The sequence below is a fragment of the Cydia strobilella genome, chromosome 1 (assembly GCF_947568885.1).
Source record: "Cydia strobilella chromosome 1, ilCydStro3.1, whole genome shotgun sequence".
In the NCBI taxonomy this organism is placed as follows: domain Eukaryota; kingdom Metazoa; phylum Arthropoda; class Insecta; order Lepidoptera; family Tortricidae; genus Cydia; species Cydia strobilella.
In genome coordinates this window covers 16410181-17522916 of record NC_086041.1, presented here as the reverse complement: position 1 = coordinate 17522916, position 1112736 = coordinate 16410181, and the positions used below count along the sequence as shown (strand labels likewise).

Here is a 1112736-nt window from a genome sequence, read left to right as displayed (position 1 = left end):
CAACATGCATCGCATTCCAGCTTTCCTACAGCCCTTAGATTGGCTTGTAAAAATAGATTTGTCAGAGGCCTACTTCCATTTGCCAGTTGCAACAAGCCACAAACGTTTTCTCAGGCTCATTTTCAACGGCAATTTAATGCAGATGACTTGTTTACCCATGGGTTTGGCCTGTGCGCCAAAAATGTTTGCTTCTCTAACCAATTGGGTGGCCCAAGTACTAAGGGAAAGAGGGATCCGAATCTTGGTTTATTTAGACGATTTCCTCTTAGCACATCAGAGCCCACAAATCTTGGCAAGTCAAGCTCGCGAAACTGTACGATTACTAGAACAGCTAGGCTGGCAAATAAATCGGGCCAAATCAATTCTAACTCCGCAGAAAGTCATAGAATACCTAGGAATATGTTGGGACCCGCATACCAACAAGAAATTTCTACCAGCAAAGAAATGCTCCGCCCTCAGGCAAACAATAGTAACTTTACTAAAGTACAACGTGGCGTGCCTAAAAGAAATTCAGAGCATAGTAGGTTCTCTAAACTTTGCCAGTTTTTCAGTATTGCGAGGCCGGTTGAATCACAGGGCGCTGTTAAAATATTGCCACAGTCTTCTAAACCGGCCGAAAGAACGCCGGTTCCCAATCCCACAGAATGCGCGGCACGAATTAGTTTGGTGGTTGAACAACCTCAACAAAGAATCCATGATACATTATCCCCCAATAAGTCATTACCTAGTAACCGACGCTTCTTTACTAGCATGGGGGGCCCAAGTAGACAACGTGAAATTAGGGGAACGATGGACCTTCACCGAATCAACTCTCCATTCGAATATAAAAGAAATGCTAGCAGTGTTTTATGCCCTAAAACGTTGTCGCCAATATTTAAAAAATTCATCTCTAATGATACAAAGCGACAACAAATCGGTGGTTGCATTTCTAAGGAACGAAGGGGGAACTCGATCAGTTGCCCTGATGGACCTTTGTTACAAAATATTCCACCTGGTAGATCAATGGAACATCCACTTTCAGATTCACTATCTCCCAGGGAGGTTCAATTGCGAGGCAGATCGTCTATCTCGCCTAACTGCCTCACCCGAATGGCATCTTCTCCCAACAATAACAGAGAGAATATTCGCAAAGTGGGGCACCCCGATAATAGATTTGTTCGCGTCAGCGACGGCGCACGTAGTCCCAAATTATGTATCACTCGATGTGACAGATCACCAAGCCCAATTTCACAATGCTTTCAGTCAAACCTGGCGCTACCATCTAGCATGGGTATTCCCACCGCCATTTCTAATACCGCAGGTACTAGCTCACTTGAATACAGCCGTAGGGATATATTTAATAATAGCCCCACGGTGGCCGAAGGTTTTCTGGAGGCCAGACCTGAAGAATCGAGCCCTAGCCCCTCCATTCACGATATTTGCCCTAGACCAGGTGCTGATAGACACGAACACGAACAGGGCGCCGCCCCAAGTTCAAGAAATGACCCTAGAAGTATGGAAATGTGGGGGTGGGCGGAAAGCGTAAAGAACTGGTCAGAGGAGCAAAAATGTTTATTGCTTTCTAGTTGGCGTGAATCCTCCCGTAAAACATACAAACCGGCATGGGAAAGGTGGTCTCAGTGGTCACGAGATAATGAGGTTGATACCGTTAAGCCCTCAGGAGCAGACCTTGCTAGATTTCTAATTGACTTACATCAAAAATTAGGTCTCTCATATGCTACCATTCTAGTGTACAAATCAGCGGTTGTTACCCTTACGGACCCTAATAAACAAATTAATCTAGCCTCTCACGCTCTCGTTAAACATGCATTAAAGGCTATTGCTATGAAAACCCCGAAAATAAATAAAACTCCTATATGGGATACCGATACATTAATAAATTGGTTAAAAAGTAACACAGTAAATGAGAATAGCCTATATGAATGTTCAAAGAGAGCTGCAATCTTACTCTTATTATGCTCAGGGCGCAGGGTTCATGATCTTACTTTATTATCAATAAACAACGATCATTATTCCACATCTGAAAATTCTATACTTTTTTGGCCAATGTTCGGTTCAAAAACAGACTCTTTTGGCAATAGGCAGTCAGGCTGGCGTTTATTTAGAAATGAAGAGTGTAAAAATATTGACCCAGTGTTTTGGATTGAAAGGGTAATTTCTTTGGCAGCCGAGAGACGTAGTATATGCAGATCTGAAAATCTGTTTATAACTGCTTGTGGCCCACCTAAGTCCGCATCTCGCACGGTTATCGCGAACTGGGTTAAAAAAGCACTACTAGACGCAGGTATCCAAGCAAGTCCGGGAAGTGTGCGCCCAGCAGTTGCATCAAAAAATTGGGTCCAGGATCTCTCGCTAGACGAAATCCTAGCTCGCGGTAACTGGCGGTCACAAAACACATTTGCTAACTTTTATTGTAGAGAAATTAGACCACTAGCACCTGCCTCAGAAGTAACAAAAAGCTTTATTCCTGTGGATAATTGATTAATCACTGAGATGATACCTAGTTTTGATTAATTACCACTATTGAATTGTAAAGTTCCTCCTAATAAATTGTTGATTAGAGCAGAGAGAATCAAATAAAACTGCACATTCCATAGATACAATTTATTTAATGTTATTTACATGTCGTATTCAAGGTAGTAACTTGTCCTGGTATATGTAGCTAATAAATGCATAAGATAGATGAAACTCAAACCTTTAAAATAATTAACATGAACTGGTGTTAACAACCTCATTATAGATATAGAATAAGGGCACCTTTTAATTTGTAAGTACATAATATCTTACAATAATGTTACTTACCAGCTGTTGTAGAAGTGCTATTAGTAAAGGAACAAAATTCAGGCTGAAAAAGTATCACGATTATAAATGTTTATTCTTATCTCCTTATTTATGTATTGCTTAACAATTTGCAGTTTGTGAATCTGTCGATTTTAATTACTAATTCACTGTCATCAGAAATAGCTATAAGAGTTGTTCCTATTTGTAAGCTACTAATCGATCCACATGCGGCATAATTCGATTGATGATACGATCGTAATTAGAGTTATGTAACATTGTAAATGGTTAATATGTAAGTACTTATAAGTACAAGGTTGTATATTTGAAATTATTATGGTATTAAACTATCTGAGTTAATAAACAATCATATGACTATCGATTTTTTTTTTTGTTTCACATCACACCATCCTTTCTGGTACCTAAATCTAGAAATATTAGGTTGCCTGCCTCAATAACCTATAAAATGTTGATTAACACACAGATGTTTATCACCAAGAACGTACATAGATCTCGCTTTATTCCCTGGGACAGGAAACCTAAATTTTGTTACGCAATATTATGGTTCCACTACATTATAAATGTGTTCGATAGTCACACAAGTTATTCACATTGAATAGCTCATTCACATTGGCGTCTAGCCACCAGGCGATAACAGACAGATCTCAAATATTAATAGGCTTTGAATAACGGTACAGAAGCTTAATAGCAGTGTTTTACCTTACAATAAAACACTTATTAAGCGAAATACCTTATTCAAAGCCTATGTTTTTATTCCTGCCTGGCGGAAGAGACATGCAATGATTCACTTTCAACTTTGCACCAGTTGCACCTTTACTTACATCTTATAACTATAAGAATTTAAAGCAGTGCATTAAAAATGCGCGGTATTATCACTTCCGTAAGTAAAGAGTAGAAATTTAGGTAACCTCCTTACAATGACTTGAATCATTGCATTATTATTTTTAAAATAGGGTATCCTTAGATTTGAGATCCAATGACGGGTCGCGCGCTTGCTAGCGCCCTCCGTAGCTACGACCCCTGGTGGCAGAAACTGGAACTAGATGGAGGGGAGAATGGAGTGGGGTATTGAGCAATCAGCAACCGTCACGTCACGACAAACAATGTTGCCTCTCTCAAATATTAATAGGCTTTGAATAAGGTATTTCGCTTAATAAGTGTTTTATTGTAAGGTAAAACACTGCTATTAAACTTTAAACTCACAAAGCAGTAGTAATTTTACAGGTATCGGTGAAATATTTATCTATTTACTTAAACATTCACAAAAATTTGCACAAATTTACCAAAAGGAGTAACTATAAATGGTGGACTGTTATGTGTTGTCGAGGAAGTTAAAATAATGATAATTATAAATTACTGACTAAATGTTTATTAACTAATTAAACCTAGACTTAAAACTAAGAGGGCGCCAGGAGAGATTTTGTCTGGTGTTCGACAGGGTTTCTTTGCCTACCCGATGCCTTGCTGACTAGCTCTGTCTCTGCGCACACCATTGTGCGTCCATCGAAAAGGGCATTACGTTACGCTAAAATGAATACAATTTAATTTATTTTAACTGCAAAACTAATCAACGTTATAAGTATTTGATTTTACATATGTCTTTTACTATGACTTACCCCTTTGTGGAGTGTTATGACACTTAATTTCAAAAAGGTAATCAATCACTCTCACTAGTGGGATATCCAGATTTATGTCCATCAATTTCGGTAAGCTATTTCGGAAATCTTAATCACTGCACCAGTAGGGGATACGTGTTTCTCTTTTGAGTTCTATTTCAAGTCTGCCCGTCATGCATGTGTGAGAAAAATAACAAAAAGACAATTAAAATAGATGTCTAAGTAAATAGGGCTAGACCCCACTTTTATGTAAATAAGTAATTAAAATATTTAAAATCAAAATGAATAGTGAATATATTTTCAGTTCTTATTACTGTTTAATAGCACCAAGTTTAGTGTATAAATTAGGCATAACTTGTCATCAAGTTATATACTATACTATCCCTGATTTAAAATTATGTGAAACTGCTTAAACAATAACTGGATGCTATTTGGGTTAAAAGTATGATAAATAAAATAATAAGGAAACGTAACTGAAAATAAAACTATTTATCCATATTTATTCTCCTTGTCAATCAACAAGTAATAAATATAATCACTACTAGTTTATAATTCACTAAGGGATGGTGGAATTAATAATTGATTAATTAATCCATCCGATTAATCAAGTAAATACATTATTATTATAACAATTATAATTATTATCAACATAGTATTTACTTAACTTTCAATATTCCTTTGGCGACGATTAATTCAGTGCTGCTGCGCAAAGAAGAATGACCCAAATGATTTTTTTTTTAACCTGACTGGCTCTATTGCACCTAGGGCAATTAGAGCGGTAGGACTGTGTGGGGGGATGGTAGCCTGGGGAAAATCCAGGACCCTTCCGCATCACACGAGACGGTTTTGCTACGCTGGAATACTCCTAAAGAGTTTTCGCTCCAGCGCAGATCGGTTGAGCGGTCTCAACCTGATCTGAGGGTGTAAAGGGAATCGAGCTAATGGGAGTTTTGTCGCTGGTTCGCTACAACCTAGCCTAGCCGAGAAGACTACAGCAAGAAACTCAGCTAGGCCCAACGACTGTCGGAGTGATGGACCCAAATGAATTTGGTCGGGCCCTTTTATGCCCATCGCTAGCCAGCCACTCGCAACTGGTTGATCATGCCACTTGCCATTCGAGAAGTGACATCACAACGTAGTTTCTCGTATACCTCATCCGTTTATCGAATAATGCAGAATAACATTATTACAACTTCTTTTCAATAAACTCCGTTATACATAATTATTATTATTTGTATCTCCGTTATACACTCTCGGGTTTTCAGGCCCGGTCATTTAGGCGTGCGTGGGGATATAGATCCAACACGTAGAGGCCGTTTGGAGAGTTTTGATGTCATGTAGAACGCCTGCTGGAACCCATTCACGGGTACATAAATAGATACCCGTAAACCGGTTTCAGCAGGCATTGGGAGCTATTATAGAAAAGTGGAAAGAGTCCTGGTCTATGGCTTAAATTTGGGTGGAATATAAGACTGGGCTATTGCTAAGAGTTTCGGACACCTGCCATAACATTGTGCTATACAGTGCTATCGAGGCAGGCGGTGACTCGCCACTCGTTAGATGGGCACCTGATGCGCCATCGTAAAGACGGCCAGGCGCAACACCGGCGTGAGCGGCTCAGGGGTGTCGAGAGGTGTGCTGCGCTTTCTCCGAAGTTACTCGCGGCGTTATGCCGTTTAACACTTCCACCCCTGGAGCATATAGCTCTTACGACTCCCCTCTGGACGGCCAATGAAGGCAAGCCAGAGCTGAGAGTCCTACGGGTCCCCTTGGGGTCTACTCCGACCGACGAAGACACGCCGGAGACGAAAACCCTGACCGACTCTCTGGAGCACTCGGGTCCGTGGGGTCGTCACTCCCCAACAGCTCGCCACAAGCTGCCCTGCGGGCTTATTATTATTATTATGTTCGTCCTTTACATAATCTCGGGACCATGGGGTCCCGGACATTTGGAAGGCGTGCGTGGGGCCGAAGCCAACACGCAGAGGCCCCTTGTAAAAAGACAATTTACTCTAAAAGGTGATGTGACACCAACCGACGATTATCCCTGTATGCACTATAGTAGTGCACCCAAGGACAAGCCCCGGTTAGTGCAGGACTATTGCAATGATAAGAAACAAAATAAACTAGACTATTGTGTTGAGATGTTAGTGTACTGGTTACCGGGTCTATGGAAATACTATGGCACCTGCCCCAATCTATGTTTAAAAACACGAAAAAAATGGACAGGTGGTGACTCGCCAACTCACAATATGGGTCCCCGAAAACGGCCGCTCGCACGGAGCGACAAGGGGACAACATCGCGTGAGTGGCTCAGGGTGTGGAGAGGTGTGCACCGCTTTCTACCCAGTGGCTGTAAACACTCACAGCCACTGTGCCAACTCGCGTCTTATGCATATTTCACTTCCACCCTGCGAGCATATAGCTCTGACACCCCACTCTGGACGGCCGGTAAGTAAAGGCAAGCCAGAGGTGAGATTCCTGCGGCCCCTGCTCAGTGTTCACTCCAGCCGGCCAATGAAGGCAAGCCGGAGGGAGGGGCCTGACCGACTCTCGGGGGTATGGGACCCAAGGGACGTCACTTCCCATTCAGCTCGCCACAAGCTGCCCTGGGGGCTTATTATTATTATTATTAAAGTCTTTATTATACGAACTGTTGACATTTTATGTAACAATTATTAATATTTATTGTATGTTTCTTCCATATGCATATTCGTAAGGTCTTTATGACCTAGGCCTCTTCCGAATCGCCTTTTTCTATTATATTTAAGTATTTGTCCAACATTTTTTTCCATTTTTGTCTGTCTGTTGCCATTTCTTTCCAGTTTTTTCCTATTGTTTCTATTAGGTCTTTTTCCCATCTTGTTTTTGGTTTGCCTTTTTTTCTCTTACCAATCTTTGGATTCCAATTTGTTGCTGTTTTTGTCCATCTGTTATTTTTCATCCTCGCTATGTGCCCTGCCCAATTGTATTTTTGTTTCAGTATATGCATCGCCGCATCTATAAATTTTGTTCTTCTTCTAATCTCTGTGTTCCTAACTCTGTTTGATAACTTTATGTTAAGGACACTTCTCTCCATTGACCGTTGACATACTTGAATTCGTTTGATGATATCTCCTGTGAGTGACCATGTTTGACTACCATACGTGAGACAGGGTAGAATGCATGAGTCAAAGGCTAGTTTTTTTAGTTTCATTGGTATTTCCTTCTTGAATATATCTTTCATAGACCAGTACTTCTTCCATGTCTGTCCAATTCTTCTTGTTATTTCCTTGTATGTGCAGTCTGTGAATGATACCTGTTTTCCAAGATATATATACTCGTCAACGTATTCCAATGATGTACTCTCTATTTGTATAGTAACTTTTTTTGAGTTGGACATAACTTTCGTTTTTTCCTCATTCATTTCTAAACCTACTTGTTGGCTTTGTGAATTTAGTTCCCTCAGGAGTATACTGAGCTCCGTTGCACTGTGGGCTAATATTACCAGGTCATCAGCAAATCGGAGATTTGATAAATATTTGTTGTTTATCTTGATGCCTTTTCGTCATTCTTCCCAGTTTAGTTTTTTGAATATTTCTTCTAAGACCGCTATGAACAGTTTTGGTGACACTGGGTCTCCCTGTCTTACCCCTCTGTTGATCTGGATCTGTCTTCCTATTTTATCTGTTTTTACTCTGGCTGTACTTTTTTCATAGATCTTTTTTATGACCTGTATGTAGACTTCTGGAATGTCTTGATTTTCTAGTGCCTGCCATATGGATGTATGAGTAATCGAGTCGAAAGCTTTTTAAAGTCGACAAATCCTATATAAGGTGGTCTGTTGTGGAAAAACCCTTCATAAATCCGGCTTGTTCTGTTGGCTGTTTATTATCTAGAATAGGCGTAAGGCGCTGTAGTATTGTCATTGAAAAAATCTTGTAAATATTAGACATTAGACTAATTGGTCGGTAGTTTGATATGTCCTGTGGGTCTCCTTTCTTGTATAGTAGGGATATATGTGCCTCTGTCCATTGAGTAGGTATTTGATCGTTTTCTCCTAAGATTTTGTTAAATATTTTTGTTAGTGGAACTGCTGTTACTGGTTTCATCATTTGTATATTTTCATTTTTGATGTTATCTGGCCCTGGGCTTTTATCTTTTTTAAGTTTATATATTGATTTTTGTATTTCTTCTACTGTGAATGGATCTACATTTTGATTTCTCTTTTCCTTTTGTTTTGTTGTTGTCAGGTTTATCTGTTTTAAAGCGTATAACTCTTCATAAAAATTTGTGGCAATTTCGTTGATATCCTTCCTGTTGGTTTATTTCTTCTCCTTTTCTATTTTTCCGTTTTGGCATGATTGGTTTTCCTGTGTTTAGAATTTTTTGTGCCTTTTTTATTGTTCCTGATTTTTCTAGATTCTCTCTGATGACATTTAATTTGTAGGTTTTGATATCCTCTTTTATTTTATTTTTGGTAATCTTGTAAAGGCTAGATAGTTCTTCTCTTTGTGATTTAGTCTTGAATTGTGTATTTCTTAAAATTTGGCGTTTTTCTATTAGTATTAGTGTTTCTTTTGACAAAATATTTCTATCCAGTCGTCCCGTATTGGGTTTCCCCGCTAAGTTTTCTTTTAGTACATCCTCAAATTTGTTGTAGAGTTCTTGCACGTTGTAGGGGCTACTGTCTGTAAATAAGGTTTCCATATTTTTGTGTATTTTTTCATGGAGTTCTTCCAGATTTTCAGGTGGAGTTGTCATTAGAGTTCTATTGAAGTTTTTACTAGATTTACGAGGTTTATCTATGCATAGAGTGGCTCTTAGCATTCTGTGGTCGCTGTTATGTTGTAGGTTGGATATGACTTCACCGTTTTTGAAGTTATGTTAGAAATTTGTTGATATGTAGTCAATCTCATTTCTTGTGTCGCCTCCAGGTGATATCCATGTCCAGCGTCTACCCTCTTTCTTTTTGTATAAAGTGTTAAGGACTTTCATTTGGTTGGTTATACATAATTACTAATCAGTAATATTAATACATAATACCTATATAATCACTTAAAAGTAATTTACAAATCTCATTAGTAGTTTAACTACTATTTTAAAGTTACCACTACCCCTGTTTCTCTTATCAACCGTGGTTTCGTATCGTACCCACATAAATCACAAATTGTGTAAACTTCAGGTGAATGTTGTGTTTAAACAAGTAGTGAAATACATCATCAACATTGGACGTCAAAGAGAAACAGGTCAGTTTTATACGTCATACATTGTACATAGGATAATAATATTCTACCACATGCAAACGACAACTAAACAAAGAAACTTGGTCTTTAAAAATAAACAAATAAAACTAGGAAAAAGTTCATCCACTGCGGAGTTCGAACCTCCGATCTTCCGTTCGCTAGTCTGAGCGCCTACCGCTGAGCCATGGTGACTGTTAAGGCCATGGCGCAAATTGATCACCAGTTGCGGCCAATCGTAGTGCAATATAGGGATACAAAATAATGTCAACCTTAGCGCTAACACGGACGGTTCACAATCACATGAAATGACTTGTTCATTACATGCCCCCTCCCTCAATAAAATAAATAAATTTAATTAATTTATTTTTTTACAAAATATGGCTTGATGTCTTTAATGTGCCAGACTCCTATGTTCTTACCGTATTTATTATTTAATCTAAAAACAATGTCTGACACTTTGTCAACAATAATTGCTTTCTCTAATTTAGGCGCCAGTTTAGCCATGAACTTTTTATTTGCATTCGACAGACATTTAGTACGTCTCCATTATTTTCCATCTTGTTCGAGCCTTCTACACCAGGATATCTTAAATGTAAATTCACTTTTGTCGCCCCCCGTCCAGGCTGTGAACTGCGTTCCTCCCGCTCACTCAAACTCTCCATCCCTTCTCACCGTACTGGTTTTGTGTCCAACTTTTTCGCCGTTGAGGCAATCCGTCTCTGGAATTCCCTCCCTCTCTCGATTTGACAAGCCCCAAGCAAACCTGTTTTTAAGCGTCTACTCCGCAAGCATCTTCTGTCAGAAGAATTTAAATAATGTTCTCCATCTTGTATGTATGTAATAATATGTATTAGTTTATCTTTTGTATATCATATAAGTATTAGTATTTAATCATTATTTTGTTAGTTTACTTTATTATAATATTGTCTTCGGTTACCGCGATAGTTACTCATGAAATAAAACTATGAAAACGGATTATATCGCGTATATTGAATTTATAATACATCCCGACGTTTCGAACCCTTTACAGCGTTCGTGGTCAACGGGTGACTGAGGAAAAATTACAGTGCAAAAATACCCACATACTAAAATAATGAACAATCATAGACTATAAACTTTAAGGCTGGTTGTACATGCAAAATCGGTTCATGAGGCTAGTTATACACTACTTTTTTTTTCCAAGTAAAGATATATATATAGGCGATAAAAACTACGCCGGCTCCAACCCTACACCACGGACCCGAGAAGATTTAATACCCTCCTAAATTGTAGGATGGTATCCCAATATGGGACCGGCAACAAACTCGGCGGGACACATCTTTTCAAAACATATTATACTCAGAATGTCCAACATCATCCAACACTAAGGTCTCACAGTCTATGTCTCGCTTGCTCCTTTATCAGATGGACTACAGGATCCCAAGCTGGTGGTAGAGAAAAGCCATCTTCCCTATTAAAGTTTGGATATTTCTTAATCTCAATGGCCTCGCGCAGCATTCTGGGTATGTAACGCTTCTCCTTGGCAAGAACCAGAGGCTTATCAAACTTGATTGAGTGATTGGCTTTATCCATGACATGCTCACAGACTGCAGACCTAGGTCGACGGTGCTTGACATCAGCTATGTGTTCCTTCACCCGAGTGGAAATGCTCCGTTTCGTCTGCCCGACATATGTTAGGCCACACTTACAGTCCAGCCTGTACACTCCTGAAATCCGTAGAGGGCTATTGCATTTTACAGGCCTCAGGAATTGTGACATCTTCTTCATTGGCTTGAAATATGTTTTTATAGAAGCACGCTTCAAGATGTGGCTGATCCTGTCCGTGACCCCCCTGACAAAAGGCAGAATGGCAGGCCTGCGCTCGACCGAGGGGATCTTAATGTGGGACCTCTGGTTGACCCGCGGTATCCTGAGCTCGTTCGCCTGGAGCGCGCGCCTGGCATGCTGGAGCTCCGCGGCCAGATGCTGGTCATCACAAAACGTCGAAGGGTTCGAAACGTCGGGATGTATTATAAATTCAATATACGCGATATAATCCGTTTTCATAGTTTTATTTTACTTTATTATGTTTATATATATATATATACATAATATTTGACTTTTTTTTGGTTATATTTCTCATAATAATTTATGAATCTATCCTGCACCAACATTTATGTCTCTGTTTGACCTAATGGTTGACTGGTAGACAATGCTTTTTGGCATTAAGTCCGCCATTTGTACATTTTTCTTTGCTTGTGCAATAAAGTTAATAAATAAATAAATAAAACTAGGCGCGAAGGCGTGAACAATCTGTGAAATCGACGCCAGACTTACGTTTCCGGCATTGCGCCGTGATTCGCGCATGACATGAGTGTGGAGGGACCTTTGTACCTATTAGCATAGAGAAATAAGTAGGCTTACTTATTAATTGGTCAAGCAAATTTTGTCAGTAGAAAAAGGCGGCAAATTTAAAAAATGTAGGCGAGAAGGGATATCGTCCCATAGAAAATTTGAATTTCGCGCCTTTTCGACTGACAAGATTTGCTTGACCAACTACATTTCTCTTAACGGAAATGTTAGAAATTGTGTAATATTATGGAAGCTGACAACATTGGCAGCCAGTGTCTCGCCAGTGTGTCATTAAAAATGATGCGTTCTCAAAAAAATTTTTCCTATAAATAAAGCTTTAGCTACACTGATTGAATTGAAACTTTCTTACAATCGGAAGTTTATAATATCTGTAAAAACGTTTTAAATAAATCAACGTCAAAAAAAGCAAACACCGTGTTCTTCGTTCTTCCTTCTTCCATCCGATCGTCTGTCAGAAAAATCTAAAAAAAATAAAAATCTCCATTGTATCTGATTAGTGATTTTCTCAGTTGACTACTGTAATAATGTAATAATACGTTTTGAATATTATTTATTAATAATTTGAAAATTAATTTCTTTAAAATTAAAACTTATTCGTTGTTCATAGTTGCTATCGTAACTACAATGGATGATAACTCCTTGAGCGATGACGAAGTAAAGGAATCTCCTCTCAGCCCTGTTATGGGTGGAAAGAAGCTGAAATTAAACGACGGAAGTTCGCAGGATAGCTCCAATGGATCAGGTGATTATCTAAACAATGATTTTAAACGCTTTGTCAATCGCAATGACGCTATTAAGTTACGTATTTACGTTCCATAGCTTCGTCGAGCAAGGTCGTGAAGGACGAAAATGTGGACAGCGGAGTGTCTGCAGATAAATCAGAGAGCATTAGCAGTGAGGAGCGAGCCGCAGAGCCTTTAGAAGGGCCCTCGAACGTGGTGGTTAACGCGGCGCCGTCGAGCAGTATCCATGGGATCGTTCTAAACATACGGCGCCCAAGACTTGGAAGGTGTTACAGAAAACGGAAAACGCCCGACAGAGACTCTGACAGTGATAATTCAAGGGATTCTGATGATTTATCAACAGAAGAAAGCCCTCCTGTGTCAAGGAGATTGTCTAATAACTCAGATGGAGAGAGTGTGGATTTGGAAAGGTCTTTAGGCGCATTTTCAGAGGTGTCAAGAAGCCCGTGAGTATTAACATTATTAGCCTTCTTTAGGAAGTTATTATATAGGTATCAATTACGAGGCTAAGTTGTTATAGTTAGTGATTTTAGTATTTTGCCTATGCTATGCTATAGTAATTACACCAACAAAAGACGAAAAAATTACTACTTGTATTATCATAACAATAGTTCAACAAACTGAATTCCAATAAACATAACATCTCCAGTTTGTGTAAAATGAATTAAAAGAATGAGATATAAATGTAATGCCATAAGACAAAGTCCTTGAAACTAAAAAAAAAATAACACAAATAAATCCATTTATTAAATGCTACCATCAGATATTGGCAGGAGAGTTGAGACATACGAGGGTTGATCCGTATGCATCACCCCTAACCCTCTTACAATGAAACTACATTCAAGATTTATCTTTTATTTTTCTACAGTCTCTCTCAACACTAATACACTTATTCCATCGGTGCTCCAGCATTTCAATAGCCTCATGAAAAAAAAAAATGTCTGACCTCTGAAAACCACTCCTCCACAACAGATATCACCTCTTGATTATCCAAAAAAAAATTTCCATGTAAAAATTCCTTTAATTTTGGGAATAGCCTGTAGCTGCTGGGGGCCAAGTCAGGCGAATACGGTGGGTGCTCCACCAATTCGAAGCCTGCTTGGTGTATGGCAGCCTTAGCGACACAGGACGTATGGACGGTAGCATTGTCTTGGTGGAAGAGTACGCCACTTGTCAACTTGCCCCGGCGTTTCTCTTTAATAGCCTCTCACAATATTAGAATTAAGTTTGCATAATATAAAATAAATAAAATAAAATAAATAAAAATAGCCTTTATTTCTACTATTACATTTACATAATAATTTAATCACATTTACAGGTTAGGTAATAGTAGTCGCCTCCGTGGCGTAGGCCTCCCCCAAGCTCTTCCACAGTGCTCTGTCACGAGCCTTACTCATCCAATCTAAACCCGTTATTTCGGTGAAGACATCCCTCCATCTCTTCCTCGGGTGTCCTTGACCTCTGTTCCCTAAACTACAGACCAATTAGCCTTATGACAAATATATACAAGGTGTTCTCGAAAGTAATACTGAACAGGATAACAAATACGTTAGACGAATGCCAACCACGCGAACAAGCAGGATTCCGCAAAAAGTTTTCAACTGTAGACCATATACAAGCTATTACCCAACTCATAGAAAAGGCAAAAGAATTTAGAATAATGTTATATATGTGCTTTATAGACTACACGAAAGCCTTTGACTCGCTGCACTTTGAAGCAATATGGTCATCATTGGCGCAACAAGGTGTAAATAAAAAATATATAAACATTATATCCAATATATATACAAAATGTTATGCGAAAGTGCGTCTAGAGCGTGAAGGTCCAGCATTCTCCATACAAAGAGGAGTAAGACAGGGGGACCCGCTTAGCCCAAAAATATTTTCAGCGGTGTTGGAATCTGTTTTCAGATGTGTAGAGTGGAAAGCGAAAGGCATAAAAATTGACGGAGAAATGCTGAGCCACCTACGTTTCGCAGACGACATAGTCGTTTTTGCCGACAGTGCAGCCAACCTGGAAAGCATGGTAAATGAGTTAGCAATGGCGAGCAAGAGAGTAGGGCTGTCAATGAACAAATCAAAAACAAAGATCCTGACCAACGGCGAACTCGTGGATATTGCTGTAGAGGGCGAAAAAATAGAATACGTGGAAGAGTATATATATCTTGGCCAAACAGTGTCGTTTGAAGACAACACAGAAAAGGAAATTCAAAGAAGAATATCTACATCGTGGAAAAAGTACTGGGGATTAAAGGAGATCATGAAAAACGGCTCTGTCCATATTAATATAAAGAAAAAACTCCACGACATGACTATACTTCCATGCTTAACATATGGTTGTCAGACATGGTCTTTAAGGAAGAAAGATGAAGAAAGAATCGCTGTTTGCCAACGCAAGATGGAAAGAAGTATGCTCGGGATAAAGATAGCAGACAGGGTAAACAACCACAAAATAAGAAAAACAACAAAAGTGGTAGATGTAAAAACCAAAATGAGAAAATTAAAATGGCAATGGGCAGGGCACATATGCCGTATGGAGAACAGGTGGACGAAGCGTTTGGTGGAATGGTACCCGTACGAAGGGAACAGAGGTCAAGTTTGCATAATAGGCCCCTGTAATAGTCTCTCCCTTTTTCAAATAGTCAGCCAGGATTATTCCTTGAGCATCCCAGAATACAGACAGCATAACCTTTCCTGCAGACGATGCCACTTTAAATTTACGTGGTGGCGGAGAACCACTGTGTTTCCACTGCTTACTTTGAATTTTAGTTTCGGGATCATAGTGATGTACCCAAGACTCGTCCATGATTACGTATCTATGGAGAAAATTATCTTTATTAGCTTGGTACATATCCAACAGACGCTGGCAAATCAATACTCTATGTCTTTTCTGATCAATGGTCAACATTCGTGGCACCGATCTTGCACTGATCTTGTTCATACCCAATTCTTTAGTAAGTATCTGTTGCACTACATGATATGACAAGCCAGTCTCTTCAAGAATTTGCCTGATACGTAATCGCCGGTTTTGTAACACCATATCGTGAACTTTATTAATGTTTTCGTCTGGAGTAACCGTTACAGGTGGTCCACCGCCATGTTGGTTTTCACAACTTGATCTTCCGCACTTAAACTCTCGACACCAACGTTTCACTATGTAATAGGATACTGCACACTCCGCTACAGTTGCCACAATATCTTGATGGATTTGAGTTGATGTACAATTATTTTTTTTGTAGATATTTTATTACCACCCTCTGCTCAACAAAATCCATTTTCATACAAAAAAACCACGACTCAACAATTACAGTAAGCTGTAGCTCAATAATAGTTCGACATTTAAAAATGTTTTATTTTTTTTAATAACCTCTAAATGTCTATAAACCTACAGCAAAAAGGTTTTAATAACCAAGTGACAGCAAAGAGGTCAGGGGTGGTGCATACGGATCAACCCTCTTAGTCTACATAGAGTACTAATTGCCACATTGCTAGTAAATGAAAATGAATGAATGAGTGGATATGATTTATTTGCATGATACTTCCGCTAAATAATTTTAGAAAAATTTACTGTCAAATTTGCAGTTATCTTTCGATTTTGATATTGGTATGAAAAAAGATAAACTAACATCAAAAAGACAAAAGGAACAGCGATACATAATAAACTAAAATCTCTTAACTATTACAAAAATCTACTATTACTAATATCAGAATCTTGCAATTATATGACATAATGTTGCATGAATGACCTAAACTTGGGTGCTGATACCCATATCTTCACAATACATAGGTATTTCAAGAAAAGTCATTCTCTAAATTTAATGGATTTAAGTTTTGTTAAACTGACACCATTTTCAATGTTATTCTATGATTTTCCTATTTCTTATATCTTATACCAGTGGTTCCCAAACTGTGCGCCGTAGACAGTAGAGAGGAGCGCCGTGAGGTAATCCTCCTCACCATGTTTCCTATCTATTTTGAATAGCCTAGCTCGGTTAGGGCACCGCCACCGAAATTTTAAACTTGCAAGTGCGGAGTGGACTGAAAAAAATTGGGAACCCCTGTCTTATACCATCACCTTCCTTAGCTGTTTATACAGTCACCAATGTCACCATTAGATATATCTGGACATGCCCCTATTGTAGTATTAGAGTGCATGTTCAAATATTTTTGAGCACCTCAGATGCTCCGATGTATCGACGACTGTAATAAGGTGATGTGACAATCATCATAAATACATGTTATATGTCTCCACAGCTCCAGCAATAGCAACCACAGTTCTTCCAATGAGTCAAGTTACGGGCAGTCCAGCGAGCTAAATCTGATCAACTCAGACTCAGACAGTGATGATGGCAACCTGTGGCAAAGGTCTGACATTGACCAAGAGGACAAGGCTAAGATGGACAGTGTCTTGTCCAAGACTAGGCCAAAACATAATTATTTTATATTGAGAGGTAAGAAAGTGGCCCTGCAACTTCATTTGAACAAAGGAATGCTACTCAGTACTTCACTTATTGAATCCGGGATTTAAATTAAAGCAACACGAGTTACATTAATTTACTAAATATGTCAGGTGCGTCTCATACTCTCGCACTTTTGGTATGATTTCATTTTAGAAACGTTTGAAACATATAATCATAGCTGGGCATTAACTCGTTAATCCGTTAATCGTTAGTTAACGAAGTTAACATTTCGATTAACGGATTAACTTTTAAGTTAACTTGAAAAAGTGTTAACGGACTAGTTAACTTCCGTTACATTTCCCTAAATCCGTTAATCGTTAATCGCACCCCACCGCGCCGCAAAAAACTAGTTCTGACAAGTACGTTCGGGCCGGTCGACATGTGCGACGCGTGGCAAGTTGGCAACGGCAATGTATTATATTTCTCAAGCTTCATTCTTCAGATATAAAAACCAGGTAGTCCTTTAACCTACTAGGCAACTCATCGCATGTTTAAAGTAGGTAGCAAAAACTTTAACTCAAACAGGTCTATCCCTACTTTTCCTTGATGGGGCGCGCGGCTTGCCGCCATTGCTCATTCTTTATTCTTGCGAGGCAACGAACGCACGTAAAATCATAATTTTGTTTCAAAGTCGTTTAAAATGCCTATACGTAGTGCACTTAGTGCAGACATTATACGATTTATACGAGAATACGAGATGTAAGCTGTGGGATTATTCGTTTCGTATTCGTTGTGCAATATAAAATATATTTGTTATTAAAATTGTTCATCATCCTGGAGGTTAGTCGAGAACTAACACGAAGGAATAAATCATCCTGGGGGTTGGTCGTGAATCAACACGAAGGAATAAATCATCCTGGGGGTTGGTCGTGAATCAACACGAAGGAAAAAATTATCTTGGGGGTTGGTCGTGAACCAACACGATGGAAAGTTTGTTCGTACTTCGAACACCGATTGCGCCCGGGGGTTGGTCGTGAACCAACCAAAGGTTTAATTAAGATCGGACAGCGCGCAACGAAACAAAGGGCCCTAAATAATCATATTGTGTTGTGTTAAAGAGACGAGGGAGGCTTTCTTTTTATTTGTTTTTAGATGGCCCAACAGAAGAAACTCAAGCAAAATTGCCGAGTGATAATAGATTCTTCAGATCCTGAAGAAAAATCAGATACTTACTTAAGTGTAACTATTTTAACTATTTTTGTAAAAAACTTACACTTTGTGATCAAATACCTTGCATTTACTTTGTACCGCGCGGGCCGTGAGTCCACGACTGGTAACTATAAACCTGGGGGGCGGCCTAGAGTCGTCACGAAGATAGAACTTGCTTGGGTTGGCCGTGAGTCAACACGATAGCAATGCATAACACAATTTAATAAATCTATAGCGGTTCTCGATCAAAACCACGCACATTTTAAAACACCAAGTTCAAGTTTTTCTATGTGCAATAAAGAATTATCTTTTAAGTTCAAGTTCAAATATACTTTATTCATGTAGGCCTATTTATGTAATCTAAAACCTTACGGGTTTTATTTTGAAAAACATTCGAAGTCTACCCTCGAATTAAAAATATTTCTTTTAAAATTTTTCACCAGGCGGGCAGCGCTCCGCGGTTCAGTTTTGATTTGTGCGTGTCAGAGACACGTCGGTCTAGCTGCCGAAATGTTCGGTACAAGACTACATTGCCTTTTAAAATAAATCCTTACATATAAAATATATTTGGATTTTTAATATCCAATTATATGTGACAGAATAAATTTTACTCACACCTAACCCATAGTACGGTACTTTTATCCGCCCAGAGGTTGAATTTGAATAAACACGAGACTACCTCGTAAATTTATAATTGAAACAATACAATAGTACCTATATTGTTTTTATATTACCCACATAAGTATAACTTGTCTCTAAAAGTGGGAATTGTTAAATAGGTGTACCTACATCACGTCACGCGATGTGAATCTGATCGAAATTCCTAAACTTAAGCTGGATAAAATCTCTTTTACCACAAATGAAATGTAATAAACTAAGTGGTAATACCCTGCACAATGTATATATTTTGGTGACCATTTTTGAATGTTTATATATGCATATAACCATACAAATTATCGGGATACGTATGCCAATATTGTTATGGGATACATGAAAATATAAATATATTTATAATACCGTGATCGCTTAAAGGCATAGGCGATTTCAGTATCTAAGTACCTTGTGTCTGTTTAAAAATATGATTTTACTTTTTTAAGTGATATTGAATAATTCAATAATTTGAATCATCCAATTGTAACAAAGACACCTAACTGAATTGAATTACAGGAAAATGGGCTTATTCATCATTATCTATCTAATAAACCCAATGAAACAATTTGTGAGTACTGAATATGAAAGAAAGAAAGAAAGAAAGAAAATAACTTTATTTTGCATGAAATATGGTACAAAAGGTGGTCAGACAATATTATACATAAGTAACACATATTTCACCAGCATCTGGCATGCAAAAAACTAAACTTACAACTGAAGCTAAGAAACAAACGCAAACACGTTTTACGCTTATTTCTTCATAAATACAAGTTCATGCCGAAGCCTGACAAAGTGACCATTAGAGTACCATCTAACTGAGTTAATGATAAAGCGGTTTCGGTACAATTTGGCTAAATACACACACGAATATATTTGTTCGCATCTCTCACAGATATTTAATATTTATTTTTATGGTCGTAAATAATGGGTAACTAGGTAAATACCTATTAACCTGTATCAAAACTACAAAACGATTACCTTCCGATTATCTTTTAAAGGATCACCCTCAGATTATGCACATAAAAATATAAATACATAATTAAGAAGCTAATAGAAACCGTAAAAAAATAATAAATGACGAATGCACCTATGGTTCAACTCTCATGTGTCGGTCGCGATACTCTTTCAGCCATCATCAATACGATGATACCATGCAATACGTTTTTGCCAAGTTTAAAATATATGTACCTTGATATTATAAGTTTAGTAACTGTAGTTGGTGGGGACCCACCACTTGCAATACCGTTATGTCATTAATATAGCACATTCATGACATAAGTCATGGATTAAAATATTAAGATGAATCCACTTAATATAATATTTGTTTTCTGAACTCTCAATACAACCATAGTAGCAATACAGCAAAGGCAATTTTTTATTATTATTCCGGCTTTAATGTTTACATTTTATAAATATACAACATTACGTCGCACAGTCTTTCGTTCCTTGCAGAGCGAATACTTGAATGGAGGGCATAAGTTTTTAGATTTGATGCTTAATATCTGAATTTCTGTTGATTGATATTCATTTCATTTCATTGATTGCGTGGTTGATTGCTGTGCTGTCCCGTTCGCGCTGCGAGAATAGAAGCCGCTACACCAATATTTGTGAAAATATGGTCAATCGCGCCTTGCGGTCAATAATAGTAATTTAAATAAAATAAAAAAGGTTCATATCATTTATATATTCTATTTAAAGGTACTCGTCACATGCAGCCATTTATAAATGTACCTATATACTAAATTAATTCCTAATGATGTTTGTTAAACGCTGATTTTACCTACTCAGGTTTAACTGGATATTATTATGCATTTTAATAGCTCGAATATATGTACATTAGGTACGTATATATAATTAAATGATAAATAAATATTCTGTTACCATTAATGGACCTTGGCCCATTCATTATATGTAATATGAGCGCAATAATAAACATTTGAGTGTGAGTAAATTACAATCTTATTTGAAAGATTACTTCGAAAGCTGAGTAGACTGCTAGTCTTATAAATTATTTTTGTTTAGAATACCTTTGGTGATGCCACACATATGACATGCTTTATGCTTAATAACTGAACAGAAAGCATAATTTATGCACGTTCATATATTTTTTAGATTTCAGGAACGTGGTGGATTTTTTAATTTGATAAAAATCAAAATATAATTCTTCTTGGGTAAATCAAAGGACTTAAAAACGACGTTAGACATGTTTCGAGCAAATACATGTTTTTTGTTAAGTTAAAGCTCTCGAAAACGCGCTAGGCCGCGTGAGTCTTTGTCCATTGCACGTCGTGTCACTATTCGTTGATCAGGAGCTGCTGTAAGCCGATTTGCGCGTGCACGCGCCTAATAACTGAATTTTGTCATTGTCGTCGTCTGCTCAGAGATCATCGTAAACAGGATGAGTCGTCGTGAGACAGACATCACACGGCCTACGCGTCATAAGCGTCAAGACGCGGGAAAAGACATCAAAGCCACAGCGTATCCCACCCTGTATGGAGGTAACGCTGGGTTGTATCGTTAGCCTAAATTACGTCTTATCTTCGTAGATAATTACACTTAGACGAGCCTGAATCTTGTCATCAATAGTGTACTGTTCTGAGCCTTCAAAAATTCCGTATCGCGGACAAGAACTGCTAGTGAATTTTAATACATTTCACAAAAGGACATATGTCTTATGAGTTTACTCGTATAAAACTAATGCAAAGTTGACCACAAATTGTATGGAATCTTAGACAATTAGGTTTTGTGAAGAACAAATTAGATTTTGTTTAAATATCCTAATACGTAAAAGTATATATATATATATATATATATATATATACAACCTGGCTATACCTAATATATGTATACCTTTTTGAACCTGCATTGCTAAACTTTCCCGTGCTTCTTAACAATACCTTATAACTCAATTGGAACAGTAAACTTGTGTATAACATACACATATGTACATGGTAGATAATTATTCCTACAAATATGTTTTCAGAAATAAATATGCTATGATAATATTGATAATGGGAAAGAATGCAGCAAAACTTTCAACTCTTAACATCTACCTGGTTTTTATATCTGAAGAATGAAGCTTGAGAAATGTAATACATGATCAAACGAACTTCAAAGTGAAGTTCGATCAGTATTATATGAGTAAGCTTCATTCGAAGATATAACTACCCTCCCTCCCCTATACCCGGAAAGAAAGTTTTGCTTTAGAAAGTAAAGTCTCTAAAAATAATGAGCAATGGCGGCAAGCCGCGCGCCCCATCAAGGAAAAGTAGGGATAGACCTGTTTGAGTTAAAAGTTTTTGCTACCTACTTTAAACATGCGATGAGTTGCCTAGTAGGTTAAAGGACTACCTGGTTTTTATATCTTCGAATGAAGCTTACTCATATAATACTGATCGAACTTAACTTTGAAGTTCGTGTGATCATGTATTGTTTGTGAGTAAACGAAATTATAGGTAGGTAAGAAAAAAAAACTCATTTCATTTACGATGGCGGGATTCCATTTGAAACTGCACAAAGAGAACCTAAATGTTGATCTATTGTTTACGAGCTCTGCTTTTCAAAATCAGCATGTGGTTTTATTAGGTACCTACACTACCTACAGTGAAGTAATGTCGAGCTAAGCGATATTGATACGTGATAATACTTGGGTATATAAATACTTTTAATTGACAAAAAAAAGAAAAAATCGTAAAGATAACTTAAACAATTACTTAAATTGGTTTATTCATTTTTTGCGTATAACGGTGAAAGCTTAAAAAGTGAATTATTTATTTAATAATATCTAGACAGACTTGATCGAATGTAGGATGTAGGAATAGGATTACCCTACCCCCTACAATACTATACTACTAAGACTAGTACAAGGTACAAGTGCAACAACAACTAGTTTTATAGTTATTTGTTATACAAGGGTGCAAAGTTGTATTTTACCCGCGAGTGTGGAATTGAAACACGAGCAAGCGAAAGGATTCTATAGCTGAACCACGAGCGAAGCGAGTGGTTCTGAATTAGAATCCTGAGCGTAGCGAGTGTTTAAACACACGAGAAGTAAAATACATTTGCACCCGTGTGTAATACAAAACTTTTCCCCTCACTATAGCGAGGAAAGTGCAACATCCACAGGCGTTAGATCATCTTCATCAACTGGAATCACTAATTTTTTTCACTCACTAAAAAAACTCTGGAAATTCTTTACTTTTACGTGAGAAGTTTTTAAGTAAAAATTTTGTTGACAATGTTGACATTTCTGACGTATGAAATGTCAATGATGCGTTTTGAAATTGCATCGACTTAACTTGTGCGTTCAGAATTATATAAAATAACATAATTATTAAAAAACAAACGTTTATTATGGAATTTTAAGGTTTATGACTTAAAATCATTAAATAAAGCTAAATCTGGTATTTTTTATTAAATTCTCAAACCATTTATTTAATGATAATTAATATCGAACGAACCATTATTATGAGCGTTTTACGTTTTGTTATCTGTCAAGCTACTTAAACACGCAGAACACGCTCCATCCAAGGTCAAATTACTTTCCCCACTAGTGGATAAAATGCGTTTTTCCCCGCTTGTTTTAAAGGATAAAAGACGGCTTTCCGAGCTAGTGAGGGGAAAAAATATTTATCAGACTGACATGACTGTCAAATAATAACACGACACGACACGACGCCGCAAAAAAAGGTTTGCCGGGTATCACTACTCGTATTGTTTACGCCCAATGAACGTCTCAAGTGGAATCCCGAGATCGTAAATGAATTGGGGTTTTATGTCTTGCTGGTGCGCGAAAGTGAGAAAACTGAGAAGAAATTCGATTTATATGAATCATACTATTGTTTGATTTCCACCGGCGCTTAGAGTGACGAGTCTTTTGATTTTTAATACCTACTAAATACGTACTAAATAGTGTGTGTTTTTATTAGTAATCGGTAACAACGGCTTAATTTCATGGCAGCGTTGTTAAGTTAAAGGACTCTGTAAAGTAAAATTCAGCTGAAGTTAGTAATAATTGACCGTCTTCTTTAAAATTGTTACTTTCCTTTACTTTAACTCGACCACGCTACCATGAAATTCAAAGTATCAAAACGTTGCTACCGATCACAAGTATTTATACAGAAAGAGTGCAAAGTCGAAAGTAAAAGGATATAGGTACTATTCAAATTAAAACCATAATCGCATTCTAATTTCACTATAATAGAGTTTGTATGAAAATCCGTGGCCGTGTCGTGTTACTCGTATTTAAGTGACTAGGTACAGTCGCCATCAGATAAATCGGAGCTGTCGAGGTGCAAAAAAATATCTGAACATCAAACTTAACTCAAACTCAAAATATTCTTTATTCAAATAGGCCTAGCAACAAGCACTTTTAAACTGTCAAGTTTTAATTATTACCTTAATCTAAATATCAGAGAAATTTATTGATGCAGTTATTATTATTCTTAAAAACATTGAATTATAGATGTCAAACTTAATAATAAGAATTTCACAATAGGATCGTCAAACGCCAAAATTGTATAAAAAAATACTAGTCTAGAAACTTTCTAGAATAAAAATCTAAATGTCAAAAATACGTATTACCTAATATAGGTATTCATTGAATTATCAATTTCATCATTATTAACATAATAATAAATAATTAATTATTTTCAATCACAATACCACGGTGTTTCATCATTCATGTAGTCTTGTGTGCTATAATAGGCTTTAGAGATAAGTTTACGTTTTACATATTTTTTAAATTTATTAACAGATAATTCAGTGATGATATTTGGAAGTTTATTATAAAATCTTACTCAATTACCCATGAATGATTTTTTAATTTTATGGAGCCGAGTGAAGGGTACTGCAAGCTTATGCTTATTTCTAGTATTAATCTTATGTATGTCACAGTTTTTCTTAAAACTGGCAATGTTTTTATGTACATACAGAATATTCTCATAAATATATTGACAATGCACTGTCATTATGTCAATTTCCTTAAATTTATCTCTAAGTGAGTCTATGGTTAATTTTCTCTTCTGCAGAACAAAAATGGTATTTATCTCTGAAGCACCACCCCACAGTAAAATCCATATGACATAACGCTATGGAAGTAACTAAAATATACTAATCGAGCTGTTTTCACATCAGTTAACTGACGGATTTTGCTCACTGCAAAAGCTGCAGAACTCAGTATCAATATGGGGACCCCACTGGAGTTTAGATTCTAAAGTTATACCAAGAAAAACTGCACTATCAACCAATTCCAATTCCTTGTCCTTCACAATGACACTTGTTTGCACATGCCTTACGTTACTGCTAGTGACAAACTTAATACATTTAGTCTTTTTTCTTATTTAACAATAAGTTATTAACATTGAACCAATTTACTACTTCTGAAATAGCATCGTTTACATCATTGTAAGCTTGTTGCTGTCGTTTGACTTTGAAAATAAGTGAGGTATCGTCTGCAAACAATACTATATCATGGTGGGTCTTTACAAGGTATGGCAGGTCATTAATGTAGATAAGGAACAGGAACGGCCCCAATATTGATCCCTGCGGTACACCCATAGAGACCAATGACCCCGGTGATCGCTGTCGCAACCGATATCGGTCTAAAGTTAGTGGGGTCGGATGTGCTACCTGATTTAAATAAAGGAGTGAATTTACTATGTTCTATGTTTACTATGTTGTATGACATCTAACATTTATTCAGCAAATAGCACTCTAACGGCTTGACAATAGAGGCGTGTTCAGATATTTCTGAGCACCTTGGCCGCTCCGATATATCTGATGACGACTGTACCTATGTTAATTTTGTACCCAGATCGGGAGATAGAATATAAATGTTCATGAAGAGGAACTCTGGGGTCTACCGCGAATATCGATAGTAACATTATCTGCCTCTATCACTCTTAGTGGCTTGGCGAAACAGGCTTTAGGTTACTTTTCGCTCATGTCGTCGCAAATATAGACATATTTGTTATCAGGGCATTCAGTGTGATGTCTTGAACACAAATATATGAGATGACAAGCGCGAAAGTGGTGGGGGCAGTTGCTGTGACGTCAAAAAGTCGGCAGTACAAAGTTTTTTACTTTTTAGGATTCCGTACCTCACAAAGAAAAAACGGAACCCTTATAGGATCACTCGTGCGTCTGTCTGTCTGTCTGTCTGTCTGTCCGTCTGTCACAGCCTATTTCCTCCGAAACTACTGGATCAATTAAGTTGAAATTTGGTATACATATGTAAGTTTGTGACCCAAAGACGGACATGTAACGCAAACAAATGAATTTTAAACATGGGGGCCACTTTTGGGGGGTAAATGAGAAAATTAAAAAATAAAGTTTTTCAAACTATATCTTGTTATATATCAAATGAAAGAGCTCATTGTGAGAATCTTAAATATTTTTTTTACAATTTTAGGATAAACAATTTAGAAGTTATTCAAGAAAATAGGCAAAAAATGACCATTCACATAAAAAATACATTGTTTACATTGTGTAATATACGGAACCCTTGGAACGCGAGTCCGACTCGCACTTGGCCGGTTTTTTTTTCACTAGACTTATATTGACCGGGATATAGACCGTGATTACCTACGATCACGGTCTATATCCCGGTCAATATAAGTCTAGTGAAACCAACCGTGAATCATTCAAAACTCTAGTTTTTAGGGTTCCGTACCTCAAAAGGAAAAAACGGAACCCTTATAGGATCACTCGTGCGTCTGTCGTCTGTCTGTCCGTCTGTCACAGCCTATTTTCTCCGAAACTACTGGACCAATTAAGTTGAAATGTGGTATACATATGTACGTTTGTGACCCAAAGACGGACATGTAACGTAAACAAATTAATTTTGAACACGGGGGCCACTTTTTCTCATTTACCCCCCGTAAATGAGAAAATTACAAAAATAAAGTTTTTCAAACTATATCGTGTAACATACCAAATGAAAGAGCTCATTGTGAGAATCTCAAATATATATTTTTTTATAATTTTGCAATAAACAGTTGAGAAGTTATTCAAGAAAATAGGCAAAAAATGACCATTCCCCTTTTTTTTTCTTACTATAGCAATATGGGTACCAAATGAAAGCTAGTGAAAAGACCATTTCAAAAATATATGTAAACAGTCTGGTTTTTTGTTTGTTTTAATAATAGTTGCAGTTTAATGTAACAGAAAATTATACTTTTTTTCAACTTGATGTACTTTTCTTGTTTTTGGTTATATCTGGCAAAGATAGATATAACTCCGTAATAGATGGATACAGTCTAAGGAAAAAACGTGCCTCGAAAATCACGAAAATTTGATTCTCGATCAGATGTCACCACTAGTTTTGGCCTACTCTCGTATAGAGGGCGTTGACGGTTTCGTTTGTTATTTATAATTTTAACGCATATCCGTTAAAGAACATGGGTCAAAATCATATAAAAATAATTAATGCAAATAAAAAAAATCATTTATCCATATTTAAATACATTTTAACGTATTTTTATAAATCTTCATTTATAGTTTTAAAGTATGTCGATAGATGGCAGTGAATTTACAGCGGTTACAAAATTTACTATGACAGTACCGCTCTATCTTATTATATCCTCTTTGTATGTGGTTAATTATTTTTAAACGTTATATAGAGGATATTTACAGTCACTTGGTATGTATTTTGGAATGATCCATTCAGTCATTTTCAATTTAGAGCAGTTCAAAGTCAACTGTGGATTGTGAAATTTTTGAACGTTTCCTAATAATTTGTTAGACGAAGTAGTGAAAATGTTACAGTATGTTATATATTTTTGATCTACTCACAAAGCTCTTTCATTTGATACCCCTACCCCACATGGTATGATTAAAAAAAAGAAGTAAAAAACTTTGTACTGCAGTCTTCGCGCTTGTCATCTAATATATTTGTGTTCAGGACATCATACTGAATGCACTGATACCAAATATGTCCATATTTGCGACGACATGAGCGAAAATCGATATCCAGAAGACTTCTAGACCGAAAACCGACCCTCTATCTTGCGTATGCGTATACGAGCCAGGGACCGGCCCGCTATCCCTTATCGGGGTTTTATAAGGGTATTGCATAAGGCTTAACTCACCATACCCTTTGCCAGACGAAACCCTTTGTTTTGCTTTTAAAAACCCTTATATAAAGATACCACATTTGAGTAATCGGTAGCCCAAATACCCTTACAAAACCCTTATCATCCGCTCACCAACACCTTGCATATTGCTTATAAGGGTTAGCCTTATAAAGGGCTTTCCTTTTAGCCAGGGACCGGACAACCCTTTCCGCGATAAAACCCTTTCAATGGGCGACACTTAAACACGGCTAACACATTGAAAGACTTTCCCTATTGAACTGCAAGCCCATTCATACCCTTACCTTTGACTAACCCTTACCGAAAAGCTAACCAAAAATAAGGCTAGCTCTTAATAAGGGTTACCCTTATCTTTAAGCGCTTTTTATAAAGGTTTCCCTTTGCGTGAAAGAGACAGGATTAGTATATATCTACGTTAGTGTATGAAAAGGAAAGAAAATACGTGTCTAGTCAAAGAACGCCGCCGTCGCCGCCGACGATCGCTCGGATTCGAAGTAATGTGTGCTTTATGAACAAGGTAGACGACTTAAATTAGCACGTTTATATGCTAAAAGGGAAGCCCTTTATAAGGCTAACCCTTATAAGCAATATGCAAGGTGTTGGTGAGCGGATGATAAGGGTTTTGTAAGGGTATTTGGGCTACCGATTACTCAAATGTGGTAGCTTTATATAAGGATTTTTAAAACCAAAACAAAGGGTTTCGTCTGGCAAAGGGTATGGTGAGTTAAGCCTTATGCAATACCCTTATAAAACCCCGATAAGGGATAGCGGGCCGGTCCCTGCTTTTAGCATATAAGCGTGCTAATTTAAGTCATCTACCTTGTTCATAAAGCACACATTACTTCGAATCCGAGCGATCGTCGGCGGCGACGGCGGCGTTCTTTGACTAGGCACGTATTTTCTTTTCTTTTCATACGTAGATATATACTAATCCTGTCTCTTTCACGCAAAGGGAAACCTTTATAAAAAGCGCTTAAAGATAAGGGTAACCCTTATTAAGAGCTAGCCTTATTTTTGGTTAGCTTTTCGGTAAGGGTTAGTCAAAGGTAAGGGTATGAATGGGCTTGCAGTTCAAAAGGGAAATCTTTCAATGTGTTAGCAGTGTTTAAGTGTCGCCCATTGAAAGGGTTTTATCGCGGAAAGGGTTGTCCGGTCCCTGATACGAGCAATAGAGGTAGGTACCTAATTTTCGATTTTCGCGGTAGGCCCTCAGATTTTTAAGTTACTCATGTCAGTCATCCCAATTATTTACGTCTTTTTAGGGTTCCGTACTCCGTAGTCAACTATAGAAACCCTTATAGTTTCGCCATGTCCGTCTGTCTGTCCGTCCGCGCCTTTGCTGCGTGATCATTAGTACATACTAGAAGTTGCATTTTAACTTGCATATATAATATATATAAATTAATCATGCCGAGGAAGTGGTAAATTAAAAAACTGAAATAAACATTTTTTTCGAGTTCCTCCCCTACATGGAGATGAGTTTTTTTTGCTCCAATCCGATGGTGTGGCGTGTCGTCTTTCAATAATCTCCCCCGTCTAAGAGCCCCGTTTAAAGCAGCCTATTGTGACGGACGGGCAAATACGGAACCCTACACTAAGCGTGGCCCGATACGCTCTTGGCCGGTTTTTGTTTTTAATCTGTTTACTTTCAGAACCCTATTTTTTTAATAAGTAGATCACTATCGCAAGTATCGCACCAATATAAAAAGGACGGCCAAGTGCGAGTCGGGACTCGCGCACGAAGGGTTCCGTACCATTACGCGAAAAACGGCAAAAAAATCACGTTTGTTGTATGGGAATGGGAGCCCCACTTAAATATCTATTGTATTCTGTTTTTAGTATTTGTTGTTATAGCGGCAAAAGAAATACATCATCTGTGAAAATTTCAACTGTCTAGCTATCACGGTTCATGAGATACAGCCTGGTGACAAACGGACAGACAGACAGACGGACGGACAGCGGAGTCTTAGTAATGGGGTCCCGTTTTTACCTTTTGGGTACGGAACCCTAAAAAGCAACTTTTGTTACATGTTAACGGATTAACGTTAACTTCCGTTAACTCGTCCGAAATGTAACGTTTTAACGTTTCACGAAGTTAACTTTTTTATTAACGGATTAGCGATTATCGAAGTTAACTTTTTGATTAACGGTGCCTTACGGTGCCCAGCTATGCGTATAATAATGTTTGATATAATGAACTAAAAATCTATGTATGCCGAGATGCTCAGAGGCGACACATTCACAATTCCGTAGAAAATGGGAACCGCGCCAAAGTTTGGAAGTTCTTAAAGTTACTTGGAGTTGGGAAGCAACCTCAAAACTCAATCAGTGATAGCGTTGACCTCGACCAGCTTAACCTGCATTTTTCCTCTTCTGCCACTTTTTCTGGGTCAGTTAAGTTGGACACCCTTAACTTTCTTTCAAATATCCCAACTCCTGACTATCCCCCTTTCTCTCTTGCTCAATTTACTGACAGTGACGTTAAGAAGAACGTAATAGCCATCTCGTCTAATGCCATTGGAGTCGATAATCTGAGCCGAAACATGATCCTTCCCCTCATTGACCTCATAGCTCCTATTATCACCTGTTTCCTCAATAGCTCCATTTCTTCTAATGTTTTCCCGTCGCTTTGGAAAGATGCCGACGTCATTCCTTTGCCTAAAACGTCCAGTCCTTCCTCCTGCTCAGACTACCGTCCTATTTCCATTCTTCCTTTCCTCTCTAAAGTTCTAGAGCGTCTAGTACATCAGCAACTTACTTCTTTTTTGAACAGACACGCGCTCATGAACCCATACCAATCCGGATTCCGTACAGGCCACAGCACAACTACTGCTCTTGTAAAAATTACTGACGATATCCGGGCTGGTATGGATAATCGTAAGATCACGGTATTATCGCTTCTGGACTTCAGTAATGCTTTCAACACGGTTGACTTCGACATCTTGTTAGGCATATTGCGTTCACTTAATGTATCTCCTGCGGTAGTTGACTGGTTTCACAGTTACTTAGTGGGGCGTCGGCAGCGTATAAAGGCGGATTCCTATCGATCTTCGTGGTGCAACACGCTTGCTGGTGTCCCACAGGGCGGTGTGTTGTCTCCTCTTCTTTTTTCTATCTTCATAAACTCTATCACTTCCAATATTTTGTCCTCCTACCACCTTTACGCTGACGACCTTCAAATCTACTCTCAGGGCTCTGTTACCGATCAATCACAGACTATCTGCGCCATGAACACTGACTTGGAGAGTATTTTAAATTGGAGTAAACGTTACGGTCTCAAGGTTAACCCTACTAAAACTCAGGTTATAGTCATAGGTAGCTCAAAGCTCACTGCCCGGATTGATTTAGGTTCTCTACCTGCCATTGTGTTTGACGGTATTCAGATTCCCTACTCTCTCCAGGTAAAGAATCTCGGTGTCATGATGGACCAGTCTCTCTTGGGTACCTCAGGTGAGTGAGGTTAGCAGGAAAATGTTTGCTGCAACTGCAACACTCCGCAGACTTCGTAATTTCTTGCCTTACGCTACTAAAATTGCGCTAGCTCAATCCCTCTTATTGCCCATATTAGATTATGCCGACATTTGCTATCTGGATCTTACGGAGGACCAGCTGAATAAGCTCGAGCGCCTCCAGAATCTCGGTATAAGGTTCATATTTGGTCTGCGCAAATATGACCATGTGTCACAGTTCCGGTCTCAGCTCAAAAGGCTTCCTATTCGTCTTCGCCGTGAGCCCGTGACTCTCATGTTCTCGCCCTTCTCTATGGCATTCTCTTTAACCCCGCTACACCACCTTATCTCAAAGAGCGTTTCAAGTATCTCTCTTCTATCAGATGTTTTCAGACTCATAGTCTTGCTCCTCAATCATCTACTTCTAAATTTTATAATAGTTTTTTTACCTACCGGGCTGTTCGGCTGTGGAATGCTTTACCAGTAGAATTAAGATTAGCTAAATCTCTCCCCATATTAAAAAATCAGCTAAAGCTATACTTTCTATATCTGCCTTAAGTTGCCATTTTATATATTGTATATATGCGGCGGTCGGGCGCACCGGTGCCCGCCAGTCTGACCAATTAAAGAAGGCTCCCTTTCCATGCATATTATTAGCAATCAGTTACCTTCTTAACTCAGTCGGATAATATAATGAAAAAGCACGAGTGGAATAATACACTGAAAGAGCACGCGTGTTTAATATCTAGGATTATGAGCCAAAAATCGGTGGAATAAAAACGTCGTTTTGAGCAAGTGTGTTGAAAAGCATTTTTTAATACAGTTGCTCAAAAAGTGCTACTTTTCGTGGCTGTTTAGCGTGCGGAAAGTTGGTTTTCGCGAACTAGTGCTTTTTGCTTTTCCAATTTTTTTAAATTTTTACTTGTTCCAATTCATGACTACTTATTGATGAGTGTTAATATTAGTTTTCTTTAAACGTCGTAATCAACATAAAAACCTACTGTTAATGTAAGAATACGAAAAATATGCATATTTCATATTTTATTACTTTTTTTTTTAATTTATTTATTCACTTTAAATATTCATACAACTTTTGCCAGTATGCCACTATTGTAAACCTCTTTGGTTTATGTAATAGTTGGCGAGTTCGCGCGGTCCGATCCGCGTTTGCTTAATACTATTAGGTATACCTATATAATTATATTATACTATTATATATATATAAAACTAATCTATACACATCAAATCTCTGCATCTATTTTATACATTACTCTAGACTTAGGTAGTATTTTTTTAGTCTTGGCATACATCTGCCGTGGTTTTCAACAATGTTAATGATGATCAGTACATTTTTAGGTAAGGTGTTTAGTATACATGGGAGTAGAAAGTCAGTTACTCTTTTACCGTATACATTGTTACTTTTTGGACTTACCTCTTCATCTTTATAAGTATTATAACACGTTTATGTTTTAATGTTGAAAAACCGTTCTTAATAAGTTGTCTGAATGGAATGGAACGCCTGTCAAAGAAGAGGCGTATTTTCTTACTGCAAGAATGTTTTAAGTTTCCAAAGGCAACATTCGATATTGTTTTTATAAATATACGATACACAAATAATCGTAAATAACGATATTTAGGTAATAATAGTACAATGTTTTATTATTTACAATTGTTTCTGTCTTATAGAACATGCATTTGAAAAAAAAAACTTTCATTGAAGTGGGTTCAATAATAATAACAAAATTTATTCTAGTCGAATAAAAGCTAGAAAAACACCTCTTCATATTGTCAATGTCAATGATGTCACAGAATTAATAATATAAAAGTTTCGAATTCTATTCCTTACTTGTTGCTTTTCTTATTTTTTCGCAACTGTATTAAAAAACGTCGTTCGATACACGTGCGGAAACGTCATACTTTCCGCACTAAATAGCATCGAAATGTACTATTTCCAACGGAAAAAAAGGTTAGAACTACGATCTCCCACACAAAGAAACTGCTACCAACAAAGCGGGTTAGGTTAGGTTGGAACTGCGACCCTCCACACGAAACTCACGAAAGTACGGTTACCCGAAAAGTGGGTTAGGTTAGAACTGCGACCCCCCAAACAAAGAAACTGCTACCAGGCAGTAGGGTGGAAAAGTTACCTATCACAAAAAACTGGTAGCAAAAAAGTAGGTTAGGTTAGAACTGTGACCTCCTTCAGTTATGTTTTACCTGCATTGGGCCAGTGGGGATCGACTATAGCCCAAGCCCTCTCGAGTATGAGAGGAGGCCAGTGACCAGTAGTGGGACCAATATATTATTCTTTTATTTTCATTATTTAAATAATTTCTTAAGTATGTTTTCTCAAACATGCAATGAAATATCGTCCTTATGTGCGTCAAAACAGGCTTCAAAGTATCACGTTTCGGGCGGAGCAACTCGAGAGAACTGTAAAGGAATTTCATACGAAATTGAAGGCCTAGGCCGGGAAGTAATTTTTTTTTATATTTTAATGTACCTAAACATGGCGTCTGTGTTCATGAACAGGCTAAACAGCTGAATTATATTTTTTTATTTTTTTCTAGTGACTGAATGGTGGCGCGAAGCCGCGAACGCGAGTGTGGAGCCGATTTCGCTGTTTAGCGAACTAGACTCCACACTAGCGTTGGCGGCTTCACGCCGCGATTCGCGTACGAGTGTGGAGGGCCCTTAACGCCTATTACACACGAACTGATATTAAAATACGAATCTGTATGATACAATGTGTTGAATGAATATAAAAAAAAACGGAACATAATACAATCCATATTTTGTTAGTTACAAATATACTTAAATTACTATGTTAGTACCTAAACTAAGATGTTGGGAGGTCCAGTGCCTAATAAGTGCACTGTCCCATCTCCCTGCCACGACGGCCAGGAGACTGTGGCGGCTGTCGCGCACCCTTCGGAGCGTCGCGGCGCTGCGTTTGCGCAGCGTCGCGTGGAAACCATCCACATGCGCGTCGGCGAACATGCCCGACGCGCTGCAGAATCGCGGCAGCCGCAACAGTACCCTGAACGCGTCGTTGTACTGTACACGCATGGCATTCATAGAACGCTGCGTGTACCTCGTCCACAGGCTGCAGGCGTACAGCGAAGTACAGTACGCTCGAAAAAGTGTACCCTACGGGCGACCATATTAGCCCTAATAGCTAATGCCCTACGTTCGCGTTCAATGTCCGCGTCGTCACGCAAATCGTCAGTGATCAAGTGCCCAAGATATTTGAATGAATATACCCTCCTCAGCTGCTCGCCATTCAAACGAATGGGTGGAATATAGTTGGTCAAGCAAATCTTGCCAGTAGAAAAAGGCGGCAAATTTAAAAAAAATGTAGGCGCTAAGGGATACCGTCCCATAGAAAATTTGAATTTCGCGACTTTTCCTACTGGCAAGATTTGCTTGACCAACTATAAATTTAAAATACGTAAGTCACCAGAGACCATAGACAATATTTAAAATCCTCTGCATTTATAGTTTGTCAAAGGACTGTCTCATTTCAAACATAGACAGAGAGAATCATACTATCTTTGTCTTACACTAGTACTAGCACCCAAAAGAAAAGGCTGTGTATAGTTTTTTTTTGTTCTTATTTACTGACAATTTGGTTTGACCAACTATATCAGGTTGTGTATAATGGCCCTAATAGGGTCTATTGTGGGTCTATTCGAACACTACCTACCAGTGTTGGGCATTCAAGAATAAAATCATTATTTGAATAAGAATTCGTCGGAATGAAATCGAGTTGATTTTAGTCCCGACAAAATTATTCCGCTAATTTTGGCCGGGACTAATTCGTATGTGACAAAATTGAATGGGATTAACTTATTCTTATTCAAATAAATGTAATCATGATTTTTTATTCCAAATAATTTTCCTGGAATAAAAATGTGGTCTGGGTCTAGGTACCGTATAGATAGAGGTAAATAATTGTAGTTTCTTTCTTGTCTAATTTATACCTATCATGCAATATAATCTTACAAATTGACTGTCACATAGTCTTGGTACCCGTATTGCTTTTAATGTGATAACTAAATCATCAGGTACAATTCAGCTGATCTGATCGAATGGTTGGTAGCGAAACTCTTCAAATGGCTGATTGTACCTAAACTAAAGTAACAAATAAAAATACATGTTTCTAAAGGTATGATAAGTAATGGCTCGATGTGGTGTATTCCTATTTCTCCCCGCCGGGCGCATATATGAATAGGCGTTTCATATAAATCATTCCCATATGTCCCCGCCTCATGTATCGCGGCGGCCACGTGGGGTAGGAACAAATGGGGAATACACTCTTGATTTTATTGTTTTCGAATTATTTTTAGTAGTTTTACTGTCCGAATTACTAACGAGACTTATGGTGTTTTTTAAAAGTTATTTTGATATTTAAAATTTGCATTTATTATCAGACGGAAAGATAACAGGAACAGTATTCAAATCGTTCGACTCCCGGGTGCCGCAGTGCTAACAAAGAATTCACCAGCCACGACTTAATCCTATTGTTATTGCCAATGAGTAAACAATAACGGTCACACGTGGAAATTAACACGTCAAATAATACAACTCATGCTGCGACTTTCGGTAAATCTAGCGATAAGCGTAGGACTCTTTTCTTACCTGCTCTAATTTACTATCTCATTCACTTTCCGTGGGTGTGAAAGAGATAGCATACTTAAGAGTAAAAACCTAGCAAAAATTCAGTTACTTGTCTCGTCGATCGATACTTACAATGTATATATGATATCTATACATATTATGTATACCATATATATATATAACCATGGATGAATTAAGTGGTGATTCTGTGATGTCAGTGGACAGTTGTGATGAACAAAATACTACGCGACCGGATGTTGCAGTTTCCGTTAGCACAAACTCTGAAACTAGTGCCGTATTAGACATAATACTTTATGGAAAGTTCTTTGAGCTCCATTCAAACAGTTCAAATGGAAAAAATGTAATTGCTATATGCAAAAAATGTACACCAAACAAAAACAATAAAGTAAAAGGAACCAGCCGTTCAACATCTAACTTCCTTAGTCATCTGAGAAGAAAGCATGGCTCCAGTGTGATTGAAGAGTATCGTCAGTATTTACAGCATAGAAAATAACAAAAGCGCACCAATAAAAAAGTATTAAAAAATATTTTGTATATTTTATGTGATTTTTCGTCATACATAGGTATGAATGACGAAAAATCACATAAAATATATAAAATATTTTTTAATACAGTTGCTCAAAAAGTGCTACTTTTCGTGGCTGTTTAGCGTGCAGAAAGTTGGTTTTCGCGAACTAGTGCTTTTTACTTTCTAATTTTTTTTAATTTTTACTTGTTCCAATTCATGACTACTTATTGATGAGTGTTAATATTAGTTTCCTTTAAACGACGTAATCAACATAAAAACCTACTGTTAATATAAGAATACGAAAAATATGCATATTTTATATTTTATTACTTACCTCTTCATCATTATAAGGTATTATAACACGTTTATTTTTTAATGTTGAAAAACCGTCCTTAATAAGTTGTCTGAATGGAACGGAACGCCTGTCAAAGAAGAGGCGTATTTTCTTACTGCAAGAATGTTTTAAGTTTCCAAAGGCAACATTCGATATTGGTTTTATAAATATACGATACACAAATAATCGTAAATAACGATATTTAGGTAATAATAGTACAATGTTTTAATATTTACAATTGTTTCTGTCTTATAGAACATGCATTTGAAGAAAAAAAACTCATTGTAGTGGGTTCAATAATAATAACAAAATCTATTCTAGTCGAATAAAAGCTAGAAAAACACCTCTTCATAATGTCAATGTCAATGATGTCAGTGTCACAGAATTAATAATATAAAAGTTTCGAATTCCATTCCTTACTTGTTGCTTTTCTTATTTTTTCGCAACTGTATTAAAAAACGTCGTTCGATACACGTGCGGATATGTCATTCTTCACTCGTCCCGAGTCTTTCCACTCGCCTACGGCTCGTGGCAAGATATCTCGGTACTCGTGAAGTAATGACATACTTTCCGCTCTAGCATCGAGATGTACTATTTTTATTATACAAGTAGGTATTTTTATTTTCTTTATTTAGGATTACCAACAGATAATACATCTTACATGCTCTTAAATCTATATAACAATCATGACTGATGCTTATCTAATTATAGGTAACCACAACTTATATAAGTGTCTTGTACCTGTGAACAATAGTGAACATGCAGTAAACTTATGGCTATATGAAATTAGTACATTACATTAACTAAAATATTTACTATAAAAATATTTTATTAATATTTTATTAAGTATTACTTTAGAATTTTTAAGAAACTATGACTAACTAACTACTTTGGGACATCCAGTGAGCCAACATATTTCGTCACCTTTCTTTTAAACTGTTCAAGTTTGTCGTTGAATATGTCAACTCCCGCAGAGCCTGGGATGTGATTGTATGATTTTGCCATTCTTAAAAGGGCAGAATTACGACCTAAATTTGTTTTTCCAAATGGAATGCTAATGGTAGAAGAGCCGGCAGTAAAGTTTCGAACCAACGTGATACCGCGGTGAGATGCACAATGGTTTCCCATAAAACTGATGCTAAGTCCGAATTTGATAGTCTGCCACGGCGGAACTAGCCGAAAGTACAAAAAAAATAGCCACTTCCGGTGCGAAAAAGGGGGGGTCATTTAACCCATCTGATACTGCAATAAAAGCTATGGCATCAGTTAGAAATTTACTGGTAGATACAGAAAAGCGAAATCTGCCAGTATGATTCCTGCCGGAAGTGCTTGGCATACGCTCTCAAAGGTGACCATCGGGACCCCTAAATTAACCCATCTGATACCAGCACGAAACCAATTCCAGTCGGTAGATATGAACCTTCTCTTCAGGAATATATAAGTCTGCCAGGGCGCTTTCAGCCGAAACACCTTGACATACGAGATTATGTGAGCAACATCCGTGGAACCCGTATTTTGGAATTGTACAGATTACAGACATTTTAATTATTGCAGGCTTATGATTTATTACCTAATGCTTATATTTGTATATTTTTATGCCATTAATAACATATATTTCAAATTTATTAATATACACAATATAATTTGGGCATTAACTTAATACCTGCTTACGGCTTTGTACTTCTTTGTTTGCCTTATAAAGGTGCTAACAAATTAGCTACCGATATCTTTACCGTTGATAGTACTCGGCTCCTGAAGTATATGTAAGTATGAAACATTATAGGTTTTATGATGTTATTTTGAGAAAATTGGAAAACAAATTTGCTTTGTAAAAAAAACTCTGTTAATGAGATAATTAAATGAGACCTCATTGAACAGATTCTAAAACCTCTTTTAAATATAAAACTTAACTGGCCACTTCACGCTGATAAATCAAATGACACGTTGACAATGACATTTAAGACAAACAAGCAGTTAAATACATGATGATTATTTTTTAGATAGAATTATAGTTTATTTATTTTGTTCGGTAAATAAAATAAAAATTATGAGAAACTTTCTTAATTTCTATTAAAAGTTAATTGTTCTAGTGTAAAGTACCAACCATCTCGTAAAATTTCTGTAGCTAATTTGTTAGCACCTTATATATAAATAATACAATAATTTCAAATTACAATATCCTTTATTTACCAAAATGATCAAAATTATTCTCTTTATTTATTATTTTTCTTATGTTAGGTTTTTTATAATATGCATATAAAAGTAAAATATAAAAACACTTACAAAACAATACAAAATACATATAAACAAATTATAAAAAACCTAACCTAGGGTGCCGCCGGCAGCGGGGCAGGGCCCAAGCTGCCGGTGGTCAGGGCCGCAGAGAGAGAAATAAATTAATATAATTATTATTATTACATACTTATTGTAAACGGGTGTAAAAAGACAGGATTTTCAACGTCAAGGACGATTTTTACCAATAATCCAAATATGAACATTTTAAATCATTTTTAGGGTTCCTTACCCAAAGGGTAAAAACGGGACCCTATTACTAAGACTCCAATAGATTATATTCTGTTTTTTATTCCGTAATCCGTAGACTAAAATGACATTTCATGTGGTACTAAGAAATGTCATGTCTTACATATGAAACGTCATTTTAGTCGACGGAATAAAAAAACAGACCTTAGTTATCTCAATTTGTAGTGTTATAAAACAACACCCTGAATGTTAAACTACGTCAGGTTTGCGTCAACGTCAAGAAATGTAGGGGAGAGGTGGGCATGACGGGATACTTAATGTTTCAAGTCCAATAAAACTGAAAATGCAATTTTTTTTAAGTTTTTGTTATTTTTATTTTTATCTTTGGTAATCAGTCTTTCATAATCAACACTTACTAGGAACTCTCTAGTTAGATAATTAAATTAAAAATAAATTAAAATGGCCAAAAGTCCCCAAGTATGGTAAGATGGGGAACCCCTACAGGACAAGATAAGAATGATTCATATAAATATTATATTTAGGGCCTAAACAAAACTTAAATTTTTGGCTTTTGGGTCCATCGTCTGATAACTTCTCACGAACTGTTTTACTTTTATTTCTTAAGTCGTCTGAGAGACAGAAAATGTGTTTACAGCTAACATGTACCCCATCTTCCCTTGTTAATTTTATTGTTTGTTGGGTTAATTTTATTGTTTGTAAAAATTGACATGTAAAAGTGCCCCTGTGGCCTATTTGCTGAATAAATGTTTGATGTTGATGTTGATGTTGAAGAATAAATAAATTCTAATCCGCAATTCTTCATCAGTTTATCACTTTAAAACTACGGCCGTCAAGATGTACCCCATCTTGCCCCATGTGCCTAATGAAATTCGAAAGTTTTTTGTAAAATAAACCGTACTTGAAACCAAACAAGTCCTTAGCTGTTGGCGTGATTGCTGGGCCATAGGAATAAATTAACAGTATATATGTGCTGGTGATAATAAGGAAACAAACGTAAACCAAATAAAACACAAAAACCGGCCAAGTGCGAGTCGGACTCGCGCACGTAAGGTTCCGTACCATAATACCATTACGCAAAAAATGGCAAAAAAGTCACGTTTGTTGTATGGGAACCCCACTTAAATATTTATTTTATTATGTTTTTAGAATCATTTATTCATCAATTGTGCATTACAGGTAATGAATACAGGTGTTATAAACAATTAGTTTTAGTTTGTTATAACGGCAACAGAAATACATCATCTGTGAAAATTTCATCTGTCTAGCTATCACGGTTGATGAGATACAGCCTGGTGACAGACGGACAGACAGACAGAAAGCGGAGTCTTAGTTATAGGGTCCCGTTTTTACCCTTTGGGTACGGAACCCTAAAAATAACAAGGAATATGGCAAAAACAGTTTTTTTGCAAATAAATAATTAACGACACCATTTGTCTAGCCGGTCACTGTGCGAACTGATTGCTATGATGGCGACGCATCGTCATGCGTTAACGGGATTCTGATGGTTGGTCAGTCGTGTCGCCATATAAAGCCGCTACCCCGTCTTACTCGTCTTGCACCTCTCTCCCCTACATAAGATAGTGATTAGATGCACCAAATAGGTGAAAAAACGCCTCAAGCGTAAAATAAACCACCAAAAATCATTTTATGTCGCATTACAAGCCTGATTTAGCTATGAATACTAATACCCCCTTATTCGTAAAACTTTACGAGCCTGAATTAGTTAAATTATGTTTTATCCTTTTCTTACAAATACATACATAAGTCAAAATGACAGACAAAGACAAACGATTCATATAGCTAATTTAATGACTATTAATCATATTAATCACATTATTTAATTTATTTTAACTTAATTTATTATAAATATGTGTTATTAATAACGTAATAATATACAAATATAAGCATAGAGTAATAAATTAATAAGCCTGCAGTATTTGAAATGTCCGTAATATGTACAATTCCAAAATACGGGTTATACGGGTACCACGGATGTTGCGCCACATAATCTCGTATGTCAAGGTGTTTCGGCTGAAAGCGCCCTGGCAGACTTATATATTCCTGAAGAGAAGGTTCATATCTACCGACTGGAATTGGTTTCATGCTGGTATCAGATGGGTTAATTTAGGGGTCCTGATGGTCACCTTTGAGAGCGTATGCTAAGCACTTCCGGCAGGAATCATACTGGCAGATTTCGCTTTTCTCTATCTACCAGTAAATTTCTAACTGATGCCATAGCTTTTATTGCAGTATCAGATGGGTTAAATGACCCCCCCTTTTTCGCACCGGAAGTGGCTATTTTTTTTGTACTTTCGGCTAGTTCCGCCGTGGCAGACTATCAAATTCGGACTTAGCATCAGTTTTATGGGAAACCATTGTGCATCTCATCGCGGTATCACGTTGGTTCGAAACTTTACTGCCGGCTCTCCAACCATAAACAGTTTATACAAACCAGGACGAGGTAGCCTAGCAGGAATAGTTATTTTAATCTTACTTAACAATTCTGGGCAATCCAGCCCCTTACTATTAACTAATTTGTAGAGGAACATTAAATCTAGCACTTTTCTCCTGTTACTTAGTGAAATAAATCTAAAGAATTTCATTCGTTTACTATATGATGTGAGTTTACGGCGTTTGGAAGAGGAATATCCTAAATGTGTTAAAAAGCGTCTCTGTACCTTCTCAATTCGATTCTTATGCACCTCGTAGTAAGGTGTCCAAACCTGGGAGCAGTACTCGAGGTTACTTCTTACTAGTGTATTATAAAGCACTTGTATTGTATAGTTTCTCGTATGCATACATACCCCGACTATCATGTTTTAAGTTTGATTACAACTAAACTCATATAAATCATATTACTTGCATTTTTATTCCACTATCCATATCTACACCTTTATTATATAGATACCTGCAATGGTTGCAAGCAATTACAAATAAGTCAAATACATAAAGGTACTAATTTAATTGTAAATTACTTACTAAAAAGCCTCATTAACCAGTCACTAACCTCTTTATAACTAAACAAATTAGCCCAAACTACTATACTTTCCACAAAATTCTGGGTCCATTACGTTTAGTCATTATATAGTTCCCTTGTTCACTTTATAGCTTTATCACACAGCTACAAAGTAAGAATTATGAAGTTTCTATAAAGTCTCTGATAGGTATTTAAAATTTGCATTTGTATTGAGACGGAAAGGTAGGTAACAAAGAAACAATATCAAAATCGTTTGAAACACCGCCTGCCGCACGCACGTGTTTATTAGCAAGTGCTAACAAATAATTTAACAGGTACGACTTAAACCTATTGTTATTGCCAATGAGCAATGGCGGTCATAAGTGCAAACACGCCAAATAATACTATACAATTAATTCATGCTGCGACTTTCTACACATCTAGCGATAAGCGCCGCAGGTTCTTTTTTTTTCCTGTCATTTACTATCTCTTTCACTGTCCGTAGGTGTGACAGAGTTAGCATATGTAAGACCTTAAGGTTGATAGGAGTAATTAACAAAATAAATAATACGCAAAGGATAATACATTGAAACATCACAGAATTTCGCTGTTTACTTTCTATGTAGCTTCATCATCAAATTATCATCAACGTTTCAAACGCACCAAAAAAATGTTCCTATCTACATATTAACATAAAATCTTTTTACGCTAAAAAAATTTCAAATCTATCCCACCACTGGAAAGAGGGGTGAAATTCATTTTACAAACTATAACCAATTGTACTACAAAAGTTAATCCAATTCCGAATAACATTTTAATTAAATAAAACGTTATTTGGGATAATCCTACATCGGGACTATTTAGTCCGTTTCTTATTCCTTATTCAAGATAAAAGTTACATGATTTAGTCCCGTTCATTTTATTCGGGACTAACGAGTGCAAGAATTATTTTATTACAAATCGATTGGAATAAGAATAACATTTCTGTTTTTATTCTTATTCTTATTCAAGTTAATTTTTGCCCAACACACCTACACACGCGAAATACGGACGACTTCCGTAAAAAAAAAAACATTATGTAGGGATTGGAGGGAAAATTAAAAAACTTTTGTCGAGTAGCTGGATTTTATATTTGTGATTGATATTTATAAATAAATTTTCAATATGAGTTCCGATGATGATAGCGACGAAGAATAGTTATTTGTTATACAAGGGTGCAAAGTTGTATTATATCCGCGAGTGTGGAATTGAAACACGAGCAAGCGAAAGGATTCTATAGTTGAACCACGTTGTTCTAAAATAGAATCCTGAGCGTAGCAAGTGTTTCAACACACGAGAAGTAAAATACATTTGCACCCGTGTGTAACACAAAACTTTTCACCTCACTATAGCGAGGAAAGTGCAACATCCACAGGCGTTAGATCATCTTCATCACTGAAATCACTCATTTTTTACGATATTATAACAAGAAACTCTGGAAATTCTGTATTTTTACGTGAGAAGTTTTTAAGTAAAAATTTTGTTGACAATGTTGACATTTCTGACGTATGAAATGTCAATGATGCGTTTTGAAATTGCATCGACTCAACTTGTATTTAACATAAATAAAGCTAAATTTGGTATTTTTTATTAGATTCTCAAACCATTTATTTAATGATAATTAATATCAAACGAATCATTATTATGAGCGTTTTACGTTTTGTTATCTGTCAAGCTACTTAAACACGCTCCATCCAAGGTCAAATTACTTTCCCCACTAGTGGATAAAATGCGTTTTTCCCCGCTTGTTTTAAAGGATAAAAGACAACTTTCCGAGCTAGTGAGGGGAAAATTAATTGTACTCCGCCGCAATTGAGGGCGGAGGCAGAATAGGGTATTTGACAACATTAAAAATATATAACGAATTGCTGTAATCCTGAAAGGTAATAAACTAATAAAGTATATTTCACTATATTTGAATGTAAATTATGTTTATTTTTTGAAATAAACGAAAGAAAATTTAATATTTTTTGAAATTTCATCAGGGACGTGAACGCTCTGTGATTGGTCAACGCTCGGATGACGTCACACGCGGGTAAACATTCTTGATTGTCTTGAGTGTTTTAACTGTTTTTATTTGTATTTAGTTAATTTTAGTTATTGTTCCAAAGTTTTCTGATATATTCCGATTTATCCGTATATCTAGTGGCACAATATTCATAAGAATCTCAAAATGGAGCCGAAATATGTGAAAGCTGATAGCGGCAACCTAGCAGACATAGACGCATTAATGGTTGCACTTTTCTTTAAAAATATACCGGATTACTATGCCGCGGAACTTAGAAATGTAAAAACAGCTGTGTGAGTATACGTAGAAATTGTTTATTTACGAACATTTCGATTTCGATGATACGAATACGACGACGATATACCTAGTCGGCTCATAAGTTCTGTCATATACATAGTATCAAATAAAATCAAAAGTTTAAGTTTATTCCGTATAATTTGTACAGCGTTTGAAAGCTTATAAACTAGAGAATCTAAATGTATAACATTTATTCAAAATGACCGCCATAATTATCTACACAGGCTTGAAGTCTTCGTGGCCAGTCGTCAATGGATTCACGCACCACTTTCATGTCGATATTGGCCACTGCCGTAGCAAGAGATTTTTTCAGCGAGTCTAGATTTGCATGAGGTTTTGAGCACACCTTTTCCTCTAAATACTGCCATATTTTATAGTCTAAAGGATTAAGATCTGGGCTAGAGGAGGGCCAATCTTCATGCCGTATAAAGTCGATTTTATTGGAGGCGAGCCAGGCTTGTGTAGACTTTGCCTTATGGGCTGGAGCAGAGTCCTGCTGGAAAACCCAATGCTGGTTTAGAAACATCGTATGGGATAGTGGTTTCACAATATTAGTCAACACCGTGTCTTGGTACACTTTGGCACTAGTTTTTACTCCTTTCTCACAAAAATGCATACTAGTGACGCCCGCATAAGAAACTCCCAGCCAGACCATCACAGATGAAGGGTGATGACCTCTTTGAATACGGGGAATGCTATTAGACGCTTCTTTACTATTGCGAGCGTACACTCTATCATTTTGTTTATTACAGTTTTCTTCTATGTCAAAAATTTTCTCGTCCGAAAACAGTATACAACGGTGCTTATTTTTAGCGTACTTCTTCAATAAAGCTTTAGATCTTTTAAGCCTTAAAGCTTTAAGCCGACCATTGAGAAGATGGCCAGTTTTTCGTTTATAAGCACGAAGTCTCAGGTCTTGATTAAGCACTCTTTTCACCGTGTTTTTGCTCAAACCCATCTGGAGGGCCATAACTTTTTGTTTCCTAGCGGGATTTCTGGCAATGCGTGCCCTAATTGCTTGTACAACCGCTGGAGTCCTAGCTGTACGCGGACGACAGCTTCTTTTCTTGTCATTTAAACTAGAGACCTCACTGTATCTTTCTATGGTACGATACTCAAATCTTAGAGAGAATTTTAAATTTTCAAGTAGCTTAAAAATTTTAGTCGGCGAGTGACCACAACGATATAGTGCAATTATTGCGGTACGGCTATCTTTAAGCGTCCACTCCATGTTGAAGAAAACAGAAAATTGCAAAATTATACTACTCAAATATTTAATAAAGATTCGAAATTCAAATGCAGAACGGTTTTTGTTTTAGGAGTTCCAAATTTAAACTTTAAAGGCCAGTGACAGAACTTATGAGCCGACTAGGTATATATAGAATACGATACGATATATATATACAAGATGACGAGAATAGTATATCCATACTGCACTTTAGTTTGAAAGAAAAAGTATGCTACTAACTACTAATGCTGAAAGAGCTATGTAATGAGGTTATGTAGTAATACATTAAATACCTAGACCTTGTTTCGTTAAATACAACAAAATCCGCTGCTTTAATTACCATATTTATTTACAGTTAAATATTACTTACATCGAAGTGGTCTTCACACATAAAAACATTTGTATGCGCTAAAATGCTCTTTGGGTCTCTTCGCGCTAGTTTAAACCACATTTTTCTTTATTGGGATTCGTTGAAATGGAAACGAACGATTTGTCTGGATTTTTTATAGTCGTACTTGAGAACATTGCGGCACTATACACCATTTATATACCATTTTACAGTGAAATAATGAATTCAATGCACATAAACCATAAGATTAACTAAGGTCATTGACTGAGTTTACTTGCGCGTGACGTCACACGTGTCACGTGATTAGCTCCTTTGCAAAAACAGCGTTTAAGGCGCGTTCAAAATAAATAAACTTTAACATTGTTTTTTTATATTTAATACAGGGAATTTCACGGAAATATCAATGTAGTGTAATTATTAAGTCATAAACAATAAATTAAAACCATTTTCAAAAATTAGTCAAATAGCCTATTAGCAATTAATAACTTGTTGCCGCCAAAGTCGAAGGAGAAATACATGAATACATATCAAAATTGTATAAGCTGGAAGACTGACAAAAATGCCCACGATTTCTCAGAGAATGTATTTCTAGCTTATTTTACGGAACTGGCAAGAACCAAAAAATCGTCGACATTGTGGGCAATGTACTCAATGCGTGGTTACGACTTGTTACTTTTTGACATCTATCAATAAGGATGCTTAGACTACGTCCCATAGTGGCAACATCGCCATCAAAATGCGTTTTGCACTATATAACAATAAAAACTTGTTTTTTTTTTAAAATTGGTATTAACTGAAACTAGGAGAATTACAGAAAAGTTTATAGGACATTTTAGTGTTTAAATATGATCAGGAATATGCTGTTAAAATTATTCGGTTTCCTCATGTTACACCATGTATATACTGAATCTATATCCATACAAAATTATCCAAATTGAAATTATATCTTCTGAGCTACCTATATTAATTATATCTGCTCAGAAGATATAAGTTTGTATATCTTCTATTACTTACCATTGTTCCAAAAAAAGAAAGGCAATGCATGTCTGTGAGACGAGGCTTGTCTAATGTCTCCTTCTTCTGCCGTGCCTTATCCCTTTATTTGGGGTCGGCCCTCCTCGTTTTACGGCAGAAGACAGTTGGTCTTGGGTTGTCTGCTTGTTTAGTTGAGCTTGTTGTAGATCATTAGCAACGGTTGTCCACCACGTGGCGTGCGGTCGTCCTCTACCTCTTCTTTTATCCGGGATAGCTAGGGCCTTCGTTAGGCTTGTCTAATGTAGTCATAAATATAATATACGTAGGTATGATTTGCACATAATTCATCTGTATTTGAAAAACATCAAACTTTTGACAATGAAGTATATTAGTGGTTACCAAAGTTGGCAGTAACGGAAAAATACCGGCCAAGTGCGAGTCGGATTCGCGCACGAAGGGTTCCGTACCATTACGGAAAAAAACAGCAAAAAAATCATTTGTTTGTTTGTTGTATGGGAGCCCCATTTAAATATTTATATTATTCTGTTTTTAGTATTTGTTGTTATAGCGGCAACAGAATAACAGAACAACATCATCTGTGAAAATTTCAACTGTCTAGCTATCACGGTTCATGAGATACAGCCTGGTGACAGACGGACAGACAGACGGACAGCGGAGTCTTAGTAATAGGGTCCCGTTTTTACCCTTTGGGTACGGAACCCTAAAAACATAAGAATTAATCGCGCCTATTGATAGTTTGTTTTTTTCTAAGGATTCAACTTATCCTCTACATGAAACTTAAAACTCTCCTATCAGTCTGTATTATTTCTATTTGCATCTGTCCAATAATACATAATAATATTTTCACATCACCTATTCGAAGGGAACTTTTCTTCCCTGCTAGGAGGGATCAAAGTGGCACTTTTCTGTTCAAGGACATTTTGTTGCCAGTATGAAATATTGACACAAAGACATATGAAATTAGTATGCATATAATCGATTACAATTTCTTTAAAATCGATTACGTGCATACAATTTTCTAACTTAAATAATATTTTGTTGTAATTGTAAACAATAAATGTAATTAGCGTATTTTAAATTAATTAATAGCATATTTAAATTAAGTAAATTAATTAATTAGCGTAATATTTACAAAGAAACGTAAAAAACATTAGTTTAATAATTTAATTTTTATTTTGACATTTTAGGTCTCCTTAAACGCAACCATACTTGTCTATGCAATATAAAAAGTTTATATTTAAAAAGTTTTGTACAAATATTTCACAAAGCATAATTATGCGGTTCTGTATTGTGTATAAATTTGTAAATACTTAGTTTAAATCAATGACTTTATAATAATAAATATAAGTGATATTAGTCTTCATAGTGTTCTTCCGAAGATTTGGTTCAAAAGGGTACTTAAGAGCTAATTTGTTACCAGAAAAATCTACAAAAATAATGCACTTGATTTTCATTGTATCATTTTTGGTATTTGCTGCTGTCTTTGAAAAGATATTAGGTACATAATTATGAGCTGTAAGTACTTTTAATTTGTCAGTACAGTCACGTCTGAAAATATCGATACGGACAAAGTGCCAGAAGGTACCTACCTATATTAAGGTCGTGTATACATATTTTTGGCACTTTGTCCGTATCGATATTTGCTTAAAATAATAATGTTTTGAAACCTAATATATGTATGTAATTTCCTCATAGGTGATGTGAAAAGCAGTATGTGTCACATGGTAGCAAAATTATTTTCACCTTGGGCGTTAACACTTGAATCCCTCACTACGCTCAGGATTCTATGTTAGAATCCCTCGCTACGCTCAGGATTCTATTATAGAATCCTTCGCTTCGTTTAGGATTCAATTGTACGCCCTCGCCGTAAATATGTCATTTTGCTCCCTTGTGACACAATCTACTATTTTTTTTTTTTAATGGTAAGGCCCTAAACTTAAACAAAATCCGTTTTCAGAGATTCTGAATCGAGAGATGGGGCTGACGCTGCCCAGTGGAAAGACAACCAAGGAGGATGTGATGTTTGAAAGGAGGTTCTATGGCTCGCTGCACGCCGTTTACAGGTGCGAACATTTTATATGTATATATAGTTGGTCAAGCAAATCTTGTCAGTAGAAAAAGGCGGCAAATTTAAAAAAAATGTAGGTGCGAAGGGTTATCGTCCCATAGAAAATTTGAATTTCGCGCATTTTTCAACTGACAAGATTTGCTTGACCAACTATATTTATACCACAGTGGACAGTGGTGATAGTACTAATAATTGCCCCCCGCCCGCAGCTTATGGGCACTTTCTACTCTAGTGGAACGCGCGCGTTGCCACTGTGTCAAGTCTTACATTTTACCCTTATTGAGCTCACTGTGAGGAGCCAGATTTGTGTAATAGTGTTCTATAATAATAATAATTATTATTACAGGCTGCAGAAGTTGCACCACCTCAACAAGCATAAGGGCTGTGTTAATTCTATAAATTTTCATCCTGAAGGTAAGTTGTGTTTTTAGATTGTGTAAAACCGAAATGAGTGTGAATTGGATATCTGGGATAGTAGTACAATAAAAACCGGCGGAGTATTTTGACTCGAGTTTACAATTTTAATACCGCTCCCGTTATACACAATTAACACAATGTTGTAAGTTCTTAGTTTCCTGCTACCGAAATGTTGTCTGGAAGAGATCGCCTCATAGCGATAAGACCCCCTGTTATTTATTTTCTGTGTATTTTTAACTGTATGGTGCACAATCCAGCGTTTTTCATCACACTTGCGAAGAGAAAAAAGTTTTCAACGAAATTAATGTCAAATACATACTGTAAAATTACAGATATTCTCTGCCATTACATATGTTTGTTGTTTTACTTAGGAGGCTATTCGGCATACACATAGGTACATAATTTATAATTAATATCATATATGACAAATACATCCCATACAGACTGAGGTGTAATTTTAATAAATGTGATATATAAGTAAACACATGTTATACTATACTAAACAGGTCAACTACTAGCGTCGGGGTCGGACGACACGAACGTGGTGGTGTGGGACTGGGCGCGGCAGGCGGCGCTGCAGACCATCAAGACCGGCCACAAGTCCAACGTCTTCCAGAGCAAGTTCCTGCACCTCAACGCCAGGAGCCAGCTCAACATCGTCACTTGCGCCAGGGATGGACAGGTCGGCAAACCTAACCGATTTTTTCTACTCCTCTACTCTTATCTGTCATTTATACATTCATGAACACTCATCATAAATGGCCACTGCATCCCTGACGGATGATTGTTGCAACGCTGTGACAAGAGCGGTTGAGACGGCCAATGCATTTTCGCACACTAATACACTAATATAAGAACATATATAGCGTTCGCTACATATTTATTTTTTTGCCATCTATCGGTGGTTTTTGGAACTTCTTCCATATCAACGTAGTTTGCGTATTTCTTCGGTTTTTTTTGTTATCGTTAGCGCGGAATTCTCTTAGATGGCGCTTTATCAAAACACATGGAACCTTTTTTGGACTGAGATATTTTCGATGTAGGCAGGTGTAGCATCTCATACCTGGGTCCTAACTCCCAGTCCTTACTCCCACGGGCTGATGCTCTGGATTCTCCAATCGGCTATAATTCCTTAACGCTTTTGCCTTGTCTTCCTGTCTGATTCTCGTCTTCCAAATTACTCTCTGAAACTTTTGATTTAAAATGTTTTACTTTCTGGCTACCATTTCCAATTCTCCCTAAACTCCTTCTACCCTAATACGGCCCTGACCCGTCCGGTTACTTACCTTGCTGTTTTTCTAATCACTTCATGTTTTTATAATGATTTCAAAGCTAATCGACCTAAAATTCACTATAAATTTTCCTTGACATATTTGTTTCTTTGTTTTGACATAATCCGTCAAACTAATAATTTACTCTAAATTCTTTAGCATGAAGTTTAGGTCGTATAGTTTTCAAGTAGTTTGTTCTAAATTTTACCTAAAAATTGTTACTGGTGAACAAATATTTTCAAATATTTTCAAAATTAATAACGAAGTAAAGAAGAATTCTAGAAAATGTTATTGCTAGCTATATAAGCGGCCCAGCGGACATCTGAATTCAGTTTGCTTCTAGTTCCCAACAAAGGAACATCAGTTGTAAGGGTCCGTGCGGGGCCAAGCCAGGCCCCGCACCATCAAGAAACCCTCGATCGCGCTCCTTAAAAGGTTACCTGTGTTCCTGGCGAAGTCTGGCGCTCTCTGCACGCACCCAAGTCCGGTGGTGCTTTGCGGTTGCTCTAGCGGAGCGCCTCGTCTCCTAGGCGCGCGCTATCGGCGCGCCTCGCCTCAACAGGCGCGTGCTGTCACCGCGCCTCGCCCGCTATCGGCGCGCCTCGCCTCAACAGGCGCGTGTTGTCACTGCGCCTCGCCTCTTTGAAGAGCGTGCTTATCAGCGCGCCTTACCCAGCGAGCCTTACCGTACGCGTGCTACCAGCGCGCCTTACTGTGCGCGTGCTGCCAGCACGCCTCACCTTTGCGCGTGCTATCTGCGCGCCTTACCTTTGCGCGTGCTATCTGCGTGCCTTACTCTTGCGCGTGCTATCTGCGCGCCTTACTGTGCGCGTGCTACCAGCGCGCCTCACCTTGCGCGTGCTATCTGCGCGCCTTACCTTTGCGCGTGCTATCTGCGCACCTTACTGTGCGCGTGCTACCAGCGCGCCTCACCTTGCGCGTGCTATCAGCACGCCTATCCGTGTGCGTGCTCCTGCCTTGCGCGTGCTATAAGCGCGACTATAAACTTTATTTTATTCTTTCTGTAATTTAAACCATCTGTAGCGTGTCATATTTAGACAATAGCCGTTAAATAAAGAACCTACCCCTGTTATATCTATCTTTTCCTTACTACCTCCTCACTCCCAACTCCGTTACTCACTCCTCCAATATACGTGGAGGAGGGAGTAACGTGACAGTTTTGGCGCCCAACTTTTAAATTTACCGGCTTTCTTAACCCACTAAATTCTAAATTATAGACAGAATCCGTGTCTTTAAATCTTAAATAACTTTTCGGCCTCTTTCTGTTTAATTTTCTATTTCCTTAGTCAATATGGCACGTTTTTTAGATTATCTTATTATAGCAATCAGACTAGATAGCTACTTTTTTTATCACTTTTATTTCTAATGATGTATTTTTATAGGTCTTTAACTTTATAATAATTGTACTTCTTTTACTTTGCAGCTCAGCCCGTCCTCCTCCTCCCCTTTGTCCTTCTTCAAGCTCGTTTTCATTCTTCATTAACTGTCATTTTCCATTTCTTTCATTTTGTGTGATTGTATTCATCTGTAAATATTTCTTCATTCTCGGGTGGCTTAATAAGCCAGGTGCCCTTCTTTTTCTTTTCTTCACCCTGCAGAGCGGTAGTCCAACTCTGAAGAAAAAAATAAGCCTTATGGTCAAACACTACTTTTTTTTACTCTACTGTGGTAGGTCTACCCCTACCACAACCTAGAAGTAGGTTCTACCCCTACTCTCTATTCTCTCGTCGGCTCTAAACCGACTAGAACTTGTACATAAACTTATCTTCGCGGAGCGGCTGACTACTCCCTTAAAATAAGCCTTAGGTCGTTCATTATTATCTTATTATCTTTTCCAGTGGAGCGGCTGACTACTCCCTTCTATAAAGAAGCCTCAGGTCATAGCGAGGACTTCTTAGGAGTGTGCGTCATAGAGCGTGAACCACATCCCCTTCCTTTGCCAGAGACTTATGAATGCGTGATTATGACAGGAGATGTATGAGTGCAGGGAAGTTCCTCGATCTATTCATCTTCTTCTCCATTATATCACTCATCCTCTCGTTCCATTTATTCATCCCCATTAACGAGCTTGCTCTTTCTTTCTTCTGACTTACTGACTTACCTACCCACTTAATTACTTACCTACTTACTTACTTACTTACCTACTTACCTTACTTCCTTTACTTTCCCCTAAACTTAACTCTTCACAAAAAAAAAACTTTTCCGTTTAAGATTACGACAAAGTTTTTTTTTCCGTGGTTTTTGGGGTAATGTAGCATCTCATACCTGGGTCCTAACTCCCAGTCCTTACTCCCACGGGCTGATGCTCTGGATTCTCCAATCGGCTATAATTCCTTAACGCTTTTGCCTTGTCTTCCTGTCTGATTCTCGTCTTCCAAATTACTCTCTGAAACTTTTGATTTAAAATGTTTTACTTTCTGGCTACCATTTCCAATTCTCCCTAAACTCCTTCTACCCTAATACGGCCCTGACCCGTCCGGTTACTTACCTTGCTGTTTTTCTAATCACTTCATGTTTTTATAATGATTTCAAAGCTAATCGACCTAAAATTCACTATAAATTTTCCTTGACATATTTGTTTCTTTGTTTTGACATAATCCGTCAAACTAATAATTTACTCTAAATTCTTTAGCATGAAGTTTAGGTCGTATAGTTTTCAAGTAGTTTGTTCTAAATTTTACCTAAAAATTGTTACTGGTGAACAAATATTTTCAAATATTTTCAAAATTAATAACGAAGTAAAGAAGAATTCTAGAAAATGTTATTGCTAGCTATATAAGCGGCCCAGCGGACATCTGAATTCAGTTTGCTTCTAGTTCCCAACAAAGGAACATCAGTTGTAAGGGTCCGTGCGGGGCCAAGCCAGGCCCCGCACCATCAAGAAACCCTCGATCGCGCTCCTTAAAAGGTTACCTGTGTTCCTGGCGAAGTCTGGCGCTCTCTGCACGCACCCAAGTCCGGTGGTGCTTTGCGGTTGCTCTAGCGGAGCGCCTCGTCTCCTAGGCGCGCGCTATCGGCGCGCCTCGCCTCAACAGGCGCGTGCTGTCACCGCGCCTCGCCCGCTATCGGCGCGCCTCGCCTCAACAGGCGCGTGTTGTCACTGCGCCTCGCCTCTTTGAAGAGCGTGCTTATCAGCGCGCCTTACCCAGCGAGCCTTACCGTACGCGTGCTACCAGCGCGCCTTACTGTGCGCGTGCTGCCAGCACGCCTCACCTTTGCGCGTGCTATCTGCGCGCCTTACCTTTGCGCGTGCTATCTGCGTGCCTTACTCTTGCGCGTGCTATCTGCGCGCCTTACTGTGCGCGTGCTACCAGCGCGCCTCACCTTGCGCGTGCTATCTGCGCGCCTTACCTTTGCGCGTGCTATCTGCGCACCTTACTGTGCGCGTGCTACCAGCGCGCCTCACCTTGCGCGTGCTATCAGCACGCCTATCCGTGTGCGTGCTCCTGCCTTGCGCGTGCTATAAGCGCGACTATAAACTTTATTTTATTCTTTCTGTAATTTAAACCATCTGTAGCGTGTCATATTTAGACAATAGCCGTTAAATAAAGAACCTACCCCTGTTATATCTATCTTTTCCTTACTACCTCCTCACTCCCAACTCCGTTACTCACTCCTCCAATATACGTGGAGGAGGGAGTAACGTGACACAGGTTACAATTGCGTTGAATTTTGAATTTCAATTCTGATTCGGAAAGAAGAAATTTGTTTTCTTTGGAGGACTTCAGATAGATTTTGAGATTGACGTGGAAAGGTCTGTTTGTGGTCCGCGAATATTTTTTCTATTTTTTCCTTGTTTCCGTCAAGTAAACCTTTAATCGAGAGGAACGTTTTCTTCGGAAGTTGCCAATAATAACTTGGAGTGCGCTTTTCTTCCCGTCGTTCCGCGGCCTTGTTGGCCGTAGTTGCCTGCACCAAGACCCTTTTAAGGCCACCGTCGAGCAGTGCTCCGGTGGTACGTGTTGGCCGTATCAACGACAAGGCACAGCCGCCGACGGGCAGTCGGCAGTGGATGGTCGTCGACCGGCGGTCAGGTACTATCAGACCCACGGAGGACACGAGCCCGCATACTGCGTGGTTCGATAGATCACGGTACAGCGTTGGTTGGCCGAACGTTTTCTTTGGAAAGGAACAAGCAAATTGTCATCGTCTACGGAGCTTGAATATTTTTTTAACGTTATGGGATCGGTTCCCGTTTAATTACCCTATATATATATATATATTATACCACGTCGGTGGCAATCAAGCATATACGGCCCGCCTGATGGTAAGCAGTTACCGTAGCCTATGGACGCCTGCAACACCGGAGATATTACACGCGCGTTGCCGACCCTAACACTCCTCTCCCTCGTTGAGCTCTGGCAACCTTACTTACCGGCAGGAACACAACACTATGAGTAGGGTCTAGTGTTATTTGGCTGCGGTTTTCTTTAAGGTGGAGGTACTTCCCCAGTTGGGCTCTGCTCTAGATCTGGAATGACATCCGCTGTCCTGTGCCCTACCACACAAAGCGAGATGTCATTCACAGTGCCCATACCTCTCTTTTGGACGTAGTTTAAGGACATATCCGGGTCCGGACGCAGTTTAAGGACATACCCGGGTCCAATTGTTCATTGTTATTTTTTGTGCCATATTTCTTTTAATTCTGTAAAGCCGCTGTTATCCGTATTCCGCATTTCTTTACGGCATTTTCAAAATTCTAATTGCCCCTAATTGTCAGGCGAAACTAATATTCGTTATTAAATTTAGGCACCAATCACCCGTTGAAACAGCCATTATCGTCCATAATCTCCATCTCATTAATCCATTTCTTTCCTTCTACAGCTAAATTTATACGCTGTTATCTTTCGCACGTACACCTGTTCACGCCAGTGCGGAAAGCGGACAGTCAGAAATATAATTTGTTTTGGTTATAATAATTTTTAAATTCCATGTGTAGATTTTTTTTGGTGTTTTATGTTAAATTTAGTGAAGTGCTTAACAAATTATACGTGTTGTGCAGAAGTATTTGTTTTACTGCAATACATAATAGGCTTGAAGAAAAGTCTATATTGTCTATTCCTCATAACAGCACTTGTGCTTTAAAATCGCTTAAAAAATTAAGAATGTATGCTCGCTTATCTTAGCTGTATACTTTTGGTTTGTTTACCTGTATGATTCTACTAGTTTAAAGTATTATATTATACTAGCTGTGCCCGCGGCTTCGCCTGCGTGGAATTCGGTCTGTGTCAGTAAGCGGCTAATTCACCCCTAATTTATCTCCCTGTCTCCTGGAGACGGAACTTAAAGTAAAGTTGACAGATGATACGCTAGAGGACTGTAGTCCAGATAAAATATTTTACAATTATGTACCTACCACCAAAGATAGATATAACTCCGTAATAGATGGATACAGTCTAAGGAAAAAACGTGCCTAGAAAATCACGAAAATTTGATTCTCGATCAGATGTCGCTACTACCTTTTGCCTACTCTCGTATAGAGGGCGTTAACGGTTTCGTTTGTTATTATTTAACAATTTTAACGCATATCAGTGAAAGAACATGGGTCAAAATAATAAATAGAAATAATGCAAATAAAAAAAATCATTTATCCATATTTAAATACATTTTATCGTGTTTTTATAAATCTTCATTTTTAGTTTTAAAGTGTGTCGATAGATGGCAGTGAATTTACTGTGGTTACAAAATTTACTATGACAGTACAGCTCTATAATATTATATCCTCTTTGCTACCACTAAATAAAATTACACTCCAAAATGTTTTTTTTTTGCCCTTGTTCAAATTTTTAACGTGATTTAAACGGCATAGAGTAGTAGGTGTATATCGAACGATACAGTACCATTTTTGTATTTTTACGTTCTTGACTGTACCTATCCAAATCGGGTACACTTTTATTCCGAATTTTAGAATGTCGAATTTCATCATTCCGATTTTTAAATGCTCGACCCATCAAAATTCCGACTGTCATAATTACGAATGATGAAAATCACGAAGATTTATATTTCCGAAAACCCAAAAAGCCGAATTTTGTAAATTCCGAACTACATAATTCTGACTATAACAATTCCAATGGTGGCAAACACCGAATTTAACATTTACGATTTTCAAAATCACGAATTCGGAATTGCCCTTATTCCGAATTAACGTGATTCCTATTTTAAATATCCCAATTTTTAAATTTCCACTTTTATGGCAACAGTTCGTTTTCTTGGGGGTCGCAGTTCTAACCTAACCTAACCCACTTTTCTGGCAACAGTTCGTTTTCTTGGGGGTCGCAATTCTAACCTTTTTTTTTTTTTTTGTTTGTTAGGAGGGAAAAATGCATTACGCATACCACCCGGGTGCGGGGGGTGACCCCAGTGGTTATGTGGGACTCCCGTCTAGGCTAATGAGGCCCACGGTGTACCCACTAAAAAACCCCCCATATGCCGCCTCGCCGCCCTATTGGTGGGGTTACAGGAACGCTTGCGCTTGTCATCTGCGACCCCACCGGCGGCAGCCGCCCACGAGCGCGGCTCCTTCGCGGATGCCCGAAGGCCCTTCACGCTAGGCGCGCCAGATGGTAAGACGCGCCTTCCTCCTCGGCTTCCATTCTGTATTGTAGCGGACCCCCCCGAGCCCGCCACAAGGAAGCCACGGGCGCCAGGAATTTCCCCGGCGCCCGGCGACAGATCAGGTCTATGGTTCTGCCGCAAAACCACAACTCGGCTGCAGAGGACAGGGAGAACGGCACAACGTAACACCGACACTCCTCTTCCTCTGCAGCCCCACCAACGCCGCTACAGCGGAACGGCCCCGCCAAGTTCGCAGGGGATAGGGAGAGTGGCGCATCGAAATACCATCACTCCTCTTCCCCTGCGATCCCACCTCGGCCGCCGAAGATAGGGAGAACGGCTTACCGCAATACCGACACTCCTCTTCCTCGACGGTCCACCTTCGGCGCATCACAAGCGGGCTTAACCAGCCCACTTGGAGCGTCCTCCTCGGGCCAGCCCGCGACCCAAACAGGCCGGCCCTGGTTGCCTCTTCGCTTCACCGTGGGTGACCAAGCCACGGTTACTAAGCCCCTCCACCACGAATAGGTGAGCAACCCGCGGGGGGAGATCGCAATTCTAACCTAACCTAACCTACTTCTGGCAACAGTTCGTTTTCTTGGGGGTCGCAGTTCTAACCTAACCTAACCCACTTCTAGCAACAGTTCGGGTTCGCAGTTCTGTCTAATTTATTTATGCCGAATTTTTACGCCAAAAATATTTTATGCCGAATTTAACATGACGCGGCACGACAGGTACCCGTAATAATTACTAAAACGTGAGTCTTCATTTGAATATCACGGACTTCATTTTTCCGATCTTGTAAAAAACCGAATTTCTGAATACCGAATTATTTTATTTCCGATCGGACAATGATTTTTCGGAATTTAGGAATTCGGAAAAAAAATATTTTCGAAAAAGTGTAAAACCGGAACTTCAAGCTTTCTGTCAAGTGACAATCGGATTTAAAATTTTCGGAAATAGCACATTCGTGATTTTATTCCATCGTGTTTTTAAAAATCGTAATTTTGATATTTCGGACTTATAAATAATCGGGATTATGAAAGTCGTGGTTATAAAAATCGGAAAAACGTATTTCGGAATATTTGGGTGTTCCCATCAAAATCATGTCATCCAAATCGGTCCTCCAGTCAAATCAGTCTAAACATGACGCCGGCGGCGGGCAGCATCTGCCCCTTTTTTTTTGTTTTCGGAGTGGGAATTGCAACTGCGTAGCGTCTGCCCCTACGACTTGTTGATGGTCATAGCGAAGCAGACGCTCACGGGGACCTGTAGGCGCTTGAAGCGGAACGGGATGTTGCTCGGAATGAGGGGGATACGCAGGATGAACACGGCTTCTCCGGCGCCACACTCCGTCAGGATCTGCGCCTACATATGTATTGCGTACGATGTATTTGGGATCACAATCGAGACTCGCGCTGGCTTGCCGTTTCAGCCGAAAGCGAAGCGACCTGCCTGGCTAGAGCGCCACTGAGTCTCTCACCGTGCTTTTTCTCAGACTCCTGAGACCGTGCCCCTTATGGCCGCAATGCATTGCGAGACTTTCGCGAAAGATTCGATTTTGTCGGGAAGGCATGGTAACGCGTATAAGTCCCAAATCGTTTGACATTTACTGAAAAATGTTTTTTTTTTAAAGTATCCACCTTCGTGACCATTATTAAGAGGAAAGGGCACGGCCGCTTCTCCATGCAAACGCAGTCTCCATTTTTTGGATAAAAAGTACCCTATGTTCTTCCAAGGGACTCAAACTATCTCTATACCACATTTTATCTAAATCGGTTTAGCGGTTTAAGCGTAAAGAGAAATTAAAAAAAGTTTTTTTCATATTTTTTGTGTTTTCACTCGGGAATGGTGTCATTTTGATATCATAAATAAATTCGGCATACCCGATTTATACAAAAACGGTACCTAACTTGGCCTAGTAGCTAAAATGATATAATTATCAAGATAAAGTTTTTAACCCCTTTTTCACCACCATGGGGGATGAATTTTTAAAAACGCTGAAATTTTTTTTCTTGCTTTTTAATATAATTAACGTTTTGCAAAGTTTTAAGTTCCTGGCTTAAAATAAAATTTGCACCCCAAGACAAACTTTCATCCCCTTTTCAACCCCCTGAGGGGTTAAATTTCCAAAAACGTCAAAATTTGTTTTTTGTAATCGTCTGTCATACCTTTCTAAGAAGTTTCAAAGCATTTGTAATGGATTCAAACTTTCAACCCCCTTTTAACCCTGTTAGGGGACGAATTCTTGAAAACGCTAAAATTACTTTTCCTCTATTATAATAATATGCCCATTATACAAAGTTTCAAGTAACGCACTCAAAAAAAATTGAACTCCATACAAACTTTCAACCTCTATTTCACCTCCTTAGGGGATGAATTTTCAAAAACGCTGAAATTAGTTTTCTTGTATTTCAATAATATATCTTCTTACGAAGTTTCAAATTGCTAGCTTAAAATAAATCTTGAACTCCATACAAACTTTCATCCCCTTTTTAACCCTCTTAGGGGTAAAATTTCTCAAATTTTTATAGCCTATAACCTGGCCGTGGATTTTTTCGACAGATTAGTAAAGTTTGCATCAAAATCCGTTCAGCCGTTTTCATTTGTAGCGCGGTCAAATAAACAGACAAACAGATAAACAGACAAAAATTCTAAAAACTCTTGGAATGTGTTCTGTTATCGATTCTAAGTATCCCCAAACAATTTTTTTTCGAATATCTTCCATGTACAGACTTTCGACCCTCTTCCGCTTTATTATATGTATAGATAATTATATATTATAGTTTCGATTTTTAATTTTTCGTAAAAGGACGTATATTTGTGAGGATCAAGGAAATCATGGCTTTTGAAACATTTCAAAAATGACATCGATTTCAATACCTATAGTATTGTATGCAACGTTGTATAAGTAGGTCAAAAAGTGCTCGCGGCGTATACCTTTAAAGGTACAATGTTCGCGTACGCCTTCGGCTCCGGCTCACATTGTAATCCACGCCGTTCGCCTTTTTGACCCTTCTTATACAACGACGGTTGCATAATAGTAGTTTATGTGACTGCTACATAATGAAAGGCATTAAAACTCGAGTTCGTTCGTTTCATAATAGAATCACACGAGTGTTCTAATGCCGCATGCGGAGCATGATTTTTTGGTAATCATAGTGGTTTATTTAAGTGAAAATATCGCATTAATTTGCTAATCATTAATTATATTTGGTCATCATTCATGTTTTTTGGTACAATTTGAAGTGCAGTCGTGATTTAAACAGTACTTGGTACTACATTGGTACTTTTGTAATTTTAGACCTTATTTTTTCGGTATTTAGTTTTTTTTTTGGTGAAAGAGATTTCTTTATTTAGGGTACCAAAGTATTTTTTGGTGGTCATTATATTTAGTGCCAAAGTTTACATTCGCTCGCTTGACATGACAGTGATGTATTTGTTTATTATGTAAAACGTTTAAGGTGGTTCGATTTTCATACAAAATTCAATCTGCTTTAATTAAGGCACTACACACTATTACTACAGAAATATTTGCTCATTTATCTACTTTCGAATATTCGTTTGCGCTAAATTAATAGAAAAACTTTGTTTCATACAGAAATCATACATAAATCAACGTAATTTTTTCATCAATTTTACGTATGTGTGTGTCACAAATGTCGTGTACAAATACGTTGCGTGCGGCGTTGCCACTCTATGACGTTGGCGACGTTGCCTGGCCGACCTGGCAGGATTTGCAGTGCCGTCATGTTTAGTGCATTTTTATTTGACAGTGTTGACACTGACACAGGGTCATGTTTATTGTGACATCAATTCGTTTGTATAAATTGAAAATGATAGCAACGTCTAAATCAAGTTACAAAAATCATCGGTATTCTGGTCCGCGAAAATCCAGGAAAATTCAGACTCAATTGAAGCGGAATTCATGATGGTGAAATTTTGTAAGGTAGGTACAGTTTCATTCCTTCATTGTACGTTGTAATTTTCTCGTGCCGATCTTTTTAGAAAATAATTCTCACTTCTTCCGTAATGGTAGATATAAGCAGTGAACAATACCTGTATAATGTAATTATTACTGTTTTGGTTGCCGAATAGTCAATGTGTCACTAACTCTAGGTTTTTTTAGGTATTGTGCAAAATGAAGAGGCATTCTTGGAAATAAAATGTTTTCCTTCATTAGCCAGAAAAAATCAGGACATCCTCACTGCAATAAAGTAAAATAAAACATTTCCTGGGGATGAAAATTATGGAATTTTGTCTATGAATGAAAAACACAATTATTACTAGGTAAGTAAATGATAACTTTATTAGAATCCATATTGTTGCATCATCTTTCTTCCTATAACATTAGAGAATTTGTGCTATCATGATATTATTTTTCTTTCAGGTACAGGGACAACTACGGATAACAAATATGAAAAAATGTTATTTCATTTGTTGTGTGAATCCATCTACACCAACAAGACATCTACTGCTGGACATAGGCCTCCCCAGGGATCTCCACAACGACTGGTCTTGCAAGACCGGCCAAAATATCGAGAAATAAATAATATAAATAAACATGATAAATATCCCGTTTTCTATAATAGTTATAATTAAGAAGAAGGCCATGCAATGTTGTTACTCACTGTACCTACTTGAATCCAAAAAAAAATATATAAAAAAAGTTTTTATTTTATTTTACAATTACTACTTTATTATTAGTACATTACGATACAAGTGCGAAAAGTAGGAAATTGGCAACGAGTGGCGATAAATTGAAACACGACCGAAGGAAGTGTTTTAATCGACACGAGTTGCGAATTACCTTTTCGCACGTGTATTGTACAACGTTTTACAGTACATAATTATGGCCCTTTACATTTTCGACATATGCACGTATTGTACTAATTACCGCACTAGGGCGGTAACGTATATGTAGCACCATATGTACTAAAAAGTATTTTACAGTACATATGGTGCAACTTTCTCGCCCTAGTGCGTAAAGAGCACTTTTCATGCATATGTCGAAAGTTTAAAGGGCCATATGTACTGTAAAACGTTGTACGATATACGTGCGAATAGGTAATTCGCAACTCGTGTCGATTTAAAACACTCTCTGCGGTCGTGTTTTAATCTGTCGCCACTCTTTTCGAATTTTCTCTTTTCCGCACTTGTATCGTAAATAACTATTTCAAACTGCAAGGGTACGATAATAGATCTCAATTCAATATAATTTTGCAACATTTGGCATTATTAGGTTATAAATTGTATAGAGATGAAATCTATCATCGTACCCTTCCAGTTTGAAAAATACTATAGAGGCTGGGCAGTAAGGGATTGCCTTACTTGTAGAACTATATTTAGCGCTTTAAAAAAAAACTGATACCTGACACTTACAAACCTGGACTTCCTTGGGCTAGTGCTACTAAGAATCGTCAGTATTCTCCATCCTTTCTGAGTTGGAAGAACTCAAAAAGGTGAGATTTGTGAAAGTCAGGTTTTCAATATATGTGGCGTTTTCAACCAAACGGGTACCTACTTATTGTTGTCATATTTCCATAAAGCTTCAAAATGAAATCAACCTAATCGACAACCGACAATGTGGTACCTTTTAGTTCAAAACGTCACATATTTTTATAAAACGTTATAAACTAATTTATTAATAATACTAAATATCTGGGAGAAAAAGAAAACATAAGTAAAAACTAAAAAATGCTTGTTTTCCCAGAGATAAGACCTAGCTAGATCGAACCCCTTACAGCAAATTTCATCGAAATCGTTAGAGCCGTTTCCGATATCACTGAAATATATTTCGGTTATATCGGAATCGGACAAGAATTCGAAGACTAAAAGGTATAAGAAACATAACACAAAAAGGACAAAAAAAAGTACCCCTGACGTACCAGTCTCGAACCCGAATCCTCTTGCACGTATTTCCACGAACATACCGCAACGCCATTGCAGCATACTTACACCGCATGAAATTGTCTACTACAAGCATCACGGAAACACTGTTTGCATGTGTGAGTAATAGTAGGAAATAGCATGACAGAAACACTCTGTCGACTTTAAAAGTGTTTTTTGCACTAATGAAGTATTCAATGTTTATTATAATAGTTCAATATTTATGTAAAGAGTGCGCTAAACATACTTTTAAGTATACAGATACCAACACTATTCCACAAAAAAATAAAACCTGAAAATTTGCGAAAGTGACGCCATCTAGCGGGGTTTAAGCTTTGGGTAACCTAGTCGAACCACCTTAAAAGGTTAAAGGGTTAGGGGTAATTTACTATTGAACATCCTGAAATACGTATCTGGAGGCATCTTTTACACAATCTGCTTTTTACTGATTCACCATACAAAATTCAACCCCCTTTTTCCCCTTAACGCTCTTTTCCACCCCATTACGGGGTGATTTTGGAGTTGAAAACTATTCTATATCCTTCCCCATAACAAAAACTATCTACATACCAAATTTCAACTTAATCGGTTCAGCAGTTATTAATTTCCCATACAAAATTCTAACCCCCTTTTTACCCTCTTAGGGGCTAAAAATTTCAAGTTTTTGAATTTTACATACCAAATTTCAGCTTCCTAGGATTTCAGGAAGTACCCTAAAGGTTTTGATGATCATCTCATCAGTGAGTGAGTGAGTAAGTGATTGACGAAATCGGGGTTTCTTAGATATGAATAAAATCTAAACTATGTAATTGAAAATTGTTATGCTTAATAAGTCCACTAATGACATCATATTCCGAAAATTTTGTTTACCTGGTATAATCCAAACCCAAGTTATGAGGGTTCGAAAAAACGACGAAGCGCTTCCAGAAAAGGTAGGCGCTTCGCTTTGCTCGTCTTGGCGATTCGAAAACCGTGCAACTTTTACTGAGGTCATGTTAAGCTGGTTCGGATGATCCTTTTAGGATGTTCTAACTCCAGTGTCAGTTTGACGTACTATTTTGGGACACCCTGTATATCTATTTTGTAGGAAAATTTATACAGATTATTTACGTATTAAGACTATTTTTTGCTATGGGCTACCCACGGGCTACCGTTTACGAGTTATTTACGAAAAAGGCCGGAATTTTATTTTTGTTGCGCTACGGCGCACGGTTTAGGAGATACAGCCCTATAAAGATTTTTTTCTTTTTTGTGTTTTTTTAGGGTTCCGTAGCCGAAGGGTAAAAACGGGACCCTATAACTATGGCTCCCATACGTAATTTTTTTTGGTACGGAACCCTTCGTGCGGCACTTGGCCGGTTTTTTTTTTTAAAGAAAAATGCTGACAGTTTATCAGAAAGTTTTTGTTTGTGGCATATTTTAAAGAACTGAATGTAACTATGAAATGGTCAACACTGTGGGAATTATACTTCATGCTGAGGGCAACGATGTATGTGAATCATAATATCAACATAAAAAACTATGTGAACTTAATTATGTGGCTAAGACGACAGATGCAAAAATCAAGATACATAAACATATCTTGAAAATTTGTGTTATAAATTGCCAAACTACGTGTGTAAAATATACGACACGTGTGATAAAGATAGGTGTAGGTGGTAGTTATATTTTGTGTCTAGTTTACTATTAACTATTAGTTTCTCTAGAAATAAAAATTTGATTTCATGGAGATTTCTTTATTTATTTCATTGCATGTTTGAGAAAAGCACTATACATACATCGGCGTGAAAAGGGGTTGTTGTATATATGCATTCGGCCGGCAACCCCTTACTTCCCAGCCTTTGTAGTATAGTACATTACTACAGAGGCCGGGAAGGAAGGGGTTGCCGGCCGAATAGAATATACGGCCGAACGTAGTGAGGCCGGATAGTTATGAGGCCGACAACCCGTTTTCACGCCGATGTATGTATAGTGCTTTTCTCAAACGTTTAATATAGGTATATAGTTTGTCAAAGGACTGTCTTATTACAAACATAGACAGAGAGAATCATACTATCTTTGTCTTACACTAGTACTAACACCCAAAAGAAAAGGATGAGTATAGTTTTTTTTGTTCTTATTTACTAACAAGATTTGCTTGACCAACTATATATATCAATCAAATATCGTTTTTTTTTTAAACTAGGAGTATTCCAGCTTCCAGCGTAGCAAAACCGTCTCGTGTGATGCGGAAGGGTCCAGGATTTTCCCCAGGCTACCATCCCCCACACAGTCCTACCGCTCGAATGGCCATAGTGCCATAGAGCCCGTCAGGTTAAAAAAAAATATGGCTGAATGCCATGATGCTGTGCCACAATTATATGTGAAATAGAAATTAAAAAAAAAGCCACTTCCCGGCCTAGGCCTGCAACTTTGTATGAAATTTCATTACAGACCTCTCGTCTAGCCGCGCCTGAAACGTGATACTTCCCAGCCTAATATAAAGAACGTAATATCAATATTACATAGCATGTTTGAGAAAATGTACTATTTCGAGACAAATTTGTTCCTCGTAGGTCCGTCTTCTCCAATGCCCGCCGAGCGGTGGCGCCACGGTGTCGCGGCGGCGGCTCGCGTCGCACTCGCGCGCCGCGCACAAGCTGCATGTCAGCGCGCATGCGCCGCACCTCGTCGTGTCGGGCGGCGAGGACGGCGTCGTGCTGCAGTGCGACGTGCGCGCCGAGCAGGCCAACAAGTATGTAGCGGTCTCTCTCTAGCTTCACTCAACTGAGCTGCACGTGAACGCGCATGCGCCGCACCTCGTCGTGTCGGGCGGCGAAGACGGCGTCGTGTTGCAGTGCGACGTGAGCGCCGAGCAGGCCAACAAGTATGTAGCGGTCTCTCTAGCCCCACACACCTGAGCTGCACGTAAAAGCGCCGAGCAGGCCAACAAGTATCTAGCTGTGACTGTGACACACGACCCCATTCTGGAAATCAAATGTGCACTTGCATACGATTCACATTAAAGGCCCCCATACGCCGTCGAGGTTGCATTTGCGATGGCAAGCAGCAGAGCGGGCCAGTTCAGTTTTAACGTCGCACGCACTTAACCGCCAACTAAATTGGGGAGAGCCGCCGCAGTTGCAACAAAGTGCATACCTGCCCTAAACGGCTGAAGTCGCGAATCGAGCTCAATGGCGGACAATGGAAGATATCTACCTACATTATGATGATAAATATGAATTCCAGTAGTTTATTCTTATATGTATAATGATTAAGTACTGAAGCATTGTTATTTTTGTAGACTGTTCCACGTGAAGGAATCCGGCTCGTCGATCCCTCTGTACAGCGTGTCAGGACACCCACTGGAGCCCCGCCTGCTATGCGTGGCAGGCCGAGACCGCTTCGTCCGCGTGTACGACACGAGGCACGCGGCGCGCGCGAGGGATCTCTACTGTCCTAACTCCTTCCAAGACCATGAGGTGAGTGCCGATGCCTACTGCTATAGAGATAAACCAGTGTTGTAAGATAAGGCTAGGATATTAGTCAGGATATCTAGACTTGACTACTATGCGTGGCAAGCAGAGATCGCTTCGAGGCGCACTAAATTTGGGAATCGAGATTAAAAACATTAGTCTTCAAACTACTTTTATGGCCCGTGAGTCCTGACCTTTTCCCCGCTAGAGCAGAGGGCCTGGCAGTGGCCCTCGGGTCTAAAAGTTTGTCTAGTTTGGTTTGGTTTATGAAGAATGCGAAAATCGCAAACCCGTAATAGGTTACATATCAGAATCCCGAAAATTGATTTACCTAATATCGAATCCCCTATGCTCGATTCATCTATTTTTTTAAATACCTAATGGTAAATTAACCTAAGCTCATAACACCTAATGAACGAAATACCTAATGTACGTTTCACCTAATATTGTTTTACCTAAGCTCTGATTACCTATAGTCGATTTACCTAAAATTGACACACCTAATGCTTGAAATACCTAAAGCCGATTTACCTAATACACGAAATACCTAATGTTGATATACCTAATGCACAAATTACCTAAAGCTGATATACCTATTGCTCGAAACACCTAAAGCTGATATACCGAATGCACGAATTACCTACAGCGGTTATACCTAACGAACCAAGCACCTAAAGTCGATATACCTAATCCACGTAATACCGAAAGTCGATATACCTAATAGACGATACCCATAAACTCGATTTACCTATTGAACGAATTACCTAAAGCTAATATACCTAATGCACGTATATTGGTCGTTAACGTTTACCCTCGGCATACCAGGTCGAAATAGTAATTTATACAATCGTGATATAATAGAGAGCTTTTCAGTCACGTACCGTGTTTAGGCCACGAAGCTTGTTGAGTGGCCTAATGAAGGTACGAGATTGAAAAGCTTGATTAAGTATTATCACTATTGTATATTTAGAATAATTTTTATACGAGTCATCTAAATTAATACTTTTTCTACTATAAAACCTAAACAATTTTTAAAAAATTGGTAAGTATCTCAGTAGTACACAAGACATCAAAGCGTGCATAATATATGAATATTACTCATGAAATAGTCGCGCGTTGGTATCTTTTCCATTTTACAGCGGCGCCACGTGATTGGTCAAATTCATTATAGTTGACTACAGCGTTTGCTTATGAATATTTCGTTTTATTTTTATAGTTGAGTTGGGAGCCCATACATGAAAAGTACGCAATTATAGTTTGGTATACGAAATCTTAATTCAACCATTGCAGTCGAGTAGAAATAGTACATTATTGTCGAGGTTCGGAAGTAGCTACTTGCTGGCTGAGGATTCGTTTTAAACGGACGACCTTGGGAGTCCGTTTAATTGAATCCGAAGCCAGCAAGTAGCCTTCCAGCCGAGTCATATATAGTGCTTTTCTCAAAAATGGCGCAATAAATGCAAATATAATAGAAATATTTTACAGAAGCAACATTCTTATGTATATATTTTCACAGAAAAAAGTAAAAAGATTTGCTTTGCCGCCGTTTTATTTTTTTATAATACGCCAACTTATTTAAGACACCTAAATAGTCGCGGTACCAACATTATAATAATAAGAGCTGATCATCTGTTTGGCTGTTTAATGGACCTATGCCTTCATTTGATATGGCCACTTCAACTTTTAAAAAGTTTGGAACTCGACAAATAATGGAATTTGTATGCAACATTGCAGTCCCGAAATCGAGACTGCAATGTTTTTAACTTTTTAATTTTTTGACTGACCATAAACTACGCACTTCGCGACCTACTTTTTAACCGGCAACGTCGACTTTTCCGTCCATTTTTGAGAAAAAATATTTTTTAACCGACTTCAAGATTTCTAAAGGCGGAGGTTATCAATTCGGTTGTTTTTTTTTAAAAAAATTTTTATGTTTGTTACTCCATAACTCCGTCATTTCTGGACCGATTATGAAAATTCTTTTTTTGATTGTAAGTATATACATACAGATTGGTCCCGTTTCTGCCAAAACGCAGTTCTGATGATGGGATCCATGAGGAATCGAGGGAACTCCTCGAATGTTAAAGGCATACATATAGTGATTTTAGTATTTTCATCAACAAATCAAGCACTTACATTTAAAAAAGTGACATTTGGTGAAGTGGGACTGCTGCTGATGATCAGAACGGAACTCTTCAATGACGCATAGTTCACGTTTGGCGATTTGTCCTCTTCGTTATGTTTGTTAAGCAAGTTAGGTTTACAAGAAACATTTTTGTCAAGCTCGAGTTCTGATGATGGGATCCACGAGGAATCGAGGGAACTCCTCAAATGTGTAAGGCATACATATAGTGATTTTTGTATTTTTATCAACAAATCCAGCATTTCCATTTTAAAAAGTGACATTTGATGAAGTGGAACTGCTGATGATGATCAGAATGGAACTCTTTAATGACGCATAGTTTACGTTTGGCGATTTGTCCTCTTCTTTATGTTTCTTAAGCAACTTAAATATTTAAGACATATTTTTGTCAAGCTCGAGTTCTGATGATGAGACCCATAAGGAACCGAGGGAACTCCTCAAATGTGAAAGGCATACATATTATGAAAAAGCTTTCGACAAGGTTCCCATAACAAGGCTTATTTTCAAACTGGAACACCTGGGCATTAGAGGAAAGCTATTAAAATGGATCGAGGCGTTTTTGCGTCATAGAACACTCAAAGTGAGAGTGGGTGAATCAATGTCAATGCAACGAGACATACACAGCGGAGTTCCACAGGGGTCAGTTCTGGGCCCTGTTCTGTACATAATATATACTTTTGACTTGCCTCACTGCTTAAACTGCAATATCAGTACCTTTGCAGATGACACTAAATTATTTGCCAACCCATTGCTTGACTATGACTTGCTACAAGACGACCTGAACAAAGTATGGAACTGGTCTAAATAATGGCTCATAAATCTGAATTCTACAAAATGTACTGTTCTGCACATAGGTAAAAACAACCCTCATTACACATATAATATGGACAACACTCCCTTAAAAGCTGTCAAGGTACAAATCGATCTGGGTGTCAAAATCACTGAGGACTTGAAATGGGAAGAACATATAACTGCAATCGTGAAGAAAGCAAAGAGCCACCTCATAAGAAAAGCTTTTGGGAATCTGACGCCGGATATGATGCTCAAAATTCACAAAACCTATGTTAGGCCTATATTGGAGTACGCATTTCAAGTATGGATCCCTTATTTTATCAAGGATATTGAGATGTAGGAGAAAGTTCAACGTAGTTTCACCAAGATACCGAAGAAACTCAAAAACATGTCCTATGAAGAAAGACTACAATTCTTAAAGCTCACAACCTTGAAGGAGCGCAGAGAACGCGGAGATCTGATTGAGACATACAAAATACTAACCCAACACTACGACCTTAAAGATTTCCATAAGATGCTAGAACGCAATAGTAACAACCGTCTGAGAGGTCATCAGTATAAGCTGGTGTCTCACAGGTCCTACAATAATCCTCATAGACACTTCTTTAGCAACAGAGTGGTCAACGCTTGGAACAAACTCCCAGGGGATGTAGTAGCGGCCCAAAGTGTCAATGAGTTTAAGAATAAATTAGATAAGCACAAAGCAAATTCTACTCAACACTGAGAACTTGGTTTATGACTCTGGATACAGGCATTATCAGTTGTTTAAACTGCCTGCCTGCATTACAAATAATAATAATAAGCCCGCAGGGCAGCTTGTGGCGAGCTGTTGGGGAGTAACGACCCCACGGACCCGAGTGCTCCCGAGAGTCGGTCAGGGTCTCCGTCTCCGGCGTGTCTTCGTCGGTCGGAGTGGACCCCAAGGGGACCCGCAGGACTCTCAGCTCTGGCTTGCCTTCATTGGCTGTCCAGAGAGGAGTCGCTAGAGCTATATGCTCCAGGGGTGGAAGTGAAAGATGCATAAGACGCGAGTTGGCACAGTGGCTGCTAACAGCCACTGGGTAAAAAGCGGCGCACACCTCTCGACACCCCTGAGCCGCTCACACCGGTGTTGCTCCTGGTCGTCTTCACGACGGCAGTTTCAGGGGCCCATCTAGTCAGCGGCGAGTCACCGCCTGCCTCGATAACGTGTACAACATTGTTATGGCAGGTGTCCGGACCTCTCAGCAATAGCCCAATCTTTTGACCAGCCAAACTTCAACACCATAACCGGCACTCTTTTCCACTGTGTTAATAATAGCCCCTACGCCTGTTGGAACCGATTTACGGGTATCTATTTGTACCCGTGAATGGGTTCTAGCAGGTGTAGTACATAACAGCAAACTTCTCCAAAGGGCCTCTACGTGTTGGATCTATATCCCCACGCACGCCTATCAAATGACCGGGATGTATATACCCGTGAGTTTATATGAGATACAAATAATAATAATAATATTGTGATTTTTGTATTTTCATCAACAAATCCAGAATTTACAATTAAAAAAGTGACATTTGATGAAGTGGAACTGCTGATGATGATCAGAATGGAACTCTTCAATGACACATAGTTCACGTTTGGCAATTTGTTCTCTTCCGTATGGACCCAGACCCAAACTTGGACCCAGACTCGGACCCGGACCCGGGTCTGGACATGGACCCCAACTCGGATCCGGACCCGGACCGAACTCTGACCCAAACTTGGACCCGGACCCGGACACGGACCCGGACTCGGATCCGGACCCAGACCCGGACCCGGAAATGCTACTAGAAAAGTGGGTTAGGTTAGGTTAGAACTGTGACCCTTACAGAAACGAAATGCTATCAGAAAAGTAGGTTAGGTTAGGTTAGGTTAGAACTGCGACCCTTACAAAAACGAAATGCGAATGCTACTAGAAAAGTGGGTGGTTTTACCTTTTTTTTTTCAGGAGGGAAAAATGCATTCCGCATACCACCCGGGTGCGGGGGGTGACCCGTGTGGTTATGTGGGACTCCCGTCTAGGCTAATGACCCTCCTTTTACCTCCCTCCTGGTTTTACCTCCTTTTCTACATTATTAGGCAATATTATAATAATTAGGCAAAATTAGGCAAAAGATGGATTAGGATAATTAGGCAAAATATGCTGTCTTTTTCATTTCATTGTCTGTAATCTAAGAGTGCATCATCAACAATAAGTAAACTTTCAGCGGCATCCCCCATTGAAGTCGGTTTTTTTTTCTTAAAAATTATTTTACTTACAAACTAAGTATAAAAGTTAAACTGTACGTCAAATCAAAGATGTTCGAAATTTGAATGTCATTACTAAATCGATTTTGACATTCTAATGAACATAGACATAGTATAGTAGTTATAGACATGAAACCGAGCGACCAGGGGTAAGAGAAAGACATATTCATGTATTGACAGGTGTATGGCAGCATAATCCTTTTTCTCTTTCACTCTTATATATTTCGGTATTTCGCCATCTCCTCCTACCTATGCTGCCATAACCTGACCATGAAAAAAAAACCCGGTCGGTAATAAGGACAAAGCATGGGCACTATTTTCTCTTTCCTCTTATAGAAATCGCAATAATGTTGATTATTCATCGAATAAAATACCATCTTCGTTATCATCTTAGTTTTATTTCTATCTTCTTTCACAATACAGTTTTACATTTTATATTTTTACCAAATCTATTTCACACAGCTTATGAACCATCGCAACGGCCATAGAGTAAACTAGAGCGAATCAAAGACAATTAAAAAGCTATACTTAAGGGGATGTACAGACATTGTACTTCAACACTCTCTCAATGTTTGTACATCATTTTAACATTTGAATAAATTAAGTAAATTGCACATTTTTATAAATTTTTCACCTGATAAAAGCTTAGTTAGTATATCAGCTATCTGATCTGTAGTAGTTACATATTCAATGGTAATTAAGCCTTCAACCTTTTCCTTTATAAAATTACACTTTACATCAACATGTTTCAAGCGTTTCTGATCAGGATTTTGAACAACTTTTATAGTACTCTGATTATCTTCTAAAATAACAACATTATTAACATGAATTTTAAAATCTGACATCAACTTAATTAGCCAGCAAGCTTCTACAGATGCTTCACATAAGGCAACTAGTTCGACCTCCGTAGTACTCAAAGCGACTGTACTCTGCTTCTTTGACTTCCATGTCACAGTATTACCAAACAATTGAAACAAATATCCACTTGTGGATTTTCTGTCACTATCACGTGCAAAATTTGCATCTGCAAAACCTTTCTGTCTTCTCTGTTACAGTCTTCATCTGGTTTCTGTCATCTTTATTTTTACCCTCTTCATTTTCTTCATTCTTTATCTTCTCTATTTTCCGTTCCTCATAATTTGTTAGTACATTTTCCTCTTCGGTTTTCAATTTCTTGTTCATCTTTACTCATATCCTTTTCTGTCTCTTCTGTCTTGTCAATCTTGTCCAGTACATACTTTGTATATTTGTCACAATCTGGTTTTTCTGGTTTTGTCTCATCAAAGATCACATTCCGTGCCAATATATTTTTCTGTGTGTCAGGGTCATAAAGTTTATATCCTGTTGTATAATATCCGATGAAAATCAGTTTTTTACCAGAGTTGTCCAGTTTCTGTGTCAACTCTTTGGGTACATGATTATATGCTGTGGATCCAAACACTCGCATATTTGAGACATTTGGTTTCTTACCTTTCCATAGCTCTGATGGTGTTTGCCTTTTTCCATCAGTCGGGCTCCTATTTGACACATATGCTGAAAATAATACTGCATGTCCCCAAAACTCCTTTTTAAGCTGTGTATCAATTAAAACAGTCTAAGCCTTCTCTAATAAGGTGCGGTTCATACGTTCGGATACTCCATTCATTTCCGGATTATACGGAACTGTATACTGCATCTGTATCCCTTTACTATAACAAAAGTTCTGAAATTCTTTAGAAATATACTCTCCCCCGTTATCTGATCTTAACTTCAATATGTTAGCATTAAAATGGTTGGTCACATAGAAATAGTACTGTTTAAATTTGTCAAAAACTTCACTCTTATTGGAAAGTAAGTATACCCATACAAAATGAGTATAGTCGTCAATAAACGTCACAAAATATTTATATCCTTCTTCAGTCATTGGGGTAATTGGTCCGCAGACGTCAGCGTGTACTAATTCAAGTGGTCTAGTTGCTCTACGTCCAGGTCTGTTAAAAGGTTGTCTTGTCATCTTACCTAACAAGCATGGCTCACAAACAGAAATATTATTTTTAAATTAAGTTAAGTCATCCATACCATTAACCATTTGTTGTGATGATAATAAGGTCAAATTTTGTATACCTAGGTGAGCATATCGTCGATGCCACAGCTGTCTCACATTTTTGTCACAGTTATTACTATAATTACATTCTTTTTCAATTAGAGTTTCCATTCTTATGGTATATAATGACCCTACACGATTGCCTATCATGGTCAAACAATTGTGTTTGTAGATTCTGACTTTTCCTGTATTAAATTCAATTTTATAACCATTATCTTCAATCTTTGAAACTGACAATAAATTGTCCTTTAAATCAGGCACATAGAATACATTCTTAATTAATAAAACAACTGGCCTCTTACCTATGAACGCCCTTGCCCGAATGTTGCCAACACCAAAGGCCATCAAATTTATTTTTTTCTTCGCTACCGAGATGGACTTCGGTGTTTACCTGCTAAAATACCATCGTGCACTTCACATTGTTATACTATTCGCAAACCAAGCTGAAGACTGGGGTCGTAAAACTTCTCATTCACACTTGCATAGTCGTAGCAGGAGTGAAAGAGATGGTAATATGATCTCGGTCGTCAGTTTGGTTAGCGGATATTATAACCAGGGGGGTGTCACTACGCAGTTTAGGTATACTTTTGGCCGGCGCGCCTCCCGGGCAGGCGTATGGCAGTGGGCTGCCGCTGCCGCTCGGCTCGCACGATAGTCGTGTTACGTGGCGCTCGCGCAAAATTGAAAATACACAATGGCTTCGAAACCTAAATCTCGATCTAATCCGTATAAAAAAACCGGCCAAGTGCGAGTCCGGCTCGCGTTCCAAGGGTTCCGTACATTACACAATTTAAACAATGTATTTTTTATGTGAAATGTCTTTAAAAAACCCGTAGAAGTCGGATCAAAAACTAAGTAATTAAGTCCGACTCACGCTTGACTGCACATTTCTAATAGGTTTTCCGGTGATCTATAGGTAAAGATCTTTTTTGTGTATTTTTTTCAAAATTTTTGACCCAGTAGTTTCGAAGATAAAGGGGTGGGGGGGGGGGGATGGTCATTTTTTGCCTATTTTCTTGAATAACTTCTAAACTATTTATTTTAAAATTATAAAAAAAAAATGGCCCCCGTGTTTAAAATTAATATGTTTACGTTACATGTCCATCTTTGGGTCACAAACTTACATATGTGTACCAAATTTCAACTTAATTGGTCCAGTAGTTTCGGAGAAAATAGGCTGTGACAGACGGACAGACATATATACAGACAGACAACAGACAGACGCACGAGTGATCCTATAAGGGTTCCGTTTTTTCCTTTTGAGGTACGGAACCCTAAAAATATTGTTCTCTTTACGGATGCCTGAATAAACGGAAGAACAAGGAAGCAGAATAAACATCCTTAATTTATTGAATATTGTTTGCCCAGAAACAATATTAGGAACTGACCGACATATTTTCAAAGGAATCTGTAACATACCTACTCCCATGGTTCACGGCCAATGGAATGACATTAAATGTCGAAAAAACAAATATCATCCGATTTGGGCTTCGTGGCAGGCAGGATCACAATCTGAACATTGTCTGTAATGGGCAGCCGGTTCCTCAGGTGGATGAGGTGAAATACCTCGGTCTAATAATAGATTCCGGTCTTACATGGAGTTCACACATTGACATCCTGTGCGGTCGGCTCTCATCTGCATGCTTCGCACTAAGTAGATTGCGTCCTAGCCTTAATACAGACAATGTGAAAAAAGCCTACTACGGGTACTTTCACTCACTTCTCGCTTACGGTGTCGACCTATGGGGTAATGCTGCAGAGCGAGAAAGAGCGTTCAGGTTACAAAGACGAACGATGCGAGTCGTGGCGGGAGTCCCGTGGGATAGTGACGCAAGAAACTTGTTCCAGGAGTACAAGATACTAACACTACCAAGTCTGTATATCCTGGAAATCGCAAAATATGTAAGAACGCATTTAGACCAATTCACGACATACGGCGACGTCCACAATTGTAACACAAGGCAGCGACATAAATTACGACCACCCCCGACTAGACTGGCAAAGTCGAAAAAGCTACTGCACTCAATTGGTCCAAAGGTATATAATGCAATACCGGACGAAATTAAAAATACAAATAGTAGTAGATCGTTCGAAAACAAACTAAAGGCAAAGCTGATTACGGATGTACTTTACTCTGTTAATGATTTCTTTCGGCCATCTGAGACCACCTGATTACTTGCCAAAGTCCAATAGTAATGGAAGGTATGATAAAATACCACCAAATAATGTAAATGTACATATGTATAGTTAGCATAAGATTGTTATTTATTTATTTAAGATTTAGAAGCTAAATATTAATATTGCCTACATGTAATAGAAATAAGTAATACTTTAAATATTTTAATTTTTTTTGATACCTAATTAATTAAAAATGTATAATTATAAGTAAATGTAATATAAATCAGTAATACTGACTACATGTAATAGAAATAAGTAATACTTTAAATATATATATATTTGAAACCGAATTAATTAAAAATGAATAATTATAATTAAATGTAATATAAATCAGTAAATAATTCATATAAAAATAATTTGACCAAAAATAATAATGTACCTAATATAATTATTCCTGTGAAATGTGTAAGATAATAATAATGTGTTGACATATAAAATACTTCTATTTTACCAATAAAAGTTTGTTTGATTGATTGATTGATTGATTGGTATAGGTACAAAAACTTGTCAAATGACAACCCTGTGCCGACACTCGGAGCTCGGTCATAAAACTGCGGCGCGCAAAGAAGATTCACGGTTAGTGCGCGGTTATAAGTTTCAATTTTGCTTGCAGGCGGCAAGTATAGGTATAATTTTATACCTAAGTCTGACTTTCGTGAAGGAGTGAAATTTCTGTACGGTAGTACTATTAGTTATTCTGTGGTATAACTGATAATTCGTAAATCTTATTGCAAAGTTATAAGGTCCACCGATATGGTCAGTCCAGAGTGCTGTTGCTATAGACAAAATACACAGCTAACAGCTAAGTGATAAGTATAATTTGCCGTTCGCGGGTTAGATAGGTTTAAAAATACAAAGATCAATCCTTGGCCCCATTTGATAAAGCAAAAAGTACTATTAAGAAAGTCTAAACATGACTGACGATTGACCAATATCGAATGGACCAGTGACTTAGGACAGAATTTTCTGGATCCGGCTTAGTTTCAATTTTCAGAAATAATGCGAAATAAAATATTTGTGGCCTTCCATGAATAAAGGGTCATTATCCTCACCAAGCAACAACACATTTATTTATTTGTTTATCAAAATGCTTTTCAATACTCATCCTAACAAAAAAAACTAGTTCATTCATGGTTTTATAAAAAAATATTTTTCATGTACAAAAGCAGAAACAAATGGTTCAAATATTCCGTGATCATTTCTTTCATCTTCGAAATACGGTTTGTTCTGGTCAGTCCAAAGCAATGAGCGCTTTTAACATCCTTAACAAACAGCTGCTAGTCAGCAGTCGATAAGCCAAATGCACGCGCATCAGCATTGAGTGATACGTGATACATAGGTATTTCTATAAGTAAAAGCCGACCGACACAGGTCCGACCTCTTCAAGCTCTGCCGCGGTACTGAGATCGCCAGCGCGCGTCATCGGTAATATAGTAGTTTTCAAAAAATTGCCAAAAAATTAAAGTAGAATTTGATAAACACAAATGTATACTAACAGTATAAGCAAACGTTGTAGATTGCTCGTGTATAAAAATGACTTCGATACTAAGTAGATTTTCGTAGGAATTTACACTTGTTTCGAAGAGAAAATTCAATTCGTTTAACATCGATTTTCTCTTTCTTAAAAGCATGTAGGAAGAATATCGTTCGATATTCCTAAAGTACAGGATATTAGTAATACAAAATATCCAACTTTAGCAGAGTAAACTTCTCAAAATTTACAAATAAGAGCTCACAATTCAGTGCTTCACGCGGTTTTTCGTAAACGACCATCAGAAAAAAAATCATTACTAATTTAATTAGTCCTTTTTCTAAAATGTACAACGATATTCCTAAAGATAAGAAGACGCTCTTACTGGAACAAGTACTCTTTATTTCTAATAATGAGCGTAAAATCTTAAATCTTGTCGGGAATATCATCAATTTTACATTATTTCGACTTTTCTTGTAAGAACGCTCTTAACGTTCGAGATATGCCACAGGTACATTTATGTTTATATATAGGTACCCGTTTGACAGAACATAATAAGTTCTCCCATACTTAAATATGCCAGTTAATCAGTGCTTAATTAATCAACAACTATTAATAATAATGACATGTTCATATTTGCACTTGGGTGCGGTCCGCGTTATCATATAAACATGGCTGGAGGGCCGCCCATGTGACCTTTGATTATAGTTTCATAATCATCCGTTTGGATTCAATGAAAAAAAAAAAAACATATACAATATTATTAACAAATTGTATTTTTGTGCGTAGGTAGAGTGGGGCATTTTCACAAACTATACACACAGACACAACGCCTACAGTACCTTCTTGTTGTTTGGTTGTTTCTAAGTGGTTAAATAATTTTGGAGATGGGTTAGGAGTTGAAGGTTTTGTCTATCAAGTATATCTTTCCCATGTTTTCGTCCGTATATCGATATTATCGATGTGGATAAATAATTTGTCATTGTCACGCACCAAGTGCCAAATATACACGAGACACTCTCACTCTTCTCGCAAAAGTATAATTACATCGTTGACGCATTTGTGTACAGACAGACGGCAAGAAGAAGTTCAAATACAACATGATGCATCTGACATGTGCGATATACAACCACGACGGCAGCGAAATACTCGGGTCGTACAACGACGAAGATATCTACCTCTTCGACAGCATACGAGATGTCTACGATAAGTAAGTATAAAAGTATTCGCCATAAGAGTAGAATAGTTATTTCAAATAATTTATTTGTGCAACAAAAGAGGAAAGTTGGTTTTTCTTGAGTGTTTATTTTGAGTCCCGAGAAAGCGAAAGACCCTATAATTGAATCACGAGCGAAGCGAGTGATTCTAAGTTAGAATCTTGAGCGTAGCGAGGGACTCAAAAACACGAGATGTAAAATAACTTTGCTCTCGTGTTGCACATATAATTTTTCACCTCAGTAGTGAGAAGATATTAAAGGTTAAAATGTATTTCGAATTACACAGAATAATACAGCGAAGCAAAAAAAAAAACGGTTGTACGTTGTTTCATAGACTACATTTTTATAGAATTTCGCTTCATATAAAATGATTCAAATATTATTCATCATCATTTGGCCTTTGCGTCTATTGCAGACGATTTATGGTGTAACACCGGAGAGACACCGTTTTTGGTGGCTGAATAGACCGATGCGAGACCGACATGGTCTACCACAGGCCTGACAAGAGAGATTTGCTGAAAACGGTACTGAGACGCCTTGTCGTCGTTTTTTCCTCTTGTCAGCAAGTGCGGCGAACCAGGTCTCATCGCAAAACTTGCGACCTTCCACAACATGTTTGCGCCATTCCGTCCGCTGTTCTGCGAGCCTCTCCCAGTCTCGGTGGTCGATATGGAAGGCAATCATGTCCCTCTTTGCGCAATCTATTAAAAAACAAATATTATTAGTTCATTGAATAATCACTTCGCAGAATACTTACTTTGTAGAAGTTTTAATCGTAGATTTTTGTTGCAAAGAAAATTTAAAGAGAATTTCTAATCATATATTCTTTATCCTTATATTATTTAGTTCATGTAAACTTTTTACCAAGACATATGTTTTATAGAATAATGTTTCTTATAAACAAAATCGCATATTATCATTTCATATAAAAATCCATTCGCAGAATACTTATTTTGTAGAAATTTTTGTTGCTAAGAAATTCTAATGTTTGGATAATTATATTATACAATTTAGATGTATCTCCTCGGATTCCACGGGCCTATAAATCCCGGTCTTTTGATAGGCTTGCGTGGGGATATAGATCCAACACGTAGAGGCCCCTTGGAGAGCTTTAATGTCATGTAGAACGCCTGCTGGAACCCGTTCACAGGCGCAACAATAGACACCCATGAACCGGTCGCAGCAGGCATTGGGACTATTGCGGAAAAAGTGAACAGTATACCGGTCTATGGATTGAAGTTTGGGTGGACAATGAGACTGGGCTATTGTAAAGAACTCCGGACACCTGCCATAACAATGTTAAAACACGTTATCGAGGCAGGCGGTGACTTGCCGCTGACTAGATGGGCCCCTGAAACTGCCGTCGTGAAGACGACCAGGAGCAACACCAGTGTGAGCGGCTCAGGGGTGTCGAGAGGTGTGCGCCGCTTTCTACCCAGTGGCTGTTAGCAGCCACTGTGCCAACTCGCGTCTTATGCATCTTTCACTTCCACCCCTGGAGCATATAGCTCTTACGACTCCCCTCTGGACGGCCAATGAAGGCAAGCCAGAGCTGAGAGTCCTGCGGGTCCCCTTGGGGTCCACTCCGACCGACGAAGACACGCCGGAGACGGAGACCCTGACCAATTTAGATTATTATTAGATAGATTTAGATATGTATTCTTATTATAATATACGAGAATATAACTTCTGTTTGTAAATCAGTATCGTACAATAAAATAAGTCGGTTCTCGCTGTTTTGCACGCAGTTCTAACCTAACCTAACCCACTTTTCTTAGTAACATTTCGGTTCTGTAAGGACCGCAATTCTAACCTAACCTACTTCTCTGAACGATTATATCGATGAATAAATACAATAAAGACAAACAGTTTTCTTTAAAACATAATCCTACTGTTTGATAATTTTATTGAATAAAATATTGCGTTTCTATGAAATATGTTGCATTGTAGTAAATAGGTGTTAAAACAAGAATATTCGAAATAAAAATACAAGGACCAAATATTATATGAAACAGTTTCTTGTGAAACGAAATTCTGTGAAATTTGTGTCTTGGAAACAAGAATATCCCAAACATAATTCTACTGTTTGATAAGTTTGCTAAATAAAAAAGTGAGATTATAAAATTCATTGAAATGTGTTTCTGTGACATATGTTTCATTCGAGTAAATAATCTTTGAAACAAAAATATTCGAACTAAAAATACAAGGACCAAGTATTATACGAAACATTTTCTGTGAAACAAAATAATATGAAATTTCTGTCTGCGAAACAAGGGATCACCAAAAAAACGAATTTGTAATAGAAGTATGAAGTGGCAGTTCATGGCCTTCACTTAATTAAAAAGCTACTTTGTTTCACTCCCTGGAGTGAGAAAAGTCGCACTTTCCTCACTCCAGGGAGTGACGAAAGTAGGCTTGTTCGAGCTGCTGAGGTGAAAATATATGTTTACCATTAGTCCGATTTGCTTTGCCTATTTATTTATCTCTCCTAAAGCAAAGAAAATATGCCCTATGATCTAAACATCGAGCCGGTTAATGTTTTTATTTTAACTTGGCCACTGAGTCGTATCAGTCGTATGGTCTAACTTTCAACCTTACGGTTGTGGCGTTTCGTTCGTGCATGTCGCCTGGTTTGGGGGCAACCACAACCAGTGCAACGTCACCCGTGCTAACCAATGTTGAACTGATCTTAAAATAATAAGCTAACGTCCATATTCCAGAGACAACCCTAACAGGGAGACGAACGGCTACACGCACAAGTACAGCGGGCACCGGAACAGCGCCACGTTCAAAGGGGTCGCGTTCTTCGGGCCCAAGAGCCAGTACGTCGTGTCGGGCTCGGACTGCAGCCATATATACATCTGGGAGAAGGAGACTGAGGCCATCGTGCAGTGGATGGAGGGCGACATCGGCGGCGTGGTAGGAACCGTTCCTTCATAGTATGGATATGGACCCTTTATCACATTGAATGCATTTACCAGAGGGCCAGGGTTATTGCGCTGCTTGGCTGTGTCTGGTTGTCTAACAAACCCGATCGTATCGTATCAATTGTATCAGCCTTATTGTGACTCAGAGAAGGTGGTAGCTATTTGTATGCATTTTTTGTTACTTGCCGTTATTTGTTATCAGTGGTAGTCTAAAGCAAAAAAGAATGTCATTGTTCACAAGATAAGCTCTCAAGTGGTAAACGGAGACGGTGGGGTCTTCGTGGAATCCAGTAATTAGCAAATGTAAGGGGGAAAAAACATCACATAGCATTGGATGTCGTGAGTGTTGTGTGTAGGCAAAGTGACAACCCTAGCGTACAAGTTAATAATCAAGATCAAGTGCGGGTAGTTCCCAAAACCCGCGCGGCAAGAAGATGTTGATACAATTCCTCGTCGCCAGTCTGCCTGTGACCACGAACGTAACGTCACGTTCGAAACGTCAGGCCATAAATAAACGTAAGTTTGTACGCGATTAAGTCCCGTATTCGTTTTAAATTATGGGTAAACGGAGAGTTTATAAAATTTCGACTATACTTAAACTGCGACATGTTTCCGTTCTTGGAAGTTATTCTTTCGGTTCCTATCTGCCCTTCTAACCCAGACGATGTTTTCCGTCACCGAAGAACTACTGCTAGCGACTGCCAGTAAAGTTCAAGTTATACCTACATTACCTACGGTTTAATTAAAAATCTCGGAAACTCGTCGGTTTGAGCCCACGACAACGACGAAATCGCAAGCCGCAAGCCTTACCGCTTGACCACTTATAGATCGCGGGTCAGGCGAAAATTTGGTCAGTCATCGCCTTGATACTTCGTCACATGATAGTTTAGATGCTATTATGAATTTAAAAAAAAAACCGGCCAAGTGCGAGTCGGACTCGCACACGAAGGGTTCCGTACCATTATCTATAAAAACGGTCACCCATCCAAGTACTGACCCCGCCCGACGTTGCGAAGTTAACTTCAGTCAAAAATCACGTTTGTTGTATGGGAGCCCCACTTAAATCTCTATTTTATTCTGTTTTTAGTATTTGTTGTTATAGCGGCAACCGAAATACATCATCTGTGAAAATTTCAGCTATCACAGATCACGAGATACAGCCTGGTGACAGACGGACAGCGAAGTCTTAATAATAGGGTCCCGTTTTTACCCTTTGGGTACGGATCCCTAAAAATAGTCAGCCGGTTGTATCGCGGTGGAAAGTCCGTGAGCTGTTCACACATGTAAAAAAATTTTTTTCAGTCTGCGCCTCCCGATTGATACTTTGTCTGGTGATAGTTTAGAAGCTATTATGAATAAAAAAACCGTCAGCTGGTAGCATGAACATGTATAAAATACGCACCTTACCATTTTATGTCCGCAAAGTATGCGTGGAAACGCAAGCGTTTATTGAAGCACCTGATAGAACGCTACATGCAAAGTTTCATGATTTCGATACCACTATTTTCTACATGTTTATGCGCCAGCTGACAGTCGTTCCACCGCGATACAACCGGCTGACGATATTTTTTATTCATAATAGCATCTAAACTATCATATTATCTGACAAAGTATCAAACGGGAGGCGATGACTAAACTTTTTTTACGTGTTTCTGTGGCTGGCATTCCTTAACCCATCAACGGAGCTGCAGCTGACGTCCACGAGGGTTCATCATACATAGCCGTTAACCACTATACCTAAGAGTTATTGCCCGAGAGGCGATTGGTCATGGAAATATGTTCCTGGCTCGCGGTCTATTAGTGGTCATAAAATCTAGTCTAATGTTTAATTTGAACAATTTCCAGGTGAACTGCATAGAGACGCACCCGCGCAGCCCCGTGCTGGCGAGCAGCGGGCTGGATAAGGACGTGAAGATCTGGGTCCCCTCCAGCCAGCAGGAGCCCACCTACGCGGGCCTAGAGAAGGTAACGGGCGTTAGCTAACCGCTTGAAACCACGCGCCAAGCGCCATCTAGTGCGCTCTCTTAGGGTCGGTTGCACCAAACCGTCTGCCATATTATATTGTACGGAAACTTTCATAGATCTCTGCTGCGTGACCTTGATCAGTCTGTTCTGTTAACTGTGGTTGGTGAAACTGGCCCTTAGGGTCGGTTGCACCAAACTGTTTGTCATGGTTAAAGAGTTCGCAAAATTTTATTGTATGGATAGTTTTATAGTAAACCACCGCGGCGCACCAGGTGACGTTGACCAGTCTGTCAAGTGCGGATGGTGCAACTGGCACTGAGGGTTCCAGCCGGTCTAGCACATGATTGGCGCGAGAGTATCTTGCCGCGACATAAACTACCCGTCCCTCTTTAATTCATACAGTTAGCAAAAGACGGGTAGTCTATCTCACGGAGTAGGATGGAGATGGCAAGTGGGCGTTCCCGTCTATCCGACAGTTAGTAGCGACCGACTCACTTTATGCACAGACTATGCTCAGTTGTTGTGTAAACTTCATACTCGAATGACATTCACGTCGTACGTACGCTCGTCTAACAAAAATTGATAATTAAATTTAAAATGCCGTATTGTGCAGTATTAAGCTGCAGAAATCACAGCGGTTTAAAAAATCTTTCACGTGGAGGTATTTCCTATCACCGGTGGTTATTTATTTAATTATAATCCGATAAATACGAAAAATCTGTTTATATTGCATTATTTACGAATGTTCGTTAAGTAAATCTATATTTTATCAGTTAGAACTTAGAGTTCACAATCCTTTGTCACTATTCTTTACGTTTATCTGGAATATTCGCTATCCTAAATGTCAAATAACTTCGCTACTCAGATGCTGCGCAATGTCGATATTTATATCGATAAAGTTAAAGTTACGATATTTCAAGTTTGATGTTTGGTTCGGTAATAAATTATTATTTTAGACACGTTTCTAATTATTATTTGGGATAATCAATGTCTTAGTAAATATGGCAGCTCTGGTCATCAAGCACTAAGTTAAGTCGGGGTCATTTCATGGCAACCTTTCAAACCTTCGTATTCCTTTACATGCGTTTTTGTTTTTTACACCCATCATATTCTCATCGTTAATATAATTAGACTAGGTACTTAATGCACTTATGCGTACAATGCATGCAATGTGCCATGAATAAACGTTTTATATTTTCTATTTCTTTATTATTAATTATTGTAGGTTACCACAAGATGCCGATATTAAAAACAAATGGATCAATGCTACTGGGCAAGAAAATTAGTTTCCGCAAAAATATAGCACCATTTGCTAGGAGCATTTCTTAGAGAAAGATTTCTGGGGATAAAATTGCCATAGATCTCATCTAGCGTCCACACGCCTAAAACTTATTTATTATCGGATTAACAATTATTATTATTCAATTAAACGTAAAACTAAAACTTAGTTACTAATTTAGTAATTATTAGTGACATTCGGGCTCACTAAATTAATTAAAAGTGTTCCGTACCACGCAAACTAGCGTCAAATATTGGAATATTGCCGCCCCCCTTCCTGATTTGATAGGTCACAATCTTACAATCAAATCAAGTGGGATCGATGAGCCAGTTTCATGTATGCTTTCACACCATACAATTAATTTGACAATTTAATCAGGTTGTCCCGTCTAGATTGGCCTTAAATGCTGCTACAAGTAAATATATTGTTAAAGACGAATACTTACCTATGTAAGTAATTGCAGATTTGTGATTACAAAATAACAGCAATACCGAGTTAATAGACATTTAAAGAACTATGATTTTATCTGTTTGACTTTAAGATATATTTAATATTCACATTAACAACCTAGTTGGTCAATTAATAAGAAACAAATTTCTAGTTAGATATTTGTTGTACTTTACTACATATTATTTTTCATACAATCACGATTATCACTACCTATATTATAATCATAAATAAAGTATTATCTAAATGTGTTAAAACATACGGTAATGAAATATCAATACCTAACTGAACACACAAATATCGATAAAACACTCCGATTACACTGTCCCCTCCCTATATCGTCGAATGGAAAGAAGTTCCAACGGTTAGCTACTCGCAGGCGTGTAGAGATCTCGAAAACACCAGTGTAACGTGACCGTGAGATCCGTAACAAACCATGCGTAATTAGACCTTACTTATACTGGTTTTTTAGCCCTTTTCTCGCCTGTAATTTTAAAATTATATAAAATAACGCCATCTGGTGTTGAGTAGTTGTATTAGGTGAACGTTGAGCGAGCTTTAGTGAGATGAATGAGATAATGAAAGAGTCGTATGTCATATAGCTTTGACATTATATTTTAAACCGTCACTCATGTAGCCTACAGTTGATATTCGTTCGAGAAATGTCCACCGGTAATAACCTTTTGGTATGGAAAGTTGCTACGAATCAGAGCAATTTTGTAAGTGTGTGACGTATTTTAACGTGGCTATGAATGTGTGAGTTTAGCGACACTGGTTTTCATACTAAATAGGAGTCATTTCACATCCACTAGTTTATTAATTCGTGGTCTATCTCGCGGCGAGATACTGTCGCGCCAATCATGTGCTCGGCCTACAGATTTAACTTTTGGTAAGCTTTTGCAATGAATGCACGTCATCTCTAAGCAAGTGAACATGAACTTCATTTTGAACAGCCAATATTTTATAGTAGGATACGAAAGGTTAAAAGTATGGCACTATTAGATGTAATTTAACTAAACCGTGATTTGTTTGTTGATACGCACAACACAAAATCTTTATAAAATTGATGAGAACTAGAACCCACTTGCACTTATCTTAGATTTCTGTTTGTTAATTGAGCCATTTTTTAGCTTAAACTCAATGAGATCGCGTTGTTTTATCACATAGTACTTGTTCCTAAGTTTAGGCATAAATTGGTTTACTAAGAGCTCTTTCCCACTGACGTCCAGTTTTTTGCGGGTACGGTTTTTTGCAGGAGCCCGTTTTAGTGGTGTACGTGCTAATAGTCACGTTCACACAAGAATCTGTTTACTTCTAAAAACGGCATCCTGCAGAAAACTGTACCCGCAGAAAACTGGACGTCAGTTCAGTGGAAAAGAGCTCTAATGCGTTGCATAAAGTTGTTTATTTATCATTTCGTAATAATATTCATTTGGCAGAAATTTCTAAGTGGGTTAGGTTAGGGTTTGCTGCCAAATAATATTATGCGAAAAGAAATTCTGCGAAGTAATATTATGCGAAAAGCAGTATGCCAAAAGTATTTCTGCCAAACGATATTTCTACCAAGTAACATTATGCAATACAAAATTCTATTATGGCAAGTATATATTTACATATAATAGATATGACCAGTGACTGCTCCAAGTGGACAACAACTTTGTGACTATTTAATTAAAATAACGTCTTTAGCTGTGATCCTATAAAAAATAATCTGTTACACATCTCTCCTCTTTAATAGACTAGTGCCTACAGGTAACTTGAAATATCTAATTGTAACATTTTTATTATTTATTACAGATAGTCCGCGAGAACAGCACCACCCAGAGGAGTCCGCTGTTCAGTGATTTTTTACCTACACTCTATAGTGCGTGGCGCGGCGAGAACCGCCTCTTCACCGACGAGGACCGCGCGCCGCCCTACGGCGGCAACATCGAGTTCGACGGCAACGTCTGCACTGCCTTCTAGTGAACGGGCTCATCTAGCTGGCCGGATATTTCCTCACGGATGTAGCCTTGTCTGTCTCTGTGTGCGTGACCACACCGTTATAACCGGATTACCACCGGAGACGTCACGCGTCACGCATGTACAGCGAGCGAAGTTGTTTGGTATGCATCCCTAGTTGCTTATCTTTATAGAAACTAAACCGTTTCGCTGACTGTACGGAGTGATGATCTATTGTGAGAGAAAACATCTATAGTTGGGTAGCCGTTTGATAGTCCATTTAATGTTAACCTGTATATGTTTATTATATTAAAATATACTTTGTTATGATTATAATAAACGAGGTGCACGGTTTATAAAAAGTTGTAGATTCTGTTACGTATATAAGGTATACATGTTTATTTGTTATTTAGAATATTGTTTGTGTTTTTTTAATGTTCACAATGCTTAAAACGTCATTAACCTGAAGTCCCAATAAACAATATGTAATTTCTAATATTATGCTGTTCATATTGCTGTTCATCGTCATATAGGTATTAAGAAGTATGTATATTTGTATATAGTTATCAGGGTTTTCTTTACAAGATCCCATTTGATTGGACTATAAAAGGTAGCCACGATCTGAACCATAATTCCTTATTTTGCCTTTGGATTAAACTATGTAGTCTACCAACTACGTACTTGATTAAAATACTTTGTATGTATGTATATATTTACGCTTGTAAAATTGTGACTTGTAGCTTTATACAACATGGCCTTGATTTTAACTATAAAACTAACGTGAGAACATATTAAAATTATTTTGAACGGGTTACTCAAGTATTATAAGATAAGTCAAATGATCAGCCGAAGATCCTCAAAAACGGATCTAAATATGTCGAGCGTTTATAGGAATTTCCGTTTTAAAGTTGTACCAAAAATTTTCGTGTTAGAATTGGGAATTTTTATATTATTTCTACTTGAGCTTTATCCATTTTTACTCAAAAAAAAAGTGTCCCTAAAGTTTTTGGTCCGTTTGGATACGGTTTTCTATACAATCTTGTATGACCGTAATAAAACGGGCAAAAAAAAATTTTATGCAATTTTGGGGACATTTTTTTACTCGTATTAGGATGGAAAGAGCTCGTGATTCTGAGTGGAAAAAATATAAAAATTCCAAAATCTAAAGTGCAAGTCGGGGGTACAACTTTAAATAGAAATGCCCTTATTCGACTTAATAATACGTGAATATTAGTGAGTAACCCGTTTAAAATATTTTTAATAGGGCCTTAATTGTCCAGCTCTTAGGTCGAGGCTGCCTCAAAAGGCTATCCAGCTGTGTTAAGATATTTCAAGCTGTAATGTCTATTGACATTAGCTGATTTGTTCTGCCAAGCAGCTCCATGTAAATAAACTTATAGTTAGTTCCTGGATAGAACATACACACGTGCAACTAATCTAGCCGTGGGTGAAGTCGAATCTGCGAGGCTATTTTCTTTCAATGTGTGTTTTCAAGGATATATAAATGGCTGGCTCCGGCGCGGCGGAGCTCCCTTAAAGGCTGGCGTCCACTAGGCTCGCCGAGGCGGATCGCAATAATTCGCCTTCTACATTCTACATTTACTATGAAACTGCGTCTATTGACGAAGAGCCGCGGCGCGTCGAATCGAATTTACCATTATTAAATATATTAATAACGGGTCACTCACGTGTTTTAAGTCGAAAACGCTCGACATGTTTCACTCCGTACCGAGGAGCGTCATCAGGACCCCCAGGCGCAAGAGGTCTGCGCCGGTCCGTCACCGTCGACGCAAGCTCCTGATGACGCTCCTCGGTACGGAGTGAAACATGTCGAGCGTTTTCGACTTAAAACACGTGAGTGACCCGTTATTAATATATTTAATATGTCTATGTCTCACGGAAGTTTTGTTATTAGAATTTACCATTCATAGTAAATGTATAGAAGGCGAATTATTGCGATTCGATTCGCCTCGGCGAGTCTAGTGGGGTGAGGTGAGGTGGTGTTACGAGAGTCCAGAGTCCTCGTCCAAAAAGAGCCAAATAGCCCGCGTTCGAGAATACCCTTGTGGGTTACACCGTTTCGTGATATGGTGGTTATTGTACATATTAAAGGTCATAAACGTGCTCCACCACCCACAACCCCAATGCATCAATATGTACCCAATACTTCAATAAGCCAACGAGCACTTATGTTATTAAAGGTTAAACAGGTTAGTGGCTTCTCGTCTCCGGTCTTGCAGGAGCAAAACCATAGGTTTTGAGGACAACTTGTCAGGCGTTTATGCGGTCTACAAACGTAACAACATTGCACTCTGGCTATAGTGAGCGATAGGGACGCAGCTATCTGTTAGAATAAGGGAACCGTTCCAAATCAAAGTATAGCTGGGTCCCTTTAGAAGTTTAGATTATTGTGATATAATATAATTGATAGATTTGATAGGTTTGTAGAACGTTTTAATGTAAATTTCCTTCTGAACGCGTCATGACAAGTGTTATGTGTGTAAATCCCCTTATTTATACTAGATACTTGCAATAAAATGAAACAAATTGTTTGATTATGCGTATTTCTTTGCTTGGATATTTTATAAGTTTGTCTAAGATGCCCTAGTGTTAGCTCATTTTAGAATAAAAAATACTTTGCGGCAAAAGTCATAAATGATCGTTGACTACCCTACTTTGTTCATTTTGTTTTTATAATTATAAAAACAAGACGCTAATACGTTTCGCTTATGCTAATTATGGCGCAGTCCTTATTATGCGTTGAGGATAAAAACGGACCTTATTTTTGTCCTCCATCGACTGATCAACGTCACCCGGCGCGCCGCGGCGGTTTACTATGAAACTTTCCATACAATAAAATTTACCGAACTCTTCAACGATGACATAGTTTGGTGCAACCGACCCTTAATAGTCTTGTATTTACATACATATTTGATACTCCTGTATATTTTCCTCGCAATCGATGTGAAAAACAGAGTAATATATAACTGGCAAAAATATAAATGCCCGTTTCATCCTCGTCCTATGTCGGCCCTCGCTCACGCTCGGATCGATGAATTGCATCGGGTAAAATGGGTTACTTTATGCCCTTATCTACTATAAGTACTTATCCATTTATTTTCTCTAATGCCATAATATAGAATGCGCCAAAATAAGTAATAAGACGTCAAATACCTCAGTTTGCATTGCAAAGATATTTTAATATAAGTAGGCATCTTCACCTCCCTCTTTCCCCCACATTATTTGGATTTATTAACTCGAGTGCAAAAATAGATCTGTAGAAACTCAGCTAATAATAATACGGCGAAAATACTATAATAACGAGGCAGAAAGTCATGTAGCAGAGCAGGGGTATAATTAGACTGTGACGTCTCAGATTGTTAGTAACAAATTGTTTTGACATTTCACAAAGAGTTTGTACTTACATATATAATTTGACGTCTGGTTAGCAAAATACACACAATATTGTAGTACTAGTACTAGGAGTTATAATGTCTATGGAGTTAAACGATTACGTTAGTAAAATGGTTAATAATAAATCCTCCAGCAACGGCATTAGCAGAGGTGCTCTACCTGAAAAAAGTGTACCTGCGCAGTGCGCATTTTTGCATAAGGAGCGTGCATAAACTGTAGGGGGCAGCACAGGAGACGTCAGATTTTTGGCGCGATGCGTAAATGTATAGTTTATGCTTCCAAAGTAGCCCACAAGATGGCAGCACTTGCTTTGGCGTGAAGTGTCAATGTACATGTGATGTACATGTTTATGGTTCCGATTCAGGCCACAAGATGGCAGACCCTCCAACGCGCACGGTCCCTCGACGCTACAGGAGGTGCAGCGTACAGCCCTTTCAGTTGCACTGCCCAGCGTAACAAAGCACAAGTAGGTACCTCTAGCTAGGGAATGTGACAGTGATAGCGGCAAACCGATGGAACGGCCTTAATTTGATTTGTTAAGGTGCAGCGGGGCAATTTCGACTGGAAAATTATAAAGTGCAATTTTGACCACCGAAAAGTACTATTTACAGTAGTTTACTGGCAATTGATTGCCTTCATGCTGGAGATTAGTTATCTTGGTTTTATTTTTTCAGACTCGATCACATCCAAAAATGTTGAGCCTGTATACTTTAAAATGAGCATTTTATATAAATAGGCAAAAATAGTTGTAATTATCCCGCCGAGGGCCGAGGGGCAATTTTTACAACTATTGATAATAAGTTTCGTTACAGTGAACTTCCACAGCTAAACCTGAGCTCCTGTGGTTAGTGTTAAAAACCTGGTAACCCTTATTTGTGACCGGATTTTCGCAGGCAACCCTATACCACTGTATTCGTAATAAAATTACCATCATTTTGAAATATAATTCAAGCGTCAGACAGATGATCGATAAAAACTCATCTGACTTATATTGACCGGGATATACATATATAGACCGTGATTACCTTTTGTAAACAATACAAAAGGTAATCACGGTCTATATCCCGGTCAATATAAGTCTAGCGAAACTAACCGTGAATCATTTAATCACCTGTTTAAACACGGCAACCCCATAATAGTGACCGGAAAAGGACCTAAGTACCTAACCTAATTTATTCATATTGACAAGTTGTATACTTACTTTTCATTGGAACCACATTGGAACTTATTTCGTTCGTCAGACAAGTCTGTGAAATTTGAAGAAAAAAAATATTTTCAAAAATTTATTAGAAATAGCCTTGACCATATTTCTTTAGGCGACCCTATTTATTTATGTTCAGGAATATATTTTCTTTCATAAAATATGTTTCATTCGTCAGACGTCTCGGTAAAGGTCGACCATATATAACGTATCTCCTAAGTCCTACTATACGGTTAGTATTAGTATGGAGCTATAGACGTATTTTTTCCCGCCACGATGCTAGTGATATGCATGGCGTGCCCAAAAGTGCGCGTCCATAGTTACGATACGCGAGCATAATCGGGGCTACCCGAGGTTTTCATCGATTTTTGACAAGTTTTGAATCGTATCTCCTACTTTTGCACTAGGTACATATAGAATTATATTATAAGACAAACGGCTATCGGTTCTTCAATCTTTTATCTCCATTTTTGTCTACCGGATTTTGAAAGAAAAAATACTTATTTATTTAGGTTTTTTTTAAACATTGCCCAAAAAAACACTTAAAAAATTAAGACATTTAACACTATGCTGGACTCAACGCCAGACACAATAGAGAGTACAATGGGATTACGCCACGATTACGCCTATATATGTATAATAATATATATATATAGGCATCTAGTGTCCAGGAGTCGTAGCACGGTACGCTTATCACCATGCCTGTCACGTTCTAACAAATATGTAAGTGCGAAAGTGACGGACTTAGTGATAGGGGAAACCATGCTGCGCGGGCAGCAAGGTGACCAAGTTGTTAAAGATGGACCTTAGGACCTTAGAATGATTAATTATAAAATTTTGGCCAGAAAATAGTAGATTTTTAGTCGCGAGTGTACCTATATTATATATCAAGTAACGATCTTATTCTACTATCGTTTCTAGCGAAAATGAAAATATTGAAAATGTTTAAATAATATATTATAGGGCTACTATAATGTTTATTTAACTTTATTTTCCCGCTTTATTCCATCTACAACTGTCATTAACAATAGCGACATATAGTGGTGAAACATATAACTAATTAAAGCCCATCGGACATTGCTCTGCTGCATTATAAAAATATATAGCCTGTCTGGTTGCTGTAATATGATTTCAAATGATTAAAATAAACGTAAAAAGTGACTCATATCATACTTTCTAAAGTAAAACTCAAAATATCGAATATTGTAATTGACAATGTGTTCCACATGTTAGTCACAGTTAGATAATGGCGGACTGTCTCGGCCAATCACAGAACGCGTGTGGAAGCCCGCGCCATCTTCGTTTTCAAATTCGCCTGTGTCGTCGCCGGTCAGTCAGTCGCGCGTCGGACCTGAAGAGTTGTACAGCTTAGCTATTTCTAGTAACTAACGCCAAAATCAGAACAATCATGAGCACCAAGGAAAATAACAGTGAAGTGGCCGTGGAAAAGGTTGGAGATGAGAAGGACGCGAAAAGTGACCTGAAAGCAACGAAAAGAGCGGCAGAGGTAAGTGCACATGTATTCTAAGCGTATCCAGATAATCCCGCGCCATTTTATTGAACGTTCAAGAAATTTCCTTTATTATTGATATCTTCATAATTTACCACGTGGTGAATCTGAATAGTAATCTGCCCCTTTGGGCACAAGTGTGAAGCCATATCGAGCCGGCGTATTTTTGGATGTTATTTTTTATGATCTGCATTTTTGTATGAGGTAATCGATGAGTCAATACCACGATGCTGAATGATGACCCTCGTTGGAGTATTCCGTAAAGGTATTACGCGCAGGAGTAACGTCTACTCCGATAGCTTTGTTTACCAGTTTTCCGATACAGAGGCATGACCTTGGCGAAAAAACATGGCGCGAGAAGGCACTGCGTTCATCTTTGAGCTAGTTCAACAAAATAATGTCCATATGATGATAATTATGCTCTCAGTGATCTGTTTGTTATTGATTTTATTGCGTACCATCATCTATTTTTAAGTTTTCTTAGGGCATATGCTCATGGCAGCGTGACGCTTGATCGGTAATATGGCCGGCGAACGTCAAGTGTCCGGTGTTTGGCTGTCAGTTACCTTGCCAATGTTTGGTAGGTAACTAAACCTGATTTGGTACGTTTTCTTATTGCTTCCGAAACTAGGTCCCACACTGTTCTAAGACTTGTGCATTATTATGACTTTAATAGTTACATAGAACGTCCAATGACCCGGCATTATTTGCATCATGTCATGTACTTACTCGTTTTGTATTGATACGTACTTACACGTTTCTTTGTTTTACACCTAGTCATTAGTCTGATAGGGGTAGATTGTACCATGCCCTAAACTAGAGGGCAACGCTAAAATCGATGGTATTTTTTGAATAACGCCGTGAAATGAAAGGAAAACTACTTCATCTACTTATGGGAATTTTATCTTGTGTCTCTTTTCTTTTTCGTAACCTAAATAAGTACACGCTAACGCTCGTAGCTTATATTATGAAATAAATTTGTTTGTATAGCGATAGACTAACTTACACTTTACATCTATTTTAATAATAAATTAAGATATCTAAATGCGCTCGAATATTGCCGTTTAAACGTTGATTATTCGACGACGCTTGGCGGTTACGTATGCGTTGTGACCGCGTTCCGCAGGCTGCCACGGGAATATCGGCCGTATGGCGCCGGCCCCGCGCTTTACGGCGCTCTTTCCCCCACACAACTAATAACCCACGCTTCTTTATCGTAACGAATCTTTGTCACCTGCGTCTCTCATTATCTCTAAAGGACGCTACTTTTTCCGACAATACACATTACATTGCGAGAATATTGAAATCATTTGGCTAATGGCCAGTTATTACTTGCTAAATGATTATTTCGATCTTGAATAGCTTCAAGGCGGCGTGTATTCATCGCATATGTAAATAAATAATGAGAATGTTTGTTTTTTTTCCCCCAATAATTATTGATTGTTCTGTTATAGGAAAAGGCAACGGAAGCAAAAAAGGCGCGAAAGGAAGAAAATGGCGGCGGCGGCGACGATGAGCCTCACAGTGAAGAGGAAGACCTAGAGGGAGAGGGTGAGGGTGACGACGATGATGATGAGGACGTGGAGGGCGAAGAGGGCGAGGAAGACGAGGAAGTTGAAGGAGAGGGAGAGGACGACGATCTCGAAGGTAAACAAGGCTGACAAAACATCGCGACTAACCGCATAATTCAAATGACAAATAAATTAGGTATTTAGATGCTTGCCTCATTTCAGCTATTTTTTTAATGTAGTGTATATCTGTATAGTACTTTGCTATGTAAGTATATTAGTTTAAATTCAGTTTAATAGCTGTTGTTTTTGTTACAGATGAAGAAGTAGAGGAGGAGCTATTAGGTGAGGAAGAGGAAGAAGACGCGTAATACGCCTTTGTGCCTCTTTTAAGGACAATGTCACAGTGAAGTGTTAGTGCTCGTGACGCCCCGAACTAGCGCGGCCTCGCCTCGCCTCAACTGGCCATAAACAAGCCCCAACACACAAACAGACAGACTAACAGTTGGGAACACGCGGGGCCGACATCGCTCCCACCTAACACGGGTGCAGTTTTATTTAATGACAAAATGTAATTAAGAAATCAAATCCAATGCAGATTTTCAATTTTTTACAATGTTTAAGTTTGATACCGAAGCCGTATCTTTAATTTCGGCTCAGTGCAGTGAGCCTATACCTAATTAAGACTTAATAGAATGCTGTTAAAATGTACAAATGTGTTTTTCGGAAAGTAAAGAATAAGTGAAATCAAACTGTATTCTAGGTTGACCCACGAGCCTGTTGAATGGTAAAATTGTGATATTTTTCTATGAAATAGGGACTTATTCAATGTAATAAGAGAGACTGTCTACATTGCATTACCTGTAGTAATAGCTTGTAAGCTAATTCACTAAGCTCAATCTTCATTTTTTGTTGTTGATGAGTTTGTGTACATATTTAGATTATAGTAAGTAAAGCCTGTGATTTATAAAATCAGTCTGTAACATGGCATAGATAGTTCGTCAATTCAGCACCATCTTAATGAAAGCTGTTCGTACATAATCTCGTTTCGTATGACACCCTATCTCCTTCCAACTCCGAATTTCTTCGGGACCCAGAGCGAAAATGAAATTTTATCGTGTGAATGATTTGAGAACTACATAATTAAAGTGAAAGTAAATTTAAACGGACGTCCTGTAGGAGTTCAGAGTTCCAGAGGAAGTAAACATCGCAACGCTGGCTGCCGACTGAGATAAGGTTTTTCATAATCCAAAGGATGTTTCCAGTGAAAAACATCACAATTTTACCATTATTATGCATTACTTCGCGCGGTCGCGCGCTTTCATCTGTACCTACGTAAAGATAGAGCGTGCCGGTCTCCGCGAAGATAAACATGACTAAAACCGGCCTGTAATTTTTGTCCATAATTGTTAATTAGGATAGAATCTTCAGTTCGGTATTCCAGTGTTTCAAGGTGTAGATTACGAGATTCCTAGGTTTACGTGATTTAGTGTGTAGGATGGTACGTTTTTTAAGGAAGGGCATAGGGGAGCCGGCGTGACGTGAGCCGGTGGCGCGGGGCAGGGGCGGCGCGTCGGCGCCCCGCGGCCGCGGCCGGCACAGCGTGGCCTCGTTCGATTTGCCGCGCGCCCGGCGTGGGTCCCCCCCGGCCCGCGCCCGCACCCGGCGTCTATCGCTCCCCCGTACCACGACATGGCAACGCGCTCCTCCGTGCGGAAAATCACCCGGCGCGCGCAATACATCGCCGCTCGGCTGACGATGCATTAGGCGTCCGATCGTTTGCTGCCATGGCAGCCGGCGAGCGACCGACGCCCGGGCTACGATAGTAACATGCGAGTGATGTTGATATTACTCGTTGAATCAGTTTTCACTCCGGTAATTCACCTTTGCAGTCTTTCGTGGGGCACGGGTGTGATGCACCAATAATAATGTTAATTAATGAAACTATTTTTACGTAACGTCCGGCTTCAGTGGGAGACTGAAAGATGTATTCGGAAGCATTTAGGGAATTGTTCCATTGGCGATCGAATACCAAAGGGAGCAAATGTATTTTCATTAGCAGCAATTGAATATAAAATGAAATAAATAAATTTATCTTATGAGTAAATCGTATCGTCCCGCCTTTTCATTTTGTGGTAATGTCGCATATTGTGTACCTACGATGTACGGCTAAATGTGAATACCTTAGTACGATTTTATTTATTTGTGATGTTGAACACTACTGATTTTCTACGATGGACGAAATGTAAATACAACCGATTTTAAGTAAAATGTTATTTTGTTTTTAAGCTTATTTATTTGTCCCAGAGAGAGGCTTGAAAAACCCGCACCTCGTCCATGAGTTTACATTACTTCCATGATACTCTTGAAATAATAAATAAATAAAATAGACGTCGCACTTGCGTCGTGATGCGCACTAGTGTTTTAAGTATATATTGCTTGACGCAGATAAAGCAGTGTCCATACCGTATCAAATATTCGAAGAATAGCGATCAGCGATTTTGTTTATTGTATTGTGAGTTTGGTGCTGGTTATTATTATTATAGACATAAACACTTGAAGAAGATTAACAACTTGTTTCGTACGCTATCAATGTAACCTCCACTCTTCCAGGTAAGGTTGTACTTATTGGCTGATTGGCTCGTTTAGTCCAAGATCATGACGTGTGCTATTAAAGAATAATTATTTATAACGTTAAAAGGAAATAAAAAATTGGGAATCCGATTCTGAAATACTTCCTTTAACCCTCGGGAGTTATAAATGCTCTTAAGCTTTTTTTGAACGCTTTGTCATAAACACAAATATTACTCAAACGCCTATTTCCCGGGTGGAAGGGAGCTATAATGTAAACCTTACTTGAAAGTGTTAAGGTTACTTTGACAGCGTCCGCCATAAATGCCATAATACCAGTCCTTGGCGCTGTGGGGTGTGGGTACGACCAGTAACGACACCTTTAGGGGTTCTTGGCGTTCAAAGGGTTAAGTAGTATAAGGGACCTAAGTAGAAGTGCAGAGCTTATTACACTATCCTAATTTAGTGACTAACAAGAGGGACGCCGCTATACGTGAGACGCGATAAAAGATACATCCTACCGTTTCTCACGTATAGCGCGTCCCTCTTGTTAGTCACTGAATTAGGATAGTGTAATAAGCTCCTGCCTCCTAAAGAAGATAAATACATCGATTTCGATGTGGTACTTTTAGTGTAGGAACGGTCACGTGTCGTATCGATGTATTTACGACACGTGACCGTTCCTACACTAAAAGTACCACATCGAAATCGATGTATTTATCTTCTTTAGGAGGCAGGAGCTTATTACACTATCCTAATTCAGTGACTAACAAGAGGGACGCCGCTATACGTGAGAAACGATAGGATGTATCTCTTATCGCGTCTCACGTATAGCGGCGTCCCTCTTGTTAGTCACTAAATTAGGATAGTGTAATAAGCTCCTGCCTCCTAAAAAAGATAAATACATCGATTTCGATGTGGTACTTTTGAGGTACTTTTAGTGTAGGAACGGTCACGTGTCGTGAACGTTACAGCAGCGTCATCTAGCTGCAACCATGGATATTAGTAGTGAGCGCTGACTAGAGCAGATAGCGCTACTGGTTCTCGGCATTATTCTGTGGCCTAACGCAAAGAGTAAAGTAAGTATTGGCCTAACGTAAGGCGGTAAACTTCAAATGGGGTTGGCAATTGTCCAAGGTTTGCATAGATGGCGCCATCATAGCTTGCCCCTTTCTCTAGTTGAGTTCTATGAGATTTGGCGTAAAGGGCTGGCATCCAGGGCATAAAGTTCCATTTAAAAAATCAAGAATTTGATAATAGGGGATATTACTGCAATGTTCTGCCACCAGAGTGCAGCACTAGCCTTTTTAGTAAACCAAGAGTAACTTATATTCTGTTTTTTTATTCCGTAGACTAAAATGACATTTCATGTCGTACTAAGAAATGTCATCTCTTACACATGAAACGTCATTATATAGGTAGTCTACGGAATAAAAAAACAGACCTTGCATGTTAACAAAGCAATGCGGTAAATTAAAAAGCTTATCAAAGCATATCAAAGTTTTACTGGCCTGTCATTTTGATAATGAAGGTGCCAGACGCCTGGCTAATCCATAATAATATTATAAATGCAAAAGTCGGTCTGTCTGTCTGTGTGTTACCTCTTCACGCTTAAACCGCTGAACCGATTTAGTTGAAATTTGGTATACAGATAGTTAGTAGTAGTTATAGTTATAGTCCCGGGGAAGGACATAGGATACTTTTTATCCCAGAACTCACCCCTCAAGGGGGTGGAAATTTGTATGGGGAATCAATAACCGCTGAACCGATTTAGATGAAACTTGGTATGGGGATAGTTTGAGCTGTGGGAAAGGATATAGAATAATTTTATCTCCGAAATCATCCCTTAAGGGTGTAAAAAATGGGGTTGAAATGTATAGTGTGGACCAATTTGGGAGTGAAAAAAGGATGTATTAAAAAGCAGATTTGTTTAAGAATTAAGGTACCCAAATTACTAATTCCACGCAGACGAAGTCGCGGGCAAAAACTAGTAATTAATAATGATAGTATTTTTAGTTTCGTTGCTCAAGGGGCCCACTGACTATCAGTCCGCCGGACGATATCGGCCTGTCAGTTGTTCGGAACTGTCAAATTTTTGTTCTAACTGACCGGCCTATATCTTCCGGCGGACTGATAGTCAGTGGGCCCCTTTTATCATATATGTACTATTTTCCGGGGCTAGCTAGTCTATCTTACAATATGATAATATTGTAAGGATGATTAATTTAGGTATAATAATATATTTATTGCTTTCACATTGGTATTACAGATAAATAGTTCATATAATAATCAATTCAATTGTTCCTATACAATTTTTGGTCCCAACCAAGCTCGAATTTGTAGAAAAAGTTGGGTGTCCCTTAGAAAACATCGGAAATACATGAAACGGTCAATATTTTTTTTTCATGATTTTGGAGTTGATCTCATAATTAATAACAGTCGTGGCATTTATGGCTAATTACCTAATCTAAGGTCAACCGGGATAAATGCGTCGTTTGAAGATTTCTTCTAAACGGAACAGTTTACCTAAAGTGACGCATTTATCCCGGCTAACCTTAATTATAGTCTCCAATCTCAACTCATTCTCATGGCAGCGGAGTTAAGTTAAAGAATGCTGGTTTTTAGCTAAAATAATTATTGTTAGGTAATAATAAAATTGCAGATTCCTTTTAACTTAACTCCCCTGCCAACTGCCACAGAATTAGAACGAAAATACATTACCTACTAGGTAGTACTACTAATAGTACCTACTAATAATAGTGGAAGGATTGGTATTATCAGTATTATCACGTAAATAATACAATTTTTGGCAGCCCTGTCCCTATTGACCCTTTAGCGTCCCTATTCCCACTATTGCGTGGTCCCTATTAACTACCAGAGAGGTGTCCCGCTCCACCCCTCAGTCGTCCCTATTCACCCCCGCTGCATCCCTATAAACCCCGTATTTTTTCGTTTTCATGCATCTCTATTTCCACACTTTTTGCTAACAAAACAAAGATTATTTATTTATACTTACGAGGGGCGATCCAAAAGTAATGATAATTGAATACTTTTAATGCCGGAATAAGGTAAAAAAAGGTTTTATTTTTTAAAGCCAGTGAATTAAAAAAGAAAAATATAAAATATATATATATCTGTCAGTGAGTTTATTATTCCATTTTTTCATAACTTGTCGGAATAAATACGCGAAAATGGAGAAAACTGAAGTAAGCCGTTATTAAGTACTTCTGCTTGAAAAAAATGTGTACTAAAGATATATACTTACATATTGAAATGTCGGGAACATTGGGGGACTCTGCGCCTCCGTATTCTACAGTTGCACGTTGGTGCAAGGAGTTTAATTTGGGTAGGAGATCAACTGAAGACGAACACCGCCGCGAGGGCCGGCCGTCCATCGTCCGTACTGAGGATATCGTCAAAAAAATTGAAGATTTAGTTACGATTTTAGTCGCAAAAATGTAAAGTTGATAGATTTCTTCTGTGAAATTGTACACCTTTTGTTACCTAATTGAAATAACAAGTACTGGTTTCTATTAGCACGACTTCTTATCTTTCCGTTTATCAGATCAATTTTTTGAAAAAAGGCTTACTAAATTAGTAATGTTTTTTTTTTCTGATGGACGTTTAGGTAAACGCGTGTAAAGCACTGATTTTGATGCTCTTATTTGTAAATTTCGTAAAGTTTGGACTGCTAAAAATGGTAAATTTTTATTACACATATTCTGTACTTTAGGTTTATCAGATTACATTGTTGTTATATGACTTAGAGTTCGAGGAAATGAAAGTTAAACGAATTCAATTTTCTCCAGAAATGACCTCAAAACAAATGACAATTTCTCCGAAAATCTACTTATTTTCGACGTGGATTGCATACTCAAATAATCTGCAATGTTTACTTAAACTGTTGCTGTACTTAATTTTATTTAAATTGCAACTTTTATTTTCTGACGATTTTTTAAAAACTTCCCCTTTTACTGGTATAACACCGGTGACACGCGCTCGCGGCCTCAGTCCCGCGCGGGAGCTGGTAGAGGCAGGACGTTTGTTGATCGGCTCCGCACGTTGCATCGACGACGACGAAGTTATTTATCATTGTGTGCGTCGCTCGCCGTGTAAAAAGTTATATTTGTTTGCGTGTTTGGCTGTACTGTGTGCGTGTAAACTACGACCAGAAACTTTAATCCTTGGGTTGTAAGTACTTGTTTATTAACCGCCTTCAAAAAAAGGAGGTTCTCAGTTTGACCCGTATGTATATGTATGTATGTATGTTTGTTCGCGATTATCTCGCATTTGGCTGAACCGATTTTGATGCGGTTTTTAGAAAAGTGTTTGTTACATTCTGGAGAAGGTTTTAGTATACATAGAGCTGAGCTGATGCTGAACCCTGGCTGTACCTAGTGGAACGCAGGTTTAGTGCAACATAGGCACACGCTGTTTTGGTCTTCCGACACGTCTTCATGAGCAATTAGGAGAGCAGTACCCAAGATGGAGCTGATGCTGAACCCTGGCTGTACCTAGTGGAAATCAGGTTTCGTGCAACATAGGCACACGCTGTTTTAGTCTTCCGACACGTCTTGATGAGCACTTGGGAGAGCAGTACCCAAAATAGAGCTGATGCTGAACCCTGGCTGTACCTAATGGAACGCAGGTTTGGTGCAACATAGGCACACGCTGTTTTGGTCTTCCGACACGTCTTGATGAGCAATTAGGAGAGCAGTACCCAAGATGGAGCTGATGCTGAACCCTGGCTGTACCTAGTGGAAATCAGGTTTCGTGCAACATAGGCACACGCTGTTTTGGTTATTCGACACGTCTTGATGAGCAATTAGGAGAGCAGTACCCAAGATGGAGCTGATGCTGAACCTTGGCTGTACCTAGTGGAACGCAGGTTTGGTGCAACATAGGCACACGCTGTTTTGGTCTTCCGACACGTCTTGATGAGCAATTAGGAGAGCAGTACCCAAGATGGAGCTGATGCTGTACCTAGTGGGACTTAGGTTTTGCAACATAGGCACACGCTCTTTTGGTCTTCCGACACGTCTTGATGAGCAATTAGGAGAGCAGTACCCAAGATGGAGCTGATGCTGAACCCTGGCTGTACCTAGTGGAACTCAGGTTTCGTGCAACATAGGCACACGCTGTTTTGGTCCTCCGACACGTCTTGATGAACACTTGGGAGAGCAGTACCCAAGATGGAGCTGATGCTGAACCCTGGCTGTACCTAGTGGAACGCAGGTTTGGTGCAACATAGGCACACGCTGTTTTGGTCTTCCGACACGTCTTGATGAGCAATTAGGAGAGCAGTACCCAAGATGGAGCTGATGCTGAACCCTGGCTGTACCTAGGGGGACTCAGGTTTCGTGCAACATAGGCACACGCTCTTTTGGTCTTCCGACACGTCTTGATGAGCAATTAGGAGAGCAGTACCCAAGATGGAGCTTATGCTGAACCCTGGCTGTACCTAGTGGAACTCAGGTTTCGTGCAACATAGGCACACGCTGTTTTGGTCCTCCGACACGTCTTGATGAACACTTGCGAGAGCAGTACCCAAGATAGAGCTGATGCTGAACCCTGGCTGTACCTAGTGGAACTCAGGTTTGGTGCAATATAGGAACACGCTGTTTTGGTCTTCTGACACGTCTTGATGAGCAAATGGGAGAGCAGTACCCAAGTTAGAGCTGATGATGAACCCTGGCTGTACTTAGTGGAACTCAGGTTCATTTATTGTTATCAGAACTTCCACCCCCTTTTAACCCCCAGTACCTACTGCATGTTAAACGTGTGGTAGCTCTGGTCAGGTGCCTGCTTCATCTGGCAGCCCTCCAGGTGTTCCAGGTCTTGAAGAAGTTAACCTGCCTACAGCATACTCTACCAACTTCAGATTAAAAGAGTTTTACCCCTGATCCGATGCGTCCAGCAGCACTCCAGGTGTTCCAGGTTTTGAGCTGTCTCCGTCATACACTACCCACAACACGTTGAGCGAGTGTTACCCACCCTTTGCCCTTGACCCTTTGCACTCAGCAGCACTCCAGGTGTTCCAGATCTGGAGCTTTCCCCATCATACACTACCAGCGGCACGTTGAGCGAGTGTTACCCGTTACCCCTGACCCTTTGTACCCAGCAGCACTCCAGGTGTTCCAGGTCTGGAGCTTTCCCTATCATACACTACCAGCAGCACGTTGAGCGAGTGTTACCCCTGACTCTTTGCACCCAGAAGCATTCCAGGTGTTCCAGGTCTTGAGCTGTATCCATCGTACACTACACACTACCAGCGGCATGTTGAGCGAGTGTTACCCCTGACCCTTTGCACCCAGCAGCACTTCCGGTGTTCCAGGTCTTGAGTTTTACCCATCATACTCTACCAGCGGCACGTTGAGCGAGTGTTACCCCTGACCCTTTGCACCCAGAAGCACTCCAGGTGTTCCAGGTCTTGAGCAGTATTCATCGTACAACCAACAACACGTTGAGCGAGTGTTAGAAGAGTGGAGAAGAGAAGAGGATGACTGGAAATAAAAATTATTATACACCCTTCCCAACAATTAAGACTATCTCCATAATATCAAATTCCATCCAAATCGGTTTTATTGGATCCCATACAAATTTCCATTTTTCATTACATTGCGGTATCTAATAAACATTTTGAATGCAGTTTAGCTAAGTAGTCAGCAATGTAACGTAAATTGTATGCAAGTTCTTGCTAGTTTAAACCTCGCTTAACTGAAAGAAGAGTGACGATCAGATATTTAAATGACGTCACAGGAATCTCGCATTCAACGAATCTTAACCGAGGAATTGCACATGAACAAAGTATCCGTGTTGGGTGCCCAGAATGTTAACTGACGAATTGCAATTAACCAGTATAAATTGAACCGTAAACCGTAACGGACGGTTACAGCTTGCGGTTCAATTTGTACTGGTTAACAAGCTAGAGCACGCGAAGATTTAGGCCACTCTCTTAATTTTACTTTTTTATTTATTCGCATTTTGCGTATTTAAGCCGAACAATACCGGCATGCGCGGACAGATGCGCAGATGGCCTACCGGGCTACAGTCCCCTTTTCGAGAGACGCATCTGCCGGGTGCCGACGCCAGTGAGAGGAAGTTACTTAGCTGCACAACGAACGTTGAATCGATGACAAACTTCGGTTTACTAAATCTTGAATAGCTTTCATTTACAGTAAGTATATACTCGTTCGTACAGTTAGGTACACGCTTTATATATAAGTACCTACCTAACCTATAGATAGATAGGTACTTACCTATATTTGTTTTTTTGGGTGTCGCGTTTCTATAGATAATTTTGTTAAACATGTTACATTTCAACTATATATATAACTATATACTTAATGATATAATATAGCTTTAGCTGAAACAAAGGACAATGTGATTATAGTCAGCAACAAGAAGCGTAGAAACTATATTTTTAGGGTTCCGTAACCAAAGGGTAAAAACGGGACCCTATTACTAAGACTCCGCTGTCCGTCTGTCCGTCTGTCTGTCTGTCATTGTCACCAGGCTGTATCTCATGAACCGTGATAGCTAGACAGTTGAAATTTTTACAGATGATGTATTTCTGTAGCCGCTATAACAACAAATACTAAAAACAGAATAATATAAATATTTAAATGGCGCTCCCATACAACAAACATGATTGTTTTGCTATTTTTTTCCGTAATGGTACGGAACCCTTCGTGCGCGAGTCCGACTCGCACTTGGCCGGTTTTTTACCTACTTCCCAAACTTATTTACATCATGTATAATTATAATTGAAGTAGTAGTAGTAGTAAGAGTAATAAGATTCTCATCAAAGAGGGTGTATGTAACGTAAAACAAGGTGGTAGGTATGTGGTGGTAGGAGTAGGAGTCTCGTACCTTTTTGATTTTGACACCTTTACTGTTTAGGCTTGCAATGTTGTGTACCTACACATTTATATTGTATTGCTTCGTTTATTGTAAAAGGATTCTACACCACTGTCGTACCAGGTCTACGTATTTAAAACCAAGACAGACTGATGGTTACAGCAATAATTATATAAGACAATCATATATTTCAGGTGAAAATTAAAATCCGAAAATATGCTCACAATCGAGTGCAAAATATTGTTCGAATAGTCTTGCTGCAAATGGACCACTGGACACTTTCATTCCGTAGACCAATACATAAAGCTTTTTTTCATACATTTCGAAAAATCCAATTCGATATATGACACAACCAAAAAACACTATTTTTAGGTTTCCGTACCTCAAAAGGAAAAAAACGGAACCCTTATAGGATCACTCGTGCGTCTGTCTGTCTGTCTGTCTGTCTGTCCGTCTGTCTGTCTGTCTGTCTGTCCGTCTGTCACAGCCTATTTTCTCCGAAACTACTGGACTAATAAGGTGAAATTTGGTACACATATGTAAGTTTGTCACCCAAAGATGGACATGTAACGTAAATAAATAAATTATAAACAGGGGGGCCACTTTTGGGGGGTAAATAAGAAAATTAAAAAATAAAGTTTGTCAAACTATATCGTGTTATATATTAAATGAAAGAGCTCATTGTGAGAACCTCAAATATATATTTTTATAATTTTAAGATAACCAGTTTAGAAGTTATTCAAGAAAATAGGCAAAAAATTACCATTCCCCCCTTTATCTCCGAAACTACTGGGTCAATAATTTTGAAAAAAATACACAAAATATATCTTTACCACCGGAAAACCTATTAGAAATGTGCAGTCAAGCGTGCGTTTCGTACCCAAAGGGCAAAAACGGGACCCTATTACTAAAACTCCGCTGGTTGTCCGTCTGTCAACAGGCTGTATCTCATGAACCGTGATAGCTAGACAATTGAAATTTTCAGATGATGTATTTCTGTTGCCGCTATAACAACAAATACCTACTAGAAACAGAATAATAGTTATTTGTTATACAAGGGTGCAAAGTTGTATTTTACCCGCGAGTGTAGAATTGAAACACGAGAAGTAATAGTACATTTCGATTCGAAAGTATGTCATTACTTCACGAGTACCGAGATATTTGTGTATTGTACATTTATAATAAGAACTATTGAATTTTGCCTTTGGAAACTTAAAGCAGAAAGAAAAAAACGCCTCTTTTTTGACAGGCGTTCCGTTCCATTCAGGCCACTTATTAAGAACGGTTTTTCAATATTAAATATATATAAAAAAATAGACGTATTATAATGATGAAGAGGTAAGTAATAAAATATAAAATATGTATATTTTTCGTATTCTTACATTTATAGTAGGTTTTTATGCTGATTACGACGTTTAAAGGAAACTAATACTAACACTCATCAATAAGTAGTCATGAATTGGAACAAGAATAAATTTAAAAAAATTGGAAAAGTAAAAAGCACTAGTTCGCGAAAACCAACTTTCCGCACGCTAAACAGCTACCTATAGAGCACTTTTTGAGCAACTGTATTAAAAAATGCATTTACATGGTGCTACTTTCTCGCACTAGTGCGTATACGAGCTCTTTTCGTGCATATGTCGAAAGTTTAAATAGCCATATGTACTGTAAAACGTTGTACGATACACGTGCGAATAGGTAATTCGCAACTCGTGTCGATTTAAAACACTCCCTGCGGTCGTGTTTTCATTTATCGCCACTCGTTTCGAATTTCCTCTTTTCCGCACTTGTATCGTAAATAACTATTGCACCCGTGCGTAACACAAAACTTTTCCCCTCACTATAGCGTTGAAAGTGCAACATCCACAGGCGTTAGATCATCTTCATCACTGGAATCGCTCATTTTTTACGATAATACGATATTGTAACAGAAAACTCTGGAAGTTGTGTATTTTTACGTGTCGGAGTCGGTGAGAAAATTTTTGTTGACAATGTTGACATTTCTGACGATGCGTTTAGAAATTGCATCGACAACTTGTGCGTTCAGAATTACATTCAACATCATTTAAAAAAACAATTTTTTCTTTTGGAATTTAAGGTTTAATAAAGCTAAATTTGGCATTGGTGCTCCGTGTAACTATATGAAACCTATATAATTTTGGTTTCGATTTATAATTTAAAAATCAGCCTGTACAAAAGCCTGTGTCTTATCCAAAAAATAATCCATGGAATACCTCCCTCAAAAGAACATAGATTATATATATCCGACTAATTGACTAGCTATTGGGCAATGAGATTGTTATTCCAATATAATAGATTAGCGTAGTCAAAGCAAAGTCAAGTCGATTCAGTATCCAGTGTCATCGCGATCTCGGGCCGCTGGTTATGTGACTTATGTGACCGAGCACTTAGCTATGAGAATACTGGGCAGGTTGCATTGACTTGAATGCCCTATTGCGAAGGTCCATCAGGTTCTAACACGAGCGGCCTTCTGAGGTGATTTGCAACGAGTTAACATTGCGCTTTGCTATCATTCATATATCATACACATTTTTAAATCAAATTCATTGATCGAAATTGAGGTCAAGCAGCAGGTCAACTTATTAACATTAAAAAATAACGTTTAACGTTAACCCTAGTTAAAACATTAAAGTAAATTAAAATTAAGTAAGTAATTAAACATGTACTTATTTCAAGAAATTAAAATTTCAAGAAGCATTGATCCCCATCCCACACTAGGCTTAGCCTGTCACGTGGGAATCTTAGAGAACAATAATTAATAAAATTATACCTATAGGTTAGGGCACATGCCCTGGTTTTAGCCACCTTTAACTTAGCACACTTTTTGGCCAGTTGAAATTCTAATAAATAGATCGAAAATAAATGAAATAAAACTATGAAAACGGATTAATCGCGTATATTGGGATACCCTCCTCCTTTTTTTTACGTTGAGAAAATGCCTTCACGCATCCCGTCTCGAGGGGAGCGAGACGGGGATGACGGACTAAAGTACGAGGATCCTACTACCGTCTAAAAACCCAACGAGTGATACCTCCACCTTTCCTACAATTTAGGAGGGAATTAAATCTTCTCGGGTCAGAGGTGTAGTAGCACTAGTAGGATTAGAGCCGGCGTAGCTTTATCGCGTATATCTTTACTTGAAAATAGTTGTATTGTATAACTATCCTTATGAACCGATTTTGCATGTACAACCAGCCTTAAACTTTATTTGGTTCATTATTTTTGTATGTGGGTATTGTGGGTTTTTTTTACACATTGTAGCTTTTCTTCAGTCACCCGTGGACCACGAACGCTGTACAGGGTTCGAAACTTCGGGATGTATTATAAATTCAATATACGCGATATAATCAATATTTATTTCATGAGTAACTATCGCGGTAACCGAATACAATATTATATTTATTTATTTATATTTTGGAGATCCAACCCAAAGTAGCACCAATTTATAAGAGATGGAAAGCCAATTACAGGATCACACTTTTAGCTACACATTATAACATTCATGTTTCGACGCTCGGACACAGCAACACACAACATAAAAGTTCATACAGTACATAAACATATTAAGTAGAATCCAGAAATGACAAAATTTGAAAATCACCTACAATCAGAAATACAATAGAAAAAACCGGCCAAGTGCGAGTTGGACTCGCGCACGAAGGGTTCCATCCATTACGCAAGAAACGGCAAAAAATCACGTTTGTTGTATGGGAGCCCCACTTAAATATTAATTTTATTCTGTTTTTAGTATTTGTTGTTCTATGACGGTTCATGAGATACAGGCTTCGGTCCCACGCACGCCTCCTAAATGTCCGGGACCACATGGTCCCGAGATATGGTAAGACATACAAATATAGTACATTTCGATGCTAGTGCGGAAAGTATGTCATTACTCCACGAGTACTGAGATATCTTGCCACGAGCCGTAGGCGAGTGGCAAGACTCGGGACGAGTGAAGAATGACATTTCCGCACGTGTATCGAACGACGTTTTTTAATACAGTTGCGAAAAAATAAGACAAGCAACAAGTAAGGAACGGAATTCGAAACTTTTATATTATTAATTCTGTGACATCATTGACATTGACATTATGAAGAAGTGTTTTTCTAGCTTTTATTCGACTAGAATAGATTTTGTTATTATTATTGAACCCACTTCAAATGCATGTTCTATAAGACAGAAACAATTGTAAATATTAAAACATTGTACTATTATTACCTAAATATCGTTATTTATGATTATTTGTGTATCGTATATTTATAACCAACCTAGCTATTCAAGCGTGTCTACTCAATATAATCAAAGTTACATAAGTAGGCTAAATAAAAAAAACTAGTGTTTCTCCTGAGTTTTTCTTTTACTGAATTTAAAGACTTCTACACAAAAATATTTCCTCAGTGAATAGATTGCTACGTAACTCCGTGTCATATTTCTCTATTTTTAAATATAATATATATGTTTGTATGTGTATTAGATAGCAAATAATATATATAGCTACTTACATAATTATAAAACCCAATATACGTATATTAAATACGTACAAAAAAATAAAAAATACCAGTAATGCATGTTTATTTAATTTAGCTTTTTTAATTGACTAAGTAAACTTTATATTATAAGAAAATTGTTTATCCAAAATCCGATCGCTCTCTAAAATTGTGTCACATATATTGTAACTAGCCCTAGCACAGGCCCCGGTCTTTTTGAACTGTTACTGCACACTATGTCTTTAAACGCTGGCTTAAATTAAAATGTATAATTAGAAATAGTGAAAGTTTGTTGTATATATTTATTGAATAAAAATATGAAATATGAAATAAAAACAATATCGAATGTTGCCTTTGGAAACTTAAAACATTCTTGCAGTAAGAAAATACGCCTCTTCTTTGACAGGCGTTCCGTTCCATTCAGACAACTTATTAAGAACGGTTTTTCAACATTAAAAAATAAACGTATTATAATACTTATAATGATGAAGAGGTAAGTATTAAAATATGAAATATGCTATTTTTCGTATTCTTACATTAACAGTAGGTTTTTATGTTGATTACGACGTTTAAATGCAACAAAAATTTAAAAAAATTGGAAAAGTAAAAAGCACTAGTTCGCGAAAACCAACTTTCCGCACGCTAAACAGCCACGAAAAGTAACAGTTTTTGAGCAAATGTATTAACCGACGCGCAAGAATGAGGGTAGACAGAGCGCTGTCTACACAACTTTGACACCCACCCGCTATCTTCAGTCACCCGTGAACATGATGCATGTAACTGCGTCGAAATATCGGGAGCTCACAAATAATACAAAAGGTAATCACGGTCTATATCCCGGTCAATATAAGTCTAGTGAAACTAACCGTGAATCATTCAAAACTCTAATTGTATTAAAAATAATATTTAAAGCATTGTATGGTAACGAATTGAGTTTGTAATGTTATATAACGAATAAATTTATTTTGCCAAAACCGGGCCAGTGGCCACAACTGGGGCATCTGCCCTATTAATAATAGCTCCATTCTCTGCTCAGCTATTTAAATGTATAATATTAAATTTAATTAATTGGATTATTTACAGATTAGAAATTTGAAATACAGAAAATATTTCAAAAATACAGAGTAGGTACCTACGTAACATATATGTATATATGACCGTAATATGTCAAACCAATGTTGTGCCACTATAAAGAGGCGGCAAATTTGGAAAATGTTTGAATTTCATGCCGTTTTAGAATTCCGTAGCCTGTCTGTCTGTCCGACGCTTTGCTCCGTAATCGTTAGTGCCAGAAAGCTGCAATTTGGCATGGATATAAATTCGGCAAAAACGTAATCATCAGGTTCGCTATAGTTTTCCTTGAAACTCTTTACTAAGCTTTACTTTCACGATTTTTATCATATTTTTTGGACCGATTATTTCCGAAAATATTCACTTTATCAAAAATGCTTCTTAAAAACCCATATTCGTTTTGAAAGACCTATCCAACGACACCACACGACAGGCACAGGGTTGAAGACACCCTAATTTTTTTTTTTTTTTTTAATTTTACGACTGTCGGCTTAATTGATATACTGCCGTGTCAGACGTATCTCTGCTATCTCAAAAAACACAGTTTTGAGTAAATCGACTTTAAAGTTTTTGGTGAGCGTGAAAACTAATAAACTCATATATTTCGTGAGTTTATTGAGTTAAGTCATTTTTAATATGTGTTTTGTGTTTCAATAGACGTGAAGAATAATATTTCTTTACTTTTTTTTTGTAAAAGTACATAGTTTTTGAAATAAATGCATAAACATAATTTGGCGTAACCACTGTTTCATACATTTGGTGGTTGCGCGTAACTATGTTAACTTAAAGTTAGACGAGTTCGTTGTATGAGCGCTCATACTATTTCGCGTGGCCACGGCTCGCGGGCTTATTGAGGTTTTCGTTTATCTAAAGTTAGAAGACTACATTGTATCAACTTCTAGTAAAACGTGTAACCAGGGCATGGGGAATATTGAGGTGGTCACGCGTAGTTCTTTTATCTTAAGTTGTAAGAGTTCGTTGTATTAGTGCTCCTAGTAAAACGCGTAACCAGACTACACAAGATAATCCATTTTATAATGTGCTAACTCACATTACATACAAGGAGCCCGATTTCCATCAGTCCTTACATCATTGGTTATATAGGTAAAGTAGATCAATCGATTGGTGGAAAGAGCCTTATGTTTAAAATAGCGTATGCATGTTTTGCTTGTATGGATGTATGTATGTATGTGTGTATGTATATATGTATGTATGTATGTATGTATGTATGTATGTATGTATGTATGTATGTATGTATGTATGTATGTATGTATGTATGTATGTATGTATGCGTGTGTTTGTTTGTATGTACTTTATTTAATATTGAATCCCAGTAAGTGTATAAGGCGGAATTAACGGCAGAAGGTCAGTTACTCCAAAATTTTTAACCGCCTTAAAAAAAGGTTCTCAGTTTGACCCGTATGTTTGTCCGCGATTATCTCGCGTTTGGCTGAACCGATTTTGATGCGGTTTTCAGAAAAGTGTTTGTTACATTCTGGAGAAGGTTTTAGTATACATAGAGTTGAGCTGATGCTGAACCCTGGCTGTACCTAGTGGAACTCAGGTTTGGTGCAACATAGGCACACGCTGTTTTGGTCATCCAACACGTCTTAATGAGCACTTGGGGGAGTAGTACCCAAGATAAAGCTGATGCTGAACCCTGGCTGTACCTAGTGGAACTCAGGTTTGGTACAACGTAGGCAAACGCTGTTTTGGTCATCCGACACGCCTTGATGAGCACTTGTTTTGTGCATTTATTAGTTATCTTCTACAAAAGAAAGAAACTACTACAGAAGTATGAAACAAGATAGTACTCGTGCATTACTTATATTATATTGTCAGGTATAACTATCATTCAATTATTTTTGTGTTTGTCACTTTTTATTTTTAATTTACGTTAAGATTTTTGTAAGTAGGTACCTGTCGGGACTTCTAACCTCCGTGGCGACCTGACATAGACCGACTGACTGACTAGCTGACTGACATACATATTTGGAATATTGGAACATTTGAAACGACCGATTCAAAATTAGACATGACAATCACAAGACCAGTTGACTACTAGTTCATGACAGACAGCGGACGACGATAAACAGTTCAGTACCTATGTAGGTTATCTTAAGATTTCAAAAAAAAACATAGTTTAGTTTTTCACAGGGTTTTCAGCAATGATTACAAAGTGAGATTAGCTAAGATCATTAGTCGCACAACCTTTGTTTTCTACGACATTTCTATCACTACACATTCGTAACAAGGCTTTACTTCGTAAAGAACTCATTTTAAAGACTAATTTATCTTATTTTGAACAAACAACATAAAAAAACACCGGAACGCTAACTTAACCGGGTCAATATTACGTACGTAATGAAATGTAAATGTGACGTTTTCAATCAAAAGGTACCACATTGTCGCTTACCATAAGGACGAAAATTGCTTGTATCTTTATACGAAAAACCTGTCAGAATGTCCTTATGATAAGCAACAATGTGGTACCTTTTGCTTGAAAACGACACAAATAAACAAATACACGTGGCAAGGACCGACGAGCCGCTCCCTCCGCGCCCCGCCTCACCGCGAGCCGCCTATCGCCGTACTACCTGAGTGTGGTTACGCGAAACTATGATAACTCGAGATAGTAGATATCCAGTTTGCCGTAAAAAAACTGCGAAGAGTTACGCATAATTATTCTAACTTGAGTTAGAAGAGATACGCATAACTCAATGTCCAAAAATTCGAAAACGTCTATCTTAAAACATGAAATATCTCAGTAACTAAAGACATTTTTTGAAATTTTGTTTAAGTATTATGTAAAGCATAGTGTCTAGTTTCATTTTGCACTGGTTAGGCGTATCTCTGCTATCTAAAGATAGCAGAGATACGTCTGACACGGCAGTATACCTAATACCTACCCATAACCATGCCAAATTTCAGCTTTCTATAGCACTGAAGATCAAGGAGCGAAGCCGCGGACAGACAGACAGACATGGCGAAACTATAAGGGGGTTCAATGTTCAGTGGCGTAACTAGGGGGGGAGGGGGGTAGAGGGGGCAAGTGCCCCGGGCGCCATCCAAGGGGGGGGGGGGGGCGCCAAAATGTGCAAAAGGCAGCAGCAGGGAAACTTTTGTCAGTCGTCAGGGGGCGCTTTGGTGACTGCCCCGGGCGCCATATCCTCTAACTACACCTCAGTTCATGTTGACTATGGACTATGGAACCCTAAAAAGACGTACTAAGCGCTGTGAAGGTACTCCCTATTGTTATGTAGGTACAGTCCGCTGCAGATGCAAAGGTGCTAAGCGAATAGTCCTGCTGCCTGTACAGTGAGTTGCGAAATTGCATGGAGAAATTATGAATGAATTCATTGATAAAGTCGCCATCATGCACTTTTGCAGCTGATTGTACATGAATTACATGATATGCATTATTAGCGACCCGCCCCGGTTTCGCACGGGTAGTTCTAATTTAATTTACACAAAACCTTTACAAATTATACATATAAACCTTCCTCTTGAATCACTCTTTCTACTAAAAAAGCTTTGAGCACCCGCCGGGACCGGGACGGGACGGGAGCCGGGACGCTTCGCTCGTCAGGTAATTTTTCAAAATAGTGAAATTAATTCGTTGATAATATTTTATTATGCTGATCCTCTATCACTCTCAGTAGAAACTTTTCTGAAAAAGGATAGATGTAAACTCCTTTAAGAATCACTACAACGGTGTTTGGACACCGTACTTACAATAACACATATTGTACGCATTATCGATTGAATCTTGTTGAAAACTAAAGTCATTATTGCAACGTAATCCTATTTGGTAGCGTTGGACCAAATGGCGGCCACCAATAACATCACCTACCGGCTTCGATACAGTCAACACTTCAACAGTGTGAACAGTGTTTAGACTGTTTAGTTAGTCACATACAACGCTCATCGTCGCACGCTTGTTGCTCAGAACAAGTATCGTAAATTATACTCGAAATTGACCTTCATTGTGCAGATTAATTCCAGGCGAATTTCGTGAATCGGAAAGCATATTTGTTTAAATTTTTTTCATTTCGGTTTAAGTAAAAATGTGAATTTAAAGAGTGTTACTTTATTTAATTGTGTATTAGTGTATGATTGGATTTTCTACAGAAAAATATTAGTAACTGATTGCTGCTTACCAAAACATTAGGCATTTAAGTAAGTAGCTAAAACTCTACATGTTCCTTATGTACTTCACTTCCTTTTCGTATTTAAAAATGTATCATCGGACCATCGCCCACACTGTTAACTGTCAGTTTGTAAACCTTATTACATAAGGCATAAGGTCCATTGATTAACAGTTAACAGTGTTGCTGTTTTTACGTACTACACATTTTTATTATTTAACCTTCAACGAAAAAAAAACCCGACTGCTCTCATACAGTTTATGGTCTTTATCAGCAGTCCCATTTTCACATTCCGAGGGAATATTGGAGTATTTGTGATATTTCCCTGATACATGTAAAATTTTATGTTTCAGGCGTGTTGTGTCAAAGATTCAGCAATTAGTTTCCACATAATTAACAAATTAAAACTGTTTTTTTTTCTCCAGTCATGGTCACCACAGCTCCAGTAATGGTATCCCGGTAATGGGCGTGGATCCAGTAATGGGCCCCCTATAATGGGCAATTAACCTATGAGTATAAAATATTGGAATAGGGAATAAGAGTTTGGCAAAAAAATCATTTTTGGTATAAGCTATTATCGCTGAATGTATTTTTCACCTCACCAGCTCGAACAAGCCTACTTTCGGCACTCCCTGGAGTGAGGAAAGTGCGACTTTCCTCACTCCAGGGAGTGAAACAAAGTAGTTTTTTAATTCAGTGAAGGCCATGAACTGCCACTTTATACTTTTTTTTTGTTTTTTTTTTGTCTGTATTATTCTGTGTAATTCGAAATGCTTTGTAACCTTTAATATGTTCTCACTACTAAAATTAAAATTATATGTGCAACACGAGAGCAAAGTTACTAACATCTCGTGTTTTTGAGTCCTTCGCTGCGCTCAAGATTCTAACTAAGAATCTTTCACTTTCTCGGGACTCAAAATAAACACTCGCAAGAAAAAACAACTTTCCTCTTTTGTTGCACAAATAACTATTTCTTTCCACAGCCAACTAATACTCATCGAGACAATTCCGACAACCCCAAATACAATTAGTTTGAGTACTTTGAGTTTATCACAGAGTTCCCATGGCTATCTCCCGTCTCCATCATCAGATCAGGTGATGCATTTTCTTCCGATTTGCAAATGGCTCAAATTCAGCTTCCAAAATTTGACCCACACTAATAGACCGGGAGTCAGGAACAGATTTCCATGACCAATCGCCTCCCGGGCGAAAACTCGTATAGTGGTTAACGGCTATGTATGATGAACCCTCGTGGACGTCAGCTGCCGCTCCGTTGGTGGGTTGAATGGCAGCCACCGAAACACGTAAAAATTTTTTTATCATCGCCTCCCGCTTGATACTTTGTCAGATGATAGTGTAGATTAAGATAAGATAAGATAAGATATATTTATTTGCAAAAATGTAGTGGTAAACATAGTTGGACAGTGTGTAATTTTAAGTGCGTACATTTTACTTAAAGAAGCATGCAAACATTCCTTATTAACTAGGTACTATAACTAAGTATACATATAAAAAGTTATAGAACAATAAACCATGCATTATTTATAATCATATATAGTATCAGTTAACTTTACATCAGTCAGAACACATATACTAATTATTAATTTCTATCTAAGATATACAATAAATTATAATCATTACTCATCAACATTCATAATCTTTATTAATAATTGTTTATTATTTATATTCATTATTTACGCATGTCAAATATTCGTCGATTAGATGTTATTGCGAATAAAAATAACTTTTAAGGAAAAAAACCGACTTCAATGGGGGATGCCGCTGAAAGTTTACTTGATGGTGCACTCTTAGATTCCAGACAATGAAATGAAAAAGACAGCATCTTTTGCCTAATTATCCTAATCCATCTTTTGCCTAATTTTGCCTAATTTCTGTAAGTGTCACAGGTCTAACCTAACCTAACCCACTAACGGGTCTGGGTCCGGATCCGAGTCCGGGTCCGTGTCCGGCTGTCCGGGTCCAAGTTTGGGTCAGAGTTCGGTCCGGGTCCGGGTCCGAGTTGGGGTCCATGTCCAGAGTCCAGACCCGGGTCCGGGTCCGAGTCCGGGTCCAAGTTTTGGTCTGGGTCCATAAGGAAGAGATCAAATCGCCAAACGTGAACTATGTGCCATTGAAGAGTTCCATTCTGCGATCATCATCAGCAGTTCCACTTCATCAAATATTACTTTTTTAAATGTAATTTTTTTAATACCACGTCGGTGGTACCGCCTGATGGTAAGCAGTTACCGTAGCCTATGGACGCCTGCAACACCGGAGATATTACACGCGCGTTGCCGACCCTTTAAAAACCTGTACACTCCTTTTTTGAAGAACCCCATACTGTAGCCCCTCGGGAAAACCTCGGCAGAGAGCTCATTCCACAGCCGAAGCGTACGCGGGAGGAAATTCCTCTTAAACCGCACAGTACGCGACCATTTAGGTGCTAGGGTGTGAAGATGAACACCTTGCCGATGGCGAGCGGTGCGGTGATAGAAAGCGGCCGTTGGCATCATGTCAAACAATTCTTCAGAGCACAGCCCATTGTACAAGCGGTAGAACACACACAACGAGGCGAAGTCTCTCCTTAGACTTAAAGGTTCAATACCGCTTGTGAGTTTGGGATCGTCGACGATTCGTACAGCGCGCCTTTGGACTGAGTCGAAGGGTCCAAGCTGGCATCCAGGTGCTCCTGCCCAAAGGTGACAGCAGTACTCCCTATGGGGTCTGACTTGTGATTTATATAGCAGCAGTCTTTGCCTTTTGGAGTAAAGTATCGCCGTGCTTTATTGAGCACACCGAGCTTTTTGGATGCCAGATCAGCCTTCCCTTCCAGGTGGCTACGGAATTGGACGTCACTGGAAATGTCGACACCGAGGATCCCAATACTCCCTGACATGGTAAGGGCTGTGCCTTCGAATTGTGGGACCACAGTAAATGGGGTTTTCTTAGCGGTAAACGCGCAAACTTGGGTCTTGGTGGGGTTGAATCGCACTAAATTGTCCCGGCCCCACACCGAAACTCTGGATAGAGTGCCCTTGATCAATATCCGACACAAGCTTTCCACGACTCTCCAGCACCACGGAACGAGGGATGTTGGCACGGCCTGCGTAATAGGCATCCCCAGTACTGTCGTCTGCATAGCAATGAATGTCGTCGATAGACAACATGTCATTGATGTGCAGCAAAAACAGCGTTGGGGATAGCACAGAGCCTTATTTATTATTTATTTTAAACTTTATTGCACAAGAACAAGTACAAAAGGCGGACTTAATGCCTTGAGGCATTCTCTACCAGTCAACCACTGGGCCAAACAGAAATTGTTAAGGTGGGTGCAGTGCGATGCGAAAAAACAATTTTCTAAATATAAATTCTAATACTAACGCCAATATACAAACTAGTAATATTTATATACTATAATACCTTTATAAACTACATAAATATACAATATAAATACATATACAAATTTATCATATAATATACATAAATATATATTTGCATGTGCGGGGAAGGGGGGAGGGGGGGGGGGTCCCACCAGACAGTATCTAGCAGGTGCTTGTAGAGCATTCGTTTGAAAGACAACTTGTTTGGGGCTTGTCTAATCGTTAGAGGAAGCGAATTCCAAAGACGGATTGCTTGAACAGCGAAAGAAGACGTGAGAAAACCGGTATGGTGAGGGAGAACAGAGAGTTTAAGAGAACGGGCAGCCAGCGTTAATGTCCATGCTATTGGAGCAGCTTCCGTCTACTACGGCTCGTATGCGTCTGCCAGACAAAAAGCTAGCGATCCATTTGCATAGTCCCTCCGGCAATCCATAAGATGGTAACTTCGACAGGAGACCCCGATGCCAGACCCGATCGAACGCCTTCGCTATATCTAGGCTCTAGGCTAACTGCCAGTGCCTCACCTTGACTCTCAATGGCCGAAGCCTAGCGGTGAGTGAGATACACTAGAAGATCACCAGTCGAGCGACCGTAGCGAAAACCATACTGACGGTCGCTGATCAGGTCGTGTTCTTCTAGGTATCTCAGGAGCTTTGCGTTGATTATACGCTCCATGACCTTAGAGAGAAGGGAGGTAATAGCGATAGGCCTGTAATTTGATGGGTCCGATCTATCGCCCTTTTTAGGCACAGGGTGCATAAGGGCCGTCTTTCACGAAGATGGAAGATGCCGTTTGTTGCTAGAGAGTGTGAACAGACGCGCCAACACGGAACATAGCTCAGGAGCACACTGCTTAAGCACAAGTGCTGGAATGCCGTCTGGCCCGCTCGACTTATGAACGTTTAGGGATAGCAACTCCCGCCGAATATCCCTCTGCGTGAATGAGATTTCGGGCATGGAGTATGCACACCGCGGGATGGTGGGCGGCACGGCGCTACCGTCGTCGTTCAGGGTCGAGTTCGAGGCAAAAAGAGTACCAAGAAGATCGGCTTTCTCTTTTGCACTGTGGGCCATCTGGTGATCTCACCATCAGCTTTTCGCTGAGATGGTAAAGACGACTGACAAAAATTTCCCTCGGCAGCTTTAGCGACCAGAACGCGCGACTCCCAGAAGGATAGCCCGCTAGCTTGTCACCAATTCTGCCGACGAAATCGTATTTAGGCCTGGCAATGGCTTTTTTACTGGACCTCGACGCAGCGTTTAATTTGCGTTTCACATCAGAAACGTTCGGATCCTTATTAGCTACGGCCTTGGTCCAAGCGGCTTGCTTGCGAACTGTAGCTTCTTTACAAGGCCGATTAAACCAAGGTCGTCGCTTTGCTCCCGCTGCTATTACCGTGTTGGGAATCAAACAATCCATTCCCAGCAGTATGGTTTCGGCAACATTGGCTGCGCAGGAGTCAGGATCTTCTGATGTGAAGCAGAGCTGCCTCCATGGGTACGAAGCGTAGAATTCACGCAGTCCGTCCCAATCTGCTGACTGATATTGCCACACGCGACGCGAGCTAGTTAATCGTGGTGGATCGGGCCGCGCGCAAGGCGCCTGTGTCCGGACGAGGCAGTGATCAGACGAACCGAGAGGTGCATTCACTGAGATGGAATATCCGTCCGGACGTGTAGTCAGCAGGAGGTCCAGTAAAGAGCTAGTATGATCCTCGATGTCTAGTATTCTCGTGGGAGAATGTACCAGTTGCGAGAATCCATAGGCCAGAGAAAATTCGTGAGCAGACCTCCCCGCGTGGTCGGTGGACCGGGAACCAAGCCACTCAACGTGGTGGGCATTAAAGTCCCCTAAAATCACCAGCTCTGCGGAAGGGCACTGAGTACTGCTCTAGAAGTTTGTCAGTCGTCGATTGCAGGTGTTCGAAGAGCCGGGTTGTCTCCGTGTTTCCGCTATGAGACCTGTACAGGCACGCGTAGACACGAGTGTGGCCGCTGTAGTCCACACGCACCCACAGAACTGACAGGTCCCTGTCTTCAAAGGCATGGAGGCGGCGACAGCAGACCTCCTGCCGGGCATACATGCATACACCAGCGTGTCTCATGAACTTGTGTTCAAGTGTATAGCCGGGATATAGTAGGTATGCAGTGTCCGCCGGGCAGGATATCTGCGTCTCCGTTACAAATAGGATGGTCGGCTGCGCAGATTCCAGGTGGTAATGGACTGCGCTCAAATTTGAGTGTAATCCCCTGATGGCCCTAATATTGCAGAAGTCCACTTGTGTGGAAGGGGATGCCGCTGAGAAACCATTTCTTCTTTTACCCTTATTTGCCATGTGTTGTTGTTGTTGAGTGTACAAAGAGGGTTCGGGGCGTTAACGAATTAAGGGACAAGAGAACAGAACAGATCTGCCTAAGGAATATGTAGGGTAGTGCGGTTCACAGGCACGGCGTACGGAAGGGCCCCCGGTCCCCCCTGGTGCAGCAGCCGGGTCCACTCCGGTCTCCTTCTCCGGCACGACTACTACATCAAGGATTTTACGCGAGGTTGGTGGTTCAGCCTCCCAGGGCGGAGATTAAGTAACCCCTGGGTTCGGGAACCCTACTGACCTGCGGGCGGCCTGCGGACAGCCGTTTCACCGGGTCTCCCTGATCGCCGAGTCCATACAGATTAAATGCAGTACCGAGTTCCGTAGGTCCCCCGTCGTCAACACACCGCACCCTCGTTGAGCTCTGGCAACCTTACTCACCGACAGGAACACAATACTATGATTAGGGTCTAGTGTAATAACCAAATATGGCTGCGGTTTTCTGTAAGGTGGAGGCATTTCCCCAGTTGGGCTCTGCTCTAGATCTGGAATGACATCCGCTGTGCTGTGCCCTACCCACAGACCACCCCCTATAGACCGAGCTTATAGGACGACTCGCAATCACCGCCCGTATGGTGTATAGGTCTTATATAAGATTGCTCGCGCGCCGCTCCGATCAGTTGCGCCGACATGAGATATAGCCTGGTGACAGACAGACGGACTGACGAACAGACGGACAGCGGAGTCTAGGTAATAGAGTCCCGTTTGATACGGAGTCCTTTGGGTACGGAATCCTAAAAAAGAAGAAAAACCGGCCAAGTGCGAGTCGGACTCGCCCACCGAGGGTTCCGTACTTTTTAGTATTTGTTGTTATAGCGGCAACAGAAATACATCATCTGTGAAAATTTCAACTGTCTAGCAATAGCTACATACACACAGAACATACAGCCTGAGATACAGCCTGGTGACAAACAGACAGACGGACAGCGGAGTCTTAGTAATAGGGTCCCGTTTTTACCCTTTGGATACGGAACCCTAAAAAACAATCTTAATAATAATTTGACAGCTTTCGAATTTCGATATTGTAAGGCAACGTTTTTAAAACAAATAAAAATTGCCAAATTCGATCAAAATTGACACTTGGCGCGCGTGGTCTTTCCCGTTCTTTCTTGCGAAATGTGACAGTGATAGCGGTAAACCGATGGAATGGCCTTAATGGACAGTATGCCCAGAAGGCTGGCCGTATTACTATTATTCGCTGTGCGAAGTACCTAGCAAAGATAGATATAACTTCGTAATAGATGGATACTGGAGTCTAAGGAAAAAACGTGCCTTGAAAATCATGAAAAATTGATTCTCGATCAGATGGCGCCACTAGTTTTGGCCTACTCTCGTATAGAGGGCGTTGACGGTTTCGTTTGTTATTTATAATTTTAACGCATATCAGTGAAAGAACATAGGTCAAAATCATATAAAAATTAATGCAAATAAACAAATCATTTATCCATATTTAAATACATTTTAACGTATTCTTATAAATCTTAATTTTTAGTTTTAAATGATGTCGATAGATGGCAGTGAATTAACAGTGATTACAAAATTTACTATGACAGTACCGCTCTATCTTATTATATCCTCTTTGGAAGTAGGTAGTGGCCTGCCCTTTGTAGCCATACCACGACTGCCTTAGCAGTGTCAAACTGACATAATTTGCTAACGTCTGCGTAACTTACTTTCTATACATCTCGCTTGCACTAATATGCGAGTACGATCGAGATGCATAAATCCCGTTTTTTGCGGGTACGTTTTCACGAGCATTCTGTTTGCGGGATGCTGCAAACAATGCTCGCGTGAACGCAAACGCCGCAAACATGTACCTAGCTGCTTCCTAAGGGCGAATATTTTCGGCGTTTTAGGCCTTCGGCCGACTATGCTGCAGTAATGCTGCAGTACCGTCACTAACTTAGGTGCGTGGAACATGGAACGGAACCACGGTACACGGTACCAACTGAAGTAACGTCACAAACTGGCGGCCGACCCCCTTCCCGTCATTTACGGCCAAACCATTGGGGTTTAGAATATAGAACTGTCGGCACTTCGGCACTAGCAAGAGTCTTACGGATGACGCCATTAATGCTGACGTGGCGGGGGATATAGGCTGAATTATTTATTTATTCATTTTTTATAAGTAGTTGACTGCAGAGCGCGGTTTGTCCTATGCTTCATGCAGCGAGTAGGGATTGGCAGGCGGGTATGTGTTTAGGGCAATTTATAGTGCAAACATACTTGGCCTCGGAGCAGTGTGCGATTTCCATAGACCTAATGGAAGGACTTAGTATTTTCCCTGTAAGGTTTTGAGTACCATGCACCGATGACAAGAACTAAGGTGACACAAGAAATTTAGCTGATACCCAGGCCGCTGAACCTAATGGATAGGCTAGCCTGGGTCCAATATCTTTCGCTATAGAAATGTTGAAGTTGGATTTGAGTATTTCTTCGACTAACTAATTGATCTAATTTTGAGACCAATTCTAGGGGTTTAATAACCGAAAAGACAAAAACGGCGGCGTAGTAGGTATTAAAAAAGTGTAGGATAGCCCCTCATAATTTAAAATGCTTAATTTAGGGTAAACCTGATGAACTTGACATTTGGGTCTCTAGGTTGACAACAATTCGTTTCTCACTTTGACCTTACAATGTAAACAGGAAGGAGAACCAATTTATTTAATCGGTATGATTTATCGGTAGAAAAATTGGTGAAAAAATCCCACATTACGTGAAGTTGATATTATGTTTACCTACCCATGCCATATTGCAGTTTTCTTGTAGGTAGGTAGGTACTATTAATAGTATTAATTAACATAACTAACGGTCATTTAGTTAACCAAACGGACGGTCGCGGAAATGGCGAAACTACGGTTACTAAGTTGAAATAACACTACCCCTTTACTCTCGATTTAAATCAAACACCATAGGCCCATGGTGGAAATATTTGCTGTCCATGGATGAGGTCTTGGTAGCTCAGATGGTAGAGCACTGGGCTGGTGATCCAGTGGTCATGAGCCTGAATCGAGTCTGACAATTACAAGATTAAAACGAACTTATCTGAAGTGAAGTTCTATCCTGATAAAATTTTTCGACTTTTAAAATTTAAATCAAAAAGTTAGTATTTTCCTACAGTCTAATAAAACAGGAATTGTCCCACGCCGTGTCGCGGGGTTATGAAATTTGTCATAAAGAGTAAACAAACCTCAGGTCAAGCATAATGGCTCCATTCACTGTCTTGTTGTCTGTGTGAAGAAATCGCGATAAAGTTAGGAGGCCGATGGCGATTTTAGTCGCAAAAATGTAAAATTGATGATTTAGTCGGTGAAATTGTACACCTTTTGTTACCTAATCGAAATAAACAGTACTGGTTTCTATTAGCACGTCTTCTTATCTTGGCTTTATCAGAAAAATTTTTTGAAAACAGGATCACTAAATTAGTAATAATTTTTTTCTGATGGACGTTTAGGTAAACGCGAATAAAGCACTGATTTTGTCGCTCTTATTTGTAAATTTCGTAAAGTTTGGACTGCTAAAAATGGTAAATTTGTATTACACATATTCTGTACTTGACCTTTATCAGATTACATTTTTGTTATATGACTTAGAGTTCGAGGAAATTAAAATTAAACGACTTCAATTTTCTCCAGAAATTACTTCAAAACAAGTGACAATTTCTCTGAAAATCGACTTAATTTCAACGTAATTTTGATACTTAAACAATCTACAACATTTTCTGAAACTATTCTTATACATCAATTTGTATAGTTTACTACCATAATTTTTTGATTAATTTTTAAAAACGGCCCCTTCTCTTCATATATTACCGGTGACGCACGCTCGCGACCTCATTATTAAAAGACAAGATGAGAAGACGTGCTAATAGAAACCAATACTTGTTATTTAGATATTACGTAACAAAATGTGTACAATTTCAACGACTAAATCTATCAATTTTACATTTTTGCTCCAAAATCGACACCGGCCTCTTAGACCAGGTAACTAGGGTCGGGTCGGGAACAGTGACTAGGATTTTTTCGGACAGCAAAATTATAAAGAACAATTAGTTGTACCGAGCTGAAATTTACACTCAACATAACTACTTATTCATCATTAGGTATCAGTTTTTCAATTAAAACAGATATAAAGTAGCTCCATCAAGGTTTTTTAAAAACAGAGAAATGAGCAACTGTGTACCGGTACTGGGATACTGTGACTCTACCCTGTAGTACACAGAGACTGCCCTCAACCAAAACGACGACTAGGGCCATAAAACGCTTGAGCTCGCGTTATCAGTTTCCCATTGTATTGAACGGAGCGAGCGGAGACCGTTAGTGCAGGTAGTAAACCCACATAAATGTCGATAAGTTGAGTGAGCAAATAGGTACATTTCTTGTGCATGAATTCAATATTATTAATATTATTATAATAAAAGTGGAAATACGGTGTAACACAATAATTAAAAACATGTGCATAATATTTCAAATAAATAATTTATACAATTTCTTTATTTAAGGCATAGAAGTGTAAAACTGAAGTATAAAAAGGTTAACTACGCTACTATTTACTAACTTATAATATTTACATAGACAAAAAGCATTAAATAATTGGGCAATTACAGTGAAACTAAAATAAAATTGAATTACATCGACGTTTAAAACACTTCGTAATCGACACATTGCCATCACTACGACCGCCGAGCTTTATTACCCCTGCCTCGAGTTTTATGGCCTCAGTCGTCACTTTGGTTGAGGGCGAGTATAACAGTATACAGTGACTCTACTGTATATGTATAAATCAATAAAGAAACTATAATTTCTAACCAACCAGTCTTTTTTATTTATTTAAGTAGTATTAAATTCTGAGCATAATTACCATTAATTATTTCAATACCAGTCATATAAATGTTATCCTACCAAAACACATGATAATATTTGATTATTGAGATCAACTTATTCTCTGCCTTTTTTCTTGCAGTTTGCATGAGATCAAGACAAGACATTACAATACTCAAATAATTATCGACATTATGTATGATTTACTAAAACATGCATAATGTAGGTGAATAATAATTAATATTACAATATTTAAATTAGTTAGGTATACTAAGTGCCCTAAGTATTGGGCAATGATATTGAAATAAACTTTTATCACAAGGATCGTTACGAGTAGACTAAGCTTGAATTTCATTTCATTAGGCAGTAAGTACCAGGCTACCAGGTTAACCAGGTAGTGTAGGTACCAGTGTTATTTATACGTCACCATTTCATTAGGCAGTACCAGGTTAACCAGGTTAACCAGGTAGTGTAGGTACCAGTGTTATTTATACGTCACCATTTCATTAGGCAGTACCAGGTTAACCAGGTTAACCAGGTAGTGTAGGTACCAGTGTTATTTATACGTCACCATTTCATTAGGCAGTACCAGACTACCAGGTTAACCAGGTAGTGTAGGTACCAGTGTTATTTATACGTCACCATTTCATTAGGCAGTACCAGACTACCAGGTTAACCAGGTAGTGTAGGTACCAGTGTTATTTATACGTCACCATTTCATAGTTTATGACTCAGTGACGTTGACGTTTATGACACAGTAACGACAGTGTGTTAGCACATCTTAGGTAGGTGTAAGTAGGTAGGTACTATAGTCACTGATGGTGATGAGGTTATTGTGTGTTCAGTCGGTCGTGTAGAATGACAACACGTAAAATATGTGAGTTAAAGACTGTCGTGTAGATTTTGGTGAATTTTTAGGGTTCCGTATTACTAAGACTCCTCTGTCCGTCTGTCTGTCACCAGGCTTTATCTCATCAACCATGATAGCTAGGCAGTTGAAATTTTCACAGATGAGATGATGTATTTCGGTTGCCGCTATAACAACAATTACTAAAAAGTACGGAACACTCGGTGGGCGAGTCCGACTCGCACTTGTCCGGTTTTTTTAAGAAATATGTACTCAACTATTTCATTACTAAACAAAAAAAATACTGTCGTGTTCCCTACTTAAATCTTTAAAGGAGACGTGATATTACTCTTAAAATTAGCCTTAAGTTTTTTGTTTAAAATATAGGTACTAACACAAATATAAAATAACTTTTAAGACTGCATCGACCGTCCAGTGGCGCCCTCATTGGGAGAATTGTGTTTTCTAATAAACCAATTAATTTATGTATAAATCACTACTATTGTTGTCCTACTGATTCCCCAACTGTTGGTCGTGTCTTATAGTTTTATTTTGCTTATTTTTCGCTTTATCAACTAAACGGCAAATGGTGGCCACATTTTTCCGTCATTTCATTAAGTTGACCGAGGTAACTGCCGGCTCTCCGGTCCCTAGTTGCGTCACACATATGTATTATGTTATTCATAATTCATACTTGCAAATATATTAAAAAACGTGAATGTTTAGTAATGACTTGCAACTAAGAATAAGAAATGTTTATTAGCAAATATTATATTTACTAGGTCAAAGTCAATCTTGCATCACAAGTCATAATGTTTCTTGAAGACGGCATTCTAGGCAAAGTCGTGTATTTCATCATTATCATCGTACGCACACACACACTATTAAAAAAAAAATGTACTTACTGGAAAAAATGGAAATAATGAAAATCAAAATGTTTAAGCTAAGCCGTTTAATAGGTATCTACAGACAGACAGACGAACGAACATGATGAATAGCTAGAGATCTTAGATCCCGTTTTCTAAGGGGACCTTGCATTTTTGAGACAAAGCAAACCGCTTGGAACAAGTGTTCCTGGGGGTGATCCGAGCTGATTTAGCCCGGTTGCCACAAGGTTCCCCCCAGCAGGTGGGCAGGGGAGGGGGGGGAAAGTGCCTCCGGCGCGCCCCACTCTAAGCTTTATATCTGCATACATCTAGTAAATATATCAAGTTTGGTGTCTTTTTCGTATAATTCGAGGATGAAGAATTCATTTCTGTGACTAAATTTTCACTCACCCATACAAAAAATACGAGAAATTCAAAATTCAATAATTTTCTTTACACTTTTTTTTTCCAAAATCCTCTACAAAATTAAAACTATGGCGATTTGCTCTAGAAAAAAAATACCTGTGAATAGCCCAGTTATCCTTCTATATAAAATAGTAAACTTGTCAAACATTTTTCTTTTATAACTCTGTTAAAAAAATGTTTTATGTCGCGCGGCGTACCCGCGTTGTAAGAGCGGTATGCAGCTTTTAGGATTTTTAAGTATGTTTAGATGATTTCTGACAAGTTGTTATTCTTCTGGTTGTAGATTACATTAATAAATTACTTCTGGATGTGATATATAGTTGGTCAAGCAAATCATGTCAGCAGAAAAAGGCGCGAAATTCAAATTTTATATGGGACGATATCCCTTCGCGCCTACATTTTATAAATTTGCCAGTAGTTATTATAAATGTGATAAAATTAGCATAGTTAGATGTTTGACAAAAATGCGGGTTAAAATTAGATATCTATTGCTCGCAATTGCCACTACATGCACATAGGTCCGTACATTTTAGTTTCTTTAACGCAGTTGCACCTCCCTGCTCATTTGTTTTGCAGCGGCAACGAATAATCTCCAAACAAGCAGCAGCCGCCGCAGGTCGGCTTGTCCATATGGACTCCCAATAACCATTTTGTTTGGACCAGCCCCAGTCAGCAGGGCATGGTAGCTGTTGCTGAGAGGGTATAATCTGTCCCCAAACCTCCTCCCCAAACTCCTCCTTGGTAAACTGCACGGAGAATATGTTTACGTAGGGCATCTTCTGTTGGAGGCAGATTCTCTAACTCAGGGTTTCTTAAACTTTTTGCTATCACGGACCATTTTCACAATTTAAACAATTCCACGGACCCCGGTTAAAATATATTTTAGAAAAATAATAAAAACCCTTATTTATATTTTAAATTTTACTTTTATTATAAGTTTCATTACACTTAGGTTTCGTCAAGTTTATTACAACATTTCCTAATAAGTATGTTTACAGTAGGTATTTGACTTACTGCGGACCCCTGATAAACATGCTACGAACCCCTAAGGGGTCCGTGGACCCCACTTTAAGAAACCCTGCTCTAACTGGAGATTTCTTATTGTATAAAGTACTCTTCGGCACTCATTTACACTCGTACCTCGTACTTGTACCTGACCTGAAATCAGTAACAAAATGCATAATGTTAAAATACTGTCTAGGGATCAATTCACACCTCGTAATTCAAATCTGTCCAGACTTAAAAATGTAAGACTCTTACTTGTGATACAAGACCATAACAAATTTTTCTAATATTGGCAAATTTGGCGATCTGTCTCGTACTGCGGTGACATATTTATTTTATTTACAATTAATGGAGGAACTACAAAAGTTACCTAATGAAGATGCAATAGCATGGCACGAGAGGAACTGGTCATTCTTTCCTGTGCCAATATGTACCCATAACTTCTGGAGCTCCTGCATTTGTGATATACATGCAACTGCGAGAACAACAACATCAGTATCCACTGTGCGTAGCATAATTTTTGTGTGACCTGGGGCTACAGCATCAGCTACATAATGGACCATCATGCGCGTGTCTGCTTCCTGTACGAGGGCAACTGGTCACGTGCTGCAAACTTCCTTTAAATATATGATTTTATTTGTAACGCATAGATGTATAATTTATTTTACAGGACCAGAAAGGACAGAAGTCTTGCCATTCTTCCACGCCTTTTCAGGTTGCGACACTATTTCTTTTTTGTGTGGAAAGGGGACAAAAGCGTATTTCAAGCTTGGAGCGCATATCCTGCTGTAACGAAGGGATTTAAATTTGGCAAACAAGGCAATATTGAGCAGGCGTTGACAATATTGGAAAAAATTGTTATTGTCTTATATGACAAGTAAGTCTTACAATATTAAGTCTGAACAGATTTGAATTACGAGGTGTCAACCCTAGACTTATTTTAACACTATGCATTTTGTTACTGATTTCAGATCAGGTACAAGTACGAGTGTAAATGAGTGCCGAAGAAATCTCCAGTTAGAGAATCTGCCTCCAACGGAAGATGCGCTACGTAAACATTATTCTCTGTGCAGTTTACCAAGGAGGCTATGTTTGGGGACATATTATAGCCGCTCAGCAACAGGTTATTGGGAGCCCATATGGACAAGCCTACCTGCGGCGGCTGCTGCTTGTTTAGAGATTATTCGTTGCCGCTGCAAAACAAAATGCGCAGGGAGGTGCAACTGCGTTAAAAAAAACTATAATGTACTGACATATTTATGTGCATGTAGTGGCAATTGCGAACAATATATATCTTATTTCAACCCGCATTTTTTGTCAAACATCTAACTATGTTAATTTTATCACATCCATACTAATCCATACTAATATTTTAAATGCGAAAGTGTGTCTTTCTGTCTGTCTGTTACCTCTTCACGCTTAAACCGCTGAACCGATTTACTTGAAATTCAGTGTAGAGATAGTTTGAGTCTCGGGGAAGGACATAGGATAGTTTTTATCTCAGAACTCACCCCTTAAGAAGGTGAAAAGGGGGTGGAAGTTTATATGGGGAATCAATAAAAAGGAGATTGAATAAAAGTCGCGGGCAAAAGCTAGTATTATATATGCGAAAGTGTGTCTGTCTGTCTATCTGTTACCTCTTCAGGCTTAAACCGCTGGACCGATTTAGTTGAAATTTGATATAGAGATAGTTTGAGTCCCGGGGAAGGACACAAGGTGGTTTTTATATCAGAAATTATCCTTTAAGGGGGTGAAAAGGGAGGTGGAAGTTTGTATGGGAAATCGATAAAAAGCATATTAGATAAAAAATAAGCTACCCAAATTACTAACTCCACGCACACGAAGTCGCGGGCAAAAGCTAGTTAATAGTAAAGTTTTCCCAGTCTTTATTTATATATTTGTATATATATCGCGTCCAGAAGTAATTTATTAATGTAATCTACGAACAGAAGAATAACAACTCATCAAAAATCATCTAAACATACTTAAAAATCCTAAAAGCTGCATACTGCATACCGCTCTTACAACGCGGGTACGCCGCGCGACAAAAACATTTTTTTTAACAGAGTTATAAAAGAAAAATGTTTGACAAGTTTACTATTTTATATAGAAGGATAACTGGGCTATTCACAGGTATTTTTTTTCTAGAGCAAATCGCCATAGTTTTAATTTTGTAAAGGATTTTGGAAAAAAAAAGTGTAAAGAAAATTTTAGAATTTAGAATTTCTCGTATTTTTTGTATGGGTGAGTGAAAATTTAGTCACAGAAATGAATTCTTTATCCTCGAATTATACGAAAAAGATACCAAACTTGATATATTTGCTAGATGCATGCAGATATAAAGCTTAGATTGAGGCGCGCCGGAGCCACTTTCCCCCCCCCCCCTGCCCACCTGCTGGGGGGGACCTCGTGGCAACCGGGCTAAATCAGCTCAGATCACCCCCAGAAACAACTGTTCCAAACGGTTTGCTTTGTCTCAAAAATGCAAGGTGGTGGACCTAAGATCTCCCACTAGAAGGGTTAAAAATGTCACAACAAATTTTAAAACAGTTGGTCATTCTAAAAAAAACCGGCCAAGTGAAAGTCGGACTCGCGTTCCAAGGGTTCCGTACATTACACAATTCAAACAATGTATTTTTTATGTGAAATGTCTTTAAAAACGGTCGGATCAAAAACTAAGTAATTAAGTCCGACTCACGCTTGACTGCACATTTCTAATAGGTTTTCCGGTGATCTATTTTGTGTATTTTTTTCAAAATTTTAGACCCGGTAGTTTCGGAGATAAAGGGGGAATGGTCATTTTTTGCCTATTTTCTTGAATAACTCCTAAACTATTTATCATAAAATTTTAAGAAATATAATTCAGATTCTCACAATGATCTCTTTCATTTGATATGTAACACGATATAATTTGACAAACTTTATTTTTAAATTTTCTCATTTACCCCCCAAAAGTGGCCCCCGTATTTAAAATTAATTTGTTTACGTTACATGTTCATCTTTGGGTCACAAACTTACATATGTGTACCAAATTTCAAATTTATTGGTCCAGTAGTTTCGGAGAAAATAGCCTGTGACAGACGGACAGACAGACAGACAGACAGAGGCCCGAGTGATTCTATAAGGGTTCCGTTTTTTCCTTTTGAGGTACGGAACCCTAAAAGTTATAGAAATTATGTGTTTATGTGTAATACGCATGGCTAGATGCAATAACCAGCCACGAAGAAAGTGCAACTGTTGTGAAACTCGGCGCATCTGACTCTAATGCACCTGCGGGTATGCTGCATCAACAGGGCGGTTGTGCACCGCAATATTAGTGCACTTACGTTAGGTGTACATCATCGAAGACTAATGCAGCATGCTGTATGAATATTAGATAACTTTCATTACTCTTACTATCAAATATCAATTATACACGTTAATATTAATGATAAAATTAGATTTTTATGTGACATGGTAAATAAGATATTTTAATTTGGAGAATCTATGTCATGGCAATAACTAGATAGGTCCTACCTAACAATCTCTTTATTCATTATTATCCTTACAAGTCATTTCCAATTACACATTACATTAACTATTAAATCCTTACATACTACAAACTAAAACCTAACACAAAAACGCAATACTTACATAAAAAAAAAAAAAACTTACAAACTAATCGTCTAACAATTAAATATGTTGAAATACTTACATGTCCGGTTCTTGTTGTTTTAGTGCAGCTGTTGTGTTTGTTTTGTCTGCAGGATTAATATCGTTACTCGTACGTCGTAACTTACGCCGTGTTTTGAAATTGTCTATTATATGATGAACGTAATGCAACCGCCACAATGAGATTGAAGGAAAACGCAGACTTCCGTACATGACGACGAGGTCGCTCCCCTTAAGTTCCGGGCCCGTTTTTCTTGTTCCTGCAGATGCTGCACTCATTTCTGTGTAGAAGCAAAGATAGATATAACTCCGTAATAGATAGATACAGTCTAAGGAAAAAACGTGCCTCGAAAATCAAGAAAATTTGATTCTCGTTCAGAGGGCGCTACTAGCTTTGGCCAACTGTCGTATAGATGGCGTTGACGGTTTCGTTTGTTATTTAACAATTTTAACGCATATCAGTGGAAGAACATGGGTTAAAATCATAAAAATAATTAATGCAAATAAAAAAAAATTATTTATCCATATTTAAATAAATTTTATCGTATTTTTATAAATCTTCATTTTTAGTTTTAAAGTGTGTCGACAGATGGCAGTGAATTTACTGGGGTTACAAAATTTACTATGACAGTACCGCTCTAGTATAAGTTACTCTATGGTAGAAGTAATAACCGAATTACCTCGATCGGTTCCAATCCGACCGTGAAGCTTTAAATTTTAATTTAGGAAAATGCTGAAGTTCAAGTAAAGCAAAGTACTTAGGAGTAAAGGATAGGACAGTGTCATTCGGATCATGAGTCCGCATCACGACGGTCATAGGTGTCAGCGACTAAACTGCCCTTATCCTCGAATCTCTGTAAAGCTAGAGACCGAAGGAAGGGAGTGCCTTCAAGGTTCACTCATCTAGAGAAACACATACGTACATAGGTAAAATCCATTCCTCAAGAGATATTCGTGATGAACACACAAATAAATGCCGTTGCTGGGATTCGAACCCGGGACCTCCTGCTTCGTGACCGACTAGGCTAAGAGCTATCGTTAAAAAGGTACAATTTGAGAAGATTAGGCTACCCTTTTCCAGCACTGTTTATTTCTTATTTATTTAGGTTTAGCGAATCCCGGCGACCTCCTATGTACATAGAGCGTTGGGCGACTTACGTGCGACTTGTAGGTTGAAAGACATAATTATTACATTAGCAAACTAAACGATGTGATAAGAACTAATTAATATAAATATTTGCCTGCTGCAATATATTTGGAAAAGCAGTCAATACGAGATAGATTGTCGGATCATGTTGGTAAACATTAACAATCAACTTTTTATTATGCTAGTCTGAGCAAAGTGCAAACTAAAATACCTATAAGTATGAAATAAGTGTCCAAACAATAGTACATTTCGATGCTGACGAGTGAAGAATGACATATCCGCACGTGTATCGAACGACGTTTTTTAATACAGTTGCGAAAAAATAAGAAAAGCAACAAGTAAGGAATGGAATTCGAAACTTTTATATTATTAATTCTGTGACACTGACATCATTGACATTGACATTATGAAGAGGTGTTTTTCTAGCTTTTATTCAACTAGAATAGATTTTGTTATTATTATTAAACCCACTTCAATAAAAGTTTTTTTCAAATGCATGTTCTATAAGACAGAAACAATTGTAAATATTAAAACATTGTACTATTATTATCTATATATCGTTATTTACGATTATTTGTGTATCGTATATTTATAAAAACAATATCGAATGTTGCCTTTGGAAATTTAAAACATTCTTGCAGTAAGAAAATACACCTCTTCTTTGACAGGCGTTCCGTTCCATTCAGACAACTTATTAAGAACGGTTTTTCAACATTAAAAAATAAACGTGTTATAATACTTATAATGATGAAGAGGTAAGTAATAAAATATGAAATATGCATATTTTTCGTATTCTTACATTAACAGTAGGTTTTTATGTTGATTACGACGTTTAAAGGAAACTAATACTAACACTCATCAATAAGTAGTCATGAATTGGAACAAGTAAAAATTTAAAAAAATTGGAAAAGTGAAAAGCACTAGTTCGCGAAAACCAACTTTCCGTACGCTAAACAGCCACGAAAAGTAGCACTTTTTGAGCAACTGTATTAAAATATATAAATCGCACTCATTCGATTTGAAGAAGATATCGCTGTTTCATGGTCGGTCACCTATTTACTACATATAGTTATTTACGATACAAGTGCGAAAAATAGGAAGTTAGCATAAATCGACACAAGTTACGAATTTTCTATTCGCATGTGTATCGTACAACGTTTTGCAGTACATATATGGCCCTTTACAGAATACAGAATACAGAACTTTATTGGTAAAAGCAAATTTTACAGGTCACATTTTACACTTATAAAAAAATATATGTACATATGTTCTTTAATATAATTAATTACATATTTCATAACATTTTTAAACTTAAAAAAACATTATTAGATTTAAATATAACATGAATATATATTTTTTTTAAATTACCATGCAGAAGTCAACGACCTCATCGAGTATTTATAAATTCGTCAATGCTGTAGAATGCTTTTTCTATAAGCAGCAGTTTAAGTTTAGATTTAAATACTTGGTTACTATTTAAGTTAAGTATATCTGAGGGTAATGAATTGTAAATAGTTGGTCCCATGACGCTGAGTGACCGTCGTGATTTGGCGAGTCGGCGCCTCGGGGCAAGTAGCCGGGGACGTCGCTCACTACTAGAACGTTTATAGTTCTGTATGTTTTGCCTAACGTACATACACGCGGCCAGTATATATACACAGGGTAGGGTAAGGATCTTGTGTTTCCTAAACAACTGTTGTGCCGGATGGTCCACCGGCTTTCCATCAATTACACGAATGGCGCGTTTTTGCATTTTGAACGCTCTGTCCCTCTCCGCAGCCGTGCCGTAGCCCACAGTTCCACTCCCTGAACTAAAATCGAGTGAAAATAACCATAGTAAGCCATCTTTAGGTTTTCGATTGATAGACTGCCGGCTAACCGGGACAGGGCGTAACATGCTGCTTTAAATTTTTGACGTAGTTACGTATATAATCATAGCACAGGGTGTCGTAATTGAGCACCAAATGTACTGTAATAGTTATTTACGATACAAGTGCGGGAAGTAGGAAATTTGCAACGAGTGGCGGTAAATTAAAACACGACTGAGCACGCGAGTGTTTTATTAAATCGACACGTTGCGAATTACCTATTCGCACATTTCGCACGTATATCGTACAACGATTTACAGTACATATGGCTCTTTAAAATTTCGACATAGGCACGGAAAGTGCTCATTACCGCACTAGTGTAAAGTAGCACCATTATGTACTGTAAAATAAATTATGATCAATGTGGTCACGGTCAAGATTACTTAAGTAACCTTCACGGGCGGACGGAGGGTCATTGTCTCCGTTGAACTTGTTAACTGTAGGGACAAAATCGGGCCACCGATTACACACCTACCTGAAGAAATCCACATTGTCCTATAAATACTACTGTTTTATAAGTAATAGAATTTGTCGTCATCGTCAATGGTTTTAGATATAAAGTAAGGTGAGCCGAAATAAAATTAAACAATTGACTTCTTTTTAGGGTTCCGTACCCAAAGGGTAGGTATATAAGGGGGCTCCCATGTAACAAACGTGATTTTTTGCCGTTTTTTGCGTAATGGTACGGAACCCTTCGTGCGTGAATACGACCCGCACTTGGCCGGTTTTTTTGACAGACACCTATCTGGGTAGGTATTAAGCAGCTAGATAAGTAGATAAATTAAATATGGTAGATATTACAAATTATGCGAATACCTGCCTGGTTGAAAGCAGTTACAACCGCGACGCGACAGGTATCATGTCGCATCTGGGTCGAACGTCGAACCTATTAGGTAGGTATTTTATTTTTCACCACACCACAGCTGGTAAAGGCCCTCTGCTTTGTTCAAAAACTAATAAGAAAGTTGCGTTTTGTCCACAAGAGTGGACAAAACGCAAATAAATAAATTAATGCAAATCTTGAGTGGTTTCCTTATGCTGGCTGGCCTAGCTGGTAGAATTGACTTATAACGATGATTTTGCATAATAAATATTTAGTAAAATTCATTTGTAATTTTAAACTAACACGGGACTTAATCGTGTAAAAACTTAAGTTTATTTATAACCGGACGTTTCGATCGTGACGAGGCCATTAAAATTATAAGTGAAAATCGTGTTAGTTTAAATCAATACAAAATTCATTTGTATTTGATTTTATTTTGTTTGATATTTTAGTAGTTAGTATTTTCCTCGGGTTGGTGTGGTGAAAAACTTTGTTTCACTCGGTGGCAATTTGTTATACAAGGGTGCAAAGTTGTATTTTACCCGCTAGTGTGGAATTGAAACACACGAGAAGTAGAATACATTTGCACCCGTGTGTAACACAAAACTTTTCCCCTCACTATAGCGAGGAAAGTGCAACATCCACAGGCGTTAGATCATCTTCATCAACTGGAATCACTCAATTTTTTACGATATTATAACAAAAAACTGGAAATTCTGTACTTTTACGTGAGAAGTTTTTAAGTAAAATTTTTGTTGACAATGTTGACATTTCTGACGTATGAAATGTCAATGATGCGTTTTGAAATTGTGCGTTCAGAATTATATTTAACATAATTATTAAAAAAACCGACCGAGTGCGAGTCGGACTCGCGTTCCTAGGGTTCCGTACATTTCACAACATAAAAAATACATTTTATGTGAAACGTGAGTAAAATGTCTTTAAAAAACAAACTCGTCGAATCGTCGGTCGGATCAAAAACTAAGTAATTAAGTCCGACTCACGCTTGACTGCACATTTCTAATAGGTTTTCCTGTAATCTAAAGGTCTATCTTGTGTATTTTTTTCAAAATTTTAGACCTAGTAGTTTCGGTGATAAAGGGTAAATTTTTGCCTATTTTCTTGAATAACTTCTAAACTGTTTATCCTAAAATTATAAAAAATATATATATTTGAGATTCTCACAATGAGTTCTTTCATTTGATATGTAACACGATATAGTTTGAAAGGCCCCCGTGTTTATAATCCATATGTTTACGTTACATATCCGTCTTTGGGTCACAAACATACATACGTATACCAAATTTCAACTTAATTGGTCCAGTAGTTTCGGAGAAAATAGGCTGTGACAGACGGACAGACAGACAGACAGACGCACGAGTGATTCTATAAGGGTTCCGTTTTTTCCTTTTGAGGTACGGAACCCTAAAAACAAACGTTTATTATGGAATTTTAAGGTTTATGACTTAAAATCATTAAATAAAGCTAAATCTGGTATGTTTTATTAAATTCTCAAACCATTTATTTATGATAATTAATATCGAACGTTTTACGTTTTGTTATCTGTTAAAAGCTACTTAAACACGCTCCATCCAAGGTCAAATTACTTTCCCCACTAGTGGATAAAATGCGTTTTTCCCCGCTTGTTTTAAAGGATAAAAACGGCTTTCCGAGCTAGTGAGGGGAAAAATTCGATTAACCCTCGCGCCTTGAAACCTTCGCAACGCTCAAGATTCCACTTTTCGAACCCATCGCTCGTAGTTTGGTTCAAATTTGGAATATTTTGCTTGTTTGGATATCAATATTAGCACGAGCGGTTAAACAACAACTTTGCCCCCTTGTAAAACAAACAGCTATTTCACCACACCAGCTCGTAGGGCTCTCTTGATACTTCAAAACTGATAAGAAAGTTGCATTTTATTAGGGTTCCGTACCCAAAGGGTAAAAACGGGACCCTATTACTAAGACTCCGCTGTCTGTCTGTCCGTCTGTCACCAGGCTATATCTCATAGATAGATAGAGAGATTTATTATTCAAAAATTATACATACAATTTATACAGTTTCCTGCAAAACTGTTGTTCACAGTTTGCCTGCAGGTGTGCAGGTAAGATAGTTAACATTATTCTACTTGCTATGCTACTTAACTTATTGCTTGTTATGCTAAATGTTAATTATTGGCACACTTAAGCGACGTCCTGTTTGTGATACAGGTGTCCTTAAGTGTATCCAGTAGGTATTTCTTAAGCTGTTTTGTAAATTAAGATTTGTCGGGCTGGTGTCTTATCTTATACGGTAGGTTATTGAGGTAGTACGGTAATCTTTTCTTTAGGGTTCTGTCACCGAAATAGTTTTGTACTCGTGGTACCTCATATTTGCCAGCAGACACTGATTTTGTGGTCGATCAGTACTAGGCTATGCGCTCGATTGCTATATGGTTATTTACTGTTAGGAGATATTTGTGTTTTAAACTAATTGGCAAGATTTTGCAGATTTTGAATAGTTATGAGTGATCTTTACAGCTGGTTTTCGTTTTATTATTGACTAATAATTTGAAGAATCTTATCTGTAATGTTTCTAGTTTATCTATGTGGGATTTGGATGCGAGTCCGTAGCAATCTAGAGCATAGCTCAGCGTAGAGTCTACCAAAGCAAAATATAGTCATTTCAATATATTACATGGTACTTTAGTGCGTAAGTGATAAAATTTACCTAAAAGGATTCGAAGCTTACTGCTAACATAGTTTATGTGCTCGATCCAGGAGAAACCAGTCAACCTTGATTCCAACATATAACTGAACTCTATCATGAACCGTGATAGCTAGACAATTGAAATTTTTACAGCTATCATCTAAACTTTCAATTCCAATAGGTCTACGACGCTCGAGTACTACACATTTAGCATCGTCGCCTCCCCTGCTATATATGAGTTGTATGGGAGGAATGGTAAAATGTACTATTGATAAGTTAAGAACTCGTTTAAAACTTAATACTTATTAAGCTAATTTAAAATTTTATTACATAGGTAGGTATAAGTTTTCGCAAAGCTCGCTCAAAATATTGACTAAATGAGTTTTATCTACTTTAAGTATGGAGTTCTCTAAGCTTAAGTACTTATTTCTCTATGGTTTGGAGCTAGGTCGATCTGTGTAAGATTGCCCCCAAATATTTATATTATATATTTATGTTTATACGGTTTCCTACCTGAGTTACTTACAATGTAGGTTACATTACTTACATTATCAAGTTCCAAAGAATTCTAAATTCTGTAGATACTTTACGCAATAAGTAAGTACATATACCAATCCCGGAATTTTGGGATACTTGCATACACAATTTAAATATATATAATTTTAAATAAGTACTTAAGTCGACTTGAATTAACTCTTAATTTTTATTTGATATTTTTACGACTCTACCTAAATAATATTGACCTAGCGAATATTATGTTGGCACACCAATCAGTCGCTGGAATTGTGTAGGTATTATATTCGTATTACTGTTATGTTGAACGTTGACACATGCGTCATTTGTTTACAGTACACCGTTGCTCAGTACTCAGTACTGCTACCATCAGTTCGGCACTGGCATAAACGCTAGCGTGAACGTAACTTAAGGTACTTTCTATGCATCTCGCTCGTACTGACATATTAGTGCGAGCGAGATGTATAGAGAGTAAATTACTTAGACGTTAGAGTATATGTCAGTTTTGACACTGTCAGTGACTCATGGTACGGGACATAAGTACTTAACAAAAATAAGAGAAACCTAGTAAAACGTTGACTTTTAACGCAATTTAACCATTTACCAAGCCAGTAGGTTTACTTTTTGCTTTCACTCTAGTCCTTTAGTTTAATTTATTTATTGCATTGCCGATTTTAAATTTTCCAGTGAGTACCCACCTTATATAGCATGTCGCTTTATAATAGATGATATAAACCACAGAATAGGTAATTGTCTGAACCTAAGCTATCTAAACGAACAAGCAGCTTACATCACCAAAATTCAAACAAGGTAAAGCGGCGTAAAAGCTTGATTAGATATTATTGACCATCTTTACCTTTACAATGTACCTACTGTCAGTAAAACTATTAGCGCAGCGCCTCTGCATAAATATTTGCACATATATACATACCTACATTATATCTCCTGCAGCGACTGTACAAGTACATGACGTACAGTCTATAAAACAGTTGAAAGATATAATATTATATATTAAGTATAAGTAAAAGCGATGCAGCGAGGCCTAATGTATATACCTAGAGGCGAGATATTATCTTCATACACCAATGGACTTAATCTCCAGCTCTATTTCCGTGATAGAAGGACACCAGTAAGAACTACAGAAATTAAAAGCATTTTCTGATACAAGCCACGCGCTGCGGAAGGAACGGTCAATGTCAGTGCGATGCGCGCGAGTGGAATACAGATGCAGTTTGTTGTGGGTCATTATGAGGTCATTATCTAAATTAGGTAATAGGTCCACGTTAAAATGAGTCGACTGTTGAGATATGTGACCTATTTATGCTTTACTAGTTCAATAATCTAGATTTACAATTATTAAACGTTTTTTTTTTACAAAGGGTCGGCAAAACGCAAGTGACCGTTTTGAGCTAGAGCGTTTGTTTGAGGTAGAGCAATGTGTCTTGTCTTAATTATGGTCTCATCTTTATTTATGTTTGTGGCTTGAGCCTTCTCGCTCACAACGCTTAATTGGGATTTAATGAAGCATGGGATCTCTGGCTCGGCTTTCAATACCAAGAGCTCATTTTTTAAAATTATTAAATAATCTGCTCATTTTGGTTTCAGAATGATTATTTCCACTTTCTGCGTGTTGGCGCTGACGACGCTAGCGCGCGCGCTGCGCGTCGGCGTCGGGATAGCGGACGTCACCGGCCCACCCGCAGAGATCGCCTTTGTGAGTAACAATGTGTTATTAATCTAATTATCGATGCCCAAACTCAACTGTAGCTATTACCCTATAAAATTCATTGGGTTATGTGGTTTTAACTTTTCAATGATAAGATAAGGGACCACCTGACATAATTCATTGTAACTTGTATTTTAAAACGCGACTTAAGTCGTGTTTCAGTAACGTCCAAGCGTCACATTCCTGAAAAATGTATTGGATTTGACCTTGACCTTCAGTTTTGTGAATATTGCTAAACTCTATCTGTCAATCTTACAAAATCTAAGTGTTAGGCTCAAAAAAAAAACAAGTGAACCGAATCCGAGCATTACAGGTCAAAATGTGGACATGGTGGCAGAAGCCCGTAACCTAGGAATCCTTATGGATAGTTCCTTGCATTTCGAAAACCGAAATGGAAACGGTTAGAAATTGCTTTTATAGATTATAGTACAATCGGAGTAACTAACTTCGAAATCCTTCCAAAGTTATGAAATTTGTTATGTATGTTAATTAAAGGTCTCTTTTTCATGTCCACACTATTTGTCATTTGGGGACCTCGAGTAATCGCAGCCATCTTGGAAAATGTGTACCACCCTGGAGAAATTTGCGTTTTACTCTACATATATACGTTTCTCTATGAAAATATGGTGTAAGGCAACATTAAAGCTTATTAAATTCTACACAAAAAAGTCCCAGATATCTTTGCGGAAAAAATACTTCTTGTTATATAAAATAACAAGCTGTTGCCCGCGACTTCGTACGCGTGGATTTGTATGTTGGTGGTTATATATTATACATGAGCATAATATAGAACATTATGCAGCAAAAAATAGCAGTAGGAACGGTTAATCTTCCTCTTCCTCGCGTTGTCCCGGCATTTTGCCACGGCTCCATGGGAGCCTGGGGTCCGCTTGGCAACTAATCCCAAGAATTGGCGTAGGCACTAGTTTTTACGAAAGCGACTGCCATCTGACCGTCCAACCCAGAGGGGAAACTAGGCCTTGTCGGGATTAGTCCGGTTTCCTCAGGATGTTTTCCTTCACCGAAAAGCGACTGGTAAATATCAAATAATATTTCGTACATAAGTTCCGAAAAACTCATTGGTACGAGCCGGGGTTTGAACCCGCGACCTCCGGATTGCAAGTCGCACGCTCTTACCGCTAGGCCACCAGCGCTCTCAACGGTACGGAACGGTTAATCATTTGTTAATAATTATACAACGCATGAAATTTGTCTTTCACAAACTACGAAGTTTCAAGACCCTAACTGAAAAAAATTGTTCCCGATATAATCCCTCTCGACCCTCTTAGAAGATTTACAAGTCCACTATTTAAAAAAATATTCGCTCCAGAAACTATTGATACAAATTTTCAAAACCAGTGTAAGTAATCAGTTTTCGTCTATTTTAATTTAATGCCCTTTTTACCAAGTTTCATGTTCCTAGCTTAAAAGAAAATTTGTACCAAATATAAACTTACATCCCCTTTTTAACCCCTTTAGGGGTTGACTTTTTAAGAACGTAGAAATAACTTTTTTCGAATCTTATACAATGCCTTTCTAAGAAGTTTCAAAGCACTTGTAATAGATTCACTTTCAACCCCTTTTTAACCCTTTTAGGGGTTGAATACTTATTTAAAAACGCTTAAAAAATACTTTTCTTGTATTCTAATAATATGCCTTTATACAAAGATTCAATTCCCGCACTCAAAAAAATATTTGATCTCCATACAAACTTTCAACCCCATTTTTACCACCTTGGGGGATGAATTTTAATAATGCTAAAATAAGTTTTTTTCTCTTTTAATTATATATCCTTCTATGAAGGTCTTTCTGTACCTAGCTTAAAATAAAATTAGGACCACGACAAAATTTCAACCCCTTTTTAACCACTTTAGGGGATGAATTTTTAAAAACGCTGAAATCACTTTTCTTGTATTCTAATAACATGCCTTTATGCAACGCTTCAAGTCGCGCACTTAAAAAAATGTTTGACCTCCATACAAACTTTCTACCCCTTTTTCACCACCTTAAGGGATGCGAAACGTGGACTCTGAATAAGGCTATGGAAAAGAAAATAGAAGCATTTGAAATGTGGCTATATAGGCGTATGTTAAAAATCTCCTGGACCGATAGAGTTACGAATGTTGAAGTACTTAATAGAATGGACAAAAAGTTAGAAGTTTTGATCACGGTAAAAAGAAGGAAAATATCATATTTTGGACACATATACAGAAATGACAAATATAATATACTACAACTAATATTAGAAGGAAAAATTGATGGCAAGAGGGGAAGGGGAAGAAGGAGGGTCACCTGGCTTGACAACATAAAAAAATGGACGAACGTCGATAACGCAGCCATGCTGGCAGAAATGGCTACGAACAGGAGAGAGATGGCAAAGGTGGTCGCCGACGTCCGTTAGGGCATGGCAAATAAAGAAGAAGAAGGGATGAATTTTCAAAAACGCTGAAATTAGCTTTTCCCCTCACTAGCTCGGAAAGCCGTCTTTTATCCTTTAAAACAAGCGGGGAAAAACGCATTTTATCCACTAGTGGGGAAAGAAATTTGACCTTGGATAGAGCGTGTTTAAGTTAGCTTTTGACAGATAACAAAACGTAAAACGCTCATAATAATGATTCGTTCGATATTAATTATCATTAAATAAATGGTTTGAGAATTTAATAAAAAATACCAAATTTAGATTTATTTAATGATTTTAAGTCATAAACCTTAAACTCCATAAGAAACATTTGTTTTTTTTTAAATGACGTTGAATGTAATTCTGAACGCATAAGTTGAGTCGATGCAATTTTAAAACGCATCGTCAGAAATGTCAACATTGTTAACAAAAATTTTCTCACCGACTCCGACACGTAAAATTACACAACTTCCAGAGTTTTCTGTTATAATATCGTATTATCGTAAAGAAATGAGTGATTCCTGGGATGAAGATGATCTAACGCCAGTGGATGTTGCACTTTCCTCGCTATAGTGAGGGGAAAAGTTTTGTGTTACACACTGGTGCAATTGTATTTTACTTCTCGTGTGTTGAAACACTCGCTACGCTCAGGATTCTATTTTAAAACCACTCGCTTCGCTCGTGGTTTAACTATAGAATCCTTTCCCCTGCTCGTGTTTCAATTCCACACTCGCGGGTAAAATACAACATTGCACCCTTGTATAACAAATAACTATTCTTCTCTTTTAATGAAATACCTTTTTACGAAGTTTCAAACTCTTGCTTAAAATATAATTTGGGCCTATACAAACTAACCCTTTTAAGGAATGAATTTTTAAAAACGCTGAAATTACTTTTCTTGTATTCTAATAATATGCCTTCAATTCAAGTCCCACACACACAAAAAAATTTGATCTCCATACAAACATTCAACCCTTTTTTCAACACCTTGGGGGATGAATTTTTAAAAAAGCTGAAATGAGTTCTTGTTTTTTTTTATTATAATTAATAAACATTTATATTATAAAATTTGAACCCCAAGACAAACTTTCATCCCCTTTTTAACCCCCTTAGGGGTTGAATTTCCAATAACGTCAATATTCCTTTTTTTATAATCCGCTATTATGCCTTTCTAGGAAGTTTCAAAGTATTTTTAATGGATTCAAACTTTCAACCCTTTTTGAACCCATTTAGGGGATGAATTTTTAAAAACGCTGAAATCACTTTTCTTGTATTTTAATAATATGCCTTTATACGAAGTTTCAAGTCCCGCACTCAAAAAAAAAATGATCTCCATACAAACTTTCAACCCCTTTTTCACCACCTTAGGGGATGAATTTTGAAAAACCCCTTCTTAGTGGATACTAACGTCATAAATGCTACCTATTGTGAAAAATTCAACTCTCTAGATCCAACGGGCAGTGTTGGCCGAACGCTAATGCCATTAACCATTAAAAATTAACAATTAAAAAGGTTAATGGCCATTAACCATTAGCCATTTAATTCGGATTAAAGTTAATTCGGATTAAAGTTAATTCGGATTAAATTTTTGAGACGTTAATGGCCATTGAAGTTAATTCGGATTAACTTTAATTCGGATTAACTTCAATGGCCATTAAAGTTTCAAAAAATTTATTAGAATTACTCTCAATTGCATCAACGTCTAATAAAATTACATTCGTGATATTTTAAAATGAGACAGCAAAATGACCCTGACTGAACCCTGGCAGTAGTAGCAGTACCTACCTACTACCTAGTAGAATTCTGGTTTGGTGCAACACAGACATACGCGGTTTTGGTCATTTAAATCGTCTTGATGAGCACTTCGGAGAGCCGTACCCACGATAGAGCTGATGCTGAACCCTGGCAGTACCTAATGGATCTAAGGTTTGGTGCAACATAGGCACACGCTGTTTTAGTCATCCGACTCGTCTTGATGAGCACTTCGGAGAGCCATACCCATGATAGAGCTGATGCTGAACCCTGGCAGTACCTAATGGATCTAAGGTTTGGTGCAACATAGGCACACGCTGTTTTAGTCACCCGACTCGTCTTGATGAGCACTTAGGAGAGCAGTACCCATAATGGAGGTGATGCTGAACCCTGGCAGTACCTAGCGGAACTAAGGTTTGGTGCAACATAGGCACACGCTGTTTTAGTCATCCGACTCGTCTTGATGAGCACTCAGGAGAGCAGTACCCATGATAGAGCTGATGCTGAACCCTGGCACTACCTAGTGGATCTAAGGTTTGGTGCAACATAGGCACACGCTGTTTTAGTCACCCGACTCGTCTTGATGAGCACTTAGGAGAGCGGTACCCATGATAGAGCTGATGCTGAACCCTAGCAGTACCTAGTGGATCTAAGGTTTGGTGCAACATAGGCACACGCTGTTTTAGTCACCCGACTCGTCTTGATGAGCACTTAGGAGAGCAGTACCCATGATAGAGCTGATGCTGAACCCTGGCAGTACCTAGTGGATCTAAGGTTTGGTGCAACATAGGCACACGCTGTTTTAGTCACCCGACTCGTCTTGATGAGCACTTAGGAGAGCGGTACCCATGATAGAGCTGATGCTGAACCCTGGCAGTACCTAGTGGATCTAATTTTTGGTGCAACATAGGCACACGCTGTTTTAGTCACCCGACTCGTCTTGATGAGCACTTAGGAGAGCAGTACCCATGATAGAGCTGATGCTGAACCCTGGCAGTACCTAGTGGATCTAAGGTTTGGTGCAACATAGGCACGCGCTGTTTAGGTCATCCGACTCGTCTTGATGAGCACTTAGAAGAGCAGTACCCATGATAGAGCTGATGCTGAACCCTGGCAGTACCTAGTGGGTCTAAGGTTTGGTGCAACATAGGCACACGCTGTTTTAGTCATCCGACTCGTCTTGATGAGCACTTAGGAGAGCAGTACCCATGATAGAGCTGATGCTGAACCCTGGCAGTACCTAGTGGATCTAAGGTTTGGTGCAACATAGGCACACGCTGTTTTAGTCACCCGACTCGTCTTGATGAGCACTTAGTAGAGCGGTACCCATGATAGAGCTGATGCTGAACCCTGGCAGTACCTAGTGGATCTAAGGTTTGGTGCAACATAGGCACGCGCTGTTTAGGTCGTCCGACTCGTCTTGATGAGCACTTAGGAGAGCAGTACCCATGATAGAGCTGATGCTGCACCCTGGCAGTACCTAGTGGATCTAAGGTTTGGTGCAACATAGGCACGCGCTGTTTTGGTCATCTGACTCGTCTTGATGAGCACTTAGGAGAGCGGTACCCACGATAGAGCTGATGCTGAACCCTGGCAGTACCTAGTGGATCTAAGGTTTGGTGCAACATAGGCACGCGCTGTTTTGGTCATCTGACTCGTCTTGATGAGCACTTAGTAGAGCGGTACCCATGATAGAGCTGATGCTGAACCCTGGCAGTACATAGTGGAAGTAAGGTTTGGTGCAACATAGGCACGCGCTGTTTTGGTCATCCGACTCGTCTTGAGGAGCACTTAGAAGAGCAGTAACCATGATAGAGCTGATGCTGAACCCTGGCACTACCTAGTGGATCTAAGGTTTGGTGCAACATAGGCACACGCTGTTTTAGTCACCCGACTCGTCTTGATGAGCACTTAGGAGAGTAGTACCCATAATAGAGCTGATGCTGAACCCTGGCAGTACCTAGCGGAACTAAGGATTAGTGCAACATAGGCACACGCTGTTTTAGTCATCCGACTCGTCTTGATGAGCACTTAGAAGAGCAGTACCCATGATAGAGCTGATGCTGAACCCTGGCAGTACCTAGTGGGTCTAAGGTTTGGTGCAACATAGGCACACGCTGTTTTAGTCATCCGACTCGTCTTGATGAGCACTTAGGAGAGCAGTACCCATGATAGAGCTGATGCTGAACCCTGGCAGTACCTAGTGGATCTAAGGTTTGGTGCAACATAGGCACACGCTGTTTTAGTCACCCGACTCGTCTTGATGAGCACTTAGTAGAGCAGTACCCATGATAGAGCTGATGCTGAACCCTGGCAGTACCTAGTGGATCTAGGGTTTGGTGCAACATAGGCACACGCTGTTTTAGTCATCCGACTCGTCTTGATGAGCACTTAGGAGTGCAGTACCCATGATAGAGCTGATGCTGAACCCTGGCAGTACCTAGTGGATCCAGGGTTTGGTGCAACATAGGCACACGCTGTTTTAGTCATCCGACTCGTCTTGATGAGCACTTAGGAGAGCAGTACCCATGATAGAGCTGATGCTGAACCCTGGCACTACCTAGTGGATCTAAGGTTTGGTGCAACATAGGCACACGCTGTTTTAGTCATCCGACTCGTCTTGATGAGCACTTAGGAGAGCAGTAACCATGATAGAGCTGATGCTGAACCCTGGCAGTACCTAATGGATCTAAGGTTTGGTGCGACATAGGCACACGCTGTTTTAGTCATCCGACTCGTCTTGATGAGCACTTATGAGAGCAGTACCCATAATGGAGCTGATGCTGAACCCTGGCAGTACCTAGCGGAACTAAGGTTTGGTGCAACGTAGGCACACGCTGTTTTAGTCATCCGACTCGTCTTGATGAGCACTTAGGAGAGCAGTACCCATGATAGAGCTGATGCTGAACCCTGGCAGTACCTAGTGGATCTAAGGTTTGGTGCATCATAGGGACACGCTGTTTTAGTCACCCGACTCGTCTTGATAAGCACTTAGGAGAACGGTACCCATGATAGAGCTGATGCTGAACCCTGGCAGTACCTAGTGGATCTAGGGTTTGGTGCAACATAGGCACACGCTGTTTTAGTCACCCGACTCGTCTTGATGAGCACTTAGGAGAGCAGTACCCATAATGGAGCTGATGCTGAACCCTGGCAGTACATAGTGGATCTAAGGTTTGGTGCAACATAGGCACGCGCTGTTTAGGTCATCCGACTCGTCTTGATGAGCACTTAGAAGAGCAGTACCCATGATAGAGCTGATGCTGAACCCTGGCAGTACCTAGTGGATCTAAGGTTTGGTGCAACATAGGCACACGCTGTTTTAGTCACCCGACTCGTCTTGATGAGCACTTAGGAGAGCGGTACCCATGATAGAGCCTTACCACCTACCTTAGATCCACTAGGTATTGCCAGGGTTCAGCATCAGCTCTATCATGGGTACTGCTCTCCTAAGTGCTCATCAAGACGAGTCGGATGACCAAAACAGCGCGTGCCTATGTTGCACCAAACCTTAGTTCCACTATGTACTGCCAGGGTTCAGCATCAGCTCCATTATGGGTACTGCTCTCCTAAGTGCTCATCAAGACGAGTCGGGTGACTAAAACAGCGTGTGCCTATGTTGCACCAAACCCTAGATCCACTAGGTACTGCCAGGGTTCAGCATCAGCTCTATCATGGGTACCGCTCTCCTAAGTGCTTATCAAGACGAGTCGGGTGACTAAAACAGCGTGTCCCTATGATGCACCAAACCTTAGATCCACTAGGTACTGCCAGGGTTCAGCATCAGCTCTATCATGGGTACTGCTCTCCTAAGTGCTCATCAAGACGAGTCGGGTGACTAAAACAGCGTGTGCCTATGTTGCACCAAACCCTAGATCCACTAGGTACTGCCAGGGTTCAGCATCAGCTCTATCATGGGTACCGCTCTCCTAAGTGCTTATCAAGACGAGTCGGGTGACTAAAACAGCGTGTCCCTATGATGCACCAAACCTTAGATCCACTAGGTACTGCCAGGGTTCAGCATCAGCTACATTATGAGTACTGCTCTCATAAGTGCTCATCAAGACGAGTCGGATGACTAAAACAGCGTGTGCCTACGTTGCACCAAACCTTAGTTCCGCTAGGTACTGCCAGGGTTCAGCATCAGCTCCATTATGGGTACTGCTCTCATAAGTGCTCATCAAGACGAGTCGGATGACTAAAACAGCGTGTGCCTATGTCGCACCAAACCTTAGATCCATTAGGTACTGCCAGGGTTCAGCATCAGCTCTATCATGGGTACTGCTCTCCTAAGTGCTCATCAAGACGAGTCGGATGACTAAAACAGCGTGTGCCTATGTTGCACCAAACCTTAGATCCATTAGGTACTGCCAGGGTTCAGCATCAGCTCTATCATGGGTACTGCTCTCCTAAGTGCTCATCAAGACGAGTCGGATGACTAAAACAGCGTGTGCCTATGTTGCACCAAACCTTAGACCCACTAGGTACTGCCAGGGTTCAGCATCAGCTCTATCATGGGTACTGCTCTTCTAAGTGCTCATCAAGACGAGTCGGATGACCTAAACAGCACGTGCCTATGTTGCACCAAACCTTAGATCCACTATGTACTGCCAGGGTTCAGCATCAGCTCCATTATGGGTACTGCTCTCCTAAGTGCTCATCAAGACGAGTCGGGTGACTAAAACAGCGTGTGCCTATGTTGCACCAAACCCTAGATCCACTAGGTACTGCCAGGGTTCAGCATCAGCTCTATCATGGGTACCGCTCTCCTAAGTGCTTATCAAGACGAGTCGGGTGACTAAAACAGCGTGTCCCTATGATGCACCAAACCTTAGATCCACTAGGTACTGCCAGGGTTCAGCATCAGCTCTATCATGGGTACTGCTCTCCTAAGTGCTCATCAAGACGAGTCGGATGACTAAAACAGCGTGTGCCTACGTTGCACCAAACCTTAGTTCCGCTAGGTACTGCCAGGGTTCAGCATCAGCTCCATTATGGGTACTGCTCTCATAAGTGCTCATCAAGACGAGTCGGATGACTAAAACAGCGTGTGCCTATGTCGCACCAAACCTTAGATCCATTAAGTACTGCCAGGGTTCAGCATCAGCTCTATCATGGGTACTGCTCTCCTAAGTGCTCATCAAGACGAGTCGGATGACTAAAACAGCGTGTGCCTATGTTGCACCAAACCTTAGATCCATTAGGTACTGCCAGGGTTCAGCATCAGCTCTATCATGGGTATGGCTCTCCGAAGTGCTCATCAAGACGAGTCGGATGACTAAAACAGCCTGTGCCTATGTTGCACCAAACCTTAGATCCATTAGGTACTGCCAGGGTCCAGCATCAGCTCTATCTTGGGTACTGCTCTTCCAAGTGCTCATCAAGACGAGTCGGATGACTAAAACAGCGTGTGCCTATGTTGCACCAAACCTTAGTTCCGCTAGGTACTGCCAGGGTTCAGCATCAGCTACATTATGAGTACTGCTCTCCTAAGTGCTCATCAAGACGAGTCGGGTGACTAAAACAGCGTGTGCCTATATTGCACCAAACCTTAGATCCACTAGGTACTGCCAGGGTTCAGCATCAGCTCTATCATGGGTACTGCTCTCCTAAGTGCTCATCAAGACGAGTCGGATGACTAAAACAGCGTGTGCCTACGTTGCACCAAACCTTAGTTCCGCTAGGTACTGCCAGGGTTCAGCATCAGCTCCATTATGGGTACTGCTCTCATAAGTGCTCATCAAGACGAGTCGGATGACTAAAACAGCGTGTGCCTATGTTGCACCAAACCTTAGATCCATTAGGTACTGCCAGGGTTCAGCATCAGCTCTATCATGGGTACTGCTCTCCTAAGTGCTCATCAAGACGAGTCGGATGACTAAAACAGCGTGTGCCTATGTTGCACCAAACCTTAGATCCATTAGGTACTGCCAGGGTTCAGCATCAGCTCTATCATGGGTACTGCACTCCTAAGTGCTCATCAAGACGAGTCGGATGACTAAAACAGCGTGTGCCTATGTTGCACCAAACCTTAGTTCCGCTAGGTACTGCCAGGGTTCAGCATCAGCTCCATTATGGGTACTGCTCTCCTAAGTGCTCATCAAGACGAGTCAGGTGACTAAAACAGCGTGTGCCTATGTTGCACCAAACCTTAGATCCACTAGGTAGTTCCAGGGTTCAGCATCAGCTCTATCATGGGTACTGCTCTCCTAAGTGCTCATCAAGACGAATCGGATGACTAAAACAGCGTGTGCCTATGTTGCACCAAACCTTAGTTCCGCGAGGTACTGCCAGGGTTCAGCATCAGCTCCATTATGGGTACTGCTCTCCTAAGTGCTCATCAAGACGAGTCGGGTGACTAAAACAGCGTGTGCCTATGTTGCACCAAACCTTAGATCCACTAGGTACTGCCAGGGTTTAGCATCAGCTCTATCATGGGTACTGCTCTCCTAAGTGCTCATCAAGACGAGTCGGGTGACTAAAACAGCGTGTGCCTATGTTGCACCAAACCTTAGATCCACTAGGTACTGCCAGGGTTCAGCATCAGCTCTATCATGGGTACTGCTCTCCTAAGTGCTCATCAAGACGAGTCGGGTGACTAAAACAGCGTGTGCCTATGTTGCACCAAACCTTAGATCCACTAGGTACTGCCAGGGTTCAGCATCAGCTCTATCATGGGTACCGCTCTCCTAAGTGCTCATCAAGACGAGTCGGGTGACTAAAACAGCGTGTGCCTATATTGCACCAAACCTTAGATCCACTAGGTACTGCCAGGGTTCAGCATCAGCTCTATCATGGGTACCGCTCTCCTAAGTGCTTATCAAGACGAGTCGGGTGACTAAAACAGCGTGTCCCTATGATGCACCAAACCTTAGATCCACTAGGTACTGCCAGGGTTCAGCATCAGCTCTATCATGGGTACTGCTCTCCTAAGTGCTCATCAAGACGAGTCGGATGACTAAAACAGCGTGTGCCTACGTTGCACCAAATCTTAGTTCCGCTAGGTACTGCCAGGGTTCAGCATCAGCTCCATTATGGGTACTGCTCTCATAAGTGCTCATCAAGACGAGTCGGATGACTAAAACAGCGTGTGCCTATGTTGCACCAAACCTTAGATCCATTAGGTACTGCCAGGGTTCAGCATCAGCTCTATCATGGGTATGGCTCTCCGAAGTGCTCATCAAGACGAGTCGGATGACTAAAACAGCCTGTGCCTATGTTGCACCAAACCTTCGATCCATTAGGTACTGCCAGGTTTCAGCATCAGCTCTATCATGGGTATGGTTCTCCGAAGTGCTCATCAAGACGAGTCGGATGACTAAAACAGCCTGTGCCTATGTTGCACCAAACCTTAGATCCATTAGGTACTGCCAGGGTTCAGCATCAGCTCTATCATGGGTACGGCTCTCCGAAGTGCTCATCAAGACGATTTAAATGACCAAAACCGCGTATGTCTGTGTTGCACCAAACCAGAATTCTACTAGAGTAGGTAGGTACTGCTACTACTGCCAGGGTTCAGTCAGGGTCATTTTGCTCTCTCATTTTAAAATATCACGAATGTAATTTTATTAGACGTTAATCCAAATTGAGAGTAATTCGGATTAATTATTTGACTTTCATGCCCATTGAAGTTAATCCGAATTAAAGTTAATCCGAATTAACTTCAATGGCCATTAACGTCTCAAAAATTTAATCCGAATTAACTTTAATCCGAATTAACTTTAATGCAATTGGTTAATGGCGGAACTAATGGTTAATAAAATTGATCAATGGTTAATTAAAATTAACAATTACGGCCAACACTGCCAACGGGATACCGCCGTTTAGCCAAAATATTTTTCGCCAAATTTCACTTCCCAACAAACTTATGGCATCAGTTTCATTTCCCAAATGAAATTTTAGCAAGTTTTTTACTTCGCAACCATTTCATTTCCCAACCCCATACCTGCGAAATGAAAATGACGTACTAGGTTAGGTTAGGATGGATTATGAAGATTTGCGAAATGAAATTTTGCCAAATGATAATTTGCGTAAAATAGTTTGGGAAGTAATACTTTGGGTAACGATTTTTGGCAATACATTAGTAAACCAGGTCCAACGGTTTGGGCTGAGGACTTTTACGTTTATATTGTATATACCTATATAGATAACTGAATCCAGATTTAGCGCTTATACTCTTTCTGGGGATATTCTCTTAATAGGAAACTTGTAGGAATATGAATTCCACTTTTGTCTATACATTTGTACACGTTATACCCCAATATCAACATTTTACTCGACTGCGACTTAAACAGTGTTCATAACCGAACACAAGTTAACAAAACTCTTTAGGTTTTTTCATATACTTTTGTCTATGGTAGAAACATGTAAATAAAACAGGAGAAGAGATTTGAGTTGTCAAGATGGAAGATATGTATTAGTTTTGTGGAGATAAAATAAATTTATTAAGAGTTGCAGTGAGTTGTTTTCATGTGGAGACACGGTCAGGAGTCCTGACCTGTCTGACTCAGGACCAGGGCCCCTTCATTTAATATTGTCTCACACAAACAGAAAGTAGGGTTATGGGTTTAAATACCATCCTGTAGCTCAGGATACTGGACGGATTTTTTAAAATGACGTATCGGTAGATTCCTCTTGCCCTTCACAACCTGTTTACACGTGTCTTATTAAAGAAAAATCAATACAGCCGCCTTGAGAGGATGCCGAATATTAAATCATATTTTTACTTCTAGCGCCTAAACTATTGAGTGGATTTCAATGAAATAGACATTAGTAGATTAGTAGATTGAGCCACCCTGTATAGACAAATTGGATGATTCACTAGCCGATTTTAAAACCTGCCAGTGTTATTATATGTATACAAGCTACATATCGTAGAGCATACCGGGCCAATCGGGCCATTACGTCATCGCAAGTATCGCAACCATAGAATAAAGCGCAATCTTGACCGCCAGGCGCACGCTTGACGGTTAATTGTGGTGCTAGTAGAGTGAGAGTAGTGAGCAGCAGGTAAGTACCAATTTGCTAATAAACCTAAACAGCCGCCTCACGCATAACAGCAGTAACGTAAGTACCTACACCTACAATAGGCTATTTGACTAATTTTTGAAAATGGTTTTAATTGATTGTTTATGACTTAATAATTACACTACATTGATATTTCCGTGAAATTTACTGTATTAAATATAAAAAACAATGTTAAAGTTTATTTATTTTGAACGCGCCTTAAACGCTGTTTTTGCAAAGGGGCTAATCACGTGACACGTGTGACGTCACACGCGAGTAGACTCAGTCAATGACCTTAGTAAATCTTATGGTTTATGTGCATTGAATTGATTATTTCACTGTAAAATGGTATATAAATGGTGTATAGTGCCGCAATGTTCAAGTACGACTATAAAAAAATCCAGACAAATTGTTTGTTTCCGTTCCAAAGAATCCCAAAAAAAGAAAAATGTGGTTAAAACTAGCGCGAAGAGACCCAAAGAGCATTTTAGCGCATACAAATGTTTTTATGTGCGAAGACCACTTCGATGTAAGTAATATTTAACTGTAAATAAATATGGTAGTTAAAGCAGCGGATTCTGTTGTATTTAACGAAACAAGATCTAGGTATTTAATGTATTACTACATAACCTCATAACATAGCTCTTTCAGCATTAGTAGGTAGTTAGTAGCATACTTTTTCTTTCAAACTAAAGTGCAGTATGGAGATACTATTCTCGTCATCGTATTCTATATATATATCGTCGTCGTATTCGTATCATCGAAATCGAAATGTTCGTAAATAAACAACTTCTACGTATACTCACACAGCTGTTTATACATTTCTAAGTTCCGCAGCATAGTAATCCGGATTATCTTTAAAGAAAAGTGCAACCATTAATGCGTCTAAGTCTGGTAGGTTGCCGCTATCAGCTTTCACATATTTCGGCTCCATTTTGAGATTCTTATGAATATTGTGCTACTAGATATACGGATAAATCGGAATATATCAGAAAACTGTGGAACAATAACTAAAATTAACTAAATACAAATAAAACAGTTAAAACACTCAAGGCAATCAAGAATGTTTACCCGCGTGTGACGTCATCCGAGCGTTGACCAATCACAGAGCGTTCACGTCCCTGATGAAATTTCAAAAAATATTTAATTTTCCTTCGTTTATTTTCCAAAAACTAAACATAATTTACATTCAAATATAGTGAAATATACTTTATTAGTTTATTATCTTTCAAGATGACAGCAATTCGTTATATATTTTTAATGTTGTCAAATACCCTATTACATGCAATTGAATGAGTGTAGCCAACTTGCTGTTATGTGGGTGGCGTAGACCTACAAAGAAACAGAAATCTACCCTGTCTCAAAAGTGATATGATTATCTTGAAAATTATAACTGAAAAGCGGTCAAAAATCACAACCGCTCGTGTATCCCAGACGACGTGTTATTCACAAATCTCACGTGTGCTTTTCTTTTTTATCACAATATCTAAACTTTTACTAGGCAGGTAATCTTTATAGCGTATATATGTCAAGTCACTATTTAATAATAGGTATACATATAATAATATGATTTCCTTAGTTAGTAGTCATTAATAAAACAGGTTTTTAAATATTGGTTTAACGATTAAACAATACTATATATGTACATCAGTGTCCCATAAGAATACCTGTAGGTAGGTAGGTACCCATAATAGACGTTGGGTTGAACGAAAATGAGCAAACCGCCTTGAACTCGAGCGAAGGTGTCATATTTTTTCCCCTCACTAGCTCGGAAAGCCGTCTTTTATCCTTTAAAACAAGCGGGGAAAAACGCATTTTATCCACTAGTGGGGAAAGTAATTTGACCTTGAATGGACAGATAACAAAACGTAATACGCTCATAATAATGGTTCATTCGATATTCATTATCAATTTATCATTAAATAAATGATTTGAGAATCTAATAAAAAATGCCAAATTTAGCTTTATAAGTCATATATTTTTAAGTCAAAAACCTTAAAATTTCATGAGAAACGTTAGATTTTTTATAATGATGTTAAATATAATTCTGAACGCACAAGTTGAGTCGATGCAATTTCAAAACGCATCGTCGACATTTCATACGTCAGAACAGAAATGTCAACATTGTCAACACACGTAAAAATCAATTTCCAGTGTTTACTGTTATAATATCGTACAAAAATAAGTGATTCCAGTGATGAAGATGACCTAACGCCTGTGGATGTTGCACTTTCCTCGCTATAGTGAGGGGAAAAGTTTTGTGTTACACACGGGTGCAAATGTATTTTTCCCCTCACTAGCTCGGAAAGTTGTCTTTTATCCTTTAAAACAAGTGGGGAAAAACGCATTTTATCCACTAGTGGGGAAAGTAATTTGACCTTGGATGGAGCATGTTTAAGTAGTAGCTTGACAGATAACAAAACGTAAAACGCTCATAATAATGATTCGTTTGATATTAATTATCATTAAACAAATGGTTTGAGAATCTAATAAAACATACCAAATTTAGCTTTATTTAATGATTTTATGTCATAAACCTTAAAGTTCCATAAGAAACGTTTGTTTTTTAATAATGATGTTAAATATAATTCTGAACGTACAAGTTGAGTCGATGCAATTTCAAAACGCATCATTGACATTTCATACGTCAGAAATGTCAACATTGTCAACAAAATTTTTACTTGAAAACTTCTCACGTAAAAATACAGAATTTCCAGTTTTTTGTTATAATATCGTAAAAAAATGAGTGATTTCAGTGATGAAGATGATCTAACGCCTGTGGATGTTGCACTTTCCTCGCTATAGTGAGGTGAAAAGTTTTGTGTTACACACGGGTGCAAATGTATTTTACTTCTCGTGTGTTGAAACACTTGCTACGCTCAGGATTCTATTTTAGAACCACTCGCTTCGCTCGTGGTTCAACTATAGAATCCTTTCGCTTGCTCGTGTTTCAATTCCACACTCGCGGGTAAAATACAACTTTGCACCCTTGTATAACAAATAACTATTACTGCTCGTGTTACAATTCCACACTCGCGGGTAAAATACAACTTTGCACCCTTGTATAACAAATAACTATTTCCCCTCACTAGCTCGGAAAGCCGTCTATTATCCTTTAAAACAAGCGGGGAAAAACGCATTTTATCCACTAGTGGGGAAAGTAATTTGACCTTGGATGGAGCGTGTTTAAGTAGCTTTACAGATAACAAAACGTAAAACGCTCATAATAATGGTTCGTTCGATATTAATTATCATTAAATAAATGGTTTGAGAATCTAATAAAAAATACCAAATTTAGCTTTATTTAATAATTTTAAGTCATAAACCTTAAAATTCCATAAGAAACGTTAGATTTTTTATAATGATGTTAAATATAATTCTGAACGCACAAGTTGAGTCGATGCAATTTCAAAACGCATCGTTGACATTTCATACGTCAGAACAGAAATGTCAACATTGTCAACAAAATTTTTACTGTTCTTCTCACCGACTCACATAAAAATCAGAATTTCTAGTGTTTTCTGTTATAATATCGTAAAAAAATTAGTGATTCCAGTGATGAAGATGATCTAACGCCTGTGGATGTTGCACTTTCCTCGCTATAGTGAGGGGAAAAGTTTTGTGTTACACACGGGTGCAAATGTATTTTACTTCTCGTGTGTTGAAACACTCGCTACGCTCAGGATTCTATTTTAGAACCACTCGCTTCGCTCGTGGTTCAACTATAGAATCCTTTCGCTTGCTCATGTTTCAATTCCACACTCGCGGGTAAAATACAACTTTGCACCCTTGTATAACAAATAACTATTACTGGTTTATACACTTAATTACTGCTGTATTTTACTCACAGTATTATTATTTACAGGTATAATGAATCTATTTACAACAAATGCTCGTATAGCTTAATTGCACCTATTAATCCTATTATATATATTATATGTTACCGTAAAACCCGGTTAAAAGGCGTGTTAGGTACTTATCTAATTAAAACCAGTTTTCATTAATGCATTGATTAAAATTTATTTCAACTGCGTTTTTTTAAAGTCAAATATACCTATAGTTATTGCAGTGACTAAGCGGTCAAAATGAAGTCGACATGTTTAAGTGGTCTATTGGTGGGGTATTGGTCTTGAGATAACCTTCAATGCCAACTCATGTGTATGTATAGGTACATGGTCTGCGCAACATCTAAAAACATGCTCACTTGCAGGGGTCGGAAACCGGTATTTGCTCCATACAAAAATACCGGTATTATTACGTTCTTTTTCGTTCTTTTGTTTATAATTTCCTTTTTAATGGGACGTTTTAATAATTCCAAATTGTTTTCTAAATACATGATTCAGTCCTACGTAATGAGCATAAAAAAATTCAAAATATTGGGCTATTTCGGGGTTTTTAAAAAATACCGGTTCCGAGCCCTGCTCACTTGTAAAGAATGCATGGCCTGCATTAAATTGTTTTTTTTTTTTTTATGATGAATAGGCTGGCGCTTGACCACGATCCCACCTGATGGTAAGTGATGATGTGGTCTACGGTGGAGCACGCTTACCTATAAGATACCTATTAACTATTGCCTTGAAGAGCCCCAAATTGTACTCAGTACTTTGTGCGTGCGTCCCTAGCAACTTCCTAACATGCGTTAATAGTTATTTGTTATACAAGGGTGTAAAGTTGTATTTTACCCGCGAGTGTTTCAACACACGAGAAGTAAAATACATTTGCACCCGTGTGTAACACAAAACTTTTCCCCTCACTATAGCGAGGAAAGTGCAACATCCACAGGCGTTAGATCATCTTCATCACTGGAATCACAAATTTTTTTACGATATTATAACAGAAAACACTAGAAATTCTGATTTTTACGTGAGTCGGTGAGAAGAACAGTAAACATTTTGTTGACAATGTTGACATTTCTGTTCTGACGTATGAAATGTCAACGATGCGTTTTGAAATTGCATCGACTCAACTTGCGCGTTCAGAATTATATTTAACATCGTTATAAAAAATCTAACGTTTCTTATGGAATTTTAAGGTTTATGACATAAAATTATTAAATAAAGCTAAATTTGGTATTTTTTATTAGATTCTCAAACCATTTATTTAATGATATTTAATATCGAACGAACCATTATCATGAGCGTTTTACGTTTTGTTATCTGTCAAGGTACTTAAACACGCTCCATCCAAGGTCAAATTACTTTCCCCACTAGTGGATAAAATGCGTTTTTCCCCGCTTGTTTAAAAGGATAAAAGACGGCTTTCCGAGCTAGTGAGGGGAAAAATATTTTGCTTTCAAAGCTAATAATGAGTATGTTTTAATCTCGGTATAAATACGGGGTAATTGTTTTTGGGTGATACAAGATATTATAGAGTGAGTATACATATAATATTATATGTACGCGACTGTACTCATTTTTGTGTGCAACTTTTGTTATGAGAGCAACCCTGTAATCCCACACGATCAAAAACAAAAAAACAGGTGATACCAGGTTGTTTTTGGATTTTAGAGTTGCTGTTATATTAAAAGTTGGTTATCAGCTAAAAATGTCACCCAATATATTATTTAGGTACGAAGTTTATGGCATGGCATGATTATTATTGACTTCACTCATGATATTGACACGTTTAATGCTCTTACAAAAAATTATGAAATGTTTCATTGTGAATACTTTCTATAATTTTGCTGTTGCTCAATGAAAACACATCATCGAAACCACTGGTCTAGTAGGCCGACCTTCATTGATACGCCTGATGACCTGACGGATGAAACTTATATTTTATGAAAGAAAATATGTTCCTGAACATAATTAAATAGGGTTGCCTAAAGAAATATGAAATTGAAGGTCAGCCATACATAACGTATCTTAGACTATGGGGAATGAATCTGAAAACGCGGTGTCACTATTAATAGGTTAGGATTACGTTTGTTCATTACCAACTCACAATTGTTAATATGTTTGAGAATATCCTTAGCCTAGGATATAACCTGACTTGCAAACACCATTTTTCTTCCAGATGGGTTATGCTCACTTTCAACAAATCGGTCATGGCATCCACTTACGGCAGTTTTCACGAGCATTTGTGCTGGCTGATGACACCGGGAACAGCTCACAGAGGATCGTGTTCGTCACTGTGGATGCTCCGATGATGGGCCACGGCGTTAGAAAAGAGGTTAGTCGTCATCAAAGGGAATGGCAACCAGCGGCGGGACTTTCCACAAGTCTTTATGGTAGATACTGGGAACAGGAGAAGAGCAACGCGTTTCTCACTGTCGTCTCGCCGATTATGGGCGGCGTCAGTAAAGAACGCCAGTTTTAGTCATTGTCAGAATAAGGGCAAGTCGTTATGATAGACTCTGGTAATAGATACAGAAAGCTGATCAAGGATACCCAGGTTTGAACTGTGGTTTGCTACATCTTATAAGAGGACTTTGGAACACCAGTGAATAGTATTTGTATGTGTCTTTATTATAGAAGATGACTGAATGGACTATAAGTATAGCAATGTATGAGCTTTCATCTAGTAAGTAGTTGGCTAACGACTTTTTACTTCCATGTTTCGCGGTAAACCTAACAATTGCTTGGGTACGTTCTTGTTTTACGTTGTTAATTGGATGGGACGAAATAAAAATACTATAATTCATTTGCTAACTTTCGCTTTCAGATAATAAAGCGTCTCCAAAAGCGCTTCGGTGATATCTACAGCGAAAACAACGTTATTATAAGCGGGACTCATACGCATTCGACCCCGGGAGGGTTTCTCATGGACTTCCTCTTCGACCTGCCTATTCTTGGTTTTGTCAAGGAAACCTATGTCAGTTACATTGCTGGGATATTCAAGGTACGCTTTCGGGACCTGCACATCAGTTGGTTGAATTAATCCCGATAACCGTATGTTTTTATAAATCATCATCCTTATTAAAGTTCTAAAATTATTAAATAAAAATAATGATAGGTAGGTAATCAAATTTGCCATAATTCCATGTATAATTTAATCATCTTCCATAAAGTGTCATAAAAAGTTACAAAACTAAGATAGTTTTCTAATAATAATAACAGTGAACAAAAATGGGATCTGCGTACTCTTACAACCCCTATTGGATAAGAGTACGCGTTAAAGCCGATAAGAGTACGCGGGTAAAAAGCTACATTATTTTACTTGCAGAGGTCTTAAAATGATTTTATTTGACCCTCACAGCATTTACAAAAGCCTTATGTCCTTTTAAGAGGAACTTTGGAGACTATTTTTGGCACTTTTTTGAGGTAAATGTCCCCGACAGCATGCTTGTATGGAGATCTACTCAAAATATCTGACTTTGCTCTTTGGCGCGTAGAAATAAATCCAGCGCATGGTGGTATGGTGTGTACAATATATACGAGCGGTAAAAAAGGTGATTCAACGTTTAGACTTTAAAAACAAGCAGGTGATGTACGCGCTCTGTCTGTAAAAACCAACAACTGATCAGATTTTAAACATAAGGGCTGCGAAGTATTGCCAAAGTGCATCGTTCTCACCGTCAAATATTTTGTACCAAGTCAGCAGCTGCCTGAAAAATATGTGCCTCAATTACTTTTATTGTAGGTTGTCAGCCAATTCTGCAATTTGTACTTCCGTGAGATCTTTCCATAGGTAAATTTTGTGGTCGAACATCATTAGCTGATTGGGAAATTTGTATGTCATCGAAAACTAAGCAGGCATATTTTGTACGGCATCATCAATTGCTTGAGCTATCTGTCATTCTCGAGATTCTTCTACCAACGGTAGATTTTGTGATAAATCAGCAGCTGGCGTGTAAGAGTACGAGCGTACTCTTACACGATACATTACTGCGTACTCTTGTACACAGTTGCCATATCGTAAACGTGCGAATGGCAACAATATCTATTAACTTTGACCAGAACTGCCCCCGTGTCGTGTAACGCGGTAGGCGTTTTCACTAAATGTTTCATTATTTTCCGCCCAGCACTTCTAACCTCCGTTCACTTCAAAATACGAAATAATGTAAGTTTATCCTAAACAGCTTCGTGGATTTTGGTGTAGCGTACTCTCATCGGATGTGTTAGACCAGCTTAACCTAATGTATGCATGGGTAATTCTATGGGTATGTTTTGACGATTGCAGAGTATAGTAATGGCTCACAACACTTTGACGCCAGCGCGAATGGAGTACGGCGAGGCAGAGCTACTGGACGCGAACATAAACAGGTCACCCACCTCTTATTTGCGGAATCCACCTGAAGAGAGAGCTAAGTAAGAACTTTTTATAAGTTGTCATTCCTCTGCAGCCCAAAGCGCCCTCCACACTCGTGCGCGAATCGCAGCGCGAAGCCGCGAGCGCGAGTGTGGAGTCGATTTCAAATCAATTCAACGAGTGTTGAGCGGGCTCAAGAATGGGGTTGGCCGGTCGAAATAATTAGCAGATGGCGCCAGCATAGCTTGCCCTGTCAATCCCTAGAATTGTGTCAAATTTTTGTTTTTTTAATGTCCTAGATGCCAGCCCTTTAAGCCAAATCTCATAGAAAAAGGGGCAAGCTATGATGGCGCCATCTCTGCAAACCTTTCACAGTTGCCAACCCCATTATTGGAGGTCTATTTGATTCGACAAATGACGGTTGTGATATGGCTGCCACATATGTAAACTTTAACTTTGAATGTACTCCGCGTCACTTTGACGATTCGAATGCTAATAAAGTACATGGTATTTTTACACCGTACTTAATTACTTACCTTAATAGTTCATTGGAATTGTTTATCGAAGTACCTACTAATTGCTTATATTGTTATGCACGAGGCATAATCAATTACTTATACACGAGGATATGCATTCGAAACGAACGCTAGTTGGAAAAAACAATCAATAAGTATTAACACAATGATTTGACTTACGAATTATGATAAATACCTATCCATTTACATATATGAAAAACCCTTACGAGAAGGTTGGTAAGCATACTTAATTTAACGTGATAGTATTGACAGTTCTACCATCAATAACAGCGTTAAAAAATTCGAAGATGACCGCCTAACAACTGTCGCAACATTAGATATAAAACGCCAGTTACGAAAAGAGAGACCTAAGCCCTCCTACGTGTACAACATACTTAATTTACGTTACCTTTAACTAAAGCGTACATTTCTTGCCATTTCAGATACAAATATGACACCGACAAAACGTTATCTCAGGTTCGTTTCCTGGCGCCCGACAGCCGCATCATAGGGGTGATCAACTGGTTCGCGGTGCACCCCACCAGCATGAACAACACCAACAAGCTGATATCCTCGGACAACGTTGGCTATGCTTCTGTCCTGATGGAGAAAGCGTTGAATGGCAACGGGGCATATCCTGGAAAGGTATATAAGTTCCATGAGTTTGAAATAATCAATCGATGGGCTTCATATTCTTTTCCTAAAATTGCCGTTTTTAATTGTATTCTATTATATTCCAGGGTCGCATAGTCTGCGCGTTCGCGTCCACAAACCTCGGTGACGTGTCCCCCAACACTCGTGGTCCTCGTTGCAGCATCTCCGGCAAAGTGTGCGACCAGGAGCAGCTGCTATGCAAGCTACCTGGCGAGGAGTGCTTCGCATCTGGCCCAGGGCGTGACATGTTTGAGAGCACGCAGATCATCGCCACTAAGATGTTTGAGACGGCTATGGTAAGTATCATGACTTCATGAGGCAAACTATTTATCAAAAATAACTAGAAACTTATTGGGACGACCCTTCACGGACGTGACGGACGGGACGAGCCTTTCAGCCTTCTTACATATGTTGTTCTGGTAAGCTTATTAGTTGTACATTTAAAACAATGTGAACAATCTCTTGTACATCTGTGGCACGACGGCGTCGTGCCAATTGTGACTGGAAAACAAAGCTTTGTGCCAATTTTTTTTACATAACTTTTCCATATTTTGTTTCATTTACAGTGCAGTGGTTATAAATATATTCATAATTCAATTATTGCAATTACAGAAAGTGCTGAAACAACCAGGAGAAGACCTGACGGGTCCAGTCGGCATCGTACATCAGTACGTGGATATGCCCAACCAGACCGCGAAACCATATGATCCTGTTACAGAAACCTTTAACGCCGTAAGTATTAGGTACAATCAGACTCTACAGTCAGGCTAAATCCTGACGAGCCTACTCGGCATGGGATACTAGTTCGTGGAAATTCCATGTCTTGAATCCATAAGATTTCCTAAAAAACCTAAGTCTTATTTAAATATGGATCAAAATGATTCGAATTAAATAAATAATTGTATTGAATTGAATAGAATTAAAACAAGAATGCCGCATGACATGAATACTACAAAATTTTGCCCGGTGATTTTTTGGAGTCTATCCAGTGAATTACAGTGTCCACATATATTGTTTCAAAACGAGTTTCTTTGTTTGACATAATTATTGAAAGGGGTCCCTTTGTTTGACATAATTATTGAAAGTCATAATGTAATGATTGACATATTATCATTAGTCATAATTCTGAAATCGTTAACCTTTCAGGATTTTCCTCGGGTTATCCTATAGATAGATTAGGTTAGGTTTGTTTTATGGCAATCCTGAAAGTTACGTGTTTCTGAGAAAAACCAAATTATGACTAATGATAATATGACAATCATTACATTATGACTTTCAATAATTATGTCAAACAATAGAGATCCTTATTGAAAGTCATAATGTAATGATTGTCACATTATCATTAGTCATAATTATGAAACCGTTAACTTTCAAGACTTTCCTCACGTTATTCTATAGATAGATTAGGTTAGGTTTGTTTTATGGCAATCCTTAATAGTTACGCGTTTCTGAAAAAAACCAAATTATGACTAACGAAAATGTGGACAAACAAAACATTATGACATAACTTTATGGGAAACAATAGAGACCCGTTTTAAAATGGGGCATTGAACTTACAATTTTTCCTTTAAATGATTGAGTTGGTTAATGAAAATAAGAACCTACTTATTTTCATTAACCAACTCAATCACCTAGATTTAGATTAATTACATCACACGTTTAGGGGGGGAGGGGATCAAAAAAGTGTGACATGTTGTGACAAGGGGGAGGGGGGTCACAAACTATGCGACGTCACTTTAACTTATTTAAATTATTTTATTCGCTATACAGTTAAATATAAGTAACAAGTGTTTGGAACGATAATCGTTTTTAGGGTTCCGTACCCAAAGGGTAAAAACGGGACCCTATTACTAAGACTCCGCTGTCCGTCTGTCTGTCTGTCTGTCAAAAAACCTCACTGAGTAAAGCGAACCAGGAAATGAAGCAGAAATAACTTACTTAAGTAAGTATATTGCCAGCCTAGGCTACCAATGAGTTATAAGTGTTATAATAACAATAAAATAAGTATAATATTGAAATATCCTCAGCTGACTTCAAATCTATAATGAACCTCTTTATAGAGTGCAACGGTATCCGGGTGTCTCCCGGCCATGGGTTACAGCTTCGCGGCGGGCACGACGGACGGGCCGGGCGCCTTCGACTTCAAGCAAGGCACCACCACCAGCAACCCGCTGTGGAACGCCGTGCGGGACTTCATCGCGGAGCCCACGGACGAAGACGTTAAGTGTCAGGCGCCGAAGCCCATCCTGCTGGCTACGGGACGGGTGAGTTCATGTCTTATGTGCAGCCTGCCTAAATAAAACTTGGGAAATAAGTACATATATATTTGTTGTTAGTTTCGTGGCACAATCGGAGTAATCGGACCGAGTACCTTCGACTTTCTCAAAATTTACATTAAACGAGCCATTGTGTTGAAACGAATAAACAAAGCATAGGGTGACTGCTATAGTAATACAAATACATACTTTATGATTTGTTAGGAGTGGCCAATTACTATGTAGTGGCCAAAAACTATACAGGTTGGAAAAAAATAATGGGCCATGGAGGGAAAGCGCCTTAAAACCTTAAGTAAGTAAGGAAACATTCTTTTATTTTTTTAAAGAAACAAAACTGCATTCAGATTTTTAATTTTTATTGTTGAATTTAGCTTGTCTAAAAATATTCTTGAATACTCGATATCTTAAATATTATCGAATAGTATGTAGAATAAAAAAACAAGTGTTTATTTTATGGAATTTTTAGTTGGTTCGATTCCCGGGCGAGGGAAGCGAATTTAAAAAAAATCTTTGAATGCAGTTTTGTTTCTTTTTAATAATAAAAGAATGTTTCCTTTAAGTAAAATGAGCTAACTTAAGGTTTTAAGGCATGCACTTTCCAGGGCCCATATTTTTTTCCACACTGTATATATACCTAGCAGTCACCCTATACTGTTGTTGGTATTTCCACATTTTCTACGTTCATTTCAGTTGAGCACCCTGATACATCCTGACCCAAAAGAGCAACATTCTCTCAACTTAGCCTTGATCCCGGTTAAAACTTCTAGCTGAGACCGCGATGAAACATTATTAATAGCTAAAACGTTCAAATTTCAGGCAAAATTCCCCTACGAGTGGCAACCCAAAATAGTGTCGTGTAGTGTTGCTCGCATCGGCGGCTTGTTCCTGGCCGCCGTGCCGGGCGAGTTCACCACCATGTCGGGGCGGCGCCTGCGGCGAGTCGTGCAGCGGGTCGCGGGCGGGGGGAGGGTGGTGTTGGCTGGCCTGTCAAATATCTACTCGGATTATATTGCCACGCCTGAGGAGTATCAGGTACGTTTGTACGGATACGGTCTTCAAGTATTTGAAATTGTTACTTTTCCTCTATGACACTGAACATCATAAAATCGGATTTCCAGCTGCGACAAGTTTTAAAAGGTTGAAAGGTTGAGGTTGTTAACTGGCCAATTTAACCTCAAGGTACTCGGAGAACTTATATTGCCACCATGTGCCAAACCCGAAAAGTATTAGGTATTTATTTATCTTTGATATATTGAGATTGAAAATCAAGTAAATGCCAGAACATTTTTTTCAGAAAAAAATGTGTAAATGGTACACCATCTGGTAGACCATTTTTGTGGTGCATCATTTTTCGAGACATTTGATATTTTTTTTAATTTACAGGCGCAACGGTATGAAGCCGCTTCAACAATTTTTGGCCCGCATACGCTTGACATCTACCTCAATAAATATGTAGAGCTAACTGAAGCTTTGGTCAAGGTAAGGATTGTGACTGTCTTTTTTAAATTTACTCATAATAAGCTGTACCCAACATAGTCCAAATTAACCCATCGTATGTAAACTTTAAACAATAATCGTCATATCTGGATAACCCATTGTGACTGTGACCCGGACGTTGGTGTAAAGTCAACCCACTTACATGAAATTTGCACTAGCGTGGCGGTGTACCATCCACCGCGTGAAAACATTAATCTTAATTTTGATGTTGTCAATCTTAAAGTGTGGTTTTTGTAATGTCTTAAGTGTAGTTTCTGTTATAATATGTAGTAAACAGTAATTGTTATAGTCAGAATTCAACGTGTTCCGCTTTACTTCAGGGTGTGACACTGGAGCCGGGTCCGCAGCCGCCGGACTTCGGCGACCAGCTCATCACACTCGTCCCGCCCGTGCTGTGGGACGCCGCGCCCTGGGGCAAGGAGTTCGGAGACTGCACAAAACAACCACAGACAGAATACAGCTATGGAGATATTGTCACCGCACTTTTTGTAAGTTGCTATGCGAAAGAATGACTGAGTTGTAACTTGAATAATTGTACACTTGTGCGAATGCTACGGTTGCGAAACAAAAGGCAATACGAAACGCGAAATATAAACGTAATTTGAGATACCTATCTTGAGGATTCGATTCGAACATGCACTGTCATCCCCAGCCCGCGCAGCAATATATAAGTAGTAAACCTTCACTTGTTTTGTACATACTGAAAAGACACAAACGTGTTACTGGTGTAACGCAAGTTTTTTTTATGATTTACTAAATATCTACTTTTGTAGGGTAGACGTCGAGTGATCGTCGTTGTCCCAGTTGATGTCATCTTTACTTGTCAACTTAAATCATTGTCAGAAATAGAGATGACAGCAGGGTGTCATCTATTAGGCATTAGCATGTCGAGCACTAAGACGTTTACCTTTAAACCTATAAAAATATGAAATTGTTATCAGGTATCTGGTCATCCCCGCAACAACATTCGCCACGGAAGCTGGTATGCGACGGTGGAGAGACTCGAGTCTGAAGCAGACGACGCCTGGACGGTAGTTGCCACAGACGCCGATTGGGAGACCAAGTAAGCTAACCGAAAAACATCATCACTATATATAGTCCGGATATCCAAGGCAGAGACCATTACCTGCGCTTTAAACTAGAGCTATCAATGGTTATTTTGTGGGTGGCTGTTGATATTGGACCTAGTTCAATTCGATTCGGCCCTTAGAGCATTTATAGTAACTGATGGAGACGCCTTGTCTGTCATTTTCTGTACAAAACAGTCTACCGATTTTTGCGGGGGAGGGGCACGTCAAATGTAGATATGGCTGTTTGTACGTAACTTACAAATAGCCATGTCAGATATAAAAGTTAGCCCAATTGTGCAAGGTTTCGGCAGAGGGGTAAGCTCTTAAAGGCGACTCCGGTTATTAAATGCTCTAAGATTCGGCCCAATGCAAATAGCGCGTTAAGTACTCCATGGTAAATAAAATCTTATAGAGAAATATTGACCTGCATTTGGTAATGTTTGATTGTATTGCAGATACATCTGGCACCGCAACAACAAGGTGCTGGGCACCAGCCACTCGGAAGTCCTGTGGCACGTCCCCGACGGCACGCCGCCCGGCACTTACCGCCTGCATCACTACGGCAGCTACAAGTACATCCTCGGCGGTATCTACCCCTACCACGGCTTTTCTAACAGCTTCGAAGTCAGATAGCTGCCGGTGCTCAATAGTCGATTTTAAATTCTCATTTTTTTATTATTGTACATCGTACAGTCATTCCCGTGTCTTATGTCGAAATCAAAGAGTTATAAATTGTAGAAGAGAGATTGTAATCTACTAAATGTCTGTATGTTTGACAGCCGACGTAGATGGCGCTATAAGGCTGCATATATTTTGTAGTAAATGTAGTAATTCAACTACCAAACGTCAATTTCTCTGCTAGAGTTATCGCATAATGCACGAACCGTATAGCATCATTTAGATTTGCTGTCAAATTCGAAGCATTGATTTTTTTATTAGACTAGTCACTTTACACACACATACAATTGATACAATCAATGAGTCTTTGGTAGAAATGCAGTCATATAAATAAGTGGCATGGGAGTTATGTGTTTAACTATGACAATTGCTATACAATAAATCAATATGTTAAATACAAGCAAATACCAAAGCAGATGTAAGTCGTAAATTTAATTGTGTTTGTATAGGTAATGCTATACAGGTGTCCTTAATAGCCATTGGACAAACCCTGAAATGCCACGTAAGGTTACTTTTCAGGAATGCTCTAACGTTAATTTTTTTTTATTAGAATAAAAGAAAAAAATAATTTTCAAACAAAAGTTATTTCCAATAATTGAGAACAAAAATAGACATAGTGTATTCATTTAATAATAGGCAGTGCTTTTAACAATTTGTTCGAAAATGTGCGGCAATGATGACATTTGTCAAAAAACACAACAAATATTATAAGTGTCATAAATAAAAAAGATAATCAAAAAGGTCGAAGAAGGTTTCATACTATACTATTTATTACGCTCAGGACTCTCAGGAGCAGCTCAGGAGCTACTAACACATACATTGCTGCTCCAAAGTAAAAAATTGTAATTTGTTAATTTCTTTTTAACCGCTACACCGGTTGTTATGATACTTTGTATACTGGTTCTAAATACCGTAATGCATATGTACATTTCGGCTGTGTCCAATGGCTAGGGACATCCTGTATAAGAATATATCACTTAGGGAAGGGCCAATGTTATCGACCTACCCGGGTAACTAATATATAATTGTTTCTGACATTGAATAATAAAATGGATAGATATATTATACCTAAATATACATTCGTATAACCAAGTATAACCATCCCTGGGGATGGAGTAAGATCTGACATATGTATTTAGGGCTTCTTACCTACCACATGCATATTAAATTCCTCTCTTTTTTAGGGTTCCGTACCCAGAGGGTAAAAACGGTACCCTATTACTAAGACTTCTCTGGCCGTCCGTCTGTCTGTCTGTCACCAGGCTGTATTGTATATCATGAACCGTCATAGCTATACAATTGAAATCTTCACAGATGATGATGTATTTTTGTTGCCGCTATAACAACAAATACTAAAAAGTACGAAACCCTCGGTGGGCGAGTCCGACTCGCACTTTCCGGTTTTTGTTTTTCGTTCGTTCCCGCTAAACGGCATTAATACTAAACCCATCGAAAACTAATCTAATCGAGAATACTTAGAATTAGTTTAATTAACTTAGTTCTTTTAAGTTAAATGTTGTAATTATATGTATTGTATGTGACAACGTATGGATAACATTAAAAAGCTTTACATGAAAAATAATACAATAGAAAATAGACCTACTTTGATAATTTGTATAATACAACATTCAATAGCAATATGGCAATTTGCATACACAATGACCATTTTTAATTGCTTTTATATTGCACAGATTATATAATATGCAATCCTAAATGTCTAAGGTATAATGTCTAATATCTAACATACATAATAACATGTTTTCGCAAAACGAGGGATGTTGTTACAAGTTTAAGATGTGTATATGTATGTGTACCATATTTGTGGCATCGTAGCACCCAAACGCATGACCAGAATTTAGTGCGGTTTGAAACAAATGTCTTGTCTGTCGTGATATTAGAACCGCATATTAGATTATTAACCTTTCATCTGTGGGAGACCCGAATCGGCGTCAGTTTTTGCGGCAATTTTAAATTCAAAATTTGAACTTCAAGGTCACTATTTAAATAGCACATCTATGACAACCCACAGATGAAAGGTTAAGGAGCCCTAAGGGCGTCCGCTAGCTGGCGTGGTTGCACGGAGCGAGTGAGCGGGATTAACGAAAAATAGTATCAGCAACGGTAGCTCGCGCGGACCCATGTAACGGATTTTACCTACAATACAATAGCACCTGCGTGCGTGCGCCCGCTCCGTACACCCGCGCCAGCTAGCGGAACTCCTAACTAGCGGACACCCTAACAAATATCAAAGGTTGATTCCATCCGTCAGAAAAAACTTGCCACTAGTTGATTTGTGTTTTTCTTATACCGTTATGTTTAAAATAATACCTACAGGGTGGAACACCTTCACAGACTTTTCGAAATATTATATGTATATATAATTATATATTATTTAAGTAAGTGTTATTGTGTACCTACATTCAGTCGATCATTAAATTGTGTAAAAAAACGTTCCATTTTTTTCTATTGAAACATGAAACTCTAGACAAATACCTAACATCTGATAAAAGAAAAACAAAATCACAAACCAGTATGCCATAAGGCATAATTTTATGGTCTTCCAGCAGCAGCAGTTCCACTCCATCAAGTTTCGCATTCGCAGAAAATGCAAGAGAAATTATAAAAAAATATATCATAAATCACCATTAATGTGCCTATTAGTTACCTAGGTCTATTATTATTATTATATTTTTTAGGCTAATTGCGAGGTCTACAGCTTACAGAGCCTCTTAGTTTCGTTTATTGAAAGAGCGTTATTTAGCGAAGGTCTCCGTTTCCGATTGTCCGGATGTTCTCCTCGGTCGCATTTCTTAATCGATTTTTGTAAAATTTTGTGAACCGGTTTGGTAGTTAGATAATTTTTTTTTGTCGTTTCCTATTTATTTCAATGTTCAAAATGGTGGAAATTGAGATAAAGGACGTAACGTCAATGGCACTTTGTGAGTTCGCTGTGATAATTACTCAACTAATTAAGATTTATAATTTTTACATTTTTAACCTTATGATGCTTATCGCGAGGTCTACAAAAGCTCACAGAGCGACTAGTTATTTTATTTTTATTTCTTAAAATTCACGAAAATAGCATACAATACAAAAATCTGTATTAAATAAGTAAAAGGTCGATATCTTTCTAGCATCAAACCCGTGCACGTGTATTTTTATTTTTTTATTTAATAAATCTTACAGCTATCCTTACAGTTACCCAATGCGATAGTGTCTATTAACATTAAAAATAATAAATTACTACTATAACTATACTACTACTATAACTAGGTATATACATACTATAACTAAGAATAACACAACACAAACAATGTAACTTTTACAAATTCACTCTCGGAACAGTAAAATACGTCAGTTCGATTGGCAACTTCGTTAAATGTGCGCAGGGCTCTCGTCCACGGGGCCGTGCGCATCAACCCGGTGCGCGCGTGCGGCTCGGCCAGCAGGGGCGGCCTGCGCCTCCGCCACACGTACCGTGGGGGCGCGTAAACACCTATTGACTTTAGTAACTCTGGGTTACTGACCTTTCCACGCACTAACCTAAATATATAAGAGGCTAGTGCCAATTCCCTTCTAACCTCAAGCTGGTTATATCCCACCATTCCGAGCACAAACAGGGTTGGATACATTTGAGGATAGAAGGGGTACACTCCATACAACTTTAGGTACAAGAACCTGATGAATTTATTTTGGATTCGTTCCAACATAAACTTGTATTTCGCCTCATTTGGGCTCCAGACGCAAGAACTGTTCTCCATGTGGCTTCTGACAAGGGCTTCGTACAGTGCGCGTAAAGCTCTTACGTTGGAAAACCCGTGACACTGCCGCAGAACGAATCCCAAGTTCCTATATGCCTTCTTGCAAATAATGGTAATGTGGCGCCTAAAGGAAAGATCTGCGGTAAAATGCATCCCCAAATCTCGCACTTCCGTCAAACGCTCCATCGGCGCCCCTTCTACCACGTATTGATGATGTATCGGGCTGTATTATAGTCGCGCCCACTTCAGACAAGGTTATTGCATCGCGCCGCGCCGCATTGCTTCGCGTTCGCGCGAAGAACGCTCACCTAGGACACTTTCATGCTATCAACGGTTTGTTTCTTCCTCGCTTTGCGTTCGCGGTTAATTCGCTTGGCCGCCGCGTGGGCCGCGGGCCATGGCCCCCTTGGCCCTAGGGTAAATACGCCCCTTGGTACAACTGCTCCCCTTACCATATAAATATACCTATATTTGTATACCTCATATTTATATATATCATTTTTTGCAATTAAAATCGCGGGTAAATACGTTGCCTACCTGCCCCTTATCACAACAAAATCAAAGCCCTTTCAATGATATAACCTGGCTTGACTGCCCATAAACTAAATATTTGATATATCACTTTGGTATCATACAATATCTTATCTAGTCCGAAATCGTGTTATTCCCCTTTGTACAGAGTGTTTCCAAAATCAGAGTAGGTACCTTTAACTTAAAACATATTGAACATTTAAAACACCTGAAACTTTCTCCTTTATAAGTTACTTTAAACCTAGCTATTAAAAGTAACTTTATGTTTTAATATTGTGTGAAACACACCCAAGTAAGTGTCCAGTGGTGTAGAACCTACTTTTCCCCTCACTAGCTCGGAAAGCCGTCTATTATCCTTTAAAACAAGCGGGGAAAAACGCATTTTATCCACTAGTGGGGAAAGTAATTTGACCTTGGATGGAGCGTGTTTAAGTAGCTTGACAGATAACAAAACGTAAAACGCTCATGATAATGGTTCGTTCGATATTAATTATCATTAAATAAATGGTTTGAGAATCTAATAAAAAATACCAAATTTAGCTTTATTTAATAATTTTAAGTCATAAACCTTAAAATTCCATAAGAAACGTTAGATTTTTTGTAATGATGTTAAATATAATTCTGAACGCACAAGTTGAGTTGATGCAATTTCAAAACGCATCGTTGACATTTCATACGTCAGAACAGAAATGTCAACATTGTCAACAAAATTTTTACTGTTCTTCTCACCGTCTCACGTAAAAATCAGAATTTCTAGTGTTTTCTGTTATAATATCGTAAATAAATTAGTGATTCCAGTGATGAAGATGATCTAACGCCTGTGGATGTTGCACTTTCCTCGCTATAGTGAGGGGAAAAGTTTTGTGTTACACACGGGTGCAAATGTATTTTACTTCTCGTGTGTTGAAACACTCGCTACGCTCAGGATTCTATTTTAGAACCACTCGCTTCGCTCGTGGTTCAACTATAGAATCCTTTCGCTTGCTCATGTTTCAATTCCACACTCGCGGGTAAAATACAACTTTGCGCCCTTGTATAACAAATAACTATTTCAGTTTGAATCGCCTCCTGCGTGTGACAACACTGCTCTCTCTCTTCCTAGCCGCCATTCTTAGCGCTCACATCAAAATGTAAGAAATTTTCAATATAAATAATAAATGAGGTAAAAAAGGGAAGTTAAAGGTTTTATCTCATCCATATCAAGTCTCTCCATCCTCCAACATTTACAAATATGTCGTCATTGATTTTGCAGTACGTATGCTAATACGCGTGTTTTTTTATTATATTATCGTACTCGTGCGGTATTGTATGATAATCCGATCGAGTTAAGATTGTATCCAGGCAGTATCACAGACGCAAGACTTTTACTTTCACTGTTTTTTTTACAATTAAAATTTGAATATTAAATTACCGTCACTGGAAGCTTTATAATTGAGAGAGCATATCTGTTTCCGTCGAATTATCACCAGTCTAGTGCTTTATTTGACTCTTGTTTCCGGCAACAGTGGCGACACCTGGCGGACCGCGCCATTTTTACACCAGGTAAAAGATGTCCGGTGAACTGTTTGTCATTGGCATTCAGTTTCCCGTCGAAACAACAAGTCCGCAGCGAGTCAGGCTCACTGACCCTGCGGCCATTACAATTTAAATTTAAAAAAATGAAATGAAATTGTTACGTGTGATTCCTTAAATCAATACGTTATATTAATTAAAGTGAATTTAAGTGTAAAAAGTGACCACGTCACGTAAGTACCTTGATTTCTAATATTAGTAAAATGAATATGTGGTCATATATTTTAACAGTTTTTCTGTTCGGACCACTACCTACATTTTAAATTATTGTGCCGAATAATTAACCAGTTTACTATAGTGTTTTATTTGCAGATCTTTCTATCCGATTATACTTTTTGTGAGAAATTATACAATCGCTTGCATTTTTGACGAACGCTGAGAGTCAAGACGCAAATTTAAATTTGCCGTTCACTTTGATATTGAAACGAAATTAAAGGAACCTTCGGTCCCTAAGACTCCAGTATTTTATTTAAAATGCTTCTTGACGTTCAACGCTTGGGAAGCGCAGCATGGTCTGAGGGTAGATGCTCTGATATACAAAAATTTTACAATCATACTCCAGGTTTCATAGACCTGGAAACAAACGAAGAGGTAAACATGTATGATACTTTACGCCATCTAGCGTATGCTGATAGAATCATATGCAGCTATTACCTACTCCATTTTGAAACAAAAACAGGCGATTCAAGATAGATTTCGTAGTCTTTTATCGTGGGCTAAAAGTATGAAATTTTTCTTATGAATTAAATACTAGTTGATGAGCTCTATTTACAAAAGATTTCCTCTGATCTTCTGCAATTAGTTTGTGGTTACCGCGCCGAAGCTATTGAAATACGCAGAGAGGCCATTACAAGCCAAATTAAAGAGCCACTTGTCAAGGCATTAGTAAACAAAATCCCCCCTTGCACAACTAACATTTTTGATGCTGATTCTTTTACATCACCTCTTGAAAAGGCAGGAGGAGTTTGAAACATGTTTGGCCTCTTAAACATAATGATATTACCAAGGCAAATCAGCCTAACAGCCGCCCCTCGCGGGGGCAAGGCATACAAAAACCTACAATTCCATCGCGTGGAATTCAGTGCAATGCGAGCTCAGGGTACTTTTCCTCGCAAAATACGCATATGCAAACCTGTACCGACGCACCCTCGCGGGGTGTATGTCATTGGCAAAATTGTCAACAACCAAATTACCCTAGGGTCAACCTTCAAAAAAAAAAAAAAAATTAAGGAAATTCCAGTAGAGGTTACAAAGGCAACCAGAAACGGCAGAAACCATGACTCGGAACCGTTTCAAGTAGGCCGGTAGCGCACTTCCTCATACAGTGGAAGAAAATGGGAGCACCAGTATTTCTGGTGCTCCCATTGTCTCATTTGCTATTGCATCAAAGTTAATACGAGGGTATCGCATACCATTCCCTGCATAACCACTTCTGGTGTATCCCAATTTAAAATCAGGCCCCTTTCATCACACTCCTGTGTCAAAAGAAAATTTCTTCAATTGTGCACTAGAATTAATATTTATTTATTTGCATTGCTATTTTAAGAAATGGATAGTGATCAGTGAATGGGTGAGCTTCGCAAGCATATTGCAGTTGGCAATGTCAACACTCTTTGCCAAGATAATAACTGTTTTAAAAACAAACGTTGCCTCAAAAATTGCTTTCCCTGATAACGAGTCAATCCTGTCAGAGGTTAGTGGTGAATTATATAAATAAATAAATATTTGGAGACAATCTTACACAGATTGACCTAGCACCAAACTAAGCAAAGCTTGTACTATAAGTACTAGGCGACGATATATATACATATATAGAAATATACATACTTATATACATAGAAAACACCCATGATTCAGGATTCTCAGGAACAAATATCTGTGTTCATCATACAAATAAATACCCTTGCCGGGATTCGAACCCGGGACCATCGGCTTCATAGGCAGGGTCACTACCCACTGCAGACCGATCGTCAATATATAGTTAATGATGTCAATGATGCTCCGTGCCCAAAATGAAGGCTCAAGGCATTCTGCACTAACCGTCACCAAGCTTCATTTCTCCTCTTTTCCTTTTATCGGACGGATCAGCTCGACCAATTTTCAACATGAAAGCGCTAAACGGTTTATATACTGGTCGAACCGTTTCACCACATAAACATGCATCGGATACGCGACTTCCTCAACCAAATGACGGGGTGTGCAGGTATATGCCATAATAATCATAATATACTTCCACGTACAAGTCTCACGTTTCACGCACGTACGCCAAGTGTATTTTCTATACTGACAAAATTGACAAAAACGTTGTCAATACTGACAAATTGGGTAGCTCAGACCTTGCGGCAACAATGGAATGTCAGAATTGTAGTTTACCTAGACGATTTTCTGATTGTCCATCAAAATGCCATACTACTAGATCATGTCAAAATCTTTATTCGAACCCTCATAAGTATCGATGGTAAGTAAATTTCACCCTGCCAGACCCATCGAACACATCGTTCCTAATACCGCAAAGTGTGTCGAGCGATTAAATTGGTGGGTATAAAGTTGACAGGCGTCAACAACTCTACATCACCCTCCCCACCAATTTTCTAAAACCGATGTCCGGGTCGCAGTTGAACGACCTAGCTCTTTCGGGAGCTTCGGAACCTTCATTGCAATCAGAAAGAAATGTTAGCTATCCTTCATGTTCTTCAAGGTTACGCTCACCTGTTGCATCACAGTTTGATGCCTATACAATGCGACAACAGGACGGCCGTAACCCGTCTAATGAAAGAAGGGGGATCGAAATCGTTAGCCCTGGTAAACATAACCCATCGGACTTTAGATCTTCTAGATCAAAATCAAATACACTTTAGCATACATTATCTACCGGGGAAGTACAATTGTCAAGCCGATCAATTATCGCGTCGTCACCTACCGCCGGAATGGCACTTACTACCGGCTTGCGTGGATACAGTTTTTGCGAAGTGGGAAATACCGGTGGTGGATCTATTCGCCTCGGCAACAGCCCACATGGTACACAATATTATGTATTCCGAGACCTGAAAGACCCTCAAGCGATGTATCACGCATTCAGTATTCCGTGGAACTATCCACTCGCGTGGGTATTCCCACCACCTTTTCTGATGCCCATAGTCCTCGCTCACTTGAACCAATCGACCGGGATATTTCTGGTAATGATGCCTTGCTAGGGAAAAAATGTTCTAGCGGGCAGATCTAAAAGCCCGAGCGCTAGCAAGGCCGCTTACTCTTGAGACACCTGCGGAAGAATCTCAATCTCATCGACACGTCGACAGGGTTACCACCTCCCTAAGTCGAGGAAATGATTCTCGAGGTTTGGAAGTATACTCTGTATAAGTATACTCTCTAGTCATGGAGCTCAGATCAATTATCATTGCTTAACAATTCTTGCAGAAAAATGACTTTAAGAACTTACAAAAAAGCTTGAGCTTGGCAACGTTGGATTTCTTTGGCATGTACAAATATATATATAAACTAGCACAATTTTTATCGGATTTACATCAAATAAATAAATTATCAGTATAATACCATACTTTTACACAAGTCAGTCGTTTCTACATTGTGTAACACTGAAACATCAAGTTGTTTGAGTTCACATGTTCTGATAAAACATATTCTTAAGTCGATTTCCTTAACGTGTCCTAAAACGACTAAACCCCCATTTTGGGATGTTGATTAACTGATAATTCTTTAACAATGCTTTCCAAATAATGCGTCATACTGCCACTTTACTACTTCTTTGCTCTGGTAGGCGCATACATAATTTAACCTTGCTTACGATTCACCATGACAACTGTATAAGATCAGATAAATGTATCATTTTTTGGCCACAGTTTGGCTCAAAAATAGACTAGTAATTACAGGCAGTCAGGTTGGAAACTATTAGCAAATACGATTAATAGTATGCTAAATCTCCCTTTTTTGGATAGAAAGAACCATATCACTTGTAAATGACAGACGTAATGCTGCTAAATAAATCATTTAATTTGTTCATGACAAGTGTCAAGAATCGGCCGCAGCCAGCCTCACACTCAGAGAAAAATCCGGAGACAAGGCTGCAGTTTTACGTTGCGAACGAATTATTGATAAAAACACAAAACTACTTTGGGACATTGACAACCTAGCCTTTGCTAGCGCAGCAACTTTTTTTTTGCGAAACGCAATTATTGCGAAACTAACAATAAAAATGTTGTTAAACTATCAATTTTTCGATGCCTTGTCATAATAGCATAGTTAAAAATGCGAATTTAACATAGTTTGGCTTTGCTCATTGCACAACGTGTGATTTGTGAGTTGTGGTTTTAGCAACTTTGAGGACCTTTGTCAAAATAACAAAAGATAACTCTGCGAAATCTTCACAGTTAAAGTTTGTGCGGTTCGCAATGTTCGCCGACACATTGTTTTTTACTTTGTGACAATAGCAGCTTCAAGAGCCTTTGTCAAAATAACAAAACAGAACTCTGCGGAATCTACACGGCTAAAGTTTGGGGGTTGACAGTGTTCACAACCACATTGATTTATACCTTGTGATGTTAGCAAATTTGAGGACCTTTGTCAAAATAACAAAGAATAACTCTGCGAAATCTTCACAGTAAAGTTTTGTGAGGTTCGCAATGTTGGCCGCCACATTGTTTTTTACTTTGTGACATTACCAATTTCAAGAGCCTTTGTCAATATAACAAAATAGAACTCTGCGGAATCTACACGGCTAAAGTTTGGGGGTTGACAGTGTTCACAACCACATTGATTTAAACCTTGTAATGTTAGCAACTTTGAGGACCCTTGTCAAAATAACAAAGAATAACTCTGTGAAATCTTCACAGTTAAGTTTTGTGCGGTTCGCAATGTTGGCCGCGACATTGTTTTTTACTTTGTGACATTAGCAACTTCAAGAGCCTTTGCCAAAATAACAAAATAGAACTCTGCTGAATCTACACGGCTAAAGTTTGGGGGTTGACAGTGTTCACAACCACATTGATTTAAACCTTGTAATGTTAGCAACTTTGAGGACCTTTGTCAAAATAACAAAGAATAACTCTGCGAAATTTTCACAGTTAAGTTTTGTGCTATTCGCAATGTTGGCCGCCACATTGTTTTTTACTTTGTGACATTGCCAATTTTAAGCGCCTTTGTCAAAATAACAAAATAGAACTCTGCGGAATCTACACGGATAAAGTTTGAGGGTTGACAGTGTTCACAACCACATTGATTTAAACCTTGTAATGTTAGCAACTTTGAGGACCCTTGTCAAAATAACAAAGAATAACTCTGTGAAATCTTCACAGTTAAGTTTTGTGCGGTTCGCAATGTTGGCCGCGACATTGTTTTTTACTTTGAGACATTAGCAACTTCAAGAGCCTTTGCCAAAATAACAAAATAGAACTCTGCTGAATCTACACGGCTAAAGTTTGGGGGTTGACAGTGTTCACAACCACATTGATTTAAACCTTGTAATGTTAGCAACTTTGAGGACCTTTGTCAAAATAACAAAGAATAACTCTGCGAAATTTTCACAGTTAAGTTTTGTGCGGTTCGCAATGTTGGCCGCCACATTGTTTTTTACTTTGTGACATTACCAATTTTAAGCGCCTTTGTCAAAATAACAAAATAGAACTCTGCGGAATCTACACGGATAAAGTTTGAGGGTTGACAGTGTTCACAACCACATTGATTTAAACCTTGTAATGTTAGCAACTTTGAGGACCCTTGTCAAAATAACAAAGAATAACTCTGTGAAATCTTCACAGTTAAGTTTTGTGCGGTTCGCAATGTTGGCCGCGACATTGTTTTTTACTTTGAGACATTAGCAACTTCAAGAGCCTTTGCCAAAATAACAAAATAGAACTCTGCTGAATCTACACGGCTAAAGTTTGGGGGTTGACAGTGTTCACAACCACATTGATTTAAACCTTGTAATGTTAGCAACTTTGAGGACCTTTGTCAAAATAACAAAGAATAACTCTGCGAAATTTTCACAGTTAAGTTTTGTGCGGTTCGCAATGTTGGCCGCCACATTGTTTTTTACTTTGTGACATTACCAATTTTAAGCGCCTTTGTCAAAATAACAAAATAGAACTCTGCGGAATCTACACGGATAAAGTTTGAGGGTTGACAGTGTTCACAACCACATTGATTTAAACCTTGTAATGTTAGCAACTTTGAGGACCTTTGTCAAAATAACAAAGAATAACTCTGCGAAATCTTCACAGTTAAGTTTTGTGCGGTTCGCAATGTTGGCCGCCACATTGTTTTTTACTTTGTGATATTAGCAACTTCAAGAGCTTTTGTCAAAATAACAAAATAGAACTCTGCGGAATCTACACGGCTAAAGTTTGGAGGTTGACAGTGTTCACAACCACATTGATTAATACCTTGTGATTTTAGCAACTTTGAGAGAGCCTTTGTCAAAATCACAAAAGAGAACTCTTAACTACAAATTTTAAGTTGATTTACAATGTTTGCAGGTGTTACAAGGGTAAATAATCCAATAATAGGTTTTTGTTTTAACCTTTTCACCGCCAAAGACGGAAAATCACGTCAGCGGAAAGTCGTACCACTGACGCCACGACATTTGCTCCTATTAGAAAACCATACATTTGGTTTATTGCTTGGCGTCTGGTCTGAGTCACGTCGAATTACTTCGCTGCTTGGCGTTGAAACGGTTAAGACATATTAAATATACTAGCTGTTGCCCGCGACTTCGTACGCGTGGATTTGTATGTTGGTGGTTATATATTTTAAATGAGCATAGAACATTATGCAGCAAAAGATATCAGTAGGGACGGTAAATCATTTGTTAATAATTATACAGCGCATGAAATTTGTCTTTCACAAAGTACAAAGTTTCAAGCCCCTAGCTGAAAAAAATTGTTCGCGATATAAACCCTCTCAACACTCAGATTTTCAAGTCCACTATTTAAAAAAAATGTTCGCTCCCACTGCAAACTTTATTAATACAAACTTTTCAAACACGGTGCAATCAGTTTTCGTCTATTTTAATATAATGCCCTTTTACCAAGTTTCATGTTCCTAGCTAAAACGAAAACTTGTACTACATATAAACTTATATACATCCCCTTTTTAACACCCTTAAGGGTAGAATTATTAAGAACGTTGAAATAACCTTTTTTGTAATATTATACAATGCCTTTCTGAGAAATTTCAATAAGCATTTGTAATGAATTCAAACTTTCAACCCCTTTTTAACTCTTTTAAGGGATGAATATTTAAAAACGCTTAAATTACTTTTCTTGTATTCTAATAATATGCCTTCATACAAAGACTTCTTAGTCCTGTACTCAAAAAAAGGTTTGATCTCCATACAAACTATCAAATAGGGCTTACAAGTTACAAGGGAAGCTTACAAGTTTCCACACATTTTTTTTTTTCGTGGTTGGGTAGATAATGTGTTTGTGTTCCAAAAATTGGTAATTTCTAGAAAAAGGCTTCGTTTTTGGGACATGGTGTTGTATAACTTTTTAATGTGGAATTTAACAAGCTTTCGTTTCGCTATACACAGTATTCACATTAAACCCAGATATTCCGAGAAAAAAAGAAAAACCAAAAAAGACTTATACTTTTCAAGATGGCGTTTGATCCCCGTGGACCCGAAGCTCCAATTTTATGACACGCAAACAGGGATCCCTGAAATTGTAGGTGTCAAATTTCATTACTGTCACTATTATTTAAACCCCATTTAAGACCTAAAATCTGTTTTTGTAGTCACATTTTTAAGTTTTACACATTTTTCCTCCACTTATTTTAGTAAATTTGTATTGCATAGCACTCGTGTACTAATTATGGATCTACTGATGTCTATTTGATTGAAATCCACTCAATAGTTTAGGCGCTAGAAGTAAAAATATGATTTACTATTCGGCGGCTATTCAAGGCGGCTGTATTAATTTTGTCTGAGTCGTAGCACGGTACGCTTATCACCATGCCTGTCACGTTCTAACAAGTATGTGAGTGCGAAAGTGACGGACTTAGTGATAGGGGAAACCATGCTGCGCGGGCTCTAGATTTAGCGACAGCGTCAGTGACAACGTCATGCTCGCGGCCCGCCAGCGCCGCGCTCACAACCCGCCCGCACCGATCTCTCTAGATAAGCAATTATTACCTAAAATAGTTTTTAATCTAACTGCTCTTTGAATCTGTCAAATGCTCACACATAATAAATTATAACCTTCTGTACGTACTACGTGCTGCCCGCACAGCATGGTTTCCCCTATCACTAAGTCCGTCACTTTCGCACTCACATACTTGTTAGAACGTGACAGGCATGGTGATAAGCGTACCGTGCTATGACTCCACTCTCCAGGTTTGCAGTTTTTTATAAGGAACAACGTACTTAATTATTATTATTTGTACTTAGTACCTACTTACTAATGCCTTTACCCTAAAAACGGAATTCTAAGAAAGGTATTTGATTGCTCAAGTCGCAATGTTAGAATTGCGGAATTTACAAGGGAAAAATTTCTCAAGTTAATAATTTCACAACTTTTACATTGCGAAATAATATAAGCATTGCTAGAAACACAATGTTAACTTTGTTAAAATAGTGATGTTGACTAGTCCTTTGCAAAATTGACAAAAGAATCGTTCATTTCGCTGGCAACATTCGTACGGTTAGGATGCGTGACAAATCGCTAACAACGGAACGTATTTATTTAGTGATTATTATTGTCTTTTCAAACAACGAACCGTTCACGTTGTTAAAAATATAAGGAAATAGTTTCTTTAAAGTTAAGACAGTTATAGGTAAATAGTAAATATAAAGGATGGACGACTTAAGTGTGTTTCTGTTCAACTGTGATTTGATACACCTTTTTGGATCGCTAAACGGTAAGTTATAATTTGTATTTACATAGTTCTAACTAGTTACTATTGTAGTTAATGTAATGTGACTGTCGTTGCTAATCGATATTTGTTTCATCCTAATAAACTATTCGAAGTCGAAGATTTCTTAAATCGAATTTAAAACAATTATTTTTAGGTTATTTTTGAATTGCAATGTTGGACCATTTTTTTTTACACGACTGCCCAAATAAAGCAATGTATTGTTGTAGACATTATAGCTCCATCGAAATGGCCATTTACTTCTTATTTTTCTTGAAATCATGGAAAATACACGTTGCAATGAAATTATGGCACTTTGAAGCCCCATGGACAAATATATCTGCAAAAATATTGCCGGCATTGTTACCGCCATGACAGTGCAGTGTAGTGGGTTAAATTTATGCAATATGCAGTACTTATTATTTATCTCTATGCTTATAGATCAGGGCGCGGATCTCGATTTTTTATTGAACGCAAACGACCATGAGTTGTCGTTATTGGTCCCGGCAGCAGTTCAAAAAGGGAAACTGCGTATGGCGTTAGACCGTGAGAGAGAACGCGTGAGCAGTTTCATTTTTTCGTATACCTACTTGATTCAAAATTTAGATGTTTTCATTACTTTGAATCAATTTTTAACCGACTTCAAAAAAGGAGGAGGTTATCAATTCGACCGTTTTTTTTTTTGTATGTATGTTACGTCATAACTCCGTCATTGGTGAACCGATTTGGAAAATTGTTTTTTTTGTTTGAATGTGTATAGTCCCAAGTTGGTCCCGTTTTTGTCAAAACCCAGTTTTGATGATGGGATCCATGAGGAATCCAGGGAAAAATTCTTGAATCTTATAGGCATACATATAGCGATTTTTGTATTTTCATTAATGAATCTAGTATTCACGTTCAGAAAAACTGACATTTAATGAAGTGGAACTGCTGATGATGATCAAAACGAAACTCTTTAACGATGCATAGTTCACTTTGACGATTTGTCCTCTTCGTTATGTTTACTAAGCCAGTAAGATTTATAAAGAATTTTTTATCAAGGTTAAGTCTGATGATGGAGATACAGCGACTTTTGTATTTTCATCAATAAACTAAGCATTAACAATTAAATAGTGCCATTTGATAAATAAATAAAAATAAATAAAATAATGTGAATGGGCATTATGGTTAAATTAATCACTCCTAATTTTATTTTATAGAGAGGAGTTACAAAAGATCCGAGGGATGTAGATGTACAGCAAGTTATAGCTCCAATTAAAAAGCAAGACTCCTTTGTGATTCCATCAAGTAGCCAAAAATCTAGTACATCCTCTGTTGTTACAACATCAACTGAATTATTGGTAATTATAATAATATTTATCTTTACTCTGTATTTAAGGTGGATCATGTTTTTGTTATGCAGAGGGAGTCAACTGTCTGTTCAATCCCCGGTCAGGGCAAATATTTGTGTGATAAACACGAGTATTTGTTCCTGAGTCTTAGGTGTTTTCTATGTATTAAACTATATAAGTATTTATATCGTCACTAGTACCCATATTACAAGTAGGCCAGGAAATAAATACATTTCACAGAATAATTATATTAAGGTACATTATTATTTTGGGTCAAATTATTTCAACTTATTTTAATACGAATTACTCCGACTAATTTATAATACATTTAATTATAATCATATATTTTTAGGGTTCCGTACCCAAAGGGTAAAAACGGGACCCTATTACTAAGACTCCGCTGTCCGTCTGTCTGTCTGTCACTAGGCTGTATCTCATGAACCGTGATAGCCAGACAGTTGTCATTTTCACAGATGATGTATTTCTGTTGCCGCTATAACAACAAATACTATAAAGTACGGAACCCTCGGTGCTCGAGTCCGACTCGCAATTGGCCGGTTTTTTACTATCCAAAAGATTAAAAGTGTAAGCTATTTCTATCATATGTAGTCAATATGAATGTTTTGTTTTTAAGTCTAAAATAAATAAATAACGTTTAGTTTGGGACTAGGTTGATTTTCTGAATAAGATTGTCTCCAAATATTTATTTTATGTATTTATTTTATGTAAATATTATGATTGTGCCCAAATAGTAAATACCCACATGACGTGACTTCTAGTTCTTTAGTAACTTAGTGCTTACTTGATTTTCAGGAATGGGACATCAATTGTGACGATTTACAGTTTATAGATGCAAGCAAACTCATAGGGGCTATAACTGGCGGAAATCTTAAACAAATTTTAGAGACATCCAGTATTGGGAAACCTCTAATCAATAAAAAGGTATTATCGTCTAGTGACCGAAAGATACTGACGGCCCTTATTGTTGAGGCTGAGGTGCGGAAATTGAAAGAAAACACTGACCCAATACGAAAAGAAACCTGGGATACGTGGACATCAGAAATTATAAAGCTTTTCCCAGGTGAAACAAAGGGGGTATATTATAATCCTTTTCGTCTTGTTGATGGAAAAGCTATCCAGGCCAGTGGCCTGATAGTGAACCGATTAATAACAGTACGCAGAAAATTAAATGCAGAAATCCGCAGCCGCAGCAGAAGTCGTAACAGCAGTAATAGCGACAAGAGCAGCGACAGCAGCGGAGACCAAAACAAGAGAAAAAAATCTGCTGTCAAATCTTCTAATGCACGGGTTAGACCTTTTCCTGACACCTTTCAAACAATAAGTACCAATCAAGACTCTGAAAAAGATACCGTGCAGTGGTTGAAGCACTCTTCTTCACCGAGAGAATTGGTAGAAACAAAATGGAACAGTTGTCTACATGAACGCATGGCTGCACTGCAAGAAGGCGACCATGTTAGTTATTTGAGCATCTTCCCAGCACTGCAATGTCCTTGGGGCTATGAATTGGTGAGTCAATGATAATACTAATCAATCAAGTGTCTTCATGCCAGACTTCATGACATCACCAGGCAGAAGTCATCAATTTGTGTTAAGTTATTTTTATACCCAACTGCAGAAAGGAGGTTAAGTTTTTCAAGCGTATGTATGTATGTATCTTTAATTATTTGGCACGCTCTACTGCCTAAACCATTTAGCGGAGTTTAACATATGAGGTGTCATTACATTTGTCTCAGTTTTGCGAGTAAATCCATACTAATATTATAAATGCGAAAGTGTGTCTATCTGTGGCGGGTGGAGTCGCGGGCTAGTAGATTATATTATTATTATGCAGTCGGGTTATTGATTTTCATTTTAAATACTCATATATACACTAGCAACATTTCTCGTTGTATGATTATGAATGATGATTGATGACTAGCAACATTTTTGATTTTGTGAAAGAGCTTTTAAGCTCTAATTGAATAACAAATGTTTGATTTCTGTTTATTTTCAGCTGGCCAGTGACTTTGACAAAATATACCCTGAAATAGAAGGAAAGTTCGAAGAAAATTTCCCGGTAGTGAAAGGTCGCCTGCTATCATTACTAGATGAGAAGGCTCAACAGCTAACACGACCTGACACTTCTATTCAAACTGTTTTGGATCTTGCAACTTGTAAGTTATATTATCGTTTTTTTGTCAAATAGTGTCTTTATTGCCTCTATATGTAAATACAGTATGTACAGTGAGCTTCGAAATTGCATACACTGTACATACTAGGGTGGCTCTAAAAAACCTTTTGTTTTATTTTGTTACACTCATTTTGCTGAAAAAATATTCCCAATTTTGTAACTTTAACTACAAGAGGATGCGTATTTATTATTTAGATTTTTATTTATGTATCTGTTTACACACCATTTGAATATTTGATTTATAAGTTTTGAAGTAAAAAAAAAAAACAATTTCATTTCTATTTTTTGTAATTTTTCAAAAGGTAGATTTTTTTAAATTCACCTAAAAATTCATAAAAATTTGAAATAAAAATGTTTTTTTACTTAATAACTTATAAATCACATTTTCAAATTATGGGAATAAAAATTGTAGTTGAGATAAAGTTGTGATTGATCAACAAAATAAGGGGGTAGAGCTTGAATTTTTCCCATACACACGTGAACCACCCTGGTACATACGTTTTATTTGTTCAGCCATATAGATTATATAGAAGTAAGTACCTAAGCATAACGTTCAAGTTCTTGCAAGGGGCTCGAGTTTGTTAATATTCTTACTCCCGGAGTAACACAGAATCACACTTGCGAAGAAAAAACTAAATTTTATGCGAAAAAATTCTTAAATACGGTGACATTTCAAACATTCGTCCGCCATATTGTGATTTTTTGCCAAGTTAGGCATCTAAGGCACATACCCATCCGGCATTCAGCCACGATTGAAAATTGAGTAAGAATATTATTTTGAACAGCTATTAAATTAATTAACCGAAATATCTAATTATAAACGTCAGTATTTTAAAAGTAAAACTCATGTATACCTACTTGGTTCATATTAAGTAGTAATAGTAGTAGTTATGACATAATAAAAAAAAAGCTGTAACTCCCTAGAGAGTTACACCTTTTTTTCACAATCCATAACTCCTGCGGGAACAATATAGGCCTTTGTCCTTTAGTACACCTGCATGATATTAGATCTTTTTCGAGCAAGTGTGATGAAAATAACATATTATATACAGGGTAGATTTTTTTAACGACACCTGTAGGCCGAGCACATGATTGACGCGACAGTATCTCGCCGCGAGATAGACTACCCGTCTTTTACTAACTGTATGAATTTAAAGGCGACGGGTAGTCTATGTCGCGGCGAGATACTCTCGCGCCAATCATGTGCTAGCCCGGCTGGAAGTGAAGTAGGTACTATAGATAGAGGAGATGACGAATTTTACTCAATAGAAACTTTACCTTAAGTAACCGTTAACCATACTAAGTATTAATTATTTTTGCAGCGGGGGAGGAACAAGCGAATGTTGCGACTTTTCTGGCAGTTCCCCTGTTGCTGAAACAAATGCACACTGTTCCCGTGAAAGGAGTCAGAAAACCCTGGAACCCGTCTAGATTAGAAGTAAGCAACGCGTTTTTAAGCTTGGTGCCATCTACATCGGACCTTCAAAGCCACTTCAGTGAACGGAAGGCCACATTGCAGGAAAAAAAATTGCCTGTTCTTCCATATTTGGTTGCTGTTGGGGCTTGCTGGCAGGATGTTACGCAGTATGATTTAATAATCTCTGAAGACATCAGGTACACGTTTCCCAGCATTTGTAAAGCTGTTTCAAATACTTTTAAGATTCTATGGGCATTAGACTTACCATATTCAAAAGATTGTGCCCCAGTCTGGATGTTTATCCAAAGAAGTATATATGTAATGAAGAGCAAGTTTGACACTGAAGGCACTCCTATGCTAGATTTGCTTGCTTCTGTTTCTAACAGGCACGATGGTGCTGTGTGCAATATGTAAAAGGTCTTTTGTCCAAATGAAGCAATTTAAAACCCATTTTACATTTTATCATCCAGGTAAATGTTATATTTGTCCAAACATGGATTGTGGGAGAACTTATCAACTCTACAATTCATTTAGGCGTCATTATTTGAAAGAACATTCAGATTCTTCTATGTTACAACAGGCTTCAAGTGTACAGGATTTTGCTATTGGACAAGAGACCTCTCCCGTGAATAATGATCCATTACATAATGTGTGTAGCGCAACCGAGTTTCAAATTAAAGAAAATAATAGTACTATACAGAGTGATAGCAAACACAACACACCGCCGCTAAGCGACAGTTTAGGTCAACTTTTCTCATCCCTGTATAGTAATCCCCATTTGCCGAACAATGTGCTAGATACAGTTTATAGCGGTATTCACAACATGTTCACTATGTCAATCAGACCTCTGTTACCAGTAACTTCTAGCTCTGCCGTAGCAAAACTGACAACCGATCTAGAGATGTTTAGTTCAACTTATAAACGACATCAGTTCTTTGAAAGTAAGGGTACTTTAGTTAATCCTGAGCCTTATACTGTAGGGCGACGATTTGATTACGTAAAAAAAAAAGGTAAAACTTATTACCAAGCAGTAGAGTGCATAGCCCATAAAATACCTATTAGAGATGTGTTGCACAAATTTTTTTCGTTGCCTAACATACTTCATGAGACCATCGATGCTATGAAAAAACTGATGGCTCATGACACGTCAAACAGTATAGAGCATTATATGCATGGTTCATTTTGGAGACAGAAAAATCATGGAGATAAGATAGTCATGCCCATATTTTTGCAAATTGACGATTTCGAGACTTTGAACCCTTTGGGTAGTCATAGTGGTGTGCACAAACTAGGAGCCGCATACATTTCTCTTCCTTGCCTGCCGTACTATTGTGCCTCTCTGTTAGGTAACATATTTTTAGTCTTACTCTATCATTCCACTGACAGAGTGGAATTTGGGAATCGTATAATATTTCAGCCCCTGATTGACCAGTTTAATGATTTATTTAAGCATGGAATAGTTTTTGATTTGCCAGATTTCAAGGGCACAATTTACTTTGAGTTGTCATTAATTTTAGGAGATAATTTAGGCTTGCATAGTGTTTTAGGATTTGTTGAGAGTTTTTCAAGCAATTTTCCTTGCAGAACATGCAAAGTAGAGAAAAAAGTCATGGCTAATCAGGTTTATGAAGATGAATCTCTCTTAAGGACCGAGTCAAATTACCAGGATGATTTAAAAACGAATAATTCATCTCTGACAGGCGTCAAAGAAAAATGTATATGGCTCGACATAGAAAATTTTAATTTATTTTCGCAAATGGGTTTTGATGTAATGCATGACATGCACGAAGGCTGTGCCAAATACGTCATGTGCTCTTTACTTGTGGTTTTTGTAGACAAAATGAAATATCTTACAATTGATATTGTTAATAACAAAATTTCCTCATTTCAATACGGTCCCGATAAAAAAGATAAGCCCGTCACGCTGGCCATGTCCAATTTACGAAAAGGCAATATACGTTTAAATGCTGCCGAAATGAGCACATTTTGCAAGTATTTTGGTGTAATGTTTGGTGATTTCATTCCAAGACATAATAAATATTGGCAACTGTATATTCAATTAATGACTGTTTTAGATTTTATTATGTCACCCCGTTTTGTATCTGAGCAAATAGACTATTTTAAGTATATGATCGCTGACTTTTGCGAAATGTACATCACACTGTTTAACCAAAGTCTTAAGCCTAAATTTCACAATTTACTGCACTATCATTCGGCAATGTTACGTTTTGGTCCCTTGAGATTTCTGTCTTCAATGCGCTACGAAGCTAAACATCGCTTCAACAAGTTAGCTGCAAAATCAACAAATAACCGAATTAACATGACACTGACAGTAGCTCGAAAGCATCAGTTGATGTTAAATGACATATTCTTGAAAGAAACTATTCGTTCGCCTCTTTCGTTTGGGGGCCAAGCAGAAGTACCAGTTAGTGAATGTAAACAGATTTTAGATCAAATGCAATGGTCAGATATTACAAAATTATATAAAGTGAGTTGGGCGGCAAAGTGTTCCGAGCGCTACCAAGTAAATTCTGTAATAGTTACTGCTATTAATGAAGAAAACATTTATTTTTCCAAAATTGATGACATATATGTTGATGGAGTGTCTAAGATTAGTTTCAAGGCTAAGCCTTTACAAACAATTGGTTTTGATAATCATTACCATGCTTATAATGTACTGGACTCATTACAATCATCACACATATACATTGATCAAGACACCATGCAGTATCCGTTTTTGTGCAACTGTGTAGTCATTGGGCATAACATTAATCTTCCTGAGTATCATATCGTACTCAGTAAACCGATTTAATTAACCCAACTAGAGTAAGATTTAATAATTTGTAGTAATAGTAAGTATGATTACAATTACTTATGCAGGTATAATGCATACCCTAACTCAGTTTAGTAAATTAAGTTCAAAAGGGCCGTGGAACATTACAGTGTTAACAATTCCTATTTTAAACATATTTTTGTTCGTATTTTATTTTACAGGAAGTAATCAAATGTTATATTACGGTAAATATGTAATGATTATTGATGGGAATAGCCCTCATTATGAAAACAGTTTTGTTCATGCAGTGATAATATGCTAATAACCCAAAAAAAAATAAAAAATCTGCGGATATAATTCGTGGTTTGGAAAATCCCCCCCCCTACACCCTCGAGGACTTTTAGTATGTTTATCTGGACACCACAAGGTATAAATAACTATACCAATTTTCAAAACAACACGAATTATTTCTGCTGATTGATATTTTCGGCTTAATTTGACGTGGCTATAAGTTTAGTTTCTATTTAAACGATATGTAACTACAGTTGTGGCCCTAAGCGCCACTTGCACCATCCTACTAACTAATGAGGGGTTAACCGGTTAACCCCTCATTAGTTAGTAGGATGGTGCAAGTGGCGCTAGATTGTTGTGTTAGGAAACACCTTGCATGTAAGTAGTGACCTGATGTATGAATAGCGTTGTCACTATAATATTGACAGTAAGGTACAGAACTGCACGGGGTGGGTCACGTTATACTGTTGTTGGTTATTACCAGTACTTAGGTTAGGTTAGGTTAGGTTAACAGCAGGTAGATATATCGTCGGGTGATAAGCAAAAGTCACTAAGTACCACCACAAGTTCATAGCCATAGTGAACCGTAATATTATGCGAATAAGGTTGATTTTTGTTTAATTATTTTTCAGTAGTTAGTGAGTTTTGCTTGTTACCTGACGGTATGCTAATTATTATTATTTGTTCACATTTAGCGGGTTCGATTCCCGGATCAGCCAGGCGATTTTTCTTAATTATTTGCAATTCGTATTGTTTTGAAATAAAAATGAAAGGAAGCTATTTTTACTTCTACTCGTCAAATATATGGTCATACTTCTAATCCATTCGCATCCATTTAACTTTGAAATAGTAGGTACAGTCAGCTTCAAATAGCCAGCCAAAGTCGCCAAATATGTCGCAACACACCTTTCTTGCCATGGGAATAAGGTTGTGTTTCGATATATTTGGCGAGTTGTCACCAAATATTTGACGAGTGGAAGTAAAAATAGCTTCATTTCTATATTTATTTAAAAACAATACGAACTACATTCAAAGAATTTGAAAAAAGTCGCCTGGCTGATCCGGGAATCGAACCCGCTTTTTTAGTACTTCTAAAGCGGGTTCGATTCCCGGATCCCGCTGACGGTACTTCTGTATAGTGGCTAGAGGGTAAATAGTATTTAAATAGGTATTTTAGTGTTGAATAATAATCACTTTTATATTCGACTCCGTATATTAAAATAACCAGTTAACTGTACAATGGTTCAGGCGGGACTGGCGTCCCGTTGATCCGTTCCTACGGATATGGGTTTTGGCTAATCAGATCAAATCGCGGTGCACGCGCGCTTGAATATGAGCTGACATAGCTTAACTGTTACTATACCGCTAAATGTGAAAAACAAAAAAAACCTTTCAATTTTACTGTACCGATCGAAAGGCTCAATCAAAGGGTTCTTCAAAATAACATAGCATCTTAAATAAATGTATGTAATTAAGCCTTCCGATCGGTACAGTAAATTGCAGGTCTTTCTTTCATTTAGCGGGTTCAATTCCCATTTTCGAAACACCGAGTGTTTGTTTTTGATTTACATATTAGTAAATAGTTGATTTTTCACTGGAAACTTTTAGTTTCCCATTATTATCTACATTATTTGTATTTTAGTGGGCAACATTTTTTTCTATTCTTACGGACCTGCAAACGTTTTTTAATAATAAAAGTTAGTTTTATAAATATTGTTGTATTTTTTCAGGTAGCTATTGTCGTTCGCGACTTTTGGCATTGCTAGTTCTGCAATGTTGAACGTAAACATTGCTATCCCCGCGATATTCCACTGCGGAGCTAGCAACGTCAGCATTGCTATCCCCGCAATATTCCACTGCGGAGCTAGCAACGTCTGAATTGCTATCCCCGCAATATTCCACTGCGGAGCTAGCAACGTCAGCATTGCTATCCCCGCAATATTCCACTGCGGAGCTAGCAACGTCAGCATTGCTATCCCCGCAATATTCCACTGCGGAGCTAGCAACGTTAGCATTGCTATCCCCGCAAAATTCCTCTGCGGAGCTAGCAACGTCAGCATTGCTATCCCCGCAATATTCCTCTGTGGAGCTAGCAATGTCAGCATTGCTATCCCCGCAATATTCCTCTGCGGAGCTAGCAACGTCAGCATTGCTATCCCCGCAATATTCCTCTGCGGAGCTAGCAATGTCAGCATTGCTATCCCCGCAATATTCCTCTGCGGAGCTAGCAATGTCAGCATTGCTATCCCCGCAATATTCCACTGCGGAACTAGCAACGTCAGCATTGCTATCCCCGAAATATTCCTCTGCGGAGCTAGCAACGTCAGCATTGCTATCCCCGCAATATTCCACTGCGGAACTAGCAACGTCAGCATTGCTATCCCCGCAATATTCCACTGCGGAGCTAGCAAAGTCAGTATTGCTATCCCCGCAATATTCCACTGCGGAGCTAGCAACGTCAGCATTGCTATCCCCGCAATATTCCTCTGCGGAGCTATCAACGTCAGCATTGCTATCCCCGCAATATTTCACTGCGGAACTAGCAACGTCAACATTGCTGTCCCCGCAATATTCTACTGCGGAACTAGCAGCGTCAGAATTGCTATCCCCGCAACATTCCACTGCGGAGTTAGCAACGTCAGTATTGCTATCCCCGCAATATTCCACTGCGGAGTTAGCAACGTCAGCATTGCTATCCCCGCAATATTCCACTGCGGAACTAGCAACGTCAACATTGCTGTCCCCGCAATATTCTACTGCGGAACTAGCAGCGTCAGAATTGCTATCCCCGCAATATTCCACTGCGGAGCTAGCAAAGTCAGTATTGCTATCCCCGCAATATTCCACTGCGGAGTTAGCAACGTCAGTATTGCTATCCCCGCAATATTCCATTGCGGAGTTAGCAACGTCAGCATTGCTATCCCCGCAATATTACACTGCGGAGCTAGCAACGTCAGCATTGCTATAACCACAATATTACACTGCGGAGCTAGCAACATTAACATTGCTATCCCCGCAATATTATTCTGCTGAGCTAACAATATCAACATTGATGACTTCTCTATTCCGTCTTTCAACTTTGCTAAAACTACGACTTCAAAGTAGTTTATATAACGAAGTTCACTTGATAAAACCACAAAATAAAAATTGCTAAAATAGCTATGTTCGGAATAGGCATCAAAGAAAAATTGTTAAAAACTAAATTTGTTAAATTAACAATGTTCATATTGCAATGTAAAGATTTGCTAAATTAGCAATGTTATAAATCACAACTTTTACTATGTATTATTGTCAACGTTATTTCACAATGTCGACATTGCTGAATATTCACAAAGTTAAAATTGCAAAATAGGAGCAGACAGAGTCAAATTGCGAGAAATGTTACGTTGTGAAATTAGCTATATGATTTTTCACAAAGTTGAAATTGCGAAATAGGAGCCGACAGAGTAAAATTGTGAAAAATTCGACTTTGTGAAATTCGCTATGTGCTTTTTCACAAAGTTAACGCTTTCGCTTTGTCATTTACGCAATTTTTTTTCGCAAAATTAAGCTTGCTGCGCCCGCAATTTGACTCTGTCGGCTCCTATTTAGCAACGTTTTTTTGTTATTTTCACAATAGTTTTCTCTGAGTGCACGGACGATCATTGCTAATTAGATAAAAACTTTGTTTAAAGAAGCGAACATAGCAGCTGCCCAAGGTAGTATTAGATCAGCTGTAGCTTCAAAAAGTTGGTGGGAAAATCATTCCCTTGATGACATTATGGCTCGTGGAAACTGGCAATCAGCTAACACATTTCCAGCGATTTTACAGGAGACAGGTAGCAAGAACAAGTATTTCTTCTACAAATGTCACACAATTGTTTAATTCTGTATAGGTATTACGATCATTGATTTATATAATATAGTAATAGTAAAGTAAATTTGATTTCTCAGGCACTGTGCCTGGTTGCAATCATTGTACCTGATCGTTCAGGCAAGATTATACAATTAAAATAAGTACATAAATAAATTATAATAAGGAATAACTATAAATCATTACATTTGAACTACTAAGTGTAAAATTATCTGTTCGAAGAATAAAATAATTGAAATCGATATTTCAGTATCATATATTTCAGTCATCATAAATTCAGATACTAATCAATCACATTGGCGCTATAATACATTAGAATTAATCTAATAAGGGGCGACACCAGGCGATAACAAACAGGTCTCAATTATAAAGCTTCCAGTGACGGTAAAGTAATTTAATAGCAGCGTTTTACCTGAAATAAAACGCATATTAAAATACTTACCTCACTGGAAGCTTTCATTTAATTTCTGCCTGGTGAAATTGAGCCAATGACAAACAGTTCACCGGACATCTTTTACCTGGTGTAAAAATGGCGCGGTCCGCCAGGTGTCGCCACTGTTGCCGGAAACAAGAGTCAAATAAAGCACTAGACTGGTGATAATTCGACGGAAACAGATATGCTCTCTCAATTATAAAGCTTCCAGTGAGGTAAGTATTTTAATATGCGTTTTATTTCAGGTAAAACGCTGCTAATATGAAAGTTTCGTCTTTTTCCTCGCAAATGTGTTGAAAAACGTCGTATGAAACACGTGTGCATTGGTAATTGCATACATCGGCTTTCTTATATTAATATTGCCTCGTGTGTATAATAGCACACTTGTATCATGTACTATAATTTCAATAGGTAAGCAGCAGTCAAGAGGGTGGAAATTAGGGCTCTGATAACATCTTTATTTCAATTTAACTTCGTCTAAAGATATTTTTTATAAAATTAACATTAAAATGAGTATCATTTCAATGTCAGTGTTCAAATCACTGAGTCAATCTGGACGCACGTTTAAAATATTTTTGCAAACGAATCTCAATCAAAAAATAATTTCCAGAGATCATTATTAGGTATTTTTAAATACAGTTAACGGCGAACCAACATCCTACAAATTCTTACTTTATTGAACTGTGGTTGTGGAGAGAGGCAACGGACACGACAACATATTGATCGTATGGTCATATAAAACTAGCTGATGACTTGATGAGATAAGACGCGCCGCGGTCCCGCTTGGTCATCACGCTCACGCCGTCGCACCCGCAAAGGGTGTTTGCGACTTTGCGTTAAGCTTACCCAAAAACTCTGATAATAGACAATAAAGACATGGAAAAATTATAAAGGATTCTTTATTGACTACGGAACCCTAAATAAATGTTATTTTAGTAAAAAAATTATAAATAAAAACCTCCTGTGTGCGTTTGCAATGGAATTAGCAATTTTAATTAGGCATGAATCATGATAATAATAAGAGATAATTATTATCATTTGACACGTTTGATTAATGCTCTTTTTGCCATATACTCTAGTCATAAGCACGTGTACCTACAAAATGATTTATTAAAATTTAAAGATTTGAGAACACATTTCAATAATTTAAAAGGCAGTTTGCGATTGTTATTCGTACAAAAAGCGCCCCGAAAGCTACAGTAAGTACCAAATTACACAATCGGATTAGGTCTAACTTCGAAATCTCTAGAACAGTCCTAAAATTTGGTATGTATATAAATTAAAGGCCCCTTTTTCATGTCCACACCATTTGACAAATGTATAGACAAAAGTGGAATTCATATTCCTCCAAGTTTCCTATCAAGAGAATATCCCCTGAAAGGGTATAAGCGCTAAATCTGGATTCAGCGAGTATTTTCTATAACAAGGTGTATTTTTTCTGCCTTACACCATACTTTCATGGAGAACGTAGATTTAGAGTAAAACGCGAATGTTTTCCAAGATGGCTGCGATTCCTCGAGGTCCCCAAATGTCAAATGGTGTAGACATGAAAAAGGGGCCTTTAATTTATATACATACCAAATTTCAGGACTGTTCTAGAGATTTCGAAGTTAGACCTAATCCGAATGTGCCTAAATATCTCAAAGGTAAGTGCTGGCGTGGTACGAAGACTTAAAATTATATCGCGCGTCACACATAATGCATACTAAATCCTCCTTCCTTCGTCAATTGACCAATAAAGATTACACAAATTATACCTATGTTATACGATTTCTCCATCCTTTGTCAGTGGTTAGAAAATATCTTACAAACGATTCTAATATACCGCGTGTCAGGCGCACGTCAGACATCGCATCCCGGGCATTCGCGGACAATAACACGTAAAGTGGTTAAGGGCGATGTGTAATAAACCCTCGTGGACGTCAGCTGCCGTTCTATTGGTGGGTTGAGGAATAGCAGCGACCAAAACATATAAATAAATAAATAAATTTAGTAATCGCCTCCCGACTGAAACTTTGTCACCAATCACCCTTAACCACCGATTTTTCACCCGGGATGCATTTGTCCATGGAAATCTGTTCTTAGCACGCGGTTTATAATTAAATATGATATAAAAAGGCACCATCGACAATTTGTCACCGTAATTTATTACATTGATCTAAGAATGTGTGTTATTAAAAGATTTAATGATCTAAAAAAAATTTCTAGGAACCATGGCGATTTCGCTACTCGCCAAGTTGCTCATTACGGGCTTATCCCTGGGAGTGATAGCCGGCATGTCAGTCACAATATACTTCATGGTCATTGATGAGGGCCCCATCTACGACATAACGACAACCGAGGGGACGGGCGAGAGCCCAACGACGCCGGAGATCCCGACCGAGCTACTGTATGAAGTTGGCGTCGGGATTGCTGATATGACAGGACCTTGTGTTGAAATTACGTTTGTAAGTCTTCCGAGAAAAAGTAGAATATTTTGTGATAATTCACCTGTTGTTAGCAGACGAGGAGCATGTACGGAGGCATTCCTTTACGTTTCACGTTTCACCAATATCACCATATTTATTCTCAGATGGGGTACGCTGACTTATCTCAATCCGGTGCTGGCATCCATACCCGACAGTTCGCTCGATCCTTCATCTTTGAGAAAGATGGCAAAAGGATCGTACTTGTCACCGCTGACGTTCAATCCATAGGCATTGCTGTCAGGCGGGAGGTAAATAGTTTAAATCAGAGCGACTCGTAGACAGAATAATTATCAACAGTTTAAAAATATTGGCTAACTGTAATTTCTTTAAATCCAGGTTGTCAGGAATCTCCAGGCCATGTACGGCGAATTATACACGCTACAGAATGTCATACTGACAGGGACTCACACTCATTCGGCGCCGGGCGGGTATCTGGTAGACTTCATTCTTGACGTCAGCATTCTCGGCTTCTCTAGAGAAACTTTCGGTGCTTATGTAACGGGGATCACTAATGTAAGGAATTTATTTTTTATTTCGTATGGCTGTAAGGAATACTGTTAATACTAACCTTACTTGCTGTTACATGTTATACCGCCAAATCAAATAAATTTTAGCTGTCTGTACTTGTTGACTTGACTCGCAGTTTGATCAGTTGTTTCCCATTTCAGAGTATTGTCCGTGCTCATGAAAACATGGTGCCAGCCCGTCTGTTTTACAGCACATCGACGGTTCGCAATGCCCACATGAATCGATCACCATACTCGTATGAATATAATCCACCTGAAGAAAGAGAAAGGTAATAAGTAATAATGGACATTAATTTGTTTTGCCTGAAATGTTTGCTCTGTTATAAGTAGGTACAAAATCATTAACATTCTATTTAATATAACTCCAGGTACGAAAGTGACACCGACGACGTTCTCACCCAAGTTCGAATTGTTAAGGAGGACGGCTCCCTGCACGGCATAATGAACTGGTTCGCAGTCCACACTACCAGCATGAACATGACGAACCTGCTGGTATCTTCAGATAATTTGGGCTACGCTTCCATAAAGATGGAGGCCATATTGAACCCTGAGAAGTTTGCTGGTCAGGTATGTTGTATCTCCTATCAAATATTTTTTTGATATAAATGCTATATTAATAATAAGAGCGTGGTTTTGAATGAGTTTGGAATATACATTATTCAAGTCGAGGCAAAGAAGCAAGGCAAGGTTTCTACTAGAAAAAATGCATTTAAACACCCTCATATTGAAGTTGTTATATGAAACCAAGTTTTAATAATATCGGCAATTGTTGCACTCGAAGATATTTCTGAAGCACCTACGGTACAGTTAATCGGTGTTCCTGTTTCAGGCAGACATTGTAGCCGGTTTCTTCGCGTCGAATCTCGGCGACGTATCGCCCAACCTGCGCGGTGCGCGATGCGAATTCAGTGGAGAGGTGTGCGACAATCAGTTCCTACTGTGTGCCGCGGGAGAGCGTTGCTACTCTTTGGGCCCGGGAGACGACATGTTTGAGAGCACCAGGATTATTGGAACAGCCGTGTATGAGGGGGCAGTGGTAAGTAAGTACCTTAAGGTAAAACCAGTTCCTGCGAATTCATCGTTCGGTGCTTTTATAAATAATAATATATTTATGTCTACATAGACAGTTATCGTCGTGATTGTAATGTTTTTGCTGTTTCCAGGAAGCGCTCAACACTGCCGGAGAAGAGCTGAGAGGAGACCTCAACGTTGCGCACCAATTCCTAAACATGGCTGAACAAGTCGTATCAAAATATGATCCCGTGGAGAGGACCTTTAATGAGGTATGTCGTAATTGTCGTAAACTCTAATTGTGCCTTAGACAAAGTGTACATTTAAATAAAAATAAAAATTCAATTGATGCAAGAAAATACGGCATCTTCAGTTCATTCAATTGAGTTTCAGATGATTATTAGTTTATGATTTCAGAATGAACAAGTCACAGGATGCACGGCTGCGTTGGGTTACAGTTTCGCTTCTGGAACTATTGATGGTGCTAACACATTAAATATTACTCAGGTAAATTTAGTAGGTTACTAATAATCTTAGCTACCAATAGTTAGCAGACCTAATAGCAAAAAAATAGAGCACATTTATTAGTCGTGAGAGGTGTTATTTTAGCCTTAGTGATTATGCCTAACGTAATTTTTATTTCAAACACATACAATCAAAAATCATTACTCTGATGCGAGTTAGGTGATATTTCCGATTATTGTTTTTTTTTGCCTGTAGGGTACAATATCAGGCAACCCTCTCCTGGACGCCATCGGCGGCGTTGTAACATCACCACCTACAGAACAAGACATCGAGTGCCACGCGCCTAAACCTATTCTACTGATGACTGGGCGAGTGAGTGTCTACCAACGTGATTGCCAGCACTCTAGTAACAGGAGTCATCTTGAACATAGTAAAAACACAAGCATATGCACATCGATAAACACAGGCCTCCTCTCATTAACGTAAAGAGGCACGAGCCATTATACATATTACCTATATGTAATAAAATTAAACGATAAGTATTAAAACTTAAAACGAATAATTAAATTCTCGCTCATATTAATTAGAATAATAGAATATCAGATACATAGGTACTAACAACTTCCATACGTCATGTTTCCCATAATGAGTTCTTGGCCTAATGTGGTATGGTTCAAGTTCCTTTTCAATAATTTCTTACTTCTTTTATTTAACGGTCTCATAGCCTAGTCAGTAGTGCCCCTCCTTACGAAGCAGGAGGTCGATCCCAGGTTCGAATACTGGTAAGGGCATATACGTATTTGTGTGTTTGTCACAAATATTTGTTCCCGAGTTATGGATGTTTTCTTTTACATATAAATACCTATGAAGTATATTTATCGTCGTCTAAAGTATTATAAGGAAACTAAGTCAGTTCCCATCTTACTTTAGTACCCACCACACCAGCCTTATTGAGCTTACTGTGAGGCTAAGTCGATTTGTATAAGATTGTCCTTTAATATATACATTTTTTGTATTTTATCATTGAACATATCCTGCCTGAATAACTGAAATGGTTTTGAGAATAGGGTAGCAACTAACCTTAAAATTAAAAATAGGAATATTTTACACCCAGGCCAACTTCCCGCTCCCTTGGCACCCTAGCATAGTCTCAGCAACCGTGGTGTACCTGGGTGGGTTGGCCATCGCCGGCGTGCCCGGCGAGCCGACCACCATGTCCGGGCGCCGCATACGCAACGTCGTCGGTAACGCCATGGAGCGCCTTGGCCTGCCACGCCGCGTCGTCGTCTCGGGGCTCACCAACGAGTACATCCATTATGTGGCCACGCCTGAGGAATACCAGGTATTATATCAATTACATAATGATACCAGAATAGAATCCTATCAGCGAATTCGGGTTGGCGATCGCTCTATTTACAAGTGCAAGTAATCAGTAATCAGTGTGTTTATTGCTGTCATAGGTATACAAGTTGGTACATTTATTGGTTCAGCTATGAAACCCTGTAGGGCAATGCAATATAACTTAAATCTAACTTAATTACTATGGCTTAAAGCTATCCCTAATACATTGCTTATAATGACCATGCATCATATTATATTATATTATATACATCTTTCACAAATATTTTTAACTTGCGATATCAAAACTACTATACTATACATGTTTTGTCACAAAGAAATGCAAATATTTAAAATGTCATATGTATTGCATGCTCAAATTACTTATACCTACTCTATTACAAATGTATATCATTGAGATATTCTTGAATAGTATAATATGCCTTAGAGGCTAAAAAGGTATACAATGCAGTTTTAAATTCTTTAATGTTTTCTAGTTTTAGGATGCTTAATGGTAAGTTATTAAATATTCGGGGCGTCATACCAATTATGCTTTTAGACACAAAGGCGGTTCTGGATGACTTATAATTAATTTTTTCCTTATGACGCAGGCTATTGTATTTTGTAAATTTATTCATATTACATTTGACATAGGTTGCTATTTCATACACATATAAACAAGGGACTGTCAGTATTTTTAATTCTATAAAATGAGGTTTACATGAATCCATGGTTGTAATACCGCATACTGATCGTAGACATTTCTTTTGACTCATAAAAACCGCTTCACGATCAGTGGCATTTCCCCAAAACATTATCCCATACCTTAAAGTAGCCGTTACATGTGCATGATAGACTGTCAGTACAGCTGATTGATTAACTACTTTCCTTAAATTATACAATGCAAAATTGATTAAGTTTTGTACATATAATGTCAATTTGATTTTTCCATGTCAGATCTAAGCTTAAACCTAAAAATTTTGTAGAGTCAGTTTCATTTATTATTTGGTCTTGGTAAGTAACAACTAGATTAGGTGTATTTTTGGTCCGCAAATTAAAGTTCATAAAATTAGTTTTTTCAAGATTTACATGTAGGTTATTCTTATTAAGCCAATCAATAATACTATGTAGGGCTTGATTGATATTGTCCTGATGGACCTGCATGTCTGTCTCCGTAAATATAATTGTGCTATCATCGGCAAACAATACCATTGGGTGGTTAACGGCTTTAGGCAGGTCATTAATGTATGCAAGAAATAGGAGTGGACCTAAAACACTGCCTTGTGGTACGCCGTAGCTTATTTCTTTAAAGGTAGATATATACACGACTTCCTTTTTGGTCTTTGGACATATCCTATCGATTTGGGTGCATTGTTTACGTCCACTTAAATATGATTTAATAAGTTCATAGACATTGCCCCGTACTCCGTATTTGTATAGCTTTGACAAAAGTATTTGGTGGTCAACAAAGTCAAAAGCTTTGGACATGTCCATGTACAGAGCGCAAACAGGTATCCTTTTATCAACTTGAGCCATAACTGTTTCTAGTAGATTATAAATAGCCATATAGCAAAGCCATATAGCATAGCAAGGTGATGTTAACCTGAATTCTTATGCTACGACTCACTTGTTGGGTTTACTGGCTTCTGGATGACGTGTACCTAGGCTTCAAAATATTTTGTAAATGTGTTTCTTGTTCCAGGTGCAAAGATACGAGGCAGCTTCTACGATCTACGGCCCTAACGCGCTGGATATCTTCCTGAACAAGTTCGACGAATTCACCACTGTCGCGATTCAGGTGGGTGCGTACGAGGGTTGCTACGAAAGTTTTTAGCTGGTCCGGCCCTACTCATGCTATTACAATATTATTTATACCATTTTAGAAAACGCATAGTTTTTTATTATTTTATTTTTTACTTCGACGTGCCGAAGCCTAACCATCAGCCAGGATGATCAGTTATTGAGACTAGAGATGTGCGCCGATGGCACAATCATCGGCGGCGGCGGCGTGATCGGCGAGACCTCGGCGTGGCATAATTTTTGATACTGCATGATAACGTGGCAGTAGAAACTCTAAATTATAGCCTTCTGAGTATTTACTAAGTATTTATAAATACAAAACATATTATGTGTGTTTTCTATATTATTGCCGAAAATTGGCAACCCTTTCTTACCAACCTAACGGTTACCAACGGTATGTTTAAATATTACATAAAAAGGATACTTTAAAACGCTACATTTTAGGTATAATGACTTTGTAAGCGTAATACAAATAAAATACAAAAAGATTTCTTTATAAGTTGTCGTAAGTTAAAAAAAAACTATATTGACTTTTCCCAGCCGCTGTCGCCTCACCTTTGATTTGTTACGAAATAATGATGAACTAGTTTATACATTTGTCTAAACTTCATCATCATCATCATTGGCCTTTGCGTCTATTGCAGACGATTTATGGTGTAACACCGGAGAGACACAGTTTTTGGTGGCTGAATAAACCGATGCGAGACCGACATGGTCTACCACAGGCCTGAAAAGAGAGATTTGCTGAAAACGGTACTGAGACGCCTTGTCGTCGTTTTTGCCTCTTATCAGCGAGTGCGGCGAACCAGGTCTCATCGCAAAACTTGCGACCTTCCACAACACGTTTGCGCCATTCAGTCCGCTGTTCTGCGAGCCTCTCCCAGTCTCGGTGGTCGATATGGAAGGCAATCATGTCCCTCTTTGCGCAATCTTTAAAGCGAAGCAATGGCCTCCCAATGTTACGTTTTGCATTCGTAAGCGCACCAAGAAGAACACGACGAGGTAATCGAGAGGGTTCCATCCTGTGCACATGCCCTAGCCAACGCAGGCGTCTCTGTTTGAGAAACGCGATTAGGCTAGGCAGCTGTGCAATTTCTAGAACCCTTTCGTTTGTCACCCTGTCTTGCCATGAGATTCCTAAGATCTTACGAAGGCAACGTATGTAGAAAGAGTTTATACGACGTTCTATTTTTGCATAAGTCGTCCAGGTTTCGGCAGCGTACAAGAGTATGCTTAATATAATAAGCCTGAAAGACCAACATTTTGGTCTTTGGTGTGAGGTGCTTGTTTTGCCATACTCGAGTACTAAGCTTCCCGAACGTGGTCGCCGCTTTGCCGATACGTATGTCGACCTCCGCATCAAGCGAGAGGTTGTTCGTTACGGTCGACCCTAGTTAGCAAAATCTGTCAACTAATTCTAACTGCGTGCCATTGAGTGAAATCGCTGGTGCCACAGAAGTACCTTGTACAAGCACAACGGTCTTCCTCGTGTTAATGGACATGGCAAACAGGGAACATGCCTGTGAGAATTGATTCACCATTGACTGGAGCTCGCGTTCAGTTAGCAACGAAGGCTGCGTCATCGGCATATAGGAGGCTGTCAACGAAAAAATCCTCACGGTTTATTTTTGACTTAAGGAGAGAGATGTTAAATATCTTTCCGTCCGCCCTCGTGTGCAGATGGATACCCTGTTCGCCGAAAGCGCCACTTCGAACTGTATCTGGCGAAGTGTGAAAATCATATCTACTGTGGAACGCTCGGAGCGGAAGCCACACTATGACTCAGGGTAAATGCCTTCTGCAAGCCTTTGTAGTCTTGATAGAATGACTTGACCAAAAAGCTTGACAACAATGCTCAAAAGGGAGATGCCACGGTATTTGTTGCATTCGCCGCGATTACCTTTCCCCTTGTATAATGTGACGATGTTGGCATCACGCATATCCCGAGGCACATCTCCCGCTTCCCAGCATTTACACAGTAGATTGTACAAGATCGGTCGCACGCACTCGAGTTTTAGTATTTCAGCTTGTCTAAACTTATCAGACAGACAGACAGATGTCGTCGTTTTCGAAAGTAAACGTCTCTGGCAGGTTGATTCACTCAACAGAATGTCTTAGAACTATCCCTTGTCACATGGCACTTGCTGCAGGGCAAACCAGCGTGTCTTGAAGCCTACGAGCGACTAGTCGACAACCCAAAGATTTGATAGACGAACCCTCCGACGGAAAATTTAAGAGTCGCATGAGAAACTTTTTATGAGATAATACTTTAAATTAACGCTAATTCGTTATCACAGCTAACACTGTAACAAAAAAAATATGCGAATTTGTTTCACTGGCAAATAATAAGCGAAAAAGCATAAGGATCTTTGAATTTTAACTATCTACTCACTACTCAACATGCAATCAGACACGATTGGTACCAAAATTTTCCACGCCGATTATACGCCGGTCAAAATGATCGGCGGCGACGGCGTGGAAAAATCGTCGGCGGCGGCGGCGCGGCGGCGCGGCACACATGTCTAATTGAGACTCCATTATGTGGTATCATTTTATAAACATTATTAGTTTAAAAACATATTAGATTTTTAGGTGCTGCTAACTGCGAATCTCGACCGTTTTTTTACGTATAAATCATTTTGATTGAGTAAACATAATAATTATGACTTAATAGGTGTCAATAATAAATCATCAAAAGTAGTAATTTCAGATATAAAAAAAATGCTTTTACATATAAAATTATTTATCAATTATACTTACATCGAAAATAGCAGTTAGTCGCTGGTAATAATATGTTCGATTTTCAAAGATTTCAATACGAAATTCATTTAATTGTGAAAAAAATTGCCGTTTTTAACCGCCTTAAAAAAAAAGGAGGTTCTCAGTGACTCGTATGTATGTATAGTCATACTTGTTATGAACAACATGCTGCACTTCATGATAAAAGCAAGCCGATGCACAGTGATAGTAGGGACCAAACTGAGCGATTCGACCCGCAGCAGCGGCAGTTTCACCCTTTAGGAACAGAGATGGCGCCACTTCTTTAAAAAATATTTAAAAAAATTCTACAAGCTAAACCAATGAACCGATTTAAATGTTTAATATCTCAAATGAAAGCTTATTATATACGTTACTTTTAAAAAAAATACTCAAAAAATATATACTGAATACTTTTGACAAAAAACGGCATCTTAAGTGTTTTTTTTTCTTGATTGATAGTTTTTACTTGATTTCTCAAAAAAAAAATGTATGGAACATGAATAGTTTAATACATGTATATATTACTGAATAAATACCAAGTATTATAAAAAAAACCCGACACCGATACCTCTCATACTTCACGAAATATGAAAGTTTGAATGTGAGTGTAAATTTCTTCAAAATATATTTCAAAAAATTCTACAAGCTAAACTATTTGACCGATTTCAATGTTTAATATCTAAAATAAAAGCTCATTATATACATTACTTATAAAAAAATACTAAAAAAAATATACTGAATACTTTTGGCAAAAAACGGCATCTTAAGTTTTTTTTTCTTACTCGATTGATAGTTTTTACTTGATTTCTTAAAAAAATAATATGGAACATGAATAGTTTAATACATGTATATATTACTGAATAAATAACAAGTATTATAAAAAAAACCCGACACCGATACCTTTTATTCTTCACGAAATATTTAAGTTCAATTATGCACGCTCTTACAAATAAATTTATTTAAAAGAAATCTTCAACCGCAAGTGCACTGATTTTAATATGAAATGTGTCATATGAAAAGAAATCACCCAATTTAGTTTAATAAATAAAAAATAAATAAATAAAACCTGAATAAAGTTTGGTGCTGAATTACAAAAAAAATATAACAAAATAGAAATTATTTTTATTTAAAGTGACTACATTCGTAAACAAAAAACTTAAATGTCCTTTTCGGGTTCACCGGTAGATGTAGAACTGAAAAAGAAAAGTCGTTTTGAAGGACTCGTACCATTCCAATACTACAAAATCACCGATCATACATGAACTGGTTGCTGTAGATTACTGTTGAATTATTTTTGTGCCTGTAGATTACTGCTGAATTATTTTTGTGCCTAGCTGATTACCATTAAACCTATAATTTTGTGCCAAACCTATAATCAGTGGTCAGAAACTCAGCATGCAAAATAACCCTGGATTGAAAATTACATTAACTTAATTTTGATTTGTACAGCCACCTTTGCATGATTTACACTGGGCTGTGCATGGTAAGCTGACGCGACGACAGTCGACACCCACAACGCATAGTTTCGCAGCCAGATGGTCCAAGAGGCTTAATTGCGACCAAATCGCTGTAACTGCCGACAATTCTGCAGTGCAACTCTCTTTTTCCTTAGTCCACCCCTAAGAAGATGTACATGGTATGGAAACTTCTGGTTTCAGAGGAGCGTTTCCCCATATATGGCCCGCTTGGTAAGCTGCTCGAAGTGCATGTTTATAGAGAGCAGCTGATGTAGGTGGCAGGCTTGTCACAAGCTTGTTTTTTGAAATTGTAACTATAGCAAAGCAATAACATAAATCTAGGGTTACTTTATACTAAAATTAAAATATGTAGGTACACACCTAACAACTGACAAAATCAAAAACTTATAAAAGTTGACGTACTCCTATTTTCCCGTCTTTTTATAGTGGCCAGAGAAAGGCAGCTTGATCTGAACGAATTCTTCCAGTACGAAAACCAAATTTGTCCACCTTCGTTGTCAGTCAATGAAGGGCTTCGTTCAGGGAGCAAATCTCTCGGCCAATTTCAAAGCAGATGATTTGGCCGAGAAATTGGAACCTGCCTACCCTGCCACCTACATCATGCACTTCGAGCAGCTTACCAAGCGGACCATATATCCCCATCCCATCCCATCCCCAAACGCTCTGAAACCAGAAGTTTCCATACCATGTCCATCTTCTTGGGGATGGACTAAGGAAAAAGAGAGTTGGACTCCAGAATGGTCGGCAGTTACAGCGATTTGGTCGCAATTAAGCTTCTTGGACCATTGTGGCTGTAAATCTGGCTGCGGAACTATGCGTTGTGGGTTGTGGGTATCGTCGCGTCAGCTTACCATGCACAGCCCAGTGTAAATCATGCAAAGGTGGCTGTACAAATCATAAGTAATTTAATGTAGTTCTCAATCCAGGGTTATTTTGCATGCTGACCACTGATTATAGGTCTGGCACAAAATTATAGGTTTAATGGTAATCAGCTAGGCACAAATATAATTCAACAGAAGCCCTTTGTGACCAGAGGGCTGGTCACTATTTCGCGCAGCGCATCAGCATAGCTATACAGCGCGGAAATGCGGCCAGCCTTCTGGGCACCCTACCACACGACCGAGACCTAGGTCAGATTTTTTATTTGTAAGTTTTTTAGTTTAGGTCATTATGTTATTAGCTCACTTTATTGTTTTAATAGAAAATTAAAATTAAAATTCAACAGTAATCTACAGCAACCAGTTCATGTATGATCGGTGATTTTGTAGCATTGAAATGGTACGAGTGCTTCAAAACGACTTTTCTTTTTCAGTTCTACATCTACCGAAGAGGACATTTAAGTTTTTTGTTTACAAATGTAGTCAGTTTAAATAAAAATAATTTCTAATTTGTTATATTTTTTGTAATTCAGCACCAGGAAAAAACTTTATTTAGTTTTTATTTATTTATTTTTTATTTATTAAAATAAATTGGGTGATTTCTTTTCATATGATACATTTCATATTAAAATCAGTGCACTTACTGCGGTTGAAGATTTCTTTTAAATAAATTTATTTGTAAGAGCGTGCATAATTGAACTTAAATATTTCGTGAAGAATAAAAGGTATCGGTGTCGGGTTTTTTTTATAATACTTGTTATTTATTCAGTAATATATACATGTATTAAACTATTCATGTTCCATATATTTTTTTAAGAAATCAAGTAAAAACTATCAATCGAGTAAGAAAAAAAAACTTAAGATGCCGTTTTTTGCAAAAAGTATTCTGTGTATGTTTTTGAGTATTTTTTATATAAGTAATGTATATAATGAGCTTTCATTTGAGATATTAAACATTTAAATCGGTTCATTGGTTTAGCTTGTAGAATTTTTTGAAATATTTTTTAAAGAAGTGGCGCCATCTCTGTTCCTAAGGGGTGAAACTTGCGCTGCTGCGGGTCAAATCACTCAGTTTGGTCCCTTCTATCACTGTGCAAAGCGGCTTGCTTTTATCATGAAGTGCAGCATCCGGGCGAAAAATGGCCATAACAAGTATGACTAGTATGTATGTATGTATGTATGTATGTATGTATGTATGTATGTATGTATGTATGTATGTATGTATGTATGTATGTTTGTTCGCGATTATCTCGCGTTTGGCTGAACCGATTTTGATGCGGTTTACAGAAAAGTGTTTGTTACATTCCGGAGAAGGTTTTAGTATACACAGAGCTGAGCTGATGCTGAACCCTGGCTGTACCTAGTGGAACGCAGGTTTGGTGCAACATAGGCACACGCTGCTTTGGTCTTCCGACACGTCTTGATGAGCAATTAGGAGAGCAGTACCCAAGATGGAGCTGATGCTGAACCCTGGCTGTACCTAGTGGAACGCAGGTTTGGTGCAACATAGGCACACGCTGTTTTGGTTTTCCGACACGTCTTGATGAGCAATTAGGAGAGCAGTACCCAAGATGGAGCTGATGCTGAACCCTGGCTGTACCTAGTGGAACGCAGGTTTGGTGCAACATAGGCACACGCTGTTTTGGTCTTCCGACACGTACTGATGTGCACTTGGGGGAGCAGTACCCAAGATAGAGCTGATGTTAAACCCTGGCTGTACCTAGTGGAACTCAGGTTTGGTTCAACATAGGCACACGCTGTTTTGGTCATCCCACACGTCTTGTTGAGCACTTGGGAGAGCAGTACCCACGATAGAACTGTAGTATTTTGGTAAATGTAGGTAGCTCGTAAAAATATATCAAATGTCAGTTTGCCGTAAAATACATAAAACGTTATAAACACCATTAAATATTCTACCCTCCTAGATGCTCATTTTTAATCACCTAGGTGCTAAGAACTGATGCTGAACCCTGGCTGTACCTAGTGGAACTCAGATTTGGTGCAACATAGGCACACTCTGTTTTGGACATCTGACACGCCTTGATGAGCATTTGGGAGAGCAGTACCCAAGATGGAGCTGATGCTGAACCCTGGCTGTACCTAGTGGAACTCAGATTTGGGGAAACATAAGCATCTACTGTTTTGGTTAACCGACTCGTCGTCGTGTGCCTATGTTGCAGATGGATCGATCAACTTTTTTTTACCGCTCTAAATAAAGGAGGTTCTCAGTTTGACCCGTATGTTTGTGTGTATGTATGTATGTATGTATGTATGTTTGTTCGCGATTATCGCGCGTTTGGCTGAACCGATTTTGATGCGGTTTTAAGAAAAGTGTTTGTTACATTCTGGAGAAGGTTTAAGTATACATGGATGGTTTGAAAAACCAATTGGACCCGGTAGGTGGCGCTGCTATCGATATACCTATTGTGTTTGATTTGCTGAAACCGATTTAGATGAAATTTTGTGATAAGATGAAATAGTGGTAGTGGGAGTGGAAGTGCGTGTGGGCGTGGGAATCGGAGTCAGTCAGAGTCCTGGAGCCTGGAACTGGGAATGGGAGTGGGACTGTCTAGGTGTCTAGGTAACCTAAATCTTAGTTACAATAGGACGAAACATAATACCTATACCTGACTACATTTACAAATCGTTTAGCACCGAAACGTGAAAGTTTCGTCGCGAATAATTATCGAGGTTGACCATCGCCTACACTAGAGTACCTACTAGCCAAAAACTAAATGGGGAACCTAACTGTAAACTAACTAATATTTTAGCCCAAAATCTAAAAATCTAAAATAAATCGCTAAATAGTAAAATAAAATGAATAAATAATAAAAGATGATAAAAAATTTAAAATAAATTTAATAAATAAAAAAATATAAAAAAGTTAAAAGATAAACCAAAATAAAATCTACAAAATAAGTAAAAACTGTATTAATTTAATTTCAATTCTTTTTTTAAAAAAAGGGAACCGCCTTCAAAAAACCAACCCACTGAAAAGCACAAAATATTTTTTATATACCCCACCCGCTATCCTTGTCCAGTCCCTATCCCGTCGTAAAGCAAATTTCTGACAAAAAGTAATTAATACTGTAGGGATGGAATGAGACGCCAAGTGGAAACCAGTATTTTATTGGTTGCAACTTACACTAGATCAAAATCAAGTCATACAAGTTAAGTACCTAGCTACAAAATATATAACATGTGAGCGGAGAGCGGTACGCTGGGGCGTTCTCACTCCTTGCTCGATCCCTCAGGGGATGTCCAACGCTAGACTAAAGGTTAACCAAGGATGAAGCTTAGGGCGGTACGTAGCGACGTTCTCACCCGTGCTCATTTGTTGGTTTACCTTGAGGATAGCAGAGGCCGTCTCCCAAGCTAGACCGCTAGCTAACGAATGATTATCGGCGGCCGCGCAGCGCCTTTTATTCAGTGCCGTGCGCCGCTCGGAGATCTTCGCGCGCGCTCGGGTCGGTCGGTCCGCTGAGCGCAACAGGTAGTAGTGTGCGAGCGAGAAAGTATTCGGATCCGCGCGCCTCGCGAATATCAATATTATTCTGTCTCGCTACAATACCTAATAATAAGCAAATTAATAACCATCCGGGTAATGACTTAGTTTTTGAAGGCGGTGCCAAACCAACAAAAACTTTCTTTGCTGCCAAATAGAAAAAGAAATACGAGAAGTAATTATAGTAGTGCAAGAACTAAACATGTCTTTTTTGTTGGTTTGGCACCGCCTTCGAAAACTAAGTCATCACCCGGATGGTTATTAATTTGCTTATTAATTACTTTTTGTCAGAAATTTGCTTTACGACGGGATAGGGACTGGACAAGGATAGCGGGTGGGGTATATAAAAATTATTTTGTGCTTTTCAGTGGATTGGTTTTTTGAAGGCAGATCCCTTTTTTTTTAAAGAATTGAAATTAAATTAATACAGTTTTTACTTATTTTTTAGATTTTATTTTGGTTTTTCTTTTAATATTTTTTTTTATCTTAGCAATTTCTAACTCCATACAAAACAGCTTTCAGTAAAAAAATTATAATATAAAAAATAAAAGCATTAGTTAAAATAAAACATGGCCATAATTAGCATTGAAATATCCCTCACAATGGTGTAATAGTTATTTGAGGAGTGAGGAAAGTAGGCTTGTTCGAGCTGCTGAGGTGAAAATAATATTGTAATCGCATGAGTAGGGCCGGAGCAGCTAAAAACTTTTGTAGCAACCCTCATATAATATAACTATATACATAGTATAAAACAAAGTCGCTTCCTGCTGTCTGTCTGTCCCTATGTATGCTTAGATCTATAAACTACGCAACAGATTTTGATGCAGTTATTTTTAATAGATAGAGTGATTCAAGAGGAAGGTTTATATGTATTATCAGCATTGCACCCGTGCGAAACCGGGGCGGGTCGCTACTATAATATAATTAATAGACGAGAGTAACCAAATAGAGAAATTTCAGAATAGGTTTGTTAACTAAACGATTCGGTTTATTTACAGGGCGGTAATGTGGAACCAGGGCCGGAGCCTGCCGACAACATCGGGAGGACAATCTCACTAATCCTACCTGTAATAGTGGACAACTCGCCCATCGGCGCCAGCTTCGGAGACCTCGTGGAACAGACTCCCGCGACTGTTGCAAGGGGGGAAACTATTAGTGCTACCTTTGTACGTAATGGTGGCTTGTCAATGTTCCAATCCAATGGAATCAGATATGTTCTAGTCCAATAGAATCAGATATCGATCTGTTCGACAATTTTAACACAGAAGCTCCTTTATCTTACCGTCTAAATCCCATCCCATCTTAGTGAGCCAATAGTTATTTTAATAGTGCTGCACTAATTTTATGTAAAGAAGTTTTTTCCAACCTTCACAATAAGGTACCTACACTACCTACCTTTAGAATCCTTCACAAGCCTATATAATTTAAATATACCTACCTAGGTACTAGATTACACAATATGCACGCTGCCACTAAGCTACACTTATTAATGTAGGGTCCACTTACTTTTTAAGGTGGCTGCAAATCCCCGCAACAATCTTCGCCAGGGGTCATCGCACGCACTCATACAGAGGCAGGAGCTGGGCGAGTGGGTGACGGTCGCCACCGACGCCAACTGGGAAACCAAGTATGACTCTTCAGTTTTTGTTGTTTTGTTTTATTGTTTCATTAGTTTATAATAGTTTTACTAGTTATGTACCTTAAGCCTGTAAGGTTAATCGTCCAATTTATAGAAGTTTTTCTATGAAACTGGTCAGTTTTTGGGGCTTCTGCATGATGACCCGCTTTGTCATATGACCTGAAACCTGATACCTTCGAGTTCCTCTAGAATTGCTTGGAACGTTACTGGCGTCTGTACATCTATAATTATGATAAGAGTAAATGACCGGACTTTTGTTCGCAGGTTCTACTGGGAGCGCGTATCAACGCTGCTCGGCACGAGCCGAGCAACGTTCGAATGGACGGTACCAGATAACGCGCTGGCCGCGTCGTACCGTATCGTGTACTACGGAGCCCAACGAAGCCTGCTTGGCACCATCACCGAATTCGAGGGATACAGCAACAGCTTTAATGTTATAAACTGATTATTTGTATTGAAGTGTTTTATTTAATATACCTGCCTTAATCGTGAAGCGTTGTGAAGAAGAAATCAAAGGGCGCGCCGCCGCCGACCGCCGACACAGGCGGATGACGGCTGCTTGCATAAAAACTGCAGTCCGCATGCAGTTCCCGTAAAAGTTGCAGTGTAGGTAATGCAACCCGTTATGTCGGCCCTGAGACCTCATTTACAGATGTTTACAGGTAGGCGGAGTGTCGCCTGATGCAGCTCATAATAGATGCAACACCTTACGTACTTAACGGTTTTGCTCAAACAAGATCATGATTGTAACAAACTTGTTAATGAGTTTTGAACAACAAGAAAACAATCTTTTTCTACTCGTCGACTGTAATGGTTGAATTAAGATTTCGTATATCTATAATATTATAGGATATAGGGTTTCTGCTCGAGATTTCTCGAATTCGAGACAACTCGAAAATTTTGGCGACGAGAAAAAAATGACCGGAACTCGAGCATTCTCGACACATTTTTTGTATCATTGTCATCAAAGCCTTTTTTTGTTTGTTTTTTAATGATTATTGTAATTGAATCCTAGTTCCTATTATTATTTAAATTGTTTTAATACATTAAGTCAAGGCTAGATACCTATAACTGATTAGAAATTAGGAGCTTGTTAGGGATGATCTAAATGAAAAATACAAATCTATTACTGATTAAAACACTAGAAATATATATACAGTTACGCAGTTTTTTTAATGCATGCCCTGATTTAAAAAAAAATACCAGACAAAAAAATAGGCAATTTAACATTAGAAACATGATTTTAGTATAGTAAGTTTTTAACGTTTTGATTCAATGTAACGTTTTAATAATTGTTTGTTTTAATAATATAATTAAGGCCTTAAAAATTTGGGGCTGGAATTGAATACTTCCCAGTGTGAGTTTTTCCCCTGTGGACCCCATGCAGTCATCTTCTCTTTTCTAGTTCTTCTCGGCTTTACATTTCCCGGCATTTCGGAACTTAGCACTGACTCTTTTTGTTTACTTGGAGCCCCAATTTGTCCTTCCCATTATAATTGATGCTTGCTTGTAAATATATTAATTTTTGTTTGTTTGAAAGAAGAAACTCATTTTTGTTACGTATTTCTAATCATAATGGTGCAATAAAAAATATATTATTAAGCATTGAACCGTTATTTGAAGCCTAACATAAATAAATAATTTGAGACGCTACTCTAAACTTGATTTCCTGTAACAGATCGGTCAAACCACGAATACTCCCCACTTCATTCCTACCTTGTGACGTCAGGTTTTGTGCACCAGGTGGGGCAACGAGGCAGGTAGCGCTCGGAGCCTTCGTCATTGGCGTTTTGTTTGCCGTAGCAATCGGCATTTTACCAAAACTTTACGGTTTATACAAAAAACTCGAGACAACTCGAGAATTTGGGCTCGAGAATTCTCGAAACTCGAGAAATAAAATGGGTCGAAAAATCAAAAACCCTACGAACCGAACCGAACCGTAATTGGGTACTTTTCATGTATGGGCTCCCACCTCAACTATAATATTCATTTCGAAACGGTTTAGTCAACTATAATGACATTGACCAATCACAGCTCGCTGCGGTCAAGAGGACGAAACGAAACGATAGCTCAAATTAATTATTTATTTTAGGTTGTGTAGTAGAAACAATTGCTTCATAAGTCAGAAACGCGCATGTGACACCCTTCATATAGCAACATCCATAGACTACGAAAATCGCTTAGCGTTGTTTGCTAGTCTCAATAGGCTACGGTGGATAAAATCGAGGAAAAAACTGTCTGAAAATTGAATTTAGCAAGGAGCAAGTAACAGCGCCTAATGAGTTACGAGAAGGTGTGGTTGACCAACCCGCCGGGCCACGGCGGCCGGAGCGAGTAACGAGTAAGAAGGTATCGCGGCTGCCCGCGTATCTTGGCTGTATTATACTTTTGGTTTGTTTACCTATATGATTCTACTAGTTTAAAGTATTATTTTTGCTGACTTGTAGAAAAAGTATTGTATACAATAGTGATATAATCAAGCTTTTCAATCTCGAACCCAATAAGGCCACTCAGCATGCTTCGTGCCACGGTACTCGACTGAAAAGCTCTCCATTATATCACGATTGTATAAAATACTACTGTATACAAATTGGAAATGTTTACTGATCAGTTAGGTTTATGATATTGTTAACGCAGACGAGGTAACATACCTACTTTGTAAGCAAATGCATAGGTACAGTCAGCATCAGATAGTGACGGCCAAATATTGTTATATTAGTATGCCTGTTGGCCACATACTTATTTCTATGATAACAATGTTACGAGATTTGGCCCCTGGACTGTTTTGTTATGACTAGAACTTGTTCGTGAGACTAAAAATAACGCTATCATTCGTTGGCTAGCACGTTATTGGTGGAATTAATTGAAAACGTTCTAACTACGATTACTTAATTCGGAAAAATCTACCGAAACACAAAGGACTTAAGATTATTTTTGTTTATCAGAATGTGGACAATAGATACTGTTTGCTTGATGTTATATGATTCAACGTCTGGTATTATGATGCTACTCAAACCACCAACTTGGTTTCAATACATACCACTGTTACTTACACAATAGTTATTATGGTTATTGTAAGGAAAATCAGTCAATGTCTAGACTTCACGCTGTCGTTGTGTTAGTCATCTCATGGTATTATAATTTTCCTCTACACACAATTGTATTTATATTAAAAATGTTCAATGTTAAGTGCCGTGTAGTGTTTTATTTCATAACTCTTTAAATATCCAGCTAGAAGTTAAAACGGCTGAGAAATTCTTCGATTCCGAAAAGTACAAAATTTTGTGATTGAGACGAGGTATGTTTTGCTATACTTAAGTATTTCTTGTATATTGTATTATGCCACGGTATAATTTAATATAAAATCTAAACTATAGTGTCCCTTATTATTTTGGGTATCTTGTAACAATAAGACGAAAAGATGTTTGTAACAAATAATCTTTCGTTGGAATGTATATAAGTCCTTAGTTACAGACATGTTTTTTTATAGTTAAATAAAAGTTATAAACAACGTTATCAGACAGAGGTCGTAAACTTTGGCGCTCAGTGATAACTATTTAAGATTATTAGAGCACAATAATGCTATTAACAGTAATTGTTAGTTAGTTTGAGCCGGCTATGTATACCGAAATTACATATATAGGTAGGTACTTTGTCATTTTGATGCAGATGCGATTTTAACAGGATCGGTTATAGTGAAGTTTGTGCCAGTTTATTAAGTTTACTGACTAAATTAAGTTATAAAAAGTAAGTGCAATATTAAAAGCATGTAATTTATTGTTTAAAATCATTCAATTAATTCTAGTAAATTGATGTTTACTCGTATTACAGAGATCCGAACTCTTTTCTGTGTCTGGCTTCGCCCTATATCTTCCGATATACTTTAACGTTTATTGTGTTTATGATTGTTTATAGTTAGGTTGATACATACGACGGTTGATTGAAAAGTTCGGGGCCTGACCTTTAAAAAAAGTTTCTTTAAACATTTTTCTCATGCCATTTTCACCTGCCATTATTTAGCTGCCATACCGCGAATTTTTAGTTGGCGATAAAAAAAATGCCGATCTAGAGTTACGTGTAGACAGATACTTGATGATGGAGAAATTGGAACAACTTGCTGTAAATAAATATCTTTATAACCTAGACCTGTATGAAGCAGATCCTCAATACTTTTTGAAGAAATTTGTAGGTAATTGTGGAAGAGACGTGATTCCACTACTACACGCCAGAGGCCAAGAAGTAATCGAAGGAGTGGGTTCATGCTGTATCTTCGCCTTAATAAAAGGCATGGCGATTTTGTCGGCCAATAACATCAGAGCAAAGATAGATATAACTCCGTAATAGATGGATACAGTCTAAGGAAAAAACGTGCCTCGAAAATCAAGAAAATTTGATTCTCGTTCAGAGGGCGCTACTAGCTTTGGCCAACTGTCGTATAGATGGCGTTGACGGTTTCGTTTGTTATTTAACAATTTTAACGCATATCAGTGAAAGAACAAGGGTCAAAATCATACAAATAATTAATGCAAATAAACAAAAAACATTTATCCATATCTAAATACATTTTATCGTATTTTTAAAAATATCTATTTTTAGTTTTAAAGTGTGTCGACAGATGGCAGTGAATTTACTGGGGTTACAAATTTTACTATGACAGTACCGCTCTAGTATAAGTTACTCTATGCATCAGAGTAATAGTGGTTGACTATCCTGAAAAGGACGTCATTAACTCAGACGGTTGGCTCAAAGCAAAGGGGGTGCAAAAAAAAAGACTTAATTTTTTTTTGTAGGTACAATAACATGTCTGCTCTGTTTGATCGCGATCATCGCGGTCAACCTAACACACTCCTCCTCGCTTCGCTCGTCGTCGCACCTATCTTGTCTCTGTTACTTAAATTTACTGTTCCAAATGATTGCTTTTAATTTGTCAAGTAGTGGTTTCAACTTGCGGGTCAAATATCTCGGCCATTTTTGATTTTAGAGTAAAAGTTTTTCCTACAAAACATGCTTATTTTAGCGTATTCTCTTCGATAACACAATAAAAAAACAGGTGTCATAATAACATCACTCCGATGAAAAGTGTCGGCACCCCCTTTGCTTTAGTCCAACCGAAAGTTCTCTTTCCTAGGATTGTGCACGCGTTCAGACTTCACAAAAATTGATGGCGGATATTCACAAATGTGTGGCTTTTAAATATTGCACCACCCACCCCATTCACGCAATTTAGCACCATCGGACGTCCACATGTTCCCCTACTATTAAAAAAAAATTCCAGTGCTAAGAAATTTTCACATGACGTCGAGTATAGTAGTATTTTGAAGGATTGGAGGAAAACATCTTCAAACATTGTGTAATGACCTTAGAACTCGGATGTAACTAGTGCATTGAGCTCGGCGAAGACTACATAGAGTAATAAAAATATTTAAAAACCGGCCAAGTTCCAGTCGGACTCCGTACCTATACATATACATTACGCCTAGCCAACACGGATTTTGTCAGGGTCGTAGCGTTGATACAAATCTCCTGACGTTTACCGATTTCATTATCAATAGGATATCTTCTGGCTGTCAGGTGGACGTCGTGTATACTGACTTTTCGAAATGTTTTGATAAAATTAATCACAATAACTTAATCAAGAAACTTTTTGAGCTCGGTATACACGGCGACCTCCTTAGATGGATAAAGTCTTACCTGTCCAATCGCAGTCAGGCGGTTGCCTTGAAGGGTTATACTTCATGCTTTCTTCCTATACCTTCCGGAGTACCCCAAGGATCGCACCTTGGTCCCTTATTGTTTATCTTATATGTCAATGACATGGCATCCTGTTTTCGGAACTCTGAGCACCTCGTCTATGCAGATGACACAAAGATTTACAAAGCTGTGTCCTCGGAAGCAGATTGCCGTGCATTACAGCATGACTTAGATAACTTTTTACTCTACTGTTCAGATAATCAGCTTTTCTTAAATACTGATAAATGTTTCATAATCAGTTTTAATCGTAGAAATGACCCGTTAATTTTCAATTACACTTTGGCTGGAAGAAATATAGCCCGGGTATATTCCATTAGGGACTTAGGTGTTACCTTAGACTCGCAATTGAATTTTAGTCTACATATTGATAATATATGTAAGCGAGCTTATAAGAAGTTGGGGATGATTCTCAGAATTGGACAGCCCTTCAGGCGCCCCAATACCTATAAACTACTTTTCTATTCCTTTGTTAGGAGTATACTAGAATTTGGTTGTGTTGTTTGGACACCTCAGTACCAAGTCCATATTGATCGCCTGGAAAGGATCCAAAATATTTTTTTAAAATCACTTTGTTACAGGACGGGTAATTACTTCGAACGCACTTCGTCAGCAGCGAAGCATTTTTGTGTTCCTTCCCTCTATAACCGAAGACACTACTTAGATGTAATGTTCTTGTTTAAAATTCTTAAAGGTGTGATAAAATGTCCGAATCTCTTAGAATTAGTCACTTTCAGTTGTCCGCACCAACCCCTACGTTCTAGACCTCTATTTCATATCAGCTTTGCCCGCAAGAATTACGCTCGGCACACATTTTTCAGACGAGTCCCAAATTATTATAATAAGCACCTACATGACATTGATCCTTTTCACACTTCCCTGTCTAGTCTTAGAATGAAACTTAGACATAAGTTGTTTTAATATGTCAAGTATAAATATAAATAAGTAAATGTATAAATGTAACTTTCCGGCTTTCCGGTAGGACAACCGTAGGCTCATGTTTTTCTTTTATCTCCTTTTTATCTTTGCTGTTTAGTGTGTATGTTAACATTATGTACTTACTAATGAACCTCCAGGTCTGTTTTCTTAAGTATGTTAAGTACATTTGTACTTCAAACCCATTTGTATATGTGACTGTTTGTGTTCTAAATAAAGTAAAAAAAAAAAAAAAAAAAAAAAAATTACATAATTTGAACAATGTATTTTTTACGATTTATGACGTATTAAAAAAAACTACTTACTACTGCTCATATATATTTTTTTTAGTTTTATCATTCCCTTATTTTAGAAGTTACAGGGCGGGGGGACAACACAATTTTACCACTTTGGAATTGTCTCTCGCGCAAACTATTCAGTTTAGAAAAAAAAATGATATTAGAAACCTCAATATCATTTTTGAAGACCTATCCATAGATACCCCACACGTATGGGTTTCATGAGAAAAAAAAATTCAGTTTCAGTTCCAAGTATGGGGAACCCCCAAAATGTATTGTTTTTTTTCTATTTGTGTGTGAAAATCTTAATGCGGTTCACAAAATACATAATAGTAAGTTAAACAGTATAGTTCTTATAGTTTCAGAGAAAAGTGGCTGTGACATACGGACGGACGGACAGACAGACAGACATGACGAATCTATAAGGATTTCGTTTTTTGCCATTTGGCTACGGAACCCTAAAAATCATTGAATTTGTTTTCACACTTAGGCCGCGAACTTTTCAATCCACCCTCGTATTTCGCGCTTATGTCCAGAAATGATCATTGTTTACACATGTACCTTTTTCCTTTACTAAATCGAGATGAGTTTACGATACAAAGTGACCATAACTAGAGTTCCAGGATGTCTCGCAAACCAGTGACGAAGAAAATAATTAACTCCCCGGAGAACTGCGTGGATGACAACCTGCGCGGGGTGGTGGCCACTTACCCCATGCTGCAGCTGCACCCCAAGCACCGCGTCATCACCGTCCGGACCAAGGTAGAAAAGTTACAGGATTTGCAATATCCTCTAATGGTGCTCCTACATTGGCTGTTATAAAATGTTATATAACATCGTATCCCAGCTTGATTGTGTTTTATTATGTTGTCCCTGTCACACAATGTTATATAACAGCCAATGTGGAAGCACTATAATGTCTATAATGATTGAATCAATACCGTTCGCACTCGCAGCACGCTGACATTTTTAGGCAGTCTTAATATATGTATAACGAAAATAGCGATAAACCCCCGGCGAGCGACATGGATGCTGGGCATGTGGTGGCCTATCCGTACTACATTTGCAATTTTTCACCCATAAGTTACTTAAGGTACTACTGTAGACGTAGTAACTATTTATTAATCTGTGACTGTAGCACCTAGATGTTGTACTGTTTTCGCAGTTCAATTAAAACTTCTGACGATATGATGCGTCTATTTTTTGCTCGACCGTTAGGAAACTATGACAAACAAAACAATTTTTGGGAATAGATACTGCTAATTTTTATGTTTTATTAAAGGTATATTTACTGCGACTTACGATTGTTTTGTTTATATTCCAGGTAGATTCCAAACGAGTCGCAGTCCTCGGAGGTGGCGGTTCAGGCCATGAGCCGTTTGCAGGAGGTAGTCTACTTAGTTGTTTGAGGTTACAATGTGAAAGTTACTTACGGTGTCTAAATGGTCGCAGGTTTAGTATGAATTTGTGTCCAGGTCTGGTGGGAGGCGGCATGCTGGACGGAGCGGTGGCGGGCGGCGTGTTCGCTTCGCCACCCACGGGGCACGTGCTCTACGGGATCGCTCAGCTCTACAAGTACAATTCGGGTGAGGGAGGGAACCTTGTTACAAGTCAGGAAAATAAAGAGGAAGAATTAAAGGCTCTGAAAGTTTTAGGAATTTTCGTCTAAAGGCCTGCTCCCTTAGCCATTTTTTCTACACACTATTCTGGCGGTTTTTGCCACGCGGGTATGCCGCCGGCATAATCAGGCTGGCTAAAACACCCGCCGGGAATACCGCCGAGTTGTTGGCGGCATGCCCGCCGGCCGGGTCGCCGGCATAGTGTGTAGGAGCCTTAAGGAATTAGGAGCGTGTGTGTATGCGCATGCGTGGAAGGCAAATTATAGCTGTTTACAGGATACTTCATCGTTTTAAACAATGTCAATGATTCCACATAATGAACCTTAGAGTTTTTTACTTATTTGCCAGTCCAGTTTAATCTTCACTTGGATAATTTTGCCTTATGACAATTTAACCTTTCACTGTCGGTTAGATTTTTTTACCTGCCCTAATAATAAGTTTTAATGTCGTTTGAGACATTTCGCCTACATAGGTACTTATGTGCAAATTAACATCGATAGATAAATTTACCTAACTGTCAAAGCTGAATTGTCGGCGTTTATCCTTACATTTAAAGCCTGACCAGTAACATATGATCATTGTCAAGAGGGCGCTGTTGTTGTGCATGTATAGGGTGACAGTTCAGTATAGTATGAAAAAATTAGTTCCAGTGAAATTCCGCAACCTGGCGCGTGATCATATATTCCTGGTCAGGCTTTACATTTAAAACTTTTGTCGTTTATTCCGTTTTTCCTGAAATTACTTTTTCTATATTATTAACTTCCTTTTTGATATTATTTTTCATTTGTTCAGAAAATACCAACTTAGGTTTTCAAAAATTATATAATCTAAACATTCATACATACTAACAAAAGTTAGTGTTCGTACTTGATAACTAAAAAAGTAATAGGATGTACCTACCCTAGGTTGAATCTGAATGTGTCCCATAAGTTTAGTAGCTTATGAAATTAAATAGTTCCTTGAAAAGTGATTAGATAATTTATCTTGATTTTTTCCATGTCGATTTTCACATCTATACATATATTTTTACTTGACTCTACAATAAGCATCTATTGCAATAAGATAATTTTTACTCAATTAATTATTATGCCAAATTTAGCTTGGACTCTTTTACCTGAATAATTTCTTGTGAAACATGTCGGTAAGATAATTTTACCTAACTTTATTTTTACGGTCATTTTGCTTCAGCGACACTAAATTAAAAAATAACCCATTTAAAGGTAAAATTATGATAGGATAATATAGGACATATCGCTATAGCCATATAAAGTTACTCATTTAAGATATTCGACTTCATTACGAATTTTAATGAATTGTTTTCTGAAAATATCGCAGTTTTTTGGCTCCCTTGTAAAGTTGGCTACATGTCGTTTATCCAGCGTCGATATTAGGACGTTATCAATACAAAACCATCCTAGACTCCGGCTGGACCACCATCACCAACAGGTCAGGTCAGGTACTTTTCACTACATTATATAGTTGGGTTAAATCAAAACTAATGTTTCATATTTTTAGGTGGCGTGATTGTTATAATTGGCAATTACACTGGAGACAGGCTAAACTTTGGGAAAGCTATAGAAAAAGCAAAGATCGCTGGCATAAAGGTAAGTTTCTGTGGGTACTTTTGATTTTATCAGCTCTAAATTGGGAAAGAAAAATTTATCAGGAAACTTGGATGGATTATTTGTTAACTACGTTAACCTGTATAAGTGGGACTATAAATCAGAGGTTTAGGTTTATCCAATACCTAAAACATAATGCGAAACGCCATTAAATACATTTGCCAAATACTTAATCTGACGAAAAACCTCGATACGTATATACTTTATCTGTTTCAAATTAAAATATACGATACCTATACACTACTTGTTAAATATTAAGTGGTTCTTAAGACACGTTGCTGCTTGTCTTTCAGGTGGAGGGTCTTATCGTTGGCGAGGATCTTGCTTCGAGTCACAACAAAACCGGAGGAAGGAGCATGTGTGGAGAAGTCTTCTTTTACAAGGTTAGTTCCACATTTTGGATCGTCGTAACTTTAGTCGACGGATCTATTTTTATGTAAAATAGGTAATAGTACATTTCGATGCTAGTGCGGAAAGTATGTCATTACTTCACGAGTACCAAGATATCTTGCCACGAGCCGTAGACGAGTGGCAAGACTCGGGACGAGTGAAGAACGACATATCCGCACGTGTATCGAACGACGTTTTTTAATACAGTTGCGAAAAAATAAGAAAAGCAACAAGTAAGGAATGGAATTCGAATGAATTCGAAACTTTTATATTATTAATTCTGTGACACTGACATCATTGACATTGACATTATGAAGAGGTGTTTTTCTAGCTTTTATTCGACAAGAATAGATTTTGTTATTATTATTGAACCCACTTCAATGAAAGTTTTTTTTTCAAATGCATGTTCTATAAGACAGAAACAATTGTAAATATTAAAACATTGTACTATTATTACCTAAATACCTATCGTTATTTACGATTATTTGTGTATCGTATATTTATAAAAACTATATCGAATGTTGCCTTTGGAAACTTAAAACATTCTTGCAGTAAGAAAATATGCCTCTTCTTTGATAGGCGTTCCGTTCCATTCAGAGAACTTATTAAGAACGGTTTTTCAACATTAAAAATTAAACGTGTTATAATACTCATAATGATGAAGAGAATATGAAATTCCTGTAATAAAATATGAAATATGCATATTTTTCGTATTCTTACATTAACAGTAGGTTTTTATGTTGATTACGACGTTTAAAGGAAACTAATAATTAACACTTATCAATAAGTAGTCATGAATTGGAACAAGTAAAAATTTAAAAAAATTGGAAAGTAAAAAGCACTCGTTCGCGAAAACCAACTTTCCGCACGCTAAACAGCCACGAAAAGTAGCACTTTTTGATTAATTGTATTATGAACATCTTTTTTGACAACTGTATTAAAAAGTGCAAGATATCTCGGTACTCGTCAAGTACTGACATACTTTCCGCACTAGCATCGAAATGTACTATTTTGATTCTTCCTCTTTGACAGACTACACGCCACACACAAAACGATACGCCTGTCACTTACCTTTTCTATTCCATATATTTCTGTAAGCAATAAATGTGTAGGTGTAAAAGTACAAGGTGGACGTATGTACAGTAGCGGCAAAAAATCTATCATATTCCTTTTTTTTCTTGCAGGCATTCATTCGAAAATGAAATTAGACTTTATATCATGTATCATCATCACGATCATATATACATACTTACGTCCCACTGCACGTGGCAACATAAGCAGCCACGTTAGCGCAATGCGGATTGGGGACTAAACACACACCAATAACTATAATAATAATGTATGTTATAAATATTGAATTTCTTATTTGAAAACACTCAAAAGCGAATCTTATCCATATCCATCCATCCATACTAATTCATACTTCCATACTAATATTATAAATGCAAAAGTCTGTCTGTCTGTCTGTGTGTTCCCTCTTCACGCTTAAACCGCTGAACCGATTTAGATGAAAATTGGCATAGAGATAGGTTGACTCCCTGAGAAGGACATAGGATAGTTTTTACTATGATTCTAAGGTAGAATCTTGAGCGTAGCGAGGGACTCAAAAACACGAGATGTAAAATAACTTTGCTCTCGTGTTGCACACATAATTTTTCACCTCAGTAGTGAGAACATATTAAAGGTTAAAATGTATTTCGAATTACACAGAATAAACAAAAAAAAAAGTATTATAATATGTACGATACGATACGATACGGGACCGGACCGGACCGTACCGTACTGTACCCTACCGTACCGTACCGTACCATACCATAAAAAAAATATAATAAAAGTATGAAGTTCATGGCCTTCACTAAATTAAAAAGCTACATTGTTTCACTCCAGGGAGTGACGAAAGTAGGCTTGTTCGAGCTGCTGAGGTGAAAAAAATATTTCTATTCCCTAGTTAGATATTTACATTACGAGTATTACGACAACGCTCCGTGAACTCAAAAACATCTAATGGCAGCCCTAAGCAGCTTACGCACACAAAGACGCGTGTACAAACGTGCCGTTCACACATATAAACGCAAGCGAGTTTTGATGTATGGCGTGTCCGCCCTGTGCTTTAGCTGTTGTTACTTAGTCCACGCAGACGAAGTCGCGGGCAAAAGCTAGTCCATACTAATATTATAAATGCGAAAGTCTGTCTGTCTGTCTTTCTGTCTGTGTGTTCCCTCTTCACGCTTAAACCGCTGAACCGATTTAGATGAAATTTAGCATAGAAATAGGTTGAGTCCCTGAGAAGGACATAGGTTAGTTTGTATCCCGAAAATCATCCCTGAAGAAAGTAAAAGCGGGGTGGAATTGAGATAATTAACGAAGTGCCTGCTAGTTTGTGTGCATAATATGCTCAAATTTAGATTGCTATGAGATATTTTCCAGGCGCTATTCTTACTCTAGCTGCGGTTACTAAGTCCACGCAGACGAAGTCGCGGGCAAAAGCTAGTCTTTAATAAAATCACATTAATTGATCAGTTGTGCGGAGCTATGGCGGAGAAGCGTTATGATTTGGCTACCATACGGAAAATAGCTGCTGAAGCCAATGAATCCATGGCCACGCTGGGGGTCTGCCTGAGTGCCTGTTCATTGCCAGGTATTTTGAATCAATTAATCTGATTTCTGTTCCGGAAAAATCTGAGTCGTTCTTACCATGCAATTTACTCCGTTTTGAAATTCAGGACAACCGCCGCTGTTCGAGATAGCTGATGATGAGATGGAACTAGGCGCGGGAGTGCACGGTGAAGCGGGAATCAAGAAGATGAAGCTGGGAACAGCCAAAGAAACTGTTTCCATGATACTTGACCAGGTTCACACACGAATTATTTTTATTTTTCTCTGGATGACTGAAAATATTTTTAATGAGGAAAAATATTTTTTAATGCATTAAAATGTTTTTAGGTTGTTGCACGTCTTAAACTGAAGTCTGGAGAGAGAGTGGCCGTCATGATCGATAACTTGGGAGGCACCTCGTTCATGGAGATGAATATCATCAGTGCAGAAACAAAGGATTATTTAAGTAGAACAGTATTCCCATGCGTAACATTTGTTGAACCCCTAATAAAAAATTCTCAATTCGCTTGATTATTTTATGCATGAAACAAATAGATTAAGGTTGTGAATAAGACAAAAAGGTTCTTACCTAAATTTTACAGATAGCAAGAAAATCATAGTGGAACGGATATACTCTGGACACCTAAAGACGTCGCTAGAGATGCACGGCTTCCAGATTTGCCTGCTGCACCTAAACCAGGCGCGAGGAGACTTATGGTTGGAGTTGTTGGACGCACCAACCGCCGCTGTGGGCTGGGTAGGCGGTGCCGCATCCAGGCGTTGTGACGAGCCACATGGGGATGATGATACGCTGTTACAAAGCGATGGCAAGAAGGTGAGTTTCATCGGGACGGCTCCCTACTGCGCGAGGAGGTGCAGTGGGCTCAGAGAACGTAGTTTTTGAAAAGTCGTAGCGCTGTTTAGGGTTCCGTACCTCAAAAGGAAAAAACGGAACCCTTATAGGATCACTCGTGCGTCTGTCTGTCTGTCTGTCCGTCTGTCACAGCCTATTTTTTCAGAAACTACTGGACCAATTAAGGTAAAATTTGGTATACATATGTAAGTTTGTGACCCAAAGACGAACATGTAACGTAAACAAATGAATTTTAAACATAGGGGCCACTTTTGGGGGGTAAATGTGAAAATTAAAAAATAAAGTTTTACTAACTATATCGTGTTACATATCAAATGAAATCAAAAAGAATCTCAAATATATTTTTTCTATAATTTTAAAATAAACAATTTAGAAGTTATTCAAGAAAATAGACAAAAATTACCATTCCCCCTGTATCTCCGAAACTACATACTGGGTCTAAAATTTTGAAAAAAATACACAAAATAGATCTTTACCTATAGATTACAGGAAAACCTATAAGAAATGTGCAGTCAAGCGTGAGTCGGGCTTAATTACTTAGTTTTTGATCCGACCCCTACGGGTTTTTTAGATACATTTCACTCACGTTTCACATAAAAAATACATTGTTTAAATTGTGTAATGTACGGAACCCTTGGAACGCGAGTCCGACTCGCACTTGGCCGGTTTTTTAGATCACAATGCGGTTGCCAAAAATTTAATTAGCAATCTTGAGGCCTTTCTCGGGCCTTAAGCGATTCGAATCCTGAGTTTTTGACTTGCGCTAGATAGAAAAAAATTCACGAACATTGGTCTAAAATGCACTAAAAAATTATATATTTTTTTGCATAAAAACTAAAAGTATGAAAATTATTTGTAAAAATAACCAATATTATGCTTGAGGGAACTCAGCTTACTTTTAAGGGTTCCGTACCCAAAGGGTAAAAACGGGACCCTATTACTAAGACTCCGCTGTCCGTCTGTCCGTCCGTCTGTCTGTCTGTCACCAGGCTGTATCCCATGGGATAGCTTGACAGTTGAAATTTTCACAGGTGATGCATTTCTGTTGCCACTATAACAACAAAAAACCGGCCAAGTGCGAGTCGGACTCGCGTTCCAAGGGTTCCGTACATTACACAATTTAAACAATGTATTTTTTATGCGAAATGTCTTTAAAAAACCCGTAGGGGTCGAATCAAAAACTAAGTAATTAAGTCCGACTCACGCTTGACTGCACATTTCTAATAGCATAGAGTAACTTATACTAGAGCGGTACTGTCATAGTAAATTTTGCAACCCCAGTAAATTCACTGCCATCTGTCACTAAAAATGAAGATTTATAAACATACGATAAAATGTATTTAAATATTGATAAATGATTTTTTTTATTCATGATCGAGAATCAAATTTTCTTGATTTTCGAGGCACGTTTTTTCCTTAGACTGTATCCATCTATTACGGAGTTATATCTATCTTTGCTAATAGGTTTACCGGTGATCTATAGGTCTATTTTAACAAGCATTATATACATACTTACATAGACATGGAACCAACCCGCTCATAATCGAATGGATAATGAATATGCTAAGACAGAGAATAATAAGACTAACAGAAAATCAAAATCACCAGGCACTAGTCATGAGAGGATGCCCCCAGGGAGGAGTACTCTCACCATTGCTTTGGAACCTGGTTGTAAACGATTTGATAACAAAACTAAACAACAAACATTTTATGACCATAGGGTACGCAGATGACTTAGTAATACTAATCAGCGGCCTAGTAATAAACACACTGTGCGATCTCACACAGACAGCACTGAAGATAGTAGAGAAATGGTGCAAGGAGAATGACCTATCGGTAAACCCAAAAAAGACCGACACAATTCTCTTCACCCATAAACGAAAACTGGGTACATACGAAATGCCAACACTTTTTGGCACAAAACTGACACTTTCAAAGGATGTAAAGTACCTAGGCATAATCCAAGACGATAAACTGAACTGGAACAAACACCTGGACAATAAACTGAACAAAGCAACACTAGCCTTTTGGCAATGCCGGAGGATGGTAGGCAAAAGATGGGGACTTGCCCCTCACATTATACTGTGGCTGTAAAAAATGGTAATAATGCCAATGATCAGCTACGGCGCGGTTGTATGGTGGCCCCGCACCCAGCTAACCACAGTAATAGACAAACTAAATAAAACACAAAGACTAGCATGTGTGGCTGCAACGGGCTGCATGAGAACTACTCCGACTGCAGCTCTAGAAATAATGCTAGGACTCCTGCCACTACACATATACATACAGAAAGAAGCAGCTGCCACAGCTCTTCGTTTGAAGAATCTAAACCTATGGACATCCTTCAGCTCATCGCACAAGAAGATCTATGAAAATACGATCTCAAAAATGCCCATGCTGGAAGCGCCTATCGACAAAATACCAAAAACTATGATCTTCTGGAAAGATTAAGCCATATCGTTAACAGAAGATCCGAAAGAAGGACTAAACCAACCAAACCTAAGAATATTCACAGATGGCTCAAAAACAAACGAAGGGACAGGATGTGGTGTCTTCTCAGAGGACCTGAACATACACATCACAAAACCCCTTGGTGAACACAATACGGTATTCCAAGCTGAATGTGTAGGAATAATAGAAGCTTGCAATGCTATTACAAGACGACAAGTGAAACACGAAACCATACTAATACTGTCAGACAGTAAATCGGTACTACAAGCGCTATGCAGCGACAAATATACCTCAGAGCTTATACTTGAATGTCATCGGAGCCTCACTGAAGTGAGCAAAGAAGGCAACAAAGTAACAGTACAATGGATAAAGGGGCATAGTGGATCAAGAGGAAACGATGCAGCGGATGAACTGGCCAGGAAAGGTTCAGAAACACCGGCATATGGACCCGAGCCAACTATGCCTCTACCAATATCCTACATACACCACCAGCTAGAACAACATCACAGACAACTGCACAGCAAGTACTGGAGTGAATTGAAGACATGCAGGTAAACCAAAGAAATTCTACCGGAACTGAACCACAAGCTTACCAAAATATTACTGAAAATACCAAGAAGCCAACTACGTAAAATAGTAGGATTAATAGTCTAACCCGTTCGTATAAAAATACCGCAAATCGATGTACAGGTTAGCCGTTTGGCACACACATACTAGAGGTCAAAACAAAATTTTTGACCCGCAGTTCCTAAAAAAATTTCGCTGCGGGGGGAGTGGTAAAACATTATTTTTTTTGTATGGGAAAAAAAAAATTTTGTTCCAAAACCTATCGAGTGTGGTATCATACGAAAGGGCTTTTTGAGGCGATTCTAAAAATATATCACATCATTACATTTCGGGCATTTCTTTTAAATTAAAACAAAAAGAATTTTCGAAACATACCAAGTTTGGGCTCCTCCAGACACGATATGGCTGTTTTTTTTTTGTACAATATACCACAAATGATACGTGATATCCTCATGTCTAACTCTAAGAAAGCAATTTTGAAAATAATATCATAAACATTTTTTTTTTAATTTTTCAATTTTACAAAGTGACAGTTCTACTTCAATACCTATTTCACGAGACTTATGGAACTATACTGCAGATACGGTACATATTAATCGTAAAATGATACGTAATATCCATATATCGAACGGGAAATACCTCTTTAACCCTTTAACTGCGCCTTTCATCAGTTGGTATAGTTTGTTTAGTTTTTGACACAAAATATCAAGATTGTATCCTTCAGATCGATATACCCTATCGATTTTTCTTTGTACGATATACCACAAATGATACGTAATATCTTATTATCTAACCCCAAGAAAGCAATTTTGAAAATAATTTCATTTAGATTTTTTTTTTAATTTCTCAATATTGTAATATTGAAAAATTATACACATGAAAAATATTAAAAAAAAAATCTTAACGAAATTATTTTCAAAATTGCTGTCTTGGGGTTAGATATCAAGATATTACGTATTATTTATGATATATTGTACAAAAAAAAATCAGTAAGGTACATATATCGTATCTGAAGGATACAATCTTGATATTTTGTGTCAAAAACAAAACAAACTATACCAACCGATGAAAAGGCGCAGTTCAAGGGTTAAAGAGGTATTTCCCGTTCGATATATGGATATTACGTATCATTTTATGATTAATATGTACCGTATCTGCAGTACAGTTCTATAAGTCTAGTGAAATAGGTATTGAAGTAATACTGTGTCACTTTGTAAAATTGAAAAATTAAAAAAAAAAATTGTTAATGATATTATTTTCAAAATTGCTTTCTTGGGGTTCGATATCAAGATATTACGTATCATTTGTGGTATATTGTACAAAAAAAGTCAGTAAGGTATATCGTAGCTGGAGGATACTACCTTGATATTTTGTGTCAATAACTAAACAAATTATACCAACTGATGAAAAGGCGCAGTTAAAGGGTTAAAGAGGTATTTCCCGTTGGATATATGGATATTACGTATCATTTTATGATTAATATGTACCGTATCTGCAGTATAGTTCCATAAGTCTCGTGAAATAGGTATTGAAGTAGAACTGTGTCACTTTGTAAAATAAAAAAATTAAAAAAAATTGCTAATGATATTATTTTCTAAATTGCTTTCTTGGGGTTAGACATGAGGATATCACGTATCATTTGTGGTATATTGTACAAAAAAAATCAGCCATATCGTGTCTGGAGGAGCCTAAACTTGGTATGTTTCGAAAATTCTTTTTGCTTTACATAAAAAAAAATGCCCGAAATGTAATGATGTGATATATTTTTAGAATCGCCTCAAAAAGCCCTTTCGTATGATACCACACTCAATAGGTTTCGAACAAAAAAAATTTATTTTCCATACAAAAAAAAAATATGTTTTACCACTCCTCCCCGCACTTAATTTTTTTTAGGAACTGCGGGTCAAAAATTTTGTTTTGGCCTCTAGTATGTGTGTGCCAAACGGCTAACCTGTATATCGATTTGCGGTATTCCTTTGAAATTGGGGTCGAGCGGCTTCCGCTATAACAGGACACACTAAACAAACACCTACATAATATGGGTAAAACTGACAGCCCCATGTGCAGAGCGTGCATGGAAGAAGAAGAAACAACAAAACATATTCTCCTAGACTGTAAACAGGTAGAAGTATATAGGAGCAAATACCTAGGGAATCCATGCACACTAAAGGAGGCAACTAGCAACCTGAAGACTTTGCTAGGCTTCGTGGAGGAGCTGGGGTGGTTAGAGTAGCGCTACCTCGTTTCACGCAAAATAGGCACATTGGATGTCGATTTGCGGCAAAAGCCCAGCATAACTAACTAACTAACTCGGTCTATTTTGTGTATTTTTTTTAAATGTTTGACCCAGTAATTTTGGAGATAAAGGGGGGGGGGGGGTGGTCATTTTTTGCCTATTTTCTTAAATAACTTCTAAATTGTTTATCCTAAAATTATATAAAAAATATATTTGAGATTTTCACAATGAGCTCTTTCATTTGATATGTAACACGATATAGTTTAACGAACTTTATTTTTTAATTTTCTCATTTACCCCCCAAAAGTGGCCCCCGTGTTTAAAATTAATTTGTTTTCGTTACATGTACATCTTTGGGTCACAAACTTACATGTGTACCAAATTTCAACTTAATTGGTCTAGTAGTTTCGGAGAAAATAGGCTGTGACAGACGGACAGACAGACGCACGAGTGATCCTATAAGGGTTCCGTTTTTTCCTTTTGAGGTCTTCTTCTTTGTCGTTACCTCATGGCTGAGGGACGTTACGAGTGTGGACACTTCACCAGTGCTCTCCAGGCCGCTCTGTCTTGGGCCCAGTGCATGCTAGCCTGCAGTGTGGCGTTTGTCACTGATGTTATTCTGTCCGCCCAACGCGTGGCCATACGTCCATCCCTACGCTTCCTTGCCATGCGGCCAGTAATTATGAGCCTTTCTAGGCTATCTGGCCCTGTCCTGCTCAGATGACCGAAGAAACCAAGTACACGTTGGGAGCAAACAGTGGAGAGCCTCGTTGTAATGTTAAGTTCGTCGAGAATAGACGCATTTGTACGGCGTTCAGTCCATGAAATCCGGAGCATTCTCCGCCAGCACCACATCTCGAACGCATCTATCCTGCGACGGGTATCGGTTTTTGTGGTCCAGGTTTCGGACGCGAACAAAAAGATCGAGAAAACAAGGGTCCGCATTAGTCTGACCTTTGTTTTGCGGTTTATGCTTCTGTTCTCCCATATTTTCTCGAGTATTTACACCGCACCTTTGGCCATCTGTGCTCTTCTAACCACCTTTTGGCCGCATTCACCATCGTCGCTTATTTGGGATCCCAGGTACACAAACTTGTGTATAACCTCCAGATCGTGCAACTCGTTCGTTCTCTGCGTATGACCAGGGCGATCGATAAACATCAACTTAGTCTTGCTTCTGTTGATTTTAAGACCATACTCATTGCTGATGAGCTCAATCCTTCGCAGCATCACTGCAAGTTCTTTTTCAGAGGCACCTATTATAGTCGTGTCGTCTGCGAAACAGAGGTTATTAATTTTTTGGCCACCAACCTGGATACCACCCTCCCAGCCTTCCTCTCTCATTATGTGTTCACCGATGAGATTGAACAGCTGCGGGGCCAAGATACAACCTTGCCGCACTCCTCGTTCAGCTCTAAAGGGTTGTGACACAGTGTCCTCTATCCGCCCTCTAGACTCGCTGCTTAAGTATAAGTTTTGCACAAGAAAGATTAGGTGTTGCGGTATCCCCATTTCGCCCATTACTCTGAACATTTTACCCCAGTTGATGCAATCAAAAGCCTTTGCGTAGTCATAGTCAATGAAGCACATGGCCATAAAGACGTCGTGCCCTCTGCATTTCTCAATCAATTGCCTCACGTTGAGTATTTGCTCCCGAGTACCTTTACCTCTTACAAACCCTGCCTGCTCTCTGGGTATTTGCCTGGCAATATAGTTCTCTAGCCGCTTGTTCAGGAGTCGCAAGAAGACTTTGCTGGCATGTGATATGAGCGAAATGGTGCGGTAATTTTCACATTTTCGCGTAGAACCTTTCTTGTGCAGGGATACAACTGTGGAGGTACCTTTTGAGGTACGGAACCCTAAAAAGTACGGAACCCTCGGTGGGCGAGTCCGACTCGCACTTGGCCGGTTTTTTTTTATTATCAAAACACTCAAAAATTTAAAATTCCCCGGTCCTGAGAATGCATTCCATGTCACTCACGCTTACTCTCAGTAAAGAGTGAGAGAAGAACACCAACCTATTGGGCCTTAAGCTGCGTGCAAGAGTTGTTGGACGCGCAGAATGCCGCTGTGGGCTGGGTGCACGGGGATGATGATACGCTGTTGCAGAGCGATGCTGAGTAGGTGAGTTTAGTCGTGGCGGCTGCCCCTGTCCTTGGCTTACGCCATATGCATGGAGACTTGTAACCCGAGTTGCCGGACGCCTATTAAGAAGAAGATAAATAAGTTAAATTAATGAAATAACTGAATAATAGGTGAGGTCCGGTTCCACGGAAAACCTGCACATCATTAACCGCCAGTAGTACATAGGTACTTGATAAGGTAGTAATAGAGTGATTCTTGAGGAAGTGTATATAATTTGTTAAGGTTTTGTGTAACCCGTGCGAAGCCGGGGCGGGTCGCAAGTAATCAATAAAAGGAAAGACGGTGAGATTTTAGGTTTGATGTATTTAGAACAGAATATTTTTCTTTCTTTAGATTGCAACTGGTCCCTCCTTATCGCCTAAAGAACAAGAACTGTTCAAAAGTAGTCTTAGGAAGGCAGCCGAAGAATTAGTCAAGCAAGAAGGACTTTTGAACAGGCTGGACTCAGGGTGCGGAGACGGAGACTGCGGTATAACGATCAAGAAATTCGCATTTGGTAAGATCAAAGTGTCACGAATTTGTAAAGATTTTTTACCAGCGAAGAAACACGAGAGTCATGCGTTACATTTAATTTGAAGTAGGTATCTAATTTGTGGATATATTTGCAGCAATTCTATCATACCTGAAAACGGCATCCGTGGAGTTCCCATGCAACGTGCTGTGGGACCTCTCAGAGATCGCAGAAACCGATATGGGTGGCACCTCGGGCGGCATCTACAGCCTGGGCTTATCAGCAGCATCTCAAGCTTTCGCCAGGTAGTATTTTCTTTACCTCTGTATGTATGTATCTATCTATGCTTTAAATTGAAGGCTACATAATAAGCTCTGTCAGATGCAATACAAATCTTAAGATTTTTACAACGAGAATGCTTGTTAAATATATTAATAACGGGTCACTTGTTTTGGGTGGGTTATGCTTGTTATGAAAGTCAGCTCGGTTTCAGTGAAAACTATGTATGTAGGTAAGTGAGTCGGAACTGCATACAAACTATTCAAGAGGAGTCAAATCTCTGCAGTTAACTGTAAATTAGGTAACCTTCATGTGCATCAATCCACTTGCTGCTGAGCTTGTTTTATATATATTCGAATAGCAGTTGTAAAAATGTTCATAAATAAAGTCAGTGGATGTTTCAGTGCGAGTGCAGTCGACGCGGCATCTTGGCTCGCCGCGTGGGAGGGCGCCATGCACGCCATCACTAAATACGGGGGCGCCGAGCCGGGAGACAGAACTATGGTAAAGTAAACTAAACACGCACGCACGCACGCACGCACGCACGCACGCACGCACGCACGCACACACACACACACACACACACACACACACACACACACACACACACAATACTGTAATACTACTTACCTACTCAGTGTCCGCGGCAACTATTCTATGTATTTCTATGTATTTCAATTTGGTTTCAATGGTTTTCACTAAGCGCGGCTGCAAGTAACCGGCTTCTCTCGTACACATTTTTTTCGATCTGCTCGCTAAACGTTAATAGTACATTTTTTAGTTTTATTAGTTTCGGATTCAATTAAACGGACTCCCAAGGTCGTCCGTTTAAAACGAATCCTCAGCCAGCAAGTAGCCTTCCAGCCGAGTCATATATAGTGCTTTTCTCAAAAATGGCGCAATAAATGCAAATATAATAAAAATATTTTACAGAAGCAACGTTCTTATGTATATATTTTCACAGAAGAAACTAAAAAGATTTGCTTTGCCGCCGTTTTATTTTTTAAATTAATGGAGGTGTATTTTTCTGCTGAAAATACGCCAACCTATTTGAGACACCTAAATAGTCGCGGTACCAACATTATAATAATAAGTACCGATCATCTGTTTCCTTCATTTGATATGGCCATTTCAACTTTTAAAAAGTTTGGAACGACAAATAATGGAATTTGTATGCAACATTGCAGTCCCGAAATCGAGACTGCAATGTTTTTAACTTTTTGACTGACCATAAACTACGCACTTCGCGACCTACTTTTTAACCGGCAACTTCGACTTTGCCGTCCATTTTTGAGAAAAAACTACTTCGTGGTTTGTTATTGAGGGAGAAGCAAATAGCGCAACTTAAGACGATAGTCGCTGATGTGTCCTTGAGCGTCTCAGCGTCTCTATACCCGCACCCCGCTCACTGCGATCGTACGTGAATCTACCACAACGAGGTTCAAAGAATAAGCTACAGCCCAGAGGCGCGCGGTTGGCGCTATACTCGTATTTGTGTATCTTTTGCAGATATTTTGTCGTTTGAGTATGAGTAGATCATGCGTTTAGTGGAGGTCGTAAATTATAATGAAAATATATTCCCTTATGCATTATACTTTACAAGCCTCAATTAGTTAATTTGTGTTTTATCTGTTTCTTCTTAGAAATACCTAAGTCAATTCGACAAATAATGATTTATAGCTAGAGCTTGGTATGTACACTATGTACTAAATTGAGGCGTACAGTGTGTTTATTTTATAGTCATTTTTTTATCCGTAATAAATAAATATAAATAATGCCATTCATAGTTAACTTATAAAATTAAGTACCTACTACCTAGTAGTAGTAGTAGTAGTAAATCACTTTATTGTACAAAACAAAAATTGATAACATGAAATTCATATAAATTTAGGTACAAATAAATATAGCCTAGTCTACCTACATATAAAATTTTGGGAATTGTTACCTACCTATTAGTGTTAAACTAGTATTATTTTTCGAAGTTCGAAGTTTTCTCAAACATTACGTGGGAATATCATCATTATATTACAAGCGCGCCACAACCAAATCAGCGCTCTGCAGTTTTATTACTGCGGCCACAATAACTCCGATATAGTGGTTAACGGCTATGTATAATGAACCCCCGTGGACGTCAGCCGCCGCTCCGTTGGTGGATTGAGGAATGGCAGATAGCGAAACACGCAAAAAAAATATTGTCATCGCCTCCCGCTTGATACTTTGTCAGATGATAGTTTAGATGCTAATGTGAATAAAAAAATGGTCAGCCGGTTGTATCTCGGTGGACCGTCAGCTGGTCACATGAACATGTAAAATAGTTATTTTCCCCGCACTAGCTCGGAAAGTTGTCGTTTATCCTTCAATACAAGCGGGGAAAAACGCGTTTTATCCACTAGTGGGGAAAGTAATTTGACCTTGGATGGAGCGTGTTTAAGTAGCTTGACAGATAACAAAACGTAAAACGCTCATGATAATGGTTCGTTCGATATTAATTATCATTAAATAAATGGTTTGAGAATCTAATAAAAAATACCAAATTTAGCTTTATTTAATGATTTTAAGTCATAAACCTTAAAATTCCACAAGAAACGTTTGTTTTTTTATAATGATGATAAATATAATTCTGAACGCACAAGTTGAGTCGATGCAATTTCAAAACGCATCGTTGACATTTCATACATCAGAAATGTCAACATTGTCAATAATTTTTTTACTTAAAACCTTTTCTCACCGACTCGCGTAAAAATACACAACTTGCAGAGTTTTCTGTTATAATATCTAAAGAAATGAGTGATTCCAGTGATGAAGATGATCTAACGCCTGTGGATGTTGCACTTTCCTCGCTATAGTGAGGTGAAAAGTTTTGTGTTACACACGGGCGCAAATGTATTTTACTTCTCGTGTGTTAAAACACTCGCTACGCTCAGGATTCTATATTAGAACCACTCGCTTCGCTCGTGGTTCACCTATAGAATCCTTTCGCTTGCTCGTGTTTCAATTCTACACTCGCGGGTAAAATACAACTTTGCACCCTTGTATAACAAATAACTATTGTTATACAAGGGTGCAAAGTTGTATTTTACCCGCGAGTGTGGAATTGAAACACGAGCAAGCGAAAGGATTCTATAATTGAACCACGAGCGAAGCGAGTGGTTCTAAAATAGAATCCTGAGCGTAGCAAGTGTTTCAACACACGAGAAGTAAAATACATTTGCACCCGTGTGTAACACAAAACTTTTCACCTCACTATAGCGAGGAAAGTGCAACATCCACAGGCGTTAGATCATCTTCATCACTGATATCACTAATTAATTTTTTTACGATATTATAACAAAAAACTCTGGAAATTATGTATTTTTACGTGAGAAGTTTTTAAGTAAAAATTTTTTTGACAATGTTGTTATTTCTGACAAATCAAAATGTCAATGATGCGTTTTGAAATTGCATCGACTCAACTTGTGCGTTCAGAATTATATTTAACATCATTATTAAAAAACAAACGTTTCTTATGGAACTTTAAGGTTTATGACATACAATCATTAAATAAAGCTAAATTTGGTATTTTTATTAGATTCTCAAACCATTTGTTTAATGATAATTAATATCAAACGAATCATTATTATAAGCGTTTTACGTTTTGTTATCTGTCAAGCTACTTAAACATGCTCCATCCAAGGTCAAATTACTTTCCCCACTAGTGGATAAAATGTGTTTTTCCCCGCTTGTTTTAAAGGATAAAAGACAACTTTCCGAGCTAGTGAGGGGAAAAAAAACTTTTCAGTCATCGCATCCCATTTCATTATACTTTGTCAGATGGTAGTTTAGATTTTAGATGATATTGTTAATAAAACAAATCATGGACCGGTTGTATCGCGGTGGAAAGACCGTCAGCTGTTAAAACATTATTGTTAGTTTAATAATTTTTTTTTTTACTCGTCGAGTATAATCTGTGTATTACAACTTCATATGCAACACTACAACCTTACTCTTTTCAACGTTTGATAGTCTATGGCACTTCCGACTCAAGCATAAGAATTTTATCGATACGGTTTAGTCAAGTATAAAATTTTTGAAAATAGAACTTCATACATTTCGATAAAATATTTCTTGTTTAAGGAGACTCGATTCAATGCAAATTAGCCTACTTAAACACGCTGCGTCGCATCTGCGTTGTGATTGGTTGGCCAACAAAAACATTTTATTTTATGTTGGAGTAGAAACAATTGCTTCATAAGTCAGAAACGCGCATGTGACACCCTTCATATAGCAACATTCATACCCTACGAAAACCGCTTAGCGTTGCTTGTTAGTCTCCATAGGCTATGGTGGCCAAAATCGAGAAAAAACTGTCTTAAAATTGAATTTAGCAAGGAGCAGGTACCAGGGCCTCATGAGTTACGAGGAGGTGTCGTTGACCAACCCGCCGGGGGCGCTAGGCCCGGCGGCCGGGGCGCGTACGAGTATGACGGTATCGCGGGCTGCGGCAGCTCGCGTATAGCTGTATACTTTTGGTTTGTTTACCTATATGATTCTACTAGTTGAAAGTTTTATTTTTTTGTCTCGTAGAAAAAGTATTGTATACAATAGTGATATAATCAAGCTTTTCAATCTCGTACCTAAACTTAAGCAACTCAGCAAGCTTTGTTGCTTAAACACGGTACTCGACTGAAAAGCTCTCTATTATATCACGATTGTATAAAATACTATTAATTGATTTAGCCGTTAAGTAGAAATAACCAAATTAAGCCGCAAAATGGCCCGTTGTATTATTTTTATTACGGTGAAACTATAAATTTCAAGAAAAAAATTAAATGTTATAATTGTTGAACAATAAATAAAGATTCATATATATTTTTACATATTTTTTTGTTTACGCATTTAGAAGAAATATGCTCTAGACCGTAACAGTAAGTAAGTATAGTTTCTGAATTAAAGAGGTATTATTTACCATTATAATAATTTACTACCTCCACGAAATGCAAGGTCTATTCGTATCTGAACAAGAAAACATTTGTAAAATACGATCAAACTATTGCAATATAAGCATAGGTACTCGTATTATCGTTGCGGTGGTAATAGGTAGTACGTTTGATTTTTTCCTTTCGCCTTAATTTATAGTTTCGCCAAAAACAATACGACAGGCCGTTTTGGTCTTTTTGCTTAACGGCTTAATCAATTGTAAGGGTCATTATTTATAAATAGTTTATATTTGGATTATGCCTACTTTCATTTATGATTAGCTTTTAAAAGAATATCAACTGACTCTTACTTGTCACTGTTCGTTTTCATCATCAACCACCACCAATCAATGGGAGATTACCCAATCTCCCAACACAATTAAAAAAATGTAAACTTAAAAATAATAAATGAATATCTATATAGAACGTAAATTGATAGCCTATATTAATATTAATCAATTAATTATTGTTTTGTTAGGAATCGAACTTTATTAAAAACGTAAAAATGGCATGCTAGAAAACTTTTATTTTTATATTTCAAATGAAGCTCTCTCAAACATAAGTGGAAATATTGTCATTATTTTCGTAATAATAGGCTGCGAAACACCGTGTTAAGCGCGCTAAAGTGCGTCAGAACCAAATCAACTTTCTGCAGTTATTTAGTCTTTGGCCACAATAACTCCAATTTTATTGCACTTGGGCTCTGCACAAGCATACAGAGTACAAGGAAGGCTCGGAGCGACGAGCGCCACAGCCTCCTCGTCTCAAAGCTAGCACACGACTGCCGGCCACGCTTTTTTCGAGCTACATACGCACGAAATGTGGAATAATATTCGATTTCTTTAAAGAAATATTATTTTTTAACATTATGAAACGTTGCATTTGTAGTGCCTGTTAAAACATTTATTTTAGTTAAAAAATAACTTTAATCGAATAAACCGTTTAGGAGATATAAGCAAAGTTAGTCGCAAACCGGCCTGTCGTAATGTTTCTTTTATGGAGAAACTATAAGTCACAGGGAAAAGGTCAAACGTTAGGATTGTTGTACATATAATGTAGATTAATATATATTTTTTTCATAATTTTTTGTTGAACCGTTAAGCAGATATATACTCTAGAAAGTAAGAGTTTACGGCCAACAATAGCGACTAGCGCCTTAAACTGACAAAGTTCTGAACATGTGATGTAATTGCAGTTGGATACTCTCCACGCGGCGGCCACGGCGTTCAAGCAGAGCTTGTCGAAAGGCCTGAAGACAGCGCTTGCGCGGGCTGACGAGGCGGCCGAACAAGGCGCCCGCGGCACCGCCGGCATGGTTGCCAGGTGAACATTTACGCTCGTCGGACACAATAGCTTTTCTCCATTGCTCATGATTCTTAAGGAGTCCAAAAAAACCGTTTCACCATTTCTGTATTGTTTCTAGAAAAAACTATTGTTTTTTTTCATTGGCTAATCACACATAAATTAATCGCTGATCACTGATGGCTGTTAACATTGCCAGGTTCTTCTTTTGCTGCCGGTTGAAAAAACTCGCCCCTCGTCACTCTCGTATCTACCCATACGACATACAGAGCTAAAGAAATAAATGGGTAATTTCTCTCAGTTAGTGCCAGGTGCACCATCCGCACTTGACAGATTGATCAATGAAACTTTCCATACGATAAAATTTAGCGAACTCTCTAACGATGACAAACAGTTTGGTGCAACCGACCCACTCTTGTATAATAAATGATACATGTTTTTTCCGTTATTCCAGTGCAGGACGCGCGTCGTACGTGGCGGCGGGCTACACGAGCGACGAGGACGCGGGCGCGCGCGGCGCCGCCGTGTGGCTGCACTCCATTCTCACCTCTGTTGCCAATACATGCTGAAATCGCATTTGCTTGCAGTTTTACTTTCAACCAATATTCTCAAACATGCAATGAAATATTGATATTATTTTCTACATATTAGGCTGGGAAGTATCACGTTTCGGGCGCAGCTAGACGAGAGGTATTTAATTTTATACAAAATTGCAGGCCTTGGCCGGGAAGTAGCTCTTTTTTAATTTCCATTTCACATATATCCGTGACACAGTATCATGGCATTCAAACATTTAAAAAAAACTATAGAGTTAGACCAAGAAAAGTCTGCAGAGATTCGTCATAATTTCATAGAAGTTTGACGTTTAAAATAACACCTGCACTGCGTGTGCTGTTAAAATCTCTGCAGACTTTTCTTGGTTTGACTCTAAGCAATATTTGCTTTTTGGTTCGTTATGACATTCTGCCACTGCTCCTATTAAAAAAAACAATAAACAATATTTGCTATATTTTACAGTTTTATTTATATAAAATTGACATGAACATAATAAATAACACATTATTAACAAATTCCAATCAATGTGAATTGCAAATTAAAACAACCCCTTTTCACGACAAGGTATGTAGGTATAGTGCTTTTCTCAAATATGCAATGAAATAAATAAATAAAAAACTCCACGTAAAAAAGTGTTTTTTATAGAAAGTTATATTTTGTGCCTAGTTTACTTTTAGTTTCTTTAGAAATAAAACTGATTTCGTGGAGGTCTTTAACTATTTCATTGCATGTTTGAGAAAAGCACTATATGTACATACATCGGCGTAAAAAGGGGTTGTCGGCCTTATAACTATCCGGCCTCACTACGTTCGGCCGTTTATATGCATTCGGCCGGTAACCCCTTCCTTCCCAGCCTTTGTAGTAATGTACTATTGTACCTATAGTAGAGGTGTAGGTATGTTCTTACAAATTTGTGGCATCAGTACATGCGTTTCCGTTTGGGGTTCTGTATTCGCCATAAAATCGTCAGATTTTCGACTGTTTTGTTACATACCGCAGAGTATATTCTGGCGAGTTGCTACGTAGGTATCACAAATACGTTCGATGGATTTAAAACGATAAAGATTCAACAAAATTTGTTCAATAATCACAGTGGCAACAACGATAGATATCAAATTACAATACTGTTCTATATATTTTTACTATGTCGAACATCGTATTGTGTTAAATGAGTACAACAAGTAAACAATAATATTAATATTATTATAACACCGTACACTTACGCCCCTAATTTCCCCATTGATATACTTAGTAGTTACCTATTCCACACACCAAGTTTAATGAGAAAGTTGTGTATAACCGACTATGAAACCGACGCTTTAATTTACCCCGTGTGCTTTAGGTAGGTATACATATTCAAATCGAATCTTATTGAATTTAAATGGAATAGAAGAAGATTTATAATTCACAAATGCAAATGTCGCGGACTCGCGGTTGAAAATTAAAATGATGACACTTGTCTTAACAACAGACTTGTAGTCAGGTCTAGAGATGTGCCAGCGAGAATGTTCTCGCTCTCGGGAATTCCTTCTCTTGGAAATTTCCGCACTTTCTCGAGAACATTCTCTTGGATGAGAATTACCGAGAAAGTTATAAAAATTTGCAAAAAAGTTAAAATGTTAATGTTCGTTTATCATTATTTAAGTAATTGATAGACACCCGCAAACATTCAAATGTAATAGTATATTATAACGGCGACTTTCTCTTCACTCTCGGGAAATTCCCGAGCATATTCTCGGGAATGTTCTCGATGAGAACATGCTCCCGCACATTTCCTTGTAAGACGTCCATAGTATTTTGAATACAAACTATTTATATTTACTATGTAGATTTTCTTTGGCTTTGTGATTTTCGTGTCGTACATGTGTTTTTCAGATACTTGAGTTTTCTTTAACTTGCCCTGTTAGTTAGTGTGATTCAAATCTTGGAAGCTAGACCCAATTACCGATTTTTGATTGAGCTGAAAATTTGCATACATATGTAATTCAGATGATAATTCAATATTATGATGACATGGTACTGATCTGATGATGGTGACAGGAAGTGACCATGGGATCTCTGTGATAAAACAACACTAACTAATTGTGTTTGGCTTTGGAATTGTTAGAATTGTCTCGATGAGTATTAGTTGCTTATGGAAAGAAAAGTACGGTAAGCGATAATAGCAATGGTAAGTTGGTAACAAAAATGTGTTTTTTTTTCCAAAAACTTAAAGTTGTCCTTTTAACCATATAAATAAAAACATTATTAAATTATACTTTCGAGTAGGTTATCGGAAACATTTTTGAGTAGATTTTGCACAATTGAAGGTATGAATTTGTGGTGACATCAAAAAACAATTCCGTTTGTGCGATCACTAACATTTTGCAGTTGATAAACTAACCTACTAACTAATTATAAAAAATAATGCGTTATTTATTAAAACCAGGAAAGCCTTTTTGTGGTTATCCCGCGCGGCACTGTTTTTGTATGACTCAAGGATACCTCCCTAAATCTGGTTTGTCTATTGATCTACCATTACATGTTAATTAACGATACAATAGTAGGTACATTACTTGGGCTTCTATTTTCAACGATAGTGGACACAGAAACGGTATTTTTGACCGAATAACAGTTAATCTTTTCGTACGACGTATTTTGGTATGGCCACTACGACATTTGTATGGGTCCTTATTTATTGATATACAATTGAAATAAAAATGTGTGACTATAATACAAGTTAGCAATATGGTGTAAGAATGTTGTGTTAGTAAATACGTGAATCGGGTACATAATATGGGCCTTGTTGCCTGATTAAATTTTTTAAATAAATAAATAATGTACGAAAATGGCCCAAAAATATTATTGCCGACATTTGTATGTCAACATTTGTATGGCTACTTTGACCGTACAAATGTCGAATGTGACATAAAAATGTCGACACAGTGCCATACAAATATCGGAAAGGTGCCATACAAATGTCGTCAGGGTCTTACAAATTCCACAAAAATAAACAATAGTGCCAAACAAATTTTGATACTGCTATAAAATTAATTTACAATCGGTTCTATCGCGAATTTATTTTGTTACCTTTATTTACTGACGTTTCGAAACAGGTTTCACTGGTCGTGGTCGCGGCTAACTGACGTCCCAGCAAAATGTCAAAACAGCTAGAGATTTGTGTGACTACCCGACGAAAAGTGACCCGATTATAATGTGATTTAATATGTGTTCAAAAAGCGAAAGTTTTAAATGTTATACTGACATAAAATCTCGAAAAAACACTATACTTATACATGTCAAACGCGCCTTACAAATAGCTGAATAGTGCCATACAAATGTCGATATTTAAACGTCCATATCTAGCCAACTACAAAAAGTAGAGTGGTGCCTCCTACAGTATATTTTTTGTTGTTATAAAACCCTTCCTAAAACGATGATATTAAATTAGATTTCCCAAAATTAAAAAAAATGCCATATAAATGTCGAAAAAACGCCCTCTTCTAAAATTTTCCCTTTTAAGTTATTTCGAAGTTGTTGTTATTATCTCAAAAGTGTCTCGTGTTATTAGATTTCCATTTTTATATAAAATTATAATAGCACATAATTTTGCTGAGTACTTTCCCGAGAATATTCTTGAGAGCAATGAGAATTTTACTCTATTAAGTTTAAAATATTGTTTCGAAACCAGGTCGCTCTACTAATATCAATAAAACACATATACGACATTTATTTGAGCAAAAAAGAAACATTATCCCAATAATTCAGTATGTTTCCTACAATAAACGGACAAAGAAAGTGCCGAGAAAGTTCTCGCGAGAACATTCCCGAGAACATGCTCGGGAATTTCTTGAGAGTGAAGAGAAAGTTGCTCTTAGAATAATTTGTTCGTTTTCAAACTGTTTTAAACATTTATAGAATGATACACAAACAAAAAAAACATTTATAGAATGATACACAAACAAAAAAAAACTGAATTCGTACACATATTTTGTACTTTCTCGGAAATTTCCGCCCGAGAGAATGTTCTCGAGAACATGTCCGCAACATTCTCACGTTCCCGCACTTTCTCGAGAACGGCACATCACTAGTCAGGTCATATTTTTGACAAAATCGATTTCGACTGGCAAATCATGTTACTTTTTGGCAACCAGGTCATTTAACCTAATTTGACCCCGCTGAATCCGAATTTGCCGGTTGCTCGATCGAAATCTTGACCGGAAGTGAGATATTCAAAATGGCGGCCATTATTACCGACTCTGATGAGTTCCTTGTATGGAGACCCATATTTTTGTAATATATTTTTTTATCGCACAAACTATCTATCTATTTTTTTATAATAATTATTGCAGAAAATAGCAGTAATAATAATACGTATATTCTGAAAGTTTGGAGTACCAATCTGCTATGGTTCCAAATATACAGCCCTTTAAGATTAAACAAAAGCTTTTTTTAGGTTTTCGTAAATAACTCTTAAACGGTGGCGCATAGCAAAAAATGTTCTTCCACACAAGTAATCTACATAAAATCTATACTACATCTACAAGAAAGATTCCATACAATTTTTCGCTAGGATCAATATTCAGAGAGATATTAACGCGGGAAAGTTAATTATAATCAATTATAAGGTCCCTTTTTTTTAAGTTTTCGTAAATAACTCTTAAACGGTGGCGCATAGCAAAAAATATTCTCTACACAAGTAATTTGCAGAGAATTGCATACAAGAAAGATTTTGTACAATTTTTCGCTAGGATCAATATTCAGAGAGATATTAACGCGGGAAAGTTAATTATAATCAATTGTAAGGTCCCTTTTTCTAGGTTTTTGTAAATAACTCGTAAATTGTGGCGCATAGCGAAAAATATTCTCTACACCAGTAATCTCCATAAATTTGCCTACAAGAAAGACTTCAGAGAATTTTTCGATAGGATCAATATTCAGAGAGATATTAACGCGGGAATGTTAATTATAATCAATTGTAAGGTCCCTTTTTTAGGTTTTCGTAAATAACTCTTAAACGGCGGCCAAATGCCAATAGCAAAAAATGTTGTCTAGCTTAAATAATCTACACATAATTTTCTACAAAAAAGGTTTACTACACTTTTCGGTGGAATCAATATTTAAACAGATATTAAAGAGGAAAAGTTAATTATAATCAATTCTGGTTCCTTTTTTTAGTTTTTCGTAAATAATTTGTAAAATTGTAAAGTATGACGCATAGCATAAAATCTACGGCAGAGACACTACAACACTTCAGCAATGGTGAAGGTGTTTAGCGTGCAGTACCGAGAGAGAACCTATTTGCATTTCTCCTCAAATAATCATCGGCCGTGGGCCGAGGGTCATGTTTCTACGTTGCACGGTCGTTATCGAGATCTATCTCGATCACTGCGCCATCTATTGGTGGGCGCCGTAACTAGTATCCATAGTGGAGTGATATCGGTGCGGCGGCTGCGCTGTCCTGTGCGTTGTGTGCTTTATGGTACTAATAGCGCCATCTGTTGGCGTGTGGTAGTAAGGGCGTTACAACATCGAATTTCCTACAAGAAATACATTAAACACTTTTCGCTAGGATCAATATTTAAAAAAGATATTAAAGCGGGAAAGTTATATTATAATCAATTTTAAAGTTCTTTTGTAGTTTTTCGTAACAAACTTGTAAACGGTGGCCAAAAGCTAAATAAGTTCTTATAAATAAATAATCTATACATATAATTTTCTACCAAAAACATTCGAAACACTTTTCTCTAGGATCAATATTTAAAACGATATTAAAGGAAGAAAGTTAATTACATAATTAATGTCATTAACGGGTCTAACGCATAAAATTTCATTATTTTACATTTTTTCCTTTTTTTTTCTTTTTTGACTTTTTTTTACATGAAATAGAAACGGGTAGATACATTTATTTGTCTACCCCGAACATTTATATAAACGAATGTCGGGTAGTTTAGTGTTGTTTACCAATATCTCAATTGACATTTTGCTGGGACGTCAGTCTTCCGTTACCACAGCTAGTACAACCTAACCGAAACGTCGGAAAAAGGTAAAATAATGAAATTTAATCGAGTTAGACCCGTTAATGACATTAAATTATGTGTACAAAACGCGAAAGTTTAGTGTTAAGTAAGACTTAAGTTAATTACAATCAAACTATTTTTAGATATGTACTTTGAAATACGCATTTGATTCGCGTAGGTAAAAGTAATAACTTTGTTTAAAAATACATAAAATACGTAAAATAAAGTCATACTCACTTTCAAGTCCTTAACATTTGTACCTATAACAATTTTTGGTTTAGGGAGCTAAATCGTGAGTGAAACATGAAAATTTGAGACTTTTTTGACAATATTGAAGGTTTTAGGGGGATCCTGCCGTTTTCCCAAAAAGAATTTGGTCAAATTTCATTACCCAAACAAATTTTAGCAAATGTTTTATTTGTCAATGCTATCTTTGGCAAGTTTACAATACGCATATTTTCATTTGGTCAAATTTTCTTTAAGCAGAATATTACTACGAAAATTAACATTTAAGCATTTGGTCATTTGCTAAATGTTTTATTAAGGCAAAAAAAATTACACAATAAACATTTACTCAAATTACTTGTTATGACCCCACAGGAAACGAACAGCTTTTAAAGTAGGTTTAGGTTAGGTTAAAACTCCGACCCTACAAGAAACGAACGGCTTTTAAAGTAGGTTTAGGTTAGGTTAGAACTGCGACCCCACAGAAAACGAACGGCTTTTAAAGTAGGTTTAGGTTAGGTTAGAACTGCGACCCCACAGAAAACGAACGGCTTTTAAAGTAGGTTTAGGTTAGGTTAAAACTGTGACCCCACACAAAACGAAAGGCTTTTAAAGTAGGTTTAGGTTAGGTTAGAACTGCGACCCCACACAAAACGAACTGCTTTTAAAGTAGGTTTAGGTTAGGTTAGAACTGCTATCTCACAGAAATCGAGTATAGTAAACATTACACATAAACAAATTGTTTCATTACACACCCATTTACCTGTTTAGAATTTGCCCCAAGTGGAAAAAACACCCTTGCAAAAAAACCCCTTCATAATTGGACCTTAGGCTTGAGATTGCTGCCTTCTCAAAATATGTTTTGCCAACTGAAACATTTTACTTAATGTAAATTGGTGAAAACACTACTTGGTAAGTGATTCATTGCCTTAACATTCTTAAACTAAATAAAACGTTTGCGTAACATTTTTTTGGGAAAAATAATATTGGCAAATCTTTATTTGGCAATAAAAAATTTTGGGAAACATTTTTTGGGATCTGAAATTTTGGCAATTTCTTTTTGGTAAATCATTAGTAACCCCTTTTAGCACGCATTTGTAACCTTTAATCTATGTCCGCGGAAAAACTCTTTTGATGAAAAAAAGCGTCTAGTATGAGAAGTATGAGAATAGGTACGAATATTAAATGAATTTATCGTTTTATTAAGCAATTAATCGGGATTGTAATGTGTACACTGACACTTAAAAACCTAAAACCGGGTTACTAATGATTTACCAATAAGAAATTGCCAAAATTTCAGATCCCAAAAAATGTTAATCCCGTGTTATCCCGATTAATTGCTTAATAAAACGATAAATTCATTTAATATTCGTACCTATTCTCATACTGAACCATACCAAATAGATACTCAAAATTTTCAGAATATACGTGTCAACTGTTATTCCTTGCAATACAAATTATCAAAAAAAAAAATGTATATATATATAGGTCTCCATACAAGAAACTCATTAGGGTCGCTATGTAGGGCAATAATGGTCGCCATCTTGAATATCTCACTTCCGGTCAAGATTTAGATCGGGCAACCGGCAAATTCGGATTCAGCGGGGTCAAATTAGGTTAAAAAATCCGGTTACCAAAAAGTAACATGATTTGCCAGTCGAATCAAGAAGGACAGCGATTTTGAATTTTTATGTCTAGATTATTGTGTCTCAATTCAACTTGTTTATATAGCTTGCGAGCAGAATTCCATGATCAATAGCATCCTGGGTGATAACACGTAAAGTGATTAAAGGCTAGGTGTAATGAATCCTCGTGGACGCCAGCTGCCACTCCGTTTCAGGACTTCATTATACATCTTTCTTAACTAGTTTTTTATGTGACCAGCTGACGGTCTTTCCACCGTGATACAGCCGAGTGACAGTTTTATAATTCACAAATCACAATAGCATATAAATCGACAAAGTTTCGGTGGCTGTCATTCCTGAACCCACTGATGCAGTGGCAGGTGATGTCCACGAAGCTTCATAATTCACTTCCCTTAACTACTCTATGAGTTATCGCCCGAGATACGATGACCAACGAAATTTGCGCCTGCCCCGCGGACTATTTGTGAGGATCAAATGTCTAGATGGACCAACAGCATTAAAGAATGAAAGTCAAACCCGAAGGTATTATCCGGATACTCTAATTGACTTTAACAAAATTGCGCACAGTGTTACGTCACATCACACGTCAGTGAGGGTACTAAATGTGAGTATGTACCTTAGGAAATTATTGTTGTGTTACTCTAAGAACAAATTACTTTCAATGAAAATATTTAAATTTGTGTTTTTTACAAGTAGTAACACTATTATTTAAACTATAAACGAAATAAATGTCATATGGGTACTAAGAAATTTCGACCCATGCCACCGTGCCCAGGTGGTCGAGCGGTTCAGGCATTTGTCGCAAATGGAGGACGCTGGTTCGATTCCAGCCCTGGGTACTGGAGGACTTGGTAATTTTTCCCTTTGTATATGACATTTATTTCATTTATTGTTGTGTTCATGAAATATTGCGTTTGAAGTATATAATTGACATGCATTTGTTTGCTTGTGTGTGTTTTATTTTAAAATTTATAGTTCCACTTTGTTATGCTTGCATATTATAAAATTCAAGATGTGGCAACTATCTTATTGGACATGGACACGTCATTATTTATACCATATTTATGCATTGTACGTTAAACTAATTATCAGTTTACATTTATTTCGTAAAAATAAATAACCCAGAATCACTAGAGACTTCTGCCAAAGACATTAATTATAAATAGAGTTCCATTTGTTCAGTTAATATGTATAAATAAATATTTTAAGATAATTTTAACTTTATATTGTAGGCGCAACGTTTGTTTTATCAGGACCTATGGCCAAGAAAGGTGAATGACAGATAATACAGGCAATAATGTCTTCATAAAGCGCACATCAAATGAGGATCAATACTTCTAATTATACGAACAAATAAATAATCAAAAATATTTTCAATACTCACGTCTGACAACAGACGAGATGATTTGAGTTGTATACTATACTAGTAATTGATATACATATATGCGACTCGGCCTTATAAGGGGCAGAGCTATGTTCCCATATCCGTATTGTCAGTAAGTATGTGCTTAGAAGTCCCATTCCGTCGTCTTCTCTATCTCCATTTCGGACATTTTCTCTTGTAAAAGAAGAGCGGACATGTCATCTGGAAATAGAACAAAAAAAATAAACTTCATAGGTGGTGGTGCTGCTGGTGGTGGTGGTGGTACGCAAGTGAATGATGAGATGACGGGTGACAGAGAGGTATGAAAGAAAAAGACATGCTGCGCCGACCCCAAGTGAATGGGACAAGGGCAAGCGAATGATGAGGTGGTGGTGCTGCTACGCTGTTTTTTAGTTTAAATTTGAATTTTATAATGTGGGTGATTGTGCAATGTTACTATGGTCATTGGCACCTGAGGTGAGGTCACGCATAAATGTCATGTAACGAAATAAATATTTCATAATTAAAAAACCAGCCGATTCCCAACAAAACTAAAACCGTCACCAATTTTGATAAGGCTTTAGAGGAAATAAAAAATAAAAACCTTGCCAATTTATTGTACCTATATAGTAACGATCCGGAATATATTATAAACAGTCTGATATATCAAATAAGCGATTAAAAAATAATACGAAAATCTCTAGTGTACCTAATAAGTATCATACTATAAAGCCTTGGATATCGCCGGGGATCCTCCGCTGTATCAGAAATCGTAACAAATTGCAAAACAAGTACGTGCTGACCCCTTTGACGAAATAAGTAAAATAACCTACGTTAGATATAGGAACTATTGTAACAAACGTAATAAAATAAAATAAACAGATTACGAAAGAAGGCTATTGGCCAACTCTACCAAAAATATTAAAATGCTTTGGAAAAATATTATGAACATTACTTACAATTATAAAACAAACAGGGCAAATATATCACTGTCTAATTTAAAATCTTCTCCGTTAGTCTGCGGATTTCATTAACGATTGCTTTGTTAATATTGGGAATCAATTAGCTCAGTGTACACAACCAAAGATAGATATAACTCCGTAATAGATGGATACAGTCTAAGAAAAGAACGTGCATCCAAAATCAAGAAAATTTGATTCTCGATCAGATGGCGCCACTAGCTTTGGCCTACTCTCATATAGAGGGCGTTGACGGTTTCGTTTGTTATTTATAATTTTAACGCATATCAGTGAAAGAACATGGGTCAAAATCATATAAAAATAACTAATGCAAATAAAAAAACCATTTATCCATATTTAAATACATTTTAACGTATTTTTATAAATCTTCATTTTTAGTTTTAAAGTATATCGATAGATGGCAGTGAATTTACAGTGGTTACAAAATTTACTATGACAGTACCGCTCTATCTTATTATATCCTCTTTGGTACAACCAACGGCGAATGAACTTAACAATTACAGTTAGTCTGCAGGGTGACATATCGAAATATGTCGACAATCTGCACTGATGACAAAAATGATTAAGCATTCATCTAATCTCAACTGGACTACCATTATCTAACATGACACAACAAAAGCAGAAAAACAATTACAAATTACAAGAGATCGCTAAACACACTCAATTAACAGAAACGAGGAAGGATTTAATTACATTTGGTGCTAAATTGTGTAATTAGTCTACTAAAGACGGCCAACACATTATTAACTCCCCCAGCTCCCGCTCTTTATATATATGGCGTTCAGAAAAATGCCCTTCAGAACTAGCATTTACAAACAACAGATCTGACTTGTTTATAGTCAATTAAAAAAGTTGAAATAACAAAATGGCAGGGCGCGTAGCCCTCTGTTCCGCCGTGATGGCGTTATACGTGATCGGAATGGTGATCGGAGAGAAGTCGTGTACTGAAGGTATGGATGAAGAAACTATAGAACTAGCCAAGATGTTAAGAGACAACTGCGGGGAAGAAAGTGAAGTAGACATGGGGTTAATCGACAAAGTAAATTCTGGAGCCGACCTGATGCCGGATCCAAAGTTAAAATGCTACATGAAATGCGTGATGGAGACCGCAGGTATGTTGGACAACGGAGACGTCGATATAGAGGCGACACTCGAGCTACTGCCGGAGCCCATCAGGAAGAAGCACGAGCATATAGTGCGATCCTGCGGCTCTAAGAGGGGCGCGGACGACTGTGAGACAGCCTTCAACACACAGGCATGCTGGCAGAATATGAACAAAGCGGAGTACTGCTTGATCTAGGTTTGTAATTAAGTGAATTCACATTTGCCACAACGTGATTCAGTTAATTATTTATTGAATTACATAACCAATATTTTTTTATTATTTTTCCAAATTACCTAAATATTTTAACCAAGTCTGAAATCCAAAGTATGAACCTAGGTAACAGCGCCTGCTTAATAACTTATATTTTTATACACAATTCAATCAAATCTTGACATGAATGTTTAAATAAATGTGGTTTGTGAATTAAAATCTTTAAACTTCATTTCAACCCTTGATTATGTCCACTTGTGATGGACGGTCTGAAATTTTATTACCTAACTTTCAGTTAAGGCCAATTGCATCAACCACTATATTGACGAATAATCATCATCAACCAGTAAAGTATGAAACATCCCATACAATAAAATTTAGCAAATGTTTTAACGGTGACAGACAGGCGAGACGGTCTGGTACAACTGTGGATACAACCGACCATTAGACTTCTTTCTTGAGGGTTTTCTCTGGGATTCCACTATAACGAATTTTATTTAACCCCTGCCTTCCCAGGAGTCAAAATTTGCCAGATAAAAACGACTTCAAGATTTTCAATTTAAAATGAAATTTTGATTTGGTTAAGGGTGCATCAACTTTTTTTTGTCACTCGTTGCCATGGTTACGTAGTCGAGGGTCTCCCTTTAAACCCTGATTTAATGGCATTTAAGTTAAATAAAAGTGTTAAATAATTTCACGGTTTAGACTCACTTGTTTTAGTCACTCGCGCGACATGTTTCGAAGAGCCTAGGTCTCCTTTTTCAAGCACTAACACTACCTAACTAACTTAGTTAATGTTAGTATGCCTCACAACAGTTTAAATTCTATTAAATAAAAGTGCATTAAATATTGTGGTAGTTATATGCCCATTCCATGTTAGTAGAACGTACAACTGTTCTTCTAACAAACTATGGTACTATTCCCAGTCAGAATGGCTTGCTGGCGCTGGCGGGACAGAATAACAACAAGAAATAGTTGATCCACCTAACAGTCACATGTCCTTGACTGGTAGTACCTTGGTCAGGTTTGATGGGCTTGACGCGGCCGATGAGGCTAGGCAGGAAGTCAGTTTTGCGGATCTGCCTGAAGAACTGGTGGTTAAGGAGCTGTACCGCCGACGGCCTTTTTTCTGGGTCCCTGCAATCAGTGATACAAAATTTGGACATGTTTTGCCGAATATTCGGCGCTTCGGCCGGGAGTGTAGCCGAATATTCGGTATTTGGTATTCGGCAAAAACCACTATAGGAATAATCATCTCTTATCGGCACACACGGCGTGCTCAGTGTTATTTAGTTGTCAGTTATCACTTATCACACTAATGCGGATCCGCAAACACAACGCTAACAACACACACATAGTACAAAATGTATGACGAATGATTTTTTTTTAAATTTCACTAACCTGCTGCTCTTATTTTTTATCCCCATACAACGCATAAAAAAAAACAGTCTTAATAAATTTTAAGGAGAACACACACTTGACCAAAATTTTGACTATGGCAAAATTGTTTCTACAAAAAAGACCTATTGGTTCTAAAGACAGTTTTCTCTATCTCAAATAGTTTCGGACTGCCCCATACCAAAGAGAATTAGCCTCAAGCATGAAGTTTATGTTTGAACCAAATTTTTTTAATCGGATGTTTGTTACCGTTATATCATGTTACAAATGCATTTCCGTTATTAAGTTATCATTATTGTAGGTTTGTAGATGTCCACTAATATTTAGTAAAACTGCAGTTCAACTATTGTTAGTAATAACAATTCTAAAACAATACATCTAAGTATTTTCCCATCCTCGCAATCTCCGTTTCACCATGAAATCGCGAAGGTTTTTTTGTATGTTTCGCTTTTTAGGGTTCCGTACCTCAAAAGGAAAAAACGGAACCCTTATTGGATCACTCGTGCGTATGTCTGTCCGTCCGTCCGTCACAGCCTCTTTGCTCCGAAACTACTGAACCAATGGGGTTGGACGGTCGAAATAATTAGCAGATGGCGCCAGCATAGCTTGCCCTGTCAATCCCTAGAATTGTGTCAAATTTTTGTTTTTTTAATGCTTTGGATGCCAGCCCTTTAAGCCAAATCTCATAGAAAAAGGGGCAAGCTATGATGGCGCCATGTCTGCAAACCTTTGACAGTTGCCAACCCCATTAAGTTGAAATTTTACACACATAGGCAAATCTGTGACCCAAAGACTTTTAAAGATCTAAGCATACATAGGGACAGACCAACAGACATACAGACAGCGGAAAGCGACTTTGTTTTATACTATCTAGTGATTTTTTCCGGTGTTCAAACGATATAAATAATGAATAAAAACCATCATGCATGGAGCTAATTTAAGCCAAGCACCTCAAACGGCGCAAATATGCCGCCATTGATTCTGGTTGCATGTTTGAGCCGTTTGGGGTGGAAACGCTCAGGCTTTGGGGACCCGGGGCACACTGTATATTTAGGGAGCTAGCGAAGCGTCTCATTGATGCTACGGGTGACCAGAGGGCTGGTTACTTCCTTGCCCAGCGAATTGGCATCGCAATTCAGCGTGGCAATGCTACCAGCCTTCTGGGCACCTTACCATCCGCCGCCGAGCTAGCTCCCATTTTTTACTTGTAAAAATATGTAGATATTTTTAGTTAATTTAATTATTTATGTTTTTATATTTTTATTTTAAATTTAAATTAATATTTTATGACAAGAATTTATAGAGAGGTAAAGTCTAAGAAAAATAGTTTGACATCCAAAACAGATGGCGCTGTACTGCGCCATATGTTTTGCGGTCACTGAATTGTCAAAAGTCAACTTTTGATAATCAGAGTTACCGCAAAATGTATGGATTTGTACAGCGTGTACGAGACAGTACATCAGAAAATGTATGACATCTGTCAAAGGGTCACAATTCAATGTCAGTACAGAACTTACCTTGTATCTAAGCACAAGCGTTAACGGTATATGAACAAATAGTAGAGTTAAAAGAGTGGAAATACAGTTTCTTATTTTATATTTAAAATATGTTTCATTAGTGCCTAACAGTGCTATCTCGTTTACCTGTCAAATATGAAGCACGAAATTGTCTTTAGAATTTACGCATCTCACTCAATCAAAGTATCTTTGCCCATACCGTCCCACTTAAAAAACACTGTATAGCGAAGTTCCTCATGTTCCGCTCGCTCACCGGCGCCGGCGTGACGACTCGAATCCTAATGCCATTTAAATGCCATATGACACAGTGGCTCACCTCTGCAGCGCCTGCTCGCTGAGGTGGTGGAAGGCGTCGGACAGTTTCCGCGCCGAGTAGAGCGCGCGCAGCCGCGCCACGCCGCACTCCGCGCTGTCGCCCACGCCGGGGTCTGTATTGTACATACCTGCGGGATTAAAACAACATGGATTATGGACGGCGCGACTAGCGAAAGGTTTGAGAGTGATACAGGCGACTGAAAGCATAAAAGACAATATAGGTGATCATTTCGAATATCCAAACATCACAGAAAATTCGCTTACTCTTCACCTCGTGAGCCGTGGGTTGCGGGACGGTGTAGCAGTCGAGCAGCTAAGGGTGATGGGGACTTTCGCTAAGGTCACGGCGCCGTTGCCAGCTCTGCCTTACTAAAGGAAAACTTACTTTTGACCTCGTGGGCCGCGGGCTGCGGGAAGGTGGAGCAGTCGAGTAGCTGCGGGCGCGAACCGCGCACTTTCTCAGTGAACATGAGGGTGGTGGGCACCTCCGCGAAGGGCACGGCGCCGTTACCGAGCTCGCAACATAGGACGCCGAGCGAGTAGATGTCCGAGCGCTCGTCGTATCCTTTCAAATTCTGGAAAAAGATAAGCAAAGTAAGCTATTAAAAACTGTAGAAAAAAAAGTGGTTGTGTATGATCTGGTATATTTATTTTAAAGATTCTGCTGAAAACGAATTACGTACAATATTATCGAGGGGAGTTCCACTATCCAGTAACATAACATGAAGTCCCTGCATACAGACCTGCTCCAGCAGCTCCGGGCTAAGCCACATGAGGTTGGCGTTGTCGGGGTCGGGCGGGGGGAGGGTATGCAAGCGGCGCTGCCGGCGCCCCCGCAGGACGAGCGGCGCCGCGCTGCGCAGCCCCGACAGACGCACGCTGCCGTTGTCGCTTAATAGCACGTGCGACGCCCGGACGCTTCTGAAGAGGATATAAAAACCCGTAAAGCTAATGCTAATAATAATCAGTATAATCACCAATAAAATAGAAAAGTTGAGGATAACCCAGCATGAAAAATCTTTGAAATAGGTAATTCTGAAGTTCTCTATTTAATTATTCACCACTTTCTCTTGGCTCTTTAACTAAGCCCCGATGCATAATGCTCTTGTTTTAGTCAGAGCATTTTCCGAGGCTCTCCCATTTGTAAAATAATAATGTTTTAGAAATTTAGATAAAAATTTTTTTTAAACAATCTTGACTTTCGTGTCTTTTTATTTAAAAATATTGAAAAACGCTTTTAAAAATTTGTTTTATATTACTTATGAAAGCAAAAGAATGTAAAAGATCGCATATGATTTATAACTGTAACATAATTGCAGTGACTTATTTTTCAAGTGATTTTTAATAAAAATACACATCAAGATCGCTTACCTTCGTTCTAATGCTAAAAAAACGAACTATAATATTAGTTTAATTTTATATGGAAATTTAAATACAAGAAATATCAATCATATGAAGTGAAAAAAAACTACTTTCTTTTTCAAATTATTTCAGGAAGGGATTTAACAGATGTAGGCAGGCATATCAGGGAAAGGGAAAGCAACATCGCTCTGCCAAAGTGCTGACAATTTTACTTCAAGCCCATGCATGCAGAAGTGCCGTAGAAGTGGACAATATAATTCGAATAACAATTTTTGTCCATTTTTACAGCAATAAAAGGCTTACCAACAAGTTGTTCACTGTGATTGCTATGATGTTGTCAACCCATCTGTTCTTTGTCTCCCTGAGTTCCGTTTGCCCATTGGACCTTTCCAATTTGTTTGCTGGGGAAACAGAACTCTCCCTGACAAAGAAAAAGATGGGTTGACATCATCATAGCAATTGCAGGGAAGAATTGGGAGAATACTGCTGCAGACAAACAAAAATGGAAGAAAACGGATGTGTGAGAATAAAGCTTAAATAAATAAACTAAGGTGTTTGATTTACATGAGTAAAATTAAAATATATTTTTTTTTACTAGATAAATTTTACTGCAACTGCTAGCCCCGAGGCTAGCAATAGAAGTAGGTTGCCGATCCATAGATTTTGGTCAGACACTACACTACACTACAATAACCAGAGGTCGGTGGGGTGAGCAATTTACCTTATAATTTGACATGGCCTTATAATTTCTAGTTTAGTATTAATTTCGTTTAAGATAAAATGTAGATTTTTGACAATGCAAAAGCGATCCAACAGATCCTACTTGAATAAATTGATTTTTATCTTTTATCTTATCATGCCTCACGTCATATTATAAGGCAAATAGCTCACCCCACCAACCTCTGCTAATAAGAGAATTAATCCTTTTTTTAAAGTTATACAATGTGCCAGACATTAGTAATATGGTATGGTAGGCAATGTTAAGCAAGTTTATTTAAGTACTTTAGCCATAGACATAGTATATACAAGTAGTTATAGACGCGCCACTGAGCGACTGGGGGTAAGAAAATTAAATTAATTAATATAAAATTTGGACAGCATAGGATTTTTTCTATTTCACTCTTATAAATTTCGGTATTTCGCCATCGCCTCCTACCTATGATGCCACCCGGTCAGTGATAAGGACAAAGCATGGCACTATTTTCTCTTTCCTCTTATAGGAATAGCAATGAGACTATCTTTCTCTATCAAAGAGTGTCAGGCCCTTAACTTTAGTAGACAAATTGCATTATATTTGCTACCAAATTACCAAACCCTGTTACTGAGTTTGCAAATTATATAATAATGTTAGCTGCTTTCTTATAATAGAACATAATACTTTAACTTCTACTTCATTGAGGCTTACCTATGTATGTACAACTGTTTATGCAAGTATTGTAATGCTAGGAGCACATCTCTCAGTATTATAGCACAGGCCAGTTCCGGCAAGCCCTCATGGAAGTACCGGTCCAAGACATCTCGGCAGGACCCAAATGTCATCAGAGGAGACACTACATACAGTTCTCGGCCATGGACAAAAGAAGTCAAGTATAGAAGAATGTTCTGGTGCTGCAGTTCTTTGCGGGTTAAGATGTCTTGCTGAAATATTTATAACAATTTCAGTGACATATTCTTTCAATAGAAATATCTTGCAGTGGGTTGTTTGTGATTTGTTTTTAATGTAAATGTCAGATTTGTAGAATTTTATATGTAGTAGGTACATTTAGGTAATTTTATGCAACAGAAATTTTACTTTGATGTGTTTACTTTCCGTTACAAAGCGTTTGTTGTAAGGATCAACCAGCGGATCAACAAATAAAATTAATATTAGTCGTCAAACACTGTATACTTTACCTGGATCAGGTTAGCATTTTCCTTGCTATTATCAACGAAGTATCTTTTAACAGCAACATGTTGCTTATTGGGCTTGTAAAGTGCTGAGTACACTACCGCTACGCCCCCAGAACTCTCAGTGATTATCGAAGTCAGTTGGTAGTCATTAAAATCGGGGTTAAACATCGCAAATACAATGAAATTTGTCCAGGCAGATGATTTAAGCCACAAGTAAATAAATGAACCGTACAGTCACACCGGTCAGACTATCATATTGAACTTATTACCGATCTACGAATATTTTGTATAGTTTAGACGGAATTACATTGAAAATAAAATAATATAAACCAACAAAATGTTTATTTTACTTTTTGACAGCACTGCTATTAGTTTGTCAAAGGACTGTCTCATTTCAAACATAGACAGAGAGAATCACACTATCATTGTCTTACACTGTTACTAGCACCCAAAAGAAAGGGATAAGTATAATTTTCGTGGTTGTTACTGACTGACAAATTGGATTGACCAACCTCAGAATAATGACTAAAGCAAAGAAGCCGGGCAAAAATAAAAGCTTGGTAAAAGATATCGTATTCACAACACGTTATTACTTTTTGTCTATGAGTGAGTGAGACAACATTCCGCAAGTTTAAATATATTAATAACGGGTCACTCACGTGTTTTAAGGTGGTTCGATTTTCATACAAAATTCAATCTGCTTTAATTAAGGCACTACACACTATTACTACACAAATATTTGCTCATTTATCTACTTTCGAATATTCGTTTGCGCTAAATTAATAGAAAAACTTTGTTTCATACAGAAATCATACATAAATCAACGTAATTTTTTCATCAATTTTACGTATGTGTGTGTCACAAATGTCGTGTACAAATACGTTGCGTGCGGCGTTGCCACTATGACGTTGGCGACGTTGCCTGGCCGACCTGGCAGGATTTGCAGTGCCGTCATGTTTAGTGCATTTTTATTTGACAGTGTTGACACTGACACATAGGGTCATGTTTATTGTGTCAATTTGTTTGTATAAATTGAAAATTATAGCAACGTCTAAATTAAGTTACAAAAATCATCGGTGTTCTGGTCCGCGAAAATCCAGAAAAATTCAGACTCAATTGAAGCGGAATTCATGATGGTGTAGTTTCGAAAGGTAGGTACAGTTTCATTCCTTCATTGTACATTGTAATTTTCTCGTGCCGATCTTTTTAGAAAATAATTCTCACTTCTTCCGTAATGGTAGATATAAGCAGTGAACAATACCTATATAATGTAATTATTACTGTTTTGGTTGCCGAATAGTCAATGTGTCACTAACTCTAGGTTTTTTTAGGTATTGTGCAAAATGAAGAGGCATTCTTGGAAATAAAATGTTTTCCTTCATTAGCCAGAAAAAATCAGGACATCCTCACTGCAATAAAGTAAAATAAAACATTTCCTGGGGATGAAAATTATGGAATTTTGTCTATGAATGAAAAACACAATTATTACTAGGTAAGTAAATGATAACTTTATTAGAATCCATATTGTTGCATCATCTTTCTTCCTATAACATTAGAGATTTTGTGCTATCATGATATTATTTTTCTTTCAGGTACAGGGACAACTACGGATAACAAATATGAAAAAATGTTATTTCATTTGTTGTGTGATTCCATCTACACCAACAAGACATCCACTGCTGGACATAGGCCTCCCCAGGGATCTCCACAACTACTGGTCTTGCAAGACCGGCCAAAATATCGAGAAATAAATAATATAAATAAACATGATAAATATCCCGTTTTCTATAATAGTTATAATTAGAAGGCCATGCAATGTTGTTACTTATTACTCACTGTACCTACTTGAATCCAAAAAAATATATATAAAAAAAAGTTTTAATTTTATTTTACAATTACTACTTTATTATTAGTACATTACGATACAAGTGCGAAAAGTAGGAAATTGGCAACGAGTGGCGATAAATTGAAACACGACCGAAGGAAGTGTTTTAATCGACACGAGTTGCGAATTACCTTTTCGCACGTGTATTGTACAACGTTTTACAGTACATAATTATGGCCCTTTACATTTTCGACATATGCACGTATTGTACTAATTACCGCACTAGGGCGGTAACGTATATGTAGCACCATATGTACTAAAAAGTATTTTACAGTACATATGGTGCAACTTTCTCGCCCTAGTGCGTAAAGAGCACTTTCCATGCATATGTCGAAAGTTTAAAGGGCCATATGTACTGTAAAACGTTGTACGATACACGTGCGAATAGGTAATTCGCAACTCGTGTCGATTTAAAACACTCTCTGCGGTCGTGTTTTAATTAGACGTGTGCGCCGCCATAAAAATTCGCGGCGGCGGCGCGCCGCAGATTTTTCGCGGCGTGGCTGGACCACGCCGGCGTCAAGGTCGTCGGGTGTTGTTCGATGGTTCTTATTAAAAACAAAGTGGAGTTTTTAGCTTTTTTAGGTCTCATAATTCATGAAATAAAACTATGAAAACGGATTATATCGCGTATATTGAATATATAATACATCCCGGCGTTTCGAACCCTATTGGCGATTGAATTTTATTTACTCGCGTCTAATCGCGATCGTTTAGCGTTGAGAATCAATCCTGCCACTGAAAACACCCGTTCACCGGGCGTACTGCTGGCAGGTGTTGCCAGTACAGCTCTGGCTAGTGCAGCGATCCAAGGAAGAGAATCCATACTAATATTAAAAATGCGAAAGTCTGTCTGTCTGTGTGTTAGCTCTTCACGCTTAAACCGCTGAACCGATTTAGTTGAAATTTGGTATACAGATAGTTTGAGTCCCGGGGAAGGACATAGGATACTTTTTATCCCAGAACTCACCCCTCAAGGGGGTGGAAATTTGTATGGGGAATCAATAACCGCTGAATCCGATTTAGATGAAACTTGGTATGGGGATATTTTGAGCTGTGGGAAAGGATATAGAATAACTTTTATCTCTGAAATCTTTCTTTAAGGGTGTAAAAAATGGGGTGGAAATGTATAGTGTGGAGCAATTTGGGGGTGAAAAAAGGACGGATTAAAAAGCAGATTTGTTTAAGAATTAAGGTACCCAAATTACTAATTCCACGCAAACGAAGTCGCGGGCAAAAGCTAGTAACAAATAAACCGCAGTAGCCAGATATTTCTAGCACTCCTGAAAAGCGGGATCTGTGTACTCATCGTAACTGAAACTGCTGTGTTTTAATGACAGTTTATTCAAAAGGCTGGAAGTTGTATCGGTCTTTGAAGTACTTGGCATTGTGACTGGATCTGGTGAAGCTATGTCAGTAGGGTCGACAAATCGCTTGATCATTTCCGAAAGAAAAACTGCACGCGTGGTGTGCTCTTTTTCGAGGAAAGCGTCAATTGCCGCCTGTGTCCTTGATCGCCGTCGTACGCGACCTAGCGGTGAATTCAATTTTTCGAAATTTAGCTTACGGCGCGAATTTTTAAAATCGCGGCGGCGGCGGCGGCGTGGGGTCTACGGCGCGGCGGCGCCGCGCCGGCGCGGCGCACATGTCTAGTTTTAATCTGTCGCCACTCGTTTCGAATTTTCTCTTTTCCGCACTTGTGTCGTAAATAAATATTTCAAACTGCAAGGGTACGATGATAGATCTCAATTCAATATAATTTTGCAACATTTGGCATTATTGGGTTATAAATTGTATGGAGATGAAATCTATCATCGTACCCTTCCAGTTTGAAAAATACTATAGAGGCTGGGCAGTAAGGGATTGCTTTACTCGTAGAACTATATTTAGCTCTTTAGAAAAAAACTGATACCTGACACTTACAAACCTGGACTTCCTTGGGCTAGTGCTACTAAGAATCGTCAGTATTCTCCATCCTTTCTGAGTTGGAAGAACCCAAAAAGGTGAGATTTGTGAAAGTCAGGTTTTCAATACATGTGGCGTTTTCAACCAAACGGGTACCTACTTATTGTTGTCATATTTCCATAAAGCTTCAAAATGAAATCAACCTAATCGACAACCGACAATGTGGTACCTTTTAGTTCAAAATGTCACATATTTTTATAAAACGTTATAAACTAATTTATTAATAATACTGAATATCTGGGAGAAAAAGGAAACATAAGTAAAAACTCAAAAACCCAGAGATAAGACCTAGCTAGATCGAACCCCTTACAGCAAATTTCATCGTAATCGTTAGAGCCGTTTCCGATATCACTGAAATATATTTCGGTTATATCGGAATCGGACAAGAATTCGAAGAATAAAAGGTATAAGAAACATAAGATAACACAAAAAGGACAAAAAAAGTACCCCTGACGTACCAGTCTCGATCCCGAATCCTCTTGCACGTATTTCCACGAACATACCGCAACGCCATTGCAGCATACTTACACTGCATGAAATTGTCTACTACAAGCATCACGGAAACACTGTTTGCATGTGCGAGTAATAGTAGGAAATAGCATGACAGAAACACTCTGTCGACTTTAAAAGTGTTTTTTTCACTGATGAAGTATTCAATGTTTATTATAATAGTTCAATATTTATGTAAAGAGTGCGCTAAACATACTTTTAAGTATACAGATACCAACACTATTCCACAAAAAATAAAACCTAAAAATTTGCGAAAGTGACGCCATCTAGCGGGGTTTAAGCTTTGGGTAACCTAGTCGAACCACCTTGTCGAAAACGCTCGACATGTTTCACTCCGTACCATTAGCGAATGACGTAGTGAGTGTTGTGTGCAACCCATCATTTGACAATAATGCCGTAAACGAGGGTAGTTTCTCGCCCCCCCTGCCGCCACCGGCGCCCGCGCCGAGGGCTGCGGCCCGCAGTCTGCGCCGGTCCGTCACCGTCGACGCAAGCTCCTGATGACGCTCCTCGGTACGGAGTGAAACATGTCGAGCGTTTTCGACTTAAAACACGTGAGTGACCCGTTATTAATATATTTAATATGTCTATGTCTCACGGAAGTTTTGTTATTAAAATTCCGCAAGTTCTTTCGTTTTTTTCAGTATTGTCATAAGATGAACTGAGGGAAATGTCAAATGGTCCTATGTGGTTCTATAATATAATCCAGCCAAATAAAATATATGTTCGTTATTTCACAGGTAGGTGTCAACTGTAACAACTTGACATAGTCGTATTATTTTAGTTGAAATATTTCGGGATGTTTCAGCGGTCATCTTGGTTTATTTTAATTATATTGTTGCTATTCCTAAAAGATTGTTGGAAAACGTGCTGAGTTTTTATTTGTAATGGTTTGAAGTTCCCTTTGTGATAATGTCTTGTGTGATCGAGGGCTGTAAATCGCATACAGGAAGAAAAGAAAATACACACGAACCGATAACCTTTAATCGGTGAGTTTGGTTCAATTTTGAAGAAATTAATTTATAGGACCTGACCCTAAACATAGAAATCGATATGTTGTTTATGTAATTATTACTTGCATTCAAGTCTATATAGATTTTTCCATATATTTTCGAACTTTTCTGCTAAGTATGAAAGGTTATATTTTTGGCATAGTCATGTATCGACCTCAGATCAATAACCTATCGACATTTACAGCTTTCTTATAGTTTGGCCCAGGACTGTCTCATTTTAATTGATGAGTACAGTCAAGGGCATAAATATATATACATTCCCAAAGTCTTAAAAATATGTGTACGCTCAGACAATAAAATCGTGTTCACATATTTTTAAGCCATTTGTCTGGATCGATATTTTTGCCTTCGACTGTATCTATAGTTTTCTTTGTTCTTACTTACTGACAGATTGTGTTTGCCAGACTATAGTTTAATACTGAAAACCGGTCAAGTGCGGGTCGGACGGGCGCACCAAGGGGACCGTACTTTTTAGTATTTGTTGTTATAGCGGCAACAGAAATACATCATCTGTGAAAATTTCAACTGTCTAGCTATCACGGTTCATGAGATACAGCCTGGTGAAAGACAGACGGACAGCGAAGTATTAGTAATAGGGTCCCGTTTTTACCCTTTGGGTACGGAACCCTAATAAAAAAGACATTAATGATCATTGATGAATGTTCCTTTTATTAATATTGTTGGTCACAAAACTCAACTTTTTATTTCAGATTTCCAAAGGACGAGGAATAGGGGATATTACTGCAATGTTCTGCCACCAGAGTGCAGCACTAGCTTTTTTAGTGCACCGTAGAGTAACTTATTCATACTGTACCTTTAACAGGTTTTTGACAAGTTTTCAGGGGACCTACCGGAAAACTCGAATCCGAAATTTCGTTGTCTAGCTGCCTCTTTATCGCTCGAATACGCAAGAGTGACAGAGATGTTAGATAACGAAAGTTCGATTTTCTTGTTTCGCGATAGACCCTCAGATTGTGATAGTGGCGCTACCTACGCCGAGTTTCGCGTAATATTCCCTATTATTAAATAAAAAAAATATATTGCACAAACGTTTTTTTTTTCATTTCCTATTTGGTACAGTCAGCTGCAGAGAAAAGGTACCCCACGTCCATACTAATTTACAGAACTTTGTATGCAGGGGGGTGCCTTTTCTCTGCAGCTGACTGTACATGACTAGAAACTATACTTAGTCTTTTAGCATTAGAAAAAACGGTAAACCATTTCCACGTGTCTTTTTATTGACAAGTTTTTTTATAAATATAGCAATATTTTACTTATGAAAGCAAAAGTATGTAAATGATCGTATATTATATTTGTTGTGACTTATTTTCAGTGTTTTTCGATAAAACGACACGTTAAGATCGCTCGCCTTCTTTCTAATGATAAAAAAACGAGAGGTATAGTTAGACGGCTCTGAGTGGTAGACTGCAAATGAGATAAAAGCTATATTAGGTACATGCATTAATCCTCATATCAGGCGGCTCTTTGATTCCAAGGATTGCATAATTTTTATACTTTTTAATGATTTTTAGAATATGAAAATTATAAAAAGTATAAAAGTTATGCAATCCTTGTATTCCACGCATTTCATTTCATTTCATTTCAACGAGCCGCCTGCTACAGATTTCTTGAAATTGCCGCGTTTTTTCAGGTTCAACTTTCATTAGCCAGACTATTAACTCAAACACGCGCACAAGAGGACACAACCTTAAACTAATAACAACAAAGCACAAAACAAATATCGGCAAACACTTTATTGCAAACCGAGTAGTAAAGGCTTGGAACAAATTACCCTCAGAAGTTGTGAACTCTGCAAGTGTTAATCAATTTAAAAATAGACTAGACAAACTATGCTAACTGTGCTAAGTGAACTATGATTTAGACGTACCAGCATCAGCTGCCTGTCTAAAATGAAATAATAATAATAATTATCAATTTGCCAATTTCGTGATTATTCTTTTATACGGCACATAAACTTATGCATAATTTATCGATATAAAAAGTCGACACAGTTACATCCCTAGCAAATTATCAAACTTATGACACCGTACGTAAATGAGAAATAACAAGCATATATGCATCTCTTTTCGGCACATTATCTAATTCGTAAGGAAGTAAAGTACGGGTATATATATTTGCGAAGCATTTTTGCCCGACTTCTATGCTTTAGTCATTATTCTGAGTGACCAACTATAGATAGAACCATGAAGTTATACCTAAGGTGGAGCGAGCTGACACTTTTTTTGCCATACTAAATTGAGCCTTATCACCGAGCCAGAAAGGTGTTCGTACCAGACTAGAGAAAACGGTCTACTTGAGATAGCAAAAGGGGGTCGCGGTGTCTCACTCGCACATGTCGCCAATGTTAAAAAGCTACCATTGTGGTAGTATTTATATCAATATACTACTGAAATTAAATACCTTCTTATATTATTTAAGTGCTATATTCAGAGTACGGTTCTGATATCTTTTACGTCATTTGTAAAGAGAAGATCCATTTATTTACATACAAGATATGTACAGTGTTACTACGTAAAGTACGTAAACGAAATTAATAACTAGCTCAAATCTACAATAGGCCCTTGAGGCATTGTACCAAGGATGCTGGCGGCATTTCCTCGCTGTATTGCAATGCTGATACGTTGTCGAGGAAGCCGCCAGCTCTTCGGTCACCAGTTACGTCAACCAGACGGTAGACGCTTCGCAAATGGAACAAAATGGTACTCTCTACCGAGGCTCTTATATTTATTACGTTTTAAAATTTCGGCACTTTCCGCCGCTCCGCCCGCTTTTACATTAGTCCGTTGGAGGTGGGACGGTGCCAGTGTGTCTACGCAGGTAGCATTCCACACTAACATCCGTCCCAAGCTCCAAGGAACCAAGGAGACCCCATCGGGCCTCTTGCCATCATCCCTGATAATGCCAGTCGGTTCAAGAAGAGCGGGCACATTGATGGTGGCAAGAGACCGACGCCGACGGATTATGTCATTAAGCGACGCATGTCTTGAAAAACACAACGAGTTCACAACGAGTCGAGTTTTGGATGCTGTTGCATGTACAGCGGTAGGGTTTGGAATGTGGCAGTCTTCATTATGTAAAAAATTAAATCTTATGTATATTTTTATTTCTAATTTAATGTGTATTTACTAACATTAGCATATTAAGATTAATTTAATTGTATTACTAACAAATTATATGGGCATTTGCCTGAATTAAATAATTGAAATTGAAAAACGGCTTGCACTTTTTTGACAAGATAATCCATGGTGTCCCAGTCGGTCCACGTCCGTGCCACAAGAGCATATGTGTGGCGTAAACACCGAAACCCCGAGTCGCAAACCAGTCGCCAGTCTAAGGGAGGTCGGATCCAATGAAGTACCAATATCAGGCGAAGGATGGGCATGTAGCCAGTAACCAGCTTCCTAGGTTGGACGCACATTTGCGTCAGTAGACAAAGGCGGCAAATTTGAAAAAAAATGTTGCAATCATCTCCCCCTATGCCCTATGCCCTACTATTGTTGACTGGTACAGAATGCCTTGAGGCATTAAGTCCGCCATTTGTACGTGTTTTAATTGTGCAATAAAGTTTAAAATAAATAATAATCTACGATGCCTATTAAAGAATAGCTGAAGTGTGCAAAAGGGAAGCCATCACGTATATGATTATTATGAGCATACCATGAGTGCGAAAGAGGCAGACTACAAATAAAATAAGGTGACCATTTTTGAGTTCGACAGTGGACGCCAACGGCTGACATTTATTTATAATATAGTTAGTCAAGCAAATCTTGTCAGTAGAAAAAGGCGCGAAATTCAAATTTTCTATCGGACGATAACCCTTCGCGCATACATTTTTTAATTTGCCTCCTTTTTCTACTGACAAGGTTTGCTTGACCAACTATATTTATTTATTTTTAGACACATTCCAACTTATCCTAATATCCCACATACATACAATAATAATAATTCGAACGAACAACTATCGGAAATATATCCTGAAGGACGGTACGGTCGACATTTGTCGGGCATGCCGCCGTCCCGGAGAGTCACTCAGGCATATCATTTCCGGTTGTTCTCATCTTGCTAACGGCGAGTACTTGCACAGACATAATCTCGTAGCCAGGATCATTCACCAGCAACTTGCTCTTCTATACGGCCTTGTGGACCGCGAAGTACCGTACTACAAGTATTTACCTGTGCCAGTTCTCGAGAATGGTCGTCCTACGCTCTATTGGAATCGATCTATCATCACTGACCGGACTATTGTAGCCAATAAGCCTGACATTGTGATAATAGATCGATCGCAGCGCCGGGCCGTGCTCGTCGACATCACCATCCCCCATGATGAGAATCTCGTGAAAGCCGAGAAGGACAAGTCCAGTAAGTACCTAGACCCCATGTGGGATGTTGATTCGACGATCATTGTCCCGATAGTCGTTTCAGCGAACGGTCTCATAGCGAAGAGTCTCGACCAACACCTTGAGAGACTCTCGCTAGGTGGTTGGATCAAGGGTCAGATGCAGAAGGCGGTGATCTTGGACACGGCGCAAATAGTCCGCCGGTTCCCCTCTCTGCGGCCCTGACCACCGGCAGCTTGGGCCCTGCCCCGCTGCTGGCGGCACCCAAGGTTAGGTTTTTTATAATGTGTTTATATGTATTTTGTATTGTTTTGTAAGTGTGAGATGGTATGAGAATAAAGAATAAACCTGAATCTTAGGCTTTATTATGCTAAAAGAAACGATAGGAATTAATTAAATGACAACGTCAAATTCATGACATTCTTCCCTCCTTAGTCCTGAACGTAATCCGATAGATGGGAAGGGGGTCGTCGAGCTCGAGCCGAACGACGTGGCTCATTCGGAATAAAAGGGGTAGGAGTTGGCTCTGCAGTCACGTCTGGAGCTCTTACATTTGGGATTGTTTCAGCCGCTGGGTCAGAGGGCCCAGCAATGGGATCTGCAAGTACTTCATTTCCATGGAATTCAAAATCATGATTTGTTTCATTCTCTGCACTATGTGTAGGAGTAGGATCATTTATGTTAGATTCCGTTAGTGGCACTGCACCCCTGGGAGCGAGGTGTCGATTCGAAACTAGCATCTCTTTGCCGTTTGATAATCTCACTGAACTATAGCTCGGATTTGCTTCTATTAGTTCAACTTCTTCTACCAGAGGGTCGTACTTGCTTGCACGAATGAATTTTTTGAGGAGGACTTTACCGGGCTGTAGCCACGGTGGCATAGATTGCCCCCACGAAGATCGTCGACAGTGGTTGAACATTCTCTCGTGCGGTGTCTTATTAGACGAGGTGCAAAGCAAAGATCGGATGCTATGTAACGCTTGTATCATCACATTCTGCCATATGGTAATAGGCAAGTTTTTGGTTTTCAAAGCAAGACGAATTGTTTGCCATAGAGTACCATTCAGGCGTTCGACCTGTCCATTTCCTTGAGGATTGTAAGGTGAGGATCTGCTTGTGGACACGCCCTTAGAGTGTAAAAAATCTTTCATTTCAGTGGACATAAAAGAAGTCCCTTGGTCTGTATGAATAGTTGCCGGGTATCCAAATACAGAAAAAAGTTCGCTCAGGTGTTTAGTGACTGTCTCCGTGCTCATATCTGAGCAAGCATACGCAAAAGGAAATCTGGAGTATTCGTCAATGATCGTCAAAATATACTTGTTTCGCGTTGTTGATGGTATTGGCCCTTTGAAGTCCATAGATAATCTTTCGAAAGGAGCGGTAGCTTTTATTAAAGTTCCGGTTGATTTGCTGAACCTGGGTTTAATTTACGCACATGTAGGACATGATGATACAACTCTCTTTACATCATCACAGCTAAATGGCAAATTTTTAGACCTAATCCAGTGTGTTAGCCGAGCCACACCAGGATGACAAAGTGACTGATGTAATTCCTTTAGACGGTCATCGGTTGACGCTGCGCAGCAAACTTGCCTTGACAGAGCGTCTGCTACAGTGTTTTGACTTCCTGGACGATATTTGATGTCAAATGTATAATTTGAAAGTTCTATTCTCCATCTCTGAATTTTATCATTCCCTTGTAGCATATAAGCTACCGATTTTTGGTCAGTTACGAGATAAAATGATCGTCCGAGTAAATAATGTCTCCATTTTTTAAGGCTTTCTATTATAGCGTAAGCTTCCTTCTCGATGATAGGGTAGTTGTTCTCACTGTCGCTTAGAGATTTCGAAAAGAATGCCACAGGTCGGCCATTTTGTGTCATCGAGGCAGCGATGGAGTAGTCTGATGCATCTGTTTCAACAGTAAAAGTTTCATCAGGATCGATGGCGGATAGCGTCGACTTCGATATAATGCGTTTAATTTCTTCAAATGCAGCAGCTTGTCTGGAGTCCAAAGGGTATTTCTCTACTAGTGTTAGCGGGTGTAACTTATTTGAAAAGTCGGGCACCCATTTAGAGTAGTGTGAAAACAGGCATATGGCTCGTTTTAGGGAAGTTGAATCTTGAGGCAATGCTAAATCGAGAAGCGGACGTAGTCGGTCTGGATCGGGTTTTACAGTTCCATTCAGGGACCGGCCCGCTATTCCTTATCGGGGTTTTATAAGGGTATTGCATAAGGCTTAACTCACCATACCCTTTGCCAGACGAAACCCTTTGTTTTGGTTTTAAAAACCCTTATATAAAGCTACCACATTTGAGTAATCGGTAGCCCAAATACCCTTACAAAACCCTTATCATCCGCTCACCAACACCTTGCATATTGCTTATAAGGGTTAGCCTTATAAAGGGCTTCCCTTTTAGCATATAAGCGTGCTAATTTAAGTCGTCTACCTTGTTCATAAAGCACACATTACTTCGAATCCGAGCGATCGTCGGCGGCGACGGCGGCGTTCTTTGACTAGGCACGTATTTTCTTTCCTTTTCATACACTACCGTAGATATATACTAATCCTGTCTCTTTCACGCAAAGGGAAACCTTTATAAAAAGCGCTTAAAGATAAGGGTAACCCTTATTAAGAGCTAGCCTTATTTTTGGTTAGCTTTTCGGTAAGGGTTAGTCAAAGGTAAGGGTATGAATGGGCTTGCAGTTCAAAAGGGAAAGTCTTTCAATGTGTTACTCGTGTTTAAGTGTCGCCCATTGAGAGGGTTTTATCGCGGAAAGGGTTGTCCGGTCCCTGGTTCCATTATTTATATTATATCCAAGAATACTGATATCAGTCAAAGCGAACTGACTTTTTTCTTTGTTGATAGTCAGGTGATACTTCTCTGCGATTTTTTAAAAATGTATTTAGTTTTTCGTCGTGGTCTTTTTTATCTTTCCCGCATACAGTTATGTCGTCCAAATAGGGAAATATTCCATCAATATTTGTTTTCCGGATTATTGAATCTATAGCTCTTTGGAAACATGCAACACCGTTCGTCACCCCGAACGGGATACGACGGAATTGATATAAATTGCCCGCCGCTTCAAAGGCTGTTAAGGGCTTATTTTCTGGAATAATAGGAATTTGGTGATAGGCTGATTTTAGGTCGATTTTGCTGAATACTTTGAAGTTTGAAACTTTCGCAATAAAGTCTTCGATGTTAGGAAGAGGGTATGCATCAAGATAAGTATACTTGTTTACTGTTTGCGAGTAGTCTATACACATACGTTTTTTGTGATGCGCGCTGCCTGTCAGGAGGACTTGAGCACGCCATGGCGAATTACTCTCTTCAATGATTCCGTCAGCTAGAAGTTTCTTAATTTCATCTTCGATGAACTTTTGATCTTGAGGCGCAAATCTGCGAGATTTCACTGCAACCGGGTGACATTCAGGTGACATATTGGCAAATAAATCGACGGGGTCGATATACGCTTCTTCTAAGGCGAACAGTGTTAAGGGAGGCAAATGACCGCCAAACTCAAATTCTACTGAAGAATATTGCCTCAGTACGTCGCGACCCAATATAACATTGCAGCACAGATTTTTCAATACTCGAAGGACTAAGCCAGAATGAGTCCGATTTTCTAGGGTTATTGTTGCTGTATAGACTTGACTAATGTTTGATTGGTGCTCTAATGTCGCCATTGATACGCTTTGACCCCAGGGCTTTGTGGCGGTGGTTTAATGACTTCTTCGTCTATGAAACTCGTTGAACTTCCTGTGTCGATCAAGGCTTAGTCTTACTCCATTTATCTTGATAGTTGTAATGCATTTTTCTGTCCCACTTGCTGCTAGTGTCAAACATAAAGACTCATTCTCAATTGGTTCGTCATCGTTCGTTACTATAGCTGCGTTCTGCAAGGCGTTTCCTCTGCACACCTTAGCAAAATGACCTTGTTTTCCACATTTAAGGCAGGTGGCTTGAAAGGCTGGGCACAGTCGACGAGGGTGCCGTGGGTTTGCACAGAAGTAGTATTTTTCATTTTGAGAATTTGTCAAGTATGTAGGTTTCCGAGTTGAAGTTGTAGCTGGCTGCCGCTGTAGTGGACGTGGATTGTACAGGAATTGACGAGGATTGACTGACTGCAGCGGTTTGTTGCGGAATGAAACTTTGCGATTGTATTTGGGCAGATTCTAAAGCTCGAGCTTGGTTGTGAGCTTCATCTAGCGTAAGTCATATTTTCAAGTAAACGTTGACGAATTGCGGAAGTTGCTAAACCCGCGATGAATGAATCTCTGATAAAATCTTTTTCGTATTGGTAGGCGGTAACTGCTTTAAAACAGCAATCTTTAGAGAGTAGTTTAAGCGCTTGAAGGTACTGGTCAACAGTCTCACCATTCTGTTGACGTCTGGAGGCTAGATTATGGCGTGCGAAGATATCGCTCTTCGGTTTGACGAATAAACATTCTAGCGTAGATATAGCACTATTATAGTCACTTGTTTGAGCGATATATTCGTAAATATTTGGCGCAATGAGATTAATAAGCAGTTTAATTTTTACCGCGTCCGTTCCAGCTTTACATTCTTGAAGAAAATTTTCAAGTCTTTTTCCAATGGAGCCATTTTGAGGCATTTTGGCTATCCATCGGATCCGCTTCGAATCTTTCGGGTCTAAGATACTTCTCCATTTTACTGATTCTTTATTACACGAGCTTTAGCATAATAAATTGAGATGGTATGAGAATAAAGAATAAACCTGAATCTTAGGCTTTATTATGCTAAAAGAAACGATAGAAATAATTAAATGACAACGTCAAATTCATGACAAAGTGTTTTTATATTTTACTTTTATATACATATTATAAAAAACCTAATGTAAGAAAAATAATAAATAAAGAGAATAATAATAAAAAACGTTTATTCAAAAAGTTTGAACATAGTTACATAATAAAAGTACACGATAATGCTTACAAACTAATTAAAAAGGAAATTGGTTCAGCTAATGTCTGTGCCAAAAAGGCTTCGGGGACAGCAGCCCTAAAGACTTCCAGCAACGGACGCTGTTATTCTGCCACCTATTCTGCCACATATGACTTATGGTCACCCTATTTAGAAAGAGATGCAACGGCCCACTTTGGCTTCTCATGTGGACACACTTTTTGGCCAGAGTACTCTATCCGGCTTATTAAATCTACATCCGTGTATAGATAGAACAAAACAAAAGTTGACGTTTGTTTATCCATGTTACTATAGCAAAAATATATGTTTTTTTATATATGTTGTTAAAAAATCTATTCTTATACTTATCACGATCCTAATAATACATTTTACCGTATTTAGTAGTTTTTTTAGCAAACTTCTAGAGTACATAATATATTGAATTAGCTTGTTAGTGCAGTGCAGTAGAGCTAGCTCGTCTCACAACGTAACTAAGTAGAAAAAAAGTATGGTATCTGAACATACATTAAACAACTGTCGACGTTGACAGTGTCAATCCTTTCATCAAAATTGTATAAAAATTATAAAATACAGATTTTAGCGCCAATGTCGAATGCGTTAAACATCAAAGTATTTGCAGAATAATACTCACGTACATTTTGTTTACTAAAAGCTGCTAAACACTAACCCAATCAGGAGTGAGAAGGTACAGGAGTAACGAACTTGAAGGATATAAACATTAATTAAAGTTATCCAACCGAGGTAACATTTCATGCAGGTAAATAATTAATGCCATTACGCTATTAAATTTGATTGTTATTATTATTTTACACCTCTTTTTGGGTTTTAAAAATTCACCTCTGGGACAAATTTCTGTTTTGCGCAACAGTCGAAGCCGCATAATCCGAAGTACGTTTATTTAAATGTAAAATAATTAATTAATTATTTGGCACATATGTAAATAATAATATGTATAATTTTAGATTAAATAAGTATGTTTCCCTATGTGGAACTATGTTGCCGTGTAGAGTTTTGAATGATTCACGGTTAGTTTCACTAGACTTATATTGACCGGGATATAGACCGTGATTACCTTTTGTATTATTTGTGAGCTCCCGATATTTCGACGCAGTTACATGAATCATGTTCAAGGGTGACTGAAGATAGCGGGTGGGTGTCAAAGTTGTGCAGACAGCGCTCTGTCTACCCTCATTCTTGCGCGTCGGCTGCGTCACTTTCAACGTTACCAACGGTCGCATTCACACTTGTTGGTCCGGTCGCGTTCACACTCGTTGGTCTGTCCAAACACACTACACTCACGGTGTCACTACGCGTGTTTGATTCGGATATCACTGGTTTTTTACACAAACAAATCACAGGATTCCACAAATTTGACAGTTTAAACCCATCTTCACGATTGAAATTTTTGTATTTGTGAATTTCAACGGCTTCTCTTACCAATCTTGGTATATAGTGGCGTTCTGTCGAAATGACCTTGGGACTATGCAACTCGATCCAGTGATTTGTACCCGACTCAAGGAGATGCTGAGCAATAGCTGACTTGCGAACGTCATTGTTCTTGACCGAAGCAATGTGTTCTTTAATTCTGCAGGCAATAGTGCGTTTGGTCTGCCCAATGTACGAACTACCACAGCTGCACTCAACTTTGTATACACCAGGTTTTTCCAGGGGAAAATTGTCTTTAGGCGACCGCAGAAATTGTGCAATTTTCCTGTGCGGGGTGAAGATAGTTTTTACAGAGTAGTTATTTAGTATTTTTGATATGTTGCCGTGCCCTAACAGGGCGTCACATGAACAGCTTATATTTAAGAACACCTGTACCTGCTATGTGATATGCAATAAATGATTTCAATTTCAATTACCTGTGCGCTTAGTTGATATCAGTTTTATAAATTGACATAAATCTGAAGACGGGCACTAAGAATGGTGCTAGTTCAGGGGTGTCACTCACGAATTCGAGCCAATCGGGCAGTCTAACGCAACTAGTTGCGACCAATCGCGCGCGTTATGCGAACTCATCATTCTCATCAACCAATCGCGTTGTGCTGTTAGAATGGCTCGAATTTGTGTGCAGGACATCGCTGTACTGGCCCCATTTTTATTGCCCGTTAGGCCCGTCTTTAGATATATATCAATGGTTTTATAATAAATAAATAAATAAAATAAAAACCATTCATTTCAGAATACATCAGGTTCCATAGGTATAGATCCATCTCAGTACCTTTGGGTTTAACCCCATGTTTTGCCATATGCCATTCTAGGGGTCTCTATTGTTTGACATAATTATTGAAAGTCATAATGTAATGATCATTAGTCATAATTTGGTTTTTCTCAGAAACGCGTAACTTTTCAGGATTGCCATAAAACAAACCTAACCTATCTATAGGATAACCCGAGGAAAAGAAAACACACATTCACATACTTTAGTTAGTTGGACGACAATGCAATATTATGGTATTTATGGTACCATCAAACTGACCTGATGATGGAGAGAGACCGGAGGTGGCTATAGGAACTCGGTGATAAATAGAAGGTGGAGTACCGGTGGCAAATTTCACACTAAATGTATGGAGTCGCCTAAGTATTCTTATGATTAAATAAATAACGAATAAATGATTAATTTTGCATAATAATTTATATATATTTAAATAATATATCGTTTGGCAGGTATAACTTCTTAGTCTAGTATTTAGTACCTAATGATAATGTTTTGATAAGAAAACATATTATTATGTATTATAGATATTAACAACATATTACATTATATTTGTATGCTCGTAAGATAATTTCTATAAGTTCCTAAAAATTATTATTCAAAATTAATCATTTATTCGTTATTTATTTAATCATAAGAATACTTAAGCGACTCCATACATTTAGTGTGAAATTTGCCAGCGGTACTCCGCCCTCTAGTGATAAAACAACGCAACCCTACTGTGTTTGAGTTTGTTAGAATTGTCTCGACGGGTATTATTCTACTGTTGAAAAAATAGTATATAGTACATAAATTACTACGAGTACGAGACTAAGTTGACGTTCAAGCGCAAGCTGCGCAAGTATCTATTTGAAAAGTCTCACGATTAAGTGTCTGCATAGTAAAGTTAGTAGCAGGTACATATATATATATATATTTATTTATATTTATTGATATTTATATATTTATTGTTGTACCTATATATTTATTTTATCTACATATTACATTTATATTTGTGTCTATTAAAGCATTTAGTTTTAGTGTTCTTTACATACCCCGCACCAACTATGTTTCTCTGTTTGGCCTAAAGGTTGACTGGTAGAGAATGCCGTGTAGCATTAAGTCCGCCTTTTGTCACTGTATATTCTTACTGTGCAATAGTTTAAAAAAAAAAAACCTTTATTTCCAAATTTCCAATTTTACATTAAAAGTTTTTGCGTATTGTTAGTAATTTTCTTATACTTAGCTAGTAGTTAGTGTTAAGTTTATGTATGTAATTAACTAATTTAATTTAATTTGGACCCCTCTTTGACTGGAGGCCTCCTCCAATTCTGTCCATTTTTCTTTCCCTGCAGTTTCATTTAAATTTTCAATGTTTTCTCTGTTTTAATGTCATTTTGCAGTGTTTTTCTGCGTACAGGTTCTTCATTTGTTTTGAAATTGTTTTTTTGTTTAAGTTTTTATTGTACTCTAACCAGTAATTCCAGCGAAACTAAACAACAAAAAAAAAACTACACAATATAGTACATACAGTATCTAAAAACATCATCAGTATCATAAAACTTGTATCTAAAATGAAATAGTTGACAAAAAAAAACTTATCTTTACTTAGTTATACTTATACCTGACCGATTAGCATGAGTCCATACCTTTTATTTTTTATACTACGTCGGTGGCAAACAAGCATACGGCCCGCCTGATGTTAAGCAGTCTCCATAGCCTATGTACGCCTGCAACTCCAGAGGAGTTACATGCGCGTTGCCGACCCTAACACTCCTCTCCCTCGAGCTCTGGCAACCTTACTCACCGGCAGGAACACAACACTATTAGTAGGGTCCTATACTTGAAGTTGTATTCTGTCTGTATTCACGCATTATGTCTCTCTATCACTCTTATATATTAGTGCGATAGAGAGACAGATAGCGTTTTGTTATCGTAGCGCGAACAATTGGCATCTTAGCTAGGCACCCTGTTTGTTTGAAATTTTAAATCCACAATGCACGAGTTGAGTAAGCTTGCACCTTGTTGAAATTACCGTCACGCTTATCAAATTAACCTCGCTCCATGGCTGCATTTCGTGTAGATTGCTAATAGACCTGTACCAATAACTTCTGAGGTTATAAGAATATTAATGTTGCTTATTTTTTATATATAGTTTCCAGACCATATACTAAACCTAAAAATAATATTTTGTGTCATCCTAGGTATTTGCTTAGGTAGAAATTTAGGTATTTCTTTTTTCAATCAGCATTCTGTAAAAAAAATATTAGAGACGAAATTCTTTGTTTCCCTTTAAAGGCAAAGTGGCTTCCGACATACACACGTATTTTGTGTCATTTTCATCCACGGGTATAATGGCATTTAATAAATACCTAATATTGATCCTAAAACGCCTAAAAAAACATTATAGTCAGTAAATGAAGTGTTGTACTTTACAGAACATTGTTATATGTTATTCAAACAAATCTGTGTCAAATTCATCCACCGCTTTTATTAAAAAAAATTTTTTTTCTAATTAACACCCTGTATCTGCCACAAAAAAAATCATATTATTAAGTTTACGTCTACAATATTATAATACCACATTGAGACATCATTCATAATTTGGGTCATTTTGATCCACGGTTTTTTTACTATCTGGCAAAATAAAACTCAATTGAGCAAGAAGGGCGTGCGCGGGGAAGGGTACCTACGCGGGTGGGGCGCTTATTATACTTGCCGCAATATTAGCTGGCGGCAAATAATCTACCTATATCTATATCTTAATACTATCTCCTTTACCCTTGTTAAGACCAACCAAGAGTGAAAGAGATGGCATTATGAGCTGTCTCGCCACTTAGTTTTGCGATACAGTGTATTTATTTCATTTCGGAGGCATAATTACATTGTCTTATCAACCTTACCAATCTTACCGTAGTGTGGGAGTAGGTATGTAAATATAATTAAAAATAAACTGTAGGCTGCACTCCTCATACTGACCAACATTTGTGACGTTCCTAATCAAAAGGTACCTTACCAATCTTACCGTAGTGTGGGAGTAGGTATGTAAATATAATTAAAAATAAACTGTAGGCTTCACTCCTCATACTGACCACTTTGTCGAGGACTCTCTGACAGATTATTTGTATAAAGATATAATCAAATTTCGTCTTTATGGTAAACGACAAAGTGGTACCTACCTTTTGATTGAGAATATCACATCAGCGACTTTTTTGTTTCGATTTTTAGTAGACTCTTTAAGTTTATTTTAAGACGCAATTTGTTGTGATTTTTGTTATGTTTAAGCGTGGCATGCAACATAGATTACAATGATGATGATGTACATTAAATACAAGACTTTATAATACCTATATATTTGAAAGTTATTGAAAAAAAGTGTCATCGTTTGATGTGTAGAATATTATGTTTTAATTATTTTGGTCGTGTTACAGGCCCCACCTGGTATATTAGTATGTTACAAAATTATGGCTTGCGATTATCGTTAGCCAAGCCCCCACAACATAACATGAATTGAACGCTTTCGGTTCAGGACGTCTCCAACTCCAACGGATAACATTATTTTTATCAATATAATTTTTTTTAAGTAATATGTGTCAAAATTTAGTAAAGTCCCCTTTGTGGATTCTAAGTTTCCGAGTTACAGCAGTTTAGTGAAAGCTCGCAAAATTTACCTAAATCCATTTTGGACGAAAACTGATACAACATTTAGTACTAATTTAAAACAGAAAACCTAGTGAAAATTTTATTGGAAACCCAAATCCCATACAAAATGACACTTAACGCAAACGCATTCATCACCTATCAACCACCTCAGGTAAAAGGTACACCTAGTATTGTTACTTCTCATTGAACAACAGGAATTGCCCATTGTAATAATTTGTATGTAATGTTTTTTGCGTTTTTTTTTAAATATAAATTAACGGTTGAATAAAGAGGAACGAAAATTTGATTATTTTTGCGCTACGACGCACGGTTTAGGTTAGGTTAGATTATTCAAGAAAATAGGCAAAAAATGACCACCCCCCCCCTTTATCTCCGAAACTACTGGGTCAAAAATTTTGAAAAAAATACAAAATAGATCTTTACCTACAGATTACCCGAAAACCTATTCGAAATGTGCAGTCAAGCGTGAGTCGGACTTAATTACTTAGTTTTTGATCCGACCCCTACGGGTCTTTTAAAGACATTTCACATAAAAAATACATTGCTTAAATTGTGTAATGTACGGAACCCTTGGAACGCGAGTCCGACTCGCACTTGGCCGGTTTTTTTTAAAATATAAATTAATGGTTGTGACATAAAGGGGACCGAAAAATTGATTATTTTTGCACTACGACGCACGGTTTAGGAGATACAGTACAGCCCTATAAAGTTTTTTTTATTATTATTTTTTTCTTTTTTTCATTGTGTTTTTTGTATATTACTTTGGGGCTTCATAAAGGGGAACGAAAATTTATTATTGTTGCGCTACGCCGCATGGTTTAGGAGATACAGCCCTATAAAGATTTTTTCTGTTTTTTTTTTTGCGTTTTTTTTTGTATAAATTAATGGTTACATAAAGGGGACCGAAAAGTTAATTATTTTTGCGCTACGACGCACGGTTTAGGAGATACAACCCTATATAGATTTTTTCTTTTTCTTTTTTGCGGTTTTAAATCTTAATTAAGGGCTTCTTAAGGGGAACGAAAATTTGATTATTTTTCGCTACCATGCACGGTTTAGGAGATACATCCCTAAAGTTTTTTTTTCTTTTTTTTTTCTTTTTTTTACATTGTGTTTTTTGTATATTACTTTGCGATTTAATAAAAGGGAACGAACATTTTATTCTTTTTGCGCTACGACGCACGGTTTAGGAGATACAGCACAAATGATTTTTTTCCTTTTTCTTTTTTTGCGTTTTTAAATCTTAATTAGGGCATTCTTAAAGGGGAACGGATATTGATTATTTTTGCGCTACGATGCACGGTTAAGGAGATACAGTCCTATAAAGATTTTTTGTTATTTTTTTTTCTTTTTCTTCATTGCTTTTTTGCATATTACTTTGGGGCTTCATAAAGGGGAACGAAAATTGTATTATTGTTGCGCTACGCCGCATGGTTTAGGAGATACAGCCCTATAAAGATTTTTTTTCTGTTTTTTTTTTGTTTTTTTTTTGCGTTTTTTTTGTATAAATTAATGGTTACATAAAGGGGACCGAAAAGTTAATTATTTTTGCGCTACGACGCACGGTTTAGGAGATACAACCCTAAATATTTTTTTTCCCCTCACTAGCTCGGAAAGCCGTCTTTTATCCTTCAAAACAAGCGGGGAAAAACGCATTTTATCCACTAGTGGGGAAAGTAATTTGACCTTGGATGGAGCGTGTTTAAGTAGCTTGACAGATAACAAAACGTACAACGCTCATAATAATGGTTCATTCGATATTAATTATCATTAGATAAATGATTTGAGAATCTAATAAAAAATACCAGATTTAGCTTTATTTAATGATTTTAAGTCATAAACCTTAGAATTCCATAATAAACGTTTGTTTTTTAATAATTATGTTAAATATAATTCTGAACGCACAAGTTAAGTCGATGCAATTTCAAAACGCATCATTGACATTTCATACGTCAGAAATGTCAACATTGACAACAAAAATTTTGCTTTAAAACTTCTCACGTAAAAGTACAGAATTTCGAGAGTTTTTTGTTATAATATCGTAAAAAAATGAGTGATTCCAGTTGATGAAGATGATCTAACGCCTGTGGATGTTGCACTTTCCTCGCTATAGTGAGGGGAAAAGTTTTGTGTTACACACGGGTGCAAATGTATTTTACTTCTCGTGTGTTAAAACACTCGCTACGCTCAGGATTCTCTTTTAGAACCACTCGCTTCGCTCGTGGTTCAACTATAGAGTCCTTTCGCTTGCTCGTGTTTCAATTCCACACTCGCGGGTAAAATACAACTTTGCATCCTTGTATAACAAATAACTATTTCTTTTTCTTTTTTGCGGTTTTAAATCTTAATTAAGGGCTTCTTAAGGGGAACGAAAATTTGATTATTTTTCGCTACCATGCACGGTTTAGGAGATACATCCCTAGTTTTTTTCTTTTTTTTTTCTTTTTTTACATTGTGTTTTTGTATATTACTTTGCGATTTAATAAAAGGGAACTAACATTTTATTATTTTTGCGCTACGACGCACGGTTTAGGAGATACAGCACTAAAATGATTTTTTTCCTCTTTTTCTTTTTTTGCGTTTTTAAATCTTAATTAGGGCATTCTTTAGGCATTCTTTAGGGCATGGTTTAGGAGATACAGCCCTATAAAGTTTTTTTTTGATTTTTTTGCGTTTTTTTTAAATATAAATTATGGGTTGCATAAAGGGGAACGAAAATTTTATTACTTTTGCGCTACCACGCACGGTTTAGGAGATATAGCTCTATTAAAAAAAACTCCTGTTTTTTTGTTGGTTTTTTTTTTAAAGTATTAATTAAGGGTTTCTTATAGGGGAATACAGCAAATACAGCCCTATAAAGTTCTTCTTGTTATTTTTTTTTCTTTTTTTCATTGTGTTTTTTATATATTACTTTGGGGCTTCATAAAGGGGAACGAAACTTTTATTATTTTAGCGCTACGATGCACGGTGTAGGAGATACAGCCCTATAAAGTTGTTTTTCTACTCGTCGAGTATAATCTGTGTATTACGACTTCATATGCAACACTACAACCTTACTCTTTTCAACGTTGGATAGTCTATGGCACTTCCGACTCAAGCATAAGAATTTTATCGATACGGTTTAGTCAATTATAAAAATTTTGAAAATAGAACTTCATACATTTCAGTAAAATATTTCTTGTTCAAGGCAACTCGATTCAATGCAAATTAGCCTACTTAAACACGCTGCTGCGTCGCATCTGCTTTGTGATTAGTTGGCCAACAATTGTTTCATAAGTCGTAAACGCGCATGTGACACCCTTCATATAGCAACATCCATATCCTACGAAAACCGCTTAGCGTTGCTTGTTAGTCTCCATAGGCTACGGTGGCCAAAATCGAGAAAAAAACTTTCTTAAAATTGAATTTAGCGCGGAGCAGGTACCAGGGCCTCATGAGTTACGAGGAGGTGTCGTTAACCAACCCGCCGGGGGCACCGGGCCCGGCGGCCGGTGCGCGTACGAGTATGAAGGTATCGCGGGCCGCGGCAGCTCGCGTATCTTAGCTGTATACTTTTGGTTTGTTTACCTAAGTATATGATTCTACTAGTTGAAAGTATTATTTTTTTGTCTCGTAGAAAAAGTATTGTATACAATAGTGATATAATCAAGCTTTTCAATCTCGTACCTTACTTAAGCAACTCAGCAAGCTTCGTTGCTTAAACACGGTACTCGACTGAAAAGCTCTCTATTATATCACGATTGTATAAAATACTATTTTGTTATTTTTTTTATTTTTTTCATTGTGTTTTTTGTATATTACTTTGGGGTTCCATGAAGGGGAACGAAAATTTTATTATTTTTGCGCTATCACGCACGGTTTAGGAGATATGGCTCTATAAAGATTTCTTTCCTGTTTTTTTTTGAGTTTTTTTTAAGCATTAATTAAGGGTTTCTTAAAGGGGAACGAAAATTTGATTATTTTTGCGCTACGATGCACGGTTTAGGAGATGCAGCCCTATAAAGATTTTTTTTTTGTTTTTTTTTTATTGTGTTTTTTGTATATTACTTTGGGGTTCCATAGAGGGGAACGAAAATTTGATTATTTTCGCGCTATAACGGTTTAGGAGATATAGCCCTATAAAGATTTTTTTTCTGTTTTTTTTGCGTTTTTTTTAAATATAAATTAATGGTTACATAACGGGAACCGAAACGTTGATTTTTTTTGCGCTACGACGCACGGTTTAGGAGATACAACCCTATAAAGATTTTTCCTCTTTTTTTCTTTTTGCGTTTTTAAATCTTAATTAGGGGCTTCTTAAAGGGGAGCGAAAAATTGATTATTTTTGCGCTACGATGCACGGTTTAGGAGATACAGCCCTATAAAGATTTTTTTTCATTGTATTTTTCATATATTACTTTAGGGTTACATAAAGGGGAACGAAAATTTTATTATTTTTGCGCTACAACGCATGGTTTACGAGAAACAGTCCTATATTTTTTTTTTACAATGCATGTGCTCGAAAAGTGCGTTTCCTACGGAGCCATATCATGCGGAAAGTAGTACTTTTCCGCACTAGTGCTTTTTGTTTTCAATTTTTTTTTACAGTACATATGGTGCTACTTTCTTGCACTAGTGCGGAAAAAAGCACTTTTCGTGCATATGTCGAAAGTTTAAAGGGCCATATGTACTGTGAAACGTTGTACGATACACGTGCGAATAGGTAATTCGCAACTCGTGTCGATTTAAAACACTCCTTTTAATAATTAAACTTATTTGCCATGATATGTTTTTTTATTTACTCGCACAATGCATAGTAAAACATTGTATGATACACGTGCGTAAAGATGATTCCCGCACTTGTTGCATAAATAGCTATTTTTTTATCAAAGTAGAATTTTATCAAAGAATGAAAGAAAGTCCCGGTATTAATAACCAAATTTTACATTAGTGGTACCTTTTCCCTATCACTGTCACAAATGTATGTGGCGTTCACGTAAACGCGATATTTTTAAGCTTTCCCTGCGCAATGTTGCCAGCTCGCTCGCAAATCAAACATGTACTTACAGTTCTTTTGCAAAATGGCGACATTGTACAATATCTATAAGTTTTAAATAGGTAAAAGATAATTCGAAGCATTCTCTGCTTGTAGTAGTATAACTTCTTTGAATAAGTTGCGTTAATTTGGCGCACAGGCGAAGTAAATATGCGTTGCGTACGGCAAGGTCACGCCGCGGCCCCACCCTGCACGGCCTCCGTTGCCCATTCAGACCGCCCACGAGCTTCGTTTGAACGCAAATAATATTTTTGTAATATTTGTTTATGCAGTGGATACAAGTGACACAAATTCATATATCTTATTTATCCTGCATTTCAAATTAATAAGATGTAAACTCTAATATCTTTAATATTCTTTTGTAACGGTGACAGCCTGTTACAACAAAATCATCAAATATCTTATGAAGCTATGCCTTAATAAGACACAAAATCATTTAGTGGACCTATTTAAACGATTAAATTCAACCTAAGTATTTTTTTAAACTTTAAAATTTTTTTGTGTCATTTAGAATATTTTGACATAGTATCAGATTGCATTGGACGTAATTGACACAAACTATGTTTTCACACTAAAAACACTATCCTAAATGCAACACAGTTACATGTTTTCTCTCGAATATTTTTTTCTCCAAAATAATTCAAAATAAAAAATAATTACCACAAATTAACAAATTACAAAAAAAGCAAATTATATATATGACACAAAACAAAATGTAAGATTTACATCTTAACAAAGTATTCATAAGCGAAAACAGAATTGACTTTAATATTTTATAACCTACGGGTCAAAATATAGCCAGCGGTACAGGTCTATAAGTAGGAGATAGGTAGATAGTGTAGGTACGTACTTATATTTTCATCACACTTGCTAAAATAGTACATTTCTAAAAAACGTCGTCTCGAGTCTTGCCACTCGCCTACGGCTCGTGGCAAGATATCTCGGTACTTACTCCTGAACTAATGACATACTTTCCGCACTAGCATCGAACGACGTTTTTTAATACAGTTGAGAAAAAATAAGAAAAGCAACAAGTAAGGAATGAATTCGGAACTTTTATATTATTAATTCTGTGACATCATTGACATTATGAAGAGGTGTATTTCTTCTAGCTTTTATTCGACTAGAATAGATTTTGTTATTATTATTGAACCCACTTCAATGAAAGTTTTTTTTTCCAAATGCACGTTCTATAAGACAGAAACAATTGTAAATATACTATTATTACCTAAATATCGTTATTTACGATTATTTGTGTATCGTATATTTATAAAAACAATATCTAATGTTGCCTTTGGAAACTTAAAACATTCTTGCAGTAAGAAAATACGCCTCTTCTTTGACAGGCGTTCCGTTCCATTCAGACAACTTATTAAGAACGGTTTTTCAACATTAAAAAATAAACGTGTTATAATACTTATAATGATGAAGAGGTAAGTAATAAAATATAAAATATGCATATTTTTCGTGTTCTTACATTAACAGTAAGTTTTTATGTTGATTACGACGTTTAAAGGAAACTAATATTAACACTCATCAATAAATAGTCATGAATTGGAACAAGTAAAAATTTTAAAAAATTGGAAAAGTAAAAAGCACTAGTTCGCGAAAACCAACTTTCCGCACGCTAAACAGCCACGAAAAGTAGCACTTTTTGAGCAACTGTATTAAAAAAGATCTTATTTCATGCAGGTATACTGAAGGACAAAGGCCTATTGTTCCCGCTGGAGTTATGGATTGTGAAAAAAAAGCTATAACTTCCTAGGGAGTTATAGCTTTTTTTAAATTGTGTCACTAATTCATACGACCAAGTACTTAGGTATAAATAAAAACTTTTATAAAAAAAGATAAACCGACTTCAAAAAGGATGAAATAAAATAGTATCTTTTTAGGATTCCGTGTTTAAGTATATGCGTTACCAACTGATATGTTTGAAGTCGGTGCCAAGCCAGATTTTGAACCATATATTCATAATGATTTTGGTGCAATTCGATAAGGATGCGACTATATAAGTATGTACGTTGGATTGCCTAACGCAGCGTACTACGTAGGCGAACAACACGCGAAGAAGAAGAATATGGAAGTGCCCTACGTGGGCGATCTCGTTGCAAACGCAAACGCCTTGGGCCGGCCGCGACTGTTCGCCTATGTAAGACGCAGCGTTACACGACGACAATAAACGAACTTTCTGTAGGTATTTAAGAACACACCTCAGAACAGAACACACGGTTGAACCTTCTTGGCGCAGTTCGTACCATGCTTGTCGGCACATTAGTGTAAATCTAATGCGTTTATTTGTCGTCGTATTTTTTAAAGAGCATTTCTTACTAATTCTTGAACAGTCCATAGCACGCAAGTGTGGGATTGGGACTGAGTTATTTTCTGTCGCTTATCCAGAGGACTACATTTCAAAATATAAAACAATTCAAGGAACCTTCATGCCAAATTTCAGCTTAAGCGGTTCAGTTGTTTAGCCATGAAAAGGTAACAAAGAGGCAGACAGAATTACTTTCACGTTTATAATATTTGTACAGTTGTAATGGGATTTATAGACATAAAGTTGGTTATTTCTGGTGACTGGTATTGTTACTACTTGGCTTGGCAAGTTCGAAAATATCAGTTGGTAACGCATATACTTAAACACGGAACCCTAAAAAGGATAATATTTTATTTCATCATTTTTGAAGTCGGTTTATCTTTTTTTTTATAAAAAATTGTATTTCTCCATTTTTAGTTTTAAGGCATTGTTAAGATGAAGATGAATGAAAAACATAATCATGTTTAACTCTAAATTCGTAAACTTTATTAAATAGTCAGAATTTTCCTCGAGTCCGTCTGGGAAATCATTCCTGTCACTAAATCCGTTCTCCGCCCCGTCACTGACCCAATCCCTCAAACCCCCCGATCACTCAACCTCACAGCACATCAACCCCTGATCACTAAACCCCTCGACCCTAAACCACCAACCCTTCAACCGCCATTCCCCGACCCCTAACCCCAGACCCCTCAACTCCTAACCTTAACCCCTCAGGCCCTCAGTCCCCGACCCATCAACTCACCTCCCTTCAACCCTCAACCTCAAACCCCCCAAACACTAATACCCTCTACCTTCACCTCTCACACCTACCCCTCATCTCTCAGTCTCTTTGGTTGTTTCCAAAACTACCTATATCAAAAATCATAATACACATACGAGGGAAGTTCCACATTTTGTCCGTGGTCTTCATCATTCATCACCACGAGTTTGACATTGATATATTCGCTATCGTGTGCGTAACTTACTGTTTATGCATTTCGCTCGTACTGGCATATTAGTGTACAAAGTAAGTTACGAAGACGCTAGCGAATATTTAGTGTCAAACTCATGGTTAGGCTACAGTTGCACTACATCAAATTGGTGGTTTTTGGTGAGGAGTTCCCTCAATTCCTCACGGATTCCATCATCAGATCAAAACCAAAAATATTACGAAAACACCTTGGAGGTAATTCTTTCAAACAGAAAAATAATTACTCAAATCGGATCTTGGGTGCCGGAGTAATCGCTGAAATCATTATCATCAAAACAATCATCATCATCAGGTCCACTTAATCAAATTGGTCGTTTTCGAGAGAAAATGCTCAAGTTGCTTATGAAAACACCCAAATCACCATACATGTGCCTTTAAAAATTGAGGAGTTCCCTCAATTCCTCAGGGATCCCATCCTCAGATCAGAACCAGATTAATATGGGACCAACTTGGAAGTAGCTCCTGTCGAACAAAAAAAGAATTACTCAAATCGGACCACGGGTCTCGGAGTAATCGGTGAACATACATAAAAAAAAAATTGCCACAACCGAATAGAGAACCCCTCCTTCTATGAAATTGAAGTCGGTTAATGAGTTTTCCTTTTAAAATACTGACGTTCATAATTTGTTGTTAGTATTGTTTATGTTAAAAAATATTTAATTTGATTAATTTAATAGCCGTTTAAAATATGTTTACACAATTTTCAATCGTAGCTGAATGCCGTCATCGTTTGTTTTGTGGCCGGATAGGTTAAACTAACCTATCCGGCCAAAATAACAATTCTTTAACCGTTAAGGAATTGTCAAAGAATGACAATATGGCGAACGAATGTTTGAAATGTCACCTATTTAACAATTATTTCGCTTAAAATTTAGTTTTTTCTTCTCAAGTGTGATGAAAAAAATTGTGTGTAACTTCGTGGATAAGAACATTGCAAACTCGAATCTTTAATGCACGACAGCCTGCGGCTGTCGTGCATCTAAAGGCCTCGTTTGCGAAATTTCACTTATACCCCTGGTTGCACAATGTACTATCAGGGACCGGCCCGCTATCCCTTATCGGGGTTTTATAAGGGTATTGCATAAGGCTTAACTCACCATACCCTTTGCCTGACGAAACCCTTTGTTTTGCTTTTAAAAACCCTTATATAAAGCTACCACATTTGAGTAATCGGTAGCCCAAATACCCTTACAAAACCCTTATCATCCGCTCACCAACACCTTGCATATTGCTTATAAGGGTTAGCCTTATAAAGGGCTTCACTTTTAGCATACAAGCGTGCTAATTTCAGTCGTCTACCTTGTTCATAAAGCACACATTACTTCGAATCCGAGCGATCGTCGGCGGCGACGGCGGCGTTCTTTGACTAGGCACGTATTTTCTTTCCTTTTCATACACTACCGTAGATATATACTAATCCTGTCTCTTTCACGCAAAGGGAAACCTTTATAAAAAGCGCTTAAAGATAAGGGTAACCCTTATTAAGGGTGTGGGAACACACTTGGTTAGCTAATCCCACTACGCAGCGAAAATGGATCGGGCACGGGACGCGCGGGGAGTAAGCGTCAGGTATGTTCTCACGGGCCCCGCCACTTCATTAGAGACCATCGCTGTAACTATACGTGAAATAAAATAATAAGTTAAACCTTCTGATTTTTAATGGGTCACCACTCCATCTAGCACAAAGACCTTGAGCGTGCGACATAAAACCATAAGTCGCACAAGGGCTAGCCTTATTTTTTTGGTTAGCTTTTCGGTAAGGGTTAGTCAAAGGTAAGGGTATGAATGGGCTTGCAGTTCAAAAGGGAAAGTCTTTCAATGTGTTAGCCGTGTTTAAGTGTCGCCCATTGAAAGGGTTTTATCGCGGAAAGGGTTGTCCGGTCCCTGTGTACTATGTATACCTAGGTACCTACTTATGAATCCTTTCTTTGACGTTACTCCTTGGCCAGTCAACCGAGTTTATATTGATTACATAATTGGGCAGAATTTTATTTTGTTGTCGTTTTTTTTTCGTCAGATTTCTCTATTCTACGATAGAGTTCTCTATTCTAGAAATAATAAGCGCAATTTCAATTTCATCGTATGTCCTAAAAAGTATTCTATTTAGTTACGGAAACGTATGATATTTTCAATCAACGGAAAATCACGTACATTTTTTCCCTAATTGAGATATCGTATTTATTCCGCCCAGAATGAAAACAGAACGGCACATTTAATGTTTATAATATTAGCTTATTTACCTATGACTATGAATAAATCGTGAAATAAAACTATGAAAACGGATTATATCGCGTATATTGAATTTATAATACATCCCATGGGCATGTTGGGATGTATTATAAATTCAATATACGCGATATAATCCGTTTTCATAGTTTTATTTCATGAGTAACTATCGCGGTAACCGAAGACAATATTATGAATAAATCATTTGCATTTTTAGTATTCCGTGCAAAACTTTGTTTTGACAAACGGAACACTTATGGGATCACTTCGGTCTTGCAAATCAGTTAAATGCGTGTTTCTCAGAGACCATTTGACGTAGATACCTAAAATTTGAAACAGTTATAACAATTACCACCACTAATATTGTAAATAAGTCAAAATCGCTTATTTCTTGTTTCATTTATATTCTACTAGGTATAATTAAGTAACTACAAATACATACTCGTACGTATTAGGTGTCCTAAAGTCACTAGTCTTTAATGATTTAATTTAAGTAATGATATCCATCCACCGGATCGGATATGTTTCATCTGGGTGTGTATTGTTTAATATGAATATAAGTATATATAATAACTTACATTTGTTATAACGCCATTTGATATATTATATGTTATAATGCAATTTTTATTATACGTTTCCTTTGTTATGTTGTGATTTCATCTAAACTATCATTGATATAATGCCTATTGTAATATAATTTTTAAATAGTATATGGACATGTTTTATAATGACATTTGTTATTTGTTAACATCGATGACCCTGTTTCAGAATGGACTTGTTTTGACAAAGAACGAGGAAAATCCAACACGAATATGAGCAACGCGTCAGGATATTGTTTGATTAACAATGAATTAACGTATGGTATCATCATCTTATCAAGAGTTATGGGGAAGATACAGGTAGGCTAACATGAATATTCGCACCTAAATACATACGATGTTTCATAAAATAAATCGAACTCGAATGATACTCTTCTACGATGTTCGATTGTTCGTCCTATGTCTTTGTTCCGATTTGCCAAATTCTTCAACCATCTTGCGCTTGCTGCAAGGCCTGCGATATAGTATGTACGATTAAGCGGGCCACTGACGAGCCTTCCAAACGGATGCCGTTACAATGGATTAATTCCAATGGACGGCATCCAATTATTTAGTACACTGACATCGATCCATTTCATACGTCCATAGGTGCTCTTGCTTCACTTGCTGATGTGTGCTTTATTGGTACCGTATGCTGGATTTGTTGTACTTGGAACTGTGGTAGCCATTTATGTGAAAAGGCTTAAAAATCCAAAAAGGACATGGACGAAGAAATGGTTAAGAAAAAGGCAATCCTACACTTAACAACTTGTTTAGCGCAGCATTTTATATCTTTGTTGTGGTAGTCGTCGTTTGTGACTTGCCATAAACATGGATGATTCCGATGCTCTAGACCGCGGGCCAGGAACAGATTTCCATGACCAATCGCCTCCCGGGCGAAAACTCGTATAGTGGTTAACGGCTATTTATGATGAACTCTCGTAAACGTCAGCTGCCGCTCCGTTGGTGGGTTGAGGAATGGCAGCAAATAAAGTCTATAAAAAAATTTAGTCATCGCCTCCCGCTTGATACTTTGTCAGATGATAGTTTAGATGCTATTGTTAATAAAACAAATCGTCAGCCGGTTGTATCGCGGTGGAAAGACCATGTTACGCGTTTCGGTGGCTGCCATTCCTCAACCCACCAACGGAGCGGCAGCTGACGTTCACGAGGGTTCATCATACATAGCCGTTAACCGCTATACGAGTTTTCGCCCGGGAGGCGATGACTGACGAAATTTGCGCCTGGCTCGCGGTCCACTCCTCTATTACCTACAAAACAAAGACTCGGCCTAACATTTTTACTATGAATTCGTTGTCGTGTCGTTACTTGGTGGCAGCGCCATGCAGATTGAATAAAAATGGACGCAGTTTTGCACATTCACGGTGCGTTTGGAGTGCGTCCAGATGGCATGGCGCACGTTTGGTGTACGTTTCTAGCATTGACAGTCACTCCAAAATCGCCACGCCGATACGTCCAAATGGAGTGGCGTGCTGGATTTCAATCCAAATGGAAATCCACGATTAGGATGCCGTTTAAAAACATTATACGTTTTTGACATTCACGGACCGATTTTGGAATGCAGCCACGCTATTTGGTCTGTTGGAAGGATCGTCAGTGACCACCTTTAGTTGGATTCGTTATTTTGATGTTTTGGAAAATATTAAATGCTACTATATATTTGTTTGTATATTTGTATTGTTTATTTGTATATTAATTTAATATGTTACAAGATCACAATCACAAACTTAGATTTATTTTCTTATTTAAAAAATAAATAAATTTAAAACTGTTTATTTTTATAAAAAATCACATGTAATATTTAACTTAACTACTAATCTTAAATTAAAAAGATTTTTTGGGTTGTTTGCTTTAGCTTATAATGGTAAATTTATTAAGTTTTTTAAGAAAAATCATGGTGATTCAGGTGACAAAATTTGTCTCCCATACAAAATATTTTCCTAGACGTCTTTTTTTATTCTCAGAGTGTGCTAGTAGTCCATCATTCGGCCTTTGTTGTTGATTTTTGACCGACTACTTGGTTTGTTATGGGCGGTACTATCATTTAGATTAGAGCCTCAAGCAAACAAACAAAACCAAGTATTTGGTCAAAAATCAACAAAAAAGTCCGAATGATGGACTATTAGTACACTCTGAGACGAAGATCGTCTTATAGAAAAGTATTTTTTTCTGGATGACATGGGTTTAGGTGTAAAGCTTTGATTGGAAATAATAGACAAAATACTAAATTACAATTATAGTATACATACAATTGTATCTTATTCGTAGGTTGTTACGTTTTTATACTTCCAATATTATTTAAGTAAAGGTTACAGTTAATTTTGAAACAATGTCAAGTAATGCAGAAGAATTATAAAAAAAGATCCAATATAATTGATCTAAGTTTAAAGCTTTCCTATAGGGGATATTACTGCAATGTTCTGCCACCAGAGTGCAGCACTAGCATTTTTTAGTAAACCATAGAGTAACTTATACATACTGTACATAACAGGTTTTTGACAAGTTTTCAGAGATAATAAAATATGACATTGATGCATCAAGGCGGTTTGTTTACAGAGGACCTATATATACTACCGGCAAACGCGAATCCGCAATTTCACTATCTGCTTCATTATCGCTCGAATATCAATATATATGTAATATATATGTCGCAAGAGTGACAGAGATGTTAGATAACGAAATTTCGATTTTATTGTTACGCGATAGACCCTCAGATTGTGGTAGTGGCGCCACCTACGCAGAGTTTCGCATAAAATAAAATAAAAACTATTTCGGAACGTTCAAAAGTCCATACAATATTGTTAGTACCATCGTTATAGGTAGCTATGTGTTAGTAAAAACATTAAAAATAAAAACAAAACTTTCAACAATGAAATCACAATCCAATAAATTTTAATAATGAATATAATAATAATAATTAATAATTAAGGCGGTGATCTTGGACACGGCGGCGGCGCGGATAGTCCGTCGGTTCCTCTCTCTGCGGCCCTGACCACCGGCAGCTTGGACCCTGCCCGCTGCCGGCGGCACCCTAGGTTAGGGTTTTTATAATGTCTTTATATATTTTTTTGTAATGTTTTGTAAGTGTTTTTATATTTTACTTTTATACTCATATTGTAAAAAGCCTAACTTAAGAAGAAAGATAAATAAAGAGAATAATTAATAGAATATTCCCTATTGACTCCTATTTTATTGCACACGCCTGTATATAGATATATATGTTTAGAAGGTAGGTTTATATACTGTAACTAAAAATTTGTAACCTACATATGATGGCTACACGGAAAGAACATGTCTAGTCACTTTTTCGGAAAATGAGATTTTCATCTCAAAATGTAGAGCTCTTAATGAACTATATGTTATATCTTTTGCTACCACTGTATAACATATGTAACACAACTTTTTTAAAGTTAAAAATGACCTGGTCACGGAATTACCATATATTTTGACATGGTTCCAAATTTTAAAACCGCGATTACTCAAAATGTGACTAAAGTGACTAGACATGTTCTTTCCATTAACCTTCACATACAGTACCTATATTTAATTAGTTATGTTATGTCAATGAGGATATAATAAGATAGAGCGGTACTGTCATAGTAAATTTTGTAACCACTGTAAATTCACACTATCGACATACTTTAAAACTAAAAATGAAGATTTATAAAAATACGTTAAAATGTATTTAAATATGGATAAATGATTTTTTTATTTGCATTAATTATTTTTATATGATTTTGACCCATGTTCTTTCACTGGTATACGTTAAAATTATAAATAACAAACGAAACAGTCAACGCCCTCTATACGAGTGTAGGCCAAAACTAGTGGCGCCATCTGATCGAGAATCAAATTTTCGTGATTTTCGAGGCACGTTTTTTCCTTAGACTGTATCCATCTATTACGGAGTTATATCTATCTTTGGTTATGTATAGCCGTCATCATATAAGTATATAGGTCACACACTAAATAAATTTTACTACCTATGAGGCCAACCCCTAATTCGAAAAAAAAATTGCTGCTTCATTTTCGGCGAACCATTTGACAATGTTTTCCATGGAATACTTTTATTGCTAATATACCAAGTTCTGTTCTAGGACGATCTTATAATTAAAAATACCTATATGTAAAAATAAAGCTGCTATATTCCCAAAAAACTAGTGCCAATCCCATCGTCAAATTCACAATCCTTAATAAAAAGCTGTAATTGCTATATATAAACAGGCGGAGACCGCATCTTAGACTCGGATACGGTTTATACGATGTACTCACTGCTATATAAAACCAGGGAGAGAGCCAAATTCTAAATTTAAAGGCCGAAAGAAGCCGAGCGCCGCCGAGCCGCCCGCCCGCCTCAGTCCATCGCCGACTGCCGCCCCGACATTTCCAAACGTATCGCGGTAACCGTTAACGTAAACGGCAAAAAACTTCCGAACACCGAAGTGAAGTGAATTGAAAAGTTTGGATTTTCCAGTGCAGTGCCAGTGTGGTGTTTTGTTGTTAGTTACCGGTAACTACTTGTTATTTATTATGATGTATTAATGACTAGCAAACTTTCGATAACACTATGGAAGCCCGTATTAAGTTTCAATATGTCCGCCTTCCAGAATATTTTTTCCGTTTGCCAATATTAATACTCAACTTTGTAGCGGCATGTCTTATAACTTTACATGTATGTTTTAATACTATCTAAAGTAATAAAAACACTATCTGACGGTTATGCCTTGTAATGCATGTGCCGGGTTTTTCCTAACCTCAAAATTGGCATCATATAACTTTTGAACTTGTATTTTGTTTTGGCCACGTTTCCTTATTCTAACTTAAATACACAATAATATACAAGATTTTTGTATTGTTTTTAATGCACTATTAGACATTTTGCTATTGTGTCCTCTGAGTAAATGTGCAATAAGAGCGTTCCATGCTTACGTATACCTTTCCATTCTTTACGCTTATGTTTTCTGCATGAATAGTAAATGTTGTGTACATTGTTTACTTGTGTTATTATTACATTAACATTCAGATATCCAATTTAATTATATGGTACCTACGTTTTTTGGTTATTTGATTTTGGCTACTTTCAAACCAAAAACTCTCTCAAAAGGGTCGATTTCTACTTTATTTGCTTGTTAGTTTGTCGGTGTTTTCAATATTTTCTTTATCATTTCCATTTCCGCATTGCGTTCCACCTGGTTTAGGCCCAGTGCGGCGCGGATGCTGCCTTATTGATCTAGACTCGACTTTTCCTATTGCCGACTATCTATTTATAGGAATTACACTACCTACAGCATTAACTTTTTAACCGACTTCAAGATTTCAAAGGAGGAGGTTCTCAATTCGGTTGTATGTTTTTTTTTTAATGTTTGTTACTCCATAACTCCGTCATTTCTGGACCGATTTTGAAAATTCTTTTTTTGTTTGTAAGTATATACATACAGATTGGTCCCGTTTTTGTCAACAAGCAGTTCTGATGATGGGATCCATGAGGAATCGAGGGAACTCCTCAAATGTTAAAGGCATACATATAGTGATTTTAGTATTTTCATCAACAAATCAAGCACTTACATTTAAAAAAGTGACATTTGATGAAGTGGAACTGCTGATGATGATCAGAACGGAACTCTTCAATGACGCATAGTTCACGTTTGGCGATTTGTCCTCTTCGTTATGTTTGTTAAGCAAGTTAGGTTTTCAAAAAACATTTTTGTCAAGCTCGAGTTCTGATGATGGGATCCATGAGGAATCGAGGGAACTCCTCAAATGTGAAAGGCATACATATAGTGATTTTTGTATTTTTATAAACAAATCCAGCACTTCCATTTTAAAAAGTGACATTTGATGAAGTGGAACTGCTGATGATGATCAGAACGGAACTCTTCAATGACGCATAGTTCACGTTTGGCGATTTGTCCTCTTCGTTATGTTTGTTAAGCAAGTTAGGTTTTCAAGAAATTTTTTTGTCAAGCTCGAGTTCTGATGATGGGATCCATGAGGAATCGAGGGAACTCCTCAAATGTGAAAGGCATACATATAGTGATTTTTGTATTTTTATAAACAAATCCAGCACTTCCATTTTAAAAAGTGACATTTGATGAAGTGGAACTGCTGATGATGATCAGAACGGAACTCTTCAATGACGCATAGTTCACGTTTGGCGATTTGTCCTCTTTGTTATGTTTGTTAAGCAAGTTAGGTTTTCAAGAAACATTTTTGTCAAGCTCGAGTTCTGATGATGGGATCCATGAGGAATCGAGGGAACTCCTCAAATGTGAAAGGCATACATATAGTATTTTTGTATTTTTATCAACAAATCCAGCATTTCCATTTTTAAAATTGACATTTGATGAAGTGGAACTGCTGATGATGATCAGAATGGAACTCTTTAATGACGCATACGTTTGGCGATTTGTCCTCTTCTTTATGTTTGTTAAGCAACTTAAGTTTTTAAGGCATATTTTTGTCAAGCTCGAGTTCTGATGATGGGATCCATGAGGAATCGAGGGAACTCCTCAAATGTGAAAGGCATACATATAGTGATTTTTGTATTTTTATAAACAAATCCAGCACTTCCATTTTAAAAAGTGACATTTGATGAAGTGGAACTGCTGATGATGATCAGAACGGATCTCTTCAATGACGCATAGTTCACGTTTGGCGATTTGTCCTCTTCGTTATGTTTGTTAAGCAAGTTAGGTTTTCTAGAAACATTTTTGTCAAGCTCGAGTTCTGGTGATGGGATCCATGAGGAATCGAGGGAACTCCTCAAATGTGAAAGGCATACATATAGTGATTTTTGTATTTTTATAAACAAATCCAGCACTTCCATTTTAAAAAGTGACATTTGATGAAGTGGAACTGCTGATGATGATCAGAACGGAACTCTTCAATGACGCATAGTTCACGTTTGGCGATTTGTCCTCTTTGTTATGTTTGTTAAGCAAGTTAGGTTTTCAAGAAACATTTTTGTCAAGCTCGAGTTCTGATGATGGGATCCATGAGGAATCGAGGGAACTCCTCAAATGTGAAAGGCATACATATAGTATTTTTGTATTTTTATCAACAAATCCAGCATTTCCATTTTTAAAATTGACATTTGATGAAGTGGAACTGCTGATGATGATCAGAATGGAACTCTTTAATGACGCATACGTTTGGCGATTTGTCCTCTTCTTTATGTTTGTTAAGCAACTTAAGTTTTTAAGGCATATTTTTGTCAAGCTCGAGTTCTGATGATGGGATCCATGAGGAATCGAGGGAACTCCTCAAATGTGAAAGGCATACATATAGTGATTTTTGTATTTTTATAAACAAATCCAGCACTTCCATTTTAAAAAGTGACATTTGATGAAGTGGAACTGCTGATGATGATCAGAACGGATCTCTTCAATGACGCATAGTTCACGTTTGGCGATTTGTCCTCTTCGTTATGTTTGTTAAGCAAGTTAGGTTTTCTAGAAACATTTTTGTCAAGCTCGAGTTCTGGTGATGGGATCCATGAGGAATCGAGGGAACTCCTCAAATGTGAAAGGCATACATATAGTGATTTTTGTATTTTTATAAACAAATCCAGCACTTCCATTTTAAAAAGTGACATTTGATGAAGTGGAACTGCTGATGATGATCAGAACGGAACTCTTCAATGACGCATAGTTCACGTTTGGCGATTTGTCCTCTTTGTTATGTTTGTTAAGCAAGTTAGGTTTTCAAGAAACATTTTTGTCAAGCTCGAGTTCTGATGATGGGATCCATGAGGAATCGAGGGAACTCCTCAAATGTGAAAGGCATACATATAGTATTTTTGTATTTTTATCAACAAATCCAGCATTTCCATTTTTAAAATTGACATTTGATGAAGTGGAACTGCTGATGATGATCAGAACGGAACTCTTCAATGACGCATAGTTCACGTTTGGCGATTTGTCCTCTTTGTTATGTTTGTTAAGCAAGTTAGGTTTTCAAGAAACATTTTTGTCAAGCTCGAGTTCTGATGATGGGATCCATGAGGAATCGAGGGAACTCCTCAAATGTGAAAGGCATACATATAGTGATTTTTGTATTTTTATAAACAAATCCAGCACTTCCATTTTAAAAAGTGACATTTGATGAAGTGGAACTGCTGATGATGATCAGAACGGAACTCTTCAATGACGCATAGTTCACGTTTGGCGATTTGTCCTCTTCGTTATGTTTGTTAAGCAAGTTAGGTTTTCAAGAAATTTTTTTGTCAAGCTCGAGTTCTGATGATGGGATCCATGAGGAATCGAGGGAACTCCTCAAATGTGAAAGGCATACATATAGTGATTTTTGTATTTTTATAAACAAATCCAGCACTTCCATTTTAAAAAGTGACATTTGATGAAGTGGAACTGCTGATGATGATCAGAACGGAACTCTTCAATGACGCATAGTTCACGTTTGGCGATTTGTCCTCTTTGTTATGTTTGTTAAGCAAGTTAGGTTTTCAAGAAACATTTTTGTCAAGCTCGAGTTCTGATGATGGGATCCATGAGGAATCGAGGGAACTCCTCAAATGTGAAAGGCATACATATAGTATTTTTGTATTTTTATCAACAAATCCAGCATTTCCATTTTTAAAATTGACATTTGATGAAGTGGAACTGCTGATGATGATCAGAATGGAACTCTTTAATGACGCATACGTTTGGCGATTTGTCCTCTTCTTTATGTTTGTTAAGCAACTTAAGTTTTTAAGGCATATTTTTGTCAAGCTCGAGTTCTGATGATGGGATCCATGAGGAATCGAGGGAACTCCTCAAATGTGAAAGGCATACATATAGTGATTTTTGTATTTTTATAAACAAATCCAGCACTTCCATTTTAAAAAGTGACATTTGATGAAGTGGAACTGCTGATGATGATCAGAACGGATCTCTTCAATGACGCATAGTTCACGTTTGGCGATTTGTCCTCTTCGTTATGTTTGTTAAGCAAGTTAGGTTTTCTAGAAACATTTTTGTCAAGCTCGAGTTCTGGTGATGGGATCCATGAGGAATCGAGGGAACTCCTCAAATGTGAAAGGCATACATATAGTGATTTTTGTATTTTTATAAACAAATCCAGCACTTCCATTTTAAAAAGTGACATTTGATGAAGTGGAACTGCTGATGATGATCAGAACGGAACTCTTCAATGACGCATAGTTCACGTTTGGCGATTTGTCCTCTTCGTTATGTTTGTTAAGCAAGTTAGGTTTTCAAGAAACATTTGTCAAGCTCGAGTTCTGATGATGGGATCCATGAGGAATCTAGGGAACTCCTCAAATGTGAAAGGCATACATATAGTAATTTTTGTATTTTTATAACAAATCCAGCACTTCCATTTTAAAAATTGACATTTGATGAAGTGGAACTGCTGATGATGATCAGAATGGAACTCTTTAATGACGCATAGTTCACGTTTGGCGATTTGTCCTCTTCGTTATGTTTGTTAAGCAAGTTAGGTTTTCAAGAAACATTTGTCAAGCTCGAGTTCTGATGATGGGATCCATGAGGAATCTAGGGAACTCCTCAAATGTGAAAGGCATACATATAGTAATTTTTGTATTTTTATAAACAAATCCAGCACTTCCATTTTAAAAAGTGACATTTGATGAAGTGGAACTGCTGATGATGATCAGAATGGAACTCTTTAATGACGCATAGTTTACGTTTGGCGATTTGTCCTCTTCTTTATGTTTGTTAAGCAACTTAAGTTTTTAAGACATATTTTTGTCAAGCTCGAGTTCTGATGATGAGACCCACGAGGAACCGAGGGAACTCCTCAAATGTGAAAGGCATACATATTGTGATTTTTGTTTTTTTATCAACAAATCCAGCATTTACATTTAAAAAAGTGACATTTGATGAAATGGAAACTGCTGATAATGATCAGAATGGAACTCTTCAATGACACATAGTTCACGTTTGGCGATTTGTTCTCTTCCTTGTGGACCCAGACCTAAACTTGAACCCAGACTCTGACCCGGACCCGGGTCTGAACATGGACCCCAACTCGGACCCGGACTCGGACCGAACTCTGACCCAAACTTGGACCTGGACAGCCGGACACGGACCTGGACTCTGATCCGGACCCGGAAATGCTAATAGAAAAGTGGCTTAGGTGGGTCACAGAACAGAACTGCTATCAGAAAAGTAGGTTAGGTTAGAGCTGTGACCCTTACAGAAACGAAATGCTATCAGAAAAGTAGGTTAGGTTAGGTTAGAACTGCGACCCTTACAGAAATGAAATGCTACTAGAAAAGTGGATGGTTTTACCTCCTTTTCTACATTATTAGGCAAAAGATGCTGTCTTTTTCATTTCATTGTCTGGAATCTAAGAGTGCACCATCAACAATAAGTGAACTTTCAGCGGCATCCCCCATTAAAGTCGGTTTTTTTTTCTTAAAAATTATTAATAAATCATATTCCTCTCCGTTTATACCTAACGTTCTACTTGCAATCTCTTTCAGTTTCTGAACAGATTATAATTTGCTTCAATGTCTTAGGGATTCAAGTCTGCTATTAAGTTAATAATGTTAGTCAGATTAATTGTAAAAAAAAACTCTTATTAGGAATCTTATGATTAACTTAATTTTATTATAGTAACATTTCCCTTTTAAAACAGATTCCGTGATTAACTAACTCTGCTGTCTGTCTGTCTGTCCGTCTGTCACCAGGCTGTATCTCATGAACCGTGATGGCTAGACAGTTGAAATTTTCAAATGATGTATTTCTGTTGCCGCTATAAGTTCTAAAAATAGAATCAAATTAGTACATTTCACACGTGTTGTAAACGACGTTTTTTAATACAATTGCGAAAAAATAATAAATTAATATATCATTAGTAGAATCATACCACCAAACCAAACCAAAACCAAAAGTACCTATACAGCTAAGATACGCGAGCTGCCGCAGCCCGCGATACCTTCATACTCGTGCGCGCCCGGCGCGGGTTGGTCAACGACACCTCCTCATAACTCATGAGGCCCTGGTACCTGCTCCGCGCTAAATTCAATTTTAACTGCGTTTCGAAAGTATAGTTTGGAACTAAAAAGTAAAAAGCACTAGTTCGAGAAATTGAGCTTCTCGCACGCTACGCAGCCACAAAAAGTACCACTTTTTGAGCAACTGTATTAAAAAAATATTTAAGAGGGGCTCCCATACAACAAACGTGTTTTTTTTTTGCTTTTTTGCGTAATGGTAGGGAACCCTTCGTGCGCGAGTCCGACTCGCGGTCAGTGTATCAAAGGGTAACCAAGTCTTTAAGACTTAGAAAATTTGCAAATTTGCAAATTTCGTAGGGGTTGTAAGACTTAGGCCAGGATTACACTTGTAAGTTTTACTTACGTAAGTAGGGACAAAGCTATTTGCTAGAATGAGATAACGATATTCATATCTCATTCTGTAGTATAGCTGTGTCCCTATTTACGTAAGTAAAACTTACAAGTGTAATCCTGGCCTTAGAAAATTTTCGACGAAAAGTGCAAATTAACCAAGGGGGCGGAGCCTGGAGAGGGGTGAGGGGGGAGGCGCGCTTCGGTGAAGCTGTTGAATCTGGGTGGCTCTTCCGCTCTCGCGTGAGCGCGTGACAGAGCTCCGTCACGTTTTATATAATGATTATTTGATCTAATAATATTTAGCATAATAATAACATCTTTGAAGTATAATGCATATTTCCTTATCATAACTTCGTCCGCAATTGCACAGGCAAAACCCTCGGTTTCTCCGGTACAAATACGGTAAAGTTGTCATGTTACTACAGTTTTACTACGTAGTGGCCGAGAACCAGAGGTGGCCGGTAAACCGGCTAAACTACCCTATGTGTCGGTTAGTTATTTGACTCATTTATCATTCGTAAGTGAGTTTGATTGTATGATGACTATATGGAGCGACATAATCGCTAAGCGATAAAGCTCTTTAATAAAGATTAAAAAAAAAAACATTCAAATTATGATTTACGACAAAATACAACACATCCTGCAACACGCAACGCTTTTATGTTGTAAATAAAAATATCGTTTGGACGCTACCATAATTTTTTGCTTACTGTTACTTCAGTGCCATGCAATTCAGAAATTCAATAGCTGATTTATTTTTACAATAAACATGCACTCGTACTATTTTACAAACTCTGTCTTTATGCTTTATTACAACTTCTAACAAATCTGAAAAGTTTTATTTTGCCAGTGAAGTTAAATAATTATCTGGGGCATTAAGGACTGCAATAAAACAAGATCCAAAATCTCATAATGAAATTTTAAACTAACCTATTATAATATTTTTAACGTAAGAACGAAGGGAATTTAATAATTTTTCGTTTTACTCAAATGTTCTTGTGGCAGCGTTCCACAGCGCTAACCCAAAGTAAGGTTTGCATTGCACTACCCAACTGATTTTTTTTTCAGTATATGACTTATATATGTGTAGGTACACCATGTACTTATACACACACACATATATGTTTGTGTACATGTATTTATTATACAAATTTCAAATGTGTGGTTCAATCCGGCACCTCCCTTTTTGTCGTCCCTGAATAAGTTATATACTGCCAAGTTTTGTGGTTTTTGCCGGAAAAGACAATAAGAACTATAATTAGAAAAAAAGTTTTGTTAGGGCGCGTACAATAAATACCATATAAGCAACCTGTATCCCCCATTACATATTCGCAACTAACACATAGTTTCAGTGTCCATATAATTTTCTTGCGGCGGAACACTAAATTTTCTGTTTTATGACTGCGTTTATTTCCTTCTGTATGGTTCGCTTTCTCCGTCATATTGCTAACCGAGCATTGTCTACTACAAAGGACAATAGAGTTATTTAGAAAACGACAAGCTTTTACTGCTTATAGTTTTATTATTGGCTTTGAGTTTTTAGGGGCATAGGTACTTGCTTTTGTAAATACCTAATAATAATTAGAAAACAATGATTCGTATGGTATTACAATATTTTGAATATTTTACCTCATGCCATGAAAAATAAGTTGATTTGACCTGTCAGTCAGCATCCCTATTATCCCTAAAAGACCCTATTATTTTAAATTATTCACGTGAGATGTAAATAATTTTGGCTGGTATTTAACTGATCACTAGATATAGTAAAATTTCATTTTAATGTGAAATTATAACCAAAATTTTAATTTTTGCTATCTTATTAAAGCAAATGACTCCAAACTTATCATTGTAAACCCAAAAATAGTAAATACCACCAAAATTGTAACTACATTTTAATTAAAAATGTGCAAATATTAAACATCTCGTTCCTGTCCTGTCCTGGCCGGTTTCGGCCACGGCGACTGGGTTTGTACTGGCTAGTGAGAGCGACGGTCGTGAGCTCTCAGGTGGCTGACGTAGCCTATTTTTGCAGTGAATGTACGCCATGTACGGCCACACTCACCGCAGGTCAGCACCCCTCCGACAATATTGTAGTTGATGACCGCAGGTGGTCGGACCTTTAACTCGTCACGCTTCGCGTCGAGTTCCACTCGTCTCTGCTCTTCGAAGGCCTGCACTTTTGTACTCACTGTATGCCTCCACTTCGGTCGATCTTGTGCCGAAGTCTGCCAGTGCAATGGTTCAATGTCACATCTCCGCATGTGGCGCTTCAGTACATCTTTGTATCGCAAAAGTTGGCCGCCCTGTTTCCGCTTCCCACTCTGCAGCTCTGAGTAAAAGATGCGCTAAGCAACTCTGTCATTGGACATACGGGAGACATGACCACACATCTCGTTACTCACTAGATCTTGTTACTCCCATTAGAATTAATTAATCCACTCCGTCACCTTTTTCTAGTAGCATTTCGTTTCTGTAACCGTCGCAGTTCTAACCGAACCTAACCCACTTTTTTAGTAGCATTTCGCTTCTGCAAGGGTCGCAACTCAAACCTAACCTAACCTACTTTTCTAGTAGCATATCGTTTCTGTAAGGGTCGCAGTTCTAACCTAACCCACTTATCTTACTTAAGTGCCATTAATGTTACAGGCACTTAAGTCCTTTGTCTCAATTTCCACCATTTTGAACATTGAAATAAATAGGAAACGACAAAAATATATATCTAAGTACCAAACCGGCTCACAAAATTTCACGAAAACCGATTAAGAAATGCGACCTGCAGAGAACATCCGGACAATCGGAAACTTAGACCTTCGCTAAGGCTCTTTAAATAAACGAAACTAGGGGCTCTGTGAGCTGTAGGCCTCGTAATTAGCCTAAAAAATTTATAAATAATAAATAATAGTTATTTTCGATACAAGTGCGGAAAAGAGGAAATTCGAAACGAGTTGCCATAAATTAAAACACGACCGCAGGGAGTGTTTTAAATCGACACGAGTTGCGAATTACTTGGCGCGCTTTAGTTTTTTTTGTACAACTTCCACAGTTTTTGTCGGAAATTAAAAATTTAAGCAGTGACGTATAGCTGAATAACTGGTTTCTTTTATATTAGGCGCAAAATTGTTATTACGTTTTTAGTTGAGCTATAAAATACACATACACGAACTTTTCTCAAAAAAAGTGGTTTTCTTTGTTTGTAGCTCCTAAAATATACATTGTTTTTATAAATAATGTATTAACAAATCATAATATATTTAATAACCTTTCGTTTGATGTACGACGCGGCGAGACGCGACGCGGAACAAACAAACCGTTCTGGTATCGGTATGGAAGTGTCCTAGGTGAGCGATCTTGACGCGATGGTGAAGCGGCGCGGCGCGGCGCGAAGCGGGCGCTAAAGGCGTGGCGCATGTAAAATACCGGATTTTATTTGATTAGTCGACTCATATTTGATTTTTTATAGTTTTTACTGTAATCTATAGGGAAAAGAAATAAAACAATCTTCAAATGCACGGAAATTGGCATAAAGGACTTGCGCCAGTAACATATATGGCACTTACGACTATTGTGAGTTCGCTGTGATAATGACTCGAAAAAGTAATTGCAGTACATATGGTGCTACTTTCTCGCACTAGTGCGGAAAGTGCACTTTTTGTGCATATGTCGAAAGTTTAAAGGGCCATATGTACTGTAAAACGTTGTTCGATACACGTGCGAATAGGTAATTCGCAACTCGTGTCGATTTAAAACACTCCCTGCGGTCGTGTTTTAATTTATGGCAACTCGTTTCGAATTTCCTCTTTTCCGCACTTGTATCGAAAATAACTATTATTTATTATTTATAAATTTTTTAGGCTAATTACGAGGTCTACAGCTCACAGAGCACCTAGTTTCGTTTATTTAAAGAGCCTTAGCGAAGGTCTAAGTTTCCGATTGTCCGGATGTTCTCTGCAGGTCGCATTTCTTAATCGGTTTTCGTGAAATTTTGTGAGCCGGTTTGGTACTTAGATATATATTTTTGTCGTTTCCTATTTATTTCAATGTTCAAAATGGTGGAAATTGAGACAAAGGACTTAAGTGCCTGTAACATTAATGGCACTTAAGTAAGATAAGTGGGTTAGGTTAGAACTGCGACCCTTACAGAAACGATATGCTACTAGAAAAGTAGGTTAGGTTAGGTTTGAATTGCGACCCTTGCAGAAGCGAAATGCTACTAAAAAAGTGGGTTAGGTTCGGTTAGAACTGCGACGGTTACAGAAACGAAATGCTACTAGAAAAAGGTGACGGAGTGGATTAATTAATTCTAATGGGAGTAACAAGATCTAGTGAGTAACGAGATGTGTGGTCATGTCTCCCGTATGTCCAATGACAGAGTTGCTAAGCGCATCTTTTACTCAGAGCTGCAGAGTGGGAAGCGGAAACAGGGCGGCCAACTTTTGCGATACAAAGATGTACTGAAGCGCCACATGCGGAGATGTGACATTGAACCATTGCACTGGCAGACTTCGGCACAAGATCGACCGAAGTGGAGGCATACAGTGAGTACAAAAGTGCAGGCCTTCGAAGAGCAGAGACGAGTGGAACTCGACGCGAAGCGTGACGAGTTAAAGGTCCGACCACCTGCGGTCATCAACTACAATATTGTCGGAGGGGTGCTGACCTGCGGTGAGTGTGGCCGTACATGGCGTACATTCACTGCAAAAATATGCTACGTCAGCCACCTGAGAGCTCACGACCGTCGCTCTCACTAGCCAGTACAAACCCAGTCGCCGTGGCCGAAACCGGCCAGGACAGGACAGGAACGAGATGTTTAATATTTGCACATTTTTAATTAAAATGTAGTTACAATTTTGGTGGTATTTACTATTTTTGGGTTTACAATGATAAGTTTGGAGTCATTTGCTTTAATAAGATAGCAAAAATTAAAATTTTGGTTATAATTTCACATTAAAATGAAATTTTACTATATCTAGTGATCAGTTAAATACCAGCCAAAATTATTTACATCTCACGTGAATAATTTAAAATAATAGGGTCTTTTAGGGATAATAGGGATGCTGACTGACAGGTCAAATCAACTTATTTTTCATGGCATGAGGTAAAATATTCAAAATATTGTAATACCATACGAATCATTGTTTTCTAATTATTATTAGGTATTTACAAAAGCAAGTACCTATGCCCCTAAAAACTCAAAGCCAATAATAAAACTATAAGCAGTAAAAGCTTGTCGTTTTCTAAATAACTCTATTGTCCTTTGTAGTAGACAATGCTCGGTTAGCAATATGACGGAGAAAGCGAACCATACAGAAGGAAATAAACGCAGTCATAAAACAGAAAATTTAGTGTTCCGCCGCAAGAAAATTATATGGACACTGAAACTATGTGTTAGTTGCGAATATGTAATGGGGGATACAGGTTGCTTATATGGTATTTATTGTACGCGCCCTAACAAAACTTTTTTTCTAATTATAGTTCTTATTGTCTTTTCCGGCAAAAACCACAAAACTTGGCAGTATATAACTTATTCAGGGACGACAAAAAGGGAGGTGCCGGATTGAACCACACATTTGAAATTTGTATAATAAATACATGTACACAAACATATATGTGTGTGTGTATAAGTACATGGTGTACCTACACATATATAAGTCATATACTGAAAAAAAAATCAGTTGGGTAGTGCAATGCAAACCTTACTTTGGGTTAGCGCTGTGGAACGCTGCCACAAGAACATTTGAGTAAAACGAAAAATTATTAAATTCCCTTCGTTCTTACGTTAAAAATATTATAATAGGTTAGTTTAAAATTTCATTATGAGATTTTGGATCTTGTTTTATTGCAGTCCTTAATGCCCCAGATAATTATTTAACTTCACTGGCAAAATAAAACTTTTCAGATTTGTTAGAAGTTGTAATAAAGCATAAAGACAGAGTTTGTAAAATAGTACGAGTGCATGTTTATTGTAAAAATAAATCAGCTATTGAATTTCTGAATTGCATGGCACTGAAGTAACAGTAAGCAAAAAATTATGGTAGCGTCCAAACGATATTTTTATTTACAACATAAAAGCGTTGCGTGTTGCAGGATGTGTTGTATTTTGTCGTAAATCATAATTTGAATGTTTTTTTTTTTTTTAATCTTTATTAAAGAGCTTTATCGCTTAGCGATTATGTCGCTCCATATAGTCATCATACAATCAAACTCACTTACGAATGATAAATGAGTCAAATAACTAACCGACACATAGGGTAGTTTAGCCGGTTTACCGGCCACCTCTGGTTCTCGGCCACTACGTAGTAAAACTGTAATAACATGACAACTTTACCGTATTTGTACCGGAGAAACCGAGGGTTTTGCCTGTGCAATTGCGCTATTGGTACAGGTCTATATACGTTCTTGAAAGTTCTTGTCTACCACTATTCCAATACCATTTTTCGGATCGGTTCCATGGTGTACTCGTTTCCTATATAGCCATACTTGTCTATGCAATTTAAAAAGTTTATTTTTTAAAAAGTTTTGTATAAATATTTCACAAAGCATAATTATGCGGTTCTGTATAGTATATAAATTTGTAAATACTTAGTTTAAATCAAAAACTTTATAATAATAAATATAAGTGATATCAGTCTTCATAGTGTTCTTCCGAAGATTTGGTTCAAAGGGGTAAGAGCTAATTTGTTACCAGAAAAATCTACAAAAAAATGTACTTGATTTTCATTGTATCATTTTAGGTGTTTGCTGCCGTCTTTGAAAAGATATTAGGTACATAATTATGAGCTATAGGTACTTTTAATTTGTCAGTACAGTCACATCTGAAAATATTGATACGGACAAAGTGCCAGAAGTTTGTACCTATACTAAGGTCGTGTATACATATTTTTGGCACTTTGTCCGTATCGATCTTTGCTTAAAATAATAATGTTTTGAAACATCTAATATATGTATGTAATTTCCTCGTAGGTGATGTGAAAGCAGTATGTGTCACATGGTAGCAAAATTATTTTCACCTTGGGCGTTAACACTTGAATCCCTCACTACGCTCAGAATTCTATGTTAGAATCCTTCGCTTCGTTTAGGATTCAATTGTACGCCCATGCCGTAAATATGTCATTTTGCTCCCTCGTGACACATCAACTATTGTTTTAAATTTATTCATTTCAAAAAACACTTAAATGACTATACAATATTTTCGCCAAAGGCGTTTTTTTGGCGTTTGTCGAAAAAGGATTGTTAGCTTGGCTAAGAACCCTGATCTATCCACTCATCTAATCAGGAGATAAATATCTATATTTTTCTGTGTGCACAAACAAACAGCCTCTCACTCTATATACCTACCGTCTATATACCTTCCGTCAGGGGTAAAAAGCGGTAGTGGTTACCATACTTACCCGTGCTGGCCATGCTACGTGTGTTTGAGAAACCTTGGTAAATATTGTATTTTTTTTTAAGAAAAGAGTTAAGTATTTCTTAATAATATCCCTAAAATGTTACAATTCTGGGTTTTACAAAATTTTACAACAAAGCTTTTTATTGTACCGTTCAAAGGAAGCACTACAAGAGTTCAGAAGTTACAGCCATATTTTCGAAATTTTGAACAGAACTTTATACAAACCGAAAGCAAAAAGAAAAACTTACAAAAATACGTTCATATGTATGTACTTACCTAAAAGCTATAGGCTGGCTGTTCATAATGTTCATATGTACATAGTAGGTACATAGATACACATACTTCTCTCTCTACGGTCGTTTCTCCGTGACTAAGGATCTTCGATATCACTGGTGTTCTGCAATCTAGTACATCGTGTGTATGATATCGTCACCTTTGTTCGTCTTCTGTCCATAGCGGCCCTCAGAGTTCCCAACATTTATTTATTAACTGTCTGCAGGCTGTCTGGCTGTGATTTCCCTTTCGCATTAACTATGTGGCCGAAATATGCTTACAATTTACTGTTATCGTATCGTGGGCAGTCGTGTTTTTCTTATAGTTCCTCTACACTAGTACTAATGGCGCGGCGGGATGACGATGGGATGGCCACGGTGTCGGTTTTTCGTTCGCACATCAAAGGTAGTGGACCAGTGATGGTGCGTACGCATCTAGATACACGTGGCCCATGGCCCATTCCATAGTGGGTGCGCTTAACCAACGCATGGCCATCTCGCTGATCCAGCGCTGGGCCACCGTGTAGAGGAGCCATTAAATCATGCACCAGCACTACATCCGTCAATCTTTTGTCTCCAGTAAGTTTGAATTGTCCACGTCTGAGCACTATAAAGGAATAAGCAGGGAATCGTACCAACCGGATTTTGGTGTTGATAGTTGTTTAGTTGTAGTCCATCCAAAAGAAAAAAAACCGGCCAAGTGCGAGTCGGACTCGCGCACCGAGGGTTCCGTACTTTTTAGTATTTGTTGTTATAGCGGCAACAGAAATACATCATCTGTGAAAATTTCAACTGTCTAGCTATCACGGTTCATGAGATACAGTCTGGTGGCAGACGGACAGCGGAGTCTTAGTAATAGGGTCCCGTTTTTACCCTTTGGGTACGGAACCCTAAAAAATAAAATCTTTGTTTCGTCTGTGCTACGTCTGGTCAGGGCGAAAAGCCATTACCTACCATCATGTGCTCCTATCCATCATATCGCCAACTCTGTAAAGCTTGGCATCCATAATCATGGATTACATAACATCTTGTTGGCACGCTTGGAGATAAGCCAGGATGGGTGCATTGTCCAAAAATTGTTTTTTTTTTTTACACCAAAAACCGTTTGGCCGGCGGCCACGTGTGACAATACAGAGATAACGGTGCCTTACGCCATTTGGCGTTTACTCCATTCTTATTGTTATTCTTATTGTTGTTGTATTTCTGTGAGCGTTTTACATGCAAAGACATAAGCGACTATCGTCCCGAAGTTCGGTTTAACGTAATAATGGATTGGTCATGGCTAAAAGGGTTGTTGACTTAACATTAATGTTGCGTAATGTTGATGAAATATTTAGGAAGATTGAAGGATTATGGCAGTGAATGTTATCGGTTTACGCACCTTTAAACTCGTACTGACTGTACTGACCAATAAGTTGCCTTTTGCCTTACGAAATGCGAAAAATGCCTACCGCAACCAAAGCACAGTTTAAATGTAGATACGTTTGAAACTATGGTACAATAAGAATGTTGTTTTTTTGCTTATTTTTTTTGAAATAGGGGGTTTTTACCTTATAACTAGGTATTTATATTATAAAAAATTGGTTTCAATAAGATTATTATTTATTTCCTATACAAAATAATAACGGTCTTTTCTTTAAAACAAATTTGTTACGAGTATTCGAATGATTGCATAAGTGTTATAAAATATGGCTCTAATTTTACCAATTTCCAATGAAAAGATGCGTATTGATTAATGACAGTTCAAATACTGATACACCGAAATAGGTATGGATTAAAATTCTCGTTGGGGCTACTATGAAAGATTCGTTATAAACATGTGATATGCCATACATACGCTACTACCTACCAAAGATTCATTGACTGTACTGTATACTCATACTAAGACAAATGTGTGCCTCGAATTTGACTACAAATAGTGCTAATGTAGATGGCGCTGTAATACGGCTCCGCACCTAATGCTGTAACTCGGTTGTCAAAAGTTGAGGTTTGACAAGTCAGTTCAATATGCCGTCGTACAGTGTCATAATGTCACCTTCTTTAGGTGTAAAACTCGGGTGCACGTTTTTTTCTTCAATTTTGCACATCTTGTACAATCATTGAATCTTTAATTCCTACCTATTCTTACTGTAAATGTTAAAATTATTATGGATTTAAAGGCAATATTAAAGAATGAATGAATATAGCATTGAATGAATGAGTGAACATAGTATTTTATCTCCATTAATTACATCACACGTTTAGTGGGGGGGGGGGGGGTCAAGAAAATGTGACATATTGTGACAAGGGGGTGGGGGGAGTCACAAACTTTGTGACGTCACTTTAACTTATTTAAAATATTTTATTCGCTGTACCTACAGTTAAATAACTAGTACTATGCCTTATGGGAAACGGTCGAAGAGATAGTTCAGATCCGGAAACCGCTACCAAATTTTAGTATGTTATTGGGCATGGTGCTGGGTCTCCAAAACTGCCGGGAGACAGCGGCGCCGGCCATCTACTTCAGCGGAATGACGTCATCAAAATGACTCCCGCCTCGTTGCGAATATTGCATTTTGCACCCAAACTATGCATTGCACATACACGTGTGGGGTATTAAACGAAAGCCAATAAAACATTATATATTTCACTAATACACTATGTACCAAAATATGCAATAGTTTAAGAGAAATTTAACAATAAATCAAAATAATGAAAAAAAAAATCGATTATTTGGGTTTTATAACCAAACCAAAAGACGGACGTTAAAGCAATGTACTACAAAATTAAAGCTGATGTCTCAAGCCATACAATGATATCAAAATAATCAAAATCAGACCAAAAATGTGAAAATTATGCATCAAAATGTAGGTATTTGCTAGAACAAATGCATTAAAGTAAAAAAAATCGAAATTGGTCATTTTCAGGATAATCCGCATAAGCTTCTAGTATGTTATTAGCAATATAAAAAGGATCATAAAACTGCTGGGAGACAATCTCTATAGTGCCTGAGTGACAAATAATGGCGTCATATATGTGACCGCTGCCGAAATTTGCAAAATCTAAATTATAACTATACCATAAGTCATATATTAACGTGTGCTACATCAGATGAAAGGTTATTAAATATATTATGATTCGTTAATACATTATGTTATTATTATTATGTATATTTTGAGAGTTACAAACAAAGAAAAAACACTTTTTATGAAAAAGTTAATGTATATATATTTTATAACTCAACTAAAAACGTTTAAACAATGTTGCGTATAATATAAAAGAAACTAGCTATTTAACTATACATCACAGCTTAAATTTTTAATTTCCGATAAAAACTGTGGAAGTTGTACCAAAAAAACTAAAGCGCGCCAACAATTCTACCTTAATGCGTTCATATTATGCAAAGAATAGTCCTACTTATGGGGTATTATATGAAAGAACATTACATAAAATACATGAAAACGACATTTTGGAGTGGAATCATAATTTATAAAATGAATTTGAAAAAAAAAAATATTTTTTTTTTAAGTATTGACAGAAGCAAGTACAAAATAGGTGTTGAAGTCCCTGACTTCTGAGCTAGGTAAAAAAACCTGTTACAGAGGTCAGTGTCCTCTCCCAGACAATAGAAATAGGCAGAATTTGCTGTCTACGTGTGATGTATGGTATTCGCCTTTGTAGCCCAGGTGCACAAAACTAAATTTTAACCGACTTTCAAAGGAGGAGATTAGGTACGAAAAGAAACCGTTGTTTTGCTTATTTATCAAACAAATTCAATTTATAAATTATAATGGCTCTCCAAAATATCGTTTTCATGTGTTTTATGTAATGTTCTTTCATTTAATATCCTATGCATAATATGAGCGCATTAAGGTAGAATTGTTGGCGCGCTTTAGTTTTTTTTGTACAACTTCCACAGTTTTTATCAGAAATTAAAAATTTAAGCTGTGACGTATAGTTGAATAACTGGTTTCTTTTATATTAGGCGCAAAATTGTTATAACGTTTTTAGTTGAGCTATAAAATATATATACACGAACTTTTATCAAAAAAAGTGGTTTTTCTTTGTTTGTAGCTCCTAAAATATACATTGTTTTTATAAATAATGTATTAACAAATCATAATATATTAAATAACCTTTCGTTTGATATAGCACACATGTATGTATGACTCATGGTATAGTTATAATTTTGATTTTGCAAATTTTGGTAGTGGTCATATGTATGACGCCATTATTTGTCACTTAAGCACTATAGAGATTGTCTCATAGCAGTTTTATGATACTTTTTATATTGCTAATAACATACTAGAATCTTATACAGATTATCCTGAAAATGACCAATTTCGATTTTTTTGACTTTAATTCATTTGTTCTAGAAAATACCTACATTTTGACGCATAATTTTCACATTTTTGGTCTGATTTTGATTTTGTTGGTATCATTGTATGGCTTGAGACATCATCTTTAATGTTGTAGTACTTTGCGTTAACGTCCGACTTTTGGTTTGGTTATAAAACCCAAATAATCGATTTTTTTTACATCATGTTGATTTCTTTATAAATTGCTCTTAAACTATTGAACATTTTGATCCATAGTGTAGAAATGAAATATAGAATATTTAATTGGCTTTTATTTAATACCCCACGCGTATATGTGCAATGCATAGTTTGGGTGCAAAATGCAATATTCGCACCGAGGCGGGAGTCATTTTGATGACGTCGTTCCGCTGAAGTAGATGGCCGGGGCCGCTGTCTCCCGGCTGTTTTGGAGACACAGTACCATGCCCAGCAACATACTAAAAGTTGAAAGCGGTTTCCGGATCTGAACTATATTCCCATAAGGCCAGTGCACTAAACGTTTTTGGAACGATAATCGTTTTTGATCGTTTAATTTTCTTTCCTAATCTGTTTTGGGTTATAAAATTAGTAATATTTCTTTTGTCATAAATATTTTGATAAAATATTAATAGTACTTAATTCGATTTGCCGATTTCATTGACGACTGATGTGCGACGAGTGACGATACACCAGGGGGGAGGGGTTTGCCAAATGTGACCAAGTATGACAATGAGGGGGGGGGGGTCAAAAAACCTCGAAATTCGTGTGACGTGATTAATGGATTCATTCTTACAGGTTGTTTGCTATAAACCAATTGAATGTAAATCCGGTTGTAAAATGTTAAAGAGATTATATATTATTGATCCCCCTTCTTCTCCTCGAGTTTCCTTGACCCCAAACTTTCGCTGAGACCGATCAAAAAAATACTAGAACGTTTATTTTTAGTTGCATGTATGACATTGGCTTGAGGCCAACATAATTAATAAAATAGTTATGTCTTTCAGAATATCATCTAGCGCTGCAAGCGTATAGCGTATAGCTTAGACGTCAAGGCCGTTATTTAAATATGCTAAAACAAAAAATAAATAAAGTTTTAAATGATGATGATGATATCGTGACATTAATCAAGCCCGTTATGTATTAGCAAAAATATTTATAATTTTCGTCTTATTATAAATATCAGTTTCACAATCTCCTTGTTTACATAATGTTTTATTCTTGATGCTCGTGATGCTAGTCAAAAGTAAAACTTGTTTAATTCCGTCCTCTTTCGAAATTGTTTAGTTTTAGTAAGAAATAAATACTGTGGCTTTATGTCAGCTGGGATTTGTTTGTTACGCATAGATTAGACTAGTAGATCTGTGTGCGGTATAATTTGCGAACCTCCATCCAAGACCCCGCATTTTTGATTAAAAATCAAAAACGAATCTACAAAAAAGAATCACAGGATTAGGATTATCGAACCTGCTCACAAAATTTCACGAGAATCGGTTGAGAAATGCGATCAGTAGAGTTAGCCGGACACCCGAACATACAAAAACATTTTTAGTGCACTGCCTTATGGGAATATAGTTCAGATCCGGAAACCGCTACCAAATTTTAGTATGTTGTTGGGCATGGCACTGGGTCTCCAAAACTGCCGGGAGACAGCGGCGCCGGCCATCTACTTCAGCGGAATGACGTCATCAAAATGACTCCCGCCTCGTTGCGAATATTGCATTTGCACTCAAACTATGCATTGCACATACACGTGTGGGGTATTGAACGAAAGCCAATAAAATATTATATATTTCACTAATACACTATGTACCAAAATATGCAATAGTTTAAGTGAAATTTAAAAATAAATAAAAATGATGATATTTTTTTTTCGATTATTTGGGTTTTTCAACCAAACCAAAAGTCGGACGTTAAAGCAATGTACTACAAAATTAAAGCTGATGTCTCAAGCCATACAATGATATCAAAATAATCAAAATCAGACCAAAAATGTGAAAATTATGCATCAAAATGTAGGTATTTGCTAGAACAAATGTATTAAAGTTAAAAAATCGAAATTGGTCATTTTTAGGAAAATTCGCATAAGCTTCTAGTATGTTATTAGCAATATAAAAGAGATCATAAAACTGCTGGGAGACAATCTCTATAGTGCCTGAGCAACAAATAATGGCGTCATACATGTGACCGCTGCCGAAATTTGCAAAATCTAAATTATAACTATACCATGAGTCATACATACACGTGTGCTATATCCAGGGACCGGACAACCCTTTCCGCGATAAAACCCTTTCAATGGGCGACACTTAAACACGGCTAACACATTGAAAGACTTTCCCTTTTGAACTGCAAGCCCATTCATACCCTTACCTTTGACTAACCCTTACCGAAAAGCTAACCAAAAATAAGGCTAGCTCTTAATAAGGGTTACCCTTATCTTTAAGCGCTTTTTATAAAGGTTTCCCTTTGCGTGAAAGAGACAGGATTAGTATATATCTACGGTAGTGTATGAAAAGGAAAGAAAATACGTGCCTAGTCAAAGAACGCCGCCGTCGCCGCCGACGATCGTTTGAATTCGAAGTAATGTGTGCTTTATGAACAAGGTAGATGACTTAAATTAGCACGCTTATATGCTAAAAGGGAAGCCCTTTATAAGGCTAACCCTTATAAGCAATATGCAAGGTGTTGGTGAGAATGGTGAGCGGATGATAAGGGTTTTGTAAGGGTATTTGGGCTACCGATTACTCAAATGTGGTAGCTTTATATAAGGGTTTTTAAAACCAAAACAAAGGGTTTCGTCTGGCAAAGGGTATGGTGAGTTAAGCCTTATGCAATACCCTTATAAAACCCCGATAAGGGATAGCGGGCCGGTCCCTGGCTATATCAAACGAAAGGTTATTAAATACATTATGATTCGTTAATACATTATTTATAAAAACAATGTATATTTTAGGAGCTACAAACAAAGAAAAACCACTTTTTTTGAGAAAAGTTCGTGTATACATATTTTATAGCTCAACTAAAAACGTTATAACAATGTTGCGTCTAATATAAAAGAAACCAGTTATTCAACTATACGTCACAGCTTAAACTTTTAATTTCTGATAAAAACTGTGGAAGTTGTACAAAAAAAAAACTAAAACGCGCCAACAATTCTACCTTAATGCGCTCATATTATGCAAAGAATAGTCTTAATTATCGGGTATTAAATGAAAGAACATCAAATAAAACACATGAAAATGATATTTTGGAGTGGAATTATAATTTATAAATTGAATTTATTTGATAAATAAGCAAAACATCGGTTTCGTTTCGTACCTAATCTCCTCCTTTGAAAGTCGGCTAAAATTCAAGTTTTGTGCACCTGGGCTCTGGTGCAATCAGTTCAGTAGTTCCATGTAAACAATACATTACACGTAGACAGCAAATTCTGCCTATTTATATTGTCTGGGAGAGGACTCTTACTTCTGTAACACAGGTTTTTTTACCTAGCTCAGAAGTCAGGGACTTCAACACCTATTTTGTACTTGCTTCTGTCAATTTTTTTTTTTCAATGTTCTTTCATTTAATACCCCATAATTAGAACTATTATATGCATAATATGAGCGCATTATGGTAGAATTGTTGGCGCGCTTTAGTTTTTTTGGTACAACTTCCACAGTTTTTAACAGAAATTAAAAATTTAAGCTGTGACGTATAGTTGAATAACGGGTTTCTTTTATATTAGACGCAACATTGTTATAACGTTTTTAGTTGAGATATAAAATATGTATACACGAACTTGTCTCAAAAGTGGTTTTTCTTTGTTTGTAGCTCCTAAAATATACAATGTTTTTATGAATAATGTATTAACGAATCATAGTATATTTAATAACCTTTCGTTTGATATAGCACACGTGTATGTATGACTCATGGTATAGTTATAATTTAGATTTTGCAAATTTCGGCAGCGGTCACATGTATAACGCCATTATTTGTTACTCAGGCACTATAGAGATTGTCTCCCAGCAGTTTTATGATCCCTTTTATATTGCTAATAACATACTAGAAGCTTATGCGAATTATCCTGAAAATGACCAATTTCGATTTTTTTAACTTTAATGCATTTGTTCTAGCAAATGTTCACATTTTTGGTCTGATTTTGATTATTTTTATATCATTGTATGGCTTGAGACATCAGCTTTAATTTTGTAGTACATTGCTTTAACGTCCGACTTTTGGTTTGGTTGAAAAACCCAAATAATCGAAAAAAAAAATTTCATCATTTTTATTTATTTTTATATTTCTCTTAAACTATTGTATATTTTGGTACATATTGTATAAGTGAAATATATAATATTTTATTGGCTTTCGTTCAATACCCCACACGTGTATGTGCAATGCATAGTTTGAGTGCAAAATGCAATATTCGCAACGAGGCGGGAGTCATTTTGATGACGTCATTCCGCTGAAGTAGATGGTCGGCGCCGCTGTCTCCCGGCAGTTTTGGAGACCCAGTACCATGCCCAACAACATACTAAAATTTGGTAGCGGTTTCCGGATCTGAACTATCTCTTCGACCGTTTCCCATAAGGCATAGTACTATTTAGCCCCCGCTGAAACTTACAGGCCAATTCGAACAATGATCTAGATATTAACAAGATATCCACTTGATATGAAACAGAAACGATAACGAGATATTTAAGAAAGTGCTGTCCAATCTAATGAATATCCCAAAAGGTCACAATAATTGTAGCGTGAAATGACAATTGGTTTCTCGAATCGAACTGCAAAAGATAACTAGTTGAAAACTAAACTATAACTTATATATTAGATCTCGTATTGTTCTCGTATCTAGTAATTATCACGTTGTTCGAATTGACCGGGTAGACGAGGTTCGCGCTTCGGATTCGATCGGTTAATAGAGTTTAGTCAAAACTTGCGAATGTACTCAATAAAATACAAAAAAAATATGTGTAAATTCGTTTAATGAGTAATTACAGTAAATGGTTCTTACTGAAGCATAAACAATATTATGTAATTTGTTAATATTAAGTTTTCTTAAAAAAATTGTATTTTTTTTTGTTTTGGGGGGGGGGGGACGACGACTATAGGAACAGATTACGTGGTCAGCATTCCTCGCGCTATACGGAATGCCCCCCGCGCGGCTTGCCCGTCAGTTGTTCCCCGTCCGTGTACTAAGAAATACACGTTCTAATTAAGTATTCCTGATTATCATTTATATACTCCCAGATAGTTAATTCCTATACTCAGAATCAGAATAAAATCAATCCGATCTCTTATAAAATTTTCACTGCATTGAAAGTGGAGATTGAAAATTATACATAAATTTATTGCAGTCAAATTATAATCTTTTTTTGTAGGTGACTTCAAACTACAGGCCTACACTATTAAACTGCCTATTAACGACTCACTTACCGATTAAAGCCTAATAAACATTACAGGCATCTGTTCCACACGTCGTGTTCCTAATGGCCGTAACCCTTTCAGTTAGGAATAGGAATATCCCAAAATATCCGCCACGCGATCGTTTCGCTGCTATAAACAAATGTACAAACTAGGGCTCGCGGTCGAATCCGTGTTTCGTTTACACGTTTCGAATACCCGTCTCCGAATAATACGTAAACGGTTTTCTGGCCCGTTCCGCACGTTTAATTAAGAAACGTGTAGTTAAGACCCGTGTACACGGATAAACGGGTATTCGAAGATACGTATCTTATTTATCCGTGGCTCCGGACACGTCCTTGACGATTGTAGCGAAGGAACGAACGCCAGCTACAAATGAATAGACAAAAGATTCATGACGAGTTTCTGTCATATTTAACCTTATTCCGTGGGGTCATAGAGTCGAAATTTAATAAACGGTTTAGAAAACCCTTTCTTGAGCAGGTAGTTTTTGCTTGCAATAGGTATTACGAGTATTCACGCTTCTTATCAAAGTAGTATTTCATATAGCACTTTAAATAGCTACTTTTTTTACGTTGCGGGTTAGCAATAAAATAAAATAAAAACCTGCTAGTACCTATTAAAAAAAAAAATTAGAACCATCGAGTTCAGTATGTAGGCAGGAAGTCAAACTAATGTTCGAAATTGGCATTAAGTAAGTATTTATAAAAAAATACAATTTTAACTTGCTTCTTTATTTTTAGTTTAATTTAAGAACATGATATGAAATTGTATTTCTTGTCATATAATGTAGGTACACCTTATAAAACAAAGTCCCCCGCCGGGTCCGTATGTCTGTCTGTGTGTTCGCGATAACCAGACCTCACCTATCAATGAAGTTTTTCTTTGGGAATGTTTATGCGTATATTTTGTTAAGGTTTTGTTTAAATTGGTAGAAGTATGACGATGTTTGCTAATGAAGTTAGAAAAAATCACGCTGGCCAGGAGCTTAATCGGAAACGCTGCCCAATCTATTTGAGATATAACGACACAATGTATGGTGGAAAAAAGTCTACAAAAAAGTGCGCGATGGCTGTCTGTCTATATTTTAAGAATAATTAACCCATTATTAACTTCTAAAAAAACCGGACAAGTGCGAGTCGGACTCGCCCACCGAAGGTTCCGTACAAAATTTAATTTTAAATTTTAGTTGTTATAGCGGCAACAGAAATACATGTGTAAAAAATTTAACTGTCTAGCTATCACGGTTCATGAGATACAGCCTAGTGAGTGGTGACAGACAGGTGGATGGAAGTCTTAGTATTATTGGGCTTCCGATGTGAATACTTGTTACAAAATGTATTTTATTATGCTTGACTCTCCATGCGAAGCCGGGGCGGGTCGCTAGTTATTAATAAACATTTTAAATCAACTAGATAAAATTGCACCGTCTCAATAAATTCTAATTGTTTTTGCTCTAGGTACCTCTTACCATAATAAAACGCTTTTTAGTGCGGCGCGGCTACAAAACAATGGAAAACATTTTCTTGTGCAGATGTTTTGACCTTATTACAACGACATAAAGCTTATAATTCGCGGTGACACTTGTGATAATAGTTTGGGAACCTACATGTTTTCGACGATGACAAACAAAAGGATATTGGAAAACAATGGATGGATGGACCATTTAAGTTTATTACCTGAACGCTAGTGAGAAAGTGACCAAAGTGAATTATGAATGATTACCAATTTAAAGATCTATCTTAATGTAATTAGCAATATTATCGCAAGTTATCCAAGGTAATATGGGTTTTTATGGTTCTTGGGTAAAGTTCTGCTTTTCATTTGAGCATGATTACTCGATAATCCCGCTTTTGTGTACCTAACTTTTTTTGCGCCGTTGGCAGGTTTGTTGTTTTCGCAAAGCAGTAATACACCTGAGATAAAAATAACCACGAAATAATTAAACTGTTATTTTTAATGAATATTGTATTCTGTCTGCACACCTATTATTAATGAAAAAATACAATACCATAATGTAATTATAAAAAAAAAACTATGATCGATATCAAATTTATGTAATTAGCTTAGAAGCAATCGGTTTTATTAAATGATATAAATAGTTTAAAATAAAATTTATATATACCTACTATTAAACATAGGAAGATGGCTCAGTACCTATGTTTCATCAATACGGTTAAAAACAATTTAAAAAAAAGTAATTGTGCGGTTTTATGAAACCACGATGCAAGTGAAACTTTTCGGATTGTAGGCATTTAACTGAAAATTTTCGGAAATTAATTCGAATTACGGTATTAAAATCGCGGTTTTAATGTTAACTTAATAAATTGGGGCGATAGAATAAAAGTTTTACTTTAAAAATCGTAGACAAACGAATTCATCTGAAGTCAACATAATAATAGTGGAAAGTGGACCTTGTTACCATTGTACATTGGCTCAAACTGGTTCGGAGTATTCAGACCCGTTCGGAACGGTCTTAAGTACCCGTGTAAACGGAGATACGTGTCTGAGATACGTTTCTTGGGAACGTTCCTTCGAAACGTTTTCGAATCCCGGCGGTTCCGTGTAAACCGGGTTCTTAGTACCGCCGGGCTTAAGAACACGGGTATTCGTTTCGGCGTGTAACACGGATACCGGGAGCCCTACTTTGTACTACAAACTGCTCCTGCGGCTACCGGGACCGGGGCCGTGTGTGTAGTGTAGTGATAATAGTAGTTTCAAATTTCACTGTTGCCACGTTGTTGCTGGTGTTTCATGCTTTTGTGAAGTTTGTTGAAGATATTACGAGCCTCAACTAAATTTAGCCAAAGTACCTAAATAGCAGAGCTTTTTGGCATTGCATGCAAAATTCAAGAGCGCACTCGGTCTCACCGGATTTACATTTCGAGTACCAAAACCAAACCATTTTTAGCAAAGATAATTATTTCAGTTTACACGGTGACAAAATTCAGACAATAAATAAAAAAATAAAAACAAATAAAAAAAATTAAAAGAAAAAACAAAATAAAATCCAAAAAATAAGTAAAAACTGTATTAATTTAATTTCAATTCTTTTTTAAAAAAAGGGAACCGCCTTCAAAAACCAACCCACTGAAAAGCACAAAATATTTTTTATATACCCCACCCGCTATCCTTGTCCAGTCCCTATCCCGTCGTAAAGCAAATTTCTGACAAAAAGTAATTAGTACCTAATAATAAGCAAATTAATAACCATCCGGGTAATGACTTAGTTTTCGAAGGCGGTGCCAAACCAACAAAAAATACATGTTTAGTTCTTGCACTACTAACTACTTCTCGTATTTCTTTTTCTATTTGGCAGCAAAGAAAGTTTTTGTTGGTTTGGCACCGCCTTCAAAAACTAAGTCATTACCCGGATGGTTTTTAATCTATCCGGTTGGTTTTTATCTTGGGTACTGCTCTCCCAAGTGCTCAACAAGACGTGTTGGATGACCAAAACAGCGCGTGCCTATGTTGAACCAAACCTGAGTTCCACTAGGTACAGCCAGAGTTTAGCATCAGCTCTATCTTGGGTACTGCTCTCCCAAGTGCACATCAGTACGTGTCGGAAGACCAAAAAAGCGTTTTTGAAGGCGGTTAAAAAATTTATGAATACGCACCTCTGTTGCCAAGTATCTTAATGCTCTTGTTCATTGTTTCAGCGATGCAGATATCGGCGTGACACCGGGTTGACAAGATTCAATCCGCGAGATGTCGCAACCGCCGCCGGGACACGGACGCGCGCGGCCCCCGGGCCCTCCGTCCCCCCTCCACTACCGCCCCCCCTCACCATGGGCCCCAAGCCCACCCCCACTTATCTCTGGCCCTCGGCATTCCACAGCCCTGGTGTCACCACCACCAGTACAGCCGTCACCTAAACCATTCAGGCCATTGCATTCTCCTTTCCGGCCGCACTCTCCATCTCCGAGCTCACATTTCTCTATCTCGCCCTATCCCATGTCTCCTACGTTGGGGCAGAGTCCGGAGTATTATTACTCGTCTCCGTACGAGCCAGTTCGGGAGTACGATTACGCGGGAGTCCCGCTGGAGCCGCCTCCGCCCCCAAGGCCGATGATATACGAGGAGGAGGAAGAAAGAGGGCCATCCACGGCAGAGATCATTGCCAGCCAGTCACAGGAAGGCTACGTTGATGAGAAGCTAGCAGAGTATCAGCTCACAATTCAGTTATTACAAGGTAAGTGTGATTTCTATTTTCTATTTATATCTACTTACTTGAACTTGAACTTCTGATTTGTATTTATATCTACTTACTTGAAAAGCTCCAATACGATGATTACACAGAACACTTACAATTCTAGAGGATTTTAGTTTTATGGCCCAGTCCGCCTAATTCACGTGGCAGCCGTTCAAACGTAAACTTGTAATATCTGGGAGACCGAGGTTTGCACGGAAAACATATAAAAACTCAAAAATGCGCGTTTTCCCAGACATAAGACCTAGCTAGATCGATTTTTCGCCCCCGAAAACACCCATATAGCAAATTTCGTCAAAATCGTTAGAGCCGTTTCCGAGATAGATATATACAAGAATGGCTCGTCTAAAGGTAAGATTATGTCTTGACGACACAATCAAAACCACAGACCTAAAATTTATGCTTACGCATAAAGACAGCTGAGGTGTGAGAAAGGGAAGCCATCACGTATATGAACATCCCATGAGTGCGAAAGAGTCAGACTACAAATGAGAAAACGTAACCATTTTTGAGTGACAGTCAACCCAACTCGACCCGGAGCGCATTGCCGTATTTTTTAATCTTGAAAATAAAAAGAAATCAGCAAGAAAATGTAGTGAAGACGGTGTCGTGTAGTGTGCCGGATTGTAGTATCACAGGGCGAAATAACCCAGGCAAACATTCATTCATTTCACAGGTAATTATGATATTCCGAGCGAAGTTTTCTTAACGATATTTTGTCAAATTAACAGCATATAAAGTGTAAAAAGCCGGTTTTTACAATTAATTATAAGTTTTTCTTCAGTTGTGTGCTAATATTTTATCATATTAGTCAATAATTTGGAATATTTTGTGTAAAAACTTAAACTGTTACTATACGCTAGGGCTTGACAAAATGTTCATATGACTGTATCGATAACTTGTCGGTATAATAGGTACAATATATATTTAACTATTTTTTCACATCATTAAGATATTAGCCTTTATAACCGAGTTAAAGTAATAACGATTGTTATAATACCTTTTTTAATACAGTTGCTCAAAAAGTGGTACTTTTTGTGGCTGCGTAGCGTGCGAGAAGCTCAATTTCTCGAACTAGTGCTTTTTACTTTTTAGTTCCAAACTATACTTTCGAAACGCAGTTAAAATTGAATTTAGCGCGGAGCAGGTACCAGGGCCTCATGAGTTATGAGGAGGTGTCGTTGACCAACCCGCGCCGGGCGCGCACGAGTATGAAGGTATCGCGGGCTGCGGCAGCTCGCGTATCTTAGCTGTATAGGTACTTTTGGTTTTGGTTTGGTTTGGTGGTATGATTCTACTAATGATATATTAATTTATTATTTTTTCGCAATTGTATTAAAAAACGTCGTTTACAACACGTGTGAAATGTCTTTTTACACTAGTTGTAAAATGTACTATTTTGAAGGTGCACATGTTTAGCGGTAAATTTAAATTTCACTTTCCAACACAGTAGGTAGGTAGGTACTTACCTACATTCTAGCCACTTTTCTACGACTTTGCCGCCAACACAAGGAAACACAAGACAGCGTATACTTGCACACAGCGTATACACACCCAATCCAACTTGTCAGTAGAAAAAAACTTTTATAAAAAAAAAAGATAAACCGACTTCAAAAAGGATGAAATAAAATTTGATCCTTTTTATGGTTCCGTGTTTAAGTATATGCGTTACCAACTGATATGTTTGAAGTCGGTGCCAAGCCAAATTTTGAACCATATATTCATAGTGATTTTGGTGCAATTCGATAAAGGCTGCGGCTATATAGGTATAAGTATGTACGTTGGATTGCCTAACGCAGCGTACTACGTAGGCGAACAACACGCGAACGCTAAGCAGCGCGGCACGGCGCCTTAATTAATCCTTTGATACCTATAGAAGTGTCCTACGTGGGCGATCTCTTTGCGAACGCGAACGCCTTGGGCCCGCCGCGCCGCGCCGTGTCGCTGCGCTTCGCGTTCGCGACTGTTCGCCTATGTAAGACGCAGCGTTACACGACGATAATAAACGAACTTTCTGTAGGTATTTAAGAACACACCTCAGAACAGAACACACGGTTGAACCTTCTTGACGCAGTTCGTACCATGCTTGTCGGCACATTAGTGTAAATCTAATGCGTTTATTTGTCGTCGTATTTTTTAAAGAGCATTTCTTACTAATTGTTGAACAGTCCATAGCACGCAAGTGTGGGATTGGGATCGAGTTATTTTCTGTCGCTTATCCAGAGGACTACATTTCAAAATATAAAACAATTCAAGGAACCTTCATGCCAAATTTCAGCTAAAGCGGTTCAGTTATTTAGCCATGAAAAGGTAACAAAGAGGCAGACATAATTACTTTCACGTTTATAATATTTGTACAGTTGTAATGGGATTTATATACATAAAGCTCATTATTTTTGACTGGTATTTACTACTTGGCTTGGCACCGACTTCAAACATATCAGTTGGTAACGCATATACTTAAACACGGAACCCTAAAAAGGATCAAATTTTATTTCATCCTTTTTGAAGTCGGTTTATCTTTTTTTTTATAAAAGTTTTTATTTTTCCATTTTTAGTTTTGACATTGTTAAGAGCGTGACGCATGAATGAAAAACATAATCATGTTTAACTCTAAATTCGTAAACTTTATTAAATAATCAGAATTTTTCTCGAGTCCGTCTGGGAAATCATTCCTGTCACTAAATCCATTCTCCGCCCCGCCACTGTCCCAATCCCTCAAACCCCCCGATCACTCAACCTCACAGCACATCAACCCCTGATCACTGAACCCCTCGACCCTAAACCACCAACCCCAGACCCCTTAACTCCTAACCCTAACCCACAATCCCTTAACTCCCAACCCCTCAGTCCCCGACCCATCAACTCACCTCCCCTCAACCCCCAAACCCCCCAAATACTAATACCCGCTACCTTCACCTCTCACACCTACCCCTCACTTCTCAGTCTCTTTGGTTGTTTCCAACACTACCTACATCAAAAAAATTATAATACACATACGAGGGAAGTTCCACATTTCGTCCGTAGTCTTCATCATCAGTAGCCTTACCACGAGATTGACATTGATATATTCGCTATCGTGTGCGTAACTTACTGTTTATGCATCTCGCTCGTACTGGCATATTAGTGTACAAAGTTACGAAGACGCTAGCGAATATTTAGTGTCAAACTCGTGGTTAGGCTACAGTTGCACTACATCAAATTGGTGGTTTTTGGGAGGAAATGCTTGAGTTACTTTAGAAAACACCGAAATCACCATACACGTGCCTTTAAAAATTGAGGAGTTCCCTGAATTCCTCACGGATTCCATCATCAGATCAAAACAAAAAATGTTACGAAAACACCTTGGAGGTACTTCTTTCAAACAGAAAAAGAATTTCTCAAATCGGATCATGGGTGCCGGAGTAATCGCTGAAATCATTATCATCAAAACAATCATCATCATCAGCTCCACTTCATCAAATTGGTGGTTTTCGAGAGAAAATGCTCGAGTTGCTTAAGAAAACACCCAAATCACCATACATGTGCCTTCAAAAATTGAGGAGTTCCCTCAATTCCTCATGGATCCCATCATCAGAACAGCACCAGATTAATGTGGGACCACCTTGGAGGTAGTTCCTTTCAAACAAAAAAAGAATTGTTCAAGTCGGACCACGGGTGTCGGAGTAATCGCTGAACATCCTACATTCAAAAAATCATCATCACTATCATCAAAACAATCATCATCATCAGGTCCGCTTCATCAAATTGGTCGTTTTCGAGAGAAAATGCTTAAGTTGCTTATGAAAACACCCAAATCACCATACATGTGCCTTTAAAAATTGAGGAGTTCCCTTAATTCCTTAGGGATCCCATCATCAGATCAGAACCAGATTAATATGGGACCAACTTGGAAGTAGCTCCTTTCGAACAAAAAAATAATTACTCAAATCGGACTACGGGTCTCGGAGTAATCGGTGCATACATAAAAAAAAAAATAGCCACAACCGAATACAGAACCTCCTCCTTCTATGAAATTGAAGTCGGTTAAAAAGGCGCGAAATCAGGGGTGCGAAACTCCTAGCTTCGGGCAAACTCGGCTCTGTTCGGCTCAGCATTGCTCCGAGCAATTATTAGGGTTGGCACAACTTGACGTCCCTTTGCGTGCACGGTCGTGCACACAGTGGTCACAGATAAGATAATGATCTGAATTTTGACAACCCTAAATAGCCGAAAGGGATAATGCCATATATTAGAAAGGGACATCATGATTCGACCCTGAACCGCTGTCAAACTTCGGTTTTGTAGGAAGTTTCCTTTCTGTACGGTAGTACTATTATTTATTCTGTGGCGAAATTTAAATTTTCTGTGGTAAGTCAACTCTTTGCGCCTACTGTTAGCATGTGTTTGTGTTAACGACGTTGCACCACACACACGCATAAAGCTGTAACGGTGCGGTGCGGCCGGTGCGGTAGTATGTTACGGCTATTATCAACGCTTGTTTGCTTTTTTTTCATTAGACTTTACTTATCTTATACGGAGTTACATATATATCTTTTCACATTACCAATTCGAAATAGTAGATTGTGTCACAAGGGAGCGCTATTATTTTGAACTGTGTGCTCAAGAAAAACAGCATCTCTGCTTTTGTATATTCTTCTCTGCTTTAAATCATAAAATCTGTACCCCTTGGTATATTCACAATATCCGACAAATAACATTTTCACTGCCTTAGGGTCCCATTTTTGCTTTTCTCTTTAGGCACATGAACCATGGCTTGACAACCAAATATTCGTAAATTACTAATATTAGGCTTCTTACCTGACCACATTTCATATGGTGTTTTGTAGTCCAGAGCTTTTGTTGGTGACCGATTAATTATGTAAGCAGCCGCAGATACTGCCACGGCCCAAAAAAATTTTTCTAACCTGGAATTTTGAATCATACATTTAGCTTTTTGCACCAGATTTTGGTGCATCCTCTCGGCCATTCCATTCTGTTCACTGCAGTAAGGATTACTTGTTTGGTGTTGTATGCCGAATTTATTAAAAAAAAATTTAAATTCCTTATTAATGTATTCTGTTCCATTGTCAGAACGGATAATTTTTATTCTTTTTCCAGTCTCATTTTCTACTATTCTTAAAATCCTTAAAGATCTGTAAAGTCTCAGATTTATTTTTCATAAAATAGACAAACTTTTCTACTAAAAAAGTAAGTCGATATAAAATAATAATATATACAATCTTTTAGTCGATAAAATTGACATAATTTTTGGAACCTCCTATAGAGCTAGTTTCCATCGGTCCACAAACATCGGTGTAAATTAGCTGCAAAGGCTCAGTAGCCCTGGTTCCAATATTTTTAAATGGTTGTCGTTTCATTTTACCTGCCATACAGGTTGTACAGACTTGGCTGCCCTTCTTTGATAATTTAACACCCTCTGTACAATCAGCTATTCTCTGTAAATCTGTGAAGTTCAGGTGAGCCATCCTAAAATGCCAAATATTTATATCTTGTTCTTCAACAGTAGATAAAAATGCCGGTGCTACAGAAATTTCTTTCAAAAGGTACATGTTATTGCACTTATAAGCTGTCATAATCAGTCTTTTGTTTTGATAGACTCTACAGACATCTTTTTCAAAATGAAGCACACAGCCATTATTTGTCATCTCACTTACAGAAAGTAAGTTGCTTGCCAGAGTAGGTACATATAACACACTTCTAACCTGAATTGTCTGAGGGTTGCCTTCGGAGTCTTTTATTTGTAAATTCACATTGCCACATCCTTCCACTTTTAAAGTCTTCTTATCTGCCACCTTAATGCTACTTATTGTTGCCGAAGTAACATTGTACATCCAGTTTCTGTCCCTACACATGTGGTAAGAGTCGATATACCAGCGGTTCTCATCCAAAGTGTCTGCAACAGAAAAGGCGGCAAAATAACCATTATTTTGGGTATTCGTTTTATTATTCTTCTGGAAGTGACAGTTATTGCTAAAATGGCCGTATTTATTGCAATTGTAACATCTTGGCCCCTTCTTTTGTTGATTACAATGTGAACTTTTCTAAGACTTAGGTAATTTTTTTGTTTTATTATAGTTTACATATAAGGCTGCAGAATCTGAAGTTTTCACCTACTGGAGCAGCTTTGTTTTTACAAAATCAGCTGTAATGGATACACCTGAGCTCTCAATAACCATAATCATCGGTTTGTAGACATCAGGGAGGCCAGCGAGCAGCAAAGTACCGAGCCACTCATCTCCGACTACAAATTGAATATTAGTAAGCTTATGAGCTGTTGTCATTACTTTATTAACATACTCTTCAACACTAGAGCTATCACCCAGCTTGGTTGAAATCAGATCTCGTAACAAACCTACTTTTCTACTGAGCCCGGAGTCGTCAAACACTTGACCCAATTTTGACCATACCTGTTTCGCCGTGGTCGCATCCTGTACATGGACGTAGTTAATTGGGTCGAGCAGAAGTTTTATTTTCGACCTTGCTTTTTTATCCTTCTTGTTGTTCGCTACATAACCCGCACTTGGTTCGATAGTGTCCCACAAGTCTTCATGTTCCAAGTAGTTTTTGACCGCAAATTTCCAAGTCGGGTAGTTTTCCCTACCATTTAACTTCTCAATTGTGCCCATTGATATTTGTGAAGCCATGATTTAATGATATTTTAGGCTAAAATTGCTGAAATATAAAAACTTGCCACACAGCGCGTGGGCACTTTGAGGTTAAGTTAACTTTTTTTGACAGCTGAGCCGCGAAACTTCGGTAAAACACTAATTTTGATTATTTGAGGTAAAGAAAGCCCATAACCTCTTAGAAACCTCTTATATTTAGCTGATTAGTGCTTTAATTAATATTTAAGGGCTTAAGGAAAAACAGAATGAAACTCACGGATGTAAGACATAGACAAGAAGAGTTTTTTTTTAATAGTGCCGTGACACAAATTGTGTTGCTAGACTCGTTTGCGTTTAATTCTTCTAACAATAATATTTTACATAAACTTCGAGTTAGGTAGTTACGTCTTTATTATTTACTAAAAGTTTAAATGAAACCTACAAAATTGTTGATGGTCTGATGGAGTCTTCATTGCAAGGTTCGAGTCCTTTTTGAGTTGAGTTTAAAAATGACTTAACAAATGACTCAACTCGGGACTACAAAGAATGGAATGTGTTGTTGCAGTCCGCTGCAGTCTCGTAGAAGCGAGTCGGGTTTCTCCACTCGAGTTTTTACTCCAACAATAATCTCAATATTAAATGCATTTGGCATTCCTTCATTGCAGCCACACCTGGTTTACCAAATCAGTCAAATCTGAAAAAATCCAGGGTGAGGGGGCACCCTGGCCTAAAAATGCTTAGGGCACCAAAATGTCTTAGTCCGGCACTGAGTCCAAGTTATCTCGCCATCGCCGACGAGGTCTGCCGGATCCCCGGTTTGACTCACGGGGCACCCACTCTGTGGTTATCTCACCCGGATCGCATCCGGAACACCACGCTGCGCTCAAAAACTCAAATAATAAATTTAGCTCGAAAAGCGGCCAAGTTAAAGTGGGACTGGGCTGGTCATGTCTGCCGCATGCCGAATGATTTGTGGGACTGTATACATTAATAATTAAAAATCGCTACCTATTTTCTTTTATACCGTCAAAACTCTGGTAACAGAACTTAGTAACCAACTAGGTATTGGACGTTATAACATGTATATTTTTAGAGAAATACGACTTCAAACCAGGGATCGAATACCGGTATATTTTTCATACAAATTAACCGGTATTCAATTTCGGTATCTCGGTTGTTTGTGTATATTTTTCCAACTCATTCAGGTAATCTGATAACTCACTGTCCTTACCTAAATACGATTCTATAATATCAAACAAATATTTCGAATGCTACGTGATATTTTGATTTTAAGTTATACCTGTAACATTCCCTGCTTCAAACAGAGTGCGGTAGCGTCAAACTTTCCCCCTCCCCCCACTAAATGTGCCGTGGCTCTCGATGGCTCCCGGTCTGAATTCACTCAATACCACCTAATAGTAGGAGATACGTTATATATGGTCGACCTTCACCCATACGTCTGACGGATGAAACTTATATTTTATGAAAGAAAATATGTTCCTGAACATAAATAAATAGGGTTGCCTAAAGAAATATGGTCAAGGCTATTTTTAATAAATTTTTGAAAATAATTTTTTTTCTTCAAATTTCACCGATTTGTCTGACGAACGGAATAAGTTCCAATTCCAATGGAAAGTATAAAACTTCTACAATATGAATAAATTAGGTTGCCTATGTTTTTCCGGTCACTATTATGAGGTTGCCGTGTTTAAACAGGTGAGTTAAAATCGATAATTGCACCCATCTGTCTGACGCTTGAATTATATATCAAAATAATGGTTATTTTATTGCGAATACAATGGTATAGGGTTGCCTGCAAAAATCCGGTCACAAATAAGGGTTGCCAGGCTTTTATAGAAAATAAGAAGGGAAGACTTAGCGATAACTCAAAAACGGCTTAACTAATCACGATTGGTTTAACTATTTTCGAATGTGTTTATTAATCACTATTTTTGTGGTTTTTTCCATAATTTTTGGATCAATGGTTCAAAAGTTAGAAGGAAAAAACCCCTTTTTTTTTTCTTTCTAAATAATTATTTCCGAAATGATTCAGTTTATCAAAAAATGTTGTTCAAAGAGCCCTATTTATTTTGAAAGACCTATCCAACGACACTCCACACCATAGGGTTGAAACGATAAAAAAATTGTCACACACATTTTGTTTCTTTCAAAGCGATTATTATTATTTATTACGAGCCTTTTGTGTCCCACTGCTGGGCAAAGGCCTCCCCCCTCTTCTTCCACTTATTTATTTCTTCCGATTATTTTCGAAAATAGTAACTTTATCAAAAAATGTTTGTTCAAAACCCCTATTCATTTTAAAATTCCTATCCAACGACATCCCACACCATAGGGATAAAGTGAATATTTCAGGAAATAATCGCTTCTAAAAGAACAAAATATATGTAAAAAAAAACTTCAACTAATGCCGGATATTGCTGGATAGATATAAATGAATAGGGGTCTTCAATAATCAATTTTAGATAAGGTGAATATTTTCGGAAATAATCCCTTCGAAAGAAACAAAATGTATGTAAGGATTTTTTATTTTATTTGAAACCTATAGTGCCGGATATTGTTTGATAGGTCTTTTAAAATGAATACAGGTTTTCAAAAATCAATTGTTGATAAAGTGAATATTTTCGGAAATAATCGCCTCGAAAGAAACAAAATGTATGTAAGGATTTTTTGTTTCGTTTCAACACTATGATGTCGGATGTCGTTGGATAGGTATAAAATTAAAATAAATAGGGGTTTTAGAAAAACATTTTTTGATAAGGTGAATATTTTCGGAAATAATCGCTTTGAAAGAAACAAAATGTGTGCGACAATTTTTTTATCGTTTCAACCCTATTGTGTGGGGTGTCGTTGGATAAGTCTTTCAAAATAAATAGGGCTTTTTGAACAACATTTTTTGATAAAGTAATTCATTTCGGAAATAATTAATTATTTAGAAAGAAAAAAAAGGGTTTTTCCTTCTAACTTTTGAACCATTGATCCAAAAATTATGAAAAAAACCACAAAAATAGTGATTAATAAACACATTCGAAAATAGTTAAAACAATCGTGATCAGTTAAGCCGTTTTTGAGTTATCGCTGAAAGTCTTTCCTTCTTATTTTCTTTAAAAGCCTGGCAACCCTTATTTGTGACCGGATTTCTGTAGGCAACCCTATACCATTGTATTCGCAATAAAATTACCATTATTTTGATATATAATTCAAGCGTCAGACAGATGGGTGCAATTATCGATTTTAACTCACCTGTTTAAACACGGCAACCTCATAATAGTGACCGGAAAAACATAGGCAACCTAATTTATTCATGTTGTAGAAGTTGTATACTTTCCATTGGAACTTATAGACCTGTACCAATAACTTCTGAGGTTATAAGAATATTAATGTTGCTTATTTTTTATATATAGTTTCCAGACCATATACTAAACCTAAAAATAATATTTTGTGTCATCCTAGGTATTTGCTTAGGTAGAAATTTAGGTATTTCTGTTTTCAATCAGCATTCTGTAAAAAAAATATTAGAGACGAAATTCTTTGTTTCCCTGTAAAGGCAAAGTGGCTTCCGACGTACACACGCATTTTGTGTCATTTTCATCCACGGCTATAATGGCATTTAATAAATACCTAATATTGATCCTAAAACGCCTAAAAAAATATTAGAGTCGATAAGTGAAGTGTTGTACTTTACAGAACATTGTTATATGTTATTCAAACAAATCTGTGTCAAATTCATCCACCGCTTTTATTTAAAAAAAAATTTTTTCTAATTAACACCCTGTATCTGACACAAAAAAAATTTCATATTATTAAGTTTACGTCTACAATATTATAATACCACATTGAGACATCATTCATAATTTGGGTCATTTTGATCCACGGTTTTTTTACTATCTGGCAAAATAAAACTCAATTGAGCAAGAAGGGCGTGCGCGGGGAAGGGTACCTACGCGGGTGGGGTGCTTATTATACTTGCCGCAATATCAGCTGGCGACTGAGATCTTAATACTATCTCCTTTACCCTTGTTAAGACCAACCAAGAGTGAAAGAGATGGCATTATGAGCTGTCTCGCCACTTAGTTTTGCGATACAGTGTATTTATTTCATTCGGAGGCATAATTACATTGTCTTATCAATCTTACCGTAGTAGGTATATAAATATAATTAAAAATAAACTGTAGGCTGCACTCCTCATACTGACCAACATTTGTGACGTTCCTAATCAAAAGGTACCAATTTCTCTGACAGGTTATTTGTATAAAGATATAATCAAATTTCGTCTTTATGGTAAACGACAAAGTGGTACCTACCTTTTGATTGAGAATGTCACATCAGCGACTTAAAAAATACTTTTGTTTCGATTTTTAGTAGACTTTTTAAGTTTATTTTAAGACGCAATTTATTGCGATTTTTGTTATGTTTAAGCGTGGCAAGCAACATTAATTACAATGATGATGATGTTCATTAAATACAATATTTTTTCATACTATACTGAACTGTCACCCTATACATGAGATGAGAATGAACAGCGCCCTCTTGACAATGATCATACCTAGGTATATTACTGGTCAGGCTTTAATATGTGTCATAATTTAGTAGTCCCCTTTGTGGATTCTAAGTTTCCGAGTTACAGCAGTTTAGTGAAAGCGTTTTTTTTTAATATAAATTAAGGGTTGAATAAAGAGGAAAGAAAATTTGATTATTTTTGCGCTACGACGCACGGTTTAGGAGATACAGCCCTATAAAAATTTTTTTATTGTTTTTTTTTTCTTTTTTACATTGTGTTTTTTGTATATTACTTTGGGATTTTATAAAGGGGAACGAAAATTTAATTATTTTTGCCCTACGACGCATGGTTTAGGAGATCAAGCCCTATAAAAAAAATAATCTCTTTTTTTGCGTTTTTTTTTGTATAAATTAAGTTTATAAAGTTTTTTTGTTATTATTTTTTTCTTTTTTTTTCTTGTGTTTTTGTATATTATTTTAGGGCTTCATAAAGGGGAACGAAAATTTTATTATTTTTGCGCTACGACGCATGGTTTAGGAGATACAGCCCTATAAAGATTTTTTTTAAAATTTTGCGTTTTTTTAAATATAAATTATGGGTTGCATAAAGGGGAACGAAAATTTTATTGTTTTTGCGGCACCACGCACGGTTTAGGAGATACAGCCCTATAAAGTTTTTTTTTTTTTTTTTTTTTTTTTTTTTTTTTTTTTTTTTTTTTTTTTTTTTTTTTTTTTTTTTTTTTTTGTATATTACATTGGGGTTCCGTAAAGGGGAACGAAAATTTTATTATTTTTGCGCTGCGACGCACGGTTTAGGAGATACAGCCCTAAAATGATTTTTTTCCTCTTTTTCTTTTTTGCGTTTTTCAATCTTAATTAGGGGTTTCTTAAAGGGTTTTTTTTTTATTATTTTTGCGCTACGATGCACGGTGTAGGAGATACAGCCCTATAAAGTTTTTTTGTTATTTTTTTTCTTTTTTTTCATTGTGTTTTTAGTATATTACTTTGGGGCTTCATAAAGGGGAACGAAATTTTTATTATTTTTGCGCTACGACGCATGGTTTAAGAGATACAGCCCTATAATGATTTTTTTAAATTTTTTTTTTGCGTTTTTGCGTTATAGCTATAATAGCTCTATAAAGTTTTTTTCCTGGTTTTTTTTAAAGTTTTAATTAAGGGTTTCTTAAAGGGGAACGAAAATTTGATTATTTTTGTGCTACGATGCACGGTTTAGGAGATGCAGCCCTTTAAAGATTTTTTTGTTGTTTTTTTTTTTCATTGTGTTTTTTGTATATTACTTTGGGGTTCCGTATAGGGGAACGAAAATTTTGTTATTTTTGCGCTACCACGCACGGTTTAGGAGGCTCTATAAAGATTTTTTCCTTTTTTTTTTTTTTTTAAGTATTTATTAAGGGTTTCTTAAAGGGGAACGAAAAATTGATTATTTTTGCGCTACGATGCACGATTTAGGAGATGTAGCCCTATAAAGATTTTTTTTTTTTCATTGTGTTTTTTGTACATTAGTTTGGGGTTTCATAAAGGGGAACGAAAATTTGATTATTTTTGCGCTACGATGGTTTAGGAGATACAGCCCTATAGTTTTTTTTTTGTTTTTTTTGTTGCGTTGTTTTTAAATATAAATTAATGGTTACATAAACGGGACCGAAACGTTTATTTTTGCGCTACGACGCACGGTTTAGGAGATACAGCCCTATAAAGATTTTTTCCTCTTTTTTTCTTTTTTGCGTTTTTAAATCTTAATTAGGGGCTTCTTAAAGGGGAGCGAAAATTTGATTATTTTTGCGCTACGATGCACGATTTAGGAGATACAGCTAATACAGCCCTATAAAGATTTTGTTTCTTTTTTTTTCATTGTATTTTTCATGTATTACTTTTGGGTTACATAAAGGGGAACGAAAATTTTATTATTTTTGCGCTACGACGCATGGTTTAGGAGATACAGTCCTATATTTTTTTTTACAATGCATGTGCTCCAAAAGTGCGTTTCCTACGGAGCCATATCGTGCGGAAAGTACTGCTTTTCCGCACTAGTGCTTTTTGTTTTCAATTTTTTTACAGTACATATGGTGCTACTTTCTCGCACTAGTGCGGAAAAGAGCACTTACCGTGCATATGTCGAAAGTTTAAAGGGCCATATGTACTGTAAAACGTACGATACACGTGCGAATAGGTAATTCGCAACTCGTGTCGATTTAAAACACTCCTTTTAATAATTAAACTTATTTGCCATGATATGTTTTTTTATTTACTCGCACAATGCATAGTAAAACATTGTATGATACACGTGCGTAAAGATGATTTCCGCACTTGTTGCATAAATAGCATTTTTTTTATCAAAGAATGAAAGAAAGTCACGGTATTAATAACCAAATTTTACTTTAGTGGTACCTTTTCCCTATCACTGTCACAAATGTATGTGGCGTTCACGTAAACGCGATATTTTTAAGACTTCCCTGCGCAATGTTGCCAGCTCGCTCGCAAATCAAACATGTACTTACAGTTCTTTTGCATAATGGTGACATTGTACAATATCTAAGTTTTAAATAGGTAAAAGATAATTCGACGCATTCTTTGCTTGCTTGTTGCTTGTTGTTGTGTTGTTTGCGTAACTTCTTTGAATAAGTTGCGTTAATTTGGCGCACAGGCGAAGTAAACATGCGTTGCGTACGGCAAGGTCACGCCGCGGCCCCACCCTGCACGGCCTCCGTTGCCCATTCAGACCGCCCGCTAGCTTCGTTCGAACGCAAATAATATTTTTGTAATATTTGTTTATGCAGTGGATGCAAGTGACACAAATTCATACATCTTATTTATCCCGCATTTCAAATTAATAAGATGTAAACTCTAATATCTTTAATATTCTTTTGTAACGGTGACATCCTGTTACAACAAAATCATCAAATATCTTATGAAGCTATGCCTTAATAAGACACAAAATCATTTAATGGACCTATTTAAACGATTAAATTCGACCTAAGTAATTTTTTTTAACTCTAATTTTTTTTTGTGTCATTTAGAATATTATGACATAGTATCAGATTGCAGTGGACGTAATTGACACAAACTATGTTTTCACACTAAAAACACTATCCTAAATGCAACACAGTTACATGTTTTCTCTCGAATATTTTTTTCTCCAAAATAATTCAAAATAAAAAATAATTACCACAAAATAACAAATTACTAGAAAAGCAAATTATATATATGACACAAAACAAAATGTAAGATTTACATCTTAACAAAGTATTCATAAGCGAAAACAGAATTGACTTTAATATTTTTATAACCTAGGGGTCAAAATATAGCCAGCGGTACAGGTCTATTATTGCGTTCGTCAGACAAATCGGTGAAATTTGAAGAAAAAAAAATATTTTCAAAAAATTATCAAAAATAGCCTTGACCATATTTCATTTGGCAACCCTATTTATTTATGTTCAGGAACATATTTTCTTTCATAAAATATAAGTTTCATCCGTCAGACGTATGGGTGAAGGTCGACCATAAGGATATCGACCATATCTTAGACTATAAGGATAAACTGTGCTAAGTTTCAGCGCATAGTCACAAAATGCAGGGTTATTATACAACGGCGTGCGGTATCAAACCGCCGCGAGATGGCAGCACTTGGTGACGTCGGTTGACGTCACATCCGAGCAGCGAGCAGTGGGACCGAAGGGTTCTCACGCCACCAAGTTATGGTGGAAGGGAGAAGACGGGCGCGCCTCACTTTTGTACTTGACTTCGAGCGAGGAGGTTGTCTTGATAATTGTTAATATTAATTGTACTTTCGTTGGTTCAAGTTAATTATACTGATTATTTATTGCGACCCTTGGCTTTCATTCTATATCAGAAGTGCTCGAACTGCGCCATGGCGCCAAAAAGAAAAAGTAAAGAAATAAGTCGTAAAAGTAGAAGTAAAAATAAAAATTCTCATAAAAAGCGTAAATATAAAGACAGTTCGTCCTCGGAGTCAGGCACGTTTCGAAGCAGTTCGTCATCATCATCAAGTAGCAGCAGCTCGGGAGACAGCAGGCGACAGCGGCGGAAAAACAAGCGAAGTCGTAAGCGCTCCGAAACCGTGAGTCAGAATGCATTATTATCATCGGTGATTCCTGAGTTTGATCCTTTGATTGACGATATATCTATGTGGCTCAATGTTGTAGATGCTAACGCTCGGGCTTTCGGATGGTCAGATAAAGTAATTAAATATCAGGCGTTACAAAAGTTACGAAATACTGCGAAAACTTTGTACGATTCGTTACAAAAAAATCGTACGTGTTGGACTTCTTGGGATTGAAAAGATTGGCGCAATGAAATGTTAGACACTTTCCAAATAAATCGAAATATGTATACGTTGTTATCGGATTTAATGAGTGCTAAACCCACCGAAGGGCAGTCGTTGTACGAGTTCCGCGGCGGTTAGACGCACCGGTTATGCTCACCGGGTATAAAAAAGAGATATGTAGTGAGGTGACGGAAGTGGTGTCAGTGATGTTCTCACGCCACCAAGTTATGGTGAAAGGGAGAAGACGGTCGTGCCTCACTTTTGTACTTGACTTCGAGCGAGGAGGTTGTCTTGATAATTGTTAATATTAATTTTACTTTCGTTGGTTCAAGTTAATTATACTGATTATTTATTGCGACCCTTGGCTTTCATTCTATAATTATAGTTTTTTTGTTTGTTTTTGAGACATATTTAGAGAGTTCTTGACAAAAATGCAGAAAATTTGGAATTCTACTTTAGGCGGTTGTTTTATGCGATAAACGCATGCGTCATATGTCGGGCAGACGAAACGGAGCATTTCCACTCGGGTGAAGGAACACATAGCTGATGTCAAGCACCGTCGACCTAGGTCTGCAGTCTGTGAGCATGTCATGGATAAAGCCAATCACTCAATCAAGTTTGATAAGACTCTGGTTCTTGCCAAGGAAAAGCGTTACATACCCAGAATGCTGCGCGAGGCCATTGAGATTAAGAAATATCCAAACTTTAATAGGGAAGATGGCTTTTCTCTACCACGAGCTTGGGATCCTGTAGTCCATCTCATAAAGGAGCAAGCGAGACATAGACTGTGAGACCTTAGTGTTGGATGATGTTGGACATTCTGAGTATAATATGTTTTGAAAAGATGTGTCCCGCCGAGTTTGTTGCCGGTCCCATATTGGGATACCCTCCTACAATTTAGGAGGGAATTAAATCTTCTCGGGTCCGTGGTGTAGAGTTGGAGCCGGCGTAGTTTTTATCGCGTGTATATATATATCTTTATTTGAAAATAATTGTAGTGTATAACTAGCCTTATGAACCGATTTTGCATGTACAACCAGCCTTAAAGTTTATAGTCTATGATTGTTCATTATTTTTAGTATGTGGGTATTTTTGCACTTTGTAATTTTTCCTCAGTCACCCGTTGACCACGAACGCTGTAAAGAGTTCGAAACGTCGGGATGTATTATAAATACAATATACGCGATATAATCCGTTTTCATAGTTTTATTTCATAATAATAATCGAGTTAAATTTGTACGGAACCCTCGGTGGGGGAGTCCGACTCGCACTTGTCCGGTTTTTATTTGGTAAGCAATGTTTTATAAGTCAATCTGTTTCAAAATGAGTATCCAAATAGACTGATAGAGCCATGGTTGTCACGTTGTGTTATTTTACGTACGAGTACTAGACACGCGGCATTTAGACATCGAATCTGAACAAGCGTTGGACGTGAACACTTCAGGGCAATCGGAGCTGTTATTAATATAAACAACGTAAGGAGCGGATCTTCTTAAAATAACCACTTCCCGAAAGCTCCATTCAGTTAAAGTTATTTCATTAACCGGACAAAAATAAAGGAAGTAAATGTCGGTGCTGATACAAAATTATATTGAAAGAAGTAAAAGTAAAATCTTATACCTTTAAACGAGTAATTCTTGTATATAAGTGTATATATATATTTCGGGGATCTCGAATACGGCTCTAACGATTTCGATGAAATTTGCTATATGGGGGTTTTCGGGGGCGAAAAGTCGATCTAGCTAGATCTTATCTCTGGAAAAACGCGTATTTTTGAGTTTTTATATGTTTTCCGAACAAAGCTCTGTCTCCCAGATATTTATAATAATTAGACAATATTCATGGTGTTGGAAGCCACTGTTAGATATGCCATATTTGTAGAAATAGCTACGGACGAGGCATTCTCTACCAAGTCAATCACTGGGAAAATAGATTCTTCCAGAAACTTATTAATATGTAGTTGTTGAAAAATACTTATAAGATCTGGACGTTGCTGACGCAAGCCGGGGGCGTCTGACGCATCGCCGAAGAAATCAGCTGCATCACATCACATGTGATACTAATAAGTCATCATTCCAAAGCACACGACTTGAAATGTATATTAAGGTTGATCTGATCATTGATGTCTGTTCGGCTAAGTAATGCGAATGGCGGTTTCTCTTAGAGTTTAGTGTTAATTTGATAATTACGCGAACGTTTCACGATTTTTGGCAAGTGTAGACATACTAAAATCTCTAGTTGATATAGGACAATTAGGTATTTAACAAATGATATTAATTATTTAACTGTGACTTGAACCAAGGGTTATTCTTGAAATGCATTTTTATCCAAGCCTTGTTAAGTACAAAGCCTTCTAATAGGTACTATGGTGCCTTTTGTTTAATAAGGTTTTTACAATTTTGTACGTCCTTCATAACAGTTTGTGACTGCTTTTGCATTACTATTGGTTACAAAATAAAGGGCTATTTTAATGAAACTTGTCATTTCCGTATAATAGCATTCGATATCTAGCGGCAACACTCGTGCACGGGGCCGATTTTTGAATTTAGAGCGCTCGATTTTGTGTGGCTCGATACCAATAGATGCCTAATTTCTGTTGCTCGTATTTCAAAAATATCAAATCGCCGTTTTCCACAGATTTTCGAATGACGAAATCGCGCGATCGAAATTCAAAAATCGGCCCCCAGATCTACGGTTGCGCGAGCGCAGTCAAGGTCTAAGTTATTTTCCGCGATCAACTCGTCCATGTTCGTTTCAGCGTCTTAGTTTCTGATTGTAACTTTGTTATTTAATGTATTAAGGTACGTACAGCTCCAGACATTAAGAAAAAATATATGCGACATTTCAAATAAGGCTCCAGATGCTGAGATTTGTGCGTCATGCCTGTCATTAGCGATGATGGCTGTCCAAACTAGAACTATGCCAAATGTTCTATTAATACCGTAGTTCGCACATAGCTCAGAATTCAGCGCGCGTCTCACGCAACGTCGCGCGTGTTGTGCGGGTTAGGACTAATTCAATATATAGATTACATTAGGACGGAGATGTTCCGATATTGGTTTACGCAGCTATTAGACTTGGCAAATTAATACTCATTTACCATAAGGTTATCTGAATCGGTAATTATTTTCACGTTAAGGAACGTCGAGAAACCATACAATAGCTCAAACAAAGCAGTCCTATAGTCTAGTCAAAAAAGATCAAAATCGCTCTCCTTTTTGATGCGACTGACAAATTGTATCTTTTTGTCATCTGGGTTTTTCAACCTAATCTGATCCTGCTGAATCCGAATTTGCCGGTTGTCCGATCGAAATCTTGAAATTAGGTTAAAAAACCCGGGTGCCAAAAGTAATGATTTGCCAGTTGACATCGATTTTTTCTAAAATATGACCAGACTACTAATAATTTGATTGATTCCGTTGTCGTACGGAAAGGCCGTTTCTATTTAAGTTACGTGCATATAAACATATGTGTCGGCGTAAGCTGTATGTGCATAAAATAAATACAATACGTGTGTAACAATACCATATCCTTTATGTTTTTTTTTATTTTTATTTTATTTTATTGGGAAACAAACAGCTTACAATCTTACACAATATGAATTAATATTAATAAAACACAAGCCAAAACAGTTTCCACTAGTTAATTAAGGCAGAAAAGCTCAAAGGGAACTTTATGAAATACAAAATGTAGAAAAGTAATTATTCAAAGCAATCAGGCAAACCAAAAGCTATTTAACTTGAAATTTAGCTGAAACTTATGCTTGTTAAGTCGAGAGAAAAAAGTAAAAATAAAAGGTACAATACAATACTTACATAAGTATACTAGGTAACTAGTTATTAAGTGCTAATTTTGGGGTTTTTTTTCTTTCATTGAGGTAACAAATTTACCCAGCTTCATATTGAACACATCAAAATTGGAATATTTAGAATTATACATTGAGCATGCTCTAACTAGATATGAGTTTTTGAAATACTTTGTACGACAGAGTGGAATGGCAAATAAAGTTTTTGATCTAGTTCGGGAATTAGGACATCTATATGAAATATTGCTAATAAGATATTGCGACTCGATTAGATTATTTGATAATTTAAACAGAAAGATTTGATCTTTTTGCTCCCTGCGCAGCTGGAGACTTACCACTATCACCCTCAAACAATTTAAACTTATATTTCATCCATTTAATAATTTTATTTTGGATTTTTTCGATGGCATTAATATGCACCGAATATTGAGGACTCCAAACGAATTCTAAATGCGATCTGACAAAGGCATTATAAAGTAAAATAATAGTTTGGGGATCACTAAAATGTTTGCTTTGGCGGAAAATAAACCTAACATTCTATATGCCTTTGACGTAATTTTGTCAATATGAGAAGTGAGCTGGATTTCGCTGTCTATGTATACACCAAGATCTCTTACTTCGGTAACCCTATTGAGTTGTTTGTTCTTAAGCTGGTAATCAAAAAGAATTGGGTTACGCTTACGAGAGAATGAAATAGAGCAACACTTCTCGATATTGAGTTCAAGACAGTTTTTTACACAGTAAAGATCTAATCTTATAAAAGTATGATTCAATAGATTTTACCAAAGCAAAATGTTTTGTATCGCCAGCAAAAAGTAAAATTTTGGAATAGTGGAAGCATTTAACTACGTCATTAATAAAAATGATAAACAGCAAGGGGCCCAAATGGGACCCCTTCGGGACACCGGACAAAACAGGGACAAAAGAGGAGGTATATCCTTTGACAGATACAGCCTGGGAACGATCACGAAGGTAAGATGTTAGCCATCTTAATAAATCGCCATGGATTCACTTCACTGTTTATATGTAATATCGACTCAATTTTTTAATGTTTCGGCCTTTACTATGTACATTTTTTTTGCAAATTACCCACCTATGTATATGTATAGTTGTTGCCCAATTTATTTTTTGAATGATACCTTTAAGTACATACATTACCATTATCAACTTGGATGATAAAAAGCTTTGGTTTCATTGCACCTTAATTTTAATTTACCCATTTACCAAAATTCCTAGATCCCAGAAACGAATAGTGTCAAAATGTTTGAACCTCAGAATGCCATTTTTTTTTTCGCAAAATACCACATCACATTTTTAGAATGCCTAAACATCAAATCGACGTTGTGTCATAATACCTAAATGTCAAATTACCTAGATTGATGAGTGCTATTGTCTTTAATTTCAGCAAATTGTTAAATAAGTATTTAAAAAACCGGCCAAGTGCGAGTCGGACTCGCGCACCGAGGGTTCCGTACATTACATAATTTTAACAATGTATTTTTTATGTGAAACGTGAGTGAAATTTAAATTGCGGTTTACGATATATGACGTATTAAAAAAAACTACTTACTAGATCTCGTTCAAACCAATTTTCGGTGGAAGTTTGCATGGTAATGTACATCATATATTTTTTTCAGTTTTATCATTCTCTTATTTTAGAAGTTACAGGGGGGGGGGGGGGGGACGACGACGACACACATTTTACCACTTTGGAAGTGTCTCTTGCGCAAACTATTCAGTTTAGAAAAAAATGATATTAGAAACCTCAATATCATTTTTGAAGACCATCCATAGATACCCCATACGGTTTGATGAAAAAAAATTTTTGAGTTTCAGTTACAAGTATGAGGAACCCCAAAATTTATTGTTTTTTTTATATATTTTTATGCGAAAATCTTAATGCGGTTCACAGAATACATCTACTTACCAAGTTTCAACAGTATTGTTCTTATAGTTTCAGAGAAAAGTGGCTGTGACATACTTTTATAATATCATTGGAGTAATGACAAATATTTTCCGATTGAAGTTAGACTTGGAATATTGGAGCTATACCGCTAAAAGTAAATTTTCTTAAGGTCTAGCAAAGGTCTGGCAGTGGGACGGACGGACAGACAGACAGACATGACGAATCTATAAGGGTTCCGTTTTATGCCATTTGGCTACGGAACCCTAAAAAGGTTATAAAAAACATTAAAATGCATTTGAGACATACTTAAACTGAATATATTTATAAAAAAAGTCCCATCGGAAATTCGGCATTTGATGAAACGTACTTATTGACATTTATGTATTTTGAGACTTGTACGATATGAATAAGTCATTATGACATTCGGTCATTTTAAGAAGGAGACAATTTGACGTTTAGGCATTTTGAGACTATAAGTTGTTTTGAAATGAAGTACATATAAAGAGAACGGCATTATGATATTTAGGTGCAATGAAACCAAAGCGATTAAAAATCGTATATATATTTTGGTTTTATATATTTTTTAAACATCCTTAAGTATTTAACTTTTTTATTTCAACTTTGTTGATACGAGTACATCCCTTTTTTTATCCTTTTGGAATTATTTTAGTATTAGCAGCAATATTTCAAATGAATGACTGTGGCAAGTTGGCAACGGCAACAAACCTATTGATATGGGAGCCTGATTCAGATTTATAAATATATGAACTGAATTGGGCTTCGGGGAAAACCTAGGAAAAAACCTCCGCGATGATGCCAAGGACGAGAGAAAAAAAATTGGTGGACCCATGCGATTACGGTTACTTTGAGTATTTAGGAACAGCGAGCCTAATATGTATTACAATGTCAATTCCAAGAAGCTGTTCATTCACAGCTCGAAATCGGGTCAGCTAAGAATACTCGCTGCATACGTAATGTAGGAATTGTAGGATTTGCGAAAGTAATGCGTGGTATGAGTATAACCTATCTATAGTTTTATAATATCATTGGAGTAATGACAAATATTTTTCGATTGAAGTTAGACTTGGAATATTGGAGCTATACCGCTAAAAGTAAATTTTCTTAAGGTCTAGCAAAGGTCTGGCAGTAGGACTGGGATTGGAACTGGGACTGGGACTGGGTCGGAGTCGGAGTGGGAGTGGTAGTGTTTTGTAATATTATTTTGTATATATGTATATATGTGGAAGCTTGTAATTTGCATTTAGTAGATAAGTCTGTTAACCTATGTATATTAATTAGGCAGTGAGCATCCCGAGTAAAATAAAATAAAATAATACGATACGACGAAACATAATACCTATAGCTAAACATTTACAAATCGTTTGGCACCCAAACGACAAAGTTTCGTCGCGAATATCATCGAGGTTGGCCATCGCCAAGACCAGTATATGTACCTACTAGCCCAAAACTAAATGGAGAGCCCCTAACTATGTATAAACAAACTAATATTTTAGCCCAAAATCTAAAATAAATGAAGTACATATCACTAGAGTCTGTGCGGAAAGAGGAGTCGTAGGATTTGAGGGCGTGCCAGTGCTATTTAATGGTTATTGCTATGCTGACAACACTGTCACGAAATTATAGTACGACACTAAAGGGTCATGGTGCTTGAATCCCTTTGCTCCCGTTTTACTCTTTGGGTACGGAACTCTAAAAAAGGGAACCGCCTTCAAAAAACCAACCCACTGAAAAGCACGAAATAATTGTTATATACCCCATCCCTATCCTTAATAAACGTTTGAACGTTTCAGTTGTTTTAAAGGAAGTTGAATTGGCCCTTCACGCCTCATCATCCGGCATGTAATCAAATCGTGTTAATCTTGACAGTAAAAATATAGGTACTTATAGGATGGCTAAGATAGTTTGTACATAATACAGAATTCCAGTTCTCACTTTCCTACTCCAGCTCCAGCACCTTATGTCTATATGACTGCTTTGAATGTATTGCTTCACGGAGGCATAGGTACGTTTCAAAGTGGTGGACTAAGGGCAAGTTGCACCAATCTCATTTAGCGGACTAATCAACGTCATGCAGCAGAGATCTATGAAACTTCCCATACTTACAATAAAATTTAGCGAACGCTTTTTTGGTGGCAGACGGTTTGGGGTGCAACCGACCCTAAGTAAAAAATATTATTCTTTTTTTTAAATCATAATGTTGGTTTACGCTTGAAACATTTTAACTTGTAGCTCTGCGATACTGGGCACATTATCTGGCGTTAACACCCGGTATACTGCTTATATTTTTCAAATAAATAAAAATCAAGCAATATAGTCGCTGTACATGGCGGGTTATATTAAGAGCACTATTATAGAATAGACCGACGGAGAGCGTACGTGGGCCGCGGGTCTATTTCCGGACCCATAGAGACGGCTGTTACGGCGTGTAAACGTCGTGGCGTCTGCTGCTGATATATGTTAATAAAGTATTTAAAACAACGCGAGGAAATTTGAATAATTATGATATTTCATTGAAATGATTTATTACAACACAGTTTTTTGGGTATTTTTACAATTTTCTTATTTCAGTCAAAATTGATTTTAGTGACACTAGTACATTATGATACAAGTGTGCTACGTTGGTCATTACACTCGAGGCGATATTGTGCGCACGAGCTGCGTTTTTCCTAAAGTAGATTTCTTCGAATTTATACTCGTGACTCTCGTGAGACATACTAACATTAAGCTAAACACAACATACACACATAGATACAAAATACATAGATAACATGTCGCGCGATTGACTAAAAACACGTGAGTTTAACCTTAAAATTAGCTTAAAGTTGATTTCTTATTTTGAATGAATATTTCTCTTATTTCTGGCAAAACAGATTTGCGAAAGCTAATTTATTTAATGTAAAATTATCCGCAATACATATCGGTGTATATGACCTTTTATTAAACATTACAGGTCCTAATACCAGCACCAGATTTTAGTATGTCGTTGAGCATTATGCTGCTAATCGAAAAGCTGCACGACAGAATCCCAGAAGTTAGTTCAAACTTCTAAGATTCTGATGTGATTCTGCGTGACGACAGAATCTGATTCGGTCATCCGGCTTTTCGATTTCAGCAATACAAAATTATAGGTAACATTCCGCACGCCATACCATTCTTTGCTCCGAGAGTCAGTGCAAACTGCTAAATGTGCTCCTGTCAGTCATCGGCGTCATCGCCTTCGCCGCGGCCGCATTCTGCTGTCAACTTTCCGTTTATTTTGGACGCTTTAGGCATTTCCCAGAACACGGACATTGACCTGCTACTCTTTACTGGAATCTTGCAAACTGAGCTAGACTTTCTGGAGTTTCTATCTATAATACACGACTCGGTTGACATACCTACTTTACAGCAATCGCTATATAGTTGACGCTGAATTAGACGTGTGCGCCGCCATAAAAATTCGCGGCGGCGGCGCGCCGCAGATTTTTCGCGGCGTGGCTGGACCACGCCGGCGTCAAGGTCGTCGGGTGTTGTTCGATGGTTCTTATTAAAAACAAAGTGGAGTTTTTAGCTTTTTTAGGTCTCATAATTCATGAAATAAAACTATGAAAACGGATTATATCGCGTATATTGAATATATAATACATCCCGGCGTTTCGAACCCTATTGGCGATTGAATTTTATTTACTCGCGTCTAATCGCGATCGTTTAGCGTTGAGAATCAATCCTGCCACTGAAAACACCCGTTCACCGGGCGTACTGCTGGCAGGTGTTGCCAGTACAGCTCTGGCTAGTGCAGCGATCCAAGGAAGAGAATCCATACTAATATTAAAAATGCGAAAGTCTGTCTGTCTGTGTGTTAGCTCTTCACGCTTAAACCGCTGAACCGATTTAGTTGAAATTTGGTATACAGATAGTTTGAGTCCCGGGGAAGGACATAGGATACTTTTTATCCCAGAACTCACCCCTCAAGGGGGTGAAAAGGGGGGTGGAAATTTGTATGGGGAATCAATAACCGCTGAATCCGATTTAGATGAAACTTGGTATGGGGATATTTTGAGCTGTGGGAAAGGATATAGAATAACTTTTATCTCTGAAATCTTTCTTTAAGGGTGTAAAAAATGGGGTGGAAATGTATAGTGTGGAGCAATTTGGGGGTGAAAAAAGGACGGATTAAAAAGCAGATTTGTTTAAGAATTAAGGTACCCAAATTACTAATTCCACGCAAACGAAGTCGCGGGCAAAAGCTAGTAACAAATAAACCGCAGTAGCCAGATATTTCTAGCACTCCTGAAAAGCGGGATCTGTGTACTCATCGTAACTGAAACTGCTGTGTTTTAATGACAGTTTATTCAAAAGGCTGGAAGTTGTATCGGTCTTTGAAGTACTTGGCATTGTGACTGGATCTGGTGAAGCTATGTCAGTAGGGTCGACAAATCGCTTGATCATTTCCGAAAGAAAAACTGCACGCGTGGTGTGCTCTTTTTCGAGGAAAGCGTCAATTGCCGCCTGTGTCCTTGATCGCCGTCGTACGCGACCTAGCGGTGAATTCAATTTTTCGAAATTTAGCTTACGGCGCGAATTTTTAAAATCGCGGCGGCGGCGGCGGCGTGGGGTCTACGGCGCGGCGGCGCCGCGCCGGCGCGGCGCACATGTCTACGCTGAATAGAGACGACTGGCGCTGGAAAATATGTAACTGTATCCTGAGAATCACAAATCACCTAAGCGTACGTCACGATAATGTCGGAACACAAAAAAGTAATACGGGCTTAAACGTATTTCCTACTTTCTAAAGACCTACTGAATCTACTCGAAATCTCGTATTTTGACAATCTGTGTTCGACACTTAGTATGAATAACGTAAGGTACATATACATCCATATTTACAGAAAACAACGAAACTCCAAGCTCCTTCTTGAATAAAACGAAATAAACCACCTCTCCTCACAAACACCTCTGTAACACGGTTGTACAATAAGGAACTATCTTATCTTATCTTATCTTACCTTAAAAATGTATCAGTATGCCGCAGCAATACAGGTATTCGAAGAATTTCAGGAAGAACACAAATAGGTTGACGGGCCGCTAACATTTCTATAGTTTGTTTTGCTGAGACATTTCTCTTCAAACGTGCTTAATGACTGCCTTATTAAGATTTACGAAGATCATTTGATATCACTCCTGATACTTTTTGAGCAGTTTTCTCTTCGGGAAAGTTGCCTGTAACAGATTGTTCCAAATGCTAGGTACCTGGGCTTCGTAATTAATTCAGGACTGACATGGTCATCACACATTGACTATATATGCGACAAACTGTCCGCCGCTTGCTATGCACTGTCTAGACTCGCATCCACCTTATCTCCTAGCAACTTGAAGAAAGCATACTTCGGTTACTTTCACTCAATTTTGATTCAGGGGGTTGATTTATGGGCAACGTCTGCAAATCGTGATAGGGTTTTTAAAATTCAAAAGCGAGCTTTGCGCATCATATATCGAAAACCGGTAGACCATCCCGCTAAAGACATATTAAGACATCACAAAATCCTTACCTTATCAAGTGTTTACATACTGACTGCTTGTACATACATTCGTGGCAACCTAAATAACTATAAAACATACGGGCAATCTACCCAAAGACCTACACGCGGTCGGCACCTGTTGATGCCCCCGCGCACACGTCTAGCTAAGGCTCGCGCGGCTCTCAGCGTTGCGGGGATCCATTTGTATAACTGTGTTCCTGAACACATAAAAAAAACAGGATAGTAATGCCTCATTTACAAAAAAACTTAAAGCACTCCTTATTGACCTTGAGTGCTACAATGTAAACAAATTTCTGGAAAAAGATCATTGATCCTGACACTACAATCAAACCCTGTAAATAAAAATAATATAATGTGCAATTTAATATTGTGTAACTATAATTTAATGTTTATATTATCTTTGAATATTTTGTATTTTTGTTTGACATGTAAATGAGATGTACATTTATCAATAAATCATTTGAAATCTAAAATCTGAAATGACGCCTGTTGTCTACTAGGTATTTTTTAAAGTTTTTAAATGTTGGTGTTCATTAGCAAAATATTAGTAGGTATTATATTTACACAATATTGAAAAGAACCCAAGAAAGTACTATGTATGCTATTCGTTTTATACAGAAACCAGTGACGCAGTACCTAACATTGTATTAGATTTTATAATAGTAGTTTTCAACACACTTGCTCAAAATGACGTTTTTATTCCACCGATTTTTGGCTCATAATCCTAGATATTAAACACGCGTGCTTTTTCAGTATATTATAACACTCGTGCTTTTTCATTATATTATCCGACTGAGTTAAGAGGGTAACTGCTAATAATATACATGGAAACGGAGCCTTCTTTAATTGGTCGAGTAGATTTTACCACACGGACTGGCGGGCGCCGGCGCCCCCCGACCGCCTGCCGCGGTGCCGCGGCCCGGCCGCCGGCCCGCCCGCGGCTGAGGCGAGGGGCGGCCGGCAGTATGACAGACGAAATCGGCTAGGAGATGATGAATATGAAAGTTTCTTTTTTTTCCTCGCAAGTGTGTTGAAAAACGTCGTATGAAACGTGTGTGCATTGGTCATTACACACATCGGCTTTCTTATTGCGCGCTCGCTTACAGCTCGCGCGCACAATATCGCCTCGTGTGTAGTGACCAACTTAGCACACTTGTATCACAATGTACTATTATGTGACTGCTACATAATGAAAGGCATTAATGGCATTATCGAGTGCGGGTTTCACACACTCACACAAGGAATCACACGAGTGTTTTAATGCCTATTATGTACAATTACATACACTGCTTTATCTATACACATATTATAAACTTTCTAATTTCTATTATGATATAAGGTCACTAACCTCATATTACAGCCGAGAAGTCTTACACACATGCTCTGAAGGTGTTCGCGTCCGCTATCGCATTGACGGCAACATTTTCAATCTGGCCAGGTTTAAAGCACGCACAAAAGTCTCATACGCAGTGATCACAGAGATCATGTATGCAGACGACTTGTGCTTTGTGACTGAGTCCCCGGAAGGCTTGCAACAGCTCATGTCCAGCTTCGACGAGTCCTGTCGCAAATTTGGGCTCAAGATCAGTGTCAAGAAGACTGAGGTGATGTCGCTGGACGTTCTCAGTCATCAGACACTGGTCGTTAGACTCGGCGAGGACCAGCTGAAGCAGGTAGACAAGTTCCGCTACCTGGGGAGCACGTTAACATCCAAGTGTGACCTTGATGCTGAAATTAACTGCAGGATCTGGGCTGCGGCTGCAGCTTTTGGCAAGTTAGACCACAAGGTCCTCAGCTCACATGACTTAAAACTGGCCACTAAGATATCCGTTTATGTGGCAGTCGTGCTGCCTAACCTTCTATACTCCGCTGAGACGTGGACCGTTTATCGCCGCCATATTCCCATGCTGGATCGGTTCCACCTCAGATGCCTACGCAAGATACTGAAGATCCGATGGTCTGATCGTGTTCGGAATACCGAAGTACTGCGTAGAGCAAATGTGGGTGGTATCGAGGTATACCTCATGCGACGTCAGCTTCGGTGGTGTGGTCACGTTTCACGGAAGAACGACCAGCGTGTGGCTAAGCGCATCTTTTATTCTGAGCTTGCGGAGGGCAAGCGGAAACAGGGCGGCCAATTCCTCAGGTACAAAGATGTGCTTAAGCGGCACATGAAAAAGTGTCGTATAGAGCCCTTGCGATGGGGGCAGCAGGCAGCCATACGAACGGGATGGCGAGATACAATAAATGCCCGGGTGGCTGAATTCGAATCGCGACGGCGCTTAGAGCTGGATTCCAAGCGCGACGAAATAAAAGCCAGACCACCTGCGGCAATACATTATAATTACTCAAATGGTGTGCTCACATGCCCGCAATGCTCGCGAACTTTTGGAAACAAAATTGGCTACGTCAGCCAGCACACCAGAGACAGCAATAACGGAGTTGATAGCAGTCGCCGTGGCCGAATCGGCCGTGGAGTTATTATATTATTCTCTTTATTTATCTTTCATCTTAGGCTAGGTTTTTATAATATGGATGTAAAAGTAAAATACAAAAACACTTACAAAACATTACAAAAAAATATATAAACACATTATAAAAAACCTAACCTAGGGTACCGCCGGCAGCGGGGCAAGGCCCAAGCTGCCGGTGGTCAGGGCCGCAAAGAGAGGAACCGGCGGACTATCCGCGCCGTGTCCAAGATCACCGCCTTCTGCATCTGACCCTTGATCCAACCACCCAGCGAGAGTCTCTCTAGGTGTTGGTCGAGACTCTTCGCAATGAGACCGTTCGCTGACACGACTATAGGAACAATGATCGTCGAGTCAACATTCCACATGGCGGTTATCTCGTGAGCCAAGTCTAGGTACTTGCTGGACTTGTCCTTCTCGGCCTTCACGAGATTCTCATCATGGGGGATGGTGACGTCGACGAGCACAGCCCGGCGCTGCGTTCGATCTATCAGCACGATGTCAGGCTTATTGGCTACAATAGTCCTGTCAGTGACGATAGACCGATCCCAATAGAGCGTGGCACGACCATTCTCGAGAACTGGCACAGGTAAATACTTGTACGGTACTTCGCGGTCCACAAGGCCATATAGAAGAGCAAGCTGCTGGTGAATAATCCTGGCTACGAGATTATGTCTGTGCAAGTACTCGCCGTTAGCAAGATGAGAACAACCGGAAATGATATGCCTGAGTGACTCTCCGGGACGGCGGCATGCCCGACAAATGTCGACCGTACCGTCCTTCAGGATATATTTCCGATAGTTGTTCGTCATCATAACTTCGTCCGCAATTGCACAGGCAAAACCCTCGGTTTCTCCGAAGAGGTCCCCGAATCGTAACCAGTTCACCGACGCGAGCAGGTCTACATCGGGTCCCGTGAGGGCCTTGTAGAACCGCCCGTGTAGCTGCTTATCCTTCCATACCGCCCTGCGGTCCGCAGTACTTTGTACCACAGGTTTGTGCCAGTTCTCGTTTGCCAAGGAGAGCGGCGTGAGTTTCCTGTCTACTGCCACCACGTCACAATGTATCCCACACTCGTTGTTAAGGAAATAATTCCTGAGATTGCACACCTCGCGGTTGTGGAGATCTTTGGCGTTTAGGAAGCCTCGGCCTCCACACTTCCGTGGGATGTACAATCTCATAACTGACGAGCGTGGGTGTAACATACGGTGTGTGGTGAGCAGTAGCCGGACCCTCCGATCCAGGGCATCCAGCTCGGTCTGAGTCCACCTTAGTATGCCAAAGGAGTATATGAGTAGGGGCATTACCCAGGCGTTGAAGGCGCGCACTTTGTTGCCTCCTGACAAAAGACTGTTAAGGACTTTTGTGAGCCGACTGAAAAAGCGCTCCTTCACCGTCCGTCTAATACCCTCATCCTCAATACCCATTATATTATTATTATTATTACAGCCGACATTGGGGCATAGTTGCTCTCTGGCGGAATTCGCGGATATGAGGTGGCGTCTCCGAAATATCTTTATCGCACATTTTACACGAAACTTTTGCTAGGTATAGTTAAACCAAGAAAAGTCAGCAGTGATTTTGATAGCACACGCAGTGCAAGTGTTATTTTAAACGTCAAACTTCTATGAAATTATGACGTATTAAATAACACTTGCACTGCGTATGCTATCAAAATCGTTGCAAACTTTTCTTGGTCTAACTAGTTAACTTACAAACTAATTCAAAGATAAACTGTACGTCAAATGGCGGCAAACAAAACATTTTTCACGCATGTCACACATCCGTACTTTTTTGATTTGATAGATAAACTAGAGTCGGGGTCGATTGCCATATCGTTCGATACCAACTAACAAGCGAGATTTATCCAAATTGTATGGAATTGACATTTCATTTCGAATAAAACGTCATCTCGACTGATATTAGAATAGGGGTCTAATCAAATTGTTTTTTTTTTCAGAGATGTTTGAAAGACATTACGAAGTCGTTTTTCTTATAATAATAAAGCTATTAAAACATTTTCACTAATAAGAAATTTGCTGTAACAAAACAGTATCTTAATGTTGGCTATTATTTACGGATTTTGAAGGCATCATAGAGAGTTTATGATATGTGTATAGACAAATTATGATATACGCGCAGTTCTCCTGTTTTTATGCATCGCTGTAAGTAGGCTTCCTATAAAATTACAACTAACAGAAATATTATAACTATTATAAGTAACTTAGGATTACGAGGTATTTACTGCGCAGTCACGCACTAGGGTGAGGTCACGGCGCGCCAGCGAGGTTGACTATAAAAGGACCCGATCGACCTCGACCTTCCCGGTTACTGCATAATGCATTAATATGGCAATATCTGATCGGCATAATATTTTTTTTTATCTCTTCTATTCGGAAAGTTCACCTTTCATAGGCTGATAGCTAGGTGGAAAATTACATTTCCCACCCTAGGGTAAAAGTATTTTTTCCCCTCACTAGCTCGGAAAGCCGTCTTTTATCCTTTAAAACAAGCGGGGAAAAACGCATTTTATCCACTAGTGGGGAAAGTAATTTGACCTTGAATGGAGCATGTTTAAGTAGCTTGACAGATAACAAAACGTAAAACGCTCATAATAATGGTTCGTTCGATATTAATTATCATTAAATAAATGGTTTGAGAATGTAATAAAAAATACCAAATTTAGCTTTATTTAATAATTTTAAGTCATAAACCTTAAAATTCCATAAGAAACGTTAGATTTTTTATAATGATGTTAAATATAATTCTGAACGCACAAGTTGAGTCGATGCAATTTCAAAACGCATCGTTGACATTTCATACGTCAGAACAGAAATGTCAACATTGTCAACAAATTTTTTACTTAAAAGCACTTCTCACCGACTCACGTAAAAATCAGATTTTCCAGTGTTTTCTGTTATAATATCGTACAAAAATAAGTGATTCCAGTGATGAAGATGATCTAACGCCTGTGGATGTTGCATTTTCCTTGCTATAGTGAGGGGAAAAGTTTTGTGTAACACACGGGTGCAAATGTATTTTACTTCTTGTGTGTTGAAACGCTCGCTACGCTCAGGATTCTATTTTAGAACCACTTGCTTCGCTCGTGGTTCAACTTTAGAATCCTTTCGCTTGCTCGTGTTTCAATTCCACACTCGCGGGTAAAATACAACTTTGCACCCTTGTATAACAAATAACTATTTTAATACAGTTGCTCAAAACTACTATTTACTACTACTTTACGTAGCTGTTTAGCGTGCGGAAAGTTGGTTTTCGCGAACTAGTGCTTTTTACTTATCCAATTTTTTTTAATTTATAATTACTTGTTCCAATTCATGACTACTTATTGATGAGTGTTAATATTAGTTTCCTTTAAACTTCGTAATCAACATAAAAACCTATTGTTAATGTAAGAATACGAAAAATATACATATTTCATATTTTATTAGTTACATATTCCTATTTCTATTAATTTATATTAATTATGTGACAGATTTTTTCAATTTTTAATCCTGAAATTCAATTTCTTAAGAGTCCCCGGCAAGCTCGGCCGAATTGCACCTTCCCATACAAACGTAGTTCCGCTCTCATTTTAAAACTACGTATTGGATTGTAATGAAACTTTGCACATACAATGACATTAGGTATATCTAGGTTTGAAATTAGTTTATATGTATAGCTCCAGTTTATAGACTTCTATGCCATTAGACGGAAGAGAGTGGCCTCATTACTCCGACGTGTGCGCGGCAGCACTAACAGCATGCTAAGGGCGTTAGCCGAGCGCCTTGACTGCCCGCTCATTAGGTACTGGACAGAAGTAGTCATTGGTAGGTCTAAGTAGATATAGGTTACTAATATAGTATTAAGGTTAAAATGTTACTAACAAAATATGGATCGCTTTTGATCTGAAATAAATAATTTTTATTATTTATTTTATTTTATTTTTATAGATGTAAATCTTACATTTTGTTTTGTGTCATATATATAATTTCCTTTTTAGTAATTTGTTAATTTGTGGTAATAATCTTTTATTTTGAATTAATTTGGAGAAAAAAATATTCGAGAGAAAACATGTAACTGTGTTGCATTTAGGATAGTGTTTTTAGTGTGAAAACATAGTTTGTGTCAATTACGTCCAATGCAATCTGATACTATGTCATAATATCTTAAATGACACAAAAATAGTTTAAAAAAAATACTTAGGTCGAATTTAATCGTGTAAATAGGTCCATTAAATGATATTGTGTCTTATTAAGTCATAGCTTCATAAGATATTTGATGATTTTGTTGTAACAGGCTGTCACCGTTACAAAAGAATATTAAAGACATTAGAGTTTATCTTATTAATTTGAAATGCGGGATAAATAAGGTATATGAATTTGTGTCACTTGCATCCACTGCATAAACAAATATTACATTATAGAAGTTCCGTAAACAAACCTAACCTTAACCTTGTGCAGGAGAGGAGGTCCCTGTTGCAAATCATTGAGAGCAGAAGAGGGAAGATGGTTGGGCACCTGTTACGACGACGAATTCATAAAAATATTGTGGAAGGGAAAGTAGAAGGAAGGCGGAAGAGAGGGAGACCAAGAAGAACATACATGGACCAACTAAAGGAAAAGATAAACGTCGTGTCGTATCAGGCGGTCAAACGAAAGGCTCGGGAAAGAGATACATGGCAATTGCTCCACCGACAAGAGCTAGGCTCTTAAATTAATGATGATGATGAAACAAACAAATAAGACCTGTGAGTCCTGTGACGTATAAAGCTAAGGAATATCTTTGGATCTTACTCGCATTCCTCCATATCTAATTAGTTTTTATTGGCAAAAACTATGCGCTTAGCATATATTGGCTATAGTAAAATTCAAAACATGTTAGTGCGACGCCGGCTCGGCACTCCTACATTAAATTTGCCGTTAATTCCAGAAAGTAAGAAGATCAAATGGTACCAGTGTGTTCTTACTGCCTTCTTCCTTGAGACGCCAGAAATGCACCGCATTACCATAGGAACCGAGATAAAAGACCTATATAACTTTATCAAGCACCCCGAGACACCTTTAATGCGGTGGATATATGGTTGAATACTTGAGGTTCGGAACGAAGAATAATCTATGTTGTTTGAGTTCAATGAACCGAGTTGCAAGGAGTTTGCAATTTTTATTTCGTGTCGATACATATACTCGTATATACTTTACAATTTACAATATGTTTATAATCGTGCTCTAAAAGTATAGCAAACCTTGGCTTATCGGTTATACTTGGTAATTGGGTGATACTGCATTATTATCTTACACAGCTCTCACCATCAGGAAATGTCTAATGGCAGAGTTGCTAAGCGCATCTTCTACTCAGTTGCAAAGTGGGAAGCGGAAACAGGGCGGCCAACTTCTGCGCTACAAAGATGTGCTGAAGCGACACATGCGGAGATGTGACATTGAACCATCGCACTGGGAGACTTCGGCACAAGATCGGCCGAAGTGGAGGCATACAGTGAGTACAAAAGTGCAAGCCTTTGAAGAACAGAGGAGAGTCGAACTCGACGCGAAGCATGACCAGTTAAAGGCCCGACCACCTGCGGTCATAAACTATAATTTTGTCGGAGGGGTGCTGACCTGCGGTGAGTGTGGTCGTACATTTACTGCGAAAATAGGCTACGTCAGCCACCTGAGAGCTCACGATCGTCGCTCTCACTAACCTGAAAAACCCAGTCGCCGAGGCCGAAACCGGCCTGGACAGGATGATGATGATGATAGATAAAACTACTTACAGTTTAGATTAAAGTTTAGTACTTACTTATGCTGTTAAATTGGAAATTACAGTGTCATATTATCCTCATTTATTATTACTAAGTAATATCTTTAAGACCGAGCTTTGTTCGGAAAACATAAAAACTCAATAATGCGCGTTTTCTCAAAGATAAGACCTCATCAATTCGAAGAGATCATTTTTTTGCCCCCGAAAACCCCCATATAGCAAATTTCATCAAAATCGTTAGAGCCGTTTCCGAGATCCCCGAAATATATAAATATATACTTACATACATATGTTACGGGCAACTTGCTCATTTAAACGTATAAGAAAGATACTTTTTTAATACAGTTGCTCAAAAAGTGCTACTTTTCTTGGCTGTTTAGCGTGCGGATAGTTGGTTTTCGCGAACTAGTGCTTTTTACTTTTCCATTTAAAAAAAAAAAATTCTTGTTCCAATTCATGACTACTTATTGATGAGTGTTAATATTAGTTTCCTTTAAACGTCGTAATCAACATAAAAACCTACTGTTAATGTAAAAATACGAAAAATATGCATATTTCATATTTTATTACTTACCTCTTCATCATTATAAGTATTATAACACGTTTATTTTTTAATGTTGAAAAACCGTTCTTAATAAGTTGTCTGAATGGAACGGAACGCCTGTCAAAGAAGAGGCGTATTTTCTTACTGCAAGAATGTTTTATGTTTCCAAAGGCAACATTCGATATTGTTTTTATAAATATACGATACACAAATAATCGTAAATAACGATATTTAGGTAATAATAGTACAATGTTTTAATATTTACAATTGTTTCTGTTTTATAGAACATGCATTTGAAAAAAAAAACTTTCATTGAAGTGGGTTCAATAATAATAACAAAATCTATTCTAGTCGAATAAAAGCTAGAAGAAAAACACCTCTTCATAATGTCAATGTCAATGATGTCACAGAATTAATAATATAAAAGTTCCGAATTCCATTCCTTACTCGTTGCTTTTCTTATTTTTTCTCAACTGTATTAAAAAACGTCGTTCGATACACGTGCGGAAATGTCATTCTTCACTCGTCCTGTCTATCTCGGTACTCGTGAAATAATGACATACTTTCCGCACTAGCATCGAAATGCGGAAATCATCTTTACGCACGTGTATCATACAATGTTTTACTATGCATTGTGCGAGTAAATAAAAAAACATATAATGGCAAATAAGTTTTCCCCTCACTAGCTCGAAAAGCCGTCTTTTATCCTTTAAAACAAGCGGGGAAAAACGCATTTTATCCACTAGTGGGGAAAGTAATTTGACCTTGGATAGAGCGTGTTTAAGTAGCTTTTGACAGATAACAAAACATAAAACGCTGATAATAATGGTTCGTTCGATATTAATTATCATTAAATAAATGGTTTGAGAATTTAATAAAAAATACCAAATTTAGCTTTATTTAATTAGTAGTTAGTCATAAACCTAAAATTCCATAAGAAACATTTGTTTTTTTAAATGATGTCGAATGTAATTTTGAACGCACAAGTTGAGTCGATGCAATTTCAAAACGCATCGTCAGAAATGTCAACATTGTCAACAAAAAATTTCTCACCGACTCCGACACGTAAAAATACATAACTTCCAGTTTTCTGTTATAACATCGTATTAACGTAAAAAAAATAGCGATTCCAGTGATGAAGATGATCTAACGCATGTGGCTGTTGCACTTTCCTCGCTATAGTGAGGGGAAAAGTTTTGTGTGACACACGGGTGCAAATGTATTTTACTTCTCGTGTGTCTCTCTCTCGCTTTGCTCGTGGTTCAACTATAGAATCCTTTCGCTTGCTCGTGTTGCAATTCCACACTCGCGGGTAAAATACAACTTTGCACCCTTGTATAACAAATAACTATTAATTATTAAAAAATTGAAAACAAAAAGCACTAGTGCGGAAAACGGCTCTTTACCTAGTAGCACCATATGTACTGTAAAAAAAATTTAATACAAAAAGCACTAGTGCGGAAAAGTAGTACTTTCCGCATGATATGTCTCCGTGGGAAACGCACTTTTCGAGCACGTGCATTGTAAGAATTTTATGGATACGGTTTAGTCAATTATAATAATTTTGAAAATAGAACTTCATACATTTCGATAAAATATTTCTTGTTTAAGGAGTCTCGATTCAATGCAAATTAGCCTACTGCGAACACGCTGCTGCGTCGCATCTGCTTTGTGATTGGTTGGCCAACAAAAACATTTTATTTTATGTTGTAGTAGAAGCAATTGCTTCATAAGTCAGAAACGCGCATGTGACAACCTTCATATAGCAATATCCATACCCTACGAAAACAGCATAGCGTTGCTTGTTAGTCTCCATAGGCTACGGTGGCCAAAATCGAGAAAAAACTGTCTTAAAATTGAATTTAGCAAGGAGCAAGTACCAGGGCCTCATGAGTTACGAGGAAGTGTCGAAACATACCAAGTTTGGACTCCTCCAGATACGATATGACTGATTTTTTAACCGACTTCAAGATTATAAAGGAGGAGGCTCTCAATTCGGTTGTATGTTTTTTTTTATGTTTGTTACTCCATAACTCCGTCATTTCTGGACCGATTTTGAAAATTATTTTTTTGATTGTAAGTATATACATACAGATTGGTCCCATTTTTGTCAAAAAGCAGTTCTGATGATGGGATCCATGAGGAATTGAGGGAACTCATCAAATGTTAAAGGCATACATATAGTATCCATGCGATTATAAGGAAACGCTGTGCCGATGCCGCATTGCTCGATAGGATGATACGGAGTCCGAACAGCATCCTGAGTGTGTTTGCTGGGAGGTGGGACTCACTGATGACGCGTAGATGGATCGGTCTGCACTCCAGTTTCGTTAATTATGACAGTTAGTGATAAGGCATTGGACAATTTTAATTGCAATTTTAATTTTGAATTATCTATAAATTATTAAATATATAACACTTATTCGATTTTGTTTATTTTCTAATTTATTTATATTCTAATGACCAAATCTGATTAAATAATATAATAATTGTAATTTTATTAATTGTATATGTATAATCTCGCTGCTATTTTATGAATTATTTTGATTATTGACATGTTTTTATGATTGTGATACTAGTCAAATTTTAAATTTTAATGTAAATGTTTTATGTAATGTAAAAGTGTACGGCTCACCCGGTATTGTATTGTCCTAGTCCTAGCTCTAAGTATATTGATTTGCATGGTAGGTTTTAATTAATTGTACTGTCTAACATTATTATTTAAATTTTTGTTACTAACACTGCTATGGGCAATGCCTGAAATAAATGATTATTTAATTAAATTTAATTTATAGTGATTTTAGTATTTTCATCAACAAATAAAGCACTTACATTTAAAAAAGTGACATTTGATGAAGTGGAACTGCTGATGATGATCAGAACGGAACTCTTTAATGACGCATAGTTCACGTTTGGCGATTTGTCCTCTTCATTATGTTTGTTAAGCAAGTTAGGTTTTCAAGAAACATTTTTGTCAAGCTCGAGTTCGTATGATGGGATCCATGAGGAATCGAGGGAACTCCTTAAATATGAAAGGCATACATATAGTGATTTTTGTATTTTTATCAATAAATCCAGCATTTAAATTTTAAAAAGTGACATTTGATGAAGTGGAACTGCTGATGATGATCAGAATGGAACTCTTTAATGACGCATAGTTTACGTTTGGCGATTTGTCCTCTTCTTTATGTTTGTTAAGCAACTTAAGTTTTTAAGACATATTTTTGTCAAGCTCGAGTTCTGATGATGAGACCCACGAGGAACCGAGGGAACTCCTCAAATGTGAAAAGCATACATATAGTGATTTTTGTATTTTCATCAACACATCCAGCATTTACATTTAAAAAAGTGACATTTGATGAAGTGGAACTGCTGATGATGATCAGAATGGAACTCTTCAATGACACATAGTTCACGTTTGGCGATTTGTTCTCTTCCTTATGGACCCAGACCCAAACTTGGACCCGGACTCGGACCCGGACCCGGGTCTGGACATGGACCTCAACTCGGACCCGGACCCGGACCGAACTCTGACCCAAACTTGGACCCAGACAGCCGGACACGGACCCGGACTCTCGGATCCGGACCCAGACCCGGACCCGGAAATGCTACTTGAAAAGTGGGTTAGGTGGGTGGGTTCGTTTTGAATGGCGATTCTCACAGAACAGAACTGCTATCAGAAAAGTAGGTTAGGTTAGGTTAGAGCTGTGACCCTTACAGAAACGAAATGCTATCAGAAAAGTAGGTTAGGTTAGGTTAGAACTGCGACCCTTACAAAAACGAAATGCTACTAGAAATGTGGGTGGTTTTACCTCCTTTCTACATAATTAGGCAAAAGATGCTGTCTTTTTCATTTCATTGTCTGGAATCTAAGAGTGCACCATCAACAATAAGTGAACTTTCAGCGGCATCCCCCATTGAAGTCGGTTTTTTTTTCTTAAAAATTATTTTCGTACAATATACCACAAATGATACGTGATATCCTCATATCTAACCCCAAGAAAGCAATTTTGAAAATAATATTATTAACATTTTTTTTTTTAAATTTTACAAAGTGACAGTTCTACTTCAATACCTATTTAACGAGACTTATGGAACTGTACCGCAGATACAGTACATATTAATCATAAAATGATACGTAATATTCAACGGGAAATACCTCTTTAATCCTTTAACTGCGCTTTTTCATCAGTTGGTATAGTTTGATTCGTTTTTGACACAAAATATCAAGGTTGTATCCTTCAGTTCAGATACGATATACCTTATCGATTTTTCTTTGTACAATATACCACAAATGATACGTAATATCTTATTATCTAACCCCAAAAAAGCAATTTTAAAAATAATTTCATTTAGATTTTTTTTTTTAATTTTTAAATTTTTCAATATTGAAAAATTATACACATAAAAAAAATGTGAAATTATTTTCAAAATTGCTGTCTTGGGGTTAGCCTTTGCCTAACATCGTTCGGTTTGCTGTTTGAATAAGTAAGTACTTCGTTACGAATACTTCGTTATATTTTGACCTTGGATTTATGTAAAACCAGAAATGTGACTTATTTGAAACTCTTGTATTTAAAATGCAAATACAAAATACTTACCTATTTTGTATTTAGTATTTAAATACCTTCTGAAGAAAACTATTTTGTATTTTATTTGAAATCTCTAAGCTCTTTAAAAACGACGGAATGGTATGTGGACTGTATTAATGAAAGGGGAGAATTATACCTTCGATATAATATTTAATTAAGTATTAATATTTACAATGAACTAGGAAAATCACAGCGTTGACATCCAAATCCAATCAATATAAAAAACCTGAAGGAAGGCAATGACAAATTAGAATTTGAATTTATTTATAAATAATAGGCAAAAAAGAAAACTAAAACTGATGCTGCAAAGAGTCTGCAACATCCTGCCCCTCGTGCAGCTTCGCACCAACAAGTACATTAATTAAGCTTAATTAGTTTTCTGAGGGGACGACGTAACGTACCCCCAGCCGTCGCAACGTCCACCACCCTGTTCACTCCATCTTTTCCAGGATACATATTAGTTACCCTTCCTTTTGGCCATGTTCCGCGCGGCAGTGATTCATCCACTATTATCACCACATCTCCTGTTTGAAGTTCCTGACCACGATCTCCCTTTACGTTTATTTGCGTTTGCATCGTTGGTAATACTTCACGCACCCAGCGTTTCCAAAAGTGGTCTGATAACCTTATTGCCTTCTTCCACTCTGAGCGGCCGAACAGGTCACGGTCTTCTAAGGTCGGTGGCAGAGTTTGGTTTGATGGACACCCAATTAGGAAGTGGAAAGGTGTAAGGCTGGTTGGGTCCTCTGGGTCTGTGGACACGTGCGTCAGCGGGCGAGAATTCGCAATCGCTTCAGCTTCCATCAGAAGCGTTATTAGTGTCTCCACTTTGGGGAACCTTTCGTTAAGTGTTGCCTTCAGTGCCACTTTTACTGTTCTTACGAGACGCTCCCAACATCAACCAAAAGACGGTGCTGCAGCAGGAATAAAACTCCACTTGATTCCTCTGGTCGCTGCTTCTTCTTGAATGTCGTCTGAGTAGAATTCTCGTAGGATGCGGTTTGCCCCAATGAAGGCGGTCCCATTGTCTGAATAAATTGTATTCCGGGCACCTCGTCTGGCAATGAAACGCCTCAAGCTCATTATCGCAGAGTCTGAAGAAAGGCTATGTACCAATTCCAGGTGTAATGCCCTTGTCGTGAGGCATGTGTAAAGGGCCACGCAACGTTTTTCATGGCGACGCCCCACAGTAACATTAACGGGGCCAAAATAGTCTAGGCCAGTGAATGTAAATGCTCGCTGGTGGTGAGCTAGCCTTTGAGGTGGTAGGTCTCCAGTGGCAGGGATCATAGGCTTTGATTTGCGAATCTTGCAAAGTAGGCATTTGTGAGCGACTGAACGGACTGTATCTCGGAGCCTCAGAAGCCAGAATCTTTGCCTTAGTTCATTAATGACATATTCGTTATTAGCATGACCTGCTCGTCTGTGGTAAAACTGTACTAACAGCCGTGCGACCGGGTGACGACCATCAAGTAGTATCGGGAATCGTGATTCAGGGTCGATGTCTTCTACGGCTTTTATCCTTCCAGCCAAGTGAATTAAATTATCTTCTCACAAAGAGGGCGATAGTTTGATGAGGCGGCTGCTTGAAGGAATCGGTTTCGAGTTGACGATGCAGTGAAATTCTTGAGAGAAACTGTCCAGTTGAATCCGTTGTAATTTTTTTATCAGGTCGGCATTCAAGGGTGTGTGAGTGGTGGACGCTGATGGACAACGCGAGCGGGAGAGAACCGCTCCGCTATTTGAATTGGAATTTCGAAAGGAAGCCAGTCATTACAATGTTCAAAATTTGCTGTGACTGGAGTTGGCAAAACAGTATTGACTGAAGTCAACCCCACCAACTCGTTTGGTTGACATTTAAGTTTTTCGCTAACTGGTGCGACATGAAATGGCTCTGTGGGCCAATCCTCTGGGGACTTTAAAAGAAATGATGGGCCAGAGAACCACCTATGCGAAGGCGTCAAATCAATTGGGCGAAGTCTAGTTGCGTCGTAAGCCACATTTAAGTCTGTCGGTACCCAGTGCCAGTCTTTGACAGAAGAATTTTCCAAAATTTCGCCGAGGCGGTGGGCAACGAAAGGCTTAAAGGCTCGTGCATCACTACGCAACCATTGGAGGACAGTCATCGAATCGGTACAAAAATATGTGCGCGTTGGTTTTTTGCGATGGCTGTCCTTGATGAGTGCGATTCGGGAAGCTATCAAAGCGGCTTGCAGTTCCAAACGCGGGATAGACATAGGTTTCAGAGGAGAGACCCTTGTTTTGCTTGCGATGAGAGTGAGCTCGACATTACCATCAGGGTACACTAATCGCCAATATGCAACGCAAACGTAGGCAAGCTCACTTGCATCTGCAAGAACGTGCAGTTCTCGGTAGGAAGGCCTCTTATCTTTGAATACCAACGCGGGATCTTTAACGAAGAAACCTTTAAAAGGTCTTGAAACCATTCAAACCACTTAGATGCTTCGGTCTGTGGGAGTTCGGTATCCCAATCGATGTTAGATCTCCAATTCTGTTGGAACAAAATTCGTCCCTTAACAACTATAGGTCCTAAAAGACCCAGTGGGTCGTAAACGCGCATGACATGTGACAGAACCTTTTTTTTGTTAGTGAACTAGGAATCGTTTCTATTAAACCCGTGCGAAACCCTAACATGTCTAAAGCACGATTCCACGCTATGCCTAGGGCTCGGATGCTGTTTGCAGATTCTCCAAGGTCGATTTCCAACGGCTGAGCGGCTCTAAGGCCATCGGGTATCAGTTTAAGAGCCTCTCGCTCATTGGAGATCCATCCTCGCATCTCGAAGCAGGCGGCATTGTGCACAGTAACAATGTCTGCCGCTAACTGAGCAGCTTCGTCGACGCCATCTTGTTAGTCGATATAGTCATCCATGTAGTGGCTAAACAAAATGGCGTCCACGGCTTGCGGATACAAATCAGCATGTTCAAGAGCATTTTTGTTTTTAATGAATTGCGCAATAAAGGGGCTACAGCACGCGCCGAAGATGACAGACGTCATTCTGTACTCCTTAACGGCAATCGTCTTATCGGGTCTCCACAAAAATCGAAAAGCGTCCCTATCTTGTTCTCGAACTCGCACCTGAGGAAACATCTCTGATATCTGCGGTTATCCCAACACAACTTTCCCGAAAACGAAACAAGACCTTAAGCAGAGGCTGGAGCAGGTCAGGACCCGATAGCAGTAGGGAGTTCAGGCTGACTCCCTCATTTCTGGCTGCCGCGTCATGGACTACTCTAACCTTTCGTTGTTGAGGGTGGTAAACGCCAAAATTTGGAAGGTAGAGGCGTATGTTGACAGAAGTTATATTACGCTGCGCGTAGTAAGTATCTAGTTCACATTCTTCTGCGTAACCCTTTGCTATCATATTGTTCATAAATGCGTTGTACGCCTTAGCGAACTCAACCTCTTCTTTGCACATGCGCCGCTCCAAACTTAAAAAACGTGACATCGCCTGTGGGTAACTATCAGGGACACGCTGTATACCGTCATGCCAAGGCATGCCTACTTCAAATCGACCAGTGGGCAGTCGTTTGGCAGTTGCTTCCAAAATATCAACTGCGCACTGGTCTTGTTTGCTATGCAAAGTTTCAGTTTTAGTGATTCCTATAGAGTCGAGTTTATATTGCTCTTTGATTAAAGACTCTAAGTTATCATCATTAATTATGTCGGCGTGTGTGTAATTAATAAATTCAACCAACTTCGTTTTGCTAGAGACGACGCCGTACAAAACCCAGCCTAGTGCTGTCAAAACAGCAGCTGGTTCGTTGATTCCACGAACACGAACGTCACGGGGGATTGACAAGTGCCAATGTTCGGCGCCTATTAAAATAGTCGGTGTAGCGTCTTCATATGTAATAAAATCGGCTAAGTCAAGTCAGATGTGAAAACGATTCAAGCGCGTCACGTTTGAGTGACTGTGTCCGCAAACCTAAACAATCCACGCATCGAGCATTCTTCACTAAAAACGTTTCCTTTGTATACCTACCCTTAATTTCAAAATCGACATATGATATAGTAGTCTGACATTGGAGTTGGCACACACCATTTACTGTAATGGTCTCTTTTGGCCCAGTCGCCCCTATGCGCGTGGCAATACTGGAATCTATAAGACTTGCAGTGCTCCCGTCATCAAGGAACGCGTACACGTTACAGGATCCAGTAGGGCCCGCGACAGTGACAGGTATAATCTTTAGATGGGCGCTCGGATGGAGAGCTAATTTTACGTTAGATTTTTGTGTGCTGGTAGAGGTAGTAGACACTATTACTTTTTCGTCGGGAGATTGGTAAGAGGAAGTACGTGACGTATCGTTTTCAACATTAATTGAATCATCAATGTCATTGTTTGTTGCCTGATCGTGAAGAACGTTGACTATCGGAGCCGGCGGTGGCTGTTGGTGGAGAAGCGCGTTATGACGAAAAGAGCAGCCGTCAACACCGCACGGCTTCACCTGGCACTTCCACTTCCACTTGTGTGAACTAGCCCTTAAACACCTATAGCAAACTTTTGCTTCACGTAACCACTTCCATCGTTCATCGACAGATATAGATTGAAATTTTGAACAATCCTTAATATTGTGGTCGTTTTTACAAAATACGCAGGCTTGTTTTTTAGTACGATCGCCTTTAACTGACGATTTTGACTGCACATTAATATTGTGAACGCTTTTGTATTTTTTCAGTAATGTGTTGCGGTTGTGTAGCACAAAACTCTGGTGACAACCCGAAACGAATATGTTGATCGAACTCGCGTTTTAAAAAGTCTGACAGAATTTCAAGTTTAGGACGCCCTGTGGCATCTAGTGTGGCGAAGTCTGTCCACCGAATTTTCATTGTAGGGTTAAGTTTCCCTAATACAGCGTGAAATAACTCAGGAGAATACATGTATTCCAAATGGTTTAATAACTTTATTGTAGAAATGGAATTGCGTACCTTATTAGAGAGTACTCCAAGTTCTTTCAAGTCATTACCCAGGCGCGGAAGGTTTTTTAACGCATTGACCTCTTTGTAGACGATGAGCTCGGGGCGGGCGAAGTTGTCCTCGAGGGCGCGCATGACCTCTTCCGGGTCCTCCGTGGACATCAAGAGTGCCGCCACAGCCTCTCGCGCGGGGCCGCGGAGCGCATTATGGAGCCGATTAATATTATCTAGAGGAGAAAAGTTATTTTTTGTAACATTGTAGATGCGTTTAAAATGTAACCATTGCAGCGTGTTACCAAAAAATGGAGGTAGTTCCAGTTTCTTTACACTGGAAGCTGAGGCGAGAGCCTTCGCTGCCGCCGCGGTGTCAGCTATCGCTTGCAAGAGAACAGGTTGGCCAGGCTCCGTAGGAAAGAGCGGGGGCGTAAGGCCGGCCGCCTCGGACGCTTTGGTGGCGATTCCAGGTTCTGATGGGCGATTGAGGGAGTTAATAGGGAATGCAGATGCCCGGGTGGCCTTCGGTGGTGGTACCGTGAGGCCGGCGGGTGATGGAACAGAGAAACGTTGCTCGCATCCTGCTGCAGGGGTGTCCTTATTAACACAAGTGTCAAAATTGTGATTTTCTATCCATTTTTTGGTTCTATCTACGCTCACCCGTGCAGAACTCCGATGACTTGCGCGGCTACTTTCAGCGTCGGCGTCAATAGCTTCGGGCTCGGCTTGTAGCTCGCTCTCCTCAACCTGCCTCTGTAGTTCCGCAAGTTGACGTTCACGTTCGCGCTCGTGGGCGTCGAGTGCCTCCTCACGCTCGCGCTCGTGGACGGCGAGTGCCTCTTCACGCTCGCGCTCGTGGGCGGCGAGTGCCTCCTCACGCTCGCGCTCGTGGGCGGCAAGCTCCTGCTCTCGTTCTAAACGGCGGCGTAAGGTGAGCGCTTTAGCTGCGGCTTTTTGTGCTTTTACGGTCGCCGACGAACGGGACGATTTGCTTTGCGTCGTGTGTACGCTAGGTGCCCTATCGCCCGGTGGAACAGAGCTGTGGGGCTGCGGAGGTGCTAAATCGGTGTCAGGATTAGCCGACATTATTTTACTTTTGCTACGGGTGATCATAAAATGAGAACTACGTGAATATGTGAATGTAAACAATGGAAGAAAATAAAATGTAAACACGAAAACGTAACTGTCAAACTAAATAGGCACTGAATAAATGAGGAGAATGACCAATAAAAACGACGGAATGGTATGTGGACTGTATTAATGAAAGGGGAGAATTATACCTTCGATATAATATTTAATTAAGTATTAATATTTACAATCATCATTCGCTTGCCCTTGTCCCATTCACTTGGGGTCGGCGCAGCATGTCTTTTTCTTCCATACATCTCTGTCACCCGTCATCTCATCATTCACTTGCGTTAGTTTCATATCATCTTTCACACAGTCCATCCACCTTTTCCTCGGTTTTCCTCTCCTCGTACTTCCCTCCACATTCATTCTTAATACCTTTCTCGTCACATGACTTTCATCCCTCCGCATCACATGCCCGTACCATGCTAGGCGATTTGCCCTTACTTTTTCTGTTATGGGTGCAACTTTCAGGCTTCCTCTTATATACTCATTCCTTATCCTATCCATTCTCGTCACGCCACACATCCACCTTAACATTCTCATCTCCGCTACATGCAATCTCTTTTCATCCGTCACCTTTAGGGCCCAACACTCTGATCCATACATGACGACAGGTCTTATGATCGTTTTATAAATTTTACCCTTCAACCGAAGGGGCATACGGGCGTCACAAATGGTTCCCGTAACCTGTCGCCATTTCATCCATCCTGTGCTAATCCGGTTTTTCACGTCACGGTCAATATCGCCATCGCACTGTACGAGCGAACCGAGGTACTTGAAGTCGGAGCAGACCGGCAATGTAACGCTATCGAGTTCTATGGCAGCAAAACTGGAGAGACCGCCAAAATCGCAGAACATGTGTTCAGTTTTAGATCTGCTGATCTTTAGGCCAACATTCTCCAATTTTTAGGTATATAGGTACATACTTCTGGCACTTTGTCCGTATCGATATTTTCAGACGTGACTATACTGACAAATTAAAAGTACCTACAGCTCATAATTATGTACCTAATATTTTTTCAAAGACAGCAGATGATACAATGAAAATCAAGTACATTATTTTTGTAGATTTTTCTGGTAGCAAATTAGCTCTTACCCCTTTAAACCAAATCTTCGAAAGAACACTATGAAGACTGATATCACTTATATTTATTAGTATAAAGTTGTTGATTTAAACTAAGTATTTACAAATTTATATACAATACAGAACCGCATAATTATGCTTTGTGCAATATTTGTACAAAACCTTTTAAATATAAACTTTTTAAATTGCATAGACAAGTATGGCTGCGTTTAAGGAGATAGTCATACTTGTTATGAACAAAATGCTGCACTTCATGATAAAAGCAAGCCGCTTTGCACAGTGATAGTAGGGACCAAACTGAGCGATTTGACCTACAGCAGCGGCAGTTTTACCCATTAGGAACAGAGATGGCGCCACTTCTTTAAAAAATATTTCAAAAAATTCTACAAGCTAAACCAATGAACCGATTTAATTATTTAATATCTCAAATGAAAGCTCATTATATACTTTACTTTTTAAAAATTACTAAAAAACTATATACTTAATATTTTTGACAAAAAACGGCATGTTAAGTTTTTTTTTTTACTCGATTGATAGTTTTTACTTGATTTCTCAAAAAAAATGTATGGAACATGAATAGATTAATGCATGTATATATTACTGAATAAATAACAAGTATTATAAAAAAAACCCGACATCGATACCTCTCATAATTTACGAAATATGAAAGTTTGAATGTGAGTGTAAATTTCTTCAAAATATATTTCAAAAAATTCTGCAAGCTAAACTATTTGACCGATTTTAATGTTTAACATCTTAAATAAAAGCTCATTATATACATTACTTACAAAAAAATACTCAAAGAACATATACTGAATACTTTTGGCAAAAAACGGCAATTTAAGTTTTTTTTTTTCTTACTCGATTGATAGTTTTTACTTGATTTCATAAAAAAAATATGGCATGAATAGTTTAATAAATATATATATATAGTACTGAGTATATAAAAAGTATTACAAAAAAAACCGACACCGATACCTTTCATTCTTCACGAAATATTTAAGTGCAATTATGCACGCTCTTACAAATACATTTATTTAGAAGAATGCTTCAACCGCAATAAGTGCACTGATTTTAATATGAAATGCGTCATATGAAAAGAAATCACCCAATTTATTTTAATAAAAACAAAAACCGAATAAAGTTTTTTCCTGGTGCTGAATTACAAAAAAATATAACAAATCTAAAATTAGTAATTATTTTTATTTAGCCCTTGAAGTAGCAGGAACCGCCTCGCGGACAATGAACGTCATTTAAATTTGGAATTTGATTAATTAAAATAAAATCGAAATTCCTTCAACTCAAAAATGACGTATGCCACTTGAAGTGACTACATTTGTAAACAAAAAACTTAAATGTCCTCTTCGGGTTCACCGGTAGATGTAGAACTGAAAAAGAAAAGTCGTTTTGAAGTACTCGTACCATTCCAATACTACAAAATCACTGATCATACATGAATTATTTTTCTCAAAAATGGACGGCAAAGTCGACGTTGCCGGTTAAAAAGTAGGTCGCGAAGTGCGTAGTTTATGGTCCGTCAAAAAATTAAAAAGTTAAAAACATTGCAGTCTCGATTTCGGGACTGCAATGTTGCATACAAATTCCATTATTTGTCGAGTTTAAAACTTTTTAAAAGTTGAAGTGGCCATATCAAATGAAGGCATAGGTCCATTAAACAGCCAAACAGATGATCAGTACTTATAATTATAATGTTGGTACCGCGACGACAACATTTAGGTGTCTCAAATAGGTTGGCGTATTTTCAGCAGAAAAATACACCTCTATTTTTAATTTAAAAAAAAGGCGGCAAAGCAAATGTTTTTACTTTTTTCTGTGAAAATATATACATAAGAGCGTTGCTTCTGTAAAATATTTATATTATATTTGTTATTATTGCGCCATTTTTGAGAAAAGCACTATATATGACTCGGCTGGAAGGCTACTTCCGAGCCTCGACAATAATGTACTATTATTCAACTGATAGTTATGAAATTTATCTTACATACAATGTACATAATGTAAACAAGTATCGTATGGAGTAGAATTAGCAACAAGATAAGTATTTATGCGAGGCGAGGTATGCTGGGTAAGGGGCTTAGGTAGACTTGTGGAGTTCTCGATACGTTTTTCTATCAAGCAAATTATATACCTAATTCGTTTTATTTATTTATTTTTCAACACACTTGCTCAAAACGACGTTTTTATTCCACCGATTTTTGGCTCATAATCCTAGATATTAAACACGCGTGCTCTTTCAGTGTATTATTCCACACTCGTGCTTTTTCATTATATTATCCGACTGAGTTAAGAAGCTAACTGATTGCTAATAATATGCATGGAAAGGGAGCCTTCTTTAATTGGTCGGACTGGCGGGCACGGGCGCGCCCGACCGCCTGCGCAGTGCGCGGCCCGGCCGGCCCGCCCGCCGCGCCGCCCGCGGCCGGGGCGAGCGAGGGCCGGCCGGCAGTACGAGTATGACAGATGCAACACACAATACTGTTTTTCTCAAAAATGGACGGCAAAGTCGACGTTGCCCGTTAAAAAGTAGGTCGCGAAGTGCGTAGTTTATGGTCAGTCAAAAAATTAAAAAGTTAAAAACATTGCAGTCTCGATTTCGGGACTGCAATGTTGCATACAAATTCCATTATTTGTCGAGTTCCAAACTTTTTAAAAGTTGAAGTGGCCATATCAAATGAAGGCATAGGTCCATTAGAATAGAATAGAATAGAATAGAATAGAATAGAATAGAATATTTTTTATTTTGCTTAAAAATGTGGTACAAGAGATGTTATAAAAAATATATCGTGGTCACACACATTCCACCAGAAACAGGCATGCAAAATTTAAAGTACCTAAATATTAAACAGCCAAACAGATGATCAGTAGATGTTTATTATTATAATGTTGGTACCGCGACTATTTAGGTGTCTCAAATGGGTTGGCGTATTTTCAGCAGAAAAATACACTTCTATTTTTAATTAAAAAAATAAAAAGGCGGCAAAGCAAATCTTTATACCTTTTTTCTGTGAAAATATATACATAAGCACGTTGCTTCTGTAAAATATTTCTATTATATTTGTATTTATTGCGCCATTTTTGAGAAAAGCACTATATATGACTCGGCTGGAAGGCTACTTGCTGGCTTCGGATTCAATTAAACGGACTCCCAAGGTCGTCCGTTTAAAACGAATCCTCAGCCAGCAAGTAGCTACTTCCGAACCTCGACAATAATGTACTATTTGTGTCTAGTTGATTACCATTAAACCTATAATTTAATTCAAGCCAGACCTATAATCAGTGGTCAGCATGCAAAATAACCCTGGATTGAAAATTACATTAACTTACTTTTGATTTGTACAGCCACCTTTGCATGATTTATACTGGGCTGTGCACGGTAAGCTGACGCGGCGACACCCACAACGCATAGTTTCGCAGCCAGATTTGCAGCCACAATGGTCCAAGAGGCTTAATTGCGACCAAATCGCTGTAACTGCCGACCATTCTGGAGTCCAACTCTCGTTTTCCTTAGTCCATTCCCAAGAAGATGGACATGGTATGGAAACTTCTGGTTTCAGAGCGTTTCCCCATATATGGTCCGCTTGGTAAGCCGATTGAAGTGCATGTTTATAGAGAGCAGCTGATGTAGGTGTTAGGGTTGGCAGGTTCCAATTTCTCGGCCAAATCAGATTTGTTCCTTGAACGAAGCCCTCCATTGACTGACAACGAAGGTGGACAAATTTAGTTTTCCTACTGAAAGAATTCGTTCAGATCAAGCTGCCTTTCTCTGGCCACTATAAAAAGACGGGAAAATAGAAGTACGTCAACTTTTATGTTTTTGATTTTGTCAGTTGTCAGGTGTGTACCTACATATTTTAATTTTAGTATAAAGTAACCCTAGATTTGTGTTATTGTTTTGCTATAGTTACAATTTGTTTCCAAGCCTGCCACCTACATCAGCTGCTCTCTATAAACATGCACTTCGAGCTTACCAAGCGGGCCATATATGGGGAAACGCTCTGAAACCAGAATTTTCCATACCATGTCCATCTTCTTGGGGATGGACTAAGGAAAACGAGAGTTGGACTCCAGAATGGTCGGCAGTTACAGCGATTTGGTCGCAATTAAGCCTCTTGGACCATTGTGGCTGCAAATCTGGCTGCGAAACTATGCGTTGTGGGTGTCGTCACGTCAGCTTACTAGCTTACCATTCACAGCCCAGTGTAAATCATGCAAAGGTGGCTGTACAAATCAAAAGTAAGTTAATGTAATTTTCAATCCAGGGTTATTTTGCATGCTGACCACTGATTATAGGCCTGGCACAAAATTATAGGTTTAATGGTAATCAACTAGGCACAAAAATAATTCAACAGTAATCTACAGGCACAAAAATAATTCATGTATGATCAGTGATTTTGTAGTATTGCAATGGTACCAGTACTTCAAAACGACTTTTCTTTTTCAGTTCTACATCTACCGGTTAACCCGAAGAGGACATTTAAGTTGTTTGTTTACAAATGTAGTCACTTTACATAAAAATAATTTCTACTTTAGGTTTGTTATATTTTTTGTAATTCAGCACCAGGAAAAAACTTTATTTAGTTTTTATTTATTAAAATAAATTAGGGTAATTTCTTTTCATATGACACATTTCATATTAAAATCAGTGCACTTACTGCGGTTGAAGATTTCTTTTAAATAAATTTATTTGTAAGAGTGTGCATAATTGAACCTAAATATTTCGTGAAGAATGAAAGGTATCGTTGTCGGTTTTTTTTTTGTAATACTTTTTATATACTCAGTACTATTGAAGAAATTATGTAAAAACTATCAATCGAGCAAGAAAAAAAAACTGAAGATGCCGTTTTTTGTCAGAAGTATTCAGTAAATGTTTTTTGCGTATTTTTTTTATAGGAATGTATATAATGACCTTTTATTTGAAATATTAAACATTGAAATCCGTCAAATAGATTTGCTTGTAGAATTTTTTAAAATATATTTTAAAGAAATTTACACACATTCAAACTTTCATATTTCGTGAAGTATGAGAGGTATCGGTGTCGGGTTTTTTTATAATACTTGTTATTTATTCAGTAATATATACATGCATTAAACTATTCATGTTCCATACATTTTTTTTTGAGAAATCAAGTAAAAACTATCAATCGAGTAAAAAAAAACCTTACGATGCCGTTTTTTGTCGAAAGTATTCAGTATATATTTTTTGAGTATTTTTTGTAAGTAATGTATACAATAAGCTTTTATTTGAGATATCAAACATTGAAATCGGTCAAATAGTTTTGCGTGTAGAATTTTTTTAAATATATTTTGAAGAGATTTACACTCACATTCAAACTTTCATATTTCGTGAAGTATGAGAGGTATCGGTGTCGGGTTTTTTTTTTATAATACTTGTTATTTGTTCAGTAATATATAAATGCATTAAACTATTCATGTTCCATACATTTTTTTTGAGAAATCAAGTAAAAACTATCAATCGTAAAAAAAAACTTAAGATACCGATTTTTATCGAAAGTATTCAGTATATATTTTTTGAGTATTTTTTTAAAAGTAATGTATATAATGAGCTTTCATTTGAGATATTAAGTATTTAAATCGGTTCATTGGTTTAGCTTGTAGAATTTTTTGAAATATTTTTTAAAGAAGTGGCGCCATCTCTGTTCCTAAGAGATGAAACTTGCGCTGCTCCGGGTCAAATCACTCAGTTTGGTCCCTACTAGCACTGTGCAAAGCGGCTTGCTTTTATCATGAAGTGCAGCATCCGGGCAAAAAAAGGCCATAACAAGTATGACTAAGACCTAAAATGTCAAAATAAAAATTAAATTATTAAACTAATGTTTTTTTGTATATACTACTCTAATTAATTAATTTACTTAATTTAAATATGCTATTAATTAATTTAAAATACGCTAATTACATTTATTGTTTACAATTACAACAAAATATTATTTAAGTTAGAAAAATTGTATGCACGTAATCGATTATAAAGAAATTGTAATCGATTATATGCATACTAATTTCATCTTTGTGTCAATATTTCATACTGGCAACAAAATGTCCTTGAACAGAAAAGTGCCACTTTGATCCCTCCTAGCAGGGAAGAAAAGTTCCCTTTTCGAATAGGTGATGTGAAAAATTAATTGTGTGGTTGACAGTGGTTGTAGGAAACCACGATGCAAGTGAAACTTTTTTGAGGATTGTAGGCATTTAACTGAAATTTAAAGGTTTAAAGAGTGAATTAAAATAATAGTAAAGTGAGTAGGTATATTTATTATTCTCAATTTTTTATACAAGCAGCATACCAAGTAGGTTGAATTCACCGCTTGCAGCTTCTGATTTTGTGGGATTCGACTTGACCTGCTCCCGCTTCCGCTCCCCGGATACCCCAAGTATATTATTGGACATCCCCATAGTTTCAAACTCTCCAACCCTTACTTGTAATAATTATACTATTTTCCATTGAATGTATTTGAGAATATTTACAAAAAGATATTCAGTTTAAGGATTCCTTACAACGTTTAAACAATTAAAGACGTCCGATATTTTGAAGGGTCCGAAATGGGTCACCGTCTGTTGCGCAGTGCCCTGAATTAGGAGTCAAGGGCGGAAGGGCTTTGGCTTACGAAGTGAGAAGTCACATGTGATTTGCCGTGGGTGAGACAAGGACGGAAAGGACAGCTGACTTTAGCAATTTCTTTAATACAATACATTTTAGGTTTTTGATATTTGAAATTTTTGAAGTCAAGAAAAATGTAAATCCAAAGCTGTTTACGAATTGGGAACAATATTTCCAGCATATTTTTTATTGTTTTTGCACGCCTGAGAGAGAGAGGCTCATATAGTCTATTCCATTTGGATTTTAAAAGAAACTACTTAAAGAAAAAACTAAGTGAATCGGTCCATCAATGTATACAATGATAAATATTAGGCATATCTAAAATTGCTAGAGCGACCAAATCACGTGGTGTTTGCATTTTTAAAGAAACGAATGGAACAGACTATTAAGAGTAGGTACTAGACTATCTTAACATTACATGAGGTATCAAATGCTTTTTTTTATAGTGTAGAATTAAAAACTGGTCACCATGCTTCTTATTTGCAATTCGATTCTCCATTATTGTACCTACATATGTTGGTTATTCCCACTAGTTACCATCAAATTACCAATTATTATAAATTACAAATTACCAATTTTGAAATCTTGCTGACCAAATAACAATTTTGCAGCTCAATTATTTATTAAGTAGATCGATATTGGTTATAATGTTGATAGGTAGTTTGTGAATTATTAACAAGTTGTAGCTCGATTGTTATTTATTGCCAGCCAAATTTTTGTATGATGTCCAAATGATTTAATGGCTATTTTTTTTTGCAGATCAGTTTTAAAAACAGCTGATCATTTAATTACTTCCCTTAATTAGTAGGGTAGAATTATCATTCCCATTCTCCGTACGAGTATACGAGTGTACGAGTATTTGGCACTTGTCAAAATCATGGTGGTAGAGTCAGACCGAGATAACTCTGCAGCGATTTTTGTAGCGCAGTGCAAGTGGGGTTGATCCAAATGGGGTGAATCCAATAGGGGTAGGTGGGTAGTGCCGGTATTAAGTAAACAGGTCATCTCGAATTTCAAACGTCAAATATCTATTGAATTATGACGTTTAAATAACATTTGCACGTCTGTGCTATAAAATCGCTGCGGTTATCTTGGTCTGACTCTATCAAATTCCGTGACTCGGTTATAACTTATAAGTAAGTAAACCAAAAGACGATTCGGGTCAGGCGATGGATCACGTAACTGGTACAATAAGGAGCGGGAATAAGGATATTGTAGTCTTTGTATGCATAGGTACATTAATGTCACAATTATCAATGTCATTCAATGTACTGCGACTGCGATCGTGAAGAAGTCTACACTGAAAACAGCCGTCTTCTTAGATGAATGTTTTAAGTAAATACTACTTGGCGATTGTTACTGAAGAAATGATTGGCAAGTTTCCTTATTGTGAAACAATGTTAAATTATAGTACGATCCACTGATCTTGATCATACATTTTTATTTCAAAACTGTCATATTGTTGAACCCCCTATTGCGTAAGTACTAGGGAATGCAAACCGGTTATAACCGTAACCGAAATAATCGGTTATAACCGGTTATTTGGCCATTTTTCATAATCGGTTATTGAGAGTTTAAAATAACCGGTTTCGGTTATTATCGGTTATTTCTCGTATGACATTTTTGCATTTTTTGCCTATAGTTTGCTACAACATACAACAAATACCAATTGACATTGACATATAAATCCTGAATTTGTTAATTGTAATAAACATATACGCATGATTATTAAATAACTTCAAATATATTTCAAGTCAAAACTAAATTACCGTCTTATTGTTTAAGAATCTTATGTCTCTTTCGCACTGTGATAAGGAAGGGTGGTTTAAGCTAATGGATCTACCTGAGCGGCTAAGTTAGAACGTCAGTCACCAATCTGTTTATCGGGAAATAGCACATGTTAACGCATTCGTACTATTCGTAGTGAATTTTTTAAAAGTTATTATTATAGTATAGGTGTTGAACTGTTGGTGTTGGTTGAGTGAATGAATATTGAACTATAATTTGCCATTACAAATGTTCTAAGGTAAGAAAGTGTTTTATTTACTATTTTTAGTCATTTATAAATTAATCTATCTGTGTACAGTGTGTACCTATTTAACAAAACTTATTATTTTACATCATGTCATGATACTTATGATAATCATGTGTATATGCTTAAATTCAACTTATAATGTAATGCTAACCAAATACAAAAACTATTTTACATTGTATTAATTATGTGATATGAAAGTGAAACATGTAGATTTGAACTGTTAATATTATATTATATTATAATTTATATTATATGATTAGTAAAGTAACCATATAATTTATATGGTTACTTTACTAATGTTGATTGTTAAATTTTAAATAATATTCATAAATCTCTTTAAAATTGATAAACCAAGTCAAAATTAAGTTTTTGTTTCATTTGCTATGCCCGATACCTAGTTTATATCGTTATTTTGTGATATTTACCCGTTTCATTCAGTAATAAAAAATAACCGGTTATAACCGAAACCGGTTATTTGTCGGTCATAACCGTAACCGAAACCGGTTATGGAATTTGACCGGTTATTGCATTCCCTAGTAAGTACCCACAGTTTAACTAGTTTAACTAGCGGCTCTGTGAGCTTTAGACTTCGCGAACCCCTATGACTCCGCCATTTTGAAAAATAGGCAAAATCTGAATGATCTGAATCGACAAAAAATCTAGGTAAGTACATAATTATTGAACGTACTCACATAATTTCAAGAGATCATCATTTGAGAGTTGAGAAATGCGATCTGTAGAGAACATCCGGACATACGAAGGCATTATTGTTCAATATAAAAGAGACACTTTCGCTTTAAATTGTTCAAAAACCTACATACTTAAGACACTAATGAATTTGCGAGTTATTTAAACAATTATACGTGAGTTGACAGGACTTATATAAAAATGTAAACAAAGCTAGCTTGCATTTGCATCCACTTAGGGAAATTTCCAGGTAATGTCATTACAAACACTTGACGATTGAGTAGTTATGACTATAGATTAGTAAAGTGATCTTCAAGATCAGTATGGCTGATAGTGGAGTCAATATAAAGTTTAAGTTACATTAAATGCACACTCAAATTTTTCTACATGGGTGAATTCTATATCATATTGAATACCCGTCTGTAAAGTAACAACTTGATATCAGTTCCCGTTTTTGAGAAATAAAACTTTTTTTTAAATCTTTTATACTACTTAAACAATAATTCCCACATAAGATATTTTTCGTAGAATGGGTTATGAAGCTTATACGACTACACGGTCAGAATATCTCTCGACAAAAATGTAAATTATAGATTTATTGAAACAAATTATTATTTTGTAAGTTTTTCATGACCGAGGAACTCCCACACCGAGAGAAAAGTTTACTATGGTGGTTATGAAGTAGTTGTATCGATCATGTTTAAAAATCTCCCGAGTCACTACTATATTTGTAGAATAGCAGCAAGATTTTGGAAACAAACAGCAAATAATGTTCTGCACAATTAATGGACATTTCTAGTTTTTTGCCAGTAACTGCACAAGTTATGGAAGAATAACGTATTCATTTTTCTCTCGATAATTAAATCAATTTCCAGCATAAAAAAATTAAAAAGTATGCGGTATTTCCAGGCATTCACAGATGCCAATTCGAACTTTATTTAAGATGTCAATAATATATCATTTTGTTATCATTCGCCCGATCGTCTCGCTCGCTCCAAAACATATTTTAACTAGTACGAGCGAAACGCACACGCAAATTAAAAAAATGATATCTTTAATAACAAAGTTCGAATTAGCCTCAAGGTATATTAGGAAAGTATACCTTATGGCTTATGGCATTGCGTTAAGGTTCAATAGTTCAATGCATTAAGTGTCTGTCTTTATATGAAAAACGATAGCTGTCAAATTTTTATATCTATTCACAAAACGTTTAGAATACTGGATGCTGTGTCAGATATAAATAGACCCTTGGAGTCTTACAACTATCTATTATGCTTGATCTGAATCTTACTGGTTAGTAAGGACCGTCCACTTAGTTATACTTCGAATAGCCGCCCGGACAAATTATAAAGCTAATTTCGAATTTTAAATTTTGACAATTCACGAGAAGAGTAACGTAACGTCAAACGATATGTTTGTCCCTTTTCAACGATCCTGTCATCCGATGCTTTTAGTAGCGGGAGCTGTGAGAGTGAAAAGACGCAAATGTCAGCAATTCTTACCGCTTGGTATTTGTCAGCGAGCGCATCGCGACATGAAACCAGTATGAACCTGGCCCTCGATTACGAATAATTGTAAGGAAACTTGGGATCAAGTTATATTAGTCTAAGGTCTAACAGTTGAGAATAAGACGTGCTCTGAATATACAGTGTGGAATTTTTTTATGGGCCCTGAAGGGAAAGTGCCTTAAAACCTTAAGTTAGCTCATTTTATTTTTAAAAAGAAACAAAACTGCATTCAAAGGTTTTTTGAAATTCGCTTGTCTCGCCTGGGAATGTAACCGACTAAAAATTCCAAACAATAAACACTCCCTATTTTATTCTACTAGTCGATACCACGTCGATACAGTTAATGTAAATGATAACATTTCTTCAAGAAACATTAGGTCTTACGTCTTACACTCGTCTGTCGTACAAAATTTCCATAAAATCGAATATTTAGTACTCAAGAATATTTTTAGACAAGCAAAATTGAAAAAAAAAATTAAAAACCTTTGAATGCAATATAGTTTCTTTTTAAAAATAAAAGAATGTCTCCTTTAAGTAAAATGAGCTACCTTAAGGTTTTCAGAGAATTTCTCTCCAGGGCCCATTAATTTGATTATTAAATTATAGTGGTAAGTAAGCGCATTGAGTATGCACTTTTGTCTCAGGCGATGCCGCTTGGCACGATTGATTGTTCCTTAGGGCAAATAAAACTGATTCAGCCCGGTAGCCACGAGATCGTAACGCCCCCCAAAAGGGGGGTGAAAGGGTCGGCTCCCCAAGTCCAATCTATGCTATATTTCTTCCTGTTCTTAGCAACTAGGGCAACTTATATAACATTTTCGTATAATTTAGGAACGAGGAATTCATTTTTGAAAAAATTATTAGACCTTTCCATACAAAAAAAAAAGAGTTGTTTACAAGAAATTTAAATGTTATGTAATTTTTTGTGACAATTTTCCCTGTTACAATTACAGTGTGGCGATTTACACTTTGCACTAAATAAAAAAATGGACAATGTAGCCCATTTATTGTTCATTCTGGATAATATCACTTTAAAGAAATAGCTGCCGAAACGCCTGTCAAAAAAGAGGCGTTTTTTCTTACTAAGCGGCGTTTTAAGTTTCCAAGTTTTTATTCCTTACTTGTTGTTTTTATTCCTCACTTGTTGTTTTTATTATTTTTTCGCAACTGTGTTAAAAAACGTCGTTCGATACACGTGCGGAAATGTCATTCTTCACTCGTCCCGAGTCTTGCCAAGATACCTATCTCGGTACTCGTGAAGTAATGACATACTTTCCGCACTAGCATCGAAATGTACTATTTATTTCATTTGGGCACCAAGAAGTATGTTGGTAGTAAACCTTTTTGCGAGTAAAATAGTATGTAATAATGATTTAATATAATATTGTTAATTAACTAAAGTTTCATTATTGCGTCATTTCATCTCATAACCCTACTACCCATTGAATTGAATGACCTTTTTCACGTTTTCTGCAGCAATGCAGTCGACTGCAGCAATATTGAAGCGCGACATTGCTGTCGACTGCTACGGCAGTAGCCGTAAATGTCAAAATCAAATTTCCTGTCTGGATTTTGACGTTCATTTAAAATAAATAATCAAAGGGGATCATCGATTTTGGGCCCGGAGGACAAACCATCGCGTATATTTATGGTACAATACACAGACGGTTACAGTAATTATAAACGCATTTGATTACGGAAAAAGATATAATATTGGGTGTAAATGAAACGGGAATGTATTATATTATACAATAAAATAAATTATATATATTATTAATTTCCGTAAATCACACCATCATCTTTATTAGCATAGCATAGCATAGCTTAACGCTCAATTTCGCATAAACCGTGAGGTTTTCACTAAGGAGTTTAAAATTCTCTTTGCACTAAACTTTATGGTTGGCAAAAAAGTCTGTATTCTAATTTGGCACTAACTGCCACTGTCTGTCATTGCTATGTCATAGCCTCATAGCTGACATACGTGAGATATATGCCGCAATGTATGCATTGCGCGTTTTATCGGAGCTTTGCCTGAGGTGTGTTAAGTAAGCGCGCAATCAAAATTAAACATGCGTAAACAATCGTTACGCGTACCGATGAAACTGGGTAAGTTAGTCATGGGAGAATTAACGGTCGACCGCATCGCGAACTCTCGGCAGTTCAAGCGGACCGATCGTCTACCGCGAACATTGAAGTGAGACGGAGATATGGAAGTCGATCAAACGTTCTCTACAGTGAATCAGTACCCGTCAGTTAGTGCCTGCGTGGGTAATTTAAATAGCTTGGACGTCGTAATAATTATGGTTGTATTCCATACAATATTACATATACGTGAGATTTTTTTTATTATTACACTAACATGAGTAAGAGATTTATGAAGGTGAAACAAAAGTCGAGTGTCCATTTTCTATAAGCAACAAAAAAAAATTCGAAACAAAAATGGTTAATAGTAATTAAACGGATTCATTTACGTTAGAGATTTTTTTGTAGAATATAGTAAATATAAAGAGCTTAATTAACATGTAATTTTTATGTACACATTAGTTGTTATTTTTATGTAAAAAAAAATTTTAATAAAGAAAGTTATTGGGGGCAGGTTTCTGTGCCAAGCTGGAAGAAAATATAAATACTTAATGAGTATATGCCTGAGAACAGCATATTAGAAAATCTCTAGTGTGGGGATTGATGTTTTGGTTTATTTCTCTATTTTAGTAATAATTTGGATTTATAAAAACAAATTGACATATTTTGTGGAGATTTTTTTCAAAATATATTATTTGTAACATAGGTAATCACATCTCAAAAAATCTCTAATGTGAGAATTAATGTAGATTTCTCATACATTTTGAACTGTGCGGACCGGCCTATGATCGATTTGATATTGTGAAATAGGATCTTTGCTGTTGTCATTTAGTCGGACACTCAATTCTAATATTATAGTATTTTATACAATCGGGATATAATAGAAAGCTTTCTGTCGAGTACCGTGTTTAAGCAACGAAGCTTGCTGAGTTGCTTAAGTTAAGGTACGAGATTGTAAAGCTTGATTATGTCACTATTGTATACAATACTTTTTCTAGGAGACAAAAAAATAATATTTTCAACTAGTAGAATCATATAGGTAAACAAACCAAAAGTATACATACGCGAGCTGCCGCAGCCCGCGGTACCTTCAATACTCGTACGCGCCCCGGCCGCCGGGCCCGGCGCCCCCGGCGGGTTGGTCAACGACACCTCCTCGTAACTAATGAGACCCTGGTACCTGCTCCTTGCTAAATTCAATTTTAAGACAGTTTTTTTCTCGATTTTGGCCACCGTAGCCTATATGGAAACTAACAAGCAACGCTAAGCGGTTTTCGTAGGGTATGGATGTTGCTATATGAAGGGTGTCACATGCGCGTTTCTGCCTTATGAAGCAATTGTTTCTACTACAACATAAAAATAAAATGTTTTTGTTGGCCAACCAATCACAAAGCGATGCGACGCAACAGCGTGTTTAAGTAGGCTAATTTGCATTGAATCGAGTCTTTAAACAAGAAATATTTTATCGAAATGTATGAAGTTCTATTTTCAAATTTTTTATAATTGACTAAACCGTATCGATAAAATTCTTATGCTTGAGTCGGAAGTGCCATAGACTATCCAACGTTGAAAAGAGTAAGGTTGTAGTGTTGCATGTGAAGTTGTAATACAGCCCAAGTGAGCCCAAGTTGTTAGGTGCCTTAATAAGACAGAGGCAAGCGGGAAATACCTAATGATAGTATAATGATGCTTATAAAGCGTTGAACAAGCAATTGAAATTTCTATTTTATTCCGTATTTGAGGCTGATTCAATAAATTACTTTCCTTAAAAGTGACATTGAATTATGATATGTGAATGTAAGCGTCTTCGTGACTGGGGACTATAAAACCCGATACTGCCTGATGCCACAAGAGAACAAATATGACGGGGTCGAAAATGGGGTGGATCCAATAGGGGTAGGTAGGTAGGGCCGGTATTAAGTAAATAGGTCATCTCAAATTTGGGGGACTTGGGTGCTTTCATAGCATACATGCAGGTTTATAATTGCAAGTAACTGACACGTAGTTAACGTATAAATTCATGTGTTGGATTATTACCGGGTTGAAAACTATACTTGTACCAATATTTTAACTTTATTCGTTTGTGACAAACATAATAACAACCAATCACTACATAGTATAAAACAAAGTCGCTTTCCGCTGTCTGTCCGTCCGTCTGTCCCTATGTATGCTTAGATCTTTAAAACTACGCAACGGATTTTGATGCGGTTTTTTTAAATAGATAGAGTGATTCAAGAGGAAGGTTATATGTATAATTTGTGAAACTTTTGTTTAAATTAGTTGAACTACCCGTGCGAAGCCGGGGCGGGTCGCTAGTTTATAATAAACTAGAGACCCGTTGCGGCGTCAACACGCCGCTAGAGTATGGTTCTAAAAGTTAGGTTGCCTGTCCACTGGAGCGGAGCGGTAAGCGGGAAAAAATCCAGCAATAGAATTTCATTAAAATTTCAGAGCGGAGATTTTTCCTCGCTTCATCGCTCCGCCACCTCGCTCCGCTCCTGTGGACAGGCAGCCTAAGACTGAACGCTTAATGAAATCAGGAAATGTGACGTCTTCAGATTAGATGAATCACTGGCTGTCACTATCTATTTGATGCTGACTATACCCACAGAATATGAAATCTTATACATAATTATCCATACTAATCCATACTAATATTATAAATGCGAAAGTCTGTCTGTCTGTCTGTCTGTGTGTTCCCTCTTCACGCTTAAACCGCTGAATCGATTTAGATGAAATTTGGCATAGAGATAGGTTGAGTCCCTGAGAAGGACATAGGATAGTTTTTATCCCGAAAATCATCCCTTAAGAAAGTAAAAAGCGGAGTGGAATTGAGATAATTAACGAAGTGCCTGCTAATTTGTGTGCATAATATGCTTTATTGTCACGCAAAATAGGCGCCAGTCGTCGATTTGCGGAAAATCGCCCGAACTACAATACAATGCTTAAATTTAGATTGCTATGAGAATTTTTCCAGGCGCTATTCTTACTCTAGCTGCGGTCTAAGTCCACGCAGACGAAGTCGCGGGCAAAAGCTAGTAATATTATAAATGCGAAAGTCTGTCTGTCTGTCTGTGTGTTACCTCTTTACGCTTAAACCGCTAAACCGATTTAGTTGAAATTTGGTATACAGATATTTTGAGTCCCGGGGAAGGACATAGGATACATTTTATCCCAGAAGTCACCCCTCAAGGGGGTGAAAAGGGGGGTGGAAATTTGTATGGGGAATCAATAACCGCTCAACCGATTTAGATGAAACTTGGTATGGGGATGGTTTGAGCTGTGGGAAATGATATAAAATAACTTTTATCCCCGAAATCATCCCTTAAGGGTGTAAAAAATGGGGTGGAAATGTATAGTGTGGACCAATTTGGGGGTGAAAAAAGGATGGATTAAAAAGCAGATTTGTTTAAGAATTAAGATACCCAAATTAATTCCACGCAGACGAAGTCGCGGGCAAAAGCTAGTTTTTTATAAAATGGCGACACGTTTGTATAATTTTAGCGTATTATATTTCGGTCGCGTAGCACCTACCAGCATGTTTTGTGATCGTTAGTTTTGATGCAAAAAAGACATAATTTTTGTCTATCTTTTCGCATCTTTCTAAACTAAAAATCATGATACGCGACCGCGATATGATACGGTAAATCAAGATTTCGTGGATAGGATGCCTTCTTGTCATTTGGCTCTCATGCCTAAAATTTCATAGGGCTAGAGTATAATTTATATTTAATTCTCTTTTTCCTATTATTCATGAGACTGAAGTTTACAAACATTTTACAAACATTCCGTGACATTCCGTGTCTGGGCTATACCGCGAAAATGGAAGTTCAAATTGCGGGCATCTTTCTCTGTCACTCTAATTACGCCTTTATTGGAGTAAAAGAGAAAGATCTCCGCAATTTGCGAATTTCGGTTTTCGCGGTAGACCCTCTGACCTAATAATAGACTTAGTATATACACGTAGTTACAGACATGAAACCGAGCGACCAGGGGTAAGAGAAAGACATATTCATGTATTGACAGTTTCATGTATGGCAGCATAATCCTTTTTAGGGTTCCGTACCCAAAGGGTAATAACGGGACCCTATTACTAAGACTCAGCTGTCCGTCTGTCTGTCACCATGCTGTATCTCACGAACCGTGATAGCTAGACAGTTGAATTTTCACAGATGATGTATTTATGTTGCCGCTATAACAACAAATACTAAAAAGTACGGAACCCTCGGTGGGCGAGTACGACTCGCACTTGGCCGGTTTTATCTCTTTCACTCTTATAATTTTCATGGTCGGGTTATGCCATCATAGCAAACCCGACCATGAAAAAATGCCCGGTCGGTGATAAAGATAAAGCATGTCACTATTTTCTCTTTCCGCTTATAGGAATCGCAATAAGACTATATTTCTCTATCAAAGAGTGTCAGGCCCTTGAACCTAATTTAGTTTTTTTTAAATTTCCTTTTTTGAAAGTATGTACAACGACTGGACCGCGACCTTGGTACCGTCAAAATATCTCTTTCTCGCTCTCGGCGTACGGCAGCCCACCTTAAGCGCCTAATACATTACCGCACCGCACTGGTCATTGTGCGATGCACCTAAAGTAAGAGCGAGAAAGAGATATTGCTTCCTCGCTCTTACTTATGGGTGCGTCACACAATGACCTTGGTGCGGTGCGGTAATGTGTTAGCCGCTTTATAGCCGTATTTAACAGACTATCTTAAAATCCGTTAGAGACTACCACACCTCACCGCGACCTTGGTGCGATGCGGCGCACGTATCGATAGTGCGCAAGGTGGTCACCGTACGTACGTTAAGGACGCAGCTATAAGTTAGAGCGAGAAAGAAATATTATAGCCGTATTTAACAGACTATCGTAAAAGCCGTTAGAGACTACCACACCTCACTGCAGCCTTGGTGCGGTGCGGCGCACGTATCGATAGTGTGCAAGGTCACTGTACATACGTTAAGGACGCAGCTATAAGTTAGAGCGAGAAAGAGATATTTTGACCGCACCAATACGGCTTTTCGAGATATTCTCTTTCTCGCTCTCACTTATGGGTGTGGCGCACCAAGATCGCGGTGCGGTGCGGTAGTCTGTTACGGCTTTTACACACGATCGCACATACGCCGCACTGCACCAAGGGCGCGGACCGATGCGGAAAATGGGGTTGGCCGGTCGAAAGAATTAACAGAGGGCGCCAGCATAGCTTGCCCTGTCAGTCCCTAGAATTGTGTCAAATTTTTGTTTTTTTAATGCCCTGGATGCCAGCCCTTTAAGCCAAATCTTATAGAAAAAGGGGCAAGCTATGATGGCGCCATCTCTGCAAACCTTTGACAGTTGCCAACCCCATTAGCTGACCGTTTACCTTAAAGATCCGACATCATTTAACATCCTCATAAGAACAAACCTCGCCGTACGTGCTTTTTGAAGTAAATATAGATGCTTTTCCCCACCGATTTGTATGGTTTATGGTGGCCACCAGGGCTACAAATTCTGTCCCTCACGGGCGCACGCGGTATGCTACTTCTATAGGATCCTACCTTCTATGTGCCAAAGCAACAATAAAATAAACATGTGTCATTTTGATGAGTACGATGTGGATGACACATGTCTGACATGTTGTCAAACACAATAATAAAATTTTATGGTGTTTTAATATAATTTTTAGTGTGGTGTATGCATGTTACAGTCTCAAAACAAATGTTTGAATGGATTGGATACCTTACATACATTGGATATAGGTTTGAGTTCAATTCAATCTCAAGTCAGAACAAAGGTCACGTGGTACATTTTTTCAAATTAACTTTTTAGTACTTTTTCGGGAAAAAATCAAAAAACTAAGAGCTTATTGCAAATCTGTAGCATGAGACGAATCTAATGACATATAATTTATTTAAATCGAACCATAACTGTAGATCTGATGGGATGAACAAAAATCAGCCTCGCGTAATATATATATATAGATATTCCAAGACGTCTTTACTATAACTTGTCCGTACATCGAACTGACCACTTGTCACTGCATACCCGCCTTTTTATAACAATTCAAAATGGCGGGAATCAGTGACAAGTAAGTCAATTGATACTCTTTTATAAACTTATCATAAATAAAAATAAGAATGATCAAAGTATAAGCTATTAATTAATAATGATCCTTACATGTATTAGTAACTCTCAGAATAAATAGGTAAGATGATTTTTTATTATTATTTGTATCTCCTTGGATATCACGGGCCTATGCATCCCGGTCTTTTGATAGGGTTGCGTGGGGATATAAATCAAACACGTAGAGGCCCCTTGGAGAGCTTTAATGTCATGTAGAACGCCTGCTGGAACCCGTTCACAGGCGCAACAATAACACCCATGAACCGGTCGCAGCAGGCATTGGGACTATTGTAGAAAAAGTGAACAGTATACCGGTCTATGGATTGAAGTTTGGGTGGACAATGAGACTGGGCTATTGTAAAGAAGTCCGGACACCTGCCATAACAATGTTAAAACACGTTATCGAGGCAGGTGGTGATTTGCCGCTGACTAGATGGGCCCCTGAAACTGCCGTCGTGAAGACGACCAGGAGCAACACCGGTGTGGACGGCTCAGGGGTGTCGAGAGGTGTGCGCCGCTTTCTACCCAGTGACTGTTAACAGCCACTGTGCCAACTCGCGTCTTATTCATCTTTCACTTCCACCCCTGGAGCATATAGCTCTTACGACTCCCCTCTGGACGGCCAATGAAGGCAAGCCAGAGCTGAGAGTCCTGCGGGTCCCCTTGGGGTCCACTCCGACCGACGAAGACACGCCGGAGACGGAGACCCTGACCGACTCTCTGGAGCACTCGGGTCCGTGGGGTCGTCACTCCCCAACAGCTCGCCACAAGCTGCCCTGCGGGCTTATTATTATTATTATGGTCCCGAGATTATGTAAAGGACGAACATAGGTACCTTAGATCTATTTGTAGCGACTTTCGTCTTTGAGGTGTTTAGTTGAAGCCCAATGTTTTCACTTGCTCTACAAAGGTCGTTTACCATTTTCTCCAATTGGGACGGTGTTTTTGAAAAAAATATTATATCATCTGCAAATCTAAGGTTTGATAGGTACTGCCCATTAATGTATAGTCTTTTTTCTTTCCAGTTTAGGTTCTTCATTATGTGTTGTAAAACTGCTATAAAAATCTTTGGGGAGAGTGGTCCCCCTGCTTCACCCCTCTTCTTATATTGATAATGGGCCCTATTTTATCCAATTTTACACGGCTCGTACTTTTTGTAAGATGTTTTTCAATTATTCGCTTTTATATTTATTTTCACCTATCCTGGTGTCCAATTAATTAATCTAAATGTATTAAATTCAAAAAGACACGATTCCCTCCACTGCACTAGACCGAACTATTCCCTAATGATTCTGCTACGTTTTAGTACACTACACGCGAACGAAACAGAATGGGAGCGAGGACCGAGGAGTGACAATGACAGCAAAGCGATCCGAGTGATCCGACTCATCCGACTCATCCGACCGAACTAAAACTAAACGTCGACTCTCTCTGTGTCTGTGTGTCTTCCTCCTTGCCGCATCCGGCAATGGCGACCCCATTAACAATTCTTGTCCGGATTATGAAATGCCCTAATGTGGCTCGCAAAACCAAACTTTTTTCTCTCTGTGTACTACTGTACTAAAAGACCGAACTAGTACAGTTGTGAGATTGTACTAGTTGGGAGCGATCTTTTCAGTGAATGAGCATACACAATAGTGTCCTGTCTGTCTGTAATCTAATCTTGTAAGTTTGACCCACTTATCGGTTTCGCATTGAGCTGAAAGTAAGCATTTAGGACACATTCAAGCTGATTTCATGATGGAGTCTAAACCTTAGAGGAATAGGAATATATATAGGTACATGGAACCTTCATATAGGTACATATACGTGTTTTGTATCAGTGAACTCGATTCTTATCTGTTAATTCGTCTTCGTTACATCACCATAAACGACCAAGTTCAAGCATGATTACGATAATATTGCATTCGAAAGATAACCGATTCGTTACTGGACTACTTATAAAACTATAATTATTTGATTTTAACACCTACCTTGCGTGTTACTTGTATAGATAGGTTCATACGAAATTTCTGACTGAATGTCTGACTGCTTTGGTTGTAATACGCAAAAACTAATACCTACCTAAAAGTGGCCAATATAAACTAAAAGTTTCCTCTGGTTCTGAAGCACAACCTAGAACCAGATCAAAGGAAAAGCTCTGTCTGCGGGCCGTCTGCACGTGTTCGCATGCGCAGAAGCCTCCGCTTCACTCGCGAGCCTCTTAGTATCGAGCGAACCTCAGAGCGGTGAGGTCATGTCGCTATGGCCGACGGCCGCGACTCCCCGTCGCAGAGCAACCTCCGCGACCGCGTTAAATACTACGAAAAAGTATGGTCAGGACAGGCGGCCGACACTGTCGACGCCGCCATCGACGTAGAAGAGATAGAGAGAAGGATAGAGCAGCGTAAACGTCACACAGAATCCCAAAAAATCGAAGTTAAGCTAAAAAATACGCGTGATACGGAATCTCCAACCAGGAGCTACGAATGTCAGCTCCCAAGTTATTCGTTAAGACATGTTGAGTCGGAGGAGGAGGTCAGGTTCAAGTTGGATAAAGTAACGGTTAAGAGGATAGTTGAGTACAGTAGTGATGTGGAGAGACCCGAGTCGCCGCTGGAGTGGTACTCCGATTACAGCCACCAGAATCTTCACTCTGCGACGAGAAAGGAATATGTGAGGAGCAGATCGGAGTACGATTCTCATATTGCTGAAATTAGAGGTAGGATTCTGACAATTGATCATAAGGTTAAACAATTGTATAAAATATAAACAATAACAAACGCAGGTCTCTTGGCTGCCTGCATTTTCATCAAATATTATAAGACAAATAGGTAGTAGGTAATAGGTATAGGTACATAAAAATAACGGGTCCACCAGTGGTTGTTGTGGAATTGTTGGAAAACTTACATGAAATGAAAGAAAAGCGAAGTGAAAATTAATTTAACCGAAATTGGATTTTAATGCTATTCAGGTAAAAATATCTTAGTAGAAATTTTCAGGAAAACGATTATTATACATTATAATGATGCTGTACTTGAGATAATACTCGTAATAATTTTTAAGAAAAAAAACCGACTTCAATGGGGGATGCCGTTGAAAGGTTACTTATTGTTGGTGGTGCACTCCAGACAATGAAATGAAAAAGAAAGCATCTTTTGCGTAACTAAAAGGAGGTAAAACCACCCACGTTTCTAGTAGCATTTCGTTTCTCTAAGGGTCTTTGTTCTAACCTAACCTAACCCAATGTTCTAATAGCATTTCGTTTCTGTAAGGGTCACAGTTCTAACCTAACCTAACCCACTTTTCTAATAGCAGTTCGGATCTGTGAGGATCGCAGTAAAAAAAAAGTCCAGGTCCAAGTTTGGGTCTGGGTCCATAACGAAGAGAATAAATCGCCAAACGAGAACTATGTGTCGTTGAAGAGTTCCATTCTGATCATTATCAGCAGTTCCACTTCATCAAATGTCACTTTTTTAAATGTAAATGCTGGATTTGTTGATGAAAATACAAAAATCACTATATGTATGCCTTTCACATTTGAGGAGTTCCCTCGCTTCCTTATGGATCCCATCATTAGAACTCGAGCTTGACAAAAATGTGTCTTTAAAATTTCACTTGCTTAACAAACATAAATAAAAAAGAGAATTTGAAGAATTTGATTGAAGAGTTCCATTCTGATATTTCTGATCATCATCAGCAGCTGCACTTCATCAAATGTCACTTTTTTAAATGGAAATGCTGGATTTGTTGATGAAAATACAAAAATCACTATATGTATGCCTTTCACATTTGAGGAGTTCCCTCGATTCCTCATGGATCCCATCATTAGAACTCGAGCTTGACAAAAATGTGTCTTGAAAGCCTAACTTGCTTACCAATCATAACGAAGAGGACAAATCGCCAAACGTGAACTATGCGTCATTGAAGAGTTCCGTTCTGATCATCATCAGCAGTTGCACTTCATCAAATGTCACTTTTTTAAATGTAAATGCTTGATTTGTTGATGCAAATACTAAAATCACTATATGTATGCCTTTAACATTTGAGGAGTTCCCTCGATTCCTCATGGATCCCATCATCAGAACTGCGTTTTGACAAAAACGGGACCAATCTGTATGTATATACTTACAATCAAAAAAAGAATTTTCAAAATCGGTCCAGAAATGACGGGAGTTATGGGGTAACAATCATAAAAAAAACATACAACCGAATTGAGAACCTCCTCCTTTTGAAATCTTGAAGTCGGTTAAAAACTAAAATTTGTATGTGTTCGCAGGCTCTACTTGGAAAAGATCAGGCCTTTTTCCCAGATACTAGGATTTTTCACTTACCGTGTAGATATTTAATTTTCAACGACTCGGCATGAGTCATGAGGAACATAGGTCAAATATAATCCAGTTAGTTAATCCAATCGGTAGTTCGGGTTATAATTAGGTTAAAGAAGCGTCTATGCAGTTGTGGTAACTCTAAAAAACTAAGAATCATTTGAACCTCTATTCTATAAGGCGTGTAACATACAATGTTAGTTAGTAGCTGCCTATGTTGGCCCTTGGCCCTATTTCTATTGGATGTATCAGAAATATCAGAATTATCTGTTCTCTCTGCGGTCAGTTTAACCGACTACGTAACGTATTTTTCTCAAAAATGGACGGCAAAGTCGACGTTGCCGGTTAAAAAGAAGGTCGCGAAGTGCGTAGTTTATGGTCAGTCAAAAAATTAAAAAGTTAAAAACATTGCAGTCTCGATTTCGGGACTGCAATGTTGCATACAAATTCCATTATTTGTCGAGTTCCAAACTTTTTAAAAGTTGAAGTGGCCATATCAAATGAAGGCATAGGTCCATTAAACAGCCAAACAGATGATCAGTACTTATTATTATAATGTTGGTACCGCGACTATTTAGGTGTCTCAAATAGGTTGGCGTATTTTCAGCAGAAAAATACACTTCTATTTTTAATTAAAAAAATAAAACGGCGGCAAAGCAAATCTTACTACTTTTTCTGTGAAAATATATACATAAGAACGTTTCTTTTGTAAAATATTTCTATTATATTTGCATTTATTGCGCCATTTTTGAGAAAAGCACTATATATGACTCGGCTGGAAAGCTACTTGCTAGCTTCGGATTCAATTAAACGGACTCTCAAGGTCGTCCGTTTAAAACGAATCCTCAGCCAGCAAGTAGCTACTTCCGAGCCTCGACAATAATGTACTATACTATGCTGCTAATGTTGATGATGTCAGAATACCGACGATAATTCATTCACGTTCAGTGAACATAAACAGCAATACCTACCTATTTTATTACATTTGTAGAAACTTAATTATGAAAGTATAGATATAATTATTTTCAAGTATAAATAGTAGATTGTGTCACAAGGGAGCAAAATTACATATTTACGGCGAGGGCGTACAATTGAATCCTGAGCGTAGTGAGGGATTCAAGTTTTAACGCCCAAGGTGAAAATAATTTTGCTACCATGTGACACATACTGAGGAAATTACATACATATATTAGGTTTCAAAACATTATTATTTTAAGCAAAGATAGATATGGACAAAGTGCCTAAAATATGTATACACGACCTTAGTATAGGTACATACTTCTGGCACTTTGTCCGTATCGATATTTTCAAACGTGACTGTACTGACAAATTAAAAGTACCTACAGCTCATAATTATGCACCTAATATCTTTTCAAAGACAGCAGCAAACACCTAAAATGATACAATGAAAATCAAGTACATTATTTTTGTAGATTTTTCTGGTAACAAATTACCCAACAAACAATTAGGCGACACTTAGCACTTAATTTGTAACTAAAAGACGTAAAACGACGCTATATTAACGGTTTTATAGGTCACAGTTGTAAAAAAGGGTTTACAAGAGTTAGTTATCTCATGTAGCTATTTTGACGTTATAATACAGCCTAGGCAGTTTGTGTTATAGCCTTAAGCAAATTTTACAACCTTAAGATCTTAATAAGCAGTAAGCACCTGCATTATTCACTTAAGGTTCTTGAAAGACGATAACTAACTCTTTTATAACCCTTTTAGTCGTAACAAGGAAGCCATTAACTGCTTAAGTTATTTAATGGTGCTAACTAGTGATTTTTAACACCGTATACTGCAAGTGTTAATTGACACGCTTGTATGATTTAGGGTGGAATAGCGGAGTTATATGTGTCTGTTGTAGAACTTTAAGTCCCAAATAGTACCCGTATGTTACCTTAGGTTCAGTAACACAGTTAAAGGTCACTTCTATATCTCTAATTGATTGCGACAAAAAAGTAATATAATAACAGAAAATAAAACCAGAAAAATGTTTCGTTCTAATTTACCGATCGCCCTTTATAAGCAGGGGTCTCGTACGACCAGTACGGATCCCTAAAATCAGTGCGCTCACTATCACTAACAGCTGCTATTAACTATCTTTAAACTTTTAAGTCGGTAAACAACTCTCTTATACCATTATTGTAAATATGTAAGTGGCAATAAAGAGTTGGTGTAGATTTTTATATATCTTCAGATGTTAAAAGAGTCCAACTTAAATTTCAATTTCAATTTATTTAGTTTGCTAATATACACAGATACAATATTGGTCATGTCAGTGTGGTACAAATTCATGGGTGCATATTACGCCACAATAGGCATGCAAAATATTACACTAAAATTATAATTAGCCTATTTTCTTAGCTAACTAATAGGTATACATTTAAAATTATTACAAATCACAAATTAATATATAATAAGGCTAAAGCTATAGCGCCATTTTTGGTGTCTAAGTGCAGAATAGATATTAAAAATTAGGACGAAATTATTACCTAAAATTCATATTTTAATCAGTCTAGTTCTTACACTATTAGTACTGTACTAAAATCATGGATTAACCTAAATTGTATTTTTTTTTCATAAAATAAATACGACGGAACACATATTATAGAATAATTGACTTAGGTAAATACGCATCGGATAACAGGCCCTTCAATTATTTGCTAATAATGTATATAGTAATTCACAGTGTAATTATTTTCGCAACCACATATCCACGCATGTACAAGTTATATAAGAAGTCCCAAATTCACTTATGCGCATCCGCCATTAGATATTTCATTTTATGTTGTTGGCTAGATCAAACAGGCATGACGAATAACACAGAAAAAGAAAGAGATGTAAACTAAAGATTTAAAAGCAAAGGCCAATAATGTGTAATTGTCTCCTCGAGTGTCACAGATGTCGATAAGAAACCCTGATGTACCGCCTAAAGCGGAAAGTATCGTTTTTCTAGAGCTACCCTACAACTCAGACAGTTTGTAGTCACCCATATGCAACCCATCTAGTTCCTAAAGAATTAATTACCACTATTGTAGCTCCACTATACCGCTCATATGTCTCTTTTTTTATCCGCTAACCCTACTGTAGCACTGTTATAAATCTTTAGGTGATAAAAATGTGTGCCCAATCCGGGGTTAAAACGGGGTTATAGCCGGCTATAACTCCTATTTTTAGAGCACTAAGAACACCTAAAGAGTAATTAGGCGCTTATATAATTCTCTTCTATCCCTTAAAATTAGCGCTTAATGTTACTTTGTTTTACTGTTTACAAATTTATACACAATACAGAACCGCATAATTATGCTTTGTGAAATATTTGTACAAAACTTTTTAAATATAAACTTTTTAAATTGCATAGACAAGTATGGCTGCGTTTAAGGAGACCTAAAATGTCAAAATAAAAATTAAATTATTAAACTAATGTTTTTTTAATTTCTTTGTAAATATTACGCTAATTAATTAATTTACTTAATTTAAATATGCTATTAATTAATTTAAAATACGCTAATTAAATTTATTGTTTACAATTACAACAAAATATTATTTCAGTTAGAAAAATTGTATGCACGTAATCGATTATAAAGAAATTGTAATCGATTATATGCATACTAATTTCATATGTCTTTGTGTCAATATTTCATACTGGCAACAAAATGGCCTTGAACAGAAAAGTGCCACTTTTATCCTCCTAGCAGGGAAGAAAAGTTCCCTTTTCGAATAGGTGATGAGAAATAGTACATTATTGTCGAGGCTCGGAAGTAGCTACTTGCTGGCTGAGAATTCGTTTTAAACGGACGACCTTGGGAGTCCGTTTAATTGAATCCGAAGCCAGCAAGTAGCCTTCCAGCCGAGTCATATATAGTGCTTTTCTCAAAAATGGCGCAATAAATGCAAATATAATAGAAATATTTTACAGAAGCAACGTTCTTATGTATATATTTTCACAGAAAAAAGTAAAAAGATTTGCTTTGCCGCCGTTTTATTATTTTTTATTAAAAATGGAAGTGTATTTTTCTGCTGAAAATACGCCAACCTATTTGAGACACCTTAATAGTCGCGGTACCAACATTATAATAATAAGTACTGATCATCTGTTTGGCTGTTTAATGGTTCTATGCCTTCATTTGATATGGTCACTTCAACTTTTAAAAAGTTAGCAACTCGACAAATAATGGAATTTGTATGCAACATTGCAGTCCCGAAATCGAGACTGCAATGTTTTTAACTTTTTAATTTTTGACTGACCAATAAACTACGCACTTTGCGACCTACTTTTTAACCGGCAACGTCGACTTTGCCGTCCATTTTTGAGAAAAATCTTTTTTTTACCTCAGCAGCTCGAACAAGGGTACTTTGCCACTTAAAAACAGTGAGAATAAAACAATCTGAAATTAATAGGTACCTTCTTGAGCTAAAAAGTATTTAGTAAAATTTTATGAATAAATGAAGCAATTTTTTTCTTATATTTTGTTATTTTCATGAATATAGTGCTAAATAACTTTAAAACCCATTTAATATCGTACAAACCTTTAATTGTGGCTGTAGAAGATTCTGCCTTTGCTCATTTACGCAAGTGTAAGGTTTATCTACACATATAATAAAGGGGAAGAGGGTCGAAAGTCTGTACATGGAAGATATTCGAAAAAAAATTGGCTGGGGATACTTAGAATCGATAACAGAACACGTTCCAACAGTTTTTAGAATTTTTGTCTGTTTATCTGTTTGTCTGTTTATTTGACCGCGCATCAAACGAAAACGGCTGAACGGATTGTGGATTGTGGATCTATCGAAAAAATCCACGGCCAGGTTATAGGCTATAAAAATTTGAGAAATTTTACCCCTAAGGGGGTTAAAAGGGGATGAAAGTTTGTATGGGGTTCAAGATTTATTTTAAGCTAGCAATTTGAAACTTCGTAAAAAAATATATTATTGAATTACATGAAAACTAATTTCAGCGTTTTTGAAAATTCATCCCATAAGGAGGTGAAAAAGAGGTTGAAAGTTTGTATGGGGATAAAATTATTTTTCGAGTGCGTTACTTGAACCTTTGTATATGGGCATATTATTATAAATACAGGAAAAGTGATTTCAGCGTTTTCAAGAATTCGTCCCCTAACGGGGTTAAAAGTTTGAATCCATTACAAAAGCTTTGAAACTTCTTAGAAAGGTATAATCTATAATAGACGATTACAAAAAAAGTAATTTCGACGTTTTTGGAAATTTAACCCCTCAGGGGGTTGGAAAGGGGATGAAAGTTTGTTTTGGGGTGCAAATTTTATTTTAAGCTAGGAACATGAAACTTTTGCAAAAAGGTATTATATTAAAAAGCAAGAAAATTACTTTCAGCATTTTTAAAAATTCATCCCCCAAGGTGGTGAAAAAGGGGTTAAAAACTTTATCTTGATAACTATATCATTTAAGCTACTATTAGGCCAAATTAGGTATCGTTTTTGTATAAATCGGGTATGCCGAATTCATTTATGAAATCGAAATGACACACACCATTCCGGAGTGAAAACACAAAAAATATGAAAAAAATACTTTTTTTAATTCCTCTTCACGTTTTAATCTCAAACATCATCCCTTAAGGGTGTGAAAAGGGAGGTGGAAATTGGTATGGGATTCAATAACCGCTGAACCGATTTAGATAAAATTTGGTATAGACATAGTTTGAGTCCCGTAGAAGAACATAGGGTAGTTTTTATCCCACAAAAAATTTCCTTAAAACTGGAAAGGAAGGTGCAATTTTGTAGGTGTAATATTGTGACTATTCATGTCACAACGCACTGTGTACTGGTGTACGCTACCGAGGAAGGATTTTGCCAAATTAACTCTAAGTTTGGAAAAGGGGGTACGGATATCAACGAATTTTTTTTTTAATTGAACAATAAATTAATTGCCACATATTGCACAGTGCCATCTTTTGGGGAACAGAGTAAACATTAAGTAATCAAGTATTCATAGTTACATAGTGGTAAAATCAACACGCATATCAACACGCGTTTCATTGCATAGGTAATTATTTAAAATAATTAATAATTTCTCCATCACGAATTATACCTAATCGTAATTATATCGCTTCCATATTCATACGTATCGCATCCTTTAAGCACTTAAGACGAAAGTGGAGGACCCGCGCGAAATCACCTTTTCGTACAACTGTTAGTCCTCATTTTCCTCTCTTCATTATTAAAAATATTTTGACACAATTAGTTGTGTATCAACTACAGCTATAGTGTACGTTTGTGTTTTTGGAATTTTTAATTACTTATTATAAAAGTTAGAAGCATTAAAATATTTGCATGAAATCTGTTTTTCGCTCCTAATTTTTACAATAAGTACCTAATCAAAAAATCTAAAAAAGTCAAACGTAGAAAACGTAGCGTTTAGCTTAGTAAATATACATCAAATTATGTACCTAAAAATATTTTCATAATTATAGAGGAAAATGGGGACTGCGTTTGTATGGAGAAGCGGCCGTGCCCTTTTTTCTTTATAATGGCCACGAAGGTGGGTACCTTAAAAAATTTTTATGTCTATGTCGTTTGCGGAGTAATTGTCAAACGATTTGGGACTTATATGCGTTACTATGCCTTCCCAAAGTCCCGCAACGCATTGAGGCTACAAGGGGCACGGTCTCAGGAGTCTGAGAAAGACCACGGTGAGAGACTCAGTGGCGTTCTAGCCAGGCAGGTCGCTTCGATTTCAGCTGAAACGGCAAGCCAGCGCGAGTCTCGATTGTGATCCCAAAGACATCGTACGCAATACATATGTAGGCGTAGATCCTGACGGAGTGCGGCGCCGGAGAAGCCGTGTTCATCCCGCGTATCCCCCTCACCCCGAGCAACTTCCCGTTCCGCTTCAAGCGCCTACAGGTCCCCGTGAGCGTCTGCTTCGCCATGACACAGACCGAATTCCACGCTGGCGAAGCCGCGGACACAGCTAGTAAAAAATATATTTTTGGTGTATTTATTTTGGTTCCCGCCTTATGAAATCGATTAAATACAATTCAACAAAAGAAATCAAGATTAGTTTATTTTAACAATTTACTCATCATAATTATGTATTTTATCATTTTTGATAAAAAAAAGATTCAATGCGGGATTAGTAAAATTAAAACAATTACCAATTGTTCCAGGCCGGGAAATAATAGTTATTTGTTATACAAGGGTGCAAAGTTGTATTTTACCCGCGAGTGTTTTAACACACGAGAAGTAAAATACATTTTCACATCACCTATTCGAAAAGGGAACTTTTCTTTCCTGCTAGGAGGGATCAAAGTGGCACTTTTCTGTTCAAGGACATTTTGTTGCCAGTATGAAATATTGACACAAAGACATATGAAATTAGTATGCAGATAATCGATTACAATTTCTTTATAATCGATTACGTGCGTACAATTTTTCTAACTTAAATAATACATATATTGTTGTAATTGTAAACAAAAAATGTAATTATGTAATTAACGTATTTTAAATTAATTAATATCATATTTAAATTAGGTAAATTAATTAATTAGCGTAATATTTACAAAGAAACGTAAAAAAACTTTAGTTTAATAATTTAATTTTCATTTTGACATTTTAGGTCTCCTTAAACGCAGCCATACTTGTCTATGCAATTTAAAAAGTTTATATTTAAAAAAAATTGTACAAATATTTCACAAAGCATTATGCGGTTCTGTATTCTGTATAAATTTGTAAATACTTAGTTTAAATCAATAATAATAGGCCTTTTCATCTGTGTCAGATGTTTTAAGCAGCATCCCGGTAACGACACTAATAATAATAAATATAAGTGATATCAGTCTTCATAGTGTTCTTCCGAAGATTTGATTCAAAGGGGTAAGAGCTAATTTGTTATCAGAAAAATCTACAAAAATAATGTACTTGATTTTCATTGTATCATTTTAGTTGTTTGCTGCTGTTTTTGAAAAGATATTAGGTACATAATTATGAGCTGTAGGTACTTTTAATTTGTCACTACAGTCACGTCTGAAAATATCGATACGGACAAAGTGCCAGAAGTATGTACCTATACACATATTTTTGGCATTTTGTCCGTATCGATCTTTGCTTAAAATAATAATGTTTTGAAACCTAATGTTAGTATGTAATTTCCTCTTAGGTGATGTGAAAAGCAGTATGTGTCACATGGTAGCAAAAATATTTTCACCTTGGGCGTTAACACTTGAATCCCTCACTACGCTCAGGATTCTATGTTAGAATCCCTCGCTACGCTCAGGATTCTATTATAGAATCCTTCGCTTCGTTTAGGATTCAATTGTACGCCCTCGCCGTAAATATGTCATTTTGCTCCCTTGTGACACAATCTACTATTGCACCCGTGTGTAACACAAAACTTTTCCCTTCACTATAGCGAGGAAAGTGCAACATCCACAGGCGTTAGATCATCTTCATCAACTGGAATCACTCATTTTTGTACGATATTATAACAAAAAACTCTGGAAATTCTGTACTTTTACGTGAGAAGTTTTTAAGTAAAATTTTTGTTGACAATGTTGACATTTCTGACGTATGAAATGTCAATGATGCGTTTTGAAATTGCATCGACTTAACTTGTGCGTTCAGAATTATATTTAACATAATTATTAAAAAACAAACGTTTATTATGGAATTTTAAGGTTTATGACTTCAAAACATTAAATAAAGCTAAATCTGGTATTTTTATTAGATTCTCAAACCATTTATTTAATGATAATTAATATCGAACGAACCATTATTATGAGCGTTTTACGTTTTGTTATCTGTCAAGCTACTTAAACACGCTCCATCCGAGGTCAATTTACTTTCCCCACTAGTGGATAAAATGCGTTTTTCCCCGCTTGTTTTAAAGGATAAAAGACGGCTTTCCGAGCTAGTGAAGGGAAAAATAGTTATTTACGATACAAGTGCGGAAAAGAGGAAATTCGAAACGAGTGGCGATAAATTAAAACACGAGGGCAGGAAGTGTTTTAAATCGACACGAGTTGCGAATTACCTATTCGCACGTGTATCGTGCAACGTTTTACAGTACATATGACCCTTTAAACTTTCGACATATGCACGAAAAGTGCTCTTTACGCACTAGTGCGACAAAGTAGCACCATATGTACTGTAAACACTATTTTTCCATTTTGTTTCCACCCAGTTGCTCGTGGGACGGGGACGCAGAGGAGTACACCACTTTTCTGCACTATAGCAGAAACGTATCACTTTCTGCGCACTTTTTAGAACAACAACGACCCACTTTCACAGCATGAGATATGAACAATTTTAGAGCACTTCCTTCTCTCTAGTGTCATCAGATATACTGTTACAATTTATACGCTAAAAATAATATGCATGAAAATGCACATTGTATATGACTAGGTATAAATACTATTGATTGCATAACTTTTATATACAAAGACAACTATGTAACATAGGTACATAAATACTGCCACTTTGTTTGCGGCATCACTATAGAGCCTATAATACATATAACTAGCATTTAAGTATGATATAGAAACACCTAATGTCAAACGGGCGTGACCTTGGCAGAGGATAAACAACTATGTAATACCTAAATTCGGTGTTTACAATGATCGTTAAATGGTTTCAAGGTAACAACGCTAACGTAATGTAAGTAGTCCAAATAAGTCTATAAAAAGAGCATAGTTTATACTTTACTTACTCGTGGGGACATGGATCATAATTTGAAAAGCCTATATGCCTATGAATGAGGAATGAATACCTGAATAACTCGTAAGTACCTACTTAAATATAGTCTATGTGTTGTACTCATATATGTTTATTCACATATTACATTAGGTAGACGGAGTAAAGAAATTAAAAAGTTAATCATTATTTTATTATTTGTTAAGGATAGTCTAAATTCCCTTACGGCAACGGTCGTTTGCAAAATCACTGGAACTTAACCTACTCGTATTTTCACAACGAATAAATAGGTATGTCGGTCACGATAAACACTTAATTGTAAATCGGTGCAAACCGGGTATTTTTCTTTTTAACAGAAATTAATGAAATAATCCTTACGGTATCATTGATTCCTATACATTTCCTAATTATATTGAATAAGTAGGTGTTGGTTTTTTCTCAAAGTAATATATACCTATTAGTTGGTTTAAGTCATGAAATGGATTGGATTGGAATGTAGTATTGAGTTTCAGTCACGTCCGTGACAGTAAAGCCACAAGGCAGGAATATTTAAAATATATATATAAACACATGGTTTTACTATTAGTACACGTGACTGAAACTTAATACTAAATTCCAATAACATTACGAATACCAACTTACTAGATGTATCAATACGTTCTGACAAGTAGGTATACATAAAATTTAAAATTCTTAGATGAACATCAAAAAATTAAATAATTTCTAGACATTTAATTTTGTATATTAGGAATGCAGAATTATCTTTGTTTTACTTATTAATATAAAGATAATGTTCGTATTCTGAATTCTCCAATTTGTAAGATATGGCCAGATTAGGCCTTTATCAGATTTACATTAAGAAACATGTTTCACGAATTTTAAACATTGATAACTTTTTGTAGTTTCTGTACTTTTACCATTCCTGTTGTCCTCAATAATGTCCTGTTTGCTGTGCCCTACAGGGTGTCATGTTGTACACGATTCTATGTTAAGTATAGGTTAAGATACAATGTGATATGCAATAAAGATTATGAGTATGAATACCTTAGTGGATGTGATATGATATAGGTAATATGTGTCGTTTTTAATCAAAAGGTACCACATTGTCGCTTGCCATAAGGACGCTCTGACAGGGTATTCATATAAAGATACAATCCAATTTCGTCCTTATGTTAAGCGACAATGTGGTACCTTTTGATTGAAAACAACACATATACATGGAAAGCAAGCGTACTTTACCTAAAATACTCTATATTCCCTCTAAAAAATACACATGCACAATAACATAATAGTCATGATCTTTGTGACCTGATTATCCAATGTCACTTGCGTGTGGTGGTTGTGCCTGCTGGAACAGGTATCAGCTCTAATACATTCTTTCTTGCATAGCGCCAAGTTAGCTAGATCAAGGAAAATAAGTTTTCTGATACATCATATAACATCTCGTAAACATGTTAAAAATATTGTGTGGGAGCTTCTGTTTACATTTTCCTTATTACAAAAAAACTAATGTAGGTACAAATATCATCATTTCATTTTCACATCGTAATGCCCTGCTATAGCACACGTTCTTACGATGCGCTGCATAAATTTGCCTCGTGACGGGCATACGCATGATGTCACTGCCCGGACAGAACTTAATTGTTTAATTTAACTCTTACTCATGCTACATTCATATCCAAAGTTCGCGCCAACGGTTGCCAAGAGAGTTACTCAAAACAAGTCCTACTAAAAATATACATTACCCTATTTTTTGGACAATGGCTTACGTAATGCATACTCGTGGACAAAATACACGAAGAAGATAAAACATAGTCTGTCCACGAAAAAATCTACCATTTTTTATATTTTTTATTATTTATATATATAATAAAAATAAAATCGTATTTTAATGTATGGGTTTGTGTGAGTTTTCTCCAAATATATTCCATCATACCTTTGACTTCTTGTACAGCGTTTTTTGACAATCTTCACTCGCTTCCCGCTACTATGTCACAACTGTGTATTATATTTTTACAAACTGTTTTCAGACATTAGAATGTCATCTTACCAAAAATAATTGGCCAAGCCCGAGTCAAAGCTCGAGGCATTTAGTGTTCCGTGCGCATGATGTGTTAGAAAATAAAAACGCTTCATGAAAAAACGCTACATGAAAAAAGACGAATAAAGAAATTTGCGATCGTAAAAAACCGCAATGTGAAAATTCGCTACTCCGAAAAAATGCTTTTGTGATAATTATCTAACAAGTCATCATCATTCATTAGTATTTTATGGTTCACCATTATAGCTCGGTATTCTATAGGTATACTGCTTCAATTTGAATTAAATTTAGAACTTATTATTTTGATTTGATTTTGTTTCTAGTTCCATGCCATATATATATATATATATAACAAAGTGAGAGAGTGTAAGTAAGTAAGTAAGTAGTGTAAGAGTGAGATAAACGTCATATTTTCATAGATATTAGACATTAATGATGATGTAGTGACGGACTCTAACAATAATTGAACGTAGTTTAGGGAAAAGGATCTAATCCACAATTTGTTAAAAAAAATATGTTTCTCACTGATTTAAACTTTCACGTAGTTTAGGGAAAAGGATCTAATCCACAATTTGTTAAAAAAAATATGTTTCTCACTGATTTAAACTTTCACGATTTTTACTCATTATTATTTACAACGACGGGACTTAATCGCGTAAAATAAGTCGTCAATACCTCACACGTCGTGGTAATACGTCGGAGGTAAAGTTAAAACTTATTTTACGCGATTAAGTCCCTTCGTTGTAAATAATAAAAAATATGTTTCTTTCAAACAGAAAATCAATTAATTTAAATGTCATATTTTATGGATGAATCCTTTTCGCTAAACTACGTTCACTTGATACTGAATTCAGTCCGTTTTTATAATGTTTTTATAACAATATAAACCGCATTAATGTTATTACTCTACTTAAGCTGTCAAAAAAGTATAGGTTATGAGTAAGTTATTTATATTTTCTGCACGTCTTGAATTTAGGACGAGGAAAAATATATAATATTATCGTGTTTTTCAAAGAATTTAAAAAAGAAAATCTTTTCCATTATTGTTTTTAAAAGAAAAAAATATTTTAGTAGAACTTGGATTCATGAGTACCAAATCTTAACTGATATTTTTGCCGCTGGCTCTAAGGTTGACGAAATATACTGCCCGATTCGAACTTTAAGATACGTCAAATATACCGACTAGATACGATATGGATTAGATATGTCAGTGTCAAAAGTGACGTTTGTTCAAACAAAAACGTATCGTAATATAATCGTAATATTTGACGTATCTTAAAGTTTGAATCGGGCCGATAAAGTGAGCCGATCTCTCAAACAAGTTTGAACAACATCGGCTCAATTTCGTCAACTTTACCTGTTTCCAGAAACTAGAATAATTTTTTTAACTGTCATATACTATAGGTCTTCCAAGATTATTTTCTCGTAACAGAACGGGATCTGGTTGCTGCTCTCACCGATCCTTTCAATAATATACAGACTGTATACAATTATACACAAATGTCATCGTACTTAATGCAAAGAGGGATATTGTGTATATTGTTTCGACGAATTAGAGATTCTCTATACGTCTTACTAACTCTATGTGCTTTATTGTATAAAAAAACAAAACGACAGTAAAGAACGGGATTTTTAATTTAAAAACTTAAAGTACTCCAACAATAAATATAATTCTTACTGAACACATCGTTGCTATACTTACTCAACCTCATATCTGCAACAATCATTTGATGGAAATGTCGCTTTTCTTTCATTCGGAATACGGGTGTTTTTGTCATCAAATGAGTGTTGCAGATACGAGGTTGAGTAAGTATAGCGGCGACATTGAGATAGTCCATTGGTTGGAAAGCCCGTTCAAAATTTAAGCTTATTTGCATTATAACAAGGTTGTATTTTGTAGATCTTTTTTTCCCTCATGCGTTTAGTAGTCTATTACAAAAAAAATTAAATAACCCACAAAAATTATCAAGCTGAATTTAAACTTTGTGTTACACACATAAGTCATTAATTTGAATGCCAAAGTTTTAAGTAAAGATATTTCTCGCTAAAACGACTTCCTAATATGAAATTAGCAGTCTAAGAAGCTGTAAGTAAAAAGTAACTTAACCTAAGTAACCAAAGATCAGGCTGCAGTTAAAAAACTAATAAAGATAAGGTAAACCTGATAATTTTCCCGCCGTCTCCATACTCGATTTAGTTATTTAGTTGGTTACTGGCTCCGTTGGTGCACGAGCAAGTTTTACAAATTATACATATAACCTTCCTCTTGAATCACTCTATCTATTTAAAAAAACGCATCAAAATCCGTTGCATAGTTTTAAAGATCTAAACATACACAGGGACAGACATCCATCCAGACAGCAGGAAGCGACTTTGTTTTATACTACTCGTATGTAGTGATTTATTATTAAAACAAAGAAAAATATGTTTTATTTCTCATGGTCTGAAAGAGGATCATTATTGTTCTAACAAGTGTTCAGAAAGTGATACGTTTCTGCACTAGAGCATTTTACTTTCCAAGTACGATCTTTTTCATTTTTGTACGATAAGCAATTGAAATTTGGTTTGAAATGGATTTGACATATAATTTCCATTCTGATATTTAACTCCTCGTATTCCAAATGAAAAGTAGAGTGTTAACTCGGGTGAAAGGCATCATTTCAGCCTCGGGCTATTGGTCTCGGCAGAATTGAGTGCCTTTCATCTCTTGGTTAACAATCTGCTATTGTTATTTTCCATATATGATAGGTCACAGCAAGTATTGCTATGTCACGAGCTGAAGAATTGCGCCCAAATCCAATTATTACTATTAGTGCCTTTTAAGTGTGACTTACTTAGGTAAGTACTTCAAATTCTTCACACCTTGCTACCAAAACATACTAGATATATCCATGATACTTGTTATCTTTATGAAGCTGTTCAACTTAGAGCAGTAGGCAGTCGTAGACAATTGTTCGGCTAGACTGCTTCCGCGCCACAGCCGCCACAGGTGATCTTGACGTTACTCGTAGTCGTAAGATAGGACAGCCTTGCGTTTTATTTTGTAAACTTGAATCTTACTCGCCTGTCAAATTACAAATTACATATAATATTACAATTATACTTTACGCGTCCATATTGTCAATTATGTATTTTATTTTTTATTTATTTAAACTGTAGATGAAGAAAAACTGTGATGTAGAAAATCCTGCAATTATAAAGGATTTCTCTTGGCTAGGTTTTACGTATAGGCTATGTTGTCTATGGTACTTTTCTAAAATTTGTTTTGTTGGTGAAAACTAGCCAAATCAAATCCTTTACAATTGCAGGATTTGCTACACAGCACAGAACTTGGCTTGGCACCCATATAAATCTCAATTATTTTAATCGTAGTTTGTCACAAATGATGAAGCATTTGAGACCAGAAAGTGCCAAGGAAAAAAAAACAAGAAGCAAGTGAAACACAGCGTGGGTGGAATTTGAAAAGTAGTTAATCAGATAAATGGACTGAGTAAGTCCATTCTCAGTGCAAATAAAAGTGTATAACAAATCACGATAGCATTTTCATTCATAGGTATCACGATACCTTGTACGGATATTTGCCACCAGTAAAAACTTAGAAGTTACACGTTGACAAGTTTCTTGGGCATTGTAAGATCATGATGAGAGTAAAAAATCTGATCTGTTGAGTGTTTTAAAAGCTGCTCATTCGCACGCCTAGAAAGATAGTAGGTACCTATTTGCACTGAACCTCCATACAATGTTAAAACATGTAATCGATAGCGTTAAGTAATGAAACGGACAATTAGTATAATGAGATGAGATGATGTCACCGGTTATCAACGGGTCGAGATTTTAGTGTACGGATATAACTTATTTTTCCACTTCAATTCAATAGGTATTACATTTAACTATCTGTCTTAAATTTTTAGGGGTAAACCAGGGCCGTAGTTTTGTCTTGTCTATCTTATTTTGTGAAATGCTTGTTGAAAACGCGTAAGATTTTGTTGCTAGACAAATGCAACAAATTTCTAAATTAAAATAGTAATATAATTGTTAATACAAGATTAGTAAATGCCAGGGTCCGTAGCCAACATGCCAATCGTTTTTGCTCCGTAGCGAACGAAAACGCAACTGTCACTGTCGCACTAATATGAAAGAGTGATAGAGACTAGAGACACGCGTTTTATTATGGTAGCGCAAACGATTGTCACCTTAGCTAGGCACCCAGATCAGAAGGCAAATATATATACTGACTAATACACATGATTTTCTAAGAAATTGTAGACACTAAAGACCTTGGACGCGAAGTACAAATTAGCACCATCTTGCTTTTTAGTATGCAAACACTTAAATTGGTTATAACTCTGCTAATACTGTGTACTATTAATATTTTATGTGTAGCCTTTTTGCATAATAAGTTTTTTTTTGTCGAAATCGACAAAAGCTGCAGAATGTTACAATATTACGCTGTATATATTTATTTTTATTTTATTTTTTATTTATTTATAAATCTTAACTACGTAGTTATATCTATAATACAAGGAGGAAGCGGTGGTGGCCGAGTGGATATGACGTCCGACTTTCCGGACCCGAACTTTGAATCCGGAGGTCGCGGGTTCAAATCCTGGCTCGTACCCATGAGTTTTTCGGAACTTATGGCGGTTCCCTGAGCCAGAAGGAAAACCTCCTTATATGATCCTGTTTTTCTAAGAGAGGTTGATATTCGTAGACGTGGAAAAAATATATGTAGTTCTTGACTATATTATCTTTAATATCATAGCTTCCGATACACGAATTATGACACTTCGCTCGATACAATTAATTCCCAAAGTAACCTCTAACTCGGATTTTGAATCCAACTTTACTCGATTATTTATTATGTGATACTATAAACAAAAAAAGAAGAAAAAACAATCTTAACTTAAATAGTAATTTCATAGCTTTCGAATTTCGATATTGTAGGGTAATGTTTTTAAAATAAATAAAAATCGACAAAATTCGATCAAAATTGACACTTGGCGCGCATGATCTTTCCCGTTCTTTCTTGCGAAATGTGACAGAGACAGCGGCAAACCGATGGAACGGCCTTAAGTACGAAATATCATTTGATATTTACCACTAGCTTTTCGGTGAAGGAAAACATCGTGAGGAAACCTGCATACATCTGCGAAGAAATTCAAAGGTGTATGTGAAGTCCCCAATCCGCATTGGGCTAGCGTGGGGACTATAGCCCAAGCCCTCTTGCGTATGAGAGCAGGCCTGTGTTAATAATTTTAACATTTGAAAATTTTAATCAGCTTTAAAGGAGCTATTAAATTTAGTTCTTTTTTCTTGTAAAAAATTCGACATTTTTACTTAAACACGGGAAAATAAGTTTTAAAGTATGATATAATTTACATACACCATTAAGGGAGGCAACGGGGGACCCTCGCGCAAAGGCTTGCTATCGCGATACAGCGCGGGAATGCTGCCTGCGTGATGGGCACTTTGCCAAGAGGTCAGGGTTTGTTATAGGGATTTTTTTTTTTTTAGGTAGGTTTAGTTTTAATCGTTTTATTTTATAAGTAGTCTTAATTTTGTTTTATACAATTAATGTAAATTTTATTTATCATCTTTTCAATAAAGCTTATATTATTAGCTAACATGAATATCTAGAATATCTACTATACATAATATAAATTTTATTGGAACAAATTAAATAAAAATATAGGAACAAAACTTATACACCATCAAAATTCCTATAAGTATTTAATCATTGAGTGCTAAACTTCTGTTTCCTTTTTAGCCGTTAAACCGGTCTAATACTGATCAAATTAAATGCCGAAGTTTGATTTACTACTTTTACGAGTTGCTAAAAGTAAGAGAAGTTCGGTTAATAAAGGTTAACTAGATGGCCAAGGATAAACAATCAGTTAATATATACCTAGGTTATTTCAAATGTTAATTCAAAATTTTATTGTGGTAGATACTCGATAGTCGATACTAGAGCGGTACTGTCATAGTAAATTTTGTAACCCCAGTAAATTCACTGCCATCTGTCGACACACTTTAAAACTAAAAATGAAGATTTATAAAAATACGATAAAATGTATTTAAATATGGATAAATCGAATTTAAACTATCGTGAGACATATTAACTTAACTAACATAAAACAAAAAAAAAAAAAAAAATGGAGACCTAGGCTCTCCGAAACATGTCGCGCCAGTGACTAAAAACACGTGAGTGAAACCGCTGTTAGTTAAGTAAATATGGATAAATGTTTTTTTTTTTATTTGCATTAATTATTTTTATGCCACATTTAATGCAAATAAATGATTTACTTTACTTTACTTTACTTTATGATTTTGACCCATGTTCTTTCACTGATATGCGTTAAAATTGTTAAATAACAAACGAAACCGTCAACACCATCTATACGACAGTAGGCCAAAGCTAGTAGCGCCCTCTGAACGAGAATCAAATTTTCTTGATTTTCGAGGCACGTTTTTTCCTTAGACTGTATCCATCTATTACGGACTTATATCTATCTTTGTCGATACTGAGAAACTAAATTAATCCATAATACTCGTATTCTTGTAGATAAATATTTTTCAAAGTGACGTGACTATTAAATCGAGTCATTGCGGAAATTCTATTGCTAAAAAGGTATAATAAGTACATACAGCACGCGCAGTACCTAATTATAATTAAGTTTCCTTATAGAGGCCTAGCAATAGTTGCACATCACAGCTTTGTATTAAGGCTCTGAATGACAATGATGTATGTATTTGACTCATTTTAATTTAAACACAATGTGCGGTATCTAATACATAGTAAACATCGTAGTTATCGTTAGTATCGTCACTAAATCATAATTATCTTTTTTAAATATGGATGGCTTACCTAATAAGTACGACTGCTTATAATTCTACTAGTCAAGCTTTGCAATATCATCAAGGACATTATTCTCGAAAGTATGTTCGGGGAGTAGGGGAGATCAAGGAGGGTTGTGACCATTTTTACTTTAACCGACATAATGTCAGCAATAAAGCATACCATCGCTATGAAGTTTATAATAATGTGTAGCTTAATTCATATTTTTCCAAAACCTGTTACGAACATGAATAAAAGTATTACAGTTTTTGAGAAAATCTACGAAAACCAGAACAACTCCCCGTGTCACAACTCTCCTAACACCGAGGTAAGTTGTGATAGCTTCCGAGGTAGGTTGTGACACCCTTTTATTTTGACTATTTGATGAATAATTGGCTTATAGTGACGCAATTTTATCCTTGATAGGTCTTTCTGTGGTTATCGTATCCAATTTAACATGTTGGCTGTTGGGTTAGTCATTTTGTATAGTTGTTAACCATTTGAAACAAGACAAGTTTTAGAATTCGACAGCCAAATAAACTTATATAGGAGAGTTGTGACAAGCTGTCACAACTGGCCTAGGTACAAAAAATCATATACCCGTTATAATAATTATTCATAATTGCCAAACAATGTACAAACTCTATAGAACAGTCACATCTTGAAACTTTAAAAACCGTAGAATATAAGAAAAATATCACAACAACGTAAACGTAATACTTTGATATTGATACAATCAAAATTTTTGGGGAAAAGTTACTTTTCGCGTTTTTTTCTACGTAAATGTTGTACACCCAAAACCACCCTATCCTCGTAAGGTCCACCATACAAAGTTTCCCTTTTTTTAATTTTAACCTTATTGGATAGTAGATTAGGGTGACTTTCGTTTGTTTTAGAAAACAATGAAACAAAAGAAATTCTACTTTATGTAGTTTTTGAAAGGTTCGAATTAGATTGAAACAGTGTACATTGTAATGCACACTGGGCCTCACGAGGTAAAATGCGCTATTGGCAAGTACTACGTCTAAATGCGCATTTCTGAAGGGGCTTATGAGCACTGGTTCCAGCTCGCTAACAATCATAGTTTGCGAGAAATCCTCATTGTCACAACTCCCCTCTGTCATAACCCACCTTAATCTCCCCTAATTTTTAAGTTAGCAAACAGATATTTAAAGGTCTGTAAATTTTATAACCTGTAGCCTAAATTTTTGAAAGGAAGGTGTGGTCGGTGACGACGATTTTTACTGGTCTTTAGAGCGCCTCGAGCTGCCGAACCGGCCCGGCCCGCTGGTTGCGCAACCGATGAGATCACCCAACCGCCGTCCAGCCTGCAGCTAACATTCACAAAACATTCTCTCTCGTCCCGTCTCTAATGTGACCCCAAGATTCGTTACAATTGAACGTAACAGAATGTTTCCGTCATGCTGGTCTGAATGTAGTGTTTTGCTGGTATGTCAGCTTTGTAAATAACGGCACAGACCGAGACGAGGCGAAATGCATTGCCACAATATGTGTTGTGTGTGACGTTGTGGCTATAAATAAATAATACGCAATACATCGGAGTTGAACTAAAAATAGCAAAATGGAGATAAAGTTTTCACCTACTTGAATAACAAAACACAGTTGTTAACGAGTTAAAATCGTGCGTGCTGCTTACTAATATAATTATGTATACCAAAAATCAAAGAACAACACGATACCTAATAAACATTGTAGAACGCGGCGAACCCGCTAAATGCTGAACTTATTGCCTGCAACCGGAACTATAAACTAAGTATTTAATCTCCTCCGTTCATCTTACAAAAAATATTCAGTTGCACTAGACGTAGTGAATACAAATGAATAATTATTTTGTAATGACTGCGTAAGTAAGGTTTAAAATACAGGAGCTTTATTATCGTGATTCGTTGAAATAACGCGACAAAATGTTATAGCAATGGTCGAACCGAACGGCGTGGCAATATGAAGGCCATGGTCATTATCCAAGTTGAACCATGCTCAAGGGCCATATCGTCAAAACAAGTAGGTAATGTTATTTAAATATTCCTTTGTTGTTATCCATATAATAAACGTGCATAGTTCCCGTTATCCTTCCTGATTATTGACTTTATGGAAAAAAATACACAATTTATTTATTCTGAAGTATATCTAAACATATAAGTACCTAAACATGTAGTTTTGTTGTGTTCTGTTATAAATACAAATTTTCTTTTATTTCCAGGTAAACAATCCTGCATCACTTACACTGCTGAGTTAAAGTATGTGTAAAGTAAAGTATAAAATAAGTATTTGGTTAAAAGTAAACTTTAATAGCTAAAAACATAACAACCATATAAGGCTGCGCATGCAGTAAAGGGTTAAGTAGGTAAGTTTAGGTATAAGATAAAGTTAAGTTACATATCAACCGCTAACACAAACGCAAAGGAGCCTCGTCTGCCAACAAACCACTGTGTGGTTTGGCAGAAGAAAATATGTATTTAGTTGTAAGTAAGATCTTTGAATAAACGTTTTTTTTTTTTTATTATTATTTGTAACGAAGGATAGGAACACTGATGTTTGATCAAATGGTTGGTAGATAATGCTTTCTTTGGCATCAAGTCTCCTTAAAAAAAAATGGATGATGATGATGATGGAATCTATATATTATATATTACGCGAGGCCGATTTTTGTTCATCCCATCAGATCTACAGTTATGGTCCGATTTTGATAAATTATATGTCATTAGATTTGTCTCATGCTACAGATTTGCAATAAGCTCTTAGTTTTTTGATTTTTTCCCGAAAAAGTACTAAAAAGTTAATTTGAAAAAATGTACCACGTGACCTTTGTTCTGACTTGAGATTGAATTAAACTCAAACCTATATCCAATGTATGTAAGGTATCCAATCCATTCAAATATTTGTTTTGAGACTGTAACATGCATACACCACACTAAAAATTATATTAAAACACCATAAAATTTTATTATTTTTGATAACATGTCAGACATGTGTCATCCACATCGTACTCATCAAGATGACACATGTTTATTTTATTGTTGCTTTGGCACATAGAAGGTAGGATCCTATAGAAGTGGCTTACCGCGTGTGCCCGTGAGGGACAGAATTTGTAGCCCACCAGCCCACCATAAACCATACAAAACGGTGGGGAAAAGCATCTATATTTACTTCAAAAAGCACGTACGGCGAGGTTTGTTCTTATGAGGATGTTAAATGATGTCGGATCTTTAAGGTAAACGGTCAGCCAATGGGGTTGGCAACTGTCAAAGGTTTGCAGAGATGGCGCTATCATAGCCTGCCCCTTTTTCTATGAGATTTGGCTTAAAGGGCTGGCATGGCATCCAGGGAATTAAAAAAACAAAATTTGTCTCAATTGTAGGGATTGACAGGGCAAGCTATGATGGCGCCCTCTGCTAATTATGTCGACCGGCCAACCCCATTTTCCGCATCGGTCCGCGCCCTTGGTGCGGTGCGGCGTATGTGCTATCGTATGTAAAAGCCGTAACAGACTACCGCACCGCACCGCGATCTTGGTGCGCCACATCACCCATGTTGTGAGAGCGAGAAAGAGAATATCTCGAAAAGCCGTATTGGTGCGGTCAAAATCTCTTACTCGCTCTAACTTATAGCTGCGTCCTTAACGTATGTACAGTGACAACCTTGCACACTATCGATACGTGCGCCGCACCGCACCAAGGCCGCGGTGAGGTGTGGTAGTCTCTAATGGCTTTTACGATAGTCTGTTAAATACGGCTATAATATTCCTTTCTCGCTCTAACTTAAAGCTGCGTCCTTAACGTACGTACGGTGACCACCTTGCGCACTATCGATACGTGCGCCGCATCGCACCAAGGTCGCGGTGAGGTATGGTAGTCTCTAACGGATTTTACGATAGTTTATTAAATACGGCTATAAAGCGGCTAACACATTACCGCACCGCACCAAGGTCATTGTGTGACTTACTTATGGGTAAGTAAGAGCGAGAAAGCAATATCTCTTTCTCGCTCTTACTTATAGGTGCATCACACAATGACCGGTGCGGTGCGGTAATGTGTTAGGCGCTTAAGGTGGGGGCCGTACGCCGAGAGCGAGAAAGAGATATTTTGACGGTACCAAGGTCGCGGTCCAGTCGTTGTACAGACTTTCAAAAAAGTAAATTTAAAAAAACTAAATTAGGTTCAAGGGCCTGACACTCTTTGATAGAGAGATATTCTTATTGCGATTCCTATAAGAGAAAAGAGAAAATAGTGCCATGCTTTATTTTTATCACCGACCGGGCATTTTTTCATGGTCGGGTTTGCTATGATGGCATAACCCGACCATGAAAAAATGCCGAATGAAATGGAGGCGATGGCGAAATACCGAAATTTATAAGAGTGAAAGAGAAAAAACCGGCCAAGTGCGAGTCGGACTCGCCCACCGAGGGTTCCGTACTTTTTAGTATTTGTTGTTGTAGCGGCAACATAAATACATCATCTGTGAAAATTTCAACTGTCTAGCTATCACGGTTCGTGAGATACAGCCTGGTGACAGACAGACGGACAGCGGAGTCTTAGTAATAGGGTCCCGTTTTTACCCTTTGGGTACGGAACCCTAAAAAGGATTATGCTGCCATACATGACTGTCAATACATGTATATGTCTTTCTCTTACCCCTGGTCCATGGAGACTATATAAAGGAGCCAAATCTCTATGTACGAAAAGTGTCCATCAAAAAACAGTAATTAGGCGGCGCCACCATACACCGAAAAACTACTAAAAACAACCTACGTAATTTGGTCGGGTTATTTGTTGCCTTATATGGTTCATGTTATACACATGTTCCAGAGCCTAACTAGCGCCACCGGAGAGATTAGGAACTATTATTTCAAGCTGAAAGTGGTCACTTTTGCAACAATTAGCTCCATGCATGAATTTATTTTTATTTTTGGATTCATTATTTATATCGTTGGAACACCGGAAATGATAAAAATACCTTTGTAAACATTAACATTGTTTTATGAAAAAATATTTAAAATGTTGAAAATTTTTGAGCGGTTGAAACGCTCATAATTTTTGGCGCGAATTCGACAGAGCGTGATGACGTCACACGTTGGGCGGTCCAACTGACGTTTGCTACTAATGACACTAATCTGTCGAACGCGTGACGTCACGTGGCGTTACGAGCGTTTCGCTCACTAGCTTTTCGCGGGCAAATTTTTGTACTTTTTATTTATAATTTTAAGTAATTAAATGGTAATTAAAAAACGGAAATGCATTTGTAACATGATATAACGGTAACAAACATCCGAATAAAACATATTTCGTTCAAATATAAACTTCATGCATGAGGCTAATTCTGCTTCTCCTTTCTATACCATCCATACCCTGGTCGCTCGGTTTCATGTCTATAACTACGTGTATATACTATGTCTATTATTAGGTCAGAGGGTCTACCGCGAAAACCGAAATTCGCAAATTGCGGGGATCTTTCTCTTTTACTCCAATGAAGGCGTAATTAGAGTGACAGAGAAAGATGCCCGCAATTTGAACTTCGATTTTCGCGGTATAGCCCAGACACGGAATGTCACGGAATGTTTGTAAAATGTTTGTAAACTTCAGTCTCATGAATAATAGGAAAAAGAGAATTAAATATAAATTTAGGCATGAGAGCCAAATGACAAGAAGGCATCCTATCCACGAAATCTTGATTTACCGTATCATATCGCGGTCGCGTATCATGATTTTTAGTTTAGAAAGATGCGAAAAGATAGACAATAATTATGTCTTTTTTGCATCAAAACTAACAATCACAAAACATGCTGGTAGGTGCTACGCGACCGAAATATAATACGCTAAAATTATACAAACGTGTCGCCATTTTATAAGAAATAATTATGTGTAAGATTTTCATATTCTGTGGGTATAGTCAGCATCAAATAGATAGTGACAGCCAGTGATTCATCTGAAGACGTCACATTTCCTGATTTCATTAAGCGTTCAGTCTTAGGCTGCCTGTCCACAGTAGCGGAGCGAGGTGGCGGAGCAATGAGCGAGGAAAAAATCCACCGACTGAATGGCATAAAATCTCCGCTCTGAAATTTTAATGAAATTCTATTGCTGGATTTTGTCCCCGTTTACCGCTCCGCTTTAGTGGACAGGCAACCTAACTTTTAGAACCATACTCTAGCGGCGTTTTGACGCCGCAACAGGTCTCTAGTACACTATATTGATCAAAATGATTCGAAATAAACAATTGAATTGAATTGAATTGAATACGACCAATTTATGATGTTCAATGGAGGTTTCGATACATAGATCTTACATTTTTTTTGGCTGCGAGACTTGCAGTTTTTTACGTATTTATCACTTTTAAATCCACCAAGGGTTTAAAACAACGTAATTTTTAAAAAGCATCATAATATTAATAATTATCTCCTGTAGTAAAAACGTTTTGTTAGGTAATGTAAGCGGCAGCGTATCATATCAATATCAAAACCATTACAGATTTTAATATGGTAATACCATTCCAGGAATATCAGCATTGCCATCAAAGGCACAAAGCCTAAGTAAGGCTGTATTTTATCGTAACCTAAGCTGTCAGCTAACCACGCAATCTAGATGCCCTCTAACCAAGGCCATAACCATAAACACTTACTCAATACCTACAGAAACAAGTTCTCGATAAGTTTAAAATAGAGATGATACAAGAGCCGTCATTAAAGCGTTGACGCTCGTTTTATCAAATTATCTATCAACCGGGAGGTATTTATAATATAACGTCACTTGGATAGCCTCGTAATCTACAAACAAACACTTTATACGATTTACTTGTAATAAATCAAATGGCATATTTTTTGTATTTTGGCAATGTAACGGAGTAAGATATTTGGATTAGAAGTCAAATAACCAAGTAGTTTTTTTTTAATAAATATTATAGGACATTCTTACACAGATTGACTGTCCCACAGTAAGCTCAAGAAGGCTTGTGTTGCGGGTCCTCAGACAACGATATATATAATATACAAATACATAAATACTTACATAGAAAACACCCAAGACTCAGGAACAAATATCTGTGCTCATCACGCATCAAATAAATGCCCTTACCGGGATTCGAACCCAGGACCATCGGCTTCACAGGCAGGGCAGGGGCATCGGGGTCACTGTCACTACCCACTAGGCCAGACTAGTCGTCAAAAATTTTATATTTCAATCCTTGTTTAGTTATATTAGTGGTAGATTATTCATTTATTTATTTAAACTTTATTGCACAAAATACAAAAAAATGTATAAATGGCGAACTTAATGCCTAAAGGCATTCTCTACCAGTCAACCATAGGAATACTAAACAGAGATGTAATAAAAATGGTGCAAGAATAAATTTCCAATAATAACGATTATCGACATAATCGATATTTAGCCGCTCCTATATTTATCCACTTAGGTATACCAAATCTAATGAATTTGGTATTGGTACGTCAGATGAGAACTGTCGGCCTTTAAAATAAGCAAGATTGCATATCGCCTAATGCTTGTATCAATTTAAACTTAAATCTACCGACAAACAAACATGACATGTTCTTGCGTGTACAGTCGTAAACCCTTACAGGTACCAGAGGGCCTACCGCGAACCAGGTTCGACGTGCTGCCTCTCTGTCGCACTTGTAAATTCGTACGTAAGTGTGACAGGGAGGCAAGGCGAACGTGGTTCGCGGTAGACCCTCAGATACTGGGGCTTACTGGGTCAGTCCGACCCGACGTTCTGGCACAAGCACAATTTATCGATGTTGACTTCTATCGGTTTATAAAACCTTCCCTTAGTTACATACATATTTGAGACTAGCTGTGCCCGCGCACGAATTGCCCGCGGCTTCGCCTGCGTGGAATTCGGTCTGTGTCAGTAAGCGGCTAATTCACCCCTAATTTATCTCCCTCCCCTGGAGACGGAACTTAAAGTAAAGTTGACAGATGGATACGCTAGAGGACTGTAGTCCAGATAAAATATTTTACAATTATGTACCTACCACCAAAGATAGATATAACTCCGTAATAGATGGATACAGTCTAAGGAAAAAACGTGCCTCGAAAATCACGAAAATTTGATTCTCGATCAGATGTCGCTACTACCTATTGCCTACTCTCGTATAGAGGGCGTTAACGGTTTCGTTTGTTATTATTTAACAATTTTAACGCATATCAGTGAAAGAACATGGGTCAAAATAATAAAAATAATTAATGCAAATAAAAAAAATCATTTATCCATATTTAAATACATTTTATCGTATTTTTATAAATCTTCATTTTTAGTTTTAAAGTGTGTCGATAGATGGCAGTGAATTTACTGTGGTTACAAAATATACTATGACAGTAGAGCTCTATAATATTTTATCCTCTTTGCTACCACTAAATAAAATTACACTCCAAAATGTTTTTTTTTGCCCTTGTTCAAATTTTTGACGTGATTTAAACGGCATAGAGTAGTAGGTGTATATCGAACGATACAGTACCATTTTTGTATTTTTACGTCCTTGACTGTACCTATCCAAATCGGGTACACTACATATTTCCGAAAATTTTTATTCCGAATTTTAGAATGTCGAATTTCATCATTCCGATTTTTAACGAACGAACTACATAATTCCGACTATAACAATTCCGATGGTGGCAAACACCGAATTTAACATTTACGATTTACAAAATCACGAATTCGGAATTGCCCTTATTCCGAATTAACGTGATTCCTATTTTAAATATCCCAATTTTTAAATTTCCACTTTTTTGGCAACAGTTCGTTTTCTTGGGGGTCGCAGTTCTAACCTAACCTAACCCACTTTTCTGGCAACAGTTCGTTTTCTTGGGGGTCGCAATTCTAACCTAACCTAACCCACTTCTGGCAACAGTTCGTTTTCTTGGGGGTCGCAGTTCTAACCTAACCTAACCCACTTCTAGCAACAGTTCGGTTTCGCAGTTCTGTCTAATTTATTTATGCCGAATTTTTATGCCAAAAATATTTTATGCCGAATTTAACATGACGCGGCACGACAGGTACCCGTAATAATTACTAAAACGTGAGTCTTCATTTGAATATCACGGACTTCATTTTTCCGATCTTGTAAAAAACCGAATTTCTGAATACCGAATTATTTTATTTCCGATCGGACAATGATTTTTCGGAATTTAGGAATTCGGAAAAAAAATATTTTCGAAAAAGTGTAAAACCGGAACTTCAAGCTTTCTGTCGAGTGACAATCGGCTTTAAAATTTTCGGAAATAGCACATTCGTGATTTTATTTCATCGTGTTTTATAAAAACGTAATTTTGATATTTCGGACTTATAAATAATCGGGATTATGAAAGTCGTGGTTATAAAAATCGGAAAAACGTATTTCGGAATATTTGGGTGTTCCCATCAAAATCATGTCATCCAAATCGGTCCTCCAGTCAAATCAGTCTAAGCATGACGCTGGCGGCGGGCAGCGTCTGCGCCTTTTTTTTTATTTTCGGAGTGGGAAATGCAACTGCGTAGCGTCTGCCCCTACGACTTGTTGATGGTAATAGCGAAGCAGACGCTCACGGGGACCTGTAGGCGCTTGAAGCGGAACGGAAAGTTGCTCGGAATGAGGGGGATACGCAGGATGAACACGGCTTCTCCGGCGCCACACCGTCAGGATCTGCGCCTACATATGTATTGCGTACGATGTATTTGGGATCACAATCGAGACTCGCGCTGGCTTGCCGTTTCAGCCGAAAGCGAAGCGACCTGCCTGGCTAGAGCGCCACTGAGTCTCTCACCGTGCTTTTTCTGACTCCTGAGACCGTGCCCCTTGTGGCCGCAATGCATTGCGAGACTTTCGCGAAAGATTCGATTTTTTTCGGAAAGGCATGGTAACGCGTATAAGTCCCAAATCGTTTGACATTTACTGAAAAAAATTTTTTTTTAAAGTACCTACCTTCGTGACCATTATTAAGAGGAAAGGGCACGGCCGCTTCTCCATGCAAACGCAGTCTCGATTTTTTGGATAAAAACTACCCTATGTTCTTCCACGGGACTCAAACTATCTCTATACCAAATTTTATCTAAATCGGTTTAGCGGTTTAAATTAAATTAAATTAAATTAAATTGTCATTTATTTCAGGCCTAATACACCCATATGTGTTAGTAACTTACATAGCTAATAAAAATAATGTTAGTGCTATTACAAAACAAATTAACATGCAAATTAACTAATGACTAGGAGCTAACTTAGGGCTAGGACACACCGGATGAGCCTTATAAATCTAACATATCACCACAAATAATTAAAACTCAACACAATACAATTCAAATTAAATAATTTAAATTAAAATTTCAATAAATAAAATTCAATAATAATTAAAATTACAATTATTACAATTAAAATTACAAGTATTCACATTTGTCAAATTTTATAAATTAAAAACACAAAAAATATTCAAAAGATAATAAATGCTAATTAAGACAACGCAATCCGGAGTGTGTTACCAGTTATAATTTACAAAGCTGGAGTGCATATTAATCCAGCTTTGGAGCATCGGTGAATCCCATCTCTCAGCAAACACTCTTAGGATGCTATTTGGACTCTCCTTCAGCCTACCGAGCAATGAGGCACAGCGCTTCCTCATGATCGCATGGAAGCCATCCACGCCTGCCTCCGCAAACATGCCCGACGCACTGCACCTCCGTCCAAGTCCAATTAACACCCTAAAAGCGTTATTGTACTGCACACGCAGAGCGCTGTACGTTCTCTGCGTATATTTGACCCATAGATTGCAGGTATAGAAGCACTGGCAGTACGCCTTAAATAAAGTTATTTTAGCCTCCTTTGTACACCCTGCAAATCTACGTGCCAACATGTTACAACGAACGGACAGCGCCCTGCGCTCCCTCTCGATATCCATGTTATCACAAAGATCTTCGGTGACCCAGTGACCCAGATATTTAAAATGATTGACTCTCTTCAGTTCGGTGCCACACAAAGTAATTGGTGGCAGAGTCTCATAGGTTTTAGCACCAGCCTTGAAGAGTAGGAGTTCGCTCTTTGTGGCATTATATCTGAGTCCGTGGGCCCCCGCATATCCCTCACAGATACCGAGAAGCTTTTGTAAGGCACCAAGAGACGGAGCCAACAGCACCATGTCGTCCGCATAGCTGATATTGTTCATACAAACTCCATCAACCGAGCAACCGACGTTGGCGCTGCTCAGCTCCTGGATCAGCCCGTTTACGTATAAGTTGAAAAGCCGGGGAGACGTAAGTCCCCCTTGTCTCACCCCGCATTCCAACCCATACTCATCAGAGCACACGCCGGCCCATCTCACACAGTTCTTCTGATTAAGGTACCAGTGCTTGAGAAGAGAGGTAACCTCACAGGGAAGACCAGCAACGCTCTGCATCTTACGCCAAAGAACTTTATATGACACTAAATCGAAAGCCTTGGATAAATCTAGAAAACAGGCGAATACCGGCGTTTTCCTAGAGGTATAATACTGAACGGTTTGCTTGAGACAGAGGACAGCGCTTTCAGTTGAGAGGCCCGGCCTAAAGCCAAATTGCGCATCGTGTAGGTGAACGTGCTTATCCAACTGTCGGTCAAGCAAAGCGTCCAGCACCTTGGCTATGGTGGGTGCCAATGAGATGGGTCTATAGTTGGCAATATCTGATGCATCTCCCGTCTTATTCTTTATTATTGGGACCACAACAGTAAACATCAGCTCATCCGGTAGGAAACTATGGCTAATACAGAGGCTGAACAACATAGCCAACGCTCTTGGCAAATGGCTGCCCGCGTATTTAAGGTGTTCTATACTGAGGCTGTCATAGCCAGGAGACTTACCTCTCACCATTTTCTTCAGTACAGCGGATACTTCTTCGGCGGAGAAATTGACGGAAACCTCCTCGCTATGACAGTCCGACTCAGGCGATTGTAAAGTAGGGCCAAGAGGCGACTCCACCCTAAAATGCCTTTTAAAAGCATTGGCTATGCGAATGGGGTCGTGCTGACCATCGACGCTCACAGGTTGACTGGTCTTCGGATTTAATTTATTTGTAGTTTTCCAAAATTTACAAAAATCTTTCCTTGAATGATGTTCTGCGATTATATCTAATTTAATTTGATTTTGATTTGCTTGGCAGAATTTTAATTTTGTTTTAAAAATTCTGCGCGACTCACACATTTTATTATAAATGGGACCCGCAGTGGGTTTACCACATGCCATCCAATTTAAAAAATGAACCCTCGCCGTCCTGTGAGCGTCCCCCACATGCTTATTCCAGCCCGTCACATATTTATGCTTTCTACGTCTTGGTTCAACATAACTTAACACAGCACCGGCACTGAGTGTATCCACAATCGATTTATACATTTTTGTTAAAGCTAATTTATGACCCTCATCACAACAGCGCCTATGGGCACAACTATCAAATTCAGGCGGAAAAACGATTTTATTTAACTCAGTATTACAAAAATCACGATATGTATCTATTTGAGACTCGTCCCTTTCACCCCACTTCACTCTGTCAGTAATAACAGTAGGCGTTGACAACGTAGGTTTTATAAGGTTGAAATTGCACTCTATTAACAGCGGAAAGTGGTCCGACCAGTAGGTGTTATGTAATATCGATACGTCAACAATAGATTGCCTGGCGGCTTGTGTGACCACGCAATGGTCTAACCAGCGCTTGCAGCCATGTGCATAAGCGTAAAAAGAAATTTAAAAAAGTTTTTTTCATATTTTTTGTGTTTTCACTCGTGATTGGTGTCATTTTGATATCATAAATGAATTCGGCATACCCGATTTATACAAAAACGATACCTAACTTGGCCTAGTAGCTAAAATGATATAGTTATCAAGATAAAGTTTTTAACCCCTTTTTCACCACCATGGGGGATGAATTTTTAAAAACGCAGAATTTTTTTTTCTTGCTTTTTAATATAATTAACGTTTTGCAAAGTTTTAAGTTCCTGGCTTAAAATAAAATTTGCACCCCAAGACAAACTTTCATCCCCTTTTCAACCCCCTGAGGGGTTAAATTTCCAAAAACGTCAAAAATTAGTTTTTTTGTAATCGTCTATCATACCTTTCTAAGAAGTTTCAAAGCATTTGTAATTCAAACTTTCAACCCCCTTTTAACCCTGTTAGGGGACGAATTCTTGAAAACGCTAAAATCACTTTTCCTGTATTATAATAATATGCCCATTATACAAAGTTTCAAGTAACGCACTCAAAAAAAAAATGAATTCCATACAAACTTTCAACCTCTTTTTCACTTCCTTAGGGGATGAATTTTCAAAAACGCTGAAATTAGTTTTCTTGTATTTCAATAATATATCTTCTTACGAAGTTTCAAATTGCTAGCTTAAAATAAATCTTGAACTCCATACAAACTTTCATCCCCTTTTTAACCCTCTTAGGGGTAAAATTTCTCAAATTTTTATAGCCTATAACCTGGCCGTGGATTTTTTCGACAGATTAGTAAAGTTTGCATCAAAATCCGTTCAGCCGTTTTCATTTGTAGCGCGGTCAAATAAACAGACAAACAGATAAACAGATAAACAGATAAACAGACAAACAGATAAACAGACAAAAATTCTAAAAACTGTTGGAATGTGTTCTGTTATCGATTCTAAGTATCCCCAGCCAATTTTTTTTCGAATATCTTCCATGTACAGACTTTCGACCCTCTTCCGCTTTATTATATGTATAGATAGATAGTAGTCAGCATGTCTGTTTATGTCAATGTCATTTGTATTTATTTCGATGCTCGCCTTAAACTCCTAAAAATTAATCTGACCAAATATTATGGCTTTATTAAATTATGAACATTGAATGTGAATTATGAAAGGTCTATCGGTTGGTTAATTAAGCTCAATTACATTAACGCTAATTAATCACTCACATAAAAAAATATTACATGAATTTCAGTAGCATGTTTTGTGAAGTTGTTTTATATAGTAACATGCAATGTAAACTAACAACATGACATGCAAGATTACTGAAAATACAAAATATCCCTCTTGTATTCCGTTAATCGTATCTGTACTAACAAGTATATACCTTACAATGCGCGATGTGCACTGGGTAGTCACTGTTCACTGTGTTATGTCAAGGTCGTATCATAACAAGGATCAAAACTTTAACAAAGTATTTATTAGAATCGGCCTCACGGTGTGCATCGCATCGCAACCTAATCCAGATTAAATTCGAATCAGTTTTCGCCATAATTTAATACCCTCTGTTCGGGTCGAGTCGTCCGTACTCCGTATGACTAACAGCGTGTAGGCACGCAAGCGTCGATCTTGATAATCTATTGGTCACGGCACGCACAGCAGCAGCTTATCTGAATTTGTCGATTGGTTTGCTGGCTTATAGCTCGGTTAGTAAGTGGGCTATTGGTTTTGGTACCGTTCAATGAAAAGCAATTGTGTTTGAAATGGTATACGGTTATTTTTTGATACAATATGGCATTACAAATACAAAATTACAAAGCTTGTAGATAATAATAAGTTAAGCTAACTCTCTGAAATAGTGTCTGTTTTCAGCGTCGGTCTCTGAAACTGACTCAGTTCTCATACTCACTCGTTATACATAATATACATGTTTGTGCAATTATTTTTTTATGTGTCAACATTTGCAGTTGTTTTTGACCTTCTCATAGCTTTCATAATCGGCAACTATAATTGGGTTAATGTACTAAATATGATCTTGAGATGTTTCTTGTAATCACCATATAAGTTTACGCTTTATAAATTGGGTAGGGGGCTATGAGGCTATAGGTATCTATACGTTTTCCAATGGTTTGAGTAACATTCTGAAGTCGCTTCCCAAATCCTCCTACTCGCATCGTCATCTTCGTAACTGATGGTCTTCATTCGGCTTCATTTGCTTTTGAAGATTATATATTTAACCATTTCATTCTTTGTTGTTGGCAGCGCCATAAAGTACAGCATAAAGTTTTATGTACAGATTTTAGAGTATTGACTACGTCCTCTTGGACGTTTGCCGTTCACCTGCCCAGTTGTTTGAGATTGTGGTCTTCCTTCTGGCAATAAGACCAAACAAACCTTTAAGATCCCATGGGGCAGATAGGAGACAGTATATTGTCCACGTTTAGTTCTTGAAGGATGAACTGGCAGTGGCACATGCGAAATGCTACGCGAGAAATTTTGAGAATCCTTGTCCAACCTCACATTAACATGGGTTTATCTATAAATTGGTATTGCCGTATTGCGGTACCAAAGCAGATCCGAGACAACTGTTTGGGCGAGACAACTCATACCTATAAGTTTTTGGGATAAATCAGCTTCCCTCAAACTTTCCATATATCTTCATCTTTAACGTTGTAGGATGCCTTTACGCCACCTGTTTGGTCCTGGGGCACTGATTGGACGGAGTAAACACGACAAATAGAGTACCTAATCAGGGCCGACTGTATTTATAAACAGCTGAGACAATTAGAGGTTAATGGCCCTTCAGGGCAAGACCGCACGGTAGTTAAAATCACAAAAACTGCGCCGCAAAAAGCAGGCGGAATAAATGCCGAGGCAAGCTTTAAAAAGTGCTTCTTGAAATAAAAACAGAAGGTATAATTAATTTACATATGTCAACATCCTGTCAATAGACTATCCAGTCAATTTGTCATTGTCTAACTACAGATGTAGTCCATAATTGTTTTCTATCGTATTTTCTAGGAAACGTTCGCATTTGTCATGCTACTTCAGTCAACCTCAATCTCAGTACTTTTTGTACCAAAACTGACTGAAATAACAAGACACGTTCGTACGTTTCCGTGAAAATACGATGAAAAATAATTAGGCACTACATCTGTAATGCACTTATGGTCGGGCAAATTGGACCTTTTTTTTTTAATCATAAGATCTGCAATACAGTTTTCATTCTTCCCTTACTTTATGTGTAGCTTGCTATGTATCTAACTAATTAGATTAGTCGTAAACCTTATTGAACATTTAAATATAGGTACAAAAACACCCAAGGCACCATACGAACAAGTAAATGAAGTAAAAAAACGCGATATCGTCCTATGTCACCTTCAAAAATCCATAAACTGCCGGAACATGGAATAAAAACACACGATTAGTCGCATCAGTTCCGGAGGCTAATGAAAGAGATGAACGTTGCAAAAAGCTTGTGATGTCACGTACGCCGGTAACACAAGTGCTGTACGTGGCTGTGATATAACGGCCAAGGCCGCATTAGATCATCTTGCGGTCAGCCGCACACAGAAGCGATACAGTGTTATAAACATATTAAAAATGCCTTATATACGGGAACCTTCGCAAATGTATGGATATTTTTTCGGTTTTTAAACAAACGTTTTGTCACATAACTAGACTGCAGAGCCTTGAACACCGTAGAAAGGTAGCTTGTTTATCGGTGTTCTACAGGATACATTTCGGGGAGTGTGCGATGGGATTACATAATGTAATCCCCTAATCCCCCCATCTCCATTCTGCCACCGTGGGACTAGACGCGGACTTGCGTTTCACCCTTACGTCGTTACTCTGCCACTGATTCGTACTAAGCTTTATCATGCGAACGGCTAAGGAGTGGAATTCACTTCCTGCAAATATATTCCCAGTCCACTATAACTTGGATCTTTTTAAATCAAGAGTACATCTTTTAGGTAAGCATGATCCATCCTAGACTGCATCGGCACTTACCATCAGGTGAGATTGCGGTCAAATGCTTGCCTTTTTTTAATAAATAAAAAAAACTATAATTAGGTGTGATCTAAATCTATTCGTACTATTTAATTAACAAATAAAACCCTTAAAAAATTTAACTTGAGCGAAGTATTTTCATAGTTTTAAATAATATTTTGTACATTAAAACACTAAAAACACAGCATACAATTAAGGCACCATAAGTTATCGAGTAAATATGTGTAGGACGATGTATCTAATACATACTAGGACTAAGTACTAATATCTCCCCTAATAATTGCAATTGCATACAGTAGCGGCAAAAAATCTGGCAATCATTCGAAAATTCATAAAATTAGACTTTTTATCATGTAAACAATGAATGGCAACATAGGCCGCCACGTTAGCACAATGCGGATTGGGGACTTCACACACACACACCAATTAATGTGTGTTATAATAGTTATTTGTTATACAAGGGTGCAAAGTTGTTTTTTACCCGCGAGTGTAGAATTGAAACACGAGCAAGCGAAAGGATTCTATAGGTGAACCACGAGCGAAGCGAGTGGTTCTAAAATAGAATCCTGAGCGTAGCGAGTGTTTTGATCAACACACGAGAAGTAAAATACATTTGCGCCCGTGTGTAACACAAAACTTTTCATCTCACTATAGCGAGGAAAGTGCAACATCCACAGGCGTTAGATCATCTTCATCACTGGAAAACTTTGGAAGTTGTGTATTTTTACGCGAGTCGGTGAGAAAAGGTTTTAAGTAAACAATTGTTGACAATGTTGACATTTCTGATGTATGAAATGTCAACGATGCGTTTTGAAATTGCATCGACTCAACTTGTGCGTTCAGAATTATATTTAACATCATTATAAAAAAACAAACGTTTCTTATGGAATTTTAAGGTTTATGACTTAAAATCATTAAATAAAGCTAAATTTGGTATTTTTATTAGATTCTCAAACCTTTTAAAAGATAATTAATATCGAACGAACCATTATCATGAGCGTTTTACGTTTTGTTATCTGTCAAGCTACTTAAACACGCTCCATCCAAGGTCAAATTACTTTCCCCACTAGTGGATAAAACGCGTTTTTCCCCGCTTGTATTGAAGGATAAACGACAACTTTCCGAGCTAGTGAGGGGAAAATATATTTCTTATTTGAAAACACTCAAAAGCGAATCTTACCAACAATTACCACCAATTTACCAATTACCAACTTACCTAAGATGGATTGATTTTTCACCCTCGTTAGCCTCTGGTTTGAAAATTAAATCGAATCATTACTTTATAATTTAATACCCACCGGGCTACCGCAAAAAAAGGGCAAACTTGTTATTTTAAAAATATACCCTAGTTTGATTGAATTATCCTTTTCACACGCCCCTATATTTCAAATTTCATCGAAACCGCTAGAGCCGTTTTTAAGAAAATACAAAAAAAAATGCAAATGTATCTGAAAAATATGATATATTATTTTCCGCTATGTAGCTTACTCGTACTGTCAGCCTTGTTCGTTGCCCTGTTTACTGTGAACTTGTTCTTGTTTACCGTAGATTTTAGATCATTGTGTTATTTATAGCGGAAGCCGCTCGACCCCAATTTCAAAGGAATACCGCAAATCGATGTACAGGTTAAAAAAATTCGCTGCGGGGGGAGTGGTAAAACATTATTTTTTTTGTATGGAAAAAAATATTTTTTTTTTCCAAAACCTATCGAGTATCATACGAAAGGGCTTTTTGAGGCGATTCTAAAAATATATCACATCATTACATTTCGGGCATTTTTTTAAATTAAAACAAAAATAATTTTTGAAACATACCAAGTTTGGGCTCCTCCAGACACGATATGGCAGATTTTTTTTTTTGTACAATGTACCACAAATGATACGTAATATCTTGATATCGAACCCCAAGAAAGCATTATTGAAAATAATATCATTAACATTTTTTTTAATTTTTCAATTTTACAAAGTGATACAGTTCTACTTCAATACCTATTTCACTAGACTTATGGAACTGTACTGCAGATACGGTACATATTAATCATAAAATGATACGTAATATCCATATATCGAACAGGAAATACCTCTTTAACCCTTTAACTGCGCCTTTTCATCGGTTGGTATATATAGTTTGTTTTGTTTTTGACACAAAATATCAAGATTGTATCCTTCAGATACATATCATAAATCAAATTTTTTGTAGCACGCTTAGCGACCTGCTGATAAAACATAAAAAAGCCGACCAAGAGCATGTCGGGCCATGCTCAGTGTAGGGTTCCGTAGTTACCCGTCCGTCAAAATAGACTATTTGCAAAAACTCAAAAACGGCTACCCCGATTAGGTTCGCTATATTTTTCATTTAGTCTTTACTAAGCTATACTTTCACGATTTTTTTCATATTTTTTGGACCCATGGTTCAAAAGTTAGGGGAACTACAGGGGAAAACAAAACTTATTTTTTGTTTCAGATCGATTATTTCCAAAAATTTTAAATTGATCAAAAAATGGTGCTTGAAGACCCTTATTCATTTTAAAAGACCTATTCAACGACACACTATAGGGTTGAAGCGAAAAAAAATTCATCCCCGCTTTTCATGTAGGGGACCCTAAAAAAATATTTTTTCTAGTTTTTCTTACGACTTTGTCAGCGTAACTGATTTATATATTGGTGTCAAAGTTAAGCTCTCTAGCCATGTCCGTCTGTCTGTCCGACGGCGACTTTTCTGATCGTTAGTGGTGATTATCTTTTTCTACATGTATACTTTTAAATTATGTTGTTTTATATCAGTAGACACCACAAATAAAGTAACATGTGTGTTGTTTACGTAGTCTGCCAACCTTGACACAAATCCTCCGTCACGTCAGTGTCGCGTTACGAGCCGATTAAAATTAGGGTGATGGGTTACGGTGACCTTTGTCGGAATAGGGTTACAGTGCCAGAAGGCTGTACCTTAAATGTTCCAGTATTTTTTAATTGAAAACCTGGGACTTCGGCCTAGATACATATATTTATTTGTTTTGTCGTAATGGTGATAAAAATCAGTAATAACATATACTAGTCTATAATAAAAAGCTATCCTTGAAAAGACTGAAAATAGTTACTATTTCCATTTATTTCTTACCAATTGTAGGAATTACTCTATTGTCGAAGCTAAATTGAATCAAACTGACGATTTAAATTAGGTGAATTCCCATCGAGTCGCGTAATTTGCTTTGTATGAGTGTTGTCGATTTTAAAAACGCTATCAAGCTATCAACATCCTGGTAAAAATTGCCCACTATAAGAAAATCCCTCAACGCCTAAAAATACTGTCGCGCAAAAGCTCACGCGTTTCTAGACATGAGGGTTACACGCCTAAGCAGCGTGGACCTCTAAATTCCTTTCCTGATCCTGTGACCCCAGTTCATCATCAATTTGTTGACATTCACTCAGTGTGCAAAGATCTCTGAAGTGACAACCGGGATATGGGGCAATAGGTCACTCATGTCTGGTGGTGTTGACAATGGATGACATTGGCGCCTGCGCCGTCAATGGGTGACGTCACCGCATCCATTGCCAATACATCGCAGTTAAAAATGTCGGCCAAGTGCGAGAGTTAACTGATTTTTAATTAGGTTTTCTTTCTAACAGTTGCAAAGCGAAAAGTTCTTAAGCATTTTTAAAAAGCTTTCGACGTTTGTTTTATTTACTTTGTTTTCTTTTAAGGTATTTTCAATTTTTTAACACGCCACAGCGTCAACTGATACATGAGAGATAAATCATACCAGAATTAAAGTTATTACATTGGATTTAAGACATTTCAATATTAAAGTAGATATGTTTTTGTTTTCATTCTTGTACATACTGTATAGCAGCCCTACAGTTCAGAATTTTGTACAAACTCTATTCGGAACAAAGGATGTGACCGCGGATTTTGACCTCTGATTTTCTTTCTTCTAAATGTTTATAATACTTTGTACTCCCAGATAATCCCGTAGTTTTTTTTAAACAATGTGATAACTCGCATAAACCTTATACCGCAAAGCACCTAAAATCGATAACGTAGTAGGTAACTACATGGACATGGAGCCCTTATTATTCCAAACGATTTGGCTCAAGCATTGCGAGTTTGTGGTTTCGTGGTTACTCGCTAAGTTAGTCAATCGTCAACCAATATCCATGAAATTTAATATGTCAATAAATGTAAACAATATAGTAAGTATGCACATCTACATCGTAGTTGATTGAGTGAGGCATATTTATACGAGTATACCACATATTAATTGTATCCATCTAAACTAAAACAATAATGGCCGTGAATACGCTGGTACGAGACACAAAAGTTAAAACCCCAGTGTGGCACAATAGGGTTCCGTACCTAAAGGGTAAAAGCGGGACTCTATTACTAAGACTGCTGTCTGTTTGTCTGTCTGTCCGTCTGTCACCAGGCTGTATCTCATGAACCGTGATAGATAGACAGTTGAAATTTTCACAGATGTTGTATTTCTGTTGCCGCTATATAACAACAAATACTAAAAACAGAATAAAATAAATATTTAAGTGGGGCTCCCATACAACAAACGTGATTTTTTTGCCGTTTTTTGCGTAATGGTACGGAACCCTTCGGACACTAGTCCGTCTCGCACTTGGCCGGTTTTTTATTCCGTAGACTAAAATGACATTTCATGTGTTTGTTGCTAGTTTTTTACGTCTTATAAATATTGATGTGCTACAACCGGTACTAACCGAAAATAAATTATTGGGAGGTACTTCTATTTGTTGATGAAGTGTCTGTAAAGGCGGGATTCCACCAGTGTGCGGCACAAGCATATTCAGTACAAAAATGCTTGTGCCGCACAGTGCCGCACACTGGTGGAATCCCGCCTTAACACTGCACTGAATACATCCGATCACTATACGATACGAGTAAAGTAACGAATATCGAATACGTACCTAAACCAAAAATACCAAAATGGCGTTGCGTCAGGTCGGCAATACGTCCATTTCATTTTTTTAATATTTGAGTATCATTTAGCGAGTAGATTTCATTTATTGTTTATTTTGAATCTAAAATTAATTTAATATTTATCGGTTATTCACAAACCGAAATCATCCGAAATCAAAGATCAGCACTGTTTGTTTTAGGCTGGTCAATAGTAGTCATATTATTTCTACGTTTGACATTTGTGGTTGTCATTTTAGTCTACAGAATAAAATAATTTTTAAGAAAAAAAACCGACTTCAATGGGGGATGCCGCTGAAAGTGCACTTATTGTTGATGGTGCACTCTTAGATTCTAGACAATGAAATGAAAAAGAGAGCATCTTTTGCCTAATTATGTAGAAAAGGAGGTAAAACGACCCACTTTTCTAGTAGCAATTCGTTTTTGTAAGGGTCGCAGTTCTAACCTAATCTAACCTACTTTTCCGATAGCATATCGTTTCTGTAAGGGTCACAGCTCTAACCTAACCTAACCTACTTTTCTGATAGCAGTTCTGTTCTGTGAGAATCGCAGTTCAAAACCTACCCATCCACCTAACCCACTTTTCTAGTAGCATTTCCGGGTCCGGGTCTGGGTCCGGATACGAGTCCGGGTCCGTGTCCGGCTGTCCGGGTCCAAGTTTGGGTCAGAGTTCGGTCCGGGTCCGCGTCCGAGTTAAGGTTCATGTTCAGACCCGGGTCCGGGTCCGAGTCCAGGTCCAAGTTTAGGTCTGGGTCCATAAGGAAGAAAACAAATCGCCAAACGTGAACTATGTGTCATTGAAGAGTTCCATTCTGATCATCATCAGCAGTTCCATTTCATCAAATGTCACTTTTTTAAATGTAAATGCTGGATTTGTTGATGAAAATACAAAAGTCACTATATGTATGCCGTTCACATTTGAGGAGTTCCCTCGGTTCCTCGTGGGTCTCATCATCAGAACTCGAGCTTGACAAAAATATGTCTTAAAAACTTAAGTTGCTTAACAAACATAAAGAAGACGACAAATCGCCAAACGTAAACTATGCGTCATTAAATAGTTCCATTCTGATCATCATCAGCAGTTCCACTTCATCAAATGTCACTAAAATGGAAATGCTGGATTTGTTGATAAAAATACAAAAATCATTATATGTATGCCTTTCACATTTGAGGAGTTCCCTTGATTCCTCATGGATCCCATCATCAGAACTCGAACTTGACAAAAATGTTTCTTGAAAACCTAACTTGCTTAACAAACATAATGAAGAGGACAAATCGCCAAACGTGAACTATGCGTCATTGAAGAGTTCCGTTATGATCATCATCAGCAGTTCCACTTCATCAAATGTCACTTTTTAAATGTAAGTGCTTGATTTGTTGATGAAAATACTAAAACCATATAGTGATTTTGAGTGCCTTTAATATTTGAGGAGTTCCTTCGATTCCTCATGGATCCCATCATCAGAACTGCTTTTTGACAAAAACGGGACCAATCTGTATGTATATACTTATAATCAAAAAAAGAATTTTCAAAATCGGTTCAGAAATGACGGAGTTATGGAGTAACAAACATTAAAAAAAAAAAAACAAAAAGAAAACACAACCGAATTGAGAACCTCCTCCTTTGAAATCTTGAAGTCGGTTAAAAAACAGACATTTGATTTGTCTAAGGTGGGATATGGTTTAATACAATGTTTAGTTTACGATGTCGTCCTACGCAATCTACTTATTAAGGATACTTGTTTGTGTCTTGTGTCGCACCAATTATAGCGAGTGTCGCCTCGGGTCAATTCAATACGCTATTGGAAGGGCATCGCCCGAGACAAAAGTGCATACTCATTGCACTCAGTTAGCCTACGAATGCAAGTTCTATAATTATAAATTTTGAAAGGCTTTATCTATCAAATCTACTGAGACAATTCTAGTCTCGTATTGAAGCAAATTTAGTCTACTTTAAAAACGTTTTGAGAAGGTTACTATCACAAACTAGTCCTATAGGGTTATAATCGCCCAAAAAAAAACGAAATTGTATAAAGCAAATGTATAAAGTTACTGTATTACTTTTTTGGATAAATAATTACTTACTGATAGCATAGGCTATACGCGTCGAACGCCAGAGCTCAAAAGACTTGTAGAAAGTCATCAACATAGTGCGTCTTATGGTGGTCATACCCCTAAGACATGAAGGATTCGACATAGACGGAAGCATTAGTACAAAAACAAATTAAGCCACCAAGAAACCGTTCACACCACCTACCAATCATACCTACTATATGTGCTAATATATGTTACGCTAAAACAACGCTTTTATCGCTCTTACAAATTGCTGTTTAAAACCATGAGTCACTATTATACCACAAATGCCAATCATACAGGTCGTTCGTTTTGTACTCACAGTCTCAGAATAGACGAAAATGTAATGAACGTAAAAATTCTAGGAAAACTTAAACGATTCTTGCTAAACTGCTCGCGATGTACCCAGTATGGAAATTAACTCCAATTTTAGTTAAAATCGTACTCGTGGACTAAAATTTAATTGCAAATCGGTTTTAACTTAGAAAGCAGGCTTTACCGTAATCTAGGTACGATTGGAATTTCTAGAAAATACCTTCATTATTTCATTAGTCAATGTTACGTTGCGCTGTGCTTTATAACTTAATACATACTTGTCATTTAGGTTTTCAGAGACCCTACTGTACATTTCATTCCATAGCGTGACGTGCTTTCGCGTTAGCTTTATGTCTATTTTATTTTTGTATGGGATTTTTAACAGCGCGCCAAGCGGGACGTTTTGGAAACAGAATCCCGATACAAAATGACACTTGACGCAAACGCGTATGTCACGTCACGCTATCGAATGAAATGTACACTAGGGGTAATACAGTTCAAAAGCTATTATTTAAAACATTGTTGTCATAAACTAAGTAACTATATTCCGGAATAAAATAGGAAGACCGCATGGTAAAATAAGATAGAGCTAAAATGAACGTCCGTCGATATGGTAACTACTAGTTTTTTCCCGCGACTTCGTCTGTGTGGAATTAGTAATTTGGGTAGCTTGTTTTTTAACCATTGAGCTATTGTTTCCCCATAAAAACTTTCACCTCCTTTTCACCCGCTAAATTTTACCTGCTGAACATTCAGCTTGTGGTAGCCCTGGTCTCCCATTACTCCCATCAGTAGCGTCTCCAGAAGAAAGGGTCGTTAAACTTATATTCATGGGGCATATGTACGTTCGGTTTCTAAGACCACTATATCCACACAATATATCTAACTTACTGTGTAGAAATTTGTATGTAGGACCGAATAACTGTGCTAAATATAGGTACGAGTACATTACATGAGTAGATACAATAACCATTATTAGAATCCTATTATAGAAACCTGGAGAACCAAAAGGCTACGAGTATCTAATTACCAAAAAAAATCTGGATTATCATCCACAATATAGCCAGTGATTTGTGACGACAACAGCTTGCAGGTAAACCAACTTCATGTGAACAAAGTTAGCCTCCGGTAATGGGGGAACTTCATTGTGTTATCTCGCACGCGATACTATTAAGGGGAAGTTGAAAAGTCGCCTGAAGTACGAATAGAGCGAAAATATATGCCGCGCTATTGGGCCTCTTATATATTTAAAGCGGTGGTGTGTAACTACACTTTTTTTAATTTTGAAATTGTCTGACTCTACAAACTAGATTCTGTTAGATATTTTTGTGTGCATTGTTGTGTAATATATTTGCACATCCGAATACTTGAAAATAAGTAATAAAAATACTTATTTTTGTTTAGTATTCATGCTTCCATTTGTATTCCATGGCGTAAGTAAAGTTAGATTTATCTTTATAGCTCTCCTCTGTGGACAAAATGAAAACCCAACCGCAAATGAAAGTATTGTCGATCAACCGTACAACCCTAAAGCTGCCAAAGATCGGCCGTTGCCGCCGTTGGCCGGTGCCACTCTGTGCCAGCTGCGTGTTCAGGAGTTGCGAGCGGATGCGTGACTTCAAGGTTCCTGAAGGACTGATGGCCTCACAAAATGTATTGATCCTTTTAATTTAATTTTTATTTTGTCGTGGGTTAGCATCTTAGTAACCTTCTCAAAAACTGCTCTGAAATGCCGCAATTCGATAATCTTGAGTGTGAACTTAAAGACCGCCAACTGGAGCCGTGGGCATGCTTTAGGGACTTGGATCATCATCTGAAACTAATTGACCACTTGTTTTAAATATTATCAACTAGTATATAAAACACATTATACATAGTGTTTGTAGAATGTTCGTATGTAAGGCCAATATCTCCCATAAATGATTCCAAATATCTTCACACGTCTAAAGAAGAAAAAAAATATCCGCCTCGTGCGAGACTGCAACTCGCCATACCCATGTTACGATTATACCAAGATTTACCAAAGATTAACCCGTAGGCGTAGACTATGTCGTCTGCATGTCTCGCGGGCGCTTCCATGACCCCGATAGTCCTGCTGAAGGAATCTAGAGAAAATATGAAGTAACAATATTTTCTCCAATATGCTCGAATATGTTCACCTTATTGTAGCAAAAATAGTACGGGAAGTTCTTTATGGTCAAACTCAAGTTCAAAAAATTCAAATCATTATTGTCCTGTTTTAGCGGTATTTACCAAAGGGTAAAAACGGAACTACGTTTGTATAGAGAACCGAGCTTGCCGGGGACCCTTAAAAAAAGTAAAACAGACTTGAAAAGGATAAAATAAAATATGTGACGTGTTCAGTAAAGTATGAGGCGCTATTTCCATATTGGCTTAATTTGAAATAAATAACCTTATCGACAACCGACAATGTGGTACGTTTTGGTTGAAAACGTCACATATCATCTCGTTTTATATGCGCTAGCAACTGATACATTTGAAGTCGGTGACAAGCCAAATCTTAAAAGTCTCAACACGCCGTCAACCAGAATGCTAACCCTGGTGTAGTTCGATGAGAAAGAAAAGAAAGAACCAGGATTGTAACTATTTGGCTTGCCTTCTCGCATTTGAGTAAACTTTATCTTACATTTAACGTTGTTAAATACGTTATTAAAATACATGAACATTTATGGAAAATAACCATGTTGTTTTTATTTAATACGACGTTGAATTGAAATTGTCCAGATTTCACTCTGCATACGTTACAGCACTTACAACTTTGACAAATTTATACATTTTTATTTTAAATTATTACAGAGATGTTCTAAATCGCGAAATATTACAGCGTACTGTGTGTCTAAAGGGGCCCACTGATTATCAGTCCGCCGGACGATATCAGCCTGTCGATTAGAACAAACATTTGGCAGTTCCGAACAACTGACAGGTCGATATCGTCCGGCGGACTGGTAATCAGTGGGCCCCTTTAATTATGTAGGACATAATGTTTTAAAAATTCATTACTTTTGATTGAATAAGCAGAATATTCAAGAACTAATGCATCATGTAATCATGATAAGAGGCAGGGGATACTTTTCTTGCTGTGTTAGTTGCAAACACTACGGAAGAAAACTTCGTTAAGCCTCTTTTACGATAAGCCTTTTGCCTATGCACTTTCTTTAGTTACATATGCGGAAACTATTCGTAGGATGTGAAATATTTACCTGATACCTCCTTAGTCGAAGGGACTTATTAAATGAATTAAGCTTCCCTTAATAAATGAAATCTATTTATAAATAGAAGGAGTCTATGAACTCATGGACTAGAAATAGACGTGATATTTGGCAGATGTAGTTTATGGATAAGTGGAGTTGGTGCAGTGAACTTGGCTATGACTATAACTATTAGCAATGGAGAAAGTGAATCATCGATACAAATAATCGTATAATTACGTGGACTTGAACAAACATTCGATATTAGATCATATCTGACTTTATTTAATACAAGTATGTAGAAAAGTTCCAGTAAATATAATCGGAGAAACGGACTATAAGTAAATAACTCGTACTTTATGATATTGCTAGTCAAATCCACAACTCTTTGTGAATTATCAAAACGATTCATTAGTTTGGGATTATTATGAGAAATACAATGAATCTATATAATTTTTAGGGGTTTTTTCTGATTTGAGAATCATTAAAAGGTTTGAAACGTGCTTTCACACTAGCTATAAAACTAGCATACTAATTCCATCCTAGAAGCACGGTCAGCGCGTTTCTCGTCTTGGGATCTGCGTTCCCATTTATTTATTCATAAAACGTTTTCCAATCAACTCTTAGGGCGGTTTTAGACTAGCGTTTTATACGCGCCTATATAAGCTCGTCCTTGGAAGCGCGTGTAGTCACTATAGGCGCGTATTTACCAAAATATTTAAGTAGTGAAATGTAGCGAGCGCGTAACGCCGAAACGACCGTACACGCGCAGAAAAAAACACTAATGTAAACCGCTCTTAGGCCATCTAAGTTTGATTTAAAATATGTTTTGTTTTTGTTTCAGATGAACAGGAAAGAGTACAGAAGAAAACATTCGTTAATTGGATCAATTCACATTTGTCGAAGGTAAGGCTGAGGGTAAATAATCATTTAACTGGCCAATAAAATTCTGTATGTGCTTACGCTTTACACTGGCGTACTTGTACCTAAGTATGAAACGTACCTACACAACAAAGAAAAAAAGTGCTGTAGTGTCAATATGACGTATACGTCATATTTTTATAAAATGACATTAATGATGACATATTCACACTTTGTTATTGCATATATCATGTAGACCTGTTGTGTGAAGGTCTGTTTTTTTTTATTCCGTAGACTAAAATGACGTTTCATGTGTAAGACATAGACATGACATTTCTTAGTACCACATGAAATGTTATTTAGTCTACGGAATAAAAAAACAGAATATAGAGTTAGCTTGCTCCGACTCTGTTAATTTAAGTTAGTTAATTTCAATTATTTAATTGGACACTTAAGTATAATATTATGTACTTATGTATTTGTATTATTGCAAATCGCCCAGGGGACAAATTGTCTAGACGTATTTAATTTATAGTCTAAAATAGGATTGTATAAATCATCACAGTTTACTCGTAACTTGATTTTACTACGTGATCTGTAAAATGTTTATGCCTCAAGGGTGGTCCTATATAAATTTAATCCGGATCAGTCTCCGGTTGCCATAAGTTTATTTAAATATTTATTGTTTTAATGTTGGTTGGAACAACACCTTAGACTGACGAAGCAAAATCTTAAAATTGGACAGTAATCTTAAGCTTTTAAAAACATATATATTTATATATTTACATAATGTTTATACACAGTATATAGTGCGACATAAAATAGTAGAAATTAAATAAAATGGAACTAAAAACTTTTCATACTAAAGTGTTGCCATGTTTAAGCATTTTGCGTAAAAAATGTGACAGTTATAGTTGGTCAAGCAAATCTTGTCAGTAGAAAGAGGCGCGAGTTTTTCTATGAAACGATATCCCTTCGCGCCTACATTTTTAGGGTTCCGTACCCAAAGGGCAAAAACGGGACCCTATTACTAAGACTCCGCTGTCCGTCCGTCTGTCTGTCTGTCACCAGGCTGTATCTCATGAACCGTAATAGCTAGACAGTTGAAATTTTCACAGATGATGTATTTCTGTTGCCACTATAACAACAAATACTAAAAACAGAATAAAATTATTATTTAAGTGGGGCTCCCATACAACTGATTTTTTTGCGGTTTTAGGGTTCCGTACCCAAAGGGTAAAAACGTGACCCTATTACTAAGACTCCGCTGTCTGTCTGTCCGTCTGTCCGTCTGTGACCAGGCTGTACCTATCTCATGAACCGTGATAGCTAGACAGTTGAAATTTTCACAGATGATGTATTTCTGTTGCCGGTATAACAACAAATACTAAAAACAGAATAAAATAAACATTTAAGTGGGGCTCCCATACAACAAACGTGATTTTTTGTCGTTTTTTTTTTGCGTAATGGTACGGAACCCTTCGTGCGCAAGTCCGACTCGCACTTGGCCGATTTTTAAAAATTTGCCGCATTGTTGTACTGACAAGATTTGCTTGACCAACTATACGTAGGCCACTGCCCTCAATAATTTTCTACAATTTCTTGTCGGACTATAGCTAGTAGTTCCAATGCTAATTCCATGTGAATATAAATTGAACGTGTGGGGTATTTAATTGTCATATGTGTCATAACGGCACATTTGATTTATTCCCTTCTGTGGTTCGATCGTTAGATGTACAATACCGATGAATTTATTAAGCAACATTAGGCTGCACGTGATATTAATCCTAATGAAATAGTTAGAAGGAGCGATCAGACTGCGTCAAAAGTATCTACCATAACTTATCTGATGGTTTTAGAGAGAGCGTGGCGTCCGCGTTTTTACTGTTACCTACCCTGTAATCAATATTCTTTTAACACATTTTCACTGGCTTGCTTGTACATTGTAGTTTTTAGACCATTTGTGCATTTAATTCGCATTAAGCAAAAGGTCCTATAAAGGTACAAGTTTAACCCGGCGACGGCGACGTGTCGGACTGCAGACAACAACTGCAGATGTTAACTTTGCGGCGTCATGTCGCTGTGTTATAATTTGGACCCCGACTGCAGAACGGTAGCGCCATATGCAGTTGGTTCCGAGTGAGAGTTAGAGGCAATACTGATCTGCGGTCAGGCAGACTGACTGACTTCGAATAATATTTCATAGAAATACATAGAAACCAGTCGTGTCGCCGCGACGAGTCATCTGCAGTCGCGACACGTCGCCGGATTCCAACTTGTACCTTAAGAGTAGATATACACTTGAGATACACCAAACATTTTTTTTTTAATACAGTTGCTCAAAAAGTGCTACTTTTCGTGGCTGTTTAGCGTGCGGAAAGTTGGTTTTCGCGAACTAGTGCTTTTTACTTTTCCAATTTTTTTAAATTTTAACTTGTTCCAATTCATGACTACTTATTGATGAGTGTTAATATTAGTTTCCTTTAAACGTCGTAATCAACATAAAAACCTACTGTTAATGTAAGAATACGAAAAATATGCATATTTCATATTTTATTACTTACCTCTTCATCATTATAAGTATTATAACACGTTTATTTTTTAATGTTGAAAAACCGTTCTTAATAAGTTGTCTGAATGGAACGGAACGCCTGTCAAAGAAGAGGCGTATTTTCTTACTGCAAGAATGTTTTAAGTTTCCAAAGGCAACATTCGATATCGTTTTTATAAATATACGATACACAAATAATCGTAAATAACGATATTTAGGTAATAATAGTACAATGTTTTAATATTTACAATTGTTTCTGTCTTATAGAACATGCATTTGAAAAAAAAACTTTCATTGAAGTGGGTTCAATAATAATAACAAAATCTACTCTAGTCGAATAAAAGCTAGAAAAACACCTCTTCATAATGTCAATGTCAATGATGTCAGTGTCACAGAATTAATAATATAAAAGTTTCTAATTCCATTCCTTACTTGTTGCTTTTCTTATTTTTTCGCATCTGTATTAAAAAACGTCGTTCGATACACGTGCGGAAATGTCATTCTTCACTCGTCCCGCGAGTCTTGCCACTCGCCTAGGGCTCGTGGCAAGATATCTCGGTACTCGTGAAGTAATGACATACTTTCCGCACTAGCATCGAAATGTACTATTGTATGGCCTTAACTTGTAATGTTTTTTTCCAGCGCATACCGCCACTGCGCATCGACGATTTGATACATGACCTGCGCGATGGTACCAAACTGTTGGCGCTGCTCGAAGTGCTGTCTGGGGAGAAACTGGTGAGTACCCTTACAATTGTGATTAGTATTATTAGTATATTAGGTACTGGCGATTCAGATGTACCACTGAAAATAATAAATGTATTTTATTGTAAAGATATAGGGACCTACTAGGCTAACGCGAATCTTTTTTTTTCAGCCAATGGAACGCGGTCGCGTTCTACGCCGCCCGCACTTTTTGTCAAATGCCAACACTGCGTTGAGGTTCCTTGCGGGAAAACGAATCAAGCTTGTGAACATCAACGCAGCGGACCTCGTGGACGGCCGACCTGCCGTCGTTCTTGGTCTAATATGGACCATCATCCTCTACTTCCAGGTGAGCGTGGGATTTTCAACAGCTCTTGCGAAGTTACAAACAGGGTACAAAATATTTCTTTGTTTGCCTTCTTGTTGTATGAGGTAGACAATGTAATATCGAAAGAAATCACACCTTAATAAAAATAGAAAGTATTTGCAGAGCACATTATTAAAATTTGCAATGTGTGACAACATTAGACCATTATTAGCACGTGTTCACACAAACTATGTACACACATGTATAATCAGACTGTTTCACAGAACATACACTAAGTACACTAAACTTGTGTTAATGTTATACATATTGTAATGAAATTGGAAAGTTATAGGCAACATTTCATTTACAGTACCTTAAAGTTTGAAATCGTCCAGTATTACAGTAAACGCAAAACAGCTGTTATTATTTTGTATTTACGTTTAAGGTTTCCTAATTTTCCTATAAACTTTTAATATTTTTTTTTTATATTTTAAGTAGGGGCACTTTTTACGTTACGTAACGCAATTGTATTTTGCAAATGTATGTATACAGTAAGTGCCCCCACTTAAGTACCCCCGTCGCCATACTGGCTGTATAGAAAACGGGATGCTTATATGTTAGGGCACCGACTGTTACCATTTAAAATTTGAATATAGTTAATTCGATACCTGTACCCGTTATGCATAAAATAATATGTATATCTCAAAATTGATGAAAGTTAAGTACATATATTATGTAATGTATGTATGTTTGTATGTATGTAGTTGTGCCCTACATTTTTAAGGCCATTTGTCCAAAGACCGCGACACTTGGACAGTGTCCCTACGACACATAATAGCATTAAAAGCTTAGGGCATTAATAACCCCTTTATTCAAAAAACCGAATAATAGGGTACTTTTAGACTTTTACCGTTACCGGTTTATATAATTTGTTAAATGCAAACAGTAATTGTGAAATATTTGCTTCACTTCTAACTATATACTTGCTATTTAAATTAAAATTATATACTTGCATCGTTGCATTCCTATATTGTATGTTGTATTTACATATTCTCATTTTAATTGGCTTGAACGTACTTTGTTTGCGCAAGCTTCACTCAGTATATTGGACCCACAGGATAGAGGACCAAAGGTGGGTATGCCTTGCTTGTAGCATAGTATAGTTAGAAGGTATAGTTTTAGCAACAGAACCCAGAAAGCGTAGATATTAATTATAGTATGTATTCAAAATGTTTTGGCTCTTCGATGTGTAGGTATTTATGGCATAAGTAGTTATTTTTTATATGTTTAAGAATTTTATCACAGGCTTTCAAATAGCGAGATTAGCTTGATATGCTACTGAATCTTCCCAACATATAATACTTTTTTTATTAATATTGTAATCCGAATATCCGATATTATAATAATGTCATACATCTCAATACATATTCGTTTTGCGCACTGATTGGAACTGTAACGCTTCGCTGGCTGACCTTGCTTTAACCTGACCTGCCGTACACCATCACTATACTGACAATACTTATTTCAGTTTTGTAATAAAATCCGTTACTCTTTAGTCATTCATGTTAAATTTTAAAACTTTACTTTTTTATCGATTTAGATTTAAGTGCGTTAACTGCGCACTGAATCGCGTATTTTATATTGGGTTAGACTACCTGTTTTAATTTTAATACTATCAATATATTTAAACAAAAACAGAAGGTACACATTTAGGCTTAGCCTTCATCGCAGTGACCGCCTTAAAAATAACAACGCACACTATGTGGCAGTTTTAATGACAATGTCTAGTTTCTTTTACGGCTGGTTAAAGACAATAAGGTAGCCATACAATCGCTTTTGAATTTAGTCCATCGTAGTGAAGTTTGTTTTAGTTGGCGATTGTCGTTCGTATCGCAACAAGATTTTTATTTCTAAGTTACCTTGGATATTGTGATTAGTGTTGGGTGCCTATTATAAAATTTAACAGTGTAGGTAACTGAAGTCTAAAATAGCAGTGTTACAGTCGTCATTGTAACAGCGACATACATATTTAAAAGACTCACGTTAGACCGGGCCGGGTCCGAGCCGGAGCTTCCGGCGCTTACTTTACTATGACATATTACCGGCGATCACTCGATGCTTTCCTTAGAAAACGAAGCGCCAAAAGCTCCGGTCCAGACCCGGCCCATGTCATCCTACCTGTCTATATGTGTACGATCAATAGATATTGAAATAGCCTTTTCTATTTCCAAGGAAAGCTTATTAAAAAAACCGGCCAAGTGCGAGTCGGACTCGCGCACCGAGGGTTCCGTACTTTTTAGAATTTTTTTTTTGTTATAGCGGCAACAGAAATACATCATCTGTGAAAATTTCAAGTGTCTAGCTATCACGGTTCATGAGATACAGCCTGGTGACAGACAGACAGACGGACAGTGGAGTCTTAGTAATAGGGTCCCGTTTTAACCCTTTGGGTACGGAACCCTAAAAAAGTGGTGGCCTCATAATCATTAAGGGTCCACGTCCCCGGCAAGCTCGGTTCTCCATACAAACGTAGTTCCGCTCTTATTTTAAAACGAGTAGCGAGATTGCTCTGAAACTTTGTACTTACAATAGGATAAGGTATATCTATGTCTGTAATTAGTTTATGTAGCTTATACCATAGCTAGATACCATAGTTAAAAAAATACAGCAAATTTAAGTTTTTCATATAAAACTTGTTTTTGCTGTATTTCATTTGTTTTATAAACTGGACCTATATAAACTAATTACAGACCTAGATATATCTCATGTCATTGTATGTGCAAAGTTTCATTACAATCCAACACGTAGTTTTAAAATGAGAGCGGAACTATGTTTGTATGGCAAGGTGCAATTCGGCCGAGCTTGCCGGGGACTCTTAAGTTTTGCTCAAATTTTTGCAAGCATGTTCTATCGCTGGTTCTCACCTAGGAACTTGTCCTCAGATCGAGGAGAACAGCCGAGCGCTGGAGTACTTGGGCGGGTCGCGGTGCGCGTCCGTCATGTCGCAGGAGTCCGGGGCCGCCACCCCGACGCACCGCGCCGAAGACCGCTGGAAGCAGGGCGCCAAGAAAACGCTGCTGCAGTGGGTCGCCAACGCCCTGCCCAAGTGAGCAGCATATCCAGCTATTATGACCGTATACTTCTAAGCTCTCTCACTTACCATACGAATTAAAATGCCATCAGCGGTAATAGCGCACTTTTACAAATTCTAAAAGATAAAGTAACCCGATCAAATTTTTGGTAGAGATGTTTAGAAAACATAGTTATGTCATCATTACTAAAATGAGACTTTTTTCTTCCAGGGATTCCAACATTCATGTATCAGACTTTGGTCCCTCTTGGCGTGATGGTGTGGCTTTCCTTGCCATTATCGACGCAATCAAAGCCAACCTGATCAATCTCGCTGAGATGAAGAGGAAGACGAATAGACAGCGCTTGGAACATGCCTTCGACGTAGCTGAGAACGAACTGGGCATCGCCAGGCTTCTGGATGCAGAAGATGTGGACGTGGAGAAGCCAGATGAGAGATCCATTATGACTTATGTGGCACAGTTTTTGCACAAATATCCTGAACCCAAGGTGAGGCTTATTCATTTATTTAATAATACCACCAACAATTAGATAATGAATAAATAAATGCAGACAATACACGATTGCTTTTTTTTACAGACAACTGGACCGGACGCTGTAGCGGCAGTACAGGAGGAATACGAATCTCTTAGAATGTGGTTGACGGAACGCGTCACCATCATTCAAAGGCAATACGACACGCGAACTCTCTCGCGAAACTACGAGGACTACGTCCGCGCCGAAAACGACAGGCTCGCCCGAGAACCTGTCTACCACAAACTCGAAAAACTCATGTACACACAAAGCTTAGTAGCCATCGCGCCCAAGTCGTGGCGAGAACTAGTTTCCCTGTGGACAGAACTCGAAAGACTGCACAGAAGATGGCTCTGGCTTTTGGACTCCGACTTACCCGGGGATTTCAGAATGGTCGGTGAATGGCTGGCCAGAGCTGAATATCTTTTATACTTTGACGAAATACCTACAAGCCTTGATGAAAGAACGGCAGCTATCATCAGCGAGAAACTAGAGGAACATAGCTCGTTTTTCGCCAGTCTTCCTGAAGTTGTTGATAGGTTTGAAGCGGCGTTAAGATCCCCTGACGCTTCAAGAATTCCCGGGGAGAGGCTACAAGAAATGAAAGAGCGTTTAGAGACTGTGAGTCGAAGAGCCCCACAGAGAAAAGCTAGATTAAAATATTTAGAACACAAATGCTGCATAGTAGCTTTCACAGAACTGACCAAGGCTAAACTAGCCACGTGGACCGGTAAATACGGCCTCATTGATCACGTTCGTGCCTTATTAGATGATTATGATAATTTTGTGACAAAGAATAAGATTTTCCAAGAGTTTGATAGAGCGTATGTTGATATAAAAGAAGTAGCGGAAGAGTACAAGAGAGTGTGTCAAGTAGATAGGACTGAAGCTAAAGAGATTGATGCGTTTTTGAGAGAAATATCAGAAACGTGGCGAAGGGTGGCCTCGGACGTGAGGTGCGCCCGAAGCGTACTCGAAGAAGTGATAGCTCATTGGGATAGGTGGAATACTTTGGCTGACGACTTTACAACTTGGTTGGACAAGGCACAGCATATGCTGCGCGTCTCTGAAGACGAAAGATTGGAATTCTTCCACGATCTTACCGTGTGGAAGGAGAAGCACCAACTGCTCGGTGACGCTGCCGGATTCCTGGCAGCGACGTCATCTGATGACATCGCGTCTGAAGTCAAGCGGAAATACATCGAAATCACCGAACGATGGGAGCGAGTATGGGAAGAAGCAGAGAGGTATGTACCTTTTCATAACAATTTTAACGATAACATTTCCATATCCTTGTAAAATAATGTGGTTGAATTTTTTACATTGTGATTTTCTTTAATTAAATTGATGAAAAGGATCGATTGATCGAACGGAAAAAGTGTTGAGGTTTAAAGTACTCTTATAGATAACACTTTTAGGAACAGGGGCCAGGGGGCCTAGCCAAAATGACAATAGTTCGCAGAGAAACGAAACGCTTTTTGGCTCTACCGCACATCAGTGCCATATTAATGGAAGAGTGACAAAGAGACAATAGTGTTTCGTTTTGTCAAAGATAGATATAACTCCGTAATAGATGGATACAGTCTAAGGAAAAAATGTGCCTCGAAAATCACGAAAATTTGATTCTCGATCAGATGGCGCCACTAGCTTTGGCCTACTCTCGTATAGAGGGCGTTGATGGTTTCGTTTGTTATTCATAATTTTAACGCATATCCGTTAAAGAACATGGGTCAAAATCATATAAAAATAATTAATGCAAATAAAAAAATCATTCATCCATATTTAAACGTATTTTTATAAATCTTCATTTTTAGTTTTAAAGTATGTCGATAGATGGCAGTGAATTTACAGTGGTTACAAAATTTACTATGACAGTACCACTCTATCTTATTATATCCTCTTTGTTTTTGTTTTCTGCAATCGATTGTTATCTTGGCTAGGCCCCCAGAAAATATTGTATGCTGTGTATAAACGCATGCTCGCAATTGTGTTTAAGTAAAGCCCGGAACTTACACAGTAGAGTAGTTATTTGAAACGTGTAACAACTAGTAGATTGTACAACATTAAAGTAATATATATTACTTAAATATTTTACAACCAATATGTAGTTCTTCTAGCGCAGCGAGCATTTGTGTTTATGTAATGTACATTCTCGTGTTTTGTTATTTTTAATCGTTACATAATGTAACTCAATGGATGACTGTTATTGGCCTTGTTTTATGTAAACATAATTATGTCTTAGGGCTGTTGATATCCTTAATACCAATAAAATAAAATAAAAAAAAACAAAAAAAACCAGGGCATAAAGCGATCTATTTTCATCCGAGCCAATTTATTGGTTCGAGCGCAGCATTGGTTCGAGAGTAACCGAAGACAATATTAAGCCTACTTTCGTGGAGTTAGGAAAGTGCGACTTTCCTCACTCCAGGGAGTGAAACAATGTAGCTTTTTAATTTAGTGAAGGCCATGAACTTCATACTTTTATTACATTTTTTTTATGGTTTGGTACGGTACGGTACGGTAATTCGAAATACATTTTAACCTTTAATATGTTCTCACTACTGAGGTGAAAAATTATTTGTGCAACACGAGAGCAAAGTTATTTTACATCTCGTGTTTTTGAAAATAAACACTCGCAAGAAAAACCAACTTTCCTCTCTTGTTGCACAAATAACTATTGTGTGCAGGTACGTCCGCGGCGGCGACGCCCTGCGGCACCGGCGCGAGCTGGCGGCGGGCGCGGCCGCGCTGGACGCGTGGCTGCACGCCGCCGACTCGCTGCTGGCGCGCCAACCTCGCGCCGCCACGCACGACATCCAGGCCTACATCGACCAGCTGCTGCAGCTCAACGGCGAGATTGAACAGCACGAGGAACTCTTTAAGACCATAAGCAGGTAAATAGTAAGTCAGAATGTTGATGAGTTGACGCTTGAGGCTCATTTGGTGGACGTGAATGATGCGATATCGATCGCGCGTGCAGGTTTTGTTACTTTAGTGTACTTGATACTTGATTGATCGATAGATTTAGTTGTACCTCAATTGTCGTCAATGTAACTAAACTCGTTACGAAATTTAGTTGGTGAGGTTTGTAGTTGTACGCAAAATTTTAAGTCAATAATTTCTTTGATAATTATTTGTCAATCTGCCTATTTGACATGCGATTAACTAAGGAGAATTTTAATCCACAGAATCGGAGGGTTATTAATGATGTCACGTACTCGTTTGTATTTAAAACAAGAGAGCTAGAGATAGACAGCAAGTGTTATTTTGAACGTCAAACTTCTATGAAATTATGACGTATATATAACACTTCCACTGCGTATGCTATCAAAATCGTTGCAGACTTTTCTTGGTCTAACTTTTAAAGACAACATATTCTTTCAGGACCTTCCAAAACGCAATCGCTGAGCTACCCCGCGACGAGGTAGAAGCGAACATGGCGAAACTAAAACAGCAGAAGGAAGCGTTAGTGCGAGTGCGCGCCACCGTGCCAGTCAAGTTGCACCAGTACCGGCAGCTACTTGTCCAGCACGAGTCACTCGAGAGTGGCCAGAGGGAGATCGGTCAGTGGCTGGACAAAGCGGAGGAGGCGCTGGCCACGACGCACCAGACTAGACGGTATGTTTATCTGAACATTGATGGTTCACTGGCACGGGATGCCAACATGACAAAAATTTACACAGCGAGTTAAAAGGTGCTCTTTGAAAAACAATTGTCTTCTCCTTTCTAACTCATTTTTATTAGACCTTCAATTACTTATATCTTGATACCGATTTTCATGAATTAACATTTTGGGGCCTATTATTATATCATGATCTTTAAATTATGATTATAGTGCGTAATGATATTGCTGAGACAGCTCTTGCAAAAATAAACTTGACTGATTCTTTACAGTGAAATCATAGAGGAGCAGTACGAGATCCACCGCTCCTTCTTCTCACGGACAACGTACTATCGCTCCATGCTCGAGAGCAAGAACAAGGTCTTTCAGAACATCGTGAAGTCGGCTGACGTGGACCGCAGCGCTGACGTCACGGAGCAAGTGCGCCTCATGCGGGACCTCAATGACAGGTATTCTTTTTAACCGGCTTCAAAAAAAGGAGGAGGTTATCAATTCGACCGTTTTTAGGGTTCCGTACCCAAAGGGTAAAAACGGGAGCCTATTACTAAGACTCCGCTGTCCGTCTGTCCGTCTGTCTGTCTGTCTGTCTGTCACCAGGCTGTATCTCATGAACCGTGATAGCTAGACAGTTGAAATTTTCACAGATGTATTTCTGTTGCCGCTATAACAACAAATACTAAAAACAGAATAATATAAATATTTTAATGGGGCTCCCATACAACAAACGTGATTTTTTTTGCTGTTTTTTCCGTAATGGTACGGAACCCTTCGTGCGCGAGTCCAACTCGCACTTGGCCGGTTTTTTTTTGTATGTATGTTACCTTAGATCTCCGTAATTTCTGAGCCGATTTGGAAAACTATTTTTTTGTTTGAATGTATATAGTCCCTAGTTGGTCCCGTTTTTGTAAAAACCCAGTTTTGATGAAGGGATCCATTAGGAATCGAGGGAACTCTTCAAATTTTATAGGCATACATATACCGGTTTTAGTATTTTTATCAACAAACCAAGCACTTTGGTCCAAAACAGTACCATTTGATAAAGTGGAACTACTGATGATGACCAGAACGGGACTCGCATATTTCAATTTTGGCGATATAAGTCCTCTTCGTTATATTTGTTAAGCACAAGTAAGTTCTAAAGGAACATTTGTGTTAAGGTCTAGTTCTGATGATAGGTTCCATGAGGACCAGCTTTCAAATCTTGATAGCTTAGATCCAGACCTTGAAACTTACCCAAGTGCAAAAATGTTTAGTGACAGTTTGGCCAGACAGATGAAGAAACACTAAAGATGGAAAAATAAAATTAATCTTTTAAAAAAGGGAAACCGACTTCAAAAGGGAAAGAATAAAATATTATGTATTTCGTTTTATATGTATGCGCTAGCAAACTGATACGTTTAAAGTCGGTGCCAAGCTAAATAGTTACAATACTGGTTCTTTTGTTCTTATCAAACTATACCAGGGCACCGACTTCAAACGTATCAGTTTGATAGCGCATATAAAACTAGATAATATTTAATTTTTTCCCGTTTGAAGTCAGTTCCCCTTTTTTTTAAATATTTTTTTTTAATTGAAACTATTTACATTCTATTCTACATCACACACCACATCACATTACATTGTATTCTATTTACATTTTATTCTATTTTATTTTCTATTTACTTATATTTTATTAACTTTCGAGACGCATAATTATGAGACAGTCTTTAATTAAAATAATTTTACGGTTTAGACACGTGGTTGTAGTCATTCGCGCGACATGTTTCGGAGAGCCTAGGTCTTGTTTTTTTAGGGATCCGTACCCAAAGGGTAAAAACGGGACCCTATTACTAAGACTCCGCTGTCCGTCTGTCTGTCTGTCACCAGGCTGTATCTCATGAACCGTGATAGCTAGACAGTTGAAATTTTCACATATGATATATTTCTGTTGCCGCTATAACAACAAATATTAAAAAGTACAGAACCCTCGGTGCGCGAGTCCGACTCGCACTTGGCCGGTTTTTTTACTCGTCTTTTATTCATTTACAGATTTGCGCACGTGTCTTCGGAAGCAACACGCCGCGAGGCCGATCTGCAGCGACTCGCTCGCGCTTGGGAAGAGTTTGAGATCAAGAAGCGTTCCGTGGAGGAATGGGCGTCCCGCGCGGAGGCCCTGTTGGCCGACAACCGAGTTGACTCCAAGCAGGCCGTGGACTTCCACAAGAGGTTCTTCCAGGGAGCCGACGAGAGGGCCGTATCTGAACTCGTCCGCTCGGGGCGGGAGCTTATTGAGGTGAGGGACCAAACTCACAGCGACTTTTCTAAAGTTAGAGAGGGACATGCAAGAGGCTTTTCCATGGATCACTTCGTTCATCTGTTTGCCTCTCTATCACTTGACTGTGCAAGAGCGAAAGAGAGATAGATAATGAAATGTCGATTTTCGTTGTTCGCGGTGGATCATCTGAGCTCATTTCCTCGTGGCTAGTTAGTACATAGTAATATGACTAGTGGTACGTTATGACATAAACTGCTTGCGCACGCGCATACTATGACTCTTGTTCACATCGTGTTCACATAGAATTCTCCTTCCAGTTGGTCAGCGAAGAAGAGCGGCCACAAGTAGTCGGCACAGTGGAGACATTGCAGCGGCGCTGGCGAGAGCTGCTGGCGCGCGCGCCGCCGCACCTCATGCGCCTCGAGTTCCGCCTCGACGAGGCCGTGTTCGCGCACTGCATCAAGGACATCGAGAAGGAGATCGTCTACGAGGAACAGGTACCTTATACTGCTTGAGTTCTGCCTCGACAAAGCCGTGTTAGCTCAAGGGTCTCAAATAACTCGAACTCCGCCTCGACTAACCGTTTTTGCGCACTGCTTTAAGAACAGAGAGATCCAAGCGGCGGGCTCCCTAGAATCATTTCATTCAGGCATATTTTTTAAATAGTTTTTGCGATATCTGATCAGTCATTCACAACTCCCATTTCACGCAGCAAACAATACACTCAATATACACTATACACACAGGACACCACAACTACTTTCATCTTTCGACTCGAAATTTCTACTCGAGAATTATTCTGAAATAACTAAAAAACATTTATTGTTTCTGACTTGAGCGTTATTCACAGATGGCGTCGTCATTAAACGAAAATAAATCGGAGGGGGGGAAAATTGTCAAAAAGTTAAATCTTTTTGTTTAGTTGACATTTTGAGTGGTGTTTCTTACATATTAGCGAGTGTTTCTCAATTTAAACTTTATTTTCCGTTTCTTGTGTAAAAACTTACTCATTTCTGTGGTTTAATTGGCATTCCAGGAATTTGAAATATCTAAAATACAAATGTGTCTAGTTAAGTGTTTTATTTGTTGGTTTTGTGATTTTGGGGCCCAATGCACAAGGAATCCGCAGTTTGTTTCGTACTAATAGTACAATCCTGGTCTTACATTTAAGTACATTGTAAGATTAGCCAGGGCAACTGCTATGCCTTGGTACAAGTGCCATTCCCCTTACCTACTACTTGTATTTCCGTATTTACCTCATAGCTGTGGTTTCCTTTACTCACCTTGCTTAATCTTCCTGTAATCAAAAAACCTAGTTTAATATATCTGGAATTAAATCTACAATGTATCATTTAATTCATCTACAATGGAATCATCCGATTTTTTTCACAAGTAATAGGGATTTGCTGCATTTGGAACCGAGTCATTGTACAGTCGACTCCAAAAAGATTTATCCACTTTTTCACTTTATTACAATGCAGTAAGGTGAAAAAGTGGATACATCTCTTTGTACCTGTTATTCGAATTGCGTTATGTAACACACCATTCGTTTTATAGGCATACAACCAAAGCGACGATGCAGATGGCATTCTCATCAGAAACGAGGAATACTTCCGCAACCAAGGCAAGGTGATGCAGGTGGAACATTGCCTCCAGAACCTGAAAAAGATTGCCACTAGTTACACCCAGCAGACGAATGATACATCCCTTGAAGAAGCGTTGAGGAGGTGTGAACAGCAATGGGAGAGCACCGTCCACAGAGTGGAGCACTTCCGGCAGCAGCTACAGAGGATCCCGGCCAAGTGGGACGCCTACAGGGAGAAGTTCCGTGAGATGGAAAGATGGATGGACCACGTAGACAAGACTATGGATAGCATTGTCAGAGAAGTTGACTCCGCTGAAGCGTTTGAACGAGAGAAGACTATATTCCAGGTTAGTGGTATTCTTCAGTATCTTTCTGTCAGTGTAGGTTAATGCAACAAAAAAATAAGCAAATAAGTTATTATTTAGCACGTTCAGCAAAGCACTTTTCAGCATTAAAAAAATTAACTGATCTAATAATTGTTTGTACATTTCTGATCTATATTTGAATTTCTGCTACAAAGTTAAACTGCAGATTTTAAAACATGATTTTATGAGGTCATAAAATTATGTTTTAAAATCTGTAATATTATCTGTACATGCTGCCTTCTTAAACAGTTGAGGGAACTGATGGTAAATATGAAACACAGTTATCTTAATTTAAGCAGTTCTTGAACTTTAATATGTGATAAATTGTATTTTATTTCTATTTAGAACATTTGCCGTGAAGCAGACAGGAAGCGTGAAGACATGAAGTGGCTTGTTCAGACACTGGATATGCTGACTAACCATTGCTCTGAGCTCGAGGCTCAGGAAGAACAAGTCAAACTTGAAAACCTCATCGCACGATACAAAAATCTCATCCCAACAATCGAGATCACAATGATTAAGACTGAGACCTACACGAGATGTTACACTTATCGCCGTGAGGTTCATGAAGTGATCTGTATTCTTGAAAGCGCGAAAAAACAAGCCATGATAGAACCAGAACCACAATCCTTGCAACACGTGGAACAGTTGGTTATGGAACAACAATCGGCTGTACAGAAGCTCGACCGCCAGCGACCTTCTGTCATGTCGATGCTGCAGCGTGGCAAGGAATTGATCAAGGACGCGAATGCACCTGCTTTTGTAAGAGAAGACGTAAGAAATCTCGAGACCGGTTGGAACGCTGCTTACGAGACATCCAATGACCGCCTCCATAAACTGCGCGATACGCAGAAGGTGTGGTCCAACTACGAGTATCAGAAGGAAGAATTACTGTCTGATATTGATAAGATAGAAAATTATGTCGCTCACCCTGGTTTGGAATTAGGCGTTACAAACATTGCCCGTGAGCTTCAAGAAACAAAGACATTTAATGCTGATATAGAAAGAGCCAAATCTGAAAAGCTGCCGCAGTTGCAGCATGCTTACGCTCAATTGCAGTCGCTGACTGCTAACAAACCCAAGCCTGTCATTGAGAAAGACCTCAAAGCAATTGGAATGAAACTGGACAGAGTGCAAGATGAAGTTCAAACTAAAGTCGTACATTTAGAGAAGTTCAACGAAGAATGGGTAAAGATAGAACATAAATTAGATCATGTTCGTGAATGGATAAAGAAAGAAAGCCCAGTGCTAATTTCTCATATTCGATCTGAAAACATTACTCCTGAAGAACGAGTTTTAAAATCACAAGCATTGCAGAAAGTAATTGCTGAAAAACTTGACATTATTAAGGAGATCGCAGACCAAGGAACTAAACTAGCCGTAGAACACAAAGTCCAGGACGCAAACAGGCTAAAAGGGGAAGTTGCCTTGTTAGAGAAAATGATGGCTGATCTTCAGCGTTCAACAGAACATCAAACCAAAGTTGTAGAACATGATTTAGCAAGCTGGCAAAAGTATCAAAAAGGAGTAGTTGAAATTAAACCTTGGATTGAAGAAGCTGAAGCTAAACTAGGCAGTGTACCTAAACCTTCAACGCTAGCTGAGGCGCAGCAAATGCAACAACAGTCTAAGGCATTGCTAACTGATTGTGACAAACAGTTGATGAACCTTCAGATTCTTTCAAGCGTGAGCCATCAATTGTCTGGCAAAACAAGTGCTCCGGACGAAGTCGACGCTATTCACTCAAGATGGGCAGTAATTCACGACCAAGCAGATCAATGGAACAACAAATTAGACAAATTAGTCACTAACTGGGAGAATTTTGAACGTGAGGCACAGAAATTAGAAGCATGGATAGAAAATGGAGAAAAACTCATAAGTAGCCGCAGTGTTACTATCGATTCTCCACAAGTTGAAAAACTAGACAGTGAATTGAACAAACTAAAGTCGTTTGGCAATGAAATTTCGCAACAGCAAGCTAAAATTATTAGCTTGTCTCAGACTTGTGACAATATATGTCATAGCATACAACCCGAAGGAGCTACTTTGTTAAAAAATAATGTAGCGAGTATTAAACAACGCACAAATGATTTGGCCGAAACAGTTCGAGGTCGAGTTAATGAGCTATCGGATAAAATAATTGTCCGTCAGGAATTTATGACCAAATTGCATACATTTGATAATTGGATTACTGATTTTAGGAGAAAGACTGAAAGCTATGATCAAATAGCTGCGGACAAAGTAGAACCTGCACTGCAATCTATGCATGTCCTGCTCCAAGAACATGCAGCAAAAGCTCCAGAATTTACGGACATTTACAACGAAATCAAGAATATGACGCTCTCATCACATCCTGGTGAATCACGTGCTTTGAGCGAAACCTACTCTAGCATCGCAGAGCATTACCAAATTATTGAAAACAATATTCAACAAAACAAGGGCGTATTACAGAAATGGTCAGACCTCTTGAACTGGTACGAAGACAATAAGCAACAACTAGGGCATATTCAGTACCAAATAGACGGTCCAAAACTCACACCTGAGAGCTACGAAATATTACGCCAAGAACTAGTCAACGTGATAACTAAGATACCTGAATGGAAGAGCAGCGTAGCTCTATTAGACGGACCTTCACGTGTCAAGGTTACAGACCAAAATTCAGGTAGAATGATATCACCAACGAGTCTTGTTAAGGAAATTGAAATGAAAGCGGATGCTCTGCTCAACCAGGTAACGACGAGGAGAGATCTGGTTCAAAAGGTAGGAGCTAGGTGGGACAAATTCAATGTACAACATAACGCGTTATCAGAAGTATTACACAACGTCCAATCTGTCTTGAATGAAATGGCTCAAAAACTTGTACCTCTGACTGAAGCATCAATTCAAGATATGACTGAAGAACTTGACAAGTTAGATGCAGAACTTAGGGATAAACAGTCGGTACGAAAAGAACTAAGAGAAGAAGGCCTACATTTGATGAGGGAAGATCAACCAAATATGGGCACTATTCAAAATGCCTTGGCGGCAGCTGATAATAACTGGGACCAGATTGTAAATTCAGTGCGCGACACAAAAAACAAATATATACTTCTTTCATCTACCTTACAGGAGTTGAAAAACTTTACTGTCGCTTTTGACCGGGAAATGACAAGAGCAGATCAACTTTACAGTGAAAGCAAAGATGCTCCTCATGATTACGTGCAAACAGCGCATGCTTTAGACAAAGCTAAAAAAGCTTATGAAATTCTTAAGCGGTCCAAAGGATTGTTGGATCAAATGGACCTCATTAAGCAGTCAATCCTTAAACAAGCTTCTACTTTAGGTGGTTTTGATACTAGTCCTTTAGAAGAGGCTTTCTTAAACTCTCAAACTCAATGGGAGAAAGCGAATGACGCTATCATTAAGCGCATCCAAGACTTAGAGTCTCAACTCATTGTATGGAGGCAAATTGACGATACGAAGAACCAAGTTGTTACTTGGTTAAGTGAAACTGGTCAGAATTTAGCTAATGCTAGTGATAACTTAGAAATAAGGTTCGGACACAACCATTTGAGCAAGTACAAAGAGGAACTTCCGATATATGCTGGCTTGAAAAACAGCATTAAAGCCAAATGTGAACAGATAACCAATCTCAATAAAAACATTCCTGTCAGCCAAGTTGCATCAATAGTTGAGTATTTGGATAATGAGTTTGAAGCTTTACAATCATTAGCTGATAACCTCGAAACTGCGGTGTCATCCTTAGAAACTAAAGAAAATAAATTAAAAGATAACATTAAGCGATTGTCAGACAGCGTGAGTAAAATAAGAGATGACATCATTCAATGCGATGATATGACAGGCGATAATGCTAAGATTTTGGATCGTCTTAAGAAGTGTCAGTCATGCAAAGCTAAATTACAAGAGTTAAGCGATGAGATTGATAATGTAGCACAAAACGTCTCAGAAATAAACGCAAATTATCCTGGGTTCTACGAATCTCTAGTTCCTAAAGAATTAAGCGGACTACAAAAACGATTTGAAAGCGTAGTAGTGCATGCTAACAAAACTGAAACAACGCTTCTAACGTTTTTGCAAAAGCTCTTTACTGACAAGCTGAGTATGTTCAATAGAAATCTGAAAATCTTAGATGATAAAACTAGATGGTGTATGCCCGATGCTGCAAGTGATAAATACAATCTAGAAGTTAAAAACGCAGCACTGGCTGATGTTGAAAACGGACTAGTTGAATGTGTCGCGAAGGTTAAAGAATTAAAAGAAGCCTGTGACATATTACACGTTGTTGCCGAACCAGCTTGCGCTCAAGAAGCCGCTCAGCAAACAGAAAAAGCGAGAAAGAATCTAGATGTGCTGACGTCAAACTACGAACAAATTAAGAGCAAACTAAAAGAGAATATTGGAACTTGGCAAGATTATGAAACGTTATTGGAAAACGTTTCAGAATGGCTTAAAGAAAAAGAAAATAGAGTAAGACAAGAAGCAACTAATCTGCTTACTCTAGATGAAATAGACAGCAAAATAACTGATATTACAGCATTAAATAAAGAAATTAAAGACTATGGTGAACAAGTCGACAAACTAACGGGTATAGGTGAAAATATCATAGCTCAAAATACAGACTTACGTGTTTTGCAATATATAAATCATTTAGTTACCAGGTATCAAACTGTTTCTAAATTTATGGACAACCACCTTGCCAGGCTGAAAGATTTGATAGAAAACAAAGGTAAATACAATAAGTCAATAGCTGAATTTAAAAATTGGCTTCAAGTTGCAATTGCAAAGATTAAGGACTTATCAGCTATGAGCAAACACGCTAAACCGACTCCGACCGATCTAGAACAAGTAAAAAAATTAAACGACAACAAAGAAATTGGCCAAAAACTTTTGAATAATGCTATTGAATCTGGGGAAGCATTATTTAGCGGTATAACACCTGAGGATCGGGAAGCAGTTAGGAATGAACTCAGATCCTTAAGAGACTACTTTGAAGATTCGGTCGATTCTCTTAATAACGTCATTAAAGATATTGAGACTACAATCAACAAACGTTCTTCATTCGATGATACTTTCAACCAAGTTCAAAAATGGATTGGTGATAAAGAAAAGGGGCTAGGTGAGTTCAAACTGGGAGCTACCTTACCTGAAAAGAAGTCTCAGCTACATGCCAATAAAATTTTACATCAAGAGGTAGAGTTACATCAGTCAATGCTGACCCAACTGACAGAAAAGATAAAACTTATGCCTGATGATGAAGCCGAAAAAAGTTTATCTAAGACCATTGACAGGTACCAAAACATGGCTAAAGAGCTTCAAAATCGAATTAACATCTCTGAATCACATGTCGCAGAACACGAAAAATATGTCCAAATGTTTGAAGACACCCGTGATCGCCTTAATCATATAGTAGCTGAAAACAGCATGCTAAACTATGGCGTGGTTTCGCAAAAAGATGACGTCGATTCGAAAATCGCTGCTATAGAAAAGGTTACATCCAAAGCACAACATATTGAAAATGATTTAGATGGCTTAAAATCTCATTTAACTTCCCTTTTAAAGTCTACAAGTTCAAATGGACATCCAATTCTCATAAGCGAATACGAACAGCTTAGTGCGACATGGAATCAGTTTTCTTCTCAATGCAAAGCCCAAGATGAAAAACTCAAAGAAACATTAAAACAATGGAATGAAAGTCAAAAAACCTTAGACGAACTAGAAGAATGGCTTAAAATCAAAGAAAATCAACTGAGAGATCAAAGCTTAAAGAGTACTCTAGAAGCTAAGATTGCTCATTTACAAAAGGTTAAAGAAATGCTGACTGAGTTAGCTTCACGAAGTGGGGAATTTTCCGCTTTGGCAAGGTCTAGCAGCACACAAAATGTTGCCAGCGAAACTGACATTTCAACAAAAACATCAAAACTGGCTACAAGATTCCATACTCTAAACAATCTTGTTAGTGAAACTATATCTAAGTACGAGGTGTTTGTGTCTGAGCATAAAGAATTCGAAAATGATTACAATGATATGGAAAGCTGGCTAATGGGTATGCTTGGTGAGCTACAAGATCTTAATGAAATTGTTGGTGATTATGCTGTTCTTCAAGAAAAACAAAATAAAGCTAAAGAGCTATATGAAACAAGAAATAAGAAGACGCCAGCTTTTGAAGAATTCTTAGGCTTAGGAGAGAAACTTTACACACATACCAGCCCAGATGGCAGGGAGGTCATTCGTCAAAAGATTCGTAAAATCAGAACTCTGTGGGATAGTTTTGGCGATAGCTTCCAAGAAACTGTCAATAAATTAGACCAGTGCCTATTACAATTTTCTGATTTCTCGCTGGCACAGGAACAACTAACAAAGTGGTTAAAAGACGTTGAGAAAGCAATGCAGCGTCATACAGAGTTAAAGGCATCATTAGAAGAGAAGAAGGCGCAATTGCAAAATCATAAAATAATGCACCAGGAAATCATGTCTCATCAACAACTTGTCGAGTCTGTTTGTGACAAAGCGCAACAATTGGTTGACCAGACACATGATGCTTCACTTAATGTCTATTTACAGTCCATTAAACAATTATTCCAAAACATTGTTACTAAATCTCAAAATCTGCAAGACAATTTAGAAGATTGTGTCAAGCGGCATGAGGACTTAATCCGTTTGATTCAGCAATATAAGGAATGGTTTGGATCTCAATCAGAAAAGTTACTTGACATCGAAAATGCAGCTGGAGAAAAGCCAGAAATTGTACGGAAATTGCAATCAGCAGTTGCTTTGAAGGACATTGAGAAGGTAGGTTCGAAGAAGCTTGATGAAATACGAACTATATTTTCTTCTGTCAGCAAGAGCACGTCAGAACCGGGCAACGCAGCCATCAAAGCTGAAATCGATAACTTACATTACCAGTTACGCAATGCGGTTGAAGGCATCGTATCTTCGGAACAGAAGTTGAAACATACCTTAGAAATTTGGAATAAGTTTGATTCGTCGATTGAATCTATTACAGAATGGCTTAAAAACAAAGAATCTAAGTGTCGGGATCAAAGTTTATGTTCAAATTTACAAGAAAAAGAAGCCCAGCTTCAAAGATACGTTGATCTTCGCAACAGTATTAACTCTAAAGAAAAGGAGATTGATATATTTGTAGATGACTCGCATAGTTTGATACAATTAAGTGGTGTCGAACGCCTTAAACCTTTGGTCACACAAGTTAGCAGCCGTTATCAACAACTGCACGTTATTGCTAAAGAAATCGTCAATCACTGGAGTGAATTAGTAGCAGATCATAAGAAGTATGTGCAACTACATAATGAATTAGACAGTTGGCTTAGACCTTTAGAGGAACAAGTTTCTCAAATGGTAGCTAAAGAAGATAAGCTAACTATTGAAAGTAGGGGTAATAAACTACAAGTTTTCTTGTTGGAAAGAGATAATGGAGAACATAAAATAAGTGTACTTACTAGTGCTGGTGACAAGGTACTGCCAGAAACTGCTGCAAATGGTAGAGAGAACATCCGAGTTGAAATCAGAACACTTAGAGAACGATGGGACAAATTAAACGATTCAATTCTCCAGCAACAAAAGGAATACGAATCCCAAACACTTCAATGGTCAAGTTATCAAGATGTTTTACAGCAGACGTTGTCTTGGCTAGATGAGAAAGAAAAAATCGTGGACACAGAAGAAAAAGCAGTGCTCAATTCTGCTCAAGAAATAAAATCAAAGCTTCTGAAAAATAAGACATTACTTCAAGAAATTTATTCTCACAAAAGAGTAATTGAGACAGTTACAGAAAAAGCAAAGAGTGTGGCTGTTTCTTTGCACTCCGGGAAAGGTGAAAACGATAAAATGGCTAGCATCATAAAATCCGTGTGGGATCGCTACAATGCCTTGACAAGCAGACTGTCAGGAATTATTGATAAACATGAAAGCAATTTTGAAATATACCAACAGTTTACGGATCAGCAAAAATCACTACAAGACTATCAAAAGCATCTGTGGGATCGTCTGCATCTGCTGTCAGATTTTACTGGAAACAAAGCAGCATTACAAAGCAAATTAGCCAAAATACAAGAACTACTGGACGCTATTCCAACTGGCAACAATAAATTGAAAATATTGCAAGACTTAATTGAAAACAATGGTGCCAAATTATCGCCTAGAGGAAAAGAAGCAATGTCCAGGGAATTGGCATTACTTAGGGCTGATTTGGAAAAGTTCACAGCCACTGTCCATGATGTGAAGCGAGGTATTGAAGATAAGATTCAGCAATGGGTCGAGTTTGACAGTGCCAATGATCGCCTTCAACACTGGCTGAGCGACACGGAGATGAGTCTCAAGACGTACTCTCCCAAAGCAACTTTAGAAGAGAAAGTGGATCAGCTCAATAAATACCAGGTGAGTAGTCATTTTTTATATTTTAAATATGTACAGTGTGTGTTTCTCTGATTTGATTTTAATATTAAATTTTGAACAGGACTTATGTAAAGCGATTGATAACCATGAAACTGATTTGAGCGCAGTCGCTTCGTTGGGCGAAGCGTTGGACCAAGTAAGAGTTCGAAATGAAATTAAAGCACTGTAGGATTTAGTCTAATTTTCAGTAGATCTAACTACACAGTCTAACAATGGGTTATATTTAATGGATTATCAAGATGTAGTTACCTCTCTTCGCTACTTAAAATGAGTAATCACCAACAAACAGGGTTATAATAAGCTTAGACTTAAGAAAGTAACCAAGACCTTGAGCTTGTTATGATTCTGTAACAAAATCACGGCAGGAATGTCTAAAAATTCTAAATAAAATCGTGTGTAGAACACGAATTATATACATATTGCTTAACTGAGTATGTATAATAATCTGAGGGATAAAAATCGACGTTGTTGCCATTTGACATATTTTCAATATCTTGGTACTTGAAGCACGAGCGCAAAAAAAATCAGGGGCATACATCTAACACTAAAGATTTTTAATTAGCATTTTAATTAGCGGATGTATGTCAATCACTCAGTTATGCAGTATTTTTTTGTTTAATTGCAATTTACTAATTGTAAAAGGCCGTGGTAATCGTTGACTACACGTGACAACATTCTTTTACATAATATTTATATTTTATATATGTAACTATAAAATAAATATTATTTGGCGGGTACTAATAGTAGTTGTCGTAGTTGTAGTATAACTCTAACCACTAAACTACAGTGACACATATTTCATAATTATGTTTGTTTTCAGGCTATTTTAGCAAATCTAAAGAAAACAGAAAACGATGTTGACAAGTTATCTGACGAGTTTAGTGATTTAATAGAAAACTGCAATGATACTAGAATTACTATGAACTTGCAACAAATGACATCACGATTCCAATCAGTGCAATCAACTGCGAAAGAATTGGTTAAGAAATGTGAACAAGCCGTTAACGACCATAATGCTTATCAAGAAAAGTATAACCAATGCACGGATTGGATAAAAACAGCACAATATTCATTTGAAGAGTGTAACAAAAATCTATCCAACACTCCTGAAGGTATCAAAGCTAAACGCGAAAGCCTAAACGACTTACTAAGCCAACGTCGCAATGCTACTCTACTAGTCAATAACACCTTTGAGTTAGGAGAGAAACTATATCCTTCTACTTCACCAGAGGGCAAAGAATTGATAGAACAGCAGATTCAAGACATTCAACAGGCTATTGATAATTTGTATGACAGTATTACAAAAGCGGAACGAGACTTAGATTCTGAGTTAAACAAGTGGTCATCGTTTGAAGAAAATCTGAAAACTGTGCAACAATGGCTCAGTGCCGCTGAGAAAAATCTACCGAAAGAAATTGAACTCAAATCTACGTTGGATGAGAAAAGAAATAAACTTAACGTATATAGGACATGTCTTCAAGACGCTATCGCACATCAGCAAGATATTGCAAACTTAGAAGCAAGGGCACAGAGTCTGCCCGACGTAACTAAAGACATTACAAAAGAAATAGGTATGCTTCAACAACGGCATAACGCTATTCTTGCCAGAGCAAAGTTTTTCGTAGAACAGTATGAAGCTATTGTAAACAATCACCAGCAATATACCAAGGCGGTAATGGATTTGCAAGAATGGGTAGAAGCCACCCACAACACCGTCCAGCTTTGGGGTGACGTCAATCTTGAACGCGTTGCTTTGAGCAGCAATTGCGAGAAGCTCAAATCATTGCAGCATACTTTACCTGAAGAGAAAAACCGTATAGATAAAATACGCAGCCTAGGTGAAAAAGTCTTACCTGGAACGATAAGCAATGGTCAGGCGAATATAAGAAATCAAATTGACGCTTCTCACCAAGAATGGGAAGGTCTTGTGTCTTTCATTTCAAAAACAATAGAGGCCTTGGAGAATAAGATACAACAATGGAATGAATATGAAAACATGAAAGACCAGTGCTTGGCCTGGATAAGAAATACAGATACGCAAATTCACGCTGTAGATCTCAAGGCAACATTAGGCGAGAAACAAGACCAATTCAAGAAATTCCAAGAGTTGCAAGGAGAGGTAAGGGCTAAAGAACTAGAAATTGACAATATCACAGAAAAAGCTCAGAACCTATACACTGGTGTGCTAGGTCCTCGAGGTTCACAAATATCAGACTTGTCTGTAAAATATCAAGCGTTATCTCAGAAAGTGAAAGATCTAACAAACAGATGGCAGCAATACGTCAAGACTCACCAAGAATTTACCAGCAACGTTACAGAATGTTCTCAATGGATTGAAGAATTAAGAGACAAGCTGGACTTCTGTGCTGACTTGAGCTCTTGCTCTCAGGATGATTTGGAAACCAAGTTAGTATTAATTCAAAACCTTCTACTTGCCAAGGACGAAGGTTTTACTAAAGTTCAGTCCCTGGTTGAACTTGCTCAAAATGTTATGGCAAATACGGCACCTTCTGGACATGAGGCTATCAACAACTCTCTCGTCGCTTTGCAAGAACAATGGTCAGCTCTTTTGTCCAGAATGATAGAGACTAAGAATCTACTCGACGATTCGGTCACAAAATGGGCTGGATTCTTAGAACAAATACAACTCATAGAAAAAAGCAACACATGGATGGAAAACATGCTGACAGAGTTGACACCATACGAATCTTCCATGTCTGACAAAAGAGTTCAACTTGAAAAACTTAAAGAAGTTGAAGAAAAAGCAAGATGCGATCGTCTTGAAGTCGATACTTTGAAAGCAAAGGCAGCCGAAATGCTGGCTAGTGGTCAACAAAATCAGGTAGCGTCTAAAGCTCAAGAGACACTTAACAAGTTTGACACTTTGTATGATAAAATCAAGAAACTGTTAGCAGATAGAGAAGAACACTATAAAGATCATAGGTTGTATAAGGAAGCACACGACGAGTTGATCCAGTGGCTGAGTAGAGCAAGAGAAAAGGTTCCATCATTGAAATCTAAGCCTTTAAGTGATAAATTAGCGATTGAGAATTCGGTTGCCCCTCTAGATGCTTTAATTAATAAACAAGCTCAAGGGGAGCTACTGTTGGAACATTTACAACACACAGGCGAAGTATTGTTAGCAAGCACTTCTCCTGAAGGACAAACTGTAATCAAAAATGAAATGAAAGCTTTGAAAGAAAGCTTCGATGACTTATTCAATGAAATTAAACGACAAAAGAGTCAACTGGAAGATACTGTGAATCAGTGGCGTGAATACAAGGACGAATATGAGAGATTGTCTGATTGGTTGCAGCAGAAGGAAATCCACATCAAGAACCACAAACTTGCTCTGCTAGGCACAGCCAAAGAAAAGGGCGCCCAAGTGAATGAAGTGAAAGCGATTGTGGATCAGCTGAACAAAGGAAAAGCTGACATCGATAAATTTAATGCTTCTGCTACAGGCTTACTATCATCGCATTTAGATACTTATGTTAATAATCAATTGAGACATCTTAACTCCAGATACCAAGTATTAGTGAACATGGCAAATGATGTACTCAAGAAAGTTGAAACTAACTATGAACAACATCAAAACTATGACGATAATTATGTCAAGACCAAAACATGGATTGACGATGCTTGGGAAATCACACGAAGCGGAAGTGACACTGGTAGCAACAGCAGTAAAGACGCTCTGCAGAAACGCTTAGAACAAATAGAAGACCTGTTAAAACGAAGAGAAGAAGGCCAGAATTTAGTACATGCAACTGTAAACAGCGGAGAAAAGGTGTTACGTAACACAAGATCCGATGGTAAAGACAAGATCAATACACAATTAAAAGAACTTCAAAATGAGTGGGACCGTCTTGTTAAGAAAATGACTACAGCTAAAGTTCACCTCGAGACTGCAATGCTCCAGTGGGCTGACTACAGTTCCAGCTATTCTCAACTGCAGCAATGGATTTCCGACAGGGAAGCTAAATTACAAGAAGTGTGTGAACAAAAAGTCGCCAAGTCCAAGAAAGGTCAAGACCGTCTTGCAGGTCTTACGGCTGGGCTTAGTATCGGCGAAAGAAAAGCCACGCTTCGTCAAACAAACAATATTGTTCAAGATATCGTTTCGTTTGAGCCCATGATTCAGTCCGTAACTTCTAAGGCTTCGGAACTTATGCAACAGGCTCCGGCCTCTGAGATAACCAGCAAGTATGAAACGCTTACCAAACAAGCTAAAGACTTATATGAAAAACAGAAAGAGACTGTCGAACAACATCAAGCTTTTATCGATGCTGGTACAGACTTTGTCCAATGGATTAGAGCTGCCAAGGAAAGGTTAGGAAAGTGTTCTGATGCTACCGGAGATAAGGAATCATTAAGCAGCAAGATATCGCAACTCAAAGTATTGGAAAGCGAGCTGCCTGAAGGCCAGGCCAAACTGCAGAAAGCTCTAGAGCAGGGTGAGATATCTTGTGGGCTAGCTGATGATGAAGACAGAGAGGAAATAGAAGAAGAAGTGGCGCTAATGCAGGAAGAATACGATACATATGTGTAAGTGTTACTCTGTTAAATGTATATTTACTTTACGTCGCACGTCGTCTTATCACTACCATTATGTAAGAACATTATTACTCCTCTCTCAGATTTGCGCATCCAGTACTTTCTCATTATTTTATTTTTAAGCATTTTTATTTGTCATTACAAACCAAATAAAATGGTATAATTCTATATTTCAGTGAACAGCTAAATAATACCAAAGCATTAATAGAAGGAGGTATCGTGAAATGGACAGAATACGAAGAGCAGTACAAGGAAGCCTTAGACTGGTTATCAAAGACTGAGAAATTAGTACAATCGTTCAATAAACTGCAGAACAGCCTGGAACAGAAGAAAGTTGTTCTTGAAGAGTTCCAGGTAATAATGACTCTATGTCGTCATGTCACTTACTGCTATTCATATAAACAAAGGAATTGTTGTTAATTACCGTATTATTCATTTTGTAGGGGCACCTTCAAACACTATTCGACTGGCAAATTGAGTTGGATAAGCTGAACGTGCGCGCTCAAACCTTGTTGGAGACGTGTTCAGACACTAGGGTCTCCAATGGCATCACCCAGCTTACCACCAAGTACAACGCCTTACTATCACTTGCAAAGGAAGTGATGAAGCGACTTGAAGTACATTACCAGGTAAATAGTAAACTGAGTTGGATATTTCGTGCATATTCATCAAAGAGTGATTGATTGTTGAATTCAGTCTACAATTTATAGCTATCAGTAACCCATTGATGTTCATGAACAAGTCGAGTGCATATAATATAATAACTTGCTATAAATTTTACAGGAACATCAACAACATAATGCGCTTTATGGTGAATGTCAAGATTGGCTAGACAGAACCAGAGAAAAACTCAACCAATGCGCTGAAATACCGCACACGTTGAGTGAGGTTAACAGCAAACTTAACACTGTAAAACTTTTACGCCAGTCTCTGGAACAGGGTCAAAACAAGTTGAGGTACCTTCTTGAGTTAAAGGAGAAAGTCATGATGAACACTGAACAGGCTGGTGCGGCCAAGATTCAAGAAGATACTGACAATTTGAAACAAGAATTTGATAAGCTTATCAATGATCTTCAAGATGTGAGGAACAAGTTGACAAGCAGAGCAGCCCAGTTTGATGATATATCCAAGGTAATTATAGATTCATGGCTTTATGACAAATACAAGTTGACAAAAGTAATAAAAATTCATAACATTCTTTTTTTTAGATTCACAAGTTGCTAGTAGAATGGCTAGACGGTATTGACCAAAAAATACAATCAGATGATTCACTTCTCAATGATTTGTCAGAAAAGAAAGCAAAACTAGAAAAATTCAAGACATTCAACCGAGACATAGAGTCTCATAGCGATTTGGTGATGAGGTTAAAAGAAAAGCTGCAAGAGGATGCGTCACTGAAATCCAAAGAAATCGACGATACTTTAAAGCGTTACAAAGACATAAAGAAGACAGTTAACGATATGATTTCTGTAAGTATTTAACTTCTTAAATATTAAGTCTATCAATAATGAATCAATTATATATTTCAACTTATAAAATTTACTATCTTCTTAATTTTTATTTGCAGAAATTAGACGACTATGTCAACTCCCACATTCAATACAAAGAATCATACGACAACTTCTACGATTGGATACGTAACTGCAAAATTGAAATTCAACAATGCTCTGACTCCCACGGAGAAAAGGAAGAAGTACAGGAGAAACTACAAAACGTTAACAGAATCATTGGATTCTTACCTAAAGGGGAAGCCCTTCTCAAGAAAGCAGTCGAACTTAGTGATGCTGTACTGAAAACTACTGGAAACGAGGGCAAAGATAACATCGATCAGGAAATTAAACAATTAAAGATCGAATGGGAGAACTTGCAGCAGATTTGCAAAGACACTAAGAAGTTACTGGAAAAGTGTCTGTCTGCGTGGTCAGATTACTTGGAGACTTCCGATAAGATGAGCAAGTGGGTGACAGAGTTCGATGATAAACTTAAATCAGTTCAAAAGATTGACAAGATCACTCCTGAACATCTTGATAAGTGCCGAGTGAGTAATACAAGTTGAACAATATTTTATAAAATATAATTTTACAAGGTATACAATATTGATCAATGTTTTTTACAGGAACTTCTGGCAGAAGCTTTAGGACATAAACATGTTTTGGAAGAACTTAACGATAGGTGCGAAAATCTCATGGAGCTCAGCGCATGCGCTTGGGTTCGTGACAAGACCGTAAACCTGCAGACTGACTACACAACTCTGTTGACCAAAATACAAAGTCTAGTTTCAAATGGCGAGAAGAACTTGTCAGACCATACGGAATTCATTAAGGCTAAAGACGAATTGCAGCAGTGGTTGGAAACTGCACATGGAACCGTACATGATTCTATTGGTGTTGGTGACATCGATACCACTAAAGATAAATTGGAAACTGTCAAACTTGTAAATAACCGTATGACTGAAGGACACCACCTTCTAGTCGTGTTACAAGAAGCATTCAAGAAAGCGCTGAACAACACCCCACCTGAAGAACAAGACGGTCTCCGCAATGATGTCAAAGTCCTGCAAGAGAGCTGGGATCAGTTGAAGATAGATTTGAACTCTATCACGGCTCAGCTTAAGGCTGCTATTGGCAAATGGGAGGACTTCGAGGAATCCAATAAAAGAATGAATCAATGGATTAATGAAACTCAACAAAACTTAGATAAAGTTCCGCCTACAGGTGGCGAGCTTGGTGAAATGAAGACTTTACTAGAAAAATATAAGCATATCGAGGATGAAATCAATAACAAGAAGCCCGAACTTGAAAGACTAAAAAGTGAAGCTGCAGAACTAAGCAGCTGGGCTAAGAAACCTGCAGCTAAAGAATCTGTCACCGAGCTGGAGAAAAAGTGCAACGCTTTAAAAGCCGCTTGCGCAGCACGCAAGGCAGAATTGGAATCTGAAATTAAGGACTATAATCAGTATCACCAATCACTGCAAGACACTGAAAAATGGTTGCTGCAGATTTCATTCCAGCTAATGGCACATAACTCCTTATACATCGCAAATCGGGAGCAAACGGAGGAACAGTTAGCCCAGCATGCTGTACTGTTAGACGACATCCAAAAGTATCGCACGACGCTTGACGATTTAGAAGGCAAAGGACGAGCTCAAATCGAGCGTTATGAAGCTAGCACTCCTAATATTCGTGATACTGTTGGGAAACAGTTGAAAAACGTGAATGACAGTCATAAATCACTGCTGGCGACCGCTTTGCAGATCGAGCGTCGTCTTAGAGAAGGTCTCGCCAAATTCAAGGAATATGAAGACACTTTGGAAAGTATTCTAAATAATTTGGACGAGTGTGAACCAGCTATTACAGAATTGGATGTTCCTGTCGATGGACTGTCCCATGGCCGCGATTTACTGGATAAAGCTAGGGTAAGTTTAAAAAAAAGTCATTCAGTCAGTCAGTCAGTCAGTCAAAAGTCATATATCATTTCAGTCTCTTGTCCTGCGAAAATTCTTGTTAGTCAAGAACTATATAAACGATATTTGTACTGCGTCCTACCAAAAATTTGAAAAAAAAAATAGACAGGATTGGACCAACGACAACATGTATATCCTCTCATTTTGACTGCACTACCAGTGTATTACACCATTTCATCAGCTCCAGGGCAAATAGCAGCTTTCCTTATTATATTTCTGTCACCGCAGGCTCTGCACAACAGCCTCCAGACGGAGAAGAGCCGGCTGTCGGCGGCCGTGGCCGCTTGCTCGGCGGCGGCGGCGTCCGTGTCGCGGCCCTCGTCGCCCGCCGACTCGGCGCCGCTGCCCATCCCGCCGCGCGAGCTGCACGTGCGCGCAAGGCTCGAAGACCTAATCGACCAGGTACTGGCCGCGTCTGGTTCCATTCTCGCTTCTAACGTTCTCACTTCTTTTTAAATTAGGTACTTCCGTAACTATTTATGAATACGTCTGCTTTTGAGTTCCCCAATGTGCTCATTCATTTTGATGCAATATATCTACAAGTATAAATAGTTTAATCCCTGCTATTATCAAAGGGTTCTTGTAGGCATGTACCTACGTATTTGAATGTTTGATTGTGGCAATGACAATTTGTGTTTCTAAGTTTTTTTACATGTGTAATTGATTGCGCCTGCTTATGAATGTCTCATTAATATTCGCAAGATACTATTTTTCTGCGTTACATTAAGTACAATATTGTTAACATACAAGAAAAATGCCTAAGAGAAATAATTGGATACTTAAATACTTTACTTTAAGTACATTGCAAAGTGTGTTCTGTGTTTGATCCACCACCTTCAAAAGTTCGCCAGGTCTACAAATAGAACAGAACCAACGAGCACTAGAACTACGAACAATAGACGTAAGGTCGTTTATATTTTACCAAAAAATAATTTAAAGTAAAGTATTGTTACGTTTGGTAGTTAGTAAATTAATTGAGAAAAAGTTACACGTCCTATTGAAATATTGCGTGTCTTAATTAGAGAGAATTTTTTTTTAAATAATGGAACATTGCATGCAAGTGTCTTTAGTGCTTTTAATATCCAATCTTCTCAATTTGTAACTTTTTCTTTAGTAACATATAGAGTAGTTAGCTTAAGTTCCGTTGGAAATGTTGTATTTTGTGCACCTGGTTTACTGAGTCAAAACTGGTATGCTATTAAAACGAAAAAATAATGAATAGGGAACATTACGCGAAACTCTGCGTAGGGGGCGCCAGGGCGCCACTGCCATAATCTGAGGGTCTATCGTGAAACAAGAAATTTATTTATCTAACATCTCTGCACTCTTGCATATTCGAGCGATAGAGGCAGATAGCGAATTTTCGGATTCGCGTTTCCCGGTAGGTCCTCTGTAAGCAAACCGCCTTGATGCATCAATGTCATATTTTATTATCTCTGAAAACATGTCAAAAACTTGTTAAAGGTACAGTATGTATTACTCTATGGTTTACTAAAAAGGCTAGTCCTGCACCCTGGTGGCAGAACATTGCAGTAATATCCCCTATTAGGATATTTTATCAATGAATGGTAAGTAACATTCGCTCCGTGCTGCTCGCTCATGTTTTCTCTCGTGTTTATCTATGTAATGTAATCATTAATCATATATTATGTACGTTTAAACCTATGAATTATACATACGTGCAAGGAGTGGCCTAAATTAATACTTTTGATATAAGATAATATGTTAAATTTCCTTTGTTAATAGACATTTATTACATTCATTTTCAAATATTTTTGCTGGTAGCATTTTACTTTTTCAGTGAAAATCGGATGCATAAAATATTATAGTTAAATTAAACAACAATAGTTTTGACTCAGTCTAGTCACAGAGTCACACTGATATAATAATAATATTAATATATTTATATACTCTTTATTTATTCTTCTTCTTACGTTAGGTTTTTTATAATATGTATATAGAAGTAAAATATAAAAACACTTACAAAACAATACAAAATACATATTAATATTATATAATATAATATTAATAAATACATTTATTAATAATAATAAATGTTTTTACTTCGAACATCAGTCCATAGGTATAGGTATATTACAATAACTTAAATTAAACTAAAACTACTACTTAAATAACTAACTCAGCCCAACAGCACTCCTGTTGTGGCTGTTGTCCATGTGCATGGCGTTCCATTTTTTGACTATCGGACAATCTAAACTGTCCTTAACAGTATTCAGAAGGCTGCCGGGCCTAATTATGTTAATGGATAAGAACTTTGCAGTAGCAGTGATTTAGGAACATTTAAGTGAGTAGATAGTATCAGAGTCCTATATAGTAATTGTAATAAGTCTATCTTCACAACAATATAGGCAGAACTGGTCACTGAACATACTCTGTACCTATTCAAAGTTATTTACTGACCAATTCTGATGTGGTAGTTATTAATTTGATAATTTTGAATACTGAATTCTAAATATACGTGATGTGTGTGTTTGAACACTTTGAACGCTTTAGGTAAGAAAGATGATTATTTTTGGCACGACTTAATAACGCGATAACATTTCAAGAAAATGATATAGTTGCTGGCGAGTTTTATTTCATTGACAACTAATCAGGAATACACCCTTATATAAGTATGCCATTGAAATCTTCTATCTTACCTAAATGTCACTATGCTAACCTGCACTACCCGTGTTTGTGCCCGTGTGTGTTGCGCGTGTGTTTCGATGTCTGTCATGCATGGTTTGTTATAGACTCACGTGGCCGATCTATCCGCGCCGAATCGTATCGATGAATTACTAAAGAATGTAGAAGAGCCGGAGTTCGCCGAAAAGCTTGTGGCTTTCGAACAAAAGGTAACGCTTTATGGTCCAAAATGAATTTCATAATTTTATTGATATAATTTTAATACAATAATAGGATTATGAAAGTCAAGAACCTTCACTTGCTGCTTTGCTTTAGTTTAATGCAATTCATATTAACAAAATTAATTAAATGTCAAAAATTGTAAGGTTGTGAATTTACTTGGCGCCTAGACAATTAAAGAGTTAAATATAAGATAATTCCATTATATCCGTTTTTACGCACAACATCAAACGCCCCTTTTCGATAAAAGATTAATTTAAGTGATTTTATTGAGTTAGTGGCGACAAAATCCCGTTTTCCCGGATTTAAATTTTTTGCATGTAAATCGTTCGGCAAATATAGGTACAATCGCCATTTGTTGATTCTATTTCGTTGTATTTTTTTTCGTCGGCTTCGATAAAATTTGGTGCATAGATAGTTCCCTATTCTGTAAATTTCTGTACAATATAAACGCAATTTCACCGTACAATTGGGGACATTGCCGGTGAACCACTTCAGATTTTTTTTACCTCGATCCTTACGAGCGAGCTAAACTCCGCCTCCCATAGAGATAACTAATTACGATGCATTTAGGATTATTTATCCTAATAATGGAAAGGCTAGAAACAGGTAATGAGACAATCAATAGGTAGTAAGGATAGTTTATTAGTTGTTGTTGTTGAGGCCAAGGTTGGGGAGGCCCATTAAGATAACCAATTAGGATGAATTTTCTATTCCTCATCTTAGTTTGCAAATGCCGGTCGTCACAGAGTCAATGGACGGCAATAAACATTACCTGAGCTAACCTTTTTTTTCCAATACCCACATTTTTAAGTGCCTTGATACTGGTCATCACTATTATAATATCGCCTGACCGTCTGCAAGACGTTTAAACGATTTTTGCCCTTAAGGTGGTTCACCGGGAATGTCCGCGATTGTACATGGCCTAAAAAATCTTCCACTGAGTTACGAAAAAGTATGGTATTTACGTAACACAACACAAAATTACACACATTCTTTCGGGACAAGTTGTTATGTCGTATTTATTCCGCCCAGAATGAGGAGCCCTACAAACCTTCAACGTAAAAAAATCTCCAACAATATAAAAATCTGCACATATAAGGTGACAAAATTCTATATAGGTAAATGCGCGCAACTCACTGGCTATACATACAACACAACATAACTTCACCTTCAATCCACCGTGATTAACACACGCGCATCTCCAGGTACAAAGCCACCTGGAGACGTTGAGCGATGCCGTCCAAGGCATGGAGGAAGCCATGAAGCAGGTGCTCGAGATCCAAGATTGGATCAATGTGCACAAGGCGCTGGCCCGCGATTGGCTGGCCAACCCGTCCAAACTCCGCCCCGAGGCTGCCAAGCAGGATATGGCGGCGATGAACGATGCGCTGGCGTCGTTGAGCGAGAAGAGAAACAGGCTGCTTACTGAAATACAAACTGAAGGTTAATGATGTTTAGAATCTAAATATTTCAACAAAGAAAACCATGCTTAATAAAAAACGCTTCAAACAGCGGTTCTTTCGCGAAACGAGCGCATCTTTAATTTTCTGCAAACAATGTTTTGTTGTTTAGATTTTTTCATTTCTGAGGAAGAGTAAAATTTAATCGTAACTACATATGTAGTTATTATTATATAATAATATTTATAATAACTAATTAGATACAGACAACGAATGCCTGTAATAGTATGTAGGTACTAATGCAATTGTGTTTTTTCTTTAGGTTTGGAAGATGAAATTAATCTAGAAGAAGAACTAGATGAACTAGAAGATGCGATTCTTAAAGCCATTGCAAGGGAAAAGGACAATCAAGGCATTATCGACGATTACCGCAACAAATGCCAGGAAATCCACGACTGGTTCGACGCGGTGCTTAAGAAAATGTGCTTAGCAGACAAAGGTTCCGGCCTCCCCTGTCTTCAGAAGTTAAGCGCTTTGAAGGAACTTGCAGCTGAGTTTGAAAAGTCAGGGAAGGAAAAGGTTGATGGTATCAAAGCGGTCGGTTCACAAGTTATCAACATTGTTAGTAATCTGGAAAGCCAACAAGTTGAGGAGCAGGTAAGATTTATCATACATACAGCATAACTGTTTTACTTTCTGGTTCAACTTAGTGGCGTGCCTAGAGTTTTAGAGTAGGGCAAGCCGAAAGATATGTTCTCGTAATAACTGCCCTTATCTGCTCTTCGGACTCAAATGCATCTGCTAGCGTGTCGAGGCGAGCTAATCATAGCGCACTGAGGGCATACTATTACTAGATAGAATTTTACAAACATATCAGCAATTGCAATGTCTGTGTTGGTTTTGGCGCGGAAATGATATCCCGTTTTTCCACGAAGTTTATTTACTTTGCCTTGCCTTCGTTGAGTAATACGTGGACGCATCTCATACCGGCACAAGGAACAACTTAATCCATTGTTAACGAATTAGACACCTTTAAACACGCCACAACAAATGAAAAAATCCACATTCACTAATTCACTTAAACAAATTGTAATAGTTTGCAAAACTTAAAACTTTAAATATGTATTATTAAACAAATAGAACTTTCGTTACTTTCGACTCGACTAAATAATAATATACTTGAAGTTTGAAGTAAACGCGCGCTCGTGCGAACTTAAATGCACCTAACTTCATACCAAAAGCCAGGCTTAAATCGACTTATAAAATTGCTATACATACCAACAAATAGTTACATCGTTCTATGGCGGTTTGTAGGCTTAGAGCGCCTAGAGCGGGACGAAAAAGCAAGCCCGGTTGCAAGCCGACGAGAGCGAGCAGGATAGCTGAGAATATCCTCCACGCCACGCCACGGCAAAAATTTGCAACACGTTCGCGCCGCGGGGTGAGCGCTGTGGCTTGAACTTAATAATACGGATTTTTGTGGCGCGTGGTTTAAAAATAATCTATATTGATTTTATTTATCACTACGTAATTTCGGTGAGGCATTTAAGGCAAGCCCGGCTTTTGGGCTTGTATGGAAGTACCGCCACAGTTCAACTAAGTATAAATTTAATGTGGTTACCATTTCAATTTGAATATTCATTTTAATGGAAACTTAATGGGATTGTTTTTTGCAGATGAAGTCTGTTGAAAGAAGATACAATGACATCGCTAAACGCATCCAACGTAAGCTCCAAATGCTCGAAATTACCTATAAGGCTATCGACGGCACTAAGACTGAAGTAAACGCTCAAAATGATTGGATGCAAAAGGAGATTGACAATATGTTACATCCAGAACCATTGGGATCTGAAAGTAAATCTGTCAAAGAGAGACAAAAGAACGTTGCCAATTTATTGAAAGAGGCCGATGGTAAAAAGACGATAATCGATTCTTTAGAAAAGAAGGTCAGCAACATTCAGTCCGATCTGGAACCTTCCGAACAGACACAACTAGAATCAGAATTGGCTGAATTATCTTCCAAGCAGAAACATCTAGCAACACTTATTAAACAAGAAATAGAAAGGCTAGGTCCATGCCACGAAGATAGAAGAAAACTTGAAAACGATATAGAAAAAGCTAAAAATTGGCTTAAAGCTAAACTTGCAGAGATAAAGAAACTTGGTGGTCCAGTACCACTTGAAACAGCTAAGGTAGAAAAAGAGATTGCTGTTCATAAAAAACATCAAGGTGAGTTGTCTGATTTCAACAATGACACACTGAGTGAAGTCATGCGTCAGGGAAATGCCGTATCCAAAGACTGTTCTCCCGAAGATCGTGCTAAATTACAATCAATTTTAGATGACTTAAATAAATCATACACATCTGCTAAGGTAGACATTGACGATAAATTAGCAGCATTAAACAAACTCATGCATGGTAGAAACGACTTTGAATCTGAATTGGGTAAATGTCAAAGCTGGCTGAATGAGGCAGAAGTAGCAGCAACTCCTGAACTTAGAACTTCAAGCTTACAACTATTAGAAGAGCAATTAGCCAAGTTCGAGAAACTCAGTAAAGAAGCAGAAGATGTTGAAAAGAATATTGGAAAGGTCAAGGATAAATCTAAGGATATTTTGGACACTCTATCAGACTCAAATAAATTACAGTTAAAAGAACAAGTAAACGTGTTGTCAGATAGATTTACCAGAATTAATGCTATAATTAATGACAAAAAGAATATTCTACACAAACATATCAAAGATTACAAAGATATTGCTGCTAAGATTGCTGCAGCTCTGGAATTCTTGGCTGAAATACAGAACAAACTTAAAGCTTTAAACAAACCAATTGGAAGCAAAATTGAAGATGTGCAACCAATTATCCAGGCTTATGAGTCAATCTTAGGTGATCTCAAAAAGAATAAGGCAATGTTGAATGAGTTACAAGGTGGTAATCTACACGACCTACAGGACATTTTAACTCAACAAAATGATTTGATGGGCACTATTGAAGATCAAATATCAAAACTAAAAGTACTTTTACTGTTACGAGAACAATTCTTTGCCCTTATCAAAGAAATTAATGAGTTTGTTGCCAAGTACACTGATCTCACGTCCGAAATCGAAAGATCGAATGATTCGTTGGAAGACAAGATCAAACGATATGACGATATCATTGTAAAGATTCAAGGATGTGAAGCTTTGTTAGCAACAGCAACTGATAAAGGCCAACAAATTGCTGCTGAGGGCACTGTTATTGATAGAAATAATATTACAGAACTCTTGCAGTCTCTCAAACAACAGTTGCTAACTTTGAGAAGGAATGTAGAATCGAAGCGGCAAGAACACGAAAGAGCAGCTGCCGAGCACAAGAAACTGGCATCTGATCTGTCTGATATTTTAGAGTGGCTTCATGACAACGAAGCCGCTGTGCATTCACGACCTCTACTTAACAGAGACGTGGCCAGCGTAGACAAAAAACTTGCAGAACACGTCAATCTAGCAAAGAATATCCAAACTTACCTGGACAAGCTCACTAAAATTACTGACATCACCAAAACCGACGACGGCATCCCTGGTTCATTATTAGAAATGGTATCAGAAGCAAACTCTTTGAAAACATCGTTACCTGCTGAGTTGGCCAACCGTGAGAAATATCTTCAAGATAACAAGAAATATAGGCAACAATATTTACAATTGGTCGAGAAACTAAACATCTGGATAAACGAAGCAGCTATTCGTCTAGATATGGGCAAAAACGGTACTGATTTCGAGAATATTGAATCAGATTTAGAAGAACACAAGTCATTCTTTAACGCTTCGGAGCCGGAAATGAAAGACTTAATAGGAAAACGTATGCAAGACATTGTCGACAAAATCTGGCCGTCGTTGGCGGCGGGGGAACAAGAAGAGCTATCTAAAGAACACCAAAAACACAATCAACTATTGAAGAATACTCTGAACTCCGCTAAGAGTCGACAGGCTCAGTTAGAGCAGGATTTGGAGATTTGGAAAGACTTCTGTCAGTTAGTGGATAAAATCAAGGCAATGTTGGATAAGAACGATATTAAGGACGAAGCGGTGACAACGGTGGACGCACTGAGACTGCATCTTGAAAAGCTGAATCACGCCAGAAATGATCTTGAAGTGAGTTTTTATTACTTATTTAATTTATATCTCTAAAATAATTAGTTTATGTAGATATTGGTGGAACCGTACTTGACAACCAATGTGCAATCAAATATAAGCCTTTATAACCTTATAAAGGGAATATATTTCCCGACATGATTTTGAATTTTGCTTCATAGGGTTCAGTTTTGCATAATTTCTGTTGAGTTGATGTTATTACAATACTACAATTAGGTACCTACTTTTAGGTTGTGATTGACAGATGACTTTTAAACATTTGATTTTATAAATGTATACCTTGTAATAATAATCATAAAATCAACATTACAAGCAAAGAGTATTGATTCTATAATATGTGTAAAGTCTAAGCCATATTTGTACTTCGAATTTGACAGCTATTATAGATAGCGCTATACGGCTTCGTACATACAAAACTAGAGAAAGGGGCAAGCTATGATGCCGCCATTTATGCAATTGCAAACATTTGACAGTTGCCAACCCGATTATTTGTCAAGCAAAACTAACTTTGAAATATGTAGCTGTAGCTGTAAAGCTCATGTATCAATTGACGACTTTAAACAACACATACTAAATTTAATATAATATAATATAATATAGCCCAACGCCCGTCGAAATGGTTTAGCATAGACAGGACAGTTTAACACCACTGTTTTAGTGAACATTTTTTTTTCACTATGAGTAATACTGAGCATGCTTTTCAATAAAATATGCAAACATTTTAACAAAACCATACCGATTATGTTGCAGGTATATGTACAAAATAAAATGCATTGTTCTTAGGACAACACTGTACACACGAAGAAAACAAATGCCTTTCGTGTACCTCCCCTTTGTTTTTACCTGTTCCTACAGTCAACTAATTAAAATCCTAGGCCACCACCGTAGGCATCTCAAAGAGAAATTATATCCTCCTTAGTCCCAGAAGCTTAAGTTTTGCTTTTGAATTTGGAACCTTGCCTTATTTAATAAAAGTTAAAATTAAATTTTGGGAAGCCTTTATAAGGGCCTCTGGGAATCAGGAAGATAAACAAAATTGTAAAGAAGCCGTGTAAGGAATTTGAATCCAGTAGGTATTCGTACGCAGAATTATATTTTGTTTATATTTACACATTATTTAAAGTCTGTATAATATCTATACATATAATAAAGCGGAAGAGGGTCGAAAGTCTGTACATGGAAGATATTCGAAAAAAAAAATTAGCTGGGGATACTTAGAATCGATAACAGAACACGTTCCAATTAACAGTTTTTAGAATTTTGTCTGTTTGTCTGTTTATCTGTTTGTCTGTTTATTTGACCGCGCATCAAATGAAAACGGCTAAACGGATTTCGATGCAAACTTTACTTATCTGTTGAAAAAATCCACGGCCAGGTTATAGGCTATAAAAATTAGAGAAATTTCACCCCTAAGGGGGTTAAAAAGGGGATGTAAGTTTGTATGGGGTTCAAGATTTATTTTAAGCTAGCAATTTAAAACTTCGTAAAATAAAATGATATATTATTAAAATACAAGAACACTAATTTTAGTTTTTGAAAATTCATCCCCTAAGGTGGTGAAAAAGAGGTTGAAAGTTTGTATGAAGGTCAGTTTTTTTCGAGTGCGTTTTACTTGAAACTTTGTATATGGGCATATTATAATAATACAGGAAAAGTGATTACAGCGTCTTCAAAAATTCGTCCCCTAACGGGGTTAAACGGGGGTTGAAAGATTGAATCCAATACAAATGCTTTGAAATTTCTTAGGAGGGCATATAATAGACGATTACAAAAAAAGTAACTGCGCTTTTGAAAATTCATCCCTTAAGATGGTAAAAAAAGGGGTTGAAAGTTTGTATGGAGGTCAAACATTTTTTGAGTGCGGAACTTGAATCTTTATATAAAGGCACAATGACAACTGGTCACCAAAAAAGTACCCATACCCTACTCAGAAGCCGAAGGGCTTCTGGCTGCAGAGGAAATACTGGGGCCGCCTCAACAGAATCCGCACAGGTCATGGCAGGTGCAATTATATGCGACACAAATGGGGATGGAAAGAGAGCCCGTTATGTGACTGCGGCCTTAAAGACCAAACTACCCAGCACATTGTTGAACGATGCCAAAATAGACGTTTCCAAGGCAGGACCTCTATAGGTACCTACCAATGGACCTCTATAGGTACCTACCAATCTGAACGATAACTCCATTCAAAAAAATGTCCCTTTCAAAAGTTATTTTATACGACTAGCGCTCTGGTTGTATAGCATTAACTAAAATTGACAACCCGTTTAGCCTAGCGGGTATTGGCAGTACCTATGGCAGTAATCGAGTTCAGGAAGCTAATGGTCCTGGGTTCGAATCTCAGCGAGGGAATTTCTTTTTGTATATTTCCTTTTTTGTTTTTGTTAGGTGATGTTTTTAAATTAGCATTTCCTAAATAAATCCATTACATACATAATAAAGTGGAAGAAGGTCGAAAGTCTGTACATGTAAGATATTCGAAAAAAAGTGGCTTGGGATACTTAGAATCGATAACAGAACACGTTCCAACAGTTTTTAGATTTTTATCTGTTTATTTAACCGCGCATCACGGCTGAACGGATTTGATGCAAACTTTACTAATCTTTCGAGAAAACCTCGGGCCAGGTTATATGCTATCATAATTCAACCCCTAAAAGGGGGGGGTAGTCACTACACTCGATTTATAAAATACGGCGTTGCGTGAACAAAAGATTTCACCAAGCCACCAAGATTTGTGATGTAAATATGTAGAGGGGGGGGGGGGGGGGGTCTCAACTTTATTTTGATATCTATATCGTTTAAGCTACTAGGCCAAGTTTGGTATCGTTTTCGAATAAATCAGGGATGCCGAATTCATTTATGATATCAAAATGATACCATTCCGAAGTATAAACCCAAAAATATGAAAAAAATACTTTTTTGAATTCCCCTTTACGCTTAAACCGCTGAATCAATTTAATTTTGAATAAGGGCAAAAGTTGGAGTGTAGTTTAATTTAGCGGTACCTAATTGTAAAATATTTTATCTGGACTACAATCCTATAGCGTATCCATCTGTCAACTTTACTTTAAGTTCCGCCTCCAGGGGAGAGTGTGAGAAATTAGGGGTGAATTAGCAGCTTACTGACACAGACCGAATTCCACGCGGGCGGAGCCGCGGGCACAGCTAGTACATAATATGTTCACTTCGTCACCGACCCGAGCGCAATTGCTCGTATTTAAAATTCAGAATATAATTATGTGAAAAACTTCATTAGAATTTATAACGGAGTAACCGTCTACATGCTCGGATACCGACACGAGGTGCCGACTCGAATTTTTCTTGTTATTTTTTGAGTAAGTAACTTATGAATATTTGTGGTCATCTGGTAAACTAACTAAAATTCTCCATGTTTAAATCTAAATTAATAAAACAGTCGTGTTACTTAGATACTGACTGACAGACATTGCACAGCCTAAACCATTGATGATGGGTCCTTTGAATTTGATATATATTCTTTAAATTTTGTAGAGCTCCACTAAAAAGGATGGTTGTATATTCGACTCCTACGGGGATTAATTTTGGGTTGAAAGTTTTTAACAACTCTACGAAGAAGCTACCTACTTAATTAAAATATACGTATAATTGCCATGTCATGTTACACTTACCTGCTTAATATCAAGCAATTGAATAATGATATTATTAAAATATTATTATAAATGATTTAGAGCATACCGAAAGGTATTTAAATAGGCACAAATTATATAGAAATATATGTAGGTATATAAATAAACACTAATTCATGAATGTTATAGTGTTTCATACGTAGGTAAGTTATGTAATTCCAAATTCGTGACATAATAATATTGTTACTCGTACCTAAATATGTGAATAATTATTTATCAGTGATATCACGTTATCGTTGATTTTAGTGCCAATAGCTACAGTAGCGGCAAATAATTTATCATACTATTCATACTGCTATTTTTTGCAGGCATTCACTCGAAAATTCATGAAATTAGACTATATATATCATGCAAACAATGATTGTATCATCAACACGACTATATATATATATATATATATATATATATATATATATATATGTATGTATGTTATAAAACTTATAAATATTGTATTTTTTATATTATAAACACTCAAAATCAAATCTTACCAACAATAAAACCTAGATGGATCGTTTTTTCGGCCTTCTTAGCCTCTGGTTTAAAAATTAAATCGCATTATTACATTACAATTTAGTACCCTCCTCCGGGCTACCGCGAAAACTCGGGCAACTAATTATTTTCAAAATAAACCCTACCTTAATCAAATTGTCGTTTTCTTACGCCCCTATTATTGTAAATTTCACCGAAATCGCTGGAGCGGTTATTAAGAAATTATTACAAAATATACGCAAATGTATCTGAAAAAATATGATAGATTATTTGCCGCTACTGTACTGTATTCTAGGGCTATGCCTTGCAATATACAATACTTACGTACTACATATAAAATATTTACTATCTCTGTTATCTATCTGTATCTTTACTGCTCGCGCGTTTGTCACTAAAGGGGCCCACTGACTATCAGTCCGCCGGACGATATAGGCCGGTCAGTTAGAACAAAAATTTGACAGTTCCGAACAACTGACAGGCCGATATCGTCCGGCGGACTGATAGTCAGTGGGCCCCTTAATACTCATAATACTATATACTTTTTATTTCGGTATAAAAATTATCAAAATAAGTTTAATATCGGAATTCTGATAATGATAAGTTAAGTAATAAGTGGAGGATCAGACAAAGTGTCTATTATTCCTACTTAAACTAGTTATATTTCGTCGGAAAGTCTCATTTATTGTTATTTATGCAAGTAAATATCATTATCATATCAGCCCTTTATCGCCCACTGCTGAGCAAAGGCCTCTCTTCTAGTACGCCACTTGTTCCGGTGCCCCGGTCCTGAGCTATGATCTCATCCAGAAGTGACCACGTACCTACAGCGTAACTTTTTTTATGAGTACGGCAACATTGTCTAGCTTGTATATTTACTTGGTAAATCGTGACCCCGACATCAGTTTTAACGGCCTATGGTAGGGGAATCCCCTAGCCACTTGTTGCACGGTCTACAAAGTTAACAGCTGTTAGGTTATCCGTCTACATTGCGACACCACACCACTGAATCATTTCCGTTTCAATTAGTGGATAGGTCGCTTGTAGTCTATATCGGATGTCGTATATACCGACCTTGAAAATATATATTTTCGATGTTACTACAAAATAAATAAAATAATGGAAGAAATTTAATAACTATAGGGAAGGAAATTAATATGAAACGTTTTCTTTAGTAGTTTAATTAAAACACATGATACGATACGATACGATCATTCATTGATGAAATAGTTATTTGTTATACAAGGGTGCAAAGTTGTATTTTACCCGCGAGTGTGGAATCGAAACACGAGCAAGCGAAAGGATTCTTTAGTTGAACCACGAGCAAAGCGAGTGGTTCTAAAATAGAATCCTGAGCGTAGCGAGTGTTTTAACACACGAGAAGTAAAATACATTTGCACCCGTGTGTAACACAAAACTTTTCCCCTCACTATAGCGAGGAAAGTGCAACATCCACAGGCGTTAGATCATCTTCATCAACTGGAATCACTCATTTTTTTACGATATTATAACAAAAAACTGGAAATTCTGGACTTTTACGTGAGAAGTTTTTAAGTAAAATTTTTGTTGACAATGTTGACATTTCTGAAATGTCAATGATGCGTTTTGAAATTGCATCGGCTTAACTTGTGCGTTTAGAATTATGATCAACATCATTATGAAAGAACAAAGGTTTTTATGGAATTTTAAGGTTTATGACTTAAAATAATTAAATAAAGCTAAATTTTGTATTTTTTATTAAATACTCAAACCATTTATTTAATGATAATTAATATCGAACAAACCATTATTATGAGCGTTTTACGTTTTGTTATCTGTCAAAAGCTACTTAAACACGCTCCATCCAAGGTCAAATTACTTTCCCACTAGTGGATAAAATGCGTTTTTCCCCACTTGTTTTAAAGTGAATATAAATAGATGGGACTTGAACGTCTTATAATTGTTTTGATACAACTCTATTTTTAGCACAATTTCCTTTCATTGAAGTAGGCATTGGGTGAATGCACTCTTGCTGTTAAGGTGAATTTCTTTTTTGCATTTAAACAAATAAATATAAAATACAGCGACTGAAATAGACTGAAAACGAACTATAATAAGGTAAAATACTTATTAAAAATATTTATGATTATTTGAGCTTGGCATTACCCAACTGAGTAGGTAGGTACCTACATTTTTAGACGCAGTACCTAACTTAAAACCGGCCAAGTGCGAGTCGGACTCGCGCACGAAGGGTTCCGTACCATTACGCAAAAAACGGCAAAAAAATCACGTTATTTGTATGGTAGCCCCACTTAAATATTTATTTTATTCTGTTGTTATAGCGGCCACAGAAATACATCATCTGTGAAAATTTCAACTGTCTCACGGTTTATGAGATACAGCCTGGTGACAAACGGACGGACGGACAGCGGAGTCTTAGTAATAGGGTCCCGTTTTTACCCTTTGGGTACGGAACCCTAATGACAATACTACAGCAGCTTGAATAAAATCTATAAGTACCTAACCCAAAACTAAAAAAAGGAAAAAATAGTTATTAAATTACAGGATTTTAGGAAGAATATACATAGGTAATAATTATAAGATTTATAAGTTTTAAAACAATCCGAAAATGTTTATGGTTTAGGAAGAAAACGCGTACAAGTAGTACAAGGACAAGTAATGAAAATGAAAGCTTTATTGTTTTGGGAAATGTGCCTTATTATAACTATGGAATACATTGATAACCTTTTCAATGCAATGCCGATGTTAGATACCTACGTATATTATCTCTATAACACTATTGTTTGACACAATTATTGAAAGTCATAATGTAATGATTGTCATATTATCATTAGACATAATTTGATTTTTCTCAGAAACGCGTAACTTTTCAGGATTGCCATAAACAAACCTAACCTAACCTATCTATAGGATAACCCGAGCAAAATCCTGAAAAGTAGACGGCTTCGGAATTATGACTAATGATAATATGACATCATTACATTATGACTTTCAATAATAATGTCAAACAAAGGGACCCCATTTTTCAAATATGTACAAATGGTCTTTTTTCGGTACCTTACTTTAAAACTAATAATAGGTAGAAATCAAAATCAATATAGATGTATAGTACTCCAACCAATAAGGTCCGTCACGTACAAATCTCAAAATATGATTGCACAATGATTCTCATGACTTCATGATGCCTTAACTGGATGATGTCATGCCACAGGGACCAACCAAGGCTACTTCAGTCAGTGATCGCACATCGCTATGACAACACGAAAACAAATTGCTCCTTACTGCATTGTTATAAATCAGTGCGAAATTCACGTGCCTACGTAGTATATTGTTTTTGCTTTCTTGCTTTGTTTTTATTTAGTTAAGTCGTAAACATTCCGCGTAAAAGAAAGGTAAGTGAAGTGGCGCGCGAATGTGGAGTAAAACTGTTAAATTTACATATATTTCACATATACATTGTATTGCGTTGCGTTGAAATCGTTTTAAATACTTTTACTTACATTTTTTTTACTTTATGTTTTATATTTGTCAGTGTCTAGTTTCTTTTATACTTTTATACTTTTAAAAACAAGAGACATATTTTACTAATAGGAATCTATATTAGATTTTAAAATGAGCTGAAATGTCAAGAAACCTAATGAAAATATTTCTGTATTCTTCGAGCGACGAGTTTACATTATGATTAGGCTTTAGAAGTGTAGGTATAGCTTTCACACTAACAAATAACACGCTATTAGATAACATGTCAAGGCCGCGAGCGTGTAGGAGTCAACATGTCAATTTGTTAAAGCAGTCTTCCTTCTAAATATGAGGTTGTCATTGACTTTGGCAATATAATGTTGAATTTTGCGAGTATTCTATTATTTTACATTTTGCCGTAATCGCGTTTACTTCGTTTGAAATAAAATAAAAATTAATAAAACGATGTTAAATATGAAATTAAAATATGTCTCAGTTACAGTAGGTAGAACGTTTTTCAAGAAAGTGAATAAATATCTAGGTACGTTTATCGTATTCTTAGGAAATGGAGAAAATAATACCATAAAAACGTTATCGGGTTATCAGCTGCATTCTTGATAACATTGTCAACAAAACAAGGTTAAGGTGAAATGCGTTAATAAGCCGGAATAATCAGGCAATCTTATACTACTAATAGCACACTAATAGTTACATTAACTTTTCACATCACCTATTCGAAAAGGGAACTTTTCTTCCCTGCTAGGAGGGATCAAAGTGGCACTTTTCTGTTCAAGGACATTTTGTTGCCAGTATGAAATATTGACACAAAGACATATGAAATTAGTATGCAGATAATCGATTACAATTTCTTTATAATCGATTACGTGCATACAATTTTTCTAACTTAAATAATATTTTGTTGTAATTGTAAACAAAAAATGTAATTATGTAATTAACGTATTTTAAATTAATTAATATCATGTTTAAATTAAGTAAATTAATTAATTAGCGTAATATTTACAAAGAAACGTAAAAAACTTTAGTTTAATAATTTAATGTTCATTTTGACATTTTAGGTCTCCTTAGTCCTTAAACGCAGCCATACTTGTCTATGCAATTTAAAAAGTTGATATTTAAAAAAAATTGTACAAATATTTCACAAAGCATTATGCGGTTCTGTATTCTGTATAAATTTTGTAAATACTTAGTTTAAATCAATAATAATAGGCCTTTTCATCTGTGTCAGATGTTTTAAGCAGCATCCCGGTAACGACACTAATAATAATAATAAATATAAGTGATATCAGTCTTCATAGTGTTCTTCCGAAGATTTGGTTCAAAGGGGTAAGAGCTAATTTGTTATCAGAAAAATCTACAAAAATAATGTACTTGATTTTCATTGTATCATTTTAGTTGTTTGCTGCTGTTTTTGAAAAGATATTAGGTACATAATTATGAGCTGTAGGTACTTTTAATTTGTCACTACAGTCACGTCTGAAAATATCGATACGGACAAAGTGCCAGAAGTATGTACCTATACTAAGGTCTTGTACACATATTTTTGGCACTTTGTCCGTATCAATCTTTGCTTAAAATAATAATGTTTTGAAACCTAATGTTAGTATGTAATTTCCTCATATGTGATGTGAAAAGCAGTATGTGTCACATGGTAGCAAAATTATTTTCACCTTGGGCGTTAACACTTGAATCCCTCACTACGCTCAGGATTCTATGTTAGAATCCCTCGCTACGCTCAGGATTCTATTATAGAATCCTTCGCTTCGTTTAGGATTCAATTGTACGCCCTCGCCGTAAATATGTCATTTTGCTCCCTTGTGACACAATCTACTATTAACTTTATTGGAGTACGAGTACGTTTTATCGTATTTCCTTCCCGCGGTCGTAACTGTAATTATAGGTAAGGGTTTAAATGTTTCAAACAGGCTAGCATTCTAGGAGCACAGGAAAATGAGCCAAGGTCCCAATACGTTTACCCCATGTAGGCCATCAAGCCACTTGGGATTTACAGGAACTCGTTTAATTAGCAAACAAAGCCTTTTGAAAATGTTTTTTTAGCATAGTGGTTGCTGTTGCAACTTTTAGTTACAAAGTTAACAATGACTCGTTGTTTGTTGGTTCATGTTTGTTTAAATATTATTACTTTACAAACTTGTTTACTTTAAACAAGTTTGGGAACAAATCAAATTATTTTATTAATTTTTTTTTTCTAAGTAGTCACACTACTATATATAAATTAAAAACTGTAATAGATGTCATATATTAAAGAAAAAGATCCGGCCTTCACCACTGGAGGGCTTCGTCACTTTTTCTTTAATATATGACACCTATTACAGTTTTTTTTTTGTTTACTTTACTTAACTATAAAAATGTTATGGCTGGCGCAAGTACGGTTCTTCGAGTCGAGTTTACTCAGCAACAGTAATGTAATTAAAAATTTATTAGTACTTGTAAAACACTTAGGTATCTACTTATTATGCTGGAGATCCTCTGTGCTGGAATTGCACATTTATTAGAAATTCGTTAGACACCAATAGTGTTCGTAAATGGCATGGCAATGAATGTTTCTCCTAACTAATGAACCCCATGTTTAATCATAGAACCAGCAGCCGCTCTTGGACGTGGTCCGGGAGCGGGCGCGCGAGCTCTGCTCAGGCGCGGACGCCGCCAGTGGCGAGCGCGTCGAACAGCGCACGCGCGAACTAGCCGACCGGTGGAACGTCTCCTGTGAAGGTAAGGCTGTCACATAACTATCTAGTTGTAAAACTTGTAAAGGTCGTCGAGCTCTACTGAATACACACAGTAAATACCCTACTCGATTACTTTCTTTTAAGAAAGATTATGGGCAATGCACGGTAGATATCTTCCAGAGCTGTCAGACATGATCACTTCCCATATGCGGGATTCCTATGTACTATTTTAGTTCAGGTAATTATCAACTCGAAAGAGCACTATTTGCTGACGCTCAACGCTAAAGTTTACCAAACTTTTAGGTCTCGCTAAGCGTGCTGCGACAACTGAGAACCAGCTCCAACGCTGGAGTCAGCTTTTGGAAGTGCAGCGAAGCTTGGCAGCGGGCGTCACCGCTGCGTCCGACCGGCTGCGCCAGCTCGACTTCAGCCCCAGCACGAGGCGAAAGGCTGTGGACACGAGACATGCGTTACAGGTCAGTACTTGTTGAATTAATGTAATGAAAAATAAACTCGAAGACAGCTATAAATAGATGCAGAAAAAATAAAGCCCGAGATGATTTTTAAAAACTTGAATCTCTTGACATATATATGTCAAGCATGTCTGCCGAGCCATGTGATGTGCCGCTAAAATTTTGAAACCGGCTTTGCGAATACCGCTGATCTCGGCGCTATTTTGTAATAACAAATGTTTTCTCCAATATGCTCGGAAATGTTCACCTTATTGTAGCAAAAATAGTACGAAAAGTTCCTTTATGGTAAAATTCAAATTTAAAAAATTCAAACCATTATTGGCCTGTTTTAGCGGACGGAAAGTTATTACTAGACGTGCGCGCCGATTAATAAATGATCGGCGGCGGCGTTTGCCAAAAAATTGGTTTTTCTTCTTGGCGTTTGCCAAAAAATTGGTTCTTAAGAAAACATATTAATTTGTTGTTTTTTTTTTAATTTGATCAATCCAGGTTGCTGACCAGTGATTCCAATGAACTAAGTATAGTTTTGAATAGGCTGTGAGTAAAATAGGATTTGTAAATGAATAATATAGGATAGGTATAATAACTTGATTTCCCTAGTAACTACGATTAAGGGGTTACCTGGTCCCAATGACCTACGATCCGATCTGTAACTCTCCATGTTCTCATGATTTCCATGGTTAATCGTATTAAAAATGACGGACTTTAACAAAACAGAACTCCAAAATCCTTGAAATTTGCTAGACATAGTGGACTGCTATGGCTTCCTTTTAATGGTTTTCTCGTCGTACAAGCACCAGGCTTACTGAGACGTATATTCTTTCTCGTTTTCTCAATGCTGAGGATCGCGATCACATGTAATTTGTCTCCATTTCGCGCGGTCATAAGCCATGTGGACTGCACGGTGCAGACTGCCGCAAGCCGACCTCTTCATTGCGTTCGACCCCCAACCTCAAACCCCCCAAACCTTCTACCTTCACCTCTCACACCTACCCCTCACCTCTAGTCTCTTTGGTTGTTTCCAACACTACCTACATCAAAAATCATAATTTGAGGGAAGTTCCACATTTCGTCCGTAGTCTTCATCATCAGTAGCTTTACCACGAGTTTGACATTGATATATTCGCTATCGCGTGCTTACTGTTTATATTAGTGTACAAAGTAAGTTATGAAGACGCTAGCGAATATTTAGTGTCAAACTCGTTGTTAGGCTACAGTTGCGCTACATCAAATTGGTGGTTTTTGGGAGGAAATGCTACTACTCTACTATGCTAGTTACTTTAGAAAACACCGAAATCACCATACACGTGCCTTTAAAAATTGAGGAGTTCCCTCAATGCCTTACGGATTCCATCATCAGATCAAAACCAGAAATGTTACGAAAACACCTTGGAGGTAACTTCTTTCAAACAGAAAAAGAATTACTCAAATCGGATCATGGGTGCCGGAGTAATCGCTGAAATAATTATCATCAAAACAATCATCATCACCAGCTCCACTTCATCAAATTGGTGGTTTTCGAGAGAAAATGCTCAAGTTGCTTAAGAAAACACCCAAATCACCATACATGTGCCTTTAAAAATTGAGGAGTTCCCTCAATTCCTCATGGATCCCATCATCAGAACAGCACTAGATTAATGTGGGAACACCTTGGAGGTAGTTCCTTTTAAACAACAAATAATTGTTTAAGTCGGACCACGGGTCTCGGAGTAATCGCTGAACATCCTACATTAAAAAAATCATCATCACTATCATCAAAACAATCATCATAATCAGGTCCACTTCATCAAATTGGTCATTTTCGAGAGAAAATGCTCAAGTTGCTTATGAAAACACTCAAATCACCATACATGTGCCTTTAAAAATTGAGGAGTTCCCTCAATTCCTCAGGGATCCCATCATCAGATCAGAACCAGATTAATGTGAGACCAACTTGGAAGTAGGTCCTTTCGAACAAAAAAAGAATTACTCAAATCGGACCACGGGTCTCGGAGTAATCGGTGAACATACATAAAAAAAAAGCCCAAACCGAATACAGAACCTCCTTCTATGAAATTGAAGTCGGTTAATGAAGTCGGTTAAAAATGCAAACAGCCAATTATTATATTATTATTTATAGCCGCCCGTGTCGGGTAGATGCGGCCCGGTCAGCTATCATTTCAATTTATAGGATAGAGTGAGATAGTAAGATAAACGACCTTACATGTCTCGTTCTTACAAGACCGTCGTATATGATCGTGCGAATATTGCTTAATAAATAAATGAAATGATTTAAAAAATGTAGCCGCGAAGGGTTAACGTCCAATAGAAAATTTGAATTTTCTACTGACAAAGTTCACAAAGTTGTTTGCTTGAATGAACGAATTTTGAATATAGTGCACTGCCTTATTAGTCTAACCCGTTCGTATAAAAATACCGCAAATCGATGTACAGGTTAGCCGTTTGGCACACACATACTAGAGGCCAAAACAAAATATTTGACCCGCAGTTCCTAAAAAAATTTCGCTGCGGGGGAGTGGTAAAACATATTTTTTTTTGTATGAAAAAAAATTTTTTTTTTCCAAAACCTATGGTATGTGGTATCATACGAAAGGGCTTTTTGAGGCGATTCTAAAAATATATCACATCATTACATTTCGGGCATTTTTTTTAAATTAAAACAAAAAGAATTTGCGAAACTTTTTTTTTATTTTATTTAAAAAATCTTACAGCTATCCTTACAGTTACCCAATGCGATAATAATTAATAATTAAATAATAATTAAGCCGTTTATTTCCAATAGAAACAAATACATGCATGGTTAATTACAAAGAATATTGTTTTTTTTTTTACTGTATACATTATTCAGTTACTTGATTTATTATTTAGCTATGATGAAATTATATTATATTGTATGTTGTATGTACATTTTTTTTATTATAGTAACTTAAATTCTATTGGATGTCCATTCATGGACATAGGCCTCCTCCATACTGTGCCATAATTCTCTGTCGGTGGCGGCTCGGCTCCATGTAACGCCAGCGACGGCCTGGATGTCGTCTCTCCAGCGGCTTCTCGGGCGGCCGGGCGGGCGGCGGCTGTTTCTAGGGTACCAGTGGAATATCTTTTCGCTCCATCTTCCGTCCTTAATCCCAGCCCACCGCCATTTTAATTGACATGCCTTTACTGCTGCGTCTATTATTTTTGTTTTATTGCGTATTTCAGTGTTTTTCACTCTGTCACTCAATTTAATGCCTAAAATAATCCTTTCGGCCTTTCTTTGGAAAACTTTAAGCTTATTTATAGTATGCTTTGTTATTGGCCAGGTTTGACATCCGTAAAGCAGAGTTGGGGTCACAACAGAGTCCATAATTTTCTTTTTAATACAGTTGCTCAAAAAGTGGTACTTTTTGTGGCTGCGTAGCGTGCGAGAAGCTCAATTTCTCGAACTAGTGCTTTTTACTTTTTAGTTCCAAACTATACTTTCGAAACGCAGTTAAAATTGAATTTAGCGCGGAGCAGGTACTGGGGCCTCATGAGTTATGAGGAGGTGTCGTTGACCAACCCGCGCCGGGCCCGCGGCGGCCGCGGCCGGGGCGCGCACGAGTATGAAGGTATCGCGGGCTGCGGCAGCTCGCGTATCTTAGCTGTATAGGTACTTTTGGTTTTGGTTTGGTTTGGTGGTATGATTCTACTATTGATATATTAATTTATTATTTTTTCGCAATTGTATTAAAAAACGTCGTTTACAACACGTGTGAAATGTCTTTTTACCACTCGTACCGAGTCTTGCAACTCGTTTTCAGCTCGTGGCAAGATATCTCGGTACTGGTGGTAAAAAGACATTCTTTTCACACTAGTTGTAAAATGTACTATTTTCTACTCGTCGAGTATAATCTGTGTATTACAACTTGATATGCTACACTACAACCTTACTCTTTTCAACGTTGGATAGTCTATGGCACTTCCGACTCAAGCATAAGAATTTTATCGATACGGTTTAGTCAATTATAAAAATTTTGAAAATAGAATGTCATACATTTCGATAAAATATTTCTTGTTTAAGGAGACTCGATTTAATGCAAATTAGCCTACTTAAACACGCTGCTGCGTCGCATCTGCTTTGTGATTGGTTGGCCAATAAAAACATTTTATTTTATGTTGTAGTAGAAACAATTGCTTCATAAGTCAGAAATGCGCATGTGACACCCTTCATATAGCAACATCCATACCCTACGAAAACCTCTTACGTTGCTTGTTAGTCTCCATAGGCTACGGTGGCCAAAATCGAGAAAAAAACGGTCTTAAAATTGAATTTAGCAAGGAGCAGGTACCAGGGCCTCATGAGTTACGAGGAGGTGTCGTTGACCAACCCGCCGGGGGCGCCGGGCCCGCGGCGGCCGCGGCCGGGGCGCGTACGAGTATAAAGATATCGCGGGCTGCGGCAGCTCGCTTATCCTGTATATTTTCGGTTTGTTTACCTATATGATTCTTCTAGTTGAAAGTGTTATTTTTTTGTCTCGTAGAAAAAGTATTGTATACAATAGTGATATAATCAAGCTTTTCAATCTCGTGCCTTACCTTAAGCCACTCAGCAAGCTTCGTTGCTTAAACACGGTACTCGACTGAAAAGCTCTCTATTATATCACGATTGTATAAAATACTAATTTTGAGTTTCATATCCATACCTGACTTAAGTATATGCTTGTGTGACCAAAAAGCGCTCCACGCCTTTTTAATACGCCGCTCTATTTCAATTTCAGGGAAACGATGCTGTAATGATACTATTTGTCCTAGATACACGTATTCAGTTACATATTGAACTTTTTTTGGTTAATTGTAATCGGCTCGGGGTTGCTGTTCGTCATAACGCAGGTCTTTTCTGGATTCATGTGTAGACCTCGCTTTTCGCTCTCGTAGTTTAGTGATTTAAGCATATAAATAAGGTCTCTTCGATTGTCTGCCATTAAAACTATGTCGTCTGCGAAGCGGAGGTGATTTAAGCGTCGTCCGTCTACTTTTATACCGCAATTTGACCAGTCCAGGTTTCTGAAAATATCCTCTAATAGAGCCGTGAATAGATTTGGCGATATTGGGTCGCCTTGCCTTACCCCGCGGCCAACCTTAAATTTGTCACTTTTTCTTTCTAGTTTTACTACCGCCTTACTTCTTTTGTATATTTCCCGTATTACATTTATATATTTCGTTTCGATTCCCTGATTTTTCAATGCAATCCATAGAGCCTCATGTGATATTGTGTCGAAAGCCTTAGAGTAGTCGACGAAGGCTATAAACAAGCTCTTTCCGTGTTCCTTGTATTTCTCTATCACTTGACGTAATGTGAATATATGATCTATTGTAGAGTAATTCCGCCTAAAGCCCGCTTGCTCTACAGGCTGTTGCGACTCAAGTGTTTGTAGCATTCTGTTCCGTAGTATACTCGTGAAGATTTTATAGATGCACTGTAGGAGGCTAATTGGGCGGTAGTTATTCATTTCCAGAGGGTCGCCCTTTTTATATAACAGAGTGATTACTGATGTTTCCCATTGCTTAGGGATTATTTCTTTGTAAATAATATTGTTAAATAATTTGGTCAATAATGGTGTAAGAGGTTCTTTTAGAGCTTTTACGATATCGTTAGTCACTCCGTCGTCTCCTGGGCTTTTCATTCCTTTCAGCGAGCCAATTGCATTTCGTACTTCACTCTGCAGCAACGGGGGCACAGGGTCAGAGTTTGCATTTTCGTCTTGGTAGAGCGGTATATTGCTAATTTCGCACGCTTTGTAGAGCTCCTGGTAAAACGTAGCGGCTATTTTTATTATATCTCTCCGGTTGTCATGCTTCTGTCCTGTGGTGTCTCTTAGAGATGGGATCCAGGTCTTATAGTCTTTCAAACGCTTGATACCTCTTTTTGCCGATCCTCTTATGACGTGTGTCAGAGTATGTTTATTTGGGCCAAACAATATCACCACAGGACTTGACCTCGAAAGAAATAGATAGAAGGATCGGAAATGCGTGGAAGCGATATTGGAGTCTAAAAGAAGTCATGAAAAATAAAAGCACAAGTATGCCCATCAAGAGGAAGCTTTTTGATATCTGCATAGTACCTGTTATCACATACGGATGCCAAACCTGGGCAACTAACAAATCTCACATAAGAAAAATAGAAGTTTGTCAAAACGCTATGGAAAGGAGTATGATAGGAAAAAGACTGTCAGACAGAATTAGACTTACAACGATAAAAAGGTACACTAGAACCAAAGACATTACAAGAACCATCAGAAAACTGAAATGGAAATGGGCAGGACATACAATAAGAGGAAGCGGAAAATGGTCTAAAACAGTAATGTTCTGGTTTACAAAACACCTGAAAAGAAAACGTGGTAAACCCAAAAGAAGATGGGTTGACGAAATAAAGAAGGAAGCAGGTGGATGCTGGACAACATTAGCACTAGAAAGAGAGAAATGGAAAGAGTTGGGGGAGGCCTTTGCCAACAAAAGGCATACAGACAACCCTATTATAATAAATAATTAAGATGTAATATACAAAGGTAACAAGTGAAACCATGTAATTGTCTGAAATAAAGGCTATTTTTATTTTTTATTATTTATGACGAGTTCTTCTTCTATGACTTTCATCTTGTAGTTAATTTTTGAATTTTTAAGTTTTTTACGTATTTTATGATATAACTTTGTAAGTTTCCTTTTTTCAGATACGGTTTTCGCTGGTTTATTTTTCAATGATGTTCTTTCGTTTATTAATTTTTGAATACTTTCTGTCATTATTAATTCAGACTTAGTTGTTTGTGATGAACTGGGTAACTTAGTAACGCAGTTTTTAATTTTATTACTTATAGTTGAGTATGTTTCTTGGACATCTATGAAGCTTTTGGATTTTACAGATTCTTCGAAAATATTCTTAAGTGATTCTTTCTTTAGGTCGTTGAATCCCGCGTTTCCTTTTTTGAAATGTCTCCTCGCTTTGTGTATGTGACGTATTAAATATGTTGCTCGCACAAGCCTGTGATCTGTAGGGTGCGAGGTGTCAATGACTTCTACGTTTTCAAAAGCTGCTATTTTCACTTGTTATAATGAAATCTATCTCGTTGAAAGCTTTTTCTTTTGGAGATATCCAAGTCCAACGGCGTTTCGACTTTTTCTTGAATTGTGTATTCATGATGTAGAGTTCATTTTCCTGACAAAAGTCAATCAATGCTTTACCTCTGTTATTTCTAGTGCCATAGCCCCACGGTCCCATGCATATAGCATCTTCAGCGGTTGGATGTCCAATTTTGGCGTTTAAGTCGCCCATTAGAATGGTATTTTCGTGGGTGTTTTCCAGGCTACGTCTTACTTCGTTATAAAATTTATCTACGTCCTCGTTGGAAGCTTTCATAGTAGGCGCATATACTTGTACTATATTTAAATGAGTGTTTTCTACCATCAAGTCTAATCTGGCCACTCTGTCAGAAATCGGTTGAAATTTTAAAATATTTGCATTAAGCTCCTTTTTAACAATGAATCCGACGCCATTTTTGCCATTTTTTCTGCCAGTGTATAGTAGGGTATATTCTTCATATTCTTCGATGTGTAAGCCTGCTTTTTTGACTTCAGAAAGCCCCAATATATGCCATTTAATATTTTTTAAAGCAAGTTCTAGTTCCTCTTGACGACCGACTCCGACTAGAGATCTAACATTTAGTGTTCCAATAATTAATTTATTTTCAGAGTTTTGTTTTATTGCTTTTAAGTGTTTATTATATGTATTATTATTATTATGCTTTGTCTGGTTTTGTATGAAGGGTGTTGGTCTTCTACTCCCACGGTGACCAACCGGCTTGGGAGAGTCTTGTATTTTATTCTTTATATTTGTGTTCAATTAAGTATTAGAGGGAGGCCTTATTGGTTGCTATGTGTTAACTGGTTCCGGGGTATCTAAATCGTATTCTGATTCTGCTGATGGTTCGATTGTGCGCCAGTATGAAGTCAGGGTGCTGTTCGTTGCTGTTTTATTTTTCTTACTCTTCCTGGTAGCGCTATCTTTGTTAGGTAATGCATTAGAGGTCTCCGGGGATGCCGACAGGTTACGCTTGTTGCTATTTTGCCTGCTCGTTGTTTGGTTTAAAGGTGGTCTACTGTTTTTTAGGATAACAATGCGGTCGTATTTTAAAATAGCATTTTTTCCGTCTTCTCTGAGTGTTTTTAATTCCTCCGCTAGGGCTCTACGCTTTTCCAGTACATCGGGGGGAAGTCCTCCTTTATATAGTAGTTACTGTTATTTAAACGTTTTTTGTTTTTTAAAAGTGTTATTTTTGTGCCCAGCGTTGATAGGGTTATCGCTATAGGTCTGACTTTATTTTCATCTTTTTTGCCCCGTCTTGTAACAGACTCTATATCTGTCCTAGAGAGCTGTGTTCCTATCGTGTTGTTAAAAATATCCAGTATGTTTTTTTCTAATTTTTCATAGCTTGACTCCGTTTCAGGTACTCCAAAAAGTAAGATGTTTCTTTTCCTTATTTCTTTTTCTATGTATTTCAATCGTTTTTCTTGTTTTTCAATTTTCTCTTCCATGACTTGGTGTTTTCCTTCGAGGAGATCAAATCTATCATCTAGCTTTTGTGTAATAGTATTTGTTATCCTATTTTCCATTTCCTTGTTATCTTGTTTTAATTGTTTCATGTCTTCCTGAATACTTTTTAACATGTTTTTCAGCTCGTCCATTTTTAATATTTGCGCCCTCTGTGGCCCCCTTGCGTAACTACTTAAAATGTTGCGTAGGAGCAACAGTTCGATGTGGCTTATAGGTTTTGGACTGTTGCCCTTAAGTGATCTTAATAGTTGTTGCTCTATCTCAGAGATGGCAGCACTTCTTGTTTGATAACAGCGACATCTATTGGCGATGTTGTACACTTGACGTATTTGCAATTTTTTGGTTATAAAATTTTGTCCAAAAGGAAAGTGTCTGTAAATTCACGTAATGTTTTTCACTACACACAGTTTAGGTTCTTTTTTCACTGATTTTAGTTTAACACAGCCTTTAGTGGGTTCAGAATTAGGTTTTATCAACGTTATAAACAACGCTGCATTTTGTCAGTTTTTGCACGAATTACTGAATGTTCCCATTGTACTGATAGTTCACCAAGTGGTTTACAGTGCACTTTATACATTCACAACGTTTAATCGTGGTTTCACTACACATTAGTATTTTTATTCTTCGAAAGTAAACAGAGCTGACGTTAATGGTGCGACAGTGGCGCCCCTCCACCCAATGCGATAGTGTCTATTAACATTAAAAATAATAAATTACTACTATAACTATACTACTACTATAACTAGTTATATACATACTATAACTAAGAATAACACAACACAAACAATGTAACTTTTACAAATTCACTCTCGGAACAGTAAAATACGTCAGTTCGATTGGCAACTTCGTTAAATGTGCGCAGGGCTCTCGTCCACGGGGCCGTGCGCATCAACCCGGTGCGCGCGTGCGGCTCGGCCAGCAGGGGCGGCCTGCGCCTCCGCCACACGTACCGTGGGGGCGCGTAAACACCTATTGACTTTAGTAACTCTGGGTTACTGACCTTTCCACGCACTAACCTAAATATATAAGAGGCTAGTGCCAATTCCCTTCTAACCTCAAGCTGGTTATATACCACCATTCCGAGCACAAACAGGGTTGGATACATTCGAGGATAGAAGGGGTACACTCCATACAACTTTAGGTACAAGAACCTGATGAATTTATTTTGGATTCGTTCCAACATAAACTTGTATTTCGCCTCATTTGGGCTCCAGACGCAAGAACTGCTCTCCATGTGGCTTCTGACAAGGGCTTCGTACAGTGCGCGTATAGCTCTTACGTTGGAAAACCCGTGACACTGGCGCAGAACGAATCCCAAGTTCCTATATGCCTTCTTGCAAATAATGGTAATGTGGTGCCTAAAGGAAAGATCTGCGGTAAAATGCACCCCCAAATCTCGCACTTCCGTCAAACGCTCTATCAGCGCCCCTTCTACCACGTATTGATGATGTATCGGGCTGTACGACCTGCTGAAGGACATTGACGAGCATTTAGCCACATTAAAGTGCAGTTTATTGTCGTGACTCCATTGAACTACTCGATCAATATCGTTCTGCAACTCAGCGCAGTCCGATACATCCTCAATTTGACGCACAAGTTTCAGGTCATCGGCAAAGAGCAAACATTCCGCGTTTTTTACCACACTAGGTAGATCATTAATCATTAACACAAAGTGTAACGGACCCAGATTACTTCCTTGACTGACCCCGGACCTAGTATAGTACGGCTTTGACCTGTTACCAGCGCAGTCCACGTACTGGGACCTCCCCCGCATATAACTTGCAAAAAATGCAAGGGTATGCGGCGTACACCCCGCGTCCGCCAGCTTCCAACATACCAAGTTTGGGCTCCTCCAGACACGTTATGGCTGATTTTTTTTTTGTACAATTTACCACAAATGATACGTGATATCCTCATGTCTAACTCCAAGAAAGTAATTTTGAGAATAATATCATTAACTTTTTTTTAAAATTTTTCAATTTTACAAAGCGACACAGTTCTACTTCAATACCTATTTCACGAGACTTATGGAAGTATACTGCAGATACGGTACATATTAATCATAAAATGATACGTAATATCCATATATCGAACGGGAAATACCTCTTTAACCCTTTAACTGCGCCTTTTCATCGGTTGGTATAGTTTGTTTAGTTTTTGACACAAAATATCAAGATTGTATCCTTCAGATGCGATATACCCTATCGATTTTTCTTTGTACAATATACCACAAATGATACGTAATATCTTATTATCTAACCCCAAGAAAGCAATTTTGAAAATAATTTCATTTAGATTTTTTTTTTAATTTCTCATTATTGTAATATTGAAAAATTATACACATGAAAAATATTTAAAAAAAAAACTTAAAGAAATTATTTTCAAAATTGCTGTCTTGGGGTTAGATATAAAGATATTACGTATTATTTATGGTATATTGTACAAAAAAAAAATCAGTAAGGTACATATATCGTATCTGAAGGACACAATCTTGATATTTTGTGTAAAAACAAAACAAACTATACCAACCGATGAAAAGGCGCAGTTAAAGGGTTAAAGAGGTATTTCCCGTTCGATATATGGATATTACGTATCATTTTATGATTAATATGTACCGTATCTGCAGTACAGTTCCATAAGTCTAGTGAAATAGGTATTGAAGTAGAACTGTGTCACTTTGTAAAATTGAAAAATTAAAAAAAAATTGTTAATGATATTATTTTCAAAATTGCTTTCTTGGGGTTCGATATCAAGATATTACGTATCATTTGTGATATATTGTACAAAAAAAAATCAGTTAGGTATATCGTAGCTGGAGGATACAACTTTGATATTTTGTGTCAATAACTAAACAAATTATACCAACTGATGAAAAGGCGCAGTTAAAGGGTTAAAGAGGTATTTCCCGTTGGATATATGGATATTACGTATCATTTTATGATTAATATGTACCGTATCTGCAGTATAGTTCCATAAGTCTCGTAAAATAGGTATTGAAGTAGAACACTTTGTAAAATTGATAAATAAAAAAAAAATTGTTAATGATATTATTTTCAAAATTGCTTTCTGGGGGTTAGACATGAGGATATCACGTATCATTTGTGGTAATTGTACAAAAAAAATCAGCCATATCGTGTCTGGAAGAGCCCAAACTTGGTATGTTTCGAAAATTCTTTTTGTTTTAATTTAAAAAAAAAATGCCTGAAATGTATTGATGTGATATATTTTTAGAATCGCCTCAAAAAGCCCTTTCGTATGATACCACACTCGATAGGTTTTGGGAAAAAATTTTTTTTTTCCATACAAAAAAATAATGTTTTACCACTCGCCCCCGCAGCGAAATTTTTTTAGGAACTGCGGGTCAAAAAATTTGTTTTGGCCTCTAGTATATGTGTGCCAAACGGCTAGCCTGTACATCGATTTGCGGTATTCCTTTGAAATTGCGGTCGAGCGGCTTCCGCTATATGGGAATATAGTTCAGATCCGGAAACCGCTACCAACTTTTAGTATGTTGTTGGGCATGTTAATCGGTCTCCAAATCCGCATAAGCTTCTAGTGTGTTAATAACATACTAGAAGCTTATGCGGATTCTCTGGAATATGACCAATTTGGATTTTTTTTACTTTAAGGCATTTGTATGGGCGAATACCTAACATTTTGATGGATAATTTCCACAATTTTAATCAGATTTAATTTTTTATTTATATTAATGTAAGGCTTGAGATCTCATCTTTAATATTGTAGTACATTGCTGTAACGTCCGACTTTTGGTTTGGTTGAAAAACACAAATAATCGATTTTTTTTTTCATCATTTTGATTTATTTTTAAATTTCTCTTAAACTATTGTATATTTTAGGTACATAGTGTATAAGTGAAATATATAATATTTCATTGGCTTTCGTTTAATACCCCACACGCGTATGTGCAATGCATAGTTTGGGTGCAAAATGCAATATTCACAACGAGGCGGGAGTCATTTTGATGACGTCATTCCGCTGAAGTAGATTGCCGGCGCCGCTGTCTCCCGGTAGTTTTGGAGACCCTGTACCATGCCCAACAGCATACTAAAATTTGGTAGCGGTTTCCGGATCTGAACTATCTCTTCGACCGTTTCCCATAAGGCATAGTACTATAATGGTACCGAATGGCAGAATAAGTCATTACCTTTAACGTATAAAAAATAATTAGTGTTCCCTCTTTATTGTTATTGACGTTTTTGATGTGAAGGTTCGATTTGAGTGATGCTTGATGCTTAAATAATGATTATTTTACCTTGTTTTCATTGCATGTTTGGAGAAAAGCATTACTTAATGTAGTTATGAATTATGATATACATATTACCTCAATGCCTATGCCTCGACAGGAATAGCAATTAATTCGTGGATACGTCTTCTTTGAAAAAAACCTTGTAATAAATGGTCAGTTGTACATTTTAGATTCCTTTGTCAAATCCATACTTAATATTATAAATGCGAAAGTCTGTCTGTCTGTCTGTCTGTCTGTGTGTTACCTCTTCACGCTTAAACCGCTGAACCGATTAAGTTGAAATTTGTCATAGAGATAGTTTGAGTCCCGGGAAAGGACATAGGATACTTTTTATCCCAGACCTAAGGGGGTGGAAATTTGTATGGAGAATTTAGATGAAACTTGGTATGGGGACAGTTTGAGCTGTGGGGACGGATATAGAATATTTTTTATCCCCGAAATCATCCCTTAAGGGTGTAAAAAATAGGGTGGAAATTTATAGTGGACCCGGATTTGGGAGTGAAATAATTTTTAAGAAAAAAAAACCGACTTCAATGGGGGATGCCGCTGAAAGCATTCTTAGATTCCAGACAATGAAATGAAAAAGACAGCATCTTTTGCCTAATTATGTAGAAAAGGAGGTAAACCGACCCACTTTTCTAGTAGCATTTCGTTTCTGTAAGGGTCGCAGTTCTAACCTTTTTTTTTTTTTTTTAAGAGGGGAAAATGCTTTACGCATACCACCCGGCGCGGGGACGGGCCGGGATGGTTATGTGGGACTCCCTGTTGTGGGCTAATGAGGCCCCAGGTTTACCCACTAAAAACCCCTCTATTGGCCGCCTCGAGGCTATAAGGCGGGGCACGGGGAACGACCGAGATCACGCTTCCGAAACCCCGCCAGCCGCTGTCCGAATTGCGGACTCATTCTCGGAGGAAGTACTCCTCTTCAGCTTGGAGTACGCCCTTATTTGGCGTACTAACCATCCCCGGGACCCTCGTGTAGGCGGCAGACGTCCCCGAGCCTGCCGCCCACGGGTACCGTTAAGGGGGAAGTCGACGGACGCACGCCAAACGCCTCCGTCCTACGCGCTTGCGGCGCATCGGATGGGAGGCCGGGTCTTCTTCCCTTTCTCTTTCCGCGGTCTCTTTTCTTGCCATTACGGCTTCGCAGAAAGAGACCACCGCTTTCCATGATCTGTCGCTGTCTGCCATAGTTTTCACCACGGCAGGCAGGGAGAGATCGCGCCCCACTTTTCTAGTAGCAATTCGTTTTTGTAAGGGTCGCAGTTCTAACCTAGCCTAACCTACTTTTCTGGTAGCATTTCGTTTCTGTAAGGGTCACAGCTCTAACCTAACCTAACCTACTTTTCTGATAGCAGTTCTGTTCTGTGAGAATCGCAGTTCAAAACCCACCCACCCACTTAACCCACTTTTCTAGTAGCATTTCCGGGTCCGGGTCTGGGTCCGGATCCGAGTCCGGGTCCGTGTCCGGCTGTCCGGGTCCAGGTTTGGGTCAGAGTTCGGTCCGGGTCCGGGTCCGAGTTGGGGTCCATGTTCAGACCCGGGTCCGGGTCCGAGTCCGGGTCCAAGTTTGGGTTTGGGTCCATAAGGAAGAGAACAAATCGCCAAACGTGAACTATGTGTCATTGAATAGTTCCATTCTGATCATCATCAGCAGTTCCACTTCATCAAATGTCACTTTTTTAAATATAAATGCTGGATTTGTTGATGAAAATACAAAAAATCACTATATGTATGCCTTTCACATTTGAGGAGTTCCCTCGGTTCCTCGTGGGTCTCATCATCAGAACTCGAGCTTGACAAAAATATGTCTTAAAAACTTAAGTGGCTTAACAAACATAAAGAAGTGGACAAATCGCCAAACGTAAACTATGCGTCATTAAAGAGTTCCATTCTGATCATCATCAGCAGTTCCACTTCATCAAATGTCACTTTTTAAAATGGGAATGCTGGATTTGTTGATAAAAATACAAAAATCGCTATATGTATGCCTTTCACATTTGAGGAGTTCCCTCGATTCCTCATGGATCCCATCATCAGAACTCGAGCTTGACAAAAATGTTTCTTGAAACCTGACTTGCTTAACAAACATAACGAAGAGGACAAATCGCCAAACGTGAACTATGCGTCATTGAAGAGTTCCGTTCTGATCATCATCAGCAGTTCCACTTCATCAAATGTCACTTTTTAAAATGGAAGTGCTGGATTTGTTTATAAAAATACAAAAATCACTATATGTATGCCTTTCATATTTAAGGAGTTCCCTCGATTCCTCATGGATTCCATCATCAGAACTCGAGCTTGACAAAAATGTTTCTTGAAAACCTAACTTGCTTAACAAACATGACGAAGAGGACAAATCGCCAAACGTGAACTATGCGTCATTGAAGAGTTCCGTTCTGATCATCATCAGCAGTTCCACTTCATCAAATGTCACTTTTTTAAATGTAAGTGCTTGATTTGTTGATGAAAATACTAAAATCACTATATGTATGCCTTTCACATTTGAGGAGTTCCCTCGATTCCTCATGGATCCCATCATCAGAACTCGAGCTTGACAAAAATGTTTCTTGAAAACCTAACTTGCTTAACAAACATAACGAAGAGGACAAATCGCCAAACGTGAACTATGCGTCATTGAAGAGTTCCGTTCTGATCATCATCAGCAGTTCCACTTCATCAAATGTCACTTTTTAAAATGGAAGTGCTGGATTTGTTTATAAAAATACAAAAATCACTATATGTATGCCTTTCATATTTGAGGAGTTCCCTCGATTCCTCATGGATCCCATCATCAGAACTCGAGCTTGACAAAAATGTTTCTTGAAAACCTAACTTGCTTAACAAACATAACGAAGAGGACAAATCGCCAAACGTGAACTATGCGTCATTGAAGAGTTCCGTTCTGATCATCATCAGCAGTTCCACTTCATCAAATGTCACTTTTTTAAATGTAAGTGCTTGATTTGTTGATGAAAATACTAAAATCACTATATGTATGCTTTTAACATTTGAGGAGTTCCCTCGATTCCTCATGGATCCCATCATCAGAACTGCTTTTTGACAAAAACGGGACCAATCTGTATGTATATACTTACAATCAAAAAAAGAATTTTCAAAATCGGTCCAGAAATGACGGAGTTATGGAGTAAGAAACATAAAAAAAAAAAAAAAAAAAAAAAAAAAAAAAAAAAACATACAACCGAATGAGGGCTAACGCGTATGAATTCGCCGCTAGGGGCGCTAGTGTAGATGGTGGTCTTTTCCATAGTTCGAAATGTCAAATGTCACTTGTCACTTCAATGACTGACAGCTGTTCTATAGTCTTTTGGACCACCATCAACAGAGGCGCCAACTGGTGAGCAAAAAAACGATAGCCCTAATTGAGAACCTCCTCCTTTGAAATCTTGAAGTCGGTTAAAAATGGGGATAATTTTAAAAGCAGATTTGTTTAAAATTTAAGGTACTCAAATTACTAATTCCACGCAAACGAAGTCGCGGGCAAAAGCTAGTATAAAATAAAAATTGTAATAGTAGTTTGCATCACACGAAGCTGTGCACTAAACCTAGCTGCTGTGAGGTGGCTGTGAGTCACTAAACCTAGCTGCTGCTGCTGTGCTGTGAGGTGGCTGTGAGTCACGCGCGGCGCGGCATCGGCAATAAAAACGAGTCGGGTCGGGAAGAACATTCCTTAAGCTATCTCATTCGTGCTCCTGCTTATATTTAGATATTTAGCTCGCTGAATATATGTCATCTCCAAGAATACCTATTGTTTTAATTCTTTTTATTTTGTTTAGTCATAGTCATAGTAATATTGTCTTCGGTTACCGCGATAGTTACTCATGAAATAAAACTATGAAAACGGATTATATCGCGTATATTGAATTTATAATACATCCCGACGTTTCGAACTCTTTACAGCGTTCGTGGTCAACGGGTGACTGAGGAAAAAATTACAAAATGCAAAAATACCCACATACTAAAATAATGAACAATCATAGACTACAAACTTTAAGGCTGGTTGTACATGCAAAATCGGTTTATAAGGCTAGTTATACACTATAATTATTTTTCAAGTAAAGATATATATATATACGCGATAAAAATAAACTATGCCGGCTCCAACCCTACACCACGGACCCGAGAAGATTTAATTCCCTCCTAAATTGTAGGAGGGTATCCCAATATGGGACCGGCAACAAACTCGGCGGGACACATCTTTTCAAAACATCAGAATGTCCAGCATCATCCAACACTACGGTCTCACAGTCTATGTCTCGCTTGCTCCTTTATCAGGTGGACTACAGGATCCCAAGCTGGTGGTAGAGAAAATATTTTAATAGGGAAGATGGCTTTTCTCTACCACCAGCTTGGGATCCTGTAGTCCACCTGATAAAGGAGCAAGCGAGACATAGACTGTGAGACCGTAGTGTTGGATGATGCTGGACATTCTGATGTTTTGAAAAGATGTGTCCCGCCGAGTTTGTTGCCGGTCCCATATTGGGATACCCTCCTACAATTTAGGAGGGAATTAAATCTTCTCGGGTCCGTGGTGTAGGGTTGGAGCCGGCATAGTTTATTTTTATCGCGTATATATATATATCTTTACTTGAAAAATAATTATAGTGTATAACTAGCCTTATGAACCGATTTTGCATGTACAACCAGCCTTAAAGTTTGTAGTCTATGATTGTTCATTATTTTAGTATGTGGGTATTTTTGCATTTTGTAATTTTTTTCCTCAGTCACCCGTTGACCACGAACGCTGTAAAGAGTTCGAAACGTCGGGATGTATTATAAATTCAATATACGCGATATAATCCGTTTTCATAGTTTTATTTCATAGTCATAGTATTTTTCATAAACAAATACAGGATTGTGTTCGAAAAAATAACAAGGAACATCAAAGGTCCAACTAAGCAAATAAATATCAATCTGAATTTTTCAACTAAGGCAACACTTAAAGACCAAAGAAAAACCGGCCAAGTGAGACTCGCCCCGTCTATCGGACTCGCGCACGAAGGGTTCCGTACCAATACGCAAAAAACGGGAAAAAAATCACGTTTGTTGTATGGGAGCCCAACTTAAATATTTATTTTATTCTGTTTTTAGTAATTGTTGTTATAGCGGCAACAGAAATACATGATCTGTGAAAATTTCAACTGTTTAGTTATCACGGTTCATGAAATACAGCCTGGTGACAGACGGACAGACAAACAGACGGATGGACAGCGGAGTCTTAGTAATAGGGTCCCTTTGGGTACGGAACCCTAAAAAAAATAAACATCACTCGAGAACTAACAAAGTCAAACACTTCCTCTTCAGTAAGCATAGAAATACCCTCTCAACAAAAACTGTTTCAATTTGTGTTTGGAAATGTTAGGTAGTAGGTACATTTGAAGAAATTACCTCAAAATTGTTTTGCACAAGTAAGTTAGGTGTCTTGCACAGTGTTCCTCTATTTTTGAAGATGGACGGAAATTAATATTTATATTTTTGCTGCGCGACACTACGCAACTTCCTGTTACTCATCGGTTTCAAAATTTTCAAATCTTGAGTTTAACGAGATCCGTGAGTAACAAGAGCACATGCAAACTATATAGGCACCGTAAGGTTACCAAGTTTTTCAAAATATTGCCTGCAAGAGGTCCATTGCGGGATGGGAAACATGATTCGAATCACTATTTTAGAATTGAGTGTCCAACACAATAATTTAGGTATTTTATTCGGAATTGATGTTCCACTTATTTAGTGTATAAAATACTTACCATGTAGGTATTGATTAGCCAGATATGGTTCCTCCGCAATGTTGCATTGCCGAGGAGACGACGCGACGATCGATTCCGAATATTGGAATAGTTCCATGCAAAATCACAAATGAGAGAAGCTTTCTGAGCTTTTCTCTTAGCGACAGCCATGTTTATTTTATGCGCTGATAGACCTAATACAAAAGCACTATAACAGCATAACAAGTAAACCAAATTTTTAAAGCTATGTTATTGCTGTGTCATTACACTAAGTAGTTTATCTATTACACTAGTGCACAGAGTATGCCTAACCATTCCTTTATGTAGATCTTTTCCATTTACTATTTTTACATCTGTAGGAGCAGTTCCAAAAAAAATTATAGGTAATATTCGTATATTCTCCGACTTTCACCACAACATTTCAACCTCTTAAACGAAAATCGCAAACTTCATGATATTTTCGTTTTGTAGGTTCGCCCTAATTATTATTTGCCGAGTGCCAAAACAATGTGTTGATATTAGCGGAAGCCGCTCGACCCCAATTTCAAAGGAATACCGCAAATCGATGTACAGGTTAGCCGTTTGGCACACACTTACTAGAGGCCAAAACAAAATTTTTGACCCGCAGTTCCTAAAAAAATTTCGCTGCGGGGGCGAGTGGTAAAACATTTTTTTTTTGTATGGAAAAAAAAAAAAATTCCAAAACCTATCGAGTATGGTATCATACGAAAGGGCTTTTTGAGGCGATTCTAAAAATATATCACATCATTACATTTCGGGCATTTTTTTTTAATTAAAACAAAAAGAATTTTCAAAACATACCAAGTTTGGGCTCCTCCAGACACGATATGGCTGATTTTTTTTTGTACAATATACCACAAATTATACGTGATATCCTCATGTCTAACTCCAAGAAAGCAATTTTGAAAATAATATCATTTTCAAAGTGACACAGTTCTACTTCAATACCTATTTCACGAGACTTATGGAACTATACTGCAGATACGGTACATATTAATCATAAAATGATACGTAATATCCATATATCGAACGGGAAATACCTCTTTAACCCTTTAACTGCGCCTTTCATCAGTTGGTATAGTTTGTTTAGTTTTTGACACAAAATATCGGTATTTTTATACGAACGGGTTTAGACTATATTGGCAAACGTTAGATTGGCAATTCCCCAAATCTAAAATTTAAAACGTTATATGCATTCATTGATAACACGGGAGCTTCCTTCTGGGCATTTGACGCCATACTCGTTGCTTTCGAGTTCATTCCATTCGAACATAATTTTTCATTACATACTCGTAATTTAAAACATCTCGTATTTGCCATATGTTCAATTAATGCAATGAACTTAATCTTCGCCTTATCAAGATTCAACTTCGTTTGGTTAATTTTGGTTACACTGTACATTTTTATTTAGTTGTTGTTTTGTTTATTTACGTGTAGGTCGTGATTCTCTCTACCTATATTTATCTGTCATTTTATTACAATATAGCCACTAGTTCCTAACTGCGAGTTACGCCCCCACTGAAAACCAGCACCAAGATTTAGTGAAGATTCTATTCCATATGATAGTTTTATATTCCACCCTTATGTACCTTTAAAGTAAGATTTCGCTAGATAAACGTGTTTTTTTTCCCAGGAGCTACGAAGCGAAGTGGCCGGCCTCGAGGACACGAGGGACGAGCTATTGGAACACGCGGACTTTGTCGTGGCGCTGCTGAAGCCACATTCGAAAGAGGCAGCCGAGGAGACCGACAGATCGGTCAAGGAGCTCGTTGATACTTATGAGAAGTAAGTGCTTGTTCATTCTTCTTTTTGTAAGCGTATAGAAATTTTTTTGCAGGTTGGCGGTGCCTTCAAAAACAGTGAAACTGGTATTATAAAACGATTTCATAAAATTTTCGCAATATCAAAGTCGTCCTTAGCACAAAAACTCGAAATAGTTTTCCTAGAATCACTATTCAGTATGTAGGTCATAAAGTCTAAATTAGTTAGTTCGGTGGAAAGTAAAATATGAAACACCACCTACAAATCTTTCAAGAGTATAGACGAATTTTGTTATAACAAAATTCGCATTTGCCAACGACTTACGAATTGGCGTTTCTTCAATAGGTAGTTGACACCCGTCAACCACGCCTCGTTTACGCCAAGCTTCTTCTTATTTATGTATTTACACTTATGTGTAAAGGTGACTGTCGTTTGTACTAATGCGGTATTTTATTAGCAGCCACCCGGCGTCTAAATAACTGAAATTCTGACTTTCCGGGATGATGTTTGGACTTTCCTTTTCCCACCATTACTTAGTATCAAAAGTTTTTGTAATCATTTTCGTTGATTTAGTTATGCGATGGCGAGGAGATACCAAAACCTTAATTTTGGACCAAGGACTATCAGTAGGTAGGCTACCAAGTACCTTGCCTACTCACATAAAAGGAAACATAAATTCCACTTAACAAAAATCGCTCGAAGCAGACGTTTAAAATTCGTCACCAATTGCTGTCGCTGACATTGGGTGTCTTGACCAGTTTATTGCCTGGCTACCAAAAACTTTATCTTCCCACAGAAGCTGTAGCAAGTGATCTAAACTGTATTCCTTTAACTTAGCGTCTACACTAACCGCAAAATTAAATTTGTTTGACATTGGTCACGATATACATTGCAAATTGAATCGGGTCTAAATTTAATGATGGGTCATTGAGTTTCAAGTTCTGCTCACTTGCTATTGTCACTGCTTGTCGAGTGCCATCGAATAAACTTAACGTTTTGAGACATATGGACCGGTCAAGGACAAGCGTACTTACAAGTTAATGCACTTAAGTCGACACTGGCATGGAGGTTGATACTTATTATCTACACTTAAAAAACTCAAGACAGAAAGGAGTAAGAGAATTGTTGTATGATAGTTAATCATGAAATTCAACGACAAACAATTTTTTAAATTTGTCTCGCAAAATTTAATGATTTTATTGTATAAGTATATGAAAGTATTTGTTTACAAACTGAGCTAGAAACTGGGACCTAGATTGATCAAATATAGACGAGAGCGAATAAACGAAGCAAATCAATTTAGGTGATGCAACGGGTCAGGTGAAATAATTATTGAATTGGATTGGTCCGGTTATGACTATTTTCATTCTGAGGTCATTACAAAATCGGTTAACAGACTTGCAAGATTAATTACGGACTGAAACTTGATATAAACCTAAATCCGAATCCAAGAAACATTAAAAAACTGTTTACGTTGTCTTTGCCAATGCAATCATCGCACTATCTATTTAAAATCAACATTGATTTAGTGATTTAGTACAGGCCCGAAATGATCTCACTCGAGACAAACTCGAAATATTTCTACCATTAGATAATGTAAAAGTGTCTCCGAACTTGAAATTTTTTAGTTACTATGATGTCATTTATTCGATACGTACAATTTTATCATTCCAACTGTTTAATTGTGATTGGTCTATAATAGCCAAGGTTTAAGGCTCAAAGTCGATTGAGATAAATTTCGCAATGCGCACGTTTATCCTGGCGGCCAGTGGAAAGTTGCGTCACGATCATTTTTAGAAGATTTATGTTTGTATTACATGCGGGGTTTGTGCGTTTCAACAAGGTTCAACTCTTCATTTAGGAGGAAATAGTTTATAAATTAGGCGATGCTGCCGCCTGACCTTGGTTTGGTGAACCGGTGGCCGGTATGGTGTGACGTCACTTTTGTAATTTATGTGTGGTCATGTTACTCGCTTTATTTCCGCTTCGGTTTACCTAAAACCCTTACATATTATAGACAATAATTTCATGGTCAGTTTACTTAGTTACCAACTTTATTTTTTCTATTTGGAAGTTCATTTAATATTAAACTTTTATTTTAATTATTAGTATTTTTTATTGTTCACTCCAAATATTTCATTAAATGCACTGGACAATATAATATCCTTATTTTTAAAAAGTGATAATTTATCTCGCATACAATGGGATCGCTCACTACACATCTGAGATTTTTGGATGCCTGGCTTCTACAAAAATACCTCTCTAATTTTCTTTTACTCAAAAAATAAGGCATAGCGATTCTTAAAAAGCAAATACCTATTTAATGAACATACTGCATTCTTTGGCTACGTAAATGTTGTCCGCGACGTGAGGGCTCAGGGCTCTCAAACTTCCTGAAAGTTAGTCACCTACTTACTTCGCGGTTAGCTACAATTGTGTCATCCTTATTTCCTGTTGTGAGCGGAAGCTGATGTACACGAGTTAATTCGAGCCAAATATGTATCTAATACCTATTAATTGCAACATTTTAAATATTTCAATTAATAAATGTACTCATTTACGTTTAGATAGGTAATTACAGTACCTATTAGGTACCTACAATAACTAACATTAGAAGTAGTAGGTACGAGTAGGTATAGTACTGAAAATAAGCTGAGTGAGTTGTTTGTTAACGTTTTCTTGTTTAAATTGATTTCTTTAAAATTGCCCCAGTTATTGTGAAAAGCCTAGCTTGCGCCAACACCTAGAACAGGCCGCGTAGCCAACATGCCAATCGCTTACGCCCCGTAGCGATCGAAACGCAACTGTCACTGTCACACTAATATGGAAGAGTGATAGAGAGACATAAAGCGTTTCGTTGTCGAAGCGATAGCGATTGTCACCTTGGCTAGGCCGGCAGAACAGAACAGAATCAATCAGCAGGCGCCGTTTCATGACAGTAACGACGCAACTCGCATCCCGTAACTCACAAAACGTAACCTTCCCGCTTCCGCACAGAGTGTGATTTACCAGTGCGCATGCCCCAGACGTCGGCGCGGCAGGGGACGTCCGTGTAATCGTTACTTATTCAAACTGGCAGACGTAGGTATATCGATGTGTTCCGCGCATGCGTCCGGCCACTTTGTAGGTCAGGGCCTCAGTCTGCACTGGAACCTAACTGCAGGGATAAAGTTAAACCATATGTCATATTTTATACCACATATTATAAGTTTTTAAACGTGTCCGCCCTACGGACGAAATGTGCGAACAGCCGGGGGGCGCGAAGTGTGTTTTGAAACTATACAGAAGCGCGGTGCCCTTCCGCGATCCGACAACAATACTCCTCGGACCGGTCCGAAAATAAAGCCGCTTGCGGGGTTTCGCCAGTTTCGACAGAAGATTATTTACGTTCTATAAGGAGATCGGGACGGACTCGCGGCGCACTCGGACGGCGATAAAGTGTATTGCCGCAAGAAAATGTGATGCGAGCGCCTGTGCCTATTTAGCGGTGATGAGTCATGGATTTCTGTAAAGCAGTCGCAGGGATCGTGAGAATTTGTAAGATTTGTTCTGTGTCCTATGAACTACATTTGGCAACGTTTAGCCGCATGTTTACCCAATCGGTGAGCGAGCCGGCCGGCGCGCGGCGCGGCGTAGTCGCTGTTCATGCACGGATGCCATTCGTTTCTTTAAAAGTTACGCAATGGCGATATAATATTATTCTATATTTGTAAATACATATATTAAATTCATTTAATTTTGTCAACATATGACATTAAGAGTCAACTCAAGGCCGGCATTATCATAATGTAAACCGTGCAAAACGTAAACACTCGCCGCACCAAAAAAACTCGCTCTGATGTCACCGGCAAACATTGGAGCGTGGAATATAAAATTAGATGCGTTCAGCGAATCTATCGAAAACGGTTCATTGAGCGACGAGCGGGCGAGGCGAGCGGGCGCCGCAAGCGACCGGCAACGAACGACGAGGTACGGCGGCGGCGCTCGCGCCGGCGACCTTCGCCGTCACGGGCGCCGCGTCACACCGCGCCGTTAGACTATTTTCGTCGCATTTTGGCAGCTCTCCTAAACTCGTGCGCTCCCTACCGTATCCCCATCCTAAACAGTCTACACTGTACGCTCTTATCACTCTAACGTGCATTTCTTTTACAGATTGCGACAGACTCTAGCGGCTAAGCTCGCCGAAATCGACGAAGTAGTGTCCGAGTTCGACCGCGTGTCCGAGAAGATAGACGCCTTCCGACAGCGAATAGAAGTGTGCGTCGCGAAGGTCAAGACTTTCTACGCGTTCGGAGAAGACGACGATAGCGGCCTCCGCTCTCTGACCAAGGAAGTCTCCGATCTCGCGGAGGCCACGAAGAAGTTTACGGACGAGAGCAGAAAGTGCTACGGCGGCTCCGCTCCTGCGGACGTATCGCAGGAGCTGTCTTCTCTCGAGCTGTCTGCGGAAGCGCTGACTGCGGCCATGGAGGAGAAGGAGCGGGAATGGAAGCGCGCGCGCACGGCGCGCTCCGAGTACACGGCTGACGTCGAGGACGTCCAGGCCTGGGTCCGCGCCGCGGAGCTCACGGCTCGCGACCGCGCGCTGCCGCCCGAGCCCTACCGCGAGCGCCTGGTGGCCACTCGCGCTGAAGTGCCAAGCGTCACAGACCGTATGGAGCGGCTGACGCGCAATGCGCGCGCCATCGTAGAGGGTTCTCGCGACGCCGCCGAGCGGCAGCTGGTGTCGTCGACAGTGAGCGCGCTGGCCGAGCAGCTGGCGGCGGTCACCAGCGAGCTAGAGGCGCGACAGGCGGCGGTCGAGGACGCTTGCGACGCGGTGGCCCGCGTCCTGGCGCTACTCGAGCGCGTCCTGCTCTGGGTCGAGACGCAGCGCGCCTTCCTCGCGCGCCCGCTGCCCCTCGCTGACCTCGCTGAGGCTCAACAAAAACAAACTGAATATGGAGTAAGACACAGTACTACATTTCTTTTCAGTTGGGTTTGACTATTTTTGTTTTGTTTATTTACACTTTTGTTTTGTTTACAGAATTCACTCAAGAGTTGTAAGCAGCAAACAAAGAATTTAGCAGATATGACTAAGGAAATAGAAGCCATTGAACGCGTCACGAGTTCAGGGGATTTGCCCGGTAGACTTGAGGCAGCGGAAAATGCAACTATAGACGTTGAAAAGCGATTAGCAAAGACCGTTAGTACAAAAAACAATAAAAATTACATATAATATATTTACGTATTGTACATACATAACATTCATTGTTTTTTTACAGAATGGTTTATTACAAGAACTTGCAGAAGAATGGGAGAGATGCGAAAAGAAGCTTAAAGATGTCGGCCACTGGTTGGAAGCTACGACGCGAGCGCTCGAAGCGCCACAGAATGCTAAGAAACCCCTGAGGGACCGGCTGGCACTCAGAGAGAAACTTATAAACGACATCTCCACACAGAAAACGAAGATTTCGTACGCCGTTGAGAAACTCAACGTGAGTGTCAATGAAGCTTATGAACCGACATCAGCGTCGGGCTGGGGTTTAGTGTTGACTGTTTGTTTTTTAACGCAGGTACACTTCGGGCCGGACGGCGTGGCGGCGCAGTCGGCGGGCCCGGAGGGCGTGACGGAAGCGGCGCGCGCGCTCAACAGCTCCCTGGACGCGCTGGGCGCCAGCACCAGCTCGCAGGCGGCGGCGCTGTCCGCGGCGTTGCAGCAGGTGGAGGCGTACTGTGCCGACGTGGCGCGGCTGCGCGCGCAACTGCTTGATGCCGAGCAGCAGCTGCGGCACGCGGCACAGCCTAACTACAGCCCACGCGACCCCGAGCGCGCGCAGAGACAACAACAGGTAAGGACCGTTGTGAGCTCAGCACGGTCGCGCACTCATGGAGTCCCGGCTGACTAGCCTCGCCCTCCCTGGGCGCGCGCCCCATAGATGTACTTACACGCACCGACACCATCAGGTTTATTAGGTGGCTTGCGAATATTCTAGTTTTGTTTATCGAATTCGAGATGGCGGACACGGCTTAGCACCGACCCGGCCGTTTCGTGAGCGGTATCGGGCCACCTGTACATTACCACTGGCTATGCATTCATTTTTATTTTTCTTTTGTTTGTTTCCTCCACCCTCACCCGCTACTAACTTGTCGATCACGTATCCTCGTAGGCATGTCGAGAGAGAGTCAAGTTGTTGCAGAGCAAGATTCAGGCGCGAAACGAGCGAATAAAACTTTTAGTACAGCGCGGCGGGCCCGACGCGGACCCGCTGCCCGACGCGTAGCCGCAAAATCATTTAGCTTTTAAGTCCTTCTACTAGTTATCTATTCGATTCCTCTATAAAATTATTATATATTAAAAATTGAATATATATAAACGAAACATCGCAGCCACTGTCGTTTCTTTTCATGATCCTCAGCTTTCATCGCCCACACGAAACAAAATCATCTAACTAAACGAACACTTGTAAATGATGTATTTGTCCGTACTTGCGTATCAGGAGGTCACCCGGCGTATCGATGAGCTGACTCAGGCTATCTACGGCCTGGACCCGTACTTCGTGATGTCCGCGACGGCCCCGGACGAGGCGGCGCGCACGCTGGCCGCGCTCGTGGCCACCGCCGACAGCGCCCGCGCGCGGCGCGCACGCTCGCCCGACCGCCGCGCCCGCCCGCTGGCCGTGCCCGAGCCGCGTCGCGGCCGCAGCCCTGCCTGGGTGCTCGGAGGGACCACCTACGCTGAGATAGTCCGCGGACAGGGCTCCAGATCCAGCTCCATCTGTTCCCAGAGATACCCGAGCACCCAGAGGCACTATGAGATCCTTAATGTCGAAGAACCCCGCATCGGTTCCTCCGCATCTCACGGCGAATACAGTGAAATAAGTGCACGGTGTGAATGTACAGATAGTGCTCGGTCCAGTGAGACCCGCGTGTATGAATGTGAAAGTGAACCTATTAGGGTAGAAATTTGTCGGGACGAATTTGTATCATATACTGAAGAGGACTTTCATGTTAACAAAACTATGGACTATAAGGTTCAGGAACCCGTGCATGTGTCACAGGTTGTGGAAACCGTGGAGGAACTCCCGGTACCATCTTTAGAAATAATTCGACCTGACTATCAGGAAAAGGAGCGCAATCCTGACAATCGAAGTCGATCTCAGGAGTTATCTTATGCGGAAATTCTAGCTCTAGGATTACGTAGACAGCCTAAAACACAAACAATTGTATCTCTTCCGAAACCACAGGTCGCGCAAGTTGGTATAACAACGGAAGTTACAAAAGATGTGGAAACTCGGATAATCCAAAAAGATCGTACTGATAATTTGAAGCTGAAACCAGAGAAGCCAGAGCGATTGCAACGTAGCCGCTCCAGGGACATGCCGAGACAAAGGCGAGCTCCCGAAAAAAGGCAGACTAAGGCTCACGACACTCAAGTGCAGAAAAAGAAAAAAGCTAGTAAAAAAGTAATAGAAGTTGATGACTTTGATGACGCTAATAACGACGACATGCCAACCTCCGTTGAAATTAAAGTAGAAAAACCAGAGACTTTTAGAAAAGAAGTTACTAAAAAAGTGCAACATAGCGCCACTGTTGTCGAAACTGTTACTGAAATGGTTTCAACAGAAGTTTTGCAAGAAGAACCTATTGATATTGAGCATAAGAAAGCAAAACAGAAAAAGACAAAGAAATACAAAACTGATGAGGATGAAATTGAAAAAGCGCTTAAGGAGATCGAAAGTCTTGATAAACACAAGAAAAAGAAAATAAAGGATATTCATGAAAAGACCGAACCTGAATTTTCATTTGAAAATCAAGTTAACAAGGACAAGACTCTTGAAATCCAAATTTTACCACAAGAGGGAGTGACAGAAAAATTCAAGTCTAAGAAAAATAAGAACAGAGTTATGGTCACAGATTTTATAACTATTGAATCAGAGATTAAAGAACCAGAAACGAAAGAACCAGTAATGCAACATCAAAAGATAACTGAAACACTAGAAAATAATAAAGTAGTAACTGACGTATCAGACGATACTAACCAGCAAGTCAAGAATGAACCAGATAACAAAAAGTCTAAAAGTAAAAAGAAGAAACCTGAAGAAGAAAAACACAATAAACGATCACAGATTGTTGACAATGCTTTGAATGTTTCACATTTGGAAGATATAAAAAATATAACTGAAACTGTACCGAAGGATGATAGATTTGGTACTAGTAATTTTAATGAAAGTGATGCTAAATACGATAAGCAGACTAAAAAGTTGCACGGTGCAGAAACATCATCATTTGAAATATCTAGTAACTTGGAAATAACATTATTAACAAGTGAAACATCGCCAACTCGTGAGTTTGTAGACAGTTCAGAAATAAAAGATAAATTTATAGAGCAATCTTCTTTTAACAAAACGTTACGCGAACAAGAAGATATGTCTGAACAAGGTACTAAAACAAAGGTTACTGAAGTGGAAATTCCCAGAGAGAAATCTAAGAAAAAGAAAGACAAAAAAGGTAGTACTAAAACTCGAAATCAAGCTCTAAACTTGACAGAAACGAAAACTAAAACTGATTTAGAAACACATATTGAAACAACCATCCAAGATAACACCCGAGAAGTGTCAAATATCCCTACACAAATAGATGATCATATATCTCAAAATAAGACAGTTAAGAGTGAATCTTCTGAAATAGTAGACGTGTTTCTTGAAATAGGACAAGTTAAGAAGGAAAAGGGACAAACAGGACTCGATAATAAAATATTCAGTCTAAACCGGGAGAGTCCAGAAACAGTTATCAATGAGGCTACTCTACTTCAGCAAGAAGAGACAGAATTAAATCCTACGTCAAATAAATCTGCCAAGGATAAATCCAAGTCTAAGAAGACAAAACATTTAGCTAATTACCCAGAAAAAGTTTCTGAAACAAAAAAAAATGAAGAAACTGACAACACTATGGAGAAACAAACAACAGCAGGTAAAAATATTGCCAGCTCAAGCGCTAAAGGCAAGTCAAAAAGTAAAAGATCTAAACAAGTGGAAAACCCGGCTGAGACCCAAGTTTTGATAGAAAAGGAAGATAAGCCCATTGAACAAACTGATGAAGAGCAGTTCGAAGTAGTGAAGAGCCATAAAAAGAAACCTAAATCTAAAAAGCCGAAAGTAGTAGACGATGAAATAGAACGAGCCTTAAAAGAGATCGAAGAGTCACAGGCATCAAAGAAAAAAGAAAAGTATGCGGAAAAAATACCTAAGCAAAATCAACGTTCTGAATATTTGTCAGAATCTCGCAAGACTGAATACAATGTAGATATTATACATGAAGTATCAGAAGTAAAAGAAAACCTTATAACAATGGACTGGAATACACTGATGGCTGAGGAAGAATCAGTTCCTCTAGAAATGATTAAACAACCAGAAATACTAGAAACAACTCAACAGGTAGCCACTGAAGTGACTATACTTGAATCTAACGCCATATTGAAGGAAGATTTTAAAAATATTTCTAGAGATAATATACATGATGTTAGTGTTTGTACTTCTAACGAAACGAAGTTAACCAAAGATTCGGTTGTTTCTAAAGTTGACATTAAAAATAAGGGACAAGAAACAGCATCAAGTCCTGCCAGCGAACAAAATAATAACGATAAAAGTTTTAATACAGAATCCCTTAAAGATACTGTATTAGTTGAAGAAACTACTATCGAACCACTAATTGAAGATGTAAAGACTAGAACGATATACCTTATAACTCACGAAGAAAAGAAACTACCTCCCATCAGGACAGTCAAAGTGTTCAGCAGTAAAAACCATTCTTTGGAAGAATCGGAAAATATTGAAGAATCAACTGCAAGTGCAATCACTGATGCAAGGTCTTCCACTAATCAAGAGCATTATGATAAAATCACTAAAGAGGAGAGAGCCGACAAAGAACGACTAGGGCAAGGTGTCCGTGATTTAAAAATAACACATGATAGATCAGATGTTGTCGTCAGTGATGTAATAAGCAGTTATACACAGGCCACAGCGGAAAATATTGACACACACACTGTTTCTAAAAAGATTGACACATCTTCCGTAAAGACATTTGAAGAAACTGACTCTTCTGATGTCGATAATAGTAACAGCAGTGTAGATATTTTGAAAGATGACTTCCAAAAACCCCATCTAGAAGAAGCTGATAAATTGATACCTTCCGGTCATGTACCAGAAACTTCAGCCAATACAATTTCAAAAACGGAGGTCATAACTGTTTCTGAATTTCAAACTAACGTCAAAGGCGAAGAAACCAATATGACCGACTTCAAAGAGTTATATAAAGCTGAAACTATAGAAACGGGACACGATATAACCGTTTCTGAAGTAGCAGCAGATTATCAAAATACAAATGAGGTCGAAGAAGCCATATTTGGTTCGGTGAAACACCGCAATAAAAATGTTAAAAAGGAATCTCAAAACTCTTCAATTCCTTATGACGCGCTTGAAGAGATCAAAACCTATTCATTAGAGTTAGATTTTGATCAGATAGATTATAATTATTATCAGTATGTACTTAAAGAACGTGAAGAAAAATTGGCTGAAGTTAATTTATTGACTGCACCAGAAGTGGTCAAGAACATAGTACCGAAAGAATCACGTAAATCGGCTGAAACTACTGACATTTGTACAGAAGTTCTGAAGCAGCTCAGAGAAAAAAGTCCTAAGTATAGTTATCATGAGATTAATGCTGCCGAAGCCTTACTTGCTGCCCTTCCAATTGGAACAACTCTGCAAACTATACCAACTAAAGAAAACAAGACCTTTATTGAACCAGATAATGAAACATTATTAAATTTACAAACGGTTGCTGAACCTACTGTTACAACTGGTAACAACGAAGTTACAAGTATTGAAAACTTAGGTATTCAAGAACCGCATCCGCATGTGGATGCTCATAAGTACCTTAGTCACGAAGTGCGTCCGCAAAGTTATCACGAACGTGTGGATGCTGAAAGTATATATGCTATGACGAAAGAATGTCGTCAATCTCCTGCTAAGCAGGTAACCTTCAAAGAATTGCCTAAGCATACCCCTGATGTTGAGATATTCGAAACATTGACGTTGTCTGAAGCCCAATATACAAACGTATCAATTAAAGAAGATGCCAAAGAACTGACTTTAATGAATATTGTCTGTGAACAAACACGGCACAACTACCATGAAATTAAAGACGCTGAATATTTATTAGCTATCGCAAAGACTGTTGAAAATGGTCAACAAGTTGCGTCTACTAATAATGTGGAATCCATCAAAATACAAGAGACAACAGTTTCAACAAGTGATGAAGAACTCACCGCAACATCTTCAGAAGCAGACAAATATATTGATGCTGCAATTTCCGAAACAAGTTTAGAGCATGTTCAATCTGTGCCTGTGGCCAATGGATTGAAAGAATTAACCACTATGACCAACAGTCAAATAAATATAAATAAATTACGTTTCCATGAATTGCCTAGATTTAATTATCAAGACATTTATGACGCAGAAAAATTATATGCAATTGTAACGACAAGCCGTTGTCATGAAGAAATCACTGGATCAGACATAATACAATCGCAGGAACGTATTCACGTTAACACACAGACGTCGGACGAGATAATACCAAATACGGATAAAAGTTCTATAGTATTAAAAGAAAAAGATTGTGTAATAATACCAGAAAAAGAAATGAGAGCCGATCAAAAACTAAATGAAGTTACCAATTTGATTGACGACGCGATTGAAAATTCTGCCAAGGATACAGAACCTAGACCTGCGGGCAGCTTGGGTTTGGTTTTAGAATCATTGCGATATAGTTATCATGAAATTAAAGATGCAGAACAGAAACTGGCTGTTCTTATCACTGAAAAAGAAAACAAAACCTTAGCGGAAATCATGGAAGATGATAGTAGTATGCAAGCAGTCGAAACTCAAGCTGAAAAAATACATAAGCAAGATCTTTTTGGAGCCGAGTCAAAGGCTGTAGAACCTCAAAGCTCTACCTCTACCATTTCAGATCCTACTGAGTCTTGTATTCCGAATAAAGATGCACCATTTGATAAAAATTATGAAGAAAAGCAATCCGACTATATAATACCTGAGGAAGAACTAAAGCATACCTTAGTTTCTATGATATTTAAAGATAAAACATTTGATGAAAATTCTTCAAAATCTACAGAAGCGATGAAAGTTGTTGTCATTGAACCAAATTTATCCTCTGATAAAGGTGTTTCTCAAACGATTGTCGAACGTGATAATAGTGCTACCAGATCAAGCGCCGTAGCTGAAAAAAGCGATTCTTGCATTGCAGATGAGGAAATAGATGATGAATTAGATTTCGTCATAGTAAGCACAAACGATGTGATTCAAGAAAAACATTTAGATTCAACAATTAACATTATTCATACCATTAATGAACAAGTGTGTACCAGTATTTCTCAAGTCGGTACTATTGTAACATCCGACCTGAGTGAGAAACCTGCTGAAAACCCATCGTTAGAACATGTACCTACGATAATCGAAGAAGGCAATCTGGAAGTAGTAAATACACCACCATGCACGTTTAACGATTCTCGTGAGTTTATTCAACGTGAAATAGGATCAGCCTTGGATGTTGCATCTAAAACATTTACTAAAGCTGATACGCAATCTGTTACTATGGACCAAAGTGTTCCGAAATCTAAAGATTCATACGTTTTTATTCAATTAGAACAAAATATTATATCACATAAGGATACTGACATTGAATCCGTTATTCCGGAACTAAGAAATTTCGTTAATGTAACAAAATCTAAATCGGATACTGAACAAATAGTTTTACCACGTCCAGATTCCGAAATTAGAACCGAAGTGAAATCTCCCATTCATAGCTTACAAGATTTACTCCCTTCTATAGACTCTATTCCCGAATTTAAACCTTCATATCCCGTAGTAATTTCAAATTTATCAGCTGATGCTCCTGAGTTTACCCCTTCTTACATGTACAAATCTGTAGAATCATCGTCAGAAGTAATTACTCCTCTGGGTATTGACCAACAAAAACAATTTCCGGAATTACATGGAACTAAAGACATGTCACTTACTCCTGAAACAGACACTGAAGTGAAATCTTCTTATTCAACCATTTTACAAACTAAGAAGGAAACAGAATCTCTGTCTGGAAGGGACATTTCAGACCCTGCCGACAAACCATCTATGGAAACTCAGAATGAGACTGATAAAGTAACGGAAGAAGACACGCAAGCTATATCAAAGCGACACAAAAAGAAGAAAAAGAAGGAAGATAAGCGAGAAAAAATCGTCGAGCAGCCTTCGCATATTAGTACCGAATCTAAGGATGCTGAACCAAAAGCAGATGTTACTGAGCCGATAAATGTTTGGGCCAAAAGCAGTGAGGATGGCAAATCATATGCTGAAGTAGTTGCAGAAGGGTTGCATGAAAATATAGACAGTAATTTGACTAAACAACAAGAATCACAGCTTATATATGAATTTCATGTGAAACATGACGTGAAATCCGGCGCACGAGAGGAAGTTAAAATTACACCGGAAACAGAGATGGAAAATACTTGGGCAAAAATAGTTGCAATCCATCATTCTTCTCCTGAAAGAGTCGAAGAAGTACCGAACAAAGAAATTCCTGTACACAGACCACCACTGATATTAGTAGACGAAAGTAGTTCCGAATATAAACTTGAAGCACCTGTTGATACAGAAGGTTTTATTATTGTTGAGAAAAGGAGCCGCTCTAGGTCTAGATCAAGAGATAACAGGTCTCAATCAAAATCAAATGTTACACTTTCGTATGAAAAACGTGAAAAATCTGAAAATAGGTTTGAAGCTCTACCCATGCTTAAACCAATAGAACCAGTGGACACTAATCCTAATGAAGAAGAAAAGACGATTGTGGAGAAGGATGAAGAAAGGGAAACATTGATGAAGGTTGAAAAACCAAAGAAAAATAGAAGTCGGTCAGGAAAGTCTAAAGAAAAAGAAATTAATGTGCAATCACCAGTAACTGAAGTCACTCATACATATGAGGAAGATGAACAGTCAAAGAAAGATAAAAAGAAAAGATCAAATAAATCCAAAGACACTGTAAAATCAGAAGACATATCTAAATCTAAAGAAGTCCATGAAACGTATGTAGAGCCTAAAAATGAAACTGAAGTAAAGTCACCTCAATTAGAAGAAATTGAAGATAAAAATAAAAATAAGAAAAAGAAAAAAAATAAACGGTCTTCACCTCTTAGGGAAAGTATTAAATTAAAACCATTAGAGGAAATAAAGGTGAACGAAAAACCGAAAGACATCGTTGATAAGTTAGTTACTCAAACTTCAATGTCCAGTCCTGAATCTATTCACACACCTATCAAAGACAGGTTTTATAATGAAGCTCAATACTGGAAAAATGACCCAAGCAGTATAGATGAAGTTCTTACCGTAGAACTAAGTCCAACAAAAGAAATAACTTCTATTACTACTGAAACTAAAGACATTCAATCCGTTAATACTCCTGTATGTATTGAAATAACTGAAACGGACAATATACAAAAATATAAAACTGAGCAGACAAAAATGAGCGTAAAAACTAGCAGGACAGATACAAAATTAACGGAAGAATTGTCGCTTGAAAGTAAAATGGCTGACTTGCAAAGAGAAATTGAAGAAATGCTAGAACCTGAAGATTCTTCTTTAGTGAGCGGTGACACGCCAAAAGAATTAATTAGCTCTGCTAGTTCCGAGTCTCAAAATGATGTTATAGATAACATTACCCCTTTATTAGCGTCTCCTGAATCTGAGACTGAGACTGAAATGACTGAAGAGGAGCCACTCCCAACTTCTAAAGATACAAAATCGAAAGAAGAAGCAACACTTGGTGATAAGCATATAAGCGTCAGCATGATCGACGCATTGTTAGAAGATGAACCAGCAAATATGGAGCATCCACAGGATGAAATCAAAACGATTTGTAGTAAATTTATAGTCCATAAGGAATTTGAACAAGAAAATGGGAAGGAAAAAGTAGGTGAACCAATCGATGAACTTAAAAGTATGACTGTGGAGCAAACTGTTCAAGATAATGTCAACAATAGCGTATCGGCTGAAATGTTTGAAAAACCGCTAGAAGCTGTAGAAATAACAGACCTTTCTAACCCTGCTCATGACGTCATTGCTAACTTATCTAATATAAAAGTAGACAATTTCTGGGTGGATAAATCTGCGATAGATGACGCTGAACATCTCTTTATCGAACAGAATCAAATTGAAACTCCAGAAGTTGTCTCACTTAATAAAACTAAACGCGATAGCCTAGAAGAAAACATGGTTATTGATAATTCATTTTGGATCGAAAAACCTATATACCATGACGCGGAATGTCAATATTTTCTATCAATTGTTAAGAAAACACAAACGCTTCCTGCTTCCAAAGTAGAAATACACCTAAACGATCAAAACGATAAAGATAAGGATCCTAGCGGCAGCTCGGGTCATACGTCCGATGCGGACGAGACTAAAGACCCTTGTGGTTCACCTTTTGATTCGAATTATATTTCAATGGATTTGCCCGGCGGAATATGCAGTTGGAAAGACCAAAGTTCATACTTGAGCATAGAAACGCCAATAGACTCTCTTATTAGCGATGACCGCTTAGGTGACATCCGAGAGGATATACTAACAGCCCTACCCTTAGAACCACGTCCTCCCCCACCCTCACAGGAGCCGGCGGCAGAGGCAGCCCGGAGGACACCTAAGGTGACTGAAGTGCAGTCGTATTGTACAATTTTGCAATTTATTTATGTTTGGCATGATATTTATACTAAATTTTTAATTTCACTTATCACACGTATCGTGAATTGCCACCACCAGCCATCGCCGGTCGTCTTGTAGCGCCCACCTCGGCATGTACTGTCGTCGCAATAGCTTTTACGCATTTGGAGTATGTAGTATTTATTCTAGTCAATGTAGTGTGTTTAGTACTAAATATAGTCATGTCTAGTCATCGTAGCAATCCACGCGTCAAACACTGTTTTCTAGTTTGTAAGCAGTGGTCTTAAAATTGTAATAAAATATAATATTATAATTGTATTTATGGTTTTATTTGAATGACTATTATTGCATACTGTTTTATAACCCTTTTTCTGTAAAGTTTTATTATAACTTCATTTTTGTTATTATGTATTATTGGCGTAAAATTGGCCACTACAAGACGATCGACGAAATTTATGCTTTTTTTTAAGAGATCAAAGACAACAATTTTACTTGGGCTTGAAAATAGTAAACTATCGATCAAAGGATTAATAGCAGTGAATGAAATACGAGTCAGGTCAGTCTGATGCAAGAATTTCGTGCATTTTAAGAAATCCTAGTAGTTACCCTGATGTTTGAAAGAAATGTTTTATCGGATGAACACCTCATTAGCCTCAATTTCCACATTCTCTTTGGTACTACTTCATTGATTATTCGTAATAATTGATCTACTAGCTATCATTTATCAAAGTTTTTGGTGAAGTAAATGTCATAATTTTTAAAATCATTTATTTACATTCTAGCGACCCGCCCCGGCTTCGCACGGGTAGTTCAACTAATTTACACAAAACCTTTACAAATTATACATATAAACCTTCCTCTTGAATCACTCTATCTATTAAAAAAACCCCTCTGGTGTTGCGGGTGTCCATGGGCGGCGGTAATCGCTTACCATCAGGTGATCCGTCTGCTCGTTTGCCTCCTATTTCATAAAAAAAAAACCGCATCAAAATCCGTTGCGTAGTTTTAAAGATCTAGCATACATAGGGACAGATGGATGGACGGACAGACAGCGGAAAGCGACTTTGTTTTATATGTACTGACAAGATATATAGTGGTACTACTAAACTAAATTAATAACTATAATAATTGTCATAATTAAATATCAAAACAGTATTTTTATGACACTGTTCATCCTTCTCCTTTTCGTATAGCTACCATGAGCTTTCGTTTTTTCACTAGCCTTAATACCGTTAATATTGTTTTTGGTGTTGAATGGCCTCCCAGCATGAGCCAGTGCCAAATTTAATGTATTATATTTAGGTTTGATGTTGTCCGTAGCTAACTTTATCCATGCGTTTGACCTGCTCGTCTGTTTTGTTTTTTCCTGCATTTATTAGCTTGAAACGAAGTGGAATTTAAAGATGTCATCTCCTTTTAGTTTTTCTCGTTTTTTTATATAATTTAATATTAACCACTCTATTTTTTGTGACTTTGTTATTAAAAAAACATCAATTACCAAGATATCTTTAGATTCGACTTCAGTAATCAGAATAATAGTATCTAATAAGAGTGTGTGTTCTCAGGATGACTTATCTAATGATATAGAAAGTCTACTAGAAGAAGTAAGGAATGTACAAGCCCGCCTCTCGGATTTGCCCGATGAAAGTCTCGGAGCCATGGAGGAAGGTCTGAGGGTAAGTTTCATTGTAAATATTTCATTTTATTTAGAATTAACTGTCTATCCCACTAACAAGTTATTACTTGGGGTGTTTCTGTACTTTTTTTAAATAAACTTTTATTAAATAAGTAGGTATGCCAATCCAGTCTAATTCTACTAGAAAGTTACAGGAGCTGCAAAATTGAATGAACATTGAACACATTATGAACGGAATTTATTCATAAAGTGGCCATGCACATGCACATGCATACAGTTTGCAGGTGTATGTAAAGTCACTAAAATATTTCGGCTTACGTAGCATACTCATGGTAAGGGTACCTACAAACTTTTTCTTGCTTCATTACTATAGCTGTAATATGAAAATACAATACCTAGTTAGGTACATAATGTACGTAGGTATTTTTAATGTAGGTAGGTGGCCCTGTTATAGTTAACGCTATCTCTACTGAGCTCGTTCACTTACCTGTACTAACAATGGCATTCTGTTAAACAAAAGCCATTATTTCTTTTGTGTGAGCGCGTGACCTTTGTGCCTGCGCGCGTGGCCAATTGTGTGTGAGCCTCAGACACAAAGGGCACGCGCTCACACTAAAGAAATAATGGCTTTTGTTTAACTGAATGCCATTGTTAGTACAGGTAAGTGAACGAGCTCAGTAGAGATAGCGTTAACTATACCGTTACCGTCACGTTGTCAAACTAAATATTATGCTCATCATTAGAGAGAGGAGGGATTCAGTAAACTAGGTACACTTAGCGTCAAATACTTTGTAGCAACCAAAGTAGTCAAATAGTTCGGTACACCATATATTTAGTATAGTGTACCGAACTATTTGGCCACTTTGACTGCTACAGAGTATTTAACGCTGAGTGTACTTACCTACGTCAAATTATTTGATTTTATACATGTCAATTGCAAGAATCTATTTACATTCCAAATATGATTAATGATATCATGATATTCGCTCTATATTTAATTTTAATGTAGATTCAAGTGAGAACCAAGATGTTTTCGATTGCATTAGTTGCGTAGATATTATTTCTGCTGACTGTTCTACCCAAGATTAACATTTTGCAAGTTAGCCTAATCTCAAAGACTACCTATTGAAGTTTGAAACACCCCGAGAATAAATTTGAAGACAATACTGCTGCCATAAGCTACATGATAGATAATTATTGTGAGGTACTTACCCAAAGTAAACGAAACTAGAATAATCACAAATCGATCGATCGGACTCCGCATAATACATTATAGGCAATTACTTATATTTTGTTTGTTCTTGGCAATGACTGCATTTTCGCTGTTTAGTGGTGATGTCATAAAGGTATCTATTACGACATAGGTTAATAATAAATAGTTACGTTTGGCATCATTCAGTAGGGCAGTATTTCTCGGGCCGTGGGGCACTTCGAACCGACAACGAATTACGAACGCGGGAAATTAGAATTTTAAAATCAATATTTTCATTTAGAGCGTGAATGTAAAGTTTAGTGAATAAGAAGCCTAATTGAATATTATTCGATAAAGGTAATCCTAAGCAATAATAAAATAAGTATATAATAAATGTCTATTTCAAAAAAAAAGTTTTAAGTGTAACGATAAAAAACATTTAACATACAAAACGCGAGAGTTTAAAGTGTAACATTTAACATATAAAATAAAAACTGCATCAACATTTATGTCTCTGTTTGACCTAATGGTTGACTGGTAGAGAATGCCTTTTGGCATTAAGTCCGCCATTTGTACATTTTTCTTTGCTTGTGCAATAAAGTTTAAATAAATAAAATAAATAAAAACCGGCAAAGTGCGAGTCGGACTCGCGCACCGGGGGTTCCGTACTGTTTAGTATTTGTTGTTATAGTGGCAACAAAAATACATCATCTGTGAAAATTTCAACTGTCTAGCTATCATGGTGCATGAGATACAGCCTGGTGACAGACAGACACACGGACAGCGGAGTCTTAGTATAGTTAACGCTATCTCTACTGAGCTCGTTCACTTACCTGTACTAACAATGGCATTCTGTTAAACAAAAGCCATTATTTCTTTTGTGTGAGCGCGTGGCCTTTGTGCCTGAGCGCATGACCATTGTGTGTGAGCCTCAGGCACAAAGGCCACGCGCTCACACAAAAGAAATAATGGCTTTTGTTTAACAGAATGCCATTGTTAGTACAGGTAAGTAAGTGAACGAGCTCAGTAGAGATAGCGTTAACTATAATAGGGTCCCGTTTTTTCCCTTTGGGTATGGAACCCTAAAAAAAGAAACATTAAGCAGGACAGTTTTTACGCTGGTACGTTTAAATAGAGTGGTTTAGTGATTTACTCGTATTACCATAATCTAGTACTAGTAAACATAGTTTAGCCGTCAGCCCGTCACTATAAAAGAGAAAGGGTCGGTTGCACCAAATTGTTTGTCATCGCAAAGATAGATATAACTCCGTAATAGATGGATACAGTCTAAGGAAAAAACGTGCCTCGAAAATCACGAAGTTTAGATTCTCGATCAGATGGCGCTACTACCTTTGGCCTACTCTCGTATAGAGGGCGTTGACGGTTTCGTTTGTTATTTAACAATTTTAACGCATATCAGTGAAATAACATGGGTCAAAATCATATAAAAATAATTAATGCAAATAAAAAAAAATCATTTGTCCATATTTAAATAAATTTTATCGTATTTTTATAAATCTTTATTTTTAGTTTTAAAGTGCGTCGATAGATGGCAGTGAATTTACTGTAGTTACAAAATTTACTGTGACAGTACCGCTCTATCCTATTATATCCTCTTTGGTCATCGTTAAAGAGTTCGCTAAATTTTATTGTATGGAAAGTTTCATAGTAAACCGCCGCGGCGTGCCGGGTGACGTTGATCAGTCTGTCAAGTGCGGATGGATGGTGCAACGTGCACTAAGGGTCGGTTGCACCAAACTGTTTGTCATCGTTAAACAGTTCGCAAATTTTTATTGTATGGAAAGTTTCATAGTAAACCACCGCGGCGCACCGGGTGACGTTGATCAGTCTGTGTCAAGAGTGTCAAGTGCGAAGGATGGTGCAACTGGCCCTAAAACAACTCAGTTTTATAGCGTCAATGTTCGCTTCAACCGAGAGGCTGTAAAATCAACTTTATAGCTAGATATTATTGTCCGTTTTGAAGGAAACATCTAAACTTATACTCCGTATATTTATAAACAAATAGTAATGGAAAGTAGAACACTTAATATAAATTTGAGAGATTACGACAGCGCTTGTTGATATATGTTAACTAATAATATTTTGCTTAAGTACCTAATCAAACTTAGTACTTAAACATACTCGTACTGTGAATGTTTTAGAAAGGTCTCTCAAACGATAGAAATTAAAAAAAAAGGTAAATAGATAAAAAAACGTAGCGAATCGAAACTAGCATATTTCACATTTAAACTAGCATAAGTACTAATAGCAACACTCTTAACTGACCATTCCTATTTATTTATAATATTATATTATAAATATTATATATTTTTTTTATTATAAATGCGAAAGTAACTTCGTCTACATAATTAATGACATTAACGGGTCTAACGCAATTAAATCTCATTATTTTACCTTTTTTCGAACGTTTCAGCTAGGTTGCACTAGCTGTGGTCACGGAAGACTGACGTTCCAGCAAAATGTCCATTGAGATATTGGTAAACAACACTAAACTACCCGACATTAGTTTATAATATAAATGTTCGGGGTAGACAATTAAATGTATCTACCCGTTTCTGTTTAATGTTTATTGTCCACGGCACGGCCAGCCTTTTTGCCGTATGTGAAAGGGGTATCGGACAAAGTTGGATCAGTACTCAAGAAATTCTCCATTAGGACTGTATACACGCCGTTATCGAAAGTAGCAAGTCTTTTATGCAGCCCAAAGGATGTCATTCCGTACCAGAATCCCGGTGTCTACAAGATAGAATGCAGTTGTGGAAGTGCGTATATTCGCCAGACTAAGCGTAGCGTTCATGAGAGGGTGAAGGAAACATAGCGGCTGTTAAAAATCGCCAAGTACACAAATCCGCAATAGCTGAGCACTTGCTGACAACTAAAACTAATCACTGGATTGAGCTACACAAACCCAAAGACCTCTCCACCGAGCGTCACTATTATCTTAGAAGCTATCGAAATTAAAAATAATAAATAACAATAATGTCAGCCTATATACGTCCTACTGCTGGGCACAGGCCTCCTCTCATGCGCGAAAGGGCTTGGGCTATATGTAGTCCCCACGCTAGCCCAATGCGGATTGGGGACTTCACATACACTTTTGAGTTTCTTCCACGGTTTCTTCGCAGATGTATGCAGGTTTCCTCACGATGTTTTCCTTCACCGAAAAGCTAGTGGTAAAAATCAAATGATATTTCGTACATAAGTTCCGAAAAACTAATTGAGTTACGAGCCAGGATTTGAACCCACGACCTCTGGATTGAAAGTCGGACGTCATATCCACTTGGTCACCACCGCTAAAATCAAACGAAAACAAAAAACACCCGAAAAATTTCAACAGGGTATACGGGTACAAATTATCGTCAACTTGTGGATGGAACATCCGCGCTTTAGACAATAAAACGCAACGACTTGAACTTCTGCTTCAAAATGACTTGGCGTGTGATGTCCTCGGAATTACAGAACATTGGTTGACCGAGAGTAAATTGAAGTGCATTAATATTGACGGTTTCAAGTTAATATCTAGTTTTTGCCGAAAAATATCCGATCTCGACCGGGATTGCATTATAGTAGGAGACACTAATATTGATGACATGCATAATTCTGGACTGGCACTGAAAAGGTTAACGGACCTTCTTAGCTCCCACGACTTTAAAAACGAAGTGAATTTCCCTACGAGAATCACAAGCGCGACCGCCACAAATCTAGACCACGTATACTGGAATGGAACGCGCGGCGCGCTGCGCACGGCACCCGTGACCACGCTGCTCAGCGACCACCTCGCCGTGCGCGCCGCGCTGCGCCGCCCGCCGCCGCCGCCGACGCGGCCGCGCCACGGTCGCATATACTCGCCGCGCAACTACGCTAACTTTACCTCCGCCATACAAAGCGTGGACTGGGGAGCGATCACACAACGGAACGAAACGTCGACCCAAAACTTGATCATGTCCATAATAAACATAATTAAAAATAAATTCGAGCTATGTTTTCCCATTGTTTTGATTAATAATCGTAAAAAAGATTCCTGGGTGACGGATGACATTTATCAATATAAAAAATTACTATTTGACATTACCGAAATTGGAAAATTAGTGCCCGACAACAGCACGATCTCAAATCTAATATACGACATGAATAATAAATACTCGAAACTATTATACATTCAAAAATCTTCTTATTACACTAATAAAATACAAGCTAGCGGGAATACTATAAAGTCCATGTGGAACGTAATCAATCGAGAAAAGGGTTAAGCGGTCCGGGAACCGCTCGAGTTCACGGAGTTATCAGGGACTCCGCAGGTAATCCGTTTCCTTGCAAGAAAGATGCGGCCGATACGATGAATTGCAGATTTGTCGCGGCGGCGGAAGCGTGTGGCGCGCGACCCGCGGCGCGCACTGCCGCGCTCGACGCGCTGCGCGCCGCGCGCCCGCCCGCCGACCGGTGCATCCGACTGAGGCCTTTCACGCCGAGCGACGTGTTTACCATCATCACATCAGGTATTGCAAGGAAAACCACGAGAGATATATTTGATATTTCTGTTGTCATGCTCAAGGCGGTGGCCGCAGACCTAGCACCGATACTGGCAACTGCATACAATAGGTGTATTCGTGAAGGAGTTTTTCCGGAAGCCCTAAAGGAAAGTCGGATAGCGCCACTATTCAAGGGCAAAGGCAAGAGGGAAGACATGGACGCGTACCGACCGGTAGCGATCATCCCCGTCCTAGCTAAAGTCTTCGAATATGGTCTCAGCGCAAGGATAACGGACTTCCTCGAATCCACCGATGCACTCTCCGAGCAACAATATGCGTATCGCAAAGGCCGATCGACGTCAGCGCTAACGCGCGAAGTTGTGCGCCGGATTTTAGGGGCTCGTGAAAACAAAAACCAAGTCGCAGTGATATGCTGTGACTTGTCTAAAGCCTTCGACTTGGCGGATCACGGTGTCCTGGAAGACAAGCTGCGCCACTACGGCTTCGATAACCGAGCCCTGAGTCTAATGATCGATATGTTGTGTAACAGAACGCAAGTCATCGTGGCGGACGGGGGACGCCTGCGTTCAGACCCGGTTCGAACCCACATCGGCGTAGCGCAGGGATCGTCCGTCTCCAACATACTGTTCTCGCTGCTGCTGAACGATCTACCTGAGGCAGTGCACAGCGGCGAGACATTCATGTATGCGGACGACGTAGCAGTGGTGGTTACCGCTCAGAGCTGTGACGCACTTAGCGACCAGCTAAATATTACTGCAGCACTTCTCTCTGATTGGTTCAGTAAAAATGGCCTCACGTTGAACATACGGAAAACGCACTTTGTTCACTTCGACCTCTCGGGAAGGGAAACAAGGTCGATGTCTGTGCGCGCAAACGGACTGAATATCGAACAAGCCGCGAGCTCAACCTTTCTGGGCTTCGAACTGGACAGAGGACTGACCTGGGCGGCACACATTGATAAAGTGTGTAATAAGTTGTCAGCGGCCTGCTTCGCACTGAAACGTCTGGCTCGGTTATTGCCTCGCGATATGCTGAGAGCGTGTTACTTTGCATCGGTGCACGCACACCTGCAGTACGGAGTCGAGCTGTGGGTCCGAGCCGCAGATTGGGAGCGTGTGTTTCGGTTGCAGAAGCGCGCCGTACGGGCTATAGTCCGAATCGCTCAAACCGAATCAGCGAAACCGCACTTCAAAGCCCTAGGCATCCTAACCTTGCCGTCGTTACTAATCTTTCAAGCGGCAATATACGCGCGTTCGCAAGCAGACAGCGCCCCTGCCTCGTCGAATGCGGCCCCGCGCCGCTACCCCGCGCGCTGCGGCCGCGCCCTCTGCAGGCTCGCGCCCGTGCCGCACAAGCTGGCCAAGTCGGACAAGCTCATTCACATATTGGGCCCAAAAGTATACAATCGTCTTCCGGACTCAATAGTAGTTGCTAAAAGCGTAGCAATATTTAAAAACAAATTAAAGAAATGGTTAATCGAGCAAGCGTTCTACGACCATAAAGAGTTCTTTAAATTAGGAACTTAGGTAGATGTAAGAGATTAAATACAACCTACATTATGTAGCGAAAATTCATACTTAAATATAATCTTTATACACTGTATAAAATGTGACATGTAATTTATATTATTAATAAATATTATGATTATGATTATGATTATGATTATACCCCTTTCACATACGGCAAAAAGGCTGGCCGTGCCGTGGACAATAAACATTAAACAGAAACGGGTAGATACATTTAATTGTCTACCCCGAACATTTATATTATAAACTAATGTCGGGTAATTTAGTGTTGTTTACCAATATCTCAATTGACATTTTGCTGGGACGTCAGTCTTCCGTGACCACAGCTAGTGCAACCTAGCTGAAACGTCGGAAAAAAGGTAAAATAATGAAATTTAATCGCGTTAGACCCGTTAATGGCATTTATTGTGTGTACTAAACGCGAGAGTTTAAAGTGTTATGTAACTTTGTCTGTCTGTTATCTTTTCACGCTTAAACCGCTGAATCGATTTAGATGAAATTTGTTATGGAGATAGTTTGAGGCCCGAGGAAGGACATGGGATAGTTTGGTATCAATCATCATCATTATCATTGTCCCACGCAGACGAAGTCGCGGCGAGTAGCTAGTTTACAATATTTGCGGTTTATGAATTGTCAGCAGTGTGGAAGACGTACATTCACAGTATTCCTAAGAATTCAACAAGGTAATGCCATTCGCAGTACTATTTAAGTATAAGGAGGATTATGTCATGTGTATATTTAGATATTTCCTCATAACATAATATCACACTTTAAAATAGTACCTACTTGTTGTTGAACGTGAACAAGCTTAAGATCTGATCTAAGCGAACCGGCGAATATTTATAAATTGTATATACAGATGTCAATCACAATGTTTTTTTTACTGTGATCAACTCTAGCTAACACGGGACTCGAACTAACATCTTTGGATTGCCGGACCAACGCACACGGTTTAACGGTTACGGTTGACATCTGTACCTATATGTATACAATTTATAAATTGTAATGTGGTACGTTCCACAGTAAAAAAGGAAAAATCAATATGTTTATTAAAACGTATTCATATGTTAACATCAGGCGCATTTTGTTTCTACTTCTACGGGGAAAATCTTGTTGATTGACACCTAATTATAGTCTTGTTTGTTTGATAATTGATTAAAAATTTCTAACATATATGTTTCAGGGGGGCATTTCCGTTCTCAGCAAGTGTGATGAGGCGGCGGAACTTCTGGAGAGTAAAATGATGGAGTATCGCCAAGAGGCTGAGATCCAAAGCCTGAGCCGCGAAGTAGTAGTCATCAGGGCCAGGATATCCAAATTGCTGCTTCAGGCGAGGCAAGGACTTGATATCATCAAGGTAAGAAAGGTAAATAGAGTTTTTTTTTCGTTTGCGCGTGTTGTATAATTTTTAATAACTGGTTACTAAACTCACAAACTGATTAGGTACTAAACTCGAAGCGCTGGTGGCCTAGCGGTAAGAGCGTGCGACCTTCAATCCGGAGGTCGTGGGTTCAAACCCCGGCTCGTACCAATGAGTTTTTAGGAACTTGTGTACGAAATATCATTTAATATTAACCAGTCGCTTTTCGGTGAAGGAAAACATCGTGAGGAAACCGGGCTAATCCTAACAAGGCCTAGTTCTCCCTCTGGGTTGGAGGGTCAGATGGCAGTCGCTTTCGTTGAAACTAGTGCCTACGTCAAGTCTTAGGATTAGTTGTCAAGCGGACCCCAGGCTCCCATAAGCCGTGGCAAAAAAATCCAGGATAACGCCAGGAAGATGATGGTTACTAAACTCACAAACTATTTATTTATTTGTTTTTTTTTACATAATTCAACAATGCACAACCAGCCGCAAAAGTGCATATCCACTAAATGAATGAATGTCATTCAAATTGTGTCAATGCATTTTTGCAGCTCGTTGTACATGTGGCCGACTTAATGCCATACGACCATAAGGCCAATATAAAATTAAATTTAGTCATCATTTAGTTCCTGGAAAATAAATTCGAACCGGCATCTTTAGCAATCCGTCTGTCTTTATTAAAATAAGTTGATTTGTTCCCAAAGTTGTTTTTTTAATCAATTGTACTATTTGCAGTTTAGTTTATATTTTACTTGAATTCATATATTATCTAATTTAAATAACCTCTCAAATATTTTCATAATGTTCTACTTATTCGACATTTTCAGGACGCTAAAGTAGATATGGCCCGTGAAGCCAAGGAAATGGAAGACCAGAAAGTAAAGATTGCTCAACTGGACAAATGGCTTGAAAGCATAGACCATGAACTGAAGGAGTCTACTAAGCAGTCCGAAATATTAACTGAAGAAGATATTATTAAATATATTGAAATCTATGAAAAATACATCAGGGAATATGAAGAGTATGAAGTTATATTAAAGTCTATTAATATAATTGGTGTTGATAATTCTAGTCAATCATTAAATGAAAAATTTAAAGCTACGCAACAATCGTTAGTGGAAACGAAGAATCTAGTCATTGTAGAGATAGAACGGTTAAGACAGGTATTACTACAGATGAGATCTGTGGCTGAGGTGGTAGAAGAGGATATATCTCAAACAGATAGGACGATCGACTCAACATCTATGCCTGAAGAAATTGTTTCTCCTAGAGAACGCGAAATTGTTAAAGAAGAAGTTCCGACAATAAAAGAAATACCTAGTGAAAAAGAATCTGTTGTTAAAAACATACCAAGTACAGAAAATCCAGAAGACAAGGTCCTAAGTGAGAAGTCTAGTGAAAATAAGTCTACTAAAAAAGGAGAGAAAGTTGTAGTAACAGAAGAAAAACCAACTCACACGATTGAGACCCAAACGGGGCAAAGTCTCAGATCGGAATCCCCGTCTGTTACAGATAAATCCATCATGTGTGAGCCAGAAAAGAAAACGACACAGGATGCTTCCATTACATGTGCCCCACCAATGGACGTTGAAATCCAAACAAGTGAGCCAATCTCAGAGAATAGAGAAATCCTAGAGAATATTCAAGTAAGGCAAACTATTACTGGTGGCCATGAAATATTTGAAATCGCTACTCGCCCTGTTGCTAGAAACCAGCAAATTGATGAGCAATCATTGCTTGTTGACGCTAATTACAAAGATGATAGTCAAGGTAAAGATTCACATCTAAATATAACACACAGCTTACCTCAGTCATTTGAAACTGTCATGGTTGAACCTGACGAAACGACGACTGAGGTAGTTGTTGACGCAGATGGTACTAAGAGAATTATTGTGAAAAAAGTGAGAAAGACTTTAGTAACTCGCCAACAATTGGTTCACAGCCGCCGTCAAACCACACAAATGATCTCAGATGGTACCCAAGAGCAATCATTTTCACAAATAACTTTAAAAGAAGATAAAGGATCTAGTTCGACAATGCTAGGAGATGGTGGCGTTCAAAGAGTTGAATACCAAACGTTTGGTGGTCAAGTTGTATCAGGATTACCTGGAGGTGAAGTAACCATCCAAGAATTTTCCTCAAGGCCTGGAGTTGTTGTTAAATTAGAAGAAGGCCTAAACCCTGAAGAAATCTTACAGTTGGCGGAAACCGAAGGCCAACAACAAATTCAAACCTCGTCCTCTAGCGTTACTGCTGTCGTACAACAAGTTACGAAACGAATCGTAAAAACAAAACGACGTATAATACGCAGAGTAGTAATCATAGACGGCAAAGAACATGTAACGGAGGAAGTTATAGAGGAGCCTGATAATGTTGAAGTATATGAAGAGCAAATACCAAGAGTCTCAATAAGCGTCAAAGATCAAGGTGGTGTGCAGTTTGAGGAAATTGATGACGCTGGTGATGATCATAAAGATGACAAAAGACTCCTATCGGATATGAACCAAGACCCCACAAAAACAGGAGAAACGAAACCTAAATCTGAAGACAAACCCGACGAACAACCCAAAGACAAACCAGATGATGACAAGAAATCTCTAAAAGGTGAAAGTCCCGAAACAAAACAAAGAAAAGATATACGTGAACTGTCCAGCGACTTTATTCAAATGGAAAGTCAATCCCATTCACAGTACTCTGAGTCAGGCACAATTACCAAACATTCAAGAGAATTATCTCCCGTACAGACAGTTACTATATTCAAAAATTATGAAATCGATCCTGAACGGACACGAAACCAAGAAACCTCTCACACCCAAGAACCAGACGAAACAAGATCAGATGATCATACACCTAAATACCAACCGAAAGACAAATCACTTGATGACGATAAACCTCTTAAAGGCGACAGATCAGATAAAGACGTAAGTGCGTTGTCTAAAGACTTCATCCAAATGGAAAGTCAGCGTCATTCACAATATGCAGAGTCTAGTGCAACTACCAAACAATCACAAATAAGAGAAACATCCCCTGTGGAGACAGTAATATTTTCTCAAACGCGAGAAAATATACCTGAAGTAGGAGAAATTCAAGAATCCTATTACATTCAAGAACCGCAAGATCCTCAGTCCACGTTTATAAGCGAAGGTTATCAACAATCAACGTTACAGACGGCGTCATCAAACATTTCTACGGTTGTTCAAAAAGTAACAAGAAAAATAACTAGAACTCGAAGACGTATCATTAAACATATACAAATAATTGATGGCAAGGAGCATGTCACTGAAGAAATCATTGACGAACCTAATGACGTTGAGATCATTGAAGAGGAGCCTAAGGTTTCTACTCATACAATTCAAGAACAAGGGGTCAAGACAAAACGTATCAAAATAATACGTCAGGTACAGATTATAGATGGGAAAGAACATATTACGGAACAGATTGTTGAAGAACCTGATGATGAATTTATTCCGGAAACAACTGTTAACACTGAAATCGACGTAAGTATCGATAAACAGCCATCTATTGTTCCTAAAGGTAGCATTAAAAAAAATACGCAAGAATTACCTATACCTTCAACTACAGAATTACATTCCTCGATTGTAGACGTGAAAAAGAATTCAACAAATAGTGATCTAAACGCACAGTACTCGCAACCTGGAACTAAAGAAGTTGATTCCACTAAAGGAATAGATAAGGATCGTGTCGATTTAGAGGATCAAGTAAAGGAGGTAGTAGGCATCGAACCAATCGTTGACAAATCTAATGTAGCTTCTGAAAAAGAAACCACAAAGGAATTATCCAGCCCTCTGCCAAGTCCTGCTAGGAAATCGAAATCAGCGTCCCCAAGTAAGCGAGTGACGTTTGTTGACAAATTGACTGAAAAGTCGAAGCCTGAAGATACAACTAAAGATCAAGGAATAAAGTGGGATGCAGTTGAACTGGAAAAATCATTGCAATCTACTAAAATCGTCTCAGATTCGACTTCTGCAAGGCAAATTACTGAAACGGAAATTGCTGGGTCGTCTGTAGACATTTCTTCAATAGATGAAAGGGGCGTTGAATCACCGAAAACACATCAAATTACGCCAAATACCGTAATTGATAGAAATATTCAAGTTCCAGATAAAGAAATAACTACTCAAGAACAAAAATCTGATACTATTCCAACAACTTCAAACATTGACTCTAAACTAAGTGCGACTCTAGACTTTATTTCAAACGAAAGAGCGCACGCTTTACACCCAGAGACGAAACAAGACACCGAAAAAAGAACTACCGTTACATCTGAAACACCAAGCGTCTCTATTGAAACTATATCACCCCAAAAATTAGAACCGTCTAATACTTTAGACATTCAGTTGCCAAATGAACCACACTCTCTGAATGCAGAAAGTATTACTACCGTAGAAGGTAATATGTCTGAATCAATAAAATTAGACATCTCAATTGTAGACAAGCCTAAATCGCAAGACAACATTGATACTCACAAAGTGGATGAAATAGAAAAACCGACATTAACGGGAAAACAACCAATAGATGAAACGGACATTAGCACAGAGTCACCAAACGATATTGTTGATGTAACTAAGAATCTTATAAGTTCGGAAGGACAAGTACCTAAAAAGCGTGGAAAGAAGGCAAAAAATAAAGACTTGTCTGCTGAGAAAATATCTGTAGACAATAAACCACATGAAAAACTGGACCAATCTGTCATTCAGCCAAAGGTGGATGAAATTGGTCCGGTCCAAAAAGTTTCTGATGTTCAACCAGATCAAAAAGATGCGGATGTTAAATCATCTGCTGTCCAACACAAAAACCCTGGGTCAAAATATGACATTAATCTACTCCTTGAAGCAGAACGTGCAGATTATCTTTTAAGACAAAGACCAACCCTTGATGTTGAAACGAAACCTTTACAAACTGTTGATATTACAATGTCGATTTCCAAAGCTGATGTCGTAAAAACAGACGAGCCTAAAGTACATCTTGACATGAAAGTTGAAAATTTTGAAACCAAACTATCGACAATAGTCAAAAAAGATATTGATGTCAATTTACCGAGTGAAGTAAAGATAATAGAAGATCAGCCTCAAACGGTCTCAGTGGATGAAAAACTTAGAGATGACGTCATACAACAAACAACACCTGTTTCTGTATCCAATGACCCTATCAGAGAACCGAAGACCCCAGAAATTAGTGCCCAAATTAAAATTGAGGAAACAAATCAAACATCAAGTGGAACACCAGATGCCTCTAAAGATCACAGAAAAAGTAAAAAGAAAAAGAAATACAAACCTACGACTGACGCAAGCCTAGAGGAATCTACCAAATCAGAGCTGCCTGTACAAATACCTGAAGATAAGAGTGTTATTGATACTGACAGCTCATCTCTCAGTCATTACATCGAGTTACCAACTTCGCCGGCTTTAGATTCACCCAAACCTACCGAAGATATCCTAGAACCTAAAGTAGAATTATTAGAACCAGATTCATTCTTTGAATCTGAAAGGACTGCTGAAGAGAAGGGTTACGAGGCAGAAGAAATATCTCAGGGACCAACACCAGTACCTAAAAAGAGGCAAAAAAAACGCAAGGCCCATGGCGTTAGTGAAGAAACAACTTACCCTAAAGAAACGACTGCAGAGTCTGATAACACATCATTGTCAAGTACAGTTGAAATCACAGAGCCCGCACAAGAAAAGAAAGGAAAGAAAAAGAAGGGAAAGAAAAAGACACCTACTGATCCAGAAGAGGTAGAAGAATCTGAATTCGCTCAAAAATTGGAACATAAGCCAGAAAGTCCAAAAATAGGCAGCGAGAATATAGAGTCTCCTAAAGAGGAATCTTACCATACAATGAGTGAGACTTCTGACATAAGCACGGTTAAGATAATTGAGGAATGCGTTCAAAGTAGCCCAGAATCTTTACACAAGGAAGTTACGACTACTGTGACTTTCCCAGTTCCTGTGGTTGAAGAAATTCCAACGCAAGAGTACTCTGTCCAAACATCTCCGGAATTATCTGAATCCATTAAAGATGACAAAAAACAGCTAAAACCGGAAACAGTGGCCATTGAGCTACAGACATCTCCTACACCTGTCATTGAAACTGTAGTACAAACTACTCCTCGGGATGAAAAAGACATGGACAATCAGACAATGGAAGATATCATAACAGTAGCAGAAAAAGTACCTGTCGTTGACACTGAAATTCAAACTAGTAGAACGGAAACGCCACAAAAGATGGAACAGATTGAAGCGACAACTCAAGTGATTGCACACGATATAGTTGCTCCGGAAGAAAAGTTTTCTCAAACTTCATCACCTATTGAGGACACGGCAGTGAAATCCGAAACTGCAGAAGTTATAACGGAATCCAAAGAAATTCAAACATCTCCCTTGCCGTCAGTACAAAAAGATGAAAAAGGTACCGGAATTTCCATCGAAACAGTTGAAACTGATATCCAAACCATACAAGATATAATCGACCAGGAAACATGCACAACACCAGTACCAGAAAAAGAAGTTATTGAAATGAGTATACAGACGCTCGATTTACCAGTGGTTAGCACATCTACTCAATCAAATTATGTTGAACCTGAAAGAAAAATCGAAAGGGCTGAAGTATCATCACTAACACCTCCTAAACCAGAAGTTTTTGATGTAGGTCAACAAACGTCGCCCAGATCACCAGAAGAATCCGTGATTACAACCACAGCAGAAAAAGAACCTGAAATAGTTCCTGAATCACCATTAAGGAAAGAAGTTACTTCAGTCGATGGCACTCAACAGACGACTCCTAGAGAACCAATTGTTGAAGTTCCAACAACTAGGCCAGTCGATTTAGAACTAACGAAAACAAAAGCACTGACTATTGATAGTACTCAACAGACATCTCCAAGAGTTTATTCGGAAGATTCAATATCGACATCGACTGAAGAACCTTATGAAATACACTTACGAGCACAAATAACAATTCCAAAAGCGACCAATGACTTCCTCGACAACGAACGACAACTGGAAGCTCCACAGTCTATTCTCGGGGACAGACAAAAAACAAAGAAGAGGAAAAATAAGCGGAAGATGGAATCACCAGTAGCTCAGACACCAGAAAGCCTGTCCGATCCTATAACGACAGAATTACTTATGTCTGTAACACCTACAAGCGAAGACTACACAAGTAAAGACACGTCATCAATAGATGAGGGTATTTCTCAGTTAGCTAGCCCTGTGTCACCAGACCGCCAGGAGTTTAGTAATCAACACAAATTAACATACTCTGACGTCGTCCAGCGATCGAAGTCTAAATCTCCCTCTCCCTCTAAATCGGTCCACTTCTCTCGAAAACCTGAGAAAGCAAGACTGCTTGATGCCTTAGAGAAAAGAACACAATCCCTGACCGAGTCTCCAAGGAAAGTGCCCGACGATTCAATGGCTATTGTTGTTCTGGATCAGTCTGTAGAGAAATCATATGATTCTGTTGTCAACAAAGAACTTCAAGATCTTAAGAATGCAATTGGTACTAATGATCCGACAAGTGTTGAGAGGAGCGTTGTAGTCATCATAGAAACTATATCCATTTGGTTGGAAGAAATTAAATACAAAATTCAAACCGAAACTATTGCCAATGGAGAATCCGTTAATGAAGCGCAACGATTAACATCCTTACAAGGGTACATTCAAAGTCTAAAAGAAATAATTGAAATTACCGAAGTAAATGAAGAAATCGTAACTCTCATTGAAATGCTAACTCGGCAAGCAGATGCGGTCAATGATCTAAATCGTCAAAGCTCGACTACAATAAAAGAAGTTGAAAAAGACTGGGTGAAGTTCTTGGACGATACTGACAAACTGTACCATAAGTCTATCAACAAGGTAAAATCTAAGCTTGATGATATCATTCTGTCTGATATTCCAACACAGCAGAAATTAGACGAATTGGATAAACTAGAGAACGAAAATGTAACTAATTCTGATTCAGTCACTAAAATGTTCCGCCGGTATCGGATTTTAGTAGAAAACAACATAAAACGGGAATGTCCAACTACTCTGTACGCTTGCGATGATGATACTAAGCAGGTGGAAAATTCGATCAATACCGAAAGGGATCGTTTGCTTCAGTTGTCAGCATTGGCCGAGGAATATGAACAAACTTTACAAGATTTTGGACAAATAACCGATGTAGCAGAAGCGCTGCTAGACGGAAAAATAATTGTTTCTGATTTAGACCATTTACATGAAGAAATCCAAAAACACAGAAAATTCTTTGTTAATCTGAGCCACTGCAGAGCCATCCTCGAATCTTTAGAAGATAATTTGGACGGTGAAACAAGATCCAAGTATTCATCTTTACATAATTCGCTACACGATCGTGCTACAGTAATTATTGACAGAGCAGCAGGTCGCGCTCAACAGATGACTTTGGCAGCATCTCGATGGACCACGTTAGAACAAGGCATGAGAGAAGAACAACAGTGGCTGAGAGTAGCACACCAGAGGATACCTGACCTCACTAATGTCACATCTATCGACCACGAGCAATATATCAACTTATACCAATCCGTCAGCTTGGATGTGTCACATCATCATGCAAAGATCCTACGCCTATTGTCGGTCACTGATGGACTGCAAAACCTGATTGTTTGTTCCGGGTTAGAAACTGAATGTTCTATAGCCCTCGATACGTTGCTCAAGTTACAGGATGATGTGGATTCTCGACTCATTCGACTGACGGCCTTTAAAGAAAACTGGATGACTTATGACTTCATTGTAGAAAGAATAGAGAACTGGATGAAGATCGCTAATATGGAGCTTGAACACATTACTCCTGAAAATATTACGACAACCGGAAACTTGCGTCGATTTTGGGAACTCAAGGCCCAACATGAAGTTCATAACAATCTTAAAAATGAGTCTGGTGTCCAATTCGAAAAAGCATTAGAAATTTTACCAATATCTGATGAAATGGTTCAGCGTCAATTCTTTTCAAAAATAGAAGACGAATGGCGGGAAATTGCCGTCAAAATTGATAGCCTGCATTCTTCTGCAATTCAAAGTATTTCGGACCGTGACGTGTCCACTGGCGAAAAACTCAATATCTTGGAAGATGAAATTCGAGAACTACGTACGTCGGTCGATAGCTTGAAGACAGTTATAAGAAGCGAAGACGAATTAAACCTTTACATCGAGAGACTTCAAGTGATGACAGGCCGCGTTGACAGAATACAGAACGAGCTCAGTAGACTGAGCTTGCTACCTACTGCGGAGTCTGATCGCTTGGGGGCCCTGTTGTCCCAGTCGCGCAACATAGATGACCAAATTGCCGAGGAGTTGGAGCGAAGCATGCTCTTGAAAGAGAAGATAGTGCAGGTTCAAGCCGGAATAACTCGTTGTCAGAAAAATCAACGTCGCGGACGCCTCACTGTCGAGGAGTGCGCGGCCGCGGAACGACTCGGTAGCGACGTGGTGGAACGAGCATCCGAGACGTGCTACAGACTTCTAGACGATCTCTCGGCACAATGGAGAGACATAAGAGCGCTCAATCAGGCGCTACATACCTTGCCGACATGTCTTCGAGTGTCCGTTTCGCTTACGGATTTGGAAAGAGACATCACAGGACTTCAGGTAAGCTTCAAAACTTTGAACTATATATTTCCGTAGCCAACTTGTAGGGTAAGACCCTAATTTAATAGGGTTCATCCATTAATTACGTCACACGAATTTCGAGGTTTTTTGACCCCTCCCCCCTCCTTGTCACACTCCCCTCCCCCCTGGTGTGACGTCACATTTTTTTAATAAAATGGGCAAATAGAATTAAGTATAATAATAATATAAAACTATGAAAACGGATTATATCGCGTATATTGAATTTATAATACATCCCGACGTTTCGAACTCTTTACAGCGTTCGTGGTCAACGGGTGACTGAGGAAAAATTACAAAATGCAAAAATACCCACATACTAAAATAATGAACAATCATAGACTACAAACTTTAAGGCTGGTTGTACATGCAAAATCGGTTCATAAGGCTAGTTATACACTATAATTATTTTTCAAGTAAAGATATATATATATACGCGATAAAAATAAACTATGCCGGCTCCAACCCTACACCACGGACCCGAGAAGATTTAATTCCCTCCTAAATTGTAGGAGGGTATCCCAATATGGGACCGGCAACAACGTGTTAACGTGTGTTGTTGTTGCCGGTCCCATATTGGGATACCCTCCTACAATTTAGGAGGGAATTAAATCTTCTCGGGTCCGTGGTGTAGGGTTGGAGCCGGCATAGTTTATTTTTATCGCGTATATATATATATCTTTACTTGAAAAATAATTATAGTGTATAACTAGCCTTATGAACCGATTTTGCATGTACAACCAGCCTTAAAGTTTGTAGTCTATGATTGTTCATTATTTTAGTATGTGGGTATTTTTGCATTTTGTAATTTTTCCTCAGTCACCCGTTGACCACGAACGCTGTAAAGAGTTCGAAACGTCGGGATGTATTATAAATTCAATATACGCGATATAATCCGTTTTCATAGTTTTATTTTATGAGTAACTATCGCGGTAACCGAAGACAATATTATAATAATAATATTTTATCAAAATATTTTTGACAGTAGAAATATTAGAAATTTTCAGAGGGCGGAATTGCTCATGGAAAAAATCAAACGTTAATAGTTGAAACGTTAAATTTTATCGACTTTTTCAGCTATCGCTATTGCTTTAAGTGAACCTTACATTTAGAGCAGTATATTGTTGATTTGTTGTTTCGAGACAAGGATACTTCTTTATCCATTTGTTAATTGTTTTTCTTTTTGGATTAACCATTTTATACAAACGTGAATTAGTTGCAAAAAGACTAGTGGCCGAAATGACAGTTAACTGCCATGCAATTTACTTTTAATCTAATCAAAGAGGTGAAATGGTCAACTAGCTAATCAAAGAGGTTAATGTTAAAGTCAGAAATGTAAAAGGTGACTGAACTTATCGATAGCCGAAAAAGTCGATAAAATTCAACGTTCCAACTCTATTAACGTTTGATTTTTGCCATGAGCAATTCCGCCCTCTGGTAATTTTATAACCCAAAACAGATTAGAAAATAAAATTAAACGATTAAAAACGATTGTCGTTCCAAAAACTTGTTATTTAACTGTACAGCGAATAAAATAATTTAAATAAGTTAATGCGACGTCACAAAGTTTGTGACTCCCCCGTCCCCCTTGTCACAACATGCCACTTCCCGGCCTAGGCCTGCAACTTTGTATGAAATTTCTATACAGACCCCTCGTTTAGCCGCGCCTGAGACGTGGTACTTCCCAGCCTAATATGAAGAACATAATATCAATATTTCATTGCATGTTTGAGAAATAGTAGTTTATGCAACTGATACATAATGAGAGGCCTTAGAACACAAGTGTGGTTTTATGAAACGAGCGTAAGCGACTTTCATAATAGAATCACACGAGTGTTTTAGGGCCTAATTATGTATTGTATACACTACTTTATCTACACACATATCATTAGTACTCTATCGGTTTAGAAGCCGTAGGGAAATGACCTGCATTGCTACTAGTGCTACCTGTAAAATATCTATAGACTATAGATATTAAAATAATGCAATAAAAAATAAATTTAAACAAATACAGAAACAAACTACTCATATTTTCAACTAAAATGTAAATTACAAACAACTTTTTAAAGTTCTACTTTCGTAACAGCAAAAAACCAATAAACAAATGACAACAGTAATGGCGGCAATTCGATCCTCCGTGAAGACGATTTTTTTTATAATATAGACAAACGAATGAAGTCGCTATCCTCATGTCACTCGAGATCAAATGTCGTGCGGTTGATATTCAAAAAACATACTGAATTGACGTCTCGTATCGATAACTGTTTTAATATACAGGATACTAGAATAGAGACCCACTTGAGTTTCGACTGCTGTTCCAAATTTAAACTCATAACCTTACAAAAATCTATAATGTAATAACACATACACATTTTACCTACTATCACAGGTAAGAAAGTTCTCATAGTAAAATTGGTTGTAATAATGCTGGTCATTTCCTACGGTTTCTGAACGCATTTTAGAGCACTAACGATATGTGCGTAGATAAAATAAATTTGTCTATCGCCTATATAGGAAAACCACGCGCAACTAGAAACCGAAGCGTCCGAGCTGAGCGCACGCCTGCGGGCCAAAGTTCAACTCTGGCGGCGGTTCGAGCGGCAGCTGGAGCTGGTGCAGGGCGCGGTCCGCGAGGCCGACTACATGGCCGAGCTGCTCACCGTGCAGGGGCAGGTGGACTACGACCGCCTGCTCAAGGCCACCGAGAAATTAGAGGTGACTTTTCGAGCCACGCGCTAAGGTTGTAGCCGATAACGTGTTTTTCCGCTTTGTGTCGCGGACTAAAACCCTGCCTAATAGCGGGCCGCTGGCAATTAATAAATATATTAAGAAAACTGCTTTGTTAACAAGCTGAGGCCTTAAAAACTGTAATAGATGTCATATATTAAAGAAAAAGTGACGAAGCCCTCCAGTGGTGAAGGCCGGATTCGAACCGGCGTCTTTAGCTATCGCGGCTAACGCCATGAACCCCTAGGCCACCCCGCCACGGCGGTGCCCGTCCGAATTTCTCGACTATATGCCATTTTATTTAGTAAGACTAGGCGTCTTTGACCAGCTCTAAGGGCAAGCAGTGCTGCAGTGTTTTTAATTTATATGTAGTGTGACTACTTAAAAAAAAACAAATCGAAATATTTAATAAAATAATTTGATTTGTTCCCAAACTTGTTCATAGATGTCAGCACCAGTCTCTCTCGCTACAACGTAAATCCGTAAGGAATTCGTTTAGGAGGTGCAAGCGCGCACTGCTTGCCCTTAGAGCTGGTCAAAGACGCCTAGTCTTACTAAGATGGCATATAGTCGAGAAATTCGGACGGGCACCGCCGTGGCGGGGTGGCCTAGGTGTTCATGGCGTTAGCCGCGATAGCTAAAGACGCCGGTTCGAATCCGGCCTTCACCACTGGAGGGCTTCGTCACTTTTTCTTTAATATATGACATCTATTACAGTTTTTTAATTTATATATAGTAGTGTGACTACTTAAAAAAAAAACAAATCGAAATATTTAATAAAATAATTTGATTTGTTCCCAAAGTTGTTCAAGCTGAGGCCTGTTTCGTGAAACGTGCAGTACAAGCAAGGACCTCTTATTAGACTTCCGCTGGTATTGCAAGTTACCAGCTTTCATGAAAAGATCCCCTGGTATAGACTAGCGCAACTTCCCCGGTGGCTCATTGTCGTGCAACAGAAAGTAGATTTTTGACTGAGTTAAGAAACTCCTTTTATAGACCTAGTTGCCAATAATGGCCATATTGCCGACACAGTGGTCAAGCGTTATCAGAGGTCATGATTGCCACTTGCCACCGTTCTGCCTATTTTCAAAGTGAAAATATAAACAAATTTTACATTCCTTTGTCTAATCTCGGTGTCGACATCTCCAGTGACTGACGTCCAATTCCGTAGCCACCTGGAAGGAAAGGCTTCGCTGGCATCCAAATAACTCGGTGTGCTCAATATCTAAAGCGAGGCGATACTTTACTCCGGGACAAAGACTGCTGCTATATAAATCAAACATCAAACATTTATTCAGCAAATAGGCCACAGGGGCACTTTTACATGTCAAATCGCAAGTCAGACCCCATATGGAGTACTGTTGTCACCTTTGGGCAGGAGCACCTGGATGCCAGCTTGGACCCTTGACTCGGTCCAAAGGCGCGCTGTACGAATCGTCCACGATCCCAAACTCACAAGCGGTATTGAACCTTTAAGTCTAAGGAGAGACTTTGCCTCCTTGTGTGTGTTCTACCGCTTGTACAATGGGCTGTATTCTGAAGAATTGTTTGACATGATGTCAAAAAAAAGTCTAAACATTGTGTTTTGAAGTAATTTTACAAGAGTATTTTCCTCACCAGACGCTAAGCGAGTCGCTGTCGCGTCGCTCGGGCGAGCTGGTGGGCGAGTTGCGCGCGTCGGCGGCGCCGCTAGCGGCCACCACCGAGCCCGCCGTCACCGCCAAGATGCAGCGCGAGCTGGACGACGCCGCCACCGCCTACGAGCACACGTGCAGGAACCTCACGCAGCTGTGTGACAGGTCAGTGTCAGTACACAATCATTGGTCAACCGAATGTGCCGAAACGCTCTGCATAATTCAAATAAATTTAAACCTCAAATTTTTATTTTAATAACATAGTGAGTTGAACTATTAGCTAATAGTTATTTACGATACAAGTGCGGAAAAAAGGAAATTCGGAACGAGTGGCGATAAATTAAAACACGACCGCAGGGAGTGTTTTAAATCGACACGAGTTGCGAATTACCTATTCGCACGTGTATCGTACAACGTTTTACAGTACATATGGCCGTTTAAACTTTCAACATATGCACGAAAAGTGCTCTTTTACGCACTAGTGCCAGAAAGTAGCACCATGTGTACTGTAAATAAGTTTTTAATATAGTTGCTCAAAAAGTGCTACTTTTCGTGACTGTTTAGCGTGCGGAAAGTTGGTTTTCGCGAACTAGTGCTTTTTACTTTTCCAATTTCAACTTCAATGAGTTTATTTTTTCCAAATGCATGTTCTATAAGACAGAAACAATTGTAAATATAAAACATTGTACTATTATTACCTAAATATCGTTATTTACGATTATTGGTGTATCATATATTTATAAAAACAATATCGAATGTTGTCTTTGGAAACTTACAACATTCTTGCAGTAAGAAAAAACGCCTCTTCTTTGACAGGCGTTCCGTTCCATTCAGACAACTTATTAAGAACGGTTTTTCAACATAAAAAAATAAACGTGTTATAATACTTATTATAATGAAGAGGTAAGTAATAAAATATGAAATATGCATGTTTTTAGAATTCTTACATTAACAGTAGGTTTTTATGTTCATTACGACGTTTAAAGGAAACTAATATTAACACTCATCAATAAGTAGTCATGAATTGGAACAAGTATAGATTTAAAATAATTTTTAAGAAAAAAAAACCGACTTCAATAGGGGATGCCGCTGAACGTTTACTTATTGTTGATGGTGTACTCTTAGATTCCAGACAATGAAATGAAAAAGACAGCATATTTTACCTAATTATCCTAATCCATCTTTTGCCTAATTGCCTAATTATTATAATATTGCCTAATAATGTAGAAAAGGAGGTAAAACCACCCACTTTTCTAGTAGCATTTCGTTTTTGTAAGGGTCGCAGTTCTAACCTCACCTAACCTACTTTTCTGACAGCATTTCGTTTCTGTAAGGATCACAGTTCTAACCTAACCTAACCTAACCCACTTTTCTAGTAGCATTTCCGGGTCCGGGTCTGGGTCCGGATCCGAGTCCGGGTCCGTGTCCGGGTCCAAGTTTGGATCAGAGTTCGGTCCGGGTCCGGATCCGAGTTGGGGTCCATGTCCAGACCCGGGTCCGGGTCCGAGTCCGGGTCCAAGTTTGGGTATGGTCCATAAGGAAGAGAACAAATCGCCAAACGTGAACTATGTGTCATTGAAGAGTTCCATTCTGATCATCATCAGCAGTTCCACTTCATCAAATGTCACTTTTTTAATTGTAAATGCTGGATTTGTTGATAAAAATACAAAAATCACAATATGTATGCCTTTCACATTTGAGGAGTTCCCTCGGTTCCTCATGGGTCTCATCATCAGAACTCGAGCTTGACAAAAATATGTCTTAAAAACTTAAGTTGCTTAAGAAACATAAAGAAGAGGACAAATCGCCAAACGTAAACTATGCGTCATTAAAGAGTTCTATTCTGATCATCATCAGCAGTTCCACTTCATCAAATGTCACTTTTTAAAATGGAAATGCTGGATTTGTTGATAAAAATACAAAAATCACTATATGTATGCCTTTCACATTTGTGGAGTTCCCTCGATTCCTCATGGATCCCATCATCAGAACTCGAGCTTGACAAAATCGTTTCTTAAAAAACCTAACTTGCTTAACAAACATAACGAAGAGGACAAATCGCCAAACGTGAACTATGCGTCATTGAAGAGTTCCGTTCTGATCATCATCAGCAGTTCCACTTCATCAAATGTCACTTTTTTAAATGTAAGTGCTTGATTTGTTGATGAAAATACTAAAATCACTATATGTATGCCTTTAACATTTGAGGAGTTCCCTCGATTCCTCATGGATCCCATCATCAGAACTGCGTTTTGGCAGAAACGGGACCAATCTGTATGTATATATTTACAATTAAAAAAATAATTTTCAAAATCGGTCCAGAAATGACGGAGTTATGGAGTAACAAACATAAAAAAAAAAAAAACAATCGAATTAATAACCTCCTCCTTTTGAAATCTTGAAGTCGGTTAAAAATTGGAAAAGTAAAAAGCACTAGTTCGCGAAAACCAAATTTCCGCACGCTAAACAGCCACGAAAAGTAGCACTTTTTGAGCAACTGTATTAAAAATTAATTTTATACATACAGTAAGATTTTCCTAAAATAGGTGACTAAATCAAGAATGCTAACTTGGAACACCAATTTAAAAATTCAAAACATTAACTAACTAAATACATCATTTTGAAAATTCTTAAGCTTACATTTTAGATGGGTTTCCCTACACCAGTAAGACAATTTTTACTTGGGCACAGATACCACAAAGCGGTCGAGTTATGGAAGCGTTACCGCGACGCCGCTGCCGCCGTGCGGGCCTTCGCTGAGCAACAAGAGGGTCGACTGCACGCGCTTCGACCCGCAGAAGCACCCACTATCGCCCAGGTTAGTTTACTTCTAGCAGTTTCGACCTTCGCTTTACTCAGACGGTTGATGAGGAGTTAAATATGTACAGCGATTGATAATAAACATGGATAACTAACTTCAAAGAAGATATCAGCTTATAAGAGGCTACAAAGTACGCATGCTCACCAGCGGACCAATTGCAACGTGAAGCTTTAGGTATGGGTTTTCTTTGAACAAGATTATACTTGGTCAATTTCACCGACCCGAAATACTATTGGTCTATTATAAAATTAGTCGTTCTGATTGGCCGTAACCATGCAGTAACACTGTCACTTGAAAATACATGACAATGAAAACTGTCTGTTAGTAGACGGCTTCATGCAATATAGAACATGTTTTATATGCAATATTTTTGTATGATAATTTATTATTTTATTGTCAAGTGAATAATGGGATATATAGGTAGTTGGTTAAGCAAATCTTGTCAGTAAGTAAGAACAAAAAAACTACTCTCATCCCCTTCTTCTGGGCGCCAACACCAGTGCAAGACAAAGACAGCATGACTCTCTCCGTCTACGCCCGAAATGAGACAGTCCCTTGACAAACTATAGATAATTTATTATTGGCCATGTACATTTGTCGCACGTGTTTATCATTATTACGTGTTGATAGCTGATCGAGTGACCGGGTCGTGGCCTGCGGCTATAATAATTGACTGTTTACATTTTTCTTACTAAAAAAGCAATACAGTAAAAACTTCCCGTCCGCTAAAACAGGACCATAATGTTTCTCACCATTTTAACCGTCCCTGTAGGGCTAGCACATGATTGGCGCGACAATATCTTGCGGCGACATAGACTACCCGTCCCTTTTTTGAACATAGAAAAAGACGGGTAGTCTATCTCGCCGCGTGATACTGGTCTTCCACGAATGTGTCGTTTTCAAGCAAAAGGTACCACATCGTCGCTTGCCATAAGGACACTCTGACAAGCTTTCGTATAAAGATACAAGCAATTTTCGTCCTTATGGTAAGCGACTATGTGGTACCTTTTGATTGAATACGTCACAAATATTTATATACCAAAATTAGCCACATCCTTTAGCCAACTTAACGAAAAGTTATAAATAGCAGCGAGATGCCAGGGACATAGTTAAAATATACACATTAATAAAACGCCACCTACAACGGCGATTAGTATTTATTATCACAAATTTAAATTAAACGGACTATATCAAAACAACTTCATTAACAAATTTAAAATAACAGGATCTTAATATAAATGGCTGATGTTTAAAAAATGCATAACATCATCCCCATATAAGATCTGTCTGAGCAAAAGAAATCAAAATAATATTATCATGGCCAAATTATACGTGAAAGGTAATCCCATAATATTTTCAGTGTTTGTTGGAACGGCTAGCACATCATTCAACCGCACAATAAGGCATATCTTTTCCTAAAAGAAATAATCTAAATACTTCTTACTACGACTGTGACAACGGGCTGCCATTTGCGAACTACATAGCGCCGTGGCACAATATTTACGCCCCACCCACCGTGGCACAAAATGTGTGGGGTCATTTTGCAGAGCTAGTTCGTCATCTATGTTTATTATCAATCGCTGAATATGTAGTATTTAATTATTGACTCGGTAAGGTGAAATTAATGTTTGACTGAGTGCAACTGGTTCGTGTTACGCTCCTACTCTGAGCGTTCTCTCTCGTTGTCTTAAATTTAGTAATAAAGCTTCCTTCAATTAGAAAATCGACCGTCTTAGTTAAGTGGTAGGGCTGAAGTTACTATTTAGTGTCCTTTTTAAAAACTGAGTTATGTATGTTTCTAGCTTGCAATTAGTAGTATATAGCAGTAGATAAGCCGATAATTTTGATACGGGAAGAATTTAAATACGGCTTAAAGTTGCTTGCGTGAATGTCCAATAAAAATGATCATCTTTTGTGTATGTAACTCTAAGCGCGTTTGGTCAAACGTTCAGTATTCTCTGTATTATTTCATTTAAAATCAGCGAAACAGGTCGGTAGCTTATTATGTAGATAAAACCTCGTAGTAGATTTGACCACTTAATGACAGCTAGCCACTCTAAAATAACCCTTATGGACTTTATTTTTTATGAACCCCAATATAGTTAGCTAGGCCGAACTTGGCCTTTTTATACGTTTGTCAGTAGGTAGAGTTAGCCAGCCGTGTTGAATGAGTGTACACAGAGGGCAAAGGTCTCAAAACAAGAAACGGTTAGGGTAGGGTTGAACAAGACAGTCTCACAACCTTAGACGTAAAAAAACATCGACATAAAAGTACATGTACCTTTGTGTTTGAAGCTGTCGATGTCGGTCAATAAGCCAGAACATAAAACATAACGGCGTTGTGGAATGCTAAGTAAACAATAACTGCGCATTGCGCAAACATTTCGGCAGAGTGCAAAAAATACGGTGATGCGCAAAAAGTTTTGAGAGCTAGTTAAAATTTTATATGGACAGATAAAGTATATATACAGGATATCATTATTTTAGATTTTATTTCGATCTATAATTAGATTAATTATCTGATTTCGATACTTACTTCGTAAATGTGTTTGGTTTTATTGTTTTGGTAATGTATTTGTCTTTATACTGACAACACAATAAAATCAACAAAGAACTAAGTAAGTAGTTTCTTGCTTGTTTTATTGAATCATGCAGGCATCAGTGCGCTGCGTGCATAGTAGATTGTTAACCAAGGGTTGAAAGGCACCCATTCCTGTCGAGGTAGTTTGGCCAATAGTCCGAGACGGAAATGGTGCCTCTCACCCGAGTTCAACACTCTACTTTTTATATCGAATGCGAGGAAACCAAACAAGACAAGGCAATTTTGCAAAAGCAGTAATTAAAGTACCTACTAGACCTACGGCCATGATTTTTTTTCTAAGGACTTTCAATCGGAGACCTTTCATGTATTGCAATATTTACGAAAACACATATTTTTCCCCTCACTAGCTCAGAAAGCCGTCTTTTATCCTTTAAAACAAGCGGGGAAAAACGCATTTTATCCACTAGTGGGGAAAGTAATTTGACCTTGGATGGAGCGTGTTTAAGTAGCTTGACAGATAACAAAACGTAAAACGCTCATAATAATGGTTCGTTCGATATTAATTATCATTAAATAAATGATTTGAGAATCTAATAAAATAATACCAGATTTAGCTTTATTTAATGATTTTAAGTCATAAACCTAAAAATTCCATAATAAACGTTTGTTTTTTAATAATTATGTTAAATATAATTCTGAACGCACAAGTTAAGTCGATGCAATTTCAAAACGCATCATTGACATTTCATACGTCAGAAATGTCAACATTGACAACAAAAAATTTGCTTTAAAACTTCTCACGTAAAAGTACAGAATTTTGAGTTTTTTGTTATAATATCGTAAAAAAATGAGTGATTCCAGTTGATGAAGATGATCTAACGCCTGTGGATGTAGCACTTTCCTCGCTATAGTGAGGGGAAAAGTTTTGTGTTACACACGGGTGCAAATGTATTTTACTTCTCGTGTGTTAAAACAAGTTTCAATTCCACACTCGCGGGTAAAATACAACTTTGCACCCTTGTATAACAAATAACTATTAACAAACTGCAGTAATTTTAAAATGATTTGCTCATTGTAGTATCAAAACAAGGGCCTGACACTTTGATAGAGAGAGATAGTCTTATTGCGATTCCTATAAGAGTAAAGAGAAAATAGTGCCATGCTTTGTCCTTATCACCGACCAGGTGGCATCATAGGTAGGAGGCGATGGCGAAATACCGAAATTTATAAGTGAAAGAGAAAAAATCCTATGCTGCCCAAATTTTATTTGAATATTCTTTCTCTTACCCCCGGTCGCTCGGTGGCGCGTCTATAACTACTTGTATATACTATGTCTATGTATTAAAATCAGCGGGATTGCCTCTTACTTTTAATTTTTTACTTTTTTTTATTCTAAAACTCCCAATAGTCAATGGCATCCCAGTCATTTAGCCAACATAATAAAAGTATTTAAAAAAAATTAAGTATCAAATAACAATTTAATGAATAAAATTATCAATTTTTATCTTATATTTTATTTTATTTTCATGAATATAGTGCTAAATAACTTTAAAACCTCATTTTAATTTCGTACAAACGTTTAACTGTGGCTGTATAAGATTCTGCCTTTGCTCATTTAAGCAAGTGTAAGGTTTAAAAAAAAATTGGTGTATTCCTTTTGGGTCCCGCCTTATGAAATCGAGTAAATACAATTCAACAAAAGAAATCAAGAATAATTTATTTTTCAACACACTTGCTCAAAACGACGTTTTTATTCCACCGATTTTTGGCTCATAATCCTAGATATTAAACACGCGTGCTCTTTCAGTGTATTATTCCACTCGTGCTTTTTCATTATATTATCCGACTGAGTTAAGAAGCTAACTGATTGCTAATAATATGCATGGAAAGGGAGCCTTCTTTAATTGGTCGGACTGGCGGGCACGGGCGCGCCCGACCGCCTGCGCAGTGCGCGGCCCGGCCGGCCCGCCCGCCGCGCCGCCCGTACGAGTATGACAGATGAAACACACAATACTAACTGTTTTAACTATTAAAATTTGATTAATATGAAAGTTTCTTTTTTTTCTCGCAAGTGTGTTGAAAAACGTCGTATGAAACGCGTGTGCATTGGTCATTATACACATCGGCTTTCTTATTGCGCGCTCGCTTACAGCTCGCGCGCACAATATCGCCTCGTGTGTAATGTCCAACTTAGCACACTTGTATCATAATGTACCTACTATTAACAATTTACTTACATCATTTCTGATAAAAAACGATTCAATTCGGAATTTTTAGTCCTAGTTAACCTAACATTAAGTAAAATTATCAACCGGTTATAACACTCTTTGTTACAACTACCTACTGCCGGGCTAGCACATGATTGGCGCGAGAGTATCTCGCCGCGACATAGACTACCCGTCCCTCTTTAATTCATACAGTTAGTAAAAGGTGGGTAGTCTATCTCGCGGCGAGATACTGTCGCGCCAATCATGTGCTCGGCCTACTGTTATTGGTCCCCGTGATACAGGCGCGCCTAGTAAGTTAATCTTTCAGGAATTGTAAACTCTTAGTTAATAAATATTTTTTCATATTTTTTTCATATTTTCATAAATAAAATTAGAACCAATTGTTCCAGGCGGGGAAATAAAGACACTATTTTTCAATTTTGTTTCAACTCGGTTGCTTGTAGGACGGGGACGCAGAGGAAGTACACCACTTTTCTGCACTAGAGCAAAAAGGTATCACTTTCTGCGCACTTTTTAGAACAACAACGACCCACTTTCAGAGCATGAGTTATGAAAAATAAAGTTTTCAGCGAAACAAATAACCTTAATAATAAACCCTTAGGTACTAGTAAATCGGACCTCCTACTCATTGTACAGAATTGGGTTAAGTATATGTCTTTGTTGCCACTGTGCACAACAAAGTATGTAATTTAAAAAATATATTTATAAAGCCTGTCTAGGTGTATACCCCACCTATTTTGGCTATTGAGTCTATACTTATAGTATAGACCATTCGGATATTTTGAATAGCCTATCAATAGGTATACCTATTGATAGGCTATTCAAAATATCCGAAAATGCCCTAAACGCATTGATAGCCGAATATCACTCTTACAATGTAATGAAGACAAATCTATATGACACCTTCTATGTTAAATGTCTACGTGCCCAAAAAAAATGGCTACTATAGTACATTATTAGAGGCCGGGAAAGGGCAACTCAATAAAGAAGACGAATCCACGAATTGTTATTCCTGCCGAGGCATATACATATAGTGCTTTTCTCCAAACATGCGAGGAAATAAAGTAAAATAATCATTATTTAAGCATCAAGCATCACTCAAATCGAACCTTCATATCAAAAATGTCAAAAACAATTTCCCTCTTTAATTATTTTTTTAAAGGTAAAGGCACAACTTATTCTGCGATTTAAAATTCGTTCATTCAATATAATTGTGAGATAAAAAATAATAATTGTGCAATATAAGCTGTATGTGCACGTATGAGTTCCTTACAAAAAAATATTTGATTTTATTAAGCAGTATTCGCACGATCATACACGACGGTCTTGTAAGCACGACACATGTAACGTCGTTTATCTTACTTTCTCACTATCCGATAGCTTGAAATGATAGCTGACCGGGTCGTGTAGACGCGGCCCGCGGCTATAATAATTGGCTGTATGCATTTTTCTTAGTGGATACCTCGGGTTAAAGATATTTTTATTTGTCTCAAAAGAAATATTACATTTCACTTAATGAGATAGGTCAATACATGCAAAAAATATGTTGGCTACTGAGCGTTAACAGTAATACAAAATACATATTATGTTTTTTAGAGGGACAGTAATAACAAAATGAGCAAAACAATAAAAACTGACCTAAGCTAATTAACAGATAATAACTTCTTGTGGTGTTTTTATATTCCCAAGTGTTTATCCATACTAATATTATAAATGCGAAAGTCTGTCTGTCTGTCTGTCTATCTGTGTGTGTGTTCCCTCTTCACGCTTAAACCGCTGAACCGATTTAGATGAAATTTGGCATAGAGTTAGGTTGAGTCCCCGAGAAGGACATAGGATAGTTTTTATCCCGAAAATCATCCCTTAAGAAAGTAAAAAGCGGGGTGGAATTGAGATAATTAACGAAGTGCCTGCTAATTTGTGTGCATAATATGCTCAAATTTAGATTGCTATGAGATTTTCTCCAGGCGCTATTCTTACTCTAGCTGCGGTTACTAAGTCGCGGGCAAAAGCTAGTACCTACATATTTTAAAAAGTAAAAAACCGGCCAAGTGCGAGTCGGACTCGCGCACGGAGGGTTTCGTACCATTACGCAAATAACGGCAAAAAAATCACGTTTGTTGTATTCTATGGGAGCCGCTGAACAATAATGGTTTGATTTTTGTGAATTAGATTTTGACCATAAAGAAGAACTTTCCGTGCTATTTTTGCTACAAAAAGGTGAACTTCCGAGCTTATTGGAAAAGTTTTACTCAATAAAAAGTGAACCTGTATATGTCACACCTGCGAGTGTGCACACTTTTTTCACCGCGCAATCAATTAGCGAATGCATCGCAAAGTGAATTAAAGAGCGTGTCCGTGACTTCCGTGAGTCATGTTGTCTGGAGGCGGTCGACGGTCTTCACTTAGCGGTAACTGGTACGTGGGCTAGGTAAAACTGCCTGGATTAGGTACCGGCTTTCCATATATGTAGAGCGGACTTTAGAAATGTTATACTGTAGGTATAATATAAGTAATATAACGCGTGTCTGTTCGATACAAATGTGCGCAACGTTCCGCGTCTCCGCGTACCTATAGAAGCTAGAAATTCACGTGTGTATATTTGTTTCTAGGAAATCAGACATCAATTAGAAACACAATATTGTAAGTGCCTATCTGCAAATGTCACGCGAGTTTATGACTACAAAAGAATAAAAAACTGTACCTACCAATTGACAGGAGCGTTGTTGATTATAACTACTTAGTTTATATTCAATTTAACATTTCCATACTGTTAATTTTAGCGTGTTTAGTCAAAGTTATGGTAATAACAACTAACGGCTCAAACAAACGAAGCCATTGACCTGTTCTCACGGTGTACCTAACGTTCGTTTAATGTTTATAATCCTATATTACGAAATTGTTTGATAATGAGGTATGTTTACGTAGCATCCGATAAGTTATAGCTAAATATCCGGTTCGAAGGACCATTGCCTACTATGGCTACTATCAGTGCTATCTACTATGTAAGGTATATAGTGCGCCATTGGAAGTCGATACGTCTTGGGTGCACTGTTAGTTGAATCCGAGAATAATGTCAAGAAAGGATAGGGTAATACATGTGATGCCATCAGAGACCACTATATATTATACCTCGCTTTGGGAACGATCTGATTTTATTAAAACCACCTGATAGTGTAAACGACAACTGCCTATTTGATGATGTATTATTTCGCTATGAGTAATGTTAAAATGTTGGCACATACATATCTATAAATTCAGAATTACCACCCTTCTTCTATGACAACGTTGCGTGGGAGTTAAAAGCCCTGCCTGTTGACCTCATTACATTAAGGAAATGATGAGATTTCCACACCTTCCAAGGCCACGGAAACCTTCAAGTAAGACATAAAACGCGATAAAAACCCTCCATGAACTAGCCACAATGAAATAACCGAATCGCAACTGATAAGGCGATAAGGCGCCAGTCGCCCCGCACACGTCGGGCCTCGCGAGCGTGCGTCGCGCGAAATGCGACCACGAACTACCTAACTCGAAAAACCTCGAATAATATAACGAAACCGTCAGAAACCCCGACGAAAACGAAATAATTTAAAAGTAGCGCGTTGTTTTATCATGTATTTTAAAACAGTTGGACACAGTTTAAATTTTAAAGTAAACTCGATAATATTGCTACCCTTAATTTCAACTAGGCAACTTTTAATGTAGGTACGTTAGTAATTAAGTGCATAATGTTCAGAATTAGGAATGTAAATAAACGGCCTATTGTCGCCAAGGTTATCTTTCACGTGTGACTTCAGTGCACCAAGTTCATGTTGACATCATGGTTGTATGCATAATTCCATAGTTAATTCGATTAAACGATAAAACTAAACTGCATTTTAGCCTTGAAGCTTCTTGCTCCAAATTTGATTTTTATTCCGCGTACAACGTAAACTTCAGTGTTATTGGCCAGTGCACCGTGAGCCGTTGGCGTAGATTAACGTGTGCTTATGTTCGTCAGTTTTTGCATAAAGCAACTTATTTGTTATTCGATGGCCGTGATTGTGACAAAAATGATGGATTACTGTTCATTGAACGAAGTGATAATGAAACTGTGTCGGGAGAGCACAAAGTGATCGTATCAATATGTCACTTCAGGAGGTGAGACTAAGTTAAAATACCTTCCTACATGTGACATTTTTTGTGTAGCAATGAGGGTACGCCTTGGACGTGGGTACAGTTATCGACAGGAAAATGGTGATAACAACAAATGTTTGAGTATAAATTACCTACACCGAAAACAGTTATTATTTTAAGGATATTTATTTTGTCGTTATTGGATAATTTAAATTTTAATTGTTCGTCACCAAATCTGTTGTCTAAACAGATAAGATAAGATAATCATTTATTGCATATTTATGGGTTGTTACAGCAATGCATAATTCGTCTGCAATAGACGCAAAGGCCTGTGATGATTAGAATGTTTGGCCTAAGTAGTGTGTATCAGAAAATACTTATTTAATATTAATTAGTAAGTATGTAGGTACCAAAATTTCAGTATTAACCAATCTATAATGACAGATCGGGTGCTGACTACACAAGGAACTTACTGAGAAATAACTAATTTATTGGGAGCAGTTACAATGACACCTGGGGGCCGATTTTTGAAATTCGATCGCTCGATTTCGTGTATTTCGTTCAATAATATCTCCACTACTAGGCATTTAAATTCTACTATATAATAGCATTAAAAACGAGTGGTTAATTCAATACCACTAGATTCCCAATTTCTATCGCTCGTATTTCAAAAAATAACATTTCGCCGTTTTCCACCGATTTTCGAGTGACGAAATCGAGCGATCGAAATTCAAAAATCGCCCCCCTGGAGATCTTGCTGAAATATTTATGCTGTAAATAATATAGCTAAAAATAGCAAATACGGCAACACGTACTGGACTTTAAACCTATATACAATTCATATTAAGAAAGTAGATAGATAATGGGTTGTTCTTATAAAGTAAAGCAGATAATCCATACTAATATTATAAATTCGAAGTCTGTCTCTGTCTGTCTGCCTGTCTGTCTGTGTATTACCTCTTCATGATTAAACCGCTGAACCGATTTAGTTGAAATTTGGCATAGAAATAGGTTTTATAGTCCCGGGAAAGACAGGATAGTTTTTATGTCAGAATTGTCGGAAATCATCCATAAAGCGAGTGAAAGGGGGGATGGAATTGAGAAATTTAATGAATTGCCTGATAATTGATGTTAAGCAAAAATTAAGCTTATGCTCAAATTGAATGATTGCTATTACACTTTATTCAGGCGATAAACTTACTCTAGCTGCTGTTACTGATTCCACGCAGACGAAGTCGCGGGCAAAAGCTAGTGTTAAATAACGTTGTAAAACACGCTTAATTACCACAAACAAATTAATACTTAAATACAATCATAATGAAACACAGGACCAAAACAACATAATTTCTCTAATATTTAAACGAATCGAAACCAAACTAATTACCAACAATACATTACTGTCGACACGCAAAACTAGCATTAGTCTTCTCGGCAATAGAGGCTGTAATCGCAAGGAATAGAAACACCCATTTTCTAAGTAATTAACAAGTTGCTGAAAATGTTCAAGGGCGCACTTTCTAGTTCTGCTGTTGCCGTAGATGCAGACAAGTACGTGACTACATGTAGAAGCGGCAAATATGTACCATTTTCAACCACAAGGGGTTCTTATTGTAGGCTGTCAATAAGGCGCTATTTCCATATAGCTTCAATTTGAAATCAACCTTATCGACAACCGGCAATGTGGTACGTTTTGGTTGAAAACGTGACATATTTAGGTGAAACTTTCTTTTACCCAATATCGAAATTAGGTTTAAAAACATGTTTTATTTGACGTAGTATATGACAATATGACGTACTATAATAATAGTCGTTATGCTAAATAAAATATGTAATATAAGTATTATATTAACTAGTTTAGCTCATTAGCATTAAACATTAAATTATTTAATTTATTAAACTGTTATAGTTTTGTTTACCAACCGTTTTACTGATTTGTCTGATATTGATGATTTATAACAAATTAAGTCATCATCTTCCTCGCGTTATCCCGGCTTTTTTGCCACGGCTCATATTGAATCATTTGCGCCCGGTCTTTGTCAAGTAATAGTTATTTGTTATACAAGGGTACAAAGTTGTATTTTACCCGCGAGTGTAGAATTGAAACACGAGCAAGAACAAGGATTCTATAGGTGAACCACGAGCGAAGCGAGTGGTTCTAAAATAGAATCCTGAGCGTAGCGAGTGTTTCAACACACGAGAAGTAAAATACATTTGCGCCCGTGTGTAACACAAAACTTTTCACCTCACTATAGCGAGGAAAGTGCAACATCCACAGGCGTTAGATCATCTTCATCACTGGAATCACTCATTTCTTTACGATATTATAACAGAAAACTCTGGAAGTTGTGTATTTTTACGCGAGTCGGTGAGAAAAGATTTTAAGTAAAAAAATTGTTGACAATGTTGACATTTCTGATGTATGAAATGTCAACGATGCGTTTTGAAATTGCATCGACTCAACTTGTGCGTTCAGAATTATATTTAACATCATTATAAAAAAATAAACGTTTCTTATGGAATTTTAAGGTTTATGACTTAAAATCATTAAATAAAGCTAAATTTGGTATTTTTATTAGATTCTCAAACCATTTATTTTATGATAATTAATATCGAACGAACCATTATCATGAGCGTTTTACGTTTTATTATCTGTCAAGCTACTTAAACACGCTCCATCCAAGGTCAAATTACTTTCCCCACTAGTGGATAAAACGCGTTTTTCCCCGCTTGTATTGAAGGATAAACGACAACTTTCCGAGCTAGTGAGGGGAAAAAATATCTACATGTGTTTAATACCATTTCATTTTATAAAACTTACATACTGCGCATCTAAACTTTTAGGTATTCGGCAAGTTGTAGAAATGTTCTTAATTGCGGGTAGTTCGTGCCCTTCCACCCTAAATACAAACGACCTTCGGACTACCCTGAATCAATCCTAACTACCAACCTAACCTAACCTGTGAGGACGAGGCCGTAAGTTCAAATACTGACTAAGGCTTATTTAATATTTCAACTAACACCCTTGCTTGCTTGCAGCTAATGGTTAGTGTAATTAGTGTTTTATTGATGTTTAAGTATGACGACCGGTCTGGCCTAGTGGGTAGTGACCCTGCCTGTGAAGCCGATGGTCCTGGGTTCGAATCCCGGTAAGGGCATTTATTTGTGTGATGAGCACAGATATTTGTTCCTGAGCACAGATATTTGTTCCTGAGTCATGGGTTTTTTCTATGTATTTATGTATTTGTATATTATATATATCGTTGTCTGAGTACCCACAACACAAGCCTTCTTGAGCTTACTGTGGGACTTGGTCAATCTGTGTAAGAATGTCCTATAATATTTATTTATTTATTTATTATTTAAGTATGTATATCTATTCACATACGAAAAATGTTCATATAACATCAAAAAGGTTTTTCATGTAAGGACGTATTTCCTTGATAGCGGTTTTGATGTCGTAAATAAACCGTTCTAAGCCCTTTATTAACTTTTCAGATAGTGTTAATGCCTTGTGTCGTTTCGTAGACTATAAATATAACCTTATTTCGTAACTAACGTGCACACCGTGCGTAAAATCGTTACGATCGTCGAAGTAAACAAATAAAATCTAGTTGCAACACCCGACAGTGTAAATTCTTACAAGATAAGTACTAAGCTGAACTTGCTTATTTTTATAGCATTTAATATTCCTACCTATGCAAATTATAGCTTAACTACTGTTGGACAAGTAGAGCCAGCTGAAGAAGCTATGCTGGTGAAAATATCCAAAATCATCTAGGCACTTCTGCCACAAGAGTTGCTAGTTTCTACCCCAGTTGTGTATGGAGATACACATTTAGGAATTCACTTTTGGCGTTCAAATTTCAACCACGAAGACTGCCCCTCCCATCCTCCCTACCGAATCAGGTTAGGTTGCCCCTAATAAGCAAGGTTCGAAATTTCTGAATCTGTTCTTCATTTGATGGTGATGATGACTTTCTGTGCAGCATGCTCGCACACGAAAAAAATAAGCCGTCTCTTTTGTTCCCGAAAGTGTTCTCTGTTACCTATTTAAATGGAACTGAATTTGTGGTTTTGTTCTAGTTTAAAAATGATTGACCGAAGCGTTAGCATTTTGCTTTCGTATAGCCGGATGTTTTTCTCTACAGGTCGCAATTCTTAAGCGATTCTCGGCAAACTTTGTGACCAGATTATATGATTAAATAGATTTTTTTTTGTCGATTCAGTTTTTGGAAAAAAAATTAAATGTCTTTTAATCGGCTAAAAAGGTTTACAACATCTGGAAATTAGGTTTGGATAAATGCATCTATAAATTAGGAACGCATTTACCCAGTGACATGCCATACGATAAATATATAAATACCCAAATTATACTATTTTCTACTTGATGTTGTTAATTGCTGTTTTGTAAAATACCTGCTGTATTATGGACACGTTTCATGAGGTTTGAAAAGTCTTATCGTAATTGTTTATAAATTATTTTAAAAAGACGCAATTTGCCCAACTGGGACAAAGACGTTTAAATTTCTGTTTAAAAAAAAAACATCTAATATTTTAATTATAGTGCAACGAAAAAGTTAGTTCACGAATTATCTTGGCAAAGAGTTGTAGAAAGCTCACAACAAAAGAATATTTCAAATATTTCAATACACTTATTAAATATTTCATAATATGGGGTTAAAGGAGAGTAAATAAATATTTAAAAAACCGTAACGTATTTGTCCCGGTTGACCTTATAGGCGTACCTTTATTTGAAGATGGACTCTTTTATAATCTCCTCTGCTTCTACTGCTGACTATCCATAAACCAAAGAATAACAAGGGTAAACAGTAACTAGGTGATGTAATCCTTGACATTAATCCAAAATAGTTTAGTTACAACATCGTTCGATCTGCTGGTCCCATTAAAAGATTATTACAGTTAAATCACGTATCTATCGTCCGGGAACGATCACAGAGATTTAATTATTAGGAAAACGTGTTTATTATAAACAGACTATGAAAACACGCCAAATTTTTATTCAGAGCTTTTTACTTGGTTATTTTTAGAGGTATTATATAGAGATAAATAGAGGTCTTTATTTGCATACCAGTATGTTACATAGTAGGTACATAATGGACCCTGGAAAGGGTATAGCAAAACATTTTGTTCACAATATATGTACTAATTTAGTATCACAATTATTACAAATTTTCTAAATTACACTTCCAACCAAGTTTGAAAAAATATTTTAAGTTTTCACAAATAACATAGATAGGCAGTCATTTCTTCATTTTGTATTTTTAATTTACGAAAGCTTGCGCACGATTTTGCAAATAATTAATTTTCTTTCAAATAGCGTAAGGATACGTACCAAACACAAATTGGAGAATATTAGGCACCATTAATAAAACTGACACGTTTGATATCCAAAAAATAAAGTGAAAGTGAGAAAGTGTTCACGTATCGCACAATGTAGTGCACTGCCTTATGGGAATATAGTTCAGATCCGGAAACCGCTACCAAATTTTAGTATGCTGTTGGGCATGGTACTAGGTCTCCAAAACTGCCGGGAGACAGCGGCGCCGGCCATCTACTTCAGCGGAATGACGTCATCAAAATGACTCCCGCCTCGTTGCGAATATTGCATTTTGCACCCTAACTATGCTTGCACATTCACGTGTGTGGTATTAAACGAAAGCCAATAAAATATTATATATTTCACTAACTATGTACCAAAATATACAATAGTTTAAGAGAAATTTATAAATAAATCAAAATGATGAAAAAAAAATCGATTTTTCGGGTTTTTCAACCAAACCAAAAGTCGGACGTTAAAGAAATGTACTACAAAATTAAAGCTGATGTGTCAAGCCATACACTGATATCAAAATAACCAAAATCAGAGCAAAAATGTGAAAATTATGCATCAAAATGTAGGTATTTAGTACAAATGCATGAAAGTTAAAAAAATCGAAATTGGTCATTTTCAGGATAATCCGCATAAGCTTCCAGTATGTTATTAGCAATATAAAAAGGATCATAAAACTGCTGGGAGAAAATCTCTATAGTGCCTGAGTGACAAATAATGGCGTCATACATGTGACCGCTGCCGAAATTTGCAAAATCTAAATTATAACTATACCATACATACACGTGTGCTATATCAAACGAAAGGTTATTAAATATATTATGATTCGTTAATACATTATTTATAAAAACAATGTATATTTTAGGAGCTACAAACAAAGAAAAACCACTTTTTTTGAGAAAAGTTCGTGTATATATATTTTATAGCTCAAATAAAAACGTTATAACAATGTTGCGTCTAATATAAAAGAAACCAGTTATTCAACTATACGTCACAGCTTAAATTTTTAATTTCCGATAAAAACTGTGGAAGTTGTATCAAGAAAACTAAAGCGCGCCAACAATTCTACCTTAATGCGCTCATATTATGCAAAGAATAGTCCTAATTATCGGGTATTAAATGAAAGAACATTACATAAAATACATGAAAACGACATTTTGGAGTGGAATCATAATTTATAAAAAAAATTAAAAAAAAAATTGACAGAAGCAAGTACAAAATAGGTGTTGAAGTCCCTGACTTCTAAGCTAGGTAAAAAAACCTGTTACAGAAGTCAGTGTCGTCTCCCAGACAATAGAAATGGGCAGAATTTGCTGTCTACGTGTGATGTATTGTTTACATGGAACTACTGAACTGATTTTGATAAATGAGGCGTCAAATTCATTCGCCTTTGTAGCCCAGGTGCACAAAACTTAAATTTTAACCGACTTTCAAAGTAGGAGATTAGGTACGAAAGGAAACCGTTGTTTTGCTTATTTATCAAACAAATTCAATTTGTAAATTATAATTCCACTCCAAAATATCGTTTTCATGTGTTTTACGTAATGTTATTTCATTTAATACCCGGTAGGCATTAAGGTAGAATTGTTGGCGCGCTTTAGTTTTTTTGGTACAACTTCCACAGTTTTTATCGGAAATTAAAAATTTTAACTGTGACGTATAGTTGAATTACTGGTTTCTTTTATTTTAGACGCAACATTGTTATAACGTTTTTAGTTGAGCTATAAAATATATATACACGAACTTTTCTCAAAAAAAGTGGTTTTTCTTTGTTTGTAGCTCCTTATATACATTGTTTTTATAAATAATGTATTAACGAATCATAATATATTTACTCAATCATAATATATTTACTGACTCATGGTATAGTTAGATTTTGTAAATTTCGGCAGCGGTCACATGTATGACGCCATTATTTGTCACTCAGGCACTATAGAGATTGTCTCCCAGCAGTTTTATAATCCTTTTTATATTGCTAATAACATACTAGACGCTATATATATATAGTTCGGGTGCAAAATGCAATATTCGCATCGAGGCGGGAGTCATTTCGATGACGTCATTCCGCTGAAGTAGATGGCCGGCGCCGCTGTCTCCCGGCAGTTTTGGAGACCGAGTACCATGCCCAACAACATACTAAAATTTGGTAGCGGTTTCCGGATCTGAACTATCTTTTCGACCGTTTCCCATAAGGCATAGTACTACCTAATGGTACAATCGACCTGTAAAATATTGATTGACATTTTAAAGACACTGGCGCTAATCGATACATTGCACTTAGACATATGAAGTTGATGGCTAATTTATTTAATTTACTGTCAGTTATACTGATTGCGAGAAAGTCAATAGTCAATATAAATATTCTTTATTCAAATAGGCCTAGCAACAAGCACTTTTAAATTGTCAAGTTTTAAATATTACCTTAATCTAAATATCAGAGCAATTTATTGATGCAGTTATTATTATTCTTAAAAACATTGAATTATTATAGATATGTCAAACTTAATAATAAGAATTCACAAAAGGTTCGTCAAACACCAAAATTGTATAAAAAATACTAGTCTAGAAAGTTATCATGGAAAGTTATTATTTTTACCGTATTGTACTATTCCAAATTCAATTTTACTCCTCGCGAACTCTGGGTTTGCGATGATATTATGTCTCGAAGAGTCTAAATACGTTCATGAGCGGCATATGGGGGACGGAAAGGAATGCAGTGTTATAGTTATTTGTTATACAAGGGTGCAGTTGTATTTTACCCGCGAGTGTAGAATTGAAACACGAGCAAGCGAAAGGATTCTATAGGTGAACCACGAGCGAAGCGAGTGGTTCTAAAATAGAATCCTGAGCGTAGAGAGTGTTTCAACACACGAGAAGTAAAATACATTTGCGCCCGTGTGTAACACAAAACTTTTCACCTCACTATAGCGAGGAAAGTGCAACATCCACAGGCGTTTAGATCATCTTCATCACTGGAATCACTCATTTCTTTACGATATTATAACAGAAAACTCTGGAAGTTGTGTATTTTTACGCGAGTCGGTGAGAAAAGGTTTTAAGTAAAAAAATTGTTGACAATGTTGACATTTCTGATGTATGAAATGTCAACGATGCGTTTCGAAATTGCATCGACTCAACTTGTGCGTTCAGAATTATATTTAACATCATTATAAAAAAACAAACGTTTCTTATGGAATTTTAAGGTTTATGACTTAAAATCATTACATAAAGCTAAATTTGGTATTTTTTTATTAGATTCTCAAACCATTTATTTAATGATAATTAATATCGAACGAACCATTATCATGAGCGTTTTACGTTTTGTTATCTGTCAAGCTACTTAAACACGCTCCATCCAAGGTCAAATTACTTTCCCCACTAGTGGATAAAACGCGTTTTTCCCCGCTTGTATTGAAGGATAAACGACAACTTTCCGAGCTAGTGAGGGGAAAATATAATTTTAACGGCAATATACAAAAAAATTAGCCCAATATCACGCGTCTGAATTCCTGTTCTATCCGGACAACATCATCGTTTGCTTTTCGCTACTAGGCGGCTTCGGTGCAAAGTAGAAGGAAAAATAATAGCGGGTTTGAATATGTGATGGGCGCAGTTTCTGATACCTACTACCGGACAGTGTGGGGAATTATTGTACATATATACGTATTTTTTTACTACCTATATTCGCAATATGCAAGCGGATTGGCATTGGTATTCTGGTCTGCGACTATTTACTTTCCACCTATTCGTAGGTACACACACAGCAGAAACAAGTGTTTTTGCTTTAACTATCACTAAACTAATTATCTACTAAATAAAATGCGGTTTCTGCTTAAGCACAAGATTACTTTTTCCGTCAATTCTTAGAATATACTTTCCTGTCTGTTAAGAAAAACTTGCAGTTCGTCTCTCTTCTTGATTAGAAAATGTTTATATGTACTTACTTAGATATTACTGTTTTAGAAGTTTTAATCTAAGTAGATATAGTTTTTTTTAATTCTGTCTTGTTTATCTTAAAATTGTTGTTGTTAGGTATATTATTATTGCTATATTTCAGCAAATAAACTGTTTAGTTTAATGAAGTCTAAATAGTTATGTTTGTCAAAGATAAAAAATATCACACCGACCTTGAGCTCGAAATGAGGACAATATAAATGATTTGTGCGTTACGTCACATTCGTAAATAATACCTAGGTATAGTAGAGCGACTTGTTTGTGTATTCTTTAATAACTAGTTTAACGAAGCGTTAAAATATTTTCGTTAAACTAGTCCTGTTTCTGTGACATATTAGTATTACGAGGTGTCGCTACTGTAGTTACATATATGTATTAAAGTTCACGGATATTTCTTTAAAGTAAACTGACCTAAATAGTATACATTTTGAGTCCTTTCTCATTGATTGAAAGTCAGTATTTACGTGTACTAATTTCCAGGCAATGAAAGGTGATTAATTAGCACCAAATATTCGTGCGTGAAGTCGCTGGCATGCGTAACTGACATTGATGCAGCTAAGAGATTTCATTCCGTGAAACTAATCGTACGCTCTATTTGACACGTATTAATACGTATCTATTAGCGGCTATAATCTTCCTTAGCAACCTACTTGTACAATCATGTAAAATTATAGCGAATATTTAGCGGTTTCCTAGCTACATGTCGTCTGTCGATTTAAATCAAAACTTTATAAAAGCCTGACAGTTGTCCAACTTTTAAAATGTAGATCGCGCGTTATGGAATGAGGTCACGCGATGAAGAGATCTTAGGTGTTCTGTCCCACTTCAACTTACAAATAGCATTATTAGTATAATGTATGCCAGCTTATTGTTGTTCAACGTTCAATCGTCATAATAAGTTAAATATAGAAGACTGACTTAACTAAGAGACTAAATATAATGTTGCTTAGTGCCAGTTGCACCATCCGCACTTGACAGACTGATCCACGGCACCCGGCGCGCTGCGGCGGTTTACTATGAAACTTTCCATATAATAAAATTTTGCGAACTCTTTAACGATGACAAACATTTTGGTGCAACCGACCCTTAGTCTCCACGAGAAAAACGTTATATGTATGACTGTATGTGAAATAAAAAAAGGGATAAATATGGTGACTGTACACAGTAAATTTAAATGAATATTCAATTCAATTCAAATTATTTATTTCAGGCTACATGCCCATATATTTAAAAAAAAAACAATAAGCCTGACATTGTGATAATAGATCGATCGCAACGCCGGGCCGTGCTCGTCGATATCACCATCCCCCATGATGAAAATCTCGTGAAAGCCGAGAAGGATAAGTCCAGTAAGTACCTAGACTTGGCTCCCGAGATAACCGCCATGTGAGATGTTGATTCGACGATAATTTTCCCGATAGTTGTTTCAGCGAACGGTCTAATAGCGAAGAGTCTCGACCAACATCTTAAAGACTCTCCCTAGGTGGTTGAATCAAGGGTCAGATGTAGCAGGCGGTAATCTTGGACACGGCGCGGATAGTCCGCCGGTTCCTCTCCCGGCACTGACCACCGAGCTCGGGCCCTGCCTCGCTGCTGGCGGCACCCTAGGTTAGGATTTTTATAATGTGTTTATATCTTGTATTGTTTTGTAAGTATTTTTATATTTTACTTTTATAAACATATTGTAAAAATCCTAACCTAAAAAGGAAAATAAATAAAGAGATAATAACAATATCAAATAAGTATAAAAATTTAAATACATATCAACACCTAAAAATTTAAAAAGAAATAAATAAATTAAATGAATAATATATGTAACTATGTACTGGTACAATTGATTGATAAATGTGGTATGTACGAATACCTACTCTATGTTAAATAACATGTTTATATAGTTGTAGCGATAAATAAGGTACTGATACTGAACGTTTGACCAACTCATCTTGATGTCAATGACATTGATTGGACATGTGACTTTAATCGTCTCATTTGTTTACACTTATTATAAGAATTTTAAGATCAACAACAAGAACACGCATCTTTAAGCAATAAATGAGTTGAATTTGTTTTTTACTTTTTTCCTGTAGTAGGGTGTGTCACTTTTGTATGAAGAAATTACTTAAACTATTATTTTTTTTCAACTTATAATAGTTACCAAAAGTTAGGTTTACGTCTAACTAAAATAAAGAAATATGTTAAAAAAATACTATTCTTATATACTTTTAGCTCGCTCAAACGAGGTAAAAAATAGCAAAGTTCATACAAACACTAAATTTTAATTATTGGCATAGGACTCCTTAAAGTCCCTTAAAAGTTTTATTTGTCAATGAATAATAGGTACTGTTATAAACAACTTTGGGAACAAATCAAATTATTTTATTAAATATTTTGATTTGTGTTTTTTTAAGTCACACTACTATATATAAATTATAAACTGTAATAGATGTCATATATTAAAGAAAAAGTGACGAAGCCCTCCGTGGTGAAGGCCGGTTTCGAACCGGCGTCTGTAGCTATCGCGGCTAACGCCATGAACCCATAGGCCACCTCGCCACGGCGGTACCCGTCCCAATTTCTCGACTAATACTGATAAACGAAAAATTCAAATCTATATTGGTATATATAAACGTAAAAGTCCTGACTGACTGACTGACTGACTGACTCACTTAAATCAACGCCCAGCCCAAACCGTTGGTCCTAGAGAGCTGAATTTTTCACAATGGGTAGTTCTTATAACGTTAGTATCCACTAAGAAGGGGTTTTTCAAAATTCATCCCCTAAGGTGGTGAAAAAGGGGTTGAAAGTTTGTATGGATATCATAATATTTTTTGAGTGCGGGACTTGAAACTTTGTATAAAGGCATATTATTAAAATACTAGAAAAGTAATTTCAGCGTTTTTGAAAACTCATCCCTTAAGGTGGTGAAAAAGGGGTAGAAAATTTGTATGGAGGTCAAACATTTTTTAAGTGCGCGATTTGAATCTTTGCATGTTATTAGAATACAAGAAAACTGATTTCAGCGTGTTTAAAAATTCATCCCCTAAAGTGGTAAAAATGGGGTTGAAAGTTTGTATGGAGATCAAATATTTTTTTGAGTGCGGGAATTAAATCTTTGTATAAAGGCATATATTATTAGAATACAAGAAAAGTAATTTAAGCGTTCTTAAATATTCATCCCCTAAAAGGGTTAAAAAGGGGTTGAAAGTGAATATATTACAAATGCTTTGAAACTTCTTAGAGAGGCATTGTATAAGATTCCAAAAAAGTTATTTCAACGTTATTAAAAATTCAACCCCTAAAGGGTATAAAAAGGGGATGTAAGTTTATATGTGGTACAAATTTTCTTTTAAGCTAGGAACTTGAAACTTGGTAATAAGGGCATTATATTAAAATAGACGAAAATTGATTACTTACACCGTTTTTGAAAAGTTTGTATTAATAGTTTCGGGAGCGATTTTTTTTTAAATAGTGGACTTGTAAATCTTCTAAGAGGGTCCAGAGGGATTACATCGGGAACAATTTTTTTCAGTTGGGGTCTTGAAACTTCGTAGTTTGTGATATTGTAATTTTGGATTTATCCGAAAACCGACTTAAACGGGGGATGCCGTTGAAAGATTACTTATTGTTGATGGTGCACTCCAGACAATGAAATGAAAAAGACAGCATCTTTTGCCTAACTAAAAGGAGGTAAAACCACCCATTTTTCTAGTAGCATTTCGTTTCTGTAAGGGTCACAGTTGTAACCTAACCTAACCCAATGTTCTGATAGCATTTCGTTTCTGTAAGGGTCACAATTCTAACCTAACCTAACCCACTTTTCTGATAGCAGTTCGGTTCTGTGAGGATCGCAGTTCAAAAAAAGTCCAGTTCCAAGTTTGGGTCTGGGTCCATAACGAAGAAAATAAATCGCCAAACGTGAACTATGCGTCATTGAAGAGTTCCGTTCTGATCATCAGCAGTTTCACTTCATCAAATGTCACTTTTTTAAATGTAAATGCTTGATTTGTTGATGAAAATACTAAAATCACTATATGTATGCATTTAACATTTGAGGAGTTCCCTCGATTTCTCATGGATCCCATCATCAGAACTGCGTTTTGACAAAAACGGGAGCAATCTGTATGTATATACTTAAAATCAAAAAACGAATTTTCAAAATCGGTCCAGAAATGGCGGAGTTATGGAGTATCAAACATAAAAAAAAACATACAACCGAATTGAGAACCTCCTCCTTTTGAAATCTTGAAGTCGGTTAAAAAGGAAGTTAAGTGACACCTGAAGTAGATATTTTGAATACAGATCGTAATTATACTTAATTAGGCAACTTTTGAGAGGTAACACTTGAAATTTTAAAATTTTTGGAAAATGACCCACCCTAGTGCGTAGTCGAAGTGCAATCGTTTAAGCGTTTTGCTTCCACATTTCTTATGCGAACTGCCAAGGAGTGGAACGCCCTGCCCGAGTCTGTGTTTCCGCATGAGTACAATCTGGGGCTTTTCAAGGCAAGAGTTAATAGGTATCTCATAGGTAAGCGTGCTCCACCGTAGACCGCATCATCACTTACCATCAGGTGGGATCGTGGTCAAACGCCTGCCTATTCATCATTAAAAAAACGATTGGCACGTTGGCTACGCGGCCTGATACTCAAATCTGATGCTGAAACCAGTGGCGTAACCTTACCAACACCTATAGAACATACCATTCGCTGAAACAAAAGTTACCACTCAGTTTTTTGGTCAACAACAGTAGAACTCGAAGTACTTACCTTGTGTGTTTTAGGCATGCTCGGAGCAGGAAGCTCGAGTGGCCGAGCTGCGCTCGTTGGCCGCCCGCGTGGCGACCGAGACCGGCAGCCGCGCGCTGCAGGCCGACGCCGACGCGCTGGCCCGGCGGCTGCAGCTGGTCGCGGGCGCCGTGCAGGCCCTGGCAGACCTCGGGGAAGCCCGCCAGCTGGCGAGGGCGAAGGCGCAGCATGTCAAGGAGCAATTCAGTGATATGAGACAGGTGAGGATTCTCAGGGCTTAACAATCTAAAAAACTAATAATATATACTTGCAGCATAACCAAATAATGTTATGTCACCCTGGCCGGCCTGGCCTAAGTTATGATCAGAATGCCCGTTGCCTGTGACAACACGTGACAATAATATGAAATCCCCTTCCGCCATTCATATTGATTGACACAGAAGTCAATTGATTGAAGTTGATTGATTGAACGACCGGTCTGGCCTAGTGGGTAGTGACCCTGCCTGTGAAGCCGATGGTCCTGGGTTCGAATCCCGGTAAGGGCATTTATTTGTGTGATGAGCACAGATATTGGTTCCTGAGTCATGGGTGTTTTCTATGTATTTAAGTATTTATATATTATGTATATCGTTGTCTGAGTACCCATAACACAAGCCTCCTTGGGCTTACTGTGGGACTTAGTCAATCTGTGTAAGAATGTCCTATAATATTTATTTATTTATTTATTTATTTATTTATTATTGATGCAGAAATCAAATTCCTTGACTGTAGATTAACTTGAGAGTTACCCATTCCATATATTAAAATGACAATCATAAAATTCACCGAATCCTTATACCGTCTTCTACAATCAATCACTTGCATATATTATCGGTAAATGTGATCCTCATTTGTGTATGATTAAAGGTTAGCGACGTTCGCAGAGATCCGACTGACCCCGTTATTGGTGCCATATATGCACAAATGACACAAATGCAAGATATAGTGCGTCGGCTGTTGAACTTCGATTAACAATCGGCCCTAAGAGGCATATCATTCATACTAAGTAGCTGATCGTTATTACCTATAGGGTATTTGGTACATCGTTTTTCGAATTAGAATGGCAGATAGGTGCCATCATCATCATTTGCTATCTTCTCATGCTTGGAAAATATTTTTTTGCACTCGTTTTTTTTTCACCCTACGCACGTAATAATTTGTAATTTACGAAAAACATGCGTAGAGGTGAAAAAAACGTGGGCAATTTTTTTTTCTAGGCATGAGAGGATAGCAAATGACAATCTATTTTGCATTTTAATTTGGCACAATAATAGTAATTACTAATAACTGCCAAGCAGCGATTAATGTCATTGAGAATTTATGGGTAGGCATATTACCCCATACCTTATCAACATTCACGAGTATTAACATTATGTGGTTTTGTCTCTAGGACTTGATGCCTCTGCACGAAGACGGCGAGATCGTGGAAGATCAACTCATTGCTCTTCGAGAGAACTTGATCACGCTAGGAAAGAGCGAAGCGGACATCGTACCCGCCAAGGAGCAGCTTCCAGATATCGACAGGGACGTCTCAGAAGAACACTCCATCGTCAGGATCCTGGAGCTATGGCAGGCCATGTTCAGAGACACCTTCCTACATTACCACAGGCTCTCTACGGCTCTGGTGAGATCAGGAGATGCTGCAACTGCTCTGCGGTTATGGCACGAGTACCTCCAGGATTTACAATCATTCCTATCAGGCTCTGTACCCGCCGACTATGAAAACTTAACTGAACATAGACGATTATGCAGAGTACATAGGAACCTGCTAGCTTCACAACGATCTGTACTAATAAATGAACATAAGGAGACAAAACACAGGGACCTGGTAGAGAAATTTGACACGTTGACGAATCTTCACAATGAGACCCTAGCGAGGATAGTGGAGCGACATGACGAAGTATCCACCAGGATCGCGGCTTGGGATGACTACAGAGAGATCTACATCGAACTGTTGAGATGGCTCAAAGAAATGGAACGTGAAAAAGAAAAGCTGCAACTCAGATATGTCCACATTAAGAGAATACAAAAAATATTGACCAAAGTTCAAAATCTATCTGACAAGATACCTGAAGGTCGCAAACAGGCAGAAAAATTATCCAGTAATCTCAAAACAATATTAGAATTTACAGAAGAAACATATGGAGCTTCCGTAAGGATGGAGTACGCGGGCATCGTTAAGAGAGTTGACAACCTGAACGCTAGTTTAGACACGTGGCGAGACTTCCTCATTCGCATACTCGGGCTAGTCAGCGAATACGAAAACCTCACTAATGATCTTCACAAACTATACTCAAAGACTCAGGACGAAATCATATCATACTCAGACGAAGATAGACTATCGCGGCCACAACTGAAAAAGGTAATAGAAAAATATACGGAATTAAGGACTAAGGTTGACAAGACCGAAACTCAAATTGAAGCACTCAGTGTCATCCAAGAACAACTAAAGGAATGTCTTAGTCCTCAGGACATAAGGATTGTCAACCAACGAGTGTGGCAACTGAGGCAGCAACGAGCGGATTTGGAACATCAATTAACGATTATTATCCACCGGCTGCGGGAGCGGCTGGAGATCTACACGATATTCAACTCGCGGTTGCTTCGGTTCGCCGAGTGGCTTACCACACTCGAGGCGCGTCTCGAAACTTCTAGTCAGAACAGTGATTTGGGAGCCCTCGACCCCCACGACCTTATCAGACGAATAACCTCGGATGTCGAAGCGGAAACATCTATGAAAGAACGTGAATTTGAATGGCTTTCGGAAACTGGGAGCGTCCTCGTGGATCTTTCTAAAAAGGATGAGAAAGCTTTCAGTAAAACGACAAGCAAACAGCTTAGCGAGATAAACGCTCGTTGGCACAAACTTCAGGATAGCGGCCGAGCAAGGATATCCAAAATTAGTGAGCTGCTCGAGACCATCACGCAGTTGGAGGAACGTTTGACCACGATCAGGCTAAAACTGCACACCATCGAATCTAACCTGACCACTACGATCATTGTCCAAGTATTGACAACGAGAGCGGTTGACGAGAAATTCCAAGAACGCGACGAGATACACAAAAACATTGAAACAGTCAGCGGGGAAGTCGGAGAAACTCTGAATCTATGCGAACTGGTATTCAACGATCCCGACGTCCTGAGAGGAAACTTCGACCTCCGCAACGTACGCACCGGCGTCGACATCGTCGAGAAAAAATGGAAGAACATCTGCGACATGTCCGAACAGCGCAAAAACACGCTGAAAGACATCCGCAAATCGGCCGAACTCGCAAACTCCCTGCTACCCAGGGTCGAAAAGAAACTAGACTCTGTCGAGAAGAGAGTCGAAAAAATAGAGACCAGGAAGCAGAGAGGAGAAGGGGACGACGAAAGCGTATCGAAGGTGGTGATTAGAGATCTGGAAGCGACGGAGGAGGACGTCAAGAGGCTGGAAGACGCGTACAGTCGGGTGGCTTCGGCACGCGGGGTGGAGCTGCGCGGAGACGCGGCGGACACGGCGGCGCGGCTGCGCTCGGCCGTGCGGCGCTGGCAACAGCTGCGCGGGCGCGTGGACGCGGCCGGCGTCGACGCGCACCGCCAGCTCGTGGCCGCGCACGGCCGCGCCGTCATCGCGCTTGCCGAGGCCGACGTCAGGCTCACCAGGGCGCTACATCTGGCTCCGACGCCCCTAGACAAGGACGCTACCATCGCCGAACTGATGGTGACTAACTTTATAACTAAATATCCCTGACTACATAAACATACGTAACCCAAAACGAAATTGAAGGCTTTTTTAGCCGGAAATTTATTTTGCTCTAAAGATAATTTTAGTACAAAACACAAACACAAGTTCATCACAAACTACTGCAAAAAGCAATACGTAAATTATTTGGTTATACTAGGGTGTCGAGCAAGAGCTAGCGGAGTGCGGAGCTTTGGTACAGACAGCAGACCAACTGGCAGCAAACGTGTCGTCGGTGGCCGGTGTCAGCGACATGGTGGCGGAGTACCACGCGCTCTACAACGACGTGCGCCAGCGGCTGGCCGCGGCGCGCGCCGACCTCGTCGGCGACGTCGACTCCGCTGTACAGGTATGTTGGATTAGGAGACAGCTAGAAATAGCCATAGCTTTGGTATAGTTAACAACAATCCATTCTTTAATTCGTTTGTTCCTTTAGGTGGACACCCTTAAATGGGAGACGGACGCCGCTCTTCAAGTAGACACGCTGACTTCCAAGGAAACTTACCGCGCTGAGCTGACGTCAGCAGTGAAAGAGGCCTCGGACTGCCTAGAGGCCCTGAGAACAGCACTGCTGCAACAGCCCAAGGAAGACGCGGGAAGCGATGATTTGGCAACCGCTGCGAAAGAAATCGCCAAGGCTGGCGCAAAGCCCAGCCAAATACTAGAGTTGGCCAAACATTTGTCCGAACTACTCTTGACGGAATGCGACGCGACCGAAGATGAAGCCATGCTGAAAGAAGTCGAGTCTCTTTCGTTGAGATACGAGGACCTTCTGGCGCAAGCGAAGAAGAGGGAACTCCAAATCAATAACCTAAGGTTAGTCGAGTTAACATTTGTGTTCTTTCTTGGTATGAAATTTAAAATTTGTAGCACTAGCACTTATGCATTTTGGTGTTGGGGCTTTGTAAAAACCGAACATCTTCTGATTATGGTAACTTTCGCAAGACTCTTTTTTTGTGTGTATGTAAATGAGCTAAATCTTGTTAAATTACCAATTGACTTTTAAACGTCACCTGCAGTTGAGTGAATAAAATTTGACATATTTATCTTAAGTACTTCCAAAGTTCTGATCTGTCTTAGCCTGAGATGGCATCTATTACCTACTACATGCATGTAGATATTTGTGTAAAAATGGTTTAATCTTCCAATCAATAAACTGGCACGAATCCAGTAAATTGCAACGACCTTATGAGTATTTATTTAATACTGTGAAGTGAGGGTCTTTATTATAAGCTCCGTGTGCAATATAAAAGTATTGTGTTATGTAGGTTTTTTTTTATAACACATGGCTCAGTATTCGCAACGTACGCTTGAAAATGAATTTACACCAGATAGGTAAGAAAATAAAGTTTACCTATATAAACATTACATATATAAAGTACAGATTAGATTAATTAGAGCGAGTTTAGATTTCTGAAAAAATTGGACCACATTATAAAGTTAATACAGATAAGTCCTAAGATTTCTTGGTCTTTTAACAAAATTTAGTTATTTTCGTTACTCGCGCTCGACGCTGTCGTTTGCAGTATCTATATTACATTAGTAAATAAACAAATGCAAGTGTCAGCAATGTCAGCATCAAGCGAATCCGCTTGGATTTTTTTTTCGGTGGAGGAGGCATCAAGCGAATTCGCAGTTGCGGGGCAAAAGTTCACTTGACAAATTGGGCCTCGCTTCACAGTTGACTAGCCTCTTCCCGCGAACGCGACGACCTCGCGCCGCCGCTGGAGTGCTAACGGCTTCCTAACCGGCATGCTCTAAACCACGCTGTTTTCTGGTTCTCTAGGTTGCCGCACTCGGCGTCATACGCGCTTACGTGCGAACAGTGAGTATCGCTTTATCTAATTTTATTAATCTTATTTCTAGTTGTTGTCTTGCGATATGTGTGTCTTCATTCACTACATTATGCTATAATACTATTATGTGTCAGTTAAGGCCTATCTTGATCTTGTAAATCTATGAATTGAAGGCCTAATCATCCTAAAAATTGAAGAAGTAAGACTCGCAAGATATTAACTGCTAAGGCATGGAATTAATGTTTTCTGTTGTAGTTAGTGGCACTTACCTATCTATTAGTTATATTACCTATAAAGCGATAGTGTACAATTGTCAGAAATTATTTATACATGTTATTTGCACTGCACATTTGTATTATTTGACTCACAGGAACACTTTTTTAAAGCTATATATTTTCGTTATGTAAATTGTGTAATTATTACTATTATTAGTCATTAACTCATTACGCATTTAGTTTTTTTAATATATTTTAAGAAAAAAACTGTAGATATAACTATTATAGTAGATTAATATTAGTTATTACAGTTAGATTCAATCAAACCAGTCGTAGACATGTAGGTACACATTTTTAAAGTGTTTCAATTAAATATGATTTTACTAGGCCTACGTGACGGCTTTATAGAACATCAATAGTTGTTTGTAGGTATGTACTTAATCCGAATCAACATAAAAACTTAGGTGATCTAGTTCGTCACTAGAAGTTAGGCCAGCAAATCGTGACAATTGAAAGTTACTTAGCCATCCGTAAGTTATTAAAAATCCCTCTCAATTTAGTGTCACACAGCGCTAAGGTTAAAAACATTTTGTTCAGTTTTCTTTTAACTGTCACGATATTCTAGCCAAAGAGTAGTCATAAAATGATCTTATAATCTGGTATCGATATCTCATGATATAGTGAGAGCGGGCGCCTGACGTGCCCTCTATGCTCCGAGCGCAACTGGAAGCAGCTGGACAACGACCTCTGGCGGCTGGAGCAGTGGCTGCAGTTCGCGGAGGCCACGGAGGAGGGCCGCGGCGACCCGCCCGACCAGTACGACCAGCTGGAGGACGCTATACAGGTACGGCAGCTGACCTGGAGTGCTGCAGCTGGAACCTATATCTTGCTTTTAATCCGTCTCTCATCTTTGAAAATCGTGATGGCCGACCTAGCTTAAAAGGCATCTAGCCCTAAGAATATTACCTATTCCATTTCCTTTTTAACAGCTACTTAGTCTTAACCGATTCTTTTCGACATATTGAGTATGACTCGCTCCTACTCATTAAAATTAGTAGGAGAAAGAGCCTGCAACATCAATTACCTCGACCCAAAACTAGATCTGATTATAATGAGAATTGGGTATAAACTTCCTTTGTTAAAAGAATCCCAAGCATGTAACCTATACCTATAAACAAGCAACTTTAATTTTAGGACCATCGTGAGTTCCTGCTGGACCTGGACTCGCACAAATCCATCGTGGTCTCCCTGAACGTGGTAGGCACGCACGTGGCCGCGCACGCGTCGGTGGCCGAGGACGCACAGCGCGTGCGCGCCCGCCTCGCCGCCGCCAACGCGCGCTGGGACCACGCCTGTGCGCGTGCCGGCGTGTGGCAGAAAAGGTTACAACGTGCGTTGGTGCACAACCAGCAGTTCCACGACATCGGTGAGTGGCTCATTGTAGCTCATCCTGTAATTGGCTTCCTGTATCTACTATAATTTTTATGTTAATGCCACAGCTGTTGGATTTCCAAATAAATAAAATAAAAATAAAATAACCTGTACGATCTTTTCTTATGGTCTTGATTTTGTCTTGTTATGAATTATAAACTACAAATTCAGTCATAGTGAATTGTATTAGAAGCAAAACTTTGTTGTTTTTTTTTGCAGTTGGTGAGTTTTAGTGGTCAGTTAGCACATACTTATTGTTTTTCAGTTGTGGAGCTAGTGGCGCGTCTAGCCGCGGCCGAGCGCGGTGTGCGCGCGCGCGAGCCGCTCCGCTTGTCGCGGCCGGCGGCCGAGCTGCAGCGCGACTTCCGGCGCTTCAGCGAGCTGCGCGACGAGCTGAGCCGCGCCGAGCCGCGCGTGCATGCACTGCACGACGCCGCGCAGCTGCTGCGCAGCGGCGACGCGCCGCCCAACGCGGATGATATCTGCCGAAGGTAACATTCATTTAGCGGTAATACTTAGCGTTTACTTTTATTATCACATTTCTCCCTGCCCTCTGAAAGAAGAGTTCGTTGCCAACGTTCGCTATCTGCGAATTTTAGAAATCTCGTTGAACCTATGATAATTAGTATTCACCACGTCTGACCTCGGTAGCCATTTCCAAACGTACGCCCATATCGTAAATGTATGATTGCAGACTGGGCGAGCTGCGGCTGCGCCTGCAGTCGCTGCGCAAACTGTCGGGCGTGTACGCGCTGAAGCTGGGCGCCGCGCTGGCGCGCCAGCCGCGCGGCACGTCCGCGCTCGCCGCCGCCGTCGCCGCCTCCGCGCCCATGGTAACTACACGTTACTTTCTTTCCCAGCCCCGACAGCGAGTAGTCTTTGCAAAATCGCCACGGGTTAAGTGCGCCAAAACGGGTCCCTAGTAATTTAACATATCCCTCCACCGGCACGCCTCGCCTCAAGGTCAAGGTCGGGTCACACAGGTACAGTCGATGTTGAAAATATGTTTACATTTTTCGCCTTATTACAAAGGAGTAAGGTACTAGAGCGTAAACATATCTTATCATCGACTGTATCTACATTGCCTATCCGAATCTAGTCTAGAAACTTAACTGAACCATTTGAAGGCTGGTATAATTACATTTCCTGACATTTATATGGTTCCTTAGATATAATTAAATACCTACCAGTGTTGGGCGCAATTAATTACTTGTGTAATTTAATTACTAATTTGATCGCATGTAATTAAATTGTTTTTAATTTAATTATATTTGGAAATGCAATTACATCAATTAGAAATTAAATTACTCAATTACTGAATGTTAACTTTTATTCTAATTTACAAAGATGAACAAATGTATTACATTCACTCTTACTCTCATTTATTTTATACATTAACTTAAACCCGATGGTAGAAAAATCTAACATTTTAATCCTTGAATTTCCCATACATAAAACTGTTTTTTATTTATGTATTATTTCCGCTTGTACATAAACTTGCAAAAATACTCCTTTATGTTTTTTTAATACAAAAAGTCAAACATTGTAAGGTTAGTCAAATTTAAAGCTCATCCATAATTTTAATATGATTTTGGGAATAAAGATGATCGAAAACTTGTATTCAATAAAAGTAATTTGTAACTGAGTAAAGTAATTAATTTCTAATTTCAATAATTTCAATTTCAAAATATAATTAAAAATTTAATTAACCATTACATTTTGCAATTGCAATTGTAAATTGAAGGTGCAATTACTTGTTACATGTTTTAATTTCCATTACTAATTGTAATTGCAATTGTTAATTAGTAATTAAATTACTTTTTGCCCAACACTGATACCTACTTATTTTAATTGTCGTCCTGTTGACCTGGTAAATTTAATGCGAACGCCTATAAAAATAAAGTAGACAAATAAATCGTATTAAGAATTATCAAGATCATTATACCTACATACTATGTTGATGTACTGATAAACTTCATTTGAAAACTCTAATGAATCCCTTGCTTCTTTGACATATAAAAAGGTTACATTATTGCAATGTAAAAAAGCGTATGAAGCTCATCAATACTGTAGTTTTCCCTAAGTTGCCCTCACAGCTTACCACAAAGCACAATGAAATATGAGCACAAATTGCTTTGTAATTTATTTAAAGAGCGATTAATGATTAATAACGAATTGTTGGCAAAACCTAGAACAATCAAGTAGTAAACTGTAGGTACAATTCGGAAACGGAAAGATCAAAATTATTTTTAGTTTTATTGTTGAGAGTTAAAGATGCAAGCATTGTATTATTTTTTTATTTAAATCCTTCCGAATTTATCTTATAGCTGCCAAAAAAACCGACGCAAATGTCCGTCCCACATTGGCTTATATCGCCACGAGACACGACACGTACAGTCGCTTTTTCAATCATCTATCAAGAATCAAGATATACATGACCTCATAATACCTCTTATACGGTTTATTAATTACAATTCTGAGTAAAAAGTAATACAACGCCTGCAACCCCCATAACACCACAGTATTTAGCCGCTTCGCACAGTATGTTGACGTATTTTTATCCATAGCTAATGGAGGAGGAGGAGGAACAAATCTCTACACTGGAGCTGCCCCCCCTAGACGAGAACGAGTGAGTAGTCGCCGCGTTGTCGTGTGTCGCTGTTTGCATGCATAACGCCATTATCGACTAACAGGCTAGGTCACACGTTGGTGTATCGTAGTGATTTTGGAACTCCTTTCTTATAACCTATCATTCGAAATACGGCATGATTGAACTTTAATATACGTCAAAAATTTGCTCTTGATCTTGATACGATATGGATTGGAAAGACAGTGTCAAAAGTGACGTTTCTTCAAACAAAAACGTTAGTTTTGACACTGACATCCGATCCATATCGTATCTAGAGCCAATTTTTGACGTATATTAAAGTTCGAATCAGGCCGATAGACGTCATAAACTTCTGACTCGGGCGAGTTCCGACTTTACAAGTAGGTAGTCGTGCTGGCCGCTCAATTAACAGAATAGTAAATCTTATACCTTTAAACGAGCAATTCTTGTATATATATATTTCGGGGATCTAGCTAGGTTTTATCTCTGGGAAAACGCGCATTTTTGAGTTTTTATATGTTTTCCGAGCAACCTCGGTCTCTCAGTTTTTTTTTATATTTACATTCAAAATATGCATGATATTCACACAAAATAGTAGACTGTCGATGATGGTGATGTAATTATCACTACGTTCACAACTTACGCTTTCACTGTGCATGTGTATCTAAATTAATTTCACCACACTTGCTCGAAAAAGATCTTATTTCATGCAGGTGTACTGAAGGACAAAGGCCTATATTGTTCCCGCGGGAGTTATAGATTCTGAAAAAAAAAAGCTATAACTTTTTTATTATGTCACTAATTCATACGAACCAAGTAGGTATAAATGAGTTTCACTTTGAAAATACTGACATTTATAAATTATTATTTGTTTGTTTATGCTTTGAAATATTTAATTTGATTAAATTTAATAGCCGTTTCAAGTATTTTTACACAATTTTCAGTTGTGGCTGAATGCCGATGGTTCTGTTCTGTGCCTTCGATGCCTAAACTACCAAAAAAATTTCAAAATGGCGGACGAATGTTTGAAATATCACCGTATTTAAGAATGATTTCGCTTAAAATTTAGTTTTTTCTTCGCAAGTGTGATGAAAAGCATTGTGTGTAACTCCGGGGGTAAGAATATTGTTACTCGAGTCTAATTCACTCCAGCCTGCGGCTGTCGTGAATATATAGACTCTCGTACAGTATTTCACTTATCTTTCATTTATTTCTCGTAAATGCATGTACCATTTTTTCTTCACTTCATCAGTTTAAAAATACCGAATTCAAGTAAACATTACCGGCGAACTAACCAGTATCCATCTGTTGAACAGTGTGGTCGTAAGTGAAGACGACGAGGAGATGTCACGGCTGCAGCGCAGCCTGCGGTTCGTGTGCCGCGTGGCGCGCGCGTCGCTGCCGTTCCAGGCGCTGCTGCTGCTGCTGCTGGGCGCCGCCGCGCTGGCGCCGCACGCCTCCTCCGACTGCAGCGCGCCCGGCCTGGCCGGCTCGCTCGAGCCCGTGCTCCGGTACCCCGACGGCCCGCCGCCGCTCTGATCGCGAACAAGAACGACTCCCGCCCGTAGCCCGCTCCCGCCCCCGCCCCCGCCCCCGTCGCCGCGCGACCTTACTGCCGGTGCGGGTGCCGGTGCCGGTGCCGGCGTACAGAGGCCGGGCTGGCATTTTTCCGTTTAGCCGGCGTAGCTGGCGACTTATGAAAACTCATGCGGGTCGCGAACTCGAAAATGGCGGTTTTCGAGTTGGAGACCCGCTTCTAGTTTTCGTTTCTTCTGGCTCGGATATGCCGCCGCGCTCTGACCGGTTTCGTGGGAAACTCGGCGTGAGCGCCCCACATTCCACTCGGTGCTCCGCCCGCCGCTTGTAAATACCCTTTTGTATATTTGTTATTTAAAATTGATGAGAGACATCGGCGGGCGGGCGTCCCCGTTATTATTTATATAAATTTGTATCGAAGGCGACGGACCTGCTTCGCGCGTTGTTACTTAAATCACTTTAGTTTGTAAGGACTGTGTACAATAAAGTCAAATAAAGCCTTTGCTATTGATTACTAGAAGTATTTTATTTACAAATCTTATGTACAAATATATACTTACAAACAAAAATTAAATTCCTGTTACTTATCCGTTAGCTAATTAAGTATATTCGAGTCTTTACCTTAAGTATTGGTAGCATGAACACACTGAGAAACAATCTCAATAGCGGTGATCACAAACAGAAGCTTCGAATTAATTGAGGATGGCAGTATCCATTGAGATTTTGTTTCGGTTGAATTCATCTAGATTCCACTTACTTTGGCGCGGACAAGCTTACAAACTGCATTCGATATTCCAACATCTGTCTCGTAGACATAAGAGTTTAAAGGCCCATATGGTGCGAGTTTCTCGCCTCGACCATGCGATTATCGTAGCACGAGAAAAAATATGGTATCATGTAAACTATACGTACGATATCGTACAAGTAGGGGCGATAATCTCCTCGCCTTTGATGATTGGATGTCTCCGTGTAAACAAAACTTAAATGCGAGAATCGTATTTCGAGTTTATATGCATTTCAGTCGTCATCATGAGTGCATTGCAAGAGGCTGTTCTGATTGTGTCGGTACTTTATACGTTTTAAATTTTACTTTTACATTTTAAATGTTTTATTAATCGCCAAAACGCACAACAAAATTTTCTTTGAATATGTACCTATAGGTAGAATGCTGCTAACTATTTCCCGCCAACTTTTTTTTCTTAGGGCAACGTCACGCCATTTCAGCCAAGAGCCAATATTAAAATAAATGCAACTGAAATTATATTAAAATCATTAAATTAATTTTGTTAAAAAAAAACATTTTTGGCAGAAGATATTATCGCTGACTGTACTTTTCTTTTAACAGACAACTAATACTCATCGAGAGAATTTTAATGAACCCAAACACATCTAGGTTGCGTTGTTTTATAGAGTTCCGATGGCCACCTCCTGTGTCCATAATCAGACCAGTTCAATGGTACCATAATACTACTTTGTCACCCAACTCACATATGTATAGGAATTTTCAGCTCAATCAAATAATGGGGGATTAAATTTGCAAGATTTGACCAGAACAAACATATTCAAACAAACAAACGTTTGTAAGTTAAATAAAAGCTTGTAAAAATAATGTGAGAAACAAGAAATATTATTACGAATATTTACAGTATACGCATACCTAGTGGTAAATGATAGCAACTAATCACGTAAGTTGACTGGCTAAACTCGTATGAAAATCGGTTTGGACCGATTCGTGCGATTCTCGCACGTACGTGAAAAAATTTCATACGAGAACCAGTTTAGACGAGTCGAAAAATCGTAAGAAAATATCTCCCTAGAATGCGGCTCCTCGTGTAAACTATTTCACCTGGCGATAATCTCCGTGCGAGTATCGAATGACATAATCGTAAGCGAGTTTATATTTCTAGCATGAATGTAAACATTTTTATACGATACTCGCCTGGCGATTATTGCATACGATAAAGTCATACGATTTCTCGCCCCAAAACGTGCGAGAAACTCGCGCCATGTAAATGGGCCTTAATTCAATGTGATGCAGATATTGGACGATGGACAAACGTCTTGAGCCCAAACTGTTGATATTTCCAAGATAAGCCCAAACTCGAGTTTCGTCCCGCAAGGCCCGTGATGGCGTTGGCGTGGGGCGTGGCGTCTTCAAGGGTAGTGTAAGCAGGCGCGGTGGGCGCGCGGGCTGCGCACACACAGCACGCAGCGCTGCCGGTCTAGCAGCAACGCGCAGGTGCTACACTTGCCCACAAGCGACAGTGACGAGGGTGCCCGCTGCAGAAAGTATCGTTGTGACTATCATTAATTTTGTATGGCTCAACTCTGGGTACTATACTTTTAACCTAAAAACAAGTATGTAACTTGTCCAGGATAATCGTATATTTAACCAATCATTTATAATTGAGTTGAGATCAATGCCTATCAAAACATTCAGATATATTCCATCATAGCTGGCATGACACTGGGTCACTGTACCAAGGCCAATGCACAATAATAAATTAAAGTCTATTCACATATGAAATAATATGCATCTGAAATTTAAAATAATCACAGATTTATTACTTAGGTATATATATACCTAAGTAATAAATGCAAGTCCTACATTGAATCAAATTAGGTCGATATCGAATTGACTCTGAAATTGGCGCTTGAGATCTTTCAACTTTAAATAATTGAACAAAGATACAAAATTATGCTTGCTGTCACGCTGTCAGTGAACATTATTGTGGCTTGCTAAACTTGACAAAGATAGTTTCTTTTAAGCGGAATGGGTAACTTTGTGTACAATAATTAACAGCTGAGCAAATAACATCAGTCAAATGTAATTCTTATGATGCAGAAGTGTACAGGAGCGACGTGACGTAATCACGACTTCAGATTGCAACTTACGTAGGTACTAGATGCACAAATAAAATAGTGCAGCACTTAGCTACGTTTTTAGAAACGATTTCTTTACTATATTAATACATTTGTTAAAGAATCCAGGCAGGCTAAGGTTTAGAGCAGGGACCGGCCCGCTATCCCTTATCGGGGTTTTATAAGGGTATTGCATAAGGCTTAACTCACCATACCCTTTGCCAGACGAAACCCTTTGTTTTGGTTTTAAAAACCCTTATATAAAGCTACCACATTTGAGTAATCGGTAGCCCAAATACCCTTACAAAACCCTTATCATCCGCTCACCAACACCTTGCATATTGCTTATAAGGGTTAGCCTTATAAAGGGCTTCCCTTTTAGCATATAAGCGTGCTAATTTAAGTCGTCTACCTTGTTCATAAAGCACACATTACTTCGAATCCGGGCGATCGTCGGCGGCGACGGCGGCGTTCTTTGACTAGGCACGTATTTTCTTTCCTTTTACCGTAGATATATACTAATCCTGTCTCTTTCACGCAAAGGGAAACCTTTATAAAAAGCGCTTAAAGATAAGGGTAACCCTTATTAAGAGCTAGCCTTATTTTTGGTTAGCTTTTCGGTAAGGGTTAGTCAAAGGTAAGGGTATGAATGGGCTTGCAGTTCAAAAGGGAAAGTCTTTCAATGTGTTAGCCGTGTTTAAGTGTCGCCCATTGAAAGGGTTTTATCGCGGAAAGGGTTGTCCGGTCCCTGGTTTAGAGCACTAGTACGTAGTTAAGTGTCAATATTGAGTTATGAAATAATATCCATATTCAGGCAATCCACACTGTGGCAGACCTTAAAACACGCACGGTGCATGATCATAAGTCAATCATTGACCAGCATCAAAGAGGATATAATATTATAGAGCGGTACTGTCATAGTAAATTTTGTAACCACAGTAAATTCACTGCCATCTATCGACACACTTTACGGAGTTATATCTATCTTTGCCAGCATCAAGCACCAGCAAATCAAGTAATAGAACTGGGTCCACGAGGGTGAGGGTGTGGGTGAGGGTGAGGGTGGGGGAGGGTGGGTGGGTGGGTCTGGGTTTCTATTAAGAAATCGTTTTTCGAACGCAAAACAGATTGTCTTTTGTCCAATAAGAAGTGTAACCTAAGCTTAACGTACGGTCAAGGAATTTAATTTCAGTACATTTCGTAGGTACCTTGTCACAGTGAAATATGAGGTCCCTAGCGACTTTCATAGGTATTGATTGTCACTGTGACAAGGTACGAAATGGTACTGAAATTAAATGCCTTCGTTCTACAAGTTCACCCTTAAGTCTTACCTCTCTTAGATTTCGTCGTATACGATCCTTGGATGCCCTCCAAAAGATGTAGCCCTGGCCGACGCCATCGCAGTCCCCGTGCAACACCGCGTCCTCCGCGCTGGTAGCCAGCAACCGAGTCAATATTAGGATTAATACCTGCAATTTAATATTGTTAGAAAATTCGTCGAATCTCGTAGCGTAATTAATATCCTTATTAAGTAGGACTAGTTTTTTCTGGTCATTGGATCATCAAATGACAGGAGGTTATATAGGAGGAGATTTATTAGGCATAGTTATGTCAGGTTGTCATATAATTAAAGAAAGATCAGGCATCAGCAGCAGCCAGCAGGTCGACCATCATCGGCCTCCTGCCTGTCAATCCTGTCTCACTTACTTGGAACAGCACTATCAACACATGTAGAATGTGTAGTGTCAGGAGAGCTTTAGTGAGCGGTGTGCGCACGGCCTCCACGCAGCCGCGCGTGTGGAGCGAGGCCGATAGTAGCGGAGAACCTTCCTCCCAAACTTCGCGCCATTCCGACTGCAATGGGTCAGAAGGATTTATAACATAATTTTTAAGAAAAAAAAATCGACTTCAATGGGGGATGCCGCTGAAAGTTTACTTATTGTTGATGGTGCACTCTTAGATTCCAGACAATGAAATGAAATAGACAGCATATTTTGCGTAATTATCCTAATCCATCTTTTGACTAATTTTGCCTAATTGCCTAATTATTATAATATTGCCTAATAATGTAGAAAAGGAGGTAAAACCACCCACTTTTCTAGTAGCATTTCGTTTTTGTAAGGGTCGCAGTTCTAACCTAACCTAACCTACTTTTCTGATAGCATTTCGTTTCTGTAAGGGTCACAGTTCTAACCTAACCTAACCCACTTTTCTAGTAGCATTTCCGGGTCCGGGTCTGGATCCGGATCCGAGTCCGGGTCCGTGTCCGGCTGTCCGGGTCCAAGTTTGGGTCAGAGTTCGGTCCGGGTCCGGATCCGAGTTGGGGTCCATGTCCAGACCCGGGTCCGGGTCCGAGTCCGGGTCCAAGTTTGGGTCTGGGTCCATAAGGAAGAGAACAAATCGCCAAACGTGAACTATGTGTCATTAAAGAGTTCCATTCTGATTATCATCAGCAGTTCCACTTAATCAAATGTCACTTTTTTAAATGTAAATGCTGGATTTGTTGATGAAAATACAAAAATCAAAATATGTATGCATCTCACATTTGAGGAGTTCCCTCGGTTCCTCATAGGTCTCATCATCAGAACTCGAGCTTGACAAAAATATGCCTTAAAAACTTAAGTTGCTTAACAAACATAAAGAAGAGGACAAATCGCCAAACGTAAACTATGCGTCATTAAAGAGTTCCATTCTGATCATCATCAGCAGTTCCACTTCATCAAATGTCACTTTTTAAAATGGAAATGCTGGATTTATTAATAAAAATACAAAAATCACTATATGTATGTCTTTCACATTTGAGGAGTTCCCTCGATTCCTCATGGATCCCATCATCAGAACTCGAGCTTGACAAAAATGTTTCTTGAAAACTTAACTTGCTTAACAAACATAACGAAGAGGACAAATCGCCAAACGTGAACTATGCGTCATTGAAGAGTTCCGTTCTGATCATCATCAGCAGTTCCACTTCATCAAATGTCACTTTTTTTAAATGTAAGTACTTGATTTGTTGATGAAAATACTAAAATCACTATATGTAAGCCTTTAACATTTGAGGAGTTCCCTCGATTCCTCATGGATCCCATCATCAGAACTGCGTTTTGACAAAAACGGGACCAATCTGTATGTATATACTTACAATCAAAAAAAGAATTTTCAAAATCGGTCCAGAAATAACGGAGTTATGGAGTAACAAACATTAAAAATAAAAAAATTAAAAAACAAAACAAAAAAAACATACAACCGAATTGATAACCTCCTCCTTTTGAAATCTTGAAGTCGGTTAAAAATACATCTACTTACCAAGTTTCAACAGTATAATTCTTAAAGTTTCGGAAAAAAGTGGCTGTGACATACGGACGGACAGACAGACAGACAGACAGACAGACAAACAGACAGACATGACGAATCCATAAGGGTTCCGTTTTTTGCCATTTGGCTACGGAACCCTAAAAATGGTTCATTGAAAATTTTATTTTCTGTGATCTCTTAACGACACGGTATTAGCTTCTACGTTTAATTAAATGTGGAATCACGAAACTAAAACGTAGAACTAACATTAGTAAGTATCATTTGCACATAAACATAATTTTTAAGAAAAAAAAAAACCGACTTCAATGGGGGATGCCGCTGAAAGTTTACTTATTGTTGATGGTGCACTCTTAGATTCCAGACAATGAAATGAAATATACAGCATATTTTGCGTAATTATCCTTATCCATCTTTTGACTAATTTTGCCTAATTGCCTATTTATTATAATATTGCCTAAAAATGTAGAAAAGGACGTAAAACTACCCACTTTTCTAGTAGCATTTCGTTTTTGTAAGGGTCGCAGTTCTAACCTAACCTAACCTAACCTACTTTTCTGATAGCATTTCGTTTCTGTAAGGGTCACAGTTCTAACCTAACCTAACCCACTTTTCTAGTAGCATTTCCGGGTCCGGGTTTGGGTCCGGATCCGAGTCCGGGTCCGTGTCCGGCTGTCCGGGTCCAAGTTTGGGTCAGAGTTCGGTCCGGGTCCGGATCCGAGTTGGGGTCCATGTCCAGACCCGGGTCCGGGTCCGAGTCCGGGTCCAAGTTTGGGTCTGGGTCCATAAGGAAGAGAACAAATCGCCAAACGTGAACTATGTGTCATTGAAGAGTCCCATTCTGATCATCATCAGCAGTTCCACTTAATCAAATGTCACTTTTTTAAATGTAAATGCTGGATTTGATGATGAAAATACAAAAATCACAATATGTATGCATTTCACATTCGAGGAGTTCCCTCGGTTCCTCATGGGTCTCATCATCAGAACTCGAGTTTGACAAAAATATGCCTTAAAAACTTAAGTTGCTTAACGTTTGTTAAGCAACTTAAGTTATGTTTATAAAGAAGAGGACAAATCGCCAAACGTAAACTATGCGTCATTAAAGAGTTCCATTCTGATCATCATCAGCAGTTCCACTTTATCAAATGTCACTTTTTAAAATGGAAATGCTGGATTTGTTGATAAAAATACAAAAATCACTATAAGTATGCCTGTCACATTTGAGGAGTTCCCTCGATTCCTCATGGATCCCAACATCAGAACTCGAGCTTGACAAAAATGTTTCTTGAAAACCTAACTTGCTTAACAAACATAACGAAGAGGACAAATCGCCAAACGTGAACTATGCGTCATTGAAGAGTTCAGTTCTGATCATCATCAGCAGTTCCACTTCATCAAATGTCACTTTTTTAAATGTAAGTGCTTGATTTGTTGATGAAAATACTAAAATCACTATATGTAAGCCTTTAACATTTGAGGAGTTCCCTCGATTCCTCATGGATCCCATCATCAGAACTGGGTTTTGACAAAAACGGGACCAATCTGTATGTATATACTTACAATCAAAAAAAGAATTTTCAAAATCGGTCCTAAAATGACGGAGTTATGGAGTAACAAACATTAAAAAAAAACAAAAAAAACATACAACCGAATTGATAACCTCCTCCTTTTGAAATCTTGAAGTCGGTTAAAAATGGAATACCCTCACAGCGCTTTGCACGTCGTTTTCCTATGAAAGGAAGACGTTTTGCGATAAGCGATAACTCAAAAACGGCTTGACTGATCATGTTGCCTATAATTTTGGTTTAATGTCTTTATTAAACTCTACAGTCACGTTTTTTTTTCATATTTTTCGACCCATGGTTCAAAAGTTAGAAAGAGGGACATAATTTTTTCTTCTTTTGATTACCTAGATAATTTCAGACAAATGAAATAAAAAAAACAGGTTACCCCTCTCAACCCCCTAAATTACCCCCTAAAATAAGAAATAAGCGGTTTTGACTTATTTACAATATTAGTGGTGGTAATTGCTATAACTGTTTAAAATTTTAGGTATCTATGTCAAACGGTCTCTGAGAAAAACGCATTTAACTGATATGCAAGACCGAAGTGATCCCATAAGTGTTCCGTTTGTCAAAACAGAGTTTTGCACGGAACACTAAAAATTGTCATCTAGCCTATTCGAAAACCGATACTCAATACATAACTCTATAATAAGTTGGTAGCTACTTAAACGCATTTTATAGACAGTTCGGTACCTGCTGCAAAGGGTCGTGATAGCAGGCGGCGAGCACTCGCGGGGTGCAGCACGAGTAGGGAGATACTGGAAGCATCACCTTGCCGTCAGCACCGGCCATCCTGTCACGTCACCATCAACATAGATTGGTTCAAAGCTACGTTTAATAACTAGTTTTGTTGAAAAGGTCACAAATTATAATGTATAAAAGTAATTTAAGTGGGATCAAGATTGTTTAGTCCAAGTAGATACGTAACGTAAGCAAAACCGGGAGTTAATTGTTTTATTACCCTATTGTAAAAGAGCCATTAGAGATAACATTAATCGGCTCACTTCATTTTTCGAATTACCATACTTAATACTTTATGCTATACTTTTTTCTTGTTAGATTCATCTCAATTCTTTAGATTTTCACTGTTCTAAGAAACCCAATGAATACTTAACAAGTAGGTATGTGATGTAACTAATCTTACATCATAATAGTGTCGGATTGTTCGTTGAAGAAGTTTATGTTTATCCATGGAATCTCGTGCCAGTCGTTAGGGGTGTCCGCGCCGCAGCAGCTTAACTCCACCTAATAAATAATCATGATGTTTGAATAAAAGAAATGCCTGATAAAGGCAATCTGTAAAACCCTACATACCTGCCACTTCTTATTATAGATAAGTACACTTAGCCAGTCTTACATACAATACCTACACATAAAAACTCGCACAAAAAGGTACCTGAATTGTATCTAGAAGACGTTTCCAAGTAGGCTCCGTGAGGTACTGCGCTATACCGCCTCGCAACGATGTGGACAGTTCCTTGGTCAAAGCCTACAACAAATATTTTTTAAGTAAGGTGACAGATCCGCCCACTTTAAAAATACATAGAGGCTTACGCTGCGTCTTACGTAGGCGAACACTCGCGAACGCGAAGCGAAGCGACGCGGCGCGGCGCGGTGGGCCCAACAACAAGGGTGGCTCGCAACAAGATCGCCTACGTAGGACACTTCTATAAGTACCTATCAAAGGATTGATTCACCCCGCTCCGCGCCGCTTTGCGTTCGCGTGTTCGCCTACGTACCTACACCTACGCTGCGTTAGGGACATTTTACCGTAGGCACACTACATGTATGCGCCCAAGTTCGTTGGGAAAGTGTTGTTAAATTAAAACAGCAGGTGGATAAAGAAGCATAGGACTGTTACAGAATAACGAAATCGTTAGGCTATACAGGGTGGAAAAAATAATGGGCTCTGGAGGGAAAATGCCTTAAAGGAAACACTCTTTTATTTTTAAAAAGAAACAAATCTGCATTCAAGTTTTTCTTTTACGCAGCTTTAGGGACATTTTACCGTAGGCACACTACATGTATGCGCCCAAGTTCGTTGGGAAAGTGTTGTTAAATTAAAACAGCAGGTGGATAAAGAAGCATAGGACTGTTACAGAATAAAGAAATCGTTAGGCTATACAGGGTGGAAAAAATAATGGGCTCTGGAGGGAAAATGCCTTAAAGGAAACATTCTTTTATTTTTAAAAAGAAACTAAACTGCATTCAAGTTTTTCTTTTACGCTGCGTTAGGGACATTTTACCGTAGGCACACTACATGTATGCGCCCAAGTTCGTTGGAAAAGTGTTGTTAAATTAAAACAGCAGGTGGATAAAGAAGCATAGGACTGTTACAGAATAAAGAAATCGTTAGGCTATACAGGGTGGAAAAAATAATGGGCTCTGGAGGGAAAATGCCTTAAAGGAAACATTCTTTTATTTTTAAAAAGAAACTAAACTGCATTCAAGTTTTTCTTTTACGCTGCGTTAGGGACATTTTACCGTAGGCACACTACATGTATGCGCCCAAGTTCGTTGGGAAAGTGTTGTTAAATTAAAACAGCAGGTGGATAAAGAAGCATAGGACTGTTACAGAATAACGAAATCGTTAGGCTATACAGGGTGGAAAAAATAATGGGCTCTGGAGGGAAAATGCCTTAAAGGAAACATTCTTTTATTTTTAAAAAGAAACAAATCTGCATTCAAGTTTTTCTTTTACGCAGCTTTAGGGACATTTTACCGTAGGCACACTACATGTATGCGCCCAAGTTCGTTGGGAAAGTGTTGTTAAATTAAAACAGCAGGTGGATAAAGAAGCATAGGACTGTTACAGAATAAAGAAATCGTTAGGCTATACAGGGTGGAAAAAATAATGGGCTCTGGAGGGAAAATGCCTTAAAGGAAACATTCTTTTATTTTTAAAAAGAAACTAAACTGCATTCAAGTTTTTCTTTTACGCTGCGTTAGGGACATTTTACCGTAGGCACACTACATGTATGCGCCCAAGTTCGTTGGAAAAGTGTTGTTAAATTAAAACAGCAGGTGGATAAAGAAGCATAGGACTGTTACAGAATAACGAAATCGTTAGGCTATACAGGGTGGAAAAAATAATGGGCTCTGGAGGGAAAATGCCTTAAAGGGAACATTTTTTTATTTTTAAAAAGAAACAAAACTGCATTCAAGTTTTTCTTTTTTTTTTCAATTTCGCTTGTCTAAATATTCTTGAGTACTAAATATTCGATTTTATGGATATTTTGTACGACAGACGAGTGTATGACCTAATGTTTCTTGGAGAAATGTTATCATTAACTGTGTAGACTCGTACAATAAAAAAGCGAGTGTCCATTTTTTGAATTTTTTTGTCGATTTAAAAAAATCTTTAAATGGTTTGTTTTTTTTATTTTATAAAATAATGTTTCCTTGAAGTAAAATGAGCTAACTTAAGGTTTTAAGGCACTTTCCCTCCAGGGTCCATAATTTTTTTCCACACTGTATAAGTAGTGAATACCTAAACTGTACCGAAAAAGTGACACACCTGAAGCGTCCCGTTGAGCGCACTGTACACCACCAAGCCGTTGAGCGCGATCAGCGTGCCACTGATGAGCCACACGCGGCAGACTTTAGTCGAGCGCGACCAGTGCGAGAACTTGAGCAGCCATGAGACGAGTCGCAGTCCGCTCGTGTAGTGCAGCTTCATCGCGTACGCTTGGAAGATTATGAGGCCGTGGAGAAGAACCACTGCTACCTGGACAATGTAATTAATAAAGTATGCCAGTCACTGGCCGAAAATAGCCATTGCACAAAGAGTGAAAGCGGCGTGATGGCCGGATGTCAGAAATTCTACTGGAAATCGCTTTGGCCATTGGATGATTTGGATGGGATACCGGCTTATAGACGTTTCTATGCAACTGGTGCATTCCTAGTTTAAAGTAGGCGCTTTACAATATGAGCTAATCTTATTAGAGTTACAGATCGATTCGAATTAAGAACCAAATTATTTTAAAGTACTTATCCACCCACTCATTTCGGACATTTTCTTATTTTTTTATTTATTAGAGATAAATCACAAATTTTACATGATATTTGATATAAAAACTTTTATAAAAAAAAGATAAACCGACTTCAAAAAGGATGAAATAAAATATTATCCTTTTTAGGGTTCCGTGTTTAAGTATATGCGTTACCAACTGATATGTTTGAAGTCGGTGCCAAGCCAAATTTTGAACCATATATTCATAGTGATTTTGGTGCAATTCTATAAGGCTGCGGCTATATAAGTATGTACGTTGGATTGCCTAACGCAGCATACCTACTATGTAGGATGTAGGTGAACAATACGCGAACGCTAAGCGGCGCGGCACGGCGCCTTAATTAAACCTTTGATACCTATAGAAGTGTCCTACGTGGGCGATCTCTTTGCGAACGCTAACGCCTTGGGCCGGCCGCGCCGCGCCGCGTCGCTTCGATTCGTGTTCACGAGTGTTCGCCTATGTAAGACGCAGCGTTACACGACGACAATAAACGAACTTTCTGTAGGTATTTAAGAACACACTTCAGAACAGAACACACGGTTGAACCTTCTTGGGGCAGTTCGTACCATGCTTGTCGGCACATTAGTGTAAATCTAATGCGTTTATTTATCGTCGTATTTTTTAAAGAGCATTTCTTACTAATTCTTGAACAGTCCATAGCACGCAAGTGTGGGATTGGGACTGAGTTATTTTCTGTCGCTTATCCAGAGGACTACATTTCAAGATATAAAACAATTCAAGTAACCTTCATGCCAAATTTCAGCTAAAGCGGTTCAGCTGTTTAGCCATGAAAAGGTAACAAAGAGGCAGACAGAATTACTTTCACGTTTATTATATTTGTACAGTTGTAATGGGATTTATATACATAAAGCTCCTTGGCTTGGCACCGACTTCAAACATATCAGTTGGTAACGCATATACTTAAACACGGAACCCTAAAAAGGATAATATTTTATTTCATCCTTTTTGAAGTCGGTTTATCTTTTTTTTATAAAAGTTTTTATTTTTCCATTTTTAGTTTTAAGACATTGTTAAGAGCGTGACGCATGAATGAAAAACATAATCATGTTTAACTCTAAATTCGTAAACTTTATTAAATATTCGGAATTTTCCTCGAGTCCGTCTGGGAAATCATTTCTGTCACTAAATCCATTCTCCGCCCCGCCACTGTCCCATTCCCTCAAACCCCCCGATCACTCAACCGGGATACCGCCGTTTAGCCAAAATATTTTTCGCCAAATTTCACTTCCCAACAAACTTATGGCATCAGTTTCATTTCCCAAATGAAATTTTAGCAAGTTTTTATTTCGCAACCATTTCATTTCGCAACCCCATAGTTGGGAAATGAAAATCACGTACAAGGTTGGGTTAGGTTAGGTTGGATTATGAAAATTTGCGAAATGAAATTTTGCCAAATGATAATTTGCGTAAAATAGTTTGGGAAGTAATACTTTGGGAAACGATTTTTGGCAATACATTAGTAAACCCACTCAACCTCACAGCACATCAACCCCTCGCTGAACCCCTCGACCCTAAACCACCAACCCTTCAACCGCCATTCCCCGACCCCTAACCCCAGACCCCTTAACTCCTAACCCTAACCCCCAATCCCTTAACTCCCAACCCCTCAGTCCCCGACCCATCAACTCACCTCCCCTCAAGCCCCAACCTCAAACCCCCCAAATACTAATACCCGCTACCTTCACCTCTCACACCTACCCCTCACTTCTCAGTCTCTTTGGTTGTTTCCAACACTACCTACATCAAAAATCATAAAACACATATATACGAGGGAAGTTCCACATTTCGTTTTCGTCTGTGGTCTTCATCATCAGTAGCCTTACCACGAGTTTGACATTGAAATATTCGCTATCGTGTGCGTAACTTACTGTTTATGCATCTCGCTCGTACTGGCATATTAGTGTACAAAGTTACGAAGACGCTAGCGAATATTTAGTGTCAAACTCGTGGTTAGGCTACAGTTGCACTACATGAAATTGGTGGTTTTTGGGAGGAAATGCTTGAGTTACTTTAGAAAACACCGAAGTCACCATACACGTGCCTTTAAAAATTGAGGAGTTCCCTCAATTCCTCACGGATTCCATCATCAGATCAAAACCAAAAATGTTACGAAAACACCTTGGAGGTAACTTCTTTCAAACAGAAAAAAAATTTACTCAAATCGGATCATGGGTTCCGGAGTAATCGCTGAAATCATTATCATCAAAACAATCATCATCATCAGCTCCACTTCATCAAATTGGTGGTTTTAGAGAGAAAATGCTCGAGTTGCTTAAGAAAACACCCAAATCACCATACATGTGCCTTTAAAAATGGAGGAGTTCCCTCAATTCCTCATGGATCCCATCATCAAAACAGCACCAGATTAATGTGGGACCACCTTGGAGGTAGTTCCTTTCAAACAAAAAAAAGAATTGTTCAAGTCGGACCACGGGTCTCGGAGTAATAGCTGAACATCCTACATTAAAAAATCATCATCACTTTATCAAATTGGTCGTTTTCGAGAGAAAATGCTCAAGTTGCTTATGAAAACACCCAAATCACCATACATGTGCCTTTAAAAATTGAGGAGTTCCCTCAATTCCTCAGAGATCCCATCATCAGATCAGAACCAGATTAATACGGGACCAATTTGGAAGTAGCTCCTTTCGAACAAAAAAAGAATTACTCAAATCGGACCACGGGTCTCGGAGTAATCGGTGAACATACATAAAAAAAATAGTCCAAACCGAATACAGAACCTCCTCCTTCTATGAAATTGAAGTCGGTTAAAAAAGCATCGTTAAACCAGAATGGTTTGTCTCGATACTCCATTCCGCAGTACTTACATAATTAAATATACGTGCGGTGGGGCGAGTGATAATGGAATGCAAGAGGATATTAGAAAGAGAGATGCCTGAGAGTACCATATCATAATTTATACCTGTGTCTTAGTTGTATATGGTTGTATGTTATGTGTTATTGACTATGTTCTTCTTGCTTTATGTTGTTAATGTATTTAAATTTGTGCCGCTTTTGCATTATCTGTAAGGTGCAATTTGTTATTTGAAATAACAAAAAATTAAATTAAATTAAATTAAATTAAATACAATACAATACTTAGGTAGGTACACATCCAATCCGCGGTACTCACACTTTTTTGGAAAGCGAAATATTTGACAGAGCCACAAATATAAAAAAGTCGTTCGTCAGTGTGGACCAGATATACCTATAGAAGAGCTATTTTTTTTTTCTTATTATTACAACTAATACATTACAAGTATCCTCGCGGAGCCCCAACAGAGGCTTTGCGGAGCCCTAGGGGTCCGCGGACCACAATATGAGAACGGCTAGTATAAGAAATCTTCAACATGAGGAGTATAATATGATGTTGTATTCCTATTACCTTATGAATATCCTTGAGCAGCATCATGACCTTATGCGAAGCGTTATAGCAGAAGATCAGCATGCAGAGCGAGACCACGAGCTGCGCGATGAGCAGCGCGCGCAGCACGCCGGCCAGGCGGTGGCGGCCGTCTCGGCTAAACGCGAACAGGCCCCAAGCCATGCATGCCGGCGCATGCTGCTTCTGCAAGTGCCGTGCTAAATTAATACAGTAGAATCCGCTTATAATGGTTTCGAAGGGAAGTGACAAATACGTCATACTAAGCGGATGTCATATAAAGCATAGTTGATTAACTTCTTATTTTTATTAAGTATTTTTTCCAAATTAATCTCAAATTCATTTGTGAGAGATGAGTTTTATTAACCTTATACCAATTATCAACTTGTCACGTGCTGCGAATCAAAACTAAAACAACTTACAGGCCACGCACGCCCCAAACGTCCTCGCAGGGAAATCGCACGAAAACCAGCGAATGTGTCAGTATAACCGGACATAATATCATGAAAATAGTATTTATAGGTCATAGTAATTAAGCGACTTGTCACTATAAGCGAAGTCATCTTATCCGACTTTGTAACAAAGAATTTTATATGATAACCAAACTTCACACAGTAATAACGTCATAGTAAGCGGTTGGTCAGTATAAGCGGAGTCATAATAAACGGATTACACTGTAGCTCCTAATACTCTATAGCAGTTGGTACGGTGGCCTCTAGAAGCACCTTAAGGAGCAGTAGATTCAGCCAGCAGTGTTTTTGAAAAATCATAGCGCTTTTTAGGGTTCCGTAGTCAACTAGGAACCGTTATTGTTTCGCTATGGACGTCTGTCCGTCCGAGGCTTTGCTCCGTGAGCGTTAGTGCTACTAGAAAGCTGCAATTTGGTATGGATATATGAATAAATCAATCGGACAGTGGTAAAAAAAAATAAAAAAAATTGGGTACGTCCTCTACCCGTAAAGAGGGGATGAATTTTTAGGGTTCCGTACCTCAAAAGGAAAAAAAGGAACCCTTATAGGATCACTTTGTTGTCCGTTCGTATGTCTGTCTGTCAAGACCCTTTAACTCGGGAATGCGTGGAGGGAAAAGGGTATCGAATTGAAATTTAAACCATATACTCAGGTCTACGGTCCCTTAAAGCTGTGAAAAAATCACTTCTAAGTCAACGTTAAAAAAGAATACGGCCTAGGAATAAAAAGATACGGCCGTTTATGCCGCAAAAATAGTTATTTACGATACAAGTGCAGAAAAGAGGAAATTCGAAACGAGTGGCGATAAATTAAAACACGACCGCAGGGAGTGTTTTAAATCGACACGAGTTGCGAATTACCTTTTCGCACGTGTATCGTACAACGTTTTACAGTACATAAGGCCTTTTAAACTTTCGACATATGCACGAAAAGTGCTCTTTACGCACTAGTGCGAAAAAGTAGCACCATATATGTACTGTAAACGTATATTTCGACACTCAAGGGAAATAAAATTTATAGGGTTAATAGGGTACTTACTTCCCGTTGACCTAGAACTCTGAAGGGGAAAAATCTCAAATTTAGAATTTGTAAAAATAATTAAAAATAATAATAATAATTTCGGGGACCTCTTCGGAGAAACCGAAGGTTTTGCCTGTGCAATTGCGGACGAAGTTATGATGACGAACAACTATCGCAAATATATCCTGAAGGACGGTACGGTCGACATTTGTCGGGCATGCCGCCGTCCCGGAGAGTCACTCAGGCATATCATTTCCGGTTGTTCTCATCTTGCTAACGGCGAGTACTCGCACAGACATAATCTCGTAGCCAGGATTATTCACCAGCAGCTTGCTCTTCTATACGGCCTTGTGGACCGCGAAGTACCGTACTACAAGTATTTACCTGTGCCAGTTCGTCTCGAGAATAGTCGTGCCACGCTCCATTGCCTGACAATGCCAATAAGCCTGACATTGTGATAATAGATCGATCGCAGCGCCGGGCCGTGCTCGTCGACATCACCATCCCCCATGATGAGAATCTCGTGAACGCCGAGAAGGACAAGTCCAGTAAGTACCTAGACTTGGCTCACGAGATAACCGCCATGTGGGATGTTGATTCGACGATCATTGTCCCGATAGTCGTTTCAGCGATCGGTCTCATAGCGAAGAGTCTCGACCAACACCTTGAGAGACTCTCGCTAGGTGGTTGGATCAAGGGTCAGATGCAGAAGGCGGTGATCTTGGACACGGCGCGGATAGTCCGCCGGTTCCTCTCTCTGCGGCCTTGACCACCGGCAGCTTGGGCCCTGCCCCGCTGCCGGCGGCACCCTAGGTTAGGTTTTTTATAATCTGTTTATATATTTTTGTAATGTTTTGTAAGTGTTTTTATATTTTACTTTTATACTCATGTTGTAAAAAGCCTAGCCTAAGACTGAAAATAAATAAAGGAATAATAATAATAAAATAAAATAATTATTTATTTCAGAAATTCAATTTCCATAATATATTAGTAACTTATTTATTATAACTCTTCACTTATGTTAGTGACAATATGTATGTATGTAATATATGTATACTTTAACTGTTATAGGTACACATGTAGCCTAGGTACTTCAGTACTTCCAGAAAGCGCCATCTATCCTGTCTGCGACTGTGGCTAGGATGCTGTTGGTGGTGCCGCACCAGCGACGCCACCCGCTTGCGCATGATGGCGTGGAAGCCGTAATAAGAAAATTATATGCAGGACGTATACAATGTTTTAAACGAAAAAAAGTATGCAATTGGTATTCTTTTAGATATGTCGAAGGCTTATAATAGGGTGCAATATAAAATACTGCTTGACAAACTACATGAAATAGGAATTAGAGGTACCGCGCATAAATGGCTTACATCATACCTAGATAAACGGAAACAATACGTTGAAATACAACACAATGATAACAAAACAGGCATGATGATGAGGCACGTAAGATCGGAGGTACGAGCAGTCGAACACTCAATTCCGCAAGGAAGCTGCATCGGCTGTTTATTATTTTTAATTTATATAAACAATCTGCCAATGATCTTGAATGACTTGTGCGTACTTTTTGCGGATGATATCTCTGTTTTGATGTCATGCAAAAATGATCAAAATATTCAAAGCGACAAATATAACATATTGACCAAACTTACAGACTGGCTCACTGACCACAATTTAGAGATAAATTTTGCAAAAACTAAAATCATACAATTTAGGCCTTACCAAAAACAAGCATTAGATATAAATCTATCATTTAACGGACAAACCCTAGAATGTGTAGACGCTTTTACCCTCCTTGGAATAGACATAGATTCTCACATCAACTGGAAATCACATCTAAATAAAATCAAAAACAAAATGTCCAGTTTTATATATGTAATTAGAGAATTAAAAAAATCTACCAACTTTCAATGCGCTTTGACTGCCTACTACGCCTATGCTTCCTCATGGCTCAGTTACGGGATAATTCTATGGGGAAACAGTACTGACATAAATGATCTATTAGTCCTTCAAAAAAAATGCATACGAATACTCGCCAACACTACAGACTCCGACGAATGTAGACCCTACTTTATTAAATACAAAATTTTGACATTAACATCAATGTACATTTTAGAAATCTGCAAATTTGTTAGGAAACACCCGGAATTCTTTCCAAAAATTGCCGACCGTCCTCGACGTTTTGTAAGTAGATTTAAGAATAACCTGGCGCCACCGACAAGTTCTGTACTAAAGCTACATAAATCAAGCCCAAACATGATGGCCATCAATATTTATAATAAAATCAGCGACGACATTAAATTGCAGACATCAGAAACGCTATTCAATAAGCAGTTAAAGGACCTTTTAATTAATAAGTGTTGTTGTAGGCTTAAAGATTTTTTGGAAGATGAAATGTAATTATTTTGTAGTTTAGTGTATTTATTGGACATGTCTCATTTTACAATTTTTAATTTAAGCTTGAAATTGACATTATATAGGTATCGATATTTTTTGACATAAACTTACAATCGTTTTAAGCGTTTGTATATTTAATTTTATAAATTTTGGTAAAATAAAATCAGTTATTGACTTTAGAAATAACTATATATTATATAATACAACAATGAAATTATTAAAAGTTAAATAAGACACTGTCAAATATATTGTACATATATAAATTAATCTTTAGATTTAAGATAATTGCCTTGCCCTACCAGGGCCCATGTGAAACTATTATATATGTAACACCTGTGTACCATGGATGGAATAAATAAATATGAATATGAAATAAGTTAAATTTGTACGGAACCCTCGGTGGGAAAGTCCGACTCGTACTTGTCCGGTTTTTTTTTCGCTTCAACCCTATGACGTGATTACCGTCGGGTAATCGCTTACCATCAGTTGATTCGTATGCTCGTTTGCCTCCTATATTATTAAAAAAAACATAGAAAGCATCCATAACTCGGGAACAAATATTTGTGATATTACACACAATTAAATACCCATACCGGGATTCGAACCTTGGACCTCCTGCTTCGTTGGCAGGGTCCCGACCAACTAGGCTAGGAGGCCGTAAAGAGAGTTAAATACTCCTACTGTTCTTCTAAACGTTAGTACCTTACGCTCACGGGGACCGCTTTTAGTAGGTAACTGTAACACTGGGTTTTACGAAAACTACTGCGAGAAAATTAGTCAGGTGATCTCGCTATGTTAAATATGAAATAACTGCAGCTGCAGCCATTGTAAAGTGACCGGTAAATCAATCTACCTATATATTTCATACATAAGTTCCATGAAACGAGCCAGATGTCGAACCCACGATTAAATACAACTTTCTATAACCACCAGTGCAATGCTGTATCTAAGTAATTAAATACCTACTGTAGATAATCACCCGTTCACTTGTCTGCAATGAAAGGGGCCACTTGTATATTAGTTGCTTCTATTAAACACATTTCGAGAAATCGTAATTCATAATTTCATTACCTATCTGTTTTTCAAGTAGGTATCTACTATATATCTAGTAGCTAACCGTAGCTATTCTATCCAAGCACTTAAGGACTCGGCGCCTCAGACCAATTTACTGCAGAAAAGTTAATATCAAGTGTCCAGATTTACGCAATCTTTGCCACTGATCTTCACTCTAATAAGTAGGAGGATTCACATCTTGATATTGGAAAAACTCATATGCACACATTATCGTAGCCTCTGGTTTGAATAGAATAAAAAATATGAAGAAGGATATGCACAAACCTTTTACATTTAAGTTTGTCAATCTAATTATTGGATTCGTTATTAGTAAATATATAAACAAGTTTAGGTTGACAATAAGTCACATTTGTCATAACTGACACTTATTGCTTATAATAATCATGTAAATTAATAGGGCATGTTATTTACGCCATGGTTGGCTGGGGTGGTTAGGTAACCTCGCAACGTGTACCTACCTGCGTATAATCAATATTTACGCATTAAATAGGATGTTTGAATTAGAACCAATCATTTTACTAAGAGGAAGAACGAAAGAAAATCTAAATATAAATTAGGTAATTACTAAGTACTGGTTGCTCTTCAAAGAAAATACCTACATGTTACCTATATATTTGATAAAAATCTAATGTCATCATAAACAATTGTCATTTGTTTCCGTACGGCGGAAAACATGACAACCATAATGCATTAGTGTATTTTAAATAATTTACTATAACTGTGAGTTAAATAAGTGACATTAAGTTAATAGTGGTCAATTAATCTACCAATATGGGCGACGAAGGAAAAAAGAGACAGAAAGTCGCTTGGAGCGATGACATGAGCCATGACTCTGAGGCCGAAAGAGGTAAGAGATATATGCTTATGATTTATTGATAGATATAAAATACATACATACATCTTCCTCGCGTTGTCCCGGCATTTTGCCACTTCTCCATGGGAGCCTGGAGTCCGCTTGGCAACTAATCCCAAGAATTGGCATAGGCACTAGTTTTTACGAAAGCGACTGCCATCTGACCGTCCAACCCAGGGGGGAAACTAGGCCTTGTCGGGATTAGTCCGGTTTCCTCACGATGTTTTCCTTCACCGAAAAGCGACTGGTAAATATCAAATGATATTTCGTACATAAGTTCCGAAAAACTCATCGGTACGAGCCAGGGTTTGAACCCGCGACCTCCGGATTGCAAGTCGCACGCTCTTACCGCTAGGCCACCAGCGCTCTACATAAAACTAAAATACATACATACAACTTTTAGTATAATACATATTTTTCAGTTTTACGTGTAGGTACAATGTGAATTGACCGCTAATCGAGCGTCCGAGTTAGATGTCCAGGCTGTTTGGGCAGCACAAGAGCCCCTGTTTATTGGTGCGAAGTATCAATGTCAAGTTTACCTAAGTTTCAATTCAGGGCACTGTATGCCAAAGCGGTTTAAGGCGCTAGTCGCTATTGTTGGCCGTAAACTCTTACTTTCTAGAGTATATATCTGCTTAACGGTTGGACAAAAAGTTATGAAAAAAATATATATTAATCTACATTTTATGTACAACATTCCTAACGTTTGACTTTTACCCTGTGACTTATAGTTTCTCCATAAAAGGAACATTACGACAGGCCGTTTTGCGACTAACTTTGCTTATATCTCCTAAACGGTTTATTCGATTAAAGTTATTTTTAAACTAGATTAAATGTTATAACAGGCACTACAAATGCAACGTTTCATAATGTTAAAAAATAATATTTTTTTAAAGAAATCGAATATTATTCAACATTTCGTGCGTATGTAGCTCGAAAAAAGCGTGGCCGGCAGTCGTGTGCTAGCTTTGAGACGAGGAGGCTGTGTCGCTCGTCGCTCCGTGCCTTCCTTGTACTCTGTATGCTTGTGCTGAGCCCAAGTGCAACAAAATTGGAGTTATTGTGGCCAAAGACTAAATAACTGCAGAAAGTTGATTTGGTTCTGACGCTGGTGTTTCGCAGCCTAATATTACGAAAATAATGACAATATTTTCACTTATGTTTGAGAAAGCTTCATATAAAATATAAAAATAAAAGTTTTCTAACATGCGCGGACATATTGCCATTTTTACGTTTTTAATAAAGTTCGATTCCTAACAAAACAATAATTAATTGTTTAATATAGGCTATCAAATTTACGTTGTATATAGATATCTATTTATTTATTTTTAAGTTGAATTTTTTTAAATTGTGTTGTGAGATTGGGTAATCTCCCATTGATTGGTGGTGGTTGATGATGAAAACGAACAGTGACAAGTAAGAGTCAATTGATATTCTTTTATAAGCTAATCATAAATGAAAGTAGGCATAATGCAAATATAAACTACTTATTTATAAATAATGACCCTTACAATTGATTAAGCCGTTTAGTAAAAAGACCAAAACGGCGTCGTATTTTTTTTTTGGCCAAACTATAAATTAAGGCGAAAGGAAAAAATCTAACGTACTACTTACCACCGCAACGATAATACGAGTACCTATGCTATAACTATAACGCAATAGTTAGTTCGTATTATACAAATGTTTTCTTGTTCAGATACGAATAGACCTTGCATTTCGTGGAGGTGGTAAATTATTATAATGGTAAATAACACCTCTTTAACTCAGAAACTATATACTTACTTACTGTTACGGTCTAGAGCGTATTTCTTCTAAATGGGTAAACAAAAAAAATATGAATCTTTATTTATTGTTCAACAATTATAACATAATTTTTTTTTCTTGAAATTTATAGTTTCACCGTAATAAAAATAATACAACGGGCCATTTTGCGGCTAACTTTGGTTATTTCTACTTAACGGCTAGTTAAATTAAATAAATCAAATAATATTATTTTTAAATTAACAATAATGTTTTAACAGCTGACGGTCTTTCCACCGCGATACAACCGAGCGACGATTTGATTTATTAACAATTTCATCTAAATTCCGAACTACCATCTGACAAAGTATAATGAAATGGGATGCGATGACTGAAAAGATTTCTTTTTACATGTTCATGTGACCAGCTGACGGTCCACCGAGATACAACGGGCTGACCATTTTTTTTATTCGCATTAGCATCTAAACTATCATCTGACAAAGTATCAAGCGGGAGGCGATGACAATATTTTTTTTGCGTGTTTCGCTGGCTGCCATTCCTCAACCCACAAACGGAGCGGCAGCTGACGTCCACGGGGGTTCATCATACATAGCCGTTAACCACTATATCGGAGTTATTGTGGCCAAAAAATAAAAAAAACTGCAGAGCGCTGATTTGGTTGTGACTTGTGGCGCGCTTGTAATATAATAATGATATTCCCACGTAATGTTTGAGAAAACTTCGAACTTCGAAAAATAATACTAGTTTAACACTAATAGGTAGGTAACAATTCCCAAAATTTTATATGTAGGTAGACTAGGTACTTAATTTTATAAGTTAAGTATTAAATGGCATTATTTATATTTATTTATCACGGATAAAAAAAAAACTATAAAATAAACACACTGTACGCCTCGATTTAGTACATACCAAGCTCTAGCTATAAATCTTAATCTGTCGAATTGACTTAGGTATTTATTTGTATGAAACAGATAAAGCACAAATTAACTAATTGAGGCTTGTAAAGTATAATGCATAAGGAAATATATTTTTATTATAATTTACGACCTACACTAAATGCATGATCTACTCATACTCAAACGACAAAATATCTGCAAAAGATACGCAAATACGAGTATAACGCCAACCGCGCGCCTCTGGGCTGTAGGTTATTCTTTGAACCTCGTTATGGTAAATTCACGTACGATCGCAGTGAGCGGGGTGCGGGTACAGAGACGCTGAGACGCTCAAGGACACATCAGCGACTATCGTCTTAACCGAGTGTGTACACTCTCTTCCGAAAATAGTTTTTTCCAGATCGCAATTTTTGCCATTTGCAATTTTTACCATTTTATTTTTCCTTCCTTTCCCGAAAGCAATTCTATACAAAATACAAATATATTTATTTGCCATTAAATGTGGTATACAATGGTGTTACGTTATTATTTATAGAGCCATACACATTTAGACTTTAAAAAGCCATGCAAATTGAAAACTTATACTAAATTTAAGTTTAATTGACATTATTATTTTAATCGAAACATGCATTATTAACCTAGTTATAAAGCCATTAGTCATTAACGTGGACTGTTACTAACAAATCATGAAGTGACAGTTAATTACCTAAAAATTCCTTCAGACTGTAGTATACATTTGTCGACACGGAAAGAGTACAGTTTGTTTTTAAATTTATTGAGTGGTAGCTGTTTAAGCCAGGGACCGGCCCGCTATCCCTTATCGGGGTTTTATAAGGGTATTGCATAAGGCTTAACTCACCATACCCTTTGCCAGACGAAACCCTTTGTTTTGGTTTTAAAAACCCTTATATAAAGCTACCACATTTGAGTAATCGGTAGCCCAAATACCCTTACAAAACCCTTATCATCCGCTCACCAACACCTTGCATATTGCTTATAAGGGTTAGCCTTATAAAGGGCTTCCCTTTTAGCATATAAGCGTGCTAATTTAAGTCGTCTACCTTGTTCATAAAGCACACATTACTTCGAATCCGAGCGATCGTCGGCGGCGACGGCGGCGTTCTTTGACTAGGCACGTATTTTCTTTCCTTTTCATACACTACCGTAGATATATACTAATCCTGTCTCTTTCACGCAAAGGGAAACCTTTATAAAAAGCGCTTAAAGATAAGGGTAACCCTTATTAAGAGCTAGCCTTATTTTTGGTTAGCTTTTCGGTAAGGGTTAGTCAAAGGTAAGGGTATGAATGGGCTTGCAGTTCAAAAGGGAAAGTCTTTCAATGTGTTAGCCGTGTTTAAGTGTCGCCCATTGAAAGGGTTTTATCGCGGAAAGGGTTGTCCGGTCCCTGGTTTAAGCTCATCGGGCAGGCTATTATAGTTATTTGTGCAACAAGAGAGGAAAGTTGGTTTTTCTTGCGAGTGTTTATTTTGAGTCCCGAGAAAGCGAAAGATTATATAATTGAATCACGAGCGAAGCGAGTGATTCTAAGGTAGAATCTTGAGCGTAGCGAGGGACTCAAAAACACGAGACGTAAAATAACTTTGCTCTCGTGTTGCACACATAATTTTTCACCTCAGTAGTGAGAACATATTAAGGTGGTTCGACTAGGTTACCCAAAGCTTAAACCCCGCTAGATGGCGTCACTTTCGCAAATTTTCAGGTTTTATTTTTTTGTGGAATAGTGTTGGTATCTGTATACTTAAAAGTATGTTTAGCGCACTCTTTACATAAATATTGAACTATTATAATAAACATTGAATACTTCATTAGTGCAAAAAACACTTTTAAAGTCGACAGAGTGTTTCTGTCATGCTATTTCCTACTATTACTCACACATGCAAACAGTGTTTCCGTGATGCTTGTAGTAGACAATTTCATGCAGTGTAAGTATGCTGCAATGGCGTCGCGGTATGTTCGTGGAAATACGTGCAAGAGGATTCGGGTTCGAGACTGGTACGTCAGGGGTACTTTTTTTTGTCCTTTTTGTGTTATGTTTCTTATACCTTTTAGTCTTCGAATTCTTGTCCGATTCCGATATAACCGAAATATATTTCAGTGATATCGGAAACGGCTCTAATGATTTCGATGAAATTTGCTGTAAGGGGTTCGATCGAGCTAGGTCTTATCTCTGGGAAAACGAGCATTTTGAGTTTTTACTTATGTTTTCTTTTTCTCCCAGATATTCAGTATTATTAATAAATTAGTTTATAACGTTTTATAAAAATATGTGACGTTTTGAACTAAAAGGTACCACATTGTCGGTTGTCGATTAGGTTGATTTCATTTTGAAGCTTTATGGAAATATGACAACAATAAGTAGGTACCCGTTTGGTTGAAAACGCCACATATATTGAAAACCTGACTTTCACAAATCTCACCTTTTTGGGTTCTTCCAACTCAGAAAGGATGGAGAATACTGACGATTCTTAGTAGCACTAGCCCAAGGAAGTCCAGGTTTGTAAGTGTCAGGTATCAGTTTTTTTTTAAAGCGCTAAATATAGTTCTACAAGTAAAGCAATCCCTTACTGCCCAGCCTCTATAGTATTTTTCAAACTGAAAGGGTACTACGATGATAGATTTCATCTCCATACAATTCATAACCTAATAATGCCAAATGTTGCAAAATTATATTGAATTGAGATCTATCATCGTACCCTTGCAGTTTGAAATAGTTATTTACGATACAAGTGCGGAAAAGAGAAAATTCGAAACGAGTGGCTACAGATTAAAACACGACCGCAGAGAGTGTTTTAAATCGACACGAGTTGCGAATTACCTATTCGCACGTGTATCGTACAACGTTTTACAGTACATATGGCCCTTTAAACTTTCGACATATGCATGAAAAGTGCTCTTTACGCACTAGGGCGAGAAAGTTGCACCATATGTACTGTAAAATACTTTTTAGTACATATGGTGCTACATATACGTTACCGCCCTAGTGCGGTAATTAGTACAATACGTGCATATGTCGAAAATGTAAAGGGCCATAATTATGTACTGTAAAACGTTGTACAATACACGTGCGAAAAGGTAATTCGCAACTCGTGTCGATTAAAACACTTCCTTCGGTCGTGTTTAAATTTATCGCCACTCGTTGCCAATTTCCTACTTTTCTCACTTGTATCGTAATGTACTAATAATAAAGTAGTAATTGTAAAATAAAATTAAAACTTTTTTTATATATTTTTTTTTGATTCAAGTAGGTACAGTGAGTTGGTACATTGCATGGCCTTCTAATTATAACTATTATAGAAAACGGGATATTTATCAAGTTTATTTATATTATTTATTTCTCGATATTTTGGCCGGTCTTGCAAGACCAGTCGTTGTGGAGATCCCTGGGGAGGCCTATGTCCAGCAGTGGATGTCTTGTTGGTGTAGATGGATTCACACAACAAATGAAATAACATTTTTTCATATTTGTTATCCGTAGTTGTCCCTGTACCTGAAAGAAAATTAATATCATGATAGCACAAAATCTCTAATGTTATAGGAAGAAAGAAGAGAAAATGTTTTATTATACTTTATTGCAGTGAGGATGTCCTGATTTTTTCTGGCTAATGAAGGAAAACATTTTATTTCCAAGAATGCCTCTTCATTTTGCACAATACCTAAAAAAACCTAGAGTTAGTGACACATTGACTATTCGGCAACCAAAACAGTAATAATTACATTATATAGGTATTGTTCACTGCTTATATCTACCATTACGGAAGAAGTGAGAATTATTTTCTAAAAAGATCGGCACGAGAAAATTACAATGTACAATGAAGGAATGAAACTGTACCTACCTTACGAAACTTCACCATCATGAATTCCGCTTCAATTGAGTCTGATTTTTTCTGGATTTTCGCGGACCAGAACACCGATGATTTTTGTAACTTGATTTAGACGTTGCTATCATTTTCAATTTATACAAACAAATTGATGTCACAATAAACATGACCCTATGTGTCAGTGTCAACACTGTCAAATAAAAATGCACTAAACATGACGGCACTGCAAATCCTGCCAGGTCGGCCAGGCAACGTCGCCAACGTCATAGAGTGGCAACGCCGCACGCAACGTATTTGTACACGACATTTGTGACACACACATACGTAAAATTGATGAAAAAATTACGTTGATTTATGTATGATTTCTGTATGAAACAAAGTTTTTCTATTAATTTAGCGCAAACGAATATTCGAAAGTAGATAAATGAGCAAATATTTCTGTAGTAACAGTGTGTAGTGCCTTAATTAAAGCAGATTGAATTTTGTATGAAAATCGAACCACCTTAAAGGTTAAAATGTATTTCGAATTACACAGAATAAACAGAAAAAAAAAGTATTATAATATGTACGATACGATAAGATACGATATGATACGATACGAGAAGAGACCGGACCGGACCGTACCGTACCGTAGCGTAGCGTACCGTACCGTACTACCGTACCGTACCGTACAGTACCGTACCGTACCGTACCGTACCATACCATAAAAAAATGTAATAAAAGTATGAAGTTCATGGCCTTCACTAAATTAAAAAGTTACATTGTTTCACTCCCTGGAGTGAGGAAAGTCGCACTTTCCTCACTCCAGGGAGTGAGGAAAGTAGGCTTGTTCGAGCTGCTGAGGTAAAAAATATTTTTCAACACACTTGCTCAAAACGACGTTTTTATTCCACCGATTTTTGGCTCATAATCCTAGATATTAAACACGCGTGCTCTTTCAGTGTATTATTCCACTCGTGCTTTTTCATTATATTATCCGACTGAGTTAAGAAGCTAACTGATTGCCAATAGCGGAAGCCGCTCGACCCCAATTTCAAAGGAATACCTCAAATCGATGTACAGGTTAGCCGTTTGGCACACACATACTAGAGGCCAAAACAAAATGTTTGACCCGCAGTTCCTAAAAAAAATTCGCTGCGGGGGGGAGTGGTAGAACATTATTTTTTTTGTAAGGAAATTTTTTTTTTCCAAAACCTATCGAGTGTGGTATCATACGAAAGGGCTTTTTGAGGCGATTCTAAAAATATATCACATCATTACATTTCGGGCATTTTTTTTTTAATTAAAACAAAAAGAATTTTCGAAACATACCAAGTTTGGACTCCTCCAGACACGATATGGCTGATTTTTTTTTGTACAATATACCACAAATGATACGTGATATCCTCATGTCTAACCCCAAGAAAGCAATTATGAAAATAATATCATTAGCAATTTTTTTTTAATTTTTCAATTTTACAAAGTGACACAGTTCTACTTCAATACCTATTTCACGAGACTTATGGAACTATACTGCAGATACGGTACATATTAATCATAAAATGATACGTAATATCCATATATCCAACGGGAAATACCTCTTTAACCCTTTAACTGCGCCTTTTCATCAGTTGGTATAATTTGTTTAGTTATTGACACAAAATATCAAGGTTGTATCCTCCAGCTACGATATACCTTACTGTTTTTTTTTGTACAATATACCATAAATAATACGTAATATCTTGATATCTAACCCCAAGACAGCAATTTTGAAATGATATACATACAAACATACGGGTCAAACTGAGAACCTCCTTTTTTTGAAGGCGGTTAATAATAAAAAATACATTGTTTAAATTGTGTAATGTACGGAACCCTTGGAACGCGAGTCCGACTCGCACTTGGCCGGTTTTTTAAGAACTTGAGTTACTTACCAGACGGTGCTGTAATAGTTTCCGTCTGGGATTTTAAATTACCTAAAACAGAGGTTTTAATTAAATAAGTTGGGCAGAGGCTGTAGACAGGAACAATAAAGTTGTTAAATTTAACCTTCCCGATCTTTTTCAGAAAAGGAACGGCAAATACTACTGGAGAAAGAACTAGCTGCCAAACTTATAGAAAAACCGAAATATGAACCGGAAAAATTACAACAGATTATAGAATTAATCATGAAGATGACAACTTTATACGATTTGAGAGATTCCGACTGGACTGATGACGTCAAGCAAGGCATAGAAGATTGGATACTAGAAACAAAAGCTCTTATGCTTTGCATTTACTTTAGTGGAACTAAACTAAAGGCTACCAGTGATATGCCCTTTGCTCCAGTTTACGATTTGACGTATTTTCTCAGAAAGCCTGATTTAATTTTCCAGCCTGAAACGTTTCACGAAGAAATAGTGTTTGGGTCATTCGTGGACTCTGTAGAGTCTAATCTAATACAGATTCTGGAAACGATGTATGCACCGCATTTTTTCGCTATTACCACGTGGCCCGAAAGTAAGTATCATGTAGTCTCTACCTAAAGTACATTCAAAATGACGAGAGCTATTTTTTTTCTTAATATTCTAAATTAAATTTCAGGCGTAAAAAGCGAGTTCTGCTCTCAGATCCACACATTCCTAGCCAAACTAACAGACATGTACTTCAAGATGCTCGGTCTGACCGTGCTGTACATCCCTCGTGAGGGCCAACACCTGACCTTCGAGAAGGCCAGCACGGACCGGGAGCTGGTGAAGCGGCTGGAAGGCGTCGTGGTGTACTGGACGCATCAGATCAAGTCGTGCTTAGAGGACACGGCATCAGTGGCTTCGCAAAAGGAGTTGTTGTGTCCCAGCGATGAATATGACTTCTGGATTTATAGACGTAAATAAGTTACATGAATCTTTAGTAGAATTAGTGCGTGGCAGAACATTCTGATTGGTACGTGTCGGAAAATGACCGGTAGATTGTTGCGATAGGCAGAGGGAAAAAAAATTGAGGGCTCTAAATTAAACACATTTTGTTTACAGATGAAAACCTAAGCGCTCTTCTCTACCAGATAAAAAATCCAGCCGTCAGACATATAACTAAAATCTTAGTTACAACACACTCTACCTTTATCCACCAGTTCCAAGCACTTTGCGCCGATATCTTACAGAAAATCAAAGAAGCTAAGTCGAACATAGAATACCTTCAGGTCATCAAGCAGCCTTGCGCTGTGTTAGAGTGTGTAGTCGACCCAGATGAAATCTCGACACATGTACCGCATATCATAAACTTATTCAGATTTATATGGATGGAATCCCCATATTATAGTTCAGAAACTAGAATCACTAATCTATTCAAGGCTTTAAGCAACCAGATCATAATTCTCTGCAGAAATTACATTAATCTCAACGATTTATTTGACGGCGAGACAAAAAAGGCTTTGGGAGAATTTAGTAAATGCATAGACTGTTGCAAGAAGTACAGAGAAATATACGACATCATGGCAGAAGCTCACAGTGAAAAAGTACCGAACTCATGGAATTTGGATACTGGATACATCTTCAATTATATAGACTCATTTGTACAAAGGTGCTTTGATATGATCGATGTATGTAATTGCATGATTATCTTTGGAAGGTAAGCATTATCATCAGGGAATAGAATCTTTATTCCTCTCATGTTAGTGTACAGGTCTTACTCTAGGCACAATCGTTACATTACAACATGCGATACCTACAAGGGTATTGCAATCCTTTGGGGAAACAGTACAGATACAGATATAGAAGAAATATTCATATTACAAAAAAAATGCATACGAACACTAGCTAATATTACGGTACCAGACAGTTGTAGACCCTATTTTGTTCAATATAAAATCCTGACATTAACATCAATCTACATATTCGAGATTTGTAAGTTCGTTAGGAAATTTAATTTTTTTCCAAAATTTGCCGACCGTCCTCGACGATATGAAAGTAGATACAAGCACAACCTGGCACCACCCGAACGTTCAGAACTACACCTACACAAAACAAGCCCAAGAATGATGGCCATTAAAATATATAACAAACTCGGCGACGATATTAAACTTCAGACATCAGACATCATTTTAACAAACTGTTGAAGAACTTATTAGTTAACAAATGCTACTATAAATTGAATTATTTCTTGGAAGATAAAAATGATCACGAATGTTATTAGTTAAAAAGTCAGGATAGCAGTGGCCTTGAGGTTAGGGGGTAAGGTGTGTGAGGCGCACCGTTGTATATGCGGTGTAATGGTGGAGGAAAACGGGCATCAAGGCTTGAGTTGCCAAAGGTGTGCTGGACGTTTCCCGAGGCACCATTCCATAAATGACATAATACGTCGGGCCATGGTATCGGCCAATGCTCCATGTGTTCTGGAGCCACCGGGTTTGTCATGCACGGATGGCAAGAGGCCGGACGGGTTAACGTTGGTTCCCTGGCGGAAGGGGCGTTGTCTCTTATGGGATGCAACATGTGTAAGTACATATGCTGCGTCTCATTTGAGACACATTCTTAACGCTGCAGGATCGGCGGCGGAAACGGTTGCAAGGCTCAAACACGCCAAGTACTCCGCCTTGGAGGTGGTGTACGATTTCGTACCGGTTGCTGTGGAGACTGCTGGGCCCTGGGGTAATGAGGCTCTGGAGCTTTTTAGGGACTTGGGCAGGCGTTTAAGAGAGAGGGGTAATGATCCCCGCTCTGGATCTTGGCTGGTCCAACAGGTTTCCATCGCCATACAGCGTGGTAATGCTGCAAGCATAATGGGAACTTTTGGGCCGGTCTTGGTGCAGGGTCCCCACCCTGGGCATTAGTTTATGGTTGTTTTTTACGAAGCTTGTTGCAGGAATGTAGTGTTAATGTAGAATAAGGTCAGGACGAGGCTTGTGCGGATTACGTTTGTGTTTTGACGAAGCATGTAGCGGATTACCTTTTTGTATGATTTAATTACTAAATAAATATTAATTTTAATTGAATTTAATGTTAATGATCACGAATGTTATTATTTTTAATCGAATTTAATATTAATTATTAGTTTTAATTATTACTCACATTATTATTTTTATTCCATTTATTTTTTACCAATTCTTATTAAACATTGCGTGACATACAAATTCTTAATCTTGACATTCTTGACATAACTATTAAATAAACTAATATTATATACCCTACATTTTCAATGTTAAATTTAATTGTCAATAATAGAATAGAATAGAATAGAAATAATTTATTCGTTAGCACACACAAATAGAAATTTATACAAAACAGAGAAACATAAAAAAGAAAAAGTGCCACGAAATGGCACTAATACATTAATATCTCCAAGACATTAATAAATTTGTTGCAATATAATTTTAAATTACAAACCCTTAACCATTGTCCAAAAATCTAAATAAAATTATTTTCAAAATTGCTTTCTCGGGGTTCGATATCAAGATATTACGTATCATTTGTGGTATATTGTACAAAAAAAATTAGTAAGGTATTATATCGTAGCTGGAGGATATAACCTTGATATTTTGTGTCAATAACTAAACAAATTATACCAACTGATGAAAAGGCGCAGTTAAAGGGTTAAAGAGGTATTTTCCGTTGGATATATGGATATTACGTATCATTTTATGATTAATATGTACCGTATCTGCAGTATAGCTCCATAAGTCTCGTGAAATTGGTATAGAAGTAGAACTGTGTCACTTTGTAAAATTGAAAAATTAAAAAAAAATTGTTAATGATATTATTTTCAAAATTGCTTTCTTGGGGTTAGACATGAGGATATCACGTATCATTTGTGGTATATTGTACAAAAAAAATCAGCCATATCGTGTCTGGAGGAGCCCAAACTTGGTATGTTTCGAAAATTATTTTTGTTTTAATTTAAAAAAAATGCCCGAAATGTAATGATGTGATATATTTTTAGAATCGCCTTAACAAGCCCTTTCGTATGATACCACACTCGATAGGTTTTGGAAAAAAAAATTCAATACAAAAAAATAATGTTTTACCACTCCCCCCCCCCAGCGAAATTTTTTTAGGAACTGCGGGTCAAAAATTTTGTTTCGACCTCTAGTATGCATGTGCCAAACGGCTAACCTGTACATCGATTTGCGGTATTTCTTTGAAATTGAGGTCGAGCGGCTTCCGCTAATAGTAGCATGGCGGTCTTTGTTCCACTTCGGGTCGTCGCGCCACAGCAGTAAGTAAGTAAGTAAGTATCATTTGCCTTGCATAGGTACATAACTCTGTGCTAAAAAGAAAAACATTTGAACTTGATGTGTGTAACGCATAATTAATCTTGATGTTTACCTACAGAATTGATGAGTTGGAAGCGGTCCCGAAGCCTATATTCGGCGGCGCACGCGGCGAGCAGTTTGAACAAAAATGCGCCCAGATAGAGCAGGTAAAAGAACGAAAAATTTGTTGACAGACATTATTTTTACCTCAACACCTCGCACAAGCGTTAGTTTTTTGTTGCGCGAAAACAACGAGCAAAATAGATTATTTTGCTTACGCTTGGTGTCCGTCTCATTTGCTGAATTATCATAAAAGTACCTAGATATTATTATCTTTACAATAAGTATTGTCGTAATTTATAAAAGTTAATGAGTTGCAAGTCCTTCCGAGCAAGAGAAACTGGCCCCGTAGACAACATGCCAATCGCTAACGCTACGTATTGAACGAAACGCAACTGTCACTGTCGCACTAATATGGAAGAGCGATAGGGAGACACAAAGTAGCGATAGCGAAGCGCAAGCGATCGTCACCTTGGCTAGGCCGGCTGTAATGCTATAAAATAACATATTCTCAATGTTCTAATCGAATTTAAGAATGATTGTTTGTTTTATTTCTGAATGTTCTGTCTAGATGTTCCTTGACACGCTGCAAAATGTGCGGGCAGTGTCAGCGACGATCCTCGACGTGCAGGCTCCGTCGTGGTATGACGAGATACTGCAGTTCCGCACAGTCGTGAAAGACATCGAGGTACCGCTACCATCTTACTTCCAACACCAATATGTACTAAATAGGGTTGCCATTAAATACCTATGTAACCGGAAGATAAAGGAATAAAGTACCTAATTTACAATTATTTACGCTGCAGATAATAATCGAGAACCTGGTAGAGACTGTGTTTGAGGGCGTCAACCAACTAGAAGAAGCGGTAGTGGCGCTCTTTTCTCTCAACAATTACTCACGGAGAAAAAGCCTTAGACGAATCTTCAAAAGAAAAACTGCGGAGGTAATGTCGCTTGAAGGGAAAGGTAAACCTGTATCATAGAGTAACTTATACTAGAGCGGTACTGTCATAGTAAATTTTGTAATCCCAGTAAATTCACTGCCATCTGTCGACACACTTTCAAACTAAAATTGAAGATTTGTAAAAATACGATAAAATGTATTTAAATATAGATAAATGTTTTTTTTTATTTGCGTTAATTATTTTGATGATTTTGACCCATGTTCTTTCACTGATAAGCGTTAAAATTGTTAAATAACAAACGAAACCGTCAACGCCATATATACGACTGTAGGCCAAAACTAGTAGCGCCCTCTGAACGAGAATCAAATTTTCTTGATTTTCGAGGCACGTTTTTTCCTTAGACTGTATCCATCTATTACGGAGTTATATCTATCTTTGCCTGTATTGAAGTAACAGTAGGTGTAAGCATTTTTTGCTTACTCGCATTTTCAAAGGAGCTTGATGGACTGGCCGCCAAAAAATTAGTCGTATAAAGCTTAATACAACGATCCCGACTATCGGCTCGTCCGGCTTGGGAACGAAACTATAAAATACCCGATAGTCGGGTTTTCGGCATTGAATGCGTTAAAAAATCTAATGATTTACCATTTAAGGGTTCCGTAGTCAACTAGAAACTCTATAGTTTTGCCTTGTCCGTCTATCCGCCCGCGGGTGAGCTGAGTGGTCGTTAGTACTAGAAAGGTGCAATCAATCTCACTTACTCCATCAATCTATGTATGTATTTGTTTTCGCTGCAACCCTCGAGCGAGAAGTGTCGTTGCGTAAGTTTTTTAGTTTGAATTATTTTAGGAAATAATCGCTGCGAAAGTTAAATAAGTAGACAGAATATTTGACATCACCAATTTGACACCCATTAAATGTCAAAAACGTCAGGTGTGGAGCATGTTCAGCGACGAAGTCCACGAAGCGAAGAAGGACATGGTGGCGACGCGGAGCCAGCACCCTTCGGAGCTGCCGTCGTTCGCTGGCCGCGCCGCCGTGCTGCGGATGCGGAAGAACCGCCTGGTCTACTTGAAGAAGGTGAGAACTTACCAACATCCAGGTTCAAAACTAATAACCTTAGGTCAGGGATCGGCAAACCGTCGCTCGCCAGCCACATGCGGCTAGTCAAACCACTTAAGAGTTCTTGGACCACTGAAAACCACATTTGCGGCTCTTTGAGATTCCTAGAATTGGTGATTTCTACTGCGGTTGGCTCTTCTGAAAATTTTGCCCAACCCTGGCTTAGGTACGGCTTAAAAACGGGGACTTCTATTTCAGGTGATGACAGACGCGGCGTGGATGATGCCCTGCAGCAGCTCTGAAGACGTGATTATACACGTGAACAGGCTCATGGGCGCCATTGATGTGGCCATCAGAGAACTCTGGATTTCCTGGACGGTAATTTTTTTTTTATGAAATAGGAGGCAAACGAGCAGACGGATCACCTGATGGTAAGCGATTACCGCCGCCCATGGACACCCGCAACACCAGAGGGGTTGTAAGTGCGTTGCCGGCCTTTAAGATGGGAGTACGCTCTTTTCTTGAAGGTTTGAAGGTCATATCGGTCCGGAAATACCGCAGGCGACAGTTCATTCCACAGTTTAGCTGGTAATGTTCTAAAACGAAATAATCTTCTAATATTAAGTAACACCTGTAATTTTTTTTGTGTATTATAACTTTTACTTTGTTCGTTCAGCATAATTTGGATGAGAAATGTGCAAACGGCTTGAACAGAACATTGATGAGAAAAAGTGCCGAAAATCCTGGTTTAATGGAATGTAACATTGATGTGTAAGTCAATATTTACTTTTGAATGTAACATATGTTTTGAGTGCTGGTCGGATTCCTCGTCATGCCAGTTTAAACGATGTCATCCGAAGGGCTCTTGTCAGCGTAAAGGTGCCGGCTATACTGGAGCCTGTTGGTTTGGCGAGGGATGACGGCAAGAGGCCCGACGGCATGACGCTGGTGCCCTGGAGTATGGGGCGGCCTCTGGTTTGGGACGCTACGTGCGTAGACACTTTTGCCACGTCCCACTTACCGGGCACCAGCACTGGGGCTGGGCATGCGGCCTCAACAGCCGAGGATAACAAACGGCGCAAGTACAGCACGCTCGGCAGTGGCTACATATTTGAGCCTTTTGGGGTCGAAACGTTAGGGCCGTGGGGACCCAGCGCCCGGCGCTTATATAAGGGTTTGGCGTCGCGTTTGGTGGATGCCACGGGCGACCAAAGGGCTGGCCAGTATTTTGCCCAGAGAATTAGCATCGCTATTCAACGGGGAAATGCAGCCAGCCTGTTGGGCACACTGCCTGCTGGCGGCGAGTTAGAGGGGGTGTTTTGTTTGTAGGGTTTTTTAATGTACATAATTTTAGAGTAAGTAAGTTGACGAAGCCTGTTGCGGATAGTGAGTTTGTGTTCACCTGACGAAGCCTGCGTTGCGGATATAACATATTATAAACATAATGAAGTTGAAATGTTAAGTAAATTCACAAATGTTTTTGACATATTTCAGCAATATTTTAGAACTGTGCAAAGAAGCTTCACATTGGGAGAATTTGGGAATGGATATACCTCAACATGCTTATGTTGTAAGTAGTTGACATAAATTGAGACAGATATCGACATGTATCAATAAATAAGTTCTTAGGCAAACTAGCGAGTAACATTCTCTTTTAATTTACTTTTTTTAGGTGTACGCAAAAAGTAAATCTATACTGTTTGTTTACGAGAGTGTGTTGTCTGTGACGAAGGGATATAACAAGATCCTAGATTCGCTCTCATCTGACGAGCGACTGCTCTTCAAACCTTTAACGGTGGTAAGTACCAATCATTAGTGTTCATGCATAGCGGACGCTCGAGCCGGTGGACCAGCGGGGCGTGTCAGGCGTGTGGCGCTGCGTCCATATATCGAACAAATACATAAGTATGCAAGCAGCCTAAGAGCACGCTCCTTAAGGCCCCGTGAGTTCAGGTCAGGTGTCAGCCGGCCTAGCCAAGGTCACAATCGCTATCGCTACGACAACGAAACGCTTTGTATCTCTCTATCACTCGTCCATATTAGTGCGACAGTGACAGTTGCGTTTTGATCGCTACGGAGCGTAAGTGATTGGCGTGTTGGCTACGCGGGCAGGTCCCTCTTCGAACGCAGCTCGCTGAGCACGGCGGACGGCCGTGTGTGTCCGGACTGACCGGGATCGCGGATACCATTGTTTTTGTTGAATTGTTATTTTTAGTTAGTTTTAACAAAAAAAAAGTAATTGAAGTTCGATCAAAAGTAATTTTAGGACTATGTTCGTGTTTTTTTTTTCTATCGAGCATAAATTGTTTAATCAACTAAGTAATCAGATTTCAAATCGAGTAACAGAAGATTTTTTGGCACCATATTATGATTGTTTTTGTTTTTGTATTACTAATTATTCTTAGTTGATGTTTAATTACTATACACTTTAAAAAAAATTGACAAACGCTTTAGCAATATAGGCCCAACGAAAGGACAAGAACATTTAAAAATAAACATATTTTTTTATTTAATCTAATATCACAACTTGACAGTCTTCATATCACACAAATTTAACAATTAATATTAAACACTAGCGACCCGCCCCGTTTCGCACGGGTTACACAAAACGTTAACAAATTATACGACTATACCCTCCCTCAGGAATCACTCTATTGACAGGTGAAACCCGCATGAAAGTCCGTTCAGTAGTTTTTGAGTTTATTGCGAACATACATACATACAAACAGATAGTAGCGTCGGGTGACTTTCTTTATAAGGTGTAGTATTATCACTACGATTAAGACTCCCCGGCAAGCTCGGCCGAATTTCACCTTCTCATACAAACGGAGTTTCGTTCTCATATTAAAACTAAGTACGTGTTGGATTGAAATGAAACTTTGCACATACAATGACATGACGTATATGTAGGTCTGTAATTAGTTTATATAGCTTCAGTTTATAAAACAAACGAAATAGAGCAAAAACAAGTTTTGTACGAAAAACTTAAATTCGCTGTATTTTTTTAACTATGGTACCTGAAGCTACATAAACTAATGACAGACATAGACATACCTTATCCTATTGTAAGTACAAAGTTTCAGTTTGTATGGAGAACCGAGCTTGCCGGGGACTCTTAATAAGTTACAATTATTAGTAACTAGCTTTTGCCCGCTACTTCGTCTGCGTGGACTTAGTAACCGCAGCTAGAGTAAGAATAGCGCCTGGAAAATATCTCATAGCAATCTAAATTTGAGCATATTATGCACACAAATTAGCAGGCACTTCGTTAATTATCTCAATTCCACCCCGCTTTTTACTTTCTTAAGGGATGATTTTCGGGATAAAAACTATCCTATGTCCTTCTCAGGGACTCAACCTATCTCTATGCCAAATTTCATCTAAATCGATTCAGCGGTTTAAGCGTGAAGAGGGAACACACAGACAGACAGACAGACAGACTTTCGCATATATAATATCAGTATGGATAAATGAATAATAATTAGTATTTTAAGTCAAACAGCTATCTAAATGCGCATTCATATCATCATTTTCAACCATCTGCATACAACACGGGCACGGCCACTTGGTTCCAGTGGCGTTGAACACCTGCGACTCGTCGAACAAGTCGTCATCGTCGTCATCTATCACTATAGTCTGGTTGGCGAAACTCGTAGACGCTTCGTTGTTTTCAGGTGCCGTGTCAGTTGCGAAGAATGCCAAACACTCGTCCAAGTGTTCATCCATAGGTTTAGTGACTTTACTACCACAGCATGGACAATTCTGCTCAGTCAGAACAGATACTGTACCAGTTCCAGGTTCTTTTTTTACTACAGGTGATTTGACTTTGGCATCTTCTACTATTAAGGGATGACCGCTTCCTCCTTTCTCCTCTTTTGGTACAATAACGTTATCAGATTTCCTTAGAGGTTTATCAAATTGAACTTTCTTTACAACTGACTCGGCTTTATACAGATCTATAGGTTCTAGCTTTATTTTTGGTATTTGCGATTTCAAATGATCGTTCCAGTCTATATTATCGTCTAAATTATTTGGTTCATTAATTACTTCAGTCTCATTACAGAATGTTCCCCTAAATGTGGTAACAAATTTATTCATCTCCTTTTTAATTTCAGATTCTTGCTTAGGCAATAGTTTTGGTTTGTAATGTGGAATCGTTTGTAAAGTAGCTAATATTTCTTTTGAAACTTGTTTTGAAGCTTTATACCCCACTGTAGGATTTAGTAGGTCCTTATTATTATCTAACGGAACTGGCTCTGTTTTAACTAGAGATGTTGCTGCCGTTTCATTCCCACTGCAGATTTTTGATATTAAATCTTTATTTAAACATTCATCTAAGTGGCTGTTTATATTTTGTTCCTCTATTTTTAATCCGCATATAGGACAATCGACTCGAAAAGTGTGTGAGCTGCTGGTACTAGTGCTATTAACAGCAACCAATTTGTTATTATTATTGGATTCTACAACTTCAATATTGGTACCATAAATATCTTTAAGCAAGGACGTCACATTCTTCTTGAAGTAATCATCAATCTTTTTTACTTTTACAGGCGGAGAATCAACATGTTCACATTGAGTCTTATGTTTGGCTACTTTTTTATTGAAATCATTATTGTTCATATTAGTTGATGTTGTCTTAGGAAAAACATTTAGAGTAGTTGAGTTTTGGACATGATCGTAATTTTTTTCTTTAACAGCAGCAATGGGCGAAACTGCAACAGGTGTCAATTGTTTTTTAGCCCAAGTATTTCTGACCGTTTCAGCAGCATTGGCTGACCCAGTACTAGGCGTCAATTGTTTTTTAGCCCAAACATTTCTGACTGCTTCAGCAGCATCAACGGAATTAGATCGGACTCTAGTGCTAGTGCCTCCAATAGTATAATACTTTCCAATAACAAAGGAAGGTGGCTTCACTGCTGGTTTATTTATAGGATTCCTAACACCTTTCTGAGTCACCACAATTGTGCTTGAATTGTTTGATTTTGTTGGCACTTGAGGTGTGCTGGACTTAATATCAGTTATTTGAACAATTTTTGACTCCCCAGTTGTAGTTTTTTTATTACTAGTTATATACTTAGTAATATCACCTTTAGGTTGGGCTTTTGGCGTTTTCTTGTTCTTTTTTTCTGGCTCTTTGATTTTAATGAATGTACCTCCACAAGTCCTCTGATGCTGCTCCCACCACCGTTCCCTGGGCCCGGGAGCGGTATTCGTAGTTCGCCGCACAATTCCGAAGTAAGGTCTTCTTAACTGGCAGGGCCCATTGCAACGCCACCAATGAGTCTGGTACATTTTAACCTGTAAAACACAAATAATGCTGTTCTTAAGAGTCCCCAGCAAGCTCGGTTCTCTATACAAACGTAGTTACGCTCTCATTTTAAAACCACTAGCTATATTGCTCTAAACTTTGTACTTACAATAGGATGAGGTATATCTAGTCCTGTAATTAGTTTATGTAGTTTCAGATACTATTCAGGAAGACTTAGACAGGGACCGGCCCGCTATCCCTTATCGGGGTTTTATAAGGGTATTGCATAAGGCTTAACTCACCATACCCTTTGCCAGACGAAACCCTTTGTTTTGGTTTTAAAAACCCTTATATAAAGCTACCACATTTGAGTAATCGGTAGCCCAAATACCCTTACAAAACCCTTATCATCCGCTCACCAACACCTTGCATATTGCTTATAAGGGTTAGCCTTATAAATGGCTTCCCTTTTAGCATATAAGCGTGCTAATTTAAGTCGTCTACCTTGTTCATAAAGCACACATTACTTCGAATCCGAGCGATCGTCGGCGGCGACGGCGGCGTTCTTTGACTAGGCACGTATTTTCTTTCCTTTTCATACACTACCGTAGATATATACTAATCCTGTCTCTTTCACGCAAAGGGAAACCTTTATAAAAAGCGCTTAAAGATAAGGGTAACCCTTATTAAGAGCTAGCCTTATTTTTGGTTAGCTTTTCGGTAAGGGTTAGTCAAAGGTAAGGGTATGAATGGGCTTGCAGTTCAAAAGGGAAAGTCTTTCAATGTGTTAGCCGTGTTTAAGTGTCGCCCATTGAAAGGGTTTTATCGCGGAAAGGGTTGTCCGGTCCCTGGACTTAGATCGAATTAGCGTGAGTATCAGGATGGCGGGTGTACATCAACAAATGGAGCTGCGGTATACGTCAGGAGTTAGTGCTAGCAATGTGCCAAATGTGCGCCAAAATTGGAGCAATGTGCTCTTTAAACTCCAGAGACATTTAAGATATAAATGACGTCCGCCAACCTGACGTCAGGTTGGCGGGCTCATTTCCAGTTCTAGCTAATGGCTGCCTACTCAAGGGTGAAAGTACTGCCTACGGTTAGTGCTCGCAATGTGCTTCCACATGTATGAAGCACAATCAAATTCAGAGAGCGGTTAAAGAGTAATATGCAATTGAATAAACATATATATATAGACGCCTGCTTATTAGAAATAGCAATATCACATCTTCATTGCGGTAGACAAAAAACATGCAGGCGCTTTACACAAAAAAGTGATCAAGGGCCAAAGGGCCTACTGAAGCCGCGAATGCCGGTTCGTAAGCCACGCGCGCTAACTCTTTCCTCCCCGCTAGCACGCACACATGGAAGCACTTCGCGGCGCACGTGAAAGTAAAGCTCCATCTAACGTTACAAAAGTTAACTACCATTATACGTGCGTGTAGGTAAGTTTAGCACAATCGGAATAGGATAAACCTCGAAATCTCTGCAACAGTCCTTACATTTGGTATGTATTTTTTCATGTCCACACCATTTGACATTTGGAGACCTAGAGGAATCGCAGCCATCTTGGAAAATGGAGCTGCGGTATAAGTCAGCAGTTAGTGCTAACAATGTGCCAAATGTGCGCAAAATTGGGGCAAAGTGCTCTTTAAACTCCAGAGATATATAAGAAATGAATGACGCCCGCCATCCTGACGTCAGGTTGGCGAGTGCATTTCCAGTTCTAGCTAATGGCTGTCTACTCAAGGGTGAAAGTACTGCCTAAGGTTAGTGTTGGGGGGTAGCTGACTTTTAGTAGCTTCAACTGCTCTTGGTCGGCCGCGGCTTATCCTGGCAACTTCTGAGCAAATGGCAAAAAAGTGGTACCAAAATTCATCAAAAAAAACCTCATCGAAAAATAGAATGAAACTTGTATGGTAGGATAGCTGTCGGCCTAATCCTGTCTTGGCAGATTCCTGTGTCCGACCGAATTTATGGTACCACCTGGCAGCTAGAGTTAGACCACGGCATATTTACAGCGCTCGATAAGAAGTAGTTTTAAAAATTCAGTATGTGACAACACCACAGAAAATGGATTCAATAGACTTGATACTTTTGAAATTTTCTACCATATATATTTACGGTCTATGAAAAATGTAAGCTGCGGATTATGATTAAATAAATTTAATTCCAAGAATAGATGTCACTGTTATTTTTATTTTTGATAAATAATATTAGGAGAATGTGACATTTGGCGTCATCCATATTTTGGCGATTTTCATATTTTCTAAGGTGAGAAGATTAGGTCAACCTTCTCGCCTACATTTTTTAATTAGATTTTTTTACTGACAGTTGGTGTGCCAGAGTCTGTTTTGCAAGTGAAGGAGGGAACAGAACAGGGTTTATTAGAGGTCAGATTAAAGGACGAACTAATTACCAGGTTTTTGAATTCGGTTTAGGAGTGGACTCCAGCAGCTTACATTAAGCAGACACAAAGCACGAAAAAGACAATGAATTGTCACTTGTAAATTGTCAAAGTTACCTTTCGGATTCAGACTATTGCTGTTAGAATGTGTCTTCGTAAACTGAAAGAATCTTGTTTTATAGGTAACTGCATAAACGCACGTGGAACAAGTTTAAATGTTTAATAATAGGTATACAGCGCTTTTGTTCGCGTGCGTGATGCCCACATTATGTTTCGACCATTTCGACCTTGCTGCTGAATAATCTAAATTTGTTATTCGTGCTTATTCTCTAGAAAATGTCATCTTCGTATGATCTTCTTATAGTTTCCCTTTACGCCCAGATCTAACAATTGCTTCCGAAAATGTCAACGATTTGTCCGTCAACATTGATTTTGACTGGCAGTGAAGCAGCCATGTCGCGCCACAATACTGCATCAGGAATGCTAGTACAGTTTGAATAGAAATGGTACCCTTAAGCCTACCTACTTATATATATCTTTTCATCTGTGGCTTGTCAAAAAATTTTTATTTAAATAGTGACCATGAAGTTAAAAAAAAAATTTTAAAATTGCGCAAAAACTGATGCCCGATTTGTGTCTCGCCCACAAATGAAAAGATGTATGTATTTAATTTAACAGGTATCTACATTTAAAAACGTAACACAATGTGGAACTTAAAGATGAAGTTCATCAGGTAAGTATGCCTGTACCTATTAGAGCGTTTTCACATTGTCCGTTCCGATATCGGATGTCGGAAGGAAGTAAAATGTAAGATATATGTGTTTCTCTGTTTTTATTTATGCATTTAATAAATCATTATTACTAAAAAACGATCAATAACGCAAAAAGGCGGACTTCATGCCAATGGCACTCGTCTGCAGCTGTCTTTGTCATAGGCGCTTTCCGACATCCGATATCCAGTTGCTTTGGCTGGAACAGATAACGCCTCCTCCCTGTCAGCGGGTTTAGCCCGTGCCAGCACGTTCTCCTTCTTTTCTGATGGTAAGCCATGGCCCGGTGATGCCTCAACTTTGTCAGCTGGTTTACCCTGAGCCGGGGATACATCCATTCGGCATTTATGACATTTCCATGCCGCTCTGCGGTCAACTCCAAGCTTTCTATATCCCGCCTCCGTAATTTCAGCACAGCAAAAACCTATTTCTTTACGACAGCTCACACACTAAGCGCCGTCACTAGTGACTTCCTTACAAAGGGCACACTGCATATTTAATGATAAAAATTATAAAAGTTTGAGAACCACTGGCAAGAATTCAAATAAAGTGAAGTAATATCGTGCGCATGTGCGTTCGCAGCGAGTGCGTGCACCGAACTGGATTATCTTTATATGGTGCAAGTATTAAAATGTTTCATTCCACTTACCCGTCATCAACTCCAAATATTGTAAACATTGCCTTTTTTCAGCTTGAAAAGCCTCGTGATGATTTTTTACTATTGTAAAATTATTTATGATGCGGAAAAGTAGCTCCAAAACACACGTAACACAAATATCTATTTCATATCTATTTATACAATTCTGACAATAGGTGCCAAGTGAAAGACATTTCGTGACGGCTAAAAACATTGCCATATATATTTTTTAAATAAATGACAGCTGCAAAATAGAATGAAATAAACGGATTATAATAGCTAAATTAAACCTGTTGACGTATGTCTTGGCCGGCCTCACAGCCTGGCAGTTTTTGCAGTCCGACCACATTTATAAAAAAATATATTTTTGTATTAAAAATATGGTTTCTTTATTGCTTAAACTATTTTTTTAAGCATGTCAGTACAAAAAAAAAACAACAATACAATTGCAACTTAAGACTAGTTAAAAAGTCGCCCCGGAGTTGACCCGGCGCGGCTCAAAGGTCACTCTCTTAGTCGCGTTACCACGTTGAATGGCGATGGACAACCTTTACACCAGGTACCCGTCAGACGTCCCACTTCCCTAATAAAAGCAAATAGCCTTCTACCCCCAGCACCCAGCTTCAAACGCAAGGGGTACGAAATAATAATTACCGCCGAGGGCCGCATATTTATCCCGTTTTTTGACCGCGGCAAAATCTGCAGCGGCACCAGCCGTCCGAACAGTTCGGCCGAGGTGTGAGGCTGCGAAAGTACTAATGCACGTGGCGTCCCATAGGAGGCACTTTCCCCTCTGCCACGGTACCAAAATCAAGCCGTCCGACCGGCCTTTTGCCCTCAGCGCGGCAGAGACCCGGAGGCTCCAAGACACAGGGACGTTGGCGGATACCCTCCTTACGATGTCATTGAGAGCGTGGTGACGCGGAAACCTTCCGGAACAGGTGGTACCATAAATTCGGTCGGACATAGGAATCTGCCAAGACAGGATTAGGCAGACTACTTTTTTTTTCCTGTCCTCAAAGGCAGCTATCCTGCCATACAAGTTTCATTCTATTTTTCGGTGAAGTTTTTTTTGATGAATTTTGGTACCACTTTTTTGCCATTTGCTCAGAAGTTGCCAGGATAAGCCGCGACCGACCAAGATCAGTTGAAGCTACTAAAAGTCAGCTACCCCCCAACACTAACCTTAGGCAGTACTTTCACCCTTGAGTAGGCAGCCATTAGCTAGAACTGGAAATGCACTCGCCAACCTGACGTCAGGATGGCGGGCGTCATTCATTTCTTATATGCCGGAGTATCGCATCCGGTTTCCGGCCGCCGAACGCAAGTATGACATGACCGGTTTGTCAACTTGGACATGGCCGTTGGGGCGCTTCGGGCATTCGATTGTGAGAGCTCGTAGCGAGCGGACGTGTCTGTTCGGTTTACCTCTGTGTACTATTCCTTTGTCGATTATTGTAAACCAAACAACCATTCAGTAAAAGTAATCAAGTTATTTGTGGTGTTTTCATTATTGCTTGAGGCTACCCATAATGCAGGATCCTGAAGAAAATGAACGCCCACTCAGTCCAGTTCTCAATCCTACCCCGTCATCTCTCTCTCTCTCTCTCTCTCTCTCTCGTCGTATCTCTGGAGTTTAAAGAGCACATTGCCCCAATTTTGCGCACATTTGGCACATTGCTAGCACTAACTGATAACGTATACCGCAGCTCCATTTTCCAATATGGCTGCGATTCCTCTAGGTCCCCAAATGTCAAATGGTGTGGACATGAAAAAATACATACCAAATGTAAGGACTGTTGCAGAGATTTCGAGGTTTATCCTATTCCGATTGTGCTAAATTTACCTACACGCACGTATAATGATAGTTAACTTTTGTAAATGGAGCTTTACTTACACGTGCGCCGCGAAGTGCTTCCATGTGTGCGTGCTAGCGGGGAGGGAAGAGCTAGCGGGCGTGGCTTACGAACCGGCATTCGCGGCTTCAGTAGGCCCTTTGGCCCTTGATCACTTTTTTGTGTAAAGCGCCTGCATGTTTTTTGTCTACCGCAATGAAGATGTGATATTGCTATTTCTAATAAGCAGGCGTCTATATATATATTTATTCAATTGCATATTACTCTTTAACCGCTCTCTGAATTTGATTGTGCTTCATACATGTGGAAGCACATTGCGAGCACTAACCGTAGGCAGTACTTTCACCCTTGAGTAGGCAGCCATTAGCTAGAACTGGAAATGAGCCCGCCAACCTGACGTCAGGTTGGCGGACGTCATTTATATCTTAAATATCTCTGGAGTTTAAAGAGCACATTGCTCCAATTTTGGCGCACATTTGGCACATTGCTAGCACTAACTCCTGACGTATACCGCAGCTCCAATTGTTGATGTACACCCGCCATCCTGATACTCACGAATTAGCGGGTGGACACAGGACTGGCTCATGTCACTTAATTCGAATAAATGTACCATTCTTCATATTGAGCCCACAAATCCTCAGCTTGCATATACCATGGGTACGCAGGTCCTAGAAGAAGTGAACTCACAAAGAGACCTTGGAGTCACTATAACAAGCAACCTGAAGTGGGATAAGCACATTCTGGAAATAACAAAAAGAGCCAACTCACTAGTATACCTTATACGGAAGACCTTCAAGACAATTGATAAAGCACTGTTTCTAAAACTATATAAGACGTACATAAGGCCTCTTCTGGAATATGCTTACCAAATTTGGAGTCCATACTCTCAGAAGGATATAACTTTACTTGAAAAGGTGCAACGCAGGTCAACTAAGATGGTATATGGATTACGTAATAAGCCATATGACCAAAGGCTTGCCAATCTTGGTTTGACAACCCTGGAGCGAAGAAGACAGCGTGGTGACCTCATTGAAACATTCAAGATCATACACGATCATTATATATGACTTACCTGAATTAAAGGACCTGTTTGTTATGAGCGAGAATAATCGTCTAAGAGGCCACAGCTTAAAGATTATTCGAGTTCCCAGCACAAGCAATCCTACGAAGCACTTTCTATCAAACTGCGTCGTACGCGAGTGGAATAAATTACCAGAAGCAGTAATATGTGCTCCTTCAGTGAACACCTTTAAAAACAGACTTGACAAACAATTAAAACAACTAACAAAATGAACACTAATAGACCTAATAGTAAAAAAAAACAAGTGCAGTGATATACACGCATCAGCTTTCAGCTGCTAGTATATTAAACAATATAATATAATATATTCATAGTGAATAAAGCGAATTTGTTTTTCATACAAAACTTGTTTTTGCTCTATTTCGGTTGTTTTATAAACGAGCTATATAAACTAATTACCTCATGTCATTGTATGTGCAAAGTTTCATTATAATCCAACACTTGGTTTTAAAATGAGAATGAAACTCCGTTTGTATGGGAAGGTGAAATTCTGCCGAGCTTGCTGGGGACTCGTAAGTCAGGAGCCTGTTGGGAAGAACGCGCGGAGATGAGACCAAAGGGGCGTCGTAAGCTGCGAGAAGGCATGGCAAAGCACGACGAGCTCTGGTTGGACCAACTAAAGCAGAAACGACTTCTCAGAGCTGCTGGACCACCCCAGAAGTTAAGACATATATGTGATCGATGCGGCAAGAAATGCCGATCATCCATTGGTTTATACAGCCATCGCAGTCGATGTAGGCTGTAGACTACCTCCTCGAAATACCTCCTTACCCCAACTATCACACTTACACGAACTTCCAAATCAAATTGAGGAACCATGTGTGATGTTTGCAGATGATGCGACTATATTATTTTCATGTCAAAATACTGATATGAACGATAATATTAAGCGCAGCCTTAGAACAATTCTAGATTGGCTTGAGACTCTAAATCTTAAAGTGAATCTAAGTAAAACGAAGCTGATTCAATTTAGGCATTATAAAACTCCACCAACTCCTTTAGATATATCAGACGCAGGAACTCCTATTGAGGAAATTGCAAGTGCTAGCTTTCTTGGTGTTAAAATAGACTCTCATTTAAATTGGAAGACTCATATTGAGTACATAAATAGCAAGATTTCAAGTAGTTGTTATGCCTTATCAATACTTTCACAAACATGTTCCGAAACTGTAGTAATAAATGCTTATTATGGAAGTGTGTATCCACTACTTTCATATGGAGTTATCTATTGGGGCAATTCTGTCGATGTTCAAAAAACATTTAAACTACAAAAAGAATGCTTAAAAACGGTATACCGTATGCGCACTGAGGAATTCGCTTCGTGCTGTATTAAGAGAAAAACGTCTTTTAACTTTGACATGTATTTACATCCTAGAGCTATGTTTATTCATAAAAAGTCAAGCTGCATATTTTATAAATAAGTCATCATTAAAAAGCAATATACGAGACCAGTACAAATACGATATTTACCTTCCAAGGGTTAACAACTCTATGTACAAAAAGAGCACTTTTGTTATGGCTATCCGTATTTTCAACCATCTCCCTCTAGACATGAAAGCGCTAGACGGATTTATGTTCAAACGAAAGCTCAAGAACTGGCTGATAGATAAAGTATTTTATGTTGTCAATTAATGTATAATGTAATATATAACGATGTAAGTACTTAAGTATAAGTTTATTTTTAAGATAGGTAGATTGTCTACCATAATTGTACGCCCTAGCAGGCAACTGTTGATACTTATTATTTTTAATTAACATCTTTGTATGTACACAGTTATACAATAATAGCTATTTTTAATACAGTTGCTCAAAGAGTGCTACTTTTCGTGACTGTTTAGCGTGCGGAAAGTTGGTTTTCGCGAACTAGTGCTTTTTACTTTTCCAATTTTTTTTAATTTATACTTGTTCCAATTCATGACTACTTATTGATGAGTGTCTATATTAGTTTCCTTTAAACGTCGTAATCAACATAAAAACCTACTGTTAATGTAAGAATACGAAAAATATGCATATTTCATATTTTATTACTTACCTCTTCATCATTATAAGTATTATAACACGTTTATTTTTTAATGTTGAAAAACCGTTCTTAATAAGTTGTCTGAATGGAACGGAACGCCTGTATAAGAAGAGGCGTATTTTCTTACTGCAAGAATGTTTTAAGTTTCCAAAGGCAACATTCGATATTGTTTTTATAAATATACGATACACAAATAATCGTAAATAACGATATTTAATTTTAATATTTATTTATTTTAGTTTTAATATTTACAATTGTTTCTGTCTTATAGAACATGCATTTAAAAAAAAACTTTCATTGAAGTGGGTTCAATAATAATAACAAAATCTATTCTAGTCGAATAAAAGCTAGAAAAACACCTCTTCATAATGTTAATGTCAATTATGTCACAGAATTAATAATATAAAAAGTTTCGAATTCCGTTCCTTAATACTTGTTGCTTTTCTTATTTTTTCGCAACTGTATTAAAAAACGTCGTTCGATACACGTGCGGATATGTCATTCTTCCGCACTAGCATCGAAATGTACTATTATGCAACAAGTGCGGAAAGTGTATGATTTCCGACGAGTGGAATTTTATTCACGAGCGAGCAAAGCGAGCGAGTGTGTAAAGGAATACGAATCGGAAATCATCTTTACGCACGTGTATCATACAATGTTTTACTATGCATTGTGCGAGTAAATAAAAAAACATATCATGGCAAATAAGTTTAATTATTAAAAAATTGAAAACAAAAAGCACTAGTGCGGAAAAGTGCTCTTTTCCGCACTAGTGCGAGAAAGTAGCACCATAATGTACTGTAAAAAAAAATTGAAAACAAAAAGCACTAGTGCGGAAAATTAGTACTTTCCGCATGATATGGCTCCGTAGAAAACGCACTTTTCGAGCACATGCATTGTAAAAAATTATTACTATTCTATTCTATCATCTGCAAAGATGCTGTGGCCAATGATGATGATGATGAATTAAAGAGCCTTTATTTGTGCACTTTTATTACTTTTCATTTAATTTTTTTGTTCTAAAATAATGTTGATGAAAAAAATAACTAATTAAAGCGAACTGTGCATGCCTTAGCGTGCCGCTTTCATCACGCCAAGCTCACGCCACGCTACCGCCACACTGCAGTGTGGCGAAGCTTTTATACTGCAAGATAAGCTGCCTAGTCCAATGTACAGTTCCAGACAGATGAATACATATGTAATATGCTTTTGCATTCATTTTTGTAATAAACAAAAAAAGTATATATAAAGATATATTTTTTACCTCATCGTGAAAGTCGTGATAAATGCTGATATTGATCCCAGCCGCCTTGTTGATCCTGTACATATGCTCTTTAAAGTTTGGGCCATGGCCGTCCCGGTCTTGGTCCCGCTGTGTAATGAACAGGAATGCATGGATCATTTCATGCAGTAATGTCTCCACTAGGTCTTTGCGAGGGCGTAGCTTCAATAGAGGCTCGCTGAGAGCTATATCACAGAGGCCTCCCCTACCTTCATAGCTGAAATTAGTCAAGTATGTGCTCAGTTAGGTGAATATCAAGATAGCAGGTGTATATTAACAAATGGGAATGTTGTATACATAAATACATCGATTAAATCGGGAATATTTCCTGAAGCCTGGAAGGAAGCTCTTATAAAACCTATACCTAAAATCAGCAATCTAACCGATTACAAATATCTCCGACCTATCAGTATTCTTCCGTTTTTGTCTAAAGTTATAGAAAAAGTGGTAAGCCAACAAGTGACTGAGTTTCTTGAAGCCAATTCTATATTGCCGTCAAAACAATCCGGCTTTAGAGTAGGGCGTAGTACATCAACTGCCTTGCTTGACGTTGTTGATGACATTTTGACTGAGGCCGATGCTGGAAATGGATCATTCTTGGTTTTGCTTGATTTTTCACGTGCGTTCGACACCATTGATCACAATTTGCTTATTTCCAAGCTAGCATATTATGGGTTTGACATAAAGGCATTAAAATGGTTCTCTAGTTATTTAAGCGGTCGCCGGCAGAGAGTACAATTAATTAGTGAGACTGGTGACTTCCTGGTCTCTGATGCTTCTTTAGTCTCCCGTGGCGTGCCGCAAGGTTCAATATTGGGTCCTATTCTGTTTATACTATATAGCGCAGATATAGTGAAGACTATTGAAAACTGTGCTTATCACATTTATGCAGACGATATTCAGTTATACTTATCTTGTAAGCCAAATGATACCTCAAGTGCAGTAGAAAACATAAATGACGATTTAAGACGAATAGTTCAGTGGTCCAACAAAAACAGTCTAGTTTTAAACCCAGCAGTCAAAATTCCTTGTGCTTGGTACTGAGAAGCAAAGGCGAACAATGTGCAACCACAACCTCTCGATTAAAGTTGGAGATGACTGTATTGAGCATGTTACGGAAGTAAGGAACTTGGGTGTGCTCATGGATGGCAAGCTTAGATTCCACAACCATTTGATTGCATTTGTTCTAGCAAAGTTTTTTCACATTTTTGGTCTGATTTTGATTATTTTGATATCGGTGTATGGCTTGAGACATCAGCTTTAATTTTGTAGTACATTGCTTTAACGTCCGACTTTTGGTTTGGTTGAAAAACCCAAATAATCGAATTATTTTTTCATTTTGATTTATTTTTAAATTTCTCTTAAACTATTGTATATTTTGGTACATAGTGTTTTAGTGAAATAAATAATATTTTATTAGCTTTCGTTTAATACCCCACACGTGTATGTGCAATGCATAGTTTGGGTGCAAAATGCAATATTCGCAACGAGGCGGGAGTCATTTTGATGACGTCATTCCGCTGAAGTAGATGGCCGGCGCCGCTGTCTCCCGGCAGTTTTGGAGACCCAGTACCATGCCCAATAACATACTAAAACTTGGTAGCGGTTTCCGGATCTGAACTATCTCTTCGACCGTTTCCCATAAGGCATAGTACTATAATGCAGCGGGTGCAGAACGCATGTGCACGTTTTTGTTTTAATATCCCACCTCGAACGCATGTAACTACTTATTTAAATAATAGCGAGTTAATGAATATGGAATCGCGACGTTCACTGCATTTTGCTTGCATGCTTTTTGGCATTGTAAAAACTATGACGCCCCTTTACCTTTATGAGAAGTTAACTTTTTCACAACGCCATATCAGGGGAGCTATTCGTCTACTTTGCCCTAGGCACAGCACCGCTGCATTTCGTGGCAGTTTTAAATACTCTGCCACGATGTGCTGAAACAATATACCTCCTCCTATAAGAAACTCAAAATCAATTAGTTCATTTAAAGTTAATTTTAAAAAACATATTTTAAATTTACAAAAATTATACTCTTGTGCCATTTCTACTTGAATGATTTATTCCCATATAATTTATTTTTCCTAGTGTTATACATTAAGGACTGTTTCTTTACCCTAATTTAAATTATTGTATTGTTATTTTAGTTTTGAATAAATAGGATAATATAGGCTTATTAAATTTACTTTTTATATAGTTAAATTTTGTACTTTAGGGTGTAGTTGCGCTCTCTCGGAGGGGTCTCCACGGAAGACCAGCGTCGAGATCCTTAGGTGGATTCTTGACATTAAGCTGAGTACAGACCTTTTCAGTGACGCTTAATAATAAGTTGGTTCTGTATGTCTCAAGTAATATTTAAGTTAAATTTAAGCGTTTTTGAATAAATTTCTTCTATTCTATTCTAAATATATACTGCCAGCGATATGTCTAATGTACCCAACATTTAAAAACTTGTGCAGCTATTTTATTTAAATAATAATAAAGCCTTTATTTCCTTAACTTACAAAAAAAAATTATTTACAGTTGTGTTTAGTTTTAAAGAGTATATATATCTAACTTAATAAGCTAAGGCCCCTTTCTGGGTATAGGCCTCCTCCAATACTCTCTCTCTCCTGCTTTGCTTTTCCAGTTCTTTCCTGCCGTATTTTCTATGTCATCAGCCCACCGTTCTCGGGGGCGCCCTTTACCTCTATAGTTGACTGGGCCAGATCATGTAGTAACCTTTTTCGTCCATCTATCGTTTGGTGCTCGTGCCACATGTCCGGCCCACATCCATTTCAGATGCAGGGAATGCTGTAGAGCATCTATGACGTTTGTTCGTTTTCGGATGTCTACACATTTTTGTCTATCGCTGAGTTTGATGTTAAGTATGCTCCTTTCAATTGATCGTTGGCATGTTTGTATTTTTCTTTTGATTTTGTTGTCAAACGTCCAAGTTTGTGAGGCGTAAGTTAAGCTGGGCAATATACAGGAGTCTATAACTTTTTTTCTTTAGTTTAAGTGGCAGTTTTGATTTTAGTATCTCTTTATATCCCCAGAATATTTTCCAAGTTACATTTATTCTTCTTTCTACTTCATCCAAATGTCTAGAGGGCTTAAATGATATTTGTTTGCCCAGGTATATATAACTGTCTATGTATTCAAGTGGTGTTTCTTTGACTAATATAGGTACCTTAGATCTATTTGTAGCGACTTTCGTCTTTGAGGTGTTTAGTTGAAGCCCAATGTTTTCACTTGCTCTACAAAGGTCGTTTACCATTTTCTCCAATTGGGACGGTGTTTTTGAAAAAAATATTATATCATCTGCAAATCTAAGGTTTGATAGGTACTGTCCATTAATGTATAGTCCTTTTTCTTTCCAGTTTAGGTCCTTCATTATGTGTTGTAAAACTGCTATAAAAATCTTTGGGGAGAGTGGGTCCCCCTGCTTCACCCCTCTTCTTATATTGATAATGGGCCCTATTCTATCCAATTTTACACGGCTCGTACTTTTTCTATAGATGTCTCTGATTATATTTATGTACGTACCCGCCACACCTTGATGTTTTAGTGCTTGCCAAATGCTCTCGTGTGTTATTGAGTCAAATGCCTTGGCGTAATCAATATAGGCAAGATAGAGTGGGTTGTTAAATTCCTGGTATTTTTCTATCACTTGTTCTAAAGTATATACCTATATGATCAGTAGTGGAGTATCCCGGCCTGAATCTGGCCTGTTTGCTTGGTTGCTGCTTTTCTATATGCGGCTCTATTCTTTTTTCAAGGCACATTGAAAACAACTTGTACAATGTGGGCAGCAAGCTGATCGGCCTGTAGTTATTAATGTCAGCTGGATCGCCTTTCTTATACAGTAGAATGATCCGTGATTCTGCCCAATGTTTGGGTACTATTTGCGATTCAAGTATTTTATTAAATAGTATAGTAAGGGGTCTAGTCAGAACGGAAGTTCCAATTTTTAGAGCTTCATTGGGTATATTATCTGCTCCAGGGCTTTTTCTCGTTTTTTAGGCGCTTTATATTTTTTTGTATTTCTTGGGCGTCGAATGGTGGAATGGCTATATTTAATGTACATTCCTGCCGGACCTGGTCTATATTTTCATTTTGTTCGTTGGTATAGTCATTGTTGCTAATGAGCTTTCTATAGAAATCTGTAGCTACTTCGACTAGTTCTTTTCGAGTTTGAAGTTTTTTTGTTGCTTTTTGTGTTTTCAAAGTTGGTATCCATTTTTTCTGAGTTCATTCTAAATACATACTGCCAGCGATATGTCAAATGTACCCAACATTTAAAAACTTGTGCAGGTATTTTATTTACAGTTACACAAATTTATGGATGGCTGGTGAATTCAGTTCTAGCAAATTTATTATGTTTTTTTATATATATTTATATACATCTTATTAATATTTATATGTCACTCCCTAAGGCCTTGGCAGAATAACAGCGTTGGAATTTGCCTCGCTTGCAAATTGCAACAATATGCTGAGACAGGGCCTCTTCCCTACTGCACACATTGCTGGACCCGTGTGTAATTTTTATGTTTTTTATGTTTTTTATGTGTAAATAATTTAATTTTTTGTTTTGTTCTGTTTTTGTTTTTGCTATTATTTTTATATTCCCTTTTTTAAACATCTTTTTTCTTTCATTGTATTGTCCTGTGTATGTGTGCTTTATGGAATAAATGTCTTCTTCTTCTTCTTCAAATGGCTAACCAACAAATGTATAAGCAGAGTATTACTACCATTGCAGGCTGAATGCAATGTGCCTCAACTAAATAGTCCAAGACCGTCTTATCTGACAAATCTTTGTCTCATAAGTCAGTCTCCTATTGACCAGTAGTCTTAGTAGAATGATGCCTGTACTTCCTTTTCACAGACAGATTGTATGGAATTTAGCTCTTTTTGAGGGCTGAACTGGCAGACTAAGGTTTAAAATAAAGAGTTAGTCTAATGAGTGATTAATTACTTAAAACTTTAGCATACCAATCTAATGATTGGTATGCTAAAGTTTCAAGTAATTAAGTGAGGGAAAGTGGCATGAAGGAACCAGGTGTTGAAAGAGCCAGTTACATTTTTTTTAAACAATACAGACAACAGAAATACATTATCTGTGAAAATTTCAACTGTCTAGCTATCACTGTTCATGAGATACAGCCTGGTGAGACAGATGGACAGCGGAGTCTTAGTAATAGGGTCCCGTTTTTACCCTTTGGGTATTCCTAATTGGGTATGGAACCCTAAAAATGAATTATGTTTATAGGTGAACAGTTATTAAAGAGTGGTAGTTATTGACGATTTACCTAAATATTGTTTTACAAGAGTTACATGCAATAAACTGCAATAGTGCAGTGGTCAGTGGTATAATAGTATAAATAGTACGAGCTTTAAACTTCTACTGTAGTTTAGTGGTAGTTTATACATATGTGGCTTTCCATCAGCGAAGGTTCCTTATGCACATGGAGCATAAGGACCCTTTAGCCATGGATCGCCACATATTATTTAGGTTCAAGGCTCAAACTTGTTCGGACTGATCTTAAAACGGCTGAAGATACTCACGAGCATATACCAGCGCAGGAATACATCCGCTTACTCCAACGGACAACGGCTCTGCTTGCAAGTTTAGCCCAAAAGAATGTCCTATCAAACTGGATGAACAATGCATGTACGTTCGGTGTAGGGTCTATCAACTCCAAGTCCGGGTCTCCCAAATTCATAGTGGTTACTTAATTTTTCACTAACTAATTTAATACTTGTGCAGCTTTCATTTCTAATAAATTAATTAAAATAACATAAAAAATATTTCTCTTCTCGGATCTAGAAACTGTCAAAATTGTATTTGACATATTGACATATTTTTGAATTTTTGAAAACGCGGTTATTTGCCGTGTTCGTTCGGAATTTCAGAAATATGTTAGATTTTTTTTATTAGAATATATTTAAATGTCTTGATTTTTAAAATAAAATTACATTCATAAAACTAACCAGATTAATTTTAATTTTTTTGTCATAAAATGCATCTTTTTTTATTTCTCTTAAATAAATGTTGCCAGTTTATGAAATACTACTACTTTAGTGTATTAGTATTAGATGAATCTAGTATTAGTATGGATTGGGCATAAGTGATGGGGGGGAACTGACAGAACGGGATAGTCTTATGAATCATTCAGTAGGAGTAGCAAAGAAAGCGCTATTATTGTTTGACACAGTCTCACTTTTTTTTTATTCCGCACCGTAAATTTAGTATGGTTTATGGTGGGTAACAAGTAACAAATAAAAGACCATCATAAGGCCGGTCTTCACTTATGGCAGCGAAATATAATATAGCCAGTGACCCAGCGACATGTCCAAGCCATCCATGTGATGCTGAGGTGGATATCAGGCGTCCTCAGAATTTATAGGGTTCGAAACGAACACATCCGTGGTAGCCTCGGGGTGAGAGACGTCTAATTTGTCCTTACTTAAAAAAATATTAAGTACTGAAAATAATATTGATAAAAAGTATCAAGATTATGCAATCCTTGTAATCAAAGAGTTGCCTGCGTTTTTGCGTTATTTTATATCTTTCAATAGTCAGACTCTAGCCTACCTTACGATACTTAAATTTAATGTCCATTTGTTACAATAGAAGTAAAATATTTATTTTTAACCGACTTCAAGATTTCAAAGGAGGAGGTTCTCAATTCGGTTGTTTTTTTTTTAATGTTTGTTACTCCCGTCATTTCTGGACCGATTTTGAAAATTCTTTTTTTGATTGTAAGTATATACATACAGATTGGTCGCGTTTTTAACAAAAAGCAGTTCTGATGATGGGATCGAGGGAACTCCTCAAACGTGAAAGGCATACATATAGTGATTTTAGTATTTTCATCAACATCAGAACGGAACTCTTCAATGACGCATAGTTCACGTTTGGCGATTTGTCCTCTTCGTTATGTTTGTTAAGCAACTTAGGTTTTCAAGAAACATTTTTGTCAAGCACGAGTTCTGATGATGGGATCCATGAGGAATCGAGGGAACTCCTCAAATGTGAAAGGCATACATATAGTGATATTTCTATTTTTTTAAACAAATCCAGCACTTCCATTTTAAAAAGTGACATTTAGTGAAGTGGAACTGCTGATGATGATCAGAATGGAACTCTTTAATGACGCATAGTTTACGTTCGGCGATTTGTCCTCTTCTTTATGTTTGTTAAGCAACTTAAGTTTTTAAGACATATTTTTGTCAAGCTCGAATTCTGATGATGAGACCCACGAGGAAACGAGGGAACTCCTCAAACGTGAAAGGCATACATATAGTGATTTTTGTATTTTCATGAACAAATCCAGCATTTACATTTAAAAAGTGACATTTGATGAAGTGGAAACTGCTGATAATGATCAGAATGAAACTCTTCAATGACACATAGTTCACGTTTGGCGATTTGTTCTCTTCCACATGGACCCAGACCTAAACTTGGACCCGGACTCGGACCCGGACCCGGGTCTGAACATGGACCCCAACTCGGACCCGGACCCGGACCGAACTCTGACCCAAACTTGAACCCGGACAGCCGGACACGGACCCGGACCCTGATTCGGACCCAGACCCGGACCCGGAAATGCTACTAGAAAAGTGGGTTAGGTGGGTGGTTGGGTTTTGAACTGCGATTCTCACAGAACAGAACTGCTATCAGAGAAATAGGTTAGGTTAGGTTAGAACTGCGACCCCTACAGAAACGAAATGCTACTAGAAAAGTGGGTGGTTTTACCTCCTTTTCTACATTATTAGGCAAAAGATGCTGTGTTTTTCATTTCATTGTCTGGGATCTAAGAGTGCACCATCAACAATAAGTGAACTTTCAGCGGCATCCCCCATTGAAGTCGGTTTTTTTTTCTTAAAAATTATGTTCCTTCGTTTTGTGTACCGCTTGGTTGATTGTTTGGCGGAATCTCTTCATAAGATGGCGGAGATCCTAACGCCATTTATTTACTTATACGACGGGTAAAATATTTATTTTACAAAAAAGTAAAAGTAAAATTATAAAAAAATAGAAATGACCAACAACAAGAAAACGACGCTGGTACAGGGTAGAGGTAGACGAGTTGGGTAGGGACCACCGTCCCACCGTCATTGAAACCGAAGAAATGTTGGATGGATTTGAATCTGTGCCGTGTCCCACCCACGAATACACATGCTGGTGGCTCGGATTACCGAAATCATACTTTTGGATCTTAGCCAGCCCATTACTACACTAAGGGATCTATTCCACCGGTCAGCGATGGCTTCACCGAGATGTTTGATGAAAGTGGACATTTGCGGAGCGAAGACTCCATCAGACTTTGTTTGTAAAAAAATATAGGAGCAAGCGTAGAATCAGTATTAGTTAAACTATTTTTAAAAACTTGGTCACGCCGGTCTCCATACATGTTTTATTCACCATAAGTGATAAAACTTTTTGAAAATTTTAAGAATAATATAAGAGATACATTCGGTCGGGCCAACATAGACCTTAGCACGTCCGTTAAGGGCTTCCGTTTCCGTTTCCGTTTAGTGACTACACCAGCCAGCAGTTCTGCTGCAAGGACGCAGAAGCGTTGGTCACACAAGGGAGGGAGAGACGGAGAGGCTCGTCGAGCTTGCTCAAATGCACGTGCTGGTACGATCCAGGCCGTCGGTTAGAGGCGTATGCTACGGTACGCTAACGACCTCCGTCCAGACAAACCTGTTCCGAGGCAGGACGTGTATTCGGGCCTACTCGTATACACCTCCCTTCATCTGCCGCCCCGGCATGCTCAACTGACCCTCCTGCCCGAGACACCGGTGAGCCAATAATACAGGTTAGGAGTGTGGGGCTGTTGCAATCGAGGATAGGAGTTGACGGGAGTTGAAGAACCAGACCGAATACCAGCATCGTGCTCAGTTTAGGGAAGATATAGATAAATATTAGTGTAAGTATATACGAAGGGATGGTGACTGCGATTAAGTTGAGTTCATTGTTCGAAGGTTAATCGTCTCTCGCTCTCGTCAGGCTCGTATAGTCAGCAGCAATCGAGGCCCCTTGATAGCTTTCGTAAGTGACTTTTCTTCAAAAGGCCTGCATTGCGTTAATGAGTGCTTTCGGAAAGACAGAGTAGTATCCTCATATTATTATCATTATACGGCCTTCACTTGTGGGGCCCTTAAGTTTATCCTGAGTCTCTTCCACCCATATGCTTATACCACGTCGGGTTTGATCACGCATGTGCTACGCGCGCACTAGGCTGTCAATTTCGTCGGTAATCCGCATCTGTCGGGTCTATCCTGTCCTGTGTTGGCTGCCACAATAGTTCGCTTTGCCGAAAAGTCGTGTGTTGCCCGCCGACGCCTGACATCTTGGGGTTGCGATTTTGCGAGTAATCTCTTGTCGCCTCGTAATAAATAGTATTATTTTGGTCGCTGATGATGATGGCACACAAAATTAATAGCACTTAACAAGCAACACTGGCACGAGTCCCGGCACCTCAGTATCACCAGACACAAATGACACAATAAATATATTAGGTAATATAAAATACACCAACACCGTCAATAGACACCACTAAAACCCGTACGTAATTAATTTGATATCATATAAATAACTGCTCAAACACCTATAACATTGTTCCATGGACCTTGTGCTTGCCCGCAGCATTCTTTTCTCCTGACTGATTTATTATATCTCGTAAGATTATTCGCTCGTGTCGACGTCAACACTAAGAAATAGTCAGTTTCAACATTTAAGCTGTTTTAAGCTGGTAAAAACAGTACTACAAATATTATCCATACTTATGCACCAAACCAAACACTGTCATCGGTAGTTATGTTTTCGCACAAATAAAAAACACAAAGACACTGACACTGTAATAAACAAATCACTAATGTCCGGGAATGCTAACAAAAAAAACCTGTTGGACCAATTGTGCAATGTGTCGATCTGCCTTTTTTATGGTTATTTGGTCAACAGATGTGTCAGATGTGTTTAAGGGAAGTGCATTGTTTTTGTCTACGACTCGGCCTCTGTTGTAAAGCTGCATATTGCACCACAATATAAAAGTCGTTTCCCATAATTCAACGCACCCCAGGCGACGTCTGAGCCCCAGATGGCCGAAGCTATAGGCTAGGCGAAGCTAGATGAAAGTTAGTAGGTATTTTAATCCAATAAAACCAATTTCAAATATCTGTCTAATGACCTAATTAAGACGAACACGAACCATTAAGGTGTCACTACAGAGTTAGATGAAGCTAGTTATTTAACTGAGATAGACTTTGAGAACTGCGATCGTTTCGATACCTATTTGATACAATATAATCACGCTATTAGACAACGCTGTCTCGTAGATGGTAGGATGGTATCTACTCTTCGGGGGACTGTTGTAGTTTTGGCTCGACTAACAATGGAATATCTTGGGATGTTAATACTGGGGCTAAGAAACGTATCAAGGACCGATCTCACCAATTTGTCCGTCGTGTGGCGGAGCCGGCAGCAGTACCGCGCCTCAGCGATGGGCCGCAGGCGCCGCCGAGCTAATACATGGCGCAGACAAGGGCCACACGCACTTGACTCAATTCACTCATGGATACACATAAATATTATTTGACCGCGTTTCACTATTAGGGATATTTATGAACAGCGTCCCGAGAAACCGAATCTGTGTCGCGTCGCGTAAAGGAACCAGCCAGTTGTCGCATGTGGCGTTAACGCGGGCTCTATTGTTTTGTCTGGGATTTTACAACCGGGAAAGAACAAAAGGGCTCCCAAACGTGCGTCCGTCTCCCACGGCGTGTCAGACGAGACTCCCCTTAGCACGTCCGTTAAGGGCTTATTACCTTATCCTGCCGTTGGGCCTTACGATCGTGGCCGACATCGCGCCCGAGCAAGATCGTTTTCCATTTTACGAAATATAAGAACATCGTTAACAATATTTGACATATAAAAAATACGTTGACTCGAATTGTCAAAAATGTTTGATGTGTGATATTTTTGCAGTTTGAACTATTTTTTTACATCAAGAAATTTTCTTGATGTAAAAAATAGTTCTATTTTTTTACTAACTATTTTTTTACATCAAGAAATTTTCTTGATGTAAAAAATAGTTCAAAATATTTAATATTGTAAATTGTAAACGATGTGCTAATATTTCGTGGAACGGAAAACGATCCTGTGAATTCCTGTGGCCCGATATCGGGGCCGACTTCGCGGCCAAAGAGCTCTTTAGCATCAATACTTAGAAATAAACAGGACGGGAAATCTCTTAGTCAGTCATTTAATACTCATTAAAGTGAAATAAGTTGCCAAAAAAGTTTACAACCATAAAGATGGATTTTAACTGTCGAGTATTGTATTTTCGTACTAATGTTCTTTTAATCATTTCACAGGCATGCGAGAAGAAAATACAACCAGGAATATCCAAATTGACTTGGACATCAACCATGTCAGACGCATATATAGCAGATTGTGTGGTTCAAATTGGCGAAGTAGGCATTATAACAATTCTCATAGTATTAATAAAATAAAATGCAGTATTTATACAACCTTTCTTTTACAGTTACGTGACTTTGTTAATACATACAAAAATAGCAATCTGAACATAATTAAAATAATGGAAAAAATATGTGACACTCCTTTAATTGAGTTTGACATTTATAATGTTTTCGAGATAAAAGATTTACGTCATGATATCACAGACATGGAAACTAAAGGAACTGAAAAAAATCTGGAAATGTATAAAGAAATTATAATATATTTAGTTATAGTATATGAGGGATTTGAAGCACATATCACTCAGGTAACTGTACATTAAATGTTTTAATATATTGCAGCCTCTTTATTATTTTAATTAAGTATGGGTAAAAACCTAAATAAAGCCCATCTGCATGTTGCGTGTACAACGTACAAAAACAAATATAATTATATAATGAAAGACAAAGACGGGTTTCATCAAATTTAAGATCTGGAATACGTATTATGTACCTATTCAAACCCTTCACAATTCTGTATAGTTGACAACTTCACAACTATAATTATGTATACAGCCAAGGCCGGATCTAGGGTAGAGCGAGTGGAGCGGCCGCTCTAGGCGCCGGATGGTAAGGGGGGCGCCAAAATGGCAAATAAGAAAAAAAAGGGTAAAAAGCTTTAACGAAGGGCGCCAAAACCCCATTTCGCTCTACCCTGCCGGGCTAGCACATGATTGGCGCGAGAGTATCTCGCCGCGACATAGGCTACCCGTCCCCCTTTAATTCATACAGTTAGTAAAAGACGGGTAGCCTATCTCGCGGCGAGATACTGTCGCGCCAATCATGTGCTCGGCCTACAGATCAAGGACTCGGGCCGGCACTGTATACAGGGGGTCCCTAGCCATTGGACAAAGCCGAAATGTACATATGCATTAGGGTATTTAGAACCAGTATACAAAGTATCATAACAACCGGTGTAGAGGTTACGAAGAAATTAACAAATTACGATTTTTTACTTTGGAGCAGCCTGTATGTGTTAGTAGCTCCTGAGATCATAAATAGTATGAAACCTTCTTCGACCTTATTGATTATCTTTTTTATTTATGACATTTGATAAGATTCTGACTTTTGACAAATGTCATCATTGCCGCACATTTTCGAACAAGTTGTCAAAAACACTGCTTATGATTAATACAGTGTGTTTCTTTATATTGTCGATCACTGGAATTAATTTTTGTTAGAAAAAAATTTTTTGACCTTTTGTTCAAATTAAAAAAATATTAACGTTAGAGCATTCCTGAGAAGTAACCCTACGTGGGATTTCAGGGTTTGTCCAATGGCTAAGGTCACCTGTATAAGAGGTGCTTTAAAAGTTAATTCTTTTACCTCTATATAGCTTAGAAGTTTATTAACATACCCACTTGGTACATATTCTAATATCAAGAGCACTGTTATATCTATTTCTTATATTATTCAAGGTGTTCTGAAGGAATTAAACGAAGCAAAAAATATTAAATGACTAGGTCGATTTCGGTAAAATAAAAACTGGTGTGAGGGTACGGAACATTTAGCGTGCGAGACCAACACTTATTATACCGGTAATTGTATTTTTAATTGTATTTTATAGATGGCAGAACATTGGATTAATTACGTCAGGAGGTTCGACCGTACATTGGAAGACGCTTTACGATTGTCAATAAAAGCTACAATGCAAAATATGTACAAATGTGTTCACGGAGATGGTAAGAATTAGAATAGAGATTTTTCTAACGGGACGGGGTCCTTGATACAGGTAGATTCAGTAGCTTAGGAATTGCAGCGTGGAGAGATACCACACACACAAAAACAGGCATTTTTAGTTATTAAGGTGTCATTGTCATCTTAAATTTGGAATTAATATCTACATACTATTTTGGGTTGAGGCATCAACTCGTCAGTCGTCACACTAAACCAAAATTTTGTTCTAACCGGTCATACCGCCAAAAGCAAAATTATTTGTTTCAATCCGTCTCAAGTACATTGTGTTCTATTAAGTCCCATCGTAGTTTTGTACCTATTGGTCACACTGTAAATCTGTTCCTACGCTTTTTTCCCGAAAGTGTAATGTTTTTACGGACATCACACTTAATCAATCGGTAGGTTAGGTTTGTCAGGTAGCCTCAGATGCCCGAAGGGCAAACCGCCCAGAAACGCGGGGCTCCGTCTAATTAAGTTGACAGTGTGACCAATAGCTACAAAACTACGATGTGACTTAACAGAACTAAATGTACTTGTGACGAATTGAAACAAATAATTTTGGTTTTGGCGGTATGACCGGTTAGAACAAAATTTTGGTATGACGAGTTTATGTCTGAATCCTATTTTGTGATCCTATTCGCTCATCTTTCTTTTCGTCCGTCGCTGTTTTGGATTCCCGCTAAAGAACAGTGAGAGTTCAAGTAAATAAGATAATACTTATATATTTTTTTACAACTTTGATTTCAAGTACGATCAATATTGTGGTACCTACCTATATTTTTCAGGTACTATGGCACCTTCTCCACTGATTAAAATGAATCTATACTTAACTGGTAAAAATGTGACATATTTGCCAACAAGACACGAGGTTCAATATACATTTAATAATATTCTTGAAGGCATCGTTAGCATAATGGACAGCATCCCAAGGCTATACGAAAAATTTTCTTTACCAGCTATGGGTTTAAAAAGATTTTGTGATGTCATTAAAGTCGATAATGACTCTAATAAACTACAAACATTGATAGACGAAGGTTAGCTGATTTATTATATAGCACATTCAGCAAAATGGGCCATAGGTCATAAACAAACCAAGTTATTCTTCACAGTTATGTTTCATTTATTTGCTATATTTTGCAGAAGTTCAATTTAACATAGGTCTAATACATGAACACATGCGCATGTGGGAACCATACTCTTCTATTTGGAAAGTAGACAAGGATGAATTTTTACTCAAATACAGAGAAGAAAATCATACAGCAACTGAATTTGAGGCACTCATAAACAATTACGGTGATTTAGCGCATCACGTACAAGTTCAAGAGACTGTTAATCAGGTATAACGAATAAGGGTGAAATACAGTTATACATTAATACGCATAACTCTATTTAATAGTACATTTCGATGCTAGTGCGGAAAGTAAGGTGAGTTCGGCTAAGTTTCGGACGATTTTAGGTGGGTTGAGATGATGTTGGTTTTTTTTTTTCTCAGCTTTTGGATAGGGTACGGACATGATTTAAGTACAGAATTGATAATAATGAAATGCTCTATATAATTGAATTTTATTATCTTTCTAAACGTCATAGTGAGCGTGTAATGAGTATTTAAATATAGGAAACAAAATAAATTGACAACATTCTTTTTTTACCTAGTGGTGTAAGAACGGACGGGCCTATAAGTTCGGCCCTATTGCCGGTACCATAAAGTTTACCATTGCAAAATAACCGGTTTTACTCACCGATTCATATATAGAAGAATTGGCCTAGCAGTAATTCGGGCTATCATATCCGACCCATTTTTTTTTTTGCATTTTTTTCCGTCCGATCTTACACCATGCGCTCAATTTTCAAGAAATTATGGTTGTCAAACTTTTAGGTGTGGGGTCAATGAACCCATGTGGGTCAATGAACCACGTAGGTTCATTGACACCTTAAGCGCAGTAGGTTGAAAGAGGGTGATAAAATAGGACATAAGGATAAAATAATATGAAAGTGGAGGAATTAATACGACCAAAACTTAATCAATTGCAGTAATATCAGTCTATAGGTACTTAATAAACTTTCCAACGCCATCTCACATAACTACGAGCATGATTTCGTGTGAGAAAACATCTCTCGATCTTACAAACAGGCGAATTCGCTTTGATAAGCACACATTTTAAACCAAGTAAGAATTGATTAATCAACACAACAATAATATTTCAAGAAACCATTATATTTCTTTAACATTATTAAAATAATAATAATAATCAACAAACAAATAAACCTACCTCTTCATAATTACAGCAGATAGGTAAATAAAAATATTTATAATTATTATACCCCACAATAGGCGGAAATTTGAATCATACGATCTTACCCGATGTCCGTAACTTTGCCGAACTCACCTTATGTCATTACTTCACGAGTACCGAGATATCTTGCCACGAGCCGTAGGCGGGTGGCAAGACTCGGGACGAGTGAAGAATGACATATCCGCACGTGTATCGAACGACGTTTTTTAATACAGTTGCGAAAAAATAAGAAAAGCAACAAGTAAGGAATGGAATTCGAAACTTTTATATTATTAATTCTGTGACACTGACATCATTGACATTGACATTATGAAAAGGTGTTTTTCTAGCTTTTATCCGACTAGAATAGATTTTGTTATTATTATTGAACCCACTCCAATGAGTTTTTTTTTCAAATGCATGTTCTATAAGACAGAAACAATTGTAAATATTAAAACATTGTACTATTATTACCTAAATATCGTTATTTACGATTATTTGTGTATCGTATATTTATAAAAACAATATCGAATGTTGCCTTTGGAAACATTCTTGCAGTAAGAAAATACGCCTCTTCTTTGACAGGCGCTCCGTTCTATTCAGACAACTTATTAAGAACGATTTTTCAACATGTTATAATACTTATAATGATGAAGAGGTAAGTAATAAAATATGAAATATGCATATTTTTCGTATTCTTACATTAACAGTAGGTTTTAATGTTGATAACGACGTTTAAAGGAAACTAATATTAACACTCATCAATAAGTAGTCATGAATTGGAACAAGTAAAAATTTAAAAAAATTGGAAAAGTAAAAAGCACTAGTTCGCGAAAACCAACTTTCCGCACGCTAAACAGCCACGAAAAGTAGCACTTTTTGAGCAACTGTATTAAAAAATAGTTTTCCCCTCACAAGCTCGGAAAGCCGTCTTTTATCCTTTAAAACAAGCGGGGAAAAACGCATTTTATCCACTAGTGGGGAAAGTAATTTGACCTTGGATGGAGCGTGTTTAAGTAGCTTTTGACAGATAACAAAACGTAAAACACTCGTAATAATGGTTCGTTCGATATTAATTATCATTAAATAAATGGTTTGAGAATTTAATAACAAATACCAAATTTAGCTATATTTAATGATTTTAAGTCATAAACCTTAAGTTCCATAAGATTTTTTTTAAAATGATGCTGAATGTAATTCTGAACGCACAAGTTGAGTCAATGCAAGTTCAAAACGCATCGTCAGAAATGTCATTGTCAACAAAAAAATTCTCACCAACACTTAAAAATACACAACTTCCAGAGTTTTCTGTTATAATATCGTATTATCATAAAAAAAATTGTGATTCCAGTGATGAAGATGATCTAAGTGGATGTTGCACTTTCCTCGCTATAGTGAGGGGAAAAGTTTTGTGTTACACATGGGTGCAAATGTATTTTACTTCTTGTGTGTTAAAACACTCGCTACGCTCAGGATTCTATTTTAGAACCACTCGCTTCGCTTGTGGTTCAACGATAGAATCCTTTCGCTTGCTCGTATTTCAATTCCACACTCGCGGGTAAAATACAACTTTGCACCCTTGTATAACAAATAACTATTTTTATTTCTATACCTCCAGGGGTATAGACATCTTTTTTAAACCTAAGACGATTCAGTGGTCTATAACATTAAAACACATATAAAAATTAACAAAGGTGCGTGGTGAGTATCAGGATGGCGGGTGTACATCAACAAATGGAGCTGCGGTATACGTCAGGAGTTAGTGCTAGCAATGTGCCAAATGTGCGCCAAAATTGGAGCAATGTGCTCTTTAAACTCCAGAGATATTTAAGATATAAATGACGTCCGCCAACCGCCAACCTGACGTCAGGTTGGCGGATGCGTTTCCAGTTCTAGCTAATGGCTGCCTACTCAAGGGTGAAAGTACTGCCTACGGTTAGCGCTCGCAATGTGCTTCCACATGTAGGTATGAAGCACAATCAAATTCAGAGAGCGGTTAAAGAGTAAGTTGGAATTGAATAAGTATATATATAGACGCCTGCTTTTTAGGGTTCCGTACCTCAAAAGGAAAAAACGGAACCCTTATAGGATCACTCGTGCGTCTGTCTGTCTGTCTGTCTGTCCGTCTGTCTGTCTGTCTGTCTGTCTGTCTGTCTGTCTGTCCGTCTGTCACAGCCTATTTTCTCCGAAATTACTGGACCAATTAAGTTGAAATTTGGTACTCATATGTAAGTTTGTGACCCAAAGATGGACATGTAACGTAAACAAATTAATTTTACCCACGGGGGCCACTTTTGGGGGGTAAATTAGAAAATTAAAAAATAAAGTTTGACAAAATATATCGTTGTATACATATCAAATGAAAGAGCTCATTGTTAGAATCTCAAATATATTTCTTTTATAATTTTAAGATATTTTTCAGAAGTTATTCACGAAAATAGGCAAAAAATGACCATTCCCATTGATCCGACACCTACGGGTTTTTTAGACATTTCACATAAAATAGTTATTTGTTATACAAGGGTGCAAAGTTGTATTCAACACACGAGAAGTAAAATACATTTGCACCCGTGTGTAACACAAAACTTTTCACCTCACTATAGCGAGGAAAGTGCAACATCCACTTAGATCACCTTCATCACTGGAATCACTCATGATTTACGATATTATAACAAAAAACTGGAAATTCTGTATTATTACTTGAGAAGTTTTTAAGTAAAAATTTTGTTGACAATGTTGACATTTCTGACGTATGAAATGTCAAAGATGCGTTTTGAAATTGCATCGACTCAACTTGTGCGTTCAGAATTATATTTAACAACATAACTTTAAGGTTTATGACATAAAATCATTAAATAAAGCTAAATTTGGTATTTTTTATTAGATTCTCAAACCATTTGTTTATTGATAATTAATATCAAACGAATCATTATTATGAGCGTTTTAAGTTTTGTTATCTGTCAAGCTACTTAAACACGCTCCATCCAAGGTCAAATTATTTCCCTCACTAGTGGATAAAATGCGTTTTTTTCCCGCTTGTTTTAAAGGATAAAAGGCAACTTTCCGAGCTAGTGACGGGGAAAATACATTGTTTAAATTGTGTAATGTACGGAACCCTTGGAACTCGAGTCCGACTCGCACTTGGCCGGTTTTTTTTTTTGAAATAGCAATGATAAAGATATGATTTGGCACATTGCTAGCACTAACTCCTGACGTATACCGCAGTTCCATTTGTTGATGTACAGTCGCCATCAGCTATATCGGAGCGGCCAAGGTGCTCACAAATATCTGAACACGCCTCTATTGTCAAGGCACTAGGTGCGTGTTCAGATATTTTTGAGCACCTCGGCCGCTCGGATATATCTGATGGCGACAGTACACCCGCCATCCTGATACTCACAGGTGCGTGGTAGTCACACTAGTATGACCTTCAACTTAGATTTATTATTTTATGTCCGAATACCAAGTAACGCCTATTAGACACTGATTTAAACTTTTACGATTTTTACTCATTATTATTCAACAACGACGGGACTTAATCGCGTAAAATAAGTTTTAAATTTACCTCCGACGTTTCGAGGACGGCGTTGTCCCCGTGGTCTCGGAGAACGTTCAAGTTAATAAACAAGACCAAGTGCGGGTAATTCGAAAAACTCGCGCGCCTAGAAGATGTTGATGTCAACTTTAGCCAGTCTTCTCCGAGACCACGGGGACAACGCCGTTCTCGAAACGTCGGAGGTAAATTTAAAACTTATTTTACGCGATTAAGTCCCGTCGTTGTTGAATAATAACGCCTATTAGACCAGATATATCGGTAAAGATGCAATGTTTCAGTTTATGATCAGTTTTCTGTATGCATATATATAACTCTATTAAAACAGAAAAAATGTGTTTTTTATATCAATATCTCTAAGGGAATATTGACAACTAATTAAAAACTAGGTAAAGACTATTCAGTGATTTTTAACATTACAACACACATAACAAAGGTGCGTAGTGGTCATCTTAGATGTATTATTTTATGTCGGAATACAGGTTCATTTTATAACTCTAAACTCGAGCAATCTGAAGAAGTCCATAATAGAGCATTGCATGCGCTGGCAGCTCGTTTTGGGAGATTTGTTGCGAAAAATAACAGTGTGTGATATAGACGAAGTATATGCGTATGTTGAAAAGTGTAGTGAAGAAGCTATGCAGGTAATGTATACAAACTAAAATACCACAGTACCACACCATACAATGTCACCGTCACTTTTTTGTCAGTTTAATTTAAGCATTATTCTTATTTACCTGCGTACTTATAAAAAACATATTTGTTTTAAAATATATTTTATAAATCCAGATGCCTGCTGATTTAAAAGAACTTGCGAGGTCCATAGCAACTTATGAACGTTTAATGGGTGATTTATCCCGTATGGAGAAAACTTTTCCACCGATCACAGACAAGGTTCACACTTTAGGTAAGGTTCGCCCGCTCTTTGAGATTTTAATAATTATAATTATATGTATGTATTATACTAGTATCCGTGCAAACGATATTTTTTATTTTTGTTTTATTCCTTAGTTCCTTATACAATGTGGAAGTAACATTGATATGGTTTTTATTGCAGCTAAGTTTGAAGTGGAGTTGAGTTCAGATATGGTTACTCGGCATGAAGAAATCCCCATGATTTGGGCAAATTATTTAGCTTTGCTTGAAGAGGCTAAAAAACAACTTGAAATGAATAAGGATAAGTTTAAGGCTGAATTATTAGAACAAGCTGAGGTAATGCCTATTATAAGTACTCGTTGAATATTACTGCATATTATTATGTACTTAACTAAAAAGACTTCACATGTAATTATTTTATTGTTTAGGAATTTAAAGAAGCAGCCAAAGAATTTTGTGACAACTTTTACCAAGCAGCACCCATTAGTTCAGATATAACTGGTAAAGATGCATTGTCTCAGCTAAAGGCATTTAGAGATCAGTTAAATGCACTTAGAGCACAGGAGCAAGAAATTCGAGATGGTCTTGCCGTATTTAATTTAACGTAAATTTTAATTCTTATTTAATCAAGTTTTTACAACAAACACTTATTTAGAATGTTTAATATAATCTAATGCCTACGTAATTCTTTACCATGCAGCACCTATTAGTTCAGATATATCGGTAAAGATCCGTTAAACGCATTTATATTACGGGAGCAAGATATTAGCGATGGTCTTGCCGTAAATTGTGATTCTTATTTAATCGAATTTTAAGACAAAGACATGTGCTGCCAGTTGAACCTCAGTGGCGCCCTCAATTAATTCAGACAATTTCTTGCCAGACTGTGTCTACGAACATTTTTCTCCATATATTCTAGATTTTAAATTACGCAACGCCTAACTCTTGACAATATCAATATGTAACTGAACACATGTGGTATCTACCTTTTCCTCTACATACAACTACAATTATTTCATTCAACTCAAATTAATCTATAGTTGCACATTTTAACAGAACTCCAGTGAACTTGGATCTGCAGAGAATGGAAAAAGAACTAGAAAAGCTTGAGGAAGTTTGGGGTCTAGTTTTTCAGTGGGAAGAATCTTGGGAGAAATATAAAACGCAGACTTTCTGGGAAATGGAAACAGATGAAATGGAAGACAATGTTATGTTTTTATTCAGGTACGATAAAGCAATATCTATTATTCCGTCTACTATACTATAGTAAATTCAGTACCGAACCGACCCATAATAGCTAAAAGTATACCGTATGATATTGTTTTAAAAGGAATTTCAACCGTCTCTCTCGACAACTGAAGGACAAGGGATGGGACATAATAGATACAACAAGAGTAAAAGTAGATGCCTTTAGACGCACCTTGCCTCTTATTGGGGACTTGAAGAACCCGTGCATGAGAGAACGGCATTGGGATAGAATTAGGACTTTGATGGCAGTGTGAGTATTCGTAATAAAAACTTTTGTTATATTACAAAAAATAAAATAAACGTAGAGAAAAATATCCTTGTTTCATTTTTATGCCTCATGTGTATAAATACCTTGTTTAGTGAATTCGACCAGAACTCGGAAGATTTTAAGCTGGATTTAATAATGAAACTGAATTTTCAAGCATATGCTGACGAAATCGCAGAGATTTCTAAAGCGGCAACAATGGAATTAAACATTGAAAATGGATTAAAAGCGATTCGAGAAATTTGGAAAAATACGACCTATGAGATGGCGCACCATCGTGATGAAATATATAGGATCAAAAATGTTGAAGATGTTATGCAGGTTTGTGTATAATGATCAAAGACTTATCTAAGTCAGGGAGCGTTTGACATAAACATTTGCAATAAAAAGAATATACCTATTGTTCGAAATCATATTTAGGCCGGATAGGTTTTAAAGGTTAGTTTTGTATTTAGTTAGGGGAAAAAACGAACGAGGAAGTGCTGCGAATTGTGGGAGAGAAGAGAAACTTGCTGAGAACCATAGAAAATAGACGAGGCAGAATGATAGGTCACTTGATAAGACACGACACTTTCTTTAACACTATATTAGAAGGCAAGATAGAAGCGAGAAGAGGCCGCGGAAAACCACGAGCAAGCTACACACAACAACTGAAAGCGAAAGCAAATGTCGTGTCTTACAGGGACCTAAAGAGCCTGGCCGAGGACCGAGAAAACTGGCGCATACTCTACCGACAAGAGCCATGCTCTTAAAATATGATGATGATGTGCTCGTTACTATGTCCGCGTGGGATGATGATGATTATTGATTTAAAAAATCCTCGGGCCTCAAACTATCTTTCGTTTAAGATGAACATTGGCATGGTTCAACGTGCATCTTAATCGTTCAGAGGTTTAAGCGGGAAGAGGTAACAGACAGACAGACAATAGTATTTTATACAATCGTGATATAATAGAGAGCTTTTCAGTCGAGTACCGTCTTTAAGCAACGAAGCTTGCTGAGTGGCTTAAGGTAAGGCACGAGATTGAAAAGCTTGATTATATCACTATTGTATACAATACTTTTTCTACGAGACAAAAAAATAACACTTTCAACTAGTAGAATCATATAGGTAAACAAACCAAAAGTATACAGGATACGCGAGCTGCCGCAGCCCGCGATACCTTCTTACTCGTGCGCGCACCGGCCGCGGCCGCCGCGGGCCCGGCGCCCCCGGCGGGTTGATCAACGACACCTCCTCGTAACTCATGAGGCCCTGGTACCTGCTCCTTGCTAAATTCGATTTTATGACAGTTTTTTTCTAGATTTTGGCCACCGTAGCCTATGGAGACTAACAAGCAATGCTAAGAGGTTTTCGTAGGGTATGGATGTTGCTATATGAAGGGTGTCACATGCGCATTTCTGACTTATGAAGCAATTGTTTCTACTACAACATAAAATAAAATGTTTTTGTTGGTCAACCAATCACAAAGCAGATGCGACGCAGCAGTGTGTTTAAGTAGGCTAATTTGCATTGAATCGAGTCTCCTTAAACAAGAAATATTTTATCGAGATGTGACATTCTATTTTCAAAATTTTTATAATGAACTATACCGTATCGATATAGTACATTATGATACAAGTGTGCTAAGTTGGTCATTACACACGAGGCGATATTGTGCGCGCGAGCTGTAAGCGAGCGCGCAATAAGAAAGCCGATGTGTGTAATGACCAATGCACACGCGTTTCATACGACGTTTTTCAACACACTTGCGAGAAAAAAAAAGATACTCATGTTATTCAAATTTTAATAGTTAAAACAGTTAGTATTGTGTGTTGCATCTGTCATACTGCCGGCCGCCCCTCGCCCCGGCCGCGGGCGCGCCGGTGCCCGCCAGTCCGACCAATTAAAGAAGGCTCCCTTTCCATGCATAATATTAGCAATCAGTTAGCTTCTTAACTCGTTCCAATAATATAATGAAAAAGCACGAGTGGAATAATATACTTAAAGAGCACGCGTGTTTAATATCTAGGATTATGAGCCAAAAATCGGTGGAATAAAAACGTCGTTTTGAGCAAGTGTGTTGAAAAAATTCTTATGCTTGAGTCGGAAGTGCCATAGACTATCCAACGTTGAAAAGAGTAAGGTTGTAGTGTAGCATATCAAGTTGTAATACACAAATTATACTCGACGAGTAGAAAAACAGAGTTACTTACTTTCGAATATATAATATTGGGCAGTAGGGATTGGTAAAAAAATAAGAAGTAGCAATCTCTTAGTTTGAACAAGTGATAAAAGCTGTAATATACGAGTATATGCATCCTTAGCCTTGTAGGTACAATAGTAAATTGTGTGACAAGGGAGCAAAATGACATATTTACGGCGAGGGTGTACAATTGAATCCTAAACGAAGCGAAGGATTCTAACATAGAATCCTGAGCGTAGTGAGAGATTCAAGTGTTAACGCCCAAGGTGAAAATAATTTTGCTACCATGTGACACATACTGCTTTTCACAACACCTATCAGGAAATTACAGACATATATTAGGTTTCAAAACATTATTATTTTAAGCAAAAATAGATACGGTCAAAGTGCCAAAAATATGTATACACGACCTTAGTATAGGTACATACTTCTGGCTGGCACTTTGTCCGTATCGATATTTTCAGACGTGACTGTACTGACAAATTAAAAGTACATAATTATGTACCTAATATCTTTTCAAAGACAGCAGCAAACACCTAAAATGATACAATGAAAATCAAGTACATTATTTTTGTAGATTTTTCTGGTAACAAATTATCTCTTACCCCTTTGAACCAAATCTTCGGAAGAAAACTATGAAGACTGATATCACTTATATTTATTATTATAAAGTTATTGATTTAAACTAAGTATTTACAAATTTATACACCATACAGAACCGCATAATTATGCTTTGTGAAATATGTGTATAAAACTTTATAAATATAAACTTTTTAAATTGCATTATTAAAGTAAAAATAAAATAAAATTTAATTATTAAACTCATCGTTTCTTTGTAAATATTACGCTAATTAATTAATTTACTTAATTTAAATATGCTATTAATTAATTTAAAATACGCTTTACATTTATTGTTTACAATTACAACAATATATTATTTAAGTTAGAAAAATTATGTGCACGTAATCGATTATAAAGAAATTGTAATCGATTATATGCATACTAATTTCATATGTCTTTGTGTCAATATTTCATACTAGCAACAAAATGTCCTTGAAAAGAAAAGTGCCACTTTGATCCCTCCTAGCAGGGAAGAAAAGTTCCCTTTTCGAATAGGTGATGTGAAAAATATTTTCTTCGATTGCAGACACATGTTACACGGTTACCTTATACTTACTTTAAACGAATCGTTCTACCTGTTTGTAAACAATAACGTTTTTTAATAACAAAACTTCCGTGAGACACAGACATATTAAATATATTAATAACGGGTCACTCACGTGTTTCAAGTCGAAAACGCTCGACATGTTTCACTCCGTACCGAGGAGCGTCATCAGGAGCTTGCGTCGACGGTGACGGACCGGCGCAGACTGCGGGCCGCAGCTCTCCGCGCCCGATGACTCGGCGCGGGTGCCGGTGGCGGCAGGGGGGGGGGCGAGAAACTACCCTCGTTTACGGCATTATTGTCAAATGGTGGGTTGCACACAACACTCACTACGTCATTCGCTAATGGTTCGCTCACTGTTTTGGGTACTACGTCGATGGACAGTGTGGACGAACCATTAGCGAATGACGTAGTGAGTGTTGTGTGCAACCCACAATTTGACAATAATGCCGTAAACGAGGGTAGTTTCTCGCCCCCCCTGCCGCCACCGGCGCCCGCGCCGAGTCATCGGGCGCGGAGAGCTGTGGCCCGCAGTCTGCGCCGGTCCGTCACCGTCGACGCAAGCTCCTGATGACGCTCCTCGGTACGGAGTGAAACATGTCGAGCGTTTTCGACTTGAAACACGTGAGTGACCCGTTATTAATATATTTAATAACATTTTTTGATAAAATTATCTATTAATTCAATTTGTACAGTTCTTGGAAGATCATCAAGTCCAGTTGTCTTCGATGAAGTCGACCAAATATGTGGAACCATTTATAAAAGAAGTGGATTATTGGGAAAAATCTTTAGGTTATGTAGCAGAGTGTATTGAGGTTGTATAATAGTTGTTTTCCTTCTTTTCGTTCCTTTTGTAAAATAATATAATATTGTTAGGTATATTATTTTGTTAGATATCTTTACAAGTTCAACGGCGTTATCTCTACCTCGAAACTATATTTGCTGGCGAAGATATAAGAAAACAACTTCCAAAAGAAGTAGTTATTTTTGATAACCTTACCGCTGATTGGACAGATATTACTAAAAAGTAAGTCACGGCGTCAACACGAGTAAGTCAAAAAATAAAAGATCGGATTGTGTAGTGATATGATTGCCTAGTTTCGTATGCATAAATGGTACAGATCAATGTATACGTACCTACTGTTTATATTATTAACGTGCCATAGTTTTGCTTTTGTTTATAAAAACTGTAGAACCATCACCGACGACTCGACATAATTATGCGATGGCTCTAGTTTTTAGTGTCGCAATAGTATTGTATTGTATTGTAGCTCGGGCGATTTTCCGCAACTCGACGACTGGCGCCTATTTTGCGTGATGTCGCAATAGTAATATCTAAATATACCAATTTGTCAGTAATAGGCATGAATTTCAAGATTTGTATTTGTGTTCCAACTTTTACGCCTACATTTTGCAAATTTGCCGCATTTTAAGATTAATCGATTACTATAATTTTCTGAAATGCATACCTACTACATTTATTATATTATCAATTTATCAATCATTAATCTACTATTGTGTTTTGTTTATCTCAATTTAATATTTTTACTACTTTCAATAGTATGTACGCTGGGAAAAACGCAGTAGAAGCATGCCTATTTAAGCCTGCACCATATGTTTACAACAAGCTAAACGGAATGATAGAAAACTTAGATGGAATATTACGGTCCCTTGAAAAGTATTTGGAAACCAAACGACAAATATTTCCAAGATTCTATTTTATATCGAACGATGATTTATTAGAAATTCTCGGAAATTCGAAAAAACCGCAGTTGATTCAAGTTCATCTTAAAAAACTTTTTGACAATGTTGTTAAGATAAGAATTGATAAGGTAAGTAATGTACAGGTTTATCAATTATCATAGAGGTCGATGACAAAAATGTGACATTTTGAGCGTGCAGCACCTGTTTAGTAGGGACTATCTTGAGTTAATTTCGCTGCTAGGGGCGCCAATTCCAAATATTCGCGTTTATGTTGAAAACTGTGCAAATTCTTTACTATAGTCTGACAAGCCCACTTTGTTCTATAGGGTATAGGCGTGTTTGTATGGGGCATCGGCCCCAGAAGCCAAATCAATTTATTACCTCAGATGTAAGATGCTATTTCACCAAATATTAACCCTAAAATGCTGCAGGTTTTTGAGAAAATTAAAAAAAGAAAAAATTGGTTTTGTGGAGGAGTTTACTTCGGGAGTGGTGGGGCGTGCGGTGTGGAGCGAAGAGAAACACGTAGTAATGGCAGATAGCCGTATATTAGCAGTTAGCACTTCACATACACACGGTATTTGTACCCTGTTGATCCAAGTGAATGTTTTTGAAAAAAATATGTGTTATAGAATATTAGTTTATACATACGAGTAAAATACCCAAAATTGGTGGGTGTCCCAGTTTCGGAAATATAAAAAAAAATATTGAAAAGTGTAAATTTTATTACTTATGTATTTGGAACAGGGACCGGACAACCCTTTCCGCGATAAAACCCTTTCAATGGGCGACACTTAAACACGGCTAACACATTGAAAGACTTTCCCTTTTGAACTGCAAGCCCATTCATACCCTTACCTTTGACTAACCCTTACTGAAAAGCTTATCAAAAATAAGGCTAGCTTTTAATAAGGGTTACCCTTATCTTTAAGCGCTTTTTATAAAGGTTTCCCTTTGCGTGAAAGAGACAGGATTAGTATATATCTACGGTAAAAGGAAAGAAAATACGTGCCTAGTCAAAGAACGCCGCCGTCGCCGCCGACGATCGCCCGGATTCGAAGTAATGTGTGCTTTATGAACAAGGTAGACGACTTAAATTAGCACGCTTATATGCTAAAAGTAAAGCCCTTTATAAGGCTAACCCTTATAAGCAATATGCAAGGTGTTGGTGAGCGGATGATAAGGGTTTTGTAAGGGTATTTGGGCTACCGATTACTCAAATGTGGTATCTTTATATAAGGGTTTTTAAAAGCAAAACAAAGGGTTTCGTCTGGCAAAGGGTATGGTGAGTTAAGCCTTATGCAATACCCTTATAAAACCCCGATAAGGGATAGCGGGCCTTTCCCTGATTTGGAACTCCATTTTTTAACCGACTTCAAGATTTCAAAAGGAGGAGGTTATCAATTCGGTTGTGTTTTTTTTTTTTTTTTTTTTTATGTTTGTTACTCCATAACTCCGTCATTTCTGGACCGATTTTGAAAATTCTTTTTTTGATTGTAAGTATATATATACAGATTGGTCCCGTTTTTGTCAAAACGCAGTTCGGATAATGGGATCCATGAGGAATCGAGGGAACTCCTCAAATGTTAAAGGCTTACATATAGTGATTTTAGTATTTTCATCAACAAATCAAGCACTTACATTTAAAAATGTGACATTTGATGAAGTGGAACTGCTGATGATGATCAGAACGGAACTCTTCAATGACGCATAGTTCACGTTTGGCGATTTGTCCTCTTCGTTATGTTTGTTAAGCAAGTTAGGTTTTCAAGAAACATTTTTGTCAAGCTCGAGTTCTGATGATGGGATCCATGAGGAATCGAGGGAACTCCTCAAATGTGAAAGGCATACATATAGTGATTTTTGTATTTTTATCAACAAATCCAGCATTTCCATTTTAAAAAGTGACATTTGATGAAGTGAAACTGCTGATGATGATCAAAATGGAACTCTTTAATGACGCATAGTTTACGTTTGGCGATTTGTCCTCTTCGTTATGTTTGTTAAGCAAGTTAGGTTTTTAAGGCATATTTTTGTCAAGCTCGAGTTCTGATGATGAGACCCATGAGGAACCGAGGGAACTCCTCAAATGTGAAATGCATGCATATTGTGATTTTTGTATTTTCATCAACAAATCCAGCATTTACATCTAAAAAAGTGAAATTTGGTTAAGTGGAGTGGAGTGGCTGATGATGATCAGAATGGAACTCTTCAATGACACATAGTTCACGTTTGGCGATTTGTTCTCTTCCTTATGGACCCAGACCCAAACTTGGACCCGGACTTGGACCCGGACCCGGGTCTGGACATGGACCCCAACTCGGATCCGGACCCGGACCGAACTCTGACCCAAACTTGGACCCGGACAGCCGGAGACGGACCCGGACTCGGATCCGGACCCAGACCCGGACCTGGAAATGCTACTAGAAAAGTGGGTTAGGTTAGGTTAGAACTGTGACCCTTACAGAAACGAAATGCTATCCGAAAAGTAGGTTAGGTTAGGTTAGAACTGCGACCCTTACAAAAAGGAAATGCTACTAGAAAAGTGGGTGGTTTTACCTCCTTTTCTACATTATTAGGCAATATTATAATAATTAGGCAATTAGGCAAAATTAGTCAAAAGATGGATTAGGATAATTACGCAAAATATGCTGTCTATTTCATTTCATTGTCTGGAATCTAAGAGTGCACCATCAACAATAAGTAAACTTTCAGCGGCATCCCCCATTGAAGTCGGTTTTTTTTTCTTAAAAATTATTTAAAATAATACATCTACATTAAGCCTGAACAGGAATATATGATCACGCGCCATGTTGCGGAATTTCACTGGAACTATTTTTTTCATACTATACTGAACTGTCACCGTATACATGAGAAAGAACAGCGCCCTCTTGACAATGATCATATATTACTGGTCAAACCTGTAGCATTTTAGGGTTAATATTTGGTGAAATAGCATCTTACATCTGAGCCATAGAGTAACTTATACTAGAGCGGTACTGTCATAGCAAATTTTGTAATCCCAGTAAATTCACTGCCATCTGTCGACACACTTTAAAACGAAAATTGAAGATTTGTTAAAAATACGATAAAATGTATTTAAATATAGATAAATGTTTTTTTTTATTTGCGTTAATTATTTTGATGATTTTGACCCATGTTCTTTCACTGATATGCGTTAAAATTGTTAAATAATAAACGAAACCGTCAACGCCATCTATACGACTGTAGGCCAAAACTAGTATCGCCCTCTGAACGAGAATCAAATTTTCTTGATTTTCGAGGCACGTTTTTTCCTTAGACTGTATCCATCTATTACGGAGTTATATCTTTGATCTGAGCTAATAAATTGACAAAACAGTAATCAATTTGGCTTCTGGGGCCAATGCCCCATACGAACACGGCTATACCCTTTGTATTGGAGACCAGCCCTTCGCACTTAAAATTTTCTAATTTGACACCCTTTTCCATTGTTAATATGGCTTGCTAAATACTATAGCTCTTAGACATAGTATAGTAGTTATTCTAACTCGATGGGTAGGGTGACAGATGTAATCGGAGTCATTTTCATATAATTTATAACCTAAAAACGCAAAATATCGCAAAATTGTACCGAGATGACTGTCAGCGTACCCATCGAGTTTCAAAAATACTATTTTCAAACTTGAAGAGACGTCAGACGTCAGACATGAGTCTGATGACTTGATGAGTGAAATTACATTGGTGTAAAATCTATTGAACTTACTTTTGGTAGATTTTAGATCATGTACAGTGCAGCACTGAAACTGTCAATGTCATTGTCAAGTCAATTATCATGTGTTATGTGTGACATGTGTCAGATGCACGCTCAACGCTGTCGTTGTGTGCCGTATTGCTTTGCTTACTTGTTTTTGCGTTTACCGCGCTCGGAATATTTGCCTTCGTCTTTTAATTTTACTGTGCTTTCTATAATAATAACGACACTGAACCATACAATGCAACAACAAGATATTGAAAAGATATACTTTGTACCTTTCAAAGCTGTGGTGAGTACATTCATATTGTACTTATAGAGCCTGTTCGGAAAGAGAAGAGTCGTGGAACGTATTGGGCCCCATACATTCCACGACTTTTTGTTATCACGGAAAAGTAAATGTTCTAGCTGAATAGATTTAACGTTTATTTGTTCAAGTTTTTTATAATAAAAAAAAACTGTTTACTTTTGGTATTGACCTTGTGTCGGCCGTTCCTGAATAAATAACTAGCCTTCCTCGTTTAGTGTCACACTTACGGGTTGGCCTAAAGCAAAGGGGGTGCAAAAAAAAGAGAATTTTTTAGTTGTCATAGCGATCATCACGGTCAACCTAACACACTCCTCGCTTCGCTCGTCGTCGCACCTATCTTGTCTCTGTTACTTAAATTTACTGTTCCAAATGATTGATTTTAATTTGTCAAGTAGTGGTTTCAACTTGCGGGTCAAATATCTCGGCCATTTTTGATTTTAGAAAAAAGTTTTTCCTACAAAACATGCTTATTTTAGCGTATTCTCTATGATAACACAATAAAAAATAGGTGTCATAATAACATCACTCCGATGAAAATTGTCGGCACCCCCTTTGCTTTAGTCCAACCCACTTACATCTCATCTAATCACCACACATTGCGTTTATAACATTTGAGGTGTTCCTTTAATTGGTCATGGATCTTCATCAGATCTAGACTAAATTTTTGTAGGACCACCTTAAACATAATTTCTCAATACCTACTAGTATTTAAATTGTAATTTTTAAGCAGGTCATGATTAGTATGAATTTTAGTAACCCATTTGACCTAGTCTGCTTTATTTTAATAGTTGGTACTTTTTTATTCTATTAATTCCAATTTTAATTTCCAGCAAAAAGTTACAAAATTCATTAGAAACTCAACTAAATGGGAGAAGGAAGCATGTCACCGCAGCCTTCTGAATCTCCAGGATGCACACAATAATTTCCACAAACACGAGCCAGGCTCTACATTGTTTATGAAAAATGTTTTTTTCCAATGTGCGAGGTCTGCCATTTATTCTCATAATTGGGATAAGCTCTTATATATCCTTACAAAGAGTACCATTAGGGATAATAGAAGATGTATGTATAGTGAAGAAACTAATTCTGAAAGGCTAAAATTTTATTTGAAGGTAAGCAAATTATTAATTAAAAAAATTGTTTTATAGGTATTTTATAGGTAGAAGTATTTCTTTTTACAGCCATTAAATTGCAAAAATAAGGGTAAATCTAATGTCTTATAGTATGTTGTATCTTGTTTCTTATTTTTAAAATGATTATCAATGTGTAATCTGTAAAATAATGGAATAAATTTGCAAACATAATCGGCAATATATTTTCCAGGCCTTAACAATATTGTTGATGAACCACCCGTATGCCAGAACCCACGGTCTGCTGGATGATTACATGCACATGGTACTGTCGTGCCGCACACAGGAGAGTAGGCAGGCCATCATGAAGGTGCTTGTGACATTGACGGACACACTCTATTCTAAAGTTTTGGCGAATAGGAAAAAGAGATTGGAGAGAGATTTGGATGGACTGGTTGAACTTATTTAAAAATATTACCAGTGTTGTTTGTGATATTTTTCCAGCAAAGGGTATCATTTAATTTTTATGCTGTGACAGGAACAGTCCAGATTGAGATATGGAATGATGGGTATGTTCTGTGTATGTTCAAGCGAAATAAATAAATGAAATTTAATTGAATTAACTGTTTGACTGGAGGCAGTGGAAAGTTGTTACAAAATACACAGCTGACATGAACAACAAGATAGAATATCAGTATCAGTTCTTCAAGAAGCGGGTATTTAGGGTTCTCAAGGGTCGGCAATGCTTAAGTGGCTCCTGTGATGTTGCTTATGTCCATGGGCGACGATGACTGCTTCCCATCAGGCGGCTCGTCTGCTCGTTTGCTGACTATCACATTAAAAAAACCAGTAGATTTATTGTCAATTGTGATATTGTCAATGTTATAAAACAATAAAGTGGGATAACATTTTTAATGTGTTATTATTTCCTCATATAGCTATTATAACACTCATCCATAAATTACCAAATTAACTAGCAGTGGTGTTTCAGCAGGAATTAAACAATATTTGTTATAATATAAAAGTGTGCGTAATGAATTACGTTACGTGGCAATACGAACATTTTCAGTCATAAGTCTTAAAGCTTTCTTGCCTTATCCACAGTTGACAAACAAAGCATAGCTACACTAACGAGACTGCTCAAGCATAAAAAGTAAATACATTCACTGCCAGCGTGAGTTACGAACTACGCTTCTAGTTGATAATGATAACGTGTTATTTTCCCTTTGTAGTGTGCACGTATGAACAGAGAACCCGTCTAATGGGTCGCTGGCAGTGGAAGTGTTAGAAAAAAAGGTTGAAAGTCACTTTCAACATCAGTTGAAACGTTTATCGTTTCCAGAATGCCCTAGGGCTGCCTGTGGCGAAAGCCATGATGTCGGAGGACGGAGAATGCATTGAGTGGAGGTACAACCTGGTGTTGGACGGGCCTGCAGAGGTGTGGCTGTTGGGGCTCGAGACTACTATGAGAACCGTGCTGAGAGACGTAAGCTGCTGAAGCCAGCAGGCGGTCTTCCCACTGGCGCCACAATCGCCACATCCGAAATATCTGAATGCGACGACGGCGTGTGAGCTAGACAAAGCTATATAAATTTTCTCACTTGCACACCGTCTTTGTCACCGCGTCCGGTTCTGGTGCCAGTGTGATAATCGCGCTATACGTAGATTAGCGGAGTGTGGCGGAGGCTCAATTCATATAAGATATAAGACGACATTGGAAATATAGCTTTTATACGAACTCGTTGGATGCTAACGAAGCGTTGTGTTGAGACTGTTAATTCCTACGTTTTGGCTTTGTGTGAAGTGCGTGGTGGGAGATTTAAAAGCGATGATCGTTCTCGACGTGGCAAAAATGTGTGTAATTTCTAAGACAAAACGACATACCTACAGCCCGCAGCAAGCTCGGTTCTACAAATCGGCGTACAAATGTAGTTACGCTCTCATTTTAAAACGGCTAGCTAGAGTGCCCTGAAACTTTGTACTTAAATAGGATAGAGATGGGCCAAATATGGAGTTTGCCGATTCGAATATTCGGCTGAATGTTCGGTTCAGACCTTACCGAACCGAATATTCGGCTGAATTATTCGGTTCATCTGTATAATATTAATAAACCTCTTCGCTTCAATCACATTAGCAACCGAAGATAAACCGCTTCCTTATCATTCCCAAGAAACAAACAGGTCAAAACAAGGCAAGGGACACTTATGAAAAATTCCAACTCCATATGGTTAAAACATAGATTGATTTATTGATTAACATGTCTAATCATATTGTGTTTAATGACAACGTGAAATCATAACCTGATGGAAGAGAGTAGGTACCTACTTTAAGTGTTGTGGTTGTGGAGGAGCTAACATTTTATAGTGTTGCAACAAGACAAACAGAATAATGAATATTTGCCGAATATTCGGCACTTTTAATCGAATAATTCGGCCGAATACGAACATTGGAAAACTTGCCGAATATACCGAATATTCAGCCCATCTCTGCAATACACCTGCAATAGGATAAGGTATATCTACTTATGTCTGTAAGTAATTAGTTTATGTAGCTTCAGATACCATAGTTAAAAAAAAACGATTTTTTTTATACAATACTTGTTTTTGCTCTATATTATATCGTTTGTTTTATAAGCTTACTAATGTCATTGTATGTGCAAAGCTTCATTACAATATTTACAGCCAACACGTACAACGTGTAGTTTTAAAATGAGAACGAAACTCCGTTTGTATGGGAAGGTGAAATTCGGCCGAACGACTCTTAAACTTAAATACATATTTGTTGCTTTATAGAATTTAATTTTAACCCGCCTGGCGCTACGTAAATGTAAATACCAGCGAGAACAGTGGATCAATGATTTTCCCGGGCAACTCGGGATCACTTGCAGTAAGGTAATTGACATTCTTTAACTTAGCTATCTACCTACGTGTTAGGCTGGATTGTCAACACGTAGGTATCCTCTTTAGTGCACTGCCTTATGGGAATATAGTTCAGATCCGGAAACCGCTTTCAACTTTTAGTATGTTGTTGGGCATGGTACTGGGTCTCCAAAACTGCCGGAGACTGCGGCGCCGGCCATCTACTTCAGCGGAATGACGTCATCAAAATGACTCCCGCCTCGTTGCGAATATTGCGTATTGCACCGAAACTATGCATTGCACATACACGTTTGGGGTATTAAATAAAAGCCAAATAAATATTCTATATTTAATTTCTAAACTATATGGAACAAAATATACAATAGTTTAAGAGAAATTTACAAAGAAATTACAAACCAAAAGTCGGGCGTTAAAGCAATGTGCTACAACATTAAAGATGATATCTCAAGCCATACACCGTGTATTGCAACAGTGTGTGCTGAGTGTTGGGCAAAAATTAACTCAAATAAGAATAAGAATAAAAACTGAAATGTTATTCTTATTCCAATCGATTTGAATTAAAAAAATTCTTGCACTCGTTAGTCCCGAATAAAATGAACGGGACTAAATCATGTAACTTTTATCTTAAATGAAGAATAAAAAACGGACTAATTAGTCCTGATGTAGGATTATTCCAAATAACGTTTTATTCAATTAAAGTGTACAATTGGTTATATTAGTTTGTAAAATGAATTTCACCCCTCTTTTCAATGGTGGGATAGATTTGAATTTTTTTAGCTTAAAAAGATTTTATGTTAATATGTAGATAGTTAGGAACATTTTTTTGGTGCTTTGAAACGTTGATGATAATTTGATGATGAAGCTACATAGATAGAAAACAGCAAAATTCTGTGATGGTTCAATGTATTATCCTTTGCGTATTATTTATTTTGTTTATTACTCCCACATTACTCCTATCAACCTTAAGCATTAAGGTATAACATATGCTATCTCTTTCACACCTACGGACAGTGAAAGAGATAGTAAATGACAGGTAAATAAAGAACCTGCGGCGCTTATCGCTAGATGTGTAGAAAGTCGCAGCATGAATTGTATAGTATTATTTAACGTGTTTGCACTTAAGACCGCCATTACTCATTCGCAATAACAATAGTATGGATGGTATAGAAAGGATGCCAATCTCTTATGGCAGAATTGTTGCAAAAGTGACCGCTTTCAGCTTTAAGGCGGTTCCCTGAGCCAGAAGGCGAAAAATCTCCTTATATGATCATGTTTTTAAGAGGCGTTGATAGTCGTAGACATGGAAAAAATATATGTAGTTCTTGACTATATTATCTTTAATATCATAGCTTTCGATACACGAATTATGACACTTCGCTCGATACAATTAATTCCCAAAGTAACCTCTAACTCGGACTTTTAATCCAACTTTACTCGGTTATTTATTATCATACTATAAACAAAAAAAGAAGAAAAAACAATCTTAACTTAAATAGTAATTTCATAGCTTTCGAATTTCGATATTGTAAGAACGTTTTTAAAATAAATAAAAATCGACAAAATTCGATCAAAATTGACACTTGGCGCGCATGATCTATCCCGTTCTTTCTTGCGAAATGTGACAGTGACAGCGGCAAACCGATGGAACGGCCTTAAATAATAGTTCCTAATCTCTCCGGTGGCGCTAGTTAGGCTCTGGGACATGAGTATAACATGAACCATATAAGGCAACAAATAACCCGACCAAATTACGTAGGTTGTTTTTGGTAGTATTTCGGTGTATGGTGGCGCCGCCTAATTACTGTTTTTTGATGGACACTTTTCATACATAGAGATTTGGCTCCTTTATATAGTCTCCATGAACAAAAGGTTTAAGTCGTAGCTGTTAAAATTATTTGTTAGCACTTGCTAATAAACACGTGCGTGCGGCAGACGGTGTTTCAAACTATTTTGATATTGTTTCTTTGTTACCTATCTTTCCGTCTCATAATAAATGCAAATTCTAAATATCTATCAGAGACTTTACATAAACTTCATAGTTCTTACTTTGTAGCTGTGTGATGAAGCTTGAAAGTAAACAAGTAAACTATATAATGGCTAAATGGAGCTCAAAGAACTTCCCATCAAGTAGGATGTCTAATTCTTTTTTATTTATGACACTAATAAGATTCTGACTTGACAAATGTCATCATTGCCGCATATTTTTTTTTATGTAATAGGAAGCAAACGAGCAGACGAGCCGCCTGATGGGAAGCAGTCATTGCCGCCCATGGACATAAGCAACACCAGAGGAGCCACTTATGCGTTGCCCACCTTTAAGAACCCCAAAATACCTGCTTCTTGAAGAACCCCATGTCATAGCGCAGGGGAAACACCTCGGAAGGTAGCTCATTCCACAACTTGCACGTTCTGGGCAAAAACGAGCGAGATGCCCGCTTGTTTTCGGTTTGCCACGTGTCAAGAAAGTGAGGATGAGCTTTGTTTCTTTGGCGGGAGGTGCGGTGGTAAAAACGTGACGGTGGCACCAGATCAAAAAGTTCTTAAGAACATTCCCCATTGTACAGACGGTAGAACAAGGCACAGAGAGCCAACGTCTCTCCGAAGGCTAAGAGGTTCCAAACCGACTGTGAGATCGGGATCGCCAACAATACGAACAGCCCGACGTTGGATGGAGTCAAGTGGAAGAAGTTGGTATTTCGGTGCTCCAGACCAGAGATGAGAACAGTACTCCATATGTGGTCGAACCTGCGCTTTGTATAACCATAGAGTAACTTATACTAGAGCGGTACTGTCATAGTAAATTTTGTAACCCCAGTAAATTCACTGGCATCTGTCGACACACTTTAAAACTAAAAATGAATATTTATAAAAATACGATAAAATGTATTTAAATATGGATAAATGATTTTTTTATTTGTATTAATTATTTTTATGATTTTGACCCATGTTTTTACTGATATGCGTTAAAATTGTTAAATAACAAACGAAACCGTCAACGCCATCTATACGACAGTAGGCCAAAGCTAGTAGCGCCCTCTGAACGAGAACCAAATTTTCTTGATTTTCGAGGCACGTTTTTTCCTTAGACTGTATTGTATCCATCTATTACGGAGTTATATCTATCTTTGGTATAACGAAAGCCGGTGACCTGGTGTGAAGTACTGTTTCGCTCTATTGAGCACCCCAAGCTTCTTAGAGGCCAATTTGGCTTAGAGTTCCAAGTGACCCCGAAACTGGACTTCGTTCGTAATGTCGACACCGAGTATCCCGATACTCTTGGATATGGCAAGGGGAATGTTCTGAAATTTAGGCGCTAAGACAAATGGAGTTTTCTTAGCGGAAAACGCGCAAACTTGTGTCTTACTGGGGTTAAACTGGGCGAGATTACGTTTACCCCACTCGGATTCCTGCTCAAGAGAGGCCTCGATTTCGGACACAAGTTGCATTCTACATTCTAACACCTGTCATCCGCATAACAATGGATATTGCTAGTCAATAGCATATCATTGATATGAAGGATGAACAGAGTAGGTGACAGTACAGATCCTTGGGGTACGCCGGCGTTAATGGGCCGGTGATCTGAGCATTGCCCGTCGATGACGACTGCAATGCTACGCCGAGATAGAAAGCAGGCGACCCATGTGCACAGTCCCTCAGGGAGCCCGTACGAAGGAAGCTTGGAGAAAAGCGCTTTGTGCCAAACCCTATCGAAAGCCTTTGCGATGTCTAGGCTAACTGCCAGAGCTTCTCCCTTGCTCTCAATGGCGGTGGCCCAACGATGAGTGAGATATACCAGAAGATCACCAGCGCCGCGACCATGGCGGAAGCCATATTGCCGGTCACTTATAAGCTGGTGGTCCTCGAGGTATGCTAGGAGCTGGTTATTAACCACACGCTCCATCACCTTGGAGAGAAGAGAGGTAATCGCAATCGGCCGGTAGTTGGAAGGGTTTGTGCGATCACCCTTTTTAGGGATTGGATGGACCCAAGCAGTCTTCCAGGATGACGGGCATTTACCTGAGCAGTATGAAAGCGAGAATAGGCGCGTTAAAACCGGAGCTAGCTCTGGAGCGCACGTTCTTAGCACAATAGCGGGTAAACCATCAGGCCCACTAGACTTATTGACGTCAAGAGCAAAAAGTGCACGCACATTTTCGAACAAATTGTAAAAAGCACTGCCAATGATTAATACAGTATGTTTCTTGTTGTTGTCGATTTTTGGAAATAGCTTTATTATGTCGATTTTGATCGAATTATCACGGCAATCTACCATTGCCATTGCCATTGGATGCCAAACTTGGGCACTTACGAAAAAACAAGAAAAAAGGCTCGCTACATGTCAAAACAACATGGAAAGAAGCGTGTTAAACATTAAACTCGATGATAGAGTAAAATTGTCCATAATTAGAGCCAGATCAAAGTGTGGGAGAGTAGTCAAAAGTCAAGCAACAGAAGTGGCGGTGGACCGGCCACATCATCAGAGAAGGGCTAGAAAAGTGGACAAAAGACCTTATAGAGTGGTAGAGTGGTACCCAAGGGGGCACAAAAGGAAGAGAGGAAAGCCTACTCGTAGTTGGTCGGATGACTTTAAAAGGATAGGCGGAGTGGACTGGCCCAGGAAAGCAAGAGACCGCGGTACCTGGAAGGACTTGGAAGATGCCTATGTCGGAGGACAAGCTGAAGTTGTCGATGGGAACTAGAATACAGTAAATAGTAATATAGCTGGTCAAGCAAATCTTCTCAGTACAAAAAGGCGGCAAATTTAAAAAAATGTAGGCGCGAAGGGATATCGTCCCATAGAAAATTTGAATGCCGCGCCTTTTTCTACTGAAAAGATTTGCTTGACCAGCTATATATATATATAATTGTAGAGAAAAATAAGGTATATTTTTTAAGTAGATTGTTACAAAACTTCAGAAATAAAGACTATTTTTATTTTATTTTTATTTATTATCACGGCAATGGAAAAGTCAGCCCAGAGGACATTGCCGTGCCTGGTAGTAGCACAACCGAGGTGTTGCAAGTCCGTACAGAAGTATGGTCTCAAGAGTAGCCGGAAGCGGAAACATGCGGGGAATGCTGGAGCACCACCATCAAAGCGAACAAAGAGAGCATGCTTGTTCTGCAACCTGAAAGGACATGCTAGCAGTGACTGTCGCAAATACAATACAGTCGAAGCTCGGCAGAAGCAAGTAACGGGAAGGTGTCTACACTGCCTCCGACGCAATCATACGGCATCGTCCTGCAAGCGCAAGATTGCTTGCTTCCGCTGTAAAGGAGACCACCTGCTCATCTTCTGCCCCAATCCGGCTTCAGATGACCGCAATGGCAACTCTCCAAAACCCTCTAAGTAACAAAGGCAGGATCTTCATAGACTGCGATAGTCAGCGGAGTTACATTACTCTGGCACCTGGAAAAAGGTTAGGCCTGCCTACCCTCCAGGAAGAAGCAGTTTGTCACTTCAACGAGACTGTGCAATATCAGGAAGGCTGGTACTTAGTGGGCCCTGAATTGAGTACCCACCAGATTTGCCATCAAATTTTGGATTGGCCTTAGGTTGATTGAAGGGTAACCAGAAAGGACTGGACATGCAGTTGATTAAGGAGTATGACATGATCTTGAAGGCACAACTGGACCTAGGAATTATAGAAGTAGTTACTAGAGGGCCAGACTTGAACGGAGCACCCAATTCACTACCTCGCCCACCATATGGTGAAACAAGATGGCGGCGGCAAGGGGAGGATAGTATACGACGCTAGTGCCAATACTACTGGACATAAAAGCCTCAATGAGTGCCTATACAGCGGACCTTCTATGTTAGAATACCTAACGGCGTTACTTTTGAAGTTCCGAACTAAGAGGTATGGCATACTGGCTGATGTAGAAAAGGCGTTTCTACAAGTAGCACTTCAAGAGGACGATTGCGATGCAACAAGGTTCCTCTGGTTAAAAGACAGAACCAAGGAAGCGACGGAGGATAACTTACTGTATCTGAGGTTCTGCAGGGTACCTTTTGGAGTTATCGCGAGTCCATTATTACTGGCAGCAACGATCCGACACTACACAGCCAGTCAAACAAGGCCTTGCAAACAAGTCGCTGACAAATGCCATGTGGATGACCTAGTGACTGGAGCTGATAGCCTGTAGGAGGCTAAACAGATCTATGAGCAAACCAGAACAGTGTTTTAACAGCTGTGTACGAATATGAGAGACTGGATCTCAAACAACCAGAGCCTTATGGACAAGATACCAGAACGTCATAGGTCAGTCAAACATGGACAGGTTAAAGTGCTCGGACTTATGTGGAATGTCGAAGAAAATACGCTGAAACTGAATTTGACTGAAGACCACTTCAGCACAGATCCTCCGATAGACACAAAGAGAAAAGTTCTTCGTGCTCTAGCATGTGTGTATGACCCATGGTTTACATATGGTTTTATATGCCCGCTCATGTTGTCAATGAAGCTTATCTTCCAGAATATCTGTGAAAAGAAATGTAAATGGGATACAGAACTACCTACGGAGATGACACAGTCTGTGGAGAATGTCATGGAAAGTCTGAAATCCATAGTGAAATCCAATGGAAACCCAGGATTTTAGTATACCTACAAAGAGTGGTGAATATCCTACTGATGGAAGCATGGAACTTGACAATCCTGACTATCACAATGAAGGAGACATCCAGCAGCAGACCATTGTTCCCAAAATAGTGTCCGAGATAAGAGATCTGCAAAGAAAGCACTTCCAAGAAGAACTAGATGGTAAAAGAACACATTTAGCACGAAATCTAGATCTCTTTGTCTATGTGGACGGCCTTCTTAGGTGCCGTGGGCGCATGAGAGTAACTACCACGTCGGTGCTCCACATACATTGAGCATCATAAGGGAACGGTATTGGATATCCCAAGGGAAAGCCCAGGTGATGAAGGTGTTAAAGCGATGTACCCAGTGTGTCAAACACGGCGGCGGTCCGTATCGTTTACCGGCCACACCGACGCTGCCTCCAGAACGAGTAAATTACAACAGACCCTTCACACACTGGTGTTGACTATCTGGGACCGCTATTGGTGAGTACCCAGACTGACAAAAGAAACGATGGGTAGTATTCACGTGTTTGACGGTAAGAGCGATACATCTTGAGATCGTGAAAGATCTTTCGTCTGAAGAATGTCTCCTAACCTTGGGACGATTTATAGCTGCTAGAAACAAGCCACAACGGATGTACTCAGATGATGCGACTTGTTTTAAGGTAGTCGCTGAGATGGTACAACAGCCTTACTGTGTTAAGAATGTCATCCAGTGGAAATTCATATGTCAAGTAACACCTTAGCATGGAGGGTTTTACGAGCGGCTTGTGGCCTTGGTGAAGCATTGCATTAAAAGAACCCTGGAAAAACACCTTCTCAATGATACCAGGTTACTGACAGTGATGAAGGAAGTGGAAAGGGTAGTGAATTCAAGACCGCTGACAAGAGTCGGTACAGAAGTGGAACATGTTCTCTGCCCGGCTGATTTCTTAAGCCTAGGACAATGTTGAACTATGAGACCATCTGCCGCAGATATTCCTACTTGTAACACTGCTACAAAGAGCGACCTGTTTGAGAGCTGGAAGAGAGGATGCAATATCCTAGAGGAATTTAAGAGAATGATCGTCAAGCAGTACCTTGCTAGCCTGAGAGAGAGGTACAACAACTCACCCAAGCAGCCTAGAGTTAAATCTCATCGATCACCACAAGTAGGCGACCTTGTACAGGTTAAATCGGATCTCAAGAACAGAAACCTCTGGAAAGTGGGGAAGATCCACGAGCTGATCAGAGGAAGTGATGGTGAATGTAGAGTAGCGAGGGTCAAGGTTGACGATTCTACTTTAACACGTTCCATTGGCCATCTCTACCCGCTGGAGGTAGATGACGAGACGCCTGAGGTAGAACCTGTAGCGGGAGGCTTGGCTGAGATTGAAGAGGACAGCAGGGAGTTGGAAGTTCCAACCAGCGTGAATGCTCACGTACCTGTGCTCGATGAACAACCGGAGATCGACGCGGATCATCTGGCTGGATGTGATATGACCAGTCACAATGAAGTCCCACCACCAGAGAAGCAGTCAGAGGAAAGAGGCGATGGCAGAAGCAAGCGGATCACAGCCATTCGTGCCAGGGATAAAATCCTGGAGTGGACGCGACACCTGCTCGCCTTGCTGCAGTAACCTTCATTGTTGTCGGGAGTGTCGCGCCAAGCGCCAAGCGCGATGTAAGTTGGTAAGTGATATCAACTAGGTTTCTACTTTGTCATGTGGCAACACTGACAGATAGAATGACAGTTCTCATGGCGGAGAAAAGCACGATGGCGCCGTTAGAGAAAAAATGAAGGTACGTGCATGAGGTGTTGGACAGCGCTGGGTGTACTGTGTCGGTACACGGTGCGCCTTCACGTTGTAACGAGAGCCTGCCCAGACTCACCTGGAACACTGGAACTGGAATGTATAAACACTCATGTTTATACACTTATTTATGCATATATAATCGACATCCTAACTACATGGGCGTGGAACAAGGGGTTAACCAACGGTCCTTGGTTATCGTAGTTTGACTAAGGTGTAGTCCAATCTCGACATTGGACTGGGAAGCCCGGGGCTTCCCGGAGTGTGTACTGGAAACACACAGGCAGGCATGTAGTACGGTCGGTTATAAGTTGGAGTATAAGGGCCGGATCCAGGGGGCAGGCATATGGAGGATCCCGTGGGGGCACCGCCCCCACGTCCAGGTGGTGTGCAGGACACCAGGGTACTAGACGGTAGTACCTAGTCTGGAGGCGAACCGAATCGTACGGGAGAGTCACTCTGGATAGGCCAGTAGACTGCACTCTCATATTGATACAGATGGGCGATGTCAACTCGGAAGTTAATGTACTTGTACATGTAACAGTGTGGTCGTAGGTGACCCCTTCTCCTACTCTCATGTAGCATGGTGTTATGTGTATTCATGATGATATATATCGTTAATTACTTTGTTGCCCAGAGCAATCTATACCCAATTGGATTCAGGCACGTGTATTATGCATGGCTGGGTATAGATGGCGCGACACCCCACATGTGTATGTGCAATGCACAGTTTGGGTGCAGAATGCAATATTCGCAACGAGGCGGGAGTCATTTTGATGACGTCATTTCGCTGAACTAGATGGCCGGCGCCGCTGTCTCCCGGCAGTTTTGGAGACCGAGTACCATGCCCAACAACATACTGAAATTGTGAGTATCAGGATGGCGGGTGTACATCAACAAATGGAGCTGCGGTATACGTCAGGAGTTAGTGCTAGCAATGTGCCAAATGTGCGCCAAAATTGGAGCAATGTGCTCTTTAAACTCCAGAGATATTTAAGACGTCCGCCAACCTGACGTCAGGTTGGCGGGCTCATTTCCATTTCTAGCTAATGGCTGCCTACTCAAGGGTGAAAGTACTGCCTACGGTTAGTGCTCGCAATGTGCTTCCACATGTATGAAGCACAATCAAATTCAGAGAGCGGTTAAAGAGTAATATGGAATTGAATAAGTATATATATATAGACGCCTGCTTATTTGAAATAGCAATGATAAAGATATGATTTGTGATATCGCTATTTCAAATAAGCAGGCGTCTATATATATATATACTTATTCAATTCCATATTACTCTTTAACCGCTCTCTGAATTTGATTGTGCTTTATACATGTGGTAGCACATTGCGAGCACTAACCGTAGGCAGTACTTTCACCCTTGAGTAGGCAGCCATTAGCTAGAACTGGAAATGAGCCCGCCAACTTGACGTCAGGTTGGCGGACGTCATTTATATCTTAAATATCTCTGGAGTTTAAAGAGCACATTGCTCCAATTTTGGCGCACATTTGGCACATTGCTAGCACTAACTCCTGACGTATACCGCAGCTCCATTTGTTGATGTACACCCGCCATCCTGATACTCACCTAAAATTTGGTAGCGGTTTCCGGATCTGAACTATGTCTTCGACTGTTTCCCATAAGGCATAGTACTACTTTTCGAGAAGTGTTTTTTTATTTGTAATGTACCTAATGAAATCGATGCGATGTTTGCGAAAAAGATGAATATCGTTTGGGGGTCGTCCTAATACAACGCGATTATCGCGCGAATTTAACTCATGTAAACGCGGGATCAAACATATTGAACTCGAATTAATTGTATTAATTGACCAAATTGCGCGACTCGAGCGATTCGAAAGCAATTTGAAAGTCGTTAAATCAAAAGCGCAACCTGCCAAGCCGGGGCCCATGCGGCAAATTACGAGAGCGGCAAATTCGAACTTCTTGCCAGACGAATTACACACATCATCAACGCAACTTTGACCACTGAGCTGTCTCAGTGTCCAGTACTTTAAGGGTATGTGCGCACTATACTTTTATACTTCCAATATTATTTAAGTAAAGGTTACATTTAATTTTGAAACAATGTCAAGTAATGCAGAAGAATTATAAAAAAAAACAATCTAATAGTTTTCCCCTAATTTTCATTTTCCTATTGACTGCTATTTTATTGCACACAACAGTATGGTTTTCGTCGGATTCGGCAATTGGACATAGATAATTATGCTATTCCTGCGAGACAATGATTTATTCAGTAAGTGCAGCATAACGATTTGTTCATTTAGCAATATTTCGTCAGATTATGTGGACCTCAGACTGCACACGCACCCTCGCGCGATGCGAACTCATGAAGGAAAAAAAGCCCATGAAGAAACTACGTAAAAAACAAAATGTTATACTCGCCACACTCCAGGGCATGTCCCGAAAAGAGATTCCGAAAATATTGAGAGCAAAGGTCAATGCGCTGTGCGTTATTGAGATACACTCCAGGGATATGGTTGACAAGATGTATAAAACGGGTAGGTCAACTACTCTTCCATCGATGTTTCTGGATGGGTCATTGTCATCGATAATCTGGGAAGTTTATTTATTACTTATACGGTACATATACCTAATACAACCGAGTCAAAATGATATCCGCCGTATATTTAGCCGTTTTGAGTGTCGATAACAACTACCTGCCTACATATTTCCTATCCCCAACGGATGAATCAAGATTCGGTTAGAAAACACTGATTATTATGCTATTCATAACATGAAACTGTTTATAGTGACTTAGGCTGGCTCAAAGCACACTAGATCTTAATTCTTAACAATTTTAGGATGCATGACGGTATCAGCGTTTGAATGGTTTTCCCAGCTGAAGTTCTATTGGGACCGCGAGCGCGAAGATTGCTATATCCGCCAGACGAACACATGTTCTATATACACCTATGAGTACATTGGAAACTCTGGACGGCTTGTGATTACGCCTTTAACTGACAGGTGACCCCGTAAAACGATTGGTTAATTTATGTTTAAGCCACACAGCACTGCTCTAGCAGCTCCGTCTGCAGTATCATCGAGACGCGTGTGTATTTGTAGGAGCTACCGCCGAAGACGTGCTGCATACCTACGCTTTCTGTGCCTTGATTTATTTGATGTAGTAGGTTTAGCACAGCAGTGCCGCGTCAACATCTGACTAGAGTCTGTTCGGAAAGAGAAGAGTCGTGGAATGTATGGGGGCCCCATACATTCCACGACTTCTCTCTTTCCGCACAAACTCTACCCGCCTTTATAGGGCTCCGTACGCAAAGGGTAAAAACGGGACCCTATTACTAAGACTCCGCTGTCAGTCCGTCCGTCTGTCTGTCTGTCTGTCTGTCTGTCTGTCTGTCCGTCTGTCACCAGTCGTCTACACAGTTGAAATTTTCACAGATGATGTATTTCTGTTGCCGCTATAACATAACAACAAATACTAAAAACAGGATAAAATATATATTTTCAACGTTTTTATTCCACCGATTTTTGGCTCATAATCCTAGATTTAAACACACGTGCTTTTTCAGTATATTATAAAACTCGTGCTTTTTCATTATATTATCCGATTGAGTTAAGAAGGTAACTGATTGCTAGTAATATGCATGGAAACGGAGCTGGCGGGCATCGGCGCGCCCGACCGCCTGCCGCCGCCCGCGGCCGGGGCGAGGGCCGGCCGGCAGTATGACAGATTTTAGACTGTTTAACAATTTAAATTTGATTAATATGAGTTTCTTTTTTTGTGTGCAATTGTGTTGTTGAAAAACGTCGTATGAAACGCGTGTGCATTGGTCATTACACACATCGGCTTTCTTATTGCGCGCTCGCTTACAGCTCGCGCGCACAATATCGCCTCGTGTGTAATGGCCAACTTAGGTCACTTGTATCACAATGTACTATTAAGTGGGGCTCCCATACTACTAATGCGAATGCTCTTCGTGCGCGAATCCGACTCTCACTTGGCCGGTTTTCTAACCGTAATAATTAGAGAGGGACGGGTAGTCTATCTATCGAGCGCGAGATACTGTCACAGCGCTCCTGCTCCAATCCTATGGCACAGAATAAGTAATAGTATTATCATATGTACCTATGGTATGGCAAGTAGATTTATCGCATCAATCAGAATCGTACCTATTTTAATTCTACATGGAGGATTTAAATTTAGAATCATTACAGCCGTGACCCAGTAATTCAAAATTTTAAAATAAATCATATTTAGTGCAAAAAATTGCCTCGGTGGCTTTCGTCTCTATCCTATTTATAACATTTATAAGGATTTACTGGAATGCTCCACAGATGCTACATAACCCTCACTACAGCACTAAACCTTTTCCGAGGCGGCAGCCCTCAGGGCCCTGCCGGGACGGGCAAGACGGAAACCACTAAAGATTTAGGACGTGCTTTGGCGCGATGGGTCGTTGTCACCAATTGTTCTGATGGGCTGGACTACAAATCTATGGCCAAGTGCTATTCAGGTATAACATTTTAATGTATGTTGTGACAACCAGAATAGATACGCTGTTCAATATTGTTCCACGTCGAAACTGTCGAAAGGCAAGGCTGTCGGTGGGAAAAATACTTAGTTGAAAATGTTCGAGTTTATATAAATAATATATTACCGTAAAACGGGGTGGATTTAGGAAAATTTGGGGTTTCTCAGAAAGTTTTAAAACGGCCATAAAATTAACATTATTCATTATTTACTGAAACGTCTGAAAGTATTCGTGTAACTAGCTAGATTACTATATATTGATGTTCACCTAATACTGTAAAAAAATTATTATGGCTTAAAAACTAAACTTTATAAGTCGCCCCCGCAATTGAAAGCCACCTAGTAAGAGATTTTACATCCCGTTTTCTAAGGGGACCTTGCATTTTTGAGACAAAGCAAACCGCTTGGAACAGGTGTTCCTGGGGGTGATCTGAGCTGATTTAGCCCGGTTGCCACGAGGTTCCCCCCAGCAGGTGGGCAGGGGGGGGGGGAAGTGCCTCCGGCGCGCCCCACTGTAAGCTTTATATCTGCATACATCTAGCAAATATATCAAGTTTGGTGTCTTTTTCGTATAATTCGAGGATGAAGAATTCATTTCTGTGACATACAAAAAATTCGAGAAATACAAAATTTAAAAAAAATCTACACTTTTTTTTTCGAAAATCCTCTATAGAATTAAAACTATGAGAATTTGCTCTAGAAAAAAAATACCCCTGAATAGCCCAGTTATCCTACTATATAGAATAGTAAACTTGTCAAACATTTTTCTTTTATAACTGTTAAAAAAATGTTTTGTGTCGCGCGGAGTACCCGCGTTGTAAGAGCGGTATGCAGCTTTTAGGATTTTTAAGTATGTTTAGATGATTTCTGATAAGTTGTTATTCTTCTAGATTACATTAATAAATTACTTCTGGACGTGATATATAGTTGGTATTAGTACTACTAAAGGCATTTATGCAAATGACTTTAGTAGTAGCATAAGCATGGGCAATTACGCCACTGTCTTCCAAGCCGAGACATACGCTATAATTGCCTGTGTACAAGAGAATATAGTTAGGCAAACCCAAGGGAGGAATATCTATATTCTCAGCGACAGTCAAGCTGCACTCAAAGCGCTTAAGGCGCCTAGAGTGGACTCTAGACTGGTATACAATGGCATCCAAGCTCTGAACAAACTTGGAAGGCAAAACAAAGCGCAACTGGTATGGATCCCAGGGCACGAGGGATTCATAGGCAATGAAAATGCAGATGAACTTGCCAGAGCCGGATCTACAAACAACCTTATAGGTCCGGAACCATTCGTGGGGCTCTCACAGGAAACCATTACAACGGCTATCAAAGACCTTACTAAGACCAAACACCAGGAAGAATGGGACAGTTAGCGGAAGCCGCTCGACCCCAATTTCAAAGGAATACCGCAAATCGATGTACAGGTTAGCCGTTTGGCACACGCATACTAGAGGTCAAAACAAAATTTTTGACCCGCAGTTCCTAAAAAAAAATCGCTGGGGGGGGGGGAAATGGTAAAACATTATTTTTTTTGTATGGAAAAAAAAAATCCAAAACCTACCGAGTGTGGTATCATACGAAAGGGCTTTTTGAGGCGATTCTAAAAATATATCACATTACATTTCGGGCATTTTTTTTTAATTAAAACAAAAATAATTTTCGAAACATACCAAGTTTGGGCTCCTCCAGACATGGCTGATTTTTTTTTGTACAATATACCACAAATGATACGTGATATCCTCATGTCCAACCCCAATTAAGCAATTTTGAAAATATTATCATTAACATTTTTTTTTTTAATTTCAATTTTATAGTGACATAGTTCTACTTCAATACCTATTTCACGAGACTTATGGAACTATACTGCAGATACGGTACACATTAACCATAAAATGTTACGTAATATCCATATATCCAACGGGAAATACCTCTTTAACCCTTTAACTGCGCCTTTTCATCATTTGGTATAATTTGTTTAGTTATTGACACAAAATATCAAGGTTGTATCCTCGAGCTATACGATATCCTTACTGTTTTTTTTGTACAATATACCACAAATGATACGTAATATCTTGATATCGAACCGCAAGAAAGCAATTAATACATACCTTGCAATTTATAACTTGCCATATGTATAATACGAACACGTAACGCACTGCCACGAATAAAATATACCTACACGCCAGACGAGAATTAACCGACCGAAAGCCATGACTGCGGGCGGCTAAATGTAGCTCGCGATCGGAACTCAGATATTGAGGGTCGGGCGGGGGGACGGGGGGAAAAATCCCTTATCATTTGTGTTCGTAATCATCGATTAGATAACACCAATAATAAACAAAACAGCACAATCCAATACAATTCCATTACACTTTGTAATATTGAAAAATTATATACATATAAAATATTTAAAAAAAAACTGAATGAAACTATTTTCAATATTGCTTTCTTGGGGTTCGAAATCAAGATAATACGTATCATTTGTGGTATATTGTACAAAAAAAATCAGTAAGGTATATCGTAGCTGGAGGATACAACCTTGATATTTTGTGTCAATAACTAAACAAATTATACCAACTGAAATAAAACTATGAAAACGGATTATATCGCGTATATTGAATTTATAATACATCCCGACGTTTCGAACCCTTTACAGCGTTCGTGGTCAACGGGTGTAAAGGGTTCAATATACGCGATATAATCCGTTTTCATAGTTTTATTTCATGAGTAACTATCGCGGTAACCGAAGACAATATTATACCAACTGATTAAAAGGCGCAGTTAAAGGGTTACACATATTAAATCACATTTAGAAACGGGTATACCGCGAATTTATTTTGTTACCTTTATTTACCGACGTTTCGACACAGGTTTCACTGGTCGTGGTCGCGGCTAACTGACGTCCTAGCAAAATGTCAAAACAGAGATTTGTGTGACTACCCCACGAAAAGTGCATTTAAAGTTTGAGGTAGACATCACATTTTCAAACTACCCACTACACATAAAAGTTAATTATTGTTAGTTGACCACGACCAGTGAAACCTGTGTCGAAACGTCGGTAAATAAAGGTAACAAAATAAATTCGCGATAGACCCGTTTCTAAATGTGATTTAATATGTGCACAAAAGATCCCTATGGGTCGAAGTGTATCCGTAAGGGCCCCCGAAATTATAAGATAAGATATATAGTTGGTCAAGCAAATCATTATATGGGACGATATCCCTTCGCGCCTACATTTTATAAATTTGCCGCCTTTTTCTACTGAAAAGATTTGCTTGACTAACTATATATATATATATAAGAACTATATATACAAATATAAATTAAATATATAAATAAAGATGTTGCGAAAACTTTCGCCAGTAGTTATTATAAATGTGATAAAATTAACATAGTAGATGTTTGACAAAAAATGCGGGTTAAAATTAGATATCTATTGTTCGCAATTGCCACTACATGCGCATAGGTCCGTACATTTTAGTTTTTTTAACGCAGTTGCACCTCCTTGCTCATTTGTTTTGCAGCGGCAACGAATAATCTCCAAACAAGCAGCAGCCGCCGCAGGTCGGCTTGTCCATATGGGCTCCCAATAACCATTTTGTTTGGACCAGCCCCAGTCAGCAGGGCATGGTAGCTGTTGCTGAGAGGATATAGTCTGTCCCCAAACCTCCTCCCCAAACTCCTCCTTGGTAAACTGCACGGAGAATATGTTTACGTAGGGCATCTTCTGTTGGACGCAGATTCTCTAACTGGAGATTTCTTATTGTATACTCTTCGGCACTCATTTACACTCGTACAGTCACCATCAGATATATCGGAGCGGCCAAGGCGCTAACAGATATCTGAGCACGCCTCTATTGTCAAGGCGTTAGAGTGCTTGTTCAGATATTTTTGAGCACCTTGGCCGCTCCGATATATCTGATGGCGACTGTACCTCGTACTTGTACCTGATCTGAAATCAGTAACAAAATGCATAGTGTTAAAATACTGTCTAGGGATCAATTCACGCCTCGTAATTCAAATCTGTCCAAACTTAAAAATGTAAGACTTACTTGTGATACAAGACCATAACAAATTTTTCCAATATTGGCAACGCCTGCTCAATATTGCCTTGTTTGTCGTGTTTAAATGCCTCCGTTACAGCAGGATATGCCCTCGCTCTTACAACGCAGGTACGCCGCGCGACACAAAATATTTTTTTTAACAGAGTTATAAAAGAAAAATGTTTGACAAGTTTACTATTTTATATAGAAGGATAACTGGGCTATTCACAGGTATTTTTTTTTCTAGAGCAAACCGCCATAGTTTTAATTTTGTAGAGGATTTTTGAAAAAAAAAGTGTAAAGAAAAATATTGAATTTTGAATTTCTCGTTTTTTTTGTAAAGTGAAAATTTAGTCACAGAAATGTATTCTTCATCCTCGAATTATACGAAAAAGACACCAAACTTGATATATTTGCTAGATGTATGCAGATATAAAGCTTAGTGTGAGGCGCGCCGGAGGCACTTCCCCCCCCCCCCCACCCCTGCCCACCTGCTGGGGGGGACCTCGTGGCAACCGGGCTAAATCAGCTCAGATCACCCCCAGAAACAACTGTTCCAAACGGTTTGCTTTGTCTCAAAAATGCAAGGTGGTGGCCCAAGTAACATTTTAGCGATAAAACTAGTTCTATAAAAGCTGACTATTATTTCAATTAAACACTGATAGCGATAGTGCGGCCTAATATTTAGAGATAAAGCACGCTATAACTCTCTTATAGTCGGAATTAGGCACCGACGTTAGTGCTTGAAGCTCTACAGTGGTTAATTTTATGTGCAATAGTGATATAATAGTGCTACAATAGGGATTATTCTTGCCGGAAGTGATAATAAAGGGTTAAAGTAGCTGTCGCGAATATCGCGAATCGGCTAATAGCTGCCAACGTCATGGAGTAGATGGCGCTAGTAGTCACGTTTAAGTGAAATAACCGCTTCTAGGTTGTTGTGATTTTTAAGGGTAAAACAAGAGGGTATATGCGCGAACGACAGTAAGAAAAGGATGTGGGGTGCGAACAAAGCTACGGGAAGAGTGATATTTGCTTTAGGATCTATTCAAGGAGTTTCTTATGGTGTTATTAGAATAATGAGGTGTCTATTGTAGATTGTGACTAACATTCATTGTGATATCAGTATTCAGTGTCAACAGTGATCCGAGGGAATTGTTCATGGCTAATGTAAGTGAAGTTTAATCATAATTATACGAAGGATTTCGTCCCAAGATATTAGTAATTTAGAATTATAGAACACATTGTAGTTACGAGAAAGTGTAACCACTCATCATATGAACTTAAGGTGAACTTAGTGTGCGGAAAGGGGTCGCTATAAGGGGAGGTTGGAGGCGACTATGAAACCCAAGTAACCAGATGGATAATCAGGTTTAACTCATGTTATACGTAGGTAACAAAGTAGGACACCAGCAATGAATTATCGTCATCTCACTAACGTCCAGGCCTCGTATAGGTATGCAGTATGTTTACATATCGTTTTTCCAGTATCAGTAAAGGCATCAGCTCATTCAGTAAAGGCATCAGCTCATTCGATAGGTTAATAAGTATAGTGAGCTTGACGACAGTAGCAGTATTTTTACTTATAGTTCTAATAACCTTGTAATATGTTATCTTGTATCATTTATTACAAGAACGCTGCAGTAGTGAAAACAATCGTTTGTAGTTTTAAATGTCAAAATATTTAATACAATTTCCAATAATCGCTCATAGTGTTGCGTGACGTAGTCAGACAGATTGTTTATAATGGCGACAGCTTGATGGTTTATTTGAATTCTTATTCTGGTACACAGCAAAGTTTCACAACACGTATTAGAGAATTCAACTGAAATTCTATTGCAGGTATTACTTTTCTGTCTTATATATGGTATTTTTCAAGCGCCTTGTAAATATACACGTTTTGATAAATTTTGTATACTAAAAATACTAGCCTATTTTATTTTTTGTAAGTAAGTTAATTATAATCTTTAGTTTTGTGAATGGTTATGCTAAACATACTAGATATGATATGATATGATGTATATCACAACAAAATGACCTTAACAATTACTGCTTTATTACTAGATATTTCAAGCATTTTTGTGTTTGTTTGTAAACAAAATGGCGTTTCACGTTCTAAACACATGGCTAACTCCAAAAGTGATAATTTTACCTTATGTAGAACTGACAACTTTAAAAAGGCTATATTTGATATGGTACGGTTGTATCACTATATTACTAAGAGCTGTAAGAAGAAGAGGCAGCTAATACCACCTTATTACAGCCTTTAGCTGCATTATGCAATCATATGTCTATTATATCACCTTACTAGCGCCAGTGTATTAATAAGACCGTTTATTTCCATAGTATCACCTAAAACTATTATTATGGGTCTTATAAAACTACTATGTCACTCAGGACTCTAAATGAGTTGCTGTTATGGCTAATGTGTTTGTTGGGGGACTTAAAATCTCCTACTAACACCATTTTACGGAAATCTATTTGTAAGAAGGTGGTATAAGGAGAAAGCCTGGCAACGGTCCCGCACGCGTATTTTTAAAGTTTAAATATAAGGTAACTTAATGAGCCACGAGCGATTTTTTTGGCAGACCACAAAGCGGCGTTTATATAGTCTGGCAAACCCAATTTGCCAGTAAATAAGAACAAAAAAATACTTTACTCATCCCTTTCTTTCAACAACATATTACCTTTCTTTTGGGTGCTAGTACTAGCGTAAGACAAAGACAGTAGGTATAATTCTCTCGGTCTATGTTAAAACATTTCAACAATTTGTTTTATTCGCTGGCTGTCAGGCCCCAGCTACACTGAGCCGAAGACCGATTTCCAGTGCTAGTTTTTAGACTTTCCTCTCTTTGCCAAAATGATTAAATTTTAGGAATAGCCCAAAGCGGCTGCTGGGGTTGCTTCGACGAGTTCAACCGCATCAACATCGAGGTGCTGTCTGTGGTGGCGCAGCAGATCCTGGCGGTGTTGCTGGCGCTGTCACTGCAGCAGCGGCGGTTCTACTTCGAGGGCGCCGACATCAAGCTGGATCCCAACTGTGGGATCTTTATAACTATGAACCCTGGGTTTGTTCAAAATATTATGATGATTCCAATTTGTTCTCTTCAGATCAGGGTGCTATATTTGCGTCAAACTTTTATAAGAGGGTGTTTTTCAGAGTTTAAGACATTACCAATACCTAATATATACTTGTAGCTATGCCGGCCGAACAGAGCTCCCCGACAACCTGAAGTCCATGTTCCGCCCCATCGCCATGTGTGTGCCCGACTGCCTTATCATAGCGGAGATCACACTTTTCTCAGACGGCTTCACCGCGTACAAAGTAAATGCTAAAAAAGTGAGTTAGAACATTTTCTAAGACGAAACGTAGCTATTCAATGTGCAATGGTAAATGCTATTATATATATGCTGCACATATGTGTTAACTAATACTACATACCTAATCGATATTTATTTGATTTCAAAAATACAGAGGTGATCAGTCATAATTCTTTTTATCTCTAAAATAGCTGTATCTACTAATTAGGAAAAACCTTATTTCGTTTGAAACTCCAGGTAGATGTGACCTCAGGATCAAAAAACGTACAGTTACAATTTATAAGTGACAAGTTACAAGATTGTAAATTTAACAAGTTTGTCTGCTAGAAAACATAATACGCGACAAATTTGAATGATTTATTTTTAACAAATAAGTATGTAGATTGTAGGAACAAATCTACATTTGACATAAGCACCATGTTTTGTGTTACGCGTTGTTAAGTGTGAAGTTTTGCAGATTGCAAACTAAGATCTGATATGTATGTAATAATTGTGCATGTAACACACGTTTATCTACAACGTAAACAATATTGTCGACTTGTACACTTGTAAAGTTTTTTGTGATAGGGCCCATATTGTGATCTAAAGATGAATAATTATTTGAGACACACAGTCAGTTGGGTATATAAATTTGTATAATAATACCTAAATTCGATGAAGAGTACAACGGAACTCTTGAACGACAGGACGCTGCATGAGCATGACAACGGTCATGAAACGCTGGAGTTCCATAGCTGTATGTATTTGGGCTAGCTGTAATTGTCTTAATGTCAGATAGACTATCGACATTAATTATTTTAACTATATTTTAAACTATTTTTTAATTTTATTTGTATTAATTTCCTTTCTATGCCTAAGGTGTTTACCCTATACCAGCTGGCCATGCAACAGCTATCTAAACAAGACCACTATGACTTTGGGCTGCGATCTATGGTAGCTTTGCTTCGGTATGCTGGAGTAAAAAGACGCGCTTACCCGAATCTGCCGGAACAGGAGGTTTTTACTTTTTTTTGTCGCTCTAGTCTGTATCAAATCCTTTGATAAGGGTACAGGTGTATTGTTTTATTTTATTTTGTCTCTCGCTGCGGTTGAATATAATTGATTGTTCCTGATGGTCACGTTGCTGTGTCAGATACGCGTAATGGATTTACCAGGTATTTTTTTGTTTTTTAAGGGGCTCTAATTTGCACTTGCGCAGGGTTTGTGAGATGAACATGTTTCAGGAGCGTTGTGGTTGTTACCCGTCAGGTATTCACGCTGTACCAGATGTGCATGCTGCAGCTCTCGAAGCAGAACCACTACGACTTTGGACTGCGGTCCATGATCGCGATGCTGCGGTACGCCGGGGAAGTGAGACGCGCTCATCCGAATTTGCCAGAGGCAGAGGTAGATATATGACGCTCAAATGTTTCATTCATTTAGAGCAGGGGTCGGCAATCTTTTAGCAGCCAAGGGCCACATTATAGTTAACGAAATTGACGCGGGCCGCACTTTGTTAATATTTATGACTATCAGGTATTGTCGTTTGTCAAAATTATATACAAAATAGCCAAGGAGGCTCGCGGGCCCCAAGTGAGAGGTTCGCGGGCCGCCTGTTGCCGACCCCTGATTTAGAGCCTAGTTCACTTTTACAACCCATTTTAAGACATCCATTGAAATGAGTTTTGCGCGTGGTGAACACTTCGCCTTAATGCAGAACAAAATGGTGAGACTTTTCTTATAGATAATTTATCGCTGCATATAAAGACCTCCTAAAAAGCAGGTTGCCTTACCACTACTCCCTAACAACGCAGTCGGCACTACTCAGTACCTATGAAAATATGATTGATGGTTCTTGTACAGATGGTAATCCTGGCGATGCGCGACATGAACGTGGCCCGGCTGACGGCCAAGGATGTACCTCTCTTCGACGGCATCATGCAGGACATCTTCCCGGACGTGGTGGTGCCCACGCTGGACTACGAGATGTTGGAGGCGGCCATCTCCGCGGAGATGCGGCTTGTGAATCTCCAGCCAACTAAGGCTGCCTTACATAAGGTCATACAGACGTTCGAAACTAAGGTGAGACACAAATAATGTACCCCTACACTCGTACCTATAGAAATGGTAACGCGGCGCGACTGACAGACAGCCTGAATGAGCTTTGTATCGTAACATACTTACATTACATACGATTGGTATTGGTAGTGTTTTTATTGTCACTATTGATTAAGTTCATTTAAAAATAACAGTACTGATTTCTTGCAGAATTCCCGACATTCTAGCATCCTCCTTGGCGACACAAACACCGCCAAGTCAGTGTCGTGGAAGATCCTCGCAGCTACTATCTCGCGGTGCAAGCGAGACCGCGTGCCGGGCTTCGAGAATGTCCAAGTAAGCTTTAAATGAAATCTAGAATATATATCTAATAGTCTTCATGCGGTTACAATATACAAAAATACAGCTGAAAGTTTTAAAAATATTAAATTTATTTATTTTATTTACTTATTTCTTATTATTCGGAGATCCAACAGCTGTTAACATGTCTATAGGTTTTATAAATATGATACAAAAAAGCCAATTACAGGTTATCACCAGTAGCAATTTATAAATGCAGTATAAATTAGACAATAGATCTTTATTGCTTTTCAAAATGGTTTCTAACAACACATATATTGAGTTTTCTATCCGAAGGACCGAAACAACGGAAGTAAGGAAGGAGGGTTGAGTTGTGGATCTGTTGTAGGTGCAACCCATGAACCCAAAGGCTCTGACGCTCGGTGAGCTGTACGGCGAGTACAACCTAGCTACGGGCGAGTGGAAGGACGGCGTGCTGAGTAGCATTATGCGCACCGTTTGCCAAGGTACCTACAGAGTAACGATGAGAAACACAAAAGATTAATTTAGCCCGTCCATCATAATTCTGCCCATCGATTAGGAAAATGACTCCAATGCCAATTTTACATCGAATCTCATGGTTTTGACCTTTTTTTGGGATATGTCATAAATAATTATCAACAATTCACATGTTCGACTGCATGCTTCACTAAATCGTGGTTGCAAGAGTAATGGTATAATTATTGCGACTGTCTCATAAAATTAGTTCATTAACTTGCATGTCAACGCGAATAAAAGACGCAGTGATGTTTTATAATTTTCGGTTGTTCCGTGGGTTTTAAAATTATTACTATTTTATACGAAAACTTTTGCAAACAGACGAATCCCCCGACCTGAAGTGGATCATATTCGATGGGCCCGTGGATGCCATCTGGATCGAGAACCTCAATTCCGTAATGGACGACAATAAGCTACTCACGCTTGTTAACAGCGAACGAATCTCTATGCCTGCTCAAGTAAGAAAAGTATAACTGTTATCTCCAGGTTATTCTATAAAATAATGCTTATCTTGCTTGTATAGGAAAAATGATTGTCCGTCGTACCTACAAGGTATACAAGTCGAGTGAGTATTTAGGAAGCTTTTAGAAGTCATAAGAATAACATATAAGTAAGTAATAAGAATAACAAAACCTTTTTAGTATTCAGTTTATATACAATTTAATTGTTAACACCCTGATACTCTTGCATTTTTTTTTCTCATTATTGTTGTTATTGTTTTTGTTCTTGTTTGCACAAATAGCTCTGTTTTACTCTGTAGAAACTTTATTAAACATGATGTTAAAATATTTTCATTAAGGAAACTGTAAGTCTAGCTTTAAGAAAATTTCCAGTGTTATGTATAACTATAGAAGACTGTTTGTTTCTTAAATAAATAAAAAAATAAAAATTAAAAGTCGCCGTCATTTAGAATTCATTCCTAAAGTAGTCATGCACTTTTGCGGCTGGGTATTGTACCTATGTCGATTAAATATACCGAAGCTGAGGTTTGTTCCAGGTGTCCATTTTAATCGAAACTTTGGACCTTGCGGTGGCGTCGCCAGCCACAGTGTCGCGCAACGGAATGGTCTACAATGATTACAAGGATTGGGGCTGGTGGCCCTTCGTAAACTCCTGGCTCGACACCGTCAGCGATCCCGAGTACAAGGAGTTTGTAAGTCAACAAGGATTTCATAAAATTCTAAAAATCATAGTTTGTGATTATGATGTCCATGCTCCAGATCACTTACTCCATGTCTCTTGTTGTCTGCTGCAGTGAATCATTCTATTAAATTATTAGTTTCGGAAAAAAAAACTTAGTAGAAGGTTAAGGAAGGCCAACGCGAGTGGCTTTCTGCTATGTATGCCTAATTTGACGTCAATTCGCCTGCTTTTATATTAGCTTCGGCAACATTTCCTGAACATCCTGACGCCGGTGCTTGAGCTGAAGCGGGTGCATCTGGTGGAGGGGCAGAGCGTGCGCGGGCAGGAGCTGACGGGCGTGCGATCCATGTGCCGCCTGTTGGGGCTGCTGCCGCCGCCCGTTCAGCCGCAGGGCGACGAGGAGGGCAACGAGGGCTTCTCCAAGATGCGGTTTCTTTTTGCGTAAGGACTTCCAGAATCTTCTCCCGGTGACATTTCCTGAATATCGTGATGGCGGCGCTGGAGCTAAAGCGGCTGCTCCTGATGGAGGGGCAGAGCGTGCGCGGTCAGTAGCTGATGGGCGTGCGCTCCATGTGCCGCTTGCTGGGGCTGCTGCCGCCGCCCGCTGAGCCACAGGGCGACGAAGGCTTCTCCAAGATGCGGTTCCTTTTTGCTTAAGGCCGTTTAAAATCTTTCAATAAGATTTCCTCAACATCCTGACGCGGGTGTATAGAGGGGTCTCGTTTGTAGTAGCTTGCCTTATACTTCTCCAAAACTTTTCACATGAATCAAAGTCATTCATCTGTGTTCATTGCTCTCATTTGACAGAATGATCTGGTCCATCTGCGCCACGTTAGAAGACGAGCCTCGCCGCAAGCTGGACAATTGGGTGCGCGAACACGAAGGCGTGTTCCCGCTGAAAGATACCGTCTACGATTATTACGTGGACGAGCGATTGCGTCAGTTCAAGCCGTGGGAAGACCGGCTGCCGGACAACTGGAGATATAACCCTGCGTAAACAGCCTCCAATATGTATCGTATGAGTTTATCCGTCACGTTTGTTCGAAATCCCTTCTATTGTTATAAACGTGAAAGTAACAGACATACAGAACTAGTAGGTATGGTGATAGTTTGTGCCTCGGGACTCTCGGGAGGGCACAGTGTAGTTATTCTCACGGTAATAATAATCATTCTACGCAGACGATGGCGCGGGCAGGCTAGTCGTTAATAAACTTTAAATTGACACCTAGTTTTGACTAGGTAAAACGATTCATGCTGGAATCTTTTTTTCTTTTTAAAAGTATAGCTTCTGTGTTTCGTTTTTAGCTTCTGGTGTTAGTTTATAAATAGTTTTATGGTCCAGTCAAAAACTATCAGCTACCTATACTCATGTGTACTGCAGGTACCTATTTACACATATTAACTGTAATAAATAAAGTGTCCAAATTTCCGAACAGCGCTGGTTTCCACAATATACTGGTGCCGACGGTGGAGTTTATACGCGTGCAGCTGGTGGCTCTAGACATGCTGAAGGCCGGGTACGGGGTGCTCGTGGGCGGACCTACGGGCACCGGCAAGACTTTCCTCATCCAGGGGACCTTGGCCAGTTTGGATCCTGCTATGTAAGTGATTACTTGATAAATTCAAGGCCAGTTACACCAATCACACTTGACAGACTGATCAACATCATTCAGCAGAGAACTACAAAAATTCCTATACAGGGTTGAGCAGATTAAGTGTCCTAGTTTAAAATTGCCATAAAATTAACACAAAACTTCAAATTGCAATATTAAACTTGTTTTTATTTTAAGCATACTCTATATTTACAAATTTAATTAATTAGCTCAAATCGCTGTCCTTTAACCTGTATAACTTTACGCATATTCTACCACAGAATGAGTTGCACGCGGCACGCACTACCTCATCTGGTATATCGTCCCATATTTTGACCAACCGATGCTTGAATTAATTTAAATTCATTACCTGTGTATTCCTAATCCTGCTGGGCTTGTATCCCCATATAGAAAAGTCCAACGGATTCAAGTCTGGTGAAGATGCAGGCCATTCTTGCCACGGTATAAAATCTGTCGCTCGACGCCAGTCTTGTGTTACATACGTTTAGCTTTGTGAGACGGGGCACTGTCTTGTTGAAAGCAATAATAGTCATCCCCATACAACTTTCGGATTTTTTCTGGCATATGACCCTGTAACACGTTCTGAATATAATAATAGTCTTGGTTAATTTTTACTCCCCGATCAATGAATAGCAGTGGTAGTTTGCCCCTATAAGGTCATATGGCACCCCATACCATGACAGCCAATGCATTTTAAAACCACTATACGGATAATTTGTCTACTGGAAAATCCCTCAATGAAGCACCGTAAACACGATCATTTTGTTGATTGTGGGCCACAATTTGTGGCTATTTTGCAATGAGGGCTAACGCGTAGGAATTTGCCGTTAGGGGCGCTAGTGTAGATGGTGGTCTTTTCCAGTTCGAAATGTCAAATGTCACTTGTCACTTCAATGACTGACAGCTGTTCTTTAGTCTTTTGGACCACCATCAACAGAGGCGCCAACTGGTGAGCAAAAAAACGATAGCCCTCATTGAAACATCTTTTCGTCGGAAATAGTAGATTGTGTCACAAGGGAGCGAAATGACATATTTACGGCGAGGGCGTACACTTGAATCCTAAACGAAGCGAAGGATTCTAACATAGAATCCTGAGAGCAACGAAGGATTCTAAAGTAGAATCCTGAGCGTAGTGAGGGATTCAAGTGTGTTACGCCCAAGATGGAAATAATTTTGCTACCATGTGACACATACTGCTTTTCACATCACCTATGAGGTAATTATTATGTTAAAAATATTATATAAGCTAAAAAAATAATTTGGAAAAAAAATGCAAAAATAGTGTCCTAGAACAGAAAAGTGTTACTTTGATCCCTCCTAGCAGGGAAGAAAAACCCCTTTTTCGAAATGATGTGGAAAAATAATTTCATCGCCCTCATGCCAAAAACTAGCAAGTCCCTGCATTTTATCACTAGCCTTTTTCTCCATCCATTCATCATCATCATCATTTTTGTTTTTTTCAGCTGGGTTAATCCATGATTTTCTTGTTTTTTGTGGGCCTTCAATCCAAGATCATGTCGTACCGTAATATACGACTCATTGATAGTCGGGATATTTTCATATCTTTAGCGAGTTTACTGGCACTTTAGGCTGGATTTCGCCGAATACGCTCACGAACGCTTTTAATTATATTTTTGACACGAACAGATGGTTTTCGACCAAGTTTGGGCTTGATTCTTGAAGATCCTGTTTTTTTTAATCGCTTAATGGTCCGAGATATGAACCTTACATTAATATCTAAATGTTTTAGCTTCTTAAATATCTCGCACGGTCGGAATTATTGCTTGTATAAATTTACAACGAGCTGGCGCTTCGCGTCCATGTTGAAAACAATATACAAACAATACAAGAAATCAGGCTGACGTCTAGAAATCATAGACGCAGAAATTCGCGATAAAAAATATAGTTAAAAAAAGTACCGCTACAAATACAAACAAATTCTCATTTTTTTGTATTTGTAGCGGTACTTTTTATTTATTTATCACAAAGTACAACACAACAGGCAAATATGGTCAAGGCTATTTTTAAGAAATTTTTGAAAATATTTTTTCTTCAAATTTCACCGATTTGTCTGACGAACGGAATAAGTTCCAATGGAAAGTATACAACTTCTACAACATGAATAAATTAGGTTGCCTATGTTTTTCCGGTCACTATTATGAGGTTGCCGTGTTTAAACAGGTGAGTTAAAATCGATAATTGCACCCATCTGTCTGACGCTTGAATTATATATCAAAATAATGGTAATTTTATTGCGAATACAATGGTATAGGGTTGCCTGCAAAAATCTGGTCACAAATAAGGGTTGCAAGGCTTTTAAAGAAAATAAGACGGAAAGACTTTTAGCGATAATTCAAAAACGACTCAACTGATCACGATTGTTTTAACTATTTTCGAATGTGATGTGATGTGATGTGTGTGTGATGTGTGATGTGTTGTGTGTTGTGATGTGATTAATCACTATTTTTGTGATTTTTTTCATAATTTTTGATGAATAACTCAAAAGTTAGAAGGAAAAACCCTTTTTTTTTCTTTCTAAATAATTATTTTCGAAATGATTCACTTTATCAAAAAATGTTGTTCAAAGACCCCTATTTATTTTGAAAGACCTGTCCAATGACACGTGTGGGGTGTCATAGGGTTGAAACGATAAAAAAAATGTCACACGCATTTTGTTTCTTTCAAAGCGATTATTTCCGAAAATATTTACTTTATCAAAAAATGTTTTTCTAAAACCCCTATTTATTTTAAAAGACCTATCCAACGACATCCCACATCATGGGATTGAAACGAAACAAAAAAACCTTACATACATTTTGTTTCTTTCGAGGCGATTTGATTTTGATTTTTGAAAACCCCTATTCATTTTAAAAGACCTATCCAACAATACCCGGCACTGTAGGTTCGAAATGAAAAAAAAAAAAATCCTTACATACATTTTGTTTCTTTCGAAGGGATTATTTCCGAAAATATTCACTATCTAAAATTGATTATCGAAGACCTCTCCTCCTCCTTGCATCGGTTTCCACATCACTGAGGGTCGTGGTCACTTCTAGGGAGCAGCTTCTCTTGGACAATCTGCCGCCACCTCTTTCTGTCTGTCGCCGAGTGTAGGGCACCGTGGAGCGTTACATCAAAGGCTGAGCGGATTTGGTCTGTCCACCGCATTGGGCTGCGTGTCGGCCTATCGCCTTCGATTTTACCAGTGATTACTAGCTTTTCCAGGTTATTACTGTCTTTCCTGGCAATGTGCCCAAAATATACAAGCACTTTGCGTAAGCAGACAGTGGACAGCCTGGTTGTGATGTTCAGTTCATCAAGGATCGATGCATTAGTGCGACGTGCTGTCCAGTGTATGTTCAGCATCCTCCTCCAACACCACATCTCAAAGGCATCAATTCGGTTACGGTCAGCTTTCCTAAGGGTCCATGTCTCTGCGCCATGTGAAAATGGAGAAAACTAGAGTCCGAACTAAATACTCTTGGTGTTGGTAGAGATGTTTCTGTCCTTCCATACTTTCTCAAGCTGCGCCATGGCTCCCTTGGCCATTCCGATTCTTCTGCGGATTTCCGTCTCACAGGACCCGTTGTTACTTATGGTAGAGCCAAGGTATATGACGTTGTCTACGATCTCTAGGTCTAGTGTTCCACTGCGCTCCAGCTTCCGTTTGCGTTCTAGTATCATGACTTTGGTTTTAGATCTATCGATCGATAGTCCGCGTTCTTCACTGATACTTTCCATCCTGTTTAAAAGATATTCCATCTCTGCTTCGCTGGCTGCCAGAAGGGTGGTGTCGTCAGCGTATCTTAAGTTTGATATTTTACGCCCTCCCACGGAAATTCCACCATTCCAGCCGTCGCATGTTTTCCTCACGATGTATTCACCATATGCATTAAACAGGATTGGCGAAAGAATGCACCCTTGCCGGACGCCTTTCTGGAAGTTGAAGGGGTTTGATGTGATTCGGTCAACTTTGACTACTCCTTGGCTGTTGTAGTATAAGGATTGCAGCAGTGCAGTGAGATGCCGAGGTACACCCAATTCTAACAGGATATCCCACAAGCGATCCCAGTCGACGCAGTCAAAAGCCTTGCTGTAGTCAACGAAACACATGATTGCTGGCGTATCGAATTCGTAGCACTTCTCCACAATTTGCCTGATATTCAGTATCTGTTCCCTGGTGCCTTTGCCCTTCACAAAACCTGCTTGCTCTTGAGGAATCTGCCAATCGAGATAATGGCGGATTCTGTTATTAATAATATGAAGCAGAATCTTGCTGGCATGCGACATTAGGGCAAGGGTGCGGTAGTTATCGCATTGCTTGGTTGATCCTTTTTTGTGCAGAGGGATGATCACTGATTGGGTCCAGCTTTCGGGCCAGTCGCCGTTCTGCCATATGTGGTTGCATAATGCGGTCCCCGAGGGATTTGAGTATCTCTGAGGTTATGCCATCTGATTCTGGGGCTTTATTCGGCTTGAGACGATCGACTGCTGCTTTTATCTCCGATTTCAAAATATCAGGTTCCAGCTCTAAAAGCCTCCAGTCTAGTCGAGTGTTGGTGGACGTGCAGGACTTTCCATATAGCTGCTCGCAGTAACCGCGCCAACGTTCAGCAATGTCATCGAGTTCGTGCAAAGGGCGACCATTGGCGTACTCGATGACCCAAGATTTGGCTTTAAATTTTTTGCTGAGCAAGCGGACTTTCTTGAACAAGTCTGACGCACAGAATAACTAATAGTACTACCGTACAGAAAATTCACTCCTTCACAAAAGCCAGATTTAAGTATAAAATTATACCTACACTCGCCGCCTGCAAGCAAAATTGAATCTTATAACCGCGCACGAACCGTGAATCTTCTTTGCGCGCCGCAGTATTATGACCGAGCTGCGAGTGTCGGCACGGGGTTGTCACTTGACAAGTTTTTGTACCTATACCTACTGATTTATTATTTTTAAGATAAATATGTAGGAATTACAAACGTTGATTCTGTAAACATAAAAATTTTAGCCGGAGATAGTATGTCTGATTCTCACGGAAGTAGGTATGCCACAGAAGTATGTATGTATGTATGTATGTATGTATGTATGCATGTATGTAAACACTTTATTGTACATAAGACAGATTACAAACACAATAAAAGAACAAAAATATATACAATGTACAAAGGCGGACTTATCCCTATAAGGGATCCCTAGAAGTACTTATTCCTTTGAAAATATGTCGGTCAATATAGTCCGGAATTTAAAAAAAATGTTTTTTCTGCTTCCTTGTTCTTCCGTTTATTCAGACATCCATAAACAGAACATTATCCACCATTAAGTCCGCCATTTGTACTTATTTTATGTGCAATAAAGTATAAATAAATAAATTATCTTTTATACAGATTAGATCGCGATTTAGGTTTCGAAGCCATTGCGTATTTACAATTTTGCGCGAGCGCCACGTGACACGACTATCGTGCGAGCCGAGCGGCAGCCCACTGCCATGCACCTTCTTGGGCGGTGCGCCGGCCAAATATGCCTAAACTGCGCAGTGACACCCCCCTATCTGACGTTTGCAGTTTTAGTGCATGAACCTCCACCTCACGACATATGCCCATGATGTGGTCGTTTTTATCTCTGCGACACTCTCTCTGTATAGATTTGCACAGGTCAGAGTATTCCTTTCGCACATCCGGATTCTGAAAGCCCTTGACTTTAATGTCTTTCCTGCGCTGAATCAGGTCCCATGTCTTTTCTGTTATCCATGTGGATCTTTTGCAGTCACTACTCCTCTACTGGCTATCTCACGGAGTGCTTCGGTGATTTTCTCCTCTACATGTTTCCACATGAGCTCAGCACTTGCGTTTGATGAGGGTAAACGTGAATCAGCGAGTTTTGCTGGACCCCTATTCATTTTAAAAGACCTATCCAACAATATCCGGCACTATAGGGTTGAAACGTATTTTTTTTACATATATTTTGTTCCTTTAGAAGCGATTATTACTCACCTACTCACTTATGTCCTGTCTTTGTTTGTAACATGTATTTTTCTTTGTAGTGCACAATAAAGTATTTTATTATTATTCTCTTTATTTATTCATTTTCTTATGTTAGGTTTTTTATAATATGGATATAAAAGTAAAATATAAAAACACTTACAAAACAATACAAAATACATATAAACAAATTATAAAAAACCTAACCTAGGGTGCCGCCAGCAGCGGGGCAGGGCCCAAGCTGCCGGTGGTCAGGGCCGCAGAGAGAGGAACCGGCGGACTATTCGCGCCGTGTCCAAGATCTCCGCCTTCTGCATCTGACCCTTGATCCAACCACCTAGCGAGAGTCTCTCAAGGTGTTGGTCGAGACTCTTCGCTATGAGACCGTTCGCTGAAACGACTATCGGGACAATGATCGTCGAATCAACATCCCACATGGCGGTTATCTCGTGAGCCAAGTCTAGGTACTTACTGGACTTGTCCTTCTCGGCTTTCACGAGATTCTCATCATGGGGATGGTGATGTCGACGAGCACGGCCCGGCGCTGCGATCGATCTATTATCACAATGTCAGGCTTATTGGCTACAATAGTCCTGTCAGTGATAATAGATCGATCCCAATAGAGCGTGGCACGACCATTCTCGAGAACTGGCACAGGTAAATACTTGTAGTACGGTACTTCGCAGTCCACAAGGCCATATAGAAGAGCAAGCTGCTGGTGAATAATCCTGGCTACGAGATTATGTCTGTGCAAGTACTCGCCGTTAGCAAGATGAGAACAACCGGAAATGATATGCCTGAGTGACTCTCCGGGACGGCGGCATGCCCGACAAATGTCGACCGTACCGTCCTTCAGGATATATTTCCGATAGTTGTTCGTCATCATAACTTCGTCCGCAATTGCACAGGCAAAACCCTCGGTTTCTCCGAAGAGGTCACCGAATCGTAACCAGTTCACCGACGCGAGCAGGTCTACATCGGGTCCCATGAGGGCCTTGTAGAACCGCCCGTGTAGCACCTTACTCTCCCACACCGCCCTGCGACCCGCAGTACTTTGTACCACAGGTTTGTGCCAGTTCTCGTTTGCCAAGGAGAGCGGCGTGAAGTTCCTGTCCACTGCCACCACATCACGATGCACACCACACTCGTTGTTAAGGAAATAATTCCTGAGATTGCACACCTCGCGGTTGTGGAGATCTTTGGCATTAAGGAAGCCTCGACCTCCACATTTCCGTGAGATGTACAATCTCATAACTGACGAGCGTGGGTGTAGCATACGGTGTGTGGTGAGCATTAGACGGACCCTCCGATCCAGGGCGTCCAGCTCGGTCTGAGTCCACCTTAGTATGCCAAAGGAGTATATGAGTATGGGCATTACCCAGGCGTTGAAGGCGCGCACTTTGTTGCCTCCTGACAAAAGACTGTTAAGGACTTTTGTGAGCCGACTGAAAAAGCGATCCTTCACCGACCGTCTAATACCCTCGCCCTCAATACCCAACGACTGTGACATACCAAGGTATTTATAGGTTTCTGATTCAGAGATAGATCTGAAAGACATTGTCTCAGAAAGTTGTAAATTTGTTGAATTTACAACCTCCCCCTGCTGTACATGCATAACCGCACACTTATCGACACCAAACTCCATTCTGATGGCGGTACTGAAAGCTTCTGTGGTTTTCAATAGCACCATCAAGTCTTGGTTATTTGGCGCAAATAGCTTGAGGTCATCCATGTACAGAAGGTGAGAAATGACTTCACCCTCTCTCCGAAGCTGGCAACCTAACCCTGAATCCTTCAGCAGGGTGCTGAGGGGATTCAGAGTTAGGCAGAACCATAGGGGACTCAGACTGTCACCCTGAAATATTCCTCGCTCGATCCTTATAAAGTCCTGCGGGCCAGGGCGGTCATCCCCACCTCCTGGTTGACGAAGGACTGTGATCCACTGTCTCATACACGCACTTAGGAAGGATATTAAAGCTGTATCAAGTTTATACAGCTCCAATACCCTTCTCAGCCATGAGTGAGGCACCGAATCATAGGCCTTCTTATAGTCAATTCAGGCGGCCGAGAGGGCCCCCCTGTTCCGCCGAACTTGCTGGCATATGGTCATGTCTATGAGGAGGAGCTCTTTAGTACCACGGGACCCAACCCTACATCCATTTTGAGCGGAGGCCAAAATGTTGTTAGCGACAATGTGCGCGTTAATTTTTGCTCTCAAAATGGATGTAAGGAGCTTGTAAAGTGTAGGCAAGCACGTGATGGGTCTGTAGTTCTTCGCTTCCGTGGTACTACCGGACTTGTAGAGCAGGAAGGTTACACCAGTTGTTAGGGAAGGTGGGAGGGAACCGAGCTCTAGGGCTTGTTGGAACTGCGCTGCCAACCGTGCGTGCGAGCATCGAAACCATTTTAGCCAGAAGTTGTGCAATCCGTCCGGTCCAGGACTTTTCCAGTTCTGGGCCGTACGGATGGCACAACTTACGTCGTCGGGGCTGATGGTGATAGCCCCCATAGGTTCGATGTTCTCGCACTCACGTTTGACAACGTCTATCCAACCGCCCTCCGTGTGTTCCACAGGCACTGACCAGATGCTACGCCAAAAATCAGTCATGGCAGTAGCATCCGGCAGCCGCACGTCGGACACACGAGAGTCGGTTTCCTCCCACCTCCGGTACACCTTCCTTTGGTCACTTTGAAAAAGACGATTCTGCTGGAATCGATCCACACGCTTTCTGTAGCGGCGAATACGGTTTGCCCATGCATAGACTTTCTGCTTTAGAAAGTCGATGCGCTCTGTGACATTGGCCATGTAGTCGCGGGGTCTGACATCCGTCCCCGCGAACGCCTGGTTCACAAAGCGCATTACTCGGGGGCGGTTGTTGCCCCCCCTAAAGCAGATCAGCTTTGCAATGAGAGTCCTAAACGAGCTAATACGTCGCTCGATCCGCGCTTGCCATGCAGGGACACCTCCGGCGGTCCTAGGTGCACGTTCAGCGTCCGGAAACTTGACTCGAGCAACACGGCACGCCGCGATGGCTCCGCAGTACATGATCGAGTGCGTATCATCTAAATCTTTACTAGTCCGTAAATGTGGCTCTAGTAAAGCGTTTAAGGCTCCCACTAGCGCTAGATTGCGTCTATTTATAGGCAGACGTGGTAATCGTGGCCTAGAGTTGGTTGTGGCGCGATACTGCCTAATCGCCTCTTCCAAAGTCCTCCTCAGTTGCTCATTGGCAGATGTACTCACGCTCTGACTCGCAAAATCCCCCTCGTCGGTACTAAAATCAACCCGCGGCGCCCCCGGTGCCAGGTCGGGTGCGGGCACCGGATCCGGCGATGTGGCGGGCAGATCTCGCACCGAGGCGGAGGCTGCGCGAGCAGAGAGAGCCTCCAGGCGAAGCCGATCAAGTGTCGCATCATCCAAACGCTATAGCCGCTGAATGACGCGCACCTGATCCCATAATCGTTGCTCCGACACGGTGATGGTGGGTTCAAGAACCTGAAACAGTGGCAGTATTCTTGAACGATACGCGGATAGCTGTGTTCCCCCCTCTGTAGCCCCATAATAGGCGCGCATGACATTCTCATTAATGGATTGAGACCATCTCATGCGACGCACTATACCACCGGCAGCGGGGGCCGTGGGCGGGGCAGGATGTCCCGCAGGCCCCAAGCGTGCCGGCAGCGGTGGCCGTCCCCGTCGCGCAGGTGGTCGTGGCGGCGAGGGCGTCGGCCCGCGCTCGTCGCTGCTCGACTCGCTGGTGTTCCCGTCAGGCGCAGTGGCATATTCGTCGCCTAACGACGAAGGCGAGGAGCTGGACGACGCGGGCGGGGGTGGTGGTCGTGCGCTTTGTGCCGCTTTCGTGCGCGATCTTTATTATTATTATTATTATTTTCGAAAATAGTAACTTTATCAAAAAATGATTGTTCAAAACCCGTCTTAAAATACCTATCCAACGACATCCGACACCATAGGGATAAAGTGATTATTTTAGGAAATAGTCGCTTCTAAAAGAACAAAATATATGTAAAAAAAAAAATTTCGTTTCTACTCTATAGTGCCGGATATTGCTGGATAGGTCTTTTAAAATAAATAGGGGTCTTCAATAATCAATTTAAGATAAAGTGAATATTTTCGGAAATAATCCCTTCGAAAGAAACAAAATGTATGTAAGGTTTTTTTTTTTCATTTCAAACCTACAGTGCCGGGTATTGTTGGATACGTCTTTTAAAATGAATAGGGTTTTCAAAAATCAATTGTTGATAAAGTAAATATTTTCGGAAATAATCGCCTCGAAAGAAACAAAATGTATGTAAGGATTGTTTGTTTCGTTTCAACCCTATGATGTGGGATGTCGTTGGATAGGTCTTTTAAAATAAATAGGGGTTTTAGTAAAACATTTTTTGATAAAGTGAATATTTTCGGAAATAATCGCTTTGAAAGAAACAAAATGTGTGACAATTTTTTTATCGTTTCAACCCTATGGTGTGGGGTGTCGTTGGATAGGTCTTTTAAAATAAATAGGGGTCTTTGAACAACATTTTTTGATAAAGTGAATCATTTCGGAAATAATTATTTAGAAAAAAAAGGGTTTTCCCTTCTAACTTTTGAACCATTCATCCAAAAATTATAAAAAAAATTACAAAAAACACATTCGAAAATAGTTAAAACAATCGTGATCAGTTAAGCCGTTTTTGAGTTATCGCTAAAAGTCTTTCCTTCTTATTATCTTTAAAAGCCTGGCAACCCTTATTTGTGACCAGATTTTTGCAGGCAACCCTACACCATTGTATTCGCAATAAAATTACCATTATTTTGATATATAATTCAAGCGTCAGACAGATGGGTGCAATTATCGATTTTAACTCACCTGTTTAAACACGGCAACCTCATAATAGTGAACGGAAAAACATAAGCAACCTAATTTATTCATGTTGTAGAAGTTGTATACTTTCCATTGGAACTTATTTCGTTCGTCAGACAAATCAGTGAAATTTGAAGAAAAAAAATTATTTTAAAAAAATTATTAAAAATAGCCTTGACCATATTTCTTTAGGCAACCCTATTTATTTATGTTCAGGAACATATTTTCTTTCATAAAATATAAGTTACATCCGTCAGACGTATCGGTGAAGGTCGACCATATATAGCGTATCTTATATATAATCGGTTTTACGAGACAACTACAACAACAACCGAACAACGTCGTGCTCTAAGAGCATTTGGTATTTCTACCTCTAACCGTGTCTGGCTAGAGCCATAGAGGCCCATAATTTTGTTGTTTACCGTACACTGGCTATGGCCGATGGCCTGTTTTAATCAAGAAATATTAATTCGATCCCACGTAATCCTACTTTGACGTTGGCGAAATCATCGACAGTATCGATGGAGCCATACTTCCTGAAAAATTGAATTGAACGTCTCCGTTGGTTATATCCTCCAAGGATATGCTTATTGTTTTCATAGGTACCTTATTCAAAATAAGGTCTATAGTGTTATACATACATACCTAACCTTCTTAATCTTTAAAGCACGGCATCAAAGTGCTTGCTTAAGTATTTTAAACTCTTTGAGCATAAGTATCTTGCTCTCATTCTATATTATTTACTGAACTTTGAACAATTTGTTCGTGCGTGTACCAAGCCAAGTACACTGCCAAGCCAAGTGTTGTTTGTACTCGGGCCAAGTTTACTGAATGTTATTGTTCCCCTTTAGATATAGCCAGCAAGTCATAAACATGTCTGCTCAGACCACAGCTGCTAATGTGCAGGACATCATCGAGGCGAGGCTTGAGAAGCGAACCAAAGGGAACTATGTGCCTGCTGGAGGTGGGTAACGTTTTCATTTACCTATGTCTAAAGTTGCTTGCACAACGTAGAGTTGAAAAGACTAACTATAGCGTGTTCTGTTTAGGCAAGAAAATGATCGCATTCATGGACGACATCAACATGCCGGTGCGTGACGCGTACGGCTCGCAGCCGCCGCTTGAGCTGGTCCGGCTGTGGCACGACTATGGTTATTGGTTTGATCGGGAAAAACAGTGGAGGAAGAATGTCAGAGTAAGACAACTTGTACAGACAACCACATAGTTAACTAAGTAATTTAATCAAGTTTTTATTTCTTGTAAAATGCGTTCATGTCTGGCGAATGTATTTTCTAGGTAGCACCCACTAGCGAACCACTCGTACATTGTACGCGCGTTGTACACGAGCAGTTAGCCATCCTTTTGCAATTGGCGTGTAGATACCTATTTGTAACTAGTTCACGCCTTGTTTTGTAGAGCGGCAGTGTGCGGTGAGCGCCGTTCGTCTCGTATGGTTTATCTAAGTGATCACTTCGTGTAAATGACCTATATGATCTTAGGGAATGGTGCTGTGCGGCGCTGCGGGTCCTCCGGGTGGAGCGCGCTCGCACCTCCCCCCGCGGCTGTTGTCCTGTTTCCACGCGTTCTACCTCACCGCTCCCACGCAGCAGCAGCTTATTAAGATATTCGGCACCATGTTGTCGCAGCATATGCAGGAGTTTGACGAGGAGACGAAAGCTGTCGGTAATTGTGGTTTCATCTCATCTTGGTATTTCTTGGGACATGTTGTTGAGCGGACCTTGCTCGCCGCTGTTGTGATCTTTATAAATGTTTTATTTTTTAACTTTTTCTTTATTGGTTTTTATTTTAGGTAAAGTAGTACTAGTTGGGACAATAGACGTGTTTAACAATGTTGTGGCGAAGTTACTGCCGACTCCGAGTAAGATGCATTATCTCTTCAATTTGCGAGACATCTCCAAAATATTTCAGGTAAATGCCTAACATGAGAACCGCTGACGATATAATTTAACAAATAATTAAGATATAACGTGATTTCAGGGTCTGTTACGAAGCAATAAAGATTATCAGAACACAAAAAGAAGTTTCCTGCGACTGTGGATATGCGAATGCTTTAGAGTTTTTGGAGACCGCCTTACAGAAGAAAGGTGTATAGATATAGATTAAGATTATACAGTATTCATTATTAAATTGTAAAACGGGACTTAATCCGACGTTTCAAGGATGGCGTTGTCCCCGTGGTATCGGAGAAGACTGGCTTCTGGTCAGCATCTAGCCGCTCTAGTCTTTCGAACTCCCCGCACTTGGTCTTGTTTATCAGCTTGAACGTTTTGCGCACTAGGAATGTTACTTTGTCGACACACAACACTAACGATATTCGATTTATCGACTGTCGATATTCGTTTCCGCTTACATTTACTAATGACTGGATTCCATGTGGATGAGATCTTAGAAACCTCGTCCAGATTGAAATTGCAATGTTTTTGTTTTTAATTTCAATAGCTTCCCGTACTTTTTAACCGACTTCAAAAAAAGGAGGAGGTTATCAATTCGACCGTATTTTTAACCGACTTCAAGATTTCAAAGGAGGAGGTTCTCAATTCGGTTTTTTTTTAATGTTTGTTACTCCCGTCATTTCTGGACCGATTTTGAAAATTCTTTTTTTGATTATAAGTATATACCTATACATACAGATTGGTCCCGTTTTTGTCAAAAAGTAGTTCTGATGATGGGATCCATGAGGAATCGAGGGAACTCCTCAAATAATAAGGCAATATTATTGATTTTAGTATTTTCATCAACAAATCAAGCACTTACATTTAAAAAGTGATATTTGATGAAGTGGAACTGCTGATGATGATCAGAACGGAACTCTTCAATGACGCATAGTTCGCGTTTGGCGATTTGTCCTCTTCGTTATGTTTGTTAAGCAAGTTAGGTTTTCAAGAAACATTTTTGTCAAGTTCGAGTTCTAATGATGGGATCCATGAGGAATCGAGGGAACTCCTCAAATGTGAAAAGCATACATATAGAAGTTTTTGTATTTTTATCAACAAATCCAGCATTTCCATTTTAAAAAGTGACATTTGATGAAGTGGAACTGCTGATGATGATCAGAACGGAACTTTTTAATGACACATAGTTTACGTTTGGCGATTTGTCCTCTTCTTTATGTTTGTTAAGCAACTTAAGTTTTTAAGACATATTTTTGTCAAGCTCGGGTTCTGATGATGAGACCCACGAGGAACCGAGGGAACTCTTCAAATGTGAAAGGCATACATATAGTGATTTTTGTATTTTCATCAACAAATCCAGCATTTACATTTAAAAAAGTGACATTCAATGAAGTGGAACTGCTGATGATGATCAGAATGGAACTCTTCAATGACACATAGTTCACGTTTGGCGACTTGTTTTCTTCCTTATGGACCCAGACCTAAACTTGGACCCGGACTCGGACCCGGACCCGGGTCTGAACATGGACCTTAACTCGGACCCGGACTCGGACCGAACTCTGACCCAAACTTGGACCCGGATAGCCGGACACGGACCCGGACTCGGATCCGGACCCAGACCCGGACCCGGAAATGCTACTAGAAAAGTGGGTTAGGTGGGTGGGTGGGTTTTGAACTGCGATTCTCACAGAATAGAACTGCTATCAGAAAAGTAGGTTAGGTTAGGCTAGAGCTGTGACCCTTACAGAAACGAAATGCTATCAGAAAAGTAGGTTAGGTTAAGTTAGAACTGCGACCCTTACAAAAACGAAATGCTACTAGAAAAGTGGGTCGTTTTACCTCCTTTTTTACGTAATTAGGCAAAAGATGCTGTCTTTTTCATTTCATTGTCTGGAATCTAAGTGTATCAGCAATAAGTGAACTTTCAGCGGCATCCTCCATTGAAGTCGGTTTTTTTTTCTTAAAAATTATTTTGTATGTATCTCCGTCATTTATGAACCGATTTGGAAAATTATTTTTGTGTTTGAATGTATATAGTATAATTTTAATGTATAATTGTTTGTTTGTTGTGGTTGTGTTTTTAATGTATAATTTTTGTGCAATAAAGAATACTTACTTACTTATAGTCCCTAGTTGGTACAAAGGCGTTTTACTTTTTAGAAGACCTGCTCATAACCCAGCCTTGTTGTGTACGGTTCTAGGGATCGCGACTGGTTCATGGCGCACATGGGTGACCAGCTAGGCAAACACTTTGAGCTGACCTTCCACGCCGTGTGCCCCACCAAGACCGCACCCATCTTCGGCCACTTCCTCAACCCATTCGAGGTGTATGACGATCTGGCTGATCCCGAAGCTTTGAGAAAGTAAGATGTAACTCGAAACCTATGTAACAAAAACCCACAAAAAAGCCCCTAAGTCGATGTCCGCTATAAGACGAAACCTATAACATGAACTTTTAGACGTTTACCTTGAGATCCTTATTGCTACCGAGGTTCCACTGTACTACATTTCGTGAGTACCTAGAGTCGAACATTAACAGTCTAGGCTATGAGTCGTATCTGGGGGCATGGCAGTGCCCCCGCCATGATATCATTAGTGGACTTATTAAGCATATTTTTTTTATTCATATCTAAAATACCCGGATTTCGTCACACTCACTCGCTCACTGATGACCATCAAAACCTTTAGGGTACTACCTGCAATCCTAGGAAGCTGAAATTTGGTATGTCTTAGTACACAAACGAAAGAAAAATTCAAAAACTTAAAATTTTTAGCCCTTAAGGGGGTGAAAAGGGGGGTGGAATTTTGTATGGGGAATTAATAACCGCTGAACCGATTTAGTTCAAATTTGGTATGTAGATAGTTTTTGTTATGGGGAAGGATATAAAATAGTTTTCAACACCAAAATCACCCCGTAAGGGGGTGGAAAAGAGCGTTAGGGGCGAAAAGTGGGTTTAAGTTTGTATGGGGAATCAGTAAAAAGCAGATTGTGTAAAATATGCCGCCAGATACGTATTTCAGGATTTTTAATAGTAAATTACCCCCAACCCTTTAAATTAGGGGACGGAAGATTGTCATAAGCAACTTACAAAAAGAAATGAAATCCTACCAAAACATTTTCATGTAAAATGTTGCCAAGACAAAACCATAAGGCTCGCACTGTCAAAAAGTTATCAGATCTCTTGCAGAGCCAAGCTTCTAACTCTACAAGCCCTAACTTTCACAAACTCTACACCTTAGTCAAAATATGTGGCTTGGCCGTTTCGTTACTACAAGAAATATTGTATAATAAAAATTATTAATAGTGAATCAATTTTTCACCTTAAGGGCCCTCCACACTCATGCGCGGATCACGGCGCGAAGACGCGAAGTCTAGTTCTCTAATCAGCGATATCGACTCCACACTCGCGTTAGCGGCTTCGCGCCGCGTAGTCTGGAGCGGGCTTTACGTTCATGTGATGGTAGCGAAAGTGAAGCGGCCAAGCCACATATTTTGACTAAGGTGTAGAGTTTGTGAAGTTAGGGCTTGTAGAGTTAGAAGCTTGGCTCTACAAGAGATCTGATAACTTTTTGACAGTGCGAGCCTTATGGTTTTGTCTTGGCAACATTTTACAATGTTTTTGGTAGGAGATTATCTAGTCCAAAAAGCAGCGAACCTTAAAATATAGAGAAGCAACTCAGTTAGGTTTAGCATGTAAGTATGAGTTTAGTTTATATCGTTACGCCCAAGGTACATAGCAAACCAGATGGAGGAATACAACAGCTGTCCAGGCGTGGTGAAGATGGATCTGGTGCTGTTTAAAGACGCCATAGAGCATATTGTGAGGATCGTCCGGGTCATCTCGCAGCCCAGAGGGAATATGTTGTGTGTCGGGATTGGTGAGTTAATTAGTTTTGCTTAGTTTTTTCTTAGCCAGTATATCGAAGCGTCTGATAACTGATTATATATTGAGATCTGGAAGTAAGATGGCTAAATTCACGAGCATTGTGCACGTGCACGTCCGTATGAAGATCGCCAGTCAAACTTTGTTTCAAATCGTGGCATTTGTTAACTACATATAAGATATATTGTTGATTGGTCAGTTTTAAAAGCTGCATTATCATAATTTTCGTTCGCTAATCGTTGTAATACCTTTTGTTGTTCAGGTGGGTCGGGGCGTCAGAGCTTGACACGCGTAGCGTCTTACATCTGCGAGTGCAACTCCTTCCAGGTGGTGGTCACTAAGACATACGGTGTCAAGGACTTTAAGGAGGACCTAAAGGTACTCAAATAAGATCCATAGGCGATTAATGATGTATGTTTGATTTTTTGTATTCACAGTAGCACAACTGTTACAAATACAAATATGTATGCAGGGGTGCTAAGCTAATAGTTTTACTGACTGTACATATAAACATTTTACAGTTGTTTATTCCTTGCTGGTTGGTATAAGTAATTGTTTTCTGGTATCAGAACAGACAACCTATTTGTTCTTCTACAGACGCTTTATACTGCAACGGGTGTGGACGCGAAGAAGACCACCTTCATATTTTCGGACACGCAGATTGCGGATGAAACCTTCACTGAAATAGTTAACAACCTGCTTAGCAGCGGGGAAGTCACTAACTTATTCAAGCCGGATGAGTTCGAAGACGTAAGTGTGTAGTTGGGGCTACAAATCTCCAAAGAGGAACCTATAATTCGTTTCTCTTTGTTTTCTACATAATTTTAGGCTCTCTTGATTCTCTTTCTGCCTCTGCCTGCCGCCTTCTTTCTCTTCCGATCTTTTGTAATTTTTATCATTTTTAAATTGTTCAATGTAGATAAAACAAGCATTAGAGAAGCCAATGAAGAACGCCAATATAATGCAGACGAATGAGGGAGTTTACCTGTTTCTGGTGGAACGAGTGCGCGCCAACATGCGAATCGTTCTGTGCTTCAGTCCCATAGGAGAAGAATTCAGGTAAACTTGTTGTTGATTGTTGTTGTTGTTAGGTATATTCGATATTCAATACATGTCTAGGAAATTGACTATTCTATGCTATTATTGTAACTTGGTCGCATCTTTGTCTACTTAAGTTTGGCAAAAACCTTGCGTTCCCGAATTTTTCTTGTCGGACGTCTTTTTCTGATCCCAGCATCCATGACCTACCTAGACAAGTATGGGAGTTGTTAACCAATATAACCAAATGCAGATACCCGCTAGGACGTTTCTCTGTTCGTAGGCGGTTTTCCCTACAAACGGAAAAGATTGTTATATCTGCTATCTATGCCTTCTAGCGTCTAGCTGTTTCTGGTGGTGAATGTGTTAAAAGCGTCATGATACACTAAAAATACTGCAGTTTTGTGCTTATTTTGCAGAAATCGCATCCGCCAGTATCCGGCGCTCATTAATGCTACCACGACCAACTGGTTCCTGGAGTGGCCGCGCGAAGCACTTCTCGAGGTCGCTTATAAATTTTTGGAAGGAGTGGAGTTGCTTGCTTCCATCACTGGACCCAGGGTTAGCTGTTTTTTTTTTCATATAACATCTGGGCATTATATTCCCTATAGATAATATAACCCGAGAATCGTTTCGGCGAATAAAATAATTCCTTTCAAGTTGCTATAGTGGTGGATGTTACTGCATTTATGGCTATGCTTTTACTAAGCTGAAGCTAGCAAGAAAGCTGAGAAGAATTGGCTAAGTGTCGAAGCATTTGTATTCTTGCAGGCTGTTTGCAATCTATCGTAAATAGAATTAAGACTGTTTCCGCCATTTGATATACAGATCCGCCGGAAGGAATCATTAGTGGAGAGCCGCGAAGATGGTCTTCGAGCTAGTGTAGCGTCCATCATGTCACTGATCCACTCCTCCGTGGGCCGCTACTCGATCAAGATGTATAATGAGACACGGCGCACCAACTACGTGACTCCAACTAATTATTTGGAGCTCGTGGCGGGATACAAGGAGTGAGTTAGGGAGTATTTACCAAATTGCTTTGCATATCCGCTTGTTGCAGTTTCGGAGTTGTGAGAGTATTAGTTTACGAAAGACTCCATCATGTTGTTAATACACTTTTCCGAGGGCTCGGTAAAGCATAACAACGAGATGAGGCATGGGTACCAGCGTGTTATATGGTTTTTTGAAACGATTGACATTTGGACAGCAATTTATGAATTATCAAAGATCTTCATGTGATTCATGGTGGTTCAATTTGAGTAGTATCTACATGGTAATATATTAGATATGGGTTTATATTATGTTATACTTAATTTATTGACAGAATGCTAAAGATGAAACGCCATGAGATTGCCTTACAAGCGAACAAGCTAAGAAACGGTTTAGGAAAAGTCGAAGAAACTACGAAACTTGTTGGACTGATGTCAGAAGAACTTGCTGTGGCTAAGGTTTGAAGATTTGCAATGTAGTGGTTTATTCAACATACGTAAGACAATAATTAAAAAACCAGAGCGAAGTGCTACATGCTCTTTGTAGTGTAACGTGAACTAGATTACTTCTAATCTAGAATGTTGACGATCTACTGTCAATCTGTCAAGAGAGACAGTGAAATGATCGAGACGCTTTCTGTTTCTCTATACAGGTGCAAGTCGCGGAATATACAGAGCAATGTATAGAATACATGGGGGTGATCAACGTGCAGCAACGCAACGCAGACGAGCAACAGCGTAGCGTGGCTGCTCGCAGCAAGAAAACACAAGAAGAGGAGGTCCAATGCAAGAAGCTCGCAGAGGCGGCCATGAGAGATCTGGCTAGCGCTATGCCCGCTCTGGAGGAAGCCGTCAAGGTTAGTGTTCTCCGTAGTCTTAACGCCCAGTAGGTTGGTGGTCTTCTCTCACTGAGCGTAAGCGTGAGCGAGATGTATGTGTGTCTTCGGGACCGCGGATATGTTTTTGAATTTAATTTCTTTTATGTTTTAATAATTAATAAAAAAACCGGCCAAGTGCGAGTCGGACTCCCGTTCCAAGGGTTCCGTACATTACACAGTTTAAACAATGTATTTTTTATGTGAAACGTGAGTGAAATGTCTTTAAAAAACCCGTAGGGGTCGGATCAAAAACTAATAAGTAATTAAGTCCGACTCACGCTTGACTGCGCATTTCTAATAGGTTTTCCTGTGATCTAAAGGTAAAGATCTATTTTGTGTATTTTGTCAAGATTTTAGACCCAGTAGTTTCGGACAGACAGACAGACGCACGACTGATCCTATAAGGGTTCCGTTTTTTCCTTTTGAGGTACGGAACCCTAAAAAAGTAATCGCTGAGTTCCCTCAAGTATAATATTGCACATTTTTAGAAATAAGTTTCATATTTTTATTTACTGGGAAAATTTATTAGAATTTTTTAAAGTGCATTTTAGACCTATAAAAAAACATTTATTTCGGACGATATTACAATCCATATTTTGTTAGTTACAAATATACTTAAATTACTATGTTAGTACCTAAACTAAGATGTTGGGAGGTCCAGTGCCTTAAGTGCACTGTCCCATCTCCCTGCCACGACGGCCAGCGGCGGCGGCGGCTATGTTTGTTTTTTTTTTTTTATCGTGCGGAAGTCAAAAACTCAGGATTCGAATTGCTGTCCCTAAAGAAAGGCCTCAAGATTGCTAATAAAATTTTTGGCAACCGTATTGTGATCTAAAAAAAAGCGCTACGACTTCAAAACTCCCGTTCTCGGTGCCAACCGCACCTTAAGTACGAGTAGGTACGATTTCCACCGATCGGGCGGCGTAGGAGCGCATTTCATATTTGTATGACCGCAAGCCGGTCGTTCGGCTCCTCGCGACATGGACGGCTTCGGACGGACTCCGTCGCGTCTGCCATACACAGTATACCTAGTGAAATGCTGCTCCGGCGCGGCCCGACTCCAGCCGGTCGGTGGGAAATGTGGGAATTGGTGGGAATCGTACTTACTTTAGAATACATAGAGAAGACTGTACGCAGTGGGACGAGGGCTGAACTACTCGTAAAGGACAAATTCTCGCCTAAGCTGTGTGCGGGTGCAGCTGACGAGTGCCATGAACGCGAGCTCATGATCAAGATTATTAAAGATATCTCTCAGTCCTTAAGACGCATAATGCCAAAAACGCAAAACGCCATTCATACGCGAAACGCCAAAGACGTGTATTGCCAAATTATGTTAATGCCAAACACGTGGAATGCCAAAGCTGTATAAAAACCAAATACGCATAAGCTAATGACACCCAGCAAATTATTTGATATCATCCAAACCTTGTTTTCGTTTTTTAACCGACTTCAAGATTTCAAAAGGAGGAGGTTCTCAATTCGGTTGTATTTTTTTTTATGTTTGTTACTCCATAGCTCCGTCATTTCTGGACCGATTTTGAAAATTCTTTCTTTGATTGTCAGTAGATACATACAGATTGGTCCCGTTTTTGTCAAAACGCAGTTCTGATGATGGGATCCATGAGGAATCGAGGGAACTCCTCAAATTTTAAAGGCATACATAAAGTGATTTTAGTATTTTCACTAGACTTATAGTATTTTCATCAACAAATCAAGCATTTACATTTAAAAAATTGTCATGAAGTGGAACTGCTGATGATGATCAGAACGGAACTCTTCAATGACGCATAGTTCACGTTTGGCGATTTGTCCTCTTCGTTATGTTTGTTAAGCAAGTTAGGTTTCAAGACACATTTTTGTCAAGCTCGAGTTCTGATGATGGGACCCATGAGGAATCGAGGGAACTCCTCAAATGTGAAAGGCATACATATAGCGATTTTTGTATTTTTATCAACAAATCCAGCATTTCCATTTAAAAAAGTGACATTTCATGAAGTGGAGCTGCTGATTATGATCAGAAATATCAGAATAGAATAGGTCTGCTCACGAATTTTCTCTGGCCTATGGATTCTCGCAACTGGTACATTCTCCCACGAGAATACCAGACACCGAGGATCATGCTAGCTCTTTACTGGACCTCCTGCTGACTACACGTCCGGACAGATATTCCATCTCAGTGAATGCACCTCTGGGTTCGTCCGATCACTGCCTCGTCCGGACACACGCGCCTTGCGCGCGGCCCGATCCACCACGGCCAACTAGCTCGCGACGCGTGTGGCAATATAAGTCAGCAGATTGGGACGGACTGCGTGAATTCTACGCTTCGTACCCTTGGAGGCAGCTCTGCTTCACATCAGAAGATCCTGACTCCTGCGCAGCCAATGTTGCCGAGACCATACTGCTGGGAATGGATTGTTTCATTCCCAACACGGTAATAGCAGCGGGAGCAAAGCGACGACCTTGGTTTAATCGGCCTCGTAAAGAAGCTACAGTTCGCAAGCAAGCCGCTTACAGGGCTTGGACCAAGGCCGTAGCTAATAAGGATCCGAACGTTTCTGATGTGAAACGCAAATTAAACGCTGCCTCGAGGTCCAGTAAAAAAGCCATTGCCAGGGCTAAATACGATTTCGTCGGCAGAATTGGTGACAAGCTAGCGGGCTATTCCTCTGGGAGTCGCGCATTCTGGTCGCTCGCCAAAGCTGCCGAGAGAAATTTTTGTCAGTCGTCTTTACCACCTCTGCGAAAAGCTGATGGTGATCTGGCCCACAGTGCAAAAGAGAAAGCCGATCTTCTTGGTACTCTTTTTGCCTCGAACTCGACCCTGAACGACGACGGTAGCTCCGTGCCGCCCACCATCCCGCGGTGTGCATACTCCATTCCCGAAATCTCATTCACGCAGAGGGATATTCGGCGGGAGTTGCTATCCCCGTAGCCACCTGGAAGGGAAGGCTGATCTGGCATCCAAAAAACTCGGTGTGCTCAATAAAGCACGGCGATACTTTACTCCGGGGCAAAGACCCCATATGGAGTACTGCTGTCACCTTTGGGCAGGAGCACCTGGATGCCAGCTTGGACCCTTCGACTCAGTCCAAAGGCGCGCTGTACGAATCGTCGACGATCCCAAACTCACAAGCGGTATTGAACCTTTAAGTCTAAGAAGAGACTTCGCCTCCTTATGCGTGTTCTACCGCTTGTATAATGGGCTGTGCTCTGAAGAATTGTTTGACATGATGCGAACGGCCGCTTTCTATCACCGCACCGCTCGCCATCGGCAGGGTGTTTATCCTCCTCCCCGCGGGTTGCTCACCTTGTAGTGGTGGAGGGACTTAGTAACCGTGGCTTGGTCACCCACGGTGAAGCGAAGAGGCAACCAGGGCCGGCCTGTTTGAGGCGCGGGCTGGCCCGAGGAGGACGCTCCAAGTGGGCTGGTCAAGCCCGCTTGTGATGCGCCGAAGGTGGACCGTCGAGGAAGAGGAGTGTCGTTATTGCGGTAAGCCGTTCTTCCTATCCTCCACTCTCCCTATCCCCTGCGAATTTGGCGGGGCCGTTCCGCTGTAGCGGCGTTGGTGGGGCTGCAGAGGAAGAGGAGTCGGTGTTACGATGTGCCGTTCTCCCTGTCCTCTGCAGCCGAGTTGTGGTTTTGCGGCAGAACCATAGACCTGATCTGTCGCCGGGCGCCGGGGAAATTCCTGGCGCCCGTGGCTTCCTTGTGGCGGGCTCGGGGGGGGGGGGGGGGGGGGGTCCGCTACAATATAGAATGGAAGCCGAGGAGGAAGGCGCGTCTTACTATCTGGCGCGCCCAGCTTGATGGGCCTTCGGGCATTCGCGAAGGAGCCGCGCTCGTGGGCGGCTGCCGCCGGTGGGGTCGCGGATGACAAGCGCAAGCGTTCCTTTAACCCCACCAATAGGGCGGCGAGGCGGCATATGGGGGTTTTTTTAGTGGGTACACCGTGGGCCTCATTAGCCTAGACGGGACGGGAGTCCCACATAACCACTCGGGTCACCCCCGCACCCGGGTGGTATGCGTAATGCATTTTTCCCTCCTAACAAAAAGGGGTGTTCATCCTCACACCCTAGCACCTAAATGGTCGCGTACTGTGCGGTTTAAGAGGTTTTCCCGAGGGGCTAGGGTTCTTCAAAAACCGGCCAAGTGCGAGTCGGAGTCGCGTTCCAAGGGTTCCGTACATTACACAATTTAAACAATGTATCTTTTATGTGAAATGTCTTTAAAAGACTCCGACTCACGCTTGACTGCACATTTCTAATAGGTTTTCCGGTGATCTAAAGGTAAAGATCTATTTTGTGTATTTTTTTCAAAATTTTTGACCCAGTAGTTTCGGAGATAAAGGGGGCGGGAATGGTCTTATTTGCCTATTTTCTTGAATAACTTCTAAACTATTTACTTTATTATTTTAATTATAAAAAAATATATTTCAGATTCTCACAAAGAGCTCTTTCATTTGATATGTAACACGATATAGTTTGACAAACTTTATTTTTTAATTTTCTCATTTACCCCCCAAAAGTGGCCCCCGTGTTTAAAATTAATATGTTTACGTTACATGTCCATCTTTGGGTCACAAACTTACATATGTGTACCAAATTTCAACTTAATTGGTCCAGTAGTTTCGGAGAAAGTAGGCTGTGACAGACGGACAGACAGACAGACAGACGGACAGACAGACAGACAGACAGACAGACAGACAGACGCACGAGTGATCCTATAAGGGTTCCGTTTTTTCCTTTTGAGGTACGGAACCCTAAAAAGGAGTGTACAGGTTTTTAAAGGGTCGGCAACGCGCGTGTAATATCTCCGGTGTTGCAGGCGTCCATAGGCTACGGTAACTGCCTACCATCAGGCGGGCCGTATGCTTGATTGCCACCGACGGAGTATAAAAAAAACTTTAATGACGCATAGTTCACGTTTGGCGATTTGTCTTCTTTTTTATTTTGTCAAGCTCGAGTTCTGATGATGGGATCCATAAGGAACCGAGGGAACTCCTCAAATGTGAAAGGCATGCATACAGTGATTTTTGAATTTTCATCAACAAATCCAGCATTTACATAAAAAAAAAGTGTCATTTGATGAAGTGGAACTGCTGATGATCAGAATGGAACTCTTCAACGACATATAGTTCACGTTTGGCGATTTATTCTCTTCGTTATGGACCCAGACCCAAACTTGGACCTGGACTTTTTCATTTCATTGTCTGAAGTGCATCATCAACAATAAGTAACCTTTCAACGGCATCCCCCATTGAAGTCGTTTTTTTTTTTTTCTTAAAAATTATGTACGAAACCCTTCGACCCGTTCTAGACGGAGAACCGCTGCGCGGGGCTCCTATTTCTGGGCGGTTTGCCCTTCGGGCATCTGAAGCTACCTAACGAACCTAACCTACCTACCTACCTACCTACCTACGCTTTTTTCCACAAAGTGTAATGTTTTCACGGATGTCACACTAAATCAGGTAGGTAGGTTAGGTTCGTTAGGTAGCTTCAGATGCCCGAAGGGCAAACCGCCAAGAAATAGAAGCCCCGCGGTCTAGTTAAGTTGCCATTGTTGCCAAGGATATATGTACTCATACAAAAACTGAAAAATCTTGGAAACAGATTGATCTGAACTCTGACAGTGATCTGGCGTTATGCGTTTTTTGGCATAAAGCGTATTTGGCGTTATGCGTATTTTTTTAAAATGACGCGAAACGACAAAATGGCGTTTCGCGTTTTTGGCATTATGCGTCTAAAGGCTTTCAATGGCTTAAAAACGAGTTTGATAGAATATTTTTTTGTAAAACACAAGTGAATCATAGTGTTAAACAAAAATATGTGGTGATAATCAAGTACCAGGCTAATATAACAGAAACATTTCGACAAAAAGCAAAGCATAACCTCCAAGTAATCAAGTGCTGTGTAAAAAGTCATTAGCGCCCGGTAAAATCACGGCGCTTATGCCCTTTATTGTCGTGATATCGCGACAGCGCTGCTGTGCTACCGCCATGGTTTTAGCAATTATAAAACATTAATTACTGTGAATTAGAGTGCTCTGTTTAATAAATAACTATGAGTGACACCTCAACAAATAGTAATTCGGAGTCTACTTCCGCACAACATTGCACAACTTAAAAAAACCGGCCAAGTGCAAGTCAGACTCGCGCACCGAGGGTTCCGTACTTTTTAGTATTTGTTTTTATAGCGGCAACAGAAATACATCATCTGTGAAAATTTCGACTGTCTAGCTATCACGGTTCATGAGATACAGCCTGGTGACAGACGGACAGACGGACAGCGGAGTCTTAGTAATAGGGTCCCGTTTTTACCCTTTGGGTACGGAACCCTAAAAAAACAGAACTTGAATCGTAGAAAAAGAAACCAACCGGACAATGAGATTACAAATCAATTGGCAGATTTTTGCACAGAGTTTATGGGTGAATTCACCAAAACCCAATCCAAGATGTTCAGTGAATTTACCAAAACAATAAGCAATCAGTTGTCATGTATGAGATCAGATATCTTAGAGTTGAAAGAACAGTTAACTGAAAATAAAAATAAAATATCTTGGAGCTAAAAACCTTAGGTGCCAAAACCGAGAAGAAGGTAACTGCTTTGGAAAATGATGTACAGAACTTGAAAATCGTCCCAACCCCCTCGACATCAAGGTCATTATAGTGTGAAGAAATCGTAGCCGAATTTATGGACCGCTGCGTTAGGGAAAAAATATAATCATATTTGGCATACAATAAGCTACCGGAAACACTGGGGCCGAACGATACAGAATGGACAGGGAACAAGTGTCAAAGATTATCACAAAAAATTATGAAGAAAAGGGTGGTCCGGAGTCCGGAGCCGCTGAAAGTATCCAGACTTGGAAAATATGACGCTGAGAAAAATCGCCCTTTAAAATTGTCTTTTGAAGCAACGTCAACGGTAAAACACATATTGCGAAACAGATCTAAGTGCGATGAGCATATCAAAATACATTCAGACCAAACCCGCACCCAGAACGAGCACCTTAAAGATCTGAGAAATAAACTAAAGCGACGCCAGGACAGCGGAGAAAGCAATTTGTTAATAAAATTCATAAAGGCTAGCCCAAGAATTATTAAAGATGACCCAAAGAACTTGAAACACCCCCGGACACCACAGAAGACATAGACACAAAAAAAATTGAATACCAACTGATTTGTTATGAAGATATAAGTACAAGCAAGTTATCCTTGAACATATTTTATCTCAATGCAAGAAGTATCCTAAAGAAAGGCAAACTAGATGAATTAAAATGTATACTGAAAGGAATATCAGTAACCACCCACCAATAAACAATACATATTAAAACTATAAATTCTATTAAAATGTTTAAGAAAGGTCTTAAATTACATTTTCATAACAATAGTAATAATAGTGATAAATAAATAACATTTATGCTATTTGCAGTAATGTCATAATATTAAATAATGTCTATAATGTTTAATAATTCTGTATGCTAGTCAAGGCCAATGAAAGCATGTTATACAATACACTATAAGTAAGTAAGTAAGTAAGTAAATATTAAAAAGCGATCTCTTCCAGACAACCTTTGGGTAGCAGGAAATGTAGAACTCATACAAAAGTCAACAGGTAGTGCAAAGAGCTAAATATGGAGACTATTAAACACAAACACACATACTACAATTACTACTTATACATATAAGTATTAAAACGAAACCTAACACACAAATAAATATACAATACAATATATATATATATATATAATATATATTTATACAAGCATATATACAATATATAAAATGGCAACTTAAGGCAGAGATAGAAAGTATAGTTTTAGCTGATTTTTGAATATGGGGAGAGATTTAGTTAATCTTAATTCTACTGGTAAAGCATTCCACAGCCGAACAGCCCGGAAGGTAAAAGAGCTATTATAAAATTTAGAAGTAGATGAGGGAGAAGCAAGAATATGAGTCTGAGAACATCTGATAGAAGAGAGATACTTGAAACGCTCTTTGAGATAAGGTGGTGTAGCGGGGTTAAAGAGAATGCCATAGAGAAGGGCGAGAACATGAGAGTCACGGCGAAGACGAATAGGAAGCCACTTGAGCTGAGAACGGAACTGTGACACATGGTCAAATTTGCGCAGACCAAATATAAACCTTATACCGAGATTCTGGAGGCGCTCGAGCTTATTCAGCTGGTCCTCCGTAAGGTCCAGATAGCAAATGTCGGCATAATCTAATATGGGCAATAAGAGGGATTGAGCTAGCGCAATCTTAGTGGCGTAAGGCAAGAAATTACGGAGTCTGCGGAGTGATGCAGTTGCAGCAAACATTTTCCTGCTAACCTCATTCACCTGAGGTACCCAAGAGAGACTCTGGTCAATCATGACACCGAGATTCTTTACCTGGAGAGAGTAGGGAATCTGAATACCGTCAAACACAATGGCAGGTAGAGAACCTAAATCAATCCGGGCAGTGAGCTTTGAGCTACCTATGACTATAACCTGAGTTTTAGTAGGGTTAACCTTGAGACCGTAACGTTTACTCCAATTTAAAATACTCTCCAAGTCAGTGTTCATGGCGCAGATAGTCTGTGATAGATCGGTAACAGAGCCCTGAGAGTAGATTTGAAGGTCGTCAGCGTAAAGGTGGTAGGAGGACAAAATATTGGAAGTGATAGAGTTTATGAAGATAGAAAAAAGAAGAGGAGACAACACGCCGCCCTGTGGGAGACCAGCAAGCGTGTTGCACCACGAAGATCGATAGGAATCCGGCTTTATACGTTGCCGACGCCCTACTAAGTAACTGTGAAACCAGTCAACTACCGCAGCAAGTTAGAACTTATTTATTAGCTTGTAAATAAATTCACTATGTTGCATGTTGTTTGCTGCTACCATGTATTTACAATAATAAGAAAACCTGTATGTTCTCATTCGAGTGAATATGTATTATATTCTTATGGAAATAAATAATTTTAAATCGAAACCGAAAGATGGTACTTTCACTTCAAACCATTTCTTATATATGAAGTCAAAAATGTCTTTGTTTTCTTTTCGAATCATATTAATACATATATGTATTCCGCTTTATACGCTTTTCATTTGCATGATTTTTTGTAGGCCTTGGATGCTCTAAATAAGAAAGACATCACAGAAGTAAAGTCTTACGCAAAACCGCCACAGAAAGTCGAAATGGTTTTGGAGGCTGTGCTTATACTGCTGCAGGTAATCGTGGGAGACATATTTCATTATATTAATTATTATCCCATAACAAATGTTTCTTACTAAGTAGATTAACCTTTATAACGAAAACATTCAATACTTAGAAAGAGCCAACCTGGGCCGAAGCAAAGCGGCAACTGGGTGACCAATATTTCCTGGACCGACTCCGAGAGTTTGACAAAGACAACATCTCAGATAAGACCCTAAAGAAGATAGGTACCTACACAATCAAGCCAGACTTCGATCCAGAGATCGTGGGCACGGTGTCAGCTGCTGCCAAGTCGCTGTGTTTGTGGGTGAGGGCGATTGAGAAGTATGGAAAAGTATACAAGTGAGTGTTGTTAATATTTTTCAAATATTTCCTAACAACGCCTTTTTTACTACTTTGAACCAAGTCATGCTGCTTTACATGGAGTAGTATATTTTACAAAGTACGGCTACTGATGAGCGGTGGCTTAATTTTACAAATCCTTTCTAATTCTTCTGTTGTTATCAGAATTGTAAAACCAAAGAAGGAACGTCTAGAGGAGGCTCTGGAGTCCTTGCGCATGAAACAGCAGATTCTCGCTGAGGCTCGCGCTAAGCTGCGAGAACTGAGCGAGATGCTGGCGCGACTCCAGGCGGAGTACGACGAGAAGTTGAAGCAGAAAGAAGAACTTGAGGAGAAGTCAAGGCAGCTGCTCCTCAAGCTGGAGAGGGCTGAGGCACTTATTACTGGCTTGTCGGGTTAGTGTAATGTCTTTGTTAGCCTCGATAAAATTGCCGGTAAATGAGAGCAAATGTTTTTTTCTGTACCAGTTTGACGAGAACGTTCTTAATTACAATTATTTCTAAAAAGCCAGAACAGCTTGTTACAGTGTTATCTTTTCGATACAGGCGAGAAAGAGCGCTGGGAGCTAACAGTGGAACGTTTGGACAAGGAGTTTGATAATTTGCCCGGAGACTGTCTCATAGCTACAGGATTCGTGGCTTACCTGGGACCCTTCGTGTCCGAATACCGCGAGGCTCTTATGAGCGACTGGTTTATGGAGGTATATTCCTCTCTACATATGTTTTATGTGAATGGAGAGCTGTTTTATGGAGGTAGTTCCTCAATTAAAAATGCTCAAGCTGCCTCACCTCGCGAAAAATTCTCGTAGGTACCTGAATCGTTTTTGGTGGTGTGGTATATTTACATATACACAACTTTTTTGTAGGTGTACAACGAACAGTTACCGGTGACAATGGATATGACAATGAAATACTTCTTGTTGGACGATGCCACACTAAGGGAATGGAACACCATGGGACTGCCAGGTACGCGATCGTTTGCATCTAATTTGTACATTTATGAATTAGTAATACTTATGTTACTTTTATTTTGTTGAATAGAGGACAACTTCAGTGCAGAAAACGGCATCATAGTAGTGCGTGCCACAAGATGGCCACTGGCAGTTGATCCACAGGGGCAAGCACTCATATGGATCTCTAGGCTTGAAGAAAAAAATGATATACAGGTAATCGTAGACATTACAAGTTTGAATATCCCACTTTCGCTCACGACACACTTAAAAAATATAAATCGACCATTTTTTCAGATCGTGGATTTTGGCCAACCAAATTACTTGAAAATAATGGAGACTTGCCTAACCGAAGGCACACCAGTCATAGTACAGGGTGTAGGCGAAATATTAGACCCGTCTATAGCACCCATTTTGGACAAGGCCATCATTAAGATCGGCAACTCTATGGTCATCAAGTTCAATGAGAAAATGGTGTCCTACCATGATAAGTTCAAATTGTACTTGACTACTAAATTGGGTAAGTTTTTTGGGTTTACATCGATTCGTGAAGTTAAATTTAGTAAACGTTACTCGTATTAGCTTAGATTATTAGATAGGTATCAGTTTTCGGGCAGCCGAGGTGGGTAGATTGTAGGATCGTATAAATTGATTTTATCAATAAAAATGATTATGATTATGATTTTGATTAGATTATGATCGCCTTAGGTAGATAGACAGATGGGCCATTTTATTTAAAGGTGTACAACTTGTACACTCCACTTTTTATTAATTTGGAGAAAAAAAAACCGAGAATTTTATTTCTTAAGTATCCGTTTAGGCCAGGCAACGAATGCTCAAAAAAGGTATAGGCGGAAATGTTTGGACCACAATTTTTGACCCCGTAACTTTGTTTGGACTTTGGACTAGTTAGGTTAAGGAACGTCCCCATCAAAAGTCCCCAGCCGTAGCACTTGAGTAAAGGGGGGTGTGAAGGTTCCATTTTCCGGTCTTTAGCTTTTATCTCGGAAACTACTCGTCTTAGCGACAGGATCACTTATTGATACAAAATGAAAGCTGATGCTTATTGATACAAAATGAGAGCTGATTAAATTTGCTACAAGTTTTAGTCAATCTTGAAAGTGTAATTTTGGAAAATAATATTTTTTGCTAACTGTTCAACGATGCACCCAAAACAATGTGTAGATAGATAAAAAGTAAAATGTTAAAACTGTCACTTAAAATGAATTTTTAATTTTTTTTCCTAAAACCAATCTTTTGCAGTGTTACTTGTCACTCTCGATTGTACTACCAGTATCTACAGGAAGTAAATCGTCTTACACTACAAGTACATTGAAAAATCTGAAAACTATAAATTTATAAAAAAAAAATAAGTTAAATTTGTACGGAACCCGCGTTGGGCAAGTGCGAGTCGCACTTGCCGGGTTTTTTTAAATATTTTTCTACTCGTCGACTGTAATGGTTAATTTAAGATATTGTATACCAAACTATAATTGCGTACTTTTCATGTATGGGCTCCCAACAACTATAATATTCATTTCGATACGCTGTAGCCAACTAGGTGTAGGTCAGATGGCGGTCGCTTTCGTAAAAACTAGTGCTTTAGTTGCCAAGCGGACCCCAGGCTCCCATGAGCTGTGGTAAGATGCCGGGACGACGCGAGGTGGAAGACGCTGTAGCAGGCGCGGATCCAGCCCCCAAAAAAGGTTGTGGTCACAGCCACACGAAAATCGGCAAGTACGAGTCAGAGTACGAACTCGCTCATGAACAATCATGACTCTTGAACGGTCATCCCTATCTCAATAGACCGTATGTGTGACGTTACATGTGTTGTGTATTAGGGGTACCCCCCCTAATGATTCCCCTACCAATGTTTCGCAGATTATCGATTCACAAACAACATTTCCCCAAACATCTGACTTTTAGACAACATTTGCTAGTTTTACCGTTCAATTCGCTTCTGTGTTAATTAGGAGAACAATTATTGTAAGATTTTATGCATTTTTTATTAAAGATTTCGTTAAGTAGTCGATAAGTTCAAATCAAATGGTGAAAAATAAATATACTGCTCCTAAAAATACTGTCTAGATATGTAGGCCTATTCGCGAAGCACATAAAAAATTGGAAGTGTTATATAATATACTAGCTTTTGCCCGCGACTTCGTCTTCGTCTTTTGGGTAGTTTTATCAAATCTGCATTTTATCGATTCCCGTAAAAACTACCCTATGTCCTTCCCCGGGACTCAAAATATCTCTATACCAAATTTCAACTAAATCGGTTCAGCGGTTTAAGCGTGAAGAGCACAGACAGACAGACTTTCGAATTTATAATATTACTAGTTTTTGCCCGCGACTTCGTCTGCGTGGAATCAGTAACAGCAGCTCGAGTAAGTTTAGCGCCTAGAGAAAGTCTTGTAGCAATCATTCAATTTGAGCATAATATGCACACAAATTATCAGACAACTAATTAATTATCTCAATTCCACCCCGCTATTCACTCTCTTAAGGGATAATTTTTGGGATAAAAACTATCCTATGTCCGTCCCCGGAAGTCAAACTATCTCTATGCTAAACTTCAACTTAATCGGATCAGCTGTTTAAGTGTGAAGAGGTAACACACACACAGACACAGACAGACAGACAGACAGACAGACTTTCGAATTTATCATATTAAGTATGGATGGTAAGTATTTCGTTTTTTGCCAATATATCATATAAACTATTAATATTTAACAAATGAAAAAACATTCCTAAAGGTACGTATTTATTAAATTCGTATAGACTAGCTTGAAATAATTTATAATGTAATTTAATATTATGAAATAAATAAATCTGAATCTAAATCTAAATCTATTCACTTAAAAATTTAAAAAAACTATGGTGTAATTTAAACATGTTAAAGAATGTTACTGTTGTTGGGCAATTATTAATTAACACATTTTTCTCGAAATTTCGGCTTTTTAGTAAATTAATAAAATGTTAAAATAATTGGCGTAAAAATATTTTTTATACATACTTTTAGTTTACAAAAAAGACGTAAGTTCAAGATTTTTTTAAAATTAATAATTGCCTAACTTATAAAAAAATATGTTTAAGATAAATTTCTAACAGTAGTACATGCTTTGACGTGTTTAATATACACCACATTATTTCAGTTTCAAATGAATTTTGAATACCTTATAATTAATAGTTAGAGTAGCGAAAAATGGAATCTTGAGCGTTGCGAGGGTTACAAAAAATTTCACCACACCAGCCCGTAGAAAATATTTACTGTAAGATATCAAACAAAATCTAATCCAAAATCCAAATGAACGTCATTAAATATTTATCATTCAAAATTATCATTTAAAAGTCAATTCTACCAGCTATCATAAAGAAACAACTCAAAATTTGCATTTTATTAATTAATTTAACTTTCTCATCACTTTTTGAACAATCAGCCTTTACCAGCTGGTGTGGTGAAAATTTTACAGTTAAATTAGTAATTTAGCAATTGCATTACTTACAACATTGATTCATTGAGTCATAGGTCATAGATAGCACTTTCTATACATAGATAAATATAAAACTAAACGCTACGCCAACTACGCTAAAAAACTCCAACAGCTGTAAATTAAAAGCTGGCATTATTTTAGGAAATTGTACTAATATTTGTGAATATTTAAGATTTATAAGACCCATAACTCCCATAAGCTAATAGTTATTTGTTATACAAGGGTGCAAAGTTTTATTTTACCCGCGAGTGTAGAATTGAAACACGAGCAAGCGAAAGGATTCTATAGTTGAACCACGAGCGAAGCGAGTGGTTCTAAAATAGAATCCTGAGCGTAGCGAGTGCTTCAACACACGAGAAGTAAAATACATTTGCACCCGTGTGTAACACAAAACTTTTCCCCTCACTATAGCGAGGAAAGTGCAACATCTACAGGCGTTAGATCATCTTCATCACTGGAATCACTCATTTTTTTACGATATTATAACAGAAAACTCTGGAAGTTGTGTATTTTAACGGGGTCGGTGAGAAAAGTTTTTAAGTAAAAAATTTGTTGACAATGTTGACATTTCTGACGTATGAAATGTCAACGATGCGTTTTGAAATTGCATCGACTCAACTTGTGCGTTTAGAATTATATTTAACATCATTATAAAAAAACAAACGTTTCTTATGGAATTTTAAGGTTTATGACTTAAAATCATTAAATAAAGCTAAATTTGATATTTTTTATTAGATTCTCAAACCATTTATTTAATGATAATTAATATTGAACGAACCATTATCATGAGCGTTTTACGTTTTGTTATCTGTCAAGCTACTTAAACACGCTCCATCCAAGGTCAAATTACTTTCCCCACTAGTGGATAAAACGCGTTTTTCCCCGCTTGTTTTGAAGGTTAAAAGACAACTTTCCGAGCTAGTGAGGGGAAAAAATAATTGCCCCTGGTAGTAAATAATCTTTATTCTTGCAAATAATTAGGACTCTGTGGCCAGCTGATATTAACATGCAAGAATTTCTAATTAATACCAAATGATCACTCTACTTACTGGTGTTTCGACCAATGGTTATCTACTCGGGTAATCGTGACGGAAAACGATCATTCTGAAAAGTAAATCCGCGTATCAATATTATGCCAACTTGCGTGTACGAAAAATCGGCGTAATTTTACTCGGGGACTCAATTAGGGTTGTGGGTATGCCCATCGTGCCCACAACGGTGGATCCGCGCCTGCGCTGTAGCTGTAGTCAACTATAAAAAATTTGACCAATCAAGAGCCGCCGCGCTCCCATAGAAAAGACTAAACGGGCAACAACAATCGCCGCGCGTTGATGTCTTTTGTACTACATTTTTGTAGTACCAACTACCAATTTTCATTAATCCATACTCCATGCTAATATTATAAATGCGAAAGTCTGTCTGTCTGTCTTTCTGTCTGTGTGTTCCCTCTTCACGCTTAAACCGCTGAACCGATTTAGATGAAATTTGGCATAGAGATAGGTTGAGTCCCTGAGAAGGACATAGGATAGTTTTTATCCCGAAAATCATTCCTTAAGAAAGTAAAAAGCGGGGTGGAATTGAGATAATTAACGAAGTGCCTGCTAATTTGTGTGCATAATATGCTTAAATTTAGATTGCTATGAGAATTTTTCCAGGGTCTATTCTTACTCTAGCTGCGGTTACTAAGACCACGTAGACGAAGTCGCGGGCAAAAGCTAGTAGGAAATATTACGCGAAACTCTGCGTAGGTGGCGCTACTACCAGATACTTTGAATGACGTTCTGTAACAGCTAAGGCCCACTTGCGCCATCCCACTAACCCGGGGTTAAGCGGTTAAACCGTTAACCCAGTGTCAAATTGTACTGGTAACCATGGTAACTCGAGGTTTAACTGTTAAACCCCGGGTTACAGGGAATGGTGCAAGTGGCGCTAAGTAAGATACATTGCCGTATTTTTTAAGTGGTTGTCAAATTGTTGCGCTGGATGCAAATTATTGATTTAGCTTGGTCTAACTCTATACCTACCTCTTGACTGGTCAAGTTATATGACGTTCCTAAATCCTAACTTATATAAAATATTCTTCTTTTGAGGTAACCCGACTTATACCCCTGAAACCCTCACGAAGACGACGATGGTGAACTTTGCCGTAAAAGAGCAAGGGTTGACGTCACAGCTGTTAAGTATTGTGGTGCGGAAGGAGCGCCCGCAGCTCGAGATTATGAAGGACAATCTTGTCACCACCATCGCCAATAACAAGAAGATCCTTGTGAGTTTACATTGTATTGCTGATAAATTAAATGGTAATCTCGTTAAAAAATTGCATTGAAATATTACCGGCCGGCTCTGGTATAGCATGTTTAACCTTTTAACCAATATTTTGTTTTAAAAGCAATCATTTAAAAGTTTGCAAGCACGTATGATGTAGGTTTTTTAGAATATTTTTTTCCTTCTGTAGTAACTTTCAATTTACAAGACGGCAATATGTTTGCCATTGTCGGTCAATTAATGTCATAGTACCAATTTTCATAGTGCGACTGAAACTGGGATATTTTTTTTTTTATAAAATAAGTTATTTTAATGTTAGGCATAAATTTAACGTTTGAAATATGAGAATTATATGACTATCAACAAAATCGAGCGTAACCAATTTTATTCATAGATATTTTTGTTCAAAAGTAGTCAATATCAAAATATCTAAGATTTTGTCAAAGAATTAACATTTTAAAAGATAAGGAATAATTTTTATCCGCTCTCCTGTTTTTCGTAGATTGGTACAAGTATAGTCTCTAATGAGAACTATAAATTTTATTAACTAACGACACGTTAATTGAGAAAAAAAAATTCAGTTGTCTGACGGCACATAATATCTTGCCGTTTACCCACTACAGGGTTAATGTCTAGTTACTCTAGTTAGATATCACAGTACAGTCGCCATCAGATATATCGGAATCGGAGCGGCCTAAAACACCTGAACACGTAATTCCGTCGCCGTGAACACGCACTCTAATGTCTTGATAATAGAGTCATGTTCAGATATTTGTGAACACCTTGGCCACTTCGATGGCGACTCTATCAAACCCACAGTTTCAGCAAACATTACACAGTCAATTATCAATAAATCGACTCTCCTATCCTAACCATGTTAACTTAGGTGGACCTGGAGAACGACCTTCTTCGCATCATGTACGAGTCCCAAGTACCCCTCCTGGAGAACGAAGAACTGTTTGTGACGCTGCAAACCTCGCAGCGGACCTCATTGGAGGTGAAGGAGGCGCTTATTACTTCGCAGGTCACTGAGAAGGAAATCGACACTGCCAGACAGGTTCGTGTAGAGAATTTTTATTTTATACGAAGTGCTCCAACTTATGAGTAGGTATCTCCATACCTCTTGTTGAACTATTCACCGTTAAATAAAATTCATCTGTAATGTATTCACGAATAATGAAAATGAGTCACCAACTATATTATCAGCCTTTACTAGAAATATCCAGCGCTTGAGTGAACCTAAAAAATATCGGAACCTTGCTATTTCGCCTTAATGATATTCCAGAAGATTGTGCACTTCTTATTTGCTACTGTCAATATCAATAATATACTTACTCTGCAATTAAAGTCGTGTCTGATATGTTTACGCGCTCGTCCTTTTCACCGTAGGCAGATAAAAAATCTGTAGACGCTTTCCTGCTCGCTGAAAAAAAAACTTTATATAACTAATAGGTCTACGACGCTCGACACATTTAGGATCACCGGCTCCCCAGCTATTGCATTTTATATGTGACAAACTAATTAGATGCATATTTTGAGTTGTTTTGTTTTCTTGGATTTGACTTCAAGTGATGATTTCGAATGGTATAGTATTTTATACAATCGTGATATAATAGACAGCTTCTCAGTCGAGTACCGTGTTTAGGTCACGAAGCTGGCTGAGTGGCCTAAGTGAGGTACGAGAATGAAAGCTTATTCTACGAGTCAACTTTTTAGTTGTATTATTTTTAATACTTTTTAGGGTTCCGTAACTCAAAAGCAAAAATCGGAACCCTTATAGGATCACTCGTGCGTCTGTCTGTCTGTCTGTCTGTCCATCTACCACAGCCTATTTTTTCCGAAACTACTGGACCAATTAAGTTGAAATTTTGTATACATATGTAAGTTTGTGACCCAAAGACGGACATGTAACATAAATAAATGAATTTGAAACACGGGGGCCACTTTTGGGGGGTAAGTGAGAAAATTTAAAAATAAAGTTTTTCAAACTATATCGAGTTACATATCAAATGAAAGAGCTCATTATGAGAATCTCAAATATATTTTTTTTATAATTGTAGGATAAACAGTTTAGAAGTTATTCAAGAAAATAGGCAGAGATAAAGGGGGCCCCTTTATCTCTGAAACTAATGGGTCTAAAATTCTGAAAAAAATACACAGAATAGATCTTTACCTGATCACAGGAAAACGTACTAGAAATGTGCAGTCAAGCGTGAGTCGGTCTTAATTACTTAGTTTTTGATCCGACTCCTACGGGGTTTTTAAAGACATTTCACTCACGTTTCACATAAAAAATACATTGTTTAAATTGTGTTATGTACGGAACCCTTGGAACGTGAGGCCAACTCGCACTTGGCCGGTTTTTCTACTATAAAACCTAAATCATTAAATAAAATCAGGTAAGTATCTCAGTAGAATAAAATATAGTACAAAAGACATCAACGCACTTCTATTTCATTAAATAGTAGGGCGTTAGTGTCTTTTCATTAGGAACAGGCAGAGTATAAATACCTAAACTTGGTAGAACAAAGTCATAAAGTGGAGACTGCCTTGCGATAACATTATCCCCGGGACTAAAGTCCCGGAAACGTACGACGTAAATAATCTATATATATAAACGTAAAAGTCCTGACTAACTTATTGACTGACTGACTCACTTAAATCAACGCCCAGCCCAAACCGTTGGACCTAGAGAGCTGAATTTTTCACAATAGATAGCTTTTATGACGTTAGTATTCACTAAGAAGGGGTTTTTCAAAATTCATCGCCTAAGGTGGTGAAAAAGGGGTTGAAAGTTTGTATGGAAATCATATTTTTTTTGAGTGCGGTACTTGAAACTTTGTATAAAGGCATATTATTAAAATACTAGAAAAGTAATTTCAGCGTTTTTGAAAATTCATCCCTTAAGGTGGTGAAAAAGGGGTAGAAAGTTTGTATGGAGGTCAAACATTTTTTAAGTGCGCGACTTGAATCTTTGCATAAAGGCATGTTATTAGAATACAAGAAAAGTGATTTCAGCGTGTTTCATCCCCTTAAGTGGTTAAAAACGGGTTGAAATTTTGTCGTGGTCCTAATTTTATTTTAAGCTAGGTACTTGAAACTTCATAGAAATATATATAAGTAAAAGAGAAAAAAACTTATTTCAGCAGTATTGAAAATTCATCCCCCAAGGTGGTAAAAATGGGGTTGAAAGTTTGTATGGAGATCAAATATTTTTTTGAGTGCGGGAATTGAATCTTTGTATAAATACAAGAAAAGCAATTTAAGCGTTTTTAAATATTCATCCCCTAAAAGGGTTAAAAAGGGGTTCAAAGTGAATCTATTACAAATGCTTTGAAACTTCTTAGAAAGGCATTGTATAAGATTCCAAAAAAGTTATTTCAACGTTCTTGGAACTTGAAACTTGGTAAAAAGGGCATTATATTAAAATAGACGAAAATTGATTACTTACACCGTTTTTGAAAAGTTTGTATTAATAGTTTCGGGAGCGATTTTTTTTTAAATAGTGGACTTGTAAATCTAAGAGGGGAGGGAGGGGTCGAGAGGGAACAATTCGGGAACAATTTTTTTCAGTTAGGGTCTTGAAACTTCGTAGTTTGTGAAAGACAAATTTCATGCGTCGTATAATTATTAACAAATGATTAACCGTCCCTACTGATATCTTTTGCTGCATAATGTTCTATATTATGCTCATGTAGAATATATAACCACCAACATATAAATCCACGCGTACGAAGTCACGGGCAACAGCTAGTATTGTTATAAATACGGTAAAAAAAAATGAATTCCTCGTTTTTGTCCAATAGAACAATAGGCGTAAAATTAAAATAAACATTTTGTTTTTGTAACTTTCTATACCTATATATTTCTTAAATAAAAATACACATAATCTCGCTACTCAATGTTAATCTAAAATTATTTAAATTATATATAGTCAATTAAATATTAGCTGTGAATATGATCCTGATTCTGACGACACTGACGATATATAATTTAAATAATTTTGTATTTACATTGAGTAGCGAGATTATGTGTATTTAGATTTAATAATATAGCTAGTTTAAAAAAATGCTTGTTTTATTTTACGCCTATTGTTTGTAATGGACAAAAACGAGAAATGCATTGTTTTTTACCCAGCGATTGATAATAAACATGGATGACTAGCTTCAAAGAAAATATCAGCTTATAAAAGGCTACAAAATTAGAATACGCATGCTCACCAGCGGACCAACTGCAGTCAAAGTTTAGGTATGGGTTTTCTTTGACCAAGATTATGATTGGTCAATTTCACCGACCCGAAATACTATTGGTCTATTTTAAAATTAGTCGCTCTGATTGGCCGTAACCATGCTGTAACACTTTCACTTGAAAGTAAATAAAATAAATAAAAAAGCCTTTTATTTCGAGTCCAAGTTAATTACGTTAAATAAGTCAGTTTCGTTACAGTAAAGCATTTATAAATATAATTTTATGTATTTTTAGTATGTCAATTTAAATAAGTCAATTTTTCACATATATTATTAAGTAATTTGATATTATAATCTTATAACAAAAATTTAGTTTGCGGACAAGAACCCCTCATCGGGTGAAGGCCTCCTCCAAGGACTTCCATCTATCCCTATTTGCAGCTACATGTCTCCAGTTTGTCCCGACTGTTTTATTTATGTCATCAGTCCAGCGGCTATTTGGTTTCCCGGAGCGTCGTTTGCCTGCAGGTCCTTTCCAGGTGGTAGCTAGCAAGGTCCAGCGCGAGTCAGACAGTCTGGCAACATGTCCTGCCCATCTCCATTTTTGTGTTTTTGCGTGCTTGAGAGCGTCTATAAGTTTTGTTACAGCCCTTATATTTATATGGGGTATTTTTTGCACTCTTTTTATGTTTAGCAAGCTTCTCTCCATTGCTCTCTGGCATGTAGTTATTTTAGATTGAATTTTTGCAGTGAACAGCCAGGTTTGACTTGCATAGGTCAGTGAAGGCAAAATACACATATCCATAACTTTTTTCTTGATTTTCATATTCATATTACTTTTCAGGATTTCCTTTAGGCTCCAGTACTTATTCCAAGCTATTTTAATTCGTCGGTCTACTTCCTCTTCGTTTCGTTGACTGTTAAATGATATCTGCTTACCCAGGTAGATATAGCTGTCTACATACTCTAGTAGCGTCCCATCAACGGTTATGTTCTTTTGAATGCTATTGGTCATAAGTTTTGTTTTTTGAAAGTTCATTCTTAGGCCGACTTTTGCACTAGCTTCATGTAGAGTTTGTATCATGTATTCTAGCTGGGCGCAATGTTCTGACATTAATATGATATCGTCCGCGAAACGCAGATGGTTCATATATTTACAATTGATGTATATTCCTATATTGTTCCAGTTTAGACTATCGATTACTGATTCAAGTACCGCTAAAAATAATTTTGGAGACAACGGGTCGCCTTGCCTAACGCCTCTGTCAATTGGTATATCTGGTCCTAGTTTGTCTAATTGAACTCTACTGGTGCAATTTTCATAAATGTGTCTTATTATTCTTATGTATGTAGGATCTACTTTGCACTGGTTCAGAGCGTCCCATATAGAGGAATGTGATATTGTGTCGAACGCTTTAGCGTAATCAATGAATGCTGTGTACAACGGTCTTCGGTATTCTTGATATTTTTCTATAACCTGTTCCAGAGTGTGTATATGGTCCATGGTCGAGTACCCGCTCCTAAATCCAGCTTGTTCACTTGAAAGTACGATAATTTATTATTTTATTTTTAAGTGAATAATGGGATAGATAATTTATTGATGGCCATGTACGCCTGTCGCACGTTATTAATAGTTATTTACGATACAAGCGCGATATTCGCAACGAGTGGCGAATTTTAAAACACGACCGAAGAGAGTTTTAAATCGACACGAGTTGCGAATTACCTTTTCCCACGTGTATCGTACAACGTTTTACAGTACATATATGGCCTATTAAATTTTCGACATAGTTACGTAATGTGCTTGTTATAGCACAGGGTATCGTAATGGAGCATCAGATGTACTGTAAATAACGTAAACGTTTTTATAAATTTTGACCTCAGATTCATAATAAAGGTCCTCTTTGATCCTCAGACATCGATTTTCATCTTGATTAGAGCTAAAATAGAGAAATTCAATATGGCGGCCGTTCTTGCCGCTTTTACCTCAGAATCATAATAAAAAGCCTCTCTCAGATTCGCAGATATCGATTTTCATCTTGATCAGAGATAAAATGCAGAAATTCTTATTTGACACGTCGTAAGAACAGTTTGTGTGGGAAAATAACATTGTACTGTCGCGCCAATCTTGTGCTAGGCCTACTGGTCTGCCACAAATATTTCTATACCAAAATTAGCCACATCGGTCCTTTATCCAAGGGGCTGAGCCAAGAGCCAAGATGCCAGGGATATAGATAAAATATACAAATTAAAAAAGCGCCACCTACAGCGTGTTAGTATTTACTATCACTAATTTAAATTAAACGGACTATATCAAAACAACTACTTTAACAAATTTAAAATAATATGATCTTAATATCAATGGCTGATGTTTAAAAAATTGCATAACATCATCCCCATATAAAATCTGTCATGAGCAAAAGAAATCAAAATAATATTATCATGGCCAAATTATACGTGAAAGGTAGTCCCATAATATTTTCAGTGTTTGTTGGAACGGCTAGCTCATCATTTAACCGCACAATAAGGCATATCTTTTCCTTAAATAAATAATTTAATAGTAGATTGTGTCACAAGGGAGCAAAATGACATATTTACGGCGAGGGCGTACATTTGAATCCTAAACGAAGCGAAGGATTCTATAATAGAATCCCGAGAGTAGCGAGGGGTTCTAAAGTAGAATCCTGAGCGTAGTGAGGGATTCAAGTGTGTTACGCCCAAGATGGAAATAATTTTGCTACCATGTGACACATATTGCTTTTCACATCAGCTATGAGGTAATTATAATGTTTAAAACTATTATTTAAGCTAAAAAAATAATGTGAGAAAAATGTAAAAATAGAGTGTCCCAGAACAGAAAAGATCCCTCCTAGCAGGGAAGAAAAAGCCCTTTTTCGAATTAGTGATGTGAAAATACTTATTACTACGACTGTGACAACGGGCCGCCATTTGCGAACTAAATAGCGCCGTGGCGCAATATTTACGCCCCACCCACAGCGTGGCACAAAATGTGTGGGGTCATTTTGCAGAGCTAGTTCGTCATCTATGTTTATTATCAATCGCTGTTTTTACCGTATTTATAACATTATTATTTACTTCGTACGTTTCCATTTGTAATGTAAAATGTTGTAGTTGTACATTGGTGTGGTGTGTGGTGAAAATTTTTGTGTTTTACTCGGTAGCAGGTTTGTTTAACCCTCGTGCCTTGAAACCCTTGCAACGCTTAAGTTTCTAATTTTGCAGCCTTTCGTTTGCTTGAGTAGGTATCAATATTAGCACGAGGGTTAAACAACAACTTTGCTCCCCGAATAATATAACTATAGCAGTATTGTGTTAAAAACCTGTATCCGCATCAGGGTTACGTGCCAGTGGCAGTACGTGCGTCCGTGCTGTTCTTCGCTCTAAACGACTTATCCCGCATCGACCCTATGTACCAGTTCTCCTTGGACGCCTACATCGACCTTTTCAACTACTCCATCGACCGCAGCGCCAAAAACTCAGAGCTGGAGGAACGAATCAACAACCTTAATGAGTTCCACACCTATTCTGTGTATAAGTAAGTTGCTTACTTATTATTTGAGTAGGTATACTTAGTTCTCACCCTCCTTCCAAAAACATCTTGCAGAAATAAGATTGTCAAGCATAAATACGCAGCATACTAAATATGTTAGCGGACAGGCCAGACAGTCTTTTACAAAGATATTGGATGTCCTCACTTATCAACCCCCATTCAGGGGATATATATTTTTTAAATTAAGGTAGCGTCATAATAGTACATTTCGATGCTAGTGCGGAAAGTATATCATTACTTCACGAGTACCGAGATATCTTGCCACGAGCCGCAGGCGAGTGGCAAGACTTGGGACGAGTGAAGAATGACATTTCCGCGCGTGTATCGAACGACGTTTTTTAATCATCATCATTAACTTAAGAGTTATTCTCTTGTCGGTGGAGTATCTTCCAGCTTTCCCTATCCCGCGCCAGCTCTTTGATTTTTTGATACGACACGACCCCTACTTTTTCTTTCACTTGATCTAAAAAGCTGCGTCTGGGTTTTCCTCTATCCCGCTTCCTTCCTATCCGCCCCTCCAGGATAGTTTTAAAGAAGTAGTCGTGTCGTATTAAGTGTCCAATCATTTTCCCGTGTCTATTTGCAATAGTGTTCAGAATAGCTCTTCTTTCACTCACTCTTCTTAGCACCTCCTCATTCGTTATCCTGTCTCTCCAACTAATGCCTTCCATTCGCCTCCAGCACCACATTTCAAATGCTTCCATTCTCTTTCTATCTCTTAGGGTCATTGTCCACGTTTCACTTCCATAAAGGGCTATACTCCAGATGTACACCTTAATCAGTAGCTTCTTGCTTCTGCATGATAAACGGGATTTCAATAATTGTTTCTTCTGGTTGAAAGCTTTTTTTGCCATAGCAATCCTTGCAACGATGTCTGGTGTGCACCTGGAGTCCCTGGTAATTAAGCTACCTAAATATTTGTAACTATCAACCTGCTGAATTGGGATGTTGTTAAGAACTATTGAAGGATGATTAGTTTTGCGTTTTGAAGTTGTAAGGGTCTTAGTTTATCTTTAAGCCTAATTCGTTAAATACTGTGTCCATTGTTAACATTAGATGTTCTAGTTGAGCTGAAGTTTCTGCAAACGCCGCGATGTCGTCTGCAAATCGTATAAAATGTATTTTCTCCCCATTGAATTTTACCCCTCCCTTGTCTGCTTCGACAATTTTTCGTATAGCGTATTCTATGTATATATTAAATATTAAAGGTGAAAGTGGACACCCCTGTCGTACTCCTTGTCTAATCCTTGCATTCCCAATTTCCTCTCCCACTTCCATCAACGCCTCCTGCTCCTTGTAAAGTTGGTAGATTATTCTTCTATCTCTATAGTCTACTCCTACTTCTTTCAAGATGCTCATCATTTTTCTCCAGTTAACTTTATCAAAGGCTTTCTCTAAGTCTATGAAAGCGATATGAGTGTCGAGTCCTACATCCAGCCGTCTGTCTACTACTAATCTAAGAGCTAGTATAGCCTCTCTGGTACCTTTGTTTTCACGGAAACCATATTGGTCGGGGCCTAAGTAATTCTCTGATATGGGTCTGATTCGGTTCTGAATTATTTTTAAAAGTATTTTACTTGCGTGCGAGATTAAACTGAGGGTTCTGTGTTCTTCACAAAGTAGGGTATTAGGTTTCTTGGGCAAAGCTACTATTTTACTTTGTTTAAAATCTCTTGGGATCTGGCCTGTGGTTTGCGGTTGTTTCGTAAGTAAGAAAATTTCATCAATAACTGGATCACAAGCTGAAAATTTGATCAATTCTATGTAGATATTGTCAACGCCTGCAGCTTTACCGTTTTGAAGTCTCGCAATTGCCTTATCAAATTCTTCTCTAAGTATTTCTGGACCCAGTTCATCTTCTGGTACTAGTTCTTCCGTCTCTAGATCAAGTTCTGTCAACTCTTCGCCTTCATATAAACCCTCAAGATACCTCACCCATCTATTAACTATGTCTATGTTATTTAATAGTATTTTCCCTTGTTCATCCACTACTGATGTGCTTCTAACTTTATACTTTCTATTTGAACTTCTTATAATATTATATGCTTGGTCTAACTTTCCTTTTTTTTTAATACAGTTGCGAAAAAATAAGAAAAACAACAAGTAAGAAATTCGAAACTTTTATATTATTAATTCTGTGACATCATTGACATTGACATTATTAAGAGGTGTTTTTTAGCTGGGTGTTATTATTATTGAACCCACTTCAATGAAAGTTTTTTTTTTAATGCAAAGACAAAAACAATTGTAAATATAAAACATTGTACTATTATTACCCAAATATGGTTAATTACGATTATTTGTGTATCGTACATTTATAAAAACAATATCGAATGTTGCCTTTGGAAACTTAAAGCAGAAAGAAAAAACGCCTCTTCTTTGACAGGCGTTCCGTTCCATTCAGACAACTTATTAAGAACGGTTTTTCAATATTCAATATTAAAAAAATGGACGTGTTATAATGAAGAGGTGAGTAATAAAATATGAAATATGTATATTTTTCGTATTCTTACATTAACAGTAGGTTTTTATGTTAATTACGACGTTTAAAGGAAACTAATATTAACACTCATCAATAAGTAGTCATGAATTGGAACAAGAATAAAATTAAAAAAATTGGAAAAGTAAAAAGCACTAGTTCGCGAAAACCAACTTTCCGCACGCTAAACAGCTACGTAAAGTGCAACTGTATTAAAAAAATAGTTTTAGTATAAATAACCTAGCTTTTAAGTAAGAAACTAACAAATTTGGAACACCGTATCTGAATAAAGAAATTATTTATTATTATTATAATAAATAACAGTCCAAAAAAACGCTGATAATATTTTTTGATGACAGCTGTCACCGACAGCATACCATAAAATGTATACCTTATAACGCAAAATTGTATTGAGATGACAGATGCTGTCACCGTACCTAAGCTTCTAAGCTATGTGAAAATGACTATCTCAACTATCTGCATTGCAGATAACAAAAAACTATCAACATCAGCCCAACATCAAATCTCCATTTCATCCACAGAAATTCGCAAGTAGAAGTTAGGAGCTAAGACTACGAATGAAATAGTAATTGTGTACACGTACAGTTGCCATTCGATATTACGAGTATTAGATGCTATAGGTATATCGAAGCAGCAGCAAGCAACCTAGTGACGATCTACCTACGCCACAAAAGGCAGTCAACTTTAAAAACTCTCAATCTCCAAGAAATCTGCCGTTGTCCTTCCCTTTCCAAATTCCTCTCAATCCTCAGGAATACGTGTCGAGCCCTCTTTGAGCGACACAAGCTGCTGCTCTCTTTCCACATCGTTTCGCGCATCCTGTTCCAATCGGGCAAGATGAATTACAACGAGTACCTGTTTCTGCTGAAAGGTGGCGTCGTGCTGGACCGCTCCGAGCAACCAGACAATCCAACTAGTGAGGCTTGATGAGATTTTGCACCGAGTTAATTGAAACTTACTCTTTCTTGGTTTAATTTCATTGGTCGATAAACAGCATGCGGTGACACCCCGCAGGCGGGACAACGACTAGTAAAACTCGCGTCGACAATTCGGTAAGGCTGTATAATGACTAGTGTAATTCATATTGGCATGCGTCCTATCCACAGTATCGACCAATGAAAACGGTTCACCGAATGCGGGCCCTATGGCATGCGTTATAAAAATCTCCCGTACCCCGCAAGCGGGTCCTGTCGACCAATGAAACCGAGCCTTTGAGGACTCCGTGCGACACCATATTTGTTGCAATGCCAATGTTGCCTACGTTCCGCTCCTGCACATCCGCATCAATCAAAAGATTCAAAAGTAATATAAGTAGGTACTGCATACTAGCATACTACTCAGATTCTGCATCGTCAAATCGAAAATACCAACCAGAAAGTTACGGTACTTATTAGTTGCTACAAAAGAATATTGTGCTCTAAGCGAGGCCGAGTTAAGAACAACTTGACAGTATAGGAGCACAAATCTGTAATTTTGAAACTAATTACCTAACTATTTACTCTTTCACTATAGCTTATTTCATTACCTATAAATATTACTTCAGTAATCTAAATGTTTAGTTTCAGGTGGTTTCAGGCAACTTAGCCGCATTGATATACTTCTAGCACATAGTGACAATACGTTCTGGCCCCGTAGACAACATGCCAATCGCTAACGCTCCGTAGCGAACGAAACGCAATTGTCACTGTCACACTAATATGGAAGAGTGATAGAGAGACACAAAGGTAAACAACACGTTACGCCAAATATAAACAACACGTCGTCCAATCAGAGAACAAGAAGAACCAACCAATCGGAATAACCTTACCACAGAATTTGGCCATTTAGATTCTTATAAAAATGAGTTCTCCAGCGAAATGTGGCAAATGCGAGAAGAGAATATTGAACATGCACTCACTCGATTGTTCGTCCTGCAGTCTCAGGTACTGTCTAAATTGCCTGGAACGTACTGGAGTTAGTAGAAAACGATATACTTTAATGACCGTTAACAATAAGAAAAGCTGGGTGTGCAGAAGTTGCTGCGAAAAACCTAAACAATCAAGTACCCCCCTGCTCAGCCCAACACTGCTGGACTCCCATGTACTATCCAAAATCGATACATCAGATGACACATTTTTTTCGCCTAACAAACCGCCAAACACCTGCTCAACTCTAATGGTCCGCGAGCCAGATTGTTTAAATGGCACTATGAACTACTCCACTGAGTACATCGAGATGCATAATAACATGGTTCAACTTAAATTGCAAGTAAAAACCATGCAAATTGAACTAGATATCTTTAAATTAGAAAAACACGAACTGCTTCAAAGGAACGATCAACTCGACAGAAATCAAAAGCTTGAAAAATATATTTCAGAAATCAGCTATCAAAAGTAGCAATGATGGAATAATAACAAATAAAAAAGGACATTCTTCATTTCATCCAGTAGCGCGGTCAATGCCTTCTTCGCCAAGTAAGGTCTCAAATGCTGATCTTGATTATAATAAAAGAATACTAGACTTACAGCAAGACGTAGCACAATTAGAGAACCAACTTCACGAAGCAAGAAAAGTAAATACTGAGTTGATGTGTCGTTTAGACAGCCTAACACAGCAACTACACATACCAGAACCGACGACTACAGTTCTAGAAAATAGTACAACTTACACAAATGCAACTACTACTAGGAAGATCTGCGTCATTAGTGGAAATAGCGAGAAGCATACGCGAAGTTTAACGGAGGAAACATCAACGCATTACTTAACGGACTAGAAAACAAATTAACAGACTTCACACGGAATGACTACTGTGTATTATTCATAGGCGAATCGGATTTCGAAACTACACAGAATTATACATGTATAATTGAAAAATTGAGAAACAAATTAGAAACCGTACAGCATACAAATATTATTTTATGCCTGCCTATATTTAAAATAAACAGAATTGCAAATATATATAACAAACGCGCTGAGGCATTCAATAATCTATTGTATCTGGACAATCTTGTATACCAGTATGCATATACCTATATTAGATAGCAATAAGGATTTGGAGTATTCTCAAAAAATGTTCTCGGTGGCCTCAGGAAAAGTAAATAAACGCGGAATATCAACGATTATAGCTAATTTAAATGCAAGTATTGCAGAAATAGATAGTTTCACGTCTAACCATAACAGCCCGAAAGAACATTTTGAAAGAGCTATTTATACACGAATCATGTCTTTTTTAGAAAAATATCATATACTTAAAAAGGAGCAAAACGGATTCCAAAAAAATAAAAGCACCACACTTGCTACTTTCAACCTGATAAACGACGTCGTTCGAAGTATTGATAAAAAGAAGCCAACAGTTGTCATGTTCTTTGACATGTCCATGGCATTTGATTTTGTATCACATGAGCTATTAATTCAATAACTTCATAATCTTGGGATAAGAGGACCAACATTACAATGGCTTAAGTCGTACTTAGCAAACAGACAACAATGTGTTGAAATAGGAAGCCCCAGAGATTCAACAATAACCCGTCATAGATCGTCATACGTAAAAAACAGCCTAGGAGTTCCACAAGGTAGTGTACTGGGACCACTACTTTTCTTAATTTATATCAATGACCTGCCAGATATCACTAAACACCAATGTACACTTTTTGCGGATGATGCATCAATTCTAATTACATGCGAAGACGAAAAACAGTACAATAGTGAAATTAATAATACAATTAAATCTGTAATAGAATGGCTTGAATTCAATAACTTATCCGTTAACCTTAATAAAACTCAATACATTCAGTTTCATAACACAGGAGGTAAAGGTAAAAAGTTAAACGTTAAATATAATGATACACAAATTACAGAAGTAGATACAGCAAAATTTTTAGGTATTACTGTTGATATTCTTATTCAATAAACTTATTCTTATTCTAAAAACTGTAATTGGAAAAAACAAGTGAATACCGTGTGTGACAAACTTATAAAATTTGCATATGTTTTGAGAAGACTGCGTAGCATCTCTACTTGGAACACAGTCCTTATGGCGTATCATGGGTATATTGCATCAAATTTAAGGTATGGCCTCCTTTTATGGGGTAATTGTAGTGATATAAACAGGGCATTTATAACACAAAAAAATGTATAAGGGCAATGTGTGGGATTGGTCCGCAGGATTCATGTAAACCTTTATTCGAAAAACATGAAATTTTGACACTACCATGCATGTACATTTTCGAGGCAGCAGTTTTTGTAAAAAAATACCCAGATCTTTTTAAAAAGGCCATAGATGTTTACCATAGAAATTCAAGATATCCTAACAAACTTGTATTAGACTTCGTTCCGAACAGTTCACTTTTTATGAAAAATAGCTATTATTTATGTATGAAAATATTTAATGCCCTTCCTGAAAATATCAAACCCCTGCCTCTAAATCCATTCAAAGCCCAACTATATACTTGGCTCTAAAAACAGGTGTTTTACTCTTTAAATGAGTTCCTCCAAATATAGTAATATTAAATAGAAATTATAGTTTTAAGTAAACAATGTAATAGATTAAGACTTATAGCTTTAAGATAATATTTGCATGCTTAACCAGCAAAATATGTCACTGTACGGGAAAACCTTTCCAATATCACCTTGTTGTACCATATTTTATGCAAATAAAAGAATTTTATTTATTTTATTTAAAGCGATTCGATGGCGAAGCGATAGCGATTGTCACCTTGGCTAGGCCGCCTGGTTATTTTTCTTATACCAGATTTTGAATAAGATATCCTTTTAGATTGGCTACCTGATGATTGCTGGGACAACTTAACCGAGATGGATAAGCTACCAGGCTTCCACGGCGTCATCGAGTCCTTCGAGGTATTCACCAAGGAGTGGAAGGAGTGGTACTTACACCCTGAGCCCGAAACTCAGCCGCTTTTAGGTACGTCAAATTGAATTGGTTCACATTGTAGGTACAATCTCGTCATCAAATAATTACGTTTGATACTTTGTCAGATGATAGTTTAGATGCTATTGTGTAAAAAAATCGTCAGCCTGGTGTATTGCGGTGGAAAGACCGTCAGCTGGTCGTATAAACATGTAAAAAAAATACGTGCCATTTTCATTTCGTTTCATTGCACGTTGCTTTCTTAATATCCGTGCTTGTTATAGGTAAAAAGTTTTGGACGTAATTAAGATAAGTTACCTCCGATCCTACCATTCTATCGGGCCCGGTAATCAATCGCGACAAGGCGTCCGCTGCATTTTCTTCACTCCGCACAAACTCTATGTCGAAATTATACCCAGACATGATCACCGCCCATCTCTGTAGTCGACTCGCAGCCATGGCAGGTATTCCGGCTTTGTCTCCAAAAATGGTAACCAGCGGCTTGTGATCCGTCTTCAAAAGAAATTTCCTTCCATATAAGTACTGGTGAAATTTTTGAACACCATATATAATCGCAAGTGCCTCTTTCTCAATCTGCGAATAGTGTTTCTCAGCTGAACTTAGCACTCGACTCGCATAGGCAACAGGCCGCTCGCCACCCGGCGTGCGGTGCGCGATCACGGCGGCCAACCCCGTGCTGCTCGCGTCCGTCGTCAGCACCAGCGGGAGCTCGCTCGAGTAGTGCGCCAGCACCTCACTTGACTGTAACATTTTTTTTATTTTGTCGAATGCGGCCTGACAATCTTTACTCCATACGAACTTAACATCTTTTTTTAGTAATTCATACATCGGAGATAATATCGTGCTTAAATTTTTAACAAATTTTGCGTAGTACATTACGTAAACGCTTCCAAGAAACGATCGCAACTCCGAAACATTTTGTGGGCTCGACATTTTATTAATAACCTCAACTTTACTTGAGCATGCTGATACTCCTTCTCTAGATATAACAAACCCTAAATATGTGACCGACTGCGAAATAAGTGCACTTCTCTTTCTTTATTTTCAGACCGTACTTTTGCAATCTGTCAAAAACCTGACAAAGTATTTTTAAATGTTCATCGTCGTTTTTCGCTGTTATTATCACATCATCTAGATAGACCCCAACCGTGGGTAAGTCAGCAAACATTTGTTCCAGCTTGCGTTGGAAGATGCCAGGACTTGACGCGAGCCCATAAACGAGGCGATTATACTGAAATAGGCCTTTATGGGTATTAATTGTGGTAAACTTCTTGGTATCATCCAACGGAAATTGCGCATAAGCCTGACTTAAATCTATTTTCGAAAATTTGTCCCCGCCATTTAATTTTACTAACAAATCGTCTATCCTAGGCAGAGGATACCTATCTATTTCTAGCCATATGTTGAACGTAAGTTTATAATCAGCACAGATACGAATCGAGCCGTCCGACTTGACTACTGGTACAATTGGCGTGGCCCAGTCCGAACACTCGACCGGGGTTATGATGCCGTCACTCACCATCTGGTCCAGCGCGCGGTCGACCGGCTCGTGCAAAGCGAACGCCAGGGGGCGCGCGCGCAAGAACACGGGCGTCGCGCCGTCTTGCAGTCGAAAGCCCACCGGTGTAGCACCCCAGCCCGTCTTCAAAAACCTGCGCGTATCTGGAACTGAATGAATGCAAATCAAATTTACCTCCCGTGACTATACTATTACACTGGAAACTGTCGCGGTGTACAATATCCAGCTCCTCCAACCATTCGCGACCGATTAAAGATGTCCTCCCATCATTCATGACATACAAATTGAATTCCCCTACCTTATCTTTATATTTAACAACAGGCCTTATTTTGCCTACAACCGTTACGGGCGGACCGGTGTAATACCGCAAAAACAGATTAGAATTTATTAAATCACAGTTCTTAATCATTTTATGATAGCAATCTAAACTAATACACGATATACTATATACCAAAACTATATGTATTTAAGGAATGAACATCGGAAATATAGACACATGTCAACAGAAGACATAATCATCCTACATGCAGTATGCATACATCACACTTTCCAGATGACCAGAGTACCTAGCCAAGATGCCAGTCGTTCGTTCCGAAGCGAACGATAGGGTAATCTCTGTCTATCACTCTTCCATATTAGTGGGACAGAGACGGTTGCGTTTCGTTCGCTACGGAGCGTAAACGGTTGGCATCTTGGCTAGGCACCCTGGTCATCTGCAAAGCGAAACACATACGGAACGCGTTTCTATTACCCATTACAGTGGCCAGCTATAGATTTGGTTTTAATGTAAACTATAGGGACCTAAACCTGGGTGCCTAGCCAAGATGCCAGTCGTTCGTTCCGTAGCGAATGATAGGGTAATCTCTCTCTATCACTCTTACATATTAATGCGACAGAGACAGTTGCGTGTCGTTCGCTACGGAGCGTAAACGGTTGGCATCTTGGCTGGACACCCTGGCCATCTGGAAAGGGAAAGACATACGGAACGCGTTTCTACTACCCATTCAGAGGCCAGCTACAGATTTGGTTTTAATGTAGACTATAGGTACCTAAACGGTTGGCATTTTCGCTAGGCACCCTGGTCATCTGGAAAGCGAAAGACATAAGGAACGCGTTTCTACTACCCATTTTAGAGGCCAGCTACAGATTTGGTTTTAATGAAAATTATATTATAGATACCTAAACGGTTGGCAACTTGGCTAGGCACCTTAGTCATCTGGAAAGACAAAGACATACGGAACCCGTTTCTACTACCCATCCAGAGGCCAGCTACAGATTTGGTTTTAATGTAAACTATAGGTACCTAAACGGTTGGCATCTTGGCTAGGCACCCTGGTCATCTAGAAAGCGAAAGACACAAGGAATGCGTTTCTATGACCCATTTTAGAGGCCAGCTACAGATTTGGTTTTAATGTAAATTATATTCTAGGTACCTAAACGGTTGGCATCTTGGCTAGGCACCTTGGTCATCTGGAAAGGGAAAGACATACGGAACCCGTTTCTACTACCCATTCAGAGGCCAGCTACAGATTTGGTTTAAATGTAAACTATCGGTACCTAAACGGTTGGCCTCTTGGCTAGGCACCCTGAACAGACCCGATCACCTAGGCGATTTTTTTTAAATATTTGTGCTATAAAATGTAGGTACCTATGATCACATTGATCACCTAAGGATCAAGATTTTCTAATCGCAGTATACACCACTTCTCGGAACTAGCTCGCTGGTTACGAACGCAACGACCGCCTGACGATCGAGCACAGGTCCGTCCCCTAAGCGCGCTCGGCGGAGACTGAGCGCGCAGTGTCGGTGCAGCGTGGTTTTATACGTCTTTTAAAAATATTTAAATTTACGGCAAAATAGGTCCTATAGTTGTTTTTTTATGGGTTCACATAAAGTTAGAGTTTGCTATAATATTATTTTGAGGGCTAAATATAAGTACAATTTGCGATAAAGAAATATAATGCGACCCTGTTTTCACCGAAAAAATGAAGAAAACTCGGAAGGTATTTTATCAATTTTTTTTAAATGAATCTTTGATTTTCAATCATTGCAGCCCCTCGTACAAGATATGGTGAATTAAATTGTAATCATTCATGTACCAAATGATTCTTGTTTACTGCAAAATTGGCAACCGAAACGACACTTCTCACTGCAAATTTTGAAAAATACTCCCAAAAAACTCATTTATTTTAGGTTTAAAAAGACAAAATGAAAACTAACTATTTCAGCCGCTAGTTTAGGAAATGATTATTTAAGAACGTTAACAGTTTTTGAATAAATACTAATAGTTACGTCGTAATGTTGAATGAAAAAGGTAGCATTTTGCAAAATACGCTCGTTTGTAGGAATAAGGACTCATAATAATAGCTTCTAAACTATCATGTGACGAAGTACTGACTGGACTGACGAAATTTTCGCCTGGCCCGCGGTCTATTGGCTCTATGGCGCCTGAGGCGCAAATTTTCTATTGAATTATCTTCTTTTCTCATCTATTGATGATTCTGTCTTGAATATGCATGTATTTATTTATTTATTTTATTTTATGTATAACAACTAAGCCTATATTCCTCAGGTGACTGGAACGACTCAATGAACGACTTCCAACGCATTCTCTGGATTCGTTCATTACGGGTGGACCGCGTGTCTGCTTGCATTACTACTTTCATCGTCAATGTGCTGGGACCGCGCTATGTAGAACCACCTGTTCTGGATATTAAGGTACAAAATAAAGTAGCAGGTGCATCTTCTGCTGTCTACTTGAAAAGTCGCAGTGGTTTTTATTCGGTTCGTGGAAGAAAGTATATGAACTCAACATTATTTATTAAACTGCTTTTTTGAAATGCCCGTGGTTCACTACAGCAATCCCAAACAAAGACTTCATTGAAGCTGCTAGATTTAACATTATAGAAGACGCTATGTAGCCGAATTCGGTGCAATTTAGGAAGCGAACTCGCCCTTCTAAGACTGATGCAGTATAATATAAAACAGATTCTTATCCAACTTTATTACAGCAATCCTGGGAGGAGTCATCGTTTAAGACGTCGTTGCTCTTCGTGTTGTCTCCAGGCGTAGACCCCACGGCCGCACTGATCCAGCTCGCCACGGAGATGAAAATGTTTGACAAGTTCCAGTCGCTCAGTTTGGGACAGGGCCAGGCACCAACTGCCGCCAGGTAATCATTTGATACCAGATACCAGCTGTCACTGAGGTCTTCATGATCATAATCATTTTTATTCATAAAAACCAATTAACATGTCAACATTATGGATCGATTTATAATTATTTACATTTTATACATACATTATTAAAAATAATATTATTTTAATTAAGTAGGTGTACTATTTCTACAATCTTCATTGTTTGTGAGCACAGAACTCTTGGTAGGTGTAAAATGGGCGCTCGACAAGCCAGTTTTTTAATCATCGCTTAAAGCTAATTAAATTTGGAGCTTCAACGATATGTCTGGGCAGTTTATTATGAACAGTGGGCCCCATTACTTGAGTGAGCTTATTTGATTTCATAAAGTTTGCGACCTACACTTACTAGCTTCTCGACACACTACTACCTACTCCCATATTCTCACAGTACCTACGTTGATATTATTTAGTTGTAATCAGAATTCGTCAGTACCCTTCCAATTGAAATATTTATGTAGGTATCTAAGTAATCCGTTCCCTTGCAGGATGCTAGCTAGCGGCATGAGGGAAGGCGGCTGGGTTTTTCTCGCTAATTGTCACTTGGCGTGTGAGTGGCTCGGGTCGCTGCGTGGCCTAGACAACCCCAAGATTCATCCGAGATTCCGCCTGTGGCTCTCTTCTATGCCAGACGACAAGTTTCCGCTGCACGTGCTGCAGAGAAGCATTAAGATGACGACTGAACCGCCACAGGTGCGTGTTCCTCGTCAATTGCCTTTTGGGGTGCGAATGGGTCGGCTTGATACGCAGCCAGGACAACTCCTGAATCCAGCTTACATTCTGACTGTAGATCTCCTATGCCGCAGAAATCTCCTATATATGCTGCAGAAAAACATTAAGGCGACTACCGAACCACCATAGGTTCATGATGCTTGCAGAATGTCACTTGGCGTGCGTTTGGCTCAGCTCACTGCGCTTCCAGGACTGCCCCAAAATAATATTATATATAGTGATGTATTTCTAGATTGGTACTTGACTAATTGTGAGGTACATGGCCATCGATCTCTATGGAATTACATAAGTGTGATGAAACTGATGGTGTGAAACAATATATATATATATATATATATGTATATACAGGGTGACCTTAGCCACTGGATAAACCCTGAAATCCCACGTAGGTTACTTCTCAGGAATCTCAGGAATGCTCTTACGTTAATATTTTTTTAATTAGAACAAAAGATTAAAAAAAAATATTTCAAACAAAACTATTACCAAAAATCGACAACTAAAAGAAACATACTGTAATCATTGACAGAGCTTTTGACAATTTGTTCGAAAATATGCGGCAATGATGACATTAGTCAAAAGTCATAATCTTATTAGTGACATAAATAAAAAAGAAAATCAAAAAGGTCGAAGAAGGTTTCATACTATTTATTACCCCAGGCAATAAATAGTATGAAACCGTCAGGTAATTACCTAACACATACAGGTTGCTCCAAAGCAGGGGTCGGCAACCTTTTAGCAGCCAAGGGCCACATAGTAGTTAACGATATTGACGCGGGCCGCACTTTGTTAATATTTATGACTTTATCAGGTATTGTCGTTTGTCAAAATTATATACAAAATAGCCAAGGAGGCTCGCGGGCCGCAAGTGAGAGGTTCGCGGGCCGCGTTGCTGACCCCTGTTCCAAAGTAAAAAATCGTAAGTTGTTAATTTCTTCGTAACCGCTACACCGGTTGTTATGATACTTTGTATACTGGTTCTAAATATCCTAATGCATTTGTACATTTCGGCTTTGTCCAATGGCTAGAGACACCCTGTATATATATATGACTTAGAGACGCGTTCTCGTAACGTTAATCATATCCACTTACCAGTTGTCTTATCATAATGTTATTTCTAGGGTCTAAAAGGCAATATGGTCCGCTTGTTCTCAAACATGAACGAGGACAAGTTCGACGAGGCCACGCCCAAGTACCGGAGACTGCTGTTCTGCGTGTCGTTCTTCCACTGTTCGCTTATCGCCAGAAAGCGCTTCCGACAGCTCGGCTATAACGCTGTTTACAGCTTTAATGACGCGGACTTTGATGTAACTATTATCCCACAAAGACAGTTAAAGTAGATAGATTTATTAAAAGACCAAACACAAAACAGCATGAATAGTCGCTAAGACATTCTCAATCCCTTAACTGTATTTTAGGCAATCGATTTTAATGTTGTAGCTTACAACTCGTGTGACATTAATGTTGCCCGTCGCTTACAATAATTACAAGTGAGTTTTAACATTCATGGCTTCAGTAGGTACAGCGTCAAATAGCTTCGGTACACCATATATTTAGTATGGTGTACCGAACTATTTGGCCACTTTGACTGCTACAGAGTATTTGACGCTGAGTTACCTACTTGTAATAAGAATAGGTACAGGTACTAATTAGGTACCTATACTAATGTAAATATAAAACTAGCTTTATCTATTTTTTAAACAAACATTATATCTACTAGGTTTCCGATAACCTGCTGGCCAACTATCTGGAACAATACGAAGAAGTCCCGTGGGATGCTTTGCGATATCTGTTCGCGATCATCAACTATGGAGGCCACATCACTGACGACTGGGACAAACGCGTGCTTATTGCTTATATCAACCAGTTCTTCTGCGAGGAGGCTCATGATGTACCTTTCTATAGGTAAGGTTCCGCTCCAGAACTTCCAGAAGGCATAGCCCCGGTATCAATATAATGGTAGGTTTGGAATGCCTTTTAACTATCGAAGAAAATGCGACTATTAATTTTCAAGAGATCTCCCTCCGTGCCCGGCCTTTAAGAGGAAAGGGGACGGCCGTCCGCTTCTCCATACAAACGTAGTCCCCATTTTCCTCTCTGGGTATTGACATTATGGAAAATATTTTTACATAATTTAAGTAAGTAAGTTTGATGTATATTTTTAGTATATTAACCATAGCTATGCCTACGTTTGACTTTTTTCGAATTTTTGAGTAAATATTGTAAAAATTTGGAGCGAAAAACAGATTTCATACAAAATAAACAAAATTTGAAATACTTCTTTTATAATAAATAAAAACATCTAAAAAAATCAAACGAAGGGGCATAGTTGTGGTTGATATACAACAAATTGTGTTAAAAAAAAATCAATAATGGTAATATCCAGGGAGAAATTAGGTAGTCGTTTGGACGAAAAGACGGTTTCTCACGGGTCCTCCACTTCCGACTTAATTAGCAAGACTTCTAAGTTTAGAATGAAAACCGCACCTTGTTATAACTTATATCTGATTATTTTAGACTAGCGACCATCCCCGCGTACCACATACCCCGCGACGGCAGCCTGGAGTCGTACCGCGACTTCCTGGACTTGTGGCCGGGCTACGAGCGCGCAGAGTCTGTCGGCCAGCACGCCTCCGCCGACGTAGCCACGCTCGCTCAGGTCAGTTATCAGGGCGCTTATACTTCTTGATCACATGAACACTACAAATCAGTGGGTTTTGTTTTGTTTGATTGCCTTTAGACAGACGCATCATCGAAAGATTCGTTTTGTTTTTCAGGACGCCCTTATATTGTGCTCGACGTTGTTTTCTCTCGCTTCCACTGGCGGAGGAGGCGCAGGTGGTGGCGAAGATCAGAAGGTAAAGTTAGGCCATCGATTCTAGGTATGTATTGTTACGGCGGGTTAGAACCTTTATACTTATTGTGTTCGTGGAAACGTACTTATACTAGAATAAAAATAAGCCAATAAGGGTAAAAACCCACAGATTAGGTACTCTGGTTCCAACTGAAACCAAAAGTGACAGAAGCCTGTAGTATATGGATCGTTTTTAATTTTTCAATGATTATCCTCATCGTTTCGGATTTTGCTGATGCAAACTACCTACCCGTTGCCCCGCTCGAGTACCTACTTAGAGCTGGCTAACCAACTTCTCCCGCAGGTTGACGAATTGGCTCTGGAGATGATGACAAAGCTGCCACACAAAATTGACGTGGAAACCACCGAGCGCATGATGGGTCCCGAAATCGTGATGCCAATGTGCGTCTCTCTGCTGCAGGAGATCGGCTACTTTAACGTTCTCATCAACACCATTGTGTCAGGACTTAAGGTAAGCCGACGTGAAGAAGCAATGCACGAGGTAGCCTGATATCATGATGCCCACTTGCGTCATTCTGTTTTGGGAATATATGTCGTTTTAAAAACATTTTTTTATTTGTTTATAAACAGCTAGCTCTGCATTGCAGGAACTGAGGCGCGCAATTGAGGGACTGGTGGTCATGTCAGAGATGCTAGAGATCATGTATAACTGCATTTTCGAGGGTAAAGTGCCCACGTTCTGGCAGAAAGGTACGTGCTATTTAGTGTTTGTTCTTCATTTTCCATCGCTGTAAGAATACACACAGAGTAATGTTCAGCCCAGCCTAACTGGTGAGTTTTGACTCCGCAGCTCGACCCTCCATGAAGCCGCTAGGATCGTGGTGCCGCGAGTTATTCCTGCGCGGGGCGCACCTTACCGCGTGGGCCAACGCGCCTCGTGCCCCGCCCACACTGTGCTGGCTGCCGGCTCTGGTAGCCCCCACCGGCTTCCTCACCGCTGTAATGCAGGTAATTGTGGCTCCGAGCTGTTCCCGGGGGCCCCTCACCGCTCGGCCAAACGCGCTTAGCTCCCCGCCCACTCTGTGCTTGCTGCCGACGCTGATTACTGCCACTGGAATTCTCAACATCTTGATCCATAATAATTTTGTTGAGTCCCGAGGGCCGAATACCCATAAGGATCCCATGACATATACCATGAATGACTTATTGGTGGTTTGAGACGGTAAGTCGAAAGCTATGGTTACTTCGTGATATAAGTACACGTTCTGGTCCTCTGACAAAGGAAATAGCGTACATGCATTTATCTACGCACATATCATTGGTGCTAGTTTAGAAAACACGTTCATAAACCGTAGGAAATGACCAGCATTATTACAACCAGTTTTACTATGAGAACTTTCTTGTCTGTGGTAGTAGGTAAAATCTGTACTTTAATGTTATTACAGTATAGATTTTTGTTAGGTTATGAGTTTAAATTTGGAACAGCTGTCAGAACTCAAGTAGGGCGTCTGTGTTCATGAACAGGCTAAACAGCTGAAATATATTTTTTTTTCCTCTTTATAGGAGCTATGCTATAGAGATATATCTCTTTAACCGTACGTCGTAGCGCAAAAATAATCAAATTTTCGTTTCCCTTTAGAAAACTCCTAATTAATATTATTAAACACAATAAAATAAAATAAATCTTTATATGGCTGTATCTCCAAAACCGTACTACGTCTAGCGCAAAATAGTCATACATATTTTCATTCCCCGTAAGGAACCCCTAATTAATATTAAAAAAAAACAAGTGAAAATAAGTGTTTCGATTGTCAAAACAAAGTCTTCCACGGAACACTAAAAAATAAAAAATCTACACATGCAGAAATCTTTATAGGGCTGTATCTTCTAAACCGTGCGTCGTTGGGCAAAAATAATCAAGTTTTCGTTCCCCCGTACGAGATCCCTAACGTAATATACAATAAAAAACACAATGAACAAATAAAAAAAAACTTTATAGGGCTGTATCCCCTAAACCGTGCGTCGTAGCGCAAAAATAATCGAATTTTCGTTCCCCTTTTGAAATCCCTTAAGTAATATTGAAAAACACAATGAAAAAACATATAGAAAAAAAAAAAAACGGGCTGTATCTCCTAAAACGTGCGTCGTAGCGCAAAAATAATCAAATTTTCGTTCCCCTGTAAGAAACCCTAATTAGTATAAAAAAAAACACAAAAAAAGAAAAAAAAACTTTATAGGGCTTTTTTTTCTCCTAAACCGTGCGTGGTAGGTTTGACTGGTCGTATGCCTAGTTTTAATCTCATTTTTCATTACAAAACATAGAAAATAGGAAGAAACACCTTGTAATACTAAAATCCTCTTTAGTCACATATTTCATTCATGATCCCATCATTGAATATTCTAACAATTGAAACTTAAAGCACTTAATTCCATGCTTTATTGCTTATCACTAGTGTCTTATAGAATAAACTGTGGCGTAAGTAGAAGTTAAAAACATGTAAAATTTTAGAATGCGTTTCCAAAAGCCACATACTTACAGTTTTTCTTTTGTAGTTCAAAATTCTTAAAACAACAAAAAATATATAAAGTAGAATGTTCACTTAAATTGGAATGTAAAATATTGCAAGAGAAAGCAAACACGAAAAGAGATGAAAAAAAACAAAAAAACAAAAAATGTTCACGCGGTGAGGATCGATCCTCACAGTCCGAGTTCGAACTCGGGAGATCTGTGACGGAATAGGGGCCGTGCGCGTTGGAGGGTCTGCCATCTTGTGGCCTGAATCGGAACCATAAACATGTACATCACATGTACATTGACACTTCACGCCAAAGCAAGTGCTGCCATCTTGAGGGCTACTTTGGAACCATAAACTACACATTTACGCCTCACACCAAAAATCTGACGTCTCCTGTGCTGCCCTCTACAGTTTATGCACGCTCCTTATAGGCGGCTTACTTCCTACCACCATGCCCGCGGGCGTAGGAGGGGGAGCCAAATACACTGGCCTGTAGGTTGCATTCTCGGTTTCGCCTGCCGAACTTTACAGCTTCTCGTAGGGAAAACAATTGTGTATGTTCCAAAGAGTTCTGCCGTTGCCGGTAACACCCAATTCCCCATTTTGCATGGAGAATGTTACCGATCGAGAAATTTTCCCATTCAAAATGGGGAATGTTACCGGGAACGGCACAACTCTGCCTTCCAAGGCACTAGGTCAATGGTAAGTTCGATCTGTGAGTTTGCTATACTAGATTAGGGTCAAAGGGTAGGAGTAGGGTAGAATCACACACTATTTGTTGAGAATTAGGGTCGTTTTTAATGCTTGGTCTAGAAATCTATATATATATATATATATATATATATATATATATATATGGTTGATATATATTTATTTGAAGGACTTAAAAATTTGGTTTCATTATTCTAAAACTGGTGTTTAAAGGCAAAGGGTTAATTGCCAAAATCTTCCTACTTATTAATTTATCAAGAAAAAGAATTAATGTTTTCTACAAAATCTTACTTCTATTTTTATCTATTAAATTTCTGGTTTTCTTACGACGAGTATGTACTGAGTATCACAGTCAGGTTTTAAAGGTATTTACAAAATAAATTCCTAAAATATCAAGCTGGGTTTAGTTATACAGACTATTCTGGGATATAAGAGTTTGTTTTAGGAACCCCTTGGCAGGCAAGAACAGTCCAATAGGAATTTTGAGTGAAATAGTGCTCAACATGATATTTTTGTCTCGTAACACATAATAGTTAGCAAATAATCTTAGTACTTCGTTTATACATCTAAAAGACTAGAAATTCAGTCTAGACTTTCAGTTCTGGATATTGGGAAGTAAAAAATTAATCATTAAATAAATGAATGAAATGTAATGTATGAAATGGGATTAGTATCCCTAGCTTTTGAACAAAAATAACAAAGATAAGTAATTTGATTGATGAGTAATTTGATACTTGGCGCTTCTTTCATCAGATCATCTAGGAATGCTTAGGTTGCGAAGCGTTGGTCATAGCCCGTCTGGCTAAAAAGGTAGGTTAGATGGCCCGATTAATATTGCTGATCGGAGTAAGAGCTTTCAGACCTGCATCGAGTATACGAAGTAACACGCGTGAACATGTCACACATCGTTTAGAAGGTAATAGTTAAATATAATTAATCTTAAACTGCTAGGTTGTAAATGGGCTTATCCCTGGAGTGCTACTTCTATGTTATACACCAACAATATTTTTAAATTCATATATTAACATAATTAGTACAATCGGATTAAGTCTAACCTCGAAATCCTTCCAAAGTTATGAAATTTGGTATGTATGTTAATTAAAGGTCTCTTTTTCATGTCCACACTATTTGACATTTGGGGACTTCGAGGAATCGCAGCCATCTTGGAAAATGTTTATCATCCTGGAGAAATTTGCATTTTACTCTAAATCTACGTTCTCTATGAAAATATGGTGTAAAGCTTATTAAATTCTACACTAAAGAGTCCTAGATATCTTTGCGGAAAAAATACATCTTATTATAGACAAAAGTGGAATTCATATTCCTACAAGTTTCCTATTAAGAGAATATCCCCTGAAAGTGTATAAGCACTAAATCTGGATTCAGCTATTATTTTCTATAACAAGATGTATTTTTTCCGCAAAGATATCTAGGACTTTTTTGTGTAGAATTTAATAAGCTTTAATGTTGCCTTACACCATATTTTCATAGAGAACGTATATTTGGAGTAAAACGCAAATTTCTCCAGGATGGTACACATTTTCCAAGATGGCTGCGATTCCTCGAGGTCCCCAAATGTCAAATTAGTCCATGGGCCAGCCAAGATATCGGTATAATTTGGGGGTACCAAATTTCCTTTTCACAGCAGTTAGATAGGCTTATTATGATGTTAAAAAACCATGATTGCCATCTCAAAATGGTAGCTAAACAAAATGGCCGCCAATCCAAGATGGCGGATATTGAGTTTTGAAAAATCAACCATAACTCGAGAAATATTTATCCGATTTCATTTTTTTTAATCATACCTCTATATGTGTGCTTGAAATGTTGTTATATATATATTGTATCGATTAAGTCAACCGTTAATTAGTAATTAAAGAAATATTGAAAATTTTCAATTTTTTTTGTGATACTTTTTTTTTAAATCAGGTTTTTACAAAATATCATGTATAATACAAAAAAGTTTTAAATGAGACAAAATATTGTATTAAATTACCTTTAATTTGACGTATAAATTGTATGGGTCTGACCACTGAGAGAGAACACATGGAAACATGAATTTGATTTTACTTCCGTTGAAATTCACCGTTGACTAAATAACTGCGTACAGAACAAAAAGCTTCAGATAGAAGTAGTAGAGTACAAAAATTATGTTTTTAGTACATTTTAATAATTTTAGCAATAATTTAGAGTAATTGTAGTATGACAGTTCGTACTTGTGTTGTGATCGTCACGAATAAATATCTTTTATCTTATTTTATCTTAATATTAATTTTAATGTTACAGGTAAAAACTAGTATTCAGTTTAAATAGTAATTTCGTCAGTGAAAATGTGTTCGGCTACAAATAAAATACGAGTACAATATACAAACAATATATTTTAATAATTTACAAGAATTTCGTTTCTTTTCATTCATAAACCCGGGAACGAAAAGGATTTCGGTTCCGTTTGTTGTTACCGGTTAAAGAAACTGTTATATTTAGATAACGTTGAGATGCGTTCGCCTTTCGTTTTTGAGGAACGAAATTAACCGGTTAAGTAAATTGAAAATATCGAAGTAATATTGAACGAGTAAGTTATTGCCATCTCTTTCACGTATGACAACGAGTTAAACCGAGAGTCTCCGAAAGGCCGCAGTAACCGGTAGTATATCGTTCCCCGCGAACCGTAAAATTCCGTTCCCTCTTCTTACCGGTTAGAAGAAAACTTAATTTTTTTGTTCATCATCATATCAGCCAGAAGATGTCCACTGCTGGACATAGGCCTCCCCCAAAGAGTGTCACAATGACCGGTCTTGCGCCATCCGCATCCAGCGGACTCCCGCGGCCTTTACCAGGTCATCAGTCCACCTTGTGGGGGGCCTATCCACGCTGCGACTTCTGGTACGTGGTCGCCACTCGAGAACCTTTCCGCCCCAACGGCTATCGGTTCTACGTGCAATGTGCCCCGCCCACTGCCACTTAAGTTTAGCGATTCGGAGGGCTACATCGGTTACTTTGGTTCAGCTGCGGATGGCCTCATTTCTGATGCGATCATGCAGAGAAACTCCCAGCGTAGCCCTCTCCATTGCCCTTTGGGTGACTTTGAGCCTTCTTATGAGGCACACAGTAACCGGCCACGTTTCAGTTCCATATGGCATCACTGACAACGTGGCAACACACACTGGTCGAAGACTTTCGTTTTAAGACACTGCGGAATATTGGACAAATAGATGTGCCGTAGCTTCCCAAACGCTGCCCATCCGAGTCGGATTCGTTGATTAACCTCTTTCTCCAAGTTGGACCTACCTAACTGGACAGTCTGTCTTAGGTATATATAATCGTCTACATCTTCAAGTGTAAAGTCTCCGATTGTAACGGGAGCTGGTTCTACATGGGCATTTTACATGATCTTCGTCTTGTACATGTTCATCCTCAGACCACCTCGCTCGGAAGCTTTACTGAGGTCATCGAGAATCATACTCAAATCCTCCATGGTCTCAGCCAAGACTACTATATCGTCCGTAAACCGAAGGTGTACTCGCTGTTTTTGTTGATGCCAAGCCTTCCCCAGTCCAAAGTCTTGAAAACTTCCTCTAATGCAGCGGCGGTAAACAGTTTAGGAGACATAACATCCCCTTGCCCTTGCCTGACTCCCCGCTGCAACGGAATAGGCTTCGTGTTCCGGTCCTGGAGTCGGACTGACATAGTGGCGTTCTCGTACAAACACTTCAGCACTTCGATATAGCGGTAATCCAACACCTCTGGGGTTGGCACCTCTGGAGAGATTGTAGTACAGCCCAGGTTTCGATCGAATCGAAGGCTTTCTCGTAGTCCACAAACGCTAAGCAGAGAGGCAGGTTATACTCCTCAGTCTTCTGTATTACCTGCCGGAGCGTATGGATGTGGTCTACGATACTAAAGCCTCTTCAGAAGCCGGCTTGTTCAGGAGACTGGAGACTTCATCTAGCCTGCGTGCGAGACGGTTTGTAATGACTCTTGAAAACAGCTTATAGACATGGCTCAGAATTGAGTCAGAGTTTTAGTTGGCGTTCCATCAATTAACCGGTTTCTAATAAACGAATTAATATAGCGGTTTTGGAACGACGTTAACAGGTATTTCAATACCGGTTCCGAGCCCTGAATAGTAGTATGATAGTAATATTGGTTTTGATTTGATACAGGTAAAAACTGGTACCTATTCGTTGTAAATAGAAATTTCGTCAGTAAAAATGTGTTTGGCTACAAAATAAGTGAACTAGATGTGTGAATATCAATAATATGTGACGAAATAGGACCATTAAGTGAAGTGAACCCCCCAAAAGACGGACAATCTTGGGCAGTGTTATTTAACGCAGCATTAATAAGGAATTTTGAGCCTATTACTAAACGACGTGATATATACCTACCGTCTGGACTGTTACTGTGAAAAGTGTAAAATAAGCCGATCTAGGGAACCATTAGTTCAAGTTCTTGAGCTTAGTACTGACGCACACAAGAAACTGCGTGAAATTGCTATTGAAAGAGGAGATAAAAAAATGCAGTAACGTCTAAAGATTATGTAGTTGCAGAAGCAATGTATCATAAATCTTGTTAACTCGCATACACCACAACTATCAGGCAACGACCAGATAAAATAAAAACATATTGACAAGTATTAGTACAGCAGAGAAGTTGTCATTTAACAAGCTTTACGGCTTTACCAGAAGATGTATTCATAAATAAACCCAAGAATAAAATCTCAAAGTTCTCTATTTACTTGGGAAACTTATTTCTTACTTATTAGATGTCGTCAGCGTAACTAACGGATTCTACAAAGAAAAAAATTCAATATAACTTAAGTAAAGAGTTTTCATCCGGTTTATCACGTCGTTTAATAATAGATAATAGGCTCAAAATTCCTTATTAATGCAGCATTAAAATTAAATAATACTGCCCAAGATTGTCCATCGTTTGGGGGGTGTACTTTACTTAATGGCCCTATCTCGCAACATTTTATACAAATATCTAGTTTACAATCTATAAATTGTATATACAGATGTCAATCACAATGAAAAAATCAACGATAATCAACTCTGGTCAACGTAGGACTCGAACCCACATCCTTGGATTGCCGGTCCAATGCGTTACCAATTGCGCCAGCTGACCATCCGTCAATCAACGCGAATTTAATCATTGCAACTATGACGACGTCACTAGCGACATCTGCATATTAAGGTTCACAACCTTGACCACCTCTGAGGACATGCGTTAGCGCATGACTTACCTCCCGACCACACAACATGGTTGTATTAAGCCGGCGCGAGAGATGGCGTTGTTATCAACTTAAATGTTAATCATGGTTTTTTAACATCATAATAAGCCTATCTAACTGCTGTGAAAAGGAAATTTGGTACCCCCAAAATTATACTATTTTCCAAAATTTGGCTAGCTGGCCCATGGACTAAATAGTGTGGACATGAAAAAGAGACCTTTAATTAACATACATACCAAATTTCGTAACTGGAAGGATTTCGAGGTTAGAATTAATCCGGTTGTACTATATATCCTGCAATTGCCTAAATAACATCATATGTAGTAAACTTATAACATCATTTACATTACACTAATAAATTCAACTTATAAATATTTTTTAAATTATGTCTTATTACCGTAGTAAAATGTATTTTCAGTACTATAAATATCTTTCCCTTAAGATCTAGATAATCCATACTAATATTATAAATGCCTGTCTGTCTGTCTGTGTGTTCCCTCTTCACGCTTAAACCGCTGAACCGATTTAGATGAAATGTGGCATAGAGATAGGTCGAGTCCCTGAGAAGGACATAGGATATATTTTATCCCGAAAATCATCCCTTAAGAAATTAAAAAGCGGGCTGGAATTGAGATAATTAATGAAGTGCCTGCTAATTTGTGTGAATAATATGCTCAAATTGAATTATTGCTATGAGAATTTTTCCAGGCGCTATACTTACTTTAGCTGCTGTTACTAAGTCCACGCAGACGAGGTCGCGGGCAAAACCTAGTAATGAAATAAAACTAGTCCCAAATTTAGCTAATACTCATTAAATAATTTGGGTGGGGTTCCGCGCTTCACTTCGAGGGGTCCTATAACTACTCTGCCGTGCAGTTCTTCAACAACAGTAAGTGCTACTTTTGCGATATTTTGTTTTTTCTTGATCTTGGACCACCATGTCAAGACGCACACATGTATATAGTCCACGTGCGATTATGACAATGGGAACATATAAAAATCGAAGCCACCGTGTACAGTAAATCAGAAGAATTTAGTAAATTATTGAGATAAAACTAACTAAACTGCCGTAATAAAGTTGTCGGCTGTGAATTTTGAGACTTCACTAATTAAAATACAGTAAAGGTCTCGTGTCAATCCTAAATTAACAAGTAAACAGAAGTTAATACTTACGCCAAAAACTGTTAAATGCAGTACAATATAAATGTTCTAAAATATTTGTACTGTGTATGAAATGTTATTGATATTTCAGCATAATTACTAATTAAAATGCAGTCAAAATGTCATATCCTTAACTTTGCCGTGCAATACTTAAACAACAGTAAGTGCAAAAAGTGAGTTTCGAGAAAAACGCAAATAAACCCTTTTAAACCGTTTTTTTTGGTGTTCTCGATGATTATTTACAAATGCTTGAATGTCAAAATATAGCATGGAATAGATGAAATACGAATACGTCAACAATTTTTTATTTTAACAATTATTGAATAAATAATTGCTATTTTTCAAAATTTTACATTTTTACCCTTTTTACCAGTATTCAGCATATAGACGAGATTAAACTTACTTTTAAGATAAAGATCTCATTTTCATTGAATTTGTATGTGACATAATCACAAGTTAGATTATAATAGTCTGTAGGAATTGGTTACACAGAATAAGTGCCATGGAGAAAAGTTTGATTTCTGTGATACTCTACGGGTTACTATTAATTAGTAATATTTTACAACTACTTAGTAAGAGATACTTAATTTAATTTCTTACGTATAATACAATTGCACTTTAATGATTGATGTGAATTACGGTTTTTTAATATACATTCGTGTATTATTTATACACATACCTTATTTGTACCACGACGTGTTGGTATCTCAAAGAACTCAATCAATATATAAAATATATATCCTAAGTAGTAGTAGTAGTAGAGCCATTTATTTCAATAAATATTACACTAGTTTACAAAACATGCAGTGGTTTTTGTAAATAGATTTAGTATTAATAATATATTCATAATTTATGCAGTTTAAATTTATACAATTATAAAGATAAGTACTAAATTTAGTTTTAAAATTATTGTTCCATGCATTTTTATAATTTAATTCTATAAGTAATTTAATAATTATTGTATTTATTTATTTTATAAATATTTATTGAGATGTCCATTTGTGGACATAGGCCTCCTCCATCGTGTGCCATGTATTTCTGTCTGCGGCAATTCTTGTCCAGGCTACGCCAGCCACGGCCTCGATGTCGTCCCGCCAGCGGCGCCACGGGCGACCCCGTGATCTCTTACCGTCGCGCGGGTACCAATGTAGCATTTGTTCGCTCCAGCGGCCGTCTTTTGTTCGTGCTATGTGCCCGGCCCATCTCCATTTTAGTCGGCAAATTAGTTCGGCGGCATCAGTAATTTTGGTCCTCTTACGGATGTCGACGCTCTTTATTTTATCCAATAATTTGATGCCAAGCATGCTGCGTTCTGCGGTTCTTTAGAATACCCGTACTTTACTTATTAGTTCATTAGTTATGGCCCAGGTCTGACATCCGTAAATAAGAGTTGGAGTGACGACTGAATCCATCGCTTTCTTTCTTAGTTTGATGTCCAAATTTGACTTGAATATGTGTTTTAATGACCAAGTATCCTAAGTAAATTACAGTAAATAGTTATGATTACTGTACTTTAGCTTGCAAATTAATTCAAATAGCTATTAGTGTACGAGGGTTGTTTATAGTAATCCGCTTTTTTACTGCACTTTGTTCTGCATTTATTGTGCTTTTACTTCTATCCGAGGGTACAGTAAAACTGTAAAATTTTGAAAAATAGCAATTTATTCAATAATTGTTAAAATAGAAAATTGTTCACGTATTCGTATTTCATGTAATCCATGCTATATTTTGACATTCAAGCATTTGTAAATAATCATCGAGAACACAAAAAAAAACCAGTTTGAAAGGGTTTTATGCGTTTTTCTCGAAACTCACTTTTTGCACTTACTGTTGTTTAAGTATTGCACGGCAGTACTAACTAGACGATCACATGGCCAAATTGTTGGAGTAAATTTAAAGGTGTGCGTATAATGCGATTAGTTTACGCGCACTTGCTAAAAACGATTTCACATACAATAAAAAAACCGGACAGACTACGAGTATATATGTTGCTTTGCTGGTACGGTAGTATACAACAAGCTGCCAGTCTCTAAAACAGAAGCGTTAACGCTTAGTTTCTTTAAAGCAAAGCTAAATAAAAACTTAAAAAAAAAAAGATAAACCGACTTCAAAAAGGATGAAATAAAATATTATCCTTTTTAGGGTCCCGTGTTTAAGTATATACGTTACCATCTGATATGTTTGAAGTCGGTGCCAAGCCAAATTTTAAACCATATATTCATAGTGATTTTGGTGCAATTCGATAAAGATGCGGCTATATAAGTATGTACGTTGGATTACCTAACGCAGCGTACTACGTAGGCGAACAACACGCGAATGCGAAGCGGCGCGGCACGGCGCCTTAATTAATCCTTTGATACCTATATAGAAGTGTCCTACGTGGGCGATCTCGTTGCGAACGCGAACGCCTTAGGCCGGCCGCGCCGTGCCGCGTCGCTTCGCTTCGCGTTCGCGAGTGTTCGCCTATGTAAGACGCAACGTTACACGACGACAATAAACGAACTTTATGTACACCTCAGAACAGAACACACGGTTGAACCTTCTTGGCGCAGTTCGTACCATGCTTGTCGGCACGTTAGTGTAAATGTAATACGTTTTGACGTGTTATTTTTTTAAAGAGCATTTCTAACTAATTCTTGAACAGTCATAGAACGCAAGTGTGGGATTGGGACTGAGTTATTTTCTGTCGCTTATCCAGAGGACTACATTTCAAAATATAAAACAATTCAAGGAACCTTCATGCAAAATTTCAGCTAAAGCGGTTCAGTTGTTTAGCCATGAAAAGGTAACAAAGAGGCAGACATAATTGCTTTCACGTTTATAATATTTGTACAGTTGTAAAGGGATTTATAGCATAAAGCTGATTATTTTTGACTGGTATTGTTACTACTTGGAGTACTTGGCTGGGCACCGACTTAAAAAAAAATCAGTTGGTAACGCATATACTTAAACACGGAACCCTAAAAAGGATAATATTTTATTTCATCCTTTTTGAAGTCGGTTTATCTTTTTTTTATAAAAGTTTTTATTTTTCCATTTTTAGTTGTAAGACATTGTTAAGAGCGTGACACATGAATGAAAAACATAATCATGTTCAACTGTAAATTCGTAAACTTTATAAAATAATCAGAATTTTCCTCGAGTCCGTCTGGGAAATCATTCCTGTCACTAAATCCATTCTCCGCCCCGCCACTGACCCAATCCCTCAAACCCCCCGATCACTCAACCTCACAGCACATCAACCCCTGATCACTGAACCCCTCGACCCTAAACTACCAACCCTTCAACCGCCATTCGCCGACCCCTAACCCCAGACCCCTTAACTCCTAACCCTAACCCCCAATCCCTTAACTCCCAACCCATCAGTCCCCGACCCATCAACTCACCTCCCCTCAACCCCCAACCTCAAACCCCCCAAACACTAATACCCTCTAACTTCACCTCTCAGTCTCTTTGGTTGTTATCAACACTACCTACATCAAAAATCATAATACACATACGAGGGACGTTACCACGAGTTTGACATTGATATATTCGCTATCGTGTGCGTAACTTACTGTTTATGCATCTCGCTCGTACTGGCATATTAGTGTACAAAGTAAGTTACGAAGAATATTTAGTGTCAAACTCGTGGTTAGGCTACAGTTGCACTACATCAAATTGGTGGTTTTGGGGAGGAAATGCTTGAGTTACTTTAGAAAACACCGAAATTACCATACACGTGCCTTTAAAAATTGAGGGGTTCCCTCAATTCCTCACGGATTCCATCATCAGATCAAAACCAAAAATATTACGAAAACACCTTGGAGAGGTAACTTCTTTCAAACAGAAAATGAATAACTCAAATCGGATCATGGGTGCCGGAGTAATCGCTGAAATCATTATCATCAAAACAATCATCATCATCAGCTCCACTTCAACAAATTGGTGGTTTTCGAGAAAAAATGCTCAAGTTGCTTAAGAAAACGACCAAATCACTATACATGTGCCTTTAAAAATTGAGGAGTTCCCTCAATTCCTCATAGATCCCATCATCAGAACAGCACCAGATTAATGTGGGACCACCTTGGAGGTAGTTCCTTTCAAACAAAAAAAGAATTGTTTAAGTCGGACCACGGGTCTCGGAGTAATCGCTGAACATCCTACATTAAAAAAAAAACATTATCACTATCTTCAAAACAATCATCATCATCAGGTCCACTTCATCAAATTGGTCGTTTTCGAGAGAAAATGCTCAAGTTGTTTATGAAAACACCCAAATCACCATACATGTGCCTTTAAAAATTGAGGCGTTCCCTCAATTCCTCAGGGATCCCATCATCAGATCAGAACTAGATTAATATGGGACCAACTTGGAAGTAGCGCCTTTCGAACAAAAAAAGAATTACTCAAATCGGACCACGGGTCGCGGAATAATCGGTGAACATACATAAAAAAAAAATTGCCACAACCGAATACAGAACCTCCTCCTTCTATGAAATTGAAGTCGGTTAAAAATTGGCTAATCAAGCAAAGCTTTTATAGTTTTAAAGAATTTATAGATTATAAAGAATAGTTAATAGTGTAATCTATATATATAAACGTAAAAGTCATGACTAACTGACTGACTGACTCACTTAAATCAACGCCCAGCCCAAACCGTTGTACCTAGAGAGCTGAATTTTTCACAATAGATAGCTTTTATGACGTTAGTATCCAGTTATCCACTAAGAAGGGGTTTTTCAAAATTCATCCCCTAAGGTGGTGAAAAAGGGGTTGAAAGTTTGTATGGAGATCATAATTTTTTTTGATTGCGGGACTTGAAACTTTGTATAAAGGCATATTATTAAAATACAAAGTAATTTCCCTCATCCCTTAAGGTGGTGAAAAAGTTCAACCCCTTTTTCACCACCTTAAGGGATGAATTTTCATGTAGTTTGTATGTAGATCAAAAATTTTATCAAATGCGGGACTTAAAACTTTGTATGTATATGGGCATATTATTAGAATACAGAAAAAGTAATTTCAGCGTTTTTTAAAATACATCCCCTAAAAGGGTTAAAAAGGGGTTGAAAAGTTTGACATTACAAATGCTTTGAAATTTCCTAGAAAGGCATAATAGCCGCTTACAAAAAAATTATTTCGACGTTTTTGGAAATTTAACTCCTACGGGGGTTGAAAAGGGGATGAAAGTTTGTCTTGGGGTTCAAATTTTATTATAAGCTAGGAACATAAAACGTTGCAAAAAGGTATTATATTAAAAAACAAGAAAACTAATTTCAGCGTTTTTAAAAATTCATCCCCCAAGGTGGTGAAAAGGGGGTTGAAAGTTTGAATGGAAATCAAACATTTTATTGAGTGCGGGACTTGAATCTTTGTATAAAGGTATATTATTAAAATAGAAGAAAAGTAATTTCAGCGATTTTAAAAATTCACCCCTTAAAGGGGTTGAAAGCTTGTATAGGGTTCAAATTTAATTTTAAGCTAGAAATTAGAAACTTTGTAAAAAGGTATATAATTAAAAGAGTAGAAATTGAATTTAGCGTTTTTGAAAATTCATCCCCCAAGGTGGTGAAAAGGGGGTTGAAAGTTTGTCTAGAGATCAAACATTTCTTTGAGTGCGGGACTTGAATCTCGTATAAAGGCATATTATTAGAATACAAGAAAAGTAATTTCAGCGTTTTTAAAAATTCACCCGTAAAGTGGTTAAAAAGGGGTTTAAAATTTGTAGTCCTAATTTTATTATTTCATTGCATGTTTGAGAATAGCAATACACACACGTCAGCGTGAGAAGTACATTACTACAGAGGCCGTGAAGTAAGGGGTTGCCGAGCGAAAAGAATAGTCGGCCGAACGAAGTAAGGCCGGATGGTTATGAGGCCGGCAACCCCTTACTTTACGCCTCGGTAGTAATGTACAGTCGCCATCAGATATATCGGAGCGGCCAAGGTGCTCAAAAATATGCACTCTAACGCCTTGACAATAGAGGCGTGTTCAGATATTTGCGAGAGCCTTGGCCGCTCCGATATATCTGATGGCGACTGTACCATTACAGGGAGCAATGCAGGTCATTTCCCTACGGCTTCTGAACCCATCTTAGAGTACTTATGATGTGTGTGTAGATAAAGTAGTGTATGCAACTGTACATAATTAGTTCATTATGTATCAGTTGCATAAACTACTATTGTCACCCGTAAAAAGTTATACCATCATGACCACACTAATTTGATAGTCGTTTATTGTTGCTGAATCCCTCTCTCAAATTTCTGTATGATGACCTTTACAGACAACTGCGCGCGGAGAAGGTTGGCCTATAGATACGCTGTGCTGGGAGTTCACGGTGATGCCTATGGATGAGTCCTCATTCGTGCGTCCGCCGCGGGATGGCGGTGTCTACGTCAGGTTAGTTTGTTAACCTCAGTTAGAGTGACTGAGGTTAAGTTGCAGACTTTAGATAGTAAGTCAATCGAAAACACACCTTTGTAGCCTGTCATCCTTAAAAATAGAGGCGGAGTGGTCTGTGTTTTTTATACAGACATACCGTGACACACAATCCGTTAGCTAAAGCCTAGATAAACCAGCCTGCGCTGTCTGTCGCACCTTCTGTTCTTTCGAGCACCCTCTTACCCCATTTGCTTTATACCTCCGAGTTGTGAAACAGTCTGTGTAGTTCAGTATCAACACAAAATGTGGGCGCCAGCAGAATAAAAAAAAAAACAGTTTTTATCAAATTTAAAAAAGGGTGCTCGCATCCTACCGATGATTCATTTTAAATTACCTATAGTCACAACTGTCTAGAGAATACTGTCAGTTGAAACTGATTATGAGTGAACAGTAAATATTCTCTATAAATTATGCAGAGGGCAGTACTTGGAAGGCGCGTCATGGTTCCGCAAGGATGGGTATCTGCAGGAGCCGCTTCCTATGCAGCTGGTGTTCCCCATGACTCCCATCCACTTCAAGCCGATCCGCGCCACAGGCCGCAAGCTCCGAAGTAAGCATTCATAGTTCGCATATTTCTTGTTACTAATACCTTCTCTGTGAACCACTCTCACAAGTCTCACAACGTGTCAAAAATGCTCTATTTACACAATGTCTCATTATTACTATATTCCACCATACTGAAACTGCAGGTATGTAAAAATTGTAAAATAATGATATTTCTATTGATGCTGGCCAAGTTATAGTGGTAACTTTTACAAATTACAGTAAGAAGATCCAGTCGCATTTTTGTAACTATAACTAGACGTTATACCTCAACAAGGTAGATACCTACTATTTGGAGGTTGTTAAACTGCATAAAGGTACTGTTTAAAATTAGAAAACGACCCTAGTCATAGACAGCTAACGATGTGTAAGTGTAACATTTTGTCTAAAATAGTTATAATTAATCAAAGATTGTTCAGCTAGTCTACAGTATAGAAGGCTAACTTTAGATAGACTAAAGTCTACTCTACCACAGAATAAATAATAGTACCTACTACGTACAGAAGGCTGACGTGGCCGATTCGACATCACTATACATAGTATAAAACAAAGTCGCTTCCTGCTGTCTGTCTGTCCCTATGTATGCTTAGATCATTAAAATTATGGAACGGAATTTGATGCGGTTTTTTTAATAGATTGATTCAAGAGGAAGGTTTATAAATACATCAGCATTGCACCCGTGCGAAGCCGGGGCGGGTCGCTAGTATTATATATACATGTGGTCAGCATTTTTTTCATTGTTCCTGCAACCAGCTGCGATGCAGTGTTTATTTGCTTTAGACATATTTGTATGCGACACCAGATCTGGTGACAGCCCGCCGACCGCGCGACGCGGAGTGACACACGCCTGACTCTACAGCAGGGGGGGGGGGAGACACTAGGAATATAGTTAACGTCAGTAAAAATGAAGGATGACGGGGGCAATTTGAAGAAAGACAGAAAAATTGCGTAGACTTCCGATTATGGAAACTACGTCACCGGATGTCACTATAAAATTGATACTCTACTCATACTCATTTATTAATAATATTGTTACATATTACACGTCAAAAATTTAATCTAATTATATGAGATAAATTACATTATTTTAAAGTTTTGGGTTGTGTAGGTACAAATATGTCAATTAATTTTACAACTTACATATACAATTTTAAGGCATGAATACAACATTGAGAAGGTTGCATACAGGTTGCATATACCTAATTTGTCAAGACCTTTCTTTATTTATAATGTTGTTACCTGGCAACTGTTGTTTATTGTCAGACAGAAATAAATTAAACAGAAATAAGCTTATATTTTCTCTAAAATATATTAATTTCATTTCATTTTAAAGTGTAACCGAGTAAAATGGACCAGGCAAGCATTAGCAGTGTTGTCTTAAAAAATAAATTGAATTGAATTGAATTAAACACGAGAATAGGGAAATTAGCCTCCCAATATTACAAACACCTGGAGGCTTAAAATTTTAATAGTGCTCAAGGCAATGCCGGGGGGTTTAGATATTCTCGAAGTTAAAAATGATATACCTACCATACTTGGCGCTCACGGCAGCTAGCGATGAAAAGACTAGCTATGAAAAAGATAGAGGACATTGTGCAAAAAATCATGCGATTTGATTCCGCTAGACACGTGGAAGAAACTGGAGCGCATCTGTGGAGGTACCTGCTTAAACAAGACATACTACCTATTAGTTATTCTGTGCCTATGCCTGAAATTCTTCAGTTACAAGATGGATCCAAATTATGACCAATACTCATATTAAAAAAAATATCTGGAGCAAACTGTGTACTGTCATGATTTATTTATGTTAACATTTAAGATAGCAGTTAAATAATAATTCTACTGTGGCAACATTAGTACGTTACCCCGATTAATACAGGGGTAGCTGGGAAAGTAACATTATACTGTTGGCAACACGGTAGTTTCAGCAAATGGTGGGGTACGGAGTAACGGGGACAGACTCGTTCACTTGGGTTGGGTTGAGGCGGTCAAAGAGGACGCATCGCAAAGGACTGGTTAAGTCCGAGTACCTGTAAGTACCTCCATTGTTGTGTCGGTAATAATTTAGAGTAACCATGCAAGAAGCTATACAGTACGGAGCTACAGAGCGTGGCGTGGTGTAGGTCCCAAATTCTCCTAATGTGATAATTATTGCAAAGAAAATGGATATATGTAGAGTCAGAAGCTGCAAGTGATGGATTCAACCTACTTGGTACCAACTTGGTACTTACACCTGCTCTTATTAGGCACTATCTTATCTTATCTTATCGAAGAAAGAGTCGGTTGAGGCGTCTGCATACTACTAAAGGACCACATCGAATACACGCCAAAGGAGGACATCACGAATTTTTGGATCGAATACGTGCTCGAAATTTGTGCCATTTCGTTGTCTAAGTTAAACACAGTTATAATTGTTATGTATTGGAATAGGAGAGAGGAGGATTTATTTTACACCAGACTAGAGCAGATACTTAGGTATGTTAATTGTAAATATTCGAAATGTAAAGTAATTTTAGGAGGTGACTTCAATATTAATATTTTAGAAAATAATTCGAAAAGTAGTCGCTTTATCAATCATATGCTTGAGTATAAATTCAGTCAACATATAAAGGAACCTACACACTATACATCATCATTTACGCCAACGTGCTTAGACTTAATCTTTACTAATTTCAAAAATAATGTTCATGCTAGTGTCAAAGAACTAGGATTCTCTGATCATTGCGGTACCATTATATATGTATACTTACCTCAACAACAAAAACAACGAATGACTTGGACAACAGAAAAAAGACTAACTCTAAAAATATAGAATGCTTTAAAAATGAACTTTGTCAACAGGATTGGTCCTTAATAATAAGACCCAATAGGAACGTAAATGATAATTATACGGCATTTACACAAACGTTAGAAACTATTTTAAACAAATGTATACCAAAACAGAAACTTAAACTAAAATGTAACTACAAAAAGTACTGGGTCACCAAAGGAATAAAATTATCATGTACAAATAAGCGTTTATTAAAAATATTAGTAACAAAATCAAATAACCAAGTGCTTCGTAATTACTACAAAAACTATGAAATTTTTTTGAAACGATTGATAAACACAGCAAAGAAATTACATTATGCAAATAAAATAAAAAAATCAAATAATAAAGTAAAAACGATGTGGAGTGTAATTAACGAGCGGACTAACAAAAAAACGAAAAAAACTAAAACTAATATCAAGTTACAAATTGGTGACAACGTAATATCAGAGCCTAAATTATTAGCTGACACATTTAATAGTTTCTTTTCATCCATAAGTAAAGGTCAAACTGGTATTACACCTGTCACAGGACGACCTGTTGAGCAGCAAATCGAAAACTCTATGTTTTTAACACCTGTAACCGTTCATGAAATAACTAAAATAATAAGAAATTTAAAAAACAAATTCAGTTATGGAATTGACGAACTTCCACCATCCTTATTTCGATACTGCGCTGAACAACTTGCATACCCGCTGTGCTCATTAGTGAACTAATCTTTTGATGAGGCATCATTTCCGGATCAGTTGAAAATGGCTGTTATAAAGCCTATTCACAAAAAGAACTCAGTGTTAGACCCAAATAATTATCGCCCTATCGCTTTGTTACCAACAGCATCCAAAGTGTTCGAAAAGGCCATGTGTAACCGGATCTATGCCTTCTGTGAAAAGTATAACATATTTAACGACCAGCAAAACGGATTCCGGAAGCATAGATCAACAGTCTTGGCGGTATTCAAGTATGTTCAAGAAATCTTAGAGATTTTAAACTCGAAACAATATGCCATTGGCATACTTTTGGATATGACCAAAGCTTATGATAAGGTACAGTACGACATATTATTAAATAAAATATATGGGATAGGAATTCGCGGAACTGCTTTCGGATGGCTAAAATCTTACCTAAAAGATAGAAAGCAACTAGTTGAGATAGAACACTTTAACTTTGCAACTGGACAAATAGAAAATGTCAAATCGAATTATGAAACTCTTAACGCCTCTATCCCGCAAGGAAGCGTTATTGGATGTTTGCTTTTCCTTATTTACATCAATGACCTCCCCAAAATCATAAATGATCCCTGTGTGCTATTTGCCGATGATGTGTCACTAATTACAGCTTGCCAAAACCCTGAAGACGTCAATGAGAAACTTACAGCTAACCTAAATGTAATCAGTTCCTGGATGAGAGACCATAACCTCGATATAAATTATAAGAAAACCAAAATAATTGCATTCTACCCATACCAGAAAACGCCACTAGATATAGATTACACCTACGAAGATACTCGGCTAGAAGTCGTGCAAAGCGCTACATTACTCGGTTTAGATATAGACAGTCACATGAATTGGAAATCTCATGTAGAGAAAATTAGGAAAAAAATATCTCAATTCGTCTATGCGCTTCGGGAGGTTAAAGTAACGACAAATTTAGAGACAGCCCTAACAACATATTACGCGTATGCATATGCCTGGCTAAATTACGGTATTAGTCTGTGGGGTAATAGTACCAACGCTCCATTACTTTTTACCCTTCAGAAAAAGCTTGTTCGTATCTTAATAAATAAAACACTTGACGAAATCGAAACCCACAAACCATATTTTTCTGAACTTGGACTGCTGACCCTTACATCTATGTATATATTAGAAATGTGTAAGTTCGTTCGAAAGCACAGGGAATTCTATATAAAACGAGAGGACCTACCTTCTACACGACCCATACGTAACAAGAATAGACTAATCCCACCACCTTGTAAACTTAAACTACTGTCATCAGGCCCTTTAGTAATGTCTATTAAAATATATAATAAACTCCTGGACTCTATAAAAGAAGAAGAAAATGATAATATATATATAAATAAAATTAAACAGTTATTATTAGATAAGTCATATTACACTCTAAGCGAATTTTTTAATGACATATTATAATTCAATAATATCTATAGATTATTTGTTTTTGTTAATATAATACTTAATGTTTTGAATAATAAATGACAAATGACATTGCAATTAAAACTTTCGACACGAAGAGTGTATTTTTGACATTTAAATTCTTATTTTTACATTTGCTTATAATGATTGTATGTTAAAATAATTAATCAAAAATTCTCCTCTCCTTGGAATTGTAAATTATAGTTATAGTTGTAGTTATAGTATATTGCAGTGCCCAACAGGGTTCACAAAGACCTAGCTTATAAGTTTACCACCTGTACAATTACTTTGTGAGTTTGCAATAAAATATTGAGTATATATATCTTTGTATGCCAAATTGAAAGCAATAAAAATACTTACTTTACTATTATGTTTTAGTTAAATTAATTCCACTCTTTAAAACCTTTTCTACATAATATTAGGTCTACTTGGACGGTTTACGAGTCATCAAAATTGACTTGTAAATCGCCCAAGTAGACCTAATATTATGTAGGACGAAAGTACACGTACGGATGCATATGTAGATGTGCACGCACACATAGTTAGTTTCGGGAGCAAATCAGAGATGGTGCTTTGAAATGAGTTTCCACAAAATGCTTCAAGAGGGATCTCTTTACCTATTATACTTACTTTACTCTTTGCTCTACAGCGTTGTTGGTCGGTTAGGTTTCTATGTTAGTTGCCTAATATACAGTATGTTTGCAGATCGATACATCTGCCCGTGCTACTACTACCCGAAGCGTATGGGCGCTTTCGTGGTGGCTGTGGACATGCCCTCCGGCAAGGAGATTCCGGACTTTTGGGTGAAGCGCGGCACCGCGTTGCTCTGTACGCTTGCCACTTAGCAATACAAGTGCGATGTTTTAATACTGTGTTATTTTATTTCTAGTAGTGCATGCTTTTGTACACTTGAAGGCATTTTTGTTAAAATTTAGACGAATTATGGATATTATGAACCGTTAGCGCATATTTTGGAACCTGAGTAACCGTAGCAATTTTTATGACTGTGCCGTTACCGTGCGATGGCCAAATTGTTGCCAAACCGTCATTAAAATATGTTGCTAGTTAAATAACTAATAAGGTAGGTATAAATGTCGCAGTAAAATTTTAAGATTCGTCATTTTACAAACGGCGTCATTTTACAAACGTTATTACGTTAAAATACCTACCTTATGACATTAACAGGGCCGTTTGTACTCGTAATTTGCCGCGGCATTTTGTCCGAATTAGTTCATTAATTTACCACGCGTGGCGCTGCACATCAAAACTATGAAAAACGCTGGGGTGTCCATCAAATCTGGAGCTCGTCGGATTTATTAGGGGCGCAGGGGGCGGGGGAGGCTTTTGGATCTGGGTGGCTCCGGCGCTGCGGAAGGGGCGGATTCTTTGACTGCGACATAAATATATGACAATGTTGCATTCTTTTCATAATCTTTGGATTGCCAGTCTTGCATATTTTTACGTTTTACGTTTTTAATAGGGCAAGAAATCACAAAAAAATATATTATAAAAAAACAAAAAACCCGACTGCACACTAAAAAGAGGAAAACAAGCCCCACTAAGAATATTGTTTAATCAAATCCTAAAACTAAGCTATGGAATACCGTTTAAACAATATAAAATGACCAAAATGACTATAAGTAACCCTCTGTTAGTCCCCGCCTGCGGTACTTACCATCAACATTTATAAATTATATTTAGTTAGTATTTAGAATACATTTTTATTTATTAAACTATCGATTACGAAGACATTTCATAGTGCATTTTATATTGTTTAAACGGTATTCCATAGCTTGGTTTTAGCATTTGATTAAACAATATCCTTGTGGGGCTTGTTTTCCTCTTTTTAGTGTGCAGTCGGGTTTTTTGTTTTTTTTATAATTTTTTTTTTATAACTAGCTGTTTTTATTTAACGAAAATTTTTATCCGTGCCGCACCGCGCGCCACAAGGCAGGCCACGCCCTCTTTGCCCGCTACCAGACCGCTACGCGAGAGCTGCGCGGGAGTTGCAGAACAAGTTATTTGCTCATTGCTTGCTGACGCGTCGGTGGCTTGATTTTACGAAGAATTAACATGTTCCTGTAGGAATTTCGGGGTAAAATGTATCCTATGACACTCCTGTGATCAAGGCGAATCTAATGATACCTCATACATCAAATTTTTTCAAAGTGAAAGTAAAGAAAATATTATCTCTGTATCCCGTAGGACTTTCGGGATAAATGTATCCTATGACACTCCCGTGATCAAGACGAATCTAACGATACCTCATACATAGAAATCCATCAAGCCGTTTAGGCTACAGGAGGCCACAAAGAAACAGACATACATACATACATACTTACATACACTCGAAAAACATTAGCCTCCTCCTTTGGCAGTCGGGTAAAAATATCACATATATTTTATAGTTTGTTAACATCATTCTTAATATAATTACATAAAAATATTAAAATCGATACTATTATTGTATAGTCTTGTAAATTGACTCTAAAACAGTACAGTACCAAACTACAACTAAGGTAATATAATTCAAATAATTAGGTATTTTAATCGAATTTAGACTATCGTGAGACATAGTAACTTTAAGCTAATTTTGCGGTTTCACTCACGTATTTTAGTCACTCGCGCGACATGTTTCGGAGAGCCTAGGTCTCCATTTTCAAGCACTAACAGTGCCTGAGTGAGTAGCGGTCACGACGGGCGGGCGTCGCGTACTGCGGCGTGCCGCGTCGCGACTCGCGATAGACTAAGGGTCGGTTGCACCAACTGTTAGTCATCGTTAAAGAGTTCGCTAAATTTTATTGTATGGAAAGTTTCATAGTAAACCGCTGCCGGCGCGCCGGGTGACGTTGATCAGTCTATCAAGTGCGGATGGTGCAACTGGCACTAAGGCCGCGGCCTGCACGCACGCGGCAAGCGGTGCCGCTGTCGTCCAAAACAGTTTCATTCAAGAATACGTTTTGATCGTCATCATTCGCTTGCCCTTGTCCCATTCACTTGGGGTCGGCGCAGCATGTCTTTTTCTTCCATACCTCTCTGTCACCCGTCATCTCATCATTCACTTGCGTTAGTTTCATATCATCTTTCACACAGTCCATCCACCTTTTCCTCGGTTTTCCTCTCCTCGTACCTCCCTCCACATTCATTCTTAATACCTTTCTCGTCACATGACTTTCATCCCTCCGCATCACATGCCCGTACCATGCTAGGCGATTTGCCCTTACTTTTTCTGTTATGGGTGCAACTTTCAGGCTTCCTCTTATATACTTATTCCTTATCCTATCCATTCTCGTCACGCCACACATCCACCTTAACATTCTCATCTCCGCTACATGCAATCTCTTTTCATCTGTCACCTTTTTGATCGTGCCGCTCGGAAACGGACGGCGCTTGCCGCGCCGCCCGCCGCCCGCCGCGAGCCGCGTGCGCCCAGACCCTGTCATAATCCGTTGAAACAAAAACAAGTAAATTATAGTTTTGTTAAAAAATATATTTACAACCTAAGAGTAAACTTACATTTATTCACAAGAATACATTAGACGTACCTAACGATCCTTAAACAACCATAAGAAAATATTATGCATATTTCACATTTAATAAAATTGAATAAATAAAAGTGTAAATATTAATACAAATAAAAAAATCGTATACTAAGTTTATATGTCGCAATCAAGCAGGGACCGAATACCAGTATTATTTTAATACCAATTAACCGGTATTCAATTTCGGTATCTCGGCTTTTTATGTATTTTTTTGCATTATATTTAGCTAGTCTAAATTAATTAATTCATTGTTCTTACCTAAATACCAATTTAAAAAAATCAAAGCAATATTGCGCATTTAGGGCGTATTTGGATTTTTCGTTATTTCGGTAATCATCCCTGCAATCAAGTCAAGGGGCCTAGCCAAGAAGCCAATCGTTTGCGCTACGACAACGAAGCGCTTTCTGCCTCTCTATCACTTATACATATTAGTGCGATAGAGAGACAGGTAGCGTTTTGTTGTCGTAGCGGAAACGATTGGCATCTTGGCAAGGCATGCACCCTGGTAGCAAATTTAAAAATGATTGAGTAATGTTGTATCACTCACATCATTCGATCGCGGGGATACAAATAGGTAAGTAACGCTTTTAAAAATACCTAGCTAGGTAGGTTTACTTACACCATTTAGTCACTCGCGCGCGAATAAATTGGCAAAAAACGTGGAAGACTGTGAGCGGAGTTCAAGCCTCTTCTGAGCTCAAGTCCTAAAACTTAATGATCTTGTTTCAGATTTCATGTAAGCTTACAATTGTCTCTGTTTTAAGTGCACTATGGAGCAACAAACATACAAATATCCAAACATACAAACTTCACATTTACAATATTTGTAGGATTGCTCATTTACAGATTTGGGGGATGCTTCATAAACGCATGTATCTCCTGGTGTCAATTTACTTATGGCTCAAAATTATATACTTAATACTTGATCACATACAATTATTGGTACCTAGGTAGGTATAGGAAAGTTAAAGAAAGAACATAAATATACATAATGTACCTATTACCTACTTCTGTTTCTAGCAATGATTTATAAAATTGTTTGGTTTTAATACAACACTTTAATTCTTCTTTACTGGTATTAGACGGACACTTGAAAAACTCAATAATAATGTGAATGATATCTAACTTCCCGTCAACGTTCTGTCTAAGTACTTCCCAGGCTTAAACCTGCCCTTCCTAAACCTCTTAAGGGGGCACCTCCCAAAGTTCTTCTCATACGCGCCGTATTCGCAAGTGGGCGGGTTGCAATCGCCAGTGCCCACGCACACTCGGTCTCGCAAACCAAAGTGCTCGCGTCCGCGGGAGAGTGAAATGCAGTCGCGCCGGCGCTGCAAGTCCTTCCAGTCACACACGCAGACGCACCTGGCGTCGGACGCGCGGGCCAGGAATAACGTCGGGCAGGTGCATCTGGAAATAATTAATCTACATTTCGCCCTCAGGTTGTCAGGATATTTTATTGGTCGGAATGACCCAATCATTTTGATCCAGATCCAATGACCAGGGTTACCTATAACGGCGGACTTCTAAAAATCGAAGATCTCACGAGAAATCGAAGTAGGGGGGTATCTCTGCCATATTGGAGTGACAAAATTGAAAATAGATGAATTCCTAAAATCGGAGTTCACGGTATATCCCCAGAGCTCGGAAAGTCACTATGACTGATAGCATTTCGTCTTAATTGATATTGAACAGTTGCATAAAACTGATGTTTGATTATATTTAAACATACCGATAGTATGCCTTTAACGCAGCGTACTACGTAGGCGAACCTGGCGAACAACAGGCGAACGCGAAGCGAAGCGATGCGGCGCGGGGTGAATCAATCCTTTGATATCTATTGAAGTGTCCTATAAGTGGGTGATCTTGTTGCAAACGCGAATGCCGTGGGCCCGCTGCGCCGCTTCGCTTCGCGTTCGCGAGTTGTTCGCTTACGTAGGACGCAGCGTAACAGCCGATGATGTACGGACAAACTAAGTAGAATCGAAATCTAAATTTATTAGTACAATCTACATCGTAATTTTATTTGCTAGTTTGTTGTGCATTCAACTGTATGCTGCGACTATTTATGTAATGTTGGTAAATACTGTTTGAAATACCTGTTTAGCTGTGGTGGCGCAGCGGTCTCGCTTTCCTGCTTAGGCTCATTCGTGGGCCAATCACTCTGGCTCGCGCTCGCACTCGTGCTCTCCACCTCTTCCCGTCTTTCTCTCGCTTCTAGCAGTCCAACCTGGCGCTTGTCTTGCCTGTCCTGGATTCTATTCTCCTGATTAGGATTATGGTTCTCCTGGCCCGGACTGTGGTTCTCTTGAAAGTGCCGGCGAGGTGCTCGTGGGACAGTCTGCAATGTTTCTTGAGAGACGCAGGCGCAGCGGGTGTGGTTGAAGAACTGCATGCGCGCTACCATGAGCCCGCTTGGTTTTCTTAACTGGAGAATGAGAAGTGCTTGTGTGAGATCCATCTAATATACTTATATCATGTTGACACGTAAAATCAGGAACGATTTCTCAAACGTAACGCTTGATATAATATATGTATTAATAACATCTTATGATATAAACGAAAAACGTAAACTATTAAGTTATATTTCCTGGGGCAAATTCATCAGATAGTACACTTGAGGAGTCTTTTCAAAAGGGCTTATTTCTCTATGAATACCATACAAAAATAAGCCCTTTTGAAAAGACACTCCTCAAGTCCTCACTTATATTAAGCAGTGTAGCGAGCATAGTATATTCATACTCACGTATAGGGGGATAATGACGTATTGGCCCTCCACGGGCGCGCAGACCTGCTCCTCGTTGTGGCAGCAGCCCGTGTCGGCGGCGCAGCGGTGGAGCAGCACGCAAGTTGGCCGGTATCTGAAATGGTACCAAATATACTAAGCCTACTGAGCTTACTGAGCTGAGTTTTTAAGAATTATATTGTATGTTCGCAAAGGTTATGTGTTCTGTTTATACCATTTTTAGGGTTCCGTAGCCAAATGGCAAAAAACGGAACCCTTATGGATTCGTCATGCCTGTCTGTCTAACTAAATAAGAACTATACTGCTGAAACTTGGTAAGTAGATGTATTCTGTGAACCTCATTAAGATTTTCACACAAAAATAGAAAAAAAAAACAATAAATTTTGGGGGTTCCTCATACTTAGAACTGAAACTCAAATATTTTTTACCAAACCCATACGTGTGGGGTATCTATGGATAGGTCTTCAAAAATGATATTGGTTTCTAATATTTATTTTTTTCTAAACTGAATAGTTTGCACGAGAGACACTTGACACTTCCAAAGTGGTAAAATGTATGTCTCCCCCCCCCCTTGTATCTTCTAAAATAAGAGAATGATAAAACTAAAAAAAATATATGATGTACATTACCATGCAAACTTCCACCGAAAATTGGTTTGAACGAGATCTAGTAAGTAGTTTTTTTTAATACGTCATAAATCGTAAACCGCAATTTACCTTTCATTCAATCAACTCAAATATATAAAAAAACATTTAATTTTCATAAACATATTTAAGTGGGGCTCCCATACAACAAACGTGATTTTATGCCGTTTTTTGTGTAATGGTACGGAACCCTCGCACGAAGTCCGACTCGCACTTGGCCGGTTTTGTACAGATCATCTATATGTATACCTACTCAGTGGACAATAATAACTTTCTTATTCTTATTCTTGATATCAGAACGAGTTGAAAGTAGGTTCCTATGGTGATGCTTATTTATGACCTAGTTGCTATAGTCAAAGAATGACACCGATAATGGTTGGAGAGCCGGCAGTAAAGTTTCGAACCAACGTGATACCGCGATGAGATGCACAATGGTTTCCCATAAAAGTGATGCTAAGTCCGAATTTGATAGTCTGCCACGGCGGAACTGGCCGAAAGTACAAAAAAGATAGCCACTTCCGGTGCGAAAAAGGAAGGTCATTTAACCCATCTGATACTGCAATAATAGCTATGGAATCAGTTAGAAATTTACTGGTAGATAGAGAAAAGCGAAATCTGCCAGTATGATTCCTGCCGGAAGTGCTTGGCATACGCTCTCAAAGGTGACCATCGGGACCCCTAAATTAACCCATCTGATACCAGCATGAAACCAATTCCAGTCGGTAGATATGAACCTTCTATTCAGGAATATATAGGTATAAGTCTGCCAGGGCGTTTTCAGCCAAAACACCTTGACATACGAGATTTTGTGGCGCAACATCCGTGGTACCCGTATTTCGGAATTGTACATATTACGGACATTTCAAATACTGCAGGCTTATTAATTTATTACTCTATGCTTATATTTGTATATTATTACGTTATTAATAACATATATTTCAAATTTATTAATATACACAATATAATTTGGGCATTAATTTAATACCTGCTTACGGCTTTGTACTTCTTTGTTTGCCTTATAAAGGTGCTAACAAATTAGCTACCGATATCTTTACAGTTGATAGTACTCGGCTCCTGAAGTATATGTAAGTATGAAACATTATAGGTTTTATGATGTTATTTCGAGAAAATTGGAAAACAAATTTGCTTTGTAAAAAAACTCTGTTAATGAGATAATTAAATGAGACCTCATTGAACAGATTCTAAAACCTCTTTTAAATATAAAACGTAACTGGCCACTTCACGTTGATAAATGAAATGACACGTTGACAATGACATTTAAGACAAACAAGCAGTTAAATACATGATGATTATTTTTTAGATATAATTATAGTTTATTTATTTTGTTCGGTAAATAAAATAAAAATTATGAGAAAATTTCTTAATTTCTGTTAAAAGTTAATTGTTCTAGTGTAAAGTACCATCTCGTAAAATTTCTGTAGCTAATTTGTTAGCACCTTATATATAAATATAAAATAATTTTAAATTATAATATCCTTTATTTACAAAAATGAACAAAATTATTATTATTACATACTTATTGTAAACGGGTGTGAAAAGACAGGATTATCAACGTCAAGGAAGATTTTTACCAATAATCCAAATATGAGCATTTTACATCATTTTAGGGTTCCGTACCCAAAGGGTAAAGACGGGACCCTATTACTAAGACTCCGCTGTCCGTCTGTCCGTCCGTTCCGTCTGTCACCAGGCTGTATCTCATGAACCGTGATAGCTAGACAGTTGAAATTTTCACAGATGATGTATTTCTGTTGTTATTTATAAATATTGGGAGTATTATGGGTACTAGGCGAGGATATACATACATACTTATATAGATAAATATATACTTAAATACATAGATAACAACCATGACTCAGGAATAAATATATGTTTTCATCACACAAATATATGCCCTTATCGGAATTCGAACCCAAGACCATCGGCTTTGCAGGCAGTAAGTAGGGCAGACCGGTCGTCAATAGATTAGTTATCTCAATTTGTAGTGTTATAAAACAACACCCTGAATGTTAAACTACGTCATTTTTGCGTCAACGTCAAGAAATGTAGGGGAGAGGTGGGAATGACGGTATACTTAATGTTTCAAGTCCAATAAAACTAAAAATGCTATTCTTTTTAAGTTTTTGTTATTTTTATTATTATCTTTGGTAATCAGTCTTTCATAATCAACACTTACTAGGACCTCTCTAGTTAGATAATTAAATTAAAAATAAATTTAAATGGCCAAAAGTGCCTACTCTCCATCTTGACCCCCAGGTATGGTAAGATGGGGGAACCCCTACCGGACAAGATAAGAATGATTCATAGAAATATTATATTTAGGGCCTAAACAAAACTTCAATTTTTGGATATTGGGTCCATCGTCTAATACCTTCTCACGAACTGTTTTACTTTTATTTCTTAAGTCGTCTGAGAGACAGAAAATGTGTTTACAGCTAACATGTACCCCATCTTCCCTTTATAACAGCATCCACCGCTTTTTTCTTGGCCTCTAACCACTCTCCTCTATTTGACTTTCTTTTATACTTTTTCACCGTTCTACAAGAGAAGAATAAATAAATTCAAATCCGGAATTCTTCATCAGTTTATTGCTTTAAAACTACGGCCGTCAACCCTATCTTGCAACATGTGCCTAATGAAATTCGAAAGTAAAAAAAAAACCGTACTTGAAACCAAACAAGTCCTTAGCTGTTGGCGTGATTGCTGGGCCATAGGAATAAATTAACAGTATATATGTGCTGGTGATAATAAAGAAACAAACGCAAACCAAATAAAACACAAAAACCGGCCAAGTGCGAGTCGCGTTCCGTACCATAATACCATTACGCAAAAAACGGCAAAAAGTCATGTTTGTTGTATGGGAACCCCACTTAAATATTTATTTTATTATGTTTTTAGAATCATTTATGCATCAATTGTGCATTACAGGTAATGAATACAGGTGTTATAAACAATTAGTTATAGTTTGTTGTTATAGCGGCAACAGAAATACATCATCTGTGAAAATGTCATCTGTCTAGCTATCACGGTTGATGAGATACAGGCTGGTGACAGACGGACAGACAGACAGACAGACAGACAGACAGCGGAGTCTTAGTTATAGGGTCCCGTTTTTACCCTTTGGGTACGGAACCCTAGAAATAACAAGGAATATGGCAAAAACAGTTTTGTTGAAAATAAATAATTAACGACACCATTTGTCTAGCCGGTCACTGTGCGAACTGATTGCCATGATGGCGACGCATCGTCATGCACTAACGGGATTCTGATGGTTGGTCAGTCGTGTCGCCATATAAAGCCGCTACCCCGTCTTACTCGTCTTGCCCCTCTCTCCCCTACATAAGATAGTGATTAGACACACCAAATAGGTGAAAAAACGCCTCAAGCGTAAAAGAAACCACCAAAAATCATTTTATGTCGCATTTCAAGCCTGATTTAGTTATGAATACTAATACCCCCTTATTCGTAAAACTTTACGAGCCTTAATTAGTTAAATTATGTTTTATCCTTTTCTTACAAATACATAAGTCAAAATGACAGACAAAGACAAACGATTCATATAGCTAATTCAATGACTATCAATCATATTAACCACATTATTTAATTTATTTTAACTTAATTTATTATAAATATATGTTATTAATAAATACTTATATACAAATATAAGCATAGAGTAATAAATTAATAAGCCTGCAGTATTTGAAATGTCCGTAATATGTACAATTCCGAAATACGGGTACCACGGATGTTGCGCCACAAAATCTCGTATGTCAAGGTGTTTCGGCTGAAAACGCCCTGGCAGACTTATATATTCCTGAATAGAAGGTTCATATCTACCGACTGGAATTGGTTTCATGCTGGTATCAGATGGGTTAATTTAGGGGTCCCGATGGTCACCTTTGAGAGCGTATGCCAAGCACTTCCGGCAGGAATCATACTGGCAGATTTCGCTTTTCTGTATCTACCAGTAAATCTCTAACTGATGCCATAGCTATTATTGCAGTATCAGATGGGTTAAATCACCCCCCCCTTTTTCGCACCGGAAGTGGCTATCTTTTTTGTACTTTCGGCCAGTTCCGCCGTGGCAGACTATCAAACTCGGACTTAGCTTCACTTTTATGGAAAACCATTGTGCATCTCATCGCGGTATCACGTTGGTTCGAAACTTTACTGCCGGCTCTTCTACCATAAGTACCTTAATTAAATCAAATCGTCGCCGCGCGTGTGAGACTTGCCACGAGGCACGCTCGCCGTCAAATACACGCGCGCTATCAGTTTCATACTTTTTTTAATAATTTATTTTATGTCAGCTCCGTTAGGCCTCCACATACCTATGTCTTCATACTTACAGGGTGTCAGATGCGGGGGCCATGTGCCGCACGGACAACCACCTAGGTTGCGGCGTGATGCACTTGCCGCGCGGCACCATCGCCGACAAATACGCGCGTGCTGCTCGCGCTACACCCGCTTGCTCTTGTTTCGTCAGCGATGCTGAAAAACCACTCAAAAGTTATAAGAAGCTTTGCTCTAACTGCTGAATGTTTGTTATAAACATATCATCATAAGATTCATACCTAATGGAGAGTATCTAACCGTTCACCTTTCGCATAGCTATTCTCAGAAATGGAATACTTAAGATGATAAATAATAATATTAGAACCATTCGATGAGAATTTCTTGTGAGTACTAGTGTGTGATGAATGTTATACTGGATTAATCTCAATCATAAATCATAATTGCTGCTAAAAATGTTCGAAAACTGCAGCATATATAGTTGGAATTTTTCGAGGTGATTCCTTTATGGGAAGTAATTAAATGATCAGCCGTTTTTAAAACTGATTTGCAAAAAAATACCATTAAATCATTTGGACAGCATACAAAAAATTTGCTGGCAATAAATAAAAATCGAGCTACCTACAACTCTTGTTCAGCAAACAATTCACAAACGGTCAACATTATAACCAAAATCGATCTGTAATAGGACGAGCGCACATGATTGGCGCGACAGTATCTCGCCGCGAGATAGACTACCCGTCTTTTACTAACTGTATGAGTTAAAGAGGGACGGGTAGTCTATGTCGCGGCGAGATACTCTCGCGCCAATCATGTGCTAGCCCGGCTGGTTCTGTTATATTTATCTGCTTAATAAATAGTTATGATGCTGGATCTCAAGCTACCCGCGCAGCATGGTTCCTCTATCACTAAGTCCGTCACTTTCGCACTCACATACTTGTTAGAACGTGACAGGCATGGTGATAAGCGTACCGTGCTACCGTATACCGTATAAGTACCGTCCACTTAGTTATACTTCGAATAGCTGCCCGAAAAAATTCTAAAGCGAATTTCGGATATTAAATTTTGACAATTCACGAGAATAGTAACGTAACGTCAAACGATATGTTTTCCCTTTTTCAAAATTTATGATTATTGGAGATTAGATCTTTAAAAAAGTTACAGATCTTTAAAGCATACGTTAATTTGTCGCTTTGCCTGAAGTCTGTTAAGTAAGCGAGCAATCGAGCGAGCGAGAACTGTGCTGACCCGACTATTTAATTGTCTTGTGTTGTAATATTGTGTCTTCCTACGAAGTTTCAAGTTCCTCACGCGCAGAAATTTTCGTTCCCTGTACAAAATTTCAACCCTTTTTCACCACATTTTTAAATCGCTGAAATCACTTTTATTGTATTTTATTAGGTATAATGTCTTTTTACAGTTTCAAGTTCGTGGCATAAGAAAATAAAACTTAAACCCCATACAAATTTTCATTTCATTTTTAACCCCCTTAGATGTTGATTTTTTATACCACGTTGGTGGCAAACAAACATACGGCCCGCCTGATGTTAAGCAGTAACCGGAGCCTATGGATGCCTGCAACTTCAGAGGTGTTTTTTTTTCTTTATTTTGGCACAAACAGTCATTACAGAAAAGTGACATTGAAAAGTATTACATATAATATTGACAATACAGTGCCGAAAACGTAATAGATTATAGTTATAAGTTTGTTGCAACGGACCTGAATTAACTTAACTATAAGAAGATGAAATTGAAAGAAGGAAGACGTCCAGTCTGACTGCTATCCAAGAACATGTCACCTTTAAATTTAAGTAAATCAATTAATTTACAGTAAAGTAGCAGCAGGGTGTCATTTATAGGGCATTAGCGTGCCAAGCACCAGGACGTTTACCTTCGTAATTTTTAGCTACCTACTTAATGTTTAAGCGTGTTACTGGTACATTATACATTGATTATTACTCACTTATAATTTAATTAATCGTAACTATTTAATTTATTGTTAATTTTGTTTTTCAACCCCCTAAGTGTGGTATTAAAAAGGTCTATATTATTGAATTCTCTGTTGTAAAGGTACATAATGCGCGGAATAAAACTGTTTCTAGTGTAGTTCTTTCGACGGATTGGTGGTACAAACATATGAAGGTTACGGTTGGGGCGAGCGGGGAGTCTGGCTTTGGTGATAAAATTTAATTTCGAGAGTAATAAGGGGCAATCAATTTCGTTATTAACAATTTTATAGAGGAAGGATATATCGAATAGCTTGCGGCGGTTTACAAGACTTGTCAGTTTGTAGTGTGTCAAAGAATGGTCGTAATGGTCATTGGGACGACTGTGTCGATAATTTAATATTTTGATAAATTTCCTTTGCACTTTTTCGATACGATCGATATGGTGTTTGTAATACGGGCTCCAGATTACACATCCGAAGTCTAGAATAGATCTAACGAAAGCGAAGTAAAGGATTTTAAGGGTGATAATCTTTTTGAACGGTTTTGTAATTCTATTTATGAAACCTAGAATTCTAAATGCTCGTTTTATTATACTATCAGTATGTGATGTGAAGGTTAATCGGTCATCGAGAATAATACCTAAGTCACGTATTTGGTTAACACGGTTAAGAAGATTACCACAAAGCCTGTAGTTGTGATGAATAGGAGACATTTTTCTAGAATATGTTGTCACATTACATTTATCTGCATTGAGAAACAATTGATTAGTAGAACAGTACAATGATAATGCCTCTAAATCAGATTGTAATTTATGGCAGTCATCAATACATTTAATAGTTCTGTATAATTTAGTATCATCTGCGTACAGTAGGTGTTGACTATACTTAATAACGTCTCCTAAGTCGTTTATATAAAGAGAAAATAGCACAGGCCCGAGATGGGATCCTTGAGGGACGCCAGATGGCATTATAAGGTAATTTGAGCAATAACCTTTCATACACACGGCTTGGCTACGGTTTCGGATATATGATTCAATCCACCTCAATAAGCTACCGTGCACACCGAGTCTATAAAGCTTCGTGAGCAAGAGATCATGGCTAATTTTGTCCAAAGCCTTAGAAAAATCGGTATAAACGACATCAACTTGGCCATTAACATCCATAACTTGAAGTAAATGATCTGTAAAAGTTAGTAAATTTGTTTCTACACTGCGGGATCGTAGAAAGCCATGCTGATTTTCAGTTATGTGATGACGCACGACATAAGATAGTTGGTGAGTAACTTTTTTTTTTTTGAGTAGTTTGCCAAGAGTACATAATTTTGAGATGGGTCTATTGGGTTATTAACTCTTTGAGCATTCTTGGGTATAGATGTGATTAGAGCCTTTTTCCAAACACTAGGGAAGACACCCGTCCTAATACGTGTTACGCGCGTTGCCGACTTTAAAACCTGTACACTCCTTTTTTTGAAGTGTTCTTCTGCACGGATTGCAGAGATCGCGGGTTCAAGTCCTGCCGGAAGCGATAAATTTCCATTTTTTCTTTAATATAAAATTTGTAGTATCGCTCACAGATGTACATATATAACTGCTTGATAAAAAATGGGTTTTATATAGATATAACTTTTCAATACTTACTGTCGTCTAAAATCCTGGGTCTCTCCTTGGTGGCGGCTATGCTGTCCACCGCCGACACCACATTTTCCAACTCGACAATCTGAGGACTTTCTCTGGCCAAAGACCTGGTATCGCCCACTACAGACAAGGCTGAAAAGGCAGTCCCTAGCCTTTCCAGGCGGTTCAGAGCAGACGGGGTTGGGAACCTCACGGTTTTAGCGGTAGTGCCCTCCCGGTCATCTGGTTCCAGGTCTTCACCGTCGTCCATGGCGTAGTCATCTTCCATGTCTATATCCTGAAAATATAAAAACCAGATGTACTTGAAAAAAAAATGAAAATGAACATATTTTATTACATTAATAAAATGTTACATTACAAGTTAGTAGGTTGGGACTTCCTGTTAAGTATATACCTGTATCAGGAAGCCCCAAATAACTTATACTAAAAGAAACCAGCCAAGCGCGAATCGGATTAAAATAATTTTTAAGAAAAAAAAACCGACTTCAATGGGGGATGCCGCTGAAAGTCTACTTATTGTTTATGGTGCACTCTTAGATTCCAGACAATGAAATGAAATAGACAGCATATTTTGCGTAATTATCCTAATCCATCTTTTGACTAATTTTGCCTAATTGCCTAATTATTATAATATTGCCTAATAATGTAGAAAAGGAGGTAAAACCACCCACTTTTCTAGTAGCATTTCGTTTTTGTAAGGGTCGCAGTTCTAACCTAACCTAACCTACTTTTCTGATAGCATTTCGTTTCTGTAAGGGTCACAGTTCTAACCTAACCTAACCCACATTTCCGGATCCGAGTACGGGTCCGTGTCCGGCTGTCCGGGTCCAAGTTTGGGTCAGAGTTCGGTCCGGGTCCGGATGCGAGTTGGGGTCCATGTCCAGACCCGGGTCTAAGTTTGGGTCTGGGTCCATAAGGAAGAGAACAAATCGCCAAACGTGAACTATGTGTCATTGAAGAGTTCCATTCTGATCATCATCAGCAGTTCCACTTAATCAAATGTCACTTTTTTAAATGTAAATGCTGGATTTGTTGATGAAAATACAAAAATCACAATATGTATGTATTTCACATTTGAGGAGTTCCCTCGGTTCCTCATGGGTCTCATCATCAGAACTCGAGCTTGACAAAAATATGCCTTAAAAACTTAAGTTGCTTAACAAACATAAAGAAGAGGACAAATCGCCAAACGTAAACTATGCGTCATTAAAGAGTTCCATTCTGATCATCATCAGCAGTTCCACTTCATCAAATGTCACTTTTTAAAATGGAAATGCTGGATTTGTTGATAAAAATACAAAAATCACTATATGTATGCCTTTCACATTTGAGGAGTTCCCTCGATTCCTCATGGATCCCATCATCAGAACTCGAGCTTGACAAAAATGTTTCTTGAAATCCTAACTTGCTTAACAAACATAAAGAAGAGGACAAATCGCCAAACGTGAACTATGCGTCATTGAAGAGTTCCGTTCTGATCATCATCAGCAGTTGCACTTCATCAAATGTCACTTTTCTAAATGTAAGTGCTTGATTTGTTGATGAAAATACTAAAATCACTATATGTAAGCCTTTAACATTTGAGGAGTTCCCTCGATTCCTCATGGATCCCAGCATCAGAACTGCGTTTTGACAAAAACGGGACCAATCTGTATGTATATACTTACAATCAAAAAAAGAATTTTCAAAATCGGTCCAGAAATGACGAAGTTATGGAGTAACAAACATTAAAAAAAAAAAAAAAAATACAACCGAATTGATAACCTCCTCCTTTTGAAATCTTGAAGTCGGTTAAAAAAGGAAGGATGCCGACTTAGGTACCTCATGATAATCCCTTATTTCATAGTTTAATGAGTAGTTTTTGATGAAAATAGCTAAACGTGCGGACAAACCGACAAGACAAAACTATAAGGGTTCCGTTATTGTCATTTTGGCATTACAGAACCCTAAAAACATTAATTGGTATCGGAAATGTAAGCCGTTGGCGTTGATAGATCCGTCCAGGCATCTAACATCTGCTTTAGACATCAGCTTAATGCGAGTACCTAAGGGCGGGGTTCCACACCACCAGTGTGCGGCACTGTGCGGCACAAGCATAATCAATACAAAAATGAATCCAACCTTTAGATTAGTTTAGATACGCAATAGTAGGTATCTTACGGGTAGCTACCCTACCCGTAAGACCGTACCGTACCCGGGGGTAGCGGTCTTTGTTACGTTAGATATTTTGTTCTCTATTTTAAACTACTTATGCAGTTTTTAGTCCTAGAAACTTTTTTAAATGAACAGGGACCAGGTGAAGTGATCTGAAAAGTGTGCCTACCTACTAACTTATAAATAATATCCAGAAAGAAAGTCTAAATATATTATTTAATTGTAAAAGCATTTGAACGGGAATAATAAAAAGAAAATAAAATTCAAAGACTTCCAGATAATGTACAATCAATGATCAATCAAAGCGCAATGGTTTGGGATCAAAAGAGCTCATGAAAGAAGCCGGCGCAGACGAAAATAAACTTCTATTTTAGGAGTAACGAGTAATGTCGGTTAGGATTACTTCGCCCCTAACAATACCTACCATTGTATTCATAACACAGAATCTGGTTTCTTTTATTTACCGATAAAATGTGTGTGTGTTATAAGGGTCACACACATTTTATTGCATGCTTAACTCGTTCGCGTCTTTCCTATAAACATAAAGTAAAAAAATCGAAAGCGAAGTAATTTTTACGCTGCACCCTTACAGGCGGGATCATTTTTTAGGGTTCCGTACCCAAAGGGTAAAAACGGGACCCTATTACTAAGACTCCGCTGTCCGTCTGTCTGTCTGTCACCAGGCTGTATCTCATGAACCGTGATAGCTAGACAGTTGAAATTTTCACAGATGATGTATTTCTGTTGCCGCTATAACAACAAATACTAAAAAATACTAATATAAATATTTAAATGCTGTTTTTTTTTGGCCGGTTTTTACAGCTCTTAAGTCTCAAACAAGATAAACGTTATATTTATGTACCTAGGTCGTTAACTTTTATTGTATTGTACACAGAAGAGACCTTTTTCTGAAATATGATTGGCCCATAAAGAGTGAATAATGATTCATTCATTCATCACAATCGGATTAACCTCGAAATCCTTCCAAAGTTATGAAATTTGGTATGTATGTTAATTAAAGGTCTCTTTTTCATGTCCACGCTATTTGACATTTGGGGACCTCTAGGAATCGCAGCCATCTTGGAAAATCTGTACCATCCTGGAGAAAAAAACAGGGATTCCTGAAATTGTAGGTGTCAAATGTCATTACTGTCACTATTGTTTAAACCCCGTAAAATCTGTTTTTGCAGTTACATTTTTAAGTCCTAAACATTTTTCCTCCATTTATTTTATTGAATTTGTATTGCATAGCACTCGTGTACCAATTATGGATCTACTGATGTCTATTTTATTGAAATCCACTTAATAGTTTAGGCGCTAGGAGTAAAAATATGATTTAATATTCGGCGTCCTCTCAAGGCGGCTGTATTGATTTTTCTTTAATGAAACAAGTGTAAACAGGTTGTGAAGGGCAAGAGGAATCTATGTCATTTAAAAAAAATCCGTCCAGTATCCTGAGCTACAGGGTGTACTGATTTTCAGTATTTAAACCCATAACTAGTGTTGTTAAAAGACTAGTTTTTAAGACTTTTGAACCTTAACGACTCGCGAACCTTTAAGGCTCAAGCTTTGAAAGCTAGAGCGTTAAAGGTTTGCTCACAAAGCGGTTTAGAACCTTAACGACTCAAACTTTTTATGACTTGTCAAAATGAAGTCTTTAAGACTCGGGCCTCATAGGGAACTCTAGCTTTTTAACTTAAGCTCAAGCCCCCGAACCTTAAAAGCTTGTGTCAAGCTTAGAGCTCATACGTTGAGCTCTCTTTGCAGAAATTATTTTTGTGTAGAGAATTTACGAATATTATAAATATTATAATATACCTATCTATATCGGAAGAGTAACTTAACATCAGTTAACGCATTTACTGCCTGCAACGTATACAGGGTGGACTACTTAGAACCGTGATTCCGTTGCGTATGTACATCCAGATACATTTTCTATGAAACTATATCTTAAAATTTTCCCGTTCCGTTCCGTCCTATATGAGTGAGTCATAAGAAATAAAAATAAAAGTATTTAAAAAATATTTTTTTTGTTTTTGCAAGAGCACTCTTTGTCAGCGTGTTCACATTTCACAACACATACCTATTCATACCAAGTTTCAACTTTCTTGTACTAGTCACTGAGCCAACCCGCGTACTGACAGACAGACGAACGGACGGACAGACATGGCGAAACTATAAGGGTTCCTAGTTGACTATACTGAACTCTAAAAACGCGATAAGTCATAATTATCTTTTTCTGTTTTTCCCTATTTCACAAAAACGTATTAAATTTCACCCTACCCTATAGCATAGGTTGATCTTATTTGTTAAAAGCTTTTACTTTTTGCTCCAAGCCTTTACTGCTAAAAACCTTACAAACTTAAACCTTCAAAACTTAGGAGGCTTTAAAGCTTAAGGCCAATAGACTCGAGGTTTCTTTGCTCGTAAGCAGCAACACGAACTTGATAGCTAAAAGGAGAAATATCTTTGTTATATATAAGACTGGTGAAACAAACGAAGCAAAGATAAGCTATTTAGTTACATTTCCTTTCAAAACATGTATTTAAATAGCTTACCTTTGTAAGACTTCTAAAACAAATGAAGACCTTTAAGCTATTTTATTATATTCATTGTAAACAATGTATCTAGGGTCATTTATTTAGTCAGGTAAAATGATAATAGATTTAGAATAGAAGAAAACCATACTTGAAATAAAACACATTTATTATAAGTACTTACATTATATTCGGACACCGCCAAAATAGAACACCACGTTTCCAGAACACCACGTGTTAAATAAAATCAACTTTTTCTAATAAATATCACAATGTGACCACGAAGGTAAAGAGACTGAAGGTGTGGAGTTTAGCCGTCCAGACTTCCGTCGCCAGCTAGAGTCAGAGCAAGAATGCCTCCTCCACAAGCGGACAACCCTTTTTATGCTAGTCCCCACCTTCATTCGAACCAAGTTTGTACAAGACAATCAAGACAACTTCCGGTTATTAATATAAATTTAATTTACTTATAAACTAGTGTTATAACTATTCATAATTTCACATAATTATTTTGGGTTTATCTAACCGTTATTTATAATTTATTACATCACAAAACCCTATTCGAAACTAAAATGTACAAAGTGTACTTCCGGTTAACAAAATTAATTCACTATACGTTTAACAACTTTTTATTACTATTCGTATTGCTTTTTATTTAGTTTAAATTATATCTAGGTCTCTTTAATCATTAATTATCTAACAAACTCTTAGTTCGAGTCGTTAAGGTTCCGAGGCTTTAAGGTTCGAGGCTTCAAGGCTCAGCAGTCGCGACTCAAGTCTTGTAGTTTAAGCCTCAAAGCTTAAATCCACAACACTACTCATAACCCTACTTTCTATTTAAGTCGCAGTCGAGTAAAATGTTGATATTGGGGTAGAACGTGTACAAATGTATAGACAAAAGTGGAATTCATATTCCTCCAAGTTTCATGTTAAGAGAATATCCCCTGAAAGGGTATAAGCGCTAAATCTGTATTCAGCTATTATTTTCTATAACAAGATGTATTTTTTCCGCAAAGATATCTAGGACTGTTTTGTGTAGAATTTAATAAGCTTTAATGTTGCCTTATACCATATTTTCATAGATAACGTATATTTAGAGTAAAACGCAAATTTCTCCAGTATGGTACACATTTTCCAAGATGGCTGCGATTGCTCGAGGTCCCCAAATGTCAAATAGTGTGGACATGAAAAAGAGACCTTTAATTAACATTTATACCAAATTTCATAACTTTGGAAGGATTTCGAGGTTAGACTTAATCCGATTGTGCTATGACTGGTGTTACTAACTTTATGTGAAACTAATTTGTGATGGTATCTTACTGGTAAATTAAGTTGATATAGGTACATAGATGATCGAGGTACCTAAAACAAGTTCCTATACCTTATAGTACTGACTACAATTTTTTTCACTTCCGAGTACCAAAACAGGGTACTAGTTAACTATATTATTTGGCCGGCAAACAGCATTCCTTCTCCCTGAGTGTACATGAACTTTCGTGGTTGCCTTAACCGGAATGCGCACACCTATCTAGTATCGTTGACACAATTAACTGGCCATTAGTAAACCTTATTGAAATGAGATAAAGTCTATCAATGCTCAATTAAGTGTGTTATACAAGCCAATACCCTATAAAGTACGTAAAAGCTAGATTGCGGTGCAGATGCTAGGTGCTGGCTGGATTTCTTGCAAAGTTAAATGCCCTTGTAAAGAGATCGTAATAATTATTTAATCGTTGAGAGAAGACGACTATAGGGTAATAGGGTAGTATTTTCAATTACAACTGTTCAATAGTAAAGCCTGACCAGGAATATACATATGATCATTGATCACGCGCCATGTTGCGGAATTTCACTGGAACTATTTTTTTTCATACTATACTGAACTGCATCCTATACATGCGCAACAACAGCGCCCTCTTGACAATGATCATATATTACTGGTCAGGCTTTACATTACTACAGAGGCCGGGAAGTAAGGGATTGCCGGCCGAATACACATAGAACACAGTTATTAGGCCGACAACCCCTTTTCACGCTGAGGTATGTATAGTGCTTTTCTCAAACATTGCAATGAAAGAATAATAAAAAAATGATGATGATGATGATTGTTTCATGTCCTAATTCTGTTATTCAGTGCGTGGGGTTTTAAAGGGGAACGAAAATTTGATTATTTTTGCGCTACGCATGCAGAAATCTTTATAGGGCTGTATCTCCTAAACCGTGCGTCTTAGCGCAAAAATAATCAAAATTTCGTGCCTCTAAGACCCCTATTCAATAATCTAAAAACACAAAAAAAGAAAAAAAAAGCGCAGAATGTCATAAGTGTCATAACGAACCAAATTTTTCTGAATGCCATGCTGTGTCACAAATATATAATATATCCCCTCAGCTGCGGGAGATTAATATTGGCCGCTCCCCTCATCTGTGGCAGCCTGTGGGGTCTGCTCCACAGACAGGGTTTGCAGGTCCAGTTGCAGGTGGAAAATTAAGATTTATTCCGTTTTTTACAATGTTACAATCTATATTAGTTTGTATTTTTAACCGACTTCAAGATTTCAAAAGGAGGAGGTTCTCAATTCGGTTGTTTTTTTTAATGTTTGTCTTCATAACTCCGTCATTTCTGGACCGATTTTGAAAATTCTTTTTTTGATTGAAAGCATATACATACAGTTTGGTCCCGTTTTTATCCAAACGCAGGAATCGAGGGAACTCCTCAAATGTTAAAGGCATACATATGGTGATTTTAGTTGTTTCATCAACAAATTAAGCATTTACATTTAAAAAAAGTGACATTTGATGAAGTGGACTGCTGATGATGATCAGAACGGAACTCTTCAATGATGCATAGTTCACGTTTGGCGATTTGTCTTCTTTTGTTGAGCAAGTTAAGTTTTCAAGACACATTTTTGTCAAGCTCGAGTTCTGATGATGGGATCCATAAGGAACCGAGGGAACTCCTCAAATGTGAAAGCCATACATATAGTGATTTTTGTATTTTCATCAACAAATCCAGCATTTACATAAAAAAGTGACATTTGATGAAGTGGAACTGCTGATGATGATCAGAGTGGAACTCTTCAACGACATATATAGCTAGTTCACGTTTAGCGATTTATTCTCTTCGTTATGGACCCAGACCCAAACTTGGACCTGGACTTTTTTTGAACTGCGATCCTCACAGAACCGAACTGCTATCAGAAAAATGGGTTAGGTTAGGTTAGAACTGTGACCCTTACAGAAACGAAATGCTATCAGAACATTGGGTTAGGTTAGGTTAGAACTGTGACGCAGCGGCGGCCTTTGGGCATATACTGCCCAACCTGGGAGGGCCCAAGGCCTCATGTCGCCGCTTATACACGGGTGTGGTGCGCTCGATGGCGCTTTACGGTGCCCCAGTATGGGCGGATTCCCTCAGCAGCCACAACATTGCCCAACTGCGACGACCGCAGAGGGCAATGGCGCTGAGGGTAATCAGAGGATACCGCACAGTGAGCGCGGCGGCCGCGTGCGTGCTGGCCGGTTCTCTGCCCTGGGACCTGGACGCGAGGGTCCTCGCGGCGCTGTACCAGTGGCGCGGGGAGGCGCGAGCCCGAGGTGACCCGAAAGCACCTCAGGAGGTGGCGAAGCGGCACACTGAGCTGCTAGAAGACGCGACGGAGATGTGGGTGCAACGGCTAGAGCGGCCGAAGGCTGGCTCCCACACTATAGAGGCGGTACGACCAGTCCTCCGTGACTGGGTTGAAAGACGCTCCGGTGTCCTTACCTTCAGACTAACGCAGGTACTGTCGGGGCATGGCTGTTTCGGCAGATACCTGCACAAGGTTGCCCAGCGGGAACCGACACCGGAGTGTCACCAATGCGGAGCCGGCGTAGACTCGGCCCAACACACATTGGCTGAGTGCCCAGTTTTTGGCGAGGAACGGGAGGAGTTGGTCGCCCAAGTAGGGCTAGACCTTTCGCTGCCAGCCGTAGTTCAGGCCATGCTAGGCAGCGAAAGTGCGTGGGAGACTGTGCTCACGTTCTGCGAGCACGTCATGAGAGATAAGGAGGCGGCCGAGCGCGAACGGGAAGTCCAGGCCGAGGCTGACCCAATGCGCCGCCGCCGCATAGGCCGCAGACGTGCCGCTCATGAGCGGAACCTGCCGCCCTAATGAGAGCCAGCGGGCGGTGGACACGGGGGCGTCCCCGTTCATGACGCTGGCTCCCGAGATGGTAAGCGCGACCTAGTGTCCTGGAAGCGCTTCCACTGGGTAGGTCAGGGGAATAAAAAAGAGTATGGATCCTAGGCAGGATAGCCGCTGCGGGGTCGCGGACGCATTGCGTGAGCTTCCCCGTAACCCCGCAACCACAGCGGCGAGAGGACACCATGGGGTTTAGTGGGTAGTGGGGCCTCTATACAGCCCTGAGTCCCACATAACCGTCCGGGCCCGGCGGTATGCGTAAAAGCATTCCCCATGTAAAAAAAAAAAAAAAAAAAAAAAAAAAAAAAAAAAAAAAAAAAAAAAAAAAAAGGTTAGAACTGTGACCCTTACAGAAACGAAATGCTACTAGATAATTTTTAAGAAAAAAAAACCGACTTCAATGGGGGATGCCGCTGAAAGTTCACTTATTGTTGATGGTGCACTCTTAGATTCCAGATAATGAAATGAAAAAGACAGCATATTTTGCCTAATTATGTAGAAAAGGAGGTAAAACAACCCACTTTTCTAGTAGCATTTCGTTTTTGTAAGGGTCGCAGTTCTAACCTAACCTACTTTTCTGATAGCATTTCTTTTCTGTAAGGGTCACAGCTCTAACCTAACCTAACCTACTTTTCTGATAGCAGTTCTGTTCTGTGAGAATCGCAGTTCTAAACCCACCCACCAACCTAACCCACTTTTCTAGTAGCATTTCCGGGTCCGAGTCTGGGTCCGGATCCGAGTCCGGGTCCGTGTCCGGCTGTCCGGGTCCAAGTTTGGGTCAGAGTTCGGTCCGGGTCCATTCTGATCATCATCAGCAGTTCCACTTCATCAAATGTCACTTTTTTTAATGTAAATGCTGGATTTGTTGATGAAAATACAAAAATTACTATATGTAGGCCTTTCACATTTGAGGAGTTCCATCGGTTCCTCGTGGGTCTCATCATCAGAACTCGAGCTTGACAAAAATATGTCTTAAAAACTTAAGTTGCTTAACAAACATAAAGAAGAGGACAAATCGCCAAACGTGAACTATGCGTCATTGAAGAGTTCCGTTCTGATCATCATCAGCAGTTCCACTTCATCAAATGTCACTTTTTTAAATGTAAGTGCTTGATTTGTTGATGACAATACTAAAATCACTATATGTATGTCTTTAACATTTGAGGAGTTCCCTCGATTCCTCATGGATCCCATCATCAGAACTGCTTTTTGACAAAAACGGGACCAATCTGTATGTATATACTTACAATCAAAAAAAGAATTTTCAAAATCGGTCCATAAATGACGGAGTTATGGAGTAACAAACATAAAAAAAAAACATACAACCGAATTGAGAACCTCCTTCTTTTGAAATCTTGAAGTCGGTTAAAAAGTAGGTGGTTTTACCTCCTTTTAGTTAGGCAAAAGATGCTGTCTTTTTCATTTCATTGTCTGGAGTGCACCATCAACAGTAAGTAACCTTTCAACGGCATCCCCCATTGAAGTCGGTTTTTTTTAGGGTTCCGTACCTCAAAAGGAAAAAACGGAACCCTTATAGGATCACTCGTGCGTCTGTCTGTCTGTCCGTCTGTCACAGCCTATTTTCTCCGAAAATACTGGACCAATTAAGTTGAAATTTGGTATACATATGTAAGTTTGTGACCCAAAGACGGCTATGTAACGTAAACAAATGAATTTTAAACACGGCGGCCACTTTTGGGGTAAATGACAAAATTAAAAAATAAAGTTTTTCAAACTGTATCGTGTTACATATCAAATGAAAGAGCTCGTTGTGAGAATCCTAAATATATATATTTTTTTTAATTTTAGGATAAATAATTTAGAAGTTATTCAAGAAAATAGGCAAAAAATGACCATTCCCCCCTTTATCTCCGAAATTACGGGGTCAAAAATTTTGAAAAAAATACACAAAATAGATCTTTACCTATAGATTACAGGAAAACCTATTAGAAATGTGCAGTCAAGCGTGAGTACTTAATTACTTAGTTTTTGATCCGACCCCTACGGGTTTTTTAAAGACATTTCACTCACGTTTCACATAAAAAAATACATTGTTTAAATTGTGTAATGTACGGAACCCGTGGAACGCGAGTCCGACTCGCACTTGACCGGTTTTTCTTAAAAATTATTTCTGCTCTTTATTAAATTATCTAACTGCAACTTGAAATTACGATCATAAAACTAGAATTAAATGACTGTACAGCTGGGTTCAATATAAGGATACCAACATTTATCTGGGGGCACGGTAGTGCCCCTGCCAAGACGAGCAAAGCGTAAGCCTCTAAGGTGGTGAAGAGGGGGGATGGAATTTTGTATGGGGAATCAATAACCGCTGAACGGCTGAACCGATCTTTCAGAGTTTGTGAAGTTAGGGCTAGTAGAGTTAGAAGCTTGGCCCTACAAGAGATCTGATAACTTTTTGACAGTGCGAGCCTTATGGTTTCATCTTGGTAACATTTTACATGAAAATGACGAAGTCCAGTGGGAGTTAAAAATAAAATGTAGGTAAAGTTACCAAACGTGTAAATCGTTACCTAAATTTAAAGCTAGCTAGCCTATCCTAGCTTTCTTACACGGGCAACCCAAAAATTACTAGTAAATACTTATATGTATAGGTACTGCAATGCGAGCAAACGCGTGTCGGCACGTGTAATTAAAAGACAGTACTCATATTAACTAAAGCAAAATTAGTTTTCGATGTATTAACTAGTTTCCTGGACATTTTTCGCAAATCGGCCACCATTTGTGCCTATTTTGTGTAGCGCTACTCTAACCACCCCAGCTCCTCCACGTAACCCAGCAAAGTTTCCAAGTTGCTGCTTTGTGTAGGGTGCACGGCTCTCTGATTAGTCTACAAATTATAAAGAATAAAACAAAACTCAAAAACATTCAATCTGTCTACAAACGATTAAAATGGAGATGGACAGGGCATATGTATGTTAAGGGAAAGAACAGAAAAGTGGACAAGATTACTAACAGAATGGTACCCGCGGGACGAGAAAAGAAACGAAGGAGGACAATTTGAACGTTGGGAAGACGACATAAGAAAAATAGCTGGTCCAACTTACGCGTACGGTCCAAGTGAAATATGAGTAATATAAGTAGAAAACAGAAGAGGAAAAATGCTTGAACACCTGATACGACGCGACGAATTTATGAGAAACATCATTGAAGGGAGAGTTGAAGCAAGGAGACGGAAGGGGAGACCAAGGAGAACGTACATAGATCAAGTGAAGGAAAAACTCAACGTCGTGTCGTATCAGGCTGTCAAGGAGAAGGCAGAGGACCGACATACATGGAAATCGCTCCACCGACAAGAGTCTCTCTTAAATATATCGCAGAATATGTATCGTTTTAGCTATGGCATTCATCGAGTATCATTAATCTACGTAACCGTTCATCTATCTCCGATAAATATATGATGATGATGATGAACAACTATTGTATTCAATTATATTATAAGGATAAGTTAATACAAAAAATTCCTCATCTTGTTTTATCCTATCCTAAAGGAGCCGGTTTTCATGAAAGTGACTGCCATTTACGTCCCAAAGGGGAAGCAAGCCATACTATAACAAAAAACCGGCCAAGTGCGAGTCGGACTCGCGTTCCAAGGGTTCCGTACATTTCACAATTTAAACAATGTATCTTTTATGTGAAATGTCTTTAAAAACCCCGTAGGGGTCGGATCAAAAACTAAGTAATTAAGTCCGACTCACGCTTGACTGCACATTTCTAATAGGTTTTCCGGTGATCTATAGGTAAAGATCTATTTTGTGTATTTTCTTCAAAATTTTTGACGCAGTAGATTCGGAGATAAAGGGGGGAATGGTAATTTTTTGCCTATTTTCTTGAATAACTTCTAAACTTTTTACTTTAAAATTATTAAAAAAATATTTGAGATTCTCACAAAGAGCTCTTTCATTTGATATGTAACACGATATAGTTTGACAAACTTTATTTTTTAATTTTCTCATTTACCCCCCAAAAGTGGCCCCCTTGTTCAAAATTAATATGTTTACGTTACATGTCCATCTTTGGGTCACAAACTTACATATGTGTACCAAATTTCAACTTAATTGGTCCAGTAGTTTCGGAGAACAGACGGACAGACAGACAGACGCACGAGTGATCCTATAAGGGTTCCGTTTTTTCCTTTTGAGGTACGGAACCCTAAATATATTCGTGCTTGTAAATATAATTTAAAAAAATAACGGGTAAATAACGGGTTGCACTCCGGGAGTGCCAGCAGAAGTGAAAACTTGAATTATGTTAACGTTGTGCATTTTTGATATATTGGAATAGTTAGGCAATAATTTTGCACGAATTGCTTTAATTATCATTATAAAAGTACTATCATTTATGTGGTAAAATACAATATTCATTTATATTACAGTAAAAATTTAACACTTCAGAACTATTACAATTATTTAACATTAAAAAGTTTATCTCTCAGAAAAATCAACTTCCATCCATAATTTCGATCAGGTCACGTGTCTGTCTTACGAATTTTCAATCTGTCGCGAGTTCTGTCGCGAGTTTTACATTTTTTTTTCCCATCACAAAAAGTGCACAGCGCCGCTAAAGATGTTTTCACTTCAAAAAGAGTAGTCATATTTTTAAATGTGAATCAATAGGAAACTAGGATAAATACAAAATAGTTATTTGTTATACAAGGGTGCAAAGTTGTATTTTACCCGCGAGTGTAGAATTCGCTACGCTCAGTATTCTATAGTTGAACCACGAGCGAGATAATTTCGCTTGCTCGTGTTTCAGCACACGAGAAGTAAAATACATTTGCACCCGTGTGTAACACAAAACTTTTCACCTCACTATAGCGAGGAAAGTGCAACATCCACAGGCGTTAGATCATCTTCATCACTAGAATCACTCATTTTTTTACGATATTATAACAGAAAACTCTGGAAATTGTGTATTATTACGCGAGTCGGTGAGAAAAGTTTTTAAGTAAAAAATTTGTTGACAGTGTTGACATTTCTGACGTATGAAATGTCAACGATGCGTTTTGACTGAGCGTTTTGAAATTGCATCGACTCAACTTGTGCGTTCAGAATTATTTTTAACATCATTATCATCATCGTTTCTTGAATGTTTTTCTTTTTTTTCTTGTATACTTCTTTTTTATTTTTGTTTGTGCTCTTCATGTATTTCTTTTTGGTTTGGTTAATATGTTTGTAATTAGGTATTCTTTGTGTGTATCTTTGTAATGTTTTAATTTGTATCTTTGTGTGTTATCTGTCGTGGCATCACCGAATGGGCCCTACGGAAGACCAGCGCTGCCTTTATAGCTAGCAATATGCTGAGTTGGGTCCATTTCGTGATGCACACTTGATGATCTCTTCTTTTCTTGCTGTTGTTGTCTGTACATGTTCGTACTTGTGTTGTGATCGTCACGAATAAATGTCTTTTATCTTTATCTTTATCTTTAATATCATTATACAAAAACAAACGTTTCTTATGTTATTTTAAGGTTTATGACTTAAAATCATTAAATAAAGCTAAATTTAGTATTAAGTTGACTGTACCTTGTTCCAAGCCTTCAAATTGAGATGGCAACATTCGTTTCTTACTGGCAACACCACAGTTCCGATGACGTCAGGCGCAATACCGGCTTTTATGGCGGGTTTTTTCCATGTTTTTACGAATCCAGCTGGCAGGCTGCGCGCCAATGCTCAGACCATTGGCGATTTGTTTCTGGCAGAGGAAACACCTATAAATTAGCTTCGAAAATTTTCGAAGTATTTTCTAAATAAATTCAGTTCTAATATGAATAGTTCAAATCCTGATAGTGTTCAACATGATCCGGGCGCATCGGCTTTAACTGAGCACGAGCGCATGGCCAGGTTAGAGGATGTAGTGTCCAAATTAGCCCACGAGGTAAGGTCTTTACGTGACAATTTTTCTACTCGCCCGCGGGAATACTCCAGTGATTCAGACGTGCTATCAATTGTCTCGCCTGAGGATCTGGAAATTCCAGAGGCTCCTCCGGCGCCTGTCCCGGGGCCTGCAAAGGATATTAGTTTTAAACTTGAGACTACCCTCAAGTCGTCGGGCGCGATAACCTCAAAGGAGCATGCTGATATTTTGGACAAGTTGCAGCATTTCAATTCAAACGACTGGTCACAGGTACGGTACATAGATGCTCAAAATACGTACGTGTCATCTCCTGGCTTTACTGATTTGGAGAGTAATGACATGATAAAGTCTTTTGATCGTAACCGTGCCCTCGCCGTTACGGAAAAGACTCTAGCCGCTGTGTCTCATGCTCTCATCATACAAAATGAGAAATTGAAAGCTGGCTTTGAAACCTTCGTGTCTTGGATAAGTTCGCAGGGTGATTGCACGGTTGAGGCGGTAGCAGACAAAATCAACGAGGTGTTCTCGGAGGGTGACTATTCTCGCATTCACCTGGACCTCTTGCAGATGGTCTGTGGCCGTCGAGCAGACATTATCCAGCAACGGAGAGATGGAGTATTGAACTTCGTCAAGGATCGCTACATGAAGGAATCTCTTCGAAAGATCCCTCCAACACAGGAGCACCTCTTCGATGATAAGCGGTTTTCTGACTGTATAACGAAGAATGGCGGAATTGACAAGGTATTTTTCTGTCCACGCACTCCTGCGCAAGGAGTTGCTAGCAAACGAGCTCCTGCGCAAGGAGTCTCACAGCCGGAGCAGAGCAAGAAGGCTGCGGACTATTCTAGTTTCCGCGTGTATTCTGGGCCCTCTGCTGCTCCCGCCCGGGCTCCTCAGGACAGAAAGCGAAAAGCCGAGCCATTTCGATCCAATCAGCGAAGCGACAAATATTACAGGAACAGGCAAGGTAAGCGATCTCGCAGGCGCTACGACTGACTATCACACCTTCCAAGCGGGTCAACTGGAGCTATTTATAAATCAATGGAAAGCCATGGGGGCTCCAGACTACATAATCAAAATTTTGTCTGGGTACCAGATACCCTTTGTCAAAAAACCGCCTCTAGTTCACCCCTCCAGATTTTCGTCAAAATTATCCACGAAGGAAAGTCCGGAAATGATCGTTCAAATGAAAGGCATGATAGAACAGGGTGTGCTAGAGCCGGCTTCGTTGACCCCAAGTTTTGTATCGAACATGTTTCTGGTTCCGAAGAAAGGTGGGAGCGTACGCCCAGTCTTCAACCTAAGACAACTAAACAAGTACGTATATGTGGCCAAATTTCACCTCATCAATATGTACAAGGTCCCAGACTTTCTTCAACCAAGAGATTGGCTCGTAAAGCTCGATCTCCACAACGCATACTTTCATATTCCGGTCAAGCCCTCACACCGGAGATTCCTGAGAGTAATGTTTCAGCACCGGCTTTGGCAGGTGACCTCCTTGCCGTTCGGCCTCGCATCTTCTCCGCGGACATTTGCTCTAGTCACAAATTGGATTGCGGAAGTGCTGAGATCTCGCGGTATCAGGGTCATCGTATATTTGGACGACTTTCTTCTTGCATCCCAGAGCCGTTCATTGCTTCAGAATCAAGTAAGACTCACCCTTCAGATCCTCGAGGGTCTAGGCTGGACTGTAAATTACGGAAAGTCCGTGTTAAATCCCCAGAAGTCCATGGAGTTCCTGGGTATTCGTTGGGACCCTTGGAGCAACCTGAAGTGTCTTCCAGAGGCCAAGATTCAAAATGTTGTGCAGAAATGCCGGATGATGGTAAATCGCAGGTGCGCTTCATTAAAGCAGGTCCAATATTTACTGGGTCTAGTGAACTTCGCAAGCTTCGTTGTTCCGCGGGGTCGACTCAACAGCAGGCTGTTGATGACGTTTTGCAACCAGCTGCTGCACATGTCTCCAAGAGCGAAGGTAAAGCTTCCAGTAGCCCTATACACCGAGCTGGATTGGTGGATCAACCACGTAGCTGCCACATCTCCTCTTCATCCTCCAGCGCCCCAATTCTTTTTGACTACGGATGCGTCAGGCCAGGGCTGGGGCGCTCTGCTCAACAACAAGCAGTTAGCTGGCCAATGGTCGCAGTGGGAGGCGCGTCAACATTCAAATCTCCTAGAGATGATGGCAGTGCAGAAGGTAATAACATCACAGAGCCGCTTACTGACGCAATCGTCTCTAATGATTATGTCGGACAATCGAACGGTTGTGTCATATCTGCGCAACGAAGGCGGTACGAGGTCACAGCAGATGATGGAGATGACTTACCGGGTGCTGGATGCATTGGACCGCTATCACATTCACATGACAATCCAGTTCATTCCCGGCAGATACAACACGGAAGCAGACAGACTTTCAAGGTTTCGCGGTCAGTCGGAGTGGCACCTGCTGTCTCCAGCGACGCACCAGATATTCCAGGTTTGGGGTACTCCTCAAATAGACCTTTTCGCATCGAGGAGAGCTCATGTGGTACCGACATATGCGACTCTAGACCAGACGGATCCAGATGCGTCCTTCGTCGATGCGTTCAGTCGGAGATGGGAGTGTCAACTGGCGTGGATATTTCCTCCCCCGTGTCTAATCCCGAGAGTTCTCGGTCACCTGAACGACGCAGAGGGTATGTACCTATTGATCGTGCCGAATTGGGAGAAGGTGTTCTGGCGCAGCGACCTGAAGAGCCGATCCCTGGCCCCTCCAAGAGAAATTCGGGACCTGGAGAACCGGTTAGTAGACACACAGACTCTGAGACCTCCAATCGATGTCAAGCGGATAGCTTTAGAAGTCTGGCTGATACAGGGTGGGCCGCATTGTTAGGTACGTGGAACGATAAGCAAAAGGATTTACTTGCAAGCGGTTGGCGAAAATCCTCGTTAGCTTCTTACAAGCCAGCGTGGCTAAGATGGTGCAGATGGTGTACTGCCCATCATGTCGCCAGAGACAATCCAGAACCACAAGATTTGGCAAGATTTATTACAGACTTGCACCTGGTAGAAAAGTTATCGCATAGTACAATTTGATTACACAAATCGGTTGTCTCAACTTTTTGTCCCGTACGTTCAGGCCCACCGCTTAGCTCGCATATAGTTGTTCGCCAGGCTTTGAAAGCTATAGCTTTGAGTAAACCAATGTCTCGTAAGGAGAGTATATGGGATGTTAGAGATTTATGTACTTATTTAGAGAATAACGAACCTCTACAAACCAGTTTATTTGAGGTGTCTAAGAGATGTGCGATTTTGTTATTGCTTTGTTCAGGGCGACGCGTACATGATCTGACGTTATTGAGTATAAATGATTCCAGTTGTAAGATTGATTCTGACTGTATTATATTTTGGCCCGAGTTCGGTTCCAAGACAGACACTGCATCGCGCAGACAATCTGGTTGGAAATTGTTAACATGTGATTACAATAAAAATATAGATCCCGTTTATTGGAAAAAATTATTAATTTCCTTGTCTCAGAACCGAAGAGGGAATATAAATAATCTATTTATTTCTATATGTGGTCCTGTGAAGCCAGCTTCACGAACCATCATTGGTGGATGGATAAAGGCAGTCCTTAAAGACGCTAATATAAACAGTAGTGCGGGTAGTGTCCGTTCCGCAGTTGCTTCGTCTGGCTGGCTTGATAATCATAATATTAATGATATCTTGGAAAGAGGCAATTGGCAAAGTGCTAATACATTTCACAAGTTTTATAGAAAAACAATTAGCACTCATAATCCACATTCTAATCCTTTAGATAGATGTTTTAATACGATATGATTCACGCATTCTAATCAATGTTAATATAAGGTCATATGTCATATACCAATTATGTGTAAAAGTTGATTTTTATTTTAATGCAATACAGATTTCCTTATAAGTCTATCTATTATTTTATTCACATTGGCGATCTATTGAATATTATCAATCCTCACTCATCCAGCAGTCGATAACAAACTCACTTTGAAGGCTTGGAACAAGGTACAGTCAACTTAATAGACAAATTTTACCTAAAAATAAAATTTATATTAAGTTACTTACCTTGTTCCAAGCCTGATTCCATTGCTGCCTGCTGGCAATTTGTAAAATTTTAGGTTTTTTATACTTACACGATTAATTTCATTCACATAAACATTTTATCATATTTATAATACTTATATTTCAGCAAAAGTAAGTATTGTTTATTAAAGCTTTTATTTCAGCAGTAGGGTTTAGTTTTAAGCTTGTCTTTTCAGCTATGTCAATGAAATACCGTGCTACCTCAGTAAACAAAACAAGTACCTACAGCTGCGCTGAATACTGTGTTTGTTTACATGATAAAACGTCGCCACCTGTCTACCCACAGTGGCTATTTTGCCACCTGTCTATCTACAGTGGCTACCTACCGTCCACCATCATATTGGACGGTAGGTCAAGGTAATCAAATTGAGAGTCCAATGGTCTGAGCATTGGCGCGCAGCCTGCCAGCTGGATTCGTAAAAAACATGGAAAAAACCCGCCATAAAAGCCGGTATTGCGCCTGACGTCATCGGAACTGTGGTGTTGCCAGTAAGAAACGAATGTTGCCATCTCAATTTGAAGGCTTGGAACAAGGTAAGTAACTTAATATAAATTTTATTTTTAGGTAAAATTTGTCTATTTTTTATTAGATTTTCGAACCATTTATTTAATGATCATTAATATCGAACGAACCATTATCATGAGCGTTACACGTTTTGTTATCTGTCAAGCTACTTAAACACGCTCCATCCAAGGTCAAATTACTTTCCCCACTAGTGGATAAAACGCGTTTTCCCCCGCTTTTTTTGAAGGATAGAAGGCAACTTTCCGAGCTAGTGAGGGGAAAATATTATTTTCGTTGTTGGACTTGGATACGTGTGACCTTTACGTTACGTTAGCGTTATCGTGGGCGAAACATAAATGTTGTGATAATAATTGTCATCTCAAAAAAACCCGATTTATACATACACAACTATGAAAAGAGCTGATGTAGTTACATATTCATGAGTCACGACCTTTTTCTCAAGAATATTTCTTTTTGATATTGTGACGATAATAAATGGCATAAAAAAATAAATATATTTAGAAATCGCGCATTGGCACTAGCCGAGGCTGTTAGCAGGGTAGGTATAGCAATGCAACATCCACCATTGAACCAATTATACCTACATCTGTCTATTTATAGCCCGCTATAAAGTTTTATATTAATCTGTGCCCCCGCCAAGTCGAGCAAAAACAAAGAGGCAAGCCGTACCATCCTTTTCTCGAAGCCATTCAGGCCATTAAAAATAATAATAATATAATAATCACTCAGAGAGTCACCCGGAGAGCCACTCAGGCATATCATTTCCGGTTGTTCTCATCTTACCTGTGCCAGTTCTCGAGAATGGTCGTGCCACGCTCTATTGGGATCGATCTATCATCACAGACAGGACTATTGTAGCCAATAAGCCTGACATTGTGATAATAGATCGATCGCAACGCCGGGCCGTGCTCGTCGATATCACCATCCCCCATGATGAAAATCTCGTGAAAGCTGAGAAGGACAAGTCCAGTAAGTACCTAGACTTGGCTCACGAGATAACCGCCATGTGGGATGTTGATTCGACGATCATTGTCCCGATAGTCGTTTCAGCGAACGGTCTCATAGCGAAGAGTCTCGACCAACATCTTGAGAGACTCTCGCTAGGTGGCTGGATCAAGGGTCAGATGCAGAAGGCGGTAATCTTTTACACGGCGCGGATAGTCCGCCGGTTCCTCTCTCTGCGGCCCTGACCACCGGCAGCTTGGACCCTGCCCCGCTGCCGCCGGCACCCTAGGTTAGGTTTTTTATAATGTGTTTATATATTTTTTGTAATGTTTTGTAAGTGTTTTTATATTTTACTTTTATACTCATATTGTAAAAAGCTTAACTTAAGAAGAAAGATAAAGTTATATAATAATGGCATTTAAACATTTACATGCTATTAAAAGCATTTGGAGGTTTCCATTAATTGCGTGAAGCGTTTTTGAGGATTTTTTGGAGTACGGAACCCTACATTATGATTGGTGTGACACGCGGTTTTTTATCCTTTAAATGACAAGATGCTGCATACGAGTTTACCACCTGTTTGGAGCGACTGTATTTAACCGTGATGGCTCGCTTCCGTAGCACCTGTCAGCCGGCCAGTGACACGAAATTTAATCCTGTTTTGGACAACAAAGATGGCAAAAATGGTCCGAGGAATTAATGAAACTATCTATGTGAAATTTCGTCATTGTACCTACAGGGATTTCATAATCATTGCTTATCTTTTTCTTCCATTTAGGATCTATAACATTCAAAGTTGGATAGAAACCTCTCTCGCTTAAAGTTTCCTAGCTTATAGCCCATTTGCAAAATAAATTTCGCATAAACTATTTCAAGGTTTTGTTGTTCATTTCGTTGTATGGAATGATAATCATCTGCAGTTAAATTGGTTCTGGTAACTTGTAAACCCAGTCCTACCGAGATAACCCACAGGTTATCGGTGACACACAAACCGACAGTCTATTTTAATGTGCCTTAGATTACGTAGATATTTGGTATTGATTGACAGCAAGAGTTGCAACTTAATACGATAGTAGGTAGGTAGGTATCGCTGTAAGAATAAGGATTTCGATTTTGCCAAAATGGCACACACTCACTTAGCAGATTACACGGTCTATACCTTTTTCGCAACTTCATTAGTTGACATTACTGTACACATTGCTTTGACATTAAAACAGTGTTTCGTTGGATTGAGGTAAGCATTAATAAGCAATGGAAATGCAATGCCTGATAATAAACCTGAATAGAAATCGTGCTTTAATGCGATGTTGCATTATATTTATCGGCAGTTTATAGATAACTTGAGGGCAGCGGCTATTATCCTCGGTTATGGAAGGTTCACGTTAGTTGCCACTCGGCTGCCTGCGTCAGTCTAGGGGTTCCATTCCAGGTCCACAAAAAAAAATAGTTTTGCTAATTTTGCCATGAATTTTGGATAAGATGAATTATTTCCAGAACTATAAATTTGAGCTACCAAGAACATTAATTTAGCTTTGGACCTGTAACTATTGGGTCTAAAATGGTGCGGCATAGCGTACGAGATATCTCATTAAATAAATGCATTTATTTGGCTCTGAATCTTGATTTGCGATTGTCTCACTTTTTGATGTGTATTATATAATTATCATAATAATATTACTTGATTTTGTGAAAGCGGTTATTGATCAAAAAATAGTAATTACCCAATTAACATCTAAAACCCTGACTTATGTCACGATTCGTGATGAATTGAAGAGAACGCGATAATTAAAAAGTCTTAAACCTCAAAATAGCGCGTCATTGACCCAATGGATTACCCATTGCAACATTTTTACGATTACGTTTTAAATCTTAACAGTGTACCTACAGTCTGATATTCTTTACGTGTCTGACAACAAAATATTAATTAGGTAGACCAGGTATTGTCATACCCATACTATACCCTAAGGTCTTAACCTTATTCATTAGGTAGGCAAATTTTACGTCATATAATTTGATTAAATGTGAAATTAAAAGATATGTAACGCTAAACTTACATTATACTCGTACTTTGAGTCCATAACTTTAAATGTGGTCATTTCCAGCAGAAGCATGAAACTTGGAATGCATGTATGTAATATACCTACCGTATGATAAGGAAATATGCTCCATTGCCTCCATCTAATCTTGTATACTAGTATGACCTCATATTGACCTAGATTACTATAGATAGGCAGTAGACATAGTTTTTTGACAACAAAATGTATTAACTATGTAATTATATTTTTTCTTAGAAAGGCATGATCATTACCTAGTAGATCAGTAGGTACATTGGTGATAACTATATGTTCTACTAGCTATATGTTTACAGTAACATTGTACCAGTGTAAGTGTAGCGATCTCTGACCACAGCGACAACTGAAGAAATTTATACTGACCGATTTGATGGAAAATAAAATGCTATTACGGAATGTAGTTACTTAGCATCGTATTATTAGAGATGAGGTCAGTATCTACGCCAATGTTGAATCGAGTGTTAACAAATGTTTTCCTCCAAAAATAGACCACAATTTAATTAACGATTTCAAGTTAAATCTATTAAAAGCTGTGTTGATAACGAATGCTTAAACATTCACAACACCCCATTGGTTTAAAAGGTTAAAATACAATTTCGTAGTTATGTACCTACCTACTTATATTTTACAGGCTTACTTTACAGGCAAACATGGACAATGTTTGGTTTTGTTATGTCATGCTAGAGACCATCTAAGCTAACTTTGCGTCGAGTTTAAACAAAACACAGTGAGAGAGTCGTGTCTTATAAACGCCATATTTTTTTTCAATTTGACATGAATGATGACATTGATGACATTGCCACACTTTGTTATTGGTAATAATGCTATGCACAGTAACGTAGTCCGACTCTATATAATTTTATCCGCTAAAATGTATTGGCGGGAAAGAACAAACGACAGGGTTGAGTGAAGGAAAGGAGGGGAGGCCTTTGCCCAGCAGTGGGACACTAAACTAGGCTAAATAAAATAGAAAATGTATTAACGAAATGAAAACAAAACAACCTTGTTACACAAGCGCACCTTTTTATTGCATTTATTATTCGTGGTATACACAAATATGTAGATTGGTTTCAATCCCTATAGTAGACCCTGATGACATTGTCTAATGGGTCTCATAATGCCAGACGGTGGAAAGCAACGATGACATCATACACGGGACAAGATAATTGAAACGTCTCGCCGTTTTGATAGGCCTTAATAGTGCGATGTCATAATCTCATAATTGTGTGTAACGTTTAAATTATGGCAATGCACTGTTAACGGTGTTTGTTAGCATTGCTGTTAAATGGGATGCTACTTTATCTCATCATTATCATCTTTCTCGCGTTATCCCGGCATTTTTGCCACGGCTCCTGGGAGCCTGGGGTCCGCTTGGCAACTAATCCCGAGAATTGACGCAGGCACTACTTTTTACGAAAGCGACTGCCATCTGACCTTCCAACCCAGAGGGTAAACTAGACCTTATTGGGATTAAGTCCGGTTTACCTCACAATGTTTTCCTTCACCGAAAAGCCACTGGTAAATATCAAATTATATTTCGTACATAAGTTCCGAAAAACTCATTGGTATACCTACGAGCCGGGGATTGAACACTTTGAACCCGCAACCTCCGGATTGAAAGTCGCACGCTCTTACCGCTAGGCCACCAGCGCTTCGTGGGATGCTAGATGCTACTTTACATCTATTATTTTAAAGAAACTTTCTTCATTATTTATTATTTTACTTTTTTATTGATTATTTTTTGTTATTTTTTTTATTTTGACGACCGGTCTGGCCTAGTGGGTAGTGACCCCGCCTGTGGAGCCGATGGTCCTGGGTTCAAATCCCGGTAAGGGCATTTATTTGTGTGATGAGCGCAGATATTTGTTCCTGAGTCATGGGTGCTTTCTATATATTTAAGTATTTATATATATTATATATATCGTTGTCTGAGTACCCATAACACAAGCCTCCTTGGGCTTACCGTGGGACTTAGTCAATCTGTGTAAGTATGTCCTATAATATTTATTTATTTATTTATTATTATGCACCCCTAGTATTTTTTATTTTATTTTTACTTGTTTAAAAACGGCTGGTTGCATTCCTTTAACCCTCCGGTTATATAAATAGAGATATCATTTCATCCTAAATTAATACATCAATCACCTTGCTACCTTCCGCATTTATTTATCTGGTGTTTATGTTGGCCTTTACCTGACTAAATTGTTATATAGGTATTATTAATCCAGGCAACTAAGAATTAGTGGCAAAAGGCAATACTATCTGTATAATAATATTAAAAATTAGTATAATAATATTATAAATTAGTAGTAACTAACATGGGTACATAAATATAGTCGGACCAAGCTAACTCTGAATGCCATTTGCAATTACAGTGTGACAATTTTATCATTATTATCATTAATATCAAATTTCTATGAAGATATGACGTTTATGATAACTTTCCTTAACAATGTGCAAAGATATAAACTTTTATAAAAAAAAAGATAAACCGACTTCAAAAAGGATGAAATAAAATATTATCCTTTTTAGGGTTCCGTGTTTAAGTATATGCGTTACCAACTGATATGTTTGAAGTCGGTGCCAAGCCAAGTACTAGTCAAAAATAATCAGCTCTATGTCTATAAATCCCATTACAACTGTACAAATATTATAAACGTGAAAGCAATTATGTCTGCCTTTTCGAACAAAAAAAGAATTACTCAAATCGGACCACGGGTCTCGGAATAATCGGTGAACATACATAAAAAAAAAATAGTCACAACCGAATGCAGAACCTCCTCCTTCTATGAAATTGAAATAACCATAAAATCAAAAATAAACTAAAAACCACTTTATTCATAAACATCTGTTAAATATAAGAAACCATTGTAACTATGTTTGTTAGAAAGAAATAAAATTTAACAGAGGTTTGGTGGTATCATATTAGTCTAAATTGATCAGAATCTAATCCGATTTGACCTAACTGAAATGGCCAAATCACAGTTATTTTAACAATCAAGGCGAATTAATTTATTAAAAAAAAAAACTATATCTAGGGATCGTCCATTGTACGTAACACGTTCAGGGGAGGAAGGGGGTCAAGAAAAATGAGACATGTTGTGGCAAGGGGGTGGGGAGTCACAAACTTTGTGACGTCACTAAGTTCATCAGTATAACCGAAAATTTATTATTTATTTTCATTTTTATTTACTGTACAGTTGTGTTATAAAATTACTAATATTTCTCATCAAATTTTTTTTATTTATTAAAATAGTAATACCTACTTAATTCGAATTGCCGATTTCATTGAAAAGGAAATTGCCAAAAATGTGACGTCACACCAGGGGGGAAGGGTTTGCAAAATGTGACTAAGTGTGACAAGGAGGGGGGAGGGGACAAAAAACAAGAAATTCGTGTGACGTAATTAATTGGGTGACCCCCTCCCCTACTGGGAATATTATTAGAATCCCGACTTACCTCATCGTCATAGTCTCCGTCTTCAGACTTGAGCCGTTGCAGGTATCTCGTCTCTGCGCCGATGTCGTCGTCCAGCATCCCCCACTCCTGCAGAGCATCCAACAGCTCCTCATCGTCATCCGACAGATACTTCTGATTACTTTCGTCCGGCGTCAAAGAATTCAGGCGGTCCAGCTTTTCGTACAACTTATCGATCCGTTGATTGCTTGGGGAGGTTTTTACTGGATTCTCGTACAGCTTTCCTATACGGTCAAGAGACGGCTCGGTTGTTTTCAGCGAGAAATTGTCGAGTTTCTCGTAAAGTTTTTGGAGGCGGTCAGAGAGGGTGGGCTGATCGGCGATGATAGTGGCGCGCGCAAGAGCGCACAGTAGCAGCACGAGCGTAGCACGCGGCATAGCGGCGCGGCGAGCGGCGGCGGACTGGCCGAACAGAACAGGCACATGGCCCGCACGTTGCGCGGGACCAGATCCCATGCGAGATTTGGAAAGATATATGGGTAATTCCTATAGAAATAATGGTAATTCCCATAACTTACATGTAAAAGAAAAGAAAAAAAACAGGATGGAGAGACCACAGCGCAGCCACTTAACTTAATATGTACTTAGGTAGGTACCTTTTTAACTAGGTTCTAGGTAGAAATAAGCAGTCTATCAATACTTCTATCCTGAAATTTTATGACACAAACTGACTATAGTTGGCTTACTCGTACAAGTTATAAGTAGGTACATAGGAACTCAATACATGCCTAAATAATATACTTCGGTACCGACTAGTTCCTTATGATCCATATTATCCAGCCGGTCAAATTACTCACCTGACTTTCTTTTATTGGGTTTTTATTCGGTTCTTCCCCACATACCGCTGCGGTGATAATATCATATCTACTTACATCTAGAATTCTATTAATGCATTATATGCAGGAGGTTAACAAACACTTTATCTCATCCGCGTGATCTGCGCATCTCTCTAAGTTTATATTTGTCACAGATTATGTGGCAAGTCCGCGCACGAGGGCACTGAATCTTCTTATCTAAGGCTAACTACTTTTAGGTACTACGACATCGCAAAACAATAAGCAACAAAATATAGATTGATCGATCTCAATTGCCGGCATGAGGCTAAGCCCTATCGACTGCATTAGAAGACATACCTAATTGTAATCGTGATCGGGTTTACCACATGTACTTCTAACCTAACAAAAAAAAACCGGCCAAGTGCGAGTCGGACTCGCACACGAAGGGTTCCGTAGCCGTACCATTACGGAAAAAAACAGCAAAAAAAACACGTTTGTTGTATGGGAGCCCCATTTAAATATTTATATTATTCTGTTTTTAGTATTTGTTGTTATAGCGGCAACAGAAATACATCATCTGTGAAAATTTCAACTGTCTAGCTATCACGGTTCATGAGATACAGCCTGGTGACAGACAGACAGACAGACGGACAGACGGACAGCGGAGTCTTAGTAATAGGGTCCCGTTTTTACCCTTTGGGTACGGAACCCTAAAAAGCAAACGAGTTCACAAAACAGTTTAAAATGCCGTTAAAATCATTTATGGTTTATGGTTAGGTTTACAGTGTGGAAAGAATGAATGGGCCCTGGAGGGAAAGTACCTCAAAACCTTAAGGCCTTTAAGCAAAATGAGCTAACTTAAGTTAGCTTATGAAAATAATCAAAACTGCAATCAAAGATTATTCTTTTTTTATTATATTTTGCTTGTCTAGATATATTCTTGAATACTAAATATTCGATTTTATGGATATTTTGTACGACAGACGAGTGTAAGGCCTAATGTTTCTTGGAGACATGTTATGATTAACATTAACTGTATCGAATAGTAGAATAAAATAGCGTTTTTTTTAAAAAATTTAGTCGGTTCGATTCCCGGATAAAATTTAAAAAAAAACAATGTTTCTTTAAAAAAATATAATTCCTGAAAATAAAATAAATTTCCTTTAAGCAAAATGAGCTAACTTAAGGTTTTAAGGCACTTTCCCTCCAGGGCTCATTCATTCTTTCCACACTGTATAATACAGAGGCATTGTTTTATTTAGATTACGAGATCGTCGAGATCATAATAGTTGTAATTAGTCCAAAAACTGAGAAAATACAGTTCTGCTGATCATCTTCGTCAGCTGTTGCACCACTTTGCAGTGCTTTCCGACAACAAAAGCACGACTTACTCGTAATATACCACCACCCTTTACTCATATACCTAGGCCAATGTTAGTTTATTTTCCACATTTAGAACTGAGCTCAAGTTTGAAACTACCTATCGCTCACATAATTATATCACATACTCGTATTGGCCATCAGCGAATCAAAAATATAATATACTCAGCGCGTCCTTAATACACGGCTTCCTGTTCTAACCAATAAATAATTTACAGTTTTCTTACTGGAAACGTGCAGTTTTAATAGGCACTGAATACGGGTCGACTGGGGACCTAGGAGTACGAATATGTAACTGTAACTAGTTAAAAAAGTTAGGTGACGGGCGATATATGTTTACCACTTGGTCAAATTACCGTTATATTTCAATGAAGATAATTATAAAATACTTACGTTTAGAATTCCCATATATTTGTAATTCATTAACTTAAACCGACTCGGCCAAAATAATACATATGTATAAAGGTACAAACAATTCACGCTGCGAGGTTATATACTCCATCCCGAGAATGCAATATAACAGAGTTTTTGTTTTAAGTAATACTTATTTCTGGAAATTGCTCCACAACGGATACTGTGCGTATACACTGTTGCATTTTTCTTAGAAAATGCAGCGGCTAAGAACTTAATTTTGCAACAGAAGAAATAGTATTTGGCTAAAGGTATTCTATACAGATTACCCACCCACCACCATTGGACACCATTTACTGATGAATAAAAAATAATCAGTGGATTTAGTTTTTATTAACTTTTCACCAGAGATCGCTCTACAGACTCCTTCTGCACCTATCACATATACGTATAACATATATTATTTAAAAAGAACCCCTTCCACTAAACTATACAACAATGTGTACGCCATTTAACATCTTAAAACACATAATTTATATTCTACTTATAAACTCACTTGTGAGAATTTGCATGCTCGTAGTCGCCCTTTAATGAAGCGTCTTTGGATATCCACAAGTTATTTTCTACTTTATCGCCATGCATTTAAGGATTAATTTACAGCCAATTAATTACGAGATAAACTATGAATGACTCGACATTGCAGTCACGTGGTCACCACATGTAAAGGTCGACACCCTTTGCAGGGATTTGTTTTTCAGTTATTATTAATCGTATTGCTTGATGTTAAGGGTGATTTTAGAATAATTGTATAGTATCAGGGTATGGTATCGAGACAGACAGAGCGGCGTTCCAGAAGTAAATTTTAATCACAAGATTCTAAAGTAGGTACGCGATCTTTGTTAATGTATTATGAGAATTGTTCAATTGAATTATTTACAGTGCATTACGTCAGAAATGTTATATTTCTAATTATGCTCTCTGTTAAGAAATACAGAAGTATGTAATAGGTTTTATGAAAATTTACTGTGATCTAATATTGTATTTCCCGGCACTAGCTTGAAGCATTATAGATTGTTGAAATATAAAATGGTAATAAATTAAAGAGAGTACTAATAATCCCTAGTTGTGGGTGCGGGTGGCAGGCGGTGCGGGTAGCTGCAGCCGCGCGGCCAGCTCTGCGGGCACGTCGAGGTAGGTGTGTTCCAGGCCGACCGTGAGGATGAGGGCGCGGAGCCGCTCCACTGCCACCGCGTCGCCTTCCGCCGCCCACACCGTCACGGAGGAGCCCAGCGCGCGCGTCTCCCGTAGCAAGTCCAGGATCACCGGCTGGCTGTTGGATGCGAGGCCGGCGCGGACCTAACGGACGAATTCAGGCAATTATAAATATAAACAGCCACTGCTCAGTGGTGAGATGGTTCCATCACATTAATGGTTTCTTCCCTGCGCGTGCATGGACGCAGTGCTGCAGAAACCTGGGTTACCTGGGTTTTGCTCGTCTACAATTACAGTGCCGACTCAATTTATGAAGTGTGACAGCAATACAATAACGCACGTGAAAGAAGCATGGGTAGTACAGTCAGCTCATATTAACATTACTCACAGGGAACGTTATAGTCTGGTTAACTTTAAGCGCATTGACCATCCTCAGCATGGTCCCGATCTGCTGCCTCGTGTACTCGCCCTCGGTGATGTTGCCGCCGTACCGCGTGGTCCAGCCCACAGAGAGCACGGCGCGCGGGTGCTGCGAGGCCAACTTGATGAACTTCTCGGGGTCCAGCGGCTTGGTCGTGGCGGCTACGGGGCCCGGCAGGATGTCTGCGTTCAGCCATAGGGGGAAAGTTACCTGGGGACAAACATACGTTGAGTTTATCTAGATTTACCGGCTAATTCATTTTTCTAGCCTATCACACTGATACCACGATTTGCAGAAGCACGCAGAGCGACATTAATAGACCTGCACTTGAACGACTCCGCCTATTTTAGAGCTTTTTAGCGCTTTTCCGGTGCCATTTAATCCCAAAAATTTGCGACTAAAAGCGCATCTGACCTTTCAATCCAGAGGGGAGTCAGCTTTTTAACCTGTCTCTCCGCCCGCCGCGGTAGATCGAGGTATCAGTGTGCCATTAGCTTTTAAATATGTACTATGAAATAGCTGCTGCAAGTAAATGTTACTCAATGGCCATAAAATGGATCGTAAAATAGGCAAGGGTGCTTAAACATTTCTAAACACAGTCTTACTCCTTGACAATACAGTCGTGTCGTGAGGCCGTTGGACTCTATAGGTATACTAGCTGTTGCCCGCGACTTCGTACGCGTGGATTTGTAACATTATGCAGCAAAAGATATCAGTAGGGACGGTTAATCATTTGTTAATAATTATACAACGCATGAAATTTGTCTTTCACAAAGTACGAAGTTTCAAGTCCCTAACTGAAAAAAATTGTTCTCGATATAATCCTTCTCAACACTTAGATTTTCAAGTCCACTATTAAAATAAAATGTTCGCTCCCGATGCAAACTTTATTAATACAAACTTTTCAAACACGGTGCAATCAGTTTTCGTCTATTATAATATAATGCCCTTTTACCAAGTTTCATGTTCCTAGCTTAAACGAAAACTTGTACTACATATAAACTACATCCTCTTTTTAACCCCCTTAGGGGTTGAATTATTAAGAACGTTGAAATAACTTTTTTTTTGTAATATTATACAATGCCTTTCTAAGAAGTTTCAAAGCATTTGTAATGGATTCAAACTTTCAACCTCTTTTTAACCCTTTTAGGGGATGAATATTTAAAAACGCTTAAATTACTTTTCTTGTATTCTAAAAATATGCCTTTATACAAATACTGAACTCCTGTACGCAAAAAAAGGTTTGATCTCCATACAAACTTTCAACCTCTTTTTTACCACCTTGGGGGATGAATTTTCAAAAATGCTGAAATATGTTTTCTTCCCTTTTAATTAAATATCTTTCTACATAGTTTCAAGTACCTAGCTTAAAATAAAATTAGGACCCCTACAAATTTTCAACCCCTTTTTAACCACTTTACGGGATGAATTTATAAAAACGCTGAAATTACTTTTCTTGTATTCTAATAATATGCCTTTAAACAAAGATTCAAGTCCCGCACTCAAAGAAATGTTTGATCTCCATACAAACTTTCAACCCCCTTTTCACCACCTTGGAGTATGAATTTTCAAAAACGCTAAAATCACTTTTCTACTCTTTTTAATGATATACCTTTTAACGAAGTTTTTAATTTATAGCTTAAAATAAAATTTGAACCCTATACAAACTTTCAACCCCTTTCAGGGGTGAATTTTTAAAATTGCTAAAATTACTTTTCTTTTATGCTAATAATATACCTTTATACAAATATTCAAGTCCCGTACTCAATAAAATGTTTGATCTCCATACAAACTTTCAACCCCCTTTTCACCACTTTGGGGGATGAATTTATAATAACGCTGAAATAAGTTTTTTTTTTTTTATATAATACCTTTGTGAAAAGTTTCAAGTTCCTTGCTTATAATAAAATTTGAACCCCAACTCCCCAAGACAAACTTTCATCGACATTTCCAAAAGCGTCGAAACATTTTTTTGTAAGCGGCTATTACCTATTCCTTTCTAAGAAGTTTCTAAGCATTAATAATAATTTGTAATGGTTTCAAATTTTCAACCCCTTTTTAGCCCTTTTAGGGGATGAATTTTTAAAAACGCTGAAATTACTTTTCCTGTATTCTAATAATATGCCTACATACAAAGTTTTAAGTCCCGCATTTGATAAAAATTTTGATCTCCATACAAACTTCAACCCCTTTTTCACTACCTTAGGGAAAGAATTTTCAAAAACGCTGAAAGTAGTTTTCTTGTTTTTTAATAATATATCTTTTACCCAAGGTTCGAATTCATAGCTTAAAATAAAACTTGAACCCCATACAAACTTTGAACCCCCATTTCACCCCTATGGGGGATGAATTTTGAAAAACCCCTTCTTAGTGGATACTAACGTTATAAACTCTACCCACTGTGAAAAAATCAGCTCTCTAGGTCCAACGGTTTGGGCTGGGAGTTGATTTAAGTGAGTCAGGACTTTTACGTTTATATATATAGATGAATACACGCTCAGTCAAATGCACAAATTAAAATGTATAATCAAAAACCTCAAACAAGTCTGTACTTATATGTACTTATCATATAATGCAGGAACGTTGCGCAAATTGGTTGTATGTAACATGTAATTCATGTAAGTACTTACATCACTAGCGTAGGTACAGTGAGGTTCAAAATTGTATGGAGAAATTATGAATGGAATTCATTACGGATATAGTGCATAATTGTTTTCCTTCGTATTTTCTCGGAAACTTTCGTATTTATCATGCTACTTTAATCAACCTCATTACTTTTTGTACCGAGACTGACTAAAATAGCAAGAAAAAACGTACGTTTCCGTGAAAGTACGAAGGAATAGTTATTTACGATACAAGTGCGGAAAAGAGGAAATTCGAAACGAGTGGCGATAAATTAAAACACGACCGCAGGGAGTGTTTTAAATCGACACGAGTTGCGAATTTCCTATTCGCACGTGTATCGTACAACGTTTTACAGTACATATGGCCCTTTAAACTTTCGACATATGCACGAAAAGTGCTATTAGTGCGAGAAAGTAGCACCATATGTACTGTAAAATAATTATCCACTACATCTGTACATATCTTCCCTGTTATTTTCGCAATTTTTTGCATACAATTTTTGCGCTTGCAAGCATGAAGCATGAAGCATGTAGGACGTCGCTTTTGATTTCTGGATGATTTTCTAATGCGAATTTTTTTTTTTTTATACCGTACCTCAAAAGGAAAAAACGGAACCCTTATAGGATCACTCGTGCGTCTGTCTGTCTGTCTGTCTGTCTTTCTGTCTGTCTGTCTTTCTGTCTGTCTGTCTGTCCGTCTGTCACAGCCTATTTTCTCTGAAACTACTGGACCAATTAAGTTGAAATTTGGTACACATATGTAAGTTTGTAACCCAAAGACGGACATGTAACGTAAACAAATGAATTTTAAACATGGGGGCCACTTTTGGGGGGTAAATGAGAAAATTAAAAAATAGAGTTTTTCAAACTATCATCTTCCTCGCGTTGTCCCGGCATTTTGCCACGGCTCATGGGAGCCTGGGGTCCGCTTGACAACTAATCCCAAGAATTGGCGTAGGCACTAGTTTTTACGAAAGCGACTGCCATCTGACCTTCCAACCCAGAGGGGAAACTAGGCCTTGTTGGGATTAGTTCGGTTTCGGTGGTTGGGGTTAGTTTTTCAAACTATACTGTGTTATATATCAAAAAATGAAAGAGCTCATTGTGAGAATCTCAAATATATTTTTTTAATAATTTTAGGATAAACAATTTAGGAGTTATTCAAGAAAATAGGCAAAAAATGACCATTCCCCCCTTTATCTCCGAAACTACTGGGTCAATTTTTTTTAAAAAATACACAAAATAGATCTTTACCTACAGATCACCGGAAAACCTATAAGAAATTGCAGTCAAGCGTGAGTCGGACTTAATTACTTAGTTTTTGATCCGAGCCCTACGGGTTTTTTAATGATATTTTACTCAAGTTTCACATAAAAAACACATTGTTTAAATTGTGTAATGTACGGCACCCTTGGAACGCGAGTCACTCGCACTTGGCCGGTTTTTATGTGAAATGTCTTTAAAAAACCCGTATAGGGGTCGGATAAAAAACTAAGTAATTAAGTCCGACTCACGCTTGACTACACATTTCTAATAAGTTTTCCGGTGATCTGTAGGTAAAGATCTATTTTGTGTATTTTTTTCAAAATTTTTGACCCAGTAGTTTCGGAGATAAAGGGGGAATGGTCATTTTTTGCCTATTTTCTTGAATAACTCCTAAACTATTTATAGTAAAATTGTAAAAAAAATATGTTTGAGATTCTCACAATGAGCTCTTTCATTTGATATGTAACACGATATAGTTTGACAAACTTTACCCCCCAAAAGTGGCCCCCGTATTTAAAATTAATTTGTTTACGTTACATGTACATCTTTGGGTCACAAACTTACATATGTGTACCAAATTTCAACTTAATCAGTCCAGTAGTTTCGGAGAAAATAGGCTGTGACAGACGGCAGACAGACAGACAGACGCACGAGTGATCCTATAAGGGTTCCGTTTTTTCCTTTTGAGGTACGGAACCCTAAAAAAAGCAGAAAAAACAATCTTAACTTAAATAGTAATTTCATAGCTTTCGAATTTCGATATTTTAAGGTAACGTTTTTAAAATAAATAAAAATCTACAAAATTCGATCAAAATTGACACTTGGCGCGCATGATCTTTCCCGTTCTTTCTTGCGAAATGTGACAGTGACAGCGGCAAACCGATGGAACGGCCTTAAGTATGTTACAACCTTTTTCTTTTGGGCGGTCCCAATACGCGGAAGCTGCTCACGCGCACATGGGGGTATTCCAGTGCGTCGCCTTCCATGGTAGTTATGAACTGGTAATAATAATGAATGTCCCACTGTAAGCTATTATTGGGCGAGGGCATGGGCTATCCCTATAAGCGTGATAGGACTGATAGGAAATACAAGATATATTTTACCTGCGGTTTCATTTTACCGAATGTATCATTTCACAGAATAGGTACTTATACAATGTTTCTGACAATGGCACGCGCCGTAGCACATGCTCATACTCAATGGCACACAATGGACGACCGCTCGCACAAAAGGAACAATGGCTTTTGTGTAACACATTACTATAATAATTTGAGAAGATGCAGACTATAGCTTCTTATATTTTTAAAAACCTATCTGTACATATAAGTACTTAGTTATAAATGTAAATCTAACCCAACTCGATCATAATTGTACGATAAGCGTTTTAAACTGAAAATCATGCTTTTATCTAAGCAATTTTTACCTCAGGCCTTTGAGTCTATAATATGCTCTTTTTAACAATCTTACACCTGCTCGGGACTCAACACCAGCATTTGGAGCTTTTGTTGTTCTGTTATTGTACAAATACTTAACTATTATCGGCCGTTTCAAGTAGATGTCTGGTCTAAATACCTATCTCACGGATGGAACGTGCATCGTCCTGTCTTATTCCGATGCGCGAACAGGCACCCATTAATTATAAATCTCCAGCGTCCATGATGTCATGGAAGCTGACGGCTGCCGGATAATTCAGTTTGTTGTCATGTGTCTGCAATATTTGTTTCAGCGCCTTTGCCAAATAGGGTTACCGAACGGCAAAAAATGGGTACAACGACATTTTGTCTTGTGTTCAACACTGTAAAATTAGAATGCTGGCAATTCAGTACTTTACAGTTTCTTGATTAACAATTCTAATGCTGATTGTGTAAAGTTTGCTTGATGCTAAAAGATATGATTTGAGTTTGACTTAAGAGAGGCTAACGCAAAATAGTGTTGCATACTAGCGGTCAAAACAAAATATTTGACCCGCAGTTCCTAAAAAAAAATCCCTTAGGGGGTAGTGCTGAAACATTAACTTTTTTGTATGGAAAAAACTTTTTTTTTCAAAAACCTATCGTGTGTGGTATCATACGAAAGGGCTTTTTGAGACGATTCTGAAAATATACCACATCATTACATTTCAGTATTTTTTTTTTATTAAAACGAAAAGAATTTTCAAAACATACCAAGTTTGGACTCCTCCAGATACGATGTGGTAGATTTTTTTTTGTACAATATACCACTCATATCCAACCCCAAGAAAGAAATGTTGAAAATAATGTCATTAACAATTTTTTTTTTTTTATTTTTAAATTTTACAAAGTGACACAGTTCTACTTCAATACCTATTTAACGAGACTTATGGAACTGTACTGCCGATACGGTACATATTAATGATAAAATGATACGTAATATCCATATATCCAATATTTTTGAAAAATATTTTTAAAAAAACTAAATGAAATTATTTTCAAAATTGCTGTCTTGGGGTTAGAAATTAGAAATTGCTATCTTTTTTTTAGGAACTGCGGGTCAAAAATTTTGTTTTGACCTCTAGTATGCGTGTGCCAAACAGCTAACCTGTACATCGATTGGCGGTTATTTTTTGAAATTGGGGTCGAGCGGCTTCCACAGTTTTTATATTTACCTATTTTTACTAGTTTTAGTCAAGGGCACATTCCATAAAACATTCACAAGGAAACTAGACTATAAGAGCATACCGTAACCAAAAACCTTGAAATTCTTGGATCCTAGATCGTGGTAAACATGTAAGCAATTCTTTGCTTGAATGAGTCATCGCTCAAGCAATATGTTTAAAAGATAATCTTGGCAACCCTAAGAAGTCCATTAAATCGACGAACCGACCGCACAAGGCGATAGAAGCCATCAAGGATTCACACGCCCTGTCATAATACCATCTGTGTGAACTAATATTATGATGCCATTACCTACTTTGTCACATAAGCATAGAGTTCGTTTTTGACTTCAAATTTATCATCACAGCATGTCCCGTCTGCACCATAATTGAAGGACGAGTGATATAATTTTGTAATTATTATTCGAATGCACTAATACTGAAAAGCATTAAGTGCAATAACTTGTTTACAATTAAATACCATAAACAGCCGCCCTAAGATAGAAAATTTAAAAAGCAGATTACTTTAAAATTATTTGAATAAAATTTGACTTACGTACATCGACTTAAGTTTCTAGTTGCGTCTTTCAGCAGATGTGTCGCACCCAAACAGGGTAAAAAACGTATGTAATACGTAATTTTCAAGTACTTATGTGGCCTGTAATTTTACATACCATCGTCCTTGCCTTGCTTGATTACCTAACCTCCATCCGGTCCGCCTTCCTTGTCCAGAAAATTCAGAATTACTCCCAAAGTATCTTCTAGGCAGGATTTTTGTAAAAAAAACTATGATATATAACATGAGCAACGTACCGAATCGTTTTGGTTTTGCGCGCTCATCTCAGGGCTTTTAGCGGCAGAGAAATCTCTTCGCGAGCAGGGCGAGCAAGGCGCGTCGGTCGTACGTGCTTGGGAGTCCTGGCGGTCCAGAGGAAACATTCACTTACGGTATGACGTCCACAGGCTCCACGCCCGCCGACTTCCAATACATCAATTATGGCACTAACGACTAGTGCATTTTAACTATTAAAAAACTTAGTAGTGCTCAACAAAGCATGTGTGTTGATAACGGCGGCGGTGTGCCATAAAGGTGAATTTTAGTGGGGCCAAAATTTTCGTACTAATTGGTAACTAGTTTGATAATACCTAGTACGTTGGCCCTTGGTAAAATACAAAACATATAAGTATGATACATTAGGTATGTTAAAAATAAGACAAGCTATTTTACCCCACTAGTTAAAGACGTATTTCGAGATGTAAATCATTTAGATTTTTTGATAAAATCTTTATCTATGCAACACCAGCATAAAATGTAGGTATGTGCAATTTATGTATGAAATTCTGATAAAGCAACTCACCTCAGGCTTACTAAACCGTGCTATTAAGTCCTGTGCTTTTTCAAACGCCTCGATGCTCTTAAAGTCCAACTTGGCGCCCTTCTGCTTGTCCTTGGCGATGCCCTTATTGTGTTGCGCCACTATGGACAAGAAGTCGCCGAGAGACAGGTCGGAGGTCGTGGCCGGGGGGTGCGCCATCACGGGAATGGGCGGGCCTTCCTTGCCGATCAGCTGGCCCAGGACTATGTCTGCTTCAAGCATCTGCACATCGCCTAGGAAACATTTACAAAATTGACACAACAATCTATTCAATGACTGTCAGTGTCACCATCAAGTAGAACAATATTCTTTGTGACGGTGTTGTGCGGTTTATCCAAGTTTGAAGCAGTTATTATGGGGAGCAAGCGAGCAGTTTTTAAAAGCGTCCGGGCAAAACCCATACAGTATTACACTGAAATGTCCGGGACTTTTTCTACTTTTTGTCTGGCGTTGGCAATTTATATGATTATTGGCATCAGTATAATCAGTATGATACATGAGATTAATTTAGTGTAAATAAGGTGATATTGTAGTTTTATAAAATTATTGACTGTTAAGTTTGTCACGGTATTTCATCTTGATATTGGATGGCAATAAGTTTATACTTTTGTGGCCTATTCGTAAAATTAAAACCATTATTTCACTACCTATAGATTAGTGCGAGCGGTACATAATCTCCCTTGGTTTGTATCGCAAGGCGTTGTGATTGCGCGATTGGGGAGCCTATATCTGTCGCGCTAATTGTAACAAATGCTTCTGGGAACGCGCGCCGGCCACTGGAAATGCTATTTCTGAGATGCAGGCGCAAACCACAGGATGATACTTATTCATTTAGTGGAGGTACAAAACAAACCGGCTGCAAAAAATCTCCGGCGAAAACATTCATTATTGAATATGTTTCAATAAAACACTTAGTTGTTATTGAAACATACCTATTCATATTACAAACAAATCAAGATACAAATATTTTAAAGCGCGTCAGTGCCGAAATTATTATGAATTTATACAAGCTAGCTACCTATTCATTGTAGCAATGCAATATTATTCAAATCTGGTTTGAGTGAGAGTTATTTACCGGATGTGCTGTCTTGTTTGTACTCTAGTCTGAATCTGTGTTGTTTATACCGGTTAGAGCTTGTGTTGATTTTAACCGGTTCCAGATTTGCAAGGATACAGATGTGGAACCGACTGCCTCTTCGAAAAAAAAGTTTTAGTAAATAGAATACAGTTTCTCCTTATTAGGGCCGTACTTACCCAAGGGTAAAAACGAGACCCTATTACTAAGAGTCCAATGTTTGTCTGTCCGTCCGTCTGTCTGTCTGTGTCTGTCACCAGGCTGTATCTCATGAACCGTGATAGCTAGACAGTTGAAATGTTCACAAATGATGTATTTCTGTTGCCGCTATATTATAACAACAAATACTAAAAACAAAATAAATTAAATAAATATTTAAGTGGGGCTCCCATGCAACAAACGTGATTTTTTGCCGTTTTTTGCGTAATGGTACGGAACCCTTCGTGCGCGAGTCCAGCGATTTATCGTCGAATTTATTTTCGTTACATTTGGATACAATTTGGCTGGTTTGAAGAGCTCATTATGGGCGGAATAAATACGAAATGGGACAAAAAAACTGTCTGTATTTTTCCGTTGAGTTAATGTAAATTCCATACGTTTTCGTTGGTTTTCGTAACTCAGTGGAAGATTTTGTGGGACATACGGGTTCATTGCGCTTATATTGAATAGGGAACTTTATCTATCCACAAAGATAATATGCTTTAACAAACCAAAAAATAAAATAGATGTTAATTTAATGCTAATCGCCGAATCTCTCTTTCTGGCCTACACAGTGTTGTGTTAACTACAAGGCGAGTGAAGCGTAGCGTGTCGCCTCGCGCTAAACTATTGCTGCCTGCAATTAGTTTATGATTATGAAAGCTTTAACACGGTCTGTTTTAACCAAAATACCAGCAATCAACTCTATTTCTAGTAATATTAATATTCTTAGTACCTACTTACCTATTGTTACAAATAGCAATCGTATACATTTATAGTAAAGTACCATTTGAAATTAATTAATAAGTACACAATGTCATTATCTATCGTAATTATTAGATATTATGCTTGATGCAAATTTAAATGAATTGGGTAGATATAAGTACTAGATATGGGTTTAGTTAAATTCATAGTTAAATGATATGATTGATATGTTAAAATATCTCTCTCTCTCTCTCTAACTATTTTAGTATTAAGAAAACGTGATGGTGACTAGGTAAATATACTTTTCTCAAAAATGGACGGCAAAGTCGACGTTGCCGGTTAAAAATTAAGTCGCGAAGTGCGTAGTTTATGGTCAGTCAAAAAATTAAAAAGTTAAAAACATTGCAGTCTCGATTTCGGGACTGCAATGTTGCATACAAATTCCATTATTTGTCGAGTTCCAAACTTTTTAAAAGTTTAAGTGGCCATATCAAATGAAGGCATAGGTCCATTAAACAGCCAAGCAGATGATCAGTACTTATTATTATTAGGTTGGTACTGCGACTATTTAGCTGTCTCAAATAGGTTGGCGTATTTTCGGCAGAAAAATACACTTCGTTTTTCAATTAAAATACATAAAAAGGCGGCAAAGCAAATCTTATCAATTCAATTGTTTTTACTTTTTTCTGTGAAAATATATACGTAAGAACGTTGCTTCTGTAAAATATTTCTATTATATTTGTATTTATTGCGCCATTTTTGAGAAAAGCACTATATATGACTCGGCAGGGAGGCTACTTGCTGGCTTCGGATTCAATTAAACGGACTCCCAAGGTCGTCCGTTTAAAACGAATCCTCAGCCAGCAAGTAGCCACTTCCGAGCCTCGACAATAATGTACTATTTCTCAAAAATGGACGGCAAAGTCGACGTTGCCGGTTAAAAAGTAGTTCGCGAAGTGCGTAGTTTATGGTCAGTCAAAAAATTAAAAAGTTAAAACCATTGCAGTCTCGATTTCGGGACTGCAATGTTGCATACAAATTCCATTATTTGTCGAGTTCCAAACTTTTTAAAAGTTGAAGTGGCCATATCAAATGAAGGCATAGGTCCATTAAACAGCCAAACAGATGATCGGTACTTATTATTATAATGTTGGTACCGCGACTATTTAGGTGTCTCAAATAGGTTGGCGTATTTTCAGCAGAAAAATACACTTCCATTTTTAATTTAAAAAATAAAACGGCGGCAAAGCAAATCCTTTTAGTTTTTTCTGTGAAAATATATACATAAGAACGTTGCTTCTGTAAAATATTTTTATTATATTTGCATTTATTGCGCCATTTTTGAGAAAAGCACTATATATGACTCGGCTGGAAGGCTACTTGCTGGCTTCGGATTCAATTAAACGGACTCCCAAGGTCGTCCGCTTAAAACGAATCCTCAGCCAGCAAGTAGCTACTTTCGAGCCTCGACAATAATGTACTATTTCTCAAAAATGGACGGCAAAGTCGACGTTGCCGGTTAAAAAGTAGGTCGCGAAGTGCGTAGTTTATGGTCAGACAAGAAATTAAAAAGTTAAAAACATTGCAGTCTCGATTTCGGGACTACAATGTTGCATACAAATTCCATTATTTGTCGAGTTCCAAACTTTTTAAAAGTTGAATATCAAATGAAGGCATAGGTCCATGAAACAGCCAAACAGATGATCAGTACTTATAGTTTGTCAAATGACTGTCTCATTTCAAACATAGACATAGAGAATCATGCTATCTTTGTCTTACACTAGTACTAGCACCCAAAAGAAAAGGATGAGTATGGTTTTTTTATTCTTATTTACTGACAAGATTTGCTTGACCAACTATATTATTATAATGTTGGTACCGCGACTATTTAGATGTCTCAAATAGGTTGGCGTATTTTCAGCACAAAACAAAACACTTCATTTTTAATTAAAAAAATAAAAAGGCGGCAAAGCAAATCTTTTCACTTTTTTCTGTGAAAATATATACATAAGAACGTTGCTTCTGTAAAATATTCTATTATATTTGTATTTATTGCGCCATTTTTGAGAAAAGCACTATATATGACTCGGCTGGAATGCTACTTGCTGGCTTGGGATTCAATTAAACGGACTCCCAAGGTCGTCCGTTTAAAACGAATCCTCAGCCAGCAAGTAGCTACTTCCGAGCCTCGACAATAATGTACTATATAAAGAGAATACCTACTTGTCAAAAAAACTTACTCGCTAACGCGGCTTGCAAGTACGTTTTATTATTAACAGCATGTGCCCAGGTAACGGTTGTTAGATTTTTCAAAACTTCTTCATCGCCAAGAACGACAGATCCTGCAACAAAAACACTTCATTAAAAAAACTACCATTTTTAGTAAGTATTTTAAGCACTGGCAACATTCGTAATGTCAATGTCAAACTAAGATTTCAATCAGCTGAGCTGAGTGAGAAACCGAGCACAATACAATAATTTTCTGCCCCTACTTATTTTGTGAAAGTATTGGATACGTTTACGTATAAAGAAAAACGATACGATATTGTTCAAGTTATTGTAATTTGACTTACCTCTTTCATCTGCCGTCATCTTATAAAGGTAATTGCTAAGCTACTACTTCTCTAAACTATTTTACAGTATTTTATTTACACAATGACAATTCACATTACGTATTATGATGATAAATGTCATGTAGTCACTTACTAGTGATGTGACATGCAGCAATTGAATATCGATGTAATTTCATTGACTTCACGATTTTGATATGTCTTTTTATTAAAAAAAATCGGCCAAGTGCGAGTCGGACTCGCGCACCGAGGTTTCCGTACATTACACAATTTAAACAATGTATATTTGTGTGAAACGTGAGTGAAAGGTAAATTGCGGTTTACGATTTCTGACGTATTAAAAAAAAAACTACTTACTAGATCTCGTTCAAACCAATTATCGGTGGAAGTTTGCATGTTTCGGTGTTGTTTGTACATCATAATTTTATTTTATTTTATTTTATTTATTTGGGGCATCAACAGCAATACAAAAATTAATAATTAATAATTTTTAATAATTAATAATTTATAATTTTTTTTTAGTTTTATCATTCTCTTATTTTAGAAGTTACAGGGGGGGGGGGCACACATTTTACCACTTTGGAAGTGTCTCTCGCGCAAACTATTCAGTTCAGAAAAAAATGATATTAGAAACCTCAATATCATTTTTGAAGACCTATCCCCACATGTATGGGTTTGATGAAAAAATTTTTTTTGAATTTCAGTAAGTATGGGGAACCCCCAAAATTTATTGGTTTTTTTTCTATTTTTGGGTGAAAATCTTAATGGGGTTCACAGAATACATCTACTTACCAAGTTTCAATAGTATATTTCCTATAGTTTCGGAAAAAAGTGGCTGTGACATACGGACGGACAGACAGACAGAACAGACAGACAGACAGACAGACAGACATGACGAATCCATAAGGGTTCCGTTTTTTGCCATTTGGCTACGGAACCCTAAAAACACTGTACACTGTATTTTTTTTAAAGCGTTTTTTCCAAAACCGAAACCTGCTGTAACAGTATAAAACGACGTAAAAACATTCTGTAAAATGTTAGAAAAATATTTACTATGCATATACTCGTAATAAAATATTTAAATAAATCATAGTTCGTGCTTATAAAAACAGTAGAACCTCGATAACTCGAACCTCGATATAGTGAAATCCTCGTTAACACTAAGGTCAACACGAAATTTAATGCCATTTGCTTCCCTTCAAAGCCTAAAAGTTATATAGGTATATAACTCGAAATATTTAACCTAACGAAGTAGGTAATCAACGATTCCCTTCACGATTATCCAGTACAATTTTTACCTCTTTAATAATGAGTCGGTAATGTCGGTATTCTGTCTAGAAGTCTTCTAGAAATCGATTTTCGATCTTGTCATCTCGGGTATGGGTATAAATCTTTCTTTATTTGATTAGGTATACCTACAATGAGTATTTTATATTGTATAAATGTTCACGCTTTCGGTCCATTTTTACGATTTTCAACTATTTTCTGTGGCAACCCTATTGCACATCAATAGTTACTTTTTTTCTAAAATATCCTTGCCCTGTTTATATTAGTAAATAAATTTTATCATTGTACAATAATATCTTCAATTAGAAAAGTAAGAAACAAATTTATTTATTTTATGAAACTTACATTATAACGTCACAATAAAAAAAACAGTAAATAGAAAGTCCATGCATAGATCGTGATCGGCAACGCAGGCTTCGTCAAGTGGACACAAAAGCAAATCAGCAACAGGCTTCGTCATCTACTTACAAATGATGTAATCCGCAACAGGCTTTGTCAATCTTAACCACTAAATTAAACTAGGCTATGGGGCCACCCCGGACCGTAGCCGGCCCAAACGTCCCCATGACACTGGCAGCGTTGCCCCGTTGAATTGCCAAGGAAATCTGCTGGACCAGGTACGATCCGGAGCGAGGATCGCAACCCCTATCTCTCAGTCGCCGACCCAATTCCCACACAAACTCCTTAGCCTCCGCACCCCAAGGTCCTGCAGTCTCCACCGCAACTGGTATAAAATCATACATTGGTTCCAAGGCAGAGTACTTCGTATGCTTCTGTTTAGCCGCATACTCCGCAGCTGAACCAGCAGCACCGATGGTGTGACTCAGATGGGACGGGGCAAAGGTGCTAACATACGTTGCGTCCCATAAGAGGCACCGACCCTTCTGCCAAGGAACCAATGTAAGACCATCTGGCCTTTTGCCATCAGCCCGGCACAATGCCGGAGGCTCAGCCTCAGGGAACATTGGCTGAGACCAAAGCCCTGCGAACTACCTCATTTATCGCATGGCGACGCGAAAAACGCCCAGCGCACCTCTGACAACTAAGGAAAAGTAAGTAGTTGTGAAAATTTATAATTTCGAAGAATGGTCAACTTTGACTCCCAAAAAATAACAGAATAATACTTAGTGCCAGTTGCAGTTGCAGTTGACTTGACAGACCGATCAACGTCACCCGGCGCGCCGCGGCAGTTTACTATGAAACTTTCCATACAATAAAATTTAGCGAACTCTTTAACGATGACAAAAGTATTTTTTTCTCCTTGGGCCCTTGGGTTTTTAGGGTTCCGTACCTCAAAAGGAAAAAACGGAACCCTTATAGGATCACTCGTGCGTCTGTCTGTCCGTCTGTCACAGCCTATTTTCTCCGAAACTACTGGACCAATTAAGTTCAAATTTGGTATACATATGTAAGTTTGTGACCCAAAGATGGACATGTAACGTAAACAAATAAAATTTAAACATGGGGACCGCTTTTACGAGAAAATTAAAAAATTAAGTTTTTCAAAATATATCGTGTTACATATCAAATGAAAGAGGTCATTGTGAGAAACTCAAATATATTTTTTTTATAATTTTTGGGATAAACACTTTAGAAGTTATTCAAGAAAATATAGAAAAAATGACCATTCCCCCCTTTATCTCCAAAACTACTGGGTCTAAAATTTTGGAAAAAAATACACAAAATAGTTATTTACCTATAGATCACAGGAAAACCTATTAGAAATGTGTAGTCAAGCGTGAGTCGGACTTAATTACTTAGTTTTTGATTCGACCCCTACGGGTTTTTTAGACATTTTACATAAAAAATACATAGTTTAAATTGTGTAATGTACGGAACCCTTGGAACGCGAGTCCGACTCGCACTTGTTTGGGGATCAAAATTGACAATTTTTCAAAATACTCAATTTTCACAACTACTTTTCTAATTGAAGATATGTGACGTTTTCAATCAAAAAGGTACCACATTGTCGCTTACTACAAGGACCAGAATTGCTTGTATCTTTATACGATAAACCTGTCAGAGCGTCCTTATGTCTAGCGACATTGTGGTACCTTTTGCTTGAAAACGAAACATATTATTCTACGATGATGATTTATTTACCAGTATAAACAGGGCAAGCACTTTATATTTTAGAAAAAAGTAGCTCTTGATGTGCAATAGGGTTACCACAGAAAACGTGAACATTTTGGATGGCCACCAATTTGGTTGTAGTTGCTTTAGCTTACTTTTGTCATACAATATAAAATACTAATTTTACACCTAATCAAATAAAGAAATATTTATTTGGTTACCTATTCTAAAGTTTAAAGTTTAAAATAGGTAACCAATTTGACCTGTTTTTTTCCGTCGAATGGACACTGCTCTGAAATTAAAATATTAATAAAATTAATGGTGGTGGCTTATTATCTTTCCTAACACCATATGGTTAGTTCTCAATTTTTTTTTTTATTTAACTAAAAATGACATGGGTGCACCCCATTGGTCGCAAACAGATGGAATGGCCCTTTAGTGTAAAAACATCTCTCCTACCGAGACATTGAGATTTTTACTAATTTCCTTAACACTTTTTTAATAATTATTCATAATCGTGAAATGCCAATAGGTACCTAGCGATTTAGAATTCTAGATCAAGGCATTATAACACCTTCGAAGTTGTGCTTTCAATATTCAAAACCAATTTGCTAATCTACTCCATGGATACAATTCGTATACTAGTACAAATCATAACGAATATATATACGAGTATAAGGTTCAAAATTCAAGGATATGTATTTTTGAGTAATTTCAGTTTGAATCTTGTTTTGATATAAGTAGGTACCTACTGCTAATTCGACCAATCCTTTTGAAGTCACTTCGTTAATGGTTTTAGATCGGGCAGGATGGTGTAAGGTTACAAACATCGATTTAGGTTGACTTAAATTTTTTATAGTTGTTTGCGTATTGTGCGGTTCCATGTAGGTTAAGCCAATATAAAATCTGGTTATAATTATAAGTCACTAAATTTCTTTCTGATACTACTTAGATAATTCTACTAAATTTATAATAAGCAAACTGGCTAGAGCACCGTAACGTGCCACTTCAGTCCGAAACTTTATGAGTAACGAATAATCACGATCTACATGTGCTCTGAGGTCATCCGGAAATGCCGGATTTAAGCTTCTCCACCCATATTTAGATTATTTTGGACTAATATTTTTAAAGGCGAATGAATTATGGGTCAATCACCAACGAGAGTTTTTGACTGATTTCCATGTGGGTTTTGAAGTACCTACTGATTTTATGAAAAAACGGCACAACACCAATTTCCAACGTAAAATCAGTCCAATTATTAGGGCATTTCGTTTGCAAAACACATTGTTGCGAGAGGGAAACCAAAAATTTAAATCATACCAAAATCATATTTTTGAAATGATAACGTATGCGGAGTGAAATCTGGACAAAGTTTTGAACATGTAAAAAGTAAACAAAAAATTTAATTAAAATACATGATCAAACGAACTTCAAAGTGAAGTTCGATCAGTATTATATGAGTAAGCTTCATTCGAAGATATAAAAACCAGGTAGTCCTTTAACCTACTAGGCAACTCATCGCATGTTTAAAGTGGGTAGCAAAAACTTTAACTCAAACAGGTCTATCCCTACTTTTCCCCCTAGTCTTCATGGGGCGCGCGGCTTGCCGCCATTGCTCATTATTTTTAGAGACTTTACTTTCTAAAGCAAAACTTTCTTTCCGGGTATAGGGGAGGGAGGGTAGTTATATCTTCGAATGAAGCTTACTCATATAATACTGATCGAACTTCACTTTGAAGTTCGTTTGATCATGTATTATATTTCTCAAGCTTCATTCTTCAGATATAAAAACCAGGTAGATGTTAAGAGTTGAAAGTTTTGCTGCATTCTTTCCCATTATCAATATTATCATAGCATATTTATTTCTGAAAACATATTTGCATGAATAATTATCTACCATGTACATATGTGTATGTTATACACAAGTTTACTGTTCCAATTGAGTTATAAGGCATTGTTAAGAAGCACGGGAAAGTTTAGCAATGCAGGTTCAAAAAGGTATACATATATTAGGTATAGGCAGGTTGTATATATATATATATATATATATATATATATACTTTTACGTATTAGGATATTTAAACAAAATCTAATTTGTTCTTCATAAAACCTAGTTGACTAAGATTCCATACAATTAGTGGTCAACTTTGCATTAAGTTTAATTCGATTTGAAAAAATTTAATACGAGTAAACTCATAAGACATATGTCCTTTTGTGAAATGTATTAAAATTCACTGGCAGTGCTTGTCCGCGATACGGAATTTTTGAACGCTCAGAACAGTACACTATTGATGACAAGATTCAGGCTAAGACGTAATTTAGGCTAACGATACAACCCAGCGTTACCTCCAGACAGGGTGGGATACGCTGTGGCTGTGATGTCTTTCCCCGCGTCTTGACGCTTATGACGCGTAGGCCGTGTGATGTCTGTCTCACGCCGACTCATCCTGTTTACGATGATCTCTGAGCAGACGACGACAATGAGAAAATTCAGTTATTAGGCGCGTGCACGCGCAAATCGGCTTACAGCAGCTCCTGATCAACGAATAGTGACCCGACGTGCAATGGACAAAGACTCACGCGGCCTAGCGCGTTTTCGAGAGCTTCAACTTAACAAAAAACATGTATTTGCTCGAAACATGTCTAACGTCGTTTATATTTTGATTTTTATCAAATTAAAAAATCCACCACGTTCCTGAAATCTAAAAAATATATGAACGTGCATAAATTATGCTTTCTGTTCAGTTATTAAGCATAAAGCATGTCATATGTGTGGCATCACCAAAGGTATTCTAAACAAAAATAATTTATAAGACTAGCAGTCTACTCAGCTTTCGAAGTCATCTTTCAAATAAGATTGTAATTTACTCAAACTCAAATGTTTATTATTGCGCTCATATTACATATAATGAATGGTCCAAGGTCCATTAATGGTAACAGAATATTTATTTATCATTTAATTATATGTACGTACCTAATGTACATATATTCGAGCTATTAAAATGCATAATAATATCCAGTTAAACCTGAGTAGGTAAAATCAGCGTTTAACAAACATCATTAGGAATTAATTTAGTATATATTTATAAATAGCTGCATGTGACGAGTACCTTTAAATAGAATATATAAATGATATGAACCTTTTTTATTTTATTTAAATTACTATTATTGACCGCAAGGCGCGATTGACCATATTTTCACAAATAATGGTGTAGCGGCTTCTATTCTCGCAACGCGAACGGGACAAGCACAGCAATCAACCACGCAATCAATGAAATGAAATGAATATCAATCCACAGAAATGCATCAAATCTAAAAACTTATGCCCTCCATTCAAGTATTCGCTCTGCAAGGAACGAAAGACTGTGCGACGTAATGTTGTATATTTTTAAAATGTAAACATTAAAGCCGGAATAATAATAAAAATTGCCTTTGCTGTATTGCTACTATGGTTGTATTGTTGAGTTCAGAAAACAAATATTATATTAAGTGGATTCATCTTAATATTTTAATCCATGACTTATGTCATGAATGTGCTATATTAATGACATAGCGGTATTGCAAGTGGTGGGTCCCCACCAACTACAGTTACTAAACTTATAATATCAAGGCACATATATTTTAAACTTGGCAAAAACGTATTGCATGGTAACATCGTATTGATGATGGCTGAAAGAGTATCGCGACCGACACATGAGAGTTGAACCATAGGTGCATTAGTCATTTATTGATTTTTTACGGTTTCTATTAGCTTCTTAATTATGTATTTATATTTTTATGTGCATAATCTGAGGGTGATCAATACAATGCAATACAATCATTTATTAATAAAATTAAAATCCTTTAAAAGATAATCGGAAGGTAATCGTTTTGTAGTTTTGATACAGGTTAATAGGTATTTACCTAGTTACCCATTATTTACGACCATAAAAATAAATATTAAATATCTGTGAGAAATGCGAACAAATATATTCGTGTGTGTATTTAGCCAAATTGTACCGAAACCGCTTTATCATTAACTCAGTTAGATGGTACTCTAATGGTCACTTTGTCAGGCTTCGGCATGAACTTGTATTTATGAAGAAATAAGCGTAAAACGTGTTTGCGTTTGTTTCTTAGCTTTAGTTGTAAGTTTAGTTTTTTGCATGCCAGATGCTGGTGAAATATGTGTTACTTATGTATAATATTGTCTGACCACCTTTTGTACCATATTTCATGCAAAATAAAGTTATTTTCTTTCTTTCTTTCTTTCATATTCAGTACTCACAAATTGTTTCATTGGGTTTATTATATAGATAATGATGAATAAACCCAATTTCCTGTAATTCAATTCAGTTAGGTGTCTTTGTTACAATTGGATGATTCAAATTATTTAATTATTCAATATCACTTAAAAAAGTAAAATCATATTTTTAAACAGACACAAGGTACTTAGATACTGACATCGCCTATGCCTTTAAGCGATCACGGTATTATAAATATATTTATATTTTTATATATCCCATAACAATATTAGCGTACGTATCCCAATAATTTGTATGGTTATATGCATATATAAACATTCAAAAATCGTCACCAAAATATATGCATTGTGCAGGGTATTACCACTTAGTTTATTCCATTTCATTTGTGGTAAAAGAGATTTTATCCAGCTTAAGTTTAGGAATTTCGATCAGATTCACATCACGTGACGTGATGTAGGTACACCTATTTAGCAATTCCCAATTTTAGAGACAAGTTATACTTGTGGGTAATATAAAAACAATATAGGTACTATTGTATTGTTTCAATTATAAATTTACCAGGTAGTCTCGTGTTTATTCAAATTCAACCTCTGGGCGGATAAAAGTACCGTACTATGGGTTAGGTGTGAGTAAAATTTATTGTCACATATAATTGGATATTAAAAATCCAAATATATTTTATATGTAAGGATTTATTTTAAAAGGCAATGTAGTCTTGTGCCGAACGTTTCGGCAGATAGACCGACGTGTCTCTGACACGCACAAATCAAAAATGAACCGCGGAGCGCTGGTGAAAAAATTTAAAAGAAATATTTTTAATTCGAGGGTAGACTTCGAATGTTTTTCAAAATAAAACCCGTAAGGTTAGATTACATAGATAGGCCTATACATGAATAAAGTATATTTGAACTTGAACTTAAGAAAAACTTGAACTTGGTGTTTTAAAATGTGCGTGGTTTTGATCGAGAACCGCTATAGATTTATTAAATTGTGTTATGCATTGCTATCGTGTTGACTCACGGCCAACCCCAAGCAAGTTCTATCTTCGTGACGACTCTAGGCCGCCCCCCAGGTTTATAGTTACCAGTCGTGGACTCACGGCCCGCGCGGTACTAAGTAAGTGCAAGGTATTTGATCACAAAGTGTAAGTTTTTTACAAAAATAGTTAAAATAGTTACACTTAAGTAAGTATCTGATTTTTCTTCAGGATCTGAAGAATCTATTATCACTCGGCAATTTTGCTTGAGTTTCTTCTGTTGGGCCATCTAAAACCAAATAAAAAGAAAGCCTCCCTCGTCTCTTTAACACAACACAATATGATTATTTAGGGCCCTTTGTTTCGTTGCGCGCTGTCCGATCTAAATTAAACCTTTGGTTGGTTCACGACCAAACCCCGGGCGCAATCGGTGTTCGAAGTACGAACAGACTTTCCATCGTGTTGGTTCACGACCAACCCCCAAGATAATTTTTTCCTTCGTGTTGGTTCACGACCAACCCCCAAGATAATTTTTTCCTTCGTGTTGGTTCACGACCAACCCCCAGGATGGTTTATTCCTTCGTGTTGATTCTCGACCAACCCCCAGGATGATTTATTCCTTCGTGTTAGTTCTCGACTAACCTCCAGGATGATGAACAATTTTAATAACAAATATATTGCACAACGAATACGAAACGAATAATCCCACAGCTTACGTGTCGTATTCTCGTATAAATCGTATAATGACTGCACTAACTTTGAAACAAAATTATGATTTTACGTGCGTTCGTTGCCTCGCAAGAATAAAGAATGAGCAATGGCGGCAAGCCGCGCGCCCCATGAAGACTAGGGGGAAAAGTAGGGATAGACCTGTTTGAGTTAAAGTTTTTGCTACCCACTTTAAACATGCGATGAGTTGCCTAGTAGGTTAAAGGACTACCTGGTTTTTATATCTGAAGAATGAAGCTTGAGAAATATAATTATATCTAACTGCCAATCTCAAGTATATATATCTGTCAATTAATCCGGTAAGTTTCATGGGCATTGGATTCTTTCTCTTCAAATTGTGGTCAATCTAGAAGAACACCATCTCGAAACTGTACTATTTCCCTATGGCCGAAAGCGATGATAAGTAGTGTAACATTTAGTGGAAGCGGGTTAGAGGTGAAGGTATGTTTATAATATTTTTATATCCCTTTTCTTTTAAAAAAAACTACCACTAGAAAGTCTAGTTAAGATAAACATTCCAGCATTAGCCAGTTTCCTGGGAGAAATCGATTGAAGAAAATGACGGCCCGCTGAGTCACAAAATCTTACAGAGAGGTCATGAGATTATTTAAATGTGGCAGTAAAACTATTTGAAAATATCTTGAAGATATCCTGGGCATCGGCAAACGTTCAAGAAAAGAAGGTCACCGTCTCCGAAAAAAAAAACTGAAAATTTGGGTACGTCATACCAACAATAATGTACAAATCAGCTGTTTTATCACTTAAAATGGAAATTTATGGCAAGGTAACTATTATTTTGAGAACATCAATGGTTCAACGAACGAGAATGTAAAATATGTCGACCTTACGAAGTTTCCTAAAAAAGTTTTCCTAAGGAAGATAAAATTTTTACTTAAAAAAATGGCAACATCTGTGTTTTCGACACCGATGGCTTTAAAATACCACAACTTCCGTTAAAATTCTCGCATTTGAGTAAACTTTATCTTGCATTTAACGTTGTTAAATACATTATTAAAATACATGAAAATTTATGAAAAATAACCATGTTGTTTTTATTTTATACGACATTGAATTTAGTCCAGATTTCACTCCGCATACGTTACTAAATTTAAAACAGGTTTTTCATTGGGTACTTATTTGCCCGAACACCCTAATATTGTGACCGGAACATTTATCAATAGGTAGGTATATGCTATTTTTGTACGAATATCAAATAGCAAACATGCGTATCTGTACATCCGTCTACTTGTCGGTTTTTGCGTCTAGATTGGCCGATCGAACGCTCCCCGAATACGTCGCCCGCGCGCATGTAATAGGATTGGGGTCAATCCACAGCAAGAGTAACGCAAGTCACCGGTTTATGACGTGAGCAATATTCTTGATGCAAATGAAAGTGTTAAATTATATCTATAAGTGTTACTAAAACTGTTTTGTTTTATTTTAATGTTATTTGTTTTAATTTGTTTAGATTATATGTAGTTTTAATGTTTTTTTTTTATATCTATAGGTAAGTGTGTAATTACATTGTTGTATATATTTTATTTACTAGTATTAAAATATAGTGTTGCTTAATTAAAATATTATTTTTAAAGTCGTGGCTCCCATGATGACCCATTTTCTGTATTATTTTAATCATAACAGACAAACTGACTCCAACTAAATATTAGGTAGGTAAGTACTTACATATAATTAACTCCGGTATTATTACCTACAGCATTTCCACCATAATTTTCCCAATGTGAATTAGGGTTTATGATTCTGTTGTAGTTCTAACTAATAACAACCTAAGGACTCCAAGCCGTTTGGTTTCTTTCTATGTCGACTTTTAAAATTAACTCTTATTGTCTAAGTTTCGGGTTTATACACCCACGCTACTAGTGTAAATTAGTGACTGTCAAAGTGGCCAAATATTTATTGTTAGTCACTTTTGTTACTATATAAATAAGGATGTGTTACGATAGCCACTTTGGCCGACTTGGCCGTCACCGCCGTCACTATTTATTTGATCCTGACTGTACAAATGATTTTAATACCTATCTAAACTATTAACTCCGCTCCAGCAGGGCCCTAAGTCTTACGCGATTTTCCATCAACAGTCAAATCATTTGACGCCATAAGGTCATATCATCATAAAATTTTGTTTAAGTAATAATAGAATTACGTTAATTGGCTAGTTACTATTTCCGGTAAAACAATCCCTATTTAATAATAAAAAATAACGAATACAACTAACCTGACGCTGCCAGAAGGACCAAAATTTGTAAGAACATGTTCACTTTTGTTTTAATTTTGATGTGTATCACTTAAGATTTCATATTCTGGGTGTCACCGTGTCGCTCGTTGGTCTTGCAATAGACGCTGGACCCAGAGGCACCTGTTTATTGCTAAATTGACCAATTGCCGTTTGACAACTTGATTGCGATGGATGTGCTCCGAGATTGACCAAGGACTGGGGGAAACGCGTCATCTTATCTGCGGTATCTCTTGACACTATATCTTCCCGTGTTTTACTAATACCTGTTATCTTTATCTGTTACAAAATACCTATTTTTGTTGATTTATCAGAAGCGACGATTATACCCGATAAATTTATCATTGAGTTTTTTTTATAAATTTATCGTCCTATGAATTAAACTTGACATTGAATTTATGTATAGCAAATACCTAATATCAGTTAGTGACCTTGCATTGATAGATAAATGTAATATATGATATATCATTTTTCTGCAGACAAACATACATTTAACTTATATTTTAACGTTAGTGAAACACGTACCGAGATGTAGATGACGATAAAATAGGTGCATGCCACGGCTTTGTACCTATGTAACCCTTAACTATGCTGCACACACTCGAGGTCAGTGTTGTTAGGGACTACAATTTTATGTATGCTGTCATAGATCCAAGTCAACTTATGCTTTGGGTCTTTGGAAGTAGGCAATACTTTTAATAAAAACTATTTGTTCACGTGCGTCTCTCTCACTCTTGTATACGAGTGAGAGAGACCGACTTGTTCAAGATACGTGCAGACAAGAACATCCCACCAAAATGTTGCCAAGACGAAACCATAAGGCTCGCAGTGTCAAAAAGTTATCAGATCTCTTGAAGAGCCAAGCTTTTAACTCTACACCTTAGTCAAAATATGTGGGCCGTTTCGCTACCGTCACATGGACGTAAGGTAAAAAATTGACTCACTATTCATTATTTTTTATTAAGTATACAATACTTCTTGTAGTAACAGTGCTCTTGCTCTTCGCTTTGCTCGTCTTGGCGGGGGTACTACCTTGCCCCCAGATGTGGCTGATCTGGAATGGTTATTCTAGATTTTTCTTGTGTTTACGGTCATTCTCAAAAAAATTGTCTGCGGTTTAATTGCCGCGACCCATATATTTTCATACAAAATGTATTAAAAGAGTCGTGGCAATTAGACGACCGCAGACCAGTGCCGGATTAGCCACGAAGCAAGAGTAGCAAATGCTACGGGCCCCGCGCATTTGGGGGCCCCGCGCACCAACGTTTTCTGACCATAAACGCACCGCACTACACGCAAGTTGACAATACTGCTAAACAAAACGGGGAATTCCCTAATATTTCCCTAACATTAAAATGTGTTAAAATTAATTGAGGTACATGATGAGCCAACAACGTCTTGATCACCTCACTTTAATGAATATTGAACATGATTTACTTCGAGAAATCGATAAAGACCGTATCGTTAATTATGGGTACAACTACTTAGCCGCTTTTTTTGGTACTATATTTTTATTTAAAAATTACACACGTGTTTAATTAGTGCTTTAATAAGGTACACATCTCGTCCTAGGAGCTATACGTAAAGCATATGGTTTGGACAAAATTTACCCAATCCTCCCGAGTAACAATAACGATTTTGGACAAATACTAACAAAAAAAAATACGGTTTACGAACAAGACGATATTAGAAAAAAAAAGTCGTACTATGTAAACAGCAATTACACATGATTCGTAAAGCGAAACATCTGGGCATAGTGTAACAATTTAATTTAGTTAAAAAAAAAGTAATGGATCTGTATTCTGTGCATGGTATTAGCCTTTTATAGAATATGGCATGTTTGTTACGACAACTCCGACTTTGATATCCAATATAACTATCATGGAGTGTTTCTATCGACCTGCTCTTGTCGTGGTTCAACGCCATGAATATCGGTTAGGCTTTGGTTTTTGGTAGATTATTTTAGCTGTCTCCCTCGTTCCGCTTGGGTCAGAAATTGACGGGAATCCAGAATGTTGCGTAAAATGTCGTTTTTATGTAAAAATAAAAATTCACCACATTTATTCTGTGGATGCTCAATCGAGCAATCATGAAGAGGACACTTAGATAACATGTTGTGGCAGCATATTAACCTTTTGTTTTTCTATAAATTGTACCAAGGAGTCGGTGAAATAGTCTCAAATTCAGCTGGATAGGCTTGGCCAAATTATATTTGCTATCAGACAATATTGAAAGCATCATAAAGTCCCTAAAATAAAAAAAATGTAAAACATTCTTATATCAGATATGGCGTAAAAATACGCTCAGATCATAACCCTAAGAACATAGTAATATAAAATAATACACATGTAAACAGTTTCTTCTGTACCCATAATTAACGATACGGTCTTATCAACAGCATTATTTATAAATTTGCCCAAATTAGATCAAGAAAAGTTTGTTTGTAACAGTTTTGTTTTATTTAATACCATAAACTCGATAAGTACCTAACCTAAATAAAACAGTCTAGGGCCCCCTTGATAAAATTTGGTACAGGCCCCGCGCTGGCTTAATCCGGCACTGCCGCAGACATATTCTCAGAGAATGGCCCTTTAAGAGCATTCCAAAACGATAACAGTATCTAAACTCTTCTAGCGTTTTTTTTTTTTTTGATTCCTAAGAATATGGCTGTAATTGCCGAAAAACCTATCGATATCGATATAATTGTTAATCAAATTGCATAGGTACTTACCTAACTACCTCCCATTTATCCGAAATTAACTCCATTTTCTTTAGTTCAGATGTATATATTTGCTTATTTATTTAATATTTATTGCACAATAAGGGAAAGTATACACGGCGAAATTATGCATTTGAACCAACAGAGAGATTTAGTAAGTGGTCTTTAAGTTAGAGTAATCCTAATCCTAATTTAAATCAGGAGTCGTATTCGAACTTTTTAAAGTTAAACTTGATTTGGTATTTTATAGTCTGGCAAACAAAATTTGTCAGTTAAAAACTATACTCAAACCTTTCTTCTGGGTGCTAGGAGGTGCTGAGAGCGTAAGAAAAAGACAGTATGATTCTGTCTATGTTTGAAATGAGACAGCTCCCTGATCAAACTATATAAATCAGTGCATCCCGTGCCCATCAAATTAGTATCAAATAGAACGTAAGATTTCATAATACAAAAGTGTTATTTGTTAATTTATTTATTATTGTGTTTAATTTCAATGTATATTGCATACAATATTCATAATTTTACTTGCGAATCAATCAAACAAAATATGTCAATGCCATCTCTATAGCAGAGTTATAGTCATACGGTAACGTATTTCTGTATTCTGGAGTAGAAAGAGCTTAAAAACTTTACCTCTGGCTTGTTTTTTTTTGGCGTAAACTACCTAGAGTAAAATAGTCTAGAGATGCCCTGAACAGTGGTTTTGGCTGAATATCGAATACCGAATATTCGGCCCCTCTCGGCCGAAGCGCTGAATATTCGGCGACCGAATATGCGAACATTTTGAGTCACAATTATTATGAAAACAGTTCGCCAAAAAAGCACAACGTTTGCTAAGATACTTTTTTTTGTTGAACATAATAAATGAATGTAGTTAGTCTATCAAATCAGACCCGTAATAAAAATTACTTTTTGTATGAAAGTTAGAGCTAGTTTAGTTAGAGCTTTATTTTTAATGTATGTTCATTGTTTTAATGGTTTATTTCATTTTTCGATAACCGGAAGTTCGCAAATTGCGGGCAATTTCTTTGTCAATCTAATTAAGCCTTAATCGGAGTAAAAGAGAAAGATTCCCGCAATTTGCGAATATTACAAAAGCTCAATAATTTTGTTTGACGCCAAATGTCACATTTTCCTAATATCAACATTAGTATATGTATACATATTAATAGTGACATCTATTGTTGGAATTAAATTTATTTAATCATAATATAATCAAAATAGCTTACATTTTTCATAGACGGTAAACTACTAGTACTTACTACTACTTTTTATCGAGCGCAGCAGACTTTTCTTGGTCTTACTCTACCTACCTAGTTTTTGGTTATTTTTATTATATTAGGCAATATTAGGTATAGTAGGCAACATTCGGCCGAATACCGAATATTCGGCTAAGTGTCCGAATACCGAATAGTTGCCGAATATTCGTGGCATCTCTATAAAATACGACTTCCACCGTTTTTGTAAAGAAGTACCTACCTATAATCTATATACACTCAGATATAATATCTAAACATCAATTATATTTTATTGAAGTAGGTACCACAGAATAACTAATAGTACTAGGTACATTGAATTTTCTAAAAGGACAACAATAAGTTTTAACTTCTAAACCAATTATATTTAATACTAGTAACTAAAAATCTAATATAATATTAGCTATCACTCGCGCTTTCTCCCATTTCACCCTTCTTTAGGATATGATTTCTGGGATGCAAAATTTTCTATAAAATATTTACAATGTTCAGTTTTTACGTGTGACTAATTTCATCTAGGTATTTAAATCGAACAAACAGTTTTTTCCACAATAATCCAAAACATAAAAATTCACATTTATATTATTATATTTTTAAAGCGGACGATCTTTATTTTATCATGTGCAATAATTTGTATAAAATACATGCATATATACCTACTTAATTAACAAGGATTTCATACTAAGGATTAATGTTGTACATGTAATAGAAAAATATAGTTTTTGTATAAAAATAATATTTACCTAGGTACATTTATCAAAAAATACCCTGAATTAGGTTTAGGCACTAAAACGAAACGTAACTGTAAATCAGTGGTTCCCAACCTTTTCAGTACTGTCACCCCTTTGACTAACTAGGGAACTCGATTTTACCCCTCCTCCATAATAATTAATATTCTTTCTTATAGACAGGTCTTTGTTATCTTTGATTTTGAACCCCGTAAAATACCAGTTTTACCCCCGCGGGGGTAATTACCCCCAGGTTAGGAACCGTTGCTGTTATATCTACAGTAATATATATACATATTATTTTGTATCACAATACTTTTTACACTGCCACAAAATTCACTACTTATTACATGCCACAAAATTAGATTTTTTAATTAGATGACAAAACGCACATCCTTAAAGATATATGGTCATGTTGGCAATGTAACGATACCTATCTTTAATTACAATATTTTACTAATATAAATACAATTTTTCGGAGTATATCTAAATACAAAAACAACCAACTGTAAACTATAGAAATAAACTAAAAGTGGGGGCTTAAGTTGATCAACTTTTCCTTGTCACTACGAGTAAGGTGCACCGTGCACGTAACGTAAACGTAACGCTTACGTCTACAGTGTTACTTTTTAAAATAAATAGATAAATAAATACCGGGTACGACTCCTGGAACGAATACATTTTTCGGGAAATTCTTATATTTATAGTGTTCCTTTTTCGAGACACAGATAGGTATTTATTATTATTGATGTGGAGGTACGCACATTTCCTAAGCCACCAACGTGGACTCTCGGCTGGTTCGAACGAGTTTAATATCATAATAACAATATCTTATAAGGATCACAATAATTAATATTATCCATCTATTCTGCCAATCATGATAATAATTATTCGACCGCAATAAGAATGGGATTCGAAACTAAGGTTCTTCATTATTATATAATAATAATTAGTTATACAATGGACATATTGTCAGATGGATACATGTTTTTAACCGACTTCAAGATTTCAAAAGGAGGAGGTTCTCAATTCGGTTGTATGTTTTTTTTTTTATGTTTGTTACTCCATAACTCCGTCATTTCTGGACCGATTTTGAAAAATCTTTTTTTGATTGTAAGTATGTACATACAGATTGGTCCCGTTTTTGTCAAAACGCAGTTCTGATGATGGGATCCATGAGGAATCGAGGGAACTCCTCAATTGTTAAAGGCATACATAGTGATTTTAGTATTTTCATCAACAAATCAAGCATTTACATTTAAAAAAGTGACATTTGATGAAGTGGAACTGCTGATGATGATCAGAACGGAACTCTTCAATGACGCATAGTTCACGTTTGGCGATTTATTCTCTTCGTTATGGACCCAGACCCAAACTTGGACCTGGACTTTTTTCGAACTGCGATCCTCACAGAACCGAACTGCTATCAGAAAAGTGGATTAGGTTGGGTTAGAACTGTGACCCTTACAGAAATGAAATGCTATCAGAACATTAGGTTAGGTTTTAGGTTAGAACTGTGAGTACTGTGACCCTTACAGAAACGAAATGCTGCTAGAAAAGTGGGTGGTTTTACCTCCTTTTAGTTAGGCAAAAGATGCTGTATTTTTCATTTCATTGTGGAGTGCACCATCAACAATAAGTCACCTTTCAACGGCATCCCCTATTGAAGTCGGTTTTTTGTTCTTAAAAATTATTTTTTAATATACTAAGTTTTAATTTAATTTTTATGTTATATATATTTATAGGTATTATGATTTATGAGACTTATGAGTGATTGACTGATTGATTAGCTATCTATTAGGTATGTTTTCTTGAAGTTCAGTACCTATAGCTTTTGTATTTTACTTAATGTAAAAACTAGATTTTTTTTTTAGTGCGGGACTCGAATCTTTGTATAAAGGCATATTATTAGAATACAAGAAAAGTAATTTCAGCGTCTTTAAAAATTCATCCCCTAACAGGGTTAATAAGGAGTTGAAAGTTTGAATCCATTACAAATGCTTTGTAACTTCTTAGAAAGGCATAATAGCCGATTACAAAAAAAGCGATTTCGACGTTTTTGGAAATTCAACCCCTAAGGGAGTTAAAAAGGGGATGAAATTTGTCTCAAGTTTCAAACTTTATTCTAAGCTAGGAACTTGAAACTTTGCGAAAAGGTATTATATTAAAAAACAAGAAAACTAATTTCAGCGTTTTTAAAAATTCGTCCCCCAAGGTGGTGAATAGGGGGTTGAAAGTTTGTATGGAGGTCAAACATTTTATTGAGTGCGGGACTTGAATATTTGTATAAAGGCATATTATTAGAATAGAAGAAAAGTAATTTCAGCGATTTTAAAAATTCACCACTTAAAGGGGTTAAAAAGGGTTGAAAATTTGTATAGAGTTCAAATTTTATTTTAAGCTAGAAATTAGAAACTTCGTAAAAAGGTATCTCATTAAAAGAGTAGAAAACTGATTTCATCGTTTTTGAAAATTCACCCCCCAAGGTGGTAAAAAAGAGGTTGAAAGTTTGTATAGAGATCAAACCTTTTTTTGAGTACAGGACTTCAGTCTTTGTATAAAGGCATATTATTAGAATACAAGAAAAGTAATTTAAGCGTTTTTAAATATTCATCCCCTAAAAGAGTTAAAAAGGGGTTGAAAGTTTGAATACATTACAAATGCTTTGAAACTTCTTAGAAAGGCATTGTCTAATATTACAAAAAAAGTTATTACAACGTTCTTAATAATTCAACCCCTAAGGGGGTTAAAAAGGGGATGTAAGTTTATATATGGTACAAGTTTTCGTTTAAGCTAGGAACATGAAACTTGGTAAAAGGGCATTATATTAAAATAGACGAAAACTGATTGAACCGTGTTTGAAAAGTTTGTATTAATAAAGTTTGCATCGGGAGCGAATTTTTTTTTTAAATAATGGACTTGAAAATCTAAGTGTTGAGAGGGATTATATCGAGAACAATTTTTTTCAGTTAGGGGCTTGAAACTTCGTAGTTTGTGAAAGACAAATTTCATACGTTGTATAATTATTAACAAATGATTAACCGTCCCTACTGATATTTTTTGCTGCATAATGTTCTATGCTCATAGTCATGTAAAATATATAACCACCAACATACAAATCCACGCGTACGAACTACGAAGTCGCGGGCAACAGCTAGTACTTAATATTTACCTACAAATTATCACTAATGATGTACATTATTAATGAAATGAGACATTTTGTCAACACATAGATTACACCTGTGTAAAAATTATTGTTGCATACCTTACAACTCTTACAAGTGTAACTAGATTATCAACGACAATAACGACATCCACATACCTAACCTAATGTATAACCTACCTACTTCAAAATTGTACGAGTATTAAGAATTAAAAACAGTTTTAATTCTTAATACTCGTTAAATCTAATATAATATCTATACATACATATACCATGCAGGCAATAATAATTATATCATTGGTCACTTTATTAATCTACGCAAATAAACTTCTATATAAAGCTATTCATCTTTTTCTATTATTTTTGTTCGAATTTCGAGCCTATTTTGGCTATATTTCAGGTATTGGCTATATTTTAGGTATTGGGTAGAGATAAGTCTCTACATACCTACTTTCAGGAATTTCACTATCGAACTCAAAATTTGAAATCTGTCGTGTTGAGGAATTATGTTTATGGAAATAATGTGTTTGAGGTAGATTAACATCAAAATTTAATAACCGTTCATTCATTAACCCTTGTAAAATTGCTTTATACAAGTGACTAAATAATATAGAGAAGAAAAGGGTTCATATATATTAATCTGATAAGTATGTAAACTTATTAAATGGTAACACTTAGTCAGCTATACACTCTTTATCGCTTGTAACTTCATTACCTTCCGCCTTGCACCTATCACTTCCCGGACCGCACGAAATGTCTGTCAATCAGTTTTCGAGACTATTAGACCGAGAACCGAGATTGAGTGACGAGTGACAATACTGAAAATCACATTCAGCATCAAAATCGTAAATTGAATCACAAATTGTTCAGCTTCATCTCTGCTTCATCGTTGGGTTTCTCGCTGATGATGGCGCCGTCCTGTGGGCGCGCGTACTTGTGGCGCGGCCCGCAGCACGTGGCCAGCGCCCCCAGCAGCAGCAGCAGCAGCGCGGCGCACGCGCACACGGTCGCGCCCCAGTCCAGGATGGCGCGCGCGTACACCAGCTCCTCTATGATGCTCGCTTCAGTTTGAACGCTCTGCTCCACCCAGAATATCGGGAAGAGCATTTTTGGCACTTTCTCATATAGCCTGTAATTAAACATTGTGGCGTTTTAACACAGCTGCTAATAAAGTTTTCTAGTGATGTTAATTTATCTCAGCTATCTAACAAATGAAATGATACAAAAATTATTTTCAAAATCATACTGTTCGATCGCAGGCAAATGACTCTCTTACATGTCGGATTGATTTTTTATTTAGGTTAATATATCGAGCCTCAAATTGTTGCCAAAGACATCCTTTAAAATTTCGAGTTTACTTTATGCAACGATTTAAAAACCCTTCTGTGGGTACTAGTTCATACAAAATAAAACGATTTTACGAAGCTACATTGTTTCACTCCCTGGAGTGAGGAAAGTGCGACCTTCCTCACTCCAGGGAGTGAAACAATGTAGCTTTTTAATTTAGTGAAGGTAATGAACTTCATACTTTTATTACATTTTTTTTATGGTATGGTATGGTTTGGTATGGTTTGGTATGGTATGGTATGGTCAGGCGCAACCTTTTTTACACTTTCACGGTATATTGAGATCGATAGGCCTTCATAAAATAAAAAATAAAAACAATTAATCGTGCGTGATTCGGAACGCAGCAAAGAGCCATAGACAAAAATGGTGATACTTTTTGTCACATTTATACAACATATTATCTGTTTCTTTTTGGCGCATGAATATGTATTAGAAAAAAAGAGATGACTACTGGTTGGAAGCGCGCACTCGCGCAGACCATAGACAATAGACAGATCTACTAATTTAAAAGCAAGAGTGTATTGAGTTGTATGCATGCACATGTAGATTCCCGCCAAAATGCCAAAAGTTCCGAGGCAAGCCGCCATTCTTGAAAAGTTTTTTGTTAATGTCAGTCAGGGTAAAATAGCTGTTAGTGTGATTGTTGTTTCGACACAATGGTAAGTTATTTGAATGAAATTATTGCTATTTTACCGCTCTAATGCAATGCCTTACTCTATATATCATTTGTAACTTTATTTTAACTTTGTTTTTTGGTCATTTCGGCCAGGGTTTACCTAAACAATCAGAGCAATTTATCGCTCTGATTGTTTCTCGACGTGTAAGTAAGCTACTCTATGTATATTACTTTTATAATAAAACAAAGTTACAAATTATCCAATAAAATATTCATTACCTACATTGTTTATCGATTTATTATTTGTACCTATGATATTTCGTGTTGTGTGTGATTTGTTTTCTTGAGGGGGTTTTTTGGCGTCTTCTAGTCAATGACTAAGTAAATATCTTGAAAATTAAATCCTACAACTACTCACGCAGCTGTGCAATAGGTATATATTTATGGGGCATATCATGCTATCTCGACTGAACATTTAGATTTAAAAAATTTAATTGGGCAGATTCTTTATGTACCTAGTCAAATATAAAATAATTTACCTACATATTTAGTGGTCGATTGAGTAGTAATGGAATACCTTATACTATAGGGAAATAAGTCAGCTAAGCGTAACTACGTTTACTAAGTATTAGGTTCAAGGGAGTTTAAAAATGATTCATAATACGTATGTATTATTAGTAATTTTCAAACTTTACCATACTATATATTAAGTAAGGAAACTGGTATATGGAGTACTCTATGCTTACTTATTTATCTAAGATTTGTACCCTAACATCAAAATGTTTTTACAAATATTAGCAACTCTCCCGATTAGCGTTGCTACCGCAGAGAGATCTTTTTCTACTCTTCGCAGAGTAAAATCTTGGTTGCGGGCCTCAATGGCAGAGGAAAGGTTATCCGGGCTAGCTCTCCTGAATATACATAAAGATACGAACCTAGATATAGATCAAATAATCAACGTTTTCGCAAAAAAGAAACGTAAGCTTGAATTTGTAATTTAAGTATATACTTCAATAGCAAAATCAAACTTACATTTGGGTGCTCCCACAGTTATACCTCGTTACCTCGCGCGTAAAATGATGATGCCTATGACAGTTCATTTTTGTATGGAACAGCTGTCACGTAAAATGTTCGTACACTTTTTTGGAAGTATAGCACATTCGTTTATTTAGAAATGTACTAATTAACTAATAAAAATACGGTATAAACATAAAATATTTCTTATCTTAAGTTCTTAAGCCTATTCAAATTTGACTTTGGAAAGTAGGTAAAGGTGTAAAACTGAGTCAAAAGTAGTACCTTAGTAATAAATGTAATAAATATATATATATTGATTATAGTCTAGCATGACTTAATTGCTTTTAATGCAACTTATAGATTATGAAAAGCTCTGACAACTAAGTAGTCTACAAATTAGCTGTCTATCATTTATGATTTTTTACTTAGCCTCCTTGGGCTTACCGTGGGACTTAGTCAATCTGTGTAAGAATGTCCTATAATATTTATTCATTTATTTACTTGCGCAAAAGGCTAAAATGTAAAATTCTTACTTTTTCATAACCTCGATACGAATGACTCCCTGTATACATAAGTATATAACAGATTGGCTCAAATATTTTTTTGCAAAAAATTATTGTAAACAAAGAGAGTGGTGCAAAACTGAATCATTGCAAATAAATATGTATGAAGCAGACCACTGATTAATTTTTGCACGTAGTATTTATTTTTGCAATAATTACTAGATTTAAGATTTGAGAGAATTGCTGTTTATTATAAGACGCGTTACAATAACAAAACAAATTAATAATAAAATTTTATAGGAATGTAAATAGGTATAGTGTTGTAGCACTATACCTATTTACATAAAAAAATCCTATATTTTTTTTAAAGTTCCTACTTAAACCAACTTGTCTGAATTATATTGGTTAAAAAGGAGTAGTTATATTACTAATCATCAGTCATGATCATTATCTTTAATTTCTATTTAAGTAAAAAAAATTAAACTAATTATCTATTTTTAGTTCATGTACGTATAATAACTTGATGGATGTCAAAGGATATTTATGAAGATCTTAGAAGTTTTGTTATGAAAAAAAAAATAGACTACCCGACTACCCGCCAATCATACCTCTATGATTGGTGCAAAACATGGTAATAACTTTTTAAAGATAAAATTCATTATCATATTTTCAAATTACTCAAAATGAGAAATAATTTACAGCAAACATAATTGCTTACCAAATTCGTATACCTACATTTAAGATTCATTTCAAAGTAGAGTAGAATGCGGTTCGGTTTAGCATCTAACTGTAAATAAAGTTATTTAATGTAAAATGTATACTAGCGTTTAATTTAATTTGATATCATTTGAAGTAGCCGAAATTTCATCAAATCGGTTCAGTAGTTGTAAATTAAGTCTCGCCTGGTGCATGTCACTTGCTGGTCACACTACAATTTCCGAGACACCGTCAAGACACCGCCCAGTTTAGTGTCCCTATTGGCTTACTAGCTGTGGCTAGTATAGGAAACAAAAAAAAAGATTGATTGAAATTGATTTGGAATTTAATCAAAACTGACTATTTAATTGGACGAAATCAGCTCTGAATTAATTCAAAGCCAAAGTCCTGATGCGCAGGAAAAAGGAAATAGGTAATCAAATTCAAAAGTCATTCATGACTCATAATTGCTTTATGAGCGAACTTAGAGTCGCACTTGGCCGATTTTCGGTTTTCGGGTGGCTGTGACCACAACCTTTTTTGAGGGCTGGATCCGCGCCTGGGTATGGTATGGTATGGTATGGTATGGTATGGTATGGTATGGCATGGCATGGTATGGTATGGTATGGTATGGTATGGTATGGTATGGTATGGTATGGTATGGTATGGTATGGTATGGTATGGTATGGTATGGTATGGTATGGTATGGTATGGTATGGTATGGTATGGTATGGTATGGTATGGTATTTCATTTCATTTATTTCGTTGTAAAGTCATGTACATAGTAAATCAAGCTGTTATTCAATAAAATACAAGTCAGACCATGACACCCTGTAAGGGCAAACAACATTAACTTAAAAACTAAACTATGCAAGTCTTTCCATTTATAAATAACAATTAATAATATATTACAAAAAAAAATTATAAACTATCGTCATTAAGAAAATCCTTGACCGAATAATAACATTTATCTACTAATAAATTTTCTAATTTGTTTTTAAACACTGCGTTGCGAGTTTCTAGCTTAATATAATTGGGAATTTTATTTGTGATTAAAATACATTTATATTGGGGACTGTTTTTACACATCTCTAGGTTAGTCTTTGGTAATTGCAGTTTATTTCTATATTGTGTTCTAGTGTTTTCCTTGTCTTGTTTTAATGTGAATAGATTTGAATTTTCCCGAACAAACAGAGCAGCTTGTAATATATAAATACAAGGCAAGGTTAATAACCTATATTGAATAAAATATGGGCGGCAACTGTTTGGGATGCGCACATTAGCTAAGATACGAACACATTTCTTTTGCATCACAAACAGCTGGTCGGCCTCGGTGCTGTCCCCCCATAGCACCACGGCGTAGCGGAGCCATGCGCACGCATATGCGTAGTAAGCAGATAACGCACATTTAAAATTGGTATTAGTTTTTAATACACTAAGCGCATATAGAAATTTTGACATTTTTGTTTTAATGTTTTGGACATGTCCTTTCCAATTTATTCCAGAGTCTATTGTTATGCCTAATAGGTTAAATTCTGTAACTTCCTCTATTTTACACGAATTACTTTCCAAATTTAATTCTATAGGTTTTTTTTGTACAGGTTTGAATTGTATAATTTTGGTTTTATTTAAATTAATTTCTAAATTATGGTCGCTAAGCCAATTTTTTACCGTTGAAAAAATATTTTTGAGTTGAGAATTGGGTAGGTAAAGTTTTTTGAAGATAGACAAATTATATTTTTATCCGATAGTATTCGTCATAGCGATCACGGAAATGCAGCTCTTTTATTTTTATTTCGTATTATTTATTAAATATATATTTTTAAGTGACCGAGATGACGTTTGTGAAATTTAACAGCAGATCGCACTAATGCCTATGCACGTGATTTAATTGATGAGATAGAAAAAAAAACGATGACAAATGTCAGTGTCAGTGTCACTTAGCCTTAGCTGTCATTGCCGAAAAAATAAAAATAACGGCCCAACCTTTCTGTTACCTTGCGTTTTGCGATTTACTGTTATCATTGAGATTTTTGACGACCTCAGCACGACCCAAGGACTTCTGATTCACCACGACATCTGCGAGTATTTGGACTAAGATTGAATCTACTTTCGACAACTTGGCACTGCTTATTGGACAACGTTTTCTTCCTTACGACGACCCGACCCCTGCGCTGACGCTTGGACTGATAAATTAGTAAATTAAGATCACAGACACCATGGAACCAGAATCTGAAAACGCACGAATGGATCTACAATAATATTACAGGGATGAACTTCAGTGTTTTGTGCCGTCGTGTAAGAAGCGCAGACGAGACTTTACCACGTCGGCTTATTTAAGCATACCAGTCATTACAAGCGATTTGGTGCCAAGCATTGGAGATATATTGCCCAAAACGCAACTTATATGTATGTGAGGACCATATCAATGTAAGTATTGTTTATAATAATCTACATATGTGGTATTTTCTATAAAAAGGGACCTTGTTATCGATGGCGCTTACGCCATTATAAACGATGCTCCGATATAAATACAATGCCGCGCGACGCTGTACGGCGTAAGCGCCGTCGACAATAAGGTCCCTTTTCATAGAAAATGTCCCATATTAAGATTGTAGTCTTTAATGTAGGTCCTTTTTGGCTACAAAGTTGCCGTGTTCTTTCGTTAACATCATTATTCTTCATTTGTCAAATATTACATATTTTTTACACATTGCTACTGTAGGTATTACTGTCTAAAATCATAACCCTCTAGCTGCAGTTTAAGCATAATTTAAGGAATGCTGTTTAAAAACTTAAAATCACTTTAAACAAGTTCTTTAAGGCTTGTGTAATTAATTTACTCACAACCACCTTGGATCATTTTGTGTTAGTGACAGTACTGATCTTAAGGCAAACAAACAAACATTTAAAGTAAACATTTTTAAATGTTATTGAACAAAAGTTTTATCGTTTCAGGAAACTGCTTGCAACTGTTTCTTCGAAAGAGACACCTTCCAAAGCCGAGGTTAATACAAACCAAAGTGATCGCCAGCTTGCGGGTACACATGGAACATGTCATACGGCGGTTGAGGGAATCCACATTCTTGGAACCTCACTCGACTGTAAATCATAAACATGTCAAGTATGTAGATGAAGCCGTTTTGATAGCATGTGCTCTAGTAAACTTGCAAGCAGTATAATAAAAATCAAATAATTTTTGTCTCGTTTTATTATATAAATCCACAAATGAATATCCTTTTATCATAAACAAACACTTATCAAATAAATCATTATTAAGTATTAGGGGACATCCTACACAAAGATCGACCTAGCCCCAAACTAAGAAAAGTTTGTAAGTACAGTTGCCATCAGATATATCAGACCGGCTAAAGTTCTCACAAATATCTGAGCACATCTTTATTGTCAAGGAGTGAGTGTATGTGTTCAGATATTTTTGAGCACATCGGCCGCTCCGATATATCTGATGGCGACTGTACTAAGGGTACTAGGAGACGATATACAACATACCAATATAAATAAATACATACTCATATACATAGAAAACACCCATGAGTCAGGAACAATATCTCTCTTGATTATTCAAAAACTGATGAGAAAGTTGTATTTTATCCACATGTGGGGCAAAGTAATCAGATGCAAATTTTGAGTTGTTTCCTTAGGTTAGCTGGTGGAATTGACTTTTAAATGATGATTTTGAATGATCATTTGGATTTGGTCTTGTTTGATAGTTAATATTTTCTTCGGGTTGGTGTGGTGAAAATTTTTGTGTTTCACTCGGGGGCAAAATTTGTTTAATCCTCATGCTTTGAAACCCTTGCATACATACATACATACATATAATCACGCCTATTTCCCGGAGGGGTAGGCAGAGACCACGGATTTCCACTTGCTACGATCCTGACATACCTCTTTCGCTTCCTTCACTTTCATAACATTCCTCATACACGCTCGCCGGTTTAGGGTGCTCTTGACCTGGCCTTTCTTCAGGATTTCCCCGATCTGATCAGAGAAAGTCCGCCGAGGTCTGCCCCTTCCAACTCCCGTTTCTACCTCTCCCTTATATACTCTCTTTGTTAGCCTCCTTTCACTCATTCTTTCCAAGTGTCCAAACCATCTCAACATACCTTTCTCAATTTTTGTCACTACATCTTCGCTCAGTCCACACTTTTCCCTTATCACACTGTTCCTAATTCTATCTTGTAATCTCACCCCACATACACTTCTCAACGCTCTCATTTCCACTGCATTGACTTGGCTTTGAAACCCTTGCAACGCTCAAAATTCCACTTTAAACAACAACTTTGCCCCCTTGTAAAACAAATAACGATTGCTCAACACACAAATACCAGGGGCCCATTTCTCGAACGGTAAGGTACATACCTGCATCAAACAAGGGCCATTTTAATACAAATCTAAATATTTTGTAGAAATGAAGAACAAGAATAAAACGTAGGTTATTATAGTACTTAATATTCACTTTATTGACCGTCTGAAAAAGTAATTCACTGTGACCCATTCTCCCCTAATTTGAGATTTAGGTATCACTACACTACAATGATTTGAAGTTTGAAAAAAAAAATACATTCTGAGATTCAGGCATTTAGGCACTAGGTATTCCGTTATAAGATCTAGGAATTTTGGTAAATGAGTAAAATTAAATAAACATTTATAGCGCCCCGGCTTCGCACGGGTTACACAAAACCTTAATGTGGGCTGTACACACTCGTTCTCGGCCTGTCTCGGGGTGTCTCGATAACCGATTCTGTGTGCCGTTGGGCACTTATTATAAGACTTTATTTACCAGCTGATGCAGGGCAATCCTCACTATCACATGATGCATCATTGACATTATTATTTTTTCGTCTAAGTGAACGGTCACAATATATTTTTTTTTTTTCTTAATTTTGTCTCCGGTACAACTTTAGCCCGAAGAATACATTCTGTGTTGCTTCTTTTTATTTCGACATAGCCTACATTATTTTCCACATATCCGTTCCTTGATGCCCTAAAACAATAAAAAATGAATGAAGTTAAGGTTTAAGGTGTATATGTAGACTAAACATTGCAGGTAAAATATAAATAACAAAATGTTTAATGTATAGGTATGTATTTCACTGATACGTAAGTACAGGAGGGCCTTCGCTCCTCTAATTTCGGCGGCATTGTGCTTATCACTGTTATGATAATAATTTAAAATCATAACTAGGTCCATGTGGGGCAAGTTTGTACAATCTGCTCGCATAAACTCGCTCATCCTTCTTGCAAAACTCAGCCCAGGGTCTGCGCAAGGGTCGGGTCGTCGTGAAGGCAAGAAAACGTCCAATATGCAGTGCCAAGTTGTCGAAAGTAGATTTAATCTTTGTCCAAATACTCGCAGATGTCGTGGGGAATCAGAAGTCCGTGGCTCGTGCTGAGGTCGTCGAAAATCTCAATGATAACCATATGATAACACTAAATCGCATCAGAATATGCTTTAGTTATTATTCTGAGGTTATTTTTCGGCAATGACAGCTAAGTGACACTGACAGTTGACTTGACATCGTTTTTTTTTCTATCTCATCAATTAAATCACGTGCACAGGCATTGCAGTGCCTGATCTGCTATTAAACTTCACAAACGTCATCTCGGTCACTTAAAAAAATATATTTAATAAATAATACGAAATAAAAATGAAAGAGCTGCATTTCCGTGATCGTTATGACGAATACTATCGGATAAAAATATAATTTGCCTATCTTCAAAAAACTTTACCTACCCAATTGCATTCTAAGCTATTATTGCACTTAAATAAAAGGGAAACATCGTCAGCAAACATAACACAGGTAGTGTCTGTGTCTAGGCTTTTTGGAAGGTCGTTTATGTACGCCAGAAATAGGAGACATCCACAAACGCTACCCTGGGGGATAGAACAGGTTATTTTTCGCATATTAGATGTAGCTGTTTTGATATCTTCTGATTCCTTATCCAAATATTCTATTTGTACGCATTGCTTACGGTTCTGAAGGTACGATTTAAACCAATTATGGGCTAGACCGCGAATTCCCATGCCATTTAATTTACAAAGTAATATTTCATGAGATACTTTTTCGTACGCTTTTGTCATATCTAACAAGAGCCCTACGCTATACGATCAATTGTTTATATGGTCTAGGATGCTTTGTATGTAATGATAAACTGCTAGAGACGTTGAATGATATTTCCTAAATCCATACTGGTTTTTATCTAAGATGTTATATTTCTCAAAAAAAATATAAACTCGATTTACCATACATTTTTCAAAAATCTTTGATGTAGTTGGTAAAAGTGCTATTGGACGATATTGACTAGGATTTTTTGCATCGCCGCCTGGTTTAAAAATAGGTCTTATTTTTGCGATTTTAAGTAGGTCTGGGAATATTCCTTCGCTAAATGATTGATTTACTAATCGTGTAAGAGGAGGCGCTAACTCAGTTGTACATATCTTTATAAGGACGGGTGGTATTTCATCAATACCGAAACTATATTTATTTTTAAGCTGCTTTATTATTTTAATTATTTCGCCTTCCGTGACCGGCCGTACGAATATTGAATTATTAGCGGGGGTATGCACGCAACGCGCGCGCGCCGGGTTGGCTCTGGCGACAAAGTTCGTCTCGCCTACCGACGCGAAGTGTTCATTAAACACGTTAGTTACCTGCTCCGGCAATGTTACTATTGCATCAGCTGTTTTCAATGACATATTTTTGTAGGCACGGGCATTTTGCTTCTTTTTTATATTATTTATAATGGTCCACATAGTTTTCATTTTATTTTTAGATTTTTTTCATAGTTCTGGCGTAATTATTTTTTTTGGACATTTGAATACAACGTTTAAGAATTTTCCCATAGCATTTATAATGACTATGAAGTACCTCATTTTTACTTTTATTTACCATGATTTTAAGTAGCCTTTTGTGTCTACAAGATAAACGTAAGCCTTTCGTTAGCCATGGTTTTACTCGATTTGACATTGAACATTTAATGCGCTTTTGAGGTATGTGTTTATTTAATAGCTTTTGTAAGGTACTATCAAATAAATTATAATTAATATTTATATCATTATTCAGTGAAAGTATTTTATTCCAATCAATCTCATGTAATGCTAGCCTAAACGATGACATATTTTTTTCGCTAAACATTCTTTTTGTGATGTAGAAATGACTTTGTTTTTGTTTAGTTTGCGCAGTTTGGCTTTGAATTTTATACAATACGCCTTTATGGTCCGATATGCCGTGGTCCGTCACTTCAATGTTATGGGATTTAGTATTTGTGAATACGAGATCTATACAGGAACTGGAATTGCTAGTTTGTCGAGTAGGATTATTAACAACTTGTACTAAATTATTACTTAACATTAAATCCGAAAGTTTTTTTGTGGTAGTAGTACTTAACAACATATTAATATTAAAATCCCCGACTAGAAGTACATTTCTTTTTTGTTCTTTCTGTTTAATTTTTGAGAGTATGTCATTTAGGCAATCGAAGAATATATTAGTGTCTCTATCCGGTCTATAGATATTTATTAATATTATATTTTGTTCTGGAATTTCTATAGCGCAACACTCAACTACACACTCCCGCGACAATTCTGAGATATCTGGTCTTTCGATAAATTTAATTTGTTTTTGCGTCAGTATTGCTACGCCGCCACCTTGGTGATGCTGGCGGTAGTACGCTGCCGCAACGTCGTACCCATCAATGGTTATCGAATCCTTCTGATTTAACGAGATCCAAGTCTCTGTTAAACACGCTATTTGGATGTTTTCTTCGCGCAAAAATGATTCCATAATATCAGATTTGTTTTTAAGGCTTTGCGTATTTTGGATCAGAATTTTAAATTCATGTGCGAAAGGAATAACTTGTGTCGCTATTTTTAGTGTCTATAAGGTGGGTTGACGGATTCAATGTAGCTGTCCTTTCACTGCTTTTCATTTGATGCGTTTCTTCCGGTTTGTTTTTTATGATCTCGGGCATGGAAGTGTTTTTTTCGACATCACTGGTATTATGTTGTTGTGGAGTAAATTCCTTTCCATTTATGTAAAGTTTGTTTTTCCTTATTACAGCAAAATGTCCTTCCCGGCGAGCTTTCACAAGTTCACTTTTAAGATGGCTTCTTTGATCTAGTAACGTACTGTTCATAAACATTGAAACGGCATATCCCGTATTTTTGAATAGGTGAGCATTATCGAGTATGTAAGTTGCCATTCGTTTGCTTAATAGTTCTATTTGTAGCGGGCGACGATATCCTCTTTTCCCTATCCGTGAAACTCCTTCTATGAAGCCATTTATATTTATGTTTAATAAGTCGTAGAACATATTATCAATCCGGTGGCATAAGTCTGTCTCTGTTTCATATTGATGCTCATCCATTCCGAAAAGAACGATTTTTCTATTGTTATTCTCATTATGTCCATTTTTTATGTTTGGGTATTGAAGACTTTTCTTTAATTCAAGAAGCTCGTGTTGTAATTCTAGATTTTCTCGTTGTATTTTCTCTATAATGGTATTTGTTTTTTCTATCTCTGTTCTTAGGATCTCTTGTTGTGCACTTATCGTGTTTATTTCGGTTTCAACATTCTGTCTTAATGTATCTATGGTAGTATTTATTGCTATTTGGAAAGTTTTTTTCATTTCTGCAAATATGGTCCTATTATTTTTTCCCAGTTTTGAATCGAGTAATTTACTAATTTCTTCTAGGGTAATAGGCTGGCCTTTGTTAGGGGTCGGGACGAAAAGATTGCCGTAGGCAATTTTATTTTTGGCCGGCTCGTTTTCGAGGTCGAGTACAGAGGTCTCCTCTTGATTGAGGAGCTCGTATACTGACATTGTGGTATCATTTAGGTCCGGCATTGCTGAGGGCCGTACAGGTGTACTGTCGTCTGTTTTACTGCGCGTAATTCCACGGTTGCATGTAGGACATCGCCAAGAGCTATTTAGCTCATGTGCGTGTTCTCGATAATAGGCGGATGTCATATGGACGCACCTGTAGTGGTATGGTTCTTTGCAGGCTATACATATTAGTCCTTCCAATCGACTTATTGAGTCGTGACAGCTCAGACAATTCATTTTCACTAATTGCACTTTTATATATTTGGTAAATTCGATATAAGGTTTGGTTGATTGGTTTGTTAGGCTCGTGTCCTTTGCTCCTGTGTCAGTGTCCGCTGCGATCGTGTGTCAGAGGCCAAAGCGGCAGCAAGCGGCGCGAACTGGTTATAGATGACTCATCGCCGCACCGTGAGTATTGCAGAATACGTTAAGATTTTAAAAATGTTTTTGCACATAACTTTTGTTCTATCACATAGTTTTGAAAACTGTTTTCGCCATTGTATTCACTGGTTCACTGGCTTTAAAAGAAGGTAAATTTTAACTATGGTGCTAAACTTTTTCTACTCATATGAATTTTAAACAACGGAGACGATGCATAACACAACTCTCTTGCGCTAGCGGTAGCGGCCGAATTTCGCGGTATGGTATGGTATGGTATGGTATGGTATGGTATGGTATGGTATGGTATGGTATGGTATGGTATGGTATCGTATGGTATCGTATGGTATCGTATGGTATCGTATCGTATCGTATCGTATCGTATCGTGTATCGTATCGTATCGTATCGTATCGTATCGTATCGTATCGTATCGTATCGTATCGTATCGTATCGTATCGTATCGTATCGTATCGTATCGTGGGTAAAACCTGGGGACTAACTCCCAGGATAACTCTATATGGCTTTACCAGGCAATCATACGACCAATAATAAGCTACGGCGCGATAGTATGGTGGCCACGCACCAAACTATCCACAGTGGAAGCTAGACTACAACGACTCCAGAGGCTGGCCTGTATGGCGGCCACGGGCTGCATGAGGACAACACCAACTGCGGCCCTGGAAGCCCTACTGGGCCTGCCGCCGCTGCACCTCTTTATACAACAGGAAGCGTTAGCTGCGGCGGTACATCTCAAAAAATCTAATCTCTGGAGACCGCCTAGGGTGCCACACACCGAGATCCTCTACGAGGCCATAGGTAAGGAACCGCTAATTGAGGCGGTGACTGACAGGATCCCAGGCAATTCGTCTTCGACAAAAAGTACAAAATACAATTATACGAAGAACCCCATGAAGGACTCAACCCATGGGAGCTGAGAATCTTCACGGATGGATCAAAGACAAGGTCAGGCATTGGCGCTGGGGCATTCTCAAAGGACCTAAACATACACATCTCGACACCACTTGGTACTCATAACACAGTCTTCCAGGCAGAATGTATGGGCATCATAGTGGCAGCACACGCAATCGTCTCAAGGAAGTACTGGACTACCCCATCCGCATACTCTCCGATAGTCGGTCGGTACTACAAGCCCTGCAAAGTTATACTTTGACCTCAGGGCTAATCTACGAATGCCACAAAGCTCTGTCAGAGGTATGTACCACCAATAGCGTAACTCTGCAGTGGATTAAAGGACACAGCAACTCGCGAGGTAACGATGCAGCCGACATATTAGCAAGAGGAGGCACGGAACTGAAGGTGGCAGGACCGGAGCCAATCCTACCTCTGCCATATGCCTGGCTCCGGAACATGCTGCGACACAACACCAAGGTAAAACACCAACACTACTGGACTAACCTAGGTACTTGCAGACAGGCGAAGGAAGCCCTCCCGACGATCAACCCAGGTCTGTCACGGAGGCTGCGACTGCTGAAGAGGCCACAGCTCCGGCTACTAACTGGAGCCATAACTGGCCACGCCCCACTAAACAAGCACTTACTAACCATGCGTGTTACAGATAGCCCCCTTTGCAGGGCATGCATGGAGGCAGAAGAGACAGCCGCCCACGTCATCCTCGAATGTCCAGGGGTGGCAGAATACCGGGCACAATACCTCGGTTCGCCGGGGTCTCTCCCAGAAGTCGTCGGCAACATCAAGGGTCTGCTAGGCTTCCTGGAAGAGTTGGGTTGGCAAGAGTAGTGTCGTCAACCCATCACGCAAAATAGGCGCATTATATGACGTCGAGTTGCGGAAACCTAGCCCGCGAAAACCTATAACCTATATCGTATCGTATCGTATCGTATCGTATCGTATCGTATGGTACATATTATAATACTTTTTTTTTCTGTTTATTCTGTGTAATTCGAAATACATTTTAAACTTTAGGTAATATGTTCTCACTACTGAGGTGAAATAGTTATTTGTGCAACAAGAGAGGAAAGTTGGTTTTTCTTGCGAGGGACTCAAAAGCACGAGATGTAAAATAACTTTGCTCTCGTGTTGCACACATAATTTTTCAGCTCAGTAGTGAGAACATATTAATGGTTAAAATGTATTTCGAATTACACAGAATAAACAGAAAAAAAAGTATTATAATATGGACGATACGATAAGATACGATACGATACGATACGAGACGAGACCGGACCGGACCGGACCGGACCGGACCGTACCGTACCGTACCGTACCGTACCATACCATAAAAAATTTTTAATAAAAGTATGAAGTTCATGGCCTTCACTAAATTAAAAAGCTACATTGTTTCACTCCCTGGAGTTCTACCTTAGAATCTTTCGCTTTCTCGGGACTCAAAATAAACACTCGCAAGAAAAACCAACTTTCCTCTCTTGTTGCACAAATAACTATTGAAGCTCGTTATGTCTGTTAAGTTAAAAAAGTAAACTGCACTAAAAACTGTTACCCGACTGCGACTTACGCAATATTAGGATTCGGTTCAATTAGAATATTCAGCTGGAACCTAGCGGCAACCTCCAGTGGCACGCCAAGTTTCTGAAACAGAGATATATCTCATTTTTATATGGTTAAATATGAAATCTGCTACTAAGAGCCGACATACCTACGCTAGCCCTGCAGCCAGTATAGACTATCGGAGAAGGATCACAAAAGCAGCGATCGCAATGTTACGACCCCTCTGTCAAGAATAAATGACTGACCGGCTCTACAGACAAGTAGAAGGAGTGTTTGTCCTCGTCGGGCTGCAGAGAGTGTGGCAGCGAGATGAACGAGGGCGAGCCGTAGCGGCACGTCGACATGTTCATGACTCCGTCCCACGAATACTCGCTATTGCTAGTGTACTCTCACCGGCTCCACAGAGAAGTAGAAGGAGTGTTTGTCCTCGTCGGGCTGCAGACCGGAGACGGCGGCCGCGAGCGCCGGGTCGGCGTGCAGGAAGTGTGGTAGCGAGATGAACGAGGGCGAGCCGTAGCGGCACGCCGACACGTTCATGACTCCGCCCCACGAGCAATCGCCGTTGCAGAAGCACGTGTTGTGGTGAGAGGACGTTGCTGAAACATAATGCAGTTTTTTATGCTGTAGCAGTGTAAAACAACTATTTTCTATTCTTCTTCGTACCACCATTACAAATAGTCTAACGCGAGTCGAACGTAAGTCCAATGTGGATAAGACCGTATACAAGGGAAGATCACTCTCTTCTACAAACTCTTTCGTCGCTTTTAACTCCTGCGGAGCAGAAGGAGCGAAACTCTTCCTCTATGTCTATCTGAGCGACGTACGTATACAAGTATCTGCGAGAGTTGTTGCCCTATGACGGTCTTACCTACAATAGGTAAATTTTATATCCCGGTCTTCTCCACATTGTTTATACTTTCCGTCGTCCACCATTATGAAAATACAGCATTCCGAAATTTCAACTAAACTGAAAAGATTCAGATCAGGCTGAAAGAAAACCCCTGCTTGCTGAATATTGGCAAATTAGAAAGATGAATGAATATGTCTATCAGAAGCTCACAGTTATCGAAGCTCTCCGGCGCGACGGAGTAGCGGTGATAAGGGAGACCTCCAAACTCTCCGCTGAGCTTGTGCGTGAGCTGTATGGAGCGGCACAGGTCCGGCACGAACACCGTCGCCCTCGAGCGCTCCGTCAGGTCTCGGGGCAGGAACTCGCCCGCGCTCCCCTTTAACTGGAATCATTGTAATCACATTAAAGCACAATAAACTTTGTATATTATAATCTGACTAGCTCATGAAGTTTCGAAGAAGCCTTTTTTAATCTTAGCTCTGTTACACAAGATACAGGGATTAGTGCCTAAATTGGCTAGCGGGCCAATAGTTACGTTATGTTTTAGCTCAAGTTTATGTATTTACCTACTAGTACTTGATAAATCTAAGTTTGCACCTTCAGGATCTTAATTTGTCGATTAAAGACGCAAACCTCTTGATTTGTACCTGTAAGAGATTTGCGACTTAACCTAAAGTTACAAACCCCTTTACTCAGATGTTATTGTCTCCACGATTTGATTCCCAATGACAGTCGATGAAGACTTAATTGCGTATACTTAAGCTTTAAAATTACCTCTGACGTTTCGAGGACGTCCCAGTGGTCATTCATTCATTCTTTTAAAATTAAATGGCTTCAGTCCAGTGGGACCATTTCGCCAGTGACAAGGTAGGTATTAGGAGCTTTAAATACGACTAAAATTTGACGTTTAGTACAAGACAGTGTACGGTGATTTTTTTAGCTCTTGTAAAGCGATAGTTGGACTTTACAAGTAGCACGTGGACTACAGGCCGTTGACTTCATAATGGTGGTTAAACGCGTTTCAAGATTAATTCTCCATTCACTGCACCGAGTGACAAAACGGAACGGATGTCACTCGATCGACACACAACACTTAACGCTTACATTCTATGTGGATGAGATCATAAAACCATCGCATCACGATTCAAAATGCAATGTTTTGTTATTTCAATGGCTTCGCGCACATTTTTTATCGATTAAGTCCCGTTAAAGTATAATAATGTGTGAAAATCGTGAAAGTTTAAAGGATGACACGTTAGAGCGGCCCGGGCCGAGGCATCTTGTTTTCTATAGAAAGCATCACGTGATCACCGGTCGCCTGTCATAGAAATTGAAGTGTCGGTTGCCTCGAACCGGACCCGAGCCGTTCAAGCGTGAATCATCCTTAAATCAGTGTAATGAAAGTTCGATAGTTTAATCGTATTTTCCTTTCATCTTGTTCAGGTCTTACATATTATGACTTCTTGTAGTAGTAGTAGTAGATACCTTGGCGCACTCCCCAGTGTAGTATGGTAGATAGTCCTGGTAGTTCCACCGCAGCACCTGACCTGGTAGAGTGCCGCTATCCACCCCTGTGGACACTTCCATGTAGCCATCGGTTGTAATTGAGTTATTCCTCTGAAAACAACATAATAGACGGCGACATGTAGTTACTAACGTCGGTTAAAGATATTTACTTATATTTGAGTGAAACTGTGTTACCAACTTGATTATTGAAAATAATCCTAGCGTCTTACTTTATAAGTCATATGTACGTGCATGATGTTTTTATTTGTAAACTTCTATAACAAATTATTGCACCTTCCTCGTTCATATACCTCTGTATATCGCTCGGCTTATGTGCTTCGGCTCGCCCATTACGCTCGAATTCTAGACTCATATCATAATCCCCTTAATATGAGCCCTATGAAAATTGTTCCCCTATTCAAAACGTGTCTATGTACTGGCATTGCGTGTCTATGCCCTTGAGTCAATGCTGCTTAACGATTAACACAAACTTACAAAACGCTATTTCAATTTAAGAGAAAAACACATACATACTTCGTAGAACAGTCCAAATCTGTCAACAGGCGGGGCGCCGCCGGTCGCGCTGGCCGGCAAGGTCTTGGCCACGTCCAGGAGCGCGTCCTCGTAGCCCTCGAACAGCAGCTCCCGAGCCGGCTTCGACACCACCATGTGCTGCCCGAACATGGCCAGCGACATGGACAGCATCTTCTGCTCTAAGAAGCCCCAGCCTCGAGCGCTGTAGATTGCTGACTGGAATTGAAAAGGACCGGTAACCTACCTTAAAGTAATTTAATGGTTCTGCGCCTGTTTTCCCATTAATTTTTTTTTAAATTGAAGCCGTAATTATTATTGACCGTTTATTACTTGATTATTTATACCACTAATTGATATCTTATACCTATACCTTTAAACAAGCAATTCTTGTATATGTATACATATTTCGGTAATTTCGGAAACAGTTCTAACGATTTCGATGAAATTTGCTATATGGGGTTTTCTGGGGCGAAAAATTGATCTAGCTAGGTCTTATCTCTGGGAAAACGCACATTTTTGAGTTTTTATATATTTTCCGAGCAAAGCTCGGTCTCCCAGATATTTATAAATAAGCAGGGGTGAGCAATTCATGTGTGGGGTTGCAGCCATATGCACCTTTTTGGAATTCATAAAACTAATAAATTTCGTTTACGTTATTACATGTTAGTAGGAATATTGAAACAATATTACATGTTACACACGTTACGTGTGTTATGTTATATTTCGTATTCGTACCTGCCCCAGGGGAACAAAAGTTACAATCTGAAAGGTCTTGGTATTCGTGCCCACTAATAACATTGAAAGCTTACCGTTCAAAGGCAGTTCATAATTGTATTAAAAGCGAAGATGAGCCCAAAGCTAGCCGCTCGTTATCCTTTTACGTAACAGTCATATCAGGATGACGAGAATGTTAACGATATTCAGTCCGCTTGTTAAAGGTTACGCAAAAGTACAGGATCAAAACTTTTTCTTTTCAGTAAATACCAAATTCAATGTATTATTTCAAAAAATTTAAATTATAAAAAACAGAAATAACCAACAACAAGAACACGACGCCAGTGCAGGGTAGAAGTAGACGAGACGGGTTGGGTAGGGTAGGGCAGCACCGCCGGCATTATTGAAACCGAAGAAATGTTGGATGGATTTGAATCTGTGCCATGTCCTACGGATACACATGCTAGTGGCTCGGATTATCGAAATCATAATGTTGGATCCTAGCCAGCCCATTACTACACTAAGGGATCTGTCCCACCGGTCAGTGATGGCTTCACCGAGATGTTTGATGAAGGTGGACATTTTCGGAGCGAAGACTCCATCGACGGATGTGACGAGGGGAGTGAAAGTTGCGTGACGCTTTTCACAGGCGTTCGAGTATTATCTTTTTTTTCGGCGGATTTTAGGACGGATGCTACCGGACGTGAGATATAAGAGGGAGCGTCGATGACTACGACACGGATATCAAATAACGCCTCCCTCTGAGCATCCCAGAAGCCGCGGCAATTCAATGTATTAACATATTCACACACATGTCAAACGTGTATATAAACATGTAAATAGGTAGCTATACAAAGTCGTTGACATCAATAAGTAGACGGCAGTCCGAGTTAATCCGTGGCAAATAATTACAAATCGTTTGAAACTTATTAGCGGAATTCTTGTTTTCAACAAACACATTGTTTATCACGTACCTATTCTACTGTTTTATTTTTATACTCGTATCTTAAACAGATCATACTGAAGCAGTGAAAGTTATTTATTAGTTACAATTACAACTCTTGTTAGCAAAATAGACTACCTTACAATATACTAATAGATAGCTAGATTATGAAGTGCTACGTCGTAGCTTGTTGTAAGGAAATTTCATATGTATGTGTTTTTTACAAAACGTTTGAACCCATAGGTAAAACCTATCCGGCTTTAGATGTTCAATTGTTCATTTTACAATAAGCAGGCCCAGCCCAGTATTTGAGTCAGGCCATTGTTGAGTTGAAGTTAGGGGTTCCCTTACTGCCGCTATGATGTTAAGCATGGTGACGTTGTCGTGGAGGCTGCCGTTGCTGGAGGGGTGGAAGTGCCAGGTGCGTAGGGTGCGGTAGGACACCGAGCCGTTGTTCGCGTGCCACGTCACGTTCACATGCTGCCGGTGCTCTTTAAAGCGGTATGGACCTGAAAATTACAACGGTACACATAAGCTTTAATCATTTTAATGCATGGAAATTATTTTATGCAAACTTTCATTCCTAATCTCACCGCATTAAGGGTAAAAACGCGGTATGGAAATTTCACTATGAGGAACAATTACATAATTTTTAAGTAATAGGTACATAATACGTGTAATGATTTCAATAAAATTACACATGATATAAATTAGAATATAACGTTGGAATCCCTATAGATATTAAGGGTCCTCCTCAACTAGTTAATCTTGTTATAGGGCAAACCTTGGCTTATCGGTGATACTTGGTAATTCGGTGATACTGCGTTATTATCTTACGCTGAGCTCACAATGGTGAAAAATAAGCAATTAAATAGCTGCCAACCCGATTGCAAGCATCAAAGCTGACATCTGCCATCGATTTTATAGCTTGCATTTCCTCATGGTGAGATCTGTGTAACGCAGTATCACCGAATTACCAAGTACCTATCACCGATAAGCTAAGGTTTGCCTACCTACTTACTTACTTTTTATTAAGACCTTGGTACAGCCAACGAATGAAATGTGGAAACGAACATAATGCCCAAAATATATACACACTACCTTAAAGTATGGACAATAAGGTCGTGTACGCACATTTTTGAAACTTTGTCCGTGTCGTTATTTAATATTTTGACTATACGACGTACGACGCACAAGCTTACCCAACTGCACCAAGTTAGGCTTTTCATCCGGGAAATTGTCCGAATTGGTCCAGTTGAAGAGGTACACGTCCATGAAGAGTGGCACAGACGGTGCCTCCCACTCGCGGAACGATCGGGACCCAGGCACCAAGGCCACTTGCTGAAACCAAGTCACACAATAGACTACCTACCTACATCTAGAACCATTTCAATAGTATATGCTATGTAGACACCATTATTTTAATTTTTACCACACCAGCTCGTAAAGACTCTCGTGATTGTTCAAAAACTGATGAGAAAGTTGCATTTTATCCACAAGAGTGGCAAAGTAATTACATGCAAATTTTGAGTTTTTACCTTATGTTGGCTGGTAGAATTGACTTTTAAATGGTGATTTTGAATGATAAAAATTAAAAAACGTTCATTTGGATTTGATTTTGTTTGACGTTTTACAGTTAGTATTTTTCTCGAGTTGGTGTGGTGAAAAATTTAGTGTTTCACTCGGTGGCAAAATTTGTTTAACCCCACTTCCTTTGAAACACTCGCAAGGCTCAAGATTCCACTTTTCAAACAATTTTGGAATATTTCGCTTACTCGGGTATCAATATTAGTATTTTTGTATTTTCATCAACAAATCCAGCTTTTACAAAAAAAAAAGTGACATTTGATGAAGTGGAACTGCTGATGATGATCAGAATGGAACTCTTCAACGACACATAGTTCACGTTTGGCGATTTATTCTCTTCGTTATGGACCCAGACCCAAACTTGGACCTGGACTTTTTTTTGAACTGCGATCCTCACAGAACCGAACTGCTATCAGAAAAGTGGGTTAGGTTAGGTTAGACTGTGACCCTTACAGAAACGAAATGCTATCAGAACATTGGGTTAGGTTAGGTTAGAACTATGATCCTTATAGAAACGAAATGCTACTAGAAACGTGAGTGGTTTTACCTCATTTTAGTTAGGCATAAGATGCTGTCTTTTTCATTTCATTGTCTGGAGTGCACCATCAACAATAAGTAACCTTTCAACGGCATCCCCCATTGAAGTCGGTTTTTTTTTCTTAAAAATTATATTACCCTTTGTTTTAAGAGCCATTAGCGATAACATTCATCGCTGCAAATAATATTTCTTCGACTATACACTGCTGTCGCTAAAGAAACTTCGTTTCATTAATATCAAACAATAAGGGAAAACCGTTTTACGGCAAAACAAGAGAATGGTAGAACTAAGCTAAATACATATGGGTAGTCAAATTTAAACAAAAAAAAAACCGGCCAAGTGCGAGTCGGACTCGCGCACGGAGGGTTCCGTACCATTACGGAAAAAACAGCAAAAAAATCACGTTTGTTGTATGGGAGCCCCATTTAAATATTTATATTATTCTGTTTTTACTATTTGTTGTTATAGCGGCAACAGAAATACATCATCTGTGAAAATTTCAACTGTCTAGCTATCACGGTTCATGAGATACAGCCTGGTGACAGACAGACAAACAGACGGACAGACGGACAGCGGAGTCTTAGTAATAGGGTCCCGTTTTTAGCCTTTTGGTACGGAACCCTAAAAAGACGCACTCGCAGGCGCAGCAGTTATCATCACAGTGTTTTTGCTTCTGTTCTAATGACAAAAGAAATATTTAAAGTGTATAACACCAATCAACTTTTTACCAGCGGCCACTTGGTGGATAGAAATTGATAGAAAGCGTCAATCAACGATCATGCGCATGACCGTCAATTGCGCAAATCATCAATCAATCATCAATATGATTGGACAATGGACATCTGGTTGGTTGGATCAACAGATCGTTTGACCCAACCAACTGGCAGCTTATCCCGGTTTTATTAAACAAATTGAAGTCAAGGTGCTGTGTTATTGGGATTATTAATTCGCACTTTTGACCGAGTCCTACTTAATTACTATGAGTGCATTTTTTAATAAGAGCCGTGTCAAAAGTGTAGGTAACATTTTGTTTTGTTCCTTACTGGAGAGCAACGGTATCTACTAATTCATAATTATTATAACAACAGTGGTAGCACGCAAAAGTTTGTACTCGTAAAAATCAATATTTTGTAAGATGTAATCGAATCGATAGAGCTCAAGGCTCTGAGCAAATTTTTGCTCGGCTAGCAGTCGATATGCTACATATGCGTTTTTGTGGGTGTGTGATCGAAACTACTGAGTCGATTTTTAAGAATGAGGTACATGTCAATCAGCAATAGGGTAGTTGACACATGTTGAATTTTATATCTAACTTAGTTTAATAGATAGAAAATTGTAATAAATTTATTACAATAAATTGGAAACTTCAAAAATATATGGGAATAATAAAAAAACCGGCCAAGTGCGAGTCGGACTCGCGCACCGAGGGTTCCGTACTTTTTAGTATTTGTTGTTATAGCGGCAACAGAAATACATCATCTGTGAAAATTTCAACTGTCTATCTATCACGGTTCATGAGATCCTGGTGACAGACAGACGGACACATGGACAGCGGAGTCTTAGTAATAGGGACTCGTTTTTACCCTTTGGGTACGGAACCCTAAAAATACAAGACCTCAGTTTCGAAAAAAAAACTTTTTTAACTTTCAAATAGAAAAAAATAACGGTACCATTTGATTCCTTACATTTTATTTAAAAAAATATTGTATGGCAACATTAAACATAAACGCAACATTTCATAAAATCGCAATTTCCTTGTTTTCCATACATCGGAATGGCTTCTAAGCAAAGCGACTTCTAAGCAAAGCAGCTTCAGCAAAGTGACACAGTGACGTCACGATGTATTGCCATTAGTGTTAGAGCGTTTGCTTAAAAGTGGCGATGCCAGACTTTGACCGTCATTTGTGAATTTTGTATTGCTTTAAGATAATGAGTCCCATACAGACATTTGAAAACAAACCTGATCGACTGATATACCATTAAAAAATTATCAACTACCCTATTCGTCTTTATGGCGCGGTGGAAATTGACTTGAATACTCCTTTGGTGGTCTGGTACTCGGACCACCACCGATGAAGTTCAAACGCCCGCATCAATTAATAAAGATAGTATGCCAATCTCTGTATATTACATTTTTGCAAGAATGGATACGAAATGTCACTGAAAAGTGTGTACATGGTCGCTACACGTAGCGTGCTTACCTTGACCGTGTCTTTTAGTTATTGCCTCCCGAGATTCAAGGTATTTCACCCATTACTTAATATTGGACACAGCCGGCGTGTGCTCTAGGGACCCGAACATGGTCCTTGAAGGCTGGAAAGGTGAACAAGCAATTGAGCTAATGAAGTACTACAGATTGACTGTACGTAGTTCAGTGGGATACGAACCCTGTACCTATTATTGAGATAAGAGTGATAAGACGTTGATTTGACCTTTAAGCGAGTACTTACTTAATCTGCATTAATCTGGGTGCTTCGCCAATCGCTTGCGCTACGAAAACGAATGGCTTTGTGTCTCTCTATCATTCTTTCATATTAGTGCGACAGTGACAGTTGCGTTTCGTTCGTTGCGGAGCTACAACGATTAGCATGTTGACTACGCATCCTGGTAACTTTGTCAACTAGATCAGTGTTAGTCGATGATTAATAAAATAATTTTTAAGCTGAAGTACTTTGAGAGCCTCTTGGGAATAATTGTTGATGAGGGTCAATTGATAAAATTCAGCCTTTTAAGGGTCTCTAGTAAAAAACCTTTAAGAGTTTGCTATAAATGCTTGCTTGAATTGCTTGTGAAGGGCAATATGGTAATGAAGCACGGGAACACGTGACCCATCAAGTTAATAGCACTTCGTTAGCCCCGTCCCGTGTCTCGTGTGGAGATTAGAACGGCTTGTAGGGCTTCCCGCATCGCATGCGCCCTTGAATGACACGCGGCGCAGTTTTGGCCTTTTTATTTTACAACTGTGTTTCGTATATTTACCCGACTGCTAAAGGAGGAGAGTAATGTTTTTAGAGTGTATGTAAGTATGTATGTATGTATGTCTGTCTGTTTCTTTGTGGCCTCCTGTAGCCTAAACGGCTCGATGGTTTTGGATGTATGAGGTATCGTTAGATGTTAGATTCGTCTTGATCACGGGAGTGTCATAGGATACATTTTATCCCGAAATTCCTACGGGATACAGAGATAATATTTTCTTTACGTTCACTTACTTACTTATGAGGTATCATTAGATTCGTCTTGATCACGGGAGTATCATAGGATACATTTTACCCCGAAATTCCTACAGGAATATGTTAATTCTTCGTAAATGCAAGCCACCCACGCGTCAGCAAGCAATGAGCAAATAACTTGTTCTGCAACTCCCGCGCACTTCTCGCGTAGCGGTCTGGTAGCGGGCAAAGAAGGGCGTGGCCTGCCTTGTGGCGCGCGGTGCGGTACGGAGGGGGGTATTCTCGAGTCTACAACCCGAACGCGGGCACACGCATGAGGGCAGAGGGCACACGTCGTTGACGGTCGACTTTTCTAAGTGATTTTTTTCGATATTTCCTCGTCCGAAGCGAAATTATAAAGTAATAACTTGTTCTTTTTTTTAACTAAAAAGTTATAAATAAAAATTTAATTATTATAAAAAAAACAAAAAACCCGACTGCACACTAAAAAGAGGAAAACAAGGCACAAGAAATATTGTTTAATCAAATGCCAAAACCAAGCTATGGAATACCGTTTAAACAATATAAAATCCCCGCCTGCGATACTTACCATCAACATTTATAAATTATATTTAGTTAGTATTTAGAATAAGTTTTTATTTATTTAACTATCGATTACGGACACATTTCATAGTGCATTTTATATTGTTTAAACGGTATTCCATAGCTTGGTTTTAGCATTTGATTAAACAATATTTCTTGTGGGGCTTGTTTTCCTCTTTTTAGTGTGCAGTCGGATTTTTTGTGTTTTTATAATAATTATTTTTTTATTTAATATCTTAGTATTATCTGGTGTCATTATCATGATCATGAATAATTCGTCAAACCGTAACAGTCAAAGTAAGGAACATAATTAACGGTCATAATCGCAAATAAAGGGCGAGTTAGCACTGTTAGCACCCTCCGCTGATAAAGAACGGGCTTCGATATGTGCGATGCGTTTCCTAGACGCCTTTATTAATTTTATCGACCCTAGAGAGCCCCAGGACAGCGAGTCACACAGCTGCGAACACGCAGCACTCAAACCTCCTAAAACGTCTACCTACTCATTCGCGCCAGCGCAAACTCGAAGACCCGGCCCCAGAAGAGCACAGAAGGGCAAGACGGCTATGCCAGCAGCAGTTTCTCCTGTAACATATTACTCACTCGCGCCACCACGGAGTCGAAGACCCGGCCCCAGGTGAGCGAGATGGCGATGCCGGCGGCAGCGAGCAGCGCGCACACGATCGCGAACACGCAACGCCAGCGCGGCGTGCGCCCGCGCATCGCTCACGCCTCCTGAAATATTTCATGACTAATTAGCTAATTACGAGTAAGTTAAAATAACAAATTAAAAAAACCGGCCAAGTGCGAGTCGGACTCACACACGAAGGGTTCCGTACCATTAACTATAAAAACGGTCACCCATCCAAGTACTGACCCCGCCCGACGTTGCTTAACTTCGGTCAAAAATCATGTTTGTTGTATGGGAGGCCCACTTAAATCTCTATTTTATTCTGTTTTTAGTATTTGTTGTTATAGCGGCAACCGAAATACATCATCTGTGAAAATTTCAGCTGTCTAGCTATCACAGATCACGAGATACAGCCTGGTGACAGACAGACAGACGTACCGACAGACGGACAGCGGAGTCTTAGTAATAGGGTCCCGTTTTTACCCTTTGGGTACGGAACCCTAAAAAATATCCTGTAATACAATTTTTTTTTTTTTACAATATAATTTGGCATGTCCCAAAATAAACAAGGAAAAATGAATATGTTTATAAAAAAAATGTAGGTACAGATTTATTAGAGAGAGATACATAATACACTTTACAGGATAATTTTACACTTTACCTACTACTTACAATAATAATACGCATACGTATAACGTGACTGGCCAACTCTACTGTAACACCTGCTAGACCAAGTTCGGCCTGCGGTGTCAGCATGGTTGCATTTTTATCATCTGTCACTATACCTGTCACTTTCGCACTTACATACTTGTTAGAACGTGACAGGCATGGTGACAGGCGATAAAAATGCTACCGTGCTAAGCCCGCTGGTCTGCCACATTCGGGCCCATAATAGGAGTAATCCATAATTGCTGAGGTCGCCGTCATCGAAATCGATGAGGAGGACTATACAATAAGATATGAATAACCAATATAATTTTACACCAATATAATCTTTTTAATGACGGCAATGACGTCTAAACTAAACAGTGTGCTGACAGTGACACTGACGCGTGGAGGACTCTAACCAGTATAAAAGCGTTCTTGAATAAAATTACGCATAGTTGTTACGGATTTTGAGGTCACGTTATATTGGTTTTCACATGAAGCTGCCTCGCCCGTGCTGACTAAATCGACAAAAATCTGATATCGACACGCGCCTGTCAAGCCCTACATTATGTACAGTACGGTTACCATCAGTTTGGCACTGACATAAACGCCATCGAGAACGTAATTTACTTTCTATGCATCTCGCTCGTACTCGCATATTAGTGCGAGCGAGATGCATAGACAGTCATTACGTTCTCGATGGCGTTTATGTCTGTGTCAAACTGATGGTAGCCATACAGGTGGAAAAATATAATACTTACTCCAATAACTATAAGTAGGTAAAGCCTGACCAGAAATATGATCATTGTCAAGCGGACGCTGTTATTCTCACGTATAGAGTGACATTTCAGTATAGTATGAAAAAAATAGTTCCAGTGAAATTCCGCAACATGGCGCGTGATCATATATTTCTGGTCAGGCTTTACTATGCCTATTTACATCATATTAAATACGAAAAAAGTATTTTCTCTGATAAGTAAAGTATCTAGGTGACTTAATCATGTCAATAATAATGTTGACAGTTGTGTAATGTTCAGTATATGGATGGTATAGAAAGGATCGCAATCTCTTATGGCAGAATTGTTGTAAAAGTGACCGCGTTAAGCTTTAAATAATAGTTCCTAATCTCTCCGGTGGCGCTAGTTAGGCTCTGGGACATGAGTATAACATGAACCATAATAAGGCAACAAATAACCCGACCAAACTACGTAGGTTGTTTTTGGTAGTATTTCGGTGTATGGTGGCGCCGCCTAATTACTGTTTTTTGATGGACACTTTTCATACATAGAGATTTGGCTCCTTTATACAGTCTCCATGGTTCAGTACAAATCTCGCGCTAATTCTTATGAATGAATCAACCTTTAGGAATCTACCAATGTACTAGATATACTCTGTCAAGCAATTTCCGTCAGCAAATTAAGCGGCAAATTTAAAAAATGTAGGCGCGAAGGGTTAATTACCGTCTCATAGAAAATTTGAATTTCGCGCCTTATTCTACTGGCCAGTTTTGCTTGACCAACTATAGATGCTGTAGTTGGCCGGTAACAATATAATAAGATTAATAAGAATGCACGTAAAGATGATGCATCTAATGGATGGGCTCGCGGGATTGCCTCTTACTTTTTATTTTTTTACTTTTTTGTTGTAGCTAGGTATAACTCCCAATAGTCAATGGCATTACTCATTCAGCCAACATAATAAAAGTATTTTAAAGAATTTAAATATTAAATAACAATTTAATTAATAAAATAAACAATTTTTATCTTATACTTATTCTATTTTATTTTCATGAATATAGTGCTAAATAACATTAAAAACCCATTTAATGTCATACAAAAGTTTACTGTGGCAGTATAAGATTCTGTCTGCTCATTTACGCAAGTGTAAGGTTTAAAAAAATATTTTTGGTGTATTCCTTTTGGTTCCCACCTTACGAAATCGAGTAAATAGTATTCAACAAAAGAAATCAAGAATAATTTGTTTTAATAATTTATTTACTTACATCATTTTTGATTTAAAAAAAAGATTCAATGCGGGATTAGTAAAATGAGAACAATTACCAATTGTTCCAGGCGGGAAAATAAAGACACGATTTTTCCATTTTGATTCCAACCAGTTGCTCGTGGGATGGGGACGTAGTGGAGTACACCACTTTTCTGCACTAGAGAAGAAACGTATCACTTCCTGCCCACTTTTTATAATAACGAGTCAACGACCCACTTTCATAGCATGAGATATGAAAAGGCCTTTTCACATTTCGTACTCTTAATTATGTATGTATACTCATGTCGATAGCAAAGGTAAATATGCTTACTAATTAATACAAATTGTTTTAAATTCGTGTGAGTTACTTACCTATAATTACTACATAGGTACTTGATTATTTCTCTGATAAGTGTGGTAAACCGATCAGAACGATATAGCAGGATATAAAACGGTTCTCGTAAAATATTTGTCTCCAATAATTCACCCCGCGATTACCTAATTGCTTGAAATTAAGATTGTTGGGAGGGTGTCCAGCATTGGGACATTTACGTTAAATAATTGGTTAAATATAAAACAAAGCTTCCGACAAAAAACAGGTCTGATAAATTAAAATAAATCTAGTGATTTAGTGATTTATTCATAAAAAACTTGCAAATGAGCAAGGAATGCTAGGATTGTCTAATAATTGCCTATTTTCATTCTTCAATGGCATTCTTTCTAATGTACCTAGTTAAAACACCAGTTACTATATATTGTATCTGAGCTCAACTCATATTACGAGCGACTAACCACATATTACTTACACAAGGCACCTACTGAAGTGTATCATTACGAGGTCAGGAAGATGCGATAAGTTCCAAGTCTTAATTTAATATGCACCACATTATAAATATAAGTCAGTGACTTTGTAACATAGCACTACAAGATCGAACGAACTATGAAAAAAACTAGGGACCTTTGCTCCGGGCACTCACTGGAACAATTTAGTTTATAATTTAGTTTATTTTTAATATTAATATATTTTTAAGTTTGGTTATGTTAAATTCATGTTAGTTATCACATAACGTCCATGTTGTGCCAACTCCCGTATTAATCGGAGGCTCTGCGCTCGAAGTTGTTGACGATTATGTATACCTAGGACAAACAGTCCAGTTAGGTAGGTCCAACTTCGAGAAAGAGGTCACTCGTCGAATCCGACTCGGTTGGGCAGCGTTCGGGAAGCTCCTCAGTATCTTTTCGTCCAAATTGCCGCAGTGTCTTGACCAGTGTGTGTTGCCAGTGATGACATACGGATCTGAGACGTGGGCGCTAACGACGGGCCTCATAAGAAGGCTCAAGGTCACGCAAAGGGCAATGGAGAGAGCTATGCTCGGGGTTTCTCTGCGTGATAGAGTCAGAAATGATGATATCCGCAGTAGAACTAGGGTCACCGACATAGCTCGCAGAATTGCAAACCTTAAGTGGCAGTGGGCGGGGCACATTGCTCGCAGAACTGATGGCCGGTGGGGCCGGAAGGTTCTGGAGTGGCGTCCGCGTACCGGAAGACGAACTGCCGGTAGGCCTCCAACGAGATGGAGCGACGACCTGGTGAAGGTCGCGGGAATTCGGTGGTTGCGAGCGGCACAGGATCGGTCGGAGTGGCGAGCCTTGGGGGAGGCCTATGTCCAGCAGTGGACGTCTATCGGCTGACATGATGATGATGTAAAATAACTTTGCTCTCGTGTTGCACACATAATTTTTCACCTCAGTAGTGAGAACATATTAAAGGTTAAAACGTATTTCGAATTACACAGAATAAACAGAAAAAAATGTAATTTAATATGTAATATAATACCATACCATACCATACCATACGATACGATACGATACGATTCGATACGATACGATACGATACGATACGACACGACACGACATGACACAACACGACACGACACGACACGACACGACACGACACGATACGATACGATACGATACGATACCATACGATACCATACGACACCATACGATACCATACGACACCATACGATACCATACGACACCATACGATACCATACGATACCATAATAAAAGTATGAAGTGGCAGTTCATGGCCTTCACTAAATTAAAAAGCTACATTGTTTCACTCCCTGGAGTGAGGAAAGTAGGCTTGTTCGAGCTGCTGAGGTGAAAATAATAAAACGGGCCATTTTGCGGCTATGTTTGGTTATTTATTTAATCGTATGGCATAGTATGATAAACAGAAAACAGTTATAAATACAAATTGAGTCCAATCAGCCACTCGGTGGCCTCGTCGCTAAGGACGATCAGGAGGTCCATTGGCATAGCACGTTATGGGGCAATCCTCTATTATGTGTTTGATTGTTTGTGCAGTCTCGCCACAACTGCAAGCCGGGGATTCCACCCATCCACAGCGGTGTCTGTAGTAAGCACAGCGACCGTGGCCAGTGCGAAGTCTGTTAAGGTTGCACCAGTGCCGTCTTGGGAGGTCGGACCCTTTGATTATGGCACCTGGGATTATTTCGGAGCCCAGCTTCCCCGCCATCAATGAGGTCAGCTGAACATCGTTTGGGAAGGCAGCCGGCTGGAAAACACTGCCGCCCCCAAATACTTAGGGGTGACGCTGGACCGTTCACTGACCTACAAAACTCACTGCCTCAACACCAAGCAAAAAGTGGCGGCGAGGAACAACATCTTGCGACGCATCACCGGGACCACGTGGGGGGCAACCCCACATACCCTACGCACAACGGCTCTCGCACTCAGCTTCTCTGCTGCGGAATATGCATGCTCAGTTTGGAATAATTCTACACATGCTGCCCAGGTTGACATAGCTCTCAACGAGTCCTGCCGCCTAATAACTGGATGCCTAAAACCCACCAAACGTGACCACCTATACCAACTGAGTGGAATTGCACCGCCGGACATACGCAGAGGCGTAGCCGTGGCTGTGGAGCGAGAAAAACAATTACGCGACCCGCGTCACCCACTGCACGACCACAAACCAGTTGCTGCAAGGCTTAAGTCCCGGAAGAGCTTCGTTACAAATTCAGCTCTACACCACCAAACCCCCCAAGAGACTCGCCTCAAATCATGGAACCTGCAACTCAGCGAGACATCGTTACGAATACCAGCTGCGGAACACCTGCCTCCAGGGGGAAAGGAAAAGTGGGCAGTATGGAAAGCCCTTAACAGACTTAGAACGGGAGTTGGTCGGTCAAAAGATAATCTTCTGAGAGGGGGAATTGGGCGACAAGGTGATACATTCTGCGAGTGTGGAGTAACCCAAACAACAATACACATGAGACAGTGTTCTCTGTGCTCAACGATGTGCACTGAGGAAGATCTCCTGAGGGCCACACCCCGAGGGCTAGAAGTGGCAAAACATTGGCAGACAAAAATTTAGTTTAAGAAGTTTGATCCCTCTACACGAGTAAGAAGAGATCAATGAGTTCCACGACTGTGACCACTCACGCTTCAGGTTGAAACAACTATCGACCAGACCCTTAAAGATACTGTAGGAGGCATTCCTGGATTTTAAGCGACAGTTGGTTGGGCTCAGAAACTCCGCCCGAATTGGTAGGGTTGGGTTCTTTTGGATCCGTGCCGCTTCTCGCATCAGGGCCTCTTTCCTTCTCAAGTCTGGCGGAGCGATCCGAGAAAGCACTGGCAGCCAGTGGGAAGGGGTTGAGAGTAGCGTACCGGAGATGAGTCGCATGGCCCTATTCAAGTCAACGTCTACTCTGGTGGTGTGGGCACTGCCCAACCATGCCGGTGCGCAATATTCAGCCGTGGAGTACACCAAGGACAGAGCAGAAGTTCTCAGGACATCGGCACTTGCTCCCCAAGAAGTCCAGCTTAATTTCTGGAGAATGTTGTTTCGGGTCTGGAGTTTTCGAGCTGTGCCGGTTAGGTGTTGCTTATACGTCAGAGATCGATCGAGAGTGATTCCCAGGTATTTTGGGGAAGAATTATGTATCAACGTGGATCCTTCAAAGTGCACCTTGAGCTCCTGTTTGGCACATTGATTGAGCAGATGGAAACAGGATACCTCTGTTTTGCTAGTGCTGGGTATTAGTCGCCATATCTTGAAGTACTTAGCTAGCACCTCCATATCGTCGGATAATGAGCCCTCTAAGTTTTTGAAGTTTTTGTGTATGTTATGTTACTAAACGGCTAAATCAATTAAAATTATTTTTAAACTAACAATAATGTTTTAATAGCTGACGGTCTTTCCACCGCGTATGAAATGGGATGCGATGACTGAAAATATTTTTTATAAATGTTCATGTGACCAGCTGACGGTCCACCGAGGTTCAACCGGCGGACCATTTTTTTATTCACAATAGCATCTAAACCATCATCTGACAAAGTATCAAGCGGGAGGCGATGACAATTTTTTGCGTGTTTCGGTGGCTGCCATTCCTCAATCCATCAACGGAGCGGCAGCTGACGTCCACAGGAGTTCATCATACATAGCCGTTAACCACTAAAAAAAGCAAAGCGCTGATTTGGTTGTGGCGCGCTTGTAATATAATGATGATATTCCCACGTAATGTTTGAGAAAACTTCGAACTTCGAAAAATAACACAGTTGTAGTTGTAGTAGTACTGTAGGTGGGTTATTCGAGTAGTTTTTTATAAGTTACTTTAGTTTTATTTATAGTTAAGGTTTTTTTTTTATAGATAATTTTTAGTTCTTAGGTATTTTTTAAATGTATTGTAACATCCCCATAATGTATCAATGCCAAGTGTAGGTAATAGTAGGTACTTTAATTATTTAAGTTAACTATTAATGCACTTCGTCTCTCCACTTTCGTCTCTCTTCGGCTTTGGACAGAGTAGCATGGCGGTCTTTGGTGTCGGAGGCCAAGATCCACTTCGGGTCGTCGCGCCACAGCAGTAAGTAAATAACTATTAATGACATTATTTATGTTTATTTATTACGGATAAAAAAAATACTGTATAAAATAAACGCACTGTACGCCTCAATATAGTATATATCAAGCTTTAGCTATAAATCTTAATCTGTCGATTTGACTTAGGTATTTATTTGTAAGAAACAGATAAAACACAAATTAACTAATTGAGGCTTGTAAAGTATCTATCTATCTATCTATACATATAATAAAGCGGAAGAGGGTCGAAAGTCTGTACATGGAAGATATTCGAAAAAAAATTGGCTGTGGATACTTAGAATCGATAACAGAACACATTCCAACAGTTTTTAGAATTTTTGTCTGTTTATCTGTTTGTCTGTTTATCTGTTTGTCTGTTTATTTGACCGCGCATCAAATGAAAACGGCTGAACGGATTTTGATGCAAACTTTACTAATCTGTCGAAAAAATCCACGGCCAGGTTATAGGGTATAAACATTTGAGAAATTTTACCCCTAAGGGGGTTAAAAATTGGATGAAAGTTTGTATGGGGTTCAAAATTAATTTTAAGCTAGCAATTTGAAACTTCGTAAGAAGATATATTATTGAAATACAAGAAAACTAATTTCAGCGTTTTTGAAAATTCATCCCCTAAGGAGGTGAAATAGAGGTTGAAAGTTTGTATGGAGATCAATTTTTTTTTGAGTGCGTTACTTGAAACTTTGTATAATGGGCATATTTTTATAATACAGGAAAAGTGATTTTAGCGTTTTCAAGAATTCGTCCCCTAACAGGGTTAAAAGGGGGTTGAAAGTTTGAATCCATTACAAATGCTTTAAAAAACTAATTTTGACGTTTTTGGAAATTTAACCCCTCAGGGGGTTGAAAAGGAGATGAAAGTTTGTCTTGGGGTGCAAATTTTATTTTTAAGCTAGGAACTTAAAACTGCAAAACGTTATTATATTAAAAAGCAAGAAAATTACTTTCAGCGTTTTTAAAAATTCATCCCCCATGGTGGTGAAAAAGGGGTTAAAAACTTTATCTTGATAACTATATCATTTTAGCTACTAGGCCAAGTTAGGTATCGTTTTTGTATAAATCGGGTATGCCGAATTCATTTATGATATCAAAATGACACTATTCCCGAGTGAAAACACAAAAAATATGAAAAAAACCGATTTAGATAAAATTTGGTATAGAGATAGTTTGAGTCCCGTGGAAGAACATAGGGAAGTTTTTATCCAAAAATGGAGACTGCGTTTGCATGGAGAAGCGGCCGTGCCCTTTCCTCTTAATAATGGTCACGTTTCCCACTCCGAAAACCAATTTGGATGACATGATTTTGATGGGAACACCCAAATATTCCGAAATACGTTTTTCCGATTTTTATAACCACGACTCTCATAATCTCGATTATTTATAAGTTCGAAATATCAAAATTACGATTTTTAAAAACACGATGGAATAAAATCACGAATGTGCTATTTCCGAAAACTTAAAATCCGATTGTCACTTGACAGAAAGCTTAAAGTTCAGATTTTACACTTTTCAAAAAATATTTTTTTTCCCAATTCCTAAATTCCGAAAAATCATTGTCCGATCGGAAATAAAATATTTCGGTATTCAGAAATTCGGTTTTTTACAAGATCGGAAAAATGAAATCCGTGATATTCAAATGAAGACTCACGTTTTAGTAATTATTACAGGTACCTGTCGTGCCGCGTCATGTTAAATTCGGCATAAAATATTTTTGGCATAAAAATTCGGCATAAATAAATTAGACAGAACTGCGAACCTGCGAACCCGAACTGTTGCTAGAAGTGGGTTAGGTTAGGTTAGAACTGCGAGGACCAGACGGCATACCTGGTCGTGCATTGGTAGTAGCACTCGCCGAGCTGGAAGAAGGAGTCAGAGGCCTTTTCACCTCTTGCCTGACTCATGGGCGGTTCCCCGATAGGTGGAAAACAGGCAAGTTGGTGCTCCTCCGGAAGGATGGGCGCCTACCTGATCAGCCATCGGCCTACCGCCCAATAGTGTTCCTCGACGAAACCAGTAAGCTCTTCGAGCGTATAATCGCAAGTCGTCTCGCCAGGAGCCTGCAGCCGGGTCTGAGTGACTGCCAATATGGCTTCCGCCCACTGCGCTCCACGCTGGACGCGATTGCCCGAGTTAGGGACTTAGCCGAGGAGGAGGTCTCTCAGGGTGGGGTTGCGATGTGTGTGTCACTAGACATCTCCAACGCCTTCAACACCCTGCCCTGGGAAACAATTAAGGCGGCTCTAAAATACCACAACGTGCCCGAGTACTTGCAGAAAATAGTGGCGTATTATTTTGCAGGCCGCGTTGTGATATTTTCCACAAAGGATGGCTGGGGGAGACGGGAGATGTCGTGCGGTGTTCCACAGGGTTCAGTGCTGGGGCCGCTCCTGTGGAACATTGGGTACGACTGGGTCCTACGCGGGGCCACTCTGCAGGGGGTCAGTATCACATGTTACGCTGATGACACTCTCGTGTCGGCCCGTCGTAGCAGGACCCACAGGGAGGCCGCTTACCTAGCCACAGCAGGGGTGGCACTGGTGGTCCACAGGATCCGTGCTGTAGGCTTAGAAGTGGCCCTGCATAAATCCGAGGTTCTGGTTTTCCACGGGTCTCGAAATAAACCACCGGATGGGACACAGATAACTGTGGGAGGAACTTTCATCGCCGCCGGGTCGACGATGAAGTACCTGGGACTCGTTCTCGACGGCAGGTGGAAGTTTGAGGAGCACTTCCAGCGCCTGGCTCCAAAATTGCTGGCTGCAGCCGGAGCCCTTGGACGGATCCTCCCTAATCTAGGCGGACCAGGAGGAGCCTGCAGGAGGCTATATTTGAGTGTGGTGCGCTCAATGGCGCTCTACGGGGCGCCAATATGGGCGGGTACCCTGAGCTCTCGGGGTGCGGCCCTGTTGCGCCGTCCGCAGCGGGCCATAGCTCTCAGGGTGGCTCGAGCGTACCGCGACAACTCGCACGCAGCAGCTGGCCTCCTAGCCGGGAACCCGCCATGGAAACTTGAAGCTAAGGTTCAGTCCGCGGTTTATTGGCGAGTGCTGGAAGCAAGGAAGGAGGAGAACTGGCCCGCCCCACGTAAGGTCCGCCAGTGGCGTGAAGAGGCGCGAGACGCCCTCTACCAGCAGAGGTCAGAGCGTATGGAAATCCCGGGTGCTAGCCGGGACCTAGTGGCCGCTGTGCGGCCTGTTCTTAAGGAATGGATCGAACGCAAGCACGGCGCACCCTCCTTCCATCTCTCACAGCTCCTAACGGGGCACGGCTGCTTCGGTTGGTACCTATGTGAGAGGTTAGGAAGAGAGCCGACGACGGCGTGCCACCACTGCAACGGAGGAGCCGTAGATACGGCCCAACACACGCGCGAAGAGTGCCCTGCGTGGGCGGAGCCTCGCGCTATCCTGTCCGCAGCTGTGGGAGGAGACCTCTCACTGCCGGCGCTAATACGCCGCATGGTCAGCAGTGAGGTGGTATGGGCGGCAGTAGCCACCTTTAGTGTCACCGTCCTGACACAAAAAGAGGCTGCAGAAAGCTCCCTCAGCGCCGTAGGAGGCCAGGCCGGCGGCGAAGGGCCTACGCAGCCCGAATGATGCCGCCTTAACTGGGACCTGCGGGTGATGGGCCGGGAGTTCCATCACTCGCCTGAAGAGGTTCTGAGCTGGAAGGCCCTCAAGTGCCAGCGGAGTAGGCTGCTGGAGCAGTCCCAAAAGACGAGCCCGCGAGGGCAACGCCGGCGGGGTATCGGAGGTCTAAAGTCACGTTCCCGAAAACCCGCCCACAAAGCGCGCGGCGGAACACCCCAGGGGGTTTAGGCCGTGGGAGTCGGACATACCCACCTTAGGCTTCTCCCGGGCCGGTGCGATCCATAACGGATTCCCCCTGGGTAAAAAAAAAAAGTTAGAACTGCGACCCCCAAGAAAACGAACTGTTGCCAGAAGTAGGTTAGGTTAGGTTAGAATTGCGACCCCCAAGAAAACGAACTGTTGCCAGAAAAGTGGGTTAGGTTAGGTTAGAACTGCGACCCCCAAGAAAACGAACTGTTGCCAGAAAAGTGGAAATTTAAAAATTGGGATATTTAAAATAGGAATCACGTTAATTCGGAATAAGGGCAATTCCGAAATCATGATTTTGAAAACCGTAAATGTTAAATTCGGTGTTTGCCGATGTGTTCGGAATTGTTATAGTCGGAATTATGTAGTTCGGAATTTACAAAATTCGGCTTTTTGGGTTTTTGGGAAATATAAATCTTCGTGATTTCATCATTCGTAATTATGACAGTCGGAATTTTGATGGGTCGAGCATTTAAAAATCGGAATGATAAAATTCGGAATAAAAATTTTCGGAATTATGTAGTGTACCCGATTTGGATAGGACGTAAAAATACAAAAATGGTACTGTATCGTTCGATATACACCTACTACTCTATGCCGTTTAAATCACGTCAAAAATTTGAATAAGGGCAAAAAAAATATTGATTTTGGAGTGTAATTTTATTTAGTGGTAGCAAAGAGGATATAATATTATAGAGCGGTACTGTCATAGTAAATTTTGTAACCACAATAAATTCACTGCCATCTATCGACACGCTTTAAAACTAAAAATGAAGATTTATAAAAATACGATAAAATGTATTTAAATATGGATAAATGTTTTTTTTTATTTGCATTAATTATTTTTATTATTTTGACCCATGTTCTTTCACTGATATGCGTTAAAATTGTTAAATAATAACAAACGAAACCGTCAACGCCCTCTATACGAGGCAAAAGGTAGTAGCGACATCTGATCGAGAATCAAATTTTCGTGATTTTCGAGGCACTTTTTTCCTTAGACTGTATCCATCTATTACGGAGTTATATCTATCTTTGGTGGTAGGTACCTAATTGTAAAATATTTTATCTTGACTACAGTCCTCTAGCGTATCCATCTGTCAACTTTACTTTAAGTTCCGTCTCCAGGGGACAGGGAGATAAATTAGGGGTGAATTAGCCGCATACTGACACAGACCGACTTCCACGCAGGCGAAGCCGCGGGCACAGCTAGTAATGCATAAGGGAATATATTTTTACTATTATAATTTACGGCCTCCACTAAACGCATGATCTACTCATACTCAAACGGCAAAATATCTGCAAAAGATACACAAATATGAGTATAGCGCCAAGTCAGTCAGCGTCTCGCTCGCGCCAATACTTGTACGAAAACATACGAGCAAAATCCACGCCCAACTGATATCATTTTGATGTCACAATTTAAGTTTGAATTTGCCTCTTAGACGTAAGTAGTCAACACAGTAAAGTAGGTAAACAGGATCTTAGTTGCTGAATCACTGATATAATAATAGAGATTTATTAAAACAAACTACTTAATATTTATAGCCACTCTTGTACCTCTGCTTATATTTACCACGATTATTGCGCTATTGACTTTAAGAACACATAAAGATACTCATATTTTTAATTAATTAGTATACTAATCATGAATTGCGACAACATCAACAATGTAAGTGTGTTTACTAGAAGTAACCGTGATTCACGAGCACGTGTCGGTTCGACGCGGGCGCATATCGTGTCTCGTGTCGTGTTTGTGTCGCTTTAGTCCAAGGGCAACACGTGTCAATAGGGAATATTACGCGAAACTCTGCGTAGGGGGCGCCACTACCACAATCTGTAATCTATACATATATATAAACTAGCGACCCGCCCCGGCTTCGCACGGGTAGTTCAGCTAATTTACACAAAACCATTACAAATTATCCATATAAACCTTCCTCTTGAATCACACTATCTATTGAAAAAACCGCATCAAAATCCGTTGCGTAGTTTTAAAGATCTAAGCATACATAGGGACAGACATACAGACAGCGGAAAGCGACTTTGGTTTATAATATGTAATATGTAATGATGAAGACAAGTGATGATGCACGTGTCCTGACCGACTGACTCACTGACTGATTCATCAACGCAGAGCCGAAACTACAAACGATAGAAGGTTTAAATTTGCATACCAGGTTGCATTTATGTACCTAGTGTACAAGAGATAAGAAGCGATTTTGAAAAATTAACTAAGGAGGTTAAAAAGGGGATGAAAGTTTGTATGGGGTTCAAGTTTTATTTTAAGCTAGCAATTTGAAACTTGGTAAAAAGATATATTATTAGAATACAAGAAAACTGATTTCAGCGTTTTTGAAAATTCATCGCCTTAGGTGGTGAAAAAGGGGTTGAAAGTTTGTATGGAGATCAAAATTTTATCAAGTGCGGGACTTGAAACTTAGTATATGGGCATATTGCTAGAATACAGGAATAGTTATTTGTTATACAAGGGTGCAAAGTTGTATTTTACCCGCGAGTGTTTCAACACACGAGAAGTAAAATACATTTGCACCCGTGTGTAACACAAAACATCCACAGGCATCATCTTCATCACTGGAATCACTAATTTTTGTACGATATTATAACAGAAAACACTGGAAATTCTTGTTTTTACGTGAGTCGGTGAGAAGTGTTTTTAAGTAAAAATTTTGTTGACTATGTTGACATTTCTGTTCCGACGTATGAAATGTCAACGATGCGTTTTGAAATTGCATCGACTCAACTTGTGCGTTCAGAATTATATTTAACATCACTATAAGAAATCTAACGTTTCTTATGGAATTTTAAGGTTTATACTAAGCTAATTGTTTTGCTTACTGTATATACCTAGGTACCTACCAATAGGTAGAAACACACCGCAACCGACACGAATCTTGCCAATCGCGACTTCAGGTAATAATGAGCATCCTTCTTGTATAATCCGGTAGGCAAGTGAACACACGGTAAGGTAATCACTTACCATTACTACCAAATCGGTACTTTCGCTGTCGCTCGCTTGTACAGTAAATTTGCCCTGTCTATTTGTGCCATCAAATATGTTCCAGCCCACTTGCACCATCCGACTAACCCGGAGTTAAAAAGCGATTCCGTTAACCCAGTGTCAAATTGTACTGGTAACCATGGTAACTCCAAGGTTAACCGACTAACCCCGGGTTAGTGGAATTGTGCATGTGGCCCTAAATGGTGTGCCAAGCCCGCGTCGCGAGTTGACAAGTCCATCGTGATCGTGAAGTCTTATGACTCAAAGCTATATAAGCGGATGTTTCAATTCCGTTAAACAGAATCATAAAAGGTTAATCACATGTCAGGATCCTTATTGAATAAAAACTGGCCAAGAGCATGTCGGGCCATACTCAATGTAGGGTTCCGTAGTTACCCTTCCGTCACAAGCAATACGAGTAGGCTAAACGGGAGCTATTTGTATAATAGTAAATAGTTTATTTTTTTGGAATATTACAATAATTTGTTCATTAAAGTATCAATATAAGCGCATTTGCCTCATACTTTTAATTTGTTTACTTTTTCGTTCTAAAAAAAGTGACGAGTAGTACAAGCGATTTTATCTTATGCCCAATTGCCCACGGAGTGCAAATGTTATTTTAAACGTCAAACTTTTTACTTTATTTATATGAATAAACCAAATAAGAACCTAACTTTAAAACCCCATTCGCTGTAGTATTCATTTAATGTCTAATAGGTTTTTTTATTCAAAGAGACTACACAATTAAATAAACATAGAACAATAAACTATAAATAACCTTAAAATAATAATAATACAAACTATAAATAAATTTAAAACAAAGGCTCTATAAATAAAACACGTCCGTCGTTGGGCAGTGTGCCCAGAAGGCTGGCCGCATTGCCACGTTGAATAGCACCTCTTGATTATCCAAAAAAAAAATTCCACGTAAAAATTCCTTTAATTTTGGGAATAGCCTGTAGCCGCTGGGGGCCAAGTCAGGCGAATACGGTGGGTGCTCCACCAATTCGAAGCCTGCTTGGTGTATGGCAGCCTTAGCGACACAGGACGTATGGACGGTAGCATTGTCTTGGTGGAAGAGTACGCCACTTGTCAACTTGCCCCGGTGTTTCTCTTTAATAGCCTCTCGCAATTTTAGAATTAAGTTTGCATAATAGGCCCCTGTAATAGTCTCTCCCTTTTTCAAATAGTCAGCCAGGATTATTTCTTAAGCATCCCAGAATACAGACAGCATAACCTTTCCTGCAGACGATGCCACTTTAAATTTACGTGGTGGCGGAGAACCACTGTGTTTCCACTGCTTACTTTGAATTTTAGTTTCGGGATCATAGTGATGTACCCAAGACTCGTCCATGATTACGTATCTATGGAGAAAATTATCTTTATTAGCTTGGTACATATCCAACAGACGCTGGCAAATCAATACTCTGTCTTTTCTGATCAATGGTCAACATTCGTGGCACCCATCTTGCACTGATCTTGTTCATACCCAATTCTTTAGTAAGTATCTGTTGCACTACATGATATGACAAGCCAGTCTCATCGACAATTTGCCTGATACGTATTCGCCGGTTTTGTAACACCATATCGTGAACTTTATTAATGTTTTCGTCTGGAGTGACCGTTACAGGTGGTCCACCGCCATGTTGGATTTCACAATTGGATCTTCCGCACTTAAACTCTCGATATCAACGTTTCACTATGTAATAGGATACTGCACACTCCCCTACAGTTGCCACAATATCTTGAGGGATTTGAGTTGATGTAAAATATTTTTTTGTAGATATTTTATTACCGCCCTCTGCTCAACAAAATCCATTTTCATACAAAAAAACCACGACTCAACAATTACAGTAAGCTGTAGCTCAATAATAGTTCGACATTTAAAAATGTTTTATTTTTTTAATAACCTCTAAATTTCTATAAACCTTCAGCAAAAAGGTTTTAATAACCAAGTGACAGCAAAGAGGTCAGGGGTGGTGCGTACGGATCAACCCTCGTAAGTCCTTGTACAACCGGCGCGCGCTTGGCCCCCCACGGCCCAGCGTTTCGAGTTTCGACCCCAGTTCTATTTCTACGATTTTTTCATATTTTTGAACTCGTGGTTTAAATGTTATGTAACTACGGAACCCTACATTTAAATGTTTAAATATTAGTTTAAATGTTTAATTGTGTCCCCCTGACACAATTTTTTTTCATTCGGAGCAGTTATTTCTGAAAATATTAACTTTATCAAAAAAAAGATTGATGAAGACCGGTATTCGTTTTGAAAGAGCTATCCAACGATACCCCACACTAATATAGGATTGAAGAAAAAAAAGAATTACATCCCCACTTTACGTGTAGGAAGCTACCCAAAATTTTATTTATTTATTTAATTTTATCACTGTCGGCATAATTGACTTCTCCAATTAATTTTATTTTTTTATTTTTTTCTCAGCTCGGAAACATGCGTAGGACATGTTTTACGAATAACCTATGTAATACTTTTTTAAATAATTGAATATTATCCGATTTCTCTTATAAAACACATAAAACCGTAGTTATTGTGTTCTCCGTTTCACTTTTTTGCAGACATTTTTGATTATCAGAAAAAACAACCGGACAAGTGCGAGTCGGACTCGCCCACTGAGGGTTCCGTACAAATGTAACTTTTTTTTTACAAATTTATAGTTTTGAGATTTTTCCCTGTACTTGTAGTGTAAGACAATATTACTTGCCAAATTTCATAGTTCTAGGTCAACGGGAAGTAACAAGTACCCTATAATTTTTTATTCCCTTGAGATATTTATATCTATATTTTATTGCGTTAACTTACAAGTGCAGGTTACAAGTTTGATTTTTTTTTCACCCCTTCAAAGGACTGTAGACCTGAGTATATGGTTTTAATTTCAACTCGAATACCTCCACGCGTTCCCGAGATAAAGGGTCTTGACAGACAAACAGACAGACGGACGGACGGACGGACGGACGGACATGTCCTATAAGGAGTGATCCTATAAGGGTTCCGTTTTTTCGTTTTGAGATACGGAACTCTAAAAATAGGCCGATTCCGTGTAAGATAACTCTGCAGCGACTTTGCAGTGACCAAGTGTGAAGGTGCCACTATATACATAATATTATTATAGGAATCTGACCATAATCTGACTATATTGTAGCACTTCCACAATATCACAGCAGTCTGATGTGCAGAGTTAGCTTCGTCTGACTACCTACGATCGAATTCATTTACCTGCCAAACCATCATCTTCATCCATCTTAGGCTAAAGCATTAACAATGTTATAAAAAATATATTCATTCACGAAACAGACGATGGTGCAAATTTTAATTTGACTCTTTTCAACGGTCCGTATAACAGAATCACAAATTATTTAGGAAAACCGTAGTTAATAAATGTTTGGCACTATTTTCAGCAGTGCAGTCTGTTCAGTGCAGCAGCCTACCGATTAGTGAGGGATGGTTTAAAACTCAGATTGTTCCAAGGGTTAGGAGAAAGTACCTACCTATACGACAATGCTACTTTCTCTAATTATTTCTTATCGGTTCGGTTTGTAAAATAAGTAATCCTCACGGGCTATCAGGTCGGTGCGGCTGCACTAGCCATTGTCCCGGCTCAAGTAGAAAATTACTGTATCCGCCTCGCAGCGTCTTATTTCACGACAGTTTGCTCCTTTTAGCGCCGCTCAGTGGCCTCAAATCTTTCTATGGACCGCGAGCTGTGCAGCAAAATTTGAAAAGACAAAGCGTTTAGAATTTTACAATTTTTTCAGGTTGTCACTATGTACAAGCAAAACCTTATATGTAACCCTTGTTTATACGTATACCCCAAACAATTTTCTGATAATTCCTTGAACTTACAGGATACTTATTAATATAATGTATGCAATCAGTGGCTGCCATGTCAGGTGGTTGCCTTATACCTATTATCGTTGATACATTTGTTAGTAATTAAGCTTAAATAAAAAAAAAAGAATGTACCCGTACCTATTTAAAAAAAAACCGGTCAAGTGCGAGTCGGACTCGCGTTCCAAGGGTTCCGTACATTACACAATTTAAACAATGTGGTTTTTTTATGTGAAACATGAGTGAAATGTCTTTAAAAAATCCGTAGGGGTCGGATCAAAAACTAAGTAATTAAGTCCGACTCACGCTTGACTGCACATTTCTAATAGGTTTTCCTGTAGTCTATTTTGTGTATTTTTTTCAATTCATTTTTTTTTAATTTTTGACCCAGTAATTTCGGAGATAAAGGGGGAATGGTCATTTTTTGCCTATTTTCTTGAATAACTTCTAAACTATTTATCCTAAAATTATAAAAAAAATATATTTAAGATTCTCACTATGAGCTCTTTCATTTTATATGTAACACGATACAGTTTGAAAAACTTTATTTTTTAATTTTGTCATTTACCCCCCAAAAGTGGCCCCCGCTTTTAAAATTCGTTTGTTTACGTTACATTGCCGTCTTTGGGTCACAAACTTACATATGTATACCAAATTTAAACTTAATTGGTCCAGTAGTTTCAGAGAAAATAGGCTGTGACAGACGGACAGACAGACAGACGCACGAGTGATCCTATAAGGGTTCTGTTTTTTCCTTTTGAGGTACGGAACCCTAAAAAAACTTTATAGACCCACGGGAGTTAAATTAGTGATTGATCTGTAAGAATGCGTGGAATATGTTCCCTTTAAGAGGGTGATGAACGTAAGTTTCCTTAGACACAATCAGCTAAAAGATTGTAGCTCAAACTATAGCGAATATAATATATACATTTTTAACGTTTTTATCACACTTATTCATAAAGGGTGTTTTTCCACGTATGCCATTAGGAAGTAGGTAATTAGTCCCAAGGGTGAAATTTATTTTTAAATTTAGTGAATTAGATCATATCTACGAACTACTCGTGTTGTAATTCGCACACAATGGCGCGGAAGTTTATATCAGAATAAATTAATGTTTTGTTTTTATACCTTAAATCGAGTTTTAGAGTACCTACGCTATTTCTGACACCTGTGCACTTACCATGAGACGCCAATACCATATTCGTTAGCGCCGGCTATTTTACCGAAAAGACTGAGTAACTACTGAGCGAGTAGGCAAAAAGTAAGTAAAAATTTTTTCCCCTCACTAGCTCGGAAAGCCGTCTTTTATCCTTTAAAACAAGCGGGGAAAAACGCATTTTATCCACTAGTGGGGAAAGTAACTTGACCTTGGATAGAGCGTGTTTGTAGCTTGACAAAAATAAAACGTAAAACGCTCATAAAATTGGGTCGTTCGATATTAATTATCATTAAATAAATGGTTTGAGAATCTAATAAATAATACCAGATTTAGCTTTATTTAATGATTTTAAGTCATAAACCTTGAAATTCCATAATAAACGTTTGTTTTTAATAATTATATAAAATATAATTCTGATCGCACAAGTTAAGTCGATGCAATTCCAAAACGCATCATTGACATTTCATACGTCAGAAATATCAACATTGTCAACAAAAATTTTACTTAAAAACTTCTCACGTAAAAGTACAGAATTTCCAGAGTTTTTTGTTATAGTATCGTAAAAAAATGAGTGATTCCAGTTGATGAAGATGATCTAACGCCTGTGGATGTTGCACTTTCCTCGCTATAGTGAGGGGAAAAGTTTTGTGTTACACACGGGTGCAAATGTATTTTACTTCTCGTGTGTTAAAACACTCGCGGGTAAAATACAACTTTGCACCCTTGTATAACAAATAACTATTTTAATACAGTTGCTCAAAAAGTGCTACTTTTCGTGGCTGTTTAGCGTGCGGAAAGTTGGTTTTCGCGAACTAATGCTTTTTACTTTTCCAATTTTTTTAAATGTTTACTTGTTCCAATTCATGACTACTTATTGATGAGTGTTAATATTAGTTTCCTTTAAACGTCGTAATCAACATAAAAACCTAATGTTAATGTAAGAATACGAAAAATATGCATATTTCATATTTTATTACTTACCTCTTCATCATTATAAGTATTATAACACGTTTATTTTTTAATGTTGAAAAACCGTTCTTAATAAGTTGTCTGAATGGAACGGAACGCCTGTCAAAGAAGAGGCGTATTTTCTTACTGCAGGAATGTTTTAAGTTTTCAAAGGCAACATTCGATATTGTTTTTATAAATATACGATACACAAATAATCGTAAATAACGATATTTAGGTAATAATAGTACAAAGTTTTAATATTTACAATTGTTTCTGTCTTATAAAACATGCATTTGAAAAAAAAACTTTCATTAAAGTGGGTTCAATAATAATAACAAAATCTATTCTAGTCAAATAAAAGCTAGAAAAACACCACTTCATAATGTCAATGTTAATGATGTCAGTGTCACAGAATTAATAATATAAAAGTTTCGAATTCCATTCCTTGCTTGTTGCTTTTCTTATGTTTTCGCAACTGTATTAAAAAACGTCGTTCGATACACGTGCGGATATGTCATTCTTCAAGTAATGACATACTTTCCGCACTAGCATCGAAATGTACTAATACCCTACTAATTTAAAGCGTCGTAGAACAGTGTCACTATGTAAATGAAAACCCATCGGTAACATGGAAAACCTTTGAAACTTTTTGCATAGCCACCGTTAAACACGAACTAGGGGTCAGCAAAGGAGCTCTGCACAGTGCAAAGGATGCCAAATGGTGGAACAACTGCACCAAAGATAGCGTTGCTAATAAGAAACGTCTGTTTAAAATCTGGCAAAATACAGGCTCCGATGAAGATAAGGAAAATTACAAACAAGCCAAAAAAGCTGCAATAACAACGGTGGCCGTTGAGAGAGATAAGGCTGATTCAGAGTTTTACAAACAACTAGATTTAACCACTAGTAATGATATATATAAAGTGGCTAGACGTAGACACAATGATACTAAGGACTTCAAAACTACCAAGTATATTAAAAACAGAGAAGTCACTCTACTCACAAACGACAAGGATATCTGCGATAGATGGTACGAGTACTACCAAAACTTGTTAAACGAAGAATTCCCTAGACATCGAGAAGCAGAATTACCGCCAACCGAAGGACCAATCGGTGAAATAACCCCGGCAGAAGTGAGGAAAGCAATCTCTAAAATGAAAAACCACAAAACAACGGGTCCTGATGATGTACCCGCAGAGCTCTGGAAACTTCTAGAAAGCGATGGAGAGATTTGGCTCTCAACTCTATTCAATAGGATTTTAGACGACGGGGAAATGCCAGTTGCTTGGAGAAAAAGTATATTGGTCCCGTTTTACAAAAACAAGGGAGATGTTAGAGATTGCGGAAACTTTAGGGGTATTAAACTTACATCACACACTCAAGATCTGGGAGCGAGTCCTAAGTGAGCGCCTTCAGAGTTTAATTCATTGTACAGAAAATCAATTTGGGTTTATTTATTGCTGGAAAAGGAACCACAGAAGCAATACATGCAATAAGGCTGTTAGTAGAAAAAGCTCGTGAAAATAAACAAACATTGTGGATGATCTTCATAGATTTGGAAAAAGCTTTTGACCGAGTACCCCGAACACTGATATGGTAGGCTTTAAGGTCGCAAAACGTTCCTGAACGATACATAAAGCTTATAACAGACATGTATCGCAACGTGCAGACAAGCGTTCGAAGCCCAGCAGGTATGTCAAAGAGCTTTGATATTGAAGTTGGGGTTCGTCAGGGAAGCGCTCTTAGCCCTCTACTATTCAATACCATCATGAATTACCTCACCGAGAGAATCCAGAAACCCTTACCGTGGAACCTATTGTATGCTGACGACGTGGCTCTGATATCAGACAATAAACAAGAAGTACAGGATAGTTTAGATCAATGGAGGAGATCTCTGGAGCCAAACGGATTGCGCATAAGTATAACCAAGACGGAGTATATGGTGCTCAACTTCGGCACTGACAAATCTAGCACGACACACACTGAGCTGAAGCTTGATGGAGAAATCCTACCAAGAGTAAAAAAGTTCAAATACCTAGGTTCTGTTATTGCTGAGGATGGCACGATTACAGCCGACATAAAGCAACGAATATCATCTGGATGAAATAAATGGCGCGAACTAACAGGGGTCTTGTGTGACCCAAAAATGCCAATAAAAACAAAAGGCAAGATATATAAAACCGCCGTTAGGCCAGTTCTACTATACGGTAGTGAAACGTGGGCTACGAAGCAAATACATGAGCAAAAACAACACACTACTGAAATGCGTATGCTTCGTTGGGCAGGAGGAGTTACCCTTAAAGATAGAGTCCGAAATGAATATATCCGGGGCACCTTCAAGGTGGCACCAGTTACCGAGAAGATAAAGGAATCCAGACTAAGGTGGTTCGGACATGTGATGCGTAGACCCGAAAACCAAGTTGTGAAAAAGTGCCTTTCCATGGCTGCAGCAAAGGGAGGAAGGGGCAGGCCAGTAACTACCTGGCTGACGAATGTCCGGAGAGACATGAAGGATTTGGGCCTGTCCAGTGACGACGCATATCAGCGAACAAAGTGGCGCCTTAAGATTAGGAAAGCCGACCCCGCGTAACGGGATAAGGCGAGGACAAAGAAGAAGAAGAAGAACTGTGTCACTATGTAAAGTGTAAGGTGTGTTTTGAATTTGTGTATGTTGTCACTGTGTTGCGAACTCGAAAGATTTGAAGTTGGCATAGTTACAATAATAATTTATCGTGATTATTTTGTAAAAACCGGACAAGTGCGAGTCGGGCTCGCCCACGGAAGGTTCCGTACTTTTTAGTATTTGTTGTTATAGGGGCAACAGAAATACGTCATCTGTGAAAATTTCAACTGTAGCTATCACGGTTCATGAGATACAGCCTGGTGACAGACAGACAGACGGACAGCGGAGTCTTAGTAATAGGGTCCCCTTTTTACCCTTTGGGTACGGAACCCTAAAAATTGCATGTACTCATTATGAATGAATTCATTCATAAAGTACCTACCTGTAGACTTATACCTAATAATCGTTGTATCTATAAAAAAGTTGGAGAGAAAAGGTATCAGAGGAATACCACTTTTACTTTTTTAAAACTATCTCTATGGCCGAAAGCAACGGGTTAAACTGGGCAAATGTGTCAGCGAGGATGAGGACGTCTAATATGGCGTACCGCAGGGAAGCGTTCTGGGTCCGACTTTATTTTTAGTTTATATCAACGATCTCTGCGATATGACCATTCCTAGCGCAAAAATATTCTCTTATGCTGACGATACAGCTGTCGTTTTTAGTGGAAAATCATGGGAAGAGGTAAGGGTCGCAGCTGAACTCGGAATGGCACACATATCAAAGTGGTTAAGGATGAATCTACTAACATTAAATACTACTAAATATAAATAAGACAAAATATGTTTGTATCAGCATCTCACTACCGACTCCTGAAATAGATCTAAAAATTCACTCTTGTCACCAATCTAGCTTTTCTACCTGTAACCCTCCTACTATTGAAAAAGTCTCAGAAACTAAGTATTTGGGTGTACAACTGGATGAGCATTTAAATTGGTACTCTCACCTTGACCAAGTCATCGGTAGAGTCAGAAAACTGCTCTGGATCTTTAAGTCGCTAAGGCACATTGCACCAGGTAAAGCAAATCTTACAAAGTCTCGCAACATCTTAAACGAAATCTATATCTCCCTGGTGCAATCTGCCTTATTATACTGCATATCGGTCTGGGGAGGTGCAGCAAAAAGTCGCTTTATCTATCTTGAAAGGGCTCAACGTGCACTCATAAAAGTGATGTACTTCAAAAAAATTAGATATCCTACTGAAATGCTTTATCAAACTAGTGATCTTCTATTGGTAAGGAAATTATATGTTCTGCAAACAATAATGAAAAAACACAAACTAATACCCAACAACCCTAATTATAAAAACAAAAGAAATATCGTCAATGTAGCTAAATCCTTCCGTACGAGAACTAACTTTGCAAGATCACAGTTTAATTCAAAGTCGTCCTACCTCTATAATAAAAACAACAGAGAATTAAACTTTCACTCAAAACCATACCACACACACACACACACACGCACGCACGCACGCACGCACGCACGCACGCACGCACGCACGCACGCACACACACACACACGTCTCAGTCGATATTCACACCTTAAAATCAAACAAGTAAAAATAAACAGAATTAAAGAAATTATGAAATAAAGAATTTTGTTGAATTTTATCTATACCAGGGACCGTTACCTGTATATAGGTAACTAAAAATCAAAATAACACAACATTCGCAATAAATTTTCCGATATTCTAGAATTATATTTAGCTAAGGGCAATGAGTTATCAGATAAGCTAATTGAAATACAAAAATATACGAAATTGAATACCGGTTAATTTGTATGAAACAAATACCGGTATTCGGTCCCTGATCTATACAAGCAAAATCAGACACCTCAGTTGCGTAAGTGGATGTATAAATTCACTAGTATCATTGTATATTTTGATACATTATCAATGTGATTGGTTATCAGTTTATTATTACATATTTTATTTGGTTTATTGTAGGCCGTAGCCCTTTATTTTACAATTACACACTAAGTTTAAATCTTTATTTCAAGACGATCGGTCTGGCCTAGTGGGTCTGGTCTGGGTAGTGACAGTGACCCTGCCTATGAAGCTGATGGTCCAGGTTGGAATCCCGGTAAGGGCATTTACCTATTTGTGTGACGAACACTGATATTTGTTCCTGAGTCATGGGTATTTTTTATGTATAGAGGTATGTATTTATCTATATACGTGTGTATATCGTCGCCTAGCACCCACAGTACAAACTTTTCTTAGTTTGGGACTAGGTAGATCTGTGTAAGGTTGTCTCTAAATATTTATTTATTATTTATAATAAGATTAAGGACAACTATGTGGGGATATTGTTAAGCGAGGTTTAGACTAACAAGAACTTGCATGCAATTTTCATTACATTGCGGTATCTGATAAACATGTTGAATGCAGTTTACCTTAGTAGTCAGCAATGTAACGTTCTAAATCCAAATTTAAAATTCTTCTTTTTTTAGGGTTCCAATCCATATCTCAATATCTTATATACAAGGTGTTCACGAGGAAACCGAAAGATTTTAACCACGCTTTTCTGAGGCCAAAACAGGGAAAAATGGAAAAGTTTAGGTCAAATTCGAGAAAAAAAAAAATTTTTTTGTTTTTTTTTTTTCGATTTTTTTAGATGTATTTGTACATAAAAAGTAAATATTATTGGTAAACTTGTCACTTAAAATGGACTTTTACTTTTTTTTTTGTAAAACGTAGTTTTTACAAAGTGTTACCTTGTCACTTTTTGACATCTATCAATAAGGTTACTTAACTACGTCCCACAGTGGCAACATCGACATCAAAAATGCGTTTTGCACTATGTAACAATAAAAACTTGTTTTTTTTTAATTGGTATTAACTGAAACTAGGCAAATTACAGAAAAGTTTATAGGACATTTTAGTGTTTAAATATGATCAGGAATACGCTGTTAAAATTATTCGGTATCCTCATGTTACACCGTGTGGAAGCAGGAGTACTTTCTTTGTCTGTTGTTACGGATGGTCGATACCGACTTGACATTAATATGAAATTCAGAGGTCTGCTGACCCTTGTAGCAGCTGTGAAAAAATTGAACTTTTTAAAGTTAAGTCAAAGCAGTTCAAAGACAGTCAAAGACCTACATTCGGTTATGTTGCATGTTGCATAAAAAATACATTTTTTATAGCGTTCTCCTTTTAACCTAGAAACATGAAATTTGACAAGACGCTATTTTTATAGTATAGTAAATCTGAAACCCGTAAATATGTTATTACATAAAAATATAGGATTTAACGGGGTCGGGGTCAGCGATGAGCGCTGATAAAGATAATTTACTTACCTTACTGGTTCCAAGCTAACGGCATGCAGTTAAATATCGAGAAAACGAGCCTCCTCCAATTCTCACTTAACAGTAGGGTACAGCTACAGCTGGATTTGACTGTTAACGGGGTTCAAATAGAACCCGTAGGTTATGCTCGATATGTTGGGTTTTGTTTCGATAGCGGTTTGCAATGGAGCCAACACATAGACGCGATCTGTAAAAAACTAAACTCTGCCTTCTACGCTATAGGACGCCTAAAGCATACGTTATCGGAACAGGGCCTGCTGACAGCATACTATGCATATTTCCATGCACACCTAACGAGAGGTATTGACCTTTGGGGCCTAGCGGCCGATAGGGACCGACCATTCATCCTGCAAAAAAAGGTAATAAGATTGATATCCCGAGTCCCTGAAAACGAACCTGCACGGCAGCTATTTGTTAACCTTAAGGTGATGACTGTACCTTCGCTCTTTATATTTGAGATAGGTAAATATGTAAGGAAGAATCCTGATGAGTTTTCTCTAAGCAAGCCCTACTCAGCGAGAAGAAAACCGGCGCTGTCGATACCCACGCATAGGCTTCAGAAGTCAGGGAAGTCCTTAAGGGTAATAGGTGCAAAAATTTATAATAAATTACCTGAAGTAATAAAAAACTTTAGTACTGAACGACGTTTCACACGCGAACTCAAAATGTTTTGCACAAAAAAAGCATACTACTCGGTAAAAGAATTCCTAGACGAATGACTAAATATGTCGAAACCTTATAATTTATTTAATGTAATCGTTTCATGACATTTCTTTTTTTTTAATATTTATAATTCAATTCAATGAAAACATGCCTAAAATTATGTTCACTTAATAGAAACGTATTGACTTGCATATGCCTTTTAAATGTATTATTAATTTTATAATTGTAATAATAATTGTATTGTTCTTCTAATTGTAAATAATTTTTGAATATTACGATGTACAATTACTACAAATAAAATATATTCTATATTCTATTCTATTCTATTGTACCTAATTAAATCCTGATTTTAACATAGAACCTAGAAGCCCTCTATCACTGTTACATATTAGTGCGATATAGAGGCAAATAGCGTTTCTATGTCGTAGCGCAAACGATTGGCTACTTTGCTAGGCACCCAGCTTCTATAATGTAAAGACAGGATTTCTAATCATATAGTATAAGTTCTAAAGTATCTAGGTAATGTAGAAGTGTTCTCAATAACAACGATAGGGAGTGTGGCTCTAATATTTAGTAATCATCTCTAATGTAGCAATTTGTTGTTCAGTTCAAATACGAAAATCGTATTTATTTATTGCTTGCTTTATTGTATGGAGTAGGTATATGCTACATTTTTTTTTACATTTCGGTGGCTGAGGAAGCGGGAAAGTGTGCGCTGAAGCCGGACATCTGGTGTGGGGGCGCGTAGGGTTGTAAGCGGGGTGACATTTTCATCCTATAAATAATTCGTGCGCTATGTGGCTACTCATCATGGTAGAGCCTAAATATAAATATGTACTTATTTTGTTGTACAACAATAGACTTTTTATTATATGAAAGTAAATAAGTAGGTAAATTGGTACTGTGACGAGTTCCTTATAACAGAACTTTTAATTTTTTTTTAAATATCTCTATTTTATTAATTTTAGGTATATAAGCCGTATAAACAAAATAAACAATCCGGCCCAATCTAATAAAACGAAATAAAAAGATCTAAGCATTATCAAACTAACCTCAGACAGTCGGACAACAAATTCCACAACACTGATTTGTTGAACAAATCACACTATCACTAATGACCACTCATTTTATAAGTTTATTTTATTATGTTTGGCGCGTATTTGGGTTCAGTGTTCCCATGTAGATAGCACGTCTACATGCTTCAAAGGTTCAAACGATACTAAAACTTATCAGTCTATGACCGTAACCCACGCGTGATAGATTAGCTACAAATGCTACAATATAAATACCTATTTACTAATGTAGCTGTATCTATACATACCCTTACAGCTGTTGTCCTAATTAGTTATCGGCGACATTTTTGTGAGTCTCTGTCGTTTTGTTATCAATTGTTTACAAACTTATAGACTACAGAATAATAAAAGCGAAGCACGCGTGACCACCAAGTATCGAACTTAGATGCCGTCAAGTCACGCTATTCCCCAAGGAACGTAAAGATTATAGAGGGACCGCGGTTGGTCATATATTTTATAGATTAGGTACTTAATTATAACCCACACTAGTACCTATCTGTCTCTACTATTCTTAAGGGTCCCCGGCAAGCTCGGTTCTAAATACAAACGTAGTTCCGCTCTCAGTTTAAAACGACTAGCTAGTTTGTTCTGAAACATTGTACTTAAAATAGGATAAGGTATATCTATGTCTGAAATTAGTTTTTGCAGCTTCAGATAGGTAATTAGGTACCATAGTTAAAAAAAATACAGCGTTTTTGCTGTATTATGTTTGTTTTATAAACTGGAACTAAACTAATTACAGACCTAGATATACCTCATGTCATTGTATGTGCAGTTTCATTACAATAATTACAATCCAACACGTAGTTTTAAAATGAGAGCGGAACGACGTTTGTATGAAAAGGTGCAATTCGGCCGAGCTTGCCGGGGACTTAACTCAGACTTTTTTTATGAACCTAATTAATAGGTAATTGACCGAACGAAAACGAACGTCTCCGTTTTTAGCTTCGGTAGCTTTGGTATAAATTCTTACGGCCGGCAATCCTCCTCATCCGCAGGTTCGACAGTGACATAGATTTTTTTTGAAGTTCGAGTCGCCTGATGGTAAGAGATTATCGCCGCCCATGGACACCTGCAATACCAGAGAGGTTGTAAGTGCGTTGCCGGCCTTTTAGATGGGAATACGTTCTTGAAGGTTTGAACTTTTGAAGGTCTTATCGGTCTGGAAATACCGCAGGCCACAGACCATTTCAAAATGGCGGAAATTGGCGCAAAGTACGCTACGCCCGGGCACATTGCTTAGGTTTTTTTTGCGGCGAGTGTGGGAAATTGGGAATGCTCATACATAGTACCCACCGCTAGACCCGCGCCATACGCGGTTATGTCACTTATGTCCGACTATGCTGGGAATGATGCCCAGCCGCCAACGGACTAAGAACCACCGCTTCGTGTAGTGTGAAAATATGCAAATGATGTGCGTGTTGTGTGTTGCTAGGGTAGTTGTGTTTTAGAAGCTATGGATAGCGCCATCCACGCGCCATCGTTATCAGTACGGGCCGTACGGAGCAGTTATTCCGCATTGTTTAGATAAGAACTACGCACTAACCTGAACGGATGCGGGTTAAGTAAGAATTGCGACCATCCACCGTCCCGAACTTCTGCCAGGAAGTGGGTTATGTTAGAACTGCGACCCAACCCAACCCGAACAGTAATGTAAGATAGGTTACTGGTTAGGTTAGAATTGTGACTCCACCGTTCTGAAAGGCTACCCGTTATGTAAGTTAGGTTAGGTTTGAACTGTGACCCTGAACCAAACAGAACAGCGTCCGGTAAAATAGTTAGGAGTAGGTTAAAACTGCGACTCCAAAAAACTGAACGACTGTTAGTAGGTACATAAATAGGTTAGATTGCCTAGGTTAAAACTGCGAGTACTGCGACTCTCATGTAACCTGACTGAATACCAGTAAAGTAGGTTAGTTTAGGTTTAAATTATGACCCTCCACCATCCTCAACGTCTGCCAGTAAAGAAGGTTTGGTTAAAGGAGCGGAAGACGGAGCCATTTAAATTGGTCGGTAGATTTTACAAGGATCGAGGGGGTGGCGGCAGTCAATATGAAAGATTTTGTACAAGTACAAAATGGCGCAATGGCAGAATGATATAAACGTGTTTTCAACACACTTGCTCAAAACGACGTTTTTATTCCACCGATTTTTGGCTCATAATCCTAGATATTAAACACGCGTGCTCTTTCAGTGTATTATTCCACTCGTGCTTTTTCATTATATTATCCGACTGAGTTAAGAAGCTAACTGATTGCTAATAATATGCATGGAAAGGGAGCCTTCTTTAATTGGTCGGACTGGCGGGCACCGGCGCGCCCGACCGCCTGCGCAGTGCGCGGCCCGGCCGGCCCGCCCGCCGCGCCGCCCGCGGCCGGGGCGAGCGAGGGCCGGCCGGCAGTACGAGTATGACAGATGAGATGAAACACTCAATACTAACTGTTTTAACTATTAAAATTTGATTAATATGAAAGTTTCTTTTTTTTCTCGCAAGTGTGTTGAAAAACGTCGTATGAAACGCGTGTGCATTGGTCATTACACACATCGGCTTTCTTATTTCTTATTCTTACAATATCGCCTCGTGTGTAATGACCAACTTAGCACACTTGTATCATAATGTACTATTATGACATGCTGCCATTACGCTTTTTTTCTTTATGTGTTTTTTTTATTATTACTTAAATAGGAGTATTAAAGGGAAACGAAAATTTGATTATTTTGCGCTACGACGTACGGTTTAGGAGGTACCGTCCTATAAATATTTCTGCATGACTATAACTTTTCCTGGTGAAAAAAAAGAAATCTTTATAGGGTTGTATCTCCTAAACCGTGCGTCGTAGCGCAGAACAATATTTTTTTTGTTCCCTGAAACTGAATAACCTATCACATTAGGACATGAAACAATCATCATCATCATCATATTTTTATTATTATTTAATTGCAAGTTTGTTAAAAACACTATACAAATCTCGGCGAGAAACGGGGTGGCCGGCCGCGTATACCTATGCGACCTCGCTACGCTCGGCCGTCTATATCTACTTGGCCTGCAACCCTTCGTTTCCCGGCCTCTATAGTAATGTACTATTACTAACTGTTTTAACAATTAAACTGATTAATATGTAAAATTCGTTTTTTTCCTCGCAAGTGTGTTGAAAAACGTCATATGAAACGCGTGTGCGTGTGCTCGCTTTCAGCTCGCGCGCACAATATCGCCTCGTGTGTGACTTACGTGGCACACTTAATTGTATCACAATGTACTATTCCTTCGTCTATAATAGTTTATAATATTTTACGAGATTCTCGCCTTTGCTTTGCTTATCGATTTTTTCTTTGACACTGAAGAGGGAAGGTAAAAGAAACTTAGGAACATTTTATCTGCCCGATAGAGTAGACTGAATATTGTCTGTTTTTTAGTATGAGGTTAAGGTAATGAGTCTTTCCTGTGGACAACAAACATTGTTCTTAGGTATGTAAAAATTTTCTACTTAGAAGTTGCATGTTGCCTTACAAAAATGTACCTAAATCATCAACTTTTATAATGTCCACAGGAGAGACGCCCTTTTCCCGAACATGTTTGACCCATAAAGGATCTGCGTATTCTCATAGGTACTGTACCAAAAGAAAAGCATGAATACCTTTCTGTTCTTTATTAAATTTTATAAAATTGTATCAACAATCACATAACATTTGCTTAACTAGCCTCGAACACATTTTAAGAATATCATTGGCACAAAATTAGGTGATCCAGATCCAGACAACGTCGACAATTTTTATTTAACAACACATTATATAGTTCTTACAGGTAACAAGGTCGTTGCTCTTTCGTTAGTTGAATTTGAATAGAAAACATTAATTTTTAACGATGTCTGTCTAGGTAAAACATAGGTAAGCTTTAAGTAGGTTTCCAGCTTTTTGTAAACATTCTGTAAATTATGTGACGATGTAAAAGTTACCCCCTTAATTGAATATTCTCGTATATAAAGCAATCTGTAGATAAAACTATGAAACATATCTATAACGTCATTCTTTGTCCGTACTATTCATAAGTTCCCATTGAAGTGAATAATAACATCAGGAACATATGTAATAAGTTAACTAGATATTATAGGCAGTTAGCTCTTTTGAACGATTATTGTTTTCTTCAATCACTTGTCTCAAATGTTTATAAATACATACGCATTGACCATTTTATTGTCAAAATCTAACTTAAAATCAATGGAAGAATAAAGTATGTATTAAACACTACATTAAATACTTCTAAATAATAACAATGACTTTGATATAAATTAATAACCATCATAATAATCTTAACTTCCTTCAGATGAAGGTCAGCAATTAAAAAAACCAACTACAGGATTAGCGCAATAGTCCGTCAAGTCGCGCGAGACACCTTCATTTGTTTCTTTCGCACACTATAATCGAGAAATGATACTCTGGCACACCCACTTCATCAGTAGAAAAAGGCGGTAAATTTAAAAAATGGAGGAGCGAAGGGTTGACTTCCCATAGAAAATATGTATTTCGCGCCTGTTTCTACTGATAAAGTGGGTGTGCCAGAGTATAGTTTTATACTGGCGCGCGGCTCGAGTTGCGCGGTCAGAAACCTCTAGGTCTAGACCCTCTCTACGTGATTTATAAAACAGTTTTTGGTAATATTAGCATTGTATTAAATAAAATCAGCGGCGGTAGCATGGTCGCGTTTTTTTTATAGCATGTCGCGTCATTCGTCTCTTTCGCACTTACGTTTGTTAGAACGTGACAGGCATGGTGACAGGCGATAAAAACGCGACCATGCTAACGCCGCAGGTCGAATAAGTACCGATTATATTGCTTTAAGAAAATAAAGTTCTTATCACAATTGTTTAAAATGTCTTAAATTACTAAGTGTATGTGCAATTAAAATATTTGGGTGTAAACAACTATATGACAACAAATATTAAAAATCATACGCTAAACAAAATAACAGATGCAAAATTATTTAGTTGCCAAACTATCATTTTATCCCTATTCATAATTTTGGTGGCTTAAATTTGCTGCCAGTTTTTTTATAATATGATGCTTACATTTGGAGCTAATATACATTTTTAGGCTCTAAAATATTAATACACGGCCAAATTATATTATTATATGCCCAATGAAAGTTCCTGTTTAATATTTTAGTTGCCTGAATAATAATAAGCCATAAAAATATGAGGTATGAGTAAATAAGTTAAAAATTATACTGGCTGTCCCAAGATTATCAAGCCGCCGACACCGGTAGGCCAGCCTGAGAGGGACCGAACCAGCTTTACATGGTTCTAGTAAAAGTAGCATGGGTATAATATTTACATGCGAGACTTTTCCTCGAGACGAAAAACTTAGCAAGACAAACACAGTAACGTGTATCAACTGAGCAGCTGAAGTAAACGGAACCGTTGTTCACATTCTGCCTTCCTCAGCCAAATAGCGCTATCTCATAAACAAATCATTTACTTTCTATAGCCGCCAATTACATTTTCCAAGGTGTATGCTGGAATTTTTTTGGACAGCCAAATTTTTTTTCTATCCTCAGCACTGTGGTATTAAACTATAATTACTGTTTTACTAAAGTCTTACTTGGTCTAGGTTTTGGTTATGGTGAATCAGTCTAGCCACATATTGATATTGAACAAGTAGATAAAAGTAAACCGAAAACAGGCATAATGCTGGTTTAATAACATAGCCTCATCGAAGGTAACAATCGGTAAGGTAGTTATGACTTATACAAACTATACAAGACAACAGCTATAAAAATTAAAATTTAACAGGATTTTAAAATAACAATTATTAATAAAGGTTACATATTTATCAAATATATTAAGGCACGTAGGTTAGTTAAATTGTCTTAGTGTTATATAATACATTTCATAACCCCTCGTTTCCTCTGGGGGATCATTTGTGATTGATTACCAGAGTTCGGACAAATTATCGCAAAAATAAATATGGTATGGAACAGGATATTTTTTTTTTTATATTTTTGAACTACAGTTTTAAATATAATCTGGAAATCATTTTCATTTTCATAATAAGAGTTTAATAAATCTTGTCCTATTTTGAGATATAAATGATTTTTGATGGTTTTGCGATGATTTGTCCGACCTCTGTTGATTACCACTACCAGTCAAATGTTTTATACTAGTGTACAGTCTTTTCATCTTGGGTTTAAGACGTTTACATATTTATTCAACACTAGCTTTTGCCCGCGACTTCGTCTGCGCGGACTTAGTAACAGCAGCTAAAGTAAGTATAGCGCCTGGAAAAATTCTCATAGCAAATCAATCATTCAATTTGAGCATATTATGCACACAAATTAGCAGGCACTTCATTAATTATCTCAATTCCACCCCGCTTTTCACTTTCTTAAGGGATGATTTTCGGGATAAAAACTATCCTGTCCTTCTCAGGGACTCAAACTATCTCTATGCCAAATTTCATCTAAATCGGTTCAGTGGTTTAAGCGTGAAGTGGTAACACACAGACAGAAAGACAGACAGACTGACTTTCGCATTTATAATATTAGTATGGATTATTACCAGCTTCATTTACAGTGGTAGGTACTGATGGAAAACCATTTTGTTATTATTATCAAAGTTCTCACCCCTAGTTCATAATGTCGTTAATAGAGGATGGAAGGCATATAATGGCATATCACACTATTTAGCTTTAATAATTGTAAGTAAAATCAGTACCCTTAAAACCTTCCTAGTCATTGTTCGTCCGAAGTGGACTCGGCGGACAGTATGGGCGTGGTCTCGGGCGAGAGCAGCAGTCTTCTTATTAGTACTATGATGCCTGATACTATTAGAAGGAGTCCCAGGCCCTGCAAATAAATATTGACAGTTTTAGGTATGATATGTTTATCTCACAAAGAACCGCGCAAAGCTAAAATATTACGATAGGGATAATTTTTGCTAATTTATTATCACAGTGGGCCCCTGGATTACATTCAGTTAAGCTGTTTTCACAAATTGTTTTAGAGTGGACTTAAGAGTTCCATTCCCCGTAGCGGACCAGAATTGTTGCTCAATTTGTATCATGAACTCACAATCGGCGCATCGGAAATGCCGTATCGCAAGTCCAGCTCCAACCTCATCATGCGCGTGATAGCACGAGCCGCCCTGTGGTTGTGTGTTGTGTGACGTCACGACTCCATAATGTTAACAAACAGGTGCACACTATACTTACAGCTCGATGAATAAACCAGTTCGTATTTTACCAAAGCTCTGACGTTTCATTTATAAATACCTAAGTGTCCATATAGTTAAATATATACCTAAATCATATAAATTATCTCACCCCTTCTGTCACGCGTATACTCGGGTGTGAAGCGAACCTACCAGCGCCAGAACATACCCCGTCCGGTTCCGAAAGCGCGTAGCAACCGGAAATGTAACAGAACTAACAGTCAACGTGTAGAACACGTAGCGAATGGCGTATTGCAGGTTGAGCGAGAGGCCGTCGAGAGTGATGCGGACCTGCCGGAACAACATACCCCGTCCGGTTCCGAAAGCGGGTAGCATCCAGAAATGTAACAACACTCACAGTCAACGTGTAGAGCGCGTAAGGAACGCCGTATCGCAGGTTGAGCGCCATCCGCGCCATGCGCGCATACGCGGGGGTGATGTGCACCTCCTGCCGGAACCAGAACATCGGCACCAGCGTGTCCGGATCCGGCAACTGGTTGTTGAGGCTACAAATATTGGACAACCATTAGGAAAAAATTAACTTGTATGTTAATTTTTAATTTGGCAAAGTAAAAAATAATCTCGTTATTTTGTAATTATTAAAAAAACGAACTTTCAATTGCATTAAAAACTGTAATAGATGTCATATATTAAAGAAAAAGTGACGAAGCCCTCCAGTGGTGAAGGCCGGATTCGAACCGGCGTCTTTAGCTATCGCGGCTAACGCCATGAACCCCTAGGCCACCCCGCCACGGCGGTGCCCGTCCGAATTTCTCGACTATATGCCATCTTAGTAAGACTAGGCGTCTTTGACCAGCTCTAAGGGCAAGCAGTGCGCGCTTGCACCTCCTAAACGAACTCCTTACGGATTTACGTTGTAGCGAGAGAGACTGGTGCTGCCATCTATGAACAAGTTTGGGAACAAATCAAATTATTTTATTAAATATTTTGATTTGTGTTTTTTAAAGTAGTCACACTACTATATATAAATTAAAAACTGTAATAGATGTCATATATTAAAGAAAAAGTGACGAAGCCCTCCAGTGGTGAAGGCCGGATTCGAACCGGCGTCTTTAGCTATCGCGGCTAACGCCATGAACCCCTAGGCCACCCCGCCACGGCGGTGCCCGTCCGAATTTCTCGACTATATGCCATCTTAGTAAGACTAGGCGTCTTTGACCAGCTCTAAGGGCAAGCAGTGCGCGCTTGCACCTCCTAAACGAACTCCTTACGGATTTACGTTGTAGCGAGAGAGACTGGTGCTGCCATCTATGAACAAGTTTGGGAACAAATCAAATTATTTTATTAAATATTTTGATTTGTGTTTTTTAAAGTAGTCACACTACTATATATAAATTAAAAACTGTAATAGATGTCATATATTAAAGAAAAAGTGACGAAGCCCTCCAGTGGTGAAGGCCGGATTCGAACCGGCGTCTTTAGCTATCGCGGCTAACGCCATGAACCCCTAGGCCACCCCGCCACGGCGGTGCCCGTCCGAATTTCTCGACTATATGCCATCTTAGTAAGACTAGGCGTCTTTGACCAGCTCTAAGGGCAAGCAGTGCGCGCTTGCACCTCCTAAACGAACTCCTTACGGATTTACGTTGTAGCGAGAGAGACTGGTGCTGCCATCTATGAACAAGTTTGGGAACAAATCAAATTATTTTATTAAATATTTTGATTTGTGTTTTTTAAAGTAGTCACACTACTATATATAAATTAAAAACTGTAATAGATGTCATATATTAAAGAAAAAGTGATGAAGTGTGTTAAGATGGCATATAGTCGAGAAATTCGGACGGGCACCGCCGTGGCGGGGTGGCCTAGGGGTTCATGGCGTTAGCCGCGATAGCTAAAGACGCCGGTTCGAATCCGGCCTTCACCACTGGAGGGCTTCGTCACTTTTTCTTTAATATATGACATCTATTACAGTTTTTAATTTATATATAGTAGTGTGACTACTTTAAAAAACACAAATCAAAATATTTAATAAAATAATTTGATTTGTTCCCAAACTTGTTCATAGATGGCAGCACCAGTCTCTCTCGCTACAACGTAAATCCGTAAGGAGTTCGTTTAGGAGGTGCAAGCGCGCACTGCTTGCCCTTAGAGCTGGTCAAAGACGCCTAGTCTTACTAAGATGGCATATAGTCGAGAAATTCGGACGGGCACCGCCGTGGCGGGGTGGCCTAGGGGTTCATGGCGTTAGCCGCGATAGCTAAAGACGCCGGTTCGAATCCGGCCTTCACCACTGGAGGGCTTCGTCACTTTTTCTTTAATATATGACATCTATTACAGTTTTTAATTTATATATAGTAGTGTGACTACTTTAAAAAACACAAATCAAAATATTTAATAAAATAATTTGATTTGTTCCCAAACTTGTTCATAGATGGCAGCACCAGTCTCTCTCGCTACAACGTAAATCCGTAAGGAGTTCGTTTAGGAGGTGCAAGCGCGCACTGCTTGCCCTTAGAGCTGGTCAAAGACGCCTAGTCTTACTAAGATGGCATATAGTCGAGAAATTCGGACGGGCACCGCCGTGGCGGGGTGGCCTAGGGGTTCATGGCGTTAGCCGCGATAGCTAAAGACGCCGGTTCGAATCCGGCCTTCACCACTGGAGGGCTTCGTCACTTTTTCTTTAATATATGACATCTATTACAGTTTTTAATTTATATATAGTAGTGTGACTACTTTAAAAAACACAAATCAAAATATTTAATAAAATAATTTGATTTGTTCCCAAACTTGTTCATAGATGGCAGCACCAGTCTCTCTCGCTACAACGTAAATCCGTAAGGAGTTCGTTTAGGAGGTGCAAGCGCGCACTGCTTGCCCTTAGAGCTGGTCAAAGACGCCTAGTCTTACTAAGATGGCATATAGTCGAGAAATTCGGACGGGCACCGCCGTGGCGGGGTGGCCTAGGGGTTCATGGCGTTAGCCGCGATAGCTAAAGACGCCGGTTCGAATCCGGCCTTCACCACTGGAAGGCTTCGTCACTTTTTCTTTAATATATGACATCTATTACAGTTTTTAATTTATATATAGTAGTGTGACTACTTTAAAAAACACAAATCAAAATATTTAATAAAATAATTTGATTTGTTCCCAAACTTGTTTCAATTGCATTGTCATGAACCTTGAAGGAATTAGTAATGGAGACGCCTTCATGTCGTTTCCCCTCTGCCAAAAACACCGAAACAATTTTATAGAGGCACGTCAACCCTCTGTAGAGTTTATGAACATAGACAAAGACAAACTGAAATAGATAATAATTTATATCAAAAAATAAATAGTGTGACTACTTTATAAATACAAATCAAAATCTTTGATAAAATAATTTGATTTGTTCCCGGAGTCGTATAGACGAAGCCCAAAGTTGCTGTTGTAAAATATTTTTATTTTTTTGTTAATTACTGGCAACTTTTTCTAGAGAACGGACAACACATAGAAGCTTTTGGCGGGTCATATATTTTTAAAGAAATCAATAGGCCTTGTACCGTACAGAAAGGAAACTTCCTACAAAACCGAAGTTTGACAGCGGTTCAGGGTCGAATCATGCTATCCCTTTCTAATATATGGCACTATCCTTTTCGGCTATTTAGGGTTGTCAAAATTCAAGTCATTTTCTTATCTGTGGTCGTGCACGCAAAGGGACGCCAAGTTGTGCCAACCCTAATAATTGCTCGGAGCAATGCTGATCCGAACGGAGCCGAGTTTGCCCGAAGCGAGGAGTTTCGCACCCCTGATCTGGTGACGTAGTTCCCATAATCGAAAGTATCCTTTACGCAATTTTTCTTTCTTTCTTCAAATCATCCTCCATCTTTACTGACGTTAACTATATTCCTAGTGTCGTCCCGTCCCCCCCGGTCGTGATTATTGTTATATCGGTATACTGTTCACTTTTTAGGGTTCTGTACCTCAAAAGGAAAAAACGGAACCCTTATAGGATCACTCGTGCGTCTGTCTGTCTGTCTGTCAGTCTGTCTGTCCGTCTGTCACAGCCTATTTTCTCCGAAACTACTGGACCAATTAAGTTGAAATTTGGTATACATATGTAAGTTTGTGACCCAAAGACGGACATGTAATGAAAACAAATGAATTTTAAACATGAGGGCCACTTTTGGGGGGTAAATGAGAAAATTTAAAAATAAAGTTTTTCAAACTATATCGTGTTATATATCAAATGAAAGAGCTCATTGTAAGAATCTCAAATATATATTTTTTATAATTTTAGGATAAATAATTTAGAAGTTATTCAAGAAAATAGGCAACAAATGACCATTCCCCCTCCCCCCCTTTATCTCCGAAACTACTGGGTCTAAAATTTTGAAAATAAAATAAACAAAATAGATCTTTACCTATAAATAAGAGGAAAACCTATTAGAAATTGCAGTCAAGCGTGAGTCGGACTTAATTACTTAGTTTTTGATCCGACCCCTACAGGTTTTTTAAAGACATTTCACTCACGTTTCACATAAAAAATACGTTGTTTAAATTGTGTAATATACGGAACCCTTGGAACGCGAGTCCGACTCGCACTTGGCCGGTTTTCTACAATAGTCCGAATGCCTGCTGCGACCGGTTCATGGGTGTCTATTGTTGCGCCTGTGAACGGGTTCCAGCAGGCGTTCTACATGACATTAAAGCTCTCCAAGGGGCCTCTACGTGTTGGATCTATATCCCCACGCAAGCCTATCAAAAGACCGGGATTTATAGGCCTGTGAAATCCGAAGAGATACCAAAATAATAATAAATAGAAACATGTACAGTGAAAAAGCAAGTGCTACCATCTACCGTACTAAACGTATCGCACGTTTTCTTGTGCATAGTAGGTTTTGCCATCTTGTGGGCTACATCGGAAGCACACACTTCACATTTACATCACATTCGCGCCAAAAAATCTGACGGCTCCTGTGCTGCCCCCTATAGTATGTGCAGAGCAACTTACCTGACTAGGTTTACATGTCGGACTAGCATATTGATCTGCAGCTGAGCGGCGACCTGAAGCGGCATGCCCGTGAGCATTTCTAACGCCAGTCTGAAGTTATGCTCACTGTTGACAACAAAACATTTAAAACCATTAATAACAGGATTGAAATACAAATAGTAATGTTGAAGAGGCTAGAAAATAAGCGATGGAACGGATGGACGAGTAGGTTGGTTTGATGTACAACTGTACTGTCAAGCAATCAGAGCGTGGAAAACAACAGTAAAGTGGTTTAAAAACCTTGTCGCCCTGTTAATTAAACTGTACAACTAGTCGCTACTTTCTAGTCAAAACACGGAAGTTCGTGAATTTACCTCCTCGCCGCTCAATGGCTTTAATGATTCGGGGTAGGAAAAAAATAGGATCAAAAGTTATGTCCAGTATTGTGAACGTTGTCGAGTTATGGGTTAATTTATATAAAACATTGTTTGGCATATTTCCGAGGCAATATCGTGAAAAAAAGTGGACAAGTCTACGGTACTCACTCGGTAGGCTCCAAGCCCTGTATCTTGCTGGGGTAGTAGGGGTCGGTGTGCAGGAAGTGCGGCAGCGACACGAAGGCGGGCGCGCCGTAGCGACACGCCGACACGTTCAGCGCGCCGGGCGGCAGGCAGTCTCTGTCGCGGTTCCAGTCGCAGTAGCACGCCTAAAAACGACCGACTACATTTTAAACATGGAATGGATTTTCATTGTCATTGCTGACCCGATAATGCGTCCGTGGCTTGAGTTTCATGTTGAGGGTTAATTTCATCGTGCACACAACAAACTACTGTACCCAACATTCTTGTAAATTTTGTGCCATGTTAAAGAAAGGAGCGACGATGTTTTTTAACCCGCAGTTTTTCAACCCGAAGGATATTTTAGTTTAGTTAAGTAGTTGCAAGATTAACCCTTTTCCAGGCTGCACCAATCTACAAGGTTTTCCCAAAAAATCCAAATATATTCCAATTAATCCAGCTTTGAATGATTCATTTGAAGACAAGTCACTACTCCCGACAACGCAATCTAATTTAAACCTTAAATCGGCATGCTAAAGTTTAAATTGGCGCTAATGTAGTCAATAAATCGTACTATGCCTGGAAAAATGTTATGTAGAACAAAGCTTGGTTTAATGTGACAGTTTGACTTTTAGTACACCGAGCCGCAAAAATACATGGACACTTAATGAATGAATTCCATTCATAATGTATCCATACAATTTAGCAGCTCGCTGTACCTACAACCTACAATGATAATAAGTACCTACATTGTTTATAATACGTACCGTGCTAGGGTAGTTATACCCGTTGTCGAACACGGACACGTTGGCGGCGTACTGAACTCCATCTATGCCATCCACGTGCACCTCCTTGTCTATACCCAAAGTCAGGTACCTGGAAATAGACCAACAAACATTCAATTATCTATTAATCAAGCATGTGTTGTTTCTGTGGTTGTACAGTCAAGTGTATAAATATAGGTGCATAGAACTTACTCAAAAGTATATCCCATAGTTCTTAATTCGCTGACATAAGAGCTATGGGACCTATTTTAGAGTGTGATGAGTGCACCCATATTTTTACACTTGACTGTACCACAGTACCACAAACCGACGCATATATTATTATCAAAATCTAAGTTCTAACGATATTAACTCCAAAGAAGAGCTTGTTTTTACAAGCCTTTTATTAACTTGCAAATCTTGCAATGTACCTGTGTAAGTAAGTATTATGTATATAATATGTTTGTATTTATACGGGTCAAATATTGCATGTTTAGTTTGACCCATTTCCCGGTTTCCGATGAAGATGAAAATTTGCATACATATACATATAAGTCGAGTGACAAATTGACAATGCAATATTATGGTACCATGTAGCTGATCTGACGACAGAGACTGGAGGTGGTCATAGGAACTCTGTGATAAAACAACGCAGCCTAATTGTGTTCGGGGTTTTTAGAATTGTCTCGATGAGTATTAGTTGCCTGTGGAAAAAAAGTACAGTCAGCGATAAAAGCTTGTACCAAAAACGAATTTTTTGCCAAAAACTTATATTTGACCCACTTTCCAGTTTACGATGAGCGATGTTACGAGTTGAGCGATGGGTCTTAGGTCTTAGATGAGCGTTATGGTTTTACTTGTCTAGAGCCAGGTGCAAAAACATTTGTTTGTTTTTATTTTTATTATTTAGAGGTATTTTAGGAAAAGCAGTGCAAGGGCTAACCAACAGCCCCTCCGCTTTATTATTAACCTATCATTACTACTTTATTTTTATTAGTAGTAAAATATGGGTGTGTTCAGATTTTTTTCTATCCCTTTCTTTTTAATGAATGGTTCCGTGGAACTATGTTTTTAGCCTTTTATATAGTTAGCATGTTTATCGCAACACTTATGTTAAGCGCCGCAGCATTAAAGGTCTCCGCTTTTAAATTAAAACTATAAACAATAATTATTAGCTAGTCATTTATAATCCCATGCAATGTCATGCGACGCAATCCTTTCTTCATCATGTCTGGATTATGTTTTTTTTTTTATATAAATTCATACAGTATCAGATAATATATGTACTATGTACGACTGGACTGCATCAAGAAGATAAGGACAGGTCAGGTGTGCATTTTTTTCTAATCCCCTTACGTATTTCGGATTAATAATTTTTTTTATGTTAAGTTTGTCTATTCATATTTATCTTACATCGATAATTAAGTCAACGCACTATTCACGTAGATACAATAGTAATCCTAATCGTCAGAAGTAATGGTTATAGGCTAGACATTTATTTATTTTTGTTCCCTATTAAGGCAATTAGAAATATCGGAATAATAGTTATAAGATGAGGATATAGGTATTGCATCGTAAAGTGAAGCACACGACGACAATACATGACCCTGTTGGCTTTTGAAATACAAAAGTTTAATATTTGTCCCAAGTCCTTTTTTTACTTGTGTGCATAATTTTATTCTGGGCTAGCAGACCCCAAGGCAATCAGCCATAACGATGCATGTCCTAACAACAGCATATTTATACAGTTAGAGTTGTGCCTTTATAAGGCATAAGGGTGTCAGAAATTATGCAAATTTGAACCCTATCCCTTTGAAATAAAGTTCAAAATCAGGCGGGAAATATATTCCCTCTGCTTTATAAAGGCTTAAAGCTCTACATGATGTCGTTGACAACTTCCAGCACTCCAATTGGCACTTAAAAAACACAGAACCAATACTGACGTGCATATATCAGGCGCGAACACCTGGACCTCCGGCTGCCCGAGCTCCGGTGCCCACAACTCCCCGCTGGAGCCCCGCACCTCCCCGCACTCGTCGCGGTACACGGTGCGGTTGGAGTACTTCCATTTCTCGATGTTGCCCAGCTCGAGGAAGTCCGCCGCGCCGGTGTTCATGAGGAATATGCCGTCGTATTCCATGGAGCCGTTACGCTGTAAAAGAAATAGTACATTATTGCAGTGGCCGGGAACGGGCAATTCGTGGATGAGTTTCGATTTTCGATTCGATTCGAAGACGAATCCACGAATTGCTATTCCTGCCGAGGCATATATCGTGCTTTTCTCCAAACATGCGAGGAAATAAGGTAAAATAATCATTATTTAAGCATCAAGCATCACTCAAATCGAACCATCACATCAAAAACGTCAAAAACAATTTCCCTCTTTAATTATTTTTCAATCAGTACCATTCAATATAATTGTGCAACATTAGCTGTATGCATGAGATCCTTAAAAAATATAAAAGTTATATCTGGGGGCACGGCAGTGCCCCCGCCAAGTCGAGCAAAACAAAGAGGCACGGCCGTACCATCCTTTTCTCGAAGCCACTCATGCCATTTTCAACGTCCTGTAATTTTGTGATAGCTAAAGCTAGAACCCTGAATTTTCAGTGACGTATTATAGAGCATAATATGATTTAGATATATTTCCAATAACATGTAATTTGAACATGTAGTTTAAGAATTATTGCATGTCAAAGTTCCTTAGTTTTGTCACTGACACACTCACGATTATCATAATTCTAAGGGACTTCTAGCAGACCCACAAGCTCCAAATTTGAAACGTAATTAGTAACGGGGTGTTAAAACCGTAACAATAATAGATACCTTTATTTTTTTAATACACACATATAATGACTTGGCAATCGCATGACTACATAGTTCATGACATAAGGATAATTCGTCAACTATTTAAAATAATCCTGATTGAACATAGCGCTAGCCCTAATGACATGCAGTTTGAGCAATACACATACGAGTACAATTAAAGCATTGTGTGCGATTGCCAGGTGATTATATGTATGTATCAAAACATAAAGGTATCTAATATTGTTACGGTTTTAACACCCCCTGGCACTGACTAAAATAACCGACTTGGTTTCCCATAACATCTCAAAACTTTTTTGTAGTAGAAGAACTGCGTTGCGAGACTTGCATCTTTTTACATGTAATGTTTTTGATGGTAGTCTTTGATTTTTTAAAGCAGTATTCGCACGATCATATTTTAAACACGGCTCTTATAAATCCGTACTCCATACAAAATATACACATTAACTATTATGTGAAAACTAATTGGGTCAAATGACCTCTTGGTCCCCATATGGGGAACGGCACCCATCGTCATGAGCCCACTTAATCATTTTTAATCAAGATCGCGGTCGATCCTAATCGATCAGCTGTTGCGGTGCTATTGGGTAACCATTACGTGATGGTTACTCACCGATTACGCTGGCGTTCCATAACGCACACCGCATTCTTTTGCGGACGCTTTCGCTTCTTGAATAACCTATTTTATTAGTAGGTATGTGGTTCAGGAAAGTAATAAAAAGGACATAGTTAATCTAAAATTTAGGGCATTCACTTATTACTACAATATTAACTATACGTAAATAAATTACGGTCTGATGAGATCGATGCTGTAAACGTTTATGGCAGAAGTTTCCAACCGCTGGGGCGCGCCCCTCTAAGAAGGCTTGGCAAAAGGGTAGGGAAGAAGGGAGAAAACTTTACTAACAAAGAAGCCCTGAAAACCACGAAGTTCATAGGCAGGAACGAACAATACCAAAAGGATTGGGATACCCCGGAGTACGCTGTTTTATCAGTAAGACTAACTCTGTAAAACAAGTGCATTGCAATCAATAGGTACAATCGCCGACATTCCCGGTGAACCACCTTAAGGCCGTTCCATAGTTTTGCCGCTGTCTTTGTCACATTTCGCAAGAAAGAACGGGAAAGAACATACGCGCCAAGTGTCAATTTTGATCGAATTTTGTCGGTTTTTATTTATTTTAAAAACGTTACCTTAAAATATCGAACTTCTAAAGCTATGAAATTACTATTTATGTTAAGATTGTTTTTTCTTCTTTTTTTGTTTATAGTATACATATAAGTACATATCACATAATAAATAACCGAGTAAAGTAGGATTAAAAGTCCGAGTTAGAGGTGACTTTGGGAATTAATTGTATCGAGCGAAGTGTCATAATTCGTGTATCGGAAGCTATGTTGTTAAAGATAATATAGTCAAGAACTACATATATTTTTTCCACGTCTACGAATATCAACGCCTCTTAGAAAAACATGATCATATAAGGAGATTTTTCGCCTTCTGGCTCAGGGAACCGCCTTAAAAGGCCGGTGTCGATTTTAGTCGCAAAAATGTAAGATTGATAGATTTAGTCCGTGAAATTTTACACCTTTTGTTACCTAATTGAAATAACAAGTACTGGTTTCTATTAGCACGTCTTCTTATCTTACCTTTTATCAGATCAGTTTTTTGAAAACAGACTCACTAAATTAGTAATGTTTGCTTTTCCGATGGACGTTTAGGTAAACGCGCGTAAAGCACTGATTTTGTCGCTCGTATTTGTAAATTTCGTAAAGCTTGGACTGCTAAACATGGTAATTTTGTATTACACATATCCTGTACTTGACGTTTATCAGACTACATTTTTATTATTATGACTTTGAAGTAGTGTAAATGAAAGTTAGACGAAATCAATTTTCTCCAGAAATTACTTCAAAACAAGTGACAATTTCTCTGAAAATCGACTTAACTTCAACGTAATTTTGATACGTAAACAATCTACAACATTTGCTGAAACTATTCTTATTCTTATACATCAATTTGTATAATTTACCACCATGATTTTTTGATGAATTTTTAAAAACTGCCCCTTCTCTTCATGCATTACCGGTGACGCACGCTCGCGACCTCATTATTAATAGGCAAGAGGAGAAGACGTGCTAATAGAAATCAATACTTGTTATTTAGATATTACGTAACAAAACGTGTATAATTTCAACGACTAAATCTGTCAATTTTACATTTTTGCTCCAAAATCGACTACGGCCTCTTAAGGGCAAAAATCGTTTAAACGTCTTGCAGACCGTCAGGCGACATCAAAAAAGTGATGTGATGACCAATAGCATGGCACTTATAAATGAGGGTGTTGAAAAAAACAGGTTAGCTCAGGGGCCCGATTATCAAAAGCTTGTAGCTTGTAATACAAGTGGAAGTCCCTTTTTGACAGCTTTTGTTAGAAAGGGACTTCCACTTGTATTACAAGCTACAAGCTTTTGATAAACGGGCCCCAGGTGAAGTTTATTAACGTCCATTGTTCCGTTAATTGTCTCTGTGACGGCCGGCATTAGCAAACTAAGATAAGGAATCGAATATGCATCCTAATTGGTTATCTTAATGGGGAGGCGAAGCTTAGCCTAATAAACTGTCCTTACTAGCTATTGGTTTTTTTATTATATATTTTATACATATTTATATATGTAGCTTATTGAAAACGTGACAATAAAAACAAATTGCTCGAGTATTCACCCAATAACAGGCAAACACAACATGCATATGAAAGTAATTGCTTACATAAATCTTGAACTAAGTAGTTTACAAACCAATTCTTGCTTCCATTATAAGCAGTAAATTTAATTACTAAAGTTACATTACATTACATATATTAAGTAGCTAGAAAATCGCAAATCTAAGTTATTTAACAAACTGCATAGAAATTTGTCTCATTACCTGTTTTTACCCTTTACATTATTAAGATAAAGGATCCTAAATGCATCGTAATTGGTTATCTCTATGGAAGGCGGAGTTTAGCTCGCTCGTAAGGATCGAGGTAAAAAAAATCTGAAGTAGTTCACCGGCGATGTCCCCGATTGTACGGTACATTCTCAGCAACCTTCCTAGTAAAAAACCCGAAATTGTTTGCCAACTTCTTCCGCAATTTACTAAAGTATTTTACGTAAACGAAAACACATTAAATATTTAATTTAGCATTTTAAAGCAAAATACTTATTACCTAAGGTTTTCGTGTTTTTTTCCACAACGAACTTGAATAATGATAGCGCACTAAACTATTGATAGGAAAATCTCTCGATCTATGTATTTCTCACGTAACCAAATAATTGCCTACGCTTTTGTATTTATTTAATAGGTTACATTGAATTGAAAGACTTCTCAGTCTCAAAGTCTCACAGATCCTGGTGTTTTTGGGTTCTTTCAACTCAGAATCACTAACATATTCAATCCTGATGATAAAAAAGTGTCCCAAAATTTTGTATGAAAATTGCACACCACATACAAGTGAAAAAAAAATTTTTCACAATTAAACGTGACGTAATGGCCATTTCATTACGTCACGTTTTAGTATGAACATTCAGGTATATCTTTTTTTATGGCAGGATGGAGAATGCTGTCGATTCTGAGTAGAATGAGCCCAAGAATGTCCAGATTTGAAAGAATCTTCTTGAAGGGTCTTCAAGATTTCCCCTAAGAACAAATTAAATTATTTTCTATGAAAATATTTTAATCTGTGGTTTTTCAAGTAGACACACTACTATTTAAACTATAAACTGAAATAAATGGCCAGGGGGCGCCACAAGCCTTCGGGAATTGTGTCATATACTTGGAAATTTCGACCCATGCCACCGTGGCCGGATAGCCGAGCGGTTCAGGCACCTGTCCGGTAAACTGGGTACGCTGGTTCGATTCCAGCTCTGGACACTGGAGGCTTTGGTCATTTTTTCCTTCGTATATGATATTTATTTCAGTTTCTTCAAGATTTATTTTAGAAAACGCCCTTCTATTGCTGTACCCATGAAATCACGGAATTAATTAGTATGATCTAATTCTAAATCTAGTAGAGTCCAAAACAGTACCTACCGAATATTTCTGTGGAACAGTTTCTTTTGACCCGGTAGTTAGGTAAGGTAAAGATTTAACGCAATAATTACCCATAGGGCAATATCTAATATTTTATTCCTTTTAAAGTATACATCGTATTCGTGTCTCTTTGTTACTCCGATGACAAATGCATTGTTCGTGAATGAATGTCATTGGAAATTTTCATGAGGACGATTTCACGGAATTACCTCACGCCACTAGTCTCATTTGTTCAATGACACTGACACTGGATGCTATCAAGGTCAATACCAACTAGACGGAGATTAGGTACACTTGCATGAATTAGCATAATTTTACAAAGGTGACATTTATTGATAGGTACTAAATGCAGTGGAAAGTGATTATCGAAAATGCCAAATCAAAAATGATAAGTGATAACATATTTACATAGCGCTCATGAAAATAAAACTCGTATTCTGCGTTATACTAAGCGAAGCATTTTAACAGTCGCTCAAAGGGATGTTAAGTGTGAATTATAATAATCTATACATATAATAAAGCGGAAGAGGGTCGAAAGTCTGTACATGGAAGATATTCGAAAAAAAATTGGCTTACGAGTAGAATCGATAACAGAACACGTTCCAACAGTTTTTAGAATTTTTGTCTGTTTATCTGTTTATTTGACCGCGCATCAAATGAAAACGGCTGAACGGATTTTGATGCAAACTTTACTAATCTGTCGAAAAAATCCACGGCCATGTTATAGGCTATTAAAATTAGAGAAATTTCACCCCTAAGGGGGTTAAAAGGGGGATGTAAGTTTGTATGGGGTTCAAGATTTATTTTAAGCTAGCAATTTGAAACTTCGTGAAAAGATATATTATTAAAATACAAGAACACTAATTTCAGCGTTTTTGAAAATTCATCTCCTAAGGTGGTGAAAAAGAGGTTGAAAGTTTGTATGAAGGTCAGTTTTTTTTCGAGTGCGTTTTACTTGAAACTTTGTATATGCGCATATTATTATAATACAGGAAAAGTGCTGGGTAGCGCGTTTTCAAAAATTCGCCCCTTAACAGGGTTAAACGGGGGTTGAAAGTTTGAATCCAATACAAATGCTTTGAAACTTCTTAGGAAGGCATAATAGACGATTACAAACAAAAGTAACTCCAACGTTTTTGGAAATTTAACCCCTCTGGGGGATGAAAAGGGGATGAAAGTTTGTCTTGGGGTGAAAATTTTATTTTAAGCTAGGAACTTGAAACTTTATTTTAAGCTAGCAAAATGGTATTATATTAAAAATCAAGAAAACCACTTTCAGCGCTTTTGAAAATTCATCCCTTAAGGTGGTAAAAAAAGGGGTTAAAAGTTTGTATGGTGGTCAATGAAAACGGATTATATCGCGTATATAGAATTTATAATACATCCCGACGTTTCGAACCCTTTACAGCGTTCGTGGTCAACGGGTGACTGAGGGTGAGGGTTTTTATTTCATGAGTAACTATCGCGGTAACCGAAGACAATATTTTGTTATGTGATGTTTTTAAATTAGCATTTCCTAAATAAATCTATTACATATTATAATAAAGCGGAAGAAGGTCGAAAGTCTGTACATGGAAGATATTAGAAAAAAGTGGCTGGGGATACTTAGAATTGATAACAGAACACGTTCCAACAGTTCTTAGAATTTTTGCCTGTTTGTCTGTTTATCGGATTGTCTGTTTATTTGACCGCGCATCGCGTGAAAACGGCTGAACGGATTTTGATGCAAACTGTACTAATCTGTCGAGAAAATCTCCGGCCAGGTTATATGCTATCATAATTCAACCTCTAAAAGGGGGGGGGGGGTAGTGTAGGTGCAGATCCTAAAATACGGCGTTGCGTGAACAAAAAGATTTCACCAAGCCACCAAGATTTGTGATGTAAATATGTAGAGGGGGAGGGTCTCAACTTTATCTTGATATCTATATCATTTAAGCTACTAGGCCAAGTTTGGTATCGTTTTCGAATAAATCAGGACTGCCGAATTCATCTATGATATCAAAATGATACCATTCCGAAGTATAAACCCAAAAAATATGAAAAAACATACTTTTTTAAATTCCCCTTCACGCTTAAACCGCTGAATCAATTTAATTTTGAATAAGGGCGAAAAAAACTGTTGATTTTAGAGTGTAATTTTATTTAGCGGTACCTAATTGTAAAATATTTAATCTGGACTACAATCCTCTAGCGTATCCATCTGTCAATTTTACTTTAAGTTCCGCCTCCAGGGGAGAGTGAGAGAAATTAGGGGTGAATTAGCAGCTTACTGACACAGACCGAATTCCACGCGGGCGGAGCCGCGGGCACAGCTAGTAACATAATAATAATGTTTCAGCGAAAGGTCTCAGAAACAGTCTCGAATCGACCAATGCCTAGAGTAACTTTCGCTAGGTGGCTAGGTGGCGTGTGGTGGCGCCCTGTCAAGGATCTCATGCGCATGCACAATTTGCGTTTATAAGTGTGAACGGCACGTTTGTACCGTGCAACCGAATGGTCCATACTTCATAGTAGTAACAGATACCGAAAGTTTACAAACATTTTGCTATCAGTCTCACGTCCATTTTTAGGGTTCCGTAGCCAAAGGGTAAAAAAGGGACCCCATTACTAAGACTCCACTGTCCGTCTGTCTGTATGTCTGTCACCAGGCTGTTTCTCATGAACGCTAGTGATAGCTAGACAGTTGAAATTTTCACAGATGATGTATTTCTGTTGCCGCTATAACAACAAATACTAAAAAGTACAAAATCCTCGGTGGCGAGTCCGACTCGCACTTGTCCGGTTTTTATACAAAGAACTTAGGGTAAACCACTGTTTTCAGGATTGCCATAAAACAAACCTAACCTATTTAACCTATCTATAGGATAACCTTAGGAAAATCCTGAAAAGTTAACGGTATTCAGAATTATGACTACTAATGATATTATGAAAATCATTACATATTATGACTTCCAATAATTATGTCAAACAAAGGGACCCCATAAGTAGTATATAATTCGAAGTTGCAACTAACTTAAGTTCCTATGCAAGTAAAGTAACCGACTTGCTTTGAAATATTTTTTGCTAATTATATAAATGGCTGTGGGGCCTCTCACTGACTTCTCAAAACGAATAGTATGTACAGTCACGCTCCGTGATAGATGAGCCATTTAGGGTTCTAGCTAAATTGGACATTCCATAGCGTAAGTATTGAACAAACAATTTAGCTAGGAACCTAAATGGCTCAACAATCACGGAGCGTGACTGTACGACCAATCGGCATTTGCGAAATGAGTGAGATAAGCGTAAACAACTTTGTCACATTAGCAATTTCGCAGTGAGAAATATGTTATCAGTTATCCTAAAATACGGCGTTGCGTGAACAAAAAGATTTCACCAAGCCACCAAGATTTGTGATGTAAATATGTAGAGGGGGAGGGTCTCAACTTTATCTTGATATCTATATCATTTAAGCTACTAGGCCAAGTTTGGTATCGTTTTCGAATAAATCAGGACTGCCGAATTCATCTATGATATCAAAATGATACCATTCCGAAGTATAAACCCAAAAAATATGAAAAAACATACTTTTTTAAATTCCCCTTCACGCTTAAACCGCTGAATCAATTTAATTTTGAATAAGGGCGAAAAAAACTGTTGATTTTAGAGTGTAATTTTATTTAGCGGTACCTAATTGTAAAATATTTAATCTGGACTACAATCCTCTAGCGTATCCATCTGTCAATTTTACTTTAAGTTCCGCCTCCAGGGGAGAGTGAGAGAAATTAGGGGTGAATTAGCAGCTTACTGACACAGACCGAATTCCACGCGGGCGGAGCCGCGGGCACAGCTAGTAACATAATAATAATGTTTCAGCGAAAGGTCTCAGAAACAGTCTCGAATCGACCAATGCCTAGAGTAACTTTCGCTAGGTGGCTAGGTGGCGTGTGGTGGCGCCCTGTCAAGGATCTCATGCGCATGCACAATTTGCGTTTATAAGTGTGAACGGCACGTTTGTACCGTGCAACCGAATGGTCCATACTTCATAGTAGTAACAGATACCGAAAGTTTACAAACATTTTGCTATCAGTCTCACGTCCATTTTTAGGGTTCCGTAGCCAAAGGGTAAAAAAGGGACCCCATTAATAAGACTCCACTGTCCGTCTGTCTGTATGTCTGTCACCAGGCTGTTTCTCATGAACGCTAGTGATAGCTAGACAGTTGAAATTTTCACAGATGATGTATTTCTGTTGCCGCTATAACAACAAATACTAAAAAGTACAAAATCCTCGGTGGCGAGTCCGACTCGCACTTGTCCGGTTTTTATACAAAGAACTTAATGTAAACCACTGTTTTCAGGATTGCCATAAAACAAACCTAACCTATTTAACCTATCTATAGGATAACCTTAGGAAAATCCTGAAAAGTTAACGGTATTCAGAATTATGACTACTAATGATATTATGAAAATCATTACATATTATGACTTCCAATAATTATGTCAAACAAAGGGACCCCATAAGTAGTATATAATTCGAAGTTGCAACTAACTTAAGTTCCTATGCAAGTAAAGTAACCGACTTGCTTTGAAATATTTTTTGCTAATTATATAAATGGCTGTGGGGCCTCTCACTGACTTCTCAAAACGAATAGTATGTACAGTCACGCTCCGTGATAGATGAGCCATTTAGGGTTCTAGCTAAATTGGACATTCCATAGCGTAAGTATTGAACAAACAATTTAGCTAGGAACCTAAATGGCTCAACAATCACGGAGCGTGACTGTACGACCAATCGGCATTTGCGAAATGAGTGAGATAAGCGTAAACAACTTTGTCACATTAGCAATTTCGCAGTGAGAAATATGTTATCAGTTATGACTAACCGTGTACCTAAATCAGTCACAAACGTTCTGGATAAAACGACTCACCGTATAGAACCAGCCGAACTTGTCAAAAGGCAGCTGGACGACCGGTATCTGCGAGTTGATGTCGAGCACGCGGTCGTCGATGCCGTCGAACAGCCACGACGACACGTTGGGCGTGAGGAACATGTTGTCGTGGACCGTGTTCGGAAGTTACTCTAAACGTTCTGGATAAAACGACTCACCGTATAGAACCATCCGAACTTGTCAAAGGGCAGCTGGACGACCGGTATCTGCGAGCTGATGTCGAGCACGCGGTCGTCGATGCCGTCGAACAGCCACGACGACACGTTGGCCGTGAGGAATATGTTGTCATGGAGGGCGCGCATGAACACCTCCGCAAGCATTCGGATTGCGCTGTTCTGGTGGCGGACCATGTGCGCTACCGTCTGAGAAAGGACAATGTTGATATGATAGTGAGAATTCAAGTTTTGTACTAAAAATATTGGTAAAATTACAATTTCATTATCCGATGGAATTCGGATAGACATTCAAATTCGGAAATTTGCACTGTGGATCATTTTATAAAACAGTTGCCAGTTGCCAGCACTAAAAATATAATATAATTCGGAATTACGGAGGACTTTTTTTCGTACCCCTGTTTTCAACTTACCCCAGCGTACCATATAAAGCGAGAGCCAGATCTTTAGAAAGAGAAGCCGTTACAATTCATAGATTTCTATAAAATCTGGCCATTGCATTGCCAATGGCAATGGGAATTATCTTGTGCTCCGACTCCGAGTCGAGCAGGCTGTTAACTGTAGCCCAGAATAAATATACATGCCAATAACTTAACCACATGTCATTTCATTTGCAATCAGGTTGTTTTTTATTTCTTTTCCTTTACACAGGAGGTGGATTTCTGTTGGCATGCAAGTTTTTTGTCTAAGTTTTACCGGCATATGTGTTTCCGTCGTTCCGATTAATATATACCCTTTACAATCCACAACATAATATGCACTTGTCGCTGAACTCGCCGGATTAACAGCTGACCTGACAAAGCGTTAATCTACATACATATGTATTAGCGATTACGCTCATTCGCCCTTTGATTATATTTTTTATCTGTTCATTTCATCTCGCGTGCACTCGTAGGGGATTAAAGCGATAGATGTTAAAGTCGTGCGATTTACTTACCACGATGATAGGGTTGATGCTGGTGACCAGGTCGGACAGGCTGCCGTTGGACATGTCCGGTTGGAAGTGCCACGTACGCTTGTTGAAGTATGATATTGTGTTGTTGTCATGCCACGTTATGTTTTCCTGTTGGCAATGTAATGTATTATAGTATACCTAAATAGTTGATTGACTATACGTAAAACCAAAGATAGATATAACTCCGTAATAGATGGATACAGTATTACAGTCTAAGGAAAAAACTTGCCGCCGATCAGATGGCGCCACTAGCTTAGGCCTACTCTCGTATAGAGGGCGTTGACGGTTTTGTTTGTTTTTTAACAATTTTAACGCATATCAGTGAAAGAACATGGGTCAAAATCATACAAATAATTAATGCAAATAAAAAAAATATGTATCCATATTTAAATACATTTTATCGTATTTTTATAAATCTTCATTTTTAGTTTTAAAGTGTGTCGATAGATGGCAGTGAATTTACTGTGGTTACAAGTTACAAAATTTGCTATAATAGTACCGCTCTATCCTATTATAACCTCTTTGGTAAAACTTATTACCACGACACGAGGTCTAATTTGTCGTTTGTGTGTTCTGAGATTTAACCCATATATTCTCAGAACTAGATTCTGCTCTGAACTCTTGATGTAAAATCAATTGATGGAGATAAATGAAAAGAAGCGAGTTTTTTTTCAATAAACGACCCTATAATAAGCGTATGCGGGCTAATATAAAAACATGTTTTTAAACAGAGTTGGTGAAACTGAATATCGGTAATAATGCGATATCGGCAATGTCCCCGATAGTACCTAATTTGTAACTATTGTAACTAACTGAACTCTTACAGAATTAATTGTACGTATTTACGTCATATCTAAATATATTCCTTACTGTTTTTTAAAAATTTTAGGCCAGTTTAACAGGGTTTAACCGCGGATTAACGGGAGTTCAGCACAGCCGTTAAATTGGTGTCCATTTCAAAGTGTTAGCAAAATAGGTAGGTACTAAGACTCTACATTGTGTGTTTGGCATAGGTATCTGTCAGCAGGTACTAAATAACAGTACTTATTGTAAATAGTAAACAAGAATTCGTAAGCAGATCCATTCAAGGAAATGTCTGTCTCGTAATAATATATGGTCTGCGAAGCCGTTTCGCTCGGTTTTCAAAATCCACTTTCTGACACCAAATTACTAAACTTGTCTAATTTTACTTTTGAAAATATGTAAATAAGATCATACCCTACATATATATATATATGTATTTAACTGCTTAAATCAATACAAATTTATCGCGATCCCGAATGGCGGGCTTTATGCCTTGACCGAAAATGTAATGATCCAAATCGACCCGCGCGCGCTTGGCATGATATCATCATGAGTCAGTCTGTGTGAAACCGACACAAGTGCAGAGTTCAAACAATTACATTATCTCCGGGACTGGGTGATACTAATGGACCGCGAGCCAGGCGCAAATTTCGTCAGTCATCGCCTCCCGGGCGAAAACTCGTATAGCGGTTAACGGCTATGTATGATGAACCCTCGTGAACGTCAGCTGCCGCTCCTTTGGTGGGTTGAGGAATGGCAGCCACCGAAACGCGTAACACGGTCTTTCCACCGCGATACAACCAGCTGACGATCTGTTTTATTAACAATAGCATCTAAACTACCATCTGACAAAGTATCAAACGGGAGGCGATGACGCCGATGACTGAAAAGAATTTTCTTTTTTACATGTTCATGTGACCAGCTGACTAGGGCTTCCAAATACCGGACCTTTCGCAATACCGGTATTAATACCGGTATTGGCAACTTCAATACCGGGATCCCGGGATTTTTTTGAAAAAAATTGGAATCAAGTAAATTTGAAGTAAAAATACCAAATTTTTATCAAATTCTTTTTTTATTTTGCATGTGTGTTGCAATATATAGTATTTTTATTTTTAACAATGATATCGCTTAATAATAAGCCTCTTTTTCGCTCTATTGACTAGTTCCTGCACTTGCAGCTCAATCGAATACAGAAACATTTTTAGTATAAAAGGTTCAATAGTTTTCTAACATAAATAAAGTAGCACTTACAGTGCATTGTATAAAAGACAACATCTTCTAAACATTCGCTAAATCATTGTACTAAAATTTGCTTAAAATATAATAATTTAATTTGTTTAAGTTAATTTTTAAGGTATTGTACAATTGAAATGCAAAATAAAATAAATTTAAAAATCAGTAAATAATTAGCAATTTCCCCACTTGTAATGTAATAAAAATCAGTCTACAACTCGAAACACGCGCACATTTAAACAAACATTCAAAATTCAAATTCTAAGACCCATAACGGTTATAAGTGTTTTTTTTTTTATATTCGAACATTAAACAGTCTTACAACTTACAATACAATTTAAAATTAAATGTTTTTGTGCGTCAATGTTATTGAAAATTAATTTTGTATATTCTTTAAATAAAATTATCTATTGTACTTCACAAGACAAGACAAGAGACGCCGCACCCAGCCAGGAAAATGCCTGCTCCGGACTAGCCGGCATACCAGGGGACGTAATTTTATGGGGAGTGACACGCTCTGGGATGGGAAAGGGATAGTTATAATCAGCCGGCTATGCAGCCTTAAGCCAATATTGGAAGGTAGGTGGGGTAGGTTATGTCGTCGAGGGAGAGCGTTGGTGATATGCTTCTCATCGTTTTCGTTTCGGTCTTCGTAACATCTTGTGCCAAGCGAGGCCAATATCATCTTGAGATGCCGTTTGCTCGTCGATTCGAGGTGTTGGTTCTCCTTCGTCTGATTCGCTGTCGGTATCGTCCAGTTGATATATTTCTCTTGCTGCTTTGATGAATTCGCCTTTGTCGTCTGCCATTTGAGCCACTCAGAGGGATGCCGGGATGGAGCTCTGTAGCTATATTTTATGCGGCTTCGAAGAGATGAGGTTTTGGGCGTCTTAGGATGTCCTAGGTAGCATTTTATCCTCTTGTTTATTGTTTTGCCGTTTTGACATCAATTCCCAATCATGCGATTCTCCCCGCTCGCTTGCCTCCTATATTATAAAAAACTAAGTATACCAAAATGGCCATACTTCGAACACAAGAGGACGGCACGTAGTCACTTAAACAACACTCATTTAAACAATTCATACACAAATAGCACCACAAAAAAACACACAAATAGCACCTTACTTGAATTGCATAGCCATCAATTTTGAGTGGTAGAGTCCTCTAATTCCTCGTAGTGAAGTGGCGATACCCTTTTTTGTCACTGCACATGTTGTAGCACTGACTGCACATGCAGGAAATCGTGTAGACAATGCAAAAGGAATTTTGAAGCGTAACGTTGACCACTCGCAGTCAGTAATAATACGACTTTGTTCGTTGAGCCCCCTCCCCCGCGTCCGTCGGCCTGCACGTTCGGGATAAACTCAAAACACCGGACAAGTGCGAGCCGGACCCACCCACCGAGGGCTCCGCACTTTTTAGTATTTTTTGTTGCAGCGGCAACAGAAACACATCATCCGTGAAAACTTCAACCGTCCAGCCATCACGGTTCACGAGACACAGGCCGGCGACAGACAGACGGACAGACGGACAGCGGAGTCCCAGCAGCAGGGCCCCGCTTCCACCCCTTGGGCACGGAACCCTAAAAACCACCGAGCGGACCCTCATGCGGCCCCCACCCATCAACAGGGCGACTCCCCAGGAAGGCTCAGGCGTACAATTTGTAGCCTAATAAGTCGTTGCTTTTAAACTAACTTAACCCCAACAATGCCTAATGTAGTTGTACCTACAAACACTGTTAAGAACGGACCGTTATTTAAAAGACGTGAAATGGAAAACTCTCACCGGTAAATTGCACTGTTAACATTGCCACTCACTGTTTCACTTTCACATACAACCAACCCACGTTTTTCGAGATGAGCAGATATTCTAGAGAAACGTAAACTGCATATCTAGATGCTCGCGTCGGTAAAAACTATCACGGTCCGGTCAACATCTGGCGACAAGATGCAATTGCGAATGCCATTGTAAAGGGCCCCCGGAACACAACCGACCCCGGCCGCGGTCAGAACCAAACTCAAATAAAATTATCTATTGTACTTCAGTATTTAAATTTAAATAATTAAACCTACGTGGTATATTTCTCCCTTCGGAAGAAACATGACATGAGTTATAAACCATTTCGTGACTTGATCCTTATCGAGTATATATAATAAACAATAAACAAATAATATATGCATACTTACATTGTTGTGAAATTCAGATAAACCACAGCCGGCGCGAAACTATAACTACAGAGCTTATAGCTTACGTACACATCAATTCACGTTATAAGCACTGAGAACCGACTGGCTACATTATGTTACCGCTCCACGTTGCGTGCCCAAGACAGAGAATGCTGTGGAATTGTAAAACGAGAGGAAGACGCTTGATCTATGCGTGCAAAGCTTTGCGGTGATGCCGAATTCTAACGTTTCGATGGGTAGTTTACGTTTGTTTTGCATATTTTGTTAGTTAATAAAAATACCGGGATCCCGGTATTTCAAAATTAAATACCGGTATTGAAATCTACCATAAAAAAGGCGGTATCCCGGGATCCCGAAATACCGGGATCCCGGTATTGGAAGCCCTACAGCTGACGGTCTTTCCACAGCGATACAATCGGCTGACGATTTTGTTTATTCACAAAAGCATCTAAACTATCATCTGACAAAGTATCAAGCGGGAGGCGATGACTAAATTTTTTTATAGACTATTTGCTGCCATTCCTCAACCCACCAACGGAGCGGCAGCTGACGTTTACGAGGGTTCATCATACATAGCTGTTAACCACTATACGAGTTTTCGCCCGGGAGGCGATTGGTCATGGAAATCTGTTCCTGGCCCGCGGTCTATAAAGTTCATAGCTACTCCCGGCTGTTGTTTTATATTATTAGTTTCAGGAAATTACTAATAAAAACTGTATCGCATATTATAGTCAAATTACGTGTTTCTAACACTGGATATATTTTATATGAGCTTTTATTTTGAATGAGGAAAGTGAAAAAATAATAATCTTGATAATATAAGATAAGATACGATAATTTATTCCATAACAATTTTACAATCATGTCGGAAATATCTTACAAGCTACTAAAATAAATTACAATGTTATAAATAACATGCATATTATAGATTAAATTAAAATATACAAGATAAAAACAATCACAGTCTTATATTTAGTTTAGTTTAGTCAAATTTAAGAACATATCGAAGAATAAATTACAGATTACAGATAAAATCGTTGATTTCGTAATAGCATTTACTGATTAAATGGTCCCTTAGCCGGCATTTAAAGTTGTTCACATTATGTATTGTTTTGAGCTCAGTGGGGAGGCAATTATACAGTTTTACTGCTTGATAGGACTTAAGATACGTAAATGTGAATTCAATAAAGCTAATGCTTTTGGATTCCGTATTGAGAATATTGAGATAGACCAGATGTAGGAAAAAACCGGGAAGATGAAAGCTAGGCCGTTTCCCAGAAGTCGGGCAGTGATCGAATGAAGTTACTAGTTTTATGTATTTAGTTTAATTTGTTATTAGCTTTAGTTTGTATCTCCATTTTGGATTTCACGGGCCTATAAATCCCTGTCTTTTGATAGGCTTGCGTGGGGATATAGATCCAGCACGTAAAGGGCCTTTGGAGACTTTAATGTCATGTAGAACGCCTGCTGGAACCCGTTCACGGGCACAACAATAGACACCCACCCATGAACCGGTCTCAGCAGGCATTAGGACTATTGTAGAAAAAGTAACGGTATACCGGTCTATAAATTAGTTTGGGTGGACCATGAGACTGGGTTATTGCATAGACGTCCAGGCACCTGCCATAACAATGTAAACACACGTTATCGAGGCAGGTAGTGGCTTTGCCGCTGACTAGATGGGCCCCTGAAACGGTCGCCGTAAAGACGACCAGGAGCAACACCGGTGTGAGCGACTCAGGGGTGTCGAGAGGTGCGCGCCGCTTTCTATCCAGTGGCTGTTAGCTTTAGTTATTATTAAAAGTAAGTACTTTCCATACACGGTAAAATGGTGTTAAGGGACGTGTGCGCGGAGTCGAAGCCAATACGTAGAGTCGCTTTCGAAAATTTTACGACAGATAACGGCTAGGTACACTGAGCGGATGCTGGCTGCCCTTAGCAGCGCTCGTAGAGGCTACATCCGCCAAGGTATAAGGGATAACACGAGTAAATGGAATCTAAAAGTAATACCTCTACTTATTAGGTAATTTAGGTAGGACCTTTAGATTCCATTTATTGGGTGAAACTGGTGGATCAAAAACTGGGTTAATGAATAAAAACGTAGGGGCCCACTGACTATCAGTCCGCCGGACTGATAGTCAGTGGGCCCCTTTAGATAACGGACGCTTGCCTAATAAAATGCTAGAATAAGATGTTTATTGGTATATTACTTACGAAATCGTTTTGCCTTTGAATCCATTAATAAATTAGTGATAAAAAGTGGATTACCGATAACAAAAGATTTAGACAAAAGATTTGATAGTTATGATTATGATAACTACTTATGTTAGGTACGGTAAGGTAAAATGCACATAGGTTTAACCTTTTACCGCATATCAAAGAGAATTTAGTATAGAGGCGTATTGTCAAAGTAAATTTTGTAGTCACAGTAAGTTTACTGCCATCTTTCGACACAGGATTAAAACTTTTAGAACGCCATTTGACTTTGATCCTTGTTCTTTCACTGATATGTGTTAAAATTGTTAAATATCAAACGGTGTCGCCATCTACACGAGTATAGGCCAAAGGTATGGCGATCTTTTCGAGCATAAATTTTTTTCTTACGCTTTATTTATCTTATACGGAGTTATATATATTCCTCCAAAAAAACATTTTCATGTAAAATGTTGCCAAGATGAAACCATAAGGCTCGCACTGTCAAAAAGTTATCAGATCTCTTGTAGAGCTAAGCTTCTAACTCTACAAGCTCTTAACTTCACAAACTCTACACCTTATTCAAATTATGTGGCTTGGCCGTTTCGTTATTTAGTGTTCCGTGCAAAACTTTGTTTTGACAAACGGAACACTTATGGGATACTTCGGTCTTGCAAATCAGTTAAATGCGTTTTTCTCAGAGACCGTTTGACATAGACAGATAGACATTTACAATATTACCACCACTAATATTGTAAATAAGTCAAAACCGCTTATTTCTTATTTTATGGGGTAATTTAGGGGGTTGAGAGGGGTAACCTGTTTTTTTTATTTTATTTGTAAGAATCGAGTGGGGTACCATTAAAAAGCTTGCAAAAAATTGAGTCGATGGACTGATTTTGACTTCATTTTAGACTGCAGTAGTTTCGATAAAAATGCATTTAAAGTTGCAAGTTTTCATACAAAAATATTTTCCTCTGTCCTGGGGATTTTCGCAAAAACTATAGCTAACAGGCAGCTAACTAGCCAGTAACCAACTAAATCGAGTATGGAGACGGCGGGAAAATTATCAGGTTAACCTTATCTTTATTAGTTTTTTAACTGCAGCCTGATCTTTGGTTACTTAGGTTAAGTAACTATAGCTTGGATCAGCTTCTTAGACTGGTAATTTCATATTAGGAAGTCGTTTTAGCGAGAAAGATCTTTACTTAAAACTTTGGCATTGAAATTAATGACTTATGCGTGTAACACAAAGTTTAATTTAACTTGCTTATTTTTGTGGGTTATTTCATTTCTTTGTAATAGTCTACTAAACGCATGAGAGAAAAATTATCTACAAAATACAACCTTGTTATAATGCAAATAAGCTTAAATTTCGAACGGGCTTTCCAACCAATTTTTAATTAAAGAATTCCGTTCTTCACTGTCGTTTTGTTTTTTTTACACAATAAAGCACATAGAGTTAGTGAGACGTATAGAGATAACAAAGTCATTTAATATTTATTAGAGAGTATCTAATTCGTTGAAACAATATACACAATATCCCTTTGCATTAAGTATATACGATGACAGTTCACTATCTGATTAGTCAAATTACTGTCAAGTAAACCTGGATAAAGGTTATCATATAGGTACCTCATACATATTACAAATGAATGGTCATTTATAGGTACAATATGGTACAACACAGTTTCATGGCAATTATGACTAGTTTTCCAAACCGCATTTACACTAGTTGTAACTCAGATTTTTCAAAACTAGTTGTCGCAAAAGTACATGGTGAAACTTAGTTTTGACTTTTCGGGAAAATGCATTTTCACTAGGTGAAACTAGTTTTCTTGGTAGGTATTCTGCCAGAGATCTGAGCGTCACATTACGTTTGCAGCTACAGGCAAACTCAAATCATATACGCACCTAAATGTCAAGTCTTACCTTCTAGATAAAATGTATTGTTTCTTATTGCTACTTTCATACCCTTCGGCCGCGTATGTAACCGGAGTTTGGTAACCAGTTACCTTTTTTTTTAACTAGCCTAATTTAGTGTCCCACTGCTGGGCAAAGGTCTCCCCTCGCTTCCTCCACCAGTTATCTAAGAAGAAAAAATGATCCTCATAGGATACTGGTATCCAAGTAATATATTTTTTTCCTTTTCTGATACCTGTATGATTGTTCGTAACTAGTATCCAGTAAGGAATAAATAATACTCTTATGAAGGGATCACTCATGGTTATGAGTGATCCCTATAGGAACATAATATTGAGTATTCAACTTAACTAGACTTTTGGGCGGTAGCTGAAGCTACCTAACAAACCTAACCTACGCTTTTTTCCCCAGTGTAATGTTTTCACGGATATCACACTAATTCAATAGATAGGTAGGTTAGATAGCTTCTGATTTAAACCGCCGAAAAATAGGAGCCCCGCGAAGCGTGGCTCCGTTTAGTTAAGTTGAGCATTCAACATTTTTACAATTCAACATTTCGAGATTCAACATTTTGAGAATCCAACATTTCGAGAATCCAACATTTCGAGAATCCAACATTATTAGAATTCAACATTATGTTCCTAAAGGGATAATACCATACCTATCTATCATTCAAGCAGTTACCTACGAGGAGTATAAAGTACTTTCTCGTAATCATTAGGAAGTTTTCCTAATAGGTTGTAACTCGGTTACGTGAAAAAAAAAAAATATATCACTTGGATACCAGTATCCTATGAGGATCATTTTTTCTTCTCAGGTAACTGGTTACCAAACTCCGGTTACATACGCGGCCGAAGGGCTTTCATATCCCTCTCATTAAAAATTTCGGTAAAGGGGTATTTTTAAGAAACGAACCTAAGTGACGAAAACTGACTTTCCATTTTTAGCCGCGTCCAGTCTACAAGTTTCAAATACTATGTTAATAATTGTCATAGGCTGTTATTGGGCTGTTATCATAACATGAGGTTTTATACCTACTTACTGTTTTTACGTATTTAGTTTTTCACGTACGAAGTTGTTATTTGTCATGTTTATTGTCAACTTTGACGTTTATTACATTAATTGATTGTCATTTTGGTGTTTGGTAAATAAAGATGTAAAGAGAGAGTTTCGTATATATATTATCTTTATGCTTACATAAACCAAATGGACCGTTAATAACAAGATTTTTATCAACGTGAGTTGGTGGTGTGAATGAGGGTTAAGAATCACAGGCAAGTGGCAACCAGTCTACAAAGCCCATTAGCAAAGCAACACTGGATAACAATCCAAGGTAACTAAGGGACTATACCGACCCGCCCCGGCTTTGCACAGGTTACACTAAACCTTAACAAATTATGCACCTTAACCTTCCTCAAGAATCACTCTATTGATAGGTGAAAACCGCATGAAAATCCGTTTAGTAGTGTTTGAGTTTATCGCGAACATCTAAAATTTAATCCGTCATAACGATGCGTATGATATTAGATGGGTTACCTACGCACGGGACACTTGCTACCGCAGTTATGACTGCGGGCTTGGCCAATTTATTTTTCTATTTCTTCTGTAATCATTTATATTTGCATAATGCTCTAATGGAGCCAATTTCTAGTTGTTATTGTCATGAGTATTATTAATAGAAAATGCCATAAACGGAGATGTATTTGCATGTTCGCTAACAGGATTCACGAAGTGCGTCACCAAGCAAATGGGAAGTTAGGTAGTTATTTACAAATCTTACCCGCAGATCGCACCGTCTCGAGCGAAATAACACCTGACCGGCTAGCATGAGTTGCGTTCTCGCGCGGTAGCGCGCGAGTCCATACTTGAAATCGCAATAGGTATATGGGGTCGCGCGCGAGAATGCAACTCATGCTAGCAGGTCTGTTGGCTATTATATGCATGACAATGTTAGCCGACGCTATGGGCAACATCAGTTCTTTGAGAGTTGACGTATTTCAAACAATATAAATATTTTAGCCCAAAAGTTCACATCTTTGCCAAGACGTGCGGTGCCATTACATTAAGTTTCCCCACCAGTCCCACCACGCACTTCACACGAATAAAAATTATTAATACACAATTACACAGATGAATATAAATCCTAGCTTAAGAAAAGATATTCGTGCCAATAACACAAATCAATGCCCTTACCGGAATTCTAAATCGAAACTAGATAGTATAACGGGTTAGCACCGATTGACTAGCACGTTATCTTTTCGCGGATTAGCAAAGTAATATTTTGGTATTAATTTATTAGTCATCCTGATTTCGAAGCAGACTTAGTACCTATCTAGTTTCGAATTAGAACTCTGGTAAAGGCATTGATTTGTGTTATTGACACGAATATCTTTTCTTAAGCTAGGATTCATCTGTATTAAACGTCCAAACCATATTACTGAATTATCAATTATTAAATTTAAGAATTATCTAAAGCGTAAACTTATTTCTAAAGCTCATTATACCACACAAGACTACATGAATGATAAAACAACGTGGGATTAATTTTGATTCGAAACGATTAATTATTTATTGGGTATATTTGATTAATGCCGAGGAAATGGATAATCCAATGTTTGTACATACTTCTTTTGTTTTTTTTACATTTAGATTTTATTCTAGTAACATTCTAGACTAGTACTTTTTATACAATTTTTTTATGTTTGACGATCTTTTTTTGAAATTCTTAGTATTAAATTTGATCTGTATAATAATTCAATATTATTATGGAATAATATTAACATCAATAAATTGCTCTGATAATTAGCTTAAGATAATATATATGTACATATTATTCACCATTCATAAGTGCTTGTTGCAAGGCCTACATGAATAAAGTATATTTGAACTTGAACTATAGATTTCCGCAAAGTAACGCCTGATTCTATTCATTATCAGGATGACTTTTAGTCTCTAGTGACCATTATCAAAGGACCCTAGGTTCTAAGACGAAAAAAGTGGTAAGTTTCTTAGATTAGGTAAAACATAGGTGGGCGTTTTTAACTTTTTACTGAATCGTGTACCACTATGCCGAAAATGAAACCCATTTTTTAAAATTTCATTTTTTGTGGGTATGTTGATATCCAGAGGAAAGAAAATACTCTAAAGTATATGAGATTGTGTTTTATTTCACGCAATAAAGCTTAGTTTTTTAATTGTTAATTTATTAGCTTTTGCCCGCGACTTCGTGTGCGTGTATTCAATAACAGCAGCTAGAGTAAGTTTATAGCGCCAGGACAAAGTGTCAAAGCAGCTTATACATTCTATTTGAGCATAAGCTTAATTGCTTGACATTTGTTTTTTTTTTATGAAATAGGAGGCAAACGAGCAGACGGATCACCTGATGGTAAGCGATTACCGCCGCCCATGGACACCCGCAACACCAGAGGGGTTGTAAGTGCGTTTAAGATGGGGATGGGAATACGCTCTTTTCTTGAAGGTTTGAAGGTCATATCGGTCCGGAAATACCGCAGGCGACAGTTCATTCCACAGTTTAGCTGTGCGAGGCAGGAAGTTTCTAGAGAAACGCACAGTTGAGGACTGCCAACCATCTAAGTGGTGAGGATGGTAATGTTGTCGCGTAGGGCGATGGCGAAAAGAAGCTGCAGGGATTAATCCGAACAATTCCTCGGAGCACTCCCCGTTATACACGCGATAGAAAATGCAGAGCGAGGCCACATCTCTACGCAGCGCCAAGGAGTCAAGCCGTTCCAAAATACGCTGGCAGTCGACAATTCGAGTCGCTCTTCGCTGGATGCGGTCCAGAAGGAGAAGCTGGTATTGGGGTGCCCCTGCCCATAGATGAGAACAGTATTCCATGTGTGGGCGAACCTGCGCTTTATACAGCTGTAGGCGGTGGGCCGGCGTGAAATACTGTCTCGATCTGTTGAGCACACCGAGCTTTTTTGAGGCTAATTTGGCCTTACCCTCTAAATGGCCGCGGAACTGGACTTCACTCGAAATGTCGACGCCGAGGATTCCGATACTGGCTGCGGCAGTCAGGGGAGTGCTCTCAAAACGAGGTGATACGACAAACTCTAACTTTTTTGCGGTAAACGCGCAAACCTGTGTCTTAGCAGGGTTAAAACGGACTAAGTTTAGTCGACCCCATTCAGAGATTTCTTTTAGGGAAGTCTCAATTTCAGACACAAGTTTGTTCCGGCTCTCGATGACGTTTTCCCGAGAGATATTGGTGCGGCCGGTGTAAGAGGCATCACCCGTACTATCATCAGCATAACAATGAATTCCGCTGATTTGCAGCATGACATTGATATGCAGAAGGAATAGCGTGGGTGTCCTTGGGGGACACCAGCATTCACAGACATGGAGTCTGAGCATTCGCCGTCAACTACGACCTTTATGCTTCTGTCTGCTAGAAAACTACTGACCCATACACATAATCTCTCGGGAAGCCCATAAGATGGTAGCTTCGAAAGAAGTGCTTTGTGCCAGACGCGATCGAAGGCCTTCGCTATATCCAAACTATATCTATATCCAATGCTTCACCCTTTGTCTCGATCGCCTGTGCCCAACGATGTGTCAGGTAGACTAGAAGATCACCAGCCGAGCGGCCTCTACGGAAACCGTATTGTCGGTCACTAAGCAACTGGTGGTCCTCTAGGTACCGAAGGAGCTGGCAGTTGATAATGGACTCCATTATCTTCGAGAAAAGGCAGGTTATAGCTATTGGCCTGTAGTTGGATGGATTTGAGCGGTCGCCTTTTTTAGGGATCGGGTGCACCAAAGCTGACTTCCACGAGGTCGGGACTACGCCGCCATAATTTGTTAAAATTATGAAAAATACGTACCTATCAATATTTTTTTTAATAAAATGTAAAACTTTAATAACACAACAATTAATTAGAGTAAACAAAAATAAATAAATCCTTAAAGTAAAAATTATGAAATTATTAAAAGTCACAGTAATAAATTTACCTATCACAGTAATACATTTTTTTAACGCGATGGACACTATTGGACACCATCAAAACGGGGGGTACACGTTAAGGTGAAAATACCCAGGTACCTAACCTACGTGCAAAGCTGTAAACAATAGTTTACCGTTTATGGTTACGCTCTGAATGACTGAACTATAAATTAACAAAACGAGTTTGTTATGAATTTCTCACATTTCGTACATCGAATCGATTGTGGTGTTAATGTTACACATTTGACGAAATGTAAACACTTTTGTTTAACCGATAGCGATAGGTTTCCGTTATTTAGAGCGTTTCTCATTCGGAAATATTTACTCCGAACAAGTAGAAAGTTTAGTTTCTTACGACGACACAGAGGATATCATCAAATGTTTAAAGGCAAAGTAAAGCTGCAATATGTAAAGAGGGAACTCTCTCTCACACACACCTACACACATTTACACATCCCAGCTACGTATTTAGGTCCTGGATGTAACATGCCCTCACACGGGAACCATTGTCATTCCTATAAGTTTAGCTGTAGTTTTGTTACATACGAGTAGATTTAAGGTTGTTTTCGTTTTAAATTTAGACAGTTAATTAACAAATCACATATCATAAAATTGCACATTGTTAACCACACTCGTAGATGGCCAAGATACAGGCTCAGCCTAGTTTGGTCCCGTATTTGTAAATAAACTTTTTGTATTTTTTTCTTTAATAATATCATGGCAATAAGCTAGAGTACACTGCAGTATATCGATAACAAAGACATTGACTGTACCCAGCTTAATTTTTCTAAAGTTCATAATTAAATACCTTTGTATGATGTTCTCTGTAGACATACGGTCCCATTTGCGACACTCGTATGGAGACGTTGTGGCCCGCCAGAATCTCGTCCACGTTGGTGATGTTCAACATGAAACACTCCAGGTACATGGGGATCGGGACTTCGCGCCAAATGCCGAACGACGTCGAAGTGTTTGAGAGGACCATCATCTGGAACAAAATGTGACTTGTCATAAATTGTATCATTGAGAACGTATTTATTTTCCGAGTAATTTCACAAAGTTATTGGGTTACTTACCGCGATGACTGATGATTCTAACGAACCCTAGATCGTTTAAGTTGCATCTTATTAGGTATAATAGGTATAGTTTGGATAACTACATCCCCGCTCCATCAACTGGCCAGAAACTTAATACTCGTAATGATAAAGTCATATGTGTAATGTTTTGTTAATGACAGACATACCTACGTATTTCGTACCCATCCCTAAGTATTTATATCTACCCGTCATTTCTTAGTTCGCAGACAGCTAAATTATAGACCAGGGTTCCGTTTAGTTAGGTTAAGCTACAAAACCGTTATTATAAATGCCGAGTACGTTTTTTACAAAGATTTTACGATTATGGGTGGCGAGATCATTGGTATAGACGTTCGATTTGTAGCTGGCTCCGAACGGTTAATCCTTCGTCTATTGTTAAGTAAAACCGCACGGTCCGCACGTGCCACTACCTGCAAAAAAAGGGTCGTGTAATTCTAATTGGCACTTGAGCGCGGGCTAGACCAACGCTCAAAAAACCAGTGTAGGTGCGCTCTCCGATAACGCGCCTTTGTTATGCTTATGCATCTCGATGACACATTTTAGACTGGTTCTGTAGCGTTCGACTCGCCGGCACTCAGTAACCGTAGAGGGACCACACAAGAAGTCGCAAATTATTTTTTCCATTTGTTCATTTTGAATCTTATTGCAATTTCCATAGGAGTTGTAATTCAACAACATCACACACATTCGGACATCTTTTACCTGGTGCATGTAAAAATGGCGCGGTCCGCCAGGTGTCGCCACTGTTGCCGTAAACAGAAGTCAAATAAAGCACTAGACTGGTGATAATTCGACGGAAACAGATATGCTCTCTCAATTATAAAGCTTCCAGTGACGGTCAAGTAATTTAATAGACAAGGATAAGCCCTTCGGGGTCAGCTACAAATCGAACGACTATAACTACCTAATCTCAATTTTCCAGATTTTCAGGAATTGGTGGAATGCAGCGTTTTACCGAAAAACTCTATAGGTGCGAGGATTGCCTCAATTCAGTGTTGTACAGCTAATATTTCTTGTAGTAGTCTCTTTTACGAGACGTTGACAGCGATTAAACACAGTAGGCTAACCTAACCACGGAGTACACTGACCTTCTGAAGTTGCGCGAAGAACAAGGCCGGCCAGTAGACGACGGCCACAGCTCCGAGTACCACGAAGCCGGAGCCAAAGCCCATAAGCAGCCCGCTCTTCATGCCTGATGATACCATGGTAGAGGTTTTGCTACCTGATGATAAAGACGACAAGTTTTGTTGTACAATCATACGCACTAGATCCATCTCTTATGAACAAATAAAAGGATCACGTATATTATTTTCCCAAGCAATGTGACCCATTTTCAATCCTCGAGTGTAACATATAAGATGACTCGAGCTCACCGCGGCTTGGCGTCCCCATAACATAACCATACATATGAGACTGGCATGTTTTATTTCAGTTTCAACCATCTTCCTTATTTTATATTGTGCGGTATATTAAATATGCAAAAAAATACGTTCTAAAGATAAACATGGGCTATTTTAGTGTAAAATTAGTATGAAGATAAAAATAATAGTAATGGACACACGCCTTCTGCCCAGTTTACTATAGTGTGGATGCCAAGATCAAACAAAAAATAAACACTACACAATGAGCTATGGAAAGAAGCATACTGAGAATTAACAAAATGCATAAAATTAGAAACGAAACTATAAGAAGTAAAACACGTAAAGGATGCGCTCACACAAGCTCTAAAGCTCAAGTGGCAATGGGCAGGACACATCTCAAGGTATACAGATAACAGATGGACAACACTAACAACAAGATGGAAAGGACCATTACCAGTGAAGAGGAAAACTGGAAAACCTGTCAAACGGTGGACCGATGACATAGTAGAGGTTGCCGGAAAAGACTGGTGCAGTCACCCCTCGTAAATATAAAAAAATATTTTCTATGAACATTATTTTAAATAGGTATGATTAGTTGAGAAATCACTGAACAAATATGAAAATCTAAACCTTAAGTCAAATAAAACCATGTGAATGGATTATATCACACATAATGAATTTAAAATCCATACCATATATCCATACTAATATTATAAATGCGAAAGTCTGTCTGTCTGTGTGTTCCCTCTTCACGCTTAAACCGCTGAACCGATTTAGATGAAATTTGGCATAGAGATAGGTTGAGTCCCGAAGAAGGACATAGGATGGTTTTTATCCCGAAAATCATCCCTAAAGAAAGTAAAAAGCGGGGTGGAATTGAGATAATTAACGAAGTGCCTGCTAATTTGTGTGCATAATATGCTCAAATTTAGATTGCTATGAGATCTTCTCCAGGCGCTATTCTTACTCTAGCTGCGGTTACCAAGTCCACACAGACGAAGTTGCGGGCAAAAGCTAGTACAATATAAATGGGGCATGTCTCACATTAACCATGAATGATTTTAATTGTTTGAAACATCAGTATGTATTTTAAATTCATTATGTATGACATAATCTGTTTACAGTTTTATTTCATGAGTTAGTATTGATTGCAGTAACTGAAGACATCACATTAGACAAATTTATGAATTCTCCCCTCATCTACAAGGTTAGCTGGAAGAGATCCCTTATAGGGATAAGTTCGCCTTTGTACCTCTATTTATGTAAACCTGTGTTGTGTACAATAAAGTGATTACTTCTACTACTACTATATGTCCTTAGTGGAATTCAAACTTAGAATCTCCAGCTTACAGCTCTCAGTTCTGTTTCTTGTTCACATACAACACATACACAGATGATTTCATCAAAAAAACCGGTCAAGTGCGAGTCGGACTCGCGTTCCAAGGGTTCCGTATATTACACAATTTAAACAACGTATTTTTTATGTGAAACGTGAGTGAAATGTCTAAAAAACCTGTAGGGGTCGGATCAAAAACTAAGTATTAAGTCCGACTCACGCTTGACTGCACATTTCTAATAGGTTTTCCTGTAATCTATAGGTAAAGATCTATATTGTGTATTTTTTTCAAAATTTTTGACCTAGTAATTTCGGAGATAAAGGGGGGGAAATGGTCATTTTTTGCCTATTTTCTTGAATAACTTCTAAACTATTTATCCAAAAATTATAAAAAATATATATTTAGTATTCTCACAATGAGCTCTTTCATTTGATATGTAACACGATACAGTTTGAAAAACTTTTTTTTTTAATTTTGTCATTTAGTGTGTCAAAAGTGGCCCCCGTGTTTAAAATTCATTTGTTTACGTTACATGGCCGTCTTTGGGTCACAAACTTACATATGTATATCAAATTTCAACTTAATTGGTCCAGTAGTTTCGGAGAAAATAGGCTGTGACAGACGGACAGACAGACGCACGAGTGATCCTATAAGGGTTCCTTTTTTTTCTTTTGAGGTACGGAACGGAACCCTAAAAATAGGGTAGGTAGTTCAAATTATTCAACTGCAACCTGTTTTGTTTTGTGTATCCACGAACACTTCTTACAAAAGTTTAGGAGTTGATAAGCTCTTTGTATGAACAAACGATAGCGCTAGTCATTACTCATCATGAAAAGTATATTGCATAGTGAGGTAATCACGTTCTGTTATGCATTCCAGCTACATACTAATCCCGTATTTATTTCTTTCTATGTTCTAAAAATTACGTTATCCAATTTACGTACCTTGTTGTGATTTTTGAATTATGTTTACTAAGAAATATCACTGCATGATTTCACGGCCTACATAAACTCAACAATTTCATACGCGATTTATTTGAAATATATTGTCGGTAAATCAATACGAAGTACTCAGGCCGTTATTAATTTATATCTAGCACAAACAATAAAAATAACAAGGAATGACATGCACGTCCACCCGCAACTGCATTAAACGCTGATTGAAAACATGAATTAAACTAATAAACATTAGTGAAGTGATTGATACCTACTATAGTGGTATACATCGTCAAACCTACGTCATTACGTCATATTCAAACGGGCTGTCAAATGTGACAGTGGTTGTGTTGCCATGTTATTTATTTATTTCCTACCAAATCTACTTAAATGCTAGTTCGGATTACTTACGTTACTTTAGTAATTTAGTCGAGTGGCGAGTATAGTTGGTCAACATGAATCTAGTATAACTGGATCGGTCATGAGGAGTGGGGGAAAATGACCGAACGGGATAGTCTTATGTATCTTTCAGTAGGAGTAGCAGAGAAAGCGCTGTTATTGTTTGTCCTTGTCATAGTTTCACTTTTCCACCGCTGCCACAACCGAGGTTGTGGCAAACAAATAAGTACGTGACATGTCATGTTTGTTCGTTGCTTGTTTAATTATCGTTGTTTTGTATGAAATTGTGCTTTCTCTTATGAAATATAGTAATGGTTAGCGTTTTGAATGCTTGAACTTTGATAAAATACTGGTGAATTGTTCTGTAATCGGCTGTAATAGCCGCTCTGAGCAAAAATATGAGATCATAATCTTTCACACGTAAGTACGGTATTTTACACCTTCCTCTTAGCGCAATATGTGAGAATAACATCGTAAAATTACGTTACACTCAAAGCAATGTAGAATCAAACGATTTCAATAAAAATATCACAATTATTTACGCAAATTAACAAAACATTATTTATAAAATTATCCGCCCAAATTACGTAGGTAGGTAGGAGTCTGAGGTCAGTCATTTTTGAACTTCCTTCTTAATTTAGCTGCATAACAATCATGTTAGGGATACCAGATGAAAATATCATAATTTTATGGGTAATTTTGACCTCGAAGTTTTTTCGTACTTCTAATTCCAAAAAATAAATAAACAAATGTTGTGAAGGTTAAATGTGGTGTACATTAATTGGTGTGATTGCGATTTGTGATTTCTTTAAATTAAAACCCATAATACATTTTATTTTACGTTTTATTTACTAAACATGTTTAGTTTTGTACCACCTGCGCGAATTATAGGAGGTATTTCATTGTTTATACGCCTAAAAAGGACGGCCCATTGACATTTTATTTAACAATTTTTAATACCGTCAAACAAGCTAACTTTGCCTCCAGGGTAATCGCCCCAACGTGATATCAAATATTGGGGTAATTTTTACCAATATGGTATCCCCACGTTTATGACGTCATCTATGTCTATCCCTTACGGGCGCACGCGTATAGCTGGTCTATGTAATGCTAGGTCTATGTTGGTCAAGCAAATCTTGTCAGTAAATAGGAACAAAGAAAACTATATTCATCCTTTTCTTTTGGGTGATAGTACTAGTGTAAGACAAAGATAGTATGATTCTCTCTGTCTATGTTTGAAATGAGACAGTCCCTTGACAAACTTTATCTTGGTTATAGTTTGTCAAAGGACTGTTACATTTTAAATATTGACAGAGAGAATCATATTATCTTTGTCTTATACTAGTACTAGCACCCAAAAGAAAAGGATGTGTATAGTTTTTTTGTTCTTATTTACTGACAAGATTTGCTTGACCAACATAGACCTATCCAACCATTTAACCAACCATACTAAAATCGACCAACTGACATAGAGGATTTTATCAAATAGCGGAGTGATAGCAAATTTTGTAAGGAAACGTTGAAAGTCGTTCACACAGCGTCTATGCGGGAAAGCTGTCTAGCCGTGTGAACGATTTTCACGTTTCTATACAAATTTTGCTGTCACTACGGTATTCGCTAAAATCCCGTATATGGTATACGGGAAAAATTAACGCCGTGTGGACCTAGCCTTAGTCATTAAGATAAAAATTGATAGCGCGAATCAGGATTTTGACTACACGAAACAGCGCCATCTAGCTTGCAATTTGGTAACAACTTTATTTATGCGACCAGAACAAGGTTAGTTTTTGCTGCGAGTGCTGATTTTGAGTCTCCAGCAAGCAAGATGCTATAATAGAATCACGAGCGTAGCGAGAAAATATTCATCAGCAAACATTTGATAAGATACGATTGTAGGGATTATGTTGAGTAAGGAACCAGCTTCTTATTTGCTAAATTATTATTTTTCTTAGCTAGGGGTTTACCCGTTTATTCTGGTTTCATAATATTAGAGAGTTTTCTAAAATAAGTATTGAAAACCCGATGCTCACAGATCCTGGTGTTATTGGGTTCTTTCAACTCAGAATCACTAGTAGTAGTAAATCACTTTATTGTACAAAACAAAAATTGTTAACATGAAATTCATATAAATTTAGGTACAAAGGCGAGCTTATCCCTAGCGTATTCAATCCTGATGATAAATGTCCCAAATATTTGTATGAAAATTGTACATTCCACTACGTCACGCACATACAATGATTTTTTTTTTTCACACCAAAACGAGACGTAATAGAATGGAAATTTTAAGACCTTTTTTTAATGGCAGGGTTTCGAGTAGAATGAGTGCAAGAATGTCCAGATTTGAAAGAATGTTAGGCAAGAATTGATGAAAATAAAAGATAAAAAATATTGGCTACATTGTTTATTGAATAAATTACAAAAATGGTGTATTTATTTCCCTCGTTAGAGCCGCATTGACATTTGTATGTCGTGTTGTGATGGGTATCGGTTTCATACATTTAATATGCATCAGGCATCAGACAAATGTGAACGCAACCATATTAAATGTATGAAACCGATACCCGTCACAACACAACATGACAAGAGACAAATGTGAATGCGGCTTAAGGCAGTACATAATATGCATAAATCATATCCTTCATACCATACGCTAATACAAAATTGAATAAAACCAGCGCCAATTTGTTTTAGTCAATATCTACTGGAAAAGCGTACTTTGGAATGGTTTTAACATTTAGAAGCAAACTTTGTGAATAAAAATCACAGATCAACAGATAAACGCATCAAACAATATTCAATTTTTAACTTGGACTTCCGGTAGTTATGGAAGATAAGCATTATAAATACATTTAGTTTTCTTAAGTAGGAATACGAACGGCGGAAACACATATAGGTCTCGTTAAACCATGTTGGGACAAGATAAACACATTACGGGTGCATTTCTGGGGTCTAATCGCAACATCCGAATTTCGAAATATTCCATCTCCTGTCATTAGATTTTACAAGACCGACAAAGGTGGAAAGTTCGAGAACGGATTTGGAAATGCGGATGTTGGGGTAAGAGCTGGCTTAGGTGGTATTGGCATGAGCTTTATGCCCGCGAAACTCTTGGCTTTTGTATTTGCGGAAATATGGCTGTGACACTTCATTTGCGAAATTACGCAAATACGGGCAAGTGTGTCGAGGCAAAATCCACACCAATTAGCAGAATCCCAACACGTTCGCATTGAATAAATCCTAGTCACTAGTTGATCTAGTTAATGTATAGCAATGAGGCCAGATTCGAGAAGCTTTTGTATTTTAGCGGCGATGTCTGGGTTCTTGAGATGGTCTTGTAGAGCATGCGGATCCTGCTGCATCTGTTCGAGGATGCAGCGCATCGCGGGGTCGCGCAGGATCGCTTGCACTTCGGGGTCGGCCATCGCACGTTTACGCACCTGCCAACAACATGTTCTTACTAAGAAACTTAGGAGGAAATACTACGAAATGGGCGCGTTTAAATTGATGCTTTAGCACTGAAAGGATCAATCAACATTTTGTAGTAGCTTGTTACTAGTTTGTCTGGTAGAATGCTACTAGAAAAATGGCTGTCTTTTTGTAAAATCTATTATTATATATTGCAGCAAATTATTTTTTATTCGGCTCTCTATAATTTTTACAACTCGTTAATTTTAAGCATTTTCAAACGCAAACTCTTATCACTATCGACTATTTGCTTATGGGGACATGGTGAGTATAGATACTACAAAAAAGACATATATTAGTATCAGTGGAGCATTGACAACAAGCTCCTTTTTAACAAATCAAAGTGCTCCGTGATGACTTTCAGCCGTGCCAATAGTCCCTTATTCGCCCAATACCTGCTAGGTCCTGATCCCATAACTCGTGTCGAGTCTATACGTGACTTGGGTGTCATCCTCGACACGCAGCTCAACTTTCATGAGCACATGAAAGCGTTAGCCAATAATTGCTACCAGAGGTTAGGGTTTGTAGTTCGGAATGCGCGAGATTTTGATGACGTCAGGGCTATTAAATTAGTGTACACTGCGTTAGTTCGGAGTAAACTTGAAGCTGATGCCTCGGTCGTTTGGAGCCCGCATGAAGACAAGTACGTCCTGCTTCTGGAAAAAATCCAAAAAGCCTTTCTGCGGTTCTTATATAAGAAGATTCACGGGTATTACCCATATTTGTACCCATCAAAGTTCCTGCTTGGCGTTTTGGGGTTTAATTCCTTAGAGGTAAGGCGTAACTACGGGCTCTTGACTACTGCATGTAATGTCTTACGGGGGAACTCGGACTGCCTTGAACTGGTTGCACAGCTCGTACGCCTGTTCGTTCCATCTATAGCTAAGGCCCAATTTAATTTACGACCGCGAAGTCCTCACCTATTAGCTGTGCCTAAAACGCGCACTATGTCTCATAGCAAATCACCACTTGTCCGCGCTCTACAGTATATCGACGCGCTCCTCGCATCAGCACCGGAATGTGATTTATTTGCAAGTAGTTGGATGGATCTGTGTAAAGAATGTATGTAAGTACTGTGAGGCGATGGATAAGCGTGAATCATCTGTTTTGTATTAGTTTTTCTTCTGTATCATGTACCTAGTTGTATAAATACTTTCTATTATAAATTTCTCAGTGTATTAGTTCGCTGTAATGCTGTGTAAATTTTTTGAATTAATAAAATAAAATAAAATAAATATTTGCCTCTTAAATCCTTATTGATGTCCATTTAAAAAAATTAAGTATTACCTCTTCAGGGTTGGAGTTGAGCTGTGTCGAGCATGCTCGGTATCCTTCGAGCGCCTCCGCGTTGCTGGGGTCCAGCTCCAGTGCCTTTTGGTAAGCGGTCAGCGCCTTTGACGGCTGTTGCATGCCCTGAATAGAAAGATAGTGTTAATTAAAAACAGTAACTGTGTCAATGTGTTGAGAACATTATTAAAACATAAGTAATACTTTAGCCACATGACTACCATGTGTTGATGGAAAGTTTTCAAAATTTCGAATCAGGTCTCATCTGCCTGCGCAATTTAGGGTTAGCTGGTTGTGTTTTGTCCATTTTAGGCAAATACGAATGATTATCTGGGTTGTTTAACCTAGTTAAGTCCTTAAGTTTTTATTCTTAGAACTGTTAGTTAATATTATTGGTAGCTTTGCAATTGGTAGGCTAATAAGGCAAGCAGTAAGCTTGTCTCAAAAATATTTGAATTACAAATAGGGTTTGCTATATCCGTCCGATTTTCTTATTCGGATAATTCGAATAATACAATTTGTATTATCCGAATATTTCCGATAATTTCGGAAACCAAACCAAAATATTTATTCCAAGTAATATAATTCGTAAATTTAGCGCTAAAATAAGCGTTTAGTTAATAACGGCGGGGATGCTAGAGTGCCATAATGCGAAGTTTCAATTTTTTTTGCGTAAATCAGCAGAACTATGGAAAAAATACCACCTAGGTCTATAGAACTATTAAGGGTGCTACTAGAACTCTCATAAATAGTTAAGTAAATAGATTTAGTATTAGAACCGCAGCACTGTGTGGATTATACCTGTTGAAATAGGTGATGAAAAGGAAATGGAAGTAGGCACAAAACATCCATATTCTATTTGTTGATTTTGCCAAAGCATAAATTTGTCAGAGAGACACTGTCTAATTTTGCAGTGCTTTAAAGTGCCAGACAACTTGTTAAAAATGATAATTGTTGCCACCACAGTAAGCAGGATGAGTGTAAAAAGCTTGTGGAGAACAACAGCCGAATTTAAACTAGTCACTGGTCTGAAACAAGGAGCCGCTCTTTCGCCAATGCTGATCAACTTCGCACTTGAATACATCGTCCGAAAATTGTTTATGTGTGATGGGAGTGTAGAGTTGAACGGCAAACATAATTCAACATAATCATTGGATTATGCTGATGACTTGGGGCTATAGGCTCAAAACAAACGCGACCTGGAGGCCATGGCTAGGATCATAGAGTAGGAAGGAGAGAAGATTGGTCTCGGAATCAACACCAGAAGCGATCTGGAGGCCATGGCTATAGGATCATAGTAGTGGCAGTGGCGCAGAATAGGACAGAATGGCGTTCTCTTGTTTCAGAGGCCAATATCTTTTTTGGGTCACTGATCCAGTGGAGTAAGTAAGTATTGCTTTCATTGTTAGCATTTCATTGCTACTGGATAGATAAAGACGAGTAGACGAATGAACACGAGGTGAGGCACTAGATGTATTTCCAACTAGGCACCAGTGAATCCAGATAATTATAAACCCTCCTTATTAAGTACGGTTTTAAAGATAACAGTAATATAATATTGTCTTCGGTTACCGCGATAGTTACTCATGAAATAAAACTATGAAAACGGATTATATCGCGTATATTGAATTTATAATACATCCCGACGTTTCGAACCCTTTACAGCGTTCGTGGTCAACGGGTGACTGAGGAAAAATTACAAAGTGCAAAAATACCCACATACTAAAATAATGAACAATCATAGACTATAAACTTTAAGGCTGGTTGTACATGCAAAATCGGTTCATAAGGCTAGTTATACACTACAATTATTTCCAAGTAAAGATATATATATATATACGCGATAAAAACTACGCCAGCTCCAACCCTACACCACGGACCCGAGAAGATTTAATTCCCTCCTAAATTGTAGGAGGGTATCCCAATATGGGACCGGCAACAAACTCAGCGGGACACATCTTTTCAAAACATATTATACTCAGAATGTCCAACATCATCCAACACTAAGGTCTCACAGTCTATGTCTCGCTTGCTCCTTTATCAGATGGACTACAGGATCCCAAGCTGGTGGTAGAGAAAAGCCATCTTCCCTATTAAAGTTTGGATATTTCTTAGCGCGAGGCCATGATTGTTCATTATTTTAGTATGTTGGTATTTTTGCACTTTATAATTTTTCTCAGTCACCCGTTGACCACGAACGCTGTAAAGGGTTCGAAACGTCGGGATGTATTATAAATTCAATATACGCGATATAATCCGTTTTCATAGAATTATTTCATAACAGTAATATGTTAGATTTAGATTCAGATCATTTATTTGCGTAAAGTCTATGTATATATGCACGTTTAGCTGTTATAGTAATCATTTAAAATTGGTTGGGGTCTACGTCTTTGTATGAAAACATAGTCAAAAACGTTATTTCTGTGTTATCTAAAATATCCGTTTATTCGAATACTTTGAGTTGTATTATTCGAATATTTTCGGATATTATTATTGGCGGATATTAGAATATTATTAATATCCTAATATTCGGATTGCAAACCCTAATTACAAACCTTTTTAAGAGAACAAAACAATACTGATTTAAACTTTCACGACTTTTACTCATTATTATTTAGCAAAACGGGACTTAATACATTGCGAAACGAAAACGTCGGAGGTAAATTTAAAAACTTAATCATACGCGATTAAGTCCTGTTTTGCTAAATAATAATCAAAATAATGCTCAGTTACAATCAGAATTATAAGAAGTTTAAACATTTTTGACCATCAACTCCAGTTTATAACTTTATAATAATTTTCTCACCTGTAGGATTTTTCCCTTCCTAATCCAGCCCTTGATGAACTTAGGGTCCAGTTTACAGCAGGTGTCGCAGTCGCGAAGGCCCAGGTCGAACGCTGCCAGCTTGGTGTAGCAGGCGGCACGGTTGGAGTACAGTTTTGGATCGTCAGGGTTGCGTTTTATGGCTTCCGTGTAGTGCTTTACTGCATTGCTGTAGTCGCCTGCACAAATATAAAATAATCAATCGTTGTACAATGAAATATAACAGGAGCAGAGGGCCTACCGCGAACACCGAAGTTCGCAAATTGCGGGCATCTGTCTCTTTTACTTCAATTACAGCGTAATTAGAGTGATAGAGAAAGATGGCCACAATTTGCGAACTTCGGTATTCGCGGTAGGCCTTCAGAACCCTTGGAGTCATGTGAATGTATATTAAATCCCAATTTTAATAACATAACTTCCGTGAGATTCCAACATATTAAATCGCGTCACTCACGTCAGTGTTGATCAGACAATGAAGCCCCTTGTAATGACTGAAACTTTCTGAGCAACTTTCGACTGTGAGGGACCAATTTTTACCCGAGTTGTTCTAAATAGATGATGACAGATTACATTCTTGAGATCTAAGTAACTACTTAATAATGACAATGACACTAACCATTCTTAAAGTAATCATTGCCCAATTCTTTCTCTTGCTCAGCCTTGACAGGATCAACATAGGCTTTCCGCTCCTCCTCCACAACTCTCTTCTCAACCTCGCTCAGAAGAGTCTTGATCTCTGGTGTTCGATGTTCAGACATGGACTTCTCATAGTAGGTTCTTGCTAACTTCCATTGCTCCATTTTTTTATATGCATTACCTAAAATCATATTACAAATATATTTCAAATACTTCCTTCCCAAAGGACATTTTGATCATTAATGAGTTGTGCATTGGGGCATTATCAATTGTCAAAAATAACATAAACCTATGCTTTTAATCAATTACTGCAAGTACCTACAGTTGTGTGAATTACAATAGCAGTCAATAGGAAAATGAAAATTAACTTTAGATCAGTTGTATTGGATCTTTTTTTTATAATTCTTGTTCAAAATTAACTGTAACCTTTACTTAAATATTATTGGAAGAAAAAAATAATTATCATAAAAACTGGCTTTTACTACCTCGCGGAAATTCTAGTGTACTATTCATCCATCCATCATTCGGACTTTGTTGTTGATTTTTGACCGACTACTTGGTTTGTCATGGACGGCACTATCATCTAGAACCTCAAGCAAACAAACAAAATCAAGTAATCGGTCAAAAATCAACAAAAAAGTCCGAATGATGGACTAGTACACTCTGCCACGAAGATTGTCGTATAGAAATAGTAGATTGTTAACCAAGGGATGAAAGGCACTCATTTCTGCCGAGGTGTCTAGTCTAGTCCGAGGCAGAAATGATGCCTTTCACCCGAGTTAAACACTCTACTTTTCATTTCGAATACGAGGAAAGTAAAATGCATGTGTTTTTTCAAAAACATGACGAATAATACATTTTTATAGTATTTATTGAGGGAACTTTCAATTAAGAGCCAACAGGAGTGGTCATTTCTCCATACAAACGTACTCGACTGTTTCCTCCCTGGTTTTTGAAGCTAGAGGAATGATTTTTTCAACACAGATTAATATTGTCAATATCTGTGTCGGTGTGTTTTGCTTTTTTTGATATTTTTGTTTTTTAAGGCGCTAGAGCCCTTCAAACATGGCCAAAAATGGCCTCACTGACTATGCCGCAATGAGAGGCGTGGTATTCAAAACTGGTATCAATTAGCCAAAAAATCAAAACAGTCCGACACAGACAATTTCATTATCATTTAGATTTCCAAATTTGGTTACGATTGCTTAAGTTTTGGAGGAGGAAACAGTCGAGTACGAAACCTCGATTTTTGAGATTTTTACGCAGGATTTTTCGCCTAAGCTGCAGTTGTCCTTATCGCACTAATTTTAGGGGCGGGGTCAAGTTTCTAAATACGTACACGGACAGAAAAGTGATGGGCAATAGTCGACATTGAAAGTCGATAATCTAGTGATGTGATAAGTTATCGATAAACCATAACAAAGTCGCGATTTGCCTCTTAGTAGGCGAAGTAAGTAAAGTGAGTATGCACTTTGGCCTCAGGGGATATCGTTTAACACTATTTATTATTCCTTGGTTCATACAAAGCTGAGCTGACGCACTAGCTACGAGATTAAGTCCTGGCTACCCCCCAAAAAGGGAGGGGAAAAGTCGGCTTCTGCGGTCCAGTTTGCCTCTATTTCTACCTATCTCTTGATATGAGATCAAATTTGGTATACATTTTGTGTAAATTAGGGACGAATAATTTATTTTAGAAATAATAGTTTCACATTTTCATACACAAATCTGAATATACGAACGAAAAATTAAAACTATATATAATTTTTGGTCACAGATTTGCTCTTTAGAAGCAAATTGTGGTGATTTGCACTAAAAATTAATTACACAATTTAGTTTATTCATTCTTTATTTAGAAAAGTATCAGTTCTAAGTACGTATTATTATATTGCTTTATATTTTACAATTTTCACTATTATTCAAAAATTTATTTTAAACAAAGTATTAATTTTATTAAAACTTTTGTGACGTGATCTCATGAAAGGGGCTCCACGAGGCGAAATACTTTTTACGCCAATTATTTTCTTTTTTTTTAATTTACAACAAAGACGAAAGTTCGAAAAAAATGTGGTTACTTAATAATTGCCTAACTTGTTGAAAAAATTACTTTACATAATATCAATTTATAACCGTAGTATATTCCATGATATGTTTTAAATACACCATATTATTTCCTAATTTTTAAAAGAATATTTAATACCTTTAAAATAATATCTGTCTGTCTGTCTGTCAATCTGCCTGTCCGTCTGTCACCAGGCTGTATCTCGTGAACCGTGATAGCTAAAAAGTTGCAATATTTACGGATGATGTATTTCTGTTGCCGCTATAACAACAAATACTAAAAACAGAATAAAATATTTTTTTAAGTGGGGCTCCCAAACAACAAACGGGATTTTTGCCGTTTTTTGCGTAATGGTACGGAACCGACTCGCACTTGGCCGTTTTTTGTTAATAGCTTTGAACTTTTTTTATGTGGGAATAAACGCTTCGAATACATTTTTCTAGACATCATTCTGAATCCAATGAGGTATCATACGTATTTTTAGGAGTTAGTATCTCTATTAGTGGCAGCCGTACAAGCCCAATTTCAAAGAAAAACCGCAAATCGATGTACAGGTTAGCCGTTTGGCACACGCATACTAAGAGGTCAAAACAAACTTTTTGACCCGCAGTTTCTAAAAAAAATCCCTTAGGAGGGGTATGCTGAAACATTTTTTTTGTATGAAAAAAAAAACATATTTTTTTCCAAAAACCTATCGTGTGTGGTATCATACGAAAGGGCTTTTTGAGGCGATTCTAAAATTATACCACATCATTACATTTTAGCCATTTTTTTGTAAATTAAAACAAATAGAATTTTCAAAACACACCAAGTTTGGGGTCAAGTTAAAGGGTTAAGTAGAACTGTGTCACTTTGTATTGAAAAAAAAACTAAATAAATTTTTTATTGCTTTTTTGGGGTTACATATGAGGATATCACGTATCATTTGTACAAAAAAAATCAGCCATATCGTATCTGGAGGAGCCCAAACTTGGTATGTTTTGAAAATTCTTTTTCTTTCAATTTAAGAAAAAACCGGCCAAGTGCGAATCGGAATCGGGCGCCGAGGGTTCCGTACATTACACAATTTAAACAATGTATTTTTATGTGAAACGTGAGTGAACGGTAAATTGCGGTTTACGATTTATAACGTATTAAAAAAAAACTACTAACTAGATCTCGTTCAAACCAGTTCTCGGTAAAAGTTGGCAAGGTAATGTACATCATATATTTTTTCAGTTTTATCATTCTCTTATTTTAGAAGTTAGAGGGGGGGTTACACATTTTACCACTTTGGAAGTGTCTCTCGGTCTCGCGCAAACTATTCAGTTTAGAAAAAAAATATATGAGAAACCTCAATATCATTTTTGAAGACCTATCCATAGATACCACTATTAACTAGATAACTATAGGGTTTGATGAAAAAAAAAAAATTTTTGGGTTTCAGTTCTAAGTATGGGAAACCCCTAAAATTTTTTTTTTCCTATTTTTGAGTGAAAATCTTAATGCGGTTCACAGAATACATCTACTTACCAAGTTTCAACAGTTCTTATAGTTTCGGAAAGAAGTGGCTGTGACATACGGACGGACGACAGACAGACAGACATGACGAATCCATAAGGGTTCCGTTTTTTGCCATTTGGCTACGGAACCCTAAAAATGGCTAAAATGCAATGATGTGGTATATTTTCAGAATCGCTTCAAAAAGCCCTTTCGTATGATAGATGAGAAGTATACGATAGGTTTAAAAAAAAAGTTTTTTTTATACAAAAAAAGGTTTCAGCACTCCCCTCCTAAGGGAATTTTTTTTAGGAACTGCGGGTCAAAATTTTTGTTTTGACTAGTATATACGTGTACCAAACGGCTAACCTGTACATCGATTTGCGGTTTTTTTATGCGAACAGCTTACACTATTTTTTTCACCACCTTGAACCTTTTGTAGACTAGACTATTGTCCCAAAATATTGGGCGACGACCGGTCGTCTGGCCTAGGAGGTAGTGACCCTGCCTGTGAAGCCGATGGTCCTGGGTTCGATGATATGATATGATGAGCACAGATATTTGTTCCTGAGTCATGGGTGTTTTCTATTTGTATTTAAGTATTTATATATTATGTATATCGTTGTCTGAGTACCCATAACACAAGCCTCCTTGGGCTTACCGTGGGACTTAGTCAATCTGTGTAAGAATGTCCTATAATATTGATTTAATATTTATTATTATTTATTTATTTATTGGGTTTCATATTTATTCCGATCAGAATTAGGAGCTCTTCAATTTATACCTATTTTTATCAAAATCTGACACATAAATAAAAAAACGGACCATCAATAAAACTGTATAATTACATCAAAGTAAGAAATATCACATGTCACATGTTTCTTTATTATGATAATTTTATCTAACCTGAGGCTTTCTTTTTTTCTATTCAACGGAGCCGGAGAGCGGCAAATTTGTTTTTCAAGACGCTTGCTCGAAAAGATCTTATTTCATGCAGGTGTACTGAAGGGAAAAGGCCTATATTGTTCCCGCGGGAGTTATAGCTTTCTTTTTTAATTAGGTATGTCACTAATTCATACGAACCAAGTAAGTTATAAGTAAAATACTTTGTTTAAAATCAAGGTATAAGGGAGTTTTACTTTTAAAATACTCACGACTATAATTTAATATTTTTGTTTATCATATTTAAAAATATTTAATTGGATTAATTTAACAGCCGTTATCTTGTATGTTTTTATACAACAATGTTTTCTTGTATGTCCATGTTATGTTATGTTTTTTTACTATTCTGTAACTCGAAATGTTAACCCTTAAATGCATGATTTTTTGTATAACTTTTTAATAAGTTGAAATAGATGTGTCATGCTGTATAAAAGTAATAAATGTGATTTTGGATAGCTGCATATTGAGCCACGGACCATCAAATATACGATGCATATATACATCATTATGCATTTAAGGGTTAATTAGATTGCAGGTTGTAGAAGGATATTGAATTTAGTTACTAAAAACGCGAGCGGCGTGAGGAGCGCAAATAACGTGCGCGTCGGTGTGCGTGCACCACACACACTGGGATAGTCCCTCGGTACGCGGTACCGCCCCCGTCAGCGCGACGACGATATTCTCTTTCAAATCTCAAAATTGAGTTTGGTCTCGGCTCCTGTTGGCTCTTAAAAATTCAGGCAAAAGTATCGTTATTTATGGAATGGAGAGTCAAGTATCACAATGGAAATTGTATAACAAATCCATTTAAACTCAAATTTCAATTGCTTATCGTAAAAAAATTAAAAATATCGTACTTCGAACGTAAAATGCTCTAGTGCAGACACGTATCATTTTCTGCGCACCTTTTAGAACAACAATGACCCTCTTTCAGAGCATGAGAAATGAAAAGTTAATTTTCTTCTGGATGATATGGGTTTAGATGTTAAGCTTTCGTTGGAAATAATAGGCAAGATACTAAATTACAATTATAGTATACAATTGTATTTTTTCGTTGTTACGTTTTTATAACAATTTCCGCAAGGTAGTAAAAAAGCCGATTTTCATGATATTTTTTTTTTACTTCCAATATTATTGAATTAAAGGTTACAGTTAATTTTGAAACAATGTCAAGTAATGCAGAAGAATTATAAAAAAAGATCCAATATAATCGATCTGAAGTTATAGTTTTCCCATAATTTTGGGCATTTTTAGGGTTCCGTACCTCAAACGGAAAAAACGGAACCCTTATAGGATCACTCGTGCGTCTGTCTGTCCGTCTGTCACAGCCTATTTTCTCCGAAACTAGTGGACCAATTAAGTTGAAATTTGGTACACATATGTAAGTTTGTGACCCAAAGATGGGCATGTAACGTAAACAAATGAATTTTAAAAATGGGGGCTACTTTTGGGGGGTAAATGACAAAATTAAAAAAATAAAGCTTGACAAACTATATCGTGTTACATATCAAATGAAAGAGCTTATTGTATCTCAAATATATTTTTTTTATAATTTTAGGATAAAGAGTTTAAAAGTTATTCAAGAAAAAAGGCAAAAAATGACCATTGCCCCCCTTTATCTCCGAAACTACTGGGTCTAAAATTAAAAAAAAAAAAATCAAAATAATTGTTTACCTATAGATGACAGGAAAACCTATTAGAAATGTGCAGTCAAGCGTGAGTCGGACTTAATTACTAAGTTTTTCTTCCGACCCCAACGGGTTTTTTAAAGACAATTCACTCACATTTTACATAAAAAATTGTGTAAAGTACGGAACCCTTGGAACGCGAGTCCGACTCGCACTTGGCCGGTTTTTTTTCTGTAGTGATGCATTGGACTTTTTTTCCAAAATAGGTAAATTTCATGTTTTTCCTACTCAGAATACGAGCTCCTTCGTTCCTACTAGGAGGAAAAAAAGCTTCCCAAGTTTTATTTTTTCATTCCGTTACCATTTTTTAAACACTTTGCACGGCCGAGTATGGCGGTTACAAAATGGAAAGTATGTAAAATGCATAAAAATATTGGGACATTGTTTCTTTCCTAGGAGCATATGGAATCAGCTCATGATTCTGGTCACAAATAACATTAAATTTACATATCCTAAAAAAAGTCCAGTGCATCACTAGCACTACAGAAAAAATGCCCAGCTAGCAACCTGAAAACATGTCAGAACATGCTAGGTGTCATGGAGGATCTGGGGTGGTTAGGGTAGCGCTCCCTCGTTTTTCATGCGGGTACAATGGTTGTTGATTTGCAGAAAATGCCCAGCAGAACTAACTACATTTATAAAAACTTACCAATTCTGGTAAAGGCTTTAGCTATTAACTTAAAATCAGCTCTATTCTCCCTTCCAATCTCTATGGCGTTCTCACACTCCTTGATGCACTTTTCATATTCCTTTTTCTCAAAATAAACTGCAGCCATATTTGTGTAAAATGTTATATCTGAAGAATCATGTTCAATAGCTTTCCTATAGTGCTGAATAGCAGCATCAAAGTCCTTCTTTTTATAACATTCATTGCCAAGATCTTTTTCTTGTAATGCCAGTCTTCTGTTTTCTGGTAAATCATCATATTTGGGTTTAGGCGGTTCTTGCTTCTCTGGTGGTGGTGTTGGCTTTGTCTCCGATGCTGGGGGGTCTACATCCATGGGCCATTCACTACCTTTGAGGTTGATACCAAGGTAATGACCAAGGGTTTTTGGGAAGCGTTTATCTTTGTTTTTAGTTAAGTTGCAAGTATCAAAGGGGTTTGATGCAATGGACTGAAATATATTTAGGCACATAATATAATAAGGTCTGCATAATATTGTCTTCGGTTACCGCGATAGTTACTCATGAAATAAAACTATGAAAACGGATTATATCGCGTATATTGAATTTATAATACATCCCGACGTTTCGAACTCTTTACAGTTGATTGTTCATTATTTTAGTATGTGGGTATTTTTGCACTTTGTAATTTTTCCTCAGTCACCCGTTGACCATGAACGCTGTAAAGAGTTCGAAACGTCAGGATGTATTATAAATTCAATATACGCGATATAATCCGTTTTCATAGTTTTATTTCATAAGGTCTGCATAAATAAATCGAATTATACAGTTTCTAATTATTGCTAATATCAAATCATTTAAATCAATATCTTACAGCTTGTTGCATTGGTAACAAATCCATCCCTAAATGTATGACTTTGTAATGGCATTTGGAAATTTTACATATCATTCCCAGTACTTTACTGGAAGAGTTTAATAGTCAGACACCAATTGAAGTGATCCAAAAAACAAAGTTAATGATCACTAGCACAAGGTTATCTGCACAGGTTAATTATTCCAGAATAAATTATAGGTACAGGGACAGTGCACTTATTAAGTAGGTATTTATTTAGAATTCAATTAATTTACAGTTATAATGTAAGAAAGATTACTTCATAAATACAAACGTTAAGTTTAAATAAAATGTAGTTACTAGATAGTACAGTACTCACCATTACTAATTTCATGTATTCTGGATCCTTCATCCACTCCCTGCACTCTGGATCATTCTTCAGCCTCTGCATGAAGTCCTTAAGCATGCCAGCCTGTCCTCGCACCTCCTCCAGCCCTGATACCAACTGCTGATTCCCAGGCTCATGTTTCAGCCCCAATTCGTAAGCCGCGATTGCTTCATCGAATCTACCTAGGAAAGCAAGTGCTGAACCCTTTCTGGAATACCCTTTGCCCCAAGTGGGGTTAAGAGACACTGTCTTTTCAGCGTCCTCGAGAGCCTCATCATATTTTCCTGCTTTAGCGTGAGCGGCCGACCGGTTGCTGTACAGAACGTGGTTATTCAAGTCTAAAGCGATAGCGTCCGTATAACACTTTATCGCAACATCGTAATTCCCGGCAGACAACGCCTCGTTACCTTTTTCCTTTAACTGGTTAACCTAAAACAATTATCATGAGTTACTTCTAAGTAACTCATTCATAATGAAAGTTTAGTTGATAATCATTATAACCTAACTCACCTGTTCCATAATTGCTGATGCTTGTGATTAGTTAAAACTACTATAATTTGTGTATAGTAAGAGTTTTCAATTAAACAATATCGATATCACCAGTATTTCTCTTTGTTCGTTAAACACAAAATAGAGCCCAGCGTAGCGCAAGATACCAAACCGAATATGAAATGAAATGACAATTCAAAATAATTCGAGAAAATTCTCGCAAGATGCGAATAGTTCGTTTCTTTACACGGTTGCACGCTTTTGTTAACAATATTTTTGTAGCCACCTTCAATAACGATAGATGTGTGAATAGGGACGGATAAAGTAAAGGTGCACATACACTCCTCTTTATTTACTATGGTTTAGTTTAGTATATGTTGATAGAAAGCTTCATTAAATTTGGTACTTAAAATAATTGTATTAGAAGTAATTACTTGATTCTTAATTACTCGTAAGTCATTGTTCAATAAGTAAGCGTCATTGATCACATTTAGTCTCATCACTATTCAATGACACAAATTTAAAAAAAAAGTCCAATGGAGGCACTTGACGCACTTGACAAGCGTTTTATTTTCATTTTTCGAAATTTATCCTGACCCAAGCTAGAAACCTAAGAACGAGTTGCAGCACAAATTAAAAGTGCAACGTACAAGAGTTTTAAATAGAGGAATACAGTGTTAGTGTTATCGTTCGTGATCAACGTCGGAACGCTTGGTGTTTTGTAATTAGTATAGTACTTGTGGGGAATACCAAGTATCGATGGCCGTTTAAACGTTTCCGTGGTGTATTTGTTGAACTCCTGGAGCAGTGAGTCACCGAAGCATAGTATCGGGCGGTCGCCATGGACACCGACGATGGGGAATCCTCGAGCAGCGGGCCGATGTCCAGCTTAAATAGCCTGTTTTCTTTCACAAGCCCTGCCGTCAAGAAACTCCTGGGCTGGAAACAGGTTAGACCCCACATATGCAGTACATATTAGCTTTTCTTCTCGGGTGGTGCTACAATATTTCGTTAGTGTAAGTTTCTAATGTTAAGAAATTCAGGTTAATTTTATTAACTATTAAATTAAATGTATGTGAAAGGAGGCATCTCAATCTTCAAAATACACCACTATTCGTCTTATAGCCTCAAACATAAGGAAAAATACTTTATAATCATCTATATGTGTGTATGATTATGTGCAACAAACTAGTCATGACCTTTTATGGTAAGATATCTTTCTATTGCATGGAATTTTGTGTTCTGCTCAGTTGTGTTGACATAAAATAAGGGAGGTTACTGTGTGTTGTTATTGTGAGGGAGGTTTGATATGTGGTCTAAATTGAAGTGGCATAGATTTGACAAGTTGTGTAATTAAGTTCAATTTTGAAATACAGGAAATGTTGCTGAGTTAAGGATAATTTGCCACTGTTCATTTTATATTGTAATTTAGTTTCAAAATCCCTTAAGTTTTTTTTGATTTGGTTCTTTCAAATTTTTGTAAGAAATTTCAAGTACTTGCGAACAACTAATTGCGACTCATTGTTTGGGAAATGTTTAGTGTAAGTTATTCTCTGTTAGATACTTAAGGTTAATGTGTATAATAATGATACAAACTTGAGTTTTAAAAACATTTACACCAGACTCATTTTGTTTATAAACAACTAGTCATTGGAACTATTCCAAATACTGAATGATTATGATAACTATATTTGTGAATCATTAAAACTAACATCAATACTAACACAAGATCCTCTATATTCTGAGTCTTGTAAACATGTATAGTTGTATGAGGAATAGATAAAGAATATGAATAGTATAACAATTAAAACTTTCGCATTTTGAACACATATTAAATCACATTTACAATCGGGCCGCAACCACGACCAGTGAAACCTGTGTCGAAACGTCAGTAAATAAAGGTAACAAAATAAATTTGCGATAGACCCGATTGTAAATGTCACACAAATCTCTGTTTTGACATTTTGCTGGGACGTCAGTTGGCCGCAACCACGACCAGTGAAACCTGTGTCGAAACGTCGGTAAATAAAGGTAACAAAATAAATTCGCGATAGACCCGTTTGTAAATGTGACTTAATATCTGGCAGACCATGTCGGCGATGGCAGGACGAGTTAGTCTCCTTTTTAAAGGAATGGCCAGAGACTGCACAGGATCGGGAAGACTGGAAAAAGTGAGGGGAGGCCTTTGCCCAGCAGTGGGACATTATAGGCTCCTAATAATAATAATAACAGTGAGCTGCGAAATTGCATGGAGACATTATGAATAAATTCATTGATAAAGTTGCTATGCACTCTTACGGCTGATGGTACCTATAAGGCAGCAGAACTTTATAAGTTATCAATGACCAACAAGGTGCTCGCTGCCTTTTACTTGAAAAGCGGAATGAAGTCTATCTATCTATCTATCTATCTAGCCCTTTTATTCTGAGCTAGAGTATGTCCCGTAGCTCAGTGTGCCGCTTGGCAAAGGCCTCCTCTAGCTCTTTCCATTGAGGTCTGTCGTGGGCCACTCTTTTCCAGTTCGGGCCCGCTGTGAGTTTGAGTTCATCCTCCCATCTTGTTCGGGGTCTCCTCTGGCCCCGTGTACAACCTCTTGGATACCAATCTGTTACCATTTTGCTCCATTTTTCCCGCCTGTCTCTCAACATGTGGCCAGTCCATCTCCACTTCTGCTGATCTATTTTAGTGAGTATGTCGGTCACTTTTGTTTTTTGTCTCAGGTCTTCATTTCTCACTTTGTCTAGTCTGCGTGTTCCCGTCATACTTGATCTCTGGCAGTACTTAAGCCTGTCTCGGTGCTCTTTGTTGAGTGCCCATGTCTCACATCCGTATGTAATGCAGGGTAAGATACATGTGTTAAATACTTTTCTTTTTATGGTAATGCTGAGATTAGTGGACTTCATGACTTCCTTCATAGACCAATATTTTTTCCATCCATTGGTAATTCTTGTATTTATTTCTTTGCTAGTGAGGTCTACCGGAGATATCAGTTGGCCAAGGTATGTGTACTCTTCTACATAATCTAGTAAGGTCGTATTTATTTTTATTTCTGTTTTTATTGAATTGGTCATTAATTTTGTTTTTGTGGTGTTCATTGTTAAGCCAACTTTTTTGCTTTCCTTGCATAGTGACTCGATCATATCTTGCAGCTTCTTTGGATCTTCTTCAAATAATACTATATCATCTGCAAATCTAAGGTGGTTTAGTTTCTTGCCATCTATGTTCAGACCCATGTGACTCCAATCTAGTTTGCGGAAAATGTTTTCAAGGACTGCAGAAAATATCTTGGGGGACATTGGGTCTCCTTGTCTCACGCCTCTTTTCACTCTAAACTCTGGGCCAATTTTTTCCAATTGAACTCTTGCTTTGCTGTTTTTATATAAGGTTTTGATGACGTTAGTATATATCTCCGGAATACCTTGACTTGACAAACTTTCCTCCATGGCTTTGTGGCTTATGCTATCGAATGCCTTATTGTAGTCTATGAATGCCATGTATAGAATTTTGTTGTATTCATTATATTTCTCCACTACCTGTTTCACTGTGTGGATGTGGTCTAATGTTGAAAAATGTTTCCTGAACCCAGCTTGTTCGATTGGTTGGTTTTCATCAAGTCTTTTAGTTATTCGATCCAGTATGACCTTCGAGAAGATTTTATACAAGTTGGACATCAGACTTATAGGCCTGTAGTTACCTATGTCTTCCTTTGAGCCTTTCTTATGCAATAGGATGATGTGTGATGTTTCCCATTGTTTGGGTATCCATTGGCTAGTTAATATTCTATTGAATAGTTTTGTGAGTACGGGAGCTAGTTCAGAGGCCATCCCTTTTAGAAGTTCATTGTAGATGTTATCGGGTCCTGCTGCTTTCTCTAACTTTTGACTCTGGATAGCCTTGATTACTTCGCATTTCAATATTTCCGGCTCGAACTCTATGTCGGGTACTTGACGCTGAGTGTATTCCCCTTTGTTCGATGTTTGAAGCATAGGTAAGTCTGTGTATAGTTGTTCATAAAATTGCGTGGCTATTTTAACTATATCCTCCCTTTTTGTCACGGTGTTTGTTCCTCGTTTGACTTTCGGGATCCATTCCTTGTTTATTTCTCTTAGTTCTTTAAAGGCCTTTCGCACACCCCCTGATTTAATTATATGTTTCTCTAAAGTCTGTAGTCTTTTAATTTTGCGATCCCTCCTTATGTTTTCTTTAATTTTTTTACTGATTTCTGCAATTAGTTTAAGGTTATTCTTTTTGAAGGGTCCTGCTATTAGTTTCTTTCTTTCCTCTATAAGGTGAAGAGTTTTCTCACTGAGTGAGTGTTTTTGTTTTTCAGAGTTGATTTTTTTGGGAGCCGTTAAATATTCTTCCAGTTTCTGGTAACTTTCTTTGATGCTGGTGTCATCCTTTATCAATTCATCGATGTTTTCTGACAGCGATTTGGCTAATTCCTTAAGATTTGGGTCAATAGTCCTGTCTGGTGTTTTTATAATATGTTTTCTGGATGCCTTTGGTGGAATCATTCTGAGTTTGCTTCTAATTAGTCGATGGTCAGTGTTGAAGTTGAGATTTTGTATAACAGAAGTGTCTATAAATGCTTTTGGATTGTTGCTTGCAATGTAGTCTATTTCGTTTCTACTTTTTCCATTTGGAGAAATCCAAGTCCACTTATTGCTCGACTTTTTCCTGAATAGACTATTAAGGAGGTATAGGTTGTGTTCCATCAAAAAATTTACCAGTTTTTGGCCATTTGCGCTTCGTTTACCAAAACCAAAATTTCCTATTATATGTTCCATGTTGTTTTGTTTGACACCTACTTGTGCATTTAAGTCTCCCATGAGAATTACATTGTTTTTTGAGAATTTTGTAACCACCTCAGACAATTCCCCATAAAAGTTCTCAATTGCTTGCTGTTCAGCTTGTTCTGTTGGGGCGTAAGTTTGTATGATTGTCCAGGTTTTGTTGTGACTGGGTATTTTCATGTTGAGAACTGCTATCCTGTCAGAAATGCCAATTAGGTCAAGAATTTGGTTTTTGAGGTGTTTTTTAATTAGAAAGCCTACGCCCCTTTGGCCACCTGCTTCACCTTTAGTATACATTATGTACTCTGGTCTCTCTTTAATTGCTTCCTGGGGCCTTCTCATTTCGCTGATACCGAGGATGTCCCATTTTATGTTTTCTAAAGCCGTCTCGAGTTCTAATAAGGATTCAGGAGTTCGTAATGTTCTTGTGTTTAATGTTGATATATTTATATTTAGTTTTTTTTTTTTTTTTGGTTTGCTAGAGGGTTTTGGTCTAATGCTCCCGCGGTGACCGGCCGTATTGGGAGATGGGTTTGTTATTGTTGTTGTTGTTGTCGTTTTTCTGTTTTCCGGTTGCTTGTGGTTATTTAGTATCAGTTTTGTATGTTTAGTTGGGGTCTTCCGGTTCTTAGAGGGCATTTTTAGTTTTTTGGAATTGGACTTTCAGATACTGAATTTGTTCTGGAACGACTAAATTCAAGATCATTTGTTTTATTTATTTTGTTTCGGGCCATTGGCTGGCTCTGTCTTTGTTTGTTTCTATGTTTTCTGGTGATTTTGTAGGTGAACGGATTCGTTTGTTATGGTTTTTTGCTAGCAATTTTCCCTTGATTATAAGTTTATCGTAGCGAATAGTGGCCATGTTCCCTTTCCTCGTCTCCTCTTGCTGCGCTGCTTTTAAGTCTTTTCTAGCCTGCAGGACATCTTTCGGGAAGTCTTCTGTCACGTATATGTTTTCGGGTAAATGTTTGTTGTTTTGTAGAATCGCGAGTCTCCGCCAAGCCAGGGTAAGTTTTATTAGTATTGGTCTTTTTTTCTTTTCGTCTTTTTTTCCCAGCCTGTAGGTCTCGCTGATCTCCCAAATATCGAATTCGTCTAGTTTTGCAGCTTTGGTCATGACATTCAGCGTTTTTAGGACTATTTGCATAAGGTTATGGTGGTTTCCTTCCTGCTCTTCTACTCCATGCATAATAAGATTATTTTTCCTTGCGTGTTTTTCTAGGTTGTGAATTTTCCCCTTTAGGAGTGCTACTTCGTTTTTAAGTTTGTTGTTCTCTTCCATGAACGGGTTCAGTTTTTCGTCCAGTGCCGTCCCCATGCTTTTAGTAAAGGTATCAGTGAGGGTTTGAGTTTGTTTCTCGAATTCTTCTTTGATTTCTTGCGTTTTGAAAATGAAGTCTAATAGAGTATTTTACAGTGTTAACAAAATTGTAGCAACTTAATTATTATTTCAAAGTACCTATTATTTTCAATAACCCATTATAAACGCATACCACAGAATAACTAATAGTACTACCGTACAGAAAATCACAAAAGTCAGATTTAGGTATAAAATTATACCTATACTCGCCGCCTGCAAACACAATTGAAACTTATAACCGCGCATGAACCGTGAATCTTCTTTGCTCGCCGCAGTTTTATGACCGAGCTGCGAGTGTCTGCACGGGGTTGTCACTTGACAAGTTTTTGTACCTCTATACCTACTGATTTATTAATTTTAATATAAATATGTAGGAATTACAAACGTTGATTCTGTAAACATATTTTTTTATCTGGAGATAGTATGTCTGATTCTCACGGAAGTAGGTATGCCACAGAAGTACTTATTCCTTCGAAAATATGTCGGTCAATATAGTCCGGAATTTAAAAAAATGTTATTTCTGCTTCCTTGTTCTTCCGTTTATTCAGACATCCCTAAACAGAACAATATCTATAGATTTACGTTTCGAAGGCATTATGTATTTTTAATTTTGCGCGAGTCGAGCGGCATCGGCAGCCCATTGCCATACGCCTGCCCGGGAGGCGAGCCGGCCAAATGTACTTAAACTGCGAAGTGACACCCCCCTGCTCTTACTTAAAAAATATTATTCCTATACAACCTATATATTACTTAAAATAGGTATGTGGTATGTGCAGCGCAGCCTGTAGGCTTTGCACAAGAGTGCCGCGCCGCGACAGTGTATGTATAATGTAGGAAAATGTTTGCTGCAACTGCATCACTCCGCAGACTCCGTAATTTCTTGCCTTACGCCACTAAGATTGCGCTAGCTCAATCCCTCTTATTGCCCATATTAGATTATGCCGACATTTGCTATCTGGACCTTACGGAGGACCAGCTGAATAAGCTCGAGCGCCTCCAGAATCTCGGTATAAGGTTTATATTTGGTCTGCGCAAATTTGACCATGTGTCACAGTTCCGTTCTCAGCTCAAGTGGCTTCCTATTCGTCTTCGCCGTGACTCTCATGTTCTCGCCCTTCTCTATGGCATTCTCTTTAACCCCGCTACACCACCTTATCTCAAAGAGCGTTTCAAGTATCTCTCTTCTATCAGATGTTCTCAGACTCATATTCTTGCTTCTCCCTCATCTACTTCTAAATTTTATAATAGCTCTTTTACCTTCAGGGCTGTTCGGCTGTGGAATGCTTTACCAGTAGAATTAAGATTAGCTAAATCTCTCCCCATATTCAAAAATCAGCTAAAACTATACTTTCTATCTCTGCCTTAAGTTGCCATTTTATATATTGTATATATGCTTGTATAAATATATATTATATATATATATATATTGTATTGTATATTTATTTGTGTGTTAGGTTTCGTTTTAATACTTATATGTATAAGTAGTAATTGTAGTATGTGTGTTTGTGTTTAATAGTCTCCATATTTAGCTCTTTGCACTACCTGTTGACTTTTGTATGAGTTCTACATTTCCTGCTACCCAAAGGTTGTCTGGAAGAGATCGCTTTTTAGCGATAAGACCGCCTGTTGTTACCTGGTTCTATTTTTTCTTTAAATATTTCTTTGTAGTTTTACATGTATGTAAAATGTATAATTTTGGTGCAATAAAGAATATTTACTTACTTACTTACTATGTATATTCTTCTTCTTCTTCTTTTTCTAGGGGCTATGTAAGGCTCCAGAGCCTATGTATCACTGCGACCATCTCTGATCTATTGTGATCGCCACCTACTACAACTCTCGATCCAAACCTGCAACTTCAAACAGCTGCAGGATCTTTTTGGTTTCGAGAGACTTTAAGGTGGTTCGACTAGGTTACCCAAAGCTTAAACCCCGCTAGATGGCGTCACTTTCGCAAATTTCCAGGTTTTATTTTTTTGTGGAATAGTGTTGGTATCTGTATACTTAAAAGTATGTTTAGCGCACTCTTTACATAAATATTGAACTATTATAATAAACATTGAATACTTCATTAGTGTAAAAAACACTTTTAAAGTCGACAGAGTGTTTCTGTCATGCTATTTCCTACTATTACTCACACATGCAAACAGTGTTTCCGTGATTGCTTGTAGTAGACAATTTCATGCAGTGTAAGTATGCTGCAATGGCGTTGCGGTATGTTCGTGGAAATACGTCCGAAAGGATTCGGGTTCGAGACTGGTACGTCAGGGGTACTTTTTTTTGTCCTTTTTGTGTTATCTTATGTTTCTTATACCTTTTATTCTTTGAATTCTTGTCCGATTCCGATATAACCGAAATATATTTCAGTGATATCGGAAACGGCTCTAACGATTTCGATGAAATTTGCTGTAAGGGGTTCGATCTAGCTAGGTCTTATCTCTGGGAAAACGAGCATTTTTGAGTTTTTACTTATGTTTTCTTTTTCTCCCAGATATTCATTATTATTAATAAATTAGTTTATAACATTTTATAAAAATATGTGACGTTTTGAACTAAAAGGTACCACATTGTCGGTTGTCGATTAGGTTAATTTCATTTTGAAGCTTTATGGAAATAGTTTGGTTGAAAACGCCACATATATTGAAAACCTGACTTTCACAAATCTCACCTCTTTGGGTTCTTCCAACTCAGAAAGGATGGAGAATACTGACGATTCTTAGTAGCACTAGCCCAAGGAAGTCCAGGTTTGTAAGTATCAGGTATCAGTTTTTTTTAAAGCGCTAAATATAGTTCTACAAGTAAAGCAATCCCTTACTGCCCAGCCTCTATAGTATTTTTCAAACTGGAAGGGTACGATGATAGATTTCATCTCCATACAATTTATAACCTAATAATGCCAAATGTTGCAAAATTATAGCGAATTGAGATCTATCATCGTACCCTTGCAGTTTGAAATAGTTATTTACGATACAAGTGCGGAAAAGAGAAAATTCGAAACGAGTGGCGACAGATTAAAACACGACCGCAGAGAGTGTTTTAAATCGACACGAGTTGCGAATTACCTATTCGCACGTGTATCGTACAACGTTTTACAGTACATATGGCCCTTTAAACTTTCGACATATGCATGAAAAGTGCTCTTTACGCACTAGGGCGAGAAAGTTGCACCATATGTACTGTAAAATACTTTTTAGTACATATGGTGCTACATATACGTTACCGCCCTAGTGCGGTAATTAGTACAATACGTGCATATGTCGAAAATGTAAAGGGCCATAATTATGTACTGTAAAACGTTGTACAATACACGTGCGAAAAGGTAATTCGCAACTCGTGTCGATTAAAACACTTCCTTCGGTCGTGTTTCAATTTATCGCCACTCGTTGCCAATTTCCTACTTTTCGCACTTGTATCGTAATGTACTAATAATAAAGTAGTGATTGTAAAATAAAATTAAAACTTTTTTTATATATTTTTTTTTATTCAAGTAGGTACAGTGAGTAACAACATTGCATGGCCTTCTAATTATAACTATTATAGAAAACGGGATATTTATCATGTTTATTTATATTATTTATTTCTCGATATTTTGGCCGGTCTTGCAAGACCAGTCGTTGTGGAGATCCCTGGGGAGGCCTATGTCCAGCAGTGGATGTCTTGTTGGTGTAGATGGATTCACACAACAAATGAAATAACATTTTTTCATATTTGTTATCCGTAGTTGTCCCTGTACCTGAAAGAAAAATAATATCATGATAGCACAAAATCTCTAATGTGAGAAATGTGTGTGTGTGTGTGTTAATGGAAGAAAGATGAAGCAACAATATGGATTCTAATAAAGTTATCATTTACTTACCTAGTAATAATTGTGTTTTTCATTCATAGACAAAATTCCATAATTTTCATCCCCAGGAAATGTTTTATTTTACTTTATTGCAGTGAGGATGTCCTGATTTTTTCTGGCTAATGAAGGAAAACATTTTATTTCCAAGAATGCCTCTTCATTTTGCACAATACCTAAAAAAAACCTAGAGTTAGTGACACATTGACTATTCGGCAACCAAAACAGTAATAATTACATTATATAGGTATTGTTCACTGCTTATATCTACCATTACGGAAGAAGTGAGAATTATTTTCTGAAAAGATCGGCACGAGAAAATTACAATGTACAATGAAGGAATGAAACTGTACCTACCTTACGAAACTTCACCATCATGAATTCCGCTTCAATTGAGTCTGAATTTTTCTGGATTTTCGCGGACCAGAACACCGATGATTTTTGTAACTTGATTTAGACGTTGCTACATATATTATTATACTCTTTGCGATGCTATCATTTTCAATTTATACAAACAAATCGATGTCACAATGAACATGACCCTATGTGTCAGTGTCAACACTGTCAAATAAAAATGCACTAAACAATGACTAAACATGACGGCACTGCAAATCCTGCCAGGTCGGCCAGGCAACGTCGCCAACGTCATAGAGTGGCAACGCCGCACGCAACGTATTTGTACACGACATTTGTGACACACACATACGTAAAATTGATGAAAAAATTACGTTGATTTATGTATGATTTCTGTATGAAACAAAGTTTTTCTATTAATTTAGCGCAAACGAATATTCGAAAGTAGATAAATGAGCAAATATTTGTGTAGTAATAGTGTGTAGTGCCTTAATTAAAGCAGATTGAATTTTGTATGAAAATCGAACCACCTTAACTCCTCCGGGCGCAATATATGTCCACCCAGGATCAAGTCACGAGTGCGCATTAGGCAGGGGCACTCTGTGAGGATGTGTAGGGGCGTCTCCTCTGCCTCCATACAGAGTCTGCACCGCCCCATGTCACGTTACCCCATAGTGTGCATGTGCTTATTTAGGCCGCAGTGCCCGGTAAGCACCCTGACCAAGTTGCGCAGTTGGTTCCTAGGCAGCGCCAAGGCGCTCGAAGACGCCTTTTTGCTGAAGGCCTTGATAAGCGCTTTGGAATGGTTCAACCCTGGTTTCTCCCTCCAGAGTTGAATGGTTTTGTAGTGACAGTAGGTCTTTAGGGTGAGCCGCGTTAGGCTTCTGGGAATCCCACAAAACGGCTCAGGACTGTAGTTCTTCCCCTTAGCCCCTGCTCGCGCGAGTTCGTCGGCCTTTTCGTTTCCAACGATACCCGCATGCCCCGGGACCCAACGTAGAACAACCTTGTTCCTGGCTCCAAGGTTGTTCAATAATTGCCTGCAGTTCTCAACCAGCCTCGATGTGGTGACATCAGAGGTTAGGGCTAAGAGTGCCGCCTGGCTATCCGAATGGATATAGATAGTATGGTTGCCGTAGTTGCTTTGCAGATTCATTGACGCACATTCAATAATGGCGTATACCTCTGCCTGGAATATAGAGCAAAAACGCCCTAGGTTTAAGCTGATGCTTTTCCTGGGCGCTTCACCATATATTCCGCAGCCTACTTCAGATCCGGATTTGGAGCCATCAGTGTACCACCTCAGGCTTCCTTCTTTCCACTTAATTTGACTGTTTGACCAGTCCTCCCTTTTGGGGAGTTCCACTGAGTAGAGTTTGAGTGGACAAAATTTGGGTGCCACAGTGTCGGACGGCATCCCAAGAACAGGAATATCGTACACTGATTCCTTAAACAGTCTCAGAGTTTGCGATAACCAATTACCTCTCCTCGCGCCCGCTATTCTAAGCATACTAGATCTCGCCTCCAATTCCAGATGCAGGTGAAGGGGCGGTAGATTTAGTATGGCCTCTAGGGCTGCCGTCGGGGAGGATGACATGGCTCCAGTGACGATGACACAGGCAGTTCTTTGCAGGCTGCCAAGCCTCGTCACTGTTGCCTTCTGCGTCGTTTTCCTGTACCATGCTACGGAGGCGTAAGACACTATCGGCCTCACTATAGCCGTGTACAGCCACAAGGCAATCTTGGGTTTTAGACCCCATCGGTTGCCTGCTAAACGACAGCATATTGCCAAGGCTGATCTAGCCTTTTGTATAGTTCCGTCCACATGCTTGTTCCAGGTCAGTTTCTGGTCCAGTGTTACCCCCAGATATTTGACCTCTGTTGAGAACGGAATAGTTTTACCATTCATGACAAGCGGCTTAAGTTTGTCTAGTTTCCGCTTGTTCGTGAATGGAACTATAATTGTCTTGTCCGCATTGATAGACAATTCATTATCTCTGCACCATGTATTTATGGTGTTGAGAGCCCTCTGCATAAGGTCTGATAAAGTACTTTGACAGTTGCCCCTCACCGTCACAACAAGGTCGTCTGCGTACCCCTGAGTGTCGATTCGGAGCTCCGCCATCTTATGCAGAAGTCCATCCACCGCGAGAGTCCAGAGCAAGGGAGATAGGACACCCCCCTGCGGGCAGCCTCTCACAGTGGCCACTTCCAGTGTAGTGTTAAGCAAGTCTAGCCTAACCATTCTGCTTGAGAGCATGCTTTGCACCCAGCGGATAGTGGTGCCGTCCACCTCCTTGGCCCTGAGCCCTTCCACCAGTGTCCGAGTGGGTGTATTATCAAAAGCGCCCTCAATATCTAGGAAGGCCGACAGGGCTATGTCTTTGTCTTCCAAAGCCCTTTCCACTCTGTCAACCAGCTCCAGCAGGGCAGTCTCTGTAGATCTGCCCCTACGGTAAGCGTGTTGGGTGTCGTGTATGGGTTTGTTTAGAAGACAGCTCTCCCTGATATACTTATCAATTACCTTTTCCAAGGTTTTAAGGAGGAACGAGGAGAGGCTGATGGGTCTGAAGGACTTGGCTAAAGCGTAATCCTTCCTCCCAGCCTTCGGTATAAATAATACCTTAACCATGTTCCACTGCTCCGGTAGGTGTCCCCAGGCATAACTAGCTCTGAAGATCCTGACCAAATGCGGGATTAGGACTTCAGCTCCTCGCTGCATTAGCACAGGGCTTACTCCGTCCAGGCCGCACGTCTTGTAAGGTTTAAAGGAGTTTATAGCCCACCTCACTATCCCAGGTCTTATGACGAGGGCAGCCTGCCTCCAGTCCTCTGGGCGAGGCCTATGCAGGCCTCTGACCAGCTGGGGCTCGTGTGACTGTCCTGCCCCCGGAAAGTGAGTTTCAGCCAAGAGCTCCAAAGTCTCCATCTCACTAGCAGTGAAGGAGCCATCATGCCTCCTGAGAAGGCCTACTTGATTACTTCTAGCTTTGGAGAGTATCCTGTGAAGTCTCGCTCCTTGAGGCGTATTTTCAATTTCCTCGCAGAACCTCCTCCATGACGCTCTCTTAGCTTTCCTAATCTCTTTACTGTATTCATTTAGGGCTTTCCGATAGACCGCCCACTCCTGTGTCCTCTTAGCCCTATTGAATAACTTGCGTGTTTTGTCCCTGAGCCTCCTGAGGTTGGAGTTCCACCATGGGACCACACGTTTGGTTGATTTGAACTTGGGAGCACAGTTTTCTTCAAAGGCACTTACAATGCCATTTGAGACCACCTCCACCGCAAGTTCTAAACTCTCCCGCGTTTTGATTACCTTCGCTGCGGATTCCAGATTACTTTCTAGGCTGCTCCTGTAGCCTTCCCAGTCCGTCCTCCGGGGATCCCTGAAGGTGACCGTTTGAACGCTGAGAGAAAAAGCTATATTAAAACAGATGTGCTTATGATCTGACAACGATTCCGCATCACTTACCCTCCAGTTCTGAATGTGCCTGGCTAGATTTGAAGATGCAAAAGTCAAGTCTAAAACCTCCTTCCTGACCCTAGTGACAAAGGTGGGTGTACATCCCATGTTTAGAATTTGGAAGTTATTGCATAGAAGAAAGTCATGTAGTAACTCACCCCTATCATTGATGTCGGTGCTTCCCCAGTTGGTGTGATGGGCGTTAGCGTCACATCCCACCAGCATTTCTGCGTTGTGTCTGCGGGCGTACTCGGCCACGGCTGTGAGATCCGCAGAGGGGTCGTTCCTGTCTCCAGGGAGGTATGCCGAGCAGAGTATAATTCTCTGCCCGCTCCATCCCTTGAGATTTACATACGCTGCTACCAGGTCGTCTGTGCATAACTCTGGAACAGGTAGAAAGTCAATGTTCTTGCCAAAAACAATGCAGGCCCTAGGCTTAATTCCATTAGTATTGCATAAAACTTTACCAACCGAATTCAGTCCTAGTATGGTTGAGTTTCGCACCCAAGGTTCTTGAAGTAGTGCGAGGTCGAGGTGTCCTGCAAGCCGGCTTTCAACAATGGCCGTGGCGGCTGCTGCATGATGGATGTTCGCTTGCAGGACCCTCGCGGGTGCCGTAGGTCCAAGGCCTTTTATTTGGCCCTTTTGGTGACCCGTTGTGGCCCACCCCTGCCTCTCGCAATAGGAGTCCCTTGAGGCCCTCCTGTCGCCGAGGTTATGGGTCTGGCCCTACCGGGTACCATGCCCCTCGTCATGCCCCTTGTGCCTCTGGCTGCCGGTTGCCCGCCCCCACGGCCACGAGAGCCCTGGGGTATGGTTCGGCCGCCAGGTACCTTGGTACTTGGCCCTGGAGTAGATTCGGCGAGGGACTGAGGTTGCTGTTCCGTCTGCTGTGCTGGGGGAGCGTTTGGCCCCCCTTTTAGCCGGAACAGTACTTTCTTAAAGCCAATGGCTACCTCTCCACGATTGGCCTTAAGAGTTTCGGAGGAAGGCTCATCCAGAGCGAAGGTGACCACCTTGCCCCCCTGCTCAGCCTTTTCCCCGAGAACTTTCCAGAGTTCTGTGTTCAGGCCAAAGTTCTGGACCCTGATCAGCGCCAAGGCTTCCTCCACTGAGGCCGCCTCAGACTCCGGAATAAAGGTGATAGCCGTGGCTGGTTTGGGTAATTCACCCTCCGGGATGACGGAGAGTTTGGCCTCCGGCCACGGCTTTAAGTTCGGGACCTCATTCACAAGCCAGTCCCTGCTAACCTGGTTAACACAGGTCACAAGTATCCAGCCTGTCTTGTGAATGAAGCCCAGAAACTGTGGTGCACCGCCCTTCGCATTTGCCCATTGCTGGACCATGGCGAGATTTAGATGCCGGTGGACCAACTTCATCTGGTCCTCACTCATAGGGTCCGAATTACGGATCCCTACTCGTGAGGACCCCGCTACCTCCCGAAAGCTCGGATGCCGAGACTCCCCTGAGGTTTCAACGCGGAGTTTCGGGGCCTTTTTCACTGATCCCTGCGGAGATTCGTCCTCAGATCGGACCCTTTTTACAGGGCCTTTTTCCGTGGCCGGCTTCTCCACAGTGATCTCCGCCCAGGGCTTACGGGCCATAGACAGGGCTTGCTCTTTGGCTACCCCGTCACCCATCAGCCTGCGGAATCTCTTGCGAGCAGCACCCGACAAGCGTTTAGAAACATGCAGCTCTTTGGCAGAGGAGTTGTCGTTGGGCGCACCAGAGACGATGTCGTCTCTGTCGACCTCAGCTTTCCCCTCCCCTCCCTGGGAGCAAACTTCGGGCGTGCTGGAGGCTTCTACAGCCTCCCTCGCTCCGATATTACCTTCGGCCTGGATCCCGTCCAGAGCCGAGGACATGGCGTCAAAGCTATTTAGATTTGTATTTATATTTGTATCTTCCATAAAACGTCCCACGAGTAGCAAGGGAAATGGTGGTCACAGTACGGCAGAGCCCCGCTTGCCGCCTGAAGGACTGAATACTGCTACGATTCGCCCCGGTTTCGTAGAGACGCCGTTTGAGACTGGTCTCGCCACCAGCCACGCATCCATCGGCACGGTACGTATGACACCTTGGATTGGCGGAAAATGGGGTAAGATAAGGGAGCAAGAAAGGGGGGAGATAGAGAAGGGAAGGAATTAGAAAATACCCCAGTAGCATTCCGGCCAGCACCCTGCTGGGCCTCCGTTTACTTACAGAGACCCAACAGAACGCCGTGCCAGAATGCCACTGGGGTAGAGGGGATAAAGATAGGAGTGAAGACAGGAAATGACTGTTTGGAACACGGGATGTTAACCTCTCGAAAGCCGGAACGCGGACCCACACTAGCTGACACCGAACTCCAATTATTAATTAAATTGGAATCCAATGCCTACCGCGCGGATCCCCGTTCCGGCGTTCGAGAGGTTAAAGACGGGAATTCTAGGGAAGGGAAAAGGAACACCTGGCGGGTGGGGATGCCACATCACTCGGCGTGGCCCACACCAGGCGAGGCCCTCACACTCTGCTACTAGTGGTCCGGGGTATGTTGGTAAACATAGCGACGCCCGTACTAACCACTAGCATTGCCCAGGGGGGACGACAGGGACGTGTGTGATGGACTTGGGGTGTTGGCCAATAGCTCAGCGTCGCATACCTGAGCGTACCTACTACCCCCTCCCCCCCCATGTATATTCTTAAGAGATACGATAAAATACGTAGACTTGTTAGATATAGCTAAGCTATCTATAGAGTGTATATTTGAAACTTGTGCGATAGAAATCTGTAAAACAACATTAATAATAATTGTAGTATATTGGCCAAACAATGCACGCAGACCTGATTTACTTTTTGAGCAAATGGATAAACTGCTCCAACTTGTTAATATAAAGTATAGTAACAAAAAGGTCATCATAGGAGATCTGAACATAGATATGCTAAAAACTACTACTCAATCCCAGAATCTGTTAAATCTTTTTAGAAATAGCAACTTCTATCAACACATTAAAGAACCAACTAGTTTCATTAAATTCAAAAACATGTTTGGATATTCTCTTTACAAATTTCGAAATAAATGGTGCTTGCCTTGCCATTGATGTTGTGGAGTTTGGTTTATCAGATCATAAGGGAATCCTAGTTACCACCACAATCATGGCTGAGAGGGAAAAATCTCGACGATCCCAATATCTTTACCTCAAAACAATATTACACAGAAATAAACCTTGATCAATTCAAAGAAGAACTACAAAAACTCAACTGGACAACAATAATAACACCGCAAAAAACAGTTAATGAGAATTTTAATAGTTTCGACACTACAATAAAGACTCTTCTTGATGTCTGCATTCCCAAAAACCAAATTAAATTAAAACCGGGACCAAAGAGACAATGGCTAAGTAAAGGGTCAAAAAAATCATTCGATTTCGGAAGAGCGGGGTTTTCTGTCACAAGCATATCTAATGCTTAAAAGAAGATCCCATCCCATGCTGTAAACTACTTGTAAGGAACCAATAAACATTTTTTTTATTTTTTTTTTCATTTTTTTTCAAAAAAATCATGTAAATATAACATCCAGCAGTAAACGTCGTGGTCGCCCCGTTATTAATCCCCTTACTAATACGTTTTTCTTATCACCAGTTGATCCGAACGAGGTATATAAAAGTATTCAACAGCTAAAAACAAATCCAGCCATGGAGTTGACGAGATTCCCCCTACACTTGTGAAAAAGTGTGGTAATGAGCTTATAATACCATTACCTACCTAATCAATCAGTCTTTTTCCACTGGAACATTCCCTGATTTCTAGCGGGTAGGTCTTGGGGAGTTCACCCTAAACATCTCAGGCGCCTCTATATATCTCTCTTAAGAAGTCGCCTGGATTATGGTAGTTTTATTTATGGAAGCTGTGCACATTTATCATTTAAAGAAATTAGATATTTTGCAAAATAAAGCTTTGCGTGTGTGCGGAGGCTTCATACGCAGCACTCCTGTTATAGCTATGGAAAGTGAACTCTCCATCCCTCTGGTTGTGCGCCGTTATTGGTTGGGTTGTAGATTTTTACTAAGAATTAGATCAAGATCAAACAGCCCCATTATTTCCGCGTTACAGAGCATTTTGACTAAACGTTACCTATTTTCTGTTATAAATTTTCCTTTGTTAGCAAACATTTATGATGAATGGAAAGATTTACCTGTGCATCACTGTGACAAATTGGATATGTACTCTTTGAACACGTGGGTGTCCTCGGTCATGTATAATGGATAGCATTGATTATATTGATGTCCCTAAGCGGCATCAACAGAATGAGACGTTGAGAAATTCTACACTGAGAGTGCTTACTGAGGAGTATGTCCAATTTCATAAAATATACACTGATGGTTCGAGGTGTGTACAAGGTGATGGAGCAGCTCTGTTTGATCCTCAGTGCAATGTTTCACTCATGTGGAAGCTGCATAATGACGCGTGCGTTATGCGAGCTGAACTTGTAGCTATTAAAGAAGCTTTGTGTTATGCAAATAATCTAGCTAATAGTGCTCCAGTTGTAATTCTATCTGACTCAAAGAGTGCACTTCAACACCTTAATCGTTGTGTTTATGGACAAAGAGGCATGCCTATTGCATATGAAGCTCTACAGTTGATTCATGAGTTTATTTGTAATGATAGGGTTGTCAAAATACAGTGGATTCCTTCCCTCGTAGGGTTAGTAGGAAACGAGGCAGTAGATAAGCTTGCTAAAACCGCTGTAATGGATGGCTCTGTACTCGATTCTATACCATATTCAAGTGAAGTAATTCCCAGAATTAAAAAAGATGTTTACATAAATGGGAATACCATTTTGGAGAACAAGCTTTATCAGGTGTTGGAATCTGGTACAGAACAATCCAAGATAGACCCTTGTGGATACCCTGGTTTGATTCTGCCAACTTCGCTAGAAAAGTGTTAGTCTCAGCCTTCCGAGTCCGGTCCGGACACATCCCTACAAACAAGTTTCTGTGCATGATGGGTGTTAAATCGTCACCACTGTGTGCAAACTGTCAGAAGACTGATGACTTGTCTCACGTGTTGTTGGAATGCGTCCGGAATTCGGACTTGAGAAAAAGATTTTTTGGTAGACTGGGCTCCATGCACAATGGGCAGATCAATTGTTGGTTGGCCGAGCCTATATCGGACAAAGCAATCAGGGTTTACCACTTTATTGACCTCTCCCTTGAGTAGGGAACTATGAAAGCATCCATGAGGCTGACATGTTCACCTAGAGTGTCCAAAGAATAAAAAAAAAACATTCCCTGATAAGTTAAAAATCTCGCTCATAAAGCCAATCCTGAAAAAAGGAAATCCAACGGACCCCGAACAATACCGCCCAATTGCACTACTTAGTACTTTTTCAAAAATATATGAAACGATTATGGCGAAACGTTTCACCTTTTTCTGCGACAAATGTAAACTTTTTGATGAATGCAATTTGGGTTTAGAAAAGTGAAATCCACTACTCTAACAATTTATAAATACATATATACAAGAAGCATTGAGATTAGTAGCAAATAAAAAATACGCGTTTGGATTACTATTAGATATGAGTAAAGCATACGACCGCGTCCAAAACGATATCCTCCTGAACAAGCTCTACGGAATAGAAGTTCGCGGCATCGCGCATAATTGGTTTAGGTCATATCTTGAAAACCGTCAACAACTTGTTGAAATAGACTACTTTGATGACAAAATAAAAACATTAAGTAAAATCCGGTCGCTCACAACAACCACAACCTCCTCTATCTTGCAGGGAAGCGTACTAAGATGTATTCTATTTATTATTTATATTAAGAGGCCGGTGTCGATTTTGGAGCAAAAATGTAAAATTGATAGATTTAGTCGTTGAAATTACATACGTTTTGTTACGTAATATCTAAATAACAAGTATTGGTTTCTATTAGCACGTCTCGTCTTCTCATCTTGCCTTTTAATAATGAGGTCGCAAGCGTGCGTCACTGGTAATATATGAAGAGAAGGGGCAGTTTTTAAAAATTCATCAACAAATTATGGTGGTAAATTATACAAATTGATGTATAAAAATAGTTTCAGCAAATGTTGTAGATTGTTTAAGTACCAAAATTACGTTGAAATTAAGTCGATTTTCAGAGAAATTGTCACTTGTTTTGAAGTAATTTCTGGAGAAAATTGAATTCGTTTAACTTTCACTTCCTCGAACTCTGTCATATAACAAAAATGTAATCTGATAAAGGTCAAGTGCAGAATATGTGTAATATAAATTTACCATTTTTAGCAGTCCAAACTTTACGAAATTTACAAATACGAGCGACAAAATCAGTGCTTTACGCGCGTTTACCTAAAAAACCATTACTAATTTAGTGAGGCTGTTTTAAAAAAATCGATCTGATAAAAGGCAAGATAAGAAGACGTGCTAATAGAAACCAGTACTTGTTATTTCAATAAGGGAACAAAAGGTGTACAATTTCACCGACTAAATCTATCAATTTTAAATTTTTGCGACTAAAATCGACATCTGCCTCTTAAGGACCTGCCAAAAATATTACAAAAGTACGATATTAAATGCCTCATGTATGCAGACGATATATCTATAATGTTTCCAAGCGAGCACAGTAATGAAGCTTCGAATACCTTAGATACTATCTTTAGTTGAGTTTTGAGCTGGCTAGAAGACTAAAATTTACAAATAAACTTACAAAAAACCAACCTAATACAATTTAGACCTCATCAAAAACAAGAATTAAAAATTGACTATCATAGTATTATTACAAAAATTGCAAATTAGAACTTCAAAGCACTTGCTTATTACTCGGTTTAGAAATTGACGAACACATAAATTGGAAAGCGCACACTGATAAAATAGCTGCTAAATTATCCAGTTTTGCATACCCTCTCCGACAAATAAAATTAAATACGGACCTAAAAACTGCGGTATGTGCGTATGATGTTTTTGCCCAAGCATGGCTGCAGTACGGAATAATACTGTGGGGCAATAGCGTAAATGTTAAAGATCTCTTTATTTTACAAAAGAGATGTATAAGGGTACTTGCAAATAAAAGAGATGAGGAAAGTTGCAAGCCTTACTTCCTTAAATTAAAAATTTTAACACTTACAGCCTTGTATATTTTAGAGACTTGCAAATTTGTTCGGAAACATAATGATCTTTTCGAAGAAAATAAATACCAAAGTTCAGAAACATATAACTTACGCCATCAAAACAGAATTTTTGTGAATGCCCCTGCTACGCTACAAATGTTCAAGAAAGTTCCGCGTGCAATGTCTATGAAATTTTTTAATCAAATTCTCCAACATATCTCAAACAAAAAAAAAACCACAACCTTTATAAAAAAACTTAAGGCCTACCTATTACAATTATGCCTATATTCCTTGCAGGATTTCTTCCAAGACCAACCTTAGCCTCGATTTTGTATAGATATGTGATGAGTGCAATATTATACTTATATAATAATGAAAAATGTTAATATTGTATTCCTTTTGTTAGTTAGTTAGTTATAAGCCAATATTCAATTATTCACCACTACCTACTGGGTAAGAATAATTATAATGTAAACTGCTACACCCTAGTAGGGCCCATGTTTGTACTTGATTACTTTTAACATCTTTGTAAAATACCATGGTTGCATTGAAAAAATGATATGATATGGTATCTCGCGTGCGAGATAGACTATCCGTCTTTCTCAAACTGTATTAATTAGAAAGGGAGGGGAAGGCAATCTCGCACGCGAGAAACTGCCACGGAACTCTCGTGCTAAGCAATCCTACTGTAGGCCTAGCACAGGATTGGATTGGCGCGACAGTATCTCGCCGTGAGATAGACTACCCGTCTTTTACTAACCTTATGAATAAAAGGGGGACGGGTAGTGTCGCGGCGAGATACTGTGGCGCCAATCATGTGCTAGCTCGGCTGGCCTGACTACTCAAAAAAAGCTTTGGTTTCCAATACTATTTTGATGTCAAAACTAGGGATAGACCAGAATCTCTGGAACTGTAGTAACAGCACCACTTTTCAGCCTGGCAACATCAGGTTTCATGAAACCTAGGAACACCGCTACAAGGATCAGAAGTCAAACTGTGGTCTAAAAACTACGTATACAACATAGTTCTGGACATCCTGGTCTAGGAGTAAGAACCAATTTGCAATTTGAACATGAAGCAATTTGGGAAAAAACTATCCAAATCCAATGCTCTGACACCCTTTCAACTGCCACCTGCATCAAGTACCTGCAATGAAAAGTTAAAAAGCTTCATTTGTCACTCACATTTTTATATTCAAGTGATATGAGTCACCAGTTGAGTAGTTCTGCAAATAATGAATCATGAAGTAAAAAATATACTTTAATAGTCAATTTCTAAGTAACAACTGCACCCATGTTGTTCTTCGCGTGAGAACTTGATATTGTACTTCCTTGTAACGAATTTTGAAAACCTAACGTATGCGGAGTGAAATCTGGACAAAGTTTTGAACATGTAAATAGTAAACAAAAAATTAAACTGAAATTTACATCCTTTTTCTTAAACAAAAACTACGGTTATAAAATCTGGTTCAGGTAAACCTTCCACCATTAGCCAGTTTCCTGCGAGAGATCGATTGAAGAAAATGACGGCCCGCTGAGTCACAAAATCTTACAGAGGTCATGAGATTATTCAAATGTGGCAGTAAAACTGTTTAAAAATATCTTGAAGATATGGGCATCAGCACACATCTAAGAAAAGTTAAGGCCACCGTATCCGAAAATAAAAATAAATAACTTTGAAAATGTGGGAACGTCATACCGACCAAAATGTGTAAAAAGAGCTGTTTTTGCGTATTGGGATTTATGGGGCACTAATCATGTCACTTATAATGAAAATTTATGGCAAGGTAACTATTATTTTGAGAACACCAATGCTCCAACGGACGAGAATGTGAAATATGTCGAGCATACGAAGTTTCCTAAAAAAGTTTTCCTAAGGAAGATAAAATTTTAAGTAAAAAAAAAAAATGCCAACATTTGTATTTTCGACACCGATGGCTTTAAAGTACTACAACTTCCGTTAAAAATTTCGCATTTGAGTAAACTTTATCTTGCATTTAACGTTGTTAAATACATTATTAAAATACATGAAAATGTATGAAAATTAACCATGTTGTTTTTATTTAATACGTCATTGAATTTTGTCTAGATTTCACTCCGCAATCCGCATACGTTACCTAGGTTTCACTTCTTGTAATAATATTAAATTTGGAAGTTTCATTTATACTTGTGAAACTTACATGCATTTAAAATTATTATTGATAAAGTTTTTCATTTTTAGGGTTCCGAAGTCAACTAGGTCCCGAGGTCTGTCCGTCCGCGGCTTTGCGCCGTGATCATTAGTGCTATAAAGTTGAAATTTGGCATGGATATCTAAATCAGTTCACCGACAGTCTTAAAAAAATTTTTTGGGTAGCCCCACTACACGAAAAGTAGGGAGGAATTTTGTTTCGACAAACTATTGTAACTTTATTTTTAATACAGTTGCTCAAAAAGTGCTACTTTACGTAGCTGTTTAGCGTGCGGAAAGTTGGTTTTCGCGAACTAGTACTTTTTACTTTTCCAATTTTTTTAAATTTATACTTGTTCTAATTCATGACTACTTATTGATAAGTGTTAATATTAGTTTCCTTTAAACGACGTAATCAACATAAAAACCTACTGTTAATGTAAGAATCCGAAAAATATACATATTTTATAATTTAATTACTTACCTCATTATCATTATAACACGTTTGTTTTTTAATATTGAATATTGAAAAACCGTTCTTAATAAGTTGTCTGAATGGAACGGAATAGCTGCCGAAACGCCTGTCAAAGATGAGGCGTTTTTTCTTACTTTTACTACCTACTAAGAGGCGTTTTAAGTTTCCAAAGTTTTTATTCCTTACTTGTTGTTTTTATTATTTTTTCGCAACTGTATTAAAAAACGTCGTTCGATACACGTGTGGAAATGTCATTCTTCACTCGTCCCGCCTACACCCTACTCCCCTACCTACTCCTACACTCCTACTCCTACTCGCCTACGGCTCGTGGCAAGATATCTCGGTACTCGTGAAGTAATAACATGCTTTCCGCACTAGTATTTACCTGATTAAAATAAAAAATAAATAAAAATAACTTTTGAACCATGGGTCCAAAAAATATGAAAAAAAAATCGTGAAATTAAAGCTTAATAAAAAATTTCAAGGAAAACTATAGAAAATGTGATTGGTTAAACCATTTTTGAGTTTTTGCAAGTCTTCCCTTAGTAAAAGTGCTATAGAGGTACTCCCTTTTGCTTGTTGTTATGCAGTGGTGGGTTTGCAGCCTTGGCCGCCCTAGGCCCCAGGCCCCTTATTAACTACTAGCCGCCCTTTTCTCAGCACCTTTCTATATAGACTGGCTCCCCTAATACCTCGCCGCCCTAGGCCCGGGCCTACTCGAACCTTAGGGCAAATCAGCTACTGTTGTTATGTACAGGATACCCATTGATAGTGGCCGTTCAAGGGAGCCGCCATGCTCTTAGCAGGTTTTTTTATTATATAAATCAATCTAGGACATATCACTGCTGGTGACGATAATATTAGGCCTGGTGACGATAATATTTGGCCAGGTACCATACTAAATTGCATACTCATTTTTCGGCAGCATAATCTCGCTGAGGCAGTTGTGATTCAATAATCAACAAAAATGTTTACTGTTACTAAACTTATATTGATCTGTCAATATTTTTTCAGGGCGACGAGGAAGAGAAATGGGCGGAGAAAGCCGTAGACAGCCTCGTGAAGAAGCTGAAGAAGAGGAAAGGAGCTATAGAAGAATTAGAGCGGGCACTTTCGTGCCCCGGAACTCCATCTAAGTGCGTCACCATACCACGCTCGCTCGACGGCCGGTTACAGGTATCAATGTGATTAACTTTTATAAGGAATGGAGAAATAAATTGTTATAGTATTGGAGAAACATTTAAGTGTGATATTTAAACTTATAAATTCCAGGTCTCCCACCGCAAAGGGCTGCCACACGTGATTTACTGCCGCGTGTGGCGCTGGCCCGACCTACAGTCCCACCACGAGCTCAAGCCCCTCGAGATCTGTCAATACCCCTTCAGCGCAAAACAGAAGGAGGTCTGCATCAACCCTTACCACTATAAACGGGTGGAGAGCCCCGTCCTCCCTCCTGTCTTAGTACCACGACACTCGGAATTCCCACCTGGGCATTCTCACATGCCCTTCCAAAGAACTGCGGAACCCGCAATGCCTCACAATGTCTCTTATTCCGGATCGGGCTTCCCGCCTTCGGCCAGTTCCGAACTCCCGGACACGCCTCCACCGGCGTACTCCCCGCCCTCAGAAGACATGGAACCGCCGGGCGAAGTCGCGCCCGTGTCTTACCAGGAACCGGTATATTGGGCTTCAGTAGCCTACTATGAACTAAACTGCAGAGTCGGCGAGGTGTTTCATTGCAACTCTCATGCCGTCGTCGTCGACGGCTTCACGGATCCGTCCAACAACAGCGACAGATTCTGCCTAGGACAACTGAGCAACGTCAATAGAAACTCGACCATTGAAAACACCAGACGCCACATAGGAAAAGGCGTGCATTTGTACTACGTGGGCGGGGAAGTGTACGCCGAATGCCTGTCCGACGCCGCCATCTTCGTGCAGAGCCGCAACTGCAACCACCACCACGGCTTCCACGCCTCCACCGTGTGTAAAATACCGCCCGGCTGCTCCTTGAAGATCTTCAATAATCGCGAATTCGCGCAGCTGCTGTCTCAGAGCGTGAATCACGGCTTCGAAGCGGTCTACGAACTTACCAAGATGTGCACGATCAGAATGTCGTTCGTGAAGGGATGGGGAGCGGAGTACCACCGCCAGGACGTGACGTCGACCCCGTGCTGGATCGAGATCCATCTCCACGGCCCGCTGCAGTGGCTGGACAAAGTCCTGACGCAGATGGGGTCGCCCCACAACGCCATCTCCTCTGTGTCCTAGCTGTGTGCCTGAATTCCGACCCCACCGTATGTATTTCCTTCGTATTACTCGTGCGACCATTTATTGCACGCAAATTGCCCTCTTATTACTGCATTTTAAACGCGAACATTTTGTACATTTGTACATTATTTTACTTTTATAATCGTTTAATTCGCGCAATCTTACACGTTATTCCATATAGGTATCAGTTGTTATACCTATTGCTAACTATTTTAATGGCTTTCGTAACCTCGGTATTTTACTTGAGCACATTATTGTGGGTTAAAATTTAATAGAGTTTAACACATAGAAATTGAAGTACAAATTTCACTAAAATGTATGTGATAAAATGTGCGAAAGCTATCGCTAATGTCAAATGCAGATCTTTTTATAAGACTCACCATAATTAATTGGTAGCCCGGTAAAAATGAATTTGTATGGTTACAGCGATATTGAAATATAACCTAATTATATAGTTCCGGTTTGAATTTTGCATTGTACCTATACATATAGCGAGTTCTAGACCTTAACGAAGCGTTTTGACGAAAGCTTGGGACAACGTTTTTAGTTCTCTACATATAGTGCAGTACCTATTTAAGTAATAAAATCCAATTTAAAGACAATAGTGATAAAACAGGAAGCAAAAACATAGCAAGGAAGGTAACATATTGCAGCAAAACAAAATTGATACAGACATTATATAGGTAGACTTGCCCTTGCCCAGAAGTATTAAGCACCTCGTCAAGCATGAATCTGATATTAAAAATATTATACATATTTATGTAAACTATTAAGATGTATTTAAACATCTGTACATAATTACTTTATAAAACTCCTGAGTACAGTCAGCATCAATGGTAGTTGTAGTTGGTAGCAAATAAAAAACGCGGCAAAATAATCAACCCGCCTGTCTGATATAAAACTGCGCTGCCTGTCTATACTTTTTCAAAAGTATCTTCCGCACTCATTGTTTAATGCGCTTTTGACGCGAAGTTTCGTCCCCTACTATGTTTACCTAACTAAAGGCATAAAAAAGTGTCCTATTAAGCGACAGATTGCGATAAGTAAAGGAAGATGAGGATTTTTGTATGACAAACGTTTATTGAGCACCATTCGTTAGTACGTAAAAAACAAAAAACTTCAGTCTAGTATTTCCGTCTTTATATTACGTCATTTAAATTTTCATCACGAAATCATTGAAATCATATGAAGTAAAACACTACTTATAAAAAAATTAAAATGGGTTTCAATATTTCTGGCCAGGGATGTACATTAGTGTGCAATATAATAGCAGTTTATTTATAGTAGGTAACTTGCTAACTTGACTAAATAATTTTTAAAATAGGTTTTGGACAATAATGCTTAGTCGTGAGCGGCACTATCACTAGATCCTAATGCAAACAATCCAAGTAGTTAGTCGGTCAATAATCAACAGTCTTAATGATCAACCATTGGTGCACTCTGCGAGGAAGATCGCCTTATAGAAAAGTTTATCTTTTTCACAATGAGTTTTATAAGAATTGCTGCTAGGAAGTAATAAAGCCAGTTTTCATAATTATTATTGTTTTTACTTACAATATTATTTAGGTAAAGTTTATAGTTAATTTTGAATTATTGTTAAGTAATGCAGAAGAATATTTAAAAAAGTTCCAATATAATTGATCTAAAGTTATGATTTTCCCCTTAATTTGAATTTTCTCATTGACTGCTATTACATTGCACACAGCTGTATGGATGGATGTATTATGTAAACAAGCTTACGAAAGGTCATGTCTCAAAAAAGTCACAGATCATTTTGATCATCTTGCTGGTGTTATCGATGGTAGAGGGATACAATGGCTATAGGTATAGGCGCAAGTATACCGTTATAGCTTCAATAGTTTTTCTAAATAAGCTCAAAGTAAGTGTCCAAGCCGTAAGTCATCTAAGTGTAATTGTTAAAATAAGTATAAAGACATAAATTAAGATATAATTATACTCTTAAATGTTTATGACAAGATAGATATCATCAATGTACATAATGCTCTATAATGGTATTTTAATTTTAAACAAGTCCAAATTTATTGTATGAAATCTTGCATGCTTTTTGTCAAGGTAAATCGGTGATATTATCAATATATGTACGGATCGTATGTTATTTTAGGGCATATTTTTGTAAGAATTAACGTACACTCGGCGTCACGGAAATCGCACACCCACGGATTTTTGTTTCAAGCCGTTATAAACCGTATGTTGTTGAAGGTAAAGTATGAGTGTGTGGGTTCATTTTAAAGATAATTTAACCCTTCATTTAAAAACAATGCAAAAGTTACTAAAGAGTAAAAAAAAAATATTTTTCAATAAGAAATAAAAATCGTATATTCATGCAAAAAATCAACAAATTAAAACACAATAATATCAACAGATATTGGAATACAAATGCCTAAAACTAAACTTTAAAATCTAGTGTTGCCTCCTTTGGCCTTAATTACTGCCTCCATGCGAGCCTTCATGGACCTCACGAGAGTCACGATGTGCTCTTGAGGAATAGCATCCCACTCCTCAATGACGGCATCTCGAAGCTGTTCCAGGGTCGCAGGTGCAGGATCACGTGACCGCACCTTCCGTTTTAGCCGATCCCAAAGGTGTTCTATGGGATTCAGGTCCGAACTCCTTGCTGGCCACTGCATAGCTGTGATCCCAACCTGATCAAGGTAGTCCCGTACAATCAACGCTGTGTGGGAGCGGGCGTTATCCTGCATGAATGTGAATCCAGAACCGACAAATTCGGTGTATGGAACCACATGGTCCTCCAGGATCTCTGTGATGTACCGATGAGCAGTCATGGATCCCTGGCCTCGACCACCACCAGTGAGGGAAACACAAACGAGCTCGGTTTCGCCGGCGAGGGAAATGCGACCCCAGAACATGCAGGATCCTCCTCCGTATCCGACGGTTTCTTCAAGACAGGCCTGTGAATAACGTTCCCCTTGCCTCCTGTACACTCTTCTGCGCCTATCGTTGCTGAAAAGACACACCCTGGTCTCATCGGAGAAGAGAACAGCCTTCCATTGGTCGACCGTCCAATCCTTGTGTTCGCGAGCAAACTCACGTCTGATTCGCCGATGCTCTGCCGTCAATTTGGGACCCGTAGCCGCTCTATGGGGCATGATCTTCTTCTCCCGCAACCTTCTCCTTACTGTAGAGACGCTCACCACCGTCCTCCGAACTGCTCGTAGCTGCTGCTGCAGCTGGACAGCATTGGAGAAACGGTCCCGTAAAGACGTCGACACAATAAAGCGGTCGTCTCTCTCGGAAGTGCAGCGTTTTCCTCCGGATCCAGGCTTCCTGGTGAAGTTTCCAGTCCTTCGGAATCGATGAACTGCTCGAAGAACTCGGAAACGGCTTATGTTGAGCTGCCGAGCAACCGCAGACTGCGTCATTCCTGATTCCACCAGGGCTACTGCTTGAGCTGATGCTGCTTCCGTGGTATCAATTTTCTTGGGGTCTCCAGCTGTTCCGGTGTGACGTCTGTGAACCCTGGATGCCGAATGACCCATATCTCACTTTTACCCCCCTTTTATTCCTATCCAAGTTAACGCAAATAGCGACCCTTACAACGCGTATTCTAGGTGTTCTTTCAGAACGCCATAATTTCGTGATTATTATTATTTATTCCAAAAATGCTTTATTCATGCTTTAAAGCTTATTAATTGTACTTTTTAATGATATTAATATTGATAGGGGTATATACATATGATAAGAGCTGTGTTCGCTTGAAACAAAAATCGGTGGGTGTGCGATTTCCGTGACGCCGAGTGTATGTTCATAGTTTAGTCAAAAATGCAGCTTTATATTTATGTATTTTGTATATTTTGTGACTTTTCAATATTTATACCATTTGTAAAACGACAGTTATAGAATATTAACTTAACTAACTTAGCGGTTTCACTCACGTGTTTTTAGTCACTCGCGCGAGTTATAGAATATACAATCAAACACGTGAAACTAACTGCTATTCATCCTGTGTAATTATTACTATCGTCATATATAATATATGTACATATGTATATGCATTTAAAAACATTGCATGCAAAATGTACATGGATGCTCAATACTTTTGGGCAAGGCTTTATCGACACCGATGTGCGAATGTTCGCCTTGACATTATATCTTGGTGTACATAATATTGTCTTCGGTTACCGCGATAGTTACTCATGAAATAAAACTATGAAAACGGATTATATCGCGTATATTGAATTTATAATACATCCCGACGTTTCGAACTCTTTACAGCGTTCGTGGTCAACGGGTGACTGAGGAAAAATTACAAAATGCAAAAATACCCACATACTAAAATAATGAACAATCATAGACTACAAACTTTAAGGCTGGTTGTACATGCAAAATCGGTTCATAAGGCTAGTTATACACTATAATTATTTTTCAAGTAAAGATATATATATATACGCGATAAAAATAAACTATGCCGGCTCCAACCCTACACCACGGACCCGAGAAGATTTAATTCCCTCCTAAATTGTAGGAGGGTATCCCAATATGGGACCGGCAACAAACTCAGCGGGACACATCTTTTCAAAACATATTATACTCAGAATGTCCAACATCATCCAACACTAAGGTCTCACAGTCTATGTCTCGCTTGCTCCTTTATCAGATGGACTACAGGATCCCAAGCTGGTGGTAGAGAAAAGCCATCTTCCCTATTAAAGTTTGGATATTTCTTAGCGCGAGGCCATGATTGTTCATTATTTTAGTATGTTGGTATTTTTGCACTTTATAATTTTTCTCAGTCACCCGTTGACCACGAACGCTGTAAAGGGTTCGAAACGTCGGGATGTATTATAAAAATAGAAGAATTTTGCTACTGGATACTGTAGAAGTAACAAATTTTTGCAATATATTGTATAAATTATGTAAAAGTCACAGGTAAAATAGTTAAATAAGTGATATGTGTTCTATATGTTGTAATAATCTAAAACATAGACTGTTAATAAGAAATTTTGTTGCAGCTTATGCCCACAACAGACTTCGCTTTTGTATTTTCGCAAATATGGCGTTACTTTCGTTTGCAATAAGTATAAAAGGGAAAAGATAGGACACGAGTATTTGGACAAATACGGCTATCTGTGTTATTGGAATCCGGAATAAAGTAGCTTATTTGCTAACAGTTAAAAAAGAAATTAATTTATCTACTCTGACATGTGATGAATGCATTATTGTTATTTCTGTACGGTAGTACTATTAGTTATTACCACAGAATAACTAATAGTACTTGGTATTACAAAACTGTTGCATTATTTTCAAATACCTACAGATTGTAACAAAATAGGACATAACTTGGATTTTATATTATTTCTTAATATGCGAACCATTAAGTAATATTATTTATCTCAATTTTAAATTTTAAACATTGACATGAGGATTCATTATTGTAATCACTGTATTGTTTAGGTAGAGCATATATGAAATGTTATTATAATAATACTTACCCAAGTCTACTACCGTAAAATAATCTGCACAAGTTTTAATTCAATGAAAAAGTGTGTTATATTATATTTTTGGAACGAGGTAAATTTATGTACAAAATGTGTTTATTTTTGATCATGAGCGTTAAAAAAATCTAAAAAGTTTACTTAAAAACCGGACAAGTGCCAGTCGGACTCGCCCACCGAGAGTTCCGTACTTTTTAGTATTTATTCTTATAGCAGCAACAGAAATACATCATCTGTGAAAATCTGTGTAATTGTCTACCTATCACGGTTCATGAGATACAGCCTGGTGACAGACAGATAGACGGACAGAGGAGTTAGTAACATGGTCCCGTTTTAAGGGTTCCGTACCCAAAGGGTAAAAACGGGACCCTTTTACTAAGACTCCGCTGTCTGTCTGTCTGTCTGTCTGTGTGTCTGTCTGTCCGTCTGTCACCAGACTGTATCTCATGAACCGTGATAGCTAGACAGTTGAAATTTTCACAGATGATGTATTTCTGTTGCCGCTATAACAACAAATACTAAAAACAGAATAAAATAAATATTTGTAAATAAAACAAACGCGATTTTTTGCCGTTTTTTGCGTAATGGTACGTAACCCTTCGTGCGCGAGTCCGACTCGCACTTGGCCGGTTTTCACCCTTTGGGTACGGAACCCTAAAAAGACGGTAGCAGTCGTTTGGGAAATCAAGTATAAATACATATAAATCTAACATTCAGTTTCAGTGATCTTAAAAAGTTAAAACATTTTTGTACAGTTAATGTGCCTCATAATATCTTACTACATTTTATATTTTCATGTTGTTGACAAATGACACATTCTATGGATTTATTTTCTTTTCTTCGTGAAAAAAATCATGAGTTCTAGCCTCGCTTGCGCCTATAATGCAAAAAAAATCTACGAAAAAAGTACAAAAAAAGGGTGTAACCCATTTACTCTACTTATATTTCTAAAACTAAATAGTTTGAGCCGTGCCTTGGTCATGTATTAACTAGTAAGCAGGAGAACTAGTAAACAGATACTGATTTTTAATTTTTGAATATTACCTAGTTATGGACAAGCAATCAAGTAATTACACTTTTTTAATTAACAAAAAGTTTCAATACAGTAAGTAAAATAATCAAACGTGGTTCAAGCGCGTACCGTACTTCGGCGGTTAAATATTTTCGACTGTCCTAGTAACCCTATTGCTATGTCGATTTCTAGAATCTTTATTATACGAGTAAGGCAACATCTTCTGCTGCTTTGATTGAATTATGCAACAGCAAGTACTAACTATATTTCAGTGTATGACACCAAATCGGGACGTCCTATGTCAAAAATAAAGATAAAATTGATCTCAAAGTATATTAAGAGCTATATAGTTCCTGAAGACGTCCCATCGCCTTGATAGTGCAATTATAATGAAACTAATGAATACTGATTAGATAGGCGCTGTGAAAACAATTTATTGAGTGTGTATTAAAGTTTTGTGACTTCACAGTTTCTAATACAGTGTGGTTGTTTATGGCCTTTTTAAACTAGGTAAAGTTAGGGAACAAATCAAATTATTTTATTAAATATTTTGATTTGTGTTTTTAAGGGCTTGGTTTCTTAGGGATATTTTCTATAGAATATGACATCTATTTCAGTTTATAGGTGAAGTTGGTTTATTATTGGCGGTTGGGAGTAAATAATCTTTAGGGCAAACTTGCGGCCGGCCTAGCTATGCTAACAGGAAACCAAGTAATAATCGGAGCTCGAACATTCGTAAAGTATGTAAATGCCAAAATATAAAATTCAGCCTCCACTTAACATAAAATAACAATGTTTTTATTGTCAAACCAGATATTATTAAAAAAACATGACAGATGTTTACAGAAATATGTAGCGATCAGAAATCGGATAGATTTCTTAGATTATAGAAGTTAGTTAACACAGTGTGTTGAATATGTTTATGAGATTTATTTTGTACCCGGTGTATACACAAGTTTCCAGATTTTATTACGTTATACTGCAATAGTGTGAACATAATAGATACACAATATGTAGACTCTGAAACGCAAATAAACACTTGTACCTAAACAAGTTTTATATAAAAAAATAGTTCACTTTTAGGTCAAACCACTCTCATATTAAACTGATTCCCGAAATTTACCTCAGGGTATTTGTCGCCACACAACAGGAATGTCAAATCTGGAGGCGTTTCTAATTGCAATAACATAACAGGTTATCAATTTCATCTGGGTTTGTTAAATTCGTTTTTGAAAGATTACGTTGACGTTAAAAAGATTTGAGCATTCTCATTGCTGAGATATTTCATCAGATAGGAATAGGCCAGTAAAATAAAGTTGGTGGTCTCATGAAAATATGTTTTTTTCTATTAACAGCGTGGCCTGTTATAATGTGCCTTTAAATATAAATTCCCGTCGTGAGCTAGCGGGTTTTGAATTAACATATAAACAGACATATATTCTCAACGGACAGTTTTCTTATTCGGTACCATTACTAATTGAATTGCTATTTTCTAGCCAATAAAATTACGTAAAATGTGTCAAAGTAAATTAACAGCGAAAGTTTTTTTATGTATTTACATTATTGGTATCCAAGTCAAACATTTTGCTGTTATATAGGCGAATTCTGATTGTAATAACAGTGTATTTGATCTGGATTACTCCTATTTGTTTTTTCAGTGCCTTAAAACAATTTATGCCTTATGTTTTTACTGTAGGTACGGTTAAATAGTACAGTGTTGGTTGACCCATAACATTAATATAGTGCCTATGCAATAGTCGACGAGTGCATGCCTTACATTTATGACGTATATTATATTAAATAACAGTTATTTACGATACAAGTGCGGAAAAGAGGAAATTCGAAACGGGTGGCGATAAATTAAAACACGACCGCAGGGAGTGTTTTAAATCGACACGAGTTGCGAATTACCTATTCGCACGTGTATCGTACAACGTTTTACAGTACATATGGCCCTTTAAACTTTCGACATATGCACGAAAAGTGCTCTTTTACGCACTAGTGCGAGAAAGTAGCATCATATGTACTGTAAAATATATTTTCTGCATTTCGACATGTTCAATATATTGTGCAGATATACTTTTGGTCCTTTCATACGTTAGCTTTTAATATAATAAAATGGAAATTTTAATCGGTAGTTGAAATTTAACGCGGATTATTGTTTTTATTCTATATTTTTAGTAGAGTTATAAAATTTTGTATATAACGTTGTACTGTATTGTACAAAATGTATGCGTAGGTAATGGTGTGGTTATTGTACTTGTATGTGTCTTGGTCGTTGTTTTGTTATAAGATTGTTTTTGGTTACGCGTTGGCATTTGGACTTGGTGTATTCGCTGGTCTGGAGCTTTAAGGTTTAGTTAGTTAGGCTATAGCTAATTCTCAGACAAAAAGCTATTTTTTTTAAAGAAATAAAAAAACCGGCTAAGTGCGAGTCAGACTCGCGCTAGAAAAGTTCCGTACCATTATCTATAAAAACAGCAAAAAAAACACGTTTGTTACCGATATGTCATTTTAAAAAAATCCGTCCAGTATCCTGAGCTACAGGGTGTACTGATTTTCAGTATTTAAACCCATAACCCTACTTTCTGTTTAAGTCGCAGTCGAGTAAAATGTTGATATTGGAGTAGAACGTCTACAAATGTATAGACAAAAGTGAAATTAATATTCCTCCAAGTTTCATATTACGAGAATATCCCCTGAAAGGGTATAAGCGCTAAATCTGGATTCAGCTATTATTTTCTATAACAAGATGTATTTTTTCCGCAAAGATGTCTAGGACTTTTTCGTGTAGAATTTATTAAGCTTTAATGTTGCCTTACACCATATTTTCATAGAGAACGTATATTTAGAGTAAAACGCAAATTTCTCCAGCATGGTACACATTTTTTAAGATGGCTGCGATTCCTCGAGGTCCCCAAATGTCAAATAGTGTGGACATGAAAAAGAGACCTTTAATTAACATACATACCAAATTGAATATCTTTGGAAGGATTTCGAGGTGAAACTTAATCCGATTGTGCTATTAGGTAACAAAAGGTGTACAATTTCACCGACGATCTATCAATTTTACATTCTTGCGACTAAAATCGACACCGGCCTCTTAAAATTAACAGATGTTTAACATAATTATGACATAATTTATTTTGTTGTCCCAAAAAAAATTGATGCCTGTCGAGAGTCAAATTCACCTTATTGCGCGAACATACGCGCTTATTTACTGATTATTGATTATAAACCATTAGGCAATATAAAACTGTATCTGTTTAGTCGTTTACATAGGTAAGGTATGTTACAGTAGGTTGGTTTATTGGGCAGATACTTGGTTTTTTTGAAACATTTTACTGATATATTGTGTATTCTTGCTAAATAAACGCAATATGACCTTAATACACTAAGTCCAAGTGTATATAAATTGTGTCAGTAATCGTGAGCAGGATTGTGGATGTCTAAATTAGCATTAAACGTTTAAATCTTTATGCAAGATAAAGATGTAAAAGTGTAATTTTAGCTTGGTTGGCTGTTTACTTTTTAAACAATTTTTGGAAAAATAATTTTTGACAAGTGTAAGGGACTGGGAGCCTACAAAATTATGTTGTACAAAAATTTATGACTACTTGAATTAAGTTCTCGCTAAATAAGTTAGTGTGTGTAAGTGCAAAGATGCCATCTGTAATTTTTATTCATCTCCGTTACGGAATAAACTTTCTTTTATTAGTTGCGCGTTTTTCTTAATCTCCCGCAACTTTCCTGTAAGTAAATCAATAAAAAAATTGATAACTAAATCGCCGTAATACGTACAGTCTGGCAAAAAAAGAGTAGAAATTAAAAAGTGGCAACACTGTAGTGTCATCCCTTTCAAATCAATCTAAGAAAAACGGGACGACACTACAGTGTTGCCACTTTTTAATTTCTACTCTTTTTTGCCAGGCTGTACACAGTTCAAAAGAAATGCCAAAAAGTGTATAAGGTACAGCGGGATAATTTCGACTGGCAAGTTATATTTATTTATTTACTAGCCTAGCTTTTGCTCGCGACTTCGTCTGCGTGGAATAAGTAGTTTGGTTACCTTAATTTTTAAGCAAATCTGCTTTTTATTACACCCTTCTTTTCACCCCCAAAAGGGATGACTACGCGGGTTGTCTGAGAAGTAACTTTGTTTGATGTGAAAAAAATAAGAATATAGCAAATGTATTTATTTTATTTGTCTACGTAAGACTACGCGGGTTGTCTGAGAAGTAACTTTGTTTGATATGAAAAAAAAAATGATAATATAGCAAATGTATTTATTTTATTTGTCTACGTAATCCCCCCGAAGTTCTACGCACTTGTCCCAACGAATCTGCAACTACTCTATGGCTTTACGGAAGTACGTCTCTTCAAGGGCCTCGAAATACGCATTGACCTCCCGTATAACCTCCTCATTGGACTAAAATTTTCGCCCTGAGAGAAATGTTTTGAGTTTCGGGAAGAGGTGATAGTCCGACAGGGCCAAATCTGGTGAATAAGCAGGGTGTGGAAGAAGTTCAAATCGTAACGCCGACAATTTTTGTGCAGCGACATGACTTGAATGCACCGGAGCGATGTCATAGTGAAATATCACTTTCTTTTTTGCCAAACCTGGACGTTTTTCAGCTATTGCCGCCTGTAACTGATCCAAAAGTGATGCATAGTATAGTATGCTCCAGTTATAGTTTTCCCCTTGACAAGGTAGTCAATTAAAAGTATTCTCTTACGTCCCAAAACGCAGACGCCATCACCTTCCCAGCAGACGGAATGCGTTTGGCTTTCTTTGGAGCTAGCTCACCGTGACCAACCCATTGTTTTGACTGTTGTTTCATCTCCGGGATGTAATGTAGTGATGGATCCAGGTGTCATCCATAATGACAAAACGGCGAATAAAATCTGTTGGATTTTTTAAACACTTGCAAATTTTCATCACACATTCGCATGTGAATATACGTATTTGCTCTGGAGTCAGTAATCGCGGCACCCACCTTACCCAAAGCTTTTTCATATGCAACTCGTTGTGTAAAATAAAATGCATCCGCTCAGAAGAGATATTTGTGGCTTCAGCTAATTCGCGTATATATACATTTTCAATCTTCGGTCGGCTTAAACTAAATCATGGATGTTATCGATGATTTCGGGTAAAACTGCCGTTTTCGGGGCTCCAGGGCGAGGTGCATCTTCAATGCTTGTCCTGCCTCGCTTAAACTCATTTACCCAAAGTCGAACCGTTTCCTAGGAAGGACACGAACTATCCAACGTAGCTAAAATCCTTTTCATGGATTTGTTTCGCAGCTTTGCCTTCCAAAAATAAAAAAGACCGGACAAATGCGAGTCGGACTTGCCCACCGAGGGTTCCGTACTTTTTAATATTTGTTGTTACAGCGGCAACAGAAATACATCATCTTTGAAAATTTCAACTGTCTAGCTGTCACGGTTCATGAGATACAGCCTGGTGACAGACAGACGGACAGAGGAGTCTTAGTAATAGGGTCCCCTTTTGGGTACGGAACCGTAAAAAGAACTGAATAACTCCACGAATTCTAATTTTCTCTATTTTTCCGCGTACCTAACTCAAACCCCTTTTTTTTGTATGTGGGTATTTTTGCACTTTGTAGCTTTTCCTCAGTCACCCGTTGACCACGAGCGCTGTAAAGGGTTCGAAACGTCGGGATGTATTATAAATTCAATATACTCGATATAAACCGTTTTCATAGTTTTATTTCAGAAGTTAAAAAAGTTTGAGAAGTTGAAGTTGTAGAAGTTGAAGTTGATGAAGTTCGAGAAGTTGAAGTTGAAGAAGTTAAAGTTGAAGAAGTTGGAAAAGTTGAAGTTGAATAAATTTAAGAAGTTGAACTTGAAGTAGTTGGAGAAGTTAAAGAAGTAGGATAAATTGAAGACGAAAAAGTTGGAGAAGTTGAAGTTGAAGAAGTTGATTGACATTGAATAAGATGAAGAAGTGGGAGAAATTGAAGTTGAAGAAGTGGAAAAATTTAGGAAGATGAAGAAGTTGAAGTTGGGGAAGTTGGAGAAATGGAAGAAATTGGAGAAGTTGGCGAAGTTGAAGTTGAAGAAGTTGGAGAAGTTGAAGTTGAAGAAGTTGTCACGTTCCATTTCCTTCCCTTCTCTTTAAATCCAATCTGCGTTTTATTTATTCCCCATACAAACTTCCACCCCATCTCATCCCTTTTTCACTCTTAAGGGATGATTTCGGGGATAAAAACGATTCTATATCCTTCCCCACGACTCAAACTACCACCATACCAAATTTCATTTAAATCGGTTCGGCAGGTATTGATTGCCCATACAAATTTCCACCCCACCCCCCCCTCCCCCCTATTCACCCCCTTAAGGGATTAATTCTGGGATAAAAAGTAACCGGTGTCCTTCCCCGGGACTTACACTACCCCTAGATTAAAATTCAACTAAATAGAGGTAACACAGGCAGACAGACTTTCGCATTTAAATATAATATATAATATAATATAATATAGCTTTTGCCCGCGACTTCGTCTGCGTGGGATTATTAATTTGGGTAGCTTATTTTGTAACCAAAGAGCAATTTATTGTTCCCCATACAAACTTCCACTACTCCCATACTAAATTGTACCTGCTGAACATTCAGCTTGTGGTAGCCCTGGTCTCCCTCCCCCCATCAGTAGCGTCTCCAGCAGAAATTTGTTCAGCCAAGTCTTGCAGGCGCTGGGGGATGCGTGGGAAGTCACCTCAAGGTGTTTCAAGTCTTGGAGAATTCAACCTGATTACAGCAAACAGTACCTACTGCACCGTCTGTCTGTGGTAGCTCTGGTCAGACGCCTGCTTCATCTGGCAGCCCTCCAGGTGTTCCAGGTCTTGAGCTTTCCCCATCATAAACTACCAGCGGCACGTTGAGCGAGTGTTACCCCTGACCCATTCTACCCAGCAGCACTCCAGGTGTTCCAGGTCTTGAGCTGCTCCAAACCGGTTCAGAAATGACGGAGTTCTCGGAAACATATATACAAAAAAAAACGGGCGAATTGATAATCTACTTTTTTGAAGTCGGTTAAAATAGTGTCAGGGGCGCGATATCACTGAAACGTCCACAGTTTTTAACCGACTTCAATTTCATAGAAGGAGGAGGTTCTTCTGTATTCGGTTGTGGCTTTTTTTATGTATGTTCACCGATTACTCCGACACCCGTGGTCCGATTTGAGTAATTATTTTTTTTTTGTTTGAAAGGTACTACCTCCAAGGTGGTCCCACATTAATCTGGCGCTGTTCTGGTGACGGGATCCATGAGGAATTGAGGGAACTCCTCAAATTTTTAAAGGTACATATATGGTGATTTGGGTGTTTTTATAAGCAACTCGAGCATTTTCTCTCGAAAACCACCAATTTGATGAAGTGGACCTGGTGATGATGATTGTTTTGATGATAATGATGATGATTATTTAAATGTTGATGTTCAGCGATTACTCGGTCACCCGTGATCCGATTTGAGTAATTCTTTTTTTTTAAACTGTAATAGATGTCATATATTAAAGAAAAAGTGACGAAGCCCTCCAGTGGTGAAGGCCGGATTCGAACCGGCGTCTTTAGCTATCGCGGCTAACGCCATGAACCCCTAGGCCACCCCGCCACGGCGGTGCCCGTCCGAATTTCTCGACTATATGCCATCTTAGTAAGACTAGGCGTCTTTGACCAGCTCTAAGGGCAAGCAGTGCGCGCTTGCACCTCCTAAACGAACTCCTTACGGATTTACGTTGTAGCGAGAGAGACTGGTGCTGCCATCTATGAACAAGTTTGGGAACAAATCAAATTATTTTATTAAATATTTTGATTTGTGTTTTTTAAGTAGTCACACTACTATATATAAATTAAAAACTGTAATAGATGTCATATATTAAAGAAAAAGTGACGAAGCCCTCCAGTGGTGAAGGCCGGATTCGAACCGGCGTCTTTAGCTATCGCGGCTAACGCCATGAACCCCTAGGCCACCCCGCCATGGCGGTGCCCGTCCGAATTTCTCGACTATATGCCATCTTAGTAAGACTAGGCGTCTTTGATCAGCTCTAAGGGCAAGCAGTGCGCGCTTGCACCTCCTAAACGAACTCCTTACGGATTTACGTTGTAGCGAGAGAGACTGGTGCTGCCATCTATGAACAAGTTTGGGAACAAATCAAATTATTTTATTAAATATTTTGATTTGTGTTTTTTAAGTAGTCACACTACTATATATAAATTAAAAACTGTAATAGATGTCATATATTAAAGAAAAAGTGACGAAGCCCTCCAGTGGTGAAGGCCGGATTCGAACCGGCGTCTTTAGCTATCGCGGCTAACGCCATGAACCCCTAGGCCACTCCGCCAAGGCGGTGCCCGTCCGAATTTCTCGACTATATGCCATCTTAGTAAGACTAGGCGTCTTTGACCAGCTCTAAGGGCAAGCAGTGCGCGCTTGCACCTCCTAAACGAACTCCTTACGGATTTACGTTGTAGCGAGAGAGACTGGTGCTGCCATCTATGAACATGTTTGGGAACAAATCAAATTATTTTATTAAATATTTTGATTTATGTTTTTGAAGTAAAGAATATATATATATAACAACATTAAAACTAAAAATGGAAAAATAAAAACTTAAAAAAAAAAGATAAGCCGACTTCAAAAAGGATGAAAAAAAATATTACTTATCCTTTTTAGGCTTCCGTATTTAAGTATATGCGTTAACAACTGATATGTTTGAAGTCGGTGCCAAGCCAAGTAGTAACAATACAAGTCAAAAATAATCAGCTTTATGTCTATAAATCCCATTCCAACTGGTCTAATATTATAAACGTGAAAGTAATTCTGTCGACCTGTTTGTTACCTTTTTATGGCTAAACAACTGAACCGCTTTAGCTGAAATTTGGCTTGAAGGTTCCTTGAATTGTTTTATGTTTTGAAATGTAGTCCTATGGATAAGGGACAGGAAATAACTCAGTCGCAATCCGCAATCCCTTCACTTGCATGCTATGGACTGTTCAAAAATTAGTAAAAAATGCTCTTTAAAACATACAACGGCAAATAAACGCATTTGATTTACACGAATGTGCCGACAAACATAGTACGGACTGTACCAAGAAGGTTCGACCGTGTGTTCAGGTGTATTCTTAGGTACCTACAGAAAGTTCGTTCATTGTCGTCGTGAAAGGCAATACAACGTACATACTTATATAGCCGGCATAGCCATCCTTATCAAGGCGCACCAAAATCACTATGAATCTAAAGTCGTCGTCAATAGAACATGCCAATAATGTAAACAAATATGACAGAATTTGTTAGCGTTTAACACATAACCTAACATTACGAAGGTAATTTTCCCTGAAATAATAATAATTAACATTTAATTTAACTAAAAATTTATATAAATAAAATATTTAATAATATAGACTGTTGATAAGGTCATGGTTGTCATTTTAAGGAGCGAGATTACGAAGTAATGAACGTCAAATGGTTTGTTTACTTGTACATTATTTGCAAGTACTATATTGACGACGACTTTATGGTACAAAATTTGGCTTGGCACCGACTTCAAACTTCTTCGTTGGTAACGCATATACTTAAATACGGAGCCCTAAAAAGGATAATATTTTATTTCATCCTTTTTGAAGTTGGTTTATCTTTTTTTTTTTGTTTTTATTAAGCATAGGTAATGGCAGTAGGTATACTTCGTAAGTAGGTATATATTTCATAAGTATTCGAAGCCTGATTGAATCCGTAACATCTATCCATGAGTCGGTGTTACTCATAATTGGTATTCAACGCGGGACCGCTATCACCGACCTTGCGTAAGTAAGTACCTACTGCGAGCTGACTAGTTCGAAAGCCCTAAGGCAAGGAAATCGACATTTGGGTTTTATTTAATACAATAATCTTAAATAATACAAAATGATTTACATAATCCATACTATAATAATATTATTAATATTATAAATACGAAAGTGTGTCTGTCTGTCTGTTACCTCTTCACGCTTAACCGCTGAACCGATTTAGTTGAAATTTGGCGTAGAGCTAGTTTGAGTCCCGGGGAAGGACATAGGATAGTTTTTATGTCGGAAATCATCCCTAAAGAGGGTGGAATTGAGAATTAATAAATTAGACTTTATCCAGGCGCTATACTTACAAAAACTGCTGTTACTAATTCCACGCAGACGAAGTCGCGGGCAAAAGCTAGTATATTATATGTTACGTCATTACAAAATAATAATTTTTAAGAAAAATACTACCGACTTCAATGGGGGGATGCTGTTGAACCTTTTGTCCGGGTCTGCCTAAAATGTAGTCTGACTAATTCGCGTTATGATAAAACTTCATTTGAAATTCGCTATTCGTCTAAATCGCTATTGACCTATTACTTATATCACCTATTTCGCAATCTGCCCCAAACGTAGTAAGCCTAAGCGTAAGCTGTTTGTCCATTTCGCGATACGCCTAATTAGCAGTTAGCCTAAAACACCTATATCACAAATAATATATTTCTTTACAAAAAACATCTATTTTTGGGCGGTTTGCCCTTCGGGCATCTGAAGCTACCTAACAAACCTAACCTACAACCTACGCTTTTTCCCCAGTGTAATGTTTTCACGGATATCACACTAAATCAATAGGTAGGTAGGTTAGGTTCGTTAGGTAGCTTCAGATGCCCGAAGGGCAAACCACCCAAAAATAGGAGCCCCGCGAAGCGGGGCTCCGTCTAGTTAAGTTGAAATTTCAACATTTTTAGAATTCAACATATCCATTTTACTTATAAATTATTTGGTATAAAAACTTTTTTCAATTATGGCTTAAAAAATACTCTCGTGTCAAATTCGCTTTTAGACCAATACGTAATAATATAGGTAAGTCTAAGTCTCACGCTGCTAAATTCGCTTTTGCACATAATATTAATACGTCCGAGTCTCACTGTGCCAAGTTCGCTTTAGGACAAAAACTCATTAGGCCTAAGTCTTAGTGCGACTATTTCTCGGTTGATCTAGGCATAAGACAGACAGTCAGACTACGTTTTAGGCAGACAAAAGGCTGTTGAATAGTAATTTGTTATACAAGGGTGCAACCCCCGAGTGTGGAATTGAAACACGACTCTATAGTTGAACCACGAGCGCAGCGAGTGGTTCTAAAATAGAATCCTAAGCGTTGCGAGTGGTTCTAAAATAGAATCCTGAGCGTAGCGAGTGTTTCAACCCACGAGAAGTAAAATACATTTACACCCGTGTGTAACACAAAACTTTTCACCTCACTATAGCGAGGAAAGTGCAACATCCACAGGCGTTAGATCATCTTCATCACTGGAATCACTCATTTTTTTTACGATATTATAACAGAAAACTCTGGAAGTTGTGTATTTTTACGTGAGTCGGAGTCGGTGACAAAAATTTTAAAGTTCTTATGGCATCTGTCCATTGGGACAATTTTGCCAGCATCAAGGTTGTGGGCAAGCAGAATTTCAGTATCAGATCCTATCTTGATCCAGTCCGTGTAGATTCTTGATCGGTTGAAGAATCTAAACTTCAATGGGAATAAAAATACAAAAAAGGGGCGTTCAGAAAAACCAATAGAAACTATAAAATAGTACATATCCGCACGTGTATCGAACGACGTTTTTTAATGCAGTTGCGAATAAATAAGAAAAGCAACAGGTAAGGAATGGAATTCGAAATTTTTATATTGTTAATTCTGTGACACTGACATCATTGACATTGACATTATGAAGAGGTGTTTTTCTAGCTTTTATTCGACTAGAATAGATTTTGTTATTATTATTGAACCCACTTCAATGAAAGTTTTTTTTTTTCAAATGCATGTTCTATAAGACAGAAACAATTGTACATATTAAAACATTGTACTATTATTACCTAAATATCGTTATTTACGATTATTTGTGTATCGTATATTTATAAAAACAATATCGAATGTTGCCTTTGGAAACATAAAACATTCTTGCAGTAAGAAAATACGCCTCTTCTTTGACAGGCGTTCCGTTCCATTGAGACAACTTAGTTTTTCAACATTAAAAAATAAACGTGTTGTAATACTTATAATGATGAAGAGGTAAGTAATAAAATATGAAATATGCATATTTTTCGTATTCTTACATTAATAGTAGGTTTTTATGTTGATTACGACGTTGAAAGGAAACTAATATTAACACTCATCAATAGGTAGTCATGAATTGGAACAAGTAAATATTTAAAACAATTGGAAAAGTAAAAAGCACTAGTTCGCGAAAACCAACTTTCCGCACGCTAAACAGCCACGAAAAGTAGCACTTTTTGAGCAACTGTATTAAAAAGTAATGAGCCAATTGCCAATTAAAAACGATTTAATGCGGGATTAGTAAAATTAGAACAATTACCAATTGTTCCGGGCGGGGAAATAATGACACTATTTTTCCATTTTGTTTCCACCTAGTTGCTCGTGGGGCGGGGACGCAGAGGAGTACACCACTTTTCTGCACTGCACTTTATGCGCACTTTTTAGAAAAATACATGTTATTGTTGTTTTCCGTAATTCAATTTATTTTATTCAATACGTACAACAATACAATAGTTTAATTTTTTATTCAATCTGTCCCACATTTAACCTAAGTTGCCACAGTAAACTTTCATTCATTCATTTTCTCATTTTACACTGAGTTCGTAAAGCTACCTTTGAGCACCCGCTTAGAAAAAGACGAATGCTTTTTAGCACAATCGGATTAAGTCTCACCTCGAAATCCTTCCAAAGATATGAAATTTGGTATGTATGTTAATTAAAGGTCTCTTTTTCATGTCCACACTATTTGACATTTGAGGACCTCGAGGAATCGCAGCCATCTTGGAAAATGTGTACCATCCTGGAGAAATTTGCGTTTAACTCTAAATATACGTTCTCTATAAAAATATGGTGTAAAAGGCACCATTAAAGCTTATTAAATTCTACACAAAAAAGTCCTAGATATCTTTGCGGAAAAAATACATCTTGTTATAGAAAATAATAGCTGAATCCAGATTTAGCGCTTATACCCTTTCAGGGGATATTTTCTTAATATGAAACTTAGAGGAATATGAATTCCACTTTTGTCTATACATTTGTACACGTTCTACTCCAATATCAACATTTTACTCGACTGCGACTTAAACAGAAAGTAGGGTTATGTGTTTAAATACTGAAAATCAGTACACCCTGTATAGCTCAGCATACTGGACGCATTTTTTAAAATGACATATCGGTAGATTCCTCTTGCCCTTCACAACCTGTTTACACCTGTTTTATTAAAGAAAAATTAATACAGCTGCCTTTTGAGAGGACGCCGAATAGTAAATCATATTTTTACTTCTAGCGCCTAAACTATTGAGTAGATTTCAATAAAATAGATATCGGTAGATCCATAATTGGTACACGAGTGCTATGCAATATAAATTTACTAAAATAAATGAAGGAAAAATGTGTAAAACTTACTTTTCAAGATGGCGTTTGATCCCCGTGGTCCCCGAAGCTCCAATTTTATGACACGCAAACAGGAATCCCTGAAATTGTAGGTGTCAAATTTCATTAGTGTCACTATTGTTTAAATCTCATTTAAGACGTAAAATCTGTTTTTGTAGTCACATTTTAAAGTTTTACACATTTTTCCTCCATTTATTTTAGTAAATTTCTATTGAATAGCACTCGTGTACCAATTATGGATCTACTGATGTCTATTTTATTGAAATCCACTCAATAGTTTAGGCGCTAGAAGTAAAAATATGATTTACTATTCGGCGTCCTCTCAAGGCGGCTGTATTAATTTTTCTTTAATAAAACAGGTGTAAACAGGTTGTGAAGGGCAAGAGGAATCTACCGATATGTCATTTAAAAAAATCCGTCCAGTATCCTGAGCTGCAGGGTGTACTGATTTTCAGTATTTAAACCCATAACCCTACTTTCTGTTTAAGTCGCAGTCGAGTAAAATGTTGATATTGGAGTAGAACGTGTATAAATGTATAGACAAAAGTGGAATTCATATTCCTCCAAGTTTCATATTAAGAGAATATCCCCTGAAAGGGTATAAGCGCTAAATCTGGATTCAGCTATTATTTTCTATAACAAGATGTATTTTTTCCGCAAAGTTATCTAGGACTTTTTTGTGTAGCATTTAATAAGCTTTAATGTTGCCTTACACCATATTTTCATAGAGAACGTATATTTAGAGTAAAACGCAATTTTTTCCAGGATGGTACACATTTTCCAAGATGGCTGCGATTCCTCGAGGTCCCCAAATGTCAAATAGTGTGGACATGAACATACATACCAAATTTCATATATTTGGAAGGATTTCGAGGTAAGACAATCCGATTGTGCTATTTACCGCCCACCGTTGTGGGTGACATCGCTGTAACGCAGTAACTTATCTGACTGTATGATCACGTATTATAAGCAAAGAGCTAGGTAGCTTTTATTTGACTAAAAACTAGTAATCACGGCTCCGCTTGTTTTTTCCTCGTCTTATCGTTTTCCCTAATCTCAAGAACTGGCGCTGTCACTAGTTTTTATGAAGCCAATTTAACCAACTGCCTTTTGACCTTCCATCCCGGCCTTCTTATTCCGGTTTCCACACGATGGTTTTCTTCACCGAAAAGCTAGAAGCGAAGTTACGAGCAGAGGTTCAAACCTACGACCTCTGCTTTAAAAGTCGCACAGCTTACCGCTACGCTACTAAGGCGCCAAGAGTGTTTTGACACATTGACTGACATCGTCTCTCTGGTTTTTTCTTCTATACAATGAAATCTTTAAACGAAGGAACCAAGCTAAAGTGATGGTCATTAGAAATAAGAAAAAACGACATAAGGACAGCTCGCACTTAACTAATATTTTTGCCTAATCATAGTTTTCACAAAAAAATCGAATAATGGTTTCTAAAACCAATTTGCCTGTATGTGCGTTTTTATAGTTTCTGGTTTTCCCACAGTAGGTATCGCAGATAAAATAAAAACAGTACCCTGTTACATTATTATATTTCTAAGTACTTAGTAAGTACAATATTGCATAGACACAAAAGTGGGTATAGAATGTGACAAGCCTAGGTACTCCAATCTTTTTAATTTAGATCTTTTTCTGTTAGCCGTGTTCATACAGAATAGGCCTGGCTCTTAGACTACGCTGTAAACTGGTTGCTTGGCCTTGCATCGCTTTGTGGGTGTCGTCGATACATACATAATTATGATACATGCCGCACATTCCTTCAATTGAACCACCACTACTTATGCAGAGCCAGACTTTAAAGGAATAACTTAAGTTAATTACATATTATACACAGTGACGTGAAAAAGGCAGGGTAAAAATGCTTATTCGTTGGTGAGAATCGAGAATTATTTAGGTACACTTTCATGATTTGATATATTAATGTTTATTTAACTAGAACACAGCTGAATTTTGTATAAGTACGTATATTTCAGTATAAGGTAAAGGTGTTTGTCAAGAATTTTGAATTTAATTCGTTTCAATTATGATATATGAATAAAAATAGGTAAATATATAAATATTTGAGGACAATCTTACACAGATCGACCTAGCCCCAAAAACTAAGCACGGCTTGTACTATGGGCGACTAGGCGACGATATACATACCTATATAGATAATACGAGGGTTGATCCGTATGCACCACCCCTGACCTCTTTGCTGCCACTTGGTTATTAAAACCTTTTTGCTGTAGGTTTATAGACATTTAGAGGTTATTAAAAAAAAAAAACATTTTTAAATGTCGAACTATTATTGAGCTACAGCTTACTGTAATTGTTGAGTCGTGGTTTTTTGTATGAAAATGGATTTTGTTGAGCAGAGGGCGGTAATAAAATATCTACAAAAAAAATATTTTACACCAACTCAAATCCATCAAGATATTGTGGCAACTGTAGGGGACTGCAGTATCCTATTACATAGTGAAACGTTGGTGTCGAGAGTTTAAGTGCGGAAGATCAAGTTGTGAAAACCAACATGGAGGTGGACCACCTGTAACGGTCACTCCAGACGAAAACATTAATAAAGTTCACGATATGGTGTTACAAAACCGGCGAATACGTATCAGGCAAATTGTTGAAGAGACTGGCTTGTCATATCATGTAGTGCAACATATACTTACCAAGGAATTGGGTATGAACAAGATCAGTGCAAGATGGGTGCCACGAATGTTGACCATTGATCAGAAAAGACATAGAGTATTGATTTGCCAGCGTCTGTTGGATATGTACCAAGCTAATAAAGATAATTTTCTCTATAGATACGTAACCATGGACGAGTCTTGGGTACATCACTATGATCCCGAAACTAAAATTCAAAGTAAGCAGTGGAAACACAGTGGTTCTCCGCCACCACGTAAATTTAAAGTGGCATCGTCTGCAGGAAAGGTTATGCTGTCTGTATTCTGGGATGCTCAAAGAATAATCCTGGCTGACTATTTGAAAAAGGGAGAGACTATTACAGGGGCCTATTATGCAAACTTAATTGTAAAATTGCGAGAGGCTATTAAAGAGAAACGCCGGGGCAAGTTGACAAGTGGCGTACTCTTCCACCAAGACAATGCTACCGTCCATACGTCCTGTGTCGCTAAGGCTGCCATACACCAAGCAGGCTTCGAATTGGTGGAGCACCCACCGTATTCGCCTGACATGGCCCCCAGCGGCTACAGGCTATTCCCAAAATTAAAGGAATTTTTACGTGGAATTTTTTTTTTGGATAATCAAGAGGTGATATCTGTTGTGGAGGAGTGGTTGTCAGAGGTCGGACATATTTTTTTTTTCAGGAGGCTATTGAAATGCAGGAGTACCGATGGAATAAGTGTATTACTAGTTGAGGGAGACTATGTAGAAAAATAAAAAATAAATCATGAATGTAGTTTCATTGTAAGAGGGTTAGGGGTGGTGCATACGGATCAACCCTCGTACATACTTATGTGATGAAACTGATGAATCAAAGTCCTTGGTACAACCAATAAGTTTATTTTACTCCACTTCTTACTCCAACACTTTCAACAGTCTTAAACAATCTTAACTTAACAAACAGTAGCATTCGTGCTAAATGTACTGGTTCCAGCGCCATAGCGAGAATGATGCTTTTACCCCATGGTACGGTATATTTATACTTTTTCATGATTAGAATTGGCGGGTAGAAGAAAATAATACTTTTCGATGCTAGTGCGGAAAGTGCGTCATTACTTTACGGGTACCGAGATATCGGGACGAGGGAAGAATAATGATGAGCGATTATAATGATGAAGAGGTAAGTAATAAAATATGAAATGATGTATTTTTTTCGTATTCTTACATTAACAGTAGGTTTTTATGTTGATTACGGCGTTTAAAGGAAACTAATATTAAAACTCATCAATAAGTAGTCATGAATTGGAACAAGTATAAATTTAAAAAAAATGGAAAAGTAAAAAGCACTAGTTCGCGAAAACCAACTTTCCGCACGCTAAACAGCTACGTAAAGTAGCACTTTTTGAGCAACTGTATTTGGTAATTTTGGCGCCTACCGATGGGTTAATTAACAAATATTCGGGTAAATACAAATCATCACTCATTCAAAAATCATTCAAATCATCAATCATTTTTAATCACTACCTACTGAATGCCATTAGTTTAACGTAAATCAGCACAAAATAATTATCGTTTATTCTTCAAATCTTATGAAATATCACACTTAAATATGCAGTGTGGAAAGATAAGTCGGGCCCTGGAGGGAAACTACCTTAAATCCTTAAGCTGGCTCATTTTACCTTTATTTTTAAAAAGAAACAAAACTGCATTCAAAGATTTTCTAAAACTCGCTTGCCTCGCCCGGGACTCGAACCAACTAAAATAAAAAAACAAACACTCCCTATTTTAATCGATAGTATTATTATTCAGGATAAAATTTCTCTAACAAGCATTTGGTCTTAAAAATAAAAATGATCGTTAAATCTAACATTAAGTAACTTTAAGAAGACAGCCATGACTCGGAACTTAATATCTGTGTTCATCACACAAATAAATGCCCATACCGAGATTCGGACCCGGGACCATCAGCTTCACAGGCAGGGTCACTCACTACCCACTACGCCAGACCGGTCCTCAAAAATCCGGTCCAATCCAACGAATATTTGAATTTATTTCGCTACTTTTTGGGGAGTTAACTAGATTTATTTATACTATAGGTAAGTACGTATTTAGTTTATACTATAAGTCTATATAAATATTAAACGTACATATACACTTATTTTTCCCCTCACTAGCTCGGAAAGTTGTCGTTTATCCTTCAATACAAGCGGGGAAAAACGCGTTTTATCCACTAGTGGGGAAAGTAATTTGACCTTGGATGGAGCGTGTTTAAGTAGCTTGACAGATAACAAAACGTAAAACGCTCATGATAATGGTTCGTTCGATATCAATTATCATTAAATAAATGGTTTGAGAATCTAATAAAAAATACCAAATTTAGCTTTATTTAATGATATCGTAAAGAAATGAGTGATTCCAGTGATGAAGATGATCTAACGCCTGTGGATGTTGCACTTTCCTCGCTATAGTGAGGTGAAAAGTTTTGTGTTACACACGGGCGCAAATGTATTTTACTTCTCATGTGTTGAAACACTCGCTACGCTCAGGATTCTATTTTAGAAAGTCGAAAGTCTGTACATGGAAGATATTCGAAAAAAAATTGGCTGTGGATACTTAGAATCGATAACAGAACACATTCCAACAGTTTTTAGAATTTTTGTCTGTTTATTTGACCGCGCATCAAATGAAAACGGCTGAACGGATTTTGATGCAAACTTTACTAATCTGTCGAAAAAATCCACGGCCAGGTTATAGGGTATAAACATTTGAGAAATTTTACCCCTAAGGGAGTTAAAAATTGGATGAAAGTTTGTATGGGGTTCAAAATTAATTTTAAGCTAGCAATTTGAAACTTCGTAAGAAGATATATTATTGAAATACAAGAAAACTAATTTCAGCGTTTTTGAAAATTCATCCCCTAAGGAAAAGTGATTTTAGCGTTTTCAAGAATTCGTCCCCTAACAGGGTTAAAAGGGGGTTGAAAGTTTGAATCCATTACAAATGCTTTGAAAAAAACTAATTTTGACGTTTTTGGAAATTTAACCCCTCAGGGGGTTGAAAAGGAGATGAAAGTTTGTCTTGGGGTGCAAATTTTATTTTTAAGCTAGGAACTTAAAACTGCAAAACGTTATTATATTAAAAAGCAAGAAAATTACTTTCAGCGTTTTTAAAAATTCATCCCCCATGGTGGTGAAAAAGGGGTTAAAAACTTTATCTTGATAACTATATCATTTTAGCTACTAGGCCAAGTTAGGTATCGTTTTTGTATAAATCGGGTATGCCGAATTCATTTATGATATCAAAATGACACTATTCCCGAGTGAAAACACAAAAAATATGAAAAAAACCGATTTAGATAAAATTTGGTATAGAGATAGTTTGAGTCCCGTGGAAGAACATAGGGAAGTTTTTATCCAAAAATGGAGACTGCGTTTGCATGGAGAAGCGGCCGTGCCCTTTCCTCTTAATAATGGTCACGTTTCCCACTCCGAAAACCAATTTGGATGACATGATTTTGATGGGAACACCCAAATATTCCGAAATACGTTTTTCCGATTTTTATAACCACGACTCTCATAATCTCGATTATTTATAAGTTCGAAATATCAAAATTACGATTTTTAAAAACACGATGGAATAAAATCACGAATGTGCTATTTCCGAAAACTTAAAATCCGATTGTCACTTGACAGAAAGCTTAAAGTTCAGATTTTACACTTTTCAAAAAATATTTTTTTTCCCAATTCCTAAATTCCGAAAAATCATTGTCCGATCGGAAATAAAATATTTCGGTATTCAGAAATTCGGTTTTTTACAAGATCGGAAAAATGAAATCCGTGATATTCAAATGAAGACTCACGTTTTAGTAATTATTACAGGTACCTGTCGTGCCGCGTCATGTTAAATTCGGCATAAAATATTTTTGGCATAAAAATTCGGCATAAATAAATTAGACAGAACTGCGAACCTGCGAACCCGAACTGTTGCTAGAAGTGGGTTAGGTTAGGTTAGAACTGCGAGGACCAGACGGCATACCTGGTCGTGCATTGGTAGTAGCACTCGCCGAGCTGGAAGAAGGAGTCAGAGGCCTTTTCACCTCTTGCCTGACTCATGGGCGGTTCCCCGATAGGTGGAAAACAGGCAAGTTGGTGCTCCTCCGGAAGGATGGGCGCCTACCTGATCAGCCATCGGCCTACCGCCCAATAGTGTTCCTCGACGAAACCAGTAAGCTCTTCGAGCGTATAATCGCAAGTCGTCTCGCCAGGAGCCTGCAGCCGGGTCTGAGTGACTGCCAATATGGCTTCCGCCCACTGCGCTCCACGCTGGACGCGATTGCCCTAGTTAGGGACTTAGCCGAGGAGGAGGTCTCTCAGGGTGGGGTTGCGATGTGTGTGTCACTAGACATCTCCAACACCTTCAACACCCTGCCCTGGGAAACAATTAAGGCGGCTCTAAAATACCACAACGTGCCCGAGTACTTGCAGAAAATAGTGGCGGATTATTTTGCAGGCCGCGTTGTGATATTTTCCACAAAGGATGGCTGGGGGAGACGGGAGATGTCGTGCGGTGTTCCACAGGGTTCAGTGCTGGGGCCGCTCCTGTGGAACATTGGGTACGACTGGGTCCTACGCGGGGCCACTCTGCAGGGGGTCAGTATCACATGTTACGCTGATGACACTCTCGTGTCGGCCCGTCGTAGCAGGACCCACAGGGAGGCCGCTTACCTAGCCACAGCAGGGGTGGCACTGGTGGTCCACAGGATCCGTGCTGTAGGCTTAGAAGTGGCCCTGCATAAATCCGAGGTTCTGGTTTTCCACGGGTCTCGAAATAAACCACCGGATGGGACACAGATAACTGTGGGAGGAACTTTCATCGCCGCCGGGTCGACGATGAAGTACCTGGGACTCGTTCTCGACGGCAGGTGGAAGTTTGAGGAGCACTTCCAGCGCCTGGCTCCAAAATTGCTGGCTGCAGCCGGAGCCCTTGGACGGATCCTCCCTAATCTAGGCGGACCAGGAGGAGCCTGCAGGAGGCTATATTTGAGTGTGGTGCGCTCGATGGCGCTCTACGGGGCGCCAATATGGGCGGGTACCCTGAGCTCTCGGGGTGCGGCCCTGTTGCGCCGTCCGCAGCGGGCCATAGCTCTCAGGGTGGCTCGAGCGTACCGCGACAACTCGCACGCAGCAGCTGGCCTCCTAGCCGGGAACCCGCCATGGAAACTTGAAGCTAAGGTTCAGTCCGCGGTTTATTGGCGAGTGCTGGAAGCAAGGAAGGAGGAGAACTGGCCCGCCCCACGTAAGGTCCGCCAGTGGCGTGAAGAGGCGCGAGACGCCCTCTACCAGCAGAGGTCAGAGCGTATGGAAATCCCGGGTGCTAGCCGGGACCTAGTGGCCGCTGTGCGGCCTGTTCTTAAGGAATGGATCGAACGCAAGCACGGCGCACCCTCCTTCCATCTCTCACAGCTCCGAACGGGGCACGGCTGCTTCGGTTGGTACCTATGTGAGAGGTTAGGAAGAGAGCCGACGACGGCGTGCCACCACTGCAACGGAGGAGCCGTAGATACGGCCCAACACACGCGCGAAGAGTGCCCTGCGTGGGCGGAGCCTCGCGCTATCCTGTCCGCAGCTGTGGGAGGAGACCTCTCACTGCCGGCGCTAATACGCCGCATGGTCAGCAGTGAGGTGGTATGGGCGGCAGTAGCCACCTTTAGGGTCACCGTCCTGACACAAAAAGAGGCTGCAGAAAGCTCCCTCAGCGCCGTAGGAGGCCAGGCCGGCGGCGAAGGGCCTACGCAGCCCGAATGATGCCGCCTTAACTGGGACCTGCGGGTGATGGGCCGGGAGTTCCATCACTCGCCTAAGAAGGTTCTGAGCTGGAAGGCCCTCAAGTGCCAGCGGAGTAGGCTGCTGGAGCAGTCCCAAAAGACGAGCCCGCGAGGGCAACGCCGGCGGGGTATCGGAGGTCTAAAGTCACGTTCCCGAAAACCCGCCCACAAAGCGCGCGGCGGAACACCCCAGGGGGTTTAGGCCGTGGGAGTCGGACATACCCACCTTAGGCTTCTCCCGGGCCGGTGCGATCCATAACGGATTCCCCCTGGGTAAAAAAAAAAAGTTAGAACTGCGACCCCCAAGAAAACGAACTGTTGCCAGAAGTAGGTTAGGTTAGGTTAGAATTGCGACCCCCAAGAAAACGAACTGTTGCCAGAAAAGTGGGTTAGGTTAGGTAAGAACTGCGACCCCCAAGAAAACGAACTGTTGCCAGAAAAGTGGAAATTTAAAAATTGGGATATTTAAAATAGGAATCACGTTAATTCGGAATAAGGGCAATTCCGAAATCATGATTTTGAAAACCGTAAATGTTAAATTCGGTGTTTGCCGGTGTGTTCGGAATTGTTATAGTCGGAATTATGTAGTTCGGAATTTACAAAATTCGGCTTTTTGGGTTTTTGGGAAATATAAATCTTCGTGATTTCATCATTCGTAATTATGACAGTCGGAATTTTGATGGGTCGAGCATTTAAAAATCGGAATGATAAAATTCGGCATTCTAAAATTCGGAATAAAAATTTTCGGAATTATGTAGTGTACCCGATTTGGATAGGACGTAAAAATACAAAAATGGTACTGTATCGTTCGATATACACCTACTACTCTATGCCGTTTAAATCACGTCAAAAATTTGAATAAGGGCAAAAAAATATTGATTTTGGAGTGTAATTTTATTTAGTGGTAGCAAAGAGGATATAATATTATAGAGCGGTACTGTCATAGTAAATTTTGTAACCACAATAAATTCACTGCCATCTATCGACACGCTTTAAAACTAAAAATGAAGATTTATAAAAATACGATAAAATGTATTTAAATATGGATAAATGTTTTTTTTTATTTGCATTAATTATTTTTATTATTTTGACCCATGTTCTTTCACTGATATGCGTTAAAATTGTTAAATAATAACAAACGAAACCGTCAACGCCCTCTATACGAGAGTAGGCAAAAGGTAGTAGCGACATCTGATCGAGAATCAAATTTTCGTGATTTTCGAGGCACTTTTTTCCTTAGACTGTATCCATCTATTACGGAGTTATATCTATCTTTGGTGGTAGGTACCTAATTGTAAAATATTTTATCTTGACTACAGTCCTCTAGCGTATCCATCTGTCAACTTTACTTTAAGTTCCGTCTCCAGGGGACAGGGAGATAAATTAGGGGTGAATTAGCCGCTTACTGACACAGACCGACTTCCACGCAGGCGAAGCCGCGGGCACAGCTAGTTTAAAATAACTGCACTGTCTGGGCTATTAAAATCGCTGCCAACTTAGCTTCTAATCTAGCTCTATAAATTGGCGTCCTTTATTCTAATGTTTTAAGGCTTTAACCACCCCAATGCCAGACTATGACATAAAACTTTTTCACAACAATAGCTTCTTCCAAAACGAATTCGTACTTATCACCCAACGTTTCGTTACCTCACAGGGCTTACGCCGAATAACAATATTGTGGCTGTTGTAACTTCAGTTTGCCGGCGACATTATAAATACAAGTGGTCGAAGGCGCGGCGCATAAGTCTGTTGCGATTGCGCGCGAAGCGACGCGAAGGCGGGAAAAGTTTGACGTTTCCAGAAAAGTCGCCATGTTTGTTTTGAAGGTCAGTTTTTAATTAATTATACTTAAATTAACTAATTACTTACTATTATTCTATATTTCAGCTAATGACAGGCATGTCCACATTAGGTATACATGGCTTTGTATTAAGCCACATTAGTCACTACAGTGTGAGCTTTATCTTATCCACTATATATCAGGACATACACGTGTAATACCACAACATTTAACAATAAAATCTTACATCGTAACTAATTAAACAGTCAATAACAAAAGCAAATTCATTATAAGTATTTTTGAAACGTGGAACCTTGATATGGATAATAGGGCTAGACCGTTATTTTCAAAATGTATTAATGTCGTTTATAATTTTATAATTATCGACTATACTAATGAATATGGCACATTTATCAAATTTATAAATTAAAAAAAGTAACCTACGTACTATAAATTATATCAAACAACTTCACTGGATTTGGAATTAGGATTTACGCTCTTGTTAAACGCGTTTACTTACGTACAGAGAGCAACATTAACATTGCATTTGAGAAATGTATCATTTAAAAAGGTAATGAAAAGGTATATAACAAATAAATGTACATATCTATCTGGGGCCCTATTCGAGATGCACAACTGTCAGTTTCGGCTTCAACATCAGTTCAACAGTGGAATGAATCATTTGTTCATCAACTGTGGAAAGTATCATTTGGTTGTACACCAAAACTCATTCATTGAAAAAATTATGCAACAAAAATCAACTTTGTTTTCTTACTACTATACGGTTTAAAATGGCTCTGAACTCTGCGTGGTTCGGTTTGGTTTCGTTGTCACCTAACTGTGGATTGCTAATGTCAAATTTACCTATTTGACAACACACGATTTCTTCCATTCAACTGAAGTTCAACACGAAACGTCACTTAACGCATGTCGAATACCGCTCCTGATCTGATGTCGAGCGACTGTACACGGATGCAATGTTAAAAAATCACTCGTTCTGTGACGTGTCCTGTCACTTATTTAAGAGTGTTGACCTTAAAATGAACGTTCAACTTAGCAACAAGTGAAGTATTTAACCTTTGTATACCTAAGAGGGTACTGGCCACCGGTTGCCCTTCGCTAAACAGAACGGACCCTGTAATAAAGTCAAAACTAGGTACCAACATACATGTAAGTATATACATAGAACGAGTAGGAATAGCTATTTAAGCAACAAGTGCGGAAATCATCTTTACGCACGTGTATCATACAATGTTTTACTATGGATTGTGCGAGTAAATAAAAAACATATCATGGCAAATAAGTATTAAAAGGAGTGTTTTAAATCGACACGAGTTGCAAATTACCTATTCGCACGTGTATCGTACGTTTTACAGTACATATGGCCCTTTAAACTTTCGACATATGCACGAAAAGTGCTCTTTTCCGCACTAGTGCGAGAAAGTAGCACCATATAATATGTACTGTAAAAAAAATTGAAAACAAAAAACACTAGTGCGCCTGTTGTTACCTGGTTCTATTTTTTCTTTAAATATTTCTTTGTAGTTTTACATGTATGTAAAATGTATAATTTTGGTGCAATAAAGAATATTTACTTACTTACTTACTTACTTAGTGCGGAAAAGTAGTACTTTCCGCATGATATGGCTCCGTAGGAAACGCACTTTTCGAGCACATGCATTGTAAAGTATATATTAAAGTTCTTAGGTACTGCAAGTTCGCATGTAAAGTTTATTGAAAGTTTTAAGCTTAGTTTTGTTTTTCAATCTTTCCCCGTATTTCAATACCTACTAGTGGTGATTTCACTGGTCTTACTCTAGATAGGGCAAATTAATTAAGTGAATTTCTATTTGTACTCCTTAAGTCTTATTTCTAAGTAAAATATTCCAAATATATTTTGTGCCTAATTACGATGCACATAACTTTTAAAAAAATAGGAAGTTTTTCTACTGATTCATTCAAAAGAAATGGATGAGTATAGTATGATTCTCCTTGTCTATGTTTGAAATGAGACGGTCCTCAGACAAACCAAATTGGCAGTAAATAATAACAAAAAAAAAACCGGCCAAGTGCGAGTCGGACTCGCCACCGAGGGTTCCGTACTTTTTAGTATTTGTTGTTATAGCGGCAAGAGAAATACATCATCTGTGAAAATTTCAACTGTCTAGCTATCACGGTTCATGAGATACAGCCTGGTGACAGACAGACGGAGTCTTAGTAATAGGGTCCAGTTTTTACCCTCTGGGTACAGAACCCTAAAAACTATACTCATCCTTTTCTTTTGGGTGCTAGTACTAGTGTAATACAAAGATATAGTGATTATCTCTGTCTATCTTTGTCTTACACTAGTACTAGCATCCAAAAGAAATGGATGAGTATAGTTTTTTTTTGTTCTACCAACTATATTTTACAGGATTCGTAAATTCGCTTGTCTGCTGTTCATAGCCTATATATTTGAACGACTAAATGTGTTAATTATCAGTTATGCAGGTGCTTATTGCTTAACATCCTTTATGGTTTCGGAATCTAATACTGCCTGGCGGTGTCATTACACTGTGACTGAAATCTCTACCATAATTTAGTACAATATAGTATTTAAGTAGACTGTGACACGGTAATGAGGGTATTTATACAGAGAAATGAAGTAAGCGAAACATAAAGTTGCATTCCTGTCAAGCGTCTATGAACGGCTCGTGCCATCCCATGTAATGTCAGTAGGCAACTAATAAGTAGTTTAAGATTTACCAACTTAGTGGTTATAATATATATATGATATTTGCTTACTTTTATCCTACTTGCCAACCAGTAAAACAAGATCCTGGCAGCAACAAAGTTAAATAATGGTAGTATTAAATAGATAGGTATAGTTTTTTAACCGCAGTGTAGTCCGTAAGAGACTGCAATGGCTATTAGTGTAACGGTGGGATTGTACTCCGTAACAGAGGAACTGAGGGTTTTCTGATTATTCTATTCGCTTAGTTAGGGCAATAAATTTACTTAATATTAAAATAATTAATTAGGTAAAGGCGCAAGTTTATGTTTGCTTACACTACTTATCGTTCATTCAGCGGAACAATTTATACCCACGTAAATAGATAATTAGGTTAGTGTGATCAGTTTATATGTACTTGTTTTTGGAAGAAATGCTACCCTTTTAAGTGTACATTTTTTCGACGTGCAGAGGAAATTATTTTATTAGAGAACATTTTGCTACGAGGAACACAATGCCTCGAAAACTTTAATAAGTTTAAAGTTCTTATCGAAAAGATCGATCTCTACAATAACAAGACTGCTTTCAATCTGTTTCTATTAAATAAATTATATCAATAATAGCTTTATCCCAAAGGCATTGGAGCTGTTATTAGCTGACTCTAGAAAATATTTGAGTAGGGTTTGAAGGCATTCCTACAGCCGGCGTTGGAATGCAAAGTGCATAATAGACAGGTAGCGGGCGTGGCATTATGAAAGCCATTGCTCTAGATTGGACTAGGAAGAAATATTAATTTGGCCCACGAGTTGGTAACTGACTGGATCTAGACTGGCGGAAGCTTAGAGAACCAGAATAACGTGTCCTCGGAACCAGGAGTCCTAAATTCCTAATGTACCTACATTTTATCAGCAACAGCTGATAACGATCAAATACAAGTTTTAAATTAAGCAAGGCCTACAAGGGATAGTAGGAGATACGTTATATATGGTCGACCTTCACCGATACGTCTGACGGATGAAACTTATATTTTATGAAAGAAAATATGTTCCTGAATATAAATAAATAGGGTTGCCTAAAGAAATATGGTCAAGGCTATTTTTAATAAATTTTTGAAAATATTTTTTCTCTTAAAATTTCACCGATTTGTCTGACGAACGAAATAAGTTCCAATGGAAAGTATACAACTTGTACAATATGAATAAATTAGGTTGACTATGTTTTTCCGGTCACTATTATGAGGTTGCCGTGTTTAAACAGGTGAGTTTAAATCGATAATTGCACCCATCTGTCTGACGCTTGAATTATATATTAAAATAATGGTAATTTTATTGCGAATACAATGGTATAGGGTTGCCTGCAAAAATTCGGTCACAAATAAGGGTTGCCAGGCTTTTAAAGAAAATAAGAAGAAAAGACTTAGCGATAACTCATAAACAGCTTAACTGATCACGATTGTTTTAACTATTTTCGAATGTGTTTATTAGTCACTATTTTTGTTATTTTTTTCATAATTTTTGGATGGATGGTTCAAAAGTTAGAAGGAAACAGCCTTTTTTTTCCTTTCTAAATAATTATTTCCGAAAATATTCACTTTATCAAAAAATGTTGTTTAAAGACCTCTATTTATTTTGAAAGACCTATCCAACGACACCCCACACTATAGGGTCGAAACGATAAAAAAATTGTCAGCCATTTTGTTTCTTTCAAAGCGATTATTTCCGAAAATATTCACTTTATCAAAAAATGTTTGTTCAAAACCCCTATTCATTTTAAAATACCTATCCAACGACATTACAGCATAATTTGGTGTAAAATAGAACTCAAATCGTAGCATTTTACAAGTAAAATTACTACGTGTGGTTACCTCGTGCTTTTTGTAAAAGGTTCATAAAGAATGACTCACGTTAGACCGGGCCGTGTCCGGGCCGGAGCTTCCGGCGCTTCGTTTTCTATGGAAAACACCACGTGATCACCTGTCATGTCATAGAAAAGTAAGCGCCGGAAGCTCCGGCTCGGACACGGCCTGGTCTAACGTGAGTCATCCCTAATGCGGTGTCACAGACTACATGACGAGTAGGTATCTTACCTTAGAAGTGTTTGTGGTCACATCAATACTAGTAGATATAGTAGTAATCTAGTAATAGTAGAAAATATTCTAGTATATGTATCACAAACTCTCCCCCCGGCCGGTTTCGGCCACGGCGACTGTTTCAGCTCCGTTGCTGTATACGTTCGTGTGCTCGCATGTGGCTCGCGTAGCCGATTTTATTTGCGAAGACCCGTGCACATGACGGGCAGGAAAGCACACCATTGACGCCATTGTATATGTACCATAACGTATTTGGAAAACACTTCCGAGTTTGTTACCGGAATCTTTGTAAACATCTATGAACAATAAACAAACAGTAATTTGTCACTACATTCTATTGTGTTAAAAACAATGCAGTTTTCTCACGCTCAATTAGTTAATTACGGTTTAAATGCATTTAAGTATTGCACAGGATTATGTGGGAAATTAAGTTTAAACCGTAAGAAATATTTACTTTTATACTTTCAAATAAGTTCCGGCAATCAGAACTGACTAACAATGATAATCAATATAAAATAATTCTAACGAACATTTTGATATCTCAATGATGTCATTAGCGCGTGAATTTCGCTCATACTTGCCCGTGCATGTATTGGTGCGAGCGAAATCAAAGTATCTATTTTCTTAGCTTTATGTTTAGACTAATCTCCCAGTGTTTTTTTAAAAGGCCTTTTATTCTTTTATTTTATTCCATTACCCGACTACGGCATAACAAAAGGAGGGTAATGATTTTGAAGGTGATATATGTAGGTTTTTTTTTCTATTTAAAAATAAATAAAAATTGCGTTTTAATTGGCCGGTTAAGGGTGGCTAGACCTTAAAATTAAGTTCGGCTTGGCAGCCATTTGGGAACTCATCTCTTCAACACAAGTTTACTGGATAGGTACACATATTATTACAAGCGTTAATTTCAAATCATAGAAAATACTTCAAGTATTTTCCAGAATCTTTCCCCTTAATAATAATAATATAGTATATGCTCATATTGCTGATAAAGATATGAAACGTTGACAGCAAAGCATAAAGCCAGGTAATTGAGAGCACAACGTATTAAGTAATGCACGTAGCGTAGATAATACTGCATGTGGGAAACTGGGAAAATGTCGACAACATAATGAGAAATTAGTTGAAAAGCTACCTACGTGAAAGGCTCATTTAGCGACAAAACATTCTTGGAAATAAGAATGGTTGTCCTTTTTTTAACAATGGTCCATTGTTGAGCTTTTTTTTGTTATACATTTATTTTGTATATATTTATTTATGAAGCTCGTCTAAGAAGCAAAGTAATGCTAACATGGCGAAAAATCATTTGTATTTATTATTAGATAAAATACGGCGTTGCGTGAACGAGAGATTTCCTTTGGCAGGATTGGTCCTTATTAGGGCCCAAGGATGGATTTAAGAAGTTGAGCTATCAAGATTTTTGATGTAAATTTGGGGGGCGGGGGGGATTTGCCAAAGCCTTTTTATGGCCTGAGCACACTCAACTACAGCGCTTTCACAATACGAGAACATTTTTTATCTGCTCTACGAGTATCTTGTGTCCGCGCGTTGATGTCTATTCGTCACAAAGTCAGACGAATATACTTATGGACCGCGAGCCAGGCGCAAATTTCATCATCAGTCATCGCCTCCCGGGCGAAAACTCGTATAGCGGTTAACGGCTATGTATGATGAACCCTCGTGAACGTCAGCTGCCGCTCCGTTGGTGAATTGAGGAATGGCAGCCACTAAAACACGTAACACGGTCTTTCCACCGCGATACATCTGGCTGACGATTTGTTTTATTAGCAATAGCATCTAAACTACCATCTGACAAAGTATCAAACGGGAGGCGATGACGCCGATGACTGAAAAGAATTTTCTTTTTTACATATTCATGTGACCAGCTGACGGTCTTTCCACAGCGATACAATCGACTGACGATTTTTTTTATTAACAATAGCATCTAAACTATCATCTGACAAAGTATCAAGCGGGAGGCGATGACAAAATTTTATTTTATAGACTTTATTTGCTGCCATTCCTCAACCCACCAACGGAGCGGCAGCTGACGTTTACGAGGGTTCATCATAATGCAAAATTTGTACCGGTATGTAGTGAAAAATATATTTCATTGCAAAAGTGAGCAGTCGATCAGCTTCTGCTTAGTTCGGAATGCTCATAAACATTGCAATTCACAGCCGATTGCGCAATCACAAGTAGGGCACGCGCCCCAATGATGGAATACTAATGAAAATACAGCCCGGCCACTGGCATAGTAATGTGACTCCTTGTCAAGGCATTGTCTTGAATTTGATTTCGTGGCGGAAGCTGATTAGATGATTACACTTGTTCACTAGTCAGTGACTGATTCAAAATATATCGGTATGAACTACTAATGCATGCTTATAAAATTACACAGGTTTTGTTTTGACCTGGAATAGAAATGCCGCATCTAGAACAGAATGGAAATCCATGAAAAAATGAATAGGTAATTAATACTTAATTATACGCCAGTGGACGAAAATACTCAGAGAAGAAGAAGAGTAATTGTGTGGTTTTATGAAACCACGATGCAAGTGAAACTTTTTTTTGGATTGTAGGCATTTAACTAAAAATTTCGGAAAAATATTCGATTTAGGGTATTAAAATCTACGTAAAACGTAAATCTTAACGTAATAAATATCCTCTTTATAATTATCTTACAGAAGCTCGCCCAACGCCAATGTAATTCAGCTACTCAACACGGAATGGCGCTGTACTTAATTATCGCTTAAAGTAAATAAAAAGCGATAAGTTATTAGAATAGAAGTTTCACTTTAAAATAAACCTACCATTGTAATCTACATAAACAAACATTAATTACCTGCTCGCAATACCGATAATAAACTAATATTATATTATTATTCATACAAAGTTGCCTAAGTTACAAATTAGACAAATCAAGAAATAGATATGCTTAGCCATATTCTACAACTAAATATGATAACTATATGATTCTTTTTTTTTGCAATAATGACATCGCATTCCATTACGGCTCTACTTACTACTTATGCTCTAATATCAAATACTGAAGGTTCATTTTGCAATGGCAATTTAATTGATTCCTAAGTAAGGTCGACATGTCTGTAAACAGGTAGAAGTATATAGGAGCAAATACCTAGGGAATCCATGCACACTAAAGGAAGCAACTAGCAACCTGAAGACCTTGCTAGGCTTCGTGGAGGAGCTGGGGTGGTTGGAGTAGCGCTACTTCGTTTCACGCAAAATAGGCACATTGGATGTCGAGTTGCGGAAAATGCCCAGCAAAACTAACTAACTAACTAACTAAGGTCGACATGTTTTAAACAGGTTAATGATTAGATTTTTACACTCAGGTAGATATTTAATTGGCATCATGTAACAAAGTTAGACACTTAAGTATGTAAGTAATTTACTTTTACGTAAAAATTGAAAAATTTTAATTTATCATTTGGTAATTAATGAGGCAAGTTAGGAAATATTTCGTTAGCAGAATGTGAAAAGTTACAGACTCGATAATTTATTTAGGGGAGAGTGGGGCATGACGGGATACTTAACGTTTCAAGTCCAATAAAACTGAAAATGCTATTATTTTTAAGGTTTTGTTATTTTTATTTCTATCTTTGGTAATCAGTCTTTCATAATCAACACTTACTAGGAACTCTAGGTAGATAATTAAATAAAATAAAAAAATGGCAAAAGGTGCTTTCTCACCATCTTGCCCCCTAGGTAAGGTAAGATGGGGTACCCCTATGGGGCAAGATGGTGTGATAGGTATGATTCATAGAAACAGTATCTTTAGGGACTTCAATTTTTAGCTATTAGTACCGTCGTCTGATAACTTCTCACGAACTGTTTTTACTTTTATTTCTTAAGTCATCTGAGGGACAGAAAATGATTTTGCAACTAACATGTACCCCTCTTCCCTTCTATATCAGCATCCACCGCTTTTTTCATGGCCTCCTCAGACCACTCTCCTCTATTTGACTTTCTTTTATACTTTTTCACCATTCTACAAGAGAAGAAATAAATACATTCAAATCCGCAATTCTTTATCACTTTAAAACTACGGCGGGCAAGATGTACCCCCTCTTGCAGCCATGTGCCTAATGAAATCCGATTTTTTTTTGTAAAAAAACCATTCCGTATTTGAAACCAAACAAGTCCTTGCCGCTGCCCCAAGCAGAAATCAAGTAACTCGGTTTTGACAATTTTTTGAGGAGAGCAAAAAAACGTAATTCGTTAGTTTTGTTAGAAAGTTTGTCTAAAATGTAAAATCTTTTTACACCATTAAACTAAGGGTGATAAAATTAAGCTTATACAGAGTTAATTTTTTTACAATTTTGTACATAAAACTTTGTACAGGCAAAAATTGTTTTCTGCGTAGTTTACTGGACCAAAATATAATGTAGCATTCTACGCAAATTCAAATATCTCGAGTTTAGCTTTGAAATAGCAAGCACTTTAGCTTCTTAAATACTTCACATATTTGGTTCTCCACTCAATAACTTTTCCTATTTTCATGTCACCCTGAAGAAAATGGTATCAAATGAAAGCTAATAATATGACCTACCGAAAATCGTATATTTTTTTCTCTCTTGTCTGTTAGTTATAAAAATCCCTGTTAGACAAAAATCACTTCAAAAAAATTATAGTAACTTTTGTATTAAAAATTCCTTTTCTTTAAAAAAAACTGCCATCCTAGGACCTTCTGACACATGTTAATTGCTACCAATTTCATCGATTATATTAATTTCATCGATTATAATGTGATATGATGTCCCATTTCTTCAGTAAACACGTTTCAAGTCCACGTGGATGGGTGGAGCAGGATTCAGCTCCCGAACTTTCCTTTTTTACAGTCCCGTTTGACAGACGTGTTTGATAGGAATGAGGCTGATGCGTAGTGAGAGCTCGTGAATCCATAAAAAGCAATATTTGAGGATAAGCTCACACCGGTCGACCTAGTCTCAAATTAAGCAAAGCCTGTTCTATGGGTAGCTATTAGGCGACAATACACAAGCTTGTATAGATAAATACATACCTACTTAGGTACATAGATAACATCCATAAATCAGGAACATATACGTATTCGTGAAGAACACACAAATAATTGCCTATACCGGGATTTCAACCTGGTCTTGCTTTGTAGGCAGGGTCAGCACCTTCTAGGCTAGGAGGCCGTTAAATTATATGAGAATGTTCGTAGTTCTAAATGAAATTATTTATTTATTTAATCTTTATTGCACAAAAGAAAATACAAATTTACAAAGGGCGGACTTAATGCTACAAGGCATTCTCTACCAGTCAACCTTCGGGCAAAGCAGATAACTTGTAGGCGGGTAAAGGATGCGGAGGAAGGATATTTATGTTAATTTTTAACAAGCAGAAACGTCTGCGATCGATGCTATTAAGCTTAGAATAAATTTAAAAGTGGAAAAATTACTGCCTTGGGTGAGACTTGAACTCCACCAGAGGCCGTGAGTTCAAGTCTCACCCAAGGCAGTAATTTTTCCACTTTTAAATTTATTCTAAGCTTGATATTTATGTTATTATTAACACACAAATTTACTTGTAACAATGTACCCTTTAATATAGATGAAAATACAATAGATCTAGAATAGAGGTATAATAAAGGTAATGGGTGGATCTTGTGACTTGACAATTTAAAAGTGCTTGTTGTTAGGCCTATTTAAATAAAGAATATAATTATTGAATACTGACTTTGATCTTTTCGGTTGCGACTAATAGACCTATACATGTCTCCAAATAGATTGGACTAAAATGATTCACTTTGACGAATCAAATTTAAAAAAAAATCATTAGTTGACACTTATTCAGTGTGTTTATAAAAAAAAAATTGCCATTATTTCTGGATTAATTATTTCCCTTTCGGTCAATTATTCACTATCTTTGGCATGTATGTATACGGCATAAGTGGAGCTCCTTTTTAAATGATTTCTTTTTCTTTGCTGTTTGTATGCCTCTGACAACAGAAAAGATATTGTTATTTCTTATATGGCGTATATCCAATGCATTCTAGTGTTATTTTTTTCATTATTCAATACAGAAAGTTTTTGTAGGTTTAACAACACTTTTTCTTTATAAAACTCACTTACAGACTCTTCACGTGTTAGCCTTTGACAAGAATATAGCCAAGCAAACTTGTTTAGTATTAGTACAATTCATAGTTTTAACTATACCTAATTAATCCTTGCACAACTCACTCTAACTCTTCACTTTGACACGATTACAATAAAGTACTTACTGCTTAATGAACCCCTGATTCCTATATATGTAATAAAAAAGATACCTACTTTATAACTATGCAAGTAGTTTCTACCCTATAATATTACAGATTATGTTAGGAGATACTCGTTTAACCATTGTAATTAATTAATTTTTAGTTGCTAACATCTACGGTAAAAGCATGTATCTCAGTCATCTATATGAATTACAAGTATCTCTTTTTAGTTACTTGACTTTAGCGTAGAAATGGGACAGATACTTGAATTTAGCGTAGAATACAGGGCCAAAAAAAGATACTTGGATTTTAAAAACGCCAATATTTTGAAAAATACACATTATTTCACAAAAAAAATTTCAGTGAAAGATGCGCCTGAAAGAGGAGATTCTGAAAATCCAAAAAAACTGTTTTTGGAAATTTTGGAGATACTTGGTTTCTGCTTAGGGCAGCCGGATTGCTGATCCATGGGAATTATTTAACACTATATTTGGGCTGGTGATATAATAAGACAACAAACACAAACCAAATAAAATAAAAAAATAACAAGCAATATGGCAAAAACAGTTTTTTTGCAAATAAATAATTAACGACACCATTTGTCTAGCCAGTCACTGTGCGAACTGATTGCCATGACGCATCGTCATGCAACATGTCATGGGATTCTGGTTGGTCAGTCGTGTCGCCATATAAAGCCGCTAATCCGTCTTACCCGCCACCCCGTCTTGTCCCACTCTCCCCTATTCGTAAGCAGTAACATATTTTAAGAATTAATTACGCTGGTTGGCAAAGTTGTCGACTTGCGAAGGTGACTCTAGATTGTTGCAATAAAATGAAATTTGTAAATCGTTTTTCAATAATAATAAAAGTCCTACCGAACTGATGTGAGAAAAAGGTAATTGCTTTCTGGTATTTATCAGATGATATTTAAAGAAATAGTTGGCGACAACTGGATGCAAAAGGCCCGCGAAAGAAAAATGTGGAAACGCATGGAGAAGGCCTACGCCACTGAGACGACTACTGTTATCTATAAATAACTGTTTAAGTATAATTATGTAATATATATACGTAATAAGTAAACAGTTGTTTAAGGATAAAGTAACTAAATATTAAATTGTATGTTGTTATTGTAAGGTGGTAAGAAATAAAGGCTATTTTTATTTTATTTATTTATCACATGGGTTTTGCAAGACGCATCCTATTTATATAAACATAATTTTGATTTGATTTAACTAATGCATCGCACTTGCACTAAAGAATTTCAAATGAGTATCAAGTCAGATCGTAGGTATCGATAAAAGCAAACATAGGTAGGCTTAGCTAACATAATACGAGTAGGACGTCACAAATCTATATATAACAATTGCATGCGTCAATTTATCTAGTTCATACAATAAAGGATGACTCACGTTAGACCGGGCCGTGACCGGGCCGGAGCTTCCGGCGCTTCGTTTTCTATGGAAAGCATCACGTGATCACCTGTCATGTCATAGAAAAGTAAGCGCCGGAAGCTCCGGCCCGGTCACGGCCCGGTCTAACGTGAGTCATCCTTAAGGTGCACTGACCTTTACATTATTTGACTGAAATAAGTAAAAATAAATAGCCTCACAACTTGGCACCCACCAGCTATAGCTATATTTATAAGTATGATATAGGAACCAAGGCTGTGGACATTCACCAGACCGGCTCCTTTGTTTATCACTTTTTATACCAGAGGTACCCACTTTATCAATGTGAAGTGAGTTGATATAGATTTATCAAATTGGAAAGATAAAGAATTTAAAAGTTGACAGTCACTCGACAATGATTTAAGAGTCCCCGGCAAGCTCGTCCTAATTGCACCTTCCAATACAAACGTAGTTCCGCTCTCATTTTAAAACTACGTATTGGATTGAACTGTGCCTTTATTTCATTATTCATTTTGAACTTTATTACACAATATAAAAATACAGCGGGCGTTGTTTTATCACAGAGTTCCTACGGCCACCTCCTATGTCTATCATTGGTACCATATAATATGGTACCATATTTATTAAAAAGTATGTAAACTTTATTTCACAGAATAGGTACATAGGTAATAAGTAAAACTAATCTTAATCACTAAACCTAAATATAAATATAAACTAAATGTGTATAAAACTACCTACTGAATTGGATTGTAATGAAACATTGCACATACAATGACATGAGGTATATCTAGGTCTTAAATTAGTTTATATAACTCCAGTTTATAAAACTAATGAAATAGAGCAAAAACAAGTTTTGTATGAAAAACTTAAATTCGCTGTATTTTTTTAACTATGGTATCTAAAGCTACATAAACTAATTACAGACATAGATATACCTTATCCTATTGTAAGTACAAAGTTTCAGAGCAATGCAGCTAGTCGTTTTAAAATGAGAACGGAACTACGTTTGTATGGACAACCGAGCTTGCCGGAGACCCTTAGTTCGTTCAATTGTAATATTTTTTGGGTCAGGGGATCGATTCATTATGGTTTTAATTGTAAATATCGATGCTAGTGCGGAAAGTATGTGATTACTGCACGAGTACCGAGATATCCCGAGATAGATTTGGGACACTCGATACACGTGCGGAAATGTCATTCTTCACTCGAAGAATGACATTTCCGCACGGGTATCGAACGACGTTTTGTAATACAGTTGCGAAAAAATAATAAAAACAACAAGTAAGGAATAAAAACTTTGTAAACTTAAAACGCCTCTTTAGTAGGTAGTAAAAGTAAGAAAAAACGCCTCTTCTTTGCCGGCCGTTTCGGCAGCTATTCCTACCTCTACCTTCCATAGCTAATTCCGTTCCATTCAGACAACATATTAAAAACGGTTTTTCAATATTCAATATTAAAAAATAAACGTGTTATAATGATGATGAGGTAAGTAATTAAATTTAAATTTATTATTATTATTTAAAATTATGAAATATGTATATGTTTCGTATTCATACATTAACAGTAGGTTTTTATGTTGATTACGACGCTTAAAGGAAACTAATATTAACACTCATCAATAAGTAGTCATGAATTGGAACATTTGGAACAAGTATAAATTTAAAAAAATTGGAAAAGTAAAAAGCACTAGTTCGCGAAAACCAACTTTCCGCACGCTAAACAGCTACGTAAAGTAGCACTTTTTGAGCAACTGTATTAAAAAGTATTCTTTCCCTTTACTATAATTTTTCTCCACAAGGGTCTCGCTTGTCATATGTAGGTACATACATATTTATTCTTATAATGAAGTTAAATTGTACTACTTACTTCAAAACACACACATCGCATAGCATAAGGTGCTTAAAAATAATGAGCATTATGACTCTTATGCGAAAGTGGATTGAGTTGATAATTTTATTCTTAATGCAGCTATTTCTTCGACGGACGACCTGCATGGTGTCGTTTTTCAAATTTCGTGGGTTCAAATATTTCGTGCACATTTTTAAATTATGTATTTATTATTAAGTGTTATTATATAGTGCATAAATGTACATTCAGCAAAATAAAATGAGATATAGGTAAATACATACATTTTTTCTGCGGTGAGTGTAATGACTACGTTATTCAGTCTTCATTTCAACGTTACCCTTTTATAATGTATTTATAATTTCTATATTGCAAAATAGGTAAGTAATGTATAGAAGGCGGACTCAATGCCACAAATCATTGTCTACCAGTCAGCCACCAGACCAAATAGATACAACTGTCGTCATATTCAAGAACGGAGTGCAGAAAAACAAGTAAAACGGGTGTTTTTTGATATAGGTAGGTACGGCGCGCTAGCGGCGAGCGGCACGCGGCACGCGACGCGAGCAAGATCATGGCAAGATCACGGTCGCACGCATTTTAGCCACTTGCGTAATAAAACACCTCGGTATACTTTTGTTTGGCCGAGATTTTTCTGCATGTCTTGGTAGCCATGGGAAACCTGTGTAGAAATGTCAAATGCTATGTAAGAATATATAAGTACCTTTTTATAACCCCTTCGGGCTACATAGGTACAGTCAAGTGTAAAAATATGGGTTATACTCAAAATATGTCCTATAGCCCATAGCTTTTATGTCGGCGAATTAAGAACTATGGGACATATTTTTGAGTAGGTAAGTTGTATGCAACTATATTTTTACACTTGACTGTACACCATTTTGAAGATTGTATACTACGTAGGTATATAATTAGGTAGGTATTGGACGAAACTAATCACTTGAACAAAACTTGTACCTATAGCTGATATTCCATCTAGGTAGTTAGGTATTGTGGTTTGTGGTTTAATTTGATACCATTTCCAAGTGAGTATGACATTTAATCCGTTATTATATCTAATACGAAGGTATCGGAAATGGAATGTCACCTTATTGTCCCTTCCCTATATATGACGTACAACATTTGTACCTCTGATCGGTAGTATTCGCGGCATCCGAACTTACAAAAACCTTATCTTGATTTAATATTAACTAGACATTACCAATATAAATAAATACATGTGTTGCTGTCGTCAGATCAATACCGAAACAAGTTAAGATTCTCAAAGTTCAAATGTCGCTCTTGGAACTTGGTACTGTATGTTCAAAGCAAAATTAACGATTAATTTTTTACTATAACGCAATCATGCAGAGGTATAGTTAAATAATGCACGAGCTCCGTAATGTGTGATAAACAGCTCTACTAAATAAAGTACTCTATTTGTTTCCAGTCTGCACTCCTGCTGGCGGCATTGTCCTGCGCCGCATCTCAGCAGGGCCCCACCACGACCCCGGTGCCCATCCTCAAGCAGATCAACCGTCAGAATGACGATGGCTCCTACAGCTTCGGATATGAAGCGGCCGACGGCTCCTTCAAGATTGAGACCAAGTATCCCAACGGAGACGTCGCCGGGAAGTACGGATACATCGACGAGGCAGGAAAGCAGAGAGAAATTTCTTACGGCGCGAGCAGTAAAAGGGGATTCGAGCCGCAAGGTAAAATAATTATTTTCAACATTTTATGAGATGAGATTGAATCTGCTTAAAACTACTCGTGCATAGTTATAGAAATTAGGTTTTGAAAAATTAATTAAAATATTTTTAATACAGTTGCTCAAAAAGTGCTACTTTACGTAGCTGTTAAGCGTGCGGAAAGTTGGTTTTCGCGAACTAGTGCTGTTTACTTTTCCAATTTTTTTAAATTTATTCTTGTTCCAATTCATGACTACTTATTGATGAGTGTTAATATTAGTTTCCTTTCAACGTCGCAATTAACATAAAAAACTACTGTTAATGTAAGAATACGAAAAATATACATATTTCATATTTTATTATTACTTACCTCTTCATTATTATAACACGTTTATTAAAACTGACCTTAATAAGTTATCTGAATGGAACGGAACGCCTGTCAAAGAAGAGGCGTTTTTTCTTACTGCAAGCATGTTTTAAGTTTCCAAAGGCAACATTCAATATTGTTTTTATAAATATACGATACACAAATAATCGTAAATAACGATACTTGGGTAATAATAGTACAATGTTTTATATTTACAATTATTTCTGTCTTATAGAACATGCATTTAAAAAAAAACTCTCATTGAAGTGGGTTCAATAATAATAACAACATCCATTTTAGTCGAATGAAAGCTAAAAAAAACACCTCTTCATTGTCAATGTCAATGATGTCACAGAATTAATATAAAAGTTTCGAATTTCTTACTTGTTGTTTTTCTTGTTTTTTCGCAACTGTATTAAAAACGTCGTTCGATACTCGTGCGGAAATGTCATTCTTCCTCGTCCCGAGTCTTGCCACGAGCCGTAGGCGATATGTATGTATATATGCTTGTAAACACTTAATTGTACATAAGACAGATTACAAACACAATAAAAGAACATAAATATATACAACGTACAAAGGCGGACTTATCCCTATAAGGGATCTCTTCTATCGATATCTCGGTACTCCTGAAGTAATGACATACTTTCCGCACTAGCATCGAAATGTACTATTTATGTACGTTCCAATTCATGACAACTTATTGCTGAGTTTAATATTAGTTTCCTTTACTATAAAAACCAACATAAAAACCTACTGTTAATATAATAAAACTAAAAATATACATATTTCATATTTTATTACTTACCTCTTCATCATTATAACACATTTATTTTTCAATATTGAATATTGAAAAACCATTCTTAATAAGTTTTCTGAATGGAACGGAATAGCTATAGAAGGTAGAGGTAGGAATAGCTGCCGAAACGCCTGTCAAAGAAGAGGCGTTTAACTGCAAGCTAAGTTTCCAAAGGCAACATTCGATATTGTTTTTATTCCTTACTTGTTGTTTTTCTTATTTTTTCGCAACTGTATTAAAAAACGTCGTTCGATACACGTGCGGAAATGTCATTCTTCACTTAAATGACATACTTTCCGCACTAGCATCGAAATGTACTATTATGTAATCTAAATTCATTGTACCCTTTATCATGCATGAACATTTTTGTAAAATCAGTTTTTGTGTTTTCTTTATTAAAAAACTTATAATACATCACATTGACAAATTGAGTAACTAGTACAAAGTTAGGTCAACCAGATATAATATATGTAATTATCATGTTATACTTCAAAATGATGAAAATTTTCGCATCTGCTTATCATAACACCGGCTACTTACCTACCTACACTGGATGGCACTGACCGTTACAAGACGCGTTTATGGCAGTTACCAAACAAGTAAAACGTATCTAGGGCACCATTACTGCATAATATCGGCTACTTACTTCACTAACTACGTACCTTGAACCACATCACATATGAAAAAGTGATCCTAAAACATGTAAAGTTTACTTTTTAAGACACTTTAAAACAGATACGAGCTCGTAAAAATTACATTGATGCTCAGAAACCTATTCGCATATTTGGAGCGCTTAGGAAATCGATACAGTATTGATCTCGTTGGTATGCTGCGAACTAGCATAGCAAATGTGTTACAATTTAATTGAAGGTATTTTAAACGGCACTGAATTCTTATAGCGTCCGGGCCCTAGTTTTACAATATTGGCTAGATAATGGCTAGTTATAGGTAGTTACAGCATTAGTAGAGAATGCTCTAATGCATATTGCTTACCGTTTACCTACTTTTGATTTACCTTTAATAAGTATTTATCTGGATGTTTCCCTGGATACAACTCATTTTTTGGATTGTCATGGACCAGCCATCAATTATTTAGTAGATAAACGTACAATTTCTGTAAAAATGGTAATACTTACACTACAACTTTATTTACGATCGCCATGAATCTACTTAGAAGTTTCACTCTTTTGAAATTAACCAATTAAAAAATCTCACGCCCAGTGATCCCGCCATGATTTAATCAAGTTAATAACTTTGATCTTGAATATACTTAGTGTTAAAAAACTACGAAAATATACAAATTAATCAGGCAGTAAGGGACTTTATATCCACACAAAAAGATTCATGGTAACATAATATTACTTACTATAACTTACTTGTATTTTACTTTGATGCAATTTCGCATCGCATATTATAATAAGATATTGCAAAACTAATTACTCAGCATTGTAGCTTACATATTTAGACCGTGAAGGTGATATGTTAGATTGTCGATAAATATATTATTGTATGTGAAATATGCAATTTAATGTTAAGAAAATCAATTGAACTGGTTTTGAAATGACTACATAAAAATACCCGTGTCATCACCGGCTCCTTTATATTTCTTATTTATTCAATTTCAGGAACTGGAATCATGGTCCCTCCTCCGACGTTGAACGACCCATCGTCCCACAACGCTCTCACCGACGGCCAGGAGGATGACGGCCAGTACCGGGAAGACCCGAAAATTTACGAAGACCCGAAGTACAACGGCCGCTCCCAAACGCGCCCGAGCGCTATCAGGCAATTCTTGAAGCCATCCCAGCCTGAACCTCAATACCAACGGCAGACCTATCAGCAGCCGCAGCAATACCAGCAGCAGCAGTACCAACCTCAACAGCCGTCTGCGTTCCGCTCGGGTCCACTTTTCTCCCAGAAGACCAGTCTTTTCAACCAGGCTCCTCAAACTTTCCCTCAGGAAAGGCAGCAGAACCAAATCTTCCACCAGCAGCCCCAGTTCTCTTACCAGATCACTTCGCAGCCCCAGTACAATCAGTACCAACCACAATACCAGCAGCAGTACCAGCAACCGCAAAACTACCAGAATTATCAGACACAAAACTACAATCCTTTCACAGGACACCCGGCGCAGAATTTCGATCCCAATACGGGGTCTTATACTATTGACTTCACTGGTTAATTTTAGTATTAAATAGGATATCCAAATAGTGCAAATCAAGTTTGGCATGTTATCAGGCTGGTTAGTTTACATAGACTTCGAGACCGGGTAAAGGATGACTCACGTTAGACCGGGCCGTGTCCGGGCCGGAGCTTCCGGCGCTTACTTTTCTATGACATGACAGGTGATCACGTGATGCTTTCCATAGAAAACGAAGCGCCGGAAGCTCCGGCCCGATCACGGCCCGGTCTAACGTGAGTCATCCTTTACACTGATGCATCTGAACAAGGTGCCTAGCCAAGGTGACAATCGCTTGCGCTACGACAACGAAACGACAACTATGTTTATTAATGTGTTATCTACCCAAAGCAATACGAACGGATTTTTTAAATTTTGTATATTTAGTGCTAGTCAATTATAATGAGTAGATCTAATTTTGGCTTTAATATAATTACTGTAACTAATGTAAAGTAAAGTAATCAATGATCATTTTTTTTATAGTATGTTATAAGTAATTATACGCATACGAGTATTATGTATGAAGCACATGGAGTAAATATTGTAGGCAATATGAGTTAGGTTGCATACATAAATATATGTATGCAACCTAACTCAATAGGTACCTACACTCAGTTTACACTAACACACTAATTAAATTATTGCATATCTATATTTCAGTGCTTTAAATTAAATATTCACTTTCCTGATATTATATTAGTACTCGTACCACGAGTTGACACATGACGTTCACGTTAGCGACATCGTAAACTCGATTGCAGTACATCTCGCTCGCACAGGGCTATAACCGCGAAATTCGAAGTTTGCAAATTGCGGGCATCTTTCTCCGTCACTCTAATTACGCGTTTATTGGAGTAAAAGAGAAAGATCCCCGAAATTTGCGAATTTCGTTTTTCGCGGTAGCCCCCCTGATGTATTGGTGCGATAGAAATAAATACGAACGAGTTCACGCAGACGCTAACCTCAAACGCCAACTCGTGTCTATTATGCTATAATAATATCGTATTGACATTGAATAACCCCATTCAAAGTCAGTGCTTTACGCTACTACCACAAACACAAGTGCGTTTGTAAAGAACTAGATTGAAATTAATAAATGGTTTCATATTACAAATCAGACAATTTAACCTGCCTCTCTGTTATTTTTTTAAGTTGAAAACTCGCATTCATGAATGCTTTTCACGAATAAGCTCTAAAGGTGTTAAAAGTTTCCATTGGTCGGCCATTGTACAATGCTTCTAATATGTATTCATTTATGTATTGGATATTTTCTCTAATGTATAATCATTTCAAATAAGTTTCAATTCATCTCATTTGGTTGTGGAATTTTCAAAAAAAAGTTTATTTAGTAATATAAAAGAAAATCACAACCAAATCCCTAAAAACTCTAAATAAAGCTGCCTCTAACCACACACAAAGCGTCTGGCACGAAGCAATTCAATTTCAAACATATTGTGTGTTGTATAAATAGGGGGCTCTACTTAATATTTAACTAATATATATAGTCACGTGTACATAAACCAGGCTTGTCACATTACTATACTGTAATTGGCATACATATTTAATCGCATATATGTATACATTGTAACAAGCTAACATTCCCACTGCAACGCTTTCTTATGAAACACCCAATAAACAATCAATTATTCTACGCTGCGTTTGAGCATGACGCAAAATGGCCTACCAGCACCTACGAGACGCGTGCCGATTGTAAATATCGATTAAATAAATGTTACGTGTATTTGTTCTTTTCTTTTCCTACTTTGGAACAGTGAAACTTATTATTATGCAATGTCATTGATATTATTACTGATAAAAATGTAATTCGGATGAAAGATGAAAGTGCTTAACAGGTGCAGACTGCAATCGAAGGGGAATATTTAACATACCAGAATATACATACAGTAGGCTAGATTAGATGACAAGTTTTTATTAATAGTGTCGAATGTTCAGGTTTGTTTTGAGGATTAAATAAAAATGGGATCCATTGCCTAAAGCCTTAAAGCAACACAAAAGTCTAAAATGTTAGTCAAACAGGCCTATTGAACGTACATTAACACTGACTGCGTGACATCAGAATTATATTTGAACGATCTCATTCTGAGGACTTAATAATGCAAAAAAACGGAAATGGTAATTTCGTTACCTGCCTCTCAATCACACTTGCATATTTGAGCGATAGAGAAAAATTTATCTCTCGTTTTTCACGGTAGGGCTCCAGTTACATCGTGCATTTCACTCGTACCTACTAGTCTGTATCTGTATTGGCGCGAGCGAGGCGCACGATAACTAAATGACGATGTCAGTTGACGTTCGATTAGGCCTGTATTATACTATGTCTGAATAGGCCTGAAAAATCTGACGATCGTACTCTACTCACAAAACGCCCCTAACAAAACGGCAAGTGATCGTGACGTCATGACCACTGGGAAGCCGTCTAAGTCCCCCGGGCCCGCACTACGTAGTTAATAAAATCTTAATTATTAAAGATTGTAACTAGGTTTAAAAAGAGTTAACTTTTAAATGATTCACGGTTAGTTTCACTAGCTAGACTTATATGGACCGGGATATGCCGCCAATCCCGGTCCATATCCTGGTCAATTAAGTCTAGATTAAAAAAAATGTAATGCTATTTAATTATTATTTGAAATAAACAGTTTTTTTTAAGTATGGAAAACAAGTTTATGTAGGTATATAGATGCTATAAAATATTTTTTTTATAAAATTTAAGAAATCGAATATTGCCATTATTTTTTACTTTTTAATTATTTATTATTTAATTCATTTATTTTAAACTTTATTGCACAAGAACAAGTTAAAAGTACAAAAGGCGGACTTAATGCCTTGAGGCATTCTCTACCAGTCAACCACTGGGCTAAACAGAAATTAGTTAGTGGGTGCAGTGTGAAAAAAAATGTTCCAAATATAAAATCTAATACTAACGCCAATATACAAACTAGTAATATTTATATACTATAATACCTTTATAAACTACATAAATAGGCAATATAAATACATGGGTTTCACATTGTCCGATCCGATATCGGATGTCGGAAGGGAGTAAAATGTAAGATAAATGTGTTTCTCTGTATTTATTTATGCATTTAATAAATCATTATTACTAAAAAACCGGCCAAGTGCGAGTCGGACTCGCGCACCTAGGGTTCCGTACTTTTTTAGTATTTCTTGTTATGGCGGCAACAGAAATACATCATCTGTGAAAATTTCAACTGTCTAGCTATCACGATTCATGAGATACAGCCTGGTGACAGACAGACGGACAGACGGACAGCGGAGTCTTAGTAATAGGGTCCCGTTTTTACCCTTTGGGTACGGAACCCCAAAAACGATAAATAACGCAAAAAAGGCGGACTTAATGCCAATGGCAATGGCACTCTCCTGCAGCTGTGTTTGTCATAGGCGCCTTCCGACATCCGATATCGGAAATGCGCTTCCGATAAATTCAGCCATGTCGGAGCCCCCCGTCAGCTGTCGGACCGATAATATTTGTTTGTGTGCGTATATGTAGGCATATAATGCTTGTTGTAGTGTGCGTGACCGCTAAAGACGGCGCCCCGTCCCCACGGCCTGACTACGCGGATGTAGAATCCTACATCCGATATCGGATCGGACAATGTGAAAACGCTCTAAGGAGAACTCCTTTTATGGGAGAACAGTTGCAAGTGTCCAGCTGTCAGCTATAAATACAGTTCCAAATCTCTCCAGTGGCGCTAGAGTAGCTTATGAACTTACCCGTTGATGACGGAGTGAAATGCGCTGTCAAGTGTCAATCATTTGATTTGAAATGTTTTATCAAATATTCTAGGTATTGCGGCGCCACCTATTTAAGGTTTTTAGACGGACACTTATTCATATTCATACACAGAGAGTGTTCTCCTACTTCTCCTTACCTCTTCCCTCCATAAACTGTGATAATCCTACTTGACATATTAGGGTAAAGGAAACGGTCGTAAAAAAAGGGCAACATGTATGCCGCAGGCGCGTCCGGCTGTGAGTGGGTGGCCTTAACTGGATGGAGCATGCTTGAAGTAACCAATAAGTTAATACGTAGGTATAAAAAAATGGTAACACCCCTATAATGGACGTGGCTCTAATTTAAACGTAAACCACAAATCCTGCAAAATAAGTATTAAATATCAATTTAAAAAATATATCAATTTAAACACTGGAAACATATACAGGATGGAAAAAATTAATGAACCCAGGAGGGAAAGTGCCTTCAAAACTTAAGTTAGCTCATTTTACTTAAAGGAAACAATCTTTTATTTTTTATCAATTTTGCTTGTCATATAAATTTATTATTTTCAATCACGCTTAATCCCACGGACTTTCATCATTCATGTAGTCTTGTGTGCTATAATAGGCTTTAGAGATAAGCTTACGTTTTACATAATTTTTAAATTTATTAACAGACAATTCAGTAATGATATTTGGAAGTTTATTATAAAATCTTACACAATTACCAATGAATTCGTTGGATTCCCGAGCCGATTCAGTTTCTTTTAAAAAGTAAAACAATGTTTCCTTTTAGTAAAATGAGCTAACTAAAAGTTTTAAGGCACTTTCCCTCCAGTAGGCCGAGCACATGATTGACGCGACAGTATCTCGCCGTGAGATAGACTACCCGTCTTTTACTAACTGTATGAATTAAAGGGGGACGGGTAGTCTATCTCGCGGCGAGATACTCTCGCGCCAATCATGTGCTAGCCCGGCTGGATCCATTAATTTTTTCCGCACTGTATGTTACCATAATTAAGAGTCATAGAGCTGCTTAGTCACACATATCATTATTTCGGTCTGTTTTAAAATAAATCGCGCTATACTATCCTTGACTGAAGAAAAAATTGATTTATTAATAATGTTAAAACCAATTGCAGTATATTTCATTAAACAATAAACACGTCAAAAACATAAATGGCGTATAAGACATTCAACTTTTAATGCGAAAAGCGGTAGAAATTTAATAAGTATCAGTGAAATAAGTATCAAAAATAATCCAATTTTTTTCTTAAATGTTTCATGGTTGGTGCCGTTACCCTACTATAATATTCATGAAAGAACCTTTTCTAAAATTATGAAATTAGACTGCGGAAATAAAAAAATATTTCTAGTGTCCTTGGCGTCAATTTTGTACCGCTAAACTGAAAAAAAATATTAAGTAACTTTTAGTAGTTGTAAAGGTCGGTACGTACATTAGTTACTTTACATACTTAATATTGATGAGCATAAAAACGGCTCACATTATAAAATCTCATGTTGTCTAAAAATTTTCGTGACGCGCGGTGATAACGGATGGATTGTAAACTCGTAACAAAGGACGTCTTTAAAACCAGCGTTAAATACGTTGAAGGCAGCAGAGCAGCTTATAGAGCAGCCCAGAAGCTATGGAGAGAACGATATGTTTTGTGATTTGAGATAAATTCAATATTCAGGTGTTGGTCCTGTTTTACATGACACCATCTATGAAAATGTCAAGTGTGGAGTCGCGCAAGGTCGGAATTCGAGCGACAGTTTAAGGCAAGTGCCACCGTTTTGCCGAACCGGTTTGCACCGCCTATTTATTTTATTATTTCAATTTATAGGTTCGTAACTGAAGATCTTTACCTACAGGGAAATGAGAATACTCTTGAGATTTATCAGATATGTGCATTGTGCACATGATACTCAATTATTTCGAAGCACGAAAAGGGGGCCTATGATTTTAACACCATATTTCCGGTGTGAACGTTCATGGTAATAGAATATAAAACTGCAATGCTATCTGGTAATTATATCTACAACCTCAATTAGTTTTCTAGTTCTGGCTAGGTCGCGCCAAGGACGGTTTTCATCGCTGTTGCAGCGACTTGCGCACACGCGGCACTACAGAGCTATGGGGCGATTTAGAGGCTGCAGTAGAAAATAGTTTTAATTGCTCCGTAATCAAACAGGAACACTTATAGTTTCGCTATTTTTTTAAAGTTCTTCATTATGAGACTTACCTTGTATTTTTTTCGTACAAAAGCTTATTATAGGCTTGTCTGTCTCTCGCCGTCGCTGTTTCATACTAGACAAAATGTTTTGTTTTATATCTTATCTAGCTTTGCAATCGCCCTATGCGTTGCACGTGATTTAACGCGTGATAAATCTATAAAGCCAAGTGCAAGCGCCGGCTTTCTTGGAAGCTCGTGCGAGCCGGGACCTTGTCTTCGTACCGACACGGCAACGACACCCCAATTATACAACGCACGAGATTTGTCTGTCACACACAACCAACGAAGTTTCATACCTCTAACTGAAAAAAAAATCTCGATATAATCCCTCATAACCTTATAGGGAATAAATTTCTTACAACGCTGAAATCACTTTTCTTGTTTTCCATTATTGTCTGTTTACGACATTTCAAGTGCACTATTTATAACAATTTTCGTTCCTAATGCAAACTTTCAACCAACCAACCAATTTCACCAACTTATGGAATGAATTTTCAAAAACGTGATATTAGTTTTCGTCTATTTTAATATAATGCCCTTTTACCAAGTTTCAACTTCTATCCCCCTTTTAACCCCCCTTAGGGGTTAACCTTAGGGGTTGAATTATCAAGAACGGTGAAATAACTTTTCAACTCCTTTTGAACACTTTTAGGGAATGAATGTTTAAAAACGCTTAAATTACTTTTCTTGTATTCTAATATTATGCCTTTCTACAAAAATTCATGTCTCGCACTCTCAAAAATGATTCATCTTCATACAAACTTTCAACCCCTTTTTAACCCTTTAAGGGGATGAATTTTATAAACGTAGGAAACACTTTTCTTTTGTTCTAATTATATGCCTTTATACAAAGATTAAGGTCCCGCACCCAAAAAATTGTTTGATCTCCATACAAACTTGCAATCCCTTTTTCACCATCTTGACGAATGAATTTTCAAACACTCTGAAATTTGTTTTTTTTTTCTTTTCATAACATACCTTATTAAGAAGTTTTACTTCCTAGCTTAAAATTAATTTTGAACCCTATACAAATTTTCAACCCCTTTTTAACCCTTTTAGGGGATGCATTTTGAAAGAAAGCTGAAATATTTTTCTTGTATTCCACTAATATGCCTTTATACACAGATTCTAGTCCCGCAACAAAAAAAATGTTTGATCTCTATTCAACCCCTTTATCACCATTTTGGGGGATAAATTTATTGTCAAAAACGCTGAAATTAGTTTCCTTCTCTTGTAATAAAATACCTTTTTACGAAGTTTAAAAATTCAAAATTTAACCCCTTACGTATGAAAGTTTTTTCATACCCTTTTTAATAACGTTGAATTACCTTATTTTTGTAATCTTATAAGAATATTTCTAAGAAGTTTAAAAGTGTTTGTAATGGAATAAAACTTTCAACCCCTTTTAACTCTCTTATGGGATACATTTTTAAAAACGCTAAATTACTTGTATTCTAATAATACGCCTTTTACATAGATTCAAGTTCTGCTCAAAAAAAAAGTTTGATCCCGTTTTTTACCACTTTCGGGGATGAATTTTCAAAAACGCTGATTTTAGTTTTCTTGTTTTTTAATAAAATACCTTTTTAAATTCCAAGCTTAAAATAAAACATGAACTCCAATATAATTTTCAACCCCTTTTTAACCCCCTTAGGGGTTGAATTTCTCAAAATCCCTTCTCATCTCTTGCACACTTATAAATGCAACGTGCGGCCGTAGCACGGTCGCATTTTTATCACCTGTCACCCTTATGCCTGTCACGTTCTAACAAGTATGTAAGTGCGAAAGTGACAGGCATAGTGACAGGCGATAAAAATGGAACCATGCTGTCACCGCAGTGTGAAAATTTCAACTTTCTATGTTTTAAAGTTTCGGCTCTGCGTTGATGAATCAGTCACTCAGTCAGTCAGTCAGGAAACACGCATTTATATATATATATAAAAGGCCATATACAAGACGAAATTAATTTTTTTCCCGATGTAAAATTATACTATCTACCGACAACCATTTTTATCGATACATATTCAAAGTATGGTCGTTATAGAAACAAATTAAGTGACATAACGGTTGCCCAAGCACGCACATCGCCCTGCCAAGGCTACAAGGGCTGCCAACTGTGACATCTAGATTGCAAGAAAATACGGCGAAGGCTGAGTCACAAACAACAAACAAGTGCCTCGCGTGAATCTCGACGAAATCGAGATTTGAAAAAACCGACCAAGTGCGAGTCGGACTCGCGCACGAAGGGTTCCGTACCATTACGCAAAAAAACAGCAAAAAAATCACGTTTGTTGTATGGGAGCCCCACTTAAATATTTATATTATTCTGTTTTTAGTATTTGTTGTTATAGCGGCAACAGAAATACATCATCTGTGAAAATTTCAACTGTCTAGCTATTACGGTTCATGAGATACAGCCTGGTGACAGACAGACAGACGGACAGACGGACAGACGTACGGACAGACGGACAGCGGAGTCTTAGTAATAGGGTCCCGTTTTTAGCCTTTGGGTACGGAACCGTAAAAAGCAATTTAAATGAGTTATTTTGATCAATAATCCGAAGAATTCAGTATATAGGTACTATATACCTATTTAGGGTACTTGCTGTTATATTTGCAAAATAGAAAGCAACTTACAAAAAGTTAAGTGCAAAAATCATATTAATAAATAATTGTGAGTACGCTCTACCCGATTCTTCAGCACAGAGCACGCTACAGCCGGCGCGGCGGGAGCGTTAAAGCCGGCTTCACACAGTAGCATAGCCTGAATAACATGAATGAATGTAACTACGCTCAAAAATATTACTCAAAACAAAGTAATTCATAGGAGTTAGGTAATCTTTAAAATCTCGTTCGGGATCTCGAAAATATTAATCGAGACCTCGACCAAGTCTCAATTGAATCTCGAAAATTCGCTCGAGATTTCGCTGTTTCGAGATCTCGCGAGACTGAGATTGCATTCCCTAGTTTTGATAGATAATGACAATTTGGATTAATTAAACATTAAACTAGAAGTACAATTTGCACGAATTGACACCACAATAAGACTGAGGTAGGTAATTAATATTTTGTTTACGAAGTAGATATATGTGTGAGTTATAGCAAATCTACATCCGTGGTCATAGCTAATTTCTAAACTAAAATCAAGTTTATGACTTTACCTTCAACTTAATACAAAGGCAGTGAGGTAGCCTATCTGTTCTGTAGAGCAGGAATGCTGTATTGTAGGCGACCTTAAAAACCGGCCAAGTGCGAGTTGGACGCGCGCACGAAGGGTTCCGTACCGTTACGCAAGAAACGGCAAAAGATCACGTTTGTTGTATGGGAGCCCCACTTAAATATTTATTTTTATTCTGTTTTTAATATTTGTTGTTATAGCGGCAACAGAAATACATCATTTGTGAAAATTTCAACTGTCTAGCTATCACATGAGATACAGCCTGGTGACAGACGGACAGACAGACAGATAGACAGACAGATAGTCAGACAGATAGACAGACAGATAGACAGACAGACGGAAGGACAGCGCAGTCTTAGTAATAGGGTCCCGTTTTCACCCTTTGGGTACGGAACCCTAAAAATTATATGTGGTTGGTGAGCTAGCATGTGGCTAGCATAACGTTCTATTGCATAAAGGGTCCAACTTTCCGTCCGGGTCCGTTTTTGCCTTATAGCCTAAGATACGTTATAAATGGTCGACCTTCACCGATACGTCTGACGGATGAAACTTGTATTTTATGAAAGAAAATATGTTCCTGAACATAAATAACTATAATATAATAGAAATATAGTCAAGGCTATTTTTAATAAATTTTCAAAAACTAAAGTTTTTTTATCCAATTCCACCGACTTTTCTGACGAACGAAATAAGTTCCAAAGAAAGGTATACAACTTGTACAACGAATCAATTAGGTTTCTTATCTTTTTCCGGTCACTATTATGTGGTTGCCGTGTTTAAACAGGTGAGTTTTTATCGATAATTGCACTCATCTGTCTGACGCTTGAATTATATGTCCAAATGATGTAATTTTATGGCGAATACAATGGTATAGGGTTGCCTGCGAAAATCCGTTGACGAATAAGGATTGCCAGGCTTTTAAAAAAAATAAGAAGGGAAGATTTTTAGCGATAACTCAAAAACGGCAACCACATAATAGTGACCGGACAAAGATAGGCAACCTAATTAATTCATGTTGTACAAGTTGTATACTTTCCATTTGAACTTATTTCGTTCGTTAGACAAGTCGGTGATATTTAAAGAAATATTTTTTTTTTCTAAATAAATTAAAAATAGCCTTGACCATATTTTTAGGCAACCCTGTTTATTTATGTTCAGGAACATATTTTCTTTCATAAAATATAAGTTTCATCCGTCAGACGTATCGGTGTAGGTCGACCATATATAACGTATCTCCTACTATTAGAAGTATTACTAAAAAGAGAAGTGTAATACATGTGTATTATATTTTTTTGCAATTTTGTTGAGATTGAGGTAAATTTGTATGTAAATAAATGACTTGTATGTAAATAAATGATATTATAACATAGTTTTTAGGTTTTAGTTTGTAGAATACTAACAAAAATCTTGTTATTTAAATAAATAAACATTTTAATACATTTTGTATATCCATAAGAGTATTTCAGTCTATAAAGAAAATATGCCTCCAATTTAAAGGTCTAACCTTCAATGAATTAGGTTGTGCGTCGTTTTATAAATACGAGTACAATTTAATTTAATTATGAATCCACGCCCACTTTGCTTGATACAGAATCTTATTAATGAACCTGGTGAACCTTATGAATGAAACTGGTGGAAAATAGTTTAATTAATACTCTCATTAACAAACGGCAACAAGCCCCCCTTCCTAAATAGGGCAAGAAGGCATATTTAGAAAGAAAAAAATAACTTTCAGGCTATTGCCGAATGCCGAGTAAAGTGTTCGTCCCTTTTGAACTTAGGCCTGCTTTCTTGATAGAAAAATAATATAATTGTATCGTGCTAAGAGGTTAGGCATAGTGCTTATTTAGAATACTTAACTTAGATTTAATGATGTTTTGTAAACGAAACCTTGGTACCTAGGTGACCTGTGTAAATTGAGTTAAGTAAGTGTGGAAACCTAACAATATATTCTGTCCACGCCAGACTGAATTGCACTTTAGTTCGTATGCAGGCGATGCGCTACATAACAAAAATAACAGAACTGCATTACCATGGCTTTTAAAATTTGCATTAATAATTCTTATATTAGATGTAAAGTATCTAAAACTGATAAAACTAACCATTAGACTTATATTAACCGGGATATCTATAGACCGTGATTACCTTTTGTATTGTTTTTGAGCTCCCGATCACCCGTCAACAAGATGCATGTAACTGAGTCGAAATATCGGGAGCTCAAAAACAATACATAAGGTAATCATGGTCTATATCCCGGTCAATATAAGTCTAGTGAAACTAACCGTGAATCATTCAAAACTCTTAAATCTAACCATAATTGCCAATGATGCAATATTTGTATGATATTAGCTATTATTTGACATTTCCACCAATCTATGTTCTTGCATAATGAAGGTGCGAGTATAGAAGGCGTACATATAGGTCATAATATATAAATTTAAAAGAACCTCATTTAATTTTAGTGTTGCGAAAGGAACGGATTGCGATTAATATCGAATCAATATTATTTAAAAACCGGAATCTACAGAGAAGCTGAATTTCTGTCTTCGGCATATGTTTGTCAGTATTAACTGAAACTATCTATTATAATTAATTATCTAATAATGAATAATTGGCAAATGCTACGCTGCTACGGCGTAGTGGTCGTAGCACTCGTAGAGCTCCGATGATGCGCACGCCCGATGATGCTACTAGCGTAGCGTAATCATTCATCTTTATCAACTTTATATTGTCTGAGCTGAGGTCAGGGATGTTAGACGCCATAAATGCGTAATTAAGTGTAATAAGAAATGTCATTTACATCATTTATTTTTTGCAGTATACTTTATACAATTATGTTTTTAAACCACATGATAAGTTTTTAACAAGTTGAACCTACTTATGGCCTTGTTATTAAACATTATTTAACAAAAGTCTATATATTATTATTTAAAGCACATTTTGGTTTTTACCGGAAAATATTAGGTATAAATGATTTTAAGGTAATAGGTAAATTTATAACATGGTTGACTATTATAAACATTGTCTACATCATTTAATTCATCCACTGGTTTTGCGGCAACCGTATAGTAAATAGAAATAGTTATCTTTATTAACATATCACACCGTATGAAAAAAAAAGCATATCAACCAATAAATCAGAGATGCCCTTACTCACCCTTTAAAAAATATGTAACTTGGTGAAAGGCCGCCCCGCACTCCGTATATAAGCAACTTGCAGGCACTCGGACAGTATTTGCAACATGGCGGCTCTAGTGCTATTGGTACGTTCACTCCGTTCTAAATTTATATTTAATAATTAGGGGATAGGGATGGGCGCTGTATCGATTGATTGTGATTGACAGTTTGAAGTGATCGCGGTAATATCATTACTTTACCTTTTGGTTAAGTTAGTGAAAAGTGAGTATTTATGATGTTCCTTATAATTGGTTTGTTTCGGCAAACATCGGCCAAGAGTGTGAATAACTTATAACAAATGTGAATATTTGCCTGTTTTATTGTATAAGTATCAACTTTACATTTCGTATATCGTATTATGCAAGTGTGGGTATATTTAATTTAAAAATTAAGAGAGTATATGTAAGTTGTACATGAACAACGTTTTACTGAATTAAAAACAAATCTAACTACAAACTAGGTTAAATACTTGCGTATACAGTTAGTGCAATACTAGCACGTGGGCAGTTATCTAAACCTTAAAATACCTGCTAAGCTTAAAATATATACCTGCTCCACTTCAAGCACTCTAATAAGATAAGACAAGTCCGCTACAGGAAACTAGCTTTTCTTGCTTTGAAGTAATGTCCTTATCAGTGTTTATTCAATTCAATTCAATTCAATTTATTTATTTAAGACAACACTGGCCCATAACGGTTAGTAACAATTAAGATTAAAAACTAAGTGTTAGTGGAACACAAAAAACAGAAAGCGACTAAACAAAAACAGACAGCAATAAAATTCTTTCAACTCACCTAATAGCGGTTATGACACATTCAAAATGCCGCATTATAGGTGAGTCGTATCGGCCCGCAACAGTGGTCAGGATGGGGTTGGAGCTGGCCCGCACTCTGCAGAGCAACGAGGCAATTCTCTTGCGTATTATGGCATAGTAGTCATCCGTGTGAGCTTGCGCAAACATGCTCGATGCGCTGCAGAGACGGGACAGCCCCAACAACATCCTGAAACCATTATTATATTGGACGCCCAGGGAACTGATGGTCTTCTGCGTATAACTAGTCCAGAGGCTGCGCGTGCAGAAGTTATGATGCGTTACATCGAGTTGGTTTGACGCGTATCGTTTATTTATTAGACGGCGTCGTCTATTTCAAAATTTAAAGCCAAATGGGGAAGTTATGAATATGAATTTGTAGTTTTTCAGCGGTGTCAGCATGGTTGCATTTTTATCACCTGTCACTATGCCTGTCACTCGCACTTACATACTTGTTAGAACGTGACAGGCATGGTGACAGGCGATAAAAATGCTACCGTGCTAAGCCCGCAGTTGTATTTCTCGTCAATACACTATCAGTACATTAGCAAGATTTCATTCTCAGTCCGTAACTATTAGGAAATTGTTGTCGGCACTGGACTTCGAGTGAAGCGACCGATAGGAAATTGAGGTTTTGGTATTTTGGTTTTCATTCCATTACAATAAGACATATTTTTGAGGTTAACATTTGTCAACGACTATTTCTAACTTTCATATGGAATTTCATTGGATATTTTCATGTAATCAAATTGATTTAGGTTCAAACAAAATTATCAAGAATCTTGTATCAAATCAGTACTGTGCGTTTAGACATTAAAATGAAAGTAGCAATGATAAGGTCTCCACGGTGAACCAGTTTCTTTGTTAGCAATTTGTTAATTAATCTGCTTGTATAATTAATAGCAACGCTCCACTTTCATACTAGGAAGTAGCTTATATTGCTTTTCTCTCGGATAGTCTTTCGACGTCTCCGCAGCATATAAGAATATGGGAAAAACGAGGGCCCGTACAAGCCGAACCTTCGTATTTACTATATAATAATTATTATGTAGACGCCATATTTACATTGCTATAATATAACTGTAACAATAGTCAAGTCACAAGATTTACTGTCAAACAATATCTCATGTTTTCTCTGTACATACATATGTATTTGGTTTGAGTGACATATATTTCATTACATCTTTATCTTCACGTTGTATTTTATTACATACCGGATGCTTATTCAGAGTATTTATTTTCATTTGATCATTAAGACTAAACAATTTCAATTTCAATTAAGACTAAACAAGGTAATAAACTACTTTCATTTCACACTTAATCAAGTCGTGATAAGATTGATATTGGAATGCGTTGATGTTTGAGTTATAGCACTTTTATCGGTGACATTATGCCGAGTCCGGCAGTGAATGTGGACCGGTGTGCGGCCTCGAGGCGTTCCTGCCCTTTGTCTGTCTGATCAACTCAACTCAGATAATACATTATTTATCGTTATTGGCAAACTTTTCGTCAAATCATTGAATGTGTAAAATCATGTTCACTAGCCAATATAATGATTTTTTTTGTCCAATTTATGCAAAAAAAATTAATATAATCATAATTAATACTAAAACAAATAAATATACGAAGTGAACGTTTGTTAGTTCTCGCGTATTACCTATGTCTTCGCATATATTCTTTTTGCAATCTTAACCGGAAACACGCAAAATTTAATAAGAAAAACAAATGTTAAATTAGTATTCTAATCAAGACAACAAATTTAAAACCACCAATGCGTCTTTCGTCAGTTCAGATTTGGCGCAAGTGACAAGATTTTAATTTTGCAATTTAGAAATAAGTACATAGTACATATTTTGGATCTAATTAGTTAAATAATACTTGAATTCATTAAATTTTAAATGACTTAATGATTTATTTGAATACGCCTAGCCTAGGACGTGATTATTTTATAATGACATTTCGACAAATGCCAATCGTGATTTTTCATACTTTTTAACTCCCGGTGCAAAAAGAGGGGTGTTATATGTTTGACGGCAATGTCTGTCTGTCTGTGGCTTCCGTGCGGTGGTTCTTAGCTATGTTTGATAGAAATCGATCCAGCAGTTTGAAGAGTATCAGCTCTTTTCCAAAATGATGTAAGGCATTTTTGGCATGTAATGGATTTTTAGACGTATAGTGTGGCATGTAGGGGCTTTTTAAAAAATTTAATTAAATAATTATAGGTATTACAATACATAAAAATAGCTTTTGATGAATCCGTTCCGCCCTTAAAAAATCGAACAAATGCCGCGTAAGTAAATAAAATAAACCTTAACATTTTAAGAACCCGGAAATGACATTTATTTTCCACTATCTACCGAAAACCAGTTTAAATGACCAGTAAATAATTCTTTAATATAATGGATTTTTAATCTGTATCGTTTTTATAGTGTTTAATAAGAAAAATACACATGAGTGTTAATGACAATATTTATACTTTTACTGCGTTAAATGATGTTGTGTTAATAACAACACGATCATTTTATAATCAGAGGAACAGTTTACTAGATATATATATAGATCCCTTCTCTGTATAAAGGATTTAAGGATGACTCACGTTAGACCGGGCCGTGTCAGGGCCGGAGTTTCCGGCGCTTACTTTTCTATGACATGACAGGTGATCACGTGATGCTTTCCATAGAAAATGAAGCTCCGGAAGCTCTGGCAATGACACGGCCCGGTCTAACGTGAGTCATCCTTAACTCACGCTAGAACGGTCCGGGCTCGATCGTACCTATGGTGGTAGGTGGTGTTGAAGTTTAACGATACCCGCGAACCGCGGGCTGCTATCTAAAAACATTTTAGTTTTAGCAAGCATCATTACTTGAATTTTTCTAAGATATATACTTAGTAACATCTAAATTATAAGTATTAAAAAATCATACCTATTTCAAAAACGCTTTAGCTTGTGGATCAAACCACATTTTTTTTTACTTTTATTTAATAGAGTTTTTGGTGCGGCGGCACAGTGTCAAGGCTCCTTCCTTACACAATAGGTAGGTACTATATTTATTGAACCAGATAGCCGTTACGACACAGTGTTTGGTATTGTTTCGTTATTTAACCAATTTTAGGTTACTGGAAAACATTAAGCTTTGTTTGGTAACTAAACGACCGCTTACTACTGTAATGCACATGAATTAAGTTTTGTGATATAGCGTCATTGCAACCTAGACCCAACATTTTATCTGGTGTCTTATGGTAGCCATATCACTGATTTGAATTTGTGCCTTAAACAAGAAATATATATAAACAAAGGTATTGATTTTGTAGATCTGTCTCAAATGAAACGAATGTAATGTGTTTGTGTACCTTACGTTTTGCAGTCGATGCTGGCGCTGTGCGCGTGCGCCGCGAGCGCTCAGTTCGCGGACGAGCGCGCACCGCGCTACATCGCCTCCGAGCCCAAACAGACCTCCACGCCCGTGCCTATCCTGAAGCAGATCAACAGGTGAGCGGCGTACACCTGCACTCGATTCTGGCGTTGTGCGCGAACGCGATGTTTGCAGACTAGTGCGCGCCGCGCTACATCGCCTCCGAGGCCAAACAGACCTCCACGCCCGTGCCTATCCTGAAGCAGATCAACAGGTGAGCGGCGTACACCTGCACTCGATTCTGGCGTTGTGCGCGAATGCGATGTTTGCGGACTAGTGCGCGCCGCGCTACATCGCCTCCGAGCCCAAACAGACCTCCACGTCCGTGCCTATCCTGAAGAGATCAATTGGTGAGTGGTGTACTCAATACCAGTAGATCCTGGCGTTGGCGTGGCTTTCGAGCTCAAGCAGACCTCCACGCCCGTGCCCATCCTGAAGCGTACGCACTCATGCTGAACCGCAATAAAAGTATTAAGAAAAACCAGGATCTTCTACATACAATCATAAATAAACCCTTTGAAAATCAAAAACTGGAATCCTGACTTATTTTTGTTTATTTAACTTTCATTAAACTAAATCTTTAAGAAAAAAAACTGATGGTAAAAACATTATAATTTATAATTACAGGCACAATGAGGACGGGTCGTACACATACGGGTACGAAGCCGCCGACGGCTCCTTCAAGATCGAGACCAAAGCCCAAAACGGTGAGGTCAAGGGCAAATACGGATATAAGGATGACACTGGCAAGGTAAATTATCAAGTTAAAGTAACATCTAAACTTAATACTTAGCAGTCACTGAGACCGGTTTGTCTACATCTGCTGCGATATCCTCACGATAAAGGTAAGCTGCCTTTATCGTGATCGTTGGCAAGACAAGAACGTAATAAAGTAGAACCGAGTACCTAAATAGATTGCCTGTTGTGAGGTCATATAATTGATTGACAAAGAAGGACAAAAAAGGAATTTTTCACAAACATGCTATGTAATATTGATATTACGTTCTTTATATTAGGCTGGGAAGAGGCTAGACGAGAGGTCTGTAATGAAGTTTCATACAAAGTTGCTTTTTTTTATTTCCATTTCACATATGTTTGTGACACAGCATCATGGCATTCAGCCATTAAAAAAACTATAGAACCAATATTTGCTTTTTGGTTCGGAATGACATTCCGCCAATACGCCTATAAAAAAAATCAATAAAAGATATTTGCTATATTTTGCAGTTTTATTTGTATAGAATTTCCAAAAAAAAAACATTATTAACAAATTCCAATAATATTCAATTGCAAATTTATAATTGGTCTAACCAAATTGGTAGTAAATAAGAACAAATAAAACTATACTCATCCTTTTCTTTCGGGTGCTAGTACTAGTGTAAGATAAAGACAGTGATGAGGCAGTCCTTTGACAAACTATATTTTGATTTTATATAAATATCAGATTAAGAAAAACTAGATATAGTTTGTCAAAGGACTGTCTTATTTCAAACATAGACAGAGAGAATCATACTATCTTTATCTTACACTAGTACTAGACCCGAAAGAAAAGGATGAGTATAGTTTTTTTTGTTCTTATTTACTGCCAATTTGGTTTGACCAACTATAATTTACATAATATGTATGACATTTTTAAAACTTCAAGGCCATTGAGCAAGCTAAAAGTGACGCCTCAGATAGGTGTTATGCAGATAGTAAATACATTTCACACCACATGTTCGACATTGCCCAATTATATATATCATGCAAACCTCACCTAAAGTAAGTCATTATTGCTGTAGGTCTCTATGGAACAATTTTTCACACGAATTCAAATCTCATTATTAACCAGCGGGTTATAATGAGATTCAGTAGCATATTATGACGGCGGGTTATAATGAGATTTAATACAACCCGGCGAAATTAGAACTTATTTGAAAATCGAACTCGCCATTTACGCAAAACAAAGAAAATAAAATAAAAGCCGCGAGTGTTGCAAAACGCTGCAGTATTAGCAGGAGGATGAAGTTGTAAGATTATAATTTGTACGTTTACATTTGATATGTAACACTATATAGTTTGACAAACTTTATTTTTTAATTTTCTCATTAACCCCCTAAAAGTGGCCCCCGTGTTTAAAATTAATATGTTTACGTACGAATATATTCTGTTAAATGTTTACGTTACATGTCCATCTTTGGGTCACAAACTTACATATGTGTAGCAAATTTCAACTTAATTGGTCCAGTAGTTTCGGAGAAAATATGCTGTGACAGACGGACAGACAGACAGACAGACGGACAGACAGACAGACAGACCGACAGACAGACAGAAGCACGAGTGATCCTATAAGGGTTCCGTTTTTTTCTTTCGAGGTACGGAACCCTAAAAATACATTGTTTAAATTGTGTAATGTACGGAACTCTTGGAACGCGAGTCCGACTCGCACTTGGCCGGTTTTTTTAATAGGGTAAGTACTCTAAGTTTTAATAAAACGTTGTTTCCTGTAAGTAGCCTTGCTTTTTAATGTCTCGCAAAAGGTGAGAAAAGTAGAGTATTCTCCTTGGGATAAAGCTGTTGTCGTCTTGAGCGACCTTGAATCCCTCGCTGCACTCAGGACTCCGTTTTAATTGCCTCGCTTCGCTCAGGAATTAACTCAAAATAAGTGGGGCATTACTTTAAATTTCAAAATTCTAAGAAAATGACACACTACCTAATATTTAAATTATTAAGTCTGTTTAAAAAACATAGTCTTATTTAAAAATTTATTCAATCAAATGTCTGTATGGGACCCATTGTCTTAAAGCAATACAAAAGTCACAAATGATCGTCAGTCTGGCACCCGCACTTTACTGACGAAACGCTTCTAACAAATTGGCATTACATTACATCGTGACGTCAGCATGTAACGTCGCTATTGCTTAGAAGCCGTGGAAAACAAGAAAATTGCGATTTTGTCGGTGAAATATTGCGTTTATGTTGTTGTTGTTGTACAATATATTTTTTAATAAAATGTAAGGAATCGAATGGTACCATAGTTTTTTTTATATTAGGAAGTTATGTTTTTTTTTTCAACAAGTATTTATTTATTATTCCCATATATTTTTTAAGTTTCCAATTTATTGTGATAAATTGCTCATTTTTAGGGTTCCGTAACCAAAGGGTAAAAACGGGACCCTATTACTAAGACTTCGCTGTCTGTCTGTCGGTCTGTCTTTCTGTCTGTCTTTCTGTCTGGCTGTCTGTCTGTCTGTCCGTCTGTCACCAGGCTGTATCTCATGAACCGTGATAGCTATACAGTTGAAATTTTCACAGATAAAGTATTTCTGTTGCCGCTATAACAACAAATACTAAAAACAAAATAAAATAAAAATTTAACCATAGAACAAACATGATTTTATTGCCGTTTTTATAGATCATGGTACGGAACCCTTCGTGCGCGAGTCCGACTCGCACTTGGCCGGATTTTTTATCTATTTAACTAGTTTTAGTTATAAAATTCAACATGTGGAAACAACCCTATTTTGCCACAGCAAAGAAAATATATTATTTTTTTCTCTGATTCCAGCTGCGCGTGATCGAGTACGGCGCAAACAAGTATGGATTCCAGCCCTCGGGAGAGGGCATCACCGTGGCGCCACCCACACTTGTTGATGAGTCTACTCGTGATCGACCACCGAAATCACAGGTATTACTACTGATTCAGCAATCTTGATGGAGTAGGTACGACCAGTCCGCGCAGTAAGACAGTCCGCGCGAAAGGACATTACTGTGACGCTACCCACCCTTCTTGATAAGTTTACTTGCGATCGATCACCAAAGTCACTGATACTACAGAATCACTAGCCGTGGTAGGTAAGGGTTTTAAATCAGCGGAAGAGGGCATCACTGGCTATTGGTATGACAATGTTTAAGTTAGTATACCTACATACATATATACCATACCTAACTGACACGATTTTCAATAATGCCAGCACCTTTGTCTGCATACTTATATAATGATGTGCCAGGTGCACCGTAGAGCATAGGCTAGGAATGGGGATCACTCATGAAACTCATGTAGACACACAACTGTGGTACAAAACCGCGGTGCGTGGTTATTACTTAAAGCCAAGACCGACGGCTGACAAGCACCAACACACCACCTACCACCTCGACAGCTGGGTTGGAGCCATAGTCGTCCGTCGCCCCTTGCTCCTCTTCAGCGCTGCCGAGTGGGACCTACCTGCTCCGGATCCGGACCTTCGGTCAGCCAGGGCATTACCGGATCTCGGGAGCAAATTTAGACGTGCCTTGACCACCCACGACCCTACCTATAAATTTAGTCTTTTTTTAATAAATATTTAATTTTGATAACGAGTTGGTAGTTCTTCATTTACTTTCCCTACCATAAAAAGTCATAGTCATAACTCCCTTAAACGTTACATTGGCAAACGTTACATCAGAGCGGAATCTTAATTAAAGAAATACTACAAACTAAATATGTACCCAGAAGTGTCTTCCGTATGGAGCTCTTCCTTGTTATTTTTAACCTTGACTAAGTACCTAAACTTGTAAAAATCCTAATTTAATTTTACATTATTTATATTATTCCAGGGCGGCCGCGCTCCCGCGCAGTCTGTAGACTACGATTACGAAGAGCCCGTGCCCGCCCCGCGGCCCGCACCGCGCCCCGAGCCGCGCCCCCAGCCCGCCTACCGCGCGCCCCAGCAGCAGCAGTACAGACCAGAGCCGCCTCAGCAGCAGTACAGACCAGAGCCGCCTCAGCAGCAGTACAGACCGGAGCCGCCTCAGCAACAGTACAGGCCTGAGCCTCAGCCACAGTACAGGCCGCAGCAGTCTGCGCCCGCGCCACCAAAAGTAAGCTTGTGTTATCGGTGCAGTAGCCGCATGTAGTTAGTTGTGACATAAACAGGAGGATGTTGTGATAAGACAAAATGGGACGACCGGTTCTCCATACAAACGTAGTGCCCTTTTCCTCTCATATATCAGTATGAATCCGGAGCTTTAAAAAAAAACCGGCCAAGTGCGAGTCGGACTCGCGTTCCAAGGGTTCCGTACATTACACAATTTAAACAATGTATTTTTATGTGAAATGTCTAAAAAACCCGTAGGTGACGGATCAAAAACTAAGTAATTAAGTCCGACTTACGCTTGACTGCACATTTCTAATAGGTTTTCCTGTCATCTATAGGTAAACAATTATTTTGAGTATTTTTTTCAAAATTTTAGACCCAGTAGTTTCGGAGATAAAGGGGGGCAATGGTCATTTTTTGCCTTTTTTCTTGAATAACTTTTAAACTCTTTATCCTAAAATTATAAAAAAACAATATTTGAGATACAATAAGCTCTTTCATTTGATATGTAACACGATATAGTTTGTCAAACTTTATTTTTTAATTTTGTCATTTACCCCCCAAAAGTAGCCCCCATTTTTAAAATTCATTTGTTTACGTTACATGCCCATCTTTGGGTCACAAACTTACATATGTGTACCAAATTTCAACTTAATTGGTCCAGTAGTTTCGGAGAAAATAGACTGTGACAGACGGACAGACAGACAGACAGACAGACAGACAGACGGACAGACAGACAGACAGATAGACGCACGAGTGATCCTATAAGGCTTCCGTTTTTTTCTTTTGAGGTACGGAACCCTAAAAATTTGTTTGCAATTTGTTTTTCGCTCCTAATTTTCATAATAATCAAAAAATCAAATAAAGAGGCATCTATATACAATATACAATAAATTGCGTAGATATATTTTCCGTTAAGTCAATATCCAGGAAGGAAAATGGGGACTACATTTGTTTGAAGAACTTTCAAAATCGGTCCAGAAATGACGGAGTTATGGAGTAACAAACATAAAAAAACATACCACCGAATTGAGAACCTCCTCCTTTTGAAATCTTGAAGTCGGTTAAAAAACTACTGAAAGAGATTGAATTATTTTGGTGGAGAAAGTGACTTTAGTAAGCAAAATTCAGCCTGGAATTCTGAAATTCAACCGACAGGAATACGTGGTTAGGTATAATTATTAAATAATCAAAGAGAGAGCTCATTCTATTTAAACTGTATTTCCTGATCCATAGTTTGGTATGATATTTTACTGGATTATGCGATGGATAACACAAACGCAATTCTTAATAACTGTGTGGAATTACGAATGAAGTAAACTGCGGTTGCGTTGAATCCATACTGTACAGAATTACGAATAGGAAGAATCCCGAGTGCGTAAAAATATCGACTGTGTAGAATTACGAATGGAGTAAACTGCAGTTGCGATAAACTCATTTTGTGTAGAATCGCGAATAGGAAGAATCCCGATTGCGTCAAAATATAGACTGTGTAAAATTACGAATGTAGTAAACTGCAGTTGTGTGGAATCCATATTGTATGGGAATTACGAATAGGAAGAATTGCGTTTGTGTTATCCATCGCATAAAGGGTGACTCACGTTAGACCGGGCCGTGACCGGGCCGGAGCTTCCGGCGTTTACTTTTCTTTGACATGACAGGTGATCACGTGATGCTTTCCATAGAAAACGAAGCGCCGGAAGCTCCGGCCCGGTCACGGCCCGGTCTAACGTGAGTCATCCTTAATCCATTTTACTCAATATCCATTGAGGCCTGTTTTTGAAATATTAAAATGTGAAGATAAAAAGGTAACTTTATTGTCTCCTGATTCAATCTAATTTACCAAATATTTGTATTAACAAATATAATATAATATAATATAATATAATATAATATAATATAATATAATATAATATAATATAATATAATATAATATAATATAATATAATATAATATAATATAATATAATATAATATAATATTACACTAATATAATATTATACTGGTCACTAGCAAGAAAGCATAAATTCAATGTCAATAACCTTTGGTGGAAAGAAACTTTAACGCAACCACAGGTAATAGAAAACGATACTGCAAAGCTAATGTGGGAGATACCGGTTCAAACAGACGTAACAGTAGCTCACAATAGACCCGATATTATATACATAAATAAAATACAAAAGCACATATACTTAATAGATATTACTGTTCCATCAGACTACAACATAGGACCAAAAGAGGTGGAAAAACTGAGCAAATATCACCTACTAAGAACAGAAGTAACGAGATTATGGAAAATGCCTGCCACAGTAATCCCGATAGTAATAGGAGCCACCGGTATTGTAGCCAAAAACTTACACAGATATATAGACAAACTAGATGCACAAATAAACATACACATTTTACAAAAGCAAGCAGCCATCCATACAACTACTATTTTATCTAAAGTACTAGGAAATACTATATATATTGGGGAAGCCGATGCTCCTCTTCCTTGAGTGTCTCAAGGCGGGACATCGACTTAATACCGATTTTTAAAGTCGAGAAAAGAAAAACTTTAAACCTAATATAATATAATATAATATAATATAATATAATATAATATAATATAATATAATATAATATAATATAATATAATATAATATAATATAATATAATATAATATAATATAATATAATATAATATAATATAATATAATATAATATAATATATCAAATATATTATTCAGCCCGCATTGTTCGCCGGCGCGGCCCCCGCCCCAATCGACCGCGACAGCTTCTTCAACCCCGCTCCGCAGCCGCAACCCCAGCGACCGCAGCCCCAGAGGCAGCCGGACTTCCGACCGGCTCCCCAGTTCCAGTCCTTCACTCCCAAGCCCCAGGTCGAGTACTCCCAAAACTTCGCGCCAGCGCCCGCTGAACCCAGGTATCAACAGAACCAGTTCCAACAGCCGAGGAGTCAAAGCCAACCCTTCTCCATGCTGGATCAGCTCCTAAAAGAATACGCTTTGCCACAGGGAGGCGCTGCCCCCCTTCACGATATCACCTTCGGATCATATTAGGCTAAGATAATTTTGTAAATAATAGGAAAAGTTTTGTAAAACTATAAAAAATGGAAAATAATTCGTTTGCTTTTATTTAAACTATTTATGTAATGTGTATAAGTAGATGTGCCTAACACCCTTGGAGTTGCACTGTTGCCGGCGTCCATAGGCTACGGTGATCGATTACCATCAGGCGGGCCGTATGCTTGTTTGCTACCGGCGTGGTATAAATAAATGATTTTTATTTATTTATAAAAAACTTAAGTGTTCATGCCAAGTTTCAGTAGAAGTGTGAAATAAAACATTAATAGAGTTAGACCAAGATAAGTCTGCAACGATTTTGATAGCACACGCAGTGCAAGTGTTATTTTAAACGTCAAAGTTCTATGAAATTATGACGCATAAATAACACTTGCACTGCGTGTGCTATCAAAATCGTTGCAGACTTATCTTGGTCTAACTTTCGGCTATTCTATTACAGTTTAATGTTTAAGAGTATAGTATAGTGGACGACTGCTTTTCCGTCTCCATAAAAAACGTAGTCCCCATCCCCATTTACTTCCCTGGATACTGACATTATGAAAAATATTTTCATCATCATATAGGTTTTTTTTAATACCACGTCGGTGGCAAACAAGCATACGGCCCGCCTGTGGGGAAGCAGTCACCGTTGCCTATGGACGCCTGCAACACCAGAGATATAACATGCGAGTTGCCGACCATTTAAAAAACCTGTACACTCCTTTTTTGAAGAACCCCATACTGTAGCCCCTCGAGAAAACCTCGGCAGGGAGCTCGTTCCAAAGCCGGAGCGTCCGCGGGAGGAAATTCCTCTTAAACCGCACAGTACGCGACCATTTGGGTTCTAGGGTGTGAGGATGAACACCCTGCCGACGGCGAGCGGTGCGGTGATAGAAAGCGACTCATGTTAAACAATTTTATTCTTCAGAGCACAGCCCATTTTACAAGCGGTAGAACACACACAAGGAGGCAAAGTCTCTCCTTAGACTCAAAGGTTCAATACCGCTTGTGCGTTTGGGATCGTCGACGATTCGTACAGCGCGCCTTTGGACTGAGTCAAAGGGTCCAAGCTGGCATCCAGGTGCTCCTGCCAGTCCTGCCCAAAGGTGACAGCAGTACTCCATATTGGGTCTGACTTGTGATTTATATATAGCTCTTATGTCAGCGAATTAAGAACCAGGTATGGGACATATTTTTGAGTAAGTTGTCTACACCCATATTTTTATACTTGACTGTACCTACATAACTTGTTTTGCTAGGAAAATAACTTTTAGACCTTATTTTATCTCATATAAATCATCACTATCATCAATTCGTATGTTACCGTCTTTTGGGAATGTTACTAGTAACATTGGTAACTTACTGGTAACATTCCCAAATGGAAACTTACTGGTAACGGGAATGTTACCGCTGCCCATCACTATTTATATAGCAGCAGCCCCGGAGTAAAGTATCACCTCGCTTTATTGAGCACACCGAGTTTTTTGGATGCCAGCGCAGCTTTCCCTTCCAGGTGGCTACGTAATTGGACGTCACTGGAGATGTCGACACCGAGGATCCCAATACTCCCTGACATGGTAAGGGCTGTGTGCCTTCGAACCACAGTAAACGGGTTTTTTTTATCGGTAAACGCGAAAACTTGTGTCTTGGTGGGGTTGAATCGGACTAAATTGTCCGGCGCCACACCGAAACTCTGGATAGAGTGCTCTCAATATCCGACACTCTCATTTAAGGGTTAGGCTCTTGTCGGTGGAGCAATTTCCATGTATGTCGGTCCTCTGCCTTCTTCTTGACAGCCTGATACGACACGACGTTGAGTTTTCCGTTACTTGAAGGGGCATATCTGTGGTTTTATACATCAAATTGCGGTACAATATTGTCTGTATTGTTATTATCCAGAGAGGAAAATGGGGACTACATTTGTATGGAGAAGTGGTCACGTGACGTAAGCAAGGGCCAAATTGAATAGTGAAATTTGAAAGATAGTCGGTTAAATTACTATGAATATACAACATTTACGCCCGGGAGATCATCGATCACTGTTTGTAGACATATAAACACTTTGCGTTCCATTCAAATGCCCCATTAAAAAATATTCTGGCACCTGCGAAGAGTGCGAAGGTAATTAATAGTATTTTATACAATCGTGATATAATAGAGAGATTTTCAGTCGAGTACCGTGTTTAAGCAACGAAGCTTGCTGAGTTGCTTAAGTTAAGGTACGAGATTGAAAAGCTTGATTATATCACTATTGTATACAATACTTTTTCTACGAGATAAAAAATAATACTTTCAACTAGTAGAATCATATAGGTAAACAAACCAAAAGTATACCTAAGATACGCGAGTTGCCGCACCCGCGATACCTTCATACTCGTACGCGCCCCGGCCGCCGGGCCCGGCGCCCCCGGCGGGTTGGTCAACGACACCTCCTCGTAACTCATGAGGCCCTGGTACCTGCTCCGCGCTAAATTCAATTTTAAGACAGTTTTTTTTCTCGATTTTGGCCACCGTAGCCTATGGAGACTAACAAGCTACGCTAAGCGGTTTTCGTAGGGTATGGATGTTGCTATATGAAGGGTGTCACATGCGCGTTTCTGACTTATGAAGCAATTGTTTCTACTACTACATAAAATAAAATGTTTTATTTGGCCAACCAATCACAAAGCAGATGCGTTTAAGTAGGCTAATTTGCATTGAATCGAGTCTCCTTAAACAAGAAATATTTTATTGAAATGTATGAAGTTCTATTTTCAAAATTTTTATAATTGACTAACCGTATCGATAAAATTCTTATGCTTGAGTCGGAAGTGCCATAGACTATCCAACGTTGAAAAGAGTAAGGTTGTAGTTTTGCATATGAAGTTGTAATACACAGATTATACTCGACGAGTAGAAAAAAAAATTAACACACCAGGTGTCACAGCCCGGAACCTCATCAGGCAGCATTAGCACGCCACATATTTCACAACGGATCCTTAATAACGCACCACACCATTGTTGTTTTTAGCAGTAAGGCCGTGGGAGCCAGCCACAATTCCACCGGTTACACACATATTCCCAGGGGTATTGTGCAAGTATTATGCGTCGGAGATGATGTGTGTATCACATTCTTCGCTCATATACTTATTGTTATTTTACATAGCATTTATGCTACATAAATAGCAAAAAACAGCCATCTCATATGCCTAAGGTTAAAATTGTAGTAATCTCTGATCTTGGCGAGTTGCTTGAAACTTGAAATAAGGTTACATATCAGAATACCGAAAATTGATTTACCTAATGTTGAATCACCTATGCTCGATTCACCTATTTTTAAATTACCTAACTATCATTTTACCAAAACATTGAATGACCTAAGTTTATAATACCTAATCTCAATTAACCTAATGGACGAAACACCTAATGCACGATATACCTAATGCACGTTTTACCTAACGAACGCACGTTTCACCTAAAGCTATTATACCTAATAGACGATACACCTAAAGCTGATATACCTAATGAACGAAATACCAAATACCTAAAGTCGATATACCTAAAGGACGGAGTACCTAAAATCGATATACCTAATAGACGATACTCCTAAACTTGATCGATTTACCTATTGAACGAAATACCCAAAGCTAATATACCTAATGCACGTAACACCTAAAGTTGTTATACCTAATTACCTAATGCACGAAATTCCTAATACTGCTTTACCTATTAATGAACGAAATATAAACCGTTTTCTTAATTTTCGTTTTATTTTTATTAAAAGGTGTTTTTAGTGAAATATTGTAGAAATTTACTTTATTTAATAAAGTAGAATTTTACTAATGCTGTAACGCTGTAACGTGATATGCTAAAGACAGCACAAAAAATTTAGGCCGTTGGATTAAAGGTTCACTTTAATAAATATTTCCTTTATAACGTGTTATTACACGACACTAATATGTCTAATGCTGAAATTAAAAATATATATGAAATAAAACTATGAAAACTGATTATATCGCGTATATTGAATTTATAATACATCCCGACGTTTCGAACTCTTTACAGCGTTCGTGGTCAACGGGTGACTGAGGAAAAATTACAAAATGCAAAAATACCCACATACTAAAATAATGAACAATCATAGACTACAAACTTTAAGGCTGGTTGTACATGCAAAATCGGTTCATAAGGCTAGTTATACACTATAATTATTTTTCAAGTAAAGATATATATATATACGCGATAAAAAACTATGCCGGCTCCAACCCTACACCACGGACCCGAGAAGATTTAATTCCCTCCTAAATTGTAGGAGGGTATCCCAATATGGGACCGGCAACAAACTCGGCGGGACACATCTTTTCAAAACATCGGAATGTCCAGCATCATCCAACACTACGGTCTCACAGTCTATGTCTCGCTTGCTCCTTTATCAGGTGGACTACAGGATCCAAAGCTGGTGGTAGAGAAAAGCCATCTTCCCTATTAAAGTTTGGATATTTCTTAATCTCAATGGCCTCGCGCAGCATTCTGGGTATGTAACGCTTCTCCTTGGCAAGAACCAGAGGCTTATCAAACTTGATTGAGTGATTGGCTTTATCCATGACATGCTCACAGACAGCAGACCTAGGTCGACGGTGCTTGACATCAGCTATGTGTTCCTTCACCCGAGTGGAAATGCTCCGTTTCGTCTGCCCGACATATGATAGGCCACACTCACAGTCCAGCCTGTACACTCCTGCAGTCTGTAGAGGGGTAGGGGGTTTTCATAGTTTTATTTCATGAGTAACTATCGCGGTAACCGAAGACAATATTAAAAATATATAGTTTTTGAACATCCATACTCTTTGACCACGTATGGATTACGGCCGGAATTAAACTTAAAAAAGTTGGAAAAGTAAAAAGCACTAGTTCGCGCAAAAACCAACTTTGCGAACGCTAAACAGCTACGTAAAGTAGCACTTTTTGAGCAACTGTATTGATAAATACTTTTTGTATTCCTACAAATATATCCTCAAAAATAAGGAAAAAAAATATAAAAATGCAAAATGATTACACATTGCTCGACAGCAATAGATTCATTCACAATAGTATTTTCCACCTGGTATTCCGAGGGTAAACGTTAACAACCAATATACGTGCATTAGGTATTTCGTTGAATAGGTAAATCAAGTTTAGGGGTATCGACTATTAGGTATATGGACTTTCGGTATTACGTGGATTAGGTATATCGACTTTAGGTGTTTGGTTCGTTAGGTATAACAGCTTTAGGTAATTCATGTATTCGGTATATCAGCTTTAGGTATATCAGCTCATCGCGAATTACGTGCATTAGGTATATCAACATTAGGTATTTCGTGTATTAGGTAAATCGGCTTTAGGTATTTCGAGCATTAGGTGTGTACATTTTAGGTAAATCGACTATAGGTAATCAGAGATTAGGTAAAACAATATTAGGTGAAACGTGCATTAGGTATTTCGTTCATTAGGTTTTATGAGCTTAGGTTATTTGACCATTAGGTATTTCAAAAAATAGGTGAATCGAGCATATGTGATTCGATATTAGGTAAATTAATTTTCGGTATTCTGATATGTAACCTGAAACACAAAGCAATCAATTGTCCGTATTTAGCGGTCATACATATTTTATTAGGTACCTAAAGTCCCTTTGTGTGAACGAAGTATAGTACTCGTATACAGAGAGTATCATTTGGTTAAGCGGAACTGGAACTGCTAAATAATATTACATATGATTCCAACGAAACATGTTTGCGATAAGTAGATATTTAACTTCAATTGATCAACCAGTGAATGTTTGTATAATTACTAAACCTAAAGGGTCGGCAACTTGCCTAAGTCACTACTGGTACTGGAGTTGCAGGCTTACCTAGGCTGCGGTTGTCACTTACCATTAGGCGTGAGGGTAAAAACGCAACACTTCGTGGTTTGTTATCGCGTTGTACCTACTTGTGACTGCGTTAAACCCTTTAGAAAACATGGACGGATTTCTTTTCAACATCAAATAATCGTAAGATTCGTAAGTCCGCGTTATTACTAATGAATTACCAATTTAAGATGCAACATCTATAAAATTGCATATTCATTATTTTTCATACCAATAAATTATTTTAACAAGCAGTGTTACAAATCTATTTAGATAACAATACCCATTGTTTAAGTAAATATTCTTACACGCCACCAAGGTTAAACACCAAAACAATTAATTTAAACCAGCTAAGACTTTTTAATTGCACTTCACTATGTGCTGCATGCTTTGCTCATTGATATAAGACGTGCTCAATCCCTACCCATTTTTAAAAAACTTCTAAAAGAACACTATTTAAAATCTCTTTCTTAGTCTTGGTCCTTTCACTTACAATATTTTTCTTTTTGTTCACGCTACCTGGTCGTTATTCTTCTCTTGCTTGAATTCTCTTTATGTATTTATGTATTTTGTGTAGGTTTATGTAGTGTATTATTGTTGCTTAAATAATATATGTAGTTTATTTTTCATTGTTTGTAGTTTATACTTAGGTATTTGATTTGTAAACTTTACACCTTTGTTATTTTGCACTGCCCATTAACTTATTTCTAGCCACTGAATCGCTATCTGAAGGTTGTCTGGAAGAGATCGCTTTTTAGCGATAAGTCCGCCTGTTGTTACCTACTCACTTATGTCCTGTCTTTGTTTGTAACATGTATTTTTCTTTGTAGTGCACAATTGCACAATAAAGTATTTATTATTATTTTTTATTTTTATTTTTTTCTCGACTTTCACCGGATTAATACTGCCATGCACGGGCCTAGGCCAAGTGCATGTCAGGTAAGTATTCTTACATTTTAGTTAGTTGAATGTGAATCAGGTTGAGCAGTCATGTCTCTAGGAGTGGTGTGCGTTTCTATGTTCGTGGTTAGTGGTTCTATAGTTTGCGATATGGTAGGATTTAAGGTTGCATAAGTGGTAGATTGTGCGGTTGGTCTCGCGACAGCAGGGCTTCATGGTCAGTTTGAAGGAATTTTCTTACTATTCGGCATGAATTAAGGATAGCGGCTTTTTGAAGTAGGTGGAATGTCTTGGGTGGCAATTTTAAGGTCTTTAAGGATTGATGCAGCTGTGTAGGTATTACGCCTGTAGTGGATAAGACTATAGGTACTATTATAACTTTTTGGAGATGACATATGCGGGTTATTTCATCTTTTAGGTTTATGTATTTGGTAAGTTTTTCAGCTATGGTACTCTGTAAATTGTGTGTGTTAGGAACAGCTATGTCTATAAGGTATCCTGTTTTACAAGTTTTATCAATTAGTGTGATGTCAGGTCGGTTGTGATGGGTGGTTCGGTCAGTTAGGATGGTTCGATCAAAATATAATTTGGCTGTAGAGTTTTCTAGCACACTTTCAGGTTTATATTTATAATACGGCTCTATGTCAGTTACAAAGTGTTGTTGGAAAGCAAGTTTTTGATGAATAATGTTCGCAACTTGGTCATGTCTATGTTTGTAGTCTATCTGGGCTATTGTTTTACATGCACCTGTAATATGTATGTTGAATGGTTTCGGGGCAGCTATTGCATTTTCTACATGTGTCAACGGCTAAGGTTTTTGTAATGTGTCGTTGGTACTTTCTGGTCTCAATTACCTGATCCTGTATCGCCAGCATGAAGCCTTCAGTCTCCGGGAAGAGCTCACTATTATTATGTTTAGGTCCGTTAAAATGTTTTCAAAACTTCCCGACGGTGCCGAACTTTGATAGGAGTCGAGATGAACTTATTATGTAGGGTATTAATTATTACGAGTATGTAGGGCAGACAATTGGAAGACTTTATTTGTAAAAGCTGACCACGACTGAATATATTGCGTGTCAGTTGTCAGGTTAAATAATAGTGGTACTAAGTTAGTAGTACTAACGGCACAACCAGCACAGCCATGGCGGCGCTGAGATAAATAGTGAATTACCTTTCCCGAATTACCGTTCCTGCGTACTTCACTGATTTCTAGTATTTACAGTTTGTACCTTAGCATTTCGGCTTCTACTTGGGCTAATCGGCTTTGTTTTCGGCCTGTGAAACAAAGCGCCAAAAGTATTCTGCCACCCTGAAATTCTCTTCCAATTCGTGTTACTCCTACAGGTCGTGTTAAAAAGTATCAATAAGTGCACATCCGCAAGACCTTACTTTAAGGATCTTCGGATACTTACTCTGCCCTCCCTTGTGATATTCCAAGTGGCTACATACGTGCGATGTCACCTTGACGAATACTCAAGTGGAGCGGATATCCATGGCCGAAACCTACGAAACGCCCAAAAACTCGTGGGCGTCAGGCATAAATTGGCGAAATCCGCAAAACTGACACATATAATGGGACCGGCGGTTTACATAATGGGACCGGCGGTTTACAACCGTCTGCCACCACACGTCACAGAAGCGCCGTCACTAAACAGTTTTAAATCCAGGCTAAAACGGTGGCTTATCGAGCACACTTTCTACTGTTTTGCAGATTTTATTAAATAGTAATTACCTAATGTTATTGTAGGTATACTTTGATTTGTCATGTATATTGATAACGCTAATTATAATTTAATTGTAAATCTTTATTTATCTATTTTGAATGTAATTATTGTATTTATAATGCTAATTTTATTTTAATTGTTATTTTTTTATTTAATTTTTGATGTAATTATAAAAACGACATGTAATATGAATTATTATGAATATACAAATATGAAATATGTAATTGTTCTATACACAGCGTTTGTTATTTGCGCGCGTAGTCTGATCCCTTGCTTTTGATGCTGACTGTACTATCTTTTCAAAAATTGTGCTTCAAGCCGGGTCGTACTACCCTTCTATTCTTTTAATTCAAAACATTTTATAGGTGATTACTTGTACCACAACAAGAACAAAGTTGTCCATTTAATTCCCCCATTATCAAGCCTCCCTGCCGTGAAGGCTGCTTGATTGTGCTCCATTTCTACGACTGCACGGGCCTTGGACACTGACACGCTTGGCAACTCTTACCTCACAAGTCACAACGTTTAATATACTACCTACTAGATCTAGATACCCAAGCTTTTGTCCAACATACCTACATGATTTCGTTTTCAGGGCTCCGAATTTGAACATTGAAGGGGTGTCGAGTTCGTAAGGTTTTATTGTGTTTGACCTCTGTTTCTAAAGCAGCAGTTGAATATTACAAATTACTTACTTTTTAGGGTTCCGTACCTCAAAAGAAAAAAACGGAACCCTTATAGGTTCACTCGTGCGTCTGTCTGTCTGTCCGTCTGTCTGTCTGTCCGTCTGTCTGTCTGTCTGCCCGTCTGTCACAGCCTATTTTCTCCGAAACTACTGGACCAATTAAGTTGAAATTTGGTACACATTTGTAAGTTTGTGACCCAAAGATGGACATGTAACGTAAACAAATTAATTTTAAACATGGGGACCACTTTAAGGGGGTTAAAAAAATCGAAAATAAAGTTTTTATAACTATATCGTGTTACATATCAAATAAAAGAGCTTATTGTGAGTATCTCAAATATATATTTTATATAATTTAAGGATAAACAGTTTAGAAGTTATTCAAGAAAATAGGAAAAAAAAACCAGCCCCCCCCTTTTTTCTCCGAAACTACTGGGTCTAAAATTTTGAAAAAAATACACAAAATAGTTCTTTGCCTATAGATGACAGAAAAACCTATTAGAAACGTGCAATCAAGCGTGAGTCGGACTTCGTCCCACAGTGCGTAAGGTTAATTTAAATAATATGGATAAAACATTTTCTCGTACATTATGTATTTTTCCTTATTTTATGTTTTCTTTTATATTATGTCTTGTTTGTTTGTGCTTACGAATAAAATTTTATTCCATTCTATTCTATTAAGAGCTTACCAAAACACAACAGCTTTCGATTTGTTTTTGTGATTGGCAAGTAATCTTAATATTAATTACTTATTAATACTACTAATCATTATTAAGAGTTACCTAATGGCTAACTTGTAATAAAAATGTCGTGGTATCTATGTAATAAAAATCATATGATTAATGTAAAATCACGTCAAGATGTTAATAGTTCTCACAAAGAGTTGAAAACTATTTTATGGACAATGAATAGACTGTTATTAGGTGAAGATGAAGATGCAGAAAAGTATGTAATAGCACTTAACAAGATTACGACTATGATGTCAATGGCTAACCTCGTTCAGAGCCGCAGGAATAACCATACTAAAATAGATTATATTGCTTTACGCTAAGGTTTTAAAATAGTAAACTGGTAGTTGTAAAGTTTTCGAAGCCGACTGTATAATTGCATAACGATCAATTTTGCCTCGAATCTTTGTAAATTTAGACTTTTTGAAGATGAAATTTGCCACAGTTATTATTCGATGTGTAGCAATATTAATGCATTTTAGTATGTCCTCACATTGTAGGCGTGTGTGACCGAGACGTTGAAACAATGGTTCCATTTAAATTTAAAATTGGACTAGTCTTATGAGAGTCTTATCATAAGTCTTTGTCACAACTGGGTGTTTTTTACGCCTACGAATTTGTATTGTAAAGTTTTAAATTACTTACGTTATGGTATAATATATTATACTATGCAATGCAAATGTGGCGGCCGTAAGAGATAAAAGTATTGAAATTAAACACCATTTATAAAGAAGAATCTATTTAGTACAAAAATTAAAAATATTTACAATAACTGAGTATTACGACCACCCTTTTAAACTAAAGATACCTCCAAAACCAGCTTCAGTGTGATCTATTTTTTGCCTTCTTTTTAAGCCCAACTATAAAGGTGTACCTTAATGTCTCATGGATCGCTTCATACTATCGACAGAACCCTCTTCGCCTAATATCTGGACGTTTCTCACTTGTTTCCTACTTGGAGCTGCAGTTGTTAATTCTGTGGCGGGTGCCGGCGTTGGCATAAAGTCAGGACTAATCGCAAGCATCAGCATTTTCAAAAGTAGAGCTTCACGTATATCTGGCGGGAGAAACTCTGGACCCTCTTCCACTCTATTTGATGAACTTCCATCAGCATCGTAAGGTCTAGTGTATAATCGTCGCCTCGGGACGTATCGCTGGCTTTCGTATTGAGGGTTCTCGTAACTCGCTACTTGATTTGAATATACCTCCTGCTGCCTGTATTTTTGCTGATCGTACCTATAATCGTACCTGTCGTCTTCTTGGTATTGACGAGCGTTTTGATATCTATAGTCGTATTGCGGTTGTTCTTGTCTGAATAAAGGGTGGTACGGGGGACCCGGTGCAACAACTTGATCCATCAAAGATTGCAATCTGTTCTGCCTGTAGATCAGAATCTGGAGTAACTTTTTAAGATCTCTAGTACTTACGGGAGCAGATATCGAGTTCATTTCATCGATAATAGGCTCGTACCGTTGCTGGTAGATAGGAGGCTGTGTAGGTCTGTAAGGGTTTATGTATCTTGGTTGTTGTGGTTGATACTGCTGGATTGGAATTCCTCTTTCATCTACTGCTATGGGAATTATTCTAGTGACAGGGCTTACATCGTAGGGCGAAGCTGTGACCACCTCGGGTGCAGTCCCCTTAATCTGCGCATGGGTAGTGGTATCTTTCACAAACTGCGGCTCAAATATTTTGTTCTGGTACTCGTACTGGAGAAAGGGCCGCTGGTTTCCAATGGGCACCGGCGATCCAGGATTATCTCTCAAATATTCTCTCGTACGGAATTGCACTGTTGCTTCAGGTCTTCGATATATAGGTTGATAAATCCTGTCATCTTCCCTTTGGGGTATATGCACCACAGGCACTGGATTAGATGTCACTACATTTTGCTGGTCAAATACACGTCCAGTACTTGCTTCTATTGTCGTTTCTTGTTCCGGCAGCTCTTGGTACTGCTCTTGTATCTTTTGCCGTGCTGCCACTAACGAGTGAATTGGTATAAGTCTAGGTCGAGGTGTCGTTGTAGTAAACAGCGGCCGAGCAGTTCCTAATGATAGATGGCTTCCATAGACATCAGTGGAATCGTCGCCAGCTGATTGCTGCAAGTTAATCATGTGAGGATTAGGACTGGTACCAGTCAACTCTCGCCTGATAGTGTTAGCCTTAAAACGATCTGTGTCTTCCTTTTCGTTTGTATTTTCGTAAACTGGTTTCACAGTTGAGGGTAATTTAGTTGTCGTTTGTTTTGTCACAAGATCGTCTTTTACATCCGAACTAGGATTCGACACCTGCGTCCTTGTTTTACTGTCTTCTGTTTTGGGCTTGTAAAGATTTAAAATGCTACTAGTTTTCTCCTCAGGCGTTTGCTTATCTGTAGTCGCGTCAGCACTAGATCGTGAAGAAGTAATAGGCAATCTCCGTTTTGGTATAGGTTGAATCACAGTTCCTCTAGTAGCAAAACTGCTCCGAGTTGGGTAAACAACGGTCGCTAACGGTCTTCGTGTGGTGGATGACACTGTTTTGTTCATTCGAACAATCATTGTAGGAACACTAGGCGTCGTACTTGTAGTCACAGGAACAGGCGTAGGCGTATCGCTCGACGAGGTGTATGTCACACGCTTAATTTCACCATCCTGGTCTATATACCCGAACGTCCCTTTCACATTTCCGCGAACATCTCTACTTTCAATTTTAAATGTACCATCATCGGCTTCGTATCCTATAGTGTAGGAGCCATCATCATTCAATCGTCTAATTTGTTTGACAATTTCAACTTTGGAAGGATCAGCCGTCTCGCTAGCCTTTAGAATTTCTTTGGTAGGAGTAGTAGTAGTAGTAGTGGTTGGTAATTCAGTAGTTTCATCTTTGGTGGAGTTAGTGGCGGTCGCGGCGGCGAGACACGCGAGTATCACGAGGAGGTGCATCGTGAGGACACCGACAGCGGCATGTCGTTGCTAAGGCTGCGCCGGCACACGCCGGTCCCCTATATAAAATATCGCCCCACTCGCGTCCTCGGTGTGCGAACGTTTCGCAAAACGACTATTGTTGTCATTTCATTATCTGAAACGGAAAATCTTTTTTCTTCACATATACTTATGCTGTAAGATCCCAATTGTTTAATTGTCCGAGCCCATTGGCAGGTGCGCGTGTGGTCATACATTCCAGTCATCGTTTAGACATACAAGCTTTAGTAGACCAATGGTCAAATGTACCTACAATTAACACCGCGACATATTTTTCTTTTTATAATAAACTGTTTTATTAAACAATATAAATATTTGGCATACTATAAACACTGGGATTTTAGAGAGTCACGTTTTGACTATCACTAGTAATAAAAACTACTTAACCAATACACAACGACAACAACAATACTTAGTTACTACTAATAACTAAGTACCTATTGTAATTTAATTAGGCCCAATCCAAATGGATAAAAACATATTTATTTAAATTTGATACAAACGTTATATAACAGGTACAAAGACGTTTTCTAAAATAAATAGGTATAGAACACTCAGTCTTTCAAATCTGGACATTCTTGGGCTCATTCTACTCAGAATAGAGAATGCTGCCATCCATCCTGCCATTACAATAAGATGTCCCAAAATGTCCGGTCCATTACGTCACGTTCTATTTCATTACGTCAAGTGTGTTATACATTTTTCACTTGTATGAGCGTGACGTAGTGGAATGGAATGTACAATTTTCATGCAAATTTTTGGGACATTTTTTTAATTTCAGGATTGAATATGCTAGCGATTCTGACTTGAAAGAACCCAAAAACACCAGGATGTGTGAGAATCAGGTTTTAATATTTATTTTAGAAAACGCCAACAATTGCGGTTAACTCGATATAATATTATAACCTCAAATGATGGTTGACCGGTAGAGAATGCCTTTAGGCATTAAGTTGCCTTTGCACTTTATTCTTACAATTATAGTGCTAGGTTATAACCTCCTGACGACTAGTCCTAAACCTAGGTATAGAAATTTACCAGTTTAAATGTATAATTCTGTTAAATTGACAAAAAGTCAAAACTTAAATGAGGTCTATATATATGTATATACTACGTATCCAAAAGTTTTCTGGAAGAGAACGCTTTTTAGCGATAAGACCGACTTCTGTTACGTAGCCTTAAACTACTATTTCGTTTTCTGTGTATTTTTTCCGTGGTGCACAATAAATAATATTTAGTTACTTACTTACGTACCTATAAAACACCGGTCGTCAGGACGTAGAAGTTTAAATAAATTCAACAGCTCTTGTCATGATCCAGTTATTTTGTTAAGATAAACGCTGGTATAGCTGCAAAAACGGTAGTGAATACTTATCCGGCCAAAGTCCTCAAGGTAAACCTGGTTAAATCTCATATACCGCGTATAAACTAGTAGCTATGTTAGCTGTAACTGCGACATACAATAAGGAATCGAACACACAATCTCTTCTTTTCATTTTGAAATTTGAAAACAAAATAACCTTGTGTAAGTGTGACTTTGGAGTTCTTGTATTTCCATACATTATTAGATAATCCAATTCATTGTGATAAATTGCTCATTTATCTACTTCACTAGACAGTCAGTATTATTAATTCAACATAATGTCATCTTGCCAATTTACCTTGTAATAAAACATTTAGATTAGACTCCATTTGCAATCCACAGACGCCTCCGGGTTACACCCATTAAGGTATTAGAAAAAGCACAATAGTAATTGTGATCTGTCGAAATGAAGATACAAAATACTAGTCTTTTTTATAATTCTGAGCAACTAGGGGATAATTTATTTATTTATTATGTCTTTATATGTGGAAATACCACCAAGCATTTACTTTTTCCTTTAAATTACGCTGTACATGCAGGTCATATTCCAGTTTTCATAATGCAACTACTTTTATTTTTTATTAGACAAGTACTCATGGTACATAGATTTTATGAATAACTAACAAGTACAATAAAACTCATTTTCATCAATTTATCGCTTTATTCGTTCCCATCCATTTTGTGGGATGTATGATGTATTATTTGACAACTCGGACGTACGAGTTTACATCATTTTCGGCCGCAGCCAGTAGTCATTTGACATTTTAGCGATTTCTTCCCATAATTTTATGGGGTTTATGGCTTTACTATACTTTACAACTCGGCCGTACGAGTAATCTACACCATACATCCGGCATCAGCCTAAACCAACTTGTTGGTATTTTCGTTATTTACGACATGAATATACATTCATTTACTGCAATCGTTTGTCTATCACAAGACAAGATTGAATTGAATTGTACTTATTTAGTTAAGATTTCGATACCATTTATTTATCAGACGCCGCTGCAATTGTTGGTAAACATGGCGCCTTATTTATTTCTTATTTTTCATATTTCGTGTTTACTTACAGCTTTCTGATTTACCTCGTCGCCACTTGTGGTGTTTAGATTTACATCCGTCAATCTAATCACTCTTGGATTAATTATATTATAAATAAAACATTTTTTATTATTCCACACAGTGCGCTCGAAACACCGCTCCGCCATGACAGTACTGACTAGTGTTGCCAACGCATCTGATTGATTTATTTATTTATGAACACCACAGTTCCCACGATCACTCGGAATGACTTTATATAGCCACCCAGTCAATGTCACGATAATAACAACGCGCTAGTTTTGGTCGAATTTTAATGGATGCTGCGGTTTATTTTGGCAGTGGTTTTGGTTAGCGCTTTTTAAGGTAAACTTAAACCTTTGCCCTACTATGTTTCTAAATTAGTTTTGAAGCTTCTTTGGTAAGTGCTTTAGCACTAATCTAATAGCTCATTCTTGAATAAACCTACACTGATATCTAGATTGGATATAAAGAGTATTGGTCGCATGAAACTGTTCGATCTTCAACATAATACACGTGAATGAATTTAAACTCCCACGTCTTTAACATCAGCTAAATCTGACGAGATTCAGCATGAGATTATATCAATAAGAAAACCTTTATCAGGAACCATTGTGAGTACTGCATTTTTAACCGACTTCAAGATTTCAAAGGAGGAGGTTCTCAATTCGGTTGTATGTTTTTTTTTTGTTTTTTTTTTTTTTATGTTAGTTACTCCATAACTCCGTCATATCTGGACCGATTGCAAAATTTTTTTTTTTGATTGAAATGAAATGAAATGAAATATATTTATTGCTAGAACATAGTGTTGTCATACAATCGGTGGTCTTAAAATAAATAGTAGTCCTTATGTTCTACCACCCTATGATAGGCATGCAATATAAAGGAAGCGGCAGGCAAGCATGCAAACAATACAATTTAAACTATAAACATGATTGTAAGTATATACATACAGATTGGTCCCGTTTTTGTCAAAAAGCAGTTCTGATAATGGGATCCATGAGGAATCGAGGGAACTCCTCAAATGTTAAAGGCATACATATAGTGATTTTAGTATTTTCATCAACAAATCAAGCACTTACGTTTAAAAAGTGACATTTTATGAAGTGGAACTGCTGATGATGATCAGAACGGAACTCTTCAATGACGCATAGTTCACGTTTGGCGATTTGTTCTCTTTGTTATGTTTGTTATGCAAGTTAGGTTTTCAAGAAACATTTTTGTCAAGCTCGAGTTCTGACGATGGGATCCATGAGGAATCGAGGGAACTCCTCAAATGTGAAAGGCATACATATAGTGATTTTTGTATTTTTATTAGCAAATCCAGCATTTCCATTTTAAAAAGTGACATTTGATGAAGTGGAACTGCTGATGATGATCAGAATGGAACTCTTCAATGACACATAGTTCACGTTTGGCGATTTTTTCTCTTCCTTATGGACCCAGACCCAAACTTGGACCCGGACTCGGACCCGGACCCGGGTCTGAACATGAACCCCAACTCGGACCTGGACCCGGACCGAACTCTGACCCAAACTTGGACCCGGACAGCCGGACACGGACCTGGACTCGGATCCGGACCCAGACCCGGACCCGGAAATGCTACTAGAAAAGTGGGTTAGGGGGGTGGGTGGATTTTGAACTGCGATTCTCACAGAACAGAAGTGCTATCAGAAAAGTAGGTTAGGTTAGGTTAGAGCTGTGACCCTTACAGAAACGAAATGCTATCAGAAAAGTAGGTTAAGTTCAGTTAGAACTGCGACCCTTACAAAAACGAAATGCTACTAGAAAAGTGGGTCGTTTTACCTCCTTTTCTACATAATTAGGCAAAAAATGCTGTCTTTTTCATTTCATTGTCTGAAATCTAAGAGTGCACCATCAACAATAAGTGAACTTTCAACGGCATCCCCCATAGAAGTCGGTTTCTTAAAAATTATAATTTATCTGTTACGCGGCTCAGATAATGCTCCGAAACAATCTAATTCAAAAAACCACCCATATTAATTTAGAACTTAGTAGAAATATGCTATTGGTTAATTTATGTGTGTCATTTCTCCACTACCTAAAGGTTGTCTGGAAGAGATCGCTCTTTAGCGATAAGGCCGCCTGTTGTCACCTCTGACTTCATGTATTATTTGTGTTTCCATGTACATTTTTCCTGAGGGTGTTTAATAAAGAGGATTTGTATTTGTATTGTAATATGCACAGATATGATGCACAAGTCGCGTTTTTGGCTTATCTCCGTGGATAAGACACCCGCCACGTACTTATACATACAGGGTTGGGCATATTAAGTGTCCTAATTTAAAATAGCCATAAAATGAAAACAAAACTTCAAATTTCAATATTAAACTTGTTTTTATTTTAAGCATACTAAATTAATTCATTAGCTCAAATCTCCTTTAACCTGTATAACTTTACGCATTCTACCATACGAGTAGAATTGAGTTGCGCGCGGCACCCACTACCTCATCTGTTATATTATCGTCCCATATCTTGATCAACCGATGCTTGAATGAATTTAAATTTATTACCTGTGTGCTCCCAATCCAGCTGAGTATGTATCCCCATAAAAAAGTCTAACGGATTCAAGTCTGGTGAAGATGCAGGCCATTCTTGCCACGGTATAAAATCTGTCATATTTGTTCGACACCAGTCTTGTGTACGTTTAGCTTTGTGAGACTGTCCTGTTGAAAGCAATAATAGTCATCCCCATAGAACTTTTGAATATTTCTAGCATATGACCCTGCAACACGTTCTGAATATAACGTCTTGGTTAATATTTACTCCCCGATCCATGAACAGCAGTGGTAGTTTGCCCCTATTACGTGATATGGCACCCCATACCATGCCGAAATGCACGGTAGGGTGTCCCGAATATTTTTTTTAGTTTTCACTAACGCAAGACCTCTCAAAAGTTGCGTAATTAAATGTAGATTACAAAAATATACTTAAAAATGGTATACAAGTACGGCATTAGGGTTCTACAGACGTTCAAAGTTTTGAAAAAATTGCATTTTTTATTCTATATGAAATGTTTAATCTTTAGCTAATTTTTCAAAACAAATAACCTTTTGTGTCATTTAGTTGTATAACATACTTGATATTATGATTTGCGTGAAATGAAATGTTACCATTGCATTAGCATTTGTCAGGTTTTAACTTAAAACTACCCTCAAATTTCAACTTTTGTCTAGTACGTTTATGACTTGACTCGCGAGTGTTTTCTTTCTGTCGAAGTTATTATTTGTGTTATAAAAGTACAGACAGCCAACCTTGGATGTCAGAGGTTGACACTACATCAACCGACGCGGGCTGCGCTGAGCGTTCTGGAGAGGGCAGAGTTGAATTCGTAGGTGTTCTTTCGGGAGGAGGAGTCCTTAGAGTTCTAGAACTTCTATTGAATGCGTCTTCCATATTTGCGCAGTTTTGTCCCCATTACACACTTTGAATTGCAAAACGTGTAAAACTCACAGTTATCGAAAAGTGCTGATGTAGGTTTGACACAGTTACACAATATTTGTTATGATTTAAATTAATTCAATATTTTAGATGACACGACCGCCCACGACAGCGATCGCCGGCTACTCAAACTACTACCATCTGACAAAGTATCAAACGGGAGGCGATGACGCCGATGACTGAAAATAATTTTCTTTTTTACATGTTCATGTGACCAGCTGACGGTCTTTCCACAGCGATACAATCACCGCGGTAAAAGTCACCCTTTTTAGAGCTTAATGTACGACCTTTTACACAAGCAACCTGTGGGCTGATTATACACATAAACGGTACAGCGCTCTGCGTGTTCAATATAACAACGATTTCAGAGTGCTGATGGGGCTGCCCAAATTCTGTAGTGCATCGGGGATGTTCGCGGAGGCGCGAGTAGACTGCTTCTACACCACCATGCGCAAGCGAGCTACATCCCTTGTGCGTAGAGTGAGGGCCAGCTCCAACAGCATTCTGAGAATGTTAGCAAACAGAATAGATTGCCTGTATCTGAATAACTGCTGCTTGATACACGCACGCAGTAATAAATAAATGTATAGTTATAGTATAGTTATAGTTATTAAGGATAGTTATGTATATAGTTCTAACACTTAAGATTATTTAAATTTAAGGTAATTACTAACCCAATGATCCGCGATGGTTTTAAATAAAGAATTTTATTTATTATTATTTATTATTATTAATCGGCGGACGATTTTGTTTGTTCACAATAGCATCCAAACTATCATCTGACAAGGTATCAGGCGGAAGGCGATGACAAAAAAAATGTATAGACTATTTGCTGCCATTCCTCAACCCACCAACGGAGCGGCAGCTGACGTTCACGAGGGTTCATCATACATAGCCGTTAACCACTATACGAGTTTTCGCCCGGGAGGCGATTGGTCATAGAAATCTGTTCCTGGCCCGCGCTCTAATAGGCCAGCCGTCTGATATTAGTGCTGCTACGTACAGTGATGAAAAGTAGAACAGACCACTGAAAGAACCCAAATCATTATTTTGCGATGTCCTTTTAGCTGAAGACTTGTGACACCGTGACACCTAGCGTTGTTACCTGTCTTAATAACCTCAAAACGTCTTCTAATTTAGAGTTGTTTAATTAAAGAAGTTATCTGCCCTTAAAAGAGTTAGTGATTTAACGGTTCACCGCACAGACCTAAAATTTATGCTTACGCATAGTTCACCGCAACACAAATAAAGCTTCTCAAAACAGTACTTTGCCCATTATAGGTTCGCAATAGAGTCTACGTACCTACTAAGTAAATAAGACTGGCAACGCCGCAAGAATCGTCAATGTTGTAGATGGTTTTACAAGGGCGAAAAGTTATTTCTATTCTGCTAGATGCCCGAGTAAGCGAAAGGTTCCGAAATTGAACCACGAACGCAGCGAATGTGGTTCGAAAAGTGGAATCTTGAGTGTTGCGAGGGTTTCAAGATAAGGAGGTTACACAAACTGCTACCGAGTGAAACACAAAATTTATCACCACACCAACGCCAGGTAAATACTAAACTAACTGTAAAACATTACAAATCAAATCCAAATGAACTCTATTAAATTTTTGTTCTTCAAAATTATCACTTAAAAGTAAATTCCTCCATCCAACATGAAGCAATAACTCAAAATTTGCATCTAATTACTTTGCCACTCTTGTGGATAAAGTGCAACTTTCTCATAAATTTTTGAAGAATAAAGATTGTTTTACGAGCTGGTGTGGTGAAATAGTTATTTGTGCAACAAGAGAGGAAAGTTGGTTTTTCTTGCGAGTGTTTATTTTGAGTCCCGAGAAAGCGAAAGATTCTATAATTGAATCACGAGCGAAGCGAGTGATTCTAAGGTAGAATCTTGAGCGTAGCGAGGGATTCATAAACACGAGATGTAAAATAACTTTGCTCTCGTGTTGCACACATAATTTTTCACCTCAGTAGTGAGAACATATTAAAGGTTAAAATGTATTTCGAATTACACAGAATAATCAGAAAAAAAAGTAAGTCCGGACCGGACCGGACCGGACCGTACCGGACCGGACCGGACCGTACCGTACCGTACCGTACCGTACCGTACCGTACCGTACCGTACCGTACCGTACCGTACCGTAGTATGAAGTTCATGGCCTTCACTAAATTAAAAAGCTACATTGTTTCACTCCCTGGAGTGAGGAAAGTCGCACTTTCCTCACTCCAGGGAGTGACGAAAGTAGGCTTGTTCGAGCTGCTGGGGTGAAAAAGTTATTTCATTATGTTTAAGTAGAGAAATATTATTATACTACTCAATAATCTTTAAAAACAAAGTAAAACCGACTTTAAACGGGAAAAATAAAATATTATCTCGTTTTATATGCGCTAGCAAACTGATACGTTTGAAGTCGGTGCCAAGCCAAATCTTAAAAGCGTCAAGTTGCCGTCAAACCTAATGCCAACCCTGGTATAGTTTGATAAGAACAAAAGAACCAGTATTGTAACTATTTAGCTTGGCACCGACGTACGTGTCAGTTTGCTAGCGCATATAAAACGAGATAATATTTAATTTTCTAGGGTTCCGTACCTCAAAAGGAAAAAACGGAACCCTTATAGGATCACACGTGCGTCTGTCTGTCCGTCTGTCACAGCCCATTTTCTCCAAAACTACTGGACCAATTAAGTTGAAATTTGCTACACATATGTAAGTTTGTAACCCTAAGACGAACATGTAACGTATACAAATAAATTTTCAACATGGGAGCCAGTTTTGAAGGGTAAATGGGAAAATTAAAAAATTAAAGTTTTTCAAACTGTATCGTTACATATCAAATAAAAGAGCTCATTTTGAGAATCTCAAAAATATTTTTTTTTGTAATTTTAAAATAAATAGTTTAGGAGTTATTTAAGAAAATAGATATTCATATTCATATTCATATATTTTATTGGTAATAAAATCGCTGCGGGTCTCATACCGGCGCGGGGTAGCATTACAGTTTTTAGGCGTTGCGTCTACTTCTTCCCGTGTAGTTACTGCCATATTGAAAATAAAGAGAGAAGGCAGAGTTAAAATGCCTAGTGACTTGAAGTGTGGCTTGGTAGTTTCGGTCTGAGGGATTCACACTATAGCTCTTACTGCCCGCTTTTGTAGACGAAATACCATTTCCCAATCAGCGGCTGCTGCCCACAGTTCGACTCCATACTGAAGGTGCGAATGTATGGACGCACGAAATAGCACGCTCGAACCATTTCCGTTGGAAGTAGTCTCGCCAGTCGTTTAATCGCGGAACATGCCGTAGCTAATCTACTGCACACTTTGTCTATATGACAGCTCCAGGTGAGGCTGCCACTCAACTCGAACCCAAGAAACGTTGAGTTTTGGACTTGATTGATCAGCTTACCGTTAACCAATACTGACAGTTGTCTCGTTTGCCGGTTAGAGAGGTCAAGGGTTTTTTTGGTGTTTAAAATAAGTCCATTAGCCATAAACCACTTTGATACTGATGCCGCGGTCAAATTTAATTTATATTCGAGCTCATCACAGGTCGAGGCGTCCACTACCACTGCCACATCATCAGCGTACATGAACGTTTGTCCGGTATCGATGGCGTTCGGAAGGTCGTTTAGCAGTAGCGTAAAGAGAATATTGGGTATAAAAAATGACCATTCCCCCCTACCCCTTTATCTCCGAAACTACTGGGTCTAAAATTTTGTAAAAAATACACAAAATAATTTTTTACCTAGATGACAGGAAAACCTATTCAAACCTATTCAAACGATATCGTGTTACATATCAAATAAAAGAGCTAATTTTGAGAATCTCATAAATATTTTTTAGTTTAGAAGTTATTTAAGAAAATAGCTAAAAAATGACCATTCACCCCTCCCCCTTTATCTCCGAAACTACTGGGTCTAAAATTTTGAAAAAAATACACGAAATAGTTCTTTACCTATAGATGACAGAAAACCTATTAGAAATGTGCAGTCAAGCGTGAGTCGGACTTAATTACTTAGTTTTTGATCCGACCCTACGGGTTTTTAAAAACTCACGTTTCACATAAAAAAATACAATGTTAAAAATTGAGTAATGTACGGAACCCTTGGAACGCGAGTCCGACTCGCACTTGGCCGGTTTTTTCCCGTTTAAAGTAGGTTTCACTTTTTTTTAAAGATTTGAGGAGTTGGACCTCATGGAACAGAACTAGACATTAACACAAATGTTCCTTCAGAACTTACTTGTACTTAACAAATATAACGATAATTTTTAAGAAAAAAAAACCGACTTCAATGGGGGATGCCGCTGAAAGTTCACTTATTGTTGATGGTGCACTCTTAGATTCCAGACAATGAAATGAAAAAGATCTTTTGTCTAATAATGTAGAAAAGGAGGTAAAACCACCCACTTTTCTAGTAGCATTTCGTTTCTGTAAGGGTCGCAGTTCTAACCTAACCTAACCTAATTTTCTGATAGCATTTTGTTTCTGTAAGGGTCACAGCTCTAACCTAACCTACTTTTCTGATAGCAGTTCTGTTCTGTGAGAATCGCAGTTTAAAACCCAACCACCCACCTAACCCACTTTTCTAGTAGCATTTCCGGGTCCGGATCAGAGTCCGGGTCCGTGTCCGGCTGTCCGGGTCCAAGTTTGGGTCAGAGTTCGGTCCGGATCCGAGTCCGAGTTGGGGTCCATGTTCAGACCCGGGTCCGGGTCCGAGTCCGGGTCCAAGTTTAGGTCTGGGTCCATAAGGAAGAGAACAAATCGCCAAACCTAAACTATGCTTCATTAAAGAGTTCCACTTCATCAAATGTCACTTTTTAAAATGGAAGTGCTGGATTTGTTTATAAAAATACAAAAATCACTATATGTATGCCTTTCACATTTGAGGAGTTCCCTCGATTCCTTATGGATCCCATCATCAGAACTCGAGCTTGACAAAAATGTTTCTTGAAAACCTAACTTGCTTAACAAACATCAACGAAGAGGACAAATCGCCAAACGTGAACTATGCGTCATTGAAGAGTTCCGTTCTGATCATCATCAGCAGTTCCACTTCATCAAATGTCACTTTTTAAAATGGAAGTGCTGGATTTGTTTATAAAAATACAAAAATCACTATATGTATGCCTTTCACATTTGAGGATTTCCCTCGATTCCTCATGGATCCCATCATCAGAACTCGAGCTTGACAAAAATGTTTCTTGAAAACCTAACTTGCTTAACAAACATAACGACGAGGACAAATCGCCAAACGTGAACTATGCGTCATTGAAGAGTTCCGTTCTGGTCATCATCAGCAGTTCCACTTCATCAAATGTCACTTTTTTAAATGTAAGATAGCAGACTGGTTAACGAGTAATCTACTCACGCTTAATGTTTTAAAAACCAATTTCCTCTGTTTTCATAAAACAAAGGCTTCCGCTCCACCTGCTTTGTCTCGGTTAAAAATTCATACCTGTTGTCAAACTGGATCGCCAATTGTTCCTTGTTCATGCCGTTTTATTGATAGGGCCCGTACTACTAAATATCTTGGTGTAGTAGTTGATGAAAAGCTAGACTTCAGGGAACACTTACTTACTACAGCTAATCGAGTACGTAAATTAATATATGTGTTTAAAAATCTCCGAAACTCAGCCTCCAAGACACTGCTAAGAATAGTTTACATCAGTATTTGCCAATCACTATTAGCATATTGCATAACTGCATGGGGCGGAGCATGTAAAACCCACATGGTGCTGTTGGAGAGGGCACAACGTGCTGTTCTCAAGGTTATTCTTCGGAAACCCATTCGATACCCAACCCAGCTTGTATACAGTGACATGAATGTCCTCACCGTTCGTGGATTGTTAGTTCTGCGCGTGATGTCTAATGTACACGGAGCGGTTATAAAATCTCCCAATTACAACTCCATGTTGCAAAAGCGTACCTTCAAAGTACCCATACCTTCGACTTCGTCAGTTTTTGCTCACCGTCTGCCTAACTTTCTGCATCCATTTGTTTATAATAAAGTTAATTCTAAAATCTCCATTAAAACATTGTCCGTTAGAGAAGCCCAGAAAATAGTATCAGCCTGGCTCAGCTCCCTTACGTATGAGGATATAGAGGATCTCATGAAAGTAGTCAAGTAATTATATTAACTCTCAACAACAACACACACACACACACACACACACACACACACACACACACACACACACACACACCTAAACAGTACCTATACACCCAAAATTGCACATGCATCGCCTGTAAACCTAAGTTTAGTTATGTATGTAGTTTTAGTTTACCCTGTCTTAAATTTAGCTTTGTAACTAGTATTATTGTTATTACCTACTGATTAGTAACTTCTTTAAATTTAAGTATAGTGTCTTATTGGCATTTCGCACAAATCATGTCACTGATATTTCGTGTCTGGATTGGTTACCTACGTGACAGGCCACGCCTAGTGTAGGAACCGGTACAACCGTCATTGTAAATGCATAAATGTACATAAATTGTCCCTTAGTTTTAAGACCAGTTAATTTTGTTTCTGCCTAATTCTTTGTAAATGATTTTTACTTTTACTTTACTTTACTTTAAGTGCTTGATTTGTTAATGAAAATACTAAAATCACTATATGTGTGCCTTTAACATTTGAGGAGTTCCCTCGATTCCTCATGGATCCCATCATCAGAACTGCTTTTTGACAAAAACGGGACCAATCTGTATGTATATACTTACAATCAAAAAAGAATTTTCAAAATCGGTCCAGAAATGACGGAGTTATGGAGTAACAAACATTAAAAAAAAAAAAAATTGAAGTCGGTTAAAAAGGACTTAAATCGCCAAAATTGAAATATGCGTTGTTAAAGAGTCCCGTTCTGGTCATCATCAGTTCCACTTTATCAAATGGTACTGTTTTGGATGAGTGCTTGGTTTGTTGATTAAAATACTAAAACCGATATAAGATTTGAGCAGTTCCCTGGATTCCTAATAAATAAATATTATAGGACATTAAGCTTGTGCTCGACAAAGCTTGTGTTGTGGGTACTTAGACAACGATATATATAATATATAAATACTTAAATACATAGAAAACACCCATGACTCAGGAGTAAATATCCGTGTTCATCACTGAATAACTGCCCTTACCAGGATTTGAACCCAGGACCATCGGCTTCACAGGCAGGGTCACTACCCCCTAGGCCAGACAGGTCGTCAAAAAATAAAATCGATAGTCGCTAATGGATCCCTTCATCAAAACTGGGTTTTTACGAAAACGGGACCAACTAGGGACTATATACATTCAAACAAAAAAAAACACATCGGCTCAGAAATGACGGAGTTCTGAGGTAACATGCATACAAAAAAAAAACCGGTCGAATTAATAACCTCCTTTTTTTGAAGTCGGTTAAAAACTATTACATTAAGAACTACTTAACAAATATTTGTTAAATATTTTATTTCGTATGACTTTTACATGTGAACCAACTAAAGGGCCAAGCCACAGGGCCAAGCAAAGGTCTTTATTTTTAGTTGACATTAGTGATGCTGGTGGTGAAAAATTCAATATTCCCTTGACAGGGAAAAATACTGGGAAGTAGTAGTTTTCCCAATAATATATTCAAGAAGGGGATTTTTGTAGGGTATATAACTGTTTGAATGATCCACGGTTAGTTTCACTACACTTATATTAGACCTGTACCAATAACTTCTGAGGTTATAAGAATATTAATGTTGCTTATTTTTTATATATAGTTTCCAGACCATATACTAAACCTAAAAATAATATTTTGTGTCATCCTAGGTATTTGCTTAGGTAGAAATTTAGGTATTTCTTTTTTCAATCAGCATTCTGTAAAAAAAATATTAGAGACGAAATTCTTTGTTTCCCTGTAAAGGCAAAGTGGCTTCCGACGTACACACGCATTTTGTGTCATTTTCATCCACGGCTATAATGGCATTTAATAAATACCTAATATTGATCCTAAAACGCCTAAAAAAATATTAGAGTCGATAAGTGAAGTGTTGTACTTTACAGAACATTGTTATATGTTATTCAAACAAATCTGTGTCAAATTCATCCACCGCTTTTATTTAAAAAAAATTTTTTTCTAATTAACACCCTGTATCTGCCACAAAAAAAAATTCATATTATTAAGTTTACGTCTACAATATTATAATACCACATTGAGACATCATTCATAATTTGGGTCATTTTGATCCACGGTTTTTTACTATCTGGCAAAATAAAACTCAATTGAGCAAGAAGGGCGTGCGCGGGGAAGGGTACCTACGCGGGTGGGGTGCTTATTATACTTGCCGCAATATCAGCTGGCGACTGAGATCTTAATACTATCTCCTTTACCCTTGTTAAGACCAACCAAGAGTGAAAGAGATGGCATTATGAGCTGTCTCGCCACTTAGTTTTGCGATACAGTGTATTTATTTCATTCGGAGGCATAATTACATTGTCTTATCAATCTTACCGTAGTAGGTATATAAATATAATTAAAAATAAACTGTAGGCTGCACTCCTCATACTGACCAACATTTGTGACGTTCATAATCAAAAGGTACCAATTTCTCTGACAGGTTATTTGTATAAAGATATAATCAAATTTCGTCTTTATGGTAAACGACAAAGTGGTACCTACCTTTTGATTGAGAATGTCACATCAGCGACTTAAAAAATACTTTTGTTTCGATTTTTAGTAGACTTTTTAAGTTTATTTTAAGACGCAATTTATTGCGATTTTTGTTATGTTTAAGCGTGGCAAGCAACATTAATTACAATGATGATGATGTTCATTAAATACAATATTTTTTCATACTATACTGAACTGTCACCCTATACATGAGAATGAACAGCGCCCTCTTGACAATGATCATATATTACTGATAGTATATACATATAGGCTTTAATATGTGTCATAATTTAGTAGTCCCCTTTGTGGATTCTAAGTTTCCGAGTTACAGCAGTTTAGTCAAAGCGTTTTTTTTTTAAATATAAATTAAGGGTTGAATAAAGAGGAAAGAAAATTTGATTATTTTTGCGCTACGACGCACGGTTTAGGAGATACAGCCCTATAAAGTTTTTTTTATTGTTTTTTTTTCTTTTTTACATTGTGTTTTTTGTATATTACTTTGGGGTTTTATAAAGGGGAACGAAAATTTAATTATTTTTGCCCTACGACGCATGGTTTAGGAGATCAAGCCCTATAAAAAAAATCTCTTTTTTTTGCGTTTTTTTGTGTATAAATTAATGGTTATATAAAGGGAACCGAAAAATTGATTATTTTTGCGCTACGACGCACGGTTTAGGAGATACAGCCCTATATAGATTTTTTTCTTTTTCTTTTTTAGGTTTTTAAATCTTAATTAAGGGCTTCTTAAGGGGAACGAAAATTTGATTATTTTTGAGCTACGATGCACGGTTTAGGAGATACAGCCCTATAAAGTTTTTTTGTTATTATTATTTTTTTTTTTTTTCTTGTGTTTTTGTATATTATTTTGGGGCTTCATAAAGGGGAACGAAAATTTTATTATTTTTGCGCTACAACGCATGGTTTAGGAGATACAGCCCTATAAAGATTTTTTTTTAAATTTTGCGTTTTTTTTAATATAAATTATGGGTTGCATAAAGGGGAACGAAAATTTTATTGTTTTTGCGGTACCACGCACGGTTTAGGAGATACAGCTCTATAAAGTTTTTTTTCCTGGTTTTTTTTTTGTTTTTTTAAAGTATTAATTACGGGTTTCTTAAAGGGGTTTTTTTTAATTATTTTTGCGCTAAGACGCATGGTTTAAGAGATACAGCCCTATAATGATTTTTTTTTTAAATTTTGCGTTTTTTTAAATATAAATTATGGGTTGCATAAAGGGGAACGAAAATTTTATTATCTTTGCGCTACAAGGCATGGTTTAGGAGATACAGCCCTATAGATTTTTTTTTTAAATTTTGTGTTTTTTTAAATATAAATTATGGGTTGCATAAAGGGGAACGAAAATTTTATTGTTTTTGCGGTACCACGCACGGTTTAGGAGATACAGCTCTATAAAGTTTTTTTTCCTGGTTTTTTTTTTGTTTTTTTTTTTTAAGTATTAATTACGGGTTTCTTAAAGGGGTTTTTTGAATTATTTTTGCGCTACGACGCATTGTTTAAGAGATACAGCCCTATAATGATTTTTTTATTAAATTTTGCGTTTTTTTTAAATATAAATTATGGGTTGCATAAAGGGGAACGAAAATTTTATTATTTTTGCGCTACAAGGCATGGTTTAGGAGATACAGCCCTATAGATTTTTTTTTAAATTTTGCGTTTTTTTAAATATAAATTATGGGTTGCATAAAGGGGAACGAAAATTTTATTGTTTTTGCGGTACCACGCACGGTTTAGGAGATACAGCTCTATAAAGTTTTTTTTCCTGGTTATTTTTTGTTTTTTTTTTTAAGTATTAATTACGGGTTTCTTAAAGGGGTTTTTTTTAATTATTTTTGCGCTACGACGCATGGTTTAAGAGATACAGCCCTATAATGTTTTTTTTAAATTTTGCGTTTTTTTAAAATATAAATTATGGGTTGCATAAAGGGGAACAAAAATTTTATTATTTTTGCGCTACGACGCATGGTTTAGGAGATACAGCCCTATAAAGATTTTTTTTTAAATTTTGCGTTTTTTTTTAAATATAAATTATGGGTTGCATAAAGAAGAACGAAAATTTTATTGTTTTTGCGGTACCACGCACGGTTTAGGAGATACAGCCCTAAAATGATTTTTTCCCTCTTTTTCTTTTTTGCGTTTTTCAATCTTAATTAGGGGTTTCTTAAAGGGTTTTTTTTTTGCGCTACGATGCACGGTGTAGGAGATACAGCCCTATAAAGTTTTTTTGTTATTTTTTTTCTTTTTTTTCATTGTGTTTTTAGTATATTACTTTGGGGCTTCATAAAGGGGAACGAAATTTTTATTATTTTTGCGCTACGACGCATGGTTTAAGAGATACAGCCCTATAATGATTTTTTTGCGTTTTTTTTTTAAATATAAATTATGGGTTGCATAAAGAGGAACGAAACTTGTATTATTTTTGCGCCACCACGCACGGTTTAGGAGATATTATATCTATATATATAGCTATAATAGCTCTATAAAGTTTTTTTCCTGGTTTTTTTTAAAGTTTCAATTAAGGGTTTCTTAAGGGGAACGAAAATTTGATTATTTTTGTGCTACGATGCACGGTTTAGGAGATGCAGCCCTATAAAGATTTTTTTGTTGTTTTTGCGTTTTTTTAAATATAAATTATGGGTTGCATAAAGGGGAACGAAAATTTTATTGTTTTTGCTGTACCACGCACGGTTTAGGAGATACAGCTCTATAAAGTTTTTTTCCTGGTTTTTTTTTTTTAAGTATTAATTACGGGTTTCTTAAAGGGGTTTTTTTAATTATTTTTGCGCTACGACGCATGGTTTAAGAGATACAGCCCTATATTTTTTTTTTTTAAATTTTGCGTTTTTTTTAAATATAAATTATGGGTTGCATAAAGGGGAACAAAAATTTTATTATTTTTGCGCTACGACGCAAAGAACGAAAATTTTATTGTTTTTGCGGTACCACGCACGGTTTAGGAGGTACAGCTCTATAAAGTTTTTTTTCCTGGTTTTTTTTGTTTTTTTTTTTAAGTATTAATTACGGGTTTCTTAAAGAGTTTTTTTTTATTATTTTTGCGCTACGATGCACGGTTTAGGAGATGCAGCCCTATAAAGATTTTTTTGTTGTTTTTTTTTCATTGTGTTTTTTGTATATTACTTTGGGGTTCCGTATAAGGGAACGAAAATTTTGTTATTTTTGCGCTACCACGCACGGTTTAGGAGATATAGCTCTATAAAGATCTTTTCCTGTTTTTTTTTTTTAGTATTAATTAAGGGGGTCTTAAAGGGGAACGAAAAATTGATTATTTTTGCGCTACGATGCACGATTTAGGAGATGTAGACCTATAAAGATTTTTTTTTGTTTTTTTTTTCATTGTGTTTTCTGTATATTAGTTTGGGGTTCCATAAAGGGGAACGAAAATTTGATTATTTTTGCGCTACGATGGTTTAGGAGATACAGCCCTATAAAGTTTTTTGTTTGTTTTTTTTGTTGCGTTGTTTTTAAATATAAATTAATGGTTACATAAACGGGACCGAAACGTTTATTTTTGCGCTACGACGCACGGTTTAGGAGATACAGCCCTATAAAGATTTTTTCCTCTTTTTTTCTTTTTTGCGTTTTTAAATCTTAATTAGGGGCTTCTTAAAGGGGAGCGAAAATTTTATTATTTTTGCGCTACGACGCATGGTTTAGGAGATACAGTCCTATATTTTTTTTTACAATGCATGTGCTCGAAAAGTGCGTTTCCTACGGAGCCATATCGTGCGGAAAGTACTGCTTTTCCGCACTAGTGCTTTTTGTTTTCAATTTTTTTTTACAGTACATATGGTGCTACTTTCTCGCACTAGTGCGGAAAAGAGCACTTACCGTGCATATGTCGAAAGTTTAAAGGGCCATATGTACTGTAAAACGTACGATACACGTGCGAATAGGTAATTCGCAACTCGTGTCGATTTAAGACACTCCTTATAATAATTAAACTTATTTGCCCTGATATGTTTTTTTATTTACTCGCACAATGCATAGTAAAACATTGTATGATACACGTGCGTAAAGATGATTTCCGCACTTGTTGCATAAATAGCAATTTTTTTTATCAAAGAATGAAAGAAAGTCACGGTATTAATAACCAAATTTTACTTTAGTGGTACCTTTTCCCTATCACTGTCACAAATGTATGTGGCGTTCACGTAAACGCGATATTTTTAAGATTTCCCTGCGCAATGTTGCCAGCTCGCTCGCAAATCAAACATGTACTTACAGTTCTTTTGCATAATGGTGACATTGTACAATATCTATAAGTTTTAAATAGGTAAAAGATAATTCGACGCATTCTTTGCTTGCTTGTTGCTTGTTGTTGTGTTGTTTGCGTAACTTCTTTGAATAAGTTGCGTTAATTTGGCGCACAGGCGAAGTAAACATGCGTTGCGTACGGCAAGGTCACGCCGCGGCTCCACCCTGCACGGCCTCCGTTGCCCATTCAGACCGCCCGCTAGCTTCGTTCGAACGCAAATAATATTTTTGTAATATTTGATTAAGCAGTGGATGCAAGTGACACAAATTCATACATCTTATTTATCCCGCATTTCAAATTAATAAGATGTAAACTCTAATATCTTTAAAATTCTTTTGTAACGGTGACAGCCTGTTACAACAAAATCATCAAATATCTTATGAAGCTATGCCTTAATAAGACACAAAATCATTTAATGGACCTATTTAAACAATTAAATTCGACCTAAGTAATTTTTTTTAACTCTAATTTTTTTTTGTGTCATTTAGAATATTATGACATAGTATCAGCTTGCAGTGGACGTAATTGACACAAACTATGTTTTCACACTAAAAACACTATCCTAAATGCAACACAGTTACATGTTTTCTCTCGAATATTTTTTTCTCCAAAATAATTCAAAATAAAAAATAATTACCACAAAATAACAAATTACTAGAAAAGCAAATTATATATATGACACAAAACAAAATGTAAGATTTACATCTTAACAAAGTATTCATAAGCGAAAACAGAATTGACTTTAATATTTTTATAACCTAGGGGTCAAAATATAGCCAGCGGTACAGGTCTATATTATATTGACCGGGATATGGACCGTAAATACCTTTTTTAATACAGTTGCTCAAAAAGTGCTACTTTTCGTGGCTGTTTAGCATGCGGAAAGTTGGTTTTCGCGAACTAGTGCTTTTTACTTTTCCAATTTTTTAAAATTTGTACTTGTTCCAATTCATGACTACTTATTGATGAGTGTTAATATTAGTTTCCTTTAAATGTCGTAATCAACATAAAAACCTACTGTTAATGTAAGAATACGAAAAATATGCATATTTAATATTTTATTACTTACCTCTTCATCATTATGAGTATTATACACGTTTATTTTTAATGTTGAAAAACCGTTCTTAATAAGTTGTCTGAATGGAACGGAACGCCTGTCAAAGAAGAGGTGTATTTTCTTACTGCAAGAATGTTTTAAGTTTCCAAAGGCAACATTCGATATTGTTTTTATAAATATACGATACACAAATAATCGTAAATAACGATATTTAGGTACAATGTTACAATAATAACAATGTTACATAAAGTTGTGGTAATAGTACAATGTTTTAATAATTACAATTGTTTCTGTCTTATAGAAAAAAAAACTTTCATTGAAGCGGGTTCAATAATAATAACAAAATCTATTCTAGTCGAATAAAAGCTAGAAAACACCTCTTCACAATGTCAATGTCCATAAATGTTAAAAAAAAAAAAAAAATGTCAATGTCAATGCTGTCAGTGTCACAGAATTAATAATATAAAAGCAAAGATAGATATAACTCCGTAATAGATGGATACAGTCTAAGGAAAAAACGTGCCTCGAAAATCAAGAAAATATGATTCTCGTTCAGAGGGCGCTACTAGCTTTGGCCTACAGTCGTATAGATGGCGTTGACGGTTTCGTTTGTTATTTAACAATTTTAACGCATAGCAGTGAAAGAACATGGGTCAAAATCATAAAAACAATTAATGCAAATAAAAAAAATCATTTATCCATATTTAAATACATTTTATCGTATTTTTATAAATCTTCATTTTTAGTTTTAAAGTGTGTCGACAGATGGCAGTGAATTTACTGGGGTTACAAAATTTACTATGACAGTACCGCTCTAGTATAAGTTACTCTATGTATAAAAGTTTCGAATTCCATTTCTTACTTGTTGCTTTTCTTATTTTTTCGCAACTGTATTAAAAAACGTCGTTCGATACACGTGCGGATATGTCATTCTTCACTCGTCCCGAGTCTTGCCATTCGCCTACGGCTCGTGGCAAGATATCTCGGTACTCGTGGAGTAATGACATACTTTCCGCACTAGCATCGAAATGTACTATTGTATTGTTTTCGAGCTATGTATAGTTAGGGTATACTGGGTATAGTTATAATATATAACTATTTGTCAAGCATGCAAGTCATATAGGAGGTGTTTAGTCTATGTACTGGTTCTAAGACTAGTATTGTGACCCCTAATTCTGCGGTGGGCTCGAATATGGCCGTGTAATGCAAGTCATTATCTCGTGGGAAGAGATAAGTTCGTATTGTCCCTTCTGTTAGACAAATGAATTAAGAGGCCTTCTCGCTTCTGACGGTTTTAGGGTCCCGTAGCTAAAAAGTGGAGAGAAATGAGGTAGTTAAATTAGTGGAAATATCCAAGTGTAATTTAAAAACTGCTCATACCTACATTGTTTACATTAAAGTTGCAAAACAGTATACATGTATTTTCGGTACAAACAAAATTACTGAATCAGCCCACAGCGTAAGGTAAAGTAAGCGTAAGGCTGCTAAAGGCTCTCTTGATTGTTCAAAAACTGATGAGAAAGTTGCATTTTATCCACACGTGGACAAAGTAATCAAATGCAAATGTTTAGTTGTTTTCTTATGTTGGCTGGTACAATTGACTTTTAAATGACGATTTTGAATGATAAATATTTAATAACATTCATTTTGAATGATTTTGTTTGATTTTTTACAGTTACTATTTTCCTTGTGTTGGTGTGGTGAAAAGTTTTTGTTTCACTCGGTGGAAAAAATTGTTTTTCCCTCACTAGCTCGGAAAGCCATCTTTTATCCTTTATAACAAACGGGGAAAATTAACAGATAACAAATTAAATTCCATAAGGCCAGGATTACACTTGTAAGTTTTACTTACGTAAGTAGGGACACAGCTATACTACAGAGTGAGATATGAATATCGTTATCTCATTCTAGCAAATAGCTTTGTCCCTACTTACGTAAGTAAAACTTACAAGTGTAATCCTGGCCTCAGAAACATTTGTTTTTTTTAAATGATGTTGAATGTAATTCTGAACGCACACGCACGCACAATTCGATGCAATTTCAAAACGCATCATCAGAAATATCAACATTGTCAACAAAAATTTTCTCACCGACTCCGACACGTAAAAATACACAACTTCCAGAGTTTTCTGTTTTAATATCGTATTATCGTTAAAAAAAGAGTGATTCCAGTGATGAAGATGATCTAACGCCTGTGGATGTTGCACTTTCTTCGCTATAGTGAGGGGAGAAGTTTTGTGTTACACACGGGTGCAAATGTATTTTACTTCTCGTGTGTTGAAACACTCGCTACGCTCAGGATTCTATTTTAAAACCACTTGCTTCGCTTGTGGTTCAACTATAGAATCCTTTCGCTTGCTCGTGTTTCAATTCCACACTCGCGGGTAAAATACAACTTTGCATCCTTGTATAACAAATAACTATTAACCCTCTCGTGCCTAAAAACCCTCGCAACGCTCAAGGTTCCATTTTTCGAACCACTCGCTACGATCGTGGTTCAATTTTAGAATCTTTCGCTGGCTCGGGTATTAAATATTAGCACGAGAGGTTAAACAACAACGTTGTCCACTTGTAAAACAAATAACTATAAATTGCAATAAAGTTAGTTAATAGGTTAGTTTTAAAGTAAATATTAGGAAGAACTCTCTGCAGAAGTAAGGATGAAGATATTTATCGGGTACTTTTGGTGTAAAATAATGAAATAATCTCATATAAATAGGAAGCTTAGTAAATAAAATAGGTAGTTATGCGCAAACATTTTGAAGTAAGTAAATTCTGAGTAGGTACTGCAGTAAAAGAAATACTTGTGCACAACACGTATAATTTGATAAGCATTTCCGAAAGTCACTATAAAAATTTACACTTGGAATTTAAAAAAATTATGTAACCAAAACAAATAGTTTTTCTGACAGTCCGCTTTCCGCACTGGCGTGAACTGGTGTACGAGCGAAAGATAATGGCGTATAAATTTAGCTGTAGAAGGTAAGAAATGGATTAATGAGATGGAGATTATGGACGATAATGGCTGTTTCAACGGGTGATAGGTACCTAAATTTATTGCCGAATATTAGTTTCGCCTGACAATTAGGGGCAATTAGAATTTTAAAAGACAATGCCTTAAATAAATGCGGAATACGGATAACAGCGGCTTTACAGAATCATAGAGTAACTTATACTAGAGCGGTACTGTCATAGTAAATTTTGTAACCCCAGTAAATTCACTGCCATCTGTCGACACACTTTAAAACTAAAAATGAAGATTTATAAAAATACGATAAAATGTATTTAAATATGGATAAATGATTTTTTTTATTTGCATTAATTGTTTTTATGATTTTGACCCATGTTCTTTCACTGATATGCGTTAAAATTGTTAAATAACAAACTAAACCGTCAACGCCATCTATACGACTGTAGGCCAAAGCTAGTAGCGCCCTCTGAACGAGAATCAAATTTTCTTGATTTTTTGAGGCACGTT

General features: G+C 38.1%; 23 protein-coding genes and 1 long non-coding RNA gene across 40 annotated transcripts; 14 read left to right on the top strand and 10 right to left on the bottom strand.

The window, feature by feature from the left end:
* Positions 1-12370: 12370 nt before the first annotated feature.
* Positions 12371-90332, top strand: LOC134745914 (DDB1- and CUL4-associated factor 8). Its single transcript, XM_063680028.1, has 13 exons — positions 12371-12518; positions 12600-12734; positions 12812-13181; positions 16990-17186; positions 49352-49457; positions 49809-49876; positions 50386-50561; positions 66171-66349; positions 66899-67076; positions 79071-79210; positions 81938-82136; positions 83990-84109; positions 87633-90332. Exons 2-13 carry the CDS (start codon positions 12617-12619, stop codon positions 87798-87800), a joined length of 2019 nt encoding a protein of 672 aa, XP_063536098.1. The 5' UTR covers positions 12371-12518; positions 12600-12616; the 3' UTR covers positions 87801-90332.
* Positions 90333-93698: 3366 nt separating this feature from the next.
* LOC134746622 (acidic leucine-rich nuclear phosphoprotein 32 family member B-like) lies at positions 93699-97692 on the top strand. The gene is made up of 3 exons (XM_063681055.1): positions 93699-93898; positions 95356-95548; positions 95728-97692. Exons 1-3 carry the CDS (start codon positions 93800-93802, stop codon positions 95778-95780), a joined length of 345 nt encoding a protein of 114 aa, XP_063537125.1. The 5' UTR covers positions 93699-93799; the 3' UTR covers positions 95781-97692.
* Positions 97693-115335: 17643 nt separating this feature from the next.
* On the top strand, positions 115336-172177 carry LOC134745882 (neutral ceramidase). Its single transcript, XM_063679980.1, has 14 exons — positions 115336-115598; positions 141577-141685; positions 160869-161024; positions 161517-161693; positions 162975-163102; positions 164002-164203; positions 164299-164508; positions 164825-164944; positions 166273-166476; positions 167305-167520; positions 167872-167967; positions 168306-168473; positions 168927-169048; positions 169511-172177. The coding sequence occupies exons 2-14, from the start codon at positions 141578-141580 to the stop codon at positions 169686-169688; spliced, it is 2085 nt and encodes a 694-aa protein (XP_063536050.1). The 5' UTR covers positions 115336-115598; position 141577; the 3' UTR covers positions 169689-172177.
* Positions 172178-181596: 9419 nt separating this feature from the next.
* LOC134741617 (uncharacterized) lies at positions 181597-193501 on the top strand. 2 transcript variants are annotated; one of them, XM_063674472.1, is made up of 6 exons: positions 183619-184465; positions 184901-185019; positions 185659-185799; positions 186604-187317; positions 187805-187964; positions 189304-193501. In XM_063674472.1, exons 1-6 carry the CDS (start codon positions 184402-184404, stop codon positions 189810-189812), a joined length of 1707 nt encoding a protein of 568 aa, XP_063530542.1. In that variant the 5' UTR covers positions 183619-184401; the 3' UTR covers positions 189813-193501. The 2 variants fall into 2 exon arrangements, 1 of the variants encoding a protein (XP_063530542.1); XR_010127892.1 differs by lacking the exons at positions 184901-185019; positions 186604-187317; positions 187805-187964; positions 189304-193501 and having other exon boundaries at positions 181597-184465; positions 185659-186571.
* A 5431-nt stretch (positions 193502-198932) lies between these two features.
* Positions 198933-215069, top strand: LOC134741611 (neutral ceramidase-like). Its single transcript, XM_063674459.1, has 14 exons — positions 198933-199195; positions 199321-199464; positions 199553-199729; positions 199885-200012; positions 200112-200310; positions 200573-200779; positions 200907-201026; positions 201172-201261; positions 201475-201591; positions 202334-202561; positions 204260-204355; positions 213977-214144; positions 214493-214605; positions 214882-215069. The coding sequence occupies exons 1-14, from the start codon at positions 198962-198964 to the stop codon at positions 215060-215062; spliced, it is 2202 nt and encodes a 733-aa protein (XP_063530529.1). The 5' UTR covers positions 198933-198961; the 3' UTR covers positions 215063-215069.
* A 2827-nt stretch (positions 215070-217896) lies between these two features.
* Positions 217897-243641, top strand: LOC134741604 (triokinase/FMN cyclase-like). Its single transcript, XM_063674449.1, has 15 exons — positions 217897-217915; positions 222203-222341; positions 222904-222967; positions 223055-223165; positions 224714-224802; positions 225114-225203; positions 227731-227848; positions 227934-228061; positions 228154-228271; positions 228408-228640; positions 236412-236574; positions 236687-236834; positions 237213-237312; positions 242959-243086; positions 243520-243641. The coding sequence occupies exons 2-15, from the start codon at positions 222204-222206 to the stop codon at positions 243632-243634; spliced, it is 1743 nt and encodes a 580-aa protein (XP_063530519.1). The 5' UTR covers positions 217897-217915; position 222203; the 3' UTR covers positions 243635-243641.
* A 9219-nt stretch (positions 243642-252860) lies between these two features.
* On the bottom strand, positions 252861-262014 carry LOC134741595 (STE20-related kinase adapter protein alpha). Its single transcript, XM_063674437.1, has 7 exons — positions 261634-262014; positions 261146-261378; positions 259122-259299; positions 258764-258953; positions 258380-258506; positions 256164-256285; positions 252861-253075 (listed from the first exon to the last, which is right to left on the bottom strand). The coding sequence occupies exons 1-7, from the start codon at positions 261796-261798 to the stop codon at positions 252999-253001; spliced, it is 1092 nt and encodes a 363-aa protein (XP_063530507.1). The 5' UTR covers positions 261799-262014; the 3' UTR covers positions 252861-252998.
* LOC134741587 (general odorant-binding protein 69a-like) lies at positions 254626-255367 on the top strand. The gene has a single exon (XM_063674426.1). The coding sequence runs from the start codon at positions 254699-254701 to the stop codon at positions 255131-255133; it is 435 nt and encodes a 144-aa protein (XP_063530496.1). The 5' UTR covers positions 254626-254698; the 3' UTR covers positions 255134-255367.
* A 602-nt stretch (positions 262015-262616) lies between the features above and the next one.
* LOC134747213 (uncharacterized) lies at positions 262617-263460 on the top strand. The gene is made up of 3 exons (XR_010128304.1): positions 262617-262781; positions 262962-263122; positions 263223-263460. It is a non-coding gene; the product is annotated as an uncharacterized LOC134747213 (long non-coding RNA).
* Positions 263461-293567: 30107 nt separating this feature from the next.
* Positions 293568-591993, top strand: LOC134745501 (muscle-specific protein 300 kDa). Of its 9 annotated transcripts, none has more exons than XM_063679556.1 (54): positions 293568-293609; positions 325682-326214; positions 443387-443448; positions 446597-446692; positions 446832-447008; positions 449909-450072; positions 450269-450545; positions 450636-451816; positions 453257-453463; positions 453954-454187; positions 454464-454640; positions 456220-456463; positions 456763-456942; positions 458003-458377; positions 458741-466789; positions 466869-466943; positions 467628-471355; positions 471541-471718; positions 471808-471993; positions 472148-472495; positions 472573-472833; positions 472932-473402; positions 473481-474779; positions 475056-475229; positions 477581-477682; positions 478901-479138; positions 479418-479752; positions 480772-483222; positions 493451-493583; positions 493844-494016; positions 514251-514402; positions 518531-519323; positions 519405-519563; positions 519643-519855; positions 519934-520209; positions 520858-530127; positions 531708-531818; positions 540191-540373; positions 541198-541690; positions 541742-549993; positions 552526-552726; positions 554359-554537; positions 557064-557190; positions 580166-580390; positions 581560-583872; positions 584054-584242; positions 584330-584709; positions 585680-585718; positions 586586-586748; positions 587099-587330; positions 587601-587826; positions 588030-588168; positions 589903-589964; positions 591260-591993. In XM_063679556.1, the coding sequence occupies exons 2-54, from the start codon at positions 325731-325733 to the stop codon at positions 591480-591482; spliced, it is 46659 nt and encodes a 15552-aa protein (XP_063535626.1). In that variant the 5' UTR covers positions 293568-293609; positions 325682-325730; the 3' UTR covers positions 591483-591993. The 9 variants fall into 9 exon arrangements, with proteins under 9 accessions (XP_063535626.1, XP_063535683.1, XP_063535634.1 ...); XM_063679564.1 differs by lacking the exon at positions 293568-293609 and adding an exon at positions 297659-297819 and having other exon boundaries at positions 540191-540364; XM_063679549.1 differs by lacking the exon at positions 293568-293609 and adding an exon at positions 297659-297819.
* A 1608-nt stretch (positions 591994-593601) lies between these two features.
* On the bottom strand, positions 593602-611935 carry LOC134746325 (RDS/peripherin-like protein xRDS35). Its single transcript, XM_063680725.1, has 9 exons — positions 611860-611935; positions 606638-606820; positions 602736-602945; positions 600615-600707; positions 600363-600463; positions 599912-600011; positions 596049-596195; positions 595673-595810; positions 593602-593759 (listed from the first exon to the last, which is right to left on the bottom strand). The coding sequence occupies exons 2-9, from the start codon at positions 606797-606799 to the stop codon at positions 593634-593636; spliced, it is 1077 nt and encodes a 358-aa protein (XP_063536795.1). The 5' UTR covers positions 606800-606820; positions 611860-611935; the 3' UTR covers positions 593602-593633.
* A 320-nt stretch (positions 611936-612255) lies between these two features.
* On the top strand, positions 612256-784396 carry LOC134745556 (dynein axonemal heavy chain 2). Of its 3 annotated transcripts, none has more exons than XM_063679634.1 (82): positions 612261-612442; positions 620994-621425; positions 621510-621791; positions 621938-622532; positions 625232-625319; positions 625784-625900; positions 626019-626156; positions 627051-627197; positions 627438-627557; positions 627856-627950; positions 628674-628749; positions 628852-628977; positions 653851-653949; positions 654021-654260; positions 655559-655673; positions 656454-656702; positions 656809-657005; positions 661977-662138; positions 662284-662401; positions 662552-662706; positions 662799-662974; positions 663427-663594; positions 663701-663868; positions 663979-664204; positions 667930-668049; positions 668128-668261; positions 668796-669066; positions 675394-675537; positions 676844-676942; positions 687598-687817; positions 688121-688283; positions 689613-689791; positions 696736-696928; positions 697059-697200; positions 698430-698567; positions 699024-699242; positions 699429-699554; positions 699907-700024; positions 700377-700513; positions 701053-701208; positions 701437-701639; positions 702006-702191; positions 702635-702799; positions 714504-714616; positions 714702-714847; positions 715152-715335; positions 715463-715581; positions 715651-715757; positions 717767-717928; positions 719296-719444; positions 719712-719827; positions 720047-720199; positions 720369-720508; positions 720907-721048; positions 721316-721497; positions 721812-721935; positions 722130-722333; positions 731461-731565; positions 731667-731893; positions 732059-732288; positions 732439-732593; positions 732759-732858; positions 732934-733058; positions 733140-733362; positions 738427-738602; positions 739488-739658; positions 746145-746344; positions 749612-749775; positions 753613-753759; positions 757819-757964; positions 758258-758418; positions 758929-759133; positions 760291-760476; positions 760890-761074; positions 761687-761828; positions 761947-762027; positions 762328-762495; positions 762632-762734; positions 762835-762992; positions 777871-777986; positions 778445-778578; positions 784233-784396. In XM_063679634.1, the coding sequence occupies exons 1-82, from the start codon at positions 612367-612369 to the stop codon at positions 784370-784372; spliced, it is 13467 nt and encodes a 4488-aa protein (XP_063535704.1). In that variant the 5' UTR covers positions 612261-612366; the 3' UTR covers positions 784373-784396. The 3 variants fall into 3 exon arrangements, with proteins under 3 accessions (XP_063535710.1, XP_063535704.1, XP_063535693.1); XM_063679623.1 differs by lacking the exon at positions 698430-698567 and adding an exon at positions 698040-698177; XM_063679640.1 differs by lacking the exons at positions 757819-757964; positions 758258-758418; positions 758929-759133; ... (8 more) ...; positions 778445-778578; positions 784233-784396 and having other exon boundaries at positions 612256-612442; positions 749731-749775; positions 753613-753733.
* LOC134745770 (DNA-dependent metalloprotease SPRTN) lies at positions 629714-648290 on the bottom strand. 2 transcript variants are annotated; one of them, XM_063679853.1, is made up of 3 exons: positions 648031-648290; positions 642460-642694; positions 629714-632477 (listed from the first exon to the last, which is right to left on the bottom strand). In XM_063679853.1, exons 1-3 carry the CDS (start codon positions 648186-648188, stop codon positions 630669-630671), a joined length of 2202 nt encoding a protein of 733 aa, XP_063535923.1. In that variant the 5' UTR covers positions 648189-648290; the 3' UTR covers positions 629714-630668. The 2 variants fall into 2 exon arrangements, with proteins under 2 accessions (XP_063535923.1, XP_063535930.1); XM_063679860.1 differs by lacking the exon at positions 642460-642694 and having other exon boundaries at positions 648031-648158.
* Positions 672787-674804, top strand: LOC134746565 (uncharacterized). The gene is made up of 3 exons (XM_063680986.1): positions 672787-672963; positions 673812-674093; positions 674305-674804. Exons 1-3 carry the CDS (start codon positions 672913-672915, stop codon positions 674518-674520), a joined length of 549 nt encoding a protein of 182 aa, XP_063537056.1. The 5' UTR covers positions 672787-672912; the 3' UTR covers positions 674521-674804.
* A 2662-nt stretch (positions 784397-787058) lies between the features above and the next one.
* LOC134746066 (uncharacterized) lies at positions 787059-824690 on the bottom strand. The gene is made up of 6 exons (XM_063680291.1): positions 824202-824690; positions 798356-798629; positions 794827-794968; positions 789813-789927; positions 789166-789494; positions 787059-788476 (listed from the first exon to the last, which is right to left on the bottom strand). The coding sequence occupies exons 1-6, from the start codon at positions 824673-824675 to the stop codon at positions 788191-788193; spliced, it is 1620 nt and encodes a 539-aa protein (XP_063536361.1). The 5' UTR covers positions 824676-824690; the 3' UTR covers positions 787059-788190.
* Positions 824691-827716: 3026 nt separating this feature from the next.
* On the bottom strand, positions 827717-852506 carry LOC134746434 (protein FAM151A). Of its 3 annotated transcripts, none has more exons than XM_063680813.1 (5): positions 840791-840911; positions 840458-840559; positions 836222-836472; positions 828327-828569; positions 827727-828082 (listed from the first exon to the last, which is right to left on the bottom strand). In XM_063680813.1, exons 1-5 carry the CDS (start codon positions 840807-840809, stop codon positions 827846-827848), a joined length of 852 nt encoding a protein of 283 aa, XP_063536883.1. In that variant the 5' UTR covers positions 840810-840911; the 3' UTR covers positions 827727-827845. The 3 variants fall into 3 exon arrangements, with proteins under 3 accessions (XP_063536892.1, XP_063536883.1, XP_063536876.1); XM_063680806.1 differs by lacking the exon at positions 840791-840911 and adding an exon at positions 852330-852477 and having other exon boundaries at positions 827729-828082; XM_063680822.1 differs by lacking the exons at positions 840458-840559; positions 840791-840911 and adding an exon at positions 852330-852506 and having other exon boundaries at positions 827717-828082.
* Positions 852507-860242: 7736 nt separating this feature from the next.
* On the bottom strand, positions 860243-915317 carry LOC134746185 (protein peste). 2 transcript variants are annotated; one of them, XM_063680509.1, is made up of 10 exons: positions 915163-915317; positions 887136-887264; positions 881858-881996; positions 881007-881164; positions 878999-879214; positions 878444-878575; positions 877169-877340; positions 876502-876704; positions 876116-876189; positions 860243-861342 (listed from the first exon to the last, which is right to left on the bottom strand). In XM_063680509.1, exons 2-10 carry the CDS (start codon positions 887253-887255, stop codon positions 861069-861071), a joined length of 1488 nt encoding a protein of 495 aa, XP_063536579.1. In that variant the 5' UTR covers positions 887256-887264; positions 915163-915317; the 3' UTR covers positions 860243-861068. The 2 variants fall into 2 exon arrangements, with proteins under 2 accessions (XP_063536579.1, XP_063536587.1); XM_063680517.1 differs by having other exon boundaries at positions 887136-887267; positions 915167-915317.
* Positions 915318-918120: 2803 nt separating this feature from the next.
* Positions 918121-959928, bottom strand: LOC134746199 (protein croquemort-like). The gene is made up of 11 exons (XM_063680528.1): positions 959646-959928; positions 957092-957225; positions 955715-955894; positions 941581-941706; positions 940629-940832; positions 930587-930795; positions 928647-928755; positions 927868-928028; positions 927344-927448; positions 922748-922895; positions 918121-922025 (listed from the first exon to the last, which is right to left on the bottom strand). The coding sequence occupies exons 2-11, from the start codon at positions 957206-957208 to the stop codon at positions 921912-921914; spliced, it is 1473 nt and encodes a 490-aa protein (XP_063536598.1). The 5' UTR covers positions 957209-957225; positions 959646-959928; the 3' UTR covers positions 918121-921911.
* Positions 959929-962421: 2493 nt separating this feature from the next.
* Positions 962422-976944, bottom strand: LOC134746075 (stress-induced-phosphoprotein 1). The gene is made up of 7 exons (XM_063680304.1): positions 976770-976944; positions 976251-976688; positions 975065-975530; positions 968228-968428; positions 967594-967790; positions 964788-964913; positions 962422-963472 (listed from the first exon to the last, which is right to left on the bottom strand). The coding sequence occupies exons 1-7, from the start codon at positions 976776-976778 to the stop codon at positions 963293-963295; spliced, it is 1617 nt and encodes a 538-aa protein (XP_063536374.1). The 5' UTR covers positions 976779-976944; the 3' UTR covers positions 962422-963292.
* On the bottom strand, positions 963889-1089654 carry LOC134745904 (uncharacterized). Its single transcript, XM_063680017.1, has 2 exons — positions 1087255-1089654; positions 963889-963898 (listed from the first exon to the last, which is right to left on the bottom strand). Exon 1 carries the CDS (start codon positions 1089359-1089361, stop codon positions 1087313-1087315), a length of 2049 nt encoding a protein of 682 aa, XP_063536087.1. The 5' UTR covers positions 1089362-1089654; the 3' UTR covers positions 963889-963898; positions 1087255-1087312.
* Positions 977263-1095676, top strand: LOC134746260 (protein mothers against dpp). Of its 2 annotated transcripts, XM_063680612.1 has the most exons (4): positions 977263-977697; positions 1001307-1001468; positions 1001565-1002571; positions 1095667-1095676. In XM_063680612.1, exons 1-3 carry the CDS (start codon positions 977590-977592, stop codon positions 1002561-1002563), a joined length of 1269 nt encoding a protein of 422 aa, XP_063536682.1. In that variant the 5' UTR covers positions 977263-977589; the 3' UTR covers positions 1002564-1002571; positions 1095667-1095676. The 2 variants fall into 2 exon arrangements, with proteins under 2 accessions (XP_063536682.1, XP_063536673.1); XM_063680603.1 differs by lacking the exon at positions 1095667-1095676 and having other exon boundaries at positions 977265-977697; positions 1001565-1012766.
* On the bottom strand, positions 1014783-1015172 carry LOC134748436 (GATA zinc finger domain-containing protein 8-like). Its single transcript, XM_063683224.1, has one exon. It carries the CDS (start codon positions 1015170-1015172, stop codon positions 1014783-1014785), a length of 390 nt encoding a protein of 129 aa, XP_063539294.1.
* On the top strand, positions 1032628-1052143 carry LOC134746457 (activating signal cointegrator 1 complex subunit 2 homolog). Its single transcript, XM_063680849.1, has 3 exons — positions 1032628-1032780; positions 1048482-1048746; positions 1051514-1052143. Exons 1-3 carry the CDS (start codon positions 1032766-1032768, stop codon positions 1052068-1052070), a joined length of 837 nt encoding a protein of 278 aa, XP_063536919.1. The 5' UTR covers positions 1032628-1032765; the 3' UTR covers positions 1052071-1052143.
* Positions 1064437-1076595, top strand: LOC134741578 (uncharacterized). The gene is made up of 6 exons (XM_063674414.1): positions 1064437-1064501; positions 1068592-1068716; positions 1069267-1069390; positions 1072187-1072306; positions 1073215-1073478; positions 1076202-1076595. Exons 1-6 carry the CDS (start codon positions 1064481-1064483, stop codon positions 1076532-1076534), a joined length of 987 nt encoding a protein of 328 aa, XP_063530484.1. The 5' UTR covers positions 1064437-1064480; the 3' UTR covers positions 1076535-1076595.
* Positions 1095677-1112736: the final 17060 nt, after the last annotated feature.

Excerpts from the sequence above, each read along its gene's own strand:
- LOC134745770 (XM_063679853.1), bottom strand. The coding sequence starts at position 648,188 with ATGAATTTGGGAGACCCGGACTTGGAGTTGATAGACCCTACACCGAAC. Across the intron at positions 642,695-648,030 it reads TCCTGCGCTGGTATATGCTC|CTATGAAGGTAGGGGAGGCC; the intron begins GTGAGTATCTTC and ends GACTAATTTCAG. Across the intron at positions 632,478-642,459 it reads ATCACGACTTTCACGATGAG|GTTAAAATGTACCAGACTCA; the intron begins GTAAAAAATATA and ends TGTGTTTTACAG.
- LOC134745904 (XM_063680017.1), bottom strand. The coding sequence starts at position 1,089,361 with ATGCACCTCCTCGTGATACTCGCGTGTCTCGCCGCCGCGACCGCCACT.
- LOC134746260 (XM_063680612.1), top strand. The coding sequence starts at position 977,590 with ATGGACACCGACGATGGGGAATCCTCGAGCAGCGGGCCGATGTCCAGC. Across the intron at positions 977,698-1,001,306 it reads AACTCCTGGGCTGGAAACAG|GGCGACGAGGAAGAGAAATG; the intron begins GTTAGACCCCAC and ends ATATTTTTTCAG. Across the intron at positions 1,001,469-1,001,564 it reads CGCTCGACGGCCGGTTACAG|GTCTCCCACCGCAAAGGGCT; the intron begins GTATCAATGTGA and ends TATAAATTCCAG.
- LOC134741578 (XM_063674414.1), top strand. The coding sequence starts at position 1,064,481 with ATGGCGGCTCTAGTGCTATTG. Across the intron at positions 1,069,391-1,072,186 it reads ATAAGGATGACACTGGCAAG|CTGCGCGTGATCGAGTACGG; the intron begins GTAAATTATCAA and ends CTCTGATTCCAG. Across the intron at positions 1,073,479-1,076,201 it reads CTGCGCCCGCGCCACCAAAA|CCCGCATTGTTCGCCGGCGC; the intron begins GTAAGCTTGTGT and ends TATATTATTCAG.
- LOC134746565 (XM_063680986.1), top strand. The coding sequence starts at position 672,913 with ATGCAACAACAAGATATTGAAAAGATATACTTTGTACCTTTCAAAGCT. Across the intron at positions 672,964-673,811 it reads TTGTACCTTTCAAAGCTGTG|CAAAAAGTTACAAAATTCAT; the intron begins GTGAGTACATTC and ends TTTAATTTCCAG. Across the intron at positions 674,094-674,304 it reads GGCTAAAATTTTATTTGAAG|GCCTTAACAATATTGTTGAT; the intron begins GTAAGCAAATTA and ends TATATTTTCCAG.
- LOC134745556 (XM_063679634.1), top strand. The coding sequence starts at position 612,367 with ATGGGCGACGAAGGAAAAAAGAGACAGAAAGTCGCTTGGAGCGATGAC. Across the intron at positions 701,640-702,005 it reads AAGATGCGGTTTCTTTTTGC|AATGATCTGGTCCATCTGCG; the intron begins GTAAGGACTTCC and ends CTCATTTGACAG. Across the intron at positions 759,134-760,290 it reads TGACGACTGAACCGCCACAG|GGTCTAAAAGGCAATATGGT; the intron begins GTGCGTGTTCCT and ends TGTTATTTCTAG.
- LOC134745914 (XM_063680028.1), top strand. The coding sequence starts at position 12,617 with ATGGATGATAACTCCTTGAGCGATGACGAAGTAAAGGAATCTCCTCTC. Across the intron at positions 67,077-79,070 it reads ACTCCTTCCAAGACCATGAG|ACAGACGGCAAGAAGAAGTT; the intron begins GTGAGTGCCGAT and ends ATTTGTGTACAG. Across the intron at positions 84,110-87,632 it reads CCTACGCGGGCCTAGAGAAG|ATAGTCCGCGAGAACAGCAC; the intron begins GTAACGGGCGTT and ends TATTTATTACAG.
- LOC134746457 (XM_063680849.1), top strand. Across the intron at positions 1,048,747-1,051,513 it reads AAGGGGATTCGAGCCGCAAG|GAACTGGAATCATGGTCCCT; the intron begins GTAAAATAATTA and ends ATTCAATTTCAG.
- LOC134741587 (XM_063674426.1), top strand. The coding sequence starts at position 254,699 with ATGGCAGGGCGCGTAGCCCTCTGTTCCGCCGTGATGGCGTTATACGTG.
- LOC134746066 (XM_063680291.1), bottom strand. The coding sequence starts at position 824,675 with ATGGGATCTGGTCCCGCGCAACGTGCGGGCCATGTGCCTGTTCTGTTC. Across the intron at positions 798,630-824,201 it reads ACGGAGACTATGACGATGAG|GATATAGACATGGAAGATGA; the intron begins GTAAGTCGGGAT and ends TTATATTTTCAG. Across the intron at positions 794,969-798,355 it reads ACCCAGGATTTTAGACGACA|CATCGCTGACGAAACAAGAG; the intron begins GTAAGTATTGAA and ends GTGGTTTTTCAG.
- LOC134745501 (XM_063679556.1), top strand. The coding sequence starts at position 325,731 with ATGTCGCAACCGCCGCCGGGACACGGACGCGCGCGGCCCCCGGGCCCT. Across the intron at positions 446,693-446,831 it reads TGCTGTCTGGGGAGAAACTG|CCAATGGAACGCGGTCGCGT; the intron begins GTGAGTACCCTT and ends TTTTTTTTTCAG. Across the intron at positions 585,719-586,585 it reads TACGCGCTTACGTGCGAACA|TGAGAGCGGGCGCCTGACGT; the intron begins GTGAGTATCGCT and ends CTCATGATATAG.
- LOC134741611 (XM_063674459.1), top strand. The coding sequence starts at position 198,962 with ATGGCGATTTCGCTACTCGCCAAGTTGCTCATTACGGGCTTATCCCTG. Across the intron at positions 200,311-200,572 it reads CTGAGAAGTTTGCTGGTCAG|GCAGACATTGTAGCCGGTTT; the intron begins GTATGTTGTATC and ends TTCCTGTTTCAG. Across the intron at positions 201,592-202,333 it reads TTCTACTGATGACTGGGCGA|GCCAACTTCCCGCTCCCTTG; the intron begins GTGAGTGTCTAC and ends TTTTACACCCAG.
- LOC134746199 (XM_063680528.1), bottom strand. The coding sequence starts at position 957,208 with ATGGTATCATCAGGCATGAAGAGCGGGCTGCTTATGGGCTTTGGCTCC. Across the intron at positions 930,796-940,628 it reads AGTTCGGATGGTTCTATACG|CGTAACGGCTCCATGGAATA; the intron begins GTGAGTCGTTTT and ends TTTCTTTTACAG. Across the intron at positions 922,026-922,747 it reads ACGCGCTCTACACGTTGACT|GGCCTGGGACTCCTTCTAAT; the intron begins GTGAGTGTTGTT and ends ATTTATTTGCAG.
- LOC134745882 (XM_063679980.1), top strand. The coding sequence starts at position 141,578 with ATGATTATTTCCACTTTCTGCGTGTTGGCGCTGACGACGCTAGCGCGC. Across the intron at positions 141,686-160,868 it reads CACCCGCAGAGATCGCCTTT|ATGGGTTATGCTCACTTTCA; the intron begins GTGAGTAACAAT and ends TTTTTCTTCCAG. Across the intron at positions 163,103-164,001 it reads CCACCTGAAGAGAGAGCTAA|ATACAAATATGACACCGACA; the intron begins GTAAGAACTTTT and ends TTGCCATTTCAG.
- LOC134746325 (XM_063680725.1), bottom strand. The coding sequence starts at position 606,799 with ATGGCTTGGGGCCTGTTCGCGTTTAGCCGAGACGGCCGCCACCGCCTG. Across the intron at positions 596,196-599,911 it reads ATCACGACCCTTTGCAGCAG|TCGGAATGGCGCGAAGTTTG; the intron begins GTACCGAACTGT and ends GACCCATTGCAG. Across the intron at positions 593,760-595,672 it reads TACGACGAAATCTAAGAGAG|CGGGCACCCTCGTCACTGTC; the intron begins GTAAGACTTAAG and ends TACTTTCTGCAG.
- LOC134746434 (XM_063680806.1), bottom strand. The coding sequence starts at position 852,366 with ATGTTCTTACAAATTTTGGTCCTTCTGGCAGCGTCAG. Across the intron at positions 828,570-836,221 it reads CACGGTTTAGTAAGCCTGAG|GTAACTTTCCCCCTATGGCT; the intron begins GTGAGTTGCTTT and ends GTTTGTCCCCAG. Across the intron at positions 828,083-828,326 it reads ACCAGACTATAACGTTCCCT|GTCCGCGCCGGCCTCGCATC; the intron begins GTGAGTAATGTT and ends TTCGTCCGTTAG.
- LOC134741595 (XM_063674437.1), bottom strand. The coding sequence starts at position 261,798 with ATGTTTAACCCCGATTTTAATGACTACCAACTGACTTCGATAATCACT. Across the intron at positions 258,954-259,121 it reads GCCCGGAGCTGCTGGAGCAG|AATTTGAAAGGATACGACGA; the intron begins GTCTGTATGCAG and ends ATCTTTTTCCAG. Across the intron at positions 256,286-258,379 it reads AGCGAGCAGGCGCTGCAGAG|GGACCCAGAAAAAAGGCCGT; the intron begins GTGAGCCACTGT and ends CACTGATTGCAG.
- LOC134746622 (XM_063681055.1), top strand. The coding sequence starts at position 93,800 with ATGAGCACCAAGGAAAATAACAGTGAAGTGGCCGTGGAAAAGGTTGGA. Across the intron at positions 93,899-95,355 it reads CAACGAAAAGAGCGGCAGAG|GAAAAGGCAACGGAAGCAAA; the intron begins GTAAGTGCACAT and ends GTTCTGTTATAG. Across the intron at positions 95,549-95,727 it reads AGAGGACGACGATCTCGAAG|ATGAAGAAGTAGAGGAGGAG; the intron begins GTAAACAAGGCT and ends TTTTTGTTACAG.
- LOC134741604 (XM_063674449.1), top strand. The coding sequence starts at position 222,204 with ATGTCTCGCAAACCAGTGACGAAGAAAATAATTAACTCCCCGGAGAAC. Across the intron at positions 228,641-236,411 it reads TACAAAGCGATGGCAAGAAG|ATTGCAACTGGTCCCTCCTT; the intron begins GTGAGTTTCATC and ends TTCTTTCTTTAG. Across the intron at positions 243,087-243,519 it reads ACCGCCGGCATGGTTGCCAG|TGCAGGACGCGCGTCGTACG; the intron begins GTGAACATTTAC and ends CCGTTATTCCAG.
- LOC134746075 (XM_063680304.1), bottom strand. Across the intron at positions 964,914-967,593 it reads GGAAGGGAAAAATCCTACAG|GGCATGCAACAGCCGTCAAA; the intron begins GTGAGAAAATTA and ends CTTTCTATTCAG. Across the intron at positions 963,473-964,787 it reads TCAACTCCAACCCTGAAGAG|GTGCGTAAACGTGCGATGGC; the intron begins GTAATACTTAAT and ends TGTTGTTGGCAG.
- LOC134746185 (XM_063680509.1), bottom strand. The coding sequence starts at position 887,255 with ATGCGCGGGCGCACGCCGCGCTGGCGTTGCGTGTTCGCGATCGTGTGC. Across the intron at positions 881,165-881,857 it reads GCCTAACTTGGTGCAGTTGG|GTCCATACCGCTTTAAAGAG; the intron begins GTAAGCTTGTGC and ends TGTAATTTTCAG. Across the intron at positions 878,576-878,998 it reads GATTTGGACTGTTCTACGAA|AGGAATAACTCAATTACAAC; the intron begins GTATGTATGTGT and ends TGTTGTTTTCAG.
- LOC134748436 (XM_063683224.1), bottom strand. The coding sequence starts at position 1,015,172 with ATGGAACGTGACAACTTCTTCAACTTCAACTTCTCCAACTTCTTCAAC.
- LOC134741617 (XM_063674472.1), top strand. The coding sequence starts at position 184,402 with ATGGACGACTTAAGTGTGTTTCTGTTCAACTGTGATTTGATACACCTT. Across the intron at positions 184,466-184,900 it reads CCTTTTTGGATCGCTAAACG|ATCAGGGCGCGGATCTCGAT; the intron begins GTAAGTTATAAT and ends CTATGCTTATAG. Across the intron at positions 187,318-187,804 it reads GTCCTTGGGGCTATGAATTG|CTGGCCAGTGACTTTGACAA; the intron begins GTGAGTCAATGA and ends GTTTATTTTCAG.